Source organism: Lissotriton helveticus, chromosome 2_1, assembly GCF_964261635.1.
Source record: "Lissotriton helveticus chromosome 2_1, aLisHel1.1, whole genome shotgun sequence".
NCBI lineage: Eukaryota > Metazoa > Chordata > Amphibia > Caudata > Salamandridae > Lissotriton > Lissotriton helveticus.
Window position 1 is genome coordinate 67,743,813 of NC_136059.1, and position 1,153,433 is coordinate 68,897,245.

The 1,153,433-nt window shown below is 45.0% G+C and overlaps 5 protein-coding genes and 2 long non-coding RNA genes across 8 annotated transcripts; 4 read left to right on the forward strand and 3 right to left on the reverse strand.

The window, feature by feature from the left end:
* Positions 1-109,300: 109,300 nt before the first annotated feature.
* Positions 109,301-181,081, reverse strand: LOC144817712 (uncharacterized). Its single transcript, XM_078674474.1, has 4 exons — positions 180,917-181,081; positions 141,100-141,949; positions 132,600-132,780; positions 109,301-109,645 (listed from the first exon to the last, which is right to left on the reverse strand). Exons 1-4 carry the CDS (start codon positions 180,927-180,929, stop codon positions 109,448-109,450), a joined length of 1,242 nt encoding a protein of 413 aa, XP_078530600.1. The 5' UTR covers positions 180,930-181,081; the 3' UTR covers positions 109,301-109,447.
* Positions 181,082-181,245: 164 nt separating this feature from the next.
* On the forward strand, positions 181,246-630,468 carry LOC144817713 (uncharacterized). Its single transcript, XR_013606944.1, has 3 exons — positions 181,246-181,751; positions 630,117-630,240; positions 630,371-630,468. It is a non-coding gene; the product is annotated as an uncharacterized LOC144817713 (long non-coding RNA).
* Positions 630,469-752,324: 121,856 nt separating this feature from the next.
* Positions 752,325-818,391, forward strand: LOC144819216 (uncharacterized). The gene is made up of 4 exons (XM_078677185.1): positions 752,325-752,412; positions 780,889-781,738; positions 807,141-807,321; positions 818,000-818,391. The coding sequence occupies exons 1-4, from the start codon at positions 752,400-752,402 to the stop codon at positions 818,195-818,197; spliced, it is 1,242 nt and encodes a 413-aa protein (XP_078533311.1). The 5' UTR covers positions 752,325-752,399; the 3' UTR covers positions 818,198-818,391.
* A 60,636-nt stretch (positions 818,392-879,027) lies between these two features.
* On the reverse strand, positions 879,028-917,299 carry COX18 (cytochrome c oxidase assembly factor COX18). Of its 2 annotated transcripts, none has more exons than XM_078674476.1 (6): positions 916,699-917,299; positions 894,394-894,494; positions 893,098-893,261; positions 883,264-883,385; positions 880,656-880,763; positions 879,028-879,252 (listed from the first exon to the last, which is right to left on the reverse strand). In XM_078674476.1, the coding sequence occupies exons 1-6, from the start codon at positions 917,194-917,196 to the stop codon at positions 879,079-879,081; spliced, it is 1,167 nt and encodes a 388-aa protein (XP_078530602.1). In that variant the 5' UTR covers positions 917,197-917,299; the 3' UTR covers positions 879,028-879,078. The 2 variants fall into 2 exon arrangements, with proteins under 2 accessions (XP_078530602.1, XP_078530603.1); XM_078674477.1 differs by having other exon boundaries at positions 883,264-883,319; positions 916,699-917,270.
* Positions 880,865-882,028, reverse strand: LOC144817715 (uncharacterized). The gene is made up of 4 exons (XR_013606945.1): positions 881,945-882,028; positions 881,765-881,839; positions 881,617-881,674; positions 880,865-881,528 (listed from the first exon to the last, which is right to left on the reverse strand). It is a non-coding gene; the product is annotated as an uncharacterized LOC144817715 (long non-coding RNA).
* Positions 917,300-935,600: 18,301 nt separating the features above from the next.
* LOC144819217 (uncharacterized) lies at positions 935,601-998,970 on the forward strand. The gene is made up of 3 exons (XM_078677187.1): positions 935,601-935,722; positions 939,788-939,830; positions 996,640-998,970. Exon 3 carries the CDS (start codon positions 996,649-996,651, stop codon positions 998,509-998,511), a length of 1,863 nt encoding a protein of 620 aa, XP_078533313.1. The 5' UTR covers positions 935,601-935,722; positions 939,788-939,830; positions 996,640-996,648; the 3' UTR covers positions 998,512-998,970.
* Positions 998,971-1,059,137: 60,167 nt separating this feature from the next.
* Positions 1,059,138-1,079,410, forward strand: LOC144819218 (uncharacterized). Its single transcript, XM_078677188.1, has 3 exons — positions 1,059,138-1,059,246; positions 1,068,308-1,068,376; positions 1,076,440-1,079,410. The coding sequence occupies exon 3, from the start codon at positions 1,076,442-1,076,444 to the stop codon at positions 1,078,332-1,078,334; it is 1,893 nt and encodes a 630-aa protein (XP_078533314.1). The 5' UTR covers positions 1,059,138-1,059,246; positions 1,068,308-1,068,376; positions 1,076,440-1,076,441; the 3' UTR covers positions 1,078,335-1,079,410.
* The last annotated feature ends 74,023 nt before the right edge of the window (positions 1,079,411-1,153,433 follow it).

Consider the following 1,153,433-nt stretch of genomic DNA (forward strand, 5'->3'; position numbering starts at 1 on the left):
CTGGCTGGTACAGGCAACATGTGCTTGGGGTGTAAGGGGGCCATTTTGAGGAGAGGCAGTGTCTGAGGCCTGCACTTATTTTGCCTACTTTTCATCCCTTATGCCCAGGGGTAGTGAGTGTTGCATGGGCCTAGTGTTTCTGAGGGGTGTCTTCTTGAGTTTAAACTCTATTGAGGCCATGGATGGGCTGGGATTGTGCAGATTTTATTGTTTTTTGTCGTTTTTTTGGGCCTGCTGGTGTGGCCCTTTGCCCAGGGGTGGTGAGTGTTGCATGGGCCTAGTCTTTCTGTGGGGTGTCTTCTTGAATTTAAACATAATTGAGGCCATGGATGGGCTGGGATTGTGCTTATTTTATTGTTTTTTGTCGTTTTTGGGGGGCTGCTGGTGTGGCCTTTTGCTTGCCCAGGGGTGGTGGTGGTGCATGGACTGAGTGTGCCTGTGGTGTGGTCTCACTCTCTTTGATGTAAACATCATGGATGGCATTGGATTGTGGTGATTTCTGGCTGTTTTTCTGTTTTTTGGGGGTGTACTGTTGATGTGGACTGGCCATGTGGGTGGTGGTGGTGGCCATCTTGAGTGCTGGCTGGTACAGGCAACATGTGCTTGGGGTGTAAGGGGGCCATTTTGAGGAGAGGCAGTGTCTGAGGCCTGCACTTATTTTGCCTACTTTTCATCCCTTATGCCCAGGGGTAGTGAGTGTTGCATGGGCCTAGTGTTTCTGAGGGGTGTCTTCTTGAATTTAAACTCTATTGAGGCCATGGATGGGCTGGGATTGTGCAGATTTTATTGTTTTTTGTCGTTTTTTTGGGCCTGCTGGTGTGGCCCTTTGCCCAGGGGTGGTGAGTGTTGCATGGGCCTAGTCTTTCTGTGGGGTGTCTTCTTGAATTTAAACATAATTGAGGCCATGGATGGGCTGGGATTGTGCTTATTTTATTGTTTTTTGTCGTTTTTGGGGGGCTGCTGGTGTGGCCTTTTGCTTGCCCAGGGGTGGTGGTGGTGCATGGACTGAGTGTGCCTGTGGTGTGGTCTCACTCTCTTTGATGTAAACATCATGGATGGCATTGGATTGTGGTGATTTCTGGCTGTTTTTCTGTTTTTTGGGGGTGTACTGTTGATGTGGACTGGCCATGTGGGTGGTGGTGGTGGCCATCTTGAGTGCTGGCTGGTACAGGCAACATGTGCTTGGGGTGTAAGGGGGCCATTTTGAGGAGAGGCAGTGTCTGAGGCCTGCACTTATTTTGCCTACTTTTCATCCCTTATGCCCAGGGGTAGTGAGTGTTGCATGGGCCTAGTGTTTCTGAGGGGTGTCTTCTTGAATTTAAACTCTATTGAGGCCATGGATGGGCTGGGATTGTGCAGATTTTATTGTTTTTTGTCGTTTTTTTGGGCCTGCTGGTGTGGCCCTTTGCCCAGGGGTGGTGAGTGTTGCATGGGCCTAGTCTTTCTGTGGGGTGTCTTCTTGAATTGAAACATAATTGAGGCCATGGATGGGTTGGGATTGTGCTTATTTTATTGTTTTTTGTCGTTTTTGGGGGGCTGCTGGTGTGGCCTTTTGCTTGCCCAGGGGTGGTGGTGGTGCATGGACTGAGTGTGCCTGTGGTGTGGTCTCACTCTCTTTGATGTAAACATCATGGATGGCATTGGATTGTGGTGATTTCTGGCTGTTTTTCTGTTTTTTGGGGGTGTACTGTTGATGTGGACTGGCCATGTGGGTGGTGGTGGTGGCCATCTTGAGTGCTGGCTGGTACAGGCAACATGTGCTTGGGGTGTAAGGGGGCCATTTTGAGGAGAGGCAGTGTCTGAGGCCTGCACTTATTTTGCCTATTTTTCATCCCTTATGCCCAGGGGTAGTGAGTGTTGCATGGGCCTAGTGTTTCTGAGGGGTGTCTTCTTGAATTTAAACTCTATTGAGGCCATGGATGGGCTGGGATTGTGCAGATTTTATTGTTTTTTGTCGTTTTTTTGGGCCTGCTGGTGTGGCCCTTTGCCCAGGGGTGGTGGTGAGTGTTGCATGGGCCTAGTCTTTCTGTGTGGTGTCTTCTTGAATTTAAACATAATTGAGGCCATGGATGGGCTGGGATTGTGCTTATTTTATTGTTTTTTGTCGTTTTTGAGGGGCTGCTGGTGTGGCCTTTTGCTTGCCCAGGGGTGGTGGTGGTGCATGGACTGAGTGTGCCTGTGGTGTGGTCTCACTCTCTTTGATGTAAACATCATGGATGGCATTGGATTGTGGTGATTTCTGGCTGTTTTTCTGTTTTTTGGGGGTGTACTGTTGATGTGGACTGGCCATGTGGGTGGTGGTGGTGGCCATCTTGAGTGCTGGCTGGTACAGGCAACATGTGCTTGGGGTGTAAGGGGGCCATTTTGAGGAGAGGCAGTGTCTGAGGCCTGCACTTATTTTGCCTACTTTTCATCCATTATGCCCAGGGGTAGTGAGTGTTGCATACTTGCATGTCCGTAGTCTTTCTGTGGGGTGTCTTCAATGTAAACATCAAGGATGGCATGGGATTGTGCTCATTTTTCTGTGTTTTGTCGATTTTTTGGGGTGTATAACTGAACTGATGTTCCTCTGTCTTCCATTGCTTTTAGGTGCACAAGAAGACTCAAGAGAACCACCAGTGCCAGGAAGAAGTCCTGCAGCGGTGTGTGCAGCATAATGTCACGCGACGTCACGTCTGGACACAGAACCCTCTGCAACTCGTGCAACTGCTGCCTGCTGACCTGCTCTGAAGAGGATGGCCCCAAAAAAAGTAACCCGTAGCTCCTCTAGCAAGAAAGGTGCCAGTAAGGAGCAGAAGAAGCAAGTTACCAAGGAGACTGGTGTGCCGCCCGCCCCTTTTTTTGGGAGTAAAAAAAAAAGTATGCCTGCAGCAGCAGCAGCGGGATCTGCTGGGGACCAAGCTGGCAGCAGCACCCCCGCTCCATTGGGCTCAGTGCCACCACCACGCCAACTTAAGTCCAAGCCCTTGAGTGCTGCAGAGGCAGCCAGTATAGTTCTTCAATCACCATCGACCAGTGATGTTGGCTCATCGCAAGAAAGCAGCAGCAATGTCCCTCAATCAACACAGGTTGTTGTAGCTCATCTGACGAGTGTTGAACAACCACAGCCGCAACAACAATCACATGTGCAAGTACAAGCCCAAGTACATGTGGAAGGAGAGGCAGCGCAAGGAGATGCGCAAGCAGAGGTGCATGGAGGGTCACAAGTGCCCACAATAGTTGTTCCTCCCGAAGTAGGGGCACATCAGGAAATCGACAATCAAGGCGAGGTATCATTTGAGGAAGCCACTCCTCCTGATGATCCTTCATTGTCTTCCACACCCCTAGCAAGGAAGAGATCAAGGGTGGTGTCTACATCCTCTTCAAGCACACCTCCTTGTGATGATACGGATCAAACTTGGGAACCAGCACCACAGCCGTCTGAGAGTGAGGCACACCATGATCCAACAAAGGTAGTTAAGCGTAAAAGGAAGCTCGTCCAAAGTCTCAGAGTTATGGAGTGTGATGAGGCTCAACAAGAAGTGGCGGATACTGCTGCTGATGAAGACTCTGCCAACGACGACCCAGTCATCATAAAGGTCACTGCAGCCCCAGCGGGCATGCAGCAAACAGACATTTTGACCCTAGCCCGAAGAGCTGCTGCGCGTGATGATGATGATGATGATGTTGTCGATGAGGAGGCAGTGGAAACACCACAATCATTGGAGTTAAGTAGTACACCAACTCGTCCCGCTTCCATATTTCTTTCTGGCAAGAAGAGACCTCCGTCAACCTCGACCTTAATTAGTGGCGGTGAAAGTGCAAAACGTACAAAAGTTGGGCAATCCAGATCCTCCACTTCATCTGGCATTAGCTTCATGACCACCACCACCAGTATCGCCGCCTCCTCCAGGTCCCACAGACACTTCAAGTCCCCAGTTTGGGACTTCTTTACTGTTTGTCCCAAAAATCCAAAGTTTGCCATTTGTACCCTTTGTAAGCTTGCAGTTAGTCGTGGTAAGTCAGGTACCAACTATGGTACCGGCGGCCAGAGTGGTCATCTTGAGAGAAAGCACGCTGTCAAATGGTTTGCGCACCTAGATGCGATCAAGAAAGGCCAAAATCAAGGAAACGTTGATGTTTCATCTGATGATGACGAGCAGGAAGAAGACGTGTCAAACACGTCCCTTACACCCAGTACACCTGTCAGCAGCACACCCAATGTGAGGCACACTAAGAGTGTTGGAGCGAGTGAGACACCAACGCACAAAAGTTCACCAGCGAGCAAAATTGGGTCAACGAAGTCATTATCAGCCCGTAAATGCTTGGTCCAGGGCAACATTAGAACAATGCTTACTTCAGACGTGCCATATGAACGCAACCACCCACTGACGCGTCTGTATAACACTAAGCTGGCTAAAATGCTAGCTGTGGACCTTCTACCTTTTTCTTTTGTAGAAGCAGTAGGTTTTCTTGAATTAGTGGCAACGCTCTGCCCTAAATGGAAAGTTCCGAGCCGGTTCTATTTTGCCAGAGTTGCGGTTCCAGCACTACATGAAGATGTGCTGCAGGCGATTGGGGCAGCTTTGCAGAAGAGTGCTGTTCACACAATACATCTGACAACAGACATGTGGACCAGTGGCCCAGGCCATGATTACATGTGCATCACTGCACACTGGGTCTCTTTTTCAGGTGTTAAAGCAAAGCTAAACGCAGGTGTTGACCCGGACAAAGTTTTCAAAGCTGCTCGGAAACATGCAACACTAGCCATGTTTGGCTTGGAGAAAAGTCACACAGCAGAAAACCTTTTGCAAGAGTTTAACAAAAAGGTCTTGACAATGCTATCCCCCCTAAAACGCAAGATTGGTTATGTTTCCACGGATAATGGCTCCAATGTAGTTAAGGCCATGTCGGAGGGTGGCTATTTCAGAGTGCCATGTTTGGCGCACTGTATCAACCTGGTAGTTCAAAAATTCTTGAGTGATAGAGACAGTGCAGCGTTCGCGGTAATGGCCACCTGCCGCAAAATGTGCAACCATTTCAGCCATTCTTTTAAGGCCCTGAAGCATCTGCGGAGACTGCTACTTCAACGTAGAATGCCAGTGAAAGCACTCATCCAGGAGGTGGCAACACGTTGGAACTCAACCTTCTACATGCTTGAGCGTCTGTATGAGCAGTATACGGTACTCGATCACTATTTCTTCACAGAGGGTACATCTCAGAAGGAGGACCTGCGGATGAGTGCGGCGCAATGGGACATAGTTAAAAGCCTGACAGACATGCTTCGTCCTTTTGAGTTCTTCACGCGTGCAGTCAGCCAGGAGGACTGTAATTTGGGAAAAGCTATCCCATTGTTGTGCATGCTGGAGCACCAACTGATGGCGGTGTCTTCTGAGTTTGAAAAAGAAGATGAAGAAAAAAAAAAACATTTCATTTTGTCAGAGAAATTATTAGAGCGCCTACGTGGTGATGAACGTCTTCAAAAGATCAAGTCAGATCAGCATTACATTTGTGCTACTATTCTGGATCCACGCTACAAAAAGGCGCTGGCAGGCGAAGCATTCTTTCCTTTTGATGATGCAGATGTTCAAAAGTACAAACATTGGTTAGCCTTGTCAGCCAAGAGGTTTGAAAAAGAACGGCAGGTTATTGAAGGAGAAGCCAGTACATCAGCATCAGCATCAGCAGGCCATCCCCAGTCACAAGAATCCACTTCTGCACCTGTGGCTGGGGCACAAGTGACCTCTCAGCCGTTAAAGACACCGGCAACTGGATCATCTGCACCACACACAACAAAAACAGTGGCTGTTGTAGAGGATTGGCTAAGTTTGCTTGGGTATGGTTCTCGAAAAAATGTCACAGCCACAGCAAAAAGTAAGCAAAGTGGAGGAACCGTTGATGACCTTGAGTCGATGGTGCAGGACTATATGAATGACTCAACAGTGGTCTTTCTTAATGAGGAGCCATTGCAGTATTGGCATGGCAAAAAACAATTGTGGCCACAGCTCTACAACCTGGCTATAAACTATTTGTCTTGCCCACTCGCAAGTGTGTCTTCTGAACGTGTTTTCAGTGCTGCTGGTGGCATTGTAACTCCCAAACGGAGCCGCCTCTCGCCCAAAAATGTGGAGCGGCTGACAATGATCAAGATGAATCAGCACCTCATACCACCAGATTACAAAGTACGAGAAAGCACGCCGCATGAAGACGAGGAGGACGGCAACGTAGATGAGGGGATTTTTTCTCTGTTCGGTGGCACTGACCTCATCCAGCCTGAATTCGCAGAGTATGATGACGAAATCTTGTTCTTATTCCCTGACACCGAGCCCTGAAAATGAGACAATCAATCAAGAACTTTCTTTTTCGTCCTTGTTCACTTTTATTCCTGTGTGCTTTGTGTCTCTCTTTCTTTGTTTTGCACAGTTAATTAAATTCAAACTTTAATCACCTAATCCCAAAAACAAGACCATCATCAGAACTGTCTTCACTTGTTTGCTTATTGCTTTGAAGGTGCCGCAGTCTACATTCCTCAGGTTCACAAGTTCCGAAGAACATGCTCCTCTATCCTCCTCCTCCAGACTGCGATTTCCCTCCAAGCAGAGTGCTGGATTACGCCCAATGAAGAAAGACTCAGCACTTGTGGGGGTGTTGTACTTCTTTGCGGGTGAGTTGACGGATTTGGGCCCATTGCTGTGAAGCTCTAATAATGGACAAAAGTGTTTTGGACCAAATATGAGGTGGAAATTTCTTGCCGTTTTTGCTGACTTGCTTGCCTTTGAGGTGCTCTTTGGCGGGGTTCCGGGGGTTTGTGGGTAATTTTTGGTGTCTGTCGAAGCACTGCTGCGACAGTCTAATCTTGATTGCATTTGCTTTTCAGGAAATCCGTGGTGGAAAACAGGAGTTATGATGATTGATGATGATGACCTAGCTGAACAGCGCCGCATTTGGACCGAAGGCCGAGAGATATTGTAAGTATGAGATTTAGCTTTTTCGCTGTTTGGGGGTGTTGTCGGGTGGTTTTTTGCGGGTGGGTTGGCGCCGGCGGGTCTTGCCTGGGGCATTCCTGGGAAGGTCTAATACCGGATAGAAGTGTTTTGGACAAAATCCATAAGGAACAGCCTTTTTTTTGCTATTTCTTCTGACATCTTGCTCAATGTAGCGTTTTGGGGGGCTTCCTGCTGTTCGTGGGTGGGTTGCGGCCGGGGTCTCTGTCGAAGCACTGCTGCGACAGTCTAATCTTGATTGCATTTGCTTTTCAGGAAATCCGTGGTGGAAAACAGGAGTTATGATGATTGATGATGATGACCTAGCTGAACAGCGCCGCATTTGGACCGAAGGCCGAGAGATATTGTAAGTATGAGATTTAGCTTTTTCGCTGTTTGGGGGTGTTGTCGGGTGGTTTTTTGCGGGTGGGTTGGCGCCGGCGGGTCTTGCCTGGGGCATTCCTGGGAAGGTCTAATACCGGATAGAAGTGTTTTGGACAAAATCCATAAGGAACAGCCTTTTTTTTGCTATTTCTTCTGACATCTTGCTCAATGTAGCGTTTTGGGGGGCTTCCTGCTGTTCGTGGGTGGGTTGCGGCCGGGGTCTCTGTCGAAGCACTGCTGCGACAGTCTAATCTTGATTGCATTTGCTTTTCAGGAAATCCGTGGTGGAAAACAGGAGTTATGATGATTGATGATGATGACCTAGCTGAACAGCGCCGCATTTGGACCGAAGGCCGAGAGATATTGTAAGTATGAGATTTAGCTTTTTCGCTGTTTGGGGGTGTTGTCGGGTGGTTTTTTGCGGGTGGGTTGGCGGGTCTTGCCTGGGGCATTCCTGGGAAGGTCTAATACCGGATAGAAGTGTTTTGGACAAAATCCATAAGGAACAGCCTTTTTTTCAAGGTCAAATTTTGTTCTAAAACACAGTAGTACACCTACCTTGAGGGGAAAGATCCGCTATAATATTTTGGCCATACTTATTGATCCTTAAAAAGGTGACTCAGACAGAGCACGCAATTTCAAAAATATTGTACTGTCTATTAGGGAAATCAAAGTGTGACTTTTTGCACCACACAGCGTACATACCTTTTATTTATTTATCAGTGGTATTGTAATAGCACTTCCTGTTTTCCGTTCAATAATTACAGGCCGGGTTTCAGTCAACATCCGCCAGGCAGGCAGTGGACAGGGTGTCTTCTGTCAGTGGTCACCACATTGATGGACGAAGCGTCAGCTGGAATGGAGGAGTGCCGCCAATAAGAGGAATTGTTTGCTGCATGCTTATTACTTACCAAATTCAACAGGACAACTCCAACAACATACGCAATACAGATACAGTATCCATTGTTGTCTTTTATTCTATGAGTGTGACTGCATGTGCTTACCTTTAGTTTGTAACCAAAGATTGTCTGTATCTTCAATTATTGTTTGTCCATGCTCTGCTTTTTTTTTCTTCTCTCAACAAAACCTACCCAAAAAGAAACCCCCATTCCCATCCATTTTACAAACCCTAACCCTCTTCCCCCGGGCTGTGTTGTTTTGCTTGATGTCTGACTAAAATGACATCAATAATTCCACACACTTGCTGGGGAGGATAAGGTCATAGCAGCAACAGGCTGGTGAAGGAATACGAGGATATCTTCTAGACTTACTCAGCTTCAGTACTATATCTTCTAGTAGTAGTAGCCAATGTCAAATAAATTCAACGCAAGTACTAGTCATACTTGCAAGCAAATACTTTACCATTTGTTAGGCTACATTATGGCACTGTTCTAGTGTACTGTCACCTGCTATTTTCTCGATCGTACCGTAACCGTTGTAATCCTACAGTAAGGAGGACAAACAAGGTTTCGTTTTCTTTTTTTCCATAGGCATGCAACTGCCACTGTGTCACACCACTAGTACCACCGCAATGAGGAAATGTCACCCGCCCAGGATTGACAACGTTAATCCCCATTTCACCTGGAGCCAGCCCTGGGCCTAGCCCTAATTTCTAACACAAATTACAGGTAAGATAAGCGTTTGGTGGGAGGTAGTATAATGGAGTATTATTTCGGAGTAGACAAGAGATTGACGGTTGTACTACTAAAGTCCTACGACTGTTCAGGAAAACAAAGTTACTGTTACACCCCCGCCCCCCACCCACCAGACTGAAAAGCAGTAAAAAACAGGTATGGTCAGATAAAGTTGAAAAATATATTTATTTAGCCCTAACAAAATAATCTCCCTCACCCACCCTAACCCCAACGATTGTCTCTGAACTGTCCCAAAACGATCCCAACTCCCAAATCCCACCCCCCAAAAGTCTATAAAAAAAGGGCAAGGGACACTCCACTACTGGAGGGTGCTGGTGCTGGTGCATGATGCGGCATGGGCATCATACTCCTTGCGGAGGGTGGCAAGCTCGGAGCGGAGGCCCTTAACCAAGTTCTTATACCTCAGGACCTCCTGCTCCAGGTTGGACATGCGGACTCGTAGGCGGCGTTGGCGGTCCTTGCAGCTCCTGTGGGGGGCAGCTGGTATTTCGGTTGCTTGGCGGTGGCGGTCGTCTTTCTTAGCCCGGCTCGGTCCCGCTGGCTTAGTCACGGAGGAGGATGCAGTGGTCACAGTCGAGGATGTCGTTGTTGCCCCGCTCGACTGCGTTTCCTCCTCCTCCTCCAGGGCCACCAGCCGCCGATATTCGGCGACTGTGGCCTCCAGCCTCCGTTGCCGGGCCAATCTAGCCTGCTCCCTCCTTGTTGTTGATTTGGAAGGAGCAACTATATGAAGAAAGAAAGACATAGTCTGTAACCAATGCTCCTTATTAATAACACAAAGTGATTGAGCCGAAAGTTGGGTCACAGAGTACAAGTAGCAAATTGAAAGCACAGTACATAACTATTGAGGACAGTATCTATGTAACCTCCCACTTCTGCATCCTTGCTCTAACAGTAGTGGTAGTTTAATGAACTAATTCTACGACCACTATGGACTTCCATTACAGTCGACTATGACAGTACACCAGTCTTATTCTTCTTCTTCTCTCTTGTTTAGGGAAATGGGTACGTTATCTTATGCAAGCCGGCAGAATGACATGGACAGCACAGTGAACTTGCACCCGAGAAAAAAAGTTGCACACCATGATGAGTGAGACAGACTTGCGTTACTGTACCGGTCCAGTACATGCAGGTGGTGAAGCTATTACTTTTCTATTACGGGTGGCACTGAGAATACTCTGTTACAAGGGCTACTGCTTAATTAATTTACCTTTCACCCTACAGTGCAAATGAGTACTAGAAAAGGAAAATGAAGAAGCTAACTAATTTGATTATCTATCACTTCACATGGGACGTATTTAATGACAGATGAGATGACTTTAGGTGCTTTGCTTAATATTGAGTGAACAGTGATACACCCACACATGAATGACGTACTACAAGTAAACTAAAGTTATTAAGAGAGGTACGGAGTGTCCACCGTAATAACCAGATATATGCTGTGAATGCAAACGCAATACAAAGTACTGCTACTATTCATGGTAGTATTGGACACATTCACAATTTCTTTTCCTTGCCTTCCCTGCACTGGAACGGACGTGCGGGTGCGGTGGTACATGCTCTTCAAGGTAACACTTACTTCACCTGGCGACCATCTACTCTCTCTAGATACACATGTGCTATCTAAGAGTCAGAGAATACCATGCTCCAGGCATCCATTCAGTCAAAGTATACGCACACATACAGTTTCTGTTTCACCCACCCAGGCTGCTGTCCTTCCACCCATCCTTGCTTCATCATTGACCCAGCCATGCACCATACCATATTCTTTCCTTCCCAGCCACCTCGGGGGCCAAGCAAACACATATCGTTCTTCTTTGCCAGCCATCATACAAGTTCGCGTCCCACTTACTTACACCCTTCTTTCGCTTTTCGTTCATCCCATCCATCACGTTCGTCTAAGAACTTATTGGGATTCTTCTCACCAAAAACTTCACAGCTAAGTCGAAGTACATTTCGAGGAGGCTACTACCTGGTTGATTTGTAATTGTAATACACCCGTGCAGAAAGCACACTATGCAGTCTTCAATCTCAATAAGTAAGGAATATATAGCTTACCTGTTTCCGCCACCACCGTTTGATCCCCCACAGGAACGTCCGCCGGCTCTTGTACCGCCTCCTCCCCAGAGGCCTCCGAGTCCTGGTCCAACACAGCCACCTCCGCGCTGGCCCCGTCACCAGATGTTACACCTACAAAGTACATTTAAGAATGTTAGAATACACCACTCACTACTATATAATATTTGGTCTAGGAGAAATGTTAAAAAAACAGAATACAATGTAATAATTTGTGACTGTCTACTCCATAGTAAAAATGTCCCATTTTCCAGGGAAGGCTGTTGTCTTGCTGCACTTTTATGCACAACTGATGAATGCTTGCTTTTGATTTTTAACACGCACCACTTTTTCTCCTAACAGACAGAAGCTTGACTCCTGAGTCCTAAGAACACGACCAGGATCAAGTTCAAACCAGGTGAGAGCTCGGCTCGACCACAAGAAATGTGTCCAATTAATCATCAGCACTAACCACTTTTCCGTTTTCAGTTAAATAGTTTTATGACAAAGTAGATTTTAATAAATGTGTTTACTTTTAATAAAGCTTTTAAACTTAAATAGACTCTGTGGTTTTTGTTCCTCTAGACTAGAGTGGATGAGCTAAAGGTTTTGGAATTTTTGCAAGCATGAGTGCCTCTGACACTTCTTGACTGTGCTGTGACTCCGTACTACTCTCTTGTCCTGCGTACGATAATCTAGAGATCATTGGGGATCTATAATCGGTGACTTCGGGAGCTGAATGACTCTGCCACACTATCTAGTCAGTAAGGAGACAGTGCATAGAGGTATTGCTGAATATAATGGGAGTCCAATGGAATTGCCAAATGTCCAATCTTAGTTAGCTACACAGACAGACTAATAAGAATAGTCTAGTAATACCACAGGGAGTCATATTCGAGGCAGGATAAGAATTTATATCCAGTCTACAAGAAGATCAAAGACGATTTAGAAAAAATCGAATGAGGAACGCTAGGAAAAAATAGGTACTGTTTATTAAAATGTAAACTTACTGGGGCCAGCAAAGGAGCCCTCGCCTGCCCGATCCTGGCCTGCATCCTCAGCACCCTCCTCCTGTGTCCTCTTGCCCTTGGGGGGAGCTGATGTACAACATGAAAGAAAGAAAAACCAGAAAACATGGATGAGATTTTTCAACCAAATCAAACATTTCAAAAGAACAATAACAACATATTTTGGAAAAATAGCAAATAGATAGACAACTATTCCACGGGATCTATCTCATGTGGTATACTACGTTATTCGTATTGCCTGATTTGCGGAACGTTGACTTAGAAAGTTCCTATGTAACTCAATAAACAGACTACTAAAGAGGTTTGCCTAGGCCTGGCACTGCAGGCAGCAGTGCGCAACACGTGACAGACAAAGTCCATCCTGCTTGCAGATCAGTGAATACTCAAACTATCAATCCACCCGCCACCACCGCCACTATTTCTTCTTATAGCCATGTGTCTAAAGGAAGGACTGGACTTCAGTCTGTTGGGGCTGATAGAAGTCCCTTGCGGAAGTTGCGGCTCATTTTCCTCCATTGTTGCGTGCCTTTTCTGACGCAGCGGCAGAACAAAAGACTCGCCATGGTGTTGGTGCGGCGTATATATTAAAAAAAAACACATATGGGCATATGGGCGATGCATCACGTTGTAAAGCCCTGCGCCATCAGGGGGCGTTCCGGCGCAAGGGAGGGCGTACCTGCGCAGGAACGAATCCTAAAAGTGGCTGAGGGAAATCTACAAGATGTCAATCAGTCACTTTTAGGACAATGATGCATGACTCAAACCCTGCGCGCTTGAAGCCGACGTACGGCTTGATGCAGCATTGGGGAGATAGGGTACCCCAGAGCATTGCTGGAGCTGCGCCATCGTTGGCACGCAACTCCAGCAATGCGCTGCCTTTACGGCACAGATGCGTAAGGCTTCTGTGACGTTTTGGGCCAATGGGTGGTGGTGGCATGGCACACAATTACTGCCGCATCCCTGCTACTTTGCAGGGATGCGCCGGTAATTGAAAATATGACCCTTACTGTCTAGCATTACGCAGTTCTTTTCTTTACACTACACTCATACATAATTTCTCAGGCCAATGAAATGCTTCTGAACACAACATACAAAACAAAGAAGCATAGTAGCAAGCAAGGCTACTGAGAAGGAGAGCAGTGCACCTGAAATGCATAGAAGATTTTGAAATATAATTTACTTCAATGTAATCGGCAGCATTATTGCTCTTGGTAAAGAACAAAGATTTGCAAATAACAGGGCTGGATAAAACAGAGTAGTAAATGTACTACTACTACTACTCACCAAGCCCGGGGACCTCTACGCCGAGCGCGTCCAGCAAGTCCCGCTCCCGGTCCATGACATCGGTCCAGCGGTGGGTGGCCTGGTTATATGTGCGCCGGACCCCAGAGATCTTGTACATGGCCCGGCACACCTTCTCCCACCGCTTGCGACGCTCCCGGATGCCATAGCCAGTCGCGATCTTGCCGCCTCCCAGGATCGTCTTGGGGAGGCGGCGCTGGACGTGGAAGATCAGTGCCGCCACTTCCTCCACGCTGAAGATCTCCCTCGGGACCACTTGCTCCCCCCTTAAACGCCCGCACGGGAGCCGGGCACGGGGTGCGGGACCCTTCCCCTTCTCAGGGTGCTTCCCGGCTCCCTTTACCATGGTCTGGGCAGAAATAGAGTTAAATGATAAACAAGAAATAGAATAGTGAAGAAGAAAAGAAAAGAGTTTAAAAAAGTAGTTTAAAAGTAACTAAAAGCTGCAGAAAACACAAAAATATAGAGCTAGAAAAATAGAGGGATAGATAATAAGTAAAATTAGATCAAAAAAACTTCAAACAAGCAAAGGATGGCAGAGATTGGGAGAGGATAGAGAAAGCATGCCCAGAACCATAGCAATGAATGAGAAACAAGATGGCCGCGCCCGTTCACGACCGCGTGGGTAAGTTCGCGCGAGATTTTCCTTGCGAGTACGCGCGAAATTGTACTAGCGAGCAGCACACTTTGCGAGATTACACATAGCGGGCGGAAACGGAATTACGTCACGCCAACAAGATGGCCGCGCCCGTGTACGACCGATAGGGTAACTTGGCAAACGTATAGCTAGAAGCGCCTCGCGAACACGCGCAAGATCACGCGAACATACACGTCGCAAAAAAAACAATTTTGTATTCGCACGTATTCGCGGCTTCCGAAATCGATCTCGCACGGATTCTCGCCCCAAAAAACGCGCGAAATTGCAGAAAAAAACGATTTTAGCTAAACTGAAAGCAATGAGCAGGTGCAAAAGTTCAAACTTAACATTAGTAACATTCAAGGTAGTGCTTCCTGATGGGCCCCTCCAGAGTTTGCAACTATTCTATGACCCTGCTATGACCCAAACAGCAGGCTCATAGAATAGCTACAAGTAGACCATAAAGGTCCTGTGAAAAAAAAATTTCACTGCAACAAAAAGCAAATTACAGATAAGGAAGGAAGCAGGTGCCAGCCAGACTGGAACTTTCAAAATTACTGACACATTAATGAAACACAAATTAATTGATGGCAGTTGAAGAAGGGCAGGTGTGCTTGCTTTTTTCAACCACCATAATCTACAGTGATAAATAAACCTAATGGGTGGCAGTGAGGATGTACCAGAGGGTGGCATGGGTGTCTCAGAGGGTGGCAGTGGTGAAACAGAGGGTGCTGTGAACCTGTGATGATAAACCAGACGTAGAAACAACATAGTCGCGGCCGTTGCGAGCCGAAAAGTAAGTTCGCAATTGCGAACTTGTCCCAAAATCGGCGCGAACGCGCGCCAACACAAAAAACGGGAAAATCCGCAAATCCGCTAGAGTTCGCGGATCTTCGCGGATTGCGAATCCGTAAATCCGCAAGTTCGCGTACGCGAGATCCGCTAGATCCGCCCATGCTTAGTTTGGAGCTGACATAAATATCAGTCCTAATAAGAGTAAAGATCACGTTAACCAGTTCACTTTCCTTACCACAAACTGTAGATCGCTTCCCAAACATAAAGACGACATTTTTAATCTCCTGCTTGATCAGAAGCCGGATGCGCTATTCCTAACAGAGACTTGGCTAACTGCAAGCTCCGGGCCGGACATAGCATCAGCCCTCCCTCCCAATTACATGATAATCAGGAAAGACCGCCTAAATCAAGGAGGTGGGGGTATAGGCATCATCTTTAAAAATAAGTTTCAATGTAAGTGGGAAGAGGTCAACCTGGCAAATTGTAAAGCAGGGCTCTTTAAACTTGCCTTTTCTCCACAAACTACACTTTCAGGGATTTTAATATATCGCCCTCCAGGGGCAGCTGGGGATTGGGTGGCAGCCCTATCAGAATACATTGCGCCTCCTCTGTTGGAAGCATCTATGTTTGCCATCTTAGGAGACCTTAATCTGCACCTTGAAGACCGCAGCTGTCCAATGATTCTCAACTTCCTTTCTGATCTTGAGGCACTCAACATCCACCTATGGAATACAGGCCCCACACATAGAGCCGGTCACCTATTAGATCCAATCTTTGCAAATTTTGATCGCATAAAGTGCGAGCCCGCACTGTCAATCCCGTGGTCTGACCACTTTCTCACCAAATTTCACATCTGGGAACCCGCTCATAAAAGCCTTGTAAAATCTGAGGTATGGTTTAGAAATTGGCAAAAACTCCACAGAAAGGATCTTGATGAACAACTAATTAGATCCAGCCCTTGCTTCGATCTTGAGAAGATCACTATTAGTGACCATAGGATGATCAATTGTTGGCTATCTAGTGCCATACAAACTATTATTCCCCTGACCTTAAGCAAGCTTAAATCATGTAATCCCCCGGTCCCTTGGTTCACAGATAAATTGAGAGAAGAAAAAAGTCAGTGCAAAAAACTAGAGAGACTGTGGAGAAGAGATTATAATCCTGCTAAAAAAGAAATATATAAACATGCACTAAATAGGTACCATCTGTCCTGTAAAATCGCCAAGGGCGATTTCACCAAAAACACCATCCTAGGAGCACAAAATCACTCAGGGACTCTCTTTAAAACTCTAAAGAATTTAGCTGGGGCAGCAGCCCAACCCGAACCTCCTACTCTGTCTCTCACACAATGCAATTCCATTGCTAATTTCTTGCAGGAGAAAATATCGACAATTTATGCCAATTTCACCTCAGATGGTGACGGCATCGATGGTCCATCTAATCTGTCCACCCCTCGCTATAGTGACCAAAGGAATTGCTCCATGAACCATGTTCTTATGGCATGGCAGCCATTAAACATCAATACTTTCGGCGAAGCCCTGAATAGTATTAAATCAGGTTCCCCCCAGGACCCTATGCCTGCTCATGTTCTTAAACAGCTAGACCCATCCATCTTGGAAGTAATTAGAGCGCTGTTAAATGCCTCCCTCAATGAAGCGACAATACCTGGTGAGTGGAAGCACGCCATGGTGATGCCCTAGCTAAAAAAAGGTCAATAGTGATCCAAAGGTCTTTTCTAACTTCCGCCCTATATCCCTTCCACCAATTTTTTCTAAAATCTTACAAAAACACGTAAACAAGCAGTTGACAGACTTTGTCAATGATAACAACTTACTACACCATTCTCAATCGGGCTTTAGAAAAGGCCATTCTACAGAATCCACCTTACTGGGGGTCACTGAGGTTATCCGTCAAGAGCTGGATACTGGAGGTACGGCGGCACTAATTCTATTAGACCTGAGTGCCGCATTTGACACCATCTCCCACACAATCTTGATTCAGGCCCTAGAAGATATAGGGGTTAGAGGAAAAGCACTGAAATGGCTGGAACAATTCCTCCTGAATCGGACCTTTCAGGTCTTTTCCAAAAATAATTCCTCAGAGGTCCAAAAGTCCCCTTATGGGGTACCCCAGGGCTCAATTTTAAGTCCGTTACTTTTTAATGTCTATGTCACTCCATTGGCCAGGATCACGGAAGAAATGGGTCTCACAATTTATTCCTATGCGGATGACAGCGCAACTTGTGTTCTCCCTCACACCCACAGACAAATCTGGAACTTCTTCCCTTCGCTCTGGGCTCCTAAGAATAGCGAACTGGCTTCACTCCAGGAAAATAAAACTGAACGGGGAAAAAACTGAGCTGCTCGTTTTTGGTAACCAAAAAAATCCAAAGTAGGTGCAAAACAAGGCAAGAGGTGTAAGAGGCAAGAGTAGAGCATAAAGGGGCAAGCAAGATGCACACAGAGGCACGTGGGGTACAGAAATGTACAATAGAGATGCAGAAAAGTGAACAGGGATGCAGAAAGAGGTACAGAAAGAGGGAAGAAAGGTGCAGAAAGGCAAGAGGTGTGCAGAAAGAATCAACAGAAGTGCAGAAGGAAACAAGAGAACTGCAGAAAGAGGAAAGAGAGGTGCAGAAAATTGCAAGAGTAGCATGCACATCATTAGTACCAATTTAACACCCACATTTAGCAATAAGTAACAGGTGACCATTCTGGGTTTACAAAGGAACTTCCACCATGCTGTAACACTTGTCACTGCATTTCTGGTAACATTCGAGCCTTTTGAGCTAGAAACCAGGCTTTTTTGTTCAAATCTGCAGATTAGGCAGCAGATGATGGATTATGTGGATAATGTGGAAAATGTATAATTGTGCGAAAGTTGGTGCAGCCAAACAGTCGCATATTGCCAGTGGTCCTGCTCATACCTCTGACAAGGGTCAGAAGTGCTCCTTAGTGATTCTTTATTTTTTTGTCTTATTGAGTTAATAGTTTAGCTTTTATGGAAACGAGAAAGACTAAACCTAAGGTTACCACTCTACAACTCATACTACCATAACATTTAATTACTCTCCATAACGCATATTCCCACTCTACATAATTCCTATACACTAAATACCACATACTTTCTATCCACATCTATTTCACTGCACAATATTCCACATAATTCTACTACATACAACCTACATCCACTCCACTCCAAATATCATTAGTAAAACACTTTTACATTTACAGTGCCAATAGCTCTAACTCTCGCAAATGTGAAACCTATTACATTGCAAATGCTTCTTTAGCTAGTAGTTGTGATTGCAGAGTGGTGGAGACAGGGTGTTAAGTCTCTGACCAGCATCCAGCAATTCCACTTAGTGGCACTTACATGAGGTACCAGGAGGGCTTCTTGGCCCTCAAAGTCCCTCAGGAGAAAAGTAGACTTCACCCTCAAACTGTAGTGTACCAGGAGGTCCATTTGCAGAGTCGTGGAGAAAGGGGGACATGGCCTTTAAAGACCTCTTAGCAGTCTCACTGTGTGGGACTTACTAGAGGTAACAGGAGGGGTAGTTGGCCCCAAGGACATCTTTGGTGGGCTAACTACCCCTCCTATTATCTCCAGTAAGTCCCACACAACCGGATTGCTAAGTTCTCATAGCAGGCCACGCCCCCTTTGTCCACCACTCTCCAAATGCACTTCCTGGCATGGGCATGATCTTGGTTAGGGAATGAAGTCCCCTTTGCTTGTGGTGGTCCTTAGGGGCCAAATAGCCTACCTGTTACCTCCAGTAAGCCCCACACAGTGGGATTGCTGAGAGGTGGACACAGGCCATGCCCCCATTGTCTACCACTCTGCAAGCAAGTCTCCTGGTGCATGCTCTTGGTTCGGAGATGAAGTCCCCTTGCCTCCTGAGGGTCCCTGGGGGCCCGCTAGTCCTCCTGTTATCTCTAGTAAGCCCCACTCAGCTGGATTGCTGAAAGTGGTCCGAGGTCATGCCCCCTTTTTACATAACTCTGCAAATGTGCCTCCTGGCGCACTGCTGCTCAGGGGATGAAGACCACCTTAGTCCTGAGGTCCTCAGGACACAAGAGGACCTCATCGCCCCACCAGCAGTGCGCCAAGAGGCACGATTGCTGAATGGTGTAAAAAGGGGCATAGCCTCGGACTACCTCTCAGCAACCTCACAGTGTGGGGATTACTGAAGGTACCTGGTGATCTTGTTGGCCCCTAAGGCACCCTAGAATTGAAGGGGACTTAATCCCCCAATGCAGAACATTCCAGGAGGCACGTTTGCACAGTGGTGCAAGGTGGGGGAGGGGCCTCCGGGGAGATGCCAGCTTTTTTTAATTTTGGTTTTTGGAAGGGGAGGCTGTGTGGTCCCCTCTCCCCTTAATTCTTTTTGCGCCCTTGGGACCCCAACCGTCATGGCCTGAGCATTTTTCTGTTAAAAAAGGGAAGGGGGCTGACTGGCCCCCCTTCCCTGGGCCACTATTGGCCCGGGGGCCCCATTCCCTGGCCTTGTATTTCATTTTTATTGTTTTTATTTTTCCCAGGGCCACCCTCACGTTGAGGATCACAGGGGAAGCGCCAATGTCTCACGGTCCCAGCAGGCTACCTGCCTCCTGTAGAAGCCAGCATTTCTTTTGGACTAGGGGAGCTGCTAACATGCAGCTCCCCAGGTTAAATAGCACTATGCTTCGCTTCATGGACGTGAGAGCAGGTTTTCTGTGCTCGCTTTGAAGTAGAAAAGCAGTGTTTGCTATAGCAGGGTGGGAGCCGTGCTCCCGCCCTGCATATCAAATGGCAATGTCCTGGGGGAGGACAACCCGGGATATTGCAGGAGCCAGCCCTGGGGAGTGGCAGTCCCCATGGCCATGTAGGGCTCCATGAGGGGGGCCGTGTGGCCCCCCTCCCTTACAGTACAAAGCCCCGGGGAGGTGGCGGTACCTGGGGCTTGGGGGGCCCATGAGGCCCCCCTTATTAGTAAAGGAAGCCCCAAGGAGGTGGTGGTCCCCGGGGCCCACATTGGGCCCCATATGTAAATCAATCCTGCCCAGGGACGTGGTAGTTCCCGGGCCGTGTGGGGGGTTCGACCCCCAGCACATTTTTTTTTAAATTAGAGCCCCGCGAATGTGTCTTTTTTATTTGCATGATGTATAACAAAGATGTGTTGTTGCTTTTTATGTGATAGGGTCTGGATTGTGAGTAGTAGTAGAATTGTGGAAATGCAGCACAAACGTGTGGTTCAAAAGATGTTGAGATGAGGTATTAGAGATTAGACTACTTTTTATAAGTCTCTAGAGAGGTATAGTTGAAATATTCAGCACAATATTTGGTGTTTGCTTGAAATTGGAAATTTGTTTGGTGAATTTTTGAGGTGTGTAATGTATAGTGTTGCGGTAGAGACTTATGCATGCATTTTTTCAGTAATATGATGAGACTTATACCAGTGACATGTGAAGGGTTCCTGCTTTGTATTTGGCTAGGCATAACATTATAAGTAGTTGTAGAATGGTAAAGCAGCAGCCCAAAAGTGAGGTTTGAGATATTTTTGTAGAGATATTATTTTTTAGAGGAATTTGTATGAGTTTATGGAAAGGTACATTTCAATTGTACCACATATTATTCACTGTCTATGTATTATGGTACTTGTTATGTGTCTGAAGATGATAGATATAGAAAACATAGGTATACATTTATCTGTATATTACTTTTGTAGATGATAATGCTAGCACAAGGTACAGACATAAACATGTATTCTTTTAGGAATATGATGAGACTTACAGTAGAGATATCTCCTCCAATCACCCTGTCAGGATCTGTGCACTCTTACAATCACTTAGCCAGTACCAATGAACTTATAAAATCACTCAGGCACTATCTATGTACTTATGCAATCACCCAGGCACTACCCTTGTACTACTCTAATCATACAGGCACTACCCTTCTTCTCATGCATTTACCCAGGCAGTACCCTAGTACTCCTCCAATCACCCAGGTACTACTCTTGTTGTCATGCAACCACCCAGGCACTACCCCTGCATTCCTTCAATCACCCAACCAGTCTCTACTTGCATATGTATTTTCACGTCTTATACATTTGAAAGTACATGATGTATAACAAAAAGGTGTTGTTGCTTTTTATTTGGTAGGGTCAAGACTGTGAGTAGTGGTAGAATGGTGAAGATGCAGCATAAAAGTGTGGTTTAAAAGTTGTTGAGATAAGGTATTAGTGATGATGTTACTTTTTATAAGTCTCTAGAGAGGTACAGTTGAAATATGCCACATAACATTTTGTGTTTGCTTCAAATTTGAAGTTTGTTCTGTGCATTTTTGATGTGTGTATAGTGTTGTGATATGGACATATGCTTGTATGCTTTCAGGATGTTGCACTTTTTCCCACTACTTCTCTAATCACGCAGGCAGTTCCCATGCACTTATAAAATATTACAGGCACTTCCAATGTACTCTTGTAATCTCCCAGATATTACCCTTCAACTCATGCTATCACCCAGGCATTATCTATGTACTCCTTAATCCCCCAGACGTTACCTTTGCACTTATTCAATCACAATGCATTAGCTTAACACTGATTTAATCACCCAGGCACTAGCCTTGCACTCCTCCAATCACCCTGTCAGGACCTACGCACTCTTCCAATCACTTAGGCAGTGCCCATGCACTTATAAAATCACTCAGGTACTACCTATGCACTATGCAATCACCCAGGCACTACTCCAGTACTCCTCCAATCACCCAGGCAGTACATTCGGTCCCATGCAATCACCCAGGCACTACAGACTACACTTTAGATTCGATTTGGGTAGCAGAAGGGAATTCCTTTAGTTGTGCTATGTGATTCTGTTGTGTAGGTTGTGATCTCTTCTATTTGTCGAAATAGTGCAGTGTCTGCCATAGCTTTGCAATGCAATTAAAAATATTTCTTTATTTATACATGAGAATAATCCTATATAATTATTTTAATAATATTACATTATTTAACAAAAGTATTTAAACTTTTCTTTGTATTCACCATTCTTAGTAATAAAGATTGAGTATGGCAAGTAAAGATCCAAAAGAAAAGAAAAAAAACAATACTATTTGAAGGAAAGAGAAAAGCAGAAATGAGATGAAGTACAATATGTGACATTGAAGAAAAAGACTTCTGGTAATAGGACTAACGAATTTGTTAAAAGACTTTTAAAGAAAGTTATACATTTTCAAAATAGGGAAAAGAGAAATAAAAGTTGCACCACCAAACAGAAGGAAACGAAAAAAGGACAAATTAATAGAAAATCAGGTTGTGGGAAAACAATCTATGTTGAAAGAAGGATGAAATCATTTAAAGACATTAGGAAGAGAATGTATAAAAGTATATTACTACAAAATGTATTGAAAGGTTGCGAACAATATAAAAGAAAACCAGTATTTTACAAGAAAAAACAAGAGCTTGAAAGTGTATTTTAAAAGGCTTTTGAATTGAAAAGAAAATTGTTTATATTAGTATTAAAGAGAATAAAACATTGAACAAAACAATGCACTTTATGAAGGAGACAAGCATAAGAAAAAGACTGGTTATTAGAAGTAACTTTTGGAAGATATTATTTGGGAGAATGGAAGCAAACATGTAGTACTGAACCTTTTTTAATGAAGAAAGTTATTTTCAACAAAATACATTAGTTCATACAGTTGATACCAGTGGTGGTTGTTTTGAGGTTAAAACCAGTTGTCCAATTGAGAAAGAAAAGATGGTTGCTAGAAATGCAGAAGTAGTAATAGCTGAAGAAGTTCGAGGGAGACGTACACAAGCTCCAGTGTATACGTGGGATTGTAGTAGTATTTGTAGTATACAACAGGAATCTATTGATATATTATGAAATTTCTTACGAGATTATGGTAAAAAAAAGTGTTAAACAGAAATTAAGATGTTGCAAGGACTAGATCCTTGTGAAGTGAGAAAATATAGTGGCTTGCAGGGTCATTTTCTGGCTTGTCTTTCTAGAAAGGTTTGTAGAAGTACTTTTCATTATTTAAAATTGTTAGCAGTACATCACTCAGAAATGCGGAAGTTAGTAAGAAGATTTTACTATGTAAAAAGTCCTGCATTAAGTGAAATAAAGAGTGCTCTTTTGCATGGTTCAGTATTGAATGTAAAAAAAGTTTCTGATGATATGCAGTTTTGTTTCTCTGGTCCTGAAGAGGAGTGTAGAGAAAGTGAGAGTATGATAAGTGTAGGTGTTGAAGAAGAGGTGGAAGATAGTACTACTGAGAAACTTTCAGAAGAAATGACAATGTTTAAGGTACTTTCTTGTGAAAAAACAAACTAAGGGGTTCATTAGGATGACGGACAGTCTCCAGTCCGTCCGCCATCCTGGTGTAAACCGGGACCATCAGCCATGCATGCGGCAGTCCCACATACACGATCAAGATCCGACCACCACCCTTGCGGTCGGATCCTGTATTTGAACATTGCAGCGGGTGCTGCTGACAGCAGCACCCGCCGCAATGTTTAAAGGCCCTTTTTGTGCATTTCACAGCAGTACGTATGGGCACCACATAGTGCCTGCCATTTTTTGCTCTGAAATGTAGGGGGTACCATGGGTTCCCCCAGTGCGCCCTCACCTCCCCCCCACAAGGGGAACCCACAATGGGCCCACACAATGGGCACGTCACTATTCCCCACCAGCCTTTCGATTGCTGCATCACCGCCATGAAAAGGCCTGGAATACCAGGCATCGTGATTTGGTGGACAGTGCCTGCTAGGCACCGCCACCATTTCTGGCCATCGGATCCGTCTGCCAGACCCGTGGCGGACGGTCTTTGCGTTCGCCATGGTCCATGCGCGATTCCCTCCGCCATCGTAATATGGCGGGGGGAAAATCGCTATACGATTGTGGAAGGACCGCCACTGCATGCCTGCTGATGACGGGCCTTCCGTAATCGTAATCGGCCCCTATGTTTGTATTTGTTGACAAAGTACTCGCTATAGAAGTCAAACTAGGAATGTTGATGTGTATTTAGAAAGGAAAAAGAACAGCAATGATAAGTGGGAGCAATTTGGTGCTGATTTGTTGGTGGAAGGTCGTTTTGAGTTGGGTAGTGATCAACTTATTTATAAATATTGTTACAACAAATTAGAAGAGAACAAATTACCAGCTAGAGCTGTACATAATAACCTAGAGTTGGTAGCTATTCCTCCGGAACTGGTAGATCTAAATATGAATGTGTGCATTCTTATTCAATCTGTGCACCTGTTACAGGCTATAGTTCGTATGGAGTCTAAAAAAGGTAAGATGCCTCCAACAGATTTATAAAGAGGTTTAAAAGGAAGAGTTGTGTATTTACCTTTAGATTTTAAGAAAAATATAGAAACTGTTGGTGTAGAGAGAGAGGGAAGTGAACCTGTAGGTATTCTAGTTAATGGTGTTCCCACAATGAGTTGGAAAATATGGTAAGAGTTAGTAGATGTCACCAAACTTCAAAAGGCTACATTACTTCTTGTACAAGACAAGATTTATTATAAAAATGTGTATTTGGAAGAAAAAAAAATATCTTTAGAACATGAAAGAGAAATTTTAAATGGCCAAATTAAAAAAGTGGATATCTCGAGGAGTGAAGAAATGCATGAACATTATAGTGTGCATCCTCTACATCCAGAAAAAGTTGTAGGAAACACTATTGAATTAATCCAAATGAAGAAAGCGAAGGAAACTCCCATGAGTGTTTGGGACAAAAGTTTAGAAGCTCGACGTTTTTCACAGCCTTCCCCACTGGAAAAGGTGGATGATATGATGAACGACCTGTGCAGATTCCAGCTTCAGAATACAGTTCGACAAGATTGTACTGAAACTGAGAAAAAATCCTTAACTTACTACTTTTGGTATTCACAGAAGGCATTTAGTAATAGTAAAGTTAGGACTCCTAACTTTACTACCTAAAGAAGGGCAACAAAATAGCCCGAAATGCATTGGGCAATTATCACTGCCGAGGATGTTATGTATGTTTCCTGCCTTAGAAAAAGGCCCGGATGGGCATATATACCGCATCAGCATAAAATACATATTGGTTTTTTCATGTGACGGAGGAAAAGAATGATTAATGAAAACTGGAATAACTGAATAAACGTATGAAATGGATTGAATTGTGGCATCTTTTGTACAAAGTACGTAAATCAGTTGTGCTTCCGGCCTGGGAGTCAAAATACGTTCCCCTCAATTGAACATCGCTTTAGCCTCACGTGGTTGTAGGGTTGACCACGTTACTGGGATGCACGCAACATACAGTTTCAATGGAGTAAATGGAGAAAATGACAAAAAAGGTGTGCACTCTACCCCTCAATGTGTGACATCCCTCTACTATACACCATCAATACATATGAGAATATGAACAATCGCAGACGTCACCACCAGTAAGTTGCACACCTATCCCTACACATTAACATAACTGCCAAGCGAATGCCAATTGAGTTTAAAGTATCCTATAGCATGTTGAGCATGGTAAATGAGGGAATGTCATCATCAGGTGTCCACAGTCTGTCTTTGAAATACAGGGACAAACCCAATTCTAAGGTATAATTAGAAATGGCCATAGGTACACATATATTTATGTATACATAAATGTATGGATGAGTACCCCACAGCTCAAAAAGCAACATGTCATGTCAACAGAACATCAATGCACACACAAAAGTATGTTCGCAGAAACACATGCACTGGCACAAGGGCCGCTCCTAGAATCAGTAGTTTCTTGGGCAGAACCAGAATATATGAACAATCTAAATTTCCATGAGATGTCATGTCATAGGAAGTCACTTCAAGTAGCCAGAAATACCCTGCCATTGTTATACCAGTTTTGTAAGAAGCACTAGTGTGGATATCTGTAAAATGACCAACAATATACATAAACACCACATTAAAATGATGATAAAATATATGGTAGATCTGTCAAGTGTAAATACAATACATCCACCCAACTGGATAGAAAAGTGAGGCCTAGGTTGTTTTTAATGTTACAACTTTCTTAATCTGATGCACTAATTGTTGACAGATTAATACATGATTCAAAATACAAAAATTACTAATGTAGTCCAGCATGGCCTGCTGCTCCCCCATCAGGCCGATTGTGCAGTCTCAGAACTTGTGTTCAGATGAGTTTAGCAGTATGGGAGCAGGCAACCACCAGAGCCTGCGCTCTTCATGATCTCAGCCTCACCTCAGGGCAGGTAGCCAGGTCACTATAGGGAGTCACAACCAGCATGAGATGATGTATGTGTCAGTAATAAAAAAGTTTGAAGAATCCAGCCCATTTAAAAAGCAGGTCTGAGACATCTGATTCCCTTCCATACAATCCCTATCATGCACCCAGGTCTGCTTGCACGCAGACCTTACTCCAATACATTGGGCCACAACTATGTTGGGGGCCAGTATGTTTTATCAGGCCAGGTTCACATGTCCCCGGTGAATCTGTGTTATTCCACCACCACTGTTTACTGACACCAGCCAGCAGGACATGAGTTATGTTCCCTAGTTGTAGAGTCAGGATATGGTCCCAAAATGTCTCACTTGGAGCTACATTTCTCAAAAAGGTCTAGAGTAAAAAGAGTCCACACAGAGCAGGCTTAAATTCTGCAGTCACATAAAGGATGGCTCATGATCCAAAACCTTTGGAAAGGAAGACACACTTCTCAAAACTGAGACAATTTCTTACATAACAAATAAAGAGACAGGGAATTGTGTTTGGTGGCATATGGGTCAATGTATGTAGCTGCACACAAGTTCGAAGACATTTCACATCAAATCCAATCTCTTACTTTCATCTCATGATAATTTTCTGGGTACAAATTTATGGATGTAAATTATCTTTCATTAAGCAGACAATGCAGATCTGGTCAGCCATGCATAACAAACATTCATCACTGAGTAAAGTATACCACAACAGGAGCATACGGTTCAATGTTGATCAACTCCAAAAACTCAATAACCCTAACAAGATAGCTGGTTAAAGAGGGTCATTTAGACTGTAAGCATCCCAGATACCTCACAGTCCAGACATGGGGGTGAGAATGTGACCTCTAGTACAACAACCATTGTCAACAGCTGCCATTTTACCATATGCGGATTCCAAGACCTCTCCACCCTCTGATCGAAGGAGGAGATGTGAGGCAGCCAGTCTGCCTCACATGATAGAGTAGCAACTTTATCTAGCCTTGATAGGACCACATCTGATAGGTTAATGACCACATGTCTGTGAGCCTGAGGCTTAAAAGTCCTCCCCCTGTCCAGTGGCTCTTCCTGCATATCCTTTAAGTCCTTTAACAAGTTGTCCTAGAGGTTAGCAATTGCAATCCTATGGAGGAACACAACTTCCTCCATGCGTAGCGCTGTTGCCTCAACCCTACCCCACTTGAGAGTTGCTGCGCCCAAGCGTTGTAGTGGTGGGAGAGCAATGGACTTCACATGTATGAAAATCGCCTGGAGTACTATGAGCATTGTACACACAAAAAAGGTCTGAGGAGATTTAACAACCAGCAGTTGGCGACTCCCCTCATATTGAATCTAACAGCACAAACAGACCACCCTGGTTTAAAACAAGTAGCAGCGGAGTGTGGGGTAATCTCTTTTATAGCACGACTTTCTTACCCACCAGTGGGAAGCATGCTTCCTAATCGGGAACATCTTTGCACTGCTGACCTGGTCGCAGTGTGGGCTACAAACCCCTCACTGTGAGGGAGGAGCTCAGGGATGTCTTAATTGTGGTTGAAAAGAGGTATAGTAAAACCTTCAGATGTGCTGGGTGTGGAGGGAGTGTGTACGGGTAGTGGAAGTGAAGTTAAAACGAACTCCCTGGTATGTTAAAAGTTAATTTTAATGGAACATCCAGGGGTCAGGATTAAAAAGAGTGTGCATGGCCATGACAGGAAAATTCTACCTTGCATGCTTTAATGAGGTCAAATGGTCGACATGTTTCAGCCTAAGTGCCCTCCGCAGAAGTGATGTGCTTTCTTCAGGGATGGGGCAGTGAGATAAATAACGGTGATGGATCAAGCCCTGATCTTTGGACTGGGTAAGAGTGGTCTGCTTAATTCAGACACTCTGTTCATCACCACCCCCTTTTCTGTATCGTTTTTGGCCACTATAGGTGTGGCAGGGTATACTCAGACATGAGTCCCTTTCTCACTGCTCCATCAGGATTCAAGCAAGCCGGGCCGAAGAGGCTGAAATGCCAGAAACCGGTCCCCGGTAGCTTGTCTCCTTTCTGGTGAAGAATTGGCTTGGTAGTTTGGTCTGCCCTGTTCCCATGATGCACTGGGCCAGGGACAGACTAATTTGCATATAGCCAGGTTCTGAGCTGGGATGGGGCAGTGAGATAAATAACGGTGATGGATCAAGCCCTGATCTTTGGACTGGGTAAGAGTGGTCTGCTTAATTCAGACACTCTGTTCATCACCACCCCCTTTTCTGTATCGTTTTTGGCCACTATAGGTGTGGCAGGGTATACTCAGACATGAGTCCCTTTCTCACTGCTCCATCAGGATTCAAGCAAGCCGGGCCGAAGAGGCTGAAATGCCAGAAACCGGTCCCCGGTAGCTTGTCTCCTTTCTGGTGAACAATTGGCTTGGTAGTTTGGTCTGCCCTGTTCCCATGATGCACTGGGCCAGGGACAGACTAATTTGCATATAGCCAGGTTCTGAGCTGGGATGGGGCAGTGAGATAAATAACGGTGATGGATCAAGCCCTGATCTTTGGACTGGTTAAGAGTGGTCTGCTTAATTCAGACACTCTGTTCATCACCACCCCCTTTTCTGTATCGTTTTTGGCCACTATAGGTGTGGCAGGGTATACTCAGACATGAGTCCCTTTCTCACTGCTCCATCAGGATTCAGCAAGCCGGGCCGAAGAGGCTGAAATGCCAGAAACCGGTCCCCGGTAGCTTGTCTCCTTTCTGGTGAAGAATTGGCTTGGTAGTTTGGTCTGCCCTGTTCCCATGATGCACTGGGCCAGGGACAGACTAATTTGCATATAGCCAGGTTCTGAGCTGGGATGGGGCAGTGAGATAAATAACGGTGATGGATCAAGCCCTGATCTTTGGACTGGGTAAGAGTGGTCTGCTTAATTCAGACACTCTGTTCATCACCACCCCCTTTTCTGTATCGTTTTTGGCCACTATAGGTGTGGCAGGGTATACTCAGACATGAGTCCCTTTCTCACTGCTCCATCAGGATTCAAGCAAGCCGGGCCGAAGAGGCTGAAATGCCAGAAACCGGTCCCCGGTAGCTTATCTCCTTTCTGGTGAAGAATTGGCTTGGTAGTTTGGTCTGCCCTGTTCCCATGATGCACTGGGCCAGGGACAGACTAATTTGCATATAGCCAGGTTCTGAGCTGGGATGGGGCAGTGAGATAAATAACGGTGATGGATCAAGCCCTGATCTTTGGACTGGGTAAGAGTGGTCTGCTTAATTCAGACACTCTGTTCATCACCACCCCCTTTTCTGTATCGTTTTTGGCCACTATAGGTGTGGCAGGGTATAGTCAGACATGAGTCCCTTTCTCACTGCTCCATCAGGATTCAAGCAAGCCGGGCCGAAGAGGCTGAAATGCCAGAAACCGGTCCCCGGTAGCTTGTCTCCTTTCTGGTGAAGAATTGGCTTGGTAGTTTGGTCTGCCCTGTTCCCATGATGCACTGGGCGAGGGACAGACTAATTTGCATATAGCCAGGTTCTGAGCTGGGATGGGGCAGTGAGATAAATAACGGTGATGGATCAAGCCCTGATCTTTGGACTGGGTAAGAGTGGTCTGCTTAATTCAGACACTCTGTTCATCACCACCCCCTTTTCTGTATCGTTTTTGGCCACTATAGGTGTGGCAGGGTATACTCAGACATGAGTCCCTTTCTCACTGCTCCATCAGGATTCAAGCAAGCCGGGCCGAAGAGGCTGAAATGCCAGAAACCGGTCCCCGGTAGCTTGTCTCCTTTCTGGTGAAGAATTGGCTTGGTAGTTTGGTCTGCCCTGTTCCCATGATGCACTGGGCCAGGGACAGACTAATTTGCATATAGCCAGGTTCTGAGCTGGGATGGGGCAGTGAGATAAATAACGGTGATGGATCAAGCCCTGATCTTTGGACTGGGTAAGAGTGGTCTGCTTAATTCAGACACTCTGTTCATCACCACCCCCTTTTCTGTATCGTTTTTGGCCACTATAGGTGTGGCAGGGTATACTCAGACATGAGTCCCTTTCTCACTGCTCCATCAGGATTCAAGCAAGCCGGGCCGAAGAGGCTGAAATGCCAGAAACCGGTCCCCGGTAGCTTGTCTCCTTTCTGGTGAAGAATTGGCTTGGTAGTTTGGTCTGCCCTGTTCCCATGATGCACTGGGCCAGGGACAGACTAATTTGCATATAGCCAGGTTCTGAGCTGGGATGGGGCAGTGAGATAAATAACGGTGATGGATCAAGCCCTGATCTTTGGACTGGGTAAGAGTGGTCTGCTTAATTCAGACACTCTGTTCATCACCACCCCCTTTTCTGTATCGTTTTTGGCCACTATAGGTGTGGCAGGGTATACTCAGACATGAGTCCCTTTCTCACTGCTCCATCAGGATTCAAGCAAGCCGGGCCGAAGAGGCTGAAATGCCAGAAACCGGTCCCCGGTAGCTTGTCTCCTTTCTGGTGAAGAATTAGCTTGGTAGTTTGGTCTGCCCTGTTCCCATGATGCACTGGGCCAGGGACAGACTAATTTGCATATAGCCAGGTTCTGAGCTGGGATGGGGCAGTGAGATAAATAACGGTGATGGATCAAGCCCTGATCTTTGGACTGGGTAAGAGTGGTCTGCTTAATTCAGACACTCTGTTCATCACCACCCCCTTTTCTGTATCGTTTTTGGCCACTATAGGTGTGGCAGGGTATACTCAGACATGAGTCCCTTTCTCACTGCTCCATCAGGATTCAAGCAAGCCGGGCCGAAGAGGCTGAAATGCCAGAAACCGGTCCCCGGTAGCTTGTCTCCTTTCTGGTGAAGAATTGGCTTGGTAGTTTGGTCTGCCCTGTTCCCATGATGCACTGGGCCAGGGACAGACTAATTTGCATATAGCCAGGTTCTGAGCTGGGATGGGGCAGTGAGATAAATAACGGTGATGGATCAAGCCCTGATCTTTGGACTGGGTAAGAGTGGTCTGCTTAATTCAGACACTCTGTTCATCACCACCCCCTTTTCTGTATCGTGCTTTCTTCAGGGCCAGTAGTTCTTGAGATGATGGGCTGGCTGGCGTTGCCAGAGGACAGGATTGTTGCGGACTCAGGTGTATGGTCATTGAAGTTCTCGTTGAGGTTTTTGATCTTCAGGTGGAAGTAGGATCCAAGTTTGTGGCAGAGGTCCTGAAAAGGGGTGACGTCCGTGAATTCGCTAGGGGGCTTGGTGAATTCTTGGATGATGCTGAAGAGTTCCTTGGAGTTGTTGGAGTTGGCGAGGATTTTGGTGTGGATGAAAATCCTTTTGGTGGTTCTGATGCGTTGGTGGTGTTCCGTCATGGTGTTCTTGTAGGTGGTGTAGTTTTTGGGTGTCTTGCTGTTTCTCAAGTTCTTCTCCAGGCGTCTGCAGGTACGTTTAGTTTCGTGAAGTTCGGTGGTGAACCAGGCAGCATTCCTGGGGCGCTGTCCGTTGGAGTTGCGTATCAGAGCATGCTTGTCTTCGCAGTTGGAGATCCATGTGTGGAATTCCCTGGTTGCGAGGTTGTCATTGGTTACAGCGGTTGGGGTGGTGCGGTTGAGGGTGGAGATGAGCTGCTCCTCTGAGACTCTGCTCCAGTTCCTACTTTGGAATGTTGTGCAGTTTTGGGCGGCTTGGGTTTGTCAACGAGGAACTGTACACAGTGGTGGTCGGTCCACGGGGGCTGCGTGGTGTGACTGAAGTGGAAGCTGTTTCCTCCTGTGAAGATGGGGTTGAGGGTGTGTCCTGCCTTGTGGGTCGGTGTGGTGACGAGTTGTATCAATCAATCTGATGTTGGTGAGGTTTTCCCAGAGGGTGGTGGAGTTGGGGTCGCTGGGGTTGTCGAGATGGAAATTCAGGTCTTCGATGAGTATTTAGTCCATGGAGGCGAGGGTGTGGGTTGTGATGAGGAGGGTGATGGTGTCTGCGAAGAGGGTCTGGGGGAGTTGGGGCTGGTCTGAACCTGGAAGTGTAGTTGTTCATCGATGGGGAAGGTGGCGTTGGAGGTGGAGAGGCAGAGGGAGTTTTTGTGCGCCATGGTGAGGCCTCTCCCGGTTGGTTGCGGCGGTCCTTCCTTTGGATCCTGTATCCGTGTGGGTTGGCGATGGCGTTGTCAGTGGTGGAGGAGGCGTTGTTCCTGGTTTGTACAAAGAAGGGGATGGCAGATGAGAGGGTGTCAGGAGGTTCCAAATCTCCACGGAGTGTCTGTGCATGGAGCTCACATTGAGGAGGGTGCATCTTATGGCGTCAGCGGTGTTAGCAGCCAGGGCGGTAGTGAAGGTCTGGTGGTATTGAAGGTCTGGCAGCAGTGGCGGCAGGAGAACTGGCAGTGGGTCGTGTTTGTGGTGGACTGTTTTCAGTTGTTCTTTCTTTCGGGGTTGAGTTCGAGGAGGGTGGCTGAGTCATAGCGGTGGATGGTTGGTGATCAAGGGTGCGGACCGTCAGGGGGGATGGGCGCAGGGGCAGCAGCGGCGTGAATAGAAGCAAGGCACAACAATTGGAAAAAAATAATAATAAAAATAAGCGGAATGAAAACAGGAATTAAATAAAATATAACAAAGGCAGAAATGCAGGCACAATCAAGTAAAAAGGGAAGGACAGAAGTCCAGGTAAAAACCAAGGATATGGGCCAATTACCAGGAGGAGCCGGGCACAGAAGCGGACACCAGAGGACAGACAGCAGCCTCGAACACCTACCAGGTGGAGGTCAGCATATCAGTGGCAGGGCACATAATTGAAACCTTTCCAATGTTAATTATTCATAGCAAATTATTGTTACTCATTTATTTTAAACAGCTAATAACCATGGACCAAGCCAATCGTACCAACAGGTTTTAGGTGTATGTCAGTTGTATTATATACCTGAATGCAATAGCATTTCAAAGGGAAAATAAAAATAAGAGAAAATAAAATTACCAGTCGGGTGGGACACTGTGGTAATCACAGAAATGTATTTGACATGTTTCCCCTTTTAGAAAGCCCCCACTTTTGTATCCCACTTAAAGTCCAGTCTGCACATATTTCTATATGACTGATTGCAGCCAGCAGCTGTGGGTGCTTCCCGAAGCCTGCTTAGAGATTTTTCTTCCAAAGTCGATGCAACATGCAGTGCAAGACACTGAGCAAGCACACATTGTAAAGGGTCTGAAGATGTCCCACTGTATATTTTGCACATTAAAGTAACTTTTGTACATATTAATGCAGTAAGATATACGGCAATTTTTGTTTAGTCTTTCAAGACTATACAATCTAACTGCTTTATAAACATTGCTTTCTCACTAAATTCATTGGCTTTCAAATGCAATATTTGTCTATCTTTTTTTCAATGTTTTCTCAGGAGGAGTACGCACCCTGGACCCCACGTGTGTCCAATAAGCTTGCTAGCTTCACTCACTTCATAAAAGTCAAACCCAACTTCTACACCCCACTGCTTTCAAATTTTATCAGCTACCACAGGTTGAGGGGGAACAGGGGAGCGTGTTCTGCACACTACTATGTCTCTGAAGCCCTGTCCATGCATTATCTCAACACTGGGAGGGAGTGGTTGTAAGGGCTAGCATAACACTCTTAATTGACAGCACACGTCCAATCAGATCGTGCCAGTCAATCAACCGAAAACTTTGACATTGGGGTTGCCATCTCTAGTTATAAGCAGGAATTTGGAAAGAAAAATGTATCATTATTGTCTCAGTGGCTAAGCTGATTCGGGAGGTAGTGAGACAGACAGAGAGTGGCTCGAGGCACACCAGAAATGAGTAAGACCCCCAGCCACTGGAACATAAGCATGTATCGTTTTTGGCCACTATAGGTGTGGCAGGGTATACTCAGACATGAGTCCCTTTCTCACTGCTCCATCAGGATTCAAGCAAGCCGGGCCGAAGAGGCTGAAATGCCAGAAACCGGTCCCCGGTAGCTTGTCTCCTTTCTGGTGAAGAATTGGCTTGGTAGTTTGGTCTGCCCTGTTCCCATGATGCACTGGGCCAGGGACAGACTAATTTGCATATAGCCAGGTTCTGAGCTGGGATGGGGCAGTGAGATAAATAACGGTGATGGATCAAGCCCTGATCTTTGGACTGGGTAAGAGTGGTCTGCTTAATTCAGACACTCTGTTCATCACCACCCCCTTTTCTGTATCGTGCTTTCTTCAGGGCCAGTAGTTCTTGAGATGATGGGCTGGCTGGCGTTGCCAGAGGACAGGATTGTTGCGGACTCAGGTGTATGGTCATTGAAGTTCTCGTTGAGGTTTTTGATCTTCAGGTGGAAGTAGGATCCAAGTTTGTGGCAGAGGTCCTGAAAAGGGGTGACGTCCGTGAATTCGCTAGGGGGCTTGGTGAATTCTTGGATGATGCTGAAGAGTTCCTTGGAGTTGTTGGAGTTGGCGAGGATTTTGGTGTGGATGAAAATCCTTTTGGTGGTTCTGATGCGTTGGTGGTGTTCCGTCATGGTGTTCTTGTAGGTGGTGTAGTTTTTGGGTGTCTTGCTGTTTCTCAAGTTCTTCTCCAGGCGTCTGCAGGTACGTTTGGTTTCGTGAAGTTCGGTGGTGAACCAGGCAGCATTCCTGGGGCGCTGTCCGTTGGAGTTGCGTATCAGAGCATGCTTGTCTTCGCAGTTGGAGATCCATGTGTGGAATTCCCTGGTTGCGAGGTTGTCATTGGTTACAGCGGTTGGGGTGGTGCGGTTGAGGGTGGAGATGAGCTGCTCCTCTGAGACTCTGCTCCAGTTCCTACTTTGGAATGTTGTGCAGTTTTGGGCGGCTTGGGTTTGTCAACGAGGAACTGTACACAGTGGTGGTCGGTCCACGGGGGCTGCGTGGTGTGACTGAAGTGGAAGCTGTTTCCTCCTGTGAAGATGGGGTTGAGGGTGTGTCCTGCCTTGTGGGTCGGTGTGGTGACGAGTTGTATCAATCAATCTGATGTTGGTGAGGTTTTCCCAGAGGGTGGTGGAGTTGGGGTCGCTGGGGTTGTCGAGATGGAAATTCAGGTCTTCGATGAGTATTTAGTCCATGGAGGCGAGGGTGTGGGTTGTGATGAGGAGGGTGATGGTGTCTGCGAAGAGGGTCTGGGGGAGTTGGGGCTGGTCTGAACCTGGAAGTGTAGTTGTTCATCGATGGGGAAGGTGGCGTTGGAGGTGGAGAGGCAGAGGGAGTTTTTGTGCACCATGGTGAGGCCTCCTCCCGGTTGGTTGCGGCGGTCCTTCCTTTGGATCCTGTATCCGTGTGGGTTGGCGATGGCGTTGTCAGTGGTGGAGGAGGCGTTGTTCCTGGTTTGTACAAAGAAGGGGATGGCAGATGAGAGGGTGTCAGGAGGTTCCAAATCTCCACGGAGTGTCTGTGCATGGAGCTCACATTGAGGAGGGTGAATCTTATGGCGTCAGCGGTGTTAGCAGCCAGGGCGGTAGTGAAGGTCTGGTGGTATTGAAGGTCTGGCAGCAGTGGCGGCAGGAGAACTGGCAGTGGGTCGTGTTTGTGGTGGACTGTTTTCAGTTGTTCTTTCTTTCGGGGTTGAGTTCGAGGAGGGTGGCTGAGTCATAGCGGTGGATGGTTGGTGATCAAGGGTGCGGACCGTCAGGGGGGATGGGCGCAGGGGCAGCAGCGGCGTGAATAGAAGCAAGGCACAACAATTGGAAAAAAATAATAATAAAAATAAGCGGAATGAAAACAGGAATTAAATAAAATATAACAAAGGCAGAAATGCAGGCACAATCAAGTAAAAAGGGAAGGACAGAAGTCCAGGTAAAAACCAAGGATATGGGCCAATTACCAGGAGGAGCCGGGCACAGAAGCGGACACCAGAGGACAGACAGCAGCCTCGAACACCTACCAGGTGGAGGTCAGCATATCAGTGGCAGGGCACATAATTGAAACCTTTCCAATGTTAATTATTCATAGCAAATTATTGTTACTCATTTATTTTAAACAGCTAATAACCATGGACCAAGCCAATCGTACCAACAGGTTTTAGGTGTATGTCAGTTGTATTATATACCTGAATGCAATAGCATTTCAAAGGGAAAATAAAAATAAGAGAAAATAAAATTACCAGTCGGGTGGGACACTGTGGTAATCACAGAAATGTATTTGACATGTTTCCCCTTTTAGAAAGCCCCCACTTTTGTATCCCACTTAAAGTCCAGTCTGCACATATTTCTATATGACTGATTGCAGCCAGCAGCTGTGGGTGCTTCCCGAAGCCTGCTTAGAGATTTTTCTTCCAAAGTCGATGCAACATGCAGTGCAAGACACTGAGCAAGCACACATTGTAAAGGGTCTGAAGATGTCCCACTGTATATTTTGCACATTAAAGTAACTTTTGTACATATTAATGCAGTCAGATATACGGCAATTTTTGTTTAGTCTTTCAAGACTATACAATCTAACTGCTTTATAAACATTGCTTTCTCACTAAATTCATTGGCTTTCAAATGCAATATTTGTCTATCTTTTTTTCAATGTTTTCTCAGGAGGAGTACGCACCCTGGACCCCACGTGTGTCCAATAAGCTTGCTAGCTTCACTCACTTCATAAAAGTCAAACCCAACTTCTACACCCCACTGCTTTCAAATTTTATCAGCTACCACAGGTTGAGGGGGAACAGGGGAGCGTGTTCTGCACACTACTATGTCTCTGAAGCCCTGTCCATGCATTATCTCAACACTGGGAGGGAGTGGTTGTAAGGGCTAGCATAACACTCTTAATTGACAGCACACGTCCAATCAGATCGTGCCAGTCAATCAACCGAAAACTTTGACATTGGGGTTGCCATCTCTAGTTATAAGCAGGAATTTGGAAAGAAAAATGTAACATTATTGTCTCAGTGGCTAAGCTGATTCGGGAGGTAGTGAGACAGACAGAGAGTGGCTCGAGGCACACCAGAAATGAGTAAGACCCCCAGCCACTGGAACATAAGCATGTAAAGCAATTCCTGAATGCGGTCAGTTAGCCTGTACGTATGTGTATTGAGGCATGTGGAAATATGGGAAAGTGTGCTCCCACAGACCGACAAGTAGTGGAAGAGCTGAGAGGGGGGACAAGGTGGTAGTAACTGCCTCAGTTGCAGCCGTCCCGGCATTCCATCCTGTGCTGTCCACTGCAAGCCATTTGTGAAGTCTATTTTCTCTAAATTGGTTACTGACGTAAGCAGTATCACCAAAGTGTGATTTCACTGACCTCTGCCACGGATGTATGACGTTACAACGCATACTTTTACAACGCATACCTTTACAACGAAATTTTTACAACGCAAAAACGATTACAACGCATGTATTTACAACGCATGTTTTTACAACGCAGGTACCTTTACAACGTATACCATTACAACGTAAGTATTGGTAAGTATATATTCATTTTTTTAATGTAAATTAATTGAAATTAATATAATTTAATGTAATATAATTTAATTTAATTTAATTAATTTAATTTAAATTTAATTTTACTTTATTTTTACCCTGTACCCCTGTACCCCAAAAACCCAAAACTGACCCGGAACCCTAAAAATACCCCTTTACCCAAAAACCCAAAACTGACCCTGAACCCTAAAAATACCCCTTTACCCAAAAACCCAAAACTGACCCTGAACCCTAAAAATACCCCTTTACCCAAAAACCCAAAACTGACCCTGAACCCTAAAAATACCCCTTTACCCAAAAACTCAAAACTGACCCTGAACCCTAAAAATACCCCTTTACCCAAAAACCCAAAACTGACCCTGAACCCTAAAAATACCCCTTTACCCAAAAACCCAAAACTGACCCTAAACCCTAAAAATACCCCTTTATCCAAAAACCCAAAACTGACCCTGAACCCTAAAAATACCCCTTTACCCAAAAACCCAAAACTGACCCTGAACCCTAAAAATACCCCTTTACCCAAAAACTCAAAACGGACCCTGAACCCTAAAAATACCCCTTTACCCAAAAACTCAAAACTGACCCTGAACCCTAAAAATACCCCTTTACCCAAAACTGACCCTGAACCCTAAAAATACCCCTTTACCAAAAAAACCAAAACTGACCCTGAACCCTAAAAATACCCCTTTACCAAAAAACCCAAAACTGACCCTGAACCCTAAAAATACCCCTTAAAAAACCCAAACATATAACATTTTAAATATAATTATATACTTACCAATACTTACGTTGTAATGGTATGCGTTGTAAAGGTACCTACGTTGTAAAAACATGCGTTGTAAATACATGCGTTGTAAAAGTTTTTGCGTTGTAAAAGTTTCGTTGTAATGGTAGTGCGTTGTAAAAGTTGCGTTGTAAAGGTTGTTTCCCTCTGCCACAGTGCAACACAAAGATAGGTATTAGGGGGCAGATTTACAAACCCCTTGCAACACTTTTGCACCGCTGTTGAGTCACTTTTGTGACGCAACAGCAGCATTAATAATGCTGTAAAATTACAACATGACCCATCTAGGGAGATGCATCACGTAAAGCCCTGCGTGACATAAAAGCTGTGTCAGGTATAATGTATGAAGGGTAGGCGTTCCCACGCAGGAAAGCCTTTTAAAAGTGACGCAGTGAAATCTACAAGATCTCACTACATCACTTCTAGTCTGCCACTGCATCAAAACTTTACACCTGCTTGGAGAAGGCGTAAGGAGTGACGCAGTGTATTGGGAATAGGCAGCAACATGCATTGCCGGAGTTGTGTCGTGCTTGCGACACGACTTCTGCAATGCATGACTTTTACCCCAACACATGCGTCAGAATTTCTGATGCGTCTGTTCATCCTTGTGCCATGGTGCTCCGTAATGTAAATACTAAAAAATTGCAAAAAACACAGTTGATGGACAGAATGTAGAACAATGTCATACATTCCCCCCAGTACAAGGATCTGGGCCTAAATCCATCGTTTTTTTGCACTCCACTCCACCCTGGGTTAGACACTGGCTATATGCAAATCAGCTCTGACCCTGTGCCTCATGGGAACAGTCCAGTCCGAACTACCAAGCCATGTCTTTCCCAGACCGGAATCAAGCATCCAAGGACCGGTTTCTGGCTATCAGCCTTCATTCAGCCTGGATAGCTTGACTCCAGTGGTGTGGAGAGCCTGGGACTCACGTCTGAGCATACCCAGCCCACTCGGGGTGAAAATTGCAAAAAACACAGTTGATGGATAGAATGTAGAACAATGTCATACATTCACCCCAGTACAAGGATCTGGGCCTAAATCCATTGTTTTTTTGCACTCCACACCACCCTCGGTTAGACACTGGCTATATGCAAATCAGCTCTGACCCTGTGCCTCATGGGAACAGTCCAGTCCTAACTACCAAGCCATGTCTTTCCCAGACCGGAATCAAGCATCCAAGGACCGGTTTCTGGCTATCAGCCTTCATCAGCCAGGATAGCTTGACTCCAGTGGTGTGGAGAGCCTGGGACTCACGTCTGAGCATCCCCAGCACACTCGGGGTGAAAATTGCAAAAAACACAGTTGATGGACAGAATGTAGAACAATGTCATACATTCACCCCAGTACAGAGATCTGGGCCTAAATCCATCGTTTTTTTGCACTCCACACCACCCTGGGTTAGACACTGGCTATATGCAAATCAGCTCTGACCCTGTGCCTCATAGGAACAGTCCAGTCCGAACTACCAAGCCATGTCTTTCCCAGACCGGAATCAAGCATCCAAGGACGGTTTCAGGCTATCAGCCTTCATCAGCCTGGATAGCTTGACTCCAGTGGTGTGGAGAGCCTGGGACTCACGTCTGAGCATACCCAGCACACTCGGGGTGAAAATTGCAAAAAACACAGTTGATGGATAGAATGTAGAACAATGTCATACATTCACCCCAGTACAAGGATCTGGGCCTAAATCCATCATTTTTTTGCACTCCACACCACCCTGGGTTAGACACTGGCTATATGCAAATCAGCTCTGACCCTGTGCCTCATGGGAACAGTCCAGTCCGAACTACCAAGCCATGTATTTCCCAGACCGGAATCAAGCATCCAAGGACCGGTTTCTGGCTATCAGCCTTCATCAGTCTGGATAGCTTGACTCCAGTGGTGTGGAGAGCCTGGGACTCACGTCTGAGCATACCCAGCACACTCGGGGTGAAAATTGCAAAAAACACAGTTGATGGATAGAATGTAGAACAATGTCATACATTCACCCCAGTACAAGGATCTGGGCCTAAATCCAACGTTTTTTAGCACTCCACACCACCCTGGGTTAGACACTGGCTATATGCAAATCAGCTCTGACCCTGTGCCTCATGGGAACAGTCCAGTCCGAACTACCAAGCCATGTCTTTCCCAGACCGGAATCAAGCATCCAAGGACCGGTTTCTGGCTATCAGCCTTCATCAGCCTGGATAGCTTGACTCCAGTGGTGTGGAGAGCCTGGGACTCACGTCTGAGCATACCCAGCACACTCGGGGTGAAAATTGCAAAGAACACAGTTGATGGATAGAATGTAGAACAATGTCATACATTCACCCCAGTACAAGGATCTGGGCCTAAATCCATCGTTTTTTGCACTCCACACCACCCTGGGTTAGACACTGGCTACATGCAAATCAGCTCTGTCCCTGTGCCTCCGAAACCGGTCCCAGGATGCTTATTTCCGGTCCATGGAAGACATGGCTTGGCAGTTCGGGCTGGACAGTTCCCATGAGGCACAGGGTCAGACTGATTTGCATATAGCCATGTCTGAAATGGGGTGGCTGAGTGGGCTAAAGAATGGTGATGGATTAAACCCAGATCAGTTGACTGGGGGTGAGTGTTTGATTTGCTCAAACGCTCCGTCCATCATCCCCTTTTGTATCGCTTTGTTCGCCCTAAGTGTGGCAGGGTATGCTCAGACGTGAATCCCTTGCTCACTTGGCCACTGGATTCAAGATAGCCTGGCTGATGAGGATTATGAATCCGAAACCGGTCCCAGGATGCTTGTTTCTGGTCCATGGAAGACATGGCTTGGCAAATCTGGCTGGACTGTTCCCATGAGGCACAGGGTCAGACTGATTTGCATATAGCCATGTCTGAAATGGGGTGGCTGAGTGGGCTAAAGAATGGTGATGGATTAAACCCAGATCAGTTGACTGGGGGTGAGTGTTTGATTTGCTCAAACGCTCCGTCCATCATCCCCTTTTGTATCGCTTTGTTCGTCCTAAGTGTGGCAGGGTATGCTCAGACGTGAGTCCCTTGCTCACTTGGCCACTGGATTCAAGATAGCCTGGCTGATGAGGATTATGAATCCGAAACCGGTCCCAGGATGCTTGTTTCCAGTCCATGGAAGACATGGCTTGGCAGTTCGGGCTGGACTGTTCCCATGAGGCACAGGGTCAGACTGATTTGCATATAGCCATGTCTGAAATGGGGTGGCTGAGTGGGCTAAAGAATGGTGATGGATTAAACCCAGATCAGTTGACTGGGGGTGAGTGTTTGATTTGCTCAAACGCTCCGTCCATCATCCCCTTTTGTATCGCTTTGTTCGCCCTAAGTGTGGCAGGGTATGCTCAGACGTGAGTCCCTTGCTCACTTGGCCACTGGATTCAAGATAGCCTGGCTGATGAGGATTATGAATCCGAAACCGGTCCCAGGATGCTTGTTTCCGGTCCATGGAAGACATGGCTTGGCAGTTCGGGCTGGACTGTTCCCATGAGGCACAGGGTCAGACTGATTTGCATATAGCCATGTCTGAAATGGGGTGGCTGAGTGGGTTAAAGAATGGTGATGGATTAAACCTAGATCAGTTGACTGGGGGTGAGTGTTTGATTTGCTCAAACGCTCCGTCCATCATCCCCTTTTGTATCGCTTTTTTCGCGCTAAGTGTGGCAGGGTATGCTCAGACGTGAGTCTCTTGCTCACTTGGCCACTGGATTCAAGATAGCCTGGCTGATGAGGATTATGAATCCGAAACCGGTCCCGGGATGCTTGTTTCCGGTCCATGGAAGACATGGCTTGGCAGTTCGGGCTGGACTGTTCCCATGAGGCACAGGGTCAGACTGATTTGCATATAGCCATGTCTGAAATGGGGTGGCTGAGTGGGGTAAAGAATGGTGATGGATTAAACCCAGATCAGTTGACTGGGGGTGAGTGTTTGATTTGCTCAAACGCTCCGTCCATCATCCCCTTTTGTATCGCTTTGTTCGCCCTAAGTGTGGCAGGGTATGCTCAGACGTGAGTCCCTTGCTCACTTGGCCACTGGATTCAAGATAGCCTGGCTGATGAGGATTATGAATCAGAAACCGGTCCCAGGATGCTTGTTTCCGGTCCATGGAAGACATGGCTTGGCAGTTCGGGCTGGACTGTTCTCATGAGGCACAGGGTCAGACTGATTTGCATGTAGCCATGTCTGAAATGGGGTGGCTGAGTGTGCTAAAGAATGGTGATGGATTAAACCCAGATCAGTTGACTGGGGGTGAGTGTTTGATTTGCTCAAACGCTCCATCCATCATCCCCTTTTGTATCGCTCCGTAATGTAAATACAGCGCATCCATAGTGGCGCTAGGGTTACCCATGCAGGTGCAAGGGAAACTGATGCATCTCTACAGATGCGTCACATCCTGTAAATCTGCCCCTTGGGGACCTATTTATGAGCCCTTACATCACTTTTTCACCACCGGTGCGTCGCTTTTTGTGACGCACCAGCAGGGTAAAAAATGTGTCATGTTGCGTCATATTTACAAAGTGACGCATCTCGGTAGATGCGTCACTTTGTAAACCCCTGCGCCACATTATACGTGTGCCTGGTATAATGTTTACAGGGTGGGCGTTCTGATGCAAGTAAGCCTCGTAGAAGTGACGCAGTGAAATGTATGAGATTTCACTGCGTCACTTCTAGGATGCAAATGCGTCACTATCTAACGCCTGCCTCACAGCAGGCATAAGACCGACGCAGCCACATTTGAAATGGGACTTGCGCATGTGAAATGACCCATTGATGGAGTTGCCTTACTTTTGTGACACACTCCAGCAATGCGTAATTTTTGCGCCAACAGATACGTCGGAAATACTATCGTATCTATAACTCCTTGCGACATGATGCGTCATAATGTAAGTATGACGCATCCAGCATGTCTCAAGGAGGGCGCAATGAATAGTGACGCATCACTGTTTTCACACAGCGATGCGTCACTTTTCATAAATGAGGCCCGAGGAAGAGCTGAAAACACAAGAGAAATCCTTTTCACATGTAGGCGAGTAGGCCTGTGCAGAAGAGAGATGGTTTGCATTTCTATTCTGGATATTTTCAGAGATAAAGGAACACATAAGAGAAGGGCCTTTCACAGGTTTTGTGGAAGTTGTGTGTGTGGGTGACAGAAAAGCATGTATGTGCTGCACAAGGGAGTGTGCATACATGTATGATATGGAGTTCTCTCGTGGGATGCTATGGGAACACCGTAATTTACACATATTAAGTTAAAATGCATGTCTAGCATGGCACATTTCTATTATTCTGTGGTTTTAGCAGCCATTCCTAGTGGTTAGTCAGTCTGCATTCAGCTCCTTGTTACAATCTTGAGAAGGTAGCTTTAGCATTTCTTTTGCCTGAATCTGTTAAAACCATCCCCAGTTAGGTTGCTTGTAGTAAGCTGCAATGCGCCTTACCTGCTCTGTGAAACTGCAAGCGCTTTGCAAAAACGTTGGTTCACAATAAACACATCGCACAAAACGGATTCCAGTGGAATTCCATAATATTCTGAAACCATGACATTGTTCATGACATCCAAGGGTGCAGGTCATGAACAATGCTGCATGAAAATATCCAATGCAACACCACCCAACCTTACACACAAAAAAACAGAAAAAACTAAATACATAATTTAAACAAAAAAAAATCAATACCATATGAAATCATTAAACTTAGCAGACAAGACTACTTTTATTTTGTTACTTAACATCACACTGTTTTGCAGATCCTGTCAATTACCTCCAGAAATAAAACTCCTTTCACCTATCTCAAGTGTGGGGTGCTCTTCCATAGATGCTCTTGGGTAAGCTTAGAGCTCCATCTGGTGGCCACAAGAAGAAATGCAGCTTAACTTGTTTTTGCTGGCTTCTGTTACAGGTCCTCGGATCTACACTGCCTGTTTGTGTGATTAAGCTAAAAGCTCCATCACAGGACCAAAATAAGATCTGAAGGCTTCCTTGTTATGCTGGCGTGTGATAGAGGACCGCGGAATGATATTGCCTTTGACATGCTTGCGTAGTGGAGACCGCGATTGAGTCATAACACTGCATTAGAGTGTGAACCAAAACAATAGTATTTATAATTCCATTGCATAGCCATGTGGTGCCTACAATACTACCACTGAAATGGGTAAACCAAGAGCAAGACAGATGGGGGCTGCCCAGGAATCAGAGTAACCCTCTGAGGTTTTTGTATGAATTGGCCTGCCTGAACTGCCTTCCCTCTGAGGATTTAAAGACATAGATTGCCTCCTTGGAGTTTGTTCTCCCGCATTTATCCCACACATGTGACTGCTTAGTTTGCCCTAAGACTGCATAGCTGGAGACGCCTCAGATTGATGGTCCAGTGATGTGTCTGGGAACTGACGGCGCAAAATGGTGGTTCGCGAATGGAGCCACCATTTTGTTGTTTCTGGTTCTCGCCCTCGGTCCACTTCATCCTGCCGACCTTCAGGCCCCCGTCTCTCCTGTCACCTATCTCCTCTCCCTCCCCTCCCTCTCTCTACCCCCTTGGAGGTCCTATTTCTCCATTCACTCTGTTGAAAAGTAATATACAATTGTTTTTAGCCTAATCATTGTGAAAATGGAACCCTGAGTGAATTTACTATTTTGCATAGTTACAACTCTAACCACTAGTATATGTAGTAGTTCATTGTACTTAATATCAGTATTTTGTGAATCTGAGCTTTCCCGTTTGTATCTCTTTCCTGAGTGACTGTATAACGTATACATTACCTTTTCTGCTATCCATATCTCTTCCTTGTGAGACTCTTCAACTTGATGACTCGCTCCCTTTGTCCTCCCTGACCCTTGCCTTTCATGGATCCTGTCTTTTTCTGGATCGCTAATTTACCCCGGTATTGAATGTGTTATCTTTCTGTAATTATTGCGATTTTCTTTTGCCGTATATTCCTACCTTTTGACCTGCCTTTTAGCCTCCTGTCCCTTGATGCCCTTTGTCTAAGTACTCCTTCTTCCCTTGTTGGGAAAAAATCCAATATTCTTACTCTGGAGTCTCAGCAATCCATCTGAGAGAGTCCACAGCGTCAAGGGAACCATGCACAGCTGAGGCATGGTATGTGCCCCTTACCAAAGCACTCCCTCACCCCTTGTTGGGGAAGGATCCAGTATGTAGGCCTTGGAGTCTCAGAGACCCTTCTGAGATAGTCAACTGCGTAAAGGGAGCCTCACGCAGCAGAGATATGGGAATGATACCACTTCCACTGCTGTGGAGGTGCCCTTCTGGGCACAGGTATTTAAATGCTGACGATTACAGCAAAGATAAACAAAAAATGCTTAGAAACGGACATTGGTTCAAATGTTTTTAGTTTTCCAAACATGAATGTTTCATATATTTCTGTTATCCATTCAAATGTATATATTGAAGTATTCTATCGTACATCGTCATAGTTATCATGTTTAGATTCCATCCCTATGCATTTAGGCACTGGGTCTTCATCAGGGGAATATCTACAATAAATATAAATAACCACTTAAATTGATGGGAAATACCACTCAGAAGACCACCGCCACTTCAACGTGCTGCAGTCCGTGGTTTAACGTAATGAGGGTTGGGTCGGATGTGGATGTGAACTTAAGAGAAACCCTTGTGCTCGAAGTTGGGTCAGATGTGGATGTGAACTTCAGGGAAACCTGTGTGTTGGAAGTGAACTCTTCTATAAATGTGAAGTTATCGGTGTCCCAAGATGAGAATGTGACGGTGCCTCGAGTTGGAAATAATGGCGTTTAAACGTGCCTAAAGTGAAGGGTATGCTATTAAATTACGGGAATTGTGGTTGAGCCAAGGTGAACGTTTCGAGAATGCGGGACTGTTTGAACGGTTAAGAAGTTCCTAAGTAGCTTTCTCTCAAGTACTGTGCATGTGGCCTATTGGCCTACTGTACCACCTCAGTATCAGTGAATTGGAGGATGTTGACATAACTCCTGAAGAAGGAACTAAGGCAAAGGTACCCTGGACAGCAGAGATTCCGAGGTAAAACTGTAGCAAATTTTCCAAGTTGGGGATGAGCCTCGCCTTTTCCTTAGCCCTAGTTAGAGCAATACAGCTGCATTTTATCACAAACATATCTGTGATACAAGTATGAGTCTAGAAGGAAGCTGGCTTGTTATATTATATATCAAAACAAGATATATCATGCAAAGAATCCAGGGGTTCCCTTATGAGTGGACATGGGCTTGATCTCACAATCCTAAAGGGCTCTTCTAGGGTTAGTGTGGTCGAGCAGCCTTAAGCTTATCAGAGAGTTTAGCGAAACATCTACAATTACACACAAAAGTCAATAAATGATGCACACTACTCAATAAAGAGATCATCATCAATTTATAAAAATAACAGGTATCTTTATATATGTTTAGGCACCAGAATCAATTTGTTCAAGTAAGTATGTTTTTCAAGAGAAATACTTTTTTTAAAATTGTTTATTGAGTTTTACAAGAAATAAACAGCAACAGACATTCAGGAAATACATCTTTTAGCAAGGAGATTATCATGATAAAGCTGGATGTTTGTTATGACATTCCACGATTAATGCATCTTGTCTGTCCTAACTGGGAGAAGGTCAGTGGGAAAGTAGGCTAAGAGGAATAAAGAGGATGGGTACCACTCCACAAGTCCAAGGACTATTAGCAGTTACATTTGATATATAGATGCAATTAGATGGTAAGCTGCCATGTAGGTGTGAGTGCTTATCTGCTAAATTTGGGTGGAGTGCGTATCGCAGGTGCAGCCAATTCAACACAAACATGTCAACCTTTGCTTGCACATGTGCCTCTTAGGGAGCCTAGATGTCTTCGGGTGGTGAGTGTAGCAGCATCAGGTCCCAATACACTGAAAGCTGCTCCTGTCAATAAGCAGCATCTCCAAGCCAATTATTCTGTTTGGGAGCTGGTCCCCCTCTAGTGTTGCGCAATACAGCATCTGAAAAGCAATAGCAACATCCATGTCAGTCTGAGCACCCATCGGGGAGGTCCTTTACGTACCCAAGCTGTGCAACATGCAGTGAGCGCTCTCACCAATGTTGTCAATAGTGTTAATAATGGGCAACCAGAAGTGCTGTACCACAGGACAGCTCCAAGCTAAGTGCGTGAAATCTGGTGACGCAGAGCATCGTAAGCACCGCAGGTCCTCGTTGAGGTCCATTCTATGGAGACGTGCTGAGGTGTGTTATATGCTGTATATAAAATTAAAATGTACCAGACGACGTCTGTAATTGATGGAGAGGGCCTTGACCTGAGCACAGCAATTTAGCCATTGGCCGTCAGTGAATGAGATGTTGAGATCAGTTTACCATTCACTCCTCATACAGGGACCACATACTGAAATGTCAGTTATAAAGCGCAATAGCTACCCGCAGGCCTCCCAGTGCTGCAGACGAGTACAGGAGACAGAGCGATGAGAGATGAGTACAGATCTAAAAGAGCCAGGTTTTTAAGAGCTTTCGGAATCAGAGCATTTTGGGTTCTTTCCGCAAATGAAGTGGAAGGGCATTCCAACCGATGGCACCATTATATGAAAAGGAGCGTCCACCACATCTGGCTCTCCTTATTCTGGGTTGTAGAGCAAGAAAAGAGGCAGTTGTCAGAAGGTCTCTCCTCGGTTGATAAGGGGTGATCAGGGATTGGAGAACGGGTGGGCCGTTCTTCCAGAAGGCTTCATGGGCCAAGCACATAGCCTTAAACTGAATCCGTTCCCTGATCGGCAGCCAGTGCAAGCTCCTTAGAGCTTGTTAAGTGGACTGCCATCGTAAAATCCAGAGGAGTCTGCGGGCGGCACAGTTTTGAAGGATTTGGAGCTTATTGGTGTGGTATTGTGGAGCTCCCAGATATAAGGCATTCCCATGATGAAAGCGGGAGAGGATCAGAGCTCGGACCATGATATTTCTGGAGTGAAAAGGGAGAAGAGAAAGACCTTGCAAAGCATCCTTAGTAGGCCGAAGCAGGTCACTGAAAGCTTCACTGGCTGATGATTAAAAGTAAGGGAATGGTCAAGCCACATACTGAGGCTCTTGCTCTGGTCTTTGGGGACTGGGGCCGGACCCAGACAATTGGGCAAAGAGATGCCAGATTTAAGGAGGGGAGTTGCCCTGGAGAATAAGCTCCGTCTTGTCCCCGTTAAGTTTAAGGCATGAGAGATCCATCCACTTGGCATCCTCCTCTAGTCAGCAACCTAGGGTACTAGATGACCCATTGGATGGTTAAGCACCAACATGAGCTGCATATCATCTACATAGGTGATGATTTTTATGCCAAATGGATGGACAATCTCTACCAAGGGTCTCATATATACATTAAACAACGTAGGGCTCAGGGCAGAGGCCTTGGGATCCCACAGCTGAGAGGCAGCTGGTTAGAGACATCTCCGTCAAAAACCTTAAAGAAGCATTCCCTGGGAAAATACTGCAGACAGGCTACCGCTGAGCCGGACACTCCCAAGTTCTTGAATCTGAGGATCAGTGTATTATGGTTATCAGTGTCAAATGCAGCACTGAGATCAAGAAGGATAATTGACGCAGTGCCCCCTTGATCTAGGATCCTTCTTGTTTCCTCTGTCACTGCAAGGAGGGTGGTCTCAGTGCAAAGCTGGGGAAGAAACCAAGTCTGGGAGGGGTGAAGTAGATTGTTAGATTCCAGAAAGGCTACAAGTGTAGCATTTATTTGTCTCTCTAGAATCTTGCTCACCCAGGGCAGGAGGGAGATGGGATGGTAGTTAGCCAAATTAGCTTGATCAAGATTAGGTTTTTTAAGAGGGGCTTTAACCATCACGCATTTCCAGGCCAATGGAACTACACCTGTAGAAATAGAGGAGTTCGCCAGGTCAAGAATAGCAGGGTGGATAATATCAGGGTAAGGGCCTGGCGGGGAGCAGGGTCTATGGGGGAGCCCGATTTTATGTTTGCCATAATTAAGTCTAACGAGGCAGAATCCAAGAGGGATAATTGTGCTAATAGAATTTGGGTTCCTACAATCGGCTCAGGGGAGGAAATCGTGGAGTGAGTGGTCTGAGAGGATGGAAAAGACAGGTAAATATTTTGAATTTTCTTTTGAGAATACTCTGCCAGAATATTACAGTGTGTAAGGGCATCATCCAATGTAGGAGGTTTCTGCGGCAGTTTAATAAGGGTCTTTGCAATTGTAAAGATTTCTTTAGGATAATTCACAGCTGACTTAATTTGCTCTTCATAAAAGGCATCTTGGGTAACTTTAATTTCAGATTTATAGGATCTAATAGATTCCCTGTATTCTGCTTTGCTGAGATCTGAATAATTCAGTCTCCATCTCCTTTCAAGCCTTCTGCAGCATTGTTTAAGTTCCCTCCATTTAAGATTGAACCACAACACAGTTTTCAGCCTGTTAGTTATATGGGAGGGTTTCTTAGGGAGTACTATATCCAAAGAGCCTTGGATCCAGGAATTGAATTTCTCATTAGCATTGGCCAGGTTAAGGTTTGGGTCACAAGTAGGTCTAGTAGTTTCCAGAACCGGCTGGCATAGATTCTGCTTACCAGCGCGGGCTGGGCAACGTGAGTGTGTAACCTAGGACTAGGAACATAGGAGGCACCTCAGGAAAGGAGTCATGTACTGACTAGAGTGCAGTACACAGCTAATACTATGTTAGTGTATCTAGTGGAATGATGTTCGCTCCCTGAATCACCTTCTGCGGGTTGATGAAAGGGCACCCTGGATAAAGTATGACCATATAACAGAGGCTCTGTGTCCTATAGTAGGTGCCCACATCCTGTGTGAAAGGCAAGGATGGGTGATCAACTCTAGGCACCAATGGGGCATGTAGAACATAGAGTTGGGCCCTCCGTCTAAGACGGTTCCATGCCCCCAAAGTGCAGGCAACAGTGTCAACAGAGATTTGTGGGCACCTAGGTTTTAAATAGAATGCTATCAAAAGATGGCATGGGGCAGCACGGTCCTGCTCCGGCACAGTATGGGCCATGAATCTAGTGGGAAAGAGCCAATGATGAGCACATTTGTGCACAGTAGTAGTTCAAATCTATGTCTGGTGCCCCCTGCTCTCACTGCTTGAAGGGAAGTGTAAGCACCTCCCAGGCGATACGTAGTTGTTGGCCAGCCCCCACAATCATTTCAAGGAATGAGTGCAGTCTTCTGCAGAAGGTCATTGTTAAGAGGATCAGAAAATTTGTGAACAAGTATAAGAGCTTGGGAAGTACTATCATTTTGGTGATGGCAAGCCTAAACTATACGAGAAAGCAGCAGTCTGTACCAGTCTCCCACCTTCGCCTCCATCAAGTCACAAGATGACAACAGTTGCTCCGCCAAATGTCCTGAAGGTTCCCGCTGAACCATATTCCCAAATATCTAACTGACTCACTAGCCCATAGCAATGGATGTTCTGAGGACAACTGAGTAGTGCCTGCAAATTGTGAAATAATATGGACTAATACCGAAAAGTCTCCAAATCTAGTGAAGTCACAGAAAAACCAAGACTCACAACTGCTTAAAGCCCAATACGTGGTGTGAGTGTGGAGCCGCATCTCACCACAGGGCGCTCCATGGCGGTAGCAAATAATAAAGGCAACAGCGGGCAAACTTGGTGGCTGCCACGAGCCACAGGGAAAAAAGGTTTTGTTACACCATTGATACACACTAAAGCTACTGGGTCAGCATCCAGCAGACTAATTAAGCTAATGAATGTATGGCCTATGCCCAGGCAGGGCAACAGGGTGAATAGGTAGGGCCATTCCAGGGAGTCAAATGCCTTTGTGACCTCTAAATAAAATCGCTGATGCCTTCAAATTGGGATTAACAGTGCGAATGATAGCAAAGAAAGTGAACAGTTTTTAGGCTGTTCATAAGTCAAGGCACAAAGTCCGCCTGATCAGGTCAAACAATAAGCTGCATTTTTGGGGGACTTCATCCAGTTTAAATATAGTAACAATCAGGGCCTCCCGGCGGGAAGGCGGCTGTGTGCCAGTCCAGAGGGACTCTTCGTACATCCGTAGAAGACGGGGTGCGAGAATCTCACCATATTCTATATAAAAGGCTGCATTTAGGCCATCGAGCCCAGGCGCCTTGTCACCTGGGAGGGAATTTATAACCTATAGGATCTCTTCCTTGGTAAATGGTTCATCATGGTATTGCCTGTGCCCGCCACCAAGCCATAGGAGTTGCACTAAGTTTAAATTGTCTATGAGGTTGGAGGAGGGCTGAGTTTGCTGGGACCCATAGAGCAAGGAGTAAAATGTATTTAATTTTAGGCCTGCCCAGGTGTTTCTCCATTGCTGTAAAATAAGTGCGAACAGCACCACGCACAGCACAGGAGGGCACTACCATCTTCTTCTGCTCGAGTAGATGTTCTGCTCAAGCAGCAGCTTCCTCAATGCAAGCGTAAGGTTCTCAATGTGAGCTGTAGTGACAGCCGCGACCACCAGTGTTAAGAAAAGCCATTTGAAGGTGGTCTAGAGTAAGATTTTTCACGCTTGTCCTCGCCAACTTAATGTTGGCGAGCTGTGGGAGAGGGAACACTCCACTACACAGAGTTTTTGGAATTTCTTTCAAGCGGCACGCAGAGTGGAAAGAAATCCACAAACTCCGCGAGCGGAGCGGAATTTCACATCCAGGCCTATTTCCCTCTGTACTGTCACGATACCAATATGACAGTGATTCATGTCATCTTGTATTTCGGTGATATGGTCGTAGGCCCAGGGTCTGCAGAGTAGGTTGGCTAGAATTTTGTCCGTCTCCCTCTCCAAATCTGCGGACATGTGCCTCCCTCCCCAAATAATGCATTTCCCTCTGTGCTGCCTCCTCGTAGGATGCCAAATTATCCCTAATGTTCCCCAGCACATCTCATGAGCAATGTTGGAACAAAGAGGCTCAAGTGCACGAATTTCCACCTCAAGGCTGCTCAATTCCGCCTGCAGCGTCTGCAGCACACTCGCCTGTTTTGATATGCAGACCCCACGTATTATGGCCTTGAAGGCTTCTAATAGCATGGATGGGGAAGAGATAGAATACTGATTGAACTCAAAATAGTCTACGATGACCTATCTCATCTCTTCCTGAAAAACCTGGTCTCTTAGAGCCCCCGATGGAAGCCGCCACGTAAAAACCCGCTCAGCCCAGTATGGTGGGTGCATTACCAGCAAGACTGGCACATGATTAGATAACATTCTAGTTGCTCCACCCTTGTGGTCTAGGCATCTATATGGCATTATAGCTAACCAGAAATCAATGATTGTGGAGTGGGTTGATGTGATACACATGCCCTCAGCATTTCCCACATGCCTAGTGGGCCAGAGGTCTAAAAAGTGATTGTCATCAATGAGGTTGTGCAGTTGCACCATTGCATTCGAGTACAGATGCCTAGTGTTGCAGGAGCGATCAACCATTGGGTCATGGATCACATTAAAATCTCTGTGTCACAAGATCTCTCCCAGCCCAAGAGCACTGACAAGTCACCAGACCTTGGAGAAGAAGCAAGGGTCATCAATGTTAGGGTCATAGATTGCAAGCAGCTTCAGTGGGATGCCCTGCAGGGTGTCAGAAAGCAATGCATATTGTCCGGCAGGGTTGCATAGGACCTGAGGAGTGTGCCAAGGGAGCCCCCTGTGGAGACATATTGCCACTCCCCTTGCGTAACTCGAATAGCATGCTACAAGTTGTTCCCCTAACTATCCTGCTTGTAAGCAGGCAGGAGTGTGGTCAGTAAGGTGGAGCTCCAGTAGGAAACCTTAGTCTACCTGATGGCATTGCAGGTAAGCTAGTACCATCGAGCTTTGTGTCTCTCATTAAGGCTGTGAACATTCCAGGTTAAGTATTTAAGTGGGCGCATTGGGGTAAGGGAGGGATAACAGGCACAACCAGCATGTAGAGGGTGTGCAGGCAGCTTGGGAGTTCGCTAAGTGATACTGAGTGGTCAGGAAGGAAGGAAAAATTAACAACTGTAATCAACAGCATTACCCTAACAATCCACCCCCTCCCACTTTGACCTCAAAAATAGGGCAGATATATCCAACCCTCCCATGTAGTAGACCCAATTAGTTAAACATAAGAGCAAAGAAATAACTCATTCCGCAAGGGCGCAAGAGATGACCAACATTCTTTCAGCCACAAAGTGGCCGTGTGGCCAGAGCAAGGATGCATTCGTGGGCTACATCCAGCTCTGCCATTGTTACATGTCGGCAAGGGTAACAAGGTGCAGCAGCAGATCCCACTAGAGGAGGCAAGGGCACAATTCCAGATTAGTCATTGCGGCCAAGCCGTGCAGGCTCCAAGCTCTCTGCGGCCAAGGATGATCATGACTTAGCCTTCGGGAAAGATTTGATAATTTTCGCAGCCACCTTCGGGGCGATGAAAAAATGGGTCTTCCTTGAGTAGAAAATTAGGAATTTAGCGGGATATAGGAGTGAATACTTAGCCTCCTCTGCATCAAGGAACGCTTGACTGGTATAAAGTCTTTCTTGGCTACCTGTACCCCAAACCAATGAAAATTGAGACTGCATTATTGTGGTAATGTAGGGACTATTGATCTCTGGCGAGATGCAAAATCGAGTTACGGTCATGATAGTTTAGAAGGTGAGCAATTATGGGCCTCAGAGTTGACCTGGGAGGGCCACTGGCTGAGCGATCTATGGTCCTGCTCATCCATAAGCACTGCAGAGAGGACTTCCCCATATTGCTGTTGACTCTGGGATCTCTATGATTTGTATGTTTTTCTTTCTAGGTCTCCCCTCTAAGTCTTCATTTGTATTCCAAATAACTTCAAGTACCTTTTCCATTTGTAAAAGCTTCTCACTGGATGCTTGGTGATTGCCCTTTACGTCTAAGGTACAGTGTTCCAACTGAACTATCCTCTCAATGTGGTTGTCGACTTTGTCTTTTAGGGAGTCAAACCTGTCTGTTGGCAAATCAATCTTGGTGTCTATGGCTGTTAGGCTATACTTCAAATCCAGGAAGATGGAATTGATATCTGGTACCTGCTTGAGGCCATTCTTTTGTGGGTGGCTCGACTGAGCAACATGGGGTTCTGAATCAATGGTGCGCATATGGTGATGTAGATCAAAGGAAATCTTCATCTGTTTGGCATCTGCCTTCCCCATCGTGGTGAGTAGCCTAGCAGGGGGTCAGTGGAATATCATGCAGAAGCCCACCTCACCGTCGACTGTCCTAAAACCTAGTATCCCATCTCACCGTCAGAGTAGCTGCAGCACGGGCATGAGCAGAGCTTGTCCGGTAGACACCTCAGTGAAGCCGGCGAACGTGGGAAGCTGCAGCTGCAGCAACTCAGGCATTACGCGTTACTATGCTATTATGTCCACCAGGGGCCCACAAGGCCAAGAGCCAGCTTCAGGAGAAAGCCAGATTGGAGGGAAGCCACCAGTAACTCCCAGAGTGGTCGGCCCCACCAGTGTGAGCCGGCACCCTAATGGTAGGAGAAGCAGCACCGGTCCAGTTCATGGATGGGGAAGTGAGGCACCCAAAGACTCCTGAGAGGACCCTACCCCTGAAGACACCACTGCACCTGTCACTCCAAGCCCGATGTGAAGTGTGCCAACAGTGTCATTTGAGTCCCCCAGCCCTCCAGAGACCGAGTCCACAATGGTTTTGGCCCCAGTAAACTCTCCAATGTCACCTGCAGCCTCTGCCTCTACCACGACTGCCCTGGGAAGAAAAGCCTAATGACAAAGGACACCCCTGCAACTGCTGTCCTAGGTCCATAGAGAAGAGGACCAAAGATGTTCTCTCATACCTGAGCTTCGTGAGGCCTGAGCCCCCCCTGTTGGTTCAGCTTAATTTGCCTTCTGGCTAGAGCCTGCAGCCTCTTTCCGCAGTGAACAATTGCCATTGAAATACACTGGGCTTTCGACGCTGTTTTGAACCCTGCGCCCGGCTACCCTCATGCCACTGGTAGTGTTTTGTTGGTGCTGCTTTGGACCTTGCCCATCACTCACCTTAACTCCTGGAGATTGGTCTAGTAAGTTGCTGGACTATACCTGTTTGCAGAACGTGTTCCTTATTTAGGATAACATTGCAGATGTGATATGCTTTTCTAGGTAGCTTGCTCATCTCAAGACGTGCTGTGAGTTGAGTCAGAGAAGCTCACAGCACGTCTTGAGATGAGCAAACTACCTAGAAAAGCATATCACAGCGTTTAACGGGACCCCCAAAGAAGGGCGTTGAGCCCGAAATGCATTGGGTTATGTTTCATCGAATAAACGCTGCCTGAAATGAATTCATGCCTCCATCATGTTCTTGCTAAAAGTCTGGATAGACAGTTGGAACAGTAGAAACCTGAAAACAGCATGTACACTGAGAGCGTGGGCTAAGTTTGAAATACGTGGAATGGAGAACTAAGAGTGATTACAAGAATAATATAGTGAAATAATGATGGTAAAAAACAGACATATTTTTGCCAAAGTGGCAACAATTCAGCTGTGCATTTGCCTGGGACGGGATGACGCCCCATTTCAATGATGCTAGTACTCTAGTGCCACGAGGCATGGCACTTACAGCAAATAGCACGCAATCTTTTGAAAAAAGAAAAAACTGAAATTAAGATGGATAAATGTGAAAACAGGTGTGCATCCTGTCTCCTTAATAATGAATTCTGGCACAGAGGAAGGCAGAAAGGCAAGAGGCACTAAAAATGGCCGTGACACTGGGCACTGCAATGCAACATTCGGACTTCCACTTGAGCCCATGCAGGTCCTCTGCCACTGAGGACTCCACGCCATCCAGATATGAGGACCCTGAAGAGTTCCCATTTCCATAAGTTATGCCGCAAACAGCTGATGACATTACATGACTCTTCCCAAGGCCTCCTGTGAATTATTGAGCATAACCCACACAAGTACCTGTTGTGCCGGTAAAATGTTGTGTTACAAAATATGTTGAATATGTCACTGTTTTTTACACAGTGCAGCACTGCCTCACACACAGCTAGGCCCAACACATACCTAGCACCATGTTGGGGACATGTGTGACCTGCACCTTCTTCCCTAGCGCTGCGGACAGGCCGAGGGGATACACAACTGCAAAACGACATTAAGGGGTCAACCACTGTCTGCCGGCACACTACACACACCCATGCCACACATCAGTTTGACAAAAGGTTTTAGCCCTAGGCTGGGCAATATTGTTTGGATGAACTTCCACTTAGAGCTCGCCCTCATGGTTATGCATAGTTTAGTTCATGCCTGTACCCTGTTTTTAGTAGCACTGAGCTGGAGCACATCCGTGCAGGCCAGAAACCGCACCATTATGCCTCCCCAATGCCGACCTGGTAAACATAAAAAGGACACATGACACAGGTCAACGTAGTCACATGGATCATGCACAGTATACAGATGTCGTCACATAGATATTTGATCTATGACTATATATTGCGCAAAGCCACAAACATAGCGCTGCTCCAAGAAACACGCATGTCCCGCATGGAACTGGGGCACCTCCGACACCGTTGGAGCGGCCAAATACATGGCACCATCTACTCAGCACACATGCGTGGTGCCCTCATCTGGGTAAGAGCAGGGGTCACGTTTACAAGTGAAGAGGCGCTAATCAACCCCAAAGGCAGATATGCGCTCATGAGCGGGAGGCTCAACTGTCAACCGATTCTACTTGGGTCCATCCATAGCCCAAATGTCAGTCAACCTACATTTCTAGAAGGCCTTACAAAAATTCTAGCAGGGTGGAGCGGAGTCTCCTGGCTCCAGGGGGGAGACTTTAATTCTGTGCTTAATGTCACCTGGACAAATTACTCCCATCCTTGTCCTGGACTGCAGCAACTTCCAACACACAGGCTCTCACATACTGGCTGGCACACTGGGTGCTATTAGACATATGGCATGCCATCAATCCGGATGCTCGGATCTACTCACACTACTCAGCAGTGCACCGCCTGCATGGACGTCTGGACAGAATAGTGGGATCCCCCGCGCTGCTTCCTTTGGTCCACCATACAGAATATCTAGGCCGGACGCACTCTGACCACGATCTCAAGCTACTGAAACTTACCTGGGAACTTGAGCACCCCCACTGCCCCCACGTGGAGACTCCAAACAGCTGCACTCAAAGATCCACCTTTTCGCTCCTCCCTGGGCACGGCGATCCTCGAATATTTTTAACTCAATGAGGTCACTATAGGGGACAGACTAATAGAATGGGAAGCTTTCAAAGCCATAAAAAGGGGACACTGCATGGGTGCAACATGGACCATACACAAAACACACACCTCCAGTCTGAGCAAAACAGAACTAGAGTTAGTGCGCCACGAGGCAGAAGGGGAGGGTGAGGGTAGAGACTGTTATCGTCTGGGGTCACTGCACACACAACATGCAGAGTTGATGGAACGCCTCCTCTGTCGCAAACCGTGCACACGGCCCGCACTCATGCCGCTGCTGATCATGTAGGTCGAATCCTAGCCTGGCATATCCACCAAGAACATGCCCACACATCAATAGTTGCATGATGGCGCGGGGCTTCTAGTGCACACACAGCGAGACATCCACGAGGTCCTGATGCAGCACTATCAACGGCTGTACCATTCCCAAAGTCACCATGTACCGCCCTCCCTCTCGACTTTCCTGGAACAGGTGCAACTGCCTGAAGCATCGTGGATGCACAATGAGATACCGGACGCTCAGATTTTGGCAGAGGAAATTAGAGAAGCAATTATGTCCATGACCACGGGGAAGACCCCAGGACCAGACGGACTCCGGGCAGAATATTACAAGGCGTATCAAGTGTCATTGGTACCACAGCTATGCGTCCTTTACATAGCCGCTGTGAAGGAAGGTTGGCTCCCTCCCACGTTATGTGAAGCACATCTGATGTCACTGCTCAGGCCCGATAGAGACCCATCAGACATGGGGTCATATCGACCCCTCGCCCTTCTCAACACTGATTATAAAATCTTAGCGAAAATCCTAGCTCACACATTAGCGCAGGCAGTCCCCGCCATGGTGCATGCAGACCAAAACAGCTTTGTGCCATCCTGAAACACCTTGCTAAATCTTCGTCTCTTTTTTCGACTCGCAACCTACTCCATATGCGAATGGCCGAGAGCGAGCTGCCTCGTACTTGATCTCGAGAAAACATTCGATTCTCTCGAATGTTAGTACATGTTTGCACATCTCGAAAAATAAAAATTAGGCCCCGATTTTTTACAGCTAACCCGCTTACTGTGAAGGTGGAACCATATGTTTCGGCTACCATCCCGGTGCAGCAGGGGATGAGACAGGGCTGCCTGTTGTTCCCTCTCCTTTTCGCACTCACGATGGAGCCACTAGCAGAGTTGCTAAGAACACAGTTACATAATGGCATCCCGCTGGGTGATGGCACGCATGTGGTGTCACTGTACACTGACAATCTGTTGATCTACTTAAGAGACATCACTCAGGTACCAGAAGGTCTAGTCCAAATCCCTCGGGAATTTGCAGTTGTATCAGGGTTAAAAGTAAATGTTGCTAAGTCTAAACTGTATGCATTTAAACAGGATTGCTGCGACTCAAGCCTTATATGCGATGACGTGAGAGTACAGTGGAGCGCTGGCACATTTCTGTAACTGAGCATACGCGTGTATCACCAGCCACTGGACATTTTTGACAGAAACCTGGGCAGGACGCTGATAGCGGTAAGATACCAGATGCAATTCTGGAGTACGCTCCCTCTTACAGTGGTCTGTAGAGTGGCGCTGATCAAAACGGTTGCTCTGCCGAGATTCCTGTACTACTTCGCCAATCTGCCCATCTATGTCCCCACCTCCTTTTTTACTACACTGGAAAAGATGTCCGGAGTCTTCATCTGGGATTCCAATTGGCACTGGGTGGCGATTAAAAAACTATATTTGCCCATTGACCAGGGAGGCCTGGCAGCGCCTTGCTTCGAGCATTACTACCTGGCAGCCCAACTTCAATGGATCGTCAGATGGATGGCAGACCACACGGCCTTCGTACACACTCCCCCAGATCTTTGTGCTCTTTCACCCCGGCACGCGCTAAAATCCTGAGCCCTGATTCCTGAACGTAGGGTACAGGTGCTACCGCAGAAACCTCTACCTGACTCGAGGCACATGCCATATGCCCTCGCGCTCCCCTTGGAGGCTGCTCCTATGGGCCGGGCAGACACCGAACTACAGCACTGGCACGAAGCGGGTATACAAACTCTAGGTGATCTTTATCGCGAAGGCTCGCTTATTCCCTACACCACACTAGTGGCTGACAAAGGACTCCCTGCAGGGCAATTCCTCCTGCACCGTTCACTGATGACTAGGCTCTCCATGAAATGGGGAGACCTCACAACTGACCCGCAAACACATCTCACTGTACAATATATACATGTCATGGGACGTGGTAGGCACCTGATGCGTTGGTTCGGGGCCTCTTTGCATCAGCATGCAGCTGTAAATCTAGACTCCCTCCACCACAAATGAGAGCACGACCTTGTCCGACAATGCACAGATAAAGAATTGGAGCGGGCGCTGGCCAGTTCAGTTCATATCCCCAGGAATAATAGATTTAGACATATCCACTACTAGACCACAGAAGGTGTACCTCACACCAGCCAATATCAACAGATACTTTCACTGTGCTGACTCGGCCTGCCCCAAGTGCGTCCAACATCCTTAAATCAGTCATAGACATTAGACCCATTGTCCATTGAGTATAATAGAAGGCAGGAGCGCACGCACACCAGACACCAATTACCAAGGTAATCATCAGGGGTGCATAAAGCGACATGCATGTACACAAATACCAGCAGCCACACTGGGTTGTTACAGTTCTCTTCCAAGTTTTGTACGCCTGTCTCCCTTGTTTTATTACCCCCTTCTCTTATCAGATGTACAATATGTTAGATGAACCTAAGGAAGGGACACCTACCTGCACATAAACAATTAATGGCATTTTGCATTTTGCTGTTTCAATACGTGGTGCACAATGTGCTGTGATGTGCATTGAAACAAAAATAGGTTTCCATATATGTTCAAGTACACCTCTGCTAGGAATCACCCATACATTTCTATTAAACTTATATATGCTGGTTTCTTTTCTTTTTTGTGGCGTATATAAAGGTATTTAAAAAATAACCATTGCACAAGTTTGCCAAAGCCAGATTTACTTATTCTGCTTATTCTTGTTTCTTTGTCTTTCAGTACACCAACTGTAACTTGTTCCCTAAAGGAAATATAACTTCTGCCCCCACCAAGCACAGACTTGTCATCAATGATGCCATTTAAGATGTTGCAATGATATCATCAACGATGTCATTTTACACCAGGGGCACCCCCAGCTACATTACTGTTGGATGCTGTGGGAGGAGTCCAGCTCTTGTGACCCCAGCTGGCTACCCTTGTGACAGCAGGCCATTTTGTTAATTTTTGGTGGGTGCCCCTGTGCCCACCCTGGGCATCCACTCTGCAGGGATCATTGGAGGACACTGGGGAAGCCACAAGGGACCTGGCCCCCAGCTGGCTGTGCTTGCCACAGCCAGACACTTTTTAAAGTGTGGGCGGGTGCCCACCCAAGGCACCCATACTGCAGAGGCCGTTGGGAACTGTTGGAACCGAAGGTCTCTGGTTGGCACAGGTATGCACTTGCGACAAGCAGGGACCCTCAGCTCCACGTCAGGGCAAGGGAACTACTCCTTCGAATAACCCCTGCTCACCCTCTAGGTAGTGTGGCGCGAGCAGACAAGGCTAATCCTCAGGGCGATAGTAAGTTAAGCATTTATGATCACACACAGTAAACCCACTGACCCACCACAAATGGACACCAGTCGAGTAGTTGTATTAAAAATACGTATACTTTATATAAAAGATAGATTCAAGCAGGATTATCACAAGACCATGTAACATTTAACGATTTGAGGCCACCATATTATAATAGGCAAGATTTAGTCTTTAAATGTTCGTTGTTCAGCAAGGTACGATGACAGGGAAATAAGAACGTTGCGGACCCTGGATCCGATGTGAACTCGGGTCGGAGTTCAAGGGTACCTTGCTTGTGGAAGTCCGAGGCGTTTCAGGCGCGGCTGGTGAGGGCGGACTCCGAACGAGGCCGACGGTTCTCCAGAGGATCTCTCCGGCTCAGGTCCCCATCGAGGTGTGAGGTGGAGGAGCAGGACTGTGGAGGGTTGCGGCGATCCGGGGTCGATGCAGCTCACGGGGCGAGGCGCCGTTCAGGCCTGCGGGGCGTACTACTTCTTAGCACGCCTGGTCATACTCGTGGATCTGTGAGGGGCGTCACGTTCTACAGCAGACGGGTGCAACACCAGGCTTCCGGTACCACTGTACGAGGAGGCCTTTCTTGAGGTGCGGCACGGGTCTTGGTATGCAGGAGGGCAAAGCGAGACAGTCGGGTACGTTACCATGTACGGACCATCCGAGGCTATGGAATGCGCTCCATGCAGATTCCGGCGGGAGAAGATGAGAGGTGCACCACGCGCTCCGTTAGCGTTGAGGTGACAGGAGAGCAGGCGGCCCGGCACTGAAGCGGAGAGCGGCTCAGGGATGAGCGGGCTCTCTACGGTGGGGCGACCAGGCTCTGAGCTGTCACGACCTGGGAGGGGGCGAGGGCACCCGAGTCACAACTCCGGCGAGGAAATAAGAACTAAGGCCCAACAGCAGACGGGCACAAGCAGATAGAACCCAATGGTCCTGTGGTTACGTTCAGGGGGCAAGCTCTCGATCAAGCCCTTGGAGATCGTTTCAGGCACAAGTCTACAAAGTCCTTTTTGGTCCTTTCCTCTCCATTCTCAGCAAGGCACCACTGCAGGCCAGTCTTACAGGATTCAGACCGGTTTCCGTCCTTCAGCTTCTCTTGGTCCTTCTAGTCAGGCAGAGGTTCGTCGTGGTCAAAACTGGATCTGATTTGTAAGGAGCGGAGCTCCTATATTTATACTACGATTCTTTTGTCTTTGCAGGCCAGGAGGCCTAAGCCTAGTTCAACCCGGTGTTGGAGCACTCTGTTTACAGGAAGCTGCCGTCTTCTTTCCGAGTGCGGGCAGGGACATCAGACGCTCCCCAGGGGGGTGGAGCCAGCATTGTGGTGGTGGAGCACAACCCTACTCAGAGTCAAGGACTACTCCGCCCACCCAGCCTGGTGTAAGCACCCTATTCACCACCTGGGGGTCCCAACTGTCCCCTGGAATCTCCCAGCCCTGTCACTCACACAAACCCAGACAACAGATACACATTCTGGCAGAGGCGGGGTAAATAGTTAGGCGAGCAAAGGCTATCTTTCTAAAAGTAGCATTTGAAAACACAGGATATTAAAATAAACCTTACTAAAGGAAGTATTTTATTATTCTGAGTTCAGGCATACTAAACTCGACATGCTACCGTGTTCCCTGAGCCTGCCGGGACTATAGCGTGTAATAGTTCCGACAGCTCATCTTGGCCTAAGAGAACCGGTAGCCCTTCCATAGTGAAGAACGAAAAGGGCGGTAATTCACTATGAGGACATGCCACACTCTAGGCTTGTCCTAGCTTACGCTAAAATGCACCCTGCCCGTAGGCCTACCATAGGGGCGACTGACATGGAGGTTAAGGAAGGTTGAGGGAGTGGTAAGTGTGGGCACTTGCGCAGTCAGCGTGACAGTACGGGACTGTATGCGGGGTCTGCGGTGGCTGACCCGAGTCAGGTTTTACGAGGCCGCTTCTGTGGGTGGCGCAACCAGCGCTACCAGCGCTGCTTGCCCACTTGCAGCATTTGTATCTACAAGCCCCGGCACTCCTTGTCCACTTTACTGGGGACTGACAGTAAACCAAATAAGCCAATCATGGAAATCAATTACACATACACTTTACATTGGGAGCACTTGCACTGCGGCACGGATTCGCCGTGGTGCAGTGCCCTTAGCATCGAACACCAGCAAAACATCTGAGGCACGTCAGCAAAAAGTGGAAGGGAGACTCACGCCAAGGTGCCAGGTCTAACAGGAACCAAGGAGAAAAGAAAGTGCAGCGTCAAAAAAAGTGATGCACCGGTGGCACAAGCTCCTTGTAAGTATGCTTCTAAGTCCTGAGGCCTAAAAAAAGTGACTGCTCTTGCAAAAACTTCAACCCCATGCAAGCTTAGTGGCCCAAGGGAAAAAACGCTCCCTTGGAGTTCTGGACTAAATTACGGTCCAGAGGTGTCAGGGATAACACCCGAAGTCCCCTGAGTTCTACCTGTCTTGGTGCACAAATAAAACAGAAACACGGGCTTCTCGATGATGGCGTCAAAGACCAAAGGTTTATTACTGCAGGGATACAGAAGTCACAGAAACTACACACGGGCAGATTCTAGGAGCCTGTTCGATTTGTACGAGGTGGGTTGTTCCTTAAATACACAATTTCTAGCTGTAGGCAACATTCTTCACATACTCGTACATTTCTTAAACTTTGTATCCTAAACAATAAATATTTGGCGTTAAACAGGAACTGTCCACGAATTTCTGATGTCAAACATTACAAATGAGGGGTACCCACTGTTCGATCAAAATCTCATGTCATCTTCTCATTCAGGAGCCGGACCGCCTCATCGTAAATTTCGTTACCTCCCCCTAATAAAGGCCCAGAAGGAAAGGAGCAGAGCCAGGTGTAGAAGATAGAAAAACAGGATAAGAGATGTTTGTGGGTCGTAAATGGGCACGGCTGCCGTTTTCGGGCACCTAAACATGATCAGTCCAACGAGCACGAGAACCAGTATAGCAGGACTGGCCTCAGGCAGAGGGGGCAGCTTCTGCCGAGTCATGCGGCCACAGCGTTTCTGAACTAGGGTGTACGTGTCATTCACAAGGTGAATCGCCGGCTAAAGCCTACGTGTCCTTTAGTGAAATGAATTGATCGGAGGTCACTGTTTGCTCATTGACTATGTGAGGGCAAGAAAACAAGATGGATGCTGTATTCTAAAATGGATGCCATGATGTATCGGAAATGTGCTTGTAACATGAGTGTTCTTGCTCATAGCATAGCGAAAACACCAGGGTATACTATATGGATCATTTACGGTTCACTGGTACCGAAATTATAGGTTTACGACAACGTTGAAAACACGGATTTCGAATTGTCACGGAACCTCACCCTGGGCAAATTAGAATGCTCTATTTTGAAAAATTGAGTTTGAGGCACTATTGCAAGAGTCCCTTGAATACAACTGTCCAGATATGATTTAGTTTTTTTACCTTAATTACTCAAAAACTACTCAACAAATCTACACCAAATCACACAAAAACTCTTTCCTGACCAAGATCTAACTCCCTGGCAAATTTGGTGTAATTCTGTTCAGCAGTTTTTGCGGACCCACTGTCTAATAGAGTCTATTGAAAATGCATGGGGATTTTTGTATTTCAAGACCCCACTATATTCTTGCCTCAGCTTGATAACTTACCTCTAAACTTTTCATGCAGAAACAAGGCAAATAAGAGCACTTTTTTGGCAAGTTTTGTTATGATTCATTGAACTGTGCAAAAGTTATAAGCAAAACAAAAAGGAATTTCCTATGGAAATGCTGACCTAACTGTAACTGTCCAGTGGCTATATATATATATATATATATATATATATATATATATATATATATCAATCAGCAGATTTGTAGAGCCTTTCTTGTCACCCGTACGCTTATTCAGGCAGTGGCAGGGTCCAGTAGATTTGCCGAATAGCCAGGTGTTCACGGACTTTTAGAACTCTGAAAAATATGGTGAGGTGCAGAGATAAAAAGGTAGTTTGTAGATCTTTGCTGCTAGGTAGAAGTAGAAGAAGAAGGAATGACCTCCGCATCTGCTACATCGGTTTCGTGGGGGTGAGGGTTAGAGACAGGGAATCTGAAAGGCGGGGTCTGTTGGGATAATTCTTCTAGGGGAATACAGGATGAGTCTGGTTGCAGCATTCTGTATGGTCTGTAGTTATCGGAGAAGGTGAGCTGCGATCCCTGCGTAAAGAGTGTTGCCATAGTCCAGGCAGCTGGAGATGAAGTCCTCGGTTACATTGCATCCTGGGTTTTGGGGTAGCCATTTGAATATCTGGCGGGGCACGTAAAGGATGAAGAAGCAGGTGGAGAAGATGAAATTGCCCTGATCATGGTTAGCTTGTTGTCCAGAATGACACCTAGGTTCCTAACGTGGTCAGTGGGGGTAGGAGTAGGTCCAAGTTCTGAAGGGCACAAGGATGCGACCCATGGTGAGCTTTAGTTTCCAGAGATCAGTACCTCTGTCTTGTACGTGTAGAGCTTCAGTCAATTGTCCTTCATTCAGTTGGCGACATCTGTCATGCATTTGTGGAAGTTTGGTCTAGGTGTTGATGGTGTCTTCGGAGAGGGAGAGGATGAGTTGTGTATCGTCAGAGTAGGATATGATGTTGATTCCATGTGTTTTGACAATGCTGGTCTGTGGTGCAATATAAGGGTTGAAGATGGTGTGGCTTAACAGGGATTCTTGGGGTACACTAGCAATTATTTCCTTGGGTTCAGAGGTGAAGGAAGACATTTTGTGTTCTCCGGGTGAGGAAAGAGGCAATCCATATGAGAGTGGCTCCTTGGATGCCTATGTTCTGAAGCTTTCTGAGGAGTGTGTGTTGGGAGACTGTATTAAAGACTGCTAAGAGGTCTATGAGGAAAAGTTATGCAGTCTCTCCTTGGTCGAGTAGGGCTTGGATGTCATCGTTAGCCACGATTAGGGCTTTCTCAGTACTGTGGTTGCTGCGAAATCTGGATTGAGAGGAGTCAAGTAGGAGGTCCAGTTCCAGATGTGAGGAGAGTTTTTGGTTGATAACATTTTCTAATACTTAGGCCGGGAACAGGAGCAGGAAGATCGGTTAGTAGTTGTTCAGTTTGCTGGGGTCTGTTTATGGTTTCTTTATTAGGGCTTGACTTAGGCGTGGTTACAGTCCTTGGGGAAGGTGACAGTGATGATTGAGGTGTTGAACAAGTTGGTGAGCACATGGCTGATTCTGACTTCGCCTTGGTCAGAGATGTGGTGAGGGCATGGGTCGGCTGGGGCCCCTGAGTGGACCGAGTTCACCGTGGAGTCGGTGTCCTGAGAGGCAAGCTGGCTCTGTTCAGTTAGTCAGATGTCTGTAATGGTAGTGGAGTTGCTGAATTGCTTGAAGAAGTTGGTGGCCTTGTGCTGGGGTTTAAAGTTTCTGTAGATATTAGTTATCTTGTCGTGGAAGACATTGGCAAGGTTATCATTTATTTCCTGTGAAAAGGTAATGTCGTTTGTTGAGGCTGAGGGGTTGGAGAAATCTTTGATGATATTAACGCTTGATTCGATGCGTGAAGCTAAAGCCTTTTTCTTTGATTTTCTTAACTGTCTGTGGTAGAGGTTGAGAGTTGTCTTAATGGCAGTTTTGTCACTTGTGTCCTTTCTGGTGAGACACCTGCTTCCCAGTTGTTTACAGTGTTGTTTAACTTTTCTGAGCACTTCAGTGTACCAGCTAGTCTACTTGGCGGACTTCTTTGGGTGTTTTGCTGATGGGAGTGATGCTATTGGCACAGTTGGTGATCCCTTTGTTGAAGTTTCTAACTTTCTGATCTAGGTTGTTGGAGGAGATGGGGTGGGTGGTTTAAAGGGCATCAATCCATGTCCTTTGAGATTTTACTCTAACTGTGGTGGGGGGCACGTGGCAGACTATGTGCAGAGGTCCATGACCTGGTCATATTGAAGTGGATGATGGAGTGGTCGGTCCAGGTGGGTTCCATGGTAGGGCTGTATACGATGCAGTCGGTGGAGGTGATGATGGGGTCTAGCGTGCAACCTGCAATGTGTGTGGGGTCATGGATGAATTGGATGAGTCTGATGTTGTTAATGCTCTGGAGGAGGTTGGTAGTGTTAGTGTCATTGTTTTAATTGAGATAGAAGCAGAGGTCGCCATGGAAAATGTAGTTGTTGGAGTCTATGGTGTGGGGGGGTGAAGTCAGCAATGAAGTTGTCGAAGGCAAGACATGTTCCAGGAGAATGGTGTGCAAGGGTGCCCTTGATGAAGGTTTTGCTGTGTGTTTGGAGTCAGAAGTTGAGGTGCTCCATAGCTGGGGTTATGTCATCATTTGTGGTGGCACATTGGATTTATTCCTTGTGTATTATGAAAATACCTCTGCCGCTCTTGTTGATGCAGTCATGGTGGGTGATCTTGTATCCTTTGGGTATTGCAATGGTGATGTCGGGCGAGGAAGTGGGGTTGAGCCAGGTCTCAGTGAGAAAAAGGATATCGGGTGTGAGTGTGGAGAGGAGGTTCCAAATCTTGGTGGTGCATTTGCATAGTAGTGTGTAGAGTACATGCAAGTTGGTGGTTTTGTTCAGGTGTGTCTACGGTGTGTTTGGTTTGAGCTGGTCAGTGGGCTGGTATGTGTGCTGTACCAGGTGAAGTGGCAGTGGTTGCGGTGGAAGCTCCTAACGTGGACCATGGGTGGGCGTGGTGGCAGTATATTTTGCAGTCTCCGTGGTCGAGGGTCTAAAGTTCGGCGATGGAGTATCTGTGCAGGTGGGAGGGCCAGGGGTGGTGGTGCTGGGTGCAGTAAAGCCGACCACAATCACAGATGGGCTTGCCTTTGAAAAACCTTTGGTGTACCAGAGGTGCAGTCATTATGAGGCCTGCATTAAGTAGATCCTGGGGTGCGTGAGGCTTCTGTTGATGGGAAGAATGATGAGCGGGAAAACCAGGGCAGGAAAACCTGGTCTGAAAATCCAAAGCAGCGGTGGTGTCACTTAGTCAAATGGCAGCAGCAGGCTAGGTGCCCAGATGCCTACTAGAGCGGTCGTGCATGGCCTGCATTAAGTAGGTCTTGGGATGGGCGGGACCAATGCAGGCACCCAAGCACCATAGTGCAAGGGTGTTTGCGTGCAGTGGAAAATTGTTTATGTGCACATAAACAATATTCATGTGCCACTTTGTAACTTCTATGTCTGCTGCTTAATGCATCATACACAACAGTTACAAAACAACATTTTATCTAAATTATTGGTTATGTGCAGGAAGGGGGACCTTCCAGTACATAAACAATCATTGGCCTTTTGCTGTTTTCATGTGTGCTGCAAAAATGAGGAGAAATGAAACATTAATTCTCGTTGCAATAAGGAAGGACCACGTTTTCCCTGGTCTTAATTATGGCACTGCCTCATATTGACGCCTCCCTTGTAAAGAGGAGGCAGCATCAGAATCAATGGGTGTTGCAGTGGATCGCCCACAGCAACAACCATTGCACTCCCTTTCCCGCTAAGCATAGTATGAAAGGGGGCCTTATATACAAGGCAGCATTAGGCCACATTAAGTGGACTAACGCTGCCCAGTAAATAAGGGGAGAAACCTATCGCCTCACAACATCACTGAAAGCGATGTTGTGATGGTGATAGGGTCTTGTAAATATGCCCCTGAGATGGAAAATCCAAGTGGGAAAGACTGGCAGTGGCAATTGCACGTGGTCAAACAGCAGCAACTGGATCAGGCTGGAAAAAGCAGGAACTGGAGGCTACAGGCAAGTGGCAAGCTGGCTACCTATATAAGTGTATATATGTGTATATAGGTAGCAATCAGGTCTATGTTTTGTGAATTGGTCCCAATGTCCATAATGTTGATTCTAAATTTGACACTTTTGATAGATTATATGATATTAGATGATAATTGAGGTATTAAGAATCATTTCTGTGTCGATTTCGGTGTATTATATTTTATGGCTGTGTGGCCTTACCATGTAATACACTAGCAACAACTATCTTGGGTCCAGTCAGGCCCATTTGCAAAAAAATCTTCACCTCAGCCCAGCATGGCTATGGCTGCGAGCAGCAAGGCTTACCGCCTTAACTGCGGGGGCAATCCCGCCGCATTGCGGGCGTCCTAAAGAGTGGGCGGGGCTGCAACTGCCATTGGTCGTTCACAGCACCAGGGAGGGAGGGAGCACGGAAGGGGTTAAACAAAGAAACTTGTGTAAAGCATTTAACCGTAGCAAACAATGAAATAAGAAAGCCACATAACATGAAAAATATCCTACACCAATTATAACAATAGAATGGATTCTTATGAATTTCTACAGACCAAGATGAGCAAAATCCACCAGAGGGTTCCAGAGATACAGAATTTTAAAGAAAACTTCAATCTTGAGTTAACCACAAACAAGCACTGGCAACTGCAAAGTTTGTAAAATGAGTTTGACTTCTCTGGCCGGGCTTGGGCAACCAAATCCCACAGGGAGATAGTCTGGGGGCCAATTTGGAGTGTTTAAGCTAGGTGTCTCCAACCAGCCAAACACGAGTAACCAGTAGCTCCCAGATAACTTCAGAGTAGCTCACAGCCTTGAGTTCATGTTTAATTATGCACAAGGCAATATTTTCCTTTTAAAGTTATACAGTTAACTGGCCACCAAACTGTTTTCCTGTTGTATTGCGTTTTAGGAGCCTAGTGTAATTTTCCCGATTCATGTCCTTATATAGGTATAAAATATCATATCCTAATATAGGCATAGAAATCATAACCATATTAAGACATAGCTCAAGTAGTCCTAATATGGCTTGGCTACTTCCACTAGTTCCGAAAATCTACAACGATTTCTTGGAATAACCCGCCTTCAGCAGTCAGGGACGTCCCACTGCATGAATATTAATTTATCCAAGATATCATGGAGTTTTCAGAGAATATAGGCCCCGATGTAGGTAAAACGCATTTACCGATTTTAAAATACCGATCCGTACCGAATCGGTATTTCAAAATCGGAAAATGATATGTAGAAAAAATTATTCGGAAAAACACCGATTCGGTAGCAATCGGTATCGTGAGTCGATACGTACCGATTCGCCAAGTACCGAATCGGTATAGGCCGGATCGGACACGTCCGATTCGGTAAATAAAAATGCGGATCCTACCGATTCGGTAAACGCCGAATCGGAAATAGAAATACGCCCCATGGGCCGAAAGGCCAATAGGAACGCATAATACATACCGATTCGGTATTTACCGAACATATTCGGTATATTCCGTATCGGAAAATACCGAATCGGAGAATGCCGATTCGTCGAGCAGGTTAACTGACACTGAAGACATCAGCCAATGAGCTGGAAGCACCCTCCCCCACAGGGAGTGGCAACCCAGGCAGGTGCAACTCATCAGAAATTTCTGGAAAGCTGCCTGAGCTGAGCAAACACAGTGAGCAGCAGTGTTAGCAGGATCCCTGTGAGACATGGCAAACAGCACTGAGAGCCAGAAGGCAGAGCGCAAGAGGAAGACAAAATTTAGCACCATGGAGCTGCAAACGTTGGTGGAGGAGGTGGTGAGGGTGCACAGGCAGCTTTATGGAAGGCTGTCCCTCACTGTTCCGGAGAGCACCAAGAGGAAGCTGTGGATAGACATCGGGGAAAAAGTCAACGCTGTTGGTGTCACCCACAGGAGCCAAGACGACCTCAAGAAGAGGTTTTACGATATCCGTGGCGTGACAAAGAGAAAACTGGCTGACCTGCACAAGCAGGCTGGACTTACTGGAGGAGGCACAAACCGGGCGCCACCCCTCACTCAGCTGGAGGAACTAGTGGCGACCACTATTGAGAGGGTGAGTGTCGTGGGATTTGGGGACCTGGATAGCTCATCCCGAGCTACAGCTGCAGGTAAGAAGCATGCGCAACTTGACACACCATACCAGACACCTCCCCTATAGACCCAATGCACAGCCAAACCCCAGGCCAGTACTGCTAGCAACAGACATGAGCAATGCATCTTGCTAAATGTAGTCAGCAAAAGTACCCAATAATGCCACTGTAGAAGCATAAGAAAAATAACAGTAATACTGCATCGACGTTTTTGTAATGAGATGTGCAATGCTTTAATAGTAGTGACTGGAACACATTAGCACTCAGTTGACAAATGCTTCTTTATACCTAGGGGCACCATCAGGCGGGGGAGCAGCACCAGCTCAAGCACCAGCTCCAGCACCAACAGCCAGTGCGGTGGCGGTGGCAAGCACCAGTGTAGCAGCACAGGAGGAGGACAACACCAGTGCCCTGGGCAATGAGGAAGACACTGGACATTCCCTCACACATCCACACTCCCCCCGACTGTCTCTGTCTCAGTCGCCCACATTGCAATTCTCCCCGGAGATCACACCACCACAGAGCCACCCTGCACCTGCAACATCCCCTGCCAGGAGGAGAATTGTTGCTCCATTAATCATCATGGAGGGAGCAGCGGGTCAGGCTCCTGCACAAGACCCTGTGACACCAGCGTCACCCCAGCACACACAGCAGGGCAGCAGAAATCCACGGAGGCCACGTGCAACCAGCAGTCCAATACAAGCACAGGGAGGCAGCGTCTTCGCAGGGCTGGAGACCAGTATGGTGACGATTCAGAGAATGCAGGCAAAATCCATCATGGCCTGCCAACGCCAGTTGCGCCTGCACAACCTGCAGATGGGGGAAATGGCACAGGGCTTCAAGACATTTGTAGATAGCAACAAGGAGATTGCAACATCTATTGGCCGAATGACCACTGCCATCACCCAACTCTGCAACAGGATGGATGACCATGAGCAATGTCGTCGCAGGGATGCACGTATACAGAATAGGTCACTCAACCGCCTTGCAGCTGCGACCGCCCAGCTATGCCAACGTGGGGCAAACATGGAGGCCAGCCTCACACAGAACATGTCAGAGGTCACTAGGGGCATGGGCCGTATTACCACCGCCATGGAGACACTACTGATCTCCAACACTGTTGTGAATCCCGTCCTGGGCGAGGCTGGGGACAGCAGCAGCCGCAGCAGCCCGGCCAGCGCAGTGTCAGAGCCGCGCCGGAGCAGCAGGCGCTCAGCTGAGGCTGCTGGGCATTCAGAAGGTGGTGAGGCTCATCCTAGTGGGGCTGCTAAGCGCAGCAAAAAATAAGACTGGCAGTGAGGGTGAGGCAACCCGGACAATGGACATTTCACCACTTCTTGTTTACCTTTTCTTTTGTTGCACATCAGTGCAGTAACGTTGATGCAACATTAATAAATTTCATTTCTGAAAACATACATTGACCTGTTTGTGCATCTGTACTCACTCAGAAATAGTTGTCTGTTATCTCCTGACGCCTGTATCTGCCGTCAGTTGGTGCAGGGACTCCAGCAGGTTGTGGTAGTGGCACAGCATTGTCATCATCAGGGTCCTCGTAGTCGGATAACTCAACCTCAGTGCCTTTCCTGACTGCAAGGTTGTGCAACATTGCACAGACAGCAATAATCTTGCAGCAGGTGATGGGGGTATATTGCCTTGCACCTCCGCTCTTGTGCAGACATCTGAACCTGCTCTTCCAGATGCCAAAGGTCCTTTCCACTACATTCCTCGTGCTTTTGTGGGCACGGTTGTACCTCCTTTGGCTGGGTGTTGAGGGGTTGAGGTAGGGGGTGAGAATGAACGAGCGTAGGGCATATGCACTGTCGCCTAGAAGGAAAAGGGGTAACATTACTCACATGCATACATGTACTTCACACTGCAATTTGGTTATGGGGGTCTGACACTGTGTCTTACCTAGGAGGTATCCTTCACCAAAATCCCCTGCCATCAGCCGTGCATAAATTCCGCTACTCTGGAAGATATAGGAGTCGTGGGTACTCCCCGGAAACTTCGCAACCAGGTCAGTGATGACACACTTAGCATTGCATATCACCTGCACATTTATGGTGTGCCGTGACTTCCGATTGCGGTATACGTATTCCGTGTCAGCAGGGGGGCAAATCGGAATGTGTGTGCCATCTATGCAGCCAATGATGTGGGGGAATCTTGCCATCTGATAGAATTCAGCTTTTGTCTGTGCCAGTTCTGCATGGGTGGAAGGGAAGGAAATGTAGTGGTCCATCCTCAAGGAACTTGTGGAAGAACCTTGACAGGCTGCTCTGGGTCACCCCTCCTGCCACAGCAACTACACTTTGATAGCTGCCAGACGCCAGCAGGTGTAGGCAGCATAGCACCTGCACCTGCACAGGGATTGCGTGTGCCCTTGGGGTGGGGTGCTGCAACAGGGGTTGGAGGTCCCTAATGAGGTCTCTGATGGTCTCTGCCTCCAGCCTGTACCTCTGTAGGATCTCTGGATCTGTCAGCATGCACAGGGTGGTCCGCTGTCTATACACCTGCTCCTGTCTCAGCCATTCCCTCTCTCCTTCCTGCTGTAGCCGTAGCCGTCTTGCTATGACATAGAAAGCTGCCATGTTGCAAGTAGAACTGCATTTTGGGTCCTTTTTTATAGGTTGCACCTGGTTACCACCTGATTCCAATCCATGGTAATTTCCGACTCTGAAATACCGAATTTGAAGCAAATTCGGTATTTCAGTGCTTACCTACATCTCATTCTTCAGCTTTTCGCATCGAATCGGATTATCACCGATTCGGTATTTATACCGAATCGGCAATTTTACCGAATCGGAAAGTCACCGAGTCGGTAGAATTCCGAATCGGAAAAAAGTAGGAATCTGAAAAATCTCCGATTAGGTATTCTACCGAATCGGAGATTTTTCAGATTCCTACTTTTTTCCGAATCGGGATTCTACCGACTCGGTGACTTTCCGATTTGGTAAAATCGCCGATTTCGCCGGATTTCGGCCTCCTACATCCCGTTGTCTCTATTCCGATCGGTAATGGCCGAAAATACCGATTTTCGGCCGTTACCGACCGACCTACATCGGGCCCTAAGTCTCTAATGACTTTACTATTTCCAATCTTACGTCAAAGCTCGGCACCTTCAAGGTATAAATATGCCCACACTTGTCCAAACAAACACACGGTGGTTTGGAGCAGTTCGACTATCTATTTGCCCGATGCGCCCTGCTGCTGCAAGTGCTGAAGGAAGCCGACTCTCCAGCTGACGCACTGAGAGGCTGTACTTTCTCCTGCCGAGAAATCCAGCTCCAGTGTTTCCAGGCTACCCTTGCGGGTTGCTGGGAAATCAAGTCCTGAGAGCGAGATACCAGACCTCCTACATTCTAAAAACCAAGGTACGGAGCTGATTAGACCCTAAGAGAATTCTTGGATTAGATTCTTGGCAAACAAATAAAACTAGTTGTGTTCTTATTACCTCTTGAGGCGGAAGCCGAGAGGTTGTGTCACTCTGTGCTCTGTAATTTGTAGCTCGTTTTTAAAAAAAAATTGCACTCCCTCATACTAAGCCTAGGCTAGGTACACTGGGGTAGGTGTATTTTAGAAACACCAGTTGAGTACTTTTAGTCATTATTTATCACTGTATGTATTTTATGCATTTTAGGTATTTTATGGCTTAGAAACCATATCATGCTTTTACAATCTTATTTTATTATACTCTTCGTACTGTACGCTTTGTACTTTACCGCAAGTATTACGATTGCAGCAGTTCATTTCTTATGCTTGAGAAAGAAGACTGTTCAATTAATATTTTATTGAAAACGCCTGTCTCTCTATTTCTTTGCACCTCTGGTGAAACGAAGCATGCACGATTGACTGAGTGAAATACCTAGCTATTGTTTCCGCGACTCTAGAGGTATTTTTCTTATACTTGGGAAACAAAGTTGTCAGGTTTTGAGCGGTTGTCAGAAACTAATCCCTTCTTGTTCATTCGAGAAAGTTTCTAGTGAAGTCTGAGCTAGCTCACACAATAAAGACTAGTATATTCGGTAGAGACCTAGTTGACTTCAGTCCTACGTCTAAACTACAGGATATACTGTTCCAATGCACAGAGCCTATTGGGAATAAGGAACTACACTACATGGCGCCCAACATTTGGTAAGGCGATAATTTAACGCTAAATACTCAGTCGTGCTTTTCACACAGACCCCTTTTCCCGTAAAATACTCCAATAGACGTCTGGAGCGGGTTAAAGGATATAATATCGGCCTTAAACTGAGTAGGACAAGAAATCCTATGTATTAGTTTTTGGTTTGTTCAACGTTAAAGGATACAGTGTTCCAAAATATTGTGCACCTATCTTTGTTTCCTTGAAACTTGCTCTGCAAAAACTTTCATAAAAAATGCCAGATAGTGACGATGACTTAGCTAGAGCTGCAGCAGAAGCTCAGGCAGTTTTAGATGACACAGGTCTCCAACAAAATGACCCGGAAGCTATAATAATCCTGGTAAATGTAAGAAACATTATAACTTACAAATTCATAAATAATGGAGTATCATCGAGAGGTGGTACAGTGATATTTGTGATAGAGGCACATGAATATCGGCAGACATAGGTATTCTATTCATGGATTCTGTTTCCTGCAGCAAATTCAGTAACACACGAGTGCCACTATTTTAAAATGGAGGAACCACCAGCGGAATACATTCCTTTGAGGACGTTGAAATTCCACTAACTTACCAAGAGCATCAGCTCTGATTTAATGGCGCCCTTCAACATCAAAATCACATTACCAGGCTCGGTCCACTTGGTCGACCAGGAGCCACATGGTCGATACTAGCCAGCTACACACCACATCCAGACATTGAAAGAATGACAGCTCTTGAGTTGTTAGCTCAGCTAAAACAGCTGATTAAAATACACAGGCAGTTGGTTCAATATGTCATGCGGGCTTTAACAGTACAACCAGCTGTAAGAATTCCACAGCACATCTCTCATCAAGAGAACACAAACAAAATTACACCACAAACTATATTGTCAGTCATTGGTAAATTACCCGCAAAACGGGAACAAATGCCATTCTGGTTAGCTCAAAAACATATTCAAGCAGAGGCAGTATTTCCTGATAGTACACATCATGAGAAACGCAGGATTCTAACAATCTGTTTACCAATGGGGATTGCACCACACGTAGAGGACTGCGACACTTGGGGTACAGTCTTTGCTTCAATCTAGACAAAAACACATGGTGTCCCGTCTATGGTGGTTATTCCAGATGTTCTGAGACAGAGTCAAAATGAATACGGTCCAGAACCGCCTTAAATCTGGGTATGAAATTACTAAAAGATTTCAAACAGGTCTCGGCTATACTATTTGCCAACATCAAAGGTGAAGCTGCATCAGTGGTAATCTGCCAAAAATTAAAAGAAACAGATATAACAGAGCAACCATTTGAAGTCGCCAGAATTATTGAAAAATCATATGAAGAACTAGGTAGAGATAGTTTGGGTGGGAAACCAGTGAAACCCCAACTACTTGAAAATCCTGAAAAAGTTTTTATTAAAAATAATCTCATTACTACTAAAAAGAAGTGGGAAAACAGCAAACAGACACTTCCTAGAGAGAAGCGTTCCTAGTCCAGGGGAAGGTCTCATCAACAGGAGCCCTCTGGAAAGAGGTATAACCTCAGAAATAGGGATAATTTGAAAAAAACTGATAGATATCAAGATAATGATACACGTTCCTCTCGTACCTTTCAGACTTCCTCGCAGAAATCCGAAAGAAGAAAACGATCAGAACAAAAAGAAGAACAAGTGAAGTCCAAGGATGAACAACACGTTCCAAAAAATAAGAAAACTCAGTTTACCAAAAAGAAGGTAGCAAGTCTAAAGATCAGACATGCCGAGGATCTTGAGGACACAACTCAGGAATGGGGAGTGGGCCCAAACAATGCTAGACAGCGCAGCAGAGGTAACAATAGCTTGCAAGATCCTGAAGGATCATCTGGAGACAGTGGACTTGAATGAAAGCATTCAAGTTGAAACTGCAGATACCAGGGTTAGCGTGGCACATACGTTATATGAAGTAACACTCCGGATGGAGGGGGACAAACCAAGAAAAATTAGAGCACTCTTTTGGGAGAAGCTCTCTAAGGGTTATGACATCCTTCTAGCTGAACAAGACTGGCCACCTGAATTTGTCAGGGAGTGCCCACATGGCGAAGATATAATTATGCTAGCCTTCTCAAATCACATTCCAATTCATAAAAAATATACTTATGCCAGGGAATGGGCTGTAGCCCAGGCCCCAGCATTATACAGGTTATGATGAGGATCCCCCTCACCATAAAATCCAGTTGAAAACTCAACCAACAATGCAAAGACAATATCCTGTAAAACAGGAAGCTAAAAAACAGGTCAGGGAGATTTTAAACCAACTTGAATACCAAGGGGTGATTGAAACATGCACCTCATCAATGAACAATCCTTTGTTTCCTGTCTCCTAACCAGACAATTCATATTGTCTAGTTTTGGATTACAGACATCTAAACTCTTGTTGCAAAACTTTTGCAGTACAAAATGCACATAGTGCAGCACTGATGAATAACATTGTGCGCAAAAAAAATAAAACTACATTAGATATCTCAAATGGTTTCTTTTGTCAAAACATTGCACCTGAAAGCAGATATTTGACCGCTTTCTCAATAATGGGGACACAGGGACAATTTTGTCGTCTCCCCCAGGGATTCAAGAATAGTCCAAGGTTACTTTCAGCCAGAGTAACAGAGTTACTACAAATGTACGATGATGAGGCATTGTTCTATGTTGATGACATCTATCTTACAGACGATGATTTAGACGTGCACTTGAAAAGAGTGAACACCATCATTCTGGTCTTCGCTTCTGAAGGGTATAAATTCAATTTTAAGAAATCACAAATTTCCCACCTCAACGTCCTATTTTTGGGATATGAGTTATCGAGTGAAGGCAAGAGCCTGGCAGCAAACTTTTTAGAGAAATGCGCCCTGCTACAACCTCCAAAAACGCTGAAAAACTTACAGTCAATTCTAGGTTTCCTGAACTTTGGAAGGACTTATGTTCTAAATTATGCAGAAAGGTGAAACCTCTCTACGAACTAATCAAACCTGATTTCAAACCTACAAATTGGACACAAAAACACACAGAAATGTTGGGTTCCGTACAAACAGACATGTTAGCAAAAACACAGTTACAAACACGGGACAACGTGCATAACTTAGCAATCCGAATCATACCAGGGAGATGCGGATTCACATACCTGACCTTTAACGAAGGTGAGACGGTATCAATAGCATACAAGTCACACTTGTACAAACAAGCTGAAATGAAATTCACTTCTACAGAAAAAATACTGACAGCGGTTCAGACTGCTGTAGCAAAAGAGAGAGCCCTAGCACAGGGTAAACGCATTAAAATCATTACACCTGTACCTGCCTTAGAGGCGGTGACAAAGGCAAGCATTCCAAATGCTAAAGCCCTACATCTGAGATGGATACAATGGGTTAACTCTCGTGCTGCAACTGACGTTGAATACGTTTTTGACCCGTATTTAAAAACACAAGAATTCCTGCAATGAATGTCCTCTGCCGACTGAAATTCTGCCACTTGAACATTACGGCTGTATAATATATACAGACGGGTCCGCACAGCCCGCAATTGGGGGTAAACAACCTTACAGTGCTGCGTGCACGATCGTTAAAGGCCGCTGGCACGAAGGTAAATTCAGACCAATGGTCATTAAAACTCAATCACTCGGAGACTGTACAGCTCAGCGAGCTGAACTACAGGCTTTCAAGATGGCGCTTGAGAATACTGATCGCGAATTCCCCACACTTATAGTGTGCGATTCATATTACTGCATCAAATCTTACAATAAATATTTGCAGAACTGGGTTCTGAACGGCTTCAAAGACGCTAGAGGTGGCACAATTTAGCATAAACTGCTATGGGAACAAGTAGTTCTTTTACAGAAAGAACTACAAAAGACTCACGTGATTCATACACTGAGTCATTAGCCTGATGGTGTTCACGTTGAAGGGAATTCATTGGCTGATGAGGCTGCAAAGGCAGCTGTGCAAACGGCTTCCATAGCTGCAATCACTCGTTCAAAAACTAAAATAGACAGCGAAATATTGCAAGCTGTCACCGCTTCAATAAAAGACAGTGGAAAGACACTCCCGAAAGGCTTTCCAGTGAAGTACTCATATATAACTGATGCAAATATTGTTCCTTTTGCTCAAATCCCTAGAGTGGGGGATAGGGCAATCCCAAACATGGAACATAGGTTGGGACTAATCTTAGCGGCACACGAAGGGCTAGCCTCTGCACACGCAGGAGTTTCCACCACAGTATCATTAATAAAACAGAGATATTGGTGGCCGCGCATGAAGAAACAAACTAGAAACTATGTTCTAGAATGTAAAATCTGCCAAAAAATGAAAGTTTCAACAGTAAAAAGACCTGCGCAGACGCCCCTTCTAATTTCATATAAACCATTAGCTTGCGTTTACCTGGACCACTGTGGTCCCTTACAAAGGGATGGCAACTATAAATATATCATGGTGGCAGTGGATTCCTGCTCAAGATTCATTTGGGTGTGGCTCCAGCGCTCGGCTGATGCCAGAACTGTTATAAAAGATTTGCGAGTCTTTATCGGTACATACGCAATCTGCACTCTAAATTCTGACCCGGGTTCTGCATTTAGCTCTCGAGCTTACAAGGAGGCCATGGCCAACCTGGGCGTTGCATTGCGGTTTTCGAGTCCCTTCCATCCTGAGGGAAATGCGGTAGTGGAAAGAAAAAAACGTTACATAAAGCAATCTATAACAGCTAGGGTATTAGGTTCGGGTGATGGGTGGGTCAAACATTTAAATAGTGTCCAACGTAGTCGTAATAATCTGCCAAGAAATTCTCTCGGGGGAATCACTCCATATGAATTAATATTTGGTACTAGAATGCTTATCCAGGATCTAGATCGTCAAACTTCAGTGGTGGAACCGAAACCCTTTGATATCAAAGAACGTTTGGCTGTTTTACAGGACTTAAATGAAAGAAGGAAAAGTCAGAGTAACACAACACAAAGAACATCAACCAGTGAAGAAAAACCACCTGTCCCAGAAAGACCTGTCTGGATTCCAAAGATTGGGGATCTAGTCAGGGAAAAGATAGCGGTTAAGAAGGAATTCGGGCCTTCTTATAGAAAAGCAGTACACGTCTTAGCGATTCTTGGAACAAGATCAGTGTTACTACCGCCGCTTGCTGGAAAAAGGGAGAACAGAACGGTATCAATCGACCTGGTAAAACCACATCATGTGGCCGATAATAAGTAGTAGGCCCAGTGGACTCCCAAGAAGTAGCAGACGACCAAATCTGGCTACTATCCAAGAGGTTCAAACTGAAAGACTTATCACCTTTGATAAACGTCCAGTGAGAAAAGAAGGACTATGCAACAAAGCCATGGAACTTGTCCCTCTTGATACCCAAATATCAGTTCGTCAAGAAACTCCTGTCTACAATGATGTAGCATCTGACTATACAAACATGTTAAAGGAGGAAGCAACGCCAATGATGTCAAAGAATCCGGATGCCATACCAACTATTGACGGAACTGCCTCTGGCTATTTTATCAACTTCGATACCTTTTCTGAGGATCCCAGTGACCTAGAAACAACGGCAGCAAAAAAAGTTGTTAAAGAAAGATTAACAGAACCCTTTCATCAACTTGAGAAAACATATCTGGTTTCACCATGGGTTGAATTTTGGATTGGATTAGGTGTACTTTGTCTCCTGCTATGGCTCATTCTTGTTTAAAGTTTGGGACAAATGATAGATGGAAAATACAGTACAATGCACACAGCAAGTAAGAACATCAGCTTGCTCCTGCAACCCTACAAATCATCTCATCGTGAGCGAAGAGACCTGTCACAGCTGTTCCTATTCCTGGTGGTATAGCATGGGACACAACTGACTATGACATTTATGGCCCGGTGGAGCTGTTGAAGATTTCACACCAGTTTAAGGTTTCTTTAAGTGATTTTGTTTCATCAATTACATTTTATGATAATTGGGACTTTGAAACTGTTAATAATATGATGTCAGATTTAGAAATGTCAGCAAAATTTCAAAAACATGAACACTTAGAAGGTTCGACCAGTTAGGAAGGACTATATTGTTATAATCATTATGGTCACCATTATTTGCATACATCTGCAAACCCTAGGAATGTTTTCTCTTATAATCAATGGGAACATTGTCCAATGCCACCGAAAGGCAGCTCTAAAACATTTTATGAGAAATTTCAATACTTCTCAGGTTTTAATGTGACAAATCCAGAAACATTTTAGTTTAAAAATTTAAATAAGACAGGAATGAAAAACATGTTGACCAATACTAAACAAATTTATTCTGCGAACTTTTATGCTCAACTTTCTACATTAGAGTACAACTTTTGGAAAGACAATATTGAGACAAAAACTGTCTGGGGCACAAAAGAATGGCAGGTGCAGGGTATGGAAGCCTTGTTCAGAACCTGCTTTATACCAGAACAGATCATATTCCTAAAAGACACTATTCAGCAAACATCCTGTCTTGGCATAGCTAAGATAAAAGAATTAAACAAACCGTCCATACCAAAAGCAACACCTGATAGTAATGACACTACAGATGAGTAGGTAGACGTAAGACATATTTTACAGCACAACAGAACTTGTCCTGATTGGAAAAAATGATTAATCTGGCCCATACACATGAATAACTGTCAAGATAGATTCATGAACAAAACAAAAGGGTTCAAAATGAATAGGCCAGATTCAATGTACTCCCTGAGACAACATCCAGGGATAGTCACCACATACAGTGTAGGAAAACTATGCCTTGATTGGCTACACACTTCTACACTACCAGAAATTAAACAACACTTAACTTTACTTAAAGAAGGCGTTGAATTGCGAGACTTCTTACTGGGGCCTCGCAAACAACAACAAAAACTTTTAATATACGCCGGTATATATTCTGCTTACAATGAAGGTTGGAAAGTAACGCAAATGGAAACTGCGGAAAATTGTAAAAACGTTCTAAGCGGTACACTTTTATGTGAAGGTATTAACCTACATGGAGCCTGGGAAGGTTCTTTAAATAAACTTTCTTGGCACATGCACAATACTCCAGCGGCCGTGATAGATCCAATTTTTAGGCATCTTTTCAATTGGAGCTACGTTATGCTCAATGATCACAGCTGTTGTGGCATGCTGCCAGGAAAAGCCTATCTGGTTAGTGTGTCGGCCAGGGTCACTTGTTGTATGCAAGTATTGTATCCAAAGAGTAATACAGACAGGGAAACGGCGTTATGGCCTTCACTGAATATCTCTTCTATACGAATTGATACTTTAAGCAGAATGAAAGTCATTCTTTTACAAAAAAAAGTGCCACTGACCTCGTCTAGAGAAACGTATGATCTGCAAGTTGCAAGGACTTCCTCAGAGATACATGCATTATTATCAACAAACTGCCCAGTGCATTTCGCAGAAATGTTAGGGCAAATCTTAAACATGTCTGATACCAGTGGCATCGCACATGTATTTAGGACGATATTTACAGGACTGTTAACACCATCCGAAGCAGTCCTTGGCATTTTCCAAAATTTCGTGCACTCTGTGTTTGGTGGTCTGCCTCTCATTTTGGGACTCGTAGCAGGAATTCTATTCTTATCCCTCCTGCTCCGATATGGCAAGTCCAGTAACCAGCGATACCCAGATTACAATGGAATGGGCTCTCCTGGCCATGCGGTATCGTGACAGGATTACACAGATTCTCAGCTTGGCTCGTTTAAGAGATCTGAATACCATTTGGTTTCTTTGTTCAGACCAATCTGGCAAGATTGCATCTTACCTGTTCTACGATGCCTGCTTTGTGGAGAAGAATGCGTGTTAGACATCTGTCTTACACTTCCATCAGTACTGCCAACGGACGTTGACACCTTGATGGGTAATGTAACGACTCACACATCGTGTTGCCCCCAACGGCTGCCAATTCTGATGACGGCATTCATTGAGATCTCGCCAGCAAATCCAGCTATATATGAGGTATGTGGAACAACAGGGACACAGTTACCATCTACATCGAACATTGCTAATGAGACTGACGCTGACGGCGATGCTTCACATTTATGCACATTTGATCTACTCGATGATGTAGTTCAACTTTCACTGACTGTGGTAGACGGTTTCTTTGCCAGCTTAGATGATTTGATGTTTTCTCCCGACACCGAGAATAACTTTTGAAAGTGCACACAGCGTTCCATGAACTCTGAAATTCAGCCTTCGGTTTTTCAAAACAAACCCTCTAACTTGGGAACTCTATGTTTTCTACAATCTACATTTGAACTTTTTTCTTTTTTCAGAATAGAACTTTTCCCTTGGCACAAAGTAATCTGCTTAAAGTAGAACTATTCTTAGAGAACAAGAGATTCATTTGAATTTTTTCTAAAAGTAATTGGCTTTATTATATAATGAAAAGATAACAGTTTATATATTATGCAATGGAATGGTCTCGATTTTTCTCTTCTGTAAATTCAGAGCCATTTCATACAACAGTCATTTGATGTTTTATTTAGATAGCATTATTTAATGACAAGCTATAGCTGATAAAATGCATGCAGGACAAATAATCATGTATGTGTATATACCATGTTTGATGCATTGCATGTATTTTGGGTGGGCTTATGACACACATGCTTTAGTTATGTTTTTTATGCATTATTGTAGTAATATTAGATATAATACGTGGAGTGAGTGTTGTATTGTGTTTTAGGAGCCTAGAGTAATTTTCCCGATTCATGTCCTTATACTAGCAGCCCGTACCGACGTTGTCCGGGGATGAAATCCAATGTCTGCAATGCTTTCAATTTGCAAGGCAATTTATTTTTAAAACTTACTCTGAATCGCCCCATCACCTGGCTCAGGCCCGCGTTTTTTTAAAACTTACTCTGAATCGCCCCATCACCGGGTGCAGGCCCCGCGTTTTTAAAAAAACGTACTCACCATCGCCCAATCACCCGGCTCAGGCCCACCGACTCAGAATCGCCTCATCACCCGGCTCAGCCCCTGCAGAAGAATGTGTCCACTGTGAAGCCGTGTCCTCAATGCAATATGGGAACGTTTGTGTCCGCTGCAGACGTGAACGTGTTTGTGCGCTTCACCTGACGCTCCGCTCCAGCCGACGGCAATTAGACGCCCCACATCGCGTCAACATGCAATGCCCACAACAATAGTAAATGCAATGCCCACTTGTATTGGGATGACTCCCACTCGTATTGGGACGGCTCGGCTACATCTGACGTAAATTACAGACCCCACATCACGTCAACGGCCAATGTCTACAACAACGGTAAAGGCAACGCCCCCTCGTAGTCCCAGCAGGCCGCGCCTATCGCTCTATGCACATGCCCATGCACACGCCCAAATGGTAAATGCAACTCCCCCTCGTTTTGGGACAGCAGTCCCAGCATGCCGCGCCCATCGCTCTATGCACACTCCCATGCACACGCCCATGGCTTTCCAGCAAAACACCCATGCCCACAACAGACTACTTTTCCCCTATCGTTCTTTCTTTGGCCCCCTGTTGCGGTAAATGCCACCCCCTCTCACTTAGCGCGGGGACACGCTGAGATGGCGTAACCATGCGCTTTATAAAAAAGAAAAAAAAATGTATATGGTGGCCAGCTGTACAGCCTATGCCCATCTGCAGCAACTGTCCTTTCCAATGCTGTATTGGGTGTTGGATTGGTGCTGTGGTTCCTGAGATTACCGCCTCAAAGGTTTGGGCTCTCTTTTTATTATATTAGTATAGATAAAATATCGTATCCTCATATAGGCTTAGAAATCATAACCATATTAAGATGTAGCTCAAGTAGTCCTAATACGGCTTGGCTACTTCCACTAGTTCTGAAAATCTACAACGATTTCTTGGAATAACCTACCTTGAGCAGTCAGGAACTTCCCCCTGCATGAATAGGGGGATGAAACCAATTGGTGTCCGTGCGCGGTAACAAATTCTTTTAACATAACATAACATAACATCCAAGAAATCATGGAGTTTTCAGAGAATTAAGTCTCTAATGATGTTACTATGTCCAATCTTAGGTCAGAGCTCGGCACCTTCAAGGTATAAATATGTCCTCACTTGTCCAAACATACACACAGTGGTTTGGAGCAGTTCGACTATCTACTTGCCCAACGCGCGCTGGTGCTGCAAGTGCCAAATGAAGCCGACCCTCCAGCTGACGCACTGAGAGGCTGTACTTTCTCCTGCCGAGAAATCCAGCTCCAGTGTTTCCAGGCTACCCTTGCGGGTTGCTGGGAAATCGAGTTCTGAGAGAGAGATACCAGACATCCTACATTGTAAAAACCAAAGTACAGAGCTGATCCACAGGGCTTGGTCGCCCCACTCACTGCTGCCGCTCCTGCCTGCCTTTGCCGCCTCCTGCCTGCAGATTCCTTCGCTCGCTGCCCGCTGCTCCTGGGAATTTCCCGCTGCTCCTGGGAATTTCCCGCTGCTCCTGGGAATTTCCCGCTGCCCGCTGCTTCTTGGAATTTCCTGCCGCTGCCTCCCTGCGGCCCCGCCCCCCTGTGATTCCATTCGCCGCCCCGCTCCCGCCACCCAGCTGCTCCTCCCTCCCGGCTCCTTACTTATGACGCCCCCAGAGCAACCTCGCAGCGGACGCGCGCAGCGGGAGCACCGATTGAGCGCCGAAGGTGCGCCAAAGGTAAGCCCGTCTGTGCCCGTCTGCGCCTGGCCCGCGTCCAGCGCCAGGACCCCTGGCCCTCCCCGCCGAGGCAAGACGACCCGACTGACCTACGACGCCGCCACTCTCAACGCACTCAATGCCGGCCGGACCCATGCCTGCTGCCAAGCCACCCCGAGACGCACCCACGGACCCTTCACCTGCTGCACCTGCAAGTTCACCTGCCTCCGAACCTGCCCCGCACCCGCCAAGACAAGCACCAGCAGCAACCACCTCAAGTGCATCCTGATCAACACCCGCTCCGTCCACAGACACGCTGTGGAACTCTGGAACCTCCTCGACGCTACATCACCGGACATCGCCTTCCTCACGGAAACCTGGATGAAAGCCTCCTCTGCACCCGACATCACCATCGCCATCCCGGACGGGTACAAGATCATCAGGAGGGACTGCATCAACCAGACCGGAGGTGGCATCGCCATCGTCCAGAGGAACACCATCCGCATCACGACCGACGCCAACGACTCCTTCGCCGCAGCCGAACATCTCCACTTCCAGATTCACACCGACCCTAAGACGACCCTCAGAGGCACCCTCGTCTACAGACCCCCGGGACCACGCACACAATTCAGCGAAGACATCACAGACTTCATCAGCCCGCACGCCCTCCCCTCCACCGACTACATCCTCCTCGGGGACCTCAACTTCCACCTGGAGAACAACAAGGACCGCAACACCACCGCCCTGCTGGAAAACCTCGCCAACCTCGGACTCAAGCAACTGGTCAACACCCCCACCCACTACGCCGGCCACACGCTTGATCCCGTCTTCTCTTCCAGCAAGTACATCACCTTCAGCCACGCCACCGGACTCCACTGGACCGACCACAGCTGCGTCCACTTCAGCTTCAAAAGATCCACGACCCACCACCACCCGCAACAGGTACCTCACAGGAATTGGAGCAAGATCACCGCAGACCAGCTCACCACCTCCCTCAGCCAGAGCCCACCCGCCAACACAACGGACCCCAACGAAGCAGCCCGCAACTTCACACAGTGGCTGACCGCCTGCGCCGACGACCTCGCGCCACTAAAGAACCCTCCCAGCAGACCCAGAAGCAAGAAGGCATCCTGGTTCACTGACGACCTCAAGGACTCCAAGAAGACCTGCCGCACCCTCGAGAAAGCCTGGCTCCTCGACCGGACCACCGACAACATGACCGCCCTCAAACACGCTACCCGCAAGCACCACCAGCTCATCCGCACCACCAAGAAGAAATCCCTGAAGGAACGACTGGACAACAACGCCCACGACAGCAAAGAGCTCTTCACTATCGTCAAGGAGTTCTCCAACCCCAGCACCGGCACCAACGACATCACTCCGTCACAAGATCTCTGCGACTCCCTCGCCTCGTTCTTCCACCGCAAGATCGCCGACATCCACAACAGCTTCGGCGCCCCACCCATGCACCCAACCGTCGAACCAACGCCCAACACCGCCACCCTTCGCACCTGGACCACGGTGACCACCGAAGACACAGCCCGCACGATAAACACCATCCACTCCGGATCACCGACCGACCCCTGCCCACACCACGTCTTCAACAAGGCCGACTCCACCATCGCACCCCAACTCCGGAACATCATCAACGCCTCCTTCAACACCGCCACCTTCCCGGAGAGCTGGAAGCACGCTGAGATCAGCGCCCTCCTGAAGAAACCTACAGCGGACCCCACCGATCTCAAAAACTTCCGCCCCATCTCGCTCCTCCCTTTTCCTGCTAAAGTCATCGAGAAGATCGTCAACAGACAGCTGACCGCCTTCCTCGAGACGAACGGATCCCTCGACCCCTCGCAGTCCGGCTTCAGAGCCAACCACAGCACCGAGACCGCCCTCATCGCAGCCACTGACGACATCCGGACCCTGCTCGACAAGGGGGAAACAGTGGCCCTCATCCTCCTGGACCTCTCTGCTGCATTCGACACGGTCTGCCACCGCACCCCAGTCCAGCGCCTCAGCAACATCAGTATCCAAGAGAAGGCACTGGAGTGGATCATCTCGTTCCTCGCCGGTAGAACACAAAGAGTCCGCCTCCCCCCGTTTCGCTCCGAGGCCACCGAAGTCATCTGCGGCGTCCCGCAGCGATCTTCACTTAGCCCCACCCTCTTCAACATCTACATGAAACCTCTCGCAGCCATCGCACGCCAGCACAACCTCAACATCATCTCTTACGCCGACGACACCCAGCTGATCCTCTCCCTCACCAGAGACCCCGACACCGCCAGAACCTGCCTACACGAAGGGATGAAAGACGTCGCCGAGTGGATGAAGGCCAGCCGCCTGAAACTGAACTCGGACAAGACGGAAGTCCTCATCCTGGGATCTTCGCCCTCCGCCTGGGACGACTCCTGGTGGCCCCCAGCCCTGGGCACCGCACCCAAGCCAACCGACCACGCACGCAACCTGGGCTTCATCCTGGACCCCTCACTCTCGATGACCAGACAAGTCAACGCCGTCTCCTCATCGTGCTTCAACACCCTGCGTATGCTTCGCAAGATCTTCCGCTGGATCCCGACCGAGACCAGGAAGACTGTCACCCAGGCACTCGTCACCAGCCGACTGGACTACGGAAACACCCTCTACGCCGGAACCACAGCCAAGCTACAGAAAAGACTCCAGCGCATCCAGAACGCCTCCGCCCGACTCATCCTGGATGTCCCCCGACGCAGCCACATCTCCAGCCACCTGAGGAACCTGCACTGGCTCCCCGTCGACAAGAGGATCACGTTCCGGCTCCTCACCCACGCACACAAGTCTCTCCACGACCTGGGCCCCAAGTACCTCAACGAAAGCCTGACCTTCTACACGCCCACCCGCCAGCTACGGTCCACCAGCCTCGCCCTCGAAGCCGTACCACGCATCCGAAGAGCCACCGCCGGAGGAAGATCCTTCTCTTACCTGGCTGCCAAGACTTGGAACTCCCTCCCCATCCACCTTCGGCTGACCCAGGACCATCTCGCCTTCAGGAAACAACTCAAGACCTGGCTGTTCGAGCAGTAGCATACCCCTCCCCCCAAGCACCTTGAGACCCTCCCGGGTGAGTAGTGCGCTATGGTGGGAGAGGTGTGGCGCCGCGGCCAGGGCGACTGACGCTGGAATCTGGGGATCAGGGTTCGATCCCCGGCTCCGGGGGCAGATTAGCCCAGCACCATGCGACTCTGGGCAATAGCTTGCTTAATCTTCCCGACGGCCCCCCAGCGCCTAGAGACCCTAACGGGTGATTGTGCGCTATACAAATGTGGATTATTATTATTATACAAATGGCATGATTGATTGATTGATTGATTGATTAGACCCTAAGAGAATTCTTGGATTAGATTCTTGGCAAACAAATACTAAAACTAGTTGTGTTCTTATTCCCTCTTGAGGCGGAAGCCGAGAGGTTGTGTCACTCTGTGCTCTGTAATTTGTAGCTCGTTTTTAAAAAAATTTGCACTGTATTTTTTGCTTGACTACTAAGCTTTTAATTATTTCACTTTGCCCATTGCCAATCCGCCGAAATTGAAAGCGGTTTTTACCTTTCACACCAGCTGCCGCCTGCTTGATGTGGAGAAGCACGGTGAGCCTACCGACCCTCCCCCGCACCCCCCTGCGACCCGGACCTACATCAGCCGACTCAGGGCTGAGTCAGCGGTGTCCCGAACAGGCTGAATTTTAGTGCGGCCATCTTTGTTTGGGGAAGCCTACTCTCGCACTGTAGCGGAGAGTATAAAAAGGGCACCCGGCTGAAGCCTCGTATCTTAGCTGTGTACTTATTCCCTCTTGAGGCGGTAGCCGAGAGGTTGTGTCACTCTGTGCTCTGTAATTTGTAGCTCGTTTAAAAAAAAATTTGCACTGGATTTTTTGCTTGACTACTAAGCTTTTAATTATTTCACTTTGCCCATTGCCAATCCGCCGAAATTTAAAGTGGTTTTTACCTTTCACACCAGCTGCCACCTGCTTGATTGGAGAAGCACAGTGAGCCTACCGACCCTCCCCTGCACCCCCCCTGCGACCCGGACCTACATTAGCCGACTCAGGGCTGAGTCAGCGGTGTCCCGGACGGGCTGAATTTTAGTGCGGCCATCTTTGTTTGGGGAAGCCTACTCTCGCACTGTAGCGGAGAGTATAAAAAGGGAAAGGCATGACTCCGCACACCGGATGCACACAGCGGACGCACCGGACCTGCACCGGAGTCGTGCCAGAGTTCTGCCCGTCTGCGCCCGTCCGCGACCAGGACGTGGCCAAGGCCAGAGACCATGCTGCACCTTCCATTCATAGGTATGATAGAAAGACTTTACTTAGCCTAAGACCATCCCACTGTGCCTTTTCGTATTCCCTTCCCTCCGATATTACAACCCCCACCTTCCCTTGTATGCCTTGTAACTTTGATCAGGCAGATAGCCTATCTATGTCTCACTGTCCTCTCCGCCTGAACCCTAAGCGGTCTTCACTTACTAATAAAAATGTCAGGATTAAAGCAGGCGTCATCAATTGTCGCTCGCTAGTAAAACACTCGCTTGATATAGCTCTATCCCTATCAGACAATAACTGGGCTATTGTTTTCTTGACGGAAACTTAGCTAGGGGAGGAAACCAATCCCACACTATCCGTGGCCATCCCTTCAGGATACAATATTCATTGTGCGAACAGACAAAGTCGCAATCACGGCAGAGGCATTGCTATAATCTATAGATCAGTATGGACCATTTCCGCCTTTCCTTACAGTCAAATAGACTCCATTGAGGCACTCCCATTGTGCATTCATTTTCCAGCAAACATTACCCTCACAGGCCTACTTGTCTACTGACCCCCTAAATCCAAGACCTCTTCCCTGCCGGACTTTTTAGATTATGTTCTCCAGGCCAGCTCGCGCTACGCAAATTTCACCTTACTCTGGGACTTTAACCTCCATGTGGAGGACGCCGCGGATCCCACAAGCTCCAATTTCCTCTCCACGCTTTCTGACGGAGGCTCAAAGCAATGAATCTGCAGCCCCACTCACAAGGCCGGACATACTCTTGACCTGATTTGTTCCAATTTGCCTGACTTAGTTACTGGTGACCCTTATCCGGTGACTTGGTCTGACCATTTCTTTATTCCATTTTCCATCTGTATATTCCACCAAGAAAGACCTTGTGTTCAGACCAAAACATTCGGTCGTAACTGGAGCAAAATCTCTCCAGATAGCCTTGGAGCTCTTCTGGGCTCCACTGCCCCGAGGGACGCCATCGATCTAGACTCCAGGCTAGGCAACTTTAATAGCTGGATTGTCTCTGCTATTGATTCAATCGCTCCCATCAGGCCAATTAAAACATTTCGCTCTGCCCCCTCCGCACCTTGGTTCTCAGAAGAACTACGCAAATGCAAGTCAGCCTGTAAACTTTTGGAAAGACGCTGGAGACTTTCATATTCTCCTGATAGTAAAATGAAATATAAATCAGCCCTCAAAAGGTATAGGAAAAAGATCATAGATCATAAAATAATCTACCTAGAAGAAAAAATTAACAGCGCCCATGGCTCCACAAGAGAGATTTTTAACACTGTGAGATCATTTACCGACCCTCTGGCCCTCAAGCATCAGTCCCCTGTCTCACAATCCCTTTGCAATCGTCTTTCTGATTACTTTGAGGATAAAATTGCCACCATTCACGACTCCTTTCCTAGAAAAAATTGCTCTGACCTCACCCACAATTCTACAGTGAACACAACTCCCGACCCAGAACCTGCCCAGATCTTAACTAACTTTGAAGACATCTTTCTTGATCTCTCTTTAGCAGAACTATCTAAATGTAGATCTGGCTCGCTGACCGATCCATGGCCGGCTAAACAATATAAAGCCTTAGCCCCTCTTCTTAACCCTATCCTGAACAGCATTTGGAATGACTCGCTCCAGACTGGTATCTTTCCAGACTCGTGGAAGCATGCACGACTAGTCCCTATCCTTAAAAAGACTTACGCTGACCCCAATGAGCCAGCTAACTACAGACCCATCTCCCTGTTACCGGCTCCAGCTAAGGTACTAGAAAAATTAGTGCAGAAACAACTTGCAAACTTTTTGGAAACCCACGGGCCACTCCATGACTCGCAACATGGATTTAGACAGGGTCACAGCACGGAATCGGCCCTGATAGAGATGGCCGATGCCGTGCGCTGGAAACTTGATGGAGGATCAAGGGCGGTGTTGGTGCTGCTGGACTTGTCGGCAGCATTCGATACCGTCTCTCATTCTGTCCTCCTTGATCGTCTCCACTCCAAGGGCATTCAGGGTCAGGCCTTGAAGTGGCTGTCCTTTTTTTTGTCCAACAGGACTCAGGCGGTTTGTACCCCCCCGTACACTTCCAACAGCCGGCCACTAAAGTGGGGAGTCCCTCAGGGCTCCTCCTTAAGCCCACTTCTTTTTAACGTTTATTGCTCCCCGCTTGCTGAGATGATTGCTCAGTCTGGAATTAAAGCCACCTCATACGCGGACGATATCCAACTCCTGTTCTTCTCTGACAGACTCTCTCAATCCTCTTTTGATCCCTTAAAAGACTGCCTGCGTAAAATTGCATGCTGGATGGACAACAACTGCCTCCGACTTAACGCGGGGAAAACCGAGGTCATTTTCTTCCATCAGCCGCCCACCTTGGACCCCATCCTTTGGTGGCCACTCGACCTGAGCCCCCCCCATCACCTAAAGAATCCGTAAAAAATCTTGGAGTCAGTTGGGACTCCAACCTTTCCTTTCACAACCAAGTACAGACAGTATCAGCAGCCTGCTTTTCCAAAATCAGGATGGTTAAAAAATGTATCAACTTTCTCCCTAATAACACCAGGAAAACCATAGTCCAGACGTTGATCACATCTCACCTGGACTATGCTAACGGTCTGTATATCGGTTTGGCTGCAGGGCTCTGCCATCGACTACAGTCAGTCCAAAACGCAGCAGTTCATCTGGTGTGTGGCATTTCCCTCAGAGAGCACATCCCTCCACATCGGTGCTCGCTTCACTGGCTGCCAATACAGAAGAGGGCCGAATTCAAAGCCCTCACACTGGCTCACAGGGCAATTAAGGGAAAAGGTCTGCTTACCTTTCTTCCTGTCTGCGCCCCTAAAAGAATGTCAGATCTCTTCGTTCTAGTTCCAAAAATCTTCTTACCACCCCTAGATTTAACAAAACACGTTCTGGGGGGAAAACCTTCCAAGCTTGCGCCGCATCCCTCTTGATTAAACTCCCTCCTGCCATCCGGATGATCCAGGACGAGCTTCCTTTTCGTAAGGCACTAAAAACATTCCTCTTTTGCTAAATCCCTCAGGAGTAAGATTTATTTACACTCTCAGAAGCGCCGGGACACCCCGTTGAGGTAGCCGTCCGCTATATAAAACACACTAAATAAATAAATAAAACTAGGCTACAACTTACTTACTTCCTCCCCCCTACTAAGCCTAGTTTAGGTACACTGCGGTAGGCGTATTTTAGAAGCACCAGTTGAGTACTTTTAGTCATTATTAATCACTGTATGTATTTTATACATTTTAGGTATTTTATGGCTTAGAAACCATATCATGCTTTTACAATATTACTTTATAATACTCTTCGTACTGTACGCTTTGTACTTTACCGCAAGTATTACGATTGCAGCAGTTCATTTCTTATGCTTGAGAAAGAAGACTGTTCAATAAATATTTATTGAAAACGTCCGTCTCTCTATTTCTCTGCACCTCTGGTGAAACGAAGCATGCACGATTGACTGAGTGAAATAACTATCTATTGTTTCTGCGAGTCTAGAGATATTTTTCTTATTCTTGGGAAACAAAGTTGTCATGTTTCGAGCGGTAGTCAGAAACTAATCCCTTCTTGTTCATTCGAGAAAGTTTCTAGTGACCTCTGAGCTAGCTGGCACACAAACAATTAAGTCAAGTATATTCGGTAGAGACCTAGTCGACTTCAGTCCTACATCTAAACTACAGGATACACTATTCCAATGCGCAGATCCTATTGGGAATATAGGAACTACACTACCCAAGTGGGAAAGGCTGGGCAGTGGCAATTTCACATGGTCAAACAGCAGCACCTGGATCAGGCTGGAAAAAGCAGGTACTGGCAAGTGGCAAGCTGGCTACCCAGGTACCTATATAAGTGTATATATGTGTATATATGTAGCAATCAGGTCTACGTTTTGTGAATTGGGCCCAATGTCCATGATGTTGATTCTAAATTTGACACTTTTGGTAGATTATATGATATTAGATGATAATTGAGGTATTAAGAATCATTTCTGTGTCGACTTTGGTGTATTATATTTTATGGCTGTGTGGTCTTATGATAAAGAGGAAATTCAAGCCACTTTTGGGTGTGGTCACGCCAAGTGTGAGTCACAGGCCACCGACAGTAGCCCCAGGTCACCGGCGCAACACTTCACTGAGAGATAAGGAACAATGAGATGAGATGACGAAAAACTCATGTTGAAGTGGCACGTTTATTATTAATAATTCACAAGTGGACCAATAACTGCATATCTTTTAGCAAAACAATAAATGCACATCATTTCATACTACTAAGTAAAAAGCCATTTAAGAAATCCCGACTTCAATCTGTCAGGAGTAAATGCTGGATGTCAAATGCTCATAATGTTGCAAGGCACGCTGAAATAAGTAATTTTCAAAAAGGCCTAAAGGAAAACTGCTAGAGCTCCAAAGGCATTGAATACATTTGTTATAAGATTATAGTGCCTAGAATCAAGCCTTTCTAATGATAACTATAAGGCAAGCTGGAGTGAGGATCCATTAAAAATCACGTTTAAATCAGCTACAGATTCAGAAAGACACAGAATACATTGTATGAAAATATAGAGAACTTGAAACAAGCCTTCCTGAAGAGAATTATTCGTGCAAGTTAAACATTTTAAAGAGGGCCCGAAGTGCGGGGCCAGGATTATGGAAAAAGACACTATTGAAATTAGTCAAGGATGGAAAAACACATTTCTATAGTAATTCAATGCCAGGAGGCAGCTAACTGGGGTGACTCACCCAGCTGGGTCAAATTATTTAAAGAAACCTTAAATGCAAGGAATTGGGTGTAGATCAAAAATACCGATTACAGTCAGAGATTTAAAAAGGCAGAGATATTATCTGGCTTGGAAGGGCATCACCTGTGCGAGTATGCTTGACAGTCCCAAATCAGATAAACAGTCAACCGTAGAATATCACGCATGTGGAGACCACACCAGGAGAGTTCTGCCTTCACATTTGACGGTTGGGCTTGATATACTTTGGAAAGCAGAACCATGGTTCTATTCTGACGTCTTTACTGATGCATTTTTGGTTAAGGTGGCTGACCACATGTCCAAGAACATGGAACTGGTCAAATGGGTTAATCGAGTGGTTGGCCATGTTTGACCCCAAGATATAAACAAACGGTCATGGTTGACCACAGAATATAAACAAACGGTCAGGTTTTGACCACAAGATATAAACAAATAATCATCTGATCACGAACATCTCTCTAAAACTGTAGATGTGGGAGACGTGTGCTAAATATCACAAGACATTGTGGTTTTCATTAGAGCAAGCTATCTTTCAAAATAATGAAGCAAGATGTAAAATTCTGTACCAGCTGACTTTGTGTACGTGCGAGTGTGGGGTGTCTTGAAATGGTGCTTGTGAAAGGCTGCTGTACTTTTCCAGAGTTGCTCAAGTTACCTCGCTGTGTTTAACACATCATAAATGCACATTTTAAAATTATTTAGGGCCAGTGGATTTTGCTAACATAAGGCGTGACCTCTGGCCTTTGCTTGGGCCTATAAACCCGGAATTCAGGGAACCCGCGGGATTTCATTTGCTGATTATACATGGCAAAAAAAGTGTGGGAATCTAAGCATATTTTCAGATTCTCTCTGGTGGGGCCATATAGGACCTTTATGCTACCAAGGTCGATAAAAAATGCTCTTTTTGGTAATCAGATGGTAGAGCGTGATTTTGACCCTTCATTACTTACCATGTAGTACACTAGCAACAACTATCTTGGGTCCAGTCAGGCTCATTTGCAAAAAAATCTTCTCCTCAGCCCAGCAGAGCTATGGCTGCGAGCAGCACGGCTTACCGCCTTAACCGCGGCAGCATCCCGCCGCAGTGCGGGCATCCTAAAGAGTGGGCGGGGCTGCAATGGCCGTTGGCCGTTCGCAGCACCAGGGAGGGAGTGCTCCAAGCACGGAAGGGGTTAAACAAAGAAACTTGTGTAAAGCATTTAACAGTAGCAAACAATGAAATAAGAAACCCACATAATATGAAAAATATCCTACACCAATTATAAATATAGAATGCATTCTTATGACTTTCTAGAGACCAAGATGAGCAAACTCCACCATAGGGTTCCAGAGATACAGAATTTTAAAGAAAACTTCAATCTTGAATTAACTACAAACAAGCACTGGCAACTGCAAAGTTTGTAAAATGAGTTTGACTACTCTGGCCCGGCTTGGGCAACCAAATCCCAAAGGGAGAAAGTCTGGGGGCCAATTTAGAGTATTTAAGCTAGGTGTCTCCAACCAGTCAAAAATGAGTAACCAGTAGCTCCCTGACAACTTCAGAGTAGCTCACAGCCTTGAGTTCATGTTTAAATAAGCACAGGGTAATATTTTCCTTTTAAAGTTATACAGTTAACTGCCTACCAAACAGTTTTCCAGTCCTGTTACCCATGAATTTCAATTGAATGGTCCTGATGCTGTAGATGCAAGGGGGGGACAGTGCTAAATCCTTCGCATGCTACGTAAGATCTTCCGATGGATCCCCACCAAGACCAGGAAGACGGTCACCCAGGCCCTCGTCACCAGCCGTCTGGACTACGGCAATTCCCTCTACGCCGGAACCACCGCCAAACTCCAGAAGAGACTCCAGCGGATCCAGAACACCTCAGCACGACTCATCCTGGACATCCCCCGCCGCAGCCACATCTCCGGACACCTGAGAAACCTGCACTGGCTCCCGGTCAACAAGAGAATCACCTTCCGGCTCCTCACCCACGCACACAAAGCCCTACACAACCAAGGCCCAGGATACCTCAACAACCGCCTCAACTTCTACGCTCCCAAACGCCAGCTCCGATGGACCAGCCACGCCCTCGCCGCCGTCCCCCGCATCCGAAGAGCCACCACAGGAGGAAGGTCCTTCTCCTACCTAGCAGCCAAAACCTGGAACTCCCTTCCGACCCACCTCCGCCTGACCCAAGACCACCTCGCCTTCAGGAAGCAGCTCAAGACCTGGCTGTTCGAGCAGTAGCGGACCCCCTCCCCCCAGCGCCTTGAGACCCTCCGGGTGAGTAGTGCGCTATATAAATGCTTTGATTGATTGATTGATTGAAGGATGACCTGGGTGCTGTGTGGTCAATTGGGGGTGCCTTTGCATTTATTCCTTGGTCCATGGGTCAGGTGGGGCAACTTTGGCCACAGAGGTTAGAGTTCCTCGAAGGTCGCTTTAAGGAAGCAGAAGTCCAGCTGCAGCTGGGCTACGGGTCACCGTACATAGCGGTCCCAGTGATATCCTTTGATAGAGGCTGATGCCACTCCGGGGTCCAGCTGACCCAGGAGCAAATTTTGGCCATTGAGAATTAGTCGCTTGGGGCACACAACAGTCAGTGGTTATCCTCCTTAAGTGGATACTGACTTGACAAATTATGTATTTCAACTTATATGGCCCTAGTGCTGGATACAGGGGATCAGCTGACTGACCCATTGAAACACTTCTTAGGTCAGGGGATTGGGAATGACTTTTCCCCAAGCCAGGAGCCACAGGCAGAGTCCTCTCTTCTCTAGCCCAAGGTGTGGCAGATGCAGTCCAGCAGACGGTGCAGCCTCTCTTTGCCATGACCCAGGATAAGCAGGGCAGTCCTCCTTTGGTTCTAGTCACAGTTTCAATGTAATCTGAGGTTCAGGTTGCCAGGGGTGCCATATGTATCCGTACAAAGTGCCCAGGTGGAAGATGTGATCACTAGCCAATGGGATACCAGGTCTTCTCCCACTTAGTAATGTCTTTCCAGGTGCGTATGGCATCTACTAATCCAAGGGTGCACTATTCTGCCCACTCGCAAGCTGCTGTGACCCTTCGCGAATGTTAGGAGCTTAGTAGCCCACCCTAGAAAGGTTGGTTCCTGTGTGCTCCATGCACATAGCAAAACCAGTCTTGCACTGGTCTCCCCTTTCTGTTTTCCTGCCAGCCTGCCTATCTGAACGAAGGGAAGCCACAGGCACAACACTTGTCTGTAGCCCAAGGTGTGGAAGGTGCAGTCCAGCATACATGCAGTCTCTCTTTGCCAAGTCCCAGGATCATCAGGGAAGTCCTTCTGTGGTTCTTGTCCCAGTTCTGATGTGATTTGAGGTTCAGGGTGCAATATTTATACCATTGAAAGTATCCTGGGTGCCAGCACTATGGACCCCAACGAAGCAGCCAGCAACCTCACACAGTGGCTGACCGCCTGCGCCGACGACCTCGCACCACTAAAGAACCCTCCCAGCAGGCCCAGAAGCAAGAAAGCCCCCTGGTTCACCAATGAACTCAAGGACTCCAAGAAGAACTGCCGCACCCTCGAGAAAGCCTGGCGCCACGACCAGACCTCAGACAACATGACCGCCCTCAAGCACGCCACCCGCAAGCACCACCAGCTGATCGCACCACCAAGAAGACAGCATTCAAAGAACGACTGGACAACAACGCCCACGACAGCAAGGAACTCTTCAGCATCGTCAAAGAGCTCTCCAACCCCAGCGCCGGAAACAACGACATCACACCCTCGCAAGACCTCTGCGATTCACTCGCCTCGTTCTTCCACCACAAGATCGCCGACATACACAACAGCTTCGGCGTTCCAACCACGCACCCAACCACCGAACCAACGCCCCCTACCACCACCCTCTGCAACTGGACCCCGGTCAGCACCGAAGACACCACCCTCACAATGAACACCATCCACTCCGGATCACCAGCAGACCCCTGCCCCCACCACGTCTAGGCCAATTCCACCATCGCACCCCAACTGCAGGACATCATCAACACCTCCTTCCACACCGCCACCTTCCCGGAGAGCTGGAAGCACGCCGAGCTCAGCGCCCTCCTGAAGAAACCAACAGCGGACCCCACCGACCTCAAGAACTTCCGCCCCATCTCGCTCCTCCCTTTTCCTGCCAAAGTCATCGAGAAGACCGTCAACAGACAGCTCACCGCCTTCCTCGAGACGAATGGATCCATCGACCCCTCGCAGTCCGGTTTCCGAGCCAACCACAGCACCGAGACCGCCCTGATCGCAGCCACCGATGACATCAGATCCCTGCTCGACAGCGGGGAAACAGCAGCCCTCATCCTCCTGGACCTCTCCGCAGCGTTCAACACTGTCTGCCATCGCACCCTAGTACAGCGCCTCAGTAACATTGGAATCCAAGAGAAGGCACTGGAGTGGATCATCTCGTTCCTCGCCGGAAGAACCCAGAGAGTCCGCCTCCCCCCGTTCAGATCCGGGGCCACCGAAGTCATCTGCGGCATACCACAAGGATCTTCACTCAGCCCTACCCTCTTCAACGTCTACATGAGCCCCCTCACAGCCATCGCACGCCAACACAACCTCAACATCATCTCCTACGCCGACGACACCCAGCTGATCCTCTCCCTCACCAACGACCCCGCCACCTCCAGAACCAGCCTACACGAAGGGATGAAAGACGTCGCTGAGTGGATGAAGAACAGCCGCCTGAAACTGAACTCAGACAAGACGGTAGTCCTCATCCTGGGATCATCGCACTCCGCCTGGGACGACTCCTGGTGGCCCCCTGCCCTGGGCACCACTCCCAAGCCAACGGACCACGCACGCAACCTGGCCTTCATCCTGACTCCTCCCTCTCGATGACCAGACAAGTCAACGCCGTCTCCTCATCGTGCTTCAACACCCTGCGTATGCTCCGTAAGATCTTCCGCTGGATCCCCACCGAGACCAGGAAGACCATGACCCAGGCACTCGTCACCAGCCGACTGGACTACGAGAACACCCTCTACGCCGGAACCACAACCAAACTGCAGAAAAGACTCCAACGAATCCAGAACACCTGCGCACGACTCGTCCTGGACATCCCCCGGCGCAGCCACATCTCCGGCCACCTGAGAGACCTGCACTGGCTCCCCGTAAGCAAGAGGATCACGTTCATGCTCCTCACCCACGCACACAAGGCTCTCCACGACCTGGGCCCCAAGTACCTCAACGACCGCCTGACCTTCTACACGCCCACCCGCCAGCTACGATCATACAAACCTCGCCCTCGCCGCCGTACCACGCATCCGCAGAGCCACCGCCGGAGGAAGCTCCTTCTCCTACCTGACAGCCAAGACTTGGAACTCCCTCCCCATCCACCTTCGGCTGACCCAAGACCATCTTTCCTTCAGTAAGCAACTCAAGACCTGGCTGTTCGTGCAGTAAAGTACCCTCCCCTAGTGCCTTGAGACCCTTCCGGGTGAGTAGCGCGCTATACAAAGGTCATGATTGATTGATTGATGATGCGGTGACTAGCCAGTGGGATACCAGGCCCCCTTCTATTTGGTGATGTCTTTCCAGCTATTATTGGAATCTAACAATCCCAGAGTGTACTATTCTGCCCACTTTCAAGATGTCTGGACCCTTCCTCAGATGTTAGGAGCTTGGTGGTCCACACCAGAGGGGTGGGTACGAGTGGGCTTTACACCCATGGCAAAATCAGTTTGTGCACTGGTCCCCCCTCTCTGTTCCCCCACCAGCCTGTCCATCTGAACATAGGGCGGCCACAGGCGCAGTCCTCTCTTTGGTAGCCCAAGGTGTGGCAGGTGCAGCCCAGCAGACAATGCAGGTTCTCTTTGCTAAGTCCCGGGACCACCAGGGCAGTCCTTATTCTGTTCTTGTCTGAGTTCCAATGTGATGTGAGGTTCAGGGTACCAGGGATGCCATATTTATCCCTAGAAAGTGCCCTACGGGGAATATGCGGTCACTAGCTAATAGGATACCAAGTACCCTCCCACTTGGTGATATGTTTCCAGCTACTTGTGGCATCTAGCAATCCCAGAGTGCACTCTTTTGCCCACTCTCATGATGCCAGGACCCTTCCTTGGATGTTTTGAACTTGGTAGCCCACCCCAAAGGGGTGAGTACTGGTGGGCTCCAGGCCCATGGCAAAATGAGTTTGTGCACTGGTCTCCCCTCTCTGCTCCCCCACCAGCCTGTCTATCTGAATAAATGGCTGCTCCTCAAGAGTGGTATTGCCTTTCACCCACCAAAGGCAGATTCATCATTGAAGCTCTCCTTTTGGGCTAACACCCTGACTTCCTAGGTAACAGTTTAAGAAAACAAAGTAAATTACAACTTCCAACAGACCCATTTTCAAAACTCCAAACTGAAGAAGCCATAACAATGTAATGCATGGCCATCTTATCTTCTTTATATTTTTTATATTAAATTTATTGGCGTTTAGGTGTTTTGGAGACATTGTTTCAAAGGAGTAGACTGAAGTGAATTCAGACTCCACATCCCACCCCTCCTCAACAGAGAGAAGGAAAGGATGCCAATCTGTCAATTCCATATACATAAGCATTCCTTTTCTCGGATGAGGCTATGAAAAGAGAAAGAAACAACGTTGCATTTGACTTCTTGCAATGGAGATACATAGTCATACATAATCCAGCTCTTCATTCTGTCCACGGAGACCCATACCAACTTTCAACATGGTAACTCTCACCCTCCCTCCCCTTCCCTCCCCTTCCATGTCAGGTACCCTGAGTGAATTCATGTGAAGGGGAGGTAACACCTCACCCAATAGCTGGCTGCTATTGTTCTTAAGCCTGGGAGTCATTCACACTACTACCCAGAAGGGCAGAAAGCTGTCCCGTGGCTAGTGACCAAGTGAGGCCACTGGACAAACTGGGTCACAGAGAGACAACTTTCTAACCATTTCATTTCTTTAATAGTGGCATTAAATTTTACTTGGGCATCAAGTTGGGTTTATTGAGTGGTCAGCTGGTAACTCTGTGTTAGCCAATGGGCCTACAAATTCTACCACAGCATAATGACAATTTGGGAGGTGTTGCTGCCTGGACATATATAGAAAATACAAGTCCCACTTGATAATATACAACTCCCTGCCTTAGGGCTTCATAGGTCTTCTTTAGTGGAGATGTATACATTGTCAAGGAAAGTGTGGACTTTGCCATTGGTTTAAAAGGCAAAGTTGAACTAGCAATGTAACCAATGTCCTACCAGTCTGCAGTGGCAACGTTGGATCCATTTTGTACCTTATCACACACAGGGTGGCACAATCTGTGCTTCAGCCCTGGATGGACAATCTGCTTTACATGCCCTGGGTATCAAATACTAGGCACTTATAAGTAAGTCTGTCTCTGCCAATTGGAGATGGCCAATTTGACATATACTGTGTAAGGGGTTAGAACACTGGCATTGAGATCTGGTTAGAAGGCCTCAGTGCACTCAGAGTCAAAACACCAGCAGCTCTAGTTGTCCAAATGGGGGCAAACAGTTAAGGGGAACCTGCAAAAAGCCACAATTATTTATTAAATAAGTGGCTTCCCATTCATAAAAGTCAGAGTTATTGAGATTTACAAAAAGTAAATTTCTAAACCCCCTTTAGTTGTCAATGTGTTCTCATTTTATTCACCACTGACCAAAGGCTATTTTAAAAATGTGAGCTGCTTTTTTGTTACTTGAACTGCTGATGTCGTTATAAGCATTGGGAAAATAAATACGCCGTTCAAATGAATCCTTTTGATTTTCACAGATCATATCAAAATGCACACATAAAGAAGGCTTCCATTTTTGTTGTTTCTTAAGGTATATTATTTAACTTATACTTGTTAAAGTGAAAATTACAAATTTTTGCAATTTCTGTGTGGTATCTTGTATATAGTTCCTAAGTAAATGTTTAACGTGGTATGTTCCCTCTCTATTATCCGTTGTCTGTTGTCCTCCCCGCATGATCCCATAGTATATTCTTCCCCCCAGTGTTCTGATGGAATGTTAATTTTTGATTGGGAAACTGTGATTGCCATTTGAGAGAGCTCCTTTGGACTGCTGTGGCTGGAGTTTCTGGTATTTGGAATAAAGACTTCTGCTTCTCATCAAAAGAGTTTCTGGATCGCTTCTTCCGATTTCACAGTCTGTTTCTCATGTGCAGATTTACCACCATACACATAGATATACACATCATACATACATACATGCACACACACACTAGACCAGGGGTCTCTAACCTTTTCTGTTGTGAGAGCTACTTGTGAACAGTGAAAATCCTCATGAGCTAGTGATGGCTAACCAGCTCGGACATTGTTACCAGACCCTCCCACGTCCAGCTTTATTGACTTTGAACCTAATATCCATAGAGCCAGATAATATGGTTTTAACAAATACTTTGACTAAAGGCACTAAGACAGGGCTGGCAAGTGTGTTAGTGAGAGCTCAGTCTTTGGGGGTGTATGAGTCGGGTATATTTTTTTGGGTGACAGGGTCTATCTCGTATGTGCTTGCAGAGCAGGATACACCTTTAGCAATATGTGGCACTGTTGCATGTATAACACAAACATGCAATAATTCTTTTATTAAATGGAAGATATGTAAGGTGCAGAAAAATAGTGGCAGCTCCTTTGTTAGAGCATGGGGCGTTGCCCCCCTACATTTCCCCCCTTGCCCGAATTCTAATGTAAAGAAATCTCCAGGTTAAATATTGTTTTCAGCCTTGGGCCCTGTGTGTTTAGTTTGTTCCTGGCCATGGCCCGGATTTATTATTGATGAGTGTATGGGGCTTACAAAATAGAATGCAGGCTCGAAAGTCGAAACACACAATTCAAAGTGCGCATGTCAGGTTGACCATCTGCCTTTCTGCGACCAGCGAGACATGGTCTCTAGAGGCCTGTCATCATCTGTGCATAGTAAGGAGGGTGGGCAGGCAGCCACAGCCCCATGCACTCAGAATGAGCTCTACGTTCACTTACCCAATCCAATGCTAGTGCTCCTCTCAGCAAGGGTGCAGTGTCTGGATTGGCCAGGACTTGTGGCACTAATGTATTGCAAAAGAAGTCCGTGGAGAGAGTTGTGGTGATTCCAGCCATGTCCTATCCTGAACATATTTCTATGGTACTTGCTGTTATGGTAACTCCGGAGAGTTCGAATGGTAAGATTCCAACTATGTACCTGTATACATTACATTTGTTTAAATATTTCATTTGACCAGTAGATGTCACCAGGCAATTACATTTGCACACATTGATCCCGAATGCGAAACGCATGCATAATTAACATTACTTTTCTGTCATTATTTGCATATACATTTTTGTGTTATTTATTGGCTTGCATCTCAATTGTCATTGCTGACTAATGCTTGCATAGATATTGATGAACAATTGAACAGTCCTCTTCTTATTACCCAAAACATCTTGCTCTCAGTCAGACCAATAATGTTCTAGGGCACACATCTTCCTGAGACAAACAGAGGAGATCAGGATTTCCCTGCCGGCACACACTGACGCGAGTCGCTGAGGTTCCTGCATGCAGATACTCCAGCTCGCAGTGGTCTAAACATCCATTGCGGGGTGTCCAACTCCAGACCAAGACGGGGTCCCACAGTCTCTCACTTCAGGTAATGGGGTTGACTTTATCCTAGAGGGATTCTTGGCTTAACACCTACATACATGCTAGGTACACTTAGGTAAATCTAGTTAGGGTAGCATCGTAAGAGTATGCATTTTTATTGTCATGTATTCTTTATACTTGCCTGTATTCATGGTTATAGGAAAATGGCAGAAATCTACCATCCTTTCACTTTCCTAGTGCTCCTAATCATTTATATCTGATACTGTCTAATGGTTGTTTGAGCGCACCTATTTTACACTAGAATAATGACTGTTCAATAAATGCTTATTGAAAAACATCCCTACCGGTTATTTTGTGTATCTCTCTGAAGACTAAGGTGCAGATTTACAAGCCCCTTGCACCTTCTTGTGCCTCCATTGCATCACTTTTTTTGCAGCAACGGCAATGCAAACAATGCGGCCAATTTACAACGTGATGCATCTAGGGAGATGTGTCACGTTGTGAACCCCTGAGTCACATTATACCTGCGTCCGGTATAATGTATGCAGGGTGGGCGTACCCATGCAGGAAGGCCTCATAAAAAGTGATGCAGTGAAATGTACAAGATTTAACTGCGCCACTTTTAGGACACCACTGTGTCGAAACCTTATGCCTGCTTGAAGCAGGCATAAGGAGGGACACAGTACAGTAAGTATAGGCCTCAAAATACATTGCTGGAGTTGTGTCGTGCTTGTGACACAACTCCAGCAATACGTGACTTTTGGGTCAACAGATGCTCCAGAATTTCTGACGCATCTGTTAAGCCTTGCGCCATGGAGCACTGTATGGTAAATACAGTGCATCCATGGTGGCGCAAGGACATTGACACTGGAGCAAGGAAACTGAAGCATGTATGCAGATGCGTCAGTTCCTTGTAAATTTGCCCCTAAGCGAGCACTAGTGACTGAGTGAAAAGTAGTACACTGTTTCCACAGTCCTGAGCGATCAGCCAATAACTATTCTCTCTTTGGTAAGAGGACTTTCTAGTGGCACTGTGTAGCTGGTATACACACCAGCATACCCGGTAGGGGTGGCTAGAATCAGTCTGACACCAACCCTACAGTGTAGGTTGTCTAAACATGCAGATCCTGTATAGGTTTTATAGGCACTACACAAAACAACCATGATCAAAAGAATTTTGCAAGTGATCAATTAGGGTCTTTCACAATGCGGAAACTATGCCTCTCTCATTTGAATGTGTCCGTCTTATGGATATTGCGTGGTGAGAGCCCCAGAGGGTATTCACTTTACTTCTTCCATCTTCCTAATTTCCAGAACATTGATATTCCATATTCTGCTGAACCAATCGTGGGCAGATGGAGAAAGTATTTAATTTCCACCTCACATTTGTCTCCTTTGCTGCCAACCACATATATAGAGCCAATTCCCTTTTCCCCTCCATTCCATTCCATCAGGTCATAGGGCCAAGTTATCACCACCCCAGGATCATCTAGTGCGGGGTGACCTACAATACTCCTGATGGGACCTTGTACTAATTTCTAATAAGCGTGTATCACTGGAAAATTTCACCACTTATGAATATCACTCATCACCATTGCTTCCAACAGTATACTTTTCCTGTATAAATTACGGATGTATGACGTTAGAACGCATACATTGACAACGCGTACCTTTACAACGCGTTCGTAACAACGAAAGTTGTTATCACGCATTGCGCTGGGGGGGCGCAAAATTGATTAATTTAATTTACTATTCCAACACCAGTCCCCGTGGATAGTAGGGAAGGTGTTGGGATAGTAAATTAAATCATTTACTATACTTGAGCGCCCCCCAGTGGAATGCGTGGTAACAACTTTCGTTGTTACGCCCGCGTTGTAAAGGTATTCCGTGGTAATGCTTGCGTTCTAAACGCTGCATACCATAAATTACACATTATTACATACAACATTTCTCGATTCTGCACACTTTTTAGGTCCTTTTGTCTTTGTGTTTGCCTCTGTGCTTGTGTTATAACCTTCTCTAGAGCTACCCACTTGTAAGTCCACTGCGTCAAGCTCTGCATATTCGATAGCACTGCCTGACTGTGGGCATTAGGATGTCTTGTGAAGTCACGTGTGGTGACTGGTTTCTCAAGACGTGTTAAGTTCCTAGCAAATGCCTACTTATAAGTGGACAACATCACTCAATGCATTGTCTGCAAACACTGAAGCCTTATGAATCTCCTACGGTGAACTCTTTTTTACATGTATCGAAAGATTCAACCTCCCCCATTAAAAGAGGTCTTCCAAAAAGCACCATTGTCCATCTCTCCATTATATGAAGACAAAGCTTGCAAAGTCAGGGTCACTACATGTGAGGGTGAAAAGAGATAGAAATGTTGTAATCCAGGTTTGTTTTTTTACATCATTCCAGATGTCTATTAATCAACCTATGACCTCAGGCACGTAAGCCCCAGCTGGCCTCTATTTCCTTGATAGCAGAGGACATGTTGTGTGGCCATGAGGGCTCTTTCAATGTGGGGCTAATGGTTTCTTTTAGGCTATCAAGAAACTCTCAACTACTACCCATAATTGGGCAACCTTACATGCGGTCTCTATAATGTGAAGACCAAGTCTGAATCAACCAATTCCCCACGGACCCCCCAGTACTTGCATCACCTTTCATGAGAATCTGGATCTCAAGCTCTCCAATGCAAAATAACCACATGACTTTTGTTGGTCTAACAAATCGTGTTTTGGAATAGGTACCTGTAGTGCTTGAAAGGTATACAGATGTCTGAGATGTATATTCATTTACACTGTAGCTACCCTACCCAGCCAGGAGATAACAACAGAGACACCTCTTTTAAGGTCTCTTAATATTTGCTATCAGTGGTGAGTACTTTCCCTTATACAGCTCTGGTACTGTGGGAGTTGTAAATAGACCCAGGTACTTTATTTTCTTGCTTGTCCATCTGTGTTCTTCCAACTAGTATATGTGTGCTTTGCTGTAGCTCACACCTAAACATTTTAGTTTAATTATGCTCACATTGAATCCCCAAATATCCCCAAACACTCTCGAAATCGAGAGTGCCTTCTTATAGAGAATTGATGGTTTACCAGAGTCAAAGGGTATCCCCTCTAAATCTGTGTTTTCTTTTTCTGTGCTCATGATTTCATTGATAAAACATGGTAAAGCAGAGATGGGGCGTCCCTGCCTTGTTCCTCGATATAGCCTAAAGGGTGCTGTCCTAGTCCTATTCACAAGCACACTAGAAAGAGGGTGTGTGGAGTGGGTCCAATATATATTCTTATACCTTTCTATTGCCTAGTCTTTCCTTCATCTGCACCTTGTAGTGGTCTTCATAAAAATATGGAAGGATCCAGGGAAGGTGCCCATGGAATGTTCTAATGTGTGTTCACTTCAAGGAACTTGAAACAAATATTCATGAAACCATACAAGGAGATCCGTATTTCAAAGTCCTGCAGGTCAGATCACCTTAAATCCAGAGGATATGCCTAAGAAGGTGGAATCCTTCTTAGTAAAAACACTTTAAAGTAGGAGGCCTTTACATCCTGCTCTCTGATATTCACACAAGAGGTTTTCATGATGGTTGGACTGCAGCAACTCATTTGATAGCATAAGGGAGGTGACCCCTTTGTTATGGTGTCTGAGGATGCTCCAAGATCTTGGTTCTTGAACAAGGCCTGGGTAGCAGACCCTTCTTCAAGATCAATGTTGCTTACACTATTATTCCTTGTTCAAAAGCTTCCTAGCAGTGGCGGCTGGCTTATTAGGGCACATGACACCCCAAAGCCAGGACATAAGCTCAACATCCAGCAAGCAAGGTGAACTGTGTTTGAGAAGGAGTGCACAGTGTAACATCCTCAAGTGTTAATCTGTCAGTGTTTACTTTGGTTTTTCTCAATGGCCTAGAGCAGTATTCCAATTGTTTGTTTGATTTGATTTTCACTGAAAGTTTGTTCTCCATTTATTTGTTTTATGGGTGGACTCACCACAATGGTTGTGTACCTCGGTTCCTCCCATCTTCACTGTCATCCTGTACATTGGTGTTTTAGTCTTTCTAAGCCAAAGATATAATTAAATTTGCTGGATGACATACATTTATTGTCACTTGGAATTGCTGTTTGACTGGCTATATCTGTTATAAATCTGCCACCCTGTACTGTGTGTGTTAAGGAGAGCTTCATTGGGAACTGTACAAACAGTGATAGAAAACATTGTCTGTATAACTTGCAAGATATACAAGAAATATATAAGGTGATGAACAAGAACAATTTTAATTTAGTAAGATAAGGAACATTTTTAGGTGTTTCAATATTTTAAGTCTACACTTTCACAATTGCTTTATAAACCTTCTTGCTTACTCAAATTTGCTTGAAATTCTACCATTTCCCCACATCTTTTTCAAAATGTTCCCAGGGAGAGAACCCCCCCCTTATGACTGTCAGGTTTGTTCTCTACGCTCACAGGGCACTCATCCTACCCTTTTATGCCTCACCACTATCAAATGCCACCAACCATCACTGCAGAAAAATGTTGTGCCAAACTTTTCATACTATAGAACAGTTTTCGGCACTTTAAAATTGTCTCAGTTAATAAAAGGCTGTCTTTTTCAGTTATACTTAAGACACAGTGTTTACTGGTCACTGGGAGTAAGGAGCCTGCTGTTTGTAAAAGCAACCCTTTTAAATGGGAGAAAATTAAAATAAAGAGTTAACTTGATCATTAAGGTAACTATTCATTTTAATTATCTTCCTTTTAAAAGCATTCAGAAATAATATTTTGTTCACAGCTCCAATATTGAATTGACAAGGACTTTTAGAGGAGTTAAATACGTCAGCGCTTCAGTTGTTCACCTCTGAGGCCCATCTGAAATCTGACTGAGCACTGCCTATTATCAGGCCCAGCTATCTGCAGCCTGTTGATAATATTGTAAAATAAACACAGGTTTCTCTTAACTTTAAAAGGAAAATATAACCATGTGCTTATTTAAAAATGATCTCAAGGCTGTGAGCTACTCTGAAGGTGTCTAGGAGCTACTGGTAGATCACGATTGCACCAGACTCATAAACCTATCCATTTCCAGCAGTGTTATCCTACCCAAGCTTTTTATTCGGCTATCCCGTGTCACTTTCCTCTGTGTATGTATTTGTTCTCCTTCTCTCTCTGCTCTCCTAACCTAACACATTTGTATACAAGTTTACAAATATTATAAAACAGATAAGACAAAATGTTCTTTGTAAAGATCTTTAATACATATTCTAGTCACTAAGATACATTGTACTTTGCAACAAATCTGCTTGGCATTACAGTAATATTTCATGTTTTACTATGCTCCCATATAGTGACCTGTGTGTATCCAGTGAAGGTGCTATATTCATTATTCATCAACTTGTTTGACTTTCAGGTCAAAGAATGAGACTCCTTTCCAAATGCCCGAGATGAATGTTTCATGCCCAAAGACTGTGCAGACTTTGGCCCTGTAGGGCACGTCTATAGTGGCTTTCTTGGCTTTGGCAATTTGACGGACAGCCTTTCCAGGTTCAACTTCAAAGTCTGATACCATTTTAAAGTTTGTCTGCAAAAAAAGAGTTGGTTCATAAATACATTTTAGACAGTTGTATCACATGTTTGTACTAGATTTTGCAAACAACATCAACCCTTTTTCCTGTTGGCGAGGAGATACTACAATGACTTGCATGAGGTGCCAGATAGCCAAAATTGAATTACCTAAATAGAGACATATTGGTTTATATAATTTGTAGTGGTTCACATATCAAATAGACAGCTTATATATGAAGAATGCTGAATGTGCCTTTATGTGCACTGCATTGGTCCACATATGTTGCATTGGTTTGTATGCACTATACTGGCTGATATACAGGAACACTGGTTTCATTCATCAGTATGAAGGTTAAAGTTATGCTACTGGTACACAAGTCAAACGTTTTGAATTGCGTGACAAAGCATTAGTTTTAAAGTATACAGTTTTTAAACACAACATATTAGTTCCTATTACTAATATACTAGCTGAATGCATTGGTGTATGCACGGTAAATACCTGTCTTAGTATAATACAATGGGATTCATGCACAATACACTGGTTTCATGGAATAGTGTATTTGTTTCCCTTCATATCGAATTGGTAGGAATTGCAATAGGATATCACTATTGAGGAAATGTTAAACCATTTGTTCCTATGGGCCTAAGGGACAGATTTGCAACCATTATAGCTGTCGCAAACAGAGATTCGGCGGGCAGGGACCCACGGATCACTGCCTACCCTTAAAAAATGAAACAGAAACACTTCCTTTTTCTTTATGAAACACATCACATTTTCCTTCAAGAAAAAGGGGCTGCATTTTTTTTTTTAAGTTGCTTTATAGAAAAGTAAACTCAGCCATGGTGGTCTGCAGTCCTCTGCAGACCACCATCCCTGTGTTATTGCCCATACCCAATGGGTCGCAAAATGAGAATATTGATGAGGCAAGGCAATTGCGACCCCATTGAGAAATGCTAATGTGTCTGTGACACATTAGTATTTATTTGTCTATTTAGACTTTTACATAGAACGAACATTACCCAAGTGGGTATCGGGGACATTACAGTAGACCAGGGTGAGGGAAACAGATACAGCAGATGAAAGTAAGCTATAATAGCAGTCATAATAACAATACAGGAAGTAGTAGTACTAAGTCGGGTGAAGTACACCCTCAAGTCCAAAAGGGAGAAACAGTGCAGGCCATAGTGACAGGCGGCAGATCACAAGTGCAACTCATGTGCATTATTGGTGCCAGGGCGTATGTATGTATGTACGGGATTTGTAAAGCACATGAATCATCCCCGTAGGGGTATCCCCACGCTATCATAGAGAGGAAGTCCATCAGACAAAAACAGACTAGGATAAAGCCCTAAATAATTCAATTCAATTCATAAGCTTTTATTCGATTTGAAAATACAAATCATACAAGCACATTGAAATACAAAACCTTATATATAAAAAAATAATGCACAATATTTACAGAAATAGTATGAAAAAGGGGAATAGGAGACATGCACATAATTCAGTTTTTAGGAGTTTCCGGAAGTGGAGAAGATTAGCGCATTTGACTGAAAAGGATCAAGAATGGCGTGGGTGTGGAGGTAGACCATTAATTGAGTGTTAACCCAGCTCTCCATCATTTTACTCATTAACGGGAGGAGCAAAATGGGGCGATAATTGGAGAGCACTTCAGCAGGCAGCTGCTCTTTCTTCTTAATAGGTAGCAATTGAGCGGTCTTCCAGTCAGGTGGCAGAATACCTTCGCTTAAAGAAGTATTCAAAATCTCAGCAATTGGGGCGTAGAGATCCTGAGAGCTCGAGCAGGCATTTGTTCATCAATAGCACTTTCACTTGTTTTTTGAAAGATGCAGGCGAAGAGTTAACTCTAATTTCAGAAGGAGGGCATTCAAGATTCTCGAGGCACTGCCAGAGAAGGTCCGATTGTAGGTTTTCTTCTTCTTAACCCCTTCCATGCTGATGACGGCCCCCGGCCGTCAAGCACTACGGTGGGCGTGTGCTGATGACCGCTGGGGACCGTCATGAACCCGCCCACTCATTAAAAGCGCCGCACAGGCGCAGAATCGCGGCCGCGCCCAAGACAGTCTTTGAAACGAGACTTTGTTTCCGATGGGTCAAGACCGAGAGTTACCAAGATCTGAGAGTCGTCGGCATAAGATACAACCTAAAAACCAGAGGATCGAATCACTTTGGCCAAAGGGGTCACATAGAGGTTGAAAAGTGTTGGACCCAAAATGGAACCCTGTGGTACCCCCATCTTGACTGATCTACTACAGGAGTTTGTACATCCCTCCTGTACTATCATAGTACGATCAGTTAGGTAGTTCTTAAGCCACTGAAAGGCCTTTCCCCTGACACCAATCTCCCAGAGCCGGCGTTCAAGAATGCTATGGGAGATGGTGTTGAACGCTGCAGATAAATCAAGCAGGACGAGGATAGATGACTGCCCTCCGTCTAATGCCCACCTGATGTTATCAGTTACCTCCAACAAAGCTATTTCGGTGCTATGACTTGCCCTGAAACCCGATTGAGAAGGGTCAAACAGTGCATGGCTCTCAAGGTGGGCAACAAGCTGTTTATTGACCAAGAACTCAAGCATTTTACCGAAATGAGGAAGCAACGATATAGGGCGATAATTACTTAGGAGTTTTGAGTCTGCAGTAGATTTCTTTAAGATGGGCCTGACCCTGGCAATTTTCCATAGTGTGGGAAATTCCGATTCTGACAAAGATTTCTTAAATACATCAGTGAGGCAGTCTAGGAGCACAGGGGCAACCGTAGGAGAGATTTTTGGTGACAGAGGTTCGGTGGGTGAACCCGTTTTTACTTTAATAAGGGCTTCAGTCACCTCTGCAGAACTACACTGGGTAAATTCCACCAATATATGAGGTGGATCAGATGTATTTAACGAAAAATTCCCCAAGTCACTATAATTATCAAACACAGGAAAAGAAGTATGGATAGCCATAACCTTATCCTCAAAAGATTTTGAGAGAGAATCTATCCAGTCTTGGCAAGTAGAAAGTTGAGCTGGGGGAGTAGAGAATTCTTTTAGAATTTGATAGAGGTCCTTATTTGAATTTGCTGCCTTCTCAATACGATTAAGGAGAAATAATTTCCTTGTTTGCCTTATGTTTTCCATATACTCATCGTGAACGCCTTTGTATGATACACGATCAGTCTGATCTTTGGTTTTCCTCCATTTCCGCTCCGCGGACCTACAGGAGAGCTTTAGTAGCTTTAGTTCGTCAGTGAACCAGGGAACGGCTCGAGCTTTAAGAGTAACTCTGGTAAGAGGAACAATTTTGTCCAGAGTGTTGGTTATAGTTCTATCTAGGGAAATCGCACAAGCGTCGCTGTTGTCATTAGGGCTTGGTGGGCTTGGCCTGAAAGTAGCAGTAAAAAGAGGTAAAGTAACTTTACGCCAAGATAGTCTCCATACTACTTCTTTACAAGGGACCATATTGATAATGTGGTCCAGAATGGTGAATTTTAATAAAAAATGATCAGGCTATAGTAATGGTAACGGAGACTCAACTGTGATCTCAGTAGAATTTGTCAACAATAAATCAAGTGTATGACCCGCAATGTGCGTAGGCCCGGTTACCAGTTCGACTAATTCCAAGGAACTAATACTTGAGATTAGCTGTTCAGCATCAGTCTCATGTAGTAAATCTGCATGATAGTTAAAATCACCTAACAAAAGGAAGGAGTCAGAGGCTAATACATGCGGAGCAATAATCTACAATAGTTTGTGTGGAAACTCTTTTTTAGGACCAGGAGGTCTGTATACTAGCGAACCTCTCCATACTCCTCCTGAAAGACCATCCATTTTAAAAATACATACTTCCATATTGCTTGTGCTTATGGATGCTAAAGAAGTGAAATTAACAACCGGAGTAGTGGCAATAAGTACCTCCTCTATTCTTTTCCCTATCAACTCTTATTATTTTGTATTGTGGAGGAAACGCAATGGCCACATCTGAAGAAGAATGCTCGTGTTACTAGGTTTCTGTGATAAAGCATATTTCTGGCGATTCGGAATCAATAAGACTCCAGGTTTCCACAGCGTGTTTGGGAGTAGAACGTGCATTAAAATAGAGTGCCTTTAGAGGTCTGGAATTTTTAGAATGGGTAGATGTCCGAGAGGCTAAAGTTTCAGAAGAAAGAACAGGGGGAAGAGAACATGGAATAATGTGCTCCCCACCAGTTAAGGCAATAACTGAACCAAATGGATGTGTAGACAAAGAATTATTAAGATCCTTCAGCACCTGGCTAGAATACCTGAGCAGGGACATCTTGGGAATAACTATTAAAAGAAGTAATAAAAATGAACTGAAAAAAAAACGAGCAGAGGTCCAAGCTGCTGGCAGGAGTCTGACGCGGACGGGCGCAGACGGGCTGGCCTTAGGCGCGCCCGGGCGTGCTGCTGCGTGCATCCGCTGCACAGCCTGCCTTATGAAGGGCAGAGGCAGGTAGCGAAATGCTGGGAGGCTGATTACACTTCTGGTTGGCAAGCCGGCAGACCGGAAGTGGAACTAACGCCTCCTCGGCCCTCCGCACAATCGGCACAAGCCGTGGCGGACCGAGGACAGTGGCGAGTTGTCAGGGTAAGTACAGTGAGATGCGCAAGTTTAAAAATGCAAGGGAAAGCCTAAGTTTAAAATACAAACACAGCTTGATGGTGTCGTAACGGCGCAGAATTAAAAGACAAATCAGAGAAAATATGGTTGGTGCAGAAGGTCAGCACCTGCAGAGTGTCCACCGCAATCGTCCACTGCACAGCCCCGCCTTATGTAGGGCAGAAGGCAAATAGTGAAACGCTGGGAGGCTGACTACACTTCCGGTAGGCAAGCTGGAAGGCCGAAAGTGGAACTAACGCCTCCTCGTCCCTCCGCACAATCGGCACAAGCCGTGGCGGACCGAGGACAGAGGCAAGTCGTCAGGGTAAGTACAGTGAGATGCGCGAGTTTAAAATGACAAGAGAAAGCCTAAGTTTATATACAGCGGGGAAAAGGAAGGGTGGCTAAAACACACCCCTGCCTAGCTCCCTTCCTAACAAGAAATTTGGAGCTACATTCACCTGCACTTCCGTAGCGGATGATTGAAGGGATGTCAGGATCGCCTTCTTGATGTTTTTGGACCTCTGACCAAAATCTTTGACATCTGTGAAGAAGTGTATCTTCAAGAGGGATCGTTAGATGTCTTAGAAATAGGGCAATGGGTGCAGAGGGCGGTGTGTTTGCTGGGGAAGGCAAACACATCACTCTGCTGTGAGCGTAGGAAGAGCCTACTGATGAAAATTGATCCTAAGCTAACTGAGTTGTCAGGAAAGGAGTCAGCAAACAGGGTAAGGAACTCCTTTCTGGGGAGGAATTTGTGAATGAGATGGCCCGTTATGCGGGGGCATTTAATTAAATTCAGAAGGTGCAAAAGGATATTAAGAAGGTTTTGGGAAAGGCCAGGAGAATGCATGGTCGATTCCCGACCGGAGATATGGTGTTTTTCGCGAAGTTCATTCTCGCATGGATATAGACCAGGAGGTTTCCAGTTCTCTGGGGCTTCATACCCAGCTTCTTCCCACAGAGGCAATGTAGAAGAGGACGGTTATGGGGTGATAGAAGAGCAAGACAAGGTATTTTTTGCAAAAGACCTTTCTTCTATTCCAGTCAAATTGGGTGGAAGACTCACCCGTTTTTTAGACAGGTGGAAGGAGATAACTTCAGATCCTTGGGTATTACAGACGGTAAGTGGTTACAAGATAGAATTTGTGAGTACTCCAGTCCAGAAAAGAAGAACAATCTCTTTGAGGTTCTTGAAAAAAGAAGAGGAGATGGTAGAAAAGGAGGTTCAAAAGTTAGCAGAGAAATGGTGCAATAGAAAGGTCGGACAATTTTTCTGCAGGGTTTGAAAGCAACATATTTCTTGTAGAAAAGAAAGACACGGGTATGAGACCTGTCATGAATCTAAAAAAATTGAACGAGTGGGTGGAATACAACCATTTCAAAATGGAGGGAATTCACATGTTAAGAGACCTCCTAAGGAAAGGAGATTGGTTGACCCGTTTAGACTTGAAAGACACTTACCTAACCGTCCCAGTTTGTCAGAGTCAAAGAGATCTTCTAAAGTTCCAATCAAAGGGTTCCATGTGGAGATTCAAGAGCCACCCTTTCAGTTTAACCATGGTGTTTTACAAAAATAATGAGACCAAGTGTGGCTTGGTTACACACAAGAGGCGTGAGGCTCATGGTCTATTTAGACGATAATCTTATTATGGCACAGAGCAAGGATCTAGCCCTCGAACATACTACTCTGGCTGTGCGAATTATAGAGGATTTAGGGTTTGTGGTGAACAAGATAAAGTTATGTTTGGTTCCGATTCAGGAGACAGAGTTTTTAGGTTTTCATGTTTGGACCTTGGATTGTGTATTGAGGTTTCCAATGGACAAAGTGGAAAAGATCCACAAGGGGGTGCGGAGACCTATGGTAAGAGTGGTTAACTCTGAGACAGATTGCGAGGATCCTAGGTTTCCTCTCAGCCTCAATTCAAGCTATCTTCCTTGCTCCCCTACATTATGAGGCATTGCAGAGGTTGAAGACGATGTATTGAAACAGAGATTTTTGTCATTTTTCTCTAGGAAGGAATATCATGATCCAGGGTCAATATTTACCAGGAGGGAGCAATACTGTGGCAGACTGGAATTCAAGCCAGCTGAGGGATTTCAGTGATTTGGGTCTGAACAGGGACATGTTCTCTATGATAGATTAAATGTGGGGTCCTTTGGAGTTGGTCCCATTTGCCAACAGAGTGAATACTCTGCTTCCCAGGTTCTTCAGTTGGAGGCCGGATCCACAAGCAGTTGCAGTGGATGCTTTTCTGCAACACCTGGGCGATATAAGGGCTTATGCTTTCCTGCCTTTTGCGATAATTCAAAGGGTCCTTCTGAAGGTGAGAAGGGAAGCGCCGGAGATTGTTTTTGTAACTCCCTTTTGGAGTTCTCAGGTTTGGTATCCCGATGTGATAGAAATGTTGGTTGCTGACCCTCTTCTTCTTCCAGACAGCCCAGATATATTAAAAGATGCGTCGGGGAAGAATCACAAGTTATTTCTGCAGGGGCATTTGAGGCTGACGGCGTGGCTGATTTCGGGAGAATCTGGCAGGTGCCAGGATTATCTCTGCAGGCTTTGAAACTCATCAAGGAGGCATGATCTCCAGGAACATTCATGGCATTCAAACTGGCCTTGGGGAGATGGTTTCATTAGTGTTCTTTGAGGGGTTTGAATCCTGTATCAGCTCCTTTAGTAGAAGTGTTACCTTTTTTAACAGAAACCTTTCTTGAGGGTAGATTGTATAGTACTTCGGATGTTGATAGAGCAGCTATTTCGGCAGGGCATGAGTTGATTGATACTTTGCCAGTTAGAAAACATGAGGTTGTGAAGAGACTCTTGAGGATTATTAGAATTAAGGTGCCCCCAGGTCCTAGGTATTAGTCTGTTTGGGATGTGGATCTTGTTCACAAGTAATTAGCTGGTTGGTATGAGAATTAATTCTTGAGTCTTAAGCAACTTTCTTTGAAGTTGGTTAAGTTGTTATGTCTCGTCTCATTTAGAAGAGTTTCTGATGTCAGGGTACTGGATATTTCAGGCAGAAGGTTTGTCCCTCAGGGTTTGTGCTTTTATATCATCGAGAGAACCAAGACTATGTCTAGGACTATTTGTTATCTGAATTTAGATGAGTGTAGGAAATTGTGTGTTGTGAGGTGTATTTGTGAGTATGAGAGAAGGACTGACAGTGTGAGGAATAGTTTGGATTATAAGTTGTTACTTTCATATAGACATCCTCATAGAGCTGTTTCCATCCCTACTTTATATCATTGTGTTTGAGAAGGTATGGGAAAGGTAAGGATTGATTTGAGTAAGTTTGGGGCCCATTCCTCATGGGGGGCAATGGCATCTAAAGCTCTTCTTCTGGGTGGTAGGCTCAATGGGATTTTAGCTGAAGCAGATTGGTCTTCAGATTCAGTTTTTGAAAAGTTGTTTTTTAAACCTGTGGAGTCTTCAGTTAGGAATATTATGGCAAGGCTTTGAACATGCATAATATTGGCCTCTGTGCCTTGCCATAACATTCAGATTTTCCACAGCGAGGTGGGTGTAAAATCATGATTGTATTAAAGACAATGAGGCTGATAGTATCCCTCCCGGAATTCCCACCCTATCATTTTTTATGTTTTTTATTTCAGGAGGAGATTATAAGAAGTGATCTGGAAGGAGGTTATTTTTTTCTTCGATTTTCACGTCGGGAATATATTGGATTTTGATATGTTTGTCGTGTTTTGTTATTTGGAAGTTGTTCGCATCAACAAAGAAGGAAGATGGCTTCCTCTCAGGGGATTAAATAGAATTTATTAGAATTTAGAACTCTTATTCAACCGAATTCTAAGTTCTTGAATTGTTTTGCTGTTGCTGCTGTGAGTTAGCAATTAAAGAGATACGCATAATATCAGCCTACATGTCTTTAATAAAAGCATGATTTTCTACCCACCTAGCTGTGGAAAATCTGAACTTTTGTTATCAACATCACTGTACAAAAGAATGATTTATTGTGTAGCGTTTTCATGAAAAGGCATCTATAACGTGGCAATACTATATTGTCATTTGCCATATATTAGGTTGTTACAATACAGCATGATGTTTTTGTGAAATACATATGATGAAATATGTTAAAATTTTGATTTGATTATTTTAAGAACATAGTTTAAAAGTGAGTGAAGGATCATTCAGTTGCGCTCACTGCGCCCTCCACGGCCTGGTCGCCCCCACGCTCCCCGTCTGCTCTGCCTGCCTCATTACCTGCTGCCTGCCAGACGCCGATCCGGAGCCCCAGCCGCCGCAGGGCCGCCCGACCTCGCATCCCCGGCACCTCAGCCGCCGCAGGGCCGCCCACCAAGCCCGCATAGGTTTTTCCCGCCGTTACCTGCCGCGACCCCGCCCCCCGCCTGCTGATTGGCCAACGCGCTCCCCGCCTCCCAGCGGACCCTCCCTCCCGGCTCCCTTCTTAAGGGGACCCAGACCACAGTTCAGGAGCGACCACTGCGCCCTCCACGGCCTGGTCGCCCCCACGCTCCCCGCCTGCTCTGCCTGCCTCATTACCTGCTGCCTGCCAGACGCCGATCCGGAGCCCCAGCCGCCGCAGGGCCACCCGACCTCAGATTCCCGGCGCCCCAGCCGCTGCAGGGCCGCCCACCAAGCCCGCATAGGTTTTTCCCGCCGTTACCTGCCGCGACCCCGCCCCCCGCCTGCCGATTGGCCCAGGCGCTCCCCACCTCCCAGCGGACCCTCCCTCCTGGCTCCCTTCTTAAGGGGACCCTGACCACGGTTCAGGAGCGACCACTGCGCCCTCCACGGCCTGGTCGCCCCCACGCTCCCCGCCTGCTCTGCCTGCCTCATTATCTGCTGCCTGCCAGACGCCGATCCGGAGCCCCAGCCGCCGCAGGGCCGCTGGACCTCAGATCCCCGGCGCCCCAGCCACCGCAGGGCCGCCCACCAAGCCCGCATAGGTTTTTCCCGCCGTTACCTGCCGTGACCCCGCCCCCCCGCCTGCCGATTGGCCCACGCGCTCCCCGCCTCCCAGCGGACCCTCCCTCCCGGCTCCCTTCTTATGACGCCCCCAGAGCGACCGCGCAGCGGACGCGCGCAGCGGGAGCACCGATTGAGCGCCGAAGGTGCGCCAAAGGTAAGCCCGTCTATGCCCGTCCGCGCCTGTCCCGCGCCCAGTGCCAGGACCCCTGGCCCCCACCGACGAAAGCCGTCCTGACGGACCTACGACGCCGCCGAACTCAACGCACTCAACACCGGCCGAACCCCGGGTTGCTACCGAGCCACACCGAGACGCACCCACGGACCCTTCAGCTGCCACACCTGCAAGTTCACCTGCAACCGGACCCACGCCACACCAGCACCCACCAAGCCGAACACCAACAGCACCCACTTGAAGTGCATCCTGCTCAACACCCGCTCCGTCCACAGACACGCCGTCGAGCTCTGGAACCTGCTCGACACCACAGCCCCAGACGTCCCCTTCCTCACGGAAATCTGGATGAACGCCTCCTCATCGCCCGACATCGCCATCGCCATTCCGGACGGCTACAAGATCATCCGGAGGAACCGCGTCAACCAGACAGGAGGAGGCATCGCCATCATCCACAGGAACACCATTTGCATCACGACCAACGCCGACGACACCCTCGCACCCGACGAACACCTGCACTTCCAGATCCACATCAACACCAAGACCACCCTCAGAGGCACCCTCATCTACAGACCCCCGGGACCACGCACACAATTCAGCGAGGACATCGTCGAGTTCATCAGCCCACACGCCCTCCTCTCCGCTGACTACACCCTCCTCGGGGACCTCAACTTCCACCTGGAGAACAACAACGACCACAACACCACCACCCTGCTGGACAACCTCGCCAACCTCGGACTCAAGCAACTGGTGACCTCCCCCACCCACTACGCCGGACACACACTCGACCCGGTCTTCTCTTCCAGCAAGGACACCGCCTTCAGCCACGCCACGGGACTCCACTGGACGGACCACAGCTGCGTCCACTTCAGCTTCAGAAGGACCATGCTCCACCATCACCAGCAACAGGTTCCCCGCAGAAGCTGGAACAAGATCACTGCAGACCAGCTCGCTACTTCCCTGAGCAAGAACCCTCCCACCAGCACAACGAACCCCAGCCAAGCGGCCACCAACCTCACGAAATGGATCAGCGACTGCGCAGATGACCTCGCCCCTCTGAAGACCCCGCCGAGCAGACCCGGCAGCAAGAAAGCCCCATGGTTTAACGACGAACTCAAGAGCTCTAAGAAGAACTGCAGAGCACTCGAGAAAACCTGGCGCAGAGACCCAACACCGGACAACATGACTGCCCTCAAGCTCGCCACCCGAAAACACCACCAACTGATCCACGCCACCAAGAAAACCGCATTCAAGGAACGACTGGACAACAACGCACACAACAGCAAGGAACTCTTCAACATCGTGAAAGAGCTCTCGAACCCTAGCGCCGGAAACAACGACATCACCCCTTCGCAAGACCTCTGCAACTCCCTCGCCTCCTACTTCCACAACAAGATCGCGGACATCCACAACAGCTTCAGCACTCAACCGACGCACGCCACGACCGAACCACCACCCCCCACCACCACCCTCCGCGCCTGGACCCCGATCAGCACCGAAGACACCATCCACACGATGAACTCCATCCACTCCGGATCTCCGACAGACCCCTGCCCTCACCACGTCTTCAACAAGGCCGACACTGTCATCGCACCCCACCTGCGGGACATCATCAACGCCTCCTTCGACATCGCCACCTTCCCGGAGAGCTGGAAGCACGCCAAACTCAGCGCTCTACTCAAGAAACCATCAGCCGACCCCACCGACCTCAAGAACTACCGCCCCATCTCGCTGTTCCCGTTTCCGGCAAAAGTCATCGAGAAGACCGTCAAAAAGCAAGTGGCCGCCTTCCTCGAGACGAACGGTTCCCTCGACCTCTCGCAGTCTGGCTTCCGGCCCAACCACAGCACCGAGACCGCCCTGATCGCAGCTTCTGATGACATCCGAGCCCTGCTCGACAACGGAGAAACAGCGGCCCTCATCCTCCTGGACCTCTCCGCGGCCTTCGACACTGTCTGCCACCGTACCCTAGTACAGCGCCTCAGCAACGTCGGAATCCAGGAGAAGGCACTGGAGTGGATCATCTCCTTCCTCGCCGGAAGGACACAGAGAGTCCGCCTCCCCCCGTTCAGATCGGAGGCCACCGAAGTCATCTGCGGCATTCCTCAAGGCTCCTCGCTCAGCCCAACACTCTTCAACGTCTACATGAGCCCTCTCGCAGCCATCGCACGCCAGCACAACCTCAACATCATCTCCTACGCCGACGACACCCAGCTGATCCTCTCCCTCACCAACGACCCCACCACCGCCAGAGCCAACCTGCACGAAGGGATGACAGACGTAGCCAAATGGATGTCGAACAGCCGCCTGAAACTGAACTCGGACAAGACGGAAGTCCTCATCCTAGGATCCTCACCCTCCGCCTGGGACGACTCCTGGTGGCCCCCCGCCCTGGGCAGCGCACCCAAACCAACAGACCACGCACGCAACCTGGGCTTCATCCTGGAGTCCTCCCTCTCCATGACCAGACAAGTCAACGCCGTCTCCTCGTCATGCTTCAACATCCTGCGCATGCTACGCAAGATCTTCCGATGGATCCCCTCCGAGACCAGGAAGACGGTCACCCAGCCCTCGTCACCAGCCGTCTGGACTACGGCAACTCCCTCTACGCCGGAACCACCGCCAAACTCCAGAAGAGACTCCAGCGGATCCAGAACACCTTAGCACGACTCATCCTGGACATCCCCCGCCGCAGCCACATCTCCGGACACCTGAGAGACCTGCACTGGCTCCCGGTCAACAAGAGAATCACCTTCCGGCTCCTCACCCACGCACACAAAGCCCTACACAACCAAGGCCCAGGATACCTCAACAGCCGCCTCAACTTCTACGCCCCCAAACGCCAGCTTCGATCGACCAGCCACGCCCTCGCCGCCGTCCCCCGCATCCAAAGAGCCACCACAGGAGGAAGGTCCTTCTCCTACCTGGCCGCCAAGACTTGGAACTCCCTTCCAACCCACCTCCGCCTGACCCAAGACCACCTCGCCTTCAGGAAGCAGCTCAAGACCTGGCTGTTCGAGCAGTAGCGGACCCCCTCCCCCCAGCGCCTTGAGACCCTCCGGGTGAGTAGTGCGCTATATAAATGCTTTGATTGATTGATTGATTGAGGGTCTAAGGAATGTGTTCTTTGGCTTGAACATTGGTTTAGGTCACGTAGATCAGACAAAACACACACCTGCAGAAGCACACATTTATGTAAAGAGCTAGCAACATTAAAAAAACACACAGAAGTGCCCAATGTTCCCCTGCATGTGCACCCTGTGGTGCCTGCCACACTGTGCATGGTCGTACAGGGGGGGTTCCCTTGGGTACAGCCATGGGCTACATTTGTAAGTCTCAGTATGCAGGGCGGCCGAAACGGGCCCTCAAAGACAGATTCCAGCAGCCGGTTTGTCTAGGGCAATCTGAATCGGTACAGCTGCCCCAATCGGTCATCGTAATGGATCTTCCAGAAACCGTGTCCATAGAGCTGTACAAATCGGCTCTGAAAGACTGGGACTGTCTGGATGCCTTTCGGAACCGATGCAATCTGCTCAAACAGTTCCCGGGCATCGTAATTGGGAAATATGTTAGATTCAGTAAGAAACACGGGTTCCAAATGGGATTTTGCAATACCGAATCCCATCCGGAGCCTTTCCTAATAACATGATATTCAGCCCATAAGTATGCAGGTCAGCCCTCTCTGCCTTGTCTCTAGCATCCTGATGACAAAGAAGCAGGAGAAGGCTGAGAGGGCCGAGGCATGATCCAGCTACAGAGTGCTATTAAAAAACAATACCATGTATGTGGATATTTGAAATGCGCATCAACTATGGTCCGAATCCATTTTATTTAACAGACACCACAGTATATAGTCTAAAATGTGGCTGTAAGGGCACACGTCAGTGCATCCCTGAGGCCAATGAGAAGCCACACAGAGCAGCAGCTTTGTCCCGGCTTCTTATAGGGCTGTGGTTCCAATTGTATGAAGAAGCTAGAGAGGGTCCGAGGTTGGGATTTTAACTTTCAAACATTCTGTTGCGCAGTTTGGCTTCTCACTGGGAATCATGGGTTGTTGGTTTCACAGTCCATTGCCAGATTTCTGCTTTGCTGCTGCCATGGAGCCTCCAAGTTGCCAGCAAAGGAAGCAAGGTAAGTAAAAAAAATGTTCTCTGATCATGTATGTAATTGCATTTGGAATTTTATTTCAATAGTGCTTACTACCCCTGATGAGGTGTTAAAGTGCCCTACTTTAAGTAGCACACTACTCCAGAACCCAAGGTTAATCATTAATCCAGCAGGTATTGTTAGTTATAGTGATTACTCATGTGCTCTCCAGAACAAATTATATGCATTTACTCCAGTCACTTTTTGATGGATTATACTAATACCAGTTAGGCGAGAACATTAGTGGGGGCTATGTGGTTGCAGGAGAATGGTTGAGGCGAGAACATCAGTGGGGGCTTTGTCGTTGCAGGAGAATGGTTGGCGAGATAGATAGGCTGGTAGATTTGCTAATGTTAGGTTACAGAGATAGGGATTTAAAGAAGAGATGTTGTGATCTATGAAATTAGGTATCAGGCACTTGCAGAATTACAATAACATGCTTTAAGGCAAAAAGGCATGACACTGAAAAGTGTCTGCACTCAGAAATAGAAGCTATGCAGAGGATGGAATGTAAGTAGAGGGATTTAGGAGTACAATGGGAGAAGGTTTTCAGAGATAGCAAGCAAAAGGAGAATGTAAGCTGTAGAAAGAAACAACATTATACATAGTGATCCATATTCAGGACAGAAAGCTTAAACATGTGATTCTGAGTGTACACATCATTTGAACATTAAGAGCCTGCTGTGTACTAAGCCTAGGAAAGGTCTTTTGAACACAGTCTGGAGTATACCAACCTATATGCTGCACAAGGTGAGCTGGAACTAACAGAAAAGGAAACATCTCATTAAAAGATCACTCAATATTTTGTAAATTACGTTTTTTTTTTTTACTTACTTACTAAAAATGGGTTACTTGGCACTGGCTGAGAGTGTCTCGATAATGAACAATCAGATGTATAACCTGTTTAGTCACCTAATCCCATCCAAGTGTATGTTGTGCTTGTATGTGTATGTGCCTATTGTAGTATATGCAATGTTAACCCTGGGCGTAGTTTGCATAGTAGCGCTAAGCGTAGCTACATGAAGTGCACTTCGCACTACGCACGCTATGTGTAGCTACGCAAACTGAGTAGTGCGGTAGAGAAATGCTGTTCGCACTGATTGCACAGTGCCAGATGCTTGTCCGCACTGTGCAATCATTGCAAACGGCATCTTGCACAGTGCAAGCAGTCGTTTTCTGCCACTGGAGTAGATTTGTACTCGAGCTGCAGCTTTCTCAACATGGACTGGAAGTTTCTCATCACGAGCGGTCGCGAGCATACGCGACCACTCTCAATGAGAAACCTGTCCTCCCCGCGTTGTGTATCTCGCCGGGAGGTATTTTCTACGCTCGCGATCGACAACTTGATGTTGCTAATCGCGAACAAGGAAAAAGTCTCGCCGGGATGTGGATTTTGCTCGCTCGTGGTCGCCAATTTGACGTTAAGGACCGCAAGCAAGCAAAAAATGCCTGCTAGGCATTTTTGCACTGTGCTACGTGCAATTCGCGTACTGCGTAGTAATGCAAACTACACACGCTCCGCGAGCGGTAAACAATCTTTACAACGCAACTTTTACCATGCAGTGCCTTTACAATGCAACTTTTACAACGCAAACCATTACAAAGCATTGGGCTGGGGGGCGCTCTAGGATAGGGAATGTGTTTAATGTACTATCCAACACCTTCCCTACTATCCACGGGGACTGCAGTTGGAATAGTAAATTAAACAATTTACAATCCAGCGCCTAAAAGCACTATGCGTTGTAATGGTATGCGTTGTAAAAACTGCGTTGTAAAAGCATGCGATGTAAAAGCATGCGTTGTAATGTCATACATCCTCCGCGAGCATAGCGTAGTACTACGCCTAGGGTTAATATGCACTGTACTTGTAAGAGAAGCAGAGTGATGAATGCCTGTGGGTTCCATTTAGCATTTAGACATCATTGGCCTGTTAATGTGCATAAGTTGGGTTTGATGTTCTTTTCCCAGACAGTGGAAGTGTAAGGAGCATGGAATAAGAAATAAGGAGCCATTTAATCAGAGTGGCAATAAAGACAATTAATGGCAAACAACAGGTAGGCTGCAAGATATTTCAGGTCCAACCTAAAAGCAATTATTTCAAGCACCTGTACGAGTTTAAAAGGTTTACTTATTTGGAGTTTGCGAGTAATTGGAAGTGAACGGGATTGACTAAAAGTGTATTTGTGAGTGTTTTGCGAGTGTCAATGAGAGTGAAAGTGAGTGAGAATCTGAGTTTGAATGTGTATGAATAAATTAAAAGGGATTTAGTGAAGGAGTGTGAGTGCATTTTAAGGATAGTTTGATTATAGGTTATGCAAGGAAGTGGAATTGAGTCAGGAATATAGCTATCAAAGGTACATGCATCAGGTGCAGTTGCAACAAGGCCAATAGTCAGTGAGTGTGAAAGAGTGAGAGTGTGTGTAAGTTTATTTATAAGCGAGAATAAGAACCAGTGAGTATGAGTATGCTTGTGTGTGATAACAGTGAGTGGATGTGAGAATGGGTGCTAATGTGAGTTAGAGTAAACGAGGAGGAAGAGAATAAATGTGAAAAGGAATGGGTATGATGGAGGCAAATTTTGAGAAAAGAAAAAGGGTGCACTCCTGGTAGGTATTACGCCCTACCACATTCAAATATCATTGGCCTCCATTGGAAAAGCGGTTCCATGGATTCCAATTGCCTTGTGGTTCTTGTGGCATCCACGTTCTGCACATACAATTTGTACTGCTACTAAATTATTGCTGAGATTTGTGGGCTTAATGTTAGACATAAGTGGCAACATCTCTTCTATAATTATAACATTAAAGCACACAGCTCCACATCACAACATTCAGGCAGTAATATACTGCAGTATAGTTTAAAGTCACAACATTTTCTGTGAACTTCCTTCTAGTGTAAAAAGCGCCTAAGCAACTGACAGGGTACAGAAGCACACCTACCTTCGACTGAGCATTTGGCTATGCACTGCCAATTGAAGCCATTTTTACATAACGTTATCTATAAAGACCCAAATCAAGACCAACCTACAAAATGATCCTGACAATTTATCAATAAAATAAAAAAGACCAGTTGCATTTTTACAAAGCTCGAACTGGAGAAAAAGACCCAAACTATTATCTGCCTACAAAACCATGCTGACACATTGGGGGATATTTACAATAAAATGGTCGAGCAAGGTGTTACAGCAAAAATGGTAATGCTGCGCTCCAACCTTTTTTAAACGCAGGGATGCGCTGTATTTACAACAATACGGCCCACGCCTGCGTTTCCCCTATTGCTGGTGCTAAAAAAGCTGCATAGAGCCAGTGTAGGCACCCTTGCACCATGTTGCAATTTATGATTTCCCTGATCCTGCTCTATCTAACTATTTATCTTAATACAAATTACTTGTTTTTATACAAGCTTGGGAGTGGAGTCATTTATTACGTGCCCAGGTTTCTGTTTATATATATATATATATTATAATTATTTATATATAAATAAAAAATATATATAAAAAATATATAATTATAATACACACATCTCCCCCCAGCCAAAAGCCAGGGTAGACCGATCATTCCCTTGATGGGCTTCCCTGCTTGGGGCGGAAAAAGGTGGACGCAGGCCCAATACCACCATGACATTCTCGCTAATCCAACCACCCCACTGGTGTTCCGTAGTGGGATGCGGCCAGGACTGACCTCTAAACAGTTCAGGTGTCTCTGGCCCTTGCTCTCTCTGAGTGGGGGGCAGTAGCCCCAGGCCCGTAGTACCCTTTCCACTCTCCTCCTCAACCTAGGGTCTAAACCCTTAAGTGTACCTGGTGACAGGGGCGAGTCCTCCCTCTCGCTGCACCCCCTCCCAGGGTTCCGCACCCTCCCACCTGGAGTAGTACCCCTGAGAGTCACAACAACTGGGGGGACCCTGAATACAGAGGTTCCTCCCGCCAGGTCAGGCAACCCCTGAACCTGGCCACCCAACCCAGGATCTGCGCCCTGTGGCTGGCCCGGTGCCAGAGGAGAGTCCTTCCTCCCTCTGCACCCCCTTCCAGGGTTCCGCACCCTCCTCCCCGGATAGGTACCCCTGGAAGTCACACCGGTAGGGTCCATAGTTACCGGTACCCCACCCTCCAGGTCAGGCAATCCCTGCACCTGAAACCCCAGTCCAGGTTCTACACCCCATGACTGGTCCAAACCCCGAACCTCGGGTATGCTGCCACCATGGAAGTACCTGGCACACATGATTCTAAGGTCTTCAGCTCTGACTCTGTTAGCTGAAGCCTGTGTGACAGCTTCCTTTCATTCCTTTGCAAGGCTCACATTCTCCCTCTCATGCTCTAACCTCTCTGACGACGCACACCCCCTCTCAGGGTTCTCTGGTGTGGCCGCCTCCCTGGGTGTGACCTGCCCCTCCTGTCCCCATCCCCTCTCCCCTCTGGGTGGGTCCTACCCATGCCCCAAAAGTGGTGCGGAGTTCCTTCTTCCCTCCGCCCAACAGGCACCCCCATCCCCTGACAACACTCCAGTACGCCAGGTGGGGACTCAGATAATTCACGAAAAAGGTTCTAGGATGTGGGTGACAGTATAGGTCAAACAGGCCCTGATACACTCACAGGCTAGACAGTGGAGGGGTCAATTACTTAGGCTTGCACACACAATAATTGTGCAGCCTAATTGCTGTGCACCCTGTCCCAATGGAGGGTGCTGCATGGTCACAGGTCCTGGATCCCACCGCTGCCACCAATATGTTGGAACTGGGGTCACCAGCTCCCTAGGGTAGCATGGCACGAGCGGGTAGGCATCCGAAAGCACATGTGTTAAGCGATCATGCAGCACACACTCACACTGAGACAGAAACCTGGGCACGTAATAAATGACTCCACTCCCAAGCTTGTATAAAAACAAGTAATTTGTATTAAGATAAATAGTTAGATAGAGCAGGATCAGGGAAATCATAAATTCATTTAGAATACATGTGTCTCAAAACTTGCAATCAATAACGGATGAATAGATATTAAATAATCAATAAATATTAAATATGGGATCAATAACTATTAGTTAGATAATTAGTAAATATTCAATAAATATCAGATATTAGATAAATACATTTTCAGAAATCCACAGGCCTGTCCTTCGCCTTGCTTCTTGACAGCACCTGTAAAAATGCATTAAGGAGACAACCCAATAACATGGCATTTGTTCCTGTAGGTATTTCACCCATGTTTCACCAACCATAAATAGGTAAATAAATAACTGTAGGTTTCAGTAAATATAGCACTGTATAGGAGAAAACATGTCATTAGAATAAACATCCCCTAGTGCAAGTATATCCATCTCCTTAATCAGAAATTACCAATTTATGCATCTCTCCCAGTAGGAATAGACATTCCCTAGATCAGGGCTACACAGTTCCAAAACAGTAACATCTCCTTTTGCAGGAATAAACAGGCATTAAGTGTGGATCACACATTTCATTATGAGTAAACATCCCTTGCACAACATTAAGCATTTTATCAAACCAGCCTGAGTTTAGTGGACTTGGCTTATGCATATAAAACCTTTTAGTAAATGAAAACATTTCTTTAAAGCAAGGAGCACCTCACTCCATAACTGTGGGCATGTGCTCCACCTTTCAACCAACATGAATAAATGTTTCATTAGTCAGCAGACACAGTTCATTATGCGGCTGTTGGCGTTTCCACCTCCCAGGTCAGAATCAACATTCTAATACCTACATTAAGCAGGCATAACCCTTTCAGCACCCAAGAGTAACCCTGTAAATAAGTTGAGGTTAGCACACTGGGGCAGGGGTGTAATAAAACTTCTATAGTTCAGAATAATCCTGGTTTCAAGCAGGAATAACCACTTCAAAACTCTTCCTCAAGCCTAGGTAACATCCCCCTAATCAGGAGTAAACATTACACTAGAAGTCCGGCAGGAATAATAACATTTCCCCAACCATAAATAACATTTCCTTAGTCAGGAATAAACATTTCCAATTGAATAGACATTCCATCAGGGTAGTATCCCTCAAGAAGGGCAACACATCTCATTCGTGCTTGGGTCCCAATTCACTATGCAAGGGTACCCATCTCCTTTAGGTAACACTAACAAGTTCCTCAACTAGGAATCAACTTCTTATTAGGAGATTATCCCCATTCCAGTTCTCAGCCCCCAGGCCTTTTTAATGTACAGGAGCTCGGTGGGCTGTACAGCAGGGCTAAAAATACACTCCTGGCCCAGTTCAAGGGCCCCGCAGGCCGGTAGGCACTTAACTTCCCCTCTCTTCCACCCAAAGGGGGGGGGGGGGTTGTACACATTAAGTGGGGCCAACGGGCCAAGTACCAGGGTTTTCCCGGGGAGGGGCGGTCTTAGGACCCTCTGCCCTCCTTCCCCGGGTTTACCTGTCTCTTCGGGCCTTCTCCGGGCCCCTTTCGGTGGTCTCAGGCAAAGAGGAGAGCTCCTCCTCCAATCTGGAGCCCTCCGGTTGTAGTTCCTCTTGTCCCCGGGCCTCCCTCTGCCTCCGGGGCCCGGGATTCATTCAGGGTCAGCCTCGAGGTAGCTGTAGCACATCGGAGGGGGCTCTCGCTCCTCCAGCCCCCTCCGTGAGGATTCCCGGCTTGCCCGAGCCTCCTTGCAGCCGGGAGACAATCGCAGGCTTCACTGGGGAGGTGTGGTGCCGGCCGCCAATCACAGCGCGGCCGGCAAGGGGATGCGGCCGGGTAAGCCAATAACGTGATGTGGGGGCGCGGCCGATGATGCGGACGCCCCCGTCACGTGAGCCGGTAGGGGTAGGCTTCTTGGGCCTAACGCGGCCCTCTTGGAGATCATACTGACAGGAATTTACGAGGCCTACTGCGGCCCAGCTGACATCCGCGGCAGATCGTCGGGGCCCGGCACGGCCCTCCTCAGATTCCGGCAGCCCTCTCTTCACGCCGGGGGCCGCCGCGGGGGTTTCTACAGTGCTTCGGGCGCTCCAGTGGACTGGGCTGCAGCGGTGACCAGGCCGGCTCAGAGGTAGGTCGAGCGGCGCTTTCTGGGCACAGCGCTCGGCAGATGTAGCGCTTCTGGAATCTCACATAGCGCATCAGTAAGCAGTGCTCTCAGATGCCCACACGGCGCTGGGAAGATGTAGCGCTTGGGGCATTCAGCAGGTTCAAGCTGGTCAGTGGGCTAACGCTTCCCAGAACCCCACAGATGGGCAGAGCAGCTCCACAGAGCACAGCGTCTCAAGTAGAGATAGCGCCCATAAACTTCACGGCACTTCAGGGCAAGACAGCAGTTCTGTTAACAGCGCTGACAACACAGCACCACAGAGGCACATCAATCTACAGAGCCCCAGCAGGGGTGGTACAGCGCATTCCTCCTCACAGCGCTTTACAAAGTCAATTACAGCCGGCAAGCGCTTCCCATAGGACACAGCAATTCTTCACCAGTCAAGCGCTTGGAAGGGCAATGTAGCGCTTAAGCAGTTCTAGGTTGGCGCTTCAACAGTAGCTGCTTTAGAATAGAGGCAGCTCACAGGACAAGCCACACAGCAGCTGTAGGTTAGCGCAGGGACTCCAGGTGGCGTAAGGGGGCACAGGGAGCGACACAGCGCCAATACCTGGGTAGTTCCTCAAAAGTCCTGTGGTTGCTTAGTTTCTTCTTGGTGTGCTGTTTCTTGCGCCCTTAGTTTAGTTTCTTATTTTCTTGGTTCCTTTGGTTTCTTGTTTCCTTGAAGGGAGTTAAGTTGGTGGCTGGTGTTCCAAGTTCTTCTCAGCCAATCCCTTCAAGTGGTCCCTGGGGGTTCCCTTCCGCGGGGCTAGATCAGAGGGGGGGGTACAGGATACCTCAACACTTGAAAGGCAACACCTAGGCCCTGTCTCTTCCAGTATCATAAGTCCCTGTCCTGACCCTCACTGCCTACCCTCCTGCGTAGGTTCTTCCCCAGGTCTCCCTGCAGTCTCTCTGCAGTCTCTCTGACAGGAAAGTTTCCCTCCCTTTCCTTATATACTGCCAGTTGACAGTTGGTAGTGGCAGTTGGTGTCACCTCACCTCTTCCAGAAGGTACCAGAGGCTTCCAGGAGGTTCCACCATTCTACCTGTGGGCAGGCTGGCAGGCTAAGATGGATACATTGTTTGGAGGGTTCCAGCCAGGCCCTGGCCACTAGAATGCGCCCACTAAACCACGCTGCAGCAGCAGTGGTCAGTGGCAGCCATGTTAGGGGTATAAGTCACCTGCACCTTAACATCAGTTTCACAGTACACAGGGCTTTCCTTACTACACAAGGCCTATACATTGTTGTTACCATGAGGGCATTCTAAATTAAAAGGGGAATAAAAGGCGAAAAATTTTGGGGAAAGGGCCAAGTCTCACACTGCGCTCCAACCTTTTTTAAACGCAGGGATGCGCTGTATTTACAACAATACGGTGCACGCCTGCGTTTCCCCTATTGGTGGTGCTAGAAAAGCTGCATAGAGCCAGTGTAGGCACCCTTGCACCATGTTGCAAGGGTACCTGCGCCCCTGGGGCGATTGCTTATGTGCAGGACGGGATGCCTTCCTGCACATAAATAATCTTAAAAGGTAATTTGCTGTTTCTCTGTGTGTTGCGGAATGCTGCACACATAGAAAGATCAAAATACAAGGAGAAAATAATAATTTCTCCTCATATTGCCAGTCTAAAGGTAGGTAGTCCCTGGTCTTAGTTTTTGGCGCTGCCCCAGCCTTGTAAATATGGGGCAGCCTCAAAAAGAAATGGGTGTTATGGAGGAACGCCCACTGCAACACCCATTGCATGCCCCTTTCACGCTAAGTGAAGGGTAACCTATCCCTTAGCCTTCACAAATGAAAGAAAAGGTCAGAAATGCTTTAAGGCATGAGCAAAGCAACCAATTGTCCAGGGACCCGCCTTTCAAGAGGCCTCCTCGGAAAGTGACATTTCTTTTTAACTGACTTCTGTGCATTTTTGTATTGTAAGCTTTAAGGGCTCACACAATATTGTTTAGACAATATAAGGCTTGAATCAGCAAGAAAGAATAATACAATTCAACATTGTTCCAAACAGGGGCCCTCAAAATCGCTAAGATACCTTTGGAGAACGTAAAAGAATTCTCACCTCAGTTGTGTTGACTTTTGTAAAATTCCAGACATTGGAAGTAGTTGCCTTTGAGGACATACGGATGCCTGCTTTGCCCACTACTGGGGCGCCTGTTTCAAAGGTAGTCTCAGCCTCCATGCCAAACTCGAACCCATGCTCGTGGGTGAAGTGGCTCTCGGCACAGTACACCTTATTGACCCTGAAATGAGGAAAGAGAGAACATTCTAGGCATTGAATACGTCACAAAGGAAAGGAAATGCACAGCACAAGCCCCTTGCAGCCCAAACAACGTTTACATAGGAAAGAATAGAGACAATGCTAGTGAGACAGAAAGAATACCTGGGCATACATGTTATGTTATGTGATGTGTATCAATAGAGCGCTCTATCATCTGGCAGGGCACCCTGGGGCTTCCTGGAACATCTGCCAAGTAGAGGCCTGGACAAATCTGGCGTTCCTAGAAACTACTGTTCATTAGTTTTCTACACTAACATCAGCCGTATGTTTGCCTTGTGCCATAGTGAAAGGCACAAGTGCTGGTATGGAAAAAAGTATGAGTGAAAATGTTCAATAGAATTTTATAAGCTAACGTTTCTCCAATTGTTTAATAAACAATGAAAATTGTTGTGACTTAATTCTCCCTAGTACATCCTCTCCTCAGCTGCTCAGCTAGAATGAATGTAATGCTTGCGTGGAATGTTAGGATGCCTGATGACAGTGTGTTTGGAATGTTAGAGTGCTTGTTGGTATGTGAGGAATGACAGTTGAAGAGTGCAGGCTGAGCAGCAACCGTCTAGCTCCTGGCGGGACCTCCTTGAGACTTCTTTGAAGCTTGTAACAACTTATCAATACACCCTTTAGTTGAATTATACATCCTGGCTACCTCTGGTCATCTGTACAATATACCTACAACATTTTGGCGACGATCTTGAAGAAACCCTACGTCTGTTGACCACAAGAATATAGGAGGTGAGGAAACTTTTAATTTTACTGAACTTTATAGATACAAGAAACAAGGCAAAGCAACTTTAAAATTAAATACAAAGAAAAGAACGCCCTCCCGAGTCCCACAAGTGTCCTCCACCACCTGGACAGCCTGCCCAGGGCGATTCACGTTCCTTTTTAAGCTATCATTATCCTGCTTGCCGTGAAAATTCACACTTTTGTTTAGTACCAACCCAGCATTGACTATTACTATAAAGGCCAGCAAACTACTGATCTATCTGCACCTGGAATTCGTTTTATTATGGAGTAACTGTATTCAACGTTTGGTGTCAGTTCTTCTCTGAGCGTGAAGTTAATCTAAATCGGCTATTACTTGGTTTGTTTTTGTCTGGAGGCATAGATCGAGCCTCAGAGATAGTAGTACTTAATTCCAACCACTGGGTGGTGCTGATGTGATGCCTACTTTATTTTTCGGAGAAATTTTCATAGTTCGTTAACGTATTCAAGATACTGTTAATCTTTCAAGTGCTGTGTGCGTGTCTCTCTATTTATGGTGAAATGGCTCGAGAGCATAGATCGAGCTCTGGCTTTCACTACAAAATGACAAGGATTTTTCATGACCTCGGGTGAGACAGTTTGTGTGCCAGACAGGGTGTTCCATCCTGTTTTATGCTTCTAAGACCACGGTGACTACGTTTTTTTGTGTTAGCTTTTTATTTTATTGTGGAACTGTTTCTTCAGATTACTTCGACATTTAATTGTTTTGCTTATGTACTTATTTCTCATTTACTGTACCATGTATGATGTGCATATATCATTATTTATTGTATAATATTGTCACCTTCCTAAACAATAAGCTAATTACCTCGTGGTCATTTCGTTGGGTACAGTATGTGTTAGGTCAAACGTACTGTGTTAAGTATATACATGTGCTAAGCATTATCTTCCTATGCTGTAGTGCCTTAGTGAGAGCTTAAGTTATGATGAGTTTGTTTTTAGGGAAAGTATTTTCTTGGCACTAGGACTTCTTCTTAGGGGATTTATTGTATAGGAGCTGGTCTCCACATAATTATTATATTCTTTCAGTGAGGGTAGTGCACACCCTCTTCACTGATTTTATTTCCCTTAGATTTATGTGTCTAGTAGCTTGAGCCTTACATACTTCTCACTCTCACATTACTCTTTACATGTGTTCAGCTAGCAGTATGAGTTGTTTTGTTTCTTCATACAGTGTTTGAGTTCTAACATTATATTGTTTTGCTCAACCGGCAGTGAACCTAGGATTTGCAGTGTGTAATGGACTGTTTCCCATCATTGGTTTTGTTGCGCTATGGGCAGTATATCCATCTTTAATTTGTTGTGCTATGGGCAGTGTACACATCTTTGTTTTTGTTGCGCTATGGGCAGTGTGCCCATCTTTGGTTTTTAAGTGCTATGGGCAGTGTACCCATCTTTGGTTTTGTTGCGCTATGGGCAGTGTACCCATCTTTGGTTTTTTTGCACTATGGGCAGTGTACCCATCTTTGGTTTTATTGCACTATGGGCAGTATACCCATCTTTGGTTTTGTTGCACTATGGGCAGTGTGCCCATCTTTGGTTTTTAAGTGCTATGGGCAGTGTACCCATCTTTAGTTTTGTTGCGCTATGGGCAGTGTACCCATCTTTGGTTTTGTTGCGCTATGGGCAGTGTACCCATCTTTGGTTTTATTGCACTATGGGCAGTATACCCATCTTTGGTTTTGTTGCACTATGGGCAGTGTACCCATCTTTGGTTTTGTTGCGCTATGGGCAGTGTACCCATCTTTGGTTTTGTTGCGCTATGGGCAGTGTACCCATCTTTGGTTTTGTTGCGCTATGGGCAGTGTACCCATCTTTGGTTTTGTTGTGCTATGGGCAGTGTACCCATCTTGATTTTGTTGCGCTATGGGCAGTGTACCCATCTTTGGTTTTGTTGCGCTATGAGCAGTATACCCATCTTTGGTTTTATTGCACTATGGGCAGTATACCCATCTTTGGTTTTGTTGCACTATGAGCAATGTACCCATCTTTAGTTATGTTACGCAATGGGCTGTGTACCCATCTTCTTGTATTATGCGTAATGGCATCTAATCCATAATTTATTTTGGAAATGTAATGTGCAATAGGCAACTTTATTTGTACTTGCACGATGGGCACTGCACCCTACATATGTTTGGGCAGTGTTTCCCATGAATTCAAGAATTTGTAGTGTTTATGCTACTGTCTTGCATCTTTCTTATCATCAATTTCTTCTCCTTATGTATTACACTTTTTATACTTTTTGTTCTGTTTTCTCTTTTCTCTGCATCTTTCATGTTGCTTTACTCAAATGCTGTACTCGCAATGTTTTACATGCAACGTTTTACATGCGATGTTTTGATAATTTCTATTAATTGTTTTTTCCAAGGGAAGGGGATGTGCTATCTTGAAGCTTTTTGCACGGTTTCACCCTCCCTTCATTCTAGTCTCTTTCTACTATCTATTCATTTCTATATTCCTTGTCACAGTACTTTCATTTTTATTTTCTTGCTGCGAGGTTTCAAATTATTGTTGTTTATTGTTGTCCAAGAGAAGGGGATATGTTGTGACTTAATTTTCCCTAGTACATCCTCTCCTCAGCTGCTCAGCTAGAATGAATGTAATGCTTGCGTGGAATGTTAGGATGCCTGATGACAGTGTGTTTGGAATGTTAGAGTGCTTGTTGGTATGTGAGGAATGACAGTTGAAGAGTGCACGCTGAGCAGCAACCATCTAGCTCCTGGTGGGACCTCCTTGAGACTTCTTTGAAGCTTGTAACAACTTATCAATAAACCCTTTACTTGAATTATACCTCCTGGCTACCTCTGGTCATCTGTACAATATATCTACAACAAAAATTATTCAGAAAGTGTGAAGACACTTTTAAGTAATTTCTACATTCGTTCACTTTTTTAGGTCTAGGTTTCAAATGATGGAAAATGCCAGATATTACAGCTTTTTCCCATCTACGTTCGGGCAGAGACTTAAAAATACAGGCCAGGCCTGTAGAAAAGGGCCAGCTAGCAGTCCTGGACAAATAGGCTGAAGGAGCTATTTCACAAGGCCCAGATACAACCAGGCAGAGCCTAATTTGTTCTGCCAATCCCAGGGGCTGGCACTATCTATGACTGGTCTTAATGTGCCTATAGGCCTCTTTCCCCCACCAGCAGATGCCTCCTCCCCCTTATCTCGCTCTGCTTTCCTTCACTGTCACTGTTTTTGCTTCCTTCTCTCCCCAACTTTCCCCATTTTTTATTTTTCTCCATCTTGTTCTGGCTCAAAGTATGATGAGGAAATACAAGTTCCAGTCCTCAAAAAAGAGTGCCAGTGTGCCCCATCTGCAACCACCAGCCTAAGCACTGATGTCAGAGGTTGCAAGAAGTAAACTCAATCAATCAATCAATCAGTGACACTTATAAAGCGCGCTACATACCCGTAGGGTCTCAAGGCGCTGGGGAGGGGGGGGTGCCGCTACTGCTCGAACAGCCAGGTCTTCAGCTTCTTCCTGAAGGAGAGGTGGTCTTGGGTCAGGCGCAGGTCGGACGGGAGGGAGTTCCAGGTCTTGGCGGCCAGGTAGGAGAAGGACCTTCCTCCTGTAGTCGCTCTTCGGATGCGGGGGACGGCGGCGAGGGCGTGGTTGGCTGATCGGAGGTGGCGTTTGGGAGCGTAGAAGTTGACTCGGCTGTTGAGGTAGCTCGGGCCTTGGTCGTGTAGGGCTTTGTGTGCGTGGGTGAGGAGGCGGAAGGTGATTCTCTTGTTGATGGGGAGCCAGTGAAGGTCTCTCAGATGACCGGAGATGTGGCTGGATCGTGGGATGTCGAGGATGAGTCTGGCTGAGGCGTTTTGGATCCGCTGGAGTCTCTTCTGGAGCTTGGCGGTGGTCCCGGCGTAGAGGGCGTTGCCGTAGTCCAGTCGGCTGGTGACGAGGGCCTGGGTGACGGTCTTCCTGGTCTCTGAGGGGATCCACCAAAAGATCTTTCGTAGCATGCGTAGGATGTTGAAGCACGCCGAGGAGACGCTGTTGACTTGCCTGGTCATGGAGAGGGAGGAGTCCAGGATGAAGCCCAGGTTTCGTGCATGGTCTGTCGGTTTGGGTGCGGTGCCCAGGGCGGGAGGCCACCAGGAGTCGTCCCAGGCGGAGGGAGAAGAGCCCAGGATGAGGACCTCCGTCTTGTCCGAGTTCAGTTTCAGGCGGCTGGTCGTCATCCACTCGGCTACCTCTTTCATCCCTTCGTGCAGGTTGGCTCTGGCGGCGGCGGGGTTGTTGGTCAGGGAGAGGATCAGCTGGGTGTCGTCGGCGTAGGAGATGATGCTGAGGTGGTGTTTGCGTACGATGGCCGCGAGGGGGCTCATGTAGACGTTGAAGAGGGTGGGGCTCAGTGATGATCCTTGGGGGACGCCGCAGATGACTTCGGAGGCCTCTGACTTGTACGGTGGTAGGCGGACTCGCTGTGTTCTTCCGTCGAGGAAGGAGATGATCCATTCCAGCGCCTTGTCCTGGATACCGATGTTGCTGAGGCGCCGTGTTAGGGTGCGGTGGCAGACCGTGTCGAATGCCGCGGAGAGGTCTAGGAGGATGAGGGCCGCTGTTTCTCCCTTGTCCATCAGGGCTCGGATGTCATCGGTGGCGGCGATGAGGGCGGTCTCGGTGCTGTGTTTGGCTCGGAAGCCGGACTGTGAGGGGTCGAGGGATCCGTTCGTCTCGAGGAAGGCGGCCATCTGCTTGTTGACGGTCTTCTCGATGACTTTGGCTGGAAACGGTAGAAGCGAGATGGGGCGGTAATTCTTGAGGTCGGTGGGGTCCGCTGTTGGTTTTTTGAGTAGAGCGCTGAGTTCGGCGTGTTTCCAGCTTTCGGGGAAGATGGCGGTGTCGAAGGATGTGTTGATGATGTCTCGCAGGTGGGGTGCGATGACAGCGTCGGCCTTGTTGAAGACGTGGTGAGGGCAGGGGTCGGTTGGTGATCCGGAGTGGATGGAGTTCATCGTGCGGATGGTGTCTTCTGTGCTGATCGGGGTCCAGGCGTGGAGGGTGGTGGTGGGGGGGGGTGGCAGGTCGGTCGTGGTGTGCGTTGGTTGGTTGTTGAAACTGCTGTGTATGTCCGTGATCTTGTTGTGGAAGTATGAGGCGAGGGAGTTGCAGAGGTCTTGTGATGGGGTGATGTCGTTGTTTCCTGCGCTGGGGTTGGAAAGCTCTTTCACGATGTTGAAGAGTTCCTTGCTGTTGTGTGCGTTGTTGTCCAACCGGTCCTTGAATGCTGTTCTCTTGGCGGCGCGGATCAGCTGGTGGTGTTTCCGGGTGGCCAGTTTGTAGGAGGTCCTGTTGTCCGGTGTCGGGTCCCTTTTCCAGACTTTCTCGAGGGCTCGGCAGTTCTTCTTGGAGCTCTTGAGTTCGTCGGTGAACCATGGGGCCTTCTTGCTGGCGGGTCTGCTGGGCGGGGTCCTCAGCGGGGCGAGCTCGTCCGCGCAGATGGTGATCCACTTCGTGAGGTTGTCGGCGGCCTGGCTGGGGTTCGCTGAGCTGGCAGGAGGGTGTTGGCTCAGGGAGGTGGCGAGCTGGTCTGCTGTGATCTTGTTCCAGCTTCTGCGGGCGGTGTGTTGCTGGTGTTGGTGGGTCGTTGTTCTCTTGAAGGTGAAGTGGACGCAGCTGTGGTCCGTCCATTGAAGCTCTGTGGCGTGGCTGAAGTTGATGTCTGTGCTGGATGAGAAGACGGCGTCGAGTGTGTGTCCGGCGAGGTGGGTGGGGGTGGACACCAGTTGCTTGAGTCCCAGGTTGGCGAGGTTGTCGAGCAGGGTGCTGGTGTTGTGGTCGTTGTTGTTCTCCAGGTGGAAGTTCAGGTCCCCCAGGAGGATGTAGTCGGCGGAGGGGAGGGCATGCGGGCTGACGAAGTCGGCGATGTCCTCGCTGAATTGCGTGCGTGGTCCAGGGGGTCGGTAGATCAGGGTGCCTCTGAGGGTGGTGTTCGGGTTGGTGTGGATCTGGAAGTGCAGGTGTTCGGCGCTGGTCAGGGTGTTGTCGGTGCTGGTCGTGAGACGGATGGTGTTCCTGTGGATGATGGCGATGCCTCCTCCCATCTGGTTGGCGTTGCGGTCCCTCCGGACGATCTTGTAGCCCTCTGGGATGGCGATGGCGATGTCGGGAGCTGAAGAGGCGTTCATCCAGGTCTCCGTGAGGAAGGCAACGTCAAACTGTGTTCAATATAGAAGTAAATCATACAGATTGACAGGTAAAGTGACGATTGCTCTTTTCATGGTCATGGCAATCCGTGGTAATCCACGATCCATACATACGCAAACATGGCTCCACTAGCCTTCAATCACGTATCTGCAAGTGGAAATGTGATAACACTAATGATACTAATGATTGTAGTAGTAATAATAACTTTATATAGCGCTTCAAACACGCTTCTGTTTCTTAGAGCTTCAAAATATGTATTACTATGGGGCATATTTACAAGGAGTAAATGCCACCAGAACGTCACTTTTTGCGACGTTCTGGTGGCATTAGGTCCTTTGACGTATTTACAAGGTGGCGTTAAGCCCCTTAACGCTAGGCAGTTTTTTTAGCGCCAGCATCAGGGAAAATGCAGGGGTGCACTGTATTTTTTGTAAATACAGCACATCCCAGCATTTTAAAACTGTTGGAGTGCGCCCTTACCAATTTTGGAGTAACACCGCACTCCACCCGTTTTTTTTTAAATATGACCCTGTGTATCTTGGAAATATAGCTACAACTATATTTATTTTCTTCTTCAGGCCCAACTTTATTGGAGAATGGAATGTGACAAGTGGTGTAAGCATTAGTTATTATAACAATAATTGATCATCTATATATCGCCTAAACCTTACAAGCGTATTTTAGCTCTGGATAACAGATGGTGACGTTTACCAAGCTCAGTGGTACTCAACTGAGTAGCCACTGAAGACTGCTGAGAAGAGTAAGCCTTAGAAACTGACCTACAGGTTGTGAAGCAGAAGTGCAGCAGATGCATTGATCCATTGAGCTACCTTATCGAATAACGCATGTGGTAGCGTTATGGCTGTTGCACTGTGGAAATGTTCTCGGCTGGCCACACAAAGGGTTTGCATGGTTGAAGGACAAGGAATAGGACACATTACAATGCACACATTTACAACACATGCCATTACAACGTGGTCATTACAGCGACTGGGTTGTTACGACGCATAGCATTACAACGCAAGTCATTACAACAACTTGCTGTAGGGGGGCGCTGGAGTTTGGAATAGTATAATTTACTATTCCAACTCCAGTTGTGCAACAGTAGGGAAGGAGTTGGATTTAAAATCCATCAGCTTCTGCATTGTAACAGCTTGCATTGTAATAGTATGTGATGTAACAGCGCAGTTGTTATAATGACCACGTTGTAATGGCATGCATTGTATCGACTTCTTTGTAAATTATGCTTCTCGTGGACAAGACATGTATGTAAGTGGTGAAGCTATGGGTATCAGAGCTGGATCTAGTATGATCTATAAGCACATTCATTAAATCAGCAAAATAAGAAGGTGTGATACTTGCTCAAAGGTTGCCTTAAGGGGGGTCGTGCTGCTCTTGTTGTCATAGACCTTCTCGGTCACCACCTCCGGCTGCATCTCCAGGACCATCCCGAGGTCTGTCAAGAATTCGACACTCAGCACCTTCTTGATGGTTTTATCATCTGCAAACGCCAAACATTTATATTTGTGGTAGTCGCAACCCAATTTTCTCGCTCTTGTCAACCAGGGCTCATCCTTGTTGGTGGGTGGTCGTGCTGAGTATATGACCCCATCATTACGAGAAACACACCACAGATTCCCATCAGAGCTGAATCCCATGAAGTAGCTTATCTGATCCCAACCACTGGCTCCAACGACGATGCTCTGTGCCACCCAGTTGCCGTCCGTGGTAGACAGGGGTTGATTTCTTCGAAGTGATCCATCATAAACACCCCACATGCTGCCATCTGGGTCATAGCACAGCGCATCAAACAGTTGCCATCCGCTGCCACCAATCTTAGCTGCCTGGCGAAAGATCCAGGGCACTTCTGCGTGTTCAGGCTCAGGCCCCGTGTACCAGGCACCGGCTTTGGTCACCGCAAAGAGTTTACCAGTGGGACTGAAATAGAGGAACTTACACTGGTCCCACCCACCTTTGCCGACACATTTGGCCTGAGAAAACCAGTCGCTCCATGGCATGAAAGGTGATGGTCCCTTGAAGAGCTCATCTCCCCGCACAACAAACATCTGACCTTTTGAATTGAAGAAGACATGGCTGGAATTCTCCAGCTTCCCCAGGAGCTTGGCTCGCTTATGGTAATCATCCTCACTTGAAAGGGGAGGCAGACCGATTCTGCAGTTGTTGTCATTATCAATGGTGAACAGGACGGTCTCTAGGAAGCAAAATATAAACACCTGTTACTCATTCACCCTTCCGGCAGCTTGGAAAAGTTAGTGTGGCAATAGAGAATCCTCCCAGCCTTCCCCCTTATAGCACCTCCCCTTGAAACCATATTGCTCTGGTATATGTCAGGAGTAGTAAATACAGATACAGAAGTACACTGACAACCACATGACTGGATTTCGCTCCAGTTTACGGTAATGCCCATTCATTCATTCATCGGTAATGCCCATTCATTCTTATGGGCTTTGAAGCCCATAGGAATGAATGGGCATTACCGATTCGGTATTTACCGAATCGGTAAATACTGATTTGCACAAGGGTGCAGGGGGTGTCACTTTGACACCCTCTGGCACCCCCAAAACAGGCTTGGGTGCCATGTGGCAGGCATACATGCCCTAAGGGCAGGTCTGCCTGTCACATGGCATAGGTGTGCATGCACACATGTGCATGCACACCAGAATCGGTATTTTACCATCAAATTGGATTTGATGGTAAAATACCGATTCTGTAAGGCCTCTGGGACTCTGAAGAGTCCCACCTACATCTTGGTGCCTCAGAATCGGTAAATATACCGAATTTTTATTTTACCGAATCGGTAAAATTACCGAATCGGTCATAAAATAATGCCCCCTACATACCTGTCACCCATATACCGGTAACGGCCGAAAACACGGATTTTCGGCCGTTACCGACCGACCTACATCTAGCCCTAAGTGTCAAGAGTCATTAAATTGAGTGTTGTTAAGTGCAGTGTCATAGAGTATAGAGTATAGTAAAGGACAGTGTGGTACAGCGTAGTGTCATAAAGTCTAGTGTTCTGGGGTAGAATACAGTGGAGGGGAGTGGCGATGCATATAGTGGAGTAAAGTGTTATAAAATAGACTGGCGTTGTGTGTCCTATAGTGGAGTGGAGTAGTGTGTTGTACAGTGGAGTGGCATGTTGTACATTACAGTTGAGTGTCGTTCAGCGGAGTATCTTCAACTGTAGTGTCTGGGAGTCGAGTGTCATGGAGAGGAGTGATATTAAGTGGCATAGAGTTGAGTAAAGTGTTGTAGAATGGCATAGAGTGGAGAAGAGTGATGTACAGTGCAGTGCAGGGGCATACAGTGTACTATAGTGTCTGGCAGTGGCATAGAGTGTAGTAGGGTGGTGTTGGGGCAGATTTATGCTGTAAAGTTGAGTGTTGTAGAGTGGAGCAGAGTACATTATAGTTAAGTACAGTGGTATAATGGGCTAAAATGTCATACAGTGTAGTAGAGTGGCAAAGCTTAGAGTGAACTAAAGTATTATATAGTAGAGTGGTGCCTCATATTCTCCAGTGCTGTGGAGTGTAGTACACTTTAGTGGTGTAGTACACAGTAGAGTAAAGTGTTATAGAGTGGAGTGGTGTGTCGTACAGTGGAGTGGTATGCCATGTTGTAGAGTGTGTGGAACTGTCAAATAGTGGAGTACAGTGCAGTGGTATAGAGTAGAGAAAGTGTTGTATAGTGTGGTGAGGTAGAGTGTGGTGTACAGTGTGTACAGTGGAGAGGAATATAGTGTTGAAGAGTGTAGTGGCATACAACGTCGTTGAGTGTAGTGGCACACAGTGGAGGGGAATACAGTGGGACAGTGTAAAGTAGAGTATCATAGAGTAGAATGGCACCCAATGGAATAGCATACAGTGTAGTGGCGTATAGTGAAGAAGAGTACAGTGCAGGGCCGGATTGGCCATAGCGGGCATCCAGTGTTTCCCTGGTAGAATGGAAGGGTGGGGGGCGGCTTTGTAGTGGTCAAGGCCAGTTTTGCAGCAGTGTTGCAATATCAGCCCCTAGTAACAAAATCAGCAGTGCTTTACACTTGCCCCCACCATCCCCCCACCCCCTCTCCCCCCCGCTTGGGAGCTGGTCCGACAAAATTGCCAGGGCTGCTTTGGGTTCCCAGTCTGGGCCTGGTACAGTGGAGTTGCTTATAGTGGAGTGGCATTGTCTGGACTGGCGTACGTTGAAGTGGAGTAGAGTGGAATGCATACAGTGGAGTGGGGTACTGTGGATTAGCATACAGTTGTGTCATAAAATCAAATTATGTGGAGGGTGAGTGGTATAGAGTGGAGTGGCATACAGTGGCATAGCAGAGATTGGAGCTGCGTACAGTGCACTGCCTTAGGATATAATAGCGTACAGAGCAGTAACGTGTAGTCGAGTGGCATTGGCGTACACTGTAGTAGCATACGGTGGAGTGGCACACAGTGGTGTAGTGTAGAGTGAGATAGCATAGAGTGGAGCAGCGTGGAGCTGAGTTGTTTACAGTGGAAGAGCAGAGTAGATTGCCGTAGACTGTAGTAGGGTGCAGTGGAGTGTCGTAGACTGAGGTGGCATACAGTGAATTAGCGTACAGTGGAATGGCAGTGAGTGGCGAGGTGTATAGTGGTATAGAGTAGAGTGGAGTGGCATAGAGTGGAATGGCATAGAGTGCAGTGGTGTAGAGTGAAGTGAGGTAGTGAAGTGGAGTGCAGAAGTGTGCCGCAGAGTGGAGTGACATACAGTGGAATAGCATACGGTGGACTAGCATACAGTGGGTGGCATACTGTAGAGTGCCTTACACTAGAGTGCCATAGATTGGAATAGCATACAGTGGAATTGCCTAGAGTGCAGTGGTGTACAGTGAAGTGACTTACAGAGGAATGGGGTACAGTGTAGTTGCATACAGTAGAATAGCCTAGAGTGGAATAGTTTACAGTGCAGTGCTGTACAGTTGAATAGTGTATAGTGCAGTGGTGTAGAGTGGAGTGGCATACAGAGAAATGGCACAACCTCTAGTGGCAAACACTGGAGTGGCATTGATTGCAATAACATATAGTGGAGTGTAATACAGTGGGGTGGCATACAGTAGAGTGGGGCATAGAGGAATGCCGTACAGTGGAATAGTGTACAGTGAGTGGTGAACAGTGGAGTTTGGTAGAGTGGAGTGGCAAACAGTTGAATAACGTAGAGTTGAGTGGCATAAAGTGTAGTTGTGTGCAGTTAAATAGTTTAAAGTAGAGTGGCATACAGTGGAGTGGGGCACAGTGGTGTGACGTTGAGTTTAGTTGTGCAGAGTAGAGTAGTGTACAATGTAGTAGGATACAATGAAGTGATGAAGCGTGGCGTAGCGTAGAATGGAGTGTGGTAGAGTTTAGTAGCATACAGTGGCATACTACAGATTGCAGTGGCATACAGTGGAATGGTGGGTAGTAAAGTGGCATACAATGGAGTGGCATAGAGTGGAATAGGACAAAGCCGGGTGGCTCAGAGTGGAGGAGCGTAGAGTGGAACAGCATATAGTGCAGTGGAGTACAGTGGAGTGGCATAGAGTGAATAAAGTACTGCGGAGTGTTGTAGAGTATTGTGGGAAACAGTGGAATAGCATAGTGTAGTGGCGTGGAGAATAGTGGCGTAGAGAGGCGTGGCATATTGTGAAGTGATATAGAGTATAACTTTAAGTTTACTAGCATGCTGTGTAATGATGTAGGATGGAGTGGTGTATAGTGGAGTAGCATGGAGTAGAGTGGTGTAGAGTAGAGGGATTTACAGTAGAATAGCATAGAGTGTAGTAGCATTGACTGTGAAGATTTATAGTGGAATGGTGTAGAGTGGAGTGGCAAAGAATGGAGTGGTGTACAGTTTAATAGCATACAGTGGATCATCGTAAAGTGAAGTGGAGTAGAGTGGGGTGGCATACACTTGAATACTTGGTGGTGTACCCTGAAGTGGCGTACAGTGGAGTTGCATAGAGTAGAAAAGCATAGAGTGGAGTGTTGTAGAGTTGAATTGTGTACAAAAGCATACAATGGAGTAGCGTACAGTTGAGGGGCACACAGAGGAGTGTCTTAGAATGGAGTTACGGAGAGTGTAATAGCTTACATTGAAGTGGTATGGAGTGGAGTGGTGTGGCATAGAGAGGAGTGGAAAGGTATACATTGGATTAGAGTAGAGTAGTGTACAGTTGATAAGCACAGTCTGGAGTAGAATGTAGTGGAGTGATGTAGAGTGGAGTGGTGTAGCCTGTAAAAGAATAAAGTGGATCTGTGTAGAGTGGAGTGGCATAGAGTGGAGTGGTGTAGAGTGGAGTGTGGTAATCGAAACAGATTTATTATGAAAGTGTTTGAACGGATGCAGATTTAATGTGTCAGGAATATACATTATGAGGTTTAAATTTTAATTTTTGTTAGTATGTCTGAAAAGTGTAAGTAGTGCTAAAATTATAAGTCTGAAAACAACATAGTTAGATATTGTGCTGTGGTATACCACAGTAAGTTTGCAGTATACTGAGGTACATGCAGATGATAATTCAGCATGTGATTTGCTAATGGCTGTGTTTACTAAGGGTAATATACAGCAATGTAGTTTGTATCACAGTTTGGCTGTGTTCTGGGTTCGCTACAATCTGGGTTCAGCTAGAGTTCCAGAGGGAAGTGGTCTAGCTGAAGAATTCCACTTCTGTTTTGTTTGTGCTGAGTTTCGGTGGTTGGTTTGATTCAGCTGTAGACTCCGGACATGCATGAGGTGAAAGTAGTCCTGATGTTAGATGTTTTGAAAGAAAGTGACAGGATGAGCCTGGTGTTGTTGGTTTAGGAAATTATGTTGATTTAATTGGATGGGATGATGTTAGTGAGCAGTGCAATGTATGAATTGAACAGCATGGGGCTGTGTGATGATCCTTGTGGTATATTGCAGATTAGTTTGGTGGCAGCTGAGATGTAGGATGCAGCGCTGACTGACTGAGTATTTGCAGCAAGGAAAGACCAGATCCAACCAATGGCGAGCCCTTGTTGGAGGAAGCTGGCTCTGTATATACTATACAAAAATGAGGTATAGTGTGCACAGAGTCCAGTGGAACCCCAAAGGTAGGCAGAAGTAAAAGTAGATAGCACCATACTCTCTATTTGTGGTAGTGTGGGCGAGTAGTAAGGCTTTATCAGAGGGTAGTGTTAAGCATTTGTTGCACACACTAAATCAGCAAATGATTGCACACAGTCAAAGACTAAACACAGACCAATTTGCTTTGTATAAAAATATTATTCAGTTATATTTACTTCTTAGAACCAAGCAAGTCTGGCACAGGTAAGTTATTTATACGTTGCAGTAACAATACAGTTTGAATTGCAGTTGAATATATACTTTGGTTTGGTGACAGTAGAATTACTGGAAATGCAATACCTTGAAATATTGTACATACAATTTATAATGACTTTTCAACAGCAGGTCATAAATATTACTTTGCAGGCTACTTTTCTTATACTGTGTAGTATACCTGGATACTGGACTGGGACATTTCCTGTAAAAAGGTAAGTAATGTGTTTTGGTTATTTGTACACAGTTGTATAGACTTTTATAGATTTTCCAACTCCACACCTAGAAACGTTTTCATAGAAAACAGTCAATGTTATCCTATGGGAGGAAATAGATTTATCGGTTAACAGGTAAGTACTTTGTTGGGGGAGTTGCTTTTATGGGGTTAGACTCAGGGGTCTCCCAGGGTCTTTGAGGGTGCTTTGAAAGGATGCACTCTCAAAGCACCCTCAGCAGCACTAGGGCAGCCGGGTGCAAACTGCTGAGGCCCAATGTTATCCATTGGAGGATAGGGGGCCTCTGGTTTGTGGCTTCTCAAGCGCAGGCCACAAGGTTGTGGGAGCAAAGCTCCTGGACTTTAGCTCAGGGCAAACGGGGGTTCAAGTTAGCACCAAAGGTACACCCTCAGCGGCACTAGGGCGGCCGGGTGCAGGGTGCTGTTTTGACATCGAGTGCCCGTTACTTATATGGGGATTCTCCTGTTTGCAAACATACTGCAGGCTTGGGGGCGAAGGTCTTCGGGGAGCAACCACCATTTGGAGAGGTAAGTTGGGATGCTGGGTTGGGTTGGGCGAACTAAGGCCGTGGGTTGTCAGGGGCAGAGGTGTCTTTCAGAGTTGGATCTTCTTACCAGCTCCTGGTCGAAGTTGGCGGGACCCTCCAGATTGAGGCTGCAGGTGTTGGCTGGAGGCTTTAGGCAGGTCAGGGATCACTGGATCTGGGCTCAGGATCACCAGGGATACCTCCCCGTGGTGTTGGGTCACTAGAACTCAGGCCATGGGTGACGGGTGCAGAGTGGTGCAGACTCGAGGATTCTGCCAGAGCTGGAGTCTGTGGGTGAACAAATCCAGTGTTCATGTGGAATGTGGGTCATGTCCTCTGGGTTCTTGAGGTTTCTGGTTGCAGGACACACCGGAGTTATGCTTCTGCAGGTTCGAGGTGGGGACTGGCCGGTAGGGCTGTGGCCAAGTCAGTGAGCATTCTCATCTTCTTACCTTAGGCACGGCTGTTTGGTCCTTCTTCTTCTTTTTTTCTTGGTTGTTGCTTGTCTCAGGAGGCAAGGTTCAAGGGTGCCCCAAAATACTAGATTTAGGGGTGTTACAGGTAAGTAAAAAGTTGGGACTAATGGGTCCCTTCCTTGGGGTAGGTACACCCCGTATTATGCCACCCTCCATTGGGAGGGTGGCATATGCCTCACTCGGGTTGGCTCGGTCCCCCCACCGGCAAGATGGCAGGGACTGAGAGTTGTGCTTCACCCCGCCTCCCCCACCTGAGGGGTGGGGTTGGCAGTGGTAGGCACTCCTCCCTTCCTCACTTGGCTTTCACGCCGATTCTCCTTCCCAAAGTGGGGGTCAGAACCGGTAGTGACCAGTTGCTGGAAGCAGCAAAAGGCCTGGGGAAGCTCACAAAGGCAGCAACTCATCCCAGGATGTGCATTGTTTCAGCCCCCCGAAAGCAGCAGGCTCTAGACCCAAGGGTTCAGAAACATGTCTGGTGGTGGCAGCTGGGGAGCAGCCACTCAGCCTGGACACTAGTGTTAGGCCATTTTTCAGGTGGCCTTTTTTTAGTAAATCCCATACTGCCATCAGTGTGGGTTTAATGTGCTGAGAAGTTTTATACCAAACTTCCCAGTTGTCAGTAAAGCCATTATGGTTTGTAATGACAAACTCCCAGCACCATATACTCTTAATGGCATTACTGCACTTACAATGTCTAAGAATTAGCTTAGACACTGTAGGGGTACAGGGCTCATGCACCTGTACCCTCACCACTGGTATAATGCACCCAGCTAGAGGTGTGGCTTATTAATGTAGAACAGTGAGTTGTAGGCATGGCACACAGGGATGTGTGCCATGTAAACTCTTTACTTTGTTCTTCACCAAAACACGTAGCCTGCAAAAGCAGCCTGCAAAGGCAGTGTACATGGCCTCTAAGGGTGGTACAATACGTGCTGCAGCCCTTACAAGCCTACCCTGGTAACAGTGCCCCATTTACCAGAGTTTGACCTATGTCTCGAAAGTGCCAATTGGGTTTGGTCTTCAAAGCAGTTTTAGGGAAAGAACATAGGCCCTGGGTACCTGTTTGACAGGAGCCCTGGGCACACTCAGTCAATGTACATCAGTAGTTCAGCAAAAAGTGGGGCAAGCATGCAAAAAGAGAGCACTTTTTCACACTTGTATGCTGTCCTTGTGAAGGCATTGAATGAGGATGGGATAAGGGACAGTGTTGACGATGGCAAAAATATCGAGTAGGATAAGAGCTGCTGTGTCTCCTCTATTCATGATCAGTCAGATGTCATCTTTGATGGCCATGTGGGTGGTCTCGGTGCTGTGCTTAGGCATGAACCCAGATTGGATTGGGTTGGGGAGGTTGTTGTTAAAAAAGGAATACAGTCATTTGTTAATCACTTTCTCCAGGACCTTTCAAAAAGATTATTCGGTAGTGGTCCCGCATCTTAGGGTCTGCTGAGTGTTTCGTCAGGAGACGATGGATGGTGGCTTGCTTACTGGCATCCAGGAAGGTAGTAATGCTAATGGAGTAGTTGCGTACCAGAGTCAAGGCTGTGCAGATTGGGCTCATTCCTTTGGTGAAGATGAAATGTGGGCAGGGATCTGATGGAGCCCCAGAGTGAATGGATTGCATAGTTGCTGTAGTTTCTGCCAGTGTGATTATGGGCCAGTAGGTCATGATGGCATCCAGGGAGATTGTCTCATCGGGCAGATAGACTGAAATAGTAGACGGGTCCAGCTTGGGTTTCAATTTGGTGTAGATGTTGCTGGAACTAAAATAGTGGGAGAGCTGGGTGATGGTTCTAGACCTGTTGGTGAAATCCTTTATGATGGCAAAAATGTGTTTGTCCTGTTTTTAATGTATTCAGTCAGTACTGAGTGCTTGGTGGATTTGTTTTGCTGGTGGCAGAACCTTGGGCTGATTTGTATTTGCTTTTTTATGTTTCACTGTGGGTCTCTCTCCATCTATGTTCAAGTTGCTTTCAGTGATGTTTGGTGAGCCCTGGTTCTTATATGGCCCAGCTTGCTTCGTCCTGGATTAGATAGCGTTAGTGGTTTTGAGCGGAGCTACGGTGTCAGAGACAGAGATGATCAAGGTGTTGAAATATTGATGGATTTCAAGAGATCATGATGGTGTAGTGATCAGTGGACTTGGAGCTCTGTGGTCCATTTTTCTTCCTTGTTCCATTTTCTTTGGGTGATTTTTGCATGTTTTGGTCAGCGCTAGTGTATGACTGTGTGGTCAGTCCAGACAATAGCTTGTTCACCAAGATGTCATTGAAGTTAGTGAAGATGGGGTCAAGCAGATGTCTGGTGGTGTGGGTAGGGTCTTTCATTCGTTGGTCAGGTCTACCAAGATGTTGCTGGTGAGGTTCTCCTGGCGGTAATTGAGGCCACTGAGGAGGGTCTGGGAGCTGGAGCTCAGCACCATGGGAGCAATTAAGTGTGAGATGGAATAGCCAGAGTCGGAACATGAGCCAGGAGGCCTGGTGTTCTAGATGGTTACTACTGGAGGTAACTGAAGAGTGTATCCTTTCTTTGAAGATGATGGCTAGTCATCTACCTTTCAGTGGGTACCAGGAATTAGGCACTGGGTGCAAACAGGCTCAGGCAGGCTTGCCTTTGACATACCAGTGTGGCACCTGCTGTGTGCATCAGCCAAGCATCAGCACTGAGCTGCGACTAATTAAGAGTGGTAGGGTGCAGTGGGCAAAGCTAGAGTGAGAACTAGGAGCAGCAGGAAAGCCGGTGAAAGCATGACATGAGTTAATAAATCGGATGGCCATGGCGGGATGGGTGCCAGTAGGCACACCTGGCAAAAAAGGAAGGAAAAAGGACTTTTTAGACAAACCAAAAAACATTAGTGACATAACTGACAAACATGTGCAAAATGATTTACAATATTGTTCAACTACCTCCCTATGATGCCTTCACAATTATTTTAACTAGGGGGAGTGACTAAAGACCTGAAGTCCGTTTATCTGGTTTGTCTAAAAAGTCCTTTTCAATGTTTGTTGTTATAAACTTGATTATATAGCAGCCATATAAATTTTTGACAAGAAGTTCACAAAATATATATTTGTGTAAATATAAGTATATTGTGTGGTGTATCTCTCATTCTTGTCATTTAAGGTTAAATTTGAATTATTGCGATAAAAAATCCTCCAGTGAGGCAAGATTGCAGACTGTGTTTGATGTCCTCTCAAAGTCCAATAGCCATTAGATGAGGCCACGCTAAGGGCTGGTTTTGGCACGAAAAAAATGAGATTGGAAGAAATACAAAATTAGTGGTTGCAGATGTCTCCTCTATGCACCTCTGTCTGTTCAGGATTTCTACTTTACGACTTAGGGCACGATTACAAAGCAGGCTGAAATGGCTCTGACCCTCGGTTGGAGCTCTTCAGCTGCATCATAAATGGTTAGTCGGATTCTTTTCTGACTGACCCATTTTGATGGGGTCGGTCGGAAGGGAATCGAATTCGGTTTTCTGAATGGCCTCCAATGGGCTCATAGAGCCAGTCTGTCATTTGGAAAGCCTTCAGCAATCCCTCGCCCGGCTCTTTCTGGCCAAGGAATTACGATGGCAGATTCAGCCTTTCTGTGCCTGCCTTTCCAACACAGTCACAGGTTTGGTACGCCACATGTAACACTTGGAATCATGAAAACCCAAGTGTTACATGTGGCGTACCAAACCTGTCAAATAGTTCTTAACAGTGTGCTGAGCCCCCATCCTGCATATTCTGTTCTGAGGAGTCCTCTTTGCCCAGTCAGGTCAGCCTATTGTTTGATCTTAGGAGGCATCTCACACCTTTTTTTTTTACCTATCAAGGCTGAGTAAAGGTTGAGAGCTGGCAGAGATGTAATTACATTGTTTTAAGTTACTTTTCTTTAATATCTATTAAAAATCTGACTTCATCATTTAATTGGGAGTTAGTAACTGTAAAAAACAGTTGGTTGATTACTCTTAATGCTGGTCCCTTTCCTGAGATATAGTATTAGTATTTCAAGCTGAAAAGGTTTTCAAGGTTTTCTACATAGTGCAGCTAGGCTTGCCATAGTGAAAATAGCTTTAGAAGCTTTGTCACTGTAGGTACAGGGTAAAATGTACTTTCTACATGTCCTGCAATGCACCCTATCTTGTGGGATTAAAGGTTTAAATAGGGGTGACTTAATATTTAAAAGCGAAGTCTTTACATGCCAAACTGGGTTTATTTTCACAGGCCACAGTGTATGCTTACCCTGCAATAATAAGGCTTCACCTGCTACGCCTGAAGTCATGTTTCCACAGCCACTATAGTGGATTGCACAATACAATAGGTGCTGCAATCCACTAGTGGCAAATAACTTCCAGGCCGTACTTACAATTTATACAGCATATACTAGGGATATAATGGCAAGTAAAATATACTAATGAGAAATTGGCCAGTTTAACTATGTTTGAAGGAGGAGCACATGCGCTGTTCTACTGATTAGGAGGTGTGAATGGAGTTCTAAAACCAGCAAAAATATAGGGTCCAGCAGAGAGCAAAAAATCAAGGATGACCATGGAGAAAAGGTCGATTTCCTACAGTCTTACAGACTTTTGATATCACAGTGCCTGCGGCCAGAGTCTGCAGCCTAGGTAAAGGGCAGGACATGGAACATAATCACAGCTGCATTTTAAACAAGGAAAACAATACCTGGTTTTTCATTCTTCTGATATTTTTTTCTAAAAGGAAAAGATCAAGAGAAGGCAGATATTTATGGCAACGTGTATATGTTTTCCATGGTATAAATCGGATTCTGCATGGTTCTAAATGACCTGAAGTACAGCATATTTGTCACCTCACTGACATTATACTGAATCTAATATCTTTTTGCAAAACAAATCCTAACTGCTTTTTGGAGTTTTAAATTACATAACACAGATTCTTCTTATATTCTTCTTGTTTGCAATGACCCTGAAAAAGCAAGATATCAAGGATTTAAGTGGTTTGAGGGAACGGCAATGGTTGAACCGTGTTACTATACAGCAAGAGGTACTTTATCCCATATATTTCATGTTATTATGAAGCACACTGGCACCCCAAGATATTTAGGTAATTTAGATTCAACAATTATCTGTTAGATATTAAATTGGCTTTACATAGATCTTTGAGTGTGGTGAGTCATTAAATGTACTGGTTTAGAAGTACAATTATAAAGGGAGGAGATATATGCTTGCAACTGTTATGGTATGTCCTGCGAGATAAGGGACCTACACAATGTTGCATCATAACAATAATTAAAATTCAGAAGGAAACAACATGAATATTTTTCCAGTTAATAGAAACGTAGCAGGCACTTGAGGATTCATAGAGTTGTGTGCGTGGAATGAGAAACACACAAAGTTGGGCCCCTACCGTTTCTGTTCAAGGTTAAAGCGCAATCAAAGAGTAGGAGCCAGATGTACGAAGGTTTCGCGATTTGGTAATATGTGAAAAAAACGGTTACCAACCCCCAAAACAGCCTTTGTGCATTTAGTTGTTAATTTCAGCGAACCAACAAAATACAGAAACGTTAATTTTGTCATTCCATAAGGAATTGTTATCAGGCTTTTCTTGATAGCAATTCGTTGTTTGTGTGTATGTATTAGTTGCAAAAATGATGATTTCCCATGTGCAATTTAGCATCAAATAGAATTAGAAGGTTATTCAGATGCAGCGTATATAAACAGCCTCGGTGTGCATCAGGTCCTTTCACAGAGGAAGAAGACACCATTTTTTTATTTCTGGCTTTTGATTTGTATTACTATGCATTTTTTTAACAAAATCAGGGGCATATTCTCAAGGACTTATCACCGAGTTAACGGCACTTTATCACAGCCAAAGTGGCAATAAATGTATCGCCCCATTCACAAGCTGGTGTTAATATCCCATATCACCAGTTTACCTGCGATAGCAGCTGCAAAAAACATCGCCACAGATGAGCCCTGCAACTATCGCTAATGAGACACAGAGTAGGCATTCCTGTGCCAAAAGCCGGGACAACCCCACTCCGCAACATTCTCAACGACCAGCCAGATAGGCGATAAGACTTCAAAACATGCAATAAGGCGCGTTAGCAGCAGGAAATTAACACCTGCTCTGACCTGGTGTAAAGTCGGACGACAACCTGCACCACAAAAAGGAGCCCAGCCCATAGCCACACCTGAAGGGCAACAGATGCCATGGAGCCAACGATCATGCAGCGCGGAGCCCCAACAGGGCCACAACACCCACCTCCACCACACCCAGGTCCCCCCCTCAAGACCAACACTGAGGCAGTGCAGACAAAGACAGAGACCCTCAGAAAATGCACCAACCTCAAAGAACTAACACCAGAGAATGTCATTTCCCACTACATGCTCAAAGGGACAACCATCCTCCGCATCCTGACCACCTTTGTCCACAGGCAGACTGTACCAACATAGCGGACAACCAACATCCCACCTCAGACAAAGCTGCTGGCCGTGCTGCACGTTTTGGCCGCTGGTACCCTGCAACCAACAACCACATGAGATGGAGGAGTCACACAGCCAGCCCAATCCAAGCCCCTCATAACAGTCATGGATGACACCATCATCTTGGTACCCCACTATGTATACTTCCCCCATACCGCGCAGGAACAGCCAGAGACCAAGCAAGGCATCTACGCCACAGCTGGCTTCCCGCACATGTTAGGGGGCAATTGACTGCACAAATGTCTTACTTGTGCCCCCTGCTGACACTGCACACAATAAGCGCAACAGAAAGCGCAATATCCCACCAATGTCCAGGCAATATTGGACCACTGGGGAATCTCCACCAATGTTGTCGCCAGCCACCCAGGCAGTGTGCATGATTACTACACCTTCCGACAGTCCATCATAAACCTGCGCTACCAGGATGGCACCACGGAAATGCACTGCTAGTTGGCAAATACCAAATGAACAAACAGACACCTCAACTCCACAATCATGCAACTCACAACACTGGAAATTCACACGTCACAAGCTCACATACAACATGCCCAACAGCATGCCCACCCATCAGAAACGACAGCACAACTTACTGTCGGAACCTGGGCAAGCCATGTACATCAGCCATCAATGGCATGGCACAACAGCCACACAATAGCAGAATGTGGGAAGAGGTGGGAGCCAGGCATGTGCGAAGGAGGCAAGTGACCCATTAATAAGAATGTACACAATGCCAAGTGTGGCGTGGATGTGAGGGCCAGACTGCAGTATGCAGATCACACACATATCCATGTCAACACACACCACTGGTGATTGGAGTGTAGTGGACTGTGGACGCAACCATGTCACTCCGGCCAGTGGGGGAGAATGCAGAAATGTAGCTTGTTATGTCCCCCCGTAAGCAAGAGCGGAGTGGGCTGGCCCGGCGTAAACAGAGTCAACATGGGTGTGTGACTTAAATTTGCGTGCCCCTGGGCTTGGTTCTTTACTGGGAATGTGCATCTGCATTAGGCTCTGTGGCAGTGTGGGTCTCCTTTGTGGGGTGTAGGTGGTCCCTGAAGGGCATTAGACACCCACGTCTGTGATCTAGTTTGCCTCTCATGGGTTCGGACCCCACCCGCAACTGTTCGGCCACCTCCTTTTGGCGTTCTGATACCTGGCCTTGGGATGCCATGTGTGGGTCGGTGAAGTGTTGGGAGTCAGCCGTGCTAGCTGGTGCTTCCTGCTGTGTGGTCTGTTGCAGGGGCTGTGTTCTTCAGTATGTAGCTTGGCAGCCCTGGTCCTGGCGGTGGGTTGCGTGGGATGTCCATTGAATGTTGTAGGGTGTTGGTGTCAAAGGTGTGGTAGTCCTCTCAGGCATCAGCAGAGCAGAGAAGACCACCCAGTCTTCTCTGCTCTGCTGGAGTTGTTGTGTGTCCCTCTGCAATGTGAAAGGGAGATGCATGTTGAAATTGTGTTGTCATGTATGGTGGCGCATTGTTCTTGTTTACATGCAGACTGTATGACAATGTACATTTAGACTGTTTTGGAGGTGCAGGATTTAGAAGCGGGACAGTAGACATTTGGACTACATGACGCATGTGAGGTTGTACGCGTACATTTCCATTTCACAGTTTCCGGCTCTGTCAGATGTAGTAGGCCTGTTTCTGGGTGTGTGCGGACCCAGTTGTGTCCTCTGTTCTGCAGTGTTGGGTTTGTGCATTGTACCACATTACCGTCAATGTGGATGTGCTGTTATTGCTATGTGTGTGTGCTGCAGTGTGCCACGGGGATCAGGGACATGATACAGGGTTATTGTGGTTGTGCAGTGTGCCATTATGCCCATCTCCCCCTGTCCCCCCAGTCCCTGATCGTCACTCACCCTGTTGGTGTGGTGTGAGGCCCACCCGAGCTGTGTCCAGAATCCCGACTCCTTGCACCGTCTCCACACTGATGACTGTGGCCTTGGTTTCCTCCAGCTCCTCCTGTTGCGCAGAACTCCCACCTCCTGTTGCTGTTGCTGCCTTCCTGTTCGCAGTGGCTTTGTGCCTGGTTTAGATTTTCACATCATGCCAGTGCCCCTTGGCCTCCTCCATTGGCCTCCTAAACACTCCAATTGCATTCACGGAAGTCTAATTGTAGGTCAGTTTATGATAGTGTTCTGTCACCTCCGTGATGCTGATCTGGTTTTCCTGCGGACTGCACCCTGTCTTCCTCTCCCTCTTCTCCTTGGCCTTCCCCGACCCTGTTATTCCTTTTTGGTGGTCTGTGGGGCTTGTGGGGTTCGGTCAGGGTGCATCCATGTTGCTACGCACTTTGGATTGTTTTTGGTGTGTTGTTTTTGTAGCTTTTATTGTGCATTTGCCCGCCAGATGTGTGGGATTTGCAGGCCTGCCACTGGTTTTCGCTGCTTTTTTGTATCATGATTGGTCTCATCGCAAGTTTTTTTGCGTTTGTGTTTCACATTTTTGTGGTGTGTTGTTGATTTTAACGCAGTCATTTGATGCGTTATCTGAAGACTATCGCATGGTATCACCGTGTTGTGAATACTTAGTTAACACGGCGTAATTTTCCCATGATAGACTGCGATGTTGAGAGTTGCATTCAGTAACTTTTGCGATGGTTATCACACGTTCTTCAGAATATGCTCCTCTATGTGTTAATAAACTTGATATTAATTGCCCTCTTAATTTGTAACAAAAATTGTAACAAAGGGAAAAATAGGATTTAAAAATTATCACAAAATGTTTAAATTCTTTATTCTCCCGCTCCCTACACTTCGTTTTTTGTGGTTGCAATATTAGCAGTTGCCGCACACTCATGCCTACAGTAACAGAGATTTGAAGTCTCTTCATGTTCATCATCATCTAATTCACCAGCAGCAGCTATTTCAGTTGTTTTCAGGGGTACCGGTTGTTTGCAGAAAGCCATGTACAACATCCACACTATAGCGCCCCATCTCAATGTGCATGTTAACCATGCGTCTTTATAAAGTGGCTTTAGCATGGGCAAGAGAGTTAACTGATCTAGTGAATTTATCAAAGCGTGAGATATATTGGTGATGTCTGTGCCTGAGTGAGACACTTTCCTTTAGTAAAACAGAACATAAGCTCAGTACTTCAGGTAAATCTAAGAGTGTGGAAACTGTTGGTCAGTGTCTTGAAGATTTGGGTGGTGACATAGTGTGCAGAGTCTTGTTGCCTTTCTCCATGGTATAATGAATGTCTTGAAATGCCTCTGGGCATGACTCTTGCCCTCTGTGTGATGGCACATGCATTAAATTTCTTATAATGTGCCAATCTTAAAAGAAACAGCAGGGCATATTTATCAACAAATCTCGCAGCGTAGCAAGTCACCTCGCAGCACTGTTTGATAGGGAAGAGGCAGGAATGCACCGTATTTAACATTGAAGGGGCATTCCTGCCATTTCCTAGTGCTGGCATACAATGTGCTGCCTAGCACAATGCAGGCACCCTTGCACTATGGTGCAAGTGTGCCTGCGTTGTAGGCAGCATTGTTTTTGTGCATGAAGAGGTAACTTCCTTCACAAAAACAATCCTCGGAGCACACTTAGAAAGAGGAAAAGCGAGGAAAAATAAAGATATTTCTCCTCATTGTGTCTTTAGTGGGGAGGCATACAATTTTGATGCTTTCCCAGGTCTACCAGTCTTGGTAAATCTGAAAATCCATTAGAATACATGGGTGGATGCATTGGAACACCCACGCTCCACCCATGTAATGCCCTCACCATGCAGTACAATGCAAGGCGGCAACTTGCGTCGCCTTGAGTTACAGTAGATGTACCAAGCCATGCCACGCCAAGCAGGAGGGCCTTGCTGGCTTAATGAATCTCATTGTAGGTTGTGCGCCACCCTGCATTGCCTTGCATGGCGCAGGGCGATGTTAAACCTATGATAAACATGCCCAAGAGTTTTTTCTTTAAAAAAATATTCTTTCAAATTCGAAATCCTAACTACATTAACTTCCAAGTATTTATTTAACATTTATTAACTTATATATTATTGTTAAAAAAACAGTTATAATGCTTATGTTTAGGTATACTTAAATATATGTACTACATCTTCCCCATTGCAGCAGTAAGATCAAACCAAAACACTACTCTGGAGTACAAGATGCATATTTATGAATTCCAAAATATTTTGGGATTTAAATTAGAACTCTAAAGGTAAAGATTATTGATGTAGACTAGTGTGGTGTTGAGTTACAGGAATCTGTTCCCACAATGCTGTGCAATTATGTAAGGTGAAATCTATTAAGTCCTCTATAGATTGTGGTGGTAGTTGAGCTGAGGCTCCACCTGTGCCTCTGTCAGGTATTTCACGATTTTTTCTTTGGTTCTTGATCTCAGATTACACCATATTTTCCTAATTTTGATGACGAATGCTGAGTTACACCTGCAGCGTTAATTTGTCATGAATTCTTTCCAATTTTTTTTTTCATCTGGGAGTCCGGCACTATAAAGGAATTTTTCCCGAAAAGCTCATCAATGTATGTAACATATTCATCAGAGAGTACTTCCAGCTCCTTCTCACTGAATTTCAGTTGTCTTTTTCTTCCATAACCATCTTTCTCTGCCTCTTACCTTTTGACAATATTCAGATTGCTGATTAGCTAAAAAAATCACTAATAAAAGCAATATAATCTAAATCCATTTTAGCCATTCAAGAGGCAAAATATAAGATATGATCAGATTAATGCATCCAAAATGGGAGATGCTATAACTTTTTGAAAAATTATAGCCCACGGGTGCAAGGATTCACTAACTCAGATTGAATTCTTTCCAATCATAGCACATGGATTCAAACGTTTTCACAATCTCTATTCACAGGGTACCGAGGATAAACATTTATCTCTTTTGGCCACTCAAAGGCAATACATCGGCCACTCAAATAGAGGCAAGACATATCAACCTTATTTTACCTTTGAAGATATATAGGGCCAGATGTACAACCCAGCAATTTGCGACTCGCAAATTGCGCCCCATTTGCGACTCGCAATTTGTAACTCGCAAATTGGGATGTACAACAGTGTCTCAGTCACTGGTTGTGATTCCTAATGGGGTTGCAAATTGCATTCCTCATTAATATTGAGGCAAGCGCAATTTGCGACCAGATTTGGAATGGCTAGCACTCACAGGGATGTTGGCCTGCTGGGGTCAGCAGACCACCAAGTCTGTGACTGCTTTTAAATAAAACAATGTTTTTAAGTGCAGCCTATTTTCCTTAAAGGAAAACTGGCTGCATTTACAAAAAAGAAAAAATAAACTTTTCAGTTTCATTTTTTAAGAGCATACTGCCTGCCCTTATAAATATTTTTTGACCCATTCATAAAAGGGTGAGTGTTTTGCGACCATTCATGCATACAAATGCAAGTCGCTATTAGCTATTAGGAAGGGATGCCCTTGGCACGCCTCTTCCTAATACCGAGTCATAACCCTCATTTTGCGAATCAGTAACATTTACCGATTCGCATAATGAGGTTTATACATGCCCTGAATTGAGGTTGCAAACGGGCCGACTGCCCGTTTGCAACCGCAATTTAGGGTGGTACATCTAGCCCTAAGAGGCATATTTACAAGCCGCTTTTGCCATCGGAGTGCCACCTTGTAAATATGTTCCTTTGCACCAGAGACTGCTGAGTAAAGGCGCTGGCAATGGGGCATTCTACCGCAACACCAATTCCTTTTGACACAGCCCCAGATTTACAAAGCTCGGACAGTGGCAAATGCTAAGGCCAGGCAATATCTGGTCCTAGAATGGCAATACGAGGAGAAATTATTAATTTTTTCTTGGTTTTTGCTCTTTCAATTTGTGCTGCATTCTGCTGGCGCTAGGCAGCTTTTTTTGCGCCACCGCTAGCGGCTCCCAGTGACATAGATAGTTGTTCTGGCATCCGTGGGGGTCCCTGAGTTTGCCAACCCGACTGCAGCATGTGAGAGCAGAGGCTGGAAATTCCCATGATGGATGCCATACGTGGCTGCAGGAAAAAGCAGTAGCGCTGTTGCTCCCACAACAAGTGCCCCCTCCCTCTCCTTGCTACATCACTGGGTGCGCCATATTCTTGTGAGTCAGGTTTTTAATTTTTTCAGAAATCTAGGGCTAAGCTGGCAGCTATAATGTGGAGGGGAAATAATTCAAAGCATTAGGAGCAGGTACGAGAAGGCCTCTAGCTCTTTGAAGTTCATGCTCCAAATGTGAACTATTTGTAAAAGGAGATGCTCCTCATTGCTGAATGCGCATGAGAGTCTCACACTCTGAGTTAAGTACGTATTTCAATTGGCTTAATCTAATTCTCCTTTAATGACTTTGGGACAGATTACAATCTTGCAGATGGGATACTCCGTTACAAACATATGGATGTCTAGTCCACCATATTACAAGTTCCATAGTAGATAATGGAATTGCAATACGGCAAACGGAATATCCGTCACGTTTGTGTAGGACTACCCAATCTGCCAAGATCATAATCAGGCCCATTTGTCTGTTTCCCTGCAATAGCTGCCACAAATACTCAAACAAATTAAAATAGAGCTGTGTTCTATTCCTGATAAAAGGAGCAAAAACAACTGGTAGGCACATATACAGTTACATGGATGGATTGTCAAAACTCTTGCTTGCAGAAAACCTCATTTAGGTCACCCGAGCAGCAGCCTGAGTACCTATTTAAGATTTCCTGTCACTGTGGTTGGGCATTTCTTCTACAAGTAATCCCACAGACACAGCGGGGACATTCTAACTGGCTGGCACCTCATGATACCACCCTCAGAATTTGCCCCTAAAACGGGAGTCTGTTTCTGAAATATAAAAACTGCAAACAAGCAATATCTATCAATGGTGCAACAAGTGCAGTGGTAGCAGAGCCAAGAGACATTAAAGGCCCATTCAGTCGGATGATTGCTATATTTTATTACCCAAGGAAGAGACAGGGGGCACATGTGTCTTGCTTGAACCAGGGACCAAGGCACCCTTCCTATGTAAATAGCTACTAACCTGCCAATTGACAGATAAGGAAGGCATTACCTGCCTTACAAAACATTTAAATGAATAAAGATACTGTGTAGCCTAGGGGAGAATCTTGTTCATTGGAGAGGGAATAAGCAAAAGCATTGCCTAGGCCGGGGTGGCAGTCAGTGTCTTCCATACACTTAGGAAGAACCACAGAGACTTTTTGCACAAAGGGCACCTATTTTCCGATGTCCCACAGGAGATTCCTAAGCTGAATCTTAACCAGAAGTTTATGTTATTGTTGCCCTTAGATAGATAGATAGATAGATAGATAGATAGATAGATAGATAGATAGATAGATAGATAGATAGATAGATAGATAGATAGATAGATAGATAGATTTATATATATATTCACTGAGAAAACCACAGGTTTCAGGGACGTTATAGTTAGTTGGACATTTCACTCGTATAAAACCAGAGAAATTCAGCCGTTATAGTCAGTTGAGCTAACTATAACTCGCACCCCCGCAATGCACTGCTGATGACGTCACATATTACATCATTCATGACATGGTCAGTGATATCACTGATGACATCACTGATGACATCTCAAATGACATCACTGATGACATCCTCCAGTGACTATGTGATACTGCGTTGCAGACAGGTGGTCTGTGGCCATGGCCATTTTTACACCACACTACAAACGTAGCTCCGAGCACACTGCTGCTCAGAGGATGAAGTCCACTGGTGCCCTGAGGTCCTCAGAACACCTCTCTGCAACACAGCTCTGTGGCGCTTACTGGAGGTACCTGGTGGGCTAGTTGCCCCCAGGAACCCTCAGTGTTCAAGGGGAATTAATTCTCCAACTTACAACGCACCATGGGACCCGTTTGCAGAGTGGTGCAGGGAGGGGGTGGGTCCTCTGACGAGACACCAGCTTTTTTTGTTTATTGTATTTTTTAGAAGGGGGCTATGTGCCCCCCCTTCTTTTACCATTTTTGGGCCCCTGGGGACCCCATCCCCCAGGGCCTGACCCCTATTTATTAAAAATATATTTTTTTAAATGGGAAGGGGGCCGCGTGGCTCCCTCCCAAGGCCAATTTCAGCCCCGGGGACCCAGGGCATGGCCAGTTTTTTTCCACTTTTTATGTTTTTCTTTGGAGGGGGGCCACGTGGCCCCCCTCCTCAGGCCAATTGTGTGCCAGGGAACCCCATCTCCCCATCTCAATTTCTTTTTTTGCAGGAGAGGGTGTAGTGTAGTTCCTATCTTCCCAATAGGCTCTGCGCATTGGAATAATACCTACAGCAGTAAAGGCCTAGGCCAGACGTTAACTAGGTCTACTACTGTCGATACTAGACTTAATTTTTGGGTTTGCCAGCATAGCTCAGAGTTCGCTAGAAACTTTCTCGAATGTTCAAGGAAGAATTAACTTCCCTGATTAGACAAGAAGGGATTTAGTTTCTGACAACCATAGGACATGACAACTTTGCTCTCCCCTAATCAAGAGTCAATCTCGAAAGTCGTGTGAACAAAAGGCAATTATTTTACTCAGTCAGTACGTGCATTCTTAGTCTCATCAGAATGTAGAGAAAAGGAAGAGACGGGCGTGTTCAATAAAAAGGTGTTATTTATTGATCAGTCTCTTTTCTCATACAAGAGAAATGGATCGATATTATTGCAATACTTATAGCTAAATAAAGTGCATACATTAAAAGCAATAGTATAAAGTAATACTGTAAAAACATTGATATGGTTTCTAAGCCATATGATGTTTAAAATGATTAAAATATATTTACATACACATATACATTTGACTAAACGTACTCAACTGGTGTTTCTAAATACGCCTACCCCGTGTACCTGACCTAGGTCTAATACGTGGGCGGGAATAGAAAGTTACAGTTTAAGTTAAGTTTGTTTTTGCCAAGTGAATAACTAAAGAATTCTCTGTGAGGGGTTATTCAGTTCTGTACCTGGAAGTTAGGATGAATGAGGAATGGTATCTCTTTCTCTGCTCTCGATATTCCAGGCTGCCTGCGAGGGCTGCCCAGAAACGCCGGGGCTGGATTCTCGGCAGGAGAAAGCAGCGCGTCTCTCAGCGCGTCAGGAAGGCGGGGCTGCTGCCAGCGGGGTCTGCTCTGCTCTCGGCTTCGGCAAGTATGGCTGCTCCGTCTCGTCACCACGCGTGTGTTTGCATAGGGCAAGATCGGTAATATTTATACCTTTAAGGTGCCGAGATTGACGTAAGGATGGACATAGATACGTCAATAAGGATGTCATACGACTTGCTCGTTAGCACATTCTTTTACTAAAGTTCTCGATGAAATCAAAACAATGGCCGCAGGGTTTTGCCCAGGTTGTCATAGGTTTGATTTGTTATGAGAACTCCGTATGCCTTATCTGGGGCTGGAGGAATATCGCTTGTCTAATTAGATCGCAAGCGTTATGACCTAATCAGATAACACGTTCCTGTGCCGTAGTGTGACTGCGTCAGATAACGGTATCTGCATCATGGGGGTTTTCTGCCTCATGGGCTGACTGCTAGTTAACTTGTTGGTTTGTTTAACTAGAATAGGGTCAGGAATAGGGGAATCGATTCAGAACCGATAGGAATACATGACACCCACTCCATGCTAACTATGGACATATTTACTAATCTAGGCATAGTATAACATAGTACAACATACTATAGAGTAGTGTGTATACCTTACCACCCCAAAATACATAAATGCATTTTGAAATTTTCAAATATACTGAAAAAAATTGCAGACATATATATATGGTATGCACTCAAGCTGTAGAAAAATGCCAAAGTAATTGCATTTGTATACATTATTGCTTATTTGGTATATGAGAATTACACATGAAATGGTGTCTGACAGAAAAAAGTTTCGAGACCATTCCATCACAGAATAAAATATCTTTATGAACATGCTAGCGGGCAGCTAATGTCTATAAGCTATCTACATTTTAGAAACCTTAGTTCTCTAAGAATAGTTCTTACTTTAAGCAGAAGATTGTGTCCCGAAAAATATGCAAAAATATTTGGGGCTGCTGAAAAAACTGCTGTCCGTGAACTGGAGCGAAAATGTTCATGTGACTTTATTTTCAAAGTTGAAGGCCGAATTCAGGGAACGCCGTGTGCGAGCTTGCTCAAAAGTCTCTATTTCTGTTCGGGTGAGAACATCATATCATTTAGGCTTTCGAAAAAACTGTCAACAGCTTCCTGGGAAAGTTCCACTAACTCGGAAATAGGTGTAATCATGCATTCTTGCGCATGATTGTCTCCATTGACATTCTGATTTGCATTACTGACAGAAGGTCGTACCTGTTCGATGCTGCTTTCATCTTGAACTTCACTACCCATCAATCGTAGAGGTGAAGCTTCCACGAATGCCGTCATCAGGATTGGTAGCCTTTGAGGGCAGCACAAAGCATGAACCTTTATCGGGCTCAACAATGTTTCTGCATCCATCGGCGCATCCGATTGTAGCGTCAGACAGGTGTCTAACATGCATTCTTCTCCGCATAGCAGACACCTCAATACAGGTAAAACACATCTTTGCCACATTGGTCGAAATGATAGAAACCAAGTCATGTTCAGGTCTCTAAGCCGGGAGAGTCCCAGGATTTTTGATATCCGGTCCCGGTATCCAATGGCTAGGATTGTTTCTTCCCTTGTCGCAAGAGTTTTGTCTGTGACATGGGTTGCCATAACGAAAAATAAGGACTAAGAATAGGATTCCTGCAATTAGTCCCAGGATCAGGGGAAGTCCGCCAAAAATCGAATGGACGAAATCTGGAAAAATACCCAGTATGGCTTTGAATGGTGTTAATGCCATCGAAAATACTGTCTTAAATACCCCTGAGATCCCATTGGTATCAGAAATATTTAAGATTTCGTTCAGGATTTCCGCGAAATGTACGGGGGAATTAGTTGATAATAATGTATGTATCTCTGCAGTCGTCCTTGCGACTTGTAGATCATACGTTTCTTTTGATGACGAGAGCCTGGTAGGCGTCTGAAGAAGGACTGTTTTCATTCTGCTTAAAGTATCTATTCGAATAGAAGTAATTTTCAAATCGGGCCATGCCCTTGCCTCCCTGTCTGGAAAGGAGCTGGGGAACAAAGAATGTCCACAGCACTTGACCTTCGCAGTAGTAGTTACTAGATAAGGAGTCCCGGGCATAAGACTACAACATCTGCGGTCTACAATAAGAATGTAACTCCCATTATAGAGTCTTTGAAAGAATGGTTCTATTTCAGTTGCAGGTGCGCCTTGCTGGTGACATGAAAGGTTGTATGAATTCCCTTCACAGGCTCCATGCAAACTAATTCCGTTACACAGAAGCGTGCCGCTTAGTGACATCGCACAATTGTTGCCACTAAGAAACACTTTCTGTCCTTTATTACTGACACATGCATGTGAATAGGGCAGGTTCCAAGTTGTTTTAAGGTACCCCTTACCCAATTTCTCGTACATGCCAGCCTGTATATATTTTTGGCAGTATTGAAACCTGAAGGTTGAGATTGGAATATTTATGATTCCGTGTATTATCCATTCACTGACAGGTCGTTCTGACATTGTCATTGGTAATCTTTCAAGTTTTTCAATGCTCAAGATTGTATAATCAGCACCCTTTTGCGCCATACCGATTTGTCTATCAGTAAAGTTAAAGATTTGGAATAGTGACGTTGTGTTGATTAAACGCCAAGGCACATAGCCTGAACGCAGATTTTGTAACGTCCAGCCAAGCTGTACAATAGAATGCAATTGCGACTGACCATGTTGTAATAACAGTAAGTCTTGCGATAATATATCGATTGCTGAAGACACAATGCTGTCCAGTGAAAAAATTCTGGAGGACAGAGTCATTAACCCATTGTCCACTACAGAAAGTGATTTTTCCAAATTAATACGGTCAATTTCCCGTATTCTCTCTGCTGTTTCAATTTGAGTAACCTTCCAGGCCTCATTGTATGCTGCATATACAGAGGCTGCTATGAAACGCTTTTGACGCTGTTTGCGTGGTCCCATTATGAAATCACGCAAGTCAGCACCATCAGTAAGTAAAGTTAGGTGTTGCTTAATTTCAGGCAGTGTGGAAGTTTGTAGCCATTGAAGGCATAATTTGCCCACACTGTAGATGGTTATTATCCCTGGGTGATGTCTTTGAGGATATCTAGGGTCTGGCCTGTTCATTTTGAAACCCTGGGTTTTGTTCAGGAATCTGTCTTGACAGTTATTAGTATCTGTGGGCCAGATCAACCACTGTTTCCAATTTGGATGTGTTCTGTTTTGGTTTAATATATGGTTTACGTCTATCTCTTCATCTGTAGAAGTGTTGCTAAACATTGTTGGCTTTGGAATAGACGGTTTATTTAAGTCTTTGATTTTGGCTAGGCCAAGACAGGTGGTTTGTTGAACAGTGTCATTTAAAAATATCATTTGTTCTGGGATCATGCAGGCTCTAAACAGTGATTCTATACCCTGTACTTGCCATTCTTTTGTACCCCAAACACTTTTCAATTCAACATTTTTGTCCCAATAATCAAATCCAAAAGTATTCATTTGTTCAAAAAATGACTCTGAATATATCAATTTTGTATTGGTTATCATGGTCTTGGTCTCTGTTTTGTTTGACAATTTAAAATAAAATGTTTCAGCATTACTTGTGTTAAAACCAGAAAAATATGAATATTTGTCATAAACGGTTCTAGAGCTCCCTTGTGGAGGTGTTGCACAATGTTCCCATTGATTATAATTTAAAACATTTCTAGGCTGTGCAGATCTATGTAGAAAATGGTTACCATAGTGGTTATAGCAATACATACTATCATAATTTGTAGAACCCTGCAAATAATCATGTTTGGTAAATTTAGCAGACATTACTAAGTCAGACATCATATTATTAATGCTTTCGAAGTCCCAATCATCAGCAAATGAGTTTGGTTTTACAAAGTCACTCAAGGAGATCTTAATTTGGTGTGGATATTTCAGGATCTCGACCGGACCATAAATTTCATAGTCAGTGTTGTCCCAGGCGACCCCACCAGGTATTGGATTGGCTGTGAAGTTGGCTGAAGAAAGTTCTCTTTTCTCGACGTGTGAAGATGTGTGTGGTTTGAGGATCAAGTTGATGTTCTGACTTGCTGTGTCCATTTTAGCATATTTTCCCTCAACGAAGCGTCCCAAAGTAAATACCATGATGAGCCAAAGTATGAGGATAAATGCACCAAAACCCACCCAAAATTCAATCCATGGAGAAATCAGATATGTTTCTTTCAGTTGTTTCAAAAGTTCCTTTGCTTTGTCTTTAAAGGTTTTTGATGATGGCTGTGTCTTTGATTCACTGAAGCCTTCAGAGGAATCATCGAAGTTTATGAAGTAGCCGGATGCAGTTCTGTCAATTGTTCCGATTGGTTCAGGATTTTTGTTTCTTGCATTGTCACTTGGTACTTCATTATAGATTGGTGTGTCTCTGCTAAATGTTTTTATTTGGGTTTTCAGAGGTCTGAGTTCTATTGCATTGTTGCATAGTCCTTGTTGTTCTTCTGTAGGCGTTTCGAATGTGATGAGCCTCTTCGTTAGGACCTCTGTACTGGTAGCAAACCTTGGTGTTCTGCTACTTATTGGGAGTCCACTTGGCCTACTGTTTGTTATCGACCACATGTTGTGGTTTTACCAGGTCGATGGAAACAACTCGGTTCTCCTTTTTACCAGCAAGTGGCGGTAGTACAACTGATCTTGTCCCGTTGACAGACATTACAGGAACTGCTTTTCTGTAAGAAGGCCCAAATTCCTTCTTTACCGCGATCTTTTCCCTGACTAGATCCCCGACTTTTGGAATCCAGACAGGTCTTGCTGGGACAGGTGGTGGTTCTTCAGTGGTTGTTGGCTGCTGTTTCAACTTTATGTTGCTCAGGTCTTTTCTTGTTTTGTTTAAGTCCTGCAAAATAGCCAAACGGTCTTTGATATCAAAGCTTTTTTCTTTCACCACTGAAGTCTGACTATCAAGGTCAGAGATCAACATCCTAGTTCCAAATAATAATTCGTACGGACTGAATCCCTTCAGAGAATTTCTTGGCAAGTTATTTAGACTACGTTGGACACTTATTAGATGTTTGACCCACCCAGCTCCCGAACCTAATACCTTTGCCGTTATAGATTGCTTTATGTCACGGTTTTTTCTTTCAACAATTCCGTTCCCCTCAGGGTGAAATGGACAAGAGTACCGCAATTGCACGCCCATGCTGACCATGGCCTCCTTATAAGCCCGAGAGCTAAAAGCAGGACCGTGGTCTGAATGCAGCATGCCAATTGCGTATGTGCCGATAAAGACTCGCAAATCTTTTATAACAGTTCTGGCGTCAGCCATTCGCTGGGGCCACATCCATATGAATCTCGTGCATGAATCCACTGCGACCAAGATATATTTATAGTTACCGTCCCTTTGTAAGGGACCGCAGTGGTCTAGATAAACACATGCTAATGGTTTATCCGAGATTAGAAGGGGCGTCTGAGCTGGACGTCTCACCGTTGATACTTTCATTCTTTGACATATTTCACATTCTAGAACATAGTTCCTTGTTTGTCTTCTCATTTGGGGCCACCAGTATCTCTGTTTTAATAATGATACTGTGGCTGAGACGCCAGCATGTATAGAAGCAAGCCCTTCGTGTGCCGCTATTATTAGTCCTAACCTATGTTCCATGTTTGGAATTGCCCTATCCCCCACTCCAGGGATTCGAGCAAAAGGAACATTGTTTGCATCAGTTATGTATGAGTATTTGAGTGGATAGTTGATCGGTAACGCTGAGCAGTCGCCTTTTGATGACGTTTTCACCGCCAGCACTGTTTCACCGTCAATGTATTTTAATGTACGCTTTTTTCGAACTACGGGAGCCGATTTAGTGGCTGCCGCTGTGGCTGTTTCAGCCAATGAATTCCCTGCAACGTGAACGCCATCACGCTGGTGACTCAGTGAGTGTGTCACGTGAGTCTTTGGTAGTTCTTTTTGTAAAAGAGCTATTTGTTCCCAGAGCAGTTTCTGCTTTATTGGTGCATCATTGTCATCTTTGTAACCGTTTTGAATCCATGTCTGCAAATCCTTGTTATATGATTTGACGCAGTAATATGAATCTGACACTATAAGTGTCGGGAATTCGCGATCCGCATTATCTAGCGCCATCTTCAATGCTATTATTTCAGTTTGTTTTTCTGAATTAGTTTCTAATGAGTGTGATTTTGTTAATAGAGGTTTTAGTTTACCTCCGCGCCACACTTCTTTTGTAATCTCACATGTGGGGTTGTATGCTTGTTCTCCCCAAACGGACGGTTGAGCATGTCCGTCTGTATAGATTACACAGGCGTAATGTCGTAGAGGCAGAATGTCGGATGGCAGAGGATATGTTTTTTCATAATCTAAATTTTCCATTTCTTCTAGTTCTGGATCAAAGTAGTAGTATACTTTGTCCGTTGTGATTGAATTTACCCATTGTAACCATTCTGGATCCAATGTTGTTGTTGGTAAATTACACGGTGTTATCAGTGCCTCAAAGGCTGACTCAGCTGTTCTGACTGTGATATGTCTACCGTCAGCTATGTCTTTTTCTCTAGCTATTGCGGTTTGAACTGCATGAACAATTTTTTCTTTGTTGCTGAATCTCTGTTCAGCTTTTGTGTATAAGTGTGATTTGAATGCAATTGGTACCTTTTCTCCCTCATTAGAGGTCAGGTATGTGAATCCGCATCTCCCTGGGATGACTCGAATCACAAGATTGCGTGTGTTATCACGTGTTTCTAATTTTGTTTTAATTAGCATGTCAATTAGCATGCTGAAGCTCAACGGGGAGAAGACGGAGATTCTTCTCCTGGGAAAAAATCGTGATCTGTGGCAGGAGAGGCACTGGCCGCCATCTCTGGGTGCTTTCCCCAGTCCAGCTACCCAGGTTAGAAACTTAGGGGTGTGCATCGATGATTCTTTATCGATGAAACAACAGGCTAATAAAGTGGCTGGCATTTGTTTCACGATTATTAAATGGCTGCGGAAGATTATCTGGATGCTGCCTGTGGATACCCAGAAGACCGTAGTCAATGCGCTAATAACATCTAGACTTGACTACGGTAACATTCTATACCTGGGCTCCAACTTAGCTGTAACCAGGCGGTTACAGCTGGTCCAGAACTCCGCAGCCAGGCTGTTGTGTAAGATTCCTAGGACAGCAAGGATCTCGAGCCACCTTAAAGACCTACACTGGTTGAAAGTTGAGAACCGGGTCCGGTTTAAGGCCTTGACCTACATGTTTAAGATCAGAGCGGGAACCGCACCACGGTATCTGCAGAAATTGGTTAGGCCCCATGTACCTGTACGGAATCTTCGCTCTTTAAATGGAGCAACTTTCACGGTACCCAGATTCAAACTGGCCCGAATGGGAGGTAAATCCTTTTCCCACCTGGGACCAGTTCTTTGGAACTCCCTTCCTTTAGCTCTGCGCAAAGAGGAGAACTTCGCCAGTTTTAAGAAACAAGTTAAAACCTGGCTGTTTAATAAATAACTGTTTAAATAAATAGCGGTCATTGTGTTGCCAGCAGTTGCTTTCTGTGTCTTGTTCTCTTAGCCATGGCGCCGGGAAACCCTTTGTGGGTATCTGTGCGCATTACAAATGCAAAAAATAAAATTTAAATAAAAATGTCTGTTTGTAAGGATCTCAGAATTTCTGTGTGTATTTGAGTCCAACTGGATCTTTTAAAGTCTGGTTTAATTAGATCATAAAGGGGTTTGACCCTTTCTGCGTAGTTAAGCCATGTAGTGTAGTTTGCAATGTATGTTCTTCCGAAATTTAGGAAGCCTAGAATCGACTGAAGATTTTTTAGTGTTCTAGGTGCTTGGATTACGGCGCATTTCTCTAGGAAATTGTCAGCCAGGCTTTTGCCTTCACTTGATAACTCATATCCTAAGAATAGGACCGTCAGATGGGCAATTCTGGACTTTTTAAAGTTGAATTTGTAACCCTCTGCAGCGAACCCAAGTATTATGGTGTTCACTCTCTTCAAGTGAGTATCCAAGTCATCATCTGTTAAGTAAATGTCATCGACATAAGATAATGCTTCATCATCATATAGTTGTAGTAATTCTGTTACTCTCGCTGAGAATACCCCCGGGCTGTTCTTGTACCCCTGGGCTAACTGACAGAATTGTTTTTGAGTGCCATTTACTGAGAATGCAGTTAAATATCTGCTCTCTGGTGCTATGTTTTGACAAAAGAATCCATTGGAGATGTCCAAGGTTGTTTTGTATTTTTTGCGCACTATGTTATTCATTAGTGCAGCACTGTGTGAGTTTTGCACTGCAAAGGTTTTGCAACATGTGTTAAGGTGTCGGTAATCCAAAACTAGACGATATGAATTGTCTGGTTTGGAGACCGAAAACAAAGGGTTGTTCATTTGTGAGGTGCAAGTTTCAATCACCCCCTGGTATTCTAGCTGATCTAGTATGTCATTTACCTGTTTTTTAGCTTCTTGCTTAATTGGGTACTGCCTTTGTGCAGTAGGTTGTGATTTTAACTGGATTTTGTGAGGAGGAGAGTCCTCATCCCATCCTACATGATTTTTATATAAAGCAGGTGCTAGAGCCACTGCCCACTTTCTAGCAAGTGTGTATTTTTTATGAATTGGAATTTGATTTGAGAAGGCAGGCATTATTACTTCTTCGCCATGAGGGCACTCCCTGACAAACTCTGGTGGCCAGTCTTCTTCAGCTAGAAGGATATCATAGCCCTTGGAGAGATTATCCCAAAATAGTCCCCTTATTTTCCTAGTCTTATCTCCCTCTATACGTAATGTTATCTCGTATATCTTGTGGGGTTTGCTAACCCTGGTGTCTGCAGTTTCCACTTGAAGATATTCATTCGTGTCCACTGTCTCCAGATGATTCATAAGGACTTTGCGAGCTATGCTCACTTCTGCTGCGCTGTCTAGCATTGTCTGAGCCCACTCTCCGTTTTTCAGTTGTGTCCTCAGTATTCTCGGCATTGTTAACTACCTTGATACTGGCTACCTTCTTTTTTGGAAATTGTAATTTCTTTTTTAGATGAGCAGGTTCCTTGTCTTTGGACTTGGCGTGCTCTTCTCTTTGTTCTGATCGTCCTCTTCTTTCCGATTTCTGCGGGGAATTCTGAAAAGATTGAGAGGGACGTGTATCAATGTCTTGATATCTATCAGGCTTTTTTATATTATCCCTATTTCTAAGGTTATATCTTTTCCCAGAGGGGTCACTCTGGGGTGACCTGTGTCTCTGGTTTGGAGATTTCTCCCTTCGCCTAGGAGACCTTCCTCGGGACTGGAATTTATTTTCTTTAGGATTGGATTGTTTGTTTCCATCCCAGTTCTTTTTCTGTGATGTTGAATTATTATTAAAAAATATTTTTTCAGGACTTTCAATCAATTTTGGTTTTACTGGTATTTCACCTAAACTATCCCTACCTAGTTCCTCATAGGATTTTTCTATGATTCTGGCAATTTCAGCTGGTTGGTCTGCTATATCTGTCTCTTTTAACCTCTGGCGGATCGCCACGTTCGCTGCTTCACCTTTTATGTTGGCTAGTAATATAGCCGAGACCTGCTTGAAGTCTTTCAGTAATTTCATACCAAGAGTTAAAGCGGGCTCCGGACCGTATTCGTCTTGAATTTGTTTTAGCACATCTGGTATTACCGAAATGGATGGAACACCGTGCGTTTTTGTGTAGATGGAAGCAAAGACTGTACCCCAAGTGTCACAGTCCTCAATGTGTGGTGCGATTCCCATTGGGAGACATATAGTCAGAATCCTGTGTTTTTCCAATGGCGTGGTGTCAGGAAACACCGCCTCTATTTGGGTGATTTTTTGTGCCAACCAGAATGGTATTTGTTCCCGTTTAGCCGGAACTTTACCTAGGCAAGACTGGATGTTCTGTGGTGTAATTTTATTTGTGTTCCCCTGGTGAGGGGTCAGCTGTGGAAGTTTAATCGCTGGCTGAATTGTTGAAGTCCGCATCACATACTGGACTAATTGTCTATGTACTTTTATTAATTGTTTTAGCTGTATTAACAGCTCTGCTGCAGCCATCCTATCGATGTCTGGATGTGGTGTGTATCCGGCTAGGACCGGCCACGTTGCTCCTGGTCTACCTAAAGGACCGAGCCTTGTAATGTGATTGTTATGTATTAGGGCGCCATCAAATAAGAGCAAATGCTCTTGAAATTTGAGTGGTACTTCCACCTCCTCGAAAGGAGTGTAAATGTCAGGTGGTACCTCTATTTTGTAATAGTGGAAGTACTTTGTTACAGCATTTGCTGCTGGAAAATGTATCCATGTATAATATACCTCTGTCTGCCGATATTCGTGTGCCTCAATTACGAATATGACTGTGCCACCTCTAGGTGTCAGTCCATTTTCTATAAGTTTTAAGGTTATAGATTTCCTTTTGGTGACCGGGATTAGTATTATATCCCCGTCCGCATCTAGTGCTGCAGCATCAGCCGCTGCGAGTTCAGTTGCTAATCTAACTGCCTCTCTTTCATCTTCATTGTCTGACATTTTACTGTCCTGAAGGTTATTTTGTTTGTTTGCAGATCAGGTTTCTTTATGGAAACATAGATTAGATGCACAATATTTTGGAACTGTTTATCCTTCAACGTTGACTATACCAAGAACCATACATAGAGTTCCCTCCTGCGAGGTTTTGGAGGATATAACCTTTCACCCACTCCAGACGTCTTTGGAGTATAATGGGAAAAGGGGTCTGAGTGAGAAAGCACGACTGAGTTACTCTAAATGTCTTACGTTAGTTTTATCGCCCTTTCCAAACACGTTGGGCGCCATGTAGTGTAGTTCCTATCTTCCCAATAGGCTCTGCGCATTGGAATAATACCTACAGCAGTAAAGGCCTAGGCCAGACGTTAACTAGGTCTACTGCTGTCGATACTAGACTTAATTTTTGGGTTTGCCAGCATAGCTCAGAGTTCGCTAGAAACTTTCTCGAATGTTCAAGGAAGAATTAACTTCCCTGATTAGACAAGAAGGGATTTAGTTTCTGACAACCATAGGACATGACAACTTTGCTCTCCCCTAATCAAGAGTCAATCTCGAGAGTCGTGTGAACAAAAGGCAATTATTTTACTCAGTCAGTACGTGCATTCTTAGTCTCATCAGAATGTAGAGAAAAGGAAGAGACGGGCGTGTTCAATAAAAAGGTGTTATTTATTGATCAGTCTCTTTTCTCATACAAGAGAAATGGATCGATATTATTGCAATACTTATAGCTAAGTAAAGTGCATACATTAAAAGCAATAGTATAAAGTAATACTGTAAAAACATTGATATGGTTTCTAAGCCATATGATGTTTAAAATGATTAAAATATATTTACATACACATATACATTTGACTAAACGTACTCAACTGGTGTTTCTAAATACGCCTACCCCGTGTACCTGACCTAGGTCTAATACGTGGGCGGGAATAGAAAGTTACAGTTTAAGTTAAGTTTGTTTTTGCCAAGTGAATAACTTAAGAATTCTCTGTGAGGGGTTATTCAGTTCTGTACCTGGAAGTTAGGATGAATGAGTAATGGTATCTTTTTCTCTGGTCTCGATATTCCAGGCTGCCTGCGAGGGCTACCCGGAAGCGCCGGTGCTTGGTTTCTCGGCAGGAGAAAGCAGCTTCTCGTTCTCAGCGCGTCAGACAGGCGGGGCTGCTGCCAGCGGGGTCTGCTCTGCTTCTGGGCTTCGGCAAGTATGGCTGCTCCGTCTCGTCACCACGCGTGTGTTTGCATAGGGCAAGATCGGCAATATTTATACCTTTAAGGTGCCGAGATTGACGTAAGGATGGACATAGATACGTCAATAAGGATGTCATACGACTTGCTCGTTAGCACATTCTTTTGCTGAAGTTCTCGGTGAAATCAAAACAATGGCCGCAGGGTTTTGCCCAGGTTGTCATAGGTTTGATTTGTTATGAGAACTCCGTATGCCTTATCTGGGGCTGGAGGAATATCGCTTGTCTAATTAGATCGCAAGCGTTATGACCTAATCAGATAACACGTTCCTGTGCCGTAGTGTGACTGCGTCAGATAACGGTATCTGCATCATGGGGGTTTTCTGCCTCATGGGCTGACTGCTAGTTAACTTGTTGGTTTGTTTAACTAGAATAGGGTCAGGAATAGGGGAATCGATTCAGAACCAATAGGAATACATGACAAGGGGGGGCGCGTGGCCCCCCTCCCAGGCCACTTCTGGCCCCGGGGACCCCATCCCCCTGGGCCTTACGTCATGGTTGGGTACCGTGGGGGGAGCCCCATGGCCCCCATGGTCCCACCGGCTCCCCACCTCCTGTGGGAGCCGGCATTGCTTTTGCACAAGGGGAGCTGCTGCTCCCCTTGTGCAAAAGCAATTAAGATTTGTTTAATTGAAGCGAGAGCAGGTTTCCTGCTCTCGCTTCAATGAAGAAAAGCAGGGTTTGCTATGGCAGGGCAGGAGATGTACTCCCGCCCTGTCATAGCAAACAGCAATGTCCCTGGGGTGGGCACTCCGGGACATTGTAGGAGCCGGCACTGGGGGTGGCGGTCCGCAGGGCCATCGAGAGCTCCAGGAGGGTGGCTGCGTGACCCCCCTCCCTTCAAATACAAAGCCCCTGGGAGGTGGTGGTCCCTGGGGCTTGGGGGGCCCACGAGGTCCACGCCTATAATTAATCAAAGCCCCGGGGAGGGGGGTGGTCTCCAAGGCTTGGGGGGCCCGCAAGGTCCCCCCTTAATAAAGAAAGCCCCAGGGAGGTGGCGGTCCCCGGGGCTGCAGGGGGGCCACGTGCTCCCTGCATACAATTAACTAAGCCCCCGGGAGGTGGCGGTCCCCGGTGCTGCAGGGGGACACGTGCCCCCCGCATTCAATTAACTAAGCCCCGTGGAGGTGGCGGAACCCGGTGCTGTAGGGGCCCCCATGGGCCCCTGCTAATTGATTAGGCATTGTCCCCGGGACCTCGCCCACCCGGGGGCTTATAGAAAACAAAAGCGAGGGAGCCTGTGCTTTGGTTTTTTTTTCCGGCCAGCTGTGCGAATCCAGCGCAAATTCTGCAGTTTTTTTAATGGTTTTATTGGGCTGTGGGTCCTTGTAGGACCTCCTGAGCAGGCCTAGGGGGTCAGGGTGTTTCTACCCTGGCCCCTTTTCTTGTTTTTCACCTATTTTTGTACTGTTTTCTTGTGACTCGGTTACCGAGTCGCAAGATGGCTGCCAACACATTTTAGTTTGTAATGTTAGCAGCCAATCAGGATTGAGCTTGTGCTCAGGAGGGTTCGTAAACCCTCCTCGGAGCTCAGGTATTGATATATATTTTTTTATTTCTCAGTAACTACTGAACGGATTTACACCATTTAAAAAAAAGGTTGCTTTCTTTGCCAAGACCTACATTTTTGCCAAATTTGGTGTAATTCTGTTCAGCAGTTCGAGCTGTAGCCTGTAATAAAATTTCCTACAGAAATTAACAAAGGGAAAACTTTTTTGGGGACCACCTTTTTTCTCAGCCCCCGCTTGATGAATCACCCCGAAACTTTCAAGACAGGAGCTGACCTGAATGAAACTTTTTATCTTTTTGAAAATTTCCCGAAGATTCATCAAACGGTGCCAAAGATATTGGCAAAAGAAAAAATGCTTTTTGAATAGAAATGAGGTCTAACTATAAGTACCTAGTGACCACTGCCAGTAGGTAATATATATAAATGTGTGTGTGTATATATATGTGTGTGTGTATATATATATATATATATATATATATATATATGTATACATACACAGTTTTATGTTGTGTATGAATAGTAAAATACTTTTTAAGGCTAAGCGCTGTCTGAACAATGAGTTATAAATTACGATGGATGGTGTAGTCTGTAGTTGGTTCTGAGTCTGTTAGTCTTGAGCTTCGTTACCCTGAGGGAAAACTACTAAAGGTGTGAATATTGTGCTCATTTTGCATGTCATGTAGTAGGGTGAAGTCCCAAGACACCAGTGGCAAAAGGCTGTGCTTGTACCAATTTAAGCCCAGCAAATACTGATTGCCCTAGAACTCCAGAAGAAATGTTCTTACAATCCCTCTCAAAATCTGGGCTCACATTGTTCTGAACTCGCCCTTGAGTAAGGAGAAGCTCTTATGTTCTAGGTGCACGAAGTGTTCCTGCACGTTTTGGGTGGACCAGTAGCTATGCAGCTGATGTCATCTCCACCATCCATGGAAAGCTCCGGAGCGTGTGCCCGGCATTCAACTTTTCATAGACACCCAAAACTAAAATGGGTGGATCGACAGGGTTATGCTGGTGGCAGCAGGCCCTTCACCCTCCAGCCACATGAATGATGACATCACGTGCTAGAGGATGAAATGAAAGGTAATACTTACTTTAACATTCAAAATTGGGGTTGGTGAAGGAAAAATTAATGACAATGTGCATAGTCAGTTGGAAGTCAGCAATGCAGTCAGGTGTCTTCCTTGCACATTCTCATGGGTCTCCTGAACATCTGTTGAGACCAGTACTGGGTAAATGTAGGGTCAAAATTACTGCATCTTTGGGTGCAACCCTAACAGACAGGTCTTCTTTTATGCAAACATGTAGCCTGAAGAAACGGCAAATGGCTGTGGGCAGCATAGGTCACACATGCACAAATACTCTTTGTGAATGGGGCATCTGCATCTTGATCTCTTTTTGGCATAAAGCAAGCACATGTACAGAAAGACGTTTTGTCACTCAAAGGTGAGATTGTGTGAGTGGCAACAGCTTTAGTGGATTGTGCTGAGCTGCAACAGTGGAAGCAAAATGTAGGCTAAGAACACTCCACCTGGGAACAATGCAGCTGTATTGATGAATAAAATCACAAAGTACTGTTGTGGTAAAAGCCGGCACTGGTGGCTTAGTGGACTAATGCTACCAGTGTAGGGGCCTCTGTTTGACCACATGGTCATAGGTTCAAAACCTGGTGGGTCTACACAGACTTTCATCCTTCTGAGGTGAATAATATGAGTAGCCTTGAGCCGGGTAACAATAAAAATATATTATTCAGCAGCAAGAAACTCTTCTGAGTGAACGTGTGCTTTACAAATACACGTTATGCGATGTTATGTTAAAAGGTGCATCAATGCAAGACATTTCAGTAAAAAAGTGAAGAAAAAGGGTGCTGTGGCCAAAGAAAGCTGTATCTGTACACTTCAAATACCATGCCAGGACTGCAAGCCCTCGCATTCTAGCATCAGGATGATACAAATGTCCACCTCGATTGCCCCCAGACACCACATTAGCAACGCACTGCAGCAGTATAGTGCAAAGTGAGCTGTGCAAGATAGAAAGATCACAGCAGTGCATGTTGGAAGCAGTGCCGAGGCACAGTACTCTTCGGACACACAAGATCAAAGTTCCTACAAATACTTGCAATATAGGGCACTAGTGTACAAACATTCCATTGCCAAGAACGTGCTTGCAAATTGTACACCAACTTTTTTGAGAATGGAATCACATTTTGCAAGCCAACTTATGTTCTTATAGGTCAGTTCACAATATAAAGAATTGTAGATTGTCATAGACCACCCTGCCTAATGAATCTTTACAGAGGTTAAAATCTGTGGCTCATTTTGATTGGTTACAATCACATGGATTATGGCCTGATAGAGTAAGCTGACCACCATGTCTGTAATTATGTTTCAATATAGCAGATTGTTTCACATACAGTCCATTTTTCTATAACAAAACAGGCCTGCGTTAAAAAAAGACTAATATTTCTTCAAAATGTGTTTTATATTTTGCAGTGGTCCCCTGAGCCCCTGCCTGCTTCCAACGCTTTTTTTACATTCACGAAATGGAAGGGAAACCAATGACTCTTTCCCTTTTGCATATGGATCCCCACTACAACGCAGGAGTCATTTTTACAGCTGCAAAACATTTATACATTGCATAACAATTCTCACTTCCATTTTAGGTGTTGCCTAAAGGTTCCTGACTCCTAAAATGGGATTAGTATAAAGTTTAAACTTATTGTGCACACATAAATGCACTTACTACATTTGCGACCACAAACTAGTTTAGAAAATCAGTCCCATGGTAAGTAAATTTTTGTTAAACATGAGAGATCTATGACTTATTTTAAACTTATTTACATACACTACATTAACACCGAGTCTACACATGCGTACTTTACGCATACATACATCACAATTTAACATTTTACCATTCACGTAGAAGGAGTTTTGCGACCCTGTAAAAGTGTCTGTAAGGAATTACAGTGACTAACTAAGCGTAAAGTTAGGAACTTATGAACTGAGCATCTTTTCTCTACAATTCGTACTTCTTTGCTCCTGGTCGACTGACAACTTGTGAATGAACACCTAGCTGTAAATTATATGGTGCCAAAATTGCTGCATGGTTTTCAAACTTTTGCAATGCTCCTGGGGTTTACTTTTTTATACACACTGACAAAATGGCCATCACATCCCTTAGCCCCGCCTCTGACTGGGCATCTTTGAGCCCCTACCCTTCCACTCTTGCTGACATTCCATCAATGGATAATTACCTTATAGTTGAATATATTAAACGTGTAGCACAGATATTTTTGAACAGCCACAGACACAGTAACATTTTCCAGCAGTTAGACAGGCTTAAAAATAGCCGTATGAATTGCCCTTTTGGGTTTTAAGTTCAATATAAGAATGGTGATTTGGTTCATAAAAGATGCTCTCTGATTCAGGGTATACGGGTCAATTCCTCAGTCACAGTTAAAAAAAAAGTCATTGAGACATATATATAAATCTGTAATTAAATGTTCTGGTCTTTGAAGTGTTAGAATCTGCTGGCAATGTTTGCTTTAACATCAGGAAAATTACCTGTACATACCGGCCCAGCAGACCATAAATTCGGGCCAACAAACAGACAAACACGTGCCCAGGCACCGACGCGTGGGACCAGCCCTCCAGGCTCTGCCTGGTTGACCCACTGACCTGTCAGAGCAGCCCTACAGGCTCTATCTTATTCGCCCACATGACTTGTCAGACCATCCCTGCAGGCGCTGCCTGAGTGGCCCTCTGACCTGTCAGACCAGCCCTCCAGGTGCTGCCTGGTTGGTTGGCCCATTGACCTGTCAGACCAGCCCTCCTGCTGCCTGATTGGCCCACTGGGCCGTCAGACCTATGAGGGAGCCGCGGCGGAGAGTGGCGCAGCTACTCTACCTGCTTTCGGCATGGCGACGGGAGGCCGTGCTCGGAGGCTTCACGCTGGCAGGAGGGGCAGGCGAAGGTACCGACGGAAGGCGGGCGCCCATATTTATCCCAACGCTGACTCTGAACATTTACATACAGTCAACAGCCGCCGGCGTCCGCCTGACTCTCCCCTCAGCTGCGCCACCCGTTCGCTGCCGCCCCTGGCGGGTGGGAGCGCCTGACGAGGGACGGACACCGCCAGGACTGTGTGGCGCACACAAAAAAACACCGCCTGTAATGCTCTGCACCCCTCTATCAAACGGAGCCCCTCCTGCCATCAAATGCGGTTTGCATCCGGAGTTATTGACCATGACGCGTCCATTGCAAAGACAGGGAGAGTGAGCATGGGAAGGCCGGCGTCAGTCAGCCATCGGACCCCTCTGCCAGCGCCCCTAACGGGCGACCCCGGCTCTGCAGGGCGGGGCTGTGGAAAAGTGACCAGAGGGGACTAAACAGGGACACCAGTAATGGAGATTTTGGGGATAGTATCAAAGATTTCAACAAAGAGAAGTGTCTGGATGGACTCTGTGGGCAAATGAGATGGAGGTCGAGCCTGAAAGAGGACGGGGGCAGAGGCTGAAATTAGACGAAGCCTGAGGCAGAGGCTGAAGTTTATTTTTAATTTTTTTTTATTTAGTGCATTTTTATAAAGCGCAGACATTACCCGAAGTTGTCAGAGCGCTGTACAATAGAGCCAGTTATGTTACAAGAGAACAATGGAAACACAATACAACGTTACATACCAAAAATGAAGGTTACATAAACACAAAATCCAACAAAGCACCCAGGAGAAAGGAATGTACAGGTAAAAAATAAAAATACAAATTTACAATGAGTGAACTTCCAAGAGGGGCCTGAGCATGAAAGTATTAGTTCTGAAAGTGTCTTTCAAAGAGGAGCGATTTGAGATCAGCTTTGAAGATCTGGGTAGAGGAGGTGGCACGGAGCAATGGGGAAGTGAGTTCCAGATTCTCACTGCATTGCCTGAGAAGGATTGTGCCACCGATCTTTCCCTTTTGAAGACGGGGGCTCAAGCAGAAGCTTTTCCGCATTGCGGGAGAGTCGCGAGCCTCCGAACAATTTCAGTTTGCTTGCCGGGTAACGAGGGGAGGACGTGTGCAAGGCTCTATGCGTGATGCAGGCAGTTTTGTAGATAGATCTTGCCTCGATCGGACAGGATAGGAGTTATGTGGTCACTTTGTTTAGACCCTGTAATGAAGGCCGAGGCCCAAATGTAAGAAGACCGAGCATGACATTTGATAAATGTCTTAGCCGAAAGGGGAAGGGATACCAAGGCTAAAATGCGGCGAAGCCTTAGGCTGAAATGGGGGCCGAGGCCTAGGCTGAAGGTAGTTAATTTGTGAGGGTATGCACTATGCAGGCGCTCTCCATGGGCACGCGGAGATTGTGATTGGCCCAGAACCATGGGATGTTGAGCCAATGTCGAGACTCGATCCGCAACTCCCAAGGAGGCTGCTCTGAGTCTGAATTGGGAGGGATGAAGAGGCTGAAATGGGTCGGATGCTGGGGCTGAAATGAGGAGGAATTGAGATGGAGCCTGAGGCTGAAATGAGAGGGAGGCAGAGGCTTAAATGAGATGAAGCCTGAGGCTGAAATGAGAAGGAGCCTGAGGCTGAAATTAGATGGAGCCTGAAGCTGAAATGAGAGGGAGGTAGAGGCTACAATGAGGTGGTGTCTGAGGCTGAAATGAGATGGAGCCTGAAGCTGAAATGGGAGGTAGGTAGAGGCTGAAATGAGACACTGGCAGAGGCTGAAATGAGACGAAGCCTGATGGTGAAATGGGATGGAGGCCGAGGCTGAAATTGAATGAATGCACTGACTGAAATGCGAAGGAGCCTGAGGCTAAAGTGGATGGAGTCAAAAACTGAAATGGAATGGATACCGAGGCTGAAATTAGATGGAGGCCGTCTGAAGAATGAATGAATGGGGGATTTGTAATGCGCAGACTTAACCCAAAGGGCATCAAGGCGCAGGACACACACACACACATACAATCTCAGAGAGCACGTGCAACGACATAAGTAGGCCTGAGAGAAGAGCCAGGTCTTTAAAGTTTACGGAAAACCCCCAGGGACGGTCAACTGGATAGTTCATGGGGGAGGGAATTCCATAACTTGGGGGCCAAGATGGAGAAGGCTCTTCCTCCCCACTTTGCCTTTTTAAATCTGGGAACAGAAAGCAGATTTCTGGAGGCCGAGCGAAGGGTTCTACTGGGAGTGTAGGGGTTAACAAGGGACCTGATACCTTCGGAGCCAGGTCCAAAAACTGTCCTATGGGCCATGCAAAGGAGCTTAAAAGAAATCCTGGACTCGATAGGGAGCAATTGGAGATCCTTCCTGGCCCGCAGTAGCAGACGGGAGCCTAGGGAGGATCAAAACCATCCTGGCTGCGGCGTTTTTGCACCATCTGGGGGCGATGGACAGCCCTCTTGTTGATGCCACCATAGAGCACGTTGCAATAATCGAGCCTGGAAGAGACAAGAGCAACTGTTGACTGTTTGCGGGCATCAAGCGACAGATATGGGGCAATCTTTTTCAGCGTCCGGAGGATAGCACAGCAGGTGGACACTGTTCTGTTGACCTGGGGGTCAAAGGAGAGGGCTGGATCAATCAGTACGCCAAGATTCCTGGCAGAACGAGTCGGATGGGGGCAGTCCCCCAAAGAAGACGGCCACCAGTCCTCAGACCAAATATCTTGATTTCCACCAAAAATCAAGACCTCCGTCATTTCGCCATTCAATTTTAGAAAGTTGCGTACCATCCATTGCGATACTGCCTCCATGCAAGCTCTGAATTTAGCAGCCGAGTTGTTTACCGACTGAGCAATGGAGACCATAATCTGGGTATCGTCGGCGTACGACAAAACCTGGAATCCAAAAGATCGTACCACTTTGGCAAGTGGGGTTACGTAGATGTTAAATAACAGCGGGCTTAAAGAGGAGCCCTGCGGTACCCCACATTGCACCGACTGGGAGGAGGACAGAAAGTTACCCAACTTTACTCGCTGCTTTCTTTGATGGAGGAAGGAAGAGCGGAGACTAAGGGTGCTGCCGCCCACCCCTATCCCTTCAAGCCTGTCCACTAGGATCAAAGGAGACAGAGTGTCAAAGGCTGCCGTGAGATCGAGCAGTACCAGTAACGTAGTCTGGCCCCTGTCGACCTCAGACCGGATGTTATTGGTCACTACTGTGAGGGCAGACTCAGTGCTGTGAGAAGCACGGAACCCATGTTGGGAACTATGCAGCGAGTCCGAGCTCTCCAAATAGGAGGCCAAATGGCCATTAGATGGGCCTCAAGTATCTTGGCCGGGGCTGGAAGTAAAGAGATGGGCCACATTTTTTTTTAAATTCCCGGATCCAGAGATGCCTTCCCCTCAGTGATGGCCAAATTCATGACCTCTAGGAGGGGAGGGAGAATGACCTCTTTAGAGGCTTTAAGAGTTTTTAAAGGACAGGGGTCCAAGGGCGAGCATGACTTGGTAGCGTCCAGGAGACGATTTAATTCTTCCAGGGTCAGAAGAGGAAAGGCTGCGAAACCAGGATTGTGGCCAGATCCGGAAAACTCATCCTGGGAGGGAAAAGAAAGAGAAGGCGGAGGTGCGCCGTTGTTATCCAATTCCAGGTTGAGAATTTTAAGAGAGTTGTGGATATCGGCAATTTTAGAGTGGAAGAAGCTCCCGATATTGTCGCAGAGCTCCTGTGACTCGACTACGGCGTCAGCTGCTTTGGGTGTTGACAGAGTATTAATGATTTTAAAGAGTTCTCTCGATGATTTTAGCGAGGCAGTGATGTTATTAAAATAGTTCTTTTTTTCATCGACTATAGCCTTCTGTTCCCTAAGAGAGAGTTTATGTTGGATTTTTCCATAAGCGTAAGGATGTGCATGCCAGGATCTCTCCTTTTGTCTGCACTTCTGCCTTAGGAGTCTTAAGCGATCGGAATACCAGGGCAGTGAGGGACTCTTCCTGGCTGAGTAGTGTTTCTTAGATGGTGCTAAGGTGGCGATCGCATTAGAAAGGGCATTGGATAGACCAAGTGCAGCTGTATTGGGATCTGACAGAGAGAGGGAGCTAAAGGCATCGATAAATGGGGTCAGGGATACATTATTAACCTCTCTGTAATTTCTTCTGGTTTCCCCTACATGAAGTGGGGGCAAAGGCAGTTTTCTGAAATGGGATGAAGGCCGAGGATGAAATGGGGCTGAGGTGGAGGCAGAAATGGGATGGAGCCTGAGGCTGAAATAGAATGGAGGCAGAGGCTGAAATAGGATGGAGGCTGAGGCTAAAATGGGGCAGAGGCTGAAGTTGGGCAGAGGCTTAAATGGGACAGAGGTCAAGGCTTAAATGGTATGAAAGCACTGGCAAAAACGAGAAGGAGGCTGAGGGTGACCTAGGATGGAGGCTGAGGCTGAAGTGGGACGAACGCAGAGGATGAAATGGGATGGAGGCTGATGGTGAAATGGGATCGAGGATGAGGCTCCAATGGGACAGAGGCTGAGCCTCAAATGGGATGAGAGCACTGACCGAAATGGGAATACCCAGGATATGTGATGACTGGCTACCATTATGCATGTTCAATTGTTCAACTTGTCCCTTCACTCAGTAATCCCGAGGGCATGTTCAGATTTTCATCATCACTTACTCCTAACTGCAAAATCCTATAACATGTTCTGTTTTGTGTATCACTCCATGATCATCACTGTCATTCAGTAACAATCAGTCCACGCTCGAAGGTACACCTTCCTGCATGCAAACAATCATTAAATAATCACGATATGCTACTTCTCTGTGTTGCAGAATGTAGCACACATAGAAGTAACACATTAGCATTAGTGATTGTTTATGTGCAGGGAGGTATACTTTCCTGTACATAAACAATCATTCCTTGCAGAACAGGCACCCTTGCACGTATGGTGCAGGGGGCCTGTGCTGGCGCTAGGTAGCTAATCTTAGCACCAGGGCTAGGAAAAAGACAAGGGTGGGCCGTATTTTTGTAAATATGGCGCATCCCTGTGTTTTGAAAATGGCATAGCGTGGAGCTTTCAAATTTGGCACAGCTTTACGCTCATACATATGGGGATAATAGCTGCTTACTTGAAGTTCATTTACGTTGTTCCTGTGGTCCCTCAATAGAATTTTTACATCATTGAAACTGAAATTAGGAGATGTGGCATAATGGTGTAATTTCAGGAATTGTACACAGCAAGTGTAATGAAATTCAGGAAATTACACAACAATATGGCAACAGAAGCAAATTTCACACAGACTTAAACAGCCCAGAAAATTACACTCTGTATAAAATGTATGTATGTCTGATGTAACCTCACTAGTAGGTCAGGTGGTAACCAGCCCTATGGAGGTGAGCTAGCCACTCTCTGTTTCCGACTTGTTCTGTCTAAAATATATGCATTAACTCCAAGACATTCTGAGATATATGTTTGAACTCTAGATGTCACTGTTGTATAAACTAAGACTCTGTTTTACCAATACAAGGTTTGTTTTCACACTCACAGGTGTCATGACTGAACTTAGTTTGATGCATCAGCGATTGAATGTGAAGAAGCAGGCTGTTGTAGCCCCACAAAACCCCACTCAATGCATAGTTCAAATGGTGTCCATTTCGTTAGGTTACTAATAGCACCTAAACAGGTGTCTAGGGTTAGAGTGGTAATCCAGAAGCCCAATTTCATTCTTTACAATAGCTGACACAAGAACTGCACTACAAAAGGACCCTTTAAATAAAAAGTGTTTATTTCAACAGTCTCATCCTGTTGCTTAGCACATCTAAACTAACCACAAAGAATGTTATTAAAACAGCGGAAATGCACTTTGCAAACAACGAAAATAATATAAAAATGTCTACCATTGTTTCAAAATCATCTGGCAACTTTCCATCCTAAAACCAATTTCTATTTGCTGTACTCGTAGAGCATGGAGTAGCCTAATTTGCATCTAGAGCTTCTTGGGAAATCCACCACACTAACCTATTGAAAGCAAACTTTGCAATTATCAGTAGTTAGGAGCAAGTGTAGCCTCAAAATACCCTCAAAAGGTAAGCACACATCAGCATCAGTTTCTCTTCTCCTGGATTTGGCCAGGCATCAGCTTTCAGTGCAATACAGGATGCAGTAGCATCACAGCAATCTAAGATTCTGGTAGTAACTTGCACAATAATCTAGGGTAATAGACCTCCCTTCACAAGTGGTCGATTGGTGAGCCTTTTATACACCTGAGATTGGAATTCATGGGATAACCTTAGGAATGTCTGAAATAACCTGTGGGAATCAATATGCTAGTGTTAGACTCATTCTCATAAACAAATAAACTGAAAATACATAAATTAAGACTGCACTCTTAATATTATTATTATCTGACCTTGAAATAGAGATAACAAGGCACTTTTTACAGACTGATGTTGCATCAGGTGGCTTATGGGGGTCATTGCTTGTATATCAGGTGTCTTATAGATGCTATTCTAAAAGGTGGAAATGTCAATGATTATGCTAAAAACAGAGAAATGGGAGTCTCGGCCTTCTCAAGATAGAGTTGGGCCTTAGGGGCTTTACGACACCTCAGACTCTGCTTGTATGACTGTTGGATCCACCTTTGTCTGACTGCCTTCCTCATCACCTATTGCTGACACTACAACATCTGTTTAACCTTTCCCTTTAAGTATGACTGTCTAATGGGCCACTCATGTATACATTGAAGTCATGCCTACCTCTGCAAATCAACTTTCAAATATGAGGAATTTGAGATAAAGTGTGCAAAAATATGAGTCTGGGGCAAAGTATGCGAAATGGAGCAAATTTAAAACAAAATATTGAGTAAAATAAGATCGGAAAAGATCAACGTGTGGTGTTTACTTTAAATAAGGTTAAAACAAAAGAAAATTATGTTTACCACATTGTTGTCATCATTGGTTCCATCAAAATAGATCATTTGATGTAAATGTAGAGGCTGTAAAATCTGTCATTACCGAAAATATAGTAAATAGCAAATGCTTGAATATTTGCACAACAGGCTACCTTTTCAAGATGATTGCCAAGTCGGCCCCATGTAGGACACAAGTGTGGTGGTGATTTTATGGACTATTTTTTTATACCGCTGTTCCCTGGCGATTGGATTGAACCATAAGTCTGTTGCTTATTAATTATTACTTTCTTTCCAGGGAAATACATGTAAGAGCTATTAAAGGGCTATTCAATGTGTAAGAGTTCTATAGTTAGCTGGACATGAAGAAGAGAATGACTCCAGGCAGTGGCAAGGCGTGGCCATCTAGTAAATAGTAATGCTTGTAATTGTAAAGTGAGTGCGTATACACATGCACAGAAGTATGTACAAACATAAGTGCATTAATTAAGCTAAGTTGTTTACAGTCAAATATATTGTAAACTTAGTTTTGCATAAATACATTTCTGTTAATATAATCAGTGCCAGATTGGGACAGAAAGTAGGCCCAAGCACCAAAACTAAAAGTGGTGCCTCTTAAATGAATTAGATAGTTGAAAGAAATGGCCATGTTCGTAAATTAGGGGAATTTTGAACATGTAAAGACAAACTGTGTAATTGTTTTGCAATGCATGGAAGAGTACATGGATTTAAACTTTATGTGGCAATATTTGTTTTAATAGGGAAATTAACAGTAAAAACCGGCCCAACAGATCATAAACAGCCCCACAAATGGCCAAAAAAAGACCAAAACACTGACCTATCAGACCAACCCTTCCAATTCCTTTATAGTCCAGTTCAGTCCTTGAGTAAAATAATAAAATAAGAAATGCAGTAATCAAACTTACGTTTTAGGAGCTTCATGATGTGACACAGAGATATGTTGTGGTGCAGTTTAGGAATATTTGGCTGTATAGTATAATTAGTTTGTTTTTAATCGCTCATGAAACTACATTATTTTTTTAATGTCAATGATCATCCTTTTGATTATGGGTACTCACAAAACATTTTCCCAGGGTCCACCAAGCTTGGTCTCTGATGTGACGGAGGGCCGCATTGATGCCAGTAGGGTGGCATTCAGGAGTTCGGGCCATTGGCAATAAAGTGGGTGTGGGAGAAGCAAAGCATATACATCTATGTTATGTTATGTTATGTTATGCATTTTTATTAGGCGCACAGATGCTCCAGTCAAGGAGCGTCCTGGCGCCCGACAAGGCAGCTGCACAACACAACGAAACAATAATCAGACAAATTTAACTAAGGGAATAAAAAAGTTTTCACCGCACGGCGAAAAGAGAGCAGATCCCCAAGGGCACGAATCGCCGAGGGAAGGGAATTCCAAAGCACCGCCGCCCGAACTTGAAAGGAGCGCCCACCAGCTCTGCTCCGCTTAAAGCGCGGGACAACAGCCAGTTCTAAATCAGCAGATCTTAAAGCTCGGGCTGGAATGTAATGGGCCAAAAGTGTAGACAGAATCAAAGCTGGGGACCCCTTCAGAATCTAGTGTCTTAATTGCACAATATGAAGCCAAAAACTTCGGCTTAATCACAGCTTCTCCACTTAACTAAATTGTGTGATCCTAGGCAATTGTTTTATTTCACTTTCCTTCCTTTTTCACTATCACATATGAGGATCTCGAAATACATAACTTCAGGATTTGTGCCGTAAAAAACCTACTCCTGTGTTTGACTAAATAAGCCATAATGTTGTTCATATATATTATAAACCCAGCCCACCCAAAGAGTGCATCTAACAACTGACTTGCCTTTTAGTTCACTATTGGCATTGTTGTTGGTGTGGGGGTGGAGGATGAAAGTTTCTAAAATCATTTTGAAAACTAGCTCTTTAAAAAAATAAAATATATATATATATTACCTACTGGCGGTCGCCAGTAGGTATATATAGTTAGGATTTTTTCTCTATGGGTTTTTTGAAAATTCTATGTCTAATAACTTTGGCGTTTGTGGACGGAATTGGCTGAAATTTTCAGGAAAATGGCACATTTTGTTTCTGAGCAGCCCTTGAAAATTTGGGGGGGGTTCGTCAAGGGGGGGCCGAGAAAAAAGGGGGGTCCCAAAACGTGTTTTTAACATTGAGTTTTCCATAGGGCGGTTGGCCTCACTTTTAGCCCGAACGGCTGAATGGATTTGCACGAAACTTGGCAAAATTGTAGGGACTGGTAGCCCGATGTGCCTTTTGTAGGTCTCAATATATGTGCTCCAGTGGATTTTGAGAAATTAACGTTTAAAAAAAGATATATATCTGTAACAGCGGACCGGGCAGCGCTCTGGTTCGCGGACTTTTCGCGCAACGGAGCTTTGTGAAGCGAAGCTGATTGGTTCTCCGGCGTCTGTCAACATTCCAAACAGTCCGTAGCGGCCGCCATCTTGTCTCTCGGTAGGATCGAGAGACAAGAGGAGGTCAAAACAAAGGGGGAAATAACTATAAGGGGGCATAGTAGATCCTCGCTGACCCCCTAGGTTTGATGTGGAGGTTTTAAAAGGGCCCCGCGGGGCAAAAAAAAAACAAAATAATAATAATCGAACGGCTGAATGGATTTGCACGAAACTTGGCAAAATATTAGGGACTGGTAGCCCGATGTGCCTTTGCTAGGTCTCAATATATGTGCTCCAGTGGATTTTGAGAAATTAACGTTCAAAAAAAGATATATATCTGTAACAGCGCTCCGCTTCGCGTACTTTTCGCGTTACGGAGCTTTGCGAAGCTGATTGGTTCTCCGGCGTCTGTCAACATTCCAAACAGTCCGTAGCGGCCGCCATCTTGTCCCTCGGTAGGATTGAGAGACAAGAGGAGGCCAAAGCGAAGGGGGAAATGACCATAAGGGGGCATAGTAGATCCTTCCTGACCTCTTAGGTTTGATGTACCATTTTGCCAAGTTTGGTGTAATTCCGTTCAGCCATTCAGGCTGTATACGTATGTAAATGTCCTATGGAAAATTGCATGGGGAAAACACATTTGAAAGTGTTGAAATTTAGAACCAATTAAAATGTTACTTTGGTTTTGTATTTGTGTGTGATGAAAGTTAATTGGTTATGTATATATGTCAAATGAGAGGAAACCACAGCCATTTTGTGATACTACTGTCTGAGGTACATTTGTGAGGAATTTTTGGTGGTGAATTTCTGGTGTTTGATTTACACAGTACTAACACTTCTGCTACTTTTAAAAAGGTGAGTTGTTAATTTGTAAGGGGAACTATGTTGTACACTTGAAGATAATTTGAAAAATGTTTTCTGTTATTTATTTGCAGTCCTTCTGTTATACTAAATACTTGATAAAGTTAGTTTTATATTATGTATTACTAAAAACGATAAATGAAAGTGATTATTTTTTTCTGCAATTTACAGCAAGCAATTTCAAAATAAAATGGCTCACAATGAAGAGACCGTGGCAATTTCTTTTGAATTGTCCAACACATTGATTGAAATTGAGAGCACCAATAATGAAATATTGTCACAAGGAGGACATGACTTGTATGATTCCATTAGATTGATTGAAATGGACAGCACCAAGAATGAAATACTGTCACAAGGAGATGACTTGAATGATTCCACTACATTGATTGAAATTGAGAGCACCAATAATGAAATATTGTCACAAGGAGGAGATGGCTTGTATGATTCCATTAGATTGATTGAAATGGACAGCACCAATAATGAAATATTGTCACAAGGAGGAGATGACTTGAATGATTCCACTACATTGATTGAAATTGAGAGCACCAATAATGAAATATTGTCACGAGGAGATGACTTGAATGATTCCACTACATTGATTGAAATTGACAGCACCAATAATGAAATATTGTCACAAGGAGGAGATGACTTGAATGATTTTTTTGATCAATCTCTTGATGGCGAATTTATCGAGTGTTTGGAGACCATAGAGTTACAAGAATCATCATTGGAGACTTTTAATGAGGACATTGCTGATGAGGACATGTTACTAGTTCTTTCAAATTTAGAAAATTCTGAAGAATAAATTTATATTTAGAATTCAAAAATTGTTTGAGACATTATTCATTTTTATTTTTAATTTATGAGGTTGTAGCGAAGTGATTGTAGTATAAAATGAGACTTATAGTATAGAGTGCAACATTTTTATGTTACATGGTAAGTTTACTCATATTTACTTCCCTTCTGCCACTATATTATCTCCAATGTGTATTTGACATGTCTTCTTCATCTCCGGCCTCCTTTCTCTCACTGTGTGTCTCCGATGCATCTTATCGCTGCTATTTTGTGTAATTACAGAAGAGAGTAAAATAAAATAGTTCGGAACGTGAAAAGGGGGCAAAGTAGAGTACTCCTCACCCCCTAGGCCTTTTTAGGCGGTCCCAAAAGGATCAGTTTCTGCTTTCCTGAGAGATTATGGTATGAGTTCCATATACCACAATAACTTGCATTACAACATGCAAGATATCTATCTCCTATTACCAACTTTTGGAGATATTCGCGCTAAGCGCGAATATCTCCAAAAAGTAACACCTGCCCTGAGCAGTTCTTAGCCATGTTATCCAATGGGAGGTGGATAACATGGCTAAGAGCATTAGCTCGGTAATGCATGAATATCGCTGAGTTTTTAGCGATATTCATGCATTGCGGCCGTTTATTATCGCATTTGCGATAAACCTTGATAATAGTAAGGTTTATCTTCGATAATTTCTGACGATGCTTAGTGGTAAAAAATTGGTTGGTAAGCATCGTTAGCGATAAATATCGCTTAACTTTGGTAATATGCCCCAACGTCTGTTAACGTTCGATTCGAAGGAAATGAGGAAGTGTTGAAAAACATTGTCTGCGCCATCTTGCCTTTTTTGAAATGCCACACTTTTGTCGTGCACGGCAGCCATTTTAGATGTCTTGACCAGACCCACTCTCTGCACGCTGTCGATTCGTAGCATGGCTCCTCACCCACGCAAGCATCTTCCCTAGGCACTGGTCACCACCGCTCTCTGTCTTATGCATGGGCAATAAACCTCCCCCCATCTGCGCTGCTCTTCCCTGAGAATCACACTCTGTGCCCGCCCGACACCTCCCTTTCGCCCTATTCACTACCGCACCCTCTGACACTCCTCTTTCTCTGTGTCCGATTGTCCAGGCTATCAGCTAGCCCTGCAGATGTAGTTTATGGCCCCAGCTGTAAAGAATCACCCCTCTTCAAAGGAGTTATAGTAGATCAAGGCCCACACCCGATGAGATCCGTCACACCACACGTGTTCCTACTATCTGAAAACCATCCTGTATTGTGATTGGGGAGGGGACCGAGCCTGAAGCGGAAGATTCCAGGAATGACTCTTTGTACATCAAAGTTTTTACAATTATGTGTCACATTAAAAATATATAGCACTCCAACAAAGTAGTAGGAATATAAAACTTTAATAACATATAAATATATACAACAAAACAAAAACAGTAAAAACATTTAAACAACGAAGAGACCGTGGCAATTTCTTTTTAATTATCCAATAGATTTTTTGAAATTGACAGCACCAATAATGAAATATTCTTGTCAGTAGCGGTCTGTTGTGCGAATAGTTCCAAGGCAGCAGAACGCGCTGAAATCTAGATGGCACGAAAGTGATGTCTAGTAAGTTGCCGCCCAGCAAAAAACGGCGTGGGGTGCCGCGGGGGTGAGTGAGTCCAGTAGGCACCACAGCTATTCTTACCGGCATTGCAGAATTACTGCTGGGGACAATGCCTGTGCTGTAGCAGGGTCACAGCAGAAACAAAAAGGATTCTGTTGAAGATGTTGTTGGTTTTCAATTTGAAAACAGTTCTGGTGTCAACTGCTATGCTAATGTAGTGGTTAATGTTTTGTTTTCTCTAGAAAATGTAAAAGAGGGGGAGGCAGTCCAAAGTTCCGTTAAAAGGGCAAAGGAAAGGATCGGTGGTTTGAACTATCAGTCAAAAAGGGGAGGGGGTGCAATAATTTTTCCTACCGGGTCACACTGTGCTTTCACCGGAAGTGAGGTCTGCAGGATGCTAGTAATTCAAAGTGAGGCTGGCGCCAGCATGGGAGCGCCGACGTCCCGCGGATACAGTTTCGTCACTCCACGGGCGATCATGGCAGTCATTCCCCATCGGGGGTCGGAGACTCCCGCGGCTCCTCTAGAATCTTCAAGGTCGTGGAGGACTACGGTGGTGGAGTCAACCAGTGACCGGGCCATTTCTTTATGCTGGGCCCGCTCTTGCCAGGTCGACCGCCATTTTGAGAGTTCGGCAGCTACCGGCGATCGCGGGGTCACATGAGCGGACGGGCTCCACCCTGCCGGGCGAGACGTTCCAGCATGGCCACAGTGGAAGAACCGTTTTCCGGGCGCCTGGAGCGCTGAGGGTGCAGCTGGGAAGTCTCCACCTGGGGAGGCGGGAGAGGCCTGTTCGCACCGTCTCTCCCTCCCAGTGCACCCCACGGCGTCTCGCTTGAGATTTGTTATGGCCGGACCAGGCGATGAGGACGAGGGGGGGGTCGGAGGCATGTGCAAGACATCCCCCCCCAGTGTTGTCGCAGCCATTATAAAAGAAAGAAGTGTCCCGTCCGTCTTCGGGCCGGGCTTCCGGTGAATGTCGGCCGGACGCCCCTGGCTCTGGCCCCATGAACGGGTTTCTTGGTTTATCGGCTGCAGCCGGATCCCGTCGGCCTCGGCCCCCCGACCGTTGGTGGTCGGACCGGAATAGCATGTGGCGGGACTACCTGCAACTCTCAAGGGCCACCGCGGCTGGACTGGGAGAGAGAGGGGAGGGTCGAGGAGACATTCCCCCCCCCTGCAACTGTTCAGCGTTGTAAAGGCAATCCCCTGGCCGGGTCCCGCTGGCCTCGGCCTCTCCTTCGGCTACACCCTACGTTAGGATCTCCTGGCCGAGGCGTGGCAGCAGGACCTGCCTTATATGGGCTGCTCCCGGCTGGGCGTAGCCGGAACCCTGCCCCACCTTGGAAGTTTCCAGAGTGGGGGTGGATGTTCTACTGACTTGCATTTTCCCTAGTCTATCGATTTTTTTGGCGTGGCAGGCGGTGGGACAGCGAGGGGTGATTTGGTTTCTCTTACTGTTTTTCTGGTCTCTCACCACTGGCATATTTTAACGTTTTCTTGTTTCTAGGACATTAATAGGTTTTATCATTACGTTATGTTATCGTTTCTTTGTTCGTTGTTTAATAAAAGTTCATGTTCATCAGTGGCCTACTGATTTTCGTTTTCCTATCTTTTTCTTTCCAGGTTGTTTCATGGTAAAGTTTCTGTTAACAGGATACAGTGATCACTTCGTTATTATTGCATATGTCCTTTTCACTAGGGGTGCTCTCTGGTCGGGCCAGATGACGTATCTCTAGTAAATGGTCCGGGTGAAAAAGGTGCATCAATCAGTGGGGAGTAGATAGGCATGACAGATTACAACGGGGGAGAACGGTCCGCATTACGTACCCTTTCACTACTTGCAAAGATTTTCCTACGTTTATTTGCAAACAGGGAATACCTCCAAAAAGAACTAATTCCCAAACAGTCAATGTTTGGACAATCAATCAATCAATGAGGAATGAAATAGGTACGACGTGTTAAAGGCTTGCGTTACCTACCCTTCACTATCTGCAAAGGGAGATAGAATATTCCTATTCTTCCTCGTTTGCAGGTAGAGAAGATCCTTAAGAGAATTAACTTCGAACAATTCAATGCTCGATTGAAACAATCAACAAGGGGTACTGTGAACACAAATGAACGCCGCTTATATACATACGCATTGCTATTTTCAACAGGTTGTTCCTAATGTTTCTATTTTAGCGAGGTCAAAAGAGATCCCATTAGTGGCCTACTGATTTTGCTCGATTCCTTTTGTTTTTTTACACGATTTTTCGCTATCTGCAAAGACTAAACAGAGTATTGCGACTCTGTGCTTGTTTGTAAATAGAGAATGAACCAAAGAGAACAATCAATCAAATGGAGAGAGAAGCAGGCACGACGGATTACAAAGGGGGCAAAGGGCTGCGTTAACTACCCTTCACTATCTGCAAAGAGAGAGTACTCCTAATAGAAATGAGGGGTGGGGGGCAGCAATCAAAGCAGATCAGTGTGCATAAACACGAAAATGTTTTTACTTACCACGTACTTGACATTCGACAGCTTATGATATTTGCTATTAAAAAACCATTGAAATTCACTGAAAAAACCATAGGTTATAGACCATATATAGTTAGGAATTAGCATTTACAAAACCTTGAAAATTCACTGAAAAAACCATAGGTTATAGACCATATATAGTTAGGAATTAGCATTTACAAAACCTTGAAAATTCACTGAAAAAACCATAGGTTATAGACCATATATAGTTAGGAATTAGCATTTAGAAAACCTTATTTTACTCACACAAAACCATTGAAATTCCACATATAGTTAGTTGCACTAACTATATATCGCGCACCCGCAATCCACTGCTGATGATGTCACATATTACATCATTCATGACATGGTCAGTGACATCACTGATGACATCACTGATGACATCTCAAATGACATCACTGATGACATCACTGATGACATCTCATTTGACATCAATGACCACATCACTGATGATATAATTCATGTGACAATACAATGCATCTCCTCACACTTTAATATAACCTCTGTTACACCCAGTGTTAAATACAGAGTATAATTTTTGAAACCATTGACACACCAATACTAGTTACTACATACGCACTCAGTGATTCCTATGTTTACACACACATTCACTCATTTACCCATACAATCATTCATACATACAATCACTCATCTTTACAACACTATCATATGCACTCATACACCTATACAGACTCTCACACTCTGTCACTCATCCATGGAGTTACTCACACACCTAGTCAGTCCTGTAAAGAATCAATCACACTTCCATTTTCTAATCTATACAGTTAAACATAGAGCACCTTACATTTTGAAACATATACTAACACATAATTACTCTCTTATACAATCATTGATACAAGTACACATTGATCTGCACAGAGTCACACACCTCCCAGCCAGCCACACACACACTCAGTCTCCCATACAAATACTTGGGCAATCAATCAATAACCCATATAGTTACTCATATAGCTACTGATCAACACATGCAGCAGTTTACAGAACAACAGACATAATGATGCACAAATTAAGACAGTTTAGTCACTAACCCATGCACTCAGTGAGACACATTTAATCACTCACTCATACAGTCAGTCACGCACCTACTAAATCCTTCATCCAGACACTTCTACATCTACTCATTCTTCAATATGTAAAACATATTTAAACTTTACAGAAACACACAGTCACTGGATGATGTCATCAGTGATGTCATCAGTGATGTCATTTGAGATGTCATCAGTGATGTCATCAGTGATGTCACTGACCATGTCATGAATGATGTAATATGTGACATCATCAGCAGTGGATTGCGGGTGCGCGATATATAGTTAGTGCAACTAACTATATATGGAATTTCAATGGTTTTGTGTGAGTAAAATAAGGTTTTCTAAATGCTAATTCCTAACTATATATGGTCTATAACCTATGGTTTTTTCAGTGAATTTTCAAGGTTTTGTAAATGCTAATTCCTAACTATATATGGTCTATAACCTATGGTTTTTTCAGTGAATATATATATATATATATATATATATATATATATATATATATATATATGCTCGAAGGTGTCCACCTTTGAGTAGCACACGAACAGCAGCTTGGTTTATGTATAGGTGAGGACGGGAATCCACTCGTAGACGCCGCTCTGTACGGGATCTGCCCAACGCGTTTCGAAGCTCCAGTTGCTTCTCTTCAGGGGCTTTAATGGAAGCGGTGTGCGCAACCGCCGACCCACTTCCCCATTTTATATATAACACACCCACCAATGGGAGGCTTAAATGAGACTGTGCATTCTGGGAAGTGTGGTCCGGGAAGCACACAATCAAGTCCTGTATGGACTCCACAAGTGGGCCCGTCCTCGATTCCAAGTATGACTGCTGCTTCACTTTAGTGACCCCCAGGGTACCGGGGTGGTGCATACTCCGCGGCTGGACGGCCGCGTATAAATCAATGCTCGAAGGTGTCCACCTTTGAGTAGCACGCGAACAGCAGCTTGGTTTATGTATAGGTGAGGACGGGGATCCGCTCGTAGACGCCGCTCCGTATGGGATCTGCCCGACGCGTTTCGAAGCTCCATTTGCTTCTCTTCAGGGGCTTTAACGGAAGCGGTGTGCGCAACCGCCGACCCACTTCCCCATTTTATATATAACACACCCACCAATGGGAGGCTCAAATGAGACTGTGCATTCTGGGAAGTGTGGTCCGGGAAGCACACAATCAAGTCCTGTATGGACTCCACAAGTGGGCCCGTCCTCGATTCCAAGTACGACTGCTGCTTCACTTTAGTGACCCCCAGGGTACCGGGGTGGTGCATACTCCGCGGCTGGACGGCCGCGTATAAATCAATGCTCGAAGGTGTCCACCTTTGAGTAGCACGCGAACAGCAGCTTGGTTTATGATTAGGTGAGGACGGGGATCCACTCGTAGACGCCGCTCCGTACGGGATCTGCCCGACACGTTTCGAAGCTCCATTTGCTTCTCTTCAGGGGCTTTAACGGAAGCGGTGTGCGCAACCGCCGACCCACTTCCCCATTTTATATATAACACACCCACCAATGGGAGGCTTAAATGAGACTGTGCATTCTGGGAAGTGTGGTCCGGGAAGCACACAATCAAGTCCTATATGGACTCCACAAGTGGGCCCGTCCTCGATTCCAAGTACGACTGCTGCTTTACTTTAGTGACCCCCAGGATACCGGGTGGTGCATACTCCGCGGCTGGAGTATACTACTCAAAGTGGACACCTTCGAGCATTGATTTATACGTGACCGTCCAGCCGCGGAGTATGCACCCGCAATCCACTGCTGATCATGTCACATATTACATCATTCATGACATGGTCAGTGACATCACTGATGACATCACTGATGACATCTCAAATGACATCACTGATGACATCTCAAATGACATCACTGATCCACTCCTCGCTCCTGCCTTGAGTGGTCGCTCCCCTGCCTCAGCGCTGCAAAGTGATAACGTGGTATCGTATTGGGAAACTGCACTGGGACAAAGTTTTGCTTTTATAGCGCCAGGATTACAATTGCGCTTACATTGCTTGGCTTGCTCTGTTATAGACCTGCGCATTGTTTCTGTGTTTTCCCCCGGCGTCCTGCTCTGCCCTCCCCTCCATTTTGACTCTGTTGTTGTTGTGCTCCGTTCCCTTGAGCCCGCCCCGCCTCCCAGCTGAGCCGCCCTCCCACTACCATTATAGAGCGTCCCCTGCCCTCGCAGCGCCGTGATCCACTCCTCGCTCCTGCCTTGAGTGGTCGCTCCCCTGCCTCAGCGCTGCAAAGTGATAACGTGGTATCGTATTGGGAAACTGCACTGGGACAAAGTTTTGCTTTTATAGCGCCAGGATTACAATTGCGCTTACATTGCTTGGCTTGCTCTGTTATAGACCTGCACATTGTTTCTGTGTTTTCCCCCGGCGTCCTGCTCTGCCCTCCCCTCCATTTTGACTCTGTTGTTGTTGTGCTCCGTTCCCTTGAGCCCGCCCCGCCTCCCAGCTGAGCCGCCCTCCCACTACCATTATAGAGCGTCCCCTGCCCTCGCAGCGCCGTGATCCACTCCTCGCTCCTGCCTTGAGTGGTCGCTCCCCTGCCTCAGCGCTGCAAAGTGATAACGTGGTATCGTATTGGGAAACTGCACTGGGACAAAGTTTTGCTTTTATAGCGCCAGGATTACAATTGCGCTTACATTGCTTGGCTTGCTCTGTTATAGACCTGCGCATTGTTTCTGTGTTTTCCCCCGGCGTCCTGCTCTGCCCTCCCCTCCATTTTGACTCTGTTGTTGTTGTGCTCCGTTCCCTTGAGCCCGCCCCGCCTCCCAGCTGAGCCGCCCTCCCACTACCATTATAGAGCGTCCCCTGCCCTCGCAGCGCCGTGATCCACTCCTCGCTCCTGCCTTGAGTGGTCGCTCCCCTGCCTCAGCGCTGCAAAGTGATAACGTGGTATCGTATTGGGAAACTGCACTGGGACAAAGTTTTGCTTTTATAGCGCCAGGATTACAATTGCGCTTACATTGCTTGGCTTGCTCTGTTATAGACCTGCGCATTGTTTCTGTGTTTTCCCCCGGCGTCCTGCTCTGCCCTCCCCTCCCTTTTGACTCTGTTGTTGTTGTGCTCCGTTCCCTTGAGCCCGCCCCGCCTCCCAGCTGAGCCGCCCTCGCCCCTCCCCCTCCACTATCCATATATGACAATTGCTCCCGCGCGCAGCGTTCACGCGCAGCGACCGCGCCCCAGTCGCGCCGAAGGTGCGCCAAAGGTAAGCCCGTCTACGCCCGTCCGCGCCTGGACCGCGCCCAGCGCCTTACCCCCTGGCCCTCGCATTTCCCAGCCCTCCCGCATTACCTACGATGCCTCCACCCTCCTAGCCCTTAACCCCGGCCGTCCCCCCAACTGCGTCCAAGCCGCTCCTGGACACACCCATGGACCTTTCTCATGCTACTCCTGCAAATTCTTCTGCACCGTCAACCACTCCGCTACGATCACACCTCAGATTCCCAACACCAACCACCTACAATGCATCTTGCTCAACACCCGATCGGTCCACAGGCACGCCATTGACCTATGGAATCTACTAGACACCATCTCTCCGGACGTCGCCTTCCTTACGGAAACATGGATGAACGCCTCCTCCGCACCAGACATCACCATTGCCATCCCAGAAGATTATAAGATCATACGCAAGGATCGTACCGGCCACACAGGAGGAGGAATCGCTATCGTCCACAAGAAATCCATCCAAATCTCAACCAGCTCTGACGTCAACCTCGCCAACTCTGAACACCTTCACTTCCAGATCCACATCGACCCCAAGACCACACTCAGAGGCACCCTCCTTTACAGGCCTCCAGGACCCCGCGCTCAGTTTAGTGAGGACATCACGGACTTCATCACTCCACACGCGCTCCCCTCCAAGGATTACATCCTTCTGGGAGACCTCAACTTTCACCTTGAGAATAACAACGACCGCAACTCCACCACCCTGCTGGACAACCTCGCCAACCTCGGACTTAGACCACTGGTCACTTCCCCCACCCACATCGCAGGTCACACTCTCGACCCTATCTTCACCTCCAGCAATCATGTCTCCTTCGGCCACACCACGAATCTCCTTTGGACTGACCACAGCTGCGTTCACTTTACCTACAACAAGCCCAAACCCAACAACCACCCCCAACCAACTCTGCAAAGAAACTGGAACAAAATCACCATCGACCAGATCTCCTCATCGCTTCTTCTAAACCCCCCAGCCCACTCCTCTAACCCCGACCAAGCCGCCACCAACCTCACCCTATGGCTATCCAACAGCGCCGACATCCTAGCACCACTGAAAAAACGACAAAGCAAACTTGGCAGCAAGAAGGCCTCATGGTTCAACGATGATCTTAAGAAATCCAAGAAACTCTGCCGCTCCCTTGAAAAAGCCTGGAAAAAAGACCCAACCACCAGCACCAAGGACGCCTTCAAAAACGCCACCCGCATACACCATCAACTGATCCGAAAGGCCAAGAAAACCGCCTTCAAGGAACGACTAGACAACAACGCCCACAACAGCAAGGAACTTTTCAACATCGTCAAGGAATTTACCAATCCCTCGGCCAACTCTAACGACATCACCCCCTCTCAAGCCCTCTGCGACTCCCTAGCCTCATTCTTCCACAACAAAATTGCAGACATCCACAACAGCTTCGACAAACAACCCGGAGACCAACCCACCCAACCATCTGCTGGACCTTCACCCCCCTCAAACATCCTTAATGACTGGAACACAATCTCCACTGAAGACACCATCCGCCTGATGAACTCCATCCACTCAGGATCCCCCACAGACCCATGCCCTCACCACATCTTCAACAAAGCAGACTCCATCATAGCACCGCACCTCCGAGACGTCATCAACTGCTCCTTCAAATCCGCCACCTTCCCGGAAAGCTGGAAACACGCCGAACTCAGCGCCCTTCTGAAGAAACCCACAGCGGACCCCACCGAACTCAAAAATTACCGTCCCATCTCGCTCCTTCCATTCCCGGCCAAAGTCATCGAGAAAGCTGTCAACAACCAGCTCGCCGCCTTCCTCAAGCCAACAAATCCCTCGACTCCTCACAGTCCGGCTTCCGAGCAAAACACAGCACTGAGACCGCCCTCATCGCAGCAACAGACGACATTCGAACTCTACTGGACAATGGAGAAACAGTCGCCCTCATCCTCCTCGACCTCTCCGCAGCCTTTGACACAGTCTGCCATAGCACCCTTCTACAGCGCCTCAGTAACATCGGAATCCAAGGAAAAGCACTGGAATGGATCACCTCGTTCCTCACCGGAAGAACCCAGAAAGTCCGCCTCCCACCATTCAAATCAGAGGCCACTGAAGTCATCTGCGGCGTACCACAAGGATCTTCACTCAGCCCCACCCTTTTCAACGTATACATGAGCCCCCTCGCGGCCATCGCCCGCCATCACAACCTCAACATCATCTCCTACGCGGATGACACTCAACTGATCCTATCACTCACCAATGACCCCAGCACCGCCAAAACTAACCTACACGAAGGAATGAAAGAAGTAGCCGAATGGATGAAACACAGCCGTCTGAAACTGAACTCTGATAAAACAGAAGTCCTCATCTTAGGTACCTCCCCCTCCGCATGGGACGACTTTTGGTGGCCAGAAGCCCTTGGAAAAGCACCCATCCCGACAGACCACGCCCGGAACCTGGGCGTCATCCTGGATTCCTCACTTTCAATGAACAGACAAGTCAACGCCGTCTCCTCATCCTGCTTCAACATTCTTCGCATGCTCAAAAAAACATTTCGTTGGATCCCCACCGAAACTAGGAAAACGGTCACCCACGCTCTGGTCACGAGCCGACTGGACTATGGAAACACCCTCTACGCCGGGACTACCGCTAAACTCCAGAAAAAACTCCAACGAATCCAAAATGCCTCAGCCAGGCTCATATTAGACATCCCGCGTAAAGAACATATCTCTGGTCACCTGAAAAACCTCCACTGGCTTCCCGCCAATAAGAGGATCACTTTCTGGCTCCTAACCCACGCACACAAAGCACTCTACGAAATCGGACCAGAATGCCTCAACACACGACTGTCCTTCTACACCCCCTCCCGCCAGCTTCGTTCTTCCAACCAAGCCCTTGCCACTGTACCTCGCATCAACAAGACCACCATGGGAGGTAGATCCTTCTCCTACCTGGCAGCTAAAACCTGGAACTCACTTCCCACTTACCTTCGCCTTACCCAGAACCACCTAGCATTCAGAAAGCAACTTAAAACGTGGATATTTGACAAGTAATTCCCCACCCCTCCTTAAGCGCCTTGAGACCCTCTGGGTATGTAGTGCGCTATATAAATCCTTTGACTTGACTTGACTTGACATGACATCACTGACGACATCTCAAATGACATCACTGATTATATCACTGATGACATCATTGATGACATCACTGATGACATCACTGATGACATCACTGATGACATCACTGATGACATCTCAAATGACATCATTGATGATATCACTGATGACATCACTGATGACATCATTGATGACATCTCAAATGACATCACCGATGACATCACTGATGACATCACTGATCACATCTCAAAAGACATCACTGATGAGATCACTGATGACATTATTCATGTGATAATACGATGAATCTCTTCAGACTCTAATAAAAACTTAGATACACTCAGTGTAAACAGACACTCACAGACTGTCACTCATCCATGGAGTTACTCACACACCTAGTCAGTCATGTAAAGAATCAATCACACCTCCATTTCCTCAACTATACAGTTATACACACCTTACTTATTCAAACATATACTAACACATATTTACTCTCTTATACAATCCCTGATACAAGTTCACAATGATTCATACAGCCACTCACACATTCACTGGCTCTTATGCACAGTTATTTATATATGTCAACTCTCACATGTACTGTGTTTTACATATGTACTTACTTTGACATGTAGCACTGAGATATCCATTCACTCACCAATGCACTCATGCACACAGTGAACCGCCCATACAGCTGTTTCCACATGCACTTTTGAACCCATACATCTAGTGAATCAACTGCTCACACATCTATGCACAGAGTCATACACCTCCCAGCCACCCACACACACACTCAGTCTCCCATACAAATACTTGGGCAACCAATCAATAACCCATATAGTTACTCATATAGCTACTAATCAACACATGCAGCAGTTTACAGAACAACAGACATAATGATGCACAAATTAAGACAGTTTAGTCACTAACCCATGCACTCAGTGAGACACATTTAATCACTCACTCATACAGTTAGTCATGCACCTACTAAATCCTTCATCCAGACACTTATACATCCACTCATTCTTCAATATGTAAGACATATTTTAACTTTACAGAAACATACAGTCACTGGATGTTGTCATCAGTGATGTCATCAGTGATGTCATTTGAGATGTCATCAGTGATGTTATCAGTGATGTCATTTGAGATGTCATCAGTGATGTCATCAGTGATGTCACTGACCATGTCATGAATGATGTAATATGTGACATGATCAGCAGTGGATTGCGGGTGCGCGATATATAGTTAGTACAACTAACTATATATTGAATTTCAATGGTTTTGTGTGAGTAAAATAAGGTTTTGTAAATGCTAATTCCTAACTATATATGGTCTATAACCTATGGTTTTTTCAGTGAATTTCAATGGTTTTTTAATAGCAAATAACAAAAGCTTTAAAATGTATTTTTCTTTAAATCAAAAAATATATTTTACATGTTTTTAATACAATTTTGTTTTAAATAATTTTTTTTGTTTCGCTCCCGGTCCGCGAACCGGTTAGCTTCCCGTTAGCTCAATTTGGTACCGCGACCCGGTCCGCGAACCGGTAAACGTTCCGTTTCCGCAACTGCCGCGTTAGAAAACAACATCGTGACGCGTCGCGTCAGCGTGACGTATCGCGTTGTCGCGTGATACGTCATATGACGCGCCACGTTAGCGTACCCGGAAGCGAACTGGTACGCGAAGCGAGGCGCGAAGCGCAGCTTCCCGGAAGCGAACCGGGACGCGGCGCAAAGCGCGTAACGTAAACACAACAGGTCATGTGACTTGGTAATAACACTTTTCATTGGTTCATTTCACTTTTGGTTTCCTAATGATGTAAGACTAGGTCATGTGATCTAAAATTAACACTTTTCATTGGTTTAGAACTATTGCTTTTCCCAAATGATGAAAACCCCTCCTTCTTTCCTCACTCTGACTTTCATCTTTGTGAGAGAAAGACCCTTTGTGATCACTGAGCAATGGCTTCATTAGTAGCTTCAGCTGGTGCTTCCCCACCACCGCCACCACATCCAAGGAAGAGAGGACCACCTGCTGAAGTTATCATTCAGCAAGAAGAGGAAGAAGAGGAAGAGCAGGAAGAGAGGCATTTTTTGCATGAGGAGCCCAGGAGGTCTCATGTCAAAGAAAATTATATTTGGCAATTTTTTACATATCCCCGGGGCCAAAAAAAAGTCAATGCACGGTACGTAACTTGCCTTATATGTAAAGATAGACTGTCCAGAGGGACCGAGAAGAAGTACAGTTACGGCAATTACACAATGCATCGCCATATGAGTAGGTGGCATCCTATCAGCAACAGTGCTGCGCAGTTACGTGACCAGCAAGATAATCCCCCTTCTATGGCCAGAAGATCAGTTGTACAGGAAGTGACGGGACCAGAGGCGAGGGAGATGGTCCCAAATATACAGATGAGATTCGGAGAAGTGAAACAAGTGTGCGTGCGTTGTAATCAGTTCATTTGCTACAGAGAAAGTAGCATCAATCTAATCAACAGAGCTATCGACAATCATGTTTGTCCGAAACGCCCCAGAGAATAAATTCTTTTTTTGTTGTTGCTCCTGTTGAGCCCTTTACAATGAATCGTTTTCGTTTCCCCCCGCCCCCCCAAAAAACCAAAAAAATATATAAAACCGTTCAGAAAATACAAAAAAAGTAAAAAAAATTCAGAAAAATAATAAAAAAAATATAAAACAACAAAAACAATAAAAAAAAAGTTCTTTTCAGAACTACCTCCCCGTTATAAAAAAAATTGGTAGAATATTTGGAACTCTGCCAACCTCTATTTCTTTTAGTTCGCTTCCCGGTTCGCTCTCCGGTACGCGAACCGGGAGTGAACCAAAAAAAATTTTAAAAAAAAAGAAGAGTAAGTATAAGGGAAGGAAACAGACAGTTATGTTAAAAGAAAGACAGCTATAGGGAGTAAACTAGAGATACTGTTTAATAGATCTATTTACTGAAGAAAAGATTTAAGAGGGTATAATTGTGAAAAACAAAATAGATAAGGAAGTGAGGAAAAAAAAGGAGAGTAGAAGAATAACAAACAAGAGTTTCTTAGAGAATGTGACTGAATGATCAAATTAAGATTAAAACATTGGAATAACAGAGAGAAAAAACAGAATGCAGAAAAGAAGAAGTAACAGAAAAAGAATGATTGAAACAGCAAAGAAATCTAAATAACATAGGGGCATATTATCAACATAGGCGATAAAAGTTTCGCTGCTTTTATTGGCAGAAATCTGCCGCTAAAGCCGCTTTTGCGGCAGAAAACTGCCGCTAAAGCCGCTTTTGCAGCAGTTTTCTGCCGATAAAAGCAGTGATAATTTAATTGGCTGTGTTGATAATATGCCCCTTACTGTGCTTCAACTACACAGAGAAAGCATAATGAACAAGTAGTGAAAGAGTGATCAGTCAGAGACAGTGAGAGTAATAGAGACGGAGTGAGTGAACAAGAGTGAGGAACTATGAGAAAAAAGTGACTGAGAAAAAGAGTGGAAGGAGTAGAGTAAGTAAGTAATAGAGAAAGGAATGAGGGAAGTAGCAAAGGCAGGAAAGTGAGGGTTAAAGAAATGAAGCAGTGTAACTAATAGTAGTTAAATGTGATAGAAATATAACGAAAAGAGTACAAAACATTTACCTTATAATTGTCGTTAACTTAGTCACTTGTTATTTTTATACTTTCAATCTGTGAAAGAGAGAACAAACATTTGAAAAATATTAAAACATGTATTTAAAAATTAGAAAAGACAAGGGAAAAGATTGAAGGACAAACAGTTTTTCAACAACTTTGACACTTACAGAAGCCTCTGCTTCTCCAGGCCCCCTACAGAGTCCTAAAAATATACATTTTAAACTAACAGTATCTTGATGCAGATGAAGTGAGGCCTATCTTGGAACATGGTGCTTCTTTTGCACTGCTGTTGTCTCACAAAAGTGATGCAATGGCAGCGCAAAAGAGGTGCACAGTCATCATAAAACTGTTCCTAACATTTTAAATGATTGTTTCAGGATGGCAATAAGGTGTGTCCTATCCAGAGGTTTGTTTCAGGTGAGGCCTACTCAGGGTTGCAGATGAAATTTAGGCTTGTTGAAGAGTACAGAGGAGATAATACATGTGCAGGCCAACCAATAAAGTTCAGACCTCCTCTGTTTCCCTGGACAGGCCTAAGCTTCATCTGCACAATGTGATTCGTAATGTTAGGAAACACAGGTAATGTATTTGAAAAACGTGCAATTTCTTTTGCTCATTTCACAATCACATCACTTGTGTTTCCTTTGGTTAGGTATCTCATTGTGCAGATGTAGTCCAGCATATGAAAGAGTACGCACTGCATGCAACAACTTTGACACTTGCTGAAGCCTCAGCTTCTCCATGCCCCCTCCACAGTCCTAATTATATACATTTTAAACTGACGGTATCTTGCTGGAAAACTGAGGCCTATCTTGCAACATGGTGCATCTTTTACACAAAAGTGACGGAACAGCGGCGTAAAAGAGGCACACAGCCTTCATAAAACTGCCCTTAACATTTTAAATGATTGTTTCTAGATGCTGATAAGTTGTAACCTATCCACAGATTTGTTTCAGGTAAGTCCTACTCAGGGTTGCAGATGAAATTTAGGCTTGTTGAAGAGTATAGAGGAGATAATACATGTGCAGGCCTACCAACGAAGTGAGTCATGTCCACTGCACTCTTGAACAAATGTCAGACCTCCTCTGTCTCCTGGAACAGGCCTAAACCTCATCTACACAATGTGATGTGTAATGTTAGGAAACACAGGTAATATAATTGAAAAACGTGCAATTTTTTTTGCTCATTCCACAATCACATCACCTGTGTTTCCTTTGCTTAGGTATCTCATTGTGGAAATGTAGTCTATCATATGAAAGACTACGTAGAATGTGAGCACTGTATGCAACAACTTTGACACTTACAGAAGCCTCAGCTTCTCCATGCCTCCTACACAGTTCTAAATGTACATCATAAATACAAAAAGTACAGAATTAATTATACATGTTAAATGGTCTATTTTTGCTGTTCTCAGAATGTATCAAATTTCACTAAAAACAGTGACTTGAAGGTATTCATCATATAACAGCGGGGAAAAAAAAACACAATCAAAAGGATTGTGTTTAAAAAACCCATATAACATAACCAATCAGAAATCAGAACTCCTCAAAAGTAACTTACTTTCCATGGCGTCGAAGGATGTCCTATGAACAGCTTACACTCGGTTGTGCTGTTTTTATTTTCAGCCCGCCACTTTCTGAAAGAAAACCTCCATCGTTTTGAAAAATATGTTACATACAATAAATGACTTCTCGCTCTCTACCACACGTTTCCACAAGGCCAAATCATGTAAGAGCCATTTATAACTCTTGGAATTCTTGTAAGCAAATCCCGTCATTTTCTATTTCCGCAACTTTCAGAAAGAAAACGTTCAAGATCACTTTCACAATCCTGGACTAGTAATATCTTACCCTTCTTGCTCACTCATGTTCTACATTTCCTATGACACTGATACTGCTTACTATGAAGCAGACTTACACTACCTCTATGACTACTACAATTATTTAATTCTCTACATCACTTTTAATCACAAAGCAATATAAAACAGTAGATAAAATTATATCAACCCCTAGAATCATTATACGCCAGTTACCTACCCTAAATTCTCTTTTCTGAAAACAGAAAGTAAGAATATTTTTAAGTAAAAAGGCAACATTGTATCGTAGTCAAATGGGAATAATTTCCGAAACAGCAATTTTTTTTACATTTTCAATAAGCTGTGTAATAAGCGGATCTTGTCAAATGACCATCATGCCATATAATAGCTGCAGTTACAAATGTTCTTCCTAAAATCAACGACTGTGTAGCCACAACATTTGTGATTAAAGTTGAAGACTTACATTCATCAGGTTTATATAGTTGGATTTTTAAAATGACATTATAATCAAAAGTTTGGACCAATAATCTAGACAGCATTGCAGACTTACATTCCCTCTACTCCATGTTTTGATTGGCTGCTTGAATTAGCTTATAAAAAGAAACAGTTTTTCTGAACTCATACAAAGTGCAGTTATTTTTCCATGACGTCAAGTGTTATGGTAAGAACACCGTTTGTTTTGGGAAATACTCTGTTGTCCTTCAACTAATCTCTGCCCACCACTTTCTGTAAGAAAATCTTCTTTTTTTCCAGGAACTATTTAAAACTCAAAAATAACTTTTGACTCTGTACTACACTTATCCTCAAGGCCAAATCGTGTAGGAGCCATTAGAACCTCTTGAAATTCCTCAGGGCAAATCCTGAGATTCCTTCCCTAAAATTTTGGTTTTAAAAACACCAGGTAAGAATTTTTAAGGTCAAAAGGCAATTTTTTTTTGAAAGTTAAAACAGAATCATTGCAGAATGACCAGCCATTTCTAGACTTTAAATGAGCTGTGTAATGTCCTGATGTTATTGAAGGACCGTCATGATATATAATTGCTGCAGTTACAAAAGTCCTTCCTGATATTGACAACTGTGAAGCCACAAAATATTTTATTAAAGTTGTCAATTTTGTTCCATCAGGCCTACATCGTTGGAACATTAAAATGACATACTGGCCATATGTTCGTATAAATAATGTTGACAACATTTCAGACTTACATTGGCTACACTCCATGTTGTGATTAGCTGCTTTTACTAGCTTATTAAAGGACACTGATTTACTGTCTGGCAAAGTTAAATATATGAATTTTTCTGAGTCTACACTAGTAGTACTTGATACCCTACAGTTATCGCAGTCATGCTGCCATTGATAAGAAAGGCCAAACAGGTAATCTACATCTACACCTTCATCTTGCAATACATCAAACATATACATTAAAAACTCCTGACAATCTTGCTGAATATTTTGAGAGAATTGTGTTTGACCTGAACATCTGTCTAACAGATTTCGAATTTCAGACACACTTTCTATTTTTGTTCTATCAGTGCTACATTTCTCTAACACAGAATTTAACAAACTGCAAAATCTTTGATCAGAATTGACCACAATCTCTTCTTTTACATTTTCTAGAGAAAACAAAACATTAACCACTACATTAGCATAGCAGTTGACACCAGAACTGTTTTCAAATTGAAAACCAACAACATCTTCAACAGAATCCTTTTTCTTTCTGCTTATAATTTCAGGTTCATCGACTTTTTGTCTTTTTGCTACAACCTCCCTACTATTGGTCACATTTCTTCGTTTCCGGCCTACCACACGTTTCTCAAATAAAAGGATATTGAGGCAAATGTGGCGCATACTCTCTTCTTAACCTATTGTATTCCTTAACACAATCTAGATCCGCACAAATGTTTGTGACATCACACTCAATCAAGTACAATCCCGATAAAGTTCTAACTCGTGACAATGCCACATATGCCATACCCTCCTTGAACACAGAACTGCCAATATTCACCAATGCACTGTCTACACTTAAACCTTGCGATTTATGGATTGTCACCGCATATGCCAAGCAAACAGGAAACTGCTTACGGCGAACATATAAGTCTTTTACAAGCAAAAACCTAGCAGAGCAACGACCAATTACCTGTACTTCCTCAATGCCATCAAATTTAATTTTTAAAAATTCAATTCCATCTCTATTTCTGTATTTCACAAAATCAACAACATTACCCATTGATCCATTTACCAGACCTCTTTCAACATGTAAATTTCTTCTTAAAATTATACAGCAGTTTAAGCACACATTCAGAGTCTTTTCAAAACCTGCAGTTTTAGATATAGTCTTCTCTAATGAATCCAATTTTGTTTTCAAATTCTCAGACAACATAATTGTTGATCCCATATGCTCTACTCTGTCAATAGCTTCCAGTTTCACAATCTCTTGGTTTTCTAAATGCAACATTTTGTTGTTGAAGATGGCACATTCTGCAAGAGTTGGCATCAAACATATTCCAGATTTCTTCTCAGTAATTTTCTGAAAAATATTCTCAGGCACAACGTCTTGTTCTGGATATAAATTTGACAGTAATCGTGCATGTAAAGCTTCTTTCCCATGCTCGGTCACTTTTCCAATTCTAACAACTTGTAGAATATTCTTGTAATCTTCATCCTTCGCCTGACGCATATTTTCATGCAGTTCAGCATAATTGAAGTTTAACCATATATTGACGTTGCCAATGCTCCCTAGGCACTTCCTGGTATCTTCATGCGTGAGCATTTTGAACACAGGTTGTCCTTTCACTGGTGTCAGCTGCAGAAGATCTCCGAAAACAATGATGCGTTTGCCACCAAATAACACATCATACTCTGTTTTAAGAACTTCTTGCATTCTCAAATGCACAAAGGCAAGCATGACATTAGAAACCATGCTTACTTCGTCAATGATAAGAAGTTTCACTTTCCTCAAGACTCTTGAAACTTCACAACAAGCATCTCCAGATAACTTGTGGTATTGTAATTTGTTATCATGCTCCACTGGCAGCATCAGTAGACGATGCAAAGTAATACCTTTAATGTTATGTGCTGCCAGTCCAGTTGGAGCGGTGACAACACAAGACAGCGATGACTCAGTCCTTTCCTGCAAATAACATGAAATTGCTTTAATGAGGAAACTTTTTCCAGTTCCCGCTTCTCCACTCACGTACAGTCGGACAGGCTTCAACGACGTACATGAGCACTCTTTCTTCTCATGACTTAATCCATGTTCAATTTGCTTGGTAACTTCGTCATATATTTTCCTCTGCTCAACGTTGAGTTGTCTTTCCAAGTCTTCTAAGTTAACCACATCCTCCTGAGCATGTGCCATGGCTCTTTCCACTTCATTCATGGCAGTGGCAGCTTCATTTTCGATAACAGGTCCTCCTAGTGGATCCTGACTCAATGAAACAGAACTCTGACTGTCCTGAGAACTGTCTCTGGCAATCTCGGCTGCAATCGTTGCTTCCTGCTCGATTTCCGCATTCAACATTTCTAGATATTTGGGAAAAGCAGGACATTCTATGGTCTCCTTGGCGGCACTGAAAGAGTCTTCGTAACAGAGGAAATCTCCAAGCAGTTCCTCTTCTGCACGCCAAGGCTTGAAAAGTTGCAAAAGTGCTAAATAGAAAAACTCCTTTTTTTCAGGAGATTCGCCACTCAATTTTCGATGGTTTACCAAGTGGCATTTTCTTTGCTTGACCAGACATCCCTCACTTCCAATTACAGCATACACTCCTTTATCAATATCTTCTTTGATGTTCCTCTTGAATATGTAATTTTGTAGAACCTCGTACAGACAAACATTCTCGAGGTGACTGCTTCGATTTGGATAATATGTATCCAGCATGTTGGTCTTCAAAATATCGGTACTGTTTGGCTCCTTTTCCGCCAAATACTCAATTTCCCGCACAGGTTTCAGAACTCGATTACGCGTTGCAGCAAGACCAAGACTCGCCCAAACGATACTCCTAGATTTGGCATAGAGACTTGCTGAAGACAACCGGTCAGAACATTCGTTAGCTCCGATTTCTCGATGCGACAACATCTTCAGACTGAAACTGTACAACTTCTTACTGAGGCTCTTTTCACGGGAAATGTCCTCCCACATATCCTTCAATTCTGTCTTTTCTTTTTTGGTGATGTAAGATGTCACATACCGAGCCACAGCCATACAGTTATCAGCCACAAACTGTATATCCATGTTAGCATTCCACATGGACAAAATCACTGGGTTGTAGTCGTTGATGTACTTGGACTCTTCGTTCCTCTTCAAATTGTATGTGTTTTTAGGTGATTTCTTCATCACATTATGTCGCAGCGAAGACATCAAACTGTTTACTCTTCCTTTAGAAATCACCGGTCGTGGAAAGCCGAAACGACATTTGGTGTAGAACTTGTCCTTGTTTCTGAATTTACGACGACAGTACTTTCCACAACGATGGCTTTGGAAACGTAGAACTTTTTCTCTTAGGCTTTTCTTCTCCTTTGCGTTTGGAACAGCACACGTAGAATACTGTTGTATGAAACTCATCACTAAGTCTTCTGGATCTGTTCCAAATTTAGGTGCATCCTTGATCCACAGCAGCATATGTATATGAGGAGCACCTCTTGCTTGGTACTCCTTTCTCCAGAAGAAATCCAACACCTCTCCAAGAGGTGGATTCTTCTTATTCATGATGAAAGACATCATAGCTTCAAATCTATGATTGAAGTACCTGCATACATTGACTGGATCCAAAGAGCACAGTTCTCCGGGTGTCTTGAATTCGATGTTTTCAATGTTTCCATTTGCCTCTCGTAGAAATTCAAGTAAGTCTTCCCAGCCATACTCGGCACAGCTCAGAGTGAGGAACCATGTGGGAGTTCCTAAGTTCCTCAGCATACATTTTAAATCACCATGACGACGGTACCAGTACTCATTAGTACCACGCTGACGCGCCATGAGATTAAACAGATGACAATCCAAAATACTGTCTTGGACATTGACTTTATCCATAAAGTCACTTGCCGAGATGTTTTGCATCTGTATACCACTTTTCAAGATATGGTTCACTGCATATGACAGTCCAGACAGATCGCTTTCGAACAGGAGATGAAACAAATAGGGAATGCATTGTCGAAACCTAGCATCTTCTGCATACAATCGTAAAGTCCGGTATTCAGAAGCAGGAATTTGATGAGGTCGCTCATCATATCTTCCTCCTTGACCTGTTGGAAATAGCTGTGGGAAACACCGAGCTTCCAAACTTTCCTCCCAAACACTAATGGGACTCCCTTTGGCTTGTTTCATTTGAAACAACTCAATAGCATTCCCCATGACTTCCTTGGAATGCAAAGGATGAACACTATAATGTTCATATATTTTTTCACTTTTAGAGGGTTCTTCTTTCTCAATTTGACCAGCACACAAATCGCTATCCTCTTCCTCACTTACTTCCTCTTCTGCAACATATACATTCTTATAGTACTTATTATTTTTTTTCAAATACAATGTTGCCTTTTTGACTTTCCTAACATCCACTAAATCTTGCCATATTTTCTTATTCTTTGTCGGAACCCCATTAACTAAGATAACCAGAGGTTCCTCTTCCACTTTTTCTACTCCAATTGTGTTAATGTTTTTCTTCAAATCTAGAGGCAAATAAACAACTCTTTCCTTTAATCCTCTCTGTAAATCTGATGTAGGCAATTTCCCTGTCTTTGGCTCCATTCTTACAATAGCCTGAAAGGGATGGATACTTTGAATCAAAATAGATTCATAAGTATTTAAATCCTTCAATTCAGAAGGAATCTCAACCAATTCCAGATTATTATGAACCGCTCTAGCAGGCATCTGGTTTTGATTTAATTTGTTACAACAATAAGTACACACACGTTGATCCGATCCCAAATCAAAACAATTTTCTACCATCAAGTATGTTGCGAAATCCTTCCATTCACTATTATTTTCCCTTTCACTTTTTGCATATAAATCCACTAACTTAGTCTGATTCTTATAATAAGTGCGTCGACAACACACACAAGTGAAATTAGGCCTCTCACTTGATTTCACCTGAAACGTCGCAGTTTCCTTCTGAAAATTATCTGTACTGGAAACCTGCACACTATCTTCCACATTACCCTCTTCTTCTTGGTCAATTTCAACATTCTCCTCTTTACTTCCAAAGTAACAAAACTCAATTTCTTCACAAATATTCTTCACATCTATTTCAGAACCATGCAAAAGAGCAGCGCATCATTGTTTAAGCATAATTGCTGGACTCTTAGCATAATACAACATTCTAACTAATTTCCTCACTTTATTATGATGCACTGCTAGCATCCTGAAATGATGAAAAACACTCTGGCATACTCTCCTGGAAAGACAAGCCAGTGAATGACCATGCAAACCTGTCACTTCTCTCACTCTGCAAGGATCTAATTCTTGCAACAACATCATTTTCTGCTTCAAACTTTTCTTATTAAATGTCCGTACAAAATCACAAAGCAAATTGATGGAATCCTGTCGTACACTGCAAATATTACTACACTTCCAGGTGTACACAGGACCCTTAGGACGTCTTCCTAAAACCTCATTACCTAACACCTCCTCTGTCTCTGTTGTCACAAGTTTTTCTTTTTCAACTGGACAACCATCTTTCACCTCATAAGCTTGACCGCTGGTGTCAACTGCATGCACCAAATCATTATCCTGGAAATAACTCTCCTCATTGAAAAATGCCTCACAACTTGAACTATGCATCCATTCTCCGGAAAAAACGTCACAAAAATTACTACGATTAACTATTCTCTTCCATCTACTATTTCTTTTGAAATCATAAATTGCCTTGTTTAGCTTCCTAATTCTATTGATTATCAAAATAAATAACTTTCGTTTAATTTCAAATGCCTGATCAATAACTTTCTCCCATTTTTTTTTTCTCTTATAAAAAACCACTTTCTGTTGACCTTTCTTAATATTTTTTAACAAATTGCCAATTATCCTGTTGCGGAACATTCGTTTACGAATGTCCCTAAATTGTTGTTTCCTTCTACTATCATGCACAGAGCAATCTCTTGCTCTAGCAGTAACATTTTTGATTGGCCTTTCCTTTCCGTTTAAATTGCTTCTCTTTTTCTGTACTAAAACATTTTCTGTAGTACTACTTTTTTTTCTACAAATGTTTCTTATGAATGTTTTCGTGGTCTTACCCGGTGCTTTCTTGGTGACTTGACGATTTTTTATTGTAGAGGACTGCTGCAATAATTGATGGACCTGCTGTCTTTGACGTTTTGTAGCCTTTCTGATTCTATCCTTAGTTGGCATTCTCAAATTTTGAAATGATCTGCAGTTGAATCTGTGGTAAAATATAATAAAAAATGTTATTAACCACTATTACCAAACAGTAAATCAATAACAGTCATCAAAAACTTAACACACTACTTGTTATTTTTACATAGAACAATTTTTAGTGCATTGGCAAATTTAGAAATCACAAATAGTAGCAAAGAAATTGAATGCTTCTACATTTTACCTGTGTTGTTTTATATGTGAATCTGAACTAATTTTATGAGCATATTTGATTATTTTAATAAAGACACTACACACAACCTATTTTTGAACTTTTGTTTAATTTTAAATGAAACGGTTTACATTTTTACTTCTGATTTCCAGTAACTCTTAAAAATAAATGTTTATAGTTCCATAGGCTCAAGCAGATCTGCTTCCCACCCTATGTCATACAATTCTGACAAATCGGCATCCTCATCATATTCTTCATCATCCTCAGGATTTAAATCATCCAAGGGATCTACTTACACTGACGTTTCAATGACAAATTCAATGATAAGATCGAGATCAACTGATTGCTCATTATCACTCATGCTTGATGTTGTCGTTATCTTTAAAAAAAGAGAACAACAATGAGATGTTGCAGAGTAAGGCACAAATCTCAGAGACTATAATAGTAACATTGTTTAACAAGAGTATAATTTTGCAGCTATTATTTAGCCATGTCCAGCGATGCTGAAGAGGTGAGGCCTATGTCCAAGTTTTCAGTAAACAGGACTCATCTCTTCTTAACCTTGGATAAGCCTCACCGACTCTGTGTCCCCTGCACATACTTAAATGTAAAGGGGCAGATTTATGTTAACTGACACATCCCCAGGGATGCACCAGTTAACGTGCACCGCTGCTCTGCCACCCATGTTGTGCCGCATTTACAATGTGGAGCACCATTGAGTAAAAACAGCACAGATGCGTCACGCATCTGTGCCGCAAAAGCAACACATTGCATGAGTCACGTCGTAAACACGACATGTCTACTGCAATGCACAGGAGGAAGCCACACATTGCATGGTGCTTCACTCCTTATGCCTGTTTCAACCAGCCATAAGGATTTGATTCAGCAATGCTATAATGCTGACTCAGTGAAATCTTCTAAATTTCACTGTGTTAGTTTTACAGGGCTTTCATGCAAATGAATGCCCACCCTGCAACAAAACACCTATATGAAACCTGACGCAGGTTTCATGTGGCACAGGACTTTACAGCATAACACATCTGCCTAGATGCATCAAGTTGTAAATATATCACAACATAGCAAATCTTTTGCTCCGCCGCTGCATCACAAAAGTGACGCACAGCGGCGCAAAAGAGGCACACACCTATCATAAATCTGTCCCTAACATTTTAAATGATTGATTCAGGATGACGATAAGGTGTGGCCTATCCAGAGGTTTGTTTGAGGTGAGGCCTACTCAGGGTTGCAGATGAAATTTACGCTTGTTGAAGAGTACAGAGGAGATAATACATGTGAAGGCCTACCAATGAAGTAAGTCATATCCACTTCACTATTGAACAAAGGCCAGACCTCTTCTGTGTCCGTGAACAGACCTAAACCTCATCTGCACAATGTCATTCGTAAACTTAGGAAACACAGGTGATGTAATTGAAAAATGTGGAGTTTCTTTTCCACATTTCACAATCGCATCACCTGTGTTTCCTTTGCTTAGGTATCTCATAGTGCAGATGGACTCTAGCATATCAAAGAGTACACATAAGTTGAGCAGTGTATACAACAATTTTGACATTTACAGACGATTCAGCTTCTTATCTTGTTGGAGATGAAATGAAGCCTGTCTTGCAACATGGTGCATGTTTTGCATCACTGCTGCATCGGTTTCATGTGGCACGGGACTTTACAGCATGACACATCTGCCTAGATGCATCAAGTTGTAAATATGTCGCCACATAGCAAATATTTTGCACCGCCGCTGCGTCACAAAAGTGACGCACAGCGACGCAAAAGAGTCATACACCTATCATAAATCTGTCCCTAACATGTTAAATGATTGATTCAGGATGACATTAAGGTGTGGCCTATCCAGAGGTTTGTTTGAGGTGAGGCCTACTCAGGGTTGCAGATTAAATTTACGCTTGTTGAAGAGTACAGAGGAGATAATACATGTGAAGACCTACCAATGAAGTAAGTCATGTCCACTTCACTCTTGAACAAAGGCCAGACCTCTTCTGTGTCCGTGGACAGACCTAAACCTCATCTGCACAATGTCATTCGTAAACTTAGGAAACACAGGTGATGTAATTGAAAAATGTGGAGTTTCTTTTCCACATTTCACAATCACATCACCTGTGTTTCCTTTGCTTAGGTATCTCATAATGCAGATGGAGTCTAGCATATCAAAGAGTACACATAAGTTGAGCAGTGTATACAACAATTTTGACATTTACAGACGATTCAGCTTCTTATCTTGTTGGAGATGAAATGAAGCCTGTCTTGCAACATGGTGCATGTTTTGCATCACTGCTGCATCGGTTTCATGTGGCACGGGACTTTACAGCATGACACATCTGCCTAGATGCATCAAGTTGTAAATATGTCGCCACATAGCAAATATTTTACACCGCCGCTGCGTCACAAAAGTGACGCACAGCGACGCAAAAGAGTCATACACCTATCATAAATCTGTCCCTAACATGTTAAATGATTGATTCAGGATGACATTAAGGTGTGGCCTATCCAGAGGTTTGTTTAAGGTGAGGCCTACTCAGGGTTGCAGATTAAATTTACGCTTGTTGAAGAGTACAGAGGAGATAATACATGTGAAGACCTACCAATGAAGTAAGTCATGTCCACTTCACTCTTGAACAAAGGCCAGACCTCTTCTGTGTCCGTGGACAGACCTAAACCTCATCTGCACAATGTCATTCGTAAACTTAGGAAACACAGGTGATGTAATTGAAAAATGTGGAGTTTCTTTTCCTCATTTCACAATCACATCACCTGTGTTTCCTTTGCTTAGGTATCTCATAATGCAGATGGAGTCTAGCATATCAAAGAGTACACAGAAGTTGAGCAGTGTATACAACAATTTTGACATTTACAGAAGATTCAGCTTCTTATCTTGTTGGAGATGAAGTGAGGCCTGTCTTGCAACATGGTGCATCTTTTGCATCACTGCTGCATCGGTTTCATGTGGCACGGGACTTTACAGCATGACACATCTGCCTAGATGCATCAAGTTGTAAATATGTCACCACATAGCAAATCTTTTACACAGCTGCTGCGTCACAAAAATGACGCACAGTGACGCAAAAGAGGCATACACCTATCATAAATCTGTCCCTAACATTTTAAATGATTGATTTAGGATGACGATAAGGTGTGGCCTATCCAGAGGTTTGTTTAAGGTGAGGCCTACTCAGGGTTGCAGATGAAATTTACGCTTGTTGAAGAGTACAGAGGAGATAATACATGTGAAGGCCTACCAATAAAGTAAGTCATATCCACTTCACTCTTGAACAAAAGGCCAGACCTCTTCTGTGTCCGTGGACAGACCTAAACCTCATCTGCACAATGTCATTTGTAAACTTAGGAAACACAGGTGATGTAATTGAAAAATGTGGAATTTCTTTTCCTCATTTCACAATCACATCACCTGTGTTTCCTTTGCTTAGGTATCTCATAATGCAGATGGACTCTAGCATATCAAAGAGTACACATATGTTGAGCAGTGTATACAACAATTTTGACATTTACAGAAGATTCAGCTTCTTATCTTGTTGGAGATGAAATGAGGCCTGTCTTGCAACATGGTGCATGTTTTGCATCACTGATGCATCGGTTTCATGTGGCACGGGACTTTACAGCATGACACATCTGCCTAGATGCATCAAGTTGTAAATATGTCGCCACATAGCAAATCTTTTGCACCGCCGCTGCGTCACAAAAGTGACGCACAGCGGCGCAAAAGAGGCACACACCTATCATAACTCTGTCCCTAACATTTTAAATGATTGATTCAGGATGACGATAAGGTGTGGCCTATCCAGAGGTTTGTCTGAGGTGAGGCCTACACAGGGTTGCAGATGAGATTTACACTTGTTGAAGAGTACAGAGGAGACAATATATGTGAAGACCTACCAATGAAGAAAGTCATGTCCACTTCACTCTTGAACAAAGGCCAGACCTCTTCTGTGTCCGTGGACAGACCTAAACCTCATCTGCACAATGTCATTCGTAAACTTAGGAAACACAGGTGATGTAATTGAAAAATGTGGAGTTTCTTTTCCTCATTTCACAATCACATCACCTGTGTTTCCTTTGCTTAGGTATCTCATAGTGCAGATGGAGTCTAGCATATCAAAGAGTACACAGAAGTTGAGCAGTGTATACAACAATTTTGACATTTACAGAAGACTCAGCTTCTTATTTTGTTGGAGATGAAGTGAGGCCTGTCTTGCAACATGGTGCATCTTTTGCATCACTGCTGCATCGGTTTCATGTGGCACGGGACTTTACAGCATGACACATCTGCCTAGATGCATCAAGTTGTAAATATGTCACCACATAGCAAATCTTTTACACCGCTGCTGCGTCACAAAAATGACGCACAGTGACGCAAAAGAGGCATACACCTATCATAAATCTGTCCCTAACATTTTAAATGATTGATTCAGGATGACGATAAGGTGTGGCCTATCCAGAGGTTTGTTTAAGGTGAGGCCTACTCAGGGTTGCAGATGAAATTTACGCTTGTTGAAGAGTACAGAGGAGATAATACATGTGAAGGCCTACCAATGAAGTAAGTCATATCCACTTCGCTCTTGAACAAAGGCCAGACCTCTTCTGTGTCCGTGGACAGACCTAAACCTCATCTGCACAATGTCATTTGTAAACTTAGGAAACACAGGTGATGTAATTGAAAAATGTGGAATTTCTTTTCCTCATTTCACAATCACATCACCTGTGTTTCCTTTGCTTAGGTATCTCATAATGCAGATGGACTCTAGCATATCAAAGAGTACACATAAGTTAAGCAGTGTATACAACAATTTTGACATTTACAGAAGATTCAGCTTCTTATCTTGTTGGAGATGAAATGAGGCCTGTCTTGCAACATGGTGCATGTTTTGCATCACTGCTGCATCGGTTTCATGTGGCACAGGACTTTACAGCATGACACATCTGCCTAGATGCATCAAGTTGTAAATATGTCGCCACATAGCAAATCTTTTGCACCGCCGCTGCGTCACAAAAGTGACGCACAGCGGCGCAAAAGAGGCACACACCTATCATAAATCTGTCCCTAACATTTTAAATGATTGATTCAGGATGACGATAAGGTGTGGCCTATCCAGAGGTTTGTTTGAGGTGAGGCCTACTCAGGGTTGCAGATGAGATTTACACTTGTTGAAGAGTACAAAGGAGATAATATATGTGAAGACCTACCAATGAAGTAAGTCATGTCCACTTCACTCTTGAACAAAGGCCAGACCTCTTCTGTGTCCGTGGACAGACCTAAACCTCATCTGCACAATGTCATTCGTAAACTTAGGAAACACAGGTGATGTAATTGAAAAATGTGGAGTTTCTTTTCCTCATTTCACAATCACATCACCTGTGTTTCCTTTGCTTAGGTATCTCATAGTGCAGATGGAGTCTAGCATATCAAAGAGTACACAGAAGTTGAGCAGTGTATACAACAATTTTGACATTTACAGAAGATTCAGCTTCTTACCTTGTTGGAGATGAAGTGAGGCCTGTCTTGCAACATGGTGCATCTTTTGCATCACTGCTGCATCGGTTTCATGTGGCACGGGACTTTACAGCATGACACATCTGCCTAGATGCATCAAGTTGTAAATATGTCACCACATAGCAAATCTTTTACACCGCTGCTGCGTCACAAAAATGACGCACATTGACGCAAAAGAGGCATACACCTATCATAAATCTGTCCCTAACATTTTAAATGATTGATTCAGGATGACGATAAGGTGTGGCCTATCCAGAGGTTTGTTTAAGGTGAGGCCTCCTCAGGGTTGCAGATGAAATTTACGCTTGTTGAAGAGTACAGAGGAGATAATACATGTGAAGGCCTACCAATGAAGTAAGTCATGTCCACTTCACTCTTGAACAAAGGCCAGACCTCTTCTGTGTCCGTGGACAGACCTAAACCTCATCTGCACAATGTCATTCGTAAACTTAGGAAACACAGGTGATGTAATTGAAAAATGTGGAGTTTCTTTTCCTCATTTCATAATCACATCACCTGTGTTTCCTTTGCTTAGGTATCTCATAGTGCAGATGGAGTCTAGCATATCAAAGAGTACACAGAAGTTGAGCAGTGTATACAACAATTTTGACATTTACAGAAGATTCAGCTTCTTATCTTGTTGGAGATGAAGTGAGGCTTGTCTTGCAACATGGTGCATCTTTTGCATCACTGCTGCATCGGTTTCGTGTGGCACGGGACTTTACAGCATGACACATCTGCCTAGATGCATCAAGTTGTAAATATGTCGCCACATAGCAAATCTTTTGCACCGCCGCTGCGTCACAAAAGTGACGCACAGCGGCGCAAAAGAGGCACACACCTATCATAAATCTGTCCCTAACATTTTAAATGATTGATTCAGGATGACGATAAGGTGTGGCCTATCCAGAGGTTTGTTTAAGGTGAGGCCTACTCAGGGTTGCAGATGAAATTTACGCTTGTTGAAGAGTACAGAGGAGATAATACATGTGAAGGCCTACCAATGAAGTAAGTCATATCCACTTCACTCTTGAACAAAGGCCAGACCTCTTCGGTGTCCGTGGACAGACCTAAACCTCATCTGCACAATGTCATTTGTAAACTTAGGAAACACAGGTGATGTAATTGAAAAATGTGGAATTTCTTTTCCTCATTTCACAATCACATCACCTGTGTTTCCTTTGCTTAGGTATCTCATAATGCAGATGGACTCTAGCATATCAAAGAGTACACATAAGTTGAGCAGTGTATCCAACAATTTTGACATTTACAGAAGATTCAGCTTCTTATCTTGTTGGAGATGAAATGAGGCCTGTCTTGCAACATGGTGCATGTTTTGCATCACTGCTGCATCGGTTTCATGTGGCACGGGACTTTACAGCATGACACATCTGCCTAGATGCATCAAGTTGTAAATTTGTCGCCACATAGCAAATCTTTTGCACTGCCGCTGCGTCACAAAAGTGACGCACATCGGCGCAAAAGAGGCACACACCTATCATAAATCTGTCCCTAACATTTTAAATGATAGATTCAGGATGACGATAAGGTGTGGCCTATCCAGAGGTTTGTTTGAGGTGAGGCCTACTCAGGGTTGCAGATGAGATTTACACTTGTTGAAGAGTACAGAGGAGATAATATATGTGAAGACCTACCAATGAAGTAAGTCATGTCCACTTCACTCTTGAACAAAGGCCAGACCTCTTCTGTGTCCGTGGACAGACCTAAACCTCATCTGCACAATGTCATTCGTAAACTTAGGAAACACAGGTGATGTAATTGAAAAATGTGGAGTTTCTTTTCCTCATTTCACAATCACATCACCTGTGTTTCCTTTGCTTAGGTATCTCATAGTGCAGATGGAGTCTAGCATATCAAAGAGTACACAGAAGTTGAGCAGTGTATACAACAATTGTGACATTTACAGAAGATTCAGCTTCTTATCTTGTTGGAGATGAAGTGAGGCCTGTCTTGCAACATGGTGCATCTTTTGCATCACTGCTGCATCGGTTTCATGTGGCACGGGACTTTACAGCATGGCACATCTGCCTAGATGCATCAAGTTGTAAATATGTCACCACATAGCAAATCTTTTACACCGCTGCTGCGTCACAAAAATGACGTACAGTGGCGCAAAAGAGGCATACACCTATCATAAATCTGTCCCTAACATTTTAAATGATTGATTCAGGATGACGATAAGGTGTGGCCTATCCAGAGGTTTGTTTAAGGTGAGGCCTACTCAGGGTTGCAGATGAAATTTACGCTTGTTGAAGAGTACAGAGATAATACATGTGAAGGCCTACCAATGAAGTAAGTCATATCCACTTCACTCTTGAACAAAGGCCAGACCTCTTCTGTGTCCGTGGACAGACCTAAACCTCATCTGCACAATGTCATTTGTAAACTTAGGAAACACAGGTGATGTAATTGAAAAATGTGGAATTTCTTTTCCTCATTTCACAATCACATCACCTGTGTTTCCTTTGCTTAGGTATCTCATAATGCAGATGGACTCTAGCATATCAAAGAGTACACATAAGTTGAGCAGTGTATACAACAATTTTGACATTTACAGAAGATTCAGCTTCTTATCTTGTTGGAGATGAAATGAGGCCTGTCTTGCAACATGGTGCATGTTTTGCATCACTGCTGCATCGGTTTCATGTGGCACAGGACTTTACAGCATGACACATCTGCCTAGATGCATCAAGTTGTAAATATGTCGCCACATAGCAAATCTTTTGCACCGCCGCTGCGTCACAAAAGTGACGCACAGCGGCGCAAAAGAGGCACACACCTATCATAAATCTGTCCCTAACATTTTAAATGATTGATTCAGGATGACGATAAGGTGTGGCCTATCCAGAGGTTTGTTTGAGGTGAGGCCTACTCAGGGTTGCAGATGAGATTTACACTTGTTGAAGAGTACAAAGGAGATAATATATGTGAAGACCTACCAATGAAGTAAGTCATGTCCACTTCACTCTTGAACAAAGGCCAGACCTCTTCTGTGTCCGTGGACAGACCTAAACCTCATCTGCACAATGTCATTCGTAAACTTAGGAAACACAGGTGATGTAATTGAAAAATGTGGAGTTTCTTTTCCTCATTTCACAATCACATCACCTGTGTTTCCTTTGCTTAGGTATCTCATAGTGCAGATGGAGTCTAGCATATCAAAGAGTACACAGAAGTTGAGCAGTGTATACAACAATTTTGACATTTACAGAAGATTCAGCTTCTTATCTTGTTGGAGATGAAGTGAGGCCTGTCTTGCAACATGGTGCATCTTTTGCATCACTGCTGCATCGGTTTCATGTGGCACAGGACTTTACAGCATGACACATCTGCCTAGATGCATCAAGTTGTAAATATGTCACCACATAGCAAATCTTTTACACCGCTGCTGCGTCACAAAAATGACGCACAGTGACGCAAAAGAGGCATACACCTATCATAAATCTGTCCCTAACATTTTAAATGATTGATTCAGGATGACGATAAGGTGTGGCCTATCCAGAGGTTTGTTTAAGGTGAGGCCTACTCAGGGTTGCAGATGAAATTTACGCTTGTTGAAGACTACAGAGGAGATAATACATGTGAAGGCCTACCAATGAAGTAAGTCATGTCCACTTCACTCTTGAACAAAGGCCAGACCTCTTCTGTGTCCGTGGACAGACCTAAACCTCATCTGCACAATGTCATTCGTAAACTTAGGAAACACAGGTGATGTAATTGAAAAATGTGGAGTTTCTTTTCCTCATTTCACAATCACATCACCTGTGTTTCCTTTGCTTAGGTATCTCATAGTGCAGATGGAGTCTAGCATATCAAAGAGTACACAGAAGTTGAGCAGTGTATACAACAATTTTGACATTTACAGAAGATTCAGCTTCTTATCTTGTTGGAGATGAAGTGAGGCTTGTCTTGCAACATGGTGCATCTTTTGCATCACTGCTGCATCGGTTTCATGTGGCACGGGACTTTACAGCATGACACATCTGCCTAGATGCATCAAGTTGTAAATATGTCGCCACATAGCAAATCTTTTGCACCGCCGCTGCGTCACAAAAGTGACGCACAGCGGCGCAAAAGAGGCACACACCTATCATAAATCTGTCCCTAACATTTTAAATGATTGATTCAGGATGACGATAAGGTGTGGCCTATCCAGAGGTTTGTTTAAGGTGAGGCCTACTCAGGGTTGCAGATGAAATTTACGCTTGTTGAAGAGTACAGAGGAGATAATACATGTGAAGGCCTACCAATGAAGTAAGTCATATCCACTTCACTCTTGAACAAAGGCCAGACCTCTTCGGTGTCCGTGGACAGACCTAAACCTCATCTGCACAATGTCATTTGTAAACTTAGGAAACACAGGTGATGTAATTGAAAAATGTGGAATTTATTTTCCTCATTTCACAATCACATCACCTGTGTTTCCTTTGCTTAGGTATCTCATAATGCAGATGGACTCTAGCATATCAAAGAGTACACATAAGTTGAGCAGTGTATCCAACAATTTTGACATTTACAGAAGATTCAGCTTCTTATCTTGTTGGAGATGAAATGAGGCCTGTCTTGCAACATGGTGCATGTTTTGCATCACTGCTGCATCGGTTTCATGTGGCACGGGACTTTACAGCATGACACATCTGCCTAGATGCATCAAGTTGTAAATTTGTCGCCACATAGCAAATCTTTTGCACCGCCGCTGCTTCACAAAAGTGACGCACAGCAGCGCAAAAGAGGCACACACCTATCATAAATCTGTCCCTAACATTTTAAATGATTGATTCAGGATGACGATAAGGTGTGGCCTATCCAGAGGTTTGTTTGAGGTGAGGCCTACTCAGGGTTGCAGATGAGATTTACACTTGTTGAAGAGTACAGAGGAGATAATATATGTGAAGACCTACCAATGAAGTAAGTCATGTCCACTTCACTCTTGAACAAAGGCCAGACCTCTTCTGTGTCCGTGGACAGACCTAAACCTCATCTGCACAATGTCATTCGTAAACTTAGGAAACACAGGTGATGTAATTGAAAAATGTGGAGTTTCTTTTCCTCATTTCACAATCACATCACCTGTGTTTCCTTTGCTTAGGTATCTCATAGTGCAGATGGAGTCTAGCATATCAAAGAGTACACAGAAGTTGAGCAGTGTATACAACAATTTTGACATTTACAGAAGATTCAGCTTCTTATCTTGTTGGAGATGAAGTGAGGCCTGTCTTGCAACATGGTGCATCTTTTGCATCACTGCTGCATCGGTTTCATGTGGCACAGGACTTTACAGCATGACACATCTGCCTAGATGCATCAAGTTGTAAATATGTCACCACATAGCAAATCTTTTACACCGCTGCTGCGTCACAAAAATGACGCACAGTGACGCAAAAGAGGCATACACCTATCATAAATCTGTCCCTAACATTTTAAATGATTGATTCAGGATGACGATAAGGTGTGGCCTATCCAGAGGTTTGTTTAAGGTGAGGCCTACTCAGGGTTGCAGATGAAATTTACGCTTGTTGAAGACTACAGAGGAGATAATACATGTGAAGGCCTACCAATGAAGTAAGTCATGTCCACTTCACTCTTGAACAAAGGCCAGACCTCTTCTGTGTCCGTGGACAGACCTAAACCTCATCTGCACAATGTCATTCGTAAACTTAGGAAACACAGGTGATGTAATTGAAAAATGTGGAGTTTCTTTTCCTCATTTCACAATCACATCACCTGTGTTTCCTTTGCTTAGGTATCTCATAGTGCAGATGGAGTCTAGCATATCAAAGAGTACACAGAAGTTGAGCAGTGTATACAACAATTTTGACATTTACAGAAGATTCAGCTTCTTATCTTGTTGGAGATGAAGTGAGGCCTGTCTTGCAACATGGTGCATCTTTTGCATCACTGCTGCATCGGTTTCATGTGGCACGGGACTTTACAGCATGACACATCTGCCTAGATGCATCAAGTTGTAAATATGTCACCACATAGCAAATCTTTTACACCGCTGCTGCGTCACAAAAATGACGCACAGTGACGCAAAAGAGGCATACACCTATCATAAATCTGTCCCTAACATTTTAAATGATTGATTCAGGATGACGATAAGGTGTGGCCTATCCAGAGGTTTGTTTAAGGTGAGGCCTACTCAGGGTTGCAGATGAAATTTACGCTTGTTGAAGAGTACAGAGGAGATAATACATGTGAAGGCCTACCAATGAAGTAAGTCATATCCACTTCACTCTTGAACAAAGGCCAGACCTCTTCTGTGTCCGTGGACAGACCTAAACCTCATCTGCACAATGTCATTTGTAAACTTAGGAAACACAGGTGATGTAATTGAAAAATGTGGAATTTCTTTTCCTCATTTCACAATCACATCACCTGTGTTTCCTTTGCTTAGGTATCTCATAATGCAGATGGACTCTAGCATATCAAAGAGTACACATAAGTTGAGCAGTGTATACAACAATTTTGACATTTACAGAAGATTCAGCTTCTTATCTTGTTGGAGATGAAATGAGGCCTGTCTTGCAACATGGTGCATGTTTTGCATCACTGCTGCATCGGTTTCATGTGGCACAGGACTTTACAGCATGACACATCTGCCTAGATGCATCAAGTTGTAAATATGTCGTCACATAGCAAATCTTTTGCACCGCCGCTGCATCACAAAAGTGACTCACAGCGGCGCAAAAGAGGCACACACCTATCATAAATCTGTCCCTAACATTTTAAATGATTGATTCAGGATGACGATAAGGTGTGGCCTATCCAGAGGTTTGTTTGAGGTGAGGCCTACTCAGGGTTGCAGATGAGATTTACACTTGTTGAAGAGTACAAAGGAGATAATATATGTGAAGACCTACCAATGAAGTAAGTCATGTCCACTTCACTCTTGAACAAAGGCCAGACCTCTTCTGTGTCCGTGGACAGACCTAAACCTCATCTGCACAATGTCATTCGTAAACTTAGGAAACACAGGTGATGTAATTGAAAAATGTGGAGTTTCTTTTCCTCATTTCACAATCACATCACCTGTGTTTCCTTTGCTTAGGTATCTCATAGTGCAGATGGAGTCTAGCATATCAAAGAGTACACAGAAGTTGAGCAGTGTATACAACAATTTTGACATTTACAGAAGATTCAGCTTCTTATCTTGTTGGAGATGAAGTGAGGCCTGTCTTGCAACATGGTGCATCTTTTGCATCACTGCTGCATCGGTTTCATGTGGCACGGGACTTTACAGCATGACACATCTTCCTAGATGCATCAAGTTGTAAATATGTCACCACATAGCAAATCTTTTACACCGCTGCTGCGTCACAAAAATGACGCACAGTGACGCAAAAGAGGCATACACCTATCATAAATCTGTCCCTAACATTTTAAATGATTGATTCAGGATGACGATAAGGTGTGGCCTATCCAGAGGTTTGTTTAAGGTGAGACCTACTCAGGGTTGCAGATGAAATTTACGCTTGTTGAAGAGTACAGAGGAGATAATACATGTGAAGGCCTACCAATGAAGTAAGTCATGTCCACTTCACTCTTGAACAAAGGCCAGACCTCTTCTGTGTCCGTGGACAGACCTAAACCTCATCTGCACAATGTCATTCGTAAACTTAGGAAACACAGGTGATGTAATTGAAAAATGTGGAGTTTCTTTTCCTCATTTCACAATCACATCACCTGTGTTTCCTTTGCTTAGGTATCTCATAGTGCAGATGGAGTCTAGCATATCAAAGAGTACACAGAAGTTGAGCAGTGTATACAACAATTTTGACATTTACAGAAGATTCAGCTTCTTATCTTGTTGGAGATGAAGTGAGGCTTGTCTTGCAACATGGTGCATCTTTTGCATCACTGCTGCATCGGTTTCATGTGGCACGGGACTTTACAGCATGACACATCTGCCTAGATGCATCAAGTTGTAAATATGTCGCCACATAGCAAATCTTTTGCACCGCCGCTGCGTCACAAAAGTGACGCACAGCGGCGCAAAAGAGGCACACACCTATCATAAATCTGTCCCTAACATTTTAAATGATTGATTCAGGATGACGATAAGGTGTGGCCTATCCAGAGGTTTGTTTAAGGTGAGGCCTACTCAGGGTTGCAGATGAAATTTACGCTTGTTGAAGAGTACAGAGGAGATAATACATGTGAAGGCCTACCAATGAAGTAAGTCATATCCACTTCACTCTTGAACAAAGGCCAGACCTCTTTGGTGTCCGTGGACAGACCTAAACCTCATCTGCACAATGTCATTTGTAAACTTAGGAAACACAGGTGATGTAATTGAAAAATTTGGAATTTCTTTTCCTCATTTCACAATCACATCACCTGTGTTTCCTTTGCTTAGGTATCTCATAATGCAGATGGACTCTAGCATATCAAAGAGTACACATAAGTTGAGCAGTGTATCCAACAATTTTGACATTTACAGAAGATTCAGCTTCTTATCTTGTTGGAGATGAAATGAGGCCTGTCTTGCAACATGGTGCATGTTTTGCATCACTGCTGCATCGGTTTCATGTGGCACGGGACTTTACAGCATGACACATCTGCCTAGATGCATCAAGTTGTAAATTTGTCGCCACATAGCAAATCTTTTGCACCGCCGCTGCGTCACAAAAGTGACGCACAGCAGCGCAAAAGAGGCACACACCTATCATAAATCTGTCCCTAACATTTTAAATGATTGATTCAGGATGACGATAACGTGTGGCCTATCCAGAGGTTTGTTTGAGGTGAGGCCTACTCAGGGTTGCAGATGAGATTTACACTTGTTGAAGAGTACAGAGGAGATAATATATGTGAAGACCTACCAATGAAGTAAGTCATGTCCACTTCACTCTTGAACAAAGGCCAGACCTCTTCTGTGTCCGTGGACAGACCTAAACCTCATCTGCACAATGTCATTCGTAAACTTAGGAAACACAGGTGATGTAATTGAAAAATGTGGAGTTTCTTTTCCTCATTTCACAATCACATCACCTGTGTTTCCTTTGCTTAGGTATCTCATAGTGCAGATGGATTCTAGCATATCAAAGAGTACACAGAAGTTGAGCAGTGTATACAACAATTTTGACATTTACAGAAGATTCAGCTTCTTATCTTGTTGGAGATGAAGTGAGGCCTGTCTTGCAACATGGTGCATCTTTTGCATCACTGCTGCATCGGTTTCATGTGGCACGGGACTTTACAGCATAATACATCTGCCTAGATGCATCAAGTTGTAAATATGTCACCACATAGCAAATCTTTTACACCGCTGCTGCGTCACAAAAATGACGCACAGTGACGCAAAAGAGGCATACACCTATCATAAATCTGTCCCTAACATTTTAAATGATTGATTCAGGATGACGATAAGGTGTGGCCTATCCAGAGGTTTGTTTAAGGTGAGGCCTACTCAGGGTTGCAGATGAAATTTACGCTTGTTGAAGAGTACAGAGGAGATAATACATGTGAAGGCCTACCAATGAAGTAAGTCATGTCCACTTCACTCTTGAACAAAGGCCAGACCTCTTCTGTGTCCGTGGACAGACCTAAACCTCATCTGCACAATGTCATTCGTAAACTTAGGAAACACAGGTGATGTAATTGAAAAATGTGGAGTTTCTTTTCCTCATTTCACAATCACATCACCTGTGTTTCCTTTGCTTAGGTATCTCATAGTGCAGATGGAGTCTAGCATATCAAAGAGTACACAGAAGTTGAGCAGTGTATACAACAATTTTGACATTTACAGAAGATTCAGCTTCTTATCTTGTTGGAGATGAAGTGAGGCCTGTCTTGCAACATGGTGCATCTTTTGCATCACTGCTGCATCGGTTTCATGTGGCACGGGACTTTACAGCATGACACATCTGCCTAGATGCATCAAGTTGTAAATATGTCGCCACATAGCAAATCTTTTGCCCCGCCGCTGCGTCACAAAAGTGACGCACAGCGGCGCAAAAGAGGCACACACCTATCATAAATCTGTCCCTAACATTTTGAATGATTGATTCAGGATGACGATAAGGTGTGGCCTATCCAGAGGTTTGTTTAAGGTGAGGCCTACTCAGGGTTGCAGATGAAATTTATTTACGCTTGTTGAAGAGTACAGAGGAGATAATACATGTGAAGGCCTACCAATGAAGTAAGTCATGACCACTTCACTCTTGAACAAAGGCCAGACCTCTTCTGTGTCCGTGGACAGACCTAAACCTCATCTGCACTATGTCATTCGTAAACTTAGGAAACACAGGTGATGTAATTGAAAAATGTGGAGTTTCTTTTCCTCATTTCACAATCACATCACCTGTGTTTCCTTTGCTTAGGTATCTCATAGTGCAGATGGAGTCTAGCATATCAAAGAGTACACAGAAGTTGAGCAGTGTATACAACAATTTTGACATTTACAGAAGATTCAGCTTCTTATCTTGTTGGAGATGAAGTGAGGCCTGTCTTGCAACATGGTGCATCTTTTGCATCACTGCTGCATCGGTTTCATGTGGCACGGGACTTTACAGCATGACACATCTGCCTAGATGCATCAAGTTGTAAATATGTCGCCACATAGCAAATCTTTTGCACCGCCGCTGCGTCACAAAAGTGACGCACCGCGGCGCAAAAGAGGCACACACCTATCATAAATCTGTCCCTAACATTTTAAATGATTGATTCAGGATGACGATAAGGTGTGGCCTATCCAGAGGTTTGTTTAAGGTGAGACCTACTCAGGGTTGCAGATGAAATTTACGCTTGTTGAAGAGTACAGAGGAGATAATACATGTGAAGGCCTACCAATGAAGTAAGTCATGTCCACTTCACTCTTGAACAAAGGCCAGACCTCTTCTGTGTCCGTCGACAGACCTAAACCTCATCTGCACAATGTCATTCGTAAACTTAGGAAACACAGGTGATGTAATTGAAAAATGTGGAGTTTCTTTTCCTCATTTCACAATCACATCACCTGTGTTTCCTTTGCTTAGGTATCTCATAGTGCAGATGGAGTCTAGCATATCAAAGAGTACACAGAAGTTGAGCAGTGTATACAACAATTTTGACATTTACAGAAGATTCAGCTTCTTATCTTGTTGGAGATGAAGTGAGGCTTGTCTTGCAACATGGTGCATCTTTTGCATCACTGCTGCATCGGTTTCATGTGGCACGGGACTTTACAGCATGACACATCTGCCTAGATGCATCAAGTTGTAAATATGTCGCCACATAGCAAATCTTTGCACCGCCGCTGCGTCACAAAAGTGACGCACAGCGGCGCAAAAGAGGCACACACCTATCATAAATCTGTCCCTAACATTTTAAATGATTGATTCAGGATGACGATAAGGTGTGGCCTATCCAGAGGTTTGTTTAAGGTGAGGCCTACTCAGGGTTGCAGATGAAATTTACGCTTGTTGAAGAGTACAGAGGAGATAATACATGTGAAGGCCTACCAATGAAGTAAGTCATATCCACTTCACTCTTGAACAAAGGCCAGACCTCTTCGGTGTCCATGGACAGACCTAAACCTCATCTGCACAATGTCATTTGTAAACTTAGGAAACACAGGTGATGTAATTGAAAAATGTGGAATTTCTTTTCCTCATTTCACAATCACATCACCTGTGTTTCCTTTGCTTAGGTATCTCATAATGCAGATGGACTCTAGCATATCAAAGAGTACACATAAGTTGAGCAGTGTATCCAACAATTTTGACATTTACAGAAGATTCAGCTTCTTATCTTGTTGGAGATGAAATGAGGCCTGTCTTGCAACATGGTGCATGTTTTGCATCACTGCTGCATCGGTTTCATGTGGCACGGGACTTTACAGCATGCCACATCTGCCTAGATGCATCAAGTTGTAAATTTGTCGCCACATAGCAAATCTTTTGCACCGCCGCTGCGTCACAAAAGTGACGCACAGCAGCGCAAAAGAGGCACACACCTATCATAAATCTGTCCCTAACATTTTAAATGATTGATTCAGGATGACGATAAGGTGTGGCCTATCCAGAGGTTTGTTTGAGGTGAGGCCTACTCAGGGTTGCAGATGATATTTACACTTGTTGAAGAGTACAGAGGAGATAATATATGTGAAGACCTACCAATGAAGTAAGTCATGTCCACTTCACTCTTGAACAAAGGCCAGACCTCTTCTGTGTCCGTGGACAGACCTAAACCTCATCTGCACAATGTCATTCGTAAACTTAGGAAACACAGGTGATGTAATTGAAAAATGTGGAGTTTCTTTTCCTCATTTCACAATCACATCACCTGTGTTTCCTTTGCTTAGGTATCTCATAGTGCAGATGGAGCCTAGCATATCAAAGAGTACACAGAAGTTGAGCAGTGTATACAACAATTTTGACATTTACAGAAGATTCAGCTTCTTATCTTGTTGGAGATGAAGTGAGGCCTGTCTTGCAACATGGTGCATCTTTTGCATCACTGCTGCATCGGTTTCATGTGGCACGGGACTTTACAGCATGATACATCTGCCTAGATGCATCAAGTTGTAAATATGTCACCACATAGCAAATCTTTTACACCGCTGCTGCGTCACAAAAATGACGCACAGTGACGCAAAAGAGGCATACACCTATCATAAATCTGTCCCTAACATTTTAAATGATTGATTCAGGATGACGATAAGGTGTGGCCTATCCAGAGGTTTGTTTAAGGTGAGGCCAACTCAGGGTTGCAGATGAAATTTACGCTTGTTGAAGAGTACAGAGGAGATAATACATGTGAAGGCCTACCAATGAAGTAAGTCATGTCCACTTCACTCTTGAACAAAGGCCAGACCTCTTCTGTGTCCGTGGACAGACCTAAACCTCATCTGCACAATGTCATTCGTAAACTTAGGAAACACAGGTGATGTAATTGAAAAATGTGGAGTTTCTTTTCCTCATTTCACAATCACATCACCTGTGTTTCCTTTGCTTAGGTATCTCATAGTGCAGATGGAGTCTAGCATATCAAAGAGTACACAGAAGTTGAGCAGTGTATACAACAATTTTGACATTTACAGGAGATTCAGCTTCTTATCTTGTTGGAGATGAAGTGAGGCCTGTCTTGCAACATGGTGCATCTTTTGCATCACTGCTGCATCGGTTTCATGTGGCACGGGACTTTACAGCATGACACCTCTGCCTAGATGCATCAAGTTGTAAATATGTCGCCACATAGCAAATCTTTTGCCCCGCCGCTGCGTCACAAAAGTGACGCACAGCGGCGCAAAACAGGCACACACCTATCATAAATCTGTCCCTAACATTTTAAATGATTGATTCAGGATGACGATAAGGTGTGGCCTATCCAGAGGTTTGTTTAAGGTGAGGCCTACTCAGGGTTGCAGATGAAATTTATTTACGCTTGTTGAAGAGTACAGAGGAGATAATACATGTGAAGGCCTACCAATGAAGTAAGTCATGTCCACTTCACTCTTGAACAAAGGCCAGACCTCTTCTGTGTCCGTGGACAGACCTAAACCTCATCTGCACTATGTCATTCGTAAACTTAGGAAACACAGGTGATGTAATTGAAAAATGTGGAGTTTCTTTTCCTCATTTCACAATCACATCACCTGTGTTTCCTTTGCTTAGGTATCTCATAATGCAGATGGACTCTAGCATATCAAAGAGTACACATAAGTTGAGCAGTGTATACAACAATTTTGACATTTACAGAAGATTCAGCTTCTTATCTTGTTGGAGATGAAATGAGGCCTGTCTTGCAACATGGTGCATGTTTTTCATCACTGCTGCATCGGTTTCATGTGGCACGGGACTTTACAGCATGACACATCTGCCTAGATGCATCAAGTTGTAAATATGTCGCCACATAGCAAATCTTTTGCACCGCCGCTGCGTCACAAAAGTGACGCACAGCGGCGCAAAAGAGGCACACACCTATCATAAATCTGTCCCTAACATTTTAAATGATTGATTCAGGATGACAATAAGGTGTGGCCTATCCAGAGGTTTGGTTGAGGTGAGGCCTACTCAGGGTTGCAGATGAGATTTACACTTGTTGAAGAGTACAGAGGAGATAATACATGTGAAGGCCTACCAATGAAGTAAGTCATATCCACTTCACTCTTGAACAAAGGCCAGACCTCTTCGGTGTCCATGGACAGACCTAAACCTCATCTGCACAATGTCATTTGTAAACTTAGGAAACACAGGTGATGTAATTGAAAAATGTGGAATTTCTTTTCCTCATTTCACAATCACATCACCTGTGTTTCCTTTGCTTAGGTATCTCATAATGCAGATGGACTCTAGCATATCAAAGAGTACACATAAGTTGAGCAGTGTATCCAACAATTTTGACATTTACAGAAGATTCAGCTTCTTATCTTGTTGGAGATGAAATGAGGCCTGTCTTGCAACATGGTGCATGTTTTGCATCACTGCTGCATCGGTTTCATGTGGCACGGGACTTTACAGCATGCCACATCTGCCTAGATGCATCAAGTTGTAAATTTGTCGCCACATAGCAAATCTTTTGCACCGCCGCTGCGTCACAAAAGTGACGCACAGCAGCGCAAAAGAGGCACACACCTATCATAAATCTGTCCCTAACATTTTAAATGATTGATTCAGGATGACGATAAGGTGTGGCCTATCCAGAGGTTTGTTTGAGGTGAGGCCTACTCAGGGTTGCAGATGATATTTACACTTGTTGAAGAGTACAGAGGAGATAATATATGTGAAGACCTACCAATGAAGTAAGTCATGTCCACTTCACTCTTGAACAAAGGCCAGACCTCTTCTGTGTCCGTGGACAGACCTAAACCTCATCTGCACAATGTCATTCGTAAACTTAGGAAACACAGGTGATGTAATTGAAAAATGTGGAGTTTCTTTTCCTCATTTCACAATCACATCACCTGTGTTTCCTTTGCTTAGGTATCTCATAGTGCAGATGGAGTCTAGCATATCAAAGAGTACACAGAAGTTGAGCAGTGTATACAACAATTTTGACATTTACAGAAGATTCAGCTTCTTATCTTGTTGGAGATGAAGTGAGGCCTGTCTTGCAACATGGTGCATCTTTTGCATCACTGCTGCATCGGTTTCATGTGGCACGGGACTTTACAGCATGATACATCTGCCTAGATGCATCAAGTTGTAAATATGTCACCACATAGCAAATCTTTTACACCGCTGCTGCGTCACAAAAATGACGCACAGTGACGCAAAAGAGGCATACACCTATCATAAATCTGTCCCTAACATTTTAAATGATTGATTCAGGATGACGATAAGGTGTGGCCTATCCAGAGGTTTGTTTAAGGTGAGGCCAACTCAGGGTTGCAGATGAAATTTACGCTTGTTGAAGAGTACAGAGGAGATAATACATGTGAAGGCCTACCAATGAAGTAAGTCATGTCCACTTCACTCTTGAACAAAGGCCAGACCTCTTCTGTGTCCGTGGACAGACCTAAACCTCATCTGCACAATGTCATTCGTAAACTTAGGAAACACAGGTGATGTAATTGAAAAATGTGGAGTTTCTTTTCCTCATTTCACAATCACATCACCTGTGTTTCCTTTGCTTAGGTATCTCATAGTGCAGATGGAGTCTAGCATATCAAAGAGTACACAGAAGTTGAGCAGTGTATACAACAATTTTGACATTTACAGGAGATTCAGCTTCTTATCTTGTTGGAGATGAAGTGAGGCCTGTCTTGCAACATGGTGCATCTTTTGCATCACTGCTGCATCGGTTTCATGTGGCACGGGACTTTACAGCATGACACCTCTGCCTAGATGCATCAAGTTGTAAATATGTCGCCACATAGCAAATCTTTTGCCCCGCCGCTGCGTCACAAAAGTGACGCACAGCGGCGCAAAACAGGCACACACCTATCATAAATCTGTCCCTAACATTTTAAATGATTGATTCAGGATGACGATAAGGTGTGGCCTATCCAGAGGTTTGTTTAAGGTGAGGCCTACTCAGGGTTGCAGATGAAATTTATTTACGCTTGTTGAAGAGTACAGAGGAGATAATACATGTGAAGGCCTACCAATGAAGTAAGTCATGTCCACTTCACTCTTGAACAAAGGCCAGACCTCTTCTGTGTCCGTGGACAGACCTAAACCTCATCTGCACTATGTCATTCGTAAACTTAGGAAACACAGGTGATGTAATTGAAAAATGTGGAGTTTCTTTTCCTCATTTCACAATCACATCACCTGTGTTTCCTTTGCTTAGGTATCTCATAATGCAGATGGACTCTAGCATATCAAAGAGTACACATAAGTTGAGCAGTGTATACAACAATTTTGACATTTACAGAAGATTCAGCTTCTTATCTTGTTGGAGATGAAATGAGGCCTGTCTTGCAACATGGTGCATGTTTTTCATCACTGCTGCATCGGTTTCATGTGGCACGGGACTTTACAGCATGACACATCTGCCTAGATGCATCAAGTTGTAAATATGTCGCCACATAGCAAATCTTTTGCACCGCCGCTGCGTCACAAAAGTGACGCACAGCGGCGCAAAAGAGGCACACACCTATCATAAATCTGTCCCTAACATTTTAAATGATTGATTCAGGATGACAATAAGGTGTGGCCTATCCAGAGGTTTGGTTGAGGTGAGGCCTACTCAGGGTTGCAGATGAGATTTACACTTGTTGAAGAGTACAGAGGAGATAATACATGTGAAGGCCTACCAATGAAGTAAGTCATATCCACTTCACTCTTGAACAAAGGCCAGACCTCTTCTGTGTCCGTGGACAGACCTAAACCTCATCTGCACAATGTCATTCGTAAACTTAGGAAACACAGGTGATGTAATTGAAAAATGTGGAGTTTCTTTTCCTCATTTCACAATCACATCACCTGTGTTTCCTTTGCTTAGGTATCTCATAATGCAGATGTACAAAGAGTACACATAAGTTGAGCAGTGTATACAACAATTTTGACATTTACAGAAGATTCAGCTTCTTATCTTGTTGGAGATGAAGTGAGGCCTGTCTTGCAACATGGTGCATCTTTTGCATCACTGCTGCATCGGTTTCATGTGGCACGGGACTTTATAGCATGACACATCTGCCTAGATGCATCAAGTTGTAAATATGTCACCACATAGCAAATCTTTTACACCGCTGCTGCGTCACAAAAATGACGCACAGTGACGCAAAAGAGGCATACACCTATCATAAATCTGTCCCTAACATTTTAAATGATTGATTCAGGATGACGATAAGGTGTGGCCTATCCAGAGGTTTGTTTAAGGTGAGGCCTACTCAGGGTTGCAGATGAAATTTACACTTGTTGAAGAGTACAGAGGAGATAATACATGTGAAGGCCTACCAATGAAGTAAGTCATATCCACTTCACTCTTGAACAAAGGCCAGACCTCTTCTGTGTCCGTGGACAGACCTAAACCTCATCTGCACAATGTCATTTGTAAACTTAGGAAACACAGGTGATGTAATTGAAAAATGTGGAATTTCTTTTCCTCATTTCACAATCACATCACCTGTGTTTCCTTTGCTTAGGTATCTCATAATGCAGATGGACTCTAGCATGTCAAAGAGTACACATAAGTTGAGCAGTGTATACAACAATTTTGACATTTACAGAAGATTCAGCTTCTTATCTTGTTGGAGATGAAATGAGGCCTGTCTTGCAACATGGTGCATGTTTTGCATCACTGCTGCATCGGTTTCATGTGGCACGGGACTTTACAGCATGACACATCTGCCTAGATGCATCAAGTTGTAAATATGTCGCCACATAGCAAATCTTTTGCACCGCCCCTGCGTCACAAAAGTGATGCACAGCGGCGCAAAAGAGGCACACACCTATCATAAATCTGTCCCTAACATTTTAAATGATTGATTCAGGATGACGATAAGGTGTGGCCTATCCAGAGGTTTGTTTGAGGTGAGGCCTACTCAGGGTTGCAGATGAGATTTACACTTGTTGAAGAGTACAGAGGAGATAATATATGTGAAGACCTACCAATGAAGTAAGTCATGTCCACTTCACTCTTGAACAAAGGCCAGACCTCTTCTGTGTCCGTGGACAGACCTAAACCTCATCTGCACAATGTCATTCGTAAACTTAGGAAACACAGGTGATGTAATTGAAAAATGTGGAGTTTCTTTTCCTCATTTCACAATCACATCACCTGTGTTTCCTTTGCTTAGGTATCTCATAGTGCAGATGGACTCTAGCATATCAAAGAGTACACATAAGTTGAGCAGTGTATACAACAATTTTGACATTTACAGAAGATTCAGCTTCTTATCTTGTTGGAGATGAAATGAGGCCTGTCTTGCAACATGGTGCATCTTTTGCATCACTGCTGCATCGGTTTCATGTGGCACGGGACTTTACAGCATGACACATCTGCCTAGATGCATCAAGTTGTAAATATGTCGCCACATAGCAAATATTTTGCACCGCCGCTGCCTCACAAAAGTGACGCACAGTGACGCAAAAGAGTCATACACCTATCATAAATCTGTCCCTAACATGTTAAATGATTGATTCAGGATGACATTAAGGTGTGGCCTATCCAGAGGTTTGTTTAAGGTGAGGCCTACTCAGGGTTGCAGATTAAATTTACGCTTGTTGAAGAGTACAGAGGAGATAATACATGTGAAGACCTACCAATGAAGTAAGTCATGTCCACTTCTCTCTTGAACAAAGGCCAGACCTCTTCTGTGTCCGTGGACAGACCTAAACCTCATCTGCACAATGTCATTCGTAAACTTAGGAAACACAGGTGATGTAATTGAAAAATGTGGAGTTTCTTTTCCTCATTTCACAATCACATCACCTGTGTTTCCTTTGCTTAGGTATCTCATAATGCAGATGTACAAAGAGTACACATAAGTTGAGCAGTGTATACAACAATTTTGACATTTACAGAAGATTCAGCTTCTTATCTTGTTGGAGATGAAATGAGGCCTGTCTTGCAACATGGTGCATGTTTTGCATCACTGCTGCATCGGTTTCATGTGGCACGGGACTTTACAGCATGACACATCTGCCTAGATGCATCAAGTTGTAAATATGTCGCCACATAGCAAATCTTTTGCACCGCCGCTGCGTCACAAAAGTGACGCACAGTGATGCAAAAGAGGCATACATGGCTATGTAAGTTAAATAATCAAAATCTAAATTTGCCAAGCACACATGGGTGTGTATTTACAAGGACCTTCCACCACGAGGAAATGTCTTTAATTAAAATGGGAGAAATAACATCAAAGGGACTCAAATGCCTTTTAAATGTACCCCAAGCAACCTATGAAACTCTACCACTACATATCAAGAAACCTAATTGATTTCAGAAATCGTTTTTAAACACATCATCTAAATCAATGATATACCTACATTCAAGGGGAAATGACTTAAAATGGCCTAAGACACATGAAAACGTTTTTTTAAGGTCCTTGCACCATTTTTGGGTCACTTTACATGGCTATGGTAGTCAAAGAATTAAAATCTAAATTTGCCAAGCACAGATGGGGCGTATTTACAAGGACCTTGCACCACGGGGAAAGGTCTTTAATTAAAATGAGAAAAATAACATCAGAGAGACTCAAATGCCTTTTAAATATACCCCAAGCAACCTATGAAACTCTAGCACTACATATCAAGTAAACTAATTGATTTCAAAAATCGTTTTTAAACACATCATCTAAATCAATTATATACCTACATTCAAGGGGAAATGACTTAAAATGGCCTAAGACACATGAAAGCGTTTTTTTAAGGCCCTTGCACCATTTCTGGGTCATTTTTAACATGGCTATGTTAGTCAAAGAATTAAAATCTAAATTTGCCAAGCACAGATGGGGCGTATTTACAAGGACCTTACACCACGGGGAAAGGTCTTAAATTAAAATGGGAAAAATAACATCAGAGAGACTCAAATGCCTTATAAATATGCCCCAAGCAACCTATGAAGCTCTAGCAGTACATATCCAGAAATCTAATTGATTTCAAAAAACGTTTTTAAACACATCATATAAATCAATTATATACCTACATTCATCGGGAAATGACTTACAATGCCCTAAGACACATGAAAGCGTTTTTTTAAAACCTTTGCACCATTTTTGCATTACTTTTAACATGGCTATGTAACTCAAAGAATTAAAATCTAAATTTGCTAAACACACATGGGGGCGTATTTACAAGGACCTTGCACCACGGGGAAAGGTCTTAAATTAAAATGGGAAAAATAATATAAGAGAGACTCAAAGGCCTAAAAACGTTTTTAAACACATCATCTAAATCAATTATATACCTACATTCATCGGGAAATGACTTAAAATGCCCAAGACACATGAAAGCGTTTTTTAAGGGTCACTTTTAACATGGCTATGTAACTCAAAGAAACAAAATCTATTTGTAAAACACTTGACACAAAGCAACATTTTAAATACAGAACTTTCTTCATAATTTTCTCCCTAAAGCATACTATTGTCTATCTAAATTAAATGAATCTTTTCTCACCTTAGCAAATACTTTATGAGTTTCAAAACAGTCTCAGAAACACACCAATTTGTCTTCAGAAGAGCAAAGGGTATGCACTTCAGAGGCTGGAACCAACAATGGCACAGAAATGCTGTAATTCTTCACACATATCTCTCATGTCACCCAATCAAAACTCTTCTCTCACTTTTTTCAAATCAACACCCTTCCCCCCTCTGCCCTTTCTGCCTTTTTTGCATAGCAACCACCTCCTGAAAGACCTCTGGTGTTTACAAGTTCACACAACAATGTTTCAATTGAACTCTGAACTCTCAGTGCACCTGCGTATCCAGTGCAATCTTTCATTACATGATTTTTTCTTGACCATTCAAATTACATCTTTCAAAGAACACATCCATGCACCCTAACTTTCTGTTTTCAGCAATCAAAATCCACCAATCACTGCTACTGCTTCCTTAACACAGAAACTCCACAGTTTTTTTCATTTTAAACTCTTATTTTTCCAACTGCCATTTCATTGCCACACTTCATCTGACTGCAGCAGAACCTTCTCTCACCATGTTTTCTGTCTGGATTGTTGGACATACTTACATCTACTGGGCTCAAAGGTATGCTGAGAACAGAAATTTACCTAACCTCAATTTACAAGATGTGGAAATTAAGTGGTTTGGCCACAGAGGATTAAAATGTCACCAATTGATACCATTGGTGAAAACCTTTATGCATTTGCCTAAACCTGACCTGTTAATTTTGCACTGTGGAGGTAATGACTTGGGCACTTTGACTGGTGTAGGTCTGGAAATGCTTTTAAAGGACACCTTTGAGCAATTGATGGCACTTTTTCCTCAAACTGCCTTGGTATATTCAAATATATGCCAAAGACAGAAATGGAGGTGGTCGAACCAATTTTGTATACAAATTGAGAAATCGAGGAAGCATGTAAACAAATCTGTTTCAGCTTACATGAGAGACCATGGAATGGGCTCCATGTACAACAATAACTTGCGTTACTACATGCAAGATATCTACAGAGGAGATGGAGTTCACTTCTCAGATGAAGGGAACAGAGTTTTCATTCTGAATTTAAGACTGTGCATTGGTACCTACTTATAAGTACCTAAATGTACCATAAACCCAAAAGCTCTTCTCAGAGCGACCATGTCATGAGTGATGTAATATGTTTTGTCATCTGCAGTGCATTGCGGGTGCGCGAGTTATAATTAGCTGAACTAACTATAACGGGGGAATTTAAAAGGTTTTGTATGAGTGAAATATGCAGCTAACTATAACGTGTGTGAAACCTATGATTTTTTCAGTGAATTTCTAATGTTTTTTTAAATGCTAATTCCTAACTATAATGTGTGTGAAACCTATGGTTTTTTCAGTGAATTTGCAAGGTTTTTTAAATGCCAATTCCTGTTATGTTATGTTATGGTATGTTAAAAGAATTTGTTGAGCGCACTAACACCGATTGGTTTCATGGCGCTGTAGGAAAGACAAGGGGCGGCATCCAGAATTCCTAACTATAACGTAGTTGAAACCTATGGTTTTTTCAGTGAATTTCAAAGGTTTTGTAAATGATAATTTTAAATGTATTTATTATTACATTTCTTTCATTTTATACTAATTTCCTACATTTTTATTATAAATATTTACATTTATGTTATTTTTTAAATTATATTTTACATTCTTAATGTAAAATAATAATAAAACTAAATCCAAAGCAGCAATGCTCCTGAATCCTGCGTCTTATCAGGTCAATAGACTGCTCCCCATAACACAAAGGTTTATCGCAATACATGCATACAATTTTAACGTCACCAAAGTCACGATCAATTTGTGGGTGTGGACTGCTTGCTGAAAATGATGCTGCAGCAGTTGATGTGCTTGGTGCAGTAGCAGGTGGGCTGTCCTGCAACCTCCGTCTTGCAGCTCGAGCAAAGTTGTTGGGGTGCAAGTTCTACACCATATTTGCTGTGCTAAAGGAGTATTTTTTAGATGGATCACCCCTTGAAAGAGTTGTTTGGCAAATTTTACAGCATGGAGCATTAACCTTTTTTTGCCCTTCTGGAAAAGTAAAAAACTTCCAAATTAGAGCTTCTTTCCTCTTTTTTGGAAGTTCTTCAGGAATGAAATATCCCTCTGAAGAATGACTGGAAGATGAGTCCATTGCTGTTATTATAGTGGTCTTCCTTCTATTTGACAAGATTATCAGAAGAGATGCTCTTTTTTAGAAAGTCAAAGTCAAATGATTAAAATGGGACGGAACTTTCACAGTTGCAACAGGAAGGGTTAGGAACCAATTAAATCTCTTCGTTTAGAGTCACATGGCTTTCCGTACGCTTATGGTGTGCTTACGGTGCTCTTAAGATACGACTACGTATGACGTTCTACCGTGATTCGTGTAATTGTTTTTAAAAGTAATATACGATTGTTAAAAGTTTAAAAAAATTATTTTCATAATTATCCCAGATAATGTCTTCCCTTAGTATGTACATTAAATACATAAATATAGGTTTTTAAAGAACTAGAAACATTGGCGCCTTTTGCGTACAGTACGCCGTACGTGACGTCACACAAAAGCTTTGATGCGACGGGGAATGTCAAACTATATTCGTACCATATTCGCGCGTACGCTGAATTTGATTAACAGTACAAAGTATGGTGCGATCACCCTCTCAGTGACAAATCAGAGCACAGGGCGCGCTAATGAGAATGATTAGAAGTGGTCACTCATTGGAGATCCGATTCTGGGCCTGCCTCTGCGCACATGATAACTCCGCCCCCGTCTCTCTGTTGTTAATTGTTGGTGCACACACTCACACTTGCACATGCGCGGTGCACGCCCGTCCACACTCCCCAGATGCCACCACCTAGGGGGCTTGCTGTCACTAAGCCTGGAAAGCAATACATTAACCAATGGGTGGTCCCCCAGGGACATAATTCTGTAGAGCGCGAAAACACTATCAATGACGTCCCATGGCTTGGTTTGGTCAGCCCCCACGGTACCCATATAATGTGGGCACTGACGTGACCACGCTCTTTTGCCTGCCTGTCCTGCCATGACAGACACACTGTCGTCATCGATTGTACTATGAACTGTTTGGTCGAGCAGAGGAGGTGGTGTCACTGCTGCTGCCGCGCAGCCAGAACACCATAGGCACGGAGGCAGGAGTGCCCGCGCGCAGCCCACCCCAGGCCCAGCCAGAGCCTCAGCCTTTGAAGAGAAGACAAGAGACGACAGAAGCAAAGGTAGGAGAAGCCATCACAACATCAGCCTCCGCCATAAATTGTACCTGCATGATAGTATTTTTTTACTGCGTCACGTGGCCCTCCCAGCTCTGATTTGGTTTACTTGTGCTTCATCCTATTTGCTCCCTCCTAATCCTCCCATGTCTTTTACTATTTATTGTTACCTCACATGGCCTTCCCAGCCTTCTATTCTTATTCATCATACTTGGATGATTCTGTATGTAATTCCTTCTGTGTCATGGGGCCCTCCTAGGCCTTTCTTTAATAATTTGTGCTTGCATGAATTTCTGGGTTGTATTTTTTAAATGTCACGTGCTTTTGTGTCTGTTCTAAGAAATTTTAGATGTTTGATGATATTTTTTTCTGCGTCATGTGGCCCTCTTAGCTCTGTTTTGCTTTATTTGTGTGGAGTACATGCTTTGTGGTTCATCGTATTTGCTCCCTCCTAATTCTCCCATAACTTTTAGTATTTATTACTGCCTCACTTTGCCTTTCCAGGCCTCTATTCACATTGATCGTACTTGCATTTTCCTATCATTTAATTCCTTCTGCGTCATGGGGTCCTCCTAAGCCTTTCTTTAATAAACTGTGCTTCCATGAATTTCTGGATTGTATTTTTTAAATGTCACGTACTTTTGTGTCTGTTTTTAGAAATTGTACGTGCTTCATCATATTATTTTCTGCGTCATGTGGCCCTCCTAGCTCTGTTTTGCTTTATTTTTGTGGGTACATGCTTTGTGGTTCATCGTATTTGCTCCCTCTTAATTCTCCCATGACTTTTAATATTTATTACTGCCTCACGTGGCCTTCCCAGCACTGTATTCTTATTGATCATACTTGCATGATCCTATTAATTTCTTCTGCATCACGGGGCCCTCCGATGCCTTTCTTTAATAAATTGTGCGTGCGTAAATTTCTGGGTCGTATTTTTGAAGTGTGTCACGTGCTTTCGTGTCTGTTCCTAAAAATTGTACATGCTTGATGCTATTTTTTTCTGTGTCACGTGGCCCTCCCAGCTCTACTTTGCTTTATTTTTGTGGGGTACATGCTTTGTGGTTCATTATATTGGCTCCCTCCTAATTCTCCCATGACTTTTAATACTTATTACTGCCTCATATGGGCTTCCCAGCCCAGTGTTCTTATTGATCGTACTTGCATGATCCTATTATTTAATTCCTTCTGCGTCATGGGGCCCTCCTAGGCCTTTCTTTAAAAAATTGTCCGTGCATGAATTTCTAGGTCGTATTTTTGAAGTGTCACTTGCTTTCATGTCTGTTTTAAAAAATTGTACGTGCTTGATGGTATTTTTTTCTGCATCACGTGCCCCTCCTAGCTCTGTTTTGCTTTATTTTTGTGGGGTACCTGCTTTGTGGTTCATCGTATTAGCTCCCTCCTAATTCTTCCATGACTTTTAGAGTTAACCCTTCCCCTTGGTACACCCCCGAATTAAATACATTACGAAAGGAGTGCAAGAGGAACGAACGACTATGGAGGAAAGACAAAACGGCAGACAAGAAAAACATATTCCGGGCCTCTCTAAAAACCTATAAAACGGAACTCCTCAACACCAAAAGCGCTTTCTACGAAGATAGAATTAAAAATGCGTCCTGCTCGTCACATGAAACGTTTGCTGTTCTTAAAGAACTCCTCCAGGCCCCAGACCCCCCAGCAAAACCTTTGGATCCCAAAGCAGCGGAAAGCAAATGTATTAAACTCGCCACCTTCTTCGACGAGAAAATTCAAAAAATTCTCGCGGCCCTCCCCCCACTCGCGGCTGACAACCTGTGCGGGGAGCCTTCTAAATCTCCCCTTCACGGCTCTCTCTCCTCTGATGGCACTTCACCCCGTCTTGACACCTTCGGCCCTGTGTCCACGGAGGAGGTAACCGCGACGCTGGCCACAATTAAAAGTGGCTCTCCCCGCGATCCCGCCCCCCTCCGTTTTCTGAAAAAGGTGTCCAGAACCATCATCCCCCCTCACGTCCCTCATCAATTCCTCCCTTTCGCAGGGTCTAGTCCCTCCTAGCTGGAAAACAGCAGTGGTCAAAGGCCTTTTAAAGAAACCCTCCCTGGACCCCCGGGACCTAGCCAACTATAGACCTATCTCCCTCCTCCCAGGAAACAGCAAGATCACGGAGAAGCTAGTGAATAAAAAACTATCACTATTCCTTGAGAGCAACAACTTACTCGGGACCTCCCAGACAGGGTTTCGTCCAGGTCAGGGCACTGACACCGCCCTCCTGGCAGCAGTGGAGAAGGCCAGAATCATTCTGGACACGGGAGGATCAGTGGCAGTGATCCTCCTGGACCTCAGTGCGGCCTTCGACACTGTTACTCACCACGTCCTTATCCAAAGACTGAGAGACATCGGAGTAAGGGGCACGGCCTTGAAGTGGCTAAAATCCTTCCTAGATGGACGCTCCTTTCAAGTCTGGGAGAATGACAGTCACTCCCCCGCAATCCCCCTCCGTTGTGGAGTACCGCAGGGCTCTTCGCTTAGCCCAACGTTATTTAACGTGTATATGTCCCCGCTGGAGAAACTGGTCAACCCGTTCGGCGTCTCAATCGTCAACTACGCCGACGATACCCAGCTGGTGGTAACCCTCTCACACCCGGACCAATCCCCTTCCGACCTTCACAGCTGTCTCTCGGAAATCTACAACTGGATGAACTCCTCAGCACTGAAACTGAATGGGTCCAAGACCGAGATTCTGCTGCTCGGACACAAAGGGCCCTCCCTGCCACCTGACATCTGGCCCATCTGTCTAGCTGACCCCCCCACACCGAAGGAGGAGGTCAAGAGCCTGGGCATATGGCTCGATAAGGACCTGAGTTTCAGGTCACAGGCCAAAAAAACGGCAGGAATCTGTTTCGGACTCCTCAGGGCCTGCAGAAAGGTCTTCCCCCTGCTTCCCGCCACATCCAAGAAACTGCTGATTCAGGGCCTAATTCTGGCAAGGCTTGACTACTGCAACGCCATCTACTTGGGTACCCCCAAAGCCACACTCAATACCCTGCAGAAAATTCAAAACGCCGCAGCCCGCCTACTTACCGATACCCCCGCCAGATCTTCGGCAAAGCCAGCCTTGAAGCTCCTGCACTGGCTCCCAGTCCGAGAAAGGGTTGTCTTCAAGGCCCTTTGTCTGGCCCATAAGACGCTCCATGACAAAGGCCCACCCCTCCTCAAGGACCTCATCATCCCTTACAATGCGAGTAGGACCCTCCGTTCAAGCGGAGAGAACTTCATCACTGTCCCCAGAGTCAAAAAAGCCCGGACCGGAGGACGTCGCTTCTCGGTCCACACGGCCAAACACTGGAACAACCTTCCCCGGAGACTGAGAACTGAACCCAATCTTCTCCAATTCAGGAAGGCACTGAAGACCTCTCTCTTCCCTTAAAACCCCCTACCCCCCCCGACTCTATCCACCCCGGAGTTCTGGTTCTAGCGCTGGGATGCTCGAGGGTTACTACGCGCTCTACAAAACCTTAAAATAAAATAAATAATATTTATTACTGCCTCACATGGCCTTCCCAGGGCCTCTATTCTTAATAATCGTAATATTTTTTTCTTTCTATGTCACGGGGCATGAATTTCTGCGTCCTATTTTGGAAGTGTCACGTGCTTTCGTGTCTGTTCTTAAAAATTTAACATGCTTGATGGTATTTTTTTCTGCGTCACGTGGCCTTCCCAGCCCTGTATTCCTATTGAACGTACTTGCATGATCCTATTAATTCCTTCTGCGTCACGTGGCCCTCCTAGGCCGTTCTTTAATAAATTGTGCGTGCATGAATTTCTAGGTCGTATTTTTGAAGTGTCACCTGCTTTTGTGTCTGTTCTTAAAAATTTTACCTGCTTGATGGTATTTTTTCTGCTTCACGTGGCCCTCCGAGCTCTCTTTTGCTTTATTTTTGTGCGGTACTTGCTTTGTGGTTCATCGTATTTCCTCCCTCCTTTTTCTCCCATGACTTTTAATATTTATTACTGCCTCACGTGCTCTCCCCAGCCCTCTATTCTTATTGATCGTACTTGCATGATCCTATTCCTTGTGCGTCATGGGGCCCTCCTATGCCTTTCTTATAAATTTTACGTACTTGATGGTATTTGTTGTGCGTCACGTGACCCTTCCAGCTCTGGTTTGCTTTTTTTTCTCCTATGAATTTTAATATTTATTACTGCCTCACATGGCCTTCCCAGGCCTGTTTTCTTATATATTTTGCTTTCATAAATATATATGTTGCATTTTTATGCTACGCCACATGCTTTGTGTTTCAACATACGTACTCTCTCCAAATCATCATATTTCCTCCTTTTTAATCATCCGCTGACTTTTAACATTTCTTGCTTCCTCACGTGACCTATAGTTGTTTTTTTTATGTGCTCTAGTTGGCCTACGAAAGTTTTGCCTCCTCAGACTAGCATAGTTTTAATTGATAATAATTGTTGGATTTGTAACCTTGGCACTACGGTGTTGTATTAGTCCTTTATTTGGCTTAGGTTTCCTAACCATTTTACCCTCTATCGTACATCTTTTTATGACATGCTTTCGCCAAAATACATGTTTTGGACACTTCACCACTTCATGATCACTCTTTAAGTGTAATTGCTTCCTAATGAAAGTGTAATGGGAATTGTTTGTCCATGATTAAAATTGTATTTTTGATAGTTATGTATACTATGTATACCAAGGCTGCTCATGTAAATGCTACTACTCGACCTAAAGCAGTAATTGTGCTACCCACACAAGAAACTCTAAATATAAAAATCAAGCCTATGACTGCAGTACCTCAGCGCCCTTTGTTAAACTGTCATGTTTTCAAACTGCATCCATTTGACAGGCCTTACCTCTGTATTTGTATAGACTGTACTCTATATCCCTCGCTTAAACTTTCTGCACACGACATATTTTTCAAAGTAGATTAATATAAGAAAGATATTTGTCATTAACTTTTTCTATATGAGAAACGTTTGTGGTAGGTTGTTAAACTAATTTCTTCTTTAACAAATGTTACTTTTTCAAAATTAATTTGCAGGAAGCATAACCAGTGATAATTCACCAGCATCTCTTCCATCTTCAGGACCTGTTCAATCTTCAGGACCTGTTCAATCTTCAGGACCTGTTCCATTTTCAGGACCTGTACCAGGACCTGTACCAGGTACACCACGTTCTGCTACATGTAACTTGTGTATACTATGGCTAATAGCGTATGATGTACATGTTGATTCCACTTTAGAAGCCCATGTGCTTTCATATATTTTTACAAGTAATCGATGCCTTCCTCTCAAAAATATGTCTCTCAATGCCAAATATATGTATACTTTCATTCCTATTACAGTTACTTATCTTTAAGTAATTTCCCATCGATGTGTGTACAGAAATTCTCTACTCTGAAACCTATGATTGCTTTAACATTCAGGTTCGACTTTTCTTCAACATATACATGTGTTGTTATGTTTTCAGTTTGCAGAATGCTACCCAACTCAGCAGCCAATTGCCAAATGTTTACTAATTAAATATTTCTGTGCAAATATAGACTGAAAATTGCAATGAACCTAATGGAGTCATCACGTTTGACTTTAACATTTCATTGATAAATGAGGTCTCACACTCTAGTGTTGTCCTGAACATTGGACTCTTCTTTATTTTGTTTTTTCATACAAGATCTTTCATAGATAAAGACATACCATTACTTTTTAACATAGTATAGTTAGATATTGTCATTATAGTTGATTAATTTTCAATTTTGTTTGTACTGAAGCCATTTGAATACGTTTGCATCAGTTGTAACGGTCTCTAATCCTGGATCTGAAAACACCTAGACTCAAGCATAATATATTGCAAACTAAGTTTTTAATTGTTAGCATTGCTGATATGATGTGGTAATGTAGATCTTTTTTTTACATTTAGAGTCTGTTCAAAAGTATTGTGGTGTCTGCAAGCAAGATACTTAAACAACATACGTGCAAAAGTTAATGGTAAGTACCCTCAATGAGTGTAAATGCAGAATATCAAAATTAAAAGGTATAAGTCCTTGAAGTCTTTAGAACGTATTAAGTCTCCAGTTCACATTACTCTGATACAGGCTGTATATCACTATGACTCAGATAACTGAGGCATTTGCAAGGCTCTTTTTAGAGTGACGTCCACTATGTTGGAAAGCTGGCTATGCACGCTTCCAACTTATGTAGTCATTACCACGTTTCCACAAAGTGTTGAGAGATCACTATGTTTACCACGTAAATACATATACAGTTTTCACTGTCACTTGATAGCAGGAGCTCCACTACTACAGAAAACATTAAATCCAGCCTTACTTTATTTAAGGTAGAGACTAATGGATTCTATGCCTTCCGAATTTGTAAAAGAATGTCAGTAATAGCATTCATCTATAACTGTGCTCACTAAAGCCTTCAATTCACACTGCAGACAGCAGGGTTCACAACTTCAATTCAGTTTTCCTTCTACACTAAGGACAGCATTGAATTCAGCCTTGCTTTATTTAAGGCAGAGACAATTGTACTTTGTCCTCAGATTCTGTTTACTGTGACAAAATAGCATTCATCGATCTTTGTGTCAACAACTGCCTTCAATCTACACTGTGGACAGCAGGGTTCACAACTTCACTTCAGCTTTCCTTCCGCATTAAGGACAGCATTGAATCCAGCCTTGCTTTACTTAAGGCAGAGACAATTGTACTCTGTCCTCAGATTCGGTTAACTGTAGAAAATAGCATGTATCAATGTTTGTGTCGATTAGTACCTTCAATCTACATTACGGACGGAAGGGTTCACAACTTCAATTTAGTTTTGCATGTAAATTTCTCTTCAGTATGTGTGCTGAGAAGTGCCTTCAATCAATTCTGCGCTCAGAAGAGTTCACAACTAGATACCAAGAGCGGCAGCACTACAGAAAACATTCAATACAATCTTGATTTACTTAAAACAGAGACAATTGCACAATATCCTCAGATGTTCTTAAAGTTTGAACACTAGGAAATTCAGCCTTCATTTATTTAATGCAGACAAAATTCTACTAAATGTCTTCTTATTTTGTTCAAATAAGTGACAAAAAACATTTTTCTATGTTAACAACTGACTTCAATCTACACTGCACAGGGAACGTACAAGCTCAGCGCCAAAGATACTACTTACTCCGTGCACCATAAATCATCACAAAGAAGAGTAAACACTTTTATGTGACAGTGAGACATACTGTCCCTTTTAAATGGAATTGATGCAGAATTCAAACAACAAAAGACATTACTTCAAGTACTGCACCTTCCCCGACCACGCATCGTCACAGGGTACATTCAAGCTCATCGCCAAAGGTATTACTAACTCAGTGCACCACAAATCATCACCAAATCACCGTATTGAATGAGATGACTTATTTAGAAAAAAAATATCATACTTTTTGAAGATATACTTCAACTTACTTCTGTGAATGGAAAAACCAATATTTATTAGAAAACTTGATTTTAAAGACTTTGCTACCAATGCGTCCTGCTTGGACCACGCATCATCGCACACTCCACAGAACTTTGTTGCTTTAGATGCACACTTGCTTCCTTTCTTGGCTGGGGTTATCAATTATTCCTTAATTTCATATTCTGATTGAATGTCAAGGCCCTTTATCAAACTTTTTGTCATTTCTACTACCCCAGCCGAAGGTTAATACTCCAAAAGTAATCTGTAAAATTTGCCAAACAACTCTTTCAAAGGGTGATCCATAAAAAAAATACTTCTTTAGCACAGCAAATATAGTGCGACACATGATGAACTTGCACCCCAACAACTTTGCTTGAGCTGCAACACAAAGATTGAATGGCAACCCACCTGCTGCTGCACCAAGCACATCAACTGCTGTAACAGCATCTTTGGCAACCAGTCCATACTCACATATTAATCTTGATTGCGGTAAACTTAAATTTCAATGCATTTATTGCCATGAACTTTTATGTTACGTGAAATAGTCTATCAACTTCATCAAAAAGTAAGAAACAGGAGCATCGCTGTCCTCAACATCAGTCATTAGTTGTTTATCAAGCTTTTTTGTTCTAAGAACTACCCCGTCCAAAGGCAGTGAGAAATTTGCACACTTGCTACCGTTCTTGACTGGAGTTATCAATTATTGTTCAATTTGATATTCTGATTCAAACTCAAGGCCCTTTACCAAGCCTTTTTTATTTTAACAACTACCCCGGCCGAAGGCAGTGAGAAATTAGTACACTTCCTGCCTCTCTTGGCTAGAGTTATCAATTATTCTTGAATTTTATAAAGCTCCAGTGAACACTTGCAATTGTAGTAGTATTTATACTGTAAGTCAAGAATCTATTTATTTTTTACGCAATTTCTTAAATAATTATATTAAGAAAAGTGTTAAACAAAAGATTAAGATATTTCAAGAATAAGACCCTTGCAGAGTGACAGAAAATACTGGTTTGCTAGGTCATTCTCTGACTTGTCTTTCTAAAAAAGTTTGGTGAAGTGTTTTTCACCAATTCAGAATGTTACCAGTTCATCATACTCAAATAAGGAAATTAGTAAGAACATTATATTACGAAAAAAGTCCAGCACAAATAATATTAAAAGTTGAATAGTAATCTTTTCCGTGTGTCTGTATCAGATGTAACGAATGTTTCTGGTGAAATTCAGCTTAGTTACTTTGGTCCTCAGGAAGACAGTGCAGAAACTGAGATATTAATAGAAGAAAATGTGGAAGAGAATGTACAATGTTGTACTGTACAAAATTTTTGAGCAAGATATTACAAAGTTTAAGGTGATTTCACGTGAAACGCCAAATTATTCTTCTATTTGTTTTCAACAAACTCATTATAAAAATCAAACCAGGACTGTTCATCTGTATTTAACCCCTTGCATGCTGATGACGGCCCCCAGCCGTCATGCACTACAGCGCTCGTGTGCTGATGACGGCTGGGGGCCGTCATGAACACGCCCACTTGCGATTTTGCCACACAGGTGCAGAATCGCGGCCGCATGCAAGGGGTTAAAAAGTAAAAAAGGAAAATAATAATGACTGGAAGCGTTTTGCAACCTATTTGTTGGTAGAGAATTGTTTTGATTTGGATTCTGATCAGCGTATTTCTAAATATTTTTTATAACAAATTAGATAAGAACAAAATGCCTGCTAGAGCTGTGCATAATAATCTTGAGTTCGTAATTATTCCTTCTGAACTGATGGATTTAAATACCTATGAGTCTATTCTTATTCAATGTGTGCATCCATTTCAGGCTAATGTTCCTATGGACCCTAAGACAGGAAAATTGCTTCCTTCTGATTTACTAACAGCATTAAAGGGAAGAGTTCTATATATGCCTGCAGATTTTTTTTAAACAATTGAAACAATTGGTGTAGAAAATGTAGAGGATGAACCTTTAGTTATTCTTGTTAATAGCGTTCCTACTAGGAGTAAGAAAATCTGGCAAGAATTAGTGAATGTTAGGAAAGTGAAAAAGGCAACGTATCTGGTAAAAAAAACTAATGAATATTATAAAAATGTGTATGTGACCTGTGCTGAGTACGCTTGGGATGATTGACTTCCATTTTTTGGAGACACAAATCCAAAGATACTAAATATTGAATACAAGACACCTGGAGAATTGTGCTCTTTGAATCCAGTTAATGTATGCACGTATTTGGAAGCTAAAATATCTTCTATCACCAATAAAAAAATGAGCCTCTTGGAAAGGTTTTGGATTTCTTTTGGAGAAAAAAGTATAAACCAAAAGATGCTACTCACATACATATGCTAATATGGATCAAAGATGCTCCCAAATTTGCAACTGAGTCAAATGATTCTGTGTTGTCTTTTATTGCAAAATATGCTACATGTGATATACCCAAAAGTACACAAGATAAGGATTCAAGACAACAAGTTTAACGATTACAAAGCCATCATTGTGGGAAATACTGTCGTCGAAACTACACATTTAAGGACAAGTTCTACACCAAATGTCATTTTGGACTTCCACATCCTGTAATATTGAAAGGAAGAGTGAACAGTTCTATGTTAACTTTGCTACATACTACAACAAGAAAGTCTCCAAAAAATTCATACAACTTAAAAAGAAATGAAGAGTGAAAATACATAAATGACTACAACCCAGTCATTTTGTCCATGTGGAATGCTAACATAGACATTCAATATATTGCAGACAATTCCGTTGCTGTTCCTCAATATCAAACACCCTACATAACAAAATCAGAAAAGACAGAACTTAAGGAGATGTGAGAAGAGATTTCCTGCAACAAAAGTCTAACAAAAAAATTACATAGTTACAGTTTAAAGATGTTATCTCATCGAGAAATTGGAGCTTATGAATGTTCAGATCGCTTATAATCTGCAAGTCTTTACTCCAAGTCTAGAAGAATCATTTGGCTGAGTCTAAGTCTTCACACAACACGAAATTGAGTACTTAAATCTGTACAAAAAATTGAATATTTAACTGAAAAAGCCAGAAAGTATACGTATTATGGTGTATTGGTTCATAACACTTCCTATTCCAACTGTTCAAAGATCCCTCCCTTTTTATTCATTGTACTTTGACTTCCTATGAAGGACCATCTCTTCTGAGAATCCTGTCAAATAGGAGGAAGATCACCATAAAAACAGCAATGGACTCATCTTCCAGCTTTTCTTCCGAAAGGGATTTCCTTCCTGAAGAGCCTCCAAAGAAGAAGAAAAAAGTTCTAATTTGGAACTTATTTACTATCCCTGAAGGGCAAAAAAAGGTTAATGCTCCGTTAGTAAACTCCAAAATTTGCCAAACAACTCTTTAAAGGAGTGATCCATCCAAAAAACACTCCTTTGGCACACCAGGTATGATGCGAGATATCAAGAACTTGCACCCCAATATCTTTGCTCGAGCTCCAACACGGAGGTTCCAGGAAAACCCACCTGCTGCTGACCCAAGCACATCGATTGCTGCAGCAGCATATTTAGCAAGCAATCCACACCCACAAATTGATCCTGATTTCGGTGAAAATAACATTCTATGCATTTATTGTGATGAACTTTTGTCTGACAGGGTACAGTCTATCGACCTAATAAAATGCAGGGAGTAGGAGCATCGCTATGCTCAACAATACTTTTTTGACATTATCTTGTAATTGGTATCAACTACCCCAGCTGAAAGCAGTGCTAAATTTGAACACTTGCTGCCTTTCTTGGCTGGGATTATCAATTATTCTTCATTTTCATATTCCGATTGAAAGTCAAGGCCCTTTATCGAGCCTTTTTGTCATAGCTATTACTCCAGCCGAAGGTTAATACTCCAAAAGTAATCTGTAAAATGTACCAAACAACTCTTTCAAAAGGTAATCCATCCAAAAAAGACTTCTTTGACACAGCAAATATAGTGCAACACGTGAAGAACTTACACCCTAACAACTTTGCTTGAGCTGCAACACACAAATTGCAGGACAAGCCACCTGCTGCTGCACCAAGCACATAAACTGCTGCATCAGCATCTTCAGCAAGCAGTCCATACTCACATATTAATCTTGATTTTAGTAAACTTAAATTTCTATACATTTATTGCGATGAACTTTTCTGTTACGTGAAACAGTCTATCAACTTCATAAAAACAGGAAACAGGAACATATCTGTCCTCAACATTTATCAAGCTTTTTTGTTGTAACTATTCCGACCGAAGGCACTTGAAAATTTGCACACTTGCTGCCTTTCTTGACTGGGGTTATCAATTCTTCTTCTTGTAAAACAAATTCAAAGTGCAGGCCCTTTATTGAGCCTGCTTGGTAACTGCTTCCTGTAAATTGCAGTGGGTAATTTCCACACTTGCATCCTTTCTTCCGACACACAGTCTGTGTACTGACCTGGGTATCCAAATATCTACTTCCATGATAACGCAATGGTTACTTTGCTCATCTTCAACCTATTTAACTTTTGACCCTATTAATCTTCCATTCAATGAACACATCATCCACATGTATACACACTTAGGGGTCGATTAGGATGGCGGACGGAAAAGGCTACTGTCCGCCATGGTGGGGGAAATTTAACTCCCGGCCGCGCCGCGGAGATTCCGCGTATGGGATTAGGATAATCATGTCACGAAACTCCGACCGCCGCGGACGGATCAAAACCAACACCGTCCGCGGTGGACGGAACACATCCAACTCCGTCCGCGGCAGACGGAGTCCAATGAACAACCACTGCCGCGGACGGAAATGACCGCGGAAAATAACACATGTACCGCCATACCTGTGAATACTCCGTGGCCGCAATTAGGATGAATCCGCCCGGACCACGGAACTCACAGCCATCCACGTCCGCGGCGGAAAGAATGCTACGATAACCACAGCATCACTGCGGAAGGCCAACACGCACAACATCCCTAGCGGCAAACAAATGTCAGGAAGCCTACCGCTAGTCCAAAGCAAACATACCAACATTGACAACGCCCCCCCCCCCCCAACATCAAGCACAAGCCGCCATGACACGTCCCAATTATCCAATAATGCACACTAGTCAACACGCCCACCTACCACCTGACTGCCAACAACCATTGAGACACGACTATAAAATGACACACACACGCTACCACAATCCTTTGCATCACAGCATTGCTGCTAGCAAGAGGCCAAAATCGAGATACTGCAAACTCACATAGAAGACACACAACCACCACCCTACCACACCCACCACACAAACACCCACCACACAAATCCTACACATCACACACCACACACCTGCACCCCCCAACTCACTCAACTCACACACTGAGCACCACACACCATGGCACCCAAAAAAAAAAAAAAATCACGGAGACAGAGTTGAGGGTAATGGTAGATGAAATACTCCGTGTTGAGCCCCACATCTTCGGGGCCCAAGTCCAGCAGACGTCCGTGGCGCAAAAGAACCACATGTGGGACAGGATCGTCACTCGGGTGAATGCCTCGGGGACTGTGCCGAGGACGAAGCATGACATCCAGAGGCGGTGGCATGACCTGAAGACCAGGGTCTAGGGCATCCGAGCAAAAAACTTTGCCAGAGCCAATCATACTGGCGGTGGCACACCCCCGGAGCCCATACCCTACACCGATTGGGAGGAGAAGGTGCTGGTGATACTACACCCAGAGAGCCTAGACGGACTTGACGAAGGAGAAGAGACTGGTGAGTACAAACCAAGCACCACGATCAGCACGACATGGTCAGGCTCACACAACTGAGAAGAAACATCTCCTATGCCCCAACCCATGCACGTTGGACACCAACTCACTAACATGTCCATGGCTCCCAACAGGCCCCCATGCTCACGGGGAGGGTGGTGGTGGTGGTGGTGGAGGGTGGGGTGTGTGAGAGGCCCAAACTACAACTCCCAACAGGCCCCCATGCTCAAGGGGAGGATGGTGGTGGTGGTGGTGGAGGGTGGGGTGTGTGAGAGGCCCAAACTACAACTCCCAACAGGCCCCCATGCTCACGGGGAGGGTGGTGGTGGTGGTGGTGGAGGGTGGGGTGTGTGAGAGGCCCAAACTACAACTCCCAACAGGCCCCCATGCTCACGGGGAGGGTGGTGGTGGTGTCGGTGGAGGGTGGGGTGTGTGCGACAGGAAACAGAAATGTCTAAAAATCTACATAACCATGTAATGTCCACATCACTGACCAGCTCTATCTTGTCCCTCAGGTGATCGTCAACTGACTGGGGAAACCAGTACCCGGCCGCCAGCCTCGCCTCCCACACCTACAGGACTCTCTGCTGACGAGGACACAGCCAGCTCCGGTGCGGAGGATGGAGCGGGACCAAGCACGCAGCCAGGGCCATCAGGCTCACAGGGACTCCCGGGACCGACCAACGTCGCAAGTGTCACTCCAGCGACACCTGTCTCTGTGATCTGCACAGTCCCCACCACCACCAGTACCACCAGTACCACCAGCACCACCAGCACCGCCACTCCTGCCGGTGCCACCCAACATAACCCAGCGCACAACGCTGGTCCATCGGCCCCACACACAAGCAGGGTGAGTGGGCCACAGACACAGGCAACGGGACATCAGCCAATCAGGCAAGCCACACACCGCCGTGCAGAGGAAGGACAGCTACCCCAGCCAGTGGCACAGTCCCTACAAGCCCTTGCCAGGTGGCAGGCGTCATACGACCGGTCCCAGGCAAACGCAGATCGTGCGCACCAGTACTCGGTGGACAACAACAACATCCAGCGCGAAATCTGTGGCATCCTTGGCCAGATGTTGCAGATCATGGGCCAGCAGGCAACGATGTGGAGGGAATGGGTTGCCCGGAACAACCCCCCCCACTCCACCAAGTGTCGTAGCGCCACCGCCACCGTCACCTCCGCCTCCACCGCCACCTCCGCCTCCACCGCCACCGTCACCTCCGCCTCCACCGCCGCCACCACCACCTGTGCCCCTGGCGACGGATGTGGCCCTTCAACAACCTGCCCTCCCAGCTGACTCTGTACCACCTCAGAGACGGAGGGGCCGGCCGAGGCAGGAAGTGGCTGAGAGCAGTGTTGGAGCGCCATCCACACGCTCCAAGAGGGGACGACCATGACAATGTCACCGCCTGTGCAAGACATTCACCCAGCTAAGTATCCTGTCCCACAGACAATCATTCCCACTGGTCTGCTGGACTACCCTGACACCCCCCAATGTGGTGTCAGCACGGACATTTCACCTGCCATTACCTTCAACTCCAACTCCCTCCACCCCACTTACTTGTAAATATTCACCAGCACAGAAGCACAACCTGTAAATAAATAGCACTTACTCACACAATGATGTTTTGCCTCCATGTTTATTCACATGATTGCCTTCAGAAACAGACGTAAACAGGTTCAGGGATGACAGGCGTACATGATCATGGCGCTGCGGGAGTGACCTAGAGAAAATCAGAGACAGCAAACACACGTCAGGAAACAGACTCACACACATCACAACACAATGCACAGCAACATTACACAAACGACAACCATCACAAAAGCATGGGATGAGAGCACACACATCATGGAGACTAGTATGTCCAAAGAAATGAAGACACACATAAGCAACCATCACAAACAAGAACACCCAGCTGATTAACCCCACATCCACACAACACCAGCAAACATACATGAGGCATTGTCAACCGCCACTAGAGGTAGTAACTCACATTCAAGGGAAGTAGCGATCTATGAGCTGGCGCCTCTGGTCCACACCTTCCTCCTCACCACTATCCTCATCAGTCGACATGGGTGGGATGGGAGGCCGAGGAACTCCTTCGTCTTCAGGGTCCAACAGCAGTTCAATGTCATTGCGTACTGCCAGGTTGTGGAGCATGCAGCAGGCAATCACGATCCTGCATACTTTTCCTGGTGAGTAAGGCAGGGCCCCTCCGGTCTTATCGAGGCACCGAAACCGAGACTTTAGCAGTCCAAAGGTACGTTCGATGACTCTCCGTGTCCTTCCATGTGCATCATTGTACCGCATTTCACCCGCTGTTCTCGGATTACGTAGGGGAGTGAGGAGCCAGGGCCGGTTTGGGTAAGCCGAGTCGCCTATGTAGGGGGATGACAGAGACAAACATCACAACAAGATATGGTGGGTACCCCATGCAACACAGAGATCACAAGAGTCCCCACTGCACACTCACCAACAAGCCACGCTTGACCGGGTCGCAGATTAGCCATGAGTCGTGGGACATTGCTGCTCCGCATGATGTGGGCGTCATGTGCAGATCCAGGAAATCTTGCACACACATGTGAGATGATGTTGTTTGCCAGGCACACCTCCTGCACGTTCAGCGAATGGAAGTGTTTGCGATTCCTGAACACTTGTTCCCGTGCCCGTGGTGGAATGATTGCGATGTGTGTGCCATCAATTGAGCCCACAACGTGAGGTATGTGGCCCAGGGCATAGAAATCAGCTTTGACAGCTGGCAACTCTTCCGGACGTGGGAAATGTATGTAGTCATCCTTGTACAGCATCATAGCTGTTAAGACATCCCGAAGAACCGTGCTGAACATGGCCTGTGACATCCCCCCGGCATGTCCAACTGTGTACTGAAATGTGCCAGTAGCAAAGAAATGGAGTACCGCCATGACCTTTGCAGTGGGTGTAATCGACCCAGGATACGTCCTACGTGGCTGCAGATGAGGAGACAATTGAGCCACAAGCTCCAGCAACCGACGTCGATCCAGCCGGAATTTCCGAATCACCTCCTCGTCAACCATATCCTCCAGCACAGTGTATGGCCGATGCACATTTGTAGCCCTCCTGTGTGGGAGAGAGATGTAACTCAGGTCAACTTGCAAACGACGCATACGTGTACAACTCCATCACATGTGAACCTTACTGACAATACTACAGTCTGCACCCTAATGTTTAGTAGCCACATCACAGACACACATGCAACTGCATGCACACACACGATAATTATACACACGCCATGTCATCAAGCACACATGCCACCACCAAGAATGATGTACATACGGTAATTACATGCATGGTGACACAACGTCCAAAACACATACACGGAATGCATGTGTACCACCACCACTGTAGTCACCTCGCCAGAACAAGACACAGACAACAGATGCATAATTTGGGCACACAGCCGTGATGTACTGTGTAGTTGTGAAGATGTAAGAACGTATGTAGGGTCACACCCGACGTCAACATGTACAAATGCACATCTGTTGCCCATTGTGTGCCGACCGATGGGCATTGCATGGACACACATGCTACATTGTATGACATATGACCTTTCCCTATCACGCTCACATCGCTCATGACGCAACTGCACACAACACATCACGGTGCAGCGTCTGACAAGATAACATAATTGGCGCCGCCATGGCGGTGCTCAACTTCCGCTACTTCCCAAAGGCCAAACGCGGCCAGCGGCCCTCTTCCCATTGGCTGCATGTGCGGGGACCGTCACGGGCACACATCGGCAACCGCACGTGCAAGCCTCAGGCACGGATGCTTCAGTTGCAACAATGTTCCATCACTGGCGCCACCATGGCGGTGCACGTACTCAGCGGGGGAGGTGCAGGCCTATACACCCTGTAGATGTACGCAGTGGACATGCCAGGTCATGACCCCCCTTACAGTCACCTTGCATCATCCACCGTACACCGGCCGGAGCGGCCGGGCCTAGGACGGCCGTGCCCGGCCATGAACACAACCGCCGTGCCCGGCCATGAACACAACCGCCGTGCCCGGCCATGCGGTTGTGTACATGGCCGGGCACGGCGGTTGTGTTCATGGCCGGGCACGGCGGTTGTGTTCATGGCCGGGCACGGCGGTTGTGTTCATGGCCGGGCACGGCGGTTGTGTTCATGGCCGGGCACGGCGGTTGTGTTCATGGCCGGGCACGGCGGTTGTGTTCATGGCCGGCCACGGCCGTCCTAGGCCCGGCCGCTCCGGCCGGTGTACGGTGGATGATGCAAGGTGACTGTAAGGGGGGTCATGACCTGGCATGTCCATTGTATAGGCCTGCACCTCCCCCGCTGAGTACGTGCACCGCCATGGTGGCGCCAGTGATGGAACATTGTTGCAACTGAAGCATCCGTGCCTGAGGCTTGCACGTGCGGTTGCCGATGTGTGCCCGTGACGGTCCCCGCACATGCAGCCAATGGGAAGAGGGACGCTGGCCGCATATGGCCAATCGCAAGTAGCGGAAGCTGGGCACCGCAACAACAGGGCCAGTAATTGGCCCATTTCACGATCACGCTTCCAGGGCTGACCAATTGCTGGCGACGTATGCCACTGACACGTGCTGAGGGCCCTATATATGTGTGTTGGCCAAAATGACACTTCCTACCCTGGGGACCAGTGCTGCCTGTTCACCTCGACCTGCTGCTGCTGCTGAGCTGACCACCGACTGCTGCCTGTGACCATCACCTCGACCTGCTGCTGCTGCTGCTGAGCTGACCACCGACTGCTGCCTGTGACCATCACCTCGACCTGCTGCTGCTGAGCTGACCACCGACTGCTGCCTGTGACCATCACCTCGACCTGCTGCTGCTGCTGCTGAGCTGACCACCGACTGCTGCACTAGTGCCATACTCCGTGATCTTGCCATGTCGAGTGGCAAAGAGATCCGGTCTCGACCCTTCACCGCCGCGGAGCTTGATGTCCTCGTGGACGGTGTACTCCGCAACTATGGACGCCTCTACGGCGCACCAGGACGGGTGGTAAGTGCAGTGTGGGACATGTTGGTGTGCGTGAGGGGGCCAAATAATGTGGCCTATTCCTATCTTAGCTGTGTAGTGTGGGCTAGACATATGTTCATGATTGTGCATGGCTGCTGACAGTTACGTCTTGCCCCTATGTGTGTGACAGGCCACCTGTCCACTGACTGAAACCCTTTTGTCTCCCATCATGGTAGGTCAAGCTGCACCTTCGCAAGGACCTGTGTAGGAGCATAGCACGGGAAGTACGGGCATTGGGGGTGTGCAACAGACAACATACACACTGCCACAAACGCTGGGACGACATTTCCAGGCTAAGCAAGAATGTAGCGGAAGTAACACTGGGCCTGATTCCAAGGACGCCCCGTCTGGCCCGACGCTCCATGACCCCTCCCATGCACCGTATCATTGCAGTGACGCATCCTGAACTGGCCGAACGTCTGAGTGCCGATCAACAGCAAATTAGCGGTGAGCAAACTGTCTGTGTAGGAAACGTGTGAGTGCTATGCATGTATTGGTGCACAGACACACTATTGAGTTCTGTGTTGCGTATGTATGTCTGTGATGCCATTTTGGTCCCATTGGGTGGTTCTCATTTGACATCCAGGTCCGCCATGTTGACACGCCACTTGCTTAGTAGTTGAGTGTTGAGGCACATCCCCTAGTGGTCCATGGCCCCATGGCAGGAAATGTGAGGATGACTGGTAGAGGTGGGCCATGTGCAGGATGAGGGCTACAAAATCTTTGTCAGCTATGTAATTTGGCAATCCTGTTCCTTCTGTACGTCAGTCTGCCCATGACTCACACATCTTTTATGTGCATTTCAGGTATGACAGAGGACACTCAGCCACAGACGGCGGAGAGTAGTCGAGGAAATGAGTCCGGCTCAGACTTCGCACACACGCAGACTGACACAGAGGAGGCCAGCGCCGGAGAGGGGGACAGGACCGTCCCTGAGGACTCGCATGTGGAGACACCATCGTCCTCCTCGTCGGACACTCTTGGTGAGCCTGCACTGTTGTCACAGACTGGGAGTGGGCACTCTTCACCTTCTGTCGGAAGACAGCACACAGGGCCCACACTTCCACAAACTGCACCATGTACTGTTCGTGGCCGGAGGAGTAGGGGGAGCAGAGTGGCGTTCGGTGCAGGCACCGCTGCCCCTGCCACGGTGAGCCAAAATGCACTGTGTGCTGAGGCCGTTGATCTGCTGCGACAGCTGTGTGTGGGGCAGACCAATATGACAAATGCTTTCCAGGACCATGATAGGAAGTTGGGGCAGGTGGTGGCTTTCATGGAAGGGATGCATGGCGATCTTGCAGGTCTACACAGGACAGTGCAGTCATTGGCAAGCAGTTTGTCGTCTGCAATAGTACAGTCACATGAACAGGGTGCCACTTCGGTTTCCCCATCTACACCACTGGATGTCTCAGGGGGTAGTGAATATTCTGAGCAGGACTCAAATACAGGTTATTGCACTAGAAGCAGCGTCAGACAGCACGTCAGGGCACGCAGGACACAGACCCCATCCCCTAGATCAGCTAAATCTGTTCAATTAGACAACGTCAGATACACTGGAGTACACACACAGGATCCGCAAGTGTTGTTGGGGGACATGCCTTCAGGAGCTACACAGGCATTCAACACAAAAGGTACTCCCAAGGCAAGGGATATTCACATGTCCATGGACTGTACCTTGGACAAGGCCAGTCAGAAGACAAAGGCACCTACTAGGAGCAGGGAGACTCCCAAGGGCAGGCCCACAGCAGAGGAAAGGGACACTCCCAGGGACAGTGACAAGACAAAGGCACCTCCTAAGAGCAGGGAGACTCCCAAGGGCAGGCCCACAGCAGAGGAAAGGGACACTCCCAGGGACAGTGACAAGACAAAGGCACCTACTAGAAGCAGGGAGACTCCCAAGGGCAGGCCCACAGCAGAGGAAAGGGACACTCCCAGGGACAGTGACAAGACAAAGGCACCTCCTAAGAGCAGGGAGACTCCCAAGGGCAGGCCCACAGCAGAGGAAAGGGACACTCCCAGGGATAGTGACAAGACAAAGGCACCTACTAGGAGCAGGGAGACTCCCAAGGGCAGGCCCACAGCAGAGGAAATGGACACTCCCAGGGACAGTGACAAGCCAAAGGCACCTCCTAAGAGCAGGGAGACTCCCAAGGGCAGGCCCACAGCAGAGGAAAGGGACACTCCCAGGGACAGTGACAAGACAAAGGCACCTCCTAAGAGCAGGGAGACTCCCAAGGGCAGGCCCACAGCAGAGGAAAGGGACACTCCCAAAGACAGTGACAAGACAAAGGCACCTCCTAAGAGCAGGGAGACTCCCAAGGGCAGGCCCACAGCAAAGCAAGGTCCATCTCCCAAGGGCAGGGACACACACAGAGAGCAGGTGTCTACTGGAGACAGGTGCACCACAGACGACAAGTCTGCTGGCAGGAACAGGGCGGCGACCAGGGCACAGGCTACATCCAGAGACAACACTCCACCTAAGGATAAGGCACATCCTACGGACAAGGCATCTAGCATGGACAATGGCGCTATCAAGGACAGGCATACTTCACCCCTGGCTGCACTGAGGCTGATGTTTTCTACTAAACGCCAAACTGATGTCTCTGCCGCGGAGTCCCCCCATACCTCCACTCCCATCCAGGCCAGTCAGAAGCAGAGGAGGGTGTCCCCTGTTGTTGCATCCCCCATTACACATGATTCCGAGTCCAGGCGGCAGGCACAGAGCAAACGACAAGCAGGCTCCAGCATGTCCCCAGAAACCAGATCCCCGGCAGCAGATGCTCCACCTATGGTGGGTGGTGATTGTTTGGCGTCCCCACCACTTGGCAGTCCTGTCCTGTCCAGGGTGCACACACACATCCCTAAGAAACGCAGACACACACCATTGACACCTGCCAACCCCGATTTGGGTCTAGGTCAGCTATCCCCAGCTCCCAGGCCCACCCTGCCTCCAGGCCCATACAGCCCTGTGGCTCATCATTTCAGTTGTCACAGTGGCGCTGGTGCAGTTGACTCTCATGTATCAGATGGTGGCACAGTGTCAGTTGTGCCCTCTCCTGTTGCAGGTCCTGGCAGTGTATCTGGGTCTATGGCTCACGTGTCAGTTAGAAGATCTGTGGCTGTGTTGCACACTCCTGTTTCTGGTGCTGGCAGTCTGTCTGGGTCAGTGGCTCATGTGTCAGTGACTACATCTGTGGCTGTGTCTCACACTCCTGTTGCTGGTGCTGCCAGTGTGTCTGGGTCCGTGGCCCATGTGTGTGTCACTCGGGCTGTGGCTGTGTCTCACACTCCTGTTGCTGGTGCTGCCAGTGTGTCTGGGTCCGTGGCCCATGTGTGTGTCACTCGGGCTGTGGCTGTGTCTCACACTCCTGTTGCTGGTGCTGCCAGTGTGTCTGGGTCCGTGGCCCATGTGTGTGTCACTCGGGCTGTGGCTGTGTCTCACACTCCTGTTGCTGGTGCTGCCAGTGTGTCTGGGTCCGTGGCCCATGTGTGTGTCACTCGGGCTGTGGCTGTGTCTCACACTCCTGTTGCTGGTGCTGCCAGTGTGTCCGAGGCAGGTAGTTCACGCAGTCCCCCTGATTCTGTGATGTGAGGTGCTGAACACTTCACTCAAATGTTAATTCACATGGTGTGTCCATTGAGAACTGCGTGGCACTCTTGTGGTTCCTGTGACGGGTTGGTAGGGACACGTACTTGTGCAGCCTATGATGTACCTGCTCTGTACTCTACAATGCCCTGTTGATGCTCTGATACTGCATACTGCCCTCTCGTTACCTGCCTATGATGTACCTGCTCTGTACTGCGCATTGCCCTGTTGATGCTCTGTTACTGCATTCTGCACTCTCACGTGCTGCCTCTGATGGAGCTGTTCTGTGCAATGGACTGTTGATGCACTTGGCCCCTCTCATATGTTGCCTCTGATGTACCTGCTCTGTTGGCCACACTGCCCTGTTGCTGTTCTGATTCTGCATTCTGCCCTCTCATGTGCTGCCAGTGATGTGACTGTTCTGTGCAATGGACTGTTGATGCACTTTGCCCCTCTCATATGTTGCCTCTGATGTACCTGCTCTGTTGGCCACACTGCCCTGTTGCTGTTCTGATACTGCATTCTGCCCTCTCATGTGCTGCCAGTGATGTGACTGTTCTGTGCAATGGACTGTTGATGCACTTGGCCCCTCTCACGTGCTGCCTCTGATGGAGCTGTTCTGTGCAATGGACTGTTGATGCACTTGGCCCCTCTCACGTGCTGCCTCTGATGGAGCTGTTCTGTGCAATGGACTGTTGATGCACTTGGCCCCTCTCATATGTTGCCTCTGATGGAGCTGTTCTGTGCAATGGACTGTTGATGCACTTTGCCCCTCTCATATGTTGCCTCTGATGTACCTGCTCTGTTGGCCACACTGCCCTGTTGCTGTTCTGATACTGCATTCTGCCCTCTCATGTGCTGCCAGTGATGTGACTGTTCTGTGCAATGGACTGTTGATGCACTTGGCCCCTCTCACGTGCTGCCTCTGATGGAGCTGTTCTGTGCAATGGACTGTTGATGCACTTGGCCCCTCTCACGTGCTGCCTCTGATGGAGCTGTTCTGTGCAATGGACTGTTGATGCACTTGGCCCCTCTCATATGTTGCCTCTGATGGAGCTGTTCTGTGCAATGGACTGTTGATGCACTTTGCCCCTCTCATATGTTGCCTCTGATGTACCTGCTCTGTTGGCCACACTGCCCTGTTGCTGTTCTGATACTGCATTCTGCCCTCTCATGTGCTGCCAGTGATGTGACTGTTCTGTGCAATGGACTGTTGATGCACTTGGCCCCTCTCACGTGCTGCCTCTGATGGAGCTGTTCTGTGCAATGGACTGTTGATGCACTTTGCCCCTCTCACGTGCTGCCTCTGATGGAGCTGTTCTGTGCAATGGACTGTTGATGCACTTGGCCCCTCTCACGTGCTGCCTCTGATGGAGCTGTTCTGTGCAATGGACTGTTGATGCACTTGGCCCCTCTCACGTGCTGCCTCTGATGTACCTGCTCTATACTCTACAATGCCCTGTTGATGCTCTGATACTGCATACTGCCCTCTCGTTACCTGCCTATGATGTACCTGCTCTGTACTCTACAATGCCCTGTTGATGCTCTGATACTGCATACTGCCCTCTCGTTACCTGCCTCTGATGTACCTGCTGTGTACTCTACAATGCCCTGTTGATGCTCTGATACTGCATTCTGCCCTCTCGTTACCTGCCTATGATGTACCTGCTCTGTACTCTACAATGCCCTGTTGATGCTCTGATACTGCATTCTGCCCTCTCGTTACCTGCCTATGATGTACCTGCTCTGTACTCTACAATGCCCTGTTGATGCTCTGATACTGCATTCTGCCCTCTCGTTACCTGCCTATGATGTACCTGCTCTGTACTCTACAATGCCCTGTTGATGCTCTGACACTGCATTCTGCCCTCTCGTTACCTGCCTCTGATGTACCTGCTCTGTACTGCGCATTGCCCTGTTGATGCTCTGATACTGCATTCTGCCCTCTCGTTACCTGCCTATGATGTACCTGCTCTGTACTCTACAATGCCCTGTTGATGCTCTGATACTGCATTCTGCCCTCTCGTTACCTGCCTCTGATGTACCTGCTCTGTACTGCGCATTGCCCTGTTGATGCTATGATACTGCATTCTGCCCTCTCGTTACCTGCCTATGATGTACCTGCTCTGTACTCTACAATGCCCTGTTGATGCTCTGATACTACATACTGCCCTCTCGTTACCTGCCTATGATGTACCTGCTCTGTACTCTACAATGCCCTGTTGATGCTCTGATACTGCATTCTGCCCTCTCGTTACCTGCCTATGATGTACCTGCTCTGTACTCTACAATGCCCTGTTGATGCTCTGATACTGCATTCTGCCCACTCGTTACCTGCCTATGATGTCGCTGCTCTGGTGCCCACTTTGCCCATGCTCACGCATACACTGTGATTATTCCCCTATTTTGTACAATAAAGGTAGTCTATCAAGTCTCGTGGTCTGTCGTTGTCATTCCTGCTTGCGTACTACAAATGTGTATTCGTATATGCTTCTCATCAGTGGTTTCGGTAACATGACACTCCCCCTCCCTACGTCACGTCCCTTGCTGGTATTCCCCTCCAGACAGCCAATGGTTTGTGCCTTACCTGCGTCGTCGTCCATAGTGGGCCATGACTAGGACGTGGTGGATCGCGAAGAGCATCGGGAAAGCGTGTAGCGCTGGGTGCCTTGGTGGTGGTCAGCTTGCGGTGGGTATCTCTGCTATGTCACCTATGTTCGCTGTGTGGATTCCGCCGTGTTCAGTCAGGTTGTTTTTCCGCAGCGGTTTTATGTGGAGTTTCCGCCATCTTGATTTGGGGGACGGTCTTAGACGTCAGTACGTACGGCGGGGCCTCCGGGAGTGTTCCGTCCGCCACGTGGTCGTGTGTAGTTCGGCGGCAGTGCGTCCTTTTCCGTCGCGGACGGAAACTTGACACGTTTTCCTATCCTGATATGGCGGACGGAGTATCCGCGGCTGGCGGACACGGAAAGGGCTTTTTCCGCCTACTCCAGGGCCGCAGTGGCTCTTCCGTCCGCCATCCCAATGAGCCCCTTAATTTCTGCCTTTCTTTTCTGCGGTTATCAATTACTCTTCAATTTCATATTCTGATTCAAACTCAAAGCCCTTTATCGAGCCTTTTTGTTGTAACTACTTCCCCACCTAAAAGCAGTGGGTGATTTGCACACTAGCAACCTTTCTTATTTTTTACATTATTCATCTTCCACTCAATAAACACATCATCTACACATACACACATCTACTTGCTGCCTTTTTTAACTGGAGTTTATTCTTGAGTTTGACATTCTGATTCAAAGTAAAGGCCCTTTTTTAAGCCTTTTTAGGTCTCGCCTGTCGATGCGCATGCGCATCGAGCTTGCGAGCCTATTGCGGCTTAAACAACCTTTAACTACGAAGCAAGGAATCGTGGCGATTCCTTGCAGTGCCCGTGACTTTTAAGCTCAATGCGCATGTGCATTGAGCTTAAAAGCGCGTGCACATCAGTTCCCTCAGCCGCCGCATTCCTCCGACACCTTTTGAAGTGAAGCTTAGCTTCACTTCAAAGGCCCGGCTTCTTCACACCCACATGCCGCTCTCCCCCGCTCCGCCCCCTCCCCTGCCCGCCGTGTGCATTTCTTTTCTCCGGCCTGCGTGCTTCCCACAGGGGGCCGGGCTAATTTTTCAGTCAATTCTTCACACCCACATGCCGCTCTCCCCCGCTCCGCCCCCTCCCCTGCCCGCCGTGTGCATTTCTTTTCTCCGGCCTGCGTGCTTCCCACAGGGGGCCGGGCTAATTTTTCAGTCAATTTGCAGAAGGTCTGCCTTTGTTCTGCAAGTGCATCCCTTTCGCAACCGACCATGCTTTTAACACCGAACAACTCTCCCGCAAACTCACCTTCCTCAGCTCGCTAGTACGGTCCCTCATGTTGCAGCTACCCCAGGTCAAGCGGATCCGCAGCTAATAGTGCCAGGCCTTGCCATGGGAAGCAAATCCGCCCGAGTGAAACACGCATGCGCATCGAAGGCAATGAATGCTTTTTTTCATGGCGTCCATCTTCAAACGGTATTATTGCCAGCGCAACCAACGTTTTCGTCACTACAAAAGCCCAACCGATCGACATAGAAAACAGACAAGACTTCTACTTCCCGTCTGTGTGTGCCCATCCTCGCGTGTGCGCACGCGTTTTATAATAGGCATGCGTACTATGTAATTTGTCTCAGAACAGATATTTCTAAGCTCCCCGGTGTTCTGCCGTTTTAGTGCGTATAAGTAGGTTACAATTTGTTATCGTAGATGTATTTTGAAGCTTCCTGTGGCCGCAGTTCAATTCCCATTCTTCCCTGAATACTAATTTCTTTTTTTATTATTGCGTTTCAAAAGAGGAAATATACTCTACAATACCACCATGCAAGGCGGCCTTGCACATTACTCACCCAATCTAAAATTAAAAACATCGAATTATAACAAACAAACACAATTAATATCCTTAACAATTATGATTGTACAGTCGACTTGGCAGATACTGTCTCTGCAGATATGCTGCGTCTTCATTATGCCGGATGTTTCAATTATTAGAAAAACAACAAGATGCCGACCCTACCAATATTCAACTGCTCTCATTCCGAGCGAACAAATCAGACACACGCAACGCCACTCACACACGCAACGCCACTCACACACGCAACGCCACTCACACACGCAACGCCACTCACACACGCAACGCCACTCACACACGCAACGCCACTCACACACGCAACGCCACTCACACACGCAACGCCACTCACACACACAACGCCACTCACACACGCAACGCCACTCACTCAAAGCCACTCACACCCACGCAGTGCCACTTTCACCCACACTGTGCAGTGCACAATAGGCCTCGCAGTAGGAAAGTTGGAGCTATTGGTTTTGTAAATGACAAAGCCCTTTATGTTTTTAAAATGAAAACAAAAATAAAAGGCATTGTTATTTGCAATTGTAATAGCTCCAACTTTACTACTGCGAGACCTATTGGCAACGCCAGTGCTTGTTGTTGAAGCTACTACCTAGGCCAAACACAACAGAACATGACAGCACTATGAAAAGCATCTAAATCTACAGCACTACATCCCAAAAAGAAATGCTTACTGTGTAAGTGACATTTTCCATTGTTAAGATATACAATCTGTCAATAGAAAAGAAACATGTTCTCAGTGAAGTGAAATGACTTTTTGTGATATATTGAAAATATTTTCACAACTTCTTTACTGTGTTGTATGTTGTTACAGTGTTTTTTTCCTCCTCACGTTCAATATCTTAAGCTACACTGCAAATATTTTCACAACTTCATTACTGTAATATCGATGTTTATAGTACTGACATAAAACATTTTATGACACCTTGAAAATATTTTTAAATGGAGTATTCTAGGTATAAAATACAAGTTTGATAGCCCATGGAAGAGTGCATCCATAGTCTATAGGAGTTTGAAGCAGTCCATGCCTTAAGGCCCACTTTGCATCATGAGTACTTCAGTCCTACCTGAATGATTACAATTCTGCAAGAAGTGTGTCTCAAACCATTATTATTTTATAATAATAAATGTATTATTGTAACATCCAATGATTTAATAGAACTTCTAAAATAATGTCATCATGTATTTCATTTTCATGATTATCAATTTCAAAAGTCATATAATCATACTCGATGTCATCTAATGCTTCCACAAAATCATCATCATCCAAGATTCCTATAACAAAATTACAACTGATATCTGCAGTATTCATTTCTTCCTCTTCATTGTAGCTACTTACAAAAAGTATGTTCAGTTCTTCTATAACACTGTTATTATTTTCGAAACCATCTTCCAACTTATTTTGTTGATTTTCCATACCATTTTTCTTATTTTGTAGTTCTTTGTACAAAAACATAAATACTTCATTCTATCCTGACTGTAATATCAGCATATTTTGTACTTCAGTGTATATTATTGTGAGAACATTCGAAAAATAAATACAATAAATACAGAGTCACTAAACATTGTGTCAAGTGCTTTATTTAGCATATACATTACTAATCCTCACCGAAAAAGTAACAAGTTTCTGAAATCATTTTATGTCAGTTGTGTATCTTATCCTAATACCCAACATTCCAATGAAATGCCTTATACCATTATCTAATGTGCTTCAGTTGCAGTGTTCTATCTTGTTTTGGTTTGTATATCATTACAATTAAAGGTAACATATTCCGATCTTTCCGAGAACATTTGAATATTTAAAAAGGTAAAGTAAGAGATGAAGAACACAGATAAGAACTTACATCTCAAGATGCAAAAATGGATGAAAAGGGTGGTCCAAGATCTCCATTTACAATACCCACTGTAGACGTTTTAAAAGTGGGTACACTCAAGGAATTCTATAATGTTCAATAAGTGTTGATCATAACACCACACAGAATGGGCAAAAACAGATAAAATAATGGATTTATGTACTTGGACTACGATAAGAATACACTATAGAACGACCACAGTCAGGTCCAAACATTAAATACTTAAGACATAGCAAATGAAGTGACAACAAGAACCAGGAGGGTCCAAGAGTGGTGAAGGATGGGTTTCTTAACCCATGTCCTACCTACTGTGTTGTAAACTTAAAACAGTGACGACAGAAGTGCCTTACTTTCACTCCCCCCATTACGTTGTCACTTAGGGTGGAGGGAGAGAAAGGAAAGGAGTACACTACATGTCTATATATGTACTGCTATGTTCAGAACACTGGATCAAGCACTGAATAAAAATACTCAGGTACACAAAACATACACAAAGGAAAGCTACACAAATAAGACAGTGAATCTTGAACACAAACTGGTAAGTCAACAAAACAACAAAAAGGCTAAGGACACTGCAACGGACGCTACGTTGTAGAACTCATTGTCAGGTCCATGAAACTGTGCGGGCAGCTGGTAGGAGCCTACACAGGAAAATAGCTGTATGAGGACCCTGGAGAAGCTTGGGGGACTGACGGTCCCAGGGGCTACAAAGTCGGTCCGTGAGCCTCCCGCATACTACAAAATAAAACCCTGGAGCGTGGTGTGCCCAGGGCTCCGCAGGCCTTACAAGGCCCCCATCATAGAAAAAAAATAGCCCCCCGGACTTGCGCCCCCCCCCGGGGGCTAATCAAGAATGAAACGGACTTCTAGTTTTTTTTCTTTACTGCCGCGTACACGTACGATACACGTACCCCGCGATTTCTTATTGTTAAAAAAAAAGAAAAAAATTGTGACCTAAAGATCCATGTAAGACCCCCTGAGCAGGCCTAGAGGGTCAGGATGTTTCTACCTTGTCCCATTTCCTTATTTTTCAACTTTCTATTACTGTTTTCTTGTCACTCGGTTCTACCAAGGCACAAGATGGCTGCCAACACTTCCTGGTTTGCAGAGTTGACACACAGTAAACATCCAATCAACATGCAGCTCGTGCACGTAATTGTATGGTTTTCGGTACACTTACTGTACGCATAGGGGGAGGGGGAGAGTGGAGGGGGGGCAGCTGAAAACATACTTTAAAAAAAAAAAAGCCCAGAGAACGTAGTGGTCCCCGTGGCTACGGGGAGGGAAGCCGTAAGCCCCCCGCAAACTTCAAAATGAAACCCCAGGGAGTGCCATTCCCCGGGACTCCAGACACCTTACGGTATTATGGTAAAAAAATGCTCCCGGGATTTGGCCCACCTAAAACGGACTTCTACTTTTGTTTTTTCCTTTTCCACTGCGTACGCATATGATACATGTACCCCGCGATTTCTTATTTAAAAATAAATTAAAACATTTGGACCTAAAGATCCATATGGGACCCCCGAACACACCTACAGAGTCAGTATGTTTCTACCCTGCCCCCTTTCCTTATTTTTCAACTTTCTTTTACTGTTTTCTTCTGACTCCGTTCTACTGAGGCACAAGATGGCCACCAACACTTCCTGTTTTCGAATGTTGACAGACAGTTGACATCCAATCAGCATGCAGCTCGTGCTCGTAATTGAACGGATCTCCGTACGCGTGCAGTACTTCGTCTCTAGATATCGCTATGATTTTACTTGTGATTTTCTCAGGAACTACTGAACAGATTTACACTATTTAACAAGAAGCACAATCTGCGAACTGAACTCTACCTCTCTGCCAAATTTGGTGTAATTCCTTTCAGCCGTTTGGGCTGTAGCCCTGGCTAAAGGTCCCTATGGAAAAGTGCATGGGGAAAACACGTTTTGGGACCCCCCTTTTTTCTCGGCCCCCACTTGACGAATCACGCCCAAACTTTCAGGGAAAGAGCGAAGCTGAGCAGGCCATTTTCTTGGATAAAATTCACGAAGATTCGTCCACCAGCGCTAAAGTTATTCCAAATAGAATGTTGTGGATTTCCTATGGAAAGTAGGTCCTAACTATAACTACCTACTAGGTAATATATATATATATATATATATATATATATATATTACCTACTGGCGGTCGCCAGTAGGTATATATAGTTAGGATTTTTTCTCTATGGGTTTTTTGAAAATTCTATGTCTAATAACTTTGGCGTTTGTGGACGGAATTGGCTGAAATTTTCAGGAAAATGGCACATTTTGTTTCTGAGCAGCCCTTGAAAACTTGGGGGGGGTTCGTCCAGTGGGGGCCGAGAAAAAAGGGGGGTCCCAAAACGTGTTTTTAACATTGAGTTTTCCATAGGGCGGTTGGCCTCACTTTTAGCCCGAACGGCTGAATGGATTTGCACGAAACTTGGCAAAATTGTAGGGACTGGTAGCCCGATGTGCCTTTTGTAGGTCTCAATATATGTGCTCCAGTGGATTTTGAGAAATTAACGTTTAAAAAAAGATATATATCTGTAACAGCGGACCGGGCAGCGCTCTGGTTCGCGGACTTTTCGCGCAACGGAGCTTTGTGAAGCGAAGCTGATTGGTTCTCCGGCGTCTGTCAACATTCCAAACAGTCCGTAGCGGCCGCCATCTTGTCTCTCGGTAGGATCGAGAGACAAGAGGAGGTCAAAACAAAGGGGGAAATAACTATAAGGGGGCATAGTAGATCCTCGCTGACCCCCTAGGTTTGATGTGGAGGTTTTAAAAGGGCCCCGCGGGGCAAAAAAAAATAATAATAATAATAATTGAACGGCTGAATGGATTTGCACGAAACTTGGCAAAATATTAGGGACTGGTAGCCCGATGTGCCTTTGCTAGGTCTCAATATATGTGCTCCAGTGGATTTTGAGAAATTAACGTTCAAAAAAAGATATATATCTGTAACAGCGCTCCGCTTCGCGTAACGGAGGTTTGCGAAGCTGATTGGTCATTCTGTCACTGGGCTATAGTTGGGCTACATCTGGCTGATATTTGGGCTACATTTGTTTTTTTGTGTGTCTGGCGGCCATCTTTGGGCTACATTGGGCTACATTGGGCTTCATTGGGCTACATTCGGCTAATTAGCAAATAGCTCATCGCAAACTAGGAATGGTAAAGAATCGCTATTTATTCCTTAAAGTTCGCTATTTAGGAAATGCAAAAAACTTTGATGATATATATGGCGGTTCATCTCTAACAAGATAAGAAGCATAGGGATACATTTATGATGACTGGCGCATCACCAGGGATGTGTTAGTCATTCTGTGCCGCTGTTCCGTCACCTATGGTGTGCTGCATTTACAATGCGGCGCATCATGGGGCAAAAACAGCACAGATGCGTGATGTATCTGTGCCGTAAAGGTGGCGCATTGCTGGAGTTGTATCGCAAGTGTGATGAAGCTCCAGCAAGGGTCGGGGGTGCCCCTGTCGCAGGGTTTCTGTTCTCACACAGAACTGTGGACAGAGGATTGGAACCTCGGCGAATTAGGGTGTCCCAAAACTCACGTTAGTAATCAAAAACTCCTTAGCAAGCTAGGTACAGTGTCACATTGGATATAACAAACTCTCAATGTTTAGACAATCCAGAATATGAACTTATAGTACCTCAGGATACGTGGAACTCATGAACAGTCGGTCGTTATAGATTTCTTAGAAACCAGAACATGGAGTTAAGAAGAACAGATGTGTATTTGAAATGTTTATTTACTAATGCCGTCTTCTCAGGCGTAGTACCTTAGATAATAAAAGTACACATATTATCAGTAGCAAAATTACCAGCATAGTTACTAGTACATAAAAAGTGAATGGTGATAGTATGTTAACATGCTGTAAATGAATAAGAGTTAGCAACACTTATAAGCAGCCGCGGGCCGTGGAGGGAGTTACGGTGAGGCAGGGAGGCGGGGAGGGGGAGAAGCAGGGTGGAGAATACAAGTACACATATTATCAGTAGCAAAATTACCAGCATAGTTACTAGTACATAAAAAGCGAATGGTGACAGTATGTTAACATGCTGTAAATGAATAAGAGTTAGCAACACTTATAAGCAGCCGCGGGCCGTGGAGGGAGTTACGGTGGGGCAGGGAGGCGGGGAGGGGGAGGGGCAAGGTAGAGAGGGCTCCACCCTGCTTCTCCCCCTCCCCGCCTCCCTGCCCCATCGTAACTCCCTCCACGGCCCGCGGCTGCTTATATCTCACCCTCCCTAATACACATATTATATTATTTGCTAAGAAGGTCTCTTTGTGTTGGTTTAGGGCGTGCCCATACTTTAGTGTCTTAGATTTGAAGGAATCACATCACCATACACCAGCTCTCTCTTCATGTGAACCGCATCAACTGTTGTGTATGTGTGTTCGGCAAAGCAATATAAAACCCGCCTCATGCCCAGAATTGGCAGAAGTTGCACTTATGTTATGAGTATGAAGTCGTGGAGATCAGACCTCATAACAATTCTGTATCGTGTTGTTCTTGAAACTTTAGCACTCGCTGTACAGATATAGTTTAACAAGTAAAGCAGATAGTAGACCAATAACATATTATTCTCATGTAAACCACGATGAACTACTAGGTGGAAAGCTAAAGCAACAACTAAGTGTCGTGTGCAGAAGTTGCAAAAAAGGAAAAATGGCGTTTAAACCGGTAATGAGCCCATGCTAACTTAACACGGTGTAAAGATATCCAGGACCTAGATGACACCTCCTCATGATCCGGAAACGAACTGAATAAGATAATAGAAGTGCCATCTCATGAGAGCAGATTGCAAGTTTATATGTGGACGGTCCGCAAGGTAAAGCATTAAAAACTAGGAAAATGTAATGCTAAAGAAAAATAAAACAGCCAAGTACTTTATCGAGTCTTAAGCCAATAGGCAAGGTAAATAATAAAAACTTGACAAATAAGTCAATGAATTGTCAATGAAATACTAGTACTCAGCATATCAAACATGAAAAAGGTCTATGACATAACTGTGTATGCAAAATAAGCTGCAACAGCCTCCAATAGGAAGTCACCGTCTTCATCCGAAAACAGTTCAGCCATCCAATTTAAAAGCGGAAAAGAACACACGTGCTCTCCCAGCACCGGATCCTCTATCACCATCAGAGGACAGCTCGGTGGGTTTTCAAGAAAGCTCTCTTCCAAGAAAGACTGTGCTGCCGCCAGTAAATTCCAGGGACCAAGTAGTCCATGCATCAATGCCACAGCCATAATCCTTTCGCCAGGACAAACCAACTCGTGAGTAATGATAGGAGTCATCAGCTGATTAAAGTCGACGTCAGGAGAAACCGGTCCGCAGAGACACAAATCAATGGCCCAATCGAAATCACAGGTCAGGCAGTGAAATACAGGCTGGACACAGGTGAAGTAGGAGAACCGAAAAGATAATCCATATGCCGTGCTTAATATCGCCAACGGCATTGTGCCATAATATTCTAGCATGCGATTGCGGAACAGTGTCAGCAGCTGCAGGGTCGGAGGTTGCATAGGAGGGACATCCATATTTAAAAATGTAAAAAAGCACAAGAGCGTCCGCTGGTAATGCAAGTAAAAATGCCAATCCACGAACCAGAGTGCAGAAAATACAATGAAAGGAAGCAGGGATGACTCCAAAGATTTTCTCAAATGAAGTCACGAGACCACTGGTAACAACTTTAAAAAAGTGTGTCAGGGACTTTGTGGAGGATGCGTTAAAGATAGTCGGAAACATGTTGCTGAAATTGAAAGGCAAATCTTAATTGAAAAGGGTGTGCACCTCTGTACGGGTGTTCGCTATGTGAAGTACGAAAGTTTCACGGGCCGAACTCAAGGCCACCTCTCTCTGAGACAAAAGAGCTCTTATTCTTGCCATGCCGTTGAAACGTGTCCCAAGGTTGGTATTTGTGGCCAGATTGAAAACTCCCTATGTTCATGTGTGGGAGGAAATAGAACATTTCTGCAGCAAATAACCCGTTCACTTACTGTTACGATAAAAGGAATACTTTTAATTAACTCAGAACAATCTTCATTATTGAGCATCAAATAACTACCATTTTCCAACAACTTGAACGTGGGGATGATAGCAGGAACTGGCGTGCCTTGCAACACGCAAGCCATATTTGGTCGGTGTTTGTTGCATGAACCGTGTAACTGTATGTGCCTACACATTAGTGAATGATCTGGCGTCTCAGTGCATTCCTCTCCATTCAGATAAACTTCTTGATCATCTTTGAAACATCTGTATGTGTATGGAAGCGACCAGACCTCATGAAGAAAAGCACTACCTAAAGGTTCATAACGACCTATTGGTATATATTTCATACAATTTGAAAACTTATATAAAGCAAAAGGCAGCGTTATTAAACCGTGGATAAGGCATGTTGTCAAAAAACCCGCAATCCTCTGCTGATGATGTCACTGAGCATGTCATGAATGATGTAATATGTGACATCATCAGCAGTGGATTACGGGTAATAGTATCTCTAGTTTACTCCCCTATAGCTGTCTTTATTTTAACATAAGTGTGTGTTTCCCTCCCTTATACTTACTGTTTTTGGTTCGCTTCCAGTTCGCGTACCGGCGAGCGAACTAGGAAGCGAACTAAGAGAAATAGAGGTTGGCACAGTTCCAAATATTGTACCAATTTTTTAATAACGGGGAGGTAGTTCTGAAAAGAACTTTTTTTTATTTTTCTGAACATTTTTTTACTGTTTTTGAATTTTTCGGAACAGTTTTATATTTTTTTGGGTTTTTCTTGGAGGGGGCAATGAAAACGATTCATTGTAAAGGGCTCAACAGGAGCAACAAAACAAAAAAAAGAAGTATTTATTATTTTGGGCGTTTCGGACAAACTTGCATATGATAGTCAATAGCTCTGTTGATCAGAGTGATGCTTCTTTCTCCGTAGGAAATGAATCCATCGCAAAATACGCAGGTGTGTTTTACTTCACCAAATCTCATTTGTATATTTGGCACCATCTCCCTGCCCTCTGGTCCCGTTACTTCTGGTACAACAGATCTTCTGGCCATAATAGGGAGATTATCTAGGTCGTTCCGAAACTGTGCAGCACTGTAGTTGTTAGGATGCCACCTAGTCATATGGCGATGCATTGTGTAGTTTCCGAAACTGTATTTTTTGTCGGTCCCTCTGGACAGTCTATCTTGACATATAAGGCAAGTTACGTATCTTGCATTTACTTTTTTCTGACCTTTGGGAATTTTAAAAAATTGCCAAATGAAGTTTTCTTTCCGGTGAGACGTCCTGGGCTGCTCAGGCAAAAACTGCCTCTCTTCGTGCTCGTCCTCCTGTTCCTCTTCTTCTTCTTCTTGTTGAATTATAACTTGAGCAGGTGGTCCACTCTTCCTTGGATGTGGTGGAGGTGGTGGGGAAGCACCAGCTGAAGCTACTAAAGAAGCCATTGCTCAGTGATCACAAAGGGTCTTTCTCTCACAATGATGAAAGTCAGAGTGAATAAAGAAGGAGGGATTTTCATCATTTGGGAAAAACAAGAGTTCTCAACCAATCAAAAGTGTTCATTTTAGATTATATGACCTAGTCTTACATCATTAGGAAACCAAAAGTGAAATGAACCAATGAAAAGTGTTATTACCAAGTCACATGACTTGCTGTGTTTACGTTAAGCGCTTTGCAGGGCCTCCCGGTTTGCTTCCAGAAACCTGCGCTTTGCGACTCGCTTCGCGTACCAGTTCGCTAACGTAGTACGTCATATGACGTATCACGCGACAACGTGAAACGTCATGCGGACGGGAGGCGTCACGATGTTGTTTTGTAACGCGGCACTTGCGGTAAAGAAACGTTTACCGGCTCGCGGTCTATTTCGCGGCATCAAGGTCAGCTAACGGGAAGCTTCCCTATTTGCGAAGCGGGAACGAAGAAAAATAAATATTTAAAAAAAAAATTATTCATAAACATATAAAATATATTTTTGGATTTAAAGAAGAATACATTTTACAGCTACAGATATTAGCTGTTAAAAAACCAATGAAATTCACAGAAAAAACCATAGGTTATGGACCATATATAGTTAGGAATTAGCATTTACAAAACCTTGAAAATTCACTGAAAAAACCATAGGTTATAGACCATATATAGTTAGGAATTAGCATTTACAAAACCTTGAAAATTCACTGAAAAAACCATAGGTTATAGACCATATATAGTTAGGAATTAGCATTTAAAAAACCTTATTTTACTCACACAAAACCATTGAAATTCCATATATAGTTAGTTGCACTAACTATATATCGCGCACCCGCAATCCACTGCTGATCATGTCACATATTACATCATTCATGACATGGTCAGTGACATCACTGATGACATCACTGATGACATCTCAAATGACATCACTGATGACATCACTGATGACATCTCATTTGACATCATTCTTGTGCTAATACGATAAACCTCTTCAGACTCTAATATAACCTTAGATACACTCAGTGTATACAGACACTCACACACTGCCACTCATCCATGGAGTTACTCACACACCCAGTCAGTCATGCAAAGAAACAATCTCACCTCCATTTCTTCAACTATACAGTTAAACACACCTTACTTATTGAAACATATACTAACACATATTTACTCTCTTATACAATCCCTGATACAAGTTCACAATGATCGATACAACCACTCACTCATTCAGTGGCTCTCATGCACAGTTATTTATATATGCCAACTCTCACATGTACTGTGTTTTACATATGTACTTACTATGACATGTAGCATTGAGATATCCATTCACTCATCAATACACTCATGCACACAGTCAACTGCCCATGTAGCTGTTTCCACATGCACTCTTGAACTCATACACCTAGTGAATAAACTGCTCACACATCTATGCATAGAGTCTCACACCTTCCAGCCACCCCCACACAAACTCAATCTCCCATAGAAATACTTGGGCAACCAATTAATAACACATATAGCCTCTCGTATAGCTAATGATCAACACATGCAGCAGTTTACAGAACAACAGACATAATGATGCACAAATTAAGACAGTTTAGTCACTAACCCATGCATTCAGTGAGACACATTTAATCACTCACTCATACAGTCAGTCATGCACCTACTAAATCCTTCATCCAGACACTTATACATCCACTCAAGACATATTTTAACTTTACAGAAAAATACAGTCACTGGATGTTGTCATCAGTGATGTCATCAGTGATGTCATTTGAGATGTCATCAGTGATGTCATCAGTGATGTCACTGACCATGTCATGAATGATGTAATATGTGACATGATCAGCAGTGGATTGCGGGTGCGCGATATATAGTTAGTGCAACTAACTATATATGGAATTTCAATGGTTTTGTGTGAGTAAAATAAGGTTTTTTAAATGCTAATTCCTAACTATATATGGTCTATAACCTATGGTTTTTTCTGTGAATATATATATATATATATATATATATAAATATATATATATATATATATATATTCACAGAAAAAACCATAGGTTATAGACCATATATAGTTAGGAATTAGCATTTACAAAACCTTGAAAATTCACTGAAAAAACCATAGGTTATAGACCATATATAGTTAGGAATTAGCATTTAGAAAACCTTATTTCACTCACACAAAACCATTGAAATTCCATATATAGTTAGTTGCACTAACTATATATCGCGCACCCGCAATCCACTGCTGATGATGTCACATATTACATCATTCATGACATGGTCAGTGACATCACTGATGACATCACTGATGACATCTCAAATGACATCACTGATGATATCTCTTTTGACATCAATGGTCACATCAATGATGATATCATTAATGTGACAATACAATGCATCTCCTCAACTTTAATATAACCTCTGTTACACCCAGTGTTAAATACAGAGTATAATTTTTGAAACCATTGACACACCAATACTAGTTACTACATACGCATTCACTGATTCCTACGTCTACACACACATTCACTCATTCACCCATACAATCATTCATACATACAATCACTCATCTTTACAACACTATCATATGCACTCATACACCTATACAGACACTCACACTCTGCCACTCATCCATGGAGTTACTCACACACCTAGTCAGTCCTGTAAAGAATCAATCACACTTCCATTTTCTAATCTACACAGTTAAACATAGAGTACCTTACATTTTCAAACATATACTAACACATACTTACTCTCTTATAGAATCACTGATACAAGTACACATTGATCTGCACAGAGTCACACACCTCCCAGCCAGCCATACACACACTCAGTCTCCCATACAAATACTTGTGCAACCAATCAATAACCCATATAGCTACTTATATAGCTACTGATCAACACATGCAGCAGCTTGCACAACAACAGACATACTGATGCACACTTTCAGACAGTTTAGTCACTAACCCGTGCATTTAGTAAGACGCATTTAATCACTCACTCATACAGTCAATCACGCACCTACTAAAACCTTCATTCAGACACTTATACATCCACTCATTCTTCAATATGTAAAACATATTTAAACTTTACAGAAACACATAATCACTGGATGTTGTCATCAGTGATGTCATCAGTGATGTCACTGACCATGTCATGAATGATGTAATATGTGACATCATCAGCAGTGGATTGCGGGTGCGCGATATATAGTTAGTGCAACTAACTATATATGGAATTTCAATGGTTTTGTGTGAGTGAAATAAGGTTTTCTAAATGCTAATTCCTAACTATATATGGTCTATAACCTATGGTTTTTTCAGTGAATTTTCAAGGTTTTGTAAATGCTAATTCCTAACTATATATGGTCTATAACCTATGGTTTTTTCTGTGAATTTAATTGTTTTTTTAACAGCTAATATCTGTAGCTGTAAAATGTATTCTTCTTTAAATCCAAAAATATATTTTATATGTTTATGAATAATTTTTTTTTAAAATATTTTTTTTTCTTCGTTCCCGCTTCGCGAATCGGGAAGCTTCCCGTTAGCTGACCTTGATGCCGCGAAATAGACCGCGAGCCGGTAAACGTTTCTTTACCGCAAGTGCCGCGTTAGAAAACAACATCGTGACGCCTCCCGTCCGCATGACGTTCCACGTTGTCGCGTGATACGTCATATGACGTGCTACGTTAGCGAACTGGTACGCGAAGCGAGTGCCAAAGCGCAGGTTTCTGGAAGCAAACCGGGAGGCCCTGCAAAGCGCTTAACGTAAACACAGCAAGTCATGTGACTTGGTAATAACACTTTTCATTGGTTCATTTCACTTTTGGTTTCCTAATGATGTAAGACTAGGTCATATAATCTAAAATGAACACTTTTGATTGGTTGAGAACTCTTGTTTTTCCCAAATGATGAAAATCCCTCCTTCTTTCCTCACTCTGACTTTCATCATTGTGAGAGAAAGACCCTTTGTGATCACTGAGCAATGGCTTCTTTAGTAGCTTCAGCTGGTGCTTCCCCACCACCTCCACCACATCCAAGGAAGAGTGGACCACCTGCTCAAGTTGTAATTCAACAAGAAGAAGAAGAAGAGGAACAGGAGGACGAGCACGAAGAGAGGCAGTTTTTGCCTGAGCAGCCCAAGACGTCTCACCGGAAAGAAAACTTCATTTGGCAATTTTTTAAAATTCCCAAAGGTCAGAAAAAAGTAAATGCAAGATACGTAACTTGCCTTATATGTCAAGATAGACTGTCCAGAGGGACCGACAAAAAATACAGTTTCGGAAACTACACAATGCATCGCCATATGACTAGGTGGCATCCTAACAACTACAGTGCTGCACAGTTTCGGAACGACCTAGATAATCTCCCTATTATGGCCAGAAGATCTGTTGTACCGGAAGTAACGGGACCAGAGGGCAGGGAGATGGTGCCAAATATACAAATGAGATTTGGTGAAGTAAAACACACCTGCGTATTTTGCGATGGATTCATTTCCTACGGAGAAAGAAGCATCACTCTGATCAACAGAGCTATTGACTATCATATGCAAGTTTGTCCGAAACGCCCAAAATAATAAATACTTCTTTTTTTTGTTTTGTTGCTCCTGTTGAGCCCTTTACAATGAATCGTTTTCATTGCCCCCTCCAAGAAAAACCCAAAAAAATATAAAACTGTTCCGAAAAATTCAAAAACATTAAAAAAATGTTCAGAAAAATAAAAAAAAAAGTTCTTTTCAGAACTACCTCCCCGTTATTAAAAAATTGGTACAATATTTGGAACTGTGCCAACCTCTATTTCTCTTAGTTCGCTTCCTAGTTCGCTCGCTGGTACGCGAACTGGAAGCGAACCAAAAACAGTAAGTATAAGGGAAGGAAACACACACTTATGTTAAAAGAAAGACAGCTATAGGGGAGTAAACTAGAGATACTATTACCCATAATCCACTACTGATGATGTCACATATTACATCATTCATGACATGCTCAGTGACATCATCAGCAGAGGATTGCGGGTTTTTTGGCAACATGCCTTATCCACGGTTTAATAACGCTGCCTTTTGCTTTATATAAGTTTTCAAATTGTATGAAATATATACCAATAGGTCTTTATGAACCTTTAGGTAGTGCTTTTGTTCATGAGGTCTGGTCGCTTCCATACACATACAGATGTTTCAAAGATGATCAAGAAGTTTATCTGAATGGAGAGGAATGCACTGAGACGCCAGATCATTCACTAATGTGTAGGCACATACAGTTACACGATTCATGCAACAAACACCGACCAAATATGGCTTGCGTGTTGCAAGGCACGCCAGTTCCTGCTATCATCCCCACGTTCAAGTTGTTGGAAAATGGTAGTTATTTGATGCTCAATAATGAAGATTGTTCTGAGTTAATTAAAAGTATTCCTTTTATCGTAACAGTAAGTGAACGGGTTATTTGCTGCAGAAATGTTCTATTTCCTCCCACACATGAACATAGGGAGTTTTCAATCTGGCCACAAATACCAACCTTGGGACACGTTTCAACGGCATGACAAGAATAAGAGCTCTTTTGTCTCAGAGAGAGGTGGCCTTGAGTTCGGCCCGTGAAACTTTCGTACTTCACATAGCGAACACCCGTACACAGGTTTGCCTTTCAATTTCAGCAACATGTTTCCGACTATCTTTAACGCATCCTCCACAAAATCCCTGGCACACTTTTTTAAAGTTGTTACCAGTGGTCTCGTGACTTCATTTGAGAAAATCTTTGGAGTCATCCCTGCTCCCTTTCATTCCATTTTCTCCACTCTGGTTCGTGGATTGCATTTTTACTTGCATTACCAGCGGACGCTCTTGTGCTTTTTTACATTTTTAAATATGGATGTCCCTCCTATGCAACCTCCGACCCTGCAGCTGCTGACACTGTTCCGCAATCGCATCCTAGAATATTATGGCACAATGCCGTTGGCGATATTAAGCACGGCATATGGATTATCTTTTCGGTTCTCCTACTTCACCTGTGTCCAGCCTGTATTTCACTGCCTGACCTGTGATTTCGATTGGGCCATTGATTTGTGTCTCTGCGGACCGGTTTCTCCTGACGTCGACTTTAATCAGCTGATGACTCCTATCATTACTCACGAGTTGATTTGTCCTGGCGAAAGGATTATGGCTGTGGCATTGATGCATGGACTACTTGGTCCCTGGAATTTACTGGCGGCAGCACAGTCTTTCTTGGAACACAGCTTTCTTGAAAACCCACCGAGCTGTCCTCTGATGGTGATAGAGGATCCGGTGCTGGGAGAGCACGTATGTTCTTTTCCGCTTTTAAATTGGATGGCTGAACTGTTTTCGGATGAAGACGGTGACTTCCTGTTGGAGGCTGTTGCAGCTTATTTTGCATACACAGTTATGTCATAGACCTTTTTCATGTTTCATATGCTGAGTACTAGCATTTCATTGACAATTCATTGACTTAATTGTCAAGTTTTTATTATTTACCTTGCCTATTGGCTTAAGACTCGATAAAGTACTTGGCTGTTTTATTTTTCTTTAGCATTGAATTTTCCTAGTTTTTAATGCTTTACCTTGCGGACCGTCCACATATAAACTTGCAATCTGCTCTCATGAGATGGCACTTCTATTATCTTATTCAGTTCGTTTCCGGATCATGAGGAGGTGTCATCTAGGTCCTGGATATCTTTACACCGTGTTAAGTTAGCATGGGCTCATTACCGGTTTAAACGCCATTTTTCCTTTTTTGCAACTTCTGCACACGACATTTAGTTGTTGCTTTAGCTTTCCACCTAGTAGTTCATCGTGGTTTACATGAGAATAATATGTTATTGGTCTACTATCTGCTTTACTTGTTAAACTATATCTGTACAGCGAGTGCTAAAGTTTCAAGAACAACACGATACAGAATTGTTATGAGGTCTGATCTCCACGACTTCATACTCATAACATAAGTGCAACTTCTGCCAATTCTGGGCATGAGGCGGGTTTTATATTGCTTTGCCGAACACACATACACAACAGTTGATGCGGTTCACATGAAGAGAGAGCTGGTGTATGCTGATGTGATTCCTTCAAATCTAAGACACTAAAGTATGGGCACGCCCTAAAGCAACACAAAGAGACCTTCTTAGCAAATAATATAATATGTGTATTAGGGAGGGTGAGATATAAGCAGCCGCGGGCCGTGGAGGGAGTTACGGTGAGGCAGGGAGGCGGGGAGGGGGAGAAGCAGGGTGGAGCCCTCTCTACCTTGCCCCTCCCCCTCCCCGCCTCCCTGCCCCACCGTAACTCCCTCCACGGCCCGCGGCTGCTTATAAGTGTTGCTAACTCTTATTCATTTACAGCATGTTAACATACTGTCACCATTCGCTTTTTATGTACTAGTAACTATGCTGGTAATTTTGCTACTGATAATATGTGTACTTGTATTCTCCACCCTGCTTCTCCCCCTCCCCGCCTCCCTGCCTCACCGTAACTCCCTCCACGGCCCGCGGCTGCTTATAAGTGTTGCTAACTCTTATTCATTTACAGCATGTTAACATACTATCACCATTCACTTTTTATGTACTAGTAACTATGCTGGTAATTTTGCTACTGATAATATGTGTACTTTTATTATCTAAGGTACTACGCCTGAGAAGACGGCATTAGTAAATAAACATTTCAAATACACATGTGTTCTTCTTAACTCCATGTTCTGGTTTCTAAGAAATATATAACGACCGACTGTTCATGAGTTCCACGTATCCTGAGGTACTATAAGTTCATATTATGGATTGTCTAAACATTGAGAGTTTGTTATATCCAATGTGACACTGTACCTAGCTTGCTAAATAGTTTTTGATTACTAACGTGAGTTTTGGGACACCCTAATTCGCCGAGGTTCCAATCCTCTGTCCACAGTTCTGTGTGAGAACAGAAACCCTGCGACAGGGGCACCCCCGACCCTTGCTGGACCTTCATCACACTTGCGATACAACTCCAGCAATGCGCCACCTTTACGGCACAGATACATCACGCATCTGTGCTGTTTTTGCCCCGTGATGCGCCGCATTGTAAATGCAGCACACCATAGGTGACGGAACAGCGGCACAGAATGACTAACACATCCCTGGTGATGCGCCAGTCATCATAAATCTATCCCTATGCTTCTTATCTTGTTAGAGATGAACCGCCATATGTATCATCAAAGTTATTTGCATTTCCTAAATAGCGAACTTTAAGGAATAAATAGCGATTCTTTACCATTCCTAGTTTGCGATGAGCTATTTGCTAATTAGCCGAATGTAGCCCAATGAAGCCCAATGTAGCCCAATGTAGCCCAAAGATGGCCGCCAGACACACAAAAAAACAAATGTAGCCCAAATATCAGCCAGATGTAGCCCAACTATAGCCCAGTGACAGAATGACCAATCAGCTTCGCAAACCTCCGTTACGCGAAGCGGAGCGCTGTTACAGATATATATCTTTTTTTGAACGTTAATTTCTCAAAATCCACTGGAGCACATATATTGAGACCTAGCAAAGGCACATCGGGCTACCAGTCCCTAATATTTTGCCAAGTTTCGTGCAAATCCATTCAGCCGTTCAATTATTATTTTTATTATTTTTTTTTGCCCCGCGGGGCCCTTTTAAAACCTCCACATCAAACCTAGGGGGTCAGCGAGGATCTACTATGCCCCCTTATAGTTATTTCCCCCTTTGTTTTGACCTCCTCTTGTCTCTCGATCCTACCGAGAGACAAGATGGCGGCCGCTACGGACTGTTTGGAATGTTGACAGACGCCGGAGAACCAATCAGCTTCGCTTCACAAAGCTCCGTTGCGCGAAAAGTCCGCGAACCAGAGCGCTAACCGGTCCGCTGTTACAGATATATATCTTTTTTTAAACGTTAATTTCTCAAAATCCACTGGAGCACATATATTGAGACCTACAAAAGGCACATCGGGCTACCAGTCCCTACAATTTTGCCAAGTTTCGTGCAAATCCATTCAGCCGTTCGGGCTAAAAGTGAGGCCAACCGCCCTATGGAAAACTCAATGTTAAAAACACGTTTTGGGACCCCCCTTTTTTCTCGGCCCCCACTGGACGAACCCCCCCCAAATTTTCAAGGGCTGCTCAGAAACAAAATGTGCCATTTTCCTGAAAATTTCAGCCAATTCCGTCCACAAACGCCAAAGTTATTAGACATAGAATTTTCAAAAAACCCATAGAGAAAAAATCCTAACTATATATACCTACTGGCGACCGCCAGTAGGTAATATATATATTTCTCAATATAATATCTGATGGACTAAGTTGAAACAGTTCTGTATGTTAATGATATACACTTTTTAACAGACTTTATCATACTTACTAGCAGCCTGTCCCGACGTTGTCCGGGTATGAATTGCTGCCTGCCAGTAGTATATTGTTTTGTAGGATTTCGTTTTGATAGCATTTCTTATCTGTGACAGGCCTGTGAAACGCTCCGATTCACAGTGCACTGCTGATGCACTTAAGAGTGCGTGTTCAGTAGTGTGTGAACTCGAGTTTCCCTACTATATTTTTCCTTGCAATATTATATAGCGCGAACTCGACAACATGGCATGAGCACAGTTTACATTACAGAAGAACACATTCATTTGTGGTAGGCACGGGGACACAAAGCAATTTGCCTGGAATCACAGGATGTTGAGCTGATGCCGAGATTCGAACGTAGCTCCCCAGCTCTAAATGTGGGCCGCCGTGCCACCAATGTACGTACCGGGGGAGGGTAAACACCCATTATTCCGCACATTTCTTTCCGCATACCATCACTCCGCATACTTCCATTACGAAAGTACCATGACTCCGCAATGCAATTATAACGCATGGCATTACATTTTATATGCTTTTACCAAGCATACATTTAGAACGAAATTCGTAAATGCATGAATGGTAAAAGCATGTTTTTTTAAATGTTTGGATAAGGTAAGTATGGGTATAGGGATATATGTTTTTGGGGTACTGAGGTATATGTTTTGGGGTGTTTGGGTATTTTAAGGGTTCAGATATAGTTTTGGGTTATGGGGTACAGGGGTAGTTTTAGGGTTTAGGGATAGGTATAGGTTTTGGGATACAGGGGTATTTTTTAGGGTTCAGGGCTAGGTTTGGGTTTTGGGGTATAGGGGTATTTTTAGGGTTCAGGGGTAGGTTTTGGGTTTTGGGATACAGGGGTTTTTTAAGGTTCCAGGGGTGGTTTTGGGGTACAGTGGTATTTTTAGGGTTCAGGGCTACGTTTGGGTTTTGGGGTACAGGGGTATTTTTAGGGTTATGGGGTAGGTTTGGGTTTTGAGGTACAGGGGTATTTATAGGGTTCAGGGCTAGGTTTGGGTTTTGGGGTACATGGCTATTTTTAGGGTTTAGGGATAGGTTTGGGTTTTGGGGTACAGGGTATATTTATAGGGTTAAGATGGGTTAGTGTTTAAGGGTGTTGGGGTATTTTAAGGAGTAAGGGTGGGTTATGATCATAGGGTGCAGGGGTATTTAAAGGGAGGAGGGTGGGAAGAGCACACGTTATGAGACATGGCATGAAGGGTGGAACGTACCACACACCCCCAGCGTTTGTCACGCCCCCAGCACACGCCCACAGCACAACGCAGACACGCCCACAAGGGACTACTTTTGTGGCACGGTTGTTTTACCTTTTAAATGTATATGGTGGGCGTCTGCATACCCGGGTCATCTCATATGCTGATGACACCCAGCTTTTGTTCACTTGCAGCAAAGGTGAGGCTTTTGATGGCGACAGGATAAAGCGCTGTTTGAGTGCAGTATTCGCGTGGTTTCTGAGGCACAGCCTGAAGTGCAACTCAGATAAGTCTGAGTTGCTTTTCTTCGGCTGTGCTCCTGATCCGGACTGGAAGTCCTGGTGGCCCCAGGACATGTTTCCCCCTGAGCAATCATCTTCCCAAGCAAAAAATCTGGGAGTGCTGCTTGATGATGCGCTCTCGTTTAGTCCCCATGTTATGGGGCTATCTGGGAAATGTTTTGGCATCCTCAAGATGTTGAGGAAGTTTCTTCCTCTGCTGTCCGTACAATATCGGAAGACAGTAGTGCAGGCGTTGGTGGGATCTAGATTAGATTACGCCAATGCACTCTTTGCAGGTCTGCCCAAGTATCTTCTGGCCAGACTGCAAGTTGTGCAAAATTCGGCGGCCAGAGCTATCTTCGGCCTGCCAAGGAGAACAAGCGCACAACTGCTTTTGAATAGGCTGCATTGGCTGCCTATTTCGAAAAGAATTAGATTTAAAATTCTGACGCTGGCCTTCAAAGCCCTTCATTCCATCGGTCCTAATTATATTAGGAAGCGGATTGCTTTCTATGTGCCTCGGAGGGTGTTACGATCTGCCGATCTGGCCAAATTGGAGGTGCCTCTGGCTAAGCGTGTTCGGATGGGAGAACGAGCCTTTCAATTTGTGGCAGCCCGATGTTGGAATGAGCTCCCTCTCCCTCTACGCAAAGCTACGAACCTCCTGGCGTTTAGGAAAGAGTTGAAGACTCTCCTCTTTTCTGCGTAATTCTTTTGACAACTGTGCTGCTCCTCTATGTGTCTGTAGATCTCAGGCCTCTTTGCAAAAGCGCCGGGACGCCCCCTTGGGCAGCCGTGCGCTCAAAAAATAGGCCCTTAACATAACATAACATAACATGTCCTTCTGCTGCAACTGCCCTTTCCAACGCTGTATTGGGTGTTGTGATTGGTGCTGTGGTTCCTGAGATTACCCGCCTCAAAGGTTTGGGCTCTCTCTTTATTATATAAGTATAGATCACTTGATTACCTGTGTCCTCTCCCCTTAGATACATCAGCTGGCTGACAGACACCTTATTCTTGCAGGTGTTTTCTTACTCCGTTCTCCATTTGTCTGGGAACCACGGAGACCATTGACCCTCCACCATTGATTTGTGGGAGTCCCCTTCATAACCACTCATGGTAATTATATTGGACAGCACTGCCCGTGTCACTTATTTTATTCTTACTCTATTCATGGATTTGTCACACCACCCTTTTGTCCTTCATAGGTGCTCACCCCCCCCCAACACCACCTTTGTCCTCAGAAAGACCCCGCAAGTAAGGGTTGGAAGAACCTACGCACACACAGGGGTCGAAACTTCGACACTTCGCAAATGCTAGTCTCTTTAACAGTACTTACTTTACTGTGGAATCGTGTGTCACATGGCAAAACTTGTACAGATGTTATGTACTGTGATTATTATCTAGTTGTTTTTGATTTCCTGGCATATGAATAATATATGCCTGAATGTATGTTTGTGATATTTTATCACCACCTATACTCTGTTTACCTCACTACCTCACTTGAATCACCGTCCTTCCCTTTTCCGCGTTCCCCTTTGGGCAGTGCAATTATCATATTTTTACAAAAATGTTTGCCCTTCAATGCTTTTTTGACAAAATGATTAACTGGTTTCAGTGTGATTAAATAACACTGCAACTCCAATTTACTTTTGCTTTGATTCTTTAATTTGAATAATATTGTATCTTTTCCCTTTTGACACGATCACAATGTTTTAATACTGGGACCACTTAATATATACTGTCTTGTACCCAGGTCCCAGGGATTTTGGGTTTACCCTTTATTGTAACTAAGGGGTTTATGGTGGGCTAAGTAACAGAGATGGGGGATACATCTGCCCCTTCTGGAGGCCATAATTCAGCTCCATGCTGACACAGAGATCCACATTAAACTGGGTGAAGGAGCACATATTTCTAGGAAAATAATGACACCACGAGGAATGAACCAAGGGTGTGCTTTCGGCCACATGCTTTTTGATCTATTTATTGCAGATCTGTCTCAGTCCTTTGAGGTCATCAATAGTCCCTCCCCAAAAAAGGGTGGCACTCGGATCAGCAATTTGCTGTGTGCTGATGACTTCACCCTGTTTATTTCGTTTTGATAGCATTTCTTATCTGTGACAGGCCTGTGAAATGCTCCAATTCACAGTGCACTCCTGATGCACTTAAGAGTGCGCGTTCAGTAGTGTGTGAACTCGAGTTTCCCTACTTTATTTTTCCTTGCAATATTATATAGCACGAACTCGACAACATGGCATGAGCACAATTTACATTACAGAAGAACACATTCATTTGTGGTAGGCACGGGGAGACAAAGCAATTTGCCTGGAATCACAGGATGTTGAGCTGATGCCGAGATTCGAACGTAGCTCCCCAGCTCTAAAGTTCGCAATTCTAGAACTTGTGGCGGGAGGTGTGTCTAAAAGTGTATGTCGTGCTGGCCATCAATGAGAGAGACCTGTGCATTTTTCAAATGGGTGGTGAAAAAATATGAGTATGTTGCTGGAGATGTGGGCCGCCGTGCCTCCAATGTACTTACCGGGGGAGGGTAAACACCCAATAGTCCGCAACTTTCTTTCCGCATACCATCACTCCGCATACTTTCATTACGAAAGTACCATGACTCCGCAATGCCATTATAACGCATTTGCAAACACAACAGTGATGGACAGAATGTGGATCAATGTCACACATTCACCCCAGTCCAAAGATCTGGGCCCAAATCCATCGTTTTTCCACTCCACACCACCCTGGGTTAGACAATGGCGATATGCAAATCAGCGCTGACCCTGTGCCCCATGGGAACAGTCCAGTGTTATGTTATGTTAATTGTTTATTTCTATAGCGCACGGCTACTCAAAAAGAGTGTCCCGGCGCTTTATTGGAGAAAGAGACAAAACTGCAACATACTAACATAACACCAGATAAAAAAACTAACAGAAAAGTGGGCCAAAGAATTCACGGAAAACCGGCTACTGAGTGAAAAGCCAAGTTTTAAGGCCTTTCCTAAAAGCCAGTAGGCTAGTGGCTCCCCGCAGGGCCAGTGGTAAAGAGTTCCATAACTGGGCTGCCAACAGTCCAAAAGAGCGGCCTCCGAGGCGCGCTTTCTTTACCCGGGGGACAACAGCAAGGTGCAGGGCTTCCGACCTCAGAGACCTGGCCGGATGATAAAAGACCAGCCTCTTTTGGAGGTACTTGGCTCCCTCCTTGTGAAGAGCTTTGTAGGCCAAGGTCAGCGCCTTAAAGGCGATCCTCTTGCGGATAGGGAGCCAATGTAAAGTTGCCAGCAAGCCCGAGGCCCTGGAGCGCCTACTAAGGCCAAAGATTGCCCTGGCAGCGGCGTTCTGTACCACTTGAAGCCGCTGCAGCAAGTACTCTGGAAGGCCCAGGTAAAGAACGTTGGAATAATCCAACCTGGACCCAATCAGAGCCTGGACTGTCAGCGTCCTATGTTCCACAGATAACAGAGGAAGGAACCTCCGCAACATCCTAAGGATGCCAAAGCAAATGCCCGACACCCCCAAGATCTGGGATTTCAAGGTAAGCCTGTTATCCATCTTCACCCCCAGATTCTTAGCAACCTGAGAGGAGCAGGACGGAGGGAACATATCCAGTGGCCACCAGGTCTGCCAATCAGGCTCTGTATCGCACCCAAAGAAAAGTACTTCGGACTTGTCGGAATTGCACTTAAGGCTGTTTAGATGGAACCAATGAAAAACAGCCCCAAGGCAATTCCGAATACTCTCCCCATCAAAGTCGCCTCCTCTCTTACAAGAGAAGAGGAGCTGGGTGTCGTCCGCGTAGGATACGATCTGGGCACCATGCGACTCCACCAACGCCGCCAATGGGGTCATAATGATGTTAAAGAGGGTCGGGCTCAAAATAGAGCCCTGAGGGACCCCGACTCCCAGAGGCGGCATCACGGCGGAATCAGGCGGGGCCCAGATCGATTGCCGGCGGCCGGCTAGGAAAGAGGAAAACCAGTCGAACACCGTCCCCCGTAAGCCTATCTCGAAAAGTCTCGCGAGAAGACCATCATGGGGAACGGTGTCGAACGCCGCCGACAGGTCTAACATCACCAGCATGACTTTGCCCCCAGAGTCCAGAAGCCCTTTAATGGTTTCCGAGACCTCCAGGAGCGCTGTCTCAGTACTAAGATGGGGACGAAAGCCCGATTGGGTGGCGTGCAGGATCTCATTAGATTCCAGAAAGTTGGAGAGCACGCCATGGACGTGCTTTTCCAGAATCTTCGTGAGGGCCGGCAGCAGAGAGATGGGCCTATAATTAGCCGGGGCCTTCGGATCTAGACCAGGTTTTTTGAGCAAGGGAATCACCATCGCCTGCTTCCAGGTTTGCGGGACCGCAACGAGCCTCAGCGAAAGATTTAAGAGTGGATTAGCCAGCGGGTTGATCACCTCCGCGACTTTCGCTAAAAATTTAGCAGGGCATGGGTCAAGGGGAGAACCCGATTTTAAATTGCCCATAAGAGCCAGGGAGTCCGGAGCAGAGATTGGAGGAAACACACTCAACGTCGCCCCTGGCCCGGCCTGTGGCAGTGTGGTAAAGTCGGGTTCAGTGTGGCCCGCAGACGCTGGTACCAGGAATGACTCCTGAATGCGTTGGATCTTGCTAGTAAAGAAGTCAGCAAGGTCCGTGGCCCAGGTACCAGATGGTTTTTGGTCCGAGGTGTTAGACCAAGATGAGGTGAATTCTCTCACAATGGAGAAAATCTCCTTGCAGGAGTTGGAAGCAGCATCAATTCTCCTGGCTAGAAAAGCCTTTTTTTCCAGGCGAATGTCCCGGTGATAAGCCTTAACCACCGTTTTGTATGTCAACTTGGCAACAGTGTCATATTGTGCCCGCCAGGCTCTTTCGGCTACCTTGCACTGCTGCCGCGTAGCCGACAGTGCAGCGGTAAACCAAGGCGCAGAAACCCGTTTCGGTGTCGGGCGAGATGTTACTTCCGGGGCAAGATCGTTAAGCCTGTCCAATAACCAGTCTTGTATGATCAGCAGATCCCTGTCTAGATCACCTGAAAGAAGGCAGGGGTGGGCCTCAGCTGCCTGGGCCAGCATCTCCGGAGTTACTCGATGGAAAGCCCTATGGACACGACCCTGTTGATATGCCGGGATAGGCACTGATTTAACTATGCCCTTGATCACAAATTTGGCAAGAAAGTGGTCAGACCATAGGACAGGAGTGATCTCTATACCCTCGAGAGGGACAGACGAGAAGACCTGGTCAAGGGTATGCCCCTTCTCATGCGTAGGCTCCTGAAAGTAGGGGAGGAGCCCCAGCGGGGTCAGCGCCTCCGAGAGTTTGGCGGCAGCCGGGTCGGATGAATCATCCATCCGGAAGTTGAAATCGCCAGCCACGATGAAATGTTCGGCTTTCAGGGCCAGCTCCACCAGCACCAAATCCAGATCTTCAAAGAAGGTGCCGGGAGTACCAGGTGGCCTATATACGAGCAGTCCCTTGAAGGATTGGTGGGGCGAAAGAGTGATAGAGAAGGCTAGGGTCTCCGAGCCTCGGATGTCAATAGCTGGCAGGATCTCGCAGGGGGTTCCTTTCCGGACCACTAGCGCTACTCCACCTCCCCTTCCCTTGGCTCTATCCTTTCTGAAGATGTTGTAGTCAGGCGGGATTGCCAAAACGACGTCAGGGTTAGAAGAGTCACCCCACCATGTCTCAGTCAGCATGAGGCATAGTGGTTTATCGATATCGAGAAGCTCATAGATGTCCTGCGCATGTTTGCAAGCTGACCTGGTGTTCAATAGCATGCACCCGAAGCCCATACTAGAGATGTTATTGCTCGGCCGTAAAAAGAGCGAGCGGGTCGGGCGCCAGCCACAGACCGGGCAACGGGATTTCCCATGGTAACGACCAGGGAAAACAGTGCGACAACCAGAGCCATAAGAATAGAATGAGCGAAGTTCGCTAGGGGAATAGCGCAAAACGGGGATCCCAGGGGGACACATCCCTGTGGGAAGAATCCCACCCGCCGCTCCGCCCGCCTCCGGGACGCTGACGGGCGCAGATGGGCAGGACTCTGGCTTGACTCCGGCGAGAGTCCGGCGCTCCCGCTGCGCGTCACCGCTGCGCGCAGGAGGCGAGCATTAAGTAAGGCTCACCTGTGTTGCAGATGAGCGCTAGAGCGCTCACACAAGTGGCACACTCGCTCCACACCACCCCCAAGATGGCGCCCGGCGCCAAACACGAAGTCCGAACTACAAAAGCCATGTCCTTCCCAGAACAAATCAAGCATCCGAGGACCGGCCCGGTTTCGAGGTAACACCTCTCATCAGCCCGGCTAGCTTGAGTCCAGTGGTGTGGAGTGCCTGGGACTCACGTCTGAGCATCCCCAGTACACTTAGAGCGGTAATTGCAAACACAACAGTGATGGACAGAATGTGGATCAATGTCACACATTCACCCCAGTCCAAAGATCTGGGCCCAAATCCATCGTTTTTCCACTCCCCACCACCCTGGGTTAGACAATGGCGATATGCAAATCAGCGCTGACCCTGTGCCCCATGGGAACAGTCCAGTCCGAACTACAAAAGCCATGTCCTTCCCAGAACGGAATCAAGCATCCGAGGACCGGCCCGGTTTCGAGGTAACACCTCTCATCAGCCCGGCTAGCTTGACTCCAGTGGTGTGGATTGCCTGGGACTCACGTCTGAGCATCCCCAGTACACTTAGAGCGGTAATTGCAAGCACAACAGTGATGGACAGAATGTGGATCAATGTCACACATTCACCCCAGTCCAAAGATCTGGGCCCAAATCCATCGTTTTTCCAATCTACACCACCCTGGGTTAGACAATGGCGATATGCAAATCAGCGCTGACCCTGTGCCCCATGGGAACAGTCCAGTCCGAACTACAAAAGCCATGTCCTTCCCAGAACGGAATCAAGCATCCGAGGACCGGCCCGGTTTCGAGGTAACACCTTTCATCAGCCCGGCTAGCTTGACTCCAGTGGTGTGGAGTGCCTGGGACTCACGTCTGAGCATCCCCAGTACACTTAGAGCGGTAATTGCAAACACAACAGTGATGGACAGAATGTGGATCAATGTCACACATTCACCCCAGTCCAAAGATCTGGGCCCAAATCCATCGTTTTTCCACTCCACACCACCCTGGGTTAGACAATGGCGATATGCAAATCAGCGCTGACCCTCTGCCCCATGGGAACAGTCCAGTCCGAACTACAAAAGCCATGTCCTTCCCAGAACGGAATCAAGCATCCGAGGACCGGCCCGGTTTCGAGGTAACACCTCTCATCAGCCCAGCTTGCTTGACTCCAGTGGTGTGGAGTGCCTGGGACTAACGTCTGAGCATCCCCAGTACACTTAGAGCGGTAATTGCAAACACAACAGTGATGGACAGAATGTGGATCAATGTCACACATTCACCCCAGTCCAAAGATCTGGGCCCAAATCCATCGTTTTTCCACTCCACACCACCCTGGGTTAGACAATGGCGATATGCAAATCAGCGCTGACCCTGTGCCCCATGGGAACAGTCCAGTCCGAACTACAAAAGCCATGTCCTTCCCAGAACGGAATCAAGCATCCGAGGACCGGCCCGGTTTCGAGGTAACACCTCTCATCAGCCCGGCTAGCTTGACTCCAGTGGTGTGGAGTGCCTGGGACTCACGTCTGAGCATCCCCAGTACACTTACAGCGGTAATTGCAAACACAACAGTGATGGACAGGGTGGTGTGGAGTGGAAAAACGATGGATTTGGGCCCAGATCTTTGGACTGGGGTGAATGTGTGTGTCACGAAGGCCGGAGTTCTCTCGTAGGGGCAGTCCTGTTGCTGTACCCAATCTCCACTCCACCAGTGGCTTCGCCTAGCAGGCAAAGACACTAGCAAAAGGGAAAAGGGGAAGTGGACAGAGAAGAGACAAATTGAGATCTTCTGACACCACTCTCAGACCACTGAGCATAGGACTTATGCTGTCTGTACTATGTGGATACCTAATGCACAGATTGGGGAGAAAGCATAAACAACAACCCACCTCAAATACGGTTTATAGTACTCTCTAGTTTATAACTGAACTTGTCCTACCAGGAATTCTCAAGTTATTGCCTCTCTTCTACAGTGAAGTGGTAGTCTGCTGGATACTCTTTATCCGGAAGGACAGAACTCAACGTTACTGAATGTTCTATTGGTGCTGCTCTCTCCTACCCTCTGATGAAACGTTTTTTACCTGAGAATATCCAAGGCAGAGTCTTAATGGGGGTTCTGTTGTAGACCTCAGGCGCTTGAACCTTGACTGGACTTCTGATAGTTCATAAATCCAAAGGCGCGCAAAAAGGAACCAGGAAGGAAGAGAGGGGGAAGGGAAAGGTAAGGGAAAGCGCAATGAGGGGATGAAGAGTTTCAGTTCGCCGTATCAAGGGGGAGGGATAGCCAAAGGACGACTCAGTCAATGAGGTAAGCTTACTATTTGTTTAGTCCTGACGCTCACCCTCGAACTTCTTCTTCCTCTGAAGCGCTGGGAACTTCTCGAATGGAATTGAGAAGTCAGACTGGAACAATAGCAATTTTCTTGACGGAATTCTGCCACCACTGGAGTTCGCTAAGATACCCTCAAACTTCTTACAAGTCTGAATCTAATTCTCTATGACTACTCGGAACCCAGAATTATTCTTCTAGAAGACCGCTAAATCCCCCAGGACTCCTGTCACGAATACTTGACACGGAGCGAGGAAAATCAGCGGCCGCCTCAAGCTAAGAAGCAGTTGAAGTACGCAGATACAAATCTGCGCGCGAGGCACATTAACTAGACCGGACACTGCCTGCAGTTGTCTTTCGCGGCCACCACGGCAGCCATCTTAGGGAGGGACTCAGATTATGGTAATGAAACTATTTACAAGATAACAGCCCCTCTCTCCTAAGGACAAGGATACCACACATTCACCAACTGGGGTCTGGAAACGGTCTTCACCTTCATTGCTGGTTTATAAACAGAAGTGGCAGCAACTCGCAAGACCCTGACAGTACCCCCTCTCAAAGACCGATTTATCGGTCTTGGTTTGTTGGAATATCGAGTATGAAATCTTCTAATCAGTTGGGGATACTGGTTCCCACGACCTTTCCTCGGGACCATACCCCTTCCAGTCCACCAAGTAGAACAACTTTCCTTTTCTGAACTTAGAGTCTAGAATATCCTGAACTTCATATTCAGTATGACCTGCAATCTGAAGAGGACCTGGCGGCTTGACAACCCTCAACTGTGGCTTAGTCTTTTTCAGAAGGGAGACATGGAAAACTGGGTGAATACCCACTTTAGCAGGCAATTTCAATCTCACAGTAACTGGACCCAAAACCTTCTCTACCACATAAGGACCCACAAACCTAGGCTGGAATTTTCTATTCCCCTTCAGATGTAAATTTTTTGTAGATAACCACACCTGATCACCCACTCGATATTGTGGAGCTGGTTTTCTATGTTTATCTGCACTGTTTTTGTAAGACTGTTTAGCTCTGATCAAATTTGCCTCAGCTGACTTATGTAAGATAGCCATATCAGACACTAAAGTCCTAGCAGCAGGGACCTCTAAATCTTCTTGGGTGATGAAAGGATTAGGATGACGACCAGAGTTCAAATAAAAGGGGGAGTAGCCAGTGGACACACTCCTCGCATTATTACAGGCGAACTCCGCCACCCACAATCGATCTACCCACTCACCTCCTTGATCAATCAAGAACAAACGAAGGTACTGTTCCAGTTCTTGATTGATGCGCTCAGTCTGACCATCAGATTCCGGATGATAACTAGTGGACAGTCTACTTTCCACTCCCAAACCTTTCAAGAAAGCCTGCCAAAACCGGGAAATGAACTGGGCCCCCCGATCTGAAATCACAATCTTGGGAACACCATGTAATTTTACTATGTTTTCGCTAAAGGCTTGCGCTAACTCAGGAGCTGTAGGAACCCCAGACAGAGCGACAAAATGACTCATTTTAGTGAATGTATCTACAATGACCAGTATAGTGTCTACCCCTCTACTAACAGGCAAATCTACAATCAAATCCATAGAGATAGTGTGCCACGGATGAGTAGGAGTGGGTAATGGCTGTAAGAGTCCTTGAGGGGCTTGTCTACTGGGCTTCCCCCTAGCACACAAAGCACATGACTGAACGTATTGCTTGACATGAGAGGACAACCCAGGCCACCAAAAGTAACGTTGCACCAAATCCAAGGTCTTGGAAATTCCTTTGTGACCTGCTAAAGGATGGTCATGACAACTCTGCAAGGCTTTTTGCTGCAAGGCACTAGTAGGGAGATATAACGCCTCCTTATAGTAAGGCAATTGTTGTCGCATTTGTCTCTCCTGATCACATTGAACGCACTCTTGGATCTCACTTGGCGATAAACTTTTCCGAACTTCTTCTTGAAAGTTGTCCAAGGAAAGCGTGCAGATGAACTTGGATTCCCTTAGTTGATTTCGTATGATTATTGTTTCGTTGTGTTGTGCAGCTGCCTTGTCGGGCGCCAGGACGCTCCTTGGCTGGAGCATCTGTGCGCCTAATAAAAACGCATAACATAACATAACATAACATAACATTCTGGAATGATGGGCTGAATGTCCACAGAGTGCTCATTTTCCTCTGTGTTCAGACGCGATAAGGCATCCGCCTTACCATTCTTATTCCCTGGACGATAAGTAAGCACAAAGTCAAAATCCGCAAAATATAAGGACCATCGTAACTGGCGCGGGGTCAAGGTCTTGGCCGATTTCAAAAACTGCAGATTTTTATGATCTGTAAACACAGTGACAGTATGCTTGGCCCCCATCAGGTAGTGTCTCCAGTCTTCAAATGAATCCTTTATAGCTAGCAATTCTTTCTCGGCGATGGTGTAATTTAATTCCGCTGAATTCAGTTTCCTGGAGCGATAGGCCACCGGATGGAGTTGCCCAGTTTTCGGATGTCGTTGAGAGAGTACTCCTCCAATCGCTTGGTCAGATGCATCAGCCTCCACGTAAAAAGGTTCTGCCGGGTCCGCATGCAAAAAAACAGGAGCTGATGTAAAGGTGCTCTTAAGCTTGCGAAAAGCTTGTCCTGCCTCCGTGGACCATTCGAACTTTTCTCCCTTTTTCAGCAAGCGAGTGATAGGAGAAACCAGTTGAGAAAAACCCTGAATAAATCTCCGATAAAAATTGGCGAATCCCAGGAATCTCTGAATCTCTTTAACATTCCGTGGTTCGGGCCAGTTCTCAACTGCTTGTACCTTTCCAGGATCCATGGTTACTCCTTGCGGGGAAAGGACAAACCCCAGAAACTCCACCGTCTGAGTATGGAATACACATTTCTCCAATTTCACAAACAAGTGATGTTTCTGTAATCGTTCCAGTACCATTCTGACGTGGCGTGGATGATCTTGTACTTCCTTGGAATAAATTAAAATGTCATCTAGATAAATGATTGCCACCTTGTCAATTAGATCGCCCATGATGTCATTAATAAAATGCTGAAATACCGCAGGAGCATTGCAGAGACCAAAGGGCATAACACAGTATTCAAAAAGCCCAAACTTGGTCCGGAAGGCTGTCTTCCATTCTTGGCCTTCTTTCATTCGAACAAGGTGATAGGCTCCTCGTAAATCCAATTTAGTAAAAATCTGAGCCTCCTTGATTTGGTCTAATAGTACTGAGATCAAAGGCAAAGGATAGCGGTTCTTGATGGTAATTTGGTTCAACGCTCGATAGTCTATACACGTACGTAAGCTTCCTTCTTGCTTCTTAGGGATGAAGAAAAGCGGAGAGGATACGGGCGACTGAGATGGCCTAATGAATCCATTGGCCAAGTAGCGGTCCAGATACTCCTTCAAATGGCTGTTTTCCGCTTCCGTTAAGGCATAAATTCGACTGCAAGGTAGTACAGCCCCAGGTACAAGGTCTATGGTGCAGTCATATGGACGATGTGGAGGTAATAAATCCGCCTCTTGCTCACTAAAAACTGTGGCATACTCCTGATATTCAGGAGGAATTTTTTCAGACGTGATCGCACAAACTGACTGTCCTCCATAGGAAAGTAACGAGGCTTGCGATGGGGACTTTATTCCTTCTTTTTCTCCAAAGCAATGTTCAAGACAAAAGCTAGAATTCATACTCACAGTTCGGTTCTCCCAATCAATAGCTGGATTATGGGTGGTCAACCAGGGTAACCCAAGAATTAATTGGAACTGCGGTGCATCGATCAGATTAAATTGCAGAATCTCCCAATGCCCATCCGCCTGAATCAATTCTAATTCTTCTGTATGGCTAGTGATGGGTCCGGATGACAAATTGGTACCATCCACTGCACGAACTGGTTCTGATCTTTCTTTTGGTCCTCCACCATCCCCGGCTTCCTCTGTTCGTACCTTGGGCATCAAGGTCAGCAATGATCTCTCGATGCATGCGCACATTAGCTCTGTTGTATCCTCTTGCTTTCTCTCCCTCCGCCTCATCCGTAAGATTTCCCGTTTTTTTTCTGTTGATGCCCTTAAAGTTATCATCACTGCCCTCATTACATCTCGCCTGGATTACGGTAATGGCCTGTATGTAGGCATTCCTGCCTACGAGACCCGTCGTCTCCAGGCCATCCAGAACCAGGCGGCCCGTCTTGTCCTCCGTCTTCCGAAGTTCTCCCACATCACTCCCGCCCTTAAAACCCTTCACTGGCTCCCCGTCCAGTTCAGGTCTCAGTTCAAACTTGCCTGCCTGGCCTTTCGGGCGCAGGCCCGGTCCGCTCCTCTCTTCATCAACTCTTTGATCTCCTCTCATGCCCCTCCCCGCACCCTCCGTTCTTCCTCCCTTTCTCTCCTTCACGTCCCCCGCTACGTAAGTCCCGCACAGGGGGCACCCGCTTCTCTGTGCGCGCTCCGCAGATCTGGAATTCCCTTCCCCTCTCTATCCGCTCCATTTCCATTTTTTCTCATTTTCGGAAAGCCCTCAAAACTTTTTTCTTTCTTCAGGCATTCCCGGGCTAAATCTCTCCCGCACATGGTAGGCAGATATTGATGTGTTCCTCAGCGCCAGGAAGCCGCTTGGCCACAGAGCGCTTTATACGTTTCTTTTTCATTTCATTTCATTTCATTTCATTTTAGAATGGCTCGAATTCCCATACGCTGAGCGTACTTAATGTCGCAGAAATTTCCTGTGGCGCCAGAGTCGAGCATGATGGCCACTCCAAGGATCTGGTGTTCTCGAAACTTCAGTGTCATGTGAAGAATGACATGAGGAATGTTCGACTGCAAGGTGTTATGGATAGAATGAGGATCTGGAGACGTCTTTACCTCTGAGACCATCAGTGCGGCTCCATTTACTGATGGTTCCCCCCGTTTCCCTGCAGGGGAGTCTTAGGGCGTTTTGAACATTCCTTGACAAAGTGTCCCGGACTTCCACAATACAAACACAGTTTCTTTTGACGCCTCTGCTCCTTTTCTTCATTACTCAACGGCCCGCGAACAGCTCCAATTTGCATGGGTTCAGGATCATTACCTCCGCTGACACCCTTCTCAATCTTGGCTCGATCAAAACGAGGGAAATTTACTCTCCAGTCCTTGCGCTTCTCTCCCTTTCGTTCTGATTGACGAAAATCTAATTCTAACACCAAATCTACCAGAGCAGATAGTTCGGTAGGTCGATTCGGAACTTGTGCTAGAACATCTTTAATTTCATCTCGTAGGCCCCGATAAAATAAGGCTGCTCGTTTCTCTTCGGGCCAGTGAGTTTCCAGAATTAACTTGTTAAACTGCGTCAAATAAGTAATGAGATCTTTGGATCCTTGCTTTAGTTCTAACAACTCGTTGTCTGTGGCCTGAGAAATCCTTCTCCTATCAAAAATACGTAAAAACTCAGTCTTAAATTTGTCAAAGTCACAAAGGATAGGATCATCCTCACTAACCAAAGGCATTGCCCAATTTGCTGCATCTCCACTTAAATAGGATAGAATGAAGGCCACCCTGGATTGCGCGTCTGGAAATAATGTGGGACGGCACATAAAATGGAGGGAACATTGGGTCAAAAAAAGTTGGGCCTTTTGGGGATCCCCTGAAAACCTCTCTGGAGCAGCTAATGGAATCAATGGCGATACTGAATGAATCACTTGTGCTACTGACTTAGGATCTGGGACGGTTGTACTAGTACTAGGCCTGGGAGCGCTAAGGACTGGATTTCCTAAAACCAAACCTTCTACCTTCTGGGCCAACAGCTTAGTCTCCTGACGAGAGGCTACCAATTCTACCTTTAAACTCTGATTCTCCTCCCGTACTGCACCTATCTCTCTTTGAATACCCCCTAGAATCTCTCCTAACTCCTTTAAATCCAACCCTTCCGCCATACTGCCCAGGCGAGATAAATACTTGGGCACTTCAATCTGTCACGAAGGCCGGAGTTCTCTCACAGGGGCAGTCCTGTTGCTGTACCCAATCTCCACTCCACCAGTGGCTTCGCCTAGCAGGCAAAGACACTAGCAAAAGGGAAAAGGGGAAGTGGACAGAGAAGAGACAACTTGAGATCTTCTGACACCACTCTCAGACCACTGAGCATAGGACTTATGCTGTCTGTACTATGTGGATACCTAATGCACAGATTGGGGAGAAAGCATGAACAACAACCCACCTCAAATACGGTTTACAGTACTCTCTAGTTTATAACTGAACTTGTCCTACCAGGAATTCTCAAGTTATTGCCTCTCTTCTATAGTGAAGTGGTAGTCTGCTGGATACTCTTTATCTGGAAGGACAGAACTCAACGTTACTGAATGTTCTATTGGTGCTGCTCTCTCCTACCCTCTGATGAAACGTTTTTTACCTGAGAATATCCAAGGCAGAGTCTTAATGGGGGTTCTGTTGTAGACCTCAGGCGCTTGAACCTTGACTGGACTTCTGATAGTTCATAAATCCAAAGGCGCGCAAAAAGGAACCAGGAAGGAAGAGAGGGGGAAGGGAAAGGTAAGGGAAAGCGCAATGAGGGGATGAAGAGTTTCAGTTCGCCGTATCAAGGGGGAGGGATAGCCAAAGGACGACTCAGTCAATGAGGTAAGCTTACTATTTGTTTAGTCCTGACGCTCACCCTCGAACTTCTTCTTCCTCTGAAGCGCTGGGAACTTCTCGAATGGAATTGAGAAGTCAGACTGGAACAATAGCAATTTTCTTGACGGAATTCTGCCACCACTGGAGTTCGCTAAGAAACCCTCGAACTTCTTACAAGTCTGAATCTAATTCTCTATGACTACTCGGAACCCAGAATTATTCTTCTAGAAGACCGCTAAATCCCTCAGGACTCCTGTCACGAATACTTGACACGGAGCGAGGAAAATCAGCGGCCGCCTCAAGCTAAGAAGCAGTTGAAGTGCGCAGATACAAATCTGCGCGCGAGGCACATTAACTAGACCGGACACTGCCTGCAGTTGTCTTTCGCGGCCACCACGGCGGCCATCTTAGGGAGGGACTCAGATTATGGTAATGAAACTATTTACAAGATAACAGCCCCTCTCTCCTAAGGACAAGGATACCACACATTCACCAACTGGGGTCTGGAAACGGTCTTTACCTTCATTGCTGGTTTATAAACAGAAGTGGCAGCAACTCGCAAGACCCTGACAGTGTGACATTGATCCACATTCTGTCCATCACTGTTGTGTTTGCAATTACCGCTCTAAGTGTACTGGGGATGCTCAGACGTGAGTCCCAGGCACTCCACACCACTGGAGTCAAGCTAGCCGGGCTGATGAGAGGTGTTACCTCGAAACCGGGCCGGTCCTCGGATGCTTGATTCCGATCTGGGAAGGACATGGCTTCTGTAGTTCGGACTGGACTGTTCCCATGGGGCACAGGGTCAGCGCTGATTTGCATATCGCCATTGTCTAACCCAGGGTGGTGTGGAGTGGAAAAACAATGGATTTGGGCCCAGATCTTTGGACTGGGGTGAATGTGTGACATTGATCCACATTCTGTCCATCACTGTTGTGTTTGCAATTACCGTTCTAAGTGTACTGGGGATGCTCAGACATGAGTCCCAGGCACTCCACACCACTGGAGTCAAGCTAGCCGGGCTGATGAGAGGTGTTACCTCGAAACCGGGCCGGTCCTCGGATGCTTGATTCCGATCTGGGAAGGACATGGCTTCTGTAGTTCGGACTGGACTGTTCCCATGGGGCACAGGGTCAGCGCTGATTTGCATATCGCCATTGTCTAACCCAGGGTGGTGTGGAGTGGAAAAACGATGGATTTGGGCCCAGATCTTTGGACTGGGGTGAATGTGTGACATTGATCCACATTCTGTCCATCACTGTTGTGTTTGCAATTACCGCTCTAAGTGTACTGGGGATGCTCAGACGTGAGTCCCAGGCACTCCACACCACTGGAGTCAAGCTAGCCGGGCTGATGAGAGGTGTTACCTCGAAACCGGGCCGGTCCTCGGATGCTTGATTCCGATCTGGGAAGGACATGGCTTCTGTAGTTCGGACTGGACTGTTCCCATGGGGCACAGGGTCAGCGCTGATTTGCATATCGCCATTGTCTAACCCAGGGTGGTGTGGAGTGGAAAAACGATGGATTTGGGCCCAGATCTTTGGACTGGGGTGAATGTGTGACATTGATCCACATTCTGTCCATCACTGTTGTGTTTGCAATTACCGCTCTAAGTGTACTGGGGATGCTCAGACGTGAGTCCCAGGCACTCCACACCACTGGAGTCAAGCTAGCCGGGCTGATGAGAGGTGTTACCTCGAAACCGGGCCGGTCCTCGGATGCTTGATTCCGATCTGGGAAGGACATGGCTTCTGTAGTTCGGACTGGACTGTTCCCATGGGGCACAGGGTCAGCGCTGATTTGCATATCGCCATTGTCTAACCCAGGGTGGTGTGGAGTGGAAAAACGATGGATTTGGGCCCAGATCTTTGGACTGGGGTGAATGTGTGACATTGATCCACATTCTGTCCATCACTGTTGTGTTTGCAATTATAACGCATGGCATTACATTTTATTTGCTTTTACCACGCATATATTTACAACGAAATTCGTTGTAAATGCATGAATGGTAAAAGCATGTTTTTTTTAATGTTTAGATAAGGTAAGTATGGGTATAGGGGTATATGTTTTGGGGTGTTTGGGTATTTTATGGGTTCAGATATAGTTTTGGGTTATGGGGTACAGGGGTAGTTTTAGGGTTTAGGGATAGGTATGGGTTTTGGGGTACAGGGGTATTTTTAGGGTTCAGGGCTAGGTTTTGGTTTTGGGGTATAGGGGTATTTTTAGGGTTCAGGGGTAAGTTTTGGCTTTTGGGGTACAGGGGTATTTTAAGGGTTCAGGGCTAGGTTTGGGTTTTGGGTTACAGGGTTATTTTTAGGGTTCAGGGCTAGGTTTGGGTTTTGGGGTACAGGGGTATTTTTAGGGTTCAGGGGTAGGTTTGGGTTTTGGGGTACAGTGGTATTTTAAGGGTTCAAGGCTAGGTTTGGGTTTTGGGGTACAGGGGTATTTTAGGATTCAGGGGTGGTTTTGGGGTAGAGTGGTATTTTTAGGGTTCAGGGCTAGGTTTGGGTTTTGGGGTACAGGGGTATTTTTAGGGTTATGGGGTAGGTTTGGGTTTTGGGGTGCAGGGGTATTTTTAGAGTTTAGGGATAGGTTTGGGTTTTGGGGTACAGGGTATATTTATAGGGTTAAGATGGGTTAGTGTTTCAGGGTGTTGGTGTATTTTAAGGAGTAAGGGTTGGTTATGATCATGGGGTGCAGGGGTATTTAAAGGGAGGAGAGTGGGAATAGCATACGTTATGAGACATGGCATGAAGGGTGGAACGTACCACACGCCCCTAGCGTTTGTCATGCCCCCAGCACACGCCCACAGCACAATGCAGACACGCCCACAAGGGACTCCTTTCCCGGCACGGTTCTTTTACCTTTTAAATGTATATGGTGGTCGTCTGCATAGCATATGTCCTTCTGCGGCAACTGCCCTTTCCAACGCTGTATTGGGTGTTGTGATTGGTGCTGTGGTTCCTGAGATTACCCGCCTCAAAGGTTTGGGCTCTCTCTTTATTATATTAGTATAGATTTTAAAAGGTGTTTCTAAATTTAAGCTGTCAAAGGCAATTTAGCTACTTTATTTCTTACACTTAGATTAACCTTGAAATAAATAAATGAATGCCCCTTTTATTTAGCGTCTTAATGTTCTTTCTGAGTCTCAACCCAGGGCTGCTATTGACCTGGGGGCCACAAGTAAAGGTCAGGAGGGCTGCATGCTGCCCCCGGGCCATACTTTGAGTCTCATTGCTTTTAATGATGTTTAAGGGCTGGGCTAAATTTTGGCTTTTTATGGAAGACCTTGTGCTGATTTTAGGCTACTTTCTAACAGTGTTAGATATGGGCTTTCTGGTTGTCAAACTATGCACCCTGTACAAGCAGGAGCCACCAGGGTAGGCTAGATACACAACAAAAGATAACTTGTGCTCACCCTCTGGCAGCTTGGCACAGACAAGTCAGGCTTATCTAAAGAGGCAATGTGTAAAGTATTTTTAAAACACACATACACAGTAACACAATGAAAATACCACGAATATACTCCACACAGGGTTAGAGGAATAGCTTACATTTTTGTGAGTACAACGAAACAAAAACTACAACAATGCAATAAGTAGAATTGGAGTTATACATTTGTAAATATTAAATCCAAATATAATGCTTAGAGTCATAAAGTGCGAGCTGGGGACATCGGGTTCAGGCTATGGAGCGCGGGTCGAATACTGTTCCAGTTAAGTCCTGCTGTAGTTTTACCTTCTCAAGATTGGTGCCAAGAGTACTGTTTGCGGGAAAGAAGTTTGTCAGGAGCAAGGTGAGCATCTCTCGCAGTTGTCCATGGGGCTCTATGAGCCGCCAGGTATCGCAGACAGACTGGCTGGGGCCTAACAATTATGAATAGCAATTCTGCTTTGCAAAGAGACAAACAGGGGTCCGCTTGTGCTGATTCTTCATGTGAGCGACAAGGTCCAGGAGGCAACGGCCGTTTGCAGTCATGAAAAGCCCAAAAAGCTTTATTTAAAGAGCTGCAGGTCTTTTCAAGGGTCCAGGGACCTGAGCGGCACCTCATGAGGGTCAGGAACTCTAAGAAACAGGTCCAGGAGTGGGGGTGAATCTGTTATATCCCTGAGGCACAGCTCAGGAGGCCAGCAGAATAGTCCTCTGAGTCACTCTGGTGTTGTGGGTTTCAGATGGTTATAGTACTTGACCTCAGCAGGACAGAGAGCTGGAGGGCAGCACAGCAAAGCAGAACAGCAGTTCTTCCCGAACATCAGTCAAGCAGAGTGGCAATCCTTGTAGCACATCAGTCTTTATTCCTGGCAGAGTTCTTTACAGGTCTGGTAGTGTATTGTCTTGGTAGGGTTAGAGCTCCAGTGCTTATACCCAGTTATACCTTTGAAGTGGGGGTGACTTCAAATCAGTCCCTTGAAGTGCGGCTTTCCCCCTTTCACCTCAGCCCTGGCTCCAGACTATCAGTAGGGAGTAATCAGCCCTTTGTGTGGGAAACAGGACACTGCCTATTCAAGTATAAGTGTCAGCTCCCCCTCCCTGTTCCTGCCCTGAAAGAGGTATCAGAATGCAAATTAGTTCTCTGCCACACCCACCCTCCCTTTGTTTGCAGCTGTCTAGAGGGAATGCACAAAGTGTAGCTGTCACCCACCCCAGACGTGTATTAGAGACAGGCTGCAAGGTATACAGGGCAGTAAAAGCAAGGAAATGTCCACTTTCTAATATAGGCATTTATGAAATAGTAATGTTAAGTCCAACTTTACCATTAAAGAGAATTTATTATTATCATTTCAAAGATATGAAACATACTACTTTTATCTAATCAGGAATTTGAGCTTAAAAATCTATTAAGAAATTCCCATTGAGAGACTATGAGAGGAGTAGGCCTCACTGTAGTGAAAAACAAATTTCGCTGTTTGTCACTACTACGACATACAAAATGTACATATCCTACCTTTTACTGCCACAGCATCCTGTCCTTAGGGCTACCTGGGGCCTACCTTAGGGGTGACTTATGTGTAAATAAAGAGGAGTTTAAGGCTTGGCAAATGATTTTAAATGCCAAGTCGAAGTGCCAGTAAATTGCACACACAGCCCTTGCGATGGCAGACATGCGGCAGGTTTGAAAGGCTACTTATGTGGGTGGGACTACCAGTGCTGCAGGCCCACTAGTAGCATTTAGAATACAGGCCCTAGGTATATGGTATACCTCTTTACAAGTGACTTATAAGTAAACTAAATATGACAATTAGATATACACCAGTGTCACCATGTTTAGGGGAGGAGCGCATGAAATTTTGCGCTGCTCAGAGTCCTAAGGCCAACAAAAAGATACAGCAAAAAGAGGAGGTCAACAGCCAAAAAATGTCGAGCAAGACTACCCTATGGAGGAAGGTCAACACATGAGGATTATGCTTGCTTAATATTGCAGACAAGAGATGTTTTAAGGCATGGCCAAAGTGGGCAATAGCCTATAACACCCACCTTCTAAAGGGAGAAATATCAACCTTCTTTCTATAAGACTCACAGCATACATATGCCTGGTGCTGGATTCAAGGTGGTTAGAGCCTTTTCCGTCCCTGAGGTTCTGGAAAGGAGCCCAGCTAACTAGCTGTTGGAGTTCCTCTAATGGCCCTGGGTCCAAAATGTAGGTCCAATCATTTCCACTCAGGCAGTAGAGTAGTAGGGCAGAAGAGTAACAGCTATTCTTGCAGCAGAGCAACACAGCTGTCCTTCTGAGTCTTCCACAGGCCAAGAGGTGTATTGAAAAGCTGGGTCTCAGGGTCCACTATTTATCCTCGGTGCAAGTTTTGAAGAACCTTCTGGATATTTCCACAGCCAGAGCTGTTTTGAAGTTCCTACATCCTATCCTTGATCCCAGCTAGTCTGGGGGCACAAAAGTCATAGTGAAACCCTTTGTAAGAATGCTGAGGCAGGGCTTTTGTGATGTGCCAGTGTGGTAGGTGACAGCTCCATCCCACTATAAAGCCAGAGAGGGCTTATCTTGACAACAACTATTCCCCCTTAATCTCACTGTCTGGGAGCAATCCACAAAGAGCAACTGCCAGTTACAGCTAGTTATATGACCCAGGATACAGGCTGTACGCACAAAATGGTTGGAACTAGAAAATAGCAACTTCCTACAAGTGGCATTTTCAGAATTTTGACTTAAAATCCAACTTCACCATTAAAGAGGGTTTTAAATGACAGGTCTTTAGACAACGAACTTGATAGTCCTACCTGCTTCCCATTAAAAGTGATCACTTATTAAATGTAATAAGGTAACCCAATGTTATCAAATGAAAGCAGCAGGCCTCCCAGTATTGAAAAATGAATTGGAAAAAGTATCAGGAAATAGAAAACTTAAGGGTCCAACTTTTTAAACACACTGTACCCTGCCCTAGGGTCTACCCTAGGGGTAACTATGTATCCCGAAGGAAGGTTGAGTTCCAGCAAAAGGTTTATTTTGTGAGGTTGAAATGGCAGTTTAAAACTACTCACGCTAGCTGGCTGCAATGGCAGGCCTAAAATATGTTTAAAGGGCTAAATAACTGAGTGGCATGGTAAGTACTACAGGTCCATTAATAGCATTTAAATTACAGGCCCAGGGTAAAGGTAGTACCCCTTATTTCTGACCTGGACAGTGTGTCTCTGTAAAAGAAATATGTGATTCAAAAACAAAATATGAGTGACCGGCTTTGAAGTTGTACTCAACTAATATTGTGACGGTGACCTGGTGAAGGAAGGAGGAGGACCTATATGAGGAAGGTGATGATCAATAGGAGGAATCAGACCAGGAGGTGGACTACCTGAAGGGCAAGCATATTAAGTCATGAGGACCAGGAAAAGAAGAACCAGGAGCAAGGAGACATAATTGTGACCAAGTGACCAAAGTGACTAAGGCTAGCAGGGACCAGGAACAAATGGACAAAGAGGAGCAGGACCAGGAGAACAAGGACTAGGGGTACCGGGACCAAGGCAAGAAGGATCAAGAGGATGAAAAGGAAGTAGAACAAGTTCCTTTACACCATAGTCCAAAGGAACACAAGGATCAGGTGTAGTCAGAACAGAAGGCCCTAGACCGTATAAGTAGGCAGGGTAGAAGGGTCCAAGTACACCAATCTGGGCCCAAGTGGACATTCCCAAGAGTATGAGTACCAGAGGAACAATGGAAAGGAGGACCAGGACCACAGAGATCAGATCAAGGCCAGAGGCAGAAGGACCAAGCTTGGAAAGACAACAACAGGGAAGGATCAGGTCTATCATGACCAGAAGGTCCTAGATCAGCAGTACCAGGAGAAATAGAAAATAGGGATATGCGAAATTCCCATAGTTTGCTTTAAGAGGACCATAGAGCCGAGGGCCTAAACACTTAGGCTCGGGAGTGGGACTCCTGGACCCCGAGGGGTAGAGAGGTCCTTTGCTATATGAAAGGTAAGGTAATACTTACTCTCTGTTAAATATCCAATGACCTATGTGGTATCCTCCTCTAAGATGGCAGGGTGGTAAGGAGATTAAACTCCACCTCTACTCCACTGCACTTTCTGATGGGAAAAAAGAAAATCTTTTTTATACAACCCTCACCCACTCTAGTAGTGGCATACTTCATCATAGACCTTCTTCATCACTTCTGAAGGTCAGGAGGGGCTCAACCCTATTCCAGGGTGCTCTTTAAAGAATATTTTGTTTTTATGGTTCATTATACAACTAAATCAAATTCCTCATCCACCCCAAGGTATCCCTTTATCGTGGGGGGATAGGAGGATTAAAACTGTAAATATGCGGGACAAGCAGGATGTTGTGGTCCTATGACCCTAGTGTTAAAAATGCTGACATGTTTCTGCCCTACACTATTGGCTTAACATCGGTCGTGGGCATTCCTCAGGGTGAAAAAAAGTGATGCAGCCTGGGAGAGCAGTACTCCGAACTGGTTTGCTGAGGGCAGGGACCCTTGATGTTAGTATGACCACAGGGCCTACCCCGACAGCCCCTTGATGAGTATAACTTACCTGAGTCTGTGGTACTTCCAAAATACGGCAAGAACATCACTTTTGTACCTGCATGCATAAGCTTGCCTTTGTATGTCAAACATTTTCTGTGAAATCGTTACAGTGTTGTGCCACTAGGGGAACCACTTTCACTTTCTTCCCCCTGAGTAATACCCAGGACCTATGTTAGGGCAATAGTGTAGTGCAGAAACATTTTGCCGTTTTAAATGGCAGGGTCATCGGACCATAACATCCTGCTTGCCCCATGTATTTACAGTTTTAATCCTCCCATCTCCCGCAAATAAAGGGATACCTTGGGGTGCTTGAGGAATTTTATTTAGTAGTATTTATCCCCCCAAAAAACAAAGAATTCTTCAAAGAGGTCCCAGTAATATGGTTGAGCCCACCCTGAACGTTAGGAGTCAGAGGATGAAGCTTGCCATAACAGGAGTGGGAGAGGGTTGTATAAAAAAGGTTTTCCTTTTTCCCACCACTGAGTGTGGTGAAGTAGAGCTGTAGTTTAATCTCCTTACCACACTGCCACTCTGGAGGAGGATTTCATGGAGGTCCATAGAGATGAGGACCTATGGGAATAAGGTCTCCACTACCAAGCTGAGCAGATTGATAATCTCGGGAAGCAGGACCAGGTTCAGAAGATCAGATGTAATAAGGCCAACTGAAGTCCGGAAGACGAGGGGGTCTGTACAAACGTAGCCAAGGGACCTTAAATTACTAGGCTTAGGAGGACCAAAATGAGGAGAAGCACATTCAAGGGAGACCAGTGAGAAAAGTACCAGAAAGTCCAAGAGAACAAGAAACAGAACCAGGATGACCTAGACAACTCAAAACAGGAGGACAAGGGCTCAAAAAACCAGCACATGAAAGGCATGATGGACCAAGGGAATCAGCATGGCCAGGATCTACGGTGACAGGACTAGGAAGTACCAGGTGATCCAGGGCAAGGTGACCAGGGCCAGGAGCACCAGAAGTAAATAGTGCAAGGTGAGAAAGTAAAAATACGTAGGACCAGGATGGCTAGGACCAAGAAGAACAGGAAGCTAATGGGACAAGATAACTAGACACAGGTGAACCGAAACCACAAGGACTAGTTCTAAGATAGTCAGGTTCAGTGATCAATCACAAAATCATGAGCAGGACAAGGCTTTGAAAATTAAGAATACTAAGGGCCAGAAGGACAAAGATGTGAGACCAGGGACTCAGCCAAACAGAGCCAGAAGGACAAGCTCTTACAGGATCAGGAAACAGAGGACCAGAGGTAAGAGGATCAAGGGGACCAGATTAGGGCATAAAGGGCAGGGAACTGGCATATTAGAAGGACAAGAGTGAGAAGGAAAAGGGAGAATCATCACAAGGAAGATCAGGATGGCCACTGTCGAAAGGGCCAGACCAGAGGGAAAGGTGCAGGTTGGCCAGGCTCAGGACTAGGACCAGAACAAGTAGGACTACAACTGTTGCACTAGGAGAACAGAAGGGCCGAGAGGATAAGGGCCAAATGTCTGAGGACTAGGAAGTTTAGGAGCATGAGAACTGTGGCCTGTATAATCAGCGTCCAGAAAAATCATAAAAGACCAATGCCAATATCATGGATACTAGGAGGACTAGTGTCAAGAGGATCAGGACTGAAGCAAGTAGGACTAGAAGGATTATGTTCAAAATGACCAAGAACAGGCAGAGGAACACTTGGGGAACCAAGAACACGGGACCAGGGCATTAGGTACCAAGTGAAGCAGAAGGACCAAGACCTGGTGGTAGCAGGGACAGTGTAAAGAAGGTAAGAAGAACCACTGAGTGTCATCATAGTAGGTGAACATTTCTTGCTGGCAGGGGGAGGGACTAGATCTAGACAGAGTAATGGTCTGAGGGACAGTAGTGGCTGTTCTGGAAGAGGCCATCCGGTGTTATTTGAGAGGTGTCAGAACTGCCAGATGCTGAGGTTGATCAAGGTGGTAAGTAATGATAGCCGTCACAGGATTGATTTAGTGAGAGCATGTTTGAATCTGGTGTGAGGTTTGATTGCCATCTTAGGGATACAGAGGATGAGAGAATGGATAGGGCAGACTCTGAGGCTTGGTTGATGAACTCTGAGAGCTGTCCCAAAGTAGAGTTCAGCATAGCACCAGCTGGATGGTATGAGGCCCAGAAGATGGGATTCAAGAACTGGCAAGCAATGTTGTGGTAGTTGGAACACTTGGCAGAGAGGCCTGTATGGCCTGTGAATAAGAAGGTTTGGTACCGTTTTGTATTAAGGTAGTTTGAATAGGTCTCTGCAGAAGAACTGCACTGAACAGTTCAATAAAGGAACTTAGACAAGTTAGACTGCCCAATGCATGTTATGCAGGTGTGTGTCTCTGCACTGAGTGCCCAAATATTCAGAAAGTGGGATCCTGACTCTTTTGTTTACGCTTCAGCCAAATAAATCTAGCACGTGCATAGGTCTAGGCTGCCCATGAAATAGGAATGAAAAGTCCACAACCTGTTCTATGACTTGGAGTGGGGAACTGCATGTGCCCTCATAACTGAAATGTGTTTACTGGTTTCATCAGTTGAAGTGGTAGTGGCAGCTTACTGGTATTTTCTGAATTATTAGTCTTGACCAGATATTTTATTCTGTGTTGATAAAGAGAGCAGTCTACTGACCTCACTGCTTTACTGTTACTCCCAGACCCATGCTCTGACATTCTGTTTATGTGTAGAGTATGTGTATGTGCAGTGGATATATAGCAAAAGTGTAGTAATAAGACTCAATCGGTGGTGAAAGTCTGAGTGCTGAGAGCAGTGGTATGTTGTTTGGTTTGCGCCTGGCTTAACATGGCATATGATGGAGAGTAGACACTGCTTTCCACAAAATTATAGTTATTGACAGCATTCCTGTGGCTGCACGGTGTATACCATGACACAGAAGTAATGGAAGATGGCAAAAGATTTACTCATATCACTTAAAGGAGGTCTGTTAGTAACAGGCTGCTAAATAGCTTTTCCTGAGCAAATACATTTGTTAGAATGAGGGATATGTCATACATTTCTGTTGGTAAAGATGTGGAAGTTTCTAAGCAGGGCCTGCCATTTTGTCTGTGCCTGATGACTGCTTCAGGATAGCTGTTGACAGCCAGGTTCAGAAATATCACACTTCATTGTGCTCTTGTTTTGAAAACTCCTGCCAGAACCACTGCACTCTGCTGTCCGAGCCATCCACTTGTCTAAGCTACAGACGGAAAATGACATACAAAAGAGAATCATCCCAAACCAGTTCTGAAAACCTTAGACAGTGCATCTATATACCCTTTCAGGAAAATCAGTATGAAAGTGAGCCTGTATGATTGATCCTGAGCTCACAAGAATAGAGGTAACAAAAGCGCTATTTAGACACTTTTTTCCTACAATAGTTCCAAATATTTCTCTTTTGTTCCATGTCTTTGCCGCAGGTAAGTCTTTCTCTGATTTACTGGTAATATTGCTTCATATTCCAGTAACATTCAGGTCAATTACTTATAGTCCCATTCTTTCACAATTAAGGAAGACATTCTCTATGTGGAAACAGCGTTAACAACGCTGTCAATACCACACAGGTAGGTAACAAAGCGGTTGTTACAACGACCGCATTGTTAACACACGTGACATTACATCTCAAGACGGTTCAACAACTTGTGCTAGGTGGCGTGCAACACCAGGGAATGTGTTGGATTTTAAACCCAACACCTTACCCGCTGTTGCGCTAACTTGAGTAGGAATAGTAATTTGTACTATTCCTAAGTCCAGCGCACCACCTAGCGCAAGTCGTTCAAACGACTTGTGATGTAATGCCATGCATGGTAACAACACTGTCGTAACGACTGCGTTGTTACCTACAGCGTGGTAAAAGCACACGTTGTAACATGCTACATTCTTATCTAAGCGATGGCTGATGGTGGGAAATAGGTGACACCTCCAAATCCTTCCCTCCTTAACGTTCCTTGGAATTTCTCACCTGTCCTGAGAGTAAGAAGAGGCAGCGGCTACATCTAGTGCATAGCCTGAATTCTTCTCCTCTGACTTAAGCATAACCGCATATTATTTCTGGGAAAATTCCTACCTGAAAGAAAGAAGAGACAGTGTTGGTCATCTCTGGCATGTAGCTTAAATGGTCCACAATCTGTCATCTCTTTCTCTCTTTTTTATATAGTGTGAGATCAAAGAGGACCAGGGAGGGCTGAAAGCTTCTGATTCTCCTCTGGTGGAGTTCCAGCTAGATGGAACGGCTCTTACATCCTCAAGATTCTGATTATGCATTTAGCCATGAGAGCTGTTCCTAACCCCATACTCTTTAAAATGTGGCTCCCTCCTTCTGTTTGGCGTTTCTGCCATTGCTGAAAAATGACACCAGGAAAGGTTAAGGCAGTACTGCTATGTGGGCCCTTATGTAGCTGGAATTGGAATTGGAGTCATCTCCCTCTCCACATTTCAAACACTACTGTCCCTCCCTACAGGTTTCAAACTGAACTGTCTTACCAAAGCTGACAGTGGTGTCTGGTCTTGGGTTCCAATATAGTATTGCGGTCTACCTGCTACAAAGCACCCCGGTGTTGCCTTTACTAGATAAGACTCTTGTTGGACATAACCTACTTTGACACTTGTCAGAAGGACCCAAACAACCCACTTACTTCCAGTTCTAAGTTCTTCTTGACCCAAGAAGGGAGCATTCCGCAGAATTGCAGCTGGACAATGCATTATTGTAGGAAACTAGGATGACCAGTGGGTTAAATTCTACTACCATCATCTAAAACTGGATCCTAGTCAGGCAATCAACATAACATACCATGTATTTTTAAATTGCACATTCACCCGTGGGCTTCTTGGCACTGAATAACACATGTTTATTGTTACCCAACTTGATGGTACTCAATGTTTCTCTAAGATACCCTTGTCCATCCTTTAGTCTGACAGGATCAAAACAAGGCAACTTCAGAGAATGTATGTGAAGGATCAACAGTACCAGCACAACACTTGCATCAAGAAACAAGTCAGCAAAGCTCCCAGATCAATTTATTAAAATCCAAACAGTATTTTGTGATTAAAATAAGGTGAGAACGAAAATCACTCTATGGACTACAGCTTCTCAAAGTAACAGTTACATTGTACATGGCTCCTCCATATTTCAGGATAGTTAATGAAAAATACATTTGCAGGAAACAAGAGTGTTCATTGGAGGCTTCTTTTGCCAGTCAGATGGCATGACTCGCAGGTTCAGGCTGCTCCCAACCCTCAGTCCGGCCAGAGGGGCTGGATGAGAGTGAGTTTTCTTGTGCAGGAAGTAACAGTTTCACAGCTTCTAAACTTCACATAGTTCTTGTAGGGGTTTCTTTGGCTTGTGTCTCCATGGCAAACAGAGTTTGCCTAAGCCAGTGCACAGTACCACCCCCTCTCCTTCTCTGCTCTCAGCCCTGTACTTGGTAATCACATTCCTCTGGAGAGTCCTTTTTCCAAATAACTGTTCACAGTACGTGCAAGTTCCAGGTGTGACTTGTCACCAAGTTCAAATCTTGGGTGCTGTTTAGTCGTCCGGATGAGTCAACTGGGCATTCCGCTGCACAACAAGCTAAAGACGTATAAGTCCTGCACCACACAGGTTTGTGGGTTTAGCTCTTTTCTCTTGAGAATTCCAGCTGAGGTCACAACAGCTCCCCCTACCCTGCGAGAAGCAGTTATTATTTTGCTCCCTAAACCCGGTAAGGATCCTCTGCAGTGTAGCTCGTATCGACCATTATCATTGTTAAATTTAGACTACAAAATTCTTGCTAAGGCTCTAGCATGCCGCCTCTCACTGCTCATGGAATCTATAATATCCCCTGCTCAATCAGGATTCATCCCACTCCGATCCACTGCTTTCAACCTCCGAACCCTGTTTAGTACATTGCATAGAATAAACCCGGAGGTTTCTGCGGCGACAATACTGCTTGACACTGAAAAGGCTTTTGACTCCTATCCATAATGCAACGTATGGGAATGCCCCAAGGCTTCATTGCAACTACAGCACTGTTCTATACACAACCCACAGCTAGACTCCGACTAAATGGTAACCTATCAGCCCCATTTACCCTGTCACGTGGCACACAACAGGTTGTCCCCTTTCCCCTTTATTGTTCATTCTAGCGATCGATCCATTGATTAGGTACTTCCAGGAAAAACACCTACACAGAGAATTACAGTTCAATACAGGCCCATTATTAGTTTCCCTATACGCTGACGACATGATCTTCTATGTCCGAGATCCCCACACAAACATGGACCCACTGCTTAGAGAGATCCTCTGATTTAGCACCTTTTCGGGGTTGGGGAGAAATTGGCGCAAATCAGTTATCTTTCCTCTTACTGCTGGGACAACCCGCAGAGCCCCGGAATTTCCGTTAAACTGGTGCGCCGATTCGGTGAAATACTTAGGTATACATATACACCCTGACACTGAACAAATTATACGCCGTAACTATGGAGTGGCGATCTCCCACCCCGAGGCCCAAATTGACTCCTGGCTCAAACTCCCTCTCCCCATGGCGGGGGACGGGTAGCCTTAATAAAAATGATAGTACTCCCAAAGTTCTTATATCTGTTCCATAATAAACCGATACTGCTCACCAACAAGTTTTCACCACTCTACGATCGCACTTACTCAAGTTGGTTTGGGGAAACAGGACTCCCAATGTGAAATGGCAGGTACTGATGCTTCCCTGTGACCGAGGAGGATATGAAGTCCATGATTTTCACTTATAAGTTTTAGCTGCCCAATGCAGTTTCGCACACACATGGTCCCGCCCGGATGCAAGGGATACCTACCTGTGCCCTGAGTTAGACTTCGTCCTCCCTAACACACTGCCTACTGTTTTACCCACTGGTATCCCTAGAGACCCCAAAGATATACAACCAGTTTCTACTACCAGCTGGGCATGGCTTAAGCTGCGCCGCATTACCCACACACACACATTATACTCCTCCTCTCTTCCACTCCCCAATGCTAATTTACTATCTATAACTGGCGAGAAGCTGGTGTAAAAGACCTGTATTAAATTCGGCATTAATAAAATAGGAGATCTCTTCCCTGCAGGCCATATGTTTGACCTTGGGGATATGTCTACCTTCTCAGAAAGCCACATTTATGGATAGATTCATTTTGACCAGACTATGCTTTGCCCTGTGGGCCTGGTGTCCAGACTTCTCGCTGGAACCTCCCTCGTTTCCCCCCTTACATTGGTGATAGATAGTAGCAATGGGCTCCATCTGGTATCTCAATTATATAGGGCGTGCTCCGACTTGATCCCAGTAGACGATGAAAGAAAACGCACTGCGTGGGAATCTGACTTAGGCAATCCAATCACTGTTGAGTAATGGACGGCCTGCTGCAGGGTTACTAGAACAGTGTCCTTAAACAGCAGACATAAATTGGTACACTTTAAGTTTTGCGTAGGATTTATGTCACCCCGCTCGAACACATAAGATAGATCCTTCTAGACCACATTGCTGCCAGCGGTGTCAGGCCCCACAGGCTGATTTCTCGCACCTTGCCTGGTCTTGACCGCGGATTCACTCCTTTTGGGTGGCAGTTCACAAACTTCTGAGCAAGATGATTCAGGTCCCGGTGGAACCTTTGACCAAGATAGCGCTCCTGGGATATGTAGCGCAGCTTCCCCCGTAAGTTCGCAGATTTGCCGCCATCTCCTTATTGCTGGCTAAAAGAGAAGTCGCAATTTACTGGGGTAGCAAGAGGGCCCGACGGTAAATGGATGGATCAACAGCCTAGCGAGTTGCTCCACGAAGAGTGATTCATATGCTGGTACTATTCCACCCTCCTCCAGACCTAAAGACATTTGGGGGCCCTTTCAAGCTTCCTCGCACAGCAGCAGCAAGATCCCCCCACACAACAGGAACAGGGGATAGTCCCGACAGGGGTGGGCTGAGGGGATGCGCTACACTTTTTATCTGTTTGAAAATATCCTACCTGAATATGATAAACAGGCCTGTAGTTGCTTCTTATGTACGTGGACTGATGAGGGAACTGAAGGGGAACCCTGGGGTTCAGTGCGCTGACATACCACCTGCTAGAGTGTTGGACTGTATCAGCTATGATGTTACTAATGATTGGTTGTCCCTTGACACCAGAATGAATATGCCAATTATGACTATGTTGAGAATGTACCCTATGTATATTGCAATCAGACTCTGTGCTCTGCTTTATCTTTGGTAAAATGCTAAATAAAGTTTAAAAAAAAAAAGGATTCCAGCTGAGGTCTTGCGAAGGCTCAGTAGCTATCATGCTCAAAACAGCCACCCACTTCAGAGCGCTTGGATTTTTTAGCCTCTAAAGCGAGTGACAGGGCACAGAAGTATGCCTATCCCATGTCCAATCCAATCCAGTGCTTCTTACTAAAATACCAACAGATATAGAACTATCAGAGATGGAGGGATGATTTTATTATAATTCCCCACATAAACAATATGCAACAGTTTCTCTTTACCAACGAAGTTCTCACTATATGAGTGGTCTGATCAAGCTTTTTAAAATATTTCACCAATAACATTCAAAAACTGGGCTGGTCTTGTTTAGGAACACACAAAAGTTGATGGGAGGCCTCTAGCAATATTCTAACCACTGGCAATAGCTCGGGGTAGCAGGCCAACCCGTCGTTCTTTTGCTCGCCACGCCACCTCAGTTTGTACACCGCCATTTGTGAATCACTATCGACCCTTCTCCTCGTGGAAACAGTTCAGCCCAAACTGCCAATCCATGTTCTCCCTGAACCGGAACACAAGCATCCCAGGACCAGGTTTTGCCTGGGTTATGTGTTTGAAAAATAGCACATGATCGCTACTATTTACCCAGTGGCTGCATTAATAAGCAGGTTTTCCTTCTATTTTCAAGACCATCGGCTACATAATAAATAATCTTTGCTAATTACCTGGTAGCTGGGTAAATAGCAGAAAAAATACCAGACTTTAAAATAACTGCCATCAATTATGAAAATGCATTGTTACCAATCTGACTAACTGCATAATTTAACCTTTTAAGTGTGGGTGTCGGCCACCAGCCGATACCCGCAATCCTTCCCAGGTGTTTCTTTTGGCCATTGGATGATATTTAGGAGGGCACTACAGGGCCCACTGGTGCTTTCACGAGAAGGTTCCTTTTTTATTTTTTGAGGTCAGGCTGGTGAGAAACAACTTCCCCAGCAGCCTGAGTGCTTTTTTTCCATTCAAATGACGATCAGCAAGTATGGGCGCTCTGACGTGGGCCAGTGCTCTCCCTTCCCCAGGCACTACAGGCTTTCTTCCCCCCATGGGGCAGATAGGTGATCGTAAGCCCCAAATTTATCCCTGGAGAATGGGGTCAGAAACCCCATTGGACCCCAGGAAAGGCTTAATGAGCGATAGATTGTAGGAGGCAGCCCTCCAAGATGTCAGGCCTAGCCCCCTGTACCCACAAAATAGCAAACATTTCTGCTCCCCCTAGGTCATATTTCAGGGGTTTCACCCTACAATCTGCTCCCCAAGGGCCAGAAAGTCCATTGGATTCCAGGATGTTTTTTGCACCAAATTGAGGGGTGGAATGGTCATACCACACAAATCAGGCCATGTTCCCACCCCCAAAAATAGTAAAACAGGTCCTCTGCCCTGTTTGGATACATTTGGTGGGAATCACCCTCTCAATATTCCCTATACCTCCAATCTGCCCTCCCGAGGTGGCTGAAAGTCCACTAGACACCAGGAATACTTTGTTCTATTCATGGTAGGGGTGGTGGCGGCCTGCAAAAGCATCAGGCTGAGCCCCATCCCCGAAAATACTGCAACAGTCTTCCTGCCCTGCCATGAGGCACATAGGAGGATTTTACCTCCGATTTGCCATGGGGATGCAGTAAGCCATTCCCCTTGTCTCTCTGGAGTCAAATAGGAGGACTTTACATCCAGTCTGCCCCTGTGGGAAAAGAAAGACCACTAAACACCAGGGGTCGTGTTTTTTTTAATATGAAATAGTAAGCCAGTTTTCCTGCCATGCCGGGGGATTAGATATGAAGTTTTTACCTTCAATCTGCTGCTCTGGAGACAAAAATCCAACTAGATCCCAGAAAGGAAGAAAGCCGGGGGTGTGGTCTGCCGTGCTGCGGAATAGCCGCTCTGTGAGAGAGCTCTGCCGGCCAGGACATTATCCTGAATTAATCCGTGCTTTAAAGTGAGTCGGAGTAGTGCCTTTCCCGCATCATCGGAAGCGGTAGACCTGCAGCCCTGAGCAGTGTCACTCTGCTGCGGGCCCTGGAGTATTGAGTGCGGTGAGGAGGGTGAATCCGGACGCTGATCTTAGGGGCAGCCAAGATACATTGAAGCCGAGGCTTTGGCGATACAACTTTGCCGCTCCTGCTACCAAACTGCCCTCTGGCAGGGAGCAGGGCAGGATGCTCAGGCGGTCCAGCAGTAGGAAGTGGTGGATGTGAGCCTGACTGAGCGAGTCAATTGAGACGCAGGAGAACCTGTGGGGTGCTCTGGGCAGTGCAGACGCCATTTTGGGACCGGGAGGTGCGCCAGGTACGTGTCCGTTCACTGCCAGGGCACAAGATCAACCGCTGAAACTAGAAGATCGGGCGGTGACCTTCGTACACGGGCAAGTAAACCCCGAAGGTATTGAGAGGCCCATTTTGGGATTACGCAGTATGACCAGGGAGCGCGACACGGTTCCGCGGTGATCCCTGGCCTGCCCCCGATGCATGTTGAGTGCCGGGTAGCGCTTTGACCACCCTAAAATATACGGAGACACCAGCAGAAACGTACATAATCCGAATTGTCATTGCCTGCACAACTGATAAGATAAGACCATTTTGGCGCTGGTGAGGGAGGAGACGGATTGTTGGCTGGCACCATAGGGAGAGCGGCTGCAGATGGGAGATTGCTGGTAAGACTCAGGACTGATTCCCGATTGCCTGGCGCTGCTGCTGCCCCGGATCCTTCGCAGTGAAAGTTGTATGCAATATTCAAGGTGGTGATGGAGAGTATGCTAAAGGCCAGAATACATCTCTAGACTGTAGGGGCTCAGTAAATTGCAGGAAGCAGCGTGATGATAATGGCGCAATACGTGCATGTGGCCTGTCACAACGCTCCCTATTTACTGCTGGGTAAACAAGATGCCAAGCAGCCCAAAATCAGCTTTGAATCGAGGAGAATGACCCGCCTTATAGAATCGGATCCTGAGAATGGTGCAGGGGGTCTGCTGAGGGTCAACTAGGAGACCAGGGAGAAGACATTTAAACACTTATGCTCGAAATGCGGTCCAGCTTCTGCACCATTGACGCTAAACTGGATACCCTGATGACTCAAATGGAATCTGTGAAGACCCAGGTGGGAGTGCACAAACATAGGCTGGATGTGCTGGAAAACAAACAACCGGATTTCCAATAATTTCAGGTGGAGACGAAAGACCAATTGCTGCAGATGGACAGTGCCAAAAATAAAGATTTGTAGGCGAGGTCCGGCCGCAACAATCTTCGTATTACAGGCATTCCGGAGACTACAGCAATCACAAAGATGGAGACGTATGTGTCGGAACTGTTGCCGGACCTCTTTGATGCCCACCTCTCCCTGGTCTTTGCGGTGGAAAGAGCTCATTGTGCATTTGTTCCTAATCATCCAGTCTGGGCCATCCCCCGGCCCATCCTGGGGAGACTCCTCAATTACCAGGATCGCGATGTGATACTGCGTCAGGCGCGTGAGTTGGGGAAAATCACGCATAAAGGAAATCACATCTCCTTTTACTCAGACTTCACGTCGGCGTTGCAAGCAGCGAGACGTGAGTTCATGCCGGCAAAGAGGATCCTGTTGCAGGCACACATCCCCTATTCGCTGCTATACCCCGCTAAACATAAGGTGTCTCATGATGGAACTTCCCATTTTTTTACTGACGCCAAGTCGCACTCAAATTTGCGAAATGTGGGAGGTAAACAGGCAAAGAACAGTCATAGATTGGAAGATTCGACTGAAAATCAGCTAAGTGACAATGATTGAGGGCATTCGGACCTTACCTTATAGATTATTCGACTTATCCTTTTTCTTCTTTCATTTTGTCTTGGGAGAGATGCGCATAATTTATCCAATTGAATGTTAGCTCTGTGACATGTTTCATTGATACATATTGCTAGTTGTAGCTAACAATCAGTAGATTCATATGTATGCGCTGTGCTGGCCCGACATGGTTGGAAAGTTGTCTTTGGTTACCTTGGGAAAATCCTGACTTATTCCTTGTCACATATGCTCTGTTATTAATGTCTGATCGCTGTTTTATTGTGATGGAGGAGGAGGGGCGGGGTGCTACGCAGTCAGTTATATTAAGTACCCACATAATTATCCTTCTGTTGGGCTATAGACCCTACTCACTGCGGTTTCTTTGGCCACCTTGCCACTGTAGTGGAGTATGCCGGCACTCATTCATACCCATGGGAATTTTCCCAGATTTGCACTTTCGCTTTTTGTTGTTGTGTGGGTAATCTTCGACCTGATTGGGGGGTGGTGTGGGTGGGGGATCAAGGGTTGGGTGTGTTGAGAAAAGGTTTGCCAGTGTATTTACATGCTATTGGAAAGAATGCACAGCCAGACTTAAGAAAAGGATATGTTACTCTAGACACAGGGATTTCAAGTATATTACATTATGTACACCATACTAACAATATGAGGTTCTTTACGTGGAACATAAGAGGTTTGAATGATGCCTACCTGGTGAGTAATAATATAGATTTGTGTTTACTACAGGAAACTCTCCATTCTTCAGTCTATTCCAACTATTCCTGTGGTGTGGGGATACAGGTTAAATGGGGCATCGACTGGGGAGAGAGGGCCTCCCAGCTGCCCCTCCCTCGCTCCCCCCCCCACTCTCCACTTATGGGAGAGTGGCAAACTCGCAGCGTTGACGCGCAGCGGGCGTGCTGATTGTGCGCCGAAGGCGCGCCAAAGGTAAGCCCGTCTGCGCCCGTCCGCGCCTGGACCGCGCCCAGTGCCAGGACCCTTGGCCCCCGCAGACACCAGCCCACCCGCCGGACCTACGACGCCTCCGAGCTCAACGCACTCAACGCCGGCCGGATCCCTGGTTGCTACCGAGCCACCCCGAGGCGCACCCTCGAACCTTTCTGCTGCCACTCCTGCAAGTTCACCTGCATCCGGACCTGCACTACACCAGCACCGACCAAGACGAGCACCAGCAGCAGCCACCTGAAGTGCATCCTGCTCAACACCCGCTCCGTCCACAGACACGCCGTCGAGCTCTGGAACCTGCTCGATACCACAGCCCCGGACGTCGCCTTCCTCACGGAAACCTGGATGAACGCCTCCTCAACGCCCGACATCGCCATCGCCATCCCGGATGGCTACAAGATCATCCGGAGGGACCGCGTCAACCAGACTGGAGGAGGCATCGCCATCATCCACAGGAACACCATCCGCATCACGACCAACACCGACGACACCCTCGCACCCACCGAACACCTGCACTTCCAGATCCACATCAACCCCAAGACCACCCTCAGAGGCACCCTCATCTACAGACCCCCGGTACCACGCACACAATTCAGCGAAGACATCGCCGACTTCATCAGCCCGTACGCCCTCCCCTCTGCTGACTACATTCTCCTCGGGGACCTCAACTTCCACCTGGAGAACAACAACGACCGCAAAACCACCACCCTGCTGGACAACCTCGAAAACCTCGGACTCAAGCAGCTGGTGACCACCCCCACCCACTACGCCAGACACACTCTCGACCCCGTGTTCTCATCCAGCAAGGACATCACCTTCAGCCACGCCACTGGACTCCACTGGACGGACCACAGCTGCGTCCACTTCAGCTTCAGAAGGACCACAATCCACCACCACCAGCAACAGGTTGCACGCAGAAGCTGGAACAAGATCACAGCCGACCAGCTCGCGACTTCCCTGAGCAAGAACCCTCCCACCGGCGTAACAAACCCCAGCCAGGTTGCCACCAACCTCACAAAGTGGATCAGCAACTGCGCAGACGACCTCGCCCCTCTAAAGACCCCACCTAGCAGACCCGGCAGCAAGAAAGCCCCATGGTTCACCGACGAACTGAAGAGCTCCAAGAGGATCTGCCGAGCCGTCGAGAAAGCCTGGCGCAGAGACCCAACACCGGACAACATGACTGCCCTCGAGCTCGCCACCCGAAAACACCACCAACTGATCCACCATGGCACCAAAAAAACTGCATTCAAGGAACGACTGGACAACAACGCACACAACAGCAAGGAACTCTTCAACATCGTTAAAGAGCTCTCCAACCCCAACGCCAGAAACAACGACATCACCCCTTCACAAGACCTCTGCAACTCCCTGGCCTCCTACTTCTACAACAAGATCGCGGACATACACAACAGCTTCAGCACTCAACCGACGCACGCCACGACCGAACCACCGCCCCCCACCACCACCCTCCACGCCTGGACCCCGATCAGCACCGAAGACACCATCCGCACGATGAACTCCATCCACTCCGGATCTCCGACCGACCCCTGCCCTCACCACGTCTTCAACAAGGCCGACGCTGTCATCGCACCCCACCTGCGGGACATCATCAACACCTCCTTCGACACCGCTACCTTCCCGGAGAGCTGGAAGCACGCCGAACTCAGCGCTCTACTGAAGAAACCATCAGCCGACCCCACCGACCTCAAGAACTACCGCCCCATCTCGCTGCTCCCATTTCCTGCAAAAGTCATCGAGAAGACCGTCAGCAAGCAGCTGGCCGCCTTCCTCGAGACGAACGGATCCCTCGACCTCTCGCAGTCTGGATTCCGGGCCAACCACAGCACCGAGACTGCCCTGATCGCAGCCACGATGACATCCGAGCCCTGCTCGACAACGGAGAAACAGCGGCCCTCATCCTCCTAGACCTCTCTGCGGCTTTCGACACTGTCTGCCACCGCACCCTAGTGCAGCGCCTCAGCAACGTTGGAATCCAGGAGAAGGCACTGGAATGGATCATCTCCTTCCTCGCCGGAAGGACACAGAGAGTCCGCCTCCCCCGTTCAGGTCAGAAGCCACCGAAGTCATCTGCGGCGTTCCTCAAGGCTCCTCGCTCAGCCCAACCCTCTTCAACGTCTACATGAGCCCCCTCGCAGCCATCACACGCCAATACAACCTCAACATCATCTCCTACGCCGATGACACCCAGCTGGTCCTCTCCTTCACCAACGACCGCACCGCCGCCAGAGCCAACCTTCACGAAGGGATGACAGACGTAGCCAAGTGGATGATGAACAGTCGCCTGAAACTGAACTCGGACAAGACGGAAGTCCTCATCCTGGGATCTTCAGCCTCCGCCTGGGACCACTCCTGGCGGCCCCCCGCCCTGGGCAGCGCACTCAAACCAACAGACCACGCACGCAACCTGGGCTTCATCCTGGACTCCTCCCTCTCCATGACCAGACAAATCAACGCCGTCTCCTCGTCATGCTTCAACATCATGCGCATGCTACGTAAGATCTTCCGGTGGATCGCCACCGAGACCAGGAAGACGGTCACCCAGGCCCTCGTCACCAGCTGTCTGGACTACGGCAACTCCCTCTACACCGGTACCACCGCCAAACTCCAGAAGAGACTCCAGCGGATCCAGAATGCCTCAGCACGACTCATCCTGGACATCCCCCATTGCAGCCACATCTCCGGACACCTGAGAGACCTGCACTGGCTCCCGGTCAACAAGAGAATCACCTTCCGTCTCCTCACCCACGCACACAAAGCCCTACACAACCAAGGCCCCGGATACCTCTACAGCCGCCTCAACTTCTACGCTCCCACACGCCAGCTTCGATCGACCGGCCACGCCCCCGCCGCCGTCCCCCGCGTCCGAAGAGCCACCAGAGGTGGAAGGTCCTTCTCCTACCTGGCCGCCAAGACTTGGAACTCCCTCCCGACCCACCTCCGCCTGACCCAGGACCACCTCGCCTTCAGGAAGCAGCTCAGGACCTGGCTGTTCGAGCAGTAGCGGACCCCCCCCTCCCCTAGCGCCTTGAGACCCTCCGGGTGAGTAGTGCGCTATATAAATGCTGTGATTGATTGATTGATTGATTGATTGATTGAAGTGCACACAGACCCTGAAGGCAGGTACATCATTCTGTTAGGTTCACTGGGAGGGATTCCTATAACCTTAGTAGCAATATACAGACCTAACGTTGACCCTCCGAGCTTCTTTCAAGATATATGGGCCAAAACTTAAGCGACTGGGTGTTCCACAGTTCTTTATGGGGAGGAGATTTGAATGCAGTATTAAATGATGCCATGGACAGGCATGGAATGGCTAGGCCTCTTCATCCCGCTGCTGGTAAAGTCCTAAATGCCATACTCGATGATGGGGACCTTGTTGATGTCTGGCAATTAAGGAACCCCCTGTCTAGAGAGGGCACTTGCTTCTCTGAGCACCATTAGGCCTGGTCCCAGCTGGACTATTGGCTGGTATTTCAAGATGTGGCAAGCTGGGTTGTAGAGATATCACACTTACCGCGAATTCTGTCAGATCACTCCCCCTGCATTCTGTGCCTAAAGCTTTCTGACTCCTTGTGGCAAGCGTTTTCCTGGAGACTCCCCCACATGCTTTATTAGATGAGGTTTTAAGGAAGAAATACCCAATGACATAATTGACTATATTACTAATAATACAGGATCTGTTGACACTGAAGCATCTTTATGGGAATCATTTAAAGTGGTCATTAGAGGACAATGTATTGCTAGAGGACAATGTATTTCTCGACAGGCGGGGGTACTTAAAGCAATCAGGACCACGCTGACTTCAAATGAGGCTCAAATCAAAGATCTTGAAATGCGATTTTATTCTGTGTAGTCGGTTGCTATACCCAGAGCCTATAGCTTGGATACGAACTAACGGTCTTGTGTCTGATCCATTTCCAATTTCGCAAGGCACACGGCAGGGTTGCCCTCTACCCCCCCTGCTCTTTGCAGTTGCGATAGAACCGCTTGCTGCACGAATTAGGCAGCACCATAGGGCTAGGGGGATAGGGTTCAGCACTAGGAGCCTCCTTATATCACTCTATGCGGATGATGTCACTCAGTATGTTCTGAACCCTGTGGAGATTTTGGTTGTTATTTTTAGGGAATTCATTAAATTTGGGGGGGTTGGCCGGCATATCCATTAATTGGGCTAAGTCAGTCATGTTACCCCTGACGGATAACACTAGGGCGGTGACCTCTAAGTTCCCGCTGAAGTGGGAGGCCAAAAAGGTTAAACATTTGGGAATTTGGATAAGCTGTGACTTGCAGGAGGTGTGGAACTTGAATTATGGCCGAGCCATAAATTGGCTAGAAGAGAAGGTTACTGTATGGACAAAACTTCCCTTGTCATTGGCAGGGAGGATCGCCCTGGCAAAAATGGTTGTATTGCCTACATTTTTATATCTTTTTGTTAATTTGCCGATCAAACTTACACAACCATTTTTTTAAACGTTACTGATATCTTTCTTGTGGGCGAGCAGTCAAGCTAGAGTATCGTGGGAGCTCCTGTCTCTTCCGCTAAAACAGGGAAGTCTGGGTGCCCCGGATATGAAACTATATGCACTTTGTGCACAGGCACAATTTCCACACTATTGGGTTCACCCAACACCATTTCCCATCATGTACTGGGACAGGAACAGACTAATTTGCATATAGCCAAGTTCTGAGCTGGGATGGTGCAGTGAGCTAAAAAACGGTGATGGATCAAGCCCTGATCTTTGGACTGGGTAAGAGTGGTCTGCTTAATTCAGGCACTCTGTTCATCACCACCCCCTTTTCTGAATCAATATTGTATGGGGTTACTCTCTGTTCCTACGAACCTGGGTCATATACAGTACACAACCAAATGGTTCTGAGAGATCAAAAACTCACTCAAATTGATTGTACTTTGAGACAGTCCTCAGACCCACTTCTGATCAAAGTGCTTAATTAATCCAACTGTTCCTGTTTTGCCAAACTCCTCTTGTCTTTTGCTTTTTCAATGTAAATTCATATTCAAGCAACCGAAACTAGAAAAATTTTTTGTGAGGACCCAGTCACATTGACATTTACTTACCAAGTATGTCCAGTCTAATATTATTCCCATTGGCCTCAAGGTAAAGAACGAGCCAGCAACTTTTGTGGACAGTCCCGTATTTAGGGAAGGCTTTAGCTTTGTAACAAATAACTGCTCAAGGCATTGTATGGTGTTGGGGTGGGACTTATCCTTTACCCTAAATATGTTACTCTGCAGTGCAATTACCCCGCAGTTTTTAAACTGCAAAATATTTTACAACACAGGGCTTTACACCTCAAACTATTTGTGTTGTAAATGGGAATGCGTGGTAATAGTTTGCGGTATAAAGCCCTGCCTTGTAAAACATTTTGTGGTGTAAAAACTGCAGGGTGATGGCACATGGAGTAAAAGTGTATGGAGTAAAGTGTCCCATTCATTGGGGGTGGGTCCTGCATTTGAATATGCATGTAGATTGTAAATCCTAAGAATGAAATACTGGATGATGAAACACTGAGAAATGCCACAGAGGCTCTTGAAAAAATGGAAATGACAGCTAAAGAGTTTAGACAGATTACTCAGGCTAGGACACGTCGGAAGGACATTAAATTCCATGAAACAAACAACACCTATCCTTACTTTTGTGTAGATTATTATCAATAGGATGGCCAAGGAACATACAGAGGAAAACATCCCCACAGAAAGTACACCACCTTTTCCAAGACCTATCTATCAAGTGGTTCTGAGACTAATGAAGAACAGCTTGGCACTAGCACATCTTCATAACAATCAGCCTGACAAAATACTTGTTCCAACCAAGGTAACACTTTTTAAGGAAGGTAACATGGAGGAAGAACAGTTTCAGGGATCTGGAGAGAGGCTGAGGAGAGAAAGAGGCAGAGGGGCAGGTTCTACCAGCAGAACAATCATGGAGAGAGGCAGACCAGACATCAGTATTTTCTCCGGTAGCCTCCACAATGGTCATGGACATTTATAATCCCATCATCAATCTTTCTAAATAGCAACTAAGTTTGCCTGGCCTTGAAATCTTGACGAAGGGCCTCTCATTTGTCCCTAAATCTCTTTCCAATAAATTCAACATTAATATGGAACTCCATCCATCTTTAAGAAGATTAGGCTGAGACATTATTTTAACAGGATCCCTTTCAGGGCCAAATGGGATGCTACAAGGCTCAGCCCTCCATCTACATTTACTCCTCGTTCTCATTTGATGTCACTCTAGTATTCAGCAAGTTGTACTGACAGATGTTTCTGAACTACTTAGTAAAACAATATCATATTTAATACAACATCAGAAGAGAAGAGATCTTGGCCCTGAACTCGATTTGAACACGTTCATAGTGGTTAAGGCTGCTGACAAGGAAGGGGCCATTGATATGCAGGACTTTGAGGACTAACTGGAGGATATTTTTGTCTCCAATGAATGTACAAGAGCATTGCATGAAGCTTGCGGGCAAAACCATACAGGAGGTTTGCTGTCTTATCAAATCCCTAACAGACATGGATTTGTCTGAAGGATATCTAAGTGAAAATGAATATGCCTTTCTAAACAAAAAGCTCACACATACATCAACTATTTACACATTGGCGAAAATATATAAAAATTAGCAAAAAACACCTGGAAGTCCCATCGTGTCACGGTGTGGTTAATGTTTAAACCCCTATACAAATACATTGATGTATTTATCAAACAATTTGTAGAAAATTCTACATTAGAGACATCATGGATTTTATTAGCCATATAGAATGGCACGCTTTGGAGCCTCAAAACCAGATTTTAGTGATGATGGATGTTTCATCATTGTACAATAACATCCCTCAAAAAAAGTGCTTGAGGTGCAAGGGACTGTTTTGTAAAATACCGAAAGACCATTCAGAGTACCTACTGGCGTAATGGTAACATTACTTGAAATGGAGTTAACAAAGAATCTCTTTATCTTTCGAAATGTGTTTTACTATCAGTTCTAAGGTGTAGCGATAGAAGCCGGGTTTGCATCGAACCTAGGGAACCTAAATATGGATGACATTGAAAAAATACACATATAACCTGATTTAACTCCCATTTGGATAACATTATTCTATGGTATTGTGCCTGCAGGGCTGACCGTTTTAAGAAGTAGAGCATGCCTAATAATAAGCTTTGGGAAAGGGACTATCCTAGAGGCTTGTTAAAAAAGGCTAGGAAAAGGATATGGTACTATCCCAGAGAGTGTCTTCTAGAGCCAAGGAAAAAGTACAACAGTATCAACAGATTAGTATGCGTCGGCGCACTCAATACATGTAGCAATGAGATCCAGAAAGCGAAACCACAGGGATCCATAACATTTCTTCCATCCACTGTTCACCCACTTGTCCCAATAAAAACTGTTACCCCACTTGTATGGCTGTAGTTGGAGTCTGTGATACAAAAGGCCCTAAAATCAATACAGAGAAAGCTGCAAAAGGGGTAGCTAGGCTAGGCTCGGCTGCCACCCAGGAAAACCTACCAATTGAGATATTTCTGAAAGCTTGACAATCGGAGAAGTACAGGGTGGCGTTCCTCAGGTGGATTCCATGACGGTTTCTTGCCCACAATGCCCTGCAAGTATTTAACTATGGCTAAACTTATGCACTTTCCTTGCAACTCTTGCAAGGTAAACTTTTGAACACCACAGGGAGCCACTAAGTTTCTACCTCACTTCTCCTTAAAAAAATGCTACCCCACTTTTATGACTTGGACTAGAGCCCACAACAGGCACAGATCAAACAGGGTCAAAGAGGCTGAACTTGTGGAACTCCCGTTGACCCTGGTTTGATCTGGGCCTGTCCCCGTACGTTCTAAAATGTGCAGGCTTACTAGGTTTCCTTTGGAGCCAGCTGAACAAAAGCCCAAAATCAACAGCTTCCCACATGGCATGGCCTTTAAGTCCTCTCAGCAATCCTACTGTCTGGGACTTACTGGAGGTAACAGACGGGATTCCTGGACCCCAAGGACCTCAGCATTCATGGGGACTTCATTCTCCAACCAGCACTACGCCAAGAGGCGCGTTTGCAAATTAGTGGAGAAAGGGGGCGGGGCCTCTGACAACTTGTCAGTGTTGGATTTATTTTCTTATTTTTAGGGAAGGTAGACTGCGAGGCCTTCCTTTTCTGGGCCTATCATGACTCCAATGACCTCATCCCCCCCAGGGCACAGCTGTTTTTTTTCTTTTTTCAAAGTAGAGGGAGGGGGCCATTTTAGCCCCAGTAACTCCATCTCCCAGGCCTGGTCATCTCTTTAGTTTTTTTTTAAACACAAAACTGGGTTGGGGGCCGCACTGCCCTCCTCCGTGGATCAATTTCAGACTCGAGGTCCTCATCCACTAGGGCCCAATTTTTTAAAGATGGGGCGGAGGCTGCGTGCCCCCATCCCTGGGCTGAATTAGGCCCCAGGGCCTGCGCATTTAAAGTGGGTGCCTCCAGAGTACCTACTCACCACTGGGACCTTGGGGGGGAGCCTGAAGGCCTCACGGTTCCTGCCAGCTTCCTGCATCCTGCGGAAGCCAACATTGCTTTTGAACAGAGGGAGCTGTTAACATGGAGGTCCCTCTGTCCAAAAGCAATTCTGCTCTGGTATGAATAAGCCAGAGAGTCTTATATGAGTTTGCTTACCCAAAGCAGAGCACAGTTTGCTACAGCTTGGTGGGAGCACCTTAACGCAGAGCAGAGTTTGCTATGGGTTGACGGGAGAAGCGCTCTTAACAAGTCATAGCAAACTGCAAAGTCCGGGAGTTGGGCACCCTGGGACATACCAGGAGCCAGCCCCGGAAGGTGGCAGTCTCTGGGGCTGTGGGGTGTGCGTGCTCCCCCCACATTAACTTCTTGTTTAGCCCCAGGGCTGGAGCCCCTCCAATAATCTTACATTTATTCCTGGGGAATGTTGCTGGAGATGCGGGGGTTGCCCAGGCCAACCCTCATATATATTCTGCAGGGGCTGAACAGGGCTGCAGGGGGCTGCACGGCCCCTACATTATTTAAATATAAATCCCGGTGAGTTTGACAGCACCCAGGGCTGCAAGGGGATCTGCTTGGCCTCCCCTTTCAATAATACACAAAACCCAGGGAGGTGGTGGTCCCCGGGGCCCAGCGGTGCTGTATATTTTTATAATCATGCCACTGGGATGTGGCCCAACTGGGGGCTACTTTCAAATGATGCGAGGAGTCCACACATCTTTTTTTACTTCAATGTTGCCTGGATTTGCTGATCCTGCGCAAATTTGAGCTCAGGGACCCCACCAGCATTCCCAGGGGGACAGGGTATTCCGACCTGGCCCCTTTATTTTTTTAAATGTTTTTTCTGGGACACGTATTCAAAGAGAGTTCAAAGATGGCTGGCAACACTTCCTGTTTTGAAGTTTATGAAGCCAATCAGATCTCAGCACGAGATCAGGACGGGTCACGGATGCTCCGCCTCCCTATATATAAAACTAGATATTTCTTAAATAACTCCCAAACTACTGAATTGATTCACACCAAATATCAAAAAGGCACACCCCTGAACCAACATCTTTGGTGTAATTCCGTTCAGCAATTCGGGCTGTAGCTGTGTCTAAATGTCTTATGGGAATTAACTCGGGGAAAACACACTCATGAGCACACCCTGGTTCTCAGTCCCCGCTTGACAGATTGCCCCCACATTTTCAAGATAGCAGCTGAAGTTTTTGAAACTTTCACAAAGAATCATCATACTGTGCCAAAGGAATTGGAAAAACAAAAAATGCTCTTCCTACGACTGCCAGTAGGTTATATATATATATAAATATATATCAGTGAGCAAGGACACACCCTCGTGTCCGAAACGCGTCTGAGGCATGCACCATTTCACCAGCATAAGAAAATAAATTAATCGAAAATAATTGTTATTCCGGCCATATTTTGTGTCTGTGTTCCTGTCTGTGCACAAGCACACTGGGGAAGTTTGGAGTCGATATATATATATATATATATATATATATATATATATATATATATATATATATATACACAAAACCCCTCCAGTCAAGAAAGGTAGAGGCCACACGGGGAATATCGTCGGAAGCCTTTTTATTTCACAGCATAGGGCATGATGCATTTCGGCTCAAACAGCCTTCTTTGGATACCGCTGTTTCAACAGGATGCTGCCCCACCCACGTTTTAAGTAGTCCTGTACCATCCCATTGGTGGAAGCACTTGTAGTCCCCAGTCACATGACCGCACATCAGAGGCAGTGTTGTAGGTACTGCAACTCCCAGACTTCATATATATATATATATGTAATTAACAGCTCCTCCTCAACACGCTCTGCGCTCGCAGACACCGCCTCCACGCCAGCATGAAATGAGGAAAACGGACCAGCAAAGTCAGCAACAGATGGTATTTATTCCAGAAACAGAACCAGCGACGCGTTTCGAGCTGCAAAGCCCTTGATCACGCTGCAACATGTTAAAGGTAATAGTGCTTTTTTATATGCTTATAGTGACAGTATCACCGCCCCCTAGTGGTGATCACCGGTGAGCAACAAATAGTGAAAACATACTGCCGCCGCTAGTCTTTCTTTGCTTTTAGGCACACATAGTACATAGAGTCAATGCAATTCCTGGTTAAATCCAATACTCTTCAAAAGATCACATTTAAAAGAAAGGTTATCAGGCAACCACAATTATTTTATGATATACTTATTTTGTGCAAAATAATGCATTGTAGCAGCGAGAGTCTAAAGTGCAAATAAGTGTATAAAAAAGTGCATCAAATTGGAAATATGTATAGGAGGTGCTAAGTGCAAGGAGAAGCCGCGTTACCATACAACTAGAGATACCTAATGCTACTTATTGATTAACTATTTCAATTTCATAGATTCACAGATCTAAGCTGTGTTTACTAACAAGTTCTCTAAAAAGTTATTAATGGTAAAAGTGGATATCAAAAATTGTTTAAAAACGAAAATATGTAAAAATAATTCCATATTTCATATATATACACACAAATACAGTTTCTTATCAAAAGTCAACAAACTCAAAATAAGCCTATTATACAAAAATGACCCCTATACCAAAAAATTAATACAAATTAATGAGCAAACCTACAAATTGATATACAAATATTTACAAGCATGTACATTTCAACTCTTCCTAGCAAACGCAGACTAGACTCTCTAGTGTCAGGATGAATCTAATATGTAAAGTGTTGTTAGTCTGGAAGGAAGTGTATGATAAAATACAGCCCTCATGAAATCTGAACATTTTAGAGATCATATGGCACACAAACATTACACTAGAACTTCATAATGTGGCAACACGAATGGAAACACAGTGAATTGTGCCCTCTAATAGGGAACCTAACTAGAGGGCCGGAGTCCACATATAAAGAAGGCAACTGTAAGTACACACCCACTGGCTCATTTGGGAAATTGCAACCCTCAACCTAGATGTTTATAAATAATGGTGCATTTCTTCAATGTTATTGAGCCCATTAGGCCAACGACTATCCAGCTCAAGGATAAATCGAGACTCAAGTTTTCTTAGCTGTAATTCTTGATCTCCCCCTCTTTTCAAAACTGGTACAGCTCCGATGACAAAATAGCTAAGATGTTTTAAATCCTTGTTGTGTACCCGCTTAAAATGCCGGGCAACTGGATATGCTGGGTCGCTATGTAGTATGGCCCGCAGATGCTGTAGTATCCGGACATGCACCTGGAGCTTAGTGCTGCCAACATATCTAAGCCCACAGGTGCATGCCAAGACATATACAGCGTGATCTGTCCTGCAGGTATAGTGACCAGTAATAGGTTTAGGAACAGTGCTAAAAGGGGTGGAGTAGTGTGTGGTTGTAGTGCCAAATTTGCAAGCCCGACAGCTTGTACACCTATAGAAGCCTCTAGTTGGACGTAACCAAGGTTTTTTCACTTTTAACTCAGGGGCTGGTTTATCCAAAGAGTTACCCATGGTTTTGGCACGTCTAAAAGTTACAGTAGGGGTAGCTGGTAATCTAGTGTTCAGTATTGGGTCACTTAACACTATTGGCCAATTCTTATTTAAAATGGCTCTAATTTTTCTGTCCTCCCTGCTGTATGTAGTGATTAGACGTGGACATTCCAACTGGGGCTCAATAATATTGGAATCTTCAGTGTTAGGCGCAGATGTTGGAAAGAGACTTTCCCTTGATCTAGACAAGGATTTGTTTAGGGCTGCTTTTAAGATAGTATCCGAATAGCCCCGAGCTCTTAGTCTCATCATGAGGTCTCCTACACAGTTGTTGTAATCTTCTGGGGAGCTACATATCCTCTTAAGTCTCAGAATTTCGCCATACGGGATTCCTGAAATGGTGTGTCTCGGGTGCATGCTTGTAGCGTGCAGAGTAGCATTGCCCGCTGTCAGTTTTCTATGTAGTGTAGTATGTAGTGTATTATCAACAACATACACTTCAACATCCAGAAACTGAATTCTGGTCTTATCAATATGTGCTGTGAAATTCAAATTGAATAGAGTGTTGTTAATGTCCTTGATGAACTGGAGCTCTTCTTCTTTACTGCCTCTCCATGCAATAAAGATATCATCAATATATCTTAATGAGCACATAACATGTCGATCAACACAAGCTTTATGGCGAACATTGAGGACCTGCTCCTCCCACCAGCCAACGTGCAAGCACGCATAGCTAGGAGAGAAGCAGGCCCCCATCGCCACTCCCCTCAGTTGTTTGTATATTTCTTTGCCAAAGGAGAAAAAATTATTGTAGAGACACCATTCTATAAGGCTTAAGATGACTTTGTTGTGCTCATAATACATAATTGGCCTGCTAGAGAGGTAATGTTGTACGGCGGAGAGTCCTTGCCAATGGTCAATACTAGTATACAATGACTCTACGTCTAAAGAGATAAGCCACATATCACTGTCCCACTTGATAGTAGAAATTTTTGTAATAAAGTCACTGGTATCTCGGATGAAGCTGGGGAGATGTTTCACCAAATCCTGAAGGAAAAAGTCAATATATTCACCCACCTTCTCACCCACGCTGCCGATGGCCGATACAATGGGCCTACCAGGTATAGGTTGAACATCCTTATGCACTTTCGGGATGAGATAAAGAGAGGGCAAGATAGGAAAATTAACGTACATAAATTTGTATTCTTCAGATGAAATCAGGCTCTCTCTTTTCCATTGGTTTAACATCTTGTGGAGTCTAGTGATAGCATTTTCATATTCTTTTTGTGATGATATAGTGTAACAAAGAGGGTCTTCGAGTTGGCGCTTTGCCTCCCGAATATAGTCTAGTTTAGGCCAGATCACCAGGTTACCCCCCTTGTCGGATTTCTTTATCACAATGTCAGGGTTTTCTTCCAGTTTCTTTATCAATTTGTTGTAAGCACGCTTTGTATGTATCTCTTTTTTTCGGTGTTTATTGTTCACTTGTGTGTACAATTTTTTAATGTCGTTGGTAACGCAGTCATTAAAAGTGTCTATCGCATCTTTAGGCATCAAAGGAATGAATTTAGATTTACTGGCAAAGGGACTCAGACCAGCACCCTTTTGGGCAATGGGTACCCGCATTAGACGACTTTGTGTTGCCTCATCACAATCTGATTCCAAGTCGCTACTCGAGTCCATTAATTCGTTTGCATCCAAAAAGGTGTGGGTGTCTGATGCACATAATTTATATAGTTCATTAGGCTCAGTTTCCTCATTAAGATCGCTGGTTTTGTGAAGATCTTTGGCATTTTTCAAGGCAAAATGTTTTTTTAATTTCAATTTCCTTATGAAACGGAAAAGATCCACTCTCGTCATGGCATAGTTCAGGCTCTGTATAGGCGAATAGTTCAAACCAAGTGAAAGCAATTGCTCCTCAGCTTTATTGAGTGTCACGTTGGATAAATTTATGATTGTATTTTCACCTACTGACGTTTCCCCCAATTGTTTTTCTTTTTCTTTTGCTGTTGTGGTTGTTGTTGCTGCGCCCCTGCGCTGTTTGGATCTGCGCCGGCGTGCTTTCCTGCGTTGGTTCCTCCTTTGCCTGCTTGTGAATTGGGTTGCCATGACCTCAGAGTTTGCAATCTCTCCTCTACCACAAAGTCCATTTCTTGCTGGAGATTGAAAGCTTCCAGTCCCATTGAGTTTAAATCTGAGCTAGTAGAGCCAGATGATAAAGAATCAATGCTAGAAAAACTAGTTATGGAAGAGTTCTCATTGTTTCGTTCCGCCCCCTCATTAGTCGAAGCACCTGATACAATGGCGATAGCATTTGTGGCTACATTGACATTGCTGCTGTTGCCAGTGTTGCCTCCCATGGCATTTTTCCTCTTGGTATAGGCTTGCCTTTTCGCTGTATTGTATTTTCTTGAAAATGTAAAAATTCTACCATAGCGATAATCATCAGCATCACGAGTGAATTTAGTTGCTTTTCTGATTTTGATTTTTTCTTCATTCTTGCGTAGCTGTTCATTCATATTATCATTTAGTTGTTTAATTTCTGCTGTATCTGGGCAAGCATTTATTTCAGTTTCCACAGTTTTGATTTTGTCCAGCAATTTTGCTCTGTCAGTTACGGCATATTTAATTAGAATGCAAACCAAATTCATAGACGCCGCTAGGTTGCTTTCCCCCCACTCCTGCAGCATCGCCGGGTCTGGGTCATCAAAGCAAGGTGCCAGTATGAGGCGCAATCCACGGGGGACCCGACCAACTTGTTCATATTTACTGAGGGATTTATGCTCCCACCATTTCGTGCATTCAGCTTTGCGCAGTTTTGTTAACTCTTTAAACAGATATTTTAAGTCCCTTGTTTGTGTAACATTGCAGTTATCCTGCGATAAGGCTTTTGTTTGGTTAGAAGGATTGTCTGTCCTGTCAAGCAAAGTGAGAGCGGCTTCCTCCCGCAGTTTGTCAATTTCCTCCTCGTTCATGTTGTTAACGTGTTCTGTTTTAAGTATTGGACAAAGCTAGCAGGCAAACGTAATTCTTCCGCCCGCTATTGTTAATGCTGCTTGAAAACTTCACCACCGGGTAGTATTGCTTTGAGAGAAAAACTCACCGCACGTAGATGGCGGGAACCACTCCGTGTCCCGCGTCCTCCGGCGCGATCCAAAGGGCTGCTCCAACCGCCAGTCACAGTCACGGCGAGCTCTCAGTTCACCCGGGGACAGCCGCCTGAATTCCCACACGAGACTCGGTAAAAGTTGATTTGAAGGTGGCTGTCAGCTTACGGTGAAGGGGTCCGTTACGGAAGCAAATCCACTTCCGTTCAATATGTAATTAACAGCTCCTCCTCAACACGCTCTGCGCTCGCAGACACCGCCTCCACGCCAGCATGAAATGAGGAAAACGGACCAGCAAAGTCAGCAACAGATGGTATTTATTCCAGAAACAGAACCAGCGACGCGTTTCGAGCTGCAAAGCCCTTGATCACGCTGCAACATGTTAAAGGTAATAGTGCTTTTTTATATGCTTATAGTGACAGTATCACCGCCCCCTAGTGGGGATCACTGGTGAGCAACAAATAGTGAAAACATACTGCCGCCGCTAGTCTTTCTTTGCTTTTAGGCACACATAGTACATAGAGTCAATGCAATTCCTGGTTAAATCCAATACTCTTCAAAAGATCACATTTAAAAGAAAGGTTATCAGGCAACCACAATTATTTTATGATATACTTATTTTGTGCAAAATAATGCATTGTAGCAGCGAGAGACTAAAGTGCAAATAAGTGTATAAAAAAGTGCATCAAATTGGAAATATGTATAGGAGGTGCTAAGTGCAAGGAGAAGCAGCGTTACCATACAACTAGAGATACCTAATGCTACTTATTGATTAACTATTTCAATTTCATAGATTCACAGATCTAACAAGTTCTCTAAAAAGTTATTAATGGTAAAAGTGGATATCAAAAATTGTTTAAAAACGAAAATATGTAAAAATAATTCCATTTTTCATATATATACACACACATACAGTTTCTTATCAAAAGTCAACAAACTCAAAATAAGCCTATTATACAAAAATGACCCCTATACCAAAAAATTAATACAAATTAATGAGCAAACCTACAAATCGATATACAAATATTTACAAGCATGTACATTTCAACTCTTCCTAGCAAACACAGACTAGACTCTCTTGTGTCAGGATGAATCTAATATGTAAAGTGTTGTTAGTCTGGAAGGAAGTGTATGATAAAATACAGCCCTCATGAAATCTGAACATTTTAGAGATCATATGGCACACAAACATTACACTAGAACTTCATAATGTGGCATCACGAATGGAAACACAGTGAATTGTGCCCTCTAATAGGGAACCTAACTAGAGGGCCGGAGTCCACATATAAAGAAGGCAACTGTAAGTACACACCCACTGGCTCATTTGGGAAATTGCAACCCTCAACCTAGATGTTTATAAATAATGGTGCATTTCTTCAATGTTATTGAGCCCATTAGGCCAACGACTATCCAGCTCAAGGATAAATCGAGACTCAAGTTTTCTTAGCTGTAATTCTTGATCTCCCCCTCTTTTCAAAACTGGTACAGCTCCGATGACAAAATAGCTAAGATGTTTTAAATCCTTGTTGTGTACCCGCTTAAAATGCCGGGCAACCGGATATGCTGGGTCGCTATGTAGTATGGCCCGCAGATGCTGTAGTATCCGGACATATATATATAGGTAGTTATAGTTAGGACCAAGTTTCCATAGGAAGAACATTTTTCGTTTTGCTTATAACTTTGGTGACGTTTGATGAATCTTTACGAAATTTTCCAAACTAATTCTTTGTCCATATCAACTCCTATGTTGAAAGTTTGTGGGTGCTTCATCAAGAGGAATGTAAGACAAATGGTCCAAGACAAAGAACATAAAAATTCAACAAATCATTCACAAAGAATTTGAACAGCCGTTACTTCATACAAAACGGTTTAATCAGTTCTGTATTTTTCTGTACATTAGATATTATTCATATTATACGGTTCATTGCAACTGAGACACAATGTCAATTAGCATAGGTGCCCACATTCACAACGGGAAAAGGGGGAGTGAAGGTGAAGTGAGGGAAAGATGGGATCGCATAACAGTGAAAGTCATTCGGTGACACAAAATATTACAAATTTTGAAGAAACAATACACATGGTCCCCTGGATCACCAAGGACCAAGAAACAAAAAGCGCTCAAAAAGAGTCAGACTGTTAAATGTAGCAACACAGATCCAAAATCCCTGATAACCGTCAATGTTCTGCTTGGGAAAGGGGATTTGGTCGTATTAAATAAAGTCGACGTTTCGACCCGTAAAAAGGTAGGTATTTGGTCCTTACACGGTGGGTCTTCTTCAGGACAGTATAAAGTTGTGGGCGGGCAACCTCCTACAAGGTAGAAAAATGTTTTCATTATTCAGTAAACACCAATTATGTTAATTAATAAACATAAACGGTGGATCAATTGAAAGGGTAACTAGAGCTATTAAAAAACGTGTTGTCGAGAAAATACTCCGAGTTGGAATATAGAGTCAGGGGTGGATGGATTATCGGGATAGATCAAAAAGAATCTGCATATAATCTATTTCAAGGATTATGCCAGGAAAAAAGAAGAAAAAGAGGAAAACAACTCTGGATTACTCAAAAAGAGTGGAAGGTACCGTCTCATATACCAAAAACGGGGCTCTCACCCTTAGATTAAATGCATAGACAAAAAGTTGCTTACCACAGTGGTACAGTGGTAGCTGTACAACGTCAACGTGCACGGATTGGTATCACATCTAAAATCACAATCAAAATATCCTGTCTGGGTATAGAGATAAAAAGAAGCAGTTTTGAGCCAAAATATTTACAAACCAAGTTAATAAGCTCAACGATACTCAACAGGACGATGCTTACCACTTGTCCTATGATCAGACAGCCGAAAGATATAGAAGACAAAGGTTCTTAGGTTACGGGGTCGTACCTTGATGGAGGGTAGTAATTACCTCCAAATTGGAGCCTAAAGGTATCAAATAATATAAAAATAAAAATAAAAATAGGCAGTACATAACCAAACGGGGGTCAATTGTCCACGTCATAGTTAACGCTAAAGGCCAAATAAATGAAGAAGGGTATTCATTATTCTTAACAAACTATCAGGTCGTAAAAGTGGCGCAGGTCAGTATCATTGTGGAAGGGGTAAAGCTAGATATAATAATAAAAAGCAATTTACCATTAATTGTCAAATTTGGTCAGAATAGCGCTGTAGTTCCTAAGTAAAATCCTCATTCGGAAGATATTGGGTAAGTTGTATTGTTTGATCCTGAGAAAATACGAAACAACAAGCATTGGTATGTCAGCCTTAAAGGTTCAAAAAACTGAAAGGACTCAATAACAAACGTGTGTAAGATACAGCACATACCTAAGTGCAAAATGTATTTGCAGAAATTGGCCAGACTGCCGCCATCAAATGGAAAAACGATCGTTTCACTTCATGTCGATTTCCAACGCGGACAAGGGGACTGATGGCTGAGTAAATGTCAAATTAGTGCCCCTAGGGAATATTAGAAAAACGGCCCCAGTGAGCATTCTCGCCGTCCCATCCCATATTGATACTGTCTTTTAAGCACAATATAATACAAAAATCCGAGCCGTTTACCTGTAGGGTGAATCTCCAAAGACTCCGGTAGCCACAATCTCGGCAGTGAAACCAGCCGCGATTGCTATGCGTTACTTCCTGGTTAGGTGGTAGCAGTGGGCGGAGTCCCGTTCCCACGAGCCTCCGAGATGGAGGAAAGACTAACCAAGTAGTCCAAACCATTATTAGGACTACAGCAAAGGAAAACATCGCTCGCACCCAAAAGGGCGTCCGTGAAAAAAGAGAATGCGCAACCGGTTAGGCAATCCGACCCACCAAAATGGTCCAAGAGCAAATTAGATTCCGTATAGATAAATGCCTCATCTTGGGTACTTTTAGCATGCTTGAAAAATATATATATATAGTTGGTTCCTTACATTCCACAAATAATTGGAATTAAATAATTAACATCAACATAAACACACATTACCCAACATAGTTATATCCCTGCCTCCTGTTCCATAGTTTTATAGCATACCCGCGTATAGCGTGACATACATCACAGAGGGAGTTACTAACTTAGTATTAGCGGATGAGTACACCTGTCCCATGGAGTAATATAGACTCATGTTTTTCATATGATACAAGGCTCAGGATCAGTATGGACAAAGATTTTCTATCTGGTTGGATAAGTAGACAATAAATGGAATAATGAGTGCACCTGTCTCGCAGGATGGTGTAAACTCACACGTTCATGCATAAAGTGATGGAATGGGTTATTAGTGAATGCATCTTTCTCACAGGAGGATGTCATATATATTATATGTCCTTCCCATTAATAATTATACTTCATGCCTAGGGCCTGTAACCGTGAGTTAATAGTGAGTGCACCTTTCTCGCAGGAAGGTGTAAACTCATACACATTATATGCATATTTGATTGACAGTTATACTTGGTGTATAGGATTTATAACAGGTCACAGTGTGGAACCACAATACTGATTCAGAAAAAACACATTCAGAGGTTAGCTAGTTGCGCAAAGCTACTTTCAGATTCATTGAGACCCTCTGCAACGGAGTTGAAGATATATATCCATTTCATCTCTCTGGTATTTAAGATGCTGGATAGATTGCCACCCCTAGGGCCCAGTGTTATGTGTTCCAAAACCGCCCATTTTAGTGTTTCTGGCAGGTGATTATATTTCTCACAGTGTTCAACAAGGGGAGCCCCCACCACCTTACACCTAATTCTACTGCAATGAGAAAGGAATCTGGTTTTCACACACTGTTGGGTTTGGCCGACATATATTAAGTCGCAGGGACAGATGATCCCATAGATCACGTTTTTCGTGTTACAGTTTGTGTGGTCCTTATATGCATGTCGGTGGTTCTTGAAGACAAATTCCTTAGACTGAATAGTAGACGGGCAAGCTTTACATTTGCCACACCTGAAATGTCCCACGACTGGCGATTGATTCCAACACGATGCCAAAGTCGGTTCAGGAGGATTTTCCAAAAAAGATGACACAACATAGTCTTTCACATTCCTTGCCTTTTTGAAAGCATGCATGGGTACACAGGTGATCTCTAGATCTTCAGCGATGAGCCCCCAATGTTTGTTGATCAACTTTTTAATGGCATTGCTTTTTGTAGAGAAAGTTGTAACACAAATCATGCGTTTCTCAGATTGGGCTGTGCGTGTGCTAGGTTCCAACAATGTATCTCGATGGCAAAACCAGGCTCTCTTCTTGGCCCTTTTGATGAGACGTTTGGGATAGCCTCTCTCTAGGAGTCGTTCCATTAGTATTCCTGATTGTAGCATGTAATCATCTTTTTTGCTGCAATTCCTTCGCACTCGAAGGAACTGTCCGTAAGGCAAATTATCTCGAAGACTCCTGGGGTGGTGGCTTGAATATTGGAGCAAGGAGTTCCGTTCAGATGGTTTTCGGAACCTCATCAAGAGGAGGCCGAGATAAAAGGGGGGTCACAAAATGTGTTTTCTCCTTGCAATTGCCATAGGAAACTTTAGACAAGGCTACAGGTCGAACGCTTTTGTTAATTTGCTGTGAATCCATTCAGTAGTTTTTGAGAAATATCTAAATTTACAGATATCGATATTTGGGAATTCTGCCATCTCATTGGCTGAGGCGTTACTAGCACAAGCTTGGTGCTTATTGGTTGCGAGCGCTGTGAGCGGTTGCAACTAGGAAGTGTTGGGTGCCATTTTGTGATTCCGTTGAAGCGAGTAAGGGGGAAAAGTCCAAAAAAAGTAGGAAAGAGGAGGGTAGGAGCACTGTAACCTCTGTGGGGTGTTTAGAGTGTGCTATACAGGGGGTGCGAAGAGAACTACTCATACCTACCGGTCTGAAAGTGCTGGGCTACGGAAAATAAGTGAGGTATTGTGTAGAGTCTCATGCTGCTAAGCTGAGCTGCTGCTGGACTCGGGGATGAAAGCATGAGTCCAAACTGTGTGTCATATGCTATGAAGTCATGTGCTCTGGCTGCTCTGCCACATCTGTCCAAGTAGTGTCAGCATGTAGTTATACCTACCCGGAGAAACTTTTGTTTCGAACATTGTAACTTTTGTATGGTGCTTAGGGGGTGTTATACAGGGAGTTTGAAGTATTTGTAAAGCGCAAACTACTCACCCCTATGGGTCTGAAGGCCCTCAAGGCCGGCGTGGAAATTATGTGAGCTATTAAGTGAGCTATTGCCCAGAGTCACCTGGTGCTGAGCTGAGGTGCTGCCATAGCAGGGGATTAAATCATGAGCACTGTGCTCTTAGCTCATGTTTTCTGGCCGCTGCAGCACACGTGTCCAAGTAGTGGAGGAACTTTTGTTTTAAACAGTGTGTTGTCTGTAGGGTGATTGGGGGTGCTACAGAGGGAGTGTGAAGTTCAATTCTGCCATTTTAATTCAATCTGGTATTTGTAAAGTGCAAACTACTCACTTTTACGGGTCTGCATGTGCTGGGGGCTGGTGTGGAAATTAAGTGAGCTATTGCCCATAGTGTTATGGTGGTATCCTGAGCTGTCGCTAGAGCTGGTGATCAAAGCGAGAGGTCTGTGCTGCGGAGTGAGATTTTCTGGCCGCTGTTCCACAGCTGTGTGGAGAATACAATTTGGCGAGGGTCCGGGAGTTGCCGTTACCTGGCCCTAAAATAGAGGGCATAAGTTGTCAGTGATAGGGTGGCTCTAAAAAGAGCCCTTGTGTTTATTAGTTGGAGCTACATGTAGGTGCGGATGCACAACTTCAGGTTATTCAGAAAAACTTTGTTTCCTTGATCTGTGAAGTGTACTCCATCACTTCTGTAGATATCAAAACGTATGTTGTTGTTGTAAATCAACCCCATTCTATGGTCTCTGAGGTATGCAGGCACAGATTTGTTGACACTCTTCCTAGATTTTTCAATTTGAGGACAATATTGTTTTGAACATTTCCACTTCTGTCTTTGGCATATATTGGAATATACAAAACATGTTTGAGGTAAAAAGTAACATCAATTGTCCAAAGGTGTCCTTCATAAGCATTTCCAAACCTACTCCAGTGAATGTGCCTTGGTCATTTCCACCACAATGCACAATCATGAGGTCTGTGTGTGGAAGATGCAAAGAGGTTTAAACCAAAGGTAGCAATTGGTGCCACTTCAATCCACTCTGTGCAAACAATTTAATGTCCACATTTTGTGAATCTTGGTCTAAGTCAATACGTCTTTGTTCTGCATACCTCTTGCACCAGAAAATATAGCTATGTCCCACGATCCACACTAGCATTTTGAAGGTATGGAAGCTCATGCAGTTCCTTCGTCGAATAAGAAATATGTTTAAAGATGGGGAACTACTTTTTTTGCCATACAAAATGATACGTGATTGGGAGATAAAAAGCATTGTTTTTTAAAAGTAGGGTCCACATTCGTGTTGTGGAAAAGCATCTTTGCGATTGGTTAAGAAAAAGCTGTTTCAACGTGGAATACATATCATAGGATAACATTTGCTCAACTCAACCACACCTGCTACTTTAATTTGGAAGGCACTGTTCGAACCTAAAACAATCGTGAACTTTTAACCTGCAGGTGCCATTAAATGTTTGAGAAAATGTTGCAAAAAAATATCGTTAGATTTTAAAAAATGTATAAACTTTTAACCTGCACGTGTTGTAGACTGTTCTAGAAAGTGGGTTGATAGAATACGTTGCACTTCTGACTTCTATGTGTCGTTGAATATTAAATGGAAAATGAAAAAGAAACCAATAGAGAGAAGTTTTGAAACCTAAAAGAATCAAGGAACTATTCTAATTTGTTCTTTACATGTATTCATGTGTGGAGCAACAAAATTATAGACACAACAGCACCAGGAAGAGGAAGAAGCGGGGAGTGGGGGGACGGGGAAGATGGGCACAATGGCACAATTAAGTACAGCACAAGTATAGAAAAAAATGGCCAAAATGAAACACACCAACAAGGAGCAGAAGTCACACAACCCGCCAACATTACACCAATGAACGAGCATAGAACTGAAAACCACACTGCATTCATACAGGATGTGTACAAAGGCCGGTCGTGGTTGTTTTGGGATGTCTGCGACCGTGGTCATCATGGATGAGATGCCCAGTATGTGGCACATGGGCGGGTTCACTGTGTGTTATGTTGCCAAACTACTGCTCCTCCCTCTCATGAGCCCCCACACTTTTGTATGGTGCGCTTTTGTATCTCGTGCACTCATACGGCACACCATTGTAATGCCTATTTGTGCATGTCCTGCTGCATTCTAACTACACCATGACAGTGCCGTTTGGAGGTGGTGCATGCCACTTTACAACATCGACTGCTGCGGCCCTTGTGGCAGGCAACACCAGAACACAGAGACATACTTACCGCCCTTCCTGTACACAGTCTTGTCCGAGACACCCCGTTCCCCTTGCTGGATAGGCACACCCCTGCGCTGACCTGTGTACACCTTACCAGCACACGCCAGTTGTGCATACAGGAAGATGTGTGCGTAGCTACATGTCCAGGGTCACTGTCAACGCTGAGGTGACAGCACACTGTGATGTTGCAGGGCCCGTGCCTATCATGCTAACACAATGACCACAGGGACACACTTGCTCAGATGCAGGTTTGGGGGGTGTTGGCAGTCCTGGGGTTGTTGCAGTGAGTCTTGTGGCTCTCATGGGTATCCTTGTATCATACTCATTGATTCTATGGCACCTGTTTGTGTTCTGGTGTGGCTTTTGGCTGTATTCCCTTTCATGCTGCCCGCAGTCATCCTGCATAACACCAGCAATAAGCAGGTGTAAAATCCCTGGTGCTAATGTGGCTTATCGCTGGAATTTGTTTCGCATTGCAGTTGTTGTGAAAGTTGTGATGTGATTTTTTCATGTGCAGAACAATATACAAACTGGGCAGTGTATCCCATCAAGATCCAGCACCTGACACACTTTTCCCAATCAATATAAATACAATGAGATTTCTTCATTGATTTTGTGTGCACACTGTAAGTGCAGCCACTACCTCAGTGCAATTCAATACATGATTTTAGTATTTAGAATAAATCGCAAAGGTGCACCTCGTGTCTTTTTGCAAGGGAACGGCTAGTCTGCATTTCATTATCAGCACTTTAATGCAAGTAAAGTTGAGATAAATCTAACACACTATTCAAAAGTTGGTGCAAACTGCAGACATCACCAGTATTCCTATGATAAGTGCCCCAAAATTTAACACCATGGTGGACACCATCAAATAACAGTAATAAGAACAAGAAAGAGGCACACAGCAGTTAAGAAAACAACCAAAAACGTAATATTTTTTTTTAAACTTTGTTTTTTATAAACTTATATATAAACGATAAACTATTTTCAAACTTTATATTTTTATTAACATTTGTATATGAATGATAAACTAATAAACAAAATTTAACAAAAATAATGCAGAACAACAAGGCAGAACACTCCTGTGGGGACCATGGATGTCGACGACAGAGCCTGGAAAATAAAGCACAAAATAATGATGTGTGTAATGCACTTATCAAAGGAGTGAGACACATAGAAATAGAGAAGGAAAAAAAAGCCAGAGAGAAAAAGAGAGGGAAGGAAAAAAAGGGAGAAGGAAGAGAGAGAGTTAGAGAGATAAAAGTTAAAGAAGGAAGAGAGAGAGAGTGAAGACAGGGATTAAACGGAAGCAAAACAGAGGTAATGATTGTGGGTAAGGCACCATCCATCTTGTCCTCCGCATGATGGCCCGGATCCCTAGGCATAGTACCCACACCCAAGGCAGAAGTCAAAAATCTGGGAATCTGGTTAGACGAGAAGATGACTTTTGATAACCAGATCAGGAAAGTAGCGGAAAATGCTATGGAGCCATAAAAACCCTGAAAAAGATCATTGATCTCCTCCCGCCCGTAGCAAGAAAAACGATAGTACGTGCCGTAGTCACTTCCCAACTGGATTACGGTAATGTGCTATACCTGGGGGCCACAAAGAAAGGCCTAGCAAAACTGCAGAGAGTGCAAAATGCAGCTGCCCGGTTGGTGCTTAGACTACCAAAAAAAAAAACTAATATGAAGAAAGCACTGGTAAGCCTGCACTGGCTGCCAATTGAAAAAGGGGTGCTCTTTAAGGCAATGTGCTACTGCCATTGGATCTTGACACTTAACAACCCTAAATACTTGCGGCCTTTATTAACTCATTATATCCCTGGACAAAATCTAAGATCTATGGATAAATCCAAGGTCACCATACCAAGAATCTACAGAGTTCAAGTTCAGGCATTTATAAAGCGCACTACTCACCCAGAGGGTCTCAAGACCCCCCATCCAGAGACAGGATGGGGGGTCGTTCTTTCAGATACCGTGCAGCCAAGATCTGGAACACCCTTCCAATAAATATGAGATCAGAGACATGTGAAAGCAAATTCCGCAAACCACTTAAAACATGGCTATTTGAAAAGAAGGACGATTAGGCTGACTAGCAGACGTATAATCAACAGGTGTAACAGACGACGGCATCTCTCTCCTTTTCACCTTGTCCTGAGTTCTGAGTCTTAGCGCGAGGACACACCGTCGGTGTAACCAGGCGCTCTATAAATGGATAAATAAATAAAATAAATAAATAAATTGTGATGCATCTTAATTGGAACAGCAGGTCATTCCATACCTTGGCCGCACAGTAGGTAAAACTTCTGCCTCCCCATCAAACTTTTTTTATGCGTGGCACTGAGACCAGCCTAGCCCCTAATAAGTAAAGTGGCCTTTTTTGGTGTGTACCAGTGGAAATACTGTTTTAATTAGTCAGGTCCTGAACCGTGCAGCGCCTTAAAGTCTAGACACAGGGCTTTAAAGCATACTTGGCTCCTAACCGGTAACCAGTGCAATTTGTTTATTTCCTTAGTAATGGGTGCAAACCAAGGTGTGTCTGAAAGCAGTCTGGCTGCTGGATTCTGCAGTGTTTGAAGTTTATTTAGGAGTCTTTGTGGAGCATTGAGGTACAAACTATTACAGTAGTCCAATCTCGACATAACGAGAGTCACGACCACTGTTTGTCCACTGCTTGGGGGCAGGAACGGCAATATTTTCCTAATGTTTTGATCACAGAAAAGGTTTTAGATGCCACTGAATTTTTCCTGTTGACTTAAGGTAAGACCCTCATCCATTATCACACCTACGTTTTTCACCTTATTAGTGGGTGAGGGGAGAGAACCCATCGACCATGACCATCAATTTGGAGTCCAGAAGTTAATATTGTTTCCAAACAACATGACCTCTGTTTTACCCGTGTTGAGTTTTAGGCAGGTCTTTGCCATCCAATTCCCCATTGATAACATACACTCTTGGAATCGATTGTCTAAACCTGCCTCCTCTCCAGGTAGCAGTGACACCACAATGTGGGTGGTCATCCGCATATGATGTCAGGCCAATCCAAATGCCCTAGTAATAAGCGCCAGAGAGGAGTTTTTTTAATAGGGGCAAAATAGATGCTAATTTCCAACATGTAGGAAACTGCCCAGTTACATACATGCCATTAAAAATTGTAATAGCAACAACACGATAGGGATCGGAGTCAGCTTGGCCACTGCCACTGGACATGGGTCATAAGGTGACCCTGAGTTTGTAGCCGTGAGGAGCTCTTGAATGTCTTCAAGAAACACTGGTGAGAAATTCTCGAACGTTGACAGTGGGAACTGTTGTTAACTTTGGTTCCTCTGCAGTTGCACATACCCCCCAGAACCCGACCCACTGAAAGCGCAAAAGATGGACTCTCCTTTGGTGAGAAAAAACTTGGCAATATCTTCGCAAAGTTCCTGGCTGGACTGAACTCTGGCTGGACTTGGAGAAGCCAGATTAGAAACAGTTCTAAATAGCTCTTTTGCTGAATTCTTTGCCAAATCAATACGAATTGCAAAGTACTTTTGTTTGGCGGCAAAAATAAGCAGTTTGTAGTTTTGCAGACTGAGCTTATACAGTGTTTTATCAATTTTTCCATTACCCTTCTTCCAGTTCCACTCCAGCCATTTATACAAGAGTTTCTGATTTCTCAAATCCTCTGTAAACCATGGCGCTGAAGGTTGCAATCTTTTAGAGCGAAGAGTCTTAACTGGAGCTAAAGTCTTGCAGGCTTGTTCCAGCCAATTTGTATACACTACAGACGCTTCATCCACTCCCAATGGCAGGTGCCCCGCCACGAGAATTAGTGGTTAGACTCTCACATCCTTGATAAAGGTGTTAACATTGACATTGGGAAACCTAGTGAAGATACACCACTTGGTCCCCTCCCCTAGGGGTCATCAAATACCCTTGGTTCCCCCCCTTTCTAGTCCTGACGAAGACTCGCATGGCCCAGGTCCAACTTACCCATAGGCCCTAAAATGAGTCGAAACGTCGACGCCCTTGCTCTGAAACCTGGACCCTATTACACTTTTTCATGGCAAACATTTATTGAAGCCATGTCCAATATTTGTAAAATGTGTATATAATTGAGCTTTGAGGCCAGGTTACTGTAGGACGGTGAACTGGGTAACCGGTCCTGTGTACAGCATCTTTGTGAATAATTTTACATTACTATTTGTTTGAATCTCTTCTTTCCCAACCACCTTACACTTTCCCAATCACCCCTTGTTCTTTGCACGCTCTCTTAGGGCAACCTTCTTACCTCTATTAAATTGATAATTGTGATTCTTTCGCATTTAATTGAGATACAATTAATTACAATTGTCTCTGTTTTTGTAATTGCTGCTGTTGCGCTTTCTTTTTCTTTTTGCGTACTATGTGCATTGATTGGTGAGAGCTGATCCATCGGACACGCTCTGAAAATGCTATAGAAACACTGATTTGGTACTGATTGATTCAGTTTTTGAAGGAATAGGTCTCGGACCATTGTTTTTGATGGCAGTTAGAAGCTCCTTCAAAGCTGTCCCTTCAACTTTATTCCATGCTCTAGATGCAATATACCAAACACAGGCCCCTGAAATAGCAACCATCTGCCATGGCCTTAACTTTATTACTGCTGTCAATGGCAACAAACCCAATTCTGAGACCTCTTGGCCGCAGCCATATTAATGCCATGCTGGTAAAGGTTTCCAAGATGTTTGCAGCTGTATTGGATTTATTCATGGTGACCAAGGCTACAGTTGCATGCCACCGAACACCCTTAGAAGTACCTTCAGTGCTGAGACCAGAAGATATATGTTGCATACCCCCTCAAAAGAGATACAGTGTGCATTGATACACATGTAATCAGTGGCTTGACAACTGGTCCACATGTCTCTCTTCAGATGGATAGCCTGAACTGCACCCTGTTGGAAAGCTTTTTCAACCAATTCCAGCACATCATGAAGGAGTACTGGAACAGCCACTCTGGCAAAGTAGGTCCTGCTGGGAACTTTCCATTTTGGGCAGATGGCCACCACTAACTCTAAAAAACCCACCCTTTCCACTAAAGAAAAAGGAAGGAGATCCAGCGCTAACATTTTAAAAGCTATCCATTGTATAAATGTGCCATTGGGTGGTTGCGTTCGTAGGGCCCCTCCTGCATAAACATGCTCATAGTAGATGCCTGGATTTTTTTGTTTGGGGTGCCACTGATACAGGTGAATTCCAGACAGAATCAATATTGTATGCTGTTGTGGTGTCTCCATCTGACTCTTCTGCCATTGCGAGTTTGCTGAGATGGGTGACACTGCAGCACTGCTGAGGACAGGGCTGCTTTGCATCAAGATGCCACCCTGTTGTTCTTCATCACCTATACTTGCCACTCTAACCAGAGACTCCGGAGCCGATTCCCCTTTCACATCCCTTGACCACATTCATGTGGAGAAAGTTGATTAAGGTGCTCCTCCCAGCGGAGTGTGAGATGTTTCTTCAAATGGGTCGTATGGCTCCCATTTTTATAGTGTGTACTAAACTTACCTCGACAAACAAAAGCATCGCAAATGGAGAATATTGCAATGTTGTCCTCCTCCTTGCTAACTGTAAACTGCCACTGCTAATACCTGAGGAACTGCAGGTACGTGGGTGTGTCGATGATTGTCTCTCTTCAGTGAGTACGTCTGCTGACCTAGGGGTGGATTTAGGTCACTTCGGGATAACACATTTAAGAGCTGGTGCTGGCAGTGGTGGTGGTGCCACATCCCTGGGAGCAGGTTAAATACTTACTCAACCAACAACAGAAAGCAAGGAGGCATGTGCATGACAAAGAGCAGAACATATACAGGCCTATGGAAAAAAAGCACACTGGATGGCTACACAAAATGGCCAAGCAGCAAGCAAGGAGGCATGGCCATTTTAAAAGCTATCCATTGTATAAATGTGCCATTGGGTGGTTGCGTTCGTAGGGCCCCTCCTGCATAAACATGCTCATAGTAGGTGCCTGGATTTTTTTGTTTGGGGTGCCACTGATACAGGTGAATTCCAGACAGAATCAATATTGTATGCTGTTGTGGTGTCTCCATCTGACTCTTCTGCCATTGCGAGTTTGCTGAGATGGGTGACACTGCAGCACTGCTGAGGACAGGGCTGCTTTGCATCAAGATGCCACCCTGTTGTTCTTCATCACCTATACTTGCCACTCTAACCAGAGACTCCGGAGCCGATTCCCCTTTCACATCCCTTGACCACATTCACGTGGAGAAAGTTGATTAAGGTGCTCCTCCCAGCGGAGTGTGAGATGTTTCTTCAAATGGGTCGTATGGCTCCCATTTTTATAGTGTGTACTAAACTTACCTCGACAAACAAAAGCATCGCAAATGGAGAATATTGCAATGTTGTCCTCCTCCTTGCTAACTGTAAACTGCCACTGCTAATACCTGAGGAACTGCAGGTACGTGGGTGTGTCGATGATTGTCTCTCTTCAGTGAGTACGTCTGCTGACCTAGGGGTGGATTTAGATCACTTCGGGATAACACATTTAAGAGCTGGTGCTGGCAGTGGTGGTGGTGCCACATCCCTGGGAGCAGGTTAAATACTTACTCAACCAACAACAGAAAGCAAGGAGGCATGGGCATGACAAAGAGCAGAACATATACAGGCCTATGTTTAAAAAGCACACTGGATGGCTACACAAAATGGCCAAGCAGCAAGCAAGGAGGCATGGCCTCAACAATGAACACATGCAGACCAATGGCAAAAGCACCCTGGCTGCCTACACAAAATGGTCGCCAGCCATTTTGAGCACATCACACATGGACCTGTACAACTTTGCAGGGCTAATATTACATCCTTAAATAGTAGAAGTTTAAAGGTTAGCAAGCAATTTTTTATAACAACTAGACAATGCCACAATGCAATATGAATAATCTACAGTTCCAGGGCAACACATTGTTAAGCAACTTGTCACAGAGCTACTCTCACCCACCCTGAGACACACTGTAACATACTCACACAACCAGAAAGAGAGTTTAAAAACACTCACACAACCACTCTCAGATTTCCTTATATAGTTGCAACACTTTTGTACATATCTTACTTACAACCTGAAAATTGAATATATTGGGCAAATATGTTTTTAGTTCTTATTAGGTAGATTGAACTTTCTTAGAAAAAGTGAAAACTAAGCATAAGAAAGGCAACCCACTCATACAAAGCAACCATTAATGGCAACTGTTTCTTTTTTGTACTCTCTGATACTGCTGAAGGCAGCAAATCAAAACATGTCTCTAATACTTTACTTTTGGTACTCCATTTCTGAAGGGCTAGTGTGTGTTAACTCTTTCTTCCATTTCTGTGAAGAAGCCCAATATGGTAGAGTATTTAGGCATATTCATGAAATCTTTGCAGCCTTCAGCGCTGACCACTCTGTTTAAATTCACAACAAATTCACAAATAAGTAGAGGGTCTAAATACATATTTGGCCTAGTAGATTTAATATTTTAAAACTACACTACAGTTTATAACAAAAGTTCTCACTAGGAGATCCCGCCTTCATTCTTCAACCCCTTCGATGCTTGTGACGGAACCATTCCGTCATGCCTCACGGTTGAGCTGTGCGGATGACGGAATGGTTCTGTCACAACCACACCCAGTTATGGAATGTCCAGCACCGGGGGGAAATTGGCCCCGCACGCAAGGTGTTAAAAATTACCTAACACCTCTAATTTTGAAAACACAGACTACACTATGTTTAATTCCTTTTCCCAACACTCTCTTAGCAGAGTTTTAATAGAAACTCACTAGAACCAGTAGATCAGAAGTTCACATCACATTCTAGAAACTGCAATTTACTTTCCAAGTGACTTCCAGTCTGCCGGTCTGCGTTGCTGCTGCTGCCAGAGCCGGAGCTGGAGCCGGAGTTGCACGACTGCATGGCGACGAAGAATTGGGTGGTCGGAGGCTTTGAGGCCTATGGTCTGTGGCTCCCCCCAGGCCACCTGAGATTGACAGACCAGGGGGTCAGACAGAGCAGAGCAGCAGAACAAAAGGAGGAGGGGCTATCGCTGCGGTTTGCTGCGTTTGATGCGGAGCCGGCCAGCATTGACGGGTGCGGCGTGTACCTATGGAGGTCTGCTTCCCCCACCATACTTTGAAATTCCACTTGTACCTGCATTGTTTCTCCCCCTGTTTGGTGAGGACCCTGGAAATGGGGAAGACGGCCACTCCTCCTCTTTTTTGTGTGCCTGAGGAAAGCAGGGGGGTGGGTTGGGGAGCCGACTGGTTGTTTCGGAAATCCAGAAAGTAGTGGAGAGAACTGGTGCTGTTGACCCTTCTGCTGACAGGGAGGCAGCAGGTACCAAGGCTCAACTTTGGTCTCTTGTTGGTGAATTCAGGCAGTAGCTCCTGCCAGTTTCTCCTTTTGGCGTACTTGTGCCCCTCCTCAGCATCACTCTGCACTTACTACTTACCACTGGGGAGGAGTGGGGGCATCTTATAACGTGCAACTAAATGATTAACACTTAAAGGCGGGTCGCTTAACCCCGATAGCCAATAAGGAAGGTCAGGGTGAAATGCGCACAATGAGTTCACTGCTTCTGGGAGCACATTCCACAGGGTCAGCTAAAAAAGCAGGGGAAAGACCAATCCCCACAAAAATAAAACCCAGCGAGCCCCCCTCTCACAAACATAGGGGGTCTATATTTATAAAGCCTCAGGCCATCGAGGCAATGCCCCCCTGGGGGAATAAATAAATACTATAAACCAATAAACAGTATGCTAGCAGACACAGATACCTTCTCTCCCAGCCCACAAATTCTGAGATATAACAAGAACATATCAACTATAGTGGAAGGTGAAAATCAATCATCTACAGAGCCCCACCACCATTGGGAGCAAAAGGAGGAACGTCCAGCTAGTCATTCAGATGGAATTCTACTGTCATATGAACCTGCTCAAATTGAGAGGGCAGGGTCAGTCAAGGTGGAGATCAGAAGCGATCACCATAATTCTACTTCTCAAGCAATGACCCTTAATCTCTCACTACACACAATAGGCAAAGGCACAGATTTGGAAGGCCAGTCACTTTTCCCGCCCTGGCCCCTCTCACCAGAAGTCATATTTGTTCCAGCTTATCAAGGACGATTTCTATTATGCCATCTGAGTGCGGGGTTCCTACCAACATTCTGTCTCTCTTAGACACCATTGATCTGGTTCGTTTCACAACTCAGCATCCACACGTGTGGAAGAGCTGAAGATGTTTTCTAATGAATCCTTATGAAGAAATATAGCTATGCTCCCATTGAATGGGTGGAGAAGCCGCCTCATGAAGCTGGAAAAAACAGAGGAACTGTACATGAGAGATGAAGAACTGCTAACGGCAATGGACCCTCTTGATGTCTAGTCAAGTAATTTAAAACAATCAAAGGGAAAAATTAACAATTACATTACTCAGCCACTAAAGGGTCTCAGAAGGAGCCTAGCTCCCGCTTGGACACAGAATTTCTTAGGGGCAAAAATGCACCAATATTACAGAAAGATAGGGTTGATATTCCCGGCTCAACAGCTTACAACGAAAGTCCACCTATGATACACCATTCATGGACTTACAGATTCAAAACCGGTGGTTGGTCATTGATAGCACATTAACAACCATGAGCCAGGTGGCAATGCTGCATGCTGATAAAAGGGACTCTCAGATTTTAATATTACAGTCCTGGCAGATTGTAATATTACAGTCCTGGCAAACAAGGGGAAAAATATTGAATCACAACTGGATGATCTAAATTCTTTCATAATAAATGCCCAGCAGCAGACTGTTAGGCCAATGGAGTGGTGCTATTGCTCCCTCATCCTCGATAAAATCTCTGCACTACCTGAAATTATGTTGGATCTCCTTAGAGAATATAAAGCAAGTAACATACAACATAACAGCAATGAAAGGCCCCTTATATAAAACACCTAGCCCAGTGAGGAAGCATTCCCCTTTCCTCATCAAAAAGTTGACTAAAAACTGAAACCAAATTCAGAGGATCAGGAATCTGACGACAGTGAAGAGCAGAACACCCTCATCTGCCCTCTGATAGTGAATGCATATCAAGAAGATGCTCTAGCATCCATTGTTGATCCCAATGGGGCTCTGTTTCACGAGCTGATAGTTTTTCAAATAAACTCTCTAAAAAGAATAGATAACACCTGAAGAAATTAAACAAGCACCAAAAACAAAAATGTAAAAAGAATTCTATCCTTTTCCCAGAAAATCCAGAAAAAGACATCTATTTCCACCAGAGATTTTGTCTAGGAGAAGTAAAATATCTCACTAAGAAACTGTTATCTGACAGTTGAATTAGCTAATCCTCTGTTCCCCCCCCATTAAAAAAAACCAGACAGTAAGTGATACAATATGCATTCGGGGGAAGTAAAAAATTGAAACTCTTTGCGAACTGGAATCATGAATGGACCCAACAACCCCTTCTCTACATTCCCTCAAAGCCCAACAAGAAAATCAGTCAGAGACTAAAAGGACAGCTGGACAGCTATGCCTTCATTATACAGAAGCAAATTAACAAAGACAATTGGGGCACAGACGGAGGCCATTCCACTCTGGGAAGTGGAAAGAGATAATGTCATCCAGCCTTTCACTTACAACTGTACCCGTAACCTCCAAATAGTTAATGGGGCAATCAACTGTCAAACTCAGATTTTCTCTTTCTGCCGAATGCCTGAATCGTCTTACATGTATAAAGGGGTGACAGTTTCACTAGACCGAGGAGGGTAGTACAGCCCAGAAATTTCTTGTTTGATCCCCCAGCCGGAGAGACCAGTCTGCTGCATCCACTTACATCTGCGCCATACAAATAAATGATGGAAAAGCTAATTCTCAACTCAACTGCTATCCATTAGACTCCTCCAGAAAGCGGGACCTACAAGAGACTGAAAATATTAAAGAAATCTTAATATTTCAAATTTAAGCAGGAGCAACTTATTCAAGCTATTGTCATCACTGCCTGAGCTGGGGACTCTGGACTTGAAAGATTCTCCAAATCGGCTTGTTTGCGAATGGCAAAAGGCCTTTTGGGCATCACAAATTAGAGAATCGCAAATTTACTGATTCTCTATTTTGCGATTGCATTTATGTAGAAACCACCTAAGTTGTGCGAATTTGGCATAGGAACTCACAATTAACCAATTTTGGTGGTAATTTGGTAATTCTTTGAAAAAAGCACTTTTTGCTTATTTCAAAGTGTCATATGGCACACACACCACATGTGTGTACTGGCCACTCCTTCCATTACAGGTGGACACATTTTGGGAGGCGTTTCAATCTTGGTCCATAAAGCCCTTTTGATAGTGAGGACAATTATGGCACATATCCTGGGGGCTTGTATTTATCTAAGGGTCGAAGCAACCCACTGCTCATTATAGGAAACATCTATATAAATCCTAAGCAGCCCAACAAGAAATGTCATATTTGATATTTCTTTTAAAATTAAGACCCTACACTGGCAATACGCGCAAGAATTATACATCTTGGCGGTTCACTACAATATATTGTTGCGGAAGAAGAGGATAACTTATGGAATATCCCAGTGATTGTGACACGTCAAATAAAGGGAGACAATGCTGGCCAGAAGTTTGCTTCCGCCTTAAATGCTTTGGACCCCCAAACTCTTAAATGGAAGAGGAATTAACGCTCAACCAGCCAGTTATACTCATACAATTAGCTCTTCTACATTGCTGATTGACATGTAGTTGAAATAGAAGCTGGCACTTGTGGGCTGCAAAGAATGTAAGTGCCCATAACAATGGCTGCGGGGACCATGGCCGAGCAGAGAAAAGAGCTACAAAATGAAGCTTTCAAAAGACTAGTTTCCACTTCAAGCTGGCAGACCCTACTGTCCAGATTACTGAAAACGTTGGCAAATAAGCCCTGAACATTGAGTAGTGCCCATCCTCAAAATGAAGCCAATAACCCTGCATTGAGTACTTTGAAACATGATCTAAATAAACTCTGGAGGTTGGTGCACAAAGGATCTACCACTACTAGTGTGCTAAAGGAGATCGGGAAGGTGAGGAAGGTATATAGGCAAAAGGCCTTCGAAATTGCCCATGCAAATGAAGAATAGGGTTGGGTAGAATTATATGAGGGCTTAAAAACAAAAGATCAAATGAAATGTTTGAACCTTGTAAGCAAATAATTTAATCAAAATACCAGGAAAAATTCTCCTGCGGTAACAGCCCAGCAGTGGATGCAATACATCCAGAACCTGTAGAGCCTGTGTAACATAAAAGGCTACCAGGAGGCACTGCTTGAAGAATGTTCTGACTGCTCCAGTTCAATTCAAACTACCTCAATGTGGGCCAATATCATATTCCCTAAACAAGAGTCTCCAATCTTTTCTGTACTGAGAGCTACTTATGTTGCATGAAACGCATTGAGTGCTAAAAATATTATTAGTGTTGTAAAATCATTTTTTTTTATGTTCAATCTGTGTTGCACAAACGTGAGCTACTCAGAAGTAGCAGGAGAAGTAATGAAGCTCATCGGCTACTGGTTGGAGACCCCTGCTCTAAAGCATCAATTAGATAAACCTTCGCCTCTTTTTGAGTTGCGGAAGCCACCGGCCCAAACGGCATCCCTACAAGGATTTTTAGAAATGGTGCAGAAGCCTGGGCTGACCTTCTCAATCCTCTTTTTATACACTACTCAATGGAACACACATTGCCAGACAGTTGGAGATTCGCTATACTTACCCCAATCCATAAAAAGTGACCTTGTGATAACCCCACCAACTTCCCACGTATTGCCTTACTGGATGTGGAAGGCAACTGCTTTGCAAAAATTTTAAACAAGGAGCTATAAGAGTGGTCCCGCACTGAGGCCCTTATTCCCACATGCTCGTGAGATGTTTTTGACGTTCGGCAATGTGGATTGCATGTTCGGGGGGAAATATTGCGAAACATGCACCATACAGTCACCAATGGGCGCTGCCATCTTGTTTTCCTAGTCTTTGCATGGTTCTGGGGCCTGTTTTTCATCCCTCTCTAGTCTTTTCAATCCTTTGTTAATTACATTGTTTTTCTGATCTTTTGTAATTATTATCTATCCCTCTCTCTCCCTAAGTGTACAGTTTGCATTTTATTTCTACTTTTTCTCCTGACTTTATTTTTTACTCCTACGTTTTCTTTTCCGGCCTCCCACCAACCCAGAACCATGGCTGAGGCTATCGCTAGTAGTAAGGGGAAGGTATAGGTGCCTGCACCCAAGCACTGCCTTCTTTGCACCAAACGGTGCCTGGAAGGGGTACCGCCCTGGGCCCTTTTCACCGAGGTGGCGGCCCCATTTATTTTGTACAGCCCCACCTCCCCTTAAACTAGGCGACAGGCCCGGCTCCAGGTACGCCACCAGCAGCATCACCGCCGGTGGGTGAGGGTGTGCCAAGCAGTGTTTCGCTGCTCTGGGGTCCGGCACACCCATAACCAGCTGACTCACTGGTGGTCAGACATCTTGGACCAGGAGCAGGACCTGCTGGACCTGCTAGGTTTTGAGGTTGTGGGGCTTGGTGAGTAGCTAATTATAGTAGTATTGTGTGTTCTGTTCTGTGTTATTGTGAATATTATTTTTTCCCAAATAGCAAAAAAGCTGCTGCTTACATGCAGGTAAGTTACATTGAAAAATATTATGTAATTGTTATTCTTCTAGACACTAGACAGGTGCTTGGCGCTACTAATCTTAATTGTTTGCAACTTTGCACTCTCTTGGGCTGATTATGTAAGAGAGTTTAGAGAACTTAGGTTAGGTAATGCTAGAGAGACTCCAGTCCTTTCCTTTGTCTTCCTGTCACTAAGATAGTGGTGGATTGATAGGTAGTTTAAATACTTAGTATTAGTTAGTAATTTGTTTGCGGTCCGCGTGACGCGTCCTCCATCACGTCATGGTCTGCTGAGTGCTGACTCCAATCATTAGTAGAAACTTTTGTAGTTTGTTAGCGAGTGAGAAACATAGCAACTAAGTCATCAGCGCATCAGAGGCAACCAACCAACAATTTGGTGTATGCAAATTTATGCATGCATCCATCTATGCATTTTTGAGGACTCAAATAAATGGAAATACAGACTCAGTGAACAATTGGCTCATCAAAGGGAGTTGATTCATTGATTTCGAATGAGATTGAAACTTAGAAGAAACATATATATTTTTGACAATTCATTTCCAATGTCTTTGGAATAGGTGGGCTGGGTCAGGTGGTACTTAGGTTTAGGATTCTGGAATCAGAATGGAACACTGGATTTATAAATAATAACTAGACGGTCCGCTATACTACTAGTTGATCAGATTAGATATGTCAATTTTATTGCAAATGTTTCCAAAAATGTTTTTAGAACATTTTTAAATGTATTTTATTTGTTTCACACCAATCATTAATGTTTGTCTCTTTCTTTATTATATATACCTGATCAGCACCTAGGGGCAAGAAGATGACGGGGTCTGAGGCAGGAGCTGGAGATGCCTGCCAGGGCCAGCACCGCTTCTCTACCAAGGGCTCTGCTGCTGGCCCCAGCATGTCCTCCTGTTGTTAAAATTAATAATTATATTTTCGTTTCCTAATTCTATTTTTTACCAAATCTTCTTTGATCTATCTGTTTGCAAATTCTTGTTATCCCTGCCTCTGATTCTGTACTGCTACTATTAGTCTGTCTGTAGCTTGTCCAGTTGGACACTCTTAATTTAAAAATGTTTTAAAACTCAGATTCACCAATAGCTCTAGCCACTGAGTCCAGTCCTTTGGGTTGTCCTCTTCTTAACCTTGAGAGCCTTTTCGACAATTGCCACCAAAAAATTGCCCAACCAGATATTTTACTCTTTTTGATAGGATAGGACATACTACTAGTACTCAATTTGTACTAGTGATGTATGTGGTGTATATATGTATTGTTTTAACTATTTTTAATCTTGCTAGTGAAAAAGAATAAATAGTGGGAGGCGTGTATGGCATCTAAAAAATGTTTAATGTTTTTTCTAGGCGTACCGACCACCAGTGCCCTGCCCGGTGTCGAGGCAGGCGATGCCAGCCAGGATGGAGCAGCGGATGCGGCTGCTGCTGCTGCTGCAGGGGTGGGTGAGCCAGCAACAGTGCTGGGCGTGGTAAGTTATACTTATATTACTTACTTATTGACAATAGTTACACACTCGCTGCAAGGGTGTACACTGTACTGTTGAGAGAGACTAAGTTGTTCTGAACAACGGTTGAAGATGAAAACACCCTTTACTTAGCATTAGCAATAGCATTAGCGACAGGAGTTGAGTAACTGATGGCCTCTTCTATGTGACTTCAACTCAGCTGGGAAAGTTTTATAGAGAAGACTAAGAGTCAGATGACCTTGATGAATGGGTTGAACAAAAAGGGAAAAAAGGATGGAAGGAGGAAGGCCGAGCGAGATGTAATATATGACTTGCAGAGAAGGATGCGTGGGATGCATAGGTGGCTGATAGGAATTGGATGCATGGGTGGTTGCTGAAAGAAAATATGCCTACATGAGTGGGTGAAACTGTATGGGTGATAGGAAGAATCCTACGGGGGGTTTCATGGGTCAAACTCATAAGCAAGCAGGGAAGGATGCCTGGGTGGTGGTTTGAAAAAAAATGTATGCCGTTGTTGAAACTAAGGTTTGTTGAGAGATTAAGAAGAATGATAGAAAGGTTTACTTTGAATGGATGGATGCCTGGTTGGCATTCAATCATCATAGCATAGGTTTACACTGTCACTGGATGAAGAGTCTTTGAAGAGAATGTAAAAGAAAAATAAACTACGCCAGAGTAGCAAAGCAGTGGAGAATAAAAGATTAGAATTAAAAAAAATATAATGCTAGAAGAGCAATGCCATGATTGATAAATTTTCAAATCGCCGGGAAGATAAACAACAGGAATGTTTTTTGGTAAGGTTTTTAAAACAAAGTTGTATTTTCAGAATACTCCCTTGACTCACAGTAGTTTGCAAGCACAGCATATATATTGTGTATGTCTGTTATCAAGCGCCTCCCTCCGACTTCGAGGGCCACTCATTACCTATGTCATTTATTTTCAACTGTGTCAGCCTGCCATGGGTGGCCTATCGGCTGAATGGTTACACAATCAATCAAAAGTACCTCATGTCGTCCCATATATAATCAATGACCATTTGGTTCAGATATCATCTGCCTTGTTGTATTAGTCAGAGTGAAAGTGAAATTGAGCAGTTGCCATTGATGTAACAGAGTATGGCCACCCATAATAGAAAAATAAAATAATTGTCTAGTTGTAGACTACAGCTTCCCCACCTGCAGACAGTAGTAAGGAAAAATAACGTGAGTCTGCAACACAAGTATGTTTGTCTAGCTGGCTGAGCTGGCAGTCCTACAACAAGGTTTGTTTAGCTAAACAAGAGAGAAGAAGAAGACTTGTCTACTCCATAGTGCCTAGTTTTAGTAATGCCTGAAACTTCCACAAATGTTAGAGGCCTAGGAAGTGGGAGGATCGCAGCAGCCAGGGTGCCTGACTCCGGACCACGGGGTTCATGGTTCGATCCCTGGTGCCGGTGGCAGGTTATCCCAGCACCATGTAATCTTCTTGACGGCTCCCAGCGCCGGGACACCTCTCCGGAGGTACCTATGTGCTTTACAAATGCTGGTATTTCATTTCATTTCATACCACAAATGTTATGTACTGTGCTTGCTAGTGTTACTGTGCCCCTATGTGTCAAATTAATTTTGTATTACTGTTTTGAGTATTGGTTACAATTTTCTTTTTTCTTTATTGATATAGCTACTCCTTCCCAACCAAAAGCGCAACCAAACAGGAAGGAGTTGGCAGCCATGGCCCGGCGCCGGAAGCTGGAGGCCATCAGCAAAGAATATCGGCGGCTGGTGGTTCCAGCCAAGGAGGAGGAGGCGGTCCAATGCCCCAGGCCCCAGCCAGGCCCCACAATGGTACGGCACCACAGTCTGGTAGCCACCCGCCGCACTTCACTGAACACTGCTGCTCCCCGTGGATGAAACTGTAAAGCATTCATGCGCTGCATGCTCCTCCAGATTGCGCGCCTAGAGGAGTGGATAAAGGTCCTGCAGGGTAACAAAAGCTTTTAAAATCTTTTTTTTGGTGGGTGGGAATTTGGCATTGGGGAAAAGTAGGGGTTTATTTTTATTATGGGCAATGAAGTGGAGATTAGACTCTATTTATCTTTGGACATTGGTTGGGGTTAGGGAGAGGGGTGGGTCTGGTGTTGTGGGATTTTTACATTAGTTTATTTTGTTAGGGGAATAAGTTATTTATATTTAAAGTTTACATATGTTGTAAGTGTTTTGTGGAGGGGTGACTCTTTTACTTCACACGGTTTCCTTTGCAGCCAGTTTATGATTGAAATAATCTGCCGATAGTGTTAAACACAAACAGATAGATGCAGTACCCTCAGTTGTGAGTGACTTGTCCTACTAGTACTCTCAGTCTCCCATCCTAGTCTATGCAGTCTGCAACTGGACTCGGAAGGGTGTGGGTGTGTGAATTAATGAATTAATTTCCATATTATTATTTATGCCTCCCCAAACTCCTTCTCTTAACTGTGATTGATGTTTATTTAAACTTAGGCAAAGCAATGGCTGCATGGTAATGATGGTTTGGTTTCCCAAGATGCCATGCTGGTGGTGGTAGAAGTAGTAGACACTGACAGTAGCATTTGTAAAAAAAGGAAATGAGACAGTCAGTCACCTGATGGAGACTCAGGAAGGAGTAGTAGAAGCACAGTACACAAGAAGACTGCCAAACAGGAAACCATGATGATGATAAGCAATGCTGAAGTAAAATAAAACATATTGGTAGTTGGGATAGCCTAGTACATGTTACAAACTATAGTTGACTCGGCCTATGAAGTGGACAAGCATAACCTTTAGTGCTGTAAGGATGATGAATCGATGCAAGCAATTCATTATTTTGGATTATGTTGCTCTGGAAAAACTATTGACTTGTAAATACTGAGCATGGGTGGGCAAGCAGAAGAAGATCCTCGCCTAGCCTTGAGTTAGTGTTGCGTTCACCACATCCTCCCTAGCAAGTGTGTGAGCAATTATTGGTGTTAATTTTATTTAGTCACACCTCAATTTAAATCACACAGCGTGGGGGAAGAGGGTTAGGGTATTTGAGGGAAAGGTTTGACTAAAACAAACACTATACATGGACAACACACAACCTTGGCAGACGACCATCATACATCTTTTAAGGGAGAAAAAGGAAATGCATGAATGATGATGACTTGATGGTTAATGATGAGATGAGTAGTACTAGACTAGTAGTATATGAGAAAAGAGAGGGACTATAGTGAAAGAGCCACTCTTGTGGTTGGGCACTCTATGATGACCTTTGACTACCACAATTTTAACTGACTTTAGTGTGTTATTTTACCCAAGCCTTAATGTAGGGCGGTCCTGCATATGCCTGTTCCTCTTCTGTCTTGTAATCTTGCTGTCTTTCAGTGGGAACTGCTTATTAGTTGTTCATGCAGCCATGAGTAGCAATGGGCCTATTGGCCTATTGGCAGACTACTGGGCTAGTGAATTAAATAAATATTGCAAATTTATTTCTAAAGTTGGAGAAGATTTAGTCAACTTTGAAAACTAGAAGAAAAATGGCATGCAAAGAAACAACTAGGCCCCTACTGAAACTACAGGCCACCCACTGCAATATATTTTTTTTAAATGATGGAAGGTATTAAAAAAAAATACAAATTTTCCAAATTACTTGCGAAATCTCAAATTGAAATGTTCTCAAATCCAATGATATATGATGCAGCAGACACAAAGAGTGATCCTTCCAGCTTCAAATCCAAATGAAAAGTGAACAGGAGATGGACAAAGCCCTGGGAGGAGCCTGCAGGACAGGAACAGGAAGTTGGAGACTCTGGGGCTCTTACTTCCTCTTCAAAAAAAAGAAAAAGCACGCCTTTCACAAAAAAGTACAGCCAAATGTCAATCTAAGGAGTTTTTTAAAATCCAAATCATCATTTCTAGAAGGTTTAGATGCTGCTCGATAGAGATTCTTCTCCAGATTGCTAATTCTGCATGTTCAGGATTAGAATTTTCACAAATGTTCAGCCGGAAGTCCGATGGCACGCCCGAATGACGTGTTCGCGATCACCCACTCTCGGCGGGGACCGTGCGGCCGGCTACCAAATCTCATGGCGTTTGCAAACAGATGGAAATCTCGTCTGCGCATCCAGGCATCCCAGTAAGTCGCACCCGCATGCACGAAAACGCGCTGCGAGCATGCAAACACAAAAAAAACTTTGCACCGTTGTGGAGCATGGAGTTTTTGGTAACTCTGCGTTCTACATGGAACACAGAGTTGCCAAAAATCTGCAAACTCTGCAAGCGGAGTGCATTTTATGCCCAGGGTTAAAGACAACTTGATCATACTCTCCTCGCTGATTTAAACTGCGAATACCAACAAGTCTACACCGTTAAATGTTGCCTTGATAGATTTTGAAACTGCTTTCAACAGAGTGTACAGAAGGAAATTGTGGAAGAAGTTGTCAAAATAGGGCATCATGGAAGGCCTCCTGAGCGCCAATAGAAGTTTATACTCAGACACATGGGTAACCGTGAAAGTGACATCTAATAGAGTCACTACCTATAGAATTGAGACCCCCACATGAGAAAAGCAAGATTGCATTATTGCGCTACTGCTGTTTAATCTTCATCTGGCTGACATTATCAAAGCATTGGGAGCCTAAAATGCAGTATCCCTGGAGTTTACAGGGACCACATACATTGCCTTCAGTATTCGGATGGCACTATATTATTTGATCTTAAGCTAGTGGTTCCTGCAGTGATCACTGCCAGCTCTAGTCTGTTACTGTGTAGAGAACTAACTTGAAATGAATTACAGTAAATAAAAAATGATGGCCTATGGACTGAGAAACAAACATCCGGCCAAATTAAATTTTTCCATAAACAACGTGGTTCTGGAACAAGGAATTGCTTTAAAATATTTGGGCCTCCATTTTAACACTCGCTACTCACATGTCATGCATTTAGAGCACCTTAACATTTCTGGTCTGTCAATGACAATGAGCTTTAAAAAGCTAGCTTCAGCAATGACTGGGCCTGATCCTACTGGCATATGCAATGTAATCAATGCCAAATGTATGCCCACCCTACTGTATGGCACCTTGATTTTTAAGGATCATAATTTCTGGCTGGCTGGATAAAGCCCAATTGAGGCATCATAGACAAATGCATCTATCTATCTCCAAGTGAACTGCAGCAGGTTTGCTTGACTGTTTCCAATTGTAAGCATATCCAAGACTACATTACATTTTTAATTTAATCACAGCCAATCGCAGATGTACTTACTTCTTCTTAAAAAGCACTACCTAATTTTAAGTATCTGTTTATTTACACATTCCAGTGACAGTCCATCTTATCAGGTTCACCTGGAATTTGGGCATTTTAAACAATACTCAATATCAAATTCCCAATTTCTGGGATATTATGGCGCACGGCGGCTCCAAAGTCACTCAAGGAAATGTTTCTCTGAGGCATCCATACCAAAACTCTACCATGGTAATGCTATCAGAAGGATGGCTGCCATTCCACTCTCTAAGGTATCTCCAAAACTTTCAGTAAAACTACTGCTAAAATTAGCAAGGATACAATTGAGGGCCACAGATATTCAAGACCTGTCCTGGAAAACTAACCTATGTGACTCATTGTATCAAGAGCCACGTAAATACCTTCTCACATGAAACTATTAGTTAAGAAAGAACTATTGAGATTGATACGCGGACTAATTCCTTTAAAAGCCTGTACATTTGAAAGACTAACAGGGTCTCTGGAGGAGCAGTGTTGTTTATGTAATTTTAAGAAGGAAAGCTTAGCTCACAGAATATGTGTTTGCCTAATTAAATAAAATCTTAATGTTTTTGGCTGCAAGCACTGTTTCATAATCTTGGTATACGGAATTGCAACACAGCTATTCTTGCATGTTGGAGCAGTACGAACCCAAAGCTAACAGCTCATTATGTGCAATTGCTTCAAGAAAATCGAAAATGATTGACCTTGATACCAACAAACTCCTGAGCATTAATCTTTTTAACTGGGGGTCGGCCCAAATAATTTTTAGGACTGGATTTATTCTGGTCCAACATTTTATTTAGGCAATAAATGATTGCACTTTGCATTCAGGGAAGCTGGTCTCTAACAGACCTACACGACAGGCTCTTTGCACTATTTGTCTATTTTTCACGATGTATTAATATTTTATTGTGATGGTTTTTTACAACTTGAACAATAAAATGCATCTATCTATCTCCAAGTGAACTGCTGCAGGTTTGCTTGACTGTTTCCAATTGTAAGCATATCCAAGACTACATTACATTTTTTATTTTAATCAGAACCAATCGCAGATGTACTTACTTCTTCTTAAAAAGCACTACCTAATTTTAAGTATCTGTTTAATTACACTGTCCAATGACATCTATAATATTGTTTAAACATTTACTGTCCTCCATTTTACTTGCCTTTCTTTTTCAAAGCGGTCTCATTCTGCTCAGGCCTTCTCTTGTGTGCTATTCCTGCACGCCTTCAAAATAGAGTGTGCATGGTGGGTCACAGTTTTGTGGTTTGGGCAAGAGCGTATGCTAGAAGGATTGGCATTGACAGGAACCTGGGTTTGCCAAATATAGACATTACTTGGATTGACCACAGAGGATTAAAGAGGCATCAATTGCTACTTTTGGTTGAAAGCATTACAGATTGCCAACACCTGGCCTCCTGATTGTGCACTTTGCTGGCAATGGCCAGGGAACAATTACTGGGGTAGGACTGGAAATTCTAATGAAAAATGTATGTGCTCAATTAATGGTAATTTCCCCTCAGACTGCCTTGGTGTTCTCTAACATATGCCATAGACAAAAATGGAAGTGGTGAAGCAAATTCTGTTCACAGATAGACAAAGTTAGGAAACAACTCAATAAAATTATTTTTGTATTCTCAGAGACCACAACATGGGCTTTATCTTCAACAGCAATTTGCGCTTTGACAAGGATGCAATCTACAGAAGTGATAGAGTTCATGTCACAAACAAAAGGGTGTTTCTCAGCAACTAGAAATACTGTATCCTGTTTTATGTGTAGCTATCATCTACACACAATAAACACAAAGGCTTTACTCAGAGCCACCCTTTTTCCTAAAATCTTGGCAATTTACTTTTAGAATATTTTTTTTCTAAATGTGTCATGAATAGGCAAAACAAAAGCAGACATTCATTGGACACAATGGACAGCAGCAGGTACAAAAATCACAACTTTATAAGTGACAGTGCATCTGATTGGTTGTGTTAGTGTCTGAGTGGGTGTGTGAGTGGGTATAATTGTTTCTAAGTTAGTCTGTATGAGGGCATGTGAGTCTCTGAGTGGGGTGTGTAAGTGTCTATTTGGGGTTGTGAGTTAGTGTATGAGTCTCTGAGTGGGTCTTTGAGTGGATGTGTGAGTCTCTGAATGGGTTTGTGAGTGAGTGCATGAGTCTGAGTAGGTTTTTTGACTGGGCGCATGAGGGCCTGAGTGGGTCTGAAAGTGGGTGTGCGAGTCTGAGTGGGTCTGTGAGTGGCTATGCGAGTGTCTGAGTATATCTGTGAGTGTGTGCATGAGTCTTTGAGTGGGTCTGTGAATGGATGTGTGACTCTGAGTGATTTAGTGAGTCGGCGTGTGACTGTAGGAGTGGGTCTGTGTGTGTGAGTGAGTGAGTGTAAAAGGGGGTCTGTGAGTGAGTGTGTCAGTGTCTGAGTGGGTCAGTGAATGGGTTTGTGAGTATCTGAGTGGGTCAGTGAGTGTGTACATGAGTTTCTGAGTGGGTCTGTGAGTGGGTAAGTGAATGTCTTATTGGGTCTGCAAGTTGATGTGTGAGTGTATTTGTGGGTCTAGAAGGGGGTGCGTGAGTCTGTGAATAGGTGGGTGAATGGGTGCATGAGTCATTCAGTGCCTTCACTGCAGATCTAGACACCAGGCTGAAAGATGTCCAAAGTGGACTGAATATCCTTCACATTAGTGATGGAGTATTCCCCTCTACCAAGCTCTAAATCAGGCCCAATATCTTTTAAGAATACACAAAGCAAGTGGGACTTTATCTTGATTTTAAAATCATATTAAGAAGGTGTCACTCTGTCTTACTTATCAGAGGACCGATGATATGACATTTGTTTTATATTCATAAGGATCACCAATATCATGGTGTAGAGACTTAAACACACATGTTGTGTATGGAAGGAAATGTGCAATGTCGGATAAACAATCACAAATTTGAAATTATGTCTCATCTTTAGATATTTATGTCTGGGCTTGTGCAATATGAAGGATTGAACAAGTGAAATATATTAAAAAGAATTGCAATTGTGCAATATCTGTTGAGCAATCGTTAATGTGAATTGATGCTTTGTATTTGATGATTATGCTTGTGCAATATGCAGTATGATTCATGTGCAATATATCGGAGAGAAAGTCTCTCGTCACTTTACCCTTTGGGAAAATGCAGTAATGGAAATGCATAGTTATAAGGAATAATAAAAGAGATGTGAGTGTGTCAAATGTATCGAATCAAACACAGGCCATGATGATAATTAGGACATATATCTTATGGATGCAAATAATGTGAGAATATGTACCCAAGCAATAGATTCCACCAATGAAGCCAAGAAGGAATGTTGGGGTTGAGGCGGACTCCAATGTTGATTGAATGGTTGTGCTTAGCTGAAAATGTACTTTCTAGTATTGTATGGGCTAATGCTATGGAATATGGACTATATAACAGTGCCTTTAAGGCCATGTTGGTTCATTACATCCAGTAAAAGCCATCACAACCTTTTGAATTGTATTGTTTGTTTGATTCTGTGAATTTCTAAGGGTTGTGAAATGCTAATTCCTAACTATAACTTCCCTGTAACTAGTGGGTGTGAAAGTGTCTGATTGGGTCTGTCAGTGAGTGTGTGAGTGTGTCTGGGTGTGTCTCACTGGGTGCCTGCATGTCTGAATGGGTCTGTGAGTGAGTGTGTGAGCATCTGAGTGGGTGTCTCAGTATGTGCATGAGCGTCTGAGTACATCTGTGAATGGGTTTTAGAATGTCTGAGTGGGGTTGTGAGTCCCTCCATGAGAAAGTAATTTAGTCTGTGAGTGTGTGCATGAGTGTCTGAGTGGGTCTGTGAGTGTTATGTTATAGAAATGTATTGAGCATGAACAGTTACCCAGAGGTGTCAAAGTGCTATGTGTAGGTGTATGAGTTGCTCTGTGGTTCTTTGTGTGGGTGCATGAGTGCCTGAGTGGGTTTGTGAGTGGGTTTAAGAATGTCTGAATGCATCTGTGACTGGGTGCATGAGTGTCCGAATGGGTCTATGAGTGCATGTGAGAGTATCTAAGTATGTCTGTGAGTGGGTTTGTGAGAGGGTGTATGAGTGACTGAGTGGATGTGTCTGGGTGTGTGACTGCCTGAGTGAGTGAGTGAGTGAGTGACTAAGTGAGTAAGTGAGTGAGTGAGTGAGTAAGTAAGTGAGTGAGTATCTAAGTATATGTGTGGATTTGCTAGTAGCTCTGTGAGTGACTGAACAACAAAGGAACTGCACCTGCAACTTAATCAAACAAGAGTCCATGGTTTCTCACAACATATCTACCCAAGTGGAGTACTTTCTACTTGTTTAAAACTAAGTGCTACCTAATTGGATTAATGTCCAGTACATATTCTATACTACAGCTACATAATGGAGCATGAGGAAATGTCCCCCGTGACCCTGTATGCATTTTGGCAATATGATTGTTCCTGGTTCGTCTTGATCCAGACATATATGATAACATAAATACTCTCGTAGAAAAAACAACAAGTTTACAAAGAGGTAAATCTACACCAAACAAGGGTCTTTCTTCGTATCTATATGAAGAAATTGCTTCTTTGTTTGGTGGAAAAGTCCATATATTACTCTGCATCAAGAACTCCTCACCCAAATTGGCGCCAAAAGCATTGAGGGAGGCCGTTTGTTAAGCTGTCTGTCACCCGGACAAAAGGCAGGAAGACGTTTGCATAATACTAAGGTGAACAAGGCCAAATGGTGAAGCTTCAAAGTGATTTGGACATTTGAATACTTCTAGCAATTGAAAGAGAGAACCATGGACCCTGCTCTGACCAGGAAAGGATAAGAAAGGACCCACTTGTCAAGTTCACTACAGATTGCCTCCTACAGCTCAACGATGAATTGACAAAACATTTTAGATTGTCTTTCAATGTGGAACATTGGACAGCAGGTGTTGTTTTTTTATTAATCATTTTCATTCAATAATTTTATTTATGTATATTATTTTGAGGGAAGTATCTCAAAATATAATATATTTCTTACTTAAATTTTTTCTGTTTATTTTTCTGTTGTAGAAATACATATTGTTCATGATGTATTTGATTTTCGACCATTTACATTTTTATTTCACACTTTATATATTAGGACGTACATATTGTTCTTTGGTCTTTAACACTTACTACTAGATTTCTATGTTCTTTACACTACATTATTTCATGACACCTGTAATCTTCCTTCCCTTTGGGGTCATATTTGTGTATATTGATCATGCTTAGTAGTTGAGGGCATTGTTAAACTACTGTAACAAAAAACAATATACTTATCAGTCTAAATATACATATTATATAACTGGTTTATTTTCTAAATAATAGGAATTATATGCATTAGATATTTTCAAAATTAGATTGCACATAGCCTGTAATAGCATGCAAAAAATATTTTATTTACCACTACTTCTGTAGTTCCTATAACCGCTGCTGTAAAGAAACTAGTAACATCAGATGCAAAGCCCCCCTAGATTAATTTACAGTTTTGTGGACATGTAAGTCAAGGCACCACAGGCTGCTGGGATTCCCCAAAAGACCCTTCTCTCTATGTGAGCTTGTGTTCCACTCACAAGCTTCTCTAGAGAACAGAAAGTCAGTCGGAAATGATTCCGAGACTGTGTTGGTCGGAAGAGTTTCCTACCGACATTATAATCAAACCTTAAGTTTCTGATTTGATAGTGGATTATTGAAATTTAAGATAGGTCTATTTGACACAGACATAGAAGTGTAGGTGTCTCACAGATGTTGGAGCAACTTGGCTTTAAACTAATGATTTACTAGCAAATAAGCGTTGTCCTTTCCATGTGATATGTTGTATGTACTTCTGGTATGATGACGGACAAGGACAACACATATAATATTGGGCTAAACTTTTATATTTCCAAAAGTTGGGGACCATATGAGCACTTCACGTTAAGGTTCAACATAACATATTTTACCACTTTTTCAGACATGACAATGAAATATGCAAATGTAAATGTTAACATTTGTTAGACATTCAACAGCGTATGTTATATATGCGTGATAAAAGAGATTTTAATATGATGAAAAACATTTAAGTGCACATTTCATTTATTACGGTGCTGACATGATGGTTCATCATTCGTATCCAAGAGCAGGTATGCAGCACATTGCAACATCAGGATCATTGTTTGTAGTCAAGCCCAACAGGTTGTTAAATTTAGCTTACCAACATTTTATCTGCTTTACACAGCCAGCTGAGATGTTTTGGTGTAGCCGCTATTATAACGCTGATGGAAACCGACATTGAAATTAGGACGGTGGAGTTGGGGCTGTAATCCCTCTGTCATGTGCTTTTTTGTTCTTATTTTGTCAATAGAGTCTGGATGTGACTATTACATTAAATCTAGATTTTTTTGCATATTTTGTTGATTGCATTTATATACAATATTTCACAATTTGTGTATATACTTGTTCATGTATTTCGTGGATTGTTTTGAGGTTCAAATCACAGCAAATGCTTATGGTGGGGGATGGCTTCTAATAGTGATTCATTGGGGACCTACAGAAGTCTAAAGGTTGAGGTTCACTGCTCTACCATTTCATTGAAGTGGATTAGATAATTGTGTTATGTCGCAGAGGTTTACTCCCCTGTATTGCTACTCCACACCTGGCCAGAAGTAATGCCACAAATGAACATTTCCTTATTGTAAATGGTATCTCTGCGTGTGTTTCAGCAGGACCGTCATTGGACCATTATCTTGTATCGATGACAGAACCTAATGCCAGAGCAATTGCCCAGCCATGCTAGATGAGTAATCTCACATTCTCATTGGCACTTTTTTTGTAATATTCTCAAAAATGCTATGCCATCGTGTATGCTCAGAATAGACTTTCCACTAGTTGTTGTGCAAAAGCATTTTTATTGCAAAAACTTACATAAAAACTTTTAACAATTGTCTTGTTGAACCTAATGTGTTTGCAAAAGTAAATGTCCTGAAAGTACCTCAGCCTGTGGCAGATTCACATGGCACTGCAGCCCTGTACTCAAGGCAGAATGTACTTTAGAAGACATGAGACGCAAGCCCAAACACTAGGTGCCTGCCAAAAACAGCAACAGATGAGTCTTGGGACCAGATGTATTACGATTTCCCCTCAGCAGGGGCTGAAATAACACTGTCAACCTAGCCTAGATAATTAATTTGATAAAGGAAGGTAGTCAAAAGCGCATCTTGCAAAAGCTTTAGGCGACTATTTTGCCCAAGGATGAGCCACGTGGAGGTTTTGGTCCAAGTAAGCTTGGATTGAGCACAATCCTGCGACCGGCCCCCATACATCTTGTCAATGAGTACACAAAGCTGGTCTTGACTGCTTGTGTTGGATTGTGGGCAGACCATGCACCAAACCCCCATCTTCAGGATTAAAGGGGGAATGGCCAAATGCCTCTGTGAAGCGTGGAATGACCAAATGCAGCGAGTTGAGCACAGACCTAATTGGATCATAAAAAAATACCAAGGAATTAACTGAAAATACACACAACATGTATCATAACCCATGCTTCTTAAAAGTTGCTATCTTGTTAGCTCTTTTTCGTTTCTGTGCAGTTGACAAATTATTGTTTAGTACATGACAGATAGAGAGACTTGTGTGTTTTGTGTGGGTTGCTAACCATAACCGGTGAATTTCAGTGTTTTTGGACATTTGACCAGAAAAATAAATCCATTGTTAACTGTTTGGTTGATTAATATTTTCATGTATGACTTTTGACACCATCGATAAATCTGTCCTCAATTTTGCAATCTCTTGGCAAATTCAGCTAGGGATTGGCATATGAATTTCTGTGCAGATATGTCCAAGCGAAAAAATGTTAAAGGGAGAGAAACAAAATTTGTTTTCCCATTTATCTTCTCTAAGAAAATTTCCTCATGCCTAGACGCCAAATCATTTTTTTCAAAATTGTAATAAAAATAGATTGTTACTTCTTTTGGTGTAACTCCACTCAGTACATTTTGAGGAATTAGCATTTTACAACACTCACAGAGCAGGCTTTAAATGTTTAAGCAAGACAAAATGGTCCTCTGCCACAGTGTGTTTTTGTTTCTTATTCTTTCTTTGTTTCACACGTAAGTTGAAAAATACGCAGCCAACGTGTTTTGCCTTTACAATGTTTCTTTGGCTGCAAAGATAGCAAAAATCATTTATAAACACAAGAAATAGTGCCTAGGCTTTAAACATAACACCATTCCAAAACAACCCACATAATGTTTTTAAAGCAGAGAATAAAAACATTGCACAACAAATACATATTCACAAACAGCAACCAAAATGCATAACAGACCAGAGACTAATGTAGAATGAAAGTTCTTCCTTTTCTCTCGTTATTGACTTGGAGCTAGGAATAATCATACTTGTTGCTTATTTTTGCATATGGTGATCTACATTTTAGAGAAGAACGGATATCTGAATAATTAGGTGGTGATGTTGATGTGAAACATGAATAAAAAAACACTCTAGTGAAGATAATTCTGTCTTGCTTATACTGGTCTATACTGTTACCTTGTTTAAACATGATTTAGTTGCATCTTATATATATATACTCAATTCGAATGTTCGACTAAATGGTGGATGACCGACTGCCTTGTTCCTTACACACAGTTATTACATCAAGTGGTACAATATTGAGTCCCATGACTGCTAGAATATGTTCAGTTTAAATGTTTAACACTTCGTCTTATCTTGGACATTTAGGATCCTAAGACCCTCCAAAATGCCAGAATTTAAAACAATAAGGGGATCCCTTTGGAGAAAGGAGCTAGTTCTTATGTTGCTACTCGGATCCAAAACCAGACTTGGTACTGTAGATCCAAGCAATCAGATTGACTGCTGCAAGAGAAACATGTATCTTTCTCTGGCCATTTGAGGATGGCCCCACATGGCACACACATTCAAAAAATTAAAATGGTGTATATGGGAGCAGAGTGAGCACAAGCCTAAGTAGGGGGACAATGAAAGAATGCCCCTTAAAAAGAACAGTAATAACAATGTTTAAAGACTAGTGCAAACCTCTGTACCTGTTTGTGAAACTTCAATACTAGAGGCATGACTAGCAACCAGAGAACATGGCACCTTTGGGTCAACTCTCCTGGGGTGAATGCAAGCCTGATGCCCATAATTAATATCCCAGAATGGCAGCTGTGGGCCTGTGCAATGATAGATGTGGAAGGAGACTGGGGGTGGCAATCCACACTTGGAGATGGTGCCTGGGATGAGGTGGGACAGCTGCCTATTCCCCCGTGTGATGCATTCACAACTAGTGCTGGAATTCCTGGTGCCAGATGCCAGGCCTGAGTGCTGGGATGGTAGAGGCAGGGGTCAGGCAGCACCCTCGAGCTTCATAGTGGGATGTGACAGAGCGGACAGAGAGTCCACACCTGAGGGCTGAGACAGCAGACTTTCAGAAAGGTGCAGACCATTGGTCCTAAGGACTAGCCAAAACATATCTAACGACGAATCAGGTTTGGGTCTGCCATTGCAGCTTGGGATGGGGAGCTCCTTCACTGAGGTTATTTCTACAGTTGGGAGGCCCCCCTTGACTATTTGCTCGCTGGAAGTCCTCCCCCATGCTGGATGTAAGCTGTCCCCTTTTTCCTGGGTGTGCTCTTCCTGAGTAGTTGCATCAGGGAGAGCCAGGACAAGTCACCTTTCTTGATGCCCGACTGGACCATACACATGTCACTGGAGCACACAACTAAAACCCTTAGACAATTGACATTCTCAGGGAAAGTTACTGAAAAGAGGGGTGGGAGGCTGACAAGACCGGAAGAGTCTAAACAACTGATGCTGAACACCCTAAAAATGGGAATGACCACATCTGACACCTCCTTGGTGACAATTTTGAGGGAACTTGCGGAGAATAACCTGTTAATTAGTGAAATAAATCCCACCATCTCGATAAATCCAGCAGAGGTTCAGTCCTTGAGGGGAGACATCAATGGCATTCAGGCTAGAATATCTAATGTGGAACAGAGGATGACAGGTATAGACACGAGGCAGAAAAGTATACCAGACTGGGGTCCAGACTTGTGGTTACTCTATAGCAAAACCATAGACTTGGAGGACAGGAGCTGCCGGAATAATGTCAGAATGTCAAGGCTCCCACGGGGATACAAAACAGCAGTATGATGGGCTTCCTGGGACGTTTTCTCCCAAAACTTCTTTCTGTGGCTTGTAAACTACCCCTCAAGTTTAAAAGGGCTCATAGAGTAAGAGCGCATAGTCCCCCTCATATGATTTCCCATGTCAGGTTCTCTCCCTAAGCCTTTGGCAGCAACATGTCCGGAGGATCTTAGATGCAGCTAAGAAGCACAGCCCATATCCCCATGAGAATGGCTAAATCGTTATCACACCGGATTTCTCATATGACACTAATAAGACGAGGACTAATTTTTTGATGCTCAGACTATCCTTACAGAAGATGGAATTGAAGTTGGGATTGCTGGAACCAGTGCTGATGTTCATCTTCTATGGCAGTAGAGCCTGCGAATATATAGACCCGGAAGAACTGGAGAAATAGCTTGACACATTAGACCATTTGGATGCAAATGAGTTGGAGGTTACATCTTCAGGCATCTTCCCCATTGGTCAGGAGACCCACCGGGGAGAATCTCCTGGGAATGCATGAGAGGAACAATAGCGACTGGAGGAATTAACAGGGAAATGGGACATCTTTTAAATCCTGATTCAGAGTTCTCAATACACATTACCGAGACTTCACCGGGCAATGGACGTATTGAACGCCTGCACGCTTCATGCTAATAAAAGGATTTGGGTTCCTGCTGTTTCTATCCCTGTGGGAGAATCCAGCTTGGTGTTTCCTCCTTCGTATTGGAGGGGAGCAGGATGCACTCCTCCTATTTGCTTTCCAACTACGGGTGATCTTATTTACCAGTGAGCGATTCTACAGGAATTTCATGCCTTCTACTCCCAACTGTACAAATCAAACCCTCCTGCAGATCCATTGGAAGAGGGTAGATCATCTGCTCCCTCTGCGCTTGTCCACAGACCTAGTGGCCACGTAAGACGATACCATTACAGGCTGTAGATTATTTAAATATATACGGAAGGTTCTGGGGGAGGATGGTTTCCCAGCTGAATATTATAAAATGACTAAAATGCTGGTTTTTCCACCCTTGTGTCAGGTGTTCCAGGAATCGATGGCGGCAGGTCCTCAACCAGCAGATTTTTCACAGCCAGAATATTGCTCATACCCAAACAAGGGAGAGACTCTCTGGACTGCGCTTACTATAGGCCCATCATCCTTAATGGAGAAGCCAAGATTTTGCCAAAGGTTCGGTTCATCCTAAAAAATGTATTGCCAGCCTAATACATCCCAATGGGGTCCGTGCCTGGGAGATCCTCACTTACGGCTCGTAGCAGATCTTATCTGGCAGGTGCGGGACCATGGGGACAAGAAGATGCTAATCTCCCTGGATCCTTAAAAGGCTTTTGACAGGATGGAGAGTGCACCATGGAGCAGATGGGGCTTAAGAAGAATTTGCTGAGCTGGATAAATTGTATGTACAAAAGCTTGGAAGCAGTGTTAACATCTGGGGCCCATACATCACCTTGGTTCCCTGTGGAACAGGGCACCAGGCAAGCGTGTCCACTTTCCTGTCTCTTATTCCTTTCGACCTTCTTATTCCTTTCGACCTTCGAACCACTGCCTATAGCTTTTAGAGGGCTTCAGGAGATTGCCGGGATAAGATCAGCGGCAGCAGATCTTAGGGTGTTTCTTTACATGGAAAATATTCTTCTGATACTGTCTAGGCCTGATGTTCAGTGGAATGGGTGGTGGCTCTGATCAAACAGTTCTTGACGTTTTCAGGATACGGGATTAACTGGCCAAATGTGAAGCCTTTCCCCTGATGTGAGCTACTACCCCTGTGACACTGGAGACCCTGCCCTTTAAATGGACACACAAACATCTTAAGTACTTGAGAGAATTGGTCAACCAGAACCTAGATAACAAGTTTCAGGATAACCCAGGCCCTCCTGATCACAACTGCAGCTGATTTGAAAGAGTGAGATTAGTTGAATCTGTTCCTATGGGGGAGAATGCAGATGGTGAAGATGAACACTGTATCCCATATGTAACTATATTTTTGGGATGCTGCCTCTGCCATTTTCTGGTACTCATCTGCTGCAAATTGACAGAAATATATGTGCATTTTTATAAGGGGAGCAAAGGCCCTGGCTATGCATCACGAAGTTATATACCACTTCACAAGAGCAAAGCCTCCACCTGCCGAATGCAGAATGTTACCTGCTGTCTATCAGGTTGATCATTCAGTGTACATGTTGAAAACATTCAAGCAATCAGCTGCTGGGGTTGACAGGGTTATAATGATATGCTACACTGGAACAGCCATGTTGCATGAGGGAGCTACCCCATGGAGTAACACAGCCCTTCAGGTGAGAAATATCTGGAGGAAACATAATATTACATCAGTGGCCAATGTGTTACAGGGAGGGGTAGGGATGTGCACCCTGAATGTGGACTCCTGGCTACACAGTCCTGGAAATACACCCAGCTGCAAAGCACTTTGAGGGAATCATTTGTGAGTGTGCCGTGTGTGATACCATTTCTTCCCTGGTATACCGACAGGCACATTTGGAAGAATTGTGGGGGCACTATTTTTGGGATCAATACCCTATTAATGTACCATGTATTTTGCTCAGATATGACCAGGGAGATGCAGAGGCTGGGAAAACCGATTAGAGGTCACATTTGAGGATGATGATTGGGATGAGCGAAAAGCTGATAATACTGGTCCTGGCTTATAATCACCTGGAGCTCACCTGTTGCTCCAGCACTGCTTTATTGAGACCAGGTCCTGAGACGGAGCGGCTGCCCGTCCTGGCAGCACAAACTAATTAACAAGGTCACGTTCCCAAGTAAGATTCTTGGCAATTTTCGTATCCCTCTGTATGCCTTGGGTGATACGCCATTTTCTCATTGCCTCAATCTTTAGTTTACCCCATAGGTCTGATTGACCACTAAGTGATACCTTGAATCCCGGCAATTCCTTGTTCCGTTTTTCTGCATTCAGCTAACTTTCCTTTTTGAGTAAGTTTTTCGTCTCGGCTCACTGCATGTGATTTCCTTTGACCACCCACCTTGACACTAGCCCTCATTCCTATTTGTACTTGCAGTCTACCTTCCCAGATGACTCTCACCAATCTGCATGCTTAATTGCCACTGCATGCCTCATTAGTGTAGCTATTAAGTGTTTCAAATTTGTAAAAGGTAGCACACCTTTTTTAACCAAGCGTTGCAAACTCAACTATAAGAACATCATTGACTTACAATATTCACTTACGGCGTGCTCACTGAATCGTGCCAAGCCCAAAACAGCACGTGCTTGTGCTCACTGAATCGTGCCAAGCCCAAAACAGCTATTAAGTGTTGCCACGAGCCACAGCTTTGCATACCACCGTGAACTAATGAAGTGCCGCTGACTAGCTACGACTTTCTCGGATCTGTAGTCTTCTAACTATGGGGCATATTAGCAAGGGCGATATTGCCACTTTAGCTGGACTTTTTCCTGAAAGCGGCAATAATTTTATCGCCCTATTTGCAAGCTGTCGCTAACAGCAGTTAGCGACATCTTTTAGGCGATAGCTACAGGTTTGGGGGGCGCTTTGCATGTCAGCGATATTTATTGCTAATGACATGCAAAGTGGGCGTACCCAAACTGTTAGCGACTGAAAGCAGTCGCTAACACAGCTATCGCCTGTTAGCAAGGCAGGCGAAGCGATATAAAAAATCGTGCTAACTGCGATTATCGCTAGAATCTAACGCCTGCTAAAAAGTTGACTTACCCGTATAGTCAAAGGGGGGTGGATTATCATATTAAGCCCCCATTGGCGTTAATGCGAGAATATCACTGGATTTCCAGCGATATTCTCGCATTGAGCCGCTCTCACCGGATATTTTATCGTATTGGATATAAACGTTGCTAATAGCATGTTATCTCTGTGATAATATCCGGTGATAGGCAGCGATAAAAAAAATGCGCTAAGCGTATTTAGCGATAATTATCACTATTTGTTGCTAATATGCCCCTATGTTTTTTGCTTTTAGCACCTTGGTCGCCAACTGCGCGTCTAACTCACACACTACTCCAAGTGGTTAGCACCCACTCACATTACTTCGCTGGCCTGTACCTATTTAATTTACATCGCTGGCCTTGACCAGTCATCTCATTAAGTTTTAATTACATGGCACAATTCCTTTTCTATAAGAGATTAATGTTAACCCCGTGCACTCGTTTAGCTCCTAAATTATTCGAACTGGTTAAATACATTAGGCATGGCGCCTCATTGGTCGCACGCTGTCTAACAGTGCTTTTAAATAACGAAGCGTAGTGTGGGGAGGATCACCTGCCCACCAGAAATGTGCGCACAATATATCATGAAACTCTCCGTTTTCTTCACAAAGTTCAATTTTATTCAATTCAACAATTTAATTCAAAAATGTGTAATCCATTCAAGGTTTTTGATTCGGTTCATCGTTCGACTTCAACGTTATATGCAGACATAATCATCATCTTATGGTGCAATAATCAATGTTGTTCACAGTTACCCAATGCATTTCGGGTCAACACAGAAAGACCCTTCATCAGGGGTCTATAAAGAAATGAAACAGGACCTGATCACTTACTCCACTAAATGATAAAATATAAACAATCAAAGATGGATACCGTGCATGTGCTTAAAGCAAATTATGTGACACACTTGCCGAAGCTAAGGGAGTGAATCATCTAGAAAAGTGCAAAATACTATGGCAGTGATTTACTCAGTGATTCGCTTATGTGAACAAAATGGATGTACTCGGGAAACTCATTGTGCAGTAAATAACATGCACAAACTTTTAGTGTTAAAAGCAAGATATGCAGGGTTTCAAAGTTTACAGGCGAACGCTGTAGTATGCTGGAGCAAACTCAAGCTGTCACGCTGTGTACCAAAAGGATATGCAAACACGAATGCGCTGGTTAGAATGACTTACATAGGACTGGAACAAGCCGTGTCTCTCCCTCTTACGAAAATAATGGCATTCAGGAAGTCAAATTACGCGTGAATTTAACAATGCAAAACAGACTGGAGCCGATCACGTGACCGGAGAACTACCAATGAATACGCGAAGAACGTGTGATGCAGGTGTCATGTGATAGGAGTGTGGTAGCTTCATGAGGAAATAAACAGCGAGTCAGTAATACTGCAATAGTGTTGAAAAACAACAAAGATATAAACAAATGCAAAACTGAAACGTATAGTGACAAGGAAAAACATCAAATACAAATGTGTTCATAATGAATGAAAAATAATAATACCATGTGCGAAAAACAGACATGATAGATTGAATACGGTTAAAGTTGAGTACACATGAAATCAATAAAGTTGTAGTTAGTTGAAATTGTAATTTTTGATGAGGAACACAGAATAAGTCTTTAGTCAATGTAGAGTTCAAGTGACTATATGTTATAAAAAGCAAGAATATTCTATCCGATCATTTAACCCCATAGGAAGGGTACAATTCAAATTTTTAATCCCAAAATATTCAGCCCTTCGTCTTTGTTTCACAGGATCCCTGTCCCAGTACTGCGGAATGGTCTCTAAAACCATGAAACGTAATTGAGAAATTTGGTGTCTTGCTTCATTCCAATGGCTAGCTACTGTACATTTCTTGTTTGCCAATCTTATATTGCTCTTGTGTTCCGTTATGCGTACTTTCAATTTGCGCTCTGTTTGACCCACATATGTTTTGCCGCACAGGCATTTGATCATATAGATACAATTGGGGGTGTCACAAGTACTTGTGTGATGCAGTTCAATTTGGTAACCTTTCGTCGGATGCGTCAATTTGTTCCCAGTTATGACATTACTGCAATGAGTGCAGTTTTGGCATCTTAACATACCTCGCCATTTTGCATCTTCTTTCTTGGGTGTATTAAGAAGTTCTTTTAAATTTCATGATCTTTGAAACGCAAATGTGATTTTGTCATTATACAAACCGATAAGATCGGGTTCTGATTGGAATAATGGCCAGTAATTGTTGATGATCCGTTTTATCTTGCTGGATTCAGTGGAATATTTCAATACACACACAGTTTTTTGGTCACGAGTTGTTGTTTTTTCTTTCAACAGCAGTTCTCTAGATTGTGTTGAAACTTTTACCAAAGATGAAACCAGAATGTCTTGTGGATAACCCCGTTGACGATATTTTAACGTTTTTTTTTCAAAGATTCTTCTAGATCTGAATTATTGGTTGTGATCCCTTTCAATCTGATGTATTGAGAAGTAGGTAAATGCTTTTTGAGCGCCTCAGGATGAACTCAACTTTAACCGTATTCAATCTATCATGTCTGTTTTTCGCACATGGTATTATTATTTTTCATTCATTATGAACACATTTGTATTTGATGTTTTTCCCTGTCACCATACGTTTAAGTTTTGCATTTGTTTATATCTTTGTTGTTTTTCAACACTATTGCAGTATTACTGAATCGCTGTTTATTTCCTCATGAAGCTACCACACTACTATCACATGACACCTGCATCACACGTTCTTCGCGTATTCATTGGTAGTTACTCCGGTCACTTGATCGGCTCCAGTCTGTTTTCCATTGTTAAACTCGTGCGTAATTTGACTTCCTGAATGCCATTATTTTCGTAAGAGGGAGAGACACGGCTTGTTCCAGTCCTATGTAAGTCATTCTAACCAGCGCATTCGTGTTTGCATATCCTTTTGGTACACAGCGTGACAGCTTGAGTTTGCTCCAGCATACTACAGCGTTCGCCTGTAAACTTTGTAACCCTGCATATCTTGCTTTTAACACTAAATGTTTGTGCATGTTATTTACCGCACAATGAGTTTCCCGAGTACATCCATTTTGTTCACATAAGCAAATCACTGCCGTAGTATTTTGCACTTTTCTAGATGATTCACTCCCTTAGCTTCGGCAAGTTTGTCACATAATTTGCTTTAAGCACATGCACCATATCCATCTTTGATTGTTTATATTTTATCATTTAGTGGAGTAAGTGATCAGGTCCTGTTTCATTTCTTTACAGACCCCTGATGAAGGGTCCTTCTGTGTTGATCCGAAATGCATTGGGTAACTGTGAACAACATTGATTATTGCACCATAAGATGATGATTATGTCTGCATATAACGTTGAAGTCGAACGATGAACTGAATCAAAAACCTTGAATGGATTACAAATGTTTGAATAAAATTTTTGAATTGAATAAAATTGAACTTTGTGAAGAAACCGGAGAGTTTCATGATATATTGTGCGCACATTTCTGGTGGGCAGGTGATCCTCCCCACACTACGCTTCGTCACAATTCCTTTTCTGCCTGTCCTTTCCGTGATTCCTCTGATTCATTTTCGGGATTCCTCTTGTTCTTTCCTGCTACGTTGATTAACTACTACTAATGTGTAAATTGGACACCCTCGTAATTCTTCGGAATATGCCTGTTGCACTATTACACAATTAGTTTCAAATTAATTATTTATTTAAGCCTGAACCAGTTATAGGATGTCAAACCTTTGTTGTTCTTTGATTAGCTCTACTGTTGCCACAATAATTCGGTTTCTTCACTGGGAGCACATGAGCATCACCTAATTTAAATAACATGGAGCTAGGGACCATACACTAATTTAATATAATTTACAGTTTTTATAGATTCTTCTTGCTCACAAATGTCCTGATGATGATCTCTACTCAGTGAGATCGAAAAACCCGTCGACCTCCTACAACAAGAGATTCTCTGTATTATTAGAAAAAGGTTTCTTGGGTTTCTCTGCCTTATGTTCTCAATGCAATGTATTTTTTAATTCACCTTCACCCACCACATCATGCTTGCTGTCACTTTTTAGTGAGCACCTGAACTATTTTTATATTGCAAAAAGTATCTGATAAAAAATATGTTCCATTACTCCTTTGTGTCCCTACTAGTAAATGGCTTACTGCTCCTCCTGGCATTAGTTACCCCATATGCCTACCTAACTACAGGCATACTGTTTGACACCTTTCTAATGCAGCTGTACATGTCCGTTCGGACCTTATTGGCCACTTAGTAACCTTTGTTTTCTTAAACATATTACTTACCCCTGGGTCTCTAATGTTGGGGTCCCCTTGTCTTTCTTACAATGCAAGCACACTAAGGGCCACAATATTATCAACAGTGCCAGACATTTTTCTGAAGCCAGTTTAACTTAAAGGCTGTATGTTGTTTGTCACTGCCCATTCTTCTAGATCTTCCAGCTGGAGCAGCCTCAACATACAGCAGTGAGGTATGATGATAGCTGTCCGGGAAGGACACAGGGCCTTTTTTTGTAAATAGGATGTATAATCAGACCTTACCAGGAAGTTGGAATAGATTATCTAATTATACAGCAGCTCTACAGATTTTTCAGTGTTGTGGGCCACAAATCGATGTCATATTTGTAAATCGAAGCTGGCATGCCATTGGGGCCTGGGGCAGGTTGGCTCTGCTTTCCCGAATTTATGTTGATATTATTTTAGTCTTAATAGTCATCACATATTGGCAAAGTTTTGCATCTATTTCCGCAGAATTCTATTGTTCGGTCTTTGGTTTATGAATCTCTGGGTTTTGTCAGGCAGAATTCTGTGACTTTTTGTAAACCATAACATATTTTGTCCAGTTCTCTGCAGTAACATTGTTTCCATTTATCGTTGTTGTATCTAATCCCCTATTCAGATGGTTTACTATAATCCAGAAGCATTTCGATTTTTTTGTTTCGGCATGCCAGAAAAAGTTCAGCATGGAATGATACCTCGTATTTTTGTCTAGCTTGCTAAATTAGGCCCACATGCATCAAAGCAAAAAACAATTTGCGAACAGTATTTTTGCATTTGGGATGCATCATCCCAAATGGATAACTCGAAATGTAAGTAATCTCTAAATTGCGATTACTTAAATTGCGATTGCATTTAAGGAATCTCAAATTGAGATTCCTTAAATGCAATGCATTAAAGTAAAAAAATTAGCGATTTTGCTAATAGGGGGAGCAAATTACCATGACATTGAACTTCATGGTAATTTGCAAAAACTTTGAAAAATGCACTAAAGTGCATTTTTCAAAGTTCCATTTTACACACACACACATGCCCTTGGGGCATGTGTGTGTGCAAGATATTCTCATATGCAGATTTCAGGGGTGCAACAGAGTGTACTTTTGACACCCTGGCACCCTTGAAATTGCATTCTCAGTTTGCGATTCTCTAATTGAAATTGCAAATTGAGAATGTCTTCCCATTCTTTCCTATGAGCCTCTAAGCCCACAGGAATGAATGGGGAGGTATTCCTTAATTGCGACTCGCAAAAAATCGCTATTTTTTAAGCGATTTCTACATGCATAGCCTTTTGCTATTCCTTATTAGCGAATCCTTATTTTTCGCTAATAAGGAATCGCAAATGGCATTGTTGATGCATGCGCCAGTTAGTTTTTTATACTGGCTACGCAAAATATCTACTTGAGCAAGCAGAATGGAGCTTGATCATTGTTTGAGCAAAAATAGCTTCTTACTCAATGTTCTCTTCTGTCAAGCGTAGCTCCTTTGTGAACCACAGTATAGTGACTGTAAGCTTTGTGGATTAAATGCCTTGGTGGCCAATGACCAATACCGAAAATAATTTTTGCATGAGGAATTCTCAGTCATTGGTTGTATTTATTCAGACCTTTCCGAGGTTCAATGTGTGACTTTTCTAATTATTAAACTTTATGGCCACTTCCGCTTTTCATTTGACCCATCTTCAGTTGTAATGTGGGTAATTCGAGTCAATAAGGCTTAAGGTGGTTGCGCTTTGATCAGGCTTTTTAAGGATCAAACCTGAGGCATGTGGTCACGCTCACATTGGGGTATGATGCATAAGAGGTAATGGTAATAAACAAATTGATTGAACAGAAAGTGTAATCTAGCACTGCTGATCTTTTTGGGCAGTAATGAGTTAGACAAGGGGGCAGGTCTTCCGGTAAACGTTCATTTAATGCTCTCAACAACATGGCCTCTAATGCTGCTAACAGAGTTCACCCAATAGGGTCTGTTGTTTGTGGCCTTGTGACCTGGGATGTAATCAGCCATTGAGTGTTATTGTTATTGTTATTGTTATTTTTGATTTGTAACGCGCCCAATCACCTGCAGGCCTCTAAGCGCTCGGAAATCGATGGTACAAACAACAACTTTAGCAACACAGAGAGGCAACCACTAGCCTAGTTGGCACTCAAGGACGTCCTAAACAGCAGCGTTTTTAACCCCCTTCTAAAGCGTAGGAGGTTCTCTTCCCTGCGCAGCGGTTCAGGTAGTGTGTTCCATAGTTGAGGAACCAACACCGAGAAGGCTCTTCCACCCTTGGTGACCAATTTATACCGAGGGCAGACCAACAGTTGAGAGTCTGAGGATCTGAGAGTTCTCATTGGGCTGTACACCGCCACACGGTCTTTAATATATGCAGGCGCCATGCCATAGATGGCTTTGTGGGCTATACACAAACTTTTGAATTCCACTCGCTCCTTACTAGGGAGCCAGTGGAGGCTCTGTAACAGGGGAGATGCTTTAGTTCGTCTTGGCAATCTAAAAATGAGGCGAGCAGCATCATTCATCACCACCTGTAGCCTGTTTGTCAGGATTTTTGGCAGACCAAGGTAGAGGGCGTTTCCATAGTCTATCCTTGAGAGCACGGTGGCTGCGACAATGGAGCGTAACATGGATTGGGAAATGACGGCTACTAGCTTCCGTAGCTGTCGGATGATATTGGTACAGCTACCCACCACTGAAGAGATCTGATTACCCATTGATAGGTCACAGTCTAATTTAATTCCCAGACTCTTCACATTCAGGCTAGGTTTTGGAGCCGAGCCTAGCTCTGCGGGCCAGTAGAGGTCACACCATGGTGAAGTGGCGGATGGAATCACCAGTACCTCAGTCTTATCTGGGTTGATTTTTAAAAGGTTCCCTGTCATCCATTGGACCGTATGTCTCAAGATGTTCTGAGTATGGATTTGAGCGGCACTGGTGTTGTCGACACTCAGCAACAGCTGCGTGTCGTCCGCATAGTTGAATACTGTGCAGCCCATGCGCGCCAAAGAAGCAATCAGAGGCTGCAGATATAGGTTAAATAGAAGTGGGGACAGGGCCGAGCCCTGGGGCACCCCACATTCTAATTTCCCCACTTCAGAGGTTTCTTCCCCAAGTTGTATTCTTTGGGTCCTTCCTGACAAAAAGTATTGCAGCCATCTGAAGGCCCGGCCTTTGATGCCAAAGACGCTCAATCTTTCCAGCAGCAAAGCATGGCTGACGGTATCGAACGCCGCTGAAAGGTCTAACAAGATCAGGGCGCTCGGTTTTTTACCGTCAGCCAGGCCTCTCAATTCATCCAGCACCGAGAGCATCACCAACTCGGTGCTATGATGCGCTCGAAACCCTGCCTGTCGTTCATGAAGTAGATGGTGAGACTCCAGATACATAGACAGGGATTTTAGTACGTGTTGTTCCAGTACTTTAGAGAGGAAAGGAAGTTGAGAGATCGGCCTGTAGTTTTTTAATACTGCGGGGTCAGCGCATGGCTTTTTCAGCAAAGGTCTCACACGCGCTTCTTTGAGTTCTGCTGGTAATTGTCCTGTCTCCAAGGACCTATTTAGTAGGGAGATGACACGTTCCTCCAATAAGGGACGGGCTGCCTGAAAGACTTTAGGTGGACACGGGTCCGCTGGAGATCCAGACTTGATTCTATCCATCAACTGTTGCAAACTCAGAGTATCAATCTCTGGAAACAGTGCAATGGAACAGTCAACGGTTTTATAAGGGGCTATGTGTGCAACCATCCCACTTGACATACCACTTTTTATCTCCTGGATAATAATTCTTACTTTCTCCAGAAAGTATCCCTGAAAGGAATTACAGTTTATAGGGGACTTGACACTGTCTGGTTTTTTAGTCAACTCCGACAGGATCTTGAAAGTCTCTTTCTGCACATTGGCTGCCTTGCTTAAGCGAGATTCATAATAATCGGCTTTGGCAAGCGTGATCTGTTTTTTATATGCATTGAGGGAGGTTCGATAGAGGTTCCTGGCTGAATCCAGTTTAGATTTCCTCCAACCTCTTTCCAGGGCTCTGAGTTTCCTGTTATGGTCCCTCAGCGATGGCGTAAACCAAGGGGCTTCCTTACCAGGTCCTTTTATCAATTTCGTCCTCTTGGGTGCTATCTGGTCGATAGCTAAGGTCAAGCTTCGTGTTAAATCCGCGTATTGCTGGTCCAGACTATCGTCTGAGTTCAAAGGACAGTCCCTAGGCGAGAGCGCCTTGGTCAGGGTTCTCAAGTCAACCTCTGCCCATTTACGGGTTATCCTAACTTCTGGTGATGGATTAATTATTTGGCCATTAATACGTATCTCACAGGATACTAGATAGTGATCAGACCAAATACATAGGACTACCTCTTTCAATGTCACATTTGGGTCTGAAGTCCACACCAGGTCGAGGGTATGCCCTTTGATGTGAGTGGGAACCTTCACAAGTTGTTTAAAGCTTAGTGCTGACATCAAAGTGTCCAAATGGCGCATAGGTAGATCCCAATGGGGATTATCCCAATGCAGATTAAAGTCTCCTGTGATTAGGATTTTTGTATAACGAGTGCATAGGTCTGATATAATGGGGCCAAATAGGTCCTGGAACGTTGGGGTGGCATTGGGCGGGCGATAGACCACTAGCACCACCCAACATGTGTTATTTACTGTGACTTTCACCCCGAGTAGATCAGCCAGATCGACTGTCTCTGATAGCAGTATTTCCACTGACAAAACCTTTTTAAATATCACAGCTACTCCTCCCCCCGTGTATTTCCTGGGCGGTTATGCCATAAGGCGTCATAGCCGCTGGGAAGAGCGGCAATGATGTCTGGCGTCGAGCTCTCACCCATCCAGGTCTCTGTTAAGGTCAATATATCAATATCATTGTCTTGCAGCATATTATAGACCTCAGCGTGATGACAATGGAGTGAGCGGGTGTTTAGGCTCGCTATTCCCAATGAGGAGTATACTTTTGAAGGGGTCACATTATGGAAGCTACATATGGCGTGTTTTAGGAGTATCAGCAAGATGTCACTATCCGGTCGTACCTCACCTTTATCCAAGCTACGCAATTCCTCTGAGGAGTAGGAGCGCAATTGGCCAGAAGTCCCCGCCCCCGGGCCCGTCCGTGCGCGGACGGGCGCAGACGGGCTGGACTCTGGCGTGACTCCGGCGATGCTTCGGCGAGCCAGCTGCGCGTGCCCGCTGCGCGTTAGCATGGCAGCCTTAAGTACTGGTCTAGCGTCCTTCTGACGACTAGACCACCCCGATCCTAGCCCTCACCCAAGATGTCCGCCGTTCTGGCGGTGTGGTGCGCTTTCAGTGGCTGGGACCCGCTCTAAACGCGGTGATAGACCAAATTAATGTGCGGGTATGCGGCTGTGACAAATTCAATTTTAAAACCAAGGTCAAAGTGACTAAATCAATTTAAACAGAACAGACAAAACGGGGGTTATTTTAAAAAGTGCAATAATGCTCCTGGTGAGCGCGCTGTCTCGAACAATTGGTAGAGCTCCTCTGTGTTGTCCACGAGGCAATTTCCTAAGTGTTTGGCCGCCTAATTTGTCAGCCTTAAGTACTGGTCTAGCGTCCTTCTGACGACTAGACCGCCCCGATCCTAGCCCTCACCCAAGATGTCCGCCGTTCTGGCGGTGTGGTGCGCTTTCAGTGGCTGGGACCCGCTCTAAACGCGGTGATAGACCAAATAAATGTGCGGGTATGCGGCTGTGACAAATTCAATTTTAAAACCAAGGTCAAAGTGACTAAATCAATTTAAAACAGAACAGACAAAACGTTTTTTTTTTTTAAAAGTGCAATAATGCTCCTGGTGAGCGCGCTGTCTCGAACAATTGGTAGAGCTCCTCTGTGTTGTCCAAGAGGCAATTTCCTAAGTGTCTGCTATTTTTTCTGCAATACTATGAAAAAGGTTCTGTAGCAGATTTAGATTAAAATCTCTTGTTAGGAGAAGGTGGGCATTCACATGTTTCAACTTGATGTCAGCAATCAGCTGCTCTAACTTCTTCACCCTTTCATACTTTCCAGGAGAAGTTGGATGTAGATGCATATTCATAAGAAATAAATTGCACTTTGTGGAATTGCGTTGCCAGTTTTTGATTTCAATGCATAAAAAATCTTCATGACCAGTAGCATGCTGACAGAAAAAATTGTAAGGCCTCCCATTGCATGGCCCTTTGTTTGCGATCTGGTTGCAGGTCAGTAGAACTCATAGTAGCCCTTTATTGGTGTGTCCGTCTCTCTCCAAGACTCCAGAATGCATTTAATGTCATGTGAGGTGAAAAAAAAATTGCATCAGAGTCATTTTGAAGATTTTCTAATCCTGCAACATTCCAGGACACTAAGGTCATTGTTGCAGCTTGATTGTATTTCCTGATTTGGGCTTAATTTGTTTGCTCGATGCATGTCAGAGAGGTTTCGAGATGGCCAAGGTTGGTGCAAGCCGGACCCAATCCTCATAAGATTTTTCTGCAGGAGATGCAGTGAGTATGCACTGCCTTCCGGTCTTATTGTTTGTGGAGATGATGATTAATGATTGCAAATTGATTGGTGCAAGTGATCGAAGAGGCCTGCTGAATTTCCTAAGATCGACTCTGGTTTATGAGCAGGTTCCCTGCCCGGCTGTAGATAACCGCTTTCCTGATTTAGGGAGGGCCGAATGGGGTCTGCTTCGCATTCCTTCTTTAAAAAAGTGAATGGGTAGCGTGCCTTTTTAGTGATACTTTTTTGTTACTTCAATTATGTTTTTTGTTTTATTTGTTTTATTTGAGGTATCCCTAGATAATTCCTGAATGTAATTAAAATCGCCCCAAATATTATCAGACCCACCACTCCTTTCATCAAGTCATTAATTTTAATAATAAATTCAGGATCGCATAATAATAAACGAGATTACTGACGTAACCATTTACCCTGGCTGTAATCCATATCCACCTAACAAAAGGGACCCTTTGGACCTGTATAATATCACAGTCTAACCCTCGCCCCAGATAAATTGCCCCACCCCTTACAGCCAGTCCTGCAGAAGCAAAATATGCCATAGCTCTTAGGGATTTATAATTTTGGAAAATTAGATTTGAAATGGGTCTCTTGAAGAAATAATATTTGAGGTGCAAAAGAGGTAAGACCCATATTTTTTGCTATTCGTAAACCCATTTATATTGACTGAGATAATACGTACTTCTACCCCCATATTAAGTAGGCAAAAAAAAAAGATTTTTCCCTACCATTCCTTTTTTTTTTCTCCAGGAATACTATCCTAACTATGTTTCTGGTCTTTTTTCCTAAAATCCGTGCCCCCCACCATGAACCCCACAGTGTCCCTCCCCGGGTGGAGGGGGAATAGCCCATGGTACCCTTCTAAATCCCCCCATCAGAGCACCAGAGTAGACCCTCCCTGCAGGGTGCCATGTTGGAGTACCCTGAGTGAGGAACCCACCCCACCTCCCACACAAAAAGGATACTAATCTATTTCTCCAGCTATAATTCAGTCTTTTCTCAATGTTTCCCTTTCTCCTCTCTCTCTATCTCTTACATCTCCTCCCCTTCTCCCCTCTTTTACTTAAACTCCCAAAGTAGAAATAGCACCCTGGGCCTTATATAGATAGAGGAGACTCAAACATTCCTTCCGGTGCCGTGCAACTGCAGCAGACATATCTGAAAATATTTAACAACATGATACTTTGTTCGAAGAAAATTTTGAATGACATGAGGTGACATTTATGAGAGAAGTAAAGGCGTCAAAGTTGGTTGCTTTCTGTGATGATATGTCCCAAAGTGAGGGTTGCCCTACCTCCATACTGCCCGATAGTGGTCCTCAATTTATTTCGGGAGAGTTTGAGCCTTTTTTTTTTAAAAAGAGGGGACTCAAGCATTGTAGGACTACATTGTACCTTTCCTGGGAAAAGAGATTAATGGAGCATTTTAACCACGTTTTGGGAGAAAGCCTACAGTTGGTAGTGATGAGTGAGGGTTGTTGGAGGAGTCATGTCAAAGATATGTTGTGGGACTATAAAACCACTCTGCACTCGGTGACAGGTGAGTCTCCATTTTGCCTACTTAAAGGGAGAGTTACTCTATGCTGTGGAGGGGCCAGCAAGGAGCATCAAGTCTGCCTATCAGGAAACCGATTATGAGAAGTCAAACAAGAAGGTGGAGAAGTATCAAACTCAACATGTTCAGAGACATGATGAAAAGAAAGAAAAGAAATTTCAGGATGGTGTGAGTGTGAGGATGTGTCCTGGTAATTAGGAATGAAAAGTTATGCCAAGTTGTCCAAACCAATGAAAGTTGTTGAGTTAATAAATGAACCTGTAGGATGCAGAGTAAGGGAAAGACCTGTAAGAAGTACCATGACACTGGCATGTGGATGAAACCTAACTTAATGTATACACCTTTGGAGTGAACATATACTTACTGTATTTGTAACTCTTGTATGTTAGCTTAGGAAGAGTTTAGGAGCTCTATAATTGCTTTAGATGTATCAATATACTTTAGGTGTCTGTAATAATAGTACTGTCGCCACCAATAGCATTTTATTTTAATGTATTAAAGGAAGGGGATGTGTCATCTCACATTTTTGCATTTGCCAACTCATGCAAAATACCACACACAAACACATACTTAATAATAATGAAGAAACACTTGTCAGTATGGATCTGGTCACCTGCCTTTGGCAATGCTTGTTTGCTTGTTAACCGAAATATCTACCAAGCGCGCAAATGGAGTGAATGACTCTCTCAAGTACAATGGTGCAAGTATGCCAGACTGTCCATTACTGGCACCTTCTTATCTTTCAAGAGATGGCTTTGAGCAATTAGCACTTGTTGAACACTTGCTGACAGAGAGGAAAATAGAAACAAGTGAAGTAAAGCTGGTGTGGTTTCAATCAGCTGTATGAGTGTGGTAAGACTTTGAGGCCATGATTACGAGTGGGTCAGGGTCTTCTAACCCCAACATAAACCCTTGCTCGCCCAGGGGTTTGAGTTTAAAGTTGGGTGGTAGTTTTACGACATCCAATAATTACCAGGTGCCTTAAATATCTCCTCTTTTGTTGGATTTCAGCAGGTCAAACCTGCGAGAATGTAACTATGGGTAAGTGTATGGTATTTGTTGTACCATGAGGATCATGGTGCGGTAAGCACCAAAATCTGCATGTTATTCCCCATAAACTCGCAATAAATGCAATTTATCACACTCAGTAAGTAATGTATGCCAATGTATTGTTATTTCCCTGGTGTGTAAAAACAGGGCCTATGTATTCTGCTCGCTCTATTTTTATTCTTCTAAGATTTGGAGCTACACAACCCTCGTTGCCTCCTTTTTTGCTGTAGCTCGAGACAAAGCAAAACTAGCTGTTCCCACTGAAATGTTGTTGCTCTTCACAGCTGGTAGCTTCCTATATCCCTTGCTGATAATTCAGGGCTGACTGACCTCTTGTGTGTGCTTGCAACACATGTTTGAATGAGTGCCCTCGGTACACTATGGCCAAGACTTTCGAGGTCTCAGTCAAAATACGTGCCATGGCCATTCCTTTAATACGCCTCTCAAGCAAAAGGTTAGGGTCAGTCAGGAGATTATGGAAAGGTGCAAGGCATCCTCTGCTAGCACTTTAAAGAACACTATTGCAAGCCTTTAGCTCAATGATGTGTAAGAAATATTATTAAATGATGAATCACTTGTTTTTAAAACCTCAAGTAACCCATATCAGGTGTCAAGGTAGACATCACAAAGCTGAATAGTGTGACAGCGAGAACAAGCCACAGGCCATTGTATAAAAGACTTTTATGGCATCAGCAGACAAGATAATGTCACCTCTCATGTCATACCTGCTGTGTTCACACAGATTGCAGCCAAAGAGGCAGGTGGTACTGTTGTGATACTAAATAAGATGCATGCCCAGAGCACAAGCTCAGTGCCTGCCAAAGCCATCAGACAGATGACTCTGACGGTCAGGTGAAAGACCTTCTCCTTCTCCACACTCAGCAATGTAGCCCTAACTCTATGTTCACGTGGGAAGACAAAACAGATATATGAGGATTTCTTAGGGCAGCAAAAAATAGTATGGATGAAAATGCTGCAACTAATATTTAATTGATCTAAGTAACAATCCATCATTCTTAGCTCATGTGTGCCTTTACAGAAGGGGCCCATCCATAGCCCTATCACTGTTGATCCCTGTGGAGGGGAGGACTGCAGCCTTAATTGTTATGCCATGCATCATCAAACTTGGACCACGGGCAAGCTTACACCATACAGGGCTACAGGGCTAAACCCAACCTCGGCACTGGACATCACTGCAGCCAACCCTGCTGGCTACAAGATTCCCAGGAAAGACTGTCATCACAAGCCTAGAGATTGAGTCACCATCACATTCAAACCATCAGCTGCACTACCTACATGGACACAAAGCCAGCTACATGGAACACTTCACATTCAGGGTACACATCATAGCCAACTCCTCCCTGGGTAAAACCCTCATATGCAGACCACCAGGACCCTGCACCAATTTCGACAGGGATATCACAGACTTTGTTACACCCCTTGTCATGAACGCCAGCAGGCTGTTTACATGTAACAAACCCTATTTTGTGATTCAATACCTGTTACTGAATCAATTTTTTTTTTTTGCATTTGTCACCCCGAGTGGGACGGGTATGCCCAGACGAGGGTCCCTTACTCTCCATACTACTGGAGTCAAGCTATCCTGGCTGATGAAGGCTGAAAGCATGAAACTTGTCCCAGGATGCTTGTTTACAGTCCAGGGAGAACCAGCCTGGCAGTTTGGGCTGGACTGTTCCCATTGGGCGTAAGGTCAAGACTGATTTGCGGACATCCCTAATTTGCATATGGCTGGGTCAAAACTGGAATGACATGGTGAGCAAAAAGATGATGGCTTTAGGCCCAGATCCCTGTACTGGGGTGAATGTATGAAATGTTTCTGCATTCTGTTAATAACTTGTTCTTTTTGCATTTGTCACCCTGAGTGGGGCGGGAATGCCCAGGCATGGGACCCGAGCTCCCCATGCCACTGGAGTCAAGCTATCTTGCTGATGATGGCTGAAAGCTTGAAACCTGTACTAGGATGCTTGTTTCAAGTCCAAGGAGGACCTGGCCTGGCAGTTCGGGATGGACTGTTCCCATTGGGCGCAGGTCAAGACTGATTTGCATATGGCTGGGTCCAAACTGGAAATGGATAGCGAGCAAACAAATGATGGATTTAGGCCCAGATCCCTGTACTGGGGTGAATGTATGACATTGTTCTTCATTCTGTTAATAACTTGTTCTTTTTGCATTTGTCACCCTGAGTGGGACGGGGATGCCCAGGCGTGGGTCCCGAGCTCTCCATGCCACTGGAGTCAAGCTATCTTGGCTGATGCTTGTTTCAAGTCCAAGGAGGACCTGGCCTGGCAGTTCGGGATGGACTGTTCCCATTGGGCGCAGGGTCAAGACTGATTTGCATCTGGCTGGGTCCAAACTGGAAAGGGATGGTGAACAAAAAAACTATGGATTTAGGCCCAGATCCCTATACTGGGGTGAATGTATGACATTGTTCTGCATTCTGTCAATCAATTTTTTTTGGGGGTTTGTGGGGTTATGAATTCATGGAGAGAATGCAGGCAACAGGGAATACATTTCTCTGTAGGCTTTTATCTATGCCCAAATTTGCAGGTATTCGAGGTATGTGTTGAAGGACTGTCTAAATGTAGCCCTATCTCATAGTTTGCCCATGAGGAACACTCTTTCTAACTTAGACTTAAGAATTCTTTTTGATTCTCCAGAAAGTATTGGACCACAAACAAAAGCCTTGGTAAAGCAAAAGTTCCTCTTGTATAGAGAAGAGGCTCGAATGGTGAGAGCTTTAGACATTGTTTCATTACTGAATGACGTATCAATCTCTACCACCTCTGGAATGGAGCCCTATTTAAAATGGATAGTAAATCCAGAAAATAGATTTTAGTTAACAAGGTTAAGATTAAATATAATAAATTTCTTAGTTGTCCCTTGTTCACTTGGCCACTGGATTTAAGATAGTGTGGCTGATGAGGATTATGACTCCGAAACCGGTCCCAGAATGCTTTTTTCCGGTCCAGGGAAGACATGGCTTGGCAGTTCGGGCTGGACTGTTCCAATGAGGCACAGGGTTAGACTGATTTGCATATGGCCATGTCTGAACTGGGGTGGCTGAGTGGGCTAAAGAATGGTGATGGATTAAACCCAGATCAGTTGACTGGGGTGAGTGTTTGATTTGCTCAAACGCTCCGTCCATCATCCCCTTTTGTATCGCTTTGTTCGCCCTAAGTTGGCAGGGTATGCTCAGACGTGAGTCCCTTGCTCACTTGGCCACTGGATTCAAGATAGCGTGGCTGATGAGGATTATGAATCCGAAACCGGTCCCAGGATGCTTGTTTCCGGTCCAGGGAAGACATGGCTTGGCAGTTCGGGCTGGACTGTTCCCATGAGGCACAGGGTTAGACTGATTTGCATATGGCCATGTCTGAACTGGGGTGGCTGAGTGGGCTAAAGAATGATGATGGATTAAATCCAGATCAGTTGACTGGGGGTGAGTGTTTGATTTGCTCAAACGCTCCATCCATCATCCCTTTTTGTATCGCTTTGTTTGCCCTAGGTTGGCAGGGTATGCTCAGACGTGAGTCCCTTGCTCACTTGGCCACCGGATTCAAGGTAGCGTGGCTGATGAGGATTATGAATCCGAAACCGGTCCCAGGATGCTTGTTTCCGGTCCAGGGAAGACATGGCTTGGCAGTTCGGGCTGGACTGTTCCCATGAGGCACAGGGTTAGACTGATTTGCATATGGCCTTGTCTGAACTGGGGTGGCTGAGTGGGCTAAAGAATGGTGATGGATTAAACCCAGATCAGTTGACTGGGGGTGAGTGTTTGATTTGCTCAAACGCTCCCTCTATCATCCCCTTTTGTATCGATTTGTTCGCCCTAAGTTGGCAGGGTATGCTCAGACGTGAGTCCCTTGCTCACTTGGCCACTGGATTCAAGATAGCGTGGCTGATGAGGATTATGAATCCGAAACCGGTCCCAGGATGCTTGTTTCCGGTCCAGGGTAGACATGGCTTGGCAGTTCGGCTGGACTGTTCCCATGAGGCACAGGGTTAGACTGATTTGCATATGGCCATGTCTGAACTGGGGTGGCTGAGTGGGCTAAAGAATGGTGATGGATTAAACCCAGATCAGTTGACTGTGGGTGAGTGTTTGATTTGCTCAAACGCTCCGTCCATCATCCCCTTTTGTATCGCTTAGTTGTTTTTCCTTGCACTGGATTATGGTTTTCTTCTCTACCATGCTGTTCATGTGATGCATTTTACACTCAAACCACTGCACATTTTATGGTATTTTGCACTTTATACTGCACTTTGAGAGGTTTTTTGTAATGGCCAACACTATTGTCTGAACATTTTACATAGTACCAAGAAGGGATGACTTTTCAAAAAAGTTTATCTTCTCCGGAATTTGTTTTGCTGTTCTTACTTATATTTCTGCTGCTATCAAATTGCCAAGGAGATATAATTTATGAAATAGGAAATTTTCTTAAGCCTGTTGGCTGGATGTATTTCATGATAATTTTTATGATCAAATAAAGATTATCGAAACGAAATGCCATTCCATTGATGGGTATTGTTATCGTCATGCGGGCACAGGTTATGGCATACATTGATGTTGTATTTATTTGTATTGCAGTTGTCGAGCCGGCATTTATCATGGTATTTATTGATTACGTATTCACCCATTCCAAAAATACTAAATCAATCTATCTGGGCCTCCCGGCCATCTTCCAATACAAACTTAGGTGATTCAAAATGAGGCAGCCAACTTCATCTGCAAACCTCCATGACATACCCATGCTTCCCTCATCTTGAACAAACTATACTGATTGTCTATTAAGTTGAGAATCTAATTCAACGTTGGCTGTCTGGCATTTAAAACAACCAAAAAGTTTACCAGATACACTCCATGTCATGCTCTGAGATCACAGAACACTGATTGACTGACTGACTGAAATATTTTTAAAGCGCTCAATTGCCGCGGCGTCTTGGCATTCCTCATTTTTCCATACAGAGAATGTTGTAGGGAGGGGAGTTTTTCTGTCTTTGACCCTACCTCATGGAAGCTCTTTCTTAAACTGTTCAGGCAGAAACATACTTCCTTAGGTTTAGGAAATTATTTGTATCCTTAATCTTGGACCTTTGTGATCATTTCCCCTCCCCAGTAAGAGTCCAGCACCATGAAACTTTTGAGCGCAAAAGCACTTAACAATTTCCACATAACACAACATAACATAACTGTTACTTCCAGAAAGCGACTTCTGAGCTGTTGTGCTCTTATGCTCTCAAATTTCATTATGATAATGCCCTATTACAAGGACTCCTAAAATCAACTCTGGCACCCTAAATAGTCATCCTACATGCCGCAGCATGTCACATTCTGGTCCTGAAGAAATATGAGCACACAACCCAACATCTTGATAAATGTCCATTGGCTCCACTTGTCAGCCCGCACCATCTTCAAAACCAGCTGTATCATTTACAAAGCAATCATGATCTGTTATAATTATCATTTAGTTTCTCTTCTTGGGATCTCCCTTTCCGATTATGAATGTTTGTTTAGTTAAATACATATTTATTATTGTTGTTATTCATTGGAACAAGATTATTAAGTATCATTAAATATACTCATTCTTTTTATGTTTGGAATTTCTTTCCACTGAATTTACATCTTGCTTATAGCTTTTAAAAAAGAAGCTATGATTCACCACATGTAAGCCAATGAAATGGTACATGAGCTATACTGGTAATTGATTATTTTTAAAATGGTCAACATGGTCAGACAGAATATATAATCGAAAGTAAAATATTATATACAGAGGAACTCCGAAGTGAGGGTCATACAGAAGCAATAATTGTCTTCCCATAATGAAGATTCTATGGTAAAGCACATCTAGCTTGCACTCATCTTATCTGAAGACTTGATGATGGAGATGCTGCTGTTCTCTTCTGAACATTGTTTTTATTGTTCAGAAAAGGTATGGGGGTGTGACTTCTATGAAACTCAACTAGGCATCTTTAGTACTAAGTTAGCTTAGATAGCCAAAAGAGTTTGGGGATATTGACGTAAAGAAGCTTGTATGATACTGACATAATGTTACAATATTTGCCATTATTGGGTTTCATTGCCACTATCTTGTTTAATCTTTATAATAGGTACTATTCATATTGTGTGCACTGGAATAGGATTCTGATTTTAATAGATCTTGAAAATATATTTCAGGTTTCCTAGTTTTCTTAAGTGTATGTATTCAACACACCCCACTCAAGTAATGCTCAGTGGGTTGCTGTGTGGCTGCAGTCCACTGGGTTGTCTGTATCTGTTTGGCATACTGACTAAGTCCAAAGTGCTAGAGGGCCTGGACAAACCATTCTGGGCCATATTCTGGTAAGAAATCCAGACAATGAATTGTTGGCACTGAACATGGGCCTCAGTCATTGAGTAATCTTGGATGTCACTCTCACGAGTTTACAAATCATTACTAATACCCACAACATCTGTTGGTCAATGAAATATTAGGCACAACGCTTGCTTTTTTTCCCCGTAATCCCGAGCCCCGCACATGCCCACGCCCCCAGCACGCGCCCACAGCACACGATATGAGACATGGCATGAAGGGCGGAACGTACCACATGCCCCCAGCGTTTGTCACACCCCAGCACACGCCCACAGGACAATGCAGACACGCCCACAAGGGACTACTTTGCTGGCACGGTTCTTTTGCCTTTTAAATGTATATGGTGGTGGTCTGCATAGCCTATGTCCTTCTGCTGCAACTGCCCTTTCCAACACTGTATTGGGTGTTGTGATTGGTGCTGTGGTTCTTGAGATTACCCGCCTCAAAGGTTTGGGCTCTCTCTTTATTATATTAGTATGGATAGGTGCTGCCTCTCTGCTGTGGGTTTGTCAGTTGTTTCACTTATTAAAGATTGTTCCCCATTTTGATTTCCTTTTCAATCTCATGTTTTAAATCTGTTTTATAAAGGCACAACAAACTATTCAATAGGGGTACATTTTAGGGCAACAATTACATAACACCTTGGCCAGCAGTTGTCTTTAAAAAAGAAGGTAGTATATGTTTTGCTATATATGCACATGCTGCTTATTTTTTTAATATTTTATCCATGGGTGAAGTTTGATGCTGTAGCCCTCAATACCAGATATTTTCATACATACAGAGCTGTTGCCATACCTGCTAATTATGAATCATATCTCGACTTAGATGTCCTGCTAGGATGCCAACAACATTAAGCATGGTTTGGTAGACAACTACCTCATGTAGCTCAGGAGGATGCTGAAATAGGCCACTTAAGTAATGAAGGGGCTGCTTGGCCCTTAATAGCTGGGCATAGACCATATGATGATACAGGAAATCTGACTGCTCCAGAAATAAGACAATTAGCAAATCTGGTATCAGTCATCTATATGTGATCTGGCAATTTGTTTTACAACTTAGTGCTAGAGGGGCAGAGCGGCAATGCAAATCCTGCACCATGATGCGAGGTACCTACAACATCACGCATTTGGGAGATGCGTCACATTGTAAAGCCCTGCACCACATGTAGGCGATACTGCGCAGGGGGGTGTTCTGGCGCAGGAACACCTCCTAAAAGTGGCTGAGTGAAATCTACAAGATTTCACTCAGTCACTTTTAAGCCCATGCTGTGTCAAAACCCTGCGCCTCCAAGGATTGACGCAGCATTAACAGAATAGGGCACCCCCAAGCCTTTCTGGAGCTGCGTCGTGCTTACGACGCAACTCCAGCAATGAGCCGCCTTTACGGCAGCAGATGCATCATGCATCTGTCCATTTTTACCCCATGATGCGCCCCATTGTAAATGTGACGCATCCATGGTGGCGGAGCGTGCCACACAATTACTGGGGCATCTCTGCTGATATGCAGGGAGGCACCAGCTATTGTAAATCTGCCCCAGTGTCCACAGACTATTCATTCTATCATTGACAAAGTGCCCACAATGTGAGATGAGATTCCATGTTGGTTTGCTCATAAAACTAACCCATGAGAAGCAGTATATCCTCTTACAGCAGCCCAACCTAAACACTGTTCGGAGTAATGTTCCTTGACTATGTTGTCCATTACAGAATGTCAATCAATATAGGTAGATTGGTTGTGGTTGATTCATTTTTTTTGTTTGAATATGTTTATTGCATTTTGTCATTGTACAACATTACACATATGCAGACAGAAATAATAAATGACGCTGTTGTGTAAAGTATTGTGTGCAGGCCGTTGCGTACAATCGCACCCTCGTGGAGGCATGGTAGCAAGGAGCAAGAGAAAAAAATTACACAATTAAACAGCTTGACAAATTCGTATAGCACCAGCGTATGTGTAGTACATTGATGTTCAGTAGAGGCAGTGCTCAATATTGGTGCAAGTAACTTCTGTTTTGTGACTGCATATCCTAGTCTTGTTCCATACAGCGCTCAAGTTATGCCATGACTGTAGAACCAAAGGAATTGGTCACATTGACAGTATATTCCATATTCAAAGCTTCATTTGAAAACTATCAACTATAAAGAACAATCCCAAATATACAGGAAACAAAAGACCGGGTGGTGTCTAACAGCAATCATGTGTGTGTGTGTGGAGTCTTCGATGTGGGGAGGAGTGGGGCCATTTTGCCTCGTGTCAGTGGTAATGCGCAATTCGTAGGGTTCATCTTGTGCGTGGAAGAGCGCGGGGGGGCTCCGCAGAGAGGGGGGGGGGGCTGGGAGGGGGGGAGAGGGGGAGGGGGGAAGAGAATTGTATTAGGAGTGACACTGGAGAGTAGGGAGCAAATGCTTACATGATACTATTCTGTAGACACACCTGGTGGTAGGTCGTCAGGGTACTATCCCAGTCTAGCGCAATGGGGTACTGCCGGAGCCCTGCCGTCTCCTCCCTATGTAGCGCCACGCTCTCCGCTCTCACCCAATTATCCAGCGAGTGACGCCACTGTATCGTTTGGGGAGGCACACTATGTTTCCAGCGCCTAGTGATGAGGCGTTTCGCCGTGATCAGTCCTAAATTCCAGAACCTTGCTTGGACTTTTGTCTGCTTCGACCTTTTAAATAACCCCAATAGGCAAGCTTCCCAAGTGTTCGGTAAGGTGCCCCCTGTCGCTTTCGCCTAGACAGTTGACACTGCAGTCCAGTAGGGCTGCAGCGAAGAGCAGGACCAGAGGACATGCAGGAACTGCGCATCTACAAGTCCACATCTGGGGCACGCTGATGTAGTGAGCCCAAAGTATCGATTAATTTTGTCTGGAGACAGATACGCTCGATGCACTATGTAATACTGTATGATCTTGAAGCGTGCATTGCGCGGTACATGTAGAGCCCCAGCTAATACCCGTGTCCATTCTTTGTCAGTCCAGTTCCGGCCTCTATCAGCTGTCCACTTGTCTCGCAGGCGCTGAGGGGAGAACTGCGTGTGTGTATGTAGCGCTTCAGCAATCCAATGTATTAGATGAGAACCGTTTTCCATCACATGTAGGTATTGAATAAGTAGGTGTGTAGGTGGTTCCTCCGCTAACGGTCCCCAGGCCCTCGTCAGTGTATGCAATAGCTTCGCATGAGTCAGGAATTGTCCTGCCGGTAATCCCGTATTGTCCGCTAGCATTGCAAAAGGGAGTAGTGCACCCTCTACAAATAGATCGCCCAGGCTGTCCAAATCGGCCGCTCCCCAGCTTTCCAGTACAGACGTCGTGAGCACTCCAGAACCACATGGCATACCCAGCAGTGGCAGATTGGGCGCGTACGGCTTGACCGCTGCAGTGAGTTTCAGGCTTCTCTGAAAGCACTTTCTTGCTACCTCTAGGTGTAACTGGCTCTGAGTACGCGACCTAGCCAAGGGATGAAACAGCGCATGTATCTGCGGGACCGTCATGACCGTCTCCGTTGTGGCCGTATCTCCCAAGTTTCTCCCACTCAGCCAGTAAGCTACCCATTGCAACTGCCAGCCAGGTAATAAAGCTCGTGGTTAGGTACCGACAGCCCACCACTCTCAGTCGCAGCATAAAGGGTTTTCAACGCCACTCTGGGGCGGCCCTTGTTCCAGATCAGTCGCAGAGTTTCCAGTTCGTGAAAGGTACGAACCGGTACGTACACCGGCAGATTCGCATAGTAATACAGCAACCTGGGCAGAGCGATCGCCTTTGCCAGCGCTATGCGGCTGGGTACATTTAGCGGGAGAGTATTCCAAAAGGAGACTTGCGCCGTAAGTGAAGATATCGCGCTCGTGAGATTGCCTTCCAGTAGGTCAGCGGGATCTCGGTAAACATGGATTCCCAGGTAACGAAGGAGCCGTTCACCCATCACCGTGATCTCGCACTCAGGGGTATCCGCTGCAAAAGAGTACACACCCGACTTCGCCCAATTGACGCGCAACCCCGACATTTCGCCAAAAGTTGCTGAATATGTCCGTGAGTGCGCGCGGAAAGCGGGTCAGGTCTTTGACATAAATCAATAAATCATCGGCATACAATGATACCGAGTGTATCCCGTCTATCAACGGAATCCCCCAATCCTCGCCAGAAGCACGTAGTTGTGCCGCCAGTGGCTCCATCATGAGCGCAAAAATCAGGGGTTAAAGGGGACATCCTTGTCTCGTGCCTCTGCGAACGTGGATCGGGTCCGATAAAAGCCTGTTCGTTCGAACCCGCACCACGGGAACGGAGTAAAGGAGTTCCACCATACGAAGATAAGCTGCACCCAGACCAAATTTTTCCAACACCAGCGCTATGTAGGGCCACTCCACTGAATCGAACGCTTTCTCGAGATCGAGAACTACACACCCCGAACGGGGCCACCGTGACACTGCCAGACTCTGCACCCGAAATAGTCGCCTGATATTATAAGTAAGACGTGCTGCGGGTGGCGACAAATCCGTTTTGGTCCGCGTGCACTAGCGCAGGAACTAAAGGTGCCAACCTCTGGGCTAGTGTAGACGCCAGAATTTTATAGTCTGTGTTAAGAAGGGCGAGAGGTCTGTATGTTTAACGCGTCTTTGCCGGGTTTCAAGAGGGAGATCACATTAGCCTCATTCAGGGACAAAGGGAGCACGGCATCCTGCACCGCAGCCGCGCACACCCGTAATAATTCGGGAATGAAAATGGTAGAATACGCCTTATAAAACTCCGCCGGCAGGCTATCGGGTCCCGGGGACTTGCCGTTGGAAAGAGAGAATATAACAGTGCGGATTTCTTCCGCTGTGAACGGTGCACCCAGTTCTTCGCACTGCGCATGAGTGATCGTCGGTAACGGGAGGTCTAATAAGTACTCAGCGATATCCTCTTCAGTAGCTCTCAAGCGGGAACAGTACAGGTTCCTGTAGTGACTCGTAAATGCCTCATGTATGGCCCTCTGGGTGTAGACCACAGCACCGTGTGCGGTGCGGATCGACATCACCGGTAACGTTTAGGTATCTCGCCTAATCAGCCAAGTCAACAGTCTGCCAGCTTTATCCCCAACGTGATGCGCGCGTGCCGAGTGTGCTGCGTAATTTAAGTTCTTTAATCTATGAAGAAGCTGTGCATGTTTCCCGCGAGCGGCTAGTAATCTCGAGTCGTCGCCCTCCACTGCTTCCCGCTCGCCCGTCAGCAGTTCTGCCTCTGTCTGCGTCAGTTCCCTGTCCACCTGGCGCCTCAGTCCCGCCTGTGTTCCCAGACAATGGCCTCTCGTGACCACTTTAAATGCATCCCACTCAACTTGCGGGGTGGATGCAGTATCAGTGTTTTCTTCGAAATACTGTAAGATACCGGTCGAGAGCAGTTCACGGAATGGAGCATCTAACAAGACATCTGGCTGGAGGCGCCACGTGGGGATCGGCAGGTGCGGGCGTTCCCAAGCGAAGTCAAGTGTGTGTGGATTGTGATCTGAATGAGTGCAACCCAGGTAGCAGGAGTCAGTGACTAAGGGTAAGAGATCACCAGTCAGCATGAATCTGTCGAGTCTGACATGTAACGCATGAGCGCCCGAATAGTATGAATAAGTTTGTGTGGTGGGATTGCGGCTACGCCAGGCGTCAGTGAGATCCCATTGCGTCGCCCAGTCAGCAAATGCTCGCGATGTACCGTGCATCGTCGCATTCGCTAAAGGGGGGGAGGACCTATCCAATGTAACATCAAGGACACAATTGTAATCGCCCCCTAACAAAAGTGGTACTCCCGGCCATGCTGCTATTGCTGTCGGCAAGTGTGTGAGGAAACGCCCATGGTCAATGTTGGGAGCATAGATAGAGGCTAGGACTATGTGTTGGCCGTCTAGTCTGCCCTGAAGCAGCACGTATCTGCCTTCCTCGTCAATGTTGCTACGTATAATAGCAAAGGGGACCCCCGAGCGAATCCATATCAGGGCCCCGCGCGCATAAGCCAAGTAGCCTGTAGCGTATATTTGCCCCCTCCAGCGGTGGCGCAGAGTGTGTACCTCCGTTTTTGTCAGGTGCGTCTCCTGTAATAGCGCTATCTGTACCTGGTGACGCTTGAGATACGAGTACACCTGATAACGACGTGAGGGGGTGTGCATACCACGCACGTTCCAGGTGCAAAATTTAATGACAGTCATTGCAACATCGCTTTCCCACCTCCCAGACCTCCCGCCCGCCCACAACACCACAATCAATGACCCAACAGTTCAAATTATTACAATATGCACATCGTGTTGACCTCATATTCGCATCACCTCGCCTACACACACCAGGGGGAAGGAAAATAAGCACCAAACCCGTAACTATAAGACACAGAACAATAATGCCAAAAGGTCGACTGCGAAACATGCTGTTGTCCAAACGCTCTAATGAGCACTAACCGTTCCTGAGTTCAAAAGGGGGGGGTCGCTGAGCTCGTGTATTAAATGTACATATGAGTCATGCAGATATGACATGGGCGCTCCTCCCACGCCACAGGCATCCATTGTCGCACAGCCCAAGTACAGCATGGGTATTCAGTTTCAGGTGCAGTCGAAGCGGCAGTTGACCCACAGTCACATCAGACAGTTCATGGGCAAGAACTTACCGTCGGGGGGCAGTACACCCGCATCTCCCGCAAAGTCCCACCAGCGACAGGACCATTTACAGCAACGTGCCAACATCAGGCTCGGCACCTAGAGCCAGTGCCCCCAAGTTCGGACCCCACCTCAGTGCCTGCAGAGTGTTCACAGTAGCTCCCTCGGTCAACTGTAGCATAGGGGCACAGAGGTCGCAGGTGGGTGATGCGTGTTTCTCACTGGCAGCCAATGAGTCCGTACCAATGTTAATGAAGCAAATCAGCTGTCTGCGGTGTGACGTCTGGGAGTTTGGTCGACACCTGTGAATCCGGTAGTCCATATATATATTCATCGTCACTCACCAGGGCTTCAGGGCTGGCCCCCGTGGCCGGGACGTCCGTCAGTGAACCGCTAATCTCCGCCACTCTGCGGATAGCCTCTTGTTGCTCTTCATGGCGGTGTTCAGGGGTAGGGCCTATATTCGCCTCAGGGTGCACCGAGCCCACCGTCGAGTGTCTCCTGCGTTGGCACCGTCGAGCACCCCCTCCGCGGTGGGACCTCAGGGGCGGACCACCCGGTTCCGTGACAATTCCCGAGTCAAGCCAGGACTCAGCGGCCTCCGGAGTATTGAAAAAGTGTGTTTTGTCCTGAGCTATAACTCGTAGGCGAGCAGGAAACAGTAGGGAGTACTTGAGTGCTAGGCGGCGGAGTCGCTGTTTGACCTCCAGAAAGGAGTGCTGTTGACGCTGCACTTGTATTGTGTAGTCTGGGAAGAACATAATTGTTGCGTTATCAACCCTGACCTCCGACAGTTTTCTGACCTCCCGCAGGATAGTGTCTCGGTCGCGATAATTCAATACGCGAATCAGCATGGGTCTAGGGTTGGAGCCTTCAGGGGGAGGTTTAGACGGTACGCAATGAGCGCGCTCCACCACAAAGTGCTGTGAGAGGGTGTCTTCTGGGAGTATGTCTCTGAGCCACCGCTCCATATGTTCCGGTACCTCTCGGGGTTCCCATCATTCCAGCAGACCCACGATGCGAATGTTGTTCCCCCTCGCCCGCCCCTCCGCATCCTCTGCGCGATCCTCCAGGAACTCCACCCTGTTAAGAAGATCCCGCACATGTTTATCCATCTGGGAAATATTGGGAGACAGCTCCGTCACCGCAGTCTCCAGTGTCGTCGTCCTCTCGGAAAGCTTTTTGTGGTCAGCTCGGAGATGCGTCATATCTATGGCCACACTGTCGATTTTGGTCTCTAAGGAGGCGCGGGTCAGCTGCATTGATTCCTCAAGTCTTTCCATGGCCGCCAACATCGTGTCCAGCTTGGCGGCGGTTTGGTCTGCCTCTTCCTGTTTCGCCATTTTTCCTTTCACCAGCGTGTTGCCTGTTACAGCTCTCGTTTTAGGCCCCCCCGACATGGGCGATTGTGACGTGATTGGTCAGAGGTACGGTTCAAAGGCCCTCACTGTGGCACGATTAAAAAGAGGCCCGCTGACAGGGTAGGGTAGGTTAGTCCCAAGCAGGTTCGACAGGTTTGCTCGCAGGCTCCTGCAGCCCCCACGTGTGCGTGTGGTCATCACTGATCGTCTCAGGCGGTTCGCAGCAATGCCCGTTCGTAGGTACCCCTACAGTAGGACCACACAGAAGGCCGCTGTGTGGATGGGCAAGTGTCTCTGACGAGGCAAAGTAACCCCAAGGGCCGCTGTTATCGTCACAAGGTGATACGAGGGGGGGAAGAAGTGCAGAATGTACTGGGTAGGGCCGTGGTAGTGGTCCAGACCAAGGGCAGTGAGCACGTTCAGGGGCACCCTCGCAATAGGGCACGTCGTTAAGTGGGCTCCAGCGCAAGTCTCCCAATCTCGACCCCCACCGCAGCAGTAGCGCTCACAGGGACCTGGCTTTGCGTCCCGTCCTTAGAAAGTCAGTGGGGGGCGGGGGGGGGGGCTTCGCACTGGCGCGACTCACTGTACTCGTCACCGCGCCTATTTCAAACTCCGGGCGATTCCGGGGCGCCGCCACAGTACCGATGTCAGCAACTCACCATCACCATGCGTAGCACCACGCAGGGTCCCAGGCAGGGCGTCGCCGAATTCAGCAGCTCCCAGCAACTCTCATTGCTGCAGGGCCAAGTAAGTAGGCCGTGTCCCCTTCCTCAGGCAAACTCGAGTGGCCGACAGCAGGGGTGCCGCAGTCGGAATCCAGGGGTATAGGGGGAGGCACGGAGCCCAACCGGCTCCCAGCTGGCAATGAAGGCACTCCGGAGAGCGTCCCGGGGAAGCCCCAGGACGTCCAAGGCGATCATCTCGGTGGGGGGGCATGCCGATGGTGGTGGTCCAGATGTCAGGGTCCCCCCGCCACGCAGTCCGGTAGGGGCCGATCTCACCCCGCAGCTCCGAGCCCCGTAACAGTCCTTCAGAGGGAGAGCTCCGGCGGCGCCCAGAAGCCGGCGCAGGGTGGCAATCTGCAATGTTGGGCCCAGAGGGCTGGCTGAATCCCCGACCTCGCCTGGCCTCCCACGCCGTCTCGCAATGAGCAGTGATCGGGCAGACAGCGTTCGTCTCCGCCGGGGCGGCTCGGATTGAGCCAGCTGCTCCAAACCTCGGCAGCCGACGCAGGGGTACTCTGTACACACCCGCTGACGAATTCAGGAGAAAACGGGCAAAAGTGACGGAGAATTGGCCTGTGGTAGGGGAGTCTCTCACGGAGCTCTACCCAGGCACGTCTGCCGCCATTGCGTGCTTAGCCACGCCCCCTTCTGGTTGTGGTTGATTCATGCTCTAAATTCCTTTTGGTTATGTCACAAAAACTGCCAAGGCTCGAGTAGTTACAAACGGCTTGCAGTACATATTAGCAATGGAAGCAGTTCTACATTTAAGTGTTAGGGCATTAATGAATGTTGCATCTTCTCTGAGAGTATGACTGCTATATTCATATCCATGTCACTAGGAATCAAACAGCATTATAGAGCAAGCTTACGGTGGGCTTCAACAAGCCTTGATCACTAGGGTGTTAGATACAGATTAACATGGGTAGATAGTCTGTTTGGGGTTCAGAGAGCACTATATAAATTGCCTGGAAAAGTAATAGATTGTCACAAAAAACAAATTACTCTTTGACTTATCAGTGTATGGGCCTGATCTTGATTAACATAAAAAAATTGGTAGAATCGTAAATCAAGGAATGATTGCATTTATTACAGAATGTAAAAGAAACTAGAACTAAATTATTCAATATCTCTTATATTTGATTTAAATGTAGGTCTTAGCCATACTTATAGGTTATTATTCTTAAAAGCATACCGATTGTTATATCTAATACGAAACCTAATTCATTAAAAATTTATATTTTTTGGTCTTGCACACACATATTAATGTCTAAGTTATCCTGTGTAGGCTTGTATTTCACCATGATGCATAAATGCTGATTTCATTTTCGGCTAACTAGATATTTTTTGCAGGTATTCACAAGTTGTAGAATAGATACATTAGTGCAATGGAGATAGAGACAAGTCTGAATAAAAGACCTTGAGGAAGGAACTTAGGGAACCAGAGGGTCAACTGAAAGTAAATGTAACCAAGTGATGTGTATGTGAGCAACTGATGTTGTTCCCATGTTTAGTGTGTGCCGTTTCTTCAAGAACCAGACTGAAACAATGGACACATGATGATACCTACAAAAGGTGTGTTATCTAGTGGACTTTATATGTTAATAGCAGCCCGTCCCGACGTTGTCCGGGTATGAATTGCTGCCGGCCAGTAGTATATTGTTTTGTAGGATTTCGTTTTGATAGCATTTCTTATCCATGACAGGCCTGTGAAACGCTCCGATTCACAATGCACTGCTGATGCACTTAAGAGTGCTCGTTCAGTAGTGTGTGAACTCGAGTTTCCCTAATTTATTTTTCCTTGCAATATTATATAGCGCGAACTCGACAACATGTCATGAGCACAATTTACATTACAGAAGAACACATTCATTTGTGGTAGGCACGGGGAGACAAAGCGATTTGCCTGGAATCACAGGATGTTGAGCTGATGCCGAGATTCGAACGTAGCTCACCTGCTCTAAAGTTCACAATTCTAGAACTTGTGGCGGGAGGTGTGTCTAAAAGTGTATGTCGGTGCTGTCCATCAATGAGAGAAACCTGTGCATTTTTCAAATCGGTGGTGAAAAAATATGAGTATGTTGCTGGAGATGTGGGCCGCCGTGCCACCAATGTACTTACAAACTTTCTTTCCGCATACCATAACTCCACATAATTTCATTACGAAAGTACCATGATTCCACAATGCCATTATAACGCATGGCATTACATTTTATATGCTTTTACCACGCACACATTTACAACGAAATTCGTTGTAAATGGATGAATGGTAAAAGCATGTTTTTTTTAATGTTTGGATAAGGTAAGTATAGGTATAGGGGTATATGTTTTGGGGGACTGAGGTATATGTTTTGGGGTGTTTGGGTATTTTAAGGGTTCTGATATAGTTTTGGGTTATGGGGTACAGGTGTAGTTTTAGGGTTTAGGGATAGGTATGGGTTTTGGGGTACAGGGGTATTTTTAGGGTTCAGGGCTAGGTTTGGGTTTTGGGGTATAGGGGTATTTTTAGGGTTCAGGGGTAGGTTTGGATTTTGGGGTACAGGGGTATTTAAAGGGTTCAGGGCTAGGTTTGGGTATTGGGGTACAGGGGTATTTTTAGGGTTTAGGGCTAGGTTTGGGTTTTGGGGTACAGGGGTATTTTAGGGTTCAGGGGTAGGTTTGGGTTTTGGGGTACAGGGTAATTTTTATGGTTCAGGGCTAGGTTTGGGTTTTGGGGTAGAGGGATATTTTTAGGGTTCAGGGGTAGGTTTGGGTTTTTCGGTACAGGAGTATTTTAAGGGTTCAGGCCTAGGTTTGGGTTTTGGGGTACGGGGTATTTTAGGGTTCAGGGGTAGGTTTAGGTTTTGGGGTACAGGGGTATTTTTAGGGTTCAGGGCTAGGTTTGGGTTTTGGGGTACAAGGGTATTTTTAGGGTTCAGGGGTAGTTTTGGGTTTTGAGGTACAGGGGTATTTATAGGGTTATGGGCTAGGTTTGGGTTTTGGGGTACAGGGATATTTTTAGGGTTTAGGGATAGGTTTGGGTTTTGGGGTACAGGGTATATTTATAGGGTTAAGATGGGTTAGTGTTTAAGAGTGTTGGGGTATTTTAAGGAGTAAGGGTGGGGGTGCAGGGGTTTTTAAAGGGAGCAGGTTGGACACCCGAAGCTGGAATGTACAGAACCTGGGAAGAAAAAACAATGAAATATTGAGCACAACGCTCGCTTTTTTTCCCCGTAATCCCGAGCCCCGCACACGTCCACGCCCCAGCACACGCCCACAGCACACGATAAGAGACATGGCATGAAGGGCGGAACATACCACACGCCCCCAGCGTTTGTCACGCCCCCAGCATTTGTCACGCCCCAGCACACGCCCACAGCACAGCGCAGACACGCCCACAAGGGACTACTTTGCTGGCACGGTTCTTTTGCCTTTTAAATGTATATGGTGGGCGTCTGCATAGCCTATGTCCTTCTGCTGCAACTGCCCTTTCCAACGCTGTATTGGGTGTTGTGATTGGTGCTGTGGTTCCTGAGATTACCCGCCTCAAAGGTTTGGGCTCTCTCTTTATTATATTAGTATGGATAATATAGTGTTCACCTTGTCAGATTTGAGTAGCAGAACTACTTTTCCCAGAGATGCTGAAGGAGGTCTCTTGCTCAATGCCTATCTGATCCCTTCCTAAGTGTGGCTTAGGCTAACACTTTTCTCTTGACCAAGCTTCTTAAATGCTGACACCTTTAGATTAAATTTTAATTGATCGATTCATATTTTGTTTATGAAATTCCCTTATTTTGTAGACTTTTTAGATTAACAGAACTATCCTCTTTGCCTGGACCTCAATAGCTGTGATTCTAGATTCACCTATTCTTTGACAACAAAATTAGGAATTTACTCTGAGCATCAATTGCTTTTATAAAAATGTTCAAACGCAGTAAGATCATTTCTTGTATGCCTAATTCTGGTGCCCCTAAACTTCTTCAGGAGGTTGGGCTATCCTGTTGTTATTGTGTATCTTTATAGAATGGTGCTGAGAGTAGTGTATTTGAACTTAATTTTGAATTTGTAATAAACCTACCTAACCAAGCTGGTCCTCATTGTATAGCCAAATGACTTGCACTGTTAATTCAATTATGATTGATATAAATGCTAACTCCTATCACCTTTCAGTCGTAGAGTAAGGTCTGTCAGAGGACCAATGGTTAGCAAGTGGCCCCAGAAAATGCTGTATCAGTTCAATAACATATACCTTTTTCCACCATGGTCATATATATAGATTGCTATTGGATTTCTGTCTATTTGTTTGTGGATTATAAAGTTGACTATAAATTTGCTCTTGGTTCATGGGAACTTCATTCTTGATAAAACAATGTTGTTTCCTGTGGTTTAGGAACTCAAATTACATCCTTCTTCTCACAGAGCACAACAGGATTAGTGTGCTGTAGACATCACTGTGTATACTGTGTTAGACAGTATTGTTTGGGAAAGGGTTCCTTATTAAATTATGGGTCCAACAGAAATGATGTAAATTCTCTAAGTTTTAAAAATCTCCCTGGAAGACATCAACATACCTGGCCGTTTTACAAATTCATGAGACATACATCCTAGTAAATAATTATTGCATTATATGTCTCACTAGACAATGAGGATCCCTATTTAGAAGCAAAAATGTATCAAGAGGTGTTTTGTTTTCATCAATATGAACATTATTACATTTAGCAATCAAAATGAGCTAGTGAATATATAATTACACACAGTGAGAGAACTGCCCATAAATAATACTAACAATTTCCTGCCAAGGTGTTCCTATTTTAAACGTTATGGCAGGTCTGAGCCATCTGCTTTTTATTATTCTCAAGAACCAGAGAAATTCAGATTCTAATCACAAACCAAAGGTTCATTTATTTCACACATTTATAATTTATTGTAGAATAAGGTTATGTACAGCGGAAAGAAAGATTAAAGGATAAATGTGTATAGGGGACTACATTTCTGCAAATTAAGGGCACTGATACCCTCTTTAGGGAATGCATGATTCCCAGAAACATTTTCTAAACAGGACTGTGCAGCAGACAATGTATAAGAGCCTTGCATCATTTAAAGATATAAAAGACACCATTAATTGTAAAGATTAATTTGACACACTTTGCAGGTTGGACATAGACAGAAAATATCACTGATAGTGATATAACTGAAATGGTATAGAGTGGAGCACGTACTTTAACTATGTTTAGTTCAGATGGAAAAGCCTTGTGACCAATAGCTACTGATATGTGATTAGACAGATTTTTGTCTGAAGTAGTCCTGTCATTTGACAAACAGATCAGATCTCTCATATAAGTATGGGCTGAAAATCCGTTCTGCTCGTGGAATTTGCCGATTTTCGGCAATTTCGCGATCTGCGAATCTCGCGAAATATCCGAAAAATCCGCAAATTCGCTCGCGGGCAGATTTGTTTTTTTTTTGCACTATACATTTACCCAACAAGGTAGCACTTACTGATTAGCCAGTAGAAAGTACTCCAGTTGAGTAGAGGTATGGAACAACACGGTGGCATCTTCGTGGATAAATATGCAGGCAGGATTTATTTTGGCACGATGCTCCTGTCACAAAAATTAAACCTCCACAGGAAGCACTTACAGATATAAATAAAGCAGGTGCCCGAGTTGAAGCTCAAATTCAGTAATGCATTATAATCAGCCCAAAAAACTAGTGAGCACGGTCGAGGTTATGCAGGTGTGCTTTCTCCCCAGCTCTACCATCAACAATTAGCTGTATTCCTTGATGGAGGTCTTTGCATCCACGAGATTCTTGCGTGCAATCTCCGTGTTCTTCCTGTGACCAGGAGGCTGCTTTCTCCTCATCTGCTACTCTGATCGGCCTCTGACCCTTTATAAACAAGAGACATGTGAACTCGCATAGAAGGCCCATTTGGCCCCGCTCCACACACACTAGGGTATGCAACATCTTCCCGCCCTTTCCCCCTCTGTGACGGACAGCTCACTCAAGGGATGTTGGCGCCTATCAGGTGCAGTGGCAAAGGTACAGACACACGTGGTCACTGGAGACAACTCTTCTGGCCCTCTACGCAGCTGTAGTGTAGGAAAAGCACTATACATTTACCCAACGAGATAGCACTTAGTGATTAGCCAGTAGAAAATACTCCAGTTGAGTAGAGGTATGGCACAACACGGTGGCATCTTCGTGGATAAATATGCAGGCAGGATTTATTCTGGCACGATGCTCCTGTCACAAAAATTAAACCTCAACAGGAAGCACTTACAGATATAAATAAAGCAGGTGCCAGAGTTGAAGCTCAAATTCAGTAACGCATTATAATCAGCCCAAAAACCTAGTGAGCACCGTCGAGGCTATTCAGGTGTGCTTTCTCCCCAGATCTACCATCTACAATTAGCTGTAATCCTTGATCGAGGTCTTTGCATCCACGAATTTCTCGAGCGCAATCCCTGTGTTCTTCCTGTGACCAGGAGGCTGCTTTCTCCTCATCTGCTACTCTGATCGGCCTCTGACCCTTTATAAACAAGAGACATGTGAACTCGCATAGAAGCCCCACCCACTTGGCTCAGCTCTACACACACTAGGGTATGCAACATCTTCCCGCCCTTTCCCCCACTGTGATGGACAGCTCACTCGAGGGACCTCTGCGCCTATCGGCACGGTGGCAAAGGTACAGACATACGTGATTACTGGAGACAACTCTTCTGGCCCTTTACGCAGCTGTAGTGTATGAAAAGCACTATACATTTACCCAACAAAGTAGCACTTACTGATTAGACAGTAGAGTAGAAACAGACAGTACTCTAGTATATATTGGTGCAAATCCGCGAGTTTGCAAATTTTTTCGCGAACTCGCGGTTTTTATTGCCATTTCTCGAGATTTTGCGGACCGCAAATCTGCAAAATTCACCCATACTTACTCTCATATATCTTATATTCCCTTTTTGACTGCGACTACATACTGTGTTCACAAATCTGAATCAGTGCTGGCAAATAATGGTAAATGTGGCTGTCTCATGCCATTTTAAATGCTGTGAAATACCCCCTTTCTAAGCTCAGCACGTGTCTCATGGGCCTACATGCCATAAAAAATAAAATATTTTTATATACCTTAATATATGCTGCTATAAATGAAGGACATTGCTGCAGCAACAATTGATGGACAGAATGCGAAATAAATCATTCACTCACAGTCAAGAGATCTGGGTTAAATCCATCGTTCTTTTGGTCACTACGCACCCCAGTTTGAACCCAGCCATATGCAAATCAGTCTTGACCCTACTCCGAATGGGAACAATCCAGGCCGAACCGTCAAGCTGGGTCCTCCCTGGATTGAAAACAAGCATCCTGGGACTGTTTTCAGGGTGTCACAACTGATCATCCAGGCTAGCTTGGATCCAATGGCACAACAAGCAAGGGACCCACTTCTGGGCATACCCATACCACTTAGGTCAAACACTGCTGTTGCAACAAATGATGGACAGAATGCTGAATAAATAAAACATTCACCCCCAGTCACCCTAAGTGGCTAAAGGTATGCCCAGACATGGGTCTCTTGCTTGCTGTGCCAATGGATTCAAGTTAGCCTTTCTGATGAGGGGTGATACCCTAAAACCAGTCCCAAGATGCTTGTTTCTATTCCAAGGAGAACCAGGCCTGGCAGTTCGGGCTGGACTGTGCCCATGAGGATCATAGTCAAGACTGATTTGCATATGGCTGGGTCCAAACTGGTATGGCTTAGTCATTCTTCAGATGTGATATCTATGTTGACTGACAATGTTATAAAACTGAAACTGAATACTTATATGAGTGCTTACTATATGTTATGGGTGGGTTAATTTAATTGTACCTTATGTCCTTGTAGTGCGTCTCAGATCTGTGGTCTGGAAGACCATTCCAATCAGGTTGTGACCCACTTTAAGCATAAGCTCTACGGGAAAGCCCTCAATAAATGGTTTTTAATAATGACTTCCTCTTTGCCAGTGAGTGAGGCCCGGCTGCCTCAATCCTTTATCCAACTTTTACAGGGGGTGGCAGCTGTAGTAATAATGATGTTATGTTAATTATTATACGATTATATTTTATTATTTCAGAATGTAGAATTACACCTAATTGTACGAGTAGTCATAATCCCCTCATTCTTATTTACAACCATTAAGACTAATTAAAGCTCCAGAGGCAACCCCTAGTTCCTTTTCAGCAAATAGCAGTCTTCGTATTAAGTGGGACTCTGTTAATCCATCACAGTTTTTAATGTCTTTAGTGTTGAAAAATCTAGACCAAATAAACAAGTGTTTATTAATTGACAAATCCTCAAGTTTTTCTACGATATGTCATGCAATCTCCTCAGCACTAACTTTGAAAGGCAAGCCGTGTACACCTCTCCCACACCACTGGTTTAATTTAGCCTGTTCCAAAACCTAAAAGGTGTTGAAGATGGCCTTAAAATCTTAGCTGAGAAATCGGGAGAATAGCATGATTGCTTTATAGCGCTACCCTTAGGGAGATCAAATTTGAACTTGAATGATAAGCAAGGGTTCCAGACTTTTCTGGGAGGTAGTCAATTGTTCTATGTTTATATTGGGCCCTGAATGCAAGGATGAATGCTTAATTGCAGGCAAAACTTGGGTTTCTCATTTTTCTCAAGTATTTACCTCCCAGAGTAAGTCCTACACAGAACCTAGCCCCTTAGTAACCAACAATGAATGATAGGAAGAGGGCCTTTGAGTTTATCTTCACCATCTGGGTTCACAATGTAGCATTAGCCATTAGAAGGAGCAAACGTGGCAAAGATCCATGCCCTGAAAGTGTTCCTGCAGATATTTTCAACGAAAATGTAGATTTATGGGCCCCTCTGGTCATGAATGTATTCTGTGCTGCAATAACTTGGACTCAACAATGAAGATTCTAGGCAGGGTTTGTTGGCGAGATTGGAGGAATGAGCGGAGACAAATAGCATTATTTCAGCCCTCCAGTACGGGTTCACACAAGGGAACGGAACTATAAATCAATGTTTCAATCTTTTCCTTTTAATTTGTAAATATGTTCAAGCTAAAAACGCTGCATTGCACTTTGATTTTATGGACTTGTCAAGTGCTTTTGACACCGTAAACTTCTATAAACTATGGAATATTTTAGAAACTTTGGGGGTAGTAAAACCATTAGTCACCCTCCTACGTCAATTACACTGGGACACCTTGGTAAGGATTCACTATTTTCCCACTGGTGACTGCACATCTGCCATAAACTGTTGTGAGTGAGTACAACAAGACTGTATTTTAGCTCCTTTTTTAATTTATATTTACATAAACGTCCTTCAGGGGTACCTTCTTCACAATATGTAAGATACTAGGAGGGCGGAGAACAACCACATCCCCACACTACGTTATGCCTACAATGCAGTCCTTATAGCTAGGAATACAAATGGTTTCAGTGGCTGTTGGATGGTTAAATGGAGTTTCTGACCTCCCTAGACTTAAAAGTTGACCAGTAAAAATCCTTTACCTTAATCTGCACCCAAAAGTACTATATGGAAAAAATATTATATAGAGGGTTCCCCAGTTTTAAAGGTGGACAATTTGAACTATTTAGTTCTACGATTTGATTCCAAGCATAAGTGGGCACCTGTGCTGTCGATAAAATCACTTCGATTATCAAGAGCCATTGAAGGGATTTTTGGCTTTGCATCATCATTGGGGCATGGACCAGTGAAAGTGATGATGAAATTGTTACAATCTAAATGTATCTCAGGAGCCTCTTATGGGGTACAGGTGTGGGGTTACTGTAATAGCAACAACCTTCTGAAACGACAAAACTGTTTTGGCACAGATTATTTTCAGTTCCCCGTGGCACAGTAACTTTTTTTGTCTTCAAGAGTTGGATCCCCTTTTGCTCTGGGTGAAAATATGTCAGTTTGTTGTAACCATCAGTACAATTAGCGATTGCATGGCCCTTGATAAGGTGGCTCACAACCTGTTGCTATCCTCTGTTTAGAGTACTTTTCTAAATTTGGGGGTGCCAGCATTGAATAATAATCCTGAATGATGGGGCCCCGTGGTGAAAGCTCCCATAGGGCCATTTTTATCTACCATTGTCAGTGCTCTCACCAAGCTAATGCTTTATGGATGGCATTTCTGGATGCATATGTTATTCTAGCACATAGATATGGGCTAGAGCTTTATTTAATGTTTGTTGATAACCCTCAATTTAGACTTTACCTAACCAGGTTATGGTTGGGTTCTCTACATTTTTCTTGCTTTCCCTCAACAAGGCATTTGGCTTGACAGTTTCCCTTTTCATCCCAATGGTAAGCATTCAGATCAAACTACAATGCACTTCATGCTTTTTTGATCTCTTTATAACTCATCCCTGTTTTTAGTGCCAATTTTATGCCACATGAATTTTAAATCATATAAATTGTGATTTGAGTATCTCCTTCAGTTAGTCTCAGTTAACACGTGATGTGCAGTTATTACATTAATCAGAAGCGTACTTAGTATTAGGAAAATATATTCTTGAGTTTCAGCAAGCCCACGTGTGGCCTATATGTATGAAATGTTTTTTCATTTTTTTCATTTTCATTTCTAGGCTTTGTGGCATTTTAATGTGCAAGGTCCTAACATGAATTTTATATGTGTTACATTTCTTATTGATTAATTGTTTTTAAATTGTTTATATGAAAACAGTTGATTGATGAACTTTTAAAGCAATAACTTCCTGAATAAAGAATGATTGATTGAACTGGTATCCCTTCTGAAGATTAACTGGAGTAAGCCACCACTAGAGATCCAAACTTATTTGTGGGGTTATTTGAATAACAGTCTCATAATATTGCAATGGAGGATTCCAATGATTAAAGACATTTTTAACTAATGAATAAAGGTGGAGACAGCTCCAAAGAACAATGGCAAGAAACAAAGACATAGCCCTCGCTATTGAGCAACAGTCTTGGTGATGCTTGATGTGTCCACGGAAGCTCGGTTTTGAGCGGTCAGTTTGTTCTTACTGTCTGGAGAGAGAAACCATTCCCCCAATCCCATGGAAAATAGTCCACTGATGAAATGTAGCATTTGACCTGGTTACAGGTTCAATTTGGTGATTGAACAGGAAAACAATGTTATGAAGGAGATTTCATACTTCTCGACATCTTTCTCCGCTTTCGAAAAAGAAGAACTAATTAACCAGATATCAAGATAGGGGTATAAATGGATATATTGATTATGATAAAACCTCACTGGTGGACCTAAGAGTTTTGTAAAAACACTTAAGGCAGAAGTCAACCCAAAAGGAAGGACTGAAATTGGTAATGATGAGATCCCACTGAAAACCTTTGTGGGGCCCTATTATACAAAGGACTCAATTACCTTCTTTGTGCCACAGTGCACCTTCAAACAGGTGTGCCACGGGCAAAGAGGGAAAGACTAATTAGGTTGAATACACTGCTCTCATGGCATCCCCAAACTGGTGCTGCCCTGTGGGCAGCGTATTTAAGTGAAATAGGGAGCGGCTGCATGTTTCACAGTGAAGGCAGCACTGTCCTGCACTTTAAAGAAGGGAGATGGACTCCCTTGCATAGTGGTGCAGTGAGTGACTGCACTTGATGGGGGTCCATAGAACCTCCTTGACCCCCCCTCCAGAGGGTTGCCATTAGGCGGCGCACTGTCAGTGCAACTCCTGAGAGCTTCTTTTCCTCTGCACTCGTGTTCATAATACAGCACAGGTGCAGAGGTGAAGAGATTCCTCCCCCACAACCTCATGCAAATGAGGGAATGCCGTCTTGAGATACCCCTTGCATAACATGCTCACCGACATTATCTGTATTACAGAAGGGGCCACACAAGCATCTGTGGCCTCCTCTGTAATACCATATGCCCTGGGGATGCTCAAAGCGGACGCAAATGTACCTTGCACCTCAGGGCACTACAGTACAGGCTCTAGTGTGCTGGAAAGATTGGAACAAACAGCATATCTATAAATGTCATATAATCTTCCTGTTTCAAGAATGGAAATATGTTCTGTAATGTTGTCATCTTGAAAGTCTATTGCTCTAGAAACTTGTTGAATCCTTTGAGGTCTAAATCTGGGTGAAAATAGTCTAAGGGATTTTGCACTAAGAAGGAAATAGAGTAATAATTTCCTTGGCCTTGCTTGTGAGGAGGACTAATTGCTGTGTTGGGAAGCAATTTGTGGAATCTATCCAACAGGGATTGCTTCTTTTGTGGATCCCTTAGGAGAGGAATTCTCCTATGACACACAGAAGGAATTTTTAGGAGCTCTAGACAGTACCCTTCTGTCGCCAATTTCACTGCACATAGATCGGGAGTAGACTGTTTTCAAATATCCTTGAAAAAAAGCAAACATCTCCCCCACTGTAAGGCCCTGCCAATGGTCATTATTTTGGAGGGTTTGGATGTGTGGAGTAGGTAGCAGGGTGCTGAACCGGGTCTTTTCAGGATTCGGTGCCACCGGCCGCAATCCCCTTCTCAAAAGGGCTGTGAGAGCTCTATGGCACCATTAAGAGGAAACACATACCTGAAGCCTCTAACCCCTGGAGAAGAACTTGACTGTAGTCATAGGAGGCTTCTGTTCAACTGCCCTCTTTCTCACATCCTCTGGTTGTTAACTGAAGAGCTTGGAACTAGTATGAATCGCAACTTCATCAACAATCAGTATTACAATAAATCTGCTATATGAGTCAAAATCACTGCCCCTGAAGCTGCTGCTGAGGCACATACATTATCAAAGGCAAATCAAATAACAAATCTGTTGCTCCATAAGACTTAGGGGCATATTATCAAGGCGGCGAAATGAGATTATCGCCACTTTAGCGGCTGTTTTCGACGCAAAGCGGCGATAATTTTATCGCCCTATTAGCAAGCTGTCGCTAACAGCACTTAGCGACAGCCAGTAGGTGATAGCGAGCGGTTTGGGGCCCACTTTACATGTTAGCGATATTTATCGCTAATGAAATGCAAAGTGGGCGTACCCAACCTGTTAGCGACTTAAAGCAGTTGCTAACATCGCTATCGCCTTTTATCAACGCAGGCGTAGCGATGAAAATATTCGCACTAAGCGCGGAATATCGCCAAAACCTAACGCCTGCTCAGACTACTTCTTAGCCTGTATATCCAATGGGAGGTGGATATTCAGGTTAAGTACCTATTAGCGATAATGCGCGAATATCGCTTTATTTCCAGTGATATTCACGCATTTCGCCGCTATCGCCGAATATTTTATCGCATTGGAGATAAACGTTGCTAATAGCAAGTTATCTCTGCAATAAAATCCGGCAATGCGCGTCGATACATTTTTTTTCGCTAAGCTCATTTAGCGATAAATATCGCTAGTTGTTGATAATATGACCCTCAGTCCCTATAAAGCATATGCCCAACTAAAAAGACCGATACAGCAAGTCCTAATCAGGAATTCCGTTTGCCGATGTCCTGCTTGCTGGAGCAAGGTGTTGAGAACAAGCAGAATACTGCTGTAAAGCCCACATAAAGTTACAATATGCATATGATCTTAAATAAATAAGCTTAATTGCACCAGCTAGGCAGTCAGGCTGCAAAAAGATAATAAAAGGAAGTGATGTAATGGCTCCTCCCTTCTGTTGTGGTGGACATGTTGAGGGAGCAGTTTTCTGCTCAGTGAGAAAATAGGTTCTGATGGACAGAGATAAAATCTTGCATGAAAGATTTTATTCGGGGAAGATGGACGAGGATGCTTTGTAGATTGCACTTGTTACACTGGGGCTCTCTGGCAACGAAGTAAAACTCTCTCTTCTTTGTGTTGACCAATTATCCCTGTGAGTGCTGGAAAGAGAAAGAGTGAGGATTAGGGGAACAGGGGTCTCTATCAGTTTCCACAAAGCCCTCTGGCTTTACTACATCCCTTTCCCATGATGGGAAGTTACCTTAGCCTATTAAAATAAAAGTCTTGAATAATTTATTTTGCATATTTCATAATATATATCATATGCGTTGTCTTGCTTTCTTATAATATAATTCCAACTTTAATCTCTCAATTTTGATACATTTTATTAACCTGTTCCCAATGCTTTTAGGGCCTAGGTCTAGTCTTCAGGGGAATAGTATTTTTCAAAAAACTACAATGTATAAAATATTTCAGGGACGCCTCAAGAAACACACATCACCCTTTCCGCCATCTTGTGTTAGAAGAAAACGTCCAGCCTTGTTTCTACATAAGAATATTGCAGGTGCATTTTTTACCACTAGGTTTGCTGACATGACTGATACAACATGACTGCTCAGATTCTTAAGACTATTTATTTAGGGTGGGTGTAACTGGTATGTTTCTCACTTGTATAATTACTCATAATTACCACAAAATTACTCGTGCTTATGCTTAATTGTATGAGAGGCATAATCCATCATTTAGAGCTATTTTCGTAGTGTAAAATGCCACCTTGGATTTAAAATGGCTCGAGGATGCATTTTGCTTCAAGAAAACAGGACTAAATAATACAAGACATGAACAGCAGTGGCATATTGGTAGTTTACTACAATTTACTTTACAGGAGTGGACAAACAGCCCACAACACACCAACAAAATTATACAAAATGAAGTTTTAAAGTCGATCCAGCCTCGCATGAAGTGATGCCCTTACCCTAAAAAATAGGAATTCAATATTTATACCACTGTGGGAGGCAGATTGGGAGGTTTTGCGCTGCCGGTGCGTCACTTTTAGTATTGTAAAAAGTCATGCACCGGTGGCGCAAGGGGCTTGTAAATAAGCCTCTAGGAATTTAATTAACAAAGTATAAATAAAGGGGTGAGGGCAGCCCACTCTGGCATAGAACAATTCCCTTACCCTAAAAGAGAGCCTTGTAGTCTTTATGATCCTCCATGAAGGCAAATCGGGGATTTGTACCCAATCTGCACCCTGCTGGGCTTGCAGAAAGCCCACTAAAGACCAGGGTAACTGTAAGAGAAAAACAAGGTGACAGGGTGGCTAAACTTAGCATAGGGTCATTACCCATGTCAAAAGATGCAACACAGTCTTTCTTCCCTGAGGGGTGGATGTAGAACTTGTACTTGCCAAAACATAAAAGGATGTAGGGTGCCTGGCATTGGGGCATATTCCCGATTCACAATGGGCCATAAAACCTGTATCTTGTTCCTGTAGGGCAGATAGGAGATTTGTTCTGGTCTGAAAAGTAACCTGCAAACTGTCCCTCACAGGGTAGAAAGCCCACTAGACACCAGTGATTTTACATTTGGAAAACAAGGGGTTAGAGACATCCCTGGCATTTGAACGTGGCATACTCCAAAAAGTAGAAGGGTATAGATGCTTCAAGGGTTTTTATTTAGATACCGATTATTAATTAAAGTTGATTTCGAAGGATAAATCAATAATCCTAACATGTAATCAATACATCAAGATGGAATATATCTAACTTATCAAATCGCTTCTAAAAAGTCTTAACACATAGACAACATATAGACAACAAAACACAAAGGTGTATCTAAAAAAATAAATGTTATCGGAAATTCGTATACAGATGAAGGCAATTCAGCAGAGCACATAGGAAATGCAGGTACATAAAAAGATAAATTGATAAGTAACACAACAAAACCTAAAAAACACCTATCCCAAGTCAAAATAAATCAGACAATGCGGGGATAAGATGAAAATGTCGACGTTTAGGTCTCTTAAAACACAGTTTCCGAGACCATCCTCAGGACTGATGTCACTTACAGAACCAAAGTGTAATCTCGATTATAAGGTTGCACTTTCGAATACGGTTTAAAATCCGTTGATGTGGGGCTGTTCCTAATGATTTGCAGAACCAAGCCTCAAAGTGTTGAAGTGAGATGACTCGGGGCGTTAAGCGCGATGTCAGAATCAGAAAGACCAAAAACTCTACTTCAGGATAGTGTAGACACTAGATGCAAAAGTCTCCCAGCATCATAAGGATTTTTTTACAATGTGATTTGATCTCATCCAAGCCCCCAAAATCACAAAAAGGGGGGGACCCGTTAGTCTCTTCAGTCAATTAATTTGCAATCTCTAGTATATCTGCATGGGTCAAAATAAATCTGACGGGCAGCAAGACCGGGTCTTTTGGGTCGCTCACTCCCTCTTGATCACTACTCCAAAAAGGGCATTGATGTTTTTTTGCCTCATAGGGATAGATATGGTGTTTAACCCCACTTTGCCCCATAGGCAGAGAATGAATCACAGTGAATCATAAGAAGAAAATTATTTTAATGAAATAATGAGGACGGGGTCTGTCTAATCCTGACATCAAGTCACCTCCTCACCCCTAGAGCCTCAACAGTTTTCTGCTCCCCAGCAGTCCCCATCCCTATGGCAAGGATAGGAAATGTTGATTCTTATCACCTCTGTTGGTGCATATGGACTAGCAGATGGGATAAACCATTCCAATTGCCATGCTAAACGGCTGCACTATTCAATCTCTGTGTAACCTGTTAGGAATACTGTCGGTACCCACACATTCTGGATCTTTCCCTCACGGATATGCGAGGACATTTTTGTTTTTAGCTAATGTTTGAGGCATCTTAAGGCTTTTCTGTAAGAGAACTTTGTGAGATGCATGCAAGTTACATCACCCTAGACTTCCCCACCACCCTGGACTCCTCACATATCTAGTTTATGGAAATGTCTGTGGTTGGCAGCGGTCCACCCCTAACCAAAAATCCACAGCTACCCAGAGAGCAGCAGGCTCTCAACCCAGGGGTCCAGAACCATGTCTGGTGGTGGCAGGTGAAAGCAGCCACTCAGCTTGGACACTAGTGGTAGGTTCGTTTTCAGGGGCATCTCAAAGATGCCCTCTGTGTGCTTTTTTCATTAAATCACACACTGGCATCTGTGGGGGTTTAATGTGCTGAGAAGTTTGATAGCAAAGTTCGCAGTTTTCAGTGAAGCCATTATGGTGCTGTGGCGATTGTAATGACAAACACCTAGCACCATATACTCTTAATCGCAGCACTGCACTTACAATGTCTAAGAATGGACTTAGACACTGCAGGGGTACAGGGCTCTTGCTACTGTACCCTCACCACTGGTATAGTGCACCCAGCTAGAGGGGTGACTGACCTATGCCAGGGCAGTGTGTTGTAGGCAAGGCACACATAATGTGTGCCATTTCAACCCTTCACTTCGTTCTGCACTAAAACACACAGCCTGCAAAGGCAGTGTGTGAGTGTAATGGAATAGGGCATCTAAGGGTGGCAAAATAAGGGCTGCAGCCCTTAGAGGCCATCTCTGGTCACAGTGCCCTGGGTGCCTGTAGTACCATCTACTAAGGGCTGATCTGTGGCCAGAGATGCCAATTGGGTTTAGGCTTAAAAAATGCAGTTTTAGGGAAAGAACATAGGCCCAGGTTACCTGATTAGCAGGGGCCCAGGACACACTTAGTCAAAGCACATCAGCAATTCACCAAAAAGTGGGGGCAACCATGCAGAAAGAGGACACTTTCTCGCAATAAGTGACTGTATGGGTGAATGAGTGGATGTGTGTGTGTGTAGACCTAGGAATCAGTGAGTAGGTATGTAGTAACTGGTATTGGTGTGTCTATGATTTCGAAAATGGTATTCTGTATTTTAGAGTGGGTGTATCAAAGGTTATATTAGGGTGTGAGGAGGTGCATCAGATTATCACATGGATGATGTCATCAATGATGTCATCAGTGATGGTACTGACCATGTCATGAAATGCCTCCCTTTGGTGTCTAATCACACCAGAGAGCCCTCGTCACCCTCTGCACCAGGTAGGAGGTCTGAGTATCAGATAGAGGAAATAACACACACAATAAGTATTCTTTAAAAAACGGCGCATAAAATATTTTCCCCAGCTTGATAATGCTCCTGACGCGAGCTACGTGCTAAGTGAGGATTTAAAAGCAGGCTAAGTCACTAGCTGACTCTACCTCTCCCGGCTCACGCCTCAGGAGTTCTACAGCCGAGCAGCTACCCGGACGGACACCATCTTGGTGGTCTAGGGTTAGCGCTCTAGACTTTGATCTTGGAAATAGATTTAAACAGGGCTGGCGAGAACGCGCAGCGGACGCGCCGGCGGCACGCCAAAGGCAAGCCCGTCTGCGCCCGTCCTCGCCTGGCCTGCGCCTAGTACCTTGAACCCTGCCGGTCATATTAGGGGGGGACTACTTAAGATGACATATAGCGCAGACACACTAAAAAATTGAATGGGCCAGGGAGAAAACCCAATTGCATACTTTTTAAATCTGGATAAGGACCTATCATCAAGCCTGTGTGCCTGTTCAGGCTGTATGAGTGCGATCCCAGCCGTGCTAATGTCCCCCATTGAGGCCTTATCTCGAACACATCGAGGAAAATATAAAGCAGAGGAGCATAATTTTGATTGCCTCCTTTTGAATGCCAGGTCGCTGGTAAAGCACAGCCTGGAATGCACTATGCTAATTCAGGAAGAAAATATTAAAATTGCGTTTGTGACCGAATCTTGGATGGAGGCGGCCTCAGGCCCGGATCTAGTTAATGCCACTCCCCCTAGTTACCTTAGTTTCACGAGAGATCGCCCACTGAGAAAAGGTGGGGGGTTGGCAGTAATATATCATAATTCCCTCAATGCCTTCTTTCACCCTTTAACTGTGGATGGATGTGAAGCAGTAGCATTTAACTTTGCTCTGGGCAATCATCACTCATTTAATGGCTGTTTAGTCTATAGACCCCCTGGTCCTAAAAATATCTTTCTGAGCTCGGTGGGAAGCATACTGGAGGAGGGACTCTGCTCTAAGGACTTTACGGTCTTGGGGGATTTCAATTTCCATTTAGAAAACCTCCTGGACACGGACACCAACGCACTTATCGATCTGATGGATGGCGCCGAACTTAAACAACTGGTTAGGGGTCCTGCGCATAAGGCTGGTCATACCCTGGATGGGCTTTTTTCGAACCACCCTACTCTGGTCTTTACTAAATCTATACCGGTCACCTGGACTGACCATAGGGCACTGTTATTTGCCATCTCAGTGCCAAAATCCCAAGGTGGGTGGTGTCCGCCTAAAGTAGCCAGGATATGCAGGGCCTGGAACAAAGTCGAGGGTAGAGCACTGAAAGACCATCTGCTCTCCTCCAAGGAGCCCCTTCCATTAGAGGTGGAGGCGGCGGCTCTCGCCCATACTAGCAGGATTGAAAAAGCCTGCAACATCCTCGCCCCACCTAAACTGCGTCTCCTGGCCAGAGCCCAGCCCTCAGCACCGTGGTTTTCAGAGGAATTAAGAAATCATAAGTTGGAATGTAAAAAACTGGAAAGGGTGTGCCGGAAGGAATACAGGGAAAGTGACAGAACGCCTCTTAAACAAAGCCTCCTAGCATATAAAAAAATGGTGGGGAGGGCAAAACAAGATTACTATACTAATCGCATAAACCTCACTAAGAACTCTGCGAAGGAACTGTTTACAACGGTGTCCGCTTTGGCTGACCCGGTTCCCGCGGCTATTACCGCGAGTCCTGAATTATGCGAAGATCTTGCAAATTCTTTCTAGGAAAGGTGGAGACCATTTTTAAAGCCTTCTCTAGTCAGGAGAGGGTGAATAGTCAGGCGACTACTCCAGAAAATGTAATGGAGCTTACCCTAGGGCACCAGTAAATAGCGAAGAAATCACGCGGCTACTGTTAGCGGCAAAATCAGGCGCTCCGTCAGATCCTTGCCCGGTGGCTGTGATAAAAATGTCCCCAGAACCAATAGTCATATCGTTGGTGACCGTCATTAATAACATGCTCATGACAGGAGGTTTCCCAGCGTGCTGGAAACATGCCTCTATTTTACCCCTACTTAAAAAACCAAACTTAGATATCAGGGACCCAAATAACTACCGCCCAATAGCAAGGCTCCCTCTACCAGCTAAACTAATAGAAAAGGCCCTGAATACTCGATTAAGCTCCTTCCTTGCGGCCACTCAAACTCTTGACCCCTCCCAACATGGTTTCAGACCCTACCATAGCACTGAATCCGCCCTCATTAAAACAACTGAGGAGATCAGAGCGGTGACCGATGCGGGAGGGAGGGCTGCCCTGGTGTTGGACCTCTCTGCGGCCTTCGACACGGTCCACCATGGGATCTTACTCGACCGTCTGAAGGCCTGCGGAGTACAAGGGAAGGCGCTTGACATACTTAAAGCCTTCCTGTCTGGCAGAGTCCACAGAAAACAGTGGTCACGACGCTGGTCATGGCAAGGCTGGATTAGATTGCAATAGTCTATTTCTTGGTGCCCAACAGGGGGTACTCAATAAATTGCAGGTATTACAAAATGCGGCCGCCAGGCTCATATTGGGGATCCCAAAATTTGTCCCCGTGTCCCAGGAGCTGGCTAAACTCCATTGGCTCCGAATGCGAAAGAGGATTCTTTTTAAAGCATTATGCCTAGTATTTAAGACCTTACAAGGCAAGGGACCCTTATTCATTCGGCAGTACTTTCATTGGTATCGTCCAACCAGAAATCCCAGATCAGTTGACCTGGGGTTGATCACTTTGCCTCGTATTAGGAGAGTGCGCTGGGGAGGCAGAAGCTTTGTGCTGGGCGCAGCCAAAGCTTGGATTGCCTTGCCCCATGCCCTCAGAAAAATGACGGACCTTATGGCCTTTAGAAGAGCATTAAAGACATGGCTGTTTACCAACTGATTCCTGATCCGCCTCTACTTCAGGAGTGACACTTAGCGCCAGGACACCTATGGGTAACAGAGCGCTGTACAAATGCCAAAAAATAATTAAATAAAAATGAATGATGTAATATGAGACATCATCAGCAGTGCATTGCGGGGGAGCGAGTTATAGTTAGCTCAACTAACTATAACGGTCGAAATTCTCTGGTTTTGTATGAGTGAACTGTCCAATAAACTATAACGTCCCTGAAGCCTGTGTTTTTTTCAGTGAAGTAGGGAAGAGAAAGAGGCAAGAGAGGTACAGAAAGAAGCTATAGAGGTTCAGAAAGAAGGAACAGAGGTACATAAAGAGACAAGAGAAGTTCAGAAAGAGGCAGCTTTAGTGCAGAACCAGGCAGAAGTGGTGCAGAAAGAGGGAACAGGGGTGCAGAAAGAGAGAAGAGGGGTGCCGAAAGAGACACGAGGGGTGCAGACATTTACACAAGAGGTGCAGAAAGAAGCAAGAGCAGTGCTGTAAGAAACAACAGGTGTGCAGAAGGAGGCCAAAGGGGTAAAGAAAGAAGGTAAAAGAGGTGCAGAAACAAGCAAAAGAGATGCGAAAAGAAGCTAGAGGGGTGCAGCAAGAGGCAAGAGAGGTGCACAAAGAGGGAAGAGAAGTGAAGAAAGAAACAACAGAGTTGCAGAAAGAAGCAAGCACAATGCAGAAAAAACAACAGAGGTGCAGAAAGAGGCAAGAGTGGTGCAGAAAGAAGCAAGAGAGGTGCAGAAAGAGGCTAGAGGGGTACAGAAAGAGGCAAAAGAAGTGCAGAAAGAAGCAACGGAGGTGCAGAAGGAAGCAAGAGAACTGCAGAAAGAGGCAAGAGGGGTCCAGAAAGAAGCACGTGAAGTGCAGAAAGAGGGAAGAGGGGTGCAGCATGAGGAAAGAGGGATGCAGAAAGAACCAACAGACATGCAGAAAGAAGCAAGAGCAGTATAAAAGAATGTATTTTGTATGTATGTATGTATTTGCATACTTATATAGCGCTACACTGTCACCCAAAGGGTATCCTGGCTCTTTGACTCAGCATAGCCGAAACCACCGATGCAGAAATCACACTGCTCTTGGAAACAGGTGGGTTTTCAAACCTCTCTTAAAGGCTAGAAATTCACCCTGACTCCTCAGCAATATCGGGAAAGAATTCCAAAGTCTAGCAGCCGCAAAACTAAATGACCGACCTCCCATCCTTATCCTCTGGACTCTGGGAACCGTCACCAGACACGCAGAGGAAGAGCGTAGGCTCCGAGAGGTAGAGTACCATGAAAATAAGTTCTGCAGCAAAACTGGACCCTGTCCATGCAAGGCTCTAAAAACCAGACAGGATGATTTAAAAAGGATCCGTTGATGAACAGGCAGCCAGTGTAGATCCAATAGTGCCGTGGTGGAAGAGGCAGTGGTACAGAAGTACAGAAAGAAGTACAGAAGTACAGAAAGAGGGAAGAGGGGTATAGAAAGGGGCAAGAGAGTTGCACAAAGGGGGAAAAAGGGTGCAGGAGGAGGCAAAAGGAGTGCAGAAAGAAGCACCTGAGGTGCAGAAAGAAGCAAGAGAAGTACAGAAATAATCAACAGAGGTGCAGAAAAGGGCAAGAGGGGTGTATAAAGAGGCAACAGAAGTGCAGAAATAAGCACCAGAGGTATAGAAATAGGCAAGAGAAGTGCAGAAAGAGGCAAGAGAGGTTCAGCAACAGGCAGGAGAGGTGCAGAAAGAGAGAGCAGGGGTACAGAAAGAGACTAAGAGAGGTGCAGAAAGAGGGAAGAAGGGTGCAGAAAGAGGCATGAGGGATGCAGAAAGTGTTGGAGATGAGCAGGAAGAGGCGAAAGAATTGCCAAAAAAGAAAGAAAGGTACAGAAAGAAGTAACAGGAATGCAGTAAGAGACAAGAGAGGCACAGAAAGAAGCAAGAGTGGGCTGCACACCATTAGTACTAAATTAATACCCAAATTTAGCAATACGTAACACGTGACCATTCTAGGTTTGCAAATGGTCTTCCACCACCCTGTAACACTTGTTGCTGCATTTTTGGTAATATTTGAACCGTTTGAGCTATAAACAGTTCGAATCTGCACATTATGCAGCAGATGATGGATTATGTGGCAAATGCGGTAAATGTATAGCTGTGCAATAGTCGGTGCAGCCAGACAGTCGCATATTTCCAGAAGCCCTGCTCATACCTCTGGCTAGGTCCAGAAGTGCTTCTCAGTGGTTCCTTCTTTTTTTGTCTCATTGAGTTTATAGTACAGCTTCTATGGGAATTAAGAAGACTAAACCTCAGGTTACCACTAAACAACACAGACTGTCATACCACACAATTACTCTCCATAACACATAATCTGAGTCTACATAATTCCTTTACACTAAATACCACCTACCTTCTATCCACATCAAAGTCAAAGTCTATCCACATAATTTCACTGCACATCATACCACATAATTCCACTACACACAGCCTACATCCTCTCCACTCTAAGAAACATCTGTAAAACACTTTTACATTTACAACGCCTATAGCTCTATCACTCACAAATGTGAAACCTATTATATTGCAAATGCCTCTGACCAGTGCCCAGGAATTCTGCTGTGCAGGACTTACAAGAGGTACCAGGAGGGCTTCTTGGCCCCCAAAGTCCCTCAGGAGCAAAGTAGACTTCTTCCCCCAACCAGTAGTGTGTAGGCCTGAGCGGTAAATTCCGTTCCGCTTGCGGAATTTGCGGAATTCGGGTAATTTCGCGTTCCGCAGAGAACGCGAAAATGCCCAAAATTCTGCCTTCCGCTACTTCGTGAAATCGTTTGCTTGTTCGCGTTCGCAAATGCGTGTTCACGAGATAATTCTTCCCTAGCATGCAAACAGCGATTGTGAACAGTAAAAAAGCATCGCGAACAAGCAATTCCGTGTGTTTGCGGAATTTCTGCGTGTTCGCGGAGATTTTTTACCATTTCGTGGAGATTTGCGTAACGCGATTACGCAAATTCTGCCCACCTCTAGTAGTGTGCCAGGAGGTGAGTTTGCAGAGAAGTGGAGAAAGGGTTGCATGGCCTCTGAATATACCACTGTGTGGGACTCACTGGAGGTAGCAGGAGGGGCAATTGGGCCCAAAGGACAACCTTGGGGGCCAACTACCCCTCCTATTACCTCCAGTAAGACCCTCCCAGCAGCATTGGTCAGTTCTCAAATCAGGCCACGCTCCCTTTGCCCATCAGTCTGAAAACGCGCTCACCAGCGTACTCTTGGATGGGGAGTGAAGTCCCCTTTAGTGTTGAGGGTCCTTATGGGCCTATTAGCCTACCTGATACCTCCGGTAAGCCCCATATAGTGGGATTGCTGAGAGGTGGACACAGCCCTTTCTGCACCATTCTGCAAACATGGCTCCTGGCACGCTCTTGGTTGGGGGATGAAGTCACCTTGCCTCCTGAGGGTCCCTCGGGGCCAACTAGCCCTCCTGTTATCTGTAGTAAGTCCCACACAGCTGGATCGCTGAGAGTGGTCTGAAGCCACGCCCCTTTTACACCACTCTGCAAACGCACCTCCTTGCGCACTCCTGCTCAGTGGATGAAGTCCACTTTAGTCCTGAGGTCCGCAGGACACAAGAGGACCTCATCACCTCTCCAGCAGTGCGCCAAAAGGCGCATTTTCAGAGTGGTGTAAAAAGAGGCATGGCCTCAGACCACTTCTCAGTAATCCCACTGTGTGGGGCTTACTGAAGTTAGGAGATGGGTTAGTTGGCCCCTAAGGACCATTTAATAGGGTGGGGGGCTTCATCCCCCATTATAGAACTCACCAGGGGTCATGTTTGCAGAGTAGTAGTGAAAGGGGCGGGGATTCCGTGAGTTGTGGGGCTTCAGTTATTTTTATTTTATTTTAGGAAGGGTGGCCATGTGGCCCCCTTCCACTGGCCCTTTTGGGCCCTGGGGACCCCATCCACCAGGGCCTGGCCAGCCTTTCCTTTTCTTTTTATTTTGTAGAGGGCCCCAATCCTAATGTCAATTATAACCCCGGAGACCCCATCCCCTGGGGCCTGGCCAGCCTTGATTTTTAATGTATTTTATTTTGGAGGGGGTACGTTTGGCCCACATCCTGACGCCAATTATGGCCCCAGGGACCCCATCCCCCAGGGCCTGGACAGCCTTAATTATAATTGGGGAGTTGGGCCGCATGGCCCCCTCCTTAGGCCAATTATGGCCCGAGGGACCCATCCTCCCTGGCCTGGCCAGCTTTGTTTTTTATTTTTTTGGGGAAGGGTGGCAGCGTGGTCCCCCTCCTGAGGCCACTTATGGCCCTGGGAACCCCATCCCCCGGGTCCTGGCCAGCTTTGTTTCTTTATTTTTTTGGAGGGGGTCACGTGGCCCCCCTCCTGAGGGGAAATATGGCTCCAGGGACCCCATCCCCCGGGGCCTGGCATTAAGTTGGGGACAGTGGGGGGAGGTCCAATGTCCCCATGGTCCCAGCCAGCTCCCCGCCTCCTGCGGGAGCCAGCATTGCTTTTAGGCAAGAGGAGCTGCTAACATGCAACTCCCGTTGTCCAAAAGCAATTCTGCTTTGCTTCTTGGAAAAGAGAGCAGGTTTCTTTGTCTCGCTTCCACGAAGCAAAGCAGAAGTTTCCAGGGCGGTCCGTGATTCTGCCCTGTCATTGCAGACGGCAATGTCCCGGGGTGGGCACCCCGGACAATGCAGGAGCCAGCCCTGGGGTGGCGGTGTCCAGGGGCTTTAAGGCTCTAGGAGGGGGCCCACTCCCTACATTTGCACAGCTGCACACCTGAGGAGGTGGTGGTCCTCAGGCCTGGGGTCTGCAACGAACCCCCGTATTTCAATAATAAGTGGCCTGGGGAGGTGGTGGTCCCTGGGCTCCGGGGGACACACAAAGGCCCCCCTCCCTAAAATATTAAATGCCCCAGGGAGGTGGCCCCCTCCATGCATTTTTACCAAAAAGCCCCTGTGGAGGTAGTGGTCCCAGGAGCCGTGGGGGAGCATGCCCATGCACATTATATTCAAAGCTCCAGGTAGGAGGCAGTCCTTGGGGGTTATTATAAATTGCCCCCAGGACCTGGACCACCAGGACTTAAAACAAATGAAGCATGGGAGCCTGCACTTCATTATTTCACTTTTTCTGCCGGATTCGCCTGCCAAAATGTTAAAAGAAAATGCTTTTTGGGGCCGTCGGGGACCCTGGAGGACCCCCTGTGCAGCTCTAGGTGGTCAGTGTGTTTCTACCCTGCCCCCTTATCTTCATTTCTAATGTTTTTTCTCCTTTTTTCGAATGACTCAGTTTTACCGAGTCATAAGATGACTGCCAAAACTTCCTTTCCTTTCTCAGCAACTACTGAATGGATTTAGACCATTTAAAAAAAGGTTGCTCTCTGATCCAAGAGCTACCTTTTTGCCAAATGTGGTGTAATTCCGTTCAGCAGTTCGGACTGCAGCCGTGTCTAAAGTTCAGATGGAAATGAACATAGGGAAAACGTAATTTGGGACGCCCCTTTTTTCTCTGCCCCTGCTTGATGAATCACCCCAAAACATTCAAGACAGGAGCTGAACTGAGTGATCCATTAGTTTGAAAAATGTTGCGATGATTCTTCAAACAGCACCAAAGATATTGGCAAAAGAAAGAATGCTTATTGAATAGAAACGAGGTCCTAACTATAACTACTTACTGGCGACCGCCAGTAGGTAATATATATATATATATAATGATGAGCACTGATTTTTTTTTTAAATTAGACGGCAATCCTTGGAAAAAGGAGTACATCATGGTAACAATGGATGTCATTTCATTGTATACTTCAATCAGGCATGAAATGGGAATACAAGCCTGCACGAGCTTTATGAAAGATCGGCCAGTGGAGTGGTTAGAACACACACAGATGCTATTGGACATGCTGGAATACTGCCTTACACACAACGTATTCACATTTGATGGGGTGGTGGGAGAAGGAGGTCGCCTGGGCCACGGAGAATAAGAGTTTATGAAACAGGGCCTTATATGCATCAGGTTTATTGACAACCTGTTTATTCTTTGGGAGGGCAGTGAGAAAGTTCTGGAGCTCTTTATGAACATATTGAATATCCAATCAGTTTAACCTATAGTTAACCTGTACTTGGAGCCGACAGGACTGTACCTTCCAGGATATACAATTGGAAGTCAAAGAGGAGATCTTAACCACCAGGATCCCCAGAAAACCCACTGCAACCAACTCGACTTTACATGCTAATAGAAGTCACCCAGGAGCATTGAAATGGAGTATCCCATACAGCCAGAGGTTGAGAGCAAGAAGAATCAGCTCCACTGAAGCGCTATAGAATGAAGAGGCTGTCTGGAATGTTCAGACAGAGAGGATAACCAAGAAATGGTCTTGAAGATGCAAGATGTAGATCTCAGGCAAAGTCAAGGAAGGAGTCTCTTTATCCTAAAAAGTGCCAGGAAGAGGGGAGTAGTGACACTAAAAGGATCTTTCTTGTATAATACCTGGCACAATTAACCGTTGTGTCAGTACTCCAAAAACAATGGTGTGTGCTGGTCCCCAGGGCCATCACAAGGCTCCAGGAGGGAGGGTCGCGCGGCCCCCCTCCCAACAGTTAAAAGCCCTGGGGGGTGGTGGTCCCCAGGGCTGGGGGGGTCCGTCACGGACCCCCTTTTTTGAATATTGGTGCCCCGGGGAGGTGGCGGTCCCCGGGCGTGTGGAGGGGCTTGACCCCCCCACACAGGTTTTTTGTTAAAAGAAGCTCCTGGGGTGGCTGTCCCCGGGGCTGTGGGGGGCCGTGAGCCCCCCACTTACATTTTGTGAAAGCCCAGGGGGGTAGCGGTCCCCGGGGCTGGGGGCCCCTCTTGGCTCCCCATTATTACAAATAAAAGAAGCCCCATGGAGTGGCGGTCCCCGGGGCTGCGGGAGCCGTGAGCCCCCCGCATACATAATGTGCAAGCCCCAGGGGTGGAGGTCCCCGAGGCCGGCCCCCGCTTGACGAATCACCCCGAAACTTTCGGGGAAGGAGCGGAGGGCCCCATCTTCTTGGAGAATTTCGCGAAGATTCGTCAACAGGGGCCAAAGTTATTCCAAATAGAATGTTGTGGATTTCCTATTGAAACTAGGTCCTAACTATAACTGCACGTTTGCAGAGTGGTGCAGGGAGGGGCCGTGGCCTCCTCCCCGATCCCATTTTTTTTTCTTTTTTTTTGTTTTTAAGAAGGGGGGCTGTGTAGCCCCCCTTCTTTTTCTTTTTTTTGGGCCTTGGGGACCCCATCCCCCAGGGCCTGACCCCCAAAAATTATTATTTTTTTTTAACAGGAATAGGGCCGCGTGCCCCCCTCCCATGGCTAATCCAGGCCCCTCCCCGGGGCCTGCCACTTTTTAAAAAAAATTTAAGGAGGGAGGCTGCATAGCCCCCTTCCTCAGGCCACTTAAGGCCCCAGGGACCCCATTCCCCGGGGCCGGCCTGCATCCTTTTTTTTTATTCTATTTTTAAATGTATTATTTGGGGAGGGGGTTGCATGGCCCCCTCCCAGGTCACTTATGGCCCCGGGGACCCCATCCCCCGGGGCCTGACCCTCTCCATTGGGGACCGTGGGGGGTCCCCAACCCCCCCACGGTCCCTGCCGGCTCCCCGCATCCTATGGGTGCCGGCATTGCTTTTCTGCTTGAGAAGCAGCTAACATGCTGCTCCACATGCAGAAAAGCAATCCACTTTGGTTTTTGAAAGAGACAGCCAACAGTTAAAAGCCCCTGAGGGTGGTGGTCCCCAGGGCTGGGGGGTCCGTCACGGACCCCCCTATTTTGAATATTAGTGCTCCAGGGAGACGGCAGGCCCCGGGGCATGTGGGGGGGCTTGAGCCCCCCACTCAGGGTTTTTTTTATTTATTTTTTTTTAAAAGAAGCCCCGGGGTGGCTGTCCCCGGGGCTGTGGGGGGACCGTGAGACCCCGCATACATTTCATGAAAGCCCCTGGGGTGGCGATCCCCGGGGATGGGGGGCCCCATTATGCCCCCCATTATCTATATATAAAAAAACTAATGTATGTCTGTCTGTCTGTCTGTTTGTCCTTTTATGCATTACTACACCATTCATCCGAACGCCATGAAACTTTGGGAAGTTGTTGAGTACACTCCCGCAAAGGTTTCTGGCATAATTTTTTTTTTATTATGGACCCCCCAGGGCCCTCATAATTTTTCGAATACTGATGAACGCACCAGACGGAAAAACAACAAACCGTGTATCCACAAGCACTCGAATAAATAAATAGAATTAAAACACCATCCATCCGATCGCCATGAAACTTTGGGAAGTTGTTTAGTGCACTTCCCCGAAGGTTTCTGGCATACATTTTTTTCAAATATCGGCCCCCAGGGCCCACATAATCTTTTGAATACTGATGTACTCACCAGCCGGAAAAACAACAAATCGTGTAACCACAAGCACTGGAATAAATAAATAGAATTAAAACACCATTCATCTGATCACCATGAAATTTTGGAAATTGTTGAGTACATTCCCGCAAAGGTTTCTGGCATATTTTTTTTTTAAATATCGGCCCCCCAGGGCCCTCATAATCTTTCGAATACTGATGTACGCACAAGACGGTAAAACAAAAAATCGTGCATCCTCAAGCACTGGAATAAATAAATAGAATTAAAACAGCATTCATCCGATCGCCAGGAAACTTTGGGAAGCGGTTGAGTACACTCCCGCAAAGCTTTCTGGCATCAAATTCTTTTAAATATTGACCCCCAAGGGCCCTCATAATCTTTCAAATACTGATAAACGTTTACAGTTTCCAGTGCAAATCGCTTTTGAAATGACCATCAACAAAGCACAAGGACAATCGCTGCAAGTCTAAGGACTAGATTTGGAGAATCCGTGCTTCTCACATAGACAACTGTATGTGGCCAGCTCACGCGTAGGAAAATCTTCTGATTTATTCGTGTAGACACCAGACGGAAATACTAAAAATATCGTGTATCCATAATATCAAACTGCCACGACCTCCCTCGTCGGAAGCCCAACAAAACCCCCAGTGACTACTCCATGGCCCTTATCAATGTTCGCTCATTAGGTAAACATCGACAAGAAATAGCAGAGCTTATGGAAGATAAACAATTAGACTTATTGTTTTTAACAGAGACCTGGTTGGACAATGCTTCCGATCCGGATTTAGTTATTGCTGTTCCCCATGGGTTTTCAATCCATAGACTGGATAGACAACGCAAGAGAGGGGGAGGGATAGCCATAATTGCTCGGGACATCTATGCGGTCAGAATTAACGAGATACCGCTCCTCTCTTGTGAGGCTCTCCAATTTTCCATTAAACTTACTCCTTCGGTAAACTTCAAAGGTATCCTCCTTTACCGTCCTCCAGGGCAAAGGTCGGCATTTATTTCCGACATCAGTCATATCCTGGAAGTATCTGCCCTGGATGGTTCATTTAACATATTAGGCGACTTCAATTTTCACTTCGACAAAATTGAAGATAATGATACAGCCGCCCTTCAGGCATGCCTGACAACTTTCGGACTCTCCCAGCTAGTGAAAGCCCCCACCCATGAAGGAGGCCATACTCTTGATGGCATTTTTACTAATTTAAATGACCTTCAGGTCTCTGCCATTTTCCCCACCATTTGGTCAGATCACTTTGTTATAACGGCCACTCTAATCAACCATGCCCCGGGAACAGCTCTGGAAAATGGTAATCATCGTCAGACTTTCCTGGATTGGAAAAATATTGACAGTAACAGCTTACAATCACTTTTGATTAAAACCAGTCCACCTCTGTCATATGATCCCAATTTTGCAATTACTCAATACAATGAATGGGTTGCATCTGCGACCACTCTCTTGGTCCAGTCAAAACAAAGCTCCCGAAACAGATCATCCCCCTGCTACTCGGAAACTCTAAGGACACAAAAGCAGCTGTGTCGGAGGAATGAAAGGAATTGGCGCAGACACTATTCCGAAGAGGCTAAAATAACATACAAGCACTCGGTCATCATATACAAAAACATGATCCTAGATGCCAAGAAGAAGTTCTTTTCTGCGAAAATTTAACTCTCCAAAAATTCAAACAAGGCTTTGTTTGAGACCACCAAACAGTTGGCCGGCTGCTTGCCTAATCTACAACCCCCCTCTTCCCAATCATTTTGTGATGCATTGGCAAACTATTTTTACAACAAAGTCAATGACATTTATGCTGTCTTTGCCAACTGCGAAAAAATGCCGCTAAACACTGCCCCTTAGATGGCGAGTCCCTCCATGGCTGGCCCTTCTCTTTCTCAGTTTAAGGAGGTCTCTATCACTCGGGTCAGGGATATTTTGTCATCCATCAAATCAGGCTCTGCCCTTGATCCCTGCCCTTTTAAAGTATTGCTTCCAGTCTCGGAAGTGCTGCTCCCAGCCATCACTACCATCTGCAACACTTTGATTAACACAGGAGTTTACCCCTCCGATCTAAAAAAGACACTACTAAAGCCGCTGCTGAAAAAACCAAACCTAGATAGGGACGAGCTCAAAAATTACCGACCTATTGCCAATCTGCCTATTTTGGCTAAAGTTGTCGAGAAGGCCCTAAATGTCCAACTGTCAGCCTTTATAGAAACCCACCATCTACTGGATGATTCCCAGTTTGGTTTTCGCCAACATCATGGGACGGAGACGGCCCTGATCAAGGCAACAGAGGACATCAGAACCATTCGCGATGCGGGTGGCACAGCAGTCTTGATACTGCTGGACCTGTCAGCGGCGTTCGACACGGTCGATCATGTCATCTTGATCGACCGTGTCGAAGACCTGGGGATTAGGCACAAGGCTAGGACTCTCCTGGCTTCTTTTCTTGCTGAAAGAACTCAGGTGGTCACCATAGGGCCTTTTCAGTCCACCACCCTGTCCCTGCCGTGCGGAGTACCCCAAGGCTCATCCCTGAGTCCGGCACTCTTCAATATATACGTGTCGGACCTTGCCAATACCATTCGAGCTCATGGGATGAGCCTTACATCCTACGCTGACGACACCCAGTTGGTCTTAGCAATCAGAAATGACGGCCAAAAAATCGCGGATAATTTCAATCTGGGCATGCAGGCCATAGGGAATTGGATGGCCTCCAATTGCCTTAAATTGAACTCGGATAAGTCCGAGGTGGTTATCTTTGGAAACATAACCCCAGAATGGTCCTCCCGCTGGTGGCCACAGTCCATGGGCCCTCCCCCCACTCCCGTCAGCAAAGTAAGGAACCTAGGTGTCATGTTTGACGACCGTCTCACTTTCCTCCCTCACGCAAATCAGATTGCCTCCTCCGCTTTCTATAAGCTACGAATCATTAAAAAAATCCTCCCTTTTCTTCCTGCCTCAGCTGGTAAAACCCTGATCACGTCCTTGGTTTTGTCCACCTTGGACTATTGCAATGCCCTATTCTTGAACTCTCAAGAAAAAGTCCTTAATAAACTGCAAACCATTCAAAATGCTGCTGCCAGACTGCTGGGTGATATCCCCAAATTTCAATCAGTCTCAGGAACCATCAGAGAATTTCACTGGCTTTCCATCAGGAACAGAACTAAGTTTAAGGCTCTGTGCATTGTTTATAAGGCGTTGCACAACCAGGGACCAGCCTTTCTCACTCAACAACTTGTTCCCTACCGGCCCACCAGGTCCCTGCGGTCCTCTGATCGCTTCCAGCTGGAAGTACCCCGTACCAAACTGGTTTCATGGGGTGACAGAAGATTCCTCGTTTCAGCACCCAAGCTCTGGAACACTTTGCCACTGTCCATAAAGAGTAGCCCCTCTCTATGGTCCTTTCGAAAGCACCTCAAAACGTGGCTATTTGACCAATAATCACATCCTCCTGTAGGGCTGAATTCAGCAGATACTTAGCGCCGAGATGCCCATGGCTCTTCGTTGCGCTTTATAAGTGTTTAAATAAATAAAACCACTTGAATAAATAAATAGAATTAAAACAACACTTTGAAATGTTTTCCATATTAAAATGAATATGTTTCAATAAAAATGACACAATGTAAATTGAATGTTATCATAACAAGTTTCCTTGAATTTCCTTTCTTCTGAGATCGCAGCAACGCGCGACGGGTAAGCTAGTTGCAAATAAAAGAAGCCCTGGGGAGTGGCAGAGTGGTGCAGGGAGGGGGCGTGGCCTCCTCCCTGATTCCATTTTTTTTGTTTTTTTTGTTTTTAAGAAGGGGGGCTGTGTAGCCCCCCTTCTTTTTCTTTTTTTTGGGCCTTGGGGACCCCATCCCCCAGGGCCTGACCCCCAAAAATTATTATTTTTTTTTAACAGGAAGGTGGCCGCGTGCCCTCCCACGGCTAATCCAGGCCCCTCCCCGGGGCCTGCAACTTTTTTTTAAAAAAAATTAAGGAGGGAGGCTGCATAGCCCCCTTCCTCAGGCCACTTAAGGCCCCAGAGACCCCATCCCCCGGGGCCGGCCTGCATCCTTTTTTTTAATTCTATTTTTAAATGTATTATCTGGGGAGGGGGTTACATGGCCCCCTCCCAGGTCACTTATAGCCCCGGGGACCCCATCCCCCGGGGCCTGACCCTCTCCATTGGGGACCGTGGGGGGTCCCCAACCCCCCCACGGTCCCTGCCGGCTCCCCGCATCCTATGGGAGCCGGCATTGCTTTTCTGCTTGGGGAGCAGCTAACATGCTGCTCCACATGCAGAAAAGCAATCCACTTTGGTTTTTGAAAGAGAGAGCCAACAGTTAAAAGACCCGGAGGGTGGTGGTCCCCAGGGCTGGGGGGTCCGTCACCGACCCCCCTATTTTGAATATTAGTGACCCAGGGAGACGGCAGGCCCCGGGGCATGTGGGGGGCTTGAGCCCCCCACTCAGGTTTTTTTTTATTTTTATTAAAAAGAAGCCCTGGGGTGGCCGTCCCCGGGGCTGCGGGGGGACCGTGAGCCCCCTGCATACATTTCATGAAAGCCCCTGGGGTGGCGGTCCCCGGGGATGGGGGGCCCCACTATGCCTCCCATTGGATCACTGAAAAAATATCGAGGGACATAATATCGACTGGAAAAAATATCGTTGACAAAATATCGACTGACAGAATATCGAGTTTGTATCTACAAACAGGTAAGTACAAAAATATCGAGTTTAAAATATCGTTTACAAAAATATCGTTGTAAAAAATATCGACTTTAATAAAAACAATGTTTAATTACATTAATATAAAAAAATTAATTACTAAAATATACTTAACAATACTTAAAATAACTTTTAATAATTAAATAATTAATGAAAGTAAAAAAATAATATTTTATTATTCATATTTCTTAAAACATATATATATATATAGTAACAAAATTTAATAAAATAATAGCCAATATTATTAACATACAAATACAAAAGAGTAAAAATTACCATTCCCACTCCAGTGGGTGCAACAGTAGGGAAAGCGTTGGATAGCGTAGGGGTTAAAATTACTATTCCCACTCCAAATAGTGCAACAGTGGATATATGACGTTACAACGCAATTTTTGCAACACACTACCATTACAACGAAATTTTTACAACGCAAAAACTATTACAACGCATGTTTTTACAACGCATGTTTTTACAACGCAGATACCTTTACAACGCATACCATTACAACGTAAGTATTGGTAAGTATATAATAATTTTTTTTCTCTCTGGGACCCCCATTATAATTAAGCAAATTGTCTCTGGGATTTGCCCCCCCGGGGGCTAATAACTAATAAAGCAGCTGTGGGTATTTGGGGTTTTTTCGCGGCTTCGGGTTTTTTTGGGCCTTGGGGGTCCTTGTGGGACCCCCTGAGCAGGCCTAGGGGGTCAGGGTGTTTCTACCCTGCCCCCTTTTCGTGTTTTTCGCGTTTCTTTTTCTGTTTTCTTGTGCCTCGGTTCTACCTAGGCACAAGATGGCTGACAATACTTCCTGATTGGAGTGTTGACAGCCAATAGCATAAAGCTTGCACTCAGGAGGGTACGCGTACTATATATCTATGACTTTTACTTTTGATTTTCTCAGGAACTACTGAACGGATTTACACCATCTACCAAAAAGCGTGATCTGCGAACCAAACTCTACCTTTTTGCCAAATTTAGTGTAATTCCGTTCAGCAGTTTGGGCTGTAGCCCTGTCTAAAGGACCCTATGGAAAATTGCATGGGGAAAACACGTTTTGGGACCCCCCTTTTTTCTCGGCCCCGCCAAAGTTATTCCAAACAGAATATTGCAGATTTCCTATGGAAACTAGGTCCTAACTATAACTACCTATTGGCGACCGCCAGTAGGTAATAAATATATATATATATTACCTACTGGCGGTCGCCAGTAGTTAGTTATAGTTAGGACCTAGCTACCATAGAAAATCCGCAACATTCTATTGGTAATAACTCTGGCACCGGTTGAGGAATCTGTGTGTAATGCTCCAAAACTTTGTCCAGCTCCGCTCCGCTCCTTCCCTGAAAGATTCGGGGGGATACGTGAAGTGGGGGCTCAGAAAAAAGGGGGGTCCCAAAACATGTTTTCCCCATGTTAATTTCCATAGGACGGTCTGACAAGTCTACAGCCCGAACCGCTGAACGGAATTACGCCAAACTTGGCAAAATTGTAGGGACTGGTACGCAGATGTGCCTTTGCTATATTTGGTGAAAATTGCTCCAGTGGTTTTTTTGAAAATTATCTTCAAAAACACATATATATCTATAGGGGTGCTCCGAGCGCTTACCAGTACGCGTACCGGGGAGCGCACCCGGCGCACTACGGGAGTGCGCGAGCGGAAAGCTGATTGGCTGTCGGGTGTCTGTCAACATTCTAAAGAGTCCGGAGAGTCAGCCATCTTGTGTCTCGGTAGAATCGAGACACAAGAGGTGAAAAATTTGTTTAAATTCACTGAGGACTAGGGGTCTTTAATAATTGAGACTAAACCTATGAGTCCACTCATCACCTGTTTTTAACTAGTGCTGGTTGGACTATTAATAAAATATTTTTCAGTCACAACTGTGCACCTTTTTAACTTTTTCCCCCTTTGTTTTGCACTCACTTAGCACAGTTGGGTTATCCTTACCACTTCAACACACACAAGAACCAGCTCCGCTGTGAACAGGCGTTGTAGCACACCGGAAGGATATTAAGTCCTTCCAGTGGGAACCCAGTGATGAAGCATGTCACCACTAGGTTGGTGAGTGAGGGTTCTTATATATTTCATCTTTGTGTGTTCTTCCTTCACCATTTTTCCTCCTCCGTGTTTGTCCCTCACATGATATTTTGAGGTTGGTTGGTTCTGTTTCACTCTTTTGTTGTTTATGAAAAGGAAAAAGAAAGGGGGAAATAATTAAAAGGGGGCAGAGTAGATACCCCCTGACCCCTAGGTTTTCTGAGGGGGGTCTAGAAGGACCCTGAAGGGCAAAAAAACTTTACTTTTTTTAGGGAAATTTTCGCGGGGTAAGCGCTGGGTGCGTTCCCAGGTGCGCGCTCCGGTACGCGCACCCTAAGCGCACCACAGGGAAAAACAGTGAAAGAAAATAGTTTTAAAAAAGAATTGGGCTGAGGGGCACTCTACCCTGCTCTCTTTTCAAGTTTTGAAGTATTACATTTCACTCTTTTCTGAAACTACACAAAATGGCGGCGATAGGGTGTATCAGAGACAGATAGTGAGAGAAAGGAGGCAGGAGATGAAGAAGAGATGTCAAATATACATTGGTAAAAATACAGTGGGAGAAGGGCAGTAAATATGAGTAAACTTATTATGTAACATAAAAATTGTGCACTCTATACTATAAGTATTTCATTATACTACAATCACTTCCCTTTTACCTCATAAATTAGAAATAAAAATGAATAATATGTCAACTAATTTTTAATTTGTAATTAATAATTTATTGTTCAGATTTCTCATAATGTAATAAAAGTTGTAGCTTGTCCTCATCTGGTATTTCATCTTCATTCATATATTTAATCTCCTCATGAAAATTGTTCATTGATGTTTGTTGGCATTCTATTTCATCCAAAAATTCAATTAATTCTTCATCTAGAGATTGATTCAAAAAATCTTTTGATGTCATCTTCTCTTTGTGATGAAATGGTGCTTTCAATATCCATGACATTTTCATTTTCAAGATATGTTGTTGTAATTTCAAAAGAAATTTCCTTGCTGTCCTCCATTTTAATTTCAAATTTCTTGCTGTAAATTGCAGAAAAAAGTAATCACTTTCAATCATCGTTTTTAGTAATACATAACATAAAAGTAGCTTAATCAAGTATTTAGTTCTTTAAAATTAATTGGGCAGTGTATAGTATCAGACAGGAACTAGAAATATAAAGCACTGCATGTGATGAAGCCAATCTTAAACAATAATTATAACAGAGGGACTGTAAATACCTAATGGAAAACATTTTCCAAATTATCTTAAAGTGTACAACATAGTTCCCCTTATAAATTAACAGCTCACCTTTTTGAAAGTAGAAGAGTTAGTACTGTGTTATTCTAAGTTCAGCAATTGAGGACCCAAATTTTCTCTCAAAAGTACCTCAGACTGGGGTATCACAAAATGGCCGTGTTTTCCTCTCATTTAAGATATATACATAACCAATCAAACTTCATCACACACAAATTCCAAACTAAAGTAATATTTTGATTGGTTCTAAATTTCAATACTTTCAAATGTGTTTTCCCCATGTTATTTTCCATAGGATATTTAGACACGTCTACAGCCTGAACGGATTAATGGAATTACACCAAAGTTGGCAAAAGGATAGGTACTGGTATGTAGTAGGGCCTTTTCTATATTTCTTTGATATTGCTCATGTGGTTTTTATGAAAGGCAACTTCAAAAAAACATATATATCAATAGGCTTGCTCCGAGCGCTCACCGGTACGCGTACCGGGGAGCGCACCCGGCGCGCTACGGGAGTGCGTGAGCGGAAAGCTGATTGGCTGTCGGATGTCTGTCAACATTCTTAACAGTCCGGACAGTCCGCCATCTTGTGTCTCGGGAAAATAGTGCAAGAAAATAGAGTAAAAAAATAATTTAGAGTGCTTAGAGGTAAGTTAGCTCTAAAAAGAGCTGTTGTGTTATGTGGGTGTTGTTTGTACCTACAAGTAGGTACCAATGCAGAGTCTTATATTCAAGAGGAAAACTCTATTCCCCTCATCTGTAAAATGCACACCATCTCTCCTATAGATGCCTTGCATGTTGTAAAGCAAGTTATTGTGGTAAATGGAACCCATACCATAGTCTCTGAGAAAAGCAGAAACAGATTTATTCACATGTGTCCTTGCTTTCTCAATCTGTGGACAAAATTGGTTGGACCAGTTCCATTTTTGCCTTTGGCATATATTAGAAAATACCAAGGCAGTTTTGGGAAAAAGTGACATCAATTGCCCAAAGATATCCTTTAAAAGAATTTCCAGACCTACCCCAGTCAAAGTGTCTAGGTCATTTCCACCACAGTGCACAATTATAAGGTCAGGGTGTGGTAAATGCATAAAGGATTTTACCAATGGTATCAATTGGTGACTTCTCAATCCTCTCTGTCCAATCCATACAATGTCCACATTTGGTAAATCAAGGTTGTAAATACCTCTGTTAGCTGCGTATTGTTTACTCCAGTGGACATAGCTATGACCCACAAACCAGACTTTTTGCATTTGAAGGTAGATGTGCTTCTAGTCAGATGAGTTGTGGAAATGAAATGGCAGTTTGATTATGAAAATAAGTGGTTGAGAATCAGTGCATTTGAAAAACCAGAAATGATTGGTGCTTTCTTAAAAATCTCCATTGAAAATTAGGGTGCATGCTTTTTTTTGTAAAAAGTCATTTCAATGGTTGAGAAAAAGTCATGTAAACAAACATTGCACTTGATTAGCTAGTACATTGAGAGGTCAAACGCCCTTGATGGATTCTTTTGCAACATAGTATGATGAACTTGTGAACTGTGTGCTGGGTTAGGAGGGAGTTACCATGGTTACAGGATGAATAAGCACTGGGGGGATGGGTGAATGTTATGTGAGTTTCAAAGTCTTTAAATGTACAACCAATTAAAATGTGCAGTTTGGTTTTGAATTTGTGTGGGAACAATTTTGATTGGTTAGGTACAAGAATATGGGTCTGAAATGAGAAAGAATCTGTGCCATTATTCTGAGGCTCAAGTGAAAGAAGCATTATTCGGAGATTCTGCTTAAGAAAATCTGTTGAGTGTGACTGACACTGTTTTACATCTTCCAAAGCATTTTTAAAGGTGAGTAATGATTCTTTTAAAAAGGATAGAGAGCTTAAAGATTTTTGACAATTATCACAGTGAGTGTCTGTGTGAATTAAGGAATTATATTTTTACCTTTTTCCATAATGTTAGCTGTGTGTGCTTACAGTTTGTATTTTTTAGTTTATAAGGTAGACTTCTTTTTAAATTGTTTTTATGCTTGGATTCAATGCTGGTATAGAGATAGTGTAATGGTTTCATTGGACTTGTAAATATGCTCCTTTTTTAGAAGCGCCTTGTGCAACCTTTAACATGGGTGGAAGCAGTGAATGTATGGAGAGGGATAGGAATAGCAGATAGAAAACCATATGAAATGGTGTGGGAGATGCATAAAGTATTTCAGTAATGGCATCAATTGAGATGGAATATAAGATAAAGAGGGGCATATTTACAAGCCCCTTGCGCAATGTTTGACATGGGTGCAAGCAGAAAATGCATGCAGAGTAATAAAATTGGCACCCAGACAAGAATATGAAATGCTGTGAGAGATGTTAAAGGGTTTTTCTAATGGCATAAATTGAGAGAGAATATACAAAAAAAGAGAGGCATATTTACGCCCCTTGCGCAATGTTTAACATTAATGGTGGTATAGAGATAGTGTAATGGTTTCATTGGCATATTTACAAGAGATAGTGTAATGGTTTCATTGTCATATTTACAAGCCCCTTGCACAATGTTTGACATTAATGCTGGTATAGAGATAGTGTAATGGTTTCATTGGCATATTTACAAGCCCCTTGCGCAATGTTTGACAGTAATGCTGGTATAGAGATAGTGTAATGGTTTCATTGGCTTATTTACAAGCCCCTTGCGCAATGTTTGAAATTAATGCTGGTATAGAGATAGTGTAATGGTTTCATTGGCATATTTACAAGCCCCTTGCACAATGTTTGACATTAATGCTGGTATAGAGATAGTGTAATGGTTTCATTGGCATATTTACAAACCCCTTGCGCAATGTTTGACATTAATGGTGGTATGGAGATAGTGTAATGGTTTCATTGGCATATTTACAAGGCCCTTGCGCAATGTTTGACATTAATGCTGCTATAGAGATAGTGTAATGGTTTCATTGGCATATTTACAAGCCCCTTGCGCAATGTTTGACATTAATGCTGGTATAGAGATAGTGTAATGGTTTCATTGGTATATTTACAAGCCCCTTGCGCAATGTTTGACATTAATGCTGGTATAGAGATAGTGTAATGGTTTCATTGGCATATTTACAAGCCCCTTGCGCAATGTTTGACATTAATGCTGGTATAGAGATAGTGTAATGGTTTCATTGGCATATTTACAAGCCCCTTGCGAAATGTTTGACATTAATGCTGCTATAGAGATAGTGTAATGGTTTCATTGGCTTATTTACAAGCCCCTTGCGCAATGTTTGACATTAATGCTGGTATAGAGATAGTGTAATGGTTTCATTGGCATATTTACAAGCCCCTTGTGCAATGTTTGACATTAATGCTGGTATAGAGATAGTGCAATGGTTTCATTGGCATATTTACAAGCCCCTTGCACAATGTTTGACATTATTGCTGGTATAGAGATAGTGTAATGGTTTCATTGGCATATTTACAAGCCCCTTGCGCAATGTTTGACACTAATGCTGGTATAGAGATAGTGTAATGGTTTCATTGTCTTATTTACAAGCCCCTTGCGCAATGTATGTGTGACTCTGTCTAAGATCACAGTGATGGGTGAATCAAGCTTCAGTCACAGTGTGATCTTAGGCACATGATCAGAATGTTACATATAATGTACCATGTCTGTGTCTGCCAACAGTATGTGAGACTCTATCTAAGGTCACAGTGATGGGTGAATCAAGCTTCAGTCACAGTGTGATCTTAGGCACATGATCAGAATGTTAGATATAATGTACCATGTCTGTCTCTGCCAACAGTATGTGTGACTCTGCCTAAGATCACACTGATGGGTGAATCACGCTTCAGTCACAGTGTGATCTTAGGCACATGATCAGAATGTTACATATAATGTACAATGTCTGTCTCTGTCAACAGTATGTGTGACTCTGCCTAAGATCACAGTGATGGGTGAATCAAGCTTCAGTCACAGTGTGATCTTAGGCACATGATCAGAATGTTAGATATAATGTACCATGTCTGTCCCTGCCAACAGTATGTGTGACTCTGCCTAGGATCAGAGTGATGGGTGAATCAAGCTTCAGTCACAGTGTGATCTTAGGTACATGATCAGAATGTTAGATATAATGTACCATGTCTGTCTCTGCCAACAGTATGTGTGACTCTGCCTTAGATCAGAGTGATGGGTGAATCAAGCTTCAGTCACAGTGTGATCTTAGGTACATGATCAGAAAGTTAGATATAATGTACCATGTCTGTCTCTGCCAACAGTATGTGTGACTCTGCCTAAGATCAGAGTGATGGGTAAATCAAGCTTCAGTCACAGTGTGATCTTAGGCACATGATCAGAATGTTAGATATAATGTACCATGTCTGTCTCTCCCAACAGTATGTGTGACTCTGCCTAAGATCACAGTGATGGGTGAATCAAGCTTCAGTCACAGTGTGATCTTAGGCACATGATCAGAATGTTAGATATAATGTACCATGTCTGTCTCTCCCAACAGTATGTGTGACTCTGCCTAAGATCACAGTGATGGGTGAATCAAGCTTTAGTCACAGTGTGATCTTAGGCACATGATCAGAATGTTACATTTAATGTACCATGTCTGTCTCTGCCAACAGTATGTGTGACTCTGTCTAAGATCACACTGATGGGTGAATCAAGCTTCAGTCACAGTGTGATCTTAGGCACATGATGTGAATGTTAGATATAATGTATCATGTCTGTCTCTGCCAACAGTATGTGTGACTCTGCCTATGATCACACTGATGGGTGAATCAAGCTTCAGTCACAGTGTGATCTTAGGCACATGATCAGATTGTTAGATATAATGTACCATGTCTGTCTCTGCCAACAGTATGTGTGACTCTGCCTAAGATCACACTGATGGGTGAATCAAACTTCAGTCGCAGTGTGATCTTAGGCACATGATCAGAATGTTAGATATAATGTACCATGTCTGTCTCTGCCAACAGTATGTGTGACTCTGCCTAGGATCACACTGATGGGTGAATCAAGCTTCAGTCACAGTGTGATCTTAGGCACATGATCAGAATGTTAGATATAATGTACCATGTCTGTCTCTCCCAACAGTATGTGTGACTCTGCCTAAGATCACAGTGATGGGTGAATCAAGCTTTAGTCACAGTGTGATCTTAGGCACATGATCAGAATGTTACATATAATGTACCATGTCTGTCTCTGCCAACAGTATGTGTGACTCTGCCTAAGATCAGAGTGATGGGTGAATCAAGCTTTAGTCACAGTGTGATCTTAGGCACATGATCAGAATGTTACATATAATGTACCATGTCTGTCTCTGCCAACAGTATGTGTGACTCTGCCTAAGATCACAGTGATGGGTGAATCAAGCTTCAGTCACAGTGTGATCTTAGGCACATGATCAGAATGTTAGATATAATGTACCATGTCTGTCCCTGCCAACAGTATGTGTGACTCTGCCTAAGATCAGAGTGATGGGTGAATCAAGCTTCAGTCACAGTGTGATCTTAGGTACATGATCAGAATGTTAGATATAATGTACCATGTCTGTCTCTGCCAACAGTATGTGTAACTCTGTCTAGGATCACACTGATGGGTGAATCAAGCTTCAGTCACAGTGTGATCTTAGGCACATGATCAGAATGTTAGATATAATGTACCATGTCTGTCTCTGCCAACAGTATGTGTGACTCTGCCTAAGATCACACTGATGGGTGAATCACGCTTCAGTCACAGTGTGATCTTAGGCACATGATCAGAATGTTACATATAATGTACAATGTATGTCTCTGTCAACAGTATGTGTGACTCTGCCTAAGATCACAGTGATGGGTGAATCAAGCTTCAGTCACAGTGTGATCTTAGGCACATGATCAGAATGTTAGATATAATGTACCATGTCTGTCCCTGCCAACAGTATGTGTGACTCTGCCTAAGATCAGAGTGATGGGTGAATCAAGCTTCAGTCACAGTGTGATCTTAGGTACATGATCAGAATGTTAGATATAATGTACCATGTCTGTCTCTGCCAACAGTATGTGTGACTCTGCCTTAGATCAGAGTGATGGGTGAATCAAGCTTCAGTCACAGTGTGATCTTAGGTACATGATCAGAAAGTTAGATATAATGTACCATGTCTGTCTCTCCCAACAGTATGTGTGACTCTGCCTAAGATCAGAGTGATGGGTAAATCAAGCTTCAGTCACAGTGTGATCTTAGGCACATGATCAGAATGTTAGATATAATGTACCATGTCTGTCTCTCCCAGCAGTATGTGTGACTCTGCCTAAGATCACAGTGATGGGTGAATCAAGCTTTAGTCACAGTGTGATCTTAGGCACATGATCAGAATGTTACATATAATGTACCATGTCTGTCTCTGCCAACAGTATGTGTGACTCTGCCTAAGATCACACTGATGGGTGAATCAAGCTTCAGTCACAGTGTGATCTTAGGCACATGATGTGAATGTTAGATATAATGTATCATGTCTGTCTCTGCCAACAGTATGTGTGACTCTGCCTAAGATCACTCTGATGGGTGAATCAAGCTTCAGTCACAGTGTGATCTTAGGCACATGATCAGATTGTTAGATATAATGTACCATGTCTGTCTCTGCCAACAGTATGTGTGACTCTGCCTAAGATCACACTGATGGGTGAATCAAGCTTCAGTCACAGTGTGATCTTAGGCACATGATCAGAATGTTAGATATAATGTACCATGTCTGTCTCTGCCAACAGTATGTGTGACTCTGCCTAGGATCACACTAATGGGTGAATCAAGCTTCAGTCACAGTGTGATCTTAGGCACATGATCAGAATGTTAGATATAATGTACCATGTCTGTCTCTGCCAACAGTATGTGTGACTCTGCCTAAGATCAGAGTGATGGGTGAATCAAGCTTTAGTCACAGTGTGATCTTAGGCATATGATCAGAATGTTACATATAATGTACCATGTCTGTCTCTGCCAACAGTATGTGTGACTCTGCCTAAGATCAGAGTGATGGGTGAATCAAGCTTCAGTCACAGTGTGATCTTAGGCACATGATCAGAATGTTAGATATAATGTACCATGTCTGTCTCTGCCAACAGTATGTGTGACTCTGCCTAAGATCACACTGATGGGTGAATCAAGCTTCAGTCACAGTGTGATCTTAGGCACATGATCAGAATATTACATATAATGTACCATGTCTGTCTCTGCCAACAGTATGTGTGACTCTGCCTAAGATCACACTGATGGGTGAATCAAGCTTCAGTCACAGTGTGATCTTAGGCACACGATCAGAATGTTAGATGTAATGTACCATGTCTGTCTCTGCCAACAGTATGTGTGACTCTGCCTAAGATCACAGTGATGGGTGAATCAAGCTTCAGTCACAGTGTGATCTTAGGCACATGATCAAAATGTTAGATATAATGTACCATGTCTGTCTCTGCCAACAGTATGTGTGACTCTGCCTAAGATCACAGTGATGGGTGAATCAAGCTTCAGTCACAGTGTGATCTTAGGCACATGATCAGAATATTACATATAATGTACCATGTCTGTCTCTGCAAACAGTATGTGTGTCTCTGCTCATAATATTTCAATGTCTCTACAGACCAAAACAGGCCACCTATATATAAGCAACACATAACATTAATTTCTCATTATATGTAACATCCTGCTAATGCCTAAGATCACACTGTGAGTGAAGCTTAATTCACCCATCAGTGTGATCTTAGGCACATGTCCACAATATTTCATGTAATCTACCATCTCTGTGTCTGCAAGCAGTATATGTGTCTCTGCTCATATTATTTCACTGTATCTACAGGCCAAAAACAGGCCTCCTATATATAAGCAAGACATAACATTAATTAGTAAATCGTTTTTGACACAAAGCAAAGCAGATGTAATGTAAATCAGCCTTTTGTTGTATACTAGTGTTTATATTGTTTACTTATTGTAATTGCTATGTAATATGTTTGTAGTGGTCTATACTATGTTATTTTTTGTTTACCACAGATTATAATCATCTATACAAACGAAGAACAAAATGCCTTCGAAAGAAAGACGTGAAAAGTTTATAAAAGAAAATAAGGTCTAAGGAAAAAGAAAATCAAGAACCAACCAAAATAAAATCTTCAGAGAAACAAAAATGCTCCTGGTAAGCAAACTAAAAATTTTCTCAGGAACTTATTGAAATGTCAAGAATTTTTTTTTTTTGCAAACAAGAATGAAACACCTGTAATTAGAAAGAAGACAGGATGTCCTTCTAAAAATGTTAGACCTGTACAAGGAGATGATATTTTGTATAACAAATGAAGGAGCAACCAATTTACTGAAATTCGTAGACGAATGTTTTACAACAGAATAGTATCAAATTTATTAAAAAATGTAAAGAGGTGTCAAAAAAAGACCGCTCTTTACAAGAAAAAAAAACATAGTTAAGATTGTGGATGAAGCATTTAAAGTGAAAAATAAATTGTTTAGTTTAGTAATTAATAGAATTCGTACACTTGATAAGGTAATCAATGTGTTCAAATCAAAATGTAAGTGGAGGAGAGTAATTAATTGGACTAATTTCTGTGATGTTTTTTCTGAAGAAGCATAGTTCAAGTTGTGAGCCATTTTTTAATGAAGAAAGTTACTCTCAGGATAATGATTTGGTGCATGCAGTTGACACCAGTGGTCGAGCATATGAGGTGAAGGACGGTTGTCCAGTTGAAAAAGAATAGATTGTGCCTAGAAATACAGAAGAGGTGTTAGCTGATGAAGTTTTAGGGAGCTGTCCTAAGGCTCCAGTGTATACATGGAATTGTAGTAGTATTTGTAGTGTCCGACAGGAATCAATTGATTTGTTTCGCAGTTTCTTACGGACATATACTAAGAAAAGTGTGAAAGAAAAAATGAAAATTTTACAAGAGTTAGATCCTTGTAGAGTGAAAGAAAAAACAGGTTTGCAAGGGCATTCACTGGCTTGTCTTTCAAGAAAAGTATGTCAGAGTGTTTTTCACCATTTTAGGATGTTAGCAGTGCATCATAATAAAGTGAGGAAATTAGTGAGAAGGTTGTATTATGCAAAAAGTCCAGCACTTAAACTAAAACAGTTAAACAGTGCTCTTTTGCATGGAACTGAATTAGATGTCAAAAACATTTGTGATGAAATTGAGTTTTGTTACTTTGGTGAAAAAGAGGTCAGTGCAGAAATTGATACAGTAATAGAAGGTAATGTAAAAGAGAATGTAGAGATTTTAAGTACAGAAAAAATTGAAAATTAAATTACAAAGTTTAAGGTCAATTCAAGTGAAAGGCCTAATTTTTCTTGTGTTTGTTGTCGACGAACTCATTATAAGCATTAGACTAGATTAGTTGATTTATATGTAAAAAGCGAAAAGATAAATAATAATGAGTGGAAGGATTTTGCAACTTATTTGTTGGTTGAAAATTGTTTTGATTTGGGCTCTGATCAACGTATTTGTAAATATTGCTATAATAAATTAAATGAAAACAAAATGCCTGCTAGAGCTGTTCATAATAATCTGGAGTTGGTAGACATTCCTTCTGAATTGATGTATTTAAATACCTATGAGTCTATTCTGATTCAATGTGTACATCCTTTTCAGGCTATTGTTCGCATGGAGCCTAAGACAGGGAAATTGCCTCCTTCAGATTTACAGAGAGGATTAAAGGGAAGAGTTGTTTATTTGCCTCTAGATTTTAAGAAAAATATTGATACAATTGGTGTCGAAAAAGTAGAAGAGGAACCTCTGGTTATTCTAGTTAATGGTGTTCCGACAAAAAGTAAGAAAATCTGGCAAGAATTAGTGGATGTTAGGAAAGTCTAAAAGGCAACGTTGTATTTGGTAAAAAATATTCAGTACTATAGAAATGTGTATGTGGGAGGAAAAGAATCAAGATGACACTGATGTCTCTGCTGGGCAAATAGAAAAAGTTGATGTCTCTAGAAGTGAAGACATTTATGAACATTACAGTGTTCATCCATTGCATTCCAAAGAAGTAATGGGGAATGCTATTGACTTGTTTCAGATGAAAAAAGCCGAAGGAAGTCCCATTAGTGTATGGGAAGAAAGTTTGGAAGCTCGTTGTTTTCCACAGTTATTTCCAACAGGTGAAGGTGGACGATATGACGACCGACCTGTTCAAATTCCTGCATCTGAATACCAGACTTCAAGATTATATGCAGAAGATCCAAGGTTTCGTCAATGCGTTCCATATTTGTTCCATCTACTGTTTGAGAGTGACTTGTCTTGACTTTCCTATGCAGTAAACCATATACTGAAAAGTGGAACACATCTACAAAATGTTTCGGCAAGGGATTTTATGGATAAAGTGAAACTGCAAGACAGTGTTTTGGAATCTCAGCTAATTAATCTCATGGCATGTCAGCGTGGTACTAACGAGTATTGGTACCGTCGTCATGGGGAATTGAAATATATGCTAAGAAACTTAGGAACTCCTACATGGTTCCTCACTATTAGCTGTGCTGAGTATGCTTGGGAAGACTTACTTGAATTTCTACGAGAGAAAAATAAATTCATTGAAATTATTGAATACAAGACAGCTGGAGAACTGTGCTCTTTGGATCCAGTTAATGTATGCAGATATTTCAATCATAGGTTTGAAGCTATGATGTCTTTTATTACAAACAAGAAACCACCTCGGCCTGGAGAGGTGTTGGATTTCTTTTGGAGAAAGGAGTATCAAGCAAGAGGTGCTCCTAATATACATATGCTGCTATGGATTAAAGATGCACCAAAATTTGGAACAGATTCAGATGAGAAAGTGATGAGTTTCATTGAGCAGTATTCTACATGTGCTGTTCCGAAAAGTACAGAAGAAAACAATTTAAGATATCAAGTTTTACACTTTCAAAGCCATCGTTGTGGGAAATACTGTCGTCGAAAATACAAATCCAAGGACAAGTTCTACACGAAATGTCGTTTTGCATTTCCACGTCCAGTAACATCGAAAGGAAGAGTCAACAATTTTATGTCTTCTCTGCGACATACTGTGACAAGAAAATAACCCAAAAATACATACAACCTAAGAAGAAATGAGGAATCCAAATTCTTAAATGACTACAACCCAGTCATTTTGTCCATGTGGAATGCTAACATGGATATTCAATATGTGGCTGACAACTCTATTGCTGTGGCTCGATATGTGACGTCTTACATCACAAATTCAGAAAAGACGGAACTGAAGGAAATGTGGAAGGAAATTTCACATGAAAAGAGTCTAAGCAAGAAATTATACAGTTACAGTCTGAAGATGTTGTCGCATCGAGAAATTGGAGCATATGAATGTTCTGATCGGTTGTCATCAGCAAGTCTATATGCCACATCTAGAACCATCATTTGGGTGAGTCTAGGTCTTGCTGCAACACGAAACCGAGTTTTGAAATCTGAACAAGAAATAGAGTATTTGGCGGAGAAAGAACCAGACAGTACAGATATTTTGAAGACAAACATGTTGGATACATACTATCCAAATAGAAGTACTCACCTTGAGAATGTTTGTCTCTATGAAGTTCTGCAAACCTATATTTTTAAAAAGAACGTCACAGAAGACATCAATAAAGGTGTATATGCTGTAATTGGTTGTGAAGGCTGTCTAGTGAAACAAAGAAAAGGCCATTTGATTAATCATCGAAAATTGAGTTGTGAGTCTCCAGACAAAAGGGAATTTTATTACTAAGCTCTTTTGCAACTCTTTAAGCCTTGGCGTACAGAAGAGGAACTACTTGGAGATTTTCTTACTTATGAAGATTCATTCAATGCAACCAAGGATACGATAGAATGTCCTGTTTGTTCAAATTATCTCCAAATGTTGAACGAGGAAATACAGCAAGAAGTTACAATTGCAGCAGAGATTCCTAGAGACAGTTCTCAAGATAGTCAGAGTTCTGCTTCATTGAGTCAGGATCCACTAGGAGGACCAATTGAGCAGAGAGTTGAGCAGAGACAAATATATGACGAAGTCACAGACAACATTGAGCATGGTTTATCTCATGAGAAAAAAGAGTGCTCATGTACATCATTTGTACCTGTCCGACTATATGTGAGTGGAGAAGCAGGAACTGGGAAAAGTTTCCTGATTAAAGCAATTGCAACATATTTGCAGAAAACAACGGAGTCATCGCTCTCTTGTGTTGTTACTGCTCCAACTGGGTTGGCAGCACACAACATTAAAGGGATTACTTTACATCGCTTATTGATGCTGCCAGTGGAGCATGATAACAAATTACAATACCACAAGCTATCTGGAGAAGCTTGTTGTGAAGTTTCAAGAGTCCTAAAGAAAATGAAACTTCTTATCGTTGATGAAGTAAGCATGGTATCAAATGTAATGCTTGCTTTTGTGCATTTAAAAATGCAAGAAATTCTTAAAACAGAGTATGATGTGTTATTTGGAGGCAAACACATCATTGTTTTTGGAGATTTACTGCAACTAACTCCAGTGAAAGGACAACCAGTGTTTAAAATGCTTACGCATGAAGATACCAGGAAGTGCTTAGGAAGCATTGGAAATGTGAATATCTGGTTATATTTTAAATATGCAGAACTGCTTCAAAATATGCGACAGGCAAAGGATGAAGATTATAAAAATATTCTACAAGATGTAAGAATTGGAAAACTAACTGAGCATGGCAAAGAAGCTTTACATGGACGATTAATTTCAAATTTGTTTCCAAATAAAAATATTCTCCCAGAGAATATTTTTAAGAAAATTCCTGAAAACAAATCTGTCATATGCTTGATGCCAACTCTGCAAGAATTTTCAATCTTCAACAACAAAATGTTAAAGTTAGAAAATCAAGAGATTGTGAAACTGGAAGCTATTGATAAAAGTTAACATGAATGAGCAACTATTATTTTGTCAGAAAAGTTGAAATAAAAATTGGATTCTTTAGAGAAGACAATATCTAAAACTGCTGGTATGGAAAAGACTCTGTATGCATCTTTAAATTGTCGTATAATTTTACGACGTAATTTACATGTGGAAAGAGGTTTAGTAAATGGAGCAATAGGTCATGTTGTGGATTTTGTGAATTACCGAAATAGAGATGGAATTGAAATTATAAAAATTAAATTTGATGGTATTGAAGAAGTACAACAAATCAGTTGTTGTTCTGCCCGTTTTTTGCTAGTGAAAGATTTATATGTCTGCAGAAAACAGTTTCCTGTTTCTTTGGCATATTCAGTAACTATTCATAAATCTCAAGGTTTAAGTATTGAAAGTGCTTTGGTGAATATTGGAAATTCTGTGTTCAAGGAGGGTATAGCATATGTTGCTTTATCTTGAGTCAGAACTTTATCAGGATTGTACTTGATTGATTTTGATGAGACAAAGATTAATGCAGATCTAAATTGTGTAAAAGAATATAATAGGTTAAGAAGAGAGTATACTCCAAATTTACCTCAATATCCTCTACTTGAAAAGCGTGTGGTAGGCCGAAAAAGAAGAAATAAGAAAAATTGTAGTGAAGTTGTAACAAAAAGAAAAAAGGTAGATGAACCAGTATTTGTAAGCAGAAACGAAATGGATTCAGTTAAATATGTTGTTGGATATCAGTTTGAAAATAGTTCTGGTGTCAACTGCTATGCTAATGTAGTGGTTAATGCTGTTTTCTTTCTCCAAACTGTACAAGAACAGATTTCTGAAAATCGTGATCAAAAATGTTGTTGTTTATTAAATTCTGTATTAGAGAAATGTAGCAGTGATAGAACAATAATACAAAGTGTTTCTGAAATTCGAAAGGTTTTAGACATATGTTCAGGTCTAAATCAATTTTCACAGAATATTCAGCAAGATTGTCAGGAATTTCTAATGTATATGCTTGTTGTATTGCAAGATGAAGGTGTAGATGTAGAAAATCTTTTTGGGCTTTCTTATAAATGGCAACATGACTGCGACAATTGCTCCTTTTCAAGTAGTACTACAATAGACACTGAAAGATTTATATTCAAATTCAAATTCAAAAGAGACTTTATTTCGGTTTGATTCAACCATAAAAGCACACATTTCATACTGTACATATATACATATCATAGAAATATTTACAAAGCAGCTTCCCTTGTCATCATTAATTACAGTGAACTGAAATTCATTAAGTGTTATTGATCCAGACAAGTGCTCAATCTGAGAGACAGTTTTAAAAATTCAATAATTTGAAGGACACTATCACTGTGCAACAATTGCAAATATTAAAAGGCTGGACGAATCTGGTTAAAATTACGTTTTTTTAAAAGAGCAATCAGATAACGTTTTCGAGGATAATCGTAAAATTTACATAAAAACATAAAATGCATCATACCCTGTGGAGACTTTCCGTCGCAGCCACAAGATACAGGCAGTTTGCTAAAAGCATCTTTCTTTGGTCTTATAAGCAGAAGATGAAACAAATTCAATCTGAATCTTGTTAAAAGGAACTTTTCATGGGTGCTAAAAGTGGCGAGTAAGTAAGGCTCCATTGTCAAACAAGTTTTAACCATAATATATTTCCTTACAGTAGTTTTCTGAAACTCTGCACCCTCCCTCAAGGCCTTCCGCCGTAGAAGAAAAGACTGCTTAATTGCTTCCACATCCCCATTTACAATTTTAGTCGGATGTTCAAATAAATCAGGACGGCCCAGCTCGCAAAAGCTGGTTTTTAGGTACTTCAGCCATGGAGTGCCTAATGCCTTCTCATGCGAAATAAAATCATTTACAGTCAAGTGTGTCAATGGGATATCTTGGCTCAGCCATAATTTCAACCAGCATGTCAATGGGCGTAAGGAGAGGGTATCGCTCAAATACTCTACTCCTAGCTCCTCATGTAGGAAGTGGCGGCCGGGACACACAGAAGGCGTTTAAGAAATGTGTTTTCAGCAATCTGTAATTGTTCACATGCCAGATAGCCCCAGAGTTCACTGCCATAGACTGCAGTTGCTACTGATTTTGCATCATATAATTTTGTCATTGCAAGGGTTGGTTTTTTTCCTAATTTTGAAGCAAAGGTAAAAATAGAGGCATTAACCCTAACCATATCACATCTTTTCTTTGCAAGTTGAGGGCCCCAAGACAATTTGGAGTCAAAAAGAACTCCTAGGTAAGAAAATGTATCAGAGAATGGAATTGCTACATTGTCTAATTTGAATGTATAGTGTCGTTTTGGGCGATTACCAACTTGCATAATGAAGGATTTAGAGTTGTTAACCAACAGATCTCTTTCTTCCATAAACTGTTTAAAAGCATTAAGTAGCGATTGGAGGCCTTTTTCAGTTCTAGATATTAGAACCGCGTCATCCGCGTATAGAAGGACGGGGATACTACTTCTCCCCACCCGAGGACAGTCAGCTTTTACATCCTGCAGAACGCTATCAAGCTAATTTATATAAAAATTAAAAAGGAAAGCTGCTAATATACAGCCTTGACGCACTCCCTTTCCAGTTCTAAAATTCTCAGTTACACACAATTCTTGCGAATACCTCACATTTGCGCTTGTATTGCTATGTAGGTCAGCAAGAAAATGTACAATCCCACTATCTACACCCTTCTCTCTCAAGGACCCCCACAGCCTTCCCCTGTTCACACAGTCAAAGGCTGAGGAAAGGTCCATGAAGGCTAAGTGGACTGTACCTTTTTGGACAATGCTTTATTTGCTCAGTATAGAATATAGATTTATACACTGAGTTATGGTAGACCGACCACTGCAGAAGCCGTATTGTGAGATAGACATGATGTTGTTGTCCATTACCCAATCCGACAGTCTCTGCAGTACGATTCTACCCACTATTTTAGCCATGGAGTTTATTAGGGAAATGGGCCTATAACAGAGTGGGCTATCCCTGTCCCCTTTTTAAAGATAGGGACTATGGTGGAAGCCCCCCATGAAAGTGGACACCCTATCATAGCGGCTGCATTAATAACAGCCTCGACAATCGGTGCCCAAAAATTGGGGTCAGATTTAAAAAGGTCAGGGGGTAGCCCATCTGGACCTGGCGCTTTACCAGCTGTCAGCCCCTCTATCCCTACCATTACCTCTCCCCTACTTACTCTGAATGGAGCTACCCCATTATAGGAGACTGTGTTCACGGTATTGTCTGCTGTGCCACCATACAGTCCTTTGAAGTGTGCTACCTACTCCTCCTCAGTTATAACACTTTCAAGTCCCTCTCCTGGGTCTTGCACCAGAAAGGGTTTCTTGATTACAGCCCAAAACCGGGCACTATTTTTCAATGTGGATCCAAGATCTCATCCCACGCCTCATTCCTCAAAGATTCTTTGCGATTGGCAGTGGCTAATTTATATTCTTTGCGACAGCCTTTGACCAAGTCTTTATTACGGGGGTTTGTTGCCAGAGCAGATCTTAGGTTGCGTGCTGCTTTAGAGCATTCTTGGTTAAACCAGCGCGGACCATTATTCAAAGACTTCTTTACTCGGTCTGTCATTAGAGTGGAAACTTTGTCGGTTAAGTTTTGAAAAGCAGACAAGATATGTATAGGATCTGAGTCATCCTGAGTGCAACTACTGATCTCTACACTACAGGTGTCTTTAATGTTTTTATATATCAGATCCGGAGAACACATGGCCCATTTTAGGCGGCGTCTTCCATCCGTTGCCCATGCTCTTACTGCAACTTGTATTAGCCACCCAAGGACCCCTGAGATGGATAGTTAGAGGGTTGTGATCACTGAATTCATTATTTTCAATCACAAAGCAATCCACAAAAATCTGCATAGGGGAGGTAAGTAATATATAATATATAAATGTCCCTTTCCCATGCCCTTTGAAAGTTGGAGTATCAAAGCGTTTCCTGGGGTCACATAATGCCATTGTTAGAGTGAGATCATGGTCATTTAAAAGATCATTAAAAAAGTCCCCCTCCAGTGTATGTTCTAAATGGAGACCCTCAAGTCTATCACAATAGATTTCCTGAAGATTTTTCATTAGAGGGTCCCCACAGGGGTGAACATTGAAATCACCCATGATCATTAGATTATGTGAGCAATCCTTCATTGTTGAGCTAACATAGTCATTTAGCATTTTTGGGTTATTCATTGCCGTGCACGTATTAGTCGCATTATAAAAATTAATCATACCAGCCATACAGTTATCTCTAGCTAAAACCACGCCTAAAATACCATAATTGCTTGAGGCCCTTATTTGTACACTGCATGACATAGCAACAGAGATAAACGTGGCAAGCCCCCCTTTTGGTCTGCCCCTGCCTACCGCAGTCGCAGGTACATAGAAAGCCTTGTATCCTTCAATAAAAAGGTCACACTTTACTGACCAAGTCTCTTGTAAACATATGATCTGAAAACATTTAATATACTTAATCCAGTTCTCATCTTGTAGTTTAGTGGCCAGCCCAGCAACATTCCAACTAATAACATTATTTTTTTGTGTAGCAGACTGACTTGCCTCTATAGGCTGGTCTGCTGGAACTTGTGCAATACTTTGCTCCTCCTGCTCAACTAGTCAGTCACATGCATCCAGGCCTGAGAATACTTCAAATCTGTTCTGTGTGGCCACATTACTCCCTCTCCAAACATGATTAATGCCATTATTATTTTGGACCGGTATCTGCCATCCGTTCCCCCCCTGGCTAGCAGTATTACACATATATGGTCCTGCCGATGTGGGAGAATGAGTTTGGGTCATTAGCCTGAGACCTCGGGGTGCTCTTGGTGTACTTGGCCCAGGCGCATAGAAATACCCTAATGGGCGGACACAAACACTGTTAGGGGTATACATTAGTGCAGATGCACGCAATAACACTGTGGCGACATGTTGTGGATGTTTAAAATTAATTACCACACAATCCCCTGATGATGATTTACGAGAGGGGCCGACCCAATTGACTCTTTCTGTTGAAATGATTTGGTCATAAAAGTGGGTTGGAAAACCACAATTTTTGTTAAGCCAGGCTACCGTTCTATTTTTCAGAGAGTCCTGAGACTCCCCATGTGGCATAGCAGGGTGTTCTTCAAAACATGGAACATTTGTTAGAACTACCACATAGGGTACACAGTCAGGCGGGAGATTAACATTTCTAAGCTTTTTCCTATGAGTTGGCACTGATCTGTTGGACAATGGTTTTGGCACTTGATTTTTTGCTTGGGTTGCTGGAGATGGATTTTCATCAACCCTGATTTCTAGCAAGCCTGGGGCACTTTGCTTCTGTGCGCTCTCCGCCCTGTCGGCCTTTCCCTTCGTGACTTTATTGGAGGTAGTGCTAGTGTTGACTTTTGGGACGGTTGTTTTTATAGCGTTAACAGGAGCCAAATGTGCCTCCACCAATCCTCCCAGCCTTTCTACCTCTGAGGCTACTACATCTAATCTTGTTAGCAGTGGAGTCATTAACTCTGTAATTTTCTCCTCCATCTTACTTAATAATCTGCTGATTAAGGTCTCTAGGTGGTTAGAATTTAAGCCTAGCCCTCCCTCACTATTTCCATCCCCATCGCCAACACTTATGACTGGAATACCAGCATTTATAGCGTTGGGACGGGAAGTGTCCGCTCTTTTTTTTGTATTTTTCCCCCCACGTTTCGCCAGATTCTTCCTACACTTCCTTATAGGTCTTAATGTTTGACGGGCTGAGTCAGATTCTTCGCTCGAAGAATTTTGCGGACCTAAATGCTCCTCAGCATGTACCTGTGCTTGAACCACAGACCTATGTGCCCCTTCATTGCCAGAGTTAGGGTTCCCTTCTGTATTTCCCTCTGGCCCTACTACCGCCTGGGTGGGCCTAATTCCAGGTGGTACAGGGAGATTGCTACAGCGTCCCAATGAAGCCCTACGCTCGTTATTGATTTGATTAACTTTTTTGACCAAAAAATTATCCATAATATTCAAACCAGTAACCGGCGTGTCCTTGGTAAGTCTGGGCATTATGATATAGATTATAGTTTCTCACAATGATCCAGCAAATAAGCAATACAGCCAATCATTAAATATATACCTTTAAGACAATTATTAAACTTAGTTTTAGAGTCTCACATGAATGATGAAAGTCTTTCAGCCTTAAAAAGTTAAACCAGGGTCTATGGCCCGTCCCGTCCTCCTCTGGCCTCTGAGGGCCACAGAGGGCCCGCCCTTTGCCCGGGCTTCGCCCCGGGCGCGCCCGCGCGTGTCCTGCGGGACGAGCAGACGAGGGATCCTTTATGCGCCTCCAGGCGCTTCCTGTTTGCGAGGGCGGCGTCCTTGCCGCGATGAGGCTGCTGGGGGTTGTAGTCTCAAACGGCCCCGGCGGAGCCAAGCCCGACCAGGAACACCACAGCGGGGGACAGAGGTCGGCGGAGCCAAGCCCGGCCAGGAACACCACAGCGGGGGACAGAGGTCGGCGGAGCCAAGCCCGGCCAGGAACACCACAGCGGGGGACAGAGGTCGGCGGAGCCAAGCCCGGCCAGGAACACACAGCGGAGCCGAGCCCGGCCGTGTGCAACAACCGGTCAGTAAAAATCGCCTCCCCCTGGACTCTGTGGCGAGGGATCCTTTATGCGCCTCCAGGCGCTTCCTGTTTGCGAGGGCGGCATCCTTGCCGCGATGAGGCTGCTGGGGGTTGTAGTCTCAAACGGCCCCGGCGGAGCCAAGCCCGGCCAGGAACACCACAGCGGGGGACAGCGGTTGGCGGAGCCAAGCCCGGCCAGGAACACCACAGCGGTGGACAGAGGTCGGCGGAGCCAAGCCCGGCGAGGAACACCACAGCGGGGGACAGAGGTCGGCGGAGCCAAGCCCGGCCAGGAACACACAGCGGAGCCGAGCCCGGCCGTGTGCAACAACCGGTCAGTAAAAATCGCCTCCATTTAGAGAAATGTAGCAGTGATAGAACAATAATACAAAGTGTTTCTGAAATTCGAAAGGTTTTAGACATATGTTCAGGTCTAAATCAATTTTCACAGAATATTCAGCAAGATTGTCAGGAATTTCTAATGTATATTCTTGTTGTATTGCAAGATGAAGGTGTAGATGTAGAAAATCTTTTTGGCCTTTCTTATAAATGGCAACATGACTGCGACAATTGCTCCTTTTCAAGTAGTACTACAATAGACACTGAAAGATTTATATATTTGACTTTACCAGACTGAAAATCAGTGTCTTTTAATAATCTAGTTAGAGAAGCAAATCAAAACATGGTCTGTACTCAATGTAAATCTGAAATGCTATCAACTTTATTTTCACGAAGATATGGACAGTATGTTATTTTAATGATCCAACGATGTAGACCTGATGGAACTAAATTGACAATATTAATTAACAATGTTGTGGCTTCTCAATTATCAATTTCAGGAAGAACCTTTACAACTGCAGCAATTATTTACCATGATGGTCCTTCAACAACATCAGGACATTACACAGCTTATTTAAAATGTCAAAAAGGCTGGAAACACTGTAATGATACTCAATTGACTTTCAAACAACGTTTGCCTTCTGACTTACTAAATTCTTACCTAGTGTTCTTACAACCGAAATTTTAGGGAAGGTAATTGACCTATGAAGATTGCAGCAGTTAATATAACTTAGTTTGCTATTTAAAATTACTTTCTAAATGAGAGTGATGAAGATAATAAAAAATATGTAGTTGTCATAGAGACAGTATATGTATATCATATAGTGTGTGCTGTGAGTATTATAGAAATTATTTATAAAAAGTAAGCTAGAGGTGGAAAAAGAACTCTTGTTTCATAATGTAAAAGATGTTGGAGCTTTTCTTTCTGAAAGTCGGGTAAATGAGAAATTAAGAATACTCTGGACTAATTTCCAAAGAAAAGGACTTTGCATATACTATTTGGCCTTGTGGAAAAGTGGATGGATCAAAAGTGAGTTTAGATATGTTTTTCAAAATTTTACATTATTTAAGAAAAGATTTTATGGATTTTTTAAACACAATCATTTTGATTGTGTTTTTTTTGCCCGCTGTTATATGATGAGTACTATTGAAGTCACTGTTTTAAGTGAAATTCAATAAATTCTGAGAACAGCAAAAATAAACCATATAACATGTTGTTGAAATTATTTTGTATTTTCTATTATTAAATATATATTATTTTCCCATTCTCTTATGCTCACTTACCTATTCCCACCCTCTATCACTCCTCTTAACTCACCCTCACTGGCCTTTTTTCACTCTCCCTCACCTCCCTTCCCTTATTCCACTTTCCTCACTTATTCTCATTAACCACTCCTTCACTGCCCTTTCCCTCTCTCCCATCCACTACTTTCCAGCTCTTAGTCACTCTACTTCACTCTCCTTCCCCTTGTTTTCTTTCTTTGTTCCTCAATAATTCCCCTTCTCTCTCTCACCTTATTACACTTCACTCACTCCTTCTCTCACTTCCTCTGTCCTCTCACATCCTCACTCCCTTTCCCTCACTCCCTGTCTCTTAGCTTCAGTCTCTCGATCCTCTTACTCTCGTACTCCTCTTCCGTCATCCTTACTCCTTAAAACTCACCCACACTCCCTTACTTATCTTTCTTTGCTCTCTTACTCAGTTTCTGTCTGCCAGTCTTTCCTTCACTACCTCTATGTTCTCACTCTTTCACTTCCTTTGTCTCAAGCTCATTTGCTTTTATCCTCCTTTTATTTTCCTTTTTTTATCAACCTTACTCTCCTGCACTCACCCTCCCTCACCCTTGTTCCCTTACTTCAGTTCCTTCAGATATCCTCAATCATCAACTTTAACTACCCTTCTTTGTTTTCCGTTCTGACTACTTCACTTCTACTTTATCTCTTACTAACCTTTTATGACTTTTAATGTCCTACTTTGTCTCTTGTATTGTAAAATATATATTATAAATATTCTAACTTTTTTTGTCTTTCACAGATATAAATTTTAATGGAAATATGAAACTAAGTTTACATTACTTATAAGGTAAGTTTGATGTACAAAATGTATTTTCCCTATACTCTTTTCCTTAACCTCACTACTCGTCTTTGATGCTCCCACACCTCTGTTCCCTTATTGCGCTTGCCTCACTTATTCTGAATCCCCACGTTTACTCCCCTTTTTCACACTCCTCTCTTACACTCACCTTCTTTCAGACCTTCCCCTTTACTTTCTTTCCTCTCTCTTCTCTTACTTCATTGTTTTACTCTTTTCCCTTCCCTTACTCTCCTTACACCACTTCACTTACTCCTTCTCTTTCTTCCTCTGTCCTCTTAGTTCTACACTCCCCTTCCCTCAATCTCTTTCTGTTAGCCTCTTCTCTCCATCTCCTTAGTCTCTCACTCTTTTTCTGTCACGCACACTCCCTATAACTCAGCCATACTCCTACACTCACGTTCTTTCAGACCTTCTCCTTTACTTTCCTTCCTCTGTCTTCCCATCCTTCGCTCCTTCACTCTTTTCCCTTCCCTTACTCCCCTTACTCCACTTTAGTAACTCCTTCTGTCAATCTCTCTGTCCTCTAACTTACTCACTCCCCTTCTCTCACTCTCTCTCCGTTACCCCCATTCTCTCCGTCCTCTTAGTCTCTCACTCCTCTGCTATCACGCTCACTTCCTATAACTGAGCCATACTCCCACACTCACCTTCTTTCAGACCTTCTCCTCTACTTTCCTTCCTCTCACTTCCCTTCCTTTACTCCTTCACTGTTTTCCCTTCCCTTACTCTCCTTACTCCACTTCACTAATTTCTTCTCTTACTCCCTCTGTCCTCTTACTTCTACACTCCCCTTCCCTCATTCTCTCTCTGTTAGCCTCATTCTCTCCGTCCCTTTAGTCTCTCACTCCTCTTCTGTCACGCTCACTCCCTATAACTCAGCCATACTTCCACACTCACCTTCTTTGAAACCTTCTCCTTTACTTCCCTTCCTCTCTCTTCCCATCCTTCGCTCCTTCACTCTTTTCCCTTCCCTTGTCGCAGGGTTTCTGTTCTCACACAGAACTGTGCACAGAGGAGTGGAACCTCGGCGAATTAGGGTGTCCCAAAACTCACCTTAGTATCCAACTCACCCCTCACCGAGCTAGCTACAGTGTCTCATTGGACATATCAAACTCCCAATGTTTAGACAAACCAGAACATGAACTTACTGTACCTCAGGGTACGTGGAACTCATGAACACTCTTTCGTTATATTATCATTACAAACCAGAACATGGAGTAAAGAAGACACATGTGCATTTGAAATGTTTATTTACTAATGCCGTCTTCTCAGGCGCAGTATCTTAGATAATACAAGTATACTTATTATCAGTAGCAAAATTACCAGCATAGTTACTAAGACATAAAAAGCGAATGGTGACAGCATGTTAACATACTGTAATGAATAAGAGTTAACAACACTTATATCTCACCCACCCTAACACATATATTATATTATTAGCTAAGAAGGTCTCTTTGGGTTGGTTTAGGGCGGGCCCATACCTTAGTGTCCTAGCATGAAGGAAATCACATCAGCATACACCAGCTCTCTCTGCATGTGCACCGCATCAAGTGTGTTCCATGTGCCTCGTGCAAAGCAATATCAATCCCGCCTGAAGCCAGAGTTGGCAAAGGCTGCACTTGTGTTATGACTATGAAGGCGTGGAGATCAGACCTCATAACAATTCCATATCGTGTTGTTCCTGAAACTTCAGCACTCTTCGTGCGGACATAGTTTATTAAGCAAAGCTGATATCAGAGCAATAACATATTATTCTCACATACACCACGGCAAACTACTAGGTTGAAAGCTAAGTCAACAATTAAGTGTCGTGTGCAGAAGTTGCAAGAAAGAAAAATGGCGTTTAAACCTCAAATGTACCTATGCTAACTTAACACGATATAAGGATATACAGGAGCTATATGACACCCCCCCATGATCCGAGAACGGACTAAATATGATAACAGAAGTGCCATCACTTGAGAGCAGGATTTAACCGTAAAAAGAGCATGAATCGAAACTAAACATTAAAAAATGAATGCTACAAAATAGCCCAAAAATATATCGTGGCTAAAGTCAATAGGCAAGGAAAGAAAAAATTATGACAAATAAGTCAATGAAATGAATGAAATGCTATTAATCAGCACGTCAATCCGAGGCAGTGTCTATGACAAAATTGTATATGAAAAGTAAGTAGCAACAGCCTCCAATAAGAAATCACTGTCCTCATCCGAAAACAGTTCAGCCATCCAATTTAAAAGAGGAAAAGAACATACATGTTCTCCCAGCACCGGATCCTCTATAACCATCAGAGGACAGCTTGGTGGGTTTTCCAGAAAACTTAGTTCCAAGAAATTCTGTGCTGCCGACAATATATCCCAGGGACCAATTAGTCCATGTGTCACTGCTAAGGCCATAATCCTCTCGTCAGAACAAACCAACTCGTGAGCAATGATAGGACTCATCAGGTGATTAAAATCGACGTCAAGAGAAACGGGTCCGCAGAGACACAAATCAATGGCCCAATGGAAATCACAGGTCAGGCAGTGAAATACAGGCTGAACACAGGTGAAGTAGGAGAATCGAAAAGATAATCCATACGCCGTGCTCAATGTCGCCAACGGCAGTGTGCCATAATATTCAAGCATGCGGTTGCGAAACCGCGTCAGTAGCTGTTGCGCGGGGTCTTGCACAGGAAGGACATCCATATTTAAAAAGACAGAAAACCACTAGAGCGCCAGCTGCTAATGCAAGAAAAAACAGGAACCCTCCAAACAAGGATGAAAAAATAGAATGGAAGAAAGCAGGGATGACTCCAAAAATCTTTTCAAAGTAAGTCACGAGACCACTGCTAACAACTTTAAAAAAATGTGCTAAGCCTTTTGTGGAGGATGCGTTAAAGATAGTACGAACCATCGCTCCGAAATGCAAAGGCAAATCAGTATTCAAAAGAGCCTGAACCTCTGTACGGGTGTTTGCAATGTGAAGCACGAAAGTTTCACGGGCCGAGCTCAAGGCCACCTCTTTCTGGGACAAAAGAGCCCTTATTCTTGCCATGCCGCTGAATTCTGCTCCCAAGGTTGGTATCTGTGGCCAGATGGAAGACTCCCTATGTTCACGTGTGAGAGGATAAAGCACATTTCTGCAGCAAATAACCCGCTCACTTACTGTTACTATGAAAGCTATACCTTCAATTAACCCACAACAGTTTTCATTATTGAGCATTAAATAACTACCATTCTCTAATAATTTAAACGTGGGGATGATAGCAGGAACTGGCGTGCCTTGTAAAACGCAAGCCATATTCGGTCGGTCCTTGTTGCATGAACCGTGTAACTGTATGTGTCTACACATTAAAGAATGATCTGGCGTCTCAGTGCACTCCTCCCCTGTCAGATAAACTTCCTGGTCATCCTTAAAACATCTGTATGTGTATGGGAGTGACCAGACTTCATGAAGGAAACCGCTACCTAAAGGTTCATAGCGACCTATGGGTACATATTTCATACAATTTGAAAACTTATATAAAGCAAAAGGCAGCGTTATTAAACCGTGGATAAGCCACGTTGCAGCAGTGGCTTCAGCCACGGAAAAAGGTAAAGATTCCAACCTTTCAATATGTAACATAGAAAAGGAAGCATCACGCATTGAAAGTAAGCGTTGTTTGTTAGTCAAATTAAAAGGTGCAAATAAAGAAGAAACGTTCATGTACCCCCAGGGAACTTTACCCATTTTCAGAGTTTGAAGGGTCCATGCAAACTGCATGATTGATCGTAATTGATTTTGACCATGGTATAATACTGACACTTCATCATGTACAATATCGACGACTGATGACACAATATTATCCAATGTGTAAATTCTAGAGGAAAGCACATTAATGCTATTGTCAACAACTGCAAGCACTTTCTCAAGATTTGTTTGATCAATAGCCCTAAGGCGTGTAGCAGCCTCAATCTGTGATAGCTTCCAAATTTCATTGTAAACCCCATATAACCACCTTTTCGACCTGCCACTAGCCGGGCCTTTAATGAAATCATTCAAGTCCACATCTGCATTTAGTTTAGAAAGGTGATCCTTAACCGCAGGTAAAGTTGAATGTTTCAGCCAATTTTGACACAATTTGCCTACAGAATACGAGGTGACAGTATGACCTAAGCTAAACCGGGGATCAGATCCAACAGCTTTAAAACCGGTAGTTAAATTCAAAAATCTATTCTGGCAAGCATCAGCGCTACGGTGCCAAAGCAGCCAACCCTTAGGATTCATACTGGAAATGTTAAAGGAGGAATTAAGAAGTAGAGTCTGTAATTCTATCATGGACAACTGAGTAAAATTACTCCAACCATCATATTCTTCCAACTCCGGGAAAGAAGGAGTGTTTAACTTTTTAGAAGTAGCCAATCCAAAGCATGTGGTCTGGGAAATCGTTTCATTTAGAAACAACATATGATTCGGGATGAGACATGCACGGTGCAAAGCCTCAGTGCCTTGTACCTGCCAGGCCCTTGAACCCCAAACCGATTTAAGGTCTATTGTATCCTTCCATAACTCATAGCCTCCAGCAACTAATCGATCAAGGAAGGCCTTCGAATACAACAATTTAGTATCGGTAAGTCTAACCTTGGACATTGGCATTTTTTGAAATTTAAAATAAAAGGACTCGGGATTGGACTGGTTAAAGTCAGTAAAGTAAGTATACTTCTTTAGAAACGTGTCAGAACTCCCTTGTTGAGGTGTTGGGCAATGTTCCCACTGAGTAAAGTTAACAGTATCCCTTCTGGACGAAGTTTTGTGTAAGAAGTGATTGCCATAATGTTGGTAACAGAATAATTCACCATAATTAGCAGATTCTAAATATAAATCCTCAGCATCAAATGCAGCATAATATTGTAAATCAGAAAACAAAGTTTCTACAGCATTAACATCCCAGTCATCAGAACGAATGTTCTGTTTCACCACATCCCCCATATTCACTCTAAGTACATTAGGAACATTAACGACTTCCGTTGGGCCATGAATCTGAAACCGAACTGCATCCCACACGATTCCATCAAGGACAGGCCATGCTGTGATGTTAACCAAAGTCAAGTCTCTTTTTAATCTGTGTGTAGAATGTGAAGAGGAAAGTGGGGCCAAAGTTCCATTTAAATGAGTAATGCATGTTCTTTCCTCGACATAATGTCCATTGATGATTCGAAAAAAATAAAACACAAAACCAATTGACATAAACAGGTAAATTGAAAAAAGGGCCAGCCAAATGTATGTCCAAGGGGGTATCAAAAAATGTTTTTTAAACATGCTAGCATAAACTGCAAAACGAGAGGGTTTCTTCGAGGCAAGAGAAACAGAGTCAAAAGAAAATCTGGATTCCGTGGCTAAACGTGCTTGCAGGTCAGGTATGGACAAATCAGTGGGGTAGGCATAGTCTATCTCATCAACGTTAGTTCCGGGTAAATTATTTAATAAAGGACTGGAAAGAGCAGGTAATTTGATGGACACTTCAGGTTCAATATTAGAAGCAGTGGGCATAACTGAATTTCTCACAATGGAAGGACAGGAAACAGCCGGTGTCATGCTAAGAAGAATCGGCCACTCTGTGTATCTTGACATTGTCAATTGAAATAAACCTGTTTTCCTTACGACCAGGAAGTGGTGGTAAAATGACTGTTCTTGTGCCCTTCACTCCAAGGACAGGAACCGGAGCTCGATAGGAAGGACCAAATTCTTTCTTGTTATCGATCTTCTCTCGAACCAGTTCGCCAACTTGGGGTAGCCAGCCAACTACCGGGATCTGCAACGCATCATCCGACGTGGAGGGCAAATGTTCCTTTGCAAGACTGTCTCTGGTCTTTTGTAGATTCTGTAAAACATTGCAATGTTCATCTGCGTCAAAGGAAGTGGCGCGAACCACACAGTCTAGACCGTCAAGGTCAGGGACGTACATCTTGATGCCAAAGAGCATTTCGTATGGGGTCCGCCCACCCAGAGACCTTCTAGGGAGATTATTAAGAGCACGCTGCACGCCATAGAGGTGAGCCAGCCAGTTTCTGCCAGTGCCTATAACTCGGGCTGTCAAAGATTGCTTTAAATCACGGTTCATTCGCTCAACTACACTGTTACCCTCAGGTCTGTAGGGAGACGAAAACTTGACTTGGACCCCCAACGAAGTCATGGCATCCTTATACGCCTTAGAGGCGAAAGCCGGACCCTGATCCGAATGGAAGGTACCACAGGCAAAAATCCCTATAAAGACACGCAAATCTCTAATGACAGTCCGTGAATCAGCGCTGCGATGTGGCCATACCCACACAAAGCGTGTGCATGAGTCAACTGCTACTAAGATGTACTTATACGCAGTATCAGATGAAAAAGGACCGCAGTGATCTAAATAAACACAACCTAGCGGTTTATTAGAAATGTACAACTGAGTCTGTGGTGGACGCGTAGCAGTCGAAGGTTTAATCTGCTGGCATATGTCACAAAGAAGGACATAATCACGCGTCTGTTTATACAGTCCCCGCCACCAGAAACGTTGTTGTAATTGAGTTACAGTGGCCGAGACGCCCGCATGCGCAGACGCCACACCTTCATGTGCCGCTGTAATCAAGTCTGCTCTGCGATCCGAGTTGGGAATCAGCCGTTCCCCAACGTCAGGAATTGTCACAAAAGGAACCTTTTCGGGACTTAAGTGGTATTTGTACTTCGAAGGGAATCCCGCAGGATGCTTACTTCCCTTCTCAGAGGCAGCAACTGCTGCCAAGATGTCGCTATCAATCTTGGTTTTTTACCTAGTAACCGCTGCAACTAAGTATGTAGATACTGCTGATTTCGCTGCTTCATCAGCAAGCGAGTTGCCAACAGCGTGAACTCCCACGCGCTGATGACCGAGAGTATGAATCACATAAACGAGTGGCAACATAGCCTTAAGCTCTGCCACTCGAACCCAGATCATTTTATGTTTTATTGTGCTACCCTTGGAATCATGAAAATCATTTTGAATCCAAAAGAACAAGTTCTCATTGTAAGACTGGACACAGTAGTAAGAATCACTTACAATCAGAGTAGTAACACTTGGATCTGCGTACTCCAACGCTAGTAAAAGAGCACGAAGCTCAGCCAATTGTGCAGTGCAATCGCCCAGGGGCAACGTGTGTACTTCCCTGGATATGAACTCATCATTCAACATAGCACCGACCACAATGGCGCATGCGGAAACGTAGGCATGTTTAGAGCCATGCGCAACCTGCGCCGACCCATCAGTGTAAATGATGCAATGGAAGTCCTCCAAAGGTCGCATAGCCAGAGGAGCAGGATGAACAAATTCATACTGCAAGTACTCTTGCGACCGTAAGGAAGCGTCAAAAATAAACGTGACATCCGTGGATGTCAATGACGCAGCCCACTGAATCCACCGTGGGTGCAAAGCTTTTGAATTTGGTACACTGGCTTTTGTGACTGCCTCCAAATGAGGACAGGGTGTTACCACTAACATGCGCTTCCCCTGTGACAGAGCTCGTTCTTTAAGAATCGCCATCTGTACAGCAGTTAAAACTTTCTCCACAGTGGGAAACCGCAATTCAGCCGAAGTGTACAAGTGTGACTTGTAAGCAATAGGTACTGTGTCACCTTCATTAAAGGTCAGGTACGTGAAACCCACCGCCCCTGGAATTATTCTTATCACCAGGTTGGTGTGATTATCACGAGTCAGTAAGTATTTAGAAGCGAGCAGATCAGCCTGCAAAGATTGCAAAATGGCCGAATGCTCAGGCAGCCAGCATGATTTTGAAAAAGTTGGTTGTATCAAAGCATACAAAGACTTGATACGCTGGGCATATTCCGGAACATAAGTTCTGCCGAAATTCAAGAAGCCCAGCAAAGACTGTAATTTTTTCAGTGTTGTAGGAGCGCGCAACTGTGCGCATTTCTCCAGGAAGTGAGGAGCCAATCCTCGACCTTCATTGTTCAGCTCATAGCCGAGGAACAACACTGTGTGTTCTGCAATGTGCGATTTTGCAAAATTAAACTTGTAACCCATATCTGCAAAGTTACAAATTATTGAATTCACTCGACACAGATGCATCCAAATTTCGTCGTCTGTGAGATAAATGTCATCCACATAAGAACATGCCTCTGGATCGATACTCTCCAATAGAGTGACTATTCTTGAGGTGAAGACTCCAGGACTATTTTTGTAGCCCATCGGGAGTCGCCGGATTCGTTTTTGCACACCAGCGGACGTAAAACCTGTCCACTGGGAGCTAAAGCTATCCAGTCTGTGGGCATAAAAACCGTTGGATATGTCAAGCGTTGTCTTGAAACGCTTACGCACTAGACTATCCACTAGCGCAGAGCCGTGAGTATTCTGTACTGCACAGTTACGGCAATGCAAATTCAAATGCCGGTAATCCAATACCAAACGATATGATCCGTCAGGCTTGGTCACAGTAAAAAGGGGATTATTCATCGGTGACACACACGTTTCAATAACTCCCTGATATTCCAATTGTTCAAGGATTTCTGCCACGGCAGCTTTAGCTTCACGCCGTATGGGATATTGAGGCTGAGGCAGCGGCTCAGACCGCAAAGGAATTTCGTGGCAAGGAGACAATTTATCCCAACCACATTGGTTGCGGTACAGAGCCGGCGCAAGAGCCCGAGCCCACTCTTCTGCAAAATGCTGCGCATGCTCAGTCGAGACAGTGTGCGCGAAACTGGGAAGGATTACCTCCTCCCCTCGCGGCGCCGCGAGCACAAAAGGTGGGGGCCAGTCAGCTTCAGAAAGCAAAATGTCGTACGTAGACGAAAGGTTCTCCCAAAATACCCCTCTGACAGTACGCTGTATGTCACCCTCACTTAACAGGACAATTTCAAAAAGTCTTTCAGGGGGAGCTAGTCTTGTATCAGCTGTTTCTATTACAACGAACACTTCAGTCGCTGTCACCCTCAGTAGTGGACGGAGCGCCTCTCTGACTATGGTTATCTCCGCCGCGCTGTCCAGCAAGGTCAGAGCCCACGTCAGATTCCGAAGCCGCGTTCTCACTATCTGTGGCATATCGATGCGCCGTTAAGGCTGCGACTTTCTTTTTCGCAAACTGCGGTCTCTTTGGCGTAGAATCCTCCTGCTTCCATGCGCCTTCTGTCTGGCGGGGCTGGCCACGTCCCTGTTGGCCACCACGTCCCCGTCCGCCTCCTCCTCCACCGGTCTTCTGGGCCGATGAGTCCTGAAAGGAACGAGGAGAGCGTTGATCAGAAACCTGAAATCGATCAGGTGATTTAATCATCGCGCGATCGCGCAAATCATAAACTTTCTCAGCTGGCGCAGGGACTTGTGTTGCAGGATAAGATTCCTGCGTTTGCTGCTGTTGCTTCCCCTGTTTCTGTTTCTGAGGCCAATTTTGTTTTTTGGACTTTGGTTGTACATCTGCCATAGCAGGTTGTTTCTTCTCCTTAACCGTGAAGTATTTCAAACCCTTACTTGTGCGACCGATTGTTTTATAAGCGGCCACCACAATCTTCGCCAACTGGCGGGGCTTTTCGGCATCGGGTAACGCTGCCAGTGCATTAAAAACCTGGAAGTTCACAGCATCTCCCTTGATGTTGGAGAGTATGAGATCACTTACAATCTCAAAAGAACCACACAGGCGCATACCCAATTCAACCGCTGCCTCAGGACCGTGATCATCCTGAACACGTTTTATGATCGTAGGCAGTACAGCCATAGATGGGGTGCCGAAACACCTCGCATAAACAGCCGCAAAAGTCTTACCCCAACTTTCACAGTCAACGAGCTCGGGAGTGATATCCTTAGGTAAAGTAATCGTCAACATTCTATGTTTGTCAGCAGGTGAAGAATTGGGAAACACGGCTTCCAGTTGGTCAAATTTCTCGGCCAGCCAAAAAGGAAAATCATCTTTATTATCAGGGCGTTGACCAAAAACCGAATTTACCATAACTGGATTGAGCCGTAAACCACCACGTTCCGTTTGAGCGGCCGGACCCCCCGGGGGACCACCCGGGAGATGACGACCTATGTATTGCACTAGTGCTCGAATCACGGAAATAGATACAACATGTAACCTGCGAATTTCCTGAAGGGTACAAGCGCCGTGATTCGGGTGCGGGGTAAAACAACCCAACGCAGGCCAGTTAGTACCTGGAATCGAGAGTGGACCTAACCTCGCAGCGGACAAAGAGTGGGGGAGGGCGCCATCAAACCAAACTCGATGCTGCCAATGATCAATAGGTATTTCCAGTGCCCTGTACGGTGTATATTCAGCCGGCACAGCCGAGGCGGTGTAGGAGTGGAACAAACCAGAAGTTGCGTCCACAGCCGGAAACGTAACCCAAGAGTAAAACAACTCGTAAGGGAACGCCGGATCTGCACACACCACGAAAATCACAGCCATCCCATCCACCAGGACTTGGTACGTCTGAAGATGGTTGCGCACCGCCACGCGACTATGCTGCGCAATGGCCACCGCCGCCATGACAACACTGGAAACAAGAAAATACAAAGAATACTCTGTAGCACAACTGGGTAGTAATTCAAAGAAACCGTTTAAGAAAGAATCAAGCTTGAATAAGACCTATTTCAAAAAAATAGGTAGGTTTCACCGACACCCCGCTTTCCGGAAACGGAGGTGAAGGGGTTAAGGTATGAACGATATACTACTCGAGTGTCATGATATAAGACCACCGAAACCGTTGGGCGCCATGTCGCAGGGTTTCTGTTCTCACACAGAACTGTGCACAGAGGAGTGGAACCTCGGCGAATTAGGGTGTCCCAAAACTCACCTTAGTATCCAACTCACCCCTCACCGAGCTAGCTACAGTGTCTCATTGGACATATCAAACTCCCAATGTTTAGACAAACCAGAACATGAACTTACTGTACCTCAGGGTACGTGGAACTCATGAACACTCTTTCGTTATATTATCATTACAAACCAGAACATGGAGTAAAGAAGACACATGTGCATTTGAAATGTTTATTTACTAATGCCGTCTTCTCAGGCGCAGTATCTTAGATAATACAAGTATACTTATTATCAGTAGCAAAATTACCAGCATAGTTACTAAGACATAAAAAGCGAATGGTGACAGCATGTTAACATACTGTAATGAATAAGAGTTAACAACACTTATATCTCACCCACCCTAACACATATATTATATTATTAGCTAAGAAGGTCTCTTTGGGTTGGTTTAGGGCGGGCCCATACCTTAGTGTCCTAGCATGAAGGAAATCACATCAGCATACACCAGCTCTCTCTGCATGTGCACCGCATCAAGTGTGTTCTATGTGCCTCGTGCAAAGCAATATCAATCCCGCCTGAAGCCAGAGTTGGCAAAGGCTGCACTTGTGTTATGACTATGAAGGCGTGGAGATCAGACCTCATAACAATTCCATATCGTGTTGTTCCTGAAACTTCAGCACTCTTCGTGCAGACATAGTTTATTAAGCAAAGCTGATATCAGAGCAATAACATATTATTCTCACATACACCACGGCAAACTACTAGGTTGAAAGCTAAGTCAACAATTAAGTGTCGTGTGCAGAAGTTGCAAGAAAGACAAATGGCGTTTAAACCTCAAATGTACCTATGCTAACTTAACACGATATAAGGATATACAGGAGCTATATGACACCCTTACTCCCCTTACTCCACTTCAGTAACTCCTTCTCTCAATCCCTCTGTCCTCTAACTTACTCACTCCCCTTTTCTCACTCTCTCTCTGTTACCCCCATTCTCTCCGTCCTCTTAGTCTCTCACTCCTCTTCTATCACGCTCACTCCCTATAACTGAGCCATACTCCCACACTCGCCTTCTTTCAGACCTTCTCCTTTACTTTCCTTCCTCTCTCTTCCCTTCCTTCACTCCTTCACTGTTTTCCCTTCCCTTACTCTCCTTACTCCACTTCACTAATTCCTTCTCTTACTCCCTCTGTCCTCTTACTTCTACACTCCCCTTACCTCATTCTCTCTCTGTTAGCCTCATTCTCTCCGTCCCTTTAGTCTCTCACTCCTCTTCTGTCACGCTCACTCCCTATAACTCAGCCATACTCCCACACTCACCTTCTTTCAGACCTTACCCTTTACTTCTCTTCCTCCCTCTTCCCATCCTTCGCTCCTTCACTCTTTTCCCTTCCCTTACTCCCCTTACTCCACTTCAGTAACTCCTTCTCTCAATCCCTCTGTCCTCTAACTTACTCACTCCCCTTTTCTCACTCTCTCTCTGTTACCCACATTCTCTCCGTCCTCTTAGTCTCTCACTCCTCTTCTATCATGCTCACTCCCTATAACTGAGCCATACTCCCACACTCGCCTTCTTTCAGACCTTCTCCTTTACTTTCCTTCCTCTCTCTTCCCTTCCTTCACTCCTTCACTGTTTTCCCTTCCCTTACTCTCCTTACTCCACTTCACTAACTCCTTCTCTTACTCCCTCTGTCCTCTTACTTCTACACTCCCCTTACCTCATTCTCTCTCTGTTAGCCTCATTCTCTCCGTCCCTTTAGTCTCTCACTCCTCTTCTGTCTCGCTCACTCGCTATAACTCAGCCATACTCCCACACTCACCTTCTTTCAGACCTTAACCTTTACTTCTCTTCCTCTCTCTTCCCATCCTTCGCTCCTTCACTCTTTTCCCTTCCCTTACTCCCCTTACTCCACTTCAGTAACTCCTTCTCTCAATCCCTCTGTCCTCGAACTTACTCTTTCCCCTTTTCTCACTCTCTCTCAGTTACCCACATTCTCTCCATCCTCTTAGTCTCTCACTCTTTTTCTATCACGCTCACTCCCTATAACTGAGCCATACCCCCACACTCATCTTCTTTCAGACCTTCTCCTTTACTTTCCTTCCTCTCACTTCCCTTCCTTTACTCCTTCACTGTTTTCCCTTCCCTTACTCTCCTTACTCCACTTCACTAATTCCTTCTCTTACTCCCTCTGTCCTCTTACTTCTACACTCCCCTTCCCTCATTCTCTCTCTGTTAGCCTCATTCTCTCTGTCCCTTTAGTCTCTCTGTGGTAAATAAAATATTACCCTGGCAGAATTTCTAGGCATTAACCAAATATCATGCATCAAATGAGAGACAGGATCAGTGGTGTCCAAGTTAAAATGGGCTTTATTCCAATAACTCGAGTCAAAGGGAGAATATGTTCCATCACCACTGAGGTTCAGGAAGAGTAATCTAACATTCAATAATAATGAACAGCATATATACAATTTTCTCCTTGTACATAGGGAGGAGCGCTCCAGGCCGAGCAAGAAAGAAAGAGATAAGAGCATGTGGGCGTACACTTGATGAGTCATAGGTAGATGATAGGTAGATGTCATAGGTGGGTGGGTACTTAGGGGAGGAGTTTGCATGACCAGCTGGAACTCTGCCCTAATTGTGCAACTTTGAGCATGGCGTGCAACTGACGTGTAACTGGGAAGAGAGCTGACTTTCGGCCTAGCAGAGACATCTCTTGTGTCAGGGCGAAAAGCACATCTTGTACAATCTGATATGATAGGGGATGTATTGTCTGAAGCAAAAGGTTGTTCACCACTAAGAATCAGAAAAGCATATATTTCTCCGTTCATTGCATGGGGGCTGAGACAGAGAGCTAGGCCTTATCTGTCGCGAACGGGTTCTGTTTACATTTCCTCACCGGGCAGGGATGCCACTCTGTACAGCAAAACAGATAACTGTTATTCATAACACTGTCTTGGCAGAAGTTCAGAAAGTGGTTCAACCACAATAAAATAAAGGGTTCAGTACGATATTTATTTAAAATGCACAATGCAGAATGCAAAATACATGGGCCTTTATTTTAGCTTAACGTTTGGGAGACTTTGATGACTTGACTTGCAGGACATGTTTGCAGAGGCCTAGTGATTCAGGCCACTACGAGAAATATGCATGGGTGCCATGCACATGAATGTAACATAGGGTGTATGTAGTGGACATTTTTTTTTTTTCAGGCAAAATATCATTTTCCTCATTCCCTCCTTGTCAACTACATAACCCTTCAGGATACATCTATATTCATGAGACCGTATAGCTGATCATACAGAATCATTTCGCCAGGCCACACTGCAGACAGTGATAGTATCATGGCAAACTGCTCCTGGATCAAGTCGCCAGGGCAGATGCAGTCACATTCACTACTGCTTCAAGGGTTCTTGTTAATTTGCGTAGCAGTTTACTCTTTTGGACGGGGCCAACAAAGAAAAAGAAACCTTTGTTGAAATCTGTATATTGCTCCCACGCTGTTTCTGTCTGCTATATAACAAGTTCCACCCTAGTCTAAGGGCAGATGTACATAAGCTGTCTGACCGCAAATGAAATAGGTATGGCGTGACGTTTTGAAAGAAGAAAGTCCTTCTGAGACTGAAGTTCCCTGTAAATAGCTCCTTGAAAATATGGTTTATGAAGAGCATGTCATTATTATAACTTGCTGAGTTTCTTGTAAATATGGCTTGTGAATAGCGCCATGTGGTCATGGTTTGTGCAGAGTATGTTGTCATTACGTTAGGCAGGAGAGAGCTGGATCTCTTACAAGTGCTTGGAGGTAACGTTTTGAAGATGTTTTGTTTTAACATGCTGCTTAACAAGGTGTTGAGGGATTTTGGCGTTTTCGGGGGGCGTGTTTTTGAGCGGAAATTCGTACCCGTTCCAGTGGAGGGATTCGGCTGCTTTTTTGGGAGGATGTAGGGCATCGCTTGGACTACTGTGATGCCAAATTTGAAAAGGATCTGAGCTGTGGAAGTGGAGGAAAAAGCATGTCTTGTGCGGAGGTGCGATTTGCCATGTTATCCAATGGGCATGTTTTCCTAAAAATCTTTTTTTTTTTTTTTGTAGAATCTATTTCGGCAGAACTCCCTTTGTTTTCTGATAAGGGGGTAGTTGGCCACATACCAAGCACTCAGTTGCATTGCTGGTCACGTATGCATACTGGATGAATGTATATGTGAGGAAATGAAAAAGAAAACATGTAGCAATAAACTAACACCGATTATAACAATGCACAGAATCAAATAATAATCAAGGTAACAATCCATCTGCTGCGTAATGTCTTGCAGTATCTGCAGTGTCTTGCAATCTCTCATCTTGCTATTCTCATATGTGATCTTATACATGTCAGAAACTGGTCTAACCGATTCACCACCGGTGGGCTTAAACAATTAAACTACGTCTGACTTACTAGATCTAAGCTTGGACCTATACTCTTGCTGAGGGGTCTTTTCAAGCAAAGGCGGCACAAAGTCTGTTGTGTCATTAAAGTCAATGTTCTTTTCGAATGTTCCACATTGTCCAAAATAGCGCTTAACGTGATGGGCATGGATCCAGCCCTTGCGTCCCTCCACTTTCAGTGCGGTCCTCGTGGTAAGAAGCACCAACTTCGGGGTCTTCCAGCGCGGCTCAAGGGGGCTTGATCGGTCAAAATTCCGGATGCACACAAAGTCCCCTGGGACTATGGCGTGTTCCTTGACCTGTGTGTTGTCAGGGAAGGCGGCAGCAACCTGTGAACGACAAGAGAGTAGTGCAGACATCAAGGAAGCCAGGTAATCTGTCAGCATGTTACTGTCAACATCAGTTATCTTTCTGGGCATAGGCGTACCCCACATATTTGGCGGTCTACCGAAAACCACTTCATACGGAGATAGGCCTGTTCTGGAATGTGCTACCATACGCATGTAAAAGAGGGCAACCGGCAGGGCTACCATCCAATCCACGCCTTTCTCTGCACAGACCTTTGCTAATTTTGTCTTGAGGGTTCGATTATGTCTCTCTACAAGGCCTGCTGCTTCCGGGTGTCTGACACAATGGAACTTCCATGTGTAACCTAACAGAAGGGACACTTGTTTCATTAATTCAGAGGAGAATGGCTGGCCATTGTCTGAATCTTGGTCCCATGGGAGGTCAGGAAACCTCTCTCACTCCATAGTACCCCGAAATCATGAACAACGCCAAAGGCATATTGCGAATCAGTATAAATGTTTACTTTCAAGTGCTTAGCTCTTATGCAGGCTTGTGTCAGAGCGATGAGCTCTGCTGCTTGTGCTGACAATGTGTCTATTTTCTGTGTCTCTATGACTTCTTTATCAGTGGTCACAGCATAGGCCGCTACTAACTCTCCTGCACTCGTTCTCATGCATGATCCATCTACATAGAGCGTTAAGTCTGGGTCTGAAAGTGCAATATCTGTCAGGTCTTGTCTTGGCTTTGTCACTATATTCATTAGTTCCACACAGTCATGTGATGGTGCATTTACTGTACTTGAGGGCAAAAGTGTTGCAGGATTCAGATTATTACAACGTCTGATCTCTATGTGTGGTTGAAATAATGTCAGTTCATATCCTGTCAGTCTTGCTACAGTCAAGTGTTGTGTTTGTGTTCTGTTTAAGAGTACCTCCACTGCATGTGGGACCTGTACTGTCAGAGGGTGACCCAGCACTATGGAGTCACTTCGTCTTATGGCTAGGGCTGTTGCTGCAACTGATTTCAGGCATGCAGGCAGAGCCTGGGCCACTGGGTCTAGTGTGCTAGAAAAATAAGCACAAGGCTTGTGTTTTCCTGCTTGATCTTGTGTGAGAACAGATAACGCTGTTCCTTCTCTTTCAGTTACAAAAAGCATGAAAGGTTTGCTGTAACATGGAGTCGCTAACACTGGCGCTTGACATAAAGCTCTTTTTAATTCCTCAAATGCCAAGGTGTGTTCTTGTGTCCAAGGGAGGACAGTCCCCCCTGCCTCCTGTGTAGTTAACTGTATGAGTGGTTTGGCTAGAAAGGCATACTGGGGAATCCATTGCCTACAGTATGAAGTGAGGCCAATAAAGGCACGTACTTCCTTTTGTGTCTTGGGCTGTGAAAGGTTAGCAATGAGCTGTATACGTGCTTGTGTTAGCTGTCTCCCCTCCTTGGAAAGCAAGTGTCCTAGGTACACTACTTGCTTTTCACAGAATTGCAACTTCGAAGGGGACACCTTGTGCCCCTTGTCAGCCAGAAAATGTAAGACTGTCAGTGATGCATTTTCACATTCTTTTTCTGAACGTACCGTAATCAGGATATCGTCCACATACTGTAGTAACACAGTGTTGGAAGGCATGTGAATGCTGTCTAGCTGTCTTTTTAGTGCCTGACTGTAAATACTAGGGCTTTCTGTAAAACCTTGAGGAGCTCGTGTAAAGACAAAGCTACGACCTCTTAATGAAAATCCAAACAGTTACTGGCTGTCTGGGTGAATGGGAACACTAAAGAAAGCGTTCTTCAAGTCGATAACAGTAAAGTAAGTAGCCTCTGAATCAATAGCAGTCAATAATGAAGAAATGTCTGGCACCACTGGATATTGTGGTACTACACATTTGTTCAATTCTCGCAGGTCAATAATCAATCGGTACACTGGCAATACACTAGGATCAGATCTTTTAAGGATAGGAATGACAGGCGAGTTACATACATTTGAGACTGTCTCTACCACTACCCCCCGTGCAATAAATTCGTCAACTATTTTCAGTAATGCTGTTTCGGCGTCAGGTGGTAACTTGTATTGTCTAATACGTGGAAGTACTACTCCTGCTTTGAGTGTGACATGGTGAGGCGTAATGTCCATGTAACCTACATCAGTCGGTCCTTGTGCCCACAGGATCTGTGGTACGTTCTTGAGTCTGTGGTCAAAATCAGTCAGTACATAAAGTCCCTTAAAATCACGTAAGAACAGGCGTACTCCCTCTGGAGAACAGCAGATAACTGCTCCTAGATCTTTTAATGTCTTCATACCAAGTAAGTTTTCTGGACATGACTTAGTAAGTAGCAAGTCAGTGGTACGTGACAGTGGACCAACCCCTAGGGAGACTGGTTTTGATACTTCATTAACAATAGGCTTTCCTGAAAATCCCAGGGAAACATTCTGTGAGCCTGAGAGAGGTGCCCCTGGAACCTCGTCATGACTGATGGTAGTTCTGCTCGCCCCTGTGTCAATCAGAAACTTTCGATCCTGACCTAGAACACGACTATGTACATACGGACCCTCTTGATCTACAGGAACCTCAATAAGGGGCAAGCCTACTTCCCTCTCGAGGCTGTTTCATGAGAACTGTTGATATTCTGGATAGTCAGACTGTGTGTGCTGATATATTTGTGGTGTGGCATGAACAGGCGGTGGTGGAGGATAATTCGCTACTGTCTGTTGCGTGTTCTGTTGCGTGTTATTCTGTCTAGGAGTGTACTGTCGCTCTTTTGTCTTGCCTGTAGCAATGTTGTGTTTCAGAACAGTGCAGTCCATTACAAAGTTACCTGGTTGTTTGCAATAATTACAGTTCCCTTTGACAGGTGTCGTGTTATGTTTGTTTGAAGTCGCCGGTACCGTCTGGGCAACCAGCACCTTCATTTTTGTCTCTTTCATGCGTCTCTTTTCATGATCCTGCTCTTCTCTAATCCTATTCTGATGATACTGTAGCATCTGTAACATTTGTGAAGGGCTGTTTGCTTGCCAAGTACTCTCAACCTTCAGTACTCTATTCTTGATCTGGGGTAAGGAATTCTCTACTAATTTGCTCACAAAAAGATGTGGAAATGACTCGCTACCAGGCTTAAGGCCACTATTAATAGTAAAACATTTCTCAAATCTAGAATAGAAATCACTAGTGTCCTCGTCTTGCTTTTGTTTACATGCTGAAATAGCATCCCAATCTTCCTTTTTAGTAATCAATAATCTTGGCAAAACTTGTATCAGAAATTCAGGTAGTTCTCTAGCTCTTTCTCCAAGACCAACTCCTGGGGCCCTGCCCTTCTCTTCTGTTTCCAACGCATCCCAACTTAACTTTTTCTCACCCACTTCCCAGTCTTTTTCCTTAAGTTTTTCATAAATCCCTGCAGGTAACAGTACTTTTAATAGCTTCAGAATGTCAGTGTATGTATAATCTCCTATGCGGAGGATGTCTTTTAATTCACGGTGAAATCCCCCTGGGTCTTTATCATGACAAGGCAACATCTTTTTCATTTCAAGAATCTCTAATTTCGTTAAGGGGGTGTAAACATACACTCGTTGTAACTCATTGGCCGCATTCTTAACGGGATGAACCTCTCGTAGGGGGTTCTGTCTGTCTATGTGTACGTTATGTCTGTCATGGTGTAAGACTGGAGGCATGTATGTAGTCAGAGAATCTATGTACTTATGTCGTTGATCCAGGATTACATTAATTAATTCAGTACCTAAACCTGTCCATCTATCTAGTAAAATGTCGTCAAGTATTTTATGCAAGTGACCAGGATCAGAATGCTGACTTTTATACAACGTTATCAAGTGTTGAACCATGTAAATACCAGCCAAACGCTGTTCGTTCGGTGGAAGGCTTAAGAAAGTCTGAGCCACTATATCACTGCTATATATATTGGCATTGGACACCCACTGGGTGGCTGACCGGGCCAACTCTATTTCGTGTTGTGTGGGAGGTCTCTCACTCCCTATCCATTGTTTCAGTGCTTTTTCAGTAGCCTGGAATAATGCTTCAAGGGAATACCTTTCTTTTATAGCTGGCCCCTGTTTACGGTAATCAAGGCACTTGGGTCTGTCAAACTGTCGCGCTTTTCCTACATAATTAATCTTGTCTTTTGGTTCATCTACTTCTTCTGTTGATAACTCACCATTTTCCTCAGACTCTTTTCTGTGCCTTTCTATTATTTCCTTTCGTATTTTCTTGTACATGGCATCTATCTGTCCCTGTTTCTCATGTCTACCGGCATCTATGTGATCACTCCATTCTATCAATCCTGCTTTTACATCTCCGTCCCCTTCATCCTGTTCCCTGATCAGGCAGTTAATAATAAAACGTAAGACATGGTTCTTAACCCCTACTTTTCTCTGTGCCATGGCTTGTGCTATACTATCTGGTCCCTCCCCCGTTCTAATAAAACGATAAATGCTATCTAGGTGATCTTTCATGTCTGGTAATGTCTCTAGATATGCAACAGCTTGTCTTAGTCTACGTGAAATCACGACCATTGAACCCTTTCCTGGTTCTGTATCATATACACAAAATGGAATGGCTGCATCTACAGTAGGCACCCCTCCCACTGCCCCTGGACCTACGTCATCTTTTGCTAGCTGCTGCTGAAGTTGCTGGAGCTGATCTGCTGCTGGGGGTGGAGGAAAACCTGCATTAACGTAGTCTGGAAGGGACTCGTCTAGATACGAGGAAATGAATGCTTCAGATGCTGTCGGCTTTATTCTATGTACTCTATATGGTACAGGTGGTGGCGTTCGAGACCTACTGGATCTTTCTGAGGTGGTCACTTTAGCTAGTTCTTCTGACAGAACGGGATAAATACCATTAACAACGGCGTTTCTTTCCCTATCAGTCTGTTCTGTTTTGACACGTTCCCCCTCCTCCCGCAGTTCCTTTTCTCTGGCTTTTTCCCCAGCTTGTCTAGTTCTATCTGCTTTATTCAATTCTTTCTCTGTTCTCCTATGTGACTCTTTGCGCCACAATTCGATGGCATCTTTCTGAGAGGGTCTTGACTTCTTTTTCCATAGTGCTTCCTCCACCCTCGTAATACATTCAGGATCCCATGTACCCGAGATTGGCCATCTATACTTTTCCTCCAGGTCCTTGGTGTAGTCTACCCATAAATCTAAAAACAAAATGGCATCTAGCCCATGCTTATTATACATATAATGACCAGGTGTGTCTCTAGGCGGGATGTTAACTGGTTCTTCTAGTATACCTTTTCTGGTCCCTATCTGACGTAACTTTGAAAACAGTGGCATGTTTGAAACCAATATTCACAAAAATAGACTGAAACAATCAACAATCATTCACACACAAACAAATATTAAACACTAAAACAGTTACAACCTAAACTGATACAGAGAGCTAAACATGTACTTGAAAAACTTTATGCACTGAAATACAGTACAACCATACCGGTCTCAAAAATGAGACACGTCTTGACCGCGCCCACGTTTACCATGGGCACGTCTTTACCGGTCTCACGTGAATGAGACACGTCTTTACCGCACCCACGTTTACCATGGGCACGTCTTTAATCTTGATGCATTCCCCATAGTGGTACTCACCGGGAAGCAGAATCTTGAAACTTGAAGGCCTCGGACTTCTACGCATGCGCCTTGGAACAGGTGGACCTCTGGAGACCTCGGACCTTGCTCTCTCATGGGCTGGGCTCTGGGTTGAGACGATCCGCTTTCCTCACCGCCTCACATGGATGCCTGGTCGCAGTCCGTCCTCCTCCTGGGCCTGAGGGAGTAGCGGGTAATCCCAATGGCGTGTACACTTTAAAGTCCGTCACGGCTGTGGAAGGGGGCAAAGACTAGACCTACAAACTCCGGCGAGTGGGGAAAGGGACATGTCCCTGTTCAAGGGCGCCAATTAATGTGGTAAATAAAATATTACCCTGGCAGAATTTCTAGGCATTAACCAAATATCATGCATCAAATGAGAGACAGGATCCGTGGTGTCCAAGTTAAAATGGGCTTTATTCCAATAACTTGAGTCAAAGGGAGAATATGTTCCATCACCACTGAGGTTCAGGAAGAGTAATCTAACATTCAATAACAATGAACAGCATATATACAATTTTCTCCTTGTACATAGGGAGGAGCGCTCCAGGCCGAGCAAGAAAGAAAGAGATAAGAGCATGTGGGCGTACACTTGATGAGTCATAGGTAGATGATAGGTAGATGTCATAGGTGGGTGGGTACTTAGGGGAGGAGTTTGCATGACCAGCTGGAACTCTGCCCTAATTGTGCAACTTTGAGCATGGCGTGCAACTGACGTGTAACTGGGAAGAGAGCTGACTTTCGGCCTAGCAGAGACATCTCTTGTGTCAGGGCGAAAAGCACATCTTGTACAATCTGATATGATAGGGGATGTATTGTCTGAAGCAAAAGGTTGTTCACCACTAAGAATCAGAAAAGCATATATTTCTCCGTTCATTGCATGGTGGCTGAGACAGAGAGCTAGGCCTTATCTGTCGCGAACGGGTTCTGTTTACATTTCCTCACCGGGCAGGGATGCCACTCTGTACAGCAAAACAGATAACTGTTATTCATAACACTGTCTTGGCAGAAGTTCAGAAAGTGGTTCAACCACAATAAAATAAAGGGCTCAGTACGATATTTATTTAAAATGCACAATGCAGAATGCAAAATACATGGGCCTTTATTTTAGCTTAACGTTTGGGAGGCTTTGATGACTTGACTTGCAGGACATGTTTGCAGAGGCCTAGTGATTCAGGCCACTACGAGAAATATGCATGGGTGCCATGCACATGAATGTAACATAGGGTGTATGTAGTGGACATTTTTTTTTTTTTCAGGCAAAATATCATTTTCCTCATCTCACTCCTCTTCTGTCATGCTCACTCCCTATAACTCAGCCATACTCCCACACTCACCTTCTTTCAGACCTTAACCTTTACTTTCCTTCCTGTCTCTTTCCTTCTTTTGCTCCTTCACTCTTTTCCCTTCCCTTACTCTCCTTACTCCACTTCACTAACTCCTTCTCTCACTCCCTCCGTCCTCTTACTTATACACTCCCCTTCCCTCATTCTCTCTCTGTTAGCCTCATTCTCTCTGACCCCTTAGTCTGTCACTCCTCTTCTATCACGCTCACTCCCTATAACACAGCCACACTCCCTCACTTATGTTTCTTTCCTTCCTCACTTAGTCCTCTACTCTCACTTTTTCTTTCACTTTCTCTGTCTCTTCACTCCCTTACTCACCTTGTCTCACACTCACTTGCCTTTATCCAGTCTGTATCTCCACTCTTTCCTCAACATCACTGCTCTTTTCTTACCCTTCCACACCCCCGTTCCTTTACTACATTTTGTTCACTTATCCTCATTCCCCATGTTCACTCTTCTTCTCCTCACTCACCTCCCACACTCACTATCTTTTAGTCCCCCTACTAGTCCCCTCTCGTCCCTTTCTTTGCTTTCTCACTCATTTTCCTTTCCTCTCTCACTGCACTCCACTTCAGTTACTCTTTTTGATTTTTTTAAGAATACAGCTCTTTTTTGAGAATTGGAGGTAGTTCTAAAAAGAACTTTTTTTTCTTCTTTTTTCGTTTTTTTCTCAACAAAAACAAAAACAGGGAATGGCAAACTGCTCAACAGGAGCAAAAAAAATAAATATCAAAATTAGGGGTGGGGACGGCATCGGTGGTTTTCTCTTGTTCGGACAATGTTCATAATACTTTGTTCACCATAACAAAGTAGTTCATCACAATCTTTACATTTGATTGTGATGCCATCAAAAACAGGCTGAATATTTGGAATCAGCTGTTCTGGTCGCCCCTTCACCGATGATGCAGATGGTCCTCCAGTCGAAGTAGAAGCTCCATCCCTTGGAGCATCTCGTGCCAGAGCCCTGACACTCTCCCGGGCATAGTTCTGAGGATGCCTGCGTTGAACATGGCGAATCATTGTTGAATGTCATTTGAGATGTAATCAGTGATGTCATCAGTGATGTCATTTGAGATGTCATCAGTGATGTCATCAGTGATGTCACTGACCATGTCATGAATGATGTAATATTTAACATCATCAGCAGTGGATTGCGGGTGCGCGAGTTATAGTGAGTCCAACTAACTATAACGTGGGAATTTCAATGGTTTTATATGAGTAAAATGTTCAGCTAACTATAACTGGTGAGAAACCTATGGTTTTGTCAGTGAATATATATATATATATGAGGTAGATGGACGTGTAACAGCAATTCCTGCCGAAAAAGACGAGGCGAACCCAGTGATGGTGCATGAATATTTTTATCAAGCTCTACACCATTCCGCCATGGCGCTTTTCGGCCTAACGAGGCCTTGATCACATGACAACGTCCAAGGGGCAGACCTCCTACTTTTAAAGTGCAATGTGCCATTAATTCATAGACATAAAAGAAAAGTTTCATAATGTCAACTCATGCAACTTAACACAGTCTGGGATAATCCTAGTGCCAAATTGAAGGCATCTTTTAACCCACATTATGCACGAACTCAGAATTCACAATTAGCAGCAATTTAGAATAATCATAAAACATATAAATAAATAAATATGCCTTAAGATATAAATACTCCATTTCATTGCTGATAAAACTCTGAGAAATACACATCCAAAAGTTTACATCAAAGTAAGGCTAAAATTGTTAATAAAAACATTCCTGTTTAAAACAATGTAAAACTAGGACATACATTTCCACAAGCAAGCCAAATTCATAGATGTAAACAAAATGGATTCTGTCGGGATTTCTTAATGTTTTTAATGGGAAAATCCACTAATACTGCCCAAGTGGGCGAATAAATGTTGGCGTGCAAAATTGTGCTGTGCAAACTTCATTTTATAAATAATGGCAAAAGAAATCAGTGCAACCAGTGATATAATATGAAAGTGATTTAAAAATATCAATAAATTTAAATGGGTGTAGAAAACAGCGATATGATATATTTACAAAGTACACAGTATTAGATGCTCAGTTCCTATATTTCACAATCATAAATATATTCATAAATATTTAAAACAATCCTCACTAGCGTTTAGCCCATTGGGTGTTTTTGTATCGAGCAAAATAATGTGTCTAGTTTCCAATTTACGTAACTGAGATTCTCGATCCCCTCCCCTCCTCTGGGGGGGCACCGTGTCAATAACATAGTACCTCAGCTCAGTTGCATTTTTGCTATGACACTCTTCAAAATGACGTGCGACAGGATACGCAGTATCACCATTGGTGATGGCCCTTAGATGCTGTAGGATCCTTTTGTACACCTGTGGTCTGGTGCTCCCCACGTACCGCAGACCACAGGGACATTCCAACACATATACTGCGTACTCCGTCCTGCACGTCAATTTGTATTTGATCTTAATTGGATTGGTATTAAAGGGTGTCATATATTCAGTCTTGCTCACTCCATTCCTGCAAGCCTTGCAGGAAGAGCATTTCAAAAAGCCTTTACTGCTGTTCAACCACAATCCCTTGGTTGGAACTTCAGGGCTGCTGGAAACTAGACTGTCATTCATAGTTCTTGCTTTCTTGTTATGCTCGGTGTATTAGTAACCAGTTTACCAACAACCGGATCACTTGTAATGAGCGACCAGTTGCGTTTCACTATCCTGTAAATAACCTGATTCTGATTACTATAGCCAAAGATAAGCCGTGTCTCGCTTACTTCTAGAGTTTCAGGATTGCTTTTGCTAGGAACATTAGGAATCAGGAGTTGCAATCTATCTTGGGAGTTGGCTCTGCTCATTGCCCTGTCTATAATTTGAGTTTTGTATCCTCTTCTTATAAACCTGGCCTTACACTCCATTTGTGCCTGTCTACACTCGATTTCACTGCTGCATATTCTCCTAATACGGAGCATTTCGCCATACGGAATGCTCCGTATGAGGTGAGCTGGGTGGTGACTAGCAGCGTGTAGAACTGTGTTCCGTGCTGTTGGTTTGCGGTATAATTTTGTCTCCAATTTACCATTATTGACAAAAATTTCCACATCTAAGAAACAAATGGAAGTGGCGCTTATGCTGCTCATGAATTCTAAATTTAAGTTGTTCACGTTAAGCCCGTCAATGAACTCAGCAGCCTCACTTTCCAACCCATCCCAGACTAAGAAGAGGTCATCTATATACCTCATCCATTTTTTGATCTTGGAGTTCATGATGGTATTGAAATTAGGTATGAGGACCTGCTCCTCCCAGTATCCCATGTGCAGACAGGCATAACTGGGAGAGAAACAGGCCCCCATAGCCACTCCCCTGACCAGCTGAAAAAGCTGATTGGAAAACAAAAAGAAGTTGTTCTCTAGACACAAATTGATCATAGATACTATCATTTTGGTATGCTCGTGCAGACATGCAGGTCTTCTGTTTAAAAAATGCTGTACTGCCTTTGTGCCATCCCTGTGGTATATACTCGTGTATAGGGACGTAACATCCAAAGAGATTAGTAAGTAACTGGATTCCCACTTGAAGTCAGATAGTTTACTGAGCAAGTCTCCTGTGTCCAACACAAAGGAAGGTAACTTTTTGACATGCTCTTGTAGGAAGTAGTCTACATACTTACTAACATTCTCAAGGATGCTGTTATGAGCAGAGATAATGGGTTGACCTGGTGGCTTTGAACTGTTCTTGTGAATCTTGGGAATATTTGATATTTGATATTTGAAGGGGTATTTCTAAAGCGCAACGTTCGCTCCGGAGGGAGCATCATGGCGCTGAGATTTCTGAGGCCCAGTGTAAGAGGTTGTCGGAGGCTAGATGGCAGCTTTAGCCCAGTCATCGGGTAGGGAAAATATCCATGTTTTTAGGAGATGTCTGAAGGGTTTTTCCAGGGTTTGATGTCTCAGACGATTGGGCAAGTTATTCCAGGCTTTGATGGCCAGGAAACTTAACGTCTTTCCACCTTTCGTCTTCAGGTTGTACCTTGCAGGGGACATGAGGTTGTCATGTGCAGAACGAAGGAGACGAGTCGGAACGTAGTGGTGGAAACGTCTGATTAGATATTTAGGGCCATAGGTGTTAAACGACCGGAAGGCGATAACAAGCATTTTTAAAAGTATTCTTTTATGCAGAGGGAGCCAATGCAGGGATCTGAGAGCTGCAGAGGCAGAAGATTTACGGGGTAATTTTAAAACCAGTCGGGCAGCAGTATGAAGAACGCTCTGAAGTTTGGCCAGAGTGGACTTTTTTGTTCCTGCCAGGAGGCCGTTACAGTAATCCAGGCGCGAGAGTATGAGGGCCACTGTGACAGTTTTCCTGGCGGCCAGTGGTAAAAAGTCGAAAAACTTTTTTAGGGATTTTATAATCCCAAAACATTTGCCGGCGACATTCCTGGCGTGCTGGTCAAAAGAGAGATCCGAGTCGAAAAGTACGCCAAGGTTTCTGGCTGTTGTTACGGTCTGGGGGGGGGGGGGGGGCAACAGAGTTATCCGGCCACCACAGGGCTGGACAGAAGGAGGTGTTCTTTCCGATGGGGAGGATCTCTGTTTTGTCCGAGTTACATCTAAGATGATTAGAGTCCATCCAGTGGAAGACCGCTGTTAAACAGTTTTTAAGATTGAGCTCAGATGAGGTTGAGTTGTCCTGTAGGGGTACAATCAGCTGTGTATCATCGGCATACGAGGTAACCGGTATGCCGAATGATTCTATCAGGGATAAAAGAGGGATGAGGTAGACATTAAAAAGAAGGGGACTAAGGATGGAGCCCTGGGGTACTCCTGAGGAGACCTTTTTCTCTTTGGATTGAAAGGGGCCAAGAGCAACGGTTTGGCATCTGTCAGTAAGGAATGATTTAATCCATGCTAGGGCAGTGTCTGAGATCCCTATGTCCTTCAATCTGTTGATCAGGATGGAGTGGGATATGGTGTCGAAAGCTGCTGTGAGGTCAAGAAGGATGAGAATAGCCTTCTTCCTCTGATCCTGCAGCAGCTTAATTGTATCTGATAGTTCAATCAGAGCTGTTTCGGTTGAATGTTTAGGACGAAAACCCGATTGTTGCGGGTGGAGTATATTGTGAGCGTCCAGATAGGTTTTAAGTTCTCTATGGACCAACAGTTCTGTTATTTTTCCCAAGGCCGGGAGAAGAGTGATCGGGCGGAGATTGGTCAGGTCCATCGGGGGTTTATTAGCCTTCTTCATAAGGGGTTTCACTATACCCGTTTTCCAAATGCGGGGTACAGATCCGGTACTGAGAGAGGAATTAACTATGTCGTTAATGATGGGATTCACCACATCTATGAGTTGGTGGAGAATCTTGGGGGGGCAGGGGTCGGCGGGGGAACCGGATTTACAGGATAGAATTGCTTCTCTGGTTTGCACAAGGGTGACAGGGGTGAAGTATTTGAGTGAGTCAACTGAGGAATCCAGTTGGACAGAGCTAGAAGGCCCTGGGGACGTGAATGGGGGGGGGAAGTCATTTTGAATGGAGGCAATTTTTTTCTCGAAAAAGTCTGATATCTTGTCACAAAAATCTTGGGAAGGGGGAATTTCGGGTTGAAGTATATAAAGTATATGACAGGCGTTACAGGACAGTCCTTTTTCATATACTTATATTCCTCCATGGTTATTAGACCCATACTCCTCCAAGCCATTAACTTTGAATAAATGTAATTCTTAGCCAACTGGACTTCATTTGGGTTAGTCCTTCTATAACAATCACGATCATTAAGTTGACCGAGTGCTACTTCCATGTACATTTGGCGTGGCCATAGCACCACATTGCCGCCTTTATCAGACTGCCGAATGATGACATTTTCATTGTTTTTCAGCTTGTTGATCAATTTGTGGTACTCAAAGTCTCTATAATTCCGTCTCTTAGTGGCATTAGTGTTTTTTAAGAACAATGCTCTGAGCTTCAAAGATACTTTGTCATGGAACATGTCCAAGTTGTCCTTCAACATTAGCGGGCAAAATTTAGAACGGGGTTGTGACTGACACAGAATCTAGTCCCCGGCCGGGGCCAGACTGCGTAAGTGCTGACTCCTCTTGTAACTCCAGTAAATCCTGCAACAAAGCAGATCCCGAGGTGGGTGGGCTGGATGACACAATATTTGGTTCTGTTTGAATTGTGTCAGTTTTCTTATGCAGACAGTGTGACTTGTGGAGCTTTCATTTGCGCACATACTTGAATAATCAATTTTCGTACCTGCATAGTCAAAGTCACTCCTTGCACTAAAAGATAAGCCAAGTGATAACAGTGAGGTTTCTTTCGGGGTGAGCACAACATCAGACATATATATATCCTACTGCCGTTCAACAGTAGGTAGTTATAGTTAGAACCTAGGGCCTGATGTAGGTCGGTCGGTAACGGCCGAAAATCGGTATTTTCGGCCGTTACCGACCGGTATTACAGAAATGGGATGTAGGGGCATGTGTAACTGATTCGGTAAAATTACCGATCGGTAAATTTACCGATCGGTATTTCTACCGAATCGGTAATTATGAGATGTAGGTGGGACTCTTCTGAGTCCCACAAGCCATACAGAATCGGTATTTTAACATCAAATTCAATTTGATGTTAAAATACCGATTCCGGTGTGCATGCACATGTGTGCATGCACACCTATGCCATATGACAGGCAGACCTGCCCTTAGGGCAGGTATGCCTGCCACATGGCACCCAAGCCTCTTTTGGGGGTGCCAGAGGGTGTCAAAGTGACACCCCCTGCACCCTTGTGTAATTCGGTATTTAGCGATTCGGTAAATACCGAATCGGTAATGCCCATTAATTCCTATGGGCTTCAAAGCCCATAGGAATGAATGGGCATTACCGGTCGGTATTTACCGAATCGGTAAATACAGATTTTTACCGATTCGGTAAATGAAACATCTGGATGCTCCTACATGTCCCCCATTCTTATTTACCGATTATTAATTACCGAATCGGTAAAATTCGGTAATTAAGAATCGGTAAATAAGTCGTACCTACATCGGGCCCCTAGTATCTATAGGAAAAGCCTTTTTTTGACTTGCCTATAAAGTTGGGGGCATTTGAACAATCTTCATGAAATTTTTCCAAAAAAGGGTCTAGGTAGGTTCTGGTTGTCATGGAAAGTTTGAGGGGGAGCGACAATTTGGGGTATAAAATAAGGGTACATTTGTAATGTTAATTCCCCTATGGACCTTTAGCCTCACCTACAGCCCAAACCACTGAACAGACTTACATTAAATTTGGCTGAGAGGTAGATTTCGGTTCAAGGAAGTGCCTTTTGCCTACTTGGTGTAAATCTGTCCAGTAGTTGAGAAATTTAGGCCCAAATATATAGTGATATCTCTGCCCACAGATATTTTGCAGTGGTTTTGCGATCAAGCACGAATGCACATGCCAATGGGAATCCTCCGAATGGCTGGACTGAACCTGAACAGAAATTTGTGCCTGCCATTTTATTGATCAGCACAGTTCCTGGGGCTGAAAATTTCTGAAAAAGCTAACATAAGGACTCAGAGTAGAGGTACTCTGACCCCATGTTTGAGAAATAGTGGTGTTTGTGACACAAGTTATGTGTCCAAAATAGGAAATGTTTGTTGCGTACAATATTTGTGATGATGTCATGACAGCCAGTGTGGCCCCCGTGTATCATCACAGTTACGTCTCGACTACGGACGTCATTGCGCATATTGGTGGAAATATATAAAAATATATCAATGAATCATTAATATGCATTGTTATAGAGATATTGAGATTCTGATAAATGTTTTTATATAGTGAGTTATCTATTGTGATGCTTAGATTATTATAGTTATAATGTTTTAATGTGGTGGTGGCTATTGAATTCCTGCCTTTGTTTTCTGTTTTCGCAACATGTCAGGTGGGATCACGCGCATTGACGTCATGGCGATCGCATGAGTCACAGCGAATATATAAAATAGGTTTTAAAGATGGTTTTTACAGAAACTCTCTAGAAAAACAGGACTTTAGAGAATACTGTAAGAAACCCCTAGTGTGTAAAAAACTGTAAAATGTGTAGATATATCTGTTTTAGACTTTATGGAAAAGGCGCGATTGTCAAGGTTAATGACGCCTTTGCGACGTCCCGAATAACCTCAAAAACTGAAAATAGGTCTGAAAGCTGGTTTATAAAGAAACTTAGTACAAAAATATGAGTCTAAACATGCTTTGAATGAAGTATGTAGATAGTAATATGAATAATGCAATGTTCACAATGGATTTTTTACATATTATTTCTGGATATATTGGTGGTTGTTGAATGTCTGCTCTTGTTTTCTGTTTTCGCAACATCCCTGCCAAGATCGCGTTGTCAGTGCGAAGATCCCCAAAAACTAATGAAAAAACCTGTTAGAAAAAAACATCACAATATTTTGGGTACTAGGGTGGCTCTGACACGAGGCATTGCTCTGGTTGTGTGAATATGGCTGCTATATACAAGACCGGATACAGAGTTTCGGGTTACTTAGAAACACCCTGTTGCTTTTATCCGTGAAGTGTGCGCCATCATTTCTATAAATACCTTGCATGTCAAAACTCTGATTGTGGTTGTAGCCACAGCTCATGTGATGGTCCCTGAGGAATGCAAAAACAGTTTTATTAACATGTTTTCTGGCTCTGTCAATCTGTAAACAGAATTGATTTGACCACTTCCATTTCTGTCTTTGGCATATATTAGAGTACACCAAGACAGTGTGAGGGAACAGCGACATCAGTTCTGCAAATGTTTCATTTATTAGGATTTTCAGCCGAACCCTTTCATAGTGCCTAGGTCATTGCCACCACAGTGCACAATCATAAGGTGAGGAGCTCGGGAATCCACAATGGATTGAACTAAAGCTAGCAACTGATTAAACCCTAACCCTCTCTGGCCAAACCAAGTAATCTGCACATTTGGCAAACCCAAGTCCCTGTCAATACCTCTCTTTTGTGCTGCCTCTTTATTTCAATAGATAGAGTTGTGACCCACAATCCATACTCTAAGCATTTTGAAGTGAAGAAGCAATAGTAGTCAGGAGAAGGCTGGAGATGAATGAGGTAGTTTTCCAAAGGAAAAGCAGTTACATTTATTTTTTAAAGATATATTTCCTTTAATGCTGTCAGCATGAAAGTGATTAAACTTAGGTAGTGTGTTGGATGCCTTATCAAGAAGTCTTTTTACTGGCTGTTGTTTATGAAATAGAATGTAATGCTTTTAAAACTGTGGAGTAAAGCACACCTGCGGAATCTTATTTGGAAGGCTTCACAAACACAGATAGATAGGAATCTTATTTTGAAAGAGAGGGAAAGGGTTAACATATACTAACCATTCACAAGTGGCGATAGTGTAGTCAAAAATGAAAGACTATTTCCTTTGCTGTGTTTCTCATGATCACAGAGTGCAAAGTTGAAGAATTTGCCATTTTATGGTTGTTTTCTATGAGAGCGGCGTACCATTCTTGTGCTTAGTTTTTACAAATCCTAACTGTCAAAACTATATACAAAGAGCTAAAACAACAGTATAGTCTGCAAACTGAATTCACTGATATGTACACAACTCTTTAATTCTTTATGAAAACTACATTAGAAATGGAGTTGTACAATATGGGAGTATGATAAAAAAAGAGTACCACAGTGATATGAAAAAAGATATCAGATGGACAGTATATTTTAGACGGAATGTGTTTAAGAGGTTAGTGGTGAATGTTTTGGAAAGTAAGACAAAAATGAATTAGTGCCTCTTAATTACATTGTGTACTCTATTGAAAAATTACTGTATAGTATTATGGGAAGTTGAAATCAGCAACTAAGAATGTTTTAAATGTTTAAACATCATGTGGAGAAAACTTACATCTGTTATTTGCACTGAGGCAGCTGTAGTACTTTTAGTAACATTATTAAACAGGAGTAGTGTAGTCACAAATAAAAGATCAGAAAAAAATTCTGCCTGTATATGAATTAGAAAACAGTTAAACTTGTTACGCATGTATTGGGAAGTGTTTGTTAATGTGTTTTTTAATTTATATGACTGCTTTGCATATGCATAGATGGTGACACATGGTTCTTGTGGTTGTACATAACTATATACATGGTAGGACTTTTGAGTTTACTTAACGATGCAGAGAGGTATATATTCTTTGAAAGATGGCTTTAAGGTTGAAAGCTATTAAGAAATAGCAAATATGTTTACATGGTGATTTATCTACAGTAAGGCTGATGAAAATGTCATGTATATGTGAAGGCGGTGTTTTTTCTTTAAAATGGTTTGTTTAAAGTTGAGGAGTATCAGTAGTGCAGAATGCCTCGAGAGTTCTTGTGCTAGCTTCATTTGGAGTGTAACTTTTGTTTGGGAAATTCTGAATATATGTTTTAGGAGCAGACGAAGAATAAGTCCAGATTTGCAGGACCCTATCTTCTTCAGTTTATCTGGCATTTACTGTTCCCCGGCACTCCCTCTATGCTGGTCTGATAATTTTATCATTAAGTTTTGTCTGAAACCCCCTGAGAATCTTGCACCTACTCTTTCTGTCTCAGGAACTTTAACTAGGGATTGGAAAAGCTTATGTTGTGCCTAATATATATGCTCTGAAATTGTTATTTTAAAATATTATTGCCTGCAACACGAAATATTTTTAAATCATTTATTTGAAACCTAATTGACTGCATACACTGGCAGACACTAGCTGAGCGCTTATATTGTGTTACCAGCCTCATTGCAGGTCGCTACCTTGCGCTTCCTCCAGTGCCCTGATTCAGAAAGGGTGGGAGGACACCACTTCCTGTTGGCCACCGCTTAGCGGTTAGCGCTCTAGCGGTTGAGTTGCTCGGGGCTATTTAGGCGGAGCCTGACATCGGCGCGATGCGGTAGGGTGATAGTGGCAGTATCACCTCGACCCGTTGCTCGCCTGAGCCTGAGATCTGTGCTTATGTTGTGCCTAATATATATGCTCGGAAATTGTTATTTTAAAATATTATTGCCTGCAACACGAAATATTTTTAAATCATTTATTTGAAACCTAATTGACTGCATACACTCGCACACACTAGCTGAACGCTTTATATTGTGTTACCAGCCTCATTGCAGGTCGCTACCTTGCGCTTCCTCCAGTGCCCTGATTCAGAAAGTGTGGGAGGACACCACTTCCTGTTGGCCACCACTTAGCGGTTAGCCCCCTAGCGGTTGAGTTGCTCGGGGCTATTTAGCCCTCGCCTCCTTCCGTACGCGCAGCAGGAGCGCGCAGCGGGGCCGAAGCTATGCCGAAGAGTAGCCAAAGAGTGGCCCGTCTGCGCCCGTCCGCGACTGTACGGGGCTAGGGGCCACTTACTCTGCCCTTTTCAATATGGAACATCCAAAAGGCTCCCGGATCAGGTACACCACTCAAACATTATTAGAGCTACAACCTTTAGGGGGTACAGAGTTGTGTCCACGATTATTGGCCATGTCCCGAGGGGCCCTTCTCCTGTGCCACATGTAGGTTTCAGGCAACACCAACAACTATTATCGCCGGGTGCATTAGGGAATACATACCAGTGGCCAAAGGCTGGAAAAGCTTTCTCCTCAACGTTCGATCATTGCCGAAACACCACTCCGAGATATGGGACCTTATCAATAGTCTCACACCAGAGATTTGCTTCCTAACGGAAACATGGTTAAAGCCACACACCACCCCGTCTATCACTCTGGGGATCCCGATGGGATATACAATCTTAAGACAGGACCGTCCTGATAAAATTGGTGGTGGAATCGCCATTATACATAAAGAAAATCTTAAAATATCTGCAATAGAGCAGATCAGTCAATCTTCAATGGAAGGTATGATTTTTAAAATCAAGATAGGACCTAAGGAACACTGGAAAGGTGCCCTGGTGTACCGCCCCCCTGGACCCAATGTTGGCTTTACTCTGTTCTTAACAGAACTGCTGGCACAACACATGAAAGCCAGAGAGAACTTCATCTTACTTGGAGACTTTAATTTTCATGCAGATATCCTGGAACACTCTGAAACAAAGACTCTATTGGCCGATCTTGCCCTCTTAGGTCTTAACTTACAGAATAGTGGACCCACTCACAGAGGTGGCCATACTAGAAACACTGTATTTACTTTCACACTTGGAGCTAAATTTACAAGAAAGCAATGCAACGCGGAGCCACAAGCCATTTGGCTGCTCCATTCTGCATTACTTTCAAAGCACAGGGATGCGTCATATTTACAACAATATTATGGATCCCTATGCGTCAACGGAGGACCCCTTGCAACAAGGTGCAGGCACCAGGGTGCCTGTGTCAAGGGGATGATCGGTTTTGTGCAGGAAGGGACACCTTCCTGTACAAAAACAAGAGTGAGCTGTATTTTTCTCTTTCTGTGAATACTGCAGAATGCGGAAAGAAAAGTATATCTCCTTGTTGCACCTCCCTACCCCTCCCTGGGAGGCGTAGGTTTCTGACACATTCCCAGGTTTACAAATTGTTGTGAATTTGGGAATGTGGCAGAATCCATGGGTGTTGCGTGGGAACACCCACCCGCCCACTTCCAAGCAAAGTGCTGCATGAAAAGGGTCTGTATTTATGAGGCCATGAAAAGTCATGCAGAGTGGCTTTACGTGGCCCTGTATATATGGAGCACCACATTACGCCATTGGTGTGCAGAACCATGATGTTCATTTTAAAATTTGCTACAGAAGGGATAAACTGTTCTTTCACCATGTTTAAGTGCAAAGTGAGATATGTGCATTTGTGTTGTACAACAGGGCGCTAAAATGGTAAAAGTTAAATAATAAATACAGTTTTCTGCTTTGGGTTTGTTATATTGAAACTAGTGCATGTAGTAATACATCTAGGTTCATTTGTAAAATTAAAATATACTTGTTTTTTTACAGAACAATATCTACATAAGTACACACAGTTAGAAAGCCTATGAAAGGTCAGGCAAAAACGCAGCAGAAGCAACTACATTATGTTTGCAGAAATTAGTTACAAAAAGGGCAAAATGTTGAAAAAGTTGTGTAATAAAAAAGAACTACTGATGAGAGGACAAAGACATTTCTTAAAAATATATGTGGATATTTGCAAATATTACAAAATAAAGAAAATTAAATAATGGCTATAAGAAACAATAAGAGTGGACAAAGTATACATTGCAACAACAGAAAAGAGTGTAAAGAAGATAGGCACACCTTAAACAGGAGACATGAGCAGTTTAAGGAAATCAGAGGCAGGATGTTTCATATTGTGGTTGTGAATCTCCTGAGAAATTTTGAAAAAGTATAGAAGAATGCACTGAAACAGAAGGAACGAGTTGAGAGAGTAGTTGATAAGGCATTTGCTTTGAAGAGGAAGCTTTTCATTTTGATAAATAGAATGAAGCTTTTCATTTTGATAAAAAGAATGAAGACTCTTGACAAAATTGTTTGTGCATGTGCAGTATAACTAGAAGAAAAGATTAGTGAATATAAGTAACTTTTGTACAGGTATTAGTGGAGAATAGATAAATACTTCTAGTGCAGAGCCTTTCTTTAATGAAGAAAGCTAGCCCCAGGATAACGGATGTGTTCATGCTATTGATGAAGGAGGAGGATGTTCATACAGTTACCCTGGCACTCCACATGTACTCATCCAATCATCCAGGCACTATCAATGCACTCAGCCATTCACCGAGGCCCTGTACCTGCACTCATCCAATCACCCAGGCACTATCCTTGCACACATCCATTCACTGAGGTACTACCCATGCACTCATCCAATTACGCAGGCACTATCCATGCAGTCATCCAAGCACCTAGGCACTACCTATGAACTCATTCAATCACCCAGGCACTAACCAAGCAATCACCCAATCACCCAGTCACTAGCAATGCACTCACCCAATCAGCTACGTACTACCCTTACAGTCACCCAATCACCTAGGCACTACCCATGCATACATCCAATCACCCAGGTACTATCCTTGCAGTCATCCAAGCACCTAGGCACTACACATGCGCTCAACCATTTACTCTGGCAGTACCCATGCACTCATCCAATGACCTAGGCACTATCCATGCACCCATGCAATCCCCCATTCAGTACACATGCACTCATCCAATCACCCAGGCACTACCCTTGTACTCATCCATTCAATGAGGCGGTACACATGCACTCATCCAATCCTGTCACCCAGACAGTACCCATGCACCCATCCAATCACCCAGGCAATATCCCTGAACTCACCCAATCACCCAGACACTACCCTTGCACTCATCCATTCACTCGGGCATTAGCCATGCACTCATCCATACACTCAGGCACTACCCATGCACTCATCCATTCACCAGGCACTACCCTTGCACTCAGCCACTCACTTAGGCACTGCCCATGCATTTATCCATTTACTCAGGTACTACTCATGCAGTCACCCATTAACTTAGGCACCTCCCATCCACGCATATATTCACTCAGAAACTATCAATGCTCTTAGTCTATTCTTCATGTACCACTCTTGCATTCATTCATTCTTCAATATGCCACTCATCCACTCATTCACTATTGCAAACATTATAGACATACATATACACTCATTCAATCATTCATTCCTTTTTTCAGAGTTTATTTTTCTTTTTTGAAGCAAAAATTAACTGCAACTGCCAGTGGAAAAACTTGAAGAAGCTCTCAAAACATGAGAATACTGCAACGACCCAAAGACAAAATCAATATTTGTGAGTTGTGCAACTGTTGCATTTGTTTTTTTTTAAACTCTTTTTTATTAACAATGCTCAATCTGATTGACATATCCATCCATTGGCCACAGTGCATCAGATAAACAGGCAGTGTAAAACATCAACTGTTTCATTTGTGAGTCTTCCAACTGTCGTAGAAAGCTGTTATGCTCTGCTCGTCAGCACTAACCACAACTCTACAGTCCATGCAATAAGTGGCCATCAAGCTGCATACAGGTGCAATATCTTGAGACTGTTGTTGAAATTCAGAAGGCACTCTTTGTCCAGGTGTTGATGAACTTCCTAAAGATGTAGATGGATGTTCAGGCTCTTGTTGTCTCTTTGCAGCTTTTAATCGGTTGTTGTGGAAAGTTTTCAGATGGTGGAGCATTAAAGTCGTTCAACAAGAGTATTTTTATTTGTACCTATCAACAACTTCTTATCGCAAATTGTGTATTGCACAATTTGTCCAGCAGTTTTCAATTCTCCAGAAGGAATTATGAAGAACCACCATGCGATGCTGATTTTTTTCTATGGAGGCCCGTCATCTTCAGACTCTTCAGAATGTACTTCCTGGACTTTCTGGTTTTCCTGTTGTTGCTGGTCTTTACCCTGTTGTTGTTCTGTTTATTTATTTAATAAAGTTGTAAAAATTACACTAGAAAATTGTAGCCACCTCCTCTCGCTGAAGAGCTCTCAGAGAATTAACCAGAAAGATGTATGGTTATGTTCTTCCCAATGTTATAATTAAAAAGTGTATCATCCAATCATATTTCTTTGTTTCCATTATCTTCACACGAACAGCGTCATCGCGAAGATAAAAACTTAACAGAATAATATTTTGTTTGAAAATAGGTAGTCAAACATAAATGTTAATCGACTGATATTAACCTCAAAATGTGTATAATATCATGTAATATGTATAAATATGTGTTATACACTTTACCCAAAAACACACGTTCATCGCAGTTACCGACTTTATCTCGACTTCGGCATCACCATGATTAATCAAAACACCAAATAAAAGGCTTTTAATTGAAAAATGTCTTCCAAACGTTAGGTTTAAAGAGTATATCAATAAACAAATTGTGTCACATATTAATTAAAATATGTATAAAAAGTATGTCTAAAAAAATCACGCGCACTTTGCAACTACCGACGACACCGCGGTCTACAGAGTCACTGCGAATATATTAAACACCACATAGAAGATGTTTTTTTCACACAAACAAATATAAACTCTACATTACTAAACAACTAGTGCCTTCTATTAAGTAAAGTCTGTCTATATATATGTTAAAGACTTCCTCAAAAACATGCACTTTCGTGCCACCACTGCGGGTATCGCAATGTCATCATGAATATATAAAATGTTTTTTAAAAACGCTTATTAACTCACTGAAGAAAATAAAAGCTTATAAAAATGGGCATTAAAATTAGTCAAGATCTCTCTATGCGCCTCCAGATTAGCTCGGTGGTCGCTCCTTGTTTCTTGTCCCTTAGAATCATACGCAAAATTTCCCGATATTTTTCTGTTGAAGCCCTTAAACTTATTGTTCTGGCTATGATTCTATCCCGCCTGGATTATGGTAACAGCCTATACGTAGGTATTCCTGCTTACGAGCGCCGTCGCCTACAGTTAATCCAAAACCAGGCAGCTCGCCTTATCTATAGGCTTCCCAAATCCCATCGCATTACTCCCCTGTTAATGACTCTTCACTGGCTCCCCATCCTGGAACGTTCTTTATTCAAGATGGGCTGCCTGATCTTTTTGTCCCTGGCGGGCACTGCCCCAGTCTTTATTAGATCAAAGAGCAGTGCCTATGTCCCTGGCCTGGTCCCCAATATCGAAGGAAAAAACTTGGAGGTACAAGGTTTTCTACTCATGCCCCCTTTTTTTGGAATGCCCTTCCCTTTGCTATCAGATCCATTTCTACCTATTTGGACTTCCGTAAAACTCTTAAAACTCAGCTCTTTTCCTTAGCTTACCCATTGTAGTTTCCCCCTTGTTCCCCCTCAGGATTGTCTCACTGCAGTGCCAAAAAATCACTTGGTAGTAGAGCGCTTTACAAAACCCTTAAACTTCAACTTCAACTTCAAATACATCTTATAGTAAAGAGCTATTTTAGATAGAAAATAACAATTAAAAACTTTAAAAATGCAATTAAAAAATCATAGGTTACATGTAAGTTATAGGTGGAAAATAGAATTTGAAAAACCTTAGAAATTCCATGAAAAAAACAAAGGTTACAGGGACGTTATAGTTAGGATTTAGCATTTAAAAAACTTTAGAAATTAACTGAAAAAACAAAGGTTACAAGGGTGTTGTAGTTAGGAAATAGAATTTAAAAAACCTTAGAAATTCACTGAAAAAAACGAAGTTTACAGGGACATTATAGTTAGGCTGACATTTCAATAGTACAAAACCAGAGAAAATCTGCAGTTATAGTTAGCTGAGCTAACTATAACTTTTGCCCCCACAATGCACTGCTTATGACCTCACATATTAAACCACTCATGGTCAATGACATCACTGATGACATCACTGATGACATCTCAAATGACATCACTGATGACATGCTCCCAATATGATGACCACACCCCAATATAACCTTTCATACACCCACTCAAACTTCCACACTAACATTCTCAAAACCCTTGACACACCCATCCACCCAGTTACCCATACAACCACTCATACTCCAACTCACTCACTAATATAGCAGTTGATATATCCACTCATACACCCATGTAGCAGAGCTACTCACACACCACTCACGCACCTATAGAGTCAATCACACTGCCATTTACTCATCTATATATTTATATACACACACACACTCACTTATTCATACAGATACTAACATACTCACTCACCAATACAGCCCCTCACACATGCACTCACTAACCCATACAGCTACTATCACAATCCTTCACTCACACACACAGTCATTCATATACTCCAAAACTCAGCTATACTGCCTTTCACATATCCACTTACTCACCCATATACCACTGACACATCCATTCACTCACCCATACAGCCATACACACACTCAATCAGCCTTTAATTTATATACTCATTAAGTCATACAGTTACTGACTCACCTACTTACTTGTCTATGCAGGCCAGTGACATCACTGATGACATCACTGATGACATCATCCAGTGGCTGGGTGTTTTTAAAATGTTTGAGTGTTAAATATATATAGTGAGGTGTATTGATGAATCAGTGGGTGTATGAGTACCTGTATGAATGATTCAGTGGGTGCATGACTGACTGTACAAGTGAGTGATTAGGTGTTTCAGTAAATGTATGGGTCACTGACTAGGTTGTTTGAATGTCTGTATCAGTCTATCAGATGGTGTCTAAGTGGCAGTATGGGTTGGTGAGTGGGTATGTGAGTGGCTGTATGTATGATTGATTGGTTGTCTGAGTATCTGTATGGGTGTATCAGTATCTGTGTGGGTGGGTGAGGGTGTGTGTGACGGCCTGCATAGACAAGTAAGTAGGTGAGTCAGTAGATGTATGACTTAATGAGTATATAAATTAAAGGCTGATTGAGTGTATGTCGCCAGTAGGTAGTTATAGTTAGGGCCTATAATCCATAGAAAATCTGCAACATTCTATTTAGAATAACTTGGCGCCGGTTGACGGATCTTTTAGCCAGCTCTGGTCCGCTCCTATCCTGAAAGTTTCAAGGCGATTCGTCAAGCGGGGGCCGAGAAAAAAGGGGTGTCCCACAACGCGTTTTCCCCATGCAATTTCCCATAGGACCTTTAGCCGCAGCTACAGCCTGAACTGCTGAACAAATTACACCAAATTTGGCAAAGAGGTAGTCCTTAGTTCAGACATGTGCCTTTTGCTTAAATGGTATAAATCTGTTCAGTAGTTCCCGAGAAAATGACAGTTAAAAGCATTTATATATCTATAGGTGCAGTGGATCCGTGCTTAGGTCCACATACCCTAAGCGCAGCCCACGCGCACCCTGCCGTGCACGAGCTGTATTTTAATTGGCTGTCAACACTCCAAATCAGGAAGTGTTGGCAGCCATTTTGTGCCTCGGTAGAACTGAGGCACAAGAAACCCAAAATAAACGTCTCAACACGCGAAAAGGGGGCAGGGTAGAAACACCCTGACCCCCTAGGCCTGCTCAACCCCAAAAAATATATATATATTTTTTTAAAACAGGAGGATGCGCACAGGATACCCGCATGCTGTTGATAAAAAAAAAACAGAAACGCGGTCTCCCGCGCTAAATATGCTCATTTGACCCTGGGAGGCCAAATCCCCGGGGGCATCATCAAAAAAATAGTGTGGGGGGTCCCAATCCCCCCACACTGCCCCAGGGACTGCCACCCCCGGGGCTCTAACTTAATATATGCGGGGGCCTCATATGCAGGGGCCTCATGAGGCCCCCCGCAGCACGGGGACCGCCACCCCTAGAGCTTGTTTAAAATGGGTGGGGGGCTCTCAGGCCACCACAGCCCCGGGGACCACCACCCCCCCAGGGCTTCAAAACATTAAGTGAGGGGGGCTCTGAGGCCCCCCCAGGCCTCAGGGACAGCCACCCCGGGCCTTTTTCAAAACATGGATGGGGGCCGCGCGCCCCCCTCCTGGAGCCTTGTCTAGGCTCTGGGGACCACCACCCCCCAGGGCCGGCTCCTTCACTGTCCTGGGGTGCCCACCCCTGGGACACTGTAGTTCGCAATGACAGGGCGAGAGCCTCGCGGCTCCCACCCTGTCATTGCAAACTGCTTTCCTATTTGGAAGAGAGAGCAAGAAACCAAATAGGAAAGCAGATTGCATTTCCACAGGGGGAGCAGCATGTTAGCTGCTCCCCATATGGAAAAGCAATGCCGGCTCCTGCAGGACGCGGGAAGCCGGCTGGGACAGCGGGGAGATTGGGACCCCCCCATTGGCCCCCAATGAAGAGGGCGAGCCCCGGGGAATGGTGTCCCCGGGGCTAGTAGTGGCCCAGGAGGTTCAGAGGCCATACCTCTCTGCAACACAGCTCTGTGGCGCTTACTGGAGGTAGCTGGTGGGTAATTGGCTTCCAGGGACCCTCAAGATTGAAGGGGAATTAATTCCTCAACTTAAAACGCACCACAGGGCACGTTTGCACAATGGTGAAGGAAGGGGGTGGGCCTGAGGTGTCATGTCTGCAAACACGCCCTGTGGCGCATTTTAAGTTGGGGAAAAAATTCCACTTCAAACCTGAGGAACCATGGGGTCCAAGTAGCCCACCAGGTGCTTCCAGGAAGCGCCACTGCCATGCCCCTTTTTACATCTTTCTGCTATGCAGCTCTGTGGCGCTTACTGGATGTACTACGAATTCCGATTTACTCACCTGTTATCAGGAGAGACCTCAGTGCAGCATCATTGAGCCTAGTACTGATCCTGAAAGGTTATTCTAACCATACTTACCAGTAACTTGAATTTCCTTCCATAGGCTAATATTGACTGGTTTCACTTGGAAGTTTTGGAACTTTTAACCTCTTCAGTGCTGCGCGAATTTCGCTGCAGTGCTGAAGGGTAATAAATCATATTGGCTCATGACGGAAATGTTCCGTCATCAGCACCGGAGCACCGACGCTGATAACGGAACCGTTCCGTCATGAGCATGGAAGGGGTTAAATATTCACCTAAAATCATCCTAACAACGAATTCTGATTTACTCACCTGTTATTAGGAAAGAGCCCAGTGCTGCATATTTTAGAGCAGCACTGACCCTGAAAAGTAATTCTAACCATACTTACCAGTAACTTGTATTTCCTTCCATAGGAATCCATTGTCTGGTTTTCACCAGAAAAGTTTCAAACGGGCACATGCATCATTGTCAATTGCATTCGCAAACGGTGCGAATCGCAATTTTCGGACGTTTGCGAATGCAATTGACAAAATTGGGATGCATCATGTTTTTCGCAATTTTAGAAATCGCAATCATGTTGCGATTTCTAAAATTGCGATTGCATTTAAGAAATCGCAATTTGAGATTTCTTAAATGCAATGCATGGACATTTTAAATTTGCGAATTCGCAAATAGGGAGAGGTAAATTACCATGAAGTTGACCTTCATGGTAATTTGCGAAAATTTTTAAAAGTGCACAAAAGTGCATTTTTGAAAGTTTCATTTTACACACACACATGCCCTTGGGGCATGTGTTTGAAAAATGCACTTAAAGTTATTGAAATTGCATTCTCAATTTGCGATTCGCAAATTGCTAATCGCAAATTGAGAATGACTTCCCATTCATTCCTATTGGCCTACAAACTACAAATATTCCTAAAAAGTTGCATGTATGACTGAAATGCTTTTTTTCAAATGTTTACAGTAGAGGCACCAGTGCTGGATCGAGGATCCACCACTGAGTAAGAAAAAGTAACGATAATACTACTTACCTGCTAAGTGAATTTCTTTCCCTAGGGTAACATTGACTGGTTTCACTTGGAAATTCTTCTAAGTGTTGAGTTTTGGAACTTTAAAATATTCACCTAAAATCAGCCGAACAACGAATTCCGATTTACTCACCTGTTATCAGGAGAGACCTCAGTGCTGCATCTTTGAGCCCAGTACTGATCCTGAAAAGTAATTCTAACTAGATCTAGGTCTCTCCTGATAACAGGTGAGTAAATCGGAATTCGTAGTTCGGCTGATTTTAGAGGAATATTTGTAAGTTTAACCCCTTCGCTGCTAGGCCTTTTCCCCTCCTGTGCTGAGGCTTTTTTTGGCGTTTTGGAGTAGTGCGCGCTTAGGCCCTTGTAACTTTTTGACCACATAAGGTATCCACGCCAAATTTGCGTCCTTTTCTTCCAACATCATGTGGATTCTAAAGGCGCCCTGGGTTTGTGGATTCCCTTGGAGGGGGCCCAGAAATTTAGCAAAATATAGGGATTTTTTTGTTTTTTTCAGAAAAATGGGAAAAACGGGCTGCAAATGAAAGCCTCTGGGTGTTTCCCTGAAAATGGTATCACAAAAAGGTTTGTGGGGCTGAAATCTCCATTTTCTCAGCTTTCAGGGAATGACAGACTTTTGTCAGAGAACCGAAATTTTTCACTCAGTTTTGGCATTTTTCTGGGACATAGCCTATTTTTGCTATTTTTAGAGCTTTCCACCTCCTTCCAGTTAATGGTAGAAATGAGTTTGAAAGCAATAATGGATCCTGGAAAGCTTTACATTTTCGAAAAGTAGACAAAATTCTGAATTCAGAAAGGGGTCATTTGTCTAAATCCATGAAGGTTTCGTTATAGAAACTAACAGTTAGATATTGGAATATTTGAAATTTTGTTGAAAAAAACAGCCTTTTGTCTCAACGTTTTCACCTATAACTTTTTCTAATTTTGACAGCTCTTGGAAAGCAATATACCGTTACATCCGTTAGACCTTCCTGGTTGTGGGGATATATAGGACTTGTAGTTTCACCAAGAACCCGACGAACCCAGATCCAAAAACTGAGCAGCAACTTGCAATGGTATTTTTTCATTTACTGGGTATAGTGCACTTTGTCTTGGAAAATGTATACATGGAATAATCTGTATGAAAGACACCTATGTATTTCTGAATTGGGTACAAATTATAGACTTCAGAAACAGTATATAATTGCACATTTTCAAAGTTGGGAATACTCATACTAGCATGAGAATTATTGGTCATTTTTCATAAAGATTTTTTTTTTACTCAATGTCTTTCATTCAAAGGGAGAAATGCATGAAAGCTCAATTGGTAATAACAGTTGATTTACAAATCTGAATTACCCCAAGTGTCCCGATAAAAACGGTACCTCACTTGTGTGGGTCGGCCTTGTGCCTGCGACAGGAAACGGCGGAAAATGCAACGTGGTCACACCTAAATTTAGCAGTTACAAATTGACCCTTTTTTGGCAAAGTGCCTACCTGTAGTTTTTGCACCCTAGCTCTGCCGGCACCTAGGGAAACCTTGCAAACCTATACATTTTTGAAAAGTAGACACCCAGGGGAATTCAGGATGGGGTGACTCGACTGCCTACCACCAGGTTTTGTTACCCAGAATCCCTTGCAAAGCTAAGTTTTTCACAAAATAAACACATTTTCCTCACATTTCTGTGGTGGAAAGTTCTGGAATCTGCGTGGATCAACAAATTTCCACCCACCCAGCGTGCCCCCAGGTCTCCCGAAAAAAACGGTACCTCACTTGCGTGGGTAGGCATAGTGGCTGCGACATGAAACAGCGCAAAACGCAGCATGGTCGCACCTCAATTTCCCAGTGAAATTTAGCACGATTCGGACAAAAAGACTACCTTTTGTTTTTGCGCCGTAGCTCTGCCAGCACCTAGGGAAACCTAGCAAACCTATACATTTTTGAAAACTAGACACCCAGGGAAATTCAGGATGGGGTGACTCGCCTGCCTATCCCCAGGTTTTGTTACCCAGAATCCCTTGCAAACATAAAAATTTGACCAAAAAAACACATTTTCCTCACATTTCTGTGGTGGTAAGTTCTGGAATCTGCGTGGATCAACAAATTTCCACCCACCCAGCGTGCCCCCAGGTCTCCCGAAAAAAACGGTACCTCACTTGCGTGGGTAGGCATAGTGGCTGCGACATGAAACAGCGCAAAACGCAGCATGGTCGCACCTCAATTTCCCAGTGAAATTTAGCACGATTCGGACAAAAAGACTACCTTTTGTTTTTGCGCCGTAGCTCTGCCAGCACCTAGGGAAACCTAGCAAACCTATACATTTTTGAAAACTAGACACCCAGGGGAATTCAGGATGGGGTGACTCGCCTGCCTACCCCCAGGTTTTGTTACCCAGAATCCCTTGCAAACATAAAAATTTGACCAAAAAAACACATTTTCCTCACATTTCTGTGGTGGAAAGTTCTGGAATCTGCGTGGATCAACAAATTTCCACCCACCCAGCGTGCCCCCAGGTCTCCCGAAAAAAACGGTACCTCACTTGCGTGGGTAGGCATAGTGGCTGCGACATGAAACAGCGCAAAACGCAGCATGGTCGCACCTCAATTTCCCAGTGAAATTTAGCACGATTCGGACAAAAAGACTACCTTTTGTTTTTGCGCCGTAGCTCTGCCAGCATCTAGGGAAACCTAGCAAACCTATACATTTTTGAAAACTAGACACCCAGGGGAATTCAGTATGGGGTGACTCGCCTGCCTACCCCCAGGTTTTGTTACCCAGAATCCCTTGCAAACATAAAAATTTGACCAAAAAAACACATTTTCCTCACATTTCTGTGGTGGAAAGTTCTGGAATCTGCGTGGATCAACAAATTTCCACTCACCCAGCCTGCCCCCAGGTCTCCCGAAAAAAACGGTACCTCACTTGCGTGGGTAGGCATAGTGGCTGCGACATGAAACAGCGCAAAACGCAGCATGGTTGCACCTCAATTTCCCAGTGAAATTTAGCACGATTCGGACAAAAAGACTACCTTTTGTTTTTGCGCCGTAGCTCTGCCAGCACCTAGGGAAACCTAGCAAACCTATACATTTTTGAAAACTAGACACCCAGGGAAATTCAGGATGGGGTGACTCGCCTGCCTACCCCCAGGTTTTGTTACCCAGAATCCCTTGCAAACATAAAAATTTGACCAAAAAAACACATTTTCCTCACATTTCTGTGGTGGAAAGTTCTGGAATCTCCGTGGATCAACAAATTTCCACCCACCCAGCGTGCCCCCAGGTCTCCCGAAAAAAACGGTACCTCACTTGCGTGGGTAGGCATAGTGGCTGCGACATGAAACAGCGCAAAACGCAGCATGGTCGCACCTCAATTTCCCAGTGAAATTTAGCACGATTCGGACAAAAAGACTACCTTTTGTTTTTGCGCCGTAGCTCTGCCAGCACCTAGGGAAACCTAGCAAACCTATACATTTTTGAAAACTAGACACCCAGGGGAATTCAGGATGGGGTGACTCGCCTGCCTACCCCCAGGTTTTGTTACCCAGAATCCCTTGCAAACATAAAAATTTGACCAAAAAAACACATTTTCCTCACATTTCTGTGGTGGAAAGTTCTGGAATCTGCGTGGATCAACAAATTTCCACCCACCCAGCGTGCCCCCAGGTCTCCCGAAAAAAACGGTACCTCACTTGCGTGGGTAGGCATAGTGGCTGCGACATGAAACAGCGCAAAACGCAGCATGGTCGCACCTCAATTTCCCAGTGAAATTTAGCACGATTCGGACAAAAAGACTACCTTTTGTTTTTGCGCCGTAGCTCTGCCAGCACCTAGGGAAACCTAGCAAACCTATACATTTTTGAAAACTAGACACCCAGGGGAATTCAGGATGGGGTGACTCGCCTGCCTACCCCCAGGTTTTGTTACCCAGAATCCCTTGCAAACATAAAAATTTGACCAAAAAAACACATTTTCCTCACATTTCTGTGGTGGAAAGTTCTGGAATCTGCGTGGATCAACAAATTTCCACCCACCCAGCGTGCCCCCAGGTCTCCCGAAAAAAACGGTACCTCACTTGCGTGGGTAGGCATAGTGGCTGCGACATGAAACAGCGCAAAACGCAGCATGGTCGCACCTCAATTTCCCAGTGAAATTTAGCACGATTCGGACAAAAAGACTACCTTTTGTTTTTGCGCCGTAGCTCTGCCAGCACCTAGGGAAACCTACCAAGCCTATACATTTTTGAAAACTAGACACCCAGGGGAATTCAGGATGGGGTGACTCGCCTGCCTACCCCCAGGTTTTGTTACCCAGCATCCCTTGCAAACATAAAAATTTGACCAAAAAAACACATTTTCCTCACATTTCAGTGGTGGAAAGTTCTGGAATCTGCGTGGATCAACAAATTTCCACCCACCCAGCGTGCCCCCAGGTCTCCCGAAAAAAACGGTACCTCACTTGCGTGGGTAGGCATAGTGGCTGCGACATGAAACAGCGCAAAACGCAGCATGGTCGCACCTCAATTTCCCAGTGAAATTTAGCACGATTCGGACAAAAAGACTACCTTTTGTTTTTGCGCCGTAGCTCTGCCAGCACCTAGGGAAACCTAGCAAACCTATACATTTTTGAAAACTAAACACCCAGGGGAATTCAGGATGTGGTGACTCACCTGCCTACCCCCAGGTTTTGTTACCCAGAATCCCTTGCAAACATAAAAATTTGACCAAAAAAACACATTTTCCTCACATTTCTGTGGTGGAAAGTTCTGGAATCTGCGTGGATCAACAAATTTCCACCCACCCAGCGTGCCCCCAGGTCTCCCGAAAAAAACGGTACCTCACTTGCGTGGGTAGGCATAGTGGCTGCGACATGAAACAGCGCAAAACGCAGCATGGTCGCACCTCAATTTCCCAGTGAAATTTAGCACGATTCGGACAAAAAGACTACCTTTTGTTTTTGCGCCGTAGCTCTGCCAGCACCTAGGGAAACCTAGCAAACCTATACATTTTTGAAAACTAGACACCCAGGGGAATTCAGGATGGGGTGACTCGCCTGCCTACCCCCAGGTTTTGTTACCCAGAATCCCTTGCAAACATAAAAATTTGACCAAAAAAACACATTTTCCTCACATTTCTGTGGTGGAAAGTTCTGGAATCTGCGTGGATCAACAAATTTCCACCCACCCAGCGTGCCCCCAGGTCTCCCGAAAAAAACGGTACCTCACTTGCGTGGGTAGGCATAGTGGCTGCGACATGAAACAGCGCAAAACGCAGCATGGTCGCACCTCAATTTCCCAGTGAAATTTAGCACGATTCGGACAAAAAGACTACCTTTTGTTTTTGCGCCGTAGCTCTGCCAGCACCTAGGGAAACCTAGCAAACCTATACATTTTTGAAAACTAGACACCCAGGGGAATTCAGGATGGGGTGACTCGCCTGCCTACCCCCAGGTTTTGTTACCCAGAATCCCTTGCAAACATAAAAATTTGACCAAAAAAACACATTTTCCTCACATTTCTGTGGTGGAAAGTTCTGGAATCTGCGTGGATCAACAAATTTCCACCCACCCAGCGTGCCCCCAGGTCTCCCGAAAAAAACGGTACCTCACTTGCGTGGGTAGGCATAGTGGCTGCGACATGAAACAGCGCAAAACGCAGCATGGTCGCACCTCAATTTCCCAGTGAAATTTAGCACGATTCGGACAAAAAGACTACCTTTTGTTTTTGCGCCGTAGCTCTGCCAGCACCTAGGGAAACCTAGCAAACCTATACATTTTTGAAAACTAGACACCCAGGGAAATTCAGGATGGGGTGACTGGCCTGCCTACCCCCAGGTTTTGTTACCCAGAATCCCTTGCAAACATAAAAATTTGACCAAAAAAACACATTTTCCTCACATTTCTGTGGTGGAAAGTTCTGGAATCTGCGTGGATCAACAAATTTCCACCCACCCAGCGTGCCCCCAGGTCTCCCGAAAAAAACGGTACCTCACTTGCGTGGGTAGGCATAGTGGCTGCGACATGAAACAGCGCAAAACGCAGCATGGTCGCACCTCAATTTCCCAGTGAAATTTAGCACGATTCGGACAAAAAGACTACCTTTTGTTTTTGCGCCGTAGCTCTGCCAGCACCTAGGGAAACCTAGCAAACCTATACATTTTTGAAAACTAGACACCCAGGGGAATTCAGGATGGGGTGACTCGCCTGCCTACCCCCAGGTTTTGTTACCCAGAATCCCTTGCAAACATAAAAATTTGACCAAAAAAACACATTTTCCTCACATTTCTGTGGTGGAAAGTTCTGGAATCTGCGTGGATCAACAAATTTCCACCCACCCAGCGTGCCCCCAGGTCTCCCGAAAAAAACGGTACCTCACTTGCGTGGGTAAACATAGTGGCTGCAACAGGAAACGGTTCAAATTGTACGGTGGTGAATTTACATTACCTTATTGCAAAACTACCTTGATTTTGGGGGGGGGCATCTGAGTTTGTGGCCCGGGGCTCGGTGGTATTCTTTGCAAAGTAGCAAACCCAAACAGTTCTGAAAACTAGACACCCGGGGGACTCCAGGGAGGTATGGCATGCATGGGTCCCCCAATGTTTTCCTACCCAGAACTCTCTGCAAACCTTAAAATTAGGTAAAAATTGCACTTTTCCAAACTTTTTGGCGTGGGATCGCCGGGTCGGCAAAAAAGTCATACCACCCTGCGTTCCCCTTGTTCTCCCGAGTAAAAGGATACCTCACTTGTGTGGGTGCCCCAAAGCAGAATACGCCAAAAATGAATTTTGAAAAAAGTAGTTTTTACTCATATTTACGTTTTACAAATTAAGCACCCCAGCCTAAGTCACATGCCTTTGGCCCACCCACACAAGTGAGGTATCATTTTACTCGGGAGAACAAGGGAAACACTGGGTGGTAGGACATTTGTTCCGGCAGCGAGATCCCACCCAAAAAAGTATGGAAAAGTGGGTTTTTTGACCAAAATTTCAGGTTTGCAGGGGTTTCTGGGTAGGAAAACATTGGGGGACCCACGCATGCCATACCACCCTGGACTCCCCTGGGTGTCTAGTTCTCAGAACTGTTTGGGTTTGGTAGTTTCCAAAGATGCCTGCCAAGCCCCGGGCCAAAAGCTCAGGTGACCCCCTCAAAAAATAAGATTATTTGGCTAAAGGTAAAGTTTTTGTCTCCACAGTATGAATTGGGCCTTTTCCTAAAGCAGCCGCTATGCCTACCCACGCAAGTGAGGTACCATTTTTATCGGGAGACCTTGGGGAACGCTGGGTGGGAGGTAATTTGTGTGTGCCCAGTGATGCCACGCTTTCCCACACTAAAACGTGTGAAAAAACTGATTTTTTTCCATGCAAAAAATGAGGTTTGCAAGGGATTCTGGGTAAAGGAACGTTGGAGGATCCACGCAAGCCATACCTCCTTGGAAGCCCCCGGTTGTCTACTTTTCAGAAATGTGTGGGATTGGTAGGTTTCCCTAGATGGCTGTCTCGCACGGGGCCAAAAACCCAGGTAACCCCTCTTGCAAAAGCTGGTGGACTTAGGGGTTACCTGGGTTTCTGGCCCCGTGCGAGACAGCCATCTATGGAAACCTACGAAACCCACACATTTCTGAAAAGTAGACACCCGGGCGCTTCCAAGGAGGTATGGCTTGCGTGGATCCGCCAACGTTCCTTTACCCAGAATCCCTTGCAAACCTCAATTTTAGCAGAAAAAAATCAATTTTTTCACACGTTGTAGTCTGGGAAAGCGTGGCATCACTGGGCTCACACAAATTACCTCCCACCCAGCATTCCCCCAGGTCTCCCGATAAAAACGGTACCTCACTTGCGTGGGTAGCCATAGTGGCTGCAACAGGAAAAGGTCCAAATCTAACAGTGGTGAATATAAAATACCCTGAAGCAATATAACTTTGATTTTTTGGGGGGGAGGCACCTGAGTTTTTGGCCCGGGATGGGTGGTATTCTTTGGAAAGTAGCAAACCCAAACAGTTCTGAAAACTAGACACCCGGGAGAGTCCAGGGAGGTATGGCATGTGTGGGTCCACCAATGTTTTCCTACCCAGAACTCCTTGCAAACCTTAAAAATAGGTAAAAATAGCACTTTTCCAAACATTTTGGCGTGGGATCGCCGTGCCGGCAAAAAAGTCCTACCACCCTGCGCTCCCCTTGTTCTCCCAAGTAAAAGGATACCACACCTTAACAGAGTTACTCAAAAGTCAAACATTCAAGCACGGCTATCTATTCCTCAAAGACACACACATACAGGTTGGATTTGGCACGAGGGCGAGTGATGGTTCAGTACATAAAATTTTATTAACAAGATATTTCAAAAAAATGAAATGCTCTGTCAATAAATAAATGCATAAAAACTGAACCAGTGACTCGCAACTCGTGAGCTGTAAAGCCACGACAAGGCACCAACCGTTTTACAGGCCATTCACGCACCTTTCATACCTGATACAAACCAGACCATTGACACCATTCGAATGGAAAAGCAACACATAACAACAATCACAATAAGGGGCAAGGTACACCCTACTGCAGAAATTAGAAAAAAAACAATTATTACTGCACACCCATCTAATCCGCAAGCACACACACATACTGGTTGGATTTGGCACGAGGGTGAGTGATGATTCAGTACATACAATTGGATACGCAAGTAATTTCATCAAAAATGAAATACACTGCGTATAATTGAAAGTATGATAAACTGAACCACTGACTCGCAGCTCGTGAGCTGTAAAGCCACGTCAAGGCACCAACCTCTTTACAGGCCATTCATACACCTTTCGTACGCGTGACACATACAAAACATTCACACCGCCAGCCGCGGACCCATCACATTTCAACACTCACACCAGCAAACAGCGCCATTCAAGGGCCCATCACTTTCACACGCCCACATTTCTGACACTGCAACTACACAAAATGATGGACTGTGTGGAGTGTCACTCAACTAGCAGTGTGTGTAGTGACCAACAGAAAGTAACTACTCACACACCGCCTGCCGAGCGCCAGTCCACCCACACCACCATCCAAGCACCAGACCATGCACACTGCCAGCCAAACACCACTCAGCGCACACCGACAGCCAACTACCACTCCACACACACCACCAGCCAAGCATCACTCCACGCACACCACCAGCCAAGCGCCACTCCACAAACACAACACCATCCAAGCACCACTCCACACACGCCGCCAGCCAAGCACCACTCCACACACACCGCCAGCCAAGCACCACTCCACTCACACCGCCAGCCAAGCACCTAACCATACACTCCGCCAGCCAAGCAAAAATCCACTAACCCCCCCAGCACAACTCCAATCCATGCACTATTCCAGCCAAGCACCAGACCACGCACACCACCAGCCAAGCGCCTGTCCACGCACACCAACAATCCAAGCACAATCCTGCACACACCACCATCAAAATTAGAATTTTTTAAAGAAATACCACAAATCAAATGTAGAAACCTACAAATCTGCTAACACAAATTCAAAACCTAAATGCTTTGCACTAATGCAAACCTAAAAGCAAACAAAAAAATATTACAGAAAACAAACCAGACAGTACACTTACAAGCTCAATGAAACTCCCAAAACTTCTTTTGTGTGTGGTACGATTTAAAACAAGCTGGCACACACAATCCAGGATTTGAAGGACAGTCAGGACAGTGCATACGAGACTCCCTCCGCACTTCTCTTCGCCAACAGACTCTACATCTTTTAGTGGGTTTGTCTTTTGCAGTTGTGGGAGGAATGTATTCTGGAAAGTGGCGATCTTTCAGTCTAGCCACTTCCTCCACCACTCCAAATCTTGGCACACTTGCCTGTTCCACTAGTACAAGGCTGCCTATTATAGTCTCCTGAAACTTAACAAAAGGCATCTTTGACTCAGGACAAGATTTCTGGAAAACAACAAAAGCATTAAAGGATGCCAAGTGGAAAAGATGGATAGCCAACTTCTTGTACCAAACGTAAGCCTTTCGAAGAGCAGCATAAGGTTCCAACCTCTGATCTACTCTGTCAACACCACCCATGTGCCTATTATAGTCTAAAATGCACACAGGTTTACGCACTTCAGCAGTCTCACCCCGAACTGGCAGAGCTTCAGTGCTTTCGTCATGGATAGTAGTCAGCATGTAAACATCTCTCCTGTCTGAAAACTTCACAGCTAGAAGCTTCCCACATCGCAATGCAGTAGACTGTCCCCGCACAAGCCTTTTGCAAACAAGTTCTATTGGAAAACCTTTCCGGTTACTGCGCATCGTGCCACATGCAACAGTGCCCACTTTGGCCAACTCCTTGAACAAACGCACACTAGTGTAGAAGTTATCTACATATAAATGGTGGCCTTTGTTAAATAATCGTCTACCTAGTTCCCACACAATTTTCTCAGTCACTCCAAAAGTGGACGGACAAGCAGAAGTGTTAATGCTGGAATCCTTACCGGTGTACACCCTGAAATTATAAACATATCCAGTCTCACTGTCACACAGCATATACAGTTTGATGCCATAGCGTGCCCTCTTACTAGGAATGTATTGCCTAAAAACCAAGCGGCCCTTGAACAACACCAAAGACTCGTCCACAGCTATTTCTCTTCCAGGTGCAAACATCTCAGGAAAACGATCAACAAAGTGATCAAGGACAGGCCGAATCTTAAAAAGACGGTCACAATCAGGGTGATCGCGTGGCAACGCTAAATCATTATCAACAAAATGCATCATGCGAAGAAGAAGCATATATCGATCACGAGTCATAAGTGCTGGAAATATAGATGTTGCCATCAAGGGACTAGTGGACCAATAAGAAGACATTGATGGCTTCCTTAGCAAGCCCATCAAAAAAGTTAATCCCAAAAACTTCTTCATCTCTTCAACATATGTGGGAGACCAATGGGTAGCTCTGGAATGGGGCTTAAGGCTGGCACTGTGGTCCCTCAAATACTGCTCTGCATACAAATTAGTTTGCTCCACAATCTCCTGCAAAAACTCATCGTCAAAAAACAATTGAAAATATTGAATTGGCAAAAAATTGTCAGTATCCACTCTACACCCTGGAACACCAGTGAAGTCTGGCAATTCCGGCTGCACCATGCCAGGGGCAACCCAGACGTCATCACTAACATGAGGAGAAGAAGCCACCCTAGCCTGCAGGCCAGATGCCTCTTGCTGCACTACATCAACGGGAACACTAGCATCCCCAGATGCCTCTTGCCTCACTACACCAACAGGAATACTAGCATCCCCAGATACATTTTGCATCTCTTCACCAACAGACGAACTCACATCCCCAGCTGCCTCTTGCATCTCAACATCAACAGAAGAACTCGCATCCCCAGATGCCACTTGCTGCTCAACAACAACAGAAAGACTAGCAGCACCAGATGCCTCATGCTGCTCAACAACAGGAAGACTAGCAGCACCAGATAACCTTTGGCGCACCACAGCAATGTGAAACCTTTTGGGCGCAGCCTTTACCACACTTGCCTGTTCCTGACGAGAAAAAAAGGGAAACCTTGAGGACCTAGGCTGCCGCTCACATGGCTCTTCCCTCTCTACCGGCACATCAATGTCCCTCTCTACCACAGGCACTTCATCAGCACTAGAAGAAGAATCATCATCCGATGATACCATGCGAAGAGAAAACTCACTGCCTGAATCTTCTGCACCTAACTCAAGCTCCGAATCGGAGTCAGTGTCTGGACCATGGTCAGAGGAAGACTCAAAAAGCAAACTAACAACCTGCTTAGCAGTAATCCTGCGAGCAGCCATTATCCTTACAAATCAAGAAGACTACACACACAAGTGAACAACAACCTACACTGTGCAAAGGAAGAAGTAAACAAGGTAGAGTCTTCACACAAAAATCAATACACTCAAAAACAATTCAAATCTAACCAAATATAAGAAGACTCACCAGCACCTACTCTGCTGAAACACAGCAAAAAGAAAGGAAATCCCACTGGAAAGAAAAAAAAACAAGTATAGATTAGACAAAGTACACATCAAGCAGCAATACAAAAAAAAAGTTAACAATCAAGAAACACAAAGCCACACAAACAGCAATAACTTCACTTTTCATAACAACACATTTATCTAGGAAAAATAGTACAAAAAACATTTACTTACCAAGCACATGCAACTACACAAGCTGCAAAACCAGCATTAACCGAACCACAACCTACACCAATACAAACAGCAAAAGCCTGGATCAAAAACAAAGAAGAAAAAAAATAATTTAATACTACATTTCACAAACAACATAACAAATGAATAAACAATACACAAATGTACCCCCAAAATCACATCCACACAGATGGGCCATCAAAAAGGGCAAAACGGACAAAAGTACGGGTTGATTTGCCCACCGGGGGGGGGGGGCCAGAACATCTAAATTTAAAATCCGACCCACCTGAAAGCGACCCTTGCACAATGGGTCACTTCCTACAATCTAAAATAAAATCCCTGGTGCTAGTGAGGGCATTTCCACCGCACAATCGCAATGCTGTGCGCGACCGTGAGCCAGAAATGCCCTGCAAAGAGACATCAGAAGAGAGGAAAATCACTTACCTCTCCCCTGAAGCCTCTTTGCAAACCCCCCCAAATATCTCAAAACCAACCTAACACCTCCAGGCGCAGGAAGCAAATGGCTTCCCGACCGCCTGGGAATCCCTGAAGATGTTGGCGCGTGCTGTGCGCGCTGACATCATCAGGGATTCTCATGGGGAGGGGGACAACAGAATTACTGTGGTTAACTGCGATGCTGGACAGAGGCACTTGCATCCTTGATTTTCACAAGCGCAATCCTAAAACAGTTCCTATGACCAGGAGCTTCTTTCTCCCCATCTGCTGCTCTCAACAGTCTCTGACCATTTATACACATAAGAGGCATGTGAACTCACACAGAAGATCCCCTATTGGCAACGCCCACCAACTAGCGGAGTGCACCATCTTTCCTAAATTTACCCACTATGATGGACAGCTCACTCAAGGGACCTGTGCACACATTGGTGCGATGGCATAGTAACACACACGGACACTGGAGACAAAGCAAGCGCTCGAGTTGCAGCACAAATTCAGAAAAACATTCATCAGCCCAAAAACATTTGTGACCTTCCCACTATGATTCACAGCTCACACAAGGGACCCCTGCGCACATCTGTGCAATTGCATAGTAACGCACACATGGACACTGGAGACAAAGATGGGGCTCGAGTTGCAGCACAAACTCAGGAAAGCAATCATCAGCCCAAAAACATTTGTGAACTTCCCACTATGATGAACAAATGGTCTCTGCTTCCAGATACCTAAGAGCGTTGCTAGTTTATTCAGATAACAACCAACACACACTGGGGTCGATTGTGAAAATATGGTATTGTGTACAAAAAAGGGGAGAAATGCTCCTCTTTTAGGTGTCCCCTCACTCACCAGGGTTGCCCCACGGTGACATGCTTCATCATTGGGGCCATCCCAGTCCTCTACGGGCTGGGGCGTGCTGCGACTTGCGAAAGTTACGTAGGAGCACTTTATTAGACTATGTGTGGTGCATGTGTATTTGAGGAGTGGACTATGTGATGTGTGAAATACCTGCCCAGTAGGTTTACAATAAACTTTATTCTTGCCTCTAGGTGGTAATAAACGGGGTGGAAAGATAGGCTGCCCTAAACGTAATGTGTCCAGATGTACCTATCAACTCCTATCGTCGACATGTTTCGTGCATACCCCAAACACTATGATGGACAGCTCACACAAGGGACCCCTGCGCACATCTGTGCAATTGCATAGTAACGCACACATGGACACTGGAGACAAAGATGGCGCTCGAGTTGCGGCACAAACTCAGGAAAACAATCATCAACACAAAAAAATTTGTGAGCTTCCCACTATGATGGACAGCCCACTCAAGGGACCCCTGCGCACATTTGTGCAGTTGCATAGTAACGCACCCATGGTCAATGGAGACAAAGATGGCGCTAGAGTTGCAGCACAAATTCAGGTAACAATCAACAGCCCAAAAACATTTGTGAGCTTCCCACTATGATGGACAGCTCACTCAAGGGACCCCTTCGCACATGGCATAGTAACACACACATGGTCACTGGAGACAAAGCATGTGTTTGAAAAGCAGCACACAAAAAAAAAACATTCATCAGGCCAAAAACACTAGTGAGCTTTGCCTAGGCAGCACAGGTGTGTTTTTTAGCCACTTCAGAAACACACATCAGTATAAGTAATGAAGGACAGAGGCACTTGCATCCTTCATTACAATGAGCACTATTATTTTACTTTATAAATGACCCCCATCGGCATTTTTGTAGAAAAAACGGCCTTTCAACAACATTGCAGCAAAGAGAAGACTTCATAGATAATGTTCCCCCAACAAGGGGAGCGACCCTTCCCCAAGGGGCCGCTCCCCGAACTACGAAATTGATCATCCATGAAAAAAAAAAAAAATCCCTAACATTCCTGCTGCACGATCGCACGATCGTGCAGCAGGAAACCTCTAAATGCCACCGAGGGAAAGGAAAAGCCTTTCCTTTCCCTCCTTAGAACCAATACTGAAATCTCCCCCGCCCCAGCCGCAAAACTAACCTGTTTACCATCCGACGCGCAGGAAGCAAATGGCTTCCCTGCGCGTCGGTAAACAAATGGAGCCTCCGGTGACGTCAGCGCGCCTCGCGCGCTGACGTCATTGATGACGCGGGCGGGGAGGGCGGGGGGAGGCAGGGGAAGGTCTTCCCCTGCCATCCCCGCAGAAACTAAAAAAATCGGGCTGACTCGGGGGGAGCGCTGGCGCTTCCCCCGAGGGTGGGGCTCATGACGAGCTGGGCTCGTCATGAGCGTGCGAGGAGGCTACGCCATGACGAGCCCAGCTCGTCATCAGCCCCGAAGGGGTTAAAAAATCCTCTGCTTTATTGCTTTTATTGTATTGCCTGTATTTTCATTGTTGTGTCTGTGACTGCTGTTGTATGTCTTCCCCCTCTGCCTGTACGTGGTCCGTGCCCCTTTGTCTTCCCTCTGTTCCCTTCGCGGTCCCCGTGCTCTCTCTGCCCGGTTTTCCATTCTGTTCCCCTCGCTGCCCTTTCTGCCCTCTGTTTCACTAGTTTTTCCTCATTTTTTGTGCCTCTCTGCTCTCTGTTCCACTCGTTTTCCCCTAGTTTTTTGTGCCTCTCTGCCCTCTGTTCAACTCATTTTTCCCTGGTTTTGTGTGCCTTTCTACCCTCTGTGCCACTCGTTTTTCCCTCGTTTTTTGTGCCCTTCTACCCTTTGTTCCACTCGTTTTTTTGTGCCCTTCTGTCTTCTGTGCCACTCGTTTTTCCCTTGTTTTTTGTTCCTTCCTGCCCTCTGTTCCACTTGTTTTTCCCTAGTTTTTTGTGCCTTTCTGCCCTCTGTTCCACTCGTTTTCCCTCTTTTTTTGTGCCCTTGTGCCCTTGTGCCCTCTGTTCCACTCGTTTTTTGTGCCCTTCTGCCCGCTGTGCCACTCGTTTTCCCTTGTTTTTTGTGCCTTTCTGCCCTTTGTTCCACTTGTTTTTCCCTCGTTTTTTGTGCCCTTCTGCCCTCCGTTCCTCTAGTTTTTTTGTGTCCTTCTGCCCTCTGTGCCACTCATTTTTCCCTCGTTTCTGTGCACCTTTTGCCTTCTGTTCCACTTGTTTTTTGTGCCCTTTTGCCTTCTGTGCCACTCGTTTTACCCTCAATATTTGTGCCCCTTTTCCTCTTGTTACCTTGTTGTCCCTCACCGCTCTCACCGCTGCGTACCCTGTGGCACTGCCCCCCTGACTGCCCACTGCCCATTCGCCTGCCCCTGCCTCCCGCCTCCCAGCTGCTCCTCTCTCTCACCTCCCCATATATGCAGGCTGCTGCGCGGCCGCGTCGTTGGCGCACCTAAGGCAAACCCGTCTGCGCCCGTCCGCATCCAGGGCCAGAACCCCTGGCCCCCGCACCCGCCACGACTACCTCCGCCACTACAACGCCAGCACTCTGCATGCTCTCAACTCCGGACGGAGCCACACCTGCTTCATGGCCACCCTGAAACACACACGCGGCCCCTTCACCTGCCGGAACTGCAGCTACACCAGCCTCAGAGCCGACGAACCACCCGCCAAGAAAGACCCCAACCACCTCCGATGCATACTACTGAACACCTGCTCCGCACGCAAGCATGCCGTTGAGCTTTGGGACCTGCTCGACACAACATCCCTGGACATCTTAATCCTGACAGAGACCTGATTTAACAACTCCTCCGCACCCGGCATCGCCATAGCCATCCCAGATGGCTACAAGATCACCCGCAGAGACCGCACCAATGGAGTCGGAAGAGAAATCGCCATCATCCACAGGAACAGCATCAGGGTCTCCACTAGCACCAACGACGCGCTCAGCACCGCCAAACACATGCATTTCCAGATTCCACCCTCAGAGACACCCTTGTCTACCGACCCCCCGGACCCGCTCCCAGTTCAGCGACTTCATCGCCGATCAGCACGCACGCCCTGGCCTCCACTGACTACATCCTCCTCGGAGACCTGAACTTTCACCTTGATAACAACAACGACAACAGCTCCACAACCCTGATCAATAACCTCGCCAACCTCAGACTGAAGCAACTCGTCGCAAAGTCCACCCACTCCGCTGGCCACACGCTCGACCCAGTCTTCTCCTCAAGCCCGTACGTCTTTATCAGCCACACCACTGAACTCCTCTGGACCGACCATCGCTGCATCCACTTCGCCTTCCCGAAACCCACCACACACCACTGCACCCAACAGATCCCCCGCCGCTGCTGGAGCAAAATCACTGAAGACCAACTACACGCAAACATCGCTCTCAGCCCACCCACCAAACCCTCCAACACCGACGACGCTGCCCACAGCCTCAGATGCTGGATCGAAGACTGCGCCAACACCCCCGCCCTGCCGTAGAAACCCCCCCACAGAGACACCAGCAAGAGGGCCAGCTGGTTCACCCCAGAACTCCTAGCCTCCAAGCAAGCCTGCCGGAAACTAGGGAAGAAATGGCACAGTGAACAAACTCCAGACAGCAACGCAGCACACAAGGATAGCATATGCAACCAACACCACCTCATCAGGGCGGCCAAGAGGACCTCCTTCAAAGACCACCTCGACAATAACGCACACAATAGCAAGGAGCTCTTCAACATAGTGAAGGAACTCGCCAACCCCAGCTCCAACACCAATGGCATCCTGCCGTCACAAGCCCTGTGCGACTCCTTCCTCACCTTCTTCCACCGCAAGATAGCAGACATCCACGACAGCTTCAACATGGAGAAAGCCCCAACAGACAGCAACACAACAGACCCTCCGTACACCATCGACCACGACCCCCTGCTAGCCTAGGCCAGCGTGAGCATGGATGACACCATCAAGAAAATGCACTAAATCCACTCCGGCTCTCCGTCGGACCCATTCCCGCACCACGTCTTAAACAGAGCAAGCAGCACCATGGCACCCTACCTGCGCAACGCCATCAATCTCTCCCTCAAGACCACGACCTTCCCAGAGATCTGGAAACATGCCGAGATCAACGCCTTACTCATAAAACCTAAGCCAGACCCAAGAGACCTCAGGAACTTCCGGCCCATCTCTCTGCTCCCCTTCCTGGCCAAGGTCATTGAGAAAACAGTGAACAGACAGAGGGAGGAGCCAAGCCGGCGACCGCGATGGCCGCCTAGTCCCTCGGCTCCGAGTACCATCTCCTCCGGTGCTTTCATCCTGCTTATTATCCTGACGCAAAATGGCACAAACGGATACATGAACACGACCGATCATCGATGGCGCAATCCCGAGAATTTTGCCTGCTTTATAAAGGGAGAAACAGCCAACGATGTCTGCGGCCCACAGCAGCGTTATGACAGGGGCCTCGATTGGATTGTAGGGCCGGTCACCAAGTGCACAACAGCGGCCACCGGAGGCTGGGAGGGACCGGTCGGCTCCGGTGTGGCAGGGAATGACCGATTTTCTCAGCGCTCGCACTGACCGATTGGAGGCACGAATCGAGTACAAGCCTGTCGTTGTGCCCCTGTGTGGATCAAGTGATTACTAATATTCTGATCGTTCGCCGCCGGGAAGTGCTTTGAGACTCGTCCCGCTTTCGGCGGGAGGATCCCGAATTTGCACCGAGCCGCGATCGAGCAGGGCTGACTCCATCGGTGGCCGCGATCTGGTCACATTGAATCGGTCTTGGTGACCCTGTCGGTGGTTACATGACGCCCGGTGCCCCATTGTGTGTGCCTCGGCCCCATTCCAGAGTAGTGCTGCCCCGGAGTATAGTGGGCAGGGAAGAGTGCAGCTTCTGGGAGACTGAGTCTCGACCTAATGCGGGACATATGAAGAGGGGGAGCATGACAAAGGGGGGGCACGGGGCAGAACTACACCTTGGCGATCTTATGGCTGCCCTAACTGCCCTTCGCGACACCTTGGAGCAGGATGCCCGATCATTGGGGAGTAAGATGGATGATGTTATTCTCGCGGCTGGGCGAATGAGATCGGCTGGACCGTTGATACACAGCGAGATGCCTTACTCAATACCTGGATGCAACAAGATGGCGTCCGTCCTTGATACTGGAGGGCCAGAGACGCTGGTCTTCGTGCCATTTCAAGCCTGCGATGTCGGATGCCTTGGACAACCTGTAGGCTCTAGATTGGACCTGAGTGATGGAACCTCTCTCCACGTCATGTTGCTAGTGACTTTGGTGCTACTCCAGCTGTGTTTGGACATTGAGACATTCTCCCCCTGCGCTTCCCCGCCGAAGGAAGTGTGGAAGATATGTTTCTGTGCCAGATTGGGTCCACCGTACCTGCAGGAAACGGGATTGGATGTGGTCCGGTTGCATCAAAGTGTTGCAAATGTGTTGCTGCTTGGGTTTGCCTTGGCATTCCGATTCCCTACAGCTATGGACTTGGAGGATGGTAATTTGGTGGGCTTTGGCGGTATAAGCAAGACTGGACAAGGATAAAGGATGCTTCCTCCGTGTTGACATTTTCTGATTTTAGGGCTGTGGGGGATATGCGATACACTGTCTTGGGCTGAGTCTGTCCCTTGTAAATTGTTCTATTGTATTGGCTCTTTCTGTTGTAGGAACGTGAGGGTTGGGGCTAAACCTGAATAGACTTTGATGCAATGTTTCTTTTGTTTTTGCTGGATTATATCTGTGGGAGTGCAGGCCAGACGTGGTTCTAAGTATTTGATATTTAAGTGTCTGATGTGTTCGGGACGGGATTTGTTGCCTCTATAGTGCCGGGGATCGGGCGGGTTAGTCCTTCTTCTGCCTGCGGCTCCCCTGCGAAATGCCTCTTGATTTGCTATAATTTGTTTAACATTATGGCAGGGAATGTCTGCTCTTGGCCGGGGGATGGGACTCCGGGAGCTCGAATTGATTTGTTATATTCTCCTCCTCCACCTTTTTCCCTTCCTTGGGGTGTAGTTTAGGGGGCGACAGGCACGCTGCTAGTGGGGTTAGGTCGTAGCCATTGGCAGGGGTGTAGGGTGGGGGGTTGTGGGGGGGGGGTTTATTTTTCCTTTGTTATTTTCTATGACCATACTATCTCCCTTTTCCTATATTTTTCCCTACTTTGGGGCAGTTCCGGGGCGACAGGCACACTGTTAGTGGGTTAGGCCGTAGCCATTACAGGGGTGCAGGGTGGAGGGCGCGGGGGGGTTTGTTATTTTAGTTTGTTTTGTTCTATGGTCTCTATCGCTCTTTTCCGGCTTTGGGAGGGTTCTTCCTCTTTAATAGGGTTGGCTGTCTCTGGGTCTCGCACCTTTTTTTCTTTTCTTTCCTGCGTCTCAACTAACCTTTGTTTCCTGTTTTTGGGGGTGGGCTCTCTGGGATCATATTTGGAATTGTTGCTTTCTGTGATGCTGCTTATTATCCAGTCTTATTGTTGCGGCTGCTTATTGTATAGTTGCTGTATTCATAGCCTATCTCCGATTGTACATGGGGTGCGTCCCCCTTGTTTCTTTTGTGTCCCTTTATGTAAGGTGTGCAGTCCTGGTTGTTGCAGCCCCCTCTCTTCTTCTAAATTTAAAAATGAAAACCTCATATCCTGTGTTGCGCGCCCCGCAGTCACGTCTGGTGTACTTTGTAATATCCTGATTATAGATTGACCTACGGTTCTCCTGTTTCTATTGACTGTCTTTGCGGCCGGCCATGATGGTTGTGGGCTTGCGCATGTATCTCCTATTTTTTCTCAATAAAGGTTTTCAATCAAAAAAAAAAAAAAACAGTGAACAGACAGCTAACCCGATAACTCGAAGAAAACAGAATCCTGGACCGTTCCCTGTCAGGGTTCTGCAGCAACCACAGCACCGAGACTGCCCTCATCACCGCCACCGACAACATCAGGACCCTGCTGGACAACGGGGAGACCGCAGCACTCATCCTCCTAGGTCTCTCTGCCGCCTTCGACAACGTCTGCCACCGCACACTACGCGCACGCCTCCACGCTGCAGGGATCCAAGACAAGGCTCTGGATGTGACCACCTCCTTCCTCTCCGGCAGAACCCAGAGCGTCTGCCTCCCCCAATTCCGTTCCAAAGCCACGGAGATCATCTGCGGCATACCCCAGGGATCCTCCCTCAGCCCAACGCTGTTCAACATTTACATGTCCCCGCTCGCACACTTAGCCCGACAGCCCGACCTCAACATAATCTCACACGCCGACGACACTCAACTGATCCTCTCCCTCGCCAAGGACCCCTTCATAGCCAAAGCCAACCTCCATGAAGGAATGAAGTCTGTTGCCGACTGGATGAAGACCAGCTGTCTGAAGCTGAACTCAGACAAGATGGAGGTCCTCATCCTCGGCTCCAACCCTTCAGCCTGGGACGACTCCTGGTAGCCGATGGCACTGGGGGCAGCCCCGACACCCACCGACCACGCACGCAACCTGTGAATCATCCTTGACTCAACGCTTTCAATGACCAAGCAAGTCAACGCCATCTCCTCCTCCTGCTTCAACACCCTCCGCATGCTCCGCAAGATCTACGGATGGATCCCGACAGACACAAGAAAGACAGTCACCCAGGCCCTCGTCAGCAGCAGATGCGACTACGGAAATGCCCTCTATGCTAGAGCCCCGACCAAGCTCATTAATCGACTACAACGCATCCAAAACGTCTCCGCACGACTGATCCTCGACGTACCACGCCACGGCCACATCACCCCCACCTGAGAAACCTGCACTGGCTCCCCGTCAACAAGAGGATATCCTTCAAGCTCCTCACCGAAGCACACAAGGCACTCCACAAGACTGGCCCAGCCTACCTCAACAGACGGCTCTCCTTCTACATCCCCAACCACCAGCTACGCTTTGCCGACCTCTCACTCGCCACCGTCCAGCGCATCCGGAGTAAAAAACACCGGTGGGAGATCCTTCTCTCACCTCACCGCCAAGACATGGAACACCCTCCCACTGAGCCTACCACAGACCCAAGACCTGCTGACCTTCAGGAGGATACTCAAGACCTGGCTGTTTGATCAGTAGCACCCCCCCAGTGCCTTGAGACCCTCGCGGGTATGTAGTGCGCTTTACAAATGATTGATTGATTCATTGATTGGTCCCCGGGGCAGTGTGGGGGGATTGGGCCCCCCACACTTTTTTTCAGCATGACGCCAGGATTTGGCCCCCCCGGAGGCTCATTTTTTTTTTTTATCGACAGGATCCACGCATCCTGCGCAGATTTTGCCGATTTAAAAATAATAATAATAATAATTGGGCAGTCTTGGGGGTCATTGTGGGACCCCCTGAACAGGCCTAGGGGGTCAGGGGGTTTCTACCCTGCCCCCTTTTAGTGTTTTGCACTTTTTTTTAGAGGTTTCATGTGCCTCGGGTATACCGAGGCACAAGATGGCTGCCAACACTTCCTGGTTTGGAGTGTTGATAGCCAATTAGCATGCATCTTGTGCACAGCAGGGTCCGGGGATCCTCCGCGGATCCTCCATCCGTACGGGCTGTAGCCGTGATGAACGGTACCTATGAAAAATTGCATGGGGAAAACACGTTTGGGGCCCCCCTTTTTTCTCGGCCCCCGCTTCACGAATCACCCCGAGACTTTCAGGATAGGAGCGGACCGGGGCATCTCGCCAGTCTTGAAAATTTCACGAAGATTCGTCAACTGGCGCCAAATTTATTCCAAATAGAATGTTGTGGATTTTCTATGGAAAATAGGTCCTAACTATATCTACCTACTGGCGACCGCCAGTAGGTAATGTGTATATATATATATATATATATATATATATATATATATATATATATATATATATATATATAGTTCCAAAGAAAGTTTTGGCGCTAAGCTGATCTGGCCCTTTGCAGCGGTGGGCTTCGGACGGGATCGCCAATCCCACAATACTCCAACCTTTCGTCCACAGATAAGAGAGAACGATGTCCAAGCCTCAGTTGTATGCAAAATGGAGTTTAATTCACATCCCACTCGACGCGTTTCGGGAAAGCCTTCCCTTTGTCACGAGACAAAGGGAAGGCTTTCCCGAAACGCGTCGAGTGGGATGTGAATTAAACTCCATTTTGCATACAACTGAGGCTTGGACATCGTTCTCTCTTATCTGTGGACGAAAGGTTGGAATATATATATATATATATATATTTTTTTTTTCAGAGAACTCCGCCGTCTCCTCCTCCTGCTTCAACACCCTCCGCATGCTCCACAAGATCTACAGATGGATCCCGACAGATACAAGAAAGACAGTCACCCAGGCCCTCGTCAGCAGCAGTCTTGACTACGGAAACACCCTCCATGCAGGAGCCCCGACCAAGCTCATCAAACGACTACAACACATCCAAAACGTCTCGGCATGACTGATCCTCAACGTACCACACCACGGCCACATCACCCCCACCTGAGAAACCTGCACTGGCTCCCCGTCAACAAGAGGATATCTTTCAAACTCCTCACCCACGCACACAAGGCACTCCACAAGACTGACCCAGCCTAACTCAACAGACGGCTCTCCTTCTACATGCCCAACTGCCAGCTACGCTCCTCCGACCTCTCACTTGCCACCGTCCCGCTCACCCGAAGAACAACCACGGGCGGGAGATCCTGCTCCCACCTGGCCGCCAAGACATGGAACACCCTCCCACTGAGCCTACGACAGACCCAAGACCTGCTGACCTTCAGGAGGATACTCAAGACCTGGCTGTTTGATCAGTAGCGCTATCCCCAGCGCCTTGAGACCCTCGCGGGTATGTAGTGCACTTTACAAATGATTGATTGGTCCCTGGGGCAGTGTGGGGGGGATTGGGCCACCCTCACTTTTTCTCAGCATGCCCCCAGGATTTGGCCCCCTGGGGGCTAATTAGCCTTGAAGCACGGGAGCGTTTCGTTTTTTTTTTTTAATCGGCAGGATCCACGCATCCAGTGCGGACTTTGCCGATTTAAAAAATATAATAATAATTGGAAAGCCTTGAGGGTCATTGTGGGACCCCCTGAATAGGCCTAGGGGGTCAGGGGGTTTCTACCCTGTCCCTTTTTAGCATTTTGTGCTTTTTTTTTAGAGGTTTCTTGTGCCTCGGTTCTACCGAGGCACAAGTAGTCTGCCAACACTTCCTGGTTTGGAGTGTTGATAGCCAATTAGCATGCATCTTGTGCACAGCAGGGTCCGCGGATCCTCCGCGGATCCTCCGAGGCCATAGATATATATGTATTTTTAAATGTCATTTTCTCAGGAACTACTGAACGGATTTACGCCATTTAAGCAAAAGGCACGAGTCTGAACTGAGGACTACAACGTTGCCAAATTTGGTATAAATCCGTTCAGCCGGTCAGGCTGTAGCTGCGATGAACGGTACCAATGGAAAACTGCATAGGGAAAACACGTTTTGGGACCCCCCCTTTTTTCTCGGCCTCCGCTTCACGAATCACCCCGAGATTTTAAGGATAGGAGCGGACCAGAGCGCCCCAGCAGTTTTGAACATTTCATGAAGATTCGTCAACTGGCGCCAAAGTTATTCGAATTAGAATGTTGTGGATTTCCTATGGAAAATAGGTCCTAACTATATCTACCTACTGGTGACCGCCAGTAGGTAATATATATATATATATATATATATATATATATATATATATATATATATATATATATATCCACAGCATCCCACTCCCAAAGAGAACAGGCGGAGGCCACTCAGGGGAAGCGTCAGGAAATCTTTTAATAAATCAGCTCTGCATAATGCATTTCGGCCTGCCGGCCTTCGTCAGATGCTGCTGAAATGCAAGGAAATGCTTACAACCCCACCTTTCAATTGTCCAGTGTCTCTCCCATTGGCGGTAGTCCGCATGACCATGGTCACGTGATGGCAACTTCACTGCAGCCTGAATGCACACTACAGCTCCCAGAATGCTGTAATAACGGGTAAGTGTTGCTGGGATGGACTAATGGATAGGCATTGTAGGTGTCTAAATCCTGCTGGAAAAGGCACGGGGTGTTTCAATAATAAAGTCCTTGTTTTGTGGCAGATTTCCCTCGGGTCCCCTTACAACGTTCAAACCTGGTAGTGCGTGTGTCAGCCGGGCCATGAGACAGAAATAACAATGCCCCTGTCTCCTCGTTAATAACGAGCTGCACCAGCAGAAACCCAGGACATGACGTGCGTTCCCAGGTGGGCCAGAGTCCATTCGATACCTCGAAATGTGCAAAGCTGCAAAAGCAGCGAGTGCCAGTGATGCTCCAGCCTCTTAGCAGAACGGGGCCTCCCAAGCGCTTCTGGCCAGCGCGAAAACATCCACAGCATCCCACTCCCAAAGAGAACAGGCGGAGGCCACTCAGGGGAAGCGTCAGGAAATCTTTTAATAAATCAGCTCTGCATAATGCATTTCGGCCTGCCGGCCTTCGTCAGATGCTGCTGAAATGCAAGGAAATGCTTACAACCCCACCTTTCAATTGTCCAGTGTCTCTCCCATTGGCGGTAGTCCGCATGACCATGGTCACGTGATGGCAACTTCACTGCAGCCTGAATGCACACTACAGCTCCCAGAATGCTGTAATAACGGGTAAGTGTTGCTGGGATGGACTAATGGATAGGCACTGTAGGTGTCTAAATCCTGCTGGAAAAGGCACGGGGTGTTTCAATAATAAAGTCCTTGTTTTGTGGCAGATTTCCCTCGGGTCCCCTTATATATATATATATATACATATATATGCAGAGAACTCCACCTGATACTCCCAATAGCTTTGGAAAGAAGAACACGGACCCAGAAACGTCATGCAAGGTTCTTTATTCCATCGATACACCCAGCCCCACCACCGTCATGACACGTTTCAGCCTCCGGGGAGGCCTTGATCACATGACGTCATGAGGAGAGACCCACAAATTTAAAGTGACAGTGCAATAACACGTGAAAATGATGCAGATAGACATAGAAGAAGTGTCGCTTCTAATCATATGCTTTTCATAAACATAGCAGTACCAAACATGTATAATTATCAAAACAGTTGTGCAAATAAGCAGACAGTGCTGAATGGAAATGTACAAATACCCTAATGTTACTGAACCTAATTAAAACGATTCCAAATTGCGGAAAAAATTGTTGTATATTACCACAAATTTTAAGACAATGGGTAGCCTCACAGGCAATATATAACTTGTGCAAATATGCTTTCAGTGCTCCATGATAACATGCACATAAGCCAGTATTTATGAATCATAAATATATTCAATTAAAATGCGGCAAAATCCCACTGAGCTAAACAGAGAATTCTCCTCTTTCTCTTGCATGTTTGCCCTTCCCATTGTATGTTACATAGATAGGTAGAATGCCATTGATAACACCCTACTGGGTCTGCACCTACTGCACTTCCATATAATATGTTAACCCATTGATAATATTAACAATATGATACTGCAAAAAATATTTAGAGCAAAGATGGCTTTCAAATTAAATCAAACACTTATGAATTCATAAATTTAAACTAACCTGCAGGTCAATCCAATGTGGGAATTTACACCAACTACAAACCCACAAATACAAGTAGCTATCAAACAAATTCAGCTTGATAAATATTTTAAAAAAGGGGACTGCCAAGATACCTAAAATCTAAAAACCTTAATACATATTTATTGCATCATAAATTTCTAAAATCAAGTTTCATGTGCAAATTATTTGATCTTTTCATGGAAATCTTTAAAAAGTTCTAGAAATAAAGTCCTGAAACCTTAATAAATATTTATTACATCATAAATATCTAAAATCAAGTTTAGTTTCTAACGTGTTTGATAATTTTATAAACAATCAACTGAATTTCATTAAGTCATTATTAAAAATACGTGAGGCCCCAATGGGCCTGTGTCTATTCTGCCATGAACAAAGTGCTCGTGTTAACAAATGTTCTGATTACAAATCTTAAAATGACTAAAGTTACAGATGAGGAGGTCAGGCATACGGATTTCTGGTTTGTTAAAATATGCTGGACTTAATAAATCTGATGATGAGCTGTTCACAGGCAGGTGAAAAAATCCTCACTCGAGTTTAGCCCATTGGGCGTCTTTGTGTCCAACTCGAGGGTGTACCTTGTTTCTAATTTCCTCAACAAGGCCTCTCTGTCACCAACACGTCTAAGTGGCAGAACCGTGTCCACCACAAAATAGCTAAGGTGATCCAGGCAGCTGCCATGGACCTCCTTAAAATGCCTGACTACTGGATACGATGCATCATTGTTGCTGATTGCCCTCATGTGCTGGAGTATACGCGTATGGACCTGCAACTTGGTACTACCCAGATATTGCAGGCCACACGTACGCTCCAGCACATAAACGTCGAAGTCAGTTTTGCATGTCAACCTCTTAGATATTACTACGGGTACATTGTGAAAAGGAGTTTTGTAAGATGTTTGCTCCTTCCTAGTTTACACGCCTTACATGCTGAACATTTCATGAACCCTTTGGTAGTTTGTAACCATGTACTGGTGGTTACAACCTCTGGACTACTTTTTACAAGCATATCACTCATTGAGCGTGCTTTTCGAAAAGTAATTTTGGAACCTCTGTCAAAGATTTGCCAATTACGGGGTCATTGCGAACTCCGAATCATTTTTTTTTAAGAGCTTACACAAAGTGCGATGTTGGAGACTGTATGTCTTAGTTAATCTTGGAGGTTCAGCAGTTAAGATAGGTGCACTGTGCGTGTCACCTGATTTGAGGCTAGGACCTAATGCCTTGTCGACCATTTCAACAGTGTAGCCCTAGCTAGGAACCTTTTTTTACTGTCATGCTGAGCTTTGAAACAGTCCTCATCTACACTGCAACTACATCTGAAATGCAGCATCTCACCATAGGGGATGCTGCGTATCAAATGATCGGGATGATGACTGCTGGCATGGAGCACCTTGTGGCCCACCGTTGGCTTGTGATGCAACCTTGTCTCCAGCTGACCTTCCTGGATGAACACTTCCACATCCAAGAAATTGACTGATTCCTGGCTAATTTGTGCTGTGAACCTTAAGTTGAGATTATTGTCATTGATGTCATGAATAAACAAAGTAGCTGCTACCTCCAAGCCCTTACAGATGAGAACTAGATCTTCTATATAATGAAACCACGCAATTATATTGTCAGTAAGAACTTTCTCTAACCTGGTCCTGAGGACTTGCTCCTCCCACATTCCCATATGCAAGCAGGCATAACTGGGGGAGAAGCAAGCCCCCATAGCCACACCTCAAATCTGTTGAAAAACCTGGCTCTGAAACAGAAAGTAATTATTGTTTAAACAAATTGAAATCATCTCTAAAAGCATTTTGTTATGGTTCAACATGCACAAAGGTTTGGTCCTTAAAAAATGTTCAACTGCTTTAACGCCGTCCAAATGGTGTATTCTTGTGTATAAAGCAGCGACATCGAGGCTAATTAACAGGTAATCATCTTGCCATATTAGATTGACAATCTTCCTCAGGAAATCCCCCGTGTCTTGCAGGTATGATGGTACATTTTTAACATGCTCCTGCAAGAAGTAATCGATATATCGCGAGGTATTTCCATAATGCTGTTCCTTGCTGATATTGCCTGGAGGCTTAGATGTATCCCTATGTATCTTGGGGATTAAATAAATAATTGGAATTACTGGATGGTTCACCTTGAGAAACTTGAATTCATCCATGCTCAGCAACCCAGCACTCTTCCACGATAACAGCTTTGTATGGAAATTGCTCTATGCTACTCTGACGGTTTTCCAGTCACTATGTCTGTAACATTGGCGATCCTTCAGGTGGGAGAGTGCTTCCACTAGATACATTTTTCAAGGCCAAATGATGACATTTCCGCCCTTATCTGATTGACGAATGATCACATTGTCGTTGCCCTGAATTTCTTCATTAGTTGCCCATAACAGCTGCTTTGATATGAATACCTACACCATGCATGTAATGTTGACATATGAAGTTTTTTTATTTGATTGGTCACAAGTTCATTGTAGATGTCAATATTGTCATGCAACATAATTGGATTAAAGTTGGATATTGGTTTAAATTGTGTTAGACCAGGCATATCCAATGCACTGCGTGAAGAGGAATCCTGTAATTTGTTAAAAGGAGCAATCAGTACACCTAGTTTTCACAGCAATTGATAACCATCGATGCTAGTTTCCCCCCCCTCAAAGTTCATATACCTCAGTGTGCAACAGTGAATGATTTCAGTGCAGCCCATTCAGACCACGCATCATCGCAGGGGGAGCACAAGATAAACACTAGACATACCACTAACTCAGTACACCGTAAATAATTGCCACGTTCCCTTGTTAAGGCAAAATTCAATAGTCAAAACACATTTTTACTAGTGCGGTCTACCTGAACCATGCATCATCGCAGGCTCCACTCAAACCGCCCCTACGTCAGTCCACCACAACTCATGAACTCTTTTTGATAGAATCTTCTGTGTATTGTTTGACATACAACGCTCCTACCTTTGTACAGCAGAAGTCATAAACCGTTTATGATTAAATATCTGTATATAATATAATGATTACTATTCTACGTCTAACCAACAACAACGTAATAAAATGGAGTCGAGCACACGTGCCCGTACCCACTTCAACTATCTATCTCTGTCTGTGTATTTATTAAGCTTGTAAAATGCTGCTCCTCCGCCCTACCACATTATATTGTGCTATAAATAGCGTATGCAACCATCTTACCTGTGACAGTAAGTGTGGGCTATTCCTCCTTTTTATTTATTTTTTATTTTTTAGCATATTTATATAGCGCCTAATCAACCCAAAACAAATAAATGTTCAGGCACGCGTACATTATGTCGTTACTCTACAATAACAGGATGTGGACGCTACTCCGAGGCTCGAACACTGATTTCCAGCACCAAGTTCTACAGTGTACCTGAATAACCACATACGTATATATATATATATATATATATATATGTGATCAAGACCCGATAGGGATTGAAACGCGTCATGGTGGGCTGGCTGGTCATGACTGAATAAAGAAAAATTGGATTGGCACAATACCTGGGTCCATCATCGTCTCTTTTGTGGTGGTAAACTTCATGAAGCGATGTTGGAGAATACATATATATATATATATATATATATATATATATATATATATATATATATATATATATATATATATATATATATATACATATGAGAAATCTACTACAGGAGAATGGAAGTGGCCTCATTGAGGGGCCCATCTAGACTGGAGAGACGAACACGGTCACAGCCAGGGTCGGCGAAGGAGATTGTCTCCGAGCCCATCGCGCTGAGGAATGTGTTCTTTGGATGACGAAAATGAAAATGACTTAATGCGGATGGTAGCGGAATTAACTTTGGAAAACGCCACTGCTGGGAAATACAAGCCACACACGGAAATTTTCCTATTAAAGGCACTTTGTACTAGGCTGTTGGCTGATCCGAAGGAATAATTTTGCCAAGGACTACATTGGAGGACTTTGCTAACTAAGAGAAACAGCAAGGGTGCATTCTGGATACTGTAGTTCAACCAACACAGCGAAAATCAGTAATGGGGAAAAGCATAGTGTCGGGACACAGGTATGATGGAAATACTTCATTTTCATGGAACTGTCCTGAGGTAACTGCTGGTACTTACCGACACTATGCTATGCAAAATGAATTATGAAAACCCTGCTGCCACTTTTAAGTTCGAACTGTTGGGCACTAGTCCCTCTTCAATGTTTAAAGTTACGTTGATTTTAAAAGCCAAACGAACCCATCCCCTGCAATGCTGCATATGATTAAGCCTCGTGGAGGCAAAACGCGTCATGCTATGCTATGCTGTCTCCATTAAAGAAACTAAAACAGCACGATTGGAGTGGCCGTTCGTGAGTTACTTGTTGTAGCTTAGTTGGTGATATATATATATATATATATATATATATATATATATATATATATATATATATATATATATATATATATATATATATATTAGCTGCCCTTCATGTGCCAAAAACTGCAACTTAAACCTTTCACAGCCCTGTATTACTACAGCTACAACATTACACTGAATGTACAACAAACATTCATACTCGCAGAAATGCATCATGTCCACCATCTTTTATGTATGCAACTATAAACGAATATAGAGTCAGTGATACCCCGTACCTTCCATGTTGGCCAAGTTGTGGGACATTACAGATATAATGACACATTTATTTTGAAGACCCGGGTGACGTCAGCACTACAAAACGAACACCCGAATCACTTGATTTCTCATATAGCTCACAACGGGACCACGCCCATAGCTCCGGAATCATGGTTCAGAGCCTTGCGCAGCACTGGCATACGTCAGGCCAGCCCACTCCACTTACACTTCCAGGAAAACATAGCAACAAAACATTGCCCAGATTTAATTGTAGTGATTTCTTAGTTCCAGGTCTAGTTGTCAGAACGGTACACACACACTCCCTCATGACTGTTATACACCCACACCACACCCATCCAGCACCTGCGTCACAACACATGTGACCCTACCAAGTTTCAAGTTTCAAGTTTATTTTATTTGTTTGATTAATTAAAATCTTACAAAAGTGTGACCTTAGAAAAAGTATCAGCATCAATACACATTTATACATCATACAAATGGTAAATGTCCTTAAAAATTATTTAAAAAAAAGAAATAATAATTATAAAACTAAATGAAATTTTCCTTATGACCTTTAGCAATCACATTTAGAATTTTTACAAAAGCAACATTCATTGGTAGGTCATTCGGATTTAGACAGGCCATTATTGCTTGTCTACAGCTTCTTATATTTCGAGCATTGAGCAACCTCCTGAGGATTAATCTCCTTTCTGAGGCTATAGCAGGGCACAAACATACCAAGTGCACAATGTCTTCTTTTCCCCCCTTGCAAAGTCTGCATAACATATTGCCCTCATAAAGGGCCATATGTATCAAGCTAATTAGCATTCGCAAAGGCCGAAATTCTGCGAATTTCGGCCTTTGCGAATGCTAATTAGACAAATGGTATGTATCAAACAAGTTTGATGCAAAATAAGGAATAGCAAAATTTGCTAATCCTTATTTTGCGATTGCACTTAAGGAATTGCAAATTTTGCGATTCCTTAAATGCAATGTATCAAACAAAAAATATGCAAAAAATGCCAATAAGGATTAGCAAATTACCACCAACTTCTAGTTGGTGGTAATTTGCGAATTCTTATCAAAAAGCTTTTTTAAAAAAAAACAAAGGTGCCATATGACGCCCATACATGCCCTTAGGGCATGTATGTGTTCCATATGCCCCAAATGTCTTTTTCAGGGGTGCAGCAGGGTGTTCTTGAGACACCCCTGCACCCTTGGAAAAATCCCTAATTTGCGATCAGCAAATTGCTAATTGCAAATTGCACTTTCATTCCTATGGGCCTCCTGGCCCATGGAAATGAAGGGGTAATTTGCGATTAACAATTTGCTAATCTCAAATTAGGAATGCTAAGGAATCGCTATTGAAAAGCGATTTTGTACATACATACCGTTTTGCATTTCCTAAATAGCGATTCCTTAAAATTTGCTATTTAGGAAATGCAAAATGGTTTGTTGATACATATGGCGGTTAGTTTCCAGGGTGGGAGATGACACAAACCTGGCCATACACCAAAGCGTGCTCCTATAAATGTTCGCTTACTTTGGGCTGACCATGCCGTATGGAGGTAGGCTTGGACTTGTTTTTTTTTGTAGCCATTTATGATTGGCCATGAATGCTTACGTTTTGCTAACAAAGCTTTGTCTTTAAGCAGCGATAGGTGAGTTACCAGCTTATTGATTGTTTTTTTAAAGCTTTCCTGCGTTATAGTGTTTTCCCAGATTGCTGATATTGCAAATTCTTCTTTTGCGTTGTTTAGATATTTCCACGCTTGCAGTTTCTGGTTGTCTTTAACCTCTCTCCACAAAGCTATAGACAATTGATTGTCCTGATCATTTTTTACTCGATTCCAAACTTTTAATATTTGGCCTTGGCGGGCATATAGTTGATTGTTCATACCAAATTCCATCCTTATTTGTGCTTGTGAGGCATTACATGGTAGGGTAAATAATATTTTATAGGTTTTTGCTACAGCATTGTTGATGGGCACAGCATCCTTCCCATTTAGCACTTCACCACCGTAAGTTAAGGATGGTAGTAGTTTGGCAGCTATAATTTTTAACAGTGGTCCGTGTGACAGTGCAGATAGATTCTTTTGTAGGGTTCTAAATGCTGCAATCAAGGTATTAGCCTTCCTTGCAATATCTTCCCTTTGTGGTACAAAGCTTCCGGTCTCATTGAGGACTCCGTGATATCGATAACTCTCCACTTGCTCCAGATGTGTTTGTCCCAGCAACCATTTCATCTTTTGTCTTTTTTTTCCTGTCACAACCATTATTTTTGTTTTTGTCTCATTTATTGTCATTTGGTTATCCTTTGCATATTTAAGTGTACAATCGATCAGTCTCTGCAGTCCCACTTTTGTGTGGCTCAGCAAAATCACGTCGTCTGCATATAGCAAGTTAGACATTTGTTTTCCGGCTATCCTAGGTGGATGTGAGTTTACCTCGTTTAATGAGTTGGTAAGGTCGGCCACAAATAAATTGAAAAGTAAAGGTGCGAGCACGCATCCCTGCTTAAGGCCACGAGTCACCGATATTTTATTGGTCAAAGCCCGGCCATCCCCTATCCTCACCTTTACCCAATTGTCAGAGTATAGTAACTTAATGAGAGTCAGTAGTGAGCCTGGGATTCCATAGCCCTCCAGTGTTTTCCATAGGAGGGGCCTATTTACTAAATCAAAGGCCGATCTGAAATCGACAAAACAAAAGTAAAGTGACTGTTTATTAAGAAGAGTCTTATCCATTAGAACTGATAGAATTAACAGGTTGTTTGTGGTGCCTAAGCCCTTAATGGAGCCGGTTTGGTTAGGGGGTAATATTGATTTTTCCTTAATCCAGTCTGTAAGAATTGATAATAAGAGACCTGCGAATAGCTTGGCATCCGTATCTTGCAGGGTGATCAAACGGTAATTCTCCGGTAATTGGCAATTACCCTTTTTGAACACAGGCGATATGAGTGATCCTCTCCAGGATTGTGGTATTTTCCCTGTATAGATAATTTCGTTGAAAACCTTTGTCAGATATGTGGCCCATAGTAGGGGGTCCTCTTTATATAGGGCAAACGGAATACCGTTTGGACCCGGAGCTCCATCCTTTTGTCTCTTATTTATGTTTGCTACCTCAGCGATTGTAAATTTTATCACCAGATCCGTTTCAGTTGGTCTAACAGTGGGATCTTTGTAGCCCCTACCGTTGGTACATACTTCTATTTTGGTGAAAAGAGTTTTTTTAAGGAACCTTACCCAGACCTCCTCTGTTATTGGCGAGGCTATTACATGCTTGTTTGGTCTGTTTATTTCGTTAATCATTTTCTAAAATTCTCTAGAATTTGTTTGATTACTGGCGTGGTAAATTTTTGTCCATAGCTCTTGTTGGATTTTATTTTTTTCAGACCATATTAATTTCCTCAGATTACTATTGGTATCTCTGAGTTGTATACTAATGTCTTCATTATCCGGCATCCTGGTAAGTTGTTTCCTCAGCTTGTTACGAGTCCGCCTCACTTTTTTAATAGTGTAGGGAAGATTGATTTTGTTATCATTTTTTATTTTTTTCCCCTGAGTTTCGATTTCTTACTAGTCGTATTTGTATTATCCAACTCTACTGCCTTTTCAGTGAATTGTTCCCAGCATAATATTACTGTCTGCGTTGTTTGCTTCTCAAAACAATCAAATGCCAATTTTTGGGCCTTTTTTTCCACAACATATTTTTTATCCGGATTCCAGATACGTTTCTTATGATTAATTGACATGATCTGTCCTCGTGTGGTTAATAACTTTGATGTCTGGAGATATCAAAACACAATTCCACTATTTGCTGGCTATGATCACTGTCTCTTCGCTTATTAAGTAGATAGGAACCAATTTTGTCAAACATGTCTAATGACATTAATGTAAAGTCAATTCTTGATTTAGATTCGTGATTGTGAAATGACCAGCCAGGCGGCTGATCCATTGGGAACCTTCCATTTAAGACACGTAGTCCCATTGCCTCCAAATCCATCAGTAGATTTTTTCCTATTAAATTTCCCTTGGGAGTTGGACTCTGATCCGATGATTGTTCCGGAATGGACCATTCATAGTTTTGAGAATGAACCAAATCGTTCCGTGTCATCTTAATCAACAAGTTAATATTAAAATCCCCTGTGGCTAAAATACTGACAGTCGGATCAATCATAAGTTGTTCCAGCAGGAATGTTACCAGTTCAAAACTTATCTTCTTGCGTGATGTCTGATTTGGTGGAATATAAATATTAAGTATCAGTAAGTTTGTCCTGTTTTTTAACTCGTCATGTCCCATTGTTATCCTGACAGCTTGTATATTTGCGTTGTTAGTGTCCAGCTGTTCATGATCGATTTTGAGGTCCATCCCAATAAATATTGCCAGACCCCCACTTGGGCGTCCAAACTTGGTATATTTGATAGCTGGTACATAGAATCCTTTATAACCTTGTAAGAAGAAAGCTTCCGTATTCCATGTCTCTTGCAGACATATGATTTGGTAGATATTTGATAGGGATTCTATTTCTGCGTTTTGGATTTTTTTCCCAGTCCATTGATGTTCCATAAACATATGGTTAACGGCTGGCAATGATCTCTCCGTTCCTTCAGTTTGTTAGGGTTATTATCCGGTCAGAGATCATGCAGAGCATTCCGTATCCAACTCTCATTTATTTGCCGAGGTTCTGACAGTGTTTTATTTCTTCCGGGTTCTCCTTTATACTCTGGTGTGATCTGCCCTGTGGGGTTTTTAATATTGAATATACTGGAATGTCTCTTACTTCCTTATGGGCATTTTTTGGGAGATCCTTTTTGAAAGGGCTCGGGTAAGATTTGGGCGGTGGATGAGTAATTTTGATCCCCCAACCATCGAAAATTTCTTGCTGTTTTATAATGTGTTCCTCTAAACAAGGGGTATTGACCGTTAGGACTGTGTGTGGGCGAGAGCCATCCGTGTTATGTGCAAATCCCACCGATTCAATGTCTTTGGATGTTATTTTTTCTAACTCAGGAATCAATTTGAATAATTGTAAGATATTCCCTCTATTCAGAATATCACTAGTACCTCTTGAGTTGTAAATTGGTGTAAATATTATTTGTACCAATTTCTTTGTATTCATTGATTCCATCTTGTTTTCACTTTTATTTTGTATAGTTTTAATGATAATTTGTTTATCTTTTCCAGTCTTTGTAACTATTAATTCCTCATGATTATTGTGATAATCTCCAATATACCTCTTTTTGCTTGTTATTTCTGTACCGGTTGCAGTGTTTTCTGGTTGATTTCCCATACCAGGTCGGTAGTCTTCCCTTTGGATGGAGTTTGTAGAATCATTCAGTAAGTTGGTTTTTTCATGACAAGCTGTTCTCTGTATCATTAGACCTGAGCAGTTGTTTCTTCCATTTAATGAGGTGTTAGGCTCAACTTCAGATGGCACCTTTTGAGTATCAATAGAGTCACTATGTATATTGCATGGATGATTCCAGGCTATACATCCCTTTCCATTTTGAGTATTACTTAATATTGGTACCTGAGATCCATTCCGATTACTTTGTGTTAGGATTTTCTTCCCAAGGGGTAAATTTCCACCAATTATTTTGGCCACATTATCATTCGGTTTGGTTTCAGTGGGGGTATTTAGCTTGTTTTCAGTCTGATTATCAGTCTGTTTCTTGAAGATGTCGTAATATTTTCCACCTTTTACGCTCTTGCCCACGGTATCAGGCTGGATCTCCTCCATCTCACTATTTATCAGAGTTGGTGCTTCTTCGATTAAGTCTTCCAGATCAGAATCCTGGGATTCTTCTGATGGAGGGTATACATTTATAGTGTTTTGATTTCTTAGCTTATTTCTGGCCTTACGGATTTTCTTCCTTTGTCTCTTTGAGAGTTTGTATCCTTGGCAATTGATTTTATCTTTTTCTGTAATTGTGTGTCCAGCAAGCTTTTGCGTGCCTGCGGGTGGTGTTTCGGTATCCACGTTCTGACCTACCGTTTTTCCTTGAAGTTTTGGTATATTTACCTCTTCAGATTTCGTTTTTTTTGTTGTTTGAATAATGTTATGATCTTCAGCGGGATGTGTGGTTTGACCAGCGCTGACTATTTCGCATGTGTTTTTAATAAGAATTAGATCTTTTACATCTTCCAATATGGTATTTACTACCTCAGGTATAGTTGAAAGTTTGCTTATAATTGGTTCACAAGGACAATCCGAGTAAATTGTTGCTGCATGTTCTTGGGCTTTAGTTATTAAGCAGTTTAGCGCCGACAGCTTTCTGTCTATTCCAGAAACTGTCTTAGCCATTACTCCGAGGATATCAATTTGTGTATCCATTTTGTTTGACTGATATGTCAGTGCTTCTAGTATTAGCGTAGACGTTTGATAGAATATGTCCCAAGTGGTTCCCAAATCTCTTTTATCCTTTATCCCTCTTGAGGGGTTAGAATCTTTGATTGGACAAGTCACATCCTGATCTTTCAATGTCACACGGTTTTGCTCACTTTCCCTGTGAGTTGAGTTATTACTTTCAAGACTTTTTGTCGATGTGGATTCTACCGCATGGTTTTTTGCTATATCCAAGTCGTTGTTTCCTGATTCAAACATTTTCCGTTTTTTGGTTTTACCAACTTTGGCCTCCGCTGATGGTTGTAATAACGTTTCCCCTACGGAATTTCTATATTCCCATTCAAGCTTGTTTGATTGTGTAGAATCTACTGCCAGAACCATTGTGTTGTCGGTGGCCTTATTGATTGTTTCCTGAAGTTTCATCTTAGTTGTAATATTCACATTAATTTCTAATGGGATTGGCTTTTCCAAATCTGTGGGTTGTTGACACATACAAGTAGTTAGTATTGACTCTTCAATATCTCTTTTAGCGCTACCTGGTGGCTCTATGTCATTTAGCAGTGATTCATGCATTGTAGTATGATATATTAGCTCTCTGCCTAAGTTCCATGTTTCACTTTCTCCACTCTTAAGTTCCATTTCTTTGATTTCCATTCACTGAATTTTCTATATCAATACCTTTTTCCACAGGGGGGTCTTGCAGGTTCAATTGGGGTTTGTAATTGATGTTTAGATGCGTCTGATTCCATTGACATTAAAACCCCAGTAGGGTCGGTCAGGAATTCAAATTTTTGTGGTATTTTTTTTTACTTTTCAAACATTCGTGCAATTGGTGAAATAAGAGTTTGATTTTGGTTTAGTCCCTTTGTCTGTGCTTTAATATTTAGCTCCTTGAATGCTTGTGTTTTGCGTGTCTTTTTGGTCTGGGCGCCTGATGATCTTATCTTCCCAGAACGCATCCCTGATTGCTTTGATCCCACTAACTCGCTTGGGGCTGCGCTCCCAAACTTAAGAAATTGGTTGGTGTTGTTCAAAAGTGAGGTAACTGGGCTAAAAATAGAGTTCAGACAATCACTCTTCAGCGCTTTTACAGCCTGGGGGATGCGTGCTCTCTGCTCCACGCTCTGCTCCACCGCTCCACTGCCACAGGTCTCGTAAGGGGCGGCGGTAGCAGGAGCGACGGCTACAGCTCCGTTGTTAGCCCCGAGGTTTAGCCGTATTATCCTCGAGTTATTTAGTTTGCAACCCGTTGTTCGTTACTCGTTTCTTGTTGGATCCGCCGCCACCAACACTATGCATTCACTTTAGGCCCCCTCTTGACCACCTATCCAGATGGTGCTATATTCAGGTGCAGAGCGCAGCAGGAGGGCAAGAAGGGTAAGGAAGGGCAAGAAAGAGCGTGGCATCCCTGGCCTCACTTCGACGGCTGCTTCAGCTGCCGGCTTCAGCTGCCAGCTCAGTCGATTGTCGATTGTCTCCAGCCGCTTGACGCTGGTTGCAGGTTCGCCCCCCACCAGGCTGCAGGGATATTAAGGTGCTGCACGGGAGGCTTCACAATCACCGTACTCCCGTGTACTTCATCTCACCGCTCCCCGCCACTTGCAGCAGTAGGAACAGGCAGGGTGGGAAAGCGGGAGAGGCTGGTACGGTGATGGCAACAGAAAGGTTTGCAGACTTGGGCTTATGGGCTCTGCAGTCTAGCTCCGCAGTCTAATATGACACTAACTCACTAAATCCGGTTTTGACGGTGCTGCTGCGGTGCTGCTGCGGGAGAGCGCGGGAGAACGCCTTTTCAACTCCTCGCTCCTCGCTCCCAGTCGCTCCCAGTCGCCGTTACCCTACCTCTGTGTAGGTGCGGTCATGTGGTCCTGGGGGCTCGGTCGGGCTCGGTCCCGTCAGTCCCGTCAGAAAAGGACCGGTCTTTCCTCGATCGCCTCTCACCGCTGGCCCGCCGTTGGTCCGCCGTTGGCCCAACTCGGCTCGGCTGGGTCTCTCCTCTCCGGCTCTGCTCCGCTGCAGAGCCGCTGCCGCTGCACAAAACCGCAGGTACGCCACCGCCACACCGCGATCAACTAGCAAGAGCAACCCGCTCAACAGCGCCAAACAGGAAACTGAGGATGCCATCTAAAATCTAGGGATGTGACCCTACCAATAAAAAAGACGGGCGCACGTGTTCTACGCCATTTTAGAGTAGCTCCCATCCCAAGCGATGTGATGGCCCGTCCTAGTGGTTCAAACGCCTCATGTAGATCCGAACCAAGTAGGGGGGCCCACCACTATGTGTGTGGCCTCTTTGATCACTGAGTTAGTGGTATTAGAAGCACTGAGTGGGTGAGGAACCTGCGATGATAATGGGAGCACAAGTATGTTGTTAGCCATGCCAATATCAAGACTCAGCACCATATATGAGACTTCTTAGTGGCAGATCGGGACTACATGATGCAGAAAGTGTCCTGTCCACGAAAAGGTGAGTAGTGAGGCCTGGGTGCGCATCGGAGGGAGTCGATGGGTTGCAGCAGACTAGATACAAAAAAAGCGACGCAGCGATTTAGACAAATGCAGTCCTATATAGTAGGAACGTTTTTATAATTGCTCAAACGTCTGGAATATAAACTATACAAATAGTTATTTTAAATGCGAGAGGGAACTTGTGTGAAAGGCCGATGTAATTCAACTCGACATTAAGATAGTAACAATTACCAAACATAACATCTTTCTTTTACTATCTTTTAGATGTAGAGCTTCAGGGTGCATCATGTCCCAGCACATGGTGAAAAACACACTGGTGACAGAAGGTTGAGCTGCGAATATTCTTTGCAGTCACTCTCTCACTTCCTCTCTCCTTTGATAAAAAAATTACACACAATGTTAACTTCCTTTTTATCTTACAGGTTGTGTTTCACAAATTGGCGTCCACCCCACCAACACCTCTAAAACTCAACGTTCGAGGATTCTGCGATGATGCGGGGCCATCAATGTTTGAGAAAGCTGCTACAATACGTGGTGCACCCTCTTTGAATCAGGCCAATGGCACAAGGTGAGCAAAAAAGCTTCTTTCCGAAACAACAAGTCATCGGTGAAAGGAGAGAGTGGGTAGTGTGCAGCAGCTTTACTGCATAGGAATGTACAATTACCTCCGAGCAGTGACAATAGATATATTACAACAGTCTGAGAGGCAAATCTACAAGCCCCTTACACCACTTTTGTATGTAGTATACTATGACTAACTCTATATACTATATTTCAGATCACTACACTGGAGGGTGCACTATGAACCAGCACATACTTGGACACACAGCCAAGGCAAAAGGTGAGCTACGAGTTTTTTCTCCACTATTACTGCTCCATCTATAACTTCCACTCTCTCACAGTTTTAATGTTGTTTTCTCTCTCTTTCTCTCTCACCCTCTCACATCATTTCTTGTTCTCTTTTAAAGTTATGGACGCTGTTTTCCACTCTGCTGTGACCAACCAAAGCTGAGTTCAAGTTGTGAACTCTGTTGGCCACAGTGTTTACGCAAGGTAAGCAGAGCAACCTAGATATACAATGCCTCTGATTAAATGCATTAGAAATGAAAGACCTTATTTACAAGCCCCTTGTGCCACTTTCAACATGAGAAAAGTAACACAAAACTGGCACAAGTCTTGTAAATAAGCCCTAAAGAATATTGTCCTGCATAATGACTTGATCTCTCACCTAATTCTGTCTCATCTCTGAATCATTTTAAGACCTGTTGATCTGTAATGTAAATGTGACGCAGTAGGCTCTTCCATACAGACACAGCTTGAACACAGGCCTATAAGACAAGTGAAATGTATCAGGCACATTGCACACGTTAAAAGAAGGAAATAGCTTCAACTGTTAATTTGACTTGTAATGTTTGACCTCATTTAGTCACATCGATCTAATTTTAAACACTATTTTTCTTTTTTGTTCTGCAGATTACCTACCGTACTTCTATTGAACTCCATATCACATTTTGTTTATTATTATGTTTTGTTAAAGTTATGTTTCTAGTTATTTATTGTATTGTTATCTTTGAGTTACATTTCCAGTTATTTATTGCTTTAATAAAAGTTTATTTAAAAAAAAGTATATACGTCTTTTTTTTGGTAGGGGGTAAGCGGTCCACAATATAAATTATATTTATAATTTGAAGTATAATTCTGAGGCTAACTCTTTACCAGATCTTTACAAGAGTCTATACCTACGACTAACGGCTCCTATGGAAAAGTTTAAAAACTCCAGCACAGTAACTTTTTCCATTACCAACATAGTGTGGCGAACTTCTAACCTCTGTGCTCATTTAAGTGTTCATGAACTGTTTCTATGGTAACAGACAGAAAGCCATTTGAGGGTAGAGTTGAAAGGTACTGGCTGTACCAAAAAACGTTATATTAACCCTGGATCCTCTACAAGGCCGAAAAGGAGAGCAAGGAGTGCCTATCCCCGGGACACTGCTGTTTCCTTTGAGAGGGCGGGAGTAACATGGCTCCTGCCCTCCGATACCAGACTTAGTTTGCATTTTGAAAGACAGGGCATAGAAATATGTTCTCACTTCCAAAATAAAAAGCAGATTGCATTTCCACATACAAGTTAGCATCTCCCCTTGCAGAAAAGCAATGCCGACTCCCGAAGAACGCGGGAAGCCGGCTGGACCATGGGGGCATTGTAGCTCCCCTCACGGTCCCCAACATTTTTTATAAGACCCCGGGATAGGGTCCCCGGAGATATTAGAAATTACTGATAAGGGCTATTTTTTAACGGTAAAATTACAAGTCACGCACCCAGCGCAGTGCTTAGTGTGGCCCCCTGTTGTGCCCGAGCTGGATGCATGACTCATAATCTGTAGGGTGTGTGACACCAGCGCCTTTCATGCACAACTTCTACGCGTTTGGGACTCGGCATTACTTTTCCACATCACAAGCTACTAACATACAACTCCCCATGTGGAAAACCAATCTGATTTTGGTTTTGGAAGAGAGACAGATTTCCTTGCTATGGGAGGGTGGAATGGACACCCCGTAACACTGCAGGAACCAGCCCTCACACAATATATAAACCCCGATGGGTGATGGTCCCCGCGGCTTTTAGAACCGTTGACCCCTCCCCCCACCATTGTTTTTATTTTTAGCCCCGGGCGCTGACGATCCCCGAGGCTAGGGGTCCTCTGTGGGCCCTACATAACATTTAATAATTTTGCCCCCGGAATTGAACCCCCCGGAGCCAAATTATCTAAACAAAACTCCTTTTTTGAAATTTATTTTACGTCACAGTCCACGCACCCTACACGCATCCCGGTTTAAAAAAATATATATATGTGGGCCCTGGGACCAGCAGGTCTACAGGGTAAAATTATTTCTACCCTGCCCCCTTTCTCGGTTTTGAACACATATTCCACTGACTTCTTCAGCCTCGCTTCTACCGAGGCACTAAATGGCTGCCAACAGTTCCTGGTTTCGAATGTTTACAACCGCTTGACAGCCATTAGCATTGAGCGCGTGATCACGATGGTGCGCTTATGCTACAATGTCAATCCTCGCACAATCCGTGGAGATATATAAATGAGTTTAACCGTCATTTTCTCAGAAACTACTGAACAGATTGACACCATATCAGTAAAAGGCACAAGTCGGAACTGAGGACTACCTCTCTGCCGTTCGGGCTGTAGCCGTGGCTAAAGGTCCTATGGGAAATTGCATGCGGAAAACATGTTTTGGGACCCCCCTTTTTTCTCGGACCCCGCTTGACCAATTACCCCCAAACTTTCAGGGAAGGAGCAGAATTGAGCTGGCCACAAGTTCAGAAAATTCCAAGAAGATTCATCAATCAACGCTAACGTTAGTGTCAATAGAATGTTGCCATTTTCCTATGGATAATGAGAACAGCCCTGCAATGGTCTATCTCCAGGCAGCAATAAATACTCTTGCTCTAAAAGACCTTTGGGATACAAGCTGCACGCAAAAATGTTTCAATCGGCTCGTCAACAAAACTGTTAAGATCTTATCCCTGAAAGAAGACAAAGCAGTATTAACTGGGAGGATGCATGGATGGTTCGTGATCCAGAGTTTCACCAGGCTGCAACCACAGGCCTACCTAGGCACTGGCTTCTCTCGGGTAACGAAGGAAACCTTCTTGCAGTTGAGGATGGGGGTAATACCATCAAAAGAACACCTACCCCCATGGAAACGCTCGGATTCCAACATAAAATGCAGACTCTGCAAAGAAACTAAGGAGGATGTATTGCATTTGCTATGCAGCTGTAAAGCCCTAGATACTGAACGAAGGAGACATCTAACACAGCTGTGGAACCAAAAACGCCTGCGAACCCGTCGACAGGCATTGCTGGCCTGCTTTAACGGGGAGGACATTCAATTAGCTTGCAGACTGGTTCGCTTCATGAAGTCAGTAAACATTGCACTAAACCCAGCCGTTACTCTATGAACTGGGAAAACTATGACCAGGGAAAAACTCTGACAAGTAAAGAACTTTTTACTAGTGAGTGTTTGTCTGAGTTTTTGAGTTTCTTGCTACTGCAACTACAAAGCTACCCACGGACAGTGCCTCACTTAAAGCCAGCACAAGATGCACATTTGCACACACTGATTCTATTTAATATTTAATAATATTTCAAATTAAGAAATGTTTTATACAAATGTGATTGTATGAAATGTCTAATTTTTATATCTAGCTTTTATGTACTCTGAATGGTGCTTGCTAAGTTATTTTATGAACAATTGCAAAGATTTTTATTAATCAAGCAATAAAGAATTTACTAAAACTATGGATAATAGGTCCTAACTATAACTACCTACTGGCGACCACGAGTAGGTAATATATATATCTATATATATATATATATATATATATATATATATATATATATATATATATATATATATATATATATATATATATATATATATATATATATATATATTCACAGAAAAAACCATAGGTTATAGACCATATATAGTTAGGAATTAGCATTTAGAAAACCTTATTTTACTCACACAAAACCATTGAAATTCCATATATAGTTAGTTGCACTAACTATATATCGCGCACCCGCAATCCACTGCTGATGATGTCACATATTACATCATTCATGACATGGTCAGTGACATCACTGATGACATCACTGATGACATCTCAAATGACATCACTGATGACATCACTGATGACATCTCATTTGACATCATTCTTGTGCTAATACGATAAACCTCTTCAGACTCTAATATAACCTTAGATACACTCAGTGTATACAGACACTCACACACTGTCACTCATCCATGGAGTTACTCACACACCTAGTCAGTCATGCAAAGAAACAATCTCACCTCCATTTCCTCAACTATACAGTTATACACACCTTACTTATTCAAACATATACTAACACATATTTACTCTCTTATACAATCCCTGATACAAGTTCACAATGATCCATACAGCCACTCACACATTCAGTGGCTCTCATGCACAGTTATTTATATATGCCAACTCTCACATGTACTGTGTTTTACATATGTACTTACTATGACATGTAGCATTGAGATATCCATTCACTCATCAATACACTCATGCACACAGTCAACCGCCCATGTAGCTTTTTCCACATGCACTCTTGAACTCATACACCTAGTGAATCAACTGCTCACACATCTATGCACAGAGTCACACACCTCCCAGCCACCCCCACACAAACTCAATCTCCCATAGAAATACTTGGGCAACCAATTAATAACACATATAGCCTCTCGTATAGCTAATGATCAACACATGCAGCAGTTTACATCACAACAGACATAATGATGCACAAATTAAGACAGTTTAGTCACTAACCCATGCATTCAGTGAGACACATTTAATCACTCACTCATACAGTCAGTCACGCACCTACTAAATCCTTCATCCAGACACTTATACATCCACTCATTCTTCAATATCTAAGACATATTTTAACTTTACAGAAACATACAGTCACTGGATGTTGTCATCAGTGATGTCATTTGAGATGTCATCAGTGATGTCATCAGTGATGTCACTGACCATGTCATGAATGATGTAATATGTGACATCATCAGCAGTGGATTGCGGGTGCGCGATATATAGTTAGTGCAACTAACTATATATGGAATTTCAATGGTTTTGTGTGAGTAAAATAAGGTTTTCTAAATGCTAATTCCTAACTATATATGGTCTATAACCTATGGTTTTTTCAGTGAATTTTCAAGGTTTTGTAAATGCTAATTCCTAACTATATATGGTCTATAACCTATGGTTTTTTCTGTGAATTTCATTGGTTTTTTAACAGCTAATATCTGTAGCTGTAAAATGTATTCTTCTTTAAATCCAAAAATATATTTTATATGTTTATGAATAATTTTTTTTTTAAATATTTTTTTTTCTTCGTTCCCGCTTCGCGAATCGGGAAGCTTCCCGTTAGCTGACCTTGATGCCGCGAAATAGACCGCGAGCCGGTAAACGTTTCTTTACCGCAAGTGCCGCGTTAGAAAACAACATCGTGACGCCTCCCGTCCGCATGACGTTTCACGTTGTCGCGTGATACGTCATATGACGTGCTACGTTAGCGAACTGGTACGCGAGTCGCAAAGCGCAGGTTTCTGGAAGCAAACCGGGAGGCCCTGCAAAGCGCTTAACGTAAACACAGCAAGTCATGTGACTTGGTAATAACACTTTTCATTGGTTCATTTCACTTTTGGTTTCCTAATGATGTAAGACTAGGTCATATAATCTAAAATTAACACTTTTGATTGGTTGAGAACTCTTGTTTTTCCCAAATGATGAAAATCCCTCCTTCTTTCCTCACTCTGACTTTCATCATTGTGAGAGAAAGACCCTTTGTGATCACTGAGCAATGGCTTATTTAGTAGCTTCAGCTGGTGCTTCCCCACCACCTCCACCACATCCAAGGAAGAGTGGACCACCTGCTCAAGTTGTAATTCAACAAGAAGAAGAAGAAGAGGAACAGGAGGACGAGCACGAAGAGAGGCAGTTTTTGCCTGAGCAGCCCAAGACGTCTCACCGGAAAGAAAACTTCATTTGGCAATTTTTTAAAATTCCCAAAGGTCAGAAAAAAGTAAATGCAAGATACGTAACTTGCCTTATATGTCAAGATAGACTGTCCAGAGGGACCGACAAAAAATACAGTTTCGGAAACTACACAATGCATCGCCATATGACTAGGTGGCATCCTAACAACTACAGTGCTGCACAGTTTCGGAACGACCTAGATAATCTCCCTATTATGGCCAGAAGATCTGTTGTACCGGAAGTAACGGGACCAGAGGGCAGGGAGATGGTGCCAAATATACAAATGAGATTTGGTGATGTAAAACACACCTGCGCATTTTGCGATGGATTCATTTCCTACGGAGAAAAAAGCATCACTCTGATCAACAGAGCTATTGACTATCATATGCAAGTTTGTCCGAAACGCCCAAAATAATAAATACTTCTTTTTTTTGTTTTGTTGCTCCTGTTGAGCCCTTTACAATGAATCGTTTTCATTGCCCCCTCCAAGAAAAACCCCAAAAAATATAAAACTGTTCCGAAAAATTCAAAAACAGTAAAAAAATGTTCAGAAAAATAAAAAAAAAAGTTCTTTTCAGAACTACCTCCCCGTTATTAAAAAATTGGTACAATATTTGGAACTGTGCCAACCTCTATTTCTCTTAGTTCGCTTCCTAGTTCGCTCGCTGGTACGCGAACTGGAAGCGAACCAAAAACAGTAAGTATAAGGGAAGGAAACACACACTTATGTTAAAAGAAAGACAGCTATAGGGGAGTAAACTAGAGATACCATTACCCATAATCCACTGCTGATGATGTCACATATTACATCATTCATGACATGCTCAGTGACATCATCAGCAGAGGATTGCGGGTTTTTTGGCAACATGCCTTATCCACGGTTTAATAACGCTGCCTTTTGCTTTATATAAGTTTTCAAATTGTATGAAATATATACCAGTAGGTCGTTATGAACCTTTAGGTAGTGCTTTTCTTCATGAGGTCTGGTCGCTTCCATACACATACAGATGTTTCAAAGATGATCAAGAAGTTTATCTGAATGGAGAGGAATGCACTGAGACGCCAGATCATTCACTAATGTGTAGGCACATACAGTTACACGATTCATGCAACAAACACCGACCAAATATGGCTTGCGTGTTGCAAGGCACGCCAGTTCCTGCTATCATCCCCACGTTCAAGTTGTTGGAAAATGGTAGTTATTTGATGCTCAATAATGAAGATTGTTCTGAGTTAATTAAAAGTATTCCTTTTATCGTAACAGTAAGTGAACGGGTTATTTGCTGCAGAAATGTTCTATTTCCTCCCACACATGAACATAGGGAGTTTTCAATCTGGCCACAAATACCAACCTTGGGACACGTTTCAACGGCATGGCAAGAATAAGAGCTCTTTTGTCTCAGAGAGAGGTGGCCTTGAGTTCGGCCCGTGAAACTTTCGTACTTCACATAGCGAACACCCGTACACAGGTTTGCCTTTCAATTTCAGCAACATGTTTCCGACTATCTTTAACGCATCCTCCACAAAATCCCTGGCACACTTTTTTAAAGTTGTTACCAGTGGTCTCGTGACTTCATTTGAGAAAATCTTTGGAGTCATCCCTGCTTCTTTTCATTGTATTTTCTGCACTCTGGTTCGTGGATTGGCATTTTTACTTGCATTACCAGCGGACGCTCTTGTGCTTTTTTACATTTTTAAATATGGATGTCCCTCCTATGCAACCTCCGACCCTGCAGCTGCTGACACTGTTCCGCAATCGCATGCTAGAATATTATGGCACAATGCCGTTGGCGATATTAAGCACGGCATATGGATTATCTTTTCGGTTCTCCTACTTCACCTGTGTCCAGCCTGTATTTCACTGCCTGACCTGTGATTTCGATTGGGCCATTGATTTGTGTCTCTGCGGACCGGTTTCTCCTGACGTCGACTTTAATCAGCTGATGACTCCTATCATTACTCACGAGTTGGTTTGTCCTGGCGAAAGGATTATGGCTGTGGCATTGATGCATGGACTACTTGGTCCCTGGAATTTACTGGCGGCAGCACAGTCTTTCTTGGAACAGAGCTTTCTTGAAAACCCACCGAGCTGTCCTCTGATGGTGATAGAGGATCCGGTGCTGGGAGAGCACGTATGTTCTTTTCCGCTTTTAAATTGGATGGCTGAACTGTTTTCGGATGAAGACGGTGACTTCCTATTGGAGGCTGTTGCAGCTTATTTTGCATACACAGTTATGTCATAGACCTTTTTCATGTTTGATATGCTGAGTACTAGCATTTCATTGACAATTCATTGACTTATTTGTCAAGTTTTTATTATTTACCTTGCCTATTGGCTTAAGACTCGATAAAGTACTTGGCTGTTTTATTTTTCTTTAGCATTGAATTTTCCTAGTTTTTAATGCTTTACCTTGCGGACCGTCCACATATAAACTTGCAATCTGCTCTCATGAGATGGCACTTCTATTATCTTATTCAGTTCGTTTCCGGATCATGAGGAGGTGTCATCTAGGTCCTGGATATCTTTACACCGTGTTAAGTTAGCATGGGCTCATTACCGGTTTAAACGCCATTTTTCCTTTTTTGCAACTTCTGCACACGACACTTAGTTGTTGCTTTAGCTTTCCACCTAGTAGTTCATCGTTGTTTACATGAGAATAATATGTTATTGGTCTACTATCTGCTTTACTTGTTAAACTATATCTGTACAGCGAGTGCTAAAGTTTCAAGAACAACACGATACAGAATTGTTATGAGGTCTGATCTCCACGACTTCATACTCATAACATAAGTGCAACTTCTGCCAATTCTGGGCATGAGGCGGGTTTTATATTGCTTTGCCGAACACACATACACAACAGTTGATGCGGTTCACATGAAGAGAGAGCTGGTGTATGCTGATGTGATTCCTTCAAATCTAAGACACTAAAGTATGGGCACGCCCTAAACCAACACAAAGAGACCTTCTTAGCAAATAATATAATATGTGTATTAGGGAGGGTGAGATATAAGCAGCCGCGGGCCGTGGAGGGAGTTACGATGGGGCAGGGAGGCGGGGAGGGGGAGAAGCAGGGTGGAGCCCTCTCTACCTTGCCCCTCCCCCTCCCCGCCTCCCTGCCCCACCGTAACTCCCTCCACGGCCCGCGGCTGCTTATAAGTGTTGCTAACTCTTATTCATTTACAGCATGTTAACATACTGTCACCATTCGCTTTTTATGTACTAGTAACTATGCTGGTAATTTTGCTACTGATAATATGTGTACTTGTATTCTCCACCCTGCTTCTCCCCCTCCCCGCCTCCCTGCCTCACCGTAACTCCCTCCACGGCCCGCGGCTGCTTATAAGTGTTGCTAACTCTTATTCATTTACAGCATGTTAACATACTATCACCATTCACTTTTTATGTACTAGTAACTATGCTGGTAATTTTGCTACTGATAATATGTGTACTTTTATTATCTAAGGTACTACGCCTGAGAAGACGGCATTAGTAAATAAACATTTCAAATACACATCTGTTCTTCTTAACTCCATGTTCTGGTTTCTAAGAAATCTATAACGACCGACTGTTCATGAGTTCCACGTATCCTGAGGTACTATAAGTTCATATTCTGGATTGTCTAAACATTGAGAGTTTGTTATATCCAATGTGACACTGTACCTAGCTTGCTAAATAGTTTTTGATTACTAACGTGAGTTTTGGGACACCCTAATTCGCCGAGGTTCCAATCCTCTGTCCACAGTTCTGTGTGAGAACAGAAACCCTGCGACAGGGGCACCCCCGACCCTTGCTGGAGCTTCATCACACTTGCGATACAACTCCAGCAATGCATTCGCCGAGGTTCCAATCCTCTGTCCACAGTTCTGTGTGAGAACAGAAACCCTGCGACAGGGGCACCCCCGACCCTTGCTGGAGCTTCATCACACTTGCGATACAACTCCAGCAATGCGCCACCTTTACGGCAAAGATACATCACGCATCTGTGCTGTTTTTGCCCCATGATGCGCCGCATTGTAAATGCAGCACACCATAGGTGACGGAACAGCGGCACAGAATGACTAACACATCCCTGGTGATGCGCCAGTCATCATAAATGTATCCCTATGCTTCTTATCTTGTTAGAGATGAACCGCCATATGTATCATCAAAGTTATTTGCATTTCCTAAATAGCGAACTTTAAGGAATAAATAGCGATTCTTTACCATTCCTAGTTTGCGATGAGCTATTTGCTAATTAGCCGAATGTAGCCCAATGAAGCCCAATGTAGCCCAATGTAGCCCAAAGATGGCCGCCAGACACACAAAAAAACAAATGTAGCCCAAATATCAGCCAGATGTAGCCCAACTATAGCCCAGTGACAGAATGACCAATCAGCTTCGCAAACCTCCGTTACGCGAAGCGGAGCGCTGTTACAGATATATATCTTTTTTTGAACGTTAATTTCTCAAAATCCACTGGAGCACATATATTGAGACCTAGCAAAGGCACATCGGGCTACCAGTCCCTAATATTTTGCCAAGTTTCGTGCAAATCCATTCAGCCGTTCAATTATTATTTTTATTATTTTTTTTTGCCCCGCGGGGCCCTTTTAAAACCTCCACATCAAACCTAGGGGGTCAGCGAGGATCTACTATGCCCCCTTATAGTTATTTCCCCCTTTGTTTTGACCTCCTCTTGTCTCTCGATCCTACCGAGAGACAAGATGGCGGCCGCTACGGACTGTTTGGAATGTTGACAGACGCCGGAGAACCAATCAGCTTCGCTTCACAAAGCTCCGTTGCGCGAAAAGTCCGCGAACCAGAGCGCTGCCTGGTCCGCGCTTACAGATATATATCTTTTTTTAAACGTTAATTTCTCAAAATCCACTGGAGCACATATATTGAGACCTACAAAAGGCACATCGGGCTACCAGTCCCTACAATTTTGCCAAGTTTCGTGCAAATCCATTCAGCCGTTCGGGCTAAAAGTGAGGCCAACCGCCCTATGGAAAACTCAATGTTAAAAACACGTTTTGGGACCCCCCTTTTTTCTCGGCCCCCACGGGACGAACCCCCCCCAAATTTTCAAGGGCTGCTCAGAAACAAAATGTGCCATTTTCCTGAAAATTTCAGCCAATTCCGTCCACAAACGCCAAAGTTATTAGACATAGAATTTTCAAAAAACCCATAGAGAAAAAATCCTAACTATATATACCTACTGGCGACCGCCAGTAGGTAATATATATATATAATATATATGATTTGATTTATAAATTTATAGAGCGCTATGACAAAATCAGAGATTGGCGATCGACAGGACAGAATCTAACAGGCATAGAAGAGCCATGTTTTCACTGCTTTCCTAAAGGAGAGCAGGGATGGACTATTTTTGATAGAGATTGGGAGAAGGTTCCAAACCGTAGCTGTTTGTAATTAAAAGCTTCTCCCTCCCCATCCCAATTACCGAGGTGGTCTTCCATGCATCTGGAAAAATCTCAGACTTTAATATTTGTATGAACAGCTTTTCTAGTTGGATACTCAGCAGTTCAGGAGATAGCTGCATCACCTTAGGTGGGCAAGGGTCCAATGGGCTTCCTGATCTGCTGTTCTTCACTACTTGCAGAATCTGTTCTGCTGAGGGTAGCATGAATTGAAACCAAGGACCCTGAGGTGTCAGCGAGGGTTCCTTGTTTGGTTCAGAGCTTGACTGTGCAGGTAGGACTTTGTCGATTCTTTGAAAGGAATCATAAACCGATGATACTTTATTGACGAACAATTCGCCCAGAGAATTGCAAAAATCGGAAGTCATTGCTACCGTGTTATTGTTATCTATTTTTGTTAGTTTTTTTACTGTGGCAAAAAGGTCTTTGCTGGAGTTTTTTGTCTCGTTAATTTTCCATGTAAAATAGCTGCTTTTTTCTGCAATAATCAGTTTTTTATAGGCGACCAAGGAAGCCTTATACTCTTCTTTTGGCCCTATGTCGTAGTTAGTCCTCCATCTTTTCTCCGCTCCTCTGCAGTTTTGTTTTTGTGTCCTGAGAGCTTCCGAGAACCAAGGTTGATGACTGAAATTTATCTAGAAGAGTCAGGGTATTGGTCCTTGACTAGTCCCTGTATGTGACGCTCTTAAGTGAACGAGCGGGTCTGCTTATCTCTTCTTTCACTTCCAAGGTGAAGGTAATCACCTTGTGGTCTAACCAGGGGACTTGCAAAGTTTCTACTTTTTTTTATGCCCCCACAGGACGTAAAGATCCCATCAAGAGTGTGGCCAGCTCTATGAGTGTCTTGCAGAACCCTCTGTTCTAGGGCTAAGTTGACTGGTGCGTCCCTAAATGTTGATACCGTTGTATCAGAGCTTTTTTCTAAGTGTAAATTAAAATCTCCCAAGATGGTATAGTCGGGGCCTTTCACGCTGGATTCCAAAAACGGGCTGAGTAAATGGATCAGCAGGGTTTTAGCTCTGGGTGGCCTGTATATCAGAAGGCCATTAAAGGTATAGTTGTTTGTAACCTTAATCTCACAAGCTAGATTACTGCCCTTATCTGACCTCTTGACCCTAAATTTGTCTCTAAATATGATTGCTAGCCCCCCCTCTCGTTTCTCTTTCCTGTCCACTCTACAGATGGAGAACCCCTCTGAGATAGCAATGGCCAGATCTATATCCAAAGCCTCATCTGCCAAAGTTTCTGTAATGAATATAAGATCGAGATTTTGGTTGTCTATTAGCTCCGCCATGTGGATGTCATGTTTGACTACGGACCTGGCGTTGATTAGTCCTGCCTTTATCTCTGATCTATTGGGTAGTGAGTTAGATGTGGCCAATCCTTCAATAGGAGAAAACATGAAGGTATGGGAACAAACTGGACACAGTTTGGTTTCTATGTGTATATCTATTATGGAACAACAGATGCTAGTTCTAAGTGAGCGTAGTACATGACTGGAATAGCTAAGCCTCGGCGGCCCTACTAGCAGGGATTGTGGCCCTGGCGTGGACGGGCGCAGACGGGCTTGCCTTTGGCATTCCCGCTGCGTGCGTCCGCTGCGCCTCCGGTCTGCCATTGATTTAAATAGGGAATGTGCGGCGGTCCACTAGAGCATGTAGCGCCGGAAATGTCACCAGCAGGTTTATTTTGGAAAACAGTTACGACGCGTTTTTGATCTCGGTTGAGATCTTGGTCACATACATATATATGCCAAGGTTTATTGAAGTATGAGTGGGTGTATGAGTGTCTGAATGGATGATTTAGTAGGTGTGTGACTGACTGTATAAGTGATCGATTACATATGTCTTACTGATTGCATGGGTTAGTGACTAAACTGTGTGAATTTCTTTATTAGTCTGTTAGTTGGTGTGTAAGCAGCTGCATGGCTTGGTGAGTAGCTACATGAGTGTCTATATGGGTTATTTATTGGTTGTCTGAGTATCTGTATGGGTGCCTGAGTGTGTTTATGGGTGGGTAGGGGGTGGGTGACTATGCATAGATATATGAGTGGTTGTTTCACTGGGTGTATGGGTTCAATAGTGCATATGGAAACAGCTATATGGGTGGGTGGGTGTTCATGGGTGGGTTGGTGAGTGAATGGATGTCTCAGTAGTGCATGTGTGAGTAACTACATATGTTTTAAAGCAGTATATGTGAGTTTTGGAGTATATAAATGACTATATATGAGAGTGAGTGATTGCAAGAGTATCTGTATGGATGAGTGTGTGTTTCTATGAGTGATTGTTTAATAGAGAGTGAATATGTGTTAGTATCTGTATAAATAAGTGCAGTGGTGTGTGTATGACTGTATAAGCAAGGAAATGGGTGTGTGATAGTTTCTTTGTATGACTGACCAGGTGTATGAGAAACTCTTTGGGTGAGTGGCAGTGTATGAGTGTCTATATGGGTGTATGAGTGTATATATCAGTGGCTGTATAGATGAATGACTGTGTGTATGAGCCACTTTATGGGTTAGTGGGTGGATGTGTGTGCAGACGTATGAATCACTGAGCAGGTATGTACTAACTGCTATTGGTCTGTCTATGGTTTCGATATTGGTGGTCTGTATTTTAGAGTGGGTATATGAATGGTTTTATTAGGGTATGAGGAGGTGCATCAAATAATCATGTGGATGATGTCATCCGTGATGTCATCAGTGATGTCACTGAGCATGTCATGAGTGATGTATTATGTGACATCATCAGCAGTGCATTGCGGGAGCCAGAGTTTTAGTTAGGTCTACTAACTATAACGGCCGTATTTGTATGGTTTTGTACGAGTGAAATCTCCAACTAACAATAACATCCCTGAAACCTATGTTTTTTTCAGTGAATTTCTAAGGTTTTTTAAATGCTAATTTCTAATTATAATGTCCCTGAAACCTATGGTATTTTCAGTGAGTTTCAAAGGATTTTTATAAGAAAGTCTAGTATACCTGAAACCTAATTTTTTTTATTTTTTCTATATATATATATATATACATATGTAAATATAAATATATTATAAAAATTGTGAATCATTTTTAGTTGCAAAAACTATATTCATTTTTTTTGTTGATATTACACAGCAGTCGCACACACTTCGCGAATCCTGCGTGATGGCTACGCGCATTTGGGTAGCCATTTTGAAAAGTCGCGCTTGGGTCACGACTTTGCTGTAATTTGTAAAGTATGAAATATGTTTAAATTAATTATAAATAAGTTTTCCGTTAAGTGTTTGTCTACATTTATAAAGTATTATTTTTTATATAATTTTGATGAAAGTACAGTTACGAAATATGCGGTTTTGCCGCCTACTGTTCGCAACATCTCCTCGCATGTATTTCCGAGGTCGCGCCGCAGTCGCAACTTCGGCGTATTTTAAAAGTTGAAAAAATTACTATAGAAAGTTAGAATATATTACAATGAACACTTTTGCTAATATACTTATTAAAGGATTATAGAAATTTCCATTGATAGTATAAAAAAATATATATGATTTTAACGGGTGCGCGAAAGGTGCGTGACAGGTGTGCGCACTCTACACGACTTCATGTCAGCAAAAGAAAAAAGGAATCTGATGTGTTCAAATCAATTTAATTATGACAGAGGGAGGATTCATCCTTCTGATATTTCCCTTATTCTTTGAGCTTTATAGAGAGAAGACCTGCCTGTTTATTCTCTTGATAAAAATAGTTTTTTTGTGTGTTTCTTTATTTTGAATTCAACTATTGCTTCAAATTTTGAAGAAGTGGATGCACTTGCAGTGCAGGAGGGAGAACAGAGACGGCTGCAGAAGAGGAAGAGAAGGGAGAGTATTGTTTGGGCCTTTTTTTGTGTTCCGGAGGGAGAGAAAAAGGTCAATGCTAAAAAAGTAACATGCATAATTTGCAAAAGAGTGCTGTCCAGAGGGTCTGATAAGAAGTACTCTTGTGGAACAAGTAGCATGAAGAACACGTGGAAACCATCCATCCTATGCACCTCGCAAGAGAGGAAATGAAGAGAAAGTTGGATGCTGATACTCAACAGGACTCCAGTATACCTTCAACTTCTGTGACTCCATCTGCACCAAAGCCTCACATAATGCCTGAGTTCTTAAATGCGTCTGTTAGCTGCAGTAAGGGAGTCACCAAGCTCTGCTTTGGTGAACAATGCATAGATGTGATCTCTGTTGCTATAAAGTGCACAAATGTTATTTTGTTTATAACGCAGTTTTCTTTTTCTTCAAGAAATAATTTTTTGATCTTCGTTTTTCTCTGTAGTTTTTAAAATAAAAAACACACAATAAAGTACAAAGATTATAAAAAAAATGTAAACAATAGTTCTAAAAAAATGGTTCTTACTGAACCACATCTACTGGTTAAAAAATAAAAATGATCAGAGTGATTGCATGAGAGTATGCTCGGTATGTGCATGATTGGAGAAATGCAAGTGCAGTGCAAGGTTATTTTACGAATGTTTAGAAGTAGTAACGTGATTGAATGAGTTCATGGATAATAGCAGGGTAATTGGAGCAGTGCATGAGTACTGTATAGGGATTAGATGAGTGCATGTTTAGTGCACATGTGATTGTAGTAGTGGACAGTTATTGCCTCAGTCATTGCATGAGTAAATGGCTACTGACTGGATGATTAGAATGTTGTAATCAGAGTTCATGTTGAGTTTATAAGTGTTTGGGTATTGGTGGAGTGATTGGATAAGTACATGGTGCTGAATGGGTGATTGGAGGTGTGCATGGGTAGTGACAGGGTGATTGCTAGGCTGCATGGGTAGTACCATGGAAAATAAAGGTGGGAATGAGTGGCGTGTAAATGATTAGAGGACGGCATGTATAGTGCACATGTTATTGTAGCAGTGCATGGGTAGTGCCTGGATGATTAGAGTACTGCAAGGAGAGTGTGTGGTGAAATTATAAGTGCTTGGGTATTGGTAGAGAGGTTGGGTTAGTATATGGTACTGGCTGGGAGATTGGAGATGTGCATGGAGAGTGACAGTGTATTTGCTGGACTGCATGGGTAGTACCTAAGAAAATAAAGGTGTGAATGAGTAGCGTATATGTGGTTAGAGGATTGAATGGATAGTGCACATGTTATAGTAGCAGTGCATATGTTAGTGTGTGGGTCATTGCATGAGTACATGGGTTGTGACTGGATGATTAGAGTTCCTCAAGGAGAGTGTATGGTGAATTTATAAGTGCTTGGGTATTGGCAGAGAGGTTGGATTAGTATATGGTATTGGCTGGGTGATTGGAGATGTACATGGGGAATGCCAGTGTGTTTGTTGGACTGCATGGGTACTACCTGATAAAATAAAGGTATGAATGAGTAGCGTGTAGGTGGTTAGAGGGCTACATGGATAGTGCTCATGTGATTGTAGTACTGCATGTGTTAGTGGCTAGGTCATTTCATGAATACATGGATAGTGACTGGATGATTAGAGTACTGCAAGGAGAGTGTATGGTGAATGTATAAGTGTTTGTGTATTGGCAGAGAGGTTAGATTAGCATATGGTACTGGCTGGGTGATTGAAGGAGTGCTTTGGGAGTGACAGGGTGATTGCTGGACTGCATGGGTAATACCCGTGAAAATGAAGGTTTAAATGAGTAGCGTATAGATGGTTAGAGGACTGCATGGATAGTGCATAAGTTATTGTAGCAGTGCATGTGTTTCTGTGTGGGCCATTTCATGAATAGATGGGCAGTGGCTAGATGATTAGAATACTGCATGGAGAGAGTATGGTGAATTTATAAGTGCTTGTGTATTGGCAGAGAGGTTGGATTAGTATGTGGTACTTGCTGGGTGATTCTAGATGTGCATGGGGAGTGACAGTGTATTTGCTGGACTGCCTGGGTGCTATCTTGGTAATTCGAGAAGATTTTCAGTACTATGTAGGTGGTTAGAGGACTACATGGATAGTGAATATGTAATTGTAGCACTGCCTGTGTTAGTGTCTGGGTCATTTCAAGAATACATGGTAGTCACTGCATGATTAGACTACTGCAAGGAGAGTGTATGGTAACTTTATAAGTGCTTGGGTATTGCGGAGAGGTTGGAATAGTATATGGTACTGGCTGGGTGATTGGAGATGTGCATGGTGAATGACAGTGTGTTTGCTGGACTGCATGGGTAGTACCTGGGAAAAATTAGGGTGTGAATGAGTAGCGTGTAGGTGGTTAGTGGACTACATGGAAAGTGCACATGTAATTGAAGCACTGCATGTGTTAGTGTCTGGGTGTCATTTCATGAATACATGGGTAGTGAGTGGATGATTAGAGTACTGCAAGGAGAGTGTATGGTGAATTTATAAGTGCTTGGGTATTGACGGAGAGGTTGGATTAGTATATGGTACTGTCTGGGTGATTGGAGATGTGCATGGGTAGAGACAGTGTGTTTGTAGGACTGCCTGGTTAGTACCTGGGAAAATAAAGGTATGAATGAGTTATGTATAGGTGGTTTGAGGACTGCATGGATAGTGCACATGTGATTGTAGCACTGCATGTGTTAGTATCTGGGTCATTGCATGAGTACATGGGTAGTAACTGGATGATTAGAGTACTGCAAGGACAGGGCATGGTGAATTTATAAGTGCTTGGGTATTAGCGGAGAGATTGGATAAGTATATGGTACTGGCTGTGTGACTGGAGGTGGGCATGGGGAGTAATATTGTCTTTGATAGACTGCATGGGTAGTACCTGGGTGAATTAATCTTACCTCTTTTCAAGTAGATATGAAATAAATAGTAACATTTTTTTCACTTCTTTTTTTGTAATTTCAATTTAAAATACTTTAAACTTTAGTAGTAGGGTCTGTAAAAGAGAAGAAATAAAATCTGTTATTACATATAATTTTATAGTTTTTACAACACAACATAATTATACAATTACATCAAATATTCAATTTGCCTTTTTTTGCTGTCTTCAGATTCTATTGAATTTCACCATACACAGTGATCTCAATGTTGATCATCAGATGACAGCGGGCAAAAAAATACAATCAATAAGATTGTTAAAAAAACATATTTCTCTTCACAATATCTACAACAAACTCAACTCTGTATTTACATTTTTACAAATGAACATCCTTAGTAACATAGTACATAATAGAAAGATCAACTATATGACCACCTTCTTTCAAACACAATTTTCCAAATGCAATATTTATTTATTTATTTATTTATTTTGCATACTTATATAGCGCTATACTGTCACTCAAAGGGCATCCTGGCGCTTTGACTCAGTAGGCCGAACCATCGATGCAGAGCTTAGGCTACTCTAGGAAACAAATGAGTTTTCAGCCCTTTTTTAAAGGCTGGAAATTCACCCTGACTTCTTAACAAGAGCGGGAGGGAGTTCCAGAGTCTGGCGGCCGCAAAACTAAACGACCGCCCTCCCATCCTTACCCTCTGGACTCTAGGGACCGACACCAAATACGCAGACGAGGATCGAAGGCTCCGAGATGTAGTGTACCAGGAGAAGAGATTCTGTAACAACACTGGCCCTGCCCATGTATAGCTCTAAAAACCAGGATGCTTTAAAAAGGATCCGCTGATGAACCGGCAACCAGTGTAGATCCTGTAGTGCCAAGGTAGATGAGGCAGTGCGCGGGCGAGAAAGTGCCAGCTTGGCTGCCATATTCTGAACCCGCTGCAGCCTGCCCACCAGCGTTCTAGGCGCCTCCAGGAGTAGTGCGTTACAATAGTCCAATCTGCTTAGGATCAGACCCCGCACTACCTCTGGCCTAGCCTGGGCTGGGAGAAGTGGTAGGACCTTCCGCAGCATCCGAAGCAACATCATACAAGTGGCTACGGACTTGTTTACGAAAAGATCCAGTTGAAGGTTGGGGCCAAACATGACCCCTAGATTTCGAGCAGACTCTGCAGCCGTCACTGTTCCAGAAAAGGAAGGAGGCCAAAAATCGTCCGGAAGAACACGCGGTACACGGTCATTGGAGCAGTAGAGTACCTCCATCTTAGATCCGTTGAACTGGAGGGAGTTGGAGCACAACCAGTTTGATGTGGCAGTCAAGCAGCGGTGGAGTGTCTCTAAGGAGACGGCATCTTTGCACTCCAGGGAAAAGACCAACTGGGTATCATCGGCGTAATAAAACACCGAGATACCGAAGGATTTTATCAGTTGGATCAGAGGGCGGAGGTACAGATTGAATAGTATGGAGCTGATGGCCGAGCCCTGCGGTACCCCCTGCCCGACTTTCTGCACGTCTGACTTAAAAGGCGGCAAAGCCACTACCTGCTGTCTGTTGTTAAGGTAAGAGACTAGCCAGTCCCTGGCCAACCCCGTAACCCCGCTCTCCTCCAGTCTCTTGATGAGGATGAAGTGGCCGACCGTGTCGAACGCGGCCGACATGTCGAGCACCACTAGAAAGGCTGCCCTGTGTCGACCCGCGAACGAAGGTTGTCTAGCACGGCCACCAATACCGATTCTGTCCCGTGCGCTGGCCGAAACCCAAACTGGGCCACATCCAGCCATGCGTTATCCTCAAGGAAACTAGATAGAGAGCGGGTAACCAACTTCTCCAAGATCTTATCTGGAAAAGGGAGCAGGGAAATAGGCCTATAGTTTGACAGACAGGTGGGATCAAGTGTGGGTTTTTTCAGGAGGGGGGAAACCACCGCTAGTTTCCAGCTCTCCGGGACAGTCGCGGTAACAAGCGACTGCTGACAGATGGAGTATAGGGGTTGGAAAAGTTCATCCTGGAATGCTTTCCAGATTTTATGCGGAAGAGGGTCCAGTGGAGAGCCAGATGATACAGTCTGTGCCAGTTTACAAAACTCCTCAAAAGAAGGCAGAGAGAAGCAGCTCAACTGAGGATGATTGGGAGGTTCATCCAGGATTCCCCGACTGAGAGGAAGACTGTTCCTCCAAAAGTGGCTAGGAAATTCCTCCGGTGCCTCCCAGCTAGAGGGAGGACAGCTCAGCAGGGGGCCATTAGGTGGTACTCCCGGCACAGCCAAGCCAGGAAGAAGATCATTCAGTTGGAAAGAGCTGAGAGGTTCCTCCGGAGCTCCCAAACTGAGAGGCCAACAGCTCTCCCGGGGTCGACTGAAAGGCTCCTCCGGAGCTCCCACACCGAGAGAAGAATATCTCGGCGGGGGTCGACTGGAGGATTCATCCGGAGCTCCCGGGCTAGAAGAGGGACGGCTCAGCTGAGGTCGACTGGAGGACTCTTCCGGAGCTCCCAGGCCGAGGTGCAGGCGGCTCGACCAGGGTCGACTGGAAGGTTCTTCCGGAGCTCCCAGGCAATACAAAAGAAGAAAATCAATAATTGTAATGTAATGTAATTTAATGTAAAATGGCTTTTGTATAGCGCATTCTATCACTCCAGGGAGCATCTTGGCGCTGTGAGCCACCCCAGAATAGAAAAGGGTGAGTAAGCTGGAACAGCTCTCAGAGATAGATCATTACACCAAAGCCTTACAGGCCGCGTCAGTGAGCGTAAAAACCCAGGTCTTTAGGGCTTTCCTAAACAGAGATTCTGTTGAGATTTGACGAAGTGCGGGAGGAAGTTTATTCCAGGCTCTGGAGCCTAACAGTACGATGGATTTTCCACCTTTGGTCGCTAGTCTGAATTTTGGGACCACTAGTAGATTGAGGTGGGAAGATCTCAGATTTCGAGTTGGAAGATGTCGTTTGAAATTGTTGGAAAGATATCTGGGTCCTTGTGCATGATAGGCTCTGAAGGTGATGATCAAGATTTTAAACAACAAGCGCTTATGGATAGGAAGCCAGTGGAGGGCACGGAGTGCGGCAGAAGCCGATGATTTCCTGGGCCAGCCCAGGACAAGGTGGGCGGCGGCATGCTGGACCATCTGCAACCTGTGGAGCATTGAAACCATAGTTATCAACCTCTTCCCAATTGTCCAAATGTTGTTTCTGAAAATATTTTCATTGAGTACATCCAAAATAAACTTTTGAATTCAGTTCAGTTTAGTTCAGTTCATACGTCTTTATTTCGAGATATTCCATCATAAAAGACAATCATAAAAGCACTCTACTCTAGACTATATACAACATATGCCCTACATAATAATAAAAACATTAAAACTAGTTAATAGACCCTTGTGTACATATGTTAATTTCAACACACAGATATTCACTACGTAGAGTGTTGGACATGTCCTACAAACTCATAAAACATGATTAAATTTGTAATTAAAGACGTACTAGATATATATTACAATTAAAAACAATCAGTTGATCAACTCTCATATGGGTACCTAGCTCTGATTATCCATGCCCACCCCAAGAATTTTGCTAGCGCTATGGTCACAATCTCTGATGTATTGGTTCTCAAAAGCCATAGCGCCTCCACACCCACCCGTGTTCTCATTTTGATACATATTGGTTTTAACCATTTTCTCCGGGGGGCTAAATAAGCGGGGCAAGCAAAGAAAGCATGACCTATTGACTCCTTTTGGTCCCTGCACCAGGGGCAATACTCTGAAGACTGACCACGCCATTTATTTGTAAAATACCTCAAGGGTAGCGTCCCGACCCTAAACTGGTGGAATAGCTTTCTATCGCTACTCCTAGTGATGACACCCCAATATTCCTCCAGTGAGGGGTCGAGCTTTTGGACCAAAAACCTATCAGTCAATGAAGTAGAATCTATCCAGACAACAAGTTGGTGTCTTATAGTTGCCCAGTAAAGTGCTTTAAATTTCTTTTTAGAAGGAAAAGCATTATTTCCGGGGGCCAACCACAGCTGACTAAGGCCCATGTTTCCCAATATAGATTTCACATCTCTGAACCAAGGACTATTACCTTATCCCACAATAGATCTAAGATCTGAAATTTCATTGGCAAAAGGTGCCAGTTCCGGAGTTGTCCATATTCTCCTCCACAGTGCTACTATCCTAAGCCGTGCCACATCATCAATGGAATGGCAGCCCATGTCAAGTAACAGGGGTTTCATAGGGCTTGATTGAGGGAGACCGACCAGATTGCAAAGGAATTTATTTTGTATTCTAACCAGCGAGGATAGGTCCGAAAAGCCCCATAAGTCCGCACCGTACAGGATTGCTGAACTTATTTTAGCATTATATATTTTTAGGGCGGGCGCTATCCTTTTAGTTAGTGAAGTTCTTTGTTCCTTAATTAGGCACTCTGTTAATTGGGCACATTTTAAAGAGAGTGCATCAAGCTGCGGTTTCCATCTAAGCCTATTTTCTAAAGCTACCCCTAAGTAGGTCATAACTTCCACCTGCTCTAGCTCGATACCATTCATGCTGACATGGCCCTTCAACGACCTGTTTTTGGTTAGTACTATGAATTTGGTTTTACTCACGTTGACCTGGAGGTCATTATATTTGCAGAAGTCCTCAAACTTATTTAATGCTGTTTGAAGTCCCTTCTGTGTTTTAGATAGGATAAGGGTGTCATCCGCGAAGATAGGAGTGGAAACTTTATGCCACCTAGGGCCGGGGCGTCAGTTGGTGTGTCTACAAAGTACTGCACGACTCGGTTAATAAATAACAGAAACAGAGTCGGTGCAAGAACACATCCCTGGCGGACACCACGAGTAACAGGGAATCGCTCAGTGACCTGCCCCTGCCTACCCCATCTAACCCTCGCAAAGTTAGCCTCGTGTAATCTTATTACTAGATCCAAAAGTTCACGGGGCATTCCCATATTTCCTTGGGCAGCCCATAACTTATCTCTTGGGACGAGATCGAAGGCGGACTTAAAGTCTACAAACGCTGCATAAATAGTTCCTCCACCCAAGAACACCACCTTCCAGTATATCAGAATAAATCTAAACACCTGGTCAATTGTACTGACACTTGATCTTAAACCAGCCTGCATGGGGGATAAAATATTCTCATTATCCATCCAAACCTGGATTTTGGCCAACGCCATCCTAGCTATGATTTTCTGGATTGCATCTATTAAGATGGCGTTGGCATTCATATTCACACCTTCCCCATAGGCCGAATGATGTTTCTGAAAACATTTGCATTTAGGATATCAAAGTTAGACTTCTAAATACATATTCACATGTTTCTAATAGGGTGAATGATGTATCTAAAATCATTTGTAGCGGAAATATCCAAAATATACTCATTCATTCATGTTGACATCTTCCCAGAATTTTGGCATCAAAAATATTAAATATGAATTTAGTAATTCATTAGGCAACCAATATTTGAACTCTAAATGTGCATCATTACATAGTTTCCATCCTGTATTGCATTTTAAATACACAGTATTGTGTCCAGATGTTGAAGTAGGTCCATTGTGGAAAACAATAGCCACTGTTTTAAAAGTTCTTCCTGAAATAGACACTTGGCCTGCTTCAAAATTACTAATTTTGGTTTCCATTTTTCTTCCATCTGGTCTACAGCGTTGCAGCATTAAAATGATATATTGGCCAAATCTTTCTATAAATATTGTTGACAACATTTCAGATTTGCAGTGAGTACATTACATATATTGATTAGCTCATTTCACTAATTTGTTGAAAGACACTGTTTTGCAATCTGGTAATGTTAATATGAATTGTTCAGTGTCTATTTTAGTGGTAGATAAAAATGAACAGCTGTCACATGTATGATCCCATTTGTAACGTTATCCAAAAAGATTTTCAATTTGAATTCCTTCATCTTCCAATTGTGCAAGCATAACCATAAGAAATTCCTGAGCATCTTGCTGTACATTCTGGGTAAATTGTGAAGAACCAGAACATTTATCCAGAAGATTCTGAATGCCAGAAAAACTTTGGATTTTAGTGTTATCAGTTGTTAACTTTCATCAATAGAATGTAATAAAGAACAAAATCTTTCTTCTCGATTTTCCATAATTTGTTGTTGAAGAACTTCCTAGAAAAAATATGACATTCACAACTACATTAGCATAGCAGTTGATACCTGAACTTTGTTCTAATTGATATCCTACAATCTCTACGAACAGTGCCCTTTTTCTTTTTGTTTGCAATCTCAACATTCTCTTGATTTGTTTTCTTCTTTCCAACATCAATACAGAGTTTCTCATAAGTTCGTTTTCAACATACTACATGCTTTTCATATACAGGACATTCACCTAAGTGGGGAGCATACAGTCTTCTTAACCAATTATACTCTCTTACACAATTTCCATCTGCACTAATCTTTCTCTCATCAAAATCAATCAAATACAATTCAGACAAAGTTCTCACTCGGGACAATGCAACATATGCCATTCCCTTTTTAAAATCAGTACTTCCAATGTTTACCAAAGCACTGTCTACACTTAAACCTTGAGATTTATGAATGGTCACTGCATATGCTAAACAAACAGGAACCTGTTTTCTACGAAAATACAAATATTTTACAAGCAAGAACAAACAGTACAACTTGCATTCTGTTTTACCTCTTCAATCTAATCAAACTTAGGGGTCAATTAGGATGACGGACGGGCAAAGTCCGTCCGCCATCCTGCCTGAGGACGGGACCATCCGCCACAGGGGCGGAGGTCCCGTCCGTGGAATTAGGATTCACCCGCCAAAGTGGCGGGTGCACCCCGCATTTTTAACACTGCGGCGGGCGGTGCTGCCCCGCCGCAGTGTTAAAAATGCATGTTGTGCGTTTCAAAGCACAAGATGACAGGCACCGCGCGGTACCTACCATGTTGTATTTTGAAACGCAGGAGGGTACCATAGGTACCCCGCATGTGCACCCCCCACATCCCCTTCACCCTGGGGGCCCCCAACGGGCCCCCAAAGCAAGGACCGTATACCTTTTCGTGGTGGCATTGCCTCCACGGAAAGGCATAGCTCCCAGCACATCCTGTCTGATAGACACCGCCACCATATTAGAGCTTTTCTGCCGCAGTCGCAAGGCGACCGCAGCGGAAAAGCGGCGAACGCCACCGCCTGCATGGCGGTAGCGATCCGTCCCCCATCCTAATTGACCCCTTTGTCTTCAAAATTTTAATTTTATCTTTATTTGCATAACTAACAAAGTCAACAACTTTCCCCAGTGCTCCATTTACAAACCTTACTCAACATCTAAATGATGCCGTAATATTACCCGGCAGTTTACAGATACATATAAGTTCTTTTCCAAACCAGCAGTCTTGGATATTGGTTTTTCCAAAGAGTCTAATTTTAACTGTAATTTCTCTGACAAAAGAATAGTTACTTCTTCATGTTCTATTTTATCAGTGGCTACCATTTTCATTATCAGTTCATTCTCCAGTTTCAAGAGTTCTTCATTGGATGTAGAGCATTATTTCAATGTTGGCATAAGGCAAATTATAGATTTTTGTCAGCAACTTTTCGGTAGATTGTTTCAGGTGCAATATTTTCTTTTGGAAAACAAGTTTGTTAGTAGCTGACTTTCTAAAGCATTTTGTCCATCCTTTGTAAATACACCAATCCTAATATCTTGAAGAATGTTTCCAAAATCTTCATAATGTGCTTGTCGCATGTTCTTAATAAGTTCCTTATATTCAAAATAAGTCCAAATGTTCATATTTCCAATACTTCCCAATAGTTTTTTAGTGTCGTCATGAAGAAGGCTCTTAAAAACCGGTTGGCCTTTCACAGGTGTGAGTTTTAGCAGGTCACCAAATACAATTACATGTTTTCCTCCAAATAGAACATCGTAATTTGTTTTTAAATCTGCTGCATCCTCAAATGTAATATTGCAAGCATTAAGTTTGAGACCATGGTTACTTCATCAATTACCAGAAGTTTCATTTTCTTCAGTACTCTTGAAACTTCGGAAGAAGCTTCTCCAGATAGCTCGTGATATTCCAACTTATTTTCATGTTCTACTGTAAACATAACTAGATGATGTAATGTAATCCCTTTAATGTTGTGTGCTGCTAACCCAGTTGGAGCAGTTACAACACAAGACAAATGTGAATCCATTGTTTTCTGTAGCTAACCTGACAAATATTTAATCAAGAAACTTTCCCTGTTCTAGCTTGACCACTGAGGGGAACATCCTTTCCAACGCAACTTTTACAACACACTACCATTACGATGCAACTTTTACAACGCAAGTTATTACAACGCATTGCGCTGGGGGGGCGCTCTATGATAGGGAATAGTTTAATTACTATCCAACACATTCCCTACTATCCACGGGGACTGGAGTTGGAATAGTAAATTAAACTATTCACTATCCAGCGTCCCCAACGCAAGTCGTTGTAACGACTTGCGTTGTAAAACCTGCGTCGTAATGGCATGCGTTGTAAAAGAATGCGTTGAAACGTCATACGCCCGTCCACTGATGTAAATAAGAATAGGAAAATGATGTACTTTGGCAATCATTCTTTTTTCAATGAATAATCCATGTTGTATCTGTTGTGTAACTTGGTGATATATTTCTTTCTGTTCAGTATTCAGATGTTCCTCTAAGTTTTCCAAATCAATATTCTCCTGTTATGCTTGCTGCATCACCGTTTCCATTTTACTCATTGCTTTTGCCGCTTCATTTTCAAGTAGGGCTTCTCCAAGTGGATCTTGACTTTGTGGAGCCAAACTCTGACTATCTTGAGAACTATCTCTAGCAATTTCAGCTGCAAGAATACTTTCTTGATTAATCTCTTCGTTCAACATTTGGAGATAATTTGGAAAAATTGTACATTCAATGCTATCTTTACATGCATTGAAAGAATCTTCATCGCAGTCACAATCTCCAAGTAATTCCATTTCAGTCGCCAAGGTTTGAAGAGTTGCAGAAGAGCTAAATAGAAAAACTCTCTTTTATCTGGAGTATCGCAACTTAGTTTCCTGTGCTTAATCAGATTTCCTTTGTAATGCTTTACCAATCATCCTTCAGATCCAATTACAGCATATTTTCCAGCATTTATATTTTCTGTAACATTTTTAAAAAAACTATAATGTTGCAGTATTTTATATAGACATATCTTTTCCAGGTGAGGACTTCTATTAGGATAGTACGTATTTAAGATATTTGTTTTCAGAATGTAAGTATTCAATTTCTTGTACAGATTTCAAAACATGATTTCGTGTTGCAGCAAGACCTAGACTTATCCAGATGATTCCTCTTGACTTTGAATATAAACTTGCAAATGTCAATCAATCTAAAAGTTCATATGATCCAATTTCTCGATGTGAAAGCATCTTTAAGCAGAAGCTGTACAATTGTTGTGCTAAGTGTCTTCTCCTGTAAAATTTCCTCCCGCATTTCTTTCAATTCTGTCTTCTCAGATTTGGTATTATATGACGTGACACCAATTGAGTTATCTGCAACATATTGTATGTCCATATTTGCATTCCACACCTCTAAAATCACTGGATTGTAATCATTAATGTACTTCGATTTTTGTATTTTTTTTTATATTATAAGTATTTTTGGGTGATTTTTGAGTGATGGTATGCCTCACTGTTCACATAAAGCTGTTCAATCTCCCTTTGCAAATTACTGTACGTGGAAAACCAAATCGACATTTTGTGTAAAGTTTTTCCTTTGACTTGTATTTTCGTTGACAATATTTTCCACATCGGTGACTTTGAAACGGTAAAACTTGCTGTCTTAAGATATTTTCTCCTCCTGTTTTCGTAATCGCACAGGTAACATAGTCTTCAATAAAAGATAAAACTTTCTCATCCGAATCAGTTCCAAATTTAGGTGCATCCTTGATCCATAAAAGCATATGTATATGAGGAGCACCTCTAGCTTGGTATTCCTTTCTCCAAAATAAATCAATACCCTCGCCAATAGGTGGATTCTTTTTATTACAGATGAAAGACATCATAGCTTCAAACCTATGATTAAAGAATCTGCAAACATTTAAAGGATCCAGGGAACAAAGTTCTCCAGCTGTCTTCATTTCAATATTTTCTATATTTGAATTTGCTTCTCATAGAAAATCCAGTAAATCATCCTACGCATGCTCAGCACAGCTAAGTATAACACGCCACGTAGGGGTTCCTAAGTTCCTTAATATACATTTTAGCTCCCCATGACATTGGTACCAATATTCATCAGTGCCATGTTGACATGCCATCAAATTAATTAACTGTGATTCTAAATGTTCATCTCTTTCTTCAACTTTGTCCATAAATTCCTTTGCAGAAAGATGTGAAAGATGAGTTCCTGTTTTTAATATATGATTGACTGCATATGAAAGTGCAGACAGATCACTTTCATACACTTGCGAAATCTTGGTACTTCTGAGTATAGTCGTAAAGTACGATATTCTGAAGCTGGAATCTGAACTGTTCGTTCATCATATCGTCCACCTTTTCCAGTAGGAAACAGCTGTGGTAAACAACAAGCTTCCAAACCTTTTTCCCATACACTCATGGGAGTTCCTTTTGCTTTTTTCATCTGGAAAAATTCAATAGTATCTCCTATCTGTTCTTTTGAATAATGTGGAGGGTGTATAGAATAAAGCATACATTTCTTCTTGTCTTGAGTTCTCCACTTTTTCTATTTGGAGCCTGGGGACATCTCCCTTGAACTTCCTCAGCTATTATTTCTTCAACATTTCTAGGAACTATCTTTTCTTTTTCAATTGGACAACCATTTTTCAGTTTGTAACAACGACCACAGGTATCAACTGCATGCACAAATGAATTTTGTTGAAAATTGCTTTCTTCGTTAAAAAAAGGTTCCGTACTAGAAGTATGCTTCCATTCCTCGGAAAATATTTTTTTTAAATTAGTTCTATTTACAATTCTTTTTCTTTTACATTACTCCTTCATAGACTGCATTATTGCATTTAAAGTTTTCCATCTTTTTAAAATTAAGATAAACAATTTTCTTTTTAATTCAAATGATTTTTCAATGACACTTAGAATCTCCTTTTTTTGTTTGTAAAATGCTGATCTCTTTCTATATTTTTTTCATTTTCTTTGTAAATTTTGGAGTACTCTACTTTTATACAATCTTTTTCGAATTTCTGAAAAAATTTTCTTCCTGCTTCCAACACAATTCTTTTTCTGATAATCCAATTTTGGGGGGAGGAGCTTCGCGCGTATCCAAGATGGACGCGTGAGCAGAGGGCTCCCGAGACCCTTTCCGCCTCCCGCATCTATCCTGTAAATAATCTTGATTTGGACGACGGGTACTTATCATTGATGCCCTGCTGATACACACATTCTTCTCGAAAATCGAATTGGCCGCCGGGAACCGGACTTACTGCACTTTGAACTTTGTGGCCTACATCGAAGGCCATCCGGGGGCTTGAGTACCCGAGGTACCCAGGTGGCAATTGAACAACAACGGCTGGTGCGACACGCCCGCTGCCCCTGTGGTACTTTCGGTTTCACTTTTGGTCATTGTGAACGGCGACCTGCTGCCGATCGGCGCGCCGGCTCTGATACTGCTGCCAACCCTCAGCCAGCGTTGGATCCTTGCCCTCTCGCCTTTACAAGCTTGCCACGACGGTAACCATTCTGACCAGATCCCAAAGGTTCCGTCTGAGCTCGTCGCCCGTCATGGCGGGCAGGGCGGTTGTCGAGAAGCACACCACCAGAGGCCCATCCCGAGGAGGGGTTGCCCAATCCCAGACTATTGATCGCTTTACTCGTCCTAAGGGCTCCCCAGGTGGATCGAGTGGGGCCCTCGAGGAAACTGGTGATGGTGCTCATGAAGTTGAGGAGCCAACTTTGAAGGACATTATGGGCGCCATTGCGAGTGTTCGGACTACCATGGGCCAGCAGTATGAAAACTTGGCAGCTAAGATAGACACGGTGGCGATTGAAGTCAACCTCATCAGGGCGGACTTGGGGAAAACCAATGAACGGGTCAGTTGATATCAAGACTGCGAGTCTGATCACGGATGTCTTGGATCTGCAGACCACAGTCCGCAATCTCCGAACGACCAGTGACCTGTTGCGCTTCGGCTGGAAGATTTCGAGAGCCGGACCAGACGCAACAACGTCCGCATCGTGGGTGTACCGGAGAACTCCGCTGACTTATCTACAGACGTCCTGGTGGAGGACCCCGTCTTGAACCACCTGGCACCAAAGGGCCTTAGTAAACTTTTCGCTGTGGAGCGCTGTGGAGCGGGCTCATCGAGTCCCTGGTGGGAAGCCTAAGCTGGGAGCCACTCCGAGGCCCATAATAGCCTGGTTTTTTAATTTCAGGGACAGGGATGCCATCCTGCAAGCCTCATGTACAAATGGCCCCACCAAATTTGAGAATGTGTCAATCAGTTTTTACCCGGACTTTACTCAGGCGGTGCAGAAACAACGAATGGGCTTTACGGGAGTGAAAAGGCGACTCAGGGATATGGGACTGAAATACGCTATGCTTTTCCCGGCCCGCCTGAGGGTTGAACATGAGGAACGTGCGCTTTTTTTCGACCGCCCGGAGGTGGCCAGTGACTGGTTAAACACTTTGTCGACGCGTCATGACAGCCCGGAGAGCTCGAGGGGCGCCGAGGGCGGCTTGGAAGAACAGGAGTAGTGAGTCTACGTCGGCGACCCTGACTTCACGACAGTGGCTCTGAGACTGTTATGTTCTTACAGTATGTATACCCGGGGGTGGGGTGAATCGGGACTCTTCCTCCTCTGGGGACTTTTTCTCTCTTCTTGTAGGTTAGTTTAATGGGGCGACAGGCACACTGCAAGTTGGGGTGGCTCTTTGGTCTACCGCAGGGGTGCAGGGTGGGGGGTTTGTGTTTTGAGGGTTCATTGGGGGTGGTGGGGGGGACTTTTCTTTCTTGTTTGTATCGAGGCTGCGCTTTGTTCCATATTGGCTGCTATGTGCCTGTTTCATGGCGGGGGGGGGGCAGAATGTTTACTACTGGGATCGGGGGTAAGGGGCTGAGGGTGCTGAGCTGGAACATCAACGGTCTTGGTGATAGGATAAAATGGGGGCTAGTACTGAAATTTTTGAAGCGATGCTCCCCAGATGTAGTTTTGCTCCAGGAGACACACTTGGTAGGTAATACGTGCCAGGCATTGAATAGACGGGGTTACCGATTGGTGGCCCATTCCGGCTTTACCACTGGGTCGAGGGGGGCGGGCATCCTGGTTAGGAACTCCCTCCCCCTGGAGATAGATGGCACGGTGTTGGATGACAGAGGCCGCTACGCGGCTATTACGGGAAGGTGGGAGGGGAAGTCGATCTCCATATTGTCTGTGTATGTTCCGCCTGGTCTACAGTCCACCACATTCACTGATTTGGGTGGGGTGGTTCTGGGGCTTCCTGACGGCTTGTTGGTAGTGGGTGGCGATTTTAATTCCGTGGTTAATGGGGAGAAAGATCATAGCCCCCCCAGGCTCCTTCCTGCATCGCAGTTATGGCTGGGGAAGTTTTTAGACACGTTTGGTCTGGCGGATTGTTGGAGACAACTGCACCCTGGACAGCTCCAGTACACCTTTTACTCGGGAGCTCACGGGAGTCTCTCGAGACTCGATTATATCCTCGTACCGGCGGTGCAGATGGTCTCTGTACGGTAAATCAAGCATTTAGCTAGGGGGGTCTCCGACCACTCCCCGCTGTGGCTTACTATTGATGCACAGCGGAGGGCCGGGGGGCGGATTGCCCCGATCAATCCATGGCATTTTCATAACCCCAAAATTAGATCGGAGGTGGTCAAATGTATGGACTTCTACTTTGCTGAGAATGAAGGGTCGGTGTCCTCCCCGGTCTCCTTGTGGGAGGCTTATAAAACTGTGATTCGTGGCCAGACTCTGTCCTTGATCGCTAGTGAGAGGAGGCGCAAGAATGAGGAGCTGGTGGGCTTGGAAACTGAAATTACTGGGTTGGAGGAACAGTTGGAGTCTGGGGCTACACCTGAGCGACTGCACTTTTTGGCTCTTAAACAGTCTGAATATAGGGCTTTGGTGACTGACGCGGCCAAGGCAATGAATCGTGTGCAACAGGGGCGTTTGTATGATGTGGGTGATAAAGCGGGAAAGTTGATTGCTTGGCTAGACAAACGAGATAGATTGAATCGGGTAGTGCCTGTGGTTGAGAAAGTAGACGGAACGCGAGTGGTGGACCCGGTTGAGATAGTCGAGGTGTTTGCCCAGCACTTTCGGAACGTCTACGCGCCGGTCTCGGACAGACCGGAGGAGGACTCGCACTTGTTGCTTCGTGATCTCGCGTTGCCTAGCCTCTCAGAATCGGACAAGGTGCTTATGGAGGCGGACTTTTCCACTGATGAGGTTGTGCTCGCCATCCGCTCCCTTCGCTCGGGGAAGGCCTCTGGTCCGAACGGTATGCCAGTCGAACTGTACAAGCTACGCCCTGACAAAATGGCGCCGTATCTTTGTCGTATGTTCTCGGCATCGCGAGACCTTGGGTCCCTTCCCCGGGATCAAAGACTGGCGTCCATTGCGGTCATCCATAAAGATGGCAAACCCCGCGAACACTGTTCATCGTATCGGCCGATATCGCTCTTGAATGCGGAACCCAAGATCCTGGCGAAGCTTTTGGCAAACCGGTTGATCACGGTGATTAGTGACTTGATACACCCGGACCAGTCTGGTTTTATTCCCCATCGGAATACCGCGCTCAATCTTCGCCGTCTTCACGGTGTCCTGGCGAGGGTGGGGTCTCTCAATGAGCCGGCCATCCTGGTTTCTCTTAATGCCTCGATGGCCTTCGACACGTTGAGTGGCCATATCTGTGGGCTGCTCTTGCTAAATTTGGTTTTGGCCCGAAGTTCATTGGGTGGGTCAGGCTTCTGTATGAGCAGCCGCTGGCTCAGGTAGTGGTCAACGGCAGGGCCTCGGAACCCTTTGTTCTCGGCCGCGGCACGAGGCAGGGGTGCCCTTTGTCGCCGCTTCTATTTGCGCTTGCCCTTGAACCTCTTGCTGCTTGGCTCCGCTGGGAGCCCTCACTCAAGGGTATTCGATGGTCCCCGGACTTCGAGGATCGCATATCACTATATGCCGAAAACATATTACTGTACCTGACCTCCCCCCGTAAGTCACTAGGAGTCCTCTTCGACGTTTTGAGTTCCTTCGGAAGAAACTCCGGTTTAGTTATCAACTGGGCCAAGTCTTGTATCTTCCCACTCACTGGAGACTCACCCTCTCTGCCCCGTGCTTGCCCGATACCTGTTTCTAGAGGTGGCTTCAAATACTTGGGGATCTATATTTCATTAGACCCCGTGATACGCTATGAGCGGAATTTATTACCCCCGCTTGCCCGGCTGCGGTCGGACGTTGCGGCATGGTGTAGTCTGCCTTTGTCCCCCTTGGGAAGAGAGACCCTGTTCAAGATGATGTCTCTTCCCCGTTTTCTGTATGCTGTCCAAAACACACTCGATCTGGTGCCGGCCAGTTATTTTCGTGAAATTGAGGGCCTCCAGAGGCGACTGGTGTGGGGCGGGCGGCCCCGCATTGCGTTGGCAAAGTTGACTCTGCCCTGGTACGACGGTGGTATAGCATTGCCTGATATTAAAAGATACTACTGGGCATCTCAGTTGAGCGCTGTTAACCATGCCATGTACGGTCCAGTTCCGAATCCCGCATTTGAGATGGATAGGTGGCAACTTCCCGGGGGCGATTATAACAGAGCGCTCTATTCTAGAGCCGCCAGGAAGAACCTGACGAGTCCCACTGGAGTGGCGGTGCGAGTGTGGGGTAGTGCGACTACGGCTACGGGGTGGACGGATAGGCTGACTAGAGAGACCCCCCTATATGCCGCAGAAAGGTTGGGTGAACTATGGACGTCGAAGGGTTTCGATAGATGGGACCTTATTGGCATTAGTAAAGTGGACGACCTCTGGGCCAAAAATAGAGTTAAGACCTTTGATGAATTGAAACAGGAATATAACTTAAATGATAAGGAATATTTCCGCTATATCCAGGTCCGTCACACACTTGAATCGGTTTTCCCAGCCGGATCTACGATCCCGGAGTATTCTCCCCTGGAGGACAGGGTGCTCGACGGATACGTTCCTGACAGCACAATATCTCTTATCTATAAAAAACTAATCAATGATCGTTCGGACCTTCTTGTTCAGCTTCGAGGTGCTTGGACGGGAGATGGGCTGGAGCTGGACGATGAAGACTGGCAGGCTGCGATATCCTCTCCTAAAGAGGTCGCGATTCCGGCGCATCTCCGACTGGTACCGCTGAATATTCTGCACCGAGTCTATCTCACGGGTCCACGATTGATGCATATGGGTTATTCTGCGGATGGGCTGTGTAGGCGTGGCTGTGGTATGCTTGCTACCTTCCTCCACATCATATGGGAATGTCCGGAGGTAGTGATTTTTTGGACTCGAGTGCATGCGGTGATGGGTGAGGTGACGGGCGTTGACTGCACTGTTGCTCAGACTCAATGGGTCACGCTGGGCAACATGGTTGCAAAAAGGGACATCGCTCAATTGTGCGGATCTCAGAGGGCACCATCAGTTCTCACCTGGGAAGAAAACATGGACTGGTGCATGTTTAGAGAAAAAATTGTATATGTTTCCCGTGGTAGATCCAAGAAATGGGGTAGGGTATGGGGTCAATGGAATTCGTACCGAGGAGAGATATGCGCTCCCCCTCTTACTGAAGCTCCCGACACTCCTCGATCTTCTTGACTGTACGTTTCGGTTTCCCAATTTCCTGCAATGCACGATATGTCTTTTGCTCTCTGTCCCCCCCTCTCCCAGGATCTCTCCCTCTTCCTAACACTGCTCATTGTTCGCCTTCTCCCCATACCGTATGGAACAGTCATTACATTGCAAGGTACCGCCTCGACTCTTTCTATGGTTAAGTTTTTGTTGTTTATTTTGTATAAAATGTGAAACCTTTTAAATATCCTCTTATTGCCACGAACTTTGGATAATATCATGCTTTCTCGCTGCCGGACCTTCGGTTGTCGGCTGATGAGCTGTGTCTTATTGCGTTACTGTTATTGCATATGACTGGCCGGCCCTGGTGGTTGTAGGCCTGTAACTGTATTCCTTTTCTTTTTAATAAAGGTTTTAAAAAAAAAAAAAGATAATCCAATTTTGCACTGTTTTGTTCGTTTTTCTTTTCCTTTTGTTTCACTGTTCTTGTTCTATCTGTCTCTTCTTTATTTTTTAGAATTTGAAACACTCTATACAAAAATCTTTACTTCTCTTACCAGAAGGCTTTTTCTTTAAGGATCCATGTTGTACTTGATCTAATTGCTCTTTTGCTATTTTTTTTACATAGGCCTCTTTTCTTCGTTCTCTTTTTCTTTGCTGTTGTCTTGTCATTGTAACTCTGTCTTAATATTTATGCAAAATATCTGTAAAAAAAGAACCGTTCTGAAAACAATTTATTATAATTAAAATAATTATATAAAAATATTTACATGTATAACTATAAAACTGCATACAATGAAACTACATCAATGATTTGAGCAGTGAAACAGTGCTACCTGCATAATTGTAGGAGTGTATGAGTAGTGTGTAAAATACTACAGCACAGCATTAGTAATACACATGTGATTGTGGAACTGCATGGTTAGTCCCTGTATCTTTGCATGAGTACATGGCTAGTGACTTAAAGATTACAATACTGCAGGGACAGTGCCTGAGTGTATTTATAAGTGGTTGGATATTGGCAGACTGATTGGAGAAGTATATAGTGCTGCATGGGTGGTTGGGGAACTGCATAGGGACTAACTGAAGGATTCCTAGACTGCATGGGTACTACCTGGGTAATTAGAGGAGTGAATCAGTAGTATGCAGCTTGTTGGAGGTCTGCATGGATAGTGTACAAAGTATTGAAGCTATGCTTGTGTTACTACCAAGTCCATTCCATAAGTATGAGTAGTAACTGGAATGATTACAGTCCTGCAAACAGAATGCGTAGTGAATTTATAAGTGCTTAGGTATTGGCAAAGTGATTGGATAAGTATTTAGTGCTGGATGGGTGATTAGAGAAATGCATGGGACTCACAGGGGAATTCCTACACTGCATGGGTAGTGCCTGGGTAATTAGAGAAGTCAATCAGTAGTATGCAGATAGTTAGAGATCTGCATGGATAGTGCACAAAGTAGTGTAGCTATGCTTGTATTAGTACCAAGGCCATGGTGAATTTATAAGTGCTTAGGTATTGGCGGAGTGATTGGAAGCAGATAGTGCTGAATGGTTAATTGGACAAGTGTATGGAACTGTCAGAAGGAGTCCTAGACTGCATGAATAGTACATGGGTAATTACAGGAGTTAATCAGTAGTATGTAGCTGTTTAGAGGTCTGCATGGATAGTGTACAGAGTATTGTAGCTATGCTTCTGTTACTACCAAGACCATTCAATAAGTACATGCGTAGTAACTGGAATTATTACAGTCCTGCAAACAGAATGCATGGTGAATTTATAAGTGCTTAGGTATTGGCAAAGTAATTGTATAATTAGATAGAGCTGAATGGGTGATTCGAGAAATGCATGGGAGTGAGAGGGGGATTCCTACACTGCATGGGTAGTACCTGGGTAATTACAGAAGTGAATCAGTAGCATGTAGGTGGTTAAACATATGCATGGATAGTGCACAGAGTATTGTAGCTATGCTTGTGTTAGTACAAAGGCCATGGTGCATTTATAAGTGCTTAGGTAATGGCGGAGTGATTGGATAAGTAGATAGTGCTGATGGGTGATTGGAGAAATGCATGGGACTGACAAGGGTATTCATATACTGCATGGGTAATACCTGGTTAATTAGAGGAGTAGATCAGTAGTATGTAGCTGGTTAGAAGTGTGCATGGATAGTGCACAGAGTATTGTAGCTATGGTTGTGTTAGTACCTAGGCCATTGCATAAGTATGTGACTAGTAACTGACCTGATTACAGTGCTGCAAAAAGTGTACATGGTGAATGCAGAAGTGCTTAGGTATTGGCAGAGTGATTCCATAAGGAGATATTGCTGCATGGGTAATTGGAGAAGTGCATGGAACTGACAAAGGGATTTCTACACTGCATGGGTACTACCTTCGTAATTAGAGGAGTAAATCAGTAGTGTGTAGCTGTTAGAGGTGTGCATGGATAGAGCACAGTGTATTGTAGCTATGGTTGTCCTAGTACCAAGGCCATTTCATAAGTACATGACTACTAACTGGAATGATTACAGTGCTGAAAAAGGAGTGCATGGTGAATTTATAGGTGCTTAGGTATTGGTGGAGTGATTGCATAATGAGTAGATAGTGCTGGATGGGTGATTGAAGAAGTGCATGAGACTGACAGGGGGATTACCAGACTGCATGGGTAGTACCTAGGTAATTAGAGAAGGGAATCAGTAGTATGTACCTGGTTAGAGGTCTGCATCGATAGTGCACAGAGTATTGTAGCTGTCAATTTGTTACTACCTAGGCCATTGCATAAGTACGTGACTAGTAAATGGAATGATTACAGTCCTGCAAACAGAGTGCATGGTGAATTTATAAGTGCTTAGGTATTGGCGGAATGTAGGATAAGAAGATAGTGCTGGATGGGTGATTGGAGAAATGCAGAGGTCTGACAGAGGGATTCCTAGACTGCATAGTTAGTACCTACATAATTAGAGGAGTGAATCAGTAGTATGTAGCTGGTTAGAAGTCTGTATGGCTCGTGCACAGAGTATTGTAGCTATGCTTATGCTTGTGCTAGTACCACAGCCATGGTACATTTATAAGTGCTTAGGTATTGGCAAATTGATTTGATAAGTAGATAGTGCTGAATGGGTAATTGGAGAAGTGCATGGGACTGACAGGAGTATTCCTAGACTGCATGGATATTACCTGGGTAATTAGAGGAGTGAATCAATAGTATGTACCTTGTTAGAGGATCTGCACGAATAATGCACAGAATATTATAGCAGTGTTTGTGTTAGAGTCTGGGCCATTTCATGACTACATGGCTAGTGACTAAAACATCACATTACTGCACGGAGAGTGCCTGAGTGCATTTACAAGAACTTGGATAATGGCGGAGTGATTAGATAAGTAGATAGTGTTGCATGGGTGATTGGAGAAGTGCATGGAGATTGACAGAAAGATTCCTATACTGCATGGGTACTACCTGGATAATTAGAGAAGTGAATCAGTAGTATGTAGCTGGTTAGATATCTGTATGGATAGTGCACAGAGTATTATAGCTATGTTTCTGTTAGTACCAAGGCCATTCCATGAGTACATGACGAGTAACTGCAATGATTACAGTGCTGCAAAAAGAGTGCATGGTGAATTAATAAGTGCTTTGGTATTGGCGTAGTGATTGCATAAGTAGATAGTGCTGGATGGGTGATTGGAGAAGTGTATGGGACTGACAGGGGGATTCCTAGACTGCATGGGTAGTACACGGGTAATTACAGGAGTTTATCAGTAGTATGTAGCTGGTTGGAGGTTTCCAGGGATAGTGCACATAGTATTGTAGCTATGGTTGTGTTAGTACCAAGGCCATTCCATAAGTACATGACTAGTAACTGAAATGATTACAGTGCTGCAAAGAGAGTGCATGATGAATTTCCAAGTGCTTAGATATTGGCAGACTGATTGCTTAAGTAACTAGTGCTGGATGGGTGATTAAAGAAGTGCATGGGTACTGACAGGATTCCTAGACTGCATAGGTACTAACTGGGTAATTAAAGGATTGAATCAGTAGTATGTAGCCTCTTAGAGGTCTGCATGGGTAGTGCACAGAGTATTGTAGCGATGCTTGTGTTAGTACCAAGGTCATGGTGAATTTATAAGTGCTTAAGTATTGGTGGAGTGATTAGTTAAGTAGATAATGCTCAATGGGTGATTGGAGTAGTGCATGGGACTGACAAGAGGATTCCTAGACTGCATAGGTACTACCTCGGTAATTAGAGGAGTGAATCAGTAGTATGTAGCTGGTTAAAGGTCTGCATGGATAGTGCACGGAGTATTGTAGCTGTGCCTTTGTTAGTACCTAGGCCATTGCATACGTACGTGACTAGTAACTAGAATGATTACAGTGCTGCAAAGAGAGTGCATGGTGAATTTATAAGTGCTCAGGTATTGGTGGAGTGATTGCATAAGTAGATAGTGCTGAATGGGTGATTGGAGAACTGCATGGGGACTGACAGAAGGATTCCTAGACTGCATGAATGGTACATGGGTAATTACAGGAGTGAATCAGTAGTATGTAGGTGGTTAGAGATCTGCATGGATAGTGACAGAGCATTGTAGCTATGCTTGTGTTGGTATCAAGGCCATGGTGAATGTATAAGTGCTTAGGTTTTGGCGGAGTGATTGGATAAGTAGATAGTGCTGGATGGGTGATTGGAGAAAAGCATGGGACTGACAGGGGGATCCCTACACTGCATGGGTACTACCTGGGTAATTAGAGGAGTAAATCAGTAGTATGTAGCTGGTTAGAGGTGTGCATGGATAGTGCACAGAGTATTGTGGCTATGGTTGTGTTAGTACCTAGGCCATTGCATAAGTATGTGACTAGTAACTGACCTGATTACAGTGCTGCAAAAAGTGTACATGGTGAATGCAGAAGTGCTTAGGTATTGGCGGAGTGATTGCAAAAGTAGATAGCGCTGAATGTGTGATATGAGAAGTGCTTCTGGACTAACAGGGGTATTCCTAGACTGCATAGGTACTACCTGGGTAATTAGAGGAGTAAATCAGTACTATGAAGGTGGTTAGGGGACAGCAATGTTAAATCAAACGCCAAAAATGATGTGACATATTTCAACTGTACCTCTCTAGACACTTATAAAAACTAGTCTCATCAGAAATACCTTAACGCAACATATGCAAGTACAGACATACTTCACACACACGTCCATGCACATTTTAAAACTTGACAGACTGCACTTCTATTTTGAAATGTACTGTTACTGACTGGGTCATTTTATGAGTACACACATGCTGACTGGATGATTAGAATACTGCTAGGAGAGTACATGGCGAATTTATAAGTGCTTCTGTTTTGGCACAGTGATTAGAAAAGGATATGAAACTGGCTGCGTAATTGGAGGAGTGTATAGGTACTGACAGTGTGATGACTGTACTGCAATACTGGTCATCACGAGATTTTAACACTGCATGAGTTAGTATCTGGGTCATTGCATGAGTATATGGATACTGACTGCATGATAAAAGGACTGCAAAGAGAGGGCATGATACATTTATAACTGCTTTTTTATTGGCAAAGTGATTACATGAGTGCATAGTGCTGGATAGCTCATTGTAAAAGTGCATGGGCAGTGATAGAGAGATTATTAGACTGCATATGTACTACCAGGGTAATTGGACAAGTTAATCAGTAGAATTTGTTAAGAAGTAAAAAGGTAGTATCCACCTGCTTTGGAATCCTTAGATGGCCAAGAAAAATACTCAGCTGCCTAACTGTATCTGCTCAATGAACAGTGGTTCAGGCTTTGGTCATATCCCAATTGGACTATGGCAATATTCTCTATCTGGGTGTGTCCAAGGCTTCACTTAAGCAGCTTCAGTCCAAATTGGGGCCGGATTTGCGCACCCTGCATGAATTCAGCTGATTTGTTTAAAAAAAAGAAGCATTTTTTGGCCCTGGGGGTCCTGAGCAGGCCTAGGGGATCAGCGCATTTCTACCCTGCCCCCTTTTCTTGTTTTTCCTATTTTTGTCACCCTTTTTCTTGTGACTCGGTTACCAAGTCACAAGATGGCTGCCAACACTTCCTGGTTTGGGGTGTTGACAGCCAATCAGAGTGAAGCTCGTGCCCGGGAGGGTTCGTGAATCCACCTCAGTGCTCAGATATCGATATTTTTATTTTTTTAATTTCTCAGCAACTACTGAATTGATTTACACCATTTAAAAAAGCCCACTTTCTAGACCAAGACTTACCTTTTTTGCCATATTTGGTGTAATTCCATTCAGCAGTTCAGGCTGAAACTTTGTCTAAAGTTTACTTTGTAAATTAACATGGAGAAGACGTGTTTTGGGATCCCCTTTTTTCTCTGCCCTTGCTTGACAAATCATCCTGAAACTTTCAAAGCAGGAGCTGACTAGAGTGCCCCATTAGTTTTGAAAAGTTTGCGAAGATGTGTCAACCGGTGCCAAAGATATTGGCAAATCAAAAAATGCTTTTTCTATGGAAACTAGGTCTGGCGACCGCTTCGGCCCTCAGCATTCGACAATGTTAGTGAAACTGACACCATACGCCATCCTATACACATCTGACGATCCTCACATCATGTAAATAAAAACAAACACCGGTTTATGGATAAGAAGGAGGTGAAAATCCTCTAATATACATGGTGGACATTTTACAATATTTTTACATTGATGTTATATTTTCACCGAAAATACCCTTGTTTTATTCACATAAATGTAAATGTAAATGTAAATGTAGTACACTTGTAAAGCGCACAGCTGCCCCAGCAACGGGGCGTCCCGGCGCTGTATAACTCTGGGGAACCCGTCCTGGCTTTCCCTGTGGGATGGTCCCTTGCTGGGAGTCCCCAAGGTGGAGCCAGGCATCCCCGGAATTGGTGGGGCCGTTGTGGAGATTAGGCAAGCTAATGCCCAGAGTTGCCGAGTGGAACCCCTGATTAGAGTAAGCACCGAAGCGAGAATTATCGAGTCCGCTGACCAAGGTCCACGACCCTGCCGCGTCGGGAATTGAACCCTGGTCCCAGGCTGACTTCTGCTCTCAGGACTGCCGCCTCTAACCAGTGAGCCACACTACTCCACATGCAGCACGAATTGTGACATGTATAAGATAGTGACCCGAAGAGTGCCCGTCTTTTTATTCCTGATGAAGAAAGTTTTTCACAGCTTAGACTATAGAACATGTTGATGAAGTGTTGGCTATCAAAATGCACATATCGTTATATTTTTTTGCATATCATCCTTTGTTTAACAGTCCCACGGTACTGTTTACAATGTTTGATTCTAAAGTCAGGTGTTCTGTGGTGTAATTGCTTGGTAAACTGTAACACAGTTAAATGGCAAAGCAGAAAATAAGCAATACTTGCTAAGGCAATGTCACTTGAGGTCAAATATTCTGGCCTCTCATATACTTTTTCAAATGGTTGAAGAAGGGTTGGCCATCTAGTAACCACCTACTGAGTTCTCTACTGGTGATATCTATATTGTTCCAGATAATAGCACCACATGCAGGGAAGTTCCTCCTTCATATTTCCCTTTTCTGAATATCAGTTTTTGGATTGATTATAAAACCCAGGAGTACAGGTCCCAGATGACAGGGCTGGTTGTGCTCCGGTAATGGGGGCATTGTTTGTCCCTCATGGTATAGGAGAAGGTCCAAATCTTTCCTGGCAGATTTACCAGGCAGTACAAATGAACCCAGGTGTGACCCTTGGGAAAATCCAAGAGAACACTAGCCCTCTTGTTAATCAGGCAGAGCAGTATCCTACCTTGGAATACTGCCCAACCGGGCCCAAAATCAGGCAATCAATAACATGAGCTGGCATTGTGTTGAATGTTAGTTCCAAAAGAAAACAAAAACTATCAAGAGACTAAAAGAAATTGTTATATGTATAGTTTACCCCAAGATTATACTTTTACTTGATTTTGCTTTGATCAGTCATCGGCGTGAAGAGATTAATACTTGAAAGTATGCAGTGAGTTCAAAGCTCATACAAGACACCTCACATTCTGCCTTTATGTTAAAGCCCAATGTAAAATCGCAAATAGTGTCAAAGAATTACTAGCATTTGTGTGGCAGATGACAACATCGGCACCAGACCTATAGTAAATTTGACACATCTCAAATTTTAGTAGTTTTTGCAATGCAACACATGCTTGCAGAGATCTTGGTGCCTGCTCTAGTGTTTTAAAAAAGGCAGTTGTGATGTTTGTGTCAACAATACATAACCACAATTTCAAAAGAGCATTAATGCAACTATTAAAAATTCATAGATGCCAAAGACATAAAAAGGGTTTATTCATTTCTACCTAAATGGTGCACTCATACCCAGAAGAGAAGGCTCATTGGCTTGCACATTGAAAGGATGTAATCTCTGGATAATGTGATGGTATAATGCATTTCACATCTATTGAATCCCAGGTATATTTTTGTTTTTGAGGAAGGGGTACAGAGATTTTGTGGGGCACATAATACTGTCTCCCTAGCATAACAGGACTACTGAACAGTATCCTATACCCCCCTTTTTAAGAACCCCCAAGGGTGGTGGAATAGAACCAAGGAAAAAATGCTCTGGTGTATTTGAAGACGCATTCTGTTTGAGGGATGGTCAAGATCCATTCTCATTCTGGTTCTTATGAAACAGGGTGGGCTTAGCCATATTCCAGGGAGTACTTTCAATGTTCATCAACACAGAAGGAGCATCAGGGGAAAAGAAACTGTTAGGCCACTCCCCACGCAACAACCTATTGACAAAAAAGGACCTGACTGATGTTGAACAAAACCACTAATCTGTTAAGATACCAGAGGGGTATGCCACTTTTTTGAAGGACTCCCTTAAAGGTAGGGCTCACTGCCACTAATCCAAGTGTCTATATGTTCAATTTGGAACAATGTCAATACACCACAAAAGAAGGAGAACCTGCCAAAGAAATGCGTGAAAAATTTGAGAGAGAGAAGAAAGCACCTTATAGTAGTAACACCAAGGGGGGCTTGCTGATTGGTTCTCACTATCACATCCACTTATCATCATCAGTTGCTTTCTTATCATAAAGAAAAAGTGTGTGCTGCATCATAAAATTCTCAAGAGTGAGGAAAAAGGAACAAGAGAGAGACAGTGAAAAACAAATATATAGATTCACTATCAGTGCTAGCGTCACTAAAGGAACCCAGAAAAAATAAAATATATATATATGGAAATATATAAACAGGCAGTGCCCACAGTAGGCCTGTTCTTTGGGGTTTTTTATACTGGAAATTCTCTTTGTATGCAATTTTAGGAAGAATGGGCATGTAATATTACAATGGAACCTATTATTGTTTAATGAAATGGCTCTGTTTAGTTATATTGTGCAGAGAAAATAAATAATGACTTGACTGCCACAATTGTATATTTAGCATAATAGTAAGAAGTCAGTTTTCAGTGGTTAGTATGATGTCATATGATATGTGTGTAAATATGAGAACAAAATGGCAACTCGTTGTTTGTGATCAAGGCTAAAGGTTTGCAGGTCATCACCAAGATGCGCTTATACTGAACGCATTCCTCCACTTAGCGAAAATATTGCTTTTCACCAGAAACTATTCCAGAGTGCAATGGCTTTCTTCAATCATTAGGTAGCTGAAATTATATATATGATAACTTTATAGTTAGGCTCACATTTCACTTGTAGAAAACCAGAGAAATTCTGTAGTTGTAGCACTATATTGTCCTCACCTGCAATGCACAATGTATGACCTCACATATTACATCACTCATGATATTGTCAGTGACCTTACTGATGACATGTCAAATTACATTATTGTTAGCTCAGGTAACTATAACAGCTGAATTTCTATGGTTTTGTGCGATTGAAATGTGAGCCTAAATGTAACGTCCCTGTAACCTTTGTTTTTTACTGTGAATTTCTTATTTTTTTTATTGTATTTCTGAACTATAACGTCCCTGTAACCTTTGTTTTTTTAATTGAATTTCTAAGGTTTATTAAATTCAACTTCCTAACTATAATGGCTCTGTAACCTTGTTTTTTGGTGAATTTTTATGGTTCTTTAATGTTATTTCCTAACTATAATGTCCTTGTAACTTTTGGTTTTTTCATTTTAATTTCTAAAGTTTTTTACATTCCATTTGCTAACTATAATGGCTCTGTAACCATTGCTTTTAAAGTGATTTTGTAAATATATTAGAATTTTAATCATTAGATGTATTTTACGGACCACTGATTTAAAACTTATCTGTATAGCTGCTTCTCATTACTTTTAGTCTATTAATAACTTTTTTTTTAAATTGTTCATCGCCACATTGTTGCGGGGATGCTAAATGGCACAATGATGTCAGTAACCGCGCCCAACAATGTTTTCTAAAAAGATTAAAGCACATATAAAGACATATTGTAGTGCATGTTGGGCATTAGGAGTTTATTAGCATAAGATTTAAACTTGTATTTTTGATTTAAGTTTGATAAAAAAAACACTTTTGAATCAATTTCTGGTTTCTACAGCAACATTAAAAGTTGCAATGATGTTGGTAACCGTGACGAGCGCGTGTTCTCTATAAAGTATATATAGACATATTGTAGTAAAAGCTGGACGTTAAGGGTTTACTTGCATAACGTTTAAACTCATAGATTTTTTTCAGTGTGATAAAAAAACACTTTTGAAAACATTTTGCCGTTTCCGTGGGGATGCCAGATGTGGCGAACATATCAGAAACCACATCTAGCATGTGTTGTTTATACAGTGTAAAATAGATATATAGACATTCTGTAGTGTATGTTGGAGATTAGGGGTTCACTAGCACAAGGTTTAAACTTTAAAGATAACCCCTTTCATTTTGTATTTCCCCTGTCTGAAGACATTGCTTGTCACGAAGATCATGTGACCAGGAAAGAAACTCAGGACCAGATGTACGACCATGTGAAATACCGCTTTGCAATTTGTGAGAAACGGAATGTACAACCAATTCTGGCCCTCAATTTGTGGGTCGCAATTGAGTCGCATTTAAATTACTGGGTTCGCAGTTAGCAAGTCTTTAATTGTCCGCTAGTTGCGAGTGGCTCATGTCGCAAATTGGCCATGAGAAGCTTGCAAATTACGACACTTGAGCAATTTGCGAACCTCTCACAGTCAAATTGCGACACGAGCCACTCGCACCTTTTGGACAATTACAGACTCGCTAGTGCGAAGCCAGTAATTGCCTTGCGACTCAACTGTGGCTTTAAAACATGCCCGATCACTTCCTGGAACAGCAGACAGATCCCAAACCAGGAAGTAATGTCCATTGTGAATCTCGCAGAACAGTAGAAGCACACAGTGGAGCCATTAGCAACATCCAGACTTCATGCAGACACCAAACACGCTCTGCAATGGACAGAAAGCAGAGCGAGGAGGGAGCCAAGGAGTGAAAATACAAAATAAAGTTTTCAGAAAGAGAATTAGAAATTCTCACAGATGGTTGCTGCAACAATCACAAACAGCTTTTAGGCTGGGCCTTTCGGGATTTCACAGAGTCAGATAAACAGAAAATCTGAAGGGAAATACTGCAACAAATCAATGACCTGGAAATGCGATATCTTCATTAATGGCAAAAAAATTGAGTGGGTGGAAAAATTTAGGGATGAATTTCGATCAGAAGGGAACTTGGCCAGCTGCAATATTAGCAAGGAAAACTATGTTCTCAAGAGCTACTAGGGCGCTTATAAGTCTTTCAAGACAATTGGGCTGTCGACCTGTGCCAGAATTGCTAGCAATTTATAAATCAAAATGTGTTTCAACAGCCACATATGGCGCATGTATATGGGGGTTTACTAATGCACAGGTTGAGCAAAATTGTGAAAACATCTTCCTGCGTTACTTACTATTAATACCTAGTTCAACTGCCACATACATTTGCCATTCTGAAGTTGGCATCAAGCATATTGCTGATATTATAAAGACTTGCCCCTTATTACTTTGCCACAAGATATGGAACACCCCTGAAGCAGTTTTTAACCAGGATGTGATTATGGACTGTTTAAAACTGGATAATGCGTATCACATCCCATGGTTACGACACATTAAGGACATGGCAGATGAAATTGGCCACCCAGAATTCTTTGTAAACCCGGAGTGCATGACAACTATCCCCAGAAAGGCCCTTAAATGGGATTACCTGTCCCATCTGGAGGAAAAGCGATGGTTAAAGGAAAAAGAAAAACTCTCCGTCATGGATAACCATATTATGCTGACATGCACTGGGATACAGCCATATCTGTCATATGTGACAAGACCTTTTGATCGGATGCTATTGACTCGCTTTCACTTAGGTATCGAGCACAGGCTTACCACATTTCCTGAGATGAATGACTGGTCACGCACTTTAGTACCTTGTCCATGTGACGGTATTTCGGTACAATCAACATTGCATGTCACTCTCTTCTGTAGGTTCTACATGCTGCCGAGGAGATTTTCCCTACTATCGATTCTAAGGCAGCATGGGTTAAGACAATGTAGAGCTGCATATTTAAAGTTACAATGTATGGAAGATGAAATGACAGTGGGGATTGTAGAAAGCTACTTAAAATGTGTGATCAGACTAAGAAAGACAATTAGGATGTAAATTAAGTAAGATTGTAGTTTTTTCCTTCAGGACCTAAATGTAATCAAATTGAACTGCCTTATTTTTTTCCAGGAAATGTAATCTTATCTGTGCTTTTGTGTTTTTCAAAAATGAAATACGAATAAATTAATTTGACTCAATGACCTGGGAGTCACAGATGGGTCCATCGACGACCTCAAGAAGAGGTGGTACGACATGCGCTCTTGTGCCAAGGCAATGATAGAGGCATGGCTGGCACAAGCCCAAGGGTCCAGGGTGGGTCCATCTAATGCTCACACCCTCATCTATTGTACCACAACATGATCCTGGAAAGTGTGTGCCTCAGGGACAATAAACACCTCTGCAACCACCTCTGTAAATGCATAATACCTATTAATCACACATACCTGCCAGTACCCAGCAGTCCCCAATCATATAACATAGATACCCCTAGACCAGGGGTCTCCAACCAGTAGCTCGGGAGCTACTGGTAGCTCACCAGCACCCTCAAAGTAGCTCTCAGAGGTGAAGCCAAACCAAGCCAATCTCAGAGATTCTGAGAATATTAAAGAAGGCAGCACTGCTCATTTCCCTACCCTTAAGCGTTACAGACAGCAAAACCAATGGCTGGGCCTGTTGATAACACTCAAACACACACTGTGGTGGTCTATCAATCAATCAGGGATTTATGGAGCTACTGGTAGCTTACCATTTCGGCGAAAGGCCTGGTCAGCGGAGCGGAGGTATCTTTTGGGGGTGTAGAAGGAGATTCTTTTGTTGAGGTATTGGGATTCGGTGTTGTGGAGGGCTTTATATGTGTGTGTGAGCAGCTTGAAGGTCACTCTTTTTTTGACGGGGAGCCAGTGGAGGCCTCGTATATGCTGGGTAATGTGGTCTTGTCTTGGGATGCAGTGGATGAGTCTGGCTGCGGCGTTCTGGACAGTCTGAAGTTTGTGGAGTAGAGATTTGTTGATTCCGGCATAGAGGGCGTTCCCGTAGTCCAGCCTGCTGGTGATGAGTGCATGGGTGACGGTCTTCCTGGATTCAGGGGGTGGGTCCATTTGAAGGTCTTGCAGAGTATGCGGAGGGTGTTGTAGCATATGGAAACTGCAGTGTTGGCCTATGGGTCTGCCACATGAACCATCTTTATCCACTTTAAATCTACCTAAGAAGGAGATTGGCCATGTTATCCGCCCTGCTCGATCAGTCGCACTGTGTGTGACATCAAAGAATAGTAGCAGCAGTAACCAGGGCTGACCCACCAAAGGGTGTGACTGCAAGAACTAAAGTGAAAATGTGTTAGTTGGGAGCATGCTCAACCAAAGAGCTGAGGAGAAGAGAGTATGCATCCAGGGCAGAGAAAATTAAAAGCATCACATTCATTTTTGTGAGGGTGTGTGACATTGTGTCCTTCCCAAATAAACAGTGTTGATTCCTTAAAGCTACTCCCAGCGTCAAGGACTGCCAAATATGTATGCTGGTCTACATCATAAGAGTATTATCTCTGACGCAAGTATGCCCATTCATGGTATAAATGTGCCATAGCCATAATATTTCCGTCCTTGACAATTTGGGCATACAATCAAACACTGGAAGGGGACCTGCCCGCAATATTTTTTGTCAATGGCCTAGGAGAGGTCCTTAGTATTATAAAAATTGTCCTGAACCCGTGCAACTCATATAACAAGTTAGATTTTATCAAAATATATTTTTTATTTTTATGAATTCATTATCACAGTATATAAATATAAGTGGTTATACATCCGAATAAATAAACATATTCACAACAATTAATTGGTGGTTCTTACTTCATACTGACATACCCTTCACATTCTTACAAAACACATTCACACATCATGCATCCTACAACACTAGGCAGAGATGATTTTTAGGTGACAAGGGGACCGATGATCAAATGTCCGGGTTGGTTCAGAAGGTTCCTGAATAGGAACAGACGCCAACGCGCGTTTCGGTGTATGGCCCCGTCCGGGGCAACACCTTCATCAGGGCAAAGTGGGGTACAGAAGAAGGAACCACACATGTACAGAAGATCTGTATGGGAAAACATATTAAAAACATATATTTTAGAACACATACTTGCATGGGTTCAAGGTACAATGAGGCAAAGATATATAGATACTCATACACATAGCGACTTGCAGTTTGTACTGTCCAGACTAAGCCCAGAGACAACATTTATGTAATAAAGAAAACACACCAATATATAAACACTTTCAAAAAGAGAGAAGAAAAGAAGAACTTTAAAACCTAGATGGAAATATTAACGGAGGACATCTTCTATGGCCTAATATAATGTTAGTGCTGACTGACAATTTACCTGCTGGTAGCAAAAGGAGCTGGCGTACGGTTAGCCACAGTAGCAGGCAATTTGCTTTATGCCTGAAAAGGATCGTGTGCCGTAGATGAAAGGCAGGGATAGAGGGAGCCACCTCCCCAATTTATATGTGGCGGAGTGCGCCCCGAGGGGGGTGACGCAAGGATAAGTACGATTGAGGGTCCCTAGGGTGAAACAAACGGCAACATCAGTATGCTGGTCTTACCCAAAATTGGTTTTTAGCCTAAATGTGAAATGGAGTACAGTGTCACAGTTTATAAACGCATACCTTCACGTCGAGGGAGCGATACCGTGGAAGACAGTTGGAGGGTGCTGACTTTGTCTGATGCCCGTATGGAATAAATATATCTGAAACATCGGAAATGGGGGTTCAGTTAAACGCTAACTGTTAGTATCTTCCTGGCTCCAAGAAAGACACGCGTTATAATAACATCAGAAAATGTTTCAGGGGTACCTTTTCTTAGTTAGGGCGAAAATCACAGTTTGGTTCTGGTCAGAGCATGGGGCCGCCGGCTGGGAGTGTAGATGGGACTTGTCTGCAACAAAAGGAACAGGGGGGATAAGTGAAGATTCGGCTGCATCGAACATCGACGGAAGGAACAAGTCAAAATAGATGCTAGCCTACCACTGAGGATGTCTTGGGCGGGTTCGTCCGAGCTGCCGTCAGGATGGTTTCTAGTTTGGTTTGATACCCTCTGGATGCAGCCTGGGGGGTGAAGAACGAATATTATCAAAATGCGGGACTGCAGAGAAGGCGGTTACGGGTTATAGCTGAGACTACTCAACTAGGTCGGCAGTCTTACCTGGCGCATAGGCAGGGAGCAGTCTCCAGTCGGCGGTCCGGGTCGCTCACACGGAGATGGGCAGGGCGTATGGCATTGGAGGGAGACTATATATACTGAGAAAGGGAGCCGGTATCAGGTTCAGGTGAAGGAACGCGGGAGAATCCTGGCGTTATACGCGACATAGAGGACGGGTTTCAACAGGTGTACATTCCTGTGATGGAACTGCGGCGGCCATCTTGTAGTGGGGGCCCATCACTGCAGAACAAAGGGTCCTAGCGTTTTAAACGGCATAGAGGACGAGTTTAGACAGGTATACATTCCTGCAATAAAACTGCGGCGGCCATCTAGTGGTGGGGGCCCATTATTACAGAACAAGGGGTGAGGTTAGGAGTACTTAGAAACAATAGACAAAACAGAGGAATACTCTCGGCAGATAGCAGGGTACACTTGAACCAAAATTTACAGTAGGGCATTCGCCCAAGGGCATTCCTCGTTCAGGCCCTTCTCCATGCTGTTAAGAAAAAAGATCCAGAAGACCTCACGTTTTTTTCTCAGCGATGTGGGGTTGGTACCTGGAGGAGTTTGAATTTTTTCCAGTATGGACCATCTGAGGTCATTTTCGGAATGCCCCTTGGATATCCAGTGTTCCACTAGGGGGGCTCCTCTTTTGCCAGTGCGTATATTGGATTTGTGCTCTCCAATGCGCAACCGGATCTCCCTTCCTGTTTCACCAACATATGGTGTTTTGCATGGGTGGTTCCTTCTTCTGTATTTTCTTTATTACATAAATGTTGTCTCTGGGCTTAGTCTGGACAGTACAAACTGCAAGTCGCTATGTGTATGAGTATCTATATATCTTTGCCTCATTGTACCTTGAACCCATGCAAGTATGTGTTCTAAAATATATGTTTTTAATATGTTTTCCCATACAGATCTTCTGTACATGTGTGGTTCCTTCTTCTGTACCCCACTTTGCCCTGATGAAGGTGTTGCCCCGGACGGGGCCATACACCGAAACGCGCGTTGGCGTCTGTTCCTATTCAGGAACCTTCTGAACCAACCCGGACATTTGATCATCGGTCCCCTTGTCACCTAAAAATCATCTCTGCCTAGTGTTGTAGGATGCATGATGTGTGAATGTGTTTTGTAAGAATGTGAAGGGTATGTCAGTATGAAGTAAGAACCACCAATTAATTGTTGTGAATATGTTTATTTATTCGGATGTATAACCACTTATATTTATATACTGTGATAATGAATTCATAAAAATAAAAAATATATTTTGATAAAATCTAACTTGTTATATGAGTTGCACGGGTTCAGGACAATTTTTATAATACTAAGGACCTCTCCTAGGCCATTGACAAAAAATATTGCGGGCAGGTCCCCTTCCAGTGTTTGATTGTTACTTTCCCCATCGACCTGCCTAAATTGATGTGGGGTCCCCCTCCGATTTGAAATTTGGGCATACAAGTCATATTATTTACATACTTGCTGCCCTCACTGACATATTAAGAGCATGACTGTCCTGCTTTTAGCCATTCCTGACAGAGTAGCAACCGCTTCTCCCATAATAATGGCCATAACTGATATATGTTGGGCATCCAGCTGTGGCACAGCGGTAGCCCTAGTTTAATGGTGGACATTCATAGCATAACAGAGGCATTCCTAGTGTTATGGTGAGGAACCATGGCCTATGATTCCAATACCTGGGTATTTGAAGCATAATTTCTCCATGAGAGGCATTTTTACATGGCGGTACTCAATAAAAACAAAATCTGATGTTTTGGGACTGTGTATTTTCTAACAATGAAAACCGATTTGATTTTTAAAGGAAAAAATTATGCTTTTAAGTAAAGGGTTTTTTTCTGGAAAATTGAGTTTGATTGCTCAAAGTGGAAAGGGATTTTAATTGAAAAATATGTGTATGTTCAAAAACTTATAGGGTAATGAAGACAAAATATTGCAATTCTGAAACACATTTAAAGTTGTTAGCTGAATGATAATTCAATTTGAGTTGGGGAGAATTACTGCTGTGGTACTACCCTTTGTGGCACACAGCATGTGATTAGAATTTTACTTGATTACAAGCATTTATTATTGATATACGTTTTCCTAGCATTCTGCTGATAACTTCACTTGGAATTTTTGGGTGGTTACTACTGATAATTGTGCTTAGGGTGGTCATAGTGTAATGTTAATATATATCATCAGCATTTTACAGTGATAAAATATGTTAGTAGCTCAGCAGGACTTCCCTTGAGCAGAATTAGCTCTCACTACAGAAAAGGTTGGAGACCCCATCCCTAGACACTCTGTTCAGGCACTAAAATTCATAGCTGCTGCATCATGGGATATGTAGTCATGTACACAAACAGTTTAGTCACTCGCTGACATGAGATAAAAAGCATTGTCCGACCACTGAGCTAGTTTCTCACATGTGCATTTATTTTCTTTTAATGTACCACATAAATGCACCTGTGCCATTCCAGGACACACAAGAAGAAGCAGGGGAAGATCAGGACATTGACCAGATGGAGGCAGAACTTGATGTCCAGGCAGAGTCCCGGCCAAGTACATCAGACAGCCAGGAACACACATACCAGCAGGAAACCCCACCAGTATCAACTCCAGTCACCAGGATCCGAGAGCTGCATCAAATGCAGTGCTTGCGGAGGCTGCCATGTCCAAGGCCTATGCCCACTTCCAGGCAGGCACGGGTGACTAAGCAGAGCCCAGCAGCATTGAACAGGCAATGCTGCACATTCAGTATCTGCAACAAAGACAGTTGCATGTAATAAACAGCAAGGTGGCCCAGGGTTTCACTATATTATCCCACCAAATGACTGAAAACCAGGCTCTGCTGGATGCAAAGTTAGATGCCCTGACTGGGATGATTGGACAACTCTGCACTGAGTTGGTTGAAGATAGGAGGCAGTAAATACATAGTGAGAGGAGCAGAGCAAGCAGGATGGGGACATTAACCCGAGCAATTACTAGCCTGGCCCAGGCAACCACCCTCCACTCAAGACGGACACGGCCACTGCAAGTAGAAATGGGCCACTTCAGTGGAGTTGTTGCCAGAGGTCTGCTGATCATAACAGCTGTTCTTGAGGCCATACAGGCCTCCAGTGTTGTCACAGGGGCAATGAGACTTGCTCTAGATAGTGAGGTATCCAGTCACAGTAGCGTCTCCACTGCAGAGACACACATGCTGCATAGGAGCAGCAGCAGGCAGCCCATATCCCCACAGGGTAAAAGCCAACAAGTCACCACAAGAGGCAGGAAGTGACTGGACATGGCATGTTGGCCATGCCATTGCCCCAAGTCCATTGTTAGTGGTGGAGTAGCCTCACTTTGTAATATGGTTTTTATTTATGTTGGCCATGAGGGACATGTTGTCCTGCTGTACAAATAATTCTGATGGCCACTATTCCACTCCTTGTGCCCAGCAGTTTAGACATTGGTCGCAACCAGACTCTACGCGGAGCAGAGTATGCAGGGCACCCAAAGAGTAGATGGCCAATTGTTTCCAGGGCACCCGGGCAACATGGACATGAGGCATTTCCTCCACTTGACCACCTGGATGTGAATGCTCTAACAGGAATACTGCCTATTCTTAATTGAAAGTAGAGCTTTCTATCCAGTGGCTTTTCTATGTCGTCCCAGAATGGCTCAAATAGGGTCTCATCCTTGAATTCCATAAAAAACCCCATTAGTGAAAGTGGAGCAGCGGTCCTAAAAGCTCTAGAGGATATCAATCCCCAATATAGACCCTCGATTGCCTTTTTTGACGGGAATGTAGCATTAATTGGGTCCTCCCCTACCTCCACCAAACCCAGCTCTCTAAGAATCGCTCCAAATCCAGAGAGCCATTTTACCTGATGGAAGACATCACTTTTAATTATGTCCATGAGCCCCATGGCGAATAGTTTCAATTCCGGTGTGACCCATAAACGCCTCCAGTATAGAACTGGACGGAGATTTGCAATAATCTCAATTGGTCTCATAACCTGGTCCTGGAAAACAGGGCCCATGGGGGTGCTCTGTGGTAGATTAACCAGATTACGTAAAAACCTATTTTTAGAGCCTGTGAGCATATTTAAGTTCCCAAACTCCCATATCTCTATGCCGTAGAGTGCAGCGCTCACCGCCTTTGCGTTATACACAGCAATTGCCAGGGCCACTGGTATAGTCAGAGACTTGGCATGTTCTCTATTCAGTGCCCCAGCCAATTGCCGGTGCTTAAGCATAGCTAAATCTATCTGTTCGTTCCATCGCAGGTCATGCTGAATGGTAACTCCCAGATAACAGATGATTTAACTTGTTCTAAGGGCAAGTCATTTATAAATATTTTCCCCCTGTATGACTTGTGTTGATTAAAAGTCATAAACTTTGATTTTAAAACATTTATTTCTAGCCCATAATTGGTGCAAAAAGTTTCAAAAATCCCTAGTGCTTTTTGCAAACCACTTTGGGTCTTGGAAATAATAAGACAATCGTCAGTAAACATTAAAATTGGTACCTTCGCACCTGCTAAAATTGGAGCGTCAATATTTGCTTCAATCAGGACTTTTGCCACATTATTGATGTAAAAAGAGAACAGGGTAGGAGCTAGCACGCAACCTTGGCACACCCCCCTCTCTACTGGAAACTGGTTTGTAACACTTCCAGGAGGGCCCCATCTTATCTGGGCAAAGTTGTGTTCATGAAGTTTTATAATTAGGGAGAGAAGAGCAGGAGGCATACCCACATCATTTAAAACGAGCCACAGGTTTGAGCGCGGAACAAGATCAAATGCTGTCCTCAAATCAATGAAGGCAGCATATAAGCTACCCCCGCCTAATTGAACAGTCTTCCAGTAGAGCATAGCAAAATGCAATACTTGGTCGACTGTACTTATGCAGGCTCTAAATCCTGCTTGGAGGTGGGATAGGATGTTCATTTCGCACTCCCACTCCTGGACTTTATTTAATACCAGTCTGCCAAAGATCTTCTGGATGGTATCGATCAGACTGATTGGGCGGTAATTGCCAGGGAGTGACTTGTCGCCCTTTTTGAAGACTGGGATTATTTCAGCCCCATTCCAGGATTCAGGTATGGGTGCTCCTTTTGCTATCATGTTTGCCAGTAATAATATATACCTCCCCCAAAGTTCTCTGTCATGTAGGAAGATGTCTACTGGGACGCCATCTATTCCTGGCGCTCTCCCAGGTGTAACAGAGTCTAGAGCATATTCAATGTCCCTGCTAGTAAACTTCCGACCAAGGAGTGTGTATAACCCCACCTCTATGTTCTGGGTGTAGTTCCGTGCCTTTAGCATATTGGGGCTTAAAGTAGGCCACCCACTCATCTTGGGCGACCCAGTTTTGTGGCTTTTCGGGTCGGCCTTCAAAACCCCATCTTAACAGATTCCAAAATTGCTTGGAGTTCTTGGTTGAGCTAGCCTCCTTAAGCTCACCCTCTTTCTTTTCGTCCCAAGCACGCTTGGATTTTTGTAAGGTAGTTTTGTACACACCCCTTGCGAGGCGCACGCTGGCACTAGATCCTGTTTTAATGGCCTGCCCTAGATCTAGGCGTGCTTTTCTACATTCCTTGGTGTACCAACAAGGAGAATTATTAGTTACGGCTTTATTTGGCTTACTCGTTTTAACAAATAAGCCTTTTAGTTGGGAAAACAGGTTTTCGTGTATCTTAATACCATTTTCTCTGTCTGCTACAGTGGCTTCGGCATTTGTACAGGCGCTCAGCTCCCTATTAGCTTGTTCCAACTTATTTAAAATAAAGTCAATGTTTGACTGGCTTTCGGCAACTTTGGCCCACTTTAGGTGGCGCATGTCATTTGTGAGGACAACATTTTGGGGGCATTCATCACTCAGTCCCTCAGATACCGTAGGCCCTTTCCAATATGATAGAGTCAAACATAGAGGATTATGATCACTCTCAAGAAGGTCAACGACCATCATGTCCTCTAGATAATTCCACATTTCGAGATTGACTAGTATATAGTCAATTCTACTTTCTCTGGGACCGCTCTTAAAAGTGATGGCACCCACCTTATCCTTTGGGGTCCTACCATTGGCCGCTCTTAGTACTTTGCTTAAGCAAATAGAGTTAATCTGGATCGCGAAATCTGTCCACCTCTTCACTGGCTCCAGCTCTAGTTTGGGTACCCCCACTGATTGTCCTGTTCCTCTGTGAGATTACACTCGCCACCTGACAATGGTTCAAAGGTTGCGTTAAAATCTCTTGCGACAACTATATGGGAATGTGCGGAATATTTTTCTATAAGATCTTCTAGGGCAGCAAAAGTACCATATTTCTTCCGCCCTGTGCTCCTAGCATACACGTTGTAAATGTCTATAGGTTTAGCCTGTTTAAATATAAGTGATACAATCTGTATATCTTTATGGTTCGTCGGAAGTACTTTTACGATAATTTCTAAATCCTGTTTGACCCAAATTGCTAAACCACCCGAGGCTCGCCCTCTTTCACTTTTTTCAGCGGGGACGTTATAGTTTAAAAACCCTACAAAGTATTGGGGGTCAAGTAGCCATGTTTCTTGGAATATGCATATAGTGAACTGATTAATAAACAGAGCCCATTCCGGGCTTTGAATCTTAGCACTCAACCCTGCGATGTTCCAAGACATGATCGAACCAAATTTATCAAGGCTTTTGGGGAAGCTTGCGTTTGTATTTAAACTCTGATCTAATGGGCTGTCTTCCCCACCAGTCACCCCAGAGTCTACCATTATACAAGGGACTCTTGGGAGAATGTCTTCTTTCATGGTTGAAGTATCTAGTACAATGTGACCGGGGGGGCTAGAATCATTACCATCAGTTACCAGTCAATCATTAGAGTCCAAACTCGACCCACCCTGCCCTGTACCTGGTGCTCGCTTTCCCCTTTAGTTAACCCACTGCTGAGGGGGAGAAGATCTCATTTGTATAAGGGAGTGGTCAGGGGAGCAGGATCTATATTCCAATAATATCAAGTTTTGTGCCAAATTCTCATGTTTAAAGGTCAATTCAATACAGTCAGCTCAGCCTCCTGGATACGAGAGCCTTATTGCCCTGGATATATCATCCCTTATCACAGATCGACATCCTCTGGTATGTCTGATCCAATGAAAAGCTTCATTTGTCAGGGAGTCATTTGTTTCTATATCCTTCCCTAAGCTCAATTTTAGAACATTCACCATGTACACTTTAGATAAGTCAACAGGGGCAGTGTGGAATAGGGGAGTGCCTCTACCTGCCAATTTGCTAGAGGACGTCTTTGGCATGTTAGAGTTGTTAATAAGACTATTATTAGGCTTATGATTCCCAGATTCTTCATTAAATTCAGCATACGTATGTTTAGTGGTTTTCATAAGTGAGGCTTTCGGAGTGCCCTCCCTGACTCTGGCCACTTCACTGTATACAGTATCAGCCTGCCTCAACGAACTACCCCTACCATGATGTAACGCGGTGTGCTGAGCTATTGGCTTTTGTTTATCAGTAGATGTAAGACTTTGCTGTTTTTAAGCTAAACTACAATTATGGCATGAGCTAGCATTGGAAATTACATTATGTACTTTGGTAGTTAGGGTTTCAATCTTAACTTGTATGCATTCAATGAGATTACATAGTCGGTTCACCACACTGCACAAAGCAGCACTGTCACCTCCATTGGGAAAAAAGGAAACATGCGAATTTGACACCAAACCCTGCGCCACCTCCCAGGGCCCCTGTGGAGCCTCAGATGTACTTGGCTGGATTAAGGAATCCCCGCTCTCTATGTTTCAACAATCTATATCAGCCAGAGCAGAGAACCTATTTGTGCAATGGACAATTGGGTCAACTGGGGTAGGGTAAATGCTTCTGCCTCTAGGTCTACACTAGCTTTCTCAGGAGCTCCTGAATCAACATGGCCTTCGTCAAGGTTACGGTCATTTAGTTTTTTCCTCAGAAACTTCCCAGGAACAACAGCCGGACCCCGTTTGCTGCACCTCTGCAATGTTTCAACAACATCTTCCCCTTTGCTCTCATCCAGTCTATGTTCTGTTGGGTGCTTAGATGTAAGTAGGATGGCACAATCCTCTATCAAGTCATCAATACGGTTCCTTATACAGTTCTCCCCGGCATGCTTAGCAGCTTTCTTGAGCTTTTTTGACTTTCTCGTTTTTAACTGCGTGCTTGGTCCATCTCCCACACCCTCCATGCTTTTCCTTTTCCCTATTAGGCAGAGTCAAACGACACAGTACTTTATACGTAGAAACAGATGTTAATGGAGCTGCCCAGCCCAGCCTCGTACAGCCACGGACGGCCACAGATGGCCCACCCTTTGCCCGGGCTTAGCCCGGCGTTGCCCGCGCGCGTCCCACGACGCGGAAGGAGCCTCTTAGCTTGAAGCGCCTCCGGGCGCGAGAGTGGTCGGAAGTGGGCGGTGTAGCCGCTAAGCAGCCTGGGAGCTGTAGTCTCCCCCTCTGCGGCGGCGCGATGACTCTGGCAGCGGCGGCAGGGTGACTGACAGCGTGAGGACCCCAGGTGCGGCAAGCTCCGATGCTGGTAGGTCGCAGGCTCAAAAGTTCACCCCGCAGTGAGCAGATGTCCCCCGCTCCACCGAAGGAGCCTCTTAGCTTTAAGCGCCTCCGGGCGCGAGAGTGCTCGGAAGTGGGCAAAGTAGCCGCTAAGCAGCCTGGGAGCAGTAGTCTCCCCCTCTGCGGCCGCGCTATGACTCTGGCAGCGGCGGCAGGGTGACTGACAGCGTGAGGACCCCAGGTGCGGCAAGCTCCGATGCTGGTAGTTCGCAGGCTCAAAAGTTCACTCCGCAGTGAGCAGATGTCCCCCGCTCCACCGAAGAAGCCTCTTAGCTTTAAGCGCCTCCAGGTGCGAGAGTGGTCGGAAGTGGGCGGTGTAGCCGCTAAGCAGCCTGGGAGCTGTAGTCTCCCCCTCTGCGGCCGCGCGATGACTCTGGCAGCGGCGGCAGGATGACTGACAGCGTGAGGACCACAGGTGCGGCAAGCTCCGATGCTGGTAGGTCGCAGGCTCAAAAGTTCACCCCGCAGTGAGCAGATGTCCCCCGCTCCACCGAAGGAGCCTCTTAGCTTTAAGCGCCTCCGGGCGCGAGAGTGGTCGGAAGTGGGCGGTGTAGCCGCTAAGCAGCCTGGGAGCTGTAGTCTCCCCCTCTGCAGCCTTGCAATGACTCTGGCAGGAGCGGCAGGGTGACTGACAGCGTGAGGACCACAGGTGCGGCAAGCTCCGATGCTGGTAGGTTGCAGGCTTAAAAGTTCACCCCGCAGTGAGCAGATGTCCCCCTATGCTATCATTTTTAGATTCGATTTTTAGTCAAGAAGTCATTCCTGTTGTTATCTTAATTGTATTTATAGAGCGCAGCGGTTACCCTGAGGTGTCCTGGAGGGATCACTAAAAGAATATCGACTGAAAGAATATCGACTACCCAAAATATCGTTGAGAAAATATCGACAGTCAAAATATCGAGTTTCTATCTACAAACAGGTAAGTACAAAAATATCGAGTACAAAATATCGTTTACAAAAATATCGTTGTAAAAAATATCGACTTTACTAAAAACAATGTTTAATTACATTAATATAAAAAATTAATTACTAAAATATAATTAACAATACTTAAAAAACTTTTAATAATTAAATAATTAATGAAAGTAAAAAAATAATTTTTTTTTCATCATATTTCTTAAAACATATATATATAGTAACAAAATGTAATGAAATAATAGGCAATATTGTATATGTACCCCAAAAACCCAAAACTGACCCTGAACCCTAAAAATACCCCTTTACCCAAAAACTGAAAACTGACCCTGAACCCTAAAAATACCCCTTTACCCAAAAACTGAAAACTGACCCTGAACCCTAAAAATACCCCTTTACCCAAAAACTGAAAACTGACCCTGAACCCTAAAAATACCCCTTTACCCAAAAACTGAAAACTGACCCTGAACCCTAAAAATACCCCTTTGCCCAAAAACTGAAAACTGACCCTGAACCCTAAAAATACCCCTTTAATTTAACATAATTAGCAATTAATCAATTAAATTAAAGTAATTACTAATTACATTTTAATTAATTAAAAAATATTTTTTAATTAACAATTATTTAAATATTACTACCAATTATTAAATTTACATATTTAATTAATTATAATTAAATTACTTCCCACCCTATTCCCCTATAAACCCACAACCCGCTACAGAAAATACATTATTTTAATTTACATAATTAGCAATTAATCAATTAAATTAAATGAATTACCAATTAAATTGTAAATAATTAACATATATTATTTAATTACCAATTAATTAATTATTACTACCAATTAATAAATTTACATATTTAATTTATTATAATTAAATTACTTCCCACCCTATTCCCCTATAAACCCACAACCCGCTACAGAATAAAATTACACAATAATTAAAAAAAATTATTAATTAAAAATAATAATTAAAAAAAATGACACTTTTCACATATAATATAACATAAAAACACTATAAATAATTAAATATTATTTAAAAAACTATATTTTTTACTATCTAGATTATATACTTGGATATTTTCACTGTCTATATTATTTACAGTCGATATTACTTCACTTACCTTAAAAACGATATTTTGACTGTCGATATTCTGTCTAGTCGATATTTTCTCCAAACGATATTTACAACTCGATATTCTTTCCAGTCGATATTTTGGAGTCGATATTATGTCTGTGCACCGTCCTGGAGCTATGCACTGCCTGTACGTTTATTTATTTAGTTATTTATGAAATTTATTTAGCGCACAAATACCCCAAGGTGTCTCGGCGCTGTACAGATCATGTGCAAAAGGAGATCAAGATCTTATTGAATAAAAAGCCATGTTTTTAATTGTCTCCGGAAACTCATCAAGGAAGGACAAGATTTTATTTGGAGGGGAAGAGTATTCCATAGCCTGGGGGCCGCAACAGTAAAGCGTCTGTCCCCCCAATTCACTTTTTTAGTGCGTGGAATTTGTAGCAAGTTGGCTGTAGCGGAGCGCAATGCTCTTTTGGGCGTATTATTTGACAAGGCTTTTTTTTAAAATTCTGGCCCCATGGTGTTCCACGTTAGTGGAGAGAAGGTCAATGAGTAAACAGACTAGTCCTCAGTCCCTTTCTAAAGGAGGGGAGATCTGCAGCATTCCTCTGGTGGAACAGCAGGTTCTTCCAAGCCTTGGATGAGCACGTGATGTAACTCCTATCTCCCCAACTAGTTTTTTTAAATGTATGGATTTGGACGTTTTTTACTCCTGTGGACCAAATAGTCCTACCGTGGACATACCAGTTGAACCTTTGCCTCAAATGGCCAGGGCCTATTCCGTTAAGGGCTTTGAAGGCTGTGCAGAGGGCCTTAAAACGTACCCTTTGTTTCACTGGAAGCTAGTGTAGCTGAATTAAATTCTTTTTTCACAGAAACAAATTTGGGTGTGCCTGAAAACAGCCTGGCTTCTGCGTTTTGGGCTATCTGAAGCCTATTGATGTGCTGTTTTGGGGCATTCAGATAGAGGCTGTTGCAGTAGTCCAGTCGTGCCATGACAAGTACCATGACCACCGTCCTGAGATGTCCTTCTTAGAGATAGGGTTATATTTTCCTTAAGATTCTCAGTATCATGAAAAATGCAGACACCACGGAACTTATATGATCACTAAACGTGAGTCTGTTATCTAATGTTAAACCTACATTTTTTGCTTTCAGGGTAGGGGTAGGGCAATTGCCCAAGTCTGCTGGCCATCAGTCCGGTGTCCATAAATGAGGATTATTTCTGAATACAATAACCTCGGTTTTGCTGGAATTTAATTTTAAACATCCATCCTGCTATGGCCATCATGCAGTCATGAAAGCCTACTCCTGTTTCTTTTTCCTCTCCATCTTTAAGGGATAACACTATTTGAGTGTCATTCGCATATGAGGTCAATTGGAAACCGAAAGATCTTATCAAGCCAGCCAAGGATATCACATAAACATTAAAAAGCGGTGGGCTCAATGAAGACCCCTGGGGAACCCCACAAGGAAGGCAGAATGGCTTGGATGTATTATTATCCAAGTCGACTGTTTGTGTCTTTCAGATAGAAAGGATTGCAAGAGTTTCCAGGCAACACATTGTACCCCTACATCAGACAAACGGTCCTTCAGAACCTCATGATGGACCATGTCAAAGGCTGCTCACAGATCTAACATAATCAGTATAGCCTTCCCTCCACAATCCAATGCCTCGCTTATCTCTTCTATAGATTTGATTAGGGTCAATTCTGTACTATGTTCTGTTCTGAAACCATATTGATATGGGTCAAATATATTGTTGGTTTGAAAAAAAGTGCTAGGCTGGGTGTTCATAGCCTTTTACGTGATTTTTGCAGGGAGTGGAAGCTGCAAAATTTGCCGATAGCTGCTAGGGTCTGTGGTATACAGGGTTGTTTTTTTAGTAGAGGGAGGACAGAGGCCTTCTTCCACTCCTTTGGAAAAATCCCCATGGTCAATATGTTATTAATCAGTGTGTTTAAAACAGATCCTATGACTTCCGGAATGGATTTCAGAACCAAAACTGGGCATGGGTCTGTAGAGGATCCTGATTGCATGGAGTTCAAGAGCTTAGTGGTTTCTGCTATTCCTAGCAGCGTAAAATTATCAAAGACTGTCCCAGGATTGGGTTCAAACTGGAATATTTCCAGTGGGTGTGTTCCTTCACACTTCTGAGCTGGGGTAAATGAGGAGAAGATGCATTCCACTGTTTGTTGGAAAAAAATAGCCAGATTATCGCACAGTTCTGGGCTACTTGCACTCTTAGGAGTATTAGGTGAGGCAAATTTTGTTACGGTTTTAAAAAGTTCTTTAGGGTTGGACTTAGATTTCTTTGTCGTTGCATTTATACCCTTTCGTCCATGCCCGTTCAAGTCTTTTACAGGCCAGTTTCTGACTTTTTAGCTTGTCTGAATACCAAGGGGCCGAGGGTTTAGCCCGCTTGGGGGTCATTGTTTTTATTGGAACCAATTTTTTGCAAGAACTAGACTTTTAGTCTAGTTATCTCCCAGATTTTTTTTATGAGCATAGGGTATCTAGAAACAAATGCACTCTGTCCCCCTGCAAACTGTGCAACTTTCACTTTTGGTACTGTCGAGCCTTCAGTTTCCACATGTGAGTTATTACTTCCCACCGGTCTGACTATAGATCGCATATGCTCCCAGATGTATTTACCTTCACCCCCAATGTTGTGTAGCTGGTCTTTTAGGACTTTCAGACTACGGTTGTTCAACGTGGATACTTACAGGAGTCCATGCAGTGTTTTTTTTTGTATAATCACCATTACATCTAACATATTAGATGATGGAGGTGCTGAGATCTCGAGATTAGAGATGGAGTTCTGTGCTGAGCTTGTGGTTTCCTCATTTGCTGTTTTCTGGGATTGCTCCATACTCTTGTTCCACCCCCTCTGATCCCTCTCATTTATCCCCGATACTGTGCCACAGTCTTCTATATCTCCAGACTTCTTCTCCTGATTGGCTTAAGTCCAATGAGTTCAGGCTGGGAGACCCAGCATTAATTAATTGCCCTACCTCACTTGCCCTAGGGTCTGACAGTAATTATTTTCTTTTAAAGTGTTTCCCATGAAATCATTGATGTACTTGGTGACTGATGCTCCCCTTCTCTCTTCGCAGGGGGCTTTCACGAAGTTGTTTGCTGGTAAGCTGATGCTTTGACTTTGTTACCTCTTCTCTAGGGACAACCTTACCCTCATCTGGGAGACCATTACCTGTTTTAGCATCCATTTGCAGGTGGCCACCTTGCCCTTTACGTGATGTACCTCTTCCAGGTGCCATCTCCCACTGACATTTTACACTTTTTTCCTGAGCGCCTTCACCACCTTATATAATAAATCACTTCACTTACTTATGCAGCACCTGTTTGTTTGAAGTGCAACACTGTGTCAGTTTCCTGCTGCCACCACCCCCCAAATTCCCTGCTTTCTCTTCTTTCTCAGGTATTGTTTTGTCCAAAACAAGCATGACAGCGCCCTAGTGTCTAACCACTCTCAAATACCTTTTTACCACCCTGCAGTTACAGGTCCTGCATAAGGGGCTAAGTTTTGAACCATCACCAACCTTTGACAGATTTAGACTACATTGTGAGCTGGCAGAGCACTGTGGGAAGATCGAACTTCAGGCTTTTTGCAAAGATAAAACAGAATCAGAAAAAACAGGTGACGGATTTTCAGACAAAATCTACATTTTCTAGGGGAGGGCGGAACTCGCAGAGTTTTACTCTGTGGAATTCCGCATAGTTACATAAAAACTCTGCGAGATTCTACAGAGTTCCGGCCACACCTAACTTCAGAGTAGTACAACTGTGAATTCAGAAACAGCAAAGCTGGGCAACAAAAGCACCTCGCTCTTTGAAGTGTTTGGGCAAACTGGTGTGACACTGCTGCTGTAGTTTCAGGATTTCTGTGATAAACTTCAGCACGCCGGGCCAGCTGTGCCTGGGACTGGAAGCACAAGGCACCCTACAGACTTCATCTTTCTGCTGACCAGGCCATTCCTCTCTTACTTACAGCAGATCTCCAAGGTCCACTAGTCTGGCTTCCACACAGCTGTCCTAACACGTCAAAGCAGGCATGTATTGAGGCAAAAAAGGGCTGCTATAAGTGCGCATTCGTACAACGTTGCAGCAGACGGCCGTGATAAATCCATTGCACCATTTAAACTGTTCTGACAAAACCTCCCCGGGCCTCACCTAACATCAATCCCTTCAAAACCAGCCTCTTTGCCATGCCCAAGCCCCATCCGGTTGAAGAAAGGGTCAGCATGGTGCTGTCAGTGGGGGCGTTAGGCAGGTGTGCAACGCCCATGGGCTCAAAGGGCTTCAGCCCCTCCTGTTGTGGTGTCAGCCCAGGCTGAGACAGCTTCTCGGGCTGGCGACCATCTTATTACAGCCGCACCAGAGTACTTCACAGGTCTTTGTTGACTTTGTTGACTTGTTAACAAGGCTGTTGTTTTTTTCACCCCTTTTTAGAGCCCCTGCATCTCCACTCTGCCTATTGCTGGAAGAATTAGCCCACCCCCCGAACGTTTTACTAGCACCCAACCACCCTCCCCCCCACCCCATGTCTGAACTGGGGTGGTGTGGTGAGCAAAATAACGATGGATTAAACCCAGATCTGTGACTGGGGGTGAATGTTTTGCCATTGTGCAACATTCCGTCCATCAACTGTTGGTTTTGCATTTGTCACCGCGAGTGGGATGGGTATGCTCAGATGTTAGTCCCGTGCTCTCCATGCCACTGGAATCAGGCTATCCTGGCTGATGAAGGCTGATAGCCAGAAACCAGTCCTAGGATGCTTGATTCCTGTCCAGGGACGACGTGGCTTGGCAGTTCGGGCTGGACTGTTCCCATGAGGCACAGGGTCAAGACTGATTTGCATATGGCCATGTCTGAACTGGGGTGGTGTGGTGAGCAAAATAACGATGGATTAAACCCAGATCTGTGACTGGGGGTGAATGTTTTGCCATTGTGCAACATTCCGTCCATCAATTGTTGTTTTTGCATGGGACTGGAAGCACAAGGGACCCTACAGACTTCATCTTTATGCTGACCAAGCCATCCCTTCTTAGTTACAGCAGATCTCTAAGGTCCACTAATCTGGCTTCCACACAGCTGTCCTAACATGTCAAAACAGGCATGTATTGAGGCAAAAATGGGCTGCTATAAGTGCGCATTTGTACAATGGTGCAGCAGGCGATCGTGATCCATTGCACCATTTAAACTGTTCTGAAAAAACCTGCCCGGGCCTGACCCAGCATTAATGCCTTCCAAACCAACCTCTCTCCCATGCCCAAGCGCTGTCCGGTTGATGGAAAGGTCAGCATGATGCTGTCAGTAGGGGCATTAGGCAGACGCACAACGCCCATTGGCTCAAAGGGCTTTAGCCCCTCCCGTCTTGTGTGTCAGCCCGTGCTGAGACAGCTTCCCGGGCTGGCTACCGTCTTATTGCAGCCGCACCTGGATACTGTAAAGGTCTTTAAAAGACTATTTATTTGTAAAGGAGGCTTTGTTGTTTTTTCACCCCTTTATAGAGCCCCTGCATCTCCACTCTGCCTATTGCTGGAAGAATTAGCCCACCCAGAACTTTTTATTAGCCCCCACCTGAAATGTGGCTCTAGTTGCGCCTCTGGCGTTGAGTGCAACATTTTTGCAACAGTGCATGTTCAAATTACGTACCAGCATAACCGTCTTACACTGGTATTCTGAGGAGCTCAGGGATTTTAAACGCAGGTGCAAAAGGCTAGAGAGGAAATGGCGTTTGGGATACACCGACTCTGATAACATTTTGTATAGGAAAGCTATCAGAGACTACAAGACAGAAATAAAGAAAGTACAATCTCAGTACTATACACAAAAGATCTCCGAAGCCAGCTCCAATTCCAAGGAGATCTATCAGATTGTAAAAAGCCTCACTAAACTCCCCTAGCCCCCTGTAAATAGTGATGATTTACAAGTCCGATGTAATGAGCTAGCTGACTTTTTCTATAACAAAGTGGACCTCATCTACTCCTCCTTTCCAACCACTCTCTTAAATGCCTCAGCTGACATCCTGGAGCACTCCAAGCAGGATATAACAAATGATCTGTCACCTGTGTTGGATGAGTTCCCTTTGCTACACCGGGACCGACTGGCCATTCTAATGGCGCAGGTTAAATCGGGTTCTCCTAGTGACCCCGCCCCCCCGAGTGCCCTAAAGGCTGTTAGCCACATTATCCTCCCTGCTATGCTGGAGGTACTCATTGCCTCAATCTCCACCAAAATGGTTCCACCAGCATGGAAAGAAGCTAGGGTGAGAGCACTTGTGAAGAAACCCAATATGGACACCAACAACTTTAATAACTACCGTCCCATTTCCCTGCTCCCCTGGGTCAGCAAGATTCTGGAAAAATATATCAACAATCTTCTGACTAATTTTCTAGAAAATAATAAACTGCTTGACCCCTCACAAACTGGTTTTCGCCCCAAACATGGGACAGAATCGGCATTGTTGTCAGTTATGGAGGAAACAAGAGGCATCTTGGATCGGGGAGGATCGGTGGCAGTCATCCTCCTCGATCTGAGTGCCGCTTTTGACACTGTGAATCATGAAATCTTACTGCAGCGTCTCCATGACATCGGGATTCAAGGGGGAGCGCTGAAATGGCTCAGGTCTTTCCTGACCAATAGAACTTTCCAGGTCTTTGAGGGAAACACCATCTCCACCAGCACACCACTGGGCTGTGGAGTCCCACAGGGCTCCTCACTCAGCCCGACGTTGTTTAACGTCTGTATGAGACCGCTGACGGGTATAGTCCGTCCGTATGGTATTAAGATCGTAACCTACGCAGACGATACCCAGTTGGTGGTCTCTCTGACGCGAGCTGAGGGCCTGGCGGCCATGGTAGATCTGGCTGGTTGCCTGAGCGAAGTGAACAACTGGATGACCCTGTCTTGTCTCAAACTCAATGGGGACAAGACAGAGGTCATGATGCTAGGACGCTCGGCCCCGTCCTCGCTGGGCTCTATCTGGCCAGCTTGCCTAGGTCCCCCCCCAGTCCCAAAGGATGCCATTAAGAGCTTGGGCATCTGGCTGGATAGATCTCTAACGCTAGACTACCAGGCTGTCAAGTTGTCTGCCACCTGTTTTGGCCTTATCAGAATGTTGAGGAGGATTCTGCCCCTGCTACCATTTCAAGCCAAACAAATTGTTGTACAGGGATTGATCCACTCTAGGCTGGACTTCGGAAACGCACTGTATCTTGGAGCCCCTGATTTCACATTGCGGAAATTGCAAGTGATTCAAAACTGTGCAGTCCGCACTCTACTTCAAATTCCCCGTAGGTTGTCTGCTAAACCTGGATTAATAAAATTGCATTGGCATCCCGTCAGGGACAGGATTAGCTTCAAGTCCCTTTGTATTGCCCATCAGTCATTCTGGGCAACTGGCCCATTGATCAATCGTCCCTTAATCACCCCTTACCTCCCCAGCAGAAAGTTACGCTCTGCTAGCGCGTTCCTTGACATCGTGCCCAAAGTTAACCGGGCCAGGTCAGGAGGCCGCTCTTTTACCCTCAATGCTGCTAAACTGTGGAACAGCCTACCCCTCCAACTAAGGTCTAATCCAGATTTGACCTCCTTCAGGAAGCATCTGAAAACTTTGTTGTTTAATAAATAGGTCTACTTCCACCTCCATGTCTCTCTCGCCCTGCTGGTTAGAACACCTCGCAATCTTAGCGCTTGGACGCCTCCGGGCAACTAATCTGCGCTCTATAAAACACATTTTCATTTCATTTCACACTCAGTCATACACTTTTGTAAAACCTCATACTTGTACAGTAAGTTGTGTGTTTTTATTACTCTCATGAATCTATTTCCAAGTCCTGTGCAACTTTCAAAACTGTGTGTGTCAATGCCATTGGAGGAGCTGTGAGAGCTGTGCTGCAACACACATTACACAAAGATCACTGCGTTAAGTGCCCGTGTTAATTCCATGTGAACAAACATCATTTTAGATATAGCCTGGGACACGTGACACCGGCTCCCCTAGTAACACAGTCAAACTGGCATCAAGATTCAACCACTGCATACACATGAACAAGAAAGAAACTTTTAAACTTACAACAGTATGCAAAACTAAACTGATCTTTAAAGCAATCTCTGTAGAGTACATCTCCATGGAAGCCGACATGCAACATTATCATGGATGCAAAGGTAGTGTTCACCTGCTTTGTAATCCTTAGATGGCTAAGAAAAATACTCAGCTGCCTGACTGCATCAGCTCAAAGAACAAAGATTCAGGCTTTGGTCATCTCCAGATTGGACTATGGCAATATTCTCTATCTGGGTGTGTCCAAGGCTTCACTTAAGCAGCAAAATGCTGCCACTGGCCTCCTTTTGTGGCTTCCTAGATTTACAACTACAGCCAAATTGGTTCATGAGCTCCTTTGGTTACCTACCTATTTCTTTTGTTACCTGTATAAACACTTGTCAAACATGCACCCCACTACCTTAAACTTTTGGTGTCGCCCCACAATCCAAGTCGCTTCCTGCACTCCAGCAATTCTAACCTTTCCTCAGTTCCCAGAGAGAGGAAAGCTCATCAAGGAGGCCGGGCACTCTGCGACTTGGGTCCCAAACTGTGGAACTCGCCCCCACCTTATATGAGATCTTGTCATTCACTTTCGGTCTTTCATAAGCAGCTAAAACACCAGCTGTTTTGATTCAGTGTGAGTTGAGGTACTGTGAAGGACTTAAAACTGGGAAACACTTTTTGGGTAGGTATGCGCTCTATAAAACTATAATTATAATAATAATAATAATATTAATAATTGTATGCTTTACCCTTCCCCTTTCTATTTCTTCCGCTACACACTTTCTCTTACTATTTATCTATAGTATTGTCATCCTAGCTGACTTGCATTACTATTAACATAGATGAAAATGTGTGTGATATGTTATTGATAAATGAAGATTATTATTGGGATTGTTATATATATTTTTATTTTACGGAGTTTTATATAGCGCAAATTAGACCCAAGGGTATCAGGTATCAGAGCGCTTTACATTGCACCAGTTATTTTACAGGAGGACACATGCATTTTTGTTAGGCTCGGGGAAATTAAGTGATTTGTCCAGAATCACAGGATGTTCAGCGTCATAGCCGAGACTCGAACCCAGGGGCATATTATCAAGGACCGGTGTTAAAATTATCACTGTTTTATCGGCAGGAAACTGCCGATAAAACGGCGATAATGGGCTTGATAATACGCCCTTGTTAATTCGCATAGAAGCCCATGTTCTGGTGTTAACATGGGCTTCTATGGGAATTAACAAGGGCGTATTATCAAGCCCAATATCGCTGTTTTATCGGCAGTTTCCTTCCGATAAAACGGCGATAATTTTAACCCCGGTCCTTGATAATATGCCCCCCAGTTCCCCAGATTCGCGGTCGACCGTCTTAGCCATAAGGCCAACTCCTATGAAAGTTGTTTTTTCAACTCATAACGGCGTCTGTTCAAAAGCAATAAAAAACACCTGCATGTTTACTCCATTACCATGCAAATCTGGTTGATGCATTTTATGATGTTTATATAAAGTGTACAATTATAAAAATGCCTCAAGCGTTTCTATTTTATTTGTTTCCATCAGTGCGTTGCATATTAGTGAATCTTAAGATGCTTTATTTTACCCACAATGATAGTTACAACAAAGAACTTATATAGGTGTATAAATGTTTTAAAATAGTAACCCTTTTATGAGCTGGCCTTGCGGAGGACAAGACAGGCCCTATTGTCCCACAAGCTGCAGCCTGGTTGAAGAAGATTAGGAAAGATCATCAGAATGCAGAGTGGTGGGGAAACCGGCAACTACCACTTTAACCCAGCACTGAAAATAATACAGGATGTGTAAAACACATTATTAAATGCTAAGCAAAGTAAGATTTCACTATGCTGAACATAAGGAATTATAGATGGGTAATTGGGAGTTACAGGGATATTTTTTTAACCTTTTTCTGAGTGATATGAAAAAGACACCTCACAACTCCAGAGGTGAAAAACATCTCTGGGACTCATAGTCAATTTTATGTTAAATTTGGCCTACAAAATCACCTGCTGCAGCTTAAAACTGCTGGGATAAGCCAAAGGATTAGCAGGGGGGCCATCCATATTATGGCTACTCCTTCTCCAAAATTTGAAAAACATACCTTACCCTAGCAAACTCCTCCCACATTTCAGGCCTTGTTACCCACTCCTGTAACTGTGCTTTCTGCTTTCATTCAAATCAGAGTAACAGTGCAGTAATTCCTGAGAAAATCAAAAGTAAAATCATAGATATATCTATGGACGAAATACGGTACGCATACCTTCCGAGTACTATAGGCGTACCATTACAAGCACGAGCTGCATGCTAATTGGCTGTCAACTGTTTGTCAACACTCCAAACCAGAAAGTGTTGGTAGCCATCTGGTGTCTCTGTAGAACCAAGGCACAAGAAAACTGAAAAACAAGTGCGCAAAAGGCGCAAAGGGGGCAGGGTAGAAACACCCTGACCCCCTATGCCTGCTCAGGGGATCCCACAAGGACCCCCAAGGCCCAAAAAAATAATTATTCTTTTTTTTTAAATCGCGTATCCCGCAAGAAAAAAAAACCAAGCCTGACAAATTTGAAATTAGCCCCCGGGGGGCCAAATCCCGGAGGCAATGTGGATAATTACAATGGAGGTCCCAGAGGGGACCAGTTACTTGAATTTTCTTCCATATGAATCCATGGTGTGGTTTTCACCAGAAAAGTTTCTAAGTGTGGAGTTTTTGAACTTTAAAATATTCCTATAAAATCAGCCGAACTACGAATTGCGATTTACTCACCTGTTAGCACAAGAGAACCCAGTGCTGCATCTTTTAGCCCAGCACTGACCCTGAAAAGTAATTCTAACCGTACTTACCAGTAACTTGTATTTCCTTCCATAGGAATCCATTGTTTGGTGCTTAGCTGAAAAGTTTCTAAGTGTCTACTTTCACAAACTAAAAATATTCCTTAAAAATTGCCAGTATGACTTAAACGCATTCTTTTGACTGGTTACAGGAGATGCACCCGTGCTGGATCAAGGATCCACAACTGAGTAAGAAAAAGTAACATTAACTTTACTTACCTGATAATTGAATTTCCACCCATAGGATTACCTTGGTGATTCTATGTGAGAAAGTTTCCAAGTGTCAACTTTTAAAATACAATAATATTCCTTAAAAATCACTACTGTAATCAAAACGCTTTTACTCAACTGTTTACAGGAGATGTCCCAGGACTGAATCGAGGATCCAGTCCTGTGGTTAGAAAAGTGATCCAAAAAGTAACTAATTGCATTTGACTAAAAATTCACATAGAGCTCAATGTTGCATTGTGTCTGAAATTGTGTTGCGCATTCCAACAACTGAAACTACTGTACTTAAAAGTCTATTGCCTATTTCCAAAGTATTTAAACTAAAGTAATTTATTCTGAGAAGGTATATTTTGTAATGTAATGCATAATGTAATTATAATGTAATTAAAAAAATAAAATATCTAAAAATAAATAGTTTAAAAAAATGTAGTAAATCAGTATCAAAACAAATAAATATAACAATTAATACATTTAAAAATTGTCATTTACAAAACCTTTGAAATTCACTGAAAAAAACCATAGGTATGAGGCCTGATATAGTTCGGAATTAGCATTTAAAAAACCTTTGAAAGTCACTGAAAAAACAATAGGTTTCAGGCCTGATATAGTTAGGAATTAGCATTAAAAAACCTTTGAAATTCACTGAAAAAAACATAGGTTTCAGGCCTGATATAGTTACGAATTAGCATTTAAAAAACTTTAGAAATTCACTGAAAAAACCATAGGTTTGAGGGGTGTTATAGTTTGCTGGACATTTTACTCGTACAAAACCATTGAAATTCCTCCGATATAGTTAGTTGCACTAACTATATCTTGCGCGCCCGCAATCCACTGCTAATGATGTCAAATATTACATCATTCATGACATGGTCAGTGACATCACTGATGACATCTCAAATGACATCACTGATGACATCACTGATGACTTCATCCAGGTGACAATCAGATATACCTCATCATACACATTATAATCTTTCATCACTCACTGTAAAATACAAAGTGCCGTATTTGAAACCATTGACACACACATTACAAGTTTCTAAACCCCACTAAGTGATTCCTAGATCTATACACACATCTAATCACTTACCTATAGATTCACTCATACATGCTGTCAATGCTGTCAATGATCAATAGAACACTATCAAATATACTCACACACCTATGACGGTAAGAATAATTGTACAGCATTGACCGTTCGGTTTAGGCTGCTTGAACGATAACATACGTTGTGTTTTTAATTACAAACACCCTGTTTGTCTTTGTAACGTAGAATCACGCGGAGTGAAGGAAAGGACTGGTTAATTAATGCCCGGACTCTGACGTTTGAATTACTCACAGACACGATTAGAATCTGTTCGGCCACTTGGTCTATTTGCCACATATTAGAGTTATACGTAAGTTACGCTTATTTCTAAACGAGAAATCTTGTATTATTTTGCTGAGGATGTTTTCGATAATTTTAACAGCATTGTGGGATTTATTAATTTTCCCCTCTCTCCCCCCTTTTTCTTGGCCCTGATTCAGTTTCACATTAGAGGCCAGACGTGAGGCATTGGATAAAAGGGAACTTGTTGATTTTAATTGAATCACGCAGATCATCGGATCTCTGTTTTTATCTAGAGGTAAGCGTAGATATACAAGTTACGTTCTTACTTAATAGAGTGTTGACCATTAATCGTAAAGACTAGATGATGACGAGCAAATGACCTTACAGTTTATAGATTAAAATTTCAATGCATGTGGGAATTTGTTTCTGTTTAGGGGAACAAAAATACCGCATAAAACGATACAAGGTCTATTCAGGATATAGGACGAGAGAATTGAGCCTTTTTTCCAGCCCCTTTACCTTATTTGCAATGAGGAGACTACATCTAGAATGTTTCAGGTAAACACATGATGGTGATAAGGGTCGATTCATGGACGTATTAATGCGTCAATCGTCTATATACAAATATATAAGTAACTATAGTCTAATTTCGGTTCATTTTGTAGATACTATGTGATCTCTTATGAAACGAAGCCACATTTTGAACTACACAGGTGGTCGTGTGGATTTCATCTGTTACGCCAAGAACCAGCTAACCATTAATCATAGGCAGCGACTCGATCCCCTAGGTGAGCCAATCATACCACGTCTGTCATCATGTGATTAAGTTGCAATATAGATATATATCGGCATTGAAGATACCTTATATAAGTCCTCTTTTATCTGTATCAGCTTAGTGTCAGGTCCTTTGCAACATCTATCGATCGATTGCGAAGGAATTAGAAGTGGATACTAGCCACTGTAAGAGGAAGAAAAGATTTTTTTTTTTTTAGAAGTAAGTACTTTCCACTTTGTATTATACATTTGCCCATGACAATCTGTATTATTTATAATGGGGTTCATTATTATTCAATGACTATATGTCTTGGGTCTGCACCCTTAATATTTGGTATCTCTGAATATACTCCAATATTTTGGATGGCTACTTCAATGGACCCTGATCTATCCTTGAAGATGATGAATAAACAACTGCTCAAATATAGTACTATTAGCTTTGTAACTTGAATAGCATATATTACTGTGCTGTAGCTAGTAGGGAAGGTGTGCTGCGTAAATAGATTGTTGTGAATTTGTCTTATTTTTAACTGTAAGAGATTTTTTTATTAGATATTAGTGTTTGTATGTTTATGTTTATTAAATATATTTTCCAGATATATTTGTGTCTCCTGAAGAAGGCGTTTTTTTGAAACGCCGAAACGCGCGTCGAAAGTATTGATTGCCACTTTTTGTCTCTTGTTCCAATGTTATGTGATATTTTATGATTTTTGTGTAAATTAATTTTGGGTGTCAATTTGATGAAAGTATTGATTGCCACTTTTTGCCCCTCCTTTTTAACATTATGTGATATTTTATGAATTATGTATGAATTGGTTTTTGTGTATTAATTTGATGTAATCTGTATATTATGTTTGTTTTTAACTTACAAATGTATTAAAATGAACAGAACTTTATACTGAAATATATCGACAGGTTTCTTTTTTGCAGGCACCCTTCTCCTTGTTAGGATTGTTTTTAGTTATATACACACTGTTTGTTTCCCTGTCCGAGGAATTATTAATTCCAATCAGGGGGTCCTTCTTATTTACATTTTATTTATGCGTCAAAACCCTTCGCTTGCTTGAAGCAGGCACAAGGCTTGATGCAGCATTGGGGAGATAGGGCACCCCCAGAGCATTGCTGGAGCTGTGTCGCAAGCGCGACGCAGCTCCAGCAAAGCACTGCTTTTACGGCACAGATGCATGTGGCGGAGCTGCGGCGCACAATAACTGGCGCATCCCTGCGGATGCCCCAGTTATTGTAAATCTGCCCCTATACATTTAGCCAACGAGGGAGCACTTACTGATTAGACAGTAGAAAGTACTCCAGTTGAGTAGAGGTATTGCACAAAAAGGTGGCATCTTCGTGGACAAACATGCAGGGCGGGATTCATTCTGCCCCCTGTTAGACTCGTTGTTTTGTGCCCTTCTGCCCTCTGTTATTCCCTTGTTTTTATACCCTTCTGCCCTCTGTTAGACTCGTTTTTTGTGCCCTTCTGCCCTCTGTTAGACGCGTTTTTGTGCCTTTCTGCCCCGTTAGACTCGTTTTTTGTGCCCTTCTGCCCTCTGTTAGACTCGCTTTTCCCTTGTTTTTCTGCCCGTCTGTCCTCTGTTAGACTGGTTTTTTGTGCCCTTCTGCCCTCTGTTAGACTTGTTTTCCCTTGTTTTTCTGCCCTTCTGCCCTTTGTTAGACTTCTTTTTGTGCCTTTCTGCCCTCTGCATCACCACATCATCACTCAGCGCTACTCCAGCATTACTCAGCTCCACCACATTATCACTCAGCACCACCACATTAACACTCAGCACAACCACATCACCACTCAGCACCACCACAGCATCACTCAGCACCACCACAGCATCACTCAGCACCACCACAGCATCACTCAGCACTGCTACAGCACCACTCAGCACCACCACAGCATCACTCAGCACTACCACAGCACCACTCAGCACCACCACAGCATCACTCAGCGCCACCACAGCATCACTCAGCGCCACCACAGCATCACTCAGCACCACCACATTATCACTCAACACCACCACAGCACCACTCAGCACCACCACAGCATCACTCAGCACTACCACACCATCACTTAGCACCAACACAGCATCACTCAGCACCACCACATTATCACTCAGCACCACCACAGCACCGCTCAGCACCACCACAGCATCACTCAGCACCACCACATTATCACTCAGCACCACCACAGCACCGCTCAGCACCACCACAGCATCACTCAACACCACCACAGCATCACTCAACACCACCACAGCACCACTCAGCACCACCCCAGCGTCACTCAGCACCATCCCAGTATCACTCAGCACCACCACAGCACCACTCAGCATCACCACAGCACCACTCAGCACCACCACAGCACCACTCAGCACCACCCCAGCATCAATCTGCGCAACCGTTCAACAACAACCGGTTCAAATATATTCTCTCAATGTTTCAAACTTTATTACAAATGTCACAAAAAGATGTTAATATTTCACTTCTGTTCTTGGATTTTCGTCACAATAAAATACACTGAACATAATCTTCACAAAAGTTATTTACAAAAGTTTAAGCTATTGCCATTATAAATTAAAATCACTTTTATTTAAGTATTAATTATTTAAAAATTAAAATCCATTGTAATTTGTAATATCAATACAGCTAAGTCACGTAAATACAAAACATGTGAGACCTATTGCATTGCAAATGCTTGTTTGTACTTTGTCATCTACGAGATCTTTGCAATGTTTCAAAAAAGAGAAAGAGAGAGAGATAGAGAGAGAGAGGCAGCGAGAGAGAGAGTGAAAGAAAGAAAGAAAGAACGAAAGAAAGAAAGAAAAAAGAAAGAAAAGAGAGAGAGAAAGAAAGAAAGAGACAGACAGAGAAAGAGCAAGAAAGTGAAAGTGAAAGGGAGAGTGGGAAAGAGAGGGAGAGAAGAGAAAGAGAGAGTAAGAGAGAGAGGGGAGAGAAAGAAAGAAAGAAAGAAAGAAAGAAAGAAAGAAAGAAAGAAAGAAACAGGGAGAGAGAGAATGAGAGAGAAAGGAAGAGAGAGAAAGGAAGAGAGAGACAGCGAAAGAGCAAGAAAGTGAAAGAGAGAGAGAGAAAGAGAGGGAGAACAACGGAGAAAGAAAGAGATAAGCAGAGAAAGAGGAAGAACTTGAAAGAGAGAGAGAAAGAGATAAATAGAGCAAGAAAGGAGAGGAAGAGAGAGATAGTTAGAGAGAAAGAGAGAAAAAGAGAGGGAGAGAGAGAACAAGAGAAAGAAAGAGAGGCCGGATCTCTGAGGGCCAGATTCCTGAGTTGCCCCTACAGAACATACAGCTTTTTATTTTTAGCAAAATGCATATGAAAATTGTGCTGTAAAGGTCTCTTTTAGTTTAACCCCTCCTGACAACTCAAAATGGGTGTATTTGCCATCCTCTCCCTTCTTCCTATTTTTTTATATCTGTAAGTGCTTCCTGATGAGGTTTAATTCCTGGGACAGGTGCCTTGTTGCCTACTTGTAACTATTCTCTAACCCTGCTTCAAGGGTCAGAGCAGGGTCAGAGAATAGTTGCAAGTAGGCAACGAGGCGCCAGGAAGCACTTAGCAGCAGGTGCCCAAGTTGAAGTTAATTTCTTTGTAACCCTTTTGTAAAAGGTTACAAAGAAATTAGGTTCAACTTTTGCACCTGCTGCTGTAACCCTTGCTTGGCTGAAAATTCGTCCCCGCTGATTCGCGGATTTTAACGAGATTTCGCGAGATTCGCGAATCACGAAATTGCGGAAAATCCGCAAATTCGCCCGCGAAACGGATTTTATGCCCACCCTTAATTACAAGTATACAGTTATCCATACAGTCACTCATACAATCACTGAGTCTTATGTATACTTATTTATTGTTGGACATGTATCGTTAAGATATATATCTGCTCATCACCACACCCATAAAGATATTCACTCACCCAAACAACTGTTATAACATGTAGTTTTAACTTCATATACCTAATGAATCAAGTATTCACACATCTTTGGGCTGTCACACCCCCCTCCACTGAACCACACACACATTCACTCTACCATACAAATACTCAGTTAACTAATCAATAACTAATATAGACTGTCACATAGATAGTAAAAAACTGGTGCAGCAGTTTACACAACAACTGACAAAGTGATATAGATATACACTCAGTTTAGTCACTAACCAATATATTTAATGAGACACTATAAATTAGTCAAGTAAACAGTCAATCACACTGCTACTAAATCCTCCATCCAGATATTTATTACCTACTGGCGGTCGCCAGTAGGTAGTTATAGTTAGGATTGATTTCCATAGGGAAATCGCAACATTCTATTGGGAATAACTTTGGCGCCGGTTGAGGAATCTGCTTGAATTTTTCCTCAACTTTGCCTCGCGGCTCTCCGCTCCTTTCCTGAAAGTTTGGGGGGGATTGGTCAATCGGGGGCCGAGATAAAAGGGGGTCCCAAAACGTGTTTTCCCCATGTTAATTTCCATAGGGCGGTCAAACTCACTTTTAGCTCGAACGGCTGAATGGATTTCCATCAAACTTGGCAAAATTGTAGGGACTGGTAGCCCGATGTGCCTTTGCTATGTCTCAAGATATGTGCTCCAGTGGATTTTGAGTAATTTAGGTTAAAAAAAATATATATATCTATAAGCGCGCCCCGGTACGCGTACCGGGCGTGTACCAGCGAGCCACGTGAGTTCGCGACCGGAAAGCTGATTGGCTCTCGGGTGTCTGTAAACATTCCAAACAGTCCGGAGCGGCCGCCATCTTGTGTCTCGGTAGGATCGAGACACAAGAGGTGGCAAAAAACAAAGGGGCAAATGACCAAAAGGGGGCAGGGTAGACCCCCCCTGACCCACTAGGTTTGATGTGGGGGACAAAAAAGGCTCCACGGGGCAAATTTTTTTTTTTTTTACTAATTTTTGCGGGGGGAGCGCCCGGTACGCGCACCGGGGAGCGTACCACAGGGAAAACCCAGTGAAACAGCAAAATAATAATTTAAAGTGCTTAGAGGTAGGGTAGCTCTGCATAGAGTTGTAGTGTTGTTTGGGTGTTTTAAGTTCCAACATGTAGGTACCTATGCTGAGTCTTAAATTTAATGTACACCGTTTCCTCTGTAGATATCTTGCATGTTGTTACAGAAATTATTGTGCTATATGGAATCCATATCATAGTCTGTCAGGAAAGCAGAAACAACATGGAGGCAGGAGATGAAAAAGAGATGTCAAATACACATTGGAGATAATATATTGGGAGAAAGGAAGTATCTATGAGCAAAATTACTATGTAACATAAAAAAGTTGCACAGTATACTATAAATCTGACTTTACATTATAATCAATTTGGTACTAGTTTATGAATTACATATAAAAATAAATAACGTCTCAAACAATTTTTGAATTATTAAATATACATTTATTTTTCAGATTCTTTTTCCAAATTTAACAGAACTTCTAATAACAGATTGTCGGAAATGTCCTCATTTTGAATTAGCGAATCTACTGCTTCTACACATTGAACTAATTCATAGTCCCGTGATTCATCCATGAATTCTAAGTCATCATTGGGTTCAATAACTTGTTCATTGTTGCTCCCCAGAACAATTTCGAAGGAAATATTCTGCTCTCCTTCCATTTTCTTGCTGTAATTTGCATAAAAAATATATATATCAGTAGAGATAGGGCACTGTTGGGTTTAAGTTCAGACAGGTAGTTTTGATTTTTTAACAGTGAAGTTATCTTTGGGCAGTGTATGGTATCAGGCTGGAAGTAGAAATATAAAAAAGTGTATATCATGAAGCCTAAGTAAATTCATAATTATACAAGACAAGCCTAACTCCATCCATAACTTTAACAGAGACGTGTATCTCAATCTATAACTATTACAGAGGGATAGTATATAACTATCAGAAAATGTTTTCCAAATTAACTTAAAGTGCACAACATACTTCAGTTTTCAAAATAACATCTTACCTTTCAAAAACAAGTTTAAGTTCTCAGTGAAAATGCTTTTGAAATGTACTTCAGGAAGTAGTAGTCAAAATGGCTGTGTTTCCCTCTCTTTCTTTATATATATTCATGTTACATAACCAATCAAATGTCATGAAATATTAGTAGAAAATTAAAGTAATATTTTAATTGGTTGTAAATTCTAACATTTCAGATGTGTTTTTGTGAAGTAATTTACCTGAGGATATTTAGAGAGGTCTACTGGCTAAATGGCTCAATGGAATTCCACCAAATTTGGGAAAATGATAGGGACTGGTATGTAGTATGAGCTATTCTATATTTGGTGAAAGTGTCTCCAATGGTTTTTATGTAAATTAATTTTTAACATTTTTTGGGAGCGCTTCCCGGTGGGCGCCCCGGTACGCGTACCGGTAAGCGCAACGGGAGTCCTCCATTCTGTGTTTCGGTAGATTTGAGACAGAAAATGGAGGACAAACAACGTTGGGAATGGGTATAAGGGGGCATGGTAAGCGCATCGGGAAGCATACCGGGGAGCGTACTTTGGTGAAAAATAGTGAAAAAAGTTAGAAAAAGATAATCATTTGGAGTGATCAGAGGTAGGGTAGCCCTGAAAAGAGCTTTTGGGTTCTGGGGCTGATTTAGGTACCTACAAGTAGGTTCCAATGCACAGTCTTAAATTCAGGAGGAATATTCTATTCCCCTCATCTGAGAAGTGTACACCATCTCCTCTGTAGATATCTTGCATGTTGTAACGCAAGTTGTTGTTGTATATTGAACCCATTCCATAGTCTCTCATGTAAGCAGAAACAGATTTATTCACATGTTTCCGTGCTTTCTCAAATTGTGGACAAAATTGGTTGGACCACTTCCATTTCTGTCTTTGGCATATATTGGAGTATACCATGGCAGTTTGTGGAAAAAGTGTCATCAATTGCCCAAAGGTGTCCTTTAAAAGCATCTCCAGACCTACCCCAGTCAAAGTGCCTAGGTCATTTCCACCACAGTGCAAGATTATGAGGTTAGGGTGTGGCAGATGGTAAAAGGTTTTCACCAATGGTATCAATTGATGACATCTCAATCCTCTTTGGCCATTCCATTTTATGTGCACATTTGGTAAATCAAGGTTGTGAAAATTTCTGTTAGCTGCATACCTTTGAGCCCAGTGAATGTAGCTATTTCCAATAATCCAGACAGAGTACATGGTGAGAGGAGGTGTAGGAATGAAATGGTAGTTGGAACAGTAGGAGTTTGAATCACAAGCAATGATTGGTGGATTCAGATAGTTGAAAACTGAAAGTTAGGGTGCATGGTTCTGTTGTGTGAAAGAAGTCATTTGAATGGTTAAAAAAACAGTCATTTAAAGAAACATTGCAGCAGATAAGCTGGTGTATTCACAGGTCAAATATCCTTGCTGAGGTGATTTGCAACATTGTAGAATAAACGTTTAACCCTGGGAGCTCAGTGAGGAGGGAGTTGCTATGGTAACAGGTAGAAAGGGCTGAGGGGGGGGAAGGGTGTTGGTTTGAAAATAAAGAGGGAAGAGTTTTGATTGGTTACCATGAGCAATATGTGTGTAGAATTAGAGATTTTCTGTGCCATTACTGGTTGCAGTGCCTGGAGAACATACCTTTTGCTCTGCTAAAGAAATATTGGTGTGTGTATCTGACACTCTTCTGAATCTCCCAAAGCATTTGTAAAGGTGAGTTATGATTCATTTAGATAGAGAGTTTAGATTCAGAAGCACATTGATTTTCTTTGCTTTTGGTTTGTGTGATGCTTTTAAAAAATACATGGTTTCTATATTTGCAAAATAGAGGATTTGTATTTTGTGAAATAGTGATGTTTCAGTAGTGAAGTTAAATGGTTGTACATAGGACTTGCACTCTGTATCTAAAATGTTATTTTAAAAATCAATTTTAGGGTAAATCAATGGGTTTCAGTAGTGAAAATGAATGCTTGTACATAGGACCTGTGTTGTGTTTCTAAAAGGGTAACTGAAAAACGATCTTAGTGTAAATCAATGGGTTTCAGTAGTGAAAATGAATGCTTGTATATAGGATCTGTGCTCTGTTTCTAAAATGTTAATTGAAAAACGATTTTAGTGCAAAATAATGGTTTTTACTTGTGAAAATGAATGCCTGTAAATAGGATCTGTGCTCTGTTCATAAAATGTTAAATAAAAAACGGTTTTAGGGCAAATTAATGGCTTTCAGTAGTGAAAATGAATGCTTGTACATAGGACCTGTGTTCTGTTCCTAAAATGGTAATTAAAAAACGATTTTAGTGCAAATCCATGGCTTTAACATTTTTAAGAAGGAATAAATAGTGTGTGCTTAATTACATAAAAATATTTGAATCTTTTACAAACATGTTACCTGTTTTACCTCAGAATGGGAAGCAGATTGAGTTTCTTTGCTGTTGGTTTGCTTAATTTTTTGGGTAATGCTTGGTAGGAATGTTTGCAAGAGATAGGAAATGTATTTTGTAAAATAGTGACTTTTCAGTACTGAAATGGAATGATTGTACGTAGGACTTGCACTGTGTTTCTAAAATGTTATTGAAAAATCGATTTTGGGGCAAATTAATAGCTTTTACATTTTTGAGAAAAAATAAAAAATGTGTGCATGATTAAGTAAAAGAATTTGAAGCTTTCATAATCATGTCACCTGTGTTACCTCACATTAGGAAGCACACTGGGAGCTTTATTTATGAAAACAGCCATGCATCACTTTTCACTGTGCACTCCTTGTGACACCAATGATGCATTATATTTAATGTATGACGCATCATGTTTCTAGGACTTACAGATAAGTCAGTATTTGTGATGTATCTGTAAGCGCAAAAGTGACGAATTGCTGGAGTGTGTCACAAAAATGACGCAACTCCAGCAATGCATACTTTCACATGGGGAAAGCCCCATGTGAAAGCGTTTGCCTCAGTCTTACGCCTGCTGTTAGGCAGGTGCAAGATTTTGACGTAACAGTGTCATAGATTTCACTGCGTCACTATTACGAGGCTTTTTGTGGGGGAATGCCCCCTCTGTGTACATTACAGCTGATAGAGGTATAATGTGGCGCAGAGGTTTAAAAAGTGACACATCTACCTACATGCGTCACTTTTTAAATATGGCGCAACAAGGCACATGTTTTATGCCGCCGATGCGTCACAAAAAGTGACGCATCAGCAGTGCAAAACTGACACAGGGCCTCATAAATGAGGCTCATTTTTTTTGCACAATACTTCAGTTTAGTCCTGTCCACTGCACTCTAGGACACAAGCCTCACCTTTTGTGGTCCCCTGGACAGGCTTCATAACATCTGCACTCCTGCTTAGGTCTCATAATCTTTTTTTAGAATAACATTTGAAAAACAGAGAAAAGGTTATATGTATAAGCTTTTCATTACACTACTGAAAATTTTTTGGGGCAAATTAATGTCTTTTACATTTTTGAGAAAGAATAAATAGTGTGTGAATGATTACATAAAAAAATGTGACCTTTTCACAATCATGTCACCTGTGTTACCTCAGATTAGGAAGTAGATTGTGCAGATGAGGTGAGGAATGTCCAGAGGGACAGAGGAGGTGAGGCCTGTGTTCAATACTGTAGTGGGAGAGAGGCTTTTCTTGGAGAGCGTAGGTGGTGAGACCTGTGTCTAAGAGTGCAGTGGAGTAGGCTTCATGAAGCCTATCCCCCACTGCACTCTTAGACACAGGTCTCAAATTATTTGCACCCGTGGACAGATCTCTCTTCTACTACACTCTTCAATAGAGGCCATACCTCTTGTGCACCCCTAGACAATCCTTACCTCATCTGTAACCCTGAATAGACTTCAACTAATTGGTATGCTTAGACAAGCCTCAGCTTATTTACACCCTTGGACATGCGGTGGGATTGTTTGCAAGAGAGAGGAAATGTATTTTGTAAAATAGTGAGCTTTCAGTACTGAAATGGAATGTTTGTACTCCAGTAATGCATCCTTTCACAAGGGGAAAGCTCCATGTGAAAGCGTTTGCCTCAGTCTTATGTCTGCTGTGAGGCAGGCGCAAGTTTTTGACGTAACTGTGTCCTAAAAGTGACGCAGTGAAATCTCATTGATTTCACTGCGTCACTATTACGAGGCTTTCTGCGGAGAAATTACCCCTCTGTGTACATTACACCTGACAGAGGTATATGTGGCGCAGAGGTTTAAAAAGTGACGCATCTACCTACATGCGTCACTTTTTAAATATGGCGTAACAAGGAACATGTTTTATGCCGTTGATGCGTCACAAAAAGTGACGCATCAGCAGTGGAAAACTGATGCAGGGCTTTATAAATGAGGTTCATCTTTTTTTTGCACACTACTCCAGTTTAGTCCTGTCCACTGCACTCTTGGACACAAGCCTCATCTTTTGTGCTCCCCTGGACAGGCTTCATTACATCTGCACTCCTGCTTAGGCCTCATAATCTTTTTTTAGAATAACATTTGAAAAACAGAGACAAGGTTATATGTATAAGCTTTTCATTACACTACTGAAACATTTTTGGGGCAAATTAATGTATTTTACATTTTTGAGAAAGAGTAAATAGTGTGTGAATGATTACATAAAAAAATGTGACCTTTTCACAATCATGTCACCTGTGTTACCTCGGATTAGGAAGTAAATTGTGCAGATGTGGTGAGGAATGTCCAGAGGGACAGAGGAGGTGAGGCCTGTGTTCAAGACTCTAGAGGGAGAGAGGATTTTCTTGGAGAGCGTAGGTGGTGAGACCTGTGTCTAAGAGTGCAGTGGAGTAGGCTTCATAAAGCCTATGGGGATAGGCTTCATGAAGCCTACTCCACTGCACTCTTAGACACAGGTCTCAAATTATTTGCACCCGTGGACAGATCTCTCTTCTACTACACTCTTCAATAGAGGCCATACCTCTTGTGCACCCCTAGACAATCCTCCCCTCATCTGCAACCCTGAATAGACTTCAACTAATTGGCATGCTTAGACAAGCCTCAGCTTATTTACACCCTTGGACATGTGTCACCTCATCTGCCCCTTCTTACTATCAATTATACTCAATACATTGAGGCCTGTTCAGAGGACAGAGATGAGATAAGGCTTGTCCAAGGGTGAGAGGAGGTTAGTCCTCTCCACTGTAGTCAAGGACACTGAATGCTTGTACATAGGACCTGCACTGTGTGTCTAAAATGTTATTTAAAAAATGATTTTAGTGAAAAACAATGACTTTTAGTTTTTTGAGAAGGAATAAATAGTGTCTGCATGATTAAATACATATATGTCATCCTTTCATAAAAATGTCACCTGTGTTACCTTAGATTAGGAAGTAGATTGTGTAGATGAGGTGAGGCATGTCCAGAGGGACAGACGAGGTGAGGCCTGTGTTCAAGACTGTAGTGGGAGAGAGGCCTTTCCTGGAGAACATAAGTGGTGAAGCCTGTGTGTAAGAGTGCAGTGGACTAGATTTCATGAAGCTTATCTCCTACTGCACTCGTAGACACAGGTCTCACTTTCTTTGTACCTGTGGACATACCTCTCTTCCACTACACTCTTCAATGCATGTCTCACCTCTTCTGCACCCCTGGAGAATCCTCACTTGATCTGTAACCCTGAATAGATTGTTTGCTTTTTGTCATTGCTTTGTTGTTTGATAATAGTGGTCTATATGTGCTATTTTTTTCTTTAACACAGATTGAAAACAAGATTTCAAGAGTAAGGAAAGATGCCCTCAAGGCAAAGATCAAGAACATTTGAAATACGGTTTAAAACAAAAACAGCATCGGAATTACAGCAGTCCTCCACAACAAAGACTTCAAAAAACAGGAAAGAAGCTCCTGGTAAGATAACTAAGTCTTTCTTACGGAACGTATGTAGAAGAAAAAAAAATGCTGGACAGCATGTAGAAAAAGAGAAGGAGAGAGTAATTTTGAAAAGGAAGGAGAGGCCCTAAAAAAATGTTACTACTGGAGCAGGAGAGAATAATATGTATCGGAATAGAAGGCAGAATCAGTTTAGAGACATTCGTAAACTAATGTTTCGCAATAGGGTGGTTTTAAATTTGTTAAAAAACATTAGGAAAGGAAAACAGAGAGCTGCTTTTTATAGGAAAAAGAAAAATGTAGAGAAGATTGTTGATCAGGCTTTTGAAGTTAAGAAAAAATTATTTATTTTAATAATCAATTGAATTAGGACACTTAACAACACAATTGATGGCTTTAAATCAAACAGTAGATGGAAAAGAGTAATTAATCGGACTAATTTTTGTAAAGTTTTTTCAGGAGAATGGATGCACAGTTCAAGTTGTGAGCCATTTTTTAATGAGGAGAGCTACTTCCAGAAGAATGATTTAGTGCATGCAGTTGACACCAGTGGTCGAGCGTATGAGGTGAAAGACGGTTGTCCAATTGAAAAAGAGAAACTTGTGCTTAGAGAACCAGAAGGGGTGTTAACTGATGAAGTTTTAGGGAGACGTACTAAGGGTCCAGTGTACACTTGGAAGTGTAGTCGTATTTGTAGTGTGCGACTGGAATCATTTGAATTGTTTTGTAATTTCTTACGTACATATAGTAAGAAAAGTCTGAAGCAGAAAATAAAGTTGTTGCAAGATTTAGATCCTTGCAGAGTGAGAGAAAAGACAGGTTTGCAAGGCCATTCACTGGCTTGTCTTTCTAGAAAAGTCTGTCAAAGTGTTTTTCATCATTTTAGGATGTTAGCAGTGCATCATACCAAAATGAGGAAATTAGTGAGAATGTTGTATTATGCAAAAAGTCCAGCACTTAAGCTTAAACAATTAAACAGTGCTCTTTTGCATAGAACTGAATTAGATGTGAAGAAGATTTGTGAAGAAATTGAGATTTCTTATTTTGGTGAAAAAGAGGACAGTGTAGAAATTGACACAGAAATTCAAGGTGTTGTGGAAGATAATGTACAGATTTCAAGTACAGAAAAGTTTGACCAGGAAGTTACCAGGTTTAAGGTGAAATCAAGTGAAAGGCCGAATTTTACTTGTGTGTGTTGTCGACGAACTCATTATAAGCATCAAACTAGATTAGTGGATTTATACGTAAAAAGTGAAAAGATAAATAATTATGAGTGGAAGGATTTTGCTACTTATTTGTGGATGGAGAATTGTTTTGATTTGAGTTCTGATCAGCGTATTTGTAAATAATGTTATGATAAAATAAATCAAAACAGAATGCCTGCTAGAGCTGTTCATAATAATCTGGATTTAGTAGACATTCCTTCTGAATTGATGGATTTAAATACATATGAGTCTATTTTGATACAATGTGTCCATCCTTTTCAGGCTATTGTTCGCATGGAGCCTAAGATAGGGAAATTGCCTCCTTCGGATATACAGAGAGGATTTATTTATTTATTTATTTATTCAAAGTTTTATATAGCGCGAACAAGATCCTTACAGATATCAGAGCGCTTCACAGAGACAGGGGTAGGGGCAACAGGAATGAACAAGATAATGGGAGCAGTATAGTAATCAATAACATACTAGGATAACAATAATATACAGAAACATATCAATTTACAAACAGGTAAACAAGTAATATAAGACGGCACAAGTCATTGATCCCACTACAGAAGGGTTCAGGTAAAACCTTGGATGTGTGGATGGCTTATACCAATTTCTTAGGATAAGAAAGCACTGGGTGGGGGCAACGGGAGGGTGATTCAATGAACCAGAGTGTATCATATATTGGGTAGTGTACCATCAAGTAGAAGTATAGTGCCAAAGAGCAAAGTGATCAGTGATACAAAGCGATGCAGAATCTCAGATCCAGTACCTATAAAGTTCAGGAGATCTTGGCCAGAAGGATTGTTTTCACCTCTTTCTTGAAGAGTGCAGTAGAGGAGATAAGCCTGATTTCCGGAGGGAGCGCATTCCAGATCCTGGGAGCCATTCCTGAGAAGGAGCGCTTGTATGTTTTCTCTTTCCGGAATCTACGAGGTTTCAGGAGTAGGTTTTTTGTACTTCTATTGGATCTCGACCCTCCTGATATAGTCAACTTTTGAGCGATGTAGTTGGGTGCATTGTTGTGCACGGCCGAGTGTGTCATAACTGCAATTTTTTGCTGTATTCTGGCTTCAAAAGGCAGCCATTTTAGAGATTTTAAGTCTGGGGATATATGCGAATGTTTTCTTGAGCCAGTAATGAGTCTCGCGGCAGCGTTCAGGGAGGCCCTTAGGGGTGCTGTTGTGGATAGCGGGAGTCCGCTGAGGGCCACAATTCCGTAGTCTATGTGAGGGATGACTAAAGCTTGTACAGCAGTTTGGAAGTATTTGGCAGGGAGGAAGGGCTTAAGTTTCCTCAGTGTGTTGATTTGGAAATTAGCTCCTTTTGTGGCTTTGCTAATGTGCTGTTGCATGTTGAGCTTGGCGCTTAGTGTGATGCCTAGGGAAGAGTTGTTTATTTGCCTCTAGATTTCAAAAAAAATATTGATACCATTGGTGTAGAGAAAGTGGAAGAGGAACCTTTGGTTATTCTAGTTAATGGGGTTCCAACAAATTGAAAAAGTTGATGTATCAAGAAGTGAAGAAATATATGAACATTATACTGTTGATCCTTTGCATTCCAAAAAAGTGATGGGGAATGCAATTGACTTGTTTCAAATGAAAGCAGCAAAAGGAAGTCCCATTAGTGTATGGGAATAAAGTTTGGAAGCTCGTTGTTTTCCACATTTATTTCCAACAGGTCGAGGTGGACGATATGACGATCGACCACTTCAAATTCCTGCATCTGAATACCGAACTGTAAGATTATATGCTGAAGATCCAAGGTTTCGTCAATGCATCCCATATTTGTTTCATCTACTGTATGAAAGTGACTTGTCTGGGCTTTCTTATGCAGTAAACCATATACTGAAAAGTGGAGCACATTTGCAAAATGTTTCGGCGAGGGACTTTATGGAGAAAGTGAATCTGCAAGATAATATTTTGGAATCTCATTTAATCAATCTGATGGCATGTCAGCTTGGTACAAACGAGTATTGGTTCCGTCGTCATGGGGAATTGAAATGTATGCTAAGAAACTTAGGAACTCCTACATGGTTCCTCACTCTTAGCTGTGCCGAGTATGCATGGGACGACTTACTTCAATTTCTACGAGAGGCAAATGCAAATATAAAAAATATAGAATTCAAAACTGCTGGAGAACTGTGTTCTTTGGATCCAGTGAATATATGCAGATATTTCAATCATAGATTTGAAGCTATGATGTCTTTTATTACCAACAAAAAAAATCCTCCCCTTGGAGAGGTTTTGGATTTCTTTTGGAGAAAGGAGTATCAAACGAGAGGCGCTCCTCATATACATATGTTGTTGTGGAGTAAAGATGCACCCAAATTTGGAACAGATTCGGATGAGACAGTGATGAGCTTCATTGAAGAGTATTCAACATGTGCTGTTCCGAAAACTCCCGAAGAAAACAGTTTAAGGCCACAAGTTTTACGCTTTCAATCCCATCGTTGTGGAAAGTACTGTCATCGAAAATTCAGAAACAAGGACAAGTTCTACACAAAATGTCGTTTCGGCTTTCCACGACCAGTGATTTCTAAAGGAAGAGTAAATAATTTGATGTCTTCTCTGCGACATACTGTGACGAGGAAATCACCAAAAAATACATACAATTTAAAAAGAAACGAAGAGTCCAAGTACATCAACGACTACAACCCAGTGATTTTGTCCATGTGGAATGCTAACATGGATATTCAATTCGTTGCTGACAACTCTATTGCTGTGGCTCGATATGTGACATTTTACATCACAAAAAAAGAAAAGACAGAACTGAAGGAAATGTGGGAGGACATTTCACATGAAAAGAGTCTAAGCATGAAATTTTATAGTTACAGTCTGAAGGTGTTGTCGCATCGAGAAATTGGAGCATATGAATGTTCTGATCGATTGTCATCAGCAAGTCTCTATGCCAAAAGTAGAACCATCATTTGGATAAGTCTAGGTCTTGCTGCAACACGAATCCGAGTTCTGAAATCTGTACAAGAGATAGAGTATTTGGCAGAGAAAGAACCAGAAAGCACATATATTTTGAAGACAAACATGCTGGATACATACTATCCAAACAGAAGTCCTCACCTTGAGAACGCTTGTTCTGCAAAGATATACTTATAAGAGGAACATCAGAGAAGATATCAATAATGGAATATATGCTGTCATTGGATGTGAAGGATGTTTAGTGAAACAGAAAAAAGGTCATTTGATTAATCATCGAAAATTGAGTTGTGAAAATCCAGATAAAAGAGAATTTTACTATTTGGCTCTTTTGCAACTCTTTAAACCATGACGTAAAGAAGAGGAACTACTTGGAGATTTTCTCTGTTATGAAGACTCTTTTAATGCAACCAAGGATACAATAGAATGTCCTGTTTTTCCAAATTATCTGCAAATGTTGAATGAAGAAATAGAGCAAGAAGCAACAATTGCTGCAGAGATTGCGAGAGACAGTTCTCAAGACAGTCAGAGTTCTGCTTCATTGAGTCAGGATCCACTAGGAGGACCAATTATCCAAAATGAAGCTGCCACTGCCATGGATGAGGTGGAAAGAGCTATGGAGCAAGCTCAAGAGGATGTAATTAATTTAGAAGATTTGGTGAAACAATTAAACCTTGAGCAGAAACAGATATATGACGAAGTCACAGAAGAGGTTGAACATGGATTCAGTCATGAGAAGAAAGAGTGCTCATGTACATCATTTAAGCCTGTCCGATTGTACGTGAGTGGAGAAGTGGGAACTGGAAAAAGTTTTCTGATTAAAGCATGTGCAACTTATCTGCAGAAAAGGACTGAATCACCGCTGTCTTGTGTTGTTACCGCTCCAACTGGGCTGGCAGCACATAATATTAAAGGGATTACTTTACATCGTTTACTGATGCTGCCAGTGGAGCATGATAACAAATTGCAATACCACAAGCTATCTGGAGATGCGTGTTGTGATGTTTCGAGAATCCTGAAGAAAATGAAACTTCTTATCATTGATGAAGTAAGCATGGTCTCAAATGTAATGCTTGCTTTTGTGCATTTGAGAATGCAAGAAATTCTTAGAACAGATTATGATGTCTTATTTGGAGGAAAACACATTATCGTTTTTGGAGATCTACTGCAGTTGACTCCAGTGAAAGGTCAACCAGTGTTTAAAATGGTCACACATGAAGATACCAGGAAGTGCCTAGGAAGCATTGGAAACGTTAATATATGGTTAAATTTCAAATATGGAGAACTACTCCAAAATATGCGGCAGGCAAAGGATGAAGATTATAAAAATATTCTACAAGATGTAAGAATTGGAAAAATAAGTCAGCATGGGAAAGAAGCTTTACAGGGATGATTAATTTCTAATTTGTACCCAAATGAAAACATTCTTCCAGAGAATATTTTTAAGAAAATTAACGAGAAGAAATCTGGCATATGTTTGATGCCTACTCTGAAAGAATGTTCCATGTTTAACAACAAAATGTTGAAGTTAGAAAATGAAGAGATAGTGAAACTGGAAGCTATAGATAAAATAGAGCATATGGGAGCAACAATTATATTGTCAGAAAATTTGAAATCAAAATTGGATTCATTGGAGAAGACTATATCTAAAACAGCTGGTTTTGAAAAGACTCTGAATGTGTGTTTAAATTGTCGTATCATTTTGAGAAGGAATTTAAATGTTGAAAGAGGTCTGGTAAATGGAGCAATGGGTCATGTTGTTGGTTTTGTAAATTACAAAAATAGAGATGGAATTGAAATTTTAAAAATTAAATTTGATGGCATTGACGAAATAGAACAAATTTGTCGTTGTTCAGCTAGATTTTTGCTTGTGAGAGACTTATATGTTCGCCGAAAACAGTTTCCTGTTTGTTTGGCATATGCAGTGACAATTCATAAATCTCAAGGTTTAAGTGTAGATAGTGCTTTGGTGAACATTTGAAGTTCTGTGTTTAAAGAGGGTATGGCATATGTGGCACTATCACGAGTCAGAACTTTATCAGGATTGTACTTGATTGAGTGTGATGAAACAAAGATTTGTGCTTATCTAGATTGTGTTAAAGAATACAATAGGTTAAGAAGAGAGTATGCTCCACATTTGCCGCAATATCCTCTGTTTGAAAAACGTGTGGTAGGCCGAAAAAGAAGAAATGAGATTAATTGCAGTGAGGTACTAGCAAAAAGGCAAAAAGTAGATAAAAGTGTAATTGTAAAGAGAAAGAAAAAGGATTCTGTTGAAGATGTTGTTGGATTTCAGTTTGAAAACAGTTCTGGTGTCAACTGCTATGCTAATGTAGTAGTTAATGTTGTTTTTTTTCTTCAAAATTTACAAAAACAGATTGTCGAAAATCGGGATAAAACATTGTGCTGTTTATTGAATTCTGTGTTAGAGAAATGTAGCAGTGATAGAGCAAAAATAGAAAGTGTTTCAGAAATTAGAAATCTTCTAGACATATGTTCTGGTCAAAATCAATTTCCACAGATAATTCAGCAGGTTTGTCAGGAATTTTTAATGTATATGTTTGATGTATCGGAAGATGAAGGAGTAGATATAAAAAATCTTTTTAACCTTTCTTATCAATGGCAACATGACTGTGATAACTGTACTTCATCAAGTACTACTAGAATAGACGCTGAAAGAATTATATATTTGACTTTACCAGACTGCAAATCAGTGTCTTTCAATAATCTAGTTAAAGCAGCGGATCACAATATGGTGTGTACCCAATGTAAGTCTCCAATGCTGTCCACATTATTTCTATAAAGTTACGGTCACTATGTCATTTTAATGTTCCAACGATGTAGACCTGATGGAACGAAATAGACAACTTCTATTAAAAATGTTGTGGCTTCTCAGTTATCAATTTCAGGAAGAACATTTGGAACTGTAGCTATTATTTATCATGACAGTCCTTCAACAACATCAGGGCATTACACAGGCTATTTAAAAAGTTGCAAAGGTTGGACCCTTTGTAACGATACTCATTTGACTTTTAAACAACATTTGCCTTTTGACTTAAAAAATTCATATTTAGTGTTTTTAGAACCGAAATTTAAGTAAAGGTAATTGGCGTATGAAGACGGGAGCAGTTAATAAAGGTTAGTTTGCTATTTAAAAACGGTAATTTCAGAGTTTCTTTAAATTAATTTGAAAGTATGCTCATACATCTAACATTATTTGGCCTAGAGGAAAAGTTAAGGAATGAGCAAAGAGTCATGAGTGAAAAAAAGGAGTATATGAAAATAATGAAAATATTTCAGATGTTCTTGGAGCTTTTCTTCTAGAAAGTCGATGAAATTGAATTTTTAGTAAACAGCATAGTACTTTCCAACGAGAAGCGGACCTTCATGATATACTATTTGGCCTAAAGGAAAAGTAAGTAAATCAAAGATTAGTGTATATTTGTTATTTGTAACTTTGAATGGTTTTTTTAAAAACACAATCTTTGTGATTGTGGGGTTTTTTTCCCCGCTGTAATATGATGAGTAGTTTGAACTCACTTTTTTAAGTGAAATTCAATATGTTCTGAGAACAGCAAAAATAAACTATGTAACATGTTGGAAAAGTTAATCTATAGTTTTTATTCTGTAATTTAAATTATATTCCCATTGTCTCACACTCACTTTTTTTTTTCCACCCTCTTTAAGCTCTTTTTACTCACTTATAATGTCTTTCTTTCACTCTCTTTCAACCCCGTTCTTTTTCTACACTTCTTTCACAACCCCTCATTCTCATTTCAACTGTCTGCATCCCCTCTCTCCCTTGCATAACTTTTCAGCTTTCAGTCTCTCTGCTTTACTTCCCTTTTCCGTATTTTCTTACTTTGCTCTTTTAGTAATTCCTCTTTACTTACTCAGCAGTATTGTCGCACTCTATCACTATAAATCACCCACTCTCCCTCGCTTATCTTTGTTTGCTCTTTTCTTTTGACCTCTTCTCCCTATTTTTCGTTCACTACCTCCATGTCCTCAGTGCCTCACTCTCCTTGTGTTATGTTCAATTGTGTTTATCTACCTTCCATCATTTCTTTTACAACAACTTCACTGCTCCTCTGTCATCGTTCTTCATCCTATTTCTTTTACTCTGGTTCCATTAGTATCCCTCATTTCCTTTCTTTCAATGTCCTTCTCTTTACTTTCATCACCAAATTAGTTTCTCTCATTACCACTGTTTTAGTTGTTTTCTCCTCTGTTTTCTTTTTTTGCTCCCTTACTCATTTCCTTTGCTCACTCATTGTACACCACCTCACTCAGTATTTCTCTTAGTGTGTCTCTTTACTAACTTCCTCACTCCATTTCCCTCAATCATTGTATATTATTCTCTCTCTCTTCATCCCTTCACTCTATGACCGTTCTTCACTTACTCTCAGTTATCTTCTATTCCTCATTCTTCTAAATGCATTCTTAATTAGACTCTTTTCCATCTCTGTCATTATCTTTTTACTTACTACTGTTTCCTGACTTAGTTTTACTAACTCACATTGTTTTAGTATCTTTCTTACCTTCAGTTCATTTCTCTGTTCTTCTCTTCCTCTCTGTCAGTGAATGTATATGCCTTACTCTTAGTAATTTGCTCTCCTTCTATTTCTTTTTCTCTCTTTTTTCATTCTACCTTACTTTATTTCCCTTTCTATGTCCTTCACTCTTACTTTATTTCTAAATACACTGTTATGATTTGTAACCTCTTCATTTGTATCTTTTAATTTAAAATACATATTTTACTAAATATAACTTATTTTTTCTTCTCTCTTTCACAGATACAAAGTGTAGTAAAAAAATGTAATTACAGTTACATTTAATATATGGTAAGTGTCACTACAAAAATGTAGTTTGTCATCACCCTTTGCTTTAAGCTCACTAATATTTTCTCAACCAACCTCACTCCTGTTTCTTTACTCTGCTTCCCTCACTTATTCTTATTCTCCATGTTTACTCCCCTTTCCCTATTTCCCCTCTCATATTCAACTTCTTTCAGTCCCTATTCTTTATTTCACTTACCCTCTGTTCCCTTCCCTTGCTTCTTCACTCATTCTGTTTTTCTTAATTATTTACTTCACTCCTACACACACACCTCATCCCCCTCCCAACACATACACACTCCTCTGACATACACCCCACATACACACCCCACACACACCTCATACATACACACACCTCCCCCACATACACTACTCTCACACACACACACATTCCATACACACACATACATCCCACACACATACCCACCACACCCATACACCACTCACACATATCTCACAAACCCTCACCTCCACTCACACCGAAATACCCCACACACCCACACCCACAGACACACCTTACACACCCACACCCCGACCTACACCCACTGACTCCCTATAAGTCACACATACTGCATTACTTACCTTTCTTTGCTGTGTCACTCAGACCCATTCAGACAGTCTTTCCTTTACTGTCTCTGTCCTTTCTCTTTATCACTCCCCATGTGTTATCCTAATTCAATTTTTCACCCTCTTTCACCCCTCTTTACTTATACTCACTGCTCTTTCCTTACCCTCTCTCACCGTTGTTCATTTATCCTGGATCCGTCACTACTCTTCATTCCCCATTTTTTACTGTCCTTTCTTTGTCTTTCAACACCCACTCACATTCTCTCACTATGTCTACTTTAGTCTTCTTCCTCTCTCTTCCCTTCTTTCGCTTCCTTATTCATTTTCCTTTTCTCACTTTCACCCTATTACACCTTCTCTGTTTTTTACTATGTAATAAACAATCCCTCTGTGTTTCTCCTTCTAGCTCTCTTTCTCTTAACATTACTCTCTTTGTGTTCTTCCCTCATGCTAACTCCTTCATTAATTTTTTTTTCTTTTTTTTTTGGTGCGCTCCCTGGTGCGCGCCCCGGTGCACGTACCGGTACGCGTACCCTGCAGAAAAAAGATTGACACAGATTCATTAAAAATATAGGTTTATTTTTATAAAGTAATGGTAGTTCTAAAAAGAACTGGTTTTTTTCTTCTTTTTGTTGTTTTATATTTTTTTATTTTTTTGGAACATTTTGTACTTTTTTTGGCTTTTCTGAACACTTTTATATATTTTTTTGTATTTTTTATGGGGAGAAACAAAAAACAGGGAATTGTAAATGGCTCAACTGGAGCATAAAAAAAATCAGGAAAAATTTGTTTTTTTTTGGACACTTATGGTTATCACCAGCAACCATGATAAGTTCGATGCTTTGCTCACCATTGCAAAGTGTCTTGTTACAATATTTGCATAAGATTTTGTAATCGCCAAACTTAGGCTGGATAGTAGCCATATGGCAGGGATGCCCGCCACCCCCTCCCAACACATATCCCCAAGGATGGGAAGTCGGACAATAGTTGAACTTTTGGAAGACGGGAGGGAGTCACCCTCCCGGCCGTATTTATTAAAATATGAAACAAAATTTTAAACATTAAATAAAAGTTTCATCATTATGCATTATGTACAATTTGTCATTTATTACATTTCGATGCAGTCATGTACTTTTGGCTAACATCCTGAAAATGCATACACTCTAATTCAAATTGTACATCCTAGCATTAAGGGCCAACGGCAAGGTCTTAACCGGTGTCAGATCCCTACTACCAAACTCCCCCCCTCACTGTGTGAGCGGCGCATGCGCAGAGGGCTCTACCCTCATTGCCAACTGTAACTTCCCTTGTCGTGGTGGGGGCCCCCTTTCTACTCGACGCCATCTTAAGGGTCGTCCGAGTTCCCGTATGAGGTCTCTGTAGGAAGGACAGCGTGGACTCTCCCCCCCAACCCCACACTCTCTATCCGCCGTCGCGGATATCCGGCCCCCGGGAAATTAGTAAGGAGGGGCATATAACCGCCTCCCCCCCTGGGAGGGGCCCATGGCCATCTCCACATAGGCGCCCCATCCTTAGTGGGTGCCGCCTCCCCGTGGAAGGGGCCAATGGCCGTCTTCCCCCGGGCGCTCCCATCCATTGTGGGTGGCGCCCCACTCTAGGAACCTTGAAATCTGCTCACCGATCATGACCTTACCGCCCGACAAATAAATACGACAGTTGTTTACCTACTAAAAAAGAAAAAATTTCACATCATCTTACTGTTATCACTGATCTTTCCTGCAAGAAGACATTTCTCCAATGCAAACCATTCTTTATTCTCAAAGTTCCTTTATTCACTGTACCTAGGAAAAAAGGCCTATACTTTCATCACTCAGAAAAAACTTTATTTTCCTCCAAACATTTGCTATCAGGGGCTGGTGGGTGGGTCAAAATTGCTGCTTGTTCCGTCGAGGGCTCACGAGCAACGAGTGGGTGCAGCCTTCCGATCCGAGGAACAAGAGGACGATCTTCTGGATTCCCGCTCCTTTATCCTTCTGCGGGAGGGCGTGTACCCGTCCCCGATACACCTACAGGGCGTGGTCTTCCATCGAGGTGTCTAGGACAACCCCTCTCGGGCGGGGAAAGGCGCGCCCCGGCTACGCCGCTTTGGGCATACCAGCCGGGCTACGCCCACCCCGCCCAAAATGGCTTCCCGGGAGGTTCGGGCACCCATCCATACGTTCGGGGGGACCGAGCGGTCGCCCCTTTCCATATGGCCGGGATGCCCGCCACCCCCTCCCAACACATATCCCCAAGGATGGGAAGTCGGACAATAGTTGAACTTTTGGAAGACGGGAGGGAGTCACCCTCCCGGCCGTATTTATTAAAATATGAAACAAAATTTAAAACATTAAATAAAAGTTTCATCATTATGCATTATGTACAATTTGTCATTTATTACATTTCGATGCAGTCATGTACTTTTGGCTAACATCCTGAAAATGCATACACTCTAATTCAAATTGTACATCCTAGCATTAAGGGCCAACGGCAAGGTCTTAACCGGTGTCAGATCCCTACTACCAAACTCCCGCCCTCACTGTGTGAGCGGCGCATGCGCAGAGGGCTCTACCCTCATTGCCAACTGTAACTTCCCTTGTCGTGGTGGGGGCCCCCTTTCTACTCGACGCCATCTTAAGGGTCGTCCGAGTTCCCGTATGAGGTCTCTGTAGGAAGGACAGCGTGGACTCTCCCCCCCAACCCCACACTCTCTATCCGCCGTCGCGGATATCCGGCCCCCGGGAAATTAGTAAGGAGGGGCATATAACCGCCTCCCCCCCTGGGAGGGGCCCATGGCCATCTCCCCCTAGGCGCCCCATCCTTAGTGGGTGCCGCCTCCCCGTGGAAGGGGCCAATGGCCGTCTTCCCCCGGGCGCTCCCATCCATTGTGGGTGGCGCCCCACTCTAGGGACCTTGAAATCTGCTCACCGATCATGACCTTACCGCCACAGACCGGATAGTTGACCGACTATCCGGTCCCCCCAACTCCTCCTATAGGTCATGCTTCCTCAAACCTCTTAGCCATGCAACAAAGTCTCCTATGAGTAAATCATTCCCCTCCCTGGACAGGTGAACCCCATCGTTCAGATACATATGGTCACCCCGGATACACCCATGAGGAATGGCATGCAACTGTGCAGAACGGAACAATCTACCAATCTTATTATTGACCCGTTTAACTGAATGGTTCAGAGCGGACACCGAAAGGCCCCCCTGCCACCTCCTTCTAGGAATCATGTGGGACCAGGCAATCGTGCACCCCGGGACTCTTTTAGCCAACCAGCTAACAGCCGACAAGATTCGTTCAAGTAACACTCGTCTACCCAGTGTCACCAAGTCGTTGCCTCCCAGGTGTACTATGACTACAGATGGCGGTGACCTATGCCGCCCTAAAAGTCCCTCGAAAAAGGACTCAAATTTGTCCAAAACGAGCCCACCTTTCCCATGGAAAGCCACTCTGAACCCATATTCCCCAGGTGCGTGAATCGCGTCACCTTCCTTGAATACGTCACCGGCGCGCCTCACGTATAAGTGGCCCACGACCCATACCATCCTCTCTCCAGTCGATGATCTCTGACCGCTGGTCTCTTGATGCAGGGTCGACCTCCAATTCCGCCCTGCATGGCAGGCTCGCGAAACTGCAAAGTAAACAAAAGACAGAAAACATGAGTGCATGTCAATTGATCACTTACAACATGTGCAAGCGCACATACCTCTTGAAGCAATTCGAGGACCAACGGCCCAATTGTTTCACTTCCTCAGCACTCTGACCCCTGGCTGTAGCCTCAGTAGCAGCCCCTATCCTAAAGGAGTGGGTCCCAAAATCGCACGGGTCCATGCCCGCGTCAGCGATTGCCAGTGCTAGCACCCTCTGAAACTGAAATCTCGTCAGTGGGGTGCCATCCTTGTGTCGGAGCAAGCTCCCCCCCCCAAGCGGCCGCTCTTAGCACCAAATAGTCCTCCACACACTTCAACGGGCAGACGGGGGACCCACGGCTGCGCTGCACGACAACACTATCTCCCATAGCCCCCTGGTCAGTCTTGGACCTGGCTATCATGATTACCATTGAATCACCCCTTATCTGGATGTGATCCCTGCACAAACCTCCCTCCATATCTCTCTTGTTCTTTGCGACAAGTTCGCTCACCCTCATGGCCCCATGGAATGCCAATGTGAACGCTGCCCGGAACAGAACTGCTTCGTAATGGGAGGAACACGTCTCATCCAGCTTTGCTAAAAGCAGAGACAGTCTGTCTAAGCCAATCGGGTGCCTCGTATCTTTCTTGCAACCCTCAAGGCGCTGCCAGCCGCGAAGGGCCTTCTTCACCAAAAAAGAACCTGTAGGGTCTTTTATGCCGTGTACCTGGGCCATGAAGGAAATGGCCGCCCTATGCCTACCGGCCGTTGCCACTGATCGGCCCTCCCTGTGTAGTGCAACCAGGTACCCCAGGAAGGATTCCTCCTGACCCCAATTCTGACTCCCCGTGGGACCTAAATATGTGCAATAGGAACGAAACGCTCCTTCGTATGCTTTCCTTGTCCTGGGGGCTAGACTCGCTGCCACGAGGTCTTGTAATCCGAGGCACCGATTAGCCACATTGCTTCTGGGAATGGTGCTGCCTCTAGGTCTGCTGTGGGCAGATAACCCCTGAATGCCTGTATATGTGAACGAGAGAGTGCATCAGCCGCATGATTCAGTACACCTGGCACATGTTTCGCCCTGAACAGTACATTCAATCTCATGCAAAGCAGCACAATCTCTTTCAACAATCTCAAGATCATTTTGTAGCGTGCTGCCTGTTGGTTAATGCAATCAACAACAGTCATATTGTCGGACCAAAACACCACTGAGCGGCCCCTGAAGTCGTCAGCCCATGTCATCAGAGCAACCCAGATGGGGAATAACTCCAGGAACCCAATGTTACCTGTGAGACCGTCGGAGATGTTGGCCATGTTTGTGCCGACCATCGATCACCTAAGATGGCGCCAAATCCCACGCTCCCTGCCGAGTCGGTCCATAGACCTAATTCCTCCGAAGACTCTGGCGGGGAGCTCCAGACGACTCGACCGTTGAAGTCCGCCAGAAATGCCAACCAAATACGCATATCCTGGCGAACCTCTCCAGACAGTCTCGTACGGTGGTGAGCCTCTTTGAGACCACCCATAGCTTGCGCGATAGAGCGCGAAAACGGGCGGGCCATAGGAATCACCCTCAAGGCAAAATTAAGCTGACCCACTGCTTGTTGTAACTGGTGCAGGGTCACTTTCTCCCCACCCAGGCATTGCATCAAGGAAGCCTGGAACTTGATCACTTTGTCTACTGGTAGTCGGAAACACCCCTCCACAGAATCAAGCTCAATTCCCAGAAACTCCAGTGAAGTAGATGGTCCGATCGTCTTACCTGGTGCTAATGGGACACCAAATTCATTCATGAGGATGCAGAAATCATACAGCGCCTGTGCGCAGTTCGTATCACCGGCTGCCCCCAAAAACAGAAAGTCATCCAGATAATGCATAACATGTCTATGCCCTGTAGCCTCGGTAAATGCCCATTCCAAAAAACAGCTAAACATCTCAAAATATGCACATGAAATGGAGCAACCCATGGGCATGCATTTATCCATGTAATAACTTCCCTGAAATGCAAAACCTAGCAGGCGCTGATCCTGCGGGTGCACCGGAAGCAACCGGAATACTGATTCGATATCACATTTCGCCATCAGCGCCCCAGGGCCTAGGTGGTTCAATATGGCCACGGCATCGTCGAACGATGCGTATCGTACCGAACAAACTTCTGGGTCAATGGCATCATTCACCGAGGAACCCCTAGGAGCAGAAAGGTTATGTATGAGTCTAAATTCCCCCGGATCTTTCTTCGGGACAAGCCCTAACGGGGAACAGATGAACTCGGCCACCGGCGGGCAGGAAAAGGGGCCAGCCACTCGTCCTAAACTGACCTCTTTTGCTATTCTCTTTTCTGCCACGCCTGGGTTGCGCCGTACCGATAACTGGTTTCTAAAAAAGGAGTTCCCCCGAACTTCCCCCGCCGGGATGTGGAAACCATGTAAGAATCCCTTCCTCAACACCCCAGCGGATACATGATCAGGGTATTTGTTTAACCACGGAATCATAACCATGAGATCAACGGGTGTAGGCAATCGGTTACAAAGGTCTACCTCACTCCTGCTTAGGTCCACCTTTTCCTCCCGTCCCGCCACTTTTTGATCTACATGCACTTTCCGGGTGTGAGGAATTCCCACAGCCGGCACACACATGCTTAAACTTGCATGTCCCCTGCGGTCTGTTACAATTGCCTCGATTGAAGCCCCAACAGACCCCTCCTTTTCCGCCATTCCAGCCAACTCTAGGCTGATAGCCCCCACCTGTGCCTGCTCGAAAGGGCACCCCGGGCTTTTGGCGGACCACTCCGGACCCGCTCCCGCCTGGCGAGGACGTACCTGTCGCCCCTGGCAGGAGTTGCTTGTGCCATGACACCGAGTCCAAACAATCCCAAGACAAAGAAGCATCATATTCTTTTACTTTACGGAACTTCATGTCATAGCCTTTCCATTCTTCCCCCTCATACATTGAATAAAAATCCATAATGCGATTCTGATAGCAAACCAACTCAGACATAACCTCAGGTTTACGTTCCCCCATAACTGCGGTAAATATAGAGAAGGCCTTAACCCAGTTCGTCACTGTCTCTTCCACCCTGAACTCGGCCATCTTGGCGCGCCAGACACTAGGGTGCCACAAATCTTTCTGCGTTTTAGCATACTCCATCTCACGATGGTCCGTTAACAATGAAAACATGTTGACATACTTGTCTCCCCATATTAACTCTTTCGTGGCCAAGGGAATGTGCTGTGCAACCTTTTCCCGCCTTGAGGGTATCGAGCCCTCCCCCACCATCGGCAATGCAAGCTTACCCGGATCGGCTGTTGTTGCCGCCGTCTTTTCCTGACCAGCTGCTGGTACTCCCGGCGCCACCTGTGGGGGAACAAGAGGAACACTCGCCTTCGCGACATCTCTCGATTGCCCCAACTGCTTTATCAACACTCTGGCTTCTTCGGCCGGATCTCCCGGGGTCGCTGTGCCCCCCACCTTTGTTTTGAGCCATGCCGTCAACTGTGCGGCCAATTCTGGGGGTATTTCATCGTCCTCGACAGAGGTGATCACCACCGGGATAAGCTGGCCTACATTTGGGTTCCCTCTTCCCCCGGGGACTATTCCCGGCAAAGCCGGGCCTATCACCTTTTTTGGCTGACCTGGGTCGTTCAATGCGGCCAATTGCTTCTTTACCTCCGCTAAAACTCTCCCGAGCGATTGGACTTGTCCGAGCTTTCGGTCCATACAAGCCATCCGATTCGACAACAGGCGTAACATCCTCTCTGTCTCGGAACCCTTTCCTGCTTTCTTGCTAGGCATGGTTTCGAGTCTTCCGCCCTTGGTCGATCCACGAGGTCCTGAAATCTGTGGGCCCTCGAAACTGAAAGAGAAAAAACAAGATTACCACATTCAAAATTGCTGCTTGTTCCGTCGAGGGCTCACGAGCAACGAGTGGGTGCAGCCTTCCGATCCGAGGAACAAGAGGACGATCTTCTGGATTCCCGCTCCTTTATCCTTCTGCGGGAGGGCGTGTACCCGTCCCCGATACGCCTACAGGGCGTGGTCTTCCATCGAGGTGTCTAGGACAACCCCTCTCGGGCGGGAAAGGCGCGCCCCGGCTACGCCACTTTGGGCATGCCAGCCGGGCTACGCCCACCCTGCCCAAAATGGCTTCCCGGGAGGTTCGGGCACCCATCCATACGTTCGGGGGGACCGAGCGGTCGCCCCTTTCCAATGTGTCTCTTGCCCCCGAACCCGATGGAGTGGGTTGTTTTGATGTTGAGGGTCTAGACGTTGATGGGGGTAGCTTACTGCAGAGGTCCCTTAACTCTGCATTAGAATAATTGTTTGGATGCAAACGCATCATGTGGCGAATCATGGTATGATTCCCGAAGGAATACTTTTTGTTAGGGTTCCCCCTAGACAGTTCAGCACCACAAATTAAACAAGTCACCTTTGTAGCGTTGACTTTCTTAAAACCCCTTAGGATTTTATAGAACTCCCATATAAAGTGCTGTTTCGGTTTGTAGGGCTGTTTATCTTCAGGCAGGAACTCTCTTGTCTGTGCCTCCTCTTCATCATCCTCCTCCTCCTCTTCCTCTTGACCACCAATGTAATCTTCTGGTGCTCTTTTAGATGGTGGTGGTGGTGGTGGTGGGGCAGATGCTCCAGCTGTTGCTGCTACTGTAGCCATGTTATACAAGTAAAGAGTACAGATAGAACTCCAAACAGGTCTTCCTCAGTCAAAGGACAAAGTCAGAATAAGGAAAAAAGGTGGGGCTTTCATCATTTGGAAAACAAAACTGTTCTGAACCAATGAAAAGTGTTATTTGCAAGTCACATGATCCAGGCTTTAATCACTTGGAAACCAAAACTGATTTGCACCAATGAAAAGTGTTATTTTCAGATCACATGACCCGACGTGCTTACGCTATGAGCCCCGGGGCGCGTGGCGTAAGCGCGTCGAGACATTGCGCGATCGTATGCGATCGCATGCTTCCGGGTGCGATTACGCTGTGCGTCATATGACGCATCACGCATCTATGCGATACGTCACGATGTTGTTTTCGTTCGCGGGAATAGCGCTCCTGGGAAGCTCACCGGTACAAGCCATGGGGTGCGCCGTATCATTGCGCTTACCCGTGCGTTCACCGGTTCGCGCCCCGGGAGCGCCCCGGGGCAAAAAAAAAAAAAAAAAAAATTACATATTTATACAATATAAAAATCGTTATAAAAAATATTACTTTTCATACCTATAGAGATTTGCTATTAAAAAAACATTGAAATTCACTGAAAAAAACATAGTTTTCACATCAGTTATAGTTAGGAATTAGCATTAAAAAAAAACTATTAAATTCACTGAAAAAACCATAGGTTTGACACCAGTTATAGTTAGCTGGAAATTTTACTCGCATAAAGCCATTGAAATTCCCACGTTATAGTTAGTTGGACTCACTATAACTTGCGCGTGCAATGCACTGCTGATGACGTCACATATTACATCACTAATGACATGGTCAGTGACATCACTCATGACATCACTGATGACACCATCCTTGTGACAGAGTGACAGAGTTCCTTTCACTGTAATGTAATCCTTGAAACAAATATTCAAAAATAGAAACTAACATTTTCAAAAAAATGGAGATACCCATACCAGTTACAACAACCAATTCAATAATTCCACCATCTATATACACATGCACTCATTCACTAACAGTTCTATATAGTCACTCATACATATACTCACTCATCATATGTAGTGATACACCTATACATCCTGTTACACACCGACAGTCATCCAAAAGTTACTCACACACATACTCACACATAATAAACTATTGAACATCCATTTATTTGCATATACAGCTATACACACACTACCATTTTACTTCTATGGAAACTTACACAAAGTTAATCTCTTAAACAATCACTTATAGAAACACATACTAATTAAAATATAACTCTTACAATCTCTTACTCTCAGATATACTCACTGATATACATCAATATTCACATACACTAGATTAAAACATATGTAGTTACTGATAAAGAAACTAGTGAGACTCTCATTCACTCGGTAACATACACATATACACAGTCATCCATCCATACAGTCCTGCACATATGCTGTCTTCAAAACACATACAAAGAGAGAGTCAGTCATTCATGCATCTATGTGCTAAGTAATACCTCCACCAAACCATACAAACACTCATACTGATACTAAGAAATACATCTAATAACCTATATACATACACATGTACCTACTCCACCAACCCATCAGCCACTTATACACAAAGTGAAACACTAATACATATATCTAAATATTTAAACATTATTCACTAATATATGTATTCACTAAGATACACTTAAAAGCCAGTTAACCAATGTAAATGTAAATGTAAATGTACAGGAATTTATATAGCGCAAATCACCGAGCGGTTTCTAAGCGCTTGCTTAGGGAACCCGTCCTGGTATTCCCTTGTGAGATAACCCCGGCAGGGTATCCGCAAGGTGAAAGCCAGGCACCCCGCCGCGAGGGGCCGTTGTGGAGATTAGGCAAGCTATTGCCCAGAGTCGCAGAGTGTGAACCCATGAATCGAGTAGGCAACGGAGTGAGAATTGTCGAGTCCATGGACATTTTAGGACTCAAGACCCCGCCGAGCTGGGAATTGAACCCTGGTCCCGGGCTGACCTCTGCTTCCAGGTCTGCCTCCTCTAACCAGTGAGCCCCACTTCTCCTAACCAGTCAATTTTTTTTTTTAAAACATCCATGTAAACACTTATTTAAACATATATTCTTCCATCAACTTTTACATATACATATATAAAACATATTTATTTTTCAGAAAGACACACATTCACTGGATGGTGTCATCAGTGATGTCATGAGTGATGTCACTGACCATGTCATGAGTGATGTAATATGTGACGTCATCAGCAGTGCATTGCACGCGCAAGTTATAGTGAGTCCAACTAACTATAACGTGGGAATTTCAATGGTTTTATGCGAGTAAAATTTCCAGCTAACTATAACTGGTGTGAAACCTATGGTTTTTTCAGTGAATATTTATATATCCACGCATTCTTCAATGTAAATTGCTATATATATATATAATAGATATTTAAATAACGAACCAAACCACATTCACTGGATGATGTCATCAGTGATGTCACTGACCATGTCATGAATGATGTAATATGTGACATCATCAGCAGTGGATTGCGGGTGCACGAGATATAGTTAGTACAACTAACTATATTCGAGGAATTTCAATGGTTTTGTACGAGTAAAATGTCCAGCTAATTATAACACCCTTCAAACCTATGGTTTTTTCAGTGAATTTCTAAGGTGTTTTAAATCTTAATCCCTAACTATGTCAGGCCTGAAATCTATGGTTTTTTCAGTGAATTTCAAAGGTATTTTTAATGTTAATTCCTAACTATATACATTCAATGGAAAAAAGATTAAAGCTTAGTTACAGTTAGGGAAACAATTTTACCTATACAGACCAAGTTTAAACTACACAATAGTTATAACTTTCATTTATATTTATCCATCACCTTCAAATTATTGTAAGTAGCGACCTCATTGCACTCTCTTTTCAGCTCGCTAACCAGGCAACGCTAACTATAGCTCGCCACTATACAATGCACTGTGTTTTGATAAATAATTTAATTAGAGTAGTTATAAGTGTTGGTATGAATGCTGTGATTTCACATGCTAAAAGTGATGGAATATGCAAGGGTATAAACAGTGAATGGAAAAGGCATGAATTCTAGGTAATATAACCTTTGACCGTGCATGGGGGTATAAGCCCCACACCCTGCGGCCAACACCTCCCCTCTTCCCGCACCCAAAACCACACTGCACACTGCATTTGTCCCATGCAGCAAGGGTTTGTTCTGTACATTTATTTTTGTTGTGCTTCAGAACCACAAATTCATCTCGAAGTTACACTGGGCTGAGTGCTGCAGTGGATCTGTGGACCTGTGAATGATCCCTCCCCAAAATTGGGTACATTTCCTGGCCATGAGGGGTCACTCCCGGACCTCTCCATACGTCCTATGGGGTCAGGATATCTGTATCTTTTCCCCTTATTTGTTTTCACACTTTATTTTTCCCTCCCACAGGCCAAGTGACAACTAAAATGCTGGCTGCACTTTTCCTGTCAGGTTACAGCCAGCCAATCATGACTATTTGTTTAGCCCGGATCAAGGAGTGGGTCTGTGAAGGATCCCCTAAATATACAAATTTATTTTTCCTTTTATACCTCCGAAACTACTGAACAGATTTACACCTAATAATAAAAAACACTTTCTGGACAAAGATCAAGCTTTCTGCTACATTTGGAGCAATTCCGTTCAGTAGTTCGGGCTCTATCTGTGTCTAAAAACTGCAAAATCCTAATAGACATTGCATGAGGTAAAAGCATTTTGGGACCCTCTTAACGAATCATGCCAAAACTTTCCAGATAACAGCTGAGCTAACTTGTGGACTGGTTTTGAACATTTCGTGAAGATTTGTCAAACGGAGATAAAGTTATTAGCAAAACAAAATACGCTTTTTCATGAGGAAAATTGGTCCTAACCCCCAGGCAGCATCCAGCTATCAGTGACGTCATCGCATTGCGGCACTCCTTACTGTTCGGGCAGGAGTAGACGCCGTGGGATAGGGCGAGTGAGAAGGAACAGAGCTGCTGACCGCTGGAGCATAACAAAGTATTGTGAAATGAGTGATTGCCAGGGGCAAAATTGAAATACAGCAATAAGGGAAAGATGTATAGCAGTCGGAGGGGAGAAGACTAACCATCGGACCCGGAGAGGGCGCGGCTGCAGCCTGCTCAAGACTGCGGATGTTAAACTCTCACGTTGGTCAGATCCAGAAAGCAAAAGGAATACCGGCCGCACTAAAAGCAGCCAGAACACGCATTATAGTTGGGCTGAGGCTAATACAAGGCAGCAAGGGAGATATTGGTGTAAACTGGCGGTCAGACAAGCAGGAGGCCCCATCATAGCAGCAGGGGAAATCAAAGAAACCTGGTGCCAGTGCAGGGCACTGAAAGTGCACACCATATACTCCCCTGGGACGCAAAGAGGCATGGAGACCGCAGTCTGAGCACTGGGAAAGTAGCAAGACGCCAGGCGGGGCAACACAGGATGCTTTTCTCGCAGTTTGGTGGGGCCAGAAACTATGGGTCCCAGTTTTCCCTGCAGTTGCTGCTGCCAAATTGTGTTACATCAGCGCCTGGAGGCCCTTAAAAGCCCGCCAGCACTCCAGCGCTGCACCCATCAGAGCCCTGAGAAGGCTGAGCTGGGCCTCCCCTCTAACATTTGACTGAAGTAAAGATCCTCAAGATGGTGAAAAAGAATCCCTTGAGCATGGGGAGGAGGAAAGCTGCCCACACCTCTATGGAGGAGGTAAATCTAACTTGCCTGGATATAATCTTAGCACAGGCTTCATCCGCTATAGCCCTAGGGATAGATTGGGCTGAGAGGAGATTATCTGTGGGTGCTGACAGTGGCATAAACAATGACACACCACCATTGACACATAAAGGTCAGTTCCCTAATTCCTAGGAACCAACTATGGGTGCAATAAGCCCCTCTAACCTCTCTGCTCCTGTGACAACCAGCTCCATTCCCTTAGCAGAGATACTCATTCCAATGGATGCTGTACCTGTCCAAAAAAGAACGTGGGCCCTTCGAGAAACCTTCCCACAAACAACCCCAAGAGATCAAGAAAATATAAAATCAGTCCAGAAAGTGCATTAGGCAGTAATAGGGAGAATTCCCAACAACAACAACAGGCTGTAGGAGTCCCGCCTAAGGTTCTGAATATGGAAGACCTCCTAGAAAACTTTAAGGTACTTCTAGTCCCTATAACCTTGCAGTTAGAGTTAATCAAAAAGGCATTAAAAGATATTGTTTCATTAAGAAATAAGCCACTACGTGAGCCGGGGGTGAGGATGAGCCCCCAAGGACAGTTGCAAATTCCTGTAGTAGGGGTCCATAGTGATTGGGTAAATATCAGCACAAATATTCTACCAGTGATTCAGCAAACCATTGGTGCAACTACTGCACCTTGGAGCCCATTGAAGCGTATTTCTGCTCGTCCTCCCACGGTATCAATAGTGGCTCAAGGCGCTGAACTGGCGTCAGCATCCCACCCATTCCTGGTCAGAAGGGGTTTGGAACAGGAGACTCCACTTATAAGGGTAGGGCAGGGCCCTAAACACTCACAAAATTGAGAGGCTAAATCTCCCACTAGCTGCATGTCCCTATGTAGCAAAAAGAACAATTGATGGACAGACATGAGTCCTGTGCTCTCCATGCCATGGGTCCAAACTGGAATGGCATGGTGAGCAAAAAAACTATGGATTTAGGCCCAGATCTCTACTGGGGTGAATGTATGACACTGTTCTGCATTCTGTCCATCAATTGTTCTTTTTGTATTTGTCACCCCGAATGGGACGGGTATGCTCAGACGTGAGTTCTGTGCTCTCCATGCCACTGGAGTCAAGCTATCCTGGCTGAAGGGCTGAAATCCCAAAACTGCTCCTAGGATGCTTGTTTCCAGTCCAGGGAGGACCTGGCCTGGCAGTTCAGGCTGGACTGTTCCCATTGGGTGCGGGGTCAAGACTGATTTGCATATGACTTGGTCCAAACTGGAATGGCATGGTGAGCAAAAAAACTATGGATTTAGGCTCAGATCTCTGTACTGGAGTGAATGTATGACACTGTTCTGCATTCTGTCCATCAATTGTTCTTTTTGCATTTGTCACCCCGAGTGGGACGGGTATGCTCAGACGTGAGTCCTGTGCTCTCCATGCCACTGAAGTCAAGCTATCCTGTCTGATGAGGGCTGAAAGCCCGAAACTGGTCCTCGGATGGCTGGGTCCAAACTGAAATGGCATGGTGAGCAAAAAACTATGGATTTAGGCCCAGTCTCTGTACCGGGGTGAAAGTATGACATTGTTCTGCATTCTGTCCATCAATTGTTCTTTTTGCACTTGGAGTGGCAATGCCATAAAGAGGATCTGCAGATCATGGAAGATCACAGCTACATCTTGCTGGTGTGCAGCCGTGGCAAACATTCTTTCCCCCTGCATCCGTTTCAAGCTCTCCATCATTCTCCTTGTGTGTCCCAACTCCCGGCTGACATATCTGGAGCTACTCGGACTAGACAGTTGTTCTTGGCTCAAAGTCATGAATCCAGCGATGTCAACCATGGATTGTTGGAGAGCATGGAGCGGACAGTGCGTGTCTGTTAAGGACTGTTGTGATGTATTTACTCTGGGTACTGTATCGATCCCCCTATTTCTGACCCTTGTCTGGTTAATAATTAACTAGCAGCCATTCAACTGCACAGAAACCCGTTATCTGATTAGCCATACAACGGCACAGAAGCCCGTTATCCGATTAGGTCATAGCGCATGCCATCTCATTAGGCAAGCACTATTTCTCCAGCCCCCTAATAGGCATACAGTGTTCTCAAAACAAATCAAACCTACCACGACCTGGGAAATCCCCGCAGCCATTGTTTTGATTTAGCCGAGAACTTCAGTAAAGAATGTGCGAACGACCAGTTCGTATGACATCCTTATTGACGTATTTATGTCCATCCTTACGTCAATCTCGGCACCTTTCAGGTATAAATAAAACCGACATTGCCTTAAGCAAACACACGAGGTGGTGACAAGATTGGAGCAGCGAGACTTGCCGAGGAGCCCAGCTGACAGCGAAGCCCACAGACGCTGCCCCTCCTTTCTGACGCGCTGAGAGAGAGACGCTGCCTTTTCTCCTGCCGAGAAATCCAGCCCTTGCAGGCAGCTGGGATATCAAGCCCTGAGATAGAGATACCAGCCCTCCAGCCTTCTAAATCCCAGGTACTGAACTGAATAACCCCTTGCAGAGAATTCTTGAAGCAGACCCTTGGCAAAGCAAACTTAACTTAAACTGCTACTTATCTACTCCCGCCCACGTATTAGGCTTAGGTCAGGTACATTGGGGTAGGCGTAGTTAGAAGCACCAGTTGAGTACGATTAGTCAATGTATATATGTATGTATCTATTTTTTCCATTTTAAGTATCATATGGCTAAGAAACCATATCAATGCTTTTACAGTATTATTTTATAATTCTGTTATTACTGTATGCACTTTACTTAACAATAAGTATTGCAATAATAGCGATTCATTTCTCTTGTATGAGAAAAGAGACTGATCAATAAATAACATCTTTTTATTGAACACGCCCGTCTCTTCCTTTTCTCTACAATCTGGTGAAACTAAGAATGCACTGAACTGACTGAGTAAAATAAGTTGTCTTTTGTTTTCACACGACTCTAGAGATACACTCTTGATTAGGGGAGAGCAAAGTTGTCATGTTCTATGGAAACTAAATCCCTTCTTGTCTATCCAGGGAGGTTAAACTCCTCCTTGTCTATTCGAGAAAGTTTCTAGTGAACTCTGAGCTAGCTGGCAAACACTAAACTTTAAGTCTAATATCGTCAGTAGAAGACCTAAAATTGATACTTGTATAGCGCACTCTGAGCTAGCTGGCAAACACTAAACTTTAAGTCTAATATCGTCAGTAGAAGACCTAAAATTGATACTTGTATAGCGCACTACTCACCCGCAAGGGTCTCAAGGCGCTTGTACGAATACCGCTGTGGAACCCATCCTGGCTTTCCCTGTGAGGTGTCCACTCCTGGGCACCCCCAAGGTGGAGGCCAGGCATCCTTACCGTTGTGGGGGCCGTTGTGGAGATTAAGCAAGCTATTGCCCAGAGTTGCAGAGAGGGACTCCATGATTGGAATAGGCACCGAGGCGAGAATTATCAGGTCCGTGGAATTTTGAGCCCAAGACCCGCCGAGGCGGGGAATTGAACCCTGGTCCCGGGCTAGACCTCTGCATCAGGGTCTGCCGCTCTAACCACTGACCCACACTTCTCCCTAGTTCCTAGTTAACCTCTGTCCTACGTCTATACTATTGAAGATATTATTCCAATGCGCAGAGCCTATTGGGATAATAGGAACTACACTACATGGCGCCCAACTGTTTGGATAGGCGATAAATCTAACGTAAGACATTAGAGTAACTCAGTCGTGCTTTTTCACACAGACCCCTTTTCCCCATAATACTCCAAAGACGTCTGGAGTGGGTGAAAGGTTAAATCCGCCAAACTTAGTAGGAGGAGACTCCTATGTATGGTTCTTGGTTTATTCAACGTTGAAGGATACACTGTTCCAAAATATTGTGCATCTAATCAAATAAATAAAATAACTTTCTTGACATTAGAATGTCACAAGCTGAAGAAGAAAGGGAGACAGCTAGAATAGCAGCTCAACTCCTAGCGGCTGACAATAGTCTTCTACAGCAAGACCCGGATGCAATACTCATCCCGGTCAACATAAGGAAATCTATAACTTTAAAACTTATAGAAAATGGGCTGACACCGAGAGGTGGTACAGTCATATTCGTAATTGAGGCACACGAATATCGGCAGACAGAGGTATTCTATTCATGGATAAACTTTCCAGCAGCAAACGCTGTAACAAAGGACTTCCACTATTACAAAATAGAGGAACCTCCTAATGAGTATGTCCTTTCGAGGAGGTGGAAATACCACTCAAATACCAAGAGCACCTGCTCTGGTTTAATGGCGCCCTAAAACATAATAATCACATCACCAGGCTCGGTCCACTAGGTAGACCAGGAGCAACGTGGCCGGTCCTAGCCGGATACACACCACATCCAGACATTGAAGAAATGTCTGCACCAGAACTTTTAGCACAGCTAAAACAATTAATTAAAATACATAGACAATTAGTCCAATATGTAATGCGGACTTCAACAGTCCAACCAGCTATTAAAATTCCACAGCTGATCCCTCACCAGGGGAACACAAATAAAATTACACCACAGAACATACAGTCCTGTCTAGGTAAAGTACCCGCAAAACGGGAACAAATTCCATTCTGGTTAGCACAAAAAATCACTCAAATAGAGGCGGTATTTCCAGATACCACCCCGGTTGAGAAACACAGGATTCTGACTATCTGTCTTCCAATGGGAATCGCACCACATGTGGAGGACTGTGACACTTGGGGTACAGTCTTTGCTTCCATTTACACAAAAACCCATGGTGTTCCATCCATGTCAGTAATACCAGATGTGCTAAAACAAATTCAAGATGAATACGGTCCAGAACCTGCTTTAACTCTTGGTATGAAACTACTAAAAGACTTCAAACAGGTCTCGGCAATATTATTAGCCAATATAAAGGGAGAAGCAGCAAAGGTGGCGATCCGCCACAGGTTGAAAGAGACAGATATAGCAGACCAACCATTTGAAATTGCCAGAATCATAGAAAAATCCTATGAAGAACTAGGAAGAGATAGTTTGGGTGGAAAACCGGTGAAACCCCAACTTATTGAAAATCCTGAAAAGGTATTTATTAAAAATAATCTAAACACTCAAAAAAAGAGCTGGGATGGAAATAAACAATCCACTCCTAAAGAAAAAAGATTCCAGTCCAGAGGAAGGTCTCCTCGGCGGAGAGAAAGATCTCCGGACCAAGGACGCAAGTCTCCCCAAAGGGAGCCCTCTGAGAAAAAATACAACCTTAGAAATAGGAATAATATAAAAAAAAACTGATAGATATCAAGATATTGATACACGTCCCTCTCAATCTTTTCAGACTTCCTTGCAGAAATCGAAAAGAAGAGGACGATCAGAACACAGGGAAGAGCACGTCAAGTCCAAAGACAAGGAACCTACTCATCAAAATAAAAAATTACAGTTTCCAAAAAAGAAGGTAGCCAGTATTAAAGTAATCAACCATGCCGAGAATACTGAGGACACAGCTGAAAAGCTGAGAATGGGCTCAGACAATGCTAGACAGCGCAGCAGAAGTGAGCATAGCTCGCAAGATCCTTATGAATCATCTGGAGACAGTGGACACGAATGAATACATTCAGGTGGAAACTGCAGATACCAGAGTTAGCAAACCTCATAAAATATATGAAATAACATTGCGTATAGAGGGGGATAAGACTAGGAAAATAAGGGGTCTCTTTTGGGATAATCTCTCCAAGGGCTATGATATCCTTCTAGCTGAAAGAGACTGGCCACCAGAGTTTGTCAGGGAGTGCCCTCATGGCGAAGAAATAATTATGCCTGCCTTCTCAAATCATATTCCAATTCATAAAAAATATACACTTGCAAGAAAGTGGGCAGTAGCCCAAGCTCCTGCATTATATAAAAACCATGTGGGATGGGATGAGGACTCTCCTCCTCACAAAATCCAGTTAAAATCACAACCTACTGCTCAGAGGCAGTACCCAATTAAGCAAGAAGCTAGAAAACGGGTAAAAGAGATCCTAGATCAACTTGAATACCAGGGGGTGATTGAAACTTGCACCTCACAAATGAATAATCCTTTGTTTCCTGTCTCCAAACCAGACAATTCATATCGTCTTGTTTTGGACTACAGACACCTGAACTCATGTTGCAAAACCTTTGCAGTACAAAACTCGCATAGTGCTGCACTAATGAATAACATAGTGCGCAAAAATACAAAACAACATTAGACATCTCTAATGGATTCTTCTGTCAAAATATAGCACCAGAGAGCAGATATTTGACCGCGTTCTCGATAAATGGCGCGCAAAAAAAATTCTGTCGTTTGCCCCAGGGGTTCAAGAACAGCCCAGGATTATTCTCAGCAAGAGTAACAGAGTTACTACAAATATATGATGATGAGGCATTATCTTATGTCGATGACATCTATCTAACAGATGATGACTTGGATACTCACTTGAAGAGAGTGAACACCATAATACTTGGGTTCGCAGCAGAGGGTTATAAATTCAACTTTAAAAAGTCAAGAATTGCCCATCTAACTGTCCTGTTTTTAGGATATGAACTATCAAGTGAAGGCAAAAGCCTGGCTGACAATTTCCTAGAGAAATGTGCTGTAATCCAAGCACCTAGAACACTAAAAAACTTACAATCAATTCTAGGTTTCCTAAATTTCGGAAGAACTTACATTATAAATTATGCAGAGAGAGTTAAACCTCTCTATGATCTTATAAAACCAGATTTTAAAAGAATCAATTGGACTCAAAAACACACAGAAATGTTGAGACCTTTACAAACAGATATGTTAGTTAAAACAAAATTACAAACACGTGACAACACACGCAACCTTGTGATTCGAGTCATCCCAGGAAGATGCGGATTCACATACCTGACCTCTAATGAAGGAGAGAAGGTACCAATTGCATACAAATCACATTTGTACACAGAAGCTGAAAAAAGGTTCAGCATTAAGGAAAACATTGTTCATGCGGTTCAAACAGCTGTAGCAAAAGAAAAATACCAAGCCGACGGTAGACAGGTTACAGTCAGAACAGCAGAATCAGCTTTTGAGGCATTAACAACACCATGTAATTTACCGACAACTGCACTGAATCCAGAATGGATACAATGGGTAAATTCTGTTGCTACAGACAAAGTAAAATACTATTTTGACCCGGAAATGAAAGAATTAAAATATCTAGAATATTGGAGAGAATACCCTCTGCCAATCAACAGTCTGCCTTTACGACAGTACGCCTGTGTAATATGCACAGACGGTCATGCTCAACCCTCAGTTTGGGGACAGCTGGCTTACAATGCCACATGCGAAATTGTAAAAGAAGTGTGGCGCGGAGGTAAATTAAGACCTCTACTTACAAAACACACTCAGTGGAAAATAATTCAGAACAACAAACTGAAATAATAGCGTTAAAAATGGCGCTAGATAATGCCGATCGCGAATTCCCGACACTTATAGTGTGCGATTCGTATTACTGCGTCAAATCATACAATAACGATTTACAGAAATGGATTCAAAACGGTTACAAAGATGACACAGGTGCAACAATAAAGCAAAAAGTGCTTTGGGAACAAGTAGTTCTTTTACAGAAAGAACTACCATAAACTCACGTGATACATTCACTGAGTCATCAGCGTGATGGCGTTCACGTTGCAGGGAATTCATTGGCTGAGACAGCCACAGCGGTAGCAACTAAATCGGCTTCAGTAGCTTCAAAAAAGCGTGCAGTAAAATACATTGACGGAGAAACTGTGCTGGCAGTAAAAACGTCATCAAAAGGCGACTGCTCAGCGCTACCGATCAATTACCCACTCAATTATACATACATAATCGATGCAAACTCAGTCCCTTTTGCTCGAATCCCTGGAGTGGGGGATAGAGTAATTCCAAACACGGACAGGAGAGGCTTGTTAATAGCAGACGCACATATGGGTGAGGGTCTCAGACACCTTAAGCTAAAAGATTCTCTGGAAGAATTACAATCAGTGTACTGGTGGCCAGGCATAAGCCTGCATCATCACATTTTTGTAAAAAACTGCCCAGACTGCAATAGAGATCGCAGTGGCGAGAGAAACGGTTTAATACCATGGCGTTTCACTCCAGAATGTATCAAATCAACAAAAAGAATAAAAACCCAGTATGAATAATGCGTCACATTAACATGTAAAGACTATTTTCACTTATATAGTAGACCCCAACTTTCGGCTGACGTCGGAACTGTTATACAAAGATTTGCGAGTCTAGAATGGCATATACGCTAGAAGCATGTTACATTCTGACCAAAATCTTTCCTTTAGCTCTAAAAACAGCTTATGGGGGGTGCCTGGCCAGAATGAACATTGCATTGCGGGACTCTTCTCACTTCCTTCCTGAGGGAAACGGGATGGTGTAAAGAAAAAACCAAGGCATAAAGCAATCTATAACAGCAAAGATATTAGGTTCAGAAGTTGGGTGGGTCAAACATTTAATAAGTGTCCAACGTAGTCTAAATAACATGCCAAGAAATTCTCTGAAAGGACTCAGTCCGTACGAACTATTGTTTGGGACTAGAATGTTAATCCAGGACTTAGATAGTCAGACTTCAGTGGTTAAAGAAAAATGCTTTGATATCAAAGATCGCTTGGCTATTTTACAGGACTTAAATGAAACAAGAAAAGACCTGAGCAACATAAAGTTGAAACAGCAGCCAACAACCACTGAAGAAAAACCACCTGTCCCAGCAAGGCCTGTCTGGATTCCAAAAGTCGGGGATCTGGTCAGAGAGAAGATCGCGGTAAAGAAGGAATTTGGGCCTTCTTACAGAAAAGCAGTTCCTGTCTTGTCTATCAACGGGACAAGATCAGTAGTACTACCGCCCCTTGCTGGTAAAAAGGAGAACCGAGTCATATCCATCGACCTGGTTAAACCACAATCATGTGGCTGATAACAAATAGTAGGCCAAGTGGACTCCCAAGAAGTAGCAGAACACCAAACTTTGCTACATCCACAGAGGTTCAAACTGAAGGACTGATCACATTTGGAAAATCTACAGTGAAGCAACAAGGACTATGCAACAAAGCAATGGAACTTGAACCTCTTAAAACCCAAATAAAAGCTTTTCATCAAGGAACAACAACCTAGGATGATGTAACTACAGACTTTGCTAATGAAACAAAGCAAAATCCAAAAGCAAAAAGTAATCCAGAAGCAATTGGAACAATTGACAGAACGGCATCCGGCTACTTCATCAACTTCGATGATTTTTCAGAAGATCCAAGTGAACCAGAAGTACAGCCATCAACAAAAACTTTTAAAGACAAAGCAAAGGAACTTTTTCATCAACTAAAGGGAACCTATCTGACTTCTCCATGGATTGAAATTTGGGTGACATTAGGTGCATTTATCCTCATACTTTGGCTCATCATGGTACTATGCTTGGGACATTTCATTGAGGGAAAATATGCTAAAATGGACACAGCAAGCCAGAAAATCAACTTGGTCCTTAAGCCACACACATCTTCACACGTCAAGAAAAGAGAACTTTCTTCAGTGAACTTCACAGCCAATCCTATACCAGGCGGTGTAGCATGGGACAATACTGATTATGAAATCTATGGCCCGGTTGAAATCCTGAAGTATCCACATCAATTTAAGATCTCGTTAAGTGACTTTGTAAAACTAAGCACATTTGCTGATGATTGGGACTTTGAAAGTATAAATGATATGATGTCTGACCTAGTAATGTCTGCTAAATTTACAGAACATGATTATTTGCAGGGTTCGTCTAATTATGATCAAATGTTCTGCTACAACCACTATGGTAACCATTATCTCCATAAATCTGCACACCCTAGAAATGTTTTAAATTATAACCAATGGGAACATTGTGCTACTCCTCCAAAGGGTAGTTCTAAAACATTTTATGATAAATATTCATATTTTTCAGGGTTTAACACAAGTAATGCAGAAACATTTTATTTCAAATTGTCGAATAAGACAGGTATAAAGACCATGCTTACAAACACGAAATTGATATATTCAGATTCATTTTTTGAGCAAATGAATACATTTGGTTTTGATTTCTGGAACAATAACATTGAAGCAAAAACTGTTTGGGGTACAAAAGATTGGCAAGTACAAGGTATAGAATCATTGTTCAGAGCCTGTATGATCCCAGAACAAATTATATTTTTGAATGACACTATTCAACAAACTACCTGTCTTGGCTTAGCCAAAATCAAAGACTTAAACAAACCGTCTATTCCAAAGCCAACAACGAACAGTAATAGCTCTATAGATGTTGAGATAGACGTGAACCATATTTTAAACCAAAACAGAACACATCCTGATTGGAAACAATGGTTGATCTGGCCCACAGACACAAATAACTGTCAAGACAGATTCCTGAACAAAATACAGGGGTTCAAATTGACCAGGCCAGACTCTAGATATTCCCAAAGACAACATCCAGGGATAGTAACTACTTACAGTGTGGGCAAGCTCTGCCTTCAATGGCTACAAACATCCACACTGGCAGAAATTAAGCAACAACTAACTTTACTTCAAGAGGGTGCTGACTTGCGTGATTTCATTATGGGACCACGCAAACAGCGTCACAAACGTTTCATAGCGGCCTCTATATATGCAGCTTACAATGAAGCTTGGAAAGTAACTCAAATTGAGACATCAGAAAAAATACGGGAAATTGACCGTATTAATTTGGAAAAATCACTTTCTGTTGTGGACAATGGGTTAATGACTCTGTCCTCCAGAATATATTCACTGGACAGTATTGTGTCTTCAGCAATCGATATAATAGAGCAAGACTTACTGATGTTACAACACGGTCAGTCCCAATTGCGTTCTATTGTACAACTTGGCTGGACGTTACAAAATCTGCGTTCAGGCTATGTGCCTTGGCGTTTAATCAACACAACGTCACTATTTAATATCTTTAACCTTACTGATAAACAAATCAGTTTGGCACAGAAGGGTGCTGACTATACAATTCTGAGCATTGAAAAACTTGAGAGATTACCATTGACAATGTCAGAACGACCTGTCATTGAATGGATAATACATGGGATAATAAATATTCCGATAACAACTTTCCAGTTTCAATACTGCCAAAAATATATACAGGCAGGCCAGTATGAAAGGTTGGGTAAAGGGTACATTAAGTCAACATGGAACCTGCCCTATACACACACATGTGTTAGTAATAAAGGCCAGAATGTGTTTCTTAGTGGCAATAATTGTGCAAGGTCGCTAAGCGGTACACTTCTGTGTCAGGGTATTAATTTGCATGGAGCCTGTGAAGGGACTACAAATAACCTTTCATGTCACCAGCTAGGCACACCTGCAACACAAATAGAACCATTCTTTAGGAGACTCTCGAACGGGAGTTACATTCTAATTGTAGATCGCAGATGTTGCCGTCTGCTGCCCGGAAAACCTTATCTCATAACCGTGACTACGAAGGTCATGTGCTGTGAACGAGTATTGTTCCCAAACGATGCTCGAGACAGGGAGGCAAGGTTATGGCCCAGTTTGAAAATTTCTTCTATTCGAATTGATACTTTAAGCAGAATGAAGACTGTGCTCCTACAGAAGAAACGTATGATGTCCAAGTTGCAAGGACAACTGCAGAAATTCATTCACTGTTATCAACCAATTCCCCCATACATTTCGCAGAAATACTGACCGAAATCTTAAATATTTCTGATACAAGTGGAATCTCGAGTGTATTTAAGACAGTGTTTTCGGGAGCTTTAACCCCATTCAAAGCCATCCTGGGTATTTTTCCTGATTTTGTCCATTCCATCTTTGGCGGACTTCCTCTCCTTTTGGGACTAGTGGCAGGCATCCTATTTTTGATCCTGTTACTTTGCTATGGCAAACCACGTCACAGACAAGACACCAGCGACAATGGAAGAAACGATCCTAGCCATACGCTACAGGGACCGCATATCTAAAGTGCTTGGAATAGCCCGGCTTAGAGACCTGAACATGACTTGGTTTCTTTCATTTAGACCGATGTGGCAAAGTTGTGTTATGCCTGTATGAAGGTGCTTGCTATGCGGCGAAGAATGCGTGTTGGACACCTGTCTGACACTACAATCGGATGTGCCAATGGACGCAGAGACTTTATTGGGTCCGGTAACGGCTCATGCATTGTACTGTCCCCAGCGGCTACCAATCCTGATGACGGCATTCGTGGAGACTTCACCACTACGATTGAAGAGTAGTGAAGTACAAGATGAAAGCAGCATCGATCAGGTACGACCTTCTGTCAGCTATGCTGATCGAAACATCAATGAAGGCAATCATGCTCATGAATGCATGTTACAAAATTTTTCCGAGTTAGTAGAACTTTCGCAAGAAGCAGTTGACAGTTTTTTTCGAAAGTCTCAACAATATGATGTTTTCACCAGAGCAGAAAGAATGACCTTGAACAAACTAGCACACGGCGTTCCCTACACCCTGAATTTGGCCTTCAACTTTGAAAATAAAGCAATAAGAAATTTTCTCACCAGTTTTTACAGAGAGCGAAAAAAAAAAATGTTCTCTCCCCATCCATTTCCAAAAGTTTTTACGATTTTTTGGACACTTATCTTCTGCTTAAAGTAAAACTATTCCTAGAGAACAAAATTTCTATTTTTAGCTACTCTAGAGACATTAGCTACCCTCTAGCATGTTCACAAGTATTTATGATTTTGTGATGAGATGGTCTCGAATTTTTTCTTCTGTATTAAGAGCCATTTCATGTGTAATTTCATGCTGATTTCAAAATATGCGTATTAGATTTAGCATTATTATACTGCTTGAAGTGCATATAGTAACTATACTCATCTTTTTGTGTATTTCGCATTTCCAATTTTCAGAATGCATTTGATTGTATTTTGGGGTGGTTCGGTATACACATGCACTACTAGTTTTGTTTACTATGCCTAGATTTGTAAATATGGACATAGATTACGTGGAGTGGGTGTGATGTATTTACTATGGGTACTGTATCGATCCCCCTATTTCTGACCCATGTCTGGTTAATAATTAACTAGCAGCCATTCAACTGCACAGAAACCCGTTATCTGATTAGCCATACAACGGCACAGAAGCCCGTTATCTGATTAGGTCATAGCGCATGCCATCTCATTAGGCAAGCACTATTTCTCCAGCCCCCTAATAGGCATACGGTGTTCTCAAAACAAATCAAACCTACCACGACCTGGGAAATCCCCGTAGCCATTGTTTTGATTTAGCCGAGAACTTCAGTAAAGAATGTGTGAACGACCAGTTCGTATGACATCCTTATTGACGTATTTATGTCCATCCTTACGTCAATCTCGGCACCTTTCAGGTATAAATAATACCGACATTGCCTTAAGCAAACACACGAGGTGGTGACAAGATTGGAGCAGCGAGACTTGCCGAGGAGCCCAGCTGACAGCGAAGCCCACAGACGCTGCCCCTCCTTTCTGACGCGCTGAGAGAGAGACGCTGCCTTTTCTCCTGCCGAGAAATCCAGCCCTTGCAGGCAGCTGGGATATCAAGCCCTGAGATAGAGATACCAGCCCTCCAGCCTTCTAAATCCCAGGTACTGAACTGAATAACCCCTTGCAGAGAATTCTTGAAGCAGCCCCTTGGCAAAGCAAACTTAACTTAAACTGCTACTTATCTACTCCCGCCCACGTATTAGGCTTAGGTCAGGTACATTGGGGTAGGCGTAGTTAGAAGCACCAGTTGAGTACGATTAGTCAATGTATATATGTATGTATCTATTTTATCCATTTTAAGTATCATATGGCTAAGAAACCATATCAATGCTTTTACAGTAATATTTTATAATTCTGTTATTACTGTATGCACTTTACTTAACAATAAGTATTGCAATAATAGCGATTCATTTCTCTTGTATGAGAAAAGAGACTGATCAATAAATAACATCTTTTTATTGAACACGCCCGTCTCTTCCTTTTCTCTACTATCTGGTGAAACTAAGAATGCACTGAACTGAATGAGTAAAATAAGTTGTCTTTTGTTTTCACACGACTCTAGAAATACACTCTTGATTAGGGGAGAGCAAAGTTGTCATGTTCTATGGTTGTCAGAAACTAAATCCCTTCTTGTCTATCCATGGAGATTAAACTCCTCCTTGTCTATTCGAGAAAGTTTCTAGTGAACTCTGAGCTAGCTGGCAAACACTAAACTTTAAGTCTAATATCGTCAGTAGAAGACCTAGTTAACCTCTGTCCTACGTCTATACTATTGAAGATATTATTCCAATGCGCAGAGCCTATTGGGATAATAGGAACTACACTACACTGTAAGTGGTCCCTGATGGGACTTATACACCCACCGATGGCATCTAGTTTGGCCGCCATGAGTTTGAACCCCACCCACAGCTGATCAGCCATCTTCTCCTGGCACCCTAACATACGGTGTTGGAATGCCATGTGTTGGTTGTGGGGATCCTGGCAGACAGCCGTGGTGGTGGGTGCTTTCTTCTGTGTGTGTGTGCAGGGGTTGGGGTCTCCTCCAGGAGGTGTTGATTCTCCCTCTGCAATGTGAAGGGGAGATGCAGATTGACATTGTGTTCATATGTATGTTCAAAGTGGTACAAAAGGGGGTGGTGAGGGATGGAGCATCTGAACCAATCAAACACTCACACCCAGTCAACAGATCTGGGTTTAATCCACCCCCTTTTGTACCACTTTGTTCGCCATAAGTTGGCAGGGTATGCTCAGACGTGAGTCCCTTGCTCACTTTGCCACAGAATTCAAGCAAGCCGGGCTGAAGACGGCTGAAATGCCAGAAACTGGTCCTCGGAAGCTTGTTTCCGGTCCAGGGAAGGCATGGCTTGGCAGTTCGGGCTGGACTGTTCCCATGAGGCTTAGGGTCTGACTGATTTGCATATGGCCATGTCTGAACTGGGGTGGCAGAGTGGGCTAAAGAACGGTGATGGATTAAACTCAGATCTGTTGACTGGGTGTGAGTGTTTGATTGGTTCAGATGCTCCGTCCATCACCACCCCTTTTTGCACCACTTTGTTTGCCATAAGTTGGCAGGGTATGCTCAGACGTGAGTCCCTTGCTCACTTTGCCACTGGATTCAAGCAAGCTGGGCTGAAGACGGCTGAAATGCCAGAAACCGGTCCTCGGTAGCTTGTTTCCGGTCAAGGGAAGGCATGGCTTGGCAGTTCGGGCTGGACTGTTCCCATGAGGCACAGAGTCAGACTGATTTGCATATGGCCATGTCTGAACTGGGGTGGCAGAGTGGGCTAAACAACGGTGATGGATTAAACCCAGATCAGTTGACTGGGTGTGAGTGTTTGATTGGTTCAGATGCTCCGTCCATCACCACCCCCTTTTGTACCATATGTATGTTCAGGCATTATACAAGTTTACTAACAAACTGCATGACAATATACATTGTGACTGTTTGTGATAAGATGCCTATTTGATGCGGGACAGTTGACATGTCTACACCATCACAGATGTGAGGTTGTACTTGTACATTGTCATCTCACAGTTTCCTGCTATGCCAAATGTAAATGGCCATTTGCTACACACAAGTGGCAGCAGTTGTGTCCTCTGTTCTGTTGTGAAAGTGTAACAGTTTGTACCACATTGTTGTCAATGTTGAGGTGCTCTGATTCTTATGTGTTCTGCATTCTGGGTGAGTTGCCCCTTCAGCTCTGATTTGACGGGCCCTTATCCCTTACAGGCAGTGTGCCTTTCACTTCTGTGCTTATACAGTGCTGAGATGTTGCAGACTTGGGTAATTTGGGCTCTTGCTCGGAGTTGTGACTCTTGTCTTGAGCATGGTTTGTCCGCAGATGTGCTATGCTTAATTGTGCATGTGTGCCATTATGCAAAATGTCTCCCCTTCCCCCTAGTCCCTGGTCGTTACTCAACCTGTTGCTGTTGGCTTATGTCATGCGCAGTGTTTGGTCCCCCAACTCCTGCCACCATCTACCCAATGCTGGTTCTAGGCTGGTCCTCCATGGGGCTTGTGGAGTTCTGGTTGAACTCTGTACTTGCTCCTGGTGCTTTGCAGTTGTTTGTGTTTTGTTTGTGTTTTCGTTACCGTTTTTATAGTGATTTTTCTTCCTGACTTGTGGGACTAGCAGGCCTGGCGCTGCTTATCGCTGAATTTTATATCGCAGTTGGGCCCATCGCAACTTTTTCACATTTGGGTTTAGATTTTTATCAACGTCCCAGTGGTTTTATTGCAGACATTTGATGTATTATCGGAAAACTAATAATAATAATAATAATAATAAAAACATTTATTAAGCGCCTGAATACACTAAAATCAGTGCGTCTCTGCGCTAGGATGCATACCAACACCACTCTGTCGTGTTCCCCGACCCAAGGAACACACAAAGGACACCAGCTGCTTGTAGAAGGTACCTTTATTTATTGCTTTATTATAGGTGGTACAGCAATGCTCATTTGTGACCTCTCGCGCCGAGGTCCTGGTCTGCTCTGCCCCATATCCCCTCCCTTGACCGGATGTGGTGTCTGGTGTCCCCTGTCCCCACCCAGGTCCCCTGGGTCCTAGTGCCATCGTTGTGGCACGACATCTCCCCCCTGGTTGACCAAACATTGGCTTGCCAAGAGAGAGAGAGAGAGAGAGAGAGAGATATGTTCTGCTCCCTTGCCGCATCGGCTTCTGTATATCTGTCTCCTCTGATCTCTTCGGTCAGTCTTTTTGGCTTTCTACATTCTCGCCTTGGTCGCTGTTCTTTGATGCCCTTTGGTGGTTCCTCGAGTGGTGCATCTCCTGTCAGTTCTTGTTTCGGCAGGTCTTCTTCTTCGGGTTTTAGTTCCTTGAAATACGAACTGTTTCTTGTGATATGGTGTTGGCCCGCTGAGGCTGTGATCATGTGCCCGCTTCCTTTCGTCACTGTCAGCGGGTCTTTTGAGAAAGTGCTGTCTGACTTTCTTGCCTGTCGCTGTTTCACGAGCACCATGTCCCCTTTTTCTATGTTGTTGCTTGTGGCATGTCTTCTGCGATCTGCGTATGCTTTCATCTTCGCTTTCTGTTCTTTATCTCTTGTGGCAATGTCTTTGTGTTCCCCTTTCTCCCCTTCTTTGATTTGTGGTAGTCGTGTTCTGCTCACCCTTCCTAGCACTAACTCGGCAGGGCACCTTCCCGTGGAGCTGTGGGGTGTGTTTCGGTAGTCCCTAAGTACATGGCACAGTGCTTGTCCAATCGATATTTTGGTCAGTTTTGCTCTTTGCACTGCCTTCTTGATGGTTCCCATGAACCGTTCGCCCATCCCATTTGCTTGTGGCCACAAAGGTGTTATCCGTCTGTGATTTATTCCCCTGTGATTGAGCCCCATGCTGCGAAGATGTCGTCCAGCACTGGCAGTGTCGCATTTGCTGATGTGGATGATACAGGTTGTACTAGTTGGAATCTTGAATACTCGTCGATTATGACCAGTAAGTAGCTTCCTGTTTCTAGGGGCCCATAGAAATCCGCTGTTAGCTCTATCCACACTGCGGCTGGTAGCGGGGACATTTGTAGAGGTTCCGGTTTTGAAGGTAGTCCTGTTACCTTACACACGTGGCACCTTTTCACTACGTCTTCCACCATGCTATCTAGTCCTGGGAACCATACCTTTTCACGCAGCATTTTTTTTGTGGCCACCATTCCTCAGTGTGATTCATGTGCCAGTTCCACGGTTGTTCTTCTCAGCGTCTGGGGAATCACTATCCGAGTGCCTCTCATCATTATCCCATTGTCACACTCTGACAGTTCCTCATGGATCCTCTTAAACGCTAGTAGCTCTTCCTGTCTACTCCTCTTTCCCCATTAACGTAGTCATTCACATGCCTCCACCTTTGCATCTTGTTGATCCTCATTGCTTCTTGCAGAGTGTCGTCTTGCTTCGTCTCCTCCTCTAGTTCATTCAGAGTTATCGTCGTGGGTGTGCTAAGCTTCAATGCGAAATTTAGGTATTCTTCCGTAATCGTGGTCACTTTCGAGTTTTGTGGCAGAGGGTGTCATGACACGTAGTCTGCAGGGTTCTGCTCTTTTCCCGGCTTGTGAATTATCTTAAAATTATAGTCCATGAGCCTGATTCCCCATCTTTCTATTCTTGGCGGTATCTTTGCGTTGGGATTGACGTAGATTGTGATCAACGCTTGATGGTCCGTTATGATTGTAAAAGGCTTCCCATAGATGAACATGTGGAAATGTTCGTAGGCCCACACTACCGCTAGACTCTCTTTTTCTGGTTGGGAGTATCTCCTCTCAACCTCCGTCAGACTTTTGCTCCCATATGCCACTATGTGTCTCCCTGGCTGGTGCTGTGCCAAAATTGCTCCTAGTCCAATGGGGCTGGCGTCCACTGTCAGCTCTGTGCATAACTTTGGGTCGAAGTAGGCCAGATGATCCACTGCTGTCACTGCTCTCCTCATTTCTACAAACCCCTTGTCACATTCGGTGGTCCACAGGAAGCTTTGTCCTTGTTTGAACAGGTCTCGTAGCGGCGCACTTACAGTGGCGAAGTCTTTGATGTATCGAGCACAGTAACTTGCTAGCCCCAGGAATGATCTCACTTCCGCTACGTCGGTGGGCCTCTTTGCCTTTTCTAGTGCTTCCACTTTGCTGTGGTCTGGACGCATTCCTCTTTTTGAAACGATATGACCGAAAAATACCAGTTCAGTTCGCCCCAACTCGCACTTTTCTTCATTCAGTGTCAGGCCTGCTCCCTCTAGATGTGAGCACACCTCTCTTAGAGCCGTGTTGTGCTCCTCGTCTGATTTGCCGAATACAAGAATATCGTCACTATAGTTCAAACTGTTTTTGACTGGTCTGATCACTTGCCGTATTGTATCTTGAAATATTTCTGCAGCTGATAAGATCCCGAAGCTCAAACGCTTGTACCTGAACAGGCCTAGGTGGATAGAGAATGTCGGGATATACCGCAACTGTGGGTCTAGTTCTAGTTGATGATACCCTTTGCATAAGTCCAGCTTTGAGAAACACCTTGTGCCTGTGAGACAGCTAATCATGTCGTCTAAGTGTGGCCCCGGATGCCGTTCACGTTCAATGGCTCTATTTGGGATCCTCATGTCCACACATATTCATATTTTCGATTTGTCTTTCTTAGGGACAGCTACTATGGGTGACACCCACGGTGTCGGTCCTTCTGCTTGCTCTATTATGTCCTGTCGTAGTAGGGCCTCTAGTTCTTCTTCCACTTGTGGCTGCAGGTGTATGGGCACTCTTCTGTGATGTTGTGCCACTGGCCTTACCCGTCGATGTGCAATGTTATCTGTCTTCCTCTCAGCTTGCCTAGCCCTTGTAGTAGCTTGGGGAATTCTTTCAGGATATTTTTTTCTTCAGACATGTTGTATGTCATTTCCATCAGCCCCATCACTTGAGCCGTGACATTGCTCAATAGGCATGGTGCAGGGATGTCTCCTTTGAGCACATGTATTTCTTCCGTCAGTCTTTGATTTTTGTATGTTAGATCTTCTTTGAATTTACCCATGTTGATCACCGGTCTCCTTGCCCCCCAAGTGAATACTTGCACCCGGGATGGCTTGAGAATTGGCTTCACCTTCATTCTTTCGTACTCCGAGATGCACATGATGTTGCATGTCGCGCCACTATCCAGGACGAATTTGGTATCATGTGGCCCCACTTTTATTGTTACGGACTCTGTCTTCTTTATCTTCTTTTTGTCTATTAGACATATTATTTCCTCCCCTTTTTCTTCGTCTCCATCTGACTCTGTGGTGAAGTCCGTCATGAGGTACAGCCGTTCCGTTTTTTCTTCTTCGTGGTCCTCTCCTGATTCTGCGGATGAGCTTTTCACCCCGGTTTCTACATGCCTGATGTGTCTGCTTGTCGGCATTCACGCTCTTCTTGATCTTCCTCGATTGTTTCTAAATTGTACTCCTTCACACACGCTGGCGTAGTGGTTCCTCCCGTTGCATTTTCTGCAGGTCTGGCCAAATGCTGGGCATTGGCCTCGGTGTGGGAATTCTAATACGCATCTGTAACATGTTCCCTCTTGTTGCTTCTTTGCGGTCTGGTCACCTCTGTCTTGTCTCCAATTTCCCAATCTGTTGTTGTTCGTCATCCGATGGATCTGTTCTCCACCCCTTACTTTTCCCTGTTCCATTTCTTTCGCATGCGCAGTTGCTCGTGCTTCTGCCCTTCCAAGTGCGAGGATGTTTTACAGCGATATTGGTGCCTTTAATACTCTGGCTCGGAATTCTATGTTGCGACAACCCTCAATAATGCGTAGCCTTATCGCCTGCTCATTGTCGAATTTGTCGAATTCGCAGTGTGTCACTAGTTTCCGCAGCCTTGTCGCAAAATCATCTAGTGACTCTTCAGCTTCTTGGAAGGCAATCATAAAGCTGTATCTCTCGAAATCAATGTTTCGTTGTGGATCAAACTTGTCCGTTAGACATTTTTTTAACTTGTCGTAGGTGGCTATTTCTTCTTTTGGCAGTGTCACGAGCAGATCCTCCACTTCATGTCCCACCAGGTTCAGAAATAGTCCTCGTTTCTTTGCTGCCGTGACATCTGTTGCGTCCACAAAGTTCTCGAACCATCTGACCCATTTCTCCCATCTTATTCCGGTTTGGGGTTCTGATAAGCTGAATGGCAGTGCCCTCCTGTATTGTGCACTTGGTTTGGGGTCTGCCATCTTGCCTCTTTTTCTTATTTCTATCTTTATTCCTTATTTCTTATATTTGCGCCTTTTCTGCGACAGCCTATGCCCTTAGTTCTGTCTCTAATTTCAAAAAGGGGGTGGTGATGGACAGAATATCTGAGTTAATCAGAACACTCCTACCCAGTCAACAGATCAGGGCTTAATCCATCACCGTTTTTTAGCTCACTGCCCCATCCCAGTTCAGAACCTGGCTATATGCAAATTAGTCTGTCCCTGGCCCAGTGCATCATGGGAACAGGGCAGACCAAACTACCAAGCCAATTCTTCACTGGAAAGGAAACAAGCTTCCGGGGACCGGTTTCTGGCATTACAGCCGTCTTCGGCCCGGCTTGCTTGAATCCTGATGGTGCAATGAGCAAGGGACTCATGTCTGAGCATACCCTTCCACACTCAGGGTGGCCAAAATAATTTCAAAAAGGGGGTGGTGATGGACAGATTATCTGAGTTAATCAGAACACTCCTACCCAGTCAACAGATCAGGGCTTAATCCATCACCGTTTTTTAGCTCACTGCCCCATCCCAGTTCAGAACCTGGCTATATGCAAATTAGTCTGTCCCTGGCCAAGTGCATCATGGGAACAGGGCAGACCAAACTACCAAGCCAATTCTTCACTGGAAAGGAAACAAGCTTCCGGGGACCGGTTACTGGCATTACAGCCGTCTTCGGCCCGGCTTGCTTGAATCCTGATGGTGCAATGAGCAAGGGACTCATGTCTGAGCATACCCTTCCACACTCATGGTGGCCAAAATAATTTCAAAAAGGGGGTGGTGATGGACAGAAACCGGTCCCCGGAAGCTTGTTTCCTTCCCAGTGTAAGAATTGGCTTGGTAGTTTGGTTTGCCCTGTTCCCATCATGCACTGGGACAGGAACAGACTAATTTGCATATAGCCAGGTTCTGAACTGGGATGGTGCAGTGAGCCAAAAAACGGTGTTGGATCTAGCCCTGATCTCTTGACTGGGTGAGAGTATTCTGCTTAATTCAGAAACTCTGTCCATCACCACCCCTTGTTGTTAAATATTTTGTCCACCCTAAGCGTGGAAGGGTATACTCAGATGTGAGTCCCTTGCTCATTGCACCATCAGGATTCAAGCTGTGATGTATTCCTATAGGTTCTGTATCGATCCCCCTATTCCTGACCCTATTTTGGTTAACAAGTTAACTAGCAGAAAACCCCCATGATGCAGAAACCGTTATCTGATTAAGCCACACTACGGCACAGGAACGTGTTATCTGATTAGGTCATAACGCTTGCCATCTAATTAGACAAACGATATTCCTCCAGCCCCTGATAAGGCATACGGAGTTCTCAAAACAAATCAAACCTATGACAACCTGGGAAAAACCCTGCGGCCATTGTTTTGATTTCACCGAGAACTTCAGCAAAAGAATGTGCTAACGACCAGGTCGTATGACATCCTTATTGACGTATCTATGTCCATCCTTACGTCAATCTCGGCACCTTAAGGTATAAATATTACCAATATTGCCCTATGAAAACACACGCGGTGGTGACGAGATCGGAGCAGCCAGACTTGCCGAAGCCCAGAGCAGAGCAGACCCCGCTGGCGCAGCCCCGCCTTCCTGACGCGCTGAGAACGAGACGCTGCTTTCTCCTGCCGAGAAATCCAGCTCCGGCGCTTCCGGGTAGCCCTCGCAGGCAGCCTGGAATATTGAGACCAGAGACGAGAGATACCATCCCTCATTCATCCTAAATTCCAGGTACAGAACTAAATAACCCCTCGCAGAGAATTCTTGAGTCAGTCACTTGGCAAAACAAACTTAACTTAAACTGCTACTTTCTATTCCCGCCCACGTATTAGGCTTAGGTCAGGTACATTTGGGGTAGGCGTAGTTAGAAACACCAGTTGAGTACGATTAGTGAAATGTATATGTGTATGTATCTATTTTATCCATTTTAAACCATCATATGGCTTAGAAACCATATCAATGTTTTTACAGTATTATTTTATACTTCTGCTTTTATTGTATGCACTTTACTTAACCATAAGTATTGCAATAATATCGATCCATTTCTCTTGTATGAGAAAAGAGACTGATCAATAAATAACATCTTTTATTGAACACGCCCGTCTCTTCCTTTTCTCTACAATCTGGTGAGACTAAGAATGCACGTACTGACTGAGTAAAATAAGTCGTCTTTTGTTTTCACACGACTCTAGAGATACACTCTTGATTAGGGGAGAGCAAAGTTGTCATGTTCTATGGTTGTCAGAAACTAAATCCCTTCTTGTCTATCCAGGGAGGTTCAACTCCTCCTTGCCTATTCGAGAAAGTTTCTAGTGAACTCTGAGCTAGCTGGCAAACCCAAAACTTTAAGTCTAATATCAACAGTAGTAGACCTAGTTAACGTCTGGTCTAGGCCTATACTATTGAAGGTATTATTCCAATGCGCAGAGCCTATTGGGATAATAGGAACTACACTACATGGCACCCAACGTGTTTGGATAGGCAATACAACTAACGTAAGACATTTAGAGTAACTCAGTCGTGCTTTTTCACTCAGACCCCTTTTTTCCCATAATACTCCAAAGACGTCTGGAGTGGGTGAAAGGTAATATCCGCCAGACCTCGCAGGAGGAAACTCCTATGTATGGTTCTTGGTTTAGTCAACGTTGAAGGATACACTGTTCCAAAATATTGTGCATCTAATCTTTGTTTCCATAAGAACCTGATCTGCAAACAAACAAAATAACCTTCTGGACAGTACAATGTCAGACAGTGAAGGAGAAAGAGAGGCAGTTAGAATAGCAACTGAACTCGCAGCAGCTGATACTGCTATGCAAGAAGCAGACCCGGGTATAATAATCATCCCGGTCAACACAAGAAAATCTATAACTTTAAAACTTATAGAAAATGGACTGACACCTAGAGGTGGCACAGTCATATTCGTAATTGAGGCACACGAATATCGGCAGACAGAGGTATTCTACACATGGATACACTTTCCAGCAGCTAATGCTGTAACAAAGGTCTTCCACTATTACAAAACAGAGGAACCTCCTGAAGAGTACACTCCTTTCGAGGAGGTGGAAGTACCACTTAAATTTCAAGAGCATCTGCTCCTATTTAATGGCGCCCTAAAACATAATAATCACATCACCAGGCTCGGTCCCTTAGGTAGACCAGGAGCAACGTGGCCGGTCCTAGCCGGATACACACCACATCCAGACATTGAAAGAATGCCTGCACCAGAGCTTTTAACACAGCTAAAACAATTAATAAAATTACATAGACAATTAGTCCAATATGTGATGCGGACTTCAACAATCCAACCAGCAATTAAAATTCCACAGCTGACCCCTCACCAGGGGAACACAAATAAAATTACACCACAGAACATACAATCCTGCCTAGGTAAAGTACCAGCTAAACGGGAACAAATACCATTCTGGTTAGCACAAAAAATCACCCAAATAGAGGCGGTGTTTCCAGACACCACCCCGTTAGAAAAACACAGGATTCTGACTATCTGTCTTCCAATGGGAATCGCACCACACGTGGAGGACTGTGACACTTGGGGTACAGTCTTTGCTTCCATCTACACAAAAACGCACGGTGTTCCATCCATTTCGGTAATACCAGATGTGCTAAAACAAATTCAAGACGAATACGGTCCAGAACCCGCTTTAACTCTTGGTATGAAATTACTAAAAGACTTCAAGCAGGTCTCGGCTATATTATTAGCCAACATAAAGGGAGAAGCAGCAAACGTGGCGATCCGCCAGAGGTTAAAAGAGACAGATATAGCAGACCAACCAGCTGAAATTGCCAGAATTATAGAAAAGTCCTATGAGGAACTAGGTAGAGATAGTTTAGGTGGAATACCAGTAAAACCACAACTGATTGAAAGTCCTGAAAAAATATTTTTTAAATAATAATTCAACATCACAAAAAAAGAGCTGGGATGGAAACAAACAATCCAATCCTAAAGAAAAGAAATTCCAGTCCAGAGGAAGGTCTCCTCGGCGGAGAGAAAAATCTCCGAACCAAAGACACAGGTCACCCCAAAGTGACCCCTCTGGGAAAAGATATAACCTTAGAAATAGGGATAATATAAAGAAGCCTGATAGATATCAAGACATTGATACACGTCCCTCTCAATCTTTTCAGACTTCCTCGCAGAAATCGGAAAGAAGAGGACGATCAGAACAAAGAGAAGAGCACGCCAAGTCCAAAGACAAGGAACCTGCTCATCTAAAAAAGAAATTACAATTTCCAAAAAAGAAGGTAGCCAGTATTAAAATAGTTAACAATGCCGAGAATACTGAGGACACAACTGAAAAACGGAGAATGGGCTCAGACAATGCTAGACAGCGCAGCAGAAGTGAGCATAGCTCGCAAAGTCCTTATGAATCTTCTGGAGACAGTGGACACGAATGAATATCTTCAAGTGGAAACTGCAGACACCAGAGTTAGCAAACCTCACAAAATATATAAAATAACGTTACGTATAGAGGGGGATAAGACTAGAAAAATAAGGGGACTATTTTGGGATAATCTCTCCAAGGGCTATGACATCCTTCTAGCTGAAAAAGACTGGCCACCAGAGTTTGTCAGGGACTGCCCTCATGGCGAAGAAATAATTATGCCTGCCTTCTCAAATCATATCCCAATTCATAAAAAATACACACTTGCCAGAAAGTGGGCAGTAGCTCAAGCTCCTGCTTTATATAAAAATCATGTAGGATGGGATGAGGACTCTCCTCCTCACAAAATCCAGTTAAAATCACAACCTACTGCACAAAGACAGTACCCAATTAAGCAAGAAGCTAAAAAACAGGTAAAAGAAATCCTAGATCAGCTAGAATACCAGGGGGTGATTGAAACTTGCACCTCACAAATGAACAACCCTTTGTTTCCGGTCTCCAAACCAGACAATTCATATCGTCTAGTTTTGGATTACCGACACCTTAACTCATGTTGCAAAACTTTTGCAGTGCAAAACTCGCATAGTGCTGCACTAATGAATAACATAGTGCGCAAAAAATACAAAACAACATTAGACATCTCTAATGGATTCTTTTGTCAAAACATAGCACCAGAGAGCAGATATTTGTCTGCGTTCTCAATAAATGGCACTCAAAAACAATTCTGTCGGTTAGCCCAGGGGTAAAAGAACAGCCCAGGAGTATTCTCAGCGAGAGTAACAGAATTACTACAAACATATGATGACGAAGCATTATCTTATGTCGACGACATATACTTAACAGATGATGACTTGGATACTCACTTGAAGAGAGTGAACACCATAATACTTGGGTTCGCAGCAGAGGGTTACAAATTCAACTTTAAAAAATCAAGAATTGCCCATCTAACAGTCCTGTTCTTAGGATATGAATTATCAAGTGAAGGCAAAAGCCTGGCTGACAATTTCCTAGAGAAATGTGCCGTACTCCAAGCACCTAGAACACTAAAAAACCTACAGTCAATTCTAGGCTTCCTAAATTTCGGAAGAACATACATTTCAAATTACGCAGAAAGGGTCAAACCCCTTTATGATCTAATAAAACCAGATTTTAAAAGAACCAATTGGACTCAAATACACACAGAAATTCTGAGATCCTTACAAACAGACATGTTAATTAAAACAAAATTAGAAACACGTGATAACACACGCAATCTTGTGATTCGAGTCATCCCAGGAAGATGCGGATTCACATACCTGACCTCTAATGAGGGAGAAAAGGTACCGATTGCATTCAAATCACACTTGTACACTAAAGCTGAAATGAAATTTAGCCCAACGGAAAAAATTCTTACTGCAACACAGACAGCTATAGCAAAAGAACGAGCCCTGGCACAAGGTAAACGAATAATAATCGTGACACCGATACCAGCCCTAGAGGCGGTAACAAAGGCAAGCATTCCGAATGCTAAAGCACTACATCCAAGGTGGATACAGTGGGCTAATTCTCTTGCTGCAACAGACGTGGCATACGAATTTGATCCTAACTTAAAAACACAAGAATTTCTCCAATATGAATTTGAATGTCCTCCGCCGACCGAAATTCTGCCTCTAGAACATTACGGCTGTATAATATATACAGACGGATCAGCACAACCCGCAGTAGGGGGTAAACAAGCTTACAGTGCTGCGTGCGCGATTGTTAAAGGTCGCTGGCACGAAGGGAAATTTAAACCAGCTATCACTAAAACACAATCTCTAGGAGATTGTACAGCTCAGCGAGCTGAACTACTGGCGTTCAAGATGGCGCTTGAAAATACCGATCGAGAATTCCCCACACTCATAGTGTGCGATTCGTATTATTGCGTTCAGTCTTACAATGAATACTTGCAGATCTGGCTTCAGAATGGTTTTAAGGATGCAAAAGGAGGCACAATCAAGCATAAAATGCTCTGGGAACAAGTAGTTCTATTACAAAAAGAACTACCAAAGACTCACGTGATACATACGCTGAGTCATCAACGTGATGGCGTTCACGTTGCAGGGAATTCATTGGCTGATGAAGCCGCGAAGGCAGCTGTGCAAACGGCTTCCGTAGCTGCCATCACACGGTCAAAAACAAAAATAGACAGCGAAATATTACAGGCTGTCAGCACTACAGAAAAGGATTAGATAGAAACACTCCCGAAAGGCTTTCCAGTAAAATACTCATACATAACTGATGCAAACAATGTTAAGCTAATAATAGCGGCACACGAAGGGCTTGCTTCTGTACATGCTGGCGTCTCAGCCACAGTATCATTATTAAAACAGAGATACTGGTGGCCACAAATGAGAAGACAAACAAGGAACTATGTTTTAGAATGTGAAATATGTCAAAGAATGAAAGTATCAACGGTGAGACGACCAGCGCAGACGCCCCTTCTAATCTCAGATAAACCATTAGCCTGTGTTTACCTGGACCACTGTGGTCCCTTACAAAGGGATGGTAACTATAAATATATCTTGGTTGCAGTGGACTCATGCACGAGATTCATATGGATGTGGCCCCAGCGATCGGCTGACGCCAGAACTGTTATAAAAGATTTGCGAGTCTTTATCGGCACATACGCAATTGGCATGCTGCATTCTGACCAGGGTCCTGCTTTTAGCTCTCGAGCTTATAAGGAGGCCATGACCAGCATGGGCATTGCATTGCGGTATTCTTGTCCATTTCACCCTGAGGGGAACGGAATTGTTGAATGAAAAAACCGTGACATAAAGCAATCTATAACAGCAAAGGTATTAGGTTCGGGAGCTGGGTGGGTCAAACATCTAATAAGTGTCCAACGTAGTCTAAATAACCTGCCAAGAAATTCTCTGAAGGGATTCAGTCCGTACGAATTATTGTTTGGAACTAGGATGTTAGTCTTAGATCTCGACAGTCAGACTTCAGTGGTGAAGGAAAAAAGCTTTGATATCAAAGATCGTTTGGCTATTTTGCAGGACTTAAACGAAACAAGAAAAGACCTGAGCAACATAAAGTTGAAACAGCAGCCAACAACCACTGAAGAACCACCACCTGTCCCAGCAAGACCTGTCTGGATTCCAAAAGTCGGGGATCTAGTCAGAGAAAAGATCGCGGTAAAGAAGGAATTTGGGCCTTCTTACAGAAAAGCAGTTCCTGTCTTGTCCATCAACGGGACAAGATCAGTTGTACTACCGCCGCTTGCTGGTAAAAAGGAGAACCGAGTTGTATCCATCGACCTGGTAAAACCACAATCATGTGGCCGATAACAAACAGTAGGCCAAGTGGACTCCCGATAAGTAGTAGAACACCAAGGTTTGCTACCAATACAGAGGTCCTAACTAAGAGGCTAATCACATTCGAAACGCCTACAGAAGAACAACAAGGACTATGCAACAATGCAATGGAACTTAAACCTCTGAAAACCCAAATAAAAACATTTAGCAGAGACACACCAACCTACAATGAAGTAACAAACGAATATGCAAGAAACAGTAATCCTGAAGCAATTGGAACAATTGACAGAACTGCATCCGGCTACTTCATAAACTTCGATGATTCCTCTGAAGGCTTCAGTGAATCAAAAACACAGCCATCATCAAAAACCTTTAAAGATAAAGCTAAAGAACTTTTGAAACAACTGAAAGAAACATATCTGATTTCTCCGTGGATTGAATTTTGGGTGGGTTTTGGTGCATTTATCCTCATACTTTGGCTCATCATGGTACTAACTTTGGGACGCTTCATTGAGGGAAAATATGCTAAAATGGACACAGCAAGTCAGAAAATCAACTTGATCCTCAAACCACACACATCTTCATACGTCGAGAAAGAGAACTTTCTCCAGTCAACTTCACAGCCAATCCTATACCGGGTGGGGTAGCATGGGACAACACTGACTACGAAATTTATGGTCCGGTTGAAATCCTGAAATATCCACACCAAATTAAGATCTCGTTGAGTGACTTTGTAAAACCAAGCTCATTTGCTGATGATTGGGACTTTGAAAGTATAAATAATATGATGTCTGACTTAGTGATGTCTGCTAAATTTACCAAACATGATTATTTGCAGGGTTCGACAAATTATGATAGTATGTACTGTTATAACCACTATGGTAACCATTTTCTACATAAATCTGCACAACCTAGAAATGTTTTAAATTATAATCAATGGGAACATTGTGCAACCCCTCCAAAAGGAAGCTCAAGAACCTTTTATGACAAATATTCATACTTTTCAGGGTTCAACACAAGTAATGCTGAAACATTTTATTTCAAATTGTCAAATAAGACAGGGACAAAGACCATGATAACAAACACGAAATTGATATATTCAGACTCATTTTTTGAACGAAGGAATACTTTTGGTTTTGATTATTGGGACAAAAATTTTGAAATAAAAAGTTTTTGGGGTACAAAAGAATGGCAAGTACAAGGTATAGAATCTTTGTTTAGAGCCTGCATGATCCCAGAACAAATTATATTTTTAAATGACACTGTTCAACAAACTACCTGTCTTGGCCTAGCCAAAATCAAAGACTTAAATAAACCGTCTATTCCAAAACCAACAATGAACAGCAATAACTCTACAGATGAGGAGATAGATGTAAACTATGTATTAAACCAAAACAGAACACATCCTGATTGGAAACAGTGGTTGATCTGGCCCACAGATACTAATAACTGTCAAGACAGATTCCTGAACAAAATACAGGGGTTCAAATTGACCAGGCCAGACCCTAGATATTCCCAAAGACAACACCCAGGGATAATAACCACCTACAGTGTGGGCAAATTATGCCTTCAATGGCTACAAACTTCCACACTGGCAGAAATTAAGCAACACCTAACTTTACTTACTGATGGTGCTGACTTGCGTGATTTCATTATGGGACCGCGCAAACAGCGTCAAAAACGTTTCATAGCAGCCTCTGTATATGCAGCATACAACGAGGCCTGGAAGGTAACTCAAATTGAAACAGCAGAAAGAATACGGGAAATTGACCGTATTAATTTGGAAAAATCACTTTCTGTAGTGGACAATGGGTTAATGACTCTGTCCTCCAGAATTTTTTCTTTGGACAGCATTGTGTCTTCAGCAATCGACATATTATCGCAAGACTTACTGTTGTTACAACACGGTCAGTCTCAATTGCGTTCTATTGTACAACTTGGCTGGACGTTACAAAATCTGCGTTCAGGCTATGTGCCTTGGCGTTTAATCAACACAACGTCACTATTCAATATCTTTAACCTTACTGATAAACAAATCAGTATGGCACAAAAGGGTGCTGATTATACAATCCTGAGCATTGAGAAACTTGAGAGATTACCAGTGACAATGTCAGAACGACCTGTCAGTGAATGGATAATACATGGGATAATTAATATTCCAATGTCAACCTTCAGGTTTCAATTCTGCCAAAAATATATACAGGCTGGCATGTACGAAAAGCTGGGAAAAGGGTACATTAAAACAACATGGAACTTGCCCTATTCACATGCATGTGTCAGTAATAAAGGACAGAAAGTGTTTCTTAGTGGCAATAATTGTGCAATGTCACTGAGCGGTACACTTCTGTGTAATGAAATTAGTTTGCATGGAGCCTGTGAAGGGAACTCAAATAACCTTTCATGTCACCAGCTAGGCGCACCTGCAACAGAGATAGAACCATTCTTTCAAAGACTCTATAATGGGAGTTACATTCTAATTGTGGATCGCAGATGTTGTAGTCTTATGCCCGGGACTCCTTATCTCGTAACTACGACTGCGAAGGTCATGTGCTGTGGACACTCATTGTTCCCCAGCTCCTTTCCAGACAGGGAGGCAAGGGCATGGCCCAACTTGAAAATTACTTCTATTCGAATGGATACTTTAAGCAGAATGAAAACAGTGCTTCTTCAGACGCCGACAAGGCTCACGTCATCAAAAGAAACGTATGATCTCCTAGTCGCAAGGACGACTGCAGAGATTCACTCATTGTTATCAACTAAATCCCCCATACATTTCGCAGAAATCCTGAATGAAATCTTAAATATTTCTGATACCAGTGGAGTCTCAAAAGTATTTAAGACAGTATTTTCGATGGCATTAACACCATTCAAAGCCATACTGGGTATTTTTCCAGATTTCGTCCATTCGATTTTTGGCGGATTTCCCCTCATTTTGGGACTAATTGCAGGAATCCTATTCTTGGTCCTTATATTTCGTTATGGCAAACTGTGTCACAGACAAAACACCTGCGACAAGGGAAGAAACAATCCGAGCCATTGGATACCGGGACCGGATATCAAAAATCCTGGGACTATCCCGGCTTAGAGACCTGAACATGACTTGGTTTCTATCATTTCGACCAATGTGGCATCGATGTGTTTTACCTGTATTAAGGTGCTTGCTATGCGGAGAAGAATGCGTGTTAGACACCTGTCTGACGCTACAATCGGATGCGCCAATGGATGCAGAAACATTGTTGAGTCCAATAAAGGCTCATGCTTTGTGCTGCCCTCAACGGCTACCAATCCTGATGACGGCATTCGTGGAAGCTTCACCACCACGATTAAGGGGTAGTGAAGTTCAAGATGAAAGCAGCATTGATCAGGTACGACCTTCTGTCAGCAATACTAATCAAAACGTCAATGGAGTCAATCATGCGCACGAATGCATGGTTACACCTTTTTCCGAGTTAGTGGAACTCTCCCAGGAAGCTGTTGACAGCTTTTTCGACAGTCTAAATGATATGATGTTCTCACCAGAGCAGAAATAGAGACTTTTGAGCAAGCTCGCACACGGCGTTCCCTGAATTTGGCCTTCAACTAGAATAGCAAAATACCATGAACAATTTTCCCTCCAGTTCACGGACAGCAATTTTTTCAGCAGCCCCAAAATATTTTTACGAATTTTTCGGGACACTTATCTTCTGCTTAAAGTAAGAACTATTCTTAGAGAATAAAAAATTCTAATTTTAGATAGTTTATAGACATTAGCTGCCCGCTGGTATGTTCATAATTATTTTATTCTGTGATGGAATGGTCTCGAACCTTTTTTCTGTATTAAGAGCCATTTCATGTGTAAATTCTCATATACAAATTAGTGACAATGTATAGATATGCGTGATTACTTTAGCATTATTCTACAGCTTGAGTGCATATAATACATGTGACTGTTTTTTCCGTATATTTGATGATTTCAAAATGCATTTTATGTATTTTGGGGTGGTAAGGTATACACAATACTCTACAGTATGTTTTACTATGCCTAGATTCGTAAATATGTCCATAGTTAGCGTGGAGTGGGTGTGATGTATTCCTATAGGTTCTGTATCGATCCCCCTATTCCTGACCCTATTTTGGTTAACAAGTTAACTAGCAGCCATCCCATGATGCAGAAAACCCCCATGATGCAGAAACCGTTATCTGATTAAGCCACACTACGGTACTGGAACGTGTTATCTGATTAGGTCATAACGCTTGCCATCTAATTAGACAAGCGATATTCCTCCAGCCCCTGATAAGGCATACGGAGTTCTCAAAACAAATCAAACCTATGACAACCTGGGAAAAACCCTGCGGCCATTGTTTTGATTTCACCGAGAACTTCAGCAAAAGAATGTGCTAACGACCAGGTCGTATGACATCCTTATTGACGTATCTATGTCCATCCTTACGTCAATCTCGGCACCTTAAAGGTATAAATATTACCGATATTGCCCTATGCAAACACACGTGGTGGTGACGAGATCGGAGCAGCCAGACTTGCCGAAGCCCAGAGCAGAGCAGACCCCGCTGGCGCAGCCCCGCCTTCCTGACGCGCTGAGAACGAGACGCTGCTTTCTCCTGCCGAGAAATCCAGCTCCGGCGCTTCTGGGTAGCCCTCGCAGGCAGCCTGGAATATCGAGACCAGAGACGAGAGATACCATCCCTCATTCATCCTAAATTCCAGGTACAGAACTGAATAACCCCTCGCAGAGAATTCTTGAGTCAGTCACTTGGCAAAACAAACTTAACTTAAACTGCTACTTTCTATTCCCGCCCACGTATTAGGCTTAGGTCAGGTACATTTGGGGTAGGCGTAGTTAGAAACACCAGTTGAGTACGATTAGTCAAATGTATATGTGTATGTATCTATTTTATCCATTTTAAACCATCATATGGCTTAGAAACCATATCAATGTTTTTACAGTATTATTTTATACTTCTGCTTTTATTGTATGCACTTTACTTAACCATAAGTATTGCAATAATATCGATCCATTTCTCTTGTATGAGAAAAGAGACTGATCAATAAATAACATCTTTTATTGAACACGCCCGTCTCTTCCTTTTCTCTACAATCTGGTGAGACTAAGAATGCACGTACTGACTGAGTAAAATAAGTCGTCTTTTGTTTTCACACGACTCTAGAGATACACTCTTGATTAGGGGAGAGCAAAGTTGTCATGTTCTATGGTTGTCAGAAACTAAATCCCTTCTTGTCTATCCAGGGAGGTTCAACTCCTCCTTGCCTATTCGAGAGAGTTTCTAGTGAACTCTGAGCTAGCTGGCAAACCCAAAACTTTAAGTCTAATATCGACAGTAGTAGACCTAGTTAACGTCTGGTCTAGGCCTATACTATTGAAGGTATTATTCCAATGCGCAGAGCCTATTGGGATAATAGGAACTACACTACATCCGACGACGGCTGAAATGCCAGAAACCGGTCCCCGGAAGCTTGTTTCCTTCCCAGTGTAAGAATTGGCTTGGTAGTTTGGTTTGCCCTGTTCCCATCATGCACTGGGACAGGAACAGACTAATTTGCATATAGCCAGGTTCTGAACTGGGATGGTGCAGTGAGCTAAAAAACAGTGTTGGATCTAGCCCTGATCTCTTGACTGGGTGAGAGTATTCTGCTTAATTCAGAAACTCTGTCCATCACCACCCCTTGTTGTTAAATATTTTGTCCACCCTAAGCGTGGAAGGGTATACTCAGATGTGAGTCCCTTGCTCATTGCACCATCAGGATTCAAGCAAGCCGGGCCGACGACGGCTGAAATGCCAGAAACCGGTCCCCGGAAGCTTGTTTCCTTCCCAGTGTAAGAATTGGCGTGGTAGTTTGGTTTGCCCTGTTCCCATCATGCACTGGGACAGGAACAGACTAATTTGCATATAGCCAGGTTCTGAACTGGGATGGTGCAGTGAGCTAAAAAACGGTGTTGGATCTAGCCCTGATCTCTTGACTGGGTGAGAGTATTCTGCTTAATTCAGAAACTCTGTCCATCACCACCCCTTGTTGTTAAATACTTAGTTCTGTCTCTGTCACTTTTTGTGACTTCTTTCCTCTTTATTCTGGTGTCGTACTTTGTTTCTTTTTTACTTTAATTGCTTTCTTGCTTTTATTTCTCCTTTGGTGCCCTTTTTCCTTATATACATTTTATTTCTTCCTTTTCCGTTGCTTTGCGGGTGTTTCCTTTCACTTTTCACCTTAATTGCCCCTTTATTTGCCGATTTTCGCGCTGCCGCCGATGTGTTCTTCACTCTGATTGGCTCCTGCGCCTGTTCTTAAAATGGCCGCCGGTGCTCTCGCGGGACTTCACGTACAATCAAACGATGGCCGCCGCTCTCATTCACAGTTCCTATTGGCTCTCGCGCCTGACCCCAATATGCCCGCTGAGACTCTCGCGAGAGCTCGCGCTGCTTTTTCAGTCTTTCAGCTTTCGCGCTTTTTCCTAGGCGCTTACCGAAAGGTCGCTTTTCTTCGTGGCTCTTTCTGCAGCGATCGGGGTGGGCTCCCACGTCGCTGCTGGCCTCTTGATGATACTGCACTTCTTCTTTTGTTCACGACGCGATCCAGGGTGGGCTCCTGGTTTAAAATCGCGATTTCTCCACGCTGGACAACCGCATCCCGCCTTCGTCACCAGATGTCGTGTTTCCCGACCCAAGGAACACACACAGAGCTGAATTTATTGCTTCATTATAGGTGGTACAGCAATGCTCATCTGTGACCTCTCGCGCCGAGGTCCTGGTCCGCTCTGCCCCTGATCCCCTCCCTTGACCGGATGTGGTGTCCGGTGTCCCCTGTCCCCACCCAGGTCCCCTGGGTCCTAGTGCCATCGTCGTGGCACGACACACTCCAACCAAAAATCAAACCCTGGAGAAGAGAAAAGAAGAGTAGAAACCCAGAATGAATGCTAATCGTCACGAAACAGGTAGGTCTTCAATTTCAGCCGGAACCTGGTTTCCGACGGTTCCATCCGCAATTCAATAGGGAGTTCGTTCCAATGTTTGCTGGCCAAAAACCTGAAGGAACGCCCACCCATTCGTGCTTTATAAATGCTGGGTATCGAAAACTACACACTGCTCATAGATCTCAAGAGGCGATTTGGACGATAAATAGTTAACATCCTATGGAGGTAGGTCGAGCCCTTGCCATGTGCAATACGATGACTAATGCACATGGCCTTGAACCGGATGCGTTCCCACATGGGGAGCCAGTGCAAGATCTGTAATGCTTGTTTTCCCGAAGACTTCCTTGGCAACTTTAGGATAAGCCTGGCCGCCGCATTTTGGACGCACTGCAGCTGATTCAGTCCCTTTTTACTGATGCCACAGAGCAGTGCAGTCCCATAAACCAGATGGGACGTGACCAGGGCATGGATTAGAGTTTTCCTTACTGTAATAGGTAGAAGATCCAGGATTTTATGCAGGACCTTCAGTATGCCATAGCACCTCCCCACCATCTTGCCTGTGTGTCGGGAGTATGAGAGGTTGGAATCCAAAAGAACACCCAAGTTCTTCACAGTATCAGAAGGGGAGTGTGTAGGACCCAAGTCAGCAGGCCACCAAGCTGATGTCCAGATTGAAGGAGAGGAACCGATCTCAAGAAGTTCGGTCTTATTCCCGTTCAGGTGGAGGCAATTGCACTTCATCCAAGCTGCCAGTGCCACAAGACAAGCAGAAAAATTGTCTGCCGTCTCAACCGGGTTGTGAGATAGAGTAACCACCAGTTGCGTATCATCCGCATATGATAAGATATCCACCCCATAAGACTCCACCATCCTGGCCAGGGGTTCCATATACAGATTGAATAGCACAGGGCTGAGAATGGAACCCTGCGGGACCCCTTGTTTCCAAGTTCGGGGCGTGGATCTGAAGGGGGGACAGTGTATTTGGAATGTTCTATCCGCCAGGAAGGAAGCCATCCATTTGTGCGCCATCCCGGCAACTCGCTCAGACGGGCAAGAAGTCTAGAGTGTGAAACGGTATCAAATGCTGCACTCAAGTCCAGCAATATCAGGGCGGTGCTCCGTCCCTCATCCACTTTCTGGCGAAGCAATTCTGTGGAAAAGAGGAGGGCAGTTTCCGTAGAATACTTTGCCCTAAAACCAGATTGGGAGGAGTGTAGAAGATGGTTGTCCTCCACAAATTTAACCAACTGGTTATTAACCAATTTTTCCACCACTTTGGCACAGAATGGAAGCAGGGAAATTGGCCTGATGTTATCCAAGTGGGAGATACTCATGTTAGTCTACTGTTTGATCGGGACTACCTGTGCGAGCTTCCATTCATCAGGCACCTGTCGTTCTTGGAAGGAGAGGAAAGCCAGATTGCCTATATGGTTCCCTAGGAGGTGAACGTGGTTCCTAAGAATTTTAGGAGGGGCAACATCAGTAGGGGATCCTGACTGGATGCTCATGATTATCTTTATCAATTCCTCCCTCGGGGCACCGTGAGTTCATTAAGACATACATTCTTAGTAAGCCCTGAGTCGATGTCCCTGGCCGAAACTTCTTCAGCTGGACCCTGCTGAAAAGACACGTATATCTGTTCCACTTTATTTACAAAGTGATCGGCGATAGATTCACATATCTCAGTGGAGACGAGATCTTTAGTCTCTATCCTAGTGAGTGCCGTGAGCTCCTTATAGATTCAAAAGAGCTCCTTGGAAGAGTTTTCCGCATATTCAATCCTCTCTTTGAAGAATAGTCTTTTCGCCTTATTAATCCGCCCATGGTACTCCTTCAGACTGTTCTTATATGATTCTTTACAGACATTGTCTAAGTCTTTGTGCCACAGGCGTTCTAATTTTTTACATCTAGCTTTAGCTGCACACAGTTCCTCGTTATACCAAGGGGCGGACCTAGTCCTACGTACCGGGGCTTTAAGAGTCCATGGGGCCACCTTGTCTAAAGCCTTGGATATCCATTCATCGTACTCCTTCCTTGCTTCCTTAAAGGTTTTACTAAGTGGGGGCTTTCCCTGCATTAGCGTAGATTCAAATGTCTCCTGACTAAATTTTTTCCAGTTCCTTCGTTTGGGTAGGATAGGACTCTTGGGTATTTCCATACTGGATCTGCCTGCTATTGTAAATGGAATGAGATGATGGTCAGACCACAAAATTCTAATAGGGGAAAACACCCTGATTCCATTCCAATTGGAGAATATAGGATCCAGAAGATGACCCACCTGATGCGTAGGCATCTCACCCGAAAGAGTGAACATCAGGGGTTTCAGAGAGGAGATCATGGATTGGGCCTCTGCACATTTCGCATCCTCAAAATGTAAGTTGAGGTCGCCTAGTACAAGGAATTTAATATGGCGTAAGGCCGGTTGGATTACTAATTCCAATAGGCTTTCAGCAAACTGTGTAGAACTACCAGAAGGGCGATATATGAGATAGCCCATAATAGTACACTCAGGGGAGATTTTAATAGAAAAGAGGCCAGCTTCACAATGACTAATTTTTACTTGTTCCATTGAGCATTCAAACTTAGTATTATATACCATTGCAATGGCCCCCCCTCTTTGGACCCCTCTATCAATTCTCAGTAGACTGTATGCTGGTGGAAGGGCTTCCAAAATCTCAGGAGCCGACGCTTCATCCAACCATGTCTCTGTTAAAAACACCAGATCTGGCTGGTGGTCTGTAAGGACATTATAGATGTCTAAGCTATGTTTTTTAAATGAGCGGCAATTTACTAAGAACCCCGTTAGTTGGTCCCCACTCTTAGTGTTCCTCGGGGCTAAGGCAGGGTTAAAATGGCACACCATGCACTTCTGCGCCCAGTTTTCAGGTAACATACTATGCATACAGGCGCCATTCATTAAAGGGCGAAGACGAGACAGTTGGTCCGCTGTATACTTTATGTTATTTACCGTCTTCCCAGAGTTGGTGACAGGGCCTCTGACCCCTGGCCGCGGACGGGCGCAGACGGGCTTGCCTTGTTCGTGCCTTTCGGCGCGCACTCGGCGCGCCCGCTTCGCGGTCACGCCCTGACATCATTATAAAGGGGTCGGCTTGTGAAAACTAGAGCGCTAACCCTAGCGCTGAGGAGTCAGGAAGTGGTGGATTCCTCACCCTCCGCGCAAACGCCCACAATGGACGCGGCGGACCGGGGCGGGATCAAGAAGGAAAGCGCAATTTGGTGAAAAAGCAAGTAAACTGTAAATAATTTTAAAATAGATCTGTATATTTTAGCAGCACAATAATAAAAACGAAATATCAATTCATTAAAATGCGGGTACAATTCTTCGCGTGAGCCTCCCCTTCACCCCCCTACACCGTGGTTGTCTTAAAGGATCGAGTGGAGGTGTCTGTCACTGCCACTGACAAGATTAGCGTCCCCTACCTAGCAAAACTATCGCATGTTACTGCCGTGTTGTGAATACGTTGTTAACACAGACTTATTAACCCTTGATAGACGACGGTATGAATTTATGCGTTAACCTATTATGGCGATGATTATTGCACGTTCTTGAGAATATTCCCCTTAGAACCTTCTAAGATGGACTCTTATCTTATCTTATCTTATCTTAAGAGGGTCTTATATAGCGCTCTGTCACCATAGGTTTCCTGGCGCTGGGTGGTACTGAGAGATGTAGAGAGGGGGAGCTAGCCAGACTGTGTAAAAAGATTGGTTTTAAGAAGTTTTCTGAATTCCAGCAGAGACATGGAGGATTTGAAAGATAACGGCAGCTGGTTCCAGAGTTTGGGAGCCAGATGAGCAAATCTGCAACCACCATATTTTTTTAGTTTGATTGGGACTGCGATCAGAAGTTGACGGTGGGAGGACCGAAGGTTGCGTGCCGGACGGTAAGGAGTCACTAGGGACCTCAGAAAGACGGGGGACGTACCAGTCACAGCTTTGTAGGTCAGGCAGCCGATCTTAAATGCCGCTCTCTGTTCGACCGGCAACCAGTGGAGTTTACAGATTAGTGGTTTTGCAGACTGCCACTTCGGGGTCTTAAAGGCTAGTCGGGCCGCCTGATTCTGCACGACTTGCAGCCTATGTAGCAGGTATTTCGGTAGGCCATGATACAAGGAGTTGGAAAAGTCCAGGCGAGAGAGCACTCTTGAGGTGTTATGGGGCTTGTTTGGTTGTGGGCGGTTGGTCCCTCATCCAAAACGTTTTTAAGGAACTTGTTATGGTCTGAAGGTTTTGCACCTTCATCGGGCTTTGACACAGAGAACGGAAAATATACCATGCAGCTCTGAGTCAGCGCTAGGCTGAACCACACATGTCTAAACCACTAATATGCCTTAACCACGCATATGTGTGGTTAAGACAAATGCGCAGTCTAGCTGCTGCTGCTGCTGGGTGGAAGCAGGAAGAGGAAGGATCAGGATGAGGCAGAGAAGTAATTTGGGTTTTGTGGGGATGTGTGGGGTAGTTTATAGGGGTTGTGGGGTAATCAGGGTTGTTTACAGGGACGACTGGGATCAGGAGTATTAGGGCTCAGAGAAGGGGACAGAAGTGGGGGTAGAAAATTTGGGTTGGGGGTGGTTTTGGTGAGTCGGGATAGTTTCAGGGCTAGTGTGGTTTGGGAGCCTTGGGGATCAGGGGGGACAGGAAAGGGGCAGTTTTAAGGCCAAGGAGACCATTGGGCTGGGTGGGGGTAGGTGGCATTAGGTTTTAGGGGGTGGGGGATTGTTTTAAGGCTCTGAGAGGGGGCTGGGCTTGGAATCATTTAGGGGGCTGGGTTGTAGGGCGCAGGATAGGGGGCAGGATAGCGGCAGTTTTCAGGTCGAGGGGGCAGTTGGGCTGGGGTAGGGATGGCTAGGGAGTTTAAAATGTTTTTAGGGTTTAGGGCTGAGGGGCAGGAGTGCGATCTTTACCACACATGCCCATTTACCAAACATGTCTTTACCACAAAATTACGTGGTAAAGGCATGCATGGTAAAGATGCTGTCGAGGTTTAGACCGCATGGTTAAGGCATGCGTTGTTGAGGCATGTATTTTTCCATCACACAACCGGTTTTCAAGCATACTATAAAAACTCGCCTTCTAATTCTTGAAAATGCTTAACCCAAAGCCCCCATCTATTTACCATCAGAAGCCACATCTCCCACTAACTGACAAGTTTAAATATGTTCAGCGTTCCGTCTCTCAAGGTTTCTACATCAGTATATTATTTCTACATTATCACTCTATTGGTAGTTGTTTGTATGACATGCACTGTGAGTTGGCTGGTCAGGACATTAAAGAAATCTCATTACACTCCAATACACATGTGTAAATCACTACAAGGTAGAAGCCCAACAGAAAACTATGTTAACTCCACAGACACGTAGGGAAACTGGAGCCATTTTGAGGGAGATCTGGTGCCTATATAATGATCAGGGAGTCGTCTTCAAGTTCAGGAAGACTTGGGATGTCTATTTGCATTTGTGACAGCCGCCCCTCTTCCAGCCTTCCTTTATATGCAAGAATCTCTCTTTAATATGAAAAGGGATATCATGCTCAATTTGTTTCCTTAAAGTACTAAAAAGTGATGAATGGGAGTCCTGACCCTTCTTTAATGGGAACAGCCCAGCAGGCCTGCCAGGCAATGTACTCCCTAAACCAGAACACAAGCAATCCAGGATTGGTTTTGCCCCAGTTAGGGCTCAAAGGTCAGGTATAGATTGATTCCAGTGACACATTGACTTGCATATGGCTGGGTCCAAACTCAGGTGGCACAGTGTGCAAAATGAGGATGAACTGGAATGGGGGTCTGAGTAATTGCCAGTGAATTAGATTAGTTCAAGAATTCCAGCTATCACTTTTTAACATTTCTAGCTGTCTTTCAGTTTGTTCATACTTTATGGTTTTTTACCCTGTGTGTGTATTCTTCAAATGATTGAAATCTTGGAAATGTGAAACATTTTTATTAAAGCAAAAATCATATATATTAAGTCAACTGTGCTGAATGTAGGAAGTGGGGTGCTTTATGGGGAGGAGTATTCTACTAACAGCAGTACCTGATTTTGATGACTACTACAAATGTATGTTCCTTTATTTAATTAGAATATATACCTGAAATTTCAAGGCAAGGGTGGTCCCCAACTATAGCATATATTGAGGCAAAGTCTGTTAAAATAGAGCTAAGTTTACAGCAAATAAAAGACCTCTGTATGTGTTTGTAGAGGAGGCTGTCATTGTGGTCCTTTTTCTATGTCTATGACAGCTGTCAAATAGTCCTACTTTTATGTCGATGGTTGCTGCAAACTTTAGTCCTACTTCTATGATTATGGCCTGTCCCGGTTTTTTGTTTTAAGAATCTGGTCACCCTAGTACATCTTCTTGTAATGTCTCCCTCAATTAATAAGGACTGGTCTTGGTGGTTCCACACTGCTGTTATTGTGTAGGAATAGCCGGTTGAATGTCAGCCGTGATGGATAACCGTTCCATGCACATGAAGGTTCTGGGGCTATTGCCCTTTTATCCAGGGCCGCCATTCTCTTTTTTCCTTCATCTGAGGCACTTGCTAGGTCACAAGACCAAGTTACCGCATTGCCAGGTTGAGAGGATGGGATCTCTCCCTGACACCATGTGCGGGCCAAGTGGACGTCGGGCTGCAGACCCGGTGAGTTGTTGGTCAGTTGCAGGAAAGTTCTCCTGAAATTTTTGCAGATGTCAGTGTTGTATTGTACTATTACTATTGTTTGGTTACTAATGCTTTGGAGTGTGGCGCAGAGCGAGGCATGGGATGAACTTGCTGTTCCAATGTGAATTACAGTCCAAGGCATGAGTTACTGCTGGAGTCCTGGAGTGGAAGCCATAGTACCTGGCTCTCACCTGTTTCATCTATTAGACTTCAATAAATACTTGGATCTACCACTGCATGACTTCATCATTACAATTGGCTACGATTTAGATGCGGATCCATGCGGATTGCGGCCACAAATATCTATATATATTTTTTTTTACAATTTGCTGCAAATACATCTTCGAAGAGGGTTTTGTTATTAATCCCCTCCACCGTGTTGTTTTTCAAAAGAAAAGAGGTGCATGCCTACAAGCTTTAAGAATTCTACACAACTCCCAGTTTCAGCTACATGGCAAGATTAGGGTAAGGCTTCTTACTTTTTCATGTAGCCGATGGGGGGAACTGCCATCGGCCTCATTTTTTGAGCGGCGGCAGTGTTCGCTCCTTCGCATGTTCTTTCTCGCTCTGAGGAGTCCCCCTATGTCAGAGTGAACTGGGACTGCTCAAGCAATGTGATACGGAGCCTACCAACGACATGTGGTGTGATATGTCATCGCGTAAGGTCACGCATCCTCGCAAAACACTCAGAGCTGTGTCGAAAGGATATTGGAACAGCTCCTGCAACACGTTACCTTTGCTGTGCTGCTCTAACTACCGATTTGCTTATTTTAACCATTTTTCTACCAGTAAACTGGAGAAACGGGTGAGATAATCAGGAGACGGTTATTATTATTGACATTTCATCATTTTTGCTCATTACTTCTTTACCAATTGACTATTGAAGCTGGTTATGCATTTTGTTTTTTTTTATTATTGTGAAGACACATTAAAGACAAAATTGAAGGAAGTTAAATATATACATATTTACATCCAAGTACTAGTTTACTTAAGTTGTGCATGGAACAAGGTGATCAGGAAGTTCAAGAAGTTGTACAAGTTATGGCACAACAAAGTTTCACCATTAGTCCTCCTCATCCATTTTAGGCAACAGGATCCCAACCTAGTATGAAATGGTTAGAAGAGAAGGATTATTTTGTGAATTATATCAGCGCTGTGGATGAGGCTGGTTAGATGAAGCCTGATCAAATGAAAAGACTTTTACTCCATTCTCTAGGGCAAGTTGGATCAAAGACTTATACTCGAAGGCCTAAAATATATCATGAAGATATTAATGTATTTGAATCAGCCTTGAAAGACCTAGACAAATACTTTGCCCCAAACTATGCTTTGGTGTGGTACGTCATACATTTTTCCAAAGGAAACAGAACAAAAAAAAGAGGAACTTGTAGATGAGTGGGTGGATGATCTTAAAGAATTGGCTATTGACTGTAAATTAGGAAAGCTACATGATGACCTTATACGTGACCAATTAGTCATGCATAATAACAATTCTCCTATCCAAGATCGTTTATGGGTCAATGTAGATGCACAATTGGATGATATTTTAGCCATTATGAGGAAAGCTGAAATATCTGGGAGATGCGTCACCGTAATTAAAGAACCTGAAAAAGATCCCTGTGGAGTCTTCAAAGTACAAAACACAAGAAGAAATCAATACCAACAAACCATGGGACGTGGTCAAAGTCAACCCCAGAAGAACATGTGGAAAGAGAGGAAACCAGAGGAAAGGAGATGCTACCACTGTGATAGCAAGGAACATTTGACCTTTAGCAAATATTGCCCTGCAGGAAGGAAGAAATGCACGGGCAGATTTATAAGCCCCTTGCGCCGCTTTTGCATCACTTTACCCATGTTAAAAGTGATGCAAAAGGGGTGCAAGGGGCTTTTAAATCTACCCCGCAATATTTGCGGGTTTAATTGGTCATTTTAGTAAAATGTGCAGGAGTAGAAAAAGCATTGTTAAATATGTGTGGGAGGAAGAGGATTGTACTGATGGGGAAATGGAAAATGAAAGTAAGGTATGGAATCGTGTTAAAAGTTTGCAAGGAAACTTTGTGTTGAATGTTTTAGATAACTCAGTAAAAAGGAAGCCTGTATGTGAAATATCTATAGGAGGTGTATCAGTCAACATGTTTGCAGATTCAGGATCAACCTATAAAATTATAAATGAGGAAATATGGAAAGAAAAATTTGTAAAGAAAATAGGACACCAGTTGTGCCCCCGGACGTTAACCCGATAAGTTTCACCGGTGAAAAAATCAATATGTTAGGTTTCAGATGGCTGACATTCTAATTTAAAGGGAGGTCAGCAAGGGGGAAATTGTGTGTGGCAAAACTTGGTCCATCGGTTCTTGGTTGGATGGACCAGAAGAATTTACATATCATTCTAAACCCCAATAGTGAAGAGAAAGTACTGGTGGTCGATGAAGCCAGTAAGTTGGAAGGTGTCTTGATTAAATGATTCCCAGGAGTTTTGGGGGGAAATTTAGGAGCACTTAAAGGGTTTGAACACACCATAGTACTTAAAAAGGATGCAGAACACAAAGTCCACAAAGCAAGGGCAGTTCCTATGTTAATAAGGGATGAAGTTAATAAGGAGTTAGAAAGGTTTAATGGCTGGAGGTGTGATTGAAGAGGTGGAGAGTTCAGAATGGGCTTCTCCGGTGGTGATAGCATGCAAAAGCAATGGAAAAATACACTTATGCATTGACTTGCGCCACCTAAATAATAATAGTGTCATTGAAAAGTTTCCCCTACCTAAAATCAATAAAATGGTTTCATCTCTGAAGGGAGCCTCTTGGTTTTCCACTATAGATTTATCGATGGCTTACCACCAGGTCATACTTACGTCCTGACTCCATCAGTAGCGGTCGCTCCCTCGATCCCTGGCCTCCCTGTGGTATCGTAACTGACCTCGTTTTTACTTTGCTCTGTGCCCTTTAAACTCGGTGCCTGCTAGGATCTCTAGCGCTCATAGCGCTCTATTTGCCCATTAGTGCCGCCTGATTTCTAAGCGCTTCAGTGCCTCTTATGCTGCCTTGAGTTATCTGCGCTGTGTGGGGAAACTGTATCTGCTCTTTTTGCTCTGGTGGTCCCGTGGCGCTCGCATTGCCTGTTGCATAATATACTCTGTGCCTGATCCTCACTCTGTGCCCCAGCCTCACTCAGCTTTGCTTCGCTTCCATTTTGTTTGTTTTGTTTGTTTGCCTTCCGAGCCCGTCCTCCCCACCCCGACCCCGCCTCCCAGCTGCCCCTCCCACCCACTGACCCATACGGCTGACTCCGTCCACAGTAGTGCTGTGACCGTCCTGACTCCATCAGTAGCGGTCGCTCCCTCGATCCCTGGCCTCCCTGTGGTATCGTAACTGACCTCATTTTTACTTTGCTCTGTGCCCTTTAAACTCGGTGCCTGCTAGGATCTCTAGCGCTCATAGCGCTCTATTTGCCCATTAGCGCCGCCTGATTTCTAAGCGCTTCAGTGCCTCTTATGCTGCCTTGAGTTATCTGCGCTGTGTGGGGAAACTGTATCTGCTCTTTTTGCTCTGGTGGTCCCGTGGCGCTCGCATTGCCTGTTGCATAATATACTCTGTGCCTGATCCTCACTCTGTGCCCCAGCCTCACTCGGCTTTGCTTCGCTTCCATTTTGTTTGTTTTGTTTGTTTGCCTTTCGAGCCCGTCCTCCCCACCCCGACCCCGCCTCCCAGCTGCCCCTCCCACCCACTGACCCATACGGCTGACTCCGTCCACAGTAGTGTTGTGACCGTCCTGACTCCATCAGTAGCGGTCGCTCCCTCGATCCCTGGCCTCCCTGTGGTATCGTAACTGACCTCGTTTTTACTTTGCTCTGTGCCCTTTAAACTCGGTGCCTGCTAGGATCTCTAGCGCTCATAGCGCTCTATTTGCCCATTAGCGCCGCCTGATTTCTAAGCGCTTCAGTGCCTCTTATGCTGCCTTGAGTTATCTGCGCTGTGTGGGGAAACTGTGTATCTGCTCTTTTTGCTCTGGTGGTCCCGTGGCGCTCGCATTGCCTGTTGCATAATATACTCTGTGCCTGATCCTCACTCTGTGCCCCAGCCTCACTCGGCTTTGCTCCGCTTCCATTTTGTTTGTTTTGTTTGTTTGCCTTCCGAGCCCGTCCTCCCCACCCCGACCCCGCCTCCCAGCTGCCCCTCCCACCCACTGACCCATACGGCTGACTCCGTCCACAGTAGTGCTGTGACCGTCCTGACTCCATCAGTAGCGGTCGCTCCCTCGATCCCTGGCCTCCCTGTGGTATCGTAACTGACCTCGTTTTTACTTTGCTCTGTGCCCTTTAAACTCGGTGCCTGCTAGGATCTCTAGCGCTCATAGCGCTCTATTTGCCCATTAGCGCCTCCTGATTTCTAAGCGCTTCAGTGCCTCTTATGCTGCCTTGAGTTATCTGCGCTGTGTGGGGAAACTGTGTATCTGCTCTTTTTGCTCTGGTGGTCCCGTGGCGCTCGCATTGCCTGTTGCATAATATACTCTGTGCCTGATCATCACTCTGTGCCCCAGCCTCACTCGGCTTTGCTCCGCTTCCATTTTGTTTATTTTGTTTGTTTGCCTTCCGAGCCCGTCCTCCCCACCCCGACCCCGCCTCCCAGCTGCCCCTCCCACGCCCCTCCCCGTCCACTATCCATATATGACAGATGCTCTCTCGCGCAGCGTACACGCGCAGCGATCGCGCCCCTTGCGCGCCGAAGGTGCGCCAAAGGTAAGCCCGTCTACGCCCGTCCACGCCTGGACCGCGCCCAGCGCCAGACCCCCTGGTCCCCGCCGCACCCAATCCACTAGACTCACATATGATGCCGCAACTCTCCTCGCCCTCAACCCCGGTCGCACACCACAATGCTGCAAAGCAACCCCAGGACGTACCCACGGCCCATTCACCTGCCTCTCTTGCAAGTTCAACTGTTCCAGGACCCTCACCAAACCCACCTCCTCCACACGCAACCCCGACTCTAACCACCTGAAGTGCATCCTGCTCAACACCCGCTCGGTCCACAGACACGCTACGGAACTCTGGGACCTACTCGACACTGCTTCACCTGACATCGCCTTCCTTACAGAAACATGGATGAACACATCATCAGCTCCCGACATCGCCATAGCCATACCGAAAGGCTACAAGATTACCCGTAAAGACCGCACCAACCAAACAGGAGGAGGAATCGCCATCATCCATAAGAACACCATCAAAGTCACGACCAGCACCGATGATAATCTTACATCCGCCGAACATCTCCACTTTCAGATCCACACCGACCCTGGGACCACACTTAGAGGCACCCTCATCTACAGGCCCCCAGGCACCCGCACTCAATTCAGCGATGACATCACGGACTTCGTCAGCCCACATTCCCTCGCCTCCGAGAACTACATTCTTTTAGGCGACCTCAACTACCACCTTGACAACAAACAAGACAACAACACCACCTCCCTTCTGGACAACCTGGCCAATCTTGGACTCAAACAACTCGTTCACGCCCCCACCCACGTAGCCGCACACACGCTCGACCCTATCTTCACCTCCAGCAAGCACATTTCCTTCGATCGCACCACAGCTCTCCATTGGACGGACCACAGCTGTGTTCACTTCAGCTACAAAACCACCCTGAACAACAACCGCCCACAACCCATTCCTCGGAGAAACTGGAACAAAATCACCTCCAACCAACTCCTCTCATCACTCAACCAAAATCCTCCCACCCTCCCATTGGACCCAAACCAAGCGGCCACCGATCTCAAGCAATGGATCACCCACAGTGCTGATGAATTAGCACCCCTGAAAAAGCACCAGATCAAATCAGCCAGCAAAAAGGCTTCCTGGTTCAATGATGACCTTAAAAAATCCATGGAGCTATGCCGCACCCTGGAGAAAACATGGAGAAAAAACCCAACCACCGACAACATGGCCACCCTCAAGGCAGCCACCCGCAACCACCACCAACTGATTTGATCCGCCAAGAAATCAGCATTCAAGGATCGTCTCGACAACAACACCCACAACAGCAAGGAACTTTTCAACATCGTCAAAGAATTCACCAACCCCACCGCAGCATCTAACGACATCACCCCCTCCCAAGACCTCTGCGACGCGTTATCCTCCTTCTTCTACAACAAAATCGCCGTCATCCACAACAGCTTCGAGAACACTCCCAACGATCAACCATCCCCACACCCCTCAGATCCCACTCCGCCAACTAACTACCTTAGCGCCTGGAACACAATCACCACTGAAGACACCATCCGCCTAATGAACTCAATCCATTCTGGCTCGCCAACAGACCCCTGCCCCCACCACATCTTCAACAAAGCTGACTCCATCATCGCACCCCATCTTCGTGATGTCATCAACCGCTCGTTCAACTCTGCCACCTTTCCAGAAAGCTGGAAACACGCTGAACTCAGCGCCCTCTTGAAGAAACCCACAGCAGACCCCTCTGAACTTAAAAACTACCGACCCATATCCCTCCTCCCTTTCCCCGCCAAAGTCATTGAGAAAGCCGTCAACAGCCAGCTCGCCGCCTTCCTTGAATCCAACAACTCCCTCGATCCATCTCAATCCGGATTTCGAGCCAAACACAACACCGAAACCGCCGTCATTGCAGCGACAGACGACATCCGAACACTACTGGACAACGGAGAAACTGCAGCCCTCATTCTACTCGACCTCTCCGCCGCTTTCGACACGGTCTGCCACAGCACCCTTATACAACGCCTCAGCAACATCGGCATACAAGGAAAAGCCTTGGACTGGATCATCTCGTTCCTCGCCGGGAGAACTCAAAGAGTCCGACTTCCCCCATTCAACTCAGATGCCACAGAAGTCATCCGTGGAGTACCACAAGGATCATCACTCAGTCCCACCTTTTTCAATGTTTACATGAGCCCACTCGCATCCATCGTGCGCCAACACAACCTCAACATCATCTCTTACGCCGACGACACCCAATGAATCCATTTCCTCACCAAAGACCCGAACACCGCCAAAACCAATCTTCACGAAGGCATGAAAGAAGTAGCCGAATGGATGAAACAGAGTCGCCTAAAACTCAATTCAGACAAAACTGAAGTGCTCATCCTAGGATCCTCACCCTCTGCCTGGGACGACTCTTGGTGGCCTTCCGCTCTGGGCACAGCACCCACACCCACAGACCACGCACATAACCTTGGCTTCATCCTAGACTCCTCTCTCTCGATGTCCAGACAAGTTAACGCAGTCTCATCCTCCTGCGTTAACGTACTTCGCATCCTCAAAAAGATCTTCCGCTGGATCCCCCTCGAAACAAGAAAGACTGTGACCCACGCACTGGTCACGAGTCGGCTGGATTATGGTAACACACTATACGCTGGAATCACAGCAAAGTTACAGAAAAAACTCCAACGCATCCAAAACTCATCAGCGAGACTCATATTGGACATCCCTCGCCGAGATCACATCACCGGACACCTAAAGGACCTCCACTGGCTTCCCGTCAACAAAAGAATTACGTTCCGTCTTCTCACCCACGCACACAAGGCCCTCTACAACCTAGGACCCGAATGCCTCAACACTCGACTATCCTTCTACAAACCCACCCGCCAACTAAGATCGTCCAATCAAGCCCTCGCCACAGTCCCACGCATCCGAAAATCCACCATGGGTGGCAGATCCTTCTCCTTCCTGGCTGCCAAGACCTGGAACTCACTCCCCTCTCACCTCCGCCTTACTCAAAACCACATCTCATTCAGAAAAGAACTTAAAACCTGGCTATTCGACAAATAATGAACCCCCTCCCCAAGCGCCTTGAGACCCTCTGGGTGAGTAGTGCGCTATATAAATGCTCGAACTTGAACTTGAACTCTGAGTCAAGAAAACTCACCGCTTTCATAACGCCCTCTGGCTGTTACCAATTCAGGCGCATGCCATTCGGTCTTGCCTCAGCTGCTGCAGTTTTCCAGTGGTTGATGCATAAGCTGTATGGTAAAATTAAGGGTTTAAATTTCCTTCAAGATGATATTTTGGTCTCTGCTGGGTGCAAAGATGAACACAATTGCATTTTTAATGAAGTTTTGCAAGTGTTACAAAGTGTGGGTTTGACTGTAGAATGTAGGAAGTTTAAATTCACGCAAAGGAATGTATCGTACTTAGGACATATTATAAGTGAAGAAGGCCTGAAACCAAAACCTTCTTTAGTCAATACCATTGTAGGTGCACCTGCCCCATCCACTAAAGATGAGGTGAGATCCGTATTTGGGCATGGCCGAATATTGCACCAAGTTCATACGTAACTTTGCCCGCAAAGTATTCAACATACGCTGTCTTCTTAGAAAGAATGTAAGTGTTCTGCTGATTGCCAAGCTGAGTTTTCCCAAGTCAAATCTGACCTAGAAAAAGTTAATGCTTTGAGCAGTTTTGTCCCAAACTCAGAATGTTACTTGACAACTGATGCAAGTGATAAAGGACTTGGTGCAGTGTTATCGCAAAAAAGACTTGAGGGTGATGAGACTATAATCTTATTTGCATCCAGATCATTTTCCCCAACTGAGAGTAAATACCCTACTATAGAAAGGGAGGCCCTAGCATGTGCTTGGGCCTTGGAACACTTTTGTGCTTTTGTTTGGGGCAAACCGGCCACTATTTGCACTGATCATCGACCTTGAGTAAGAATTTTGACTACAGATGGAAGTATAGGAGCATCTGCAAGATTTGCTAGGATATCCATGAGAATGAAAGAATATGTATACAAACTCATTTACGTGCCGGGGATGGAGAATGTTGTGACTAACTGTTTGTCAAGGTTCCCATTTCCATTGGAAGAGTGTGTGGATGATCCTTGAGGAAATTTTAGTATCGCTTTTATTCATGACTCTGGGAGGACCAATTTAAAGACAAGAATTTACAGGCGGTGTCTGAACATATTTCGAAAGGTTGGCCTAAGAAAGACAGCATACGTGAAGAATTCTCGAATTTTTACACAAACTGTTTGTTATGGAAGGCTTACCTGGTAGTATATTAAGTGACAATGGAGTACAATTTACTTCAAGAAATGCTAAAAATTATTTCGAGAGAACTGGGGTTAAGCACAAGATGACTGACTGCTCTGTATAACCCAAGTGGTAATGGTACTGTAGAATGGTTCAACCGTGTTTTGAAGGGTGTGATCCAAGCAGCTATGAGTAAACAAATGGATTGGAAACAGAAAATACAAAAAGCTGTTTGGGCATACAGGCTAACCATTCACAGTGCCACAGGTTTATCGTTTTGATGAGGGGCAGGAAACCTAGATGTAAGTTTAGTCCTAGTTGGCTTTTGGAAGGTAAGGTGGAGCAATGCGCTCCTACTGATGTAAAAAACAGCTTAGAGTTGGTGCATGAGAAAAGTAAGGGGTAATTACGATAAAAGTCATAGCACTAAATATGTCCCAGTTAAGGTTGGTGATTGGGTTCGCATTAGAAAACCTACTAAAATCCCTAAGGGTGAGAATCAATTTGAAGTGCCGCAAGAAGTGGTGGAAGTTCTTCGCAATGCTGTGAGACTGAAAGATGATAGAGTCTGGAGAAGTGTGACTGAATGGTTAGAGCGGAAGACCCTGATGCAGAGGTCTGGCCCGGGACCAGGGTTCAATTCCCGCCTCGGCGGGTCTTGGGCTCTAATTTCCTCAGACCTGATAATTCTCGCCTCGGTGCCTATTCTAATAATGGGTCCCACTCTGCAACTCTGGGCAATAGCTTGCTTAATCTCCACAACGGCCCCAACAGCGCTGGGATGCCTGGCTTCACCTTGGGGGTGCCCAGGAGTGGACATTTCACAGGGAAAAGCCAGGAGGGGTTCCACAGCGGTATGCGTACAGCGCCAGGAAACCCTGGTTGGGGTATAAGTGCGCTTTACAAGTACAAATTCATTCATTCATTTAAAAGCATTGCTTTTGACTTGCGACATTACCGAAGTGTTTTGTTTTGTAAAGCCCCACCCCCTGAAAAATTGTCTAACTTTGAGTGGGTGGAAGACTACTTTGATCGCAGAGTCACACAATCTGGGGTTCATGACAATGAACGAAGGAGGTTAGCCAGAGAAACCCGGAATTTAGGCAGGTAGTCCAGGACCATACTGTCGCCCCAGAAGAAGCTAGTCTTGGTAGAAGTGAGGAAGGGCATTTGGGTGGCATTGAACCTTTTGCGGGATGTGAGGATGCTGAGGGAAGTGTGGATGCTAGCGACAGTGGAAGAAGGAAAAGAGCACTTCTGGGGTGGCTGAAAGAATATGTTATGTAATCTCATGTCTTTATTCATTTTGTTTTCTCTCTGTTTAATTTTTAATGATCTCATTGTTCATTACATTGTAAGGGGGGATATGTTGTATTGTACTATTAATTTTGTTTGGTTACTATTGCTTTGGAGTGTGGCATGGAATGCACTTGCTGTTTCAATGTGGATTCCAGTCCAGGGCATGAGTTACTGCCGGTGTCCTGGAGTGGAAGCCGTGCTGCCTGGCTCTGTTTCATCTACTAGACTTCAATAAATACTTGGATGTACCACTGCGTGACACTTCGTCATTACAGTCAGCTACATCAATACCAGGTGCGATGGGAGGGTACGTAATGAATAGATAGGAAGGCCATGGGGCTGTCATTCCTTTTAATAATGGCTGTCACTTGTTAACTTTCCATTCAAGGTATGTGATAGGTCACATGACTAACAGCAAAGTACCGTGTGATCACATTCACAGTCCTTTTCAATGCGAACCGTCCCGAACCCCGTTTTACACCAACAGGTTTCCGGCTTCCGACTCAGTTGCCCAATCCACAGGAAATTATCGGTGAGAGTCTTTTTTTTCCTCTTGCACTGATTCTTTCAAACTTACGAATTGTAGATTACATAGTACTTTGTTATTGTTCTCTGATTACAGACAAAGTCTGCAACTAAGAGCGAGTTGACTGGTATTCCTGCCGCGGCGTGCCTATTCACGCAATAAACAGTCCACGCTGATGTTTTAAGTGTAAAAGGCCATTTATTAGGACCAGGCTACACAACATATTCAATAACCAAATAACGACAAATAACTAATAACAAACCCCAACATCAACCTCCTCATCCATTCACTCCCTTCACCCACTCCAAACTCACCTTTCATTCCACTCCATGAACCGTTCCGTTCTTTATCCATTTCTTCACTTCTCTACTAGCATCCTCCCCTGTATCACCTGGCATTACACTCATGCCTCCAGCCCCCCATCAGACACTCTTCCCCCCGAGGGATGGGTGCGCCCATCAGTGACTCCCCCACCCCTCCCAAGTACCGCTAACCAGGGAACACCTTTTAGGAGGGTTACCTGCGCCCCCTGGGTCTCACTATGCATATTTCACCCCACCTACTCAAGCATCCCTCTTACACCAAATAGCCTTGTTCTACAACTTGCTGACCGCATCTCTCATCTCCATCATATAGTATGCGTTCCCCAGCCTCAAAAGATGCACACAGTCATCCCTGAGCAGTAGCGGTACCTCCAGTCGCAGTTCAGTATGAGCAATCACTTTAATGTCTTTCTCCCAACAAAAAACCCTAATTGCTCTGTTTAGCTTCCTCTGGGCTTTCTCAACAGTCCCATGTTTAATTGCCCACCTCCAGACTCTCCGAGGATCAACTTCTGTCCATGCAATGCAGGTTTCTGCCATTCTTTGTTTCATTATCTCCAAATCTCTTTGCATCAGCTGTAAGAGTGTCAAGCCTGACAGCCGTATCAGATCGTTTTCTCCAAAATGCAGTATTAACAGATCCGGGCATCCTTTTTGGGGAAACGTCTTCGCGAGCCAGGGCAATAGTGCCCCCCATCGCATCCCCCCTTTTCCCCACCAATGCACCTCATGATGTCGTCCTTTGAGTCCCAGGTTACAGCCGTACACCTGTTGCTCCGCATACTTGGAGGCCCAATGCACAAACGAATGCCCAACGATCCACGTGATCATCTTGGCTCACGAGTGTCAGCTTTAGACTTCTCCACCAGGCCTATCACCCTCACTCCCCCCAGGCCCAGATGCCGTCCGGCAGCTTGGTCTTTAACTGATCTGCTCCTGGTGCCAATCGCCAGAACCGTTGCCACTGCGAACGAGACAAAGCATCCGCAATGTCATTATTCGCCCCAGGACATGCTTAGCTCAAAACACCATATTCAATCTCAGACATTTCAGCGTGAAACTTCTAGGCAAACACAGCACTCTCAAATCCCTTGCTCTCTGTCGGTTGACCAACTCGACCACAGTCATGTTATCCACATGGAACAGTACCGACCAATTCCAAAATTCAGAACCCCACACCTCCAGTGCTACCAACAGGGGAAAAAATTCAAGAAACGCAATGCTCCTCCGCTGATTCAGCCAATGTGCCAGCCAGTCCTCTGCGCACCACCTGCCATCCCAGAAAACCCCAAAGCCCGCTGCCCCGGCCGCATCAGAGTAAATTTGCACTTGCCAAACCATCTTTTCTTCCACAAAATCCAGTGACACCCCATTGAAATCAGTCAAGAAAGTCAGCCACGTCCTCAAATCCAGCCGGACCCCCATGGAGATCCGAATCCTGTGATGTGGTAAGATTGCGCCCGAAATGACCATACCGAGCCATCTGCGGAACGTCCGTCCTGCCCTCACCACCCTGCATGCGAAGTTCAGGAAACCCAACAGTTGTTGCACCGCCCTCAACGCAATTCTCTTCTCACCAATCGCCCACAACAGGCACTCCTTCATTTCTCTCACCTTGTTGTCAGGGAGCCGGGCCATCAACTGAACAGAGTCCATTTCGATCCCCAAGAATATCAGTCTACAGCTGGGCCCAGCCATTTTCTCAGGCGCCAATGGGACTCCAAAGAGCTGTGTCATCTTCTGAAACTGTGACAGCGCCCTGCCACCGTCCCCTGAACGTGCCCTACCCACAAAAAGAAAGTCATTGAGGTAGTGAGAAACTTCCCGATGCCCGCTGATCTGTGTAAAAGCCCATTGCAAGAATGTACTAAACATCTCAAACAGCGTGCAGGAAAGCGCACACCATTCAACGATACCGACGCCATAACATTAACGTGACAGATGAAGATAGGAGGCTTTTATTACTCCAGAGTGCACGCTTATTGAAGGAGCGAGTATTTACCCTCCCGCACGTGCATCCATTTACATAGAGCCGCTTTCGAGACTGCGAAATTGTCATACGCAGACCGCGTGCTCCCTGTGTTTAGAAACTACTGAGCTTCGATGACAGAGTTACCTTGAAACGGTATGAACATAGCTCCCTGCATTTACAGCCTAGCTATCCTAAAGTGTTTTTACAGATGAAGATAGGAGGCTTTCACTACCCCAGATTACACGCTTATTGAAGGAGCCAGTACATGCCCTCCCGCTCGGGTTTCCATTTACATAGAGCCGCACTCGAAACTGTGAATTTAACTTACGCAGACCGCGTGCTCTCTGTGTTTAGAAACTACTGTGCTTCGCAGTCAAAATAAAGAGAGATATCACAACGTAATAAGCAGCTATCGATTTCAATAACGGTATCATTGCCGTTTAACCATATCACAAAAATATATCTGTTTGGCAATTATGGTCCAGAACCGCGATGAGACCGTCTAATTGCGTTTTCTATAAAGAAAGACATATAAATTGTTTGGTGGTATTTTCCTGACGAAGGCACTTCCAGTGCCAAAACGCATGTCGCAGAAGCCATCTCCACCAATATTAAAATTGTTGGTTATATTTTTTATGAAATCTTATGACATGTACTAATGAAAGTCATTGATTAATGTTTTTAGACTATTTACCCTCCCGCACGTGCATCCATTTACATAGAGCCGCTTTCGAGACTGCGAAATTGTCATACGCAGACCGCGTGCTCCCTGTGTTTAGAAACTACTGAGCTTCGATGACAGAGTTACCTTGAAACGGTATGAACATAGCTCCCTGCATTTACAGCCTAGCTATCCTAAAGTGTTTTTACAGATGAAGATAGGAGGCTTTCACTACCCCAGATTACACGCTTATTGAAGGAGCCAGTACATGCCCTCCCGCTCGGGTTTCCATTTACATAGAGCCGCACTCGAAACTGTGAATTTAACTTACGCAGACCGCGTGCTCTCTGTGTTTAGAAACTACTGTGCTTCGCAGTCAAAATAAAGAGAGATATCACAACGTAATAAGCAGCTATTGATTTCAATAACGGTATCATTGCCGTTTAACCATATCACAAAAATATATCTGTTTGGCAATTATGGTCCAGAACCGTGATGAGACCGTCTAATTGCGTTTTCTATAAAGAAAGACATATAAATTGTTTGGTGGTATTTTCCTGACGAAGGCACTTCCAGTGCCAAAACGCATGTCGCAGAAGCCATCTCCACCAATATTAAAATTGTTGGTTATATTTTTTATGAAATCTTATGACATGTACTAATGAAAGTCATTGATTAATGTTTTTAGACTATAAATGTATTTTTTTACATAATTAAAACTTACTGTTTTTATTAAAAAAAAAATTCTTTCTTGAACTCATTGTTTGCATTGCACTTGATAAATATTGCCTGGGATTCTTTGTTTTGCACTATATCTTTTACGCTGTCCCAGGAATTGAATCAATTGACAGGGGGTTCTTTTTATTTACAATTTTTTTATCTCCTGAAACTGTGACAGCGCCCTGCCACAGTCCCCTGAACATGTCCTACCCACAAAAAGAAAGTCATTGAGGTAGTGAGAAAATTACCGATGCCCACTGATCTGTGTAAAAGACCATCGTATGAATGTACTAAACATCTCGAACAGCGCGCAGGAAATCGCACACCCCATGGGCACGTAGATGGCACCCGCAAATTGCATCCCCAGGAGGGTGAAATCCGCAGGGTGTATGGGCAGCAGGCGGAAGGCCGACTTCAATTCACACTTTGCCAGTTCCGCTCCCCGCCCACACACCTGTACAAGGCGAATCGCATTGTCCACCGAGGCATAGAGCACTCTCGAGTCCTGTTCCTTCTTAGGCACCACTCCCAGTGGGGAGATGATCAAGTCGTCAACCGGCCAGTCATCAAACGGCCCGCTATCCAGCCTTCGTCCACCTCTTTCTGCAGCTTCCCCATCTCCTCTCTCTAGGGCACTGATAGGCCACCCAAAAGCCCTCCGTGAACCCCACTAAATCTTCAAAGCTGCCTCCCTGTCCAGGTAACGTGAGAGCCACAGGGCCATCACCTCCACTTTAACTGGTGTAGGCGCCCTTCTGCCCAGTCTGCCCCCTGCCCAGAATTACTCATCATAGCTCAGCCAGGAAAAACCTCCACAATGAATCTTGACTTTCCTAATGATATCCATGTACTTCAAGAGTGCTATGGCCCTGTCCAGTTGTTTCTCGCAATAAATACTTGCATAAATGGGAAACGCTGATGTCCAGTTTTCCATGTTCACCGGAACCCTGGGCCGTCTCGTTAGCTCCCATTCTTCTTCTTTAGAGCCCTCCTCTGCTTGTATCTCTTTGTTTAACAGCTTTAACACATCCACATATTCGTGTTTCCAAATTCTGTTCCTAATCTTATCTGACAAATGTGATCCCAGCGGCATAGCCAGACACAGACCCATGTACGGCCGTTCTTAATGGTGTTTGTCCTCGTCCTTGTCTCCTTTGTCCTTTGTCCCCTCTGTCTTGTCAGTCTGTACTCCCGCCACTGACATCTTCTTGCCCACTCCTTCAGTTTTGTTACCCCCACTTGATCCGCCCTGCGTTTGCACCACAGCATACCTCACAGACCCATCACCCACACCCACCGACCAGCAGGCTTTCTTCCTCACCCCTTTTGGCCCACCGTCCCAAGCTGCCTACCATGCCCCCTCACCTGTCAAGGCCATCTGTGCCTCTTCCGTCAGTCCTTCGGCACTGCTGGCTTTGGTGGTATCAGCTTTCACCTTGCCCTTCATCTGCTTTGCTCCCTGCAAAACACCAACTCCGCTGCTGCTCTTTATCCCCTCCGTCCTGTCATCATCATCCCTCATCTCCCCTTCTTCCAGCTCCTCACTCTCCGTGTCATTATCCAACTCCACTTCAGGCTCCACCTCAACAGGCATCCACCACACCTCTCGCACTGCTCTCTTTACACCCTTACTCGTCTTTGTACTCAACGCGCTACCACTTGCCACACACAGCACCCTTGCCCGCTCCCGCGCTGGAGGGAAGGCTACCGTTGACCCCCTGTTGCTTCAAGCCAGCGTCCTGAGGCCGTCTTGCACCCTGCCATGCCACCCAGCACTCTGCCGACCTCCGCCGGCATGGATGCCCCCTTGCCCCAAGGTCGCTCCAATCTGGGCGGGCCCCAACACCATCGGACCTCAGAGTCGTCCTGGCTGTACCTGTCTTTGGCTGTGCCCCCCCCCCCTTGTTACCAGCCCACTCCCACCTACCCCTAGCCTCCCTGTCCCTCTCCTCCTGTTTTGCACACCTTTCCTCCTCAGAGGTAGGTATGTGGGGCCCCACCGCCTCCTCCTCCCAGGCCTCTGCACGCTGTCTCCTTCTTCATCCCACCCCACCCCCTCCCAGACGCACTTCTCTGGGCAATGGTGGCTCCTCCATGCAAGCCATCACCGCCCCCTCAACACCAGCTGAGGCCGCGCGTGGGGCACGAGACAGCACCACCCACGCCTCATCCAGCACATCAGGCCAGAGGAGATCCTCCCGACCGGCACAGCCCAGTAACCTCAGGGCCTCCCTAACCTGCTCGGCAGACACATCTGCCATGGCGCTCAGCCCGTGTCGATCAACGCACGCTCCTCGCCGCCAATACACCACCGACCAGTGGGTCCGCCTCAACCGTCGCCCGCCTGAAACCTAGGCACTAACAAGGCCCCACAACTTTCCCCTTTCCTAAACTCGACCCTCCCGATTGTGCCAGAATGTAGGAAGAGAAAGTCACCTTCCTCCCCTTGCATTCTTATACCCATCGCCCAAACCCCACCCCCTGACCCCAGCCTGGCCTTCCTGCGCGAAAGACCCTGGGGGAAGACTAGTCTGCGACTCTGCTTCCCCCGGTGCCCACCATTATCATGTAAGTTCAGGCAGCAAGTAGTGCCTTGTCCAGCATTCTCGGCATGGTAGGAGTCTTACGCATGCCCTTGATATTGCCCTAGATGCTTTCCCATGATCACGGAAGGCAGATGTAAATATCCAGGACAGGTTCATAGTTGTTTAAATAATGGACAACGCGTGCTGAAAATCCTGCCTCAGTGCGCCTATCATGTAGGCTCATGTAGCAAACAGTGCCTTATCCAGCATTCTGTAACAGGGGGATTTTTAAGGCATGTCCTTTACATTGTCCTAGACGCTTTCACAAGATCACAGACAGCGTTTACAAGAATCCGGGCCAGACTTGTATACATGTTTAATTAACCGGTGACCGCAGCGCTCCGATTTATCTTGTACGTTTATGCAGCAAGCAGTGCTTTGTCCAGCATTCCTACAAAGATAGGAGTTTTAACACATGTCCTTTACATTGTTTTAGAAGCTTTTCTATCGTCACGGACGGCGCTTACAAGTATGCGGGCCAGACTTGTGCACATGTTCAAATAACGAGCGAAGCATATATTGAACCTTAGACCATTGGATACAGGTGGGCAGTATTGCTAATACCTTGGCCCTCCTTTCTCTATGAAATTCTATGATTTCTTCATTAATAATGGCCCTCTTTAATTTCATTTCAGACACTCTGTGCTGTTTTATGTGATCATCATTGAATAGTGGGGCATACTAGCAGGAATCTCGTTACAATTATCGCCGTTTTAGCGGCAGGAAACTGCTGCTAAAACGGCGATTATGGGCTTGCTAATATGCATTATAGAATTCCAATAGAAGCCCAGGTTAGATGTGCAGGACCACTGGGCCGTAGGTGCGCACAAATCTTAGAGCAAGAATCAGTGTCTTCAATCCATGAAGCAGTATCAGATTTTGGAACCAAGACCTTGATAAGTCACTAGCACTCTCGAATTTCCGACAAAAAAGACGTCTTCCTGATGCGCAGTCGTCTCTAACTGTTGCCCAAGTTGAAATCTTGGCATAAAGAATATGGAAGCATCTTGTGGCCTTTGTGTACTCATTACGATTTGCTGTTGAATACAACTAAAAGGACCCACTAAAAACATGGACCTTGATACCTCCTTTTGTGGTGGTTCTCTAATTACTATTTCGAAATGTGTATGTATGGTTTGTTCCTACATATGACACTACTTGGATGACATAGTGTCTTTCGTTTTATTGAGCACACCAACTCAACATATGATTGGTTATAATGTCCTGAATTTATGTATGTGCTATCAATATGACCAATATTGTCATCTTCTATGTGTTTGTTGATCATTGAATAGTATTCTTTTCTGTATTCGCGGTATTTCAAGGCACAGATTACTGCAGTATTCAGGGTATTCTATTTAATTTAGTGTATCAGAGTTTTAATTCCACTTGGTGTTTTTCGGATGTTACTCTTAAGCATGTAGGAGATTCTCCTCTTTTTTCTCTTCTTTGGACACACGTTTTTTTAATCTGAAGCCTGATATCTACTTAGATTTAAGTACACATGCATATTTTTGGATTGCGCACTTTCGGTGAAGGTGTTGGTAGCATGAACTACATAATCAAAGGGGACTTGAATTTCTTCTGCACACAGATGCTACACAATTAATAAGTTAATTCATCAAATTAGTCAACCTTTATTGCTTCCAAGAAGGAACCACATGTTCTGTTTTTTTACATCCACAGGCTCCAAATTCTTTAAGCTTGTGGCTTTTCCTGATGAAGGCACCTCCCGGTGCCGAAACGCGCGTAGATTCCATCTGACTTTGAGCAGCGTTCTTGTCTTGCCCTAGATACAGCCTGTTTTCAGTCATATACTACCCATCATGTTAGTACTGAATGTACCAACTTGAACTTTGATGAAGAATATTCATAAATGCCATAGCCATGCCCCCACCCCTTAATAGTATTCAATGTGATGAACTTGCTCAGTTCTTTACAACTAAAATAGAAAATGTCTATCAAGGAATATCTGATTTGAACTGTGGCAGCCCCTCACTATCGCCGGCCATAAACCTGAGGGACATAAATCACCTTACTATCCCCACTCATGCTTCATTACTTTCCTGGCCTGACCTTCATCCTGAAATTCTTCGTGAGATTCTGTGCAAAGTGAAATCTGGCTCGCCCATAGACCCTCTCCCCATTCCCATACTCAGACTATTGGACACCCCGCAGCTCTCTATGATCTGCAATACGCTTAATCTCTCATTAAATAATGCCATAGTTCCAGCTTGCTACACTTCCAAGCAGCATGGTACGTTTCTGTAACAAGTCCCGAGTACCGTGTGGAATGCGTTGAGATAACCTGGCAGGGGTGAGCAGGTGTGCAGCCCTGCTGATAACTCAGAATTGAGTGATGACGGAGTGTGGCTTCATTTGTCTCCTTGAATGTTCATGGCCTTAGAGCTCCCCCTGGTGATGAAAAAGTGAGTGTCTGTTTTACTCAAACCTCCTTGCTTGCACGTTCTTACCCACACCATCTCCCCCAACCTCCAACAGTATCTCTCTTTACCCACCCATTTGGAAGCAGCAGATATTGTTTGGAAACCTTAAAGTGGTTGTTAATTAGGTTACTAGGCGATCTTTCCTCTCCGCGTCACTATGAAACAATATTGGCAAAAGAAATATGTGAGCAGGAGCCCACAGGAGCTACAGGACAGTTGAGGTGCAGAAGGGAATTTGGTTAAAAAAAACTTTTTAAAGTAAATATTTCTTCATATAATGTCTAGCTGGCCAGGTGGAACTCTACGTTTAATGTTGCTGCATTGTTTATTTTTGTATCTTTATTAAAAGCATGTTAAATAAGAAGCTATAGTACCGCTGTGGCCCTTTCCCACCCCCTGCAAACTCGGCTGTTCTGAAAAGTAATGCAGAAATGTTAGCGTGGACGCATGTGTTAGGAGAAAAGCCATGCGGCTTCCTGTCACAGCAGCAAAACTGGTCTTCAAAGAGGCATGTGAGGCACAAAACCCATCGGTATGGGCATGCCTCGAGGCTGCACTCCCTTCAAGTAGCATCCATAGAAAAGTGCAACAGCAATGCCTCTAAGTCGTCGTGCTGGGGCAGCCTGCGCTCTGTTACTGTGCTGGGTCATAAATTACCACGCCGCCGATCTAGCGCCCTCCAGTGGCGCCTCAACAGATTGCCACACCCATTAGTATATGCACCACATAATAGCCCTACAATGGGTCCTATGACACAAACAGCTGTATATTGGTTCCTATGCAGCGAATACCTGCTTATAAGTTCCTATGCCACAAACAGCTGTATATTGGTTCCTATGCAGCGAATACGTGCCTATGAGTTCCTATGCCACAAACAGCTGTATATTGGTTCCTATGCAGCGAATGCCTGCCTATAAGTTCCTATGCCACAAACAGCTGTATATTGGTTCCTATGCAGCGAATACGTGCCTATGAGTTCCTATGCCACAAACAGCTGTATATTGGTTCCTATGCAGCGAATGCCTGCCTATAAGTTCCTATGCCACAAAGAGCTGTATATTGGTTCCTATGCATCGAATGCCTGCCTATAAGTTCCTATGCCACAAAGAGCTGTATATTGGTTCCTATGCAGCGAATACCTGCCTAGAAGTTCCCATCCCATACACAGCTGTATTGGTTCCGATGCATCGAATACCTGCCTCAGAGTTTCTATGCAACAAACAGCTGTATATTGGTTCCTATGCAGTGAATACTTGCCTATGAGTTCCTATGCCACAAACAGCTGTATATTGGTTCCTATGCAGCGAATGCCTGCCTATAAGTTCCTATGCCACAAACAGCTGTATATTGGTTCCTATGCAGCGAATACATGCCTATGAGTTCCTATGCCACAAACAGCTGTATATTGGTTCCTATGCAGCGAATACCTGCCTATAAGTTCCTATGCCACAAACAGATGTATATTGGTTCCTATGCAGCAAATACCTGCCTATGAGTTCCTATGCCACAAACAGCTGTATATTGGTTCCTATGCATCGAATGCCTGCCTATAAGTTCCTATGCCACAAACAGCTGTATATTGGTTCCTATGCAGCGAATACCTGCCTATAAGTTCCTATGCCACAAACAGCTGTATATTGGTTCCGATGCAGCGAATACATGCCTATGAGTTCCTATGCCACAAACAGCTGTATATTGGTTCCTATGCAGCGAATACATGCCTATGAGTTCCTATGCCACAAACAGCTGTATATTGGTTCCTATGCAGCGAATACATGCCTATGAGTTCCTATGCCACAAACAGCTGTATATTGGTTCCTATGCAGCGAATACCTGCCTATAAGTTCCTATGCCACAAACAGATGTATATTGGTTCCTATGCAGCAAATACCTGCCTATGAGTTCCTATGCCACAAACAGCTGTATATTGGTTCCTATGCATCGAATGCCTGCCTATAAGTTCCTATGCCACAAACAGCTGTATATTGGTTCCTATGCAGCTAATACCTGCCTATAAGTTCCTATGCCACAAACAGCTGTATATTGGTTCCGATGCAGCGAATACATGCCTATGAGTTCCTATGCCACAAACAGCTGTATATTGGTTCCTATGCATCGAATGCCTGCCTATAAGTTCCTATGCCACAAAGAGCTGTATATTGGTTCCTATGCAGCGAATACCTGCCTAGGAGTTCCCTTCCCATACACAGATGTATTGGTTCCGATGCATCGAATACCTGCCTCAGAGTTTCTATGCAACAAACAGCTGTATATTGGTTCCTATGCAGTGAATACTTGCTTATGAGTTCCTATGCCACAAACAGCTGTATATTGGTTCCTATGCAGCGAATACCTGCCTATAAGTTCCTATGCCACAAACAGCTGTATATTGGTTCCGATGCAGCGAATACATGCCTATGAGTTCCTATGCCACAAACAGCTGTATATTGGTTCCTATGCATCGAATGCCTGCCTATAAGTTCCTATGCCACAAAGAGCTGTATATTGGTTCCTATGCATCGAATGCCTGCCTATAAGTTCCTATGCCACAAAGAGCTGTATATTGGTTCCTATGCAGCGAATACCTGCCTAGGAGTTCCCTTCCCATACACAGCTGTATTGGTTCCGATGCATCGAATACCCGCCTCAGAGTTTCTATGCAACAAACAGCTGTATATTGGTTCCTATGCAGTGAATACTTGCTTATGAGTTCCTATGCCACAAACAGCTGTATATTGGTTCCTATGCAGCGAATACCTGCCTATAAGTTCCTATGCCACAAACAGCTGTATATTGGTTCCTATGCATCGAATGCCTGCCTATAGGTTCCTATGCCACAAAGAGCTGTATATTGGTTCCTATGCATCGAATACCAGTCAGTCGGTTCATTCGCCGCAAGTACCTGTCCGTATATTTTTGTGCAGACTGTCACTGCACCTCCCCTGGTGCCCCTCTCTTTCTAACGCCATCTCCGCGTCTCCAGCCTTCCCAGACCTGTGCTGAGACTCACTCTTCGGCCCTTATTACCAGTGCCGGTCCTAGAGTTTGTGGGGCCCTGCGCAGGATAGGAACATGCGGGCCCCTCTAATTTGCATAAAATGTAATGTCAAAGGGAGTGACGTCATAGGAAGTGTCAACTGACCATTCATTTTCTGACACTGTTGAAGCAGCTTTGCAAGAAGTGGATATCATTGAGATGGCTACCTTTTGTGCAGCCATTATTGCGGTTTGCTAGCAGCATAACACCACCTGTTAGTTTTAACACCACTATGCTTCACTGCGTCCAGCGCGTCCCATATGTAATAGTAGCTTTAGAAGCTGCTCTGGGGATTGTAGTTCTAATGAGGTATATTGACAGTAAGAGGAATTGTCCTGTGGACTACAACCCCTAACAGCGAGAAGTGCGCAGAGTACTCAATGCATGCGAGTCATTGGTGTCTGTTTCTTTCTGGCAAGTGCCTACTAAACTGGGTATACCATCAGCCAGAGTGATGCCAGTAACAACACCCATGCTCCTCTCCAGCGAAGGGTGCCGCCGTAGGCATAAATAAATCAGGATATATAGGGCCCTATTGTGAATGGGTCACTAATCCAAGCAGAGGGCAGGGTAGTCATTTAAACCTGCTTCACAGGAAGGGCCTTTCTCATTGGACTCAAACTATCGTACTTTATTTCCCCGTCCCCTTGCCCCAGCCCTCAACTCCTCCCTGCTGCGTGAAAGTGGAGAGCGAAACCCCCGGTACAGAGAGGGTTCATTTTGGTGCTTCACAGACAATCGCCTCGGCTTTAGTGCATGGTCGAGGCGCATTGCTTTACGGTGAGTGACAACCAGTTTCTATACCAATAAGAGTCTTGCTGCTCCTAAACATAACGCTCCATAATTCCATTCCAACACCCATGCACCTCTTCCTGCCTTATCTCTCTTGTTTCTTCTATTCCTCTGGTCTTTCCTCATTCTCCTGTACCCTCCTTTCTCTTATTTCTTGCTCCTCCTCTTTCTCACATTATCCTTCCACCTTCTGAAGTTGTCTTCCTGCCCCCCCACCAATGCGCTGTTCTCTCTGTCCTGCAGCCCAATTCACACCTCTATAACTCCCATCAAATGCCATTGTTTCCTTCCTTGCCTTAGCTTCATCATTCCTTCCTATTGTTCCCATAACCCTCCATGCCCTCCCCTGCTTTCCTAAGCCCCCCCACCTCCTTCCATTCACCCTCAGCCCCTCCTACTTTCTTTTTTAGGTCTCGCTGAGGCAGCGCATGCGCTACTCTGCGAGAAATTTAGTAAGTGGATTTCCAAAGTGCTACCAGAGGCTTTTGCGGATCTAAAGCCTGCGTTCACGAGCAGAGGCGCCATTTGGCTTTCCTCCCTCGTCATGGGTCATCAAGATAAGAGAGCTTTCTTTCACATTCCTGAAGCCAATAGCTTCCTTGATTTTTATGTGCTCAAGAAGCTTTCAGTGAGACAGAAAATATTCCAATATATTATTGTGATTGTAGTAAGTCGTAATTCTTTTTTTTATCAGCCTTATTAGTTAACCCATGCATGCCAATGAATTCAGTAGTCACGTTTCATGCATGCTGAATGTATTGTATAGTCCACAGCCCTACATTTATTTACTTCACAGCGTCTCTTGCACACATTGTGCACTGATTGGAGGAATGTTTTTTTAATTCTACCCCTCTACCCCTCTATCCCTCTTCTACCCTTCTACCCCTCTTCTACTCTTCTACCCCTCTACCCCCTACCCTTTTTATACACCTCTTCTACTCTTCTACCCCATTCTACCCCTCTTCTACCACTCTACCACCCCACTACCCCTCTACCGCTCTTCTACCCCTCTACCCATCTACACCTCTACCCCTCTTCTAACCCTCTACTATCCCTCTACCCTACAACCCCTCTACTACCCCTCTTCTACCCCTCTAACCCTCTTCTACCCCTCTAACCCTTTTCTACCCCTCTTCTACACCTCTACCCCTCTTCTACCCCTTCTACCCCTCTATCCCTCTCCTACCCGTCTACCCCTCTAACCCGCTTCTACCCCTCTGCCCCTATACTACCCCTCTACCCCTCTTCTACCCCTCTACCCCTTTTCTACCCCTCTACCCCTCTACTACCCCTCTTATACCCCTCTCCCTCCCTACTACCCCTCTCCCTCCCTACTACCCCTCTTATACCCCTCTACCCCTCTTCAACCCTCTACCCCTCTTCTACCCCTCTTCTACCCCTCTACTACATTCTTCTACCGTTGTATCCTACTATCCCTCTACTTCTCTCCTACCCCTCTTGTACCCCTCTAACACCCCTTTGCTCCTCTTCTACCCCTCTCCCCCTCTTCTACCCCTCTTCTACCCCTCTACCCCCTTTCTACCCCTCTACTACCCCTTTACCTCTCTATTACCCCTCTCATACCCCTCTTCAACCCTCTACCCCTCTTCTACTCTTCTACCCCTCTTCTACCCATCTACACCTCCACCCCCTTCTAACCCTTTACTACCCTCAACCCTACTACCCCTCTACTACCCATATTCTACCCCTCTAACCCTATTCTACCCCTCTTACTCTTTCCTACCCCTCTAACCCTCTTCTATACCTATACCCCTGTTCTACCCCTAATATACCCCTCTTACCCCTCTATCCCTCTCCTACCATTCTACCCCTCTACCCCTCTTCTACCCCTCTACTACCCCTCTACCCCTTTTCTATCCCTCTACCCTACTACCTCTCTGCTACCCCTCTCCCTCTCTACTACCCCTCTCCCTCCCTACTACCCCTCTTATACCCCTCTACCCCTCTTCAACCCTCTACCCCTCTTCTACTCTTCTACCTCTCTTCTACTCTTCTACCCCTCTTCTACCCCTCTACTACCCCTCTTCTACCCCTCTTCTACCCCTCTACTACCCTTCTTCTACCGCTGTACCCTACTATCCCTCTACTTCTCTCCTAGCCCTCTTGTACCCCTCTAACACCCCTCTACTACCCCTCTGCCCCTCTTCTACCCCTCTACCCCTCTTCTACCTCTCTACCCTGCTTCTACCTCTCTACCCCTCTTCTACCCCTCTACCCCTCTACCACCACTCTACCTCTCTACTACCCCTCTACCCTTCTACTACCCCTCTTCTAACCTTCTACTCCTCTTCTAACCCTCTATCCCTCTTGTACCCCTCTACCCCTCTTGTACCCCTTGACCCCTGTGGTACCCCCCTACCCCTCTTGTACCCCTCTACCCCTCTTCTACCCCTCTTCTACCCTTCAACCCCTCTACCCCTCTTCTACCCCTCTACTCTTCTACCCTTTTTCTACCCCCTCTTCTACCCCTCTACCCCCTTCTACCCCTCTTCTACCAACTGTAACTAGCAAAGACACTGTGGCACGGCAGCAACACTCAGTGCCACCGCAGCATCACTCAGGGCCACCGCAGCATCACTCAAGTGGCACTTTTTTATTAAAACTTTTTTGCATGCTGCACAGCAGCCACATTTATCTACAGCACAGCTTAAACACATCGGCAAAGTCAATAGCTCTGCCTATACAGTTAAGGCCCCAAGGCAAGACCTATTGGCTTTGCCAATCCTTGTTTTAATCTCACTTGCTCCCTTCTTGCTACTAAAGCTGCTTTTCTGCATCCACTCTTGAAGGCCCTATGCATTCAACAAATTCACGCACATGGTAAATCAGCAAGTAGCGTAACTCGCACTAAACAGTCATGTTTTGCTTGACCAGGTTATTTCACACAACGCCAATAGTTCTAAATCTTAAAAGCGCTCGACCTGTTGCATTGCAAAAGCTTGTTTTTGTTGTGAGCTCTGCAGGATGCTCTGCTTTTCCTTCATGCAGGGCAGGGCTCACTTCACACCTCAGGAGAGTTCCAAGCATCAGCCTAACCGCTGTTATCATGCAGATGCAGCGATTAGGCTAAGAGAAAGAGGTGTCAGTAAATGACGCCCAGAAACCCTGCCCTGCCCAGTCTGCAGCAGCTGAAAGGGATGCAGGAGTCATATTACCCCCCCTCCGCCCCCCACCAGCCCCCCGACCCCCCCCCCCCCGCCTTGGGTCATTCACGCTTCATCATGACTGCCCACCTGGAACATTTTTTCCAGGATGAAGGGCTCGTGGGGGGGGGGGGCATTGTAGTTAAAAGGCTGCGGGGCCCTGGGCAGCTGCCCACACTGCCCATGCCTAGTGCCGGCCCTGCTCATTGCAAGTGACCTCTAACCACTGATGGGCTCTGACTTCCTCAGAGCTGCCCTAGAGGGCTGGGTGTCACTCATCTGTACCCCCTTTGCACTGTGTTTGGGGGTTACCAGCCCCCCCTGATTCTCATTACAGGCGGCCGACCCCCCCTTCTGGCCATCAGTATGTGTCCAACAAGAGCTAGGAGGTAGGCAGGGCCTCGGCCGGAATGGCCGCGCTGGGCTGGAGCTCCTGGCACTCGCAAACCATCCGGCATTTCCCATTTTTGTAAAACGGAAATAAATAGATACAGGGGCATCGGAGCAGCGCGGCGCTGCTTGGAGTGAGTTTGCCCAGGATCCGAGTCCCCGTGGTGAAGATATCCATAGGAGAAACTCGGGAGGACGGTGCGATTGCCCGGGCAAGATGGCAGCTGCCTGAAGATCCGAGCGCCGCCCCCCGGCAGCTGTGATGCGGAGCAACGGCGCAAAGTGAGGCGGTAAGCGGCCCATGGGGCCCCTCATTTGGGCACTTGCGGAGAGGAGGGCGATTTCTGGCTCAGGCGCTCCCCCCCCGTCTTCATCGGACGGCCAGCTCTGCCCATGGAACTTGCAGGTACGGGGGCAGGGAGGAGTGAAGCTTCGGTCTGGTGCCTCCTCACCCGATTGGGGCACTTCACCATAACAGGACATGGCCATCGCACAACACCCTCCTGGGCTACCTGAGGGGTTCCACACTCCGGGAACTGCAAATGCTGTGTCTGTGCGGACCCCGCCCTCCCCATCTGCTATCCTCCTTGGCAGATGCGACACAGAGGGCTTCATCGGATCGCTGGGGTCTACAGGATGTGACACTGAGTATTGATCACACTGGTTGACCCATAGGCAAAAATCATTGTCCAGCTCCAACCTGCATCATGATTGTACATAACTGGGGAGAGAAAAGAAAAACGTGCGTACGCAGAAAGTGCTGCTTTTTATCTCCCCACTCTCTGTAACGCTGTAGACTGTTGCAGAAGCTTGCATCACAGGTTGTGGCTGTACTGAGGGTCCAGCCTGCGGGCCTGCGCATACCTGCGTTTAGGCCTTTTACAGCTGCACAACAAGCAGTGCAAGCTGCACCTTGTTGGCCTTTTACAGCTGTGCAGCAAGTAGTGCCAGCTGCACCATTTAGGCCTTTTACAGCTGCGTAGCAAGTAGTGCCAGCTGCTTCGTTTAGGCCTTTTCACAGCTGGGCAGCAAGTAGTGCCAGCTGCAACGTTTAGGCCTTTTACAGGTGCGCAGCAAGTAGTGCCAGCTGCATCGTTTAGGCCTTTTACTGATAGGCAGCAAGTAGAACAGTTTCCAGCTGCATTGCTTAGACCTTTTTCAGCTGCGCGGCTATTAGTGCCAGCTGCACCTTCTAAGTTACTTTTCCGTGGGGGCAGGTCTGATTAAGTTGGAGTCCTGCTGCAGGAACAGCACCACTGACACTATGGTTTCAGGGCATTTGAGTCCCCCCCTGAGATGACCAGTTGGCCAGGGAGTCTGCAAGGTTTGTAGGGTCGCCAGGCCAGTACTTATATGTTGGTGCTAGAAATTGCTTTTCATGTAGTATGTTCCCCGCACCCTGTTCTGAGCACCTCTACAGATTGTCTTAGGATGATGAGGCTGTTGTGCATACGTAGGCTTTGCTAGTCCCGGACAGCACATTAGCTCTGTTATTCTCACCTTAACATCTGGATTATGTGCCCCCTTTATGCCCTTTTATTTCTCTTCTCCACCGCCCTCCCAATAACACCTTCCTCCCATCCCCCCACCCTTCTCCGTCACATCTTCCCATCATGGCCACCACTCGAGTTAAGGTTGGAACTAGTTGCTTCAAAATCATTTATCCTCCCAGCCTGACTAAAGCTGCAACAAAACGTTGAAGCATAACACTATTGAACGTTTCCCGGATTCCCTTTTTGTTGATCAATATCACAATAGTCGTTTTGGGAGGCTCAAAAATGATTTCATTTTCTTCACTCACGACACCTCCTCTTGGTCCACCAGCTTTTACAGTTCCCTTAACATCACCTCCTCCTCCTCTATCCCTCATGGGAAACAGCTAAAAATCTCCCCCTCCACACGTTTCAACGGTTACCTCACTATCTCACTCTATAACAACGGTACTGTCATGATCCAAGGCAATGACACCTGTCTCTCGCTCTTTGACCCCCTCTTCCCCTCTCTACTCCCCTCCGCTGCGACCGGGTTCTCACCCGACTCTTCTTCTAGCTCCACCCATTACTCCCTCTCTCCTCCCTTGACCCCCCTACACTCCAATTGGCTGCACTCTCAAGAATCACAGGTCGGCCCTCCTCCCGCCCCCTCCCCTGTGACCTCCTCTCCTATCCCTCCCCCCTCAAAATATGTCCCCTCCCACTTCACTCCAGCCTCACCGCTAGCTAATGCGCTCCTTGTCCAATCTGCATCATCCCGGTACACCAATCTTTTCTCCCCCCCCATTTTCCATCCAGTCACCCCCCTTTTTATTCCACCTCTCCTCCAACCTTCTCCCCCAGTGAACTATCCCTATGCTCCCCTTATCCCTTCTTCCATACTTCCTGTCCACCTTCCCCTCCCCTCATTATTCACCGGGATTACGCCTCAATCCCACTGCATCTCTCTCCTCCCTCCCACTCCTCCAGCAATGCTATGCTACTCCCTTTCCCCCCCTGGTAACCCTGTCCATTTCACTCCCTCGGGTCCAACAGTACCACTTCCTTTCCCCAACTTCCCTTTCTCTCAACCCCCCCACTCTGCCAGTTGCCCGTTCCCTCACTGCCTCCTCTCCTACCTGACATGCCCTCCACAACTACCTCACCTCTTTTCCTCCCAAACCTCCTTCATTTCCATGACTCCACACAGCCCTCCCCTCTCCTTCTTCCCTTCCGCTGTGCTCCGCACCCTTCTCCCTCTAAAGTTATCCCTAATTCCTCTCCTTCTTGCAACACCAACAAAGGCAACTCTCCCTTAACCTCCGATTTGTTAACTCCCGCTGTCAACCTCCACCTTTCCCCACGTTTGAACCTTACACCCCTACTCACCTCCTATCTCCCCACCTCTCCCTGCCTTCCACCACCAATTCCACCCCCACCTGTGACCATCGATCCACCCAACCTTCCGTGCTCTGCATTACTCTCGCTGGAAAATGAGCTAGGTTCCCTTATCACCTACATCTCACAACTTACAGATGCAATTTCACTGCTAAGCTCTAAGATTTCCACCTTTCCGTGCACCCCCTCTCCGTCCCAACTTCCTACGAGATGCACCTCGCCCCCTCACCTCAATTTAGCCAAGCTCAATCAGTCGTCAGCAAACTCTGTTAATTCGCACAAGCCTTAGAACGCTGCCCTTCCTCAACCTGCATACCATAGCAACTCTACTATCTACACTATTCCAAGCATCTCCTCTGTCAGAACAAAGTAACCACCTAAACCCTCCCGAGCACCCCCACATAAACACAACATCCCGATCACCCTTCAGAGCCCAAGTGCCCCCGTCACCAAAACAGTCCTGACAGAGCTGCGTTGTCTGCTCCACAACTGCAGATCTGCAGTAAAACACAAACTTGAAATCTCAGATACCATCACCCACCACAATATTGACATGCTCTTCCTCACAGAGACCTGGTTCAAAGATACCTCGCATTTTATGTTTAATCTCCTATTACCTACAGGCTATTCTATACTTAGGAATGACAGAACTGAAAACACGGGGGGAGGTGTTGCAGTCATCTTTAGAAACTCCCTTCAACTTAAGGCCTCTCCTATCAGCTCCTTCCTCACCTTTGAATGCCTTTCTTTTGAGTTACAAGTGCATCACCGTTCACCCCTTAGTTTCCATGTCATTTACCGTCCGCCTCGTAGCGGCCCTGCGTTTTTGGAGGAACTCACTGACTTCATCAGTGACCAATACTCGCAAAGTGACAATCAGACTTTCGTAGGTGATTTCAATTTCCACTGGGGCTCACTGCAAGACTCTTCCGCAAGCTCCCTGGCCACCTTCCTCTCTGTTAACGATCTCATCCAACACTGAACAGAATCATCACACTCTAAGGGCTCAATCCTGGACCTTGTTATTTCTAAAGCAGGCGTGCTTTCCATCTCTACCCCTATTCACGTAGACTGGTCTGACCACCTCCTCATCCTATTCTCTATTCAACTATCACACGCTATTACACTTGGCCAACCCAAGAGGGCTATCTCCTGGTTCCGTGATGTTAAAAATATTGATGTCGGTCCCCTCTGTGAATCAGCTTTGTTATCACTTCCAAGTCTAGACCCGAAACGAGATGTTGACGATCTCACCTCCCAATGTCTCACAGTTCTTGCAGATGAAATCAACAACGTCGCTCCACTCAAAAGCAAAATGTTAAGGTCCACCCCATAAGCACCCTGGTTCAACAAATCCCTCTATGAAGAAAGGAAGCAGCTAAGATTCCTGAAGAAACAATGGAGGCAAGTGCCCTCCACCGATAACTTGTCCACGCTTTGCTCCGCAAGATCCAAGTAACAAAAAAACATCTTCCTTGGGAAAGCGGCACATTTCAAAACCCTCCTTGACTCAGCCAAAAATAGACCCAAAAAACTATTCGATCTCATCAAGTGTCCTGACCGCTCTCCCCCTTCCTCAAAGTTGGAGGACTCTGCAAAGAGAGCAGCGGATTTCGCTTTATTCTTCGACGAAAAAGTGAAATCTCTTGTGGATCAGGTCGCTCATCCTACCCCTCCAGAGGAGTGCAAGTCCTTAGCCGTTTGGCATAACTTTGACCCCATATCTGAAGATGCCCTTCTCAAGTGCATCCGCGAAACAAAGCCCTCCAACCATCATCTGGACCCCATCCCCCAGCCATTGACTTTTATACCCTTTCCCTCTCCTACTGGACCACTCTGGTCAACCTCTCCCTCTATCAAGGCTCCCTTCCTGTCTCCTTCAAAACTGGGCAGGTCACCCCGCTTCTTAAAAAACCAACTGCTGATGCGTCTGACCTCAACAACTTCCGCCCCATCACTAACTTACCCTTTCTTGCAAAGGTTACAGAAAGATGTGTAGCAAAACAACTCATATCAAGGACAATGATCTTCTTGACAATTTCCAGTCTGGCTTCATTCAAAACTGCAGCACTGAAACAGCCCTACTGCAAGTGGTTGATGATGCTCTGAGGATCCTCGACTCGGGGGGGTCCTGTCTTTTAATTCTCCTTGACCTTTCCGCAGCCTTTGACACTGTCAATCACAACACCCTCCTCAACATTCTTAAACAGAGAATGGGCATGGAGGGCACTGTACTTAATTGGGTTGCCTCCTTCCTCTCTGATAGATCACAAATTATCAAAATAGCGAACAGTCTTTCATCTCCTGTGGCGGTAGGTCAAGGTGTTCCTCAAGGCTCTATACTTGCACCCACATTGTTCAACCTCTATTTAGCACCACTAGGAAATCTCCTAAGTAAATCCGGGATCCACTATCATCTCTATGCTGACGATACTCAAATCTACCTCAAGGTTGCCTCTACTCACGATCTCTCGATCCTAAGCTCTACTCTCGACTCCATTCATAACTGGATGTTTACTCATCAACTGATTCTGAACCCCTCCAAAACCGAATTCCTCCTCTTCTCCTCTTCAATCTCTCCTCCCCGGTGCAATCTTGGATGGATCAGCTGAATCTACTGAACACTAAACCCATCATTGCCGACAGCGCAAAATCCCTGGGTGTCATCCTCGACAAAAAACTCAATCTAACCCCCCACATCAATTCCATTGCAAAGTCTGCTTGTTACCATCTGCGCCTTCTTTGGGGAATCTGTCGCTTCTTCCCGGAGCAGGACCTTATAACCCTGGTGCAATCGCTTGTCCTCTCCAGACTTGATTACTGCAATTCTCTTCTTACTGGCCTCCCCAAATCCCACCTGTCCACCCTTAAATCTGTTCTCCATTCAGCAGCTCGTTTCATTTATGGGGCCAAAAGAAGCGACCACATCACACCAATGTTATCCACCCTCCGCGGGCTTCCAATTGAGGCTAGAGCCATCTACAAGACTGCTTGTATCACCCACAAAGCCTTGCACTCCTCCTCTCCTCGCTACCTGGTGAACAAACTGAAACTCTCTGGAGGCTCTAGACCAACACGTAATGCGGAAAATCTTCTGCTTGAACCTCCTACTTTCAAGAAGGAAAGAACGATGGCACAAACCTTCTCAGGCAGCGCGGTGAGAATCTGGAACTCCCTTCCGCCGCAGCTCCGGACCACCACCTACCCCAGGGCCTTCAAAACTGACCTCAAAGCTCTCCTCCTTCAAAGACACTTCCAAATGTAATTCATGCCCTCTCTATTATCCGAAGGAAGCCCTTCCATTATAGAAAAATCTACTTTACATGACTATGGAAGTGTCTTCCCAGTGTGTTCTTGTGGTCTGAGAGTCTGCCATTTAGTGCAGTATTATCTTTCTACCTGTGTTTGGTACTCATGTGTAACTTGCACCCGTCACTTTCTCTTGTAACACACTGTTTTCTATCTCCTACATTTGTTTATTTTCGATACCTGCACAAGTGCCACCATTCCCTACGTAACGTTTGTTCTTGTGCTTGAGTGCCCTCCATATATTGCAGTATTATACCTTTATGTTTACCTTGTATGCTTTTTTACCTTGCACACGTCACTTTTTCCTCCTGTTATGCACCGTTTGCTACCTCTTGTATTTTGTTGGCTCACAATTGTCATTTTTGCTTCATTTAATGTAACGTTTGCCTTTTTATTTGGTTCACTTGTAATGTTCTCATGTATCAGTTCTGTTCCTATTGTGAAGCGCTCTGACACCTTCTGGTAAAGTCCGCGCTATATAAAAATGCACAAATAAATAAATAAATAAATGGGCCAAGTAACAGGGAGGATCAGGCGCTCCGTAATTAGACATTTCATGGGCTTTTTACAGAGATTGCAGGTGCTTAAAACAGCAGAAATGTGCTTCAACAGAACTCTCTTTTACACTGACTCCCTCTGGCGGTCACACTGGCTTACTCTGTCTGTCTGTCTGTCTCTCATTCCCTGTTTGGTCATCCCTCCCTGAGTCAGTCTCCCTGGCGCTACCTCGCCCTCTCAGGCTGGCTCTCTGGTTTCTTCACTCTCGCGCTCCCGCCATTTCTCTGACCAGGGTCACTGCAGTGACGCCAGGCTGCGGCTGCATCACACAATGTGCGGATTTCACTGCAATTTCTGTCTGTTTTTTGCCTCATAACTTAGCCACATTGTGCTGCATAATTTGATCCTTTTCTGCCACATAATTCCAAAGGCCATGGATTACACACACACTCACCTCCTCACACCTTCACTCTCTCTCTCTCACTTACAGGTGATCAGAAATACATGTGGCAGCAGTGAGTGACGGCATGTATGAATGACAGTGACTTTGCATCAGTGTGCACAGCACAGTCACAAAATACACCATAACATAAATATAACGTTATTTGTAAAGCGCACATTCACCCGGAGGTCTCTTGGCGCTGAATAACAGATGTTTATTGTTACCGAACGGTAACTCATTTTATCGACCTCAGATGGATGAAAGGCTGAGAGGACCCGCCGGGATTTGAACCTGTGACCATGAGGCCGAACACAGGCCCCTGAAGTGGATGCATTAGTCCACCAGACCCTTACACAGACACCGAAACTTGAGAGGCCAGTACTATGAATAGGGTGACCAACTGTCATGGGTGCAAATTCAGGATGGTGAGTGTAAAAATTCAGGACAAAAATTCAGGACAGGGGGTCACAATTCAGGACAATTCTTCGGGACAAAAGGTAGGTTTTACAGACACATCAAAGGAGGTCGCGCAATAGTATATAAGTAATCCCATTTATATCCAAACATATTCATCCATTTGCAAACCTATCCATTCTGTATCCTTTCACCATCATTTCACTCATCCATCCCTCCACCTTTTCACCCTATCCATCCGTACACTAATCCATTCACTCTTCCATCCAGCCATTTACCCTTACACCCATCCAGCTATCCTTTCACTTACTCATCCATCCAGTCACTCATCCTTTCACCCATTCACCTTTTCAGTCATCAATCCATCCTCCCTTTCTCTCTCCATCGACCCTTTCACTTAGCCATCCTTCCTTCCATCCATCCACCCTATCCATCTACTCATCCACTCGTGAATCCATCCATTGACCCTATCACTCATCCATCGTTTCACTCATCCATCCACCCATTCACTCACCGATCATCCACCCTTTCACTCATCCATCCATCGGCCCATTATCCACCTATTCACCTTTTCAATCATCCATTCACCAATCCAACCATCCATCCATCCCTACACTTACTGACTCGCCAACCTTTTCATATTAATTATGAGCTGAGCCTTCATCTGCAGAGTTCCAGACAGAAGAGGCCCATCAAAAATTTCACCCTTGCTGTAGTTCCTAAAGCAAGGGGTGGGGTGGCGGAGGGTTCACTATGCCCCTGCACATAGGCAATCTGAAAAAGTGGAAGGCACGATTCATGCATGATGCAGTGCTAGGACTTGAGGCGACTGTGATATGGTGTTGTTTCCAGGGCTTTAAGCGGGTTGAAAAAAAAGGGGGGGGCGTCTCTCAAAAGGGGGTGTTTGATGTAATTAAGGGCGGGGCTTAAAACAACTAAGCTAAAAAATCTGTGCTTAGCATAGTGTGCCACCGGACTGGTATTTTGCCTCTTCTGTCATTGTATCCAGATATATAACACAAGTAATGTTACACCTACAACAAGCCAAAAGTATTGGCTTTGTCAGTGGTTGTTAGATGCATAAAATACAAATGCAGCAATCATGGCTTTGTTCAATATAATATTGAAACTGCACTTTGCTAAAATGATGAGACTGAAAGAACTCTAGCCCGGGCCCCTTCTTTTCAACTTATTTTTTACCAGCTTCTTTGAATGAACTGGATTCTGCAGCAGCCTGTGCGTGTTTGCACATTCCTTCCATCTAACAAAATGCGCTGCCCTAGACCGAGGCAGGAGGAGGCCCACCGCATGTGGTAACACTTCAGACTCGCCCATTGTCATTCTGTATGTGGCAATCATCAGCCCCATACAGAATGACAATGGGCGGGAGGGGCTGCTCTTGTGCCCGAGGAGGAGCGCGAGGCGCCAGCATCAAGGGGCTCGAGGCTTCTCCCTGTGATGGCCAAAATTACGGACAAACGGCGTCCGTTAAAAGGATCCTCACGGACAACGGACGTGAGGTCCAATTTACGGACTGTCCGTGAAATTTACGGACGGTTGGTCAACCTGACTAGGAAGGCAGTCATTTCTGGTAGACTTCAGAATAATGCAGTGGGGCAGAACCTTCCCTGCAGATTGAAATACCACATGTTGTGTGCGCAGAGATCGCCATATTAATTGAGGGTCGATTCAGAGTTGTTTGGCCGTGAATGGAATTTAGGTGAATACTAAACTGATGTGAGGCGAGATCCATTCTCCACCCGGTAAACACACTCATTTATTCTGGAACAAACCAGAGAAATATGGCCTTGCACAGTTGCACGTGGGCAAGGAATCGGAACAAAGCTCTTTTATTTGCTAGAATGTAAAATGCAACAACAGTGCAGGTTTATTTCTAGGGCTGGTGGTCAGCAAGTCCTTTTGATTTTACTAAGATTATATATATATTTTTATTTTTTATTTACAGAGTTTTATATAGCGCGAACTTGACCCGGTATCGGGTATCAGAGTGCTTTACATAGCACCAGTTGCTTTACATGAGGACACATTCAGTTTTGTTAGGCACAGGGAGACTGAGTGATTTGCCCAGAATCACAGGATGTTCAGCGTTATTGCCAAGATTCAAACCCAGTCCCCCAGATTTGAGGTTGACAGCCCTAGCCATTATGCATTGAGTTTTTTAATCAATTCGTAGTAATTGGCTTTCTTGCGAATGAACATTTGTGTCTTTCGATTATTGGTTTTCCTATGAAGATCTTTGATTTCTGTGATGATACAGTCTTGGAAAACATCCACCGCATATATATATATATATATATATATAAGGAGGTGTGGAGACAGCTTCGGGGTGTGGCGATGGGGGCCTGCTTCTCCCCCAGCTACGCGTGTTTACACATGGGCTGGTGGGAGGAGCGGGTCCTCAACGTCACACATCAGGTCTGGGTCAGAGAAAAAATTGTTACGTTTCTACGCTATATAGACGACATTTTTATAGTTTGACAGGGAGACGAAGGGGAAGCTCATCAATTTATTGATGAAATTAACAACAATACCCTAAACCTTAAATTCACGTTCCATATCAGTGCCAAACAAATTGAATTTTTGGATGTCAGTGTCTATGTAGATAAGGATAACAGATTACAAACGACCCTACACAGAAAAGCCACTGTAGGCAATACAACCCTGCATGCTTCCAGTCTCCATCCCCGGCACACCATTGACAATATACCTTTAGGAGAAATCCTCAGGATCAAAAGAATATGTAGCTCCCGAGAACATTTTCTCAAATGTGTCAAAGATTTAAGGATCAGACTTAAAGCTCGAGGATATTCTGATAAAGTTTTTGATCGTGCTCTGGCTAGAGCTGACACACGATCCAGATCCTCTTTATTCCCTGAATCTGCTGAGAATGCTTCAGTTGCAGTAACCCCAATTGTGGAAATCTCTAATGAATGTCCGAGATTTATTACTGCATTCAGCAGTCAGGAGAAAAAGATTAGACAAATCATTAATCATAATTGGCCCACCATTCTAACAGACTTTATGCGGACAGAGAAGCGGGCAGTCAGGAGCAAACGTAGAGGAAACTTATTTCCCACGCTGATGTGACATGACCTAAGGCGCCTCTGGTCCCACATAAAACGCGATTGAAAAACGCGGTAGAACTGGACAACCAGGAATTATTCTATCATTGTAACAAAGCCAGCTTAAACAGGCACACCTACTGGCAGTGCAACACAAATGTTCCATTAAGGAGGAACCACCGTGATATCAGATCCATACTACCTTTGGGAAAACGATCACCATTGTCGGTCGTCAACAACCATTGGAGAAGGAACGAATGTTTCTAGACTACGGCAGAAAACAATTCCTTTTTGTCTTGATAAAGGTGGATAGAATTACAACAAGCCACCGAAACGCGTCGACGCTCCTTTGTATAGTATGATTCACGGCTCATGCACTGATGTTGATATATCATGTTTTAGAATACATAACACCAGTGCCAATAATTGAGACCAGAACATACACCCTGTATTGTACAAACTGCATGTCTTACTGCCTTTCTGTCTACCCTCAGCAATATTGCTGGTCAATATTGAATGTATGATTGTTTTTTACTGTTTTAACCTGTGACAAGCAGTTTAACTCACGTTCTGCTTTTTTAATTGTATTTGTATACAATACATTTTGCAAATTTTATAAATTCAAGATTATGTTGTTATAGTTATTGTTTTTTTATATCATTGTGTGTTCATACATGAGATCTTTCTCAAGGGAATTGCTTGTTTATCCACCATTCTAACGGACACAGTGCTAGGAAGTATGTTGCAAAATAAACCACTGGTAACATTTCGAAGAGCACAGAGCATTGGGACAGTGTTGGATCAAAGCAGTCCAGAATTAAAGCAAAAGGCGGTCTGGCTTCAACCAGCATCGGGGTTCCGTAAGTGCTCTAGTTGTAGGGCTTGCCAATTTGGCACTAATAAAACTCACTACATCACCCCTTTTAAATCAGTGGCTACGCCTATTATTGGCAACCACACATGTAAGACCGACCATGCTGTGTACGTCCTGACGTGCACCTGCGGTCTTAATTACATAGGCAGTACCAAGCAGCAGGTGCACGTCAGGATCTTACAACACATCAGGGCCATTTTGCACTGTGACCAATCCTACCCAGTGGCTCGTCACTTTCAAAGCACACATAATAAAGATGTTAATTGTCTATCTTGTTATGTGGTAGCCTCAGTCCCCCCTCTTAGACGTGGTGGTAATCGAGAACTTAAACTGAGGCAACTAGAATCTCGCTTTATTCTTGAATATGACAGCAAGTGGCCGAATGGGCTCAACAACACTGAAGATGTACGTAACTTTCTCTAAAAACTTTACCCCTTGCTCCAAAAAATCTTATTCCCTCAGGTAGTCAGGTTCCCTGTTACCTAGAGATGATTGCTGTGTATAGTGAACTTTGTGTCCAGGTTTTCTATTACTGTTTCTGTTTTCCTGCATTCTGTGGCTAGTCAAGTTCCTTGTTAGCCACGGTAATATTAGTTACCAACTCTTCACCTCCATTTAGTTTTTCACATTTATCACCATTGTGGATTTTAGCACTTTTTATATATGGGTGTTTTTATCACTTTTTTTAACATGATAATATTTTTATACCTGTACAAAATGTTTTAAATTATGCTTTTTTATAAAGACAAAATTGTGAGTATTCCTAATTGTCGAAATTAGTATTCATGTACACATTTTTTACACAGGTTACTTTATCATGTATTTGCCACATTTTAAATTGTTATTCCCTTTAGCACGTTTGATCACACTTTATGAACAGTAAGACACTGATCTAGTACAGCACTGTTGTTTGCACTTTATCTTTAGCCTGCCCTGTCAACACTTGAATTTTATACTATAGACTTAGAACTCTGTCAATTCATGGATTTATCCTGTTATATACTTCGTCTACAAATCTGAAATAAGAAACACTTTACAAAAATATGTTTATCAATGAAATTGTAAATTGCTATGTTTTATTAATTAACTGGCATTTGTATAATTGTGTTTTAACTTATTTTGCGTATTTGCACGAATAGCCATGAAACACCTAAAGATGTTGTTTATGTCTATGGTCATGTGACTGTTTGAAGGGCGGGACTTATGCTATTCACTTAAAGCATTATAAAAACAAAAAAAGTTGCACTAGTTCCTTGTATGTGAACAAGGGCTCTTGAAGCCCGAAACACGTATTGCCCTCCTGTTTTATCAGCTGCAATAAAGTAAAGAACCTGTGAATCCAGTGGTCCGTCTCCTACTTTGCCTGCCTCGTCGGTCCTGGGTGGATCAGGTAGTGGCGTTTGTGGAGTTTTGATATACGTATATATATATATATATATCGTTGCAGAATCTGTTGTTTTTTCGGCGCTTTCCACACCACACAGAAAGAAGGACCTCCAGAAGCAGGAAAATTACTGGTGAAGAGTTTTAATAGCTCGCATGGAATAGTATTTTCGGCATGACGCGTTTCGGTTAACAGGTAACCTTGATCACATAACGACATAGCAGTTTCGTTTGATTTTAAATTGCGATCATGTGATGAATAAACAGTGAAAAAATACTTCTGTCCATATTATGTCGTTAAACAACAATGATTTTTAGTTGTGGGAATCAACCAGTAAAAAATATATATCACTAGTAATGTACGAGTACAAATTTCCTGCATTAATGCATTTGCTTTAAATTTAAATTCAATAATTTTGCATAATAGATAGTTTGACTAAACACATGTAGATACCTATTTCAGAGAATTAATCTTCTTTCTCGTTAATTTTAGATCGTTCCTATTTGATGAGAATAACGGCCTAAATGCCTTTCACAGTCTTTTGCATATTTTGTATAAGCATCTTATATATAAAAAAAGCGATGATTCGTATCGTAACAATTATACAATATAAGTTTAAAACATTTCAGCTCCAATGCCTATAAAATTAATATGTGCAAAATTATGCTTATTAGTGCAAATTAAGTTTTCTGTGCAAAATCCAGCAAATTGTTAAAGTAGTACCCTATACATTGTTCCAATCAGAACCAACATTCCTATTTCAACTATCATGATTGTATCCCATGAGTTAACACTGGGTTATACGGTTATGAGGATCCAAGCCTGGATATCCAACATTCACCCCACTATATAAACTCACAAGAAATTATGGTTTATAGACTAGACAGAAGGTGCATAGTGCTGTACAAAATAAGAAAAAAATAAGTGAATACATGAATACAGAAGATTGGTGTATGCGGATGCAGATATTTAATCAAATGACAATTTTTCTCACGCATTCTTTTAGCAGAAATTGAAGATTGAGTTATTTTTGTTTTTAACAGAAATTTCTTATAAGAATGTGTGCATATCCTCAGTGGTGTTTAACCCATTGGGAGACTTGCTATTAAGGTTAAGTATATACTTTGTCTTCAACTGCCTTAACATGATCTCCCAATCTCCACCTCTTTTTGGGGTTTGAACCGCATCGATAACAAACCAGGATAGACACTTGAAGTCTTTGTTAGTTCGGTTTTAAAGTGTCTCGCCACCGGATAGGTGGAGTCACTATTAATGATTGCTCTGATGTGCTGTAAAATTCTCACGTGCACCGGCTTGATCGTACTGCCTACATACCTTAGGCCGCAGGTGCACGTGAGAACATAAACAGCAAAATCAGTGCGGCAGTCATAGTTCCCCCTTATCTGTTGATCATTTTTACCAAAGGGTGTATTGTATTTACTGGTATTAACACCAATAGTGCAGGCTCGACATGTAGAGCACTTAAAAAATCCTTGCTTCACTGGCATCCAAGTCGGAGCAGCTGCCCCTGCCCCCAAAGGTTGTGCCAGTTGAGCGGCCATGTTTCTACACCTCCTGAATGTTACTTGTGGTTTATTTGGAAGGTCTTCTTTTAAGGAGTTGTCTGTAAGAACAATTGGCCAGTTTTTATTTAATATGGCTCTAATTTTGCGCTCCTGCTTGCTAAATGTGGTTATTAACCTGGGCACATCATTTTCTTTACTTAAATCCACTTCAACAGTGGACCTTGTCTGTGTAGGTAACAGATCTGATCTTAATTTTGTGTCAGCTCTATCTATAGCTCTTTTGAGTGTGTCTTCTGAGTATCCTCTAGCACGCAATCTTGCTGCGCTTTCATCTCTACATCTTTCGTATTCATTGGGGGAGCTACAGATACGTTTGAGTCGCAATACTTCTCCATAAGGTATACTTGATATTAAGTGCTTTGGATGGGCACTAGACGCATGGAGAATTGCGTTGCCAGCTGTTGGTTTCCTATAGGCTGTTGTAGTTAGTTTATTGTCAACTATAGCCACCTGAACATCTAAGAAATCAATTTTGCTGGTACTCTGATGTGAGGTAAAGAATAAGTTGTAATCAGTTACATTAATTCTTTTTACAAATTCCACAGCACTTTGGATGTCTCCCCTCCAAATGACGAAGACGTCATCTATAAATCGTCGCCACATGCAGATTTTGCTAGTCATCTCACTTTGGTATTGGCATTTGAGGACCTGCTTCTCACAGAACCCCACGTGTAAGCACGCATAGCTGGGGGAGAAGCAGGCCCCCATCGCCACTCCTCTTTTCTGTCTGTAGTATTCCCCGCCAAAGGTAAAGTAATTATTCTCAAGACACCATTTGATCAGTGATAACAACATTTTGTTGTGAGACACATATTCAGCTGGACGATTTTTTAGAAAATGTTCTACTCCCTTCAGACCTTGTTCGTGATTTATACTTGTGTACAATGACTCTATATCAAGAGTTAATAGTATCAAGTCTTCACACCAGTCAAATTCCTCAATTCGTGATAAGAAGTCCCAAGTGTCTTTTAAGTATGACGGCAAATTTTTCACTAGTTCTTGTAAAAAATGATCTATATATTCTCCAATGTGCTCTGTCATGCTTTTAATAGCTGATATTATGGGTCGTCCAGGTATAGGTACTTTGTCCTTGTGCAATTTGGGTAGCAGATATAAAAACGGCATTACAGGGTGGGTGTTATATAGGAATTTAAAATACTCTGTTGTTATTAGGCCATCAATTTTCCATTTTGATAATTCTTTTTTGATGTTGTCCTTTGCTTAGTGGTACATTTTGAGTGTTGTTTTCTCATAGCATTCACCATTATCCAGTTGCCGTTTGGCTTCAGCCTCATAATCTTTTTTGCTCCATAACACAATATTTCTTCCCTTATCCGATTTTTTTATTATCACATTAGGGTCTTTTCTGATTTTTTCCATTAAGTTGTTGTATTCAATTTGATGTTGATTAAAGTCTGATTTCTCACGATTTGTTTGACAATGGAGTTTCTTTATTTCCTCGATTACGCGATCATGAAAAATGTCTATTGCATCCTTAGGCATTAAAGGAACAAAAGTGGATCTGGGTTTAAAGGGGCTTTCTCCCGCACCCTTTTGGAGTAGATCTAATTCTCTCAATTGCGATTGAGTCGATATTTCAGAGTTTTCTTCCTCATTGTCTAACTCATGTAGTGCCCATAATGTAGGTATATCAGCAGCTTGCAAGGCTGATTCAGCCACCGTTCTTGTTTTTGTTTTTGTTTTCTTGTCTTCCCAGACATTTTTCATGGCATAGAATTTTGTCAGCTTTAATCTTCTTATGAATTTAAAGATGTCTATCCTAGTTGTTGCATAGTTAAAGTCTGTACTTGGACAATAGTTAAGTCCCAACGCTAATAGTTGTTCTTCAGCTTGTGTCAGGGTCATGGTGGTAAGGTTTATTACAGTTTGTTTGTCGTTCAATTCTTTTTGCGCCAGTAGTTCTTCTTCTTTTTGGTTTTCGCGCCTGCGTTTTCGCCTGTTTGCACGCCTGACTGTATTGCGCTTTTTCCGACCTGATTTCTGTCGTTGCGAGGTCTCAGGGTTTTCAGCCTCGCTTCCACCAAAAAATCAACTTCTTCTTCCAAACTGAAGATCATGTTATCAACGTCTTTATTGCTGTTGTCGCTTCTACAGTCACTGGAACCGCTCGACAGCGACTCACCATCGGTTGTATCTTCGCGTTCCATTGCATTGGGTGCGCCACTTTGCAGCGTATTAGGTTTTGTACTTCCTTGTCCTTGTCCTTTCACTTTGCGCAAGTATATACATACATATATACACACACACACACACACACACACACACACACACACACACATATATTATAGGTAGAGATCCTGGTAAATATATATATATATATATATATATATATATATATATATATATATATAAATATATATGGCAGGAAACTCGAACTTCACAAGCGTTTTCAAAAGACGACTGCGGACCCAAAGTCAAGGTGCAAATTCGTTTATTTAGTGCTCAAAACCCCGCACCTAGCCATAACGCGTTTCGGGTCTCCCTGGCCCTTGATCACATGACGATAAAAAAAAATATATATATATATATATATATATACACACACACACACATACATATATTATAGGTAGAGATCCTGGTTTTATTTTTTTGTCATTTCCGTCTGTATTTATCCATACTTATTTTTTGTCAACTTTATCTGTGTATATCCATATTTATTGTGGGTTTTGTGAAATAAAGTAAAGCTGAAACTAGTATATTTCCACATTTATTTTACCAATAAATATGCAGTCATACTTGAATGCCTGGCAGACTTCAATGAGAGGAACACCTGCAGAAGATAAATCAAGGGACTTATATGAAAATATGCACATTTCAGTGTCAGCCTTGTGCATATCTACTGCTGTTGAAGCCTCTTTACTAAAATTCCTTTCTTTTTTAACCCCCTTACCTATCAATCAATCCACACGGGTATTGGCCTGGCAGTCATGACAAAGAGTATTTAGAATCACTCAAAAAGAACCAAATTTCCATTTTTATCCATATTTAAAAATAAATACAGACAAGAAAATAAATGGGTTTCTGTCTGTAATTATCAGTAAAAACGGAAACAGGGAGCCTTAATTATAGGTAAATATAGGGGCTTTTTGCCAGCCCTCTTCACCTGTTGTTCTGGGGCACAGGGTCGACCCGCTTCGGCCATTGGCTGACTTCAGTGTGCGTGGTCAGGCTGCTCTTTACAAGGTGCGCAGCCACTTACAAAGTAGTTTGTCTCAGTGACCAGGACCACTATCGCTATGTATACTTTTGTAGACCAGAAAATATTTTTGCTTTTAGCCAAAGTGTTTATTTTTTTTTAATTGTCGAGGGCCTGGGAACTCTCCTAAAAATAAAGTTTTACAAAAACTATGACAAAACAAGCATTGGAGAAATTAAAATGGTAGCAGCTAATGTCACTCTTGTAAGCGTTTCCATGTTTTTTTAATCTTTGCCACATTTTGTTACCATGCCCTGATTTACTAATTTTCAGACCCATTCAAGGTGCAGTGGAAAGGGCTGTGAGCGCCACCCAGTGGCGGAAGCTTATAGTCCACAGTAATTTGGCTCATGTTAGGATCTAACCACATGCGTCTGCCCCAGGGCTGTGGGCTGTTCAGCTCATGTTATTGACATTTTTAATATATGGATTATTTGAACAGGCTCAGATAATTCTTGTTAAATACTGCCTCCCCGGTCTTATCGGCACCTTTCCTCCTCCGGTGCCTCCTCTCGGTGACTGCCGTGCGCCTGCCTGGAAAAAAAGGTCTGAGAAAGAAGCCTGCCAGCTCCACAGCAACATGGCAAGACAAGGTAAACCGATACATTCACCATCTCTTTTCTGATTTTTACTTCTTTTTCATGAAGCCTTGCAAATTAAAGTTCACATTGTGTTGTTGTATACTGCTTCATTATCCAATCGGTGCACAAAAACTAACCAAAACATTGGCTAATAAACACCGGTTTTCCTAGGTCGTTGCATGTTTTACTGATCGATTCCCCCTTACTAACCCTAATAGAAAAAGTTTCCAAGATTTATCGAAATCTGGCATTTTTACTCTTGCTGATCTGCACGGACGTTTGTGCAAAACTCAGTGGGGCAGATTTACAAGAAGGTGCTGCAGCGTGGCACCACAAGCCCTTTGGTTGCGCCACTCTCCGGCACTTTCAGAGCACAGGAATGCAACATATTTACAAGGATATTTCGCATTCCTGTGCTCTCTCCTGCAGTGGTGCACAAACAGCTGCAACGCACCGGCGCAGGCACCCTTGCACCGTGGTGCAAAGATGTCTGCGCCATGGGAGATTGTTTTTCTGCAGGAAGGCAAGCCTTCATGCACGAAAACAATCACTACAGGCATTTTCCTCTTTCAATGAGTGCTGTATAATGCACCACGCTTTTAAAGAGAAAAAAAACAAGGAGAAATTAAAACATTTCTCCTCGTTGCGCCTCCCTATACCTCCCCTGGGGAAACGTAGCATACTGACGCATTTACAGGCTTTTGATTCCTCATAAATCTGGAAATGTGTCTGGTTCCATGGGTGTTGCGTGGGAACACCCACAGCAACACCCATGGATTGCCCCTTTCACGCAAAGTGCTGCGTTTAAAGGGGCCGTATTTACAAGGACAGGAAAAGCAACGCAGGGTGGCTTTTCCTGTCCTTGTAAATATGTGGCAGGGAAATGTCCTGAAAGTGCGTCACAAAAAGTGACGTACTGGTGGCGCAGGGGGCTTATAAATCTGCCCCTTGTTTTCTAGTGAAACGTATTTAGTGCACTCAAAATGTGTATGTCGCTGACACCTACGACCACAACCCGGATGTCCAAGGCCCATATTCAGGAGCAACCACGAGCGAGAGTCAGACTCCCGCAGTGTGGTCAAACCACGACGGAGCCCTTTCATCCAATGAAAGATCAAAGCACAGCAGGGCAGTTACATGCACAAGAGAAAGCATGTGGTCATTTCAAAATGCTGCAACATAGGTAAATACAGCAGTGATTCGAGATCCAAATTCTCCAATACAACTGCTAATAGCTGCAAAGTTTTGTGTTCATATATGTGTGACATTTTCATACTTTTAGTGCTGTGCTGGCACTTATGAGTGACACTTCAGGACCTTATGCGTGACACTGAGTGGCACATTTTAGCCAGTAGAACAAACAAGTAATTTAATTATCTGAAATGACCCCGTCTGCAGAATGTAATGACAAACCCTCGCATTTCTGCAGGTAGCGCTAAAACTAGGGGAGAATCCGTCAGTGGTGTTTCCTTCACCACTCTACCTACTCATATTTTAGAAGCAGCTTATGTTTCTCTGTATAGAAAACATCTTAAAACGTGGCTCTTCTCTCAGTGGACTTCGCCTGTAGTGCTTCTCTTGTCTCTGTTGGGATTGTTGTCTTCTTGGTAAGCGTTTTGACACCTTTGGGTTCACTGCGCTTTATATATTTGTTTTCATTTAATTTAATCAGTCATTGCTGCTGCCCATTTTATGAGGTGGGGAAATGCGGGGGAAGCACAAAATATATATATATATATATATATATATATATAAATATGTATATAAATATATATATATATATGCATGCAAAAAAGAAGGAGAGAACTCTGGGTAGTTCTCAAGTTTAGGTGGAAAGCAGCTCCTGTTAGAGCACTCTCAACACCAGCGACACTCTAGATCTGCTCACCTCAAATGTCTGTTTTTCTACAAAGTCTTTAAGCATAGGATTAGTACAGTGCCATTCATGCCGAGATAGAAAAGGACAAAGTCTTATGCCATTTCTATATATATATTTATATATATACACACACTTACCTTCTGCTCCCGCACTGCGCCTCTGCTCCCGGCACTGCAGCTCCTATGAGCACAGGCTCCCAGCTCACCTCGCGATCAGAGCGCTTCTCTCATGCTATTACTCCCAGTATGAGAGAACCTCAGGGATTGGGCGGAGCGGGACAGTTTCAGGTTCCAGCAAGGAATGGGAGCCGGTGCGCCTGAGCCCAGTGGTGTAACGAAAGTTGAGGGGCCCCTCTGCAAGGTACACGGAGGGACCGCCGCTCTGGATTTAATCTAGAGCTCTGAGTACTGTGCTGAGGGTGCCCCCTGCAGTTAGGGAGCCCCCCGCACCGCGGGGGTGCGGGCCTGTGTTACGCCCTTGCCTGAGCCCTGCAGATATCTCCAATGAATAGCCTGGAGATATCCAAGAGCACATGTCGGTTTGGCCAGCCGCAGACGGCCAACCAACCGACATGAGCACTTTCACTGCCCACCACTCCTCCTCCCCCTGCTGGTGTCTCTGCGACCTGGCTCTCTCTGCCCCAGAGTCTCAAACTCAGCAAATTCGGCCAAGTCAATAAAAAATAAAATGATAAGAAAAGTGTTTTATTATAATTTTATTTTTGATTTTCTGCCTTTAATAGTGGGGCGAAGCTCCCCCGCTTTGTTGGAGGAGCCGCCCCGGCATTTCATACTATCCCGATGGTGATGGAAACTCCACTGGTGGATTTTCTCCAGGAGTTAGTACTTCTTCCAGAAGTCATATGAGTCTCCAATGCCACTCGCCTCTGAATCAGGCTGGGCTGCAAGGGAACCGAGATACTGCTTCGTAAAGAATAGCCACTCCACTGCTCTCGATTCCTTCTTTCTGACACATATTCTTCTCGATTTGTTGCCTTTCTCTTCTCCATTTCGTTTTCTACCTTAATTCCTTTTATCCTTTTATCTCTCTGTTATATCACTCTCTCTTATCTCATCCTACCTTTCCTCTCTTTATGACCCCTCTCTTGAGACTTCTCCTTCCACCTACAATCTCACTCCATCTCTTCTTCTCTAATTTTACTTTCCATTGTCTCCTTTGTCTTCTTTTCACTCTACTTTCTCTCCCCTCCTCTTCTCATCTTTTCTATTCAGCCTCCTTCTCTCCTGTTCCTCCTGTGATATCCCTCAATCTCCTTCTTTTGTCTCTCATCACTGCCCTCTTTTAGTTCCTGAAAAGACTAATAACTCAGGCTCCCTAAGGTTAAACTTTAATCCACCAGGAATGATAAGTATCTGGATAATAAAACCTGTGATTAGTGGGAAACGTGAAACTAGAAGTTGGACAAGGTAAAGTGCCAATGTGACCCTGTAATGGCTTCAAGTGTCAGGTCAAGAACATTCACATTTCCAAGGTAAGTACCCATTGAGTGTTCTCATAGCACTATAATCTACACAATATAATTCTCATTATTCAAACTACAACGTTTTTATGTTTGCATGCACCCAGATAAACTATATTTAAACATTCCCAATAAAGGTTGATTTAAAAAAAGGCCACATCACACTGACAATCCAAACTGTGATATAAAGTGCATTATGAAGAGACCCCTTCCTTCACAAAAACAACCCTCACGCCATCCCTGGGGTACCATAGGGTTTTGACGCATTTCCAGATTTACATTTCGTTGTAAATCTGAGAATGTACCAAAAAACATGGGCGCTGAGTGGGAATACCCACCGCAACGCCCATGGCATGCTTCCCCGGGGCAGTGTGAGGCAGCGCAGCGGCTTGCACTGCGTTGCCTTACACCATATCTGCAAAGCCATGAAAAGCTGTACAGTGTGGCTTTCCTTCGCCTCGTAGATATGGGTCCGCAGTGTGCGCCGCCGGACCGTCAATAAATGTGTGGTTCCAGCAGCTCACTGGGCTTGTAAATTAGCCTCTAATGGCCTCATTTACTATGCTGTGGAGTAGGGCAGCACCGCAAGCCTTCCTGCTGCGCCACCGTACATCAAAAGAAAAGGGCAGCAATGCACAGTATCTACGAGATACGGAGCGTTCCTGTCCTCTTCCACAGCACCGGTACCCAAATGACTGCCATGTGCCAACGCAGCTACCCTTGCACCATGGTGCAAGCGTGTGTACTATGAAATCAGGATTTTTTTTGGGGGGAGGGGGTACCTTCCCTCACAAAACAACCCTTATTCCACCCCTGGGGAGAAGTAAGCTTTTGACACATTCCCAGGCTTGCAGCTTGTTGTAAATCTGAGAATGCATCTAAACCCATGGGTGTTACATGGGAACACTCACCGTAACGCCCATTGCACGCCTCCCCGTCACACAACATATCTATGCAGCCATGCAGACACTCACGGTGGCTTTACTTGGTCTCGTAGATATAGGAAAACCCCGTGCACCGCTAGAACGTCATAAAAAGTGCCGTTCCCGCAGCGCACTGGGCTTCTAAATAAGCCCCTCAGTGTTCCTGGGTGCTACAACGATACACAACGTGCCTCTCGCTTGTATTGCAAACCAGGCAGCTTTTTTTTCAAACATCCTGTGATTCTGGGCAAATTTCGATCTCCCACACCTAAAAATTAAGGTTTCCGTCTGTAATGCAACTTATGCTCGTATAAAGTGCTCTGATACCTTCGGTTGTGTTTGCGCTATATAAAACTACAACAACAAAAAAATCACTCTGGAGAAAAGATTGCAAAAAAAAAAGCTCTCTAGAGAAAGGATTGGGGATCAGAAACCCATCCTGAATTCGGCATGCCATACATTTCTCTGTCTCCGATCCCAAGTAAATGTAAAAGAAAGGCTATTAGCATTAGTCCCGGCAAGGCTAAGATCAGCAAGGCGCTTTACCGTGGGCACTAGGGATTCCAGAATTCGAAGCACCCACCACACGAGCACGAAGGATCCCCCTTTACAAAACACATAGGGCTTACTTACGTTGTAATGGTATGCGTTGTAAAGGTATCTGCGTTGTAAAAACATACGTTGTAAATGTATGCGTTGTAATAGTTTTTGCGTTGTAAAAGTTTCGTTGTAATGGTAGTGCGTTGTAAAAGTTGCGTTGTAAACGTTGTTTCCCGACAGCCCCATAATATGTGGAAAGTATTTGAAGTGCATTAGAAAACTGTGGGAACTATGATCCCAGTGTAATGTCACTGGGGCCAGAGACACAAAATATTCTGCAACTGTTTTGTCGCTCTTTCATCTTCAGACAAAATATACAGCATACCTAAATATAAAAATAAATGTTAAAATAATATGTGGGTAAATGTATTATTTTAGGCTCTGCAAGCTGGCTTTGGTAATGGAATCACTGCAGATGTCTGTGTGTGTAACCAGACAGCCACACAACTGAATCTTGGTTTGGGCGTGCTAGTATGGTGATCTGTCTTTATAGCGCTACTCTGTCCCTGCCAGCGACTGAAAGCACTGTGAATATGCAAGATTCTGTATATATTACTCACAGTATAATAAAAGCTGCTGCAAAATCTGCAGAGATTATGAGGCAGATTTACTCACTGTAGCCAAGCGAGCACCCAAAGTTGTGCAGCGTTGCTTGAAAATTAGAAACAGCACAACATCTAATAAATTATGGTGAACATCGCCATATCTACAAAGATTTGGGGGTATATTATCAATGATTTGCGATAATTATCGCAAAGCGCACTTACGCTGTTTTTTTCTCAACGGCTATCGCTGGATTTCCTCGCCATGATAGCGCGGTAATATCAACGCATATCACAAAGGCAATAGGAAATCCAGCAATAGCGTGTAAAACCAGCAATAGCGTGAGAATTCCAGCGATAAATTAACTGCGCTATCGGAAAGCTTGCTAATAGGCAAGAGTGTACTTAACCTAACAATCCACCTCCCATTGACAAGATGGTTGTCAAGTTTTTTTCAGGTATTAAATTCCAGCGATAAGCGCTGTTAGTGTGACTTTTCTTATTGCTTCTGGGGCATTGATAATAGAGGGAAGTTGTATTTACGACTGTTTCAATGGAGTTTGAGTCAAGAACCCCTACTTTGCATGTCAATAGCGATATATATCGCTGACATGCAAAGCGAAAAGGAAAATGGCTAATATTGACGGCAAACAAGTGCTAAAGCTTGTTTGCGAGTCCTTGTTAAGAGTGCGTTCTAAAAATCGCCGCTTGATCACCGGGAAGTGCCGCTAAACTAGCGAAAACTCGCTTGATAATATGCCCCTTGGTGCATTTTTTTCTCTCCTTGTGTTTCCACACTTTACGGTAACATGAGCCAATACACACACTTGCCCTTGTGCAAGCTTGTGTGTATTCTGGCAAGCATAGGTTTTGCACAAGCAAGGACTCATCCAGTGCAAAATAGTGTGCTGAGAAATAGTTTAACAGTTTTCACCACTTTGTATGTGTGCTGTGAGGTGCAGCATGCATGTAAAGTGGGAAGAAACAAACATTTCACCAAGTCAAAGCAAGCCTCAAAGTTATGTTCTTCTGCATAAAGCCCTGTCCATATAATGTTAATATGTCCTTTTCGTTACAAACAATGGGTGGATGCATAGGAACACCCATCTACCACCTATGTTACACCTCCTTGATGCAATGCAGCACTGCTCTACCTGTGTTACTTTAGGCCTACTGTCCAGTGCAAATAAAGTTCTGCACTAGAAAGTAACTCCCAAATCAATAGTTTTTATCGGTTTGCATCACTTTTGTGACGCCAACCCAGTGCACACAGTAAATCTGCCTAATGTGTTTAAGATAAAAAACAAGTGTGTTAAAAATATTTATTTTTAGCAATAAACAATCGGACTGGGCCCTGCATAAACCATTTTTAATAAGTTTCCCTTAGAAGGATGCACCCAAGAACGCAGCTGATAATACCCTTACATTACATCTCAGAAACAATAAACCTTTGTCACCATGATGCCTCAAATGACTCCATCAATTAAAGCCACATACTGGCTCCTAAAGACCCTTTAGAATGGCCGATTACCCAACTGCGCACGTGTGCATTTCTTTCAGGTTGCCAGCACCATGGCAAGTAGATTTGTTTCTTCTTTTGCTGCATGGCTCTCACGTTGCTTCACAGAACAGGAGACCCCCCACTCCTTTGCTTTCAGATAGAGGCACCTGAAGGTGGTATGTGTTCTGCAATAGTGGTGGGTGTGTTGTTATACAAAAACAAGTTTGGAAATTTATTGCAAAAATTATATAAGATTGGGAAAGAGGTCCCCAATAGGTTCCACCCACTTCAACCAATGAGTCAACCAACATCCATTTACTGGCAGAGGAGGAGTTGTTTGATTTCATGCTTCTCATGGCTCATGGTGTTGCACTCTCTCTGTCTACTCAGCCTGCCTACAAGATGCTCATAAAAGGCATGGGCCCTTACTGGAATCTGAAGAACAGAATTCCCATGTGGAAACTCTTTCCACACAATTATTTAAGTTCCTGCTCCCATATTTACTGGGTGCAGGAACAACACATCCAACAGGAAAATGCAGCAGCTACAAGCACTGTCAGAAAAGGATGCATTGCAATGAGGGCCCTTTTTATGCCTTCTTCCCAAACCTCAGACAAGGCACAGGATGCTCCCCTGCCAGCCAACATTCTCCAACTCTTCCTTCACCCTTCTCACCCCCTTTGTCTACCCCTGCCTTAAACAGATGGCTCCACACTTTCACCACAACACCCTGCAGGCTTTTACCACTAGCTAGAGGCAGTTGGTAAATGTGTGCATTAAACCCAACTGACAAAGGAGATAGAATGTGCAATACTTATAGATGAATTTGGGTCCTAATAGTAGTTTCCTATTCTGTGGGGGTTAACTTGCATGATATGGGTGGGTTGTTACCGCCCAAAACTGGTAATTACTGACGCAGAGTTTGCAAACCATAGTACATTCCAACTTGTAATTTGGACTATGTTGGGCTACTTGAATTGCCTGGGGATAGATCATCAGTGTTAAAAGGCCTAGTTATCACTTCACACCACATCTAAAAATGCATGGTAGGATAATCCATCACATGTTAACTTCAACAAAAAGACAGAGAATGCAAGATTCAATCATAGCTTGCGTGTAGTGTTTCAGTATATTTAGTCGGTGCCCTCAGGCACTTTACGCATGGCAGGTGGTAAATGTGAGAAGAAATTGATAAAAAATGAGTAGTTGTGGCTTTTTTCTTTGGAGATGGCGCTTTCTCATCTGAGGAATTCCTCAGGTGACGGGTGCCTGAGCTATAGGTAAACTGGGAGATAGCTAAGCTATGTGAATCCTCAACATATCATTTATGTCTAATAAGAGGCAGACCTCTACCACCTAAAGAACACACCTCCATGAGCAGTTTCTCAAGCTACATGGTAAGACAGATGTAGACTTTGCTTTAACGTATGGTCTGTGCATTTTTTCTCCAGGATGGTGCCAGAGCACCAGCACTCCTCAAGTGCAGGCTTGGCATAGCTGGGTACTGCCTCTTTAAACTAATGTAGCTTGGCAGCAAAATGCTTGTGAAACCCTATTCTGCTGCCAACCTAAGCCTGGGTCCTTTAAAAGCAGCATAACTTTGATATTCGGTGTAATATGTTACCAGATCCTAACCGCTGCACAATTAAAACACTACTTTGCGCACTGCTTGTTTCTGTGTTACCATAAAAAACTGGTAGCCTTATGGTCTACCTGATTTACCTCTTGTGGGCCATTCAAGGTTGTCTTTTCTTACAAACAAACACAAGGAGATGATGGACGGAGCGCTGAAACTTTTCAGACATTCATCCCCAGTCACAGATCTGGGTCGAATCCATCATCATTTCTTAGCTCACTTTGCCACGTCAGTTCAGACCCAGCTATATGCAAATCAGTCTTGACCCTGTGCCTCCTTTTAATGCAGCATAACTTTGATATTCGGTGTAATATGTTACCAGAACCAAACCGCTGCACAATTAAAACACTACTTTGCGCACTGCTTGTTTCTGTGTTACCATAAAAAACTGGTAGCCATATGGTCTACCTGATTTACTTCTTGTGGGCCATTCAAGGTTGTCTTTTCTTCCAAACAAACACAAGGAGATGATGGACAGAGCGCTGAAACTTTTCAGACATTCCCCCCCAGTCACAGATCTGGGTCGAATCCATCATCGTTTCTTAGCTCACTTTGCCACGTCAGTTCAGACCCAGCTATATGCAAATCAGTCTTGACCCTGTGCCACATAGGAACAGTCCAGCCCGAACTGCCACGCCAGTTCTTCCCTGAACCGGAAACAAGCATCCTGGGACTGGTTTCTGGATAAAACCCCTAATCAGCCAGGCTAGCTTGAATCCAGTGGTAAAGTGAGCAAGGGACCCACATCTGGGCATACCCTACCAACTTAGAGCGAACAAAGCAAACACAAGGAGATGATGGACGGAGAGCTGAAACTTCTCAGACACTCACCCCCAGTCACAAATCTGGGTTCAATCCATCATCATTCTTTAGCTCACTTCGCCACCCAATTGCATCCCCAGCCTTATGCAAATCAGTCTGACCCTGTGCCTCATGGGAACAGTCCAGCCCAAACTGTCAAGCCAGGTCTTCCCTGAACCGGAAAAAAGTATCCTGGAACCGGTTTCTGGGTAAGGCAGGGCTGATTGCTATAATTAATATATACTTTATGGACAACCATTATAGAGAATATGAATATGGTCAATCTTTTCAAAAGAATTTTGGAGAACTTTGTAATAAATGTTACATTTTATGATGCTCATTGCCTCTGAACAATATTGATGGTTAGTGAGTTTCATACTTTGCACTAGGGCTTCAGAACAAAATTAGAACATTAGTTTAAGTGGCCAGGATTTCTGTTTCTGTTGGAATTACCTCTGTTGGACGTTACCCATCTGCCAAACTTTCTTTATGTTCTGGAGCTCGAAGGAAGACATTGAAAATTGGCAAAAAGGGTTGAAATATCTTTGCCAAAATTGGCTCTAAAGTGTTCTGGTTGAAATTTATGAAAGATGCTTTTAGGTTGTTTTACTCAGGCCCCTTTTTTATAAACCTCTTTCTGTAGCCTATAAACATTTCCAAATCCACCAATACAATTTTGTTATAATCGGACCACATTTGATCATCAATATATTTAAAATGCACAATTTACCTTTCTATTTTCTTGCATTGGCTCCAAGGATAGCCCCGCCCCATTGCTTCAAATGTTTGCCCCGCCTCCATTGGTTGACATGTTGGCCCCTCCGAAGTTCAGGTCTAGTTGCGCCCCTGTATCTACTAGTACAGTATATTAATGTAAGGCAGAAACAATACGCCGTAAATATGGTCTGCAGGGATTCACCGGGCACAGGCATTGAGGATAAAAAACAAAGCTTCCTACCCAGGCTTTCTAGAGATGCCGGGAATTGCCACCCAGGAACCTGTACACATACAAAATTGCACCAACCAGGGTAGCACCTTCATTATGTCCGCACTCCCCTAATCCTCCCAGACTCACCCTGTGATATTTGCCACATGGCGCCACCTGACAAAACCGAGGTGTCAGGAGATCCGATGGGTAACCTGGCAGAAAAGCAAAATAGGAAGCTTTTTGCCCCATGATGCTTTAAAGCCTCCGAGGTGTCTGTGGATGATCTGAATGCGGGCGCTTGAAGTTGAGCTGCCTTCTGACAACTGGCTGAAGCGGGCAAGTAACTACCCCTCCCTCCCTGCCTTCAAGATTACTTGTGCATGTTGGCAAATGGGAGTTTGGTCCAGAAACCCCTGAGTTCTCCAGGGCCCATGTATTGATAGTTTACCTATAGAGCTGAAGGAAGCAAAACAAGCATTTGTAAATGCATTAGGTCTTGCCTTGTGATTATTATTGAGCTGCTTTTGTTGTAAGTTGTAGCTTGCTGAGTAGTTGCACAATTTACGTTACTGAAAGTCTGTGAAGGTGTTATATCTTGTTTATGTACAAAAAGGCAATATATTGTGCTGGTTCTAGTGGTATGGTGTGGGTAATTAATGGTAATATTTTGAAAAACAAAACTGAAGAAGGAATTCATTAAATTATTTAATGTAATAGCAATATTATGTGTTTAGAGAAGTTAGTTAAATATAGCATTATGTGGTGTTTAGAGGAATTCTAACATCTTTTGGCCTAGTTCCTGCAAGATTAACTGCACTTGTGGTTACCTGTTTAGAAATAAAATATAGCAATATTGGGTATTTAGTGGGGTGCCTGAAACTTTTGGTCCACTGGAAAAAATCATAAGTTACAGGGATGTTATAGTGAGGTAACAGAATCTTTAAAAAAAAATTACTTCTAACTATAATGTCCCTGAAAACCTAATTTTTTTATATGAATTTAGAAGTTTAAAAACAATATATATATATATATATATATATATATATATATATATATATATATATATATATATTTCCTAACTGTAACCTGTAATCTTTGAAAGTGTGAGTGGCTGTGTAGGTTGGTGAGTGGGTTTGTGAGTGGCTGTATAGGTCTGTGACTGGGTGTGTGAGCGGTTTTGTGGGTGTAAGTGGCTGAATGGGGCTGTGAGTGGCCGTGTAAGTGGCTGTATGTGGATGTGTGGGTATCTGAGAGGGTCTATGAGTTGGTGCATGAGTGTCTACGTTGGTGTCTGAGTGAGTACGCAAGTGTCTGTGTGGGTGTCTGAGTGGGTGCCTGAGTGAGTGTCTAAGTTGGTGTCTGAGTGAGTACGCAAGTGTCTGTGTGGGTGTCTGAGTGGGTGCCTGAGTGAGTGTCTAAGTTGGTCTGTGAGTGGGTGTGAGAGTGTCAGAGTCGGTTTGTGAGTGCCTCCATGAATATGTGAGTCATTGTAAGTGAGTGCATGGGTGTTTGATTGAGTCTGTGAGTGGGTGCGCGAGTGAGTCTCTCAGTGGGAGTGGGTGTGGGAGTCTCAGAGTGGGTTGAGGAGTTGATGCATGAGTCTCTTATTAGGTCTGTGTGTGGGTGTGACAGAGGTTGAGTGGGTATGTGAGTGAGTGCACGAGTGCCTAAGTGGGGTTTTGAGTAGGTGTGAGAGTGTCAGAGTGGGTCTTTCAGTGTGTGCGAGAGTGTCTGAGTAGGTCTGTGAGTGGGTGTGAGAGAGGTTGAGTGGGTATGTGAGTGAGTACATGTGTGTTGAGCGGGGTTTTGATTAGGTGTTAGAGTGTCCGAGTGGGTCTATGAGTGGGGGTATGAGTGTCTGAGTGGGTCTTTCAGTGTGTGCGAGAGTGTCTGAGTAGGTCTGTGAGTGGGTGTGAGAGAGGTTGAGTGGGTATGTGAGTGAGTACATGTGTGTTGAGCGGGGTTTTGAGTAGGTGCGAGAGTGTCCGAGTGGGTCTATGAGTGGGGGTTTGAGTGTCTGAGTGGGTCTTTCAGTGTGTGCGAGAGTGTCTGAGTAGGTCTGTGAGTGGGTGTGAGAGAGGTTGAGTGGGTATGTGAGTGAGTACATGTGTGTTGAGCGGGGTTTTGATTAGGTGTTAGAGTGTCCGAGTGGGTCTATGAGTGGGGGTTTGAGTGTCTGAGTGGGTCTTTCAGTGTGTGCGAGAGTGTCTGAGTAGGTCTGTGAGTGGGTGTGAGAGAGGTTGAGTGGGTATGTGAGTGAGTACATGTGTGTTGAGCGGGGTTTTGATTAGGTGTTAGAGTGTCCGAGTGGGTCTATGAGTGGGGGTATGAGTGTCTGAGTGGGTCTTTCAGTGTGTGCGAGAGTGTCTGAGTAGGTCTGTGAGTGGGTGTGTGAGTGTCTGAGTGTGTCTATGAGTGGGTGTATCAGTGTCTGAGTGGGCCTATACGTGGGAATGTGAGTGCCTGAGTGTATGAGTGGGTGTCTGTGTTGGTGTATCAGTATCTGTGTGAGCGACTAGGCCACAGGGAATCACACCTGCCCCTTTATCAAACAAGAGTCCGCAATTTAGCACAAAAATCTACTCAAGTGGAGTGATTTCTCCTGGTTAATTTTTAACAGCCACCTCATTGGGTAAATGTCCAGTGCGTAATATATCCATTTAATGGGCCACAAGGAAATGTCTCTAGTGACATTGTGTGCATTTCAGCAATGCAATTTCGGCACCAAGAACCCCATTCCCATGGCCTGACCACATCTTTCTGGGTGCCCTGGCCCCATCCAGGACACTCAGTTTGCATATTAGGGACCGCGGGGAAAGCTTACAGGCCCCGTGGTCCGAGCTGGCTCCCCACCTCCTGAGGGACCTGGCACTGCTCTTGCACACAGCGAGCTTCTCTAAATGCAGCTCTCTGCATGTAGAAGCAATGCTTTAGAATTGAAAACTCCACTTCCAGAGAGCTGGAGCATTTTAACAGCTCCCATTTTCTGGAAGTGGAGTGCTTGCTTCTGCCTGGTGGGAGCTGTCAGTGCTCCCGCCAAACAAAAGCAACCTGTTATCTCCCATGGTTGGGCACCTTGTGAAATAGCAGGAGCCGGCCTTGAGGGGGCGGTCCCAAGAGCTATTACTGGCACCAGGAGGGTGGCGGCACGCCCCACCTCCTTTAATTGGCACAGGACGGCCCCGGTGAGGTGATGGCCCCCCAGTTTCTGAAGTTATTTGGGCCGGGGAGTCCTTGCGGCCTGCACTAGATGTATTTGAGACCTGGGTAGGGGGTGGTCCTGGGGGCTTCAAACAGTCCCAGGAGGGGTTTCCATGCAGCCACCCTCCATCAATTAAATAAAGCCCTAAGGAGGTGGGTAAGACTGATTGCAATCTTGACTTCACTATCTCTTTATGATTCCACTGCTGTTTTGCCCTGATTGAGAATTATGGGGTACCCCGTGTGCACCAACTCTGAAAGGATGCTATGTCTGACTGGCAAATTCAAGAATGGAACCTGTGGTGTTGGATTTACCAGCCAGAAACTCTGCAAGCTGTCTGTTTGCACAGAGTTCTTTTTTGTGTGGCAATAGCTGGTAGTATACATTATGTGCAAGTACAGAACATGGAAATGACATTCAAAAACAGGACAAGTACAATTTTCAGCTGCCACTGCCATCTAGATCCATAATACAAAATATAAGTGTTGCTTGTGTAGCCTTCTGGACACATTATTCACTGCAGAAAGCTTGCTTCTACTTCTTTGGCATCCATGTCTGAAGTTATAATTAATTCCTATCCTTGGTCAATAATAGTTGTCCTTACTAGGAAACCAGGCTTTCTTCAAACATGGCCGCTGCGTGAATCAGAAAGGTGACATTTAGAGCTAGTTGTTGCACAAGAAGATGTCATAAAAGAAAAGATGAGTGGAGGTGCATAGGGTATTTGGTTCACAAACTAGTAATCATGTGGGAGCTAGGATATGTCAGCCCGTTACCCAAAATATCAAGGCAGTATCTTCACCCCCTGGGCAGCGGACAACAATAATAACAATAATCAATCAATCAGGATTTATAAAGCACAGCAAATCACCCATGAAGGTCTCAAGGCTCTGGAGTTGCTAGTGAAAAATGAGACAAAAGCATGAGAAAGCACTCAGAACAACAGGGAAGAGGAAGGAAAAAGCAGTACAATGCGAAACAAAAGCAAGAGAAAGTCCTCAGAAACACAGGGACAGAGGAAGGAGAAACAGTAAAAATGAAAAGAGGAAAAAGCATCAGAAAAGTTGGGAGGAATCAGAGTGGTGCAGCAGCACAGGAGATCTTGGCCTGGGACAGATTGCAAAACATTAAACGTCATGTCCATAACTTCTGTCAAAAACACAGATGTGACAATCTAGTCGCTAGATGTGGCCGAGCACCAAGGTTCGGCCTGAGTCCATGGGAAGAGCAGAGGTGGAGGAAGTGGTCCAGTGCCACTTATGCATAAGGCAAAGACAAAATGATGCGACATGGCTATTCTTGAGGAATACATGTCACATCAATGACCATTGGACATATGTAATGAAATGATTGAGGGACATTACATGTAGATTACCCTCATTTTAATACACGGCAAGCTATTGGCCCAATTACAAGTTGTGCGGAGTAAAATTCCTTTGTGCCACTCTGCTCTGCCCAATTATAATACAATTAGTGCTCCATATCTGGGTTTAACAGGTGCGGCAACATTGGGCCCCATTTCAACAGCTGGAAATGTCTGCCCCTCAAATAGCCTTAGGGATTGGACTGAAGCACATTTCCCTAACCTCCATTCCCTCCACACCCTGACTCAAGGCACAGGGGAGCATTTAATGCACCTTCCAGTCAGGCAACGATTTCCCCTTGTATCCCCTTATTGTTCTGTCTCTCTCGCTCCACCCCATGTAGGGTAATATGTGCTAGGGAATGTCGGAGTGCGGAGCTGCACCAAATTTGGCAGCGCTGTGCTATGACATATGCCTTATATACAACAATACAGCGCACCCCTGTGTTTTCCCTAGCGCTGGCTCTAATATTAGATGCCTAGCGCCAACTCAAGCACCCTCGCACAATAGTGCCTGCATTGAGGGCATGATTGTTTATTTGCATGTAGGTGTTCCTTCCTGCACATAAACAATCAATAATGGCGTTTTGCTCTTTCTATGTTTGCTACAGAATGCAGCTCACATAGAAAAAGCAATAAAGAGGAGAAAGGAGAAATAAAAGTATTTCTCCTCATGTCACTATTCTAACACCAGCTCTTGCATGGCATTAGTTTTTAGCACGGCCTCAGATTTAAGCATCTTTGTAAATCTGGGGCAGATCAAAAACCAATGGGTGTTGCGGCGGAACGCCCACAGCATCACCCATTGCAGGCCCCTTTCATGCAGATATCTACGTGACAGGGTACCATATTTACAACGTGGCTTTAAGTCACAAAAAGTGGCTTAAAGTCATTTTGTAAATATGGAGCAGGGCAATGCACCACAGGATTTTTGTTAAAAGTGACCCCTTGTAAAAATGCCCCATAGGATCCCAGCAGACATTTACCATCTGCCCAGAATAGGTTGCATAATTCTGTGTTGAATTCCAATAAATATGGAAGTTCCCCGAAATGTCCCTGTCTGCACTGTTATTCCATATTCCTTGGGTCAGTTGCAAGAATTGTGTGCAGAGATTCTGAACAGTGTTAATAATTCCAGCCAACTGAACCCCTGCATACAATTTCTCAATACTCACAATCGATGCCTGTGTTATATTTGGTAAATACCATATTCTACTTCCCATCGGGGAACTAGATATACGGGGGTATGTGCAGCCTGTGAAGATGAGAATCATAGCATAATGGAAAGCAGATCCCTTTCCTATTAGTCCCCAAAAGGCTTCATCTTCCATTCTAAGGTGCACATTTTAATACATGTCCTTGGATATAGCACCTATGCGAGTGGTTCCCACCTGTGGTCCGGGGACCTCTGGGGGTCCGCAAAGCCTCCTCAGGGGTCCACGACTACTTAGAAAATTGAATATTAACAGATTAATAAAGTGCATATAAATAAAGAAGCTAAATGCACAATTACATTTTTTTTAATTACTGCAAATGTGAATGGATTCAAAATTAGAGGCTAAAAATGTAATTAGTATCCTCAAATTGATTTGTGGGAGCATCTCTAAAGTTGCTACTGTGGCATCACTAAAGAATGCACTACAACTTGCACGTGACACAGCTCAGAAGGATGCAGAACAGCCCTTTCTAAACCGTGGACCACCACCTGCAAGAAAATATAAGAGAAAGAAATCTATACAAATCACTGCTGACATTTGTTTGTCAGACACAACAAGAACTCACTCAGCAGGAATCCCTTCCCATGTCATGACCACTACAGCGGCCATGATTTAACCAACATGGCAGGTCACGCAAGAACTTGCAGCCTGCCCACCTCGGTTCCTGTGGCAATTGTAGCTCCCACACATGCAAGTACAAGAACAGAAGAGGACATAACTGCTACAGCAATAGCTGCAGCTGCTATGACCCAACAAGCCCTCGTAGCAGAACGCAGAATTCTATTGACAGGCACTAGAGCCCTTACATTTTCAGTTATACCAGCTTTTCTTCCACCACCATCTGCACATAAAACCATGGAGCAATGGGATGATTAGGAAGAAGAGGCTACATCAATGTCAGACCATAGCCTGATCCATCTGTCTGCATCCCACAAGCAGAGGAAGAGGCTTAACCCCCACAGCATCACACACAGAACCTAGAACACTTTTCTTTTCCTACAGGATCACAGCTTTGGAACCTGAGCATGTGCACTTATTAATCAGCTCCTGGGAGGGCATGGAGATCATTTTGGAGATGGGAAATGATCTACATACTCTGTCCTACAACATTGGACAGTTGGTCACAGCCAGCAAAGAGAATTTAGGTATGCTATGTGCCACTGGATCCAAATGTGCGGCTACATGCACTCTTCCCAAAGGCAATATGATGGACTTGGTGGAACACAGACCATTTTGATGGGCCCGACGCTGTGTGATTTATAGAGAGTGATCTTGGACATGTCTAGAGATGCAGTGGCTATAAAGTCAAGTGGTGACTTAAAAATACATGAAACATAGGAATGAATGGCAATTACCGAATCAGTAAATACCGATTCGGTAAGAGGGGGAAAACATTGAAGGGTGGCAGGGTGTCACTTTGACACCCTGTTGCACCCCTCAATTGTTTATGGGTGCACATGTTGTAGACATACAAGGAAAGAAAAGACGGCTAAAAAAGAGCAGCCTGCTCCCTCTCATGCACTTCAAAGAGCTGGCTCTGCTCCTTCCACCTGTGCCACATAATCCATTCAAAGAGGCTTCTTCAGGTAAAATCTGCCTGTTGACGAGACACTCTCTGCCTACGACCTCGGTCTCCACCAGATCAGGCATGCTGTCGATGGTCTCTACAAAGTTGATGGTCAGGACGACGATGACCATGGCGTCATCAAAGACAGAAGTGGTGATGTCATCATTGGCGGTAGATGTAAGTCCATCTACGTTGATGAGAACTTCCCCATCGAAGGTCCTGCTCGGCCTCGCACCTTAGTCGATCATTTCCACTCAGACATCGCAGTCAGTACTACCCTCGATGGTAACATCTACAATCCCGTCGATGGTGTCATCAACAAAGGGGAAAGACTTTGCTATTCTAAAGGTGATCCCATCTCTTTTACAGGATGTCTCTACAATCTCACCATAGAGTTTTTTATATGATTTTCAGGCTACTACACTGCGCTCCACCCAAGCCATTCCCATAGTGGATTACCTGTGGCAAGAGGGCCTCAAGCTAATGAAAATGCCAGCCTCCGTCCCTGCTGTTATCCTAAAATTGGATAAGAAATACAGGCCACAGATAAGGCAATTCGGAGAGCCACGGCACGAAAAGAATTAATATATGAATTCAATGAGCAAGTGGGGCATCAATTGGCGGTGCGATTGCGACAACAGGTCAATGCTAATCTAATAAGGGAGATTATTGACCCAGTGGAAGGCCAGTTAAAAGACCCAGAGTTGATTAAGCAAGCATTTTGGAGGTTTTATAATGAATTATACACGGATAACGGCAAGGAAGACGTCATAGCAATAGAAAGGTACTTAGAGAATTGTGAAGTCGTAAAGCTTGAGGTAAATACGCAGCTGGCTCTAGAGGAAACTCAGAACATGGAAGAGGTATTGACCGCGGTCAAGAGCCTCCCTAAAGGAAAGGCAACAGGTCTGGATAGCATACCTTCAGAGTTTTATGGCACATTTATAGACGAAATTAAACACAAATTTAGGGATTTGATTATTCATATTTTTTCCGGGGGGAACCTCCCAGTTCCTGGTCTTGGGCCAAAATTGTGATTTTTGCTAAAAAGGGGAAACCCCCAGAACATTTAGGATCATATCGCCCTATAACCCTTATAAATGCGGATTCTAAAATATACACCAAAATCTTGGCAAACCGAATTGCACCTATAATACACAAAGTGATAGTCAACAGTCAGCATGGTTTTGTCCCTGGAAGGTCAACGATAAATCATATCCAGAGGGTTATTACACTTTTTGACAGAACAGAAACTACAGGAGACCCTCCTGGCCCTGATCCTTTTGGATGCAGAGAAGGCCTTTGATAGGGTCTCCTGGCAGTTTCTTTGGAAAGCAATGGCAATGATGGGATTTCAAACGAAATGTATTCAGGCGATACAAAAGATGTATAATAATCATAGGGCTGTTGTATCTGTCAATGGAAGCCTAATTAAGGAAATTGCCGTCTCCAGGGGAACTCGCCAGGGGTGCCCTTGCTCGCCATTGCTCTTTGCAATATATATAGATTCCTTTATTCGCTATTTGGAGAAAAACAATCATATAACCCCCATTATATCACAGGGGTACCCGACAAAAACATTAGCATATGCTGATGGTATTGCTATAGTTACCACAGATCCCACAGTAGCAATGCTGACCATTGAGGCCGAGGCCAGGAAATTTGGGCTGGTTTCTGGTTACGCGTTAAATCAGGAAAAGACACAAATTGTCCTAAATCAAAAAATTGTAATGGATGATCCTAGGGTGGTGAAGGGAGCGACATACCTGGGTGTCACAATTTCTTCAAAGTTAGAGGAAGTTGTGGACATAAATCTTAAGCCAATGCTGAATACGATACAAAAGGATCTACGACGGTTAGACAACCTCCACCTGTCCCTTTTTGGAAGAGCAAATGCAATTAAACTGGTGTACTTTCCCAAAATATTATATTTATTCAGAGCAGTTTGTCTAGAGTTTTCTAATCAGTGGTTTACAGTAATGGAACATACTTTTTCTGGATTTATATGGTCATACGCTCAACCCCAACGGGCATATAGATATCTTACCCTTCCTAAGGACAGAGGTGGGTTGGCACTTCCCAACTTAGAGATATTACTGGTCATGTGTATTACTCTACAGTAAGGAATTATTGCAAGAGGGGAACAAAACAGAGGTACATACCGCTTCAATCTTTCAGCTATTGGTGGGGAATTCCTGTTATGGCTATTTTTGGAGACACATACACAACAGTTACGACAAAAAGGTCAAATTCAAGACTCTTTATAGTTGTTTTAAGGTTTGGAAGGCTGTAAAAAAAAGTATTAGGAATAGGACGATTCTCATATTACACTCCGGTACTAAATAACCCAATTCTTCCACCAACAATCTTTAAAGATAACTGCGTTAATAAATGGTATAATTTGGGAATAACACAATTAGGGGATTTTTATACTAACCAGGGGATTAAATCTTTTGATGCTCTAAAGGGAGAATTTGGTTTAGACTGGCGGGATTTTTTTAAATATCTCCAAATTAGGGATTTCTTAATTCACAAATCTGGAGCAAGGACACTCGGGGAAGAATCTACTGTAGTAGAGACAATTATACATTCTAAGAAACATACAATCGGTGGAGTTTATATGTCATTGCTGGATAGGTTACCTGACGATCTAGATAAAACGGCAACGAGGTGGCAAAGTAAACTCAAGATCTCTAAAGAAGGATTCTTATATTCTTATCAGCTAGCTCAAACCATCCTTATTTCTACCAAACTCCAGGCACAATTTTACAAAACCTGTTTTTTTATTTACTATACACCCGATAAGATCGCAAAATGGGGAACCGGTAAGGGGACCTGCTGCCCGAGATGCAACCTATCTAAAGCAGACTGCATCCATATCTTTGCCTCTTGCCCGGTGTTAATACCTTTGATACAAAATATAGAGAGGTTCTTAACTTTGGTTCTTCATAGAAAGGTCGCCTTGTCACCAGAGGTAATGGTACTTGGGGTGGAATATTCAGATAATCTTGAGAGCGGTCACGAGTTGATATTTGTTGCTATGGCTGTTTGGAGGCTATGTCTAGCCTCGGCTTGGCTAGACCCGCTACCGCCCACTTTTCAACAGTGGCTAGCCAGGCTTTTAGCTGTGCATAATATCGAGATAGCAATATATAAGCGGAAAGGTAGACGGCGATGCGAAAGGGGCATGAAAATCTGGACTCCTCTCACACACTGGCGAGATCTACAAAACTGATTTATTATCAATGTTGTAATGTATTTAAGTTATTGCTTTAATTGTTTTTTCGTGATGCTTGGAAAATATTTTGTAAATTCTCTATACTGTATACTGAAATATGACAAACACAACGTCAAATTCATGATGTTAATGTACAGAATGTATACCTGTCCGGGGGGAGGGGAATAAATACGTTAAAATCAATAAAAACATTTTTTTTAAAAAGAAATACAGGTCACATGAAGATTCTCCTGTGTGCCTTATTGGTCATCCTGCCTCACCATGTGCAGCCCCATTGGACAAGGAAGGGTGCAGGTTGGATAATATTGGCAAAAGATTCTCTGCTCTGGCAGCAACCACCATCAGGGCCTTCAACGCCATGGCTATCCATTGGAGATATGACCTGCAAATGTGGTCTGACATCTCACCCTTGTTGGAATATCTTTCAGAGGATGAGAAGAAAGAGGCAAAGGACGTTCAATTAGAAGGAGAGAGAGCCTCTTCTTAGATTATTCATGTGGCACTTAACATTTCATCTACTGCCTTTAGGCAAATGGCGGGGGCAGCCGTGTTTAGGCAGCAGGGATGGCTTAGAGCAACATCATTCCACCCTGAGATTCAGGCTAAGGTGCAGGATATGCCATTTAGCTGTGAATACCTTTTTGGCAAGCACATATATGAGGTACTGCAGTCGATAAAGTCGGACAGGGACACGGCCAAGTCCCTAACTAATTTACAATAGAAGAAATGTTCTTTCCAGGGAAGAGGTAGAGGTCAGAATTATCTCTCTCTACCTCATCTCAGGCAACGTTGTCAACCCTACTACCAGCATGGGTTTCGGCCTCAACATTCTATGCAGTCTTTTCATCGACGCCAGCGTATACTAGAGGACCAGTTCGCAGGCGCCCCACGTCCAGAGGGAAATCTCAGAATGCAAACAGAAGACAATGAGGATTCACAGGCCCCTGTCACAGTAGTCCCACTACAATTGGCCCCAACTTGCTACAAATTCTTTGCTCAATGGAATATCATTTCTTACGACAATTGGGTGTTAGACGTATTCCATCACGATCACATCCTGGAATTTCTTCAATAGTCTCCAAATTTTCCTCCAAAAAAGACTGCACATTGTCATCTTGCAGTTCTCAAAAGAGAAATCAGTATGCTCCTCTCCAAACAAGCAATCAAGGAGGTGCCTTACAGTGAACACAATCTGGGCTTCTGCTCTCATTTTTTGTAATCAAGAAAAAGACTGGAAAATGGAGGCAACTTATGGACCTCAGGTTGTTGAACAAGTTCATGAAAAGTCAACCTTTCAGGATGTTGTCACTTCAGGAGATTTTACTACTCATGGATACGGGAGATTATATGATCTCTCTCAATCTTCTGGATACATACTTTCACATTCCCAAACACCCCAAGCATTGGCGCTTTCTCTGGGTTGAGGTGGCAGGGTGCCATTAACAATTCAAGGTGCTACCTTTCTGGCTAAAGTCAGCACCCACAGTTTTCACCAAGTGCTTAGCTCCAGTGGCGGATTTTCTCCGGCTATCCAGTCACCAGGTATTTCCCTACCTGGACTATTGGTTGGTCAAGGCCCGATCCTTCCTGGGTGCCAGAAAATCTACAAAGGCCTGTCTTCTGCATTTTCGCTCCTTAGGCCTCAATCTCAGCAGGTAAAAGTCCCCTGTCATTTCCTCCAGGTCACTGGTGTTTCTGGGAACGATCCTGGATACCCACCGTTCAAAAGCATTTCCCAGAGAAGAAAGGATTTTGCGTCCACAAAGGATAGCGAAGACCCTCTCCTCAAAAAAGAGCATTTCTGTAAGGACTTACAAATCAATGCTGGGGTTGATGTCATCCTGCATCTCGTTGATTCCACACTGCCGCTTACGAATGAGATCTCTCCAGGAGCAATTCGAAGCACAGTGGATTCAACCTTGAGGCTCCTTCGACATCATTGTTTCAGTCACACCGGAAATGACCTTAGCAATGTCCTGGTGGGCGATCGGGGATGATCTATCTCAAGGTCGGTCCTTCCTCTCAGCGAAGCTGGATATGGTATTGCAGTCAGACTCTTCTATGGAGGGATGGGGAGTTCACCTTCAGGAATTACAGGTCCTGGGGAAGTGGTCAGACCAAGAAACATTGTGTCACATAAATCTGTTAGAATTGAAGGCAGTATTTCTGGGCCTCCAATCTTTTCTGCCAAGGATCAAGGGATCTTCGATATTCTTCCGTACGGACAACACCACCACCATGTTCTACCTACTGAAACAAGGTGGGACGAGGTCTCATACTCTCTAAATCCTAACGCAGTACATCTGGAAATGGCTAATAGCCCACAACGTATCGATGCAAGTACAACACGTACAAGGAATCCAAAATGAATGGGATGATTCCCTCAGCAGGGACACCAAGCAATGTCACGAGTGGGAGCTAAATGGGACTCAGCAACAAAGAATATTTCAGTGTTGGGGGTTGCAAACCGTAGATATATTCGTTACATCACTCAACAAAAAATGCAAGTTTTACGACAGCAGATTTCCTCAAAAAAGGCTCTCTGGGGAACGCCTTCAACTTTTCCTGGGAAGGAATATTTGCTCACGCATTCCCTCCGTTTCCGCTCATTCCAACAGTTCTGCAGAAACCCAAGCAGGAGCACCACCACATTCTCCTCATTACCCCGGCATGGGCATGGCAGTACTGAACACCAAGCTGTATCGTTTATCAGAGTCTTCGCCAATCAGCCACCGGAGCATCTGCTTTCCATGAACCAAGGCCAAGTGGTTCATCCACAGATTCACACACTTCAATTGTCAGCTTGGCTCCACACTACATGGAATTTGGAGCTTTAGCACTCGCTGACGAATGTTAATCCATACTTCATAGAGCCTGAGCTCCTTCCTTTCAAACTCAAGTGCTACTCTGCTAAATAGAAGCGTTTCTGCCTATGGTGTGTTGAACATTCTTGTCACCCTCTCTCTTCTCCTCCAGAGGACATTTTACTGTATGTTTTGTATCTCACCAAGGCTGGCCTTTCCCATTGGTCAATTAGGGTACACCTGGCAGCAATTTCCAGATACAGGCAACGTTCTGGCCACTTGTCCTTGAGGTCCAACATGCTGGGGAAGACATTTATGAAGGGCTTCTTCAGGGTCTACCCACCGATAAGACCTCCTCCAGTTCTCTGGCAGCTGAACATTGTCTTTGTCTGGATACATGGCGGAAGGCAGATATAACGGTTGGACAAGCGGCCCTGTGATTACTATTTGCATATGCTATGCCTTTTTTCGCTAAGGTCTATTCTTTTTCCTATAGTACTGTTTTGCGGTTGTCTCTTATTCTACATTTACATTGTCTGCCTTTGATTATTATTCTCAGTTTTGGGTAGCATGGTAGGATGGATTTCCTTTTCCCGCTTTCTTTGTTACTTGCAAACTGCTTACTATTCTTATTCAAGCATTTGAATCTATAACAAATACAATAATGGAGAAAAAACAAGTTACTTGCATGTAAACTGTGGGCATCCACCTTTAATTTGGCACCCCCTCCACCCAGGGCACAACAACCTTTGCAGATAAGGGGAGCTTGCTCTCAGTATTTCCTCCCTCCCTGGGGAGGGGCAGAAAGCTGTGGCCCATCCAGGCATTGGACCATGCTCCCACCCCAGCATGAGCCCAACATCAGATTGGGATGTTTACACCGAACCTGCCCCTGGTGTGGAAGAAGGTGCACTAAACAACAGAGGAAGACATAAACAAATAGAATGAGTATGGTCTGCCCACCGAGCATTGGCTTATGCCCCCACCCCAATATGGGGCCTCAAGTCTTTCTGGCCCCAGTAGAGGGTAGATTGGGAGGTTCATTATCCATTTACACCTCCCTGGGAGTCAAAAAGCCCCATGGACACCAGGGTAAGAGGTAAAATCAAGGGTAGAGGAGGGAGGTCCACCCAAGCACTGGCAGTGTCCCTCCCCAAAAAAGGGTCCAACAATGTTTTGCCTTCCCAGGCTTTACCTCTAATCTGAACCCTGGAGAGGGGCCAAAAGGCCCACTAGATACAAGGCAAAAAAGATCAGAAAAAGGTAGGGCTAGGGGTGGCACTCAGGGCATAGGGCCATGACCGCAGAATGGGCCCAGAAAGTTTTTCTGCCCGCCCTAGGGAAGATTGTCGGATTTGCCCTCAAGTCTCCCCCTAGCGGGGGCAGATATCACAATGGATGCTGAGGATATTATTTAATAAAAATAATGGGATGAGGTTCGGCCACTTCTAGCATCAGGTCGCACCATCACCCTAAAGGCCCAACATCATTCTGCCACCCTAGGGTCTAGAGTACCCCCATCTCTTTACAAGTAAGAAAAAATTTGGATTATTTCAGGTAGAGGTTTGACAAATAGGTGGCAGAGAGCAGGTAAATCCCAATTTCACTCACTTGCCATAGTAAATGGTTTCACTATTTGAGCTCTGCATCAGCCAGCAACCAGGGAACCACACTAAACCCATTTTTAGAAAACAATTCAGGAGTTCAGAGTGGGGTGATATGCATGGAGCCCACTACATTTTCTTACCTAGAATGCCCAGCAAACCTCATTCTTTGTGTAAAAGTATTACATTTCCTGACATTTCTGTGAGAGAACATTACGGAATCTGCCTTGTTCCACAAAATTCCTAACATCCAGCACGTCCACATATATACTATACAAACGTGTGTGGTTGGGTGGCTGGGCAGTATTTTATGTGAGAACACAGAATAATGAATCAATTGTTAATATCAGTTGAATTGTTCTCCAGTTTTGGCTTCCAAATGTAAGACAGTGTGCAAGAAAGAGCACTTTTTATAAAATGCTCTCTGAATCTCTAAATAGTGTCTTGACCTCAGTATCTACTGCATAGGTTTCCTTCTTACCCACTGCGTGCATGGCCAGTAAACAATAAAAAATCATTCTAAGCTGCAGTTCAGCGATTGTCCCATATGTTTCTCAGCAACAAACAACCTATATATCCCTGTGCACAGAACAGTCTGACAGAAGTGACGGTGTATGGCTTTTATAAATCAGACATCAGGGCAAGAAATACAGCTATTTCAACTCTTTCCTACTTTTAATTCAACAATTAGTCGCTTTGGAAAAACTGTTAGCGACCTACACAAATGACCATTGTCAAATTCTGAAGTTTGCCTAGTTTTCAAACATGTATAGCTTTCTGTGTTCATCCATGAGCTTCACACCTGTGTACATCATAAGTTGCATGTAGGTTGAAACCACAATAAATAGGAAAAAATGATGATCACTAAGAAAAAAGCAAAAACTGGTTCAAAAAATTTGCTTTACAACTTGCTTGTTCCTGAAAGCTGGGAGGATGGTGATGTTAATGGAAAATATATTTTATTGCACAGCACTTCAAAAAATAAAACCCCAAATTCTTGTTACATTTAGACTATTTTCTCAGTTCCCTCTAGGAGGAAAACCCTGGGTACCTTTAGGTTCTGCAAAATGTGTGAAACTAAGGATGTAAAGTTGGGCTGGATACCTTTTGTAGAAAACAGTTCTGAAGAGTTAAGCGTGAAGCGTCATCACAAAGGAGCACAGCACTGGGGAGGGAAACATCTCCTCCACTAGGGGGTTACCTTTGTCCATGCCAGGTCCAACTCAGTCAAGCTAAGAATCAGTATGCTGCCTTCTAAAGCCTCAAATGTCGCTGAGCAAAACCATCAACATAAAATTGTTGTACTCATCTGTCAAATCAAATCAAATCAAACGTTATTCGTTTTTTTCAGATAAAACCATAAAAGTCATACAAACATCAATAAATCTCCACATATGTAAAGAATAACCAAACAATTTGGCCAGTGTGATCTATTTACTGTTTAAAAATGAATCCCACTATCAAAGTTAATCACAGCTTGACCTAAGTCGGAAGCCAGCCCTTAAAAAGCTGAACGTGTACAGTACGGTACGGTTCGAAAGAAGTTGTAAATGGATAAAAGCACGCCTTAACCTCCTAAAACAAACCTTTTTAATAATAGGAATGAGAAAAGACTCTCTAGGATCTAGGATAAAAACTACGAAACATTAAAAAGTGCATCATGTCCTCAGGAGACAGACCATCGCAGCCACAGGGAATGCGGCACTGACCTTTATGAGCGCCAATGCGGTTGGGCAAGGAGGCAGTGAAAGAGGCCGAGCCTAAATCCGGTCAGTAGAAAGTGATCATGGTTGATTTTGATCCCTAAAAGTCATAGGGAGTTCGTTAACTGCAGCGCTAATGGCTGACTCATTGACGCAATGCTTCTATAGAGGTGGAAGCCTCTTGCTTGGTGTCTAGCAGAGAATGAGCTTCAAAGTATGGACACATTTGTTTGGAAGACGTTTTGCCAATGTAGGGAGGAGAGAGCTGGTCCTTTAAGAGATGGTGCAGCAGGAGAATGTACTAGACTGGTTGTGGGCTGACATCTGGCGATGTTAAGTACACTGGTGGCCCTACCCGTTGCCACAAACAGAATACCTCCAGCAGGTAAAGGCATCAAACAGCCATCCGCAGTAGAAGACCTCCCTCCCAAGCACCTCTTCTCCTATCCCACTCTTCCAAACAAGTGTTCCTGATCAGTCCTCAGGGGAGGTGAGCCTGTACAGTACATGTCCGTGACCTCAACCAGCAGCCTCTCCAGCCAAAAACCGATGCACCGTACCCGCCCTGATCATCACTGTAGATTGTTGAAGTGGCTGGGTTAGAAAGTGTAGCTCCATATGAAGCGTAAGTTTTGTTTACACATTTAGTGGGGTTCTTTTAGGGGGTCCAACGCTGATGCCAGGGATTAGGTTAATATAAAGATTGTGTGAAAGTCAGGTATTGTAGTTTTAACAAAGTTAGAATTCATGTTTGTATGGCATGAGCACGGGAATGGTGGTGTGTGATTGGGGGTGGGCTTTGGGTATTATTTTTTTGGGTTAGTCTTCGTTGTATTTTATGGGGTATTTGGTAAGTGCTTTGTTGTTCGTGGAGGTTCAATAACATTGTGAAATCTTGCTTATTACATGACACATGTTGTTCAATCTGTTTTTTCTTTATTAATGGTCATTGAATTTTCTTTAACGTGCATGGATGCTTTGTCAATCACATTTGGTGGTTTTCGGGGTGTTATGTTGGGCAAGATGGTTGGTGCCAACTCCTTCTTGTGGGCTTGGCTACAATGCACTGTTTGCCACTGCTCCAGACACTGTTTCTGCGTATCACCTGCACTCACACACATTTACGACACACAATATCCACGTGGGAAAACCACATAGGGAAAAGGTGTTCCTACACAAAGTGAAAATAACCCACTGAAGCTTGCAAAAACTCTCTGAAAAACATGTCATTGTGTGAGTGTCAATAGATCTGACATGTGGAGGCCTCCTGGTCTTGTCGATAAATCAAATGGATCTGAATGTCCTCATGAGCTTTGGGTATAAATGTGGCTGCTTTTGACTTAACCATAAAGCCATGGTTTATGGAATGATGATACTCCTAATGCAAATTCCTGCTTCCTCCTAAAACTAATGAAGTATCTGTCATTACTATAAGAATTTATCTTTTAATGATCCTAGAGGGACCAGGAATTAAGATGTGTCTTTTCTCTTGCACCCTAGAAACCCTCCTGTTCACTATTGACAAAGCCAACAACTGCAAGATTGGCTTGCCTCCAGCAGATGTGAAAGACAACTACGCAGCAAGATCCATGTCCTTGGGCCGGCTGGACAATGCCAGCCACGTCTTTTTCAACCCAAAAGGAGACATGTTTGTTGTGCGGGGGACTGATCTGTACAAAGGACCCACCCCTTCGTCCCCCTGGAAGGACTGGTTCGCGAGTGCGACATGTGTAGGGAGGGTGAACTGGGACCAGTTCAAGTTCCTTTATTTCAGTCGCTCCGGTAAGTTGTTTGCTGTGACCAAGGCGGGTGCATGGTACAGAGGCCCAGAACCATACAATGAGCATGTGCCCTGGCTCTACAAGCAAGCTACTAAGATAGGCGGCAGCGACTGGCAGCACTTTTTGGCACTGTTTTTTGACCCTGAAAATATAATGCACGGGGTTATTGAAGATAAGCTGGTGAAAGGCCACCCTTTCTCGACAACAGATGGAGCTTGGTACGCCAAGAGCATTGTCATTGGAGAAGCGCAGTGGAATCCACTGACCTACTTCATCAATTTCAGTCATAACGGCGACCTGTGGTGTGTCCGGCAGGGGGACGGAGTCGTCTTCACAGCACCCCCGCCCAACCACAAGTCAGATGCTTGGTTGTCGAGAGCCAGGACCATGGGCCGCAACTACACTATCTATAAGTGCCTGGCATTCACCCATGATAAGACCATCAAGAAGATAAAGAGCGTTGAATTCCTGGTTGACATTGGCAAGATTCTCGCCATGGAGCCCTACTTTGTGAGCGAGAAAGTCTACGACAACAAGGGCAGCTCCACTCCACTGAAATCCACCTTTGAGTAAGTATCTCCCTACACCTGTCAGTATCATTGGCCATCAAAGTGGCATTCACCTGCAAAAGATTGCTGCTTTCTTCTGCAGATGGTCCAATGTCGTCACACAGCAGCTCTTCTAGCTCTCCCCACAAGCAGCCGTAAGATCTCTCACGCTGTTCCTTGTGGCCGACTCGCCACCTTCTATTGTCCTACACACTCGCAAGTCTCAGATCTAAAGCCTGAGCTCAAAAGGGCTGATCCTTTGCACCCACATACTTCACCTTCCAATTCCTCCATTTTGCAGCACAGCTTTGGGACTCTGTACTGAGGGATTTGAACATCATACATGTTAAACATCACATAATCTACCTTTAATCCTCTTCTTTACCCTTAAAGTTCTTAGCTGTCTGAAATATTCATTTGCATATGAATAGCTAGTTTTCTGCACCTGCTGGGCAGATTCATACACAAATTTCACATGCATGCCATAATCACTGCTCATACCTTTTCATAATTGTAGGCATCCTACAGCAAAAAAGTTAGAAGCATTACCATGTTCAAACCCCTTTACCCTACACCACTCTATTGTCTTTTTTTTGCTTTAAATTTCTTGGCCCACCCCCTGTGCTTATTTCTCTTCAGAAGGTGCATGGCACCTCATACACATATAGATCTTGACTAAGTTTGATAAATAATATATCTGGAGATCTACAGGTCGGTAATGGAGTAGGGAGAAGATATGTCAGTGCCGCTGGTTAAGAGCACCCGAGAAATCTATAAAGAGGGGCATCTGTTTGAATGGAGATATTCCAGGCCTCTGGGTACACTACCTGCAGATATTGTGCATGGAATGATATGTGCTGAACTGATGACGTGTGATCCTATTTCCAGCATCTAAAGAATGTCTTTGGAAACATCAGCAAACTTTCGCAGTGGGGAAAGTTCTAAGCCTTCCCCACTGAGATAGTCCAGTTGGACAAGGTTTGACTACCCACTCACCCCCGACTCCCTTTGTTTCACATTGAGCCCAGATGCCTCTGCTCCAACTCAAGGTTCCCCCCACTCCCACTGCACAGACGACTTTCAGGAGGACTGGTGTCACCGTAGCCAGGTCACTTACCTCCAAGTGCTCTCTTGCCATCGCGTCCTCTGTCAATCAATCAATCTATCAATCAAAGTACTTGTAAAGCGTGCTACTCACCTGTGAGGGTCTCAAGGCGCTGAGGGGAGGGGGGTGTCGCTACTGCTTGAAGAGCCAGGTCTTGAGGGCTCTTCTGAAGGCAAGTAGGTCTTTGGTCTGCCGTGGGTGGGTAGGGAGGGTGTTCCAGGTCTTGGCGGCGAGGTAGGAGAAGGATCTGCCGCCGGAGGTCGTTCGTTGGATGCGGGGGACAGCGGCGAGTGTGGGTGGCGGTGTAGAAGCTGAGTTTGCTGTTCAAGTAGGCTGGTCCGGCATTGTGGAGTGCTTTGTGTGCGTGGGTGAGGAGCTTGAAGGTGATCCTCTTGTCGACGGGGAGCCAGTGTAGGTCTCTCAGGTGGGGGTGATGTGGCTGCGGCGTGGGACGTTGACAATCAGTCGGGTGGAGGCGTTTTGGATGCGTTGTAGTCGTGTAGGTGTTTGGCTGGGATTCCTGCATAGAGTGTGCTGCCGTAGTCTAGTCTGCTGCTGACGAGGGCCTGTGTCACCGTTCTTCTTGTTTCGGTCGGGAGCCATTTGTATATCCTGCGGAGGATGCGGAGGGTGTTGTAGCAGGAGGAGGAGACGGCATTGACCTGTTTAGACATGGAGAGGGAGGAGTTGAGGATGAATCCTAGGTTGCGTGCATGGTCGGTGGGTGTTGGTGCTGCTCCCAGTGTGGTCGGCCACCAGGAGTTGTCCCAGACTGAGAGGGTGGGTCCGAGGATGAGGACCTCCGTTTTGTCCAAGTTCAGCTTCAACCGGCTGCTCTTCATCCAGTCTGCGACAGCCTTCATTCCCTCGTGGAGGTTGGTTTTGGCGGGGTGTGGGTCCTTGGTGAGGGAGAGAATGAGCTGGGTGTCGTCGGTGTAGGAAATGATGCTGAGGTCGTGATGGCGGGCCACTTGTGCGAGGGGGGCCACGTAGACGTTCAGGGGCATAACAAACGCCCCCGCGGTGCGGGGGGGCCCACTCTCTTCAGTAAATGAAGGGGGCCCGCCCCCCCTCAACTCTTCGTCCGAGAGAGGCTTGCCTAAAGCAGGCCTCTCTCCCTCTAAAGCAGGTGCAGGCTGTATGCAGCCTGCTCTGAGCCCCTCACCCCTCCCTCTGACTGAAGAGAAACAAAGTATCAACATTGTTTCTCTTCAGTCAGAGGTGCCAGGCCCGGAAAGAGGATGGGGGTGGGGGAACCCAGAGAGCAGAAGGCAGCACAGAGCACTGCTGGGACCCTGACAAGGATGGGGGTGGGGCCCCAGAGAGCAGGAGGCAGCACAGAGCACTGCTGGGACCCTGACAAGGGTGGGGTGGGGGGCCCCAGAGAGCAGGAGGCAGCCCAGAGCACTGATGGGACACTGACAAGGGTGGGGTGGGGCCCAGAGACAGCAGGAGGCAGCAGAGAGCACTGCTGGGACCCTGACAAGGGTGGGGTGGGGGCCCCAGAGAGCAGGAGGCAGCACAGAGCTCTCCTCAGGACCCTGACATGGGTGGGGTGGGGGCCCAGAGACAGCAGGTGGCAGCACAGAGCACTGCTCAGGGCCTGGACAAAGGGTGGGGTGGGGGCCCCAGAGAGCAGGAGGCAGCATAGAGCACTGCTCGGGACCCTAACAAGGATGGGGAGTGGGGGCCCCAGAGAGCAGGAGGCAGCACAGTGCACTGCTGGGACCCTGACAAGGATGGGGTGGGGGCCCCAGAGAGCAGGAGGCAGCACAGAGCACTGTTGGGACCCTAACAAGGGTGGGGGTGGGGCCCCAGAGAGCAGGAGGCAGCACAGAGCACTGCTGGGACCCTGACAAGGGTGGGGTGGGGGCCTCAGAGAGCAAGAGGCAGCACAGAGCACTGCTGGGACCCTGACAAGGGTGGGGGTGGTCGCCCAGAGACAGCAGGAGGCAGCACAGAGCACTGCTGGGACCCTGACAAGGGTGGGGTGGGGGCCCCAGAGAGCAGGAGGCAGCACAGAGCACTGTTGGGACCCTGACAAGGGTGGGGGTGGGGCCCCAGAGAGCAGGAGGCAGCACAGAGCACCGCTGGGACCCTGACAAGGGTGGGGTGGGGGCCTCAGAGAGCAAGAGGCAGCACAGAGCACCACTGGGACCCTGACAAGGGTGGGGTGGGGGCCCCAGAGAGCAGGAGGCAGCACAGAGCACTGCTTAGGACCGTGACAAGGGTGGAGTGGGGGCCCAGAGACAGCAGGAGGCAGCACAGAGCACTGCTCAGGGCCCTGACTAGGGTGGGGGCCCAGAGACAGCAGGAGGCAGCGCAGAGCACTGCTGGGACCCTGACAACGGTGGGGTGGGGGCCCCAGAGAGCAAGAGGCAACGTAGAGCACTGCTCTGGACCCTGACAAAGGTGGGGTGGGGACCCCAGAGAGCAGGAGGCAGCACAGAGCACTGCTCAGGACCGTGACAAGAGTGGGAGTGGGGGCCCCCAGAGAGAGCATTCTCCAGGGCAAAGCTCATATGAGAAGGGATGAGGCAGCAAAATGGTGCCCTCAGGTATGCACTCTTATTAGAAGGCACCATGTGGGCGTCCGCGAGGGGGGGGGAAGGGGTGCCGAGAAGGGGGCAAGGGGTGCCCAGAAGGGTGCAAGGCAGAGGGGAGAAGGGTGCAAGGTAGAGAGGAGAAGAGTGCAAGGCTGAGTGGAGAAGGGTGCAAGGTAGAGAAGGGTGCAAGGCGGAAGGGAGAAGGGAGAAGGGTGCAAGGCAGAGAGGAGATGGGTGCAAGGTAGAGAGGAGAATGGTTCAAGGCAGAGGGGAGAAGGGTGCAACGGGGAGGGGAGAAGGGTGCAAGGCAGAGGGGAGAAGGGTGCAAGACGGAGGGGAGAAGGGTGCATGGTAGAGAGGAGAAGGGTGCAAGGCAGAGTGGAGGAGGGTGCAAGGTAGAGAGGAGAAGAGTGCAAGGCAGAGAGGTGATGGGTGCAAGGTAGAGAAGGGTGCAAGGCGGAAGGGAGAAGGGTGCATGGCAGAGAGGAGATGGGTGCAAGGTAGAGAGGAGAATGGTTCAAGGCAGAGGGGAGAAGGGTGCAACGGGGAGAGGAGAAGGGTGCAAGGCAGAGGGGAGAAGGGTACAAGGCAGAGGGGAGAAGGCTGCATGGTAGAGAGGAGATGGTTGCAAGGCAGAGAGGAGGGGGGTGCAAGGTAGAGAGGAGAAGGGTTTAAGGCAGAGGGGAAGGGTTCAAGGCAGAGGGGAGAAGGGTGCAACGGAAAAGGGAGAAGGGTGCAAGGCAGAGGGGAGAAGGGTGCAAGATAGAGAGGAGAAGGGTGCAAAGTAGAGGGAAGAAGGGTGCAAGGCAGAGAGAAGGGTGCAAGGCGGAGTGGAGAAGGGTGCAAGGCAGAGGGGAGAAGGTTGCAAGACAGAGGGGAGAAGTGTGCAAGGCAGAGGGGAGAAGGGTGCAAGGCAGAGGGGGAGAAGGGTGTAAGGCAGAGGGGAGAAGGGTGTAAGGCAGAGGGGAGAAGGGTGCAAGGCAGAGAGGAGAAAGGTGCAAGGCAGAGGGGAGAAGGGTGCAAGGCAGGGAGGAGAAGGGTGCAAGGCAGAGGGGAGACAGATGCAAGGTAGAGGGGAGAAGGGTGCAAGGTAGAGAGTAGAAGGGTGCAAGGAGGGGAGAAGGGTGCAAGGCAGAGGGGAGAAGGGTGCAAGGCGGAGAGGAGAAGGGTGCAAGGTGGAGGAGAGATGGTGCAAGGTAGAAAAGGGTGCAAGGCGGAAGAGAGAAGGGTGCAAGGCGGAGAGGAGATAGGTGCAAGGTAGAGAGGAGAAGGGTTTAAGGTAGAGGGCAAGGGTTCAAGGCAGAGGGGAGAAGGGTGCAACGGGGAGGGGAGAAGGGTGCATGGTAGAGAGGAGAAGGGTGCAAAGTAGAGGAGAGAACGGTGCAAGGCAGAGAGAAGGGTGCAAGGCGGAGTGGAGAAGGGTGCAAGGCAGAGAGGAGAAGGGTGCAAGGTAGAGAGGAGAAGGGTGCAAGGTAGAGAGGAGAAGGGTACAAGGCCGAGGGGAGAAGGGTGCAAGGTAGAGAGGAGAAGGGTACAAGGCAGAGGGGAAAAGGGTGCAAGGCAGAGAGGAGAAGGGTGCCAGGCAGAGGGGACAAGGGTGCAAGGGGACAAGGGTGCAAGGCAGTGGGGGATAAGGGTGCAAGGCAGAGGGGAGAAGGGTGCGAGGCAGAGCGGAGAAGGGTGCAAGGCAGAGCGGAGAAGGGTGCAAGGTAGAGAGGAGAAGTGTGCAAGGCAGAGGGGAGAAGGGTGCAAGGCAGAGGGGAGAAGAGTGCAAGGGGGAGGTGAGAAGGGTACAAGGCAGAGGAGAAGGGTGCAAGGCGGAGGGGAGAAGGGTGAAAGGCGGAGGGGAGAAGTGTGCAAGGTAGAGGTGAGAAGGTGCAAGGTAGAGAGGAGAAGGGTGCAAGGCGGAGGGGAGAAGGGTGCACGGCGGAGGGGAGAAGGGTGCACGGCAGAGGGGAGAAGAGTGCAAGGGGGAGGGGAGAAGGGTGCAAGGCAGAGGGGAGAAGGGTGCAAGGTGGAGAGGAGAAGGGTGCAAGGCGGAGGGGAGATGGTGCAAGGTAGGAAAGGGTGCAAGGCGGACAGGGAGAAGGGTGCAAGGGGGAGGGGGAGAAGGGTGCAGGGGTGAGGGTGAGAAGGGTGCAAGGGGGAGGGTGAGAAGAGTGCAAGGGGGATGGTGATGAAGTTAAAAGTGGGCCCCCCCTGGGAACATTTGTGTGGACGCCCATGGCAACGCACACTACTTTGTGAGAGAGAGTGGAGAGAGAGAGGGAGAGAGTGGAGTGAGAGAGAGAGTGAGTGAGTGAGAGTGGGGTGAGAGAGAGTGGAGTGAGAGAGAGTGGAGTGAGAGAGAGTGAAGTGTGAGAGTGTGGAGAGAGAGAGGAGTGAGAGAGTGGAGTGAGAGAATGTGGAGAGAGAGAGAGAGTGGAGAGAGAGAGTGGAGAGAGAGAGAGTGGAGAAACAGTGGAGAGAGACAGTGGAGAGAGACAGTGGAGAGAGAGAGAGAGAGACAGTGGAGAGAGAGTGGAGAGAGAGAGTTGAGAGAGAGAGAGAGTGGAGAGAGAGTATAGACTGACTGACTCAGAGACTGAATACTGACTGACGGAGAGGCTGACTGGCTGAGAAACAGACAGAGAGAGAGAGACTGACTGACTGACAGACTGACAGAAAGGGAGAGATAGAGAGACCGACAGAGAGAGAGAGAGAGAGAGACCGACTGACTGACAGAGTGACAGGGAGAGAGAGAGACTGATTGACAGACTGACTAACTGACAGACTGACTGACTGACTGACAGACTGACTGACCGAGAGACTGAATGACAGAGAGAGAGAGACTGGCTGACTGAGAGAGAGAGAGAGAGAGAGAGACTGACTCACTGAGAGACAGAGAGAGAGAGAGAGAGAGAGAGAGAGAGAGAGAGAGAGAGAGAGACTGTGATTGGGGTCAAAGTGTGAATGAAGCTATGCAATGCCTCTTAAGATTGCTATTGTCTACTAATAAAAATGTATTATCAAAATGTGCTCTTTGTAGTTACATCTGCTTTTGAAATACTGCATTGTCGCATTGTCTAATGTTTTAAAACGGAAACTAGAAGGAGCACTGGATTCACTTTTGTCAAAACTGAACGATGAGTGGGCCCAATGTTGTATATCATGACAGGAGTCTGCATCAGGAAACCCACCTAAAATTGGGCAAACTTCCCCGGCGTACTGATGGCAGGGACCTTGTAATGAATGGGCCACCACCTATGACAGCCTGCTGGCAGACTAAGCCCAACCTTTGACTCCACCATCCAGTGTTACTTATAACGGCTGGATTGGTGACAGTGGCGTAACAATCGACCCGCATCCCCTGCAGTATGGCGGGTCTCTGGCCTGAGAGCTCTAGACTAGAGAATGGGGGGGGCCCCTCAAGTTTCGTTACGCCACTGTAGACGTTGAACAGTGTTGGGCTGAGGGATGAGCCCTGGGAGACGCCACAGATGATGTCGGTGGCTTCGGATCGGAAGTGTGGGAGGTCGAAGCTCTGGGTTCTGCCGGAGAGGAAGGATGTGGTCCAATCACTTCAGGACCTGGAAAACTTGTGAACATCGTGGTTAGGTCCAGCCGCAGTTGCAAATCCCCTTACAGTTGTATTGAGTTGGATAGACACTGCAACAAACTCATCTATGTTCCCCTTCATTGAAAGTCCTTTTGAAGGCTTATGGCCTGAATTAGAGTTTGGCTAGTAGGTGACTTTGTCAAAAAAATAGTGAATATTCTGCCCACCTTATTACAAGATCCGTACAAGAGCAGGTTTGGTGGCTTAGTGGAATAATGCGTTCACTGTAGGGACCTGTGTTCAGCCTCATGGTCACAGGTTGAAACCCTGGGTAGTCCACTCAGCCTTTAATCCCTCTGAGGTCGATAAAATGAGAGGATGTTGCCTAATGGCTAGAGCGGTCGACCTTGAAGCTGGGGAACCAGGTTTGAGTCTCGGCAAGAGACGATCAACATTCTGTGATTCTGGGCAAATCACTGAATCTCCCCGTGCCTCACAAAATGAATATTTCTATCTGTAATACAACTGGTGACAATGTAAAGCGCTCTGATACCTTCGGGTCATGTTCGCGCTATATAAAACCCCGAAGGAAAACAAATGAGTACAATTGAGTTTGGTAACAATAAACATCTGTTATTCACCGGCAGGATTCCCTTGGGTGAACGTGCGCCTTACAAATACACGTTATGTTATATACTCCAAGGCTGAGAGGCTCTCCTCCTGGTATGTGATGCAGTAACCCATCCCACAAACTCTAAATCGACGCCTCAGTTACAGGTCCTTTTGAAAGGTTCTTACACATAAACCTTGTATCTTAAAATATTTGTTCAGTTCTGAAAGATGGATTCTAAGCCATCGTCCAGTGCTTGGGATGCTGTCATGAAGGTTCTGCAACTTAACAGGACAAGCATTGGCAAAGCCAATAGATCTTGCATAGGCTCTCAACTTTCCTAACTTTACGAATGCTAATTTTCTTTGTGAATGGTTGCGGTATAAAGACTTGTGGGACACAGGTGTCCTGGTATTAATGTTGGGGGTCTCAAATAGCTCTATTGGCTTAGATGTGTCCTTTTGTTTGTTGTGGAAAGCATGAGGAGCTATTTGATATCTAGAAAAGCAGATTCTGTCATCACATGTTTGTTTATCTTATTCATTGATTGCATATACAAGGGGTGTTTGTTGTACTCAGTGGCCTGAAGGACCTGCAAGGCCCATAATCCCTCTTTGCCTTCTCTGGAGATCATACCATATCACACTTCAAAAGCGTTTCACCTGTCCCGAAGCATGGGGTGTTAAAAGTGATTTGCCTGTCCTGCAGCACGCGGGTGCTCAAAGCGCTTTGTCTGTCCCACAGCATGGGGTCTTTGCTGGGCTCTGGAGGCGTATGTCAACCTTGACTCTGCATATTACTTGTCTCGTACAGTGTTCTGATGCCTTCAGGTCTAGCGAGTACCGTCTCTAAAGTTGGGACAACATCATGCTTGAAAATCACTTCGCCTGTACTGCAGCGTGGGGATGATTTTTGGACTCTGCCTGTTTTGGGACCTGCAAGGCCCATGATCCTGCTTTGCCTTCTCTGGAATTGGGACTAGATTTTTCCCCTAATCTCTGCTGAAAAGGAGGCATAGACTACCGCCCGCCCACCCGCCACAAAATGGGATTTCAGCCAATGCTTAATGGAATTTATAGCCCCCAATGTACTTTAAACTGAACAGTTTCTCTTGTTGGGTGATTTCACCTTCCATGGGGAAGACCACCTGATGATAGAAACTTACCACCTACTATCTGATTTAGAAACATTGGGTTTACGTCGACTAGTTTCAGGACCAACCCATACTGCAGGCCATACCCTGAACTTAATTTTTACGAACACTCCACAACTCAGTTGTGACCCACCTAAACCTGTACTTTGGACTGATCATTCACGTATTGGTGTTTGTATCCACTTCTACAAGTCGAAATGCCTAGCACGTAACTACCAAAATAAACCCTCCAGACAATGGCAGAAAATTACCGCACTCACCTGGTCCAAGAAAAAACTGCCTCCCTTTCACTCTGAACATGCAGATGTAGACCTAGCACTTTGTAATTTTAATAGGGCTCTGAAATCTGTATTTCATAAAATAGCCTCTAGTGTCTAAGACACTTTAAAAAGAGTCCACACAGACCTCACGCACCCTGGTACTCATTAGATTTAAAGTCAGAGAAAGCTTCCTGCAAAAGACTAGAAAGGAGATGGCGTCTGGCCAATCTTCTTGGGGACACAAATACCTATTAAATTGGCTCTAACAACGTACCATCATAACATCAAGAATGCTCGTAAAGCTTACCTAGGGAAGCAAATGGATGATGCCAGGAACTCATCCAAAACTCTTTTTAAAAATACTAAAATCCAGCTGCTTGCTCCCTGGTACTAGGGGAGAGGTGTGGCGCTGTGGCCATGGTGACTGACGTTGGAATCTGGGGATCATGGTTCGATCCCCAGCGCCGGCGGCAGATTAGCCCAGCACCATGTGACTCTGGGCAATAGCCTGCTTAATCTTCCCGACGGCCCCCAGCGCCTAGAGACCCTTACGGGTGATTGTTCGCGCTTTACAAATGTGGATTATTATTACTAAACCCAAAACAATCATTGTGGAATGCTTTGGCTGACCACTTCGAAGGAAAAATCAAAGCGATTTACCAAAAGTTCCCCACAGTCGCTGTCCAGTCCCATGAGAGCCTGGAAGCCCCTGCTCCTTTCCCTAATGTCACTATCACCCTATGCAAATTTGAAGTAATCTCTCCAGAAATCACTGTCTTCTGATCTCTGTAAAACCGGGCTCGCCAAAAGACGCTTGCACATCCAGAGTACACCTTGTTCACAATTTGACCCACTTATTTTAAGAACTGCCTTCTTTGCCCGCTGTCCGTCATCCCGCCCCGTACCGAGATACCCATCTGGGGGTAATTTGAGCGTGTAATAAATTAAAATAACATAACATAACTCGGACCAGTGATGCTAGCCATTTCTTTCTTATGCTCTCCAGAGCCTCTGGTTCTCACACCAGGCAGAGGCATGGGTCCTCTATGGCCAGGCTGGCTGGATGGCTTCAAAGATTTCTTTAAAGGGTCGCAAATTACCACGCCGTCATTTCCTTAAGAAACATTACTCACTAGACGAAATAGAAGAACTGGCAAGACTCAATGATCAGGCCAAAGAACATGCCAAGAAGTTGGAAGCAGGAAAAACAGAAAAAAGCGAACAAGCATTCTGACTTCAGTCTCAGACATCAGTCAGTTCAAAGACGAACTTCCAAGCCCACAAGCCAGATACACAGTACGACCAGGAACGGAAGCAGCCAAAAACAACAACTAGAATGCTACTGCTGTGGTCAAGAACACCCTCCTGCAGGCCCCTGCCCTGCCATGGGGCAGCAATGTCACCGCTGCGGAAAAGAAAATCACTTTGAACTGGTGCACAGAGTATCTCGCAAGGAATTAGCACAACATCAAAAGAACTTTGTATCTCGTGACAATGCTAAAGCAGAACGTGACATGCAAGAACACTCAACCAGCTCGTCAAGATCCAGCGTACAATACCATCTCATGCACCAATCTCGATGCTCGTCATCGAGGGAGTCATCATTCCTGACTCCTATCTCTCAGGACAGTGATGAATATATGTGTACATGGTGGCTGACCCCGACAGACTAAAGAAATATCAAATGCTACACATTAAAATGGGAAACCACGAAGCACAATTTGTACCTGACACTGGAGCATCCCTCAACTACATATATGCCACTGAATACAAACAAATTAACCCAAAACCCAAAATGCAGAACGTTGCTGTGTGCGTCTACACCTGCATGTACAAAGAACCCCTGCCAAGCTTAGGACAGTTTCGCACATCTTTGACATACAAAGACAGAACGGTCAATGCCCAAATCCATTTCATAGAAGGACGTGAAGCAGCTGATTGCCTTCTCAGCTTGCCCACCGCAGAATGCCAAAACCTTGTGGAGATACTATACAAAGTAGATGACACACCAGACATCATGAGAAAATTTTGAAAACTATTTACCGTACTAGGAAAATGACCCCCTTTTAAAGTCGGGTTATACATCAATGAACAGGTAACACCTGTGGCCCAACATCACCGCAAAGTGCCATTTCACCTTCAACAAGCTGTAGCTGAAGAGTTACAAGACCTATTACGAGCTGACATCATCGAGAGGTCAACTGGACCAACACCTTGGGTATCACCAGTGGTGGCCGTACCCAAACGGGGGTCAAACAACAAAGTGCGCTTCTGCGTGGATATGAGAGCCCCAAACAGAGCAATAGAAGGAGAACCGCATCCAGAGACCCACATTAGCGACATGATGAGCCGGCTGAATAAGTGACAGTTTTTTCTAAATTGGATTGAAACAAAGGCTATCATCAGCTCGAGCTTCATGAGAGATCCTGCTACATGACCACATTCTCAACTCAAGGCCTCTTCTGATGCAAATGCCTCAACTTTAGCATATCATCAGCCGCAGAAATATTCCAAGAAGCAGTGAGGCGAGTCATTCATCACATTCCCAACTCATTCAACTACAGTGATGACAGCCTGGTGTTCGGTGACACCCTCAAGGAACATGAAAAGTCCCTGGATTTAGTGTGTCATGCTCTACTAGAAGCCAACTTCACACTCAATCGAGAAAATTGTGAGTTTTACAAATCCACATCTTTCTTGGTTTTTTATCACAGTTTTCATGCATTTCCAAGGTATTGCTTGATTGGTCCTTTTTGGTTTTTCTGCTTTCTTTTTATGATTGGCCATTTAGATGGCATTATATAACTTACACTATGCCTACTTGATTCTGCACCTCCAGAGATATTTTTACTTCGTTATAAATATTGACGCTTACTATTAGGGTCTGCCTATATTTAAAGGGGAGGTACGAGGAAGCAGAAAGCCGCAAGCTCCAAGGGTGGGACACAACCTTACACTTCAATCTTGGACACATTCTTAGCCCATGCAGTTGAAGTTATTAGAGAAGATATTGACCTGGCAGAGAGACACCTCTCACTGGATATAAGTAACCCGCCTCTCCCTGTCTTTTACCTTGGCTGAAAGTTGTTCTAATGAGCAGTCTGGTATGGTGGCCAGAGGGGCAGATATAGATTCCATCTGTGTGAATAGGAATTCTGCCAAAGAGCATGCAGGACTTACAAGGGCACACCCTGGTAGCCCGTCAGCCAGAGGCAAAAGGAGGACTAAGTGTGCTTCCTATTACCCAGAGCTTCCTCCCTCAGTAATCTTGCTTTCTCACCAGCATTGGCCCTGAAATCCCTAGGCAGGCTAAGTGATGACTCCTAGGATATTTTATTTGATATGTTCAAATTATTACTTAATGCATGTATCACTACTTGAGTTATAAAAATTGAGGGGCATTTCATCAAGGACCGGCAATAATTATTGCTAAGGGCACTTAGCGCTAGGATATTTATCGCCGGGTAACGTAGAATTTTATCGCTGAGATAGCGTGCTATTAGCAACGCTTATCTCAAAAGCAATGAAATTCCAAGCGCTAACTGCCAAATGGGAGATTATTGCTGGAAATCCAACGATAAACTCACAAAGTTTGGCGATAGCTTGATGATAGGTCAGGCATACTTAGCCATGATATCCTCCTTACATCGGATATCATGGCTTAGTCAGTCTTGAAGCAGGCATAAGGAAAGTAGGGATAACAGAGGTTATTGATACTTTGCTTGTCGTTCTACAGGTTAGCAAGCCCATTGATAATTGGAGAAATGTCCCTTAGCGACATTTCTCCAGTTATGTCAGGGCAGGAACACCCACTTTGCATCTCATTAGAGATGCAAAGCTGGGCGTTCAGAAAACAGGCGCTAATGCAAGGTTTCACACGATAGCGTCACCTTGCTGATTAGGCGATAAAATTATCGCCGCTTTTCGTCCGTAAACAGACTCAAAAGCGGCGATAATTTTTTATCGCCTCCTTGATGATATGCCCCTGAGTTTCTGAAAACTGACATTTGTTAACTTTCAAAGTGTATCCAACCATCAGCCACTCCAACTTGCTCTGTGCTCTTCCCATTAGCAGCCCAGCCACTTTTTGGTGCTGCGGTCACTGTGCCCAGCAAACCTCCACTCGTTATTGCCTTATCATCTGGTAATACCCATACAACTTCTACAAGGTCATTGTCCGACTACAATCCAACCTGTGTTCCAGCTGTACCATCTCACGAGCCAGGGCAATCCAATCCAGTATCTCCTTGTGCTGGTGGGTCAAATAATATTCACTTTCACTTTGGTCCTTGCTGTGTGACACCCCACCTGAATGAAAGCTGTATATTCATTTTGGTTATGACCAACCTACTGGAGCTAGCTGGTACGGCACTTGAGACAACTTTGCTACTTAAAAACAAAGTTAGCCGGGATTATGACAGTATCTGTTTGTGTGGAGAGTTGATTGGACTGGCCTCTTATCAAACGGGTTCAGGGCAACTCTGTTAATCCAGGCAAAGCAAGGTGTGCACTTCCTCAGCAACCTCCGAAGGTGAATGAGACGGAGAGCATCATACTCATGCCCCTTGGTTTCTTCTGTAGACATCTATGCACCAGGAAACCAGTGGAGTAACATAAGCCCCTGCAGCACCTGAGGGTGTGTGTGGCCCGAGCTCCAGGTGGCCCCCACAGCACAGTACACTGACTGGGTCTAGGACCGAAGTGGTAGGTGGTGGGCTGGGGGGGTGAGCCCCCAAGTTTTGTTAGGCCACTGAGGCAAGCTCCAGTCAATCATGGCCCATTACCAGTCTGAGCATTCAAGGGGGGGCTGCATGTTTGGTAACAATTGTTTTGAACCTTTAACAGATCTGCATGAATTGGACTGACACCAATGGTCCCGGGGATCTATAGTGGGTGCCTTTTTGCAGGTTGTGCAGGACAACCTCTTAGAGAAAACCCCTCTTCTGGGGTGTACCGAAATGGGCTCCACCATCACTTCAGTCTCTCCAGCCAGACTGTTACAAGAAACCTGGCTACTGGACACAATTGCTTGGGATTGATTTCAGAGCTTCTGCATCTCTGCTCACAGGTTGGAATTGGCAGGGCTAGGGGTGGTATGCTAATCCTTGCCTGTGTATCTAGTGATTATGTGATTGCTCCTGTATCCATCAATCATCCTGGCATCCAGATTTAATAAGTTGTCTATGCAGTTAAATCTAATGTTTTTGTTATTAATTTCTACTATGTGCTGTGTTTCAATAGACATGGGTCCCAATGTAGATGCTTTATTTACTGTTGTATGTTGTTTAGGGGTAGGTCCTTCCTTTAGGAATACATATTCTAATGGGTGGGTTAATGCCCATGCATCCCATGTGGACCCCCTGACTACCAATGCTGATCATACGGGTAAACATCTCCATATGAATTTTATTACATTTGGTTTAGTTACCGCCATAGAGTTAATTGGTGATATCAGTTTCCAGCCTACTACCTTTATTGTATGACAGAGAAGCATGATAATTAACTATGTTTTTGTCTTCCCCTAATAGGTGAATATGTGCAATCACTTTCTGTCGTGCACACTGCCTATAGTGATCATAATGCTACTGAACTGGTTTTCTTTTTTCCCATTGCTGCTAATCCTATCCCAGCAAGTGGGTCAACCAACTTAACTATATCTGAAGGGAGGTTTAGGATTAGATGGCGTAGTGTGGACATCCCTTCCTTGCTAACCTACATGGTGCATTCCAAGTTTGCTTTGATTTAGAATTACCTTTTATATGTGCATCAGCCAAGTGATTTGTTTATTGAAACTCTTGTAACACTGAACGATAAAATGAAAAACTGTATTCTGTGTCCAGTATAAACTCATAAAAAATGTAAACATGGGTGGTTCACTAAGGATTGCAGAGTGGCTAACATCAGGATGTGGAAGGCTTTAAATAGCAATCCTAGGGCTATTGCATTAATTGTGTAAAATGATTAGAACAATGCCTTAATCTAAATCTGATTATCAACAAATACACAACTGTAAAGGGCATGGTTTCTCCTAGTGGGACATTTTGTACAAAATCTGGTGGGCAATATTTTTCAGCCTAGAGAATGTCATAACCAAATGTTTGGTTCTCCCAAAAGAGAACTTTAATGGTGCAAGTTATATAACCCTCTATTTGGAGCTGTACATTCATATAATCTGCCTGAAACACTAACTCTCTAATCTGGTGTTTCCACCTGGACTAACTCATTAGTTGCTCTTGCCACCCAAAACTCTTGAAGATTCTGGTGAACTAATATGACTTCTGCCATGCTGTCTAGCAGAGTCAGAGCCCACTCCTTGTTCAGAAGCAGAGTCCTCAATATGTGTGGTATGTTTAAGTAAGATCCCAGCCTCTTTCTTCTTTTTAAATTGAGGCTTTTGTTGTGGAAGCGTTTCTTCCCTTTTTACTGTGAAGTCAGAGGAGTGTTGTAAAGTATACGTAGTTCTGATGCTGTGAGGGTTGCAAATGTAGCATATCGTGTGTAGCCGGCTAAGACTGACCATGTTGCCCTGTCATTGCTGAAGGGACCCAGTCCAACATTAGCTAATGAATGTGGTAGGGTGCCTTGGAACCAGTTTATGTGTTCCTGATACATTAGTGCTATTTCAAAAATGTTATATGGTCTGTAATTGTTCGGCACTACTGCTACAGTGCATGTGTGAAAGTTTCCTGTGTTGGCATCAGCTACCGGAAATGTTACCCATGAAGAGAATACCTCTGTTTTATACACTTCGGGGGCCTCTGCCATGAAGGTAACATCCCCTCCTGAATGAGGGAGCCTTTGTTTTCCAACATCTGAGTTACTACATGTCTGCAGTTTAGTAGTATGTCTATTAGAACTGGATTAGCCTTTGAATATATGGAATTCAGAGAGGGTGAATATAGTGAGGTGATCTTTTGAAAGGTTTAAGCTTGAACAACCTACAGGCAAAAATAAGGTTTCCCTATTTTGCTAAGGAGGATTTTTCCCTTACCCAACCAACGTCTCTGGTTAAATGACCTTGAACGTTGGTGATACCTTGTCATACAGTTCCTAGTATTTCAGTAAGGCTTTGCATTCGGGCAACATAAGTGTCAAAGCTATGTGGGACTAAGTCCGAGCACAAAATGTGTGAATGGGTTTAGAGGAGCACTCCTTTTCTTGGTTTTTAGTGTGTTTACAAACTCAGTTATTTACTGTGGCTTATTGTGTTTCATCTGAGCGTGCTACAGGGGTGGCGCGTATGTCCTGACCGTGCCTAAACTTAAATCCCTTATCTTAAGTGTATAAAACACTTAACCTCTGTGCACTATTGCTGGTGCGGTTCTGCAAAGAGAACAACGCTGCGCTTATTCAAAACTTAATCACTTTTATAAAATGTTTAAAAAAAACATCTTAAATGTAGTCTCTTCACAGGTTTCAAACAATGTTTTATGTATAAATACGAACTAAACCATAAATCCAGTCGTTATTGTTTTCATTCACAATAAATTCAATACATTTATAACATGTTTAACAATAATCCAAATGTTAAGATCCCTCCTCCAAAGAGAAATACACTGGATTAGAAGACTCGATACACAGGAACCGAGGGGATTGAATGAAAAAGTAGATCTATCGTATTTTTTATAATGTTTCACTCTAGGTTCTGCCGAAAAGTTGATGCCTGAAAAATGTAATTCTGTTTTAAGTCAGTCATGAGGTGTAAATTGCATAACCTATTGTTAGCAGACAACATGAGAACATTATTTTCATTTATTAATTTTCTAGTTTCTATTTCACCTTTTTATTTCATATTTTCGTTTTTATTTGAGAATATAGAGGTGTTAGATTGAATGTACACTTCAACATGGCCCCCGTGGTCCTGAGAGCACAGTCTGTTTACAGTTTCAGTTACAGATCAGAGAGTTCAGCTTTCGAGTTTGGCGCCAGTGGTTACGGCCTCGTTAGTCCGTTTTTAGTTTTGAGGAACAATGTTTGTAAGGAGAGGAGGAGCTGTTGACACCGAATCTAAAATTTGGTGAACGGAGAAGCTTGAGATATACGCGAGTTGGAGTTATTTGTATCAGAGGCTGTGGCAAGCGACAGGTGAGCGCTCGGTGCTCGTGTAACATGAGGCGGTAGTACGACAAAGAGATGTGGTCTAAGAATCAGTAAGATTCTGGTTTTGTTATTTACAGGCGAGTGAGTAAGTCGGCAGTCCTTTGAGGAGAGGGTTAACGCACAGCAAGCTTTTTTCAAGGTAAGAAGGCTGAGAAGTGGTGTGTAGAGGTGTTAGAGTAACGAAATTGTTTGGACTAGGGTTGAGCTTGATCATTCATTCATCTTTTAGATTTGAAATCATTCCTGGATTTCGGGACGAGTGAGTTTATTTATTTTTATTTTTACACGCAGTGGTGAGGTGATTGGGCTGTTTCCATGCTGTTTGCTTTTTACAATTTCTACTAGAGCTTTTGAAGCCTTGTATCTTGAGATAGATGTGATGTCATGCATTTAAAAATGATTAATTGAACCCCACTTTTCAGTTCACAGGCCCCTGATGAAGAGCTCGTAGAGCTTGAAATGCTTTGGGCAAAAGAAAAGCCGTCCACGATTTAACATTTGGATTATTGTTAAACATGTTATAAATGTATTGAATTTATTGTGAATGAAAACAATAATGACTGGATTTATGGTTTAGTTCGTATTTATACATAAAACATTGTTTGAAACCTGTGGAGAGACTACATTTAAGATGTTTTTTTGAAACGTTTTATAAAAGTGATTAAGTTTTGAATAAGCGCAGCGTTGTTCTCTTTGCAGAACCGCACCAGCAATAGTGCACAGAGGTTAAGTGTTTTATACACTTAAGTTAAGGGACAAAGTCCGAGCACACCATCAGAATATGATGACCTAATTCAGGGCTAGCTCACAGTGCATCATCTGGACCTCTAAACCTTACAAGGTACAGGATGGAGTCTGTAACTTCAAAACATGACAACCCTGGTTCATCAAGGAAATCGCGGAAACAGATCAACCCTTTCGTTGTTAACTGAGGCATGCCCAATGGGAGACACAAGAAGTGCACACATTGGCATTTCAAATGTTTATTGAAGCAATTGGACTTTTGTGTAAAATACATGTGCTGCAATGATTAATAGAATGAAGCAAAACAATATTTCTAGCATTACACAAATGGTGAACAGAATAATTCAACCTTTGTGCATTTGCATTTAATTATATGAATACTTATAATTGTACTCCTACCTAGCACTGCCTATCCTATGAAGCATATGGTGTGCAGGTCTGCCAGAATACCTTAGAGTGGTCTAACTTCATTTGCCTGTGGGTGTATGTCATCTGATAGCCAGTCTTGGTGCACAGCAGGCTGTCATCCTCAGGAAAGTGACAGACTCAGCTGGGCTAGAATTCCTACATGGGGTGACCTTGACAACCCATCAACATGCTCCTCTCTCTAAACAAAGGCTTGGTGCAGTTTGTATAATGAATTGGGCCAATTTGTTCTGTGCCTGGGCTCTGGTCCTGCTGTCATTGTTGATTCTACCCACCCAGAGCTGTCGCCAAACAGACAACAACAAATAACATATTGTGCGGTGTACCTAGTTCTTGTACAGATGTTCCAAGGCCTTGTTAATATGCCTACGCAGACGTCTAAGTGTAAGCAAACCATGTGTGTTAGAATTAGGTCAAACCAAAATCTAGTTGACGTTTTGAGAGCACTGCGGTGTCAGTGCCTCAGAAAGGTTTGGTCCAGCCGGAGATTGCTCCTGACCTTTTGTGTTACAGTGAGGTGTTCAATATGGCTGTGTCCTTGATCCTATTTTATTTCTATTGTATAAAAGGTTACACACTTGTTTGCAAAGCTCTAGAAAAGACCTGTCAAAGATTAATTCTGTCCTTGTGCCTGCCTTGCTTAATGCAGACAATTACGTCTTGCTTTCTAATACATCTAAGGGATCCCCCCTCAGCCTGACACTGTTCAACATTTACATGGCCCCGCTCGCACACCTCGCCCGACAGCACGACCTCAACATAATCTCCTACACCAACGACACTCAACTGATCTTCTCCCTCACCAAGGACCCCATCACCGCCAAAGCCAAACTCAACGAAGGTTGGCTTTGGCTGTGGTGACTGGATGAAGATCAGCAGTCTGAAGCTGAACTCGGACAAGACGGAGGTCCTCCTCCTCGGCTCCAACCCTTCAGCCTGGGACAACTCCTGGTGGCCGACAGCACTGGGGGCAGCCCGACACCCACCAACCACGCACGCAACCTGGGAATCATCCTCGACTCAATGCTCTCAATGACCAAGCAAGTCAACCCCGTCTCCTCCTCCTGCTTCAACACCCTCCGCATGCTCCGCAAGATCTACAGTTGGATTCCGATAGATACAAAAAAGACAGTCACCCAGGCCCTCGTCAGCAGCAGACTCGACTACGGAAACGCCCTCTACGCGGGAGCCCCGACCAAGCCCATCAAACAACTACAACGCATCCAGAACGCCTCGGCATGACTGATCCTCGATGTACCACGACACGGCCACATCACCCCCACTTGAGAAACCTGCACTGGCTCCCTGTCAACAAGAGAATATCCTTCAATCTCCTCATCCACGCACACAAACCACTCCACAAGATCGGCCCAGCCTACCTCAACAGACGGCTCTCCTTCTACATCCCCAACCTCCAGCTACACTCTGCCGACCTCCCACTCGCCACCGTCCTGTGCATCCGAAGAACAACCACCGGCGGGAGATCCTTCTCCCACCTCGCCGCCAAGACATGGAACACCCTCCCACTGAGCCTACGACAGACCCTAGACCTGCTGACCTTCAGGAGGATACTCAATACCTGGCTGTTGGATCAGTAGCGCCCCCCCGCCCCCCTCCCTAGCGCCGTAAGACCCTCACAGGTATGTAGTGCCCTTTACAAATGATTGATTGATTGATTGATTGATTGAATACATCCAACGGACTGAGAGCTTTTGTTGAAAGTTTCATGTCACTGATGAAAATGTATATCTTGAGATTAACACTTTAAAACCCAAGTTCATGGTTTGTGGACCTAAAAACAGTAAAACAGGAATTATAAGAATCAAGGGGAAATGTATTGAGACGGTCAATCATTTCTCATAATTCCGAAATATTTTTGACTCACTTACCATCTGGTAGGCTTGCTCTGCAAATAGATTTAATTAAAGCTGCTCCTCTGTTGCTATGGGTTTTTGACTGGGCAAACAAATGTTCTTGCTTTAACGAGCCATTATCTGAGATTGTTTGGCCTAGGATAAGATCTATCTGAATCCTTCGTTCAAGCACATCCAAGCGTCCACCAAAGCCATCAGCAGCCATGACTTGTAAACCTTGCCTCACAGGCTAAGTTGGATATTGTTCAGGTAAAAAAGCTATTTCTGTCCTATTTTGAATCATCCCAGGTTCAGGAAGAGTTGGGGAACTATGTTACTGTTGAAACTTCATTAAGCCTGGAACTGTATTTGGCCTGGACTAAAAATCCCTGGGTAAGGCAGCTCTTGTTAAAATTTCAGCGGGGGGTCTATAAGAACTTAATCTTTGCTTGGGCAATATGATACTGCTTCCTTCTTAATTTGTCCCTGCGATGAGACTTCAGTGCAAATGCTAAAGCATTTTTGTATTTTTCTACTCTTTTTATAAACCTTTCACAAGGGCATTTTAAAACCAATTCTTAAACTCTATGGTTTAAAACTGTACGAACCGGCTCTGTAAATTAATTTTCTTGTTATAGTGTAGAAAGTTTTCTAAAAAAAAGCTGTGCAAAATCGAATAATTTTTTTTTAATATATACTGCCTTTTAATGTTTGTCAACTTTTACAATGTTCTTATCTGTTGTATCTGATGCTTTTATGATTGTATTTGATGCTTTTATGATTGTTTTTAAGAATTGAATAAGGCTATTTTGATGATCGTGCAAAGCAATATTTTTGTTTTGCACTGCAGAAGAAATCTCTTATGTGCTTTTGTCTTCGGTGGACTAGGAGAAGGGTCTCCGTTTAATCTAAAGATGTAAAAGGCAAGCCCTACTTTTTCCCCCTCAAGATTAGAGCTTTTCAGAGAAGACTACAATGGAGAAGGAAAGCTTTTGCACTATAATGCCTACAGAAGTCCTCCTAGAAAGCACGATGGCTTCATAGCCCTTCCTTGCTGTCAACTTACACTTTGGAAGCACAAGTTACGCAAAGGGCACCCAACAGTGGTATCTTGAGAAAATATGTCCAGAACAGCTTTACAAATAGGTTCAGGTTTTCCATTCAGGAGTGCAATAAACAAACATGTTAACTTCTGTAAGATCACTTTTCTGATTTCCCATGAACAGAATTCCACCATTAAACTTTTCCTTTCTTTTTAGGAATTGGGATGTGCACCACTATGGAAAATGGCAACTGCACAACTTTTCTGGGATGACTGTAACATCCTGGTGATGTGTCAATATTGCAACTTACAATAAATGCATTGAATGTTATGGCTTTAGTTGATGGCACCTAAGTATACATTGTGACTAGCAATTACTGAGAAATACAAATTGTCTAAAAGTATAGGTTGTGGGGCATTATTTGTCAGTCACAGAGCTGATGTGTGTGTCTTCAAACTAGAAATGTGCCAATCCACTCTTGCTACTTTAGTTATTTTCAAAATAAGGAAATATACCAAAATCGGTTGATTTGTGACGAGTCAACATTCCAACTGTTATTAAATGTAAATGTGTGTTATGAAAATCATTTATGAAATCCTACTATACTTAGGAATTAGCAGTCACTGAGGACAAAAGTGTCTCAAAGTTTTATTGTTGGCAAGTATTTTTAGGTGTATATATACCATACTGCCAACAGAAGTCTTCACGGAACAGCAGTGCAATGTAGATGGAAAACGTGTTGAACTCTACTACCCAGAGAGGTCCTCACAGAAGAGTACAGTAGAGATGGAGATGAAGATGGAAATGGAGATGGAAATGGAGACAAACAGAGACGGTGATCAAGAAGTGGAAGGAGAGAGAGATGGAGACAGATTAAGATGGAAAGCAGCAGTTTCTCTATACTACCAAGAGAGGTCCTCACAGAAGAGTACAATGAAGATGGAGAAGCAAAGCTGCATCAGCTGCATAGTACAAACAGAGGTCCTCACAGAAGAATGCAATGGAGAGGGAGATGTACATGGACATGAACATGGAAAGCTGCAGTTGTGCTATGCTACCAATAGAGGTCCCCACAAAAGATAACAATAAAGATTGAAAGCAGCAGTTGTGCTATGCTACATTGGTAGCATAGCACAACTGCAGCTTTCAATCTTTATTGTTCAGTTGAGTGTCGTTGGCGTAGGAGATTATGTTGAGGTTGTGCTGTCGGGTGACGTGTGCGAGCGGGGCCATGTAAATGTTGAACAGTGTCAGGCTGAGGGAGGATCCCTTAGATGTATTAGAAAGCAAGTCGTAATTGTCTGTATTAAGTAAGGCAGGCACAAAAGATAGCAATAAAGATTGAAAGCTGCAGTTGTGCTATACTACCAATGGAGGTCCTCAGAAAAGACTGCAATGAAAGCTTGTTGCACAATTCTGCCAGCAGAGATCCTCACTCAAGAGTACACAGTAAATAGAAACGTTGTTATACTCTGCTCCCAACAGAGGCCCTCACTGAAAAGTACAATGGAGATGGAAAGCTGTATTGGTTCTATTGTGCCAAAAAAGATTGTGACAGAAGAGTGCAATAGCGATGGAAAGCTGAAGGGGTATGGCTGCAACCGAGAAATTTGCATACAGAATCTTGCTACTCTAATGCCTTGTGCTTGCTTTTGAAAAGGATCAATATGTTATACAAAGCTGGTTGACACTGATGAGTCAACATTGCAGCTTACAATAAATGTGTTGAGTGCTATGGAAATAGTTGATGACACCGTCCTTCACAATAGGACTAGCAGTCACTGAGGTATACAGGTGTTTATAAAAGTTGAAATTGTGGTCAACCATTTGTCAATCAGAAAGTGAGGGGCATGGCTTCAAATCAGATAAGCATTCACTGGGGAGTGTGTGTCTAAAATGTTTTATTCATGGGACATGTGCAAGGGCACAATGCAGCCCCTCAAAGTGAGGATATTCAACGGCTAAAGTAAACTGGTCCATTTAACTTTAATTTTAGCCTCTGTTAGAAAGGAACTTTTTTGTGTAAGAATGAAAAGACCAATGGTGAAAACCTATTAACTGAGAGCCCCCTATATGTGTGTGTTTTTGTATGATATTTTTTGGGAACACATAGGATTGGCTAAATTTTTGGGGAAGACAGCTGTGTCTTTAGGCCGTACCTAAAAAGAGGCTTGTGCATAGAAAAGGGTGATGCCTTACCCAGTGACTTTTTGGAATCAGAAATTGAGGGCGTATCCGAACCAAAAAAAATAAAGCTGAAACTTTGTGGGGTGGCCTGCCGCTTTGAATTGACCTGAAACATCCAAAAGGAACAAAATTCCTTCAGGACCCACCAATTTGAAGTTCAAAATCAGCTAACAAAAAAGTGAGTTTTATAAGGTCTATTGTTCAAAAACAATCAAGGTTAATCATAGGTAAAGCAAGTGTGTCCTGAATATGCAAATACATAAGCCTACTGCATAGACGATCCACCAAACGCCCTGGGTAGTGAAAGTGACAGGTATCCTTTAAATCTTGAAGATTTCTCCTCACCGTCTTGCATTTGTGACTAGAAATTCTACAAGGTCTAGTTTGCCCAATTTCTTCTCTAGACCCAAGTGATAAGTAAATTACTTGACCAGTACTTATGTCCTTGTGAACTTTTGGAAACTCTGCAGGCCCGCAGATGTGAAGAGCAAGCGGCCAGTGACCTGTGCTAGCCTCTTCTGCTTGTAATGCCAATGCATTGAATCTGTCCATGAATAAAAAAATATATAGAAACTAAGGCTCAGATTCACTAAGGGCTCGCATAGCCCTTGCATCACGCAAGGTAATGCAAGCCCTTAAGTGAGATTAACTTTACCATGCAGAGTCGCCTGTCATGGCTCTGCGCGACATAGTAAATCTGGAGTAACCCACGGCAGAGCAAGTTGGTGCTTGGCATTACTCTGCATTGTGAAGGCATTCCAATTGTGGAGTGTGGATTTTCCCCCACATCCACCCATGGCTTTTGGTGCATATCCAGATTTACTATCAGTAGTAACCTTGGGAATTCTTCAAAATGCTACACTTTTCCATAGGAGCCATTACAAGGAGAAAAAAGCCTCAGAGGATACATTTTGTGCAGGAAGGTGTCCCTGCAACATGGTGCAAGGGTCCCTGCACCGGTGCTTGACAGACACTAGTGCACCAGTGCAGAGGGATGGTAGGAATATCTTATAGGGCAGGAATTCTTAGTAGAGATGCATAGGGCATATCTTAGTAGAACTATTTATGAGTCAATGTCTTGTGGAGACAAGAATCTCACATGTCAGGATCACTTCCGAAAGGCTCTTGTATATTTTGACCTCTGGTGTGTGGAAATTTGCTGCTTTTTCAAGCCCTTATTTTGCCCCCTGATGCCAGCACAAATGCAATCCTCAGTCAATCAGTAGCCCTATATTTCTGCTACTGAGTGGCTTGGGAATAGGAGTGGGAACTACAGGATTTTACCAAGGACTCCCAGAATTCAGTACTCTTTTATATCTAGATCAGTGTGAAAAGCCATGGTGATTGCATAGGCGCATGCTGCACCAGGCCCCTTGCCTGACCTTTCCTTACTTTGCTAGCCTAACCTTAATGAAGCTCTTTTGTAGATCAGTTATTCACATATTGTGTGATCTTTCCCAGAGTCTGAGACCACCTTGATAAACCAGCTTGTGTCAATTGCAGGACTCTGGTTATGAGGGTCAACTGGCTGCTGTTGTTGGCTGGTGGAAAGAATTCATGAGTAGAATTTAATTGCAAATTTATAGAGATGTCACTGAAGGATAATGTGATCCCTCATCAGGTTTGTCAGTCTCTATCCCAAAGTTTACAATAATGTGTGTAAGACTTTTATGAATGTTATTAGTTATCTACTTGTGTTTTTGTATTGTATATTTTCTAAAGTGCTCTACTACCCAATTGACATCAAATTAAATGTAAAATGTATATCTTGCCCTATGCCTTCCAATACGTACATCTGAAGTTCTGAATCGCCCTCCGTACATGAACTAAATGTCTATGCTTCCCTTTGACTTTTTAGGGTTAACAAGGTAGAATGTGTGGAGAGCTCATTTACCCATGAACATGGTTTTGACTTCAGTGTTGAAGCTGAAACAACTTTTGAATCTGGTCTCCCCATTGTGGGCAGAGGAAGCATCCGTATGGCTGCAACCGCCACCACAACTAATCGTTGGAGTTTTACTGGGGTTAATAAAACTGAGGTAAGATTTGTCTCTTTGTGTATTGCTGTTTTGTTGCATACCGATATACTTTTTGTTTCAGTCAACTCATGCCGTTATCTATTTGTTTCTCCATTCTGCCTCCTACTAAGTACTTGCATTGCAATGTGTGAGTGACTATTTCACTTCTCAAAATTACACTGAATCAATACACATTGTTATGTTAGGTCGATTTGTATGGCATGACTGATCACCTGTGGGGATATCCAGGTGCTGGAACGTAGGCAAGGCGAGGAGAACATGGCGGCCGTGAGCTAAAGCGGTCGCGGGTTGTGCTGGTAGCTCCCCTGTCGATGCTCCATGTCATGTCTGCCTTGGAGGCTGTGGCAATGCCTGTATGAAAGAAAGCATGATTTCAAATTCAAATGAATTTCTTACCTGATGGTGGCGCGGGCGATGTGCATTGGTGGCTCTGTGGATCTGCCGCGCAGTTGCCTCGAAGCTGAGGAGGGGCTAAAGATTGGCGGCACGTCGGCTGCTGCACATGGGAACCTCCCGGGGTGCTTCCAGGAACACGAGCAGCAGTGTCAGCACCTGCAGGGCGGCGAGAGCTGCTGTCTTCATGCTGGACGAGGAGGCAGTGGAGCAACACGCTGCTGAGAAAGGTTTGGCCACAGAGATTAGAGGAGGGGAAGTATTGTTTGTTCCGGAGGCACAGGAGCGTTTAACACAAGGTAACATTGTGGGTCTTTTTCCGGGAGAGCCCCCAGGACGTCATATTGCACCATACTGCCTTAGAAGGCTAGGCACCTCCACTACCACCACTGTCTCTGACCCCCAGATAGGTGGTTACACGGGCAAGGAGGCAGGGCAGTTAGAGGCAGAGGGCACTTTTGAAGTAAATAATTTTGATAAACCGGGTAAAATAGGTAGAACAAAAAAACCAGCCAAAACTAAATCAAAAGCTAACCCTGAAAAACAAGCAAACAAGGAGGGTAGCGCCTCAAAAAATACCACAAAAGGTTTTACTGGAAATAAACAGCTACTCGAGGGGCAGCCACCAGAGAGAACTGACAAGAATACTGACGAAAGTTCCTCCCCCTATCGAATACATAAGGGAAAAGGTCCAAAAAATATTCGAAGGAAAGGGCCCCCTTCTGAGACTAAAGTTAAAGTGACTCCCTCGCTGAGGTCATATTTTAAGGTTTTGCCTCAAGTTTTGAACGTTGTAGAGAAGGGGGACGCTCGTAGGACAAAGAGGGGGCAGTCTCATTCCTCTTCTAATATGGCAACAGAGAGTCCTCAGTTTGAGCTGGAGTCTTGTCCCCAATTAAAAGCCGACTCAGATACCCCACAAAATCCTGGACCACCTTCGAGCTCCTCTATTCTCTCAGAGACACAGCCACAGTCGCAGCTGAAACCACAGCCACAGAGTAAATTGCAGGACGACCAACTCCCTCAGCCGAAGGAGTCAGAGGTTCTAGGAGCCTCTGGAATCAATGAGATTACAACCTTGGAAAATCCCTCCACAGGTGGAAGTGACAAAGCTGTTACTGTTTGCAGAGGAGTAGATGTAAATACGGCAGCAGGGGCGGATGGGAGTGATGTTTTTCCCCCAGGAATTGTGCTAGAATCTTTATTCCTCACTATGGCATCTAACATCAAAAAGGGGTTTGCAACTTCAGAGGCAAATCAGGGGAACATCAGACTTTTTTGTGAAACCCTAGAGTAAAAGCTGGATATTCTGAATTCCAGGTCGGGGGTTCTAGAAAACTCGGCGGAAGAACTCAAGACAGACCTGGGAGCAGCTAAAGATGATATCATCTCACTTAGAAACGAGGAAGCTGCACTCAGAGACCGAGTGGAGTCACTGGAAAATGATTCCAGGCGCAATAATTTGCGCCTCTTGAAGGTGCCAAAGGGTAAAGAAGGGGAGGACCTAAAATCCTTCATTATAACTCTTATCAAGGAGGTAGTCCAGATTGACATATCGGAAGAGGAATTGAGGCAAGATATCCAGAGGATACACAGAGACCCTTATACGAAAAATCCTAATCGTACAAAGCCGAGGAAGATCTTTTTTTTTTTTTTTTTTTTTTTGGTTAAAAACTTTTATTGAGCAACAAAATCATGTTTACAGAAATGGGCCTACAACCGCACGAGCTGGCCGCTAAGATCGACGTACAATGTGATAAAAAAACAATGGTCGCCACTCCGGCGGTCAGGCACAAACCGGATACAAGATGTCGCCCACAATATAAACAAAATAAGGCAATTTTCTTTTTTCAACACACCAAAAGCAACAAACATCAAAAAAGGCGAATGCGTAATAATCAGAGTCAGCCCTGAAGGGGGGGGGGAACCCACTAATCAGGAATACGAAATCACAATCAGTAGGATAAGGCAAGGGGGGGACAGCGGGGAAGTCAATCAAACCAAAGGACAGTATACGAAATTTCAGGAACGCCAGCCTAGGAAGATAAGGTAACATCAGGGGCTTCCACCAGTGGAGGAGCACAAATATCTCCGCGATAGGCGTTCCACTGACACCAGATCTTCGTCCATGCCCTAGGTCTGCCCCTGGCTGTGTAAACAGTCTTTTCGCGGAACATAGACCAGTCCATGTTTTCTTCCCACACAGAGACAGTGGGGGGCCTGTGTGAGCCCCAAAGTTGCGCTATGTCCCGCTTCGCAACCATATACCCCAGGGTCGCCCATCTGGTCTGGGCCACTGAATAGTCGGTAGGTTCCCACACGTTCAACAAGCATCTCCGGGCCTCCGGCACCAGGGCAATTCCAGTCACATCAGCCATCACCGCAAGCACCTCAGTCCAATAGGCAGCCACCCTCGGACACTCCCAAATAATGTGAAGAAACGTAGCACTCATCCCACACCCACGCTTGCATAGGCCATCCGGGGAAAAACCCATCGCAACCAAACGAGGACCAGTAACATACACCCGGTGGAGGATCTTGAGCTGAACCAGACGGAGACGGGCAGGAATGGCGACCTCTTTCGGAGAAGATAGTGCCGATTGCCAATCCTCATCATCCAATTCCAGCCCGTTGCCGACCCATGCCTCTCTAAGTCGAACAAGCAAGTCAGCGCGAGCCGAGGAAGATCTTGATAAATTTTTTCACTTTTGAAATAAAAGAGAAAATTTGAACGGCGGCTCTTAAATTGAAGTCTCTGAAATCAAGACTCTGGATCACCAGTGGGAGCTGGGGAGGAAAATGGAAGACTTTAAGAAATTGGGGGCTGTGGTTCAACTCAGATTCCCGGGTCAACTGAGGACTATGTTAAATAATAAGATGCACAATTTGCGAACAGTGCAGGAGGCAGATGACCTGCTAGAAAATCTTAAATAATCCTCTTTATTATTATGGCAAAATCATGCATAGTAGGTAGCTACCTGCTAAATTTAGGTGAAGTTTATGAAGGAGACGGTTAGGTACCATTGCACCACACTAAATGTAGATATATTCGGTATACATCAGGTACATATATGAATTAAATTTTATATTTTGATAAATACACATACACAAGCACTGTCACAATTAAAAAAATTTAAATATAAAAATGCAGAGAAGGAGCTACCGGCCGGCAGAACCTGGTATCTCCAGGTAAATAGGGGTCAGGTTCTCCAAGGGGGGTGTGGTAGGCTTAAGGGGGGAGGTGGAGGGAGCACTGGGGAGGGAGCAGAGGGGTAAAATAGAAAAAAAAAGTAATCCTCATTGGTCTTTTAGTCCTATTAGGCCAGGTTTTATTTTGTTACTGCTGCTGGTCAGGATCACATTCTGTACAGGATGGGGTAGGGTCAAACTGTGGTTCTCCTAGTTTTCCATGAAAACGCTCCAATGTCTATCATGGAATGTAAATGGCCTCAAAGTCAAAAATAGGAGAGAAAGAATTCTGCAATATTTGAGGGATTCACCCGCACAAATAATTATCCTGCAGGAATCCCACCTTATTAAAAAGGAAGGTATTGAAATATGTTGTAAGCTCAGGTGGGTGGAACATTGTCACTGTTCTGGTCAGTCATCTAACGTCGGGGGTTGCTATAATAATTAAAAGGCAAGCTAATGTTATTGTTCAAGATGTGAATACGGACTCAAGTGGCAGATGGGTTATAGCGATGATTTTAGTAGGAAATACACCTATCATGGTAGTCGGCTATAATGGTCCTAATCAGAATGACCCTTCAACTTTAAAAACTAGCTTTCTACATTTATTGGGGCTTCCTGATAAGACAATTCTTGCTGAGGTGTTTTAAATTCTCAGTGGGTTAAATCACCAAATAGTAGAGCTAATATCCAGTCTAAATCTAGAACTTTTTTTAAATTTATGATGAGGCCAAATGCGTTAGTTGATATCTGGAGAGAGAGGTCTGGTACCCAATTGGGAGTGTCTTTTTATAACAAAAAATATAGACACAAGTATAGGATAGACTATATTTTAATTAGTAACGATTTAAGAAGCAGTATTAAAGATATAGGCTATATGACCCCCCACCTTTCAGATCATGCAGCTGTCTGGATGGAATGGGATCTTGGAGCAAAACTCCAACAAAGATTCTGGTCATTTGATCGAACTATTCTTCTGGATAAAGAGGGTATTACTCTCTTGTCCCAGGAAATTAAATCCTTCTTAGATATCAATATTGGTTCCGCCGATATCACTGTGGTCTGGGACACTCTAAAAGCCTTCCTGAGGGGATTGGCTACGGATAGAACCTCATATAAAATAGGAAGTATAGAGAGGAAATTTCACAAATAGTGGGTCAAATGAAAGAGGTTGAGAAAAACATAATTGAAGAGGCAGATAAGGAGCAAACTCAAAAATCAATTGATAAATTGGAATCTCTAAAAGTGCTACTTGAAAGCACAGTTCAGGCTAGAATCTCCAGCATGTGGGCAGTTAGTAAGCTAGCTCATTTTAAAAATGGTGAGGGGGCTGGTAGATTATTAGTCTGGAAGGCCAAATCTGATAGGGTACACAATTTGATTAAGGAGATAGAAGATTCAGACTCCAATATAATAACAACTAATGAGGATAAAATAGGAGATGCTTTCTACACTTATTTTAAGGACTTATATGATGAAGACAACTGCATAGATAAATCTGCTGCTAGAGACTGGTTAAACTTAATCCATCTTCCAGCTCTGTAATCTACTGAGAGGCAAAATTTGGAGGTAGAAATTACGCAGCAGAAGGTTAGGAAGGCACTCGCAACTTGTAAAACTGGGAAAGCAGCAGGGCCGGATGGCCGTCCAGTGGGAGTCCATACATCTATGGGTAAAGTCATAATTTCATATATGCCTACACTCTTTAAGAAAGTCCAAGTAGAGGGGGTTAAACCTCCTTCTTCGTGGGGAGAAGCAAATATCACTTTTATTTTGAAACCGGGTACATCCTCCACAAATTGCGGGTCATATAGACCCATCTTGCTCCTTAATTCCGATTATAAGGTCTTTGCGAGAATTCTGGCTGACAGATTAGGAGCAGTGGCAGGAGATCTGTTATATATAGATCAGAAGAGGTTTTTAAAAAGGTATAAACCTTTTTGATCTCACGCACGATTTGATAGGTGCAATAGACTTCTCTTCCAGTTTTGCCCTATCGTTGGCAGCCATGACGCTCGATGCAACAAGAGCATTCGACAGAGTGAACTGGAATTATCTAGCTGCAGTTTTGGAGAAACTGAATTTTGGCCCAAAGTTTTGTCAAACCATTAAACTCCTATACAGTGACCCGTAAGCAAGGTTAATAGTAAACGGCAATCTGACAAAGCCTTTTAGCATTAAGAGAGGAACGAGACACGTCTGCCCCCTCTCTCCCCTCCTCTTCGAACTGTACATAGAGCCATTTGCTCAGAGTATTAGGGAGGAGCGAGCCAAAATCACATTCAAGAGCGGGACATGAGAGAGAAAGGTAGCCCTGTACGCGGACGATATTTTAATCTTATCGTCAGATTTAGATACATCTTTTCCCCAAGTCATCAGGTTAGCAGAAGACTTTGGCAGAGTGTCCGTCTATGAAGTTAATGCAGGAAAAGCTGAAATTATGACTTAGAACCTGCCAAGGGGTCCCTATAAAACTAAAGATGACATGAGGTACTTGGGGGTCAAAATTGTTTCTAGTATTGAGGAAATAGCTAAGGTGAATCTCTCAAATATTCTTAAAGAGAGCCTAAATCAAATAAAATCTTGGGTTCATCTCCCCTTAACCATCCTGGGTAGAGTAAACTTGATAAAAATGGTTATTTTACCAAAAGTAACTTTTCTCTTTAATACCATCCCATTACATTTGGACAAACAATTGATTGACAGATTCCAGCAGGCTATTAATTCATTCGTATGGGCCTACAAGGCAACCAGGATCTCCTGGAAAAAACTGAGGCGGAGAAGGGAAAAGGGTGGTCTTGCACTCTCGGATGTTCAGTATTATGCGTGGGCATTCCAGTTAACCTACTCAAGCATGCTGTTAAAACATCCAGATGATTCGGATAGGGGGAACATGTTTAAAGCATTGCTCGACCAGTCGGAAGGTTTTCTCTTTAAATATGGAGACAAAAAATGCTTCAAAAGGTTAGGCTGAAAGTTTTATTTGGAGCAGCCCATTATGGGCCAGAATTAAAATACTAATGGGCCTGGAGTATTATTCAAGATTAGCCCCATGGTGGGACAGCCCAGGGTCGCCTAGTTGCCTTAAAGATGTGCTTGCTATACCATTAAAAACAGCAGGTTTAACAACATAGGGAGACTTAATTGAAGATGGTTCTCTACTTCCCTGGGCAACGTTAGATGAGAAAATGGAAGGGGGCATGTCAAGATTTAAAAACATACAGTTAAAAAGTTGGTCCCAAAATCACAAAAAGCCGATAGGATTGGGTAACGATCTTGAAGAGCTCCTGGTTAAAAAGCCAGCAGGCAAGAAAGAGATAGCTGCTTTCTATTGGGCAATTGAGGGTGCAATAGACAGAGACTTCAGATTAGCCGGTGAATTATGGGAAGAGTTGATTGCGGAGGGGGATTGTATTGAGTTATGGCAGGTCTCATATAACACTTTGTTTTCAGTTGTGAAGCCAGCTTGGCTGAGAAGAAATCATTATTTCATAACGCACCGGGCTTTCCTGTCCCCTGCTAGACTTTCGAAGATGTCTAACGATCCACCGGCAAGATGTAAAAAATTTAATATGGAAAGGGCCCCAGACATACACATGTTTTGGACCTTTCCGGCCATCTCGGACTTCTGGCAAAAGTTGTCCTCCACCCTCACGTCTATCTTAGGACAGCCAGTGCATATCACACTAAGCCTAATAATCTTTGGTATTCAAACGGAAATCACAGGACATATTAGGAGTTTTCTCTTCTTTGCTATTCTGAAGGCCAGGCGAGAAATATGCAAGAAATGGGCAGAGGTTTCCCTCCTACACATTCTGAATGGCTCTCATCAGTCTATAAAACATCTATAATGGATTTGGCCAGACTGAAAAATAGCAGGAAAAGAGCAATTTGGGTCTGTCTGTTAAAATGGTTTCCAGCTCAGACAGTATAATAATCAAACCGGTCCATGTAACTTGAAAAGATCATCTTTTTTTGTCCTATGATTAGGCCTCGTGGAAAGCTCTCAGAACGAGATGGATGGATCCCCTTGGTATCACTGGGTCATCAGGTAATAGTGATCTAAGGAGGGTTCTATTGACAACTCTGGTCGCTGGTTGGCCGAAATTGATAGAGAGCATGACCACCCTCTCAAGCAATGAGAGTTCAGCAACAGGTAAGACGCAGGTGTACCACTGGTAGGCTGGCGATATGGCAGTCCCCCAAAATGTAAAACCTACCTCTCCAATGCAAGTAACAGTGGAGACCGGCAGCCTACTAGTTTGCGGGGGTCAGAGGCGAATGAGGATACAAGGCGGAACTCCTTGTTGAACAGCCAGATCTTCAATTTCTTGCAAAAGTTTAGTAGCGAAGGAGTTGTCTTGATGTGCTGAGGAAGTTCCTTCAAGGTCTTGGTGGCGATGAAGGAGAAGGAGCCACTCCTGACTTGCTTCTGCAGATGCGGGGGACCCTTAGAAAGGTGATAGAGGTTTAGCGTAGCTTTCTAGAAACATGACACATTTGAAGTTGGCTTCTGAGGTATCGTGGTTCTGCAATGTGGAGGGCTTTGTAGGTGTGGGCAATCAGTTTGAATTGGCAACGTTTCTGGATGGGTGGACAGTGATGCTCAGTGAGGTAGGGAGGTGAATGCTCCTAGGCACATCTAAGAAGAGTCTAGCAGCTGTGTTTTGGATAGTCTGGAGTCTTTGCGTGAGCTGGTTGGAGATGCTAACATAGAGTGTGTTGCTGTAGTCAAGTCTGCTGGTTATAAGGGCCTGGGTGAATGTGTGTCTCATGTGCATGGCGAGCCAGTTGAAAGTCTGGCAAAGCATTCTAAGAATGAGGCAGAAGGATGTGGTCACAGCATTAATCGGTTTATTTATTGTGAGTTTGTCGTTGAGGATGATGCTGAAGTTTCTGGTGTGGTCTCTGGGGTGGATGTGGGTCCTAGTTTGGATGGCTACCTGGAGAAGTCCCATGAGCACCTAGTCCTATCTGACATTCTCTGCCCCTACTAGCTCTGCCACCTTCAGTTTAGCCTCAATGCCGGGACACCCCAGCAGGGGGTAGCTGTGCGCTCTTCAAATCCCACAAATAAAAATAATAAATGGAGAGCCTTCGTTTCCGAAGATCAGGAACTCCATTTTGTCCTTTTTGAGAATCAGGCAGTTTTTCCTCATCAATTTGGCCATGTTGGTCATGCAGGAGGGGAAGTTAGTTCTGGTGGTGTTCTCATCATTGGGGAAGATGATGGGCAGAGTGTCATTAGTGTCCAAATACCTTGGCCAGTGTACCGAGGCCTATTCTTTCCCACCCTGAGAAGCCCTGAAGGCTAGTCATCCATCTCAGTCTAATTCCCTCCCAGTGGGACATATCTGGCGTGAGTCTCTTATACCATTTCATCTCTCTACAGAGGCTGCTCCATGTGTCCAGCACTGTAATTGTAGCCGGACATGCTCGCTCATGTAGACGGCCGCCATACAACACATGCATATGGCTATGATCTCCCATTCTCCACCTGTCCACCTGCACTGCTGGATCTTCTCTATACAAATACATTCACTCAATTATTACTGCAACCTGCGCTGCCTCATATTATTTCTGCAGGTTTGGTAATGCAATACCTTTGTCATATTTTGCTCGCTGCAGGGTCTGTAGTGCAATACAGGGTTGTCCCCCACCCAGAGCTGCATCCTCAGTAAGTTTATCTATGTGCAGCACAAGTGTCTTCAGTAATTTATAAGTGCAGGTCTGCAGAACGTACTGCAACAGCACTGCCCATCAGCAACAGGGCAGAGTGCCCCAGTGTCTGACGTCCCTTTGTAGACTTTGAAGCAGCAATTTAAGATTAGCCCGAATAAGAGAGTCTGCGATTTTAGTTATCCATATTCCCAGGAACTTACAACTATGGCGTTCCACCCATACTGGTAGAGACATCGGGCCCATTCGTCTACATCCCCCCATGGAACAGAGGAGTGACTTTTCCCAATTAATGGCAAAGTCCGAGATCTCTCCAAATACTTGGAATATTTCACTAACTCAGGCGAGCTATTGATCCGTGCAGGTCAGGTAAAGTAGGATGTCATCTGCATATAGGGATATACGTTCTTCCAATCCCGAGGTTCACGTCCAGTCCCATATTCGGGCATCTATCCTCATGAGGTGCACCAATAGCTCTATTGCAAGGGCGAAGAGCATCGAGAAGAGACTGCATGCCTGTCTTGTTCTCCTCCCAATAGGGAAACTCCCAGACATGCTGACATTAATCTTTATTCTGGCACAAGGGTTCCGGCACAGTAGTCTAATCCAATTAATGCAACAGGGGCTAAATCCCATTCTTGGAAGAAGCGGAAACAGATAAGGCCATTTAACCAAATCAAATGCCTTATTGACTTCCAAAGATAACACTTCCCATGGTTCACCCCCCCCCCCCCCCAGTATCTGCTTGCACTATAACATTATGAAGGCCCCCAAGTTAAGGCTCATCTGAATTTTGGTCAAGTGACTTATGTGCAAGAGAATGAGACCCTGTGGGTTCCTTGCTGGACTCATCCAGAAGGGTAGGTTGGATAGCTCTCTGATAGACAGAATGACAACTATCTAAACTAAAGCACAGTCTCCATGATAAAGCAAGATGACTAATGTCTACCTCCCCGAGTCTGGAAAAAAAAGAATTAAAGAAAGAATAATTGAAAGAAAATAAGTCCAAGGAAGTAAATAAGGAAGGCAGCAAGTAAGAAAGAACTAGAAAGGCAAGGAAGGATAATTAAATTTTTAATTTACCATCGTATGATTTGTAAAATGCAATAGATGTTTTTACAATAAGTTATGTATAGAACGATAAAATGCTGTTTAGGTACAAGTGCAAAAACAATATTTTGTTCTAACAATAATAATAGACAATATATATTGAACAATAGCCTTGTAAAATGATCGAAATACTCGATTTCACTTAGCTCAGACCAACATATCGACTGTGTAGCAATTTTCTTCGGGTGCCTAGGAAAGGGGATCAAGGAGTAGTTTCTACCTGCACTGCAGAGGCCATGATGTGAAATGTGCTGTGTTTAGGTCTTTCCACTGAAGGTCACTTTTGCTCCATCACTTTGTTTTGCAGACACATTTCGTTCTCACGTCAGAGTTTGAAGTAGAGCCGGGAAAGGCTGTCCGTCAAATCGCCAAGGCCACCAAAGCCACGGTTGATGTTCCATACAGAGCCCACATCATCACCATCTTCGGTTATCAGGCCGCTATATCGGGCACTTGGAAGGGGGCCTCTTTGTTTGACATCCAAATTAAGCAAGAAGATGCCTAGATGCACCTACAACATCCATGTGTATGCAGCATGCCATGCAACCATGGATACAGGTGGCCACACGCCACCCTGAATTGAAGCACCTCCAATGGAAACCAGATTGTCCAAAGGAGATGGTTGGAAGTGAAATTAACTGCTTACAACACATGTGTACCCAGAGTAACTGATGCAAAATAAAAATGATCTTAAATGCTCACAGGTATTCTTTTATTTACTGTTGTTTTAACATTTATTTGAGATAAGCATCTATGTAAGATAAGGCCAGTTTTATGATTTCATTGTTTTAATGCATTAACTTTCAGAAGGTTAAACCTTCAAGAGCTTGTGAATAATACGTAAGAAATGCAGCCTTTTGGGGAGGCATTAACAGTTGTTAAAGGTCCAGAGCCGGAGTTAAAGACCTGAGCCACAGGCAAGGACGAATAAGGTGGGTGATGGCCTTTAACAACAGGTGTACCAGGAGGCAGAAGGGCTATAAGGCAATGAGATCACACCCACTGGGACAACCACTGCAATGTGGAGCAGGAGGTCTGCTCCAGCCATTACTAGCCCTGAGCCACTTCATTGCCTTCAATCACGCTCTCAACATGTTCTAATTATGGTTATTCCCCAAACTCAAAGGTGCTCAGTTTATCAATGTGGGAAAGATTATCTACTAATCGGCAAATAGGCTGCTCTTGTTACTACATGAGGAGTGACTTAGCGCTTCAAGTAGAACATGTTTGGGAGGAGGTTGGGTAGGGGGAAGTTCTGCAGACAGAGGTACAGGCTGGGAGAAGTGTGGGCACATAGTAGTGTGGGCAGGCTGAGGTGTATCCAGAGAGAAATACAGAGAAGGTGATGGCATGGAGAGGTGCAGTTGTGGAGAACTGAGGGAGGGCAGGAAGCGGAATGAGTAGAGTCAACTGTGGACTGAAACAGGTGCAGGCTGGGAAATGTACAGCACGGGAGAGGTGCACACAGAGGTAGATGTGGGGTGGATGCAGGCTGGCAGATGTATGGGAAATCTTTTGCGTCACTGAAGATTTTAAGCACTCAATAAGTCATTACACATGCACCCTGTCACTCTTTCTTCCACTCAGGCATCAATTCATCCATCCACTGGCTCATTCTTGCATCCCCTCTCTGACCAAACAACAAAGCAACACACACATATTGAAGGTAAATAAAAAGAATGCTTAAACACTGTGGGTAAATACTTGCTTAATAACAAAACTAAACATAGCAATGGTTGTCTATCTTTGTGGTATTGTACCTATATCAGTTCTTAAATTTCAAGCATGGCTGCCATGTTTAGAACCTACCTTTTTGCCATCATGGAGAGCCAGAACAATGATACACAGTAGACAACAGCATTCCATAATGGTCACCAGGAAGTGGCCGGGCGGGAGGTGGCACACTGCATATGAAATGAATGGCAATCAAGCAGCCGGTTAGGGATGTAGGACAACGCGGGCTTTACACCGCCCTACCATCACAACGCATCCATCACAACGCAAGTCGTTACAACGACTTGCGCTATAGGCGCTGGATTTAGGAATAGTATGATATACTATTCCAACTCCAGCCTACGTAACAGTAGGGAAGGTGTTGGAATAGTAAATCATACTATTCCTTAGTATATAGCGCCATCCAGCGCAAGTCGTTATAACAACTTGCGTTGTGATGGCTGCATCGTAATGGTAGCGCGGTGTAAAGCCCGCGTTGTAATGGCTGTCTCCCGCCGGTTAGCACTGACAGGGGAGCTATAGTATGTTCTTAAGAAAAGTTTAAATAAAAAGTAAATAAATTAAAGGGGAACTATAAAAGGAGAAAGCTGAAAATGTATGGACTGGCCTCTAGCCCAGACACTGTAACACACTTATTTTAAGGTGTCCCGAAAGGTCTGTCATTCCCACTGCATGAGTGCCAATACTGATCTGGACTGAACCAGTACGCTGTCATGGGTGAAATGAGAGTGTAAATGAGACTCAGACAGCCTGATGACAGTAGAAGTTGACCCAACGGCCTTCTATGTATCTATATATATATATATATTCACAGAAAAAACCATAGGTTATAGACCATATATAGTTAGGAATTAGCATTTACAAAACCTTGAAAATTCACTGAAAAAACCATAGGTTATAGACCATATATAGTTAGGAATTAGCATTTAGAAAACCTTATTTTACTCACACAAAACCATTGAAATTCCATATATAGTTAGTTGCACTAACTATATATCGCGCACCCGCAATCCACTGCTGATGATGTCACATATTACATCATTCATGACATGGTCAGTGACATCACTGATGACATCACTGATGACATCTCAAATGACATCACTGATGACATCATCTAGTGTCTGTGTGTTTTTGTAAAGTTTAAATATGTTTTACATATTGAAGAATGACTGGATGTATGGAAGACTGAGTGTGTGTGTGGCTGGCTGGGAGGTGTGTGACTCTGTGCATATCAATGTGTACTTGTATCAGTGATTGTATAAGAGAGTAAGTATGTGTTAGTATATGTGTGAAAAGTATGGTGTTCTGTGTTTAACTATAAATGAGGAAATCGAAGTGTGATTGATTCTTCACAGGACTGACTAGGTGTATGAGTGCATATGATAGTGTTGTAATAATAAGTGACTGTATGTATGAGTAATTGTATGGGTGAATGAGTGAATGTGTGTGTAGACGTACGAATCAGTGAGTGTGTATGTAGTAACTGGTATTGGTGTGTCATGATGTCATCAGTGATGTCATTTGAGATGTCATCAGTGATGTCATTTCAGATGTCATTAGTGATGTCATCAGTGATGTCACTGAAGTATGGTGTTCTGTGTTTAACTGTATAGATAAAGAAATGGAAGTGTGATTGATTCTTTACAGGACTGGCTTGGTGTGTGAGTAACTCCATGGATGAGTGGCAGTGTGTGACTGTCTGCATAGGTGTATGAGTGCATATGATAGTGTTGTAATAATAAGTGACTGTATGTATGAGTGATTGTATGGGTGAATGAGTGAATGTGTGTGTAGACGTAGGAATCAGTGAGTGCTTATGTAGTAACTGGTATTGGTGTGTCATGATGTCATCAGTGATGTCATTTGAGATGTCATCAGTGATGTCATCAGTGATGTCATTTGAGATGTCATCAGTGATGTCATCAGTGATGTCACTGACCATGTCATGAATGATGTAATATGTGACATCATCAGCAGTGGATTGCGGGTGCGCGATATATAGTTAGTGCAACTAACTATATATGGAATTTCAATGGTTTTGTGTGAGTAAAATAAGGTTTTCTAAATGCTAATTCCTAACTATATATGGTCTATAACCTATGTTTTTTTCAGTGAATTTTCAAGGTTTTGTAAATGCTAATTCCTAACTATATATGGTCTATAACCTATGGTTTTTTCTGTGAATTTCATTGGTTTTTTAACAGCTAATATCTGTAGCTGTAAAATGTATTCTTCTTTAAATCCAAAAATATATTTTATATGTTTATGAATAATTTTTTTTTTAAATATGTTTTTTTCTTCGTTCCCGCTTCGCGAATCGGGAAGCTTCCCGTTAGCTGACCTTGATGCCGCGAAATAGACCGCGAGCCGGTAAACGTTTCTTTACCGCAAGTGCCGCGTTAGAAAACAACATCGTGACGCCTCCCGTCCGCATGACGTTTCACGTTGTCGCGTGATACGTCATATGACGTACAACGTTAGCGAACTGGTACGCGAAGCGAGTCGCAAAGCGCAGGTTTCTGGAAGCAAACCGGGAGGCCCTGCAAAGCGCTTAACGTAAACACAGCAAGTCATGTGACTTGGTAATAACACTTTTCATTGGTTCATTTCACTTTTGGTTTCCTAATGATGTAAGACTAGGTCATATAATCTAAAATGAACACTTTTGATTGGTTGAGAACTCTTGTTTTTCCCAAATGATGAAAATCCCTCCTTCTTTCCTCACTCTGACTTTCATCATTGTGAGAGAAAGACCCTTTGTGATCACTGAGCAATGGCTTCTTTAGTAGCTTCAGCTGGTGCTTCCCCACCACCTCCACCACATCCAAGGAAGAGTGGACCACCTGCTCAAGTTATAATTCAACAAGAAGAGGAAGAAGAGGAACAGGAGGACGAGCACGAAGAGAGGCAGTTTTTGCCTGAGCAGCCCAGGACGTCTCACCGGAAAGAAAACTTCATTTGGCAATTTTTTAAAATTGCCAAAGGTCAGAAAAAAGTAAATGCAAGATACGTAACTTGCCTTATATGTCAAGATAGACTGTCCAGAGGGACCGACAAAAAATACAGTTTCGGAAACTACACAATGCATCGCCATATGACTAGGTGGCATCCTAACAACTACAGTGCTGCACAGTTTCGGAACGACCTAGATAATCTCCCTATTATGGCCAGAAGATCTGTTGTACCGGAAGTAACGGGACCAGAGGGCAGGGAGATGGTGCCAAATATACAAATGAGATTTGGTGATGTAAAACACATCTGCGTATTTTGCGATGGATTCATTTCCTACGGAGAAAAAAGCATCACTCTGATCAACAGAGCTATTGACTATCATATGCAAGTTTGTACGAAACGCCCAAAATAATAAATACTTCTTTTTTTTGTTTTGTTGCTCCTGTTGAGCCCTTTACAATGAATCGTTTTCATTGCCCCCTCCAAGAAAAACCCAAAAAAATATAAAACTGTTCAGAAAAATTCAAAAAAAGTAAAAAAATGTTCTGAAAAATAAAAAAAAAAGTTCTTTTCAGAACTACCTCCCCGTTATTAAAAAATTGGTACAATATTTGGAACTGTGCCAACCTCTATTTCTCTTAGTTCGCTTCCCAGTTCGCTCCCCGGTACGCGAACCGGAAGCGAACCAAAAACAGTAAGTATAAGGGAAGGAAACAGACACTTATGTTAAAAGAAAGACAGCTATAGGGGAGTAAACTAGAGATACTATTACCCGTAATCCACTGCTGATGATGTCACATATTACATCATTCATGACATGCTCAGTGACATCATCAGCAGAGGATTGCGGGTTTTTTGGCAACGTGCCTTATCCACGGTTTAATAACGCTGCCTTTTGCTTTATATAAGTTTTCAAATTGTATGAAATATATACCAATAGGTCGTTATGAACCTTTAGGTAGTGCTTTTCTTCATGAGGTCTGGTCGCTTCCATACACATACAGATGTTTCAAAGATGATCAAGAAGTTTATCTGAATGGAGAGGAATGCACTGAGACGCCAGATCATTCACTAATGTGTAGGCACATACAGTTACACGGTTCATGCAACAAACACCGACCAAATATGGCTTGCGTGTTGCAAGGCACGCCAGTTCCTGCTATCATCCCCACGTTCAAGTTGTTGGAAAATGGTAGTTATTTGATGCTCAATAATGAAGATTGTTCTGAGTTAATTAAAAGTATTCCTTTTATCGTAACAGTAAGTGAACGGGTTATTTGCTGCAGAAATGTTCTATTTCCTCCCACACATGAACATAGGGAGTTTTCAATCTGGCCACAAATACCAACCTTGGGACAGATTTCAACGGCATGGCAAGAATAAGAGCTCTTTTGTCTCAGAGAGAGGTGGCCTTGAGTTCGGCCCGTGAAACTTTCGTGCTTCACATAGCGAACACCCGTACAGAGGTGCACACACTTTTCAATTCAGATTTGCCTTTCAAATTCAGCAAGATGGTTCCGACTATCTTTAACGCATCCTCCGCAAAGTCCCTGGCGCACTTTTTTAAAGTTGTTACCAGTGGTCTCGTGACTTCATTTGAGAAAATCTTTGGACTCATCCCTGCTTCCTTTCATTCTATTTTCTCCACTCTGGTTCGTGGATTGGCATTTTTACTTGCATTACCAGCGGACGCTCTTGTGCTTTTTTACATTTTTAAATATGGATGTCCCTCCTATGCAACCTCCCACCCTGCAGCTGCTGACACTGTTCCGCAATCGCATGCTAGAATATTATGGCACAATGCCGTTGGCGATATTAAGCACGGCATATGGATTATCTTTTCGATTCTCCTACTTCACCTGTGTCCAGCCTGTATTTCACTGCCTGACCTGTGATTTCGATTGGGCCATTGATTTGTGTCTCTGCGGACCGGTTTCTCCTGACGTCGACTTTAATCAGCTGATGACTCCTATCATTACTCACGAGTTGGTTTGTCCTGGCGAAAGGATTATGGCTGTGGCATTGATGCATGGACTACTTGGTCCCTGGAATTTACTGGCGGCAGTGTGGTATATAAATAAATAATACCGGATCTAGGTTTTACTGGACATAGCAATAACAGATAGCTCAATAAATAAGAGTCAAGATTCGAGGTAGTAGGAGTTTGCAGGTTTTAATACAGCATAAAGGACAGGAACAGGACAACCTGCACGGGAACGGGATGGCAGCGCTGCCGGGGGCAGGATCAGAATCGGCGTAGCATTTAATAACAGTGCACAAATATATATACTAAAACAGTTACATTACAATGAATTACAGTAGGCGGAGCAGTAGGTGTGGTCAATAGCAGTCGCGAAAGATAAGGGTGAAAATGGGTGTAACAGGGGCGTATACATAGACATGTGATGTAAACGTAACAGAATATGTCATAAATGGGGCGGAAACATGGAGGGGGCTACCTAAGGAGCCGGGACCTCTAACCTAGTGGTGCGCGCAAACTGACAATGACGTGTTACTAGGAGAAGCTGGGGGCTATGAACTCTGTGCTAGGAGCAGAGACTGAAGTCTGGAGAGTCAGGGCGACATGTACCTAAACAGTATCTAGTATCTAATGTTTAGAGAACATGTTGATAGAATCCAAAAGTTATCGGGGTAAAGGCTAACGGACTCTAAGACTGGAGCATGCATTATTCTACATGTAGTGCGTGATGAAGAATATTAAATGACCATTAAATGCAGTATTTCTCTTACATGGAGACGTAAAGGCTAGACAATGACGGAAACTATTGATGCGATTCAGTAGCTTAGGAATGCAGAGAAGGAGGGCTGGACTGATAACTAGAATCATAACATACTCTTGGCAGACTCAGAGGCAGAGCCAGGCTGAGCCGGGCACTGTGAGGCAGGAAGTAAGTGAAGGGTCGAGGATACAGGTGGAGGCTGTATCGCTCCTCAGCGAGGACTCAGAAGACAGGAGCTGAATCTGGTGTCCGGGCCCTTTTGAGGCCTAGAAACGGGGACTTTACAATGAAATAACGTGCACACTGAGAAACGTGGCAACGTAACTTTACATAGGCCTGATACTCGTAGCTTTCACGAGAACTGGAAACTGGCATACTAGAGATGGACACAACTGTAATTGCGTCTTTAATCAAACATGGGGATACATATGCATATTTAATCATGCACACATAACATAAGATGGAGGACACGTAGGGACACAGAACATGGCAAAATTTACTTTTCCACATTCCCTCCTTGTCACTACGTTTCCATCAGGAAACATCAATATTCATGATACCATCTATCATTTCATACAGTATCATTTGCTCGTCTCGAATTTTCTTGGAACGGGATTTAGGACGGGACTTGGGACTAGGAATACAAGATGTAGCACAAATGCCGCAAATCGCAGGGCCACATTGTAAACAGAGGCAGCAACTGAATATGATCGCTACTGCAATACCCAGAAATGACAATACTTTCCATCCCCAGGCGGAAATTATATTCCAGAACCAACCGGACCATGTCCAGGTGCCTGGATCTTGGTGTAACATATGGGCAATATTATGGAGTCTGGTTATAGCTGAATAAACAGACGGCGCGTTATTAGGAATGAAAATGCAGCAACTAGATCCGATGACTCTACATGCCCCGCCCCTATCGGCCAGTATGACGTCAAGGACGAGACGATTCTGGAGCACGACAATTCTCATAAAGGATTGTTCTTCGGTTAAGTTACCTAGAGCAGAAGTAGTCTCAATCACTACTGCTTCAAGGGTTCTGGTTAATCTACGTATCAGTTTACTATTCACGACAGTACCTAAGTAGGGGAAGACACCTTTATTGATATCTATGTATTGCTCTAGAGCAGTTTCAGTATAATCGACAATCGGGAGGTTTCTCTTGTGTCTAGTATGTACTAGATGGGAATTCCTATGATAGTCAGGTGGGGCTAGGAAAACTGGTGGCAGTAGGAAGGCAATGTAACATGTACCATCCCAATCAAGGGGCAGACGAACATATGCGGTCTGACCACAAACAAAATAAGAATGACGTGAAGCTTTGAAAATAGATTTCCCACTGTCACTATACTTGACAATAGTAGTACAATCACTATGGCCTACATGTACGGAACCATTATTTCGGACACATAATTCACCTTTGACTGGTAGTACTGACATGGCAGGTAAGTCTGGAGTAGAATCAGACTGAACATTCAGGACCATAAAATTCGAAGAATAATTACCCAAATTATAAACTTCATTTTCTAGATCTAACCCTGTTCTGTGGGGAAGACCTTGCTTGTCTGGGAAACATGTACTGTTCAGAAAAGACATATCTGTTGAGGATGACGTTAACGTGGACCATGCTCCACACGAACCATTATGTGAAAATGGATAAGGAAAGAGTGGCAGAACTCCCTTCGGTGTCTGGAAAGGGGGGAGTCGACCACACACCCAACAATTAGTGGCATTGCTGGTCTGGTGTGAATAATGTAACATGCGGACAAAAGAATTATTACGCATAGCAAGACGATAAGAAAGTTCATGAGGAGGCAGATCACTAAACGTGTGCTCTACTGTAACATTAGCAGACTTATTTACATGAGAAACTGAAAAACACAAATAAAATGCATAACTGGTGCAGGAAATCATAATGCTGAAATATAGCAGAAAACATAAAATAATAGTGCAACTTCTAGAGTTCTCACTAACTCTCTCTCTGTGGGGGTCTATTATATACATGTCAGAAACCGGTCTAACCGTTTCACCTAGGGGAGGACTTAGACAATCAAACTGGCTGACTTATTTTACTAGACCTTAGTTTAAGCTTATACTCCTGTTGCGGAGTTTTCTCTAACAGGGAAGGGTTCGTAGCAATGTCTTTTGCGGGACAGTCCTTAAGAATAGTACTTTGGCAGTCTTTAAGATCCTCGGAAATGTTCTTTGAAACAGGTTTCAGTCCAAAAAATCTTTTCACATGTGACAAATGGACCCAGCCCTTCCTGCCTTCCAGCTTGACGGCAGTACGGGTGGTGAGGAGGACCTGTCGGGGTTCCTTCCAGCGAGGCTCCAGCGGACTTGAACGATCAAAATTCCGGACAAGAACCATGGATCCGGGAACGATTTCATGCGGTGCCACCTCGGTATTGTCTGGAAATGCGGCAGCAACCTGTGAACGACAAGAGTTGAGGGCAGACATCAAGGAAGCTAGGTAATCTGTCAGCATATTACTTGAAACATCGGTAATACTTCGGGGTCTAGGTGTACCCCACATATTAGGGGGGCGGCCGAATACGACCTCATAAGGGGACAGACCTGATCTAGAATGTGCGACCATGCGCATATAAAATAGGGCAACTGGCAGAGCTACTAGCCAGTCCACACCTTTCTCTTTACATACTTTTGCAATTCGGATTTTCAGGGTCTGATTATGTCTCTCTACGAGACCGGCTGCTTCTGGATGGCGTACACAATGGAACTTCCACTGGTACCCTAACAACAGGGAAATATGTTTCATAAGCTCGGATGAGAATGGCTGGCCGTTATCAGAATATACGACTCTAGGGAGTCCATAACGGGGGAAGAATTCACGAACCAACTGCTTGGCAGTGGTCGCGGCTGTGTAATCTGGGACTGGATATGCCTCTGTCCACCTGGACAAAGCGCATACAACTACGAGGACATACTTGAAACCTCGACATCGCTCCATCTGAATATAATCCATTTGGAGGACTTCAAAAGGGTGGTCAGGGGGCTGGAATCCACCTTGTTCCACCGGGACACTTTTACCTGGGTTAAACTGGCAACATATCATACAGGTACGGACCTTCTGCTTGGCTGCAGCTCGTAAATGCTTGTTGAACCAAATGTTCTGGATACTATCTAACATAGCTTTTTCTCCTAAATGTGCTGGACTATGTGCGGTATTGATAATGGCTTGAACCATAGAGTCGGGGAGAAACCATGTGGCTTTACCCTTCGTTACCCATCCCTGATCTGTCTGGACCCCTCCTTGTTCGGACCATTTCTTGATTTCATCGGGAGTAGCATGTAACTGGATATCTATGACATCTTGAGTAGGGTCCTTAACTGTCATACAGGTAGTTGGATCTGGAGTGTGTGTCGGTGTCTTATTAACTGGAATGTCTGGTGTCTGAGCTGTAAGCTTGGCTGTGCGATCTGCTAGATCATTACCTTGAGAAATAGTGTCAGTAACTTTCGTATGTGCTTTGCATTTCATGATAGCAATAGATGTCGGTAAATGTATGGCATCTAACAGAGCTTGAATAAGGAGACCATGCTGAATCTTGGTTCCATGAGAAGTCATGAAACCTCTCTCCTGCCAGAGCACTCCAAAGTCGTGTACGACTCCAAATGCATAACGCGAATCTGTGTAAACATTAACTTTCAGGTTCTTGGCGTGTATGCAGGCTTGTGTCAGAGCAACTAGCTCTGCTGCTTGAGCAGACAGGGTGTCAATACGGTGTGTTTCAATAACTTCAGTGTCAGTAGTCACTGCATACGCGGCTACTAGTTCTCCTGTACTTGTTCTCATACATGAACCATCCACATAAAGTGTCAGGTCGGGATCTGGTAATGGAATATCTGTCAGATCTTGTCTTGGCTTAGTCATAGTGTTAACTACTTCCACACAGTCATGTGTGGCAGGATTTGAAGTAACTGACGGTAACAGTGTGGCAGGATTTAAAACATTGCAGCGTCTGATTTCTATGTGTGGCTGGAACAGTGTCAATTCATAACCTGTTAAACGTGCAATTGTCAAGTGCTGAGTCTGTGTTCGGTTTAAAAGAACTTCCACGGAGTGTGGGACTTGTACTGTCAAGGAATGTCCTAATACTATGGAATCACTTTGTCTGATAGCTAGTGCTGTGGCTGCAACTGACTTGAGGCACGCAGGCAGAGCCTGGGCTACAGGATCTAATGTGCTCGACAAATAAGCACAGGGCTTGTATTGTCCTGCTTGATCTTGTGTGAGAACAGATAATGCTGTACCTTCACGTTCAGTGACGAAAAGTGTAAAAGGCTTACTGTAGTTCGGTGTAGCTAGAACTGGAGCTTGGCATAGAGCTTTCTTTAACTCATTAAAACTAAGTGTATGTTCAGATGTCCAAGGGAGAACAGTCGATACGGCTGCCTCCTGTGTCGTTAACTGTATCAGTGGTTTAGCTAGAAATGCATACTGAGGAATCCATTGTCTGCAGTAAGAAGTGAGGCCAATAAAAGCACGTACCTCCTTCTGTGTCTTGGGCTGAGGAAGACTCGCTATTAACTGGATACGGTCGGGTGTCAACTGCCTACCCCTCTTGGACAGTAAGTGGCCTAAGTAGATCACTTGCTGGACACAGAATTGAAGCTTCGAAGGGGACACCTTGTGCCCCATCTCGGCAAGGAAATACAAGACTGTAAGGGATGCTCGCTCGCAAGCACGTTCAGAACGGGCTGTGATCAGTAGATCATCGACATACTGGAGCAGGGCAGTGTCAGTTGGCATGTGAATATTGTCTAGTTGTCTCTTAAGTGCTTGACTGTAAATACTAGGACTTTCTGTGAAACCTTGAGGAGCTCGTGTGAACATATAGCTCCTTCCATTTAAACAAAATCCGAAAAGGAACTGGCTGTCTGGATGAATGGGGACACTAAAAAATGTGTTCTTGAGGTCTATGACTGAAAAAAATGAGGCTTCAGAATCAATGGCTGTCAATAGGGAAGAGATATCTGGGACAACTGGGTACTGGGGAATAATACATTTGTTGAGTTCTCGAAGGTCAATCACTAATCGATATACTGGGGGTGCATTTGGATCAGTACGTTTCATGACTGGAATGATCGGAGAATTACATACATTGGAGTCAGTTTCTACAACTACTCCTTGAGCGATGAGCTCGTCAATAATTTTGGATAAGGCTGCTACAGCCTCAGGTGGCAATCTGTACTGTCTGATTCGTGGTAACACTACACCTGGCTTGAGAGTCACACGATGGGGTGTGATTTGCATGAAGCCAACATCAGTTGGACCTTGTGCCCATAGATGCTGCGGAACATTGGACAATCTCGGATCAAAATCTCGTAATACATAGTGACCCTTGAAGTCACGTAGGAACAGTCGTATTCCCTCTGGGGAACAGCAAATAACTGCACCTAATTCTTTCAGTGTTTTAATGCCTAACAAATTTTCTGGACATGACTTCGTAAGTAACAGATCAGTAGTACGGGACAATGGACCTACTTCTAGAGTAACTGGCTTAGATATCTCATTTACAATAGGCTTTCCTGAAAATCCAAGGGAAACATTTCTAGAGCCTGAGAGCGGAGCCCCTGGAACTTCGGCGTGACTGATGGTGGTCCTACTTGCCCCTGTATCAATCAAAAACTTTCTGTCTTTCCCTAATACTTGACTATGAACATAGGGACCCTCTTGATCTACAGGTATCTGAATGAGAGGCAAGCCTACCTCCCTCTCTAGGCTGTTTCATGAATATGGCTGATACTCTGGATACTCGGACTGTGCATACTGGTACATCTGCTGTGTAACATGCTGTGTTGCAGCAATAGGCTGCGGTGCTGGAACTGTCTGTTGTGCATTCTGTGGCTGAGAAGTCTGTGAAACTTGTTCTTGTCTAGGCGGACGTGGTCTTTCTTTAGTCTTACCAGTAGCTATGTTGTGTTTCAGAACTGCACACTCGTTTATAAAATGACCTGGCTGTTTACAATAATTGCAGGTTCCTTTAACGGGAACTGCAGGATGACTGGCTTGATTCGTACCCCTCTTCTGACTGTCTTGTGGAATAGATTGTGCAACCAGTACTTTCATTTTCGTGTCTTTCATACGTTTCCTTTCATGATCTTGTTCTTCTCTGATTCTATTCTGGTGGTATTGAAGCATCTGTAACATCTGGGATGGGGTATTAGCTTGCCAGGTACTTTCGACCTTCAAAACTCGATTCTTAACTTGTGGACTTGAATTCTCGACTAATTTAGTAACAAAAAGATGAGGGTATGACTCGCTACTTGTCTTGAGGCCACTGTTGATACTAAAGCATTTCTCGAATCTAGAATAAAAATCACTAGTGTCTTCGTCTTGTTTCTGTTTACAGGCTGAGATTGCATCCCAGTCTTCCTTTTTAGTGGCTAATAATCTTGGCAAAACTTGTATTAACAATTCTGGTAATTCTTTACATTTCTCTCCTAGACCGGTACCTGGTACTCGTATCTTATCTTCAGCTTCGAGAACTGCCCAATCGATCTTTTTCTCTCCCACCTCCCATTCTTTTTCCTTGAGTTTCTCGTATACCCCTGCGGGCAACAGGACCTTTAACATTTTAATAATATCTGGATACGTGTATTCTCCCATACGGAGCATGTCCTTTAATTCTCGGTGGAACCCTGCTGGATCTTTGTCATGACAGGGAATTAATTTCTTCATCTCTAAGAGTTCCATCTTTGTAATCGGAGTGTAAACAAACACTCGTTGCATTTCACCATCTGTTGTCCTAACTGGGTGTACTTCTCGTAACGGATTCTGTCTATCTATGTAAAAGGGTTTACTTTCTGGGGGTGAGACATGAACAAAATGCGGGTTCAAAAACGTTCTATATTTGTGGCGCTGTTCTAGGATGACACTAATTAAATCGGTACCTAGACCTTTCCATCTATACTGGAGTAACTCGTTCAGGACATCGTGTAACGGACCTGGATCAGAATGTTGACCCTCATACAGAGTAATGAGGTGCTGGATCATATACATACCCACCAGTCGTTGCTCGGCTGGGGGCAGTTTCAGAAACATTTGTGCCACTATTTCATCTGGAAAAGTGGTAGAATCAGTAATCCATCGGACTGCTGATCGGGCTAGTTCTTGTTCATGCATAGTACTTAACTCACTGTAACCGATTCGTAATTTCAGAATGTGATCGGTAGCTTGAAATACTTGTTCCAGAGAACCTTGTTCTGGTGCTGGATGATGTAAAACTGACTTGTGTTCTAGGCGCAAATGGCGATCTGGAAATCTAGATTTTCCTACATACGCTATTCTAGTGGGATTCTCGTCCTCTACCTCTTCAGTAGAGTCATTTTCTTTCTCGCTTACTTGTGCTGCTTTACGTTGTTCGTGTAACTTTAGTATTTCCTTACGAATTTTCTTGTACATACTCTCTATACTACTGATAGTCTTGTGTTTACCCTCGGCTATATTATCACTCCACCTTGTCAGAATTTTCATTTCGGCCGGATCTTTAGTCGGGGAATCTTGTTCTCTTATTAGACAATTAATCAGAAACTTTAATAACATGAGCTGGATCTCAGCTTTCCTTTGAGACATGGCTTCGCCAATACTTTCTGGATCATCCCCTGTACGGATGAAACGATATATTCTGTCTAGATCTCCTTTCATATCTGGTAGGGTGTCCAAATACCCGGTCACCCGTCTTACACGGATGGAATATATTACTGTACTATCATCACCTGCAACTGGATCATAGCGGCATTCAGTGAGAGCTCGTCGGATGTCTGCAACGGACTTATATTTGGGCGTACGCTGTAACGCACATTCATGTAACTCGGCCAACGTTCTACGTTGGTGTGGTGGCGCGGTACCAGGAGGACCTCCTCCTGCGGCCCCTAAACTGGAATCATCGACTGATACTCTTCGTGCTGGCAGAGTGGGAAATTGTAATGTAGGCTGGACCGGGGGTACCGTAACAGGTACTCCGGTGACTGGAGGAGCAGGATTTACATTATTTACAGGAGCTGGCGGAACAGGATTTGCATATTCCGGGACTGTGTCGTCCAAATAGGATGAAATAAAAATATCAGCTGCGGTCGGTTTGTGACGTAGCTTGATCGGAACTAATGGTGGCGGAAAATTACTGGATGCCTCCGGGGTCGCTTTTGGCAAGCCCTCGGCAAGAAGAGGATACATACCCTTAATAAGGGCATGCCTCTGTCTGTCTGACTGTTCGGTTTTGACTCGTTCACCTATCTCGATTAATTCCCTTTCTTGGGCTCGTTCTAAGGATTCTCTACTTAGTTCTGACTTTCTGATTTCTTTTTCGGTTCTTTTATGAGATTCTTTGCGCCATAACTCGATGGCATCTTTCTGTGACTGTCTGGCTTTCTTTTTCCATAATGCTTCTTCTACTCTCATGATGCACTCGGCATCCCACGTACCTGATACGGGCCATCTATACTTTTCCTCTAACTCTTTGGTATACTCTACCCATAAATCTAGATATAATATGGCACTTATGCCATGCTTCTGATACATAAAATGACCTGGACTGTCCCTAGGCGGGACAGGAACTGCTGCTTCTAGCAGACCTTTTCTAGTTTTTAGCTGGCGTAGTTTCGAGAATAAAGGCATAACTGAACTGTAATCTAGACACAATACAATACACAATGAACACGATAATTACTCCACATTCATACCACGACATTAAAAATACATGAAGAACATTTAAAATAACAGTTCGAACAGAATACTACCTGGAATACTGAAAACAGAATACATGAATTTTCTCGAGAACAGAACTGACTAGAACAGAAACTAGATGCACTGCTGAAACAGTACGAAACTTACCGGTCTCATAAAGAGACACGTCAGGACCCGCATCCACCGAAGTGGACACTTCGTTTTGGGTCTGTGTACCACCAACCCACGGACCAGAGTCAATTAGACTGACCCTGTCTAGATACTACCCCAGCAATGGTACTCACCGGGCAGCAAGAATGGAAGGCCTCGGACTGGACTGGACTGCTTCGACGCCGGACGGACGAACTTCGGACTTCTGTTACGGGTGGGCCTCCGGATACCTCGGACCTTGGACTCTCGGCTTGGGCTCTGGTCGGGACTCGCCGCGTTCCTCCACCGCCTCGTCTGGATGCTGGACCGCCACCTCCGTCTCCTCCGTGGGCCTGAGGGATACTTGAAGCAGAAATATCTGCACGTGCACGGTATGGTTCCGTCACGGCTGCAGAGGGTCAGGGGGCCGGCGTGGCTTCACCGGCGCGTGGGGAAAGGGCAAGTTCCTGTTCGGGCGCCATTATGTGGTATATAAATAAATAATACCGGATCTAGGTTTTACTGGACATAGCAATAACAGATAGCTCAATAAATAAGAGTCAAGATTCGAGGTAGTAGGAGTTTGCAGGTTTTAATACAGCATAAAGGACAGGAACAGGACAACCTGCACGGGAACGGGATGGCAGCGCTGCCGGGGGCAGGATCAGAATCGGCGTAGCATTTAATAACAGTGCACAAATATATATACTAAAACAGTTACATTACAATGAATTACAGTAGGCGGAGCAGTGGGTGTGGTCAATAGCAGTCGCGAAAGATAAGGGTGAAAATGGGTGTAACAGGGGCGTATACATAGACATGTGATGTAAACGTAACAGAATATGTCATAAATGGGGCGGAAACATGGAGGGGGCTACCTAAGGAGCCGGGACCTCTAACCTAGTGGTGCGCGCAAACTGACAATGACGTGTTACTAGGAGAAGCTGGGGGCTATGAACTCTGTGCTAGGAGCAGAGACTGAAGTCTGGAGAGTCAGGGCGACATGTACCTAAACAGTATCTAGTATCTAATGTTTAGAGAACATGTTGATAGAATCCAAAAGTTATCGGGGTAAAGACTAACGGACTCTAAGACTGGAGCATGCATTATTCTACATGTAGTGCGTGATGAAGAATATTAAATGACCATTAAATGCAGTATTTCTCTTACATGGAGACGTAAAGGCTAGACAATGACGGAAACTATTGATGCGATTCAGTAGCTTAGGAATGCAGAGAAGGAGGGCTGGACTGATAACTAGAATCATAACATACTCTTGGCAGACTCAGGCAGAGCCAGGCTGAGCCGGGCACTGTGAGGCAGGAAGTAAGTGAAGGGTCGAGGATACAGGTGGGGGCTGTATCGCTCCTCAGCGAGGACTCAGAAGACAGGAGCTGAATCTGGTGTCCGGGCCCTTTTAGGCCTAGAAACGGGGACTTTACAATGAAATAACGTGCACACTGAGAAACGTGGCAACGTAACTTTACATAGGCCTGATACTCGTAGCTTTCACGAGAACTGGAAACTGGCATACTAGAGATGGACACAACTGTAATTGCGTCTTTAATCAAACATGGGGATACATATGCATATTTAATCATGCACACATAACATAAGATGGAGGACACGTAGGGACACAGAACATGGCAAAATTTACTTTTCCACAGCAGCACAGTCTTTCTTGGAACAGAGCTTTCTTGAAAACCCACCGAGCTGTCCTCTGATGGTGATAGAGGATCCGGTGCTGGGAGAGCACGTATGTTCTTTTCCGCTTTTAAATTGGATGGCTGAACTGTTTTCGGATGAAGACGGTGACTTCCTATTGGAGGCTGTTGCAGCTTATTTTGCATACACAGTTATGTCATAGACCTTTTTCATGTTTGATACGCTGAGTACTAGCATTTCATTGACAATTCATTGACTTATTTGTCAAGTTTTTATTATTTACCTTGCCTATTGGCTTAAGACTCGATAAAGTACTTGGCTGTTTTATTTTTCTTTAGCATTAAATTTTCCTAGTTTTTAATGCTTTACCTTGCGGACCGTCCACATATAAACTTGCAATCTGCTCTCATGAGAGGGCACTTCTATTATCTTATTCAGTTAGTTTCCGGATCATGGGGAGGTGTCATCTAGGTCCTGGATATCTTTACACCGTGTTAAGTTAGCATGGGCTCATTACCGGTTTAAACGCCATTTTTCCTTTTTTGCAACTTCTGCACACGACACTTAGTTGTTGCTTTAGCTTTCCACCTAGTAGTTCATCGTGGTTTACATGAGAATAATATGTTACTGCTCTACTATCTGCTTTGCTTGTTAAACTATATCTGTACAGCGAGTGCTAAAGTTTCAAGAACAACACGATACAGAATTGTTATGAGGTCTGATCTCCACGACTTCATACTCATAACATAAGTGCAACTTCTGCCAATTCTGGGCATGAGGCGGGTTTTATATTGTTTTGCCGAACACACATACACAACAGTTGATGCGGCTCACATGAAGAGAGAGCTGGTGTATGCTGATGTGATTCCTTCAAATCTAAGACACTAAAGTATAGGCACGCCCTAAACCAACACAAAGAGACCTTCTTTGCAAATAATATAATATGTGTATTAGGGAGGGTGAGATATAAGCAGCCGCGGGCCGTGGAGGGAGTTACGGTGAGGCAGGGAGGCGGGGAGGGGGAGAAGCAGGGTGGAGCCCTCTCTACCTTGCCCCTCCCCCTCCCCGCCTCCCTGCCCCACCGTAACTCCCTCCACGGCCCGCGGCTGCTTATAAGTGTTGCTAACTCTTATTCATTTACAGCATGTTAACATACTATCACCATTCGCTTTTTATGTACTAGTAACTATGCTGGTAATTTTGCTACTGATAATATGTGTACTTGTATTATCTAAGATACTACGCCTGTGAAGACGGCATTAGTAAATAAACATTTCAAATACACATGTGTTCTTCTTAACTCCATGTTCTGGTTTCTAAGAAATATATAACGACCGACTGTTCATGAGTTCCACGTATCCTGAGGTACTATAAGTTCATATTCTGGATTGTCTAAACATTGAGAGTTTGTTATATCCAATGTGACACTGTACCTAGCTTGCTAAGGAGTTTTTGATTACTAACGTGAGTTTTGGGACACCCTAATTCGCCGAGGTTCCAATCCTCTGTCCACAGTTCTGTGTGAGAACAGAAACCCTGCGACAGGGGCACCCCCGACCCTTGCTGGAGCTTCATCACACTTGCGATACAACTCCAGCAATGCGCCACCTTTACAGCACAGATACATCACGCATCTGTGCTGTTTTTGCCCCATGATGCGCCGCATTGTAAATGCAGCACACCATAGGTGACGGAACAGCGGCACAGAATGACTAACACATCCCTGGTGATGCGCCAGTCATCATAAATGTATCCCTATGCTTCTTATCTTGTTAGAGATGAACCGCCATATGTATCATCAAAGTTTTTTGCAGTTCCTAAATAGCGAACTTTAAGGAATAAATAGCGATTCTTTACCATTCCTAGTTTGCGATGAGCTATTTGCTAATTACAAATTACCCATTCATTTCCTTCATTTCCATAGGGCGGTTGGACTCACTTTTAGCTCGAACGGCTGAATGGATTTCCACGAAACTTGGCAAAATTGTAGGGACTGGTAGCCCGATGTGCCTTTGCTATGTCTCAAGATATATGCTCCAGTGGTTTTTACGAAAATTAACTTTGAAAAATATATATTGGGCTACATTGGCCTATATATATGTTGGAGCCCAAATGTAGCCCAATGTAGCCCAAAGATGGCCGCCAGACACACAAAAAAACAAATGTAGCCCAAATATCAGCCAGATGTAGCCCAACTATAGCCCAGTGACAGAATGACCAATCAGCTTCGCAAACCTCCGTTACGCGAAGCGGAGCGCTGTTACAGATATATATCTTTTTTTGAACGTTAATTTCTCAAAATCCACTGGAGCACATATATTGAGACCTAGCAAAGGCACATCGGGCTACCAGTCCCTAATATTTTGCCAAGTTTCGTGCAAATCCATTCAGCCGTTCGATTATTATTATTATTATTTTTTTTTGCCCCGCGGGGCCCTTTTAAAACCTCCACATCAAACCTAGGGGGTCAGCGAGGATCTACTATGCCCCCTTATAGTTATTTCCCCCTTTGTTTTGACCTCCTCTTGTCTCTCGATCCTACCGAGAGACAAGATGGCGGCCGCTACGGACTGTTTGGAATGTTGACAGACGCCGGAGAACCAATCAGCTTCGCTTCACAAAGCTCCGTTGCGCGAAAAGTACGCGTCCTGGGCCGCTGCCCAGTCCGCTGTTACAGATATATATCTTTTTTTAAACGTTAATTTCTCAAAATCCACTGGAGCACATATATTGAGACCTACAAAAGGCACATCGGGCTACCAGTCCCTACAATTTTGCCAAGTTTCGTGCAAATCCATTCAGCCGTTCGGGCTAAAAGTGAGGCCAACCGCCCTATGGAAATTAACATGGGAAAAACGCGTTTTGGGACCCCCCTTTTTTCTCGGCCCCCCCTTGACGAACCCCCCCAAAATTTTCAGGGGCTGCTCAGAAACAAAATGTGCCATTTTCCTGAAAATTTCAGCCAATTCCGTCCACAAACGCCAAAGTTATTAGACATAGAATTTTCAAAAATCCCATAGGAAAAAAATCCTAACTATATATACCTACTGGCGACCGCCAGTAGGTAATATATATATATATATACATACATATATATATTGATGTGTGCATTATTTCATGATTTTTTTATCATCAGTATGCCCTAGCCAACCATTGCAATCCACTTGCAGACTTTAGTGACTGCCTCCAAATTCCACTAATCACTGCATTGCGGAATTTGTATCCCACAAGCCTCCAGAAATGTGAGCTGGTGAGTGCAAGTGAGATTTGGCATCAAATCCCCAAAATTATCCACAATTACATTTGGGAAAGCAAAATACTCTATCTCCTAAGAGGATATAACAATCTCACAGTGGAAATCTTCTATAATGCAAGGTTTGTCGGAAAAGTGTGACCAAAACCAAACCACTTGCCTCTATGGTAATCTGTGAGATTCCATTTAGCAAAATACCTATCTTTAGGCATTTTTACGGAGTCATAACCATCCAAATTGAAATGCCTATTAACTTTAACATACGCTTACAGAATCAATGTCAGGCTTACTGCCTTTAGTGTAACATTTCATAATAAACAGCCAGTAAATAACCTCTATCATTTGGCTTGTCACCATAACCAATATAGATGCTACTGTGTTGGGTATAAGCTTTCCCACATGGCAACCATCAGGTTGTAATAAAATGCAAATACCTGCAAAATTACAGTTGCCAAAACAATATAAAATAATAAAGATTGTCATACTGCAACTCTTCAAAATCCAACAGCCCATGCATTCTATGGTAATCTGTGAGATTCTGCACAAAAAGACAGCTCCACAGAGGGAAGGGAAGGGGGACAATGACCCCTCCAGTTGGAGGATGATAACAACTCGTCCATTTCTTCAAACACCAGTTTCATACTTCCAGTTAGTGGAGGGAAGGGGAGGCTCCCATACACAGGAACCAGCGCAGTCACTTCCAGAGAGGCAGTATGAGGCTCAGTTAGCTTCCATAATTCAGCTTGAGGCTCAGTTAGCTTCTATAATTCAGAAAAAGAGGAAGTTGAACCTAGCTAGAGAGAAGTGGGAGGAGGTTAAACCCAGAGAAAATGGGGCAGCAAAAATGAAGAAGATGCTGAGATGTCAAGGGGTGGTTGGCGTGCTCCCAGGCTTCCCAAGGGAACACTTCCCCTGTTTATAGAAGGGGACGACATGGACAGATGGCGGATTGCATTTGAGGGGACCACTTTAATTATTGGGGTTCCCTTGTGGGAATTTATTCCAATAGCTTGGATCAATAGGCTCCTGCCCATACATGAGGAAATGTCTAGTCAGGAAATTTGGTCTTAGCATTTTGTTGGGAGACTGGTCCAGATGGTGAGCTGGTTATCGCGGAGGGTGGGAGAAGGCATTTCCACTCCATTCAGGTAAATGGGATCCATGCCATTGGCCTGCGAGACACATGTGCCAGTCACAATATAGTGAGTGACAGGTTGGTGTCAACAAACATGTATGTGCCAGGAGAGACTAGAAGAGTGGGGTAGCCTCAGGTGAGGTCACCAACAAACCTGTACCTATAGTGCCCCTAGAATGGGTGGGTACCCTTACCTGGTTTGAGGTGGTAGTCAGTGCAGACCTCCCCTTAGATTGTCTGCTGGGCCACCTCCCAAAGGTTGGTCTGATCCCAAAGTCAGGCGGTCGGTCCCAGGGTGCCCATCAAACCCAAAGTTCCTGGGGAGCCATTTCCTACAGTTAGGAGACAGGGCCACAAAAGAAAAGAAAAAAGAAGAGGAAAGGTGACCCACTCTTAAAGAGAGTTCCAGTGGGCCAGGGGTGTTCTGTTCCAGAAAGGGAGAAACCCAAAGTTATTATTATTATTATTATTATTGGGTTTTGTAAAGCGCGTAGTCACCCGTAGGTATCCCAGTTGGCACTGGTGAAGCTTTACCTAACCGTAAGGAAGTTCTCAGAAGTCAAGCAGCTGTCAAGCAGCAAAGAGTCACCCATGCACTAACAGAAGGGAGAATGGAGATAGGGTGTATGCCACAAGATGTGGTAACACCCACTCTAAACAGTAGGAAAGGTTCCCCGAACCCACAGTTGCCCATAACGCAAATCAGCCACCTGAGAGCTTAGGGCCTGGCTCTGGACAGCTGTCAGTAGCATCTGCTGGGTGCTGACCTTCATGGCAGCACTGTATTTGGCATAGGAGGCAAATCCTATTTCCAAAAGTAAGATAGGCCCCTTGACCCTGTTGGTCATGGTGGGGTTGCTCAAGTGTTGAATGACTTCTGTGGGTAAAGTAGATATTGCCCTATCAAGGTTAGGGGGAAGGGAGGAAGAAAATGAAACAGCTGTGATGAAGTTTCAGTTTAAAATGGGTCCTGTTATTGTAGAGATGGGTCTGCTTCCCAGAGGACACTGACCATGGCAGGAGGATGTAAGGCAGAGTAAGCCCTGCAATGGTACAGCCTGTTTTCTTCACTTTCTTCCTCGCCTAACAGACAGACCAGGGAAACGTTCCCAAAGTTGGACTGAGTGCCCTGGACTGTTGGTTTTGAGGGGTTGTGTGAGAAACCAGGACCGGTTTTCAGTCTCCCTCCACTTTTTGCCCCCATTTTGACTACTAGATGCTGGTTTTCTGACTCTGACTGCACCCTGGGCTCTGCTAACCAGACCCAGAGTCCGTGCTCTGATTAAAAGCACATGGTAATTAGGTATAATTACAGTTGGTTCTGACAACCTACCTGTAAGTCCCTAGTGTATGGTAGGGCATGTAGGGTTAGAGGCCCAGCAGATTTAGTGCACTTAAGTGTGCACTACGGAGGTGCATGCTGTCATTTTAAAAGCCTTTATTTATTTATTTTATTTATTTTGCATCTTGTAACGCGCAAACTAAAACCCGAAGGTGTCAAGGCGCCTAACAAAAAGATCAGAAAGCGGGCACAACTACTCATACGCTTGGACAAAGAGGCGTGTTTTGAGGGCAGCTCTGAAGGTTTGAAGGGAGGGGAGGGACCTGAGCTCTAATGGAAGGTCGTTCCACCATTTGGGAGCCAAGAGGGAAAAAGCCCTACCGCCCCATCTGGCTTTCCGAATGCGAGGGATGTGGAGAAGAAAATGATTGGAGGAGCGGAGGTCCCTGCCTGGGTTGTAATAGGTCAAGATGGATCCAATGCCTGTAGGGCTACTTTTTGCCAAGGCCTTATAGACCATACACATGGACTTAAAGACAATCCGCTCCTTTATCAGGAGCCAGTGAAGCTGCTTCCTGGCCAACGTGGCCGAAGAGCGTCGGGGAAGATCAAGGACAAATCTGGCTGCCGCATTCTGGACTACCTGCAAGCGCTGCAGCTGACTCTTATTCAGTCCAGCATACAGCGCATTGCAGTAGTCCAGACGAGACCCCAGAAGGGCGACAGCAAGTTGCCTTCTTGCCTGCAGGGAAAGGTAGTTCCTAATTTTCCTAAGAACGTAAATTATACCCCAACAGGTAGATACCGTCCTGTTGACCTGTTGGCGCATGTCAAGAGTAGGGTCAATCATCACCCCGAGATTTTTAGCCGAGGAGGTAGGCTTAGGGCAGGGACCCAACGAGTCAGGCCACCACTCCATGGACCAAATATCTTCCCTTCCGCCGAACACCATCACCTCGGTCTTCTCCCCATTCAATTTCAGTGAATTGTAAATCATCCACTGGCCGACGGCCTCCATGCAAGATCTAAATCTGGAGGCCGTCAGTTCAGTTGACTGGGAGAGAGACACGAGGATCTGGGTGTCATCCGCGTAGGAAACTACCTCCATCCCAAAAGATCTAATAAGTCTGGCAAGGGGTGTCACATAGATGTTAAAAAGGGTGGGACTAAGCGCCGACCCTTGAGGGACCCCACATTGCACAGGCCGGGATGGAGATAGAATTTTTCCCAGCATTACCCTCTGCTCCCTATGATCGAGAAAAGAAGAGAGCAAACCCAGGGCTGCCCCCCGGACCCCAATCTCACCTAGTCGAGATGTTAAGACACGGGGAGATAGGGTATCTGTAGGAAGGTGGCTACCTGACTATGGTTACCCCAAATTTTTTGCCTGTGTTTAGCTGGTTTTTTGACTTAGTTGACCTGGTTCCCTGCTAATCAGGGCCCCAGGCCATCTGCTCTCTCTGTAAAATGGATTCCATGTACCCTAGGTACATACCACAATTGGAAATGGACTCCTTGTCAGCCCCTGTATAATGCACTATAGGTGCCCAGGGCATAGGGGCCACCAAGGCCTACCAGGGGCTGCAGCATATCTTTTGCCACCCCTGGCTGGTTCTTAAATTGACACAACTGGCTGATCACTCAGCTGGGGTAAGGTGGTGTAATCACCCCTTGCTTAGATATAGTATACCTATATCTAAACCTATATCTGGACACATGTAAACCTGTGAGCCACTTCTATGGAAGGCCTCATCAATCCTGGAGGCAGAGTGCGTGGTTTTATGTGAGATGGAGCTCTAGCATGAGCTGAGCCTGTCTGCAGCTGTCGGGAACAACTCCCTAAGCTGTTCCAGGATAATGCCATACCATATACTCTTAAGTGCCTTATAATCCTCGCGGTTAAATAGCAACTTTGGTTTGGCTTTATCAAAACATGTCGTGTAAGGTGTCATACGATTTGGAATACTATCCCCTCGCCAGTTCTGGCGACGGGGATAGCATTCCACCCCTCTAGAGGGGTAGGACATGTTGCTTTACTTAAATGCGGTTAATTTCTCCAAAGACCTTAAGATCCACAAAATGGATGCCTCTGCCACAGACAAATGTCTGGACCCCTGCAGTTGACCGAAACTCGACCAAATGGGGCCTGGACAAAGGGTTTCCTGTCACAGGAGGGTGTCACCGCCCTCCAGACAGGAGATAGTGGATTGTAGCAGGGAGGTTTGAAAGAAACCAGACACTGCTTGGGGCGCACAAGGCTGCCCCTTGCATAATCCGGCCAAACCGGTTCTGGGGCACTCCAGCCCTCGTGCCAGGGCGGCCTGGATCAAAGGAAGGGGGTGTATCCACCCACTTCCTGGGTCCCACCCATAGGGGGGCACCTAGCAGGTAATCACGCCCCCCAGATTCGAATAAGAGTGGGAGCAGTGCCAATGCACATCAGATTTCCTGGAAGAAACATTAGAAACGAAACTCTGGACCCTTGGACCTCCATCTCAACGTGGAAGCCCGAAGAATCTCCCTTGTGGTCAAGGAGTGACCACCCTGCAGCAGCAGGCACCATCCAGCCCTCGACGTCTACTTGGTTGCAGTTCCCGCCGGAACTCGAGCGACTGAGATCGACGAGATCAAGCTTGCCTGCCTTCCAACCGCCCGATCCACAGTCCCTGCAAAGCTGAGACCCGTGGAGGCGACCGGAAGCGTGGGGCACGCCATCTTGAATTGACCACGAGACGCTGACCGTGCAGCCCACGAGTGACCCTCGAAGCTGTGCACCGGGGTTTGAGAAGCCCCCACCCTGAGCTACTCCTGAGCCGAAGTTCAGCCCTCCACACTCGACGAGTGCTGCGTGGGGCCCTTCTGCTCCATTTGGCTCAACGCGTTGGCCCGGTCACTTGCCAGCCGGCTAGTGGTCCCTGTGCCGACGAAACTACGAAGAAGACTCGTGAATCTGGTTGCTCCAGATCCACACCAGCTCCCCTGAAAAGGAGCCCCCACTCTGACCTTCCTGGTTCGAGTGAGAAGCAATCTCCCGGTTCCGCGTGAATTGCTCTTGCCAAGTGTTGTATGCTCCAAACTTGAAGCCGACAGCGCCGACGGTGAGAGCCTGCGTGGGACAGATCGTGACCTGCTCCTGGACATCGCAGATGCCCCAGAGCCCACGTGACAGCGGAGAGAAGCTCCTCGACGACCACCTGATTGCGCCCGACATTGCCTGGTTCCGTCCTGGTTCCACCCTGGTCACTGCTGAGTGACCCAGACTCTGTCCCCTCTGCTTTCAGGTACCCTTCGACTTGAGTCCACCCTTGGACTCCACCGGACACTTCATCTTCAACCCGCCTGCAGCCCTTTCAGCTTCAAGCACCAAGAGCCTGCGTGTCAAAACCCGACGCCACTTCGACCCTGTGCACCCACTTCCTGTGGGTGAGGTAACTTTGCTCCGCCGGTGTTCCCACACTGGTGCACATCTCTAGGGTCTGTGTGTTAAGTTTTGTTCCTCTAGGTTCAGCGGAAGTGTCCTTAAACTCTAACTTTACACTTTTTACGCACCATTGGTTAACATTGGTGCATGCGTGCGCTTTCCGCACTTCTCCCGAATCCCGAGGGCCATTCCCGACTTCAGCATTGCTTGTCCTGACTGCTCCCAGCGATTCCCTTGGCCCTAGGCCTAACCACTGCTCGAGTGGCATCTCTTATACCACTTGTTTAGTATATGGTTTGAGTGGCCCCCTGCCCTCATCCATAATTGTGCAACTTTGTATGTTTAAACAGTGCTTTTGATTTAACGCTTGTGCCCCTTTATTCATAAAGAATACTGGGGATTGTTTTTAGTAATAAACACATATATTTTTATAATATATACTTGTGTGGTGTCCTTTCATTTGATATTACAGGATTGTATGTGGTAAAACAGCTCGCTTAACACGACCTCTTAAGTTAAGCCTTTAGGCTGCTTAGTCCATGCTACCCCTAGGATAGCTTGTCTAATAAGGTTGACTTACAACCAGACACCATAAGGGATTGTTTGATCTGATAACAGGTGGTTCCAGAATTGGAAACATCACCTATCAGGCCAACTTCTCACAGTATCGAAGGCAGCCGTGAGGTCCAGAAGGATCAGGAGGGATGTCCGACCCTCATCCACACTCATACGGATGGAATCGAGCACCAGGGTGAGGGCGGACTCGGTGCTATGTTCCCTCCTGAAACCATGCTGGGAAGGGTCAGGCAGCCTGAATTCTCCACAAAGGCAGCTAGATGCCCATTTAGATGGGACTCAAGCATCTTTGCAGGGGCCGGAAGCAGTGAGATGGGGCGGAAGTTTTTTAATACCCCGGGATCTAGGGAGGGTTTCTTAAGAAGAGGTTTTACCACAGCATTTTTCCACTGCTGTGGAAAGACACCCTCCCTCATTACCCCGTTCATGATCTCAAGTAAGGGGGGTAAAAGAGATCCTCTACACTGCTTCATGATCTTAAGAGGGCAAGCATCTAGCGGAGACCCTGACTTGGTTTTCTCAAGCAGTATGTCAAGATCTTGTAGGGAGAGCGGAGGAAAAGATTCCAGATAGCCGGCCAAGGGAGGCTCCGCCGAGGAAACATCCGGGACCGCAATAGCCGGAGGCTCAGCCGTTGAAAGCCTCTGTGACTCCAGAGAAGTGTAAATGTCCGATATTTTGGACTGGAAGAAGAGAGCTATGTCATTGCAGAGCTCCTGAGATGGAATGACAGGATCGGGGACCTGAAGAGATGTGAGAGTCCACGATCCTGAAGAGCTCTTTGGGAGATGACAGGGAGGATGAAAGCCTTGCAGGCTGATTTTAAATCGGAAATATATGCAAAATCGACATTGGAATTAAAAGTTTCAAACTACCTTATTTTTACATTTGTCACCTCTAAGGTCTTATAAACTGGTGTTGGATTTTTATTGCATATTATGTCCTACTTATTTAATGTATTTGTCGTTAAATGCTTTAACACATGCCTCCTTAGTGAAAACTGCCTGCTGATTGCCAGTTACCAGTGGTTGAGCAAGTGAATCATTCATTGAGACCTTGAATGAACCCTTTATTGTGTTTCTGGCCTTATTACTAGTGGTAGGTCCCTACTTATCACTACTAATAATCCACTTTCCAACGATGCTGTATTCCGTATTAATGGGCCTCACCTTTTTAAGTGAGGAAGGACATTTTTGCTTTTTGCACAGTGATAGTGAAATTGGTGAACAGCAAAACAGAGGATTATAACTGTTTGCAAATCATGGCATGTTCCAGGCTGCTTGGAGCCATGCATCACAATTCGTATAATGAAGAAGTCTAACAATGATTAGCCTGAAGGGACGCAAGCTACAAGGTCTCTGACCAGCAATTGGTGTGTCCACTTCACCACATACATTGCAAAAAAAGTGTCTCTGCTCAACATGTCCAGCTGCAAGTTTTCTATATCTAATTTAATGTTTCCTGTGTTGTTGGATTCAGACCGGATGTTATGACAAATATCTTGGTATTTGGCAACAGGGCATTCAATAGCATGGCTCTAAGAAAACCTTTGGGCCCTTGTACTCATATTTTTTACAAAGTAAACACTGCTTTCAGACTATCAAGATGGGAGTTCCCAGCATGGGGAGCAGAGACAGCCCCTACTCTTACAGCCTGGAAAAGAGACCTGGACTGGTGTTGTGAATCGGAGCGGGTTATCTACCAGAGCTGGGGCTGCCCTCCTAAAGGGGAAAAGATCTGGAGTGCATGGGCCGAATATAGAGAACTTTGATGCGAGCCCTGTGAACTGCTATGTGTTGATGTGGGAGACAGGATGCTAGGGTTTGTGGTGGGGGAGTGTGGGTGGCTCATGGTGGGGACTGGATACATATTAAGAACTGTGAACTTGTCTCAGCTATCTCTCCTTAAATGCCAGTTGTATATGGGTATTGAACTGAAGCTTGTTTATGTTTAATGAAAAAGACTTTAAAAATATTAAAAAGATGGATGTTACACTGATATATAGCTGAGCTTTAATTACACGTGATCCCTGTTACAAATATAGTTTAGCATCAGATACAAAACCCCTCCTGACATTTGCTCAGGCTGTTTTTCTGCTTTTACATTAATTTGTAACTTAACACAACATATTAAGCGCAAGAAGATGACATGTACCCATTCTTGTGTGCAATGTTTCCAGATGTCTCCCCATTTGTCCTCCAAAATACGGTCCGCTCCATCATGGTTGGCCTGAACTTGTGACTTTCTCCCAGTTGAGCACAACCAGATGACCAAGTGTGTGTTTTTAGGTGCTAAACTTACCTACAACTTTGAAATTGTGCGTCTCCAGTTCTATTGATTGAATTTTGCCGCTCTGGTCTCATTTTATTTATTAACATAATCTCTATTCATGTAAATTTGTTTGCGATTTTTCGTGTGTTGTATTTTCATTTTACCATGGGTGTGTTTAATGAATACTTAACACTTTACCTCTAAGTAAAGTCTGGCTGTTTTACACCAAGCTACCAGAGAGGTAATCATAGATTGAGTGACTTTTGTTACTCAACAGGACAAGGATTGTGATGGTTGCTTCAGTAAGTTTTCACCACCCTCAATCAATAATCCAGTTTCTTGCACTATATGTTCCCACTCAAAAATGAGCACTTATTAAATGCAAAAGGTAACCCAATGATATCCATTGAGAGAGATATGTCTTACTGTAGTGAAAAACAAATTTGCGAGTTTTCAATATCAGGACATATACAACTTAAACACACGTCCTACGTTTTAAATACAGTGCAACAGCCCTATGGGCTTTGTAGGCCCTACCTTAGGGGTGGCTTGTATGTATTCAAAATGAAGGTTTAGGCCTGTCAAAAGTGTTATTTTGCCAGGTCGAACTAGCAGTTTTAAAACTGGAACACAGACTGCAGTGGCAGGCCTGAGACATGTTTTAAAGTGCTATTCAAGTGGGTGGCACATCGAGTGCTGCCTGCCAACTAGTAGCATTTAATATATATAGTATATTTCTATATTAGGGAAATATAAGTAAATTAAATATGACAATCAGGTGTAAGTGTTCAGTAAGATGTTGCAGTCTGAGTCTAGTCCAGGTCGAATCGGCAATATTGAGGGCCTTATCTTTTGTATCAAACTTACACCCTCCTTTCCTTTTCCTGGTTTATAAGTCATCGGACTGCTCTAATAGCTGTCTTCCAGAGCTATGTGACGTAATCTACCCAATTGTTCTGGAAGATTTTAACACGCATGTCGATGTCTTGAACTGCCTTCAGGCGTCCCAGCTTACTCTGACTTCAGCTGGCCTCAACCTAACCCAGTTATTTATCTCCTCTGCCCATAGAACGGGCCATATTTTGGACTTAATCTTTTCAAGCATCAACAGTCTGTGAACTGAGGCCCCCGCACCTCTGCTATGGACTGATACTTTTCTAATACCATTCAGCTTTTGAGACGAGGGCTACTAGTCAATGAGTCGCAAACTATCGGAAAAGAGGAGGAACTAGCAGAAAGTTACAAAGGAAGCCTATGGGTCCGCCTTTCAAGTGACCTTGATGTCCCTTACGGGTAATCCCAACAGCTTTCGATGCACATTATTCTATGGATCGCTAATGCTCTGGACACGCTGGCCCCTTTAAAAACAGTTATAATCAAGAGAGCGAAGCCATCTGCCCCTTGGTTCTCTGATGAAATTAGAGTAGAGAAAAGCCTTTGTAAGAGTCAGGAGCGCATCAGGAGAAGGTCTTACGATCCCACATCAGAAATCTCCTATAAGGAGGCCCTTAAAAATGTTTACAAGCTCATGCGAAAGACTTTAGACCCTGACACCATTGAAAGACTTTAGACCCTGACACCATTGAAAGACTTTAGACCCTGACACCATTCGTTTAATCATGGATTTGAAATCCCTAGGTCTGTACCAGAAGGTGATAGGACCCACACATATTGCAGTTCGCACTATTAGGGTTCACCCCATCCCTTCAAACCCCACCCCGCCCCCCCTGACCCCTTCCCCCGATTGGTCTGGTCAGACGATTATGCCATCAAATTAAGTTTTCAAGCAGGATTTTCTATGAAGGTCATAACCTCAGCCACAAAGTTAAGTAGGCCATGGAAGAAAGTTGACCTAGTCACCTTCACCTCACATTTTTGCACTCCCTCCTCAACGGATCAATCAATCTGGATGAGACCTTAGTAGCCTTTGAAAGTGCCATCTCTCAAACATTGGATAATCTGGCCCCTTCATAATGGGCAATTCCCCAAGTATAAGATAAAGTTGGCCTCATGATTTACTGATTCCCTGAGGATTGAAAAGACTGCTTGTAGGAGACTGCAACGTAAATGGAGGTCACCAAAAAAGCATTAGGACAGATTAACCTACAAAAAGGCTCACAGACGATATCTTGACAATAACAAAGTTGCCAAGAAAGCACATATTATAAATAGCATTGAAAATGCAGCCAACACACAAAAAGAACTGCATAAGATCTTAAACAATTCACTAATCCCAAATCTTGTGAGGAACCTATCCTCGCCTCACAAGAAGATTTGGTAGAAGAATTGGCTAATTTTTTCTATGAAAAAATGACCAAAATGTACAACACATTTGCAAAGAAGAATACAGATGAAGCGAAAATGGAGCATAGCATGGAGGGAAGTATCTGTCCAGTATTACTGGAGGAATTCACTACGGTAATGCAAAATTAAGTTAGCGCTTTGATAAACAGAGTTAAGTCAAGATCTTCAGAAGACTTTGCACCTTCTCATATTATGTCCACCTTGGCCATTGCCCTCCTACACAGTCTTACTGACCTGTTTAATCTTTCATTGAACCTGGAACTAGTCTCAACAAAATTAAAATCGGCTAGAATAAACCTATTCTTAAAAAGGCCCTGGCAGATGCTAAAGAACTAGGAAATTTTAGACCCATTTCCCTACTTCCTTTTCTGGGGAAAGTTATGGAAACATTGGTGACCCCTTCCCAGTCAGGTTTCCGTGCATTGCATAGCACTGAGGCAACACTGGTAGAGGTCTTGGACAATACAAGACTTCCCATTGATGTACACACAGCAATGCTGGTCTTTTTGGATCTATCACCTGCGTTCAACACCATATACCATGCAGTCTTACCTTAGAGACTGGAAGACATTGGTGTCAGCGGTAAAGCCTTGGGCTTGCTTAAAGAACTTTCTGAGTGGATGTACTCAGACGGTGCAGTTCCTTTGTTTCCAGAACCATATCCTTGAACAGGAGATTGCCACAGGTATCTGCATTAAGTCCCACTCTTTGTAATATCGACATGGCACCACTCACACAAGTGATAAAATTATATGGTTTCGAGGTCATCTCTTACGCAGATGACACTCAGCTTGTCATCACAATGGGACAAAATCTGGAAGATACTAAAGTAAGATTTCAAAACTGCATGGATCATATTTCTACATGGATGCAGCAGAATTGTCTGCAACTTAACGCAATAAAAACATAGGTTTTACAGTTTTGGGAAAGCCCACTCGATCTGGTTGGAACACTGGTGGCCTACAAGTTTGGGTATAGTTCCAACTCCAAAGGCAGTGGTGAGAAACCTAGGAATTATGGTGGATGGGAAATTGTCCATGAAGGAACATGCAACTAACACCACTAGTTCATGTTTTGGCATAATGCATGCTTAAAGAGACGCATTTCAATGGACACCACTTCAATCAAGAAATTCCCTAGTCCAATCCCTTATAATTAGTCACCTGGACTCTGGGAATACGTTAATGGCCCTAATGAATGAAAGACTGTTCAAAAACCTTCAGGTGGTCCAAAATACTGCAGCACGTTTAGTATGCTATCTTCCACCTCTATCGCCTTCAGTACCCATCCTAAGAAGACTACATTGGCTGCCTATAAAATCACCACCCCCTTTTCTGAATCGTTTTTGGCCACTATAGGTGTGGCAGGGCATACTCAGACATGAGTCCCTTTCTCACTGCTCCATCAGGATTCAAGCAAGCCGGGCCGAAGAGGCTGAAATGCCAGAAACCGGTCCCCGGTAGCTTGTCTCCTTTCTGGTGAAGAATTGGCTTGGTAGTTTGGTCTGCCCTGTTCCCATGATGCACTGGGCCAGGGACAGACTAATTTGCATATAGCCAGGTTCTGAGCTGGGATGGGGCAGTGAGATAAATAACGGTGATGGATCAAGCCCTGATCTTTGGACTGGGTAAGAGTGGTCTGCTTAATTCAGACACTCTGTTCATCACCACCCCCTTTTCTGAATCGTTTTTGGCCACTATAGGTGTGGCAGGGTATACTCAGACATGAGTCCCTTTCTCACTGCTCCATCAGGATTCAAGCAAGCCGGGCCGAAGAGGCTGAAATGCCAGAAACCGGTCCCCGGTAGCTTGTCTCCTTTCTGGTGAAGAATTGGTTTGGTAGTTTGGTCTGCCCTGTTCCCATGATGCACTGGGCCAGGGACAGACTAATTTGCATATAGCCAGGTTCTGAGCTGGGATGGGGCAGTGAGATAAATAACGGTGATGGATCAAGCCCTGATCTTTGGACTGGGTAAGAGTGGTCTGCTTAATTCAGACACTCTGTTCATCACCACCCCCTTTTCTGTATCATTTTTGGCCACTATAGGTGTGGCAGTGTATACTCAGACATGAGTCCCTTTCTCACTGCTCCATCAGGATTCAAGCAAGCCGGGCCGAAGAGGCTGAAATGCCAGAAACCGGTCCCCGGTAGCTTGTCTCCTTTCTGGTGAAGAATTGGCTTGGTAGTTTGGTCTGCCCTGTTCCCATGATGCACTGGGCCAGGGACAGACTAATTTGCATATAGCCAGGTTCTGAGCTGGGATGGGGCAGTGAGATAAATAACGGTGATGGATCAAGCCCTGATCTTTGGACTGGGTAAGAGTGGTCTGCTTAATTCAGACACTCTGTTCATCACCACCCCCTTTTCTGAATCGTTTTTGGCCACTATAGGTGTGGCAGGGTATACTCAGACATGAGTCCCTTTCTCACTGCTCCATCAGGATTCAAGCAAGCCGGGCCGAAGAGGCTGAAATGCCAGAAACCGGTCCCCGGTAGCTTGTCTCCTTTCTGGTGAAGAATTGGCTTGGTAGTTTGGTCTGCCCTGTTCCCATGATGCACTGGGCCAGGGACAGACTAATTTGCATATAGCCAGGTTCTGAGCTGGGATGGGGCAGTGAGATAAATAACGGTGATGGATCAAGCCCTGATATTTGGACTGGGTAAGAGTGGTCTGCTTAATTCAGACACTCTGTTCATCACCACCCCCTTTTCTGTATCGTTTTTGGCCACTATAGGTGTGGCAGGGTATACTCAGACATGAGTCCCTTTCTCACTGCTCCATCAGGATTCAAGCAAGCCGGGCCGAAGAGGCTGAAATGCCAGAAACCGGTCCCCGGTAGCTTGTCTCCTTTCTGGTGAAGAATTGGCTTGGTAGTTTGGTCTGCCCTGTTCCCATGATGCACTGGGCCAGGGACAGACTAATTTGCATATAGCCAGGTTCTGAGCTGGGATGGGGCAGTGAGATAAATAACGGTGATGGATCAAGCCCTGATCTTTGGACTGGGTAAGAGTGGTCTGCTTAATTCAGACACTCTGTTCATCACCACCCCCTTTTCTGAATCGTTTTTGGCCACTATAGGTGTGGCAGGGTATACTCAGACATGAGTCCCTTTCTCACTGCTCCATCAGGATTCAAGCAAGCCGGGCCGAAGAGGCTGAAATGCCAGAAACCGGTCCCCGGTAGCTTGTCTCCTTTCTGGTGAAGAATTGGCTTGGTAGTTTGGTCTGCCCTGTTCCCATGATGCACTGGGCCAGGGACAGACTAATTTGCATATAGCCAGGTTCTGAGCTGGGATGGGGCAGTGAGATAAATAACGATGATGGATCAAGCCCTGATCTTTGGACTGGGTAAGAGTGGTCTGCTTAATTCAGACACTCTGTTCATCACCACCCCCTTTTCTGTATCGTTTTTGGCCACTATAGGTGTGGCAGGGTATACTCAGACATGAGTCGCTTTCTCACTGCTCCATCAGGATTCAAGCAAGCCGGGCCGAAGAGGCTGAAATGCCAGAAACCGGTCCCCGGTAGCTTGCCTCCTTTCTGGTGAAGAATTGGCTTGGTAGTTTGGTCTGCCCTGTTCCCATGATGCACTGGGCCAGGGACAGACTAATTTGCATATAGCCAGGTTCTGAGCTGGGATGGGGCAGTGAGATAAATAACGGTGATGGATCAAGCCCTGATCTTTGGACTGGGTAAGAGTGGTCTGCTTAATTCAGACACTCTGTTCATCACCACCCCCTTTTCTGAATCGTTTTTGGCCACTATAGGTGTGGCAGGGTATACTCAGACATGAGTCCCTTTCTCACTGCTCCATCAGGATTCAAGCAAGCCGGGCCGAAGAGGCTGAAATGCCAGAAACCGGTCCCCGGTAGCTTGTCTCCTTTCTGGTGAAGAATTGGCTTGGTAGTTTGGTCTGCCCTGTTCCCATGATGCACTGGGCCAGGGACAGACTAATTTGCATATAGCCAGGTTCTGAGCTGGGATGGGGCAGTGAGATAAATAACGGTGATGGATCAAGCCCTGATCTTTGGACTGGGTAAGAGTGGTCTGCTTAATTCAGACACTCTGTTCATCACCACCCCCTTTTCTGAATCGTTTTTGGCCACTATAGGTGTGGCAGGGTATACTCAGACATGAGTCCCTTTCTCACTGCTCCATCAGGATTCAAGCAAGCCGGGCCGAAGAGGCTGAAATGCCAGAAACCGGTCCCCGGTAGCTTGTCTCCTTTCTGGTGAAGAATTGGCTTGGTAGTTTGGTCTGCCCTGTTCCCATGATGCACTGGGCCAGGGACAGACTAATTTGCATATAGCCAGGTTCTGAGCTGGGATGGGGCAGTGAGATAAATAACGGTGATGGATCAAGCCCTGATCTTTGGACTGGGTAAGAGTGGTCTGCTTAATTCAGACACTCTGTTCATCACCACCCCCTTTTCTGAATCGTTTTTGGCCACTATAGGTGTGGCAGGGTATACTCAGACATGAGTCCCTTTCTCACTGCTCCATCAGGATTCAAGCAAGCCGGGCCGAAGAGGCTGAAATGCCAGAAACCGGTCCCCGGTAGCTTGTCTCCTTTCTGGTGAAGAATTGGCTTGGTAGTTTGGTCTGCCCTGTTCCCATGATGCACTGGGCCAGGGACAGACTAATTTGCATATAGCCAGGTTCTGAGCTGGGATGGGGCAGTGAGATAAATAACGGTGATGGATCAAGCCCTGATCTTTGGACTGGGTAAGAGTGGTCTGCTTAATTCAGACACTCTGTTCATCACCACCCCCTTTTCTGAATCGTTTTTGGCCACTATAGGTGTGGCAGGGTATACTCAGACATGAGTCCCTTTCTCACTGCTCCATCAGGATTCAAGCAAGCCGGGCCGAAGAGGCTGAAATGCCAGAAACCGGTCCCCGGTAGCTTGTCTCCTTTCTGGTGAAGAATTGGTTTGGTAGTTTGGTCTGCCCTGTTCCCATGATGCACTGGGCCAGGGACAGATTAATTTGCATATAGCCAGGTTCTGAGCTGGGTTGGGGCAGTGAGATAAATAACGGTGATGGATCAAGCCCTGATCTTTGGACTGGGTAAGAGTGGTCTGCTTAATTCAGACACTCTGTTCATCACCACCCCCTTTTCTGAATCGTTTTTGGCCACTATAGGTGTGGCAGGGTATACTCAGACATGAGTCCCTTTCTCACTGCTCCATCAGGATTCAAGCAAGCCGGGCCGAAGAGGCTGAAATGCCAGAAACCGGTCCCCGGTAGCTTGTCTCCTTTCTGGTGAAGAATTGGCTTGGTAGTTTGGTCTGCCCTGTTCCCATGATGCACTGGGCCAGGGACAGACTAATTTGCATATAGCCAGGTTCTGAGCTGGGATGGGGCAGTGAGATAAATAACGGTGATGGATCAAGCCCTGATCTTTGGACTGGGTAAGAGTGGTCTGCTTAATTCAGACACTCTGTTCATCACCACCCCCTTTTCTGTATCGTTTTTGGCCACTATAGGTGTGGCAGGGTATACTCAGACATGAGTCCCTTTCTCACTGCTCCATCAGGATTCAAGCAAGCCGGGCCAAAGAGGCTGAAATGCCAGAAACCGGTCCCCGGTAGCTTGTCTCCTTTCTGGTGAAGAATTGGCTTGGTAGTTTGGTCTGCCCTGTTCCCATGATGCACTGGGCCAGGGACAGACTAATTTGCATATAGCCAGGTTCTGAGCTGGGATGGGGCAGTGAGATAAATAACGGTGATGGATCAAGCCCTGATCTTTGGACTGGGTAAGAGTGGTCTGCTTAATTCAGACACTCTGTTCATCACCACCCCCTTTTCTGAATCGTTTTTGGCCACTATAGGTGTGGCAGGGTATACTCAGACATGAGTCCCTTTCTCACTGCTCCATCAGGATTCAAGCAAGCCGGGCCGAAGAGGCTGAAATGCCAGAAACCGGTCCCCGGTAGCTTGTCTCCTTTCTGGTGAAGAATTGGCTTGGTAGTTTGGTCTGCCCTGTTCCCATGATGCACTGGGCCAGGGACAGACTAATTTGCATATAGCCAGGTTCTGAGCTGGGATGGGGCAGTGAGATAAATAACGATGATGGATCAAGCCCTGATCTTTGGACTGGGTAAGAGTGGTCTGCTTAATTCAGACACTCTGTTCATCACCACCCCCTTTTCTGAATCGTTTTTGGCCACTATAGGTGTGGCAGGGTATACTCAGACATGAGTCCCTTTCTCACTGCTCCATCAGGATTCAAGCAAGCCGGGCCGAAGAGGCTGAAATGCCAGAAACCGGTCCCCGGTAGCTTGTCTCCTTTCTGGTGAAGAATTGGCTTGGTAGTTTGGTCTGCCCTGTTCCCATGATGCACTGGGCCAGGGACAGACTAATTTGCATATAGCCAGGTTCTGAGCTGGGATGGGGCAGTGAGATAAATAACGGTGATGGATCAAGCCCTGATCTTTGGACTGGGTAAGAGTGGTCTGCTTAATTCAGACACTCTGTTCATCACCACCCCCTTTTCTGTATCGTTTTTGGCCACTATAGGTGTGGCAGGGTATACTCAGACATGAGTCCCTTTCTCACTGCTCCATCAGGATTCAAGCAAGCCGGGCCAAAGAGGCTGAAATGCCAGAAACCGGTCCCCGGTAGCTTGTCTCCTTTCTGGTGAAGAATTGGCTTGGTAGTTTGGTCTGCCCTGTTCCCATGATGCACTGGGCCAGGGACAGACTAATTTGCATATAGCCAGGTTCTGAGCTGGGATGGGGCAGTGAGATAAATAACGGTGATGGATCAAGCCCTGATCTTTGGACTGGGTAAGAGTGGTCTGCTTAATTCAGACACTCTGTTCATCACCACCCCCTTTTCTGAATCGTTTTTGGCCACTATAGGTGTGGCAGGGTATACTCAGACATGAGTCCCTTTCTCACTGCTCCATCAGGATTCAAGCAAGCCGGGCCGAAGAGGCTGAAATGCCAGAAACCGGTCCCCGGTAGCTTGTCTCCTTTCTGGTGAAGAATTGGCTTGGTAGTTTGGTCTGCCCTGTTCCCATGATGCACTGGGCCAGGGACAGACTAATTTGCATATAGCCAGGTTCTGAGCTGGGATGGGGCAGTGAGATAAATAACGGTGATGGATCAAGCCCTGATATTTGGACTGGGTAAGAGTGGTCTGCTTAATTCAGACACTCTGTTCATCACCACCCCCTTTTCTGTATCGTTTTTGGCCACTATAGGTGTGGCAGGGTATACTCAGACATGAGTCCCTTTCTCACTGCTCCATCAGGATTCAAGCAAGCCGGGCCGAAGAGGCTGAAATGCCAGAAACCGGTCCCCGGTAGCTTGTCTCCTTTCTGGTGAAGAATTGGCTTGGTAGTTTGGTCTGCCCTGTTCCCATGATGCACTGGGCCAGGGACAGACTAATTTGCATATAGCCAGGTTCTGAGCTGGGATGGGGCAGTGAGATAAATAACGGTGATGGATCAAGCCCTGATCTTTGGACTGGGTAAGAGTGGTCTGCTTAATTCAGACACTCTGTTCATCACCACCCCCTTTTCTGAATCGTTTTTGGCCACTATAGGTGTGGCAGGGTATACTCAGACATGAGTCCCTTTCTCACTGCTCCATCAGGATTCAAGCAAGCCGGGCCGAAGAGGCTGAAATGCCAGAAACCGGTCCCCGGTAGCTTGTCTCCTTTCTGGTGAAGAATTGGCTTGGTAGTTTGGTCTGCCCTGTTCCCATGATGCACTGGGCCAGGGACAGACTAATTTGCATATAGCCAGGTTCTGAGCTGGGATGGGGCAGTGAGATAAATAACGATGATGGATCAAGCCCTGATCTTTGGACTGGGTAAGAGTGGTCTGCTTAATTCAGACACTCTGTTCATCACCACCCCCTTTTCTGTATCGTTTTTGGCCACTATAGGTGTGGCAGGGTATACTCAGACATGAGTCGCTTTCTCACTGCTCCATCAGGATTCAAGCAAGCCGGGCCGAAGAGGCTGAAATGCCAGAAACCGGTCCCCGGTAGCTTGTCTCCTTTCTGGTGAAGAATTGGCTTGGTAGTTTGGTCTGCCCTGTTCCCATGATGCACTGGGCCAGGGACAGACTAATTTGCATATAGCCAGGTTCTGAGCTGGGATGGGGCAGTGAGATAAATAACGGTGATGGATCAAGCCCTGATCTTTGGACTGGGTAAGAGTGGTCTGCTTAATTCAGACACTCTGTTCATCACCACCCCCTTTTCTGAATCGTTTTTGGCCACTATAGGTGTGGCAGGGTATACTCAGACATGAGTCCCTTTCTCACTGCTCCATCAGGATTCAAGCAAGCCGGGCCGAAGAGGCTGAAATGCCAGAAACCGGTCCCTGGTAGCTTGTCTCCTTTCTGGTGAAGAATTGGCTTGGTAGTTTGGTCTGCCCTGTTCCCATGATGCACTGGGCCAGGGACAGACTTATTTGCATATAGCCAGGTTCTGAGCTGGGATGGGGCAGTGAGATAAATAACGGTGATGGATCAAGCCCTGATCTTTGGACTGGGTAAATGTAAATGTAAATGTATTGCGACTTATATAGCGCACGTATCACCCGAAGGTATCAAGGCGCTTGCTTAGGGAACCCATCCTGGTATTCCCCTGTGAGATACCCCGGCAGGGTATCCACAAGGTGAAAGCCAGGCATCCTGCCGCGAGGGGCCGTAGTGGAGATTAAGCAAGCTATTGCCCAGAGTCGCAGAGTGTGACCCCGTGAGTCGAGTAGGCACCGGAGCGAGAATTGTCGAGTCCGTGGAATTTTGAGCCCGAGACCCGCCGAGGCGGGGAATTGAACCCTGGTCCACGGCCGATCTCAGCTTCCGGGTCTGCCGCCTCTAACCACTGAGCCACGCTTCTCCGTAAGAGTGGTCTGCTTAATTCAGACACTCTGTTCATCACCACCCCCTTTTCTGAATCGTTTTTGGCCACTATAGGTGTGGCAGGGTATACTCAGACATGAGTCCCTTTCTCACTGCTCCATCAGGATTCAAGCAAGCCGGGCCGAAGAGGCTGAAATGCCAGAAACCGGTCCCCGGTAGCTTGTCTCCTTTCTGGTGAAGAATTGGCTTGGTAGTTTGGTCTGCCCTGTTCCCATGATGCACTGGGCCAGGGACAGACTAATTTGCATATAGCCAGGTTCTGTGCTGGGATGGGGCAGTGAGATAAATAACGGTGATGGATCAAGCCCTGATCTTTGGACTGGGTAAGAGTGTCTGCTTAATTCAGACACTCTGTTCATCACCACCCCCTTTTCTGTATCGTTTTTGGCCACTATAGGTGTGGCAGGGTATACTCAGACATGAGTCCCTTTCTCACTGCTCCATCAGGATTCAAGCAAGCCGGGCCGAAGAGGCTGAAATGCCAGAAACCGGTCCCCGGTAGCTTGTCTCCTTTCTGGTGAAGAATTGGCTTGGTAGTTTGGTCTGCCCTGTTCCCATGATGCACTGGGCCAGGGACAGATTAATTTGCATATAGCCAGGTTCTGAGCTGGGTTGGGGCAGTGAGATAAATAACGGTGATGGATCAAGCCCTGATCTTTGGACTGGGTAAGAGTGGTCTGCTTAATTCAGACACTCTGTTCATCACCACCCCCTTTTCTGTATCATTTTTGGCCACTATAGGTGTGGCAGGGTATTCTCAGACATGAGTCCCTTTCTCACTGCTCCATCAGGATTCAAGCAAGCCGGGCCGAAGAGGCTGAAATGCCAGAAACCGGTCCCCGGTAGCATGTCTCCTTTCTGGTGAAGAATTGGCTTGGTAGTTTGGTCTGCCCTGTTCCCATGATGCACTGGGCCAGGGACAGACTAATTTGCATATAGCCAGGTTCTGAGCTGGGATGGGGCAGTGAGATAAATAACGGTGATGGATCAAGCCCTGATCTTTGGACTGGGTAAGAGTGGTCTGCTTAATTCAGACACTCTGTTCATCACCACCCCCTTTTCTGAATCGTTTTTGGCCACTATAGGTGTGGCAGGGTATACTCAGACATGAGTCCCTTTCTCACTGCTCCATCAGGATTCAAGCAAGCCGGGCCGAAGAGGCTGAAATGCCAGAAACCGGTCCCCGGTAGCTTGTCTCCTTTCTGGTGAAGAATTGGCTTGGTAGTTTGGTCTGCCCTGTTCCCATGATGCACTGGGCCAGGGACAGACTAATTTGCATATAGCCAGGTTCTGAGCTGGGATGGGGCAGTGAGATAAATAACGGTGATGGATCAAGCCCTGATCTTTGGACTGGGTAAGAGTGGTCTGCTTAATTCAGACACTCTGTTCATCACCACCCCCTTTTCTGTATCGTTTTTGGCCACTATAGGTGTGGCAGGGTATACTCAGACATGAGTCGCTTTCTCACTGCTCCATCAGGATTCAAGCAAGCCGGGCCGAAGAGGCTGAAATGCCAGAAACCGGTCCCCGGTAGCTTGTCTCCTTTCTGGTGAAGAATTGGCTTGGTAGTTGGGTCTGCCCTGTTCCCATGATGCACTGGGCCAGGGACAGACTAATTTGCATATAGCCAGGTTCTGAGCTGGGATGGGGCAGTGAGATAAATAACGGTGATGGATCAAGCCCTGATCTTTGGACTGGGTAAGAGTGGTCTGCTTAATTCAGACACTCTGTTCATCACCACCCCCTTTTCTGAATTGCCTATAAAAAAGAGCACACGATTTCACAAAAAGATTTCATAGGCAAAAAAAAGAGCAATATTGGCTACTTTTGAGTCAATGTTGGATTCAAGTATTGCCAGAAAGTGCAAGACACAACTAGAATTAAACAGAATGGCTAGGTTGTGAAAGCACTACATAAAGTCGACGTTTCGATCCCTTTTGCTCTAATTACATGGGATCATCATCAGGACTAAAATTGACAACATGTGCCTGCCTGTAATTATAGTACAACCGCCTGTTTTGGAGCAAGAGAGAAAGGAAGAAAAAAGTGGTAGCCAATGGCTGAATTAAAAACTAATACTTTAACGTACCAGTCAGTCCAATTATTTTGCACACTTTGCATTTATTCGGATACGGCTTAACGTGTTCTATTTAGTGTCTGGATATAAGTGAGAGGGCCGGGCATTCATGACTTAGTGCATAAGTGACTGGTGTTAGCACATTTGGTTATTAATTCTTCAATGATAGACACGTTTCCCGAGATCAAAAAACACCAAAAACAGGGGATATCGCAGTTTGCCCAGTATATTGGTAGACAGGGATGTGTCCATATCATTAAGTAAATCACATTAGGTCTATGGAGATCCATTCTTAGCGATTTGCGGCAACCTTCAAGTGCACAGCAAAGCGTGTGCATTCATACAGTGTGCTAAGGTAGATGTGATCCCGCCTTATAGTTCCAATGAGCCAGGGAAATTAGCTTACCCAATTCTGGGCTCTGTGTGTTGGGAGCGTGTGGCGTGCCCGCCTCCACGTATAGCTGACAATGAGGGTCTGTTGGTATCAGGGTAAGAATGCTCTACCTGGGGGGAGGAAGGTGTGCGGTGATTATTCATAGTACCACTCCATAGGGGCTGGTCTCGAAACGTGCAGGAAAGGGGATTTACCTGAGATTCCGGGGTCTAGAGGTCCGAGCAGTTTAGAATGGACTGCAGGTCCTGGTGTGGTCCACCAGTAGTTTCTGAAACACCGAGAGATCTTAATTACTATCTATGATTATGCCTGTAAAAGAGGGCGGGTTACTTAAACGTGAAGCCAGGGGAAATTCGACCATTGGAAGCATGTTAGTCCTGATGATGATCCCATGTAATTAGAGCGAAAGGGATTGAAACGTCGACTTTATGCAGTGCTTTCACAACCTAGCCATTGTGTTTAATTCTAGTTGTGTCTAGCACTTTCTGTCAATACTTTAATCCAACATTGACTCAAAAGTAGCCAATATTGCTCTTTTTTTTGCCTGTGAAATCTTTTTCTTATATGTTGTTTGTCTCTCTCGAATAAGGTACAGGACTGTGCCTTAAAAATCATTTATTCAAGTGTTTTTCATTGTGTTTGAATAAATACCCTGTCCAGCTGGACAGAGGACAAATATAGTCTCCTATTATGGCCTATATTTTATCCACACTCTTGATTCTGATAAGCTAAGGACCCTTGTCTTTTAAAGCATACTTTCCCACGGTCCTCAGCCAACTGTTTGGGTTCCCTTGTTATATTAAAAAGACTGTAGCGCAATCACTAGATTGCAAGGGTTTTACGTAAAATTCCCGACCCTCAGCCGAGGGTAGGCTCCCCTAGTACCCCTTCTCTCAAATTTCCCTCACCTCCTTATCTTTCCTACTCTCACGACCTGACCTGTCCAAACACGCACCTTTGTACACCGATGATTATATAAAACAACTTTGCCAGGGACCTTCTCACCTCTCTGACACTTCAGATACACCCAATGTAGCTAATAGTCCCTTGCCTGAGCAACTAGAGAAACACCGCAAAAAACAGGTACGATTGCAGTTAATGATTTTGATGTTAACAGATTATCTGAAGGCCGAGGTGATCCCATTAGGTCACCAGGTGCGAAACATTCCCGGTATCTTTACCGATAATCCCAAGTATATTGCTAATTTTAGGTATATAGGGACCAACTGCTCAAGACATTGGCTGGTCTTGGGGATCGACATAGCCACAGAAACACTAAAATCATTGGAAATAGAAATTGCCGATATAGAAAAACAACTGGCAGACACAAATCCTTCCCCTGACTGCAAAAAACTCTTGGAGCAATTGGAGAAAACTATATCAGATTTCTACCTAATAGAGCAAAACAAAAAATAAAATAAAATAAAAAAGGACATTAAATCCTACAACGTTGAGAATACTTATCCATACCTCCAGAAAGATTTTTATACCAATAGAACTTACTCATATCCACAGACTAACAAACCTTGGGGACGCTATAACCGTCGCCAAAACCTTGTAGGCTTCTCCGACACTTCGGCTGAGTCTTCAGACAGCTCAGATCCGGGTGAAGGGTCTAGCTTAAACACAAGACGTGGTGGTGGCCATACTAATTTTTTAGCCAGAGGCCAGCCCAACACCCCCCAACGCGGGCGAGTAAAGAAACCCCAGAGATGGCACAACCCCCAGGAGAGAGGAAAACCAGGAATAATTTTTATCGATGGTAACTGAGAAACCAGCAGAGGTGATACCCATTTTCAACCTCTCCCAGCACACCCTGCTAGACACAGAACTTGAACTATTAAAGAAAGGCCTGTCGTTTGTGCCCACCATTCGCCCCAACTTTATGGAACTGCACACGGAATTGTTAAGATTTTTTAGAACAATCTGCCTTAAAGCATTTTTCCAACTACATCCTAGCCCCTCTATTGAATCCAATACTCCATTTCTGCCTCCATCTACCTTCTCACCATCATCTACAATGGTACCTCCCGAGATCATAGCATTTGAGAAACTTGTACTCGGAGATCTGATGGCCATACAGAACAGTAAACTCTTCATCTCTTACAACATCTCACTCCAAGAGAAAAAAACAATTGAAACATTAAAAAATAACAGTAATGTAGTCATCAAAAGTGCAGTCAAAGGGGGCGGAATTGTTATTCAAGAAACAGAAACATACAAGGCAGAAATCATGCGCCAATTAAATAACACAGACCATTACCAGAGACTTCCTGGGAATCCCACCAAACAAATTCAAGAGATCTTTACCAAACTGACATCCCAAGCCTGCACAGAAGGTTTTTTAAGTAAAAAAGAATATAACTTTCTCAACGTCAAATCCCCTAGACTGCCAGTAATATATACACTCCCCAAGATTCACAAAAATCTAACAAGCCCTCCTGGACGGCCCATCGTATCAGCATGTGGCTCAATTTTGGAGCCCCTGGGAGCCTACGTGGACTTCTTTATCAAAGAGTTCGTCCCAACCACGGCATGCTATGTGAGAGATAGCATGTCAATGATCAACCTGGTAGAACACCTCGAATTTGACCCCCTTCATGAGACACTTTGCACGTTAGACGTGGAATCGCTGTACACAAATATTTCGCAAATGGCAGCATTACTAGTCATCCAGAAAATCCAAGATACCCGCCCACGCCCACATAGGGTGCCCACCCTCTTTATCCTCCAATTGCTGGAGTTGTGTTTAACGAGAAATTTCTTTTTCTTTGACAACACGTATTTCCAGCAGGTCAAGGGCACGTCCATGGGGGCGATTTTTGGCCCCAACTTGGCTATACTGTTTATGGACCAAATGGAAATTGGTTCCATACTGACACCGTCTAATCCCTTCATCTCTGGCACTAAGATGTGGAGGCGATATATAGATGACATCTTCCTCATTTGGAACCAGACCAATGAAACGCTAAACAATTTCTTACATTGGCTTAATAATAACTGCTGTGGGCTCACATTCACTCTGACCCACGACAAGTCCTCAATAGCATTTCTGGACCTCACCATCTACCACTCAGAAGGTGAACTCCTGACCCGACTTTTCAGGAAACCGACGGAGCGAAATACGCTTCTGTATTATAAGAGTAACCACCCCAGGGGCCCTGAGGGACTCTCTACCATACTCTCAGTTCCTCAGGATTAGACGAAACTGTTCCTGCAAAACTGATTATTTCAGAGAGGCTGCAGTACTCTCTAATAAACTAAAAGACCGAGGCTACCCGAGGAGAATAATCAAGCAGGCCGTGAAACGAGCATGGTACTGCCCACGAGAGGTTTTGCTGACGCCGAAAGACAAAGATCAGAAAGAAAGAATTGCATGCGTCACAACCTTCTCGCCCGTGTCTAACAAAATCAGAAAGTCAATCATAAAACATTGGCCCACAGTAAATGCTGCCTCAATAAACATTGAAAGACCCCTCTTTGCATTTCGCAAGAGTAAAAACTTAAAGGACCACCTAGTAAGAGCAGCGTTACCAACAACACCAAAGGGAGCCACACTTGACACAGCTTGGGGCTTACCCCCACTCATAGGCCATGTAAAATGTGGATGCTGCAATGTCTGTGAATACACGGTGGAGGGCAAGAAATTCACTCACAATGACACCACGTTTGAAAGACGCTCATTCTCAAATTGTAATTCTTCAAATGTAATTTATGCTATACAATGTCCTTGTCCAAAACTTTATGTTTGCCAGACCACACAGAAAGCCAAGACACGCATTTGCCAGCATAGGAGCCGAGTAAGGTGTAAAACAGCCAATGCTCCCTTGGTGGACCATTTTATGGAAGCTGGGCACAATGAAAACGACTTAAAATGGACAATACTGAAAGTGGTTAAGTTACCGGCCCGAGATGGAGACATTGCTCAAATGCTCAACAGAGAGGAACTAAAGACAATGATAGACACGATAAGGAATGGTCTGAATCGAGCAGAAGATTGGACCACCTTACTATAATCAGCCCACTGCCCTTCCAGGCTTGGAAGCAGGCAGACCTAGAGACTATATTGAAACTTAAATTGGTCCCAGTCGACCATTGGAAGCATGCTCTCCATAATGTTTCTTGTGTTGTTCTTGCAATATTTATGTAAATTTATGTTGTATATTATCTGCCAGGCTACCTAGTCTATAAATCCATCTTTCTACATTGTATTGGAGTAATCAAATGTCCCAGAACTCACATTCACTCATGCACCACAGTAAGCACCATCATCGTCTGCACACTCGCGCCTGTGTGGTAAGCACTATCGCCGTCTGCACAATCACGCCTGCACAGTAATTATCGCACTTTCACTTTTTCATTGAATCTGGCGTACTTCTGCCACTTCGCCTCATTGTTACGCATACTCCTGGGTCAACATAACCCCATCTGGCGCTTCCTCCGGAAGACCTGTCAGTCCACTTGCCCCTTCCATGATGGCCGCCACTAAATCTGTACCATAACGCGCTCCAAGATGGCACTCAGCATTAAGGATTACAAAGGAAAAGCCCCGCTCTAAAATGGCCACCATGGATTGGCCCCCCTTTCTATTTCTAAACACAAGCTGCCTTAGGCAAAGCGATCGTACTACAGACACATACTGCACTCACAGCAGTGGACGGATAGGACATCATTCCCCCGGCCCCCGGTATACCAATTACAGCGGAGTTATTACACTCCCGCAGGTAAGAGCCACAACCCTTCCGGTACCTCGCACACATTGCAATGCTTTTAACGTAATTATTCGTAATTGTCTCGAACCTTAAACAATTAGACTGACCCGTTCCCTCTTCCTTTCTGGTAATAGAAACAGCGTGTGGCTATCAACCGGACCCTGCAGTTCATTGCATACTGCTCGGACCTAAGACATTGAACCACAGGTAGTTCCCCTGGCTTCACGTTTAAGTAACCCGCCCTCTTTTACAGGCATAATCATGGATAGTAATTAAGATCTCTCGGTGTTTCAGAAACTACTGGTGGACCACACCAGGACCCTGCAGTCCATTCTAAACTGCTCGGACCCCTAGACCCCGGAATCTCAGGTAAATCCCCATTTCAGCACGATTTGAGACCAGCCCCCATGGAGTGGTACTATGAATAATCACCGCACACCTTCCTCCCCCCAGGTAGAGCATTCTTACCCTGATACCAACAGACCCTCGTTGTCAGCTACCCGTGGAGGCGGGCATGACACACGCTCCCAACACACAGAGCCCAGATTTGGGTAAGCTAATTTCCCTGGCTCATTGGAACTATAAGACGGGATCACATCTACCTTAGCACACTGTATGAATGCACACGCTTGGCAATACACTTGAAGGTTGCCGCAAATCGCTAAGAATGGATCTCCATAGACCTAATGTGATTTACTTAATGATATGGACACATTCCTGTCTACCAATATACTGGGCAAACTGCGATATCCCCTGTTTTTGGTGTTTTTTGATCTAAGGAAACGTGTCTACCATTGAAGAATTAATAACCAAATGTGCTAACACCAGTCACTTATGCCCTAAGTCATGAATGCCCGGCCCTCTCACTTATATCCAGACACTAAATAGAACACGTTAAGCCGTATCCGAATAAATGCAAAGTGTGCAAAATAATTGGACTGACTGGTATGTTGAAGTATTAGTTTTTAATTCAGCCATTGGCTACCACTTTTTTCTTCCTTTCTCTCTTCCTCCAAAACAGGCGGTTGTACTATAATTACAACAAGAGGTGGTGATGGACAGAGTCTCTGAATTAAGCAGAGTACTCTCACCCAGTCAAGAAATCAGGGCTAGATCCAACACCGTTTTTTAGCTCATTGCACCATCCCAGTTTCAGAACCTGGCTGTATGTAAATTAGTCTGTCCCTGGCCCAGTGCATCATGGGAACAGGGCAGACCAGACTACAAAAGCCAATTCTTACACTGGGAAGGAAACAAGCTTCCGGGGACCGGTTTCTGGCATTACAGCCGTCTTCAGCCCGGCTTGCTTGAATCCTGATGGTGCAATGAGCAAGGGACTCACATCTGAGTATACCCTTCCACGCTTAGGGTGGACAAAATAATATACAACAAGAGGTGGTGATGGACAGAGTCTCTGAATTAAGCAGAGTACTCTCACCCAGTCAAGAGATCAGGGCTAGATCCAACACCGTTTTTTAGCTCATTGCACCATCCCAGTTTCAGAACCTGGCTGTATGTAAATTAGTCTGTCCCTGGCCCAGTGCATCATGGGAACAGGGCAGACGAGACTACAAAAGCCAATTCTTACACTGGGAAGGAAACAAGCTTCCGGGGACCGGTTTCTGGCATTACAGCCGTCTTCGGCCCGGCTTGCTTGAATCCTGATGGTGCAATGAGCAAGGGACTCACATCTGAGTATACCCTTCCGCGCTTAGGGTGGACAAAATTATATACAACAAGAGGTGGTGATGGACAGAGTCTCTGAATTAAGCAGAGTACTCTCACCCAGTCAAGAGATCAGGGCTAGATCCAACACCGTTTTTTAGCTCATTGCACCATCCCAGTTTCAGAACCTGGCTGTATGTAAATTAGTCTGTCCCTGGCCCAGTGCATCATGGGAACAGGGCAGACCAGACTACAAAAGCCAATTCTTACACTGGGAAGGAAACAAGCTTCCGGGGACCGGTTTCTGGCATTACAGCCGTCTTCGGCCCGGCTTGCTTGAATCCTGATGGTGCAATGAGCAAGGGACTCACATCTGAGTATACCCTTCCACGCTTAGGGTGGACAAAATTATATGCAACAAGAGGTGGCGATGGACAGAATCTCTGAATTAAGCAGAGTACTCTCACCCAGTCAAGAGATCAGGGCCCTTTCTCACTGCTCCATCAGGATTCAAGCAAGCCGGGCCGAAGAGGCTGAAATGCCAGAAACCGGTCCCCGGTAGCTTGTCTCCTTTCTGGTGAAGAATTGGCTTGGTAGTTTGGTCTGCCCTGTTCCCATGATGCACTGGGCCAGGGACAGACTAATTTGCATATAGCCAGGTTCTGAGCTGGGATGGGGCAGTGAGATAAATAACGGTGATGGATCAAGCCCTGATCTTTGGACTGGGTAAGAGTGGTCTGCTTAATTCAGACACTCTGTTAATCACCACCCCCTTTTCTGTATCGTTTTTGGCCACTATAGGTGTGGCAGGGTATACTCAGACATGAGTCCCTTTCTCACTGCTCCATCAGGATTCAAGCAAGCCGGGCCGAAGAGGCTGAAATGCCAGAAACCGGTCCCCGGTAGCTTGTCTCCTTTCTGGTGAAGAATTGGCTTGGTAGTTTGGTCTGCCCTGTTCCCATGATGCACTGGGCCAGGGACAGACTAATTTGCATATAGCCAGGTTCTGAGCTGGGATGGGGCAGTGAGATAAATAACGGTGATGGATCAAGCCCTGATCTTTGGACTGGGTAAGAGTGGTCTGCTTAATTCAGACACTCTGTTCATCACCACCCCCTTTTCTGTATCGTACTATAATTACAGGCAGGCAAATGTCAATTTTAGTCCTGATGATGATCCCATGTAATTAGAGCAAAAGGGATCGAAACGTCGACTTCATGTAGTGCTTTTACAATCTAGCCATTGTGTTTAATTCTAGTTGTGTCTAGCACTTTCTGGCAATATTTAATCCAACATTAACTCAAAAGTAGCCAATATCGCTCTTTTTTTTGCCTGTGAAATCTTTTTCTTATATGTTGTTTGTCTCTCTTGAGTAAGGTACAGGACTGTGCCTTAAAAATCATTTATTCAAGTGTTTTTCATTGTGTTTAAATAAATACCCTGTCCGGCTGGACAGAGGACAAACATAGTCTCCTATTATGGCCTATATTTTATCCACACTCTTGATTCTTATAAGCTAAGGACCCTTGTCTTTCAAAGCATACTTTCCCAAGGTCCTCAGCCAACTGTTTGGGTTCCCTTGTTATATTAAAAAGATCAAAATAAATGTCAGGCCTAGCTCCATTATAACATTTCATAATAAATAGACCAGGCCTTTAGCCATGAACAACGACTTGCACCATAACCAACTCAATCCTGCTGTATTAACTCTTAACTTTGCTACCAGCCAAAATGTACAATACAAGCAGTATTTTTAGTGGAAGCAGATGGCTTCGGCCGAATCAAATGCTGTGCCCAGGAAAACCTACATGTGGTTCGAGCCTCAGCCACTGTCTCAGTGGGAGTCTGAAAGCTTTTTTTTTTGTTTATCACAAGAGGCAAGGTGACAGTTGCATTGCTAGCCAGACCTAAAAGTCCATGTAGATTAGTTTAGCCCTGGAATCTCAACCATAGAACGACACTTGAAAGTGTAAAGTTCATGGCTGTCCTCCTCCCATCTGTGCTAATAACAGATAAAAAAACACTGTCAATTATCTAGTTATTTAGCAAACTTTAGTAGCATTACAATGTCAGGTGCGAGTCCCTGAAGGTTCTGACTCAAAGAACTGGTTAAACAAAATGCCACAACTGCGTGAAGGACAAGCACTTTTTTGGAAGCACACAACTTCTGCCAAATCAAAACTTACTCCTGGCTACCTACATATGGGTCGAGGCAAAACCCCTCTTCTAGTAGTACTATTTGAAGCTCTTTTTTGGTTTGATGACATAAGGTACACAGAACTATAGCGGTCCTGTCAAATCATACCTAAAAACTAAAAATAATGACTTGGAGCTCATTTTTGCACCCAGTAAATAAACGAATCAAGTATCTCATCCCAATTTCAGATCCGTGTTTCTGTTAAATACATTTTCAGTCACTCACAAGCACTCGTTAAATGTGAAGTAACATATTGCAAAACTCTGTTGTGTTTGTGGTACAATATTGAAATAGCCCTTGTGTGTTGTAGCTGTCTGTAGGATGGGTTAGTGTGTCAAATACTTGCTGCTGATATGTACTTTGATGTTAAGGTCAAAGTTTGTCTTCTGGCAAGCTTTCAATCAGCCTTCCATCTTTCTGTGGTCAGTAATTGAAGTATGATTTAATTTGGTAATGTTAACACTTGTTCTTGTTGGCGCTTACAAATAGCACAAGTTTAGTATGAAGGGCATTAGAAAAAAACCAATTACACCGTGTTCTATGGATGTCAAATGTTGCGTTTGCACAAATGCAGTCAGGCCTAACTTAGAGGCAATGTGTAAAGTACTTATGTTATTTTTCCCACATGACGGGTTGAAACCACAGAAGCCATCCTCTTTGAAGGAATATGTAGGTGACTTAGTCCTCCATCACTCTTCAAATCTTCAGTTTCATATGTAACTTTCAGTTTATTGACCACTCGTCGACCAGCTGGCCTCTGGGCATCAAAACATATCAAATCAAACTTCGTACAGAATAGGTGTAATTAAAACAAACTAAAAGGAGTACAATCAATGTAGGATGTACACATAGATTGGTTAAAAGTAGGAAGAGGAATGGAAAAAGCAATGTATGTATGTAAAAATGTAACATGCATTGGCAAAAGCCAATGTTTCAGCTCTATAAGTCCAACAAATTGGCTTTTTATAATAGCACGCATGCACGAGTCAAGATGAATGCACACACAAGGCTAGCAATTTAGAAATGGGTTTTTTATTTTAAAAAAATATCCTTGCTGTGCTGTGATGCATTTGCACAAGGGCATTGTGATACATGCATGCGCGTGCTTCATGCGGTGACAGCCATTTATTTCCACTGGCAACCCCTGCTCGCTGCCCTTGTCAGTTTAAGGTGAATGTAGAACATTATGCTGCCAAGTTGCAGCTAGTATTTTCTACATACGTTTGCGTATCCTATTAGTCAAATATCCTTTAAAAAATAAAAAGCCTTCAGGGTAAGTTGACAAATCTTCATTTTCGGCCCGTCTTCTGCTTCACTATGTGCTCTTCACCACCAGGGTACTAGAGGCAGAGTATACCCATGCTTTAGTGTATGGAAACATGAGGCAATCATTGTTTATTACCTTTATTTTGAGATTTGTGAGACTATAGCTAACTCATTTCTCCTTTGATTTTAAATGTCACAAAGCATGAACTTTACTGGGCAAGAGAAATATCTTCTTGACTAGCAGTTCCACACATTTCTGGTGAAAAAGCATCCCACATATGAGTGGGTACTATGCACAAAAGTGGAGCAAGTCGAAAGAACCACAACTTTGTGTGCATCAAGGGGCATGTTTTCACCAAACAATTGTCAAATGGTACACCTTTGAGGTGCCTTGTGAAAGCCCGCCACCCAACCAAAAACTGCCCAAACCCATTTACAAGAAATAGCGGGATTCAAGGAGCTATATTCACAAAGTTTTGTTTTGCAACAGATAATCTCACCAACAATGTAGAAAATCAGTTTTGCAGTTCTGTGCCAGTATACCAACGAACAATAATCAAAATGTGAAAGGTAGCCACAAATGTGGTATAGTGCTGCATCCCCACACTCCTCCTGGTCAAATAGGCAGCCCATATTTATGGGTGCACGGTCAGCACTGGACAGGGGACAGTCAGACGGCAACCATGCCCAGTCTGATCAGTCACACTCACCCGGGGACAAACAGTGAGGTAAGCTGCAAGCAGATTCAAAGGCATCTTGAGGCATGTAAAATAGCATGTCTAAAACCCTTTTGTGTGCTTTGAACGCCTTTGTGAATAAGCCCCCAAAACGCCTAAAATGACAGCATCCAGGGAATCTCAGACACGAATAAAACATAGAACTGTCTCCCAGGACGCTTCGGGCGGCCACACAAAAGCATGTAGGAGTAAGCAAGGGTACTCTTTCCACAGTAGTAGAAACATTTGTGAATCAGCCACACAGCACTCTAGGAAGGGCAGAAAAATAATACCATTTTGATATGTGAACTTACCTAAAATACTGGCAAACAACACGTTTCACAGATTCCTACATTCACTGGCTCAACTGCCGATAATGGTGGCAAGCCGGTTCCCAGAGGATGGAGAGGGCTTGCTGCTTCAGAGCCCCTGCACATAAGGACGTATGAGGTGGCAATGTGATGCCTTCTAGAAAGGAGACCACCTCCTGGAGATTGGAGGGCAGTGAGGTATCCTAAAGAGCAATGCATTTCTAAAACCTAGGCATGCTGTGGATTTCATCAAGGGATCCCTTGCTTTCCTCATCATAATACTTCTTCTCTTACATGGTGTAAGACATGAACACAAACTGCACCTCTCTGCTGACTTGCAAAGTAGGAAATTCCACCAATGTGTTCTAAACGAGGAGCTAGAATGCAGAAATTACCTGGCAATCACTGGGAGCTACACCGTGTGTCAAGAGGCTTCCCTACTCTGCATCTCTTTTTTTTTTTTAAATCAAGCATACAACTACTACCCACAGAGGAGTGTTAATGTGCATGGCATACATGGAGTAGCAGGGCCATGCCCTGCATCAGTAGACCCAACTCCTTCTCTGTGTAATTACTTTTTGTATGGAGTTTTAATGTGCATTACAAATCCTTTTAAAACCCCCCTGCCTTTCTTCTGCCAGGAGAGGATGAAGGATGGACGGTGACAATTCCAACAGCAGTGGGGGACAATCCTGGACAGGATGTATTTAATTCCCTTTACACTGGGGAAGTCCAGGGAGGTGTGGCTTGTGTAGATCCCCCAACATTTCCCTAACTAGAATCCCCTGCAAACCTCAAATTGAGCTGGGAAAGAAAAAAAAAAACATTTTCCTCACATCCGGTCTAGTTTTCAGAAATGTCTCGGTTTGGTAAGTTTCCCTAGATGGTGACCACCCTTGCAAAATCAGGTCATTTTGTGATAAGTAATTTTGATATCTCTACAATACACTTTGGGCTCTTCCCTGCCGTGGGCACTTGGCCCATCCACACAAGTGATGTTTCGTTTTTATCTGGAGACTTTGGGGAATGTGGGATAGGTAGAAGTTTCTGGATCCACACAGATTCCAGAACTTTCCATCACCAAAATGTGAGGAAAATGTGTTATTTTTGACAAAGTTTGAGGTTTGCAAGGGATTCTAGGTAATAGAACCTCGTGAGAGCCACTCAAGTCACCCCACCCTGGATTCTCCTGGGTGTCTTGTTTTCAAAAACGTATAGGTTTGGTAGGTTTCACTAGGTGCCGGGTGAGCTAGGGTCCAAACTCCAGCTAGGCACATCAGGGAAAAGAGGTCAGTTTTCACTAGAAAAATGTGATGTATATCAATGTTGCGTTTCGGGCAGTTTCCTGCCACAGGTTACCCACACAAGTGAGGTACCGTTTTTTTCGGACGACTTAGAGGAACACAGAATAGTAGAACAAGTGTTATTATCGATTGACTCCTTGCATTTCTGCCTTCCAAATGTAAGACAATTTGTAAAAACAAAGTAATTTTGAAAAATGACCTTTAATTCAGATGTTTGTACCTACAATTTTGGAGATGTGCAAATAACCACTGCTTCTAAACTCTATATTTTGTTCTGATTTCAGAAATATATAGGTTTCCTTGGTACCTATTTTTCACCCATTATATTTTACCATATTAATTGCTATAAACCCGGTACACAATGAAAAACCACTGCAAGACGCAGCTCAGTTATTGGCTCTGGGTTCCTCTGGTTTTTTGGTGAACCTACAAATCCTATACATCGACACAGCCAGAAAGTTCCAGCAGATGTAACAGTATATTGCTCTGGCATACTTAGCAGAAGTTACTGGTGAAAATATTGGCACAAACTGCTGTTTTTTTCAACTCATTTTTAATATTTCTTATAATCAACTATTAGTTTCTAGTAAAAAAAAATATATAAAAAAAAAAAGCTTATATACACAAATGACCACTTGCTGAATTCAAAATGTCTACATTTCGGAAATGTATAGCTAACCCTGGTCCATTATTGCTTTTACACCCATTTCTACGATTAACTGGAAGGAGGTCGAAAGCACAAAAGGTAGCAAAAATAGGCTATGTCCCAGTAAAATGCCAAAACGGTGTAGAAATTGATTGTTTCCTGACAAAGGTCTGCCTGTCCCTGGAAGCTGGGAAGATGGTGATGTCAGCACCACAAACCCTTTGTTGATTCCATTTGCAGGGAAAAAAACAGACGCTTTCTTCTGCAGCACTTTTTCCCCATTTTTCTTTTTAACCCTAATTTAGCTGTATTTTAGCTAATTTCGGGGTCCCCTCCAGGGGAATCCACAAACCCTGGGTACCTTTAAAATCCTCATGATGCTGAAAGAAAAGGACACTAATTTGGCGTGGATACCTTATGTGGACACAAGGTTACAGGGGCCGAAGTGCGAACGACCCCAAATAGCCAAAAAAAAGACTTAGCGGGGGGTGGAGTCCTCGCAGCGAAAAAGTTAAGGAAATACCATCCTGTTTTTTTAAACTCTCCATCTGTTGCCTGGAATTCATGGAGGACAGGATGGAGTGTCTCTGACAAGAAGCACCATTTTCAGTATTTTACCGATTTAAAAATAAACAAACAGGCAACCCATTGTTTTCGGTCTGTATTAATATAGAGAATGGGAAGTGTAGTGTTAGGTAATAAGTAAAGAGGATAATGAGTAGTGTTATAATATGCATGCATCATATTTAGTGGAAAGGGCTGTTTAATTTAAAGTTAGGGTATAATTCAAATTGATTGAAATGATTGCGATTATGGTGCAAATTAATTAATGTGCATATGTAAAACAATGAATGAAATTTCCCCGTGACATCATAAGTGAAGAGAGGTGGGAAGCACATTTTCTTATCTCAAACAAAATGGAATGAGACCGAGTGTGTGTACAACAGGCAAGCAGTTCCCCAAAATGTAATAATGTGTGCTTGAGCTAAGAATAAATGCTAATTATTTTTAAAGGACAGCAAAGTGTGTCCAGGACACTCGTTTTTTGGCACAGTAGGGTTGCAAATTTTTAAAGCGGTCTAACAAAAGACTTGAATTTTGCAGTCTACTGTAAACTTTACGCTGCTCACACGGCTATAAAGGAGGGGGAAAAACCTTCACACAGTCGGTCGCATCAATTGCAGGTGCATTCACCATGTATGCATGCGTATGCAAAATGAAGCAAGGATCGGTAAAGAAAACAAAAACACAAAAGTGTTTTGTGTTTTTTAAAGTAGGAGGAAGCAACACAGAGAGCAATGTGTGGAAACAACACAGAGCAAGGGTGGGAGAAAACAGCACAGAGAGGGAAGGGAAATACATGACACGGAGAGACCAGACCGTACCGTGGAGAGGGGGAAGATTCTCACATGGATAAGGGAGAGTAATGTGGAGCTCGGGGAAGAGGGGAGTTTGGGTGTGTGGATGGGTTGTGGAATATGGAAAAAAAAGCACATGGGGAAAACAATGCAGGCGGAGAAGCACACGAGGGCAAACAGACATGGAGCGGCAGGGAGATGCACAGGCGAGAGAAAGCAACAAAGAGGGCAGGGGAGGAGGAAAGAAGTACACAAGGGAGACAGCTGGAGAAAAAACATGTAATGCACCCCTCGCAATGCGGTCAAACTTCATATATCACAAGTAAGCAGGGGCTTCAAAGGTGAATGAAGCCTCTGAATTTAAGGACGAACTAAAATGGAATCACTATGTAAGGGCATGGAAGAACAAACACTGACATCAGAACAATTAAATGCCAGTTCGCCAAGGCAGGAGATGAGTGAAAGAGCCCCACGAGATCCCCCTCTCTTTTTAAGCAGGATGCTGACTTTTGGGCAGGGGTCTTGGCTCCATTATTCCAGGAAGTTAGATATTTGGGACATCCACCGGCCTCCTGGGAGGGCTCCATTATATCCCCATCTATAAAAGTGGTGAGAAATCTGCTCCCAGAAACTATCATCGTGTTGCCTTGATTGACAACTAAGCTAAATATTACACATGCACTATACTGGAAGATCTTCAGCTATGTGTCTGCGGAACAAGATATTATACCACTTATTACTTATGGACAAAGCAACAGCAACAAAACAGTCACTTCATCTGTTTTTGTAGACTATAAGGCAGCCTCTGATAATTTTGTGAGAGACCAACTTTGGGAAAAACTGGCAAACTGGAAGATCCCGCAGGCACTGCTGGGTGCAATAATATCCCTTCACACAGACACATAGGTGCAGGTCAAACTGGGCGACAGCACAAGCCTATCTAGGCAAATTCTAACAATCAAAAGACTCAAACAGGGTTGTGTGCTTGAGCCGACTCGGTTTAACCTCTATATGGCCGACCGGATGCAGACCTTGGACCAAGGAAATGCACCCGCTCCAAGGTTGGGAGGGAAGGCTCTAAACAGCATCCTGTATGCGGATTATGTAGTATTAGACAGTGACACGCATGTGGGTATGCAACATCTTTTAAACGCTCTTCAACAATATTCCAATGAAAACTAATTGGAAGCAAATCTGGATAAAACTAAAACAATGTCCATTAAAAGACTAGGGGGAGAACCCCACCACTGACACTTGGGGAATAACAAGCTACAAAACACAACAAATTACAAATATCTAGGGGTAATATTTGACAATAGAGGCCAGTTTACAAGCCCGCTAGAGTCAATCAAAAGGAAAGGAGCGGCCCTGGCGACGATGCTGAAGCAAATAAAAACTCAGGTCTTGGCCCGAGGCTCTCTCTATTTCTTCAGATTGCGCAAGCCAAATCCTGCCCACGATCACATACAGCAGTGAAGCGTTAAAAGGAAGAGACGCACACACCTTAGACAGCACCTTAATCTGGGCTTATAGAATCATGTTTAACATGCTCTCAAACGCATCTGCCGTCCAAATTCGGCTTGAATTTGGCATCAAACTGTTAGGAAGGCAGGGGGAGGTACATAAATTTCTGGCACAAGATCAAGAACGCCACCGCAAACAGTCAAATCCATCTACTGTGGCAGGAGCTTAAACAGAGAACAGTTGCTCCAGCAAGTAAACACCTATATCAGTGCCTCAAGAGCACCGGCCTTAGTTAGGTCTGGGAAATTCCGACCACATATGCAGTCTTGAAGAAAATTGTGGAGAAGATGATAAGGAGTATGAAGCTTGTAGAAGACAAAGTTACCTTAGCGCAGAAAAAATACGCTTGGATGATAATAAACAGCTATGTATCACTAAGACCACAACCATTTTTCAGTGCAGGGTACTCCAGGACCATCAAGGAAAATTTCCTGAAACATCGATTAGGAAAATTGCCAGCTGTTTAGCATTTACCACCATGGCTGCTGGGTCAAAAGTCTCCAAATTGCAGCCTGTGTAGTAACAGTGTTGAGGGCATGGCTCACTTGATATGCCCCTGCCCCAGCCTAAGAAGAACAAGATCGTGTCTGCTCAAGTTTCATTTTAATCTGCGAGGGATCCAAACACGTAGGAAAGCTGTGATAGCCTGCTTTAACTCAGACGACCCACAGATAAATTGTAAGTTAGTAAATTTCTTGGCAAGGATAGACGAGAAGCTGGTCAACTGTGGTTACACCACAGGCAAATGTTAGAACTTCGCTGCCCAGTGGGAAAACGCATACGATTAACAAACTGTTACAAAACTTTGCGCAAACTGGTTGAAGAACAAATCAAGCAAAGGCGCAAGAGGGTCAAATCCAAGGACTCATGAACTTTGTCTAAACTGGGCCTGGCAATTTGCACAATAATTTTTTTTTTAACCATCAAATGTTTTTCTATCTGGTTTTAATCCCTTGTTTTAGTCACACACAAGCTTCATTTTCACGCTCTTTTTATTGTAAATTTTGTACCGGTTTTAATTAAATAAATACAATAAACTTACTTACATGGGCTCTCATGGAGGGCTGGGCCCAAAAAAAAAAAAAGGGCTTAAAACATTGGGAGTGGAAGGAAACAAGTAGTTAGGCCATGCTTCAGGGCAGGGATAAACACAAGAAGAGGAAGGAAAGCTCGAACATCCCAAGGAAAAAAGTCTATCAAAGGAGAATGTCGATAAAGCTAGCCAATGGTAAGCAATGGTGCCTGACCATACCTCTTTTCACGAACCGCTAACTAGCGCTGTCCGGTAGGAAAGACCTAAAACAAAGCCTATATCTAACAGGAAATGTTCTCTAAGCAAGTGTTGGATATACACACATTAATGCGTAGGATATGTGTTTTTAACTTGGGGCAGGCAAGCATACATACCGTCAGTAAAGAAGAAACTTGCAAATCTAAATAACAAGGTAGATAACATGGGAAAAATATTTCCCATAATTCAAGTGACATTAAGTTGGTCGCCAGCATTTGATACATTACGATGAAATTAAGTTCTTCAATGGAGGAAGTAGCGCCTCCATCACAGGCATTTGCAAGTCTGACAGACCGACTGGTCTAGTTTAAAGTGGCACTTACAGTCCCCATTTGTTCTTTTAACAAATATGCTGGAGTGAAGTGGAGTCTGAGAGGACCAATTACTTGATTCAGAGTATCTCTTATCCTGATAGAGTGCCCAATTTTATTCACGATTTGAAGTGAAACCACTCCTCATCAAATGCAGAAACTCAGTGCTTCTTTGCAAATTGAATATTTACACAGCACTCACTAACAGTCAATACAACCGTATTTTTGCATACCAAAAAAATAAGCATGCGATGAAAATTCAATATGTTGCATAATTCTAGTCTAAATGACAAAAGGAACTGAATCATATTTCATTATTAAATTTGAAGAGGATCTGCAGTAATGACTTAATGTGTTTGAAGGTAATTGTCAAACAACTTGCCCTGGATATTAAAACAAATTGTAGATGAAACATAATTAGTGCACTAGACATTATTTTAAATTTGGAGGCCACATAATTCGCCAACAGTGGTATCCCGACCAATACACAAGGAAAAAAAAGAAATCTGTTGAGATGGTTTATTAGGTTGCTTAAGTTGCTCCACTTTGGTGAAGGAATCATTTCTTTAAAAAATATTTTGTGTACAAAGCAGTGGCTATATCTTGGTACGGAGTGTCCGAGTCCGACTTGGTGCTGGGAATCCGGAATGCCTGGCGCAGTGTTGGAGAGCGGAGAAGAAGATTGTGTGCTAAACCCACACAACTGGAGGATAACCAGTACAACGCCATAGACTAGAAGAAGAGAGAATAATTGAAACAGGAGTCATTTCTCCGACAATATTGAGTACAAAATCTGTTTTGGATTCCTTCAACAAAAGGAAAGCTCCAACAGTCAAACAAACACAATAACGAGAGAGCTCACAAACGCACATTAAGAGGGTTCTCTAATAATAGCGACCTCGTGATTTTGTGGTGCAGTTCAGGCCCAACCAAAATAAATGCATCAATACTACACTCTGCCAGATAATTGGATAAAAAAGTCTAGCTGGTCGCTTTTGGAAATGTTTCATGCTGAAGAAGCAGACAGTTGGAAACAGCATTGGGTAGGACTGGTATCTCAGTAGTATCGCACAATGACATTGTCAGTTTGCTGCTTCATAGCAGATGATTTTAAATCACTCCTTTCACTAGGCCACTTTGGCTCTATAACCCAGCTGCTCACACTCTCCTAACTGTACATCTGAAACACCAGCTACTTGGGCCTGAGAGACCCTGCCACCTTTCAGTTGTCCACAACATGGAGCCCACATTTTTACCATACTTTTTGCCAACTTCAGGACCATCACACCTCCATGCTACCAAGACTCCTCTTTTCTAGTCCTGGTCTTTCCTTTCACAAGTCACTGTCTTCAGGTCTAATGTGTCAATAGGTTGAACAGGAATGAACCAAAACAACAAGTCTCAGAACGGACTAATGTGATGAATGAAACTCTACACTAAACAAAGATATATTCACAACAAGGCATCACGTGGCGACCGTAAATAGGTATTATCTAACAGGCAATGTAGAAGGACAACCCAACCCAACATTCCTTACCAACAAGCTTCCCTCAGTTGACAGCCCCCACAAGGTCCTTCAAAACCTGAACCAAAGACAATCCCTGCAGGACGAGGACATTAATTTAGTGTTGTGTCCCAATATGTCTGCAGCCAGCCATTCCCCACCCTAGTTGCATCTCCGTTAACTCCCTAAGACCAACTTCAAGGTATAGATCTATTAAAATCTATGGGAGTTCTAAAATACCAAAGCAACCCATGACCAATCCACATACGTTCAAGCACATAAATTACCAAAGGATTCAGCCAACCCAGCCAATCTTCCTCTGTGCCCACCCCTCCGGCCATCTCCCCTTATTCTCCCTCATCTGCAATACCCTACTTGGGATCCTGGATGCCGAAGATCCACCCATCAGACCAAGTGTACTAAATAGAGAGCCTTGGCTCCCGCTAACACACTATTAAAAGCAGCACCACTTTCCATGTGACATATTTAGCATGCAAGAAGAAACATAACACCCTTTCGATTCAGCATGAGGGTTCTACATGTTGCACTTAGTGGATACGCTATCTCAACAGGGTTTGATGGAATGATGCTAAAGGACAGTGCATCAAACTGACCCATCAGTGGTACTTACAGAAGGAACAGTGGCAGCGATGGGGATCATAGCTACAGAGACTGCACGGATGAAGTTGGTAACATACTTCTGAAATCTGGACAGCTCAATTTTTCTTATAGCAAACATCTGTAGAGAAAGAGACCATTGTTTTAGAAATGAGAAACAGCTGGTTGCCGGAAGAAGAATGGTTTCAAAGTTCAAAAGCGACAGAAATCCACGAACGCTAACACCACAAACTTCCGATAGACACCAATTGTACAATAACACATGTACATCAAACCCAACACTGATATGCCATAAAGTTGCCTATCACGTTGCCCACAACTGTGCCCACTACACACTTATTTATATAAATACTGGGTTTTTGTCCAACGGGGCCAGGCAGGACATAGAAATTCAAGTAATTCACAATCGCCTGGTCTCGAATTTAATGCTGTTTTTTAATTGTCAGCAAAATGTGAGCTTCAAATCAATTAGACAGCTCATGTTTTATTTCACTTATTTTAAACAGATTTCATATAAGACATTACTTCATTTCTTATACGAGGTTTTAACACATTCTAACAAATTGTAAACACATTGTGCTAAACAAATCATAATTCAAAACGATTCCATGCATATGAATAAATCATTACAATTCAATCTGTTATAAATAAACATCATGTAAAGGTACACCAGACTCAGTTATGTTTCAGTCCTGTCAGCTTATTTCTTAATGTATTTCAGGACTGATTTTCACCATAGGGCTTGTTTTGACCTAATGTGCCCAAATCGGACACCCTTTTGTTTTCTGCACTTGGCGAATGGAGCGACGAATCTGATCGGAAAAGCCGACGCGTTTCCAAACCCGGTCCAATTGTTCGGGTTTTTCCTCAGGGCAAACCTGGGTACCTGACGGGTTAAAAATTACAGTTTTAGTGCCTTCTCCTAATTCTCTTTTTGTATTGTTGTGCTGCAGCTTTATAGCGCACAGATTTACCTTAATGTTCCAGCGCCGCTTTGGCGTGTACACTCTTGATGTGGAGACTTTTTGTTCCCTGTGTTGGTGAAAAGGGACATGAAATGGTCTCCTTGTGTTTGACAAACTGGGCATTTCTTAAAACATATTTTGCGTACTCAGGACTTACTTGTGGTAGTTGATGCAGTGAACTCGTACTGCAGACCGATCCTACGTTAAGAGACGGTCTGGGGGAACCACCCTTCTGTTTGTAAATAATAAACTTGTTTTAATTACACCTGGAAGTCGGTTGTAGTTTACCAACAATCGAAATTACTTTAAAAGAACTTTAAATGAAGCGAGCTCTTACTTGTGTGTGCCGTAGTTATATCATATTGCTGTGTATCGGCGCGTCTTCGTTAATGAGTTCCTCTGCCGCCTTCATTGTTTCTAGCTGAAAGGGGTTTTAAAAGACTGTTATGAGCGCACGCATTTAACTGCGGACTTTAGTTAAAACTCTAGGGGCCGATTTGCAGCTCACCTTTTGTCTTGTGGTTTAACTCGGCAATGCTCGCTCCTGCTGATTAACGTTCCGCCATGTCTCTGCTGTGTGTCTGTGCGTGAATCGCCTTATGGGTCATGTGACTACACATATCCCTTTGGTTTCTGGGAGTTGTAGTTTGTAGGAGATCACTACGCTCGGATTTGCGGGTGGAACACAATAGTTTGGGGCTTTGTACTGCTTATACGATTTTGTATTTCAAGAGCCGGAAGTTTATCTCAAAAGTGCTGGTGCTGTGTACAGGGGGATCAGTAAATGTTCCTTTGGAGTTCTGAGAGTTCGTTCATTCCATCACTCACACAGTTGAACTTTAAAATCAAGTATGCTTCTCTTTGCAACAGTAATCTCTCCACATCCCCTCCTCGTGGAGGAGTCTTAATGCCGGACAGTACAGTCCACTTAAAATCCTTCTCACTATGGCCACTTTGCTGGAAGTGTTGTACCATCGGGGCCGTCAGTATGTTTTGTTTAATTCTAGATCGATGCTGTGCTAATCTTTGATTTATTTGCTGGGTCGTTTTCCCTATATAAAGTTTTGGGCAAGGGCAGGTGATTGCATAGACCAAATTTCTGACAATTAAAAAACAGCATTAAATTCGACACTACACACTTATGTCATACACTACATACAGTTCTTTAGACTGTCAAATACAAGTTTTCCCAAAACTACAAACCACCTAGAAACACAACAGAACTAGATAAATATCTTACAATCTAGGAAAACAATGTACAGAATATTTAACATGCATGGAAAGGCTCTACAGGAGATGCGCCTCCTCAGAGCGACTCATGGACAGACCAAGGGACCCTGTGAGCCAGGCCTATATAGGGTGGACATTTTGTGACTCAGGGCTTGTTAACCGCATCGCTGCGGCGGCTTTTCCCGCTGTGCGCGGTCATTTTCAAAATACCGCGTTACTTGACGAGCTCAGCTCGTCATGAGCGCACGGCAGGTTACGCTCATGACGAGCTGAGCTCGTCATCAGCCTGGAAGGGGTTAAGGAGACAAAAGTAGGTGGATGTTTTGTGTCCACCTGCCAGTGATGAAGATAGGGGTAGTATACTTGAACGCAAGGCACAAGAATTGAAAGCAATCTTCTGCATTGTGAGATTTTAAAAATAATCACCTCCACGATGAGTAAATTCAGGACTCCTAGCGAGATTGGAATAATCCACGTAGAATCTGGAAGAGTGAGATCAGGAAACCATAAGGTGCCGCCTTCTGCTAACTGCATCCGAACAGATTCAACTGTGAACCAAAAACAAGTATTCCACACTCTTATAGAAACACAATTATGCATAGAAGTGATTTCAGTAAGAGATGTACATCAGGTAACAGAAACAACTCTCATTAGAAATATATGTTCCATTTCAGTGTTGCATTGATTGCTCACACGTGAGCAAAAAAAGTTTAGGTCATTAAAATAAAATAGTTGATCTGCCATGCGACTGAGTTGACCCAAAATGTGTTTGAGTGTGATCAAAAGCTTTCAGACGTATCTTCAAAGTTTAACATTACAAGGGTCAAACATGGTAGGCGTGTCCCGCAGCAATGATAGGGAATCGAAATGTATTTGTCATTTAACATCTTCCTAGCAAATGAATGTAGCGATGATAAAGACCAAGGACCCGATTCACAAAGGTAACTTACACGCTTGAGTACGTTTACTACGTTTCGGTAGTCACAAAGTTGCAGTTTTGTAGTTAACTTTTGTACTGCAAAACCTTCCCATTTTAAATAATGGAGATAGTGGCTTGAAATAGAACCCTATAGGAATTAAAGTTAAAATAAATTATTTAAAACAGTGAAACATAAACATGATATATTAAGTATGCAAAAACTGTAAATATGTATTGAATTATAAAATATTTGATAATTTGAATTTCAAAAATAATGTAACAATTAGTACAAAAGTGTAAGTTACAACAAATGTGTAATTTGTGAAAACCGAAATAGTAAACTTACTCAAAAGTGCAGTTAAAAAAAAAGAAAGAAAAAAAAAAAATCAGGCCCATGCTGCGCTCTGTACTCTCTCGAAAAGCTTTTACTTTTTATGTCTTTCTACCGGGTTTCCCGAAACCACAAACCTGCAAAGAACATTCATTGACACAGATAACCTGGTCATATGGCCTAAAATAAAGAAATATCCAACAAGAACAACAAAGATTTAAAATAACGACTTGGTACCTGTACCTCCAAAACAGAAAACAAAGCTAAAGTGACAAAGTATAGCAAAAAAACAACTACAGATACCAGGCCAAAGAATTTGAGTTAATGATGAAAATCCTTTATGGCGGATGCCTGAAAGAAAGCGTTACAACAAATTCTGCCACTGAAAGTGTAACTTTGTGATTGGTTCTTGGTGAAACTGAAAGGAATAATGAATTTAAAGAAGACACTAATTGCATGGGATTTCCAGACAATGCTATAGTGTTATCTTGAAAGGTTTCCAGTCCTCTCAGTCTACTTTATTACTCATATATGGGTTCCCTCAGGAAGCGATAATTACGCAAGCGTGAATCATCCAATCATCAATGGTAATGATTACCACACATACAAGTTTATGGTTAGAAAATAATGGACATTCTCCTAAAAAGCATTTATTTGTACAATTTAAACATATTATACATGTAAAGCGTAATGCTAGCAGGCGGCTCCAAAAGATGAAATGTGAAAGCTGCAAGTCGTTTGTCTGAATCACACATAGTAGTGTCAGGGAAATATAGTACGTATTTACATGTAGGTGGCTACTACTGGTTTATATGCACAGAGGGCAGAGACGAATAATTTCCTCTGGGTATTGTAACTAAGGAGTACTGTCAGTTCATAATGTAGCAAGCCGACGCTTTATATAGTATACCAAAAAGAGGTATATTGTGCAAAGAGTCCAGATTTTCCCTCAGAAGTTGCAGGGGCCTGCTCTAGCAATCCCAAGGTGCTCTTCTGGGGGGTAGTGTGGTCGAGCAGCCTTCGACTCATCAGAGAGGAGTGTCAGACATCTGCAAAAGTCACAGTAAATAAATGATGCACAGGACTCCATAAGGAGATCCACACCAATCTATAAAAATAACTCTTATCTTTATATAAGTTTTGACACCAAGATAATCAAAATCAGGCAAGTACGTTTCGAGATAGAAATACTTTTAGGTTTCAAAAGTGACAGTGCAATTTTCAGAGGCGGCATAGTTATTGTATGGAAAAAAGACAAATACTGCATACAGGTACTTCACAGCGACGTGTGGGACCAATCTCCTGGACTTAAAAGTATGGGCAAGGTCCAAGGCAGCACCAACAGGTCACCTCAAGCATCACTGGGGTGGCTGGGTGCAGAGGTGCTTTTCAGCATCAGGCTCCCAATGTTATCTTATGGGGAAAAACATGTCCTGCATTCGGGCACTTCATGGCGACTTACAGGACAAATCCCCTAGCCTTAACCACTTCAGCGCTAATGACAAGGGTAACTCGTCATGGACTTTCCATTGATTTCAATGGAAAGTCAATGGAACACCTCGCACACCCTTAGCAGCCAAGTGGTTAAGGAGAGTATGGGGCACGGTCCAAGGCCACATCAACAAGTCACCTCAGGAGGCTCTGAGATGTCGGGGTGCAGAGGTGAGTTTCTGCGTTGGATGTCCAATGTTAGTCAAAGGGGATCGGTCAGGTCGGAAAGAGGCTACAGGTTTGGGCTGGGAAGCTAGTCAGTCTAAACCAGGGGTACTCATAGTACGGCCCGTGGGCCGCCAGCGGCCCGGCAAGCCTTCCCTGGCGGCCCGCGGACCTTGCAGACATCCTACCAGTGTTAAGAAAAATGTAAGAGTGTCCTGTGTCCGCAAACACTGCTGGTTGCAGCAGCGCTCTATGGGGCCGGGCGATTCTAGAGAAGGTCAGAGTGGAGCTGCAGGGGCTCTAAGAAGGGGCTAAGGAACAACAAAGCCTCATTAACAAGTAAGTGGTCTTTTAAGGACCTGTTAAGTACTCGGGTGCGGTGGGAAGCTGTCTCAGCCCCGGCTGACACGCACGCCAGGCGAGGTGGCAGCGGGAGGGAGAGGGGGGGAGAGGGAGGGAGAGGGAAGGGGGGGGGGAAGAGGCAGACAGGTGGGAGGGAGACAGAGAGTGACAGAGTGCTTTCCTCCAGTATTTCTGTAAACTATCGTTTGTTTTTTTCTAACTCGGGGCTCCACTACTACGCATTTTAATTACTGATTGCGTCCAGAAGGCAGGGTTAGAATGGAGGAAGCAGCCTATTAAGAAACAGTGAAGTCTGTGTTTGTACAACGTCCTGGAAGCGTGGCCACAAAACTGTCACACAGAAGCAGGAATTATAAGTAGCTCGTGAAGTGGGGTGTTTGACAGGTGTCGGGAGCAGCTAAGGGGGAGGGATCTGAGGTGAAGACAGCCACCCGAGGTGAGCCGGAGAGACCACCCCCGTGGAGGGAGCGGGGTTCTCGTCACAACCTTAATGGTGAATACAAGTGGGGGGGGGGGGAGAGGCAGCGGTCTGCTGAACCCCTCCCAAGAAAAGCTCGGGGAGAAACTTTTCCTTGGAGGGGTGGTTTCATCTACCGAAGACCCTCACAGGAAGAGCAACAGCGAGAAAGAACTATGTCCTGGATGGGGAGGGATTCTCGACAGCAAGAGACATTTCGCGGGAGAGTGAAGGCATCTGAGGGTGGGGAGATGTGAAAAAGCATCGGCTAACACCTCACCGTGCCGGGAAGGGGAGTGAGGGAAGGGGAGTGAGGGAAGGGGAGTGAGGGAAGGGGAGTGAGGGAAGGGGAGTGAGGGAAGGGGAGTGAGGGAAGGGGAGTGAGGGAAGGGGAGTGAGGGAAGGGGAGTGAGGGAAAGGGAGTGAGGGAAAGGGAGTGAGGGAAAGGGAGTGAGGGAAAGGGAGTGAGGGAAAGGGAGTGAGGGAAAGGGAGTGAGGGAAGGGGAGTGAGGGAAGGAGATGAAAGGAGAGGGAAGGGAGAGGGAGAAGGTAGGAGAGTGAGGGAGAGATAGATAGGGAGAGAGAGGGAGTGAGACAGAGGGAGACAGGGAGGGAGAGAGAGGGATGGAGCGAGGGAGGCAGAGAGAGATAGAGGGAGAGAGACAGAGAGAGGGGGAGAGAGAGAGAGAGAGATAGAGATGTGTGTATGCTGGGTCTGGTGGCTCAGTGGACGAAGGCGTCCGCTGCAGGGACCTTTGTTCAACCTCACGGTCACAGTTTTTTTGTTGCTCTAGCCTAGCCCCCTCCCCCACTGACCCGCCCCCACCGGTGCAGCCCTCGGACACAAACCACACTGTAAATTTGGCCCCCCGAGAGAAAGTTTGTGAGTACCCATTGTCTAAACCAACAGGGGGGAGTTCAGGCCTCATGATGCTTGGGTATGTGGGGACAGTTTTGGCCCACTTCCACTTGGTCCCGGGACGAAGGGTGCAGAGCCTTCTTGAGATGTCTGGATTTTCACAGCCGAGCCACTTGCAATCAAGGGGGCTGCACAAAGAGGCTGAAGGCGGCGTCTAAGAGTCCCCTCCTGGCAAACCCAAGGTGGTCTACTTCTCTGGAGAGCTGGGGGACAACGCTGGTACCGTTAGCCCACTTCAAATTGGGCTTGGAGCGACAGGTGTCGTGGGCTGGATGGAGTCCTCACAGTCCTTTCTTTGGTATCTGCAGGGTTCAGGGGAACAGCTCTGTTGCTCCACTGGAGTTCCTGAGTCTGGGCAACAGGGGAAAACAGGCCAGCAGGGTTGGCGCTCAGTCACTTGCTTCTTCCAAACGTCTGTCTTTTCACGGCTCTTCAGTCCTTCTAGGTCAGCAGAATCTGATTTCCTGATGGATAATGGATTTAGGGGTGTTGGGTTTGTGTGGGGTAGTAGCCAATGGGCTACTTACTCCTGTGGTCACTACGTCCCCTATGTGATCACTTCCTCTAGGATGTGGCCATAACCCTGTCCCAAAGTTCCTACGTTTGCCATCACAAAGATGGCTGACTTGATTTTCATACTCACTTCAGGTAGCCCACCTTAGTGATGTAACTAGCCTTAAGTTAAACACGCCACTCTAACTACAAATTTTCCCTCCTGTCCAGGCGCTAAATGGGTCCTGGACATAGGGGGGCATCCTCTCCTGTGAGAGAGCAGATTCGCATAACAACGTGGGCTCTTTGAAGCTCCCTGCCTTGGAATGCTAATTTGCAGGTCATCTGGTGGGAGGGAGTGTAAACACCCTCTGCTAGAGCAGGCTTTGTTCCTGACTTCATGAGAGCAAAGGCCCTCACCCGTTGGGGTCGGAACCTTGTCTGTTTTAAGCAGGTCGGCTAGGACCAGTCAAATCAGCACAGTAGTAATTAGTACGTTTTCAGGAGGCACCTCTAATGTGTCCTCTCGGTGCATGTATTAATAAATCTATCACTGGAATCAGTGTGGGTTTATTAATACGAAAGGTTTGATGCCAAACATCTCTAGTTACAGCAAAACCATCATGTAGCGTGGGAGCTCGTTTCCAACCAGTGTCCAGCATTTAAAATGGAATTTCTGTTCACTTGTACTGGCAGTAATTGAAATGTCTAGCACAGGGGCAGATCTGCTCATGCAGATATGCCCACACATGTAACATAATGAACCCTGTCTTAAGGCTGTAAGGTCGGCAGTAGGGGTGACTTACAAATATTACATGCAGTGTTAGGGGACATGGCACACAATGGTGTTATGTTGTGTTTTCACTTTTTTTAGCACTCTGATTAAGTGCCTCTTTTTTTTGCATGGTTAGCCGCCATTTTTTGCATGGTTTTGATGTGGTATCAAATGTAGCGCACAGGGTCCCTACCAACCAGGTCCCCTGAACCAGTGCTTCTTCCCCAAAAACAAATCCCCAATTGGTACTTCTACCCACTGTAAGCCCCTAGTAAATGGTACCCTAAGTACCTAGGGCTTGAGAGCTGAAGGTCTCTTGGGACCCGCTCACTGGGACCATGCCACTGCCCTTGCAATTTGCATGCTCCTGGGCGGAAGAAAACTACAAAGTCAACATGGCACTCTGACAGGGTGCCATGCAAGCTAACACTGCCTGAAGGCATAGGTAAGTAACCCCTATAGCAGGCTGCACAGCCCCGAGACAGGGTGCACTATACCACAGGTAAGGGCATATCTGCATGAGCAGATATGCCCCTGCAATATTGGGGTCCGTTTCCTAATAATGTAGGTGCCAGGGAAGCCGTAGTGTACACATGGGCTGGAAACTCAACAACTCAGGTTCCACAGCACCATGATGGCTTTACTGAACACAGGAGTGTTTGGTACCAAACTGCTCCTTACAATAAATCCATCCTGATGCCAGTGTAGGATTTATTGGACCAAGTACTCAGAGGTGCCGCCTGAAAACCTACCAACCCTGGTATGGTCTCTGACCGGCTGCAGGCAGAGAGCCGCCATCAGACATGTTTCTGAACCCCTGGGTAAAGAGCCCCGCTCTCTGGGACAAGAAACAATGCACATCAAGGGCTGAGGTGTCATACATCCTTCTGCAGGATGGACCAGTGCTTGAAGATGGAAACTTCAAAGAACTGCTGCCTTTGAAATGCGGCGCCCAGCCTCTGCTATTTTCAGCAGATGGCAGCCCCTGGTTTACATCCCCACCTTGTGCGTGAAAAATCCCACAGAATAGGAGGTGTGCCAACCTCTGTCAAGCCCACCCAAGGTGGGGGAGGTAAGATGAAGCACAACTTTGTCCTCGCCATCTTGTAGATGGAGACCCCTCCAATCAGGGCTAGGCCTATGCCCCCCCTCAAACAGGAGAGTGGCAGGACAGAGGGTGTAGTCACTACATGTAAGGTGCCCATTTGCCTTTTCTGCTTCTCCCCTAAAACTCCTCCTAAATTTCATATTTAGGTGGCTCCCCCAAATCTAGAAACAAGACCTGCAACAATCTACGAAGAAAGAAGACAACACTGCAGAGACAACTGAAGGAGACAACTGCCTTGGCCCCAGCCCCCGCGACTGGTCTCGAGCTACTGCCAACCTGCAATCTGTCTTACAGTCAGCAAGCTCTGAAACCCTGGGAGGACTGCTGCCTTCAAAAAACGCTCTAATCTCCTGTGGACAGCTAACCTGTCCAGAAGAAACCTACTCCAAGGACTCCGGATACATGCCAATCCATGTCTTCTGCCCACTCTGCACCCGTATGCTCACGGCCTGAGTCTGAGTGGCTCACCTGTGCAGTGAAGTCTGCCCCAGCAATCCTGAACTCCTGTCTAGTGTTGGCTGACCTATCCTACCCTCAACCAAGGCGCCTGCAGTGTGAATCCAGAGGCTTTCCACGGCTGGCTCCGGTAAAAAGACTCCGACGTCCAAAGACATCCCTGGACCCGAACCCCTGGGCCTTGGTGAGCTAAACAGATGGTGCCCCTACATCTCTACTTACCTCTGCTGTCGTTGGTCTTCCTCCTGCAGCGTCCGGTGACATGCCTGCAGCCTCTTTGATGAAAGAAGAATCCCCATTGAAAAGCATTGGGCTCCCGATGGCGAAATTTCACCCTGCACCCGGCCACCCCTGTGCCACTGATGGTTTATACTTGGTTGGTTCTACTTTGTGGCCCCCCCTGTGCTTGACTTAACTGCCAAAGCTCGGCCCCTGCAACCTATTTACTTACCTGCAGGCAGTGTGGCTCCAGCCCCCGTCTCCATCCAAACTCAGGTTTTGACCTCTGCAACCAGGTGCCACTTGCGCTGGTGGTGCAGTTTTGGTACTCACAGACCCATGGCCCTTGCAGACTTTTGGATCAGAAGACTGGGATTGTAAGTGCAGTAACTTAACTGTTTAACAGCGATATTGTTTTCACCATAGGATAACACCGGACTGTGTTAAAAAGCTTTTAAGTGTCAATTTTTTAAAGTGAAAATTATTTTTTATTTAAAAAGTTCTTACCTTATTATGAAGACCTTGGTCTTAAAATTAAATACAAAGTCTAATTTTCTAAGATTGATCTGGTTCTCCTACTTGAATCGTGTCTCCATTATTGATCACAGTTGTGCAATAAATGTCTTACACTTGTGATAGGCCTAAGGCTGCTCGCCCACACTTCCACTAATGGAGCACTTTGGGCTGTACATTGAGCCCCGTACACATTTGGAGAACCACTGGACTCTGTGCACGGTATTATCACCTAGTGGCAATATCACATACAGAGCCAGCTTCCTACAAGCACCTTGCCACGCTGCCTGCGGTGGCAGTCTGTAAGAGTTTGGTGCTGGGTGCCCTTAGAGTGGTGCAAGATATGCTGCAGCTCTTAGGGACGCGCTTTAGTCCCTATGCCCTAGGTACCAGGGGTAACACTCACTAGGGACTTACAGAGGTGCTTGAGGCCTGGTCACTTGGGGGGGGATCAAGTGACCAGTTGTCTTGTTTTGGGGGAAGAACACTGGCATTGGGGACATGGTGAGCAGGAATCCAGGGCACTTCAGCTAAAGTTGCATCAAATACCAGGCAAAAAGTGGAGGGATTACTGCAACAAGAACCCAGTTTACTACAATAATCATCAAGGGAAAGGCACAGCAGCGGTGTCTTAATGTCCCAACTGGCCGGCTGGATCTCTACCAAACAGTAAACAGCCTTTACTTCGCATGCTAAACAACGCATGCCATAACAACGCGGTTGTTACAACGACCGCGTTATTTCACATACAGTTACAAAAAAACGACTTGCGTTAGGGGGAAGAAGCTGTTGGATTTAAAATCCAACACCTTCCCTAGTGTCCGCACAGACTGGAGTTGGAATAATACATTTTACTATTCCAACATCCAGTGCCCCCTAAAAGCAAGTCGTGGTTCCGACTTGCATTGAAACGGTATGCGAAATAACGCGGTCATTGTAACTACCGCGTTGTTAAGGCATGTGTTATGGAATGCGAAAAAAAAAGGCCTATAGTCCTATACCAAACGGAAAGCAAAACTCCATGTTACTTTTTCTGCACATCCAGGGCATTCTGGGGCTTCCTTCCTCTTCTGCCTGGATCTACACTGCTTGCACCCATTTTCTTTGCATTCATTGCACTTCAGGGATACATTCTTTGCCCTCTGTTTTCATTGACATTGGGACACCATCTGGGAGCTCTCTCTTGTGATGCCTGCCACAGGGCAAACCGTTGAGCATTATGCTTTAGATATCATATCTGCTCTGCAGCTTCAATTTGCTTATTGGCTTCCCACTCGCCTTGCCCTTCCACACATAATCAAAGGATTCTGGCATTGTTAACTTTTACACTGTCTCGACACTGATCTGATGAAAACCCCATCACGTTTGTTTGGGGGCGGGTCCAAAGATTGGCATATTGAGGATTATGGGCTGCCAATGTGCTTTAGTGTACGTACCGCATTAAGTTGGCAACCTATAGGTCTATTGACACTGCTTTAAATTGCAGTGTAAAAGTGGAGAAGTGTGGCTCAGGGGTTAGAGGCAGCAGACCCGGAAGCTGAGATCGGTCCTGGACCAGGGTTCAATTCCCCGCCTCGGCGGGTCTTGGGCTAAAAATTCCACGGACTCGATAATTCTCGCCCCGGTGCCTCCTCGACTCACGGGTTCACACTCTGCGACTCTGGGCAATAGCTTGCTTAATCTCCACAACGGCCCCTCGCGGCGGGATGCCTGACTTTCACCTTGTGGATACCCTGCTATCTCACAGGGGAATACCAGGACGGGTTCCCTAAGCAAGCGCCGGGAAACCCACTGCGGGTAGCTGTGCGCTACATAAGCTCAACTACAATGCCTGCGAGTACCATGGGATACACTTGGTATCCATGAGCCGAAGGTGCCTTAGAAATGTTCAAATGTTACCTTTTATTCATTAAATGAAGCTAGATCATACTCCACATCACATCTTACAAACCTAAAATAGCCAACACAGCATCAAAATGATTTCAAGTGAAGTATTATTTAAAGCCTGATGTGCGAAGGCTTACCAGTGCAGTCGTTTTCATTACAGCTTACCTCCAAAGCTAGCAGTAGGAATGCTGAAGTTCCTGAGGGCCAAAGAAACAAAGACCCACATTGGGATCTGAATCCAGATCAGGAGGCTGGCCTTGAATGGATGACAGTTATCGCGGACGTACAAACCAGATATGATCCTTCGGAGATTTTTCCTGAAATGGAACCTAAAAGAAATGCAAAATGGTCGAACTGTGAAATAGCTCACTATTTATACTTATTTCAGAGACACACAAAAGTTTTAGAAACGCATCACTGTAAACAAACAAAACAAAAAAGATCTGTTTTAGGAAAACTTATGAAATTTGAAAAGCTGTTATAACACAAAGCTTTATCCCTGCCACACAGTTGGTCGGCCACCCAAGTTGTCACGTGAGAGTAGACAGCCTCTGTAAACCACACTCACATTAGGTGTATGGCAAACATCGGAGCAAACAGAAATACGTATGAATGAGCAGGATGCAATAGGTTTAGTGAGATAAAAGTAAAGATTCTAATAACTGTACAATTTCTAGTTAGTTGGGGGATCCGGACATTCTCTAGATAGTTGGAGGATCTGAGATTAGGCTGGTCAGGCAGCAATAAGACCCGGCAGGCAGTTCACCCATGGAAATCTAGCAACTAAGTCACAATCTCGGCAAGCCCTCGTAAAAGTACAACCCTATGCACACGTAGTGAGCTAACGGCAGGAGAGATAAGGCTCCTAGCAAGGTGTTGGTAGAAACACTGACTGTATCGTTAACAATAAGATTAGTCCACATGCAGTAAAGTACTTCTTTATCATGCCATCACTTCAGTAGAACAAGTGGTTTGAATATGTTGAAGACAAAGCATAAATAAAAATAAATTGAGACATTTCAGAACAAACACCTACAGAACCAAAGGCACACATTAGCAGAATGAGGTGACAGAATTATATGTTCTCAAACTCACATAAAAGAAGTCAGGACCCATTAGCTCAGCTTTGACCTTTAGTAAGCTGCTCAGGGTTGTCTTAAGCAATTGAGGTGTCTTGGAATAGTAATCACAAGTACAAGCCTTTGTTGTAAAGGTCTCTACTGGATACTGGACACTAGATTAGAACACCATTACATTATTTAAAAATAGAAAAGAAACCCCAATCATTAATGAGACTTGTGGTTAGGAAAAAGCAAGACAATGTGTTGCATCGGGATATGAATGCACTCGACATCTAATGCAGAAGGCCTTTAGAGAACAAGCCAGGCAGCACCGGATGAAAACACAACAGGTGCTCTTTCCAGAAGACCATTTTAAAGTACAAAGGAGTTACTCACTTACTTTGCAACTTTCTCAGACCAGCCCTTCTGTTTTCCATACACAGACACTTCATAGCGGAGTTGCTTGGCTAATTTGTCTATCTCAGACTGCAACTTTTCCACCTAACTAGAGAAAGAGAAGATTTTATAGGCAATCATTTAGATGTAGATTTTGATAAGCTATATTGTTAGAACAAGTATTATGTCTACCACGTAGAAAAATGGTACACATTTCCCAAACCCAGCACCAATACAGTAATTCGAAATACATGACATTTGTGTTGAGTATGCCAATTTGAATGAAAAATGTGTTGGATTTGTCAGGATGTTCATCGTCGAGGTATGGATGAGCGTTCAAGAGGCAGATCCAAATGACTGCTAAAGCACCTAGAGAAACACAATTCTGATTACACTTCACAATGAGACTCTAAAAGAGTGGAGTACTACCCAGTGATTTAAGCGGTCTGAGAAGATGGACCCGAATATATATATATATATATATATATATATATATATATATATATATATATATATATCTTGCTCAAGTTTTTCCCCGTTACAGGGACACAAACAACAGCACCCGTCTTGAGAGTGACTCGGTATCTGGTGCTTGTGGAGCAGCTATATATATATATATATATATATATATATATATATATATATATATATATATATATATATATATATATGAACAACCAATCCTGCTTCCTCAGAACCAACCAACGAAGTAGGCACGGACACGAGGCTGTAAGAATATGGCTTCTTTAATGGATCAGGTCACCCTCAACCCGGAGACACGAGAGACGCGTTTCACCTGCACAGCAGGCTTTGTCAATCTTATATATATATATATATATATTACCTACTGGCGGTCGCCAGTAGGTATATATAGTTAGGATTTTTTCTCTATGGGTTTTTTGAAAATTCTATGTCTAATAACTTTGGCGTTTGTGGACGGAATTGGCTGAAATTTTCAGGAAAATGGCACATTTTGTTTCTGAGCAGCCCTTGAAAATTTGGGGGGGGTTTGTCCAGTGGGGGCCGAGAAAAAAGGGGGGTCCCAAAACGTGTTTTTAACATTGAGTTTTCCATAGGGCGGTTGGCCTCACTTTTAGCCCGAACGGCTGAATGGATTTGCACGAAACTTGGCAAAATTGTAGGGACTGGTAGCCCGATGTGCCTTTTGTAGGTCTCAATATATGTGCTCCAGTGGATTTTGAGAAATTAACGTTTAAAAAAAGATATATATCTGTAACAGCGGACCGGGCAGCGCTCTGGTTCGCGGACTTTTCGCGCAACGGAGCTTTGTGAAGCGAAGCGGATTGGTTCTCCGGCGTCTGTCAACATTCCAAACAGTCCGTAGCGGCCGCCATCTTGTCTCTCGGTAGGATCGAGAGACAAGAGGAGGCCGAAGCGAAGGGGCAAATGACCATAAGGGGGCATAGTACATTGTCGCTCACCCCCTAGGTTTGATGTGGAGGTTTTAAAAGGGCCCCGCGGGGCAAAAAAAAATAAAAATAATAATAATCGAACAGCTGAATGGATTTGCACGAAACTTGGCAAAATTGTAGGGACTGGTAGCCCGATGTGCCTTTGCTAGATCTCAATATATGTGCTCCAGTGGATTTTGAGAAATTAACGTTCAAAAAAAAGGTATACATCTGTAACAGCGCACCGCTTCGCGTACTTTTCGCGTTACGGAGCTTTGCGAAGCGAAGCTGATTGGCTCTCCGGTGTCTGTAAACATTCCAAACAGTCCGTAGCGGCCGCCATCTTGTCTCTCGGTAGGATCGAACAGCTGAATGGATTTGCACGAAACTTGGCAAAATTGTAGGGACTGGTAGCCCGATGTGCCTTTGCTAGGTCTCAATATATGTGCTTCAGTGCATTTTGAGAAATTAACGTTCAGAAACAAGATATATATCTGTAACAGCGCTCCGCTTCGCGGAGATAAAATTATATGTGTATTACCTAGCTGTTGCTAACACCAGTTAGCGACGGCTAGTAGAAGATAGCGACCATCTTGGGCCCCACTTTGCATGTGAGTGATATTTATCACTAATGACATGCAAAGTGGGCATGCCAAGATGTTAGCGACTGGAAACAGTCGCTAACATCGCTATCTCCTATTATCAACTTTTGGAAATATTCGAGATAAGGGCGAATATCTCTAAAAGCTACCACCTGCCCTGAGCAGTTCTTAGCCATGTTATCCAATGGGAGGTGGATAACATGGCTAAGAGCATTAGCTCGGTAATGCATGAATATCGCTGAGTTTTCAGCGATATTAATGCATTGCGGTCGTTTTTTATCGTATTTCCGATAAACCTTGATAATAGCAAGGTTTATCTGCGATAATTTCTGACGGTAAAAAAATCGTTGCTAAGCATCGTTAGGGATAAATATCGCTTAACTTTGGTAATATGCCCCAACGTCTGTTAACGTTCGATTCGAAGGAAATCAGGAAGTGTTGAAAAACATTGTCTGCGCCATCTTGTCTTTTTTCAAATGCCACACTTTTGTCGTGCACGGCAGCCATTTTAGATGCCTTGACCAGACCCACTCTGTGCACGCTGTCGATCCTTAGCATGGCTCCCCACCCTCGCAAACATCTCCCCCAGGCAGTGGTCACCCCCGCTCTCTGTCTTATGCATGGGTAATAAACCTCCCCCATCTGCGCTGCTGTTCCCTGAGAATCACACCCTGTGCCCGCCCGACACCTCCCTTTCGCCCTATTCACTACCGCACCCTCTGACACTCCTTTTCCTCTGTGTCCGATTGTCCAGGCTGGTCCTAGGGTATCAGCTAGCCCTGCAGATGTAGTTTATGGCCACAGCTGTAAAGAATCACCCCTCTTCAAAGGAGTTATAGTAGATCAAGGCCCACACTCGATGAGATTCGTCACAGCAGAAGCGTTGCTATTATCTGAAAACCATCCTGTATTGTGATTGGGGAGGGGACCGAGCCTGAAGCGGAAGATTCCAGGGATGACTGTTTGTACATCAAAGTTTTTACAATTATGTGTCACATTAAAAATATATAGCACTCCGACAAAGTAGTAAGATTATAAAACTTTAATAATTTATAAATATATACAAGAAAACAAAAATAGTAATAACATATAAACATTTTTAGGGAAAAACAACGAAGTAGCGGTCGGCTGTGCGAATAGTCCCAACGCAGCACAACGTCCAGATTTCCGGCGTGGGGCGTCGCGGGGGGTGGGTCATCAGTAGCAAACTGTTGTGCGAATAGTTCCAAGGCAGCAGAACGCGTTGAAATCTAGATGACACGAAAGTGATGTCTAGTAAGTTGCCACCCAGCAAATAACGGCATGGGGCGTCGCGGGGGGTGGGTCATCAGTAGCAAAATGTTGCGCGAATAGTTCCAAGGCAGCAGAACGATGGCACCAAGGTGATGTCCAGTAAGTTGCCGCACTGGTTTTGGTATCCTACAATGCTGCTCCGAATAACGGCGTGGAGCGCCCCGGGGGAGGCGGCGTGAACGGGCCTCTCCAGGTGGAGTGTCATCTGTTGTAGTGGGGCGCCCCTTTACCGTTTCAGTTGCCATTCCGTCCGTTTTTGGTCCACTGTGTCAAAAGCCGCAATTCAGCTGAGTTGCGCCCACTCTTGCGGTGCAGCGATAGGCGGCTGTCACAGGACTCTCAAAATGGCGGCAGGCTGTTTCCTTTTTGGGCCTGGTCCACTGAAATGGCCCTGGGACACCTTGGAAATCGGACGCTTGTCTGCTAGGTCTTGGACCTCATTCTCGAAAGCGTCCCCTCCGCCTTGAGAATTCATCAAAAGTTTTGGGGGCTCCGACTCCTGCAGGCTTCTGGTGGGGAGCGGCTGCCATGATTGCTCGCGGAATGACCACGACTGAGCTACGAGATGGTGGTGCTTTCATGCTGACGCCAGCTTCAGTCTGAAACATCCAGAAACAAGGTGGGGCTTTCATCGTTTGGGGAAAAAAAAAAAGTTTTCATCCTATGAAAAGTGTTGTTTTTAGGTCACATGATCAAGCCTTCCATCATTACGAAACCAAAAGTAAAATGAACCAATGAAAAGTTTTATAAACAAGTCACATGACCTGTTATGCGGCATAGGGTGTAAAATTAGGAGAAAATACGTTGGCACGTGAGGCGGCGTCAGTAGCGGACCGATGTGCGAATAGGCCGAAGGCAACACAACGCGCCAAGATCTGGATGGCACCGAGGTGGTGTCCAGCAAGTTGCAGCACTGGTGTGGCCATCCTACAATGCTGAAAGTCGGCGTGGGGCGCCCCGTTGGCCTGTGAGTTTGCGTCAGTAGCGGACCGATGTGCGAATAGGCCGAAGGCAGCACAACGCGCCAAGATCCGGATGGCACCGAGGTGGTGTCTAGTAAGTTGTCGCACTGGTGTGGCCATCCAACAATGCTGAAAGTCGGCGTGGGGCGCCCCGTTGGCCTGTGAGTTTGCGTCAGTAGCGGACCGATGTGCGAATAGGCCGAAGGCAGCACAACGCGCCAAGATCCGGATGGCACCGAGGTGGTGTCTAGTAAGTTGCCGCACTGGTGTGGCCATCCTACAATGCTGAAAGTCGGCGTGGGGCGCCCCGTTGGCCTGTGAGTTTGCGTCAGTAGCGGACCGATGTGCGAATAGGTCGAAGGCAGCACAACGCGCCAAGATCCGGATGGCACCGAGGTGGTGTCTAGTAAGTTGTCGCACTTCTGTGGCCATCCTACAATGTTGAAAGTCGGCGTGGGGCGCCCCGTTGGCCTGTGAGATGGCGTCAGTAGCGGACCGATGTGCGAATGGGGCCAAAGGCAGCGCAACAATATTTTCTGATTTGAAGACACCACAAGGCGCTGAGATGCCAAGATCCGGATGGCACCGAGGTGGTGTCTAGCAAGTTGTGGCACTGGTGTGGCCATCGTACAATGGTAAAAGTCGGCGTGGGGCGCCCTGTTGGCCTGTGAGATGGTGTCAGTAGCGGACTGATGTGTGAATGGGGCCAAAGGCAGCGCAACAATATTTTCTACTATATTTTCGGAGTAGAAGACACCACAAGGCGCTGAGATGCCAAGATTCGGATGGCACCGAGGTGATGTGTAAGTTGCGGACGGATGTGCGAATGGGGCCAAAGGCAGCTCAACAATATTTTCTGAAGAGAATACACCACAAGGCGCTGAGATGCCAAGATCCGGATGGCACCGAGGTGATGTCTAAGTTGCGGACCGATGTGCGAATGGGGCCAAAGGTAGCGTAACAATATTTTCTGTATGGAAGATACCACTAGGCGTTGAGATGCCAAGATTCGGATGGCACCGAGGTGATGTCTAGCAAGTTGGTGTGGTCATCCTACAATGCTGAAACTCGGCGTGGGTCACCCCATTAGCCTGTGAGATGGCGTCAGTAGCGGACCGATGTGCGAATAGGCCGAAGGCAGCACAACGCGCCAAGATCCGGATGTCACCGTGGTGGTTTCATAGTTGAGAGGCACTTCATCTGCAGTGGGGCGCCGAGATCCGGATGGCACCGAGGTGATGTCTAGCAAGTTGCTGTACTTGTGTGGTCATCCTACAATGCTGAAACTCGGCGTGGGTCGCCCCATTAGCCTGTGAGATAGCTGTTCTTTGGATTTGGGCCTGGTCCACTAAAATGGCCCTGGGACACCTAAGAACTCGAACGCTCGATTTTTTTTTCCTTTCCTGTACATGCAAAAAAAGGTAAATGCCCGGTATGTTACACGCTTCATCTGCCACGATGAACTCTCCAGAGGAACCGAAAAAATATATAGTTGTGGTAACTATACCATGCATCGTCATATGGAGAGGTGGCACCAATTAATTATAGTGCTGCATAAAAGAGAGATTTGGAGGAGAACCCCTGACCTGCTAGTACATTCATCAAAGAAGTGGCACTGAGAGCTTCAGAGGCAAGGGAAACGGTCCCAAATATTTAGAAGAACTTTGGAAAGATTAAAATGACATGTTTAGATTGTGGTAAATTAATTTCATGTGGGCAGATGAGTGTTACTCTAATAAATACAGCATATGAACATCATCATAGTCGATGGTTGGTAGAGACATTTTGACTATATCCTGGACCTGCCCGTCCTCGCCCAAAATGGCGCCGGAATAAATGGGACTCGTAACTCCTTGTTGTGTACTGGTTGCAGAACCTTGAAATCACGAGATACGTATGCAGTTTTGAAGCATATGGCGGGCGGGGACGAGAATTGATTGAATATTTCGACATCCCTATTGATATTAAGTTCTGATGTGTTATTGATTACTGTACTGTTGAAAATTCGAATTAACGTCACCCATGGTACTTGCCCGCAAATGTATATCTAGATAATTTTATTGTAACTGGCCCTGTCGTATTTTAATTATAAAATGTACGTCCACCGATTCCGTAACTGTTAGACACCTTAGTTTTTGCAACCTAATGGCCCGCCCGTTACGTTCCTCTACAGTGTAAATGTCTATTCATCATATACGATTACAGTTTGCTCCGTGGCAGGCCCACGTGGTTATAGGCTCGTATTTGTATAATGAAATTTTCACAATAAAGGTTTTTAAAAGAAAACATGGTAGTAGTGTATACATTGGTAAAGTTTTTAATAATAGTCACTGTTTTAGAATCATTAAAAGGCAAGTGAAATAAAGCAGACCAATTACATGAAGGGTAAAAGGTATAATACGAAGGAACGCAGTAAAGATAAATGGTCAAGGGCTGTTGTGTTTTCTATTCCTGCAACATAAAGTGATCGATAAGAATCTCATATTCAGGCGTATCGGCGACTAAGACAGCAGGTCGACCCTCTTTTGCTCAACGGCTCCGTCATGGGACGAAGAAACGCTCTTTTTCTCGAAAAAAGAATATATTTTACTTGCAGGACAGTTGTAAAATTTCCGGGAAAGTACATTAGCCTGGAACATTATAACATATATTTAAGAGAAAATAATGTTCGGAAGTAATTAAAAGCGTAATTTTTAGGTGATATGACCAAGGCTTTCATCATTAGAATAAGAAAAGTAAAATGAACCAATGAAAAGTTTTATTAACAAGTCACATGACTTGTTATGCTTACGTTACGCGCTGCGCGCCCCGGATGACTTCCGGATGCGCTAACGCGGCGCGTCATATGACGCATTACGCGACAACGCAGGTCCAGAATATAGTCAAAATGTCTCCACCAACCAGCGGTCGAAACACAACCCCTTTCAGCAGGCTAAATAGTTCTGTTAAATGACATCAGAAAGGACAGGCAACAAGAACCATCAGTCAAAGAGGGGAGGGCTAGTTCTTCTCTACCGGGTTACATTGGGGCGCTACCGGAACTGATCGAATTGGTAGTCTACAGTGTTTCTGGATGTTTCAGACCGAAGCTGGGGTTAGCATGAGAGCAGCACCATTTCGTAGCTCCGTTGTGGCCATTCCGCAACCAATCATGGCAGCCGCTCTTTATCGTTATTTTGGGCGGGGTGGGTGGCGGAGCCGAGCTGTTTTGCAGCCATCATTGTGTGGAGTTCAGTTCATCTCACTAGTTTTGTATTTGTCATGAGGGGTTGTTCCTAATGTTTCTATTTTAGCGAGGTCAAAAAGAGATCCCATTAGTGGCCTACTGATTTTGCTCGATTCCTTTTCTTTTTTTTTTACACGATTTTTCGTTATCTGCAAAGACTAAACAGAGTATTGCGACTCTGTGTTTGTTTGTAAATAGAGAATGAACCAAAGAGAACTAATTCTAAAACAGTAAATACTTGGATAACAATCAATCAAATGGAGAGAGAAGCAGGCACGACGGATTACAACGGGGGCAAAGGCCTGCGTTAACTACCTTTCACTATCTGCAAAGAGAGAGTACTCCTAATAGAAATGAGGGGGGGGGGGCACCATTCAAAGCAGATCCGTGTGCATAAACACGAAAATGTTTTCACTTACCACGTACTTGACATTCGACAGCTTATGATATTTGCTATTAAAAAACCATTGAAATTCACTGAAAAAACCATAGGTTATAGACCATATATAGTTAGGAATTAGCATTTACAAAACCTTGAAAATTCACTGAAAAAACCATAGGTTATACACCATATATAGTTAGGAATTAGCATTTAAAAAACCTTATTTTACTCACACAAAACCATTGAAATTCCATATATAGTTAGTTGCACTAACTATATATCGCGCACCCGCAATCCACTGCTGATCATGTCACATATTACATCATTCATGACATGGTCAGTGACATCACTGATGACATCACTGATGACATCTCAAATGACATCACTGATGAGATCACTGATGACATCTCATTTGACATCAATGACCACATCACTGATGATATCATTCATGTGACAATACAATGCATCTCCTCACGTTTTAATATAACCTCTGTTTCACCCAGTGTTAAATACAGAGTATAATTTTTGAAACCATTGACACACCAATACTAGTTACTACATACGTACTCACTGATTCCTACGTCTACACACACATTCACTCATTCACCCATACAATCATTCATATATACAATCACTCATCTTTACAACACTATCATATGCACTCATACACCTATACAGACACTTACACTCTGCCACTCATCCATGGAGTTACTCACACACCTAGTCAGTCCTGTAAAGAATCAATCACACTTCCATTTTCTTGTCTATACAGTTAAACATAGAGCACCTTACATTTTCAAACATATACTAACACATATTTACTTTCTTATACAATCATTGATACAAGTACACATTGATCTGCACAGTCACACACCTCCCAGCCAGCCACACACACACTCAGTCTCCTATACAAATACTTGGACAATCAATCAATAACCCATATAGTTAATCATATAGCTACTGATCAACACATGCAGCAGTTTACAGAACAACAGACATAATGATGCACAAATTAAGACAGTTTACTCACTAACCCATGCACTCAGTGAGACACATTTAATCACTCACTCATACATTCAGTCATGCACCTACTAAATCCTTCGTCCAGACACTTATACATCTACTCATTCTTCAATATGTAAAACATATTTAAACTTTACAGAAACACACAGTCACTGGATGATGTCATCAGTGATCTCATCAGTGATGTCATTTGAGATGTCATCAGTGATGTCATTTGAGATGTCATTTGAGATGTCATTTGAGATGTCATCAGTGATGTCATCAGTGATGTCACTGACCATGTCATGAATGATGTAATATGTGACATGATCAGCAGTGGATTGCGGGTGCGCGATATATAGTTAGTGCAACTAACTATATATGGAATTTCAATGGTTTTGTGTGAGTAAAATAAGGTTTTTTAAATGCTAATTCCTAACTATATATGGTGTATAACCTATGGTTTTTTCAGTGAATATATATATATATATATATATATATATATAAATATAAGCTTCCAGCTATGCCAGATTCCCCGTAAAATATTATAACACCTCTGCTAAGATACCGTTGCCCATGTGAAAGAACTGTACAGGAACTTAAGAAATTGAGGAGAGTTGCACTCACGATATCCGAAGTGGTCAATATGGTGGTTCACAAACAAGGAAAAACGAGACAGTGTGTTCATTTTATAGACCCATCACATAACTAAACAGAAATGTTTATGAGATGGTGACAAACAGTTTGGAGGATATTCTTACAGCCTCAAACTTTGACAATATAAGGAGGCTGGATCATGTTCTCAAAAAGGTAACTAAAAGAGGATGGCAAATATGGTCTTACTGGATGCAAAGAAAGCCTATGACAGGATGAGCTACACGTTCATAGGCACGCAATGTTGAGATTTCAACGAGAGAGGGAATATAAATAGACAGTTTAATGGCTAACTCTAAATCCCCAAACACAAGCGTTATGTTTAATAAGACATTCTTGGAAACCTTAACAGTGTTCGAGGGGCAAAACATGAAGTTTTCCCATTACTGTCCCTCTTGTGTGAGCTGGCAAGTGAGGAATTGGCAATTAAAATAAGAGCCACAGGATAGAGCTGGGATATCAGTTGTGCAGCTGCAAACAAAAATATATTAGTATTTACAGGTGATATAATAATTTCACTCAAGGACCCATTGGTATTACTCCCACCACTGATAGAAGAACTTGATGAAGATCTTCCTTCTTCGGATTTAAAATTAAATGAGAAGGTCAAGCTACTACCCACCAACCTAAAAGACACAAATATTTTCCAAGTGCAAGTCAGGGCTTTACTCAGTATCTGAAATATATGCGTATTAGCCTGACCCCCCAATCAAGTTGGCAAGTTCCACAAGGCCATTACAATATTTGTAAGGAATTCTTCGGACAGGTGCTAGAACCTATATATATATCCTGCGAGGGATAAAGTTCTAAGATAAAATGAATACCATACCCTTGTTACTTTTAAAAGGACTTTATATTTAGACAGAAAACACATTTGGCAGAAAACCAGAGGGACTATGAAAACAGAGTAAAAAGTGAATCAATTAATCAGGGATTTTTTTTAGAGCGCACTACTCACCTGTGAGGGTCTCAAAGCATGGAGGTGGGGTAGGGCAGCTCGGTCATTCAAAAAGCCAGGTCTTGAGGGTCTTCCTGAATTCTGGCAATGTGGGGTTTCCTCTGAATTAGGAGAAGGATCTGCCTTGCATTCTGGCTCTGTGGATGCGGGGGATTTCGGGCCAAAGCTAGGTCAGCGGAGCGAACGTTTCTCATGGGGAGCCAGTGGAGGTCTTGCAGGTGCTAGGTGATGTGGTCTTGTTGTGGGATGAGGAGGACGAGTCTGGCTGCGGCGATCTGGAGTTGTTGATTCCAGCATAGAGGGCATTCCCGTAGTCCAGTCTGCTGGTGATGAGTGCGTGGGTGACCGTCTTCTTGGATTCAGGGGGATCCCTTGGAAGGTCATGCGGAGGGTGTTGAAGCATGTGGAGGATATGGCGTTGATCTGTCGGTTCATGGTGAGGGAGGAGTAGAGTATTAAACCGAGGTTGCAGGCGTGGTCTGTGGGAGTGATGCCGAGGGCCACCAGGTGTCGTCCCACGTGGAGGGGCTGGATCAGAGGATGAGGACTTACGTTTTCTCTGAGTTGAGCTTCAGGCAGCTGCTGCTCATCCAGGTTGCGAGGTCCTTCATTCCTTCCTGGAAGTCGTGCCTGGTGATGTCTGGTTCCTTGTTGAGGATGAGCTGGGTGTCGTCGGCGTAGGATACTATGCGGAGTCTGTGTTTTCTGACAATGGTTGCGAGGGCGGACATCTCTTCAACATCTGTTGTAGAGCGTGGGGCTGAGGGAGGATCATTGGGGTACTCCGCATCTATTCTCTGTGGTTTCGGAGAGGAAGGGAGGGAGGGAGTCTAATTCTTAAGTTTGGCCGGCGAGGAAGGAGCGTGTCCAGATGTATAAAAAATTTAAAATTGCACTGTGGACAGGCCTAACCACACTGGTGTATGTTGTACTAATAACCAGTGTCGATTTAAAATTGTTGAAACTATTTTTATTTTGAATAGCCATTACTCTGAAATCTTTTTCATTTTACTTCACCCACGAGCACTTTTTTCTCTGCACCCCTTTTCCCTGAGCAACCTTCCATTTCGAATACATATGGTAATGTCTTCACCTTCCTTGTGCTTTTTTTGAAAATATATTTAAAAAAAGATTTCTACTAAAAAACGGTGGGTGTTTTCTTTTCATGGTGCGTATCGATGAATGTTTTTGTTATGTATTAATTACTATATGCTGAATATTTCACCAGCTAAGTACCTCATATTTTAAAAATCATTTTCCTTTGTGTTTTTCTAAATAAGTCTGGGGCCACTTGTTCATATTAAACTATAATGGAACAGCACATCTGTGCACACAACAGTAATACCTCACCTTCACCCAACAAGTACTAAGCCCTTTTTAGGTCTTTTTAGGTCTCGACTGGCGTTGCAGCGCGAAAGCGCTGTCGCCAGCGAGAGATATTGTGATTGTCTTGCCTCCCAAGTGGTACAGGCCGGGGCACGATTGGGGTCTGTGGACGCGCACGTACAGCCACGTGCACATCTCCTGTCCTGCTTCCCACATGCAGTTTCACTTTCGCCCCATCGGCTACTGGCAGCGTTACTTGTTACTGTTGAAGCATTCTTGAGCATAACACAAGAAGCTGTGGGGACACACTGCACAACAGTTTGGCACACAACACTAGGGTACTGCACCGAAAACACAGGGTGGCATAATAAAGGAGCCTCGCGCCACCTCAAAGCAAACTAGCAGACCCCCACACACTCCTTACCGACTCCTCCGGCGACCCTCAGCCTCGTCCTAACAACCGCCCAGGCGCCGACGTTATAATCAGCGACGTCTTGCGTTAATAAGCACAGACTTCCATCCGTTCACTCCTGCCTTTAAACAAACATCCACTGGCTGGAGAATAAGCCAGAGTGAGGCTTGCAATGCGGTGACGTCGTACAGCCCATGTGATTATGTTGGTCCACAAAGAGGCTTGTAACGCGCTGTGTCATTCTCTCCAGAGAGCTCTCCTCGCTCTAGTCACTCAGACCATCGAACGAGAGGCTTGGAACACACAATCTCGTCTTTCCTCGTGACTGCTATGGAATTATTAGGATTCAGAGTTTGGGGGTGCAAAGGAAAAATGTCTAAGAGTCCAAAAGAAACAGGCAAAGAAAGTTCTCCTAGACCTAAACTATTTTTTTTCCATGCAAGATATGTATTAGTTTATTTAGGTGTAGTGTACAGTACAAAAGAATCAAAATAAATTGCAAGGTTGGCGCAAGGGTCTGATTGGGATTAAAAATATCGGCCCGGGCACGCTAAAAGAAGGGGCCCACATATGTATATTGCCTTTCCGCAAACCACTGCCTCTGCGAAATGTTATTAGCAAGCGTTTGCAATGTAATAGGTCTCGCATGTACACGAGTTTGAGCTATTGACATTGCAAATAACAATGCGTTTGTTTTTAAAACCTAAATAAAAAGGCATTGTTATTTACAATGCCAATAGCTTTAACATGCATAAATGCGAGACCTATTGCATTGCAAATGCTTGTGTTAAATGAACTTACCAAGTGCATTTAGGTTTCCAGTGGTAGTGACACAAAACGCTGCATGGCTTCCGATAGTGGTGATTGGAAGACATAATCACCACGATTCCAGTGGTTGCCCATTGCATGTCAATGTAACGCTGGTTTTCATGTCTCTGTAATTAACGAGGCTGCATTGTGCAGGAAAATCAAACATACAAAAAGTAATGGGAGAGGCTCGGCTCCCCGTGTTCAACAGTGTGATCTGAGGGGCCGCGGAGGAGAGTTCTGACGGCTGCTGCTGCGGTTTTGTACGGACACCACAGGCTCCCGTAGGGGTAAGACGACTCCTCTGTCCTCGCCCCCACGCACTGCCTCTCTCCAGAACACACCCGCCTCCTGCCTTTTTCCCTTCTCTTCAAAAGTGGCCTGAGATTTCCGAAGCTGGGCTGACAGACACCGTCATGCTGAGGCACCAGGGAGTGCCTGATCAGCTTCACGTGAGATCAGCAAATAGCGAGATCAGCTTCACACCTTGGAAAGAGGCTGCTTTAGACCCTTCCTCGAGCTACCTGCCTTACATCCAACTGCTCTCGGCACCGATAGGAGTGGAGCAGAGCTGCGGCGAGTGCCCTGGAGATCACTGAGCCGCATGGGCACTCCGATCCCAGAGCTGGGCTAGCCTTCTCAGCAGATCCCAGCGCTTCCCTCCTGGGTCAGGCTTGACACCAACTCGAAACCAGAGAGATTGAGAAACGGAGGCTGTGATCACCTCAGCTGCACTGGCGATACGGAAACAGCGGCTACTTCCTTGGCTTCAAGGCGCCTCCAGGTCCAGGAATAAGCCTACTTCACCCCATTCTCCAGGGGGTTCTGCATGTGTGCCCAGTTCTCTTCTCATTTCGGCACCTTGAAGTAGAGAGCTGCAGACGGGTTGCTCCGAAAGTGGCACTCTGCCATGAGTGGGCATTTGGTCAGTCTCTGCCACCCTCCCCTTGCCAGGAAGGAGCCCGCTACCAGCTGGTAACCATCACAAGGAACGGGTGCACACTTTTTTAAAGGAAGACTGCTGCGCCCCCTGTGGGTGAGAGTCCGCGCTCCCGCCCTCCCTCCCGAGAGGCCCGGCTTCCCACTCCCTGCCTATGACAGCCTCCGCCCGCCCAGTGACAGGTGCGCTCCAGGTGACAGGCCCGGCTCCCCACCTCCCCCAGAGCGGACCCTGTGTAGAGCCAAGATACCCGCCCGCCCCAACCCAGTTAGAGGCTTGCTTCACCCCCCCCTGTCGGTGACAGGTCTCCCGCCCCCCTTTCCCCCTCCCCCATCTGGTGGCAGGCCTTAGCCCCCAGCCACCTCCCCAATGGCGAAGAAGATGTATGACCTGCTGTTCAAACTGCTGCTCATCGGTGGTTCAGGGTGGGCAAGACCTGCCTGCTCTTCCGCTTCTCCGGCGATTCCTTCAACACCACCTTCATCTCCACCATAGGTGAGTGTTTGTGGTACCTGCATGGTGGGGGGGTAACTCTGATGTATTGGTCCTCCTTCAGTACCAGCTGCTTGTGTTGCGTCATGGGTGGAAGTGGAGGCGTGATGGTGGTGATTGCATTATTAACAATCAGATGGCCATCACCATCGTTTTGGGGCTTGGAGGGTGAACTGAAAAAGTATGCCATGGCTTTAGAGCCACATCTGCTTCATTACATGTATACACCAAAAAAATAAAATATCCCATTTTCAGTAGCTGCTGTTGACCCAGATCACATCATTCTCGCGCCCATCCTCTTGCAACTTACAATCAATCAATAAAAGCATTTATATAGCGCACTACTCACCCGGGGGTCTCAAGGCGCTGGGGGGGGGTCCGCTACTGCTCGAACAGCCAGGTCTTGAGCTGCTTCCTGAAGGCGAGGTGGTCCTGGGTCAGGCGGAGGTGGGTCGGGAGGGAGTTCCAGGTCTTGGCGGCGAGGTAGGAGAAGGACCTTCCCCCCTGTGGTGGCTCTTCGGATGCGGGGGACTGTGGCGAGGGCGTGGCCGGTCGATCGAAGCTGGCGTTTGGGAGCGTAGAAGAATACAAAATGTCACACGCGTTTGCCACCACTTTACACCATAGTATAAATCCTACAAGCAGATGTGCTGCTTGCGTCAGAGCCTCAGCTGTGCCGCGTAATGGGGAGCCCCTGTGTGTGTGGCTCTGTGTGTGTGGGGCTGTGTGTTTGGGGGGGGGGTGCGTAAATGCATTTGCGAGAGATTAAGCTATTGGCATTGTAAATGAAAATGCCATTTATTTATCTGTTTTCAAAACCAAAACATAAATAAAAATGTTGTCATTTACAATGCCAATAGCTCTAACTTTTGCAAAGGCGAGACCGTTGCATTGTAAATGCTTTTTCAAGCTAGGGATTCATGATTTTTTCCACCCAAAAAAGGCATCCAGATCAAATGTATATCCTCTTTTCCCCACATGTTGGGAATTACCTAGTGTTTGTCTTTTCCCCTGAAGAAAACTGATAAAATAGTAAAAATATAGCAAACATGTGGGTCCTTTTCCAAAACAAAAAAAATAATAATTGAAAAAGCTATGTGCAAAAAAGTAAGTGTTTTTTTTCCTTTCAGGAACAAGCAGTTGTAAAAATATTATATATTATACGTTCTTCATTTTAACCATTATTAGAAGTTTTCCATTTAAATACATGACTTCCACAGCCAAGCCAACATGTTTCGCAGGTTTCTCGCTTCTTCAGGGCTTTCAATTTTATGAATCAAGTAAATCCTTCAAATTTCCCTTCTTTCTTGTGAACATGATCTAATCATCAGAGTGAGTGAGTTTGTGCATTTCCTTACCCAGGCAGCTCGGCAAACCCCTACAGTATCAAAAGTTAACAGTAGTGATAGTTACATTGTCTCTGGGATGTGGCAGTGAAAGCCTTTTGCTCATATATCAAAGACAATTAAAACCAGGTCCTGACGGACAATGTAATTTGTGACAGTGCAGCAAGCAAGATGCTGTAGGATTGTGGGTACTAGTGCTGAGGTACCGGCAGCGGCTAGATTTCTATGAGATCTCCACGACAGACAATCATTTGGTGGGGTCCATAAACACCTGGGTGGACAAGCTCAGCAGACAGCATCTGACACCAATCAAAGGCATCTGCACCCATGGATGGTTCAAGGTGCCTTTACCCTGGTGATATCTTTTTGCTATAGCTGAAAACATGCCTCAAGTACCTCTGGGAGATGCATTGAGCTGGCAGTGGGACTGCGGTCTCCTATATGCATTTTTATCACTGCTGTTTCCTGCCAGAGTTCTGAAGGCAAGGAGGGAACCAAGCTCCTCTCATCCTGATAGCTCTAGATTGGCCCAGGATAGAGTGGTACTCCCACCTGCTGAGCCTGAGCTTTTATCCTCTGCTCTGTCGGCCTCTTTGGGAGACTTCCTGTCTCAGCAACAGGGCAGCATTGCACACCTGAGACTACATCTCCATGCCTGGTGATTAAATGGAACCAACAGAATGGTTTTCACATGCTCACGAATTGCAATAATGTAATACTGTACTACAAAATCATTTGATTTCTAAAATTGAAGCAACTTGACTGCTCTTAAAAACACACTACATTTCAATTTTAAATGCATGGAATTTCCTCTGCAAAGATTACCAGCAAGCCCAGCATCATAGGCACACAGACAGCTTCAGAAGCTAGCAGCAAGCCAGAGAGGACCGTGACCCTTTCCCACTCCCTCTGCCACTAACAATGTTTTACTATGGTCTAATGGATGACTGTCACAGTGACATTCTCCACAAAACTCCCTGTGAAATTCTTTTAAACAAATGCCTGTTGTGATGAACTTGTGGTGGATACAATATGCAATAGTAATAGGTGGAAATTCTCTGGTCATAGTGAACACTTGAATAATGGACCCAATACTAATGTTTTGGTCTCGCCTACGCAGTGCGCATGCATTGCACACTGCATAGGAGACCTTTAGCCGTCATACAGCTCTTTTTGAAAGCACATACTCATGCATGTGGCGGCATACGGCTTGCGGGAGTGCGCAGCGGCGGGCCACAAGCACGAGTATGTGCTTTCAAAAAGTGCACACTGCTCTCCTCAGCGTGAGCGCACCACTCGCGGGTGCACCACTCAGCCTCTTTCACCTGCTGCAGCCTGCATGTTTTTTTTTTTTACTTTCAGCGCGAGGCGCGCGCTTGTTCTCTCTTTTATTCATCCCATAACAAAATGCATCAACAGACTTCACAGGGGGGCGCTTTTCAAACTTATGTCTCTCTCCAAAAAGTGCTCACTTTGCATTCACCTTAATGTGATCAGCTCATTGAAAATGCTTTCACTTGTATGTTTGAGTCAAAAGGTAGCCTATCCCTGTTCTCAGCAATGTCAGATTGACGCAAAAGGAGAGTCTCTTACTGCAAATGCAGCGTGTCGTACTACGAAAGTAAGAGCGAGACACATGCAAAAAAAAAAAGTCCTTCTTAGCTGGATAAGAAGGGCAGAGGAGCAGGCGGTGTTCGGCATCCACTCTAGAAGATGCCATGTCCTGGGTCTACAGTGCGCGCCCCTGCTGCCCGCCTCGTGCCGTGACTTCCGGCGCCGTGCGCAGTTTGTTTAATTAAGGATCCTACCTAATGGGATTGCCTTATTTCCATAACAAACTCACAGCCTGTTGTAACATAAGCTCCCTCATTCATTACTGGTAATTAGATATGGATTCCCCAACAACTTCATCCCTTATTATGAATGTCCCCCCTGACAGTCACCATTACACATTAGCATTTTTCCAGTGCTCAAAACATCATCTCCCTCCGCTCTTTTTTTTCTTCAGTGGGCGGGAATACATTTTAAATAAAATATTAGCAATCCACTGCGGAGATTTATACGTTCTGAAGTGCATGGAATCTTCTGTCGAGCTTTGCATTACTCCATTATTTACTTGTGTGTCTTCGCTTCACAGTTTGATTGGATTTTAATGGAGTGGGCTCCTCAAAAGGATAGTCCACACTGGACCGGACACGAGTGTTCCTGCAGGGGAGAAACAAGAGGCAACTCCTTCCTACAAGTGCCTCAGAACGGGGGTGCTGCGCCCCCGGGCGTGAAACACTTTGGGCCTGGGACCTTACAAAGTGTGGCAATAAGGGAACTTTTGGAAAAGAGGGAATTGCTTATGTAGGATAGGACAGAGCATGCGCAAACCTATGCACATATATTCACCAAAATATGGGCCAGATAAGGGGCTGGCATTGTACATCCTGTCACCTTGATGACTTCATAGATTTGACCTTTCAACCCACCCTTAGCCCATTAATAGCCAGCTATCTGCTTCTCTGTGAGTAGGGGGGAAGGGTACAAAATGGAAACAAGCATTGGCATAGCCAATAGGTCTCACCTTTGGGACCTTATAAGTGATTAGCCATGCAACAGTTGATGTTGCACCAAGGATATTGTGCTGCATACCTAAATACTTATAAGGTCCCAAAAGAGAGACCTATTGGCTATGCCAATGCTTGTTGACTGGGGAGACTAAACTTCACATCATACACAGAGGCAGCAGCAAACGTTTGTTAGGGTTTCACATTTTGTTCACACTGGTGGAGGGAGTGTTTGGAAGCTCTGTGAATCAGACCATTAGCTGTGCTTGTTTGATAAAAGCAGGTAATCACTTTTTTGAGAAGATAGTTCTATGAGTTCTCAGAGTTTTTTGTGGAGTCAATGTAGCACCACGCTTTACGAATCTTTAACTCGAGACAAAGGACTTAAAAAAGGAGTAACCCAAATTCTGAATGAAAGTTGAATATTGTAACATCTTCTACGAAGGTCTGCTCGACAGAGTGGTTATAACGTTGCAAATGATACATGATGGTGAGCACAACTAGTCACTTTCGGTGCTGAACGTCTAATTACAAAAATACACTGTAGTTTGTTCCATCCACATGGTCTGAGTAGGAGAAGCCTAGGTGACTACGTTTTACCACAAGATCGTCACAGCTGTTGTGAGTGGTTGCACCTGATGCATGCGCCCTCGGTGATTTGCTGTCTCACTTTTTGTTTTGAATATGTTCCTAACTGTTACAATGCGGTTCAACTGTTGTTATAAAAAGTATTGTAAAGTGCTCCGATATCCTTCGGGATAAAGTTCGCGCTATATAAAACTTTATAAATAAAATAATGCATTCACCACAGATTCAGCACAGCAATTCCTCCACAGAGCCTGGGCAATAGATCGCTTGAGGAACAGAACAGTGTTTGTGCTGGTCCTACATTGCTCCACTTGGTATTGTCGGGAGCCCACAGAAAGTGTACGAGTATTCCAGGAAGTGCAAGACGCTATTTTGATCCTCCTTTCTTTATAGTTATTGCACTTCACGTGATTAGACGCTGCTCTGCTTACCTTCTTTGAACACCTTCATATACCCCACACCCCCAACTTTTAGATATTTAGCAAAATGCAATTTTCCGTGAAATTTCAGTGGCACACGGTTGCCGCTATTGTAAATGCATTTACCACAATAAAACCAATGACTGCGCCATGTTGTGTGTGTTGTTCCCCACTCATCTATGAAGCAGCCCTCCAGCCAGAGGACAGGCTACGCTGTCTCAGAGCCACAACAATGGGTGGCAGACAACAGAAGTGAAGCAGCTTTCTCCCCACGCCTCATCCCTACAGCGAGGACTCCAATGTCTCTTCAAGCAGACTCACATCGACTCCTATCTGTGAAGCATATTTCAGTACCCAAATGGATCCAGTACCGACAACTGTCTCTCTCTTAGATCACCAACAGCATTGTGGTGAAGGTGGTGGAGTGGAGGAAGAAATGTTTCTAAGTTCATGTTTAAAAACCATCCCTTTTCATACATAAAATGTCTTTCAATGCAGAATTATAATCTGATGTACTAAGGTGAGAGGCTTTTACATATTAAAGATATATACTTTTTGAATGTTGATGGAACCTTATTTGTTAGATGATGTTTGCTGGGTTATTTGCATGCCAAACATTTCCGTGGCTTTACTCATGCAGCTAGAGCTAAAACGCATATATTATATATATATATATATATCATTGCTGATATTGTGAGGGTGTTAGCAAGCTTTTTATCTCAATAACCCCACATCACGTATAGCTACAAAGAATAGCAACACACTTCAAAGTACTTTGTAATCACTCTGATCTTGAATGGGTGGTCATGCTCTTATTATGCATGACCATACATTCAAGATGTGTGGGAATGCATAAAATCAGTGGGGAAATGAGATTGCACACTGTTTTGGTTGCACAAGTCACTGAGGTGCTATATATAATTTACTTTTAAGCTCCTAGTTAAGTGCACGTGCCCAAGGTCTGTAAATTAATTGCTACTAGTAGGCCTGCAGCATTGATCATGCCATCCACTTAAGTTGCCCATCTAACCATGGCTCAGGCCTGCCACTACAGGAGTCTATGAGTACAGTCTGCACTGCCATGTCGACCTGGCAAAATAATCCTTTTACCAGGCCCAAACCTTCCCTTTTTATACATATGATACCCCTAAGGTAGGCACTGAACAATCCAGAGGGCAGGGTGCAATGTATTTAAAAGACAGGACATGTACTTTTAAGCTTTACATGTCCTGGTAGTAAATACAACCCTCAAAGTCCTTTTTAACTACTGCAATGCCTATCTCTCCCATAGGATAACACCGAGATTGCCGTATTACATTTTTTAAGTGTCATTTCTAATTGGGAAGAGATATGCCCTTTTAGTCTTGTGTCTCCGGAATCACAATTTAAAATCCAAACTTATGCGGAACATGGATTTTAAATTGCAATTCTGAAAATGCCACTTTCAGAAAGTTCAATAGCTTACTAGGTGTTGGGCCTATTTAACCTCAGCAAGGCTAGGCCACTACAACATCAACATTACAAAGAAACGCCAGTGCTGGCTGTTTAAACAACACAATGATTTCAATTGTAATCACACAACCTAATTACCATGATCCCCCTTTAATTCTTCAATGTGCATAACAAATCATTTATTCCATTTTGCGTAAACTGTCAATGAGAGAGGAACAACCTCTTCATATTACAAATACAGTGTCTTATTACATAACACAAATTAAATAAACATACATGCATTGAGACAATGAATTAATATGCACTACAAAAAAAGTACATAGCACACATGTAACATTCAATGTATCAGTTCTGAATTTGAAAGCAACCAAAGGGGTACAAGGTTAAATGCCCTTAATAAGCTCCTATATAAGCTCCTACTTTATTGACCTATAACGTAGGAGACTCAAAATAGCCTTTTCCTTTCGTTTAAGGCCTTACATAGGGATCCTATATTTGCCTTTAACATTTGTCGGCTATTCTTGCTGTTGTTAGGGTAGGTGTGAACAGCAGAAGGAATAAGTTTGACATTAATAAAAATGTTTGAAAATGAAGACTGAAAGACCATCCGTCCTGAAAAAAAAAATTGAAGGCTTGCACTGCAAATAACCACCAAAATATTTCAAAGGAGACATGATTGATCTATATGCACCGTGCCTCAACTAAAAAATAAAAAAACCTAAGAAAAAGAATACGGTAAAGATGAATCCAGTCATAGGACATTACTATAAACCTATGTTCCTACTGTCTGTGTCCTGAAGAGAACCCCAAACCAGCGCTGGGTTTTAAACCGGTCAGCAAGGAATTATTGGTTGGAAATAAATTGAATAGGTTGATCCCTATGTGTAGGCCAGTGTTTACATTGCCTGAAGCAAACTCAAATCATGCCTTCCATACATTGAAAAATACTTACACAAAATGTGTTAAGTTCAAAAGAGCCTCAATCTGCAAAAATGGGACAATCTTTAGCTATCTAATTAACTAATGGGGGCCACTTTTATTTTGGTACCCAGGTCCATTTTAATTTCCAATTCGATCCTGCCAACAGAGCAGTACCTAAAGGAGCTACGGAAAGAAAGACAACCCTGTATTTCATCTTATGTTGCACTGCCCGCTAAATGTACATGTATTGTTACAAAGTAGAACATTCAGGTCTGTAGGTCGATTAAAGCTCTTTAATGTGGCAGCACAGCATTGCAACCTCTCACAAGAAGACAGACGAAATACCATCCTGCTTACCACAGGTACCTGTTCCCACAGAAGGCTGGTCAAACATAAATGCAGCATCCACACGATCACAATATTCTAACTATGCAACATATATATTTTTGTTTCCGATTTGATTTGTGAAATTCTTTCAGCACCAGGTGCCTCTTGCACTGGGCCCTGATGCAATGGTTTCGAGTAAGCCCTTGCAAAAGCTAGAATGCAACACTGAAACCCACCTTGGCGATAATGTGCATCTGATAGACGGCCAGGGGCAGGGTGACCGCTGTCCGCAGCAGCACGGTGGCACAGACGATGTTTGCCCACCATGGCAGGCCGGTGGCTTCCTGCAGAGAGAGCAGCAGGCTTTCTGCCAGGTGCACCGGGGCGGTGTCGGCCACGCTCTCGTACCAGCCCAGCAGGCCCCCGCTGCCGCCGCCCGCAGGCCCCGAGGGGGCCCGCAGACAGGCCGCCGTCCCCAGGGCCCGGCTCTGGCTGTGCACGGGGAGGCCGGGGCCCAGGAACGGAGGGGCCAGGCTGGGGGCAGTGCTTGCAGGTCTCCCGGCCGGGTGGACTCGCCCCTGGCGGGCCCTGGAGTCAGAGGCCGGGCTCGTATGCTGGCACACCCGCCGCCATGGAGGGTGAGGCGGAAGACCGAGTCCACACCGGCGGGCGGCCGGGACAAGACACCGGCCCAGCATCCTCAAGTCTGAAATGTTTAAATACAAATAGGGCATCCTCTCCTTTCCAATTAACCGCTGTCTTAACCAAGACACTACCGGCTCCTCGAACGCCCTTCACCGGCCATGTTTCTGAGAGTCCGAGGGCCGACCTCGAACCATCAGGCATGAGAACCAATCAAACACCAGTTCGTGCTGCTTGACAGGAGGAGCAACTGAGCTTGGGAAGATTGGTTGGTTGTACAAGTGCCATCAAGCTCGCGATTGGCTACAGAAAATAAAGCCCGCCCTTGAAAAGGCGCTTGACGCTCCGGAAGTAAACACCTCGGAATACCGCCCATCCGCGCAGGAAGTACCTGCCCAGCCGCTATTGAGCCGCCATTCGTTCTTGCAAGGACATGGATAGATGCATGGATGCGCAGAGCTCTCCTTTCTTTCGCTTGAGGCTTTATCTGGAGCCCGGGTGCTTAGGGAAAAGGACAGAAGGGTTACAGTGTCCGTTTTCTTGTTTGGGAGAGTGGTTGGAGGAGTGAAGCCAAATGGGACATTGAATAGTGCTAAAGTGTGTCTGTTGAGGGCTCACTAGCAAGGATGGAAGTGGTGCTTTCTAGACACATACGTCAACACTTCGGGACAGAGAGAACATGAACAAAATCTTGCTTTATTTTTGTTTCCCATTGACTGATAATGAAACAGAGGTAGAATCTTGGGCTTTAAAAATGAGGAGTTTCTCCGAAATTTGTTATGGTCGCAAGTATATATATACATTTTTTGTTTTTTATTTAATGCGATTTTTTATAGCACGAACATTACCCGAAGGTGTCAGAGCACTTTACAAAAGAACCAGTTGCGTTACATAAGGACTTTGGATTACATGAGTCACAATAATAGATACAAACCGAAAAAATTGCAAATGTACAAGTTGTAAAGTCACTCAAGGAAGAGATACAAACGGATATACTCTAAAATCACATAGGAATGGTAGTAAATACAAAGGTCTACTACATATACTAGTGGTTAGAGTTATATATATACAAATAGTAAATTCACTCAGGTTTACATTTTTACAGTAATCACACCTTAGCAATCTAAGGGGCAGGGGAAGGAAGAGGGCGGAGAACAGAAAGAAAGGAAGGCAAAATAAGGAGAGGAAGGTGAAAGTGAAACAAAACGGGCGAGGGACAAGAGGTATGAACAAGATCGACAACGAGGAGCGATGGAGTACAGGAGAGATGATAGAAAGGGCGCCCAGCTGGGACAGAGGAAGAGGTCAAAGATCATTAAGGTGGCGGATCAGGGACAGGGTAGTCAAAGAAGAAAGTCACAAAATGGCGAGAGCATAAGAGTCCAAGTCAGAAAGTCGAGGAGCACATTCCAAAAGCAACAAGAGCAAATTTTGCGGAGGGTAACTAGAGGGGGAAAAGAGCCAGAAAGCCAGGAGGGCAGTCGGTTTCAAAGTCATAGCCATACTGTCCATGAGCAAAATTTCAAGGCAGCGGGGGCAGTAGTGTCCGATCCGGTGTCCATAGGTCAAGGTAGCATGTTGCAGGAGCCGCCAAAGCAGCAGTCCATAGAGCGGGAGGCAAGAAAGAGCGGTGCCAAGACTTCATACCTCCGCTATGTCCCCAAACCCACTTTAAGTGCTTAACATATGTTTTGCCACAATAATTTAACACTACGAGATGGCCACCATAGTTCTATTCGCTTCTCTGACATATTCATGCCTCTGTGACAAGCTTACAGGACTTGACAAGCAATGTTCACCATCAATAACAGCTCCTGCAGCTCCATTTCAGGAATGATTTAACGAAAGGGGAGAGGCCCCTTACCTGTGGTACTCATCTGCAGCTTTGTATATTACCAAGGTATACTTGGCGAATTATCACAGAATATTTACAACCACCTCTTCCTCATCCTGGGCTCCTCGCCCTCCGCCTGGGACGACTCCTGGTGGCCCCCCGCCCTGGGCACCGCACCCAAACCGACAGACCATGCACGCAACCTGGGCTTCATCCTGGACTCCTCCCTCTCCATGACCAGGCAAGCCAACAACGTCTCCTCGGCGTGCTTCAACATCCTACGCATGCTACGGAAGATCTTCTGGTGGATCCCCACCGAGACCAGGAAGACCGTCACCCAGGCCCTCGTCACCAGCCGACTGGACTACGGCAACGCCCTCTACGCCGGCACCACCGCCAAGCTCCAGAAGAGACTCCAGCGGATCCAGAACGCCTCAGCCAGACTCATCCTCGACATCCCACGAACCAGCCACATCTCCGGACATCTGAGAGACCTTCACTGGCTCCCCGTCAACAAAAGAATCAACTTCCGCCTCCTCACCCACGCACACAAAGCCCTACACGACCAAGGCCCGAGCTACCTCAACAGCCGAGTCAACTTCGACGCTCCCAAACGCCACCTCCGATCAGCCAACCACGCCCTCGCCGCCGTCCCCCGCATCCGAAGAGCGACTACAGGAGGAAGGTCCTTCTCCTACCTGCCCGCCAAGACCTGGAACTCCCTCCCGACCGACCTGCGCCTGACCCAAGACCACCTCTCCTTCAGGAAGAAGCTGAAGACCTGGCTGTTCGAGCAGTAACGGCACCCCCCCCCCACCCCCAGCGCCTTGAGACCCTACGGGTATGTAGCGCGCTCTATAAGTGTCACTGATTGATTGACTGACCTCTTTCATTTTTATGTGACAGTACAAACAAATTGGGAAAAACAAGCGGCACAGCACTTTCATTTATTTATTTATTTTAAGGTTTCATAGAGTGCGAACCAGACCCGTGAGGGTATCAGAGCGCTTTACAGGTTTGAGGGTGGCATACAAAGCTTTAGGAAGGGAGGGAACAGTTGGGTAAGATGGGGGATGCATTATACATTATACAAGAAAGTACGCAGTTTAAGGTAAGATGGGGGATACATTAAACATTATACAAGAAAAGCACGCAGTTTAAGGTCCAGGCTACAGTAAGATAAAGAGATAGCAATAGGAAGAAACTTATGGAAAAAGGCCTGCGGTCTCAACTCTTGGGTGGGATGCCCAGGGTTGCAGTATTAGGTATCCTTTGCAGAGCAGTGGATGATGTCAAGGCGGAGGGTGAAAACAAGTCGCTACGGAGATTGCGATATACTCATCAGACGAGGTATTTGCTCATTAAGAAGGTTTTAGTTTCCTTTTTAAAGAGTGCCAAGGACGGAAGTCTTCTAATGGCTGGTGGGATGGAGTCGAGATTCTTGGAGCGGCCCCAGAGAAGGCCCGGTTGAAGGTTTTTTTCTTGCAGAAGCAGGCTGGTTGCAGCAATATGTCTTTGGCAGATCAGGAGTTTCTGACTCCTCCTGATATCACAAGTTTATGGGCAAGAAAAGCAGGGGAATTGGAGTAGAGAGCTTTGTGAGTAATGCAGGTCGGTTTGAATTGGATTCTGGCCTCTAGGGGAAGCCAGTTCAGAGTTTTGAGGTGGGGAGAAATGTAGTAAAATTTCTTTGAGCCAGTTAGGAGTCTGGCGGCGGTGTTGAGGCAGGCTTTCAGTGGGGCCAGTGAGTTCTTGGATAGCCCTGCGAGAGTGGAACATCCATGTTCTAGTCTGGAAATGACTAGAGCCTGGATTGCCGTTTTGATGTCGGAAACCTCAAGGAAGGGTTTAGGTTTCTTAGGCCAATAATGTCTTCCATGAAAGTAAGCTGAAAGATTCTGCTATACATGAGAAACATATGCTTTGAAATATACTTCTAAGTGTCAGAAAGAAAGAAAGAATTGTCTTTTATTATATGTGATGTATAGATAGGGAGAAATATATACCTGTTCAGGTCATAATTGAGTTTTGGTCAATTAAATTACATGTACATATTTAAAGTATTAAGAAAAGGTGTACATTGGACAAATCATGTTCAAGGTGTCAGTGCTACTGTATGACATGTGACAAATAGTTTTGGTGTGGTGTACAAGACATCCACTACCATAGTTCACAAGAATCAGTGACTGAGACATGCTCAACCAAAATTAACAATGCCACAAACAAAAAGGCAGAGCCGCAATGAATATTGGCAATTTACACATTTTGTCAGCAAACATTCATCATACTCACCACGTGCCAAATGCATTACACACATTACCAATATAGTGTGATGTATGTGAGACCAATCAATCAATCAATCAATCATAGCTTTTGTAAAGCGCACTACATACCCGTGAGGGTCTCAAAGCCCTGGGGGGTGGGGGGGGGGGCGCTGCTACTGTTCGAAGAGCCAGGCCTTGAGGAGTCTCCTGAAGGTTAGGAGGTCTTCGGTTTGCCGTATGCGGATGGGAAGGGTGATCCACGTCTTGACGGCGAGGTGGGAGAATGATCTGCTGCCGGCGTACACTCTTCGGATGCGGCAGACAGTGGTGAGGGCGCGGTCTGCAGAGCGGAGCTGGCGGGATGGGGTGTAGAGGCTGAGTCAGCTGTTGAGGTACGCTGGTCCAGTGTTGTGGAGTGCCTTGTGTGCGTGGGTGAGGAGCTTGAAGGTTATCCTTGTTGATGGGGAGCCAGTGCAGGTCTCTCATGTGGGGTGTGATGGGGCTGCGGCGCGGGATGTCGAGGATCAGGGGTGCGGAGACGTTCTGGATGTGTCAGAGCCGTTTCAGGAGTTTGGCCAGGGCTCCTGTGTAGAGTGCGTTGCCGTAGTCCAGTCTACTGCTGACGAGGGCCTGGGTGACCATCCTTCTAGTTGTGGTGGGGATCCACTTGAAGATCCTGCGGAGCATGCGGAGGGTGTTGATACAGGAGGAGGAGACGACGTTGACCTGTTTTATCATGGAGAGTGTGGGGTCGAGGATGACCCCCAGGTTTCCTGCGTGGTCGGTGGGTTTAGGGGGTGCTCCTAGTGCCGTCGGCCACCAGGAGTCGTCCCAGGCTGAGGGGGTGGAACCGAGGATGAGGACCTCCGTCTTGTCCGAGTTCAGCTTCAGACGGCTGTTCCTCATCCAGTGGGCCACGGCCTTCCTTCGTGGAGGTTGGTTTTGGCGGTGTGGGGGTGCTTGGTGAGCGAGAGGATCAGCTGGGTGTCGTCAGCATAGGAGATGATGTTTAGGTCAGGCGACGTGGGCGAGCGGTGCCATGTATACGTTGAACAACGTTGGGCTGAGGGATGATCCTTGGTGTACGTGGCAGATGATCTCGGTGGCTTTGGAGCAGAAGGGGGGGGAGGCAGACGCTCTGGGTTCTCCCGGTGAGGAAGGAGGAGGTCCAGTCCAGGGCCTTTTTGTTAAAGGGGCTGGTTTTGAAGCATTGCTGCTATACCCGCCCCCAGCAACAAAAGCGGCACAAAGCTTTCCTTCCACTAGCACAACGCCTTCCCCCAGGAACGCCCGAGCTATTTGCCATGACCGGTTTCGCTTCCCAGTCCGGCCCTGGCTCCCAGCCAATCACAATGCTACAATGCAGCAATGTGATTGGTCTGAGCGCCTTGGTTCGACCCTCAGACAGGAAGATAGTGAGCCTGAGCATGTTCTCCACCCAGGTTGTAATTCAGCCTGTGTGGAGAACATGGTAAGTTCGCATGACTGTTTGGCTGGCCCAAGACCGCTTGCCAAACTGTCATGCACACTTGGAGAGTGCCACCACTCCTCTCCCTGCAGTACTCTGGCGTCATGGAACCCAGCCCTACCCACAAGAAATAATCAAGCCACTGCAGTAGGAAAAATAAAAAGATAATAAAATGTTGTTATTCTCGTTTAATTTGTCCTTTTTTCACTGCTCAGAGAGCAGTGTGTCAAGGATTCCCCTCGAGAGAGGAGGTAGTTCGTCCACAGGAGCAAAGATGAATGACCCACACACTTCCCAACAACAACTACCAAAGCGAGAAGGTATAACTTCGCTAACTGGCAGCTGCTACCAAAAAGTGTGGGGGGAATTTCCCAGGGAGTATACCACTCTCCCCCAGCAAGGTGACGTAGCTGCAGTCTTGATGGCAGGAGACTGGAAAATAAATAGACAACAATACTAACCTCACCAGTACTTTACAGGGCTGATACATAAGTGTTCAACATAACAGTCCACTTACCACACAGGTGAGAATCAGGGCTTTAAGCTAGAAGTCCAGACTAGAACCAGGAGATACAGCAGGGAACCTGGGGGACGACTAGCCAGGATGTCTCCAAGGTAGAATGCACCAAATCCAGTACTACTCATAAACTGAAGACAGAGCAGGACTGGGCGCCACTGATGCAGTTGATGACCCTAGTATCACTTATTAAGCTAAAAACAAAGTGATACAGTGATCCCCACTCCAGCGCATAAACTTAAGACAGCGTGGAGCGAGTAACAAACAAATAACACAGACAATCCCTTCGTCCAACTCAGAAGCTAAAGACAAAGTGGAGAAAGAGAACATACAACATGAAACGCGGACAATAGACACACCCCGTCTGAAATAGAGATTGAAAAGCAGAACGGAGTGGGCGTACCTACAACAAGACGCTATAGACAAGACACGCTTCACTCGTAACCTAAAGACGGAGTGGAGCGAAAACAATAAACATACATGAAACCCCAACGATCACAAGAATGACCGCGGAGTAAAACACCGAGAAGGATTGTCAGCTAGGAATTGACACCAGAGAGGAGAGAAGGTTGACACCAGAGAGGAGAGAAGGGCAGGCGGGGAATCCAGGCGGAAGGGGACGCTAGGCACCGGGGAAGGGCGTGCCGAAACGAAGAAGGGTAATGGAACAGGGCGGGAGAAAACACAAACAGGCAGGACCCAAATCAGATACAAAGAATACCGTAACCCAAAGGCGGAAACTCAGGGGCTGGAAAAGAGCACAAACGGGATCAATGGAATTCAGCAGGAACTCGAAACACTACGGGAACCTCACGAAGCAGAACGCTGAGTAGAGGGGGCGTGGTCACTAACCAAACAGTAAGCCAAGCAATGATTCGCGGGTGAGTTCCTCCTTTAACCTGCTCAGGGAGCGTCTCAAAACACCATGATGTATTCAGTAAGAGGTTTTAGGGAAAGGTACAAAAGTCTCGCAGGGACACACGAGGGTTTAAAGAACTGGGCAGTCTACACCCTGTGGAATCTATATTGAACACTTATGATTGGGGTCCAATTCGACCACCCCTAACACAGTGGGGCAAAGCTCTACCACGTTACCGGAGGACCCCCCTGCAATATTTCTGTACCCAGAGAGGTCCAAATTGGTCACCAAGAAGGACAATATTGGCTTCAAGGAAAGAGTTGCTAGTCTACAGTGTGCCAGTGGAGAAGAACAGTTGGCAACATGTCCCTACCCATACGACATTATATTCAGGGTCATTTCTACAGCAGCTTCCCTCTAAAGTCTTCTTTGTTTTACAACTGTGCTCTTGAATCTCCTCCAGTCCCTTTTAATTGTCAGTGGTGGTAAAAATAATTATTAAAACTATTTGAAACTCAGTGTTGAGAATATTTCTGGATAGTTTAAGGAGTTTTTTTATTAGGTATAAGGAGAAAAAATGCTTACAAAAGATAAGCAGCAGAGGAAATTGAAGAACAAGAAGTATATCAATAAATGTAGGAAGCACTGTGCGTAACGAGGGCACAAAAAAGGAATGAGTTTATCATATCAGAGTCTGAAAGAGCCTTTTGTTGAGACTGGAACATCGTATACCAGGACAGAGACATCACAAAGTGGCAGAGGTTGCTGCATCTGACAGCATGACCACACACATGCAAATGCAATAAAAATATAACTCTTCCTAGAGACATTCAAATTGTTACCCCCAAAACAAATGCTATGGAGCAGTCAGTGATTGTTCTCTATCAATCAATCAATCAATCATAGCATTTGTATAGCGCGCTACTCACCCGGGAGGGTCTCAAGGCGCTGGGGGGGGGGGGGGGGGGGGTAAGGGGGTCTGCTACTGCTCGAACAGCCAGGTCTTGAGTTGCTTCCTGAAGGATAGATGGTCCTGGGTCAGCCGGAGGTGGAGGAGAGGGAGTTCCATGTTTTGGCTGCCAAGTAGGAGAAGGATCTTCCTCCGGTGGTGGCTCTGCGGATGCGTTGTACGGCGGCGAGGGCGAGGCTGGTGGATCGTAGCTGGCGGGTGGGAGTGTAGAAGGTCAGGCGGTTGTTGAGGTACCTTGGGCCCAGGTTGTGGAGAGCCTTGTGTGCGTGGGTGAGGAGTCTGACCGTGATCCTCTTGCCGAAGGGAAGCCAGTGCAGGTATCTCAGGTGTCCGGAGATGTGGCTGTGTCGGGGGATGTCCAGGATGAGTCGTGCCGAGGGATTCTGGATGCGTTGGAGTCTTTTCTGAAGTTTGGCTGTGGTTCCGGCGTAGAGGGTGTTTCCATAGTCCAGTCGGCTGGTGACGAGTGCCTGGGTGACCGACTTCCTGGTTTCGGTGGGGATCCACCGGTAGATCTTTCGGAGCATACGAGAGAGACCGCGATCGGGGCCAGCACCCAGCGGAACACACCCAATGAGCCATCAAGCTCACTCAATATGGATCTTCAGGTGTCCCAAGACAGAGTAGCGACGGTTGTGACTAAAGCAAGATCAGATGGAGCACCGGGCCCAAATGGCCTGCCACAGAACCTTTTCAAATCTGATGTAGCTTTTTGGTCAGGAACTCTAACAAACCTTTTCAACTACGCCCTGAGAACCGCAACCATCCCAGACTCATGGCGGGGTGCAATAATACATCCAATTTATAAATCAGGATCTCGCGCTGCCCCTAACAACTACAGACTCATAGCTCTTTTGGACATTGAGGCTAAGCACTATGCAGGCCTCCTCTTGGAGGACCTGAAGCATTGGGCAACGGAACACAACCGGATCCCGATGAATCAAACGGGGTTTGTTGCCAACTCAGGGACTATGACCAATCTCCTAGCAGTGTCAACTATCGTCGACAAAGCACTCTTAACATCCAGGACAGTGCTATGCTGCTTTGTCGATTTCAAAGCAGCATTTGATAGGGTTCCTAGGGCGGCCCTATGGGAAAAGCTAAGGAAGTGGGGAATCCCTGACAAACTACTGGAGGCCATGATTCAACTTCACTCTCGTACCTGGGTACGAGTGAAGTTAGGGTCCGGCACGCATCTCTCCCGGAAAATTATGACAACGAGAGGTGTAAAACAGGGATGCGTGCTGGCCCCCCTTCTCTTTAATCTGTTTATAGCAGATCTGTCACAGACCCTGGATGAAACTAATAGTCATCCTCCAAAGGTGGGCGGCACGGCACTCAGCAATCTGTTATATGCCGATGACCTAGTTCTTTTCAGCCTCACCAAGGTCGGGCTGCAAAGGCTCCTTGACACACTGCTTCGCTACACAATAGCGAATCAATTAGAAGTCAATCTAAAGAAAACCCAAGTAGTCCCCTTTGGGAAGAAACGACATGTCTGCGGTGGGTGGACTTTCAACAACATAAGCCTCGCGATTGGTCAATCGTATAAATATCTTGGTGTCCACCTGGATTCAAGGGGCAACCTTTTAAAACAGCGTCACGAGATTGCAGTTAAAGCCACGACCCTTGCAGTATCTTTAACCAAGCTTTCGAAAAACCTCTCAGGTCCAACCCTTTCGCCCCTCCTGGAAGTCCTGAGAGCGAAAATCGGCCCCACCCTATCATACGGGATAGAGTCATTCAAGGGTAAATTGAATACGGCCCTAAATCAACATACCACCAAAATCTATAAAAAGGTCCTCCAGTTGCCAACTTCTGCATCTGCTGCACAGATAAGACTGGAGATGGGGCTACCAAACTATGAGGTTTTGAATATTGGTGCATATCTAAACTTGTGTCACAAGCTGAGGCAGGCTAACCCAGGCTCACTAGAATCTCTAGTCTGGCTGGAAATCTCCCAGAAAAATCCAGGTGGAACGTTTGGTCGCCTTTTTAAGGACTACATTCAACAAATGTCAGCAGGTGACCTATGGGCTCTTAACCCCAGTCAGACAGCGTTTAAAATCGCCATCAAAAAATGAGTAAGAATGAGATCACTCATCACAGACAAAGCACTCTTCTCAAAACGCAGCCATTCTTGGGCCCTTGTAAATTCTTACAGTCGGCTACTCCCCGCCTCTTACTTTTCCTGCACATATCCACTGTATCTAAAACGAACCCTTATAGCCATTAGAATGGGTGATTGGCGTTTTCTGCAAGATTTACCTCCTTGGAGACGGACAGTGGAAGATCTAACCTGCAGAGGGTGCGGTAAAACAGCCGAAACATTGCTACACGTGGTTTGCCTTTGCCCAGCCTTTAACCTCCAACGCAGGTGCAAACTAAAACCCGAATGGAATAGGTTGGGCGCCCGAACCTGCAGGCAAGCCATCATTGTGGCTCTGAACCCTGAAAACACTGACTTGAATATCAGACTCACAAAGTTCATCCAGCAAGCTTATCGTAATTTTAACTTAAAGAGGTCCTGCTAAATTCTCCCTCTTATTTCCTTTTTCTTTTTTATTACTTAATGACCCTTACGATACATCCCAAATTTCTAGGGGGATGAAACGAAAAGAATATGAGTAGTACCCCTAGGAGAATTGGGTCGTTTTTTAGTTGTTTGATATCCAACTCAGTGAGAGTAAAGAAAATGGGGTGAAGTTCCCAGTATATTAGATTTTAACTTTTGTACTATTTTTATTTTTTTTATTTTTTCTTCTGGTTTTTATCCTTTATAAAAATAATTTTTTTTATGGACCTAGGAGGCTGAGGATGCGGAAGACCCCTATTTTTATCATGCCTGGCTAATTGACTGTCTTGTTGTTTTTATTTTTAATAAGTTGTATACAACGTGAATTATGTAATCCTCTTTTAAAGATATCTGTGTTATATCTAAATAAAGAATTTCTACCAGTGGGGCAAAGCTCTACCACGTTACCGGAGGACCCCCCTGCAATATTTCTGTACCCAGAGAGGTCCAAATTGGTCACCAAGAAGGACAATATTGGCTTCAAGGAAAGAGTTGCTAGTCTACAGTGTGCCAGTGGAGAAGAACAGTTGGCAACATGTCCCTACCCATACGACATTATATTCAGGGTCATTTCTACAGCAGCTTCCCTCTAAAGTCTTCTTTGTTTTACAACTGTGCTCTTGAATCTCCTCCAGTCCCTTTTAATTGTCAGTGGTGGTAAAAATAATTATTAAAACTATTTGAAACTCAGTGTTGAGAATATTTCTGGATAGTTTAAGGAGTTTTTTTATTAGGTATAAGGAGAAAAAATGCTTACAAAAGATAAGCAGCAGAGGAAATTGAAGAACAAGAAGTATATCAATAAATGTAGGAAGCACTGTGCGTAACGAGGGCACAAAAAAGGAATGAGTTTATCATATCAGAGTCTGAAAGAGCCTTTTGTTGAGACTGGAACATCGTATACCAGGACAGAGACATCACAAAGTGGCAGAGGTTGCTGCATCTGACAGCATGACCACACACATGCAAATGCAATAAAAATATAACTCTTCCTAGAGACATTCAAATTGTTACCCCCAAAACAAATGCTATGGAGCAGTCAGTGATTGTTCTCTATCAATCAATCAATCAATCATAGCATTTGTATAGCGCGCTACTCACCCGGGAGGGTCTCAAGGCGCTGGGGGGGGGGGGTAAGGGGGTCTGCTACTGCTCGAACAGCCAGGTCTTGAGTTGCTTCCTGAAGGATCGATGGTCCTGGGTCAGCCGGAGGTGGAGGAGAGGGAGTTCCATGTTTTGGCTGCCAAGTAGGAGAAGGATCTTCCTCCGGTGGTGGCTCTGCGGATGCGTTGTACGGCGGCGAGGGCGAGGCTGGTGGATCGTAGCTGGCGGGTGGGAGTGTAGAAGGTCAGGCGGTTGTTGAGGTACCTTGGGCCCAGGTTGTGGAGAGCCTTGTGTGCGTGGGTGAGGAGTCTGACCGTGATCCTCTTGCCGAAGGGAAGCCAGTGCAGGTATCTCAGGTGTCCGGAGATGTGGCTGTGTCGGGGGATGTCCAGGATGAGTCGTGCCGAGGGATTCTGGATGCGTTGGAGTCTTTTCTGAAGTTTGGCTGTGGTTCCGGCGTAGAGGGTGTTTCCATAGTCCAGTCGGCTGGTGACGAGTGCCTGGGTGACCGACTTCCTGGTTTCGGTGGGGATCCACCGGTAGATCTTTCGGAGCATACGCAGGGTATTGAAGCACGACGACGAGACGGCGTTGACTTGTCTGGTCATCGAGAGGGAGGAGTCCAGGATGAAGCCTAGGTTACGTGCGTGGTCCGTCTTGTCTGAGTTTAGTTTCAGGCGGCTGTTCTTCATCCACTCGGCGACGTCTTTCATCCCTTCGTGTAGGCTGGTTCTGGCGGTGGTGGGGTCGTTTGTGAGGGAGAGAATCAGCTGGGTGTCGTCGGTGTAGGAGATGATGTTGAGGTTGTGTTGGCGTGCGATGGCTGCGAGGGGGCTCATGTAGACATTGAAGAGGGTGGGGCTGAGTGTTGATCCTTGTGGTACGCCGCAGATGACTTTGGTGGCCTCGGATCTGAACGGGGGGAGGCGGACTCTCTGGGTTCTTCCGGTGAGGAACGAGATGATCCACTCCAGTGCCTTCTCTTGGATTCCGATGTTGTTGAGGCGCTGCACATGGGTGCGGTGGCAGACCGTGTCGAACGCTGCGGAGAGGTCCAGGAGGATGAGGGCCGCTGTTTCCCCGTTGTCGAGCAGGGATCTGATGTCATCTGTGGCTGCGATGAGGGCGTTCTCCGTGCTGTGGTTGGCTTGGAAGCCGGACTGCAAGTGGTCGAGGGATCCATTCGTCTAGAGGAAGGCGGCAAGCTGTCTGTTGACGGTCTTCTCGATGACTTTGGCAGGAAAAGGGAGATGCGATATGGGACGGTATTTCTTGAGGTCGGTAGGGTCCGCTGTTGGTTTCTTCAGGAGGGCGTTGAGCTCGGCGTGCTTCCAGCTCTCCGGGAAGGTGGCGGTGTTGAAGGAGGTGTTGATGATGTCCCGGAGTTGGGGTGCGATGATGGATTCGGCTTTGTTGAAGACGTGGTGGGGGCAGGGGTCGGTTGGTGATCCGGAGTGGATGGTGTTCATCACGCGGGTGGTGTCTTCGGTGCTGACTGGGGTCCAGGCGTGGAGGGTGGTGGTGGGGGGCGTTGGCTCGGTGGTTGGGTGCGTGGTCTGTGCGCCGAAGCTGTTGCGTATGTCGGCGATCTTGCTGTGAAAGAACGAGGCGAGTGAGTCGCAGAGTTCTTGCGAGGGAGTGATGTCGTTGTTTCCGGCGCTGGGGTTGGAGAGCTCTTTGACGATGCTGAAGAGTTCCTTGCTGTTGTGGGCATTGATGTCCAGTCGTTCCTTGAATGCTGTCTTCTTGGTGGTGCGGATCAGCTGGTGGTGTTTGCGGGTGGCGTGCTTGAGGGCAGTCATGTTGTCTGTGGTCTGGTTGTTGCTCCAGGCTTTCTCAAGGGTACGGCAGTTCTTCTTGGAGTTCTTGAGTTCGTCGGTGAACCAGGAGGCTTTCTTGCTGCCGGGTCTGCTGGGAGGGGTCTTCAGTGGTGCGAGGGTGTCTGCGCAGTTGGTGATCCACTGTGTGAGGTTGCTGGCTGCTTCGTTGGGGTCCGTTGCGCTGGCGGGAGGGTTCTGGCTGAGGGAGGTGGTGAGCTGGTCGGCGGTGATCTTGATCCAGCTCCTGCGAGGAACCTGTTGCGGGTGGTGGTGGGTCGTGGTTCTTCTGAAGCTGAAGTGGATGCAGCTGTGGTCCGTCCAGTGAAGTCCGGTGGAGTGGCTGAAGGAGATGTGCTTGCTGGAGGAGAAGACGGGGTCAAGCGTGTGGCCGGCGTAGTGGGTGGGGGTGTTCACCAGTTGCTTGAGTCCGAGGTTGGTGAGGTTGTCCAGCAGGGTGGTGGTGTTGGTGTCGTTGTTGTTCTCTAGGAACTCAGAATGGATCAAACTGATGGAAAAGGAAGTCAAGTGACACAAGCACAGGAAGTTTGAAATCAAACTGAAGGAAACGTGTCAGAAAGAGGCCAATTTGGGGGCAGAAAGAGGAGAAGGAGCACAGACACTTTGGCAAAGACCAGAGCGGTGTGGCCCTGGTGGTCAAGGAATACAGAGGGCCTGATTAACAAAGGTAGCTTGCACTTTTGAGTTGCTAAATATTCCCTTTACTTTACCATGAGGAGACTCCATAATTGGGGTGGAGATCTCAACATGCTTAGGCATATGGCAAACGAATAAAAGAGTATTTAATCAAAAAATAAATATAAAAAATATGCCTATGTAAAATATTAATGAAAATTAATTTATACATCTATTTTAAATGTAGATCACAATTAAAAATGTTACAGCACTGTTAAATTAACTTTGAACAAAACCTTTCATTAATGGGACTATATTAAATGAAATTAAAATTCATTGTTTGAAGTTTGAATTAAAAATAAATTTATACCTAAAAATAATAATTTTTTTAACGTGCATTAATACATTCTTAAAAGTGATGTATGGAAATGATAAAAACTCAATCTAATTAATTGTAATAACATTGATTGTTAGATCAATTTTTAATTCAAAATAGGTGTATACATTATTATAAAAATATTTTACAATTAAATCATAAATATTTTCCGCTTTGATATAAAGTATAACATTAGTTTATATTTATTTATATGTTGACTATTTTAAATAATCGAATGTCATTTAACATTATTTCTTATGAGGTCTTATTTTCAGTCCCTACCTTCATTATTTGCTATGTGAGAGTGTTGCAGTACCAGTAGTTGGCCATGCGGAATGCTGGATGTACTACTGTTTTTTCGTAGCAACTTACACTCCATGTTTGTTATACTACAAAGTAGGCTACTGACTAAAAAGTGTAAACGTACTCAGATTCAGATTCAAATACTTTATTCGGTTAAAAAAAAGAAGAATAACCATAAAAGTAGCATGAAAAGGTACAATTTACAAGGGGTTAAGTAATTATTATTTAAAATCACAAATGAGAAACATCAAAATTAAATACATATGTAAACGTACTCATTAGTGTAAGTTACCTTTGTGAAGCTGGCCCAAAGAGAGGAACAAGAACAATAAAAAGCATCAGGGAACGCGGGGGCTTTACCATGGTATATGAGCAACTTTCTAGAATACAGTGATCATCCTGACGGCCTCCGCCCAAGGAGTGTGAAGAGGGGCCAGTCTAGCCTGCTGGAGTACTAAGGTGTTAGAAGGTGGTTCGACCATCTGAGCCACCCGGATTTTTTGCTTTTTGAACACCTAATTGTTGAGCTTTTACTGTGGGGGAGCCTCATAAGTTGGGACTCACCCACAGTGAACTCATGATGAAAGGGACTGCATGTGGATTTTATCGGTGTCCCCCTGGTGCGAGCAGGCCGCTGTGCTGCAGCCAGAGTAGAGGGGACTGGGCTGGTTACATGCAGACACATGTGTACATGCGTGTGCACAAGTGTGAGGGCTGCGCAGGGGAGATTCCTGGCGTGCGCAGCCCTGGAGCAGCTACAAATTGAATGGTGTGGCAGGAATTATGCAGAGCTGGGTGGTGCCATGGAATAGGCTTTAAAAAATGGGAAGAAACATGTAAGGGAAAGTCAGTGTGCTTCACTGTTTTCACTGAAAAACCACTTCATTATTCCCCTATGAGGATGGGGATCACATGGGCTAGTTTCACTTCCCTAGGGCTTTCCAATTCTACACGCACTAAAGTCCACTGTAACATAGGTGAGAAGAAGTATTCTGCTGAATTCATAACCATAAATGTACTGCCAATGGGTCATCCAGAAATGTCATATTCCTCTGACTCAGCTCATAACCAGAGCCTGGCTGGGGGGGACACTGCCAGGCTGGATTAATGACCTTCCTCCCCAAGCTGTAGCATCACAGGCCTAGCCCTTCACGACCAGCATTCCAAGGGCGAAGGTCTCCTCTCCAAGAAGAGAAGTTGGGTGGAGCTACAGGTTAATCCATCAGCAGCTGTAACCTGGTGCCAGGCACCAAGCTGCTGTGGAGAAAAGGCAGCAAAGGGGGGAAGAGGCCCCCACCTCCGCCCACCGCATGGCCTCCTAACATTGAGCCCATTCCGTTTTGCAGGTTTTGTCGCTCTCGCCACCCATCCACAGATGGGACTCACTTTTTAACCTCCGCTGGGCACGCATTCACTATGTGGTTGCCCTTCCAAAGTGGACGCGTCCCCATCTCTGTACTGCCTTGAACATTAAGCTGCGCATAGGACCTTAATTGCCAGGTTCATGCATTGCTTCTTACCACCAGGTTTTCTGCCTCGGTCAGGTTATCCTACCACATCCTCATTCCTGCGCTTCCTATTATTGCTGCAAATTCTATCCTACGGAGCTCTCCTCCTACTACAAAACCGCTGTCCCATCCCACTGTATCCTTGACTAGGTCAGTCCTTAACCCCTTATGCGCAGCGCACATTTTCACCCTGTGCGGGTGATTTAAATAGTGGGCGGGATTCGGACGGCCCCCGGGGGCCGTCATGCGCACAGAAGGGGTTAACAGGTCTTTTCCTCCTGCAGTCCAGTCAGGCACTGCCACACGCGGCATGTTTTTTGACAATTAATTGTATATTGAAATGCGCAACACTTCTTCACGTTTGTGCATGGTTTGAGAGTGTTACATTCTGTGAAAGTACTTCCGATCTTCTTGATTACCGTAACCTTCCCTTAATATTTCCTAACCTTTCCCTTTTTTTTTTTTGCAGACAATAGATACCCTCAGGCATAATCTAAGTCCTGATGATGATCCCTTTATCATGTAATGGAATCGAAACGTCGTCGACCTAGAGTACCTTGACGATTGCACATTATTGATTCCTAAATATAGTAGCATTGGTACCAAAAATCATGACATGGTCTTTGTAACATTGTTAATTGTCACTCCCCTTTAAAAGTTTGAGATTTTAACGGTTCTTCCCTTGTAATTTTTCCAGTGTATGTTGTTTTTTGTTTCCCATTTTTATTATGTTCCTTTCTATTATGTGACTGAATAAATATTCAGATATTATTTCGTGCGAGTTTGTGACATGGAACATATTAATTTTCTATGTATATTGTTTTATGCATTCTTAAACCTAGGGACCACCTGTTCCTCGATAAGCATAATTACAAAATGGAACATGTTCCTGGAAATAAAATGTTCCAGCAGATTGTCTCGTCTACAAGTGAATGATGGTCTGGAGTGTGTGTCGATTGACGAGGAGATTTTTTTGGTTGCTCAAGTCGATGAGATTATAGAGCGACAAATTTATCATGAAGAGTGGGTAGCAGCTATGCAGGAGTAGGCTTTTCCTACTTTGTTTCACCAGCCTGTCAATGATTATGTCATATCACACCTGGTGATGTTATCTGGGTGACGTGGTGAGCAAAAGAATGATGGATTAAACCCAGATCCTTGTGACTGGTGGTGAATGTTTGCATTGTTTGGCATTCCATCCATCTTTTGTTCCTTTTGCTTTTGTCGCCCTCAGTGGGACGGGTATGCCCTGACGTGGTTCCCATGCTCACCACACCACTAGATTCAAGCTAGCCTGGCTGATAAAGGGTGATGCCCTGAAACCAGTCCCAGGATACGTGTTACCAGTCTGGGGAGGACCTGGCTTGTCAGGTCGGGCTGGACTGTTTCCACAAGGAACAGGGTCAAGTGTGATTTGCATATGGCTGGGTCCAAACTGGGGTGGTGTGGTGAGCAAAAGAATGATGGATTTAACCCAGATCCTTGTGACTGGGTATGATTGTTTACATTGATCAGCATTCCATCCATCATCCGTTCCTTTTGCATCTGGGGGGTTTATGGCATATGTGCATCTCCCGCTACCGGTGACATTCTGGGGATTTGACATTCATGTGCTTACGCTTTGCCTGTACCTGTGTGTCTACATGGGTGTTGACTGTGCCAGAGCTCATGTCACGGACACTGCGTCCAGCACTCAGTTTTTAACCACAAAATATTGCCATCCGGTTTGGTCTGGTTTCTTCAATGGACGCAAACAAAGACTACAATGCAGTGCACAGAATACAATAGTCTGTCATGCAGAATACCAGGACAGGCAGCAGGGTCCATGATGAGATGGAGTGAGGTGGTCACCCTCTGTCTGTGTTTGTAAATGTGTCTGTGTATCTGTTAGTTTTTTTTTTGCTGCGGTACCTGCAAATGTGTTAGTCAGTGACTGTACGGGGGTTGGTTTCTGCAGGGCGCACTTCGGTATGTGTGTGTGTGTGTGTGTGCGCGTCCACTAAACATTAGTGTCTAGCCTGGTGCAACTACCTGACTCCATTGGCACAGCGCACACGACCCGACTGGGAGTCTTGGCGCTGCATTCTCTGAAGTGAAGGAGATATTATTGACTTGGTTTATAGTTGCTGTTGCTGACAATATTTCATCATTTTTAAGACGAGCAGTTCTCGTCAGTGACAGTAGGTGGCAGCAATGGATTTGGAAAGGAAGGTCGCGCCTCGCAGACAAAGGGTCTTGCATCTGCGGCAGCGGTGCCCGGCCATCGGTGAGACCTGCAGGGGCCCCTGAAGACGCCTCTCGGCCCCGGGCCCCTCCGCCCCGGGCCCCTCCGCCCCCGGGGCTCCACCGCCGCAGCAGGCGCAGCACCCGAGCAGCCTCCGGCCCAGGTAGGGCGCCGCCCCTGTGCATCAATCCATCACTAGGGAGGAGGAGGCAGGCACCCCTGGACCAGTCACTGCTGGGAGGAAGGATGGAGCCGCCTGCGCCAAGAGGCAGCGCTTGCTTCTCGCGGGTGCTGTCAGCAGCAGGAATGATGAAGAGGGGTGTGTGTGTGGGGCGGGGGGGGGGGGGGTCGGTGAACAGCCATCGGCGCTCTTGGGGCGTCATTTCCCCCCCCCCCACTCCTCGCTTTCCACAAACGCATCAGCTCTGGTTTTGAGTCTCGTGATATTTCATGTGGCCCCCCGTGCGCAGTGGGTGTGAATGGGTTGCAGGAACAGGAGCCCCCCCTTTCCCTTTCCCTTTCCCCATCTTGAATGTTAACTCCAGGGCTGAAATGGGCAGCGCGCCCGGATTCGATAAATCAGATTTTCAGAGAGACAACTCGGCGGGCCTCGCCCCCTGCTCCACTGTCATCCATGCAGGGCCTGCTGCTCCAGTCCAGGTTTTCTGCTTCGAATTCTGGGACTTGTAGTCTTTAAATGAACACGACTACAAATGCCAGAAAATCAAAGAAAAAACCTGGAGTGGAGCAGCGCATCCCACGCGGAGCTGGTAAACCTGGCAGGGCGGCGCCCGGAGCCCGCAGTTTCGAAGCCAGATGTTGTATACAGTCTTTGATCTGTCCAGTGACCTCAACGTCTTTGGGGTACCACTCACACTTATTAAATACAGCGCTTTGAAGACCCTGCACCATGGCAGTGAGCGCTTTGTAATCACTATAGTGCCCCACCTTCATGGAACAGGCAGCTGACGCCTCTCTGCACACTGACACCGCCCCCCCCTCGTCTGCAATCTTCCTGATACCCCGCTGTATCTTAAGTTTGTATGAACAGAGATGCTTTACTTCTAGCCTCCCTCGAAGGGTTAACGTTACTGAAAACGTGCTCTGTGCTTTAAAATGTTCTAAAATACATTTTCCAACGGGAACCAAGGTGCATTTGCCCTTAAGTTAGAATAACAGCAAAGTTTAATCAGCTTTCCATGCATGAGGGCAAATTGAGGACTAATTCATTGGGTAATGCTAATGCCTGTGATTTACAGCGCGTAGAAACAGCAGAAGCGCTGTAAAAGGGGCTATATAAAAAGAAAATAAATTAGACTTGCCAACAACTTCTCTGCTCCTACCTTTCACGATTGAATACTCCGCATTTTAACCGTGACACAAACAATGAAAGCTGTCACTGTTATACTCATAGGGTATCTGTTGTAAATAGATGAGGATAGATGACAGGACACTTATAGTTGATTACATGTAGATTCATTACAAAATACAGCTGAGTACAAACCTCGCCAGGTGAAAACACTAAGGAAGGGCTAATGACTACTGTCAGCCATATTACAAGAATAATCAATATACAACAGTATCCAGTCCCACGTTGCTACTTTTATTGACCTGGGTAGGATGAAAGGCTGAGTCTACCCTACTGAGACAAAGAGGAATAAGCACCAATGAAAAGGATATCATAATCCTCTCTTTTACTCGTGGTTTGTTTGCACAGAATGAGCTAAACTTATGGGGGGGTTATTTATGAGAGCTTTGTGTCACTTTGCACTACGTAAATTGGTACCTGCATGACGCAGCGGCTGAATCAGATTTACGAATGCCACGCAAAGCCACCCCGCGTGGCTGGAATTGCCTCGTAAATTATGAGTAAAGTGACGCAGCGCAAATCGTTGCGTCGCCGTCCTCTGCGCTCGGAGGCGCCCATGGGCGTTGCGGTGGGTGTTTCCATGGGCGTTGCGGTGGGTGTTTCCATGGGCGTTGCGGTGGGTGTTTCCAAGCAATACCCATGGATTTTGACGCTGCCCCAGATTTAGTTAGTTATGACATTATCAAGGGAATGTCAGTTTTTGGACTAGTATATCATCATAGAATACTGCCTACTACCTGGAGATTTGTATTTCATCATTCCTGGTGTTTAGTGGGCTGTCTGCCACCCTCGGGCTGGCCGGTTGGAGGTATTCTCCCCAATCTACCCTCCACCCCCACCGAGGGGCTGAAAGACTGTCTGGAGCCAGGGGGTGGGGGAGTGTGGCCTGATTCCAAGATGGACTGGCCCCCTCCACCTTATTCCTTGGCTCGTCCCCCCCCCTTCCCCCCCAGGCGTTGGCAGACTGGCAGTAAATGTCCCAATCTTCAACCCTGGGGGCAGAAAGATTTTCTGGGGCACTGGATGGGAGTTGGTCCAATACCACAATAGGCCACCTCCCCACCCTTTTATCAAGGATTAAAAATAGTCCCTTGTGTCTAGTTGTGCTTTATGCCCTTTTAGGGAAGTAATATTTGGGGTAAACCCACCAATCTGCCCATCCCAGGGGGGCAGAAAGACTCACAGAGTCTTTTGTGAAGAAAAAGCAACGCGCCATATCTGGGATGCAACTTCCTACCCTACTAATTCCTGGGGTCCAGTCGGTCGATTCCTGCTCGAGAATCACCCTCCTGTTGAAATTCGTGATCAGGCCTCCCCTTTCAGCAGTATCTCACCCATTGGTACCTGTAATCGGGGGCGGGCCTGTGTCTCCGAGCACTGCATAGAATGCAAACAGAGGGAGCTGGAATAGTCCTTTTACTTTCACCTGCAATAGTGATAGTGTCAATGCATAATGCACCTAATTTGTCAAAACATGAACATGTTTCGGGGTGTGGGGGAAGCTCTTCTTCAGGGCTGCCGCGACAATCCACGCCTTCCATTCTCCAGAGGCAGTGAGGCGAACATGGATGTCACATCCTCACATTTATGGGGCTTCTTACTCTTTGGTTTATCTAGTTGCCATGGTCTGGCTGCTCTTTGACATGGTCATCATCATACACATCGAAAGGTCTGCCCTTGCAGTAGAAACAGCATTTGTTCATGGCTGGGTTTGCTTGCACTAGCACATCAAAGGCAGGTCTATTGGCTTTGCTAATGCTTGTCTATATACTGTTTGTTATTCAGTTATTTACCATTTTGTAGTGTTGTGTTACTCCCATATTATTGAGTCACACCCTATAGATGCTTTGAGTCCCAAAAGATAACTACTTCCTCTCACACTTGACTATGCTAATACTTAACCATCACACACCATGGCTGCACAAACTCTTCACAGCACTTATTCAAAGTGGGCGCAGAATCTTACTGCTGTGTTTCTGCCTTCTTCCTACTAGGTGCAGCACACAAGGCCATCCGATGAACAGTGCATGTGCCTGAGGATAAACTTATAGGGGCCGATTCACAGAACTAACTTAAGACAAAATCCTAAACTTACACCTTTTGGTATTCACAGAAGGCATTTAGTAGTAGTAAAGTTAGGATTTTGTCTTATGTTTGTCTTAAGACAGACGTAAGACAAACTTAAGACAAACTTAATACAAAATCCTAACTTAAGTCTGTCTTAAATCAAACTTAATACAAAATCCTAACTTAAGTCTGTCTTAAATCAAACTTAATACAAAATCCTAACTTAAGTCTGTCTTAAGTCTGTCTTAAGCTTGTCTTAAGTCTGTCTTAAGTTTGTCTTAAGTCGAACTTAAGACAAAATCCTAACTTTACTACTACTAAATGCCTTCTGTGAATACCAAAAGTAGTAAGTTTAGGATGTTGTCTTAAGTTAGTTCAGTGATCGGGCCCATAATTCCTTCTCTTGTTAGTGTGAATAAAGAAAGACAGCAATTCAAGCACAAATCTGTTAGCCGCACAAACACAAAGTTATCCTGCTTTTGAGGACCACTTGCACTGCAGTCTTTTAAATGCACAAACTATCCTCCTGCTATCATGCAACCAGGCCTGCATTGCAACATGAAAAAGGCATACGAGATCCTTGCCACACACGTCAGTAGCACTGAAAATACTACAACACTGGGAGGGATGAAAGGCTGAGTCGGGTCTGTGACCTGCAGGTTTCTTAAAGGTCTCAGAGGTAAACACTTAATTCACTGTAGGATTGTATTGTGCACACTTCTTCCTCAAGACTGAGGCTATGTTTTAAATCTCTCCTGTGAGGGTCATTGAGTCTTTCTTTTTTGTTCACAGTCTTTGATTACTGTACGAGCCACTTTCTGAGAAGAAGTCACAGGTGAGTCAGTAATGGGGGACTATTGTCGACTTAATCTGATTTTTTGTTTTGTTCTTGAGTTTAAAATTGTTTGTCCACTTCAATGATTTGTTTCTGGCTGTTATGTTTATTACTGTTTGACCTGCACGAATCTGCCACTGAAGTTGTATTTCAGTTAATCCGCTGTCTCTATGAACATGAAATGCTTCTTGTGAACTATGGACAAGTGGTGTGAGGAATGACCGGGTGACATTTCTCGTAATAATAAATAAATCCGTATTGGTAAAGGGCAAACTACTCACCCTTTTGGGTCTCAAGGCGGTGGCGGCCGTCGTGGAATATTAAGTGAGCTATTGCCCAGAGTCACATGGTGCTGCGCTGCCGCCGGGGATCGAACCGTGAACCCTGTGCTCTGAAGTCAGCTGCCCTGGCCGCTGCGCCACACCTCTCCACTCCACTCCGTACACTGCAGTGCATAAACTCATTAGCTATGGAATATTTTCTGCTGCTGAACTATCACTTAGCCTTAACGTAGAGTACCTCCCATGACTCTCACGGTGATCTTAGCACTGGCTGTGATCAATTTTAAAGCCTATGTCCCTGGTTACCTCTTCCTGGCCCTGCCCTCTTTCTCACACACACACAAAAATTTTGGGCCCCCACAGTATGGGCTAGAAACACCCAGAGGCGCATGCAGATCCAGTATTTTCTGAGCATTGTCACCAAGTAAATGTCAACAGGTTGGACATACTAACATGTACCTGGTGTAAATTACAGGGGTGCAGATTTTCTCACACCTGGATCCTACTCATATTGTACTATTTCATATTCCTTCAATAAATTTCCTTTTCAAACTTGAAAAAAAGAACTCAACTCTGACCTCTGAAAGTAGGGGTTTATGTTTGAGTCAGAATTTTCTGGCTCACCTGTAAAGAGAGCCACAGGTGAGCATCTCCTTGTGAGCGACAGGCGAGCTGTCGCCTCTCTGAAGTGCTAAACTGCTATGGTACATAATGCTTACACTCCATTAATGAAGAACGACAACATAATTTTATGATGTTTGATGGCCGCAATTATTTTTAACTCTATCCTGGAAAATTAACCGCTTCGCCGAGGCGCACATTCTGCCGTGGTGCGGCTGAATTTGATGCATGCGCAGATCGGACGGCACCCGGCCGTCCGACGCACACGCCCATCGTGACGTCGGACGGCCGGGGGCCGACCAACGCATGGTAGTGGCTAACCTACAGGGAGGAAAGACCCCAATAACTGTTCATAACAGGTGTAATTCTCTGAGGAGCTCATCCATGGATCAGTCAGGCCAATATTACTGCAGTCAAAGGAATGAGGTGGGGGTCAAATGGCAAACCTAATTCTCCCAAGATGTAAGGGGGACACCAGGCATGGGTATTATCAGAGTGTATTACAGCTCACACCCAATGGTAGCATCACCGCCCTTATATCAAGGAGGTGACTTAGGCAGCGGTGCCATCCTTCTCCGTTGGTACCAACAGATGCCACTGCACAACCACACCACAGACCTGCCCCTGCAGACGCCTTTAACTATATTAATAGTGAACATTTTTCAGCAGGGTTGAAAAAGCTGCATTTCAGCTCATATTACAGAGCCTTGCAGTAACCAGACTTCCTTACATGTCTAAAGTTTGCTCTATCTTCGCCAATTTTTCTGGGGTGATGAAAACACCCCTTGACCCAAAACCACTTATTGGATGAGGGTAACATCTCATTGAGGTCAATTTGTGAACAATTTAATTACACACTCAGCAAGGTAAAGGCCGCCTTTGTCTATCTGCAGGTGTTCCTTTACACCAGCATATGTCCCCCTGAACCCACTCAGCATCCGTAAAGAAACCAACCTGCTGCCATTCCGCAGGCTATTGAAGACCTGGCTCTTCCCCCAATAATTCCCCTCCAGGAGCACTTCATGCTGATACTATAGCGCTGGGATGCCCTTGGGTAGCTACGCGCTCTACAAATCCAAAATCAAATCAAATCAAAACCACAGGGAGCTCTCTCTGGCCCCTCTCAGGTCCAGACATGAGGCTCTATGTCGTATTCTTCTGTTGGGGTAGCTTTAAGGCCAAAAGGCACTTGGGCGTTCCATATGGAATGCGGAGCTCCAGGGGGCGCAGTTGATGCCGCCGCACTGTGGGGTTCAGTTCTAGGTGACGTGCCTTGTCAGTATAAATCCTAATGTAAACAGCATCTGTTGTGGACGGATTCCTTCACTGGAGACGAGTGGTTTAACACGTTGACTGCAGTGCGAATTCCGCCGCGGTGCTGGCATTCTAATCAGTGGGTGGAGTTCGGACGACCCCCGGCCGTCCTCCGCACACGCCCACCGTCACGTGGGATGGCTGGAGGCCGTCTGCAGCATTGAAGGGGTTAAAGACTGAACCCTGTCCACTGGCAAAACAGTGTGTGACCAAAAATACCAGAATCTATGGGGTTGATGTAGATGTGAGAAATTTAAACGAAAACAGTGAACTGTGATTTTATTAGCTCTTATAAAGGCTGCGTCGGTGGCTGGAATGAAGCTAGAGTGAGGATTTATTGAGAGCTTAAATCATAATAACATAATAATTGTCATGACGTGCTCGAGCGCTCAAATAAACCGCCATTGCAGCGTGGAATGGAGGATAGAGCCTCGTGTCGCTGCACGCAAGGAAGAGATTGCTGGAGTGACTTGTCTTTTCTGTTACCGCGTGTGTGCAAGGGAAAATAAATTTTCATAAACACAAGGAATCCACTAGGTTGGGTTCGGTTGTCACTACAGTGGTGGGGAGCAACCAGTGTTGTTTAAATACCCCTCACACACCAACAGGCCCCTTGGTGTCATGCTTCATCATCGGGGTCTTCGCAAACCTCTACGGGATGCGGCGTGCTACGACTCACGACTACGTAGGAGCACTGTAAGTGAACTATGTGCTGGTGTGTGTGGGTAGTAAAATGTGAGTGGTGAGGTGAAAGTGAAATATTAAAAAATACCTGGCTCGTAAGTACAGAAAAATGTATTAAGTCTTCGGCTGGTATCATTAAAAAGTGCAAGAGGGGTTGTTTTCTACTGATTAGTGTTAGACGGGGACCCAGAGGGTCGGCCGAGTACTGGGGGAGAGGCCTCCGAGGAGGGCCGTCTCCGGCGATCGTACAGACAAGTCACTTCCCTCCCCACAGATAGACACCACACAAGGATGAGATCAACACTCTTTATATAGGGTTCTTGCGGCAAGGTTATCAACGGTACAGGAGATTCAGGACTCGAGGGTCCTCTCAATTCTAGTCTCTGTAGGGAAAGGGGGTAGCGGGACAGTCTTGGTACCGGATCGGTACAGGAGGTGGCAGGAGGGAAGCTCACAGTCCTCGAGCTTAGGAGTCTGCGGGGTCGGGCCGAGGCAGCGCCAGCAGGCCGAAGCGATGGTTCAGTTGGCGGAGGGCCGCGGCAGCGCCAGCAGGCCAAGATGATGGTTCAAGTCGCAGAGGGCCGCGGCAGCGCCAGCAGGCCAAGATGATGGTTCACGTTGCAGTGGGCCGCGGCAGCGCCAGCAGGCCAAGATGATGGTTCACGTGGCAGAGGGCCACGGCAGCGCCAGCAGGCCAAGGTGTTTGTTCAGGTCGCAGAGGGCCGCTGCAGCGCCAGCAGGCCAAGATGATGGTTCACGTTGCAGAGGGCCGCGGCAGCGCCAGCAGGCCAAGGTGTTTGTACAGGTCGCAGAGGGCCGCGGCAGCGCCAGCAGGCCAAGTCGAAGGGTTCACAGAGCAGGGCTGCGGCAGCGCCAGCAGTCCGCCAGGGATGAGTTCTTCTCGGTGTCTCTTGACTCCAGGATACAACTGCCCTCCTGGTCTGGGGCTGCCCCAGTTATAGGTCTGGTTCCCTTTGATGTCCGGACCCTCGCGCCTTGAGGTCGGGAGGCCCGGAATGAGGGAGTCCCGACACCCAGCAGGGGGTTGGAGCCAGCGCCCAGGGAGGCCGGGGGTGATCGACACCCGGCGGAGGAGAGCCGTTGACGCCTTTTTCTTTCATTGACCTGCCAAGTGGTCTCTTTACCTCCTGTGTGGAGGTTGGTGCCTCGATGTCGGGGCCGGGCCAGGCCAAGGGTTGGGGTCGAGTCGAGGCCACGTGGCCTCGTGTTGTAGTGTCCAAAGATGGCTGCCGGGCCGGGGCCAATGGGGCTGACGGGGACCCGGCCGGCCGGTACGGGAGGGTTCAGGAGCTGGAGTCCCGGTGTGGACGGGTTGTGGATTACCTCGGGGGGTTGCCGGGGTGGCTCTTGCTGGGGATTCAGGGAGAGCCGCGGTCCGGGCCCTGTTGTGCGTAGGGGGGGACGGCCCGGCTACGAGGCCTGTCCAACATGCGTCCCCCCCAGCTGAAGGCAGGGAGAGTCAGCCATCCTCTTGGGGACTCTCCTCGCCGAGGCGGAAAAAGCGTGACAGGCCGTCTGCGTTGGCGTGGTCCTGGCCTGGACGATGCTCCACAGTGAAGTCCATCCCCTGTAAGGAGATGGACCAGCGCAACAGTTTCGGGTTCTCCCCCCGCATCTGCATCAGCCATTGCAGGGGTCGGTGGTCTGTCTGCACCCGAAAGGGGGTGCCGAAGAGGTAGGGCCGGAGCTTCTTGAGGGCCCATACTACGGCGAAGGCCTCCCTCTCGATGGTGCTCCAGCGCTGTTCCCGGGCCAGCAGGCGTCGGCTGATGAATGCCACTGGCTGATCGACCCCCTACGTGTTGAGTTGGGAGAGGACGGCCCCCACGCCATGATCGGAGGCGTCCGTCTGTACGATGAATTCCCGGCCGTAGTCGGGGGCCTGGAGCACGGGGGCAGTGCACATGGCGGCCTTCAGCTTCTCGAAGGCCGATTGGCAGTCCGGAGTCCAGTTGATCGTTTTGGGGTTCTTCTTGGATGTGAGCTCCGTGAGGGGCCCCACGATGCTGCCATAGTCCTTCACAAACCGCCGGTAGTACCCGGTGAGCCCCAGGAAGGCCCGGACCTCGGTTTGGGTCGTAGGGGGTTGCCAGGCCTGGATGGCAGCGATCTTGAGCTGGAGGGGGGCCACCAGCCTGCTTCCCACTTGGTGTCCTAGGTAGGTCACGGACCCTTGGCCCACCTGACATTTGCTGGCCTTGAGGGTGAGCCCGGCCTGCTGGAGGGCGTGTAGAACTTCCCGCAGGTGGCGGAGGTGGTCGGTCCAGTGGTGACTGTACACAGCGATGTCGTCCAGGTAGGCGGCGCTGAATCCTTCGAGGCCCGCCAGTACCTGGTTCACGAGTCGTTGAAATGTTGCCGGAGCGTTTTTCATGCCGAATGGCATCACCCTGAAGTGGTAGTGACCGTCCGGGGTAGAGAAGGCGGATCGTTCTTGGGCCCTGGGGGTGAGGCCGATTTGCCAGTAGCCTGCTGTTAAATCGAAGATGCTCAGGTAGCGGGCGGCCCCCATACGGTCAATTAGCTCATCTGCCCGGGGGATAGGGTGAGCGTCGGTCCTGGTAACGGCATTCAGTCCCCGGTAGTCCACACAGAACCGGAGCTCAGGGGCAACGCCCGGGGCGGCGGCCTTGGGGACCAGGACGACGGGGCTGGCCCAGGGGCTGTCCGAGGGTTCGATCACTCCCAGTGTCAGCATCTTGGACACCTCGGTCTGGATGCAGGTGCGCACCCGATCTGGTACGCGGTACGCCCTGTGGCGAATAGGGGGGCTGTCCCCGGTGTCCACATCGTGAAGGCACCCGGGGGTGACCCCAGGGGTGAGAGAGAACAAGGATGCGAATCGTGTCAGGAGAGCTTGACAGTCTTGGCGTTGCTCCGGGGACAAGGCCTCGGAAAGTCTGACCCCTTCCACGGAGCCATCCTGCTCGAGGGTCCTCAGTAGGTCCGGAAGGGGCTCGGAGTCTTCTTCCGTCCCATTATCGGTAGCCATCAGGAGACTGAGTTCTGAGCGTACAAAGTGGGGCTTGAGCCTGTTGGCGTGGAGGACCCGTAGGGGGTTCCGGGAAGTTTCCATGTCGATTAAGTAGGTGACGGGCCCCTTGCGTTCGATCACCTTGAAGGGTCCGGACCATTTGTCCTGTAGGGCACAGGGTTCAACCGGGGACATCACCCAGACCTGCTGTCCCGGCTCGAACTCGAGGGAGGAGGCGTGCTGATCATACCATTTCTTCATGTCTTCCTGACTGGCTTCAAGGTTGACTTTGGCGATCTCCCTGAATCGCCGGGTCTGGTTGCGAAGGGCCAAGAGGTATTTGTATACATCCGGAGGAGTTTTCTGGGGGGGCCTCTCCCAATCTTCTTTGACTAGGCTGAGGGGACCCCGGACAGGGTGCCCGTACAGGAGTTCAAATGGGCTGAAGCCTAGGGATTTTTGAGGGACCTCTCGGTAGGCGAACAGGAGGCACGGGAGTAGCACGTCCCACTGGCGACGGAGGGGCTCTTCTAGGCCCATAATCATTCCTTTGAGAGTGCGGTTAAACCGCTCGACCAATCCATTTCCTTGTGGGTGATAGGGGGTCGTGAATTTGTAGGTGACCCCGCACTGTTGCCAGAGAGACTTCATGTATTTCGAGATGAAGTTCGTGCCCCTGTCGCTGACGACCTCCCGGGGAAAGCCCACCCGGGAGAAGATCCCCATCAGGGCTCGGCCTACCACAGGCGCCGTCACGGTTCGAAGAGGGATAGCCTCGGGATAGCGGGTGGCGTGGTCCACCAGGACCAGGATGAACCGGTGTCCTTGGGCGGTTCGGGGGTCCAGGGGCCCCACAATGTCTATTCCCACCCGTTCGAACGGGGTGGTGACGACGGGAAAAGGCTGCAAGGGTGCTTTAGTCTTTCGGCCACTTTTTCCGCTGGCCTGGCAGGTGGGGCAGGCCTTGCAGTGGTTGGTGACATCTTTTCGCATTCGGGGCCAGTAAAAGTGGGTCACCAGGCGGTCGTACGTTTTGTCCTGTCCCAGGTGTCCGGCAAGGGGTATATCGTGGGCTAAGTTCAAGAGGAAATCTCTGAAGCGGAGGGGCACCACCAGCACCCGGCTTGCCCCCAGTTCTGCAATCCTTTGCTCACTGTAGAGCAGGTCATTGTCCCAGTAGATCCAGTGGGCCCCCGAGGTGTCCCCTGTGCTCTGGGCATGGGCTTGCTGCCGGAGTCCCTCGAGGGAGGGACAGGTTCTTTGTTCTTGTTGGAATTGTTCCTGGGTGGGACCCCCCTCTTGACGCCACTGGGCCAGGTCGGGGAGGTCCGGGAGCCGACCGGGTCCTTCTTCAGTTTGGGCCGGGGGACTTGCTTCTGGGGTGGCCTCCTCTGGGACAACCGCGGGGGGAGGCTCCGGCCACTCGGGTTCTTCTGGACTGGGGACGGCACGGGCGGTCATGGACCGGGTCGTGGCACAGACCCATTCGGGGAGGCCCAGCATCCCCAGGTGCTCTCTCCTTTCGACTGCTGCCCAGGGAGAACTTTCGAGATCGTTCCCCAGGAGGCAATCCACGGGGGCATCATCGCGGACAGTCACTTTCAGCATCCCTGATACTCCTCCCCATTCGAAGGGGACGTAGGCCATTTGACATAGACTTTCTGAGTTGTCGGCCGACCGGACAGGGCAAAGAATGTTCGGCAAGATCTGGTCCGGGGCCACCAGATGACAGCGGACCGCGGTCACACTGGCCCCGGTGTCGCGGAGGGCTTCTGCCCGGCGGCCATTAATGTTGACCCACTGGCTGTACTTCTGCGTGTTGGTGGGAAGGGGGGCCCGAGGGATCAGGTCTCGTTCCCCTAAGCAAACCAGGGACATGGCGGCCGGTTCCCACTCAGGCTGGTCGGTTTCGTACTCTTCTTGGTCTTCTTGTGTCTGTTCTTCCCCCAGGGCTGCAGCAGCGACCTGGCGGGGTAAAGGGTTCGGGTTCTTTGGGCAATTGGGATCATTTGCGTAGTGGCCGGGTCGCTGGCATCGGTGGCAAGTGATGTTGGCTCGGAAGCCGGGTCGCATCGGGGGGTTTCCCCTGCCGGCCGGGGGCGGGGGGTTGCTGGCGGGAGTCACCGGGCCCGTGTCCCTACCCCGACCCTGGCCTCCTCCTCCACGGGGGCGATGGGGCCCTTGGGCAGTTCTGTGCGCTTCGCCGGGTCCGTTTCGGCCAACTCGGGTGCTTTCCCATCGGTCAGCTTCGGCGGCGAGTTGCCGAGGTTCCGTTAGTTTACTGTCCAGGAGGTGCTGCCTGAGTTCGATGAAGCAGTTGTTAGAAAGGTGCTCCCACACAACAAGGTCAAAGAGCTGTTCGTAGGTGGTCACGTTGCTGCCCTTGATCCACCCCTCGAATGCCCGGCTAAAGAAGTTCACGTACTCCACCCAAGTTGTACCCGGGATCCGTTTGCAGTCGCGGAACCGCTGGCGGTACATCTCGGGTGTAAGTCCGTATCGAGTGAGGAGGGCGTCTTTCATGTGGTCGTAGGATGTCATCAGATGGTCCGGGAGTTGCAGCAGGGCGTCTCGCCCTTCGTTGACAAACCTCCCCCATAACCCGGCTCCCCAGTCGCTCCGGGGAATCCGGTGGGAAGTCATGGCTACCTCGTACGCTTTGAACCATTGCTGGATGTCATCGTTCTTGTAGTACTCTCTGACGACATCTTTGGGTATGTGGACCTTGGGGTCTGTAGGGGCAGGAGTGTTCGTGCGCTCGGGGACCCCGAGTTCCTTGTTCTGCTTCCGAATCTCTAGTTCTTTGAGGTTGCGCTCATGTTCGTAGGTTAGCTTCTTCTCTTCTAGCTCTCTCTGCCTTTGTTTCTCTTCTCGCTCCTCTCGGAGCCGTAAGTGTTCCAACGTTATTTTTTGTTCCGCCAATTTGAGCTCTCCATCTAAGCGAAGTCGTGCCAGTTCTAATTCATGGAGCCTGCTTTTTTCCCGTTCCCGGACCTCTTCTGGGGAGAGACCCGATCTTCTTTCTTCCGTCGGCGTGGGGCTTGTTTCGGGTGTCTCGTGGCTTCGTGTTTGGGGTACGGTCGTACCCGTCTCCGCCCAAGATTCCAGGGCTCGTTTGAAGTACTCTTTCGTGCTCAGTCCTGTGGTTGAAATGCCTAATTCTATGCAAAATTGTTTCAGTTCTCTGTGGTTGTATTCTTCCAGCTTTTCCATCTGGAATTTTTCTGTTGCTCCGCTCTCTTTTGTTGTCATGGTGGTTGTGTGTCGTGGGGCGAGTGACCCTCTGTACGATTATGCGTAGGTTCGGATCCCACCGCTGCCACCAATGTTAGACGGGGACCCAGAGGGTCGGCCGAGTACTGGGGGAGAGGCCTCCGAGGAGGGCCGTCTCCGGCGATCGTACAGACAAGTCACTTCCCTCCCCACAGATAGACACCACACAAGGATGAGATCAACACTCTTTATATAGGGTTCTTGCGGCAAGGTTATCAACGGTACAGGAGATTCAGGACTCGAGGGTCCTCTCAATTCTAGTCTCTGTAGGGAAAGGGGGTAGCGGGACAGTCTTGGTACCGGATCGGTACAGGAGGTGGCAGGAGGGAAGCTCACAGTCCTCGAGCTTAGGAGTCTGCGGGGTCGGGCCGAGGCAGCGCCAGCAGGCCGAAGCGATGGTTCAGTTGGCGGAGGGCCGCGGCAGCGCCAGCAGGCCAAGATGATGGTTCAAGTCGCAGAGGGCCGCGGCAGCGCCAGCAGGCCAAGATGATGGTTCACGTTGCAGTGGGCCGCGGCAGCGCCAGCAGGCCAAGATGATGGTTCACGTGGCAGAGGGCCGCGGCAGCGCCAGCAGGCCAAGGTGTTTGTTCAGGTCGCAGAGGGCCGCGGCAGCGCCAGCAGGCCAAGATGATGGTTCACGTTGCAGAGGGCCGCGGCAGCGCCAGCAGGCCAAGGTGTTTGTTCAGGTCGCAGAGGGCCGCGGCAGCGCCAGCAGGCCAAGTCGAAGGGTTCACAGAGCAGGGCTGCGGCAGCGCCAGCAGTCCGCCAGGGATGAGTTCTTCTCGGTGTCTCTCGACTCCAGGATACAACTGCCCTCCTGGTCTGGGGCTGGCCCAGTTATAGGTCTGGTTCCCTTTGATGTCCGGACCCTCGCGCCTTGAGGTCGGGAGGCCCGGAATGAGGGAGTCCCGACACCCAGCAGGGGGTTGGAGCCAGCGCCCAGGGAGGCCGGGGGTGATCGACACCCGGCGGAGGAGAGCCGTTGACGCCTTTTTCTTTCATTGACCTGCCAAGTGGTCTCTTTACCTCCTGTGTGGAGGTTGGTGCCTCGATGTCGGGGCCGGGCCAGGCCCAGGGTTGGGGTCGAGTCGAGGCCACGTGGCCTCGTGTTGTAGTGTCCAAAGATGGCTGCCGGGCCGGGGCCATGGGGCTGACGGGGACCTGGCCAGCCGGTACGGGAGGGTTCAGGAGCTGGAGTCCCGGTGTGGACGGGTTGTGGATTACCTCGGGGGGTTGCCGGGGTGGCTCTTGCTGGGGATTCAGGGAGAGCCGCGGTCCGGGCCCTGTTGTGCGTAGGGGGGGACGGCCCGGCTACGAGGCCTGTCCAACAATTAGGGTAAAACAACCTTACTAGTGCTTCGACATGTTTCGGAGTAGAAAACTCCTTCTTCAGGACAAGGATGTGCACTACTTATCCTCACCTTACTCACATGTATGTAGATGTTAAAGTGTGCTCTACAAAAATAATTTTAGGTGAAAATGTACCTATCTGTTTTATTAAAGGTCATTAAGTCCGTTGCGCCCAATTGGCGATGAACTGAACTTATAGTAATGGGCCAAATAGCCTCATGAGCCAGAAGCGTAGTATTGGGGGTTTCCTGTTCTGCCCAGTGTGGCAACGGTTACTGCAAGGCCTGGTTGGCTCTCATCCCCTCAACGCGGCTCCGACGATTGGGCGCAACGGACTTAATGACCTTTAATAAAAACAGATAGGTACATTTTCACCTAAAATTATTTTTGTAGAGCACACTTTAACATCTACATACATGTGAGTAAGGTGAGGATAAGTAGTGCACATCCTTGTCCTGAAGAAGGAGTTTTCTACTCCGAAACATGTCGACGCACTAGTAAGGTTGTTTTACCCTAATCAGTAGAAAACAACCCCTCTTGCACTTTTTAATGATACCAGCCGAAGACTTAATAAATTTTTCTGTACTTACGAGCCAGGTATTTTTTAATATTTCACTTTCACCTCACCACTCACATTTTACTACCCACACACACCAGCACATAGGTGACTTACAGTGCTCCTACGTAGTCGTGAGTCGTAGCACGCCGCATCCCGTAGAGGTTTGCGAAGACCCCGATGATGAAGCATGACACCAAGGGGCCTGTTGGTGTGTGAGGGGTATTTAAACAACACTGGTTGCTCCCCACCACTGTAGTGACAACCGAACCCAACCTAGTGGATTCCTTTTGTTTATGAATATTGTCAGGGGAGACAGAATCCACTTCTCCCTCTCCCTCCCCCCCTTTGTTTATTACAAGGGAAAATAAAGGCACCCCATACTAAAGAAGTAGAAGGAAGAGAAACAGGTGCAACAAAATAATTCAACACTATTACAAAAGAACGTCGTTTATCCAGTTTGAGACTGCGGTGACTACATTTATTATTTAAATTATTTGTATTAGACCTGTGTGTGAGTGGCTGTGTATTTTGGAACCTGTAATAGCACCACCAATGTTTCTGCAGAATCCTGGGCAGCCGGTAATGTTGTAGGAAGATTGGAAGGATGCTTCTGAAGCATACTGAGAGGCAATTGGTGGTGACATTTGTGTCCCCAAATGTAAATTGGCGTTACTCAAGCATAATTTTGGGGTAGAGGGAAGAGAAATGTTAAGACGCTTACCATCTCCTGATACTCAGGATGATCAAGATGAGGAGGAGGAGGATGTATACGAGAAGGCTATCCAAACTTTACATGTACCTCACAGCAAAAAACTAAGGGTCATATGTATTAAAGGGTTTTACCCATTCTGTGTCTATGGTAAAATGTGTTCATACATATGGGCCTAAATGTAGCGGTAGAACGGCATACCTTTATTCCAGGAGTCAACAACCCGGTGAAAATATAGATCAGTATGGAGGATGTTTGCTGTTGTTAGCGACATCATGCAAGTTTAAGGATGTGCATGATGAAATCATAGGAGATCAATTGATTAACCACATTAGTATTCTGAAAATTCAAGACAAATTACTAAGGATAGGTGAACATACATTGGAAGAGACAATAGCTGCTGCAAAGAAAATGGAAGATGCCTCCTCCTATGTAGTGAAGTCAGAAAGAAAGGAGTACATGTCAATTTTTGTGAAGCAGGCTTTCAAGAGGTGAATGTTGTGAATAAGAAAAAAGATTTGTGCAAATCTAAGTCTACTTTTGAATACACAAGAAGGAACAAACCAGTGTTTTAGGTGTGGGAGTTTTAAACATGTGGCTACAAGAGAAACCTGTACAGCTGCAAAGGCCAAATGTTATTGATGTAAACGGTCTGGGGATTTCTGTAGAGTATGCAAGGCTAACATTAATGGGCACAGGATAGGAGATAGAAGATGCAAAACTTCGATTCAAATGATTGGGGAGGACGCATCCGAGAATGACAGAGTTTTGGGGTTGGATTCACCTAATAGCATTTTATACCCCGTAATGGAGATACAGAATGTTCAGGAAGCTTATGATCCTCCCAAATGCAGAGTAATGATTGCTGGAGTAAGTGTGGAGATGCTAGTGAGACACCTGCGTGCCAAACACTATAATTGATGAGGATACTTTAATTATCTGATTTAAAATAAAAAAATACTCATGCAACTTCGGTAGGTTATTGTGGTACAATGTTACCCTTGTTATGTTGATTTGAATCTCAATTAAATTTCAAGAGCAAATCTATTATGGGTGAAGTGTATGTGGTAGAAAAAGGTAAAATGCTGTTCCAATGGAGAGAGCAAAAGAAGTTTGGAATAATTCCTAATTCAAATCATCCTGAACATGTGATAGTTATGAATATAACTAAGACAGACAAATGGAAGAGTGCATTCCCAGGAGTGTTTCTGGATAGGCTCAGCAAACTAAAGAGTTTTTCACATCGGATTATTCTTAAGAAGGGTTCAATCCCTAAAGTCCATAAAGTGAGGGGAGTTACCTTGGCCATGAAGGAAGCATTGACAACAGAACTAGAGAAATTGTGCTCTGAAGGGATTATCAAGCCGATAGAGTCAGTCAGTCAGTCTCTTTTATTTCAGTTAAAACCATAAAAGGGCATATTACATACAGTGTTATTTATACATGATCGTACATTATGAAAACGTTAAAATACATCATAGAATCAACATTCGAATTTCCAGGTTAAAAAAAAGGTTAAAAAGAGGAAATACAAGAATAGGTAACTCGAAAGTGCTATAACAAGTCCCATGGGGCTGCCTGGGTTACAGTGATTAAAAAGATGGCCAGTGGAAAATAATTAATGTGGAGTGCCTTTTTTTTAGTAATGCACACCTAGTGAACCACATGGACAACAAAAGCCGATAGAGGCATCAGAATGTCTGAGTCCCATTGTATTAGGAAGGAAGGCCAATGGTACGGTCCGAATGTGTGCTGATCTTCTCGACCTCAACAAAAGTATATGGGTGGCTTACCACCCGTTACTGAATATAAACCACATGCTGAGCACTGTAGAGGAGAACTGGTGTTTTACAATACTGGATCTGTCAACATCTTACCACCAGATTGTTTTGCTTCAGGATGGTCGACATCTGACTTCATTCGTAACACCACAAGGGGTATTTAGATATTTAAGGATGCCCTTTGGTTTGGCCTCTGCAGTCTTTCAACGGGTCATGCAGAGAAAAGAATAGATCATGTCACCGTGTTCCAGGGTGACATTTTAATTTATGGGAAGGACAAGCTAGATCATGATGGTATGAGAACCAGAATCAGAATAGAGTTATTTGGGTGCCAACACAGACATACAAATTCACAAAAATAGCAATAAATACAGGCAGAGCTTACATGGTCATTTCAATGCAATTTCAGTTGACATGACACAAATGTAATGTGAAAATACAGTGCAATCGTAAAACTAATATGTATACAAATAAGTTACAACGAAGAGATAATAAATTATTCAAAGTGCATAGTACTTTGTGACTGCACAGCGGCTTGTAGGAATGAACTAACACTAAACAGGACTCATCATCAGACAATTGTTCCAAAAAATAAAAAGCTTAGGCACACCATCTAATATTCTAAGACTTCATAAGATGAATTAAGAACAGGTTAGAAATCTTTTATAAAAAACACAAAAATTGTGATATACATCATTAATTGCCCAGACCTTTTATCGCAGGGCCACAAGCTAAATTCATGATTCCTTTGGAAGGCCAGTGGAAAGCAAAGAAGGTACTTCATTGTATCTGACTTGAAGCTAAAAAGTAAGTATCATTCTCAACACCCTCAGGTACTCAACAAGTAATTGTTTGGGAATGTATCAGGGCTCAAATGCAAGCAAGCTGCAACAGTGGGCTTTAGAACCTCCTTAGTTATCCGTTTAGATCGGGCTGAGCAAATAATAACACTGGCGCATGCTTTCTATTTAGGTTGTCACTCAGTGGGTTTGAGGAAGGAATGGGTTAACCCATACTCTTGAAAGGTTTTCTTTACGTAGGCTAACCATGGGATGGAGAAACCTTTGTCATGTTTGAGAGAATCACTAATAATGTCTCTTGAAAGGGACGCTGCCTCGGTTCTCCAGATGGATAGCCACCACAGCAGTGGAAGGTGTTCTGATATGATCACTCAGATAATGTAGACCTAGCTCCTTATGACAAATAACATGGGAAGAGGATAGAGGAACAGACAGAACTTTTCTGCAGAAACTGTTTTCCTCTACCTATATAGCTGCACAATCTGCAATACCCTAGATCTCAGCTCCATAGGTTGCCGCAGGGACACATTGGGTGGTATGTATATGTAGTAGTGGAGAAAGTGCCCTTCCCCCAGGTGGTTGAGGGAGACTGAGGACTGAACCAACTGCCCCGGATAGCTTCATCCTGCACTGGGTAATATTTGGCACCTATGAGCCTGCTGCATCAAAAGTGACCCCTACATTTCTGTTTGTGCCAATTGAAAGCTTGAGAGCTCAGTACACTTAGGGCTGCACGCCATAATACATGACTTGGAGAAATGAGTCTGTAAATATAAGGCGGCCATTCATTTTACAAAACAGTGCACCAGCAGGCGCAGTACTTTTGGGGAATGGGCCATCAGTACAACGTCATCAGCGTACAGCAGTACTGAGAGTGAGGTATCACTTACCTGCAAGAGGGTGCAAGAGGATAAATATGGCAGAGCTTGTTAATGTACAGGAATAATAAAGGGGCAAGCACACAGACTTGCCGCACACCGCGACCAATCTTTATTTTTTGGTATACATTTGAGCCAAATCTTATCCTGGACCTCATATTTTCATGCAAAGATGCTAAACAGTGTACACGTGCCTCATCTATGACCAATAAGAGAAGGAGTTACTACAGCTTTGGGTGATTAACACAGTCAAACACTGAGGACAAGTCCATAAATGCAATATATACATGTGTTTGCTTTGCTATTGTGTGCCTGCCAATGATTACGTTTAAACTCAGACATTGCTCAATATTGTCTATGCGATTTCTGAAGCCATACTGACAAGAATGTATAATTGCGTTTTCCGATGCCCACTCATTCATCCTGTGCTATAAAACTCTTCCCAAGATTTTAACAGCGGTATCAATCAGTGCAATGGGGAGAAAGCAACTTGGCAATGACGGTTCCCTTTCTTAAAGATAGTAACAATAGTGGAAGTAGCCCAAGAACCCAGTACTGGGGAATGTTTGAGATTGTTAAAAATATTAGTCAGCAATGGTGTCCAGAGTTCAGTTTTGCATTTAATCTAATCGATTGGGACTCCATCCGGGCTGGAGGCCTCTCCACCAGCACTCTGTTGAATAGTCCACTACTTTGCCTAGGGTGGCATGTATATCTGGGTAGTTGCTAACCTTTGGCTTAAACTGTGTTGTTGTTATGGATACAGAACACATTTTGGAAAAGTGTGTCTCCTATGCTTCACTGGTGATATCATAGTCAGTCGGGGTCACAGTATGGTTAGCGTTTCTCGTGGCCGATACTGCAATCCAAAATAACTTGCTGTCATGTTTGGATACTGCATAGACCAGTGTATCCCACTGCTGTGAGATGACCATCTCCAGGAGAGAGGTGTGGCACCGCGGCCAGGGCGACTGACGCTAGAATATGGGGGTCACGGTTCGATCCCCGGTGCCGGCGGCAGATTAGTCCAGCACCATGTGACTCTGGGCAATAGCTTGCTTAGTCTTCCCGACGGCCCCCATTGCCTAGAGACCCTTACAGGTGATTGTTCGCGCTTTACAAATGTGGATTCATATCTTCCATCTGTTTACAGTAGCTGCCTTACACTGTTTCTGGAGAGTAGCTACTGTAGGAAGGTCCCTGGAGTTAGCAACAAGGCCCTACGGATTGATTGGTTAGCTGCTGAACATTTGTGGTTTTAACCATCTCGGTGCTGTGTAAACCACTTTGGGGAATTGTGAAATAGATGTTTAACATTTTTAAGCAAAAACCCACAGAGGAATTATGTTGTAAGTAGGTTAGGTAGGTAGCAGGACATGTCTTCAAGTTATTAAGATAGATTTATTAAGATGCACAGCAGAGCAGTAAACCTCACAGCTGACCAGACCATCAACTGCCAAGGCTGGAATCTTCACATACCAGATAGAACACTCTTAGATACTATGGGAGGTTGAGAAGATAGAAACACTAAGAAAGGACTACAGACACCAAGTAGCCATATTGAAGAAAGTATAAATATACAACACATCTTCTCCCTTTACAATTAACTATTCCCTCATGATCTCCATCGTCTGCCAAGCAACTCTAAACCCACCCCAGGTTCTCATTTAATACTTTAGAGCGGAATTGGCCGGATTCTCACATTTCCATACCACTCTAAGGTTGTCGGTGGATTAATGCATTTTGCCAACCCCGGCACCAACACTGCATTTCACCCTACATGGTACGGCCTGAGCTACCTCAATGGGGTTATGCTATCTGAAATATTAATTAAATTATTGGCAGTAAAAATGTAATTGATAACAGATGAACTGCCTCTACCCCTAAATGTGGGTAACCACAGGTCACCAATGCCAACCTCATCCATCACATTATGGAGGTCAAATGACGAGAGGAAGGTCTCGAACTCCTTACCTTTCCGATCAAATCCCCTGGAGCATAATTATCATTCTGTAACATAGAATGAGGGGACAGCCGTGCATTAAAATCCAACGCTAAACACAAGTGCGCGTGGCGCCCTACTTTGGTTGCTTTACCCAAAAGAAAGCCAATGTATTGAAACAAACCAGAGAACATTGAATTTGGAATATTATCAAAGTCATTAACATAGAAGTTAATCAGATGCGTGGTCAGGCCCCCCTTAGGGCTGCCTACCTGTTGTTACATTCCAGTCCTGGCATGGGCTGGGAGTGATGACACAGAGATGGAGACGTTTTCCGCATATTGGGCTTATAGAAAAGCCCCAGTGGTAATGAGACCATCTTTGAATTAGCAAAGTTGCCCTCCATTTTGGACCTTAATAACTTCCTCCCACAGGATGGATGTCTAAAGTTTATCATGATGCCATCTCACTCTATATATTTGCCCGAGTGCCCCACCCAGCTGACCCCGCACATCATCAGTATCTCATTGCACCCTGTGAAATTAAAATGAATTACCCTCTAATGCAGCTGTCCCCGTGATTCAAATTGATTGCGCTTTAGAGGGTGCACTTTGGCCAGAAACAGCACATAAGGGCGCGCTACAAGGGGTAGTGTTTAACGTCACAGTGTTGGGGGCGGAGTCAGTTCTTCTATTGTCTATGTTCGCCGTGGTTCCTCAACCTGGTGGTTTGGATGCGAGATCATTGTTGATACCAGGTCGAGAAGTCCCTGAAATCAATTTGGTAGAAGGGTGACCATCAGACCTCAAACTGGAGCTGGTTATGGTGATAAATGTGGAGGGAATTCTATTTCACATGGCTGCTGCTAATAAATGCACCCTTGCAATCATGTGGCACTCGCAACAAGAGCGGGCATCAACGTTGTGAGGGGGGCTATTGCGGCTCATGACATTATTACATAAGGTAGTCGGGCTAGCCAGTTGTGTCTCTACGATGGCCTCTCTGTTCTCGTAGTGTTACAGAAAGTTTCATACAAAGCTCTACGATTCTCAGAAATCCCAATTCTATGGAGCTGCCTCTTTGCCAGGTTCCACCGGGTGTAATTGTGGTTGCAGCCAGGTTGCACAGTGACTATTCTTTTTACGGTGGACAGCTGCCTCTGGGGTGGATTAGTACTCGTTGGCTGGGTAACTCTGGGATGAAATGTGGGGTAATTATGGACATTCTTACAACTGGAATGTTGCAACTCGCCACCAGACTCAGATTGCCCTTTCAGCAAAGGTACATCTGAGTCACTATTAATCATGCTAGCCCTATGCCTGCATCTGCGGGTTCCCGCCCCTGCTGCATAGATAGTCTGCGTTTAGTTAGTATGATCTGTAATAACCCCCCAGCTCTCTCGAGCGGGCTGTCAATGATGGGCATTCTATGAGCAGCTGTAGCACAACCAGTGGCCTTGCGTTTGCCCATGATATGTTATGTGAAGAATAAAGCACTCACCCGGGAGAGCTAAGGGTGCAATGTCAGGTATGAAGACCATGAAAGAGGATGGGCGCAGGCCAGCCGCTGCCGGCTGCAGACAGGCGCAGATGGGCCAGGTCTTTGCCCGGTCAGCGCACAGGCACGTCCCATGCTGCGCACGGTCAGCGCACAGGCACGTCCCATGCTGCGGGACTGATCGGCGTGGTCAATGTAATTAAGGGCGTGGCTTAAAAACATGTAAGCTAAAAATCTGTGCTTAGCACCGTGTGCTGCTTGACTTGTATTTTGCTTTTCCTGCCAATGAGTCCAGATATGTGATACAACAAGTCACATTATACCTACAAGTCAGGACTATTGGCTTTGTCAATGGTTGTTAGTTGCATAAGATAAATAAGCAGCAACTCTGGCTTGTAAATATTGAAAACACTTCCACTTAAAGCCCTGGTGGTGACACCACGACAATGCTGCTCCTCCTTAGATTAAAAAATAAAAGGGAAATCCAGAGAGAAAATGCCTCTCTTTAAAGGGTTCCCCTTCTTCATCAAGGCTCACCTGGCATGACGTCATGTCGTAACTTCTCCACTAGTGAGAGGTGAGCAGTGTGAGCAGCGCACATCAGTGAGTCTGCTGTAACTGCAGTCCGGAAAAAATAACGGACCGCCTGTGCCAGGGAACAAAACAGAGCCCGATAGAGACCCGTTTCGAGGTCCCCTTAAAAAAAACTGCCAGTGCGCAGACCTGGCCCACTTAAAACTTTGGGTGCGAGTGATGAACAAAGGCCACGCCCAAGGGCTCACGGACTCCTGGGATGCATAGTCCCACCAGGAACACTCTATGCTGATACTATAGTAGAACAGGGTTAAAAGAAATTGCAGGTGTTAGGGCTCACTATAGAGAATGACAAATGCAAGTTTGCGGTGCCAGAGGTTGTGTTTCAAGCCAATCTTTGAAATAGGGAACCTATTGTAAAATTGCATACGGTTGGACGGCTAAACTGTTTTGAACAGTAGCTGTGCCTGTTGTTTATTATAGATGCATCAGCCACTTCCATTTCTTTTAACATATTGCCATCATTATGGTACTTGGGCTTCTTTTACAGGTGATAGAGCAAGTTTTACATGAAAATATTTGAAAATAAAACATACATTTGAGCTTTTGGACAATGCTCGATAGCTTAGCACTTTTCTCTTGCTAGTTTTACTCACTTACTTTGGGTATGAAGTTGATTAATAATAAACAGGGCGTTGGGTGGCACTCGAGGCTGGTCTTCCCTACCACAGTGATACTCAAACTATGGACCGGGGCAGCTGGCGGCCCTCTGGACCTTTACAAGTGGCCCCCAGGCTGCTGTTTACTTGCTGAGCACTAATATTCAGAATTTTGTTTAACCCCTTGCATGCTGGTGACGAACCCCAGCCGTCACGCTCCGCGGTGCTCGTGTGCTGATGACGGCTGGGGTTCGTCACGGCCCCGCCCTGTTCGTTTGTTTACCGCACAGCTGCAGAAACGGGCCAGCAGCGAAGGGGTTAAATATATTGGCAAGCATTATTTGCAGGTTGGCGAGTTATGACAAAACTAAGGTGGTGACCAGCAGCACTTACCTTTAGGAACACCTTTATTTTTAAAGACATCTTGCAGAAATTGTGTTAAACTAGGATTATGTTTCTTCAAGTTCAAAAAAGTGTATTTCATTAACACGAGGAAGCGTTTTACCATACCACTGCATTGAGATTTTTTTTTTTAAGTGATGGTTTTGAAACATGAATATTGAAACATTTATGCTTCCCAACCCACACTGAACAACAATTTTTTTTTAGAGTTTTATTTAGCGCTAACTAGACACGAGAAATTGGGTATCAGAGCGCTTTAAATAGCACCAGTTTCGTTACATGAGGACACATTCATTTTTGTTAGGCACGGGGAGATTAAGTGATTTGCCCAGAATCACAGGATGTTTAGCGTCGTTGCGAGTCTCGAATCCGGTTCACCAGCTTCGAGGTCGACTGCTCTAGCAGTAAGGCTTCATCCTCTCCCCAATGCGAGATGCCAATAGTGAACTAAGAGACAAGTCACTTGTCATGTGCACCCTCTGGGTGGCCTGGGATGCTAATATACATTACCTGTGTTATCTTTCCTGCCCAGCCTGTTCACCTAGTTGCTTTCTTCCAGGCCTCTAATGCCACCTGTGTCGCTGGCACCGGCTGTTGAGTGCCCTTCCTGCCATACATATAATGCAGATACAACCGGCTTGCAAACTGTGCTTGCTCTAGCCTGTAAGTTGAGTGGTCCTGTGCCGCAAACAACCAGTCATGTATGGACACCATATGGGCCACCCAGTAGTAGGCCCTAACATCTGGGAGAGTGATCTCACCATTATATGGGTCACCGTGAAGGGTCGCGAGCGCTGTCCTAGGGTGTCCACCACTCCACAATAGAGTTCTTAGTTCACCCTCTAGCTAGACAAATATTGCCTCTGGGATTGGGTTATATGTGTTATGGACAGCATGTTATAATGTTAATGTTATACTAAATTTGTAAAGCGCGCAGCTAAGTATCTCGGCGCTAGTTCCAAAGAAAGCCCACCGCATAACCATCTAAAGGGGAGAAGGAAAAAAGAGAAAAAAGCCTTAAAAAAGCAGAGTTTTTAATTTCTTCTTGAAAGCAACAGGGTCCGACACCCTCCTAAGGGCCAGAGGGAGCTCATTCCAGGCTAGACCTGCTTTGCAGGTGAAGGAGCAGCCACCCAGCCTGTGGCGATTGAACCGAAGGTTCTGTATTAGGAGTTGGTCAGAGGATCGCAGTTGCCTAGAAGGTTCGTAAAAGGCAAATCGCTTCTGAAGATAGAGCGGGCCCAACCCATACAAAGCCCATTGGACAATGGACAGCATTTTAAATTTAAGACGAGACTCGACTGGGAGCCAGTGCAGGTAGCGAAGATGGACCCGCACGCTCTGCCTGGTAGATAGTCCCAGGAGGAGTCTCGCTGCCGCATTCTGGACTACCTGCAGCTTCCTGGTCAGATAGCCCGGATTTCCCACCAGGAGAGCATTGGCATAGTCCAGGCGGGAAAGGATCAGCGCCCGTACGACCGTCTCTTTGGCACCGGCTGGCAAGAGGGGGAGAAATTTCCGCAGAATTTTCAGGGTGCCAAAAAGCTTCTTCACTTGTGTCGCGAAATTTAAGTTTTCATAGGGCAGCATAGGGCAGTTTGGAGAGTGAGATCATTTTAAAGACGGCCGCCCTCCCCAACAGGGTAAGAGCCAGTGCAAGCCATCTCTCCGCATGTTAGAATTGCAATACTGCCCGTCCCAAATTCCTGGGCAGACACAATTCCCTGCGGGGAGTTACATAAATGCCCAAGTATTGGAAACCATCATCTATACTTAAAGCATCCAAGGTGGGATGGTCAGATCCAATGGGCCATAGGAGTGGCAAAGCACCGCCTTGCCCCAGTTAATATAGTAGCCAGACTGAACCACATACAGCTCGAACAGCTGGAGGATAGCCAGAATCGTGGTCACCGCCACGGTCATTTAGAGCAGTATATCATCTGCATAAAGCAAGACTTTTTCTTCTTTCTCCTTTTTCTCCATGTCAGGGCCAGAGACTTTGAATCCTCGGATGTCAGGACAGGCACGGATCATAGAGGCCAAGGGCTCCGTGGCAAAAAGCAGGGGGCACAGGGGGCATCACTGTCAGGTGTCTGTCCAACAATGACATTCACCCTTACCACCACAGTGGGGGCCTGATAGAGTTGCTCAATTCGTTGTCTGTATTATGGGCCAAACCAAACTTCATTAGTGTCTAATGAAGGAATGGGTCAATGGATTGCGTAAAAATGCCTTTTTTGCATCTAACGCTAAAAAGACATGAGACATGACGGCAAAATCAGGAGCAACCATTGACTTCCCCTTAGTAGATTCAGACCTATTGCCCTGCATCACGAATTTCCAAATAATAGATAGAGTAGATAGTGATCACTATCCCCAATCTTTTACATTAACTAACTTCAGAGAAAAGTCCCGGCCATCGACTGCCCTGACACAATTCACCCAATTGTACAAACTAAACCGGCTAACATGGAACGAATACATCGTAGATGAAATCATGGAGTTTTGCTCAGCTTGTCTGGCCACTACTGGCACAAAACCACTAGGGACAGAGGCCTGGGAGACCTTTATTAGCAGCATGAACATGGCTATGGCAAGCCTCCCGCTAGCCTCCTGCAACCCCCGCATCCAGTTGTGTAAACGACAAAGGTTAAGTCTGGTAGACCTGCCGGGAATGTTATGTTATGTTATGTTAAAAGTTTATAAAGCACTCAAATCACCCTGGGGCATCACGGCGCTAGCTAGGCAGAATGCCACTAAAGGAGAAATACAGAAAAAAAAGACAGGAATTACTAAAACAAGAAGATTTTCTGTTGTTTCCTAAAAACATTATAACTTGTAATTTTTCGTATGGCGTGTGGAAGTTGGTTCCAGTATTTCGGGGCAAGAAATGAAAAGGCTCTGCCTCCCGTACGGACTAATCTGACCTGGGGGATCTCTAAGAGGCCTTGAGAGCTAGATCTAAGGTTCCTGCAAGGACAGTATTTCCGCAGTTTTTTCTGTAAATACAGCGGACCTCTTTTATTCATGGCAGTATATGTCAGGCAGCAGATCTTGAAAAAAGATCTTCTCTTTACAGACAGCCAGTGCAGTTCCCTCAGTAGAGGAGTTGAGGGTGAGCCTGCAGGTTGATTTAAAATCATTCTGGCTGCTGTGTTTTGTACTACCTGAACTTTGGCCAATAGAGTCTCTCCAACTTCCGCTAACAGGTCATTGCCATAGTCCAGATGAATAATTACTAGTGCCTGGACTAATGTTCTGCGATGTGAGATGGGAATATAAGGTAAAATTCTCCTCAAAAGTCGGAGACCATAATAACAGGAACTCGTCATAGTTGTAACATGATCTTTTATGTTCAGAGCCCAGTCCAGTTTTAATCCCAGGTTTTTTACTGTCAGTTTAGGAGAGGGGGCAGTACTCAACTGAGCCGGTGTATAAGTGGAACTATCACCGTTAAGAGCCTGGTGGCCAGCACTTTTGTTTAGATGTGTAGTAGGGAGATAGAGTGTAGTAAATTACTTTATTTGATTTGGTTTAAAATCTTAAAAACAGCGCTAAAACACATAAACACATATGGCATAAAATTCATGAGTAAAATACAAGTTAGTTGATAAACTTCTCATTTAAAATTTATTTATTGGTGCCTTTAGTCTTATAGGAGTCATTCTGGCTATGAGATTTCTAATTCTTATGCTGGCTTCGGGGTAATTGTCTAAACTTTTTCACATTACTTGCTTAGCCAGTTCAAGTTCTGTATCTCTCTTTTCTAGTGTGTTTGCAGCTAGACTCAAACACTTTAATGCTTTACATGCCACTTAACACAGTTGCCCCTCCTAAACATTTTATTACTGCAGATCTACAAGTCCTTATCTGCTCTTTTTTCATTAACGGCCGCAACAGTTCTTTCCGTTTGGATGATAATGCCGGGCAAATACAAAGTAAGTGGAGCACTGATTCGTCTCCTTGCCCGCAGAGGCGGCAGTCCGTTGAGAGCCAGGTGCGTTTCCATTTTGGAGTTAGATCTTTGGTTGGGTACACTCCCAGTCTCAGTAAGATCAGTTGCTGTTTCATTCGATTTGCAAAGTGTTCCAAAAGGTATGATTGGGGCTTTAACATTTTATATGGTGGCAGCACGATCCATGCATTGGTTTTCATAGTCAATGCAGCTTTATCCTGTTCTTGAGACATTTGATTAACTGTTTTGTTGACTAATTGTTTAAACTCTGGATAGAATGGAATTGTGTGCCATGCTTCCTCTAACTTTAAGACCTCAATCGATTTCTTTAAGATGGAATAAGCTGAATTACTCGACTTCGATTGCTTTTCGACCTCCAACCAACAATAATGTGCCAGAGAGTCATCGTCTGCTGCCCGCATTCTCCAGTAATATTTAACCAGTGCTCCTTGTCTTGACATGGTCTGGTTTTTTAACCCAAATTCAAGTCTGGTCTGGGCTTTGGAAATATGGCGCGGAATGTTAAACAATTTTTTGAAGAGACTGGTTTGGGCGATGTTCAAAGATGTTGCGTCTTTTGTGTTTAAGAGTTCGGAACCATATGTAACTGAAGGTAAAAATTTTGATGCCACGACCTTTAATAAGTGGGTGGTTCAACAGTCACTGAGTTTTTTTTTGCAAGGTTTTGAATGCAAATAATAGCTGTTTAGCTTTTGTTTTCCGCTGTTCTTGGTGTTGCTTATAATTAAGGTGGCGATCCAAAATTAATCCCAGATACTTGTATGTCCCCTCGCGGTCCAGGCGGTTACTGTTGATTGTCCAGGTGAATTTTGGTATTTTTTTATGTGGGCTTGAAAAACACATGACCTTTGTTTTTTTGAAGTTCATATGTAGTTGATTTAGGTCTGTGTATTCTACTATTTTATTTATCAGGCGTTGGAGGCAACGAGGCGTTTAGGAGAGCAGCACAATGTCATCTGCATATTGCAAACTTGCTGTTCTCACATTCCCCAGTTTTGGAGGATCACCTAATGTCGAACGTAGGTTATAATCTAAATCGGCTGTATATATATTGAATAAACAGGGGGCTAGAATGCACTCCTGTTTTAAGCCATTGGTGGTGGTAATTTTGTTTGTTAGAGTTTGACCATCTCCCATTTTTATTTGGACCCATGTTTTTGAATGGAGATTAATTATAGCATTCAATAGATTTGTGGGTGCACCCCAGGATTCCATTTTTGCCCACAAGGCTTGTCTAGGGACCTTGTAGAAGGCTGCTTTGAGATCCACAAAACACCCGAACAGAACTTTTGAATTGGCAATAGATTGATTAGCCAAGAGTGTAATGGCGTATATGTTTGTTAAAGTGCCCATTCCGGCTCGGAAGCCTGTCTGTGTATTGGGGATCAGTTTGATGTTATCTGCCCGATCCTCTAGGTCTTTCAGCAAGTTTGCAGCATAGATTTTTGCCTCAACATCTATGAGGGCTATTAACCTATAATTTAAGGGATTTGCGCGAGCTACTGATTTGAATATTGGATGAAATATGCTTCCTCGCCAAGAGTCTGGAATGGTATGAGTTCCGAAATATTAGCAAACAGCGTGGCTAGGTGGTTCGACCAAAACGCTAAGTCTTTTTTTAATAGGGCATTGGGCAAACCGTTTGGTCCCGGCGCCCCATCGGATCTCTGTTGTTTTTATAACTTTCAATACTTGTTTTTGTGTAATCTGACTGTTAGCGGTTGATTGATCAGACCCTTATGGGTCTTGCTGAACTTTGCCTTCCATTTGTTTGTATTGTGAATTACTGTGATGTTTCAGGTTGAGTTTGCATGTCGTGTGATCTAGGGCCTGTGAGGTTGGTTTCAGTATCTCTGCCTTCCTCTGCTCTCTTATTGGCATATCACTGGAGGTACTGTGGTTGGATCGTGTCGCCTTCCATGTTTCATTTTCAGAGGTAACTCTGGGGGCTTTCTGGGGATTATATGTAGCTTCTATGTGAGCTCGCCATACGTGCTCGGTTATGTCGGAGTTGTAATGCCTATTTTTTCAGTTTGATAAAACATTAATTTGGGCCCAGAACTGCTTGGAATTTCGTTGTTTGCTCACGTGGAGCATTTTTGTCCAAAACTGCTCATTATATGTACGTTTTGCTTCCCGGATCTCTTTTTTAGGTCGCTTTTTATTTGTTTAATTGTGGTCAGGACCTCCCGGGAAGGTTGTTGTACGTAAGTTCGCATTTGTCTCAAAGCTTTATTTAATTTTTGTTTTTTTTATCCTTAGAGCATAGGTGTACCATTCTTACACGCTGATCCTGACAGCTTTATGGTTTTTAGGGCTGTGTGAAAACTTCCTGTTCAAGCTGTTAATAAAGGTCTCCCAGGCCTCTGTCCCTAGTGGTTTTGTGCCAGTAGTGGCCAGACAAGCTTAGCAAAACTCCATGATTTCATCTACGATGTATTCGTTCCATGTTAGCCGGTTTAGTTTGTACAATTGGGTGAATTGTGTCAGGGCACTCGATGGCCGGGACTTTTCTCTGAAGTTAGTTAATGTAAAAGATTGGGGATAGTGTTCACTATCTACTCTATCTATTATTTGGAAATTCGTGATGCAGGGGAATAGGTCTGGATCTACTAAGGTGAAGTCAATGGTTGCTCCTGATTTTGCCGTCACTCTTGTGAAAGCTGCCGGGCTGTCTTGTGGGCCTCGACCATTTAAAGTGTATAGTGATTGTTTGTCCAATAGTACGGCGCATTTCTTGCCCGAGGTATCACGTCTGGTTGTGTTGTCACTCCTGACGCTTATTCCATTTGGTAAATTTTTCTCTTGGGCTTGCATCAAGTTCATATTAAAATCTCCCGACAATATTATGTTGGCGTGTGGGTATATTGACTTTAGAGTTTTAATAGTAGCAGCCAATTGTTGGATATCTCTCCCCTTATGCTTGTAAGCTGGGTGCAAGTAGATGTTCAAAATTAACAATGTGCAAGTGAAGGTGACTATGAATTGCATTGCATCCAGCTCGAGTCTAGGTCGATGTTTTCTTCTTCCCAGGGGATATCTGTGGAGATGTATATTGATAAACCACCCTTGGCTCTTCCGTATGCTGACTCCTTTTTAGCTGAATTTAAGTGTTCTTTATAACCTAAATTCGGGGTATGTGTTGTCTGCCAGGTTTCTTGTAACAACAGTATTTCGTACTCTAGAATGAAGTCAGCAAAATCAATTTCCCCTATTTTTGAGGCTAGGCCATTCACATTCCAGGAACAGATTTTGATGTCCTGCAATGTTTTTGGGTTTTTATGGGATTTTGTTCATGCTTCTCCTTGTTGTGTGTTTGGCGATCTCCAATGTTGATTGTCCTCTTTTTTAACTGTGTCTGGGTGTGAAATTGTAATTGTGATTTGTCTTATGAATTTGACATCGTCCTTTATTTGATCCTGAGTCTCTGGGCCTTTCGCTCCTTTTAAAACGCCCTCTATACAATGGGGGTGTTGTAGGGGACTCGGGTAACAAGGAGGTTCCACCTCTTTTAGTTCTGATCCCAGAATGGTCCTGTTGATGGGTCTTCTTGTTGTTCCGTGAAGTGTTGTCCCTCTTGTTCCTTCATGCTTCGTCGTTGTGCGGGTGATTTTTGGGCTTCTAAGTGGCTAACTGGACTGAATTGTTCAGTCTCATGGGAGGTTTTGGGCCAGGGTCCGTTTGTCTTGCTTTGAAATGGCATCTGCGTCATCTGATGTGCCATTTTAAGTTGCTTAATTGGTGGTTTCAAATTATTGGAGAGTTGTTCCTGCACGTTGGTTGTTTGGCCCACAAACTGAACGAGATGTTGGTCAAGGTGTGGGTCTGCAGATGTGTTTGGTATTGCACCGGAGCTGTCGATACTATCCTGCCCGAGCACCAGGTTATCCTCCGGGCTCTGCTCTTCATGATACTACTGAGCAGATTGTTGGGCTATTTGGAGTTGTGGGTTTTGTTGTCTTAGTTGATTTGTTTGGGCATGACAGGTCCGTTGTTTGGGTGTAAGTGCAGGCTCCCAATTAAATCCCTGTTCGTTGTGGACTACAGCCTGGATGGACTGTTGATGGCATCCGAGATGAATGATTGGTGGACTCTGAATGAGATTGGCACTACTTGCGTCTTCTGACACAGAAAGCTTAAGGGCCATTTGTTCAGTGTCTTCCTTATTTGTTGTTTTACTGGCACTGTCCTTGTGTGTCTCATTGTCCATGCTGCCCCCCTTGTACTTATACTTCTTGGCTTCTTTTGCCTCCTTTGCCTCCTTTGCTTCCTTAGCTGCTTTATGCGCCTTTTGCTTCCCTGGGGATAAGCTGCGACATACTTTTAAAAAATCAGTAATGAGTGCCCGCTTGTTGCTTTTGGTGTTAATTTTGGTGGGAGAGCAAGTGACGATGGTGAGGGTATGGTTGTCTTCTTGAATGTTTTCCTTTTCTGTTTTGCTCTCCATATCTTTTTCTTGATCGTAGTCTGATTCCGAATACTATTCCTGCTCCATATCCCTTAGCTTACTGAAATTTTCCAATTCTGATTGGTCCTCTGTTTGGACCTCTGTTAGGTCCTCTCCCTCCTTTTCAGGTTTAGGATGCTGGTCGCCTGGTGCCCCCCTAATCTTCCCTGATCTCATGGTGGTCTATTTGTGTAAACTTGCGCAAGTTTTAATTCATGTTTTTTTATTTTTGTTTTTTGTATTGTGTTTCTGTCCCCCCTGGGCAGAGCGACTTGCTTGGATATAGTTGCCTTGCCTGCTCTTGTTGTTCTTATTGTTGTTCTTATTGAGATCTTATTAAGATCTTATTAAGTGGCTTTGTCCAAGCTTTCAAACACCTGGGCAACTCTGAGTCCCGGACCAGATAATCTTGGAGTGCTGGGGTACTGGGGTGCTAGGGTGTTACTGCTACCATTTACCTGTTGCCGTTACTTTAGGTGTCTTAAGGATTTTTCTGCTTCCAAGGGCTCCTGGTCCTTTAGTACACACCCAGGGTGAAGACCGATGTACTTTAACTTGTGCTGAGTGGTACTGGTTACTGGTATTTGGCTATTGCAGCTCCTGCCACTGGGGGGGTGTCTTACGCAACCCCTACCGCTGCAGAGGAGGACTCTTGCGGCTTTGCTCTTGCCGCTGCGGGGCCTCTCACACGATTACTGCAGCTGCTGTGGGGTGGCTGGCGGAAAAACTCTCGGCTCCTGCCGCTGCCGGAAAAGTCGCGGCTCCTGCCGCTGCGGGAAACTCGCGGCTCCTGCCGCTGCGGGGTTGACCGGCGGCTCCTGCCGCTTGCTCCAATTGTTTGGGTGCTCCCGCCTTAGGTGACTCACTTGGGGTGCCTTGGGGGTGCCTCGCGGTGGCTTCCGGGGTAACTGCAAAGGCCTCACCACGCGCCACACCCCACACACTGTGGCAACCTTGTAGGAGGCAGCCCCCCTCTCCGCACGGCACACGGCAGCAGGGAGACCGGTAGCCGGTAGCCGAGAGCCGGTAGCAAGAGGGCACGGAAGCCGCACCGCAGCCTCTATCAGCCTCTAGCACTGTAGCGTTCTAGTTTATGCACGTCACGCAGACGTGACGAGCGGCGGCCATGTTGGCGGCGATGCGCGCGCATCGCATTGCGCGCTGAGAATTGTGATGAGAGCAGCGCCGGCCGGCGCTCCTCGGATAGAGATATATATAACGTAAAATAAACGAAGTTATACCACAACCACTGGTTGCCTGTGGTCATTTAGAAACTTTACAGTGGCGACGAGGTCGGGAGGCACTTACAGACGACCACCACAGAGAAAAAAAAACGGACCCCCCACGTGGGCAACCTCAAGAAAAAACACAAATCTGGACACAGCCATTGGGCCCATCCAGACCTGGGCAAGGAACCCTGCGCTGCCCTGCTGACGAGATCAGTCACCAGGCCACGGCAGGACACGCATAAGGTACGGCGAATCCGAGGAGCGTGGCAGTGCCACGGATAACCACAGAGGCGGCGAATAGGCCAGAGCAGCGGCGCGAACCCCCGCAGTTGCAAAGACACGCACGTCACCCCAGGGTAACCACGCCAGGGAGGAATAGCACTGGCTACCAAAGGGGAGGAGGTGGGGACCAACACCAAGAGTCCCCAGAGAGAAACGAGCACAGGGTTCAAGGACAGCACCCCAGGTAGCCCCTCCGGCAAAGACGCCAACACAAAAGTCACCAGGGAGGCGAAAATGAGCGCACCGGCGGGGTATGCAATAGCACCTGTGCAATTTCTACCGAAACCCGGTGAACCACTAATGAAGTGGGAGGATTGGAAAGAATATATTGATAATTTCATAGGGGTCCTGGAGGACGAAAATGAAGAAAAATTCACCCCCCAAAGAAAGAAACGTATCCTGTTGCTGAACCTGGGACCGGAGGGACTCAGGATTTACAAGAGTCTGGTGCCCAGAAAGAGAGAAGACACCGATGACGACGTGTATGCCCATGCGGTGGAAGACCTAGATGAACGTTATCGTCCCACCATCTGCGTGTCAGTGGACAGATTTAATTTCCAGCAGAGAAAACAACGGGCTGGAGAAACCATAGAGGAATACGTAGCGGCCTTGAGGAAGCTGGCGGCCACGTGTAAATACGCACTGTGGGAAGATGAATTTATCAAGGATCAGATCGTGATGCACACTACGAGCACGAATGTTCAAGACAAGTTATGGGCAAGCGGCGACACCACACTCAAAGACGTATTGGTCATCGTAAAGAGGGCGGAATTCGCACGGAGGTGCGCTGACGCAACCAAGAAAGACGTAGCCACCCCAACCATGGTGAACAGGATACAAGAGGGAGACCACCGCAAAGACCAGAGAGGCAAGGACCCAGTGACCAAAGGAACCAACAGATGGCAAGGGAAGCAGACAAGCAATGACGGCAAGAAAACGTGCTACCGATGCGGAAGTTGGTCCCACGACGCACGTGATAGAAGATGCCCAGCGTTCCGAGCCAAGTGCCTACACTGTGGCATCTTGGGCCACTATGAGAAAGTGTGTAGGAAGAAACAACAACCCAAGGGCATGGTGAAATGTGTCGACCAAGGCGAAGATGATCAGGAGGATGTTGCGGAGGAAGAGGTGGTCACCGTCTTATGCATATATGACCAGGTATTGTGCGTGGAAGGGAAGAGGTCAACAAAACCCGTCCTGGACGTGTCAATGGGCGGAATCACCATCACGGTGGTGGCAGACACCGGATCTCCATTCACCATTGTACAACGGGCAGTGTGGGAAGAAGTATTCAGACCCAAGTTGGGCCCAGAGTTGGAGAAACTAGACATTCGGCCGGTCACCTACAATGGAGACCGCATTCCAATGGTGGGATTCCGACGCCTGTTGTTTGAATTTAGGGGCCGATCAGCATGGTGCAAGCTGTACATTGCAGAGAGAGGACCCTCCGTCCTAGGATGGCTAGACCAGGGCGACCTAGGAATAAAGCTGGTCCAGGAGGAAAGGAGCAAATACTACTCACAGAGCAAGAGGAATGGCCTGACCTGAACAAATGGAAGGAGAACTACCCAAAAGTGTTTGGAGGCACGGTGGGAAGGATGGAGAAATTCCAACACAAGATTGTGCTCAAGGAAGGAGCCATCCCGGTAGCTCACAAAGTGAGGAACGTACCAATTGCGGTAAGAGAGGCAGTCCAGATGGAACTCCAAGAATTGGAAAAGAAGGGTATAATAGAACCGATCACCTGTGCAGAATGGCTGGCGCCCTTAGTGGTCGTAATGAAGCCCAATGGGAAGGTCCGGCTCTGTGTGGACCTGAGAGAACTGAATAAAAATATTGTAGTGGAGAAATTTCCCCTCCCCAGAATCGAGGAGATGTTGGCCAAGACCAGAGGAGTAAGGTGGTACTCCACTATCGACTTGACCTCGGCCTACCACCAAATAGCACTTCATCCGGACAGCAAAAGCCTAACATCCTTCATCACTCCGTCAGGGTGCTACCAGTTCTGTTGCATGCCGTTTGGGCTGGCCTCGGCGGCTGCAGTCTTCCAGAAAATGATGCACCAACTATTCAGAGACTGCAAGGGCGTCCAGTATTTCCAGGACGACATCCTGGTTATGGGGTGTGACAGGCTGGATCACGATCAGAAGCTGGAAAAAGTGCTGCAAACGTTGGAGAACAAAGGCCTTACAGCGGAGTGGACAAAGTGCGGATTGGGCCTGCAATCGGTAACGTACCTAAGCCACGAAATCGGACAACAGGGCGTCACACCCAAGGCGGAAAACGTAAAAGCCATCGCTGAAGCACCGCCCCCCATGAACAAGGAAGAGGTCAGGTCGTTCTTGGGGATGGCGGAGTACTACAGCAAGTTCGTGGTACACTTTGCCTCAAAGACCCACAACATGAGGCTGCTGACCAGGGAGAGCACTGCGTTCCAGTGGACACCGGAAGCTCAAGCAGAGTTTGAAACCATCAAAAGGGACGTCACAGGAGCCGTACCTCTCAAAGGTTACGATCCACAAGGCACCACTGTGCTTACGACTGACGCCAGCGACAAGGGCCTGGGCGCTGTGCTCATGCAAGACCGAGGAAGAGGGGAAATGGAGACAATCAGCTTTGCATCCAGAGCGTTGACGGATACAGAGAGCAAATACAGCGTGATTGAGAAGGAGATGCTGGCGGTGGTATGGGCCATGACGAGATTTCGGCAATTCCTTTGGGCTACCCGATTTCTACTCAAAACAGATCACAAGCTGTTGGTAAAGGTACTAACATCGAGCGGACACGCCAGTGCCACACCCAGGATATCCAAAATGTCTCTAAAGTTACTCGAGTTCAGATATGATGTGGAGTACATTCCTGGGAACCGGAACCGAGTAGCGGATTACCTGAGTAGAGCTGCCGCCATGGAGCCCGGAGAGGAGGACCCTGCAGGCAGTGGGGAGTTGGTAGCTCTCATAGAAGACCAGGAGAAGTTAATCAGCCAACAAGAATGGGCGGAGGCATACGAGGAGGACACCGACATGAAGGAAGTATAGATGCACATCGTACAAGGATGGCCAGACAAAAGAAATGTGAGGGGGAGCCTCAGGCCATACTACGAAGTGCGGGAAGAACTGTCGGTAGGAGACAAGGGGGTATTCATTTACAGAGGAGACAAGGTGATCCCCCCAAGGAACCTCACCACCAAACTCTTGGACCTGCTACATGAGGGCCACCTGGGCATAGGGAAACTCAAGGCAAGAGCTAAACAAAACTACTGGTGGCCAGGCATGGACATAAGGGCCGAAAGGCATGTCAGGGAATGTCCACAATGTCAAGGAGCAGACAAGACCCTAAAACCTTTGAGGCCAGCGCTAGGGAAGTTTGACCCCCCCTTAAATCCGTGGGAAGAACTATCTGTAGACATTTTGGGACCCGTCCTAGATGACCAGGGCACACAGAAATACGTGTGTGTACTCATGGATCGATATTCCAAGTGGCCGGAGTTGAAAGTGGACGAGTCCATGGACACCGAGAACATCCTAAAGTTTCTGTCAGAGACCTTCACAAGGGAAGGAATCCCCAAATCCATCCTGAGCGACAATGGCCCCCAGTTCACGTCGGAAAGGTGGAGCAAGTTTATGCAAAGAAATGGCATCACTATCAAACATACAGCAATCTACCATCCAGCCGGAAATGGCCTAGTGGAGAGATTTAATAGGGTAGTGATGGGAGCCATACAAGCCGCCATATCCAGCGAACAAAACTGGGAGAAAGCGCTAGAGAACATGGTGTGGGCCTACAGAATAACCCCCACTGGCACGGGGTACAGCCCATTTCAAATATTGAGGGGGCGAGAACCATTCACGCATGACAACAGGATCTGGAAGGAGAAGGTCATCACCAGCGAATGGTCCCCTGCAGTAGTACGGGCCAACCTGGAAAGAGCACAGACAATCTACACCAACCACTACAACAAACGTAGGAATGTGAAAGGGACAGGCCTGGAAAAAGGAGAGTGGGTGAGAGTAAAGCTAGCCACTCTACAGAAGAAAGGAGACAGCAAGTATAGCAAGCCTATGCAAGTCAAAGAAGTGTATGATCGTGCGGCCCCGCTGAGCGACGGAAACGTGTGGTCCCAGGACCGCATGGCCCGGTGCAACAAGGTATTGAGATGGGAACAACCTGAAATGGAATGGGAAGATGTGGACGAATTGAATATGGAAAGGGGACAAGAAGGAAGTGAACAATGCGATGGAGCAAGTACAGAGAAGGTGAGAGAAGGTGAAGAAATGAGTGAGAGTCAAGGAGCTGAGACGGACCGGCCAGGGAGAAGAGTGAACGATGATGGAGCGGTGAGTGAAGAAATGGAAGGAACTGGTATGCAGTACCAAGGGACTCTGGGGAACCCCGTCAGGGTTACCAGAAGTGGAAGGCAGGTGGTGAGGCCTTTCAGATTTCGAGACTTTGAATTGGACAATGATCGTAAGTGACTGCTTAAAGTTCAGTAAAAAGGGGAGATATGTAGCGTTCTAGTTTATGCACGTCACGCAGACGTGACGTGCGGGGGCCATGTTGGCGGCGATGCGTGCGCATCGCATTGCGCGCGCATCGCATTGCGCGCTGAGAATTGTGATGAGAGCAGCGCCGGCCGGCGCTCCTCGGATAGAGATATATATAACGTAAAATAAACGAAGTTATACCACAACCACTGGTTGCCTGTGGTCATTTAGAAACTTTACAATCACCAACTTCACTTAGAGCGCAGGGAGCAGAGAGGAAGAGGGCAGGGTGGAAGACAGATGCTGGTGTGCTGGAGAATTGCCGCTTACCCTGTGCGGAAGCAGCCGTGGCCCTTAGACCGCAAATTCTCTGTCAGCTCCTTGGATGCCTGGGCTCCTCTCGGTGCAACCCGGTACAACCGGCTGTCTCTGCGGTGGATCTCGGTGTGTGCTCCTCACAGCACGCTCGTTCGCTGCCCGCCGCTCAGGGCACGCCGCTTGACACGCCGTTTGGCACTTGGCCGACTTCAAGGCCTCGGTCAATCGGCCCGGTAAATCGGCCCGGACGGCGTTTTTCAAAATGCGCTCAGACTGCTGAGGCCGCTGCTCGGTTGGTCCATCGGCGTTTTCAAGAAAGAGCTCAAAACCGCTGCGGGCGCGGCTAGTGCTGCCACTAGCTGCTCACAGTGCTTGCACTGCCACGGTTCTCCACGACTCTCTGCTGGCAACCGGTGAGTGGTAGGAGCCACAGATGGTCTCCGGCTAGCTCTGGATCATGCCAATGGTAGCACATTGTAGATCCGGTGGGAGTTCACCCTTGTCTCAGGCCTCTTTGTAAAGGTCCAGCATATATGGACCCAGCAGCCCTGAGTATCGCTTGAAGAATTCTTCCCCGTTGTCTTCACTGGTTTCAATTTCGTGATGGCCGCCTGGACCTCCTCAAGTGTGATTTCCTCCTCCAGCACCAATTGGCCCTCGGTGGGCACTACTGGCATGTCTACCAAGTTCAGGCAGTTCACTATGCACTTTGTGCATGCCAGCAGTCATGCCCTATAGAACGAGGCATAAAACTGTGCAAAGGCCTCCGTGATTGCCTTTTCCATCGAGTGGGGAGCACTGGTCACATTGATTACACACTGCAACCAGTTCGTCTCTGCGTCCCTTCTACTCAGCCAGGCAGGCAACTTGCCCGACTTGTCCCCAGATTCGTAAAGGCGGAGTTGCGGAGTTGCATGGTCAACATCTGTTTTTTAACCTCCCCCCCCAAGCCAGGTCTCGGTATTCCCTCCTGAACGCCTCTACTTTGCAGAGGATTTGCATATCCGTCTGGGCCCTGGAGGACTCCTCAAGGTCTTTGAGCTGATGCTCAATCTCCTTTATCTCTGCTGTTACTTTACTCTTCTTATGTGCCAGTATATTCTTTGCCCTATACCGCAGGACTGTCTTATAGGCTTTCCAGAGTTCTGTTACCGAATGTACTGTTCCCTTGTTTTCTTTTAAGCAAAACTCAGAGTTACTCCCGGGAAACCTCAGCATCCCTCAGGTTAAGTTTCCAGCCAAGGAGGGCACCTCCCACCCACTGTGATCCAGAGAGGAGAGTGTTCCGATAGGCCTCATGCCAAGTAGTCTGCCCTGTCTACCCCTTCCACCTCATCTGCCAGAGCGAATATCTAGTTGATCCTAGAAAAGACCCTGTGCATCCTGGAGAAATAGGAATAGTCCCTGTTCCTCAGATGATGTCGCCGCCACACGTCAGAGAGACCCAGTGAGTCCGCGAATCATGCCAAGGGTGTGTTCCTCAGGGGAGCCATAGCTGCGCCTGAGAGGTCCATATTGTGGGCCATGACATTGTTGCAGTCACCTCCCATGACATGTGAGGCGCAGCTGGCCTTCATGGCGGCGGCTATATGGTCCATGTAGTGCCGGTGTGTAGTTTTATAGTCCTGCTTGTCTAGAGCGGTTTGTGTGCATCTCCATCTGCGCTCTGCCTTTCTGGCTTCTAGTTTATCATTGTTCAGGTCCTGTGTGAACCAGGGGGAGATCTTGTGAGGGCATTTGGTAAGTTTGATCGGGGCTATTTTGTCAAGGGTGGAGGTGATGGCCAGCTCTAGTGATATGGCTGCCTCATTGTGTGACTCTGGTTTGGGTGATGGGAGGCAGGCAAAGTGAGTGGAGAAGGAGTGTAGGTTTATTTTATTCCAAGGCCTGCTGGGACGCGATTCTATCGGTTGGTCAGGTTGGGCCGCTATACCCCGTATTTGGAATTTAAGGACGTGATGGTCAGACCACAGAACTGGGACTGGTTGCTCGACCTTTACTAGGGGAGAATTTGTAAATAGGAGATCCAGGGTATGACCTGCTGTGTGGGTGGGGCCCTTTACTGTTATGTTATGTTATGTTATGTTATGTTATGTTATGTTATGTTAAAACCACACTTTTAGAGCGCACGGCTACCCCAAGAGGTGTCCCGGCGCTTTGACCAAGGGGTCCAGAAGTCCAAAAACACGAAGGCAAAACACTGCGGTCACACTAGTTGGTCAAGGTCAAGAGAGTTGAGGCTTGTAATGAGATCCTCAGAATGGGGGTCGGATGGTGATTCTACATGGTCATTAAAATCCCCCAGGAGGAGGAAATTGTTCGTGGCTAGGACATGCGGGGCAATTGCCCCCCTTAGCTGGCTGGAAAAGAGACTTTTGTCTCCAGGAGGGCGATAGAGTGAGGCCCCTCTCCACGATCCTTTCCTGGTGCTGTTTATTTTGAGTATGCAGATTTCTCCCCAGGACGATCGGACAGAGTCAATGATCTGTAGGCCAACGTTGGGCCAAAAAGCGATCCCGATACCTCCTCCTTTCTTATCTTTCCTGTCCAGCCCGGACAGTTGATACTCAGGGGTGAGGGCTATGGAAATATCGGGTTGAGAGGTCTCATGGAGCCTTGTCTCAGTGATGGAAAATAGGTCCAGCTTCTCTGAATCTAGTAGGGACCAAATTTTGAGAGCATGTTTGGGAAGTGAACGGGTGTTACAGTATAGGCCTGTCCAGGTGTTATGTGTGTGAGCTTCTGGACGTGAGCATGGTGCTCTGTTGATTGCATGGAGTTCTTGGTTGGAGTATCTTATTGAGGCCATAGGTGGGCAGTGGGTGGGAAATGGGCAGGGTGTCTAGCGTCTGGCGTCGGCCTGGTTCGGACGGGCGCAGACGGGCTTGCCTTTGGTGCGCCTTCGGCTGCATGCCCCCCAGCCTCACTTGGCGGGACTTACCCCACCTGGTGGCAGTGAACTGGTCGATCTATGTTTGTTGGGCGCCACGAAGCATCCTGTCTTTGCCCAATGTCGATTGGCTTTTGGGAAACACCAGCATTTAGCACTTCAGGCGGGTGCATCAAGAAAGTCTGTGTGCTGTCCCCGTCCTCCTCCTGTCACGCAGACGCCACCCGGCGGGTGTTGATGAGGGTCTCTGGGAATCGGAGTGGCAGAGGTCGCTCACCCCAGGGGGTTAGAGTGGCCCACCCCACATAGGCCTGGGTAATTGTCGTTTCGCTTTTTGTCCAGTGTCCTTTACCCTAACGGCACTGACACGCAGTGATTCGCGTATCTTTTGATACAATGGGTGTGCCTCCGCGTGGATTATGGCTTGTTAGGGACTCGCCTCACTCGCCATTCACTTCATGGGCATGATGTTTGCTGCACATCGCCAGTGAATTAATATATGTTATGTTTGTGGCACTATATATATGTTTATTGTTCGTTATCCACAACCCTTTTTCCCTCCTTTTTATCCCACAGGTTTTTTCGGCAACTAAAGAAGAAACTTTTATTTTTGGAGACTCATTTGGTCTCTCCAATTGTGCATTACGAGGATAGGGTGCGCCTTAGCGTGCGTATACCGTCCCGTAAGCGTATCAAGGTCCTGACGAAAACCTGTTAAATATGACACATAGGTAGAAACATGTAGACCATTTTTATCCTGCACTAACATTAGTCTTTTTTCACCGATAGCCCTCCTAATTGGGCAACTGGTGCCCTCTCTTTTAATTTACATCCGCAACACCCCAGAATAAATTACGTAAGTGGGCAGTTTCGGATATTTTAATAACACGTAGTTCTCCTCCCTTTTTCACATATAATAAAACTTAAACCCGCTCCACTGTAATCAGGTGTCGCAGCACACCTGGATGGCATTCGGCTGTCCGGGTGGGACCCCGATGATGAAGCATGTCACCAACCAGGTTGGTGAGTGAGGGGTCTTCTACAGGACAAAGGATGTCCTCATTTAGGATTGTGGTTAACACACAAACTCGTCTTCAGTAAGGCTGAGCGCACCGTCCCAGGTGTAACTCCCTTTTTTGTTGTTTACTGATATATCTAAGGGGACAGGGAGTTCCTCTCCTGCCTCATAGGCAAAACCCTATCTCTCCTTATTGGTTACCCATAATTGTCTTACCCACCTACCTAGTGTTGAAATTGAAACTTTTTTTCCTTAACCAGTTGACCCATTTGACCCATAGGATGCAAACAATGACTGGGAAACCCTAAAATCTGTCTAGGTATACTGACAGAGCCCTCCTAACATCTAATGAAGGAAGAATATGATCCTCCGTCTCAAAAACTGGTAAAAAGATTTCTTGAGATCAATGAAAGACAGATTGTACTTTGGATGGAAATGTAGTATTAGCCTGAGAACAATCCTATCTGGGAAAAATGTCAAATAGGTACATGATAGTAACAGCGAAGGAAGTTCCCCTAATCTTCTGGCAGAAATAATGGTAATAAGGAAAGACACCTTTGCTGAGACCCAAGAAAGGTCCGCCATTTCCAAAGGCTTAAAAGAAGATTTTAGTAAACTCTGCAAAACCAAGAGAAGATCCCAAGAGGGAATTAGAGGAGTAACCACAGGTTGACGAACCTGGAATCTTTTAAGAAGCTTCCGCACCAATGGGAGAATAGGAAGTAAATCTCCCAATGCTTCCCAACAGGATTTTATGGCCATCCATTGAGATGGTGAAGTCGAAGGAGCTAATCCTTTTGCATACCCATCCCAAAGAAAGCCTAAGATTTTAGAGGGATCAAATGAAACTCGGTCTAGCCCAAAAACTGAACACCAAGAAGAAAAATTCTTTCAATGTTTTGCATAAGTTTAAAGAGTGGAATCTTTTCTGCCGCCACAGCACTAGAGAAGCCTAGTCTCTGCAAGCTCACCTTTCAGTTTCCAGACCATCAGATTCAATTGCAGATATATGCCTGATATATGCCTGATGCCTGAATGAGAGGACAGGAAACTGTAGGGGACTCCGAACATAAAGAAGAGTCAAAGTAGGAAGAATGGCCAATTTTCTCAGGAACAGAAACCAAATCATCCTTTGCCAGAATGGAGCAATAAGGATCACTGTGATTGATTACCTCTGCATCCCCACAAGCTCACTCTTGAGAAGGGGAAACGGAGGGAGCGCTTACAGCGTTTCCTGGGGGAGGCATCCACCACCCATGTTTCCAGACAAGATATCTCCATGCAGAAGCAAGGTAGAAGAGCATTTACTGGGGATGCAAATAGATCCATCTTGTCTATCACCAACTGGAAAGCCTACAGACTGAGATGGAAGTCTATGGCAGAGGGAATGCCCCTACTCAGACTGTCTGCCTGGATATTGGTCTCTGCCTGGACATTGGTCAGAATGTGCATAGCTTTTATAGAGAATAGATTGTTCTCTGCCCAATTCAGAATGTCCAATGCCAACAGTGCAAGAGGTAGATACGTTGCACCACCCTGCTTTATGATGCATGATTTTGCAATCTTATTTTCTGTTTTGATTAACACAGCTTTCCCGAACAAGCAGGTTGCAAAATGTCAAGTGCTCTCATTATCACAGCCAGCTCCCTCTAATTCAAAGACTGCTTGGATTCCGTCTTTGACCAACTTCCCTGTGCCCCCTGGTTCACCAGAATGGCACCCCAACCCCAATGACTGGAATCTGCCGTAAGAACCAGTGGGGTGGGATCCAGCGTGTGTACACAGCAAATCCAAGTAGGGAGGGGACAACCATCACTGAAGTTCTTGGACAATGTGTGGTGGGACTGGATTCAACTGGTCATAATTCCTGAAGTCCAGAGACCAGTGTTGTAGCACATGTTGAACCAAGGGTTTCGGATGGAATCGGGACCCGGGGATTACCACCGTGAAGGAAGCCATCAACGTCTGCACTCTCAACCACTCACTGGCTGACGCTGCCAACTGCTGCAACAGATAGGAGAAGGCCGACTGAAGGGAGAGCTTCCTGTCCTGAGGGAGAAATACTATCGGCAAATCTGTGTTGAACAAGGCCCCTATGAATTTCTTCTGGCGGATTGGCAGCAGGTTGGACTTTTCTTATTTTAAGATGAACTCCAGTGACAGCAGTGACTTTCGTATTTCCCGAACATCTTGATGAGCCTTAGAAAGAGAAGTTGCCACAAGTAGCCAGCAGTCAATATATGGATATATATGCATACCTGTCAATCAAAATGGGGGACAATTGTACCTATGTAAAGACTTATGGTGAAGAGGAAAAGGTGAACGGTACAACCCTGAACTGATAATAGGTGTCTTCAACCACAAGATGAGGAAATCGCTGGTTATCAGGATAAACTGGAACGTGACAATAAGCAGCCTGTAAATCCAGGAAGGATTGCAATCTTTCCAAACGATTTGCCCTCTTCAACACATCTTTCAGCACTGGAGTTGACCTGAAATGTGGCACTGGTCGATGAGAATGGAATTCTATACTGTATAGTGGCTTTTTCTTCCACCCACCGTAAGTAATTGATTGTCATTTACTTTGCTGTTGAGATTCTTGTGACTGCGACAACTGAGGTCAGAATTTTCCACCTGCCGTAGGTCTCCAACCTCGAACCCGGCCTCAAAATGGCTGCTTTGAAGATATTTATTGTGCATACTATTTCTGGATAAAGGATTTTTTCCACATCAAAGGGTCGAAAAGGCTTTGGGACCTTCTTCTCCTCCACTGTTTGCTTAATCAACCCATCCAATTGAGAGAAGAACAGTTTGCTGCGGGGAAAGGCAGACCGAGAATTAGGGCTTTCTGAGCTTGTTCCACCTTCCACAATTTAAGCCATAAGTGTCATCTAGCTGCAACTGATGCCCCGCAGCAGTGGTAGAAGACCACAGGAGATCAAAGGATACATCTCAAAAAAATTGCGCCAAAATGTCAATATTTGCCAATATTTCAGTTGGGTCTTTCTGTTCCTGAAGACAACCATACAATAGCTGAACATTTTTTAGCATTGTTTGAGAATATGCAGCATAGTTTGTGGCACGAAAGTCAAAAATATACGCTGCATATAATCTCTTTAGATGTGTCTCCACTTTTTTATCAACAGTGTCAGACAATTATGCCTCCTCAGAAGCCAAGAAAGGAGCCTCCATGCTTGTCCATATAGAATTGATTTTAGGCAGTTGAGGAAACTTCTCTTTAAATTATTGCAATGAGTAGCGTTTAGCCAGAAATTGCTGAAAGTTGCTTGTATCTGTCTTTCAATTCCTTTAAATAAAGGAATTCAATTGCATCATGCACTGGTAGATCCTGCTTTTCTTTGGGTTTATATTGGGCAAGGAACTCATCAGGTTGGGCGTCCTAATGCTCAAAACCCACCATCGCTCTAATATGCTTTAGCATATTCTGGAAATGTACACCTTGTACATATCTACTCCATTGGGTCAGGGTCATCACCACCATCATCCTGTAACCCTTCAACATACTTAGCAGGAGGTTTTGAGAAAGCTGAGGCAACTGCTTCATCAGTCATGGCTTGAAGATCAGTCCTTGAAACTGAAATAAGTTTCTCCTTATCTGCTACAAAGCTTTCTGATGGACCTTGCAGTTCCACCATGAATGCACTAAAGTCAAGCTTAGCAGCAAATTCCTTTTTTTTATAGGAAACCTAGCTACCGGCTGTCAACTCGCCAGAAGAAATTAAGTGCCAAAAATCCCTTGTGCATGCCTACTCCTTAGCTTCCGTGAGCACTACAAGGAAGTGAGACAGGATACAACATAATACGCTTGTACATGTTTGGCAGTCCCCTCCCCAGCTGGAGCACCTGAACTGGAAGGCATGTACTGTTGTAAGCACAACTCTGAGGCTGCTGAAGCAGACCCCCCACATTGTAAGTAGCAACAAACGGTTTGTGTGGGTTCAGTTCTTACCTTTGTGACTGCATAGTTTTTTCATCCTCTGCTGTCCCTGGGTAACTAACAGACAAAGGTTTGAGTGGACTCAGGTCTTACCTTTGTGACTGACTTGTTTTTTCAACCTCTGCGGTTCCTGGGTAAGTAACAGACAAAGCTTTGAGCTCTCGAACCCTAGCGCCGGAAACAACGACATCACCCCATCGCAAGACCTCTGCAACTCGCTCGCCTCGTTCTTCCACAGCAAGATCGCAGATATACACAACAGTTTCAGCACACAGCCGACGCACCCGACGACCACACCAACACCCCCCACCCTCCGCGCCTGGACCCCGATCAACACCGAAGACACAATCCGCACAATGAACTCCATCCACTCCGGATCACCAACCAACCCCTGCCCTCACCACGTCTTCAACAAGGCCGACTCCATCATCGCACCCCATCTCCGGGACATCATCAACACCTCCTTCGACACCGCCACCTTCCCAGAGAGCTGGAAGCATGCCGAACTCAGTGCCCTACTGAAGAAACCATCAGCAGACCCCACCGACCTCAAAAACTACCGCCCCATCTCGCTCCTTCCTTTTCCTGCCAAAGTCATCGAGAAGACCGTCAACAGACAGCTGGCCGCCTTCCTCGAGACGAATGGATCCCTCGACCACTGGCAGTCCAGTTTCAGAGCCAACCACAGCACCGAGACAGCCCTCATCGCAGCCACAGATGACATCCGAGCCCTGCTCGACAACGGGGAAACAGCGGCACTCATCCTCCTGGACCACTCCACGGCGTTCGACACGGTCTGCCACGGCACCCTAGTGCAGCGCCTCAGCAACATCGGAATCCAGGAGAAGGCACTGGAGTGGATCATCTCCTTCCTCGCCGGAAGAACCCAGAGAGTCCGCCTCCCCCGTTCAGATCAGAGGCCACCGAAGTCATCTGCGGCGTACCACAAGGATCATCGCTCAGCCCCACGCTGTTCAACATCTACATGAACCCTCTGGCGGCCATCGCACGCCAACACAACCTCAACATCATCTCCTACGCCGACGACACCCAGCTGATCCTCTCCCTCACCAACGACCCAGCAACCGCCAGAACCAACCTAAACGAAGGGATGAAAGACGTAGCCGAGTGGATGATGAACAGCCGCCTGAAACTGAACTCAGATAAGACGGAAGTCCTCATCCTGGGATCATCACCCTCCGCCTAGGACGACTCCTGGTGGCCCCCTGCCCTGGGCAGCGCACCCAAACCAACGGACCACGCCCGCAACCTGGGCTTCATCCTGGACTCCTCCCTCTCGATGACCAGACAAGTCAACGCCGCTCCTCGTCATGCTTCAACATCCTACGCATGCTACGGAAGATCTTCCGGTGGATCCCCACCGAAACCAGGAAGACGGTCACCTAGGCGCTTGTCTCCAGCCGACTGGACTACGGGAACTCCCTCTACGCCGGAACCACAGCCAAACTTCAGAAAAGACTTCAGCGCATTCAGAACGCCTCAGCACGACTTATCCTGGACATCCCCCGACACAGCCACATCTTCGGACACCTGAGAGACCTGCACTGGCTCCCCGTCAGCATGAGAATCACGTTCCGACTCCTCACCCACGCACACAAATCTCTCCACAACGAAGGCCCCAGATACCTCAACGACCGCCTGACCTTCTACACTCCAACCTGCCAGCTACGATCGACCAGCCACGCCCTCGCCGCCGTTCCCCGCATCCGAAGAGCCACAACGGGAGGAAGATCCTTCTCCTACCTGGCGGCCAAGACGTGGAACTCCCTGCCCATCCACCTCCGCCTGACCCAAGACCACCTCTCCTTCAGGAAGCAACTCAAGACCTGGCTGTTGTGGTAAATAAATAATTAATTACCGGTTCTATTTTTCAGAATACTCATATAAACAGATAGCTCAATAAATAAGAGTCAAGATTCGAGGTAGCTGGAGTTTACAGGCTTTAATCAGACATAAAGGACAGGAACAGGACAGCCTGCATGGGAATGGGATGGCAGCTGCCGGGGGCAGGAATAGGCTGGCAATTGGCAACTTTTAACATGGGTGCACGATATATATACTTAAACAAATATATTTCATTCAATACAGTAGGCGTAGCAGTAGGCGTGGTTTGTAGCAGTCGCGAAAGATAAGGGCAAAATGATGTAACAAGAAGGCGTGTACAGGGCGTATACATAGACATGTGATGTAAACGTAACAGAATATGTCATAAATGGGGCGGAAACATGGAGGGGGCTACCTGAGCAGCTGGGACCTCTAACCTAGTGGTGCGCGAAAACTGGCTATGACGTGTTTCCAGGGAGAACTGGGGGCTATGACTTCTGCGCTAGAAGAGGAGACTAAAGTCTGGAGTGTCAGAGCGACATGTACCCAGGCATATCTAGTATCTGGTGTTTATAGTACATGTTGATAGAATCCAAAAGTTATCAGGGCAAAGGCTAACAGATACTAAGACTGGTGCATGCATAATTCTACATATAGTTTGTGTGCGAGGAATATTCTATGAATATTAATACAGTATTTCTCTTACATGGAGACATAAAGGCTAGACCATGACGGAAACTATTGATGCAATTCAGTAGCTTAGGAATGCAGAGAAGGAGGGCTGGACTGATAACTGGAAACATAACATACTCTTGGCAGACTGGGAGGCAGAGCCAGGCCGGGCCGGGCACTGCGAGGCATGAAGTAAGTAAAGGGTCAGGGATACAGGTGGGGGCTGTATCGCTCCTCGGAGAGGGTTCAGAAGACAGGAGCTGAATCTGAGTCCGGGCCCTTTTGAGGCCTAGAAACGGGGACAATTCAATGAATTAACGTTCACACTGTAAAATGTGGCAACGTAGGTTTACATAGGCCTAATATTCGTTGCTTTCACGGGGACTGGAAACTGGCATACTAGAGATGGACACAACTGTAATTGCGTCTTTAATCGATCAGAGGGGAATATATGCATATCGATCATGCACATATGGAATAAGGTGGGGAACACGTAGGCACATATAACATGGCAAAATTTACTTTTCCACATTCCCTCCTTGTGCCCTACGTTTCTATCAGGAAACATCAATATTCATGATACCATCTATCATTTCATATAGCATCATTTGCTCGTCTCGAATTGTCTTGGAACGGGATTTAGGACTAGGAATACAAGAGGTAGCACAAATGCCGCAAATCGCAGGGCCACATTGTATACAGAGGCAGCAACTGAATATGATCATTACTGCAATACCTAGGAATGACAATACTTTCCATCCCCAGGCAGATATGAAACTGGTGGCAGTAGGAAGGCAATGTAACATGTTCCATCCCAATCGAGGGGCAGACGAACATATGCGGTCTGACCACAAACAAAATAAGAATGACGTGAAGCTTTGAAAATAGATTTCCCACTGTCACTATACTCGACAGTAGTAGTACAATCACTATGTCCTACATGTGCGGAACCATTCTTTCTGACACATAATTCGCCTTTGACTGGTAGTACTGAAATAACAGGTAAATCTGGAGTAGTATCAGACTGAACATTCAGGACCATAAAATTCGAAGAATAATTACCTAAATTATAAACTTCATTTTCTAGATCTGACCCTGTTCTATGGGAGAGACCTTGCTTGTCTGGAAAACATGTTCTGTTCAGAAGGGACATATCATTGGAAGATGACGTTAACGTGGACCATGCTCCACACGAACCATTATGTGAAAATGGATAAGGAAAGAGTGGCAGAATTCCCTTCGGTGTCTGGAAAGGGGGGAGTCGACCACACACCCAACAATTAGTGGCATTGCTGGTCTGGTGTGAATAGTGTAACATTCTAATGAATGTATTATTACGCATAGCAAGACGATAAGATAGCTCGTGAGGAGGCAGATCACTAAATGTGTGCTCTACTGTAGCATTAGAAAACTTATTTACATGAGAACTTGGAAAACATAAATGTAAGGCATAACTTGTGCAGGTAACCATTAAACTTAGAAACAATAAGAAACTTAGAATAACGATACATCGTATAGAGTTTTGACTAACTCTCTCACTATGGGGGTCTATCTCATACATGTCAGAAACCTGTCTAACCGTTTCACCCGAGAGGGACTTCGACAATTAAACTGGCTGACTTATTTTACTAGACCTCAACTTTGCTTTATACTCCTGCTGCGGAGTTTTCTCTAACAGAGGAACTTTCAGTTCCGAATCAATTTCAGAGTCTGGTTTCAGGCAGTCTTTAGAAATGTTCTTTGCAAATGTTTTTTCACGAACTCCATGGAATTTCTTGATGTGGGACAGATGGACCCACCCCTTGCGGCCCTCCAACTTCACGGCCGTGCGGGTGGTCAGAAGAACAAGTCGTGGCTCCTTCCAACGGGGCTCCAGCGGACTTGAACGATCAAAGTTCCTGACGAGAACTAGGTCACCTGGAATGACCTCATGCGGTTTCACTTCAGTATTGTCTGGAAATGCAGCGGCAACCTGTGAACGACAAGAGTGTAGGGCAGACATCAAGGAAGCTAGGTAATCTGTCAGCATATTACTGGAAACATCTGTAATACTGCGGGGTCTAGGTGTACCCCACATGTTTGGGGGGCGGCCGAATACGACCTCATAAGGGGACAGACCTGATCTGGAATGTGCAACCATTCGCATATAAAATAATGCAACTGGCAGGTCAACTAGCCAGTCTACACCTTTCTCTTTACATGTCTTGGCAATACGGATTTTCAGGGTCTGATTATGTCTCTCTACGAGACCGGCTGCTTCAGGATGGCGCACACAATGGAACTTCCACTGGTACCCTAACAGAAGGGAAACATGTTTCATTAACTCGGATGAGAATGGCTGGCCGTTATCAGAATACACGACCCTAGGGAGTCCATAGCGGGGAAAGAATTCACGAACCAACTGCTTGGCAGTGGTCGCGGCTGTGTAATCTGGGACTGGATATGCTTCTGTCCACCTGGACAAAGCACATACTACTACGAGGACATACTTGAAACCTCGACATCGCTCCATCTGAATATAATCCATCTGGAGGACTTCAAAAGGGTGGTCAGGAGGTTGGAATCCACCTTGTTCCACCGGGACACTTTTACCTGGATTGAACTGGCAACATATCATACAGGTACGGACTTTCTGTTTGGCTGCAGCTCGTAAGTGCTTGTTGAACCAAAGGTTCTGGATACTGTCTAACATAGCTTTTTCTCCTAGATGTGCTGGACTATGTGCGGTATTATTAATGACTTGAATCATAGAGTCGGGGAGAAACCATGTGGCTTTTCCCTTCGTCACCCATCCCTGATCTGTCTGGACCCCTCCTTGTTCGGACCATTTCTTGATTTCTTCGGGAGTAGCATGTAACTGTATGTCTATGACATCTTTTGTAGGGTCCTTAACTGTCATACAAGTAGTCGGATCTGGAGTTAGTGTCTGTGTTGTGTTAACTGAAATGTCTGGTGTCTGAGCTGTAAGCTTGGCTGTTCGATCTGCTAGATCGTTACCCTGGGAAATGATATCAGTAACTTTCGTATGTGCTTTGCACTTCATGATAGCGATAGCTGTCGGTAAATGTATTGCATCTAACAGAGCTTGAATGAGGAGACCATGCTGAATCTTGGTTCCATGAGAAGTCATGAAACCTCTCTCCTGCCAGAGTACTCCGAAGTCGTGTACAACTCCGAATGCGTAACGTGAATCTGTGTATATGTTTACTTTCAGGTTCTTAGCACGTATGCAGGCTTGGGTCAGAGCGACTAGCTCTGCTGCTTGAGCAGACAGGGTGTCAATACGGTGTGTTTCTATAACTTCGGTTTCAGTAGTCACTGCATACGCGGCTACTAGTTCTCCTGTACTTGTTCTCATACATGAACCATCCACATAAAGTGTCAGGTCGGGGTTAGGTAATGCAATGTCTGTCAGGTCTTGTCTTGGCTTTGTCATAGTGTTAACAACTTCCACACAGTCATGTGGGGCAGGATTTGAAGTAACTGTCGGTAACAGTGTAGCAGGATTTAGAATGTTGCAGCGTCTGATTTCTATGTGTGGCTGGAATAGTGTCAGTTCATAACCTGTTAAACGTGCAATTGTCAAGTGCTGAGTCTGTGTTCGGTTTAAAAGAACTTCCACGGAGTGTGGAACTTGTACTGTCAGGGAGTGTCCTAATACTATGGAATCACTTTGTCTGATAGCTAGAGCTGTGGCTGCAACTGACTTGAGGCACGCAGGCAGAGCCTGGGCTACTGGATCTAACGTGCTCGAAAAATAAGCACAGGGCTTGTACTGTCCTGCTTGATCTTGTGTGAGAACAGATAATGCAGTACCATCACGTTCTGTGACAAAAAGTGTAAAAGGCTTACTGTAGTTCGGTGTAGCTAGAACAGGTGCTTGGCATAAGGCTTTCTTTAATTCATTGAAAACAAGTGTATGTTCAGATGTCCAAGGGAGGACAGTCGATACGGCTGCCTCCTGTGTCGTTAACTGTATCAGTGGCTTGGCTAGAAATGCATACTGAGGAATCCATTGTCTGCAATAAGAAGTGAGGCCAATAAAAGCACGTACCTCCTTCTGTGTCTTGGGCTGTGGAAGACTCGCTATTAACTGGATACGGTCTGGTGTCAACTGCCTACCCCACTTGGACAGTAAGTGGCCTAAGTAGATCACTTGCTGGACACAGAATTGTAATTTGGAAGGGGACACCTTGTGCCCCTGCTCGGCCAGGAAATACAGGACTGTAAGTGACGCACGCTCGCAATCACGTTCAGAACGGGCTGTGATCAGTAGATCATCGACATACTGGAGCAGGGCAGTGTCAGTTGGCATGGGAATATTGTCTAGTTGTCTTTTAAGTGCTTGACTGTAAATACTAGGGCTTTCTGTGAAACCTTGAGGAGCTCGTGTGAATTTATAGCTCCTTCCATTTAAACAAAAACCGAAAAGGTACTGGCTGTCTGGATGAATGGGGACACTGAAAAATGCATTCTTGAGGTCGATAACAGTAAAAAATGTAGCTTCAGAATCAATGGCTGTCAATAGGGAAGAAATATCTGGGACTACTGGATACTGGGGTATGATACATTTATTAAGCTCTCGAAGGTCAATCACTAATCGATATACTGGAGGTGCATTTGGATCAGTACGTTTCATGACTGGAATGATAGGAGAATTACATACATTGGAGTCAGTTTCTACAACCACTCCTTGAGCAATAAGCTTGTCAATAATTTTGGATAAGGCTGCTACAGCCTCAGGTGGCAATCTGTACTGTCTGATTCGTGGCAAAACTATACCTTGTTTGAGAGTCACACGATGGGGTGTGATTTGCATATATCCTACATCAGTTGGACCTTGCGCCCATAAATGCTGTGGAACATTCAGTAATCTTGGATCAAAATCACGTAATACATAGTGACCTTTGAAGTCTCTCAAAAACAATCGGACTCCTTCTGGGGAGCAGCAAATTACTGCACCTAATTCTTTCAATGTTTTAATGCCTAACAAATTTTCTGGACATGATTTCGTAAGTAACAAATCAGTAGTTCGGGACAATGGACCAACTTCTAGAGAAACTGGTTTTGAAATCTCATTAACAATAGGCTTTCCTGAAAAACCAAGGGAAACATTTTTAGAGCCTGAGAGCGGAGCCCCTGGAACCTCGTCATGACTGATAGTAGTCCTACTTGCCCCTGTATCAATCAGAAACTTTCTGTCTTTCCCTAATACTTGACTGTGTACATAGGGACCCTCTTGATCTACAGGTATCTCGATGAGAGGCAAGCCTACCTCCCTCTCTAGGCTGTTTCATGAATACTGTTGATACTCTGGATACTCTGTCTGGGCATACTGGTACATCTGTTGTGTAACATGCTGTGTTGCAGCGATAGGCTGCGGTGCTGGAACTGTCTGTTGTGCATTCTGTGGTGACTGAGAAGTCTGTGAAACTTGTTCTTGTCTAGGCGGACGTGGTCTTTCTTTAGTCTTACCAGTAGCTATGTTGTGTTTCAGAACTGCACACTCGTTTATAAAATGACCTGGCTGTTTACAATAATTGCATGTCCCTTTAACGGGAGCTGCAGGATGACTGGCTTGATTCGGACCCCTCTTCTGACTGTCTTGTGGAACAGATTGTGCAACTAATACTTTCATTTTCGTGTCTTTCATACGTCTCCTTTCGTGTTCTTGCTCTTCCCTGATTCTGTTCTGGTGATACTGGAGCATCTGAAGCATTTGTGACGGGGTACTAGCTTGCCAGGTACTTTCGACTTTCAAAACTCGATTTTTAACTTGTGGACTTGAATTCTCGACTAGTTTAGTAACAAAAAGATGAGGGTATGACTCGCTACTCGTCTTCAAACCACTGTTAATAATAAAACATTTTTCAAATCTAGAATAAAAATCACTAGTGTCTTCATCCTGTTTCTGTTTGCATGCTGAGATTGCATCCCAATCTTCCTTTTTCGTGGCTAGTAACCTTGGCAAAACTTGTATCAATAACTCGGGCAATTCTTTACATTTGTCCCCAAGACCGGTACCTGGTACTCGTATTTTATCTTCAGCTTCTAGAGCTGTCCAATCAATCTTTTTCTCTCCCACCTCCCATTCTTTTTCCTTGAGTTTTTCATATACCCCTGCGGGCAACAGGACCTTTAGCATTTTAATGATATCTGGATACGTGTACTCTCCCATACGGAGCATGTCTTTTAATTCTCGATGGAACCCTGCTGGGTCTTTGTCGTGACAGGGAATTAATTTCTTCATCTCTAAGAGTTCCATCTTTGTTATAGGGGTGTAAACAAATACTCGTTGCATTTCACCACCCGCTGTCCTAACTGGGTGTACTTCTCGTAACGGATGTTGTCTATCTATGTAAAATGGTTTACTTTCTGGAGGTGAGACATGAACAAAATGCGGATTCAGAAACGTTCTATATTTGTGGCGCTGTTCTAGAATGATACTAATTAAATCGGTACCTAAACCTCTCCATCTATACTGGAGTAACTCGTTCAGAACATCATGTAGAGGACCTGGATCAGAATGTTGTCCCTCATACAGTGTAATGAGGTGCTGGATCATATACATACCCACCAGTCGCTGCTCGGCTGGGGGCAGTTTCAGAAACATTTGTGCCACTATTTCGTCTGGAAAAGTGGTAGAATCAGTAGTCCATCGAACTGCTGATCGGACTAGTTCTTGTTCATGCATGGTACTAAGTTCACTATAACCGATTCGTGATTTCAGAATGTGATCGGTACCTTGAAATACTTGTTCAAGAGAACCTTGTTCTGGTGCTGGAGGAGGAAAAACGTTCTTGTGTTCTAGACGTGAATGTCGGTCGGGAAGTCTAGTTCTACCTACATACGCTATTCTGGTGGGATTCTCGTCGTTTACCTCTTCAGTATCAGAGTCGTCTTCTTTCTCGCTTACTTGTGCTGCTTTGCGTTTCTCGTGTAACCTTATTATTTCCTTACGAATTTTCTTGTACATACTCTCTATACAACTGAGTGTCCTGTGTCTTCCCTCGGCTATATTATCACTCCACCTTGTCAGGACTTTCATTTCGGTCGGATCTTTAGTCGGATAATCTTGTTCCCTTATTAAACAATTAATTAGAAACTTTAAAAGCATGAGCTGAGTCTCGGCTTTCCTTTGAGACATGGCTTCGCCAATACTTTCTGGGTCTGTTCCTGTACGGATGAAACGATATATTCTGTCTAGATCTTCTTTCATATTCGGTAGGGTGTCCAAATACTCGGTCACCCGTCTTACACGCAATGAATATATGACCATATTATCATCGCCTGGGACTGGATCATAACGGCATTCGGTAAGAGCTCGTTTGATATCTGCAACGGACTGCTGTTTGGGCGTACGCTGTAACGCACGTTCATGTAACTCAAGTAGTGTCACACGTTTGTGTTGGGGCGGGGTACGAGGAGGATCTCCCCCCGCGGCTCCTAAACTAGAATCATCAACGGGTACTGTACGGGCTGGCAGAGTGACTGATGTAGCGGGTACTTGCACTGTGGGCTGGACCGGGGGTACCGTAACAGATGCTGTAACAGGTGCCCCGGTGGCTGGAGGAACAGGAATTACATTATTTACAGGAGCTGGCGGAGCAGGATTTGCATATTCTGGAACTGTGTCGTCCAAGTAGGACGAGAGAAAAATATCAGCTGCGGTCGGTTTGTGACGTAGCTTAATCGGAACTAATGGCGGCGGAAAACTACATGGTGCTTCCGGGGTTGCTTTCGGCAAGCCCTCGGCAAGAAGAGGATACATACCCTTAATAAGGGCATTTCTCTGTCTGTCTGACTGTTCGGCTTTAACTCGTTCACCTACTTTGATTAATTCCCTTTCTTGGGCTCTTTCTGAGGATTCCCTACTTAATTCTGTTTTTCTGATTTCTTTTTCGGTTCTTTTATGAGATTCTTTGCGCCATAACTCGATGGCATCTTTCTGGGACTGTCTGGCTTTCTTTTTCCATAATGCTTCTTCTACTCGCATGATGCACTCGGCATCCCACGTACCTGATACGGGCCATCTATATTTCTCTTCTAATTCCTTGGTGTACTCCACCCATAAGTCTAGATATAATATGGCACTTATGCCATGCTTATGATACATAAAATGACCTGGACTGTCCCTAGGCGGGACAGGAACTGCTTCCTCGAGCAGACCTTTTCTAGTTCTTAACTGACGTAATTTCGAAAACAGAGGCATAACTTAAGCTGGAGTCTGGACACAATACAATACACGATAAACACAATAATAACTTAAGAAACAAATCACTCATACCACGACATTGAAAACACATGGAATAACATTTAAAATAACAGTTCGGACAGAATATTACCTGAAATACTGAGAACAGAACACATGAATTTCTTGAGAACAGAACTGACTAGAATGACTAGATGTACTGCTAAAACAGCACGAAACTTACCGGTCCCATAAAGAGACACGTCAGGACCCGCGTCCACCTAAGTGAACACTTCGTGTTGGATTTGCGTACCCAAACCCACGGACCAGAGACAAAATTAATTGACCCTGTCTAGATACTACCCCAGCAACGGTACTCACCGGGCAGCAAGAACGGAAGGCCTCGGACTGGACTGGACTGCTACGACGACGGACGGACGAACTTTGGACTTCTGTTACAGGTGGGCCTCCGGATACCTCGGACCTTGGACTCTCGGCTTGGGCTCTGGTCGGGACTCGCCGCGTTCCTCCACCGCCTCGTCTGGACGCTGGACCTCAACCTCCGTCTCCTCCGTGGGCCTGAGGGATATTTGAAGCAGAAATATCTGCACGTGCACGGTATGGTTCCGTCACGGCTGCAGAGGATCAGGGGGCCTGCGTGGATTCTCCGGCGCGTGGGGAAAGGGCAAGTCCCTATTCGGGCGCCATTATGTGGTAAATAAATAATTAATTACCGGTTCTATTTTTCAGAATACTCATATAAACAGATAGCTCAATAAATAAGAGTCAAGATTCGAGGTAGCTGGAGTTTACAGGCTTTAATCAGACATAAAGGACAGGACAGCCTGCATGGGAATGGGATGGCAGCTGCCGGGGGCAGGAATAGGCTGGCAATTGGCAACTTTTAACATGGGTGCACGATATATATACTTAAACAAATATATTTTATTCAATACAGTAGGCGTAGCAGTAGGCGTGGTTTGTAGCAGTCGCGAAAGATAAGGGCAAAATGATGTAACAAGAAGGCGTGTACAGGGCGTATACATAGACATGTGATGTAAACGTAACAGAATATGTCATAAATGGGGCGGAAACATGGAGGGGGCTACCTGAGCAGCTGGGACCTCTAACCTAGTGGTGCGCGAAAACTGGCTATGACGTGTTTCCAGGGAGAACTGGGGGCTATGACTTCTGCGCTAGAAGAGGAGACTAAAGTCTGGAGTGTCAGAGCGACATGTACCCAGGCATATCTAGTATCTGGTGTTTATAGTACATGTTGATAGAATCCAAAAGTTATCAGGGCAAAGGCTAACAGATACTAAGACTGGTGCATGCATAATTCTACATATAGTTCGTGTGCGAGGAATATTCTATGAATATTAATACAGTATTTCTCTTACATGGAGACATAAAGGCTAGACCATGACGGAAACTATTGATGCAATTCAGTAGCTTAGGAATGCAGAGAAGGAGGGCTGGACTGATAACTGGAAACATAACATACTCTTGGCAGACTGGGAGGCAGAGCCAGGCCGGGCCGGGCACTGCGAGGCATGAAGTAAGTAAAGGGTCAGGGATACAGGTGGGGGCTGTATCGCTCCTCGGAGAGGGTTCAGAAGACAGGAGCTGAATCTGAGTCCGGGCCCTTTTGAGGCCTAGAAACGGGGACAATTCAATGAATTAACGTTCACACTGTAAAATGTGGCAACGTAGGTTTACATAGGCCTAATATTCGTTGCTTTCACGGGGACTGGAAACTGGCATACTAGAGATGGACACAACTGTAATTGCGTCTTTAATCGATCAGAGGGGAATATATGCATATCGATCATGCAATATGGCATAAGGTGGGGAACACGTAGGCACATATAACATGGCAAAATTTACTTTTCCACACTGTTCGAGCAGTAGCGGACCCCCCCCAAGCGCCTTGAGACCCTCCGGATGAGTAGCGCGCTATACAAATGCCTTTATTTGATTGATTGATTGACTCAGGTCTTACCTTTGTGACCGCATTGTTTTTTCGACCTCCGCTGCCCCGGGGTAGAGTGTTGTCGACAGAGAAAAGACAGGAAATGCGGAAGGAGGGAGGGACCTTTAGTAATATATCATGATGAGGAGGACAAGTGAGGAGTAAGATTGCGTTTTCTATATGTTTTTTAGTGTTAACAAGCTTCCACAAGAAACGTTGCAACGTTCTCTTTTGTTTTTTACTGTTGGTTTTATAGACATAGCTGCTTTGCAAAAAATATTTTGTCTAAATTAGATATTAAAGTGGCATCTTCTTATTCCAGCTTACAATTTCTCGTCATACAAAAATATTTATTAGAGTGTCAAGTGTTTCTAAATATTTTCAGATGATAAGTTCATAAAGAAACACAATTTTCTGCATTGGATTTTCAATGATCATCACAATGCAATATATGCATATATTCTGTAATGACATTCTACATCTACAAATAAAATATTAGTTGCATTTAAATTCAGTTAGAAGTTCATCATAGTTATTAGCGTTGAGATAGTGGTAGTATTGCATTAATAATTCAACAAAGTAATTCCAAACGAAAATAATATCATCTAGCATTTTCACTAATTTGTAATTCGCTAATTGTACCTCACCAATGTGTGCCACCTTATATAGCAAGAGATGGAAAGGATGACATGGGAGATGTAATACAAACAAATGAGAAAGTTGTCAAAGTATGTTTGGTTTACTTGTCGACCCAAAACATGCATGTTCCAGACAATACAGAGAATTAAAACCAGTTTCTTATTACTAACTAATAGGCTGTTTCATGAAAATTTGGGACATTTTACAAAATAGTTCTGGAGACTATTTTAACATTAAAAAGTAATTTGCTCAAAACATTTCCTTCTTAACGAGAATGACAAAAAGAAGAGAAAAAAACTGGCTTACTCAACATTGAACCAATGCATTATGCATGCTGATAAAATTAGGGATATCAGCATAATGGAAAAATAATGAAATTAGTATTTTCATTAATTAGATTATTTTAGCTAAGTGGTTAAAATTAGCTGTTTTATTTGAGAATACTGGATTATTGTATACACAAGTCATGGGGAACCCTTAGATACATCTAACGTACACCATTGACTGAACCTGTGTAAGCAAATTTAGTGGTAAATGACATATTTGAACCATACAATATAATTCAATATATTATGACCTCCTGAATTAACACTTCTGTTTTTTTCTCAGTTAACAGAAATGCCACCCAGGATCAACCACAAGACGAGGAATTCTGAAAAGTGTCCTGACAATCTCGAGCCATATCATACATCGTCAAGAAGAGTAAAATATTCACAAAACCGCAATCATATTAAACCTGCAAGGAATGCATTAGCTGCTGTTGCTCCTAAACCAGCATCATCTGCTAGAACAAAATCCTGTATATGTAGTGACTGTGGCAAGGCTTTCAGTAACACCTCCTGGCTAATCATTCATCAGAGAGTGCACACTGGGGAAAAACCATTTTCATGTAAGGAGTGTGGCAAGCGTTTTGGGGTGGCACAAAGCCTTAAACTGCACCTGAGAACACATACGGGAGAAAAACCTTATTCCTGTACTATATGCGAAAAAACATTCAGCCGGCAAGCACATTTTACAACACACCAGTTAACTCACACAGGAGAGAAACCATACTCATGCAGTGAATGTGGAAAAAGTTTCAGACAGCAAGCACACCTTATTTCCCATCAGCGAATACACACAGGAGAAAAGCCATATGCATGTACAGAATGTGGTAAGCGTTTCAGCCAGAAATCCCACCTTCATTCACACCAGCAAGTACACACTGGGGAGAGACCACATACATGTAGTGAATGTGGGAAGAGTTTTGCACAAACTTCATCCCTTATTACCCATCTAAGGATACACACTGGAATAAATCCATACACATGTAATGAATGTGGAAAATGTTTTAAGCAATCATCAAACCTTGCCACGCACAAACATACACACAGTATTGAAAAACCATATGAATGTAATGATTGTGGAAAAACATTTAAAATGTCTTCATTCCTTATCACTCACCAACAAATACACTCTGGAGACAGGCCATATAGATGCAACGTATGTGGCAAAACATTCCGACGATCCCATCACCTCAAATCACACAATTTAACACACACCGGAGCAAAACCTTTTACATGTAGTGAATGTGGGAAGAGCTTCAGCCAGTCAACAAACCTGGTCATACATCAGAGAACACACACAGGAGAAAAACCATTTACATGCAAAGAATGTGGGAAGAGATTTACCCTGTCTGGGGACCTTCTCAAACACAGTACAGTACATAACTTGAATAAACCATATAGCTGCAATACATGTGGGAAAGGATTTAGCCGGCCCACATACCTGATCGTTCACCAGCGGGTACACTCTGGAGAAAAGCTGTATGTATGTAAGGAATGTGGGAAGAGTTTCAGCTGGCTAAGTAGTCTGAACAGTCACCTATTAATACACACAGGTGTAAAACCTAATGCGTGTGATGAATGTGGTAAGAAATTTAGCTCATTATCAAACTTAAAAAAACATAAGGGGACACATATACAAGAGAAGCCATTCACATGCAAGATTTGTGGAAAGTGCTTTAGCCATTCCACGTACTTAAAGCAACATCAAGTAACACACACTAAAGATAAACCGTATAAATGTAGTGAATGTGAAAAATGTTTTAAAAGGACCACAGAACTCATTACACATGAAGGAATACACACGGGTGAAAAGCCCTATAAATGTCATAAATGTAATAAGAGTTTTCGCCTAGCAAGCTCACTCACCAGTCACCAAAAAATACACACAAAGGTAAAACCATACGCATGTAGTGAATGTGGCAAGTGTTTTCGTTGGTCTTCTTACTTAGTGACTCATCAACTAGTACACACCGGAGAAAAACCAAATACTTGCAATGTATGTGGAAAGGCATTTAGAGCATTAACTAATCTAATTAGGCATAGAAGAATACACACAGGTGTGAGAAAATATCCATGCAAAGTGTGTTCAAGAAATTTTACTCGACTATCAAACTTGGTAAAACACATGGAAACACATACAGAAAACTTACCTTGACCTGAACATTAATTTCACTTCTATCAAAACTATGGAGACACTAAATCTGCGAGTTGCCAAATCCATTCTGGAGTTTTACCAATGTATCAAACTTGGTAAAACATTAATAAATAAATAGTTAAATGAATGAACTATGACTTATTAATAATATTAATGTATGAAAATGCCGTCTTGCAAAAACAAATAAAGCACAACTGTAGGGAAAACCACATCCATGCAAAGAAGTTATACTGTGTTGTCAGAATTTAAAAAAATAATAGAAACACCTGAAAATACACTCACAAAACATAGCATTACTCAAGAATAACGCTTTGCCATTTTGTAGGAGAAAAACCCATCATCAAGACTTTAAGATGGAAAGAACCAATAAATTGTGGTAAATAAAAAAGAAAACAATAAACAAATTAAATGGTATGTGCTGCATCTTGTGTAGAATAAATAAAAGTAAGAAAACCTGTCTTTCGACTCTCTTTCTTTTCTGACTGTGTTATGCCTTTTCTGCCATGCTTCTCTGAATATTATTTGCCTTCTTTAGAGACCATATATGTATAACTTTCCATGCTCACAGGATTACAGGATGTGATATGCTTCATAATAAAACATGCATTGCCAAAGCCAAAGGCCTGCAAAGTTGATCATTTCATTTTTATAAAAAATGTATGTATTCAAATTTGTCTTTCTGCTTGGTCACCCAGGATGTTTTGCCTTTTGCTAGACCCTATACTTTTGCCAGCTATAGAACTCTATTCACTTCACCCCTGCTAACCAGTGGTAAAGTGCCTGTGATCCCTCTTTAAATATGGGTAAATTGGTATATTTACTTGCCTGTAGGTCCCTAGTATATGGCAAAATATTTACACAGGGCCAGGAAGCTAAATGCCCTAGCATCTATTGTTCCTTCCACTGCAGTGGCAGTGCAAACATAGCTTCAGGCCCAACTTTGTAGCCAAACTGTGGAAGTGTAAAAACAGCAATTCGACCTGTCAAAATAAAACCCTTTTACAGGTCTAGACCTCCCTTTTAAATATTATTAGGTCACCCCTATGTAGCCCCTGTAGCCCACATGGCAGGGTGAAATGGTATTCAAAAGTAGGACATGTAGTTAACATGTCCTTACAATGTCTAGCACCAACCTCTATTTTTCACTGTTTCTGGCCCAGCTGTCCTGTGTATAAAACCAAGGATTAGATTAAAATTGTAACACTATATCTCAGGAATTGGACTAGCTAGGCAAATAATCAAAGGATAATTTTTAATAGTTATTAAAATCCAATTCAATGGAAAAGTCAGATTTGTAATAAATATTAAGGAAAATTAACTTTGTTTTCAGTTTATCTTTCAACTGCCTGAACTGTCAGAAGGCTAACTAGCATAATCCTCTGTTAGCTCCCAGCCAGAGATTATCATTTGAATAGATGAGAAGAGTTATGAAATGGCTCACAGTAGCATACTATAGGCTGATCTGTATGAGCAGAGATGACTCGTCGCAATATACAAGGTGGGACTGTGGAACCCCTTTTGGCAGCATAGTGTCAAATCCTGTTTCATAGGCTTGCTGAGCCACTGTGCAAAGTAGGAATATCGATGGGGAAATATCGTGGGACAATAATATCGCCGCAGAAATATCGTTTGGAAGAAATATCGACAAGAAAAATATAGATGACAAGAATATCGACTGACAGGTAAGTAATATCGATTACAAAAATATCGTTGTAATAAATATCGTTTACAAAAATATAGTTTACTAAAATATCGATTTATTAATAATGTTATGTATTTTAGTGTTTTTAATAAGAATTGTTTGTCATTTTATCATGTTTTAGAAGTTTTGTACTTATTAATTTATTTTAAGTTTAATTTTGTGTTATTAGTTCCATAGCGGGTTGTGGGTTTATGGGGGAATAGGGTGGGAAGTAATTTAGTTATGTAAAACTAATTGATTAATTAATGTGTTAATTAATTAATTAATTATAGTTTAATAATTAGTTGTTAATTAATTTCAATTAGTTAATTAATTAATTATGTTAATTGTTTAATTTTTTTAGGTGTGTGTTGTGGTGTTTATCTATGTAAATGGTGTGAAAGGTGGTAAGCAATTAATTTGTCATTGATTAATTATTAAATAGTTTAAAATTAATCTCTATTAATTATTTAGTCATTATTAATTGTAATTGTGTAATTAATTTTAGGTGCGTGTTGTGGTGTTTATATGTGTAAATGGTGTGACAGCTGGTAAGTAATAATTGTTTATTTATTAATTAATAAATAATACAAAAATATTTTAATTAATTAATTAGTAAATATTAAATGTAATTATGTAATTAATTGTAAGTGTTTGTTGTGGATTTTATAGTTCTAACTAATTATTGTTTATCTTTGTTAATAATAATATATTTATATATTAATTATGTTAAAATTATAAACTCAATTTAATGAAAATGTTGATATTTTTATGTTTTATTGTTTTGCGATCCCACACTTTCCCTACTGTTGTACTCACTGGAGTGGGAACAGTAATTTCTACCCCTACGCTATCCAGCGCTTTCCCTACTGTTGCACTCACTGGAGAGGGAATAGTATTTTTTACCCCTCCGCTATCCTGCGCTTTCCCTACATAACTGGAGTGGGAATAGTAAATTTTACCCTTACGCTATCCAGCGCTTTCCCTACTGTTGCACTCACTGGAGTGGGAATAGTAACCCTACGCTATCCAGCGCTTTCCCTACTGTTGCACTCTCTGAAGTGGGAATAGTACATTTTACCCCTACGCTATCCAGCGCATTCCCTACTGTTGCACTCACTGGAGTGGGAATAGTAATTTTTACCCCTACGCTATCCAGAGCTTTTCCCTACTGTTGCCCTCATTGGAGTGGGAATAGTAAATTTTACCTCTACGCTATCCTGCGCTTACCCTACTGTTGCACTAACTGGAGTGGGAATAGTACATTTTACCCCTCCACTATCCAGCGCTTTCCCTACTGTTGCACTCATTGGAGTGGGAATAGTACATTTTACCTGTACGCTATCCAGCGCTTTCCCTACTGTTGCACTCACTGGAGTGGGAATAGTAATTTTTACCCTCCCGCTATCTAACATTTTAACTATTAATGTTTTTATTTTATTAAATGTATGTATTTTTTTAAATAGTTGAATGTGTTAATTAAATATAGAATATATTAAATATTTGTATTTATTTTAAATTATTTATATATGTTTTTATTTTATTTTTATATAAATAATAAAGTTTATGAATTAAATAAAGATAATAGTTAAAATGTATTTAAGTAAATATATGTATATGTACACTTTGTTTGTGTTTATATTAATTAAATTTAGTTTATTTGTTATAATTAGCTCAAAAATATATATTAACATTAATTTAATTGGTTAATAATAATAATATTATTTAATTAATTTAATTTAAGTTATGTTATTTTTTTAAAGTCAATATTTTTTACATCTATATTTTTTACATCTATATTTTTGAGTCAATATTAGTGTACTTACCTTTTTAAGTATAGGAAGTCGATATGTTTGTTATCGATATTTTCACATTGATATTTTTTTCATCGATATTTTTAATATCGATATTTTAACATGGATCCCTGAGCCACATGTAAATGTAAATGTAAATGTAAATGTTTGTATTTTATATAGCGCACTTCTACCCGGAGGCCTCGTAGCGCTGTATTCATACCGCTGCGGAACCCATCCTGGCTTTCCTGTGAAATGTCCACTCCTGGGCACCCCCAAGGTGAAGCCAGGCATCCACAGCGCTGCTGGGGCCGTTGTGGAGATTAAGCAAGCTATTGCCCAGAGTCACAGAGTGGGACCCATGATTAGACTAGGCACCGAGGCGAGAATTATCAGGTCCGGGGAAATTGAGCCCAAGACCCGCCGAGGCGGGAATCGAACCCTGGTCCCGGGCCAGACCTCTGCATCAGGGTCTGCCGCTCTAACCATTGAGCCACACTTCTCCACATGTGACACTTAAAAAGAAGGAAGGGAAAAGGCGACCAAGACAATACTTGTGTATACATTGTCTGGTTGCTGAAGAAACCTGCCTTTGTCCTACTAGATGTCGGTGTATGGGTTTTACATATATCACTTGGGTTGCACTTTAAGGTAAGGGAACAGGATGACACGACAATTCTTGTGAATTCATTGTCTGGTGGATAATTAACCCTGCCTTTGTCCTTCCAGACTTCTGTCTCTGGGATTATTGTGGATACCGTGACAGCTTCAAACTGAATTTTAGTGTTAGATGTAGGCGTACATTGGGACTACCCTAATACACTACCTACATGCGCCTGCAAATTTAGGGGTCCATTAGGATGGCGGGCGGACTTTGCCTGCCCGCCATCCCCGAGCAAAACGGGACCGCCCGCCATCGGAGTGGCGGTCCTGCCTTGGCCATTAGGATGCGCCCGCCACACTGGCGGGCGCATCCTGTATTTTTACCATTGCGGCAGGCGGTGCTGAAAGCGCCGCCCGCCGCAATGGTAAAAATGCACGTTGAATGCATTTCAAAGCACAACAAGACGGTGCCTGCCATGTTGCACTTTGAAATGCGGGGGGGTACCATAGGTACCTCCCATGTGCACCCCACCCCCTGGAGTCCCAGGGGGCCCGCATCGGGCCCCCGCAGGGAGTCTCCGCATGCCGCCACAGAAAAGCTTGTCTGCAAGCCCATCATAATGTGGCTGGCGGTGTCTAATAGACACCGCCACCATATTAAACATTTTCCACCCCGGCTGCAAGGCGACCGGGGCGGAAAAGCGGCGGACGGTATTTATGTCTGCCGCGGTCCCCCCCGACATGGTAATATAGCGGGGGGAAAATGAGTGGCAGCTGGGCATGAATGTCGGGCGGATCGCCACCGCCAACATGGCGGTGGCGATCCGCTCGACATCGTAATGGGCCCCTAAGTGTGGCCGAAGATATTCGCCATCTTCAAAGTTCTCAAAAATGGCTAAGGGTGGCCCGGGAAACATCTACTGCATTGATTAGGGTGTGCCAGGAGTCATTCCCACCCACTAGATTGCACCAGGCATAAATGTGTCATCTCCACATACCCACTTCAGAACACATTTGAGCCTTCGGAAGAATAGAAGAGGTCTGGATTTGCTGTCTGTGACCTGAAAGGAGCCCTAAAAGACTAGACCTGCTCCCTCTTGTACCCAAGACAAAGAATTTGACTTCAAGGGTCATAAAACTGACCTCCCGTTCCAGCTACAGGGATACACAACATATAAGAGGCCTTTCCTACAACTACCTAGCTGATTAGTGGCAACTGGACTTAACCCCTTCGACGCTCATGACGAGCTGGGCTCGTCATGCAGTAGCCTCCTGCTACGCTCATGACGAGCCCAGCTCGTCATGTAAAGTGCATCTGCTGCTTTTCCAGCACAGGGGAAAAATCCCCATAGCGTTCAAGGTGTTAAACTGGACCCTAATGTTGGCCTCTACCTGACATCCTGTGAGTCTCTTAAGTGCCTTCCCTTAGGTCCTGGGGTGCTTTAACAATGTATTTCTTTGATTGATTAGGACTTAAAGAACTACCTTAGAAGGTAAAAGCCTTAACCAGGACGGACCTTCAATTATGACTATCACTGGTACTTTGTGCTTTTTGCTGGTATTTCTACTCAAAACAATACAAATATGTATCTCTGGATCCTCTTATTTGGGTTTTGTACTTTTGCTTAATAAATTATTATTCTCATTATGTTTGGATGTTTACATTTGTTTTGCATTTTGACTTTATTAATGTTTAATATACATTGCCCTAAGTTAAGCCGATCTGGTCTGTGCGAAAATGCTTCCATGTAAATATGGAGGCCACCTGTTTGCAATATTCTTTTTTAATTTAAAAATAAAATAAACATTGCATATAGTTTAAATAGAACAGTATGATTATTTTCTACCTGGCAGGTGTACTTAGAACTGGTATAGAATTGTTTTTGTTTTGGGGTTGGTTCAACATCACATCCAAATATGATTCTTATTGGTCCAAATAAAATGTACAATTGACTTGGAAGTACTGCAAGCTGGAGACATAGGACTCAACTCAAAAATATATCTTTGGCCTTAAACATACATTAATTGCTGAAAATGCCTCCAATTAGACTTGCATGAATCCAGAAAAGAATTGATTTACTGCTGCAGATTTCTTCTTCACAAGAGAGGAGAAATCTGCAGTTGTATATACCGTGCGTGAGATAACAAGTAGTTTGCCCTGTACGTTTGTAAATACCCGAACTCGTGTTCATTGATGAGCATTCCCAAACTAGCATTCAAACCCTCTGCACCCTGGAAATGGTCAGAAATATGCTCCATCCAAAGCCTGTAGTAACTCCCCTTCCAGGGTGTTGGGAGGGACAGGAAGGTGCTATAGAAATAATGTGCATTTTCAAAGCAGGCTCCATTCTCCACATTTTTAAATCTACTGTTAATTGGGAAAAAGGCACATGCATGTCAGAGAACTCAACCACTTTATTATAACGGGGCTATGCAAAGTAGCTGGCGGTGAATAAAAATGCCAGTTCTTTATGCAGTATGGAATTATTATAAAATGACAATGTGGTTTCATACCACAGTGTTAAGATTTCTGCACAGAGGAATGATGAGTCCACATTAGATATCACATGATATTCTGGTAGCACATCTGCAAATGTCCACAATGTGCAGCTTTCCAGAGGTACTACTCGGAATGTTTGTGGCTTGTAAAACAAAGCATAGATACATTTAAGTCTTTTTCATGAATCAGGCCCATAGGGCCAGATGTAAATTGATACTTGTGAAGCGCACTACTCACCCGCAAGGGTCTCAAGGCGCTTGTACGAATACGGCTTGTACGAATATGGCTTTCCCTGTGAGGTGTCCACTCCTGGTGGATGCCAGGCATCCTTAGCGTTGTGGGGGCCGTTGTGGAGATTAAGCCAGCTATTGCCCAGAGTTGCAGAGTGGGACTCCATGATTGGAATAGGCACCGAGGCGAGAATTATCAGGTTTGTGGAATTTTGAGCCCAAGACCCGCCGAGGCGGGAATTGAACGCTGGTCCCGGGATAGACCTCTGCATCAGGGTCTGCCGCTCTAACCATTGAGCCACACTTCTCCACTATGTATCAAAGTGTTTTACCTATTCTGTGTCTATGGGAAAATGTGTTCAGACATATGGCCCATAGTTTTTTCTCACACTGATGGCTAAAAAAAAGGATAACAGGAAACTTAAAATATTAGCTAACAAGCCCTGGCACTAAAGTGTTTTTCATTTTAGTATTCTACAAGAATGGTTCTGTCGGATTTACTAGAAAACCTATTCCTTCTTCCATCACAAACCACACAAGATTAGAGGTCAACAAAATCAATTCATTACAAGACTATATCAAACTATTAATACAATTCATAGTATTACTGAGAAAGGTGCTCCGTGTTTAGCGCAAAAGTGCTTGTGCAGTGCGTGAAAAAGTGCTTAACACTTAAGTAAAAAAAAAACTTTAATGGCTTTACAGCCAATAGTTTTACAAGCGAGCCTGATCACAATAAAATCCAGTAAAGTCTCTTCACTAGGGTCTTCCCGTGGTCCATAATGTTATTTGCCCAAAGTAATAGTTTGACACAGGCACGTTTTACAATTCCGTCGATGTTTCGACCCACCAAGTAAGCGTGTACATTTGCACATCAAATTGGGGTCTTCATCAAGGCAATCATTTGGAACACCCAAGTTAGCGTGGTAAAAAACAAAACATTTAGATATTTTTATGTCCTGCTAGAAACATCATAGAGATATCCAAGCCTTCTTGCTTCAAAAGGCAACTTGAGGCATTACTTAGATCTTGGCAGATGGAATACGCTGTCACAAATGTGACAGATATCCCGTCTGCCTTATTACGATCTTTATAGGATATAATGGGATCATAATTTGGCAGACGAGATCTCCGTCACGTTTGTGACAGAGTATTCCTCTTAGCCAAGATCTAAATTAGTCCTTTAATCATGTTTATATTGCAGGTAAAACATCAGAGTTAATCCATGGGAAGAGATACGCGTAACAACTTAATAAGTTTCCATCTAGGATCAGCAGCAGAAAATGAGGACTTAGATTCAGCGTTAGTTTCTCATGCCTTCCCTGGTAAAAATGGCATTACTCACAATGCATGAGAGACAAAGGCTGATGCAGTAGACTCACTGTCATATATTTATTTATTTAGTTATATCATTTATAGAGCGCACTGTTACCAACCGGTGTCCTGGCGCTGTAGTGATGGCTCCCGTGGCTTCAAGCCTCCAACCTAATGAGTGAATAGCCACGTTTTTAAACTTTTCCGAAAAGCCAGCAGATCCGTGCTCTGTCTCAATGCCGTTGGTAGGGCATTCCAGGCATTAGCTGCACCTCGGACAAAACTTTTGCCCCCCCCAGCGTACTTTCTTAATGCGCGGTGTCCTGATCAGCCCCAAGCTGGCCGACCTGAGATGTCTACCCGGCTTATACCACTGGAAATGCTGTTGGAAAAACGATGGGCCAAAACCATGGACCGCCTTAAAGACTATGCACAATGATTTAAAAGTTATCCGTTTACGCACTGGGAGCCAGTGTAGCTTCACAAGTTCCGGGGAGACGGAGGCGAACTTTGGTAGGCCCGTAACGAGACGGGCTGCGGCATTCTGCAAAACCTGCAGTTTGTTAAGCAGCCCCTGTTGGGCCTTGAGGAATAAACTGTTGCAATAGTCGAGGCGGGAGAGCACAAGTGCTGTCACCACCGTTTTCTTGCACCCATCCGGTAGAAAGGGAAGAATCTTCCGGATGATTTTCAGAGACCAGTGGATGGAGGAGGTCAGCGCATTAACTTGGGGTTTGAAGGAGAGCTGGTTATCGATCAGGACTCCCAAGTTCTTGACCTTGGTTACTGGAGTGGGGGGGGGGTTACCATCTCTTCAGGCCACCACTTGGGACTCCAGAAGTTGACATTGAGCCGAAGAGTAAAACCTCAGTTTTGGATGAGTTCCGTTTTAGGCAGTTTCTGGCCATCCAAGTGCTGACTGCTGCCATACAATCCTGAAACTTAGAGGCTACGCCATCTTCTCTCCCCGGAAGCAGTGATACCACAATCTGAGTATCATCAGCATAAGATGTTAATTCAAACCCGTATGATCGGATAACCGGGGCAAGAGAGGAGACATATATATTGAAAAGGGTGGGGCTTAAAGAGGATCCCTGAGGAACCCCCCGGGGAGCTCAAAAGGTCTTGACTCGAACTCTCCCAAGGCCACCACCTGAACCCTGTTGGCGAGCAAGGCTTTTAGGATGCTCAAGGCCTTACCCTGGATCCCGCAGTCCTCCAAACGGTCCACCAGAATACTGTGTTGGACCGTATCGAAGGCCGCGGATAGATCGAGGACTAGTGCCGCTCGGCCCGCCGCATCCATCACCTTCCTAATCTCCTCGGTCGATTTGATCAGGGCGTACTCGGTGCTATGACCTTCCCTGAACCCATGTTGCGCTATGTCCAGGCCCTGAGTGGCCCCCAGAAATGCGCAGAGCTGAGAGTTCATGACTTTTTCTATAAGTTTGGCTGGCAGCGGTAGTCTAGCAATAGGCCGATAGCTATTAGGATCGGCAATATCCAGAGAGGGTTTCTTAAGCAGAGGGGCAATGGATGCCCGTTTCCAGCATGTTGGAAAGTCCCCTACTTCAAACATCTGATTAAAAAGATTAGCAAGGGTGGTGGCTATTGGGGCTGCCGCCAGCTTTGCCACTGACGCCGGGCAGGAGTCAAGGGGAGAACCCGATTTTGTGTCGTGCAGCTGCTTTTTAATTTCTTCGGAGCTCACCGGGCCAAACTCTAAAAATGTGGCCTCCTGTAAGTTGACAGTGTTATTCCTGTGAGTGCCTTCTAGTAAGCTCTGCCTGACCTGAGGCTCAAGTGCGGTAAAGATGAGTTCCACCTTACTTAGGAAGAACTTGGCTAAGTTCTCGCAGAGTTCCTCACTAGGTGGAGTGATCACTGGCTTGGGCGTGGCCAGGCTCGACACTGTGGTAAAAAGTTCCTTAGGTGAGTTCTTAGCCTCATTAATACGGTCGGTAAAGTATGTTCGTTTGGCCTTCTGTATCATATCTTTATATACCATCTGGCTAGACTTGAGTTTTCGTTTGTCTGTCTCATAATAGTTTTTGCGCCAGATCGGTTCGAGTTTCTTGCAAGCCACCTTGGGCTCCCTAAGCTCGTCGGAGAACCAGGGGGCTGATGGGACAGTGTGGGTGGGGGGACAGATTTTAGGTGGGGCTAATGTAGTGCAGGCGCGATCAATCCAGTTGGCATACGTGGACACCGCTGTGTTCACGTCTGCTGGCAGAGTGACCATGGACGACACCAAGAGGTCCTCAAACACACTTCCTTCGACCTTGTTCCAGGATCTGCAGGTCCTAACTATTTTCCTATCCTGCCTAGCCCTATGCTACGAGGTGGCAGAGATATTAAACACCACTAAGGCATGATCAGACCAGGCGACGGGGTCAGTCCTGATAAACTTCAGATCAGGATTGTTTGTGAATATTCCGTCCAGCGTGTGACCTGCCAGATGCGTTGACCCCGTAAACACCTGAGTTAATCCCACCCCATGCATCACCCCCGATAAGGCTTTTGTTTCCGAGTCTAGACTGCTCTCTAGGTGGAAATTGAAATCTCCAAGGACTGTACAGGATTTTGTGCATAAGGCTTCCTCTAGGATGCTACCAGCTGTTTCTAGGAACTGGGCCTTAGTCCCAGGGGGTCTATAAAGAAGGCAGCCTCTAAAGGACTGATGATCGGACAAAATGAGCTTAAACCCCAAGACCTCACACGTCTCCGAGACCACCGGTTGGAAGGACCCTATGATGGAGGTATGATAAACGACTGCCAAGCCCCCTCCTTTTTTACAAAGCCTGTCCAAGACAAAACTAAGGTAATCTGGAGGGGTGGCTTTCACTATATCTGGCCCAGAAGCCGCATCCGTCCAGGTCTCTGTTATAAAGACAATTTTTATCTCCTTATCCTGGATCATCTCCGCGCACTCAAGACTGTGTTTCACCAGAGATCTTGCGTTGATCAAGAGGCAGTTTATGTTGCTCCGCGTACCCTCCCCTTTGAGCTTGTGAGTACTAGTGACAGCTCGAACAGGTCTAAGTAGAATGGCTGGGAGACTAGATTGACATGCTGTGCAGACCTGAGTGCCTACCTGTAAGGCCTCGTCCGGCCTCAGGCTGTAACAACCCCCTTTCCTACCTCCAGCATCCAGGCTCAGTAGAAGGTCGCGAGTATAGACCCGGCTTGGTGGGGTTTCTACTAGCTGTCGACCAGGGGTCATAGCGCTAGGCGCGGAATCAGCGCGGACGGGCGCAGACGGGCTTGCCTTTGGCGCGCCGTCGGTGCGGTCGCGCCAGCCCTGCTTTTGAAGTGCTAGCTGGGAGAAAGCCTAGAGCGCTCACCTTGGCCCACTCAAGATGGTGGACGTGCAGGTGAGCGCTGGTTCGAGTTTCCCCCTTCCTGTGCCTCTGAGGGAGTGAAGGGACAACCCATGACTTCCCACTCCAGAAGTTCGTCAAGCAGTAAGTTGCGTGCCTTTAAAAACAAATGTCCCCCAAATATTTAAAATGTAATCAAATGTGTTCAGATTCTGTCTAAAAAATTCTCAGGTGCCTAAAATCATTCGTAGTGCAAAATCGCAATTGCAGCAATGAGGATATGCTCGTTTTTGTCCTGCTCCCGGCTCACGCCTCAGGAGCTATCAGGGCTGCGCGGTCGCGCCAGCCCTGCTTTTGAAGTGCTAGCTGGGAGAAAGCCTAGAGCGCTCACCTTGGCCCACTCAAGATGGCGGCCGTCCAGGAGAGCGGTGGTTCGAGTTTCCCCCTTCCTGTGCCTCTGAGGGAGTGAAGGGACAACCCCTGACTTCCCGCTCCAGTAGATCGTCAAGCGGTAAGATGCATGCCTTTAAAAACAATGTCCCCCAAATATTTAAAATGTAATCAAATGTGTTCAGATTCTGTCTAAAAAATTCTCAGGTAATGGTGAATGAGAGTCAAACAGACTTCTGAATGTAGGGGTCTGACTAAAGTTCCTCTATACATATATATGTGTGTACTTTTATGTTCAAGGGCCTGATTTAGACTTTGGGGGATAGGTTACACCAGTGGTACTTAACCTGAGGTCCGAGGACCCCTTGGGGGCCGCGACGCCTACTCAGGACATTCGTGAGTCTTTTACAAAATTTAAAGTTTGAAAACTTGTTCTATATTTGATTGTGAATTACACAAAATATTCCAGTATTAGATCATTTAGTATACACTTGTTTTTTTTATTCTTAAGTATTGTCTTAGCGCCGCGGCCAGGGCGACTGACGCTGGAATCTGGGGACCACGGTTCGATCCCCGGCTCCGGCGGCAGGTTAGCCCAGCACCATGTGACTCTGGGCAATAGCTTGCTTAATCTTCCCGACGGCCCCCAGCGCCTAGAGACCCTTACGGGTGATTGTGCGCTTTACAAATCTGGACTTTACTTTACTTCTTGCGATCTAATTCATAGAAATTGCTTAGGCTTGGGTTCCCCAGCTTCCAATAATGACTCAATGGGGGTCCCTGGATTCCAGTAATAATTCCGTAGGGGCCCACAGAAGTCAAAAGCTCACACACCATTGGGTTACACTTTCACCAGCGTGACGGATTTCCTGTGCACCATATTCTATGTGCCATTCATAACAAGGAAGACAGGATATCCGTCATGTCTGTGATGGAGTAACACGTTCTCCGAACTCTACATTTTTTAAATTGAAATTGTTATGGAAATCAATGACTATAACATAAAATAAAACAAACTCCAAATGTTCTAACTCACCAGAGTGCCAATGCAACAATACTGCCATATAATCCATTTTCAGTAGCTGCTGCTACTGGAAGAGGGTGGTGGAGCGGGGGATGGGAGGGGGATAAGGGTTAATTTAAAACTAAAAAAAGCACCTACCTTGGAATGGCCTGCTGGATGCCGCCTCCCCTGCATCCTCTTCCTTCTTCCTTTCTGCAGTCTGGCAGGCAGCAGGAAGCACCCGGCACAGAGGCTCCCCTGAGTCAATCACAACGCTGCAATGCATCATTAGGCACTGTTAAGCCTGATCACTGTGTAATTGAGTTTTAAGAACTGCTATGTAACTAATCCAACTCGTAGCAGATGTAAACCATTCCTATTTTAACCAAGGCCAACTGTGCACTGTGAGTTCTATCTTTTGGTACAATGTGACAGTCTCACTAGAGGGTATTGCAATAACCCATTGATTCTTTTGTCGTTTGTATAATGTGTCTTTTAAAAGTTTTATATTTTAATGGTTTTAAGTAACTACACAATAAATGTTGTATTCACTGACTGCGTGGATAACAGGGTGAATTGGTTCAATTCCTGGGACAGGGTAAACAAGCAATAGAAAATAACTTTCCCAGGTAATCTTAAGTGTACGCAATGTGAGAAATGAGTTCAATAAATAAAAAGTTTAAAAAAACAATGCATTTTAATTACTTTAGCAAATACATTTATATTTTAAAATCATCATCATGACTCTTTGGGTACATATCATGAATTCTTAGTTAAAAAATATAAGATAAACAGTTATAAGTGGTAGAGATGGTGTCTTCGACGCGCGTTTCGGCACTAGGGGGCGCCTTCGTCAGGAATTTACCATCAAATAATTTGTGTTTAAAACTGTGAGGGTGGAGATGGACCATCACATTCAGGTAGATAAAAACATGAGCTGCGCAATAATATTCTTTGGAGCGTTGTCGCCTCCAGTAGCTAGAAGAGCTCGATGAGTGAATGCCACTTTCACGATATGTAGTATGGAGATCTACCAATGTGAAAACGATGGACTATTCTTATGAGATTGAAGTATCCGGCTGTGGGGCGTAATTGCCTCGAAATATGGAGTGCGTGCGATAAATATTTGTGGTTTTGTCAACTTCGCGTTTGGCTTTCTGTATATGTGAGTAACCGCTCGGGGTAGGGCGTATTGTGGTTTGCTTGATAACCCTTGTGATCTGTGGGGTAAGGAGAGCCTCCTGAATACGGGTCGTGCAGAGCCGGTTGTAGTCCCGATGTAATAAAAACCAAATGTTTTGTGAGAAAACAGAGGGACATGCATCACACAATGTCTTATCATATAACCTCTATCATTTCTCAATAAACTGCAGAAAAGGACATTTAGTGACAGACAGAATAATCATCATCAGGCCGGACTGGCCGTTTCGGGCACAGGGCATTTTCCCGGTGAGTCGAAAGGGTGGGGGGCGGTCTTGGACTGGTAGTGGACGTTTTTGTTACTGGGGCCAGTTTTGCAGCAGTTCTGCAACATCGGCCCCCTGTAACAAAAGTAGCCGCAGTGATTCCCACCAGAAACCCCCCACCCCCCTTCCGGCAGTCTGACTTAATGGCCAGGACTGGTTTACGTTCTCAGTCCGGGCCTGATCAATATTGCTTCGCGTCAGCTTATCCTTGTACTCAATACTAGAACTTTGTCCATGGGAGCTATTTGGGTTGTACCACCCTCATCTGGTTCATCACCGTTTCTCCAACAAGAAACTATGATTGTAAAACAGGAAAACCTTACTAACATGGTAGGCCATCAACTCGGCTAGAAACCACATGGAACCCTCACAAATCAATGCTAGTGGCTCTTTCTTGGGCTGTTGAAGATTTTTCCTCCCAACACCTGTTAGGGAGAATATGCATTCTGGATCTCTCCACCATCAGGTTCCTCTGTTGTACCACTGCGTTTGTTATCCGGTCTCTACCGATAGCGATGCCTCTCTTCACTAATACTGATCTAGAGCTTTTCAAAGAAGTACTCCTGGTAGGAAGACAAGAAGCTTTCAGCATGGTAATTCTTGCTTCTCTGGCACATGCCAAGACCACACTGTGTCATAACAGCTGTACCTCTACTCTCAGGTTTGAGGCCTTGGTCAGCGTAGTCGATCCCCAAGTTCTAAGCTTTTCTGCTTTTGCTTCATTCTCGAGCAGTTCTATTTTAGTGTCAAGGAGTGTTAACCTAGGAATTACACTTCTTAAATGTTTCGGGCGTGCAAGTGTAGCAGGGTTTCCGTTCTCCCACAGAACTGTGCACAGAGGATTGGAACCTCGGCGAATTAGGGTGACCCAAAACTCACCTCAGTACCCAAAAACCCCTTACCGAGCTAGCTACTGTGTCTCATTGGTCATAGCAACACTCCCAATGTTTAGACAAACCAGAACATGAACTTGCAATACCTCAGGTTACGTGGAACACATGAACACTCTTTCGTTATACAATCATCTCAACCCAGAACGTGGAGTAAATGAGGACACGTGCACATTTGAAATATTTATTTACTAATGACGTTTTCTCAAGCGCAGTATCTTAGATAATACAAGGAAACATATTATCAGAAGCAAAGTTATAGGCATAGTTACTAGTCCATAGAAAGCAAACGGGGACAGCATAATATTATGCTGAAATGAATAAGTGCTAACCACACATAATTCTCACCCTCCCAACTGTTATATTATATTAATATATTAGAAGGTCTCTTTGGGTTTTAGCAGGGCGGGCCCATACCTCAGGATCCTAGTATGAAGAGATCACATCTGCTTGCACCAGCTCTCTCTGCATGCGAACCGCATCAAGTGTGTATGTGTGCTTCAAGCAAAGCAATATAAAACCGGCCTAAAGCCTAAAGTTGGCAGAAGCTGCACTTATGTTATGTCTATGAAGGCGCGGAGATCAGACCTCATAACAATTCTGTATTGTGTTATTCCTGAAGCTTCAGCACTCTCTGTACAGACATGGTTTATTAAGCAAAGCTGATATCAGAGCAATAACATATTATTCTCATGTAAACCACAACGAACTACTAGGTTGAAAGCTAAATCAACAATTAAGTGTCGTGTGCAGAAGCAGCAAAAGGAAAAATGGCGTTTAAACATTTAATGAGCCTATGCTAACTTAACACATTATAAAGATATACAGTAGCTATATGACACCCCCCCATGATCCGAGCACGGATAAGATAAGATAAGATAAGGGCAACTTCATGAAATCAGAGTTCAAGAACGATGAACAACGTTACAATCTTATTAAGTGATGGAAAAAACTACACGAGCAAAACCAAAAATGTCAATTTTAGTGGTCAATAGCATTCAAGTCAATAGGACTGGGAGGTGAAAAAAGGAGGTGAAAAAATGAAATGAAAAAGGTGGCATCATCATAAATCAATAAAGGTAGTTAAGGCAAGACTGAATACGAAAAATATGCAGCAACAGCCTCCAACATGAAATCACCGTCTTCATCTGAAAACAGTTCAGCCATCCAATCTAAAAGCGGAAAAGAACATACGTGAGGACAACTCGGTGGGTTTTCAAGAAAGCTCAGTGCCAAGAAATCTTGCGCTGCTGCGAGTATGTTCCAAGGACCCATTAGTCCATGCATCGCTGCTAAGGCCATAATCCTTTCGCCAGTACAAACCAACTCGTGAGTAACGACGGGACTCATCAGCTGATTAAAGTCGACGTCAGGAGAAACCGGTCCGCAGAGACACAAATCAATGGCCCAGTCAAAATCACAGCTTAGGCAATGAAACACAGGCTGGACACAGGTGAAGTAGGAAAATCGAAACGATAATCCATATGCCGTGCTTAAAATCGCAAGCGGCAGCGTGCCATAAAGCTCAAGCATCCGGTTGCGAAACAGCGTCAGCAGGGGCTGGCGGCTCCTTCCACATGTGCGGCATCCATATTTAAGGAAGTAAACAACCACTAGAACGCCTGCCGCTAGTGCCAGTAAAACCGGGAATCCACCAAACAAACTCGAAAAAATGGAATGGAAGAAAGCAGGGATGACTCCAAATATTTTTTCAAATGAAGTTACAAGGCCGCTGCTAACGGTTTTAAAAAATGCGCCAGCCCAGCTGTGGAGGACGCGTTAAAGATAGAATGAACCATCTCGCTGAAATGCAACGGTAAATCAGTATTTAAAAGGGCCTGGACCTCAGTCCGGGTGTTAGCTATGTGAAGCACAAAAGTTTCCCGAGCCGAACTCAAGGCCACTTCTTTCTGGGACAATAGAGCCCTTATTCTGCTCATGCCGTTGAACTCTGCTTTCAAGGTTGGGATGCGTGGCCAGATGGAAACATCCCTATTTTCATGTGTGGGTGGGTACAGGACATTTCAGCAGCAAACTACACGCTCAGTTACGGTTACCACATAAGCTACACCTTTAATTAACCCGCAACAATCTTCATTATTTAAAAGCAAACAACTTCCGTTCCCCAGTAAGGTAAAAAACGGGATGATCGCTGGAACTGGAGTCCCTTATAAAACACAGGCTAAATTTGGCCGGTCCTGGTTGCAAGAACCGTGTAATTGTATGTGCCTACACATTAATGAATGATCCGGTGTCTCTGTGCACTCCTCCCCATTCAGATAAACCTCCTGTCCGTCTTTCAAACATCTATAAGTGAAAGGAAGGGACCAGACTTCATGGAGAAATGCACTCCCTAATGGTTCATATCGACCAATGGCAACATATCGCATACAATTAGTAAATTTATACAAAGCAAAAGGTAATGTTATCAAGCCATGGATAAGCCACGTTGCAGCGGTGGCCTCTGCCACAGAAAAAGGCAAGGACTCTAATCTCTCAATATGTAACATCGAAAAGGAAGCATCTCTCATGGAAAGCAGGCGCTGCTTGTCAGTTAAATTGAAAGCGGCAAAGAGAGAGGAGACATTCATGTAGGTCCATGGCACCTTGCCAGATTTCAACGTTTGCAGGGTCCACGCAAATTGCATGATAGAACGCAATTGATTTTGACCATGGTACAATACAGATACTTCATCCTGCACAATATCCAGTACAGAAGACACAATATTATCTAACGTGTAAATGCGGGAAGAAAGTATGTTAATACTATTGTCACCTACTGCAAGCACTTTTTCTAGATTAGCTTGATCTATAGCCCTAAGGCGTGTCGCTGCCTCAATCTGTGATGTCTTCCAGATTTCATTGTAAATAGCATATATCCATCTTTTTGATATACCAGTAGCCGGGCCTTTTATGAAATCATTTAAATCTACATAATCATTTAGCTTTGCAAGATGTAATTTAACTGCAGACAATTTAGAATGCTTCAGCCACATTTGACATAATTTGCCCACTGAGTAAGTTGTGACAGAATGTTCAGTTTCAAAACGTGGATCAGGTCTGACCTGTGTAAAGCCATCAGATAAACCTAGAAAACGTTGCTGGCATGAATCAGCACTTCTGTGCCACATCAGCCAACCCTTTGGATCCATACTGGATATGTTAAAGGACGCATTCAGTAATAGGGTCTGCAAGTCCCTAATCGAAAACTGAGTATAATTACTCCAGCCAGAATATTCTTCTAACTCAGGGATAGTTGGAGTATTCAATTTTTTAGAAGTAGCCAATCCAAAGCACGTTGTCTGTGAAATAGTGGAATTCAAAAACAACACATGATTCGGGATGAGACATGCACGGTGCAAAGCCTCAGTGCCTTGTACCTGCCAGCTTTTAGTACCCCAAACTGATTTAAGGTCAATAGTTTCCTTCCACAATTCATAGCCGCCAACTGCCAGCTGATCAAGAAAGGACTTCGAGTACAATAATTTGGTATCGGTAAGTCTAACCTTGGACATAGGCTTCTGGGTCATTTTGAAATAAAATGACTCGGGATTAGACTGATTGAAGTCAGTAAAATAAGTGTACTTTTTCAAAAAAGTACTAGAACTGCCTTGTCTGGCAGCGGGGCAATGCTCCCATTGTGTATAATTTACAGTATGTCTTCTAGAAGTCGTTTTATGTAAGAAGTGATTGCCAAAATGTTGAAAACAAAATAAATCACCATAATTAGCAGATTCTAAGTACAAATCTTCAGCATCAAAGGCAGCATAGTATTTCAAATCAGAAAACAAAGACTCTACGGCCTGAACATCCCAATCATCAGAACGTATGTTTTGTTTCACTACATCTCCCATATTAACTCTAAGCACATTAGGGACATTAACAACCTCGGTAGGGCCATGAATTTGAAACCTAACGGCATCCCACACTATCCCATCAAGGACAGGCCAAGCAGTGATGTTAACAAATGTCAAGTCTCTTTTCAATCTGTGTGCAGATTGCGATGAGGAAAGGGGGGCCAAAGTTCCATTGAGATGTCGAATGCATGTTCTTTCCTCGACATAGTGTCCATTTACCAAGCGGAAAAAATAAAACACAAACCCAATTGACATAAAAAGGTAAATTGAAAAAAGCACCAGCCAAACATATGTCCAAGGGGGAATCAAAAAATGTTTTTTAAATAAGCTGGCATAAACTGCAAAACGTGAGGGTCTTTTCGAAGCATTGGAAACAGTGTCAAAAGAAAATCTGGATTCTGTGGCCAAACGTGCTTGCAGGTCAGGCATGGACAAGTCAGTGGGGTAAGTATAGTCCATTTCATCATGGTCTGTACCGGGCAAAGTACTTAACAAAGGACTGGAAATTGCAGGTAATTCGATGGCCACTTCAGTTTCATGATTAGAAGCAGTGGGCAAAACTGAATTTCTCACAATGGAAGGACAAGAAACCGCCGGTGTCATGCTAAGAAGAATCGGCCACTCTGTGTATCTTGACATTGTCAATTGAGATAAACCTGTTTTCCTTACGACCAGGAAGTGGTGGTAAAATGACTGTTCTTGTGCCCTTCACTCCAAGGACTGGAACCGGAGCTCGATAGGAAGGACCAAATTCTTTCTTGTTATCGATCTTCTCTCGAACTAGTTCTCCAACTTGGGGTAGCCAGCCAACTACCGGGATCTGCAACGCATCATCCGATGTGGAGGGCAAATGTTCCTTCGCCAGACTGTCGCTGGTCTTTTGTAGATCCTGTAAAACATTACAATGTTCATCTACGTCAAAGGTTGTGGCGCGAGCCACGCAGTCTAGACCGTCAAGGTCAGGGACGTACATCTTGATGCCAAAGAGCATTTCGTATGGGGTCCGCCCACAAATTATAGAATTCACTCGACACAGATGCTCCCAAATGTTGTCGTCTGTGAGATATATGTCATCCACATACGAGCAAGCATCTGGGTCGATTCTCTCCAAAAGAGAGACTATGCGGGCGGTAAAAACACCAGGACTATTCTTATAGCCCATTGGGAGACGCCGAAATTGTTTTTGAACTCCAGCGCTTGTAAAACTGGTCCATTGGGAGCTAAAGCTATCCAATCTGTGGGCATAAAAACCGTTGGAAATGTCAAGCGTTGTTTTAAAACGCTTACGCACTAGACTATCCACTAAGGCAGAGCCGTGAGTATTCTGTACTGCACAGTTACGGCAATGCGAGTTCAAATGCCGGTAATCCAAAACCAAACGATATGTCTTGTCAGGCTTGGTTACAGTAAAAAGAGGGTTATTCATCGGTGACACACATGTTTCAATAACACCTTGATATTCCAATTGTTCAAGGATCGTCGCGACGGAAGCCTTGGCTTCACGTCGAATGGGATATTGAGGTTGAGGCTGCGGCTGAGACCGCAAAGGAATTTCGTGGCACGGGGACAATTTATCCCACCCACATTGGTTACAGTACAGAGCCGGTGCGAGAGCCCGAGCCCACTCTTCTGCAAAATGCTGCGCATGCTCTTTCGAGACAGTGTTCGCGAAACTGGGGAGGATCACCTTCTCCCCTCGCGGCGCCGCGAGCACAAAAGGTGGGGGCCAGTCAGCCTCCGAAAGCAAAATGTCATCCGTAGAAGAAAGATTTTCCCAAAACACCCCTTTGATGGTACGTTGTATGTCACCTTCTATTAACAGGACAATTTCATAAAGTCTATCAGGGGGAGCAAGTCGTGTATCGGCTGTTTCTATTACAACGTAGACATCAGTCGCTGTCACCCTCAGTAGTGGACGCAGCGCCTCTCTCCCTATGGTAATCTCCGCCGCGCTGTCCAGCAAGGTCAGAGCCCACGTCAGATTCCGAAGCCGCGTTCTCACTATCTGTGGCATATCGATGCGCTGTTAAGGCTGCGACTTTCTTTTTCGCAAACTGCGGTCTCTTTGGCGTAGAATCCTCCCTGCGCCGTCGGTCTGGCGGGGCTGGCCACGTCATTGTTGGCCACCACGTCCCCTTCCGCCTCCTCCTCCACCGGTCTTCGGGGCCGATGAGTCCTGAAAGGAACGAGGAGAGCGTTGATCAGAAACCTGAAATCGATCAGGTGATTTAATCATCGCGCGATCGCGCAAGTCATAAACTCTCTCTGTCGGCGCAGAAACTTGTGGCGCAGGATAAGATTCCTGAGTTTGCTGTTGTTGCTTCCCCTGTTTCTGTTTTTTAGGCCAATTTTGTTTTTTGGACTTGGGCTGGACATCTGCCTCAGCAGATTGTCCCTGTGGTTGTTTTTTCTCCTTGATAGCAAAATACTTCAGACCTTTACTTGTGCGACCTATAGTTTTATATGCGGCCACAACTATCTTCGCCAACTGTCGGGGTTTTTCGGCATTGGGTAGAGCAGCCAAAGCATTCGACACCTGAAAGTTCACCGCATCTCCCTTTATATTGGAGAGTATGAGATCGCTAACAATCTCAAAAGAACCACACAGGTGCATACCCAATTCAACCGCTGCCTCCGGTCCGTGATCATCCTGAACATGTTTAACGATCGTAGGCAGTACGGACATAGATGGAGTGCCGAAACACCTCGCATAAACAGCCGCAAAAGTCTTTCCCCAACTTTCACAGTCGACGAGTTCAGGAGTTAAATCCTTAGGCAAAGTAATCGTCAACATTCTATGTTTATCAGCAGGAGTAGAATTCGGAAACACAGCTTCCAGTTGGTCAAATTTCTCGGCAAGCCAGAAAGGGAACTCATCTTTATCATCGGGGCGCTTACCAAAAACCGAATTGACCATAACCGGATTGAGCTTTAAACCACCATGTTCCGTCTGAACAGCCGAACCCCCTGGGGACTACCCGGGGGATGACGACCTATGTATTGCACTAATGCACGAATCACGGCAATCGAGACTACATGTAGCCTGCGAATATCCGCTAGGGGACAAGTGCCGTGATTCGGGTGCGGGGTGAATCCACCCAATGCAGGCCAATTTGTGCCTGGAATGGACAAAGGACCCAACCTCGCAGCGGACAAAGAGTGGGGTAGGGTGCCATCAAACCAAACGCGATGCTGCCTATGATCAATAGGTATTTCCAGTGCCCTGTACGGTGTATATCCAGCCGGTACAGGTTAGGGAGTGTAGGTGTGGAACACACCAGAATTTGCGTCCACTGCCGGAAACGTTAACCACGAATAAAACAGTTCGTAAGGGTACGCCGGATCTGCACACACCACTAAAATCACAGCTAAGCCATCCACTGGGACTTGGAAAGTCTGTAAATGGTTGCGCACCGCAATGCGACTATGCTGCGGGATGTTCACAGCCTGTGCCATGATTACACCGGAACTACAGAAAAACAAAGTAAACTTTGTAGCACAACTGGGTAGTAATTCAAAGAAACCGTTTTAGATAGATTCAAGCTTGAAAAGACCTATTTCAAAAATAGGTAGGTTTTTCCGACACCACCGTTTTCCGGAAACGACAGTGAAGGGGTTAAGGAATGAATGATATACTACTCAAGTGTCATTATATAAGACCACCAACGTTGGGCGCCATGTAGCAGGGTTTCCGTTCTCCCACAGAACTGTGCACAGAGGATTGGAACCTCGGCGAATTAGGGTGACCCAAAACTCACCTCAGTACCCAAAAAACCCTTACCGAGCTAGCTACAGTGTCTCATTGGTCATAGCAACACTCCCAATGTTTAGACAAACCAGAACATGAACTTGCAATACCTCAGGTTACGTGGAACACATGAACACTCTTTCGTTATACAATCATCTCAACCCAGAACGTGGAGTAAATGAGGACACGTGTATATTTGAAATATTTATTTACTAATGACGTTTTCTCAAGCGCAGTATCTTAGATAATACAAGGAAACATATTATCAGAAGCAAAGTTATCAGCATAGTTACTAGTCCATAGAAAGCAAACGGGACAGCATAATGTTATGCTGAAATGAATAAGTGCTAACCACACATAATTCTCACCCTCCGTAACTGTTATATTATATTAATATATTAGAAGGTCTCTTTGGGTTTTAGCAGGGCGGGCCCATACCTCAGGATCCTAGTATGAAGAGATCACATCTGCTTGCACCAGCTCTCTCTGCATGCGAACCGCATCAAGTGTGTATGTGTGTTTCAAGCAAAGCAATATAAAACCCGCCTAAAGCCTAAAGTTGGCAGAAGCTGCACTTATGTTATGTCTATGAAGGCGCGGAGATCAGACCTCATAACAATTCTGTATCGTGTTATTCCTGAAGCTTCAGCACTCTCTGTACAGACATGGTTTATTAAGCAAAGCTGATATCAGAGCAATAACATATTATTCTCATGTAAACCACAACGAACTACTAGGTTGAAAGCTAAATCAACAATTAAGTGTCGTGTGCAGAAGCAGCAAAAGGAAAAATGGCGTTTAAACATTTAATGAGCTTATGCTAACTTAACACATTATAAAGATATACAGTAGCTATATGACACAAGGACCTCTTACCTTGACATGTGGAAGGCCCCCTTTTTTTAAAAACTAATTTCTAAAAGAATTCAGGTCTAAATCAAGCAGAAATACATTTTAGGAAATGTTAGGAAAACTCTAGTGATGAACTACAAACCATGGTTTGTTTTAGTGAAAGAATGTAGTTGCTGCTGCTAGTCAATTGTTTTTTATTTCTGGCAGGCATCAGGTAAGCTAATAAATACATTCTAAGGCACTTGTGAAAAATGTGATAGAACAGCAAATTTTGCATTTAACATTGTAAGTATGGTCAAAAAAATGTAATAGCATTCAAGGTGTGTTGGTTGAAAAGCCAGGACTTGTTGTAGATGTCACACGTGCCATGGGGTTACTTGACAGCTAGTTATGATTATATGAATTAATTAAAGACATGGATGAGCGTTCCTTTTTTTGGTAATACGTCTTTGACACTCTCTGAAGCCCCTCAGACATTTGTCTCCTTTGCTTACAATATATTCTTAATTTCACATATCAATCAAACAGTCAATCAATCGAGACACTTATAAAGTGCACTACATACCCGTGAGGGTCTCAATGCACTCGGGGGGCGGAGGGGTGCTGCTACTGATCGAAGAGCAAGGTCTTGCTGGGCTCTTCTCAAGGCCAGTAGGTCTTGGGTCTGCCGTAGGTTAGTGGGGAGGATGTTCCAGGTCTTGGCGGCGAGCTGGGAGAAGGATCTGCGACCGGTGGTCGTTCTTCGGATGCGTGGGACTGTGGCGAGGGCGAGGCCGGTGGAGCTGAGCTGGCAGGTGGGGGGGTAGAAGCTGAGTCGTCTGTTGAGGTATGCTGGGCCGGTGTTGTGAAGAGCTTTGTGCGTATGGAGGAGGAGCTTGAAGGTTACCCTCTTGTTGACGGGGAGCCAATGCAGGTCTCTCAGGTGGAGTGTGATGTGGCTGCGGCAGGGAATGTCCAGGATCAGGCATGCAGAGGCATTCTGGATGCTTTGCGGCCGTCGGATCATTGACATAATATCGAATACACAAATATAGAATTGACAAAATATCGAAGAAAAAATATAGGATGCAAAAATATCGAATTCCTATATACGACCAGGTAAGTACAAAAATATCGAATCAAAAATATAGTTTTAAAAAATATAGTTAGTCAAAATATCGATTTTTAAAAAATGTTTTAATAGTAATTTTAAATTAATGAAATAATAAATATAACATTTACTATTACCACTCCAGTGAGTGCAACTGTAGGGAAAGAGTTGGATAGCGTAGGGGTAAAAATTACTATTCCCACTCCAGAGAGTGCAACAGTAGGGAAAGCGTTGGATAGCGAAGGGGTACAAATTACTATTCCCACTCCAGTGAGTGCAACAATAGGGAAAGCGTTGGATAGCATAGGGGTAAAAATTACTATTCGATATTAAATTACTTACCTTCAATTCGATATTTTTCACCGCTATATTCTGTCCATTCGATATTTTGTCCATTCTATATTTTGACTTCGATATTTTGATAATTCTATATTTTGAATTTGATATTTTGTCTTGTTACCGCAGCCGTCTCAGGAGCTTGCCCGACGTTCCTGCAAAGAGGGCGTTGCCGTAGTCCAGCCTGCTGGTGACGAGGGCCTGGGTGACTGTTTTTCTCGTTTCGGTGGGGATCCACTTGAAGATCCTGCGGGGCATTTGGAGGGTGTTGAAGCAGGATGAGGAGACAGCGTTGACCTGCTTAGTCCTGGAGAGGGTGGAGTCGAGGATGACCCCTAGGTTGCGTGCATGGTCGGTGGGTGTCTGTGCTGTTCCCAGTGTTGTCAGCCACTAGGAGTCATCCCAGGCTGAGGAGGTGGGGCCGAGGATGAGGACCTCCATCTTGTCTGAGTTCAGTTTCAGTCGGCTGTTCTTCATCCATTCGGCGACGTCCTTCATTCCTTCCTGGAGGTTGGTTTTGGCGGTGTTCATAGTGTGTGGTGGCAGACCGTGTCGAAGGCGGCTGACAGGTCCAGGAGGATGAGGGTCGCTGTTTCTCTGTTGTCAAACAGGGTCCTGATGTAATCGGTGGCGGAGATAAGGGCGGTTTCGGTGCTGTGGTTGCTGCAGAAACCGGACTGGAATGGCTCCAGGATGTTGTTCTCCTCGAGGTAGCGGGTCAGTTGCTTGTTGACGATTTTCTCGGTGACCTTCGCCGGGAACGGGAGTAGGGAGATGGGTCAGAATTCTTGAGGTCCTTGGGGTCCGCCTTGGGTTTCTTGAGTAAGGCGTTGATCTCGGCGTGCTTCCAGCTTTCCGGGAAGGTTGTTGTCTCGAAGGAGATGTTGATTGTTCTCCGGAGATGGGGGGCGATGGCTGTGCTGGCTTTGTTGAAGATGTGGTGAGGGCATGGGTCTAACGGGGATCCGGAGTGGATGGTGTTCATGATCTTGCTGGTGTCCTCATCATTGACGCTGGTCCAAGAGAGCAGGCGGTTGGTGCGGGTGGTGGTGTTGGTGGGGGCAGTGGTTATCGGGGTGGTTGTGGCACTGAAACTGTCATGGACGTCGATGATCTTGCGGTGGAAGAAGGTGGCCAGTCGCACAGGTCTTGCAAAGGCGGGATGTCGTTGGTGTTGACGCTGCGGTTGGAGAGTTCCTTCACGATGTTGAAGAGCTCTTTGCTGCTGTGTGCGTTGTTATCTAGGTGGTCCTTGAAGGAGGCCCTCTTGGCGGCTCTGATGAGTTGATGGTGTCTGCAGGTGGCGTTCTTGTGGGCTGTGTGACTGTCCGTTGAACGTTCACGGAGCCAGATCTTCTCCAATTTTCGGCATGTTCATTTGGAGGCCTGGAGGTCTTCGGTGAACCAGGTGGCTTTCTTGCTGGTGTGGCAGTTGGAGGGTGACTTGAGCGGGGCTAGGATGTTGGTGCAGTCGTCGATCCAATGTCTGAGGTTGCGGGCGGCGGTGTTTGGATTGGTGGAGTCGGCGGGTGGGTTCTGGGTGAGGGTATTGGTTAGCTGGTCTTCGATGATTTTGCTCCAGCAGTGTTGAGGCATCTGTTGAGTGTGGTGGTGCGTGGTGGGCTTCCTGAAGGTGAAGTGGATGCAGTGGTGGTCGGTCCCGTGGGGTTTGGTGGTGTGGTTGAAGGAGACGTGGGGGCTTGCGGTGAAGAGGGGGTCGAGCGTGTGGCCGGTGGCGTGGTGGGTGTTGTCATGAGCTGTTTGAGTCCGAGGTTGGCGAGGTTGTCGATCAGGGTGGTGGAGTTGGCGTTGTTGTTGTTCTCGAGGTGGAAGTTCAGGTCTCCTAGGAGGATGTAGTCCATGGAGGCGAGGGCGTGCATGCTGATTAAGTCTGCGATGGAGTTGCTGAACTGTGGTCGGGGTCCCGGGGGTCTGTAGACGAGTGTTCCTCTGAGGGTGGTGTTGGGGTCAGAGTGGATCTGGAAGTGCATGTGTTCGGCGGTGCTGAGGGTGTCGTAGGTGTTGGTCGAGACTCTGGGGGTGTTCCTCCTCCTACTCCATTGGTAGGTCTATGCGGGTGATCTTGTAGCCTTGATGGCTATGGCGATGTCGGGTGCTGAGGCGGGGTTCAACCAGGTCTCTGTTAGGAAGGTGACATCCGGGGTGGTGGAGTCGAGACGGTCCCAGAGTTCGATGGCGTGTTTGTGGGCAGAGCGAGTGTTGAGGAGGATGCATTTGAGGTAGTTGGGTTCCTTGGTTGGCGGTTTGGCTGGCCAGATGTTGGTGAAGCTGCAGCTCCGGCAGGTGAAGGGACCTTGGGTGCGCTTCGGGGTGGCCCGGTAGCAGATGTGTTCTCAGCCAGTGTTGAGTGCGTGGAGGGTGCTGGCATTGTAGCTCAGTCCGGTGTTGTAGCATCCGCGGGGACCAGGGGTTCTGGCGCTGGGCACGGTCCAGGCGCGGAAGGGTGCAGACGGGCTTGCCTTAGGCGTGCCTTTGACATGTTTCGGCAGTACATATGGACATTTATATCCTCTGCCTTCCTCAGGACCTCAAATTAAATTGCTACTACAATGTGCAATATAAACTACAAAAAGTGTGAAATAAGAAGAAATAATAAGCCGTCTTGGGGAGGCTTAGAAGTCCGTCTGGAGTACCGATGGATAGAGCGGTGCTTCTTCTCACTGATCCGCAGCCAGGTGAGGTGGGGCTCAATCCTCCTGCTAAATAGTGGCCAATCAGCCCATATGCAGAGGATTTTACTACACACCTAGGATTCCAGGTGATACGGTTATTTCTTCTTATTTCACACTTATTGTTGTACTGCCGAAACATGTCGACCTATTAACCATTCGGGCAGGTATTTGTTAGAACTGCCTTATTTTGCACTGTTTTTAACCTTGGGCATTTGAGTGATAATAATAAACATAACGCTTCTCTCATTTACCCAATTTTAAGTCACTTTTTGATAAATAATTCATGCACTGCAATTTTTTACCCATCACAAATCACTACCAGTTAACATCTAGAGGGCTATCCAGTGACTCATAATTTGATGTGGGACATCACCATAAGGTCCTTACGATCATCATTTATGCTTCACGATGGAAGTGCCAAGAGGAGGCCCAGATGATGACTAGGGCGGTATCGAGCGGTGACTGATGGGTATCCTTACTTTTGAGGAGATTCTCTTTTACACACACACAAGTTTGTTCAGGTTTTTTGGATTAATGTATCTTTGTGGTAGGTCCCCTTTTTTTTAGACTCGTGGGCATTTCTTGTGTAGTATAGTTAGGATTGGGGGCTATGTCCATGCTAGGTCTCTAAACATTCCCTAGGACCCTTCCCTAACGGTTTGTGTTGTTTTTTCTCCCTACAACAGTGTCAAGGGTCGCTCCCAGATTTAGTTAATGAAAAATTAAAACGTAGTATTGCTTTTGAACTATTCTTTTAAACTCCCTCTCCACTTTGTGATTTGCACTTGAAATATATTTGCTGTGCTAACTTTGTTTAACAGGGCATATTTACTGTGGTAAATTGAAATGCACTTCTGCATATCAGTTTTGTCTATATTTGTTGGAGCATGTGCCTTCAATCCCCACTAAATTCCTGAGATTGCTAGCAGCATTTCATTTTTTTTTTTGCAATAAACATTGAGTTCAGGTCAAATATTAAGTTTTTAAGACAAATTACTCCATAAAACCAGCTAAATATTAACAACCATTTAATTATAAATCCAGTCAATTCAGTACACTTATAAATCAGCCTAGGGCCATGGTCCATTAGTAAGTGTTTTCCCAATGAATGACAAACTCAGTCGTATTACTGAGGAAGCAAGAACAGGAAATTAGTCAAAGTGTTGGTCTCTTTTATACCTAATAAGTAACCCTGGGCACCCGATTCGGCTACGCCCACGGAGTAGGCGTAGTGTTGCCTTCTACGCATTTTGCGTAGACAGCGTAGCCGGCAACACTACGCCCACTCCGTGTGCGTAGCCGAGTCAGCCGCCACCCGCCTCCCTCCCGCCCTCCCCTAGATACATTATTTGAGCAATTAGCCTTATTAAAACAATATTAAAGCACTTACCTTGTCCGGGGCTCGTCCGGGGCTCCCTCTTGAATAGCGTCCTTTTCCTGGATACCAATGCGCATGCGCGGGCGGCCGCGCATGCGCATTTCTCGGGAGAAATGCGCATGCGCGGCCGCCCGCGCATGCGCATTGGTATCCAGGAAAAGGACGCTATTCAAGAGGGAGCCCCGGACGAGCCCCGGACAAGGTAGGTGCTTTAATATTGTTTTAATAAGGCTAATTGCTTAAATAATGTATGCGGGGGAGAGCGGGAGGGAGGTGCGTAGTGGGGCTACGCGGAGTGCGGGAGTGGGCGTAGCTTCTCGCCCTCTCCGCGTAGCTCCGCGGAGCCCCACTACGCCCACTACGCCCTGAGATCACCCTCAGGACAATCCTTAGGGGCTCATTAGGATGGCGGCGGACTTTGTCCGCCTGACATCCTGACGCATCCCAACGTAAAAAGGGACCGCCTGCCATAAGGTCGGGGGTCCTGTGGGGGCCATTAGGATGCGCCCGCACACTAGCGGGCGCATCCCGCATTTTTAGCATTGCGGCGGGCGGTGCTAAAAGCACCGCCTGCCGCAATGCTAAAAATGCACGTCATGCATTTTAATGCCCAACGTGACAGGCACAGCGCGGTGCCTGCCACGTTGTATATTGAAATGCAGGGGGGTACCATAGGTAACCCCCATGTGCACCCCCCACCCCCCAGAATCCCTGGCGGCACGCAACGGGCCCCCGCAAGAGATTCCTGCATGCCTTTCCATGGCGGCAACGCCGCCACGGAAAGGCATTTGTCGGCCCCCATCATAAAATGGATGGCGGTGTCTAGCAGACACTGCCACCATATTAAACTCTTTTCTGCCCGGTCGAAAAGCTGCGGGCGGTATTTCTGTCCGCCGAGGTACCCCCGCCATGGTAATATGGCGGGGGGAAATGGGTGGCGGGCGGGGACGGATGTCGGGCGGATCGCCACCGCCATGCGGGCGGTGGTGATCCGCACAACATCCTAATGGGGCCCTTAGAGTTTCATTATTAAACCCCGTTGATTGTGATTTAGATGTGAGTTAGCAATGATTTTACATTTGACCAACAATGTTCAGGAGTGAATCAAAGAAAGGGATCTGGACAGTGCTCTGGTATTTCGCCAACACGGGACCCTAATCTTGTTGCCGGACTCCTAAAACTCATAGTGGCCACCCCTTTTTGCTTCCTCAGTAACAATATTGTGTAGGTTATTGATTGTGTAATATTTACTAGCAGATTTATCATGGATTTCCTTTGCAAGAGTGGATCAGCACTGCTACCACTGACTTTGTCTTTGTGAATTTTCCTCGGGCTACGCCAGTGCTGTATGCTAGAATATACACCTCCCATTTTCAATTTTGATCTCGTGTTTTGAGTTGTGTTATTTAGTGTATATTGCACAACTTCTCTGAATAATTATTTATCTAGTTTTTAGTTCTGTAAATTGTTCACCTGGTCCTTTTTAAGCTCTTGTTGGGTCGTCCAGCTGTTGTCAGACAATTCAGTGAGGATCGCTAGAGAGGGGCTTTGGCAACGCTCACTTGTCTGGAGCCAGGAATACATGTTTTGATTGGGCACAAGTGTTTGCCTTCCACTCAGCTGTGATCATTTTGTTTATTTATGCAGCTGCCTGAGCTTGAACTTTCAGGGGCAGTAATAATGAAAAAGTGTGTTAGATAACTAGATAATTTATGATATTTTTCTCAGGCAGCAGCACAGCTGGGAGTAGGGGTAGTCATTAACCAAGATAGATGTTTAGGTCTGGCTTGAAAGTGCAACTGACATTTGATCTTTTAACCTTAACTACTATTATTCTATATTTCTTTGCTTCCACACAAATACATATCCATTCAAATGCTATTTACTTGTAATGTTTCACATTACCATACGTTCCTTTAAAGCCAGACCTATTGGCAATGGCAATACTAGTTAGATATGTGTTTAATTCACTTAATCACAAGTAGGATTTCAAAATGGTGTACTGAATGATCTCCTTATCTACACCTTATTGTTGTTAATTACAGATACCCAATCCTGCATGGGGTTATTGAGTTGTCCTATTGTTGTTACAAGACTTTACTTTACTTTACTTACTTTACTCAGACTCTGCTGAGAAATGAGGGAGATTGAAGCAGCCAAGGCTGGACAAACCTAAACCATATACTGCTACAAAGGGCAGGATCTGCTTGGCTCTGCCAGAGGGAGGGGCCTGTAAGCCCTCGGATATCCACACAGCAGGCCTGAAGTGTATTTAGCTCTGGCTGCAGGATGCCATCGGACTCGACTTTGTGTAACTTCCTCTTAAGCAACCAAGACCCCTTAAAGCATCGGGGAACTAGAAAATATTGACAGTGTCCTGCGGACTCCACTGCAGAACTATAGTACCAGAAGAAATACTGTGCTTTAAAGACAGACGACACTGTGTGGGCACTAAGCTTGATTGGGTTGTAGCTTTGTGATTGGCTCAAGGAAGAACCAGAGCAGCAGATGATTGCACTGCACACTTCTGTAATAAGAGCGATGATTGCACTGCACACTTCTGTAATAGGAGTGATGATTGCACTGCACACTTCTGTAATAAGAGCGATGATTGCACTGCACACTTCTGTAATAAGAGCGATGATTGCACTGCATACTTCTGTATTAAGGGCGATGATTGCACTGCATACTTCTGTAATAAGGGCGATGATTGCACTGTATACTTCTGTAATAAGAGCCATGATTGCACTGCATACTTCTGTAATAAGGGCGATGATTGCACTGCATACTTCTGTAATAAGGGCGATGATTGCACTGTATACTTCTGTAATAAGAGCGATGATTGCACTGTATACTTCTGTAATAAGAGCGATGATTGCACTTCACACTTCTGTAATAAGAGCGATGATTGCACTGCAAACTTCTGTAATAAAAGCGATGATTGCACTGCACTCTTCTGTAATAGGAGCGATGATTGCACTGCACACTTCTGTGATAAGAGCAATGCTTGCACTGCACACTTCTGTAATAAGAGCGATGATTGCACTGCAAACTTCTGTAATAAGAGCGATGATTGCACTGCACACTTCTGTAATAGGAGCGATGATTGCACTGCACACTTCTGTGATAAGAGCAATGCTTGCACTGCATACTTCTGTAATAAGAGCGATGATTGCACTGCATACTTCTGTAATAAGGGTGATGATTGCACTGCATACTTCTGTAATAAGAGCGATGATTGCACTGCACACTTCTGTAATAGGAGCGATGATTGCACTGCACACTTCTGTGATAAGAGCAATGCTTGCACTGCACACTTCTGTAATAAGAGCGATGATTGCACTGCAAACTTCTGTAATAAGAGCGATGATTGCACTGCACACTTCTGTAATAGGAGCGATGATTGCACTGCACACTTCTGTGATAAGAGCAATGCTTGCACTGCATACTTCTGTAATAAGAGCGATGATTGCACTGCATACTTCTGTAATAAGGGTGATGATTGCACTGCATACTTCTGTAATAAGAGCGATGATTGCACTGCATACTTCTGTAATAAGGGCGATGATTGCACTGTATACTTCTGTAATAAGAGCCATGATTGCACTGCATACTTCTGTAATAAGGGCGATGATTGCACTGCATACTTCTGTAATAAGGGCGATGATTGCACTGTATACTTCTGTAATAAGAGCGATGATTGCACTGTATACTTCTGTAATAAGAGCGATGATTGCACTTCACACTTCTGTAATAAGAGCGATGATTGCACTGCAAACTTCTGTAATAAAAGCGATGATTGCACTGCACTCTTCTGTAATAGGAGCGATGATTGCACTGCACACTTCTGTGATAAGAGCAATGCTTGCACTGCACACTTCTGTAATAAGAGCGATGATTGCACTGCAAACTTCTGTAATAAGAGCGATGATTGCACTGCACACTTCTGTAATAGGAGCGATGATTGCACTGCACACTTCTGTGATAAGAGCAATGCTTGCACTGCATACTTCTGTAATAAGAGCGATGATTGCACTGCATACTTCTGTAATAAGGGTGATGATTGCACTGCATACTTCTGTAATAAGAGCGATGATTGCACTGCACACTTCTGTAATAGGAGCGATGATTGCACTGCACACTTCTGTGATAAGAGCAATGCTTGCACTGCACACTTCTGTAATAAGAGCGATGATTGCACTGCAAACTTCTGTAATAAGAGCGATGATTGCACTGCACACTTCTGTAATAGGAGCGATGATTGCACTGCACACTTCTGTGATAAGAGCAATGCTTGCACTGCATACTTCTGTAATAAGAGCGATGATTGCACTGCATACTTCTGTAATAAGGGTGATGATTGCACTGCATACTTCTGTAATAAGAGCGATGATTGCACTGCATACTTCTGTAATAAGAGCGATGATTGCACTGCATGATTGCACTGCATACTCCTGTAATAAGAGCGACGATTGCACTGCATACTCCTGTAATAAGAGCGAAGATTGCACTGCATACTCCTGTAATAAGAGCGACGATTGCACTGCATACTTCTGTAATAAGAGCGATGATTGCAGTGTACACTTCTGTAATAAGAGCGATGATTGCACTGCATACTTCTGTAATAAGAGCAATGATAATCCTTTTGCTGTTAGATGTGCAAACAGAACCCGGAAATAAAGTGTTTAAAAAAAAGAAGCACATCCCAGATGTAAGTTCCTGTCACTTTGTACTAGGCTTCTACTCTTTATCTGAACCAGTATGTGCAGGTGCACTATTGACATGCCTCAACCCAATTGGCTGTTGCAGGATGGCGACAATGTGGCCCCCACCGTTCAATCAATCAATCAATCAAGCATTTGTATAGCGCGCTACTCACCCGGAGGGTCTCAAGGCGCTTGGGGGATGGGGGTCCTCTACTGTTTGAACAGCCAGGTCTTGAGTTGCTTCCTGAAGGAGAGGTGGTCTTGGGTCAGGCGTAGGTGGATGGGGAGGGAGTTCCACGTCTTGGCTGCCAGGTAGAAGGATCTTTCTCCCGTGGTGGCTCTTCGGATGCGTGGAACGGCGGCGAGGGCGTGGCTGGTCAATTGTAGCTGGCGGGTGGGAGTGTAGAAGGTCAGGCGGTTGTTGAGGTATCTGGGTCCCAGGTCGTGGAGGGCCATGTGTGCATGGGTGAGGAGTCGGAACATGATTCTCTTGCTGACGGGGAGCCAGTACAGGTCTCTCAGGTGTCCGGAGATGTGGCTGTGTCGGGGGATGTCCAGGATGACAGACCTGGCAAACCGAACACGTTTGACCGCCCCCGGCAGAATCAGTGCCAACAGTCTGACTGCGACAATGCCCGCGACTTTGCATAGGACTGCCAAGGGCAAGGAAGGGATCCAGTCGAGCTCTATGTTGACCAGCAAGGTCCTTATGTCACCGCTAAGGTCCTAGGTACGAAATCTCCGTTCCTGGTAGACACTGGCGCGACACGTAGTGCGTTATCTAAACGACTGATTCCAAGGGCACCCTTGTCTGGCTCACACATAACATCAATAGGCTTTGATGGAACGCCCTCCACTAACCCCTTATCCGCACCGGTCTCCTTCGACTTGGACAGTAACCCCACTGACACGACGTTTCTGCTTTCCTCCAACACCCCCGATGCCATTATGGGACTTGACTTACTGAAGCATTTCCGAGCTACTATCAGGTGTTCACAGGACAGAGTTCGAGTCATTCTGTATGATAACCCGACTCTGCTCAGACCTCATCCCGCACGACACATGTTCTCCATCTCTGACGCTGATGCATCCATACTTGACTCTCTACCTCTGTATCTGTGGGCTGATGTAGGACGAATGATGATCGACCCCGTGCGCATAACTGTTCGCCAAGATGCGATTCTCCCAAAACTCCCACAGTATCGGATATCGCCCGAAGGTGAGAAGGCATTGGTGATGATAATCCAGTCCCTGGTAGAGGCAGGAGTGGTAGAGGAAGTAGTCAGCAATATTTGCAACAGCCCTATCCTACCCATTGTGAAGAAGCAGGGCGAGGGAGATGAGAAAGCGTACCGCTTCATCGTCGACCTTCGAGAGGTCAACAAGATAGTTATACCTCAGTACCCCGTGGTCTCAGATATCGCCACCATTCTGACCCTGATTCCTTCCACTGCCACCACCTTCACTGTAATAGACCTCAAGAACGCTTTCTTCTCCATCCCCATCCACCCAGATAGCCGCTACCTTTTCGGCTTCACATTAAAATCCCGCTCATATAGATTTTGTAGAGCTCCCCAAGGTTACACAGAAAGTCCCAGCATCTATAGCCAGGCCCTCAAGAGGCAGCTGGACGCCGTTCAGCTACCGGAGGGAGTGGTGTTGATACAGTACGTCGATGACATCCTTTTGGCGGCCGACACCACTCCACTTGCAGTCACAGCCACCATCCAACTCTTGCACTTCCTTGCGGAAAATGGCCACAAGGTCTCCAAGAAGAAGTTGCAATTCTGCCAAACCCAGGTCACTTACCTAGGCCACCTCTTGTCCAAAGACGGGAGAAAGCTTACACCCGATCGAATCCAGGCCATTCTAGACACCCCCGTCCCAAAGACCCAGAAACAGGTCCGCTCCCTGGTAGGCCTCACCTCCTTCTGCCGGCAGTGGTTGCCAAATTTCAGCCTCATTGTAAAGCCACTACTTTCCCTACTAGCCAAAGATGCCCCCTACCCACTCCCTTGGACCGCCGAATGCCAATCCTCCTTCAAAGAACTTCGAAACGCCCTTTGTTCTGCACCAGTCCTAGGAACCCCCGATTATACCAAACCCTTCTCTCTCTACACCCACGAAAGGGAGGGGTGCGCTTTGTCTGTCCTGACTCAAACTATCGGCCCCAAGCAACGACCATGTGCCTATTTCTCTGCCACCCTTGACCCTGTAGCGAGAGCCTTGCCTGCCTGCCTTCGAGCCGTAGCCGCCGCTGCTGTCTCTATCCGACAAAGTGAGGGGATCGTACTCTCGAATTCCCTCACGGTATTGGTGCCCCATGCTGTTGACACCCTCCTAAACCAGACTAAGACGCAACACCTGACTAGCGCACGGCTGACCGGATACGAACTGACTCTACTTGCACCCCACATCACGCTGAAAAGATGCGCCACACTGAACCCAGCCACCTTGTTGCCTTTGCCCGAAAACGACCCAAATGTCCCCCCTATACATGACTGTGTGACCCTCACAGACGAACAGACTAAGAGTAGAGTTGACCTCCGAGACACCGCCTTCACAGACTCTGACGGAGAGCTATGGGTAGACGGCTCTTGCATAAAACTCCCCGACGGCACCACCTCAGCCGCCTATGCAGTTACCACAGCCCGAACTGTAGTTGAAACCGCCCGCATCACGCAACGATCCGCACAGGCGGCAGAACTGATTGCCCTCACACGAGCATGTATTATAGCAACAGGGACTACGGCAAACATTTACACAGACAGCCAGTATGCCTTGGGGGGTGGTTCATCATTTTGGACTCTTGTGGAGAGAAAGGGGATTCCTGACGTCCCACGGCACGCCCATCCTCCACGGAGATCTAGTCTCCGCCCTGATTGAAGCAGTTCTCCTCCCCAAACGACTAGCTGTAATCAAATGCCAGGCACACAGGAAGGTGACAGACTTAGTCGGGCAGGGAAACGCGCTGGCTGACATCACCGCCCGAACCACAGCTGAGAATAGGACGACGACACACATATATGTGACCAGGTCACAAGCGGAAAAATGGACTGACGCTAGGGAAACGATTAGGGACATCCAGACGGCCAGCTCACCACACGAATTGACTGAATGGACACGGGTGGGAATGAAAGACGATGATGGCTGCTGGCGGACAAAGGACACTAACAAATGGTTGCTACCCAATTCCTACCTGATCCCCATACTGACTATGGCTCACTCCCCTGCACACATAGGTTCTGCCCCCATGATCGAACTCATCTCCAAGGTCTGGCACAACGACAAAATACCCGATTCAGCCAGACGCCTGGTCCAACAATGCCTTATCTGCCTGCAACATAACCCCGGGAAAGGAACTGTGGTACCCCGGGGAGGGTTTGGGGTCCCCGACCACCCTTTTGAGGTCCTCCAAATGGACTACATCCAACTAGAAAGATGCCAAAACCTGAAGTATGCACTAGTCATTGTGTGTGCTTTCAGCAAATGGGTAGAAGCCTATCCAACCCGGGATAACACTGCCATGACCACCGCCAAGGTACTGCTGAAAGAGTTTTTCCCTCGCTACGGTCTTTGTCGAATTCTATGGAGCGACAACAGCCCCCACTTCATAGCCGAAGTTATCCAACTAATCTTGAAAGGGTTGGGTGTAAAACAGAGGTTTCATGCAGTTTTTCACCCCCAATCTGCTGGCTTAGTTGAGCGACACAACGCCACACAAAAGCTAAAACTGTCGAAGGTAGTGGCCACCACAGGACTTAAATGGCCAGATGCCCTCCCACTGGCATTGCTATCGATGTGCTCCACTCCCACTAAACACCATTAGACCCCCTATGAGGTTGTATTTGGGCGACCGATGAACCTCTGGACTGCCCCTAAACCGACCTCCATTCACGACGTCCCGGACGTCCTACTGTCTGATTACTTGTGCAAATTGACTAAAACATTGTCTGTCATTCATCAGCAGGTGCAGCAGGCCATCCCCGATGCTTCCAGGGGTCCGGGTCACGATATCCAACCGGGGGATTATGTGCTGATCCGAAATTTCCAACGAGCGAAGAGTCTGGAACCCCGGTGGACGGGCCCCTGGCAAGTACTAATCACCACCCGGACGGCTCTTCGAGTGGAGGGGAAGCGACACTGGCTGCATGCACACCACTGTAAGAAGGTCTCCTCGACCCTGACCACGACAGAAAACGTCAACACCCAAGAAGAGCTGCTGAACAAAGACCGGCCATCACTGAACTGTTATCCTGATACCGAGGCACTCGAACTTGCAAAATTCTCTGATCCCACTATGCCATCCAGGGAAGGGTATTTCCTGCGTCGAAAGGAGGGAGCTTCGGCTAAGTAGACCACAGACTAAGTTGAATCTCAGAACGGTAGCCTAAACACAACCAAGGGTTACCCGGAGAGAAGCTAAACGAAGTCTGCGGTTCTGCCCACTACCGAGCACCTCGAAGATGATGGAAGCGCCAGAGAAGAAGATGATGGAAGCAACCGGAAATACCCACTACAGGAACCCAAAGACTGACAGTATGCACAAATCAAAGACAATTGCCCTTTTCATTGTCCTTCTCTTTTGCCTCCTCCTCATGACTTCCTTCTGGATTGTGGAAGAGAGCGCACCCGCTCACCGGATATTGCTGACCACTGCACAACCAACCACTATGAAGGAGCATCACCAGATCTCCCTTTCGCCTCAGCTCCGAGAAAGGCGTAAGGAGTTCTGGAACAATTCCTTCGTGCAACTGTTGCACCAACACAACCTTGCCGCCAACGCCACCAACTGCTGGATCTGCGGGTTGCTCCCGCATGCCACCGGACACTCCATCCCTTTCATCCCTTCCCCTTTCTCAGTTCACGGCTCCTGCCTTGCCTGGTTGATTCTCTTGCAAGAGAGCTACAAGGACAACGCCACTTCAGGTCAAACAGTGTCACACTTCTACCATGGGTTCTGGCTGAACAAAACCGGAAGAACATCTGCTCCCTTTTGTCCTTTGACCTCTGGTCCCTCCTTCCAGATGGACATCCCTGCCAAGGACCGAGTTGAAATGCAGGTGTTCCATAATCCAGCCAGACCCACCTTCTCCTACCTACGGAAACGAAATGCCGCCACTCTGACTGTGGCTCTGTCTGTTATCAATGTCACGGGCCTCGTGTGCCTCGAAGGCCTGGGAACACAGCTGGTAGGCCACAGTTCCTGCCACATCACCAGAACATTGGACTCAATTGATCCCCCTTCCTTTGTTGCTTCTCCGAATATGTACTTTGTTTGTGGCACCAAAGCATACACTTGGCTTCCAAAAGGTTGGGGGGGGTACTTGCTACATCGCCTTCGTTCTCCCTCCAACGTACGTGGCCCCAGCAAACCATCACCGGCAGAAGCGCGCAAGAGACATTGAACAAGCCGACTCCACCGGAGCACAGTTCCTGGATGCAGTGAAGGGACTTGTTCCTCTATGGGGCCCAATGGCAAATAGCCGCGCCATCCGACACCTGACCCAGGCAGTAGAAACGACCATGAACATCACGGCTGGCATCCTCACTAACAATACGGCCGAGCTTCAGGCAGTCCGCCTGGTGGCTCTTCAGAACCGCCTTGTTCTAGATGTGGTTCTAGCTGACCGAGGAGGAGCATGCCGCATCATCGGATCCAGCTGTTGCACCTACATGCCAGATAACTCACCTTCAGTCTACAAAGCAATCGAGCACCTCCACAGACTTTCCTCAGAGGTTCACCAGGAGCAAGAAGGATGGTCGCTTGGGAGCTGGTTTTGGGGTACCTTGAAGGACTGGGGATGGAGGTTGTTTACATTTATATTGATACCGGTCGTAGTACTGTGTGGGTGTTGCCTAGGTATTCAATGCTTGCCACCTTTGTGTTCACTCATTGCCAACTGCATGTGCCCTAAGACTTTGGACTTCGGAACTGAGCACATGAGTCCCCTCTATGAGGTGGAAATACGTGGCATTATGGGGATAGATCCGAATTGACAAGTTGGCGAGACATGTTAAAAGGGAGGACTGTTGAAGTCTAGTTTGTGAACTGAACATCATCTGCGCCATCTTGTTCCTTTCTAGACTCGTACGTGCGCATAAGCAGCAGCCATTTTTAATGCCATGGCCTCTCTGCCCACTGCTGATGGCCAGCGCGTCTCTCCCCCTCACTCTCCGGCCTCGCAAGCATCCCCCGCGCTCTGACAGCCCCCGATCTCTCCTGCCTGGGCCATAAACGCTCCTCCAGCGCGACCCTGCCTCAAAGCCACATCCCGTGCTAAACCCCCATACTCCTTTCATCTCATTTCCTTTTGATAACCTCTTCCTCCTTGTCCGATTGTCCGAACCGTTCCCAGACCATCACCTAGCCTTGCAGCTGCAGTTTATTGCCCTTACAGTAGGAACTCATGCCACATCAAAGGAGCGGGTATTAATCAATGCCTTCACACCCCTAGATCCGATTTATTGCCCGCATTCCTGCTCCCAGCGGAATGTCCAGCTGCGCGATAGCCATCACATGCTGAGATCAGGGTGGGAACTCCTACTGTAGATGTGTGTGGGAACGGGCCTGAACCGGGGATTCCGAGGATGTCTTTTTATACTTCAAAGAAATATTACGGATGCAATGAATGCAATAAAACCATAAAACTGTGTATAAGAGGCCAGGCCTCAGAGATGTTGTGAGAGCACCTCGAAAGGATACCTCGTTGTCTGATCTGATGTGTTCTGCTCCGTCGGAAATAAACTACTGTTTCCTGCCTTCCAGTCTCCAGCGCCTGCCTCTTTATTTGATAATCGTGAGTTGGGTGAGAAGTGGCTAACGCCGGGCAAACCTTACGAAGGGGAAGTCGACCTGATCTGCCTGAACCCTTTTGTTTTACACGTATGCTTAAATGCGCGTACGATTGTATCGGCCAAGGGGGTCACGTATATGTTGAATAATGTGGGGCTCATTGAAGAGCCCTGCGGTACCACAAATGGAAGCATGACATGCTCTGATAAGGATGTTCCGAGCTGAACATACTGAAGCCTATTGTTCATATTGGATTTAATCCGTTTGAGGACAGAATCCTTAACCACTGCCTCTAAAAGCGCAGAACACTAGAACAGGGGTATCTGCACTTTATCCTATGTATTGTGGTCCAGTAAATTAATTGTGGGTGCTATTAGCCTGAAGTCAAATACCCCTAGACTTCCGACAATTTCACAACAACATAATGCTACAGGACTTGAGGTTCTTTTCTTGCTTTTATTTACAATCTTCCAGTTTAAAAAAGAAGAAACGTAGCCAACGCGTTTCGTCCGTAGGACTTCTTCAGGGCGAAAAGTATTCCTACGTGTTTTTTCAGAGTTTTCATTCAGAACCTGTTTTATTGAACGTTTTCAGATACGGCTGTGAGTGTCATTAAAGGCCTTATTATATGTAGCTGTAGCATAGAATCACTTTTTATTGCAATTCTTTAATGTTCTAAGCATCAATGAAAAGTACAGGGCATGTGTTGCCTTATTATGAAGGATAGCAGTCAAATCCTTCCGTGTCTCATGATTACAGGGCCAATGAGGACATATATATTCACTGTCCACACCCCATCGGTTTTTGAACACGAGCCGCGTCTGCCGTCCACGTCTGCCGTCACCCTCGATCACAGTGGTACTGCCTCTAAAAGCCTTCTGATCAGTATATCATGATTCACGGTGTCAAAAGCCGTAGATAAATCCAATAGGATGAGAGCGGCCTTGGCACCAGAGTCCAAGATTGCTCTCAGCTCTTCTGCTGCCATGACTACGGCTGTTTCCATGCTATGCCCTTTCCAGAAACTATATTGTGAAGGATCTAGCAGATCTGCCGATGATATGAAGGTTGTTAGTTGGATGTTTAGAATTTTTTCCAGAACCTTAGCAGGGAACGGTATCCTGGAAATTGGTCTTAAGCTACTGGTGTCATTAGGATCCAAATTAGGTTTCTTTAAGAGAGATAGAATTGAGACTGTCTTCCAAGAGTCGGGAAAGATACCAGAGCTGGTGATCTCTTTGAAAATGTTACTGAGTTGATCGCTGATGAGGTCAGGTGCCAGCTGAAATATTTTTGGGGGGCAAGAGTCTGAAAGTGCTCCAGACTTTCTTTGTTGTTCTGACCACCTGTAATATCTGCTCTATGTTCAGGGATTGAAGGACAGCAATACATTGTCGGATGTAGGGGGTATACCAGCTGATGAATTGCCAATATTATCAGTGACCTTGTCGGTAAGGGATCTGTACACAGAATCCACCTTTTGGACTTCCTTGTGTGCTTTGGTATTTTGTTTGATGTTTAACCTCTCAATGACTGAACTTACCACTCACTACAACTCATCGATGACAGCTGTCCTAAACCAAGGAGCACCTCTGAAACTAAAAAGGGTTAGCATCACCCCCTTGAGATCCTGGTTAACAAAGACCACAGCACAGAAAGAAGTGCAGAAAGGTTTTTGCAAACAAATCTATCTATAACCCATCTCAGAAGGGAATGCAGGTAATACAAAAATTACTTCATGAAAGAAAAGCAGCCGTTTACACAATGCACAGTGGAGAAGTGTGGCTCACTGGTTAGAGGAGGCAGACCCTGAAGCAGAGGTTAGACCCGGGACCAGGATTCAATTCCCGACGCGGCAGGGTCTTGAGCCCAAAATGTCCATGGACTCGATAATTCTCACTTAGGTGCCTACTCAAATCACGGGTTCACACTCTGCAACTCTGGGCAATAGCTTGCTTAATCTCCACTACGGCCCCCCCCCCGCGGCGGGATGCCTGGCTTTCACCTTGGGGATGCCCAGTACGGGTTATCTCACAGGGAGAAAGGCAAGACGGGTTCCTAAAGCAAGCGCCTTGAGACCTTGCGGTGATAAGGCGCTATATAAGAACCTTTGACATTTGACATAATGCCAATGTTAGACCTGGCACCATTGGCCATTTTTTGCTGTTGCCTCATGTATTTTTGCTGGTGTTAGATGCTTTGGGCACTGTGCCACTGCTATCCAGTGCCACAGTGCAAGTGCTCCCTATTGTAAATTGATGTATGAATCAGTGGTTCCATGTTTGGCTATTTTGGTTTACTTGTCAGACCCTAGTCTAGTGGACTGAGTGTGCCAGGGCGTGTAATCCAAATGCTGCTGGTGGGCCTCCAGCACTGGTTGTGCCACCCACAGAAGCAGCCTTGTAAAATGTGTCTAAGGTCTGCCATTGCAGAGCCTGCGTGCAGTCTGGTACTGTCATGCTGACTGGGAAAGTGCACCCACTTGCCAGTCCCTAAACCTTCCCTTTTCTTCATATCAGTCACCCCTATAGTAGGCCCAAGGGCAGAGTGCATTGTAAGGATAAGGTTGGACAAGCCCTGGTGTGTGTGGCATGTCCTAATACTGAATTACAGCCATTTTTCGTTTTTCACTATTGCAAGGCTACCTGTTCTCCATAGACCAGAATGGGCTGTTAGAATTGTTAGATTTTATAATCCTAACAGGCTCAGAGAACATGGTAGAAATTCAAGTTTAGTATGCCTGAACTCAGAATAATAAAATACATCTTTAGGGAAGTTTATTTTAATATTTTGTGTTTGCAAATATCACTTTTAGAAAGTAGGTATTTGCTTGTCTAACCATTCAAACCTGCCTCTGCTAGGTTGTGTATTCCTATGTTTAGAGTGATAGGACTGGGGAATTCCAGGAGACAGGCTGAGTCACCCAGTGGTGAATAGAGAGATCTGCATCTTGATGGGAGGGAGGAGTGCACCTAAACTCTGAATAGGGCTGTGCCTGCCTTCCACAATGCTGGCTGCACCCCATGGGGAATGGCTGATGTCTCTGCCCTGCACACTGAAAGAAGAGAAGGAAGACTGTCTACAGAGTACTCAGGGACTATACTTGCCTTCCAAAATGCTGGCTCCACCTCCTGTGGGACGCCTGATGTTTCTGCTTTGCACTGTGAAAGGAGAGGAGAACTCTGGTAAACAGAGTGCTTGAGCACTGGTTTGGACTAGGGCAAAGGCCCCTCTCCCCTCAGAGAACAAAGGATTTCTGGGTATAAATATTGCGACGCTGCTCCCATGAAATTAGATCACTCTGAAAAAAAAGAAGAAACCTTGACTGAGGAGAGGAACCTGAAGAAACTGAGGAGAGAATATTCCCAAGCTGAAGTGCTGCTTGGGGGATTAGCCTGCAGCGGTTGCCTTACTGCCAAAGGAAGGAGAAAGGAATTTTGTGTACTTTGCTTTCAGCTTGTGAAGGATCTGCAAGGGCTTTGAAAAGAGCTTGTCTCCTGCTGAAGTCTCAGGGACAACAGACGTCACCCCCCAGCTCCCCAGAGTTCTTGTGGGAGTGCCTGATGCTGTTTTAGGCCTTCTGAGGAACTGCGTGTCGCAAGGAGCTGGAAGCACGACTCAACGAGAAGAAGCGTGTCACTGTCGCTGTGCCTGCCGTCGCAACTCCGGAGAAATCAGGGTGTCGCAGCTGGAACTGTCGCACTGCACCGCATCGGAGAGAAGCATGCCGCAACGAAGAGGAAGCGTGTCACCATCGCTGCTGCTGCCGTCGCAACTGCGAAGAAGGAGGGTGTCGCCGCTGAAGCTGTCGCACTGCACCGCATCAGGAGAAGAATCTCGCAACAAGGTCAGATTGTGTCGCAGTGCCTGCCGTTGCAACTCCGTATGGTACGCCGCCACTTTGAACTCAGGTATTGGATTGGAATACCTGGACCTTCGTTCTGAGCCCCGCTCCGATACCTCTAATGGCTAGACTTCTTGCCTGTTCTTGGACTTTTTGAAACACTATAATAGATACAAACCTCTGGATATACCTTATCCTGAGACTCATCGATTTTGGGTTAATTTATACGTTGAATTCTTTGGACGTAAGGTGTGAAGAGCTGACAATTAACCCCTCAGCTTCTTCTGGAGCCAAACAGACGTCGGCGCTCTATTGTACCAGACTTCCTGATATATTTCCTGTATATTTTTCTTCAGCCTTGAAAAAGTTGTTAGTACTCATCTAGTACTTACGAAACACGTGTCGGCTGTTCCTTGTTTTATGAATTGAAGCTGCTGTTTTCTGTATGATGTATTGAAGAATAAAAAGACAGAGAAGACTCTTTAACTACGAGGGATTGCGACCATTTCTTGTGTCCTGTATTACTCAATGTCATTGTCCGAATGTGATTATCAGATTGCAGCCTTGTGATATTGATTCTTAGGATGGTGCACACTTGACACAGCCATTTCTTTATGATGCCGTTGCAACTCCGAAGGAGGGTGTCGCCGCTGGAACTGTCGCATTGCACCGCTTCGACCAAGAGCACCTCGCATCCCCGAGAAGCGCGTCGCCATCAGAGCTGCTGCCGTTGCATCTTGGATGTCGCTGCTGTAGTTGTTGCAACGAGCGGAAGCTTCATGCATCGTGGGAGAAGAACGTCGCCGCTGGAGCTGCTGCCGTCGCATCGTAGATGTCGCCGCTGTAGTCCGCGCATCGAACCGAGAAGCTTCTGGCATCCCCGAGAAGCGTGCCGCATCTGGAAGATCTTCACGTCCTTATTTCTTTGCACCTGAACTTTGCCACATTCCCATCGCTGTGACATTGCTTGTCGTGGAAGCGCAACACAACTTAATGTACATTGACGCAGAGTGTCGCATGTAAGAACTGAACTGAACTAAGCTTAAATCTACCATCTTAAAGTAATCATAGTGTGTATTTTTGTTGTTTATGATCTTGTGGTAACTCTATATAAAGTCTATTTATTTTTTATATAAAACCTGTGTGGTGTCCATTTGTAGTGTTGTCACTGGGTTAATGTATGTGGTCACAACTGATTAACTTACAACGCCTCTGAAATAAGCCTTGACTGCTCGCACCACGCAACCTAGAGGGTGAGCAGGGGTTATTTTAGGAGGGTAATCCCCTTGTCCTGACTAGAGGAGAGGGTCCCTGCTTGTCACAAGTACCTACCTGTGCCAACCAGAGACCCCCAAATCTAACATTGGTGGTCAGTGGTAAGGATTCTGGATTTGCATTTGTGACTCATATACAATGACTGGTGAACACTACTTAGTGAGTGCAGACCATAATGATACCGCATACTTTTTGGTAGATTCCTTTTTGAGATTTTCTATTTTTGAAAGATGCCTAATTCAGTAGAGAGAGCAGAATCCATAATGTCTGTTGATCTTGAGTGGGAAGAAGAGAAATTGGAAATCTACAAAGTTGCACACCTGAAGTATTTTTGCAAAAAGTTTAATGTTTCCACTGCTGGATTCAAAAAGAAGGAAGAATTCTACAAGGCGCTGAGGGCCTGGGTAGAATCAAGGAAAACTCCTGTGATTGAGGAGGATGACCAAGCAATTGTGCAACAGGACGGGCTATTGGGCCCAGGAGGAAGGAAAGTACCTTCCCCCGCATGTAGCAGTGCTTCCAACAAAAGTCTGTCTCCAGAGGAATTGGAGGACAGAGAGAGATCAAGAAGGCATGAAATGGAGATGACCAAGTTCAAGGTGAATAGGCAACTAGAAATAGAAAATAGAAGGTTATATCTTGAGGAAAAGAAAATACAGTTTGAGCATGAAAAAGTTTTGAGGGAGTTGGAGTTAAAGGCTAAAAGTTTAGAAATCACTCCCTCTGGTGGCAGCATACCGTCAGTACATACAGAAAGTAAAGTGCATATTCCCAAGGATGTGGTGAAGGAGTTTTATAAAAATGATGATATTGGTCAGTGGTTCAGAGCCTATGAGTTAGCCATGTCTTCGCACCGGGTCCCTGAGAGAGATTGGGAAGCGGGGTTGTGGGGAAGGTTCCTTAGTGAGGGGCGGGATACATTGTTAGACCTGCCTTCTGAAGTCCACAATTCATACAGCCACAGGAAAGATGCATTGATGTCTAGATATGGTTTGACACCTGAGCTCTATAGGCAGAGGTTCAGGAAATGCAAAAAGTTAGAAAACTGTACTTGGGTTGAATATGTCACTTTCTTTTGCAGAGCATTGGATGGTTGGGTAAAGGGCAGCAAGGTTTGATTTGATTGCATGGGAGCACTTGTCTGATCATTGTTTTCCAGAGCTGCGCCAGCATCTGAAAGATAGCAAGCTGACTAACCCTAGGAAGCTTGCTGAGGAGGCGGACCCCTGGGTTAGTACCAGGATCCACAAGGGTCACATGGAAGACTCAGCCAAAGGTGGGCAGGGTCCCCAGCAGAAGAGTGGGGGGGACAAGGGTAAACAGAAGGAGTTCCGCAAAGGGCCCCAAAGTAGTCCCCAAGAGAACCCCGTGAAAGGTTCCCAGCCTCCCCCTGAGAAAGAGCAAGGGGCCCGACAGGTAGTCCTGTTCCCTAGGGGCCCCTGAAATGTTACAAGTGTGGTGACCTGGGTCATGAGGCGAATGATACCAGGTGCCGCCTGTTTGGTAAACAAGCACGCACTGGTGCTCCGCCCCGGCAGATGGTTAGTGTAGCCTTGGGGGAGGAGATGTATGTCCAAGGTGGGTGGAGTCCCGTGCAGATGACCCTTGTCTCCTTAGGATACTGTGAGATGGTCTCAGAAGCTCAGCTACCCAGAAACACTAAGAAATATGGGCAGCGAGTGACCGTCAATGGACAAAGGGTAGAGGCTCTTAGAGACACAGGAGCCAGTGTGACAGTTGTCAGGTGTCACCTGGTGACTCAAGAGCAGATTTTTTCCTCATGCATTTTGCCGAGTTGTCAACGGCAACAACATCGAGAGTGATTGTCCCAATTGTAGAACCAGCTTTTTGGAGACCCCTTCCCCACTAGGAGAGTCAAAGCCAGCGGTGCAGGGGACACCTAGAATCTACGGGTTGTTCTTGCTTAAATCATACATTACCAAAGAGACCGGGACAACCAGCCGTGGAGGGAAGTAAGTTATTTATTAGCTCGAGCTAAGGACAGGGTCCCGGAATGGTACAAAGACAATTCTACGGAGACTGCTGCTTCAATCCGCAGCGCACACATACTTATAGTACTAGCCACGCCCATTTACACAATACATAGTTCGACATTTTGATAAGTTCCTCATCTGACAAGTTCTTCGTCAGTCTTGTGGTGCAATCGTGGCCAGGGGACATCTGTCTCTGATTGCACAATGTACACAGCCTCGTGCTTCCTTGCTCAATTGTGTGGTCACAGGGTGCAGCCTCGTGCTTCCTTGATCAGATGGTGTGGTCACGGGGAACAGCCTCGTGCTTCCTTGACCAGATGGTGTGGTCACAGGGCACAGGAGTTGGTCATGACAGGCTGAGTTACCAACAATGGCTAAGTCTCTGACACAACTGGGGGGGTGAGGTACACAGGCAGCTTCCCGGAATCGGCTCGACCACAAGGAGCGGGGGGGTTGAGCAAGCTTCAGCAGGGATGTGAAAAGTAACTCTTCATCAGGTTGCCGAGATCATGGCACCACAAAATAGAGTCTTGTGGGTCATTTTAATTACAGTTCAACACATGGCTCAGGTTCCCTTTGAGTGGGGGGGGTCTCTGGTACTCTTCAGGTAGCTGTGAGGCCCGCCATGCCTTTTGACTGTTTGTTGGGCAATGATTTGGAGAGCTCCCCTTGGGAAAAGGTGGAGAAGAGTACTCACTTGAAGATGGTTGGACTGCCTGACTGGGCGTGCGTGACCACCCGGTCAATGTCAGCCAGTAGGGGTTCTCAAGAGGCCTGGAGCCTGAGAGGTAGGCCCAGGAACCTGCCTTAGAGAGAACTGGTGAGGGGCGCGGGAAACCGGCCCACGAAGTTCCCCCGGCCGAGGAGGAGGTAGACCCAGAGAGGGATGCCCTGGAGCCTACCGGGGAACAGATAGCTGAACTGGGAGACCTGCCTGAGCTGACCCATTGGCAGCAAGAAGGAGGTCTCTCCAGGGAGGAATTTTGCAAGGAGCAGAAAGAATGCCCTTCTCTCGTGGGTTTGCGGCAACAGGCTGTAAGCCAGGCAGCAGGTGATCAGTCAGGATCACATTGGATCTACTGGGAGAATGGTCTCCTGTGTAGTGAGCCTAAGGTTACTGAACCTGGGTCAGCCCGTGTGCTGGTGGTACCCCAGAAGTTCAGAGCCTTCCTACTGGGGCTGGCTCATGATGTGCCTTTAGCTGGACATTTGGGGCAGGACAAGACCTTTGAGAGGCTTGTCACCCACTTTCATTGGCCCCAAATGCGCAAGAGTTCTGATACTCATTGCAGGACCTGTGTCGCGATTACATTGCCGGCAGGGCTCGTATCACGAAGGTTCCGCTGTTTTCCTCGAAGATCTGGTAGAAGAATGTTGGCCCTGAAAACTGCAACTACCAGCATGCCTAGGGGCAGAAACCAGGTGGCTTAGGGCGGTACACATTTAAGCACCTCCTTGCCATTGAGAAAGTGCTTGTCAATTATTCCGGTTTCTTCGAGGGATGCCGGATGGTGTTCCCCGCCGGATTCCAGCGTGAAGACAGCCTTTGGTGTCCGGGACTTTGAATAGGAATCTGGTATCTCGGGACTTGTATCAGGTACTCGTGCGGTTGGAGAGCGGGCTCGCCTCCTCCGCGTCTTGCCACGTAGTTCTGTGTGTGCTGGTAGGAAAAGCCGCGGTGCAGTTTTAAACGCGTTGCAGCGCGTTTTACATTGCAGGCAGCGGGTGAAAAAACGACATCGCTCTGAACGCGTCTGATATCTAAGACGCGTTCCGAGTATAGTCGTTTCTAGGTGAGTCAGGAAAGTTATGTGCTCACCATAACTTGTAGAGAACTCCGTGGAGGAGAAAAGTCCGGAGCAGTGTTCTACAAGCATTTAGTGCAGAGGAACAATACATGTGCTTTGCGTTGTGCTGTTAACAACGCCTATTTGTGGACAACATTCCTTCCTGTGTGTTATTTGGAAATAACTTTGGAATCCTTGCTGTTACTTTTGCTGGACAAAGACACCTACTGTGTTTCTGTTGTATGACAAATCTAAAGACTTTTGAAGCAGACAATTATACTTCCTGTTTCGTATATTTTCTTTTGAGAGGAAAAGGGAAAGAATTGCCCTGTTTAGCTGTAGATCTGCTGGTAAGGTGATATAACGATATCTTGCATATATTAGTTCTCATTCAGGAAAGAATAGGTGATAGCGGTACTGTGCCTTATCTTCCCCTTCTGCAGAAAGAAAATCCTTCCTGGTGCCCAGCAGTTCTTTTGACCAGACCTTGAGGGGACCACAGAGATTACAGCTCTTTAATTTCTTTGACCACTTCCCTTTTCCCCGGGGCGCGAGTTCACGCAGAGGGTTTCAAACCTCCCTTTGTTGGGAATCGTGCTCGGGAGGAATTGGGAGGCTTTTTCTTCTAACATCGTCTCCGCTGGTCACAAGGTTAAGGTTAGTGGCATTTATTATCCTTGAGCTGCTGCCGATCCCGACAACCTGTCAGACTTGCCAGGCAAGTGGAAAGAGTGGGAGGAATCACAAGGCTCCTCTCCAGCTATTCCCTGTGGTCAGTACACCCTTTGAGCGGGTGGGGATTGACATTGTGGGGCCACTGGACCCCAAGACAGCCATGGGCAACAGGTTCATCCTGGTCTTGGTGGACCATGCCACCCGTTACCCGGAAGCCATACCTCTGAGGACAGTGACGGCCCCCGTGGTGGGACGAGCACTGATGGGAATTTTCTCCCAAGGGGGATTCCCTCGCGAGGTAGTCTCTGACCGGGGACGAACTTAATTTCCAAGTATATGAAGTCCCTGTGGCAAGAGTGTGGTATAACTTACAAGTTTACCACTTCTTACCACCCCCAAGGAAATGGGTAGGTTGAAAGATTCAACCGGACCCTGAAGGGCATGATTATGGGTCTTGAGGAACCTATGAGGCGTAAGTAGGACGTCCTCTTACCATGCCTACTCTTTGCATACCGGGAGGTGCCACAAACATCTCTAGGGTTAAGTCCTTTGAGTTGCACTATGGATACCCGGTCAAAGGACCTCTAAGTCTGGTTAAAGAAGGCTGGGAGCAATCTCCCAGGAAACCTGCCCAGGATGTATTTAGCTACATGCTGGCCTTTAGGAACCAGACCAGGCGCTTCAGTCAACTCGCCCAGGCAAACCTGGAGGCCAGCCAGGAGGAGATGAAGCGCTGGTATGACCAGAATGCCACTCTTGTAGAGCTTCAGCCTGGACAGAAGGTGTGGGTCATGGCCCCAGTGGAGCCCTGTGAGCTCCAAGATAAGTGGCCCGGACCTTTTGAGGTTGTGGAGCGCTAGAGTCCTGTTACCTACTTGGTGGGCTTGCGGTCTCCTAGGAACCCCTTGAGGGTCCTACATGTCAACCGCCTTAAGCCCCACTTGGAGAGGTCTGAAGTGGGCATGCTCTTGGCAACAGATGCTGGGATGGAGGAGGAGACTGACCCTCTTCCTGACCTCCTGTCAGCCTCAGAGCAAGATGGGTCAGTGGATGGTGTTAACCTCTCTTCCACCCTGACCCCTGAGCAACAGAATGACTGCTGCCAGCTCCTGGGACAGTTTTCTGATCTGTTCTCCCTGGTTCCTAGTGTCACAGATTGGTGCGTCCATGATGTGGACACAGGAGATAGCTTACCTGTGAAGCACAAGTCTTACAGGGTGACTGACAGGGTCAGAGCTTGCATTAAAGAGGAGGTCTCAAAGATGCTTGCACTTGGGGTGATTGAGTCATCCAGTAGTCCTTGGAACAGCCCAGTGGTCTTGGTCCCGAAGGCTGCAGCGCCGGGTGCCACACCCGAACTCCGGTTTTATGTGGACTACAGAGGACTCAATTCAGTCACGAAGACTGACGCGCACCCCATCCCCAGAGCTGATGAGCTCACTGATCGGTTAGGGGCTGCACGGTACCTCAGCACGTTTGATTTAACGTCTGGGTACTGGCAGATTGCCTTGACTGATGGGGCAAAGGAGAGGTCAGCATTCTCTACACCAGATGGGCATTTCCAGTACCGTGTTATGCCTTTTGGGATGAAGAATGCCCCTGCCACCTTTCAGAGGTTGGTCAATCAGGTGTTGGTTGGACTGGAGGAATTCAGTGCCGCCTACCTGGATGACATTGCAGTGTTCAGTGTCAGTTGGGAGGAACATCTGCGCCACCTCTGGGAAGTGTTGTTGGCTCTGCGCAAGGCAGGCCTCATGATCAAGGCGAGTAAGTGCCAGATCGGGCAGGCTTCTGTGGTGTACTTGGGACACCAAGTTGGGAGCGGCCAGGTGGCGCCCCTACAACCCAAGATTGAAACCATCCTGGCTTGGGAGCCACCCAAAACCCAGACAGAGGTGAGAGCCTTCTTAGGTCTCACAGGGTATTACAGGAGGTTTGTCAAGGGGTATGGCAAGTTGCACCCTTGACGGAGCTGACTTCCAGGAAGCAGCCCAAGAAACTAACTTGGACTGACACCTGTCAGAAAGCCTTTGAAGCCCTGAAAGCTGCCATGTGCACGGCGCCCATGCTCCTGGCACCCAACTTCTCAAGAAAGTTCATTGTCCAGACAGACGCTTCAGAGCATGGTGTGGGGGCTGTTTTGTCACAGATGAATGAGGAGGGCCTAGATCAACCTTCAGCCTTTATCAGTAGCAGGTTACTTCCACAGGAACAGAGGTGGAGTGCTATTGAGCGTGAGGCATTTGCTGTGATCTGGGTACTGAAGAAGCTGAGACCATACCTGTTTGGGACTCACTTCCGGGTTCAGACAGACTACAGATGGTGGATGCAGATGAGGGGTGAGAATCCAAAGCTGTTGAGGTGGTCTATTTCCCTACAGGGTATGGACTTTACGGTGGAACACCGCCCTGGTACAGAACACGCCAACGCTGATGGTCTGTCCAGATTTTTCCGCCTTAATGAAGAGAACTCCCAGGAGATAGGGCAGTTCTCCCCACTTTTCAGCTGGAGGGGACACGTGTTAGACCTGGCACCATTGGCGTGGGTCTCCTTTCTATTTTTTGCTGTTGCCTCATGTATTTTTACTGGTGTTAGATGCTTTGGGCACTGTGCCACTGCTATCCAGTGCCACAGTGCAAGTGCACCCTATTGTAAATTGATGTATGAATCAGTGGTTCCATGTTTGGCTATTTTGATTTACTTGTCAGACCCTAGTCAAGTGCACTGAGTGTGCCAGGGCGTGTAATCCAAATGCTGCTGGTGGGCCTGCAGCACTGCTTATGCCACCCACAGAAGAAGCCTTGTAAAATGTGTCTAAGGTCTGCCATTGCAGAGCCTGCGTGCAGTCTGGTACTGTCATGCTGACTGGGCAAGTGCACCCACTTGCCAGTCCCTAAACCTTCCCTTTTCTTCATATCAGTCCCCCCTATAGTAGGCCCAAGGGCAGGGTGCATTGTAAGAATAAGGTAGGACAAGCCCTGGTGTGTGTGGCATGTCCTAATAGTGAAATACAGCCATTTTTCGTTTTTCACTATTGCAAGACTACCTGTTCTCCATAGGCCAGAATGGGCTGTTAGAATTGTTACATTTTATAATCCTAACAGGCTCAGAGAACATGGTAGAAATTCGAGTTTAGTATCCCTGAACTCAGAATAATAAAATACATCTTTTAGTGAAGTTTGTTTTAATATTCTGTGTTTGCAAATACCACTTTTAGAAAGTAGGTATTTGCTTTTCTAACCATTCAAACCTGCCTCTGCTAGGTTGTGTATTCTTATGTCTGGTTTTTGAGAGTGACAGGGCTGGGGAATTCCAGGAGACAGGCTGAGTCACCCAGTGTTAAATAGAGAGATCTGCATCTTGATGGGAGGAAGGAGTGCACCTGAACTCTGTATAGGGCTGTGCCTGCCTTCCACAATGCTGGCTCCACCCCATGGTGAGCGGCTGATGTCTCTGCCCTGCACACTGAAAGAAGAGAAGGAAGACTGTCAACAGAGTACTCCTGGACTGTACTTGCCTTCCACAATGCTGGCTCCACCTCATGTGGGGCATCTGATGTTTCTGCCTTGCACTGTAAAAGGAGAGGAGAAGTCTGGTAAACAGAGTGCTTCAGAACTGGTTTGGACTAGGGCAAAGACCCCGCTCCCATCAGAGAACAAAGGATTTCTGGGTATAAATATTGGGACCCTGCTCCCATGAAATTAGATCACTCTGAACAACAAGAAGAAACCTTGACTGAGGAGAGGAACCTGAAGAAACTGATATGAGACTCTTCCCAAGCTGAAGTGCCTTCACCCCCCAGCTCCCCAGAGTTCTTGTGGAAGTGCCTGCTGCTGTTTTGGGCCTTCTGAGGAACTGCGTGTCGCAAGGAGCTGGCAGCCCGACTCAACGAGAAGAAGCGTGTCACCGTCGCTGTGCCTGCCGTCGCAACTCCGGAGAAAGGAGGGTGTCGCCGCTAGAACTGTCGCACTGCACCGCATCAGAGAGAAGCGTGCCGCAACGAAGAGGAAGCGTGTCGCCGTCGCTGCTGCTGCCGTCGCAACTCTGAAGAAGGAGGGTGTCGCCGCTGAAGCTGTCGCACTGCACCGCATCAGGAGAAGAATCTCGCAACGAGGTCGGAGCGTGTCGCTGTGCCTGCCGTCGCAACTCCGAAGACGGGTGTCGCAGCTGGAACTGTCACATTGCACCGCTTCGACGAAGAGCACCTTGCATCCCCGAGAACTGTGTCGCCATCGGAGCTGCTGCCGTCGCATCTTGGATGTCGCCGCTGTAGTTATCGCATCAAGCGGAAGCTACACGCATTGTGGGAGAAGGATGTCGCCGCTGGAGCTGCTGCCCTCGCATCATAGATGTCGCCACTGTTTTCCACGCATTGAACCGAGAAGCTTCTCACATCCCCGAGAAGCGTGCCGCATCTGGAAGATCTTCACGTCTTTTTTTCTTTGCACCTGAACTTTGCCGCATTCCCATGGCTGCGACATTGCTTGTCGTGGAAGCGCAACATAACTTAAGGTACATTGACGCAGAGTGTTGCATCTAAGAACTGAACTGAACTAAGCTTAAGTCTACCATCTTAAAGTAATCATAGTGTGTATTTTTGTCGTTTATGGTCTTGTGGTAACTCTATATAAAGTCTACTTATTTTTTATATAAAACCTCTGTCGTGTCCATTTGTAGTGTTGTCACTGGATACGGTATGTGGTCACTACTGCTTAACTTACAACGCCTCTGAAATAAGCCTTGACTGATCGCGCCACGCAACCTAGAGGGTGAGCAGGGGTTATTTTAGGAGGGTAATTCCCTTGTCCTGACTAGAGGAGAGGGTCCCTGCTTGTCACAAGTACCTACCTGTGCCAACCAGAGACCCCCAAATCTAACAGCCACAAAATTCCCCAAAGAACTTTTCAACATCATCAAACAACAAATTCCAAACCAGCCAGGAAAAAATAAAACTCAGATCAGGCGAATTTGCTAACTTCTTCAATATAAAATTACAGGTATCGAGCTCTCCCTTGGCGGCCACACTCAGGCATCCAATGGATACCCAACCCCCAGATTGGAGGGAACCAACTCCCCTATACACTCCTTGGACACCCAACCTGTGGTCTCTCTACTGGAGATCACCTGGTTCAACCGAATCCAAGGGTCCCCCAAGACACTCAAGAGCTAGAAGGTGTTCAACCCACTCTCGGAAGTGGACATCTCCGAATTATTTGCAAATTCAAAACCCTTCTTTCACCTTGCAGACCCTCTTCCAGCCACTCTGGCAAAAAATCTCAATCATGCCCTACCCCTCTCAGAACGAAGACAATAAAAAGCTCCCTGAGTGCTGGAGTGATGCCAAACTGATTCAAACTAGGCCAAGTCACGCCCTTGATAAAACCACCTGGCGCAGACCAAGATGACCTCAACAACTTCAGACCCTTCTCCAACCTTCCCTTACTTGAAGAAATTCTTGAGAAATGTGTTCTCTTACAACTCAACCAACACATTGATAGCAACAATCTCCTTGACCCGCATCAATCGAGCTTTAGGAAGGGATGCAACATGGTAACAGCTATACTTCACTCCCCAGCTCCCCAGAGTTCTTGTGGGAGTGCCTGCTGCTGTTTTGGGCCTTCTGAGGAACTGTGTGTCGCAAGGAGCTGGAAGCCCGACTCAACGAGAAGAAGCGTGTCGCAGTCTCTGTGCCTGCCATCGCAACTCCGGAGAAAGGAGGGTGTCGCCGCTGGAACTGTCGGACTGCACCGCATCGGAGAGAAGCGCGCCGCAACGAAGAGGAAGCGAGTTGCCGTCGCTGCTGCTGCCGTCGCAACTCTGAAGAAAGAGGGTGTCGCCGCTGAAGCTGTCGCACTGCACCGCATCAGGAGAAGAATCTCGCAACGAGGTCGGAGCGTGTCGCCGTCGCTGTGCCTGCCGTCGCAACTCCGAAGGAGGGTGTCGCCGCTGGAACTGTCACATTGCACCGCATCGACCAAGAGCACCTTGCATCCCCGAGAAGCATGTTGCCGTCAGAGCTGTTGCCGTCGCATCTTGGATGTCGCCGCTGTAGTCCACGCATCGAACCAAGAAGCTTCTCGCATCCCCGAGAAGTGTGCCGCATCTGGAAGATCTTCACGTCTTTTTTTCTTTGCACCTGAACTTTGCCGCATTCCCATGGCTGCGACATTGCTTGTCGTGGAAGCGCAACGCAACTTAAGGTACATTGACGCAGAGTGTTGCATCTAAAAACTGAACTGAACTAAGCTTAAATCTACCATCTTAAAGTAATCATAGTGTGTATTTTTGTCGTTTATGGTCTTGTGGTAACTCTATATAAAGTCTTCTTATTTTTTATATAAAACCTCTGTGGTGTCCATTTGTAGTGTTGTCACTGGGTTACTGTATGTGGTCACTACTGCTTAACTTACAACGCCTCTGAAATAAGCCTTGACTGCTCGCGCTACGCAACCTAGAGGGTGAGCAGGGGTTATTTTAGGAGGGTAATCCCCTTGTCCTGACTAGAGGAGAGGGTCCCTGCTTGTCACAAGTACCTACCTGTGCCAACCAGAGACCCCAAATCTAACAGCCAAAAAATGCCCCAAAGAACTTTTCAACATCATCAAACAACAAATTCCAAACCAGCCAGGAAAAAAAAAACTCAGATCTGGCGAATTTGCTAACTTCTTCAATATAAAATTACAGGTATCGAGCTCTCCCTTGGCGGCCACACTCAGGCATCCAATGGAAACCCAACCCCCAGAATGGAGGGAACCAACTCCCCTATCCACTCCTTGGACACCCAACCAGTGGTCTCTCTACTGGAGATCACCTGGTTCAACCGAATCCAAGGGTCCCCCAAGACACTCAAGAACTGGAAGGTGTTCAACCCACTCTCGGAAGTGGACATCTGCGAATTAATTGCAAATTCAAAACCCTTCTTTCACCTTGCAGACCCTCTTCCAGCCACTCTGGCAAAAAATCTCAATCATGCCCTACCCCTCTCAGAACGAAGACAATAAAAAGCTCCCTGAGTGCTGGAGTGATGCCAGACTGATTCAAACTAGGCCAAGTCACGCCCTTGCTAAAACCATCTAGCGCAGACCCAGATGACCTCAACAACTTCAGACCCATCTCCAACCTTCCCTTCCTTGAAGAAATTCTTGAGAAATGTGTTCTCTTACAACTCAACCAACACATTGATAGCAACAATCTCATTGACCCGCATCAATCGAGTTTTAGGGAGGGATGCAACATGGAAACAGCTATACTGACTATAGTAGACGGCTAACACCAGTCCCTGGATGCAGACCGATGCTGCCTGCTTATCCTCCTAGACCTGTGGGCAGCCTTTGACATGGTTGACCACAAGCTTCTTTTAAATTCCCATCAAAAATGGATCAGAGCAGACAGCATGGTTCTGCAATGGTTCACATCATTTCTACATAATCGCTCGCAACAAATAAAAATGAACAACTCGGCTTCAGATATCTCTGCCATAACCCGGGATGTCCTCATAGCTCAGTCCTCTCACCAACCGTGTTCAATAGCTTCATGGAGCCCCTCACCATCATACTCAAACATGCAAACATACCCTACCAGTGCATTGCTGATGACACCCAGCTATACCTGGAAATAGCCACACTAGATGACGCACATCGGCCAAATACCACCTGAAATTTGACCAAAAGAAAACGGAAATTCTTCTCCTATCCAACAACGGGCAGTCCCACTCCGATCTAAGAGGGACTAAATTCCATAGATGCTCTAAACTATAATCCTACTTTAGCTGACCCCGCCAATTCTGTGGGGATCACACTGGACCCACACTAAACTTGACACATAAGGAATACAGCTAGGAGTACCTTCTACAACCTAAAACTCTTGAACTAAAGCAAGCCCTTCCTCCCTCCTAATGATCTTAAATCTGCCACACAAGCTCTGGATTACGGAATCGCCACCCTCACAGGCACTTAGAAATCTCACTTAGCCCCCACTAAAAGCCACACTAAATTAAGGGTGGGCGTCCGAATCGGCTACGCCCACGGAGTAGGCGTAGTGTTGCCTTCTACGCATTTTGCGTAGACAGCGTAGCCGGCAACACTAAGCCCACTCCGTGAGCGTAGCCGAGTCGGCCACCACCCGCCTCCCTCCCGCCCTCCACTAGATACTTTATTTAAGCAATTACACGGATTAAAACAACTTTAAAGCACTTACCTTGTCCGGGGCTCGTCCGGGTCTCCATCTTTGAATAGCGTCCTTTTCCTGGATACCAATGCGCATGCGCGGGCGGCCGCGCATGCGCATTTCTCGGGAGAAATGCGCATGCGCGGCCGCCCGCGCATGCGCATTGGTATCCAGGAAAAGGACGCTATTCAAAGATGGAGACCCGGACGAGCCCCGGACAAGGAAAGTGCTTTAAAGTTGTTTTAATCCGTGTAATTGCTTAAATAAAGTATGTAGGGGAGAGCGGGAGGGAGGTGCGTAGTGGGGCTACACGGAGTGCGGGAGTGGGCGTAGCTTCTCGCCCTCTCCGCGTAGCTCCGCGGAGCCCCACTACGCCCAGGGTTACATTAAATGCAGCACAGAGGATGGTCATAGCAATCAGAAGATACAAACACATCTCCCCCTCCCTGAAAGATCTAGAAGGGCTCTCGATTGAAGCTTGTTGCTGCTTCAAAACTGCTGGACTCACAATGTCCTTCAAACGGTGAAACCAGCCGACCTTGTGTCCAAACCCAGAAAGGCTGGCCAGACAAGAAATCTAAGAAGCACCAACACCCTGCTCGGATCACTGACAGAATATCAGAAACAGAAATATTGTGTGAACATAATAATAGCATGTCAAAAATATCTAGGACTAATAAATTCGAGAAGGTAAATGCAAATAAGTAAGTGAAGATTTACTGTTTGTAGCTGCACATCTATATACCTTGAAGATATATATATATCGTCATGGTATATATATGTGGAGTACTACATAGTAAAACTTTGCTTTACCTATAGAAACTTGCCTTCATGATATTTTTTCCCTTAATATTCTTGACACAATATTTTGTCCCACTTTATTATTTTTTCTGATATTCTGTCTAAACACCCCTTGCTTCTCAACCCACCCCAAAAAAACACAAAGAACCCTGCCATACTCTTTCTCGGGCAATGCCCCCAAAATCTGGAAATCACTCCCAGCATATATCATGACAAACTCCGCCTTCATGAGCTTTAAGAGAGAACTAAGGGCCATATGTATCAATATCCAGATTTGTAAATCTCAAATAGTGATTTTTCAGAAATCGCTATTTGAGATTTGAATATTGGTATGTATGTAGGAAATCGCATTTTTTTTGCGATTTCTTAAAATTCCTTAATTGCGATTAGCAAATTGCGAATCGCAATTAAAGAATGATTTCCCATTCATTCCTATGGGCCAGGAGGCCCATAGGAATGAATGGGAAGGTATTCTCAATTTGCGATTCGCAATTTGAGAATCGCAAATTGAGAATAATTTCAAGGGTGCAGGGCCTGTTGCACCCCTGAAATTAGCATGGGTGCAAATGTGGTGCACATACATGCCCTAAGGGCATGTATGTGCTTCACACTGCACTTTGAAAAATGCATTTTTCAAGGAATTCGCAAATTACCACCAACTTGAAGTTGGTGGTAATTTGCGATTCCTTAAGGCCAATTTGCATTGTTTTAATGCTTCTTACATTGCATTTAAGGAATCGCAAAATTGGCCATTCCTTAAATGCAATCGCAAAATAAGGAATCGCAAATTTTGCGATTCCTTATTTTGCACTCAATTTTGCTACATACATACCATTTAGCGAAAATGAGTTTGCAAACGCCGAAATTCTGCGAATTTCGGCGTTTGCGAACCCATTTGAGCTTCATACTTATGGCCCTAAATGATCTCCTCCTCAATCGCCCAGCGCTGTAGGGATTCTATACCAACATATGTTTGTACTTTTTTGTTGTTAATATTTTTCTCTAGGTCAATCCCTGGTTTGACCCTCAACGCTCTGTCTTCTTGAACTAATTGGTGACTGTGATCGCCTTTAAAAATGCTGTAAAGCGCTCTGATACTTTCTGGTCTTCCCAGTGTTATAAAAAACTCTTTAAATAAAATATTCGCTCGTTTTGGGCTCGAGGATCTACGCTGACCTGGAGCCGAGCCAGAGCCAGGCTCGAGCGTTGCTCAGCCTAAAGAGCTCGCCGCTCTATGGGCGCTCCACAGGGGCTAAGGAACAATAACCACGCGGGGCCCGTCAGTGTTTGCATCCGTGTGCGGGGCCCGGAGCACAGCTGGAAGGAACCATCCCTTGTGACCGGAGGCAGACTACGGGCTATACCCCTCCAGGCCACCAGGTGTCAGCAGCAGATCTGTTAATGGCCCGCAGCGAGGACCCACAGAGGGAGGTATGTATGGCTGGTTGCGGCTGCTGCTGCAGAGCAGGGGGTGAGACACACCCGGGGGCGGACCCCTGCCGCGGGACAGGTGTCACACGAGAGGAGCGGAGCCGGGGTCTGCTCAGGTAGGAATGCACCCCTGGGCTCCCGGGTCACACCCCTGAATGGGGATCGATGGAGGCAGGGGGCGCCTGGACCAGCCTCTACCTGGGAGGGTGGGTGTGGAGACCGGGCGCCTGGACGTGCCTGTGCCCGGTAAGATGTTTGTAGGAGCAGGGGAGGCTGGACAGCCGCTGCCCCTGGGGGCTGGGTGTGGGCTAGCCGCCCCCAGTGGATGGGGGAAGGCAGGGGCGCCTGGACCAGCCTCTACCTGGGAGGGAGGGAGGGTGTGGAGACCGGGCGCCTGGACGTGCCTGTGCCCGGTAAGATGTTTGTAGAAGCAGGGGAGGCTGGCCAGCCGCTGCCCCTGGGGGCTGGGTGTAGGCTAGCCGCCCCCAGTGGATGGGGGAAGGCAGGGGCGCCTGGACCAGCCCCTGTCTCTGAGGATGCAAGGGCCCCTCCTTCTGGCGGGGATGGAGGCAGGGGGCGCCTGCACCAACCGCTGACCCTGACCCGGGAGGCAGCAGCCTCCTTGTGGAAGGGGTGGAGGCAGAGGGCGCTGCCCCGGAGGATGGCTCTGCAGACAGGGGGGAGGCGGCGGTGGGCTGGACGAGTCTCCGTGGTTGCTATCGAGGCCGATCAGCAGGTGATGGCAGGCGGGCCTCACCGGTGCTCGTTCATGGGAACCTGCGTTTGTTTCTTATCAACAGACTGATTCAGAACAAGAGATTCAAAGTCAGAAAAGAAGCAACAGAAAGCAAAACCGAGGTTCTCTCTCTCTGGCTCCACTAGGCCAAAAGTACACATTGTAAGAGCAGCCCAAAGTAAGACAACTGTCTGTTTTTGTATATGTAAAATTTATTTTCAATAAAAATATTTTGAACTAAAAAAAAAAAAAAATAACCTGCATGAGTGAAAGAAAGGGCAATTAGGTGGAGAATGGCGGAATCAAGACTAGGCGGCCTTGGTATTCGGCCAACCAACATTCCAGGCACAGGCCTGGGGCTGTTGAGACAAGTCTTTGGGTACTGGGAGTAGACCCATGTCAAATCACCCGGGCACCAGTAAAATAGCTCAGTAGGTCAGTACTCCAATGTGACAACTTCCTCTTCATACGATGAGAACCATGGTTTTTATTTTTATAAATCATTTTGTTTGCCAAAAGTTTTTTTTTTATATAGTTTTTTTTTTTCACTTTCCCCTTCACAAATTGTCCACCAGTGGCATGGCTCATGTTCAGGGTTGGCTTTAGGGCTGTGCGACCTGTGCCACTGCACATGGCGCCAAGTGGAGGGGGTAATATTAACCCTGCACCTCTTTAATTTCCACAAGGTTGATCCTCCAGGAAATTAAAGACGGACAAAAGTGTTCATGCCATCGCGGATGTGCCAGCAACAGCTGTGCCCTTGCAAAATTCGAAAAACACCCGCTTAGCTGGAGCCCTCTGGGAGGCGAAGAAAAGCTGTGTGCCTTTTCGTCAAAAGATTAGCAGTGACAGACTATTTATTTATTTATTTATGCATTTTTATATAGCGCGGACTTTACCCGAAGGTGTCAGAGCGTTTCACAATAGGAACAGAACTGATACATGAGAACATTACAAGTGAGCAAATTACAAAAGCAAACGGTGCATTACAGGAGAAAAAGTGACGTGTGCAGGTTACAAAAGCGTCAATAAATGGAGGACACTCAAACACAAAAACAAATATTACGTAGGCAATGGTGGCACTTGTGCAAGAATTGAAAGCAAACAAAATGTAAGAGGTAGCAAACGGTGTGATACAAGAGAAAAGTGACGTGTGCATGTTATAAACGAGTGCCAAACATAGGTCGAAGGATAATACTGCAATAAATGGCAGACTCTCACACCACAAGAACACACTGGGAAGGCACTTCCATAGTCCTGGAAAGAAGAATTTTCTATAATGGAAGGGCTTCCTTCAGGTAAAAGAGGGGGCGTGAATTAAGTTTGGAAGTGTCTTTGAAGGAGGAGAACTTTGAGGTCAGTTTTGAAGGCCTGGGAGGAGGTGGTCGTCCGGAGCTGAGGTGGAAGTGAGTTCCAGATTCTCACTGCGTTGCCTGAAAAGGATTGGGCGATCGATCTTTCCTTCTTGAAAGTGGGCGGTTCAAGCAGTAGATTTTCCGCACTCCCGAGAGTTTCAGTTTATTCGCCAGGTAGCGAGGAGAGGAGGAGTGCAAGGCTTTGTGGGTAATGCAGGCAGTCTTGTAGATAGATCTTGCCTCGATGGGAAGCCAGCGGAGGGTGGATAACATGGGAGTGATGTGGTCGCTTCTTTTGGCCCCATAAATAAAACGAGCTGCTGAATGGAGAACAGACTTGAGGGGGGACAGGTGGGATTTGGAGAGGCCAGTAAGAAGAGAATTGCAATAGTCCAGCCTGGAGAGGAGCAGCAATTGGAACAGAGTTTGGACCAGAGTTTTAAGGTCATGCTCCGGGAAGAAGCGACGAATCCCCCAAAGAAGGCGCAGTTGGTATCGAGCAGACTTTGCAATTGAATGAATGTGGGAGAGTAGATTGAGTTTTGTGTCGAGTAGGACACCAAGGGATTTTGCGCTGTCGACAATGATGGGTTTATTGTTCAGTAGATTCATCTGGTCCATCCATGATTGAAACGGGGGAGGAGAAAGTGAGGAGGAGAGGAGGAGGAATTCAGTTTTGGAGGGATTTAGAATCAGTTGATGTATTGACATCCAGTTTTGAATGAAGTCCAAAGTAGAGCTTATTACGGAGAGATCATGAGAGGAGGCAACCTTGAGGTAGATTTGAGTGTCGTCTGCGTAGAGATGATCGTGTACCCTAGATTTACTTAGGAGATTTCCCAGTGGTTCCAAATAGAGATTGAACAATGTGGGTGCAAGTATAGAGCCTTGAGGAACACCTTGACCCACCGCCAAAGGAGATGAAAGACTGTCCGCTATTTTGATCATTTGGGATCTATCCGAGAGGAAGGAAGCAAACCATTTAAGCACAGTGCCCTCCATGCTCATTCTCTGTTGAAGAGTGTTGAGGAGGGTGTTGTGATTGACAGTGTCAAAGGCTGCAGAAAGGTCAAGGAGAATTAGAAGACAAGACCCCCCCGAATGAAGTATCCGCAGCGCATCATCAATCACTTGCAGCAGGGCTGTTTCAGTGCTGCAGTTTTGGATGAAGCCGGACTGAAAATTGTCAAGAAGATCATTGTCCTTGACATGACGAGAGAGTTGTTTCGCAACACATCTTTCTGTGATCTTCGCAAGGAAGGGTAGGTTAGTGGGGGCGGAAGTTGTGGAGGTCATTTGCATCCGCAGTGGGTTTTTTAAGCAGAGGGGTGACCTGCCCAGTTTTGAAGGGAACAGGAAGGGAGCCTTGACAGAGGGAGAGGTTGACCAGAGTAGACCAATAGGGAAGAGAATGGGTATAGAAGTCAATGGCAATGGCACTAGGGATGAGGTCAAGAGAATGGTTGGAGGATGCACTTGAGGAGGGCATCTTCAGAAATGGGGTCAAAGTTCTGCCAAATGGCTAGTGATTTGCGCTCCTCTGGAGGGGTAGGATGAGCGACCTGATCCACAAGTGATTTCACTTTTGGCAGCTCTGCAAAATAAAAACGATGGGTCTCGTCGTATGAAGAGGAAGTTGTCACATCAGCAGAGATTTCACATGGGTCTACTCCCAGTACCCAAAGACTTCCATGTGCGAATTATTAAAATGGAATTCCTAATAAAGGGAGGTGGATGTCACATAAACACTCTGTAGCTCAGTAGGTCAGTACTCTGATGTGACAACTTCCTCTTCATACGACGAGACCCATGGTTTTTTATTTTTATAAATCATTTTCATTGCCAAAAGCTTTTTTTTTTATAGTTTTTTGTTTTTCACTTTCCTCTTGGCAAAATGTCCTCCAGTGGTTAGGCTCATGTTTAGGGCTGTACGACCTGTGTCACTGCACATGGCGCCAAGCGGAGGGGGCGCCATTAACCCTGCACTGTGAGCACCTCTTTAATTTCCACATATTCCTCCTGAATAAAAGATGGACAAAAGTGTTCACGCCACCGCGGATGACGAAGCCTTAGTGCCAGCAACAGCTGTGCCCTTACAAAATCAAAGAACACCCGCTTAACTGGAGCCCTCTGGGAGATGAAGAAAATCTGTGTGCCTTTTCGTAAAAAGATTAGCAGTGGCGCACAATGGCAGCTCTACAGTCGGCAGTGCATCAAATGTCAGTTTGGTCACATAAACTCCCATCAGAGTGTTTATGTGACGTCCATCTCACTTTATTAGGAATTCCATTTTAATAATTTGCAAAAGGAAGCTAAAAAAAAGCTTTCTCGAAAATGACGCTTTATTTTGCACAGCGTGTCACATGGCCCATGATGGGGCAGTGTCGCCTTCTCCTGCAGAATGTCCGCTGCTTTGCGCATGTTACTACACAAGTTTATTTTGCAAAGGTTTCTTTTGCCGTTCTCACATGAGAACCTATCGCTGTGTTCACACTCTGCAGGTTCCTGAGATTTTGTCTGTACATTGTGAGCAAGTTCGATCAACAATGCCCCTTGTTGTTCTGTTCTGTTCTGTTCTGAAGTACCGCCTTAGTGTATAATTCCAAAGGTCCGGGGTTTTACACCTGATGCATGTGCCTTAAGGGCCATCACTCCTAACCTTTTACATATCTAGTGCCTAGACAAAACATAGCGATGCAGCTGTTGTTTGGGAATGCCTGCTTTGGTCTTATTGGAATACACAAATAGGTGACACACACTTGGAGGGGGACCTTTTCCAGGGAGAAGAGCAGAACAGCACATATGTCGTAGGTCTACTATCTATAGAATGAAGAATGGGATCTGCAGATAACACCCAGATATCTTTTAATATATAATCCTTCTGCTTCTATACAAGGGGAGGGAGATTAGACTACACTCTCTTTTTAGGTCGAGCCTGTGCAGCACATGCAGCGCATGAGCTGTCTCAGCGAGACCTGAAGTAATCTGAATGTTGGCTGAAACTTCCTCTAATTTGTTCTTCTGCTTGTGATTGGTTTACTTGGGCCACTGCTGTTGTTTTGATGCTTTCTGTTGGCTGTTGCTGGTAGAGTTACTTCCGTGTAGTCCCAAAGCAGTGGCGCCTAACTACAGTTTCCATCCGCTCTGCTTGCACTTCCTTTAATTGAAGTACAATGTGCCACCTGTAGCCTGCGTCTGTAACTGGAGACTCTCCTGTTGCCGCCGCTCTTGCTGCAGTCATAAATCACTGTAGCTCCTTTCTTGTGCCGTCTTCCCTGGCGTTCATTCTCCTGCGTGTGCCCAGACACGGTGATAATTAATAGCGAGGCGCGCCCTGTTGTTTTCACCTTCTCTACCCCGTCCCCCTCCCGTTGCCTGCGCCTTCTCATTGGCAACGCCTCTTCGCCTATCTCACGCGTGTTTGTTATTTAGAAAGTATTCACATTTTACGATGAAAATAACTGATCCCAAACCCGAGACCTATTGCGCAGGCCCTCCTCCCCCTCCTGCCACATGAGGCGCACGCTTGTGCAGGTTTAGGACTTGTGGCCGGCATAGCCTCTGTAGCAGCTGCCAGACTCCTCTCTCCACTTGATATTTTTCAGAGCAACCTTTGTCACATTCTCTTCTGTATAGTTCGTTTTCTCTCTCTGCTGCTCTTGTTCTGACTAGGCCCCCCTCGTCTGTCTTGTTCCCTCACTTATTTTCTTCACGCACACGCATCTCTCTGCCTGCTCTCCCTCTCGCCTATGACTGTTCGCTCTCACCCTCTTCTTAAGTCTCTCCCCTTCCCTCAAACCCTTTTAACTCCTATGAAGTCAGTAGTGCTTTGTGTCCTCTAGCACACTAACAACTTTCTAGCAGCCTGTCCCTGAAGCAAGCCCTCACACAAGTCTCACACGATAGCCTCCTCCACTCCCCAAACAGCGCCCAGCAGCCCCGGTACAAGGCACATGCAATGCCCTTGCGCATACCCCTAACTGCCTCCCAGCCCCAGGAATCAAGCCTCCTGAAAATGGGCTTTTTATTACTGCAATACATCAAAGTGACGGAGGCCATTTCTCTTCATGGTTTACAGACAAATGAGGGGAAGGAAAATGGAGGTAAACTTTGCAGCGGCATGAGGTCGGAGGAGTGGGGAGGGTTTGCTGCCTCGGAGAGCGGTCCAGGGGGCGCACGCTGCCAACAACGCCTCCCGCTCATCTTTAACAAGCAGTAGTGTATTGTAATTACATTTATAAAGCGCTTACAATCTCTGACGAGTATTTATTTTCCACCCTTCCCCTTCTGTTATTTTCTTTAGTTGTTGTGCCGGAGACTGGTTACTTTTGGGGGAAGGAAGGGCTCTTTACAAGGAAAGTTTGGAACTTTTCAACGTAGGAGACAAAGCATCTAATGTGGAATGGGTTTGGTCTACTCTAATTGGAGGGAGCTAATAGGGTGTATTATCTGTGGAGGGCAGTGCTCTGTTGTATTATACTTGGTGGGGCGAGTAGGATGCATGACTCTTTGAAGTTATGGGTGGGGGCAGTTTATGGGGTGGAGATGGAACACAGTAATCAAAGTAGGGGGGGCGGAAGGCAAGGTTCATGCATAGATTAAATAGATGGGATATACCATATTGAGAGTAGATTCATGGAATGAAGTAGATAGGACTGTTTTGTGTCACCGACCCCCCTCCCCCCCCCCCCACCCTCCCGCCCCGCTCCCCAAAAATCTATCTCTCAGTTGCGGTGTTCCACACCATGGTTTCTTACTGTGTAAAGCAGGTTGGAGTTAAAAAATTGGAAAAATTATTGTAGTAATTAGTTTTGTTACAATTCTTTTCTTAAGTCCTGCTTTATTTTCAGCAAAATCGAGCAGAGACTGCACTCTGTTAGACCTTTTTTACTTTTTCCTCTTCGTCCATAGGGCCTGCTGTCCCGCGTATTTTCTATTTCTTTCTCCATCACACTGTAAACTGTGGCTGTTCATTGGTCAAAAGGCTTAGTAGTCCCTCGTTCGTACCGCCTTGTCTCATTTTGTAACCTTTCATGGCGACATCCCCTGTTACAAATGTTGCTGCTCGGTAGTCTTTAATTACAGCCTCCGAGCACTATTTTCTTAAATAGCTTTAGTACAGCTCTCGCCTAACGCTATTACATTTTTTTATGGCAACCATATACAATAGGTCTCGCACGTGCGACAGTTTAAGCTATTGGCATTGTAAATGACAATGCCTTTTACTGATCTTTTTTTTAAACAGCACATAAATAAAAGGTATTGTCATTTACAATGCCAATAGCTCAAACTCTCATAAATGCGAGACCAATTGCATTGTAAATGCTTGTTATAATGACAGCTCCTTTCCTGATTTACGGACTAATTGCTATGCTTACCATATGTGTGTTATGCATTTTCCTGCTTATTGGCGCATGTATACTGCATATTAGAGCATGTTAGTTCAAATAAATATTTCTAACTTGTTCTTGTCTCTGTCAGATCTTATTGTGGACAAGTACAAGAGTGTGAGCGAATGAGTGTGTCTTCCAACCGCGATTCCTGAGAAAGTTGGGAGTGTTTTGTTCTGGGGTGTCTAATCATTTGTTTCTCTGTGAGTGAGTAGGAGAGCAAGTGAGACACTATAGCTAGTCGGTCCTGGGCACTAAGGTGGCATGATGACCCAGTTCCTATCTACAAAGGTCCCATAATACTACGCATAGTTCTGTGTTTGCACATAGTTCCCTGCAACAAGCATTTCATATGTTGTGTAAATGTTAAAGCTGTGCATTAGAGCCACAAAGTACCGTCAGATTGCAGTTACATAATTGTACAAAAAAGTTTACGTATTCTGACTTGCTGGATGGCGTGTGAGGGCGACCTCAAGTTTTGGCCTCCCTTGATTTAGAAAACATTTCTTAACATGTGACCTCCCAAACGCCAATAAGATTTGCTTCTTGAAGTTTTTTTTTGCTATTCTCGAACAGTAGAATAAAAAATAGCCCTCATAAAAAATGACACAATGAATGTCAGATGCTCTTGTCACACAAAGTTTGAGCCTGCAGACTTTTTATATACTGATATTAATGTACATGCTGTAAGCCTGGAGTTTCATCTAGTGACTGCTTTTTCTCACCATAAAGTAGCACAGACGGTTAGTATGCCTACTGCAAAGAACACATACCCTGCAGATCACAGAACTGTTTGTATTGGCTAGCTCAGTGGGTTACTGCGTGTGTCAGAGAGATCCTTTTGTTACTGCTGTTCATAAGTAGCAATCCTACTATAGCACAGAGAACAATGAGCTGTCCCTGAAGAGCGTAGATGCACGTAGACTGCATGATATAGGTTAGCACGTTATGGATTAATAGATTCCCATGCTTAGATCATGACCTTTTGTGAAACCCCAAAATGGAGTAAGTTCATTATAAAAAATTTAGGTTTAATGCCATGATTTGTAATGTTGTTCTCTTCTTTGTGAAACAATCCCTTAAGGTCAGCCAGGATGATGTACCAGGCCATACACCAATGGTTTGTAATAGAAGCCAGTGGTAACCAAGCTAGATGTTGACTGCATCAATCTAGATTTTAATGAGACGTCAATTTAATCCACAAAGTAAAATCATGGTTATTTCATATATTACAAAACAATAGGAACAAGGTTGTTGAGTGAAGTCTAAACACTGTAACTAACAAACGAACCAGCCTTGTTCACAACACCTTATCTTTCCTTCTCCTCTCTGGCTACTTATCACCTCTCACCCAATCCTCTCACTCCCCATTCATGATCTGACCCAAAGCCACGCCCTTTTCCACTAAATGTCTTCTCGTGCGCTGTCCGCCCTATATCGCCTCTTCCTCTCTCACCATGCATCTGCCCTCTGTCCTTCCATTCCCCTTCTGCCACATCCTACATTTACTGTCCCGCCCTATCTTTGCTCACAGACCTTTTACAACTTGTAAATGTAAAATGTATTATTTGTTTTCAAATGAACACTAAAATGTGTGCATAAAAATGGCTGCCTAATTGACACTGTATTTTTTTTTACACATATCAGAGTGCATTTTATTCCATGACCTAAAACTTATTCATGCTTTTTATGACAGGCATTTTGGAGGATTTCAGCTGGAAAAGTGTGAGGCTCCGAGATAACATAATAGATTGCAACTTATAAGGTGAGCATGGAATATCCAGTCATTTTACCATACCCAGTGTGATTTGATGTTAATTGAGGACTTACAAATTCTCTTAGATCCATCCTCAGCTGTTGGTTATTTATACTGTCCTTGGTGAGAGACACACCATGCTCAGACACTAGGCATTGGAATGGAATTGGAGGGATTAGGTTTGACAGCAGTTGCCGCAATGGTGGGGAAGATCTCGCTCAACCGATGTCTCTGGTGCTTATGAAGGAAGCAGCCCTCAACAGAAACGAGGCTTTTCACAAGCACAGCTTCCCCTAAGGCAGTTACAATTGCCATCAAACATTTCTTCTAATTAAAAGAAATCTGCAGCGGATAATCATCTTATATCTCAAATAACTTCACTCCAACCTAATTACATGCAGTGAAAACTGTGAATGGAGTTACCTCTATGTGTGAAACCCTAATATGACAGAGAACGCAGTATTGACTGAAGCTTTGGATACTTAGGGGCCCATTAGGATCTCGGGCGGATCGCCACCGCCCGCAAGGCGGTAGCGACCTGCCCGAGATCCGTCCCTGCCCGCCACCCATTTTCCTCCTGCCATATTACTAGACCATCCGCCACTTTTCCGCCCGGTCAACAAGTTGACCGGGCGGAAAAGTGTTTAATATGGTGGTGGTGTCTGTTAGACACTGCCAGCCATATTACTATGGGGGCGGAAACATGCCTTTCCGTGACGGCATTGCCGCCACGGAAAGACATGCGGGAATTGCTTGCGGGGGCCCGTTGCAGGCCCCCAGGGACTCTGGGGGGTGGGGACGCACATGGACGGTACCTATGGTACCCCCCTGCAGTTCCATGCACAACATGGCAGGCACCGCGTGGTGCCTGCCATGTTGTGCATGGAAGTGCACGACATGCCCTCCTGGCATTGTGGTGGGGGGTGCTGAGTGCACCGACGCCACAATGTCACAAATGCAGGATGCGCCTGCCACTGTGGCGGGCGCATCCTAATGGCCCCACGGGACCCCCGCCCTTATGGTGGGCGGTCCCAGTGGGAGAGGTGTGGCGCCGCGGCCAGGGCGACTGACGCTGGAATCTGGGGACCACGGTTCGATCCCCGGCTCCGGCGGGAGGTTAGCCCAGCACCATGTGACTCTGGGCAATAGCTCGCTTAATCTTCCCGACGGACCCCAGCGCCTAGAGACCCTTACGGGTGAATGTGCGCTTTACAAATGTGGACTTTACTTTATTGTCTAAAGTTTCCTCCGGATCTCCCAGCGATTGTTGCCCCCCGTCGGCCCTGCGAGAAGCCTTCACTTCATGCCCGGACCCCCCTTTAGCTCTTCTAAACAACTCCCTGACTACGGGGGTGGTCCCGGGATCTTTCAAACGGGCAGAGGTGGTCGCTATCTTGAAAAAACCCACGGCTGACCTGTCCAACATGAGCAACTACCGCCCAATTTCCCTCCTTCCCTTCCTCAGCAAGGTCTTGGAGTCTCACGTTACCCAAACCCTTACCTCTTTTGTGGAGGACTCTTGTGTTCTGGACACCCAGCAGGCTGGATTTAGACCGGCACATTCCACAGAAGCAGTCATCCTCTCTGTGATGGACGAACTACGCAGGGGCGCCGACACTAACATCTGTCAGGCCCTGGTCCTTTTGGATCTGTCAGCCGCCTTTGACACGGTCGACCATGACATCTTGGTCGACCGTGTCAGAGAGGCTGGCATCCAGGGCACTGCCCTGGATTGGGTGCGTTCTTTCCTGACCCACCGCCATCAGGCTGTCAGGCTGTCTCAGTTCTCTGCCTCTCAAGTCGAGCTGACCTGTGGTGTCCCTCAGGGCTCTTCCCTATCCCCTCTTCTTTTTAATTTATATTTGGCCCCGCTAATCCGTTCCCTTCGCCGTTTCAATGTCTCCGCGTTTAATTACGCGGACGACATTCAATTGGCCTTCACCATTGACTCCGGGGTCGAATCCATTTCTACTTTCCAAAATACCCTCTGTTTCATCAGTGATTGGATGGGTGCAAACCATCTGAAACTTAACCCCGACAAGACCGAGCTGGTGCTTGTCGGGGGACCCTCCAATCCATGGCATCCCTCCTTTTGGCCGGTCAGCCTGGGCACCCCGCCTTGTCCTGTCAACTCAGCAAAAAGTCTGGGTGTCGTCATCAGCAACGATCTATCTATGACACCCCAGATTAGTGCCGTAGTCTCCTCCAGTCACTTCCAGCTCAGGAAGATACGCAAGATCTCTCGCCTACTTACCACCGATGCTCTTATTTTGGCCCTACTTGCGCTAGTCATGTCTAGGCTTGACTACGCAAATGTATTATATGTAGGCATCCCTGTATACCAACTCAGGAGACTCCAGTTGATTCAAAATCAGGCTGCCCGTCTGATATATCATCAGCCCAGAGATCAACACGTTCAACCGCTCTTAAAGGGTCTCCACTGGCTTCCGGTCTCTGCTCGTTGCAAATTCAAGCTGGGATGTATCATCTTCAAATCCCTCTCTGGTCATGGCCCCGCTTTCATTTCTTCTCTGCTTCATCACTATGTCCCCTCCCGTACCCTCCGGTCCTCCCATATGGCCCTTTTATCTGTCCCCAGATTTAAGCGGAAGAAACACGGTGGCCTTAGGTTCTCCTTCCTAGCCCCGTCCTTTTGGAATTCTTTACCTCTCCCGCTTAGGCTATCCTCCCCTTACTCCAGTTTCAGATCCTCCCTTAAAACTCATCTTTTCATTGAAGCGTACAATTAGCTGTTATCTACTGTTATGTTAGTTTTGTCTCTCCTTTCTGCTCTCTCCGAACAGCGCCAAGGAACCTAATGGTGTTAGTGCGCTCAACAAATTAATTTAACATAACATAACATAACATTTCACGATAGGATGGCAGGCGGGCAAAGTCCGCCCGCCATCCTAATGACCACCTGTGTTTTTTTGTTACAGTCCTTTGAGATTATATCTATTGAAATGATTATATGATTTTGCTTTAGAAACTTATGTCCTGAAGAAGTTCTAGGAATGAAACGTGTTGGCTGTTTGTGGATTTAAAGACGTTTTGTAATGAGGATAACTTATGAAAATCTGTTTGATTGCAGCTGCATGGTGTGCAAAATAAAGTTGATGCGGCACAAGTAATTACCAGTGACAGAATAATTCAAGCATTTCATCCATCACTTTTTTGTAAACTTCAGTGCGACCACCCTAGGTGGAACAGGTAGTCCTAGACGTAGGTCCTTTGCTTACTGTGCCATGGGAACCAAGCAACACCCGACTGATGAGTCTTAATGAGGGCAAAACAGGTTTGGATTACTTGTGTTCTGGTTCAAGGAGGACCTGGCCATGGCATTTACGACTGGACTGCAACCATTGGTGTAGGATCAGGACTGATTTGCATATGGCTGAGTTTCCAAACTAGGTGGCATGGTCACAGATAACCAATGGACTGGGATTCGGTCCTGAGTAATTACCAGTGACTGAGATTAATTTAAAGTATACAATCTTAAACTTTTTTTCAATACATGGGAATTTCATCAGATGCCACGCAACAGTGAATGATGAGGATTAGTGTGTTTACTGAAGGAATAGTTACACCTTTTAAGTACACTAGCAAAGCTACAAGGAAACTATAAACTTAAAAAGTTACAAGTTCTTCTGCTCGCCACTCTGCCCAAAACCTCCTCTGCACCTCTCAAAGCCATTTTACACTTCCCGGCTTGCCTGGTCAGAGAAGCAAGAAAATCGGACAGCATTTCGCATATCTTGGGAGACCTTCAATCGTCATAGGCTACCACTTGTGGCTAGAACCAGCTTAAAAATAGCTCGCCTCACAACAAGGTGATTCGCCTCGGTCTTCAATCCTATCTAAGAATAAAAATTCACACTGCAGAAACACCAGAAGTAAATAGACATAGATTCTTGAAATCACCAACACAAAAAAATCTAAATCTTTCAACCGGGCTTTCTCCTTTCAAAATCTCAGAACTTGGATTTCTGCCCCTGAATAATTCAAATAAAATCTGAACTTCCTACCCTTCAGTAGTGCCTTACAAACTCACCTTTTCAAACTCTACCTGAAACCAGATAATTCATGGACTCCAACTTGCTGCATCTGTGTTCTTGTTGCTTTGCATAACCAATATATGCACCTTTACTATCTACCTATATTTCTTGTAATCTAGTTCTATATAATCTGTTGTTTTATGTGAACAATTTGTGTATGGGGTGAGGTCTATGCTATATAAATACCACAATAATAACCTGGGCCACTCCTAATATTTGTGATGTTGTGATGTGTGGAGCAATGCACAGGGTGGCAGGAGACATACGTTTTGAATCTACCTCACTGTGTTTGCTTCATGAGTTTTCAGGTTGAACTACCCTCAACTGAACATTTTGTTAGTGGTTTTGAAAGTTTCACACAGCATCTGACCTTATTTCTGCTTCAAGTAAGATGAATAAAGTGAATTTTGATATGAACAAAATATATTAGTAAGATGAATAAAGTGAATTTTGATATGAACAAAATATATTAGTAAGATGAGTAAAGTGAATTTTGATATGAACAAAATATATTAGTAAGATGAATAAAGTGAATTTTGATATGAACAAAATATATTGTCCTCTGAAGCTTCACAAGTTGGGAATATCGAAAAATGCTTGCATTAATTATTTCTTTAATTGGAAGTCCTCTTCGGAAGAAGAGAAACATTTTATCTTGAAGAACGAGGTTCCATTGTTCTTGACACAACAAAACAATTGCATTTCATTGCCATATGAGTGAAATTCACAGGTTACAATGCTGATCCCCTCAGTACTCGGGTCTGAGAGAAAGGATGACTCTTTCAACATTTGTGATCAATTTTAGGGACTTAAAATCTAAGCCTACTATTTTAAATTAAATTATTTTGCGAAATTGGACACCCTTTGTTTTCTCGGCTTGTGAAACGTAAGCACTTCTCCATTTTTGTGCAGTTTGTCCAGTTTATTTTTGAGGGCACTAGTAAAGAGCGAGTCAGAACATTAGTGAATGATAATTGCTACTACTAGTGGTTGAAGCTGAATGCATGTTTTTTCTCACTAGGAAGCACTGGATGTGCTGGCTATTTAGGATGGAAACAAAATTTCATCTTATATTCATGTTCGTGTCAACAATAATAGTCTTTTACGTTTTTACCTTAGTTGTTTTTCCACAAAAGTGAAGTGATTTTGAGTTCTCCTAGAGCTCCATTACAAGCCAAATAATGACTTATTGGCATTTAATTGGAGACAGACTTCCAGGTTGCTTCACTGCTTTTATAAAATCATTAAAACTGTTGACAACACCAATAATAATTGCATGTTGTAACCATATGATTAACATATGATTAACATTTAAAGGTAACAATGCTGCTCCCCCACCTTCAACAGTGCTTACAAGTTTGCTAGAAAGGGTGCCTGTTTCACCGTTTGTTATTGGGCAACTGAGAAATCTTGACGACAAGACCAAGTAGAACACGTGTTACGGACATCTCAATGAGGACTTATATGGAATCATCATTCTCCTTGATACCTTGCTACTGTTTGCCACAGGGCTTAACCATAGACAGCTTGGTGCTGACACTGGTTTATATGTAATATTTGGTTAGTTTTGGGTTGTGGATCTCATCTTTAATCCACAGATGTTATATCACTGCATCTTGTCTCGTCATGCTTCATTCGTTTTTGAAATTCTGTGTGCCAGCCGCCCTATGAATTTGAAATCGGGGTTTTCGCAAGAGTGCATGTATGAATAATATTGGTGAAATGCAGTGTGCGAGTTCAGGTGGTAAAGCCTTCTGGAGCTGGACCAAGAATAAATTAGCTGGATGTCTGTAGGGTCACTGTGAATACACATAAAACACACACACACACAGATAAAAAAACACACTCACACCAGGGATGTGTAATTCCTATAGCCCGACGACCAGAACAAATTGTTTAGTGTCTGGGGCAACAAGTTTTCATGTGTATTTTGTCCTTGTGACAAGTAGGCCCAACCCCCTGCAGCACAAACCCTTTGGCTGCCAGTTTGCAGTACCACATTATGGAGCAGGGAAGGGCACTGTCTGCACTTAAGGTATTTTTTTTGCCCATATGTTAATGCTGTTCAAACTTGTATTTATGGTTGCTTCATTAAAAACTTTTAATATTAGGGTGAGCGCTCTACGTAAATGTTGTAAGCTCCGACTGCACTGCTGACAATGGTTCCTGTATAAAAATGTGTACACGTTTTCAGAGTTTAGCAATATGAGGCTATGTATAATGCTCCAGAATGCTCTCTGATTTGATGCATATATTTTCTGAAGCTTGAAAGCAAGAATGATGATTCTTTGCTTTCAAAATAAAATGATCTTAAAAAAATGAAAGCGGGAAAAAATAAATTTTGCTAAACTACTGTAAAATTTTAGGTACCATTTTTTTGCAGCATCATTTAGTAACATGTGTTGATGCATGCTAGTATTTCCCAAAAATATTCATAATGGAAAATCGGTGTAACAAATTTCATGAAGATTATGGGAAACAAATAAACAAGCACTGGAAAAGCCAGTAGGTCTGACATTTGTGGTCGGCTTTTTAGTTTTGTCAATGTTTGACTTGTTTTGGCATGGCTTTTGTAAAATCTTATTGGTGTGGGAGCTGCGGGGCCCTCCCCATTATAACAAACATTCGCAAAAGCAAAAAATAGTTTTTCTGCCTCAAAAAGCACACACTGCCACAGTAGTTACTGGCACTGAACAAAACTACTTTGTGCGCTGATATGCTCCTTGTGAAAGAGCAGCATGCTGCTCACAGTTAATCCAGCCAATACAGAGAGAGCGAGAGAGACAGAATTTTAATAAATACAAAAGGTCACGCCTGACCAAATTATGGGCCCAATTATTAAAGAAAGTCCCAAAAGTGCACCCATGGTTTATGTCCTTGCATTAAGTGCAACTATACGGCTTTCATGAATTCCCAAGAATTTACAGAAGTAGGACAAGAAATAGTACTCCTAGAAAATATTTGTGAACTTCATTTTAGCATGAGCAAATTTGCATGTGTAGATTTGCCTATGCAAAAATCTGAGTGTTTGAAAGTTCACTTTCCCTCCAACCACTTTTTCCCAACTCTGGAAGAAGGTTTACATCTGCCACTGTCGGAAGTACATTTCCGGCATTTCTCAGTATGAGAAAAGATTAGAGAAGATTTGTTGAAAACCCTTAAAACGTGCAAGTTAGTAGGTTTGCACAGACTCAAAAGGGCATTTTAACCCTGGAAATACTGCTTACCACTACCTTCAGCGCCAATATGTAGATCTGCGGAAATTTGAGAACATAAGCTGATTGCAAGTATTCAAGCACTAGTATGGTATGAGCGCTGGCATTATCAGAGAGCCTATAACAGAGCTCTTGTATAATGAGATTGCTGCCATAATTTGTCGCTGCACTATATGGCACGAAAGGGGCAAGTGGATTTTGTTACAGGACAAGTACATTTATGAAGCAACCTGCCCCATGCACAAGTAGATATTTTATGAAATTCCACACCCCTGCACACTCACTCTCTGTCTGATCTGTAATCTAGCCTACGATTGGCAGACTAGTCAGTCATACTTTTTGTAAAAAGTAGAGCGAGAATGTGAAAATAGATGTCTCAATACTTTTGTTGAATAAATACTACATCCTTGAGAGTGAGATGCCGAGTTGTGTATGAGAGAAATATCAGCCCATAGGAAACTTTGCAGCCAGAAAGGAGTTTTTTTACGAAGCGCCAAGTACTGTTTTGGTTAGATTTAGGAACAACCTGGGAGATAGCTTGCCTTTATTTATTTATTTTATTTTTTGAATGTTTGTCGTCTATTCTTTAGTGTGCATTAGAAAAAATTGGGAGGTGATATAGGAATTGTCATTCAGCCACAACCACTCCCTCTCAGTTTTAGGATGGTATTAGACATTCGAAAATTCGTTACACGTTCTCCCTAGACCCCACTGAATGGATTTTGAATGTATGCGAAAAATTGTGATGTAGTTTGAATTATCCACTTATGAGCTAATGTCTCTTAACTTTTCTTGCTGACAGATATGGCACCAAGAAACCCATATAAGAAGGGATTTGAAAGCTGTTCTGGAAAGTTTGGGCCAAGAAAAGACAAGAAGGCAGAAGGGGGGCATCATGGAAATCCTACCAAGAGCCAAACTGAAGAACCTGCAGGTTGTGAAAAAGATTGTAGAAATCCCAAAGACAATATTGAAGTGAACAATGGTGCTGGAAAAAAATCATATGCAAGTGGCGACTGTAGAACGGAGATCCCTACACTTCTCATTGATCAGCAGCAATCATGTGTCAAAAAAATTACCTGCAAAAGAATGAATGCACATGAATGTAGTGAATGTGGGAAACGTTTCAGAGACAAATCAGCCCTTATTGCACACCAGTTCATACACACAGGGGAGAAACCTCATGAGTGTACTGAATGTGGGAAGTGTTTCAGAGAGATAGCATATCTTATTTCTCACCAGCGGACACACACAGGAGAGAGACCATATGCATGTACTGAATGTTATAAAAAGTTCAGATACCGAACAAACCTCAGACATCACCAGCTAATACACACAGGAGAGAAGCCACATGCATGTACTGAATGTGGCAAGACTTTCAGACATCAAGCAAACTTAAATTCACATCAGCTAATACACACTGGAGAAAGACCTTATGCTTGTTCTGAGTGTGGTAAGAGTTTTAGACAAATGGCACATCTTACTTCCCACCGGCGGATACACACTGGAGAAAATCCGTACATATGTAGTGAATGTGGAAAATGTTTTAATCAGTCGTCCAACCTTGCCACACACAAGCGATCACACAGTGAAGATAAACCATACGAATGCAATGACTGTGGGAAAAAATTCAAAATGTCTTCTTTTTTGATCACTCACCAACGAATACACTCTGGAGATAGACCATTTAAATGCAATGAATGTGGCAAAAGTTTCAGACGCTCATATCACCTTAAATTGCACAGTTCAATACATACAGGAGAAAAAGCCTTTGAATGTAGTGAATGTGGAAAGAGGTTCAATCAGTCAACAAGCTTGGTCAAACACCAGGCAACACACACAACAGGTAAACCTTTTTCATGCAAAGATTGTGTGAGGACATTTACCTTGTACCAAGACCTTCTCAAACACAAGCAGTTGCACTCAGGGGTTAAACCGTATTGTTGTAATATATGTGGGAAGAGTTTTTGCTGGCCCTCTTCCTTGAACTGTCACCAAAGAGTACACTCAAACAAAAATGCCTATTTATGTAACGAATGTGGAAAGACTTTTAGCCGATTGGCAGGACTCGTCTGTCACCAGCGAATTCATACAAGTTTAAATCTCAGCACATGTAATGAATGTGGCAAGACATTTATCTCATTAGCAAACCTCAAAAAACACAAAGAAACACATTCACTGGAAAAGCCTTACAAATGTAAGGTGTGTGGAAAGTGCTTTAGCCGTTCTCCATACTTAAACCAACATCAAATAACACACAGCAGAGAAAAGCCATATGCATGTAGCGAATGTGGGAAATGTTTCAAAAGGACTAATGAACTAGTAAAGCATGAAGGAATACACACTGGGGAAAAACCCTATAAATGTATGACATGTAATAAGACTTTTCGCCTCTCAGGCTCTCTCACCAGTCATCTAAAAACACACACAAAAGAAAAGCCATACACTTGTGGTGAATGTGGTAAGAGTTTCCGTTGGTCTTCATACTTGGTGACTCATCAGCGAATGCACACAGGGGAAAAACCAAATACTTGCAATGTATGTGGAAGGGCTTTCAGTGCATTAACAAATCTAATAAGGCATAAGAGGATACACACTGGTGTAAGACAATATCCATGCAAAGAATGTTCAAAGGGTTTCACGCGGCTTGCTAACTTAATAAAACACATGAAAACACACACAGAAAACATGCCTTGACTCAAAAATGTGGTCTATCCTTTCCTTTGCATTTAGGCAAAAGGTTCCACATATGGAAAACAGCTGGGTTGCACAACATCTCTTTGTAATAGATCTTTACAGATATCTGTAGTGTGACGATACTGCTGCACCACATCCAGGAAAAAAGTGCTATCACCAACTCCGGCCCACGGGTTGGTAGAGGTGTTTGTAACTAAACAGAACCTTTTAAAATTAGTATTGGTTCCACAGTGGTGTTTAGTCACTGTGCGTAGTGATGGTACAGTGACATCAGTGAGAAGTTTGAGTACAGAGACGTAAAGCTTTAGCTGTTCACTGGAAATAGAAAGTTTAAAAGACTATGTTCTACAAAGCATGCCTTCATTCAGAAGTAAGATCTATTCCCACCAGTGCAAGTATTCATAATTGTAACCAGCAAGGCTGCCTTAATCATGATAGAGCACATGGAAAGAGATTTACCGTTTTGAGGAACACACATTGATTTTTCAATACAGCACAGCTCTAGTAATTTAAAATAAGGCAATAACAGAACAGCCCCACTACTGTTGGATCATGAAACTAGAAGCAAACATGTCTAAGCATTCATAGGTGTAGTAGGAAATTATAAGTAGTATTTCAACAAATGGTACAATATTGGTTTAGGAAGCAGCGAAACAGGAAAAACAACTGCTAAAAAAACTGGAGCAATGGGAAAAATACAACTGAAAAGTTGAGGTAAACTTGGAAATCCATGAAAAGAACAGATGCATGAAAACTACTACAAGAATTGAACCCCATAGCTCCGAGACTATAAATTGCAGCAAAGACAGTGGCTTACACACAGAGTTTTACTTCTTCCATGTAAAAGATTTACACATTTAATAAATCCAGGATTCTTTGCATAATGAGTGACTTGATTTCCAGATGACCAATAGTCATGGCAAGCAGATGAAACAAAGTAATATAGTTCAGCCATTCTAAATTATGTGCACTTTTACCAGCTGAACTAAAATAAAGAACCTGTAACTTGATACAGTGGTCCGTCTCCTGGTTATCGCGTCGCTGATCCGAGTGGGGATTGGAAGTGGCGTGGTGGAGTTTCGTGTGTGTATATATGTATATATTCCCAAGGTATCCTTCTCTGTTGAAAAAGATGAGGGGACACAGCAGGGCTTCAAGGAATATATATATATATATATATATATATATATATATATATATATATATATATATATATATACATTGGAGTAAGCCAATTGGGGCTATATTATTAGTTTGTCTATTTTGTGTCGTTTTCCACACTGTTTGAATTTGTGATTTGTGATTTTTGCAACAGACATACATATTGGACTAAGCCAAATGGGTCTGTATTGAAAGTAGGTTTGGTTTATTATTTTACTTATTTTATCCGAAGTTGACATTGTGGGAATGACAACATCTAAATTGTTTTGATACGAAAAGTTATCTCTTGATTTCACAAAAGTTGATAATTATATGGGATCAGAAATGTCTGTGCAACTTCAAACAGTTTATTTCTATGTTAAACGAGTATGTTACAAGATGGCCGATCCTGTTCATTACACTGGAGTGGTATTGAATTGAAATGCCACTTTCTATGTGTATTGTTTTTATAACTTTATTTAACATTCCCTGTGGGAGTACAAAAACGTTGTGAACAAGGCTGTCTCAGCCGAAACGCGTAGACGTTGGTCTACACACCACCTGCAATAAAGAAAATGTCAGTTTCCACAGAGTGCAGTCTCCAGAGTTATTCTTTCTTTTGGACCCGTTTCATATATATATATATATATATATATATATATATATATATACACACGCGCACACATATATGTATACACACAACGTTGTTGCAAGGGAGCTAAGGATTTTTTTTTTTTTACGGAGTTTTATATAGCGCGAGCTTGACCCGAATCGGGTATCATAGCACCAATTTTGTTACATGAGGACAGGTTCATTTTTTTAGGCATGGGGCAATTACGTGATTTGCCCAGAATCACAGGATGTTTAGCGTCATTGCCGAGACTCGAACCCAGTTCCCCAGATTAGAGGTTGACCGCCCTAGTCGTTAGGCCAACTACTCTCCCCAGGATGAAACTACAGGTCAGGCAGTAATAGAATGCATAGCCCTAAATAATTCTCTGATCGTTGCAAATGTTGCCAAACCGGCAAAAGAAACAGGATATAGAGCAATTTCCCCAAAATATGATGCACCAAAAAGATGGTTGACCAATTAATATCTGCAAGAGGCAGGATACCAGTTCCGCGTTAGTGCTGCAGCCAGTATTGCACAGTATTGGGCACAAATTTAGGAACCCTAAAAGGCTAAAGAAGGAGGGTGCGTTGGACAGTCAGGTTTGGTCTTAAAGATGTAATATTGCCTTCAAAATATACCCTTCAGGTGCTCAGTGAATTGACGAGAAGCGTAATCTACTTACCCTAAAAGAGACCTTGTATTGGCAACTGTACCACAGTCCTCATTAAAATACCTGCACCCATAAAATGTCCCTCCAAATGTGAAAACAAGAGAATGCTAGAATAGGGAAAACCCATAACTCAAGCTCCCTGTCCACCATTGCGAGCAGAATACCCAGACCCATCTTTGGAACCTCGTTTGCCATAGCGCTCCTCAATCCACAGTCTATTAGAGCAGTGGTCATGAGGCTATTTCCTGATGATATTCGCAAACTACCTGCATCGATGCATTTCTGGACGCACAGTCTCCTAGCCTCTATACCCAGAGAGCATTGCTGACTAGAAGGATACAAGCAACAGGTCTTGCCAAGAATTTTGAGCTCCCGTTTTGTGCTCATGGACAACTACAAATGGCAGTGATTTAACTGTGGTCATGCAATATGTAAACGCTTACGTGCGCAAAGCAGGCTAAACCCTGGACTGGGATTAAGCTTTATTAGAACATTGGAACGTTGGGGGCTCCATTGTAGACAATGGAGGGCTCCATGCTTGTACGGGCCTGTAAAGGCCCGCAGAGCAACATTCAAATGTTTTACAAAGGCCTCTCGGAGCTCAAGTGTATTTAAATCTCCTCGAGCTTCGAGAGGCGTTTGTTTTATTATAGTTAGAACATTCTGCCCTCTAGGGGCAGAATGTTCTAATAGCCCTTCATAGCAGGGCTATACTGTCTATAAAAGTCCTGGTTCCTTGTTAAAGTCCCTTGCCTTTGGCTCGGGCCTTTAACGGTGTAGAGGTGGATCTGGTGGCAATAACGTTGCTGCACACTTAACTTTAACATGCCGTTCATTTCTCCGTGAGACCGCCGGGGTCATTTTTCCTCACGCAGGCCCTCTGTGTGGAACATGCCCGCTGGCACTCCCAGCATCCTTTGTGCCGCCTGCGTGGTCGCAACCACTAGAGCGCTACACCACATATCTCCCTCCTTTTATAACAACACAAGAACTGTACCAACTAAAGCGGATGTAGAGGAAAGGAAATCCCTGAAATGGTGTGCGACACATTTCAAGACCTATCTATTATAACTGGGGAAAGGGAGGATGGTCAGGCAATACAATGCGTCATGAGTTCATATCAAACTCTCTGTATCTTCTGGGTAACACTACTGCTCTGCCTGTGCGGGTGCGTGTAAACGGTGTTTGTGTCACGTGTGTCTCCCTCGTGTGCATCCTGGTTTCTCTTGTACTCTCATGCTGGTCACTTATGGGAACTGTGGTGGTTTGTCGCCTGGTGTCTGATTCACCGATACCTTGGTCCTCCTGTGGCCTAAGTTGTCGTGTGGTCTCCTGACTCCTAATTTCTTGCGTATTGCCACTCTCTTCTTCTCTGTCTCCTGTTGTGCCATTTCTCTGTGTGTCTGTCTCTGTTCCTTGATCTTCATCATCCGATTCCCAATTGGTGTGTGCAGTTCGTGATGCGGCGTCACTATTGTCCCATCCAATTACTTTATTTCACCTGGCCATTCTGCTGTGGGACCATACTTTGCCATCACTTAATAAAGCTGAACGTGAATATGTTTCCTTGACTTGCAAAGGGGTGCTGAACTTGCTGTCTCATTTTTTTCCTATTTGTGCCAGCTTCACTTGGACCCATTCCCCTTTTCCAATGAAACTTCCTTTACTTTGTGCTGTTTGTTGTAATGGTCCGTGTAGATTTTCTGTGCCTACTCCAAGTTGCTGCAACCACTGCCGGGGACCATTTTCTCTGTAACGTCAGGTTCTTCCACACTGTGTTGTCTTGCCTGAACGGGTCCCTGCCCCGTAGAATCTTAAACGGACTATATCCTGTTGTTGTGGGAGTGATGCAGTAAACACATACCGTATGTTTGATTTTCGTCTCCCCATTCTTTCCTGCGCTGATAGTAGCCTATACGGATCCCATGATCACACGGTTGAACCTCTCTGCGAGGCCATTCCCAGCTGGGTGATATACCGGGGTGTACCTGGTCACAATGCCATTCCGTTTCATGAATGCCGTCCACTTCTCAGACGTGAACTGGGGTCCGTTGTCGCACGTGATGACTTTCGGTATTTCCTCTCAAGAATGTGTCTGTGAGGAAGACAACAATTCTGTCCGTGTCCGCTTTTTCGCACAACTCCACATCTGGCAATTTTGAATAGCGGTCCATCAAAACAATGACGTGCTTGGGGACCCCCCACGGGTCAAGAATGGGGCCTAGAATATCGACCAACAATTCTTCCCATGGCCTGGTGGGGCTGGTGAACCAGGGGTGGTCTTAACATGGTTTGTGCTTTTTCAGTGTTACTGCACTGCTCACATGCCCTTACATGTTTCTCCACCTGCCTGTCAATGGCAGGCCACCAATACGATTGTTTGACTCTATGTTTAGTCTTCACAATACCTAGGTGGCCCTCGTGCATGATAGTGAGCAGGCGTTTCACCAGTTGTTGTAGAGGGATCACTTGGTCCCCACGTGGGAGAAATCTGTCATTCTCACCAATGGACAATTCTTCCCGCACTTCCCAGAACCTCCAGAGGTTCGTGTCCAAGTGCTTCTTCTCTGGCCACCCCTACGTGACCAATCGTTTTACAGTCTCGAGCTTGGAGTCTTTCTCATATGCCGCCTTCCAGTGTTGTGCGCTTATGACTTCTTCCTGATCCTCAGTGAAGGCTATTGTGTACTCGTCCCACTCTGTGCGCTCGGTCGCTCCCTCCATTGCCGCCGATCTGCTGAGGTAGTCTGCTACTTTGTTCTTGTTGCCAGGTATGTATTCTATATCATATACGAAGTCTAATAACCTGAGGGTCATTTCGGCAATGCGCGGAGAGGCACTGACGTGGCCACTAAACGTAAGAACTTCAACCAGTGGCTTGTGGTCCGTTCTTAGGAGGAACTTGGAACCCCATAGAAACTGTCGATATGTTTCCATTGCCCAAATGGCCGCCAGCATCTCCTTCTCAATGACACTGAACTTCTCCTCATTGGGGGCAAGGGAGCGAGACATGAAATTGATGATGGTAACTGCACCGTCCGTGGACCTCTGCGACAAGACTGCTCCCAAACCTTTGTCATTGGCATCTGTAGTGATGATGGAGAGGGCCGTTTGGTCGATGCAGACGCGCACTTTTCCGTTAGGCTTGCATGCGACTAACAATGGCACCAGCCATTCCACACACTCGATGGACTCGATTACCCCACTGTCTTCCAAGACGCTGTAGCTCCTACTGCACTGCGTCCCTGCAGTTGAATGGGATGTTTCTCACTTTGTGGCTTACTGGCACGGCCCCGTCTTTGAGGCAGATTTTTTGGGTGAATTTCGTCAGTTTGCCTATGGTGCCGCCAAAGACTGCTGAAAAATCTGCTTTCCATGTGCCACCCTCGTAAGTCTGTGGATGATCTGTCATGAGTACTTGCGTGGTGCCTCCTGGATTCAGTTGGATCCCTAACGCCCCTTGGTCTGCCCACCCTAATACAGAGGGACTTTTTCTGCCACGTACTGTTTACCCTCTGAGGTTCTACCTTTGAATAAAAAAAAGGAGTGGGCGGAAGCCTACCATGGGAATCTTTTCCCCTGTGAAGGTGACAGGGTGGACGTCTGTGGGGAGTAGGTGAGTGCCTATGGTGGGTATATAGTCCCGCTCCCAGATTTTGCGTTGGATTATAGTGTATGGGAACCCTGTGTCTGCTACCATGGACACATGTACGCCCCCTATGGACAATAAGCAAGAGGGTTTCTTGGTACTGGAATAGTCATTACCTAGAATTTGGTCATAAATGCAAAGCACACAGTCCCCATCATCCTCACTCTCCACCCCGTCTGTGTCGGAATACTGTAGGACACATTTAACAGATGAGTTGCAAGGTTTAGGCCTACACACTTTCTCAAAATGACCTATCACCCCACAATAAGAGTATTTGACTCGGAAGGCTGGACACTTTCCATCATTGGCTGCGTGCGTGCGTGCGACTGCCGCACCTATGGCAGCTGTTTTTGTTGTCACTAGATGTTTTGTGGTGTTCTGCAGGCTTGGGTGTTGGATTCCTGTGGTACTTCACCCCAGCCGTGGGTGGAGGTTTGCTGTTGTGGGATTTGGTGTCAGTCACTCTGCACACTGTGGCTTTACTGGCATTTTCCCGTTTTCGCTGCCCCTGCACACCGTTTAGACAGTTCCGCTTTCTTGACCATGGCAATGATCTCGTTGAGGGGTGCATCCCCGCTGACCCACAACTTTTCCTGTATATTAGTATTGACAGTGTGCATTATTATCTGTTCGCCTATTAAGTCATCGTGAAGGGCACCAAATCTGTTAGTGACCGCCAACTTTTTAAGCGCTGCCACATAGTCTTCCACCGACTCGGTGTCTGTCTGTTTCTGTTGAAAAAAGGTATAGCGGTCTATAGCTGTGCAGACCACCAGCTAGCAGTGACTGTCTAAGTTTTTCAATGCATGTTGAAATACGGTGCCATCATTGTGGAGTCTTGTCTTTTTTACCATGTTCTCGTACACTCAAAGCCCTTCCGACCTAAATTGTGCAAAAGGATTTTCTTCCTGCTTTTGCTAGAAAATTCCTCTTCCCCCTCGTCTTCCAGCGCCAACAAATAATTAAGAAAATATCCCTTGCAGTCTTCGCACTTCATGGCTGGTTCCCCTGATTTAGGCAGGAAGGGGACTGGATTAGTGAGGGAAAATGTCTGCAAACACACGTTGACTGTTCTCTGTGGCCGGATTTCACCCGGTGTAGACGAGGGACTGCAGGGCGATGGTTGGCTGGGTGTAAGGATAGGATCAGTCTGGTGTGCTATGTCGTCAACCAGGTGGTCCTGATTGTTGTGTGCGGGGATGCGCCGCTCCTCACTAGTCCTGCGCACGGGGAGGCACCCTCTGGATGTGGCTGACTGGGCTGCACTCAGGGGGGTTTAGGCCATCAATCAACTCGCAGTTTAGGTCGGTATGGGGTCATCTGAAGCTGACAGGGTCTTCATAGTGAGGTAGCACTGAGGAGTGACTTTTGAAGAGGGATGCTTCCTGGGGGAGACATGCATGCACACACAGGCAATTACTTCAAAGGCGCTGGGTGCTGTAGGCTTCTCCTGCTGACTTTGTCCTCACGCTCATGGGCTGCCGACTCGCTTGAGGCCGGTACATCACATGGGTGTGCAGAAATGAGGATGGCGTCCGACAGGCCTCGTGTCCCACTGCGGCGCTCTCCCGCTATGACTGTCTGCTCCTGTCTGGGGGAAAACCGATCACCAGTGCACGCATGCGGTCGCGCTGGGCGAGCACACTGTATGCACCACTCTCGTCGCCAATTTGTAGAGGTGGATCTGGTGGTAATAACGACGTTGTACACTTAACTTTAACTTGCCGTTTATTTCCTTGGGAGAGCGCTGGGGTTTTTTCCTCACGCAGGCTCTCCATGTGGAACATGCCCGCCGTCGCTCCCAGCAAACTTTGCGCCGCCTGCGTGGTCACAACCACTAGAGCGCTACACCACAAACGGGCCTTTAATAGCCAGTATAGCCCGCTACCGCGGGCTTTAAGGCTATATTAAAGTTACCAACAATGCTGGGAGGTGGCTAGTCTTACCAGATAAACAGGTTAAATGAACTATTTCCAAGCAAATAGTTGGCATCGCCTCTCAAAAAAGGGTCGAAGTGTGATTGCCACACAAGCAGTTGTACAGATTACGTTATTTATGTTTTCTTTTTAACCCCTTGCACGCTGATGACGTGCTGGGCTCGTCATGAGGTAGCCTCCTGGCACGCTGATGACGAGCCCAGCTCGTCACGTAACATACGGTTTTAAAAATCTCAGCGTGCGAGCGGAATTCCGCCCGCACGCATGCGGTTAATCCTGTTGAGGAAAATAGCTACGAATATATCGGAGTGTGTTCATTTAGTAGTGTTATAAGCGGGTTTTACAAAACCTACTGCAACACAGCAATTGGCAAATTCTGTTCCTTACTACACTGCAGCCAGGAACCTATGATTGGCCATGGCCACCTTATCCACCAGGAGCTTTAAAACAACAAAACATGATGGTGGTACTCTTATTGTCTACGCCTCAGACCTTGTAACATCCTGAACCCCTTCCTGAGAGCTGAGCCCAATCAAAAAACTCAGAAAATTGAGCTCCTGTCACTGACACTCAGTTGAGCTCTTGCACCACCCGGGGATGCAATATTTATTTATTTATTTGGGAATTTTGTGAAACGCTGCTGCCCACTTTTGTGTGTCCTCAAAACAACACATTTATAGTGGGGTATGTACAAATATTGGGAGCAACCTAGTGATATTGGACCAAATAGACCAACTGAAAAAGGTGGGAGATGCCTGGATATCTGGCAATGACAATGACCCAATCAGGTGACAATCGTTTCATAAACTTTTATTCGATTGCCATTATTTTTGCAACCATGAAAAGTACAAAAAATTAAAAACATTCTATAAATTTTTCAAAAGACATTTACAAATTAGGGACTGTCACAGTTAAGAGAAAAATACCATTACTCATAATTGCGTCGATACATGATACAGGATTTCAAAAAATTTGCAGTGTACTTTGCAATAAAACTTGACTCCAGAGTTTGCAGGGACAGAAATGCAGATTTACACGATCTAAGACCTGCCTGTTTGAGGACAGGCAAAATCCAGACCTTTCTCGGAAAGGAATAAAATTTACAGAAAAATAGAACATGCATTGTCGATTGATTTGAGAGATCATCACAGGGACAAGGGATAAGTGTATGAGACCAGTCATGAGATTTGGGAAAAGTAACTAACCTGAAAAAAAGATTAAAACGAAATCTAGTAAGGAGAAACTTTTCATAATTATTCAAATGAAAAATCAGATAAGGTTGTATACCCAGGTGGGTCTGGACAACTGAGATCTCAGAATTTGATGGTTTGGTCAATTCAATGGTGCTACGTAGAGCTCTAAGATGAGTCAGACATAGTTTTTTTTAGCTCTTTTCTTGAGATATCACCAATTGAGGGTGGGTCTTGAAAGTAATTACTGCGGTCCATATCTCGGCTAAAGTTCCTTATGTAAACTAGCCAAGATATTTTCTCCCAATTATCAAGGGCGACACAGTCCATGATCAAAGATCGAGTTAGGTGGCATTCTTCATTGGTCTAGATGCGGTGCCACAGGAGCATAGGATGACATCATATTGTGTCCGTGATATAGTCCATGCCTAGTTCAGCTAATGAAGCATAGATTGGGGCACTTGATGGAAGGGACAACAAGTATTTGGCAAAGCCATTTTCTACTGCTTGTAGTGGGTTGATTGAGCCATAACCCCAGACACCTGCACCATAGGTGGCCACACTGTGGCATTTGGCATAGTACATTTTAAGGAGTTCCGGAGGAGCTGGTTTTCCCAGTTTCCTGGAAAAGGAGACTAGGGCTGAAGTAGATCTCTGGAAAAGCAGTTTTTTGCTTGCGACCAACTGCCGCCAGCTCAGAGTTTCATCCACCAAAATTCCAAGGTAGGGGTAAGCACTAGTTCGATCCAGCTTGGTTTTGTTCACAAAGATGGTTTTAGGATTTTTTATTCTCTGGCCAAAGTGCATTACAAAAGTCTTTTTAATATTGACTTTTAGGCCCAAGGAATCCATATAGGAACAATATTTGTTGAGTTGTACTTGCAGCTGGGTCAAAGTCCTGGCAAAAATAACAGAGTCATCGGCGTATAAAAGGGTTGGTATGGGTCGATGTTTGATTTGTGGGAGGTCCTGGCTCCCCTCTAGTAGCGCTGCCTCCAACCCGTTCGTGTACAGGTTAAACAAGAAGGGAGCCAGTACAAAACTCTGTCTTACCCCCTGTCTGATTTGAATGTCGGGGGTAAGTTCACCGTTGATCCCATGCCGTACTCTTGCCATAGCGTTAGAGTATAGTTCGCACAGGAATACAATAAGTGCAGAATCAACACCCATTTCCTCGAGCAGGGACCAAAGTTTACAATGCTGTACACAGTCAAACGCTGCACTTAAATCAACGTAGACTACAAATAAATGGCCTTTTTTGGTGTTTACATATTTTCCGGTCAAAAGAACAAGGTTCAAGATTTGTTCCACGGTCCCGAGACCAGCTTGGAACCCATATTGGAGGTCAGTTATAACTTTCTTGGATGATGCCCATTCTTGAAGACGCACAAGTAATATTCTACCTACTACCTTTCCAATAGAGTCCAGAAGGGAGATGGGTCTGTAACAGACCGGATCATTTCGGTCTCCCTTTTTAAAGATAGGTAGGAGAATTGATGATGACCAAGAGTCTATCAGGCCTACTGTTGTTACTGCTGTCAGTACTTGGGTGAGAAGTGGAGACCAGAGCTCGATGTTATGAGTAAAAAAGTCTACCGGAACTCCGTCCGGTCCAGGGGCCTTTCCTTGTTTGGAGGCCTTCAGGGCTCTGACTACTTCACCATGTTCAAAGCAGATGTTTATTGGGTGCATCTTAGGAACAGGTGTTGGTGGAAGAGAGGATTCCCCCTCTGTTGGACTTGGTTGGGGGCCCCCAAAAATTCCCGTGAAATGAGCAGCCCATTCTTCCGCTGACACTGCCACGTCAAGATGTTGAACAGATGCCGGATCTGACAAAAAAGGAGATTTTACCACTCGCCAAAAGTGACCACTATCCCTCGCTCGACAGCTTTCATGGAGTTGGAGCCACAAGTTCACCTTAATTTCCTTAATACGTTTTGCTCTTTCATCCTTATAAAGTTTTCTCAGGCTGGCAATCTCAGGGAGATTCCTGGGGGTTGTCCGCAGGGCTGTCTTAAGATTTGAGAGTGCTTTGCGGCATCCAGGATTAAACCACCTCTCAGTCAATGGTTTGCGTGAATTTGTGCGCCTTAGTTCCTCCTGTATTGTTCTCAGAATCCTATCAAAGCTACTGAGGATTAATTCGGGCGAGGAGCTAGGGTCTAGGCAGTCCATCACAGAGGAATTAACTTTTTTGATAACCTGTGCTGTCAATGCCTCAGGTTTTGCCCACTTTACAGAAAAACCGTTCACCTTATCCATTTTTAGAGTTTCTTGGGTTAGGAGGCTTCTTGTATATATGTCTAGTGAAACGATTTTTGTCTGTATTAAGATTTGATTTGAGAAATGGTCGCTGCTGACGTCTGTGCCAGTAGAGAATTTTTTCAGTTGGCCCCTTAAATTCTGTGAGCATAGAATGAAGTCAATTGTGCTTGATAGACCCCGGCCATGAAATGTTGGAACAAAATCGAGTTGGGGATATACTAGTTGATTTGCATAATCCAGCTCTAGGGAAAAAAAGCTCTTGTTGAGGAGAGAGCCATTTATAGAATGAGTAAAATGGGCCAAAGGGCTATCAAATTCATCGATCAGTCCACAGTTCGCATTACCGTTTTTAAAGTTAGGACATAATGGAGTGTTGAAATCACCTCCCCAGATGATGTACACGGTATGAGACGTTAACTTATTCAGTTGGAGCTTTAAAAGAGTGGTAATTTCGTTGACCAACCTTGAGCAATCTGTTTGCGAAGGGTTATTGTACAAATTAACCAGAAGATATACAAAACTATTTTTAAAAAGGATTTGTAGGATTTGGTAAGATGCTTCCTCTTTTAGGGTTGTGATTGTTGTCAGAGGAAGAGTGTTTATTACGTAAATCGCTAACCCTCCCTTGGGTCTGCCAAGCGTGCCCTGTGTGGCTAAGATGGTAAAGGTTTTGTAGCCCGCCAGATGGACAGGGACTATTGACTAGGTCTCTTGGAAGCAGACTATATGGTTCTCTATTATTTTGTCCACCCATGTTTGGGATTTTATTTTGGAGCGAAGACCTGCAATGTTCCAGAATAAGAATGATAGTTGTAAGTTCTTTGCAGTAGAATGGTTACATGATTGAGGATGATCTAATGGGACTATCTTTGTGATGTCTGTGACGTTTGTGTACGGAATGGTACATAACAGATCAAAAGAGGTTATGGGTTCCTCTTCTTCTATTTGTGTTGAGATATAGGGGGAACGATGAGATGGAGGGGTTAGACCACTAGAGCGTGAAACGATAATACGGTTAATATTTAGTGAAGGGCTATGAAAAGGTCGCTCACGGGGTGTCTCTAGACCTTCAGATGATAATATGGACCTCTGTACCTGATTGTTAATATATGGAATGGCTGGCGGTCAATCGACCATTTCCAGACAGTCATATCTGTTTCTTGTTGGTATACCTCGCCATCCTGTCATAGGGACATGTTCTCTAATTGGAGGCCAATTCCGCGTTTCCCATTCTCTATTGATGTTTCTGTGGGAGCGCCATGGTTCCTCATAGTTCCAAGCCCTCTCTAAAGGTTGTTCCCAGTTTTGAGGCATCAAATACTGGGTATTGTACGTTGGAGGATAAAAAAAGGAAAGACGATAAGCGTCTATCCCTCCACTCTTAGCTAGGGCTGGCCAGGAACAGATGTGGTCTACTGTGGCTGGATCGTCACAGTTTACTATTATACAGTCTCCCTGGATGGTTTTTAATTCTGACCCTACCCACGGGACTCTTCGTGCGGTGGAAATTCTGCTGGTGTATGCCGATTGTGTGGACCTGTTGATATTAAGCCACTGTAAAACCTTGTTTTGTAAGGACCAGGATGGTTCTTTGGCAGAATCTGGTAGCTCAGGGACACCCGTAAGAATTACGGTATAGGGGGATGCTTCGCGCGGAAGATGAAACGGGCGTCTTGGCCTGCGCCCCTTTTTCTCACCACCAAATGTATTTGGCAAGGGAAGCCTTGGTACAACTGGTGGGATCGGCGTCTGTGTTGGGGGAAGGGTAACCTTTACAGGAGGTAGCTGGGTGGGACAGGATTGGGGGGGTGCAAGCTGAGTGGGAGTAGAAATAGACCCAGTCTTATCCTTATTCTCAGTCACCTCTCTACGGGATAGGGGAGCCTGGGGTTGTGGAATCTTGGGATTTGTTTGTGTGACTTGAGAAGTTTGTGGTGTTGGCAAGTTTATTCCATAGGTTTTATGAACCCCTTGGGTGCCAGCAGTTAAAGGGCTAGCATTAGTAGTGGTAGTTCCTAAAATTTGATGACCCCCTCTTGGTGGAATTAGAGGTTTTTGTGTTAATTTTGCTAGCTGTTTTTCAATAATCATTATGCTACGTTCAAGGGGTTGGAGGTGGTACTTAAGTATTTCCCTAAAACTGGCCAAAAGTTGGTTATTTTCATTACTTAGGTTGCAAGCTTTCCCAACTGTGGTCGTAATGGGTGGGTTTGCCGCAACATCTGTTAGAATAAATGATTGAATATTAGAGTCATTTGGAGATTCACATATATTTGGTAGAAGTTGTCTGTCTGTACGGGTTGTTGTAGCTTTGGATGGTAATAGGTTTTCTATGATCTTATCTTTTCCTTGCTTAGGAACAGCACCCTCCTTTTCCCCTATTTGCTGGATTTGAGTAACCAGATCCTGGGAATGCAATAGTTGTAGATCGGGGGTGTTTTCCAAATCGCAAAGTGATTCGGTGTCAGATGTAAGATTTGAAACTGAAAGATCAATAGATTTCGGTATTGTGTGGATATCTGCCTGGACATTTGACTGCGGTTGAGGTTGTAAAGTAGAAGAGGCTATGGATGGTTTTAATGGAGTTTGGGCAGAGGCCAAGGGGCCCAGTGATGACCTTCTTGCTGCTGCAAGTTCTTGCGATACCCTTCGCTCTAGTAAGGATATGCTCAGGTTGATAGTGTCATTTGTTCTGGAAATAAATTGATCAATTGGACCGGTGACCAGGGCATTAGCCATGGCAGTCTTGCTTCTGCTCCCCCTGGTCATAGTGTAAAATTAAGGAGAAGGTTTTATACACAATAGGTGGAAGACAATTGTCGAGCTGCAACAATGCACCTACCGGATGCACAGGCCAGGGGGGGTGGCCCAGCCCAGCCTTTAACAGTCTAGAACGGGCTAAAACGGGCCCGCCCTTGGCCTGGGCTTCGCCCCGGGCTACGACCCGCGCGCGTCCCGCGATGCGCGTTAATGGGCCTGCCTAAATGTAAGCGGGAGGCGTGGCACTGGGAGAGGGCGCGGCTCGGCCGGGAAGAAGAACCAGCTGTTGGTGTTGAGAGGAATGCTGGTCCTCGCAGTCCCGGGCGCCGCGCCTCTCACCTCTTCTGCGGCCACGAAGATGTTATGTTCCTCACAAGGCTGTAAAGAAGCAGGAGCTTAAAGCGCTACTCCTGTAGTGAAGGGCGATGGCAGGCGATTCAGAACACCTCTAGCGAGCAATCAGAAAGGTCGAGTAGTATCATGAAAATGCCCCCCTTTGACTGTACCTTCGTCTGTTAATTTCTGCACTTTGTCTTTCAGTTGTTTATATAGGACAATGCATTGGCTGTAAGGTGACGTGTAACCTTATACAACCAAATACAATAATTTGCTGTGACAAAGTTTGTCAAAGGGCCATTTCTGTGTAGGTTCTTTGCTTGTGTCATGTGGGGTACCTTTGATCTGCAGTGATACACATTTTGCCATTTGCTTTTGACAGTTTTCATAAAGTAGAGGTGCGTCCTTCATAACTGAGGTATTGTGCATCCATACTAATATAATAAAGAGAGAGCCCAAACCTTTGAGGCGGGTAATCTCAGTAACCACAGCACAGCACCAATCACAACACCCAATACAGCATTGGAAAGGGCAGTTGCAGCAGAAGGACATGGGCTATGCAGACGCCCACCATATACATTTAGAAGGTAAAAGAACCGTGCCAGCAAAGTAGTCCCTTGTGGGCGTGTCTGCGTTGTGCTGTGGGCGTGTGCTGGGGGCGTGACAAACGCTGGGGGCGTGTGGTACGTTTCGCCCTTCATGCCATGTCTCATATCGTGTGCTGTGGGCGTGTGCTGGGGGCGCGGCATTACGAAAACATGTGGTACGTTCCGTCCTTCATGCCATGTCTCATATCCTGTGCTGGGGGCGTGGGCGTGTGCGGGGCGCGGCATTACGAGAAAAAAAAAGCGAGCGTACATTCCAGCTCCGGGTGTGCTTGCCCCACTCTCCCAGTGCAGTGCACCTGCTTTACTGCATGTAGGTCAGGCATGGCGCTATTCCCAAACAGGGGCCATTGTGCAGGAAATCTAATCTCGCCTTATCATCCGGTGACGCCTGATGCGCACACTGGAGATTTACCACTTCTGTTGCGCACAGGCCTCGCGTGACGCACATCTGGAAACAAGGCCCGCCTCCACGGAAATAGCAAGAAAAGGCCTATCCCTCCCCCGGTAAGTACATTGCTGGCACTGCGGGCCACATCTCCAGCAACATACTCATATTGTTTCACCGCCCATTTGAAAAATGCACAGGTCTCTCTCATTGATGGCCAGCACCGAGATACACTTTTAGACACACCTCCCGCCAGAAGTTCTATAGAGGGCGCTCACATATTAGGATTTAGGCATATGTTATGGTCATTTTTATTGGGCAATATTTCGTGTTCTGGGGGCGTGGCCAATGGGCGCAACAATCGGCCGGCAGCAATTCATACCCGGACAACGTCGAGACGGGCTGCTAGTAGATAGTAAAACACTGTATACAGTTTATGAAGATTTCAAACTTCTCCCCAAACAAAGGACAAATTCGATCACAGTGTTACGTTTAAGAGTAACCTTTGACAGTTGAATCATTTGTAAAATTGATGCGTGATGTTCTGTTGGTAGCAGATTAACTTTTAAGAACAAAAACAACACAATTTTTCACTCAGTCCTTCTTTATAATCCATGGGCATTCTTAGGAAAGTGCCAAAAATGAGCATAGATAAGTGTTCTAAATCTGAGGAAATTGGGCCTACATAGTTTGCCTGGAAGGCTCATGTGTCTTACTTCAGGTACTAGCCAGTAATAGTAGAATATATACACATCTACAGTATATATTCAGTTGTGCAGTGTAACATGCTGTTTACACCATTGTTGAATGTGTGGGGGTCCATGATTCATAAGACTTGACGCAAAGAGTGGATCATGGCGCGCCTCCACACTGGTACACAGTGATAATAAATCGCATATCACTCTGCGCGTTTGCGCAAATGGTTTACGCATGGCTGTTCTTTCTTGTGTATTAGTTATAAAAACAGGTATTTAATCAGAACAAGAGCTCATTCTCAGTGCATCTGTCCACTCTGTGAGCAGTAAAGATGAAGAATATGGGCCAGATGTAGGAAGCGTAATTCTGCTCGGTAACGGCCGAAATTACCGAATTTCGCCCGTTACCGACCGGAATTAGGCTTTTCATATGTAGGTGGCTTCATTTCAGATTTGGGAATTTACCGAATTGGTATTTAAGAATTCGGTAAATTACCGATTCTTAAAAATACCAAATCGGTAGTTGGTGGTAAAAAATGAAAACCTTAAAAAAAGCATTTTTTTGCTTTTCCAACAATGCCAAGTTGCAGACATACTTAGGGCATGTATGTCTGCAACATGTGCACCCATACACATTTGAGGGGTGCAACAGGGTGTCAAAGTGACACCCTGCCACCCTTCAATGTTTCCCCCATTTACCGAATCAGTATTTACCCATTCGGTTATTGACATTCATTCCTATGGACCTGGTGGCCCTTAGGAATGAATGGCAATTACCGAATCGGTAAATACCGATTCGGTAATTACCGAAACTTACCGATTCGGTAATTATTTAAGAAAATGTACCGACATTCCATTTGCCTGTTCTTAAATACCGAATCGGTATGATTCGGTATTTAAGAATCGGTAATCTGGGATTACCTACATCGGGCCCTATGAGTATAAGGTGGTGGTACCTTTATTGTGGTAGGTACAAAGGATGTGAGGGCACCCTCCACCCCACCCTCTATGGCTGTCCAAGCATGGCTGCATACGGCCTTAGGCCATGAGTAGGTGGTGGGGGGCTGCAGAACCTAAGCATTCTCCTTGCAGCCAGTGGCCATTGTTAGCTGCACCTTGGAGAAAAACATCCTTTTCAAGCTAAGTACCCCCAAAATAAGCATGTAATATTAGAAAGAAGCACAACTGGTAATGTGTGCATTATGGCCCTGTATTACCATCTTGGGGGTTCTGATGGTCTTTATAAACCAATCTGCCATCGTTCTCATGGTATATGGTGTCAGCAGAACCAGGGCCGGCTGGCCATACTGTGCATTGGGTGTTTCACCGGGGGGGGGGGGGGGGGGACTGGTGGCCACGGGGGCCCATTTCAGTTAGGGGCCCGATTTTCACCTATCAGGGCTGCTCTCTATAAAGGCTTGGGCGGGTCGCAGTAATTCCTGCAGCGAAGTACAATGAAAATACAAGCCTCAGCGCAGCTAAACGGAACTGAGACTGAGCAAGGGGGACGGTCCGACACCATTTACGAGGGCTGATGTTGGCTCTCAGTCCGGCCTTGGCCAGAACCCCTCATATATTACATGATTACTCGTTATGTCTTTGTGTCCTTTCTCTCTACTTAAAGATATATATATATATAAACGTGTATATATATTACCTACTGGCGGTTGCCAGTAGGTAGTTGGGACCTTGTTTCTATTTTTTTTTTAAATTGCCAATATCTTTGGTGCCGTTTGATGAATCTTCGTCAAATGTTCAAAACTAATCACCCACTCGCTGTAGCTGCAGCCTTGATAATTTCGGGGTGATCCGTCAAGCGGGGGTGGGGGGTGAGAAAAAGGGGGGTTCCAAAACACTTTTTCTCCATGTTAATTTTAATAGGAAACTGTTGACGCAGCTACAGCCGAAACTGCTGAGCGGTATTACACCAATCCGTTCAGTAGTTCCTGAGAAATGTAAACATTTATCAGATATACAACTGTGGCCACGGAGGATCCGCGATCCCTCTTGATCTCGAGCCTGCCAACTGATTGACTCCCAACACTTCAAACTAGGAAGTATTGACAGCCATCTTGTGACTCAGTGGAACCGAGTCACAAGAAAATAGGTACAAAATTATAAACATTGAAAAAAAGAGGCGGGGTAGAAACACCCTGACCCCCTAGGCCTCTTTAGGAGGTCCCACAGGTACCCCCAGGGCTAAAGAAAAGCATTTTGTTTAACATTTCTGGAGGCAATGAAAAAATGTCCTGCGCGTCCCCCCTCCTTAAATTATTATTTATTTTAATTATGAAAAGGCCTGGAACCCGGGGCCAAATATGTCTTGGGAGGGGGGGCCCCTCAGCCTCCCTCCCTTTTAAATGAAAAAACAAATGCCCATGCCATGTTCAAACAGGGCCTTATTAACTATACCCTTCCAGATTACTCTAAGTTTGTCGGTGGATACCACCAGATGTTTTGCCCCTATTTCTCTTCGGGTAAGGAATTTCGAGAGAAATCTGATAGTTATTGTAATAGGGTTATGATCACCTTGACTAGTACTTAAAACCTCAGACAGTGGCAGCCAATCAGCGCAAGCTGCATGCTCATTGGCTTTCAACACTTCAAACCAGGAAGTGTTGGCAGCCATCTTGTGCTCGGTAGACCGAGGCACAAGAAATCAGAAAAACAAACGTGTAGAAGACAAAAAGGGGGCAGGGTAGAAACACCCTGACCCCCTAGGCCTGCCCAGGTGGTCCTATAAGGACCCCCAAGGCCCCAAAAATGTTTTTTGAAAACCCCCGTCTGTTTTTTTTCAAATTACCCCCTGGGGGGACCAAATTGCGGGGGCATAGTGATAAAGAAGTGTGGGGGGCCCCAATCCCCCCCACACTGCCCCGGGGACCGCCGTCCCCCGGGGCAAAGCAACACAGCCCCCTGGCGCATACTGGAGGCTCCTGGTGGGCTAGTAGACCCCAGGGACCGCCAGTATGCAAGGGGAATTAGTTCCCCCTTTGCAAATGCGCCCGGGGGCTGCGTTGCAGAGAGGTGTAAAAAAGGGTGTGGCCTCATTACACCTCTCTTCAATGCAGCTCCCTGGCGCATACAGGAGGTTCCGAGTGGGCTAGTTGGCCCCCAGGGACCCCCAGTATGCAAGAGGAATTAGTTTCCCTTCTGCAAACGTGCCATGGGGCTGCGTTGCAGAGACGTGTAAAAAGGGGCATGGCCTCATTACACCTCTCTGCAATGCAGCCCCCTGGCGCATACTGGAGGTTCCAGGTGGGCTAGTTGGCCCCGAGGGACCCCCAGTATGCAAGGGGAATTAGTTCCCCCTCTGCAAATGCAACAGGGGGCTGCGTTGCAGAGAGGTGTAAAAAGGGGCATAGCCTCATTACACCTCTCTGCAATGCAGCCCCCTGGCGCATACTGGAGGTTCCAGGTGGGCTAGTTGGCACCCAGGGACCCCTAGTATGCAAGGGGAATTAGTTCTCCCTCTGCAAACACGCCCGGGGGCTGCGCTGCAGAGAGGTGTAAAAAAGGGTGTGGCCTCATTACACCTCTCTGCAATGCAGCCCCCTGGGGAATACTGGAGGTTCCTGGTGGGCTAGTTGGCCCCCAGGGACCACCAGTATGCAAGGGGAATTAGTTCCCCCCTCTGCAAACGCGTCAGGGGGCTGCGTTGCAGAGAGGTGTAAAAACATTTTTTCTCAATTTATATAAAAAATATGTAATGTAATTTAAAAAATAAAATACCTAAAAATAAATAATTAAAAATAATGTAGTAAATCAGTATAAAAAATATAACAATTAATACATTTAAAGATTATCATTTACAAAACCATTGAAATTCACTGAAAAAACCATAGGTTTCAGCCACGTTATAGTTAGGAATTACCTTTTAAAAAATCTTTGAAATTCCCCCGTTATAGTTAGTTGTACTCACTATAACTCGCGCGCCCGCAATCCACTGCTGATGATGTCACATATTACATCATTCATGACATGGTCAGTGACATCACTGATGACATCACTGATGATATTATCCTTGTGAAAGAGTGGCAGACCTCCTCTCGGCGTAATATAACCCTTGATACACACATTCAAAAATAGAAACGAAAATTTTCAAAAAAATGGAGATACCAATTCCAGTTAGAACAACCTATTCAGTAATTCCAAAATCTACATACACATCCAGTCATTCACGTAGGGCCCGATTCACAGAATGAACTTAAGACTCAATCCTAAACTTACTTCTATTTTGGTATTCACAGAATGCACTTACTACTTTTGGCATTCACAGAATGAGCTTACTAGTTTTGGTATTCACAGAAGTTAGGATTTTGTCTTAAGTTTGTCTTAAGACAAACTTAAGACAGACTTAAGACAGACTTAAGACAAAATCCTAACTTCTGTGAAAACCAAAAGTAGTACGTTCATTCTGTGAATGCCAAAAGTAGTAAGTGCATTCTGTGAATACCAAAATAGTAGTAAGTTTAGGATTGACTCTTAAGTTCATTCTGTGAATCGGGCCCTAACAGTTCTATATGGGCACTCATACATATACTCACTCATCATATGTACTCATAGACCTATACATCTTATTACACACGGACACTCATCTATAGAGTTACTCACACACAAACTCAGAAGAATCCTGTGGCTGATGTTCTGCCTTTTTGATATGAAAAATGCTGGAACAAAGCAGAGATCCTTCTCTCAGGAAACCAAAAGAGATAGTGAGGGAAGTGGGTGGGGTTTTTCAAGATGCTGGAAAAGAAAGTACTATAAAGCAATCAAAAGTATTGTTTTCATGTCACATGACTTTACGTGCACGCAAAGTGTGCACACGCATGCGTGCAAGTTGCGCGACCATCGCATTTAAATGGCGTTTTACACGATTTTCATTAAAGCTTTTAAAAACGTGAAAAGGAGGCACGGAAGAGACTCCCAGACCCCTAGGCCTTCTCATGGGGTCCCTGAAGGACCCCGAAGGGCACAAAAACCTTTTTTTTTATTTTTTAAATCACGAGGTGCGCGCACGTTGCTCGCACCCTCGAGGCATAACTGAGTCAAAAACAATAGTGGAGAAAGTCAAAAGGGGGCAGAGTAGAGACTCCCTGACCCCCTAGGCCTTATCAGGGGTCTCTGAAAAAAAATTCATTGACAAATTTGACTGTTTATATTTTGATTGAAGATGTTGACTATACTGTTTAACTTTATCCAAATCATAAAAACTAGCTGTGCCGTTGCATATTACAGGATACAGTCAATGTATTACAATATACAAAGGCAGTTTGTTGGAAAATAAATATATAAAAAATATAAAAATTGATACAGAAATTAGCATTTTAAAAACCTTGGAAATTCACTGAAAAAACCATAGGTTTCACACACGTTATATTTAGGAATTAGCACTTTAAATACTTTGTAAAATCACTGAAAAAAACATAGATTTCATACACGTTATAGTTAGGAATTAGTATTGAAAAAACCTTAGAAATTCACAGAAAAACCATAGGTTTCACACACATCATAATTAGGAATAAGCATTTAAAAAACCTTGCAAATTCACTGAAAAAACCATAGGTTTCAGGCCTGATATAGTTAGGAATTAGCATTTAAAAAACCTTTGAAATTCACTGAAAAAAAACATAGGTTTCAGGCCTGATATAGTTAGGAATTAGCATTTAAAATCCTTAGAAATTCACTGAAAAAAGGTAGATTTTAGGGGTGTTATTGTTAGCTGGACATTTCACTCATACAAAACCATTGAAATTCCTCCGATATCTCACGCGCCCGTAATCCACGTGATATGCTGATGATGTCACATATTACATTATTCATGACCTGGTCAGTGACATCACTGATGACATCTCAAATGACATCACTGATGACATCATCCACGTGACGATACACCTCATGATACACTAGTATAGCCTTTCGTCACTCACTGAAAAAAGAAGAGTACCATATTTAAATTCATTGACACACCGATACAAGTATCTAAAAAAAACACTCAGTAATTCCTAGATATATACACACATCTAATCACTTACCTACAGATTCACACATACATGCAGTCAATGATCAATAGGACACTATCAAATATACTTATACACCTATATCGACGTTACACACCAGCACACATCCTATTCACTTATAAAGTCATCCTATTCACTTATGCAAACAACGGATCATACTTACATTTACTTAGCTATACACTTATACAAACACCACTTTATCTATTCATATAGATAGTAAATTATACTTAGTGTGTTATAAAATCACTATTACAAGTATACAGTTATCTATACAGTCACGCATACAATCAGTGAGTCTTACGTATACTTATTTATAAACAACAACTGACACATACATTGCCTTTTATTTTTCTACTTTGTTGGACATGTACCATTAAGAGAGATATTTGCTCATCACCACACCCATAAAGATATTCACTCACCCAAACAACTGTTATAACATGTAGTCTTAACGTCATATACTTACTAAATCAACAATTCACACATCTTTGGGCAGTCACACACCTCCCACCAAATCACACACACTTTCACTCTCCCATACAAATACTTAGTTAATTAATCAATAACTAATATAGACTTTCAAATAGCTAGTAACCAACTGGAGAAGTAGTTTTTACAACAACTGACAAAGTGATACAGATGTTCACACAGTTTAGTCACTATCCAATATATTTAGAGAGATACTTTAAATTAGTCAAGTAAACAGTCAATCACACTGCTACTAAATCCTCCATCCAGATATTTATATGTATATATCCACTCATTCTTCAATGCAAATTGCTATATATATAATACATATTTAAATAACAAAGCAAACCACATTCACTGGATGATGTCATCAGTGATGTCATTTGAGATGTCATCAGTGATGTCACTGACCATGTCATGAATGATGTAATATGTGACATCATCAGCAGTGGATTGCGAGCGCGCGAGATATAGTTAGTACAACTTACTATATCAGAGGAATTTCAATGGTTTTGTATGAGTGAAATGTCCAGCTAACTATAACACCCCTAAAATCTACAGTTCTGTCAGTGAATTTCTAAGGTTTTTTAAATGCTAATTCCTAACTATATCAGGCCTGAAACCTATGGTTTTTTTCAGTGAATATATATATATCAAAGCTCCACGGTTCCCACCAGTTGGAGACGCACCCTGACATCCACTGCAGCAACCTTCAGGAGGTAAAAGCCGGATCGGCGAGCGGATCCAGTTTACAGCATGCCTGTCGATTCACGCCGGACGCGTTTCGTGCTCATTGCACTCTTCAGCGGCGCAACAGTCATTTTGGCATAGAGGCCACACCTCCCACTTAAAAATATGAGCCCTCCAATGGGCAACTCGAATGAGTCCGCGTTGGTTTGTGGGTCTTGTAGTGAGTGCCTCAGTTATGTGCCGCTGTCTGATTCAAGCCCACCAATGGGCCTCCACGCGCACATCTAGTTTGTCAATCCTCCATGGATGCCTCCACATTGAAACTCCAAGAATCGGAGCTCCGTGGCCCCAAATTTCCGGGTGGTGCAACTCCCGGTGCTGGGAGGCCGCGTAAATATCAAAGCTCCAAGGTTCCCACCAGTTGGAGACGCACCCTGACATCCACTGCAGCAACCTTCAGGAGGTAAAAGCCGGATCGGCGAGCGGATCCAGTTTACAGCATGCCTGTCGATTCACGCCGGACGCGTTTCGTGCTCATTGCACTCTTCAGCGGCGCGACAGTCATTTTGGCATAGAGGCCACACCTCCCACTTAAAAATATGAGCCCTCCAATGGGCAACTTAAATGAGTCCGCGTTGGTTTGTGGGTCTTGTAGTGAGTGCCTCAGTTATGTGCCGCTGTCTGATTCAAGCCCACCAATGGGCCTCCACGCGCACATCCGGCTTGTCAATCCTCCATGGATGCCTCCACATTGAAACTCCGAGAATCGGAGCTCCGTGGCCCCAAATTTCCGGGTGGTGCATCTCCCGCGGCTGGGAGGCCGCGTAAATATCAAAGCTCCAAGGTTCCCACCATTAAGAGAGATATTTGCTCATCACCACACCCATAAAGATATTCACTCACCCAAACAACTGTTATAACATGTAGTCTTAACGTCATATACCTACTAAATCAACAATTCACACATCTTTGGGCAGTCACACACCTCCCACCAAATCACACACACTTTCACTCTCCCATACAAATACTTAGTTAATTAATCAATAACTAATATAGACTTTCAAATAGCCAGTAACCAACTGGAGAAGTAGTTTTTACAACAACTGACAAAGTGATACAGATGTTCACACAGTTTAGTCACTATCCAATATATTTAGAGAGATACTTTAAATTAGTCAAGTAAACAGTCAATCACACTGCTACTAAATCCTCCATCCAGATATTTATATGTATATATCCACTCATTCTTCAATGCAAATTGCTATATATATAATACATATTTAAATAACAAAGCAAACCACATTCACTGGATGATGTCATCAGTGATGTCATTTGAGATGTCATCAGTGATGTCACTGACCATGTCATGAATGATGTAATATGTGAAATCATCAGCAGTGGATTGCGGGCGCGCGAGATATAGTTAGTACAACTTACTATATCGGAGGAATTTCAATGGTTTTGTATGAGTGAAATGTCCAGCTAACTATAACACCCCTAAAATCTACAGTTTTTTCAGTGAATTTCTAAGGTTTTTTAAATGCTAATTCCTAACTATATCAGGCCTGAAACCTCTGGTTTTTTTTCAGTGAATATATATATATATATATATATATTACCTACTGGCGGTCGCCAGTAGGTATATATAGTTAGGATTTTTTCTCTATGGGATTTTTGAAAATTCTATGTCTAATAACTTTGGCGTTTGTGGACGGAATTGGCTGAAATTTTCAGGAAAATTGAACATTTTGTTTCTGAGCAGCCCCTGAAAATTTGGGGGGGTTTCGTCAAGGGGGGGCCGAGAAAAAAGGGGGGTCCCAAAATATGTTTTTAACATTGAGTTTTCCATAGGGCGGTTGGCCTCACTTTTAGCCCGAACGGCTGAATGGATTTGCACGAAACTTGGCAAAATTGTAGGGACTGGTAGCCCGATGTGCCTTTGCTAGGTCTCAATATATGTGCTCCAGTGGATTTTGAGAAATTAACGTTCAAAAAAAGATATATATCTGTAACAGCGGACCGGGCAGCGCTCCAGTTCGCGTACTTTTCGCGTAACGGAGCTTTGTGAAGCGAAGCTGATTGGTTCTCCGGCGTCTGTAAACATTCCAAACAGTCCGTAGCGGCTGCCATTTTGTCTCTCGGTAGGATCGAGAGACAAGAGGAGGCCAAAGCGAAGGGGCGAATGACCATAAGGGGGCATAGTAGATCCTCCCTGACCCCATAGGTTTGATGTGGAGGCTTTAAAAGGGCTCCGCGGGGCAAAAAAAATAAAAAAAAAATCGTTTTTTTGGTGGGGTGCGCCCGGTTAGCGTAACGGGAAGCGGACTGGGGAGCGTACTACAAGGAAAGAAGAATGATTGACTTTTAACTTATTGTATGTTTATAGACTTTTTTTTAACTTTTTTTTCTGCTGAGTGACGTCTCGGCCTATCTCCACGGGATGCAGTCCCTACCATCTCGGCGTTTAAGCCCAGGGGGACCGGTAGTGTGGGAGAGATAACGGGGCATATTATCAAGGGGGTTTATCTCCGCTTTTTTGGCTTTAAAAGCCAAGAAAGCGGAGATAAAATTATCTCCGTATTACCTAGCTGTCGCTAACACCAGTTAGCGACCGCTAGTAGGAGATAGCGACCATCTTGGGCCCCACTTTGCATGTCAGTGATATTTATCACTAATGACATGCAAAGTGGGCATGCCAAGATGTTAGCGACTGGAAACAGTCGCTAACATCGCTATCTCCTATTACCAACTTTTGGAGATATTCGCGCTAAGCGCGAATATCTCCAAAAAGTAACACCTGCCCTGAGCAGTTCTTAGCCATGTTATCCAATGGGAGGTGGATAACATGGCTAAGAGCATTAGCTCGGTAATGCATGAATATCGCGGACTTTTCAGCGATATTCATGCATTGCGGCCGTTTTTTATCGCATTTGCGATAAACCTTGATAATAGCAAGGTTTATCTGCGATAATTTCTGACGATGCTTAGCGGTAAAAAATTCGTTGCTAAGCATCGTTAGCGATAAATATCGCTTAACTTTGGTAATATGCCCCAACGTCTGTTAACGTTCGATTCGAAGGAAATCAGGAAGTGTTGAAAAACATTGTCTGCGCCATCTTGCCACACTTTTGTCGTGCACGGCAGCCATTTTAGATGCCTTGACCAGACCCACTCTCTGCACGCTGTCGATCCGTAGCATGGCTCCCCACCCTCGCAAGCATCTCCCCCAGGCACTGGTCACCCCCGCTCTCTGTCTTATGCATGGGCAATAAACCTCCCCCCATCTGCGCTGCTCTTCCCTGAGAATCACACTCTGTGCCCGCCCGACACCTCCCTTTCGCCCTATTCACTACCGCACCCTCTGACACTCCTCTTCCTCTGTGTCCGATTGTCCAGGCCGGTCCCAGGCTATCTGCTAGCCCTGCAGATGTAGTTTATGGCCCCAGCTGTAAAGAATCACCCCTCTTCAAAGGAGTTATAGTAGATCAAGGCCCACACCCGATGAGATCCGTCACACCACACGCGTTCCTACTATCTGAAAACCATCCTGTATTGTGATTGGGGAGGGGACCGAGCCTGAAGCGGAAGATTCCAGGGATGACTCTTTGTACATCAAAGTTTTTACAATTATGTGTCACATTAAAAATATATAGCACTCCAACCAAGTAGTAGGAATATAAAACTTTAATAACTTATAAATATATACAACAAAACAAAAACAGTAAAAACATTTAAACATTTTTAGGGAAAAAGAAGGAACAATGGTCAGTAGCGGTCGGTTGTGCGAATAGTCCCAAGGCAGCACAACGTCCAGATTTCTGGACGGCACCCAGGTGATGTTGCCTGGGTACCGCACTGATTTGGGTATCCGGCGTGGGGCGTCCCGGGGGGTGGGTCGTCAGTAGCGGTCTGTTGTGCGAATAGTTCCAAGGCAGCAGAACGCGCTGAAATGTGGATGGCACCAAGGTGATGTCCAGTAAGTTGCCGCCCTCCGAATAACGGCGTGGGGCGCCCCGGGGGGGAGGCAGTCCAAAGTTCCGTTAAAAGAGCAAAGGAAAGGATCGGTGGTTTGAACCATCAGTCAAAAAGGGGAGGGGGTGCAACAATTTTTCCTACCGGGTCACACTGTGCTTTCACCGGAACTGATCCGAACTGTGGTCTGCAGAATTCTAGTCATTCAAACTGAGGCTGGCGCCAGCATGGGAACGCCGACGTCCCGCGGCTACAGTTTCGTCACTCCACGGGCGATCATGGCAGTCATTCCCCATCGGGGGTGTCTGCAGGGGTCGGGGACTCCCGCGGCTCCTCTAGAATCTTCAAGGTCGTGGAGGACTACGGTGGTGGAGTCAACCAGTGACCGGGCCATTTCTTTATGCTGGGCCCGCTCTTGCCAGGTCGACCTCCATTTTGAGAGTTCGGTAGCTACCGGCGATCGCGGGGTCAAATGAGCGGACGGGCTCCACCCTGCCGGGCGAGACGTTGCAGCATCGCCACAGTGGAAGAACCCTTTTCCGGGCGCCTGGAGCGCTGAGGGTGCAGCTGGGAAGCCTCCACCTGGGGAATGCGGGAGAGGCCTGTTCGCACCGTCTCTCCCTCCCAGTGCACCCCACGGCGTCTCGCTTGACATTTGTTATGGCCGGACCAGGCGATGAGGACGAGGGGGGGGGGTCGGAGGCATGTGCAAGACATCCCCCCCCAGTGTTGTCGCAGCCATTATAAAAGAAAGAAGAAATGTCCCGTCCGTCTTTGGGCCGGACCTCCGGTGGATGGCGGCCGGATGCCCTTTGCTCTGGCCCCATGAACGGGTTCCTTGGCTCATCCGGTGGGGCAGGCCTTGGCGTGTGGTGCCTCTCCTGGGCCTTTCGTGCAGTGGCCTCTCCACTCCCAGGCCCTCCATGGATGCTGGCCCAGACTGGGAGAGAGAGGGTCTAACCTGCAATTCTCCAGGGTTACCGCCACCGCGGCCGGATCCCGTCGGCCTCGGCCTCTGGTTGATGGTGGCCGGACTGGGAGAGGGGAGGGTCGAGGACACAGACATTCCCCCCCTTGCAACTCTCCAGGGTTGTCGTAGCAATCCCCCTGGCCGGGTCCCAATGGCCTCGGCCTTTCCTCCGGCTACACCCTACGTGATGATCTACTGCCGACGGTTGGCAGCAGGACCCGCCTTATATGTGTTGCTTCCGGCTGGGCGTAGCCGCAAACCTGTTGCACTTTGGAAGTTTCCAGAATGGGGGCGGATGTCTGCTGACTTGTATCTTTCCCAGTTTGCCGTTATTTCGGCGTGGCAGGCGGTGGGACAGACATGTTTGGGGCAGTGAGGGGCAATGAAGCCTCGTTGCCTTGTGGCCGTTGCAATGTCACACTTGGTTTCTCTTACTGTTTTCAGGTTTCTTATTACGGGCTTACTTCTAACGTTTCTTGTTTCTAGGACAATAATAGGTTTTATCATTACGTATTGTTATCGTTTCTTTGTTTGTTATTTAATAAAAAGTTCATCAGTGGCCTACTGATTTTCGTTTTCCTATTCCTTTCTTTCCAGGTTGTTTCATGCTAAAGTTTCTGTTAACAGGATACAGTGATCACTTCGTTATTATTGCATATGTCCTTTTCACTAGGGGTGCTCTCTGGTCGGGCCAGATGACCTATCTCTAGTAAATGGTCCGGGTGAAACAGGTGCATCAATCAGTGGGGAGTAGATAGGCATGACAGATTACAACGGGGGAGAAAGGTCCGCATTACCTACCCTTTCACTACTTGCAAAGATTTTCCTACGTTTATTTGCAAACAGGGAATACCTCCAAAAATAACCAATTCCCAAACAGTCAATGTTCGGGCAAACAATCAATCAATGAGGAACGAAATAGGCACGACGTGTTAAAGGTTTGCGTTACCTACCCTTCACTATCTGCAAAGGGAGAGAGAATATTCCTATTCTTCCCCGTTTGCAGGCAGAGAAGATCCTTAAGAGAACCAACTTCGAACAATTCAATGCTCGATTCAAACAATCAACAAGGGGTACTGTGAACACAAATGAACGCCGCTTATGTACATACACATTGCTATTTTCAACAGGTTGTTCCTAATGTTTCTATTTTAGCGAGGTCAAAAAGAGATCCCATTAGTTGCCTACTGATTTTGCTCGATTCCTTTTGTTTTTTTACACGATTTTTCGCTATCTGCAAAGACTAAACAGAGTATTGCGACTCTGTGATTGTTTGTAAATAGAGAATGAACCAAAGAGAACCAATTCTAAAACAGTAAATGCTTGGATAACAATCAATCAAATGGAGAGAGAAGCAGGCACGACGGATTACAACAGGGGCAAAGGCCTGCGTTAACTACCCTTCACTATCTGCAAAGAGAGAGTACTCCTAATAGAAATGAGGGGGGGGGCAGCATTGAAAGCAGATCAGTGTGCATAAACACGAAAATGTTTTTTCTTACCACGTACTTGACAATCGACAGCTTATGATATTTGCTATTAAAAAAACATTGAAATTCACTGAAAAAACATAGGTTATAGACCATATATAGTTAGGAATTAGCATTTACAAAACCTTGAACATTCACTGAAAAAAACATAGGTTATAGACCATATATAGTTAGGAATTAGCATTTAAAAAACCTTATTTTACTCACACAAAACCATTGAAATTCCATATATAGTTAGTTGTACTAACTATATATCGCGCACCCGCAATCCACTGCTGATCATGTCACATATTACATCATTCATGACATGGTCAGTGACATCACTGATGACATCACTGATGACATCTAAAATGACATCACTGATGACATCACTGATGACATCTCAAATGACATCACTGATGACATCACTGATGACATCTCATTTGACATTACTGATCACATCACTGATGACATCATTCATGTGATAATACGATGAACCTCTTCAGACTCTAATATAACCTTAGATACACTCAGTGTAAACACAGACTCACAGATTGTCTTTCATCCATGAAGTTACACACACACACCTAGTCAGTCATGCAAACAATCAATCACACCTCCATTTTCCCAACTATACAGTTATACACACCTTACTTATTCAAACATATACTAAAACATATTTACTCTCTTATACAATCCTGGATACAAGTTCACAATGATGCATACAGCCACTCACACATTCACTGGCTCTTATGCACAGTTATTTATATATGTCAAGTCTCACATGTACTGTGTTTTACATATGTACTTACTTTGACATGTAGCACTGAGATATCCATTCACTCACCAATACACTGATGCACACAGTCAACCGCCCATACAGCTGTTTCCACATGCACTTTTGAACCCATGCATCTAGTGAATCAACTGCTCACACATCTATGCACAGAGTCATACACCTCCCAGCCACCCACACATACACTCAGTCTCCCATACAAATACTTGGGCAACCAATCAATAACCCATATAGTTACTCATATAGCTACTGAACAACACATGCAGCAGTTTTCAGAACAACAGACATAATGATGCACAAATTAAGACAGTTTAGTCACTAACCCATGCACTCAGTGAGACACATTTAATCACTCACTCATACAGTCAGTCATGCACCTACTAAATCCTTCATCCAGACACTGATACATCCACTCAAGACATATTTTAACTTTACAGAAAAAAATACAGTCACTGGATGTTGTCATCAGTGATGTCATCAGTGATGTCATTTGAGATGTCATCAGTGATGTCATTTGAGATGTCATCAGTGATGTCATCAGTGATGTCATTTGAGATGTCATCAGTGATGTCATCAGTGATGTCACTGACCATGTCATGAATGATGTAATATGTGACATGATCAGCAGTGGATTGCGGGTGCGCGATATATAGTTAGTACAACTAACTATATATGGAATTTCAATGGTTTTGTGTGAGTAAAATAAGGTTTTTCAAATGCTAATTCCTAACTATATATGGTCTATAACCTATGGTTTTTTCAGTGAATATACACATATATATATATATATATATATATATATATATCAAAGCTCCAAGGTTCCCACCAGTTGGAGACGCACCCTGACATCCACTGCAGCAACCTTCAGGAGGTAAAAGCTGGATCGGCGAGCGGATCCAGTTTACAGCATGCCTGTCAATTCACGCCGGACGCGTTTCGTGCTCATTGCATTCTTCAGCGGCGTAACAGTCATTTTGGCATAGAGGCCACACCTCCCACTTAAAAATATGAGCCCTCCAATGGGCAACTCAAATGAGTCTGCGTTGGTTTGTGGGTCTTGTAGTGAGTGCCTCAGTTTTGTGCCGCTGTCTGATTCAAGCCCACCAATGGGCCTCCATGCGCACATCCGGCTTGTCAATCCTCCATGGATGCCTCTACATTGAAACTCCGAGAATCGGAGCTCCGTGGCCCCAAATTTCCGGGTGGTGCATCTCCCGCGGCTGGGAGGCCGCGTAAATATCAAAGCTCCAAGGTTCCCATCAGTTGTAGACGCACCCTGACATCCACTGCAGCAACCTTCAGGAGATAAAAGCCGGATCGGCGAGCGGATCCACGGAGTTTCAATGTGGAGGCATCCATGGAGGATTGACAAGCCGGACGTGCGCTTGGAGGCCCATTGGTGGGCTTGAATCAGACAGCGGCACATAACTGAGGCACTCACTACAAGACCCACAAACCAACGCGGACTCATTTGAGTTGCCCATTGGAGGGTTCATATTTTTAAGTAGGAGGTGTGGCCTCTATGCCAAAATGACTGTCGCGCCGCTGAAGAGTGCAATGAGCACGAAACGCGTCCGGCGTGAATCGACAGGCATGCTGTAAACTGGATCCGCTCGCCGATCCGGCTTTTACCTCCTGAAGGTTGCTGCAGTGGATGTCAGGGTGCGTCTCCAACTGGTGGGAACATTGGAGCTTTGATATATATATATATATATATATATGTATCCAAAGAACAGCGTTTTCTTTCCGTGAGCCGGGAATCCTCCACGCCACAGAACACGCAGACACGGACCAGATTAAGGTGCTGTTTTCTTTATTAAGTGCAAGTTAGCCGCATGACGTTTCGGCTCCGAGGAGCCTTGTTCACATATGTATATATATATATATATATATTCCCCTAATTTCTAAGTATTTAACAACATCTCTTTTGGGAGGGTTTACTTGTAAATGAGAGAAAAAATGCTTTGTTGTTATCCATACAGATTTCACCTAGCCATTGGATATCAGCATTTTTCCTTTGGAAAAGCCATCACGAAACATTATTAGATGTAATGTTGATTTCCAAAGTGGAGAGTACTAAATAAACCTTACATTATTAAACATTTTGACTCAGGTTTTCCAGCACTTAATGGCTGTCTGAACAACTTTAAATCAGACTTTATGATAGCTTTGCCCAGAAAAGCCACTTAAAAAGTTGTGCTCGTCTTTACCGAGACGTCATTTATATATAGAGGGAAGATAAAATCCTTTATAATTCCTGGTGACCTGAGAGGTGGCAAAATCAGTGCCAAGAACACAAGAGCAGGTTGCCATTTTGGGAGTCGGCTTCCAAAGTCATTGTTTCTGACAATTTTAGGTCTTGTTTATCAGACACCACAAGCTGCCTGTTAGCAACTGACCTTTAGTGAACTTATAGGAGACTTACTGCCTTCCCATTGCCTACCATTGGGTGTTTTTTTGTCACTACCATTTGCTTGCTTTTTAGTCACTGGCTTTCCGTCCTCTTCTTGTGCTTGTCCCTACCCATGCTTTTGATTGCTGATTTCTAGCCTTCCACTGCTCACTTTTAAGGAACAACTTTTTTCATTTTGATGAGGCACTTCATGAGAGTGTACTTATTTTCCAGCTCTCTCCCTCGTGCTCTCCCCGCCACATAACACCCATTACCCATATTTCTCTTTCTTTCTCATGTGCTTCTTCCCCAAACTCCTCCAACCCGTAATCTGTTTCACTCTCTCCCTCATGTGTTTCTCTCCAAGCAACTCTCGTTACTCAGGGGCATATTATCAAGGGGGTTTATCTCCGCTTTTTTGGCTTTAAAAGCCAAGAAAGCGGAGATAAAATTATCTCCCTATTACCTAGCTGTCGCTAACACCAGTTAGCGACAGCTAGTAGGAGATAGCGACCATCTTGGGCCCCACTTTGTATGTAAGTGATATTTATCACTAATGACATGCAAAGTGGGCGTGCCAAGATGTTAGTGACTGGAAACAGTCGCTAACATCGCCATCTCCTATTACCAACTTTTGGAGATATTCGCGCTAAGCGCGAATATCTCCAAAAACTAACACCTGCCCTGAGCAGTTCTTAGCCATGTTATCCAATGGGAGGTGGATAACATGGCTAAGAGCATTGGCTCGGTAATGCATGAATATCGCTGACTTTTCAGCGATATTCATGCATTGAGGCCGTTTTTTATCGCATTTACGATAAACCTTGATAATAGCAAGGTTTATCTGCGATAATTTCTGACGATGCTTAGCGGTAAAAAAATTCGTTGCTAAGCATCGTTAGCGATAAATATCGCTTAACGTTGTGTAACGGGGTGTCCCAGTCTCAACAGCCCGGGGGGGGAACGGACACTGTACTGACCCCGGGAACCCGCAGTACATCCTCACTCACCCCCTCTTGTCACCCTCAGCAGATGGATTACAGAGGGAGTGTATCTGACACTGCCTCCTACGCAGCAGGAGAAAAGGACTGGCCCTTTAACTCTCTGGCCGATGACGAGTGGGCAGGGTTCCAGGACGACGGAACGCCTTCAAAGGCGGAAGTGCAGCAAGACGAGATGTGCTTGTACACCAGGAGTGGCGAGGAAGTAGGAGGCTGGAGGAAGAAGGACGCGAGTCGAAGAAGCGAACCGAAGCCAGGAGAAGAGGTCCTGCATCATGAGGAGACGCCAGGAGGCCAACGACCCCACGCGCCGCCCAGCCACCCACCCGGGGGAGGTGTGTGGCTTGCCCAGGTGCGTAAGACGATCCGGGGTTGGGTGGGACGGAAGGGCGGTCCGGTTGTAACATAACGGGTCCCCTGTCCCTGGTTCCTTACACTGAGCACTCCTATCCCTCGCACTTGTAAATATCCCCCAGAGCACGGGTTCGAGTGGTCCTCACCCCCTTTCCCCGAGTGGTACGGTCGGTTGGACGTTACCCTCATACTGTGTCCTTTCTTTTGTTTTCTTCCGGTAACTGGGAGGGAAGACGCCAAGACGGACCCGGGTGCCTCCAATCCCCGACGAGGCCAGTCAGCCTTACGGAGGTCCAGGACAGCGGAAACCAGAGAGAGGAAGAGGTCCCGTAGTCGATCTCCCCGCAGGACTACATTACCCAGAAAGACTTGTTCTGACCTTTTGTTTGACACATTAAAAACAGTGAAAACTAGAACTCGCCTACTGCCTTTCCCTTCAGTCCCTGTGGTCTCCGGTCCTGCCCAGGTTACAGTGGTGGAGAATGCGGGCAAATTAAACCCCATCTGCACACAGAAGATGGAAACCGTAATCGAGCAGCTGGCTAAAGGACAGGAAAGGCTAGAATGGGTAGCCGAACAGCAACTCAACGCTGCCCAGGCCAACCGAGACTTACTAAAGGAGGCGTTGGCCGCCAGACCCCAGGCCCCGTGGGTGGATACAACCCCGTCAGGGAGTGGGATGGAGAGGAGTATACCCCATGGATCAGCGGCTGTTTCACTCCAGAAGTACCAAACGGGAGAGGATCCCGACTCGTTCCTCCTGAATTTTGAACGAGCCGCCAGGGCCTGTGGTTGGCCAGTCACGAAATGGCCGTTCTTTCTCGCCCCCCTACTAGTCGGTGAGGTGCAAGCCGCCTACCAGGTGGCCAACCCCAATGGGGACACCCCATACCCCGAGGTGAAGCGGATCATTTTAGATCATCTGGGGCTGGATGCAGAGGCCTATCGTCTCCGCTTCCGGAAGGAACGAGGTGCCCCTGGAGAGAACCCCAAGACCTTGTTTGTACGTTTAAGAATGGCAGCAGACAAATGGTTGACCCCAGCAAGCAGCACGAAGGAAGAAATCATGGATCGTATTTACTTAGAGCAATATCTGGAAGCTCTTCCCTATGCCACTCAGAGGTGGCTCAGGCAGCATCATGACCTTACCACCGCCCAGGCCATAGAAATGGCCTCCTCGTTTGCCTGGGCTCAGCCCCGTACCCCTGGATGGGAAGCAGAAAAGACCCACAGACTGGCTCCAAAACCAGAGAGGAAGCCGCCACGTCAGTTGGAGCCTCCCAAACCCCGATCTTGGAGACCCGAGAGCCCTGTAAACTCTGGTCCCCAGTGCTTTGATTGTGGGCAGTGGGGACATATCGCTCGACCCTGCCCAAAGCGACGACCCCCGGATGAGCCCATGGAGGTGGGGTACCTCCCCAAATCCGTCCTATTCTCGGCTGAGATGGGGGGCTCTTACAGAGTAAGTGTCAGGGTAAACGGGACCTCTATTCCAGCCTTACTAGATTCTGGGTGTAGGCAGTCAGTGATTCAACCAAAACATGTTACTCTATCTCAATATGCGCCAAAAAAGATGGTCAGCATCCGGTGTGTGCATGGTGATGTACGTCCATATCCGGTGGCCCACGTCCCCATACAACCCACTGAAGGAGAGGTACAAACGGTTAGGGTAGGGGTGTTGGCGTCTTTGCCCGAAGATCTAATATTAGGGACCGATAACCCCCGATTTTTATCCATGTTTGAAACAAGTCTTAGCAAGCTAGGCCATCGCGTCCCAAAAACAGACAAACCCCTTGAGCCATGCCCCGCAATGCTCTCCCCGGATCCTTGGGTACTAGACAGGAGTTTCCGCTTCGCCCAGTCCAACGACCCTACGTTGTTTAACGCCTGGGAGCAAGCCCATCAGAACCAAGGGCAAAACCCGGGTCAATACCCTAGGTTTGTCATTAAAAACGATCTGTTATACCGAGAGGGAAAACCCAATGAAGAAGCTCAACTGTTGGTGCCCGTGTCCTTCCGCAATCAGGTGATGTTCTTTGCCCACAGTCATCTACTCGCGGGCCACATAGGGGGAGAAAAAACAACCCAGAACATCATAAGACACTTTTACTGGCCCGGCATCTACAAAGACACCTCCGTGTATTGCAGGGAATGCAGCATTTGCCAGAGGATGAACATGACCAGACCCCCACCAGTTCCCCTTCAGCCTCTTCCGATAATCGGAAAACCCTTCGAGAGAGTCGGTATGGACCTCATAGGTCCGTTACCCAAAACTAGAAAAGGATACCAGCATGTGCTAGTGATGGTTGACTATGCCACGCGCTTTCCCGAGGCTTTTCCTTTGACTGCCGCCACCACCAAACAGGTAGCAGAGAGAATGGTAGAGGTTTTCAGTAGGGTGGGTTTTCCAAAAGAAATTCTCACCGATCAAGGCACACCATTTGTTTCCAGATTGATGAAAGACGTATGCAAAAGCCTGGACATCCACCAAATACGCACGTCCGTATATCATCCCCAAACAGACGGCCTTGTGGAAAGGTATAACAGAACTCTCAAGACCAGCCTCAGAAAAATGATCGAGGTCAGTGGGGCTGAATGGGATCAGATGTTGCCCCTAGCTCTCTACGTCGTCAGAGGACAAAGACAGAGTAGCCTCGGCCTCTCCTCTTTCGAGCTGCTATATGGACGACAACCTCGCTCATTGTTGGAAATGACGAAAGATGCCTGGGAGAACGAAATTCCAGAGGATACAGCCAACACCTTGGAGTATGCCCAAAGCCTAAAAAGCCGGTTGGGAAAACTGCGGGACTTGGCCTATACCAATTTGGCCCTCCATCAGAGAAGACAGAAAACGGCCTATGACAAGGCGAAGAAATGGCGCAGGCTGCAGATAAATGATTGGGCCTTAATATTACTTCCCTCTTCCACCCAGAAGTTCCGAGCGGAATGGGTGGGTCCACATAGAGTCATAGAAACCATCGGAAGAACCAGCTACAGATTGCAGACGGGTCCCCATAAAACCCAAGTTTATCATATCAATTTATTAAAGAAATGGTTGGGGCCCGCACCTACCGGAGCCCACCTAGCCATGACCCTTACACCGACTTCCACGAGGGAAGAATTGATTGTCAATGACGAGCTGACCCGCGACGAGAAGGAGGAGCTTACAAACGTACTGCTCCGCCACGACTCCCTCTTCTCAAATATACCTGGAAGAACATCATTGACTGAACACTGTATCAACACCATACCTGGGAAGACCATCAAAATCAAAACATATAGAGTGCCTGAATCCAGAAGACATGCGATACAGAAGGAAGTGGAGGACATGCTGGATTTGGGAGTCATAAGACCATCAAAAAGCAATTGGTCCAGTCCAATAGTCATGATCCCCAAACCCGATGGGTCTCGCCGGTTCTGTATGGACTTCAGGGCATTGAACGAGATCTCAAGCTTTGATGCCTACCCACTTCCCCGAGTAGACAAGTTGATAGAACGTTTGGGGGACGCCCAGTACATCACCACGTTGGACCTTACCAAAGGATACTGGCAGGTGCCCCTCAAAGAGGAAGACAGAAGGAAGACCGCCTTCAGTACCCACGAAGGACATTACGAGTTCACCGTCCTCCCCTTTGGACTACACGGAGCGCCCGCCACCTTCCAGAGACTCATGAACACCGTCCTGAAAGACGTATCCTCCTTTGACTCAGCCTACCTTGACGATATAGTCATCCATAGTCCGTCATGGTCCACCCACTTACAACATCTGCATGAGGTTTTTCAAGCCCTGGAAAGAGCAGGCCTAAAAGTCAATGCGAAGAAATCCAAAGTGGCCTATCAAAAGGTCAAATACTTAGGGTACGTGCTAGGCCATGGGATCATAGAACCCCAAATAGAGAAGATAAGGGCAATTGCCGATACCCCTTTTCCATCCACCAGAAAGGAGCTGAGAGCGTTTTTGGGCCTGATAGGGTATTATAGGCGATTCATACCCCAATTCTCCCACATATCGGCCCCCCTTTCGGATTCCTTGAGGCATACAGGCAAGTCCAACACCCCCGTCATCCCTACAGAGGCCATGGTTGCAGCTTTCCATCATCTCAAACACATCATCACCTCCACTCCCGTCCTATCTTCCCCTGACTTCACAAAGCCCTTCACTCTGCACACAGATGCCTCCGAATATGGCATCGGGGCCGTCCTGTCGCAGACCGGACCAGATGGCCATGACCACCCCATACTGTATGTCAGCCGTAAGCTATTCCCGCGGGAATTGAGGTATGCCACAATTGAAAAGGAGTGTTTAGCGGTCAAGTGGGCGGTTGAGAAGCTCTCCTACTACTTGGAGGGACACCCGTTTACCCTGTTCAAGTTCAAGTTCAAGTTCATGAATTTATAAAGCGCACTACTCACCCAGAGGGTCTCAAGGCGCTAGAGGGAGGGGTTCATTGTTTATCGAATAGCCAAGTTTTCAATTCTTTTCTGAAGGAGATGTGATTCTGAGTAAGGCGGAGGTGGGTGGGGAGTGAGTTCCAGGTCTTGGCAGCCAGGAAGGAGAAGGATCTGCCGCCCATGGTGGTTTTTCGGATGCGCGGGACTGCGGCGAGGGCTTGAATGGATGATCTTAGTTGGCGGGTGGGATAGTAGAAGGACAGTCGGGAGTTGAGGCATTCTGGTCCTAGATTATAAAGGGCCTTGTGTGCGTGGGTAAGAAGGCGGAAAGTAATTCTTTTGTTGACGGGAAGCCAGTGGAGGTTTTTTAAGTGACCGGTGATGTGCTCTTGGCGCGGGATGTCTAATATGAGTCTCGCTGATGCGTTTTGGATGCGCTGGAGCTTTTTCTGCAATTTTGTTGTAATTCCGGCGTAGAGAGTGTTGCCATAGTCCAGTCGACTCGTGACCAGTGCATGGGTGACAGTCTTTCTTGTTTCGAGGGGGATCCAGCGGAAGATCTTTTTGAGAATGCGAAGGACGTTGAAGCAGGAGGACGACACGGCGTTGACTTGTCTGGACATTGAGAGAGAGGAGTCTAGAATGAAGCCAAGGTTACGTGCATGGTCAGTGGGTGTGGGCGCTGATCCCAAAGCGGAAGGCCACCAGGAGTCGTCCCACGCTGAGGGGGAGGATCCAAGGATGAGCACCTCAGTTTTGTCTGAGTTGAGTTTTAGGCGGCTCTGTTTCATCCATTCGGCTACTTCTTTCATACCTTCGTGAAGGTTGTCCTTGGCGGTGTTGGGGTCTTTGGTGGGGGAAAGTATCAGCTGGGTGTCGTCGGCGTAGGAGATGATGTTGAGGTTGTGTCGACGTGCGATGGGGGCGAGGGGACTCATGTAGACGTTGAAGAGAGTGGGACTGAGTGAAGAGCCTTGAGGTACGCCGCAGATGACTTCTGTGGGCTCTGAGTAGAAAGGGGGAAGTCGGACTCTCTGTGTTCTCCCGGCTAGGAACGAGATGATCCAGTCCAAGGCTTTTCCTTGTATGCCGATGTTGTTGAGGCGTTGTATGAGGGTGCTGTGACAGACAGTGTCGAAGGCGGCGGAGAGGTCGAGAAGAATGAGGGCCACTGTTTCACCGTTGTCCAGGAGTGTTCGGATGTCGTCGGTCACCGCAATGAGGGCGGTCTCGGTGCTGTGTTTGGCTCGAAAGCCGTTCTGAGAGGGATCCAGGGAGTTGTTGGATTCAAGGAAGGCTGCGAGTTGGCTGTTGCCGGCTTTCTCGATGATTTTGGCCGGGAAAGGGAGGAGGGAGATGGGTCGGTAGTTTTTCAATTCTGAGGGGTCTGCTGTTGGTTTTTTCAGAAGGGCGCTGAGTTCGGCGTGTTTCCATATTTCTGGAAAGGTGGCAGAGTTGAAGGAGCAGTTGATGACATCGCGGAGTTGGGGAGCGATGATGGAGTCAGCTTTGTTGAAGATGTAGTGGGGGCAGGGGTCAGAAGGTGAGCCAGAGTGGATTGAATTCATGAGGCGAATGGTATCTTCAGTGGTGATTGGGTTCCAGGAATTGAGGTAGTTAGTTGGAGGGGTGGGATCAGAAGGGGGTGGGGTGAGTTGGTCATTGGGAGTGTTCTTGAAGCTGTTGTGGATGTCGGCAATTTTGTTGTGGAAGAAGGAGGATAGCGCATTGCAGAGGTCTTGGGAGTTAGTGATGTCGTTGGATGCTGCGGGAGGGTTGGTGAATTCTTTGACGATATTGAAGAGTTCCTTGCTGTTATGAGAGTTGTTGTCGAGACGGTCCTTAAATGCTGATTTCTTGGCGGAACGAATCATTTGGTGGTGTTTGCGGGTGGCTGTCTTGAGGGAGGTCATGTTGTCTGAGGTTGGTTCTTTTCTCCAATTCTTCTCCAGGGTGCGGCAAGTCTTCTTGGATTTTTTAAGGTCATCATTGAACCAGGGAGCTTTTTTGCTGGATGATTTCGACTGGTGTTTTTTCAGGGGTGCTAGTTCGTCCGCACTGTGTGTAATCCATTGCCTGAGGTTTGTGGCCGCTTGGTCTGGGTCCGTTGTTAGGGTGGGAGTGTTTTGGCTGAGGGATGCGAGGAGTTGGTCGATGGTGATTTTGTTCCAATTTCTTCGGGGAATGGGTTGTGGACGGTTGTGGGTCAGGGTTGTTTTGTAGCTGAAGTGGACACAGCTGTGATCCGTCCAGTGGAGAGCTGTAGTGTGATCGAAGGAGATGTGCTTGCTGGAGGTGAAGATAGGGTCGAGCGTGTGTCCGGCTGTGTGAGTGGGGGTGTCGACAAGTTGTTTGAGTCCGAGAATGGACATGTTGTCCAGGAGGGTGGTGGTGTTGTTGTCGAGAATGTTGTCAAGGTGGTAGTTGAGGTCTCCTAGAAGAATGTAGTTCTCAGAGGCGAGGGCGTGCGGGCTGACGATGTCTGTGATGTCTGTTCACTGACCATGCCCCCCTCCTCTGGATGTCGCGGAACAAATCCAATAACGCCCGGGTCATGAGATGGTTCTTGTCCCTGCAACCTTATTCCTTCACCGTGAAGCATCGGAGGGGCTCCGAGAACGTGGGGGCGGACTATTTGTCAAGACATCCGCTCCCCGAACGTGAGTGTCCTAGGGGGGAGGTTTGTAACGGGGTGTCCCAGTCTCAACAGCCCGGGGGGGAACGGACACTGTACTGACCCCGGGAACCCGCAGTACATCCTCACTCACCCCCTCTTGTCACCCTCAGCAGATGGATTACCGAGGGAGTGTATCTGACACTGCCTCCTACGCAGCAGGAGAAAAGGACTGGCCCTTTAACTCTCTGGCCGATGACGAGTGGGCGGGGTTCCAGGACGACGGAACGCCTTCAAAGGCGGAAGTGCAGCAAGATGAGGTGTGCTTGTACACCAGAAGTGGCGAGGAAGAAGGAGGCTGGAGGAAGAAGGACGCGAGTCGAAGAAGCGAACCGAAGCCAGGAGAAGAGGTCCTGCATCACGAGGAGACGCCAGGAGGCCAACGACCCCACGCGCCGCCCAGCCACCCACCCGGGGGAGGTGTGTGGCTTGCCCAGGTGCGTAAGACGATCCGGGGTTGGGTGGGACGGAAGGGCGGTCCGTTTGTAACATAACGGGTCCCCTGTCCCTGGTTCCCTACCCTGAGCACTCCTATCCCTCGCACTTGTAAATATCCCCCAGAGCACGGGTTTGAGTGGTCCTCACCCCCTTTCCCCGAGTGGTACGGTTGGTTGGACGTTACCCTCATACTGTGCCTTTCTTTTGTTTTCTTCCGGTAACTGGGAGGGAAGACGCCAAGACGGACCCGGGTGCCTCCAATCCCCGACGAGGCCAGTCAGCCTTACGGAGGTCCAGGACAGCGGAAACCAGAGAGAGGAAGAGGTCCCGTAGTCGATCTCCCCGCAGGACTACATTACCCAGAAAGACTTGTTCTGACCTTTTGTTTGACACATTAAAAACAGTGAAAACTAGAACTCGCCTACTGCCTTTCCCTTCAGTCCCTGTGGTCTCCGGTCCTGCCCAGGTGACACGTTGGTAATATGCCCCTCTGTTCCTTGCATGCTGAGCTCTCCTTCTTTCTCTCTCTCTCTTGCTTCTCACCCCACCCACGCTCCATGTTGTTCTCTCCTTCATGTGCTTCTCACTGCACTGTGTTGCTCTCCCCCTTGTGAGCTGGCTTTCACCTCCCCCCACCCACTCATCCTTGGCCACTTCTACCCTGCACAATTTTTTTATTTTTTTATTTGGTGATCACAGTGGCATCTGCGGGGCGGGGCGGGGCGTGGCGATGCATGCGTGTACCTACAGAAGGACACGATGGTAACTGAAGTCTCTTCATGGCACCTTTTTAACTTATTATTTGTCAAAATATTTGATGTTTATATAGGGAAGTACCATACAGACAGAGCGCAGATGAAAGAAGTCATCGAACATTACTTCAGGATAATAATGATACAGTCAGTTTCTGTAAAAACTTGACATTACTAATACAGTAATCATGGTCTAATGTATCATAGTCAATAGGAGGGCATTATAATGAGTATTTTAATTATTTATTTATTTGTGCGTTTTTATATAGCGCAGACTTTACCCGAAGGTGTCAGAGCGCTTCACAATAGGAAGAGAACTAATACATGAGAACATTACAAGTCAACAAAATACAAAAGCAAACGGTACATTAAATGAGGCAGTAATGACAATCGTGAGCCAACAAAATACTAGAGGTAGCAAACGGTGCATTACAAAAGTGACAATCGTGAACCAACAAAATACAAGAGGTAGCAAATGGTGCAATACCGGAGGAAAGAGTGACGTGTGCAGGTTACAAAAGCGTACAAAGTAAACATAGAGGTATAATACTGCAATATATGGAGGGCCCTCAGGCACAAGAACAAACGTTACGTGCAGGTATCGAAAATAAACATATGTAAGAGGTAGAAAACAGTGTGTTACAAGAGAAAGTGACGGGTGCATGTTACATACGAGTACCAAACACAGGTAGAAAGATAATACCGCAATAAATGGCCGACTCTCAGACCGCAAGAACACACTGGGAGGACACTTCCAAAGTCATGTACAGTAGCTTTTTCTATAGTGGAAGGGCTTCCTTCAGCTAATAGAGAGGGCATGAATTACATTTGGAAGTGTCTTTGGAGGAGGATCAATCAATCAATCAATCATAACACTTGTATAGCACACTACTCACCCGGAAGGGTCTCAAGGCGCTTGGGGGAAGGGGTCTGCTACTGCTCGAACAGCCAGGTCTTGAGTTGTCTCCTGAAGGCGAGATGGTCCTGGGTCATCCGAAGGTGGATGGGGAGGGAGTTCCATGTCTTGGCCGCCAGGTAGGAGAAGGATCTGCCTCCGGCGGTGGCTCTTCGGATGTGTGGTACGGCGGCGAGGGCGAGGCTAGTAGATCGTAGCTGGCGGGTGGGCGTGTAGAAGGTCAGGCGGTCGTTGAGGTACTTGGGGCCCAGGTCGTGGAGAGTCTTGTGTGCGTGGGTGAGGAGCCTGAATGTGATCCTCTTGTTGACGGGGAGCCAGTGCAGGTCTCTCAGGTGGCCGGAGATGTGGCTGCGTCGGGTGATGTCCAGGATGAGTCGGGCGGAGGCGTTCTGGATGCGTTGGAGTCTCTTCTGTAGCTTGGCTGTGGTTCCGGCGTAGAGGGTGTTCCCGTAGTCCAGTCGGCTGGTGACGAGTGCCTGGGTGACCGTCTTCCTGGTTTCGGTCGGGATCCATCAGAAGATCTTGCGGAGCATGCGAAGGGTGTGAAAGCATGATGAGGAGACGGCGTTGACTTGTCTGGTCATCGAGAGGGAGGAGTCCGGGATGAAGCCCAGGTTGCGTGCGTGGTCTGTTGGCTTGGGAGTGGTGCCCAGGGCGGGGGGCCACCAGGAGTCGTCCCAGGCGGAGGGCGATGGTCCCAGGATGAGGACTTCCATCTTGTCTGAGTTCAGTTTCAGGCGGCTGTTCTTCATCCACTCGGCGACGTCTTTCATCCCTTCGTGTAGGCAGGTTCTGGCGGTGTCGGGGTCTCTGGTGAGGGAGAGGATCAGCTGGGTGTCGTCGGCGTAGGAGATGATGTTGAGGTTGTGTTGGCGTGCGATGGCTGCAAGAGGTCTCATGTAGACGTTGAAGAGGGTGAGGCTGAGTGATGATCCTTGCGGTACGCCGCAGATGACTTCGGTGGCCTCGGATCGAAACGGGGGGAGGCGGACTCTCTGTGTTCTTCCGGCGAGGAACGAGGTGATCCACTCCAGTGCCTTCTCTTGGATGCCGATGTTGCTGAGTCGTTGAACTAGGGTGCGGTGGCAGACAGTGTCGAACGCTGCAGAGAGGTCCAGGAGGATGAGTGCCGCTGTTTCCCCGTTGTCAAGCAGGGCTCGGATGTCGTCGGTGGCTGCGATGAGGGTGGTCTCGGTGCTGTGGTTGGCTCTGAAACCGAACTGCGAGCGGTCGAGGGATCCGTTCATCTCGAGGAAGGCGGCAAGCTGTCTGTTGACGATCTTCTCGATGACTTTAGCAGGAAAAGGGAGGAGCGAGATGGGGCGGAAGTTCTTGAGGTCGGTGGGGTCCGCTGTTGGTTTCTTCAGTAGGGCGCTGAGCTCGGCATGCTTCCAGCTCTCCGGGAAGGTGGCGGTGTTGAAGGAGGTGTTGATGATGTTCCGGAGTTGGGGTGCGATGGTGGAGTCGGCCTTGTTGAAGACTTGGTGGGGGCAGGGGTCGGTTGGAGATCCGGAGTGGATGGTGTTCATCGTGCGGGCTGTGTCTTCGGTGGTCACCGTGGTCCAGGTGCGGAGGGTGGCGGTGGGTGGTGTTGGTTCGACGGTTGGGTGCATGGATGGTGCGCCGAAGCTGTTGTGGATGTCAGCGATCTTGCGGTGGAAGAACGAGGCGAGAGAGTCGCAGAGATCTTGTGAAGGGGTGATGTCGTTGTTGCCAGTGCTGGGGTTGGAGAACTCCTTGACGATGCTGAAGAGTTCCTTGCTGTCGTGGGCGTTGTTGTCCAGTCGTTCCTTCAGTGACTTCTTCTTGGTGGTGCGGATAAGCTGGTGGTGCTTGCGGGTGGCTTGTTTGAGGGCGTTCATGTTGTCAGTGGTCTGGTCGTGGAGCCAGGCTTTCTCGAGGGTGCGGCAGGTCTTCTTGGAGTCCATGAGTTCGTCGGTGAACCAGGAGGCCTTCTTGCTTCTGGGTCTGCTTGGAGGGTTCTTCAGTGGTGCGAGGTCGTCGGCGCAGGCGGTCAGCCACTGCGTGAAGTTGCTGGCTGCTTCGTTGGGGTCCGTTGTGCTGGCGGGTGGGTTCTGGCTGAGGGAGGTGGTGAGCTGGTCAGCGGTAATCTTGCTCCAGCTCCTGTGAGGAACCTGTTGCGGGTGGTGGTGGGTCGTGGTTCTTCTGAAGCTGAAGTGGACGCAGCTGTGGTTGGTCCAGTGGAGTCCGGTGGAGTGGCTGAAGGTGATGTGCTTGCTGGATGAGAAGACGGGATCCAGCGTGTGGCCGGCGTAGTGGGTGGGGGTGTTGACCAGTTGCTTGAGTCCGAGGTTGGCGAGGTTTTCAAGCAGGGTTGACGCGGTCCCTCCTGATGATCTTGTACCCGTCCGGGATGGCGATGGCGATGTCAGGGGCTGAGGAGACGTTCATCCAGGTTTCCGTGAGGAAGGCGACGTCTGGTGATGTTGTGTCGAGGAGGTTCCAGAGTTCCACGGCGTGTCTGTGGACGGAGCGGGTGTTGAGCAGGATGCACTTGAGGTGGTTGCTGCTGGTGCTTGGCTTGGCGGGTGCGGTGCAGGTTCGGAGGCAGGTGAACTTGCAGGTCTTGCAGGTGAAGGGTCCGTGGATGCGTTTCGGGGTGGCCCGGCAGCAGGCGGGGTTCCGGCCGCCATTGAGTGCGTTGAGGGCGGTGGCGTCGTAGGTCTGTCGTGTCGTCTTGCGTCGGTGGGGACCAGGGGTCCTGGCGCTGGGCGCGGGCCAGGCGCGGACGGGTGCAGACGGGCTTGCCTTTGGCACGCCTTCGGCGCACAATCGGCGCGCCCGCTGCGCGTCAACGCTGCGCGTGTGTGTGGGCGTCATAAGTAGGGGGCCGGGAGGGAGGAGCAGCTGGGTGGCAGGAGCGGGGCGGCGAATGGGCAGGAGGGGGGCGGGGCCGCAGGGAGGCAGCGGCGGGAAAAAGGTCAGAGGGCGGCTCAGCGGCGGCTGGGTCGTCCGGTGAAAAAAACAGGCAAAACGAAGGAAAAACACGTGGCAAAAGGCAGCGGCATGCAAGGCAGGAGCAGTGGTGTGTGGGGGTGACCTCGCCTGGTTACAGGCTCAGCGGTCGAGAACTTTGAGGTTAGTTTTGAAGGCCTGGGAGGAGGTGGTGGTCCGGAGCTGCGGCGGAAGGGAGTTCCAGTTTCTCACCGCGTTGCCTGAAAAGGATTGTGCCATCGTTCTTTCCTTCTTGAAAGTGGGAGGTTTAAGCAGAAGGTTTTCCGCATTACGTGATGGTCTAGAGCCTCCAGAGAGTTTCAGTTTATTCACCAGGTAACGAGGAGAGGAGGAGTGCTAGGCTTTGTGGGTGATACGAGCAGTCTTATAGATAGCTCTAGCCTCGATTGAAAGCCAGCGGAGGGTGGATAACATCGGTGTGATGTGGTCGCTTCTTTTGGCCCCATAAATGAAACGAGCTTCTGAATGTAAAACAGATTTAAGGGGGGACAGGTGGGATTTGGGGAGGCCAGTGAGAAGAGAATTGCAGTAGTTAAGTCTGGAGAAGACCAGCGATTGCACCAGGGTTATAAGGTCCTGTTCCGGCAAGAAGCGACGGATTCCCCAAATAAGGCGCAGATGGTATCGAGCAGACTTTGCAATGGAATTGATGTGGGGGGTTAGATTGAGTTTTTTGTCGAGAGTGACACCCAGGGATTTTGCGCTGTCGGCAATGATGGGTTTAGTGTTCAGTAGATTCAACTGATCCATCCATGATTGCACCGGGGGAGGAGAGATTGAGGAGGAGAAGAGGAGGAATTCGGTTTTGGCGGGATTCAGAATCAGTTGATGAGTAAACATCCAGTTATGAATGGAGTCGAGAGTGGAGCTTAGGATAGAGAGATCGTGAGTGGAGGCAACCTTGAGGTAGATTGAGTGTCGTCAGCATAGAGATGATAGTGGATCCCGGATTTACTTAGGAGATTTCCTAGTGGTTCTAAATAGAGGTTGAACAATGTGGGTGCAAGTATAGAGCCTTGAGGAACACCTTGACCTACCGCCACAGGAGATGAGAGACTGTTCGCTATTTTGATCATTTGAGATCTATCCGAGAGGAAGGAGGCAAACCATTTAAGCACAGTACCCTCCATGCCCATTCTCTGTTTGAGAATGTTGCGGAGGGTGTTGTGATTGACAGTGTCAAAGGCTGCAGAAAGGTCAAGGAGAATTAGAAGACAGGACCCCCCCGAGTCGAGGATCCTCAGCGCGTCATCAACCACTTGCAGTAGGGCTGTTTCAGTGCTGCAGTTTTGATTGAAGCCGGACTGGAATTTGTCAAGAAGATCATTGTCCTTGATATGACGAGAGAGATGTTTCGCAACACATCTTTCTGTAATCTTCGCAAGAAAGGGTAAGTTAGTAATGGGGCGGAAGTTGTTGAGGTCAGAGGCATCAGCAGTTGTTTTTTTAAGAAGCGGGATGACCTGCCCAGTTTTGAAGGGGACAGGAAGGGAGCCTTGATAGAGGGAGAGGTTGACCAGAGTGGTCCAGTAGGAGAGGGAAAGGGTATAAAAGTCAATGGCAATGGCATTGGGGATGGGGATGGGGTCCAGATGATGGTTGGAAGGCTTTGTTTTGCGGATGCACTTGAGGGGGCATCTTCAGAAATGGGGTCAAAGTTTTGCCAAATGGCTAAGGATTTGCACTCCTCTGGAGGGGTAGGATGAGCGACCTGATCCACAAGTGATTTCACTTTTTTGTCAAAGAATATAGCGAAATCTGCTGCTCTCTTTGCAGAATGCTCCAGCTTGGAGGCAGGGGGAGAGCAGTCAGGACTCTTGATAAGATCAAATAGTTTTTTGGGTCTATTTTTGGCTGAGTCTAGGAGGGTTTTGAAGTGCGCCGCTTTCCCTAGAAAGATGTGTTTGTGGTACTTGGATCTTGCGGAGCGAAGCGTGGACATGTTATCGGTGGAAGGCACTTGCCTCCATTGTTTCTCCAGGAATCTTAGCTGCTTCCTTTCTTCATAGAGGGATTTGTTGAACCAAGGTGCTGAAGGGGTGGGCCTTAATCTTTTTCTTTTGAGTGGAGCGACGTTGTTGATTTCATCTGCAAGAACTGTGAGGCATTGGGAGGTGAGATCGTCAACATCTAGGTTCGGGTCTAGCCTTGGAAGTGATAACAAAGTTTTGAAGGGGACAGGAAGGGAGCCTTGATAGAGGGAGAGGTTGACCTTAGTGGTCCAGTAGGAGAGGGAAAGGGTATAAAAGTCAATGGCAATGGCATTGGGGATGGGGCCCAGATGATGGTTGGAAGGCTTTGTTTTGCAGATGCACTTGAGGAGGGCAGCTTCAGAAATGGGGTCAAAGTTTTGCCAAATGGCTAAGGATTTGCACTCCTCTGGAGGGGTAGGATGAGCGTCCTGATCCACAAGTGGTTTCACTTTTTTGTCAAAGAATATAGCGAAATCTGCTGCTATCTTTGCAGAATCCTCCAGCTTGGAGGCAGGGGGAGAGCAGTCAGGACTCTTGATAAGATCAAATAGTTTTTTGGGTCTATTTTTGGCTGAGTCTAGGAGGGTTTTGAAGTGCGCCGCTTTCCCTAGGAAGATGTGTTTGTGGTACTTGGATCTTGCGGAGCGAAGTGTGGACATGTTATCGGTGGAAGGCACTTGCCTCCATTGTTTCTCCAGGAATCTTAGCTGCTTCCTTTCTTCATAGAGGGATTTGTTGAACCAAGGTGCTGAAGGGGTGGGCCTTAACCTTTTTCTTTTGAGTGGAGCGACGTTGTTGATTTCATCTGCAAGAACTGTGAGGCATTGGGAGGTGAGATCGTCAACATCTAGGTTCGGGTCTAGCCTTGGAAGTGATAACAAAGCTGATTCACAGAGGGGACCGACATCAATATTCTTAACATCACGGAACCAGGAGATAGCCCTCTTGGGTTGGCCAAGTGTTATAGCGTGTGATAGTTGAATAGAGAATGGGATGAGGAGGTGGTCAGACCAGTCTACGTGACTAGGGGTAGTGATGGAAAGCACGCCTGCTTTAGAAATAACAAGGTCCAGGATTGAGCCCTTAGAGTGTGTTGATTCTGTGCAGTGTTGGATGAGATCGTTGACAGAGAGGAAGGTGGCCAGGGAGTTTGCGGAGGAGTCTTGCGGTGAGCCCCAGTGGAGATTAAAGTCACCCACGTAGGTCTGATTGTCACTTTGTGAGTATTGGTCACTGATGAAGTCAGTGAGTTTCTCCAAAAACAGAGGGCCACTACGAGGCGAGCGGTAAATGACATGGAATCTAAGGGGTGAACAGTGGTGCACTTGTAGCTCAAAAGAAAGGCATTCGAAGGTGAGGAAGGAGCTGATAGGAGAGGCCTTAAGTTGAAGGGAGTTTCTAAAGATGACTGCAACACAACCCCCGTGTCAGTTCTGTCATTCCTATGTATAGAATAGCCTGTGGGTAATAGGAGATCAAACATAGAATGCGAGGTATCTTTGAACCAGGTCTCTGTGAGGAAGAGCATGTCAATATTGTGGTGGGTGATGGTATCTGAGATTTCAAGTTTGTGTTTTACTGCAGATCTGCAGTTGTGGAGCAGACAGCGCAGCTCTGTCAGGACTGTTTTGGTGACAGGGGCACTTGGGCTCTGAAGGGGGATCGGGATATTGTGCTTATGTGGGGGTGCTTGGGAGGTCTTAGGTGGATGCTTGGTTCTGACAGAGGAAATGGTAGGAATAGTGTAGATAGTAGGGTTGCTCGGGTAAGCAGGTTGAGGAAGGGTGGCGTTCAAAGGCTTGTGCGAGTTAACAAAGTTTGCAGACTGATTGAGCTTGGCTAAATTGAGATGAGGGGGTGAGGTGCATCTCGTGGGAAGTTGGGAAGGAGAGGGGGTGCAAGGAAAGGTGGAAATCTTGGAGCTTAGAAGTGAAATTGCAGCTGTAAGCTGGGAGATGGAGGTGATAAGGGAACCTAGCTTATTTTCCAGCGAGAGTAATGCAGAGCACGGAAGGTTGGGTGGATCGAGGGAAACAGGTGGGGGTGGAATTGGTGGTGGAAGGCAGGGAGAGGTGGGGGGATAGGAGGTGAGTTGGGGTGTAAGGTTCAAAAGTGGGGAAAGGTGGAGGTTGAGAGCGGGAGTTAATGAGTCGGAGGTTAAGGGAGAGTTGCCTTTGTTCGTGTTGCAAGAAGGAGAGGAATTAGGGATAGCTTTAGGGGGAGAAGGAACACAGCAATAGGGAAAAAGGAGAGGGGAGGACTGTGTGGATTCATGGGAGTGAAGGAGGTTTGGGAAGAAAAGAGGTGAGGTGGTTGTGGAGGGCATGTCAGGTAGGAGAGTAGGCTGTGAGGGAACGGGCATCTGGCAGAGTGGGGGGGGGGTTGAGAGAAAGGGAAGTTGGGGAAAGGAAGTGGTACTGTTGGACCAGAGGGAGGGAAATGGACAGGGTTATCAGGGGGGGAGAGGGAGTAGCATAATATTGCTGGAGGAGTGGGAGGGAGGAGAGGGATGCAGTGGGATTGAGGTGATATCCGGGTAAATAACGAGGGGAGGGGGAGGTGGACAGGAGGGATGGACGAGGGGATGAGGGGAGCATAGGGAAAGTTCACTGGGGGAGAAGGTTGGAGGAGAGGTGGTCTAAAAAGGGGGGTGACTGGAAGGAAAATGGGGGAGGAGAAGAGATTGGAGTACCGGGATGATGCAGATTGGACGAGGAGCGCATTAGCTAGCGGTGGGGTTGAAGTGAAGTGGGAGTGGGCATAATGTGAGTGGGGAGGAGTAGGAGAGGAGGTCACTGGGGAGGGGGCGGGAAGAGGGCCGACCTGTGATTCTTGAGAGTGCAGCCAATTGGAGTGTAGGGGGGTCAGGGGAGGAGAGAGGGAGTAATGGGTGGAGCTAGAAGGAGAGTCGAGGGAAAGCCCGGTCGCAGAGGAGGGGAGTAGGGAGGGGAAGAGGTGGTCAAAGAGAGAAAGACAGGTGTCATTGCCTTGGATCATGACAGTACCGTTGTTATAGAGTGAGATAGTGAGGTAACCGTTGAAGCGCGTGGAGGGGGAGATTTTTAGCTGTTTCCCATGAGGGATAGAGGAGGAGGAGGTGACGTTAAGGGAATTGTATAAGCTGGTGGACCAAGAGGAGGTGTCGTGAGTGAAGAAATTGAAATCATTTTTGAGCCTCCCAAAACGACTATTGTGAAATTGATCAACAAAGAGGGAATCCGGGAAACGTTCAATAGTATTGTGCTTCAATCGTTTTGTTGCAGCTTTAGTCAGGCTGGGCGGATAAATGATTTTGTAGCAATTAGTTCCAACCTTAACTCAAGTGGTGGCCATAATGGGGAAATGTGGCGGAGGAGGGTAGGGGGGATGAGAGGAAAGTGTTACTGGGAAAGTTGTGGAGAAGAGAAATAAAAGGGCATAAAGGGGGCACATAATCCAGACGTTAAGGTGAGGATATCAGAACTAATGTGCCGTCCTGGACTGGCAAAGCCTAAGTATGCACAACAGCCTCATCATCTTAAGACCACCTGAAGAGGTGCTCATAATAGGGTGCGGAAAACAAAATACATGAAAAGCATTTTCTAGCACTAACATAAATGTACAGGCCTGGCGCCCTACAAACCTTGCAGACTCCCTGGCCAAATGGCCATCTCAGAGGGGGACTCAAATGCCCTGAAACCATAGGCCAATGGTGCTGTCCCTGCAGCAGGACTCCAACTTAACCAGACTTGTCCCCACGGAACAGTAACTAAAACGGTGCAGCTGGCACTAATAGCCGCGCAGCTGAAAAAAGTAAAACCAATGCAGCTGGAAACAGCTCAACTTGCTGCACATCTGTAACCGGCCTAAACGATGCAGCTGGCACTACTTGCTGCGCAGCTGAAAAAGGCCTAAACGGTGCAGCTGGCACTACTTGCTGCCCAGCTGTGAAAGAGGCCTAAACGAAGCAGCTGGCACTACTTGCTACGCAGCTGAAAAAGGCCTAAACGAAGCAGCTGGCACTACTTGCTGCGCAGCTGTGAAAGAGGCCTAAACGAAGCAGCTGGCACTACTTGCTGTGCAGCTCTCACTGGTGGTCCGAGGCTCCCACCCCCCGCAGGGAGGCGAGTGCCAACTTGAAGGGTGCTGGGGTAGGGTTACCCACTGAGTTTGGACTGCAAGGCAGGAGATCTCTCTAGATGCACGGCCACTTGCTTGCCGCCTCAACAGGTCCCTCCAGCCGTCTTACGCCTCACAGGTCGCTAGGCAGAATTGGGTGTCGTGTGTAAGTCCTCCTGCAGGCGTCGTTTGCCAGGCGTCGTGATGCTGCTAACATGCCCTACAACCGCTCACATACCATAGTAGGACTGTCTCAGTGGGGTAAGGGAGCAAACCACGAGGTTCGACGCCATTTCAGGGTTTCTCGCCGGCCGCCATTTTGGAGTCAGGCAGCCGGCACTGTGGATCCGGAGATAATTACCCTTGCCACCTGCCAAGTCTTCTGTTACACACACCTGCTACTTATCCCTAGCAGCTTCCGCTTCCCAATAATCCCTGTCTGGGCCGTTGCTGCGTGGTAGTGCCGTTCAGGGCTAACCGCTACCTCTAGGTGTCCCGCCAGCCGCCATCACAGGGTCAGGCATCAGGGTCTGTGCTCCCAAAGAGTGTTTACTTAAGGGCTGCCAAACTGATTGTAGACAGAGTGCAAGGCGGGCAGGGGCATGCCTGAGCGGGTCCCGCGGTGGCCACGGTTACAGTCATTTAAGTGGCCCTTTTATTATAGTGGGAGGCACGCCGCAAATATCGCTGATTGATTCCTAGCAAAGCAGTGTGGAGGAGGGAGGGGGGCAGCGCTGCATGCACCTAGGCACCGGAGCCCAGCACAGGTATTGCGAACGAGAGTACTAGTAATGAGTAATTTCAGTGCCCAATATTTCCGCCCCCCAAAAATCCCAAATAATAATCCATGAGGGAGTGTGGTGAATTCGTAGCGTGTGCCAAAAGTGGGGAGTGATTCAGTGGATCCGGGGTTTCGTAAGAGTGAGCATATGTCACTGGGGAGTGCCCTTCAGGTTCCCCGTGAGGATCAGAATTGAAAGAGGTGCAGTGCTCTCGTGCGAGTAGAGCCAGCAGCAAGTGGGAGTCCCTCTGATCAGAAGAGCAACTACTAATGGCCCTCATTGGTATTCAAAAGGATTGTATTTATCCTGTTGAATGTCGGCCATTCTTTCAATTGCCCGCGCTTGCCAAAGCCTGGCGTGCCACTGTGAGAGTGAGGGTGCCCTGGTCTTACTCTAGGCTGCCGGTAAGGCTGTCTTTACTTTTTGTTAAGGCTGTGCAGCAATAAAAAAAATATTTTTGCTTTGTGCTGATGCTTCATGGCATTTGCATTGACAAGGCTAATAGGCTCAGAAGAGAAGACCTATAGGCTTTGCCAGTTCTTGCTTATTATTCTAAAATAGCCTTAGAGGCTGCTGCAGTGGACTCTACTGGCTATTAAAGGCTCACTCCAGCATTCTTTAACCTCTTGGATGCTATGGGAATTCCCCTGCTGTGCTGGGATTTCGCGATCCTCGCACATTCATGACGAGCTGGGCTCGTCATGAGCGTAGCAGGAGGCTACTGCATGACGAGCCCAGCTCGTCATGAGCGTCGAAGGGGTTAACAAGGGAGCGGGCTTTTAATGGCCGGTAAAGCCTTCTACGGAGAACTCTAAGGCTATTAGAACATTCCACCCTTAGAGGGCAGAATGCTCTAATTTGTAAAACAAAGGTCTCACAGAGCCTGAGGGTTTGGAAATCCCCTCGGGCTCCTTGGGTGCTTTGCTCACAACAACAGCTGTGAACAAACATTGGAATGTTGATACTCCAGGCTTCTACCGGCCATTAGAAGCCCGGAGCACTCCACTGTCATCAATGAAGCTCCCAACATTTCAATGTACTAATAATACATAGTAGCCTGATATTCACTACTAGTGTAATTAAAAATGGAGCAGCAGGAGCTAGAACAGGACCTTCGTTGGCAGCTTAAGTAAGTAAGAATAAAATGTGTTTATATGGATGTTGTATCCATAAGTGAGAGTGAAAATGTGTTTGTGGGAGAGAGAGCTTGTGATCGAATGTGAATATGTAAGAGTGACCGTTCTTAGCACAACAAAATACTGACACTGGTGTACTAGATGCAATACTTGTCACTGCATGCCACAGATAATTCTTGGTATCAGCATCCTCCAAGTAATAATTGGCATAAGGGACACCTATGGGATATATTGATGGCGATAGAATACCTGAGGTAATTCCTTGTGTGGGGGTACCTGTGGAAAAATGCTTGTGCTGCCATACTGGAGGAAAATTTTACCGTATATGGCACCAGTGGAAAAATGCTAGCACAGGCACATTGGACAGCATTCTTAGCATAAGTGAGGACAAGCATGCCAATTGGGAGGGGCAGCAATTACAAAATGTTAACCCTCACATAATAAAGGTGCTTTTGACATAAGGGTCACCCATGGAATACGGGCAACACTAATGGCAACATTCGGGCTCAAACTTGTGGGGAGCACCCATTTGACGCTCCTCTCCCAGGTGCATTGCGTAAGTGAAATGAAATGAAATGAAATGAAATGAAAATAGCATTTATAAAGTGCATGGCTGCCCGTGAGCGTCCCAGCGCTGGAGTACAGAGGACAACTAGGGATAACTAAGGGATGTACAGAGGGCAACTTAAAAATGGCTGAGGGGAACACAGGCATTTATGCGTCCTGTGGGAACAGGAATGTTTTCAAGAACTTTCGAAATTTCCAGTAGTTTGGTTCGGTTCGAAGCCTGATTGGAAGGGAATTCCAAAGGGTCGCAGCATTAACCGAAAAGCGGCGCCCACCAGTCCGGGCCTTCCTGACTCTTTGTACTATGGCCAGATTGCCGTGGGCGGACTGCAGGGTCCTAGCGGCCTTGTAGGGGTGGACCATGTTTCCAAGGATAGGGGGGCCCTTACCCTGAAGGGATTTATGGATGATACACAAGGACTTAAATTTAATCCTTTCCCGGATTGGCAGCCAGTGGAGGGCTCTGAGGGCGGGTCTGGCCGAAGATCTTTGGGAAGTATCTGTAAGCAGCCTGGCCGCCGAATTCTGAACACGCTGAAGAATGTTAATAGTTGATTCTGGGGCGGCCAAAAAAAGGGCATTGCTATAGTCCAATCTGGCAAGGATAAGACCTTGAATAAGCAACTTTCTAGATTGTGCTGGTAATAAGGGAATGATGTTACGGGCTGAGCGGAGTAGGCCCACACAAGTGCCAGCCGTCTTTTTAGCTTATGTCCTGAAAGAGAGGTCCTGCTCAAGCCATACCCCTAAGCTTTTAAGTTGCTTCGGAAGTTGGCTAACTCCAAAGGCTCAAGTTCTGTTTTTTTTAATAGCGCCTTTACTATAGCCTGCTTCCAACCGGGGGGGGACAACCCCTTGGGCGAACGAGGCGTTAATAAGGTCCGTGGCCAAGGGAGAGATGGTAGGTCCCACATGTTGAAGAATATACATGGGTGCCGGGTCATTAGGGGATCCACTCTTCATGGATGTCAGAGCAGTTTGGAAATCTTCCATGGATATCTGGGCAAAAGAATCCAGGGAAGGGCCAAGGATTGAAGCAGTGATGTCCGCCGGAACACAAGTGTGGACACTTTGTGGCAGAGATTGTAAGATGTTTAATATTTTATTCTCAAAGAAAGCCGCTAATTGAGAACATCTGGAATCCGACACATCCTGCATCATCGGGGGACTAGGAATTTTAAGGAGATCTTTCACAATCTTATAAGTCTCTCGAGATGAATTGGAGGATGTTCTAATTTTTTCCTCAAAGAAAGCAGCCTGGGCTGTTTTTCGAGCTGATTTATAAGTCCTCATGGCCACTTTATACTTATCTTTGTAGTGGGAGGCCCAATCTTTCCTCCACCTACGTTCCAAGTGTTTACAGATTTTTCTTAGTTCTCTAAGTTCTTGAGAGTACCAAGGTGATTTAAAGGTCCTGCTCTTCTTTTCTATTTTTTTCCTAGGTGCCACAGAGTCCAGAGAGTTATTCAGCCATTTAGTAAAATTAATATCTGCCTTTACTGGCTCGGGGTCTGAAAGGGGGGCAGTCTGCTCTAAACTATGAATCCAGTTTTCAAAGGGGAGTTTAGACCATGATCTTTCCAGGGTACAGAGTACCCGTGCCCGTGGGTAGTCAGTATTCGTTTGCCAAGCAACAGGACCAAAAAGTGGTCAGACCAGGGTAAAGGGCAAGGAGGATGTACTTCTAACTGTGGGATGTTTGAAAATATAGGGTCAAGAAGATGCCCCTTAATGTGGGTGGCCTCAATGTTTTTTAAATGGAGCTCAAATGAATTTAATTCTGATTTCAACTCGGAAGCTGCCTTATCAGCAGCGTCATCAAAATGAAGGTTCAAGTCCCCCAATAAGATGAAATTAGGAGACGCAGCAAAGGAAGCAATCGTGGTTTCTAACAGAGAGCCCACAAATTGCCCAAGACTACCGGGGGGCGGTATATAAGAATACCAGATAAAGATTTATTTATTTGAAGGCTGAAATTGAAATTTTTCGCAGTCAGAGATCCCGCCATCATGTATCCTACAGGTAAACCTGTCCCAGTGGATGCCAGATCCAATCATTATTTAGCCATTTGAACTTTTTCAAATTAATCCAATTTATTCCGAAGTTTATATCAAAGTTTGTCTCGTTTTTCCTATCCACATTAAAAACATGATGTGTTTTGGAAAACTTCTCATATTCATGTATGCCCATCCGGACCTTTTTGGAAAAACGATCCAAATACAAATAGTAGTTCAGAGCAGCATTTCTTTATTAGGAACCCAATGCATTTCGGGCTTATTACAAGCCCTTCGTCAGGGGTAACTGCAAAGCAACATAAAAATACATCATTACTAAATTGTACCATTAACAATTGTAATCAGATAAATCAGAAGTTCACTTTGAGCATATGTCATTTGTGAAAACTATCAATTGAAAACTGAATTAACTTTGTTGCAATTGAATTCTAAAGACAAAATGCTTAATCCTCTTGAACCTCGAGGTATTCTTCCTCTAATCCCCAAACAAAAAAAGTTCAGATTTTCTCCTGTCTTCAACCAACTCACTCATGCTCAGTTCCGCACGCAATAAGTAAAGTTTGTTAAATAATGGAGCATTAAAATTGGGAGAAACGTGGTGTGCATACCACCACTTACATTATTTAACATTCTGGACAGGCATTTTGCATTTAATTTTTGCTCTAAGAGAGCACCCTTCAGCATATGGGGGTACCCTTGGCCCCGGCACAATTCAATCAATCAATCAATCAATCAATCAGAGCATTTGTATAGCGCACTACTCACCCGGAGGGTCTCAAGGCGCGGGGGGGGGGGGTCAGCTACTGCTCGAATAGCCAGGTCTTGAGCTGCTTCCTGAAGGCGAGGTGGTCCTGGGTCAGGCGGAGGTGGGTCGGAAGGGAGTTCCAAGTCTTGGCGGCCAGGTAGGAGAAGGACCTTCCTCCTGTGGTGGCTCTTCGGATGCGGGGGACGGCGGCGAGGGCGTGGCTCCTCGATCGAAGCTGGCGCGTGGTAGCGTAGAAGTTGAGGCGGCTGTTGAGGTATCCTGGTCCTTGGTTGTGTAAGGCTTTGTGTGCGTGGGTGAGGAGCCGGAAGGTGATTCTCTTGTTGACCGGGAGCCAGTGCAGGTCTCTCAGGTGTCCGGAGATGTGGCTGCGGCGGGGGATGTCCAGGATGAGTCGTGCTGAGGTGTTCTGGATCCGCTGGAGTCTCTTCTGGAGTTTGGCGGTGGTTCCGGCGTAGAGGGAGTTGCCGTAGTCCAGACGGCTGGAGACGAGGGCCTGGGTGACCGTCTTCCTGGTCTCGGTGGGGATCCATCGGAAGATCTTGCGTAGCATTCGCAGGATGTGGAAGCACGACGAGGAGACGGCGTTGACTTGTCTGGTCATGGAGAGGGAGGAGTCCAGGATGAAGCCCAGGTTGCGTGCGTGGTCAGTTGGTTTGGGTGCGCTGCCCAGGGTGGGGGGCCACCAGGAGTCGTCCCAGGCGGAGGGTGAGGATCCCAGGATGAGGACTTCCGTCTTGTCTGAGTTCAGTTTCAGGCGGCTGTTCGACATCCATTTGGCTACTTCTGTCATCCCTTCGTGCAGGTTGGCTCTGGCGGTGGCGGGGTCGTTGGTGAGGGAGAGGATCAGCTGGGTGTCGTCGGCGTAGGAGATGATGTTCAGGTTGTGCTGGCGTGCGATGGCTGCGAGGGGGCTCATGTAGACGTTGAAGAGAGTTGGGCTGAGGGAGGAGCCTTGAGGGACGCCGCAGATGACTTCGGTGGCCTCCGATCTGAACGGGGGGAGGCGGACTCTCTGTGTCCTTCCGGTGAGGAAGGAGGTGATCCACTCCAGTGCCTTCTCCTGGATTCCGACGTTGCTAAGGCGCTGTACTAGGGTGCGGTGGCAGACAGTGTCGAAGGCCGCGGAGAGGTCCAGGAGGATGAGGGCCGCTGTTTCTCCGTTGTCGAGCAGGGCTCGGATGTCGTCTGTGGCTGCGATCAGGGCGGTCTCGGTGCTGTGGTTGGCCCGGAAGCCAGACTGCGAGAGGTCGAGGGAGCCGTTCGTCTCGAGGAAGGCGGCCAGTTGCTTGTTGACGGTCTTCTCGATGACTTTGGCCGGAAACGGGAGCAGCGAGATGGGGCGGTAATTCTTAAGGTCGGTAGGGTCTGCTGATGGTTTCTTGAGTAGAGCGCTGAGTTCGGCGTGCTTCCAGCTCTCCGGGAAGGTGGCGATGTCGAAGGAGGTGTTGATAATGTCCCGCAGGTGGGGTGCGATGACAGTGTCGGCCTTGTTGAAGACGTGGTGAGGGCAGGGGTCTGTCGGAGATCCGGAGTGGATGGAGTTCATCGTGCGGATGGTGTCTTCGGTGCTGATCGGGGTCCAGGCGCGGAGGGTGGTGGTGGGGGGCGGTGGTTCGGTCGTGGCGTGCGTCGGTTGAGTGCTGAAGCTGTTGTGTATGTCCGCGATCTTGTTGTGGAAGTAGGAGGCGAGGGAGTTGCAGAGGTCTTGCGAAGGGGTGATGTTGTTTCCGGCGTTGGGGTTGGAGAGCTCTTTCACGATGTTGAAGAGTTCCTTGCTGTTGTGTGCGTTGTTGTCCAGTCGTTCCTTGAATGCAGTTTTCTTGGTGGCGCGGATCAGCTGGTGGTGTTTTCGGGTGGCGAGCTTGAGGGCAGTCATGTTGTCCGGTGTTGGGTCTGTGCGCCAGGTTTTCTCGAGTGCTCTGCAGTTCTTCTTGGAGCTCTTGAGTTGGTCGTTAAACCATGGGGCTTTCTTGCTGCCGGGTCGGCTCGGCGGGGTCTTCAGCGGGGCGAGTTCGTCTGCGCAGTCGCTGATCCATTTCGTGAGGTTGGTGGCTGCTTGACTGGGGTTCGTTGTGCTGGTGGGAGGGTTCTTGCTCAAGGACGTGGTGAGCTGGTCAGCAGTGATCTTGTTCCAGCTTCTGCGGGGAGCCTGTTGCTGGTGATGGTGGAGCGTGTTCCTTCTGAAGCTGAAGTGGACGCAGCTGTGGTCCGTCCATGGGAGTCCCGTGGCGTGGCTGAAGGCGATGTCCTTGCTGGAAGAGAAGATCGGGTCGAGTGTGTGTCCGGCGTAGTGGGTGGGGGTGGTCACCAGCTGCTTGAGTCCCAGGTTTGCGAGGTTGTCCAGCAGGGTGGTGGTGTTGCGGTCGTTGTTGTTCTCCAGGTGGAAGTTGAGGTCCCCGAGGAGGATGTAGTCGGCTGAGGGGAGGGCGAGCGGGCTGATGAAGTCGGCGATGTCCTCGCTGAATTGTGTGCGTGGTCCCGGGGGTCTGTACATGAGGGTGCCTCTGAGGGTGGTCTTGGGGTTGGTGTGGATCTGGAAGTGCAGGTGTTCGGCGGGTGCGATGGTGTCATCGGTGTTGGTCGTGATGCCGATGGTGTTCCTGTGGATGATGGCGATGCCTCCTCCTGTCTGGTTGACGCGGTCCCTCCGGATGATTTTGTAGCCGTCCGGGATGGCGATGGCTATGTCGGGCGCTGAGGAGGCGTTCATCCAGGTTTCCGTGAGGAAGGCGACGTCTGGGGCTGTGGTGTCGAGCAGGTTCCAGAGCTCGACGGCGTGTCTGTGGACGGAGCGGGTGTTGAGCAGGATGCACTCCAGGTGGTTGCTGCTGGTGCTCTGCTTGGTGGACGCTGGTGCAGTGCAGGTCCGGATGCAGGAGAACTTGCAGGACTGGCAGATGAAGGGTCCGTGGGTGCGTCTCGGGGTGGCTCGGTAGCATCCCGGGGTTCGGCCGGCGTTGAGTGCGTTGAGGGTGGCGGCGTCGTACGTCCGGCGGGTGGGCTGGGGTCTGCGAGGGCCAGGGGTCCTGGCGCTGGGCGCGGTCCAGGCGCGGACGGGCTTACCTTTGGCGCACCTTCGGCGCTCAATCGGTGCTCCCGCTGCGCGCGTCCGCTGCGCGGTCGCTCAGGGGGCGTCATAAGAAGGGGGACGGGAGGGCGGGTCTGCTGGGCTGGGCGAGCGTCCGGGCCAATGGGCCGGTGGTGGGCGGGGCCTCAGGGGCCAGCGGCGGGAAAAGTGGCGAGCGGCCGGCTCCGCTGTGGCTGGGCCGCTCGGGGGTGCTGGGGGGGCGGCGGTGACGGCAGGCAGGCGGCAGGCAGGCAGGCAGGGCAAGGAGGCTGGCTAGCAGGGCAGCAGGCGAGTGAAGGGGGTGACCCGGCCTCGAGAGGCAGTTATTGCAATTGGAGGAAGTTAATAACACCAGGGGGCATCCAGAGCACAGTCTGAAAAAAATAGAGTACATTTTTGTTGAAAGTCAGGTTTCACTGGCTTGGCACACTCTGAAAGGACGTGGATATTTAATGAGATCCCTTGCAGAGCCTGTGGCTTCTGATCAAATGTATGTGTACATTTTGATTTTAAATGCACTATTTAATCCCATTTTTTGCATAATTTTCTCAGAGAAGACCCTCTCCCATTCTGGAGACAGCTTAGAAAAGGTCAAGCGGTCACTACAATTCTGTGCTTCAATTACACCCACTGCTTTCAAAGATCAACAACCGCCATTGCATGAAAAAAAGGTACATTGTGTCTTGATCAGTGCTTAATTTGAGCCTGTGGTTTCCGGTGTTCTACACTAGCACTAGCACTTGCACTTAATTGTCAGCACCGGCTCTAGTGACAGTCTACCATATGGTGGCGATATCTTTAAAAGTTTGAGATGAGCACAAGGGTGGTTAATAAATCAATATACTTAGGAATAGTCTGAATTGTATCACTTGTAGGAGTGAAATGGTTAGTTGTTGTGTTGGTGCTGTCATTAGCAGGGGCTGCTGTGGCCTCCCAAGAAGGACCCCTGGCATTTACCTTTTTTTTACAAATCAATCACTGGTCTTGATGAGCATTGGTTCCTTTTTGCAGCTTCTGTTGGGACCTTTATACTTTAGGTTTGGTAAAATATATCAGTTGGGTAGTGCAACTTCCAAATTCCAGGTTGATGCTCCTCCCTTTACCTCCAGAGTTTTTGCCACCAAGCAGGGTGTACCGCAGGGCTCTGCTCTGAGCCCTACCCTTTGTACGTCCAACAGCTGGCGATATGGGCCAAGAGCAGAGGGCTTACGGTTGTGTTGTATGCAGACGACACTCAGTTGGTAGTCACACTCTCCGATGACATTACCCAGGGCGCTTGTAAGTTCCGTAGCGATCTTGAGGCTATCTCGGTGTGGATGACTGCCAATTGTCTCCAGCTCAATGCCAGCAAGTCTGAGGTGCTGCTGGTGGGGAGAAATGCAGAGCTGTGGAGTGAGCACTGGTGGCCTGCTACGATGGGGCCAGCACATGTTCCCAAACAGGTGATAAAAAAACCTAGGAGTCTGGATAGACACAGCCCTTTGCTTTCGAACCCAAACCAAGAAGGTGGCAGGGACTTGTTTTGGGTTACTGCGTGGGCTCAGACCTCTGTTGGGGTTTTTTGATCCCCCTATTAGGCCGGTTATTGTCCAGGCCTTGATTTAGTCAAGACTGGACTATGCCAGTTCTCTCTATCCGGGGGTTAATCAGTCTGAGATTGTCAGATTACAAAGGGTTCAGAATGCAGCGGCTCGAGCTCTCCTTGGCCTGCCGAGGAGGTGTTCTACTTCTAATGCCATCCACCACCTCCATTGGCTGCCCGTGGCTAAGCGTTTAGAGTTCAAGGCCCTCTGCATTACTTTTAAAATTCTTCATTTTTCATCTCCATGCATCCTGACCAATCTTCATACCTTCTATACGCCCTCTCGCCAACTTCATTCCATGGGACAGAATCTTGTGGCTGTCCCTAGGGTGAGGAGGGCCTGTGCTGGAGGGCGTTTCTTCTGTGCGTTGGTATCGAAGCTCAGGAATGCGCTTCCCTTTTCTATTCGCAGTATAGAATCCTACCTGCCTTTTCGTAAAGCTGTGAAAACATTCCTCCTCTCTTCGTTAAAAGCTGTCTTGCTCTGCTACCAGCTTTGCAGTTTTGTGTTCTCAGTGCTGGAACGCTCTTTTGCTTGGGCAGCCGTGTGCTCTACAAGTCACCATAACATAACATAACAAGACACTCTCTTCTGGTCAAATGAAAAAATGTACCCAAAAAAAACCAAAACCCCTGTTTTAAACAAGTTGTTGCCATGTTTCATTATTGCACCACCTATAAGTGTAAAGCCCAAGAATTACTGGAAGTTGGTATAGTTATATTGCTTAGATTTGTTTGAAAAGTGAAACATTATGATCTTGAGGAGTTAGTCAGGGTGTGTGCAACCTTCCAGGGTTGTGGAGGATCTGAAATAACTTTAGGAAGACACTCAAACAGAGGAGGCTGTGAGGTTCGATGTTGTTTTTATGAATGTTAATTTGCTTTACATGTACCTATGCTGGGCATCTTTTTTACAATAATAAAACTTTAATGAACCAGGCTGTTATGAAAGAAACAGAAGTAACGGGAAATATTCTGTAAATAGGTCATGTTTGACTTTTTCCTACGTGACACTTTGGAGTTGCAGTCATTTCACTGCAAAATGTATGTTTTTTTAACTGTCTTCAGCTGCCTGTGCCAATGAAGGTGACATGACTAATACACATACTGAAACGATTTCAATTGTTTTCTTCTATGAAAATAGGAAAATCTGCATGTGTTATAACAACCATATTTTTTGTATTTATTTTCGGAAACACCTTTTTTTAACAATATAGACTATTCTATGTATTCATTATTTAACCATTTGACCCTAAACTAAAATTTACATTCTTCTGTTGAACAAATCAAATATATTATTACCCATTGATTTAATCTTTTAAACCTGCGGCAACAAATATTGAAGGTTAGTGACGAAAAGATATGGAAATAACTGGAAATGGTCTTTAATATCTGAACTTTCTTACGCCTGGCGGTAATCAAGACCTTATTATTTTAATAAGGTTTTATCTATAATATATTCTAAGGGCTTTCAGCCAGCCCTCTTCATCCATTGGCCTGTTATTGTGTCATTCACATTTTCCTTTCCCCCTCCCCCCCATTAGAGCATACATCATGGGGCAGTGGGTCAGCCCACTTCAGCCATTGGCTACTTCACTGTGAGTGGCGGCATCCCACCCTTTAACAAGGAGCACATTACTCACAAAGTAATTTCCTTAAGTGCATGGACTACTGTTGCAATTAGTGTGTTTAGACCAATTTTCTTTTCTTTTATCCAGTGTTTTTCCCCAGTAATACAGTTTTGGAATAACCGTGGCGCAACAAGTATTGACAAGTGGAATAAAATGATCTCTAACCTCGGCTTGTACGCCACGGCAGAAGAGGGAAAACCCATTCTTACTGGGGACCCCTCGATAGACACAGATATTTTTAATGATTGCATGACCTCTCTAGCCAATACTTTGGTGCCATTTGCTCTCCCTAGAAAAAAGCACTTTTAATCAAAATTCTTCTCCCTGGTTCACCTCTCGCCTTAAAGAATTACAAAGCCAATTCAAAAAACTAGAAAGAATTTGGAGGAAGAACTACAAATCAGAAGAACTTTTATCCTTCAAAACAGCTCTCAGTATATATCATCAGCAAATCAAAAGAGAAAAGATGTTGTATAACATTTTAGGACCCTAGTGTCATTTTCCCGATTCATGCCCTTATATAGGTACTGTGCTGTAAAAAACATGGGTTAACCCAATGAGTCGCTGGGACCTGGGTAAGTTAATGATGCAAACAAAATGGTCCCAGATACTAGAGCAAATAGGCCAAAATTAAATAATATCTCAAATGGAATAAAAAGGGATATCACAACATTGTTTTTAATCACAACGCGTACAATAATAATCAATAAAACACTGTTCATAAACTACATCAATACTTAATCATAATTAGTGCCCCTAATAGAAAGGAAAGGGAAAGGTGGTGAATGGAAACTGAAGAAACTATACAAGTAACAAAACAGTGGTCACTACGACCTCAATAAAAATTACTAATAATTAATTAAACACAGGCTAAACATCACAATTCATAAATTAGTCTAACAAACTCATGCCTTTCAGAACAAAATCACAAATGATAAATCTGGAGAAAGGCTGAAGATGGGAAGGAGTGTCGACGTTTCGACCCAAATTGGTGCAGGCGTACGGTGAAACCTTGCTAGAGGGTCTTCATCAGGACAAGGACATATGAGGGGCAGTAAATTAAAAATGAGATCTCGCAGATTGAGCAGTAATTCGAGGTGTTAGATATACCGTTCAATACATCTCATCAGTAAAACACGATCGTGTAGTAAGTAGGGAATCCGCCACGTGGGTCGGGATCCTGAAATGAATAGTCGAGCCGCTGGCCCAGGGTAGGTATTTTGCAGAGTAAGTATCCAGTTATAAATCTGCCGTACAGGTCGATCCATTTTCTGAGACAGGGGAATTCCGGGACTTTCAAGGGGGTCTGGTGTGTATAATGCAGATTCGCAGAGGTCAATATAGGAACAGCCACAGAAAGAGATCAAATTTCTTTGGAGGGGAGTTGTGGGACTGTCACGGGGGTCTGTTAAGCGTGTTGCAACTTCGTGGAGATCAATGTCTACATATCTGAAACGGCCGCATAAGTCGGTCCAATTTCTGATGAAGTAATTCCAGGGCTTTCACGGAGGGTCAGTATAATCCAAGTTTGTGAGTTTCCATTCACCACCTTTCCCTTTCCTTTCTATTAGGGACACTAATTATGATTAAGTATTGATGTATTTTATGAACGGTGTTTTATTGATTATTATTGTACGCGTTGTGATTAAAAACAATGTTGTGATATCCCTTTTGATTCCATTTGAGATATTATTTAATTTTGGCCTATTTGCTCTAGTATAGGGGACCATTTTGTGTGCATCCTTATATAGGTACTAGCAGCCCGTCCCGACGTTGTCCGGGTATAAAATAGAATGTGTGTAATGTGTGTATTTGGCAAGGGGAATTTATTTTAAAATCTCGCGGTAGACAAACATTTTTGTTTCATTAGAATAGGGACGGAGAAGGCCCAGCTGCAGCCCTGGTTGATGTTAGCAGGCGGGTGTAATTGGTGTAGTGATCCGCCGCCTGAGCCCGGCTACAGCCCTGGTTGATGTTAGCAGGCGCGTGTAATGTCGTTGAATGAGAGAGTTATCAGCCGCGGGTAAATCCGTTTAATGAGAGAGTTGAGTGTCAGCGAGTAGGAGAGGCTGCAGTAATTGTCCCCGCAGACACGCTCATTTGTGTGTTCCCCCACTTGAGGCCCAGATCCAGGCCTGTTTGATGTTAGCAGGCGCGTGTTCCCCCGCTTGAGGCCCAGCTGCAGCCCTGGTTGATGTTATCAGGTGCGTGTAATTAGTGCACTGATCCGCCGTCTGAGCCCGGCTAGTGCCCTGGTTGATGGTAGCAGGTGCGTGTAATTTCGTTGAATGAGAGAGTTCAGTAACAGCGCGCATGAGAGGCTGCAGTAACGTTACTTACCAGGCCTCCAGGTGTACGCGTTTATCACGCCCCCAGCACACGGCCACAGCAGACGATCTTCTGATTAATGTATGACCCACATGGCATGAAGGGCGGAACGTAGCACACGCCGCCAGCGTTTCTCACACCCCCAGCGTGTCCCTTGATGCGGACGCAATTGCGTTCACATGGCATGAAGGCCGGACACACGCCCCCAGCATTTCTCACACCCCCAGCTTTTCACGCCCCCAGTGTGCCCCTTGATGCTGAGCGACAACGTAATTGGCGCTTGTATGTACGACTCACATGGCATGAAGGGCGGACACACGCCCCCAGCGTTTGTCACGCCCCCAGCACACGCCCACAGCCCACGATGTGATGGCCGTAACACATGCCCCCAGCGTTAGTCACGCCCCCAGCCCACGCCCACAGCACAACGCAGACACGCCCACAAGGGACTACTTTGCTGGCACGGTTCTTTTACCTTTTAAATGTATATAGGAGTTGGCCTACCGGCTAAGGCGCTCGACCTCGGACCTGGGGATCTGGGTTCGAGTCTTGGTAACGACACCAAACATTCTGTGATTCTTGGCAAATCACTTCATCTCCCCGTGCCTAACAAAAATGAATGTGTGTCCTCATGTAACGTAACTGGTGCTATGTAAAGCGCTCTGATACCTGATTCAGTTCGGGTAAAGTTAGCGCTATATAAAACTCTGCAAAAAAAATAAAAAATATGGTGGCCATCTGCATAGCCTATGTCCTTCTGCTGAAACTGCCCTTTCCAATGCTGTATTGGGTGTTGTGGTTGGTGCTGTGGTTACTGAGATTACCCGCCTCAAAGGTTTGGGCTCTCTCTTTATACTACTAGTATGGATATGGATAAATCACCATATCCTTATATAGGCATAGAAATCATAACCATATTTAGACATAGCTCATGCAGTCCAAATACAGCATGGCTACTTCCACTAGTTCCGAAAATCCACAACAATGTCTTGGAAAACTCGGCTTCAGCAGTTAGGGACTTCCCCTTGCTTGAATATTGATTTGTCCAAGAACTCATGGAGTTTTCAAAGAACTGAGACTCTTTGATGACGTTATTATGTCCAACTGTACGTCAAACTCGGAACCTTCAAGGTATAAATATGCCCACACTTGACCTAGCAAACACACGGTGGTTCGGAGCAGTTCGACTATCTACTTGCCCGACGCATCTCGCTGCAGCAAGTGCCGAAGGAAGCCAACCCTCCCGCAGATGCACTGAAAGAGATGCTGTCTTTTCTCTTGCCGAGAAATCCAGCTCCAGTGTTTCCAAGCTACCCTTGCGGGTTGTTGGAAATCGAGTCCTGAGACAGAGAGATACCAGACCTCCTTCATTCCAAATCAAGGTACGGAGCTGATTAGACCCTAAGAGAAATCTTGGATAGATTTTTGGCAAAAAGAAACTAAACTTATGCTACACCACACTTACTTCTTCCCTCGTACTAGACTTAGGTTAGGTACATCGGGGTAGGGGTATTTTAGAAGCACCAGTTGAGCACTTTTAGTCTTTATTTATTAATGTATGTATTTTATGGCTTAGAAACCATACCATGCTTTTACAGTATTATTTTATAATACTCTTCTTGCTGTACGCATTATACTTTGCAGCCGGTATTACAATTGTAGCAGTTCACTTTACTTGCAAGAGAAAGAAGACTGTTCAATAAATACTTATTATTGAAAACGCCTGTCTCTCTTTTTCTCTGCACCTCTGATGTAATGAAGAATGCACGATTGACTGAGTAAAATATCTATCTATTGTTTCCACGACTCTTAAGATCAGTTTTATCTTGGGGAAACAAAGATGCCATGTTTATGAAGTTGTCAGAAACTAATCCCTTCTTGTTTATTCGAGAACGTTTCTAGTGACCTCTGAGCTAGCTGGCACTCACAATTAAGTCTAATATATTCGATAGAGACCTAGTAGACATAAGTCCTACGTCACATCTATAGGATATATTATTCCAATGCGCAGAGCCTATTGGGAATATAGGAACTACACTACAAAGAAGGCACGCTATTTTAATCTCATTAATAAGGCAGCGTCTAATCAGAAAACAATTTTTAATATTGTTAAATCTTTCAAGGATCCGATAATTTTAGAACAAGAAATTCCTCCATCACAAGGATATGTGATCAGATTGCCGAATTCCTTGAAAATAAAATCACTGACTTAAAAAAAGACTTTACAGAAAGGATCTCCTCGTCTACTGACGTAGAAACTTCAGGAAATAGAGATTAGTCTGTAACAGTCCCAGAAAGCTATCCTCTCTTGCTAATCTTGCTCACCTTTTGATTCCTTCCCCCCAATATCTTACATGCACTGCTGGATACCATAAACCAAATAATCAGTTCCTCTTTTAAACTAGTGAGAGTACCCGACAACTGGAAAATTCCCGCTGTTAAACCCCTTCAAAAAAGAAACTCCCAGACCCGACTACTCTGTCCAATTTCAGACCTATCTCGCTGTTACCATGTCTGAGTAAAATAGCAGAAAAAGGGGTCAATATACAGCTTAATGACTTTCTGCAGGAAGAAAATATCTTACACCCCAAACAATCGGGATTTAGAGCTGGTCATTCAACAGAATCAGTGCTGCTCCATACTACTGAAACCCTAAAGTTCGCCCTAGATCAGGGCAAGGATGCAGTACTGATTCCGCTGGATTTATCGGCGGCATTTGACACCGTCTCCCGTGATATTCTGGGTGACAGGCTGCGAATAGTGGCATTACTCACAAGGCTTTGGCTTGGCTAACATTGCTTTTGAAAGATAGGCGACAAATAGTAACATTAGGAGGCTATAATTTAACAGAAAAACATCTGTCATCCGGGGTCCCACAGGGCCCGTCCCTGAGCCCAACTCTTTTTAATCTTTATATGTTACCGCTACTCACTCTGATCACCTCATTCGACATTGAATCCATCTCATACGCGGATGACATGCAGCTAATGCTCACTCTCGATAAAAAGTCCACAGCAGCTGAGAAAAAAATGTGTTATTGTCTATCCGCAGTCATGGACTGGATGAAACTCAACCATCTCAAGCGTAAGAGCCAAAAAAATGAAATGATTCTGTTTGGAAAATCCTATCTCTTTATGCCCATAAAATGGTGGCCGCCAAATATGGCTCCACCTCGCAACACTGTAGATACTGTGAGGAATCTAGGGATCAGGTTTAATCCCACAGTATCATTCCATAAGCAAGCCCTTGTGGTGGCAGGTATGTGTTTTCACATGATAAAAACTCTCAGAAAACTTTTTTTTTTTGTTCAAAATATTTTATTGAGGTTTTCAGTATAATAAGCAAGACAATTAGTCAAAAAGGGAGATCCCTGGAGTCGAATAGTCGACTAGTAACTATTGGCCTTTCCTATTTAGGGAGAAAAGGTCACAAGATACAATAGGTGTTAAACTAACACAGAAATAGGTTTTCCACACTGAGATAGAATCGTTTACAGTCTATATTTATTAAAATTACAATCAATTAAACAATAAAAAACAGAGTAAATTTATATACTTTTTACAACACAATTTAAAATCCAAGTGGAAAGGTACCTTGGAGGGTTAAAAATAATCATAAATATTCCACAATGTTACACAAACACAATATAACGATGCACAGTAAATGAAGACACAATCAAAGCATATTCACGGTAAATAAACAACAAACTGCACATAATCACAAAAAACCCCTAAATTTTGATGTGGCCAACCAAATATCTATGCCACTGTCTTTTACCCGATCCAATGGCCTAAATCCGTTTTGTTGTTATAAAGCTCTAGTGGAAGAATGAGGTACCCATCTAAAGTTTTATACGGCCCTCATTGGATTCTATTAGAAAAAAACAAACAGTGCGTCGACGCGTTTCGGTGCTGTACTCTGGATTTGGTTGCACCTTCCTCAGGACTTCTTATTTTCCGGGGTTTCGGGGAGTGGATGGTTACACCATATCCTTTGGGTCGTGTGGGGGGCGTATCAGGATATGGTCAGCTGTGAATTTCAATTAGCTTCTGCGGATAATGTGGTCTTCTCTCCCCTATGATAGGAGCTCTTTGTCTTGAGTTTCCTTGTTTTGAGCTTGTTCAGCGTATATTCAAGTCTCGTGCATCTATGATAAGTATTCTCTCTCCTGCGGTAGGAGCTCCTTGTCTTGGGTTTCCTTGCTTTGAGCTTGTCAGGCGTATGTTCAAGTCTCATGCATCTGATAAAGTTTTAAAACATTCTTAGAACGGGCATAGGATTTCTTTAGTCTTCTCCAGAACTGGATATGTTCGGATTAGCGCTACGTCTGAGCTTCTGCCTCATTCGTCCACTCGATCGAGTGGACGAATGAGGCAGAAGCTCAGACGTAGCGCTAATCCGAACATATCCAGTTCTGGAGAAGACTAAAGAAATCCTATGCCCGTTCTAAGAATGTTTTAAAACTTTATCAGATGCATGAGACTTGAACATACGCCTGACAAGCTCAAAGCAAGGAAACCCAAGACAAGGAGCTCCTACCGCAGGAGAGAGAATACTTATCATAGATGCACGAGACTTGAATATACGCTGAACAAGCTCAAAACAAGGAAACTCAAGACAAAGAGCTCCTATCATAGGGGAGAGAAGACCACATTATCCGCAGAAGCTAATTGAAATTCACAGCTGACCATATCCTGATACGCCCCCCACACGACCCAAAGGATATGGTGTAACCATCCACTCCCCGAAACCCCGGAAAATAAGAAGTCCTGAGGAAGGTGCAACCAAATCCAGAGTACAGCACCGAAACGCGTCGACGCACTGTTTGTTTTTTTCTAATAGAATCCAATGAGGGCCGTATAAAACTTTAGATGGGTACCTCATTCTTCCACTAGAGCTTTATAACAACAAAACGGATTTAGGCCATTGGATCGGGTAAAAGACAGTGGCATAGATATTTGGTTGGCCACATCAAAATTTAGGGGTTTTTTGTGATTATGTGCAGTTTGTTGTTTATTTACCGTGAATATGCTTTGATTGTGTCTTCATTTACTGTGCATCGTTATATTGTGTTTGTGTAACATTGTGGAATATTTATGATTATTTTTAACCCTCCAAGGTACCTTTCCACTTGGATTTTAAATTGTGTTGTAAAAAGTATATAAATTTACTCTGTTTTTTATTGTTTAATTGATTGTAATTTTAATAAATATAGACTGTAAACGATTCTATCTCAGTGTGGAAAACCTATTTCTGTGTTAGTTTAACACCTATTGTATCTTGTGACCTTTTCTCCCTAAATAGGAAAGGCCAATAGTTACTAGTCGACTATTCGACTCCAGGGATCTCCCTTTTTGACTAATTGTCTTTCTACCCTGTTCCCTGGGGGAAGTGGGGTACCCTCTCCTTTTTGAAACCTAATAAGCAAGACATACAGAAAAATACATGAAAATTGCATGTCAAAATATGCAGATAGAAATATGCAATGAAAACTAATAAAAAGGGGAGAGGGAAGGGAAGGGAAACATATAATACGATATAGGTAATAGAGAATTAAATGAGCAACTTATATAAGAACAATATATACATAAGTATAACAACATAGAAAAAAGCACGTACTAAACTTAATGAGATAAGTATACATCAATATGAGTCCAAAATAATTGATAAGAAATAGAATTTTTACAGACCCCAGATAAAGATAATTGTGCCCCTCTTCGTGTAAAAATAACCCATGACCGCCATGCATGAACTGATAACTTTGAAACATCTTTCCAACAAAATGTAATTTATTTTAACGCAGAAGACAGTAGGAAATTAAAGAGTTTGCATTCAAGTACATTTAAGTCTTGTGATAAGAGTACAGCTTTGCAGATTAACAATTTATAAGATAAATCTTCTTGAATATGAAGAATTTTTTTAACAATGTCCCACACTTCTGACCAAAATGTAGACAGTAAAGGACAAGTAAAAAGCATATGTTGCAATGAACCAGAATGTAATTTGCAATTCCAACATAAATCAGATTGAAGCATTTTAGCTTTAAATAAATGTAATGGTGTCCATAAACAATTAAACAAAATATAAGAATTAGTTTGAAACAGAGAAGCAGGTAACCAACCAGAAATATGAGAAAGCCATATAGTTTCCCATAAATCATTTGACAATGAAAGTGACAATTCATTGTTCCAAAACTCTGCAATCGTATTAATATTTGATCCCAAATCATTAGACAGTTTTTTATATAAAATAGAAACACAGTGAGGATTAGAGGAAATAGTTTGAATATAAGTAAATGAATCAGTCTGAAGAATAGAGGGAATAGCTTGGGAGAATGAATCTAAGATAGAATTAGTTAAATGTTCATATTTAATAAAATCTGAATTAGGTAATTTGAATTTAGATTGTAACATCTGGAATGAGAGAAACATATTATTAGAGTAAATATCCTTAAGATAAAAAATCCCTGCTTTAATCCATGAGGACCAAAATTTAACATGACGATTCAATTTAATAACATTACTATACCATAGTGATATATCTGTTGTATTAGACAGTGGATGTTCAAAAATAGAATCAAGGTCATTAAAAATTAGTTTAGTGGATTTAATGATAAGAGAATTATGAAGACAAGAGGATTTATTTGACATGGTCAACAGAGAGGGTAATGGAAAGGGAGACACAATAGATTTTTCAATATGAAACCATGTAGGAGGATTATGGACAGAGGAATGGGTAAACCAAATAGCACTTTGCTTTATAATAAACGCTTTATGATACAAATGAAAGTCGGGAATACCAAAACCAGCATTATTTTTTGACATCTTTAGTTTGCTATAAGAAATGCGCTTTGCTTTATTATTCCAAAGGAATTTGGAAAGAAGTTTATCAATATTTTTATAAAATTGTAATGGAAACTGAATGGGCAACATAGTTAAAGTGTAAAAAATGTTGGGAGCGATAGTCATTGTAATGCAATTCATTCGACCCCACCATGAAAGATTTAATGGAGACCACTTAGACGTTTTATCTTTAATATAATTTAAAACAAAATCACTATTTAGAGTCATTGTAGATTTGATAGAAGAAGAAAACAAAGTTCCCAAATATTTTAACTTTTTCTTCTGCCAAATAATTTCACGCATGGGAAACATATCCGGAGTACAAAACACATTTAAGGGAAAAAATTCAGTTTTATTAGAATTTAATTTATATCCAGACACTATAGAATATTTAGAGATTATGTCTATTAAGGCAGGAAATGAATATATGGGATCCTTGATAAATAAAAGCACATCATCAGCATATGCCAACGTTTTAACCACAACACCTTTGAGCTCAATTCCTGCAATAGAATCACATTGTCTGATAGAAGCAAGAAAGGGTTCAATACCTAGTAGAAATAAAAGGGGAGAAAGGGGACAACCCTGACGTGTACCTCTATAAAGGGAAAATTGAGAGGAAACTTGGCCATTAATAAATAGTCTAGCAGTAGGATTAGAATATAGAGCTGAAATCATACGGATAAAGTTAACACCAAAATTAAAAGAGACTAAAGTGTGAAATAAAAAATGCCAATGAAGTTTATCGAAAGCTTTTTCAGCATCTAAAGCCATAACACCTGATGGACTCGTTAATGTCTGAGCTTGTTCAATGACATGTAATAACGTTCTTGTTTTATTAGCCGAGTATCTATTCTTCATGAACCCTTATTGATCAGAATGATTGATAGAATCTAATATCGGGGATAAACGTAAAGCTAAAATTTTTGCATATAGTTTACAGTCTTGATTTATTAAAGAAATAGGACGGTAATTAGCAACCAGGGAGGGGTCTTTATCCGGTTTAGGAAGAACAATAATTAAAGCTTCTGAAAAAGAACCAGATATGCTTCCTGAAGAATTAAACAAAGTAAATAGTTGAAGTAAAAAGGGTGAAAGTTGAGATTGAAATTCTTTATAAAACTCTGCAGGTAAACCATCAGGGCCTGGGGATTTATTTTGTTTCAGGGATTTTATGGCAGATAAAATTTCGTCTAACGTAATGGGCAAATCTAATTTAAGTTTGTCTGTTTGGGAAAGTTTAGGCAAGTTACAGGAGGATAGGAAGGAGTCTACCAGCGAATCATCATTAAAATCAGGTTTATCATATAATTTGGAGTAAAATTCTAGGAATTCATTGACAATATCTACATGCGAAATGGCCACGTTACCCATAGGGTTGCGAATGGAGTTGATTTGCGTTTTATCTTTTTTAATACGCAGGTAATTTGCTAAAAGTCTACCAGATTTATTCGCGTTAAAACTAAACTTAGCTTTAGCTTTGGAAAGTTGGACACCAGCTCTTTTACTAAGAATAGTATTGAACTCATAACGTAACTTTTGTAATATATCTCTATATTTTATATCATTGGAGGTGATAAAAAGCCTTTCATGTTTCGATATTTGTTTTTCTAATCGTGTAATATTTGCATTAAAATTCTTATTCTCATGAGCCATAATAGAAATAGTAGCCCCTCTTATATACGCTTTAAAAGCATCCCAACGAGTAATCAAAGAAGTAGACCCTTCAGGATTCAATTGAAAATAATCAGATATAGCAGATAAAAGTTTTGGTTTATTGCGAT

Coding starts and splice junctions, on each gene's coding strand:
- LOC144819217 (XM_078677187.1), top strand. CDS start 996,649: ATGCCACCCAGGATCAACCACAAGACGAGGAATTCTGAAAAGTGTCCT.
- LOC144819218 (XM_078677188.1), top strand. CDS start 1,076,442: ATGGCACCAAGAAACCCATATAAGAAGGGATTTGAAAGCTGTTCTGGA.
- LOC144819216 (XM_078677185.1), top strand. Junction 781,739..807,140: donor CCACTGAAATCCACCTTTGA/GTAAGTATCTCC, acceptor TTGACTTTTTAG/GGTTAACAAGGTAGAATGTG. Junction 807,322..817,999: donor CTGGGGTTAATAAAACTGAG/GTAAGATTTGTC, acceptor TTTGTTTTGCAG/ACACATTTCGTTCTCACGTC.
- LOC144817712 (XM_078674474.1), bottom strand. Junction 132,781..141,099: donor CCCCTTAAGGCAACCTTTGA/GCAAGTATCACA, acceptor TCCTCATTTCAG/GGTCAATAAGGTGTACTGTG. Junction 109,646..132,599: donor CAAAAGTCAACACAACTGAG/GTGAGAATTCTT, acceptor CTTTTTTTGCAG/ACAAACTTTAAAATGGTATC.
- COX18 (XM_078674476.1), bottom strand. CDS start 917,196: ATGCCCTATTTGTATTTAAACATTTCAGACTTGAGGATGCTGGGCCGG. Junction 893,262..894,393: donor TGGTCTGAGAAAGTTGCAAA/GTAAGTGAGTAA, acceptor CATTTCTTTTAG/GTTCCATTTCAGGAAAAATC. Junction 879,253..880,655: donor TCGCTGCCACTGTTCCTTCT/GTAAGTACCACT, acceptor CTCTTCTTCTAG/TCTATGGCGTTGTACTGGTT.